Source organism: Carettochelys insculpta, chromosome 16, assembly GCF_033958435.1.
Source record: "Carettochelys insculpta isolate YL-2023 chromosome 16, ASM3395843v1, whole genome shotgun sequence".
Taxonomy (NCBI): domain Eukaryota; kingdom Metazoa; phylum Chordata; order Testudines; family Carettochelyidae; genus Carettochelys; species Carettochelys insculpta.
In genome coordinates, this window is record NC_134152.1 from 33,197,684 (window position 1) to 34,351,116 (window position 1,153,433).

Below are 1,153,433 nucleotides of genomic sequence, written 5' to 3' on the forward strand. Positions count from 1 at the left end.
TTTTTCTGCATCACAGCAGAAAAGGGTAAGCTGAACTCTTAAGCATTATGAAGTCAACTCTGGTTTTGGAGCTAGGTATAGTGCCACAGGTGATTGAGTTCATTAGTCACCTTTTAACTGTTGGAAAAAAGTTGAGTAGTATGCCTCCAGTAGCTTTCTTCAACTTTCAGCTACTGCAAAGTGTCATTTCATTAATTCTCTGGCCTACAGCAACAATAAAAGCAAGGAGCAAGTTCAGGCTTCACTATTGCAGATCATTTCTAAATAAAGTTCACTGGACTTACTACCCAGCAAGTGGCCATGTTGTTCCTGTGGATAGTTGAGCAACAGAAACAGCTGCACTCAGGAAGAAAAGTTGTCAGCTGAGTTACAGGCAAGTTATTTCTGCAAGCACGAGTAATGTGTGAGACAGCAACACCATTCCTAGGCATAATTTAAAACAAAGAGCCTAGGTGAAAGTTGTTTTTATTGAAAGGCACACCACTCTGCCCAAAATAATTTCCATTAACTAGCAGCTTCATTAAGTTCCCTTGCTCTCAGAGCCCAAGGCAGGGCTGGGGTTTAAATTCAATACTAGCTTAAGCAAAGTCTCTCTCGTTTGAACACTTGCACAGAGCAACTGACTGAAGCACTACAGTCTCTGCAGTTACTTCTCTGGCAGTAACGGCCAGTGGGGATGCAAGGGAGCCTGGACTAACCTAAAAATATCACATCTCACCCTGTAAAAAGCCCAAAGATCTGATTCCCAGAGATGGTTTCTTGGACAGCAGCAGCCTTCACTGCTCGCTAGTCTGCAAACAAACTGCTACCTAGGCAGCGTAGGGGAAAGGTTTCCTCCAGTTCTTTCAGCGCTCCTCTTTTTGGGCCTCTTCTCTCTCCCCACCCCCACTCTTAACTGCTTCTCTGACAGAAGGGGGGGGACTTACAGCTCTGTGAAAGTCCTCTCCCAAGGCAGGAGTATAGCCAACCTGTATTTTTGTCCAAAGCTCTATTGGAGAACAGCTGGGTTTTTAAAGTACACTGTTTACCAGATATTCTGTAAGTTAGTACACCAAGCAATGGCAGCAGTAGTTGGGCCTCCTTTAGAGACTAGGCTAGTGTCTGACTAAATCAAAAGGGAAGCTCTCAAGGCTTAGAGTGCACAGCTGAGTGTGCGGCTCCCACCCCAGAGCAGACCTGCTGTAGCCAGCACTTCCAGGAAGTAGTTTGATCAATGGTTCCAGATGCAGTGCATTTTTAAACCAATGCATCTCTACACCCAGAGCCGCTCCTGGAGTAGTTCAGGTTTCTGGCTTTCCCTGCATTTCCTATATCAGGATCCCCTGTGCCGTCGTTCCTCAGGGGTTCTGAGGACAGGTCTTCCTGGTGTGACCAAGCTGGTGGCAAATGCCACAGGCCCGTTGTCTCTTAGCAGAAGGTCCTATCTCCAAAGAGTGATTACTGGGTCTTTTAGATTTGCTGCCAGACCCTCTTGAGTGCCCTTCACTCATGAATCGGTTTGAAGAGAAGGCTCCAGCAGCTCCTGCAGAGAGAGATGGTAGTAAGCACTTTTAACACCATATGAGCCACAGGACTGGGCATGTGTCCATTTAACCAGTTTACTAATCTAACCATTTAAAGTTTTCAGGAAATTAGAGATCTTCTGTCTTGTTTGGATTTAAAGGCTGTGAGACATATATTGCAGCCCCAGACTAGATCAAAATGGGAAGCTACCCCAGTTAGTTAAACAAAATCCAAACTGTGAACAGCAAATAGAATAGACCAGGGCTCTCTAAATTTCCCACAAAACTTGCTAAAAATATCAGGTCCTACAAAGAGACTGGTTTAATAATACTCTTAAACAAGGAACATTCTGTACCTACTACAGCTGAAATGAGTCCTATAAACATCTTTTTCTAGCTCCTCCTCCTTCGTGATTTGACAGCTCTCCAAGAACAGTCACTTTCAACATTTTCCCCACATATGGTCAGTTTGTTACTGAAGAGACCATCAGAACTAAAACTTTTTTTTTTTTTAATTTAAAAAAAGGAATAAAAGGATTCAGGTAGGATGTAAAGTCCATTGTTTTAAAAATAACCAACTGAGCCCTTTAACAGTTGAGTCCATCATTTGTCCCTCTGAGGGAAGGTTGGGGGCTGCCCCACCTGACAGCTTTTGTTCTTCCTGGGAAGTAGCAATACCAGAGAGGGGAGGATCCGTTTTTAATGGAGCTTGAACAGAGAGAGAAATTCAGTGTTTCTTGGGTTGGATGGAGCACAGTTCTGATTCCAGCAGAGGGCGTATAAGCACTAAATTGGTGCCTATTCTCTTCCATTTTTTATCTCCTCAGGAATTGCTTTTCTGGGAGCATTTCAGATCAGGAGGATGTTCCCCCAACCAATGACATTTAATTTGGCAAAGATCAAGTACTCTGAAGTGCGCTGCCACTTTGGTACCTGTATCCTATTTACTGAATAAGTTGGCTCAGAACTAACGTGTATCAGGGCACATGTGTAAGTGTTGCACCCTGGGTCTAGCTCAGTCAAAGGGACAGCAATTAAAAAACAGACTTCTGAGTTTACGTATTATTGCAAAGTGCCAGCTGGGATTTCTAGAATAAAACTCACATTTCTTTAAAGGACTTGTACTGCATTTCAGACAAGCTACCTTACAGCAGAGCATGTCCCTGGCCAAGTTTCTGACAGCCCTTTGTGTATTTTTAACTTTAGGTTTGCCTGTGGGGTGCCCTATATCTCCTTTAAACCACAGCCCCTACCCATCGCAGCCCACCCAAACCCCAACGCCAAGCACAATCCCAGCCTTACCTGGGGCCACGTTTTCATCCACCCACTGGAAGAAGCCACACTGCTGCTCTCTCGGCTTCGAGCATGTGTGGAACTGACGCCCTTTATTGGGTCCCTCCTTCTGGACAGTGCGTGTGATGGCCGGCTGGCTGCACTTGCAGATCACCCCACCCCCTCCTCCTGAGTCAAAACTGTTGCTTCCATGGAGGCCCAGGCCTCTTCCTCCTCCAAGACTCCTGAAGCCTCCTGGATGCCTTTCACCCAACGAATCAGGGGGTGCAGCAGAGCTCCTGCGGCTGATGCTGTTTCCATTCTCTGATTGTTGATCAGCCCAGAGGAAGAAGTTGCAGGTGCCAGCACTGCATTTGTAGAACTGTCGGCCCTGGTTGGGCCCTTCTTTACGCACCGTGAGCAAAGCTGCCTCCTCCCTGCAGTTACAAACCACTGCATTGTTCCCACCATCAGCAGCAGGATGACTAGCAGCTCGGGGTGTCTTTGCTGCACCAGCATTCGTGGTAGGCCTCACCTGGCCCTTCTCGCTGCCGGCAATGCGGTTAAAGGACTGGTTGACTTGTAAGCAGTTAGCTGGTGGGTTGACTGACTGTACTGGTCTGGGTGTTCCTTTTAAATAGTTCAGGTCCAAGAGCTCCCTGAGCGTCTCATCACAGCCTCCAATACAGCCAACAAATTCCAGGGGCAGCAAGGGTGGGACGCTACCTGGCTTGAACTTAAATTTCAGCCTAAGTGGAAAAATTAACATCCACAGATCAGAGCATTCCACCCCACTCTCTAGACTTCAGCATCTTTGCTGAAACTTTGAGTATTTCACTATGTTTATTCTATTCTACCTGCCCTCCTAGCCACATGCTGCACCCACCATCTCCCCAAGCCCAGGAGGAATGGAAGGGACTTATTTGGATGCCAGTCATTATTGCTTTTAAGTGGCCATAGCCAGGTGAAGCATCCTCCTCAACCTGTCCCAGGGCTGGATGGGCTGTCTCGGTAGCTATCGAAACCCAGCTCAAAAGCAGGACACGGCTTCCTATGTAAGCAGCGCAGGCCACTGTAGCAGACCAGTCCTGAAAGCCGAGATGTACCTTCCCCAGGTTAGTTCTGTGTTTGTATATAACATGACACTCACCTGTGAACTGGGTGGGGCTTACACACTGCACAGACACTGTCATCCTTGCTGACTTCCAGCACGAAGTCAGGAAACCACACAGCAGCTTTACAGTTAGGATAGTTCACACAGCCGAGGTAAAACCTGTGGAGGAGAAAAGGGTCAGCAGGAGTAAGAGGTGGAATCAACAGAACTTATCAGCTGTTCCATCCGCAGCTACGAATCTGATGGGATTGGATTCAGCAGCCAACCATTACAAACAAGCATGATGAAGATGTTTCATACAAGCTATTGTGTGCTTCCAGCATTGCTGATCAACTGGGTAGGCGCAGCTCTGGCAGCTGACAGCATCGGAACTCTGGTCTTATGCCCAATGGCCTGGAGGCTGAGGGCAGCTGGCATAACCTCACAGCTTGTCACTGTGGCTCAGAGACTGGGAGGGGAAGAACGGCTCGGTGAGAGCTGTGTGCTACACTAAGCTGCAAGGGACCAGCATTCTCTGCAAGTGGAGCGCATGGGTGGCCACCCAGGAGAGATTCAGGTGCCGCCCAGCTGGGCTGCAGAGCGTCCACAGCTGGCAGCGTGTGTTTCTATGGGTGGTGCACATCACATTTATCCTGCCCATGGATAAAGGGAACACTGCCAGGGACCCTCACTACATTATCATCATATCTGCTGTCGCCTGCTCAACAGAGATCACGGACCCGCCATTCTTCCTGCTCTTCAGCACCATGTCACTGCCACACCATGGACATTTCCGAATGGAAACAGGCATTGCTGGGTAGATCTCCTCCGGCTGTGCCAGTTCAGCTACTTCTCCAAAATACTGAGACAAAGCCTGATCCAACCTGGAAAGAAACAAACAGTCGCCTTCGTTTCCTCTGCCCTGAGCAGTGACATTGGCTCTCGTTTCCCACACGACAGAGGTGGTGGGTGAGTGGCTGCTCCCACAGCTGGGCTCCCCTGAACTTTACAAAGAGTTGGAAGGGAATGAGCCAAGTGCGTCCATTTCAATCATGGCGTGCATACAACTCAGCTGAGGTCAGCACAGCTTGGAAGCTGCCCAATCCATTGAAACAAAGACTTAGAATCCTAGAACACTGGAACTGGAAGACCAAGCACCGACCACCCCTGACAGATGTCTAACTAACCTGCCCTTAAATATGTCCAGCGATGGAGAGTCCACAACCTCCCTAGGCAATGTATTCCAGTGTTTAACCACCCCGACAGTTAGGAAGGTTTTTTTATAATGTCCAACCTAAACTTCCCTTACTGCATAGCTTCCCAGTGCTTTTTGTCCTGTGCTCAGAGGCCAAGGAGAATAATTTTTCTTCCTCCTCCGTGTAACGCTATTTTAGGTACTTATAAACCACTATCCTGTCCCCTCTGTCCTCTCTTTTCTAAACTAAATAAATCCAGTTCTTTGTCTTCCCTGATAGCTCATGTTCTTCAGACCTTTAAACATCCTTGTTGCTCTTCTCCAATTTCTCCACATCTTTCTTGAAATGTGGTGCCTGGAACTGGACACTATAATCCAAACGAGGCCTAACCAGCGCAGAGTAGAGTGGAAGAATGACTTCTCGTGTCTTGCTCACAACACTCCTGTTAATGCATCTCAGAACGATTTTTGCAACGGCATCACACTGACCCATTTAGCTTATGGTCCACTGTGACCCCTAAATCCTTTTCTGCAGTCTCTCTAGACAATTGCTTCCCATTCTGTACGTGTGAAACTGATTGTTCCTTCCAAAAGTGAGTACTTTGCATTTGTCCTTCTAGAACGTCATCCTATTTACCTCAGACCATTTCTTTAGTTTGTCCAGATAGTTTTGAATTATGAGTCTATCCTCTGAAGCAGTTGCAACCCCTCCCATCTGCAAACTCAATAAATGTAAAAGCCTTTTTTCTCTGTGTCAGCACCCAGACTCCATGCTGCTTCTTGGAGACACCTAAGCCCATGTCATGGAAAGACTCTGACAGGATCAGAGCCCAGACATGAATCTCAGCGCCCCCACCCTTCCTTGCTGCTGGTTTAGGAAACCCCAAAGGTGAAGTGTGGTTTATACTGACACTCACTTGTTGGCTTTGGCCACAGCTTCAATGAAGACATTCTTGTACTTGGCAATCTGCTGTCTCAGCACCACAGACTTGTCCCTCTTACCCTCACATATCAGCTTCAGATCAGCCTCCAGCTCAGCACGGAGGTCAGGCTTTGACATCTCGTAGCCCATGGAATCATAGCCTGAGGAATGACAGCTGGCTTTAAGTGGCAGGAAGGGACAGTGAAGGCACCTGCACTCCTAATTATAATCCTCCTCCTTACCTTCTACCAGACCCATGCCAAGATGCCCTGGCAGGAACCTCTGATCTGGAGTAAGCCCCACGTACATGCGTGACTTGATGGTCTCGATGTGTTCAGCGTGAGTGGCATCAGTCCCTGAAAGTGATCATGCAGTTAAGTAATCAGCTTGTCAGGAGAAATCTCCCAGGCAGGGCTCTGTGAGTTGGTATTTCCTTTCATTAGTGCAGGGGAGGTGTAGATAAACACAGGGGCTTACAACAAATTATCCCAGTGGGCAAGTACAGGCCTGTGCTACTGTCAGCCCCCCTCTACTCCAGTGCCAATTGTAAGGGAACCTGAAGGGCACAATGGGGCTCCCTAAGCACACTGACCTAGGAGGTAAAGCTGTGCAGTTTAACTTGCTAGAGACAGTGTGTAGTGTCCTACACAGACCCCAGACTTAGCTTGAGACCCAACCCTTCAGTTACTCTGCAGGCTGCTTTGGAAATGCAAGCGTCACCCGATTTCTCTCATCTTGTGCCAACTGTGTTTGGAGAACTCCCCAACTCGTGGAAAAGAAAGACCATTATAGCTACAAAGTGAACAGACAACTGAAAGGAGGCGAGCTGTACAAACTGCACTCTGCTAAAAACAGCCGGAGGTCACACGGCCCCATCCACCACAGGCACTAACCAATGCCATGTTTCTCCATGAGTGAAATGAGATCAGCTTCCGTGAGCAGCTGGGGCGGGCTGGTCTCCCCATCCACCATCTCTACTGTGCTGGGCTGAAAACGAGACCCCCTCTCGTACACCGGGAGAACCTGAAGGCCAGGGAGAAGTGAACAGTGCCAATTAAACAATCTTCTGCAACAGCAATGGGCAACCATGAATCCTGAGTGGGCCACATGAGTTGCCCTCCTTCTCAACGGAAGTCCTGCGGGTACATCCGACAGCAGAATTTGGGCCTTTAGCATTTGCACATGAGACTGTTACCTTGTCACTCCACTTCTCATAAGGATAGACCTCCAGATAGTTTCTGGCCAAGATCATTAGCCCATGAGCAACAAATCGCTCATTAGCGATGTCGAGCTCCACTGTTGTTTCCTGTCCCTTGGCATCCTGGGAGCAGCAAGCCAAAAAATGGCGCACAATGAACTCATATAGTCGCTGTTCATTCCCCTGAGAACACATGAGGAGCAGAGAATAATGAGTTTCCACTAACTAAAAGAAAGGCACCACTTGTAAAAATGTAGGCTTAGAAGTCCTCCATCAGAGCTCACGTCTCTTGGGACCAGAAGTGAAGTCATCAAAAGTAAACCAGCAGAAGTGCAAGTCAGTACAAGAGATTAAGATTCAGGAGATGCAGGGTCTACTTCTAGCTCTGTCACTATCCAGTCTTGTCAGGCAAGCCAATTAGCCTCTGTGCTTTAGTTTTCCCATCTATAAAATACAGTAAGTACCTGGCAAGCACTGAAATCTTTGCACAACAGTCACTTAGTATTATAAATCTTTATTTCCCACTCAGACACAAAGCATGACTTAAAACATCACTTGTTTCAGGCTGTCAAGCAGGTTAGGTCCTTGGGCCTTTCAAGAAGTGTCAATAAGGAAAAAAAACCCACCTCTTCTGCATTGGGACTCTTGAAGAAACAATCTCTAGCCGCAGGGAACAGTTTTAGGGTAAGCCAAGTAAACCTCCACTGAAATCTGATGTGGACTTCATAAATCAAGACTCTGAAGCGGTTAAGAGGCATGTATTTCTAACTTAGATTTTCAATAGTGTCTACTATTTTTCAGCTAGCTTGCTTTGTACAAAATATTTATGATCAAGAAGCGTATTTCAGAAAGGATCTTTCAGGAATGAAACCCACTTTTGAAGCTATGAACAGTTTAATTCCATTTACGAATAAATGCACAGCAAGGCTGTCTGGTGTAATCAGCATGTTACCCACTAACTGATAAGATGCATGGTCAGTAAAGGCTGAACCTCTCTAATCCAGCACCTTTGGACCTCCCTGACCAGTGCCATGACCAGGGCTAAACCAGACAATTTGCTGAACCACGGGGAGTCAATATTGTCTAGCAGCATTACTTATACTTCCTCTGCTCTCTGGGCTCTTAGAAGACATTTTGGTGTAATTTAGTTCAAATTTACATCACAGAACACTGAGAGCCAGGACTAGTGGGTGTAAACAAACTTGAAGGGATCATGGGAAACTGGGCCAGCCCCATGGTAAGTGGACATTCAGCTAACTAAAATCATGCCAGACCATGCATGATGCTGGACCAGAGAGTGCTGGACTAGAGAGGTTCAACCAATAGCAGAAAACATGCTAAGGACTTAACTAAATCCAGTCTGCATTAGACTCACCTGCAGGTCACATGTGTATTTAGTGGGGTGAATGGGAGGGTGAGCCTGATCAGATTTGGTCCCATTTCGAGGGGTTGGCCCACCCTGGTCTAGAATCCTTTGCGCAAAGGTTCCCCAGTTGGGGTCTTGGGTGTGCTGCTGAACCAAGGAAGTGAGGTTTAGGTCCTTGGGGAAAATGTTGGTCTCAGTTCGGGGATAGCTTATGTACCTTAGGGACAAAAAGAAAAACAAATAATCACACTGGATGCTTAGCCAGTCACTGTTCCTTTGGTGGGCTCTTCTCATTTCTGATTAAAGGTTTGCTGTTGTGTAAAAGGTATTCAGCTCCAGCACATCCAGCTCTGGAATTCTTACCCTTGAGTGTAGAGCTTTTCTGCTATTCTCATGGTTTCTTTGGCATTTATTTTCAGTTTGCGGGAAGCCAGCTTCTCGAGTTCCTGTGTCGTAAAGAGACAAAGAACAGGAATATTCACTGCGCAAATCTGACCGGTCAGAAAAGCTCACATTCAATGTGCCTTTTGAAGTCTTTTCAGCATCCTCAGCGCAAACGTACCACTGTGTCTAGGGCCACTGGCCTCCATTTACTCTTCGGTTTGCTCCCAATCTCGACAACAGTTGCTACTGGATCCTAGGCACAAAGCAAACAGAAAGGAAAACCACAAGGATGTGTATAAATTGAGGGCTGTTTAAAGCTTAGGGTGAGACATCAGCTACTGCTTACTGCTTTTGCCAACCAGAAGGAAAGGAGGCTAGAAACGCTTGGGCTGATGCTGGACCATACATGTTTGACAGGGTTTCCTACCTCCATACACATGTGGTAGAGGACAAGGCACGCTGTGTGGTTGAAGAGTCGGTTCCTCTTCCAGTTGAAGTCTACTGTGCCATCCTCATGTTCATGGGTCACTGAATTAAAAAAAAAAAAAAAGGGTCACTGCATCAGAGAAATGGCATAAAGCAAGACTGCACTGGCTGGACAGAGAAGGAAATGGGGCACTGGAAAGCTCACATACTTTGTGGAACCCTTCCTAACTGTGCCAAGGAAGGGGAAAGCTGTAGAAATCTTTGCATGTTACATAGAAACATCTCCCTCAATTGTATTTTTCGGTAAAGCCCTGTTTTGTTTTCATTTCAGAAGTCCAGTCTGACACTGAGTACCACACCACATTCCACAACATACCTTTAATTTTATAGAAGGCCTCAGGAACAAAGGCCTGGATGGCTTTAAACCTTTCTACCACAAAGCCCAGTGTTGGGAATTGACAGCTACCATAGCTGATCAACTGCTCTGCTAGAAATTCTGGGAAGAGCTTCTGCAGCCTTAGGGTCTGGAATCTGGTGAAGGCAGCACCTGAAAGAGAACAAAAAGGGGTATTAAAGCTGGGGTAATAGCTTTAAAAAGCAATCAGACTACCTGCAAGCTTGGTTTCTCTTACTCAACCAACAGGAAACACAGAGGCCCTGCAAATGTCACAGGAATAGTTAATACCTAACAACTCCTTCAAAGATCAATTCTTTTATTGGAAGCAACTGAGTAACAGCATGGTCCATTTGTCTCAAAACTGTATGTCCTACCCCAGGCAATCAAGTTTTGCATTTATGTCTTGGACCACAGGGATGTGCAGGCTATAATTTGGAACAACCACTATCACCAGCTGGGCTCTGGAAGAATAAACAAGGAGAGACTGATGCCAGCTTTTTGTCCTGAAATGTACAATATAGTATACAAGGTTTTAGATATTTGAAAACGCTCCACTTTGCTGAGCTATATAGTCATATCAAAACAATGAACTCTCCTGAACCTCTACTACTAGCCCATGTAATTTTTCAGAAAGCCTCAAGGAGAGATTTACAGAGCAGCAAAAACGAGGACAGCCATTCACCCCCCGCCCTTGCATTATACCTATCCTAAGGTCCAGCTCCTGTCTGACATCCACGGCATCGCTAATGTTCTGATCAGGTTGGACGAGGTTCTCACAGGCTGCTCTGACAGCACGAGGGGTGATCTCGGAAAAGCGGGCTCGGAATACCTGAAGGCTTGGCTTCGCTGTTGATGCGAAAGAGGTGTAAAAATGTGATTCATAACTCAACGGTAAAACTCAGCGATTTCCTTTTTAAAAAAAAAAAAAAAATCAGCAAAATCAGTAGTAGTACCAAACCAATTTAAGCTTCCAAACTGACCCCATTCAAGCTAGACTGCATATGCAGGCTGATCAAGTCCAAAATTAAACTTTTTAGACCATTGAAGCTTTATAACATCCTAGTAAGTTTCACTGATTTGTCTCTTGTAAAACCACATTTAGTAAGTTTGGGGCATTTTTATAGCTTTGCAGTCAAACGGATCCGGATGATAATTTCCAGTGACACCATTCTGCATTCACAAGTGCAGCCTGCAGCTCCTCAGACAGGCTCTCTTGCTAGTTTTGATAACATAACTGGAAAAGTGCTGGAAAGCTTCTAGCAGTGCGACAGAAGGACGGAGGGAGAAGCTCAGTTATTTGTCTGGAGAGAGCAGAAATCAAGTTACCCCAGTGGGTCATCTTATCATGACTGCAATCACACTCCCCATCTCATTGCCTACATTAACTGGGAAGTGAACTGGCCCTGTGACAACTAAGCAAGTCTAGAGGGTTAACCTTTTGGGTAGAAAGATGTGTTTATAAACACAGATGAAGAAATTCTGTGTTCACTTCTGATATCCACCAGTTTCACAAAGAGCCAAGGAGACCTTTTACACCTGGACTGCAAGTTCTGTCTAACTTACACTGCACATTTTGGCTATGACAACAATAAATGTGTTGAACACAAAAAGAGTTAACCCTGTCCATGCTAGCTGAGCTGCCTCCATGCACCAAGACTGCATTGAAATCAATGGACTGTAAATGTAGCCCTGCTGCTAGTGACATATTACATTAAACATCTCCAGTGCATTCAACAGCACAGCCAGCGTGTTCTACTTGGACATACTACAAACATTCCACAGCAGCCTTGGGAGTAACGTTACTGAACAAGATAGATTTATAGTAAGCATTTTAAGAAACTGAGCTGCACAGAAAGACCTCCACCCACCAGCTTTGCAAACATGGATGATCTCAAAACCAATGTTCTCTCCTTCTCGATCACAGTCAGTCCAGATCACCAGAGCCTGACATTGCCGGGCTTCTCTTTCTAGGGTTTTCTGGTTTGAAAAAATTGCAACAGCATGAGACACATATCACTTTCATTACATCTAATCTGGTTTGGAAGTGAATCACCAACAGCAATGCCAACAGTCTAACTTGATCATGAAAGGGAACATGTATACATAGCAGCAAATTATAGTAAATAGTTCTGATCTTCTATTTTCTGGTATGCAACATATCCCATTCCTTCAAGTATATAACAGAATACTACTGCTGTATAAAATGTATTTAGACATACTAACTTCAGAAAGGCACATGACATTAGACCTCTACTTGTGTGGTTTCTGTAACTTTTTCTTCCAAGTCATGCACACATCTGAAATTAACTGCATTAGCTGCTCTGCAAAGTTTCAATTAAAATACAATTTTGTTCATATGAAACATACCAGTGGGAGAGTAGGACCTCATTAATTTCACTAAGCTAAAAAGGTGAGTGTTCAATTCTAATTTCCTGGTTGTAAAGGGGTACTGGATTAACACTATGAGAGCAGCTCCCCCTAGCCACTTATGTAAAAAAGATTAGCATCTCATGAGGCTGGTCAGTGCGTAAAGTTTGATGACTACAGTAAACACTCACTTATCTGGATGAATTTTCATACAAAAAAGTCATTACCATTATTGTGTCCCTTAATACGTTGTATCAAACACAGGACTAGAGGGAATTATGATCATTAATATATTGATTCCAATAGAGGGAAATTTACTTTAGATCAAATCAGTCCTTTGATCTGGCTGCCTCGGTGAGCATAGGTTAAGAAACTAAGTTCAAAGGCAGACAGCATATAGAGACTGAAGGATGTGAGTGAAAATATTTGTGCTGGCAAGAGTCCCAGGGAGCTAAAGGTCAGGGAAAGAGGCCCAGTCCCCTCTCTGTGTACTAATATTTGTGGAACCTGTCACTAATTTTTGAGTACCAGGCAATCTTCTTAAAGCACATACCTTAATATCCACAAAGTTATCAGGGCAGTATTTCTCAATTTCAGCTTCAAAGAGTACAAGTGGGTTGCAGCTATGCCTGGGGAAAAATGATAAACAGCAGAAGTTAATGTACAAAAGAAACCAACACAGGCACAACAGCAGCTTACCTAGTATTTTCTCTCTCTTATTGGTGAACTAGTGAGCTGAAGTGCCAGATGAAAGTTATTGTGGCAGTATTACTGTTGTGGTTTTAGATACTTTCACCTGAGTTAGAGTTATCCAAAACCAACGAAGTTTTGCCAGAATAAATCCATCATAATCCCTATCTGGTAAAACATGTTTTCAACAAAGGAGGATTTCCTATTTGGTATCAATTGGTCTCTCTTGACATGACAGAAAGAGATTGCTCAGACTCTGGGGGAGAGAGAGTAAACCTGGCTTACATAACTTCAGTGGTTCAAGTCTTCTAAGGAAGGGATCTCGTTTTATCCGTCATGGCATTAACAGGAATTCCACTCCTGTAAAACCAACCAATTGTCTCCTAAGGGATTGCCGAAATACTGCTCCAGAGGCTGAACTTGGAACGCTCATTGCACTGCACATCTCAGCATGAAACAAAGATGACAAGCAGCATGTCACGAGCTCTCAGCTCAGTGGTACTAACCATTTGCGAAATGGCATCTTAAAGTCATGAGCCAGCAAATGTCCCGAAACAGATGTCATCACCACAGTAACATTCTGCAGGAAATGGATTGAGGTAGTTAGTTTCAGAGAGTGGCTTCTGTTTTGCAAAAGTCGGCCCACTGCCCCACTGCCTTGTGGGTTATCCTGGGAAGGAGGAAGGCTAAGGGAGTAAGCCCTGACAGAAAATCCAGAAGGGAGTCCTAAGGCGGTTCTGTGCCAACTTCTGGCATTGACCTGGCAACTCCTGCAGCTGAGCTGGTACCAGACGTAGAGGTTATCCTCTCCTTTGGACTATATCAGTAAAGCCGAGAGGGGGACACTGGCGTCTGGGCAGCCCAGGGTCCCAAAAAAAAATTGCCCAGGCTCGCGCCTGGAGAGGTACTCCAGCATCGCTTAACAGTGTTGAGCTCAAGTTGGCATACTGTGGTGTTTCTGACCACCAGCCACATGGCTCTCGTTTAATGAATCAAACTTTTCTAATGAATATCTGCCCTGCTCCTACTGACATAGTAATAGTTCCCCTTCCAGCCATAGCGGTGTACTGTACACACGTTGTCATATATAATATATGGAAAAGCTGAGTAAGAACAATCAGAAGGAAAATGCCTACTTGACTAATGTTTAACATGTATGCAGAGCTTTTCATTTGTGGATCTCACAATGCTATTTTACCAGTGCAAAAACCAAGGAAAAGAGACATAAGGTGATTTCAGCCCACCTGGATGGCCAGTGGCAGAGCCAGACAGACACAGAAGCCAGATCTATTGACTCTTAGTTCAGTGCTTTAACCGCTGAACTACACCGTCTTTATAGGAGATACAGACAGCACAACACTCAAAGTGGAAAATCCATTTCCCCTATGTGTTCCAATGACAATTGGAGATCTGAGTTATTTGGTCATTCTTCATACACATAGTCCTTGCACAGACTGAATACATAATTCTGTATCATTTTGGCTGATATTCCTGTTAGATAATCCGGCAGCATTTTGTGTGTTTCCTGAACCAAAAGGTTATACAGAGTTATGAAAAAAGATGGAACCCTACCTGGCCAAACATATGATAATCATATTCATAGATCTTGTTGAACTTGGAAAACCCTTCTCTCTAGACAAAAAATGGAAAAGATGTTTAAACTATTGCTGCGCCCCCCCAACTCCATGTACACAAACAACAGCTATAGCAGAAACCATGGAAATACAAGGCAAATGAAAAACAAGTTGCTATCATTCACGTGTCCAATCATTTTTCAATGACACAAATAACTAGATCTCAAGGAAGAGCAGGCTGAATGGAAATGGCATTGGCCATTTATAGAAATACGACACTTAAACGGCGCTTTACAGTGTCAGAGCACTGTGCAACACCCCTGAGAGACAAGTAAGAGTCCTCTCCCTCTTACAGCTGAGAAAACTGATGCAAGGAGCTTGCACTGAACAAGTTACTCAGTTACCCAGGGGCACAGTTGACATGTATTCTTTGGATGAAAACTGAAAAATACTCCAAGTTACTAATGGACAATTGTCAACGTAGAAAAACCACACATAATTCAGTGCACACTGTTCAGAGAGTAATTTCCAATTATCAACGTTTGGAGAATTTTTCAATTGGGCCTAAATATTTATTATCCTCTTTGGAAGCCCATAGTTATCTAGACTGATCAGACCATCAGTGCTCTGGTAATAATAATTTCAACCATCACATCTTTCAACCTAGAATCTACCACCACTTTTATAGATATGCAGACTCCAAGCATCCTGTCATGAAGATATCCGACTTATTTTACACGAGGCTAGACCACGGGGCTGAGAGGTTACATGAACTGACCAATGTCACACAGCAAAACAACGTCAGAACAGGAACAGGCTGCTGAGTTTTGTGCTCTCTCTATTATATAATATTCACTATGTTAAAAAACGTAAGCTTCTGGAATATTATGAGAAATAACAGCAGGGCAAGCAGCATTTTTGACCTGATAAATCACCTGAATTACAAGGCCCCATCCCTAACCCAGCACAGTTCATCTTCAGTAAGAATCTGTTTGAGGCAGGCCACAGACGGGAATAGCACAGGTTGTTGTATGTAAGGACTGAAGTGCACTGGTAGCCCTCTGCAGGTCAGCCCATGCACTTGGACTATCTATTGAAGATAAAACAAATTAACCCAAAACCAGCTGAATGAATGGCAAGTAAGTATCCCTAACAAGCTGTTTATATCCCAATTAGAGAGGAGTAAACCCAAAGGAACAGCTGCTTTTACTTTCTTACCCGCCTCATTCTGCTGTTGGAGAGTATATCTGCAATTCCTCGGGCAGCATCGTTTTTCTCTGCCACACAGAGGACCTTCTGAATCTTTTGGAAAGTCATGTCCACTGGACCTTGTGAAAAGAGACTCCAGGACTGAGACAACAATCTGATCCCACAGCGGGTAAAAAGCCTGGCTTGAAAGTTCATTCTGAGGGCTGATGGCAGCTGCCACCTAGCCAAGGCATGTTGCTGTTTCCTCACCGTGAGGCCACTTGCTTGCACTCAGGCACTGGACAGGTATAGACATTCCACCCCCAGGGGGAGAGCTGATATGGTGAGCAGCCACTCTAAAGTCGCCCTAGCATGGTCCTGATGGGGCAACAGTTAGAGACCCTCAGGCTTCCCCACTGATGCCTGCTGGCAACTCACTGTTAATTCCACCACACATGTTCTTCAAAGTTAAAGCAGGTGCTAACTCAGGATTTATATCTGAGCTATAAGAGACCTGCTTTCCCCTCCTCGGTAGTAACGCAGCACTTACCCCATCACCCCATGTCCTCCCCTCGCTAGACTTTGTAGCCTGAACCCTCCCCACTCCAGCCCAATGGCAGGGGCCTTCTCTTGACCCCAAGTCCCTCTCTCAGGCCAATGGCAGGGGCTACCCCTCTCCCCTGAGCTACTTCCTCAACCCAATGGCAGCCCCGCCTTCACCTGGCCCTCTTAAGAGCAATGACAGGGACACCCCACCCGCTCAGCCTCGTGACGGGTTCCTTCCTACCCCCTCAGCCCAGTGGCGGGGGCTCCCCCTCCCCCTCCGGCAGGGGCTCCCCCTCCTCCCTGCCCCCCTCGCAGGGACTCCCCCTCCTCCTCCCCCCTCGCCCCCCTGCCAGGGGCTCCCCCTCCTCCCTGCCCCCCTCAGCCCAGCGGCCGAGCTCCGCTCCCAGCTCTGCTGAGGGCTGCCGCCACCAAGGCGCCTCTCTCCCTCCAACACTGCTCCTCCACCCCGCGCCGAATTCCGCGCCGCGCGCGCGCTGTCGTGACGAGCGAGGGAAAAGGCGCCGGCGTCCTATTTTGGCGACGTGCCGTCAAGTGACGCTACCTCCGGCGGGCGCAAACTACAACTCCCAAGATGCCTCGCGGCGTCGGCTCTCCTTTCGCCCCCGCCCGCGGGAGGGTCCCGACGCTTTCAGCAACGTCGGGCGGCTGACACTGACGACAGTAAAGTGAACAGCAAACCCGCCCCTCCCCCCGCCCCCGATCCTCGGCCCGGAAGCCATTTCCGGGTCAGGGGTCGCAGCTGAGCGGGTCATGTGATCGGAAAATGGCTGCGGGGCTGAGGAGTCTGTGAGGGAAGTGACGGTTCCCAGTCCGAGCGGCAGCCGGGGAGGAGGTGGCTGGAGCCGGGGCGGCTGGTGTGGAGGAAGCCCCTGGCGGGGGGGCCCGTGGGAGTAGTCGCCCTCTGTGCCTGCAGGGACGGCCTGAGCTGAGGGAAGCGCCGGCCCCCATCCCTGCCCTGAGCCGGGGGGAGAGCCGGCCTGTGTGGGAGCGAGGCGCTGGCGGGGGCCCGCCCCCGGCACCTCGGAGCCTGGGGGACCCGATCCTGTGGTCTCGTGTCTGTGGAGCCGGGGTGGGGGGAGGGGCTGAGACAGAGCCCTCAGAAGTGCGGGAGTGGGGGCTGGGCGCAGCGGGAGGCTGGTCTCTAGGGGGCTGGGTGCGAGGCTGGGGCAGCTGATCCCGGGGATATGGGGAGCTAACTTCTCAGGTACCTTGGGAGAGGAGAGCTTCTTCCCTCTTAGAGGCCCTGAGGTGAGGAGAGTATAGTCCGGGACAGGGGTTGGGAAAGGAGTCAGTTCCTTTAATGTGAGAAAGGTTCCTTCCCTGATGTGGTCTGAGTGACCTTTTATTTTTGGAGTCAGGGAAAGGATCCCTTTTCCATGTCCTTTTACCCCACCTATAAATATGATCAGCGCCCCTGATGTGGTGGCTTTTACGAAAGAGGAAGAGTTTGAAGAAGAGGCATACAATGAACCATCCCTGCCCGAGGAGTACTCTGTGCCACTTTTCCCCTTTGCTAACCACGGTGCCAATCCCTGGTCCAAGTTTTCAGGCTCCAGATTCACCAAGGACTTCATTCTCATCTCAGAGTTCTCAGAGCAAGTGGGCCCTCAGCCTTTGTTGACCATCCCGGATGATGCCAAAGTTTCTGGCACTTTTGATCTCAACTATTTTTCCCTCCGGATCATGTCTGTGGATTATCAAGCTTCCTTTGTGGGGCACCCTCCTGGATGCGCCTACCCCAAGCTAAACTTTGTGGAGGATTCTAAAGTGGTATTGGGAGATTCCAAGGAAGGAGCATTTGCTTATGTGCACCATCTAACTCTTTATGACCTTGAAGCTAGAGGCTTTGTGCGGCCTTTCTGCATGGCATACATTTCCACTGATGAGCACAAAATCATGCAGCAGTTTCAGGAGCTCTCAGCAGAGTTTTCCAAAGCATCAGAGTGCTTAAAGACTGGTAACAGGAAGGCTTTTGCCAATGAACTCGAAAAGAAACTGAAAGACCTTGATTACACCAGGACTGTGCTTCACAATGAAACAGAGATACAGAAGAAAGCCAATGACAAAGGATTTTACACAACCCAGGCCATTGAGAAAGCTAATGAACTTGCTAGTGTTGAAAAGTCTATTATTGAGCATCAAGATCTGTTAAAGCAAATCAGGTCATATCCTTATAGAAAACTGAAAGATTCTGATTTCCACCCATATGAGCCAGATTGCGCAGTAGATCAAGCGAACGCAATCTGTGATCAAAACTCTACTACCTCTAACCCTGATGAGCCTGGTGAAATGCACCTTTATGCACGGGTGCCATCTTACACCCCTAAACTCATCAAAGCCAAATCTGCCAAATGTTTTGACAAGAAGTTGAAAACCTTGGAGGAACTCTGTGATGTTTATTTTTTCACCCAAACTCTTGATCAGCTGAATCAAATAGAGAAAATGTTTAAAGGTGATGTTTGCTACCTTTTGACTAATCAGATCAGTAAAGCACTTTTAAAGCAGCAAACACTAACTAACTTCCTTTTTGAAGATATGTCTTTTCTAGATGAAAAGCCAGTTGAAAAACAGTATGGTGGTTGCCAAGCATCTTATCAAGACGCTGTTAACACAAAGTGCTTGGAAGAATCTTCAATTCCTAAAGTGTTAATCACCATGGGGTCTTACAAGTCCAGTGTAGAATCTGTACCTATCAAGATGGAGCAGGAAATTGAAGATTCCCAAGATCCAGAAGTGACTGAACCTACTGCTTTTCACCAGGAGAATTTGGACTATCTTGATGCAGACCTTAAAGGGAGCATTAGTAGTGGTGAAAGCATTGAGGTTTTGGGAACAGAAAAGTCTTCTGCTGTTCTGACAAAATCTGAGAGCCAGGCAAGCTTGTCTATCCACCCAAGTCCGCAAATGGTCAGAAGCAAGGCAGTTGGGAGAAGGACCATCAGTGAGGACAGCATCGAAGTCCTCAGTTTGTGTCCTTCGGAATCTTTGATTCCTGAAGATTTTAAAGCAAGCTACCCAAGTGCCATTAATGAAGAATCTTATGCTGATGATGAAGGTAGAGGTCTTCACGTCAGCCCAAATTTAAATCCAGCAAACGCTGAAGAGATGGAAGGCAATTCTGACCAGGAGAAATTATCGCCAGTTGATTCTGCCTGTTGTATTGGGAAGGAGAATCCAAACTTCTTAGAGCCTCTACCTGAGCTTGCACGAAAACATTTTGATGATGATGGTGTGGTCAGTATTCCACCCCAGCCCTACAGGCATGTGGATCAGGGATTCCAGGTGAACTTCATAGACTGTTCTTCACATGATGTCTCGGGAGGACTCCTTTCATATGAGCTTGATCCACGTTACTTAAGCAGTAGAGAGGTCAGTAAAATTAGCCTGGATGAACATTCAGACTCTACAAGCTACATGAGCAGTGCAGCATCCACGTGCTCTGATAGAACTCCTTCTCCTTCTCATCCTCTCAGTCACGTCAATGAAAGGCACAAAAGAAAGGCTGGCCAGAATGCCTTGAAATTCATTAGGCAGTATCCCTTTGCTCATCCTGCAATATATTCACTGCTCAGTGGCAGGACACTGATAGTGCTGGGGGAAGATGAAGCAATGGTAAAGAAACTTGTGACTGCTCTCTCCATCTTTGTTCCTAATTGTGGGGTATTTGCCATGCCTGTGAAACATTGGGTCACTTCCCCTTTGAATATCATGGATTTTCAGAAGTGGAAGCTGATTGGACTGCAGAGGTAAACTAACAGAGATCTCCTTCAGATAGTAGGTTCATGGGCTTATTAATGTCAAGAGGTGCAAGTAAATAGTTCCTTTTTTTTAGACTTTTTACATTAAAGAGGAAGTATTGAAGGGAAATTGATACAGGAAGCAACTCCTCCCCCTCTTGCTGCTACACATTTCTGCTTGTTAGCTGAACATGTGTGTCTGTGTAAGGCAGTGGTCCCCCAAACTACATCACACCCTGCCCTGGAGCTGGGGCTGGAGCAGAGCTCATTGGTGCATTTCTCCCAGTCCTTTCTCTCCCTCCCCCACCCTGGGAGCTGGCCTGGATCCCATCATACATCTCACTGGTGTACGGTGGTATTTCCTCCATATTTTTTCCCAGAAATCATGCTGCTGACTGTTAGCTGTCTGATTCCCATTGATGTCAGTTAGAAATCACACTGCTAAAATACCAAAGGCCCCTATCCAGTAAAGCTCGCAAACAAATGTATTGGTCTTGCAGACTGCTGGAGCAGAGTCACTAGTACTTTAGGTATTGCTGTGAGTTGCTGTTTTTGTTCCCACCAGAAGCCTTGGACCATCTTGGGCAGAAGTCTCCACTTCTTATGGCTGACATTTGTCCTTATCGCATGGGCCTTAGTTTTCCATGAGGTTTTTATTAAGAATTGTGCATTTGATTAAATGGAAGGCTAGAACGTTGGATCCACAGCAGCTTTTTGAGGGGAAGTGGCCTGTTTGTGTCAGTATATTAGCAACACTGTCATTCCCATGATGGGAATAGGTGCAGAAGTCTTGTTCTGAGCCTTGTGGTTATGTGTCTAAATACAGTGGAGTAGGATTACAATGCACACAGTTACACTAAATGGAACAAAAGGCCCAAGCTGCTCCATGTGCTGCAAGGTTCACACTGCAGTTTGGCATATTAGAAAACTTCTGGTTTGGGTGAAGATACTCTTTTTCAAAAACCAGTACTGGACCAGGCTTTCCCTGGTGCTGTAAGATAATTCTAAAATCTAATTATTTCTGAAAGTAATACCATTGTTTTGTTTGCTACTATGTAAAAACCAGCATACAAGAGACATGTGCGTGTTGCATTTTCAGAGTAAGCTCTGTTCCAGAAAGTTTTCGTTGTCTCACCCCGTACAGAGAATATGTCTCAAAGTTTATAATGCTAAGAGTATAGCTGCATTATCTTCCACTAGAATAGGCAACTTCTTTATCATAAAAAATCAAAATGCAGAAATCTGCCTGGTGAATTGTTTATGCTTTTTTTTCTTTTCCTAGAAGCTCTGATTTATTAAATCATCTTGAAGGGTACATTTATTCAAACATCTGTGTGAGTGAAAATGACAGCTCTTCACCAGTTACTACCATGCTCTGTCTCTGGTATCTGGGCTGAGAGCAGAATTTGCAGGGGTGGCTGTTACGCTCTGTGACAGATCAGCAACTCTTGCCTCTTGTTTAAGGTTGTGGTGTGCTTCTCCCAACAGGGTTCTCTTAACCACACAGAATTGGGAGCACTGAGCAGAGAACACCTCCGTTAAATCACACACACTTGTTATCTCTTGTTAGGTGATCGTATGTTATGAATGTCCTTTGACTTCACATCTCAGCAAGGAATGCCTGGACTCTGTAGTGGAACTCTCTTGTCTAAGGATATTTTTTTACAAAAAAGTTTTTGTCCAAATAGTGTTTCATCAGCATCAAAGCAACTACAGTACCTAGCAAAAATAATTCTGAGGACATGGGCAGCTGGGGGAAAGGGAGCCGCTAAAAGCTGGTCCTTCATTTCCAGTAGAGAACTGTTGTAGGAATATTTGCATCTGTTCACCAGCAATTTCTTAATTTCTTGCACACCCCTGGAAAGTAGTGACTTGTCTAATTCACCTCCAGTCCCATTCAGCAGGAAGCAGTAATTCCCTAAGGGTGTGGTGTGTAACTTCCATGTGGTGATTGTGCATTGCCAGCTCCCAAACTGGCAGACCACTGTAGTGAATTGATGCTTGGAGGCATTTTGCGGTAAACTGAGGTTCACCCTGGACACCTATAGTAGCTCCTCTACATTTGATCTCTGCTACCAAATCCAAGTGATAAGTTTACTCCTAAAAATTATCACACTCTAACTTACGAAACCTTTCAATCTAGTTTGTACAAACTGTGTCTTGTATCATCAGTTTTTCACAGCTTTCTGAGTATGCTATGTTGCTCTCCTCTGTTGCAGAGTGGTTTCCCCTGCTGGTGTTAACACACTGCATTCCTTGAGTCGATACAGCCGGTACATCAGCATTCTGGATGCAGACAGTAAGACACTACGCGGTCCCGTTTACAAAGGAACCCTGGTGCCCAGGCTTGCTGATCACCGCACTCAGATCAAACGAGGAAGCACCTACTATATGCACGTCCAAAATATTCTCACTCAGCTGTGTTCTAAGGCCTTCTTGTATGCCTTGTGCCATCACTTGCACCTTCCCATCAACGAGACAGAGATGGAGGACTCCATTGTGTCTCGCAGGATGAACTTTCTTAAACTTCATCTGGGGCTTGTGAATGAAGACATCAAAGTGGTACAGTACCTAGCAGAGCTGCTGAAATTGCAGTACATTCAGGAACCTGTCGGGGGCAGTAACCCTGTGCTCAGATTTGACTATGTTCCCAGCTTTTTGTATAAAATTTAATGGCACCTGGGACGCCCTTCTTTGGACTCTGATTTTGATGCAGATCGTCTGTGCTTGACTGTGCTGTTTACACATATGATATATTGGGACTGATCCAAAACAGTCAACATATTTGCAAGCCAGAGTCTGCTTTGTAGAAAACATGGTGTCTGAAGGACCCTGTGGTTCCCAGCGGTTGAGAACTGAATGTGTTGTAGCCCAACAGAAAATGAGATTTAAAAATATTGGTCAACTCCGTCTTTAAATGTTAAAGGGACATTTAAACCCCACACTGAGAACACCATTCCATTCATGTTCATGGCAGTGAGGGCAGGAGAAATCAGCCATCGTTATGGGGCGACCTCTGACAAGTAGAGTCCAGTCTTCACGGTGCATGATAACTTGTACATAAGTTAAAACTTTGCATTTGCCTGGTGCCGTAAGTGTTGCTAGAGCATAGACAGGAGTAAAGTGTAAAGTATGAGCCCTGTGGGTTTTGACCGTTTTAGATATACAACAAAATACATTAGCCTGAGTTTGGGGATGATATTGGCATATTCAAGCTTTCAAGCATGCTGGAGGCTAAAAATTACTTGCCCGCATTAAGTAGTTGGCAGTGCCCCTTCTAATTGTGTGTGCTCATTAATGGTTTGTGGAATTGATTGTTGCTGGGCCTGTCAGCTAGAGATTGAAGCATGCATGCTCCTGTTGTCTTCTCAACTTTGCAGGAAGAAAAGATTTAAGAAGTCCTGAATCGCAGAGGCTCGTCCTTGAGTGTGAATGTAGAGCACTGTGCCTTGTTAATTTGCAGCATACTCTTTTTGCTCGATTACCTGGGAACGGGGAAGGAGACCTATAAGTCTTTAAAGTTTGCTAAGACTTCGCAGCACTGCTGTGGTTCAATCTTGAAGGAAATCTGCTAGGTAATGAGCAAAAAGGACACCTCTTGATTGCTCTCACAGAGTTCAGAGAATGAACAGTGCAACTCAAGTGAAGTTGCGTGCAGAGGGAGAGATGGGGATCAGGAGCATCTTAGGGCAGGCACTTGGGAGAGATCTGGAATGAATGTCCTGGATTTAGCATTTTATCTTTGTCATTTTCTGTCGGGGACTAATTTGCTTTGCAGAGGAAAATGAGCGTAGATGCAGCAGCTGCAAGCGCCTCATCTAGCTCTCTCACCCGTCCAGTTTATTTGTTTAACCCCTTGTCTTTGCAACCTCTCTACTACCTCTCCCAGAGCGTCCATTGGGTAGTTCTGGATGCTGCAGTACTGCAATTCACTGAGCCCTTTGGTTAACTATTGAGGACTTTCAAAGCTCTTCCCACTTTGCAAACTGTGCCAGAACCTTCATATGGCCTTTATGGTGATGCCAGTAGAAGAAGTTTTCTTCTGGTCAGTGCTGAAGGATTCATGCTTTGCTTTGGTCGTGCATCTCCTTCCATGAAAATATCCAAGGAGGTTACATCTCCTTCATCAGGACCCTTGGCTAGAGATTTCTGCGGTACATCCAAGGCCCGCCCCAAAGTTTTTACATAAGAGGAAAGCCTTGGTGGAAAAGATCACCTTGGTTTTATTTCTTTTTAGCGCAGTGCTCATCTGATTCGGGCATGGGGGGAGCATAGGCTTTACTAGATTAGCTGAACTCTGTATATATTTTTAAACCTCTGTTTAATGTGATTATGTGAGACAGTAATGAAACTGAATGTAAATTTCTAATGCACCAGAGGAAGCTGCAAAGCAGATGCTGGATTTGTTCGTGTATTTTAGCTGCCATTGAAACTTGATAAAATAGCTGCACTATTATGAACATGCATCTCAAACAAAGAGAGGTTCCCTGGTTCACTGCACTGTATGTTCCTTGCATCCATAGTGCTGTAATGTGACTCCTCGTGCAGAGAAATGTTTTTGAGAGCATACTGAGCAGCCCAGCGGAAGGGGAGGGAAGACTGTCTTAAATATTAGTATCACTACTGATGGCTTCTAATGAAACCAGGTCAAACAGGCAATGAGGAAGTACCCCAGGCTTGTTACAGTCAGAGGTTGCTTGTGATTTTTAGCATGCAGTCAGGAGCCAGTTTAAAGTAGCTTTTTGCTGAAGGGCTGAGCAGTGTGTGCATGTGTTGCGTCAGCTTTACATGTTTCTATGCGTGGCACTGCAGCTGTTTCCACATGTAAGAACCGCGTGGAGAGAACTTTTCCTTTTCAGAGTCTAAATGTGACCACCTGTGTGCAGCTGCTGCATGGAAGTGGGTCTGCTAGTGAAATCTATTCTTAGGCGTCTGCAAAAACAATGTAAGCAAAGCCACTGCTTGTTACGTTAAGGATATGTCCCAATAATCTTAAGCCTAGACAAGGTTCCAAGTAGAAAAAGAACAGCTGGGATCTTATTAGTAAGTGAACAATACAGGTAATATGACTGAGTCTTAACCTCTCCACCTATTAATTGATGGACTGGAAATATATTAATGTCAAGACCTCCTCTTTGTATTGAACAATAATCTGTGGTTAATTGGGAGTCAGGTGGGTAAAACTTACTCAAGTCCTTGGAGACTTTTTGTTTCTCTCTAGCTGACAGAACAATGAAGCAGGATGGGTGAATGTTGGAGGATAAAGTATTATGAGACTTTCTACTTACAGCAGCATTCATTTGTACTATGATTAATCAGACTCCTAATTCAGTAAATGAAGATTCTTGTTTTTTTTCTTTGTGCAGAGCTGCATGGGCTTTTAATGTTCTGCAAGGCGGGATTAGCAGCCAACAGTTGAGCTTCCATCAGTCTCATTTTCTTGATCTACCTACCCAGCGCAGGCCTCAATTTCACAATCTTCCCCCACTTTGAGGGTGTTCCTGGACCACCTGCCCTGCCCCTTTTGATGACCTCTGATGTTACATGCAACTTTTATTTGCTTTACTGTTGAGCAAGTAGTGCATATAAACATACTGCGGGAAAGAGAGGCTTTACTTGCCTTGTAGCATAGATTGTTCGACTGATGTAGCTAGGTACAACTGGAGTAGGTCTTAAACCTAAATTGATGATAATCCTCTGTATGATTCTTCCCCCTTTTTCTTTTATCCAAAGTAAGAGGGGGGAAACCTATGCAAACTTGAACTGGCAGATAGTGTTGGGAAGGGTGATGCAACTCTTAAAAGTTGCCTCACTTGATCGGAAGTGTTGAGTCGATAACCTTTCCATATTGTAACAATCCCTGTGTATGCACTTTAAGATTTTACCTAATCCTTAACCACATTGCCTTAGTACCTTCTGCTATTAGGAACCATTGGGAACTTAATACTAATGGTCTCGCTTGCTGATACTGACATGCATGTTAATAACTGATTTATACTGGAATTGTCTTTGTAAAGCCCAAGGTGAAACACCAGTGGAAGTTGTGTTTCAGCCACATTTTTAAACCTTGTGTGGTACCAGAACCAACAGGGATAATAGTTGCTGCTGCATGTTACTAAACAGTCTCTCTGTCTGAAAGCCTGAAGACCCAGTGTCATATTGTGCTTCTGTAAGTGCCCCCGGCAAGCACCCCGTGACAAGTTGCATGGCTGGCTGTGGTTCCCGCTTCCCCTTTCTGTGCTGTCTGTGTCAGGAAGATATGGTTTGTAAGCCTCACATGAGAATTCATCAAAGGTTTCCTGTGGCCTTCTGCTGGCTAGCCGGGACAGCAGGTTGCCATTTCTGTCCTCTAGAGCTTTCTGTGTGATGTATTGTTGGCATGCACTCTTACCAAGCTAGTTTCATGCTTTCACATAAATCAATTAGGATGTCAGCCATATGGGGAAGGGGTTGAAGTTCTGTTTCTCAGAGGATAGTACTCAGATTCACCTTAAGCCAGCAGTGATAATTTCTAAGCAGCTCAAAAGCTGTTTTGCCTTTTAACTATAATAGGGAAGTACTGCCCGTGCTATAGCAATAGATGACAAAAAATTTAAGGGGTTAGATACACGGTTAAGGTTTGAAACCTTGTAGGGCTGAGGGTTCCTCAACGCATTCGTTCTTGGTTTTCATTAGGCACCAGAATACCAGGGTGGTTAGCCTGGTTATGCAAGATACTGAGTGCCTGGCTGGCTTTCAGACTCAGCACCCAGGAGGGCTGGGCCCAAATGGGTTGGTGAGGCTACTTTTGGGTTACAGGAGTCACAAAAACCAACTGTCCCCATGAAAAGCTAGAACCGGCATTGCAACTGGAGGTTCAGTGAGCTGCCAAGGAGGTTGGTCCTGAAATACAGAGCTCCTGTTGTCCACTGAACCCCAAGTGAGTAGTGCTATCTGAGGGCTTACGACAGCATTGCTACATCTCAGGGGTGTGAAAAATCACTTGGTCAATGGAAGAAGTCTTCTGTTGACCTGGCTACCGCCTCAGGGAGGTGGGTTGGCCACAGCAATAGAACTGCTGTTTTTATGCTTAGATGCTATAGAACAGCCAGCCGAGAGACTGGAGCACCAAGACATTTTAAAGTGAGAGCCTACAACCTGCTTTCATAGCTGGAGATAGAAACCTATTGCGGGTTGGTTGCTGAGAGATGCGTTGTAACTTCAAGGCAGAAGCACAGGGTATGTGGTCCAACAACTAGATGGGGAGGGGTAGCTCAGTAGTTCAGTTGGGCGAGTCTAAGAACTGCCGGTGAGGGTCATGAGTAGACTCTGATGAATTCTCTTATTTTGAAGCACTGTATCTCCTTACTGCATGTCAAGTTCCTTGTCTGTACCTGTGTACAGAGCACCTGCATCAGTAGTTAGACCGAGTGTCACCTGGAAGAAACCCAAGCAGCATGTTGTCATGTGTAGTGATTTAGGTGTTGCTGCACAAGAGCTTAACAGATGTTAACACCAAATGAACAGTTGGAGAAATGTACTTTTAAAAAAATTATTTATTTGGGTTCAGATATTTTTGAAATACAGAAGAAGTTGGTTGTATTTTTTAAAGCTTATTCTTGTCATAGATAGTGGTTAAATTCTAATTTGACTGTGCTTATTAAAAAATGGTCCTAACTAAGCTTTGGGCTCAGACATTTAAAAAACAGTCAATGTGCTGGCGTGAAATACACACATCATTTGAAACATTAACGGGCAATGTGCGGGTGTGCTTCGGAGTTGTAAAAGCACCAGAAATGATTTTTTCAGGAGCTCGGCCTTGAGAAATTGCACCTGGACTAGCATGTTTGCCAGTCATGATTACACAAGGAAAACCTGCTTAGAGTTTCCCTTTCACCCGAAGAGGGATTGTGGAAGGCTGCAGGAGCTATTCGGGAAACCAGCAAGGTAGTAATGTCTGGTGCTTTCCTACGGCAACCAGGAAATGTGACTGCATGTTAAGTGGCTCACAGGGGAAGTCTGAAGGTAACTTGTGCTTACGTTGCTAACAGTCTCTTTAAAATATGCATACATCCCTGGCTTCAAACAAAGCCAGTTCGTGCACGCTATTCATCAGTCATTTGGGAACGGAGTCCCAGCTGCAGTCCCCGCTTCACTGCAGTGGGAGGTGGGGGTGTGTGGGAACCTTTGAGGTTTGTCTATGTGGACTTTAGAGTTACCCTTTTTGTCCCCATTAAAAATACAGTTGCTGTGTTAAAAACCAGGCACCAATTTCAATCCTTTAAAAAGAGATAAGTGCTGCACTGTTCGTAGTTACTGGAAAAGAAACCGTTTCCTGAAGGGAGGATTGCTACCCCCTGCTTGTGCCCACCAGTGTGGAGCAGCACCCTGCTGGGACAGCCTCGGGGGAGGGTAGGTAAAAGGTAACGTTAAAAGCCATCTGCTTTGTGGGAAGAAGTCGTGAAGAGAAGAAAGGATATTCACAGAAATGGGCGAGGGGATGACTTGTTTCTCTCCGTTCCCTTTGGTCAGATGGCAACAGCTGCTCTCCTGGGGCATGTGGGTGCACCTCAATCCCTGTGTACTTCGGCAGCGCTCGGCTAGCTCTGGAATTGGGTGCAGCTGCTGCCTCCTTTCACAGGACAGGCAGGCCAGGGAGCGGGAAGGCTGCTGCAAAGGCCTCCACCTCCTCTTTGAGAGACTTGAGAGCCTCCTGGTACTTCTCATCGCTCACCAGCTTCTCCTTGAACTCCTTCAGCGTGGCTTTGGGGCTCATGTCGTTTTGAATCTTCAGCGTCACCTCTATTCCTGGGGGGGGCGAGATGGATGCTATCAGAGGGTGGCTTGGAGTGACTGATGTTCCCTCCCTTGAGCCCACTGAGTGCAAACCCGCCAGCTGCACAGCTTGTGAGTTCAACAACGAATCCTGCCTCAGCAGCAGGGGAAGAGCCAGGCTGATGGATGGTGCAAACCTCGCTGCCGTAAAATGCTGCCATGCACTGCCCAGGTGGGCTTATTCTACAGTGCTGAGCAACCTGTGGCCCTCAGGCTGCCTGCAACCCACTGGGGAACCATCTGCAGAGCCTCCATTGCCCCCTCTCCAATGCCTCTCATGCATGGGGGCACCACCCCTAGCACTTTCAGGGGAGCCCTGAATCACCTGATTTTTCACTGCCCCAGGTCCTCCCCCTTCCTTCCAGGGTTGAAATGCCACCAATCAGCTGGCCCAGCTCTGGGGCTGGGGAGGAGCAGAGAGGAACAGGTGAGTGCAGGATTACGGTTCCCCAGAGTGTGAGAGGCATGTGGGGGACTGGGGGGCAGACAGGTGGAACCCCAGGGGGCTGCTGTGGTCCATTTGCTGTTCATGGTTGCCCATTGCTGCTCTAGCGGGTGGGCTGCTGCTGTCAGCTCTCTCCACCACAGAGTGACCCACAGGGAGCAGGTCTGATGCATCATATCAGCTGCTACAGGCCCCATAGCCTTCCCCCTGGCTGTGTCACATGGGAAGGGGCGAAATGGGAGTGGGGCTGAGTTGTCCTGGGCTTTGCACTCTGGGCTTGGTCCTGCTTCCGCTAGAAGCAGTAGAGCAGTAGCAGGAGTTGGATTAGGCCTTTGCAGCAGAGCCCTTTGCTTTGTAGCCTGCTGGAGCCACAGCTCCTCACTTCTCGGCCAGGCGTGGCTGCTCAGCCTTACCTTTGTGGATGAACTGAGCTACTTTTTGGAAGTCCTGTTCCCGGAATCCCCTGGAGGTCAAAGCCGGGGTCCCGAGCCTCAGGCCACTGGGGCGCAGGGCACTCTTGTCACCTGTGTCGAAAGAGCTCACGTTCAGCACAGCCACGCTCCTACGACCGCCCGTGGAAGGAGCACGCGCTGCCCCAGGGCCCGTGGGCTTGGCTGGACTTATTTCAGAGGGAAGACAGGAGAGCGGGATCCTTCATCTTAGAGCTCCCTCTGGGTCAGCTTGGGATCCCTCTCTGCCCAGCTCTCAAAAGGAGACCACCTGGCAAAGGAGGAAGGCTCCTGGCCTCTCCGTTAACAGCCCTACAGCTTGGCTGTTGTGTAGCAGCAACCTGCTGATCGCCCAGAAGCAACAGGAAGGAGTTACGCTTAACTTGCTGGGAAGAAGTGTCGGTTCCCCTTCAGCCCTCGCATACATCAGAGCTTAGAAGGGAAGGAAGAGCAGCCAGCACTCTACATCCTCCAGTCCCTGCCCTCTGCTCCCAACAGGAAACATTTCCAGCTGGCGAGGCCGTGAGATGCATCTCCTTGCTGCACTCTGGAACTTGCAGTCAGAGGCAGGGACTCAGAAGCTTGGTCCTGCTTCCGACCTGAGAAGCTGGCAGCTCCTGCACCCACTGGGTTGGAGCACTGATCAGACATGGAGAGGGCAGGAGCACCTAATTAAATGGTACATGGTGACATACATCCTTTCAGCTGAAAGCGAGGTGTACAGCCTGAAAATGCAGCCACTTCTGGGGCGGAGTTCAGCACAGTGCAGTGGAGGACAGGGGAAACTGAAGGTAAGGAATATAGGCAAAGTAAGGGGAGTATTTGTCTGCAGAGGAGCCAGGCTTGTGCTACTTTTATTGCTTCCCCCTGCCCCTGCAAAGGCACGTGCACCAAAGAGCTTAGCAGAGTGCAGCCTGAATTTCCCCTGCTGGGTGCGGACCTTGGGGCTGGGGGTTTCCAAGTTCACAGGGCTGAGAAGACCAGAGTGGAGTCCAGCTCCCCGAAGTGGCCCTGCATTTGGAACTGTGATGCGGGGGGGGGGCGCTGCTCAGAGCACAGCCCCAGGACTCAGCCAGGAATACCTCCGAGTAAACCTGCCTGACGTGCTGACTGCAGAACAAGCTCATGCGGCAGAACGCTGAGGCCCCAGGGAAGTGAGGGGTTAACGGGGAAAGGCAGATGCTGAACAAACAAAGCTAGGGAGGTCGTGAAATCTCCAGCCCTGGAGATGTTTACGAGCAGGTTCGTTAGATGCCTATCGGGGATGGTCTAGATGGTGCTCGGTCCTGCCAAGAGTGCAGAGAACTGGACTCCCTGACCTCCCGAGGTCCCTTCCAGTTCTAGTGCTCTATGATTCCCAGGTGCTGCCCTGGCTGGCGCTCTGGCCCCAGGTTTTCTCTGCTACCTCTGCCCTGACCAAAGTCTTGCTCTGACTGAAGCAGCTCTAAGTACGGCCACTAGGAGGCTTAGCACAGCTGGGAATGCTCCTGGCCACGGCCCTTAGATCTACAACCTACAGATAAGGCTCCTACAGTCTGTATTTTGGCACCCAGTGAAGCGGCCCCATTTCCCCAGGGTTCCTGAGCAGCCCCAGCTCCTGGGGGACAGCCAGGCAGCAGGCTGCCAGCTGCCTGAAATGGTGAACTCCCAGAGAGCAGCCCCCTCACCAGGACAGGTGTTCTTGTTGCAGGCAATGGAACAGACTTCCAGCACCCGTTCGGCTCTGCCACCGTCCGTCCCTCTGCTGCGCAGGTCCACGAGGATCAAGTGGTTGTCAGAGCCACCTGGGAGACACATACAAGGGGGAAAATGGAGTCAGGCCAGGGGGGCAGCAGTCCAGTCGCTGGGGTAGTAGATGTTAAACAGGGGCTCAGTGCTGCTTCCATTGAAGGCAGGGGCAGAATGACCAGTGTGGTTCTAAGCATAACACTCCCCCTGACTGCAGGGAGCAGGAGTCTGGCCCCCAGTGCAGCAGAGCAGCCGGGGAGGTGCACCAGCAAAGGCAGGACCAGGAGAACAAGAGCTCTCTGGCAGCACTAGCTAAACCGCCCCTTTTCTTTGCTTGAGGCCAGCTGCTGTGTCTGTGGCTAGGGTCACCCCAGCATTAAGCCTCTGTATCATATCTGTGCCCCAGGCATGGCCATCACTCTCCCCACACAAGGGGAGGGAGGGATGCTCTTTAAATAGCTCCCTGCACCTGCCTCCTAAAAAGCTGTATGATAATTTGTAAGCCTTTCTGCAACCATGGCAACCCAGCCAGAGCCAAGGCGGTGGGAGGCTCTGGCCTTCAGTGGGGCTGGAATCAGGCCCTAGGCAACAGAACCGGCCTCGTCCACCTCAGGTGTTGCAGTGAACACCTGGTGGTCGTCCTTACCAGTGACAACGTGGTAGCCCAGGTCAATCATGGCTGCAGACAGGGCCTTGCAGTTGGCCACGACCTGCTGCTGATAGGCTCTGAATTCCGGGGTCATGGCTTGCTTCAAAGTGACCGCGATTCCTGGCAGAAAGGCAAAGCGTGAGGGAAGCCAGGCTGCTTGGTGCACTGCCTGGAGCATGGGCAATGGGACTCTGGCCTGGCCAGCTGAGGAGCAACCCTTCCCAAACCAGGCTGAGAATCACAGCTGTGCGCCTTAAGGACGTTGTCCGAGAGCAGCTCTTCGTTACGTGCAGCGCCTGTTGGCTGTCTGTGCACCACAGGTCCCGTTCGCACTACCTGTGTCCTACTGTAGGATGGAAACTTCTGAGGCAGGTTGTGGTTTGTGCTAAAGACGCCTGTTTGGTCCCTAAAGTCTGGAGTAGGCTTATAATCCTATAGTTCAGAAACCCAGTTAGCGTGGGTGGAGAGAGACCTCACTGGGCTCCCTCCCTCATCTCACTCACAAGACCCAGGGAAGGTCATCCCAGCTCGGGCAGGGCCTTGGAGTCTGAAGGGAGGGACAGTCACCTCAGTAACCCCATTCCACAGAGAGGCCCTGCATATGAGAACCTATTTATGGTGGTTTCTCCTCCGCCATCCCAGACTGGTACTCAAAACAAATGTGTGATTGCTCTATGCTGTTAACGTCTCTTTTGCTTTAGTCTTCTAGATAAGCACCCCGAATGTGCCCATGTAAAGGCGCCATTGTTGCTCTTGTAGACACATCATCCATCCAATTAGACACACAGCTGTTAGTGCATGTCTGCTTGTTTAAGTAACTTGTTAGGAAAACCACCTGTACTAGAGATAAAGTGTTCTAGAAGCTAGGGGCGGGGACACTCTGTAACCTTTTTAGATTATTGGCTTACTGTGCTCATTTCGTCTTGCTGCTAAGACCTATCCAGGCTTGGGTAACACCCATGTCATAGTCCCCCTTGCCCCCTGCCAATAATCTATATAATCAATTGTAACCTATTGTCTGGCAGTGCTCCACTGAGTCCTGATGGGCCAAGTGGCACTCCACCAGTGCTGTGTGCAATAAACCCTCCTGCTTGTTTCATACAGTGTCCAACAGCAACCAAGTGCTCTAATGAGATGCACAAGGGGCTTGTGACCTCCCCCCTCCAGCAGAATCTAACTGTTACACAGCTGCCAAAATCTCACTACAGGGCACCTGGTGGTTCGGGGGCTGGAGTCACTGGCCCCCTGCAGGGTCACATTTCCACAGGGGGGTTTTAGAGTCCTTCAGCACAATGGCCAGCTGGTTAGAGAGCAGCTGTAGCTTTCACTGGTCCTTGGCCCTCCCTTTGGCCTGGCCTGGCAATGGCAGGAAAATCACTTATCTATTCTATGGAGGAGGAGAAGACCAGGGAAGTCCACAGAAAGAAGTTTTTCTCGCTAATCAACCACCGGGGCTCAGCTGAGGACAAGGGCTGATGCTCTGCTCTTCTTCCAGGGCTGGCTAGCCAAGGTCTCACCACAAACTGACTGAACTCTCTCGCACTCTGAGCTGCAGGGCCCTTGTATAGCTGGGGAGAAGAGGCAGAGAGGGACCTGACCAGGAAGCCAGGGCTCCTGGCTCCCACTCATGCTGGAGCCTGCCTTGGAAGGCAAGGTCAGTCCTGGATCACTAGCCCTGGACCATCACAGCCCCATGCCCAGCTCAGAGCCCTGGTTTCTAGATCCCGGATGGTACAAGGTAGGAGGAACTTCTAGGGGCCAGAAGAGTATCCAGTGGAGGGCATTATGGACGCTTAACTTGTCTTGTCTGGTGCGGAATGGCTGCAAACTCATCCTTAACGCCTCTCAGCCACGAGACCCTGCCCTGGGCCCTGTCTCCAGCTTAGGAGGCCTGGCTGGGACTCCCGGGTGGATCCAAGCATCCCTTCAGTCATCAGCTGCAGTAAGCGATACGCATTTTCTCCTGCCTCCCGCCCTGCCCAGGGTGGAGGTACAGCACTCACGTTCGCCCTGGGAGCAGCCCTTACCTGCGATGGCATGGTTGTGAGGCCCACCCTGAAGGCCTGGGAAGACAGCTTGGTTGATGGGGCTTTCCAGGTTGTATGGAATCTCCTTGCCAGTCTTGGGATCCACGCTACGCGCTCCTAGCAGGAGGAACGGGATGGTGACACTCTATGGGTGCAGAGCATCAGCGTTCCCCTCCCATGCACTGTAGGTGGGGGGAAGATCGCACTCTCTCTACCCCTGGGGCGGCTGGAATCAGGCCATCACCGCACTACACGCGAGCAGGGTGCCTGGCGCTGGGCAGAGCCCTCTTTGGCCTATGCAACATAAAGCGTACTGGGACAGGCAGGCACCAGCTCTGCGCTAGGTGTGTGTGGGGTGGGGGGGCTTAGCAGGAGAGAGCTAAGGCAGGATTTGTACCAGGAAGGGTGAGTATGCCACCCCCTCAGTGGCGCTCTGTCCCCTTTAAGCGGGGACAGAGCTGCAGCCAGAGGCTGGTGACCCTGCCATAGCCTTGCTGGAGGAAGGAAGATCTTTTAGGTCAGGCAGCGGAGGCTTAAAATCCACAGACCCAATTCCCTCCCTGCTGCCCCTGAGCTAGGCCCAGCCAGGGACCTGAACTGGATGAGGAAGGCAGTGCCAGGCTGGTGGCAGCATGGAGAGGACCCCAAGGGAATGGCAAAGCCAGAGCCGGGGAGGGAAGAGAGGGCAGAGCCCAGACGGAGAAGCTTTGCAAGAGGGGAACGATTAACCTGTCCTGCTCCATCCAGAACCACATACACTCTGGACCTCAGTTAATTCTTATTGATCACGGGGCTGACCCAGCAGAACAGCACCCGTACCAGCACGCCTGGGAACTGGTTCCAAGCAAGCTCCTGGGGACGAGTGTTCTCTACCCAATTGCTCACACCATGCCCTGAATCTCCTAGTGCATCCTTGAGCACCTGCCAACCACATTACTCATCCAGCCTGTCCTGCTAGCTTGGGGCTGTAATACTCCAGGGGTAAGGACGAGCCTTTTGTCCCCTTCTCTGAAAGCTGCAAGTTTTGCTTTCCACCAGCCAGCGGGAGGCCGGACCAGCCTGGGCTCCCATTCCTCCACTGGCAGTTCGGGTCCCCGTGGCCCAGCTGGGGGCATTTCACTCTCTATTCTCGGCCAGGTCCAAACCTTTGCGGTAGAAGATCATGCCGGCCCTGCAGCCCCTCAGCGTCTTGTGGGTCGTGGTTGACACCACGTCGCAGTGCTCAAAGGGCGAGGGCACCACGCTGGCTGCCACCAAGCCGCTGATGTGAGCCATGTCGGCCAGCAGATAAGCCCCATTCTCATCCGCAATCTTCCGCATGCGGGCGTAGTCCAGGTTACGCGAGTAGCAGCTGACGCCTAGGCCAGGAGAAAGCACCAGCCTCAGGGCGGGTCTAGGCTGTGATGCATGGGCAAGCTTGTGCATCAACAGCAGGGTAGCCACGGCCGCGTGGGCTGTACAACCTGCCCAAAGCCTGGGTAACTAGTCCCCGCTGCAGGTTGTGCTGCCACGGCATTGCTGCTCTGCTATCCGAGGAAGCCAGGTTAAAGCACCTCCTGGATGATGCTCTGATGCGTGAGGCTCTGCTCTACAGAGCTCGCCCAGCAAAAGGAGGAAATATTTCAAAGCCCAGGAGCTGGACTAGGGGAGGTGCCCAGTGCAGGGTTCCTGCTAATTTTTCCCATCCAGGGGTGGAATAAATTTTATGTGCACCACCCACAGAAACAGGTGCTGCCCGCTGTGGTTGGCTGTGGGCACTCTGCTAATCACCTGGATCTCTCCTGGGCAGCCCCCCAAACTCTCGGCCTACAGGGAACACTGGGGCCAAGATGAGACAAGTGACAGGAAGAGCCCCACTGCCCAGCAAGGAGACACACACCTGGCCCAAGCCATTGAAATAGCAGCAGCTGAACGGCACCCGTCTCCCTCCCACGCAGGGGCTGGGGGTCCTTTGGCTCATGGAGCCAAACTGGCACACACAGCCTGACAATGGGAGGAGAGGGGTGTGTGACTTGCCGGCAGCCATGCAGTGAACTGGCAGCAGAACACAGGACTCCCGAGTCCTAGCCCCCTTCCTGAGCACAGTGCCCCCTCCCAAGTCGCCGCTGGGTCAGCACAGAGGACCCACGTCAGGATGCTGCCTTTGCCGAGATTCTCCACACGGCTCCCATGCGTCCACCCAGTGACTAAGCTCCACAGCTGGGATCTTCCAATCACCTGGAGGAACCGAGCCAGTACTATTGGCTGCCCTGAGCATCTTTTCCTTTTCAGCCGCTTACCTGCTATGATCAGCTTTGGGTGGAAGAGGCGGGCGTTCTCCTCCAGCCGGTCGTAGTCGATATAACCAGTGTTGGGATTGACCTGGTAAGGGGGCAGCAAGGAGAGACACGAAGAGTAAGTGCTGAGCACCACCAGCCCCAGAGAAGAGACAGCATTGTCTCGATGTGGGGCAGGGCCAGTCAGCTAGCAACGCTGCCCTCCAGAGCTCTCCCCCGGTGCCCTGGCAGTGCAGCTCTAAAGGAGTTAAAGGGTTAACGAAGGCCGGTCCCTCACGAGTCTGCACAGCAGACAGTGTGTGTTGCCACATCTCTGGGTCCACTGGCAAGACTTTCCCATGTGGCTTTCTGCACAGCTATGGTCTGCTGATCTCTGGGACATCTTCCATTAAAGAACCACAGGTCAAGTCAGCTGCTGGACTTCGCAGGGCACATCAGTGCCAAGTGCTGGAGGGAGCAACGGGGCCCCAGCTGTTCTCTTAGCACACAGCTCCTAAGGTCAGTCAGAGCTGGCCTAGCATCACACTGAACAGTAGCAAAAGGAGTGTTCCACCTCAGCAGAACAGCCCAGAAATCACCCTAGTAACACAACTGGCCTGTTTGAATAAGATGCAGCCTTTATGGAGCGACTCAACATTGCCGGGGAACCACACTGTGAAAGACGTAAATATTACGGTTCTCGGTTGAGAAGTGGGGAAAGTGAGGCACGAGTAACTGACCCAGGGTCATCGCTGGAATCACTGGCAGGGCTGGCAACAAACACTCTCGAGCTGTGGGCAGACGCTCAGCTCACCCGTCTCTGGGGACTAGAACCGGAACGTGAACACAGCACAGTCCTGGCTAATGCCTACTACACCCTCCTGCCCCCTGGTGTTACTTACACTGTGAACTTACCCAGCACTTGTGGCTAGCGCAGGTCCAACCTGCTGAAAATGCTACTGGGACACTGGCTTGCCCTACCCATCCAAGCCTGGCCCAGGGTTTTTTCCAGTCCCCCTTTGGGACAATGGCACCAGAGTCCACTGCCTGACTCCTTCCTCGGACCTGAGAGCGGGAGTTGTACAGAGCCTGCACATGCTGGGTTTGCCATCACGGCTCTGGAGAGACAACTAGAGGGGGAAGGCCCTGAGCCTATGACTGTTGAAGCCAATAGAAAGCACACCCCTCATCCCCTGCCTTCAGTGGGCATTGGATCAGGCCTGGCGCGTTTGTGGTGGGGCCCATCAGTGTCCAGCACTGTCAGCTGCAGCAGGAAGACTATTTCACCCTTTGGTATCCACCAAGTTAGCACACCCTCTCTGTGCTCATACAGGACACACTCAGAAGTCCCAGTGCCCAAGGCCAGGGCACGGGGTCAGCGTAAGGAGCTTGCATGGAGGAGGGAGGACTATCACCGGCCTCCCCTGATCTCCCCGCAGTCGGACAGGATACCTGAAGCTGGGTGGGGTCCCCGTACCTTGTAGGGCATGGATTCAAAGAAGATTGAGGTAGCTGAGATTTTCTTCTTCTCCGTCATGAAGCCGTGCGTCAGGTGGCCCCCATCAGGCAAGTCCAGACCCATGATCCTGCCATGGGGCTCCACGAGGGCCGTGTATACCGCAAAGTTGGCGGGGGAGCCTACGAGGAAAGGCAGCTCCTGAGCACACCAGGTCCTCTGTACTGCTCCTCTCTGGGGCCGGGGCGGAGGGTATATGGGCTGTGACCTTAGGAAGGGGTCCCCTCCGTGGAGCACCCCACCTCCCTGCTTGTTACTCAGCCCATGAAGGTGGGACTGAGTTGAGGAAGATGGGATTCCAGTGGGATCACAGCAATTGTCAAGGCCATCCCCGTTCCTCTACCTTGAGGGAGGAGCTGGACAGTATTACCTGAGTACGGCTGGACGTTGACCCCCCATTTCTGGGGGTCCAGCCCATAGACCTCCAGAGCTCTCTTCTGGCAGAGGATCTCCAGCTCATCCACCACCTCGGTCCCACCATAGTACCTGTGACACAGATGAGAAGAGCAGGTGTTTCACAAGATCAGCACCATCTCACATGTCTCTCCCCAGTGGCAGAGTCAGAGCTACCCCAACACCTCTTCCCTCCCCGGGGCAGGTGCAGGATCTGGCCAGATGCTCCACAGGCCCGGAAGTTACAGGTCCCGCAGTAACATGGGGCAGCTGCAGCGTGAGGCCCATGATGGACTCGAATTAGAGGAGCAAAAGGAGCAAAGAGGGAAGCGTCTGTCTAGGCTTGGGGAAAGGGCCGATTTACAGCCAGTGGCTGCCTGGGCCTGGAATGGAGCAGCTATCGCTCCCTCATGGACAGTGATCTCAGCTCCCTTGGATGTGAACCCCCACGTCCCATACCTCTGTCCCGGGTACCCTTCCGAGTATTTATTGTTCATGCAGGTGCCTAGGGCCTCCAGAACTGCTCGACTGGCAAAGTTCTCCGATGCAATCAGCTCCAAGCCAAGCCTCTGCCGCCGCTTCTCCCTCTTGATGAGGTCATACACCTTTGAGAGAGAAGCCCCATCCCCATCAGTTCCACAGAGAGCACCGGCTGCTGGGAGCTGCTCTCTCTAAGGCAAAAGAGGGACGGCCAGTGGAATGGACAGATACAGAGACGTCCTGCTGCGGACAAAGGAGGCAAGAGCCTTTTTCTTTCTGGCTCTGCCCCCCGGACAATGGGCCCAGTTCTGGGTTCTACCAGAAGGATACTGACAAATGAGGTGTGTGTATGACAGAGAAGGGTAAGGAGAGGCCAGGGGCCAGAGACTGCAGTTAAATCCTGGTTGCCTAAGGTTGTCCAGAGCAGAGCATCCTTAGCCTGCATCCTAAAAGCCATTTCCCCAAAGCGAACCTTTGGAGGAACATTTGAAATTGACTGGAGCCAGGTCCTACTGCAGGGGAAGGAAAGAAACCAAACCTCATAACAGGTCTCAGTTTTAACTCCTGGAACTCTCTCTCCCCTTGTTCGTTTCACTGGCCTGTACCAATCTGCTAGATGGGGGCCAGCAACCTTTCAAAGAAGAGCTTTTTTTTTTGTGGTTTATGACCATATCCCACGCTAGCTGAGTACGTGCATGAGGAAAGACAGCAATTACAACAATTCCACAGCCAATGGCAAACCAATTGTGGCTTCTTGAAACAAAGCAGGTGAGGGAATAGACTGACCTCTGGGAGTCTGGCGCAGGAGGGGACATTGGGCTGCAGCAGGAGATTGGAGGGTGAGCTGTGGGAGGTGGCTGCAGGGGTGGGTGGGGTGGGGGGGATCTGATCTGGGGGGGAGGGTTGGAGTGGGGGATGGGGTGTGAAGTGCAGGCTCTGGTAGTAAGGTGCTTGCCAGTGGCGCAGCAGGGCTCAGGCAGGCTGGCTGCACGCTGTGGCCCCGTGGTGCTCCTGAAAGCAGCTAGCTGCTTCTGGCATGAGGCTGCACACCGCTTGGGTGGAGCGAGACAGCAGATCTCCATGCACTCACTGCCTGCACCACAAGCACTGGCTCCACAGCACCCATTGGCCAGGAACTGGCCCCTTGAAGCTTTGAGAATGGTTCTGGGGATAGCACACACAGCACTTTCCCCACCGGGGGTGCAGAAATGGGCCAGCAGCTGGCCTCCTCCAGGAGCAGCATGGGGCCATGGCAGGCAGGAAGCCTGCCTGAGTCCTGTTGGGCTGCTGGACTTTTAGCAGCCCAGAGATCACGATTGACTGGCAGCGGCTCCAGGATCAACCAGGCAGTTGCCATCGCCAGACTAGTGACTGCTATTGTACAGAGCAAAGAAGCAAGGCAAGTAAATTCCGTTTTTGACCCCCAAGGGCCAAGCAGAGAACTGCACATGGCTCGGCGCCTCGGGCTGCTGAGCTCTGTACTAGAAGCAAGGGCTGCAGTGTTGCTCATTTCCATACTACTACTATCAGACCCCACACTGGAAAGAGACCTCTGGCCTGAAAAATCTGGGATGAGGCACTGACTAGACCTATTATAAGGCACAGCTACAGAGCACTGTGTGGGAGTGTTGGGTTTGGAGGTACCTGTGCCCTCAGTGCAGCAGGGGCTGGGAACACCAAGTGTTCCCCTTTGCCACCTCCTCGGGGTTGCTGCATGTAGTAGAGGGAAGGAGAAAGGAGGTGAGGGGAGGCAGGTAACAAACCAGGTGACCCAACTTGGACTGACACACCATCCTGAGTCATTGTCTCAGGAAGATCAAAGGCCTTTTGGTTGGATGGGTCCCAGAATTGGGAGGACGAATGAAGATCTGGGGTTGACACTCTGCCAAAACACACACAACCCTCTCCCCACTGCAACCTTCTCCCCACTGCAACCCCTGGAGAAAAGCCCTCACCTCTGGGTCACTGGTTTCAAGTGGCTCGCAGACCATCTTGTTGTGGGATGCCCACAGTTCAGCACTGGGGAGCTCTCCATTGTCAGTGGTTAGGCGAGCCATGCCAGGGGCAGATGCTTGCTTGGTATAACCCGGTCTGAAAAGGAACAGCATGGGACAGTTTGTAGAGCACAGTTAGAGACAGCCACCAAACAGAGGTGAACTCTCCTGTATTGGTTTTAAACAGATTCCTTCCCAGGCTGTGACCTGACATTCCACTCTACAGCCTGCAGTGAACTAAGGGCTGACTGAAAATGCATAAGCCCCAATAAATACGTGAATGCAGGTTTTGATCCAAATCCATGGAAGAAAACTGATTTCAGGAGGATTTAATCCAAGCTCATAATGAAAACCCTACAATTTTTAGAGATCATTTAAAAACTGAGCCTATACTCAGCTACACCTGCCCAGCCAAGTGCTGTGGTTCTACAATCAGATTGTTATTTCAGCTGTCTTTCTTTCACTTGTTGCTGTGTGTCTGGCATGCTTGGGTCCCCAGATTACTTAGGTTAACCCAAATGGCATACAAATCATGATTTGGTCACCAGCATCCAAGGGAGCGTGATTCTTTACGTTGCCCCAGGGAAGACACCTGTCAGAAAATTCCCCACTGCCTTGTGGGTAGGTTCGGGAAATCCAAAGACTATGGGAGTAAATCCAGAGAGAAAACCCAGAGTGGAGAGCCTAAGGTGGGTAGCAGGGAGGATTTGTCAAACCTGCTTTCCGCCATCTCCTTGCAGTCACCTCAATTCCAAACTTACTGACTTCTGTCTTTCCTTTGGATTCAACTGGGGCAACACACTTACTCCAAACACTAGCCCAGGCACTGCAGTGTGTAAGAGGTTGTCCCATAGATCCTCACTGCCACTGCTAACCCCTGTCTCGCGAGACAAAAAGGGGCCATAGAGGAATTGCTGTGTGAGAGATCCAGCCATACAGTGGGGAACTGTTGACCAGACTATACAGAGGACATAGCAAAACAGTGCGTTTGCCAGCACTTGGTGTGTGGATAAAGTCACAGTGAGAAAAACATTATTTTTCCTCCAAACTCTTAGTTCTAGAAATGTTAGTTACCACTTGCAACAGGAAACGGTAAAGTCATTTTTGGACAGAGGTATGACTTTTAAAAAAAATTACTGCTCTACTCAAAAGAATGGTGCTTGAAACATCCAAGATGTATTAAATTCAGGACAATGTCTACTAAACATTTCCATCAGCCTTACTTGCAAGTGGCACCTTGCATGCAAGCCAAGTCCTGGTTAAAACCACAGGCTTGCTCATATAAGCAAGGCACTGCTCAATATGAGTAAGGGTCACTGAGCAGGTCGAAGGCCCAGGGCATGTTACAGCATGCTGGATCCATGCCAAGCTCCATATTTACGGGAAGTGTGACAATCAGGCCTGGCCAATGCTACCCAAAAAGATACACATCCAGTGATCAAAGTCCATCACTGCACTGTCTGTGGAGATCATATGCTAAGAAGCATAAACTCTCAGTCATGAAGGAACAGAACAGCATCTATCTTAGTCAAAAACAAAAAGCCCTTTTAAACATTAATTCCTCAAGGCCAGTGAAAGGCCATGTACAGCTAATTAGGCAATCACATTGTTTACTAGTACCAAATAGATTTCCAAGTGGACTTTAGCTGTTTGTCTGTCCTGGCTGGGCAAGAGCTCCTAGAAGAACTCCTCCCCCAGCAATTCTAATTTTACCTTCATCCCCCATCAATCTGCTCTCTCTTTGTAGCACTGTAAATTCTGCACCTCAGAAATTCGGAATTGCCGAAATGGAGTCAAAAGGAATGAAATGTTGCTTAGGCTGAAAAACAAGGTCCAACTCAGCTGATATCCCAACTCCTGCCAGACCAGCTCATCATTCATTAATAAGCTCCAACCTAGCATTTCTCACTGGTCTATCCCAAAGCGCTGCACAGATGGTGGGTGTTCTGGCCACTTTATCAATGGGGAAAGCAAGGCAGGGGTACGCAAACTGCAAAAAGTTGCAAGGAGGAAAGGGCAGAAATGGAATCCAGTATATGGAAAAGGGTCCCTCTCTCCCTCCCTCCCAGTCCAGAGCTGCACTCACTGGACAGTGCTATATGTCAAATGTTTGTAAGTTATTCGTTGCTGTACAAGAAACAGATGTTGCAGTCACTGATCCAAGAATTGTCTCAGAACCATTAGTCATCAGCTCCTGGATCTCAGTCTGGCAGAAACACAATACTTGAGCAAAAAGCACTATGTCATTCACCTGCTGCCCTTCAGCTATGGTCTGCGTTCTACAGGTGGCTGGAGACAGCTCCAGTTCCAGTCACAATCAGTAAAATAATTTTTCTGTGCATCTACAGTAGACCTCAGAGAAAAGATTGTTTTAAACACGAGAAAGTAAAAGCCGACATTTCCCATTGCAAAAATCAGCTATCTTCAGCCACTACAATTTCAAAGGAACTGCAGTCGGCACTCGAAACCCACTTTCCGAGCAACCCCGTTCTTTAAAACAACTCCTCCTTTTTGTGTCCTGCTGCAAAAAAGGGAGAAAATCACTTTCCATCTCAGCAGTGATTTTGCCCCAGAACACGTCCAGCTTCAGTTCAGCGAGGTGCTTGCTGCGGGCAGGAGAGAGTCAGACAGGCACTCTGTGATCCTAGAGAGCCCCCCAGTAGAAATATTGAGATCCTGGCTTCAACATCCTGACGCTTCCCCAGCCCCCCCAGCTCAAAAAGCAGCTGCTACTAAACTCCAACTCAGCCCTGCAAAGTCACAAAGTTCATACGGTTCAGGAGAAGGGGTGAGAACCAACTACCCCAGCCCCACATGCAGCAGGGAGCAATGCTAACCCCCAGCACGGATTTACCGGGGTCCCATTGCACCTTGCCCAGGGACGCCGTAGGATTTCAGCCCAGTCCTGGAGCCCCAACGCTGGAAAGGGGCTGAGGGTCCTCGAAGGCCCCGCACTTACCAGGCTCCCACCGCACCGAAGGCTGCAGCAGCTCCGAACCGACGCCTCTAGATCAGCACCATGCCCCCGCGCGCCCAGGCTGGAACGTTCAGACACTCCCTGCTCGCTCTCAGCCAATCGTCGAGCAGCCTACCGGCCCCTATGAAATCTCCGCAACCAATCGGAGGCTAGCATGCGAACTGTCCCGCCCCGTTCCCCACACTATTGGTCCAGGCCGAGCTCGTCCGGCTCGCGGGCTGTGCTTTCCCCCGCGCACGTGGGTGGGCGGATGGCGGGGGTCCGCCTGCGCCCCTTGCCTGCGGCGCGGGTTGGGCGGCGAGGCAGGAAGAAGAGAGGAACCCGCGGCCTAGCTGGTGGGGAGCGGGGAAAGCTGCTGGGCCCTGCCAGCTCTTAGCAGACGGCCGAGGGCAGATCCACCCCAGCAGGCAGCGTGGGGTGGTGTAACGCCGGCTCTGGGGGTGCGCATGGCGCGTCTCCGCACTAGCTGCTGGGAGCGGGTTGGGGAAGCGAGACTCTCCCTCGGGGAACCTGGCCTGCATCCAGAGACCCTTACTACGGGGGTCTTCACAGTGCATCTCTCTTCGACCGCCCTCCCCGCGGCGGGGGGTGCCTGCCTTAATGCAACTGTGTCCCATTGATGAGTGTGTGTTACAGGCCCCCCCACCACCTGTGCCGATCCAGAGAGAGGGGAATCACTGCAGCCGAAGCTGGCGGTAGACATAGGCAGGCGAAGCAAGTGCAGCTCTCCACGTGCAGCTCAAGGGAGCCTCTATTATTAGAATGTTCGGGGGCGGATGTTCCTGCTTAGGGCGCCAGTGAGCTGGGCTTGGCATTAGCAGGTGTGTTGTGAACAAGACATGAGAAATCATTCTACCGCTCTACTCTGCGCTGGTTAGGCCTCAGCTGGAATATTGTGTCCAGTTCTGGGCACCCCAATTCAAGAAAGATGTGGAGAAATTAGAGAAGGTCCAGAGAAGAGCAACTAGAATGATAAAAGGTCTGGAGAACATGACTTATGAAGAAAGGCTGAAAGAATTGGGCTTGTTTAGCTTGGAAAAAAGAAGATTGAGGGGGGACATGATAGCAGTTTTCAGATATCTTAAAGGGTGTCATAAGGAGGAGGGAGAAAACTTGTTCTTCTTGGCCTCTGAGGAGAGAACAAGAGGCAATGGACTTAAGCTGCAGCAAGGGAAGTTTAGGTTGGACATTAGGAAAAAGTTCCTAACTGTCAGGGTGGTCAAGTACTGGAATAAGTTGCCAAGGGAGGTTGTGGAATCTCCCTCGCTGAAGATATTTAAGAACAGATTAGATAGATGTCTATCAGGGATGGTGTAGATAGTGGTCGGTCCTGCCATCAGGGCGGGGGACTGGACTCGATGGCCTCTCGAGGCCCCTTCCGGTCCTAGTGTTCTGTGATTCTATGATCTTTAGCAGGTAACTCAAGTTAGAGTTACACTTGCTTTGTGACTGTGCGGTAGGTCTCTGGTTCATTCCCAACAATGGCAGTCAAGAGGGCAGCCGTCACGGGTGTGCTTTTTAATTAATGAGTCCTAGAAATGCACCTTTGTGGCTTCAGCATCTGCTTATGTGTCACGCATGGCATTCAGCCTAGCACAGGAGGGCTGTCGCAAGATCGGAGCCACTTATCGAAAGTAGTAAGAACAGGTTCCCTCTAGTCCTCGGTCATGATTAAAAAGCGAGGAAGAGAAACTGCCCCGGATGCAGGGAGACAGAGGGGGTTGAGCCCTGGAGCAGTCGTACCCCAGCTCATGATTAGCCACTGAAAAACAACCCCCAAATACAATTTGCAGCCTCCTTCTGGGCAGATTGTACCCCATTTATATGGTCTACACAGGTGTCTATCAGTGATCCCAATAGAAGAGTGACTGAACTGCATGTCCCTGGCAGTACAGCTGCTGCTGGGGGTGGTGCTGGTAACTTGGCCCATTTTCACAGCTACCCTGTTTGAGACTTCCTTCATCTTGCCAGCCCAAGTGACTAGAGCCCTGAAAATCTGCAGATATCCACATTGCACATACGGATGCAGCTAGCCATGGCTCATTTTTGCAGATGGTGGTTACAAAGTTTGTATCCATGCAGGGCTCTGAAGGTGACTGCTTAGGGCAACAGTGCAGAGATACCAATGGGTTAAATTCTACTCGCTGTAAATTGAGGAACAAGACATTGGAATAAATGATACCTGGTAAAGTCCCCAGGAACTCAGGCTATGGAAAGACCAAACAAGCAAACCTGAATCACTTGGAGAGACACTCATTCTCTCAAAGTCGTGTTGACAGCGAGTCCAGCAGCTGCACAGACACTGCCCAGGAGCAGAGAGCAGAGAGGTGGTGAGAGGCAGAAGGTGAGTGCTCCTCAAGTGAATCTGAGTGCCAGGAATTAAATGGGGTTGGGAGCCTGTGAAGAAAGTAGGTGGATTTGCTTGTAAATGGGATAAAATCTGTGATTATAATAAATGGCTATACTTCGTAGTGAAAGATGTAACAGGAACCTTGCTGAAAACAGAATTCAGACAAGCACCAGGTAGCAGGATCACTGAGGGCTAGAATAAGGCACCAGGCAGTGCATGTAAGACTTGGGCTCTGCCAGCATCTCTAGCAAGATGAAGGGCTGCTCAGACCATATTAGGAGACGTGTGGGCAGACATCTGCTGGCAAAAGAGGGTTTCTTTGCTAGTTTGCCCATGGAGGCCTGCAAATTTGCAGATATCTGCAGGTATCCACATCCATGGGTGTCAATGTGGATATCTGTGGCCGTTTTTACAGTTGTGGATACAAATTTTGTATCCACATGGGGCTCTACAGATTAATTTCCTGGGTAGTTTTCTCATGGGCTAGGATTATGAGTCCAATGAAATTGATGGCAAAACATTCACTGATTTCTAAGGGACAACGATTTCACCCATGTCCTTTAGAGCACTGAGAAGGCCAAATGCCCATCCTAAGATGCTCCATTTGGTAATGGCCATGTCAGACTGAGTGAGCTAAAAGATAACTTCTGTGTCCCATGTTAACGCTGAGCCTAAATCTCTAGTGTCTCCAGGACCAGTTCAGTTACAGCCTTTGGAACACCATCACATCCTAGGAGGAGTGTCACTCATGCATAATAACCCTTCCACAGAAAGGTGCTGCTGCTGGGAGGGGAATTGTCACAAACAAAAAGTCTCCATATGTGATTCTCCGTGGGAGTTCGTTTTGGGCTTTGTACTGGAGTCTTTGCATTAAATGTTTCCTTATTTTTGTCTGGATGGATCTCATAGGTTCTGTTCAGAACAGTGGGGCTCTGAGGTGCTTCAGTGGTGACTGAGCTTATGCCTGAGCATCTTTAACTGCTGGACAAAGTCAGGCTCCAGCTACAGGGCTCGCTTAGGACCACTGTCTGCCCTCTCATATTCCTACACAGCTCTTCTGTCCTCCCAGCAGTGGCACTGGGATCTTGGTCAAGGTACTTAAATACCTCACTTTCCCTTTCAGTCATGTAGGTCTAGCTTTGAAAGTGGTGTTGAGAGCCTCAGCTGAGAAGCTCTGTTAGAAGAGTGTTGGCAGTACTAAGGGACAGATACTCCCCAGATTCATCATTTGTGGATTTTTGGTACCCAGTTGTTGGCAAAGATTCTCACCTCAGACTGATTGCCCAGCAATCACCAGGGATGCGAATAACAGCAGAAGTGTGCTTTATACAGTTTCAGGAGCCCAGGTCACAGATGCTGATGGAGAACGTCTCCTCCTCTTCGCTGTTCTTGACCAGCTCCGCCATTCAATATGAAAACTCCACGGCATCCAGTTACTACTCTGGCCTCCAAAAGAGCATGCATATCCTTTCCATGGTTGTCTACAGCATTGCATGTCTGCTGGGGGTGACAGGCAATGGCCTTGTCATTTGGATTGCTGGCTTCAAGATGAAGAAGACAGTAAATGCTGTGTGGTTTCTAAACCTGGCTGTAGCTGATTTCATCTTCACCTTTTTTCTGCCCTTCAGCATCGCCTACACTGCCCTGGGCTTTCACTGGCCCTTTGGGAAAATCCTGTGCAAATTGAACAGCACCGTTGCCTTCCTCAATATGTTTGCGAGTGTCTTCCTCCTAACAGTGATCAGCATAGACCGGTGCATCTCGGTGATCTGCCCTGTGTGGTCTCGTAACCACAGAACACCAAAGTTGGCCTCCAACATTGCCCTAGTGACATGGATACTAGCCTTCATCATCAGCTCCCCCTATCTTGTTTTTCGAGACACGGCTACTAATTCGAAGAACCTCACCAGCTGTTACAATAATTTTGCCCTGTCTGATGACTATAAGGCTGAGGTGACCCGTAGGCTGTGGCGAATGAGGCACAAAGCTATGATCATAACCAGATTTTTATGTGGGTTCCTCATTCCCTTCACTGTGATCCTCATCTGCTACAGCATCATTGCTATCAGGATGAAAAGGAGCCATTTAGCCAGGTCCACTAAGCCTTTCAGGATCATCGTTGCGGTCACCGTGTCATTTTTCCTCTGCTATTTCCCATACCACGTCTTCTGTTTGCTGGAAATTTCGAAAAACTCTTCCAATCAGGAGCTGAAGATGGCTCTTTACATAGGCATCCCCTTGGTTTCCAGTCTTGCCTTCTTCAACAGCTGTATCAACCCCATCCTCTATGTCTTTGTAGGGCAAGACTTCAAGGAGAAGTTCCTACAGTCCTTCCTCTCATCCTTTGAGGGGGCCTTCAGTGAGGACTCCATCTTGACCTCCCTGGCCAGCAAGAGAAAATCTAGAGCCACTTCTGAAGCGGAAGTTCCAGGGGTTTTAATCAGTAGCTAATGGCACAAATTTTCGTGGTAAGTTACAGGAGACTCAGTTCCTTTCTTTGCCACTCACATGTAGTTCCAGTGGATTTCAATCAGAGTTGTATTTGTGCCACTGAAAGCAGAAATGGGCTCTGGATGGTAAAGAAGTGAGGTTTGCTGCCATTTGGATGTGCAAACCCAGTGTGATTTACTCAGCAAGCAGGGAAACAGCTGGACTGAGCAGGGCTGTAGAATGAAAAGCAGCTGATGTAGGTTGTTACAGAAAGTGGCAACCCCCCTGCAACCTACACTTTACACTCTATGTCCGTGTCTACACTAGCCAAAAACTTCGATATTGCTGTGCAAATGGCCATTTCGAAGTTTACTAATGAAGCGCTGAAATACATATTCAGCGCCTCATTAGCATGCGGGTGGTTGCGGCACTTCGAAATTGACGCGGCTCGCCGCCACATGGCTCGTCCCACCAGGGCTCCTTTTTGAAAGGACCCCGGCTACTTTGAAGTCCCCTTATTCCTATGAGCAGATGGGAATAAGGGGACTTCGAAGTAGCCGGGGTCCTTTCAAAAAGGAGCACCGTGTGGACGAGCCGTGCGGCGGTGAGCCGTGTCAATTTCGACGTGCCGCAGCCACCCGCATGCTAATGAGGCGCTGAATATGTATTTCAGCGCTTCATTAGTAAACTTCAAAATGGCCATTTGCATGGCCATTTCAAAGTTTTTGGCTAGTGTAGACATAGCCTATGAGTTCCTTGTCCTGCTAGTTCCACCTTTTTAATTTCCTTCAGTGTGCAAGTCACACTTCTTTTGACACTAGATCAGTGCAAGTTATTGGTTTTGCCACTTCTGCTCACTTTTACCTGAAAACATAAGCACTGACCATGGCCCAGAGAATTTAGTGCCAACCATTTATACTCAATCAGTTTGAACTTGGACCATTATTTATAGATTAAGCTTGTTTGTGTTATTCCCCTGCCTTCCCTGCTTACCTGATGCAGCGTTCCCTTTGAGACCAGTGTTGGCTTAATAAAATGTGTTCCACACTACCCATGGTTAAAAGATTAAGATGCTATTTCAGGTTTCCTTCACCAGCAGTCACACCTTACCAATAAACAAGTATCAAAGAGGTAGCCGTGTTAGTCTGTATCTTCAAAAACAACAAGAGTCCTGTGGCACTTTATAGACTAACAGGTATTTTGGAGCATAAGCTTTTGTGGGCAAAGGCCCGCTTCATCAGATGCATCTGACGAAGTAGGTGTTTGCCCACAAAAGCTTATGCTCCAACATATCTGTTAGTCTATAAGGTGCCACAGGATTTGTTGTTTTGCCAGTAAACAATTCAGCATTGCTCACCCTCTGTATAAACACTCAGGACCCGAAGAGTCAACCCTTTAGGCCTAAGGACTGGCACACTAAATTATTTTGTATCAGAGAGGTAGCTGTGTTAGTCTGTAGCTTCGAGAACAACAAAAAGTCTTGTGGCACCTTATAGACTAACAGATATTTTGGAGCATAAGCTTTCATGGGCAAAGGCCTGCTTCAGCAGATGCATGAGTGGGGGGGTGTGGTTTCAGAGGGGTATTTAAAGAGTGGGGTCCCAGTAAGAGGGAAGGCCAGAGGTGACAAGGTCTATTCAGCAAGGTGGAAATGGCCCAGTATCAACAATACTTATCAAAAGAGTTAAAAACAAGTCAGATCAGACGGGGGGATGTGAGCCATTCCACCATCATGTCTCCCGGCATCTGCTGAACTTACTGGGGTTCCCCATAAGGAAATATTAAGATCCTCTCCACAGTGACTCATCCAACAAATATCAGCGTAGCCCCAGCGGTCACCTTGTGGATTCTGATACACCAGGGCCAGCCCCACTTATATGTACAGCTTTGTAGTCTCACTGACTTCAGCTGACTTAGGCCTGGTCAGATATGTAGTGTGGCTCTTACCTGATTTTCAGTAAACTGCCACGGAGATCCCTCAATCCTTGGGCACCACTAAGTGGCAACAGGGTGCATTGCTGCTCCTATATATACATGTGTATGTACACATGCACAAGGATCTGCAACCTGCAGCTCCACAGCTGCATGCCTCTGCTTAAGGACTTCTTTGTGGCTTCCAATGCTATAAATGCAAAGTAGAAAAACAAAATTATAATTATTTTCTATAAACACTGAACATCTAAAAGCCCAACAATGAACAGCTCATATCTAAATAGCAAACAATATGTGATCTCAGAATGTTGGCTAACTTCCCCTTTAATATGTGCAGTGCCTTGTGGTATATGGTGCAGTATCTGTGTTTTGTGTTGCTAATAAAGTCTTATTCATATGCATTGCAGCTCTTGAATTGAATTTAACAAATTTGAAAAAAAATTGCTCTCCTTGCTATTTTGGTTGCTGAGCCCTACACATGCACATACGTTTTCTCTTTCGCTCTAAAATTAAGAGAAGAGGAAGCTATTCTGAGAAGTCCTGATAGTTAAACAGCTGATGTGAAGATTCTGTTTCATGCCATGTGTTAATAGCTGGTGCACTGGTATTACTGAACTAGAGGCATCAGAGAAAACAACTGGGTCAGCAGACAAAGTGGCTGGAATTGTAAATTCCACAAGGATTATTGATTCTCTTCACATTGGTTATGTCTAGATTACAGTGATTTGTCGACAGAAGGCTTTGTTGGATGATCTCTTCTGACAAACTTCTGTTAGCGGATCATGGCCAAATTGCCAAGCAGGTCGCAAGAGTGATCTGCTCTGTCAACAGAGAGCAGTTGGACTACCCAGACACTCTCATGACAAAACAGCCAACTGGAAGCACAGCGGAGAGGGCTGCCTGCTGTCCCGGAAGCCCTGTCTGTCGACAGAGGACCTCCCCTGGAACATCCAGACCATCTTTCCGTTGATACATCTCTGTCAACAGAAGTGGGAGTGGGATAAGACTGTTGACAAAAGTGCTGCTTTCTGTCAATTTACTGTCTGTACTCTGGATCATGTCCATACACAATAGCCTCAATGATGATAAGGACACGATGGCTATGTCTACATTAGAAGTGTCCAGATTCCCAAGGCAGACATATGAACACATTGCATGGCTGCACAGAGTGAGAGCTGTAACTCACATACATGTAGGGGAGCCAGTGTATGGATCCCAGGGCCCGTACAGCGTTTAACAGAATTAATGTAGATGCTGATCCTTCAGAGACTTACATAGGGACTTAACTTTAAGCATGTGAGTGATTCCATTAAACTCAGTGGCGGTAGTCCAGTGTTTTTCAACCAGGGGTATGTGTACCCTTGGGGGTACACCGAGGTCTTCCGGAAGGGTACATCAACTCATCTAGATATTTGTCAAGTTTTACAACAGGCTACATAAAAACACTAGTAAAGCCAGTGCAGTCTAACAGTGCATTCAGACAGTGACTTGTGTCTACTGCTTCATATGCCTTACACTGAAATACAATATTTCTGTTCCAATTTATTTATTTGAGAAGATGGTAGAAAGTTAAGTTTTCAGCAGTCATTGTCTGTGATATTTTTGCATGTTTTTGTAAGGAAGTAGTTTTTAAGTGAGGTGTAACTTGGTGGTACGCAAAACAAATCTGACTCCTGCAAAGGGTACAGTAATCTGGACAGGTTCAATGACACGTGTTTCAAGACCTCAGATTACTTTAGGGCCATGCTGTCAACCAGTGGTATGTGTACCCTTAGGGGTATGTGAGAGAAGTCTAGGGGTACTTAAACTTGTTTTTGTTTTTTTTTTTTAAAAAAGGGTACTTTATAAAAAAGATTGAGAAACACTGAACTAGTTACATGCTTGAAGTCAAGCATGCTGGTAAGCACACACCAGGCAGGGTAAGAAAGAATTGACCTTTGCCAGAAATTCCTGCCTTACCCAGCTCCAACTGCACCTGACAATTGCAATATTTGCTCAGCAGCATGCAGCTGAAGGATTATTTACGGACTCTGAGAGGTGAACTGCAATGTTAAGGTTGTTCGGAACAGCATTTGACCTTCCCACCTTTACTCAACATTTGCAAAATCAGTGTAATTCCTAGAGAGATCTTGGAACTTCTGATCCCAGCTCTGACATTGGCTCTTTGACCCAAGTTCTCTAGGCTATCTGAACTATGTTTGGCAGAACTCCAGAGGGGGAGACCCCAATCCCAATGCCTCTGGTCACTCACCCAGACCCCATCATAAAGCGAGCAGCCTTCAGCGGGCATTTAGGTAGCAGGGCACTGGGTGCCCCCACAACAGCCCTTTGTCCCACAGAGTAGCACAGAACAGCCTTAATGAACCACATATTCCAGCTCTCCCTGTGATGTAGAGAAGCTGACAGGCCAAACTGATTAACTGTGGGTATGTAAAATTAATTGCCTATGTTTGTATTAATTTCAGTGGGTGCAGAAGGTACTCAGTGCCTTTGAAAATCAGGCATCTTATTCATGTGCCTAACTTTGATGCCCACATATGAAAATGTTGGATGCAGTGTCTCTATGCCTGTTTCCATACCTGTAAAATGGGGATAATACATCCCTGCAGCATGGCTCAGGAGTGCCATAAGGCTTAGTAATTATTTGTTATGAAGTAGTGCTTAGCAAGAAAGAAAATACAGTAATGTCTATCAAAGCAGTGCGCAAATATAAGTCAACCATGCTCCACAATACACCTGTAAGGTAGGTATTATTACCCTCAGGCACTTTGATGTTGGTAGCAGGCTCTAAAAGAAACCCTATGGCAGTCTAAAATCTTAGGGGTAAACTGAGGCATGGAATAGTTTAATACTCCAAGGTTACACAGCATCAGAAATAGAATCCTAATTCTACCTACCAGCGCCACCTCCCCACTTGACTCACCTTTTTGCTCTCATTAATCCCCAATCACTCTGTCCTCTGCCTAAACATGCCATGTTACAGATCCTTTCCCTGAACATGGTGCCTCCTTTCAGGCCTCCCTGTAGGCTCCAGAAATCTTCCTCATAATGCCAGCCACATGCCCCATCTTCAAGTCAGTCACTCAGCACAGTGTGCCAGTGAGAATATCCACATTCTGTGAGTTGATTGTTCACAGGTGCTGAGCACCCTCATGTTCCCAGTTCAAAATATACTGCCTCCTTTTCTGACACCCATGGCCCATTCTGACTCCTGGTGTTGCCCTTTCCTGAGCTGCAGCAGATATCTGGGTACTTGTATTTTGGCTGCCCAGTGAAGAAGAAACCTGATGCTTGTGTATGTACTAAGTTTGTCTTGCTTCATTGATACATACATCTCAGTCCTGGAACAGGAGTGGTCAAACAACACCTCAAGCAACCCTTTTTCCTCTGGCTTCCAAGTCCCTGAGCAGCTCCTGCTCCCCCGCTGCCACCAGTTTCCTAGCCCTGCTCCCACCCAGTGTGGCTCCTTAGTTGCATATCTCCCTCGTTCTTGGCCATGGCTCCCCCACTGCGGTGGTCTGTCCCCAGCTGGCTTCCTGGTCCCAGCTACATTTCCCTCTCTTGAAAATGAGTATGAATACGAACAGTGTCTGTAAAACAGCAAGTTGAATGAATGTTACTAAAACATTTTACAAAATTTTAGATAGGACTCTAAATCACAGACTTGGGCACAGCCAGGCTGGGCAGGGAATATCAATCAGTTCAGTGGGAAACAGATGGACAGCTCTACTTTTAGGCCAACACATTACACTTCTCTCTCCCAGCTCTCATTCCAGATGCAAGAGTGAAACTGTGTATTGGACACACGTTTGCACAGTGATCAGTTTCTAGTTAGATACTAGAACCTCTGTCAAGTCCCTCTTCCCTCATGAACATTTGAAACTTGATCTGGGGAGGGGAGACTAGCCAAGTGCCCAAAATGTAGGCTGACGTTTTAATTCCTGCTAACACCGCCAATGTGTGAATCAGTTCAGACTAACACTGAAGCTGAGAACTTCTGCAAACGGGAAAACAGAACAGTGGAAAGGCACATTATCAGTTAAAAGCCACACAACCTGAAGATACCAGACTTGGGTGCCTATTTCTCTCAGGCTATTAAATTACCACAAGACAATAGTAGTTGTTAAAATATTTATGTCATGTTTACATGACACTTAACATAGATAAGTAACAGAGAGGGAGCATAGATAAGAACTGCTCTCTGCGTCTATGATTTTTAAAAGCAGCTTGTTTTGTTAACTTGGAAAATGATGTTTCCCACAACGTTTTCAAGTGTGAGGAGGGAATGAGGAAACTGTACCAATGGGTGCTCTCCCCCTTAGACTTGCAACAGTATTTATAACTTTTTATCAGAATGTTGTGCTTCCTTTGTCGGCTAGTGACCATTTCTCCCACTAGACTGTTTTGGGAACAGCTCTTCTAGTCCATTGCTCATAAGGCAGCAAAGTGGAAGAGGCCGATAGTGATTCACAGCAGAGATGGCTGCTTTTGAAAACTATCATCCATGTGGCTATGAGGGTAACAGCAGAGACCATTATTGCAGGCTAGCAGACAATACATTGTAATGGAGACGGTGTTTATTCATTGTTGAACTCTAATTACAGGAGAAAATGAATAATATTTATATGGCTCCATCACCATACTCTCTGAGTACATCTGTGATTTCCTAATATTTCATTATTGCCAACAATCATAATCAGAAAGATTAATAAACAAGCTTTAACTTCCCCCATAAATACATGCAGCTGAGTTGTGTTGGATGGAAAGAGCATTGGGTAAAGATAGCCGAGGGATGGGGAATTTTCAGTGTTGCCAGCTCTCAAGATTTCATCAAGAATCTCATAATTATTGTTTTTCTTAAAACCTCAGCTCCTGGCATCAAGTGGATGGGTGGTTGTTCAGCCCTCCTTTTTTTCTTAAAGAAAAAGTAAGTTTCTAGCCCTTGTGGCTATGGAAAAATCTTCAAAATGTGACCTCAGTTCACCTTAATACAAAAAAAACTTATTTTTGCATAATGTCATGACTTCAAAGCAAATCTCATGATCTTTGATAAGCTTGACTCATGATTTTTGAACATTTGGGGCTGGCAACACTGCCTGGATGACTGTGTCTCAAGAGGAAACGTAGCCAATTAGTGAAATCCACCATCATGGTGCATTTGATTTTACTGCACCCAAAAATCAAACAGGGACTCCACTGGGCACCAATTCTGTCACAACTACCAAAAGGAAACTTCCCTGTGTAAGTCAGTATGAACTGTAGTAGAATTTGAAAGGCTGAGTCCCCACTAAGGTGTCTTTCATAGACCTTGAAATGACTATTAACTCGCATATTTTTAAAAAATACAAAATGAATCATGTTCATGCCTGATACTTGTGTACAACTATATTCATAATTCTTAGCACTTGTACAGCAGATTGTAAAATTAACTAACCCTCTTCTCCCCAAGAGTTAATTATCCCTATTTTACAGATTTGCAAATGGAGACAGAGAGGTTAAGTGACAGAAAACAGTCAATGTCAGAGCTGGAATCAGAAGTCAGCTATCCTTGTTTCCCAGTCCTGTGGTAAGACCAGGCTGCCCTCTTTGGACCTTTAACAATAATGTCAGAGAACTGAGGCAATGCAGTCCACATCAGACTCTCAACCAGCAGATTCTGGTTGTGTGAAGGTAGCTAGATGTTTCTAGGGAAGCTGCCAATTGTATCAGTGGTCAGGTGCTCCAAGACAATTTATTGCCATGACTTCTGAAATACATGTCAAACCTGCCCTGCTAGCTATGGATGCACCTCGTAGGGTTGAAATCAATGCTGTGCCAGGGAGAGAAGCAACTCAAGAAGCTGAAAATGGTTAAACAGATGAAGTGCTCAGTGAGCTTGGAAAACACCTGTTGGGTTACAGAGATATACACTTACATGACTTGATTTTTCCTTTCACAGTATAAATCAGAAGTAATTCCACAGAAATAAAGTTACTTGGATAAAATGTGTGTAGGTGACTGGTGAATAAAGCCAACCACTACGTATCCCAACTCTACATACAAAATGATGGGGATTAATTTAGCTATAACCACTCAAGAGAGAGATTGTAAAATCATTGTGATCAGTTCTCTGTGCAGCAGCAGTTATAAAAGTAAACAGAATGTTAGGAAACATTAAAAAAGGGATACAGAATAAGACACAGAATATCTTATTACCTCTATATAAATCCATTGTATGCCCACATCTTGAATGGTGCATACAGATGTAGTTGCCTCATCTCAGAAAAGATATATTGGCATTGGAAAAGCTTCAGAAGAGGGCAACACAATGGTTAGGGGTTTGGAATGCATGCCATATAAGAAGAGATTAAAAAGACTGGGAATTTTCAACTTAGAAAAGAGGAGATTAAGGAGGGATATGATAGACGTCTATAAAATCATGACAGATATGGAAAAAGTGAATAAGGAAAAGTTATTTATTTGGTCCTATAAGTAGGGGTCACCAAATGAAATTAATGCATAGCATATTTAAAACTAACAAAAGGAAGTATGAAACCAACAGACCAAGATTGCTAGCACATGGGATTGAACCTGCAACCATGGGGGGTCAAAGCCCCATACTCTACCACATGAGCTAAAGCAAAAGTTTCACTTACCCTCGTACATGGGCTCAGTGCTGCTGAGGATTGCACAATTTTTCTTCACACAGTGCACAGGAGGCTGGTGGAACTCCTTGCCAGAGAATGTTGTGAAGAACAGAACTTTAACAGGGTTCAGAAAGAGCTAGATAAATTCTTGGAGGTTAGGCCCATCAATGGCTATTAGCCAGGATGAACAGGAATGGTGTCCCTAGCCTGTCTGTCAGAGGTTGGAAATGGATGACAGGAAAGGGATCACTCAATGACAACCTGTTTTGTTTACTCCTTATGGGGCATGTGGCATTGGCCACTGTCAGAAGACAGGATAATGGGCTTGATGGACCTTTGGTCTGACCCCATATGCCCATTCTTATGCAACTTCTTTTGTTCACACAGCGGTAATAAATGCTTTAGTTCTGTGCAAATATGTAGACAGAAAAATGACACTTTCCCATCCAGAATCTGTTATGTGCTGTCACATTAAATAGATCATGAAGCTCCATTCAGTGTTACCAGAATATGAAGAGAGATGAACTGGTTGGTGAGAGGGAGTAAGTTTTAAATATAAGCAAAAGTTACGGAATCTAAGCAAAATGAGCAATCCTAAAGCACCATAGTGGAAGCACTGTATGCATACTAAATATAAATAATCCAGCCCATAGTAGAGAATACTAATTTAAAGATATGAAACTGAATGAAGTACCACTTGTCTGCCATGCTGCAATGTATATAATGTGGCTGTCTTTTATGTTAAATTCTCACAAGGGTGAAAGGCAGGGAGAGGGTTCAATGCTGATATGAATATCTGCATAGGAGCCCAAAGTCTCTTATATGAACAATAGAGGCTGGCTGCTTGTCAGGGGAAAAAAACACAGCTTTATCATGGCAAAAATTGTGCAAATCTTTAACTTTGGTTTTTTAAAAAGGCTAAAATTATTGTACAGAAGTGGGTTTTTACCCACAAAAGTTCATTATCTAATAAATAAATACATTTGTTAGTCTTTAAGGTGCTACAGGACTGCTTGTTAACTGACATTGTTTATCATGGGAAATGGAAAAACTAAAGAATCCTTCATTTTACAATAAAAAGTTTAAATCCATTTAAAAACTGAAAACCATTTTTAAAATCCCACATGCTACATACACTACAAGATACAAACCCAAATATGTGAAAATTCATGGTAGAATCTAGTCTGTTTGCAGGCTGAGCAGGATGACAGAGACCATGATTTATGAAAAGAAAATCCAATCTGAAAATCATTGAAATCTTGGCTGTGATAAACAGAGTCTAAAGACAAAATTTCTAACTCTGCCTCTTTCTGATAAGCAGCTGGGGATTTCAACTGTCATTTCTGACAATGTTAGATAAAGAATGCATGGGGTCCTGCTACAGAACTCAAAATTAAGCACAATTGTGTTTGATGTGCCCTGAGTGCAGGGGACTGGATTCAATGACCCCTCAAAATCTCTTCTGGTTCCCTTTTTCTATGTTCTTTGTAACACACTGGGGTGAGGGGCAAAGGTGACATTACAATGCCCTTTGAGCCATCACATATTCTGGGGCTTGTCAAGACCTCAAAGGACCTTTCTTACAGATGAGACTAGCAAGGGTGCAACAGTGCTCCAGTCACACTCTTCCCCTGCTCATGCTCCTACCATATCCTCTATGCTGGGACTGTGAAGGCAAGTACATGTGTTATGCCTGCTTGATGTGGCCTATGCCACATTAAAATTTCCCCTGCTCTGGGATTATTTCTCATGGGTTGGACCCATCAGGTTTAGGGCTGTACAGTGTAGACAAAGCCTAAGATTTCCAAAGGCATCTGCGCCTACATTTAAAATGTTTAGGTGTATACAAATGAAAACAGATTGAAATCCACTGATTTAAGATACAGCAAATCCTTTATTTTGGCAGAGGGTTAGACTGGATGACCCTTGTGTATTATTTTCTCAAATCTTTTCTATCCATGTGCATGCTCGTTCCATCCCTGTGCAAAATAAATTTATGTACACTGAGGCATGTGTGAATATGCACCACCAGTAGAACAAAAACTTAACTGTTGTTGCTCTACTAATCAGCTGGGGGGCATTTAAATCTCTCTTCAGGAGCCACACAAGAGACCATCTTACAGGGAACACGGCCCATGCAACTTCTTCTTGTATGATTCTAGACCTTGACTTGCCAAAGTATGGCTAAGTCTGCACTATGCAGCTTTTAGCAACTAGGGTATGTGCACACAGCCTTGTCATTAACACTCAGCTTGTGGGAACGCTGACTTTTGCCAACAGAATACTTTCACTCCCCTAGGAAAGGGTTTCACTTTGCCCTGGCAAAGTTTTGTCCATTTTTTTCTAAAACACCTGTGAACATCAAAAGTTTTGTCAACCAAGTGCAAGTGTTAGATATACCCTTGTGCCTCAGAGAGGAGGCTTTTTTATTTAGGAAACTGAATGGTATTATTTGGACCCTATCACTGCACAGGGTGTGTCCCATACTCACCTTTGGTTTCTCCTACCTTTACTCTCCCATGCAGTGTAATGTTCCTCCAACACATTCTCCTCTTTACACCTACCTGCTGCAACCCAGTCCCCATCCACCCCTGTTCCAATCTGTCCACCCCACAAGACCCTCACCCTCTTATTTACACCCACATCCTCCCTGACTGAATTGACCTAGCTGATTCGGGCCTTCCTCCTGGTTGGTACTCCCCTCCTCTCATGTGCCTCTATATTTATACCTGCCTGTGGAATTTTCACTCCATGTATCCGTGGAAGTGGGTCTGCCCACGAAAGCTGATGTGCCAATAAATCTGTTTGTCTACAAGGTGCCAGACGGCTTCTCATTCCTCCTGAGGGAAGTAGCATCCTCGCTCCCACCTCCCCCCACACTAGCAGGGAGAGCTGAAGGAGCAGAGCCCTGTGGCAGCCCTCAGCACTGGCAGAAGGGAGTACTGAGAGTTGCTGAGGAGAGGGGGGGGGTCAGCAATGGGAGTAGTGGGGGTCCCTGAGGAGAGTAGCACCCTGTATCCCACCTCACTAGTGTGGGGCACTGGGAGCAGTGAGGGGTGTAGCAGACTGGGGTGCCGAGGAGAGGGGGAGCAGTGGGGGGGGGGCACTGAGGAGAGTGGCAGGGGGCGCTGAGGAGGGAGGGAGCAGTCGGGGAGCTGAGGAGTGGGGGATGCTGAGGAGTGTGGTCGGGGGAGCTAAGGGAGGGAGCAGTAGGGGGCCGAGGAGTTGGGGGTGCTGAGGAGAGTGGCGGGGGGGCGCTGAGGAGGGAGCACTGAGGGGGGCTGAGGAGTGTGGCGGGGGGGCGCTGAGGAGGGGGCACTGAGGGGGGCTGAGGAGAGTGGCGGGGGGGCGCTGAGGAGGGAGCACTGAGGGGGGCTGAGGAGGGTGGCGGGGGGGCGCTGAGCGGGGAGCACTGAGGGGGGCTGAGGAGGGTGGCGGGGGGGCTGAGGAGGGAGCACTGAGGGGGGCTGAGGAGAGTGGCGGGGGGGGCGCTGAGGAGGGAGCACTGAGGGGGGCTGAGGAGGGTGGCGGGGGGGCGCTGAGCGGGGAGCACTGAGGGGGGCTGAGGAGCGTGGTGGGGGGCGCTGAGGAGGGAGCACTGAGGGGGGCTGAGGAGAGTGGCGAGGGGGCGCTGAGGAGGGAGCACTGAGGGGGGCTGAGGAGCGTGGTGGGGGGCGCTGAGGAGGGAGCACTGAGGGGGGCTGAGGAGAGTGGCGGGGGGGCGCTGAGGAGGGAGCACTGAGGGGGCTGTGGAGCGTGGTGGAGGGGTGCTGAGTGGGGAGCACTGAGGGGGGCTGAGGAGAGTGGCAGGGGGGCGCTGAGGAGGGAGCACTGAGGGGGGCTGAGGAGAGTGGCGGGGGGGCGCTGAGGAGGGGGCACTGAGGGGGGCTGAGGAGAGTGGCGGGGGGGCGCTGAGGGGAGCACTGAGGGGGGCTGAGGAGGGTGGCGGGGGGGCTGAGGAGGGAGCACTGAGGGGGGCTGAGGAGAGTGGTGGGGGGGCGCTGAGCGGGGAGCACTGAGGGGGGCTGAGGAGGGTGGCGGGGGGGCTGAGGAGGGAGCACTGAGGGGGGCTGAGGAGGGTGGCGGGGGGGCGCTGAGCGGGGAGCACTGAGGGGGGCTGAGGAGGGTGGCGGGGGGGCTGAGGAGGGAGCACTGAGGGGGGCTGAGGAGAGTGGCGGGGGGGCGCTGAGGAGGGAGCATTGAGGGGGGCTGAGGAGAGTGGCGGGGGGGCGCTGAGGAGGGAGCACTGAGGGGGGCTGAGGAGTGTGGGGGGGGCGCTGAGGAGGGAGCACTGAGGGGGGCTGAGGAGTGTGGTGGGGGGTGCTGAGGAGGGAGCACTGAGGGGGGCTGAGGAGAGTGGCGGGGGGGCGCTGAGGAGGGAGCACTGAGGGGTGCTGACGAGGGTGGCGGGGGGGCGCTGAGCGGGGAGCACTGAGGGGGGCTGAGGAGGGAGCACTGAGGGGGGCTGAGGAGAGTGGTGGGGGGGCACTGAGCGGGGAGCACTGAGGGGGGCTGAGGAGAGTGGCGGGGGGGCGCTAAGGAGGGAGCACTGAGGGGGGCTGAGGAGAGTGGCGGGGGGCTGAGGAGGGAGCACTGAGGGGGGCTGAGGAGCGTGGTGGGGGGCGCTGAGGAGGGAGCACTGAGGGGGGCTGAGGAGAGTGGCGGGGGGGGCGCTGAGGAGGGAGCACTGAGGGGGGCTGAGGAGGGTGGCGGGGGGGCGCTGAGGAGGGAGCACTGAGGGGGGCTGAGGAGGGTGGCGGGGGGGCGCTGAGCGGGGAGCACTGAGGGGGGCTGAGGAGTGTGGTGGGGGGCGCTGAGGAGGGAGCACTGAGGGGGGCTGAGGAGAGTGGCGGGGGGGCGCTGAGGAGGGAGCACTGAGGGGGGCTGAGGAGAGTGGCGGGGGGGCGCTGAGGAGGGAGCACTGAGGGGGGCTGAGGAGTGTGGCGGGGGGGTGCTGAGGAGGGAGCACTGAGGGGGCTGTGGAGCGTGGTGGAGGGGTGCTGAGTGGAGAGCACTGAGGGGGGCTGAGGAGAGTGGCGGGGGGGCGCTGAGGAGGGAGCACTGAGGGGGCTGTGGAGCGTGGTGGAGGGGTGCTGAGTGGGGAGCACTGAGGGGGGCTGAGGAGAGTGGCGGGGGGGTGCTGAGGAGGGAGCACTGAGGGGGGCTGAGGAGAGTGGCGGGGGGGCGCTGAGGAGGGGGCACTGAGGGGGGCTGAGGAGAGTGGCGGGGGGGCGCTGAGGAGGGAGCACTGAGGGGGGCTGAGGAGGGTGGCGGGGGGGCGCTGAGGAGGGAGCACTGAGGGGGGCTGAGGAGGGTGGCAGGGGGCGCTGAGCGTGGAGCACTGAGGGGGGCTGAGGAGGGTGGCGGGGGGGCTGAGGAGGGAGCACTGAGGGGGGCTGAGGAGAGTGGTGGGGGGGCGCTGAGCGGGGAGCACTGAGGGGGGCTGAGGAGGGTGGCGGGGGGGCTGAGGAGGGAGCACTGAGGGGGGCTGAGGAGGGTGGCGGGGGGGCGCTGAGCGGGGAGCTCTGAGGGGGGCTGAGGAGAGTGGCGGGGGGGCGCTGAGGAGGGAGCACTGAGGGGGGCTGAGGAGAGTGGCGGGGGGGCGCTGAGGAGGGCGCACTGAGGGGGGCTGAGGAGTGTGGCGGGGGGGCGCTGAGGAGGGAGCACTGAGGGGGGCTGTGGAGCGTGGTGGAGGGGTGCTGAGTGGGGAGCACTGAGGGGGGCTGAGGAGAGTGGTGGGGGGGCGCTGAGCGGGGAGCACTGAGGGGTCTGAGGAGGGTGGCGGGGGGGCTGAGGAGGGAGCACTGAGGGGGGCTGAGGAGGGTGGCGGGGGGGCTGAGGAGGGAGCACTGAGGGGGGCTGAGGAGAGTGGCGGGGGGGCGCTGAGGAGGGGGCGCTGAGGGGGGCTGAGGAGTGTGGCGGGGGGGCGCTGAGGAGGGAGCACTGAGGGGGGCTGTGGAGCGTGGTGGAGGGGTGCTGAGTGGGGAGCACTGAGGGGGGCTGAGGAGTGTGGTGGGGGGCGCTGAGGAGGGAGCACTGAGGGGGGCTGAGGAGAGTGGCGGGGGGGCGCTGAGGAGGGAGCACTGAGGGGTGCTGACGAGGGTGGCGGGGGGGCGCTGAGCGGGGAGCACTGAGGGGGGCTGAGGAGGGAGCACTGAGGGGGGCTGAGGAGAGTGGCGGGGGGGCGCTGAGCGGGGAGCACTGAGGGGGGCTGAGGAGAGTGGCGGGGGGGCGCTGAGGAGGGAGCACTGAGGGGGGCTGAGTAGAGTGGCGGGGGGGCGCTGAGGAGGGAGCACTGAGGGGGGCTGAGGAGAGTGGTGGGGGGGCGCTGAGGAGGGAGCACTGAGGGGGCTGAGGAGAGTGGCGGGGGGGCGCTGAGGAGGGAGCACTGAGGGGGGCTGAGGAGAGTGGTGGGGGGCGCTGAGGAGGGAGCACTGAGGGGGGGTCAGGAGAGTGGGGGGGGCGCTGAGCGGGGAGCACTGAGGGGGGGTGAGGAGAGTGGCGGGGGGGCGCTGAGCGGGGAGCACTGAGGGGGGGTGAGGAGAGTGGCGGGGGGGCGCTGAGCAGGGAGCACTGAGGGGGGGTGAGGAGAGTGGCGGGGGGGCGCTGAGGATGGAGCACTGAGGGGGGCTGAGGAGAGTGGCGGGGGGGCGCTGAGGAGGGAGCACTGAGGGGGGCTGAGGAGAGTGGCGGGGGGGCGCTGAGGAGGGAGCACTGAGGGGGGCTGAGGAGGGTGGCGGGGGGGCGCTGAGGAGGGAGCACTGAGGGGGGCTGAGGAGAGTGGTGGGGGGCACAGAGGAGAGTGGAGGGGGGCTGAGGAGGGTGGCGGGGGGGCGCTGAGGAGGGAGCACTGAGGGGGGCTGAGGAGAATGGCGGGGGGGCGCTGAGGGGGGAGCACTGATGGGGGCTGAGGAGAGTGGCGGGGGGGCGCTGAGCGGGGAGCACTGAGGGGGGCTGAGGAGAGTGGCGGGGGGGCGCTGAGGAGGGAGCACTGAGGGGGGCTGAGGAGAGTGGTGGAGGGGCGCTGAGCGGGGAGCACTGAGGGGGGCTGAGGAGGGAGCACTGAGGCGGGCTGAGGAGAGTGGTGGCGGGGCGCTGAGGAGGGAGCACTGAGGGCGCTGAGGAGAGTGGTGGGGGGCACTGAGCGGGGAGCACTGAGGGGGGATGAGGTGAGTGGAGGGGGGCACTGAGCGGGGAGCACTGAGGGGGGATGAGGTGAGTGGCGGGGGGCTGAGGAGGGAGCACTGAGGGGGGCTGAGGAGAGTGGCGGGGGCGCTCATAGGGGAGCACTGAGGGGGGCTGAGGAGAGTGGCGGGGGGCGCTGAGCGGGGAGCACTGAGGGGGGCTAAGGAGAGTGGAGGGGGGCTGAGGAGAGTGGCGGGGGGCTGAGGAGAGTGGCGGGGGGCGCTCACAGGGGAGCACTGAGGGGGGCTGAGGAGAGTGGCGGGGGGGCGCTGAGGAGGGAGCACTGAGGGGGCTGAGGAGAGTGGCGGGGGCGCTCATAGGGGAGCACTGAGGGGCTGAGGAGAGTGGCGGGGGCGCTGAGCGGGGAGCACTGAGGGGCTGAGGAGAGTGGCGGGGGGCGCTCACAGGGGAGCACTGAGGGGGGCTGAGGAGAGTGGCGGGGGGCGCTGAGCGGGGAGCACTGAGGGGCGCTGAGGAGAGTGGCGGGGGGCGCTCACAGGGGAGCACTGAGGGGGGGTGAGGAGAGTGGCGGGGGCCCTCACAGGGGAGCACTGAAAAGAGTGGTGGGGGGCTGAGGAGGGAGCACTGAGGGGGGCTGAGGAGAGTGGCGGGGGGGCGCTGAGGAGGGAGCACTGAGGGGGGCTGAGGAGGGTGGCGGGGGGGCGCTGAGGAGGGAGCACTGAGGGGGGCTGAGGAGAGTGGTGGGGGGCACTGAGGAGAGTGGAGGGGGGCTGAGGAGGGTGGCGGGGGGGCGCTGAGGAGGGAGCACTGAGGGGGGCTGAGGAGAGTGGCGGGGGGGCGCTGAGGGGGGAGCACTGATGGGGGCTGAGGAGAGTGGCGGGGGGCACTGAGCGGGGAGCACTGAGGGGGGCTGAGGAGAGTGGCGGGGGGGCGCTGAGGAGGGAGCACTGAGGGGGGCTGAGGAGAGTGGTGGAGGGGCGCTGAGCGGGGAGCACTGAGGGGGGCTGAGGAGGGTGGCGGGGGGGCTGAGGAGGGAGCACTGAGGGGGGCTGAGGAGAGTGGTGGCGGGGCGCTGAGGAGGGAGCACTGAGGGCGCTGAGGAGAGTGGTGGGGGGCACTGAGCGGGGAGCACTGAGGGGGGATGAGGTGAGTGGCGGGGGGCTGAGGAGGGAGCACTGAGGGGGGCTGAGGAGAGTGGTGGGGGCGCTCATAGGGGAGCACTGAGGGGGGCTGAGGAGAGTGGCGGGGGGCGCTGAGGGGGGCTAAGGAGAGTGGAGGGGGGCTGAGGAGGGAGCACTGAGGGGGGCTGAGGAGAGTGGCGGGGGGCGCTGAGGAGGGAGCACTGAGGGGCGCTGAGGAGAGTGGCGGGGGGCGCTCACAGGGGAGCACTGAGGGGGGCTGAGGAGAGTGGCGGGGGGCGCTGAGCGGGGAGCACTGAGGGGCGCTGAGGAGAGTGGCGGGGGGCGCTGAGCGGGCAGCACTGAGGGGGGCTGAGGAGAGTGGCGGGGGGCGCTGAGCGGGCAGCACTGAGGGGCGCTGAGGAGAGTGGCGGGGGGCGCTGAGCGGGCAGCACTGAGGGGGGCTGAGGAGAGTGGCGGGGGGCGCTGAGCGGGGAGCACTGAGGGGGGCTGAGGAGAGTGGCGGGGGGCGCTGAGCGGGGAGCACTGAGGGGGGCTGAGGAGAGTGGCGGGGGGCGCTCACAGGGGAGCACTGAGGGGGGCTGAGGAGAGTGGCGGGGGCCCTCACAGGGGAGCACTGAAAAGAGTGGCGGGGGGGGAGGGCTCCGATGCGCCTCGCGGCTGCCCCCGCCCCTCCCCCCGCTTGGCGCCGCCATTTTGCTGCCGGACGCCGAGGGGCAGAGCGAAGCCGCCGTCGCCGCCTCCTCCCCACCCTCCGCTGGCCGGCCGGGCCGCCGCCGCCTTCCCCGGGGCCCGGAGCGGCGCTGAACGGCAGGTGAGGTGCTCGGCCACGCCGCCGCCTCTGCCTGGGGGCGCGCTCGCTCCGGCCTGACGTCTCCACCCTCCAGCCCGGCGGCGCTCCCCATCGCTCGGGAGCGGCCGGGCGGCTGCTCTCGGCCCCCGGCGCAGGAGGGCCGCCATTGCCGCGCCCCGCCTAGCAGAGGTGGGAATCCCGAGCGGCGAAGGGCCGTGCCGGGGGATGGGGCCGTGGTTCCCCTCCCCCAACCTCAGGGCAAGGTGGGGTGGGGGATGGGTCAACCCTCCCCTCCCCCCCCCCCCCCCAGCCTCAGGGAAGGTGGGGTGGGGGGTGGGTTCGTTGCTGGTTTTCTCCCCCTTCCCCCAGCCTCAAAGGTTGTAAGGTGGGGGATGGGTTCATCCCCACCCCCGTAGGAGGAGTGCGAGGGTGGTGAGTTCATCATCCTTGTCCTGTGCCGCCCCCCCCGCCCCGCGTGGGAGATGGGGCAGGGGGAGCCCTGGGGGGCGAGGGGGGGAGTTTGCTTTCCCTGTCCTTTGCTTTGCTTTGCTAGCGTGGGAAACAAACGGTCAGTTCTCCGGGGAAGGGACTTTGGTTGTGTGTTGGTACACGAGGGTTTCCCCATCCCAGCCGTTTCCTTGGGGCTGTGCTGTACTATGCGTAGTCCCAAATGTGGGGTGGGGAGGAGGGGTAAGTCTTCAGTCTTCCTCGGGGGTGGGGGTGAGGTGGGAGTGGGACATTGTCTCTGTCTAGCATTTTCTGTAGGCGCCGTGATGCCCTGACAATGCCTTATCTCTTAATGAAGTAGGAGCTGTGAGATGTATGGCGGTTTTCTGTCTCCATTCATTTCTATCCATCAGAGGGCCCTGAAATCCTACGGATCTTGAATCTGTTGTGATTTGGGGCCAGTTTTCAGGCACACTCAGTCCAACCATGTTATTTTCTTTGTGTATCTGATTGGCTGTGGTAGTATGTGACTTCATAGTCAAAGCAACACAATAGAAATTGGAGGCTTGGGGAGGGAAGGAGGGCATAATGGTGCTGGGAAGACAACCTCCTGGGAAAATGTTTCTCAGAGTTTGCATCGGGCTTGAGAAAAGGTCAGTTCAGACAGAGCCATGGGGTTAGGTATGTGCATAGATATGCACTTGTTTTGAGGCCAGCTTTACTCATTGATGCTCCAAACTGTAAAACTGGAGGTTCAGAATAATTTATGAGAATGTTCCTATCTTATTAAAAAGTGAGATGTGATCTGAACAATAAATTGGAAGCTAGGAATTCATCAACTGGGGGAAAATCACTTACCTTCTCTGCAAATTTCCGTGTTTATGAAGAGTGGATAACAACTTAGAACATGGACAAGATTAGAAAAGTATTACACAAATATTAAGCTTTATTATTTTAGGTTAACTTTTAAAGAGAATCCCCAGCCTGTCATGCAACTGTCAACATAGCACTGTCCACACCAGTGCTTTGTCAAAACAAAAAAAGCAGCCATGTAGCACTTTAAAGACTAACGAAATAAAGTCCTAGATGACTGCTTTTTTTGTTTTGGTAGAATACAGACTAGCAGGGCTATCTCCCTGTCAGTGCTTTGTCAGTGTAAGTTATATCACTGAGAGGGACACAGGTTGTACTGGCAAAAATGATAGTGGAAACATAGTCTGATAGCCTTTCTTGTAGATGGACTCCACTGAGGGCAATAATTAAAAGGGTCTGAGGTCAATGGCCCCTCTCATCTTTTCATCCATGTGTGGAATACATTTTTATGTGTACTTAGGCATGTACGAATATGCACCACAACTAGAAACACAAAACCTAACTGTGGGTGCTCTGCTAATCAATTTAGTATCATATTAATTTCTTTTGAGCAGCTGCATATATGCACAGCTTATAGGGAACACTGCCTGGAGTCTGATCTGTCTTACTATCTGCACTATTTTTTTTTTTCAGGTTAGAATTGAGGCATATTCCTAGGGTCTGTTCCTCCTCTTTCAGCCTCTCTCTCTCAAAAGTTTCTGGGGTAATATGAACCAGTTTTTGATTCCCATGCACTGAGCAGAATGCTGCGCAGTGTTGGCATATTTCATGTGTAGGAAATACCCATTTTCTTGACTGTCAGCTGCTGATGAGCTGGTTATAGCTTCTGCATTTTGGACAAACTGAGTAAGAAGAGTGTCTAGTTGCAAATGCTGGTAAAACAGTTTTAATACAACCAGTGTTGAATCCGGCAACTGCTTCCATAACTATGACTAATACAGTCTTTTTTTGTAGACGCTATTTCAGAGTACATAATAAGAGGAAAACAAGAAGTCCTGTGGCAGTAAACTAATAATAAATAATGAGAGGGTGCGCTCACAGTACTAACATGGATTCTGTACCTTTGCTAGATCTCTGTTTGGGAAACACTGGTGGTAGGGTATGAGATGGAGATTGTGACTTAAGTTAACTTCTTTTGTTTACCATGCTTTGAGTTATGCTGCTGACATTAATGCATTCAGTTCCATGAGCAATATTGAAATACACGTTTAGGGTGTATTTTTAATATCTCAAAAATAACTTGCTGTGTTTTTAGTGCTTTGTTAAATAAGATGGGACTTACCATATGTCTACAATGGTGGCTGCAGTTCGGTATGATATGCTCACTTAAGTGTTCTATTCCCTTGTGGCATGAAAATGAGAATTCAGAAGTAGAGAGGATTGAGAAGCCCTGATGTGATTGATTAGTTAGTGCCTTTACTGAGTAAGTGTGTCTACGTTTTCTCCTCAATGTTCTTCTCTGTGGTTTTTCCATAGGAGCAATTTTAGTGTGGAAGAATGACAACCGCTACATGACCCTGTGGATATATTGTACAAGAGAGCGTTAGTTACATCTGCCAACTTTACTGAACTTTTCCTTAAGTTCAACCCTTATTTGTAAGTTTATAGTTTATTGGAAAACAAGGGGACATATACAATACTTGTATGGAATGTAACTATAGAGCTGGCTTGTCCAGACGGGGGTCCTTTTCGAAAGGACCCCACCAACTTCAAAATCCCCTTATTCTTAACGGCAATTTTGAAGTGCCGCGGCTGCCGGCATTCTAATGAGGTGCTGAAAATGTATTTCAGCGCTTCATTAGTGAACTTCGCATGGCCATTTTGAAGTTTTGGGATAGTGTAGACATGGCCTGTGTGATGTAATTATAAACTAACCTAAGTTCTCAAGCAGTCAGGATGCCTTCACTGTGTTATTAACTAACTGATAAAATAATGCTTGGTCAATCATTTTGTTGTGAGAATACAGTACTTTCTCCCTAAAACGAAACAATAGATTCCAAATATTGTGACTGTTTTGCATAGCATTGACTACTTATTTGGCTTCTAAATGACTGAGGTCTGAGTATTATTGCTATAGAGGCTTATAGGGAATTTAGCACAGAATTGGAAACTCCTCTATTCTAATCACTGTCATCCCACCAGTTTGATGGTGTCGTTTTGGCAAAATCATATGACTTTTCTCCCAGCTTGACAGTGGCAGAAAATTAATTAGGTAAGTGGATTGAAAATGTAGGCAAACAGTCTGCCCTGTCAGATGTAAATTGAGGAAGTTACCATTAAAACTATGTAGAATTTGTGACATGATCTGATGGGACTAGGTGCCCTTCTACTGGATGCTGTATGACTGCTGAGGACAAGAAAAAGTGGAGAAGACAGGCTTCATTCCCTTTATGTTTTGTTGCTGGGTGCACTTTTAGTGCCCTAATCTTTTAAAAGCTTAATATTAGCTCATCTAGCACAAAATAATGTTGTTAGGATTATATCTTTCTAGTATTGTTCTTACTTTGTTTTTAACTAAACAATTTTGTGTGAGGTTACAGGAGGATGTTAGTCTGCTGCCCATATTCACAGGAAACTTGTTTCTCCAGTAAACATTGCAATGCTTAATATGTCTTTCATTTTCTTTGCAGTATTTTAGAAGTGGAAAGACGAAGTAGGTTTTGATGTTTTGTGTGGCACCAGATGAAATAGGAACCATCATGAATATAACAAAGGGTGGGCTGGTGCTGTTTTCAGCTAATTCTAATTCATCATGCATGGAACTGTCAAGGAGAATTGCTGAGTAAGTAATGTCCATTGATTAGCCTTTGCTGCCATCACAGCAGTGGAGGAAGCTGGTGCAGATGGGATGGGAGTAGAGATCAGTAGGCAGCATATTAAGAATATTATGTAATGTTACTTGGTAAACCTGCACAGTTGTTTGAAAGAATAGAGTTGTCTAAAAGGTACACAGTCAGTACAATAAATTCTTGTGCCTAATCAGCTAATCTTGCAGCTCTGAAAATAAATATTGTAGATGTCTGTTTTAAATGATCATTTTAAAGAACTTTTTAATAGACTAGGTTTTGCTAATTTAAGGACCTGTGCCCTGCCCTGTGGCAGATGGTAATATAGTACATGTAGTAAAGGGGTTAACTGTGAGGCTTGGTGTAGCAAGCTGGGAGAGGTTTCTTGCTGGACCACCTTGCCCTGGCATCCAGATAATTTAACAACTACATGTAGGATAGTATAGACTCTGACAAGCTTTTTATTCATTACAATGAAACGTGCAAATTAGAGAACACAATTTCAGATAGGCAGTCAGTGTCAATACCTCACCTAAAATCTTTACAGTAGTTGAATTTTGAACACATCAAGTAACTTACTCACTATGTAATTCATTTGCCAAATAACAAAGGAAATGTTTTAACACTACGTGTTCATTTGCAGCCCATGAAAGACTACATTAATACTGTTTGGGAGCCATATTTACAGTGTTTTTTGTTTGGATAGTGTTAAATAATCCTATGTGTAGAAAAATGTATTGTTTTTGCTTTCTATATGTACTGTGACTTACTTATCAAGGTTTGTCCTTTCTGCTCAGTACAAGTGGATTTAGATGTGGAGGGTTTTAGTTATAAGGGGCACTAATAGCTTATGTTTTGTATATATCTGTATCATACTTCATAACCATAGGTTTATAGCAGTCTTTTAGAAATTTGCATATAGCATTGTTGTCCAGTAGAAATTTAAGGATTGTCACAGTCCCCTCTCCCCTCCCTCAGAGCCTGGCACCCCAAGCCCCACGCACAAACTGCTGGTGACTCAACAGAGCGCCCACTGCCGCTGGGCCATGCGAGTTGTGCCGCAACAGGAGCTGTGCAAGTTGCGTCTGGCCGCAGTTGCCAGGGCTGCACCGAGGCCACAGGAGCCACGTGGCTCCAGGCTGGAGCTGTCGTCACTGCCCCCACACGCTTGTCACACCAAGTGGTGGGACGTGTGCGCAGAGCAGGCAGAGTGTGTGCCATGTGTGCAGCTCTAAGGAGCTGCATTTTGCCACACTGCAGTGTCCAGTTCCACACATGCGATGAACGGCGAGCATATTGGACACCACAGGGATATTTGTGCATCATTCATGCTATTATTTCCCATTTAATAATTGGTCTTTCTGGGCTAATACAGATTAAACCAAAGTTTAACCTTCAGAATTTATTACAGCTTTGTCTGCTTTTGTCCTCATTTCACTTATTTTCTAATCTTGATTGGAAATTTCCCTGAGAAAGGACCTATTTAAACTCATTCTCGTAAAGCCTACTGCACATCAGTGACCCCGTGTACATGATGATGAGTACCTTCTTGTATAGATTTGAATTATTATAATGTTCTTCATTTTTTACATTGGTTTTTATTTGTGGACAGGCTTAGATTAATCTTCAGTGTAACTCTGGCAATATGTAGATTTGTGAGAAATCTCACAGTAAAAAAATTGTCTTGTGATTTGTACAGTATTACGAGCATTGGGTTAGGCTGCTTCTTTGTTCTGGTTCCCTTTGGGGTAATGTACTGATTTTTGCTTTTCTTTTTCTTTAGACGCCTGGGGGTAGAGATGGGCAAAGTTCAGGTTTATCAAGAGCCAAACAGAGGTGAGCATTTAATGGTTTAATAAGCCTCTTGTTCTGCCTCTGTGGGAGATAGTGTATTACTTAACCCTCCTTATAATTTATTTACAGAAAAGGAGAAACACCACTTTCTCATGTTCTGTGTACTCTCATATGTGTTCTGTCACCTCTTCTCTTGCCTTTTGAAGACTGTCACTCTTCCAGACGACCTGTTTATCTATCAGAGGGGCAGCCGAGTTAATCTGTCTCTTCGAAAACAAGTCGTCCTGGGGCACCTTATATAAGGTGCCCCAGGACTTCTTGCTGTTTATCTGTGTAATCGCTAGCATACATCTGTCACATAACTTTCATATGTTGTCTCTCTCCAGTTAGTTTTTTTTAATATTGTTTCTTCATCCTCATTAAATGCTGGTTTTGTCAGGGTACAATGTTATCTATCAGAAGGTTCATGCATGTTGCCACCATCATCACCTTCCTTAAATCTAGAAGGATACAGTTTCAAGTCTTCCTATGGTAACTTACCACATGACTCCCATTATCACTAATGGGAGTCATGCAACTAATGCACACAGATCTGTAAAACTGACCATGCTTATTGTCTTCAATATAAAGCTATTCTCTTTCAGTTTGAAGATGGAGAAATTATTTATTTTTTAGATTTGTTTAGAGAGTATGATAAAGTTGCAGAGTTACTTGTATGTTTCTTAAATTTTGTATATTTCTTACTGACAGAAACAAGGGTTCAGATTCAAGAGTCTGTGCGAGGAAAAGATGTCTTTATCATCCAGACAGTCTCAAAGTGAGTACCAACTAATACATATTCTAAATAAACTATTCTAGTTTCTTTAGAATACATTCTTATCTAAATATGGTTTATCTTTAAGAATTCTTTTGTCTTCCATTTTCTTTGTTATACATACGAGAGATTCGTAGGTGAGCCAGTTGGCTCTGTGATTTAGGAAGTGTGTTTGTGGGGGATATTTTTATAGTCTGACTATTTACTTTGTTCATATTCAGATGAATTTGGATTTTGCATTATGGGTTTCTGCATTCTTTTGCCATGTACACTCTGTTCCTTACAGCATTCTTTTTAAAATCTTGTGATCGGCTACTCTGAGTGCAGCACCACGTACTGGTTTTAAATACAGCAGCACTCTCTTCAAAGTAAATGGCTTCTGCGACTCGTTAAGCAACATAACAACTTAATTGTATGTTCTTAAGAACATACAGAGTTCTACAAATGCAGGGGAGTCCTTGTGGTTTCTGACAGCAGCAGAAATGATGGGACTGGTTTACCTGATACTCCGTCCTTCCGTGTTAACGTATACCACTCAATCTTGAGACAGAGGAGAGATGTTTAAAGCCTGATGTTGACTAGGACCTACAGTTGGCCAAAACAGTAGAAGACTATACTATAGGAATCTAAAACTGTTAGTCCTGTCCATAGTGAAAATATATTTACTCAATTTTTGTGGTGCAAAGATGTTGGAGACAAATTACAATGTAGGCCTTATTCCAGCAACGTGTTTTTCTGGCAGGGTCCTGAAAATGTCTTTCTAAATGAAGAGGTTGGTGAATGGGCAGTAGGAGAAGAAATAATCAAGTATAGTCCTAGTGAGAAATTAAAATAGTATGTCAATGCACTAGTCTTATGGGGGTGCATATTTGGATTCCTCATGGGAGTATTTCAGTTGCCCTTTTTTCTTCAATGAGATGAAGTCCCTTGAAGCAGATATAGATATTGAATTCAGCTTTAGGATATTTGTGTGTGGATACAGAACTAGAAACTTCTCATTCCAGGGATGTGAATACTACGATCATGGAACTCCTGATCATGGTGTATGCTTGTAAAACTTCCTGTGCCAAAAGCATTATTGGAGTGGTTCCCTACTTCCCATACAGCAAGCAGTGCAAGATGAGGAAAAGGGGCTCCATTGTCTCTAAATTACTGGCTTCGATGATGTGCAAAGCTGGTAAGAATGCAGGATGTTGTGAAATAATGAGGACATGATGACCTATGATGTCATTTAATTTCTAGACAGCTGCGTGCATTAAACTGGGAACTTTAATAAGAAAGAGCTATAAGGATTTTTAGCAAGAGGAAATTTTAAACCCTTGAGAGGAAAATCCAACCTAAAAGCAGTACAAAGTGCTGAATGAAATGCTGTTTTAAAATGAGCATGCCTCTGTAATGTACACAGTAGAATCTGTGTCAAGCTGAGTCGGTGTGATAAATCTGCTGGAATTCTTACTATAGTGGAAGGTGGGGTTCCTTTGCAGTTATGCTGCTGATGGGCCTCTACTCTTCCTAGGGCAGTTGTATTTCTATCACTTTCTTTCTTACCTATCTATTGAGTGATCGCACTTACATCTACAGTGTTTACTTCTAAGGTGGCATCTGAGATATGGAATAAACACTCCTGATTCCTCCAGAGCAGCTACTTGCCTACTGTTTCCAATGGCACCTGTTCTTGGAGCATGTTGATGGTTATAATGAACACTTCATAGATAAGCTGTGTAATTGTGCTGTTTGATCTTGTAGTTTTAATTAAAATGTTGATTCTCATCACGTAGGAAGAAGTGTGGGAGAAATTAGAATTTGGGATTGTGGGCAAGGAGTTCTGAGTGACAGTCACAGTCTTATTGTGTGACCTTTGACAAATGACATAACTTTTGCCTTAGTTTCTTCAAATGTGGAAAGAATGTGGCACTTATGTATGATACTTGTATGTATTTTGATGTGTGATATGTATGATGTTTGGAAATTTAGTTAAGTTTTGTAGATTAGCGTGAGGGCTTTGTTAAAAGGTACCAAAGAAAGGCAAAGTAATCATTTATTTGATACCCCATATACCTTAATGGGAAATTTATATGCCATGTATACTACAATAAAAATTATAATATTTTCTTCTAGTATAACAGAATCTTCATGTTCTGAACAACCATTAGTGAAAACTACAGGAGGAGTAAATTTGGTATCTACAGCTAATATCTAGGTTTGTGCTGCTTGTTTTTTATACAGTGGCTTTTAGGTGTTACTCTCTTTTCAAAGGTCTAACTCACCTTATTACCATGGATTTACATCAGAAGGAAATACAGGGGTTCTTTAATATTCCAGTTGATAATTTGAGAGCATCTCCATTCTTACTTCAGTACATTCAAGAAGAGGTGAGCAAGGTCTACTAATGTGTATGAGAGTTGTCATTTCAATATTGTATTTCAGGTTGTCTCTATATTTGTTGGCGGCGGTAGAACATCAGTAAAGACACTGTAAAATTCAGTAATTTTTAAAAAGTCTGTAGAAAAGAGGAAGGATCTCCTTTTGGGGAGGGCGTTTTGAAAGTTTTTATTCTTCCTATTCTTGGCATCAGCATTCTTCCCACTCTGTGGACACCAACATGGAAAGTTAGGAATAGGGATCTTTAATTCTGAAAGTGAAAATGTATAAAGTATTATGCCAGTGTTTAAATGAAGAAGTGCTGAGGCTTGTGGATGTGAGGTGTTGTTTTGAGAGAAATATTCACTGTGACATTCTGCTGTCAGTGGCTAATGCCTGATGATTGGAAGAACATGAATGCTTCCCCTTCCTAAAGCACACAGCTACCTGTTCAATGGAGGCATTCTTCAACCTAAAGGATTGTTTTCTTTAGGTATAGCTTTCCTTTGTACCAAACACTCCATGATGCAAATTTGTTTTGACATATTGTTAAGCAGAAGTGAGAAACTTGGCAATTTTAGGGCAGTGGTTGTTTCTCAGCCAATGGTCATATGGTTTTATATGCTTGGCCTTAGAATATGATCTCTGGATAAGAGGGCAGTAGTATAAAACTCATCTGCACATTCTTGGAAGTTTGGCATACCCCTGTTTCACTTTTGCCATGTAATGCTGACAGTAAGAATTTAATACATATTCTGCCTTTCATGTTACTGAAAATGCTCAGGATCTCCTGTACTTTGAATGCTAAAGCCTGCTAAATGTTTGTTGGTATCTCTAATGGGATGTATTGAATAGTGTGAAACAAGTTCAACTTGATAAAACTGGAGATTATTTACAAAGAAGTTAAACCATTACTCAGATTGTAAAGGTTGTGAGCTGTTGTTGCCGGTTTCTTGATAATTTCCCAGACAGATTTTATAAGAATTGAAGATAAAATTGGAGCTTTGTCACCCCAAAATACCCAGCTGGTTGGATCCTATGTGGCATAAGGATTTTATGAACTTCTTGTTTGTGTATTTGTCTAAGTATGCTTATTTAATGAACATTTGATATCACCTCTATACACTGTAGAGTTTACACATGAGGTGTTAGTGACTTAACATAACTCTCTGGTGCCAGGAGTTGCCAGTACCCATATTTTAAGTTTTGAAGAGCATTGTTTGGCAGGTCCTGGTTGTTCCCTTAGCTTTTGCATGAACTGAGTAATGGAAATTACCTTTGAAGACTTAAATTAGGCAGTTAAAAGTGGGACAGTTCTGTTTGATCAGAAGTAGAGTCTTCAATATGTTAAAGGACATGCCCTATCTTGTCCATACCTTGTATTGTATGCTTCTTCAATATGGCCTGTCTAATTTTACAAGACCTATAAAGGAGCAAACTTACAGTGGTGAAGGCAGAAGGGGAGGAGGAACTTTCACACTCTCTTTTTCTGCTCATGTTTCTTGTATTGTAGCAGGGCTAACAGCTTCATCTAGGCTGGGTCTACACGTGCCCCTTCCTTTTGAAAGGGGTATGTTAATGAGCAGGTTCAAAATATGCTAATGAGGCACTGCAATGAATATCTGGTGTTTGGAAGAAGGGCTTTCAAAACCTGGGGGGGATCCTTTCGGAAGGTCCCGTCTCCACGGGCAGCTTGCGATTCGAAAAGCTGCACTTTTGAATCACTGCGGCTGGCATTATGCTAATGAGGTGCTGCATATTCATTGCAGCACCTCATTAGCATATTTTGAACCTGCTCATTAACATGCCCCTTTCGAAAGGAAGGGGCACGTGTAGACCCAGCCCTATTGTTAATGTTGGTTGGTGCTTCTTGTTGGAAGACCCTGCCTCTTGTTGCTTGGAACTTTGCCAGATTTATCTATTTGGGTTAACGTTTTCCATGCTGGGTGTCTGCTTTAAGCCAAATAATTTTGAAGTTTTTATCCAAAATGGGTCGGTTGTTTCAGAAACGAGCCTGGGGAAAAATACGTTGTTTTGTCCATATTAAAATCTTGATTCCTTTTATCTCGCACAGCATGCTTTGGAGCAGGGATTTGACATGTGGCAAGGGGTGGTCTTGGTGTCAGGAAGGTGCCTTTTGCTATGCCTTGAAAATCTACCCACATTTGGCTAAGATATAAGCCTTTGAAAATTATATATAATATAAAATTATATAATTAGTAGAGGCGTCTTAGATTTTACTGGCTAAATTCTATAAACATTCTCTTTGCACTGGGCATGTTCTAGCTTGGGACTGAGAACTTTCCCTGCTAATGTGTCCAAGCACCTGAACTGTGGAACAGGAACATCCCTGACTCTTTTTTCCCATTGGGCCAGGCATAATGGAGGAGGAAGCTGTTTTGAATGTGTAGGGGGAAAACAGCTGAATTTGATGAGTGGGGAGAGTAAATTAGGTCAAGGACACTGGGGAGGGAGGACTCAACGGGGAGAAGGGGAAATGAAATTTTGGAGGCAGCAGGGGAGCAGATTAAAATCCAGAACCAGTAGAAAGGGGGCGGTGGAAGAAACAGTTTAAAAAAAGGCAGAGTCTGGGGGCACAACTGGGACTGGCTGAGCAAACATATTGGAACAAGGAGTCATGGGTTGTTGGGTTGTTTTTTTTTAAATACTCAGATTAGACATGGAACTTGAGGTGGGAGCCTTTGGAGGTGGAGAGCAGAATGTGAGGAGAGGGGGAAGAGAGAGTGTAATGGGCAGATCTGGGATTGGTTAAGTGTGGAGAACTTGAATGAGAAGCCAAAGGTAGAGAAGAGACATGACTGGGAGGTTAAAGTAGTCATGCTTGGGAGAAGTGAGCAGAAGAATTTGTGACTTCTAGATCACAGTCCCCTGCAGTAGCTGAAATAGATTCCTGAGTCTTACCTTTTCTCTGTTGTCAACAAAACTTTGAAACCCTCTGGTTAAAATTCCCTCTTCCCCTTTAACACTGGACTACATAAGATAGCAGCAGTAGTCTGTCATTAGCTATTCTGTTCGATCAAGTGGTGTTGGTCTGTGCAGTGGACCTAAATGTTCCACTCCTGTTAGATATTAGTATGATACCAAGTGATGGAATTCAGTTTGTTTTTTAAAAATGTAGGAAATTACACCTTAAAAACATTTTTAAAGTTGTAGAATCAGGCATTCAAAACTAGGGCTCTTTGCTTAAGCATGAAGTATTTAATATTTGAGAGGTTTTTTAATTTTAAAAATGTAAAATTATATGTAGCAGATAATCATCTTAAATTCATAAAAAAGATATGACACAGATGATCTCTGTTTGCTGCAGATCCCAGATTACAGGAATGCTGTGATTGTGGCCAAATCACCTGCATCTGCAAAGAGGTGAGTAAGATCTTCTCTAACTGCAGCAAGCAATAGGCATCTAACATAGTTCTTGATTTTAGCATTAAGTTCACTGGCATATGAAATGAAGCCAAAAAGAAAGGACTCCGATGACTGATTTATTTATACATGAAACTTTTCATATTGTTTCAATAGTCAGTATTGCTGGTGTTAATAGTTTACAGAACTGTGTAGTTAACATTGGGTTCAGGTGGACATGGAATATTTGGGAAATCATTGTGGCCTCTGACTAGTTTTCAGTGTAGCTACAGAAGTTTGTTTTACTAATGTGTGTGTTTATGAATGCATAGAAATACAGTGTTGTTTATTACATCTGAATCTTTGCCCTCGTGTGGAACTTGAAGTTAACATAAAGAGGATTAGTTAAAACATAGTAGTAAAATAAAGCAACTCCGTCAAGACTGGCAGTCTAAAAACATAATTTCTCCATCTTCTGGTAAATACTGAAATATTGTTCTGATTGCTGAAGTATGGGCAGCTAAAACTGTTCCCCTACATTCTGATTTACTTTTACTGTTACTATTTCAATACCTTTGTTGTAATATTTAAGATATTGCCTTCAGTCTCTTCCAGTTTTGTTATAACTTTATTGCTGTTTGCAGACGGTCTTTTAAAAATTGGACTTACAAAAAAGTAAATCCAGCAACAGAAGAACAAAGAGTGCTTAGCATTCCAAAAGTATTCAGGGATGTCTGTTGTATAAAATTTCAACTATGTATGAAGAACAATGACAAGACAAATATGACAGCTCCGGTGGGCTAAAATGTTTGCTCGATGTGATCATGATATAGAAGGTGACTGTCCAAATCCTAACTATAGAGACTTCATAACTCTAGTCTGGCTGACGTGTGCTGAGTCTAGGACAAACTTTCTCTTCTTATAGAGATTAGTTTTGTACCACGTTAATGTGTTCATTGTTGATTCCTGGTTTTGTTTGTTTGTCTGTTTATTCCTTTGCCCTCAGATGGAATTTCACTCCTTTCAGAATCTGATAAGGAGTTGAGTGATAGTTTAAGAATTAATGGTGGCTTTTCTACAATCACAACTAAATACTTATGGCAGTGTTACCTAGACTTTCACATCAGGTATTATGACATTGTTAGTAGGAATGGATTGTTTTGTTACCAGTTTGAACAGTTTCTGATAGCAGTGTACTAGGAAAAGCTATTTCATGTTTTTTTAAATTTAGCACTATTCTTCACATGAACTAAATATTGCACTATTTGTATTAAATGCCTTTTTAATCTGCCTTTGTGACAAATGCTTATGTAAGCAGATACACTTAATTCATAAACAGCTTCTATTTAAAAAAAAAAGTATCATGCTGGCCCCCAATTGCTTTCATGTCTTGCAGTTCAACTTTTGAGTGTTACTGTGTTTCATATAAGCTGTTATCTGCGTACTCTTAATAGTAATCTTTTTGATTTAAATGTTAGGGTGTCTAAGTTAGGGTACCGTTCTGGACATAGCTCCTTATTGCTTGTACTGAAACATACATAACGGTCCATGGACACTGTGAAATACAGGTTTAAACTCCCAAAACCGGAATTCTCTCGTCCCACAACACCCATGGTCTGGAAGGACCATGGATGTTACTGGACCAGAGACGCTGGGATGGGAATTTAGAACAGAAAGCCTGTCTGCCTTGGGCAGGGGAGCCCAGCAGACCTTGTGTCCCTGGCCAGAGGCACAGCCAACCTCTGTGGAGCCAGGGCCGCACCCATTGCCTGGACATGTGGGACCATGCTCACAGCTGGGCTGGGGCTGCCCTGATCTCCGTGGGGCCAGAAGCAGCAGCCCAGCCCACATTACAGCCGGTCTTCACAGCACTGGGACTGCGCTGGTAGTCCAGCCTGTGCCATAGCTGGCTTCCAGCCTCAGGGGCCATGCTGCCAACCCAGTTGGGACTGACCTGGCACCACGTGGCCTTGGAACTGGCATCCGCAGGACCTGGGCTAGGTCTGGTAGGCTAGCCAGGCTGGAGCAATCTCCATGGCTGGCAGACCAGGGTGGCCAGGTCAGAGTCATCCCAGCAGGGGCCAAGGTCCAGGAAGGAGGTAAGAGGCCTCTGCAGCTGGAGTTGTTGGGAGTGGGGAAGGGAGAAAGAGGAGATGGCAGCAAACTAGGCGGTCACAGTGGGGGACCACCCTTCATCCAGCAAATTCCCTCATCCGGGACTAGTCAGGTCCTGAGTTTGCTCTATGAGGGAGGTGGAATCTGTACTAAATATTCTGTTTCTGGTATCGATTTGATGCTGTAAGTATCTGGATCATAAGTATGCACCTAAACTTGTGAAACTGTAACAATACAATTGGATAAAAGATTATTTTTTCTTGTGAAGTGGTATATGGTCTTTGGCTTTCCATTTCAGGATTGCTTGCATTTTGGTGATGAGGATAGTGATCCCTTAGTATTTCATGAGGCTTCAGTATACCTGTTTGTCACTGATTGCTTCTTGTTGGAGGCTAGGGAGATCAATCTTTCTCTTTTGGGAGCTCCTGTAGGTATTGCGCATCAAGGAAGAACAAGGTTTTTCCAAGCTCTTGGGTAAGAAGGTGGAGTACACTAGCTGTACTCATTAAGAAGGTAGATGTTGCATTTTTAATCTTGAGCTGACTAGCTCCAGGAGCTGGTGTTGAAGGATAGGTTTTCTGACTTTTTGCTCCTCTTGAGACAGCTAGTTCCTGTGTGGGTGCTTGCATCCTCTTCCCCATTCCCTAGCTATATTACTGGGATACATCTATATATAACATCCAAAGATAAAGATATAACTCCTTACATTTGCTTATTCATGTCAAGTAATTGTGTGTGGAAATAGAAAACCTAAATGCAAAATTAATAGATTTCCACAGGAAAATGTGAGGGGTGGCAGGTACTTCTGTTTTTATATTTGCATCTCTGGCTGAAAATTTCACCTAAATAGTATGGCATAGGAAACATTGAAGGCAGCTCTTAGCCAGAATGTTGGTTCCTGTAACTATTTTCAGTAATCATTTGTAAACCTGAGAAAGCTAAAATGTTCTTCAAGAAAATAAATGGTTTGGGCAGGGAAGATAAACTCTTGGAAAGTAACCAAAGAAGGCAAATGTCAGCCTCAAACAGTCTTTCTTTTGAATTCATATCTGTGACAGGAGCTGGCTTATTCTGTTGTAATTCAGAATGTTGGTTCAGTTTCTGGTATCATTGCAAAATTCAGGTAAAAGTCATTTTGCATATAACCTGAGCTTTATTCAGCTTAGTCTAAAGTCCTGATTTTACCGGTGGAACTTGGTAAAACTCTTGTTTTAAATTGGATTATTTTAAATTGAAAAAGCAGCTGGTTGGAATAAAAATGCACTGTAGTTAAATATGTATTTAAAAACCCTTTAACGCCATAGATTAAGTGAAAGACTGTTAAGTCTCACTAAACTTGTCCAATGATGCTGACTACTTACTTGTTGCACTTCACTTGCACAATGAAACTAGTTTTTTGCTTGCTGTCTTCCTCCACTCACTGCAGGAAGCATAGTACCTCCCATCTTTTCTTCCCTTAAGCAGTCAAATGCAGGTTGAACCTCTCTCATCTGGCACCCTTGATACCTGATTGGTGCTGGATGAGAGAGTTTGCTGGACCATGGGAGGTCAATATTTTCTAGCACATTACCAATACTTTCACTGCTTACTGGGCGCTTAAAAGACATTTAGGGGTAAATGACAGCTAAATAATAGCTCAGAACACTGAGAGCCAGGACTGGTGACCATAAACAAGTTTTATGCGACCCTGGAACATTTGGCCATACCAATGATAAGTGGTCGTCCGGCTAACTAAAATCATGCCAGATTACAGATTTTTCTGGACAAGAGTGTTATGGATTAGTGAGGTTCAACCTGTAGTCACTGGCATGTTAAAATAACATTGAAAGCTAAATTTGTACCCTAAATTACTTGATATTGGCGCTTTACATAATTTCAGATTACAACAGAAAAACATGTTTGGTAAGGGATTTGTGTTTCTTTTTGTAAGTTTAGGTCTTGACTGAGGACAAGTGATCTGGCAATTGGTTAAGTAGATGATGACTTGAGTTTTATTATTCCTGTAGGGTATCCATTGTTGCAAACCAGATTATCTAGGATATTCTGTCCCATTTAGACCACCTCTAGTGTTTATATACTTAATTATAAGATGTTCTATTTATTTTATTTATTCCCTTTTGAAAAAGTTTTTGCCAAGGGAATGCAAGTTAGTCTGAAGTCTTGGATCTACTGTAGTCATTTGTGGACCACTATTACAAACACAGTGAGACTGAGAGACCAGTGACCGTTTTAAAACCCAAGATCTCTGGCTCCATCTGGATTAGAAATGAGTGAATTGGGTCATGGCTGTGTGGCCCTTTAATTCATGCCTGAAGAGAAGTAAAAGAAAATATGGCAATAATCTAATTCATGTTGCAGCTGATTGATGCAAGAAGTAAGATGGTTGTCTGAACTGCTTGATTAACACTTGTCCTGTTACTTGTCAAAGCTTGAAACACTTCAGCAAGACCATTGCACATGCTTTCAGAACTGTCAGACATTTCCAAACTAAGTGATGAGAAGGTGTCTTCTAGAAGAAGCTCTTGCTTGCTTTCCCTCAGTTGTAGGAATCATTCAGTTTTTCCTCTATTTTCAAATGGAAAAATAGGCTTGTGGTGAGTGTTTTGTGTTATTTTATTTTAACTTTAATATATTCTTTCCTGCAGGGCACAGTCATTTGCAGAGCGCTTGAGGTTAGGAATAGCTGTGATTCATGGAGAAGCTCAAGATGCTGAATCTGACCTGGTGGATGGTCGACATTCACCACCTACAGCCAAAAGTGTAGCTGCTATTCATCCCAGTTTGGAGATGCCCAGTAAGTAAGTTTGTGTGTGTAACTGATGATATATTGGGTTTTTTTACCTAAAGATTTTAGAAAGGAATGGTTGTCAGAAATATGCTAGTAAAGAATTGCAATAAACCCTCCATTCCTCAGTTCTTTGCATACTAGATGGGTAAGGATACAAAGGAATGGAAAGGGAGGTGGTAGCCCCATCCCCTTTATGCTTTTGGCGCTGAGAAGAAGGACAGTAGGGACACAGGTACTACTTAGTGGCACTGCTGGCAAAAGTTTCTGATTCTGGTATATTGGTCACACATGCACCTCCACAGTGGAATGACAAAGTCGCCAACACATTTCAAAGAATAACATTTACGGTGCAGAAAAGTAACTTTTTTTCTATGTGTTTTTCACCATTGTTGAGTGCACAAATTGAAGCTCTTCCCTAGAAACTGAATGTCAGCACAGTATTCTTAGATTTCACTGTACAAATTACACTACATACAAGACTTAATAGCTTGGGTTAGCAGGTAGAAAGCATGGCTGTTAAAGCACCATTCCCGCAAGTCCCTTTCTGGGCAGATCCCTGTGCTCATCTGGAGCTCTATCAAGTTCAGAGAGGCTGTGTGCAGGTGGTTGCACATGTGGAGTAATTTGCAGGGTCAGGTCAAAGTATTTATAGTTAATATCCTGTGTGAAAAGACGCCGTGCCTTGTGCATGAAACTCTGCTGCCCAGGTAATCAGAGCAGTGATGATGGAGACAGTTGCTGCTTTGCTTTTATCTATGGAAAAAATTAGAAACCGTGACCAGTGCACATCAAGAATTTCTGCATTCATATTAGCATGTAATTTTTTACCTTTTTTATTCTTTAATCAGTGCTGATTCCAAAGGAAAAACCACCCATCACAGTTGTTGGTGATGTAGGAGGAAGAATAGCCATCATTGTGGTGAGTGACTGTTTTGGATCAAAATTCTGATAGCTTTGATTTTAGGAATATGTGTTTGTATTTGTGGATGTTCTTTAAAGTAGGCCTAATTTTGACGGTTTTCCTGCTGTATCTAAGCTAAAATAGTCAGTCTCCTGACTTGGGGTCACTCTAGTCTTCAAGGGTACACAGGGCAAGAATCCAGTGGAAGTGCCAGTTTTGGTTTTTCAGCCTCAAAAATTAACGTCCTAGTTCCCAAATGTAAGTAAAATCTTTTGAAAACAACATATTTTTTTAAAAAAGTCCATCACACTATTTCTCTCTCTTTATAATATGCTTGAAATGACCTTCTACAAATCTTGTCAGTATTTAGTTGAAGGGTCATTGTAAAATGCTGAGTTGCTGGCATTTGACGTTTAAAACTTTTTTTTAACTAATGCAAAATTACAAATTGTTTGCGTGTTTGCTCGAGCACAGGCATTACAAGCACATAAGGAAGACATGTAGACTACCTCTGAGTTTTCCTAATACCACTTGATAGGCTCTATTAACGGACAGAAACTGAAATTGCGGGATAAGACTCCTTGATTATGAACCTAATATTTTTGTGCCCCTTCTATAAAAACAAGTTTAGCAGCTTACTTTGCAGGAGTAGAGCAGTTATTTGAGATTAGCAAAGCACTTAGAGATAATTGAGCAGAAGATGTTGCTAAAATATATTGAATTTCTCTGAAGCCTTGTGCTTAGAATAGTTGGATAATAATGTATAGTGCCTCAGTTTGAGCAAAACGTCAAGCTACTTCAGCCTTAATGGAAAAATTGCATTTAAGACCATTCATTTTAATTTTCTTTCCACTTGAATTATTTAAGTTATTTAAATGTCCAGGAGAATTTACCAATTAAAAAATTCTGGTAACTTCTGAAACTGACCAGTTAATCCAGTCCTTGCTCCTCTGTTACATGCTAGGAATATGTCAATGTGTTGGGGAGGGCAGACTGAAGAAAAAAGGGCAGGTTACAAATGCTCTTCCACAGTTAATAGACACTGAGAAGGCTGCACAAAAGGGCTGTGGCCACACTTGGCCAAAACTTCAAAATGGCCATACTAGTAGCCAAATTGAAGAATACTAATTAGGTGCTGAAATGAATATTCAGCGCCTCGTTAGCATGCTGCCAGCCACGTTGAAGTAACTTTCTATAGAAGAGTCTTTGGTGTCATGTTTGGAGCCTTAGCAATTCTCCCCTCCCACACTCTGTTCCTTAAGTCCCCATGTAGGATAGGAAGAGTTACTATCTATACATTAATAATGTAGTTTGTATGTAGACTGATGACCTTGAGAAATTTACTGCCTTGACACCAGTATAATTACACTAGATGTGTGTGTCTCTGTTGCGTAGCCTGTAAGTGTAGAGTCTTCATTGTCTTTCTCTTATTTTGGTAGGATGATATTATAGATGATGTTGACAGCTTTCTTGCTGCTGCAGAGACTCTAAAGGAAAGGGGAGCGTATAAAATTTTTGTAATGGCGACTCATGGCCTCTTGTCTTCAGATGCTCCCAGGTTGATAGAAGAGTCTGCTATTGATGAAGTAAGTTGGGGCGGAATGGGCTAGCTATAAAGTTCAGAAACAGATGAAAGTGATGAAAATATTTCAGCAGCTTCATCCAGTTTTAAAATCCCCACTGGCTTGGTTCCTAAAATTTTTAATGTGGATTATTACTACACACTGAACCTCTCTAGTCTAGCACCCTCAAGACCTGACCAGGCTGAACAAGAGAATTTGCTCAACCACAGGAGATTAATATTGTCTAGCAGCTTTACCAACACATCATTGCTTACTGGGCTCTTAGAAGACAATTAGGGGTAAATTATAGCTAAATAACAACACAGAACACAGAGAGCCAGGACTGGTGGATGTAAACAGATTTTATGGGACCATCTGAAACTTGGCCGCACCCATGATAAGTGGTCGTCTGGTTAACTAAAGTAATGTTGAATTATGGATATTGCCAGATGAGAGAGTGCCAGAATAGAGAGGTTCAGTCTGTAATTACAATATTAATTATGAATTACAGAAACAATAGTATGGCTATTTGTTCCTGGCTTCATTTTTCAGTACAGATTAAGGTTTTTAAATACATAATTACTCCTTTTTTTTTTCCCCCAAGTCATCATGAATACTTTAGTGATGGGTGCATCATATACTAAGAGCCTAGGTAAGGAATTGCCAATATAGGGAGATTTTAAGTGAAGAATGGTTAATAGTGGATCCTCTTGTGCATGTTTGACAGGATGAAAGCAAGGAAGGGCTGTTTCTTTAGCATCCATAAGTAGGTGTCAACAGTAATGTATAACCTTTCACAAGGCTAGAATCCTGTCAATAAACTAGAGATCCTGTTTCCATCAACCAGTTAGCTTGTTTGGGATTTGGATGGCAGATTGTGCCTTTTCAGACTCTAACATGTTGGGGTGTAGATCAGAAATGGAGGAGAAAAAAATCAGGGAGTTGATTTCTACTGTGATAGTTTCTCTTTCTCTTTCTCTCTCTAGGTTGTTGTAACCAACACCATTCCACATGAAATACAGAAACTCCAGTGTCCTAAAATTAAGACAGTGGATATCAGTATGATCCTCTCAGAAGCCATTCGCAGAATCCATAATGGGGAATCCATGTCATACCTTTTCAGAAATATAGGACTAGATGATTAATCTCTCTTTACTGTAAAGAAAATACCAAGGGCCAAACTGGAAGCATACAGAAAACAAGCTGTGAAGCATCATGCTTACTTTCATATTTCAACTGAGTCATTTTTTGTTGTTGTTTTTCTTGGTTTAAATTTGAAGTTAGACCAGTTTTCAAGAGCTATGTTTCTTTGCAGTTTTCGAAAAGGACAAATGTTTTCCAAAAAGAAAAAGAAATTCTAGTTGCTTTTAGGTTAGTTGCACTATATATGGAAAACAAACACTTGAGGCAAGAATTTAGCTCAAACTGAACATTCCTTTTCCAAAGCTGCTTGCTACAAGTGCTTTAAAAAGTTGATAAAATGAAACAACTGTATAATATTTACATTTTAAAAGCCAAAAAGGTTGTATTGTTGTATGCAGTTAAGTGACATTTTGTAGGAGTGCTTTTATAGAAAGCATATGAAATATGCACCTGTATTTATTTTCTGCAGCAAGGAATAAAGATTTGTTTTGTGTGAACTTGTTTTATTCAGTTATTTGCATTTTAAAGTGTGCTCATCAAAAATTGCCGTTTGAGGGCATAGTGATGTTGGACGAAGTTGTAGGGTTTGGTACATTTGTTTTACTAATGCAGGTTGGACCTCTGTAATCTGGATTTCCCTCATCTTGCAGTATCTGTGGTCTGGCATCTTGGCAGTGCTTGTGGGCTGGAGCACTAATGGAGAAAAGCTCCATGGGCCACATGCCCAACAGCTCCTACCCTTCTAGAGCAGCACAAATAGCTCATTTGAGATGTTCAAGCCCAGGGAGAGAGGGAAAAGAGCTGGGTTGGGGGCAGGGGGTGTCACTCGCTCACGGGAGGAGGAAGGGTGACTCAGGAGCCTGGAGACCAGGAGCGCTGCCCCACAACTGTGGGGCTGTGCTCCTGGCTCCCCAGACATGGGGCTCCACGACCACCCTTTTTCTTCACTCAAATGCCCTCTCTTTGTTCCTGCTCAAGTCAAAGCCAGCCCCTTTGGTGTCACTGGAGTGCAGCTCTCCCCACCCAGCAGGAGCAAAGGGGTCGGCATTGACCTCTCTTGGGCTGGGAAATTCTGTGGTTCAGAACTGGTCAGGTGCCAAGGGTGCTGGACCAGGGAGATTCACCGCGTACATAAATGTTATGGCTGCGTCTATCCTAGCAAGTTTGAAGGGGCTCTTTTGAAGTATCCAGCAAAGTGTCTACACACACAAGTTAAATTGAATGTGCTCTTCCACTCCCTTTTCAGGAAGAACACCTTCTTTCAAAAGCTTCTTTTGAAAGAAAGCGTGTGTAGACGCTCTGTGGGCTCTTTATCTTTTTTGAAAGAGCAGTTCTCATGGCGCTGGATTTTTTGATCTGTGGCTGATTCTTTTGAAAGAGTGGTCTGTGTGCATGCTCTCTTTCAAAAGAGCAGATCACTCTTTTGAGCTGCTTTTGTGTGTGTGGATGCTCTCTTTCAGAAGAGATTCTGGAAGGACTTCTTTTGAAAGATTGCTGAGTGTAGATGTAGCCTATGGTTGGTAATTGGCTTTATATTGTTGTTGCTTTACTGTAAAAGAGCAAAGGGGATGGGGAGGAAGGAAACAAAATATAATACTTTTTGGTTGGACTGTTGCACTACACTATAGAGGGCCAAAAGTGCATATTTGTATGTGGCACCAGAGGTGTGCGAGGCACTTTGCAGACAAGTAGACAGGGTTTGTCTATAATAAATAATGTGCGTTACTGTCATGGTCTCAATTTCTGCCCCATGTCTTGCTGTCAATCAACCTGTTTGTATCTTGGAAGTCTTGGCCTTCCTTAACATGCATTACCCAAGTGTGTATTTTTCACACTTGCTTCATTAGATCAATCTGGAACCATTTATTTGCAGAGTACTCTTTTTGGCCATGTCTACTCTGCCCCTCCCTTTCGAAAGGGGTATGCAAATGCTGCCAATGAAAATGCAAACGATATGCTAATTATCTTATCCAGTGCCTTGTTTGCATAATGGTGGCCATTCACTGTTCCAGAAGTGCTGTTTTCGAAATGCAAAACAGCCATGTAGATGGGGTTCCTTCGAAAGGAAACCCCACTTCCGAAAGCACACATTTCTCATTTTTTTTCAGAGATGTCTGGATTAGGGAGGTTTAACCTGTACCCTTTGCCTTGTAAGATACTTTGCATAAATAAGATGCAGTATAAATCCAAATTCTATTTGCTTTTAAACTTGGAAATCCATTTCTCAAATATTGCTGTACATAATGATAACCCTGCGAGCTATCTTTTGTAAAGCTGTCATTTCCAAACTTAATTTTTGATATTTTCTGTCCAGTAATATGTGGCAAATGTCAAAATATAGCATTGTACCTATGTTATAGTTTAACAAAAATAGATTATTAAGCAAGTTGGTTGTGTTATTACTTACACTGAGGTGATGTAGTAACACTTACATGGCCTCCAAGCATGTTAATGCAGGTTATATAGTAATTTGCCAGCAAGGCTTTGGCTAGTTAAAATATAGTACAGGAAGAGTATGCATTCAAACATTTACAGAAGTTACTCGAAAATGCCCTAGACGCTTCAGTGACTGCCAAAAAATTGGAAAGGGGTTAATAATCTGTTCCGGGGTGGGTAACCTTTTTGGGTCAGGGGCCACTGACCTACAGAAAAATCTGTTAGGGGCCACACCCAAGTGAGAAACAAAACAAACCCTTAATTGTTGTGGCTCCTAACTGAGAAGCAGAAAAAAGATTCCCCTTCTTCCCATCACATATCAGCTTCACAGCCTGGGTGGCCTGGGCTGATAGATTCTGTGGTCCTTTTCGTATAGGAACTCCCTATTTGGAGTCCCCTCCTCAGGGTGGGGAAGGGAAGTAGCTGTAGCAAGGGAGATGTACAGAAAGCCAGTTGCTCTGGTCTCTGAGCTGAATGGAGATGGGGCAATGTCTGCTGGCATTTGTTGGTACCTGACCTTGCAGTGAGCCGCAAATGCAGGACTTGTGCCCTCTGCAGCTGAGAGCCTTCCTTGACTCTCCAGCCTTGTGCCCCCCCCGCCCCACGTTATGGCTGTGTGTCTACATTTTTATGCTCCAGTAGACTAATAGGAATAATTTAGTATTTAAGGCATTTAGAGATAAGCAAGTGCATTTAGTCATCAAGGGTAGTTGGCTGGTGGCCAATGGGAAGGTTTTCATTGAACAGGGTGGGCCCTGGGCTATAACGTTTGAGAATCACTGCTATAATAGAATTGAAGATGGCGGCAGACTGGGCTTTATGAGTCTATTAGTGTGTCTGGTCCCTGGGCTTTACTTTCGTTGTCCCTCTTTTATGATAAAGGAATCCATAAAGTTTTACGTCTGGGCCCTTTTGTCTTCCAGTGGAAACGTGACAGACCCGTAGAATGTGTGGTTATGCTTTCCTGCCTTGGCCAATTGTCAGGGCGGTCCTAGCCCAGAGAAATTGTGTCTTAGTAGCTGGCACCGGTTTCGTGTGGAGCCTTTTGTGACTACAAAATTACTCCCCTGCTAAACCTTCCAACCACGAAATGCAATGCTGGGGGGAAATGTCTGGTCCCAGAACCAACAGCAACGTTTTCAAACCAGTTAAGTCTGTGGCTAGCAGAGATTCTCCATCCCCATAAAATTGTCTTTTTATTTAAGGGCTAAGCTGTTGGCACCTACATTTGAAAATCTTGGCCTAAGCGCAGTTATTCTACAGTTATACCCTGGAGGAAAAAGCATCATCAGAAGAAACGGTCACTGAGAAAATGAGCCTTTGACAAAGCTCTGGAAGTTTGCTCTTATGGCCAGAACCAATGTTCCCTCTTATTTTTTCCATCTAGGTGTGGAATGATTTTACATGTTACTGTAAATCTGCAAATCAGCGGGGCACCATTAGAATTTCTCCTGACTGGCCACCCAAGCACTCCGCTTACAGGAAACACTGGCCAGGGCCCTTTCTGTCCATTCTGTGTTTGCAACTTTGTTGTCCTGGGGATCACCTAGTGAGACGGATGTGGTGTCACATCCTCACAGTCCCCCATATCACCCCAAAACGTTTCACTCTGTATGTCACCAGGATGGCAGCCTGACAGCCAGTGGTCTGAAGCTAAAGCAGAGCAAATTTAAATGAGGTCGTGGCTGCTTATGATACTCCTTTGTTCTTTCACATAAGCTTCCTCCTCTGCCTGGAAACAGAATGAAAGAGAGACTGAATGTCTTTCTCAGCCTTGAAAGTAAAGAGCAAAGTAAAGCCCCCTGTTAAATACTTGAGGCGCATGCCTCCAAACTTACTGTGCGGGACATCCCAATTCAAATCTGGATGTAAGTGAACCCAGTTTACATTCCCTTGGCTGCAGGCAGCCAGAAATCCCGTTTGCAGCTCAACAGCTGCCTGGTTCACTGGATGAAGCAAAAATCCCGGTGCTGGCTTGTTTAATGATCAATTCCTGCAAGCTGCTAACCAGTTACTGAGTCAGTGGTTGCCTCTCTGGCACTCTGCTGCTTTCTCTGGGACAGGGCCGGGAGTACTGGGACAATGGGAGACAATTTCACTGTGGGATCTGTTGCCTCTCTGCAGCCGTTCAATGTTGCTGACATTATTGTTGTTGTGGCTTATTTTGCTTTGAACGTGGCTGTGGGAATATGGGTAAGAGGTTTTTTTAAATTTAATTTGCTATTATGTGTTTGTCTTTGCAATTTCTGTCTCCTGTCTCAGGGCCGGCTTCTCCGGTGCCACTCGAAGGGATCAGGAGCATTGTTTTGGAAATCTTCCGTGGTTAATTTCTTTATTTTACTGTTAAACCTTTGCAACTTGGCTTTCTGGACTTGAGCCTACGAGGTGCTAAGGGTACTTAGCTTCTGCTCACTCCATCCCAAAGGGTCCCAGATTGCACCCTGTTCCTACCCACCTGCCTGCTTTTGACTGCAAGTCGAGGGTCTACATTCCTGATCTTGCAAGCAAGTAGTCCTCTGAAACTGGAAAAAGGACTTGTGTGAGCAGGGGTTGCTGGACTGGCCCCCAGACCTCTCTGGTGAATCACAGACATCTGTGATTAGTGAGGGGCTGAGCACCTTCAGCTCCAAATGACTTTCAGGGTTTCTGGGCACCTTGATAATCCGCTTGCTCCTGTGTGTCCTGCACCACAAAAGGATGGAGAGGGGAAATTTTGTCCTAGGGAAAGCTCCTACTCTTATTAAAAATGCCTAGTCTTGGCTGCTCAAATCGTCTCTGAAAGACCCCACCCCAGAAAGCTGCTGAGAACTTGATTTGCCTTCATAGAAAGGGCTGAATCAGTCCAACTAGAAACTGAACCTTGCAGCATTCAATGCATGTGAAGAAGGTTGGTTGTTCTTCCCTGGAAGAGGCCTGAGAGGTTCTCAGATTTTTTTCAGAGCCTAACCCATGTTTTAATACAGATTCTGTTGCACGGTCCCCTCCCCTCCCATTCATAACTGTAGACCCGCATCTTCCATCCCTGCCATAGCGGAGTCTTCCATTTCAGGCGCTTCTGAGAGGTCGATTGAGCTACTTGTCTAATCTTATTTCCAGCGTACCCAGGGCTGTACTCCATAAGTGTCAAGGTGCTGTAACATGCATGGCATAAAGCAGCCTCTTCAGAGATTGCTTTTATGGTATTCTCTCTTATGCCTTTATCCTCAAGAGCTAAAGATTACTTCTGATCACCTAAGGATTATTTCTCATCACAGCCTTGAGAAAAGCTGACTGAAAGCTATTCACGTGAGGGACATGCTTAAAGTGAAGCTTGTGTTTAAGTGTTGAGCAGGAGTGGCACTGGAGTACTCAGCGTCTTGCCTGGCTGAGTCTTCAGAAGTTCAGGACATGAGCTGGGGCAGCCGGAGGGAGTCAGTCCAATAGATGCAGCTTTAATAGACAAATGTATTTGCTAATGTTTCTACAGCCCCTGTGCCCACTTAATGGGAAATAATTGTCCCTGGTTTTGGGATGCTAATTTATCAGTAAGACTTAGCTGAGGCCAAGTTAGAGCAGAACAGTATCTTCTATATGGGAACAAAATGAACAGTCTGTCCTGCTGGGGGGAGAGGGGTCTGATATGTTAGTTGGTTAATCCACACGCACATGCACGCCCTCAGGAGGAGGATCTCTGGCTCATAAAAGCAGGCCCCTCTGCCGCGTGAGCTAAAGGGGAAGCCCCAGTAGTTGGTGTTGCATTAGAGGCCTGTTCCAATGTCCATTTCCGCCCCCTAGGAGAACGCCCATTGACTTCCCTTGGGGTTGAATCAAACCCCAGCAGAGGCAGGGTTCTCTGTCTCTGTTGGCCTCCTGCCACTGGATGTGAGCTGGTCTGTAGTGCAATGGTACGTCCAAGGCAAGCCTTCTGCTCAGTGCTGAAGCTGGATGTGCCTGTCTGCTGTGACACCATCTCTCAGGTTCCTCTGTTGATACTCAGCTTGATGGGCTCTGTACTGCCCAGGAAGCTGCCACCTGTGTCGTACTTACGTGGCCTACCTAGTAGCAAGTGTACTGGATAGGGATTCAGGAGACTTGTGTTCTACTCCTGGCTTGGGTCTGCTGGGAGAGGTGGGCAGATTTTTGTCTCAGTTTTCCCACCTGTACAATAGGGATAATGCTGCTGTACTGTCTGAAGCTCTTCAATATTCTGCTGCTAGGTGGTTATAATCCTCCCCTCTGCAGAGCTGACAGACTTGCTGGGTCCCAGGACAAGGAGTGGAAGATGTTCCTGGAAGGGGCAGAGCCTTGGGCAAAAGGAGTGGGTCAGGGCAGCCAGCCCTCAATGCCCCTGGGCGCATGCCATGCAGGGCTCCAGCAGCAATTTGAAGGGGCCATGGTTCCAGCTGCCACTGCTGGATGGCCAGTGATGGCCACCAGTCCTGGACCCTTTAGAGTCGCCAGCTCCTGGGGCAACTGTTCCCTCCCGCACATTGGCGGGCCTGTTCCTGTTGTCACATGGCTCTCACTAGTCATCCAAAGGCTCTTTTCCCTTGGTCACTCTCCAGGATGGGTCTATGGGGAGGGGCTGGAGTCTTCCCCTGCTGATCTCTGTTTCCTCTCAGTCCTCCTGCAGGGTGAACAGGAACACGCTCAGTGGCTACTTCCTTGCTGGCAGGAGCATGGCGTGGTGGCCTGTAAGTAGATGCCCCCTCTCTTGGTCTCTCGCTCCAGCTTCTCTTCTGTCCCGCTAGGCAATATAGTCCCCAACAGCTGGGCCTCACCCTGGAAGGCTACTGCAGCGCCATTATCCCCATGAAAAGGATGGCAGCGGTGTCTTCAGGACACCATCCCCTCCAGTGCCCAGAGAGACAGAGCTAATATTGTTCTTGTCTGTGGGGCGAAGCTGCGTGCGGACCTGCCTTGCCACAGGGAGGGCCCCCCTGTGTTTGCACTGAGTTTATTATTACTCAGCAGTTCAGATCATCCCCCATAACGCCTAACACAGGAACATGCTGGATTTCCACCTAGGAAACCTTCCCCACCCTGACTGGAGCCACACTTTAATCCTCCAGTGGTGGGGTCCTCCTCACTGCTGCCCCTCTGAGGATCTATGGTCTCTTGGGTCCTGCCAACTAGGATTCAGGATTGATGGGATCTGTACTTGCCCTACCGTTGCTCAGAGGTTCTGGGGGCATCCACGACCTGTGGTCTGTTAGGTTTCCTTGTAGGCCAGTGTAAGCTTGTGTAGGGGCATTCGGAGCAGCAGGATCTGAATTCTGCCCCGCTGTTGCCAAGGAGCCGTAACTGGTTGTGACCAATGTTTCCTCTAATCTTGTTCGTCCCTGTACAGATTTTTCCCACCTAGGTGCGGAATACGTTTTGTTGTGCGCACTGAGACGTGTTAATGTGCACCACTAGAAGTACAAACCAAGCTGTGGGCGCTCTGCGAATCAGCTGGGCAGCACTGGAATCCTCCGCAGCGGCCACACAAGCACCCAGCTTATAGGAAACACTTGTGACAGCATCGTGGTGGCCCCTGGAAGGTCATAGGTGGCCCCAGATTTGTTTCCACCAATATATTCCTGCTGCATTTTATTCTTGCCTAGAAATACAGACTGGCTGACCCCCTGCCCAGGCCTCTTCCCTACAGGTCAACCACTGGCCCTTTAATCTTGGAGGTGCGATTGTGTGTCACGGGACTGCTGACTACAGAAGATTACACAAGGCTTCCTGGCCCATGTTCTCTGGTGTACCTGTTGAGTTTAAAGAGGACATGAGCTCAGGTAGCCATAGAATCATACAACATTAGAACTGGGAGGGACCTCAGCACGTCACTGAGTCCAGTTTCCTGCCCTCCCGGCAGGGCCAAAGACCGTCTAGATCATCCGTGACATGTTTATCTAACTTTCTCTTAAATACTCCAAAACCTCCTTGGGCAATTTACTGCAGTGTTTAACCACCACGATGTCCAGCCTAAACGTCCCTCCATCATGCTGAGCCAAAGGTCTAACTTGCTTTAATTCATTCTCAGTTAAAGGCCCTGAATGCGTATATTCTCATTGGCTTTAGCTCAACATGCAGGAAGTGGCCGGTAGGGTCCTCCATATTTACATGCTCCACTCCACATCTATAAATCTACTAAAACAAGCCTTCAAACCCACGAGAGATAATACCTAAGCAAGCGAGCAGGCTCACCCTGTGGGCTGCGTAGCAAAGAGGCTGATGCCTAGTTAAGCTGTGCCCACTAATGGCCCTGCCTTGTTTTTGGTCTGCAGATTGGAGCTTCCCTCTTTGCCAGCAGTGAAGGATCGGGGCTCTTTATTGGACTGGCTGGGACTGGAGCGGCTGGGGGAATCGCCGTCACTGGCTTTGAATGGAACGTGAGTCACTTTGCTTTATTCAGCTAATCGGTCCCTGGAGCCGGCTGGGTTGGGCAAAGCTGGACCCGCATCTGTAGCATGTGCCAATAGCCCTATTAGGGCTGATGGGGGAAATGTGTAACCCTTGCTAAGCTCTCTCTGGATCCCTCTATCGCCAGGGACTCAGACAGATGGTTAGGAGCCTGCTGGAGTCCCTGGTGCTTTAGTGCAGGCCCCAGAGGCTCATGCTTGCAGACGCAGAGGTCCCCAGTCCATCCCCTGCAGACATCCCCACTGGGGAGCCTCTGGGAAATTGATAGCCATGAAAGCCACACGCTGGCTTTCCAAGCATTTCTCCAGGAGGCCGTTGGGCTCTGTGTTAACATAAGGCCTTAGGCTGCAGGAGGTTCGGTGCCTAAGAGTTAGCATGAAATCTCTGGTCCTCTGTTGTGTCACCAGTGCCGGGTGCTCAGCGTGGAGGAAGAGCGTTTTATCCGGCGATGTGGCCATAAGGAGTTCTGTGTGCTGCCCTCAGCATACACTCCTGCCGTGCCTGTTGGAGTCCACGGAGATCCGAGCGTGCAGCTTGGGGCAGGGCTGGGTCCAATTTGGGCCAGGGCTGAGCCTAACTCCTGCTTCCTGCCTGGGACCTAGTGACCTTGCTAATATTAGGATGGCCCTGCTGTGGGCAGAACTGTGATTTATCAGGCCATGCTCTGCCCCTGCTTCTCCCTAGGCTACCTACGTCCTGCTGGCATTGGCCTGGGTGTTCGTACCAGTCTACATCTCCGCGGGGGTAAGTTGAGTCACAGGCACAGCTGGGCAGCCCCATCTCCATGGTCGTTACCAGATACTGTCACTGGCTGGCAAAGGGGGAGCTCTGTGAACTGCACCCAGGGTGAACTCCGCTCTCTTTTTCTGAGCCTGCTCGAAATTGACTCCACCCCTGTGCGCACCGTAACCAGCCTGCAGAATGGGCTGTATGACATGCACTGGGGGACTTCTGATTCTGCCCAGTAGAGAGCAGTGGTGTACACATAGACGCACACGTGTGCAGTCGTTCCCAGCAAACGCTGATCCCCCACCCCGCACTCCCAGAGGCTGGGATATGAGAAATGCTCCTGTTGCTGATCAGACTGATACTAACAATGGTGTTGCCTCAGTGCCTGCCTAGCGCAGTTCCTTGACTCACTGGTTAATTGCAGACTGACATTGTGCAGGACCCTACGAGAAGATGGGGCATGTGGCTGCCTATGGCGTTTGCCTGAGGCTGTCTGGCTCCCCACAAAGCCCCTTGCACACCACCCGGCTCCCTGCGGGTTAGGAGGGACGGAGCCATTCCTGGGCTCTGTTCGGCACGGGGAGGTGTCACCCCGTGCCTCAGGGGCGGGGCTCCCATTAGCTGTCCTGGCGCTTCCCTGTTCTGAGCTGGGCTACAGCTACTTTTGGCCAGGGGGCCGCCAGGCCGTGCACTGACTGTGGTTCCCTCCTGCCTGCCTCTCAGATCGTCACCATGCCGGAGTATCTCCAGCGGCGATTTGGAGGGGAGAGAATCCGGATGTACCTCTCGGTCCTGTCACTCCTGCTCTCCGTCTTCACCAAAATATCGGTGAGTGGCCAGGACTCGGCCGGGAAATACGACCTGGCCCTGGGCACCTGTCTGCTCTGCTCTGCTGCTGAACACCTGGGCAAAAGCCACGTAATCAAACCTGGCCATGGGATGGTTCCGCGGGGACTTGGCTGCTGTAGTGGTGTTTAGGGCTGTATTTGGTTTCCAGCAGCAGAGGGGTAACAGTGTGCTCAGGCCCCAGGAAGGAGGGAGAGCTGGGCACTGGGCGGGAGCCAGGGAGGGCTAAAAAAGCAGCTGTTGGAAGTCTTGGAGTGGCCAAGCTGAGCGCGCAGGGGTTAGAAGAGGCGGGGACCAATGGGGGGGTTGTTCGTACACCAACAGTTAGGCCAGGTCTACAGCACAGTACTCGGTTGACCCTGCTTACATGGCTCAGGGATGTGAGAAAACCCAGCCCTGGGTGATCTAAGCTCTGGTGTAGGCAGCACTAAGTCAGCTGAAGAATGTTTCTACTAACCTATCTCCTGCAGCCTGGGGAGAACTACGGGGAGAACTACAGGGAGAACTCCCGTAACCACTGCCGAACCCCTCCTGTTGCTGCAGCGAATGTCTACACAGAAGCGCTACAGCAGCTTCTCACTTGAGTTACTCCATTTGCGGAGTTGGGAAAAGTACCCCAAAAGTTACTTGAGTAAAAGTGCAGCAGCTTTCACTTCTGGATACTTGTACAATGATGCATGTGTGCTTTTACTCAAGTAGTTTTCGAGAGGGACACCGGTGACTAGTACTTAAGTATCGACCCCCACCCCTGCGCAGCTGTATTTTTACTCAGATAACTTTTGGTGTACGTTTTCAACCTCTGTCCTTTTGAGTTATGCACTGGAGCTGGCCCAGCTTGAATGAGGGGAACGGCTGGGGGACCCCACGCTCCTCTGGCTACACCAAGGGATTGGGTTAGCGGAATGGTTGGGTCAGCAGCTGAGGAGCTGATTTATCCAAGCTGCAGCATCTCTTCTGCGTGCTAGCTCTGGAGCAGACGTGCCCATGCTTTTCCTATTGCGTACCCCCATCTGGCTCCACCAGCTGCCTGTGAACTCCTGCCCCTCTCACCACTGGTACTTTGTGTGTCCTTAACACATCCTGTTGTGAGCCGCCTGTCCGTATTTCGCTGCAACATACAGCTTTAACGATAGTGTGATGTTTATTACCGAAGTGCCCCAGCCTAATGTGGTGCTCAGTTATCCTGGACAGTTGCTGGGCAGCCAGTGGGGCTGACAGCCCCACGGGCCCTGGGGCAAGATGGGAGGGGGGATGGTTCCGCCCTCACCGATGGGGCCGGGCCTCAGGAGGGAAGGGGTGGTGCCTCGGGCAGTCAGTCCTTCGCAACTGCCCAGACCATGGTGCCCCCCCACCCCAGCCCTTGTTGCTGGACAGTGCAGCAATTGAAAGGGATCCAGGGCCCTTTCGACTCTCTGAGCTCCTATGCAATTCCCCCCATCAGTGGGACTATGGGCAACTGAACTCACCCTGATGTTGTTTGGTGATTGGGTGGTGAGAGATCCCGACGTCAGCATCTCTGTGTTCTCATTGGTACATCCTGAATTCAATTCACTACCGCGTTGCATGCAACAGATTCCCACCGAACTGTAAAGTGCGGAATAGCCTGCTCTGAAACGATATGTAAGATGATTAATAAACCCGCCATTGCACAATTTCTCCCTCCAGAGTTGTCTCGCGAACCCACATGGGGGTGTGTACAACAGGATGGGAACCTTTCAGCTAGAGTCAGCATCACTCCGAGCTTCAGCCCACGTGGGCCAGCCAGCTCGAGGTGGAGATTTCTGTGTGTGGACAGAAGTCAGGCAGGGGCTACACTCACGTCATACCTTGACCTAACGCTGCAGTGACAACCAACCCTTAGGAAACGCTCAACTCTAACAACTAGTGCTATTGGCACTTGCTCTTCCCAATGAGAGGTGCGTGAGGGATGCTGTAGACGGGCGGTTCCCAACCTTTTCCAGGCTGGGACCCATTTTGACAATTCAGGAAGACTCGGTGACCCAAGGGTGGAGGGGGGCTGAAAATTACTTACTGCAGGAGTCTGTTAAGTGGCTTGCCTGGGGTGGCTACGAATATCAAGGCAGAGAAGCTGTCTTTATAATGTGTAATTGCTTCTCTATTGATAGCGATAGCTGCTGGATGTGGCAGCGTTAAGGAGCTGCAAATGGCTTCTTTGAGAGCCACGTGCAGCTCCAAGCTGCTGGCGACCCTTAACAAATCTAATTGTTAATTTTGGGTCCCAGCCCATAGGTTGGGGATACCTGCTGTAGACGGACAGGTGGAGGGCAGTGTTCTCGAACCCGCCACATGTCAGCCGGACTGGCCCATTCTTGGCAGATTCAGCAAAGAGGGAAATGGGACTGGAGCACTGAATTCCCATCTCTCTTACCTGCGCCTTCTCACGTGGTGCTTCCGGCCAGTCCTGTGGAAAAGTGTAGCTGTGAACTTCAGACGTAGCCGGGAAGAAACCACCAGGGGTCAGTAGGAATGAAAAGAGCTTTCTTGTTTAATTAAGAATGAGATCTTTGCCCTGGGGTGAATTGGGCTGCAGGGAGAGGGAGCTTTATGGCATTCCACAGCATGGGCCAAACGCATGCAGGAATTTGCTGATTCCTACAGGGTGGTTATGGCTGTGCCCCTGGCCTTACTCAGGGGTTTTAGAGCTTTTTAGGCCCATTGCATTGAAAACAACCCAAGCTCCTCACTGCTTCCTCCTGCGCTGCTTGATACCTCATGCGTCTCCTGGGTGTCAATGCAGCTGTAATCTGAGGATGCCACCTGGAGCAAAGCACCTGGGTGTGAGGCCAAGAGGATGAGGAACCGAGGACTGCAGGCAGCGTGGGGGGACCCAGATCTGAGCCATGTCTGATCCTGTACCCCCAAGAGGAAACAAACAGGCCAGGTGAAGAATGGAGGAAGAAGTGTAGTCCCAGGGGACAGCCCTGCGCAGCTTCCTGGGGCAGGGCCTGGATGATACACTGCATGGATCTGACAAAGTCTTGGCACGTGTACAGATGAAACAAGCAGTAACTCGCAAGCGGTAACACTGCACGGTGGTGTCTGAGAAGCCCTGCGCCAAGGGATGCTTCTACTGAAATGTTGCTCTTTCCCCACCAGGGGGTGCTCACAACTAGGACGAGTTTGTGCTCACTCTGTGGGGTGTTACCAGTCTTTCAGGCTTGTCCCGCAGTCGCTAGGAATTAAAGAAGAATTGTTAATTAAAATCATGTCATGTATTGAAGCCTCCCGGGATACAGCCACCCTAGACTGGCAACCCTAGCTCTGTGTGCTCTGTGACTGCTGCCCCCCACCCTGCCTGCATGGCATTTCCTGACACTGCTGCGGCTTTCCGCCAGACAAGGCTGGATTTGCATTCAAGTGCCCCCAGGCTGATTTGGAGCCTGGATCTGAGTGTGCTGGGTCCTGCTCTTTCAGTGATGGCAGAGCCTTGAGGGGAGGACTTGTGTTGCTAGTACTCAGCAGTGCGAAATCCTCTGCCTGTGCAAACGTCCTCTGGAAGCTCTCTGGAGAGGAAAAGCTCTGGAAAGGAAATGTGGCATCACAGAACCTCTCTGGTCAGTAATGGCCCTTTGATTGAGGTCTCACTGAATGGGACTGGGCCAGCAGAGCAAGACTGGATGGGGAAACAGGAGATCTAGCTTCTCTTCCCAGCACTGCTCCTGATCAGCTGCGTGACCTCGGGTAGGTTTTTTCCTCTCCCTCTGGTCTGAGCCAGGGACAGTCTTTCGCTGGGGTTGCACAGCCCTGATCTGGATTGAAGCACAGCCGTGATGGTTTGAATTTACAGGACTATCATTCCAAATAGGGCTGTTTTTTCAGCCTTTGGTGTTTAAGGACATTGGCCTTGGAAGGGACACCGTTATCCTGGCCTATGTTTCCCCAAGTGTCTAGGACAGGCAGAAAGTGCTGCTGGGAACTCAGTTGAAAGCAGAGGTGGAAAAAGTACCCAAAAAGTTACTTGAGGAAAAGTACAGCTCTAGGGAAGGGGTGTACTTAAGTACAAGTCACTGGCATCCCTCTGGAAAACTACTTGAGTAAAAGTACATGCGCACCTGCACACCCCTTCTTGATTGTACTCAAGTATCCAGAAGTGAAAGCAGCTGCCCTTTTACTCAAGTATCTTTTGGCTACTTTCCCTACCTCTGCTCAAAAGTACCATTCACCAAGCAATGTCCCAGAACCCATCCTTGCTCGGGTGCTGTGCTGATGGAGGTCCTGTCTTTGGGTGATGGTTTGGCCACAGTCCCCCAGGACTTTCTGAGAAGTGAACTGAGAAAACGTGGGCTAGGTGAGATTACTGTAAGATGGGATACACAACTGCTTGAAAGACGGTACTGTTGTCAGTGTTTCACTGTCGGACTGGAGAACGTATCTTGGTCCCATAGTGGTCAGTTCTGGAACCAGTACTGCCTTGTATTGTCATTAATTACTTGGATAATGGAGTGGAGTCTACTTGTAAAATGTGTGCATGATGCCAAGCTGGGAGACGTTGCAAGCCCTTCGGGAACAGGGTTAGAAAATGATCTTGATAAATCAGTGCATTGCTCTGAAGCCAAAAGTATGAAATGCAGCGAAGACGTGCAGAATATTACACCTAAGAAGGAAAAAGCACGTGTAGCTACAAAATGGGGAATGACTGGCCAGGTGTAATGTTGCTGAAGACCATCAGGAGACGGTAGTGGATCATTAATTAAAGTTCACCCGTGAAAGCTCATCGCTGAATAAATCATTTTGTTAGTCTTTAAAGTGGTACATTTCTGCTGCTTTGTTTAATTGAATCTGAGCCAACAAAATGAGGCAGCTGCAAAACAGGCTCATGTCACCCTGGGGTGGATTAACAGGAGTGTTGTGGGTTAATTGTCCCTCTCAGTTCAGCACTGATGAGGCCTCAGCTGGAATGCTATATCCATTCGGGGCGTCACATCTTAGGAAAATTGTTGGCAAGCTGGAGGGAGTCCAGAGGAAAGCAACACAAATGCTCAAAGGTTTGGAAACCCCAACCTGTGCGGCAAGGTTAAAAACCTGCCAGGTTTAGCCTAGAGAAGACTGAGGGGGTTTGATAACAGTCTTCAAATATGTTAAGGGCTGTAAGAAAGGAAGGTGAGTGAGGTAAGTCAGGAAGTGAGGGCTTAACCTGCACCGAGGGAGATTTAGGGGAGAGATTAGGAAGAACTCTCTGCAGCTCCGTTCCTGGCCCAGGGCCGAGGCTGGGGTTGGATCAAGGAGCAGAGCTGCACCTAGCCATCGGCTGTACTGCCTGCCCACTGAGCAGCCCAGCTGCAGCTCTGCTCTGGCCTTGGCATCAGACCCGCCCCAGCTGCGGTGCTAGCCTTGGCCCCCTCACCCCCATCCTTATCCACCCCTCTCAGAGCTGTGGTTCCATTCCTAGGCTTGGCTCTGACTGGTAGTGTTGGGCAGGGGGCAGAAAGGAATAAGGGGGGGTGCAAACCCCAAAAGTTTAGCTATCACTGTTCTAGGCAGTCGGCCAGCTGAGCTGGATACATTCCTTATAATGGACAGTGCTTTGCTCGGGAGCCCAGACCTGGAGGGGTGAGAGGTCTGGGTATTAGCCCTCTGGGCATCCCAGCAGGAACTGACTCCATGGCCTGAAGTTCTTGAATCAGGCAGAAGAGCGATCACTTGGGAAGGTCTCATTTGCTTTGGGATCATCTTCAAGTGCTTGTGTGCCCTGGGTGGCAGATCCCCTAGGTGCTGTTGCCTGGGTTTGGGAAGCTGAGCCCTCTTTTCCTCGTCCCCGGTGATGGGAAGTCCCCAGACCGGCTCAGGAGGGTGGGATCGTGCCATAGTTTGGGACACAATGTTTCTGAGGCGTGTTCCACAGCTGCACTGTGAGGGGTCCCAGGCAGGCTGATAAAGCGTAGACTGTTTCAGAACACCAGAGGCCTGTAGTTTCTTGGTGGCAGGTTCAAATCTTACTGCTGACTCCAGTGAGGGGTTAGACTTCAGGCACTCGAAATGGGCTACCCTAGGGCTAGTGGAAGGTGACATGTCCGAATATACCGGAGAACAGTGGCTGGGCTGGGCCTCTCGCTCTGGTACACCATGACTACTGGCCTGCTTTAAGATCAAGTATGTTCCCCGGCTGTCACGTTCCAGCAGCGTCCTGCACGCCCTTGCCCGTTTTCGCTCTCGTGCAGCCCTGCCGGCATTGGGTAAGGGCCGCTTTCCAAGTGAGGTCACTCTCAGATGCAGGGCAGGGCAAGGCTCCTGCCAGGGCCATAGGCCTGACTTCAAAGACTTGCCCTCCTCGGGCAGTCGAAATGACTTGTCTCGTGAGTGGTTCGGGCCTGCTTTTAATGAGCTTGTTTTCATCTTTGGGACATCTTATTAACCAGCCCGGGGTGCTCTCAGGGTTTGCCACCTGAGCAAAATTATGGGGAAGGTGGAGGTGCTGTGGCCTCTCAGAGCCAGGAATGAAAGGCATTTACAGCCAGGCGTAGCTGGCTGCAAACGCCGGGAGGAACCTCGGAGCAGCTGTTCTGAATGCTGCTCTGCAAGGCTGGGTCTGACCACTGGGACCAAGGGCAAAGGGAAGGCTTGCAGGGCGGTGGCACCCACAGGAACAATGGCTTAGAAGCTGGCGAGTGCTGACATGAAGGATGGTAAATCACTCCAGAGAACATCAGGTGCTCCAGGGAGCGAGCATGAAGGACAATGGTGCCTTTCATCCCAGCTCGAAGGCGGGATGGAACCGTGGGCAAGGGACTGCATCGTTGTTCTCCTGCGAATGAAGGAGGACGCTCTCCATGAGTAATGCCTTGCATGGGACCCGTGGCTTAGGAGAGCAGGATGGGGAACCTGAGCTTCCCCTGCCCCCAGAGTCTCAGGGTGCAGTGGGGCCCTGGGGGGTCCTTATCATTACTGTCGGAGAAGTAGGAAGGGTAACATACCAAAACCTGAAGAACACTTCAGTCTCCCTGGACACTCAGTAACAGAGTTAAAAGTAGCCGTCCTACCACAGCAACAAAAACTTCAAAAATAAACTGTAAAGAAATTTCAGAGCTGCAATTCATTTGCAAACTTGACTCCATCAACCAAGGATTGAACAGAGAGTGGGAGTGGTTGGCCCATTACAAAAGCAGTTTCTCCGCTCTTGATGGTCACACCTCCCCATTAGCGATGGACAATAGACCATATCCCACCGACTGAACTGACTTTATTTCTCTGCTCTTGATGGTCACACCTCCACCTTAACTGCCGATAATGGGCCACATCTATCCTGACTGATTAGACCTTCTCAGCTCTGGCCCTCCCCTTGACTGAGACTCCCTCTTTAAATCCTCCTCTGAACCCTCCCCACTCATGCATCTGCCGAAGTGGGTCTTTGCCCACCAAAGCACATGCTCCAAAATATCTGTTAGTCTATAAGGTGCCACAGGACTTCTTCGTATCATTCTTGGCAAGTTTCTGCTGGTCTCTGACTCATGCACCGTGTCGGTGCAGGAAATTGCCAAGACGAGGAGTTGACCCTTTGCTCCATTGTTAGAGGCTGGGTAAGAGAATTCATACCACGTCCTATTAGGGCTTGATTGTGGCTTTGGTCACGTGTTCTTTGTGGAAGGGCGCCAGCATTCTGGAAGTCACCAGCACTGCCAGTACTCAATAGCCCCCTTCCCGGGCAGCTTCAGCAAAAGCCTTGGACTTCATGGACCCTTTCCAGATGGCCCAGCCTGGGAGGAGTCGAGGCAGATTTGTAACACAGCTAGCACCATTAGCTCATTCGCTGACTGAATGGGCCAGAGCCTCATGTGGTGTAAACCAGCAGAGCCTGAGTGACTCCAGCACAGCTGGATGGGCACAGCCTGGGCGTTATATTGTGCAGCCCTTTGCTGCGACCTGCACGACTGTTTAATAAAAAGAGTCAAAGGTTTTGTACAAATCTGAGTCCCCCTCCCTGAAGGTCTTGGCTGAGTCTTGTGACCCCACAGCTTCAAAGCTCTGCTAGCTGTTTCCTTCCGATGCAGGGCAAGGGCTCTACGTTTCAGTAATAGCCATGGGTCCAGCCGGCTGGAACCTGGCAGCTCTAAGCAGGAGCTAGTTCCCAGCCGCTCAGTCGAACGTGCTGCGAGGGTTCTTCGGGAGGTAAAAGGCCTGTGTGCTAGCCACTAGACCATGCTGCCTCCTCGCTGGCGGCCTACATGAGCGTGAGGGAGGCTGGGAGGCTAGCCCTGATGACTGTTGTACTGTTTTCCCTCCAGACAGGCCCAGCATGGGGAAGTGGCCTTTGGAGCATCCCTTAGTGCTGGCACAGCTCTGCCTTGGAGGGCCCTTTGGGGTGGGGAGGGCAGGTCAGTTCCCTGGGTGATGACCGTGTTCTGTGGCCAGGTGACGCAGGCTGAGACCCCAGCTCAGCTCACACCCTGCCCGTGGGGTAGCACTTTCCTCCAATTGCATGAACGGACTGAGGGGCTGAGCTCTGTCATACCCACATTAGCGCTGGGTGGCTTGCACCTGTTCCCACCTCTCCAGGTGTTGGCAGGGCATGGCTAGGGCCCCCCACAGCCCCTCACCCAAGCACCGTGTTCTCTGTTTCCTATGCAGACGGATCTGTACTCAGGGGCCCTGTTTGTACAAGTCTGCCTGGGCTGGGACCTCTACCTCTCCACTGTCCTGATGCTGGTGGTCACAGCTCTCTACACCATCGCTGGTAAGTCGCAACCCGTCGGAACAGGGAGGACTCGGAGGCTGGTGCGCTGCACTTCGGTTCCCTGTCTAACCGCTGAACTATATCTCAGCCCGCATGCGCTGCCTGTGAGCCTGCTTGAGCAGCCTTGGGGCACACGGCTGCATGCGTGGCTTCTGAGTTGCACTAGCTCCCTGCTGTCTTGTGGATACACACGTGTGCAAACGTGTGCATGTGTAACACTGACAGACCCCCTCTCCTCCGCCATCGTCTGTGGGAGGAATCGAACCGGAGACCTAGAGCTTAGAGCAGGAGCCTCCAGCCGGCTGCTGGTTAGCAAATTCCTGGCATCCCCCCACGCTCAAACCACCCGCGATGCTGACAGCCGCTGTGGGCCCCAGGGCAAGGTGGGAGCAGGACCAGGAGCCAAGAGAAGGGCTGGGGCTAATGGCGATCAGCTCACAGTGCAGGTGCCCATCCCTGTCCCTCACAGCCACATGCAGCCAGCACAACGCAGCCGACCCAGAGCTCCAGCCGCTGCCAAAGTAGTAGTGGTGGTGGCTGAAGCTCTGGACCCCTTTGAAACACTGGGCCGGGAGGCATCCGCCTTGTTACCCAACCCCCTGTTGGTGGGCCTGTAAACCTCTGGACTCCACAGTCGTGGCAGCCCCTGAGTTAGCCCCATGAGCGGATGTGCCCTCATTGCCAGTGCCAGGGATTAAGGCCAGCCCAGAAAGCTTCACCCCATCTCTTTTCCTTCCGTCCAAGCAACGCTCGTCTCAACTGTACCGAGATGTCCTGGTGACTCTCTGGTCCCAAACTAATTGGGCCTGGGTGTTAGTCGCTCCATAGCCCGTATGGCGGTGGGTATTTAGCTCTGTGAGCTCCGGGAACGGGCAGGGTCCCAGAGCCACTGAACCAGGAGAACATCTCTTAAAAGCCGTGAAAGCGAATCGCGTGTTCCAGGTTATGCGAAACCCACAAGCTCTTGGCCAAGAGTCAGTCGCTCGGCTACCTGCTAAGCCGCTGCCTCTCCGCTGGCTGAGTTCCAGGCTCACCGGGCCAGCGGGCACAGCTGACTCACAAGGATGAAGGGTTTGTTTGGCAAGGAGAGCCTGGCTGATCATGGTGGACAGCGTGTGACTGTAGGGGAGTTGCTAAGAGTACAAGGCCCTGCAGGGAGCGGGCCCTGGGGAGGGCGTGGAATTACTGGGGGCGTATGAGGTGGGAGAGTTGGGGCAAGGGGAGGAATCCATCGGCTTTGGCTGCAATGGGGTCTGCAGCTGAGTTCAGGAACCCCATCGCTGGCTTCGTCATAAGCAAGGCAAAGCACTGAGAAATTCTTATTTCTTTCCCCAACGTGCCTCTGCACCCCTGGCATGTACACACGTGCACGCACACACACACACACACACACACACACACCCCTCCTGTTAATAACAGCCGCTGTTCACACACCTGCATTTTGCAAGAAGCTCTGGTGGCCCGAGACCCTGCTGAGCTCGGAGCTGTACAAACCCAGCACACAATGCTGGTGCCTGCCTGAAAGAACTGGCGCTCGTCCCAGGGCAGCGTTCCTGCTCTGAGGGGGTAAGAGGTGGGGCTGGCTGACTGAGCCAGAGGCTGCCTTTGTCCCTGGGGGCTGCCCAGCGACGTGCGAAGCGGAAAGAGACAAAGCAGGGGCCGAGGGCTAATGGGAGCACAGCTGCGTGTCCTGCACAGCATCGTGGAGCTGAGCGGTCCTTGGGCTGCTCTTGCTTCAGCTTCTCTGTCCGGACACACCCTCCCCCAGCTTCCTTTGTATCCCCTGCGCTCCGGGGTCCTGCCCAGCACTCGGCTTTCCCTGGGTCCCCCTCTGCACTTGCACCACGCCCTCACATTCCTGCTCAGCGATGGGCCCACGCTCCCAGCCCTCCCAATGAGGGGCACAGCGGTGGAGTTGGCCCTCCTGTCACACCGTGAGGGAAGCGCTGCCAGGCCTGCTCGGCCGGGGTCAATAACCAACAGGCACATCTCCAGGTGAATGGCTGGGTTTATTGCTGACACGACCACAAAACCCACCCCGGTGCCGAGTGATGCCCCCACGCTGTCTCTCGTTCCCGTCTCGTGCAGGTGGGCTGGCCGCTGTGATCTACACGGATGCGCTGCAGACGCTCATCATGATCGTTGGAGCCGCCATCTTAGCAGTAAGAGGTACGGCCGGGGAGCTGCGCAAACCCACCCCGCCCAGGAAACCTCCTTCCTCATGCAACTCAAGCAGCCCTGAAAATAAATTAACGCTCCTGATCCGAGCGACTCAAAGCCGCGGTGGAGAGGGTGAGATTCGCCACGCTGCGAAGTCTGCCTCGCTCACGCTGCACGCCCTCTGGGTCTAAAGGACCCACAGACTTCGTGCTGGGTCTACACAGGGGTAAAGTCCTCAGCTAGGGCCTTTTCTGCTCCGTTGGTCTCTGCAGCAGGCTCTCAGTGCCCAGTGAGGGATGTAGGATGACAGGCTGGTTAGGCAATGAACTATAAAATTAAAGTTCAAGTTTTTCCTGGGATAACTCCCAGCCACTGACCCTCGGGGATGTTATTGGAGGGGATCGCTGGAAGGGATCTGCCCACATCGGAATACCCTGTCCTTGGGCATTCTCTGAAACACACGCAGCAAAGAGCAAGGGTGGCTCTTCCGGGGGCACGTAGCCAGGAGCTGGAATTGGCAGTGGGCTCTGCCTTCCCTTTCTCAGGGTCTCCTGCTGGCTGTAATTTCATTCACAGGCAGTGCAGGCACCAATCACTGGAGCATGTGCGTGAGGTCAGCCTCACAACACCCCTGAGAGGTAGGGAAGCCTCATCCTTCTACTTGCACAGACAGGGACTTAGGAGCAGAAAGGTTAAGAAACGCATTTCACAGTTACAGTCAGGGCTGGTCTGCCTTGGGAACTTACACCAGCACAGCTACCTCGCACTGGGGTGTGAAAAATCCACCCCCTGCGAGATGTAGCTGAGCGGCCCCGACGGCGCTACGTTCGCAGAAGAATTCTTCGGTTCAACAAGCTGCTGCGTCTCGGGGAGCTGGATTGCCTAGGCAGCTGGGAACCCCCTCCTGCGGCTGTAGCGAGAGTCTGCCTCCACCGCGCCCTGGTGCTGCGGTAGCTGTTAGCTCCCATGCCCTGACTGCGCAGATAGCCACGTCTGCGCTGCGAGAAAGCCATGTGGCACAGGGCCTCTGAGCCTAAGGCGTGGTCTACGCTAGGCAGGTAAGTCGACTGCACAAAAGCAATTCTAGCTGCATCAGTTGCATAGCTTGAATCAACTCGTCTGCAGTCGCCCTGCCCGGCCGCCCTCTCAGAGAGGAGCACAGGGCTGAGCACCAACTCCCAGAGGTCAATTTCCTGTGTCTCTACTGGAGGGGCTGTAAAAAAAAATTAGCTGGAAATTGAATCAAAATACGCTGGCTAAGAAGCAAGTTTGGGAACTGCCAGCAAAGTGATCCCGTGCTTATTAGCCTAGCTCTAGGGGGGTAAAATCACTCAGGCTGACCCAAGGCTCTGAGCAGGGGTCCGCCTGCCTGGTCAGCCCCAGCCCTCACAGTTGTGCGCGCACCTATGTGCGTTCGCTCGCTCCCTGCTGCGTTGAGGCAGAGTCCTTACCCCATCCCCTGGGGTGGGGAGGAACATACCATTGCGCACACGCCCTGTTGTTTGGGTTCATGGCTTGGTTACACCCTGTGGTATTGGCTCATAATTTGGTTACTGTGGCAAATCATTGAAATCCCAGCCTACATTGCTGGTTGCTTGTGGCGCACAACACAAAGACATCAGCTCCATGGGCACTTACGAGGCAGCGGTGGGGCCGGTTCTTGGCAGGCTTCCTTAACTGCAGTGTCCTTCGTTGGGCCAGACTTCCCATGCGCGCAGACGCTAGAGCTGCTGCTCGCAAAGGGCTGCCTTTGGAAAGCCCTGAGTGCATCGACCTGCTTTCTACTCTGGTACAGCTGTGAGCTGCTGTGACAGGCCCTTGCTGGGGCTGCTTTCCCTCTGCATCTGAACTGCCCCCAAAGGGTCACCTCTCAGCAGTGCCATAATGCCAGAAGCACGAGGGTGCCAGCCCTGGCACAAAGACGGCGTGCAGGCAGGGGAGGGTCCTGCTGAGCTGGCAATCCCACGGATCTTGCTGAGGACACCAAGATGGGGCGAGTTGAGCCTGACACGGGGGCAGGACTGGAGCCGGGGATGTCAGATCTAGGGTGGCGGTGGGCTGCTAGCTCTGGCTTCCAGCCGGGGCCCAGCTCTGATTCTTCTCCCCATGCAGGAGGAACAGAAGGCGAGACAGAGACAAGATGCTTTTCCCCTCCCCATCACTTCCAAACAAACTAGAAGCAGCCCCCAGTGTCCAGGCCTGGGGTTTACCCAGCCCTCCCCATCGGGGCTGCTTTCTCAGCCTGACCCCAGACAGCTACGCCGCCCACCCACCCGGCATGGGAGTCTGTTCTCAGCACACGTGCGTCTCCTACATAGCCCAGCGTAAGCCAGAGGAGAGGCTGGCACCTCCCTGCAGAGCGTGTCGTGGTGGCTGGGCATGCAGCGTGCTGGGGAGGGGACAGAAGCAGGCCTGCAGCGCCTGCTCTCAGGTGAACCGGCCACCGGGGCGGGGGTTGCCCCTGCACTGACTGGCTAGGAGGGAAGCGTGGAGGAAGGACGGGGGGTGGCATCCTTTCTCCCCCTTTTGGAAGCCAAGCGTGCTGCCTTCCCATGCATCCATGGCCGAGTTCTCCTCCTGGGCAGCCAGCGTCAGTGGGGCTGGACTGCAGCAGCTACAAGGAGAATTTAGCCTCCACCTCCCAAGGGGCGCGAGGAAGCGAGAGGACAGAGCAGCATCTCGAGCCTGGATTTTGGCTTAGCAGCTCCACCTGGGAGCAGCTGCAGACGGCCCCTGCTCTGGTGGGGAGCTGGGCGCTCTGCGAGCTGCTGAACACGAGCTGCTGGGGGGTGCTCTCGAACAGGGGGCTGGTCTGTGAGCGGCTACCCGAGCTTGTGACCTTAGCACTTAGCACAAGCATCACTTTCACCCCGGAGCGGGATGTGCTCCAGGGAGAAGACGCCATTGCTAAGGGTCCATGTACGTTGCCGTCGGAGGTGTGACTGCAGAACATCCAGATGGGCTTGTACCAGCAGTGGTCTAGTGAGCTCCAGTCCCAGGAGCAGTCCAGTCCGGCCCAGGGGTTAGCAACCCTTCTGAGGTGGAGTGCCGAAATGTGACCTTTTGGCCTCTATGCACGGTCCAAGGGCTGGTGAGCCTTTTAAAAGTCACTAATAGTCCTACTGACAGCAGCTTCATTAATAAATAAAGGTGCGGAGCTTTACCGGTTAGGGGGTAGTTGGTAGCATTAGCTGGTCTTCTGTTAATCTACAGGAGGCCTGGCTTTGAGCCAGCTCCCGGCCGCATGGGGGAGCAGGAGCAGGGCTGAGCTCTCGCCTCGCGTGCTGATGGTGGGGGTTGCTGTCCCCTGGGCTAGCCACTGGTGGACCTGCTCAGCCTCCTTGCTGGGCTTCCCCAGCCCGTAGGAGTTAGATGGACGCCAACTCAGGGATGCCTGGACGTGCTGCTGTCACACCTCCGCTGGCAGTGGAGATCTACCCAAAGAAAACCCAGAGAAGCAAATTAGTATTGCACTTGTGTCTAGGTGCCCAGAGACTATAGTGATGGGCTGGGGGTGGGGAGGGTGACCAGGTCAATACCTAAATAGGTAGAAGATAGTCTGACTCCTGACCCTGCCTTTGGCACCCTCCTGGATCAAGCCACTTGCTACCTCTGCTGGTCTCCTGTAGCACTTCAGCAGGAGCACCCTGCTGCCTAGGGACGGGGCTTCTTTAATAAAAGTACCTCGTCTGCAGTACAAACTCCGTGGAGGAAGTGTCCCAGAGAGACGCCTGGCTCCAGGGACACATCCCCTGGCGGGGAGCCGGAATCTGCTGGGCGCGGCTGAGAAACCCACCAGCTGATGCATGTGCCTCTCGAGTGAGAATAAAACTCCACCGCAGCGCATGGTGGTTCTTTGCCTGGCTCTGCTCCTGTGACAAGCGGGATGGGAGGGAAGATTCTGACTGGGAAGGTGGCTGGGGCTTCTGCCAGCTGATCCACTCCTATTTTCAGGGCTCTAATCGGCCTCCCCTTCCTGTTACCTTCCAGCCTTTGGAGAAATCGGAGGCTCCCAGAACCTGGCCAAGGCTTATTTAAAGGCTGTTCCAGCCAAGATTATCCCCAACACAACCTGCCACCTGCCCCGAGCTGACGCCATGCACCTCTTCCGAGATCCCGTCTCCGGAGACCTCCCCTGGACTGGCATGACTTTCGGGCTGTCGGTTTTGGCCACTTGGTACTGGTGCACCGACCAGGTAAATGTAAACATGTTCCCCCTCCCTCGCGGAATGGCAGCTCCCCACTCCGGGGCCTCCGAATCCTTGCAGTCCACCAGCTTTGGCACCTACAGCTCTTTGCGGCTGGTGGCCCCTGGCAGCCTCCTTTTGGAGTCGGGGGGAACCTGTTGGCCTCCCCCCACCTTGGCCTTGAGGTGCTTGGACTGGGAGAGTTTGGTGAGTGGGATGCCAAGTGTTGTCCTCCCTTCATCCGCTGTCCTCTGGCTTTCTGGCAGGGAGTTCAAGAGTCTGCCGGCTGCTCTGCTGTTGCCTTGCGAGAGGTGGCCGGGCTGCACGTTCCTGGGGGAGCTGAACCCTTTGCTTTGCCAGTATGGTTGGGGGCTGGGGGCTGCGGTGGGTTTTTTAGCACTGGTTCCGTCTGCCTTGTATTTGCTGGGCTGTGGGTTCTTCTCGTGTCTTGGGGCATGGATGCAAACTTTGCCTTGTCCTGTGCAGGCAGGGCTCCTGGCTCTGGGGTGGTGGAAAGGCTGTTTGATAAAGGCGAGAGAAGACAATAAAGGTTACTGGCAAGAATTGGATGTGCACATGCTCCTGAAACACTGCGCATGATGCCACTGATTCACTGTGCAACCTTGGGCATGTCCCATTACCGTTTCCCAGCTATAATACTCCCCAGGTTTGGCAGTACCAGGAACCCCCATGAGAAAGAATTAAGCCTTAGCCCAGCATTTCTCATTGCCATTCTGGATCCAGGCTCTGGGCTTGGAGGAGCCCATGGATCAGTACAGCTTGGAGCTGGGGATGTGAGTGGTAAGCGAGACGCCTCCTGGGAAGGCTGGAGCAGGAGGTGACCCAGGTGGTGACCGAGAACCAGCAGCACTGTTGCATTGTGGGGGTTGGTTGTTTGTACAGAGGGGACGTTACATTGGATCCAGGCCCCTGTAATCCTTATTCCCCCACTCTTCACCGGCTTTCTTAGGAGCTTGTCTGGACCAGCTGTTTGTCCTGCTCTGTGTCCATCCTCTGAGCTGGCTAAATACCCTGGATAGTTCCTTTTCCTCCCAACCCTTCATCATGGGCACAATCTGCAAAACGGATGTAAGCCCACCCCCAGTCAGACACCTCCACTCCCAGGGGAGGTTGCATTTCTCACCCACTCCACCTCCACGTAAACAACAAGGCACAAGGCCACTGCACGTCCTGGGTGTGCCTTTCTCATCATCTACGCTTGATCCCCCCAAGGGCTGAGTGCTCTCAGGCATCTCTGTCCATGCTGAACATGCCCAAAGGACCCTCGTAGGGTCAAGCAAAAGCCTGATCGGGGACAGCTTTGTACGCGCTGAGACATCCCACAGAAAGAGCAAATATTTAGTTATCCGACAGCTGCTAGCAAGCGAGGTGATGCACCAGGCATGTTCCCACCACATCAGCAGCCTGGAACCCTGAGCCGCGGCAGCTTGCCTGAGAAACACACTGGTTCCTTGCTGGTCACCCATCAGACTGCAGTTCTGGCCTTGCCACTCTCTGGGCCTCCCTCCCAGAACAGCTGAGTGCCTCCTGTGCTGGTATGGATTGGGCCTTCGTTCCCTGTATGCTCAGCCCTTGGGTGGCCACCCAGGAGAGTCAGGTGCCACCCAGCTGATTAGCAGAACGCCGGCGGCCAGCAGCATACTTTTCTATTGTGGTGCAAGTCTGTGCATGCCTGGGTGCACATAACAAAGTTTATTCCACCCCACAGGGAAAAATACTAGAGGGAACATTGGCTTGGGCTGCCCAGTATCTCAGCAGGGGAGACAGAACTAGGACACACCATTTTCCAGAAGGGGAACCGAGGCAGAGTGAGATTATGTGACTTCCACAAGGTCTCATAGGGTCTGGTGGAGGAAGAACTCGAAGCTGGGCTGTCCTTCCTCTCTAAATTCTCTGTCTGAGTGCTCCATGCCCTGGCCAAAGCTTGTGGGATGACCTGGTGCCTCCTTCTTACTCCCAGGCTGCCCCTGTGCCATCCCCCATGACTCAGCTGGTTCTCTGGCTGGTCCTCGTGCTGCATTGCTGCAATTCACCCATTCAAACTCCTCTGAGCCCTAGCGATGGGGACCCCAGAGCAGCCCCTGCATGCAACACTGTCCCCAGCTCATTGGACAGAAAAGCCGGGAAAGAGCCATGCGACCGTCTGGGCCAGATCCCCTCTTGCCCATGCTGGGTGGGTCACGAGGGCCTGCGGGGCTGAGGCTCACTGAACTCAGGCTGGTCTCCCTCCAGTGTGATTTTGTTGGCAGAGGTGCCCCCAGACACTGGGGGGAGTGAGTGGTAGCTTAAGGGGGGGCTGCAGGCTGCCTGCTCAATGGGGAAGGCATGATGGCCGGGAAAGCTGGGTCTTTCTGACCTGGGACAAGGCTGCCGTCCCCCCAGGGTGATGCTGCTCCTTGGGTGGCTACTTTCACAGGCTTTTCTTGAGCCCTGAGACTGCAACAACAATGGGGGACCTGAGCACTCGGCACCTGTGAACAAGGGGCCCAGTCATGTGGAGCCGCACCCAGTGAGGTGCTGGGCCCCAGGAATGAAGCCCTGGGCTGGGGTCGGGCTGTTTAGCTCAGCTGATTTTTTTGCAGCTATGACTTGGCTGGTTTAAGAGAGACTCTGAATCTGTCCCTGCTGTCAATGGCAGATGCTTGGTTCTGGCAGAGACCTGGAAGATTAGCTGCTCTGGGTCTGCATTACGGGCGCTGCTCTTGAGTTGCTCAGGCCTGTGTCGCAGTTTTCCCAGCTGGGAAATAGGGACATTCCCTACATCTCAGTTTTCCCATCTGGGAAATGGGGCCATTCACGCAGCTGCCTTGTGAGTGAGACTGTGTGGGTGGGGGTGCCCTGTGCTTTGGAGGTGACAGTGCTGTCTGCGCCTCAGGCCTCACACACTGTGGGACTGTGCCGTCAACCCCCCTCTTCCGCTCACACCCCTGCACCTCTCTGCCCCGGGAGCTGCAGAATTGGTGACGGAGCAGTGGGACACTTGCCCGAGCGCTCTCCTCCCACTTGGGAGGGCAGTGCAGAGAGGTGCAGCCTGCAGTGCGTGGGACGCACTACGTGCTGGGGGAGGGGGTGTTTGTGTAGGGTTGCATGGCACGGCTGTCACTTACTTGTCTCTGTTTTTGAGGGGAATCAGGAATTTGGGGGGGGGCAGGGGGAAATGGCTCCTTCATTCTAGGACAGAGCGGGTCAGCGTGAACAGGAATGCACCACACGGCAGTGAGGGTTTAACAACGCTGCTGGCTCTGTAATGGAAGGAAACGGCGAGGCACCAGGCACCGATGGGCGCTGAGCCCATGGTGGTTGCTGCTGCTGCTGTCTCTGTAGGTACAGGGGCTGTTCCCCTTCTCCCCTCTGTTGTACTAACACGGGGAGCAGAGGACAGATGCCCGTCACGAGCAGGGCTCTGCGTGGCATTAGCCCTGGCTACAGCTGCGTCCTGCCAGGCTGTGACCCACAGAGGCGACGCATCCCAGCATGCAGTGCTCTCACTTCAGCCTGGTGGAAGGCAAGAGAGAACTTTGCATGCTGGAGCTGGGGTCTCCAGAGGAAGAAGGCTGAGGCAATGGAGAATACCAGCAGGGCCTGTTGGGAACAGAACCCCGGCCCTGCAGGGTGCAAGGACCGTGGGCTCCAAAATGCGTGTCTGGCGCTAACCATCCCCAGCGCTGGGGGAGTCTGGAGGTAGCAGGGGTGTTTGGACAAATCTCACAAACTTGGCTGCAGCTGGTCGTGTCTCTTCCTCTCTTGCAGGTCATTGTGCAAAGATCTCTCTCGGCAAAGAACCTGAGTCATGCCAAAGCCGGCTCCATCCTGGCTGGCTATCTGAAAATGCTGCCACTGGGGCTTATCATCATGCCAGGGATGATCAGCCGGGTTCTCTATCCAGGTGAGGGACAGGCACAGTAGAGGGGAAATGTCGGTTCAATAATGTGCCGCTCTCTGGGCAAAAGTTGTCACGGATCAGAGGGGAAGGCTGCGCTGCACAGCAGAGAGGATGGGGACAACAGGCTCTGCTGGGACATTAACCAGCCTGCAGGGCAACGTTCCCCGTAAGCTGGGAGTTTAGGCAGTTGCCCAGGAGAAATTCCAGTGGAGCTCAGCTAATTAGCAGAGCGCCTGAAGCTCGGTTTTGTTTCTGTCGTTGGTGCACATTTACACATGCCTTGATGCATGTAAAATTTATTCTACACCTGGGTGGAAAAGATTGGCGGTAACATTGACCTGGGATTTACCTTAGCATCCTTGGTGAAAAATTTTCCTTTCCCTCTCCTGGTCTGAGCTGTGCACCGTTGGGCTGCTCTCCCCGGCCCCAGAGGTGGCTGCATTGCAACGGTGGCCTCTGCGTGCAGCTAGTGAAATGCTCTGGGCTTTGGAAGGAGCATCTTGTTGTGCTAGAGCTAGCCTGTCTGGATCCCGACTGGGGATGTGGGTGGGGTGTCAGGGCTGCAGTTTAACTCTAGACCAGCTCTGCTTATGAGCCTTCGCCCCACAAAAGGTGCAAGCTTTGCAAAATTGCCTGATGGGGGCAGATTTTAGCAGCACCTACATGGGAGATAGGCTCTTTCCACTTCGGGGTTCAGTTTGGAACCCAACTGGACTGGCTGAGCTTGGGGATGCTGGATCCTCCATGCCCCAGTGCAGTTTGCACAGGGTCAGACGAGAGGGTTAATTTAGACCCATCACGGCCTATTAGGCCACATTCCTGTCAGGTGTAACCCTCCAATGAATGGCCCTGTGGAATCTGGGCCTCTCCCCATTACACCAGGGGTTATTTAGGCTTCGTAATGCCCTATTGTTTGTAAATGGGCTGGCAGAGGTCTCTCTGGTGTGCCTCGGAATGGTGATGACGTGACTCAGCGGTGGCTTTCCTTAAACCCTCTGGAGGAAGCTGCTGCAAAAATACGCAGCTACCTGGCCAGTTTGAAGCACGGTGGCTGGGGAGCAGGGCCAAAGGAGACTGCTCCACAGCAACGCCTGAAAAGTTTGGGCCCAGCCAGGGCTACCAAGTGCTGGGATTGATGAAGTCGTTGGCTGTTAGCTTGGCACCAGCTGGGCAGGAGAGGGAGGGCCAACATGCCTTGGGTCTGGGCTGGTAAATTTCGTTCCTTATAGACACATGGGTCTGGGCTGGTAAATTTTGTTCCCTATAGACACAGATTAGAGCTCCATTGAGGGAATTCAGTGGAACCCAGTGCTCCCTGTCAGCTGTGTCCTTGGGTGGCCGCTCAGGAGAGATTCAGCTGCTGCCCAGCTGAGTAGCAGAGTGCCTGCAGCCACCCACAGGGGGCAGCGTGCGTTTCTAGAGGCGGTGCACATCGGCACATGCCTGGTTGCACATAACAAAATTTATTCTACCCTGGTTGGAAAAAGTTAGCGGCACCCTTGTGCCAGCTGGGGATCGGGCCCCGCACGAGTGACTGCACTGGAAGGTGGGACGTGCAATCCTGCCGTAAGCTCCTTTTTTACCTCTGGGGACGGAAATGCGGCGAGCGTGCAGCTGGACAGGAGCACCTGGAGCACCGGTGGCTCAGCAGAGGGAGCATCCAGGCACTGCCCTGCCCAGTGGGAGCAGCTCTGCCCCACAAATGAAGCCAAACCCAGCGATGGGCACGCTCCCAGCTGTGACTGTGCAGAGGGAGTAGCTTGAAAAGTGCTGACTATGGAGAGTTGCAATGTTCTCCCGGGCAGGCCACCACCCCTATTTCACCGCACCGTGGCCGGGTGCCTGAGTCATGAGGCGTCCCGGTGCTTCTCCCTTTGCTGCTGATCGGTTTGTTGTAGCAGGAGCACAGCAGCCACCCTGGGAGGGACACGCCTGCATGTGCGAGCCCTGCCCCAACTGAGCTTCACACCACTGCCCCTGGCCTGGCTGCTCAGAGGGCCTTTTGCTGGAGCCAGAAATATGGCTGGGTGAAAAGCGTGCGTTTCTAGAGGCGGTGCACGTCGGCACATGCCTGGTTGCACATAACAAAATTTATTCTACCCTGGTTGGAAAAAGTTAGCGGCACCCTTGTGCCAGCTGGGGATCGGGCGGGGAGGGGGGCGTCTTTCTGCTCTGCCCCCAGACCCCCAGCTCCGCCCTGCACAGCAGCTGGGGTTGTAAGGCCCGGCTTGGGCTGCATGAGCTGTGCTAGAGGCAGCATGCGACACAAGGCAGTGCCACCGTGGTGGGGCTGGTAGGACGGTCTAGTCACCCCAGTACCTCCTTGAGGGTCCCCGGAGGAGCTGCACCAGGGCTGGCGTTATGGGTGGCCATGCAGACAGCCACCCCGCGGGCGAGGGGAGGGCCTGGGCTGCGAGGCTGCGGAAGGGAGCTCGGGGCAAAGGGGGAGAGGCAGCGCGGCTGCTGCTTGGGGGCCAGGTGAGAGGAGGGGGAGCAAGGGAAGGCAGCAGGGGTGGCGTGAGGGGTCAGGGGACTTAAGGTGGATGGGCGGGTAGTGAGGGGAGGCAGCGGAGGGCCGGGGCAATGGGGGGGTCGGGGGAGGCAGCGGAGGGCCGGGGGCAATGGCGGGGGGGTCGGGGGAGGCAGCGGAAGGCCGGGGGCCGTGTGTGGGGGTCGGGGGAGGCGGCGGAGGGCCGGGGGCCGTGTGTGGGGGTCGGGGGAGGCAGCTGAGGGATAGCAGTATGAAAACACAAGCTCTCCCTGGGCGCCCTTTTCCCTCCGGTCAGCCCTGAGCTGCGTGGGGAACCCGTCTGGGTTCTGGGGCTGAGAACAAAGGGACGTGCGGTGTGATGTGACCAGCCGTCCTACCTGCACGGCCGCGCTGGCGAGTGCCCCGTTCCCCTCCAGGACAGCGCGGGGGCCCGAGCCCGCTCTCAGCACACACCTAATCACCTCGGTGTCCTTCCTCCACCTCTGGGACGCCTCCTCCGAGCTCGAGCGTGGCAGCAGCTGCAGGCTCTCCAGGGGGCTGACGTAGGTGCCCCGGCTGATGTGAGGGTCGCTCATTTTCCTGTGCAGGTGCAGGGGCCCCCCGTTGGGGACGCAATCGGAGTTGGTTCTTCGGAGCGGCCCAAAGCGGCTTCTGCCCTCCCAGAGATCGTCCGAGGTGGAGGAGGCGTTGGAGGGGTGGTAGCTGGGGGTGGCGGAACAGCTAGAATAGCTTTCCTGGTCGCTGTCCGTCAAATAGGCCTCTTCCTCTTCCTCTCCCTCCAGCCCGTTCAGAGGACACGTGGCTGCTGCGTCCTGGGCTTCCTGCGTTACAGCCGCCTCCCTCCTCGACGGGCCGTCGCTGGCCAGTGTGGGGTTTTCCCCTGGTCCAGGAGCAGCATTCGATGGCTCCGCCTCCTGGTGCGCCTGCAGCGCGGTGCCCCCTAGCAGGCCAGCGCTGTCATTGCCGAGCGCGCTGTGTTTGGAGATAAAGTCCGTGACGTTGACCGTCCTCGGCCTTGGCACTGGCGGCCTGACGTCCGTCTGGGGCGTCTCAGCGGCTGGGGGCTGCATCGGGTGCTGGCTCACGGCTAGGACAGCAAGTGCTCCTGGCATTTCCTTCTCAGGACTCCCTGCATTGGGGCTTTCGACGGCAGCGGAAGCTGCCTTGGGTAGGGCTGGAGGGGCTGTTCTGTGCTCTTGGTCTCTCTTAGCGTCCAGCTCCCTGTTCTTTAGCATCTTCCTGTGCAGCACGTTGGCCTGGGAGCTATCGCAGACCTTGATGCGGTTCAGCTGGGCCAGCTTCACGTTCTTGATGCTGGGGTCGATGATGTTGATGTAGCCCAAGATTTCGCTGGGGTCTGGGTCTGGTTCCACCCACGTGGGTAGGTAGTCAAACATGTTGGCCTTCTCCAGGTTGAGGAGACCGGGATGGATGGATGGGACTTGCTCGGCGGCGTCGTTCGGCCGCTCGGCCCCTGGACCTTCGGGAAGGGCCTTGCCTTTGCTGGCCACCGCCTCATTTCGGCCAGCACCTGCTGGCCCCTCGGACGACGTCTTGCTGATCTGGTCGGCGCTCTTGGCCTTCACCAGGGCATACTTGGGGTTAATCAGCTTCTTTATGACGGCGTTGGCCGGGTTCACAGGGGTGACGGAAGGCAGGCTTACTGGCTCCGGTTCTGGCTCCTCACCCATGGGGATGGACTTCAGGCTGAGCCCCCGAGACATGAGGTACAGCTCCTGGAACTGCTTGTCGAAGGCTTCCACCACCTGCCCGGAGAGCACCGAGATGACGTTCCTGTCGGTCCTGGCTGCCGACCAGGTGAAGCTGGAGTGGAAACCAAGTGGAAGCTGTCTGAGTGCCCGGCAGCCAATGGACGCCTCGCCCCATCCCTCAGTTCTCCTGCTCCCTGGCTTGCTATTGGGAGCTGGGCCAGCAGGGTCAGAGAGCTGCCTGCCCTGCGAGTGCCTGGGCTAGTCTGGTCTGGGGACAAGAGCACGGCCTTAGAAAGAAGCCCTTGCCCAGTGGCATGGGAAAATGTTGGAGGGGGGGTGAAGACATCTCCCCCTTTCCCTGTCCCCCCGCAGCTGAGCCTGGGAGCAGAGCCCTCACCAGCAGCTGGGACCTGGGCTTGGGCCTGGCAGCAGAGCCCCTCGGCACACAGGGCTGGAAGCCAGGACCCCAGACCTGGAGCCAGCAGCAAAGCCCAGGGTGCAGAACCCCCAGAGAGCAAGGGGGCAGCTGGGTCCCCGGGTGTGGGGCCGGCAGCAGAGCCTGCTGCATGTGGGGGGAAAGCCAGGACCCTAGGTGCTAGGCTGCGAGCTCAGGGCTGCTGCAATTCCGCCTGCATCCCTAGTTCCCACACCTTGGCCCTCACACAACTGCCACCTAGTAGGAGCAGCAGGCTTATCTCGGGGCAAGTTGGGGGTGGGATGACCAGGAGTGAGAGGTGGAGCTTGCTGTGTATTGCAGGGGGAGGTTGGGCTCATTGTGTGTCCCAGGGGTGTTGCAGGCCGGGATTGGGGTGCAGTAGCAGGCTTCTGCATGCAGATCTCAGCAGGTTCCCCCAGGTGCATGAAGCTGGGTTCTCCAACCCTGTGCTGTCCTGAGCATCATAATTCGCAGCCTCTTAATAAAACACTTGCCTTACCCCCGGGTCCCTTAATGGCTCAGCAGGGGCTGACCCAGTCCAGCATGCTCGATAGGCAGGGAAGCAGCGCAAAGAGCTGTCTCCGGATTACCTGTAGGAGCCGCACATCGCCCGGTCCCCATCCACGAACATGAACTTCTGGGCTAAGGTGCCTTTGAACTTTGTGGCTGAACGGGTGAAAAATTCTGTTCCCCCCGTGGTGCGGATGCGGAGATTCTGCAAGACAAAAGCAAAGCAGCGGGTTGGAAGAGCACCCTGTGTCCGGATGAAGAGGAGGCAGTGCAGGGAGAGGCTCAGGGCTGCCTCAGAGGACTCCAGTTGAGGGCTGAAGACTGGTCCCTCTTCCTGCTGATTTGCTGTTTATAAAATGCCCGTTCCCATTTCCAGGACACTCTTGGCCAGCGTGGGCTTGACTCTGCTCAGCTGCACTGTTAGAACTCTGGATCTGCTACTCAAGAGACTCCAGCTTTGGGCCTGACTACAACATCAGGGGCTCATTCACCTGCACGTCTCCCATGGTGATATCTGCCATCAGGTGCCCACAGTGCCTCCCGCCACATACAGTGGCCAGACGGGACTGTCTCTACGCAGCAGAATAAATGGACACAAATCAGACATCCGCAACGGCTACGTGCAACAACAGTAGGAGAGCACGTCCGTCTCTGTGGCCTCTCAGTAACAGATTTAAAAGCGTCCATCCTTCAACAAAAACACTTCCAACACAGACTCCTCAGAGGAACTGCGGAGCTGCAGTTCCCTTGCGCACTTGACATTATCAATCGGCATTTGAACAGGAGTGGGAATGGCCAGCTCACTACAAAAGCAATTTTCCCTTTCTTGGTATTCACACCTCCTCACCAGCTCTTGGGAGTGGGCCACATCCGCCCGGACTGAACTGGCCAGGTAAGCGCTGATCCTCCACTTGATAAGGTCACTCCCTGCTTCCCATGGGCTGGTGTAATTATGCCAGCCTCTCTCCTTGGGTTTTGCCCACAGACGCTTATGCCCACATAAATCTGTCTGTAAGGTGCTGCCAGATGCCGTGTTGTTCCTGCTGACGGGGGCTCTGGTTTCACACCACCATCGCTGGTGCTGAATTTGGCCCCTTGCCCCGCTAAAACAGCATAGCCCTTATCTTCAAAGCTCTGCCCAGATCTTTGCCTGGACAAGGGCCAGCCCTGCACTAGCTCTGATGGATTACCCATAAAACATCAATCAACTTAGCTACGTCACTGAGGGGTGTGAAAAAGTCGCGCTTCTCAGCACTGCAGTAAAACCAGCCGGACCCCCAATGTTGCCACAGCTAGAGTTCTTCAGTCACTGGATACCACCCTGCAGAGAGGAGGGATTCCCGCTGTGCATGGGAACTCCCCTTCCCTCGATGCAGGAAGTGACTACGGTATGACACGGTTGCAGCAGCGCCTGGTGTGCAGGCATGGGCTCAGACAGTGTTATCCTCTGTGCTGAGAAGGGAGCAGAGACATAAGGCCATTAGCTGCCTTGCTCCTCAGTGAGTCAGTGGCTTGTCTGGGACTTGCATTCTGGCGTTTGCTGCTTCCCCCAAATACCTAGCACGCTTGGAGGCCAATTTCCTGCCTTCTGAGGATTGCTGCTGGATGGTCCCCTTTTCACAGTCACGTGCTGGCTGGAGCTTGGGGTGGGCTCCGCCATGCCGTACAGAGGGGGTTTCACACTCATGTGGATAGAGTGGGACCTGCCTCGATATAACTGGCCGGCGATTAACTCGTGGGGAAAATGCTCGTGTGGACTTACCCCGAGAGATGCTGAGCAGACTCCAGTGTGCTTTGAGGTGCCTGCACGGCCGGCTCACTGGCAGCTCAGGATGAGACTTAAACATCTTGCTCTTTACATTTCCACATCCAGCAAAACAAGCGAGAAGCCGACCTCATTCCCTCCCCAGATCCGGGGCATTCTTGTTAAGCTAACCTACCATAACAGCCCATTAATCCAGCTCCTCCATCATGGTCAACCCTTTTCAGAAATTCACTATCTGCTGCCAGATAACATCCAGCAGAACAAACCACCGAGGGCTCAAGGTAAGTTTCATTTTCTCTCCTCCTCCCTCGCCTGCACCAGCTGCTTTAAGTAAGATCTGTTGATTTAATCGGAAGAACACAAAGCGAACACGCACAGGGATGGATGACTGATCAGAAAACACAATTGCGACTTCTCCCAAGGCCTGAATCACTCTGCAAACACTCAGCAGTTGCTTAACAAATTGTCTGGTGTTCCCAAGCCCGGGCCTTGTTTTCCAGGAGCACTGAGCACGGAGCCTGCTTGTTAGACGCTGACATAACAACTTGCATTTCTTCAGCACCTGTTATCTCGCATGATCCATCTCCAAGCACTTTCCACATAGCGTCTGAGGCTTCTGGTGTGTCCCAACTGCTTTACCCCATTCCGCCGACTGACTCCCAGGGGCTGTCTACATGGCTGCTGGGAGCCTGCCTCCCAACCAGCGGTCTCTCTCATTTTTCCCCCTCCCCAACCTTATGCGGCATAAATTTTATTGTGTGCACTGAGGCATTGCGGATGGGCACCACTAGTAGAAACACGCTGCTGACTGGGTGCTCTGCTGCTCAGCTGGGTGGCATTTGACTCTCTTCTGGGCGGCTGCCGAAGTTCCCGGCTTACAGGGAACACGGCTGCCAACCAATGTTCCCGCTAATCCTTCCCGTGCCTGTGTGGAGTTTTTCCACCGTGTGCAGAATAATTTGTATGTACGAATACGCACCACTAACGGAAACCAAAATCCAGCTGTGGGCGCTCTGCTAATCTGCTGGCCGGCATTTGAGTCTCTCCCGCATGACGGGTTTGACATTTAACTGTCGCATGGCCCAGGAGATGTCTGGGAACCATGTCCACCAGCAAGCCCAGCCGGCTGCTGTGCAGGGTAGGAGAGCACCAGGCACCTGTCAGAAAGCGTCGCTGTGTTGTCTGCATAGCCCGGAGCTTCCCTCTCTCTCTGCATGTACGTCCCTGGGGGCTCTCTGGCCAGGGCTCCCCTTAATTTTTTCCCATCAATGGGCAGAATAAATTTTGTGATGTGCCCCAAGGCGTCTTACATGGCCCACCAGCAGAACCACCTGCTGCTGCTGCTCAGCTGGCTGGCCCCCCCCCAGGTGTTCAGCTTACAGGGAGCACTGCCTCTGTCCCACGCACCACTCTCCTGCTAGCCCTATGGTGGGGAGGTTGCTCCTGCTGTGTTTCTATAACTGCCCACAGGTGGGCTCAAACCTGGGCCCTTAGGAGCTCAGGGCTGGAGCCTCTACAGCTCGAGCTAAAAGCCCCCTGGCTCTCAGCTGAGGCTGCAGAGGAGATCCATTCTCCCTGCATGTAAGTGGTCTAGGTGCCACTCCGAGGGGCAGCGAACCTCCCCGCTAGGTGCGTGGGTTACATTTACACCCTTACTGTGGGCCAGCTCAAGGCCCTTGGTCGTCCAGTCGGGCAGCTGCGTGATGGCTGGAGCCACGTGGCTGCATTCCACAAGGCAGACGGCCGCCCTGGCTCTGCCAAGCCAGGCAAGAGGCAGGGCAGTTTACAGCCCGGTGGTTGAAGTACAGCCTAGGCGAGGTGTCAGCCGGCCTGAAAGTGAAACCAGGCCGTTCCCAGGCACCGAGTTTGCAATAACAGCCACACACCCAGCTGGTGCGTTGCAGCTTTTGATCGTTGCTCTGGAGGGAGGGTCAAAGGTGCACCCCGTTGGCTTGAGTCACTGCTGGGAACACCTCCCCTGCACCCTTTGCCATCACACAACGCTGGCCCTCTTGGACGGGTTGCTGTAACCCGTGAGCCTGGGGAGCTCTGTCCAGGGGGGGCAGACCTCTGGAGGTGGCACCTGCAGGAGCCTTCTCACCCAGCAGATCCCTGACCTGGGGTGTTCAGGGAGCTTCCGGAAGGGAGGCTGCCAGCTGTGCTGGAGATCAGGGGCGCAGAAGTGCAGCTGATGGACTAGCCAGAGAGCTCCTTAGCGGTGCATCACAGGTCGTTGTGGCACTGTCTGATCTCTGCCCCGACAACGTCCGCCGACACGGCAGCGCAGCACCTAGACAAGAGCCGTGGCGATGTATGGCCCACGTTCAACCCCCACCGCCACGTGGGCCTCGCGCATCCCTGCCTGTTCTCTGCGGGCGGGGGGGCGGTTGTTCTGCCCCCGATGGTGGGGCTGCTTTGATGTGGTATAAATGCCCACAAGAGTGATCGATCATCTGCAGGGCACGGGGCTGGGGGCAGCCCACGTGGCAGCTGGATTTAGCACAGACGCCGCCCAGAGAGCCTGTTGTCAGGGGCTGGTTACAAGCCGAGTTTCTCCTTTTAAAAGCCGGGGACAGGCTGGGGACATCAAAGCCAAGTCACTGTCTGCCTGAGTGTCCTGGGTGAATACAGCCTGCACCTTCCATTGGTACCCTCTCCCCATCGGCCCACGTCTGATCAGCGCATGTGGGTGCACGTGCATGGGTGTGTGTGTGTGTGCGTGCATGGGTGTGTGTGTATGTGCGTGCATGGGTGTCTGTATGCGCGTGCATATCCATCCCCACCCCACCTCCTTGCTGTTGCGGGGTGCAAAGGCCTCCCTTGTTGTCTTCTCGTCTCTTCTCATGCCCCTAGGCTGCCCCAGAGCCTGGCTGGGCAGGACCATGTGTGTGGGCCGGGAGACACGATGGATCTTCCCTTGCAGAATGGCTGGGTCCGGGGGACTGCAGAGACAGCTCCGTCCATTAGGCTGCCCAGCACCGTGGGGACCCTGGCGGAGGATTCCTAGCCCTGCCCCCTGGGTTCGCCGGTGCCCAGATCAGCTCTGTGGCCTGCATGGAGTGAGGACGCAGGGTGGATCAGGCCTTCTGTGCCAACGCTCCTTGCTAACTTCTCCACCCTGCCTTTCGCCCCTCCTCCAGCAGCCGCCGGGACTTACGCATGCTGCTGATTGGGACAGCCTCCCTCCAAGACCCCTGTGCCCAGAAGAGACCCCCTGGCCTATGGACTCCAGCCTGCCAAACACCCCCTTCCCTGCAGCAGAGAGCAGCCCCACCTGCCTGGGACGTGGCCTGTGCCTGGGGCCTTCCTCGCGCTATTGTTAATTTGCATTTGTGCCCAGCCATGCGGCAATATCAGCCACTTCCTGGACAGGTCCACTCAAGGGCCGGGGAGGAGGTCTGGATAGAAAACCGTGTGACAGCATCCTGAGGCCAGTCCGTCTGGTGTCTTCTCTCCAACCCACCCCCTCTGGGTTTCTCCCCAGGCCTGGCTCCTTGCCGGGCCTCACTGGGCAGCCAAGGCCTGGCCGACAGCTTAGGCCTTGTCTCCCAGACAAACCGGCGCTGATTTCACTCGGCTGCTGCCCCCCCCATGATGGGCACCCTGAAACCGAAAGGAGAGCGGAAGCTCTGATTTAACAACCACCCTCGCGCCAATCAGGAGATCTCCCAGCGCACTGGGAAGGCAGGCGGCATCGCTATCCCCAGTTTCCAGCTGGGGAAACCGAGGCACTATGCAGGGCAATGATTTTGCTCAAGGACAGAGGAAAGCCAAGGACAGCAGAATTGAACTGCAGCACACTAGCCACTAGGCGCCACTGCCTGGCTTAGCCGGCACGCCCCTTCCTTTTACACCCACACTCCCATCCCCGTGTGGGGCTTGGCGGGGGCTCAGAAGCACTTACTTGGGATCTGCGCTCCGTCTATGCTGGGAAGGAAATGGGCATTAGACGTGCTTGGGGGTCCCCTGGGACCCCTCCTGTCCCTGCTTTCCGCTCCCTCCTGAGCCAAGGCAGAGCTCCGAGAACCGTTTGCGGCACCGTCGGCTTCTCTGCCTCGGAGACGGTAATGGCCGGCACTGTGCGCGTGGAGGCTTGTGAAATCCCAACCAGCATGGTCTCAGCGGCTGAGGAGGGGCCTTTGTTAGTCAGCTGTGGGCCCTGCTGTGGCGTCCCACGTGCGAGGCAGCTCCTTGTTCCAGGCTGGTAGCCTGGAGGCGTGCGAGAAACGTGCTGGCCAGGCCACTCACTATTATTAACACCACGCTGGGCTGCAATTCGGTGCCGGTGCCATGGGCCTGGTGCTCCTGTACCTGGAAGTGCGCGTCACCCCTCAGCCTGGGCCACGTGTGCCGTCCCCATTTTGTGCATTTGCTGTGCAGCCACGGAAACCAGGGGAGAGGCCAGGCTGAATCAAGGCTGATTCTGTAGCCCAGCTTCCGGCTGGCTAGCCCGGCTTGGCAAGGGCAGATGTTTAGCCTAGACCCACGCACTGCACGGCGCCCCGCCTGCTCTGCCCAGCTCACCTTTAGGTGGCCAGTGTGCATCTGGGCTCGCTCACACATCTGAAGGAAGTATTTCACGTTGGTCTCGTCCACGATGATGTAGACGCCGACCTTCCGCTTGAAGCCGGCCTCCAGCAGGTCCTTGAAGATGTCGACGTCCGTGAACATGTCCATGACCACAGCAATGACCTGCAAGGGCAGAGGAGAGTGAGTTCAAATGGGCAGGTCGGGCTAACCTGTCGTGCGTTGCTTTCCTGACTGACCCCTGCTGTTCTGCATCAAGTCAAGGCCAAAAGTGTTGGTAATTATAGCAGCCACACGCCCCAGTCGTGGCCCAAGTCCCCATTGCGCTAGGGGCTGTACAAACACAGAACAGAAAGCTAGACCTGTCTGCTGGGATCCCTGGGACAAGGCTAGTTGTGCGCAACATTTCCTAGTCCTCGGTGTAGCTGTACGGGTGCTGCCAACGTATTTCTAGCCCTCTAAAGGCAGCTCTCTGCTAGACCTGAAAGTCGATCCTAGGTACGCAGTTCCAGCTACAACAATTGCATAGCTGGAATCGACTTATCTGGGATTGATTTATCTGGTCTAATAGTTCGGTTTTGTGCGTCCCTACTAGGCGCATGAAATTGAACTCTGGAACGTTGACCCTGCCTGGGTCAGTCTCCCGGGGGAGTGTAGACGTACCCTAATGGAGTGTGAGATTTGCAGCCCCGTCCCTCTGACTTCCCCACCCCAGCAGTCCTTGGTTTTATCTGCCTCTGCCCTGACACCGGCGGTGTAGGATTCTGCAGGGTGCTAGGAACTGAACTGCCAAAACCAGGGGTCAGCGACCCCCCGCACGGGTGCCAAGAGCGCCAGACCAACCGATTTCCATCGGCACGTGAGGCGGGAGCTCAGCTCCTCCCCCATGCAGCCGGGAGCTTGCTGGAAGCCAGGCCGCCTGCGGGTGAACAAAAGACCAGCTAATGCTCCCCATCACCCTCGAACCGGTAAAGCTCTGCGCCTTAACGTATTTATTAACAAAGCTGTTGTAAGTAGGACTATCAGTGACTTTCAAAAGTGTCCCTGGCACTTGGCCTTTACCCGGGGTCAAGAGGTCACATTTCAGCCCTCCGCCTTGGAAGGGTTGTTGACCCCTGGCCAAGACCTTATGCTCTGCCTGGGACACAAACCCACTGGGCTCACTGAGCGAGGAGCCTGGCTTTCCTTGGCAGGGAGCCGCATGGAGCAGGGGCCAAGACCAGAGGTGCAAATGAACTTGCATCAGGAAAGCAGGGGACAGGCACCAGCTCAGGGTCCTGATCCTGCAGGTGTGCTAACACTGGTACCTTTACTCAGGGAAGCAATCCCACAAAAGTCAATGGAGCCACTCCTGCATGCAGGGCTCTGCAAGAGCAGGAGCTTACTCAGCTATGCACACTCACAACAGGCCCTGAATGTTCAGCCCCTGCCAGGAGCACTCTGTAACCCTGCCTGAGATTGCATTTTAATGGATCTTCGGGCCAATGTACTGGGTCACAGCTGCCAGCTAGGGAGCCTGGCCTCTTGAGCCTCCCGTGTTTTCACCCCCCGGCTGGGCCAAGATGGCAGCTTTCCCACATGCTCTGCAGAGAGAGAGAGAGATACTAGGCCCACCTCAGAGAAGCCGGTATGAGAACCTGGGTCCTTTAGCTCCTAAAGCACCAGCCTCTCCCACTTGAGCCGAACACCCACTCTGTTCCCTTCCACAGGGCAGTTAGTGCCCTTTGAAAAGCCCCTGTGCTTTGATTCCACTCCCGTGTCTCCCTTGGACAGCAAACGTCCATGCCAAGAACGACGGTCACCCGCTCCCAAGCATCTCGGCAGCACCTTCCATGTCCACCCTGTACTAACCCTCCTGCTGTACTGCATCCGTGCTGCAGGGCATGCAAATAGACTTCTGGGGTTTTCGTCTTAGTGTCGTCTGGACCTGCATCCCGGCCCCAAGCAGGGTCCTAAGAGCAGCCGGTGACTTCTGAGGCTTTGGAGATGGGTGGGGTTAGCCTCGTTTTACGGACTGGCACACTGAGGTGCAGACTCTGCTGAAGTCAGTGGCCAGGATCTCACCCAGACAGTTTGCACGCCTGGCCCGAAGTCACTGGGATGGGCCAGGAGCAGGGTCCCTCTAATTTTTTTCTGTCCAGGGGAAGAATAAATTTTATGTGCACCAAAGCATGTACAAATGTGCACCACTGGACAAAACACACGCTGCCCACTGTGAGCACTCTGCTAATCTGCTGGGCAGCACCTGAGCCTTTCCTGCCCGGCTGCCCAAGCACTCAGCTTACGGGGAACACTCAGGAGCAGAACCCCAAAGTCCTGACTCCCCTTCTCCTGCTGTGACCACCTGAGAACAGACACCAGGAGCCCTGGGACTCCCGTTCCCTCAACGGCCTCTGTTTTAGCTAGTGGAGTGTCGCGTGAGAAGCTCAGGTGTCTGGTTCTTTTGGCAAAGCTGCGTTTCCTTGTGTGAAAGGGGCAGGCTTGACGCTTCTCTGCAAATACTGAGATGCCTATAACCTAAGGCTATCAGAGGGCAAAGCATTATTCCTCCTCCAAGAAGCAAAGTCTCCTTCCATGTGTTAATTACTCATTCCAGTCTAGGCTTCAGTACTGTGCGCAGCTTCCTAGATGGTCAGTTTCATGGCTTGTCCCGGTTGGGGGGGTGCACCGTTTCCACAGCACGGGGGGGAGCACGACAGTTAAAAGAATTAGGAAAACATGACCATAAAGCCATAAACCCTGGCAGGAGGACACAGGGTGATGTTTCCCAACAGGTGTGCTGTCAGGGCCAAATAGGCGTGCGGTGGCATTTTTTTTTTTTAAAAACAACACATGAGAAGAAAAACACCTTCCCATGTGTTTTGGTCTGTGTCAGAGCTGGGCCCTCTCATGATTAACTTTGTGGCACAGACGGCACATTGCAAGGGTGGTAATCGGCTGGCACCTGGGCAATACGAGGACGAGCTGATTTGGAGACAGTCTGGGGGTGAGGTTCCTGGTGATGAAAAGCACTGAGGTGTACCCAGGCAGAGAACCAGTGGGGAGCTGAAGAGTTCGGGCCGGAGGTTAGATCTGCAATGACTTTTGTTTTTAAAAACTGGCTCGGTTGCAAACCGACTGCGTTGCTCCCAAGCTGCTGGCAGCTTGTCAGTTACCTGGGATTACTGCTGATTACTCCCTTAGGTCAGGTGATGTGACGGAGGAGGATAGATGCACTTTGGCTGCTTGGGACAGAGACCCTGGATACAACCAACTGTGTCTTTTTGGTTCCTCCGAGCTGGCTGTTTAACTAAAGCATGGCCTGGCTGCTGGAGTCACCTCCTTCTGCCTCGCCTCTTTAGTTGATACGACCCACTATGGTATGCCGGTTAGGACAAGCGTTCCCTCTCTGCTGACCACTTGTGCAGCTGCCCAGGAGAGAGTCAAAGGCCACCCAGCTGATTGGCAGAGCGCCCAGAGCTGGCAGGACGTGTTTCTATTTGTGGTGCATATCACACTCGCAGCAGTGTGCATAACAAAATGTATTCCACACATGGATGGGGAAAAAAACTAGCAGGAACGCTGGTTAGGATGTCATTCCCTACGTGCAAAGAAGCGTGCCTGTGAGCACCCTGGAAAAGACTCACGGGGGAGAGCGGGGGTTCAATCCCTGCTGGCTCAAACAGAAACTGAGAGGTTGGGAGAGAAATTATCTCAGGGTCAGTGTTGCCTGTAAGCTGGGCGCTTGGGTGTCCACGCAGGAGAGTTTCAAATGCCACCAGCTGATCCTCCGCACAGCACCTGCAGTGAGGTGTCTTGCTTCTACTGGTGGGGCACGTGGATGGAAAAGATTAGAGGGAGCATTGCTGAGGGCCCAGTTCTGCACCTAGGGGGCACGCGCCATAATCCGGCGTTTGCATGAGCTGCCATCGCAGGGGATGACTATCGAGCCGGAGCAGGGCTGAGCTGTCCGTGTGATGCTGTTAGCTGTGTGTGTGTGGCGTGACTGTGTCCATAGCCAAATGCCGACCTCGCCCTGGCTCCAGGCCTGGCATTTGAGCTGAGATGTTTGCTGCAGTGCTGGGCCTGGGCGAGTGAGATTTCCTGTTCCTTTCTTGGAGGCGCAAGGGCAGAGCAAGCAAACAGTGCGCTGGGCCTGCTGGTTGGTTTGCTGGGTGGGTGGGAAAGGCAGGGCTGGGCTTCACCTCCAGAGCAGTGACGCCGGGTGTTTAAACGCAGTGTCCTTTTATGCACAAAAGCAGCAAGGAGCTAGCCGTTCACTTCCTGCGACCCGTGGGCGCTGGCTGAGCCCTGCTGCTGGGCTGGGGAGAATTTCCTCGGCCCTGGCATTGCACAGGGCATTCCCGCGCATGGCCACTCACAAACTCCTGGTGCAAGGGCAGGGGCGTGTCTGAGGGGTGCGTGTTAGTAGCTTCAAGCCCTGCAAGATTGCTGTGCTCAGGGCAGCCCTTGGCCTCAGGAATCCTTGAGCATTTGGTTCGGCACCTGAAGGGCTGGGAAGGCACAACGGGGCCTTACAGTCCCATTTGCTCCCTTCCCCCAGAGCCTTTGCCGACACTGGGAATTTGCACCATCCCACAGGGCCTGGTCACAGCGCTGAGCTCGGTTAGGGCGACCATCCATCCTGTTCTTATGGGGACAGTCCCCTATTTAAGCCGTCTCACAGGCATCCTGACTCTTTAAAGAAAATAGGCAAATTGTCCCCTCTTCTCCCTGGCACCTGTGTCTGGGGGTGGCAGCCTCTCCTGCCAGGGAGCTCCTTCGCTGGGGGGCTGCACTGTGCCCCAGAGCTCTGCACCTTGTGGCAGCAGTTCCTGCTGCAGGGGGGTTCCTCTGTGGGGCAGCTGCCCCATTCCCTGGCACCCCACAGTGGCAGCTCCTGCTGCCGGCAAACTTCACAAGAGGGCGGCTGCCTCGTTCCCCGGTGCCCTACATGTAGAGGAGGCGGCTCCCGCTGCCAGAGAGCCCCTCTGCGGGTCGGCTGCCTCGTTCCGCAGCCTCCTACACCTCAGGGAGGCAACTCTGGCTTCATTCCCTTCCCCTCCCCACCACAGGAGGCTTTTGAACACCCCCCACCAGGAGGTTCTGCAGCCCCCATCCTCCACTCCCCTTCATCCCTGGTGCCTCACCCTGGAGCAGCAGCCCCCATCACTAAGGAGCCCCCACACGGGACTGCAGCCTGACCTCCATCCCCGGAGGCCAACGTCCCTTGTTTGCCGTAGGGCAATGGGGTCACCTTCAGCTTGGTCCAATAGCAGTCAGTGCTCGTGGGCTTAGTGACCTGCTGGCTTTGCAGGGCCCAGGGAAAGCACAGCCTCATGCCAGCAGGCGTGTATTAAACAGCCCAGCCATGCAGAAAAGTCATGCAGGGAGGCTGCCTGCGTGTGGACGTGTAAGTACGCGGGCACTCTGGATTAGCCCCATGCGCTAGCCCCGTGGCCAGCCTCTGAGCATGCCAGCCCCACGTGGGGCACAGAACCCTGCAGTGGGGGCTCTGGGGAAAGTCCCTCTCACCCCCTACTCACTGCCTGATCTGTCGTCCCCCTCTGCTCACTACCCCACCGTTTATTGTGCGGCGCGGAGGTGCTGGAGGCTGAGTTTGCCACGAGGCTTTGCATGCTGCCTGGAGACAGGCCGCTCTTCCCCTGGCATGCTCGGTGGTTCTCACGCCGTCGCTTTGGCTCCGGACGCAGCACGGCGATGGAGAGTCACGTGGCTCCTGGGGGTCTGCTCTGGGTCGTCGCTTCGCTCTCTGATTCCCGGGAGGCTCGGGGGTTGTAACGGCCTGTGCCAGCTAGAAAGGGGGGTACCTGGTGTGATGCAGGGTGGGGCTCTGATGGGAGACTACTCACCTGAGCTGGGCAGTGAGTGTTTGCTGGTATGGGAGCATGAGGGCTGTGCACCAAGCCCCCCCGTGGAGTTCCTGGAACGCTTTCCGCAGAAGGTGGAGTAGAATCGGAACGACTTGTGTATAACACCCTTCGTCCACAGCCAGGCAATTAATTCAGCATCGCACCACCTCTGGCAGGCGGGGAGGGTTGGTTCTTGTCATGGCATAGATTAGCAAACCGAGGCTGGAACGCTTAAGTGACTGGATTGCACAGGCTGACCTGATCGCCACACCTTGGCTGTGCTGTCCAAGCCACGCTCCTGGGTGGAGTCTGTTCCACTTTCTGAATGGGACTCTGTGCCGGAACGGGATTCTGCCTGCGACGGCCAGGGACTGGCCTTTCTGTTCCTTCGTCTGCCTCTACCTCCCGGCCCTGCCAGCTCGTCTGGCTTCATTGTAGGCCTGCCGGGTGCAGGAGCGTTTGAAGGGTCACTCAAAGAGACGCCGGAGGGAGAGACTTGCAGCGGAGCTGGCCTGCCTGTGTCCACACTTCCTCCAGCGGGGCCTTTGCCACCGACTCTCAGGGGAGCAGAAAGAGACCAAGCTCGAGCAGGTTTGACGCAGCTGGAACTCCGCCCCCTGCTCATTGTTCCAGCTGGAGAACGCTGGTCCCTGGGCTCATGTGCTCGTGCCTGTTAGTTCTGCAGCCAGTCGGGACGGTGGGGGCACTGCGGCTTTTCTTGGGGAGTTGCCCAGGGGCAGATAAGAACAGGAGGGGCCCTGGGACAACACAGTCCTCAGGGGCCCCCGCAATATACAGAACTATTAATGTAGCGCCATTATTTACGCTTTAAAATCTAGTCGTGCGTATAACCTGTGCTGCCTGATAGAATGACACTTACAGTTTGTCCCATTCAAGCAAATGGTTTAAACAAAATGGAGTTATGGAGCCTGGGGGCCCTGGAGCAAGTGCCCCTTTTGCTCTTATGTGAATCCTCGGGCTCCTTAGCTTCTCTTTGCCTGCGGCTGCCCTAGGAGGACAAAGGGGAGGAGTGAGAGGGCAAACAAGGGGTTACGAAGACAGACTGAGCAAATAGCCAGGTGGCCGCTGGACAGAGGCGGCAGCTCCCTGGCTGTACTTTGCCTCCTCAGCAAGGACATTGCAGGGATCTCGGAAACACTGCCTCCCACCTGCCTGCTGGAGAGCTTTGCCTGCAGAAGCCAGGAGAGATGGAGCAGCACTCCCAGGAGTGGGGTCTGGGCTTTCGCTCACTTCCAGGGCACTGTAGGATGTGTTTGAGCCTGTGCCCACCCCTCTCTGCCCTGTTGGCTGCTATGATCCACTGAGCAGGGAAACAGAACACAGAGTCTCTTGTTACAGGCATCAAAATGGACGTTTCCCCAAAAGCAAGTGAAAAGGGTGTTCTCTCTGCTCATTTACCTGGCCCTTAGCAAAGTTCAAAGCCCTGTATGAACTGCAGTAGATGAATCTGCCCATGTCCTGGGCACTGGGCATAGCAGGATGATTGCTCCCATTTTACAGATGGGGAAACTGAGGCAGGAGGGTTGCCTGCCTGACTGCAAGGACACAGAGCCTCCTAGCTGCTGTTGACTTCAGCGGGATAAATGGAGTTATGACCATCAGGCTGTGAATGACTCACTGCAGGATGTGTTGTGTCTCGCTGTCAGAGCCATGGTTAGAACATAGGCACCAGATCTCCATTCACTCACAGCGATATGAATCAGGAGTGGCTCCAGCCCAGTTAATTGAGATACATGTGGTAAATGAGGCCAGAGTCAGACCCTGCAAAGTTTCCAGGCCTGTGTTATTCCAGAGCCAGAACCTTCTGTGTCTTAATCGCAGCTCTGATGCTGGTTTCCCCTGGGGCTTTGGACCAGTCCCGTTAGGCCCCTGAGAGTGAGAGGTCTGTGTACCTTTGAGGTCATGGGCCTTAGCCTCTCTGTTTCACCTCCTTCCCATGCAGCCTGAGAAGCCCTGGGAAAACGGGGATGCAGCCTTGGTGGTTAGCTGCAAAGGGTTTAAGAATGAAGTGAGTGCTGGGGAAGAAAGGATCGCTCACAGAAACCCTACACAATCCAGGTCCCTTTAGTGGCTGTGGCCATGGGCAGTGGAGCTGTGGGCTAATCCACTGGGCGGCACCTGAATCTTTCCTGGGTTTCTGCCCAAGCGCTCAGCTTACAGGGAAGGCTGGTCCTGGCTGGGGTGTTGATGCTCTGTATTATCTCTGCTGTGTGTAGGCAAATCTGCCTTGGCAGGAGCTTGACAGGAGCCTTTCTCTCCCTGCAAAGGCAGAGACCTGCAGCAAAGGTGCTCCGGGTTTCCGAGTGAAAGACGAAGTCCAAACTCCAAACATCTCAGCACGTCCCGGCCGCCATTTGCCTTGTCCAGGGTCACTCACTCTGCCCTGCTGCGGATAGCAGGGAAACTGATTGCCTTGGGGAGTGGCCTCCGATGGGGAGCGGTGGGTTAGAACGCCGGGTCCTGGACAACATACTGCAGGGAACAAGCAAACTCAAGCTGCTAAGGCAGCGAACCAGGGCTCACAAGACCAGCTTCGTAGAGTCAAGGCCAAGAGGGACCCAGAGATCCCCTGGGCTTCCCTCCTCCCTCTTACAGGTCATTCAGCATCACCCGGGGTATGTCTACACTTACTGGAAGATCGACTCTTTCAAGGTCCATCTTCCAGGGTTTGATTGAGCATGCCGAGCCGGGACGCGCTCAGACTATCAGGGCTCGCCAACCGGCCCTGGTACTCCTCATTCTCATGAGGAGTTGGGGAGGTGGATGGGTGTTTCTCCCTCTGTGTGGATGGCCAGAGAAATCGATCTTCGATAGGCTGATTCCAGCCACGTAGTTGTCAGAGCTGGAACTGTGCATCTGAAATCAACTTTTAGGTGTAGTTTGGCCTGGCCCCAGGTACCCCTCCATGGCGCTCAGTAACGCGTTTGGCTAAAGGACGTCATCCAGAAAGGACACCCGTCCCCACCGGACAAGTTTTGTTTCTGCCCTGGACTTGCTGTGGCACGTGGACAAGTCACGGCGTTGCCCCATGCCTCAGTTTCCCTTTGCACTCTCTTGTCTTTGGCTTCTAACTGCTTCAGTAAGGGATTTTCTCTCACTGTGCGTTCACGTGCCTGGCATGTGGTGGGGTGGGGGCTCACCCTCAGACCGGAGCGCCGGATGCTTCTGCAATACAGCTGGTACATGACAACGATGAGAGTGACGGGGTGTTGGCAGGGGCCTGGTGAGATGGCCAAATAACCAAGCAGTTCCTTTCCCTGTGTCTGTGATCGTTGGGAAGCACAGGGTCGGTCCCAAGGGGAAGCCCGTTGAAATCAGCATGAGCAGGGCGGAAATTCAGCGACTGTTTAACCGGCAGATAATGAAGTCCTGTGCCCTGGAGGAAGCAGGAGGCCCTTTGTGTGGATTATTGCCATTCCTGGGAATGGGAGTGCCTGCACGGCGCCCTGGCTGCTCCCCCAGCTCCAGAGAAAAGTCTTTGCCCCTTGCCTTGTGCAACTCCGATAATCATTTACTGCTCTGCAAAGGGACCAGTCACTGTTGCCGTTCTGACTTGGAAGCATTTTGCACTTGGTGTAAAAGCACCAGGCTGGTTACAAGGCAGTGGGGAAATGGACTCTTTACACAAAGCCACTTTCCTCTCTCTTTGCCGCTGTGCAGTGAAAGCAGAGCCCCCACCGAAATTATTTCAACCAGGTAAGAGACCTCCCTAGTGGAGGAGAGACCTAGGTCCAGGTCCAGACTGTCTCTACTCCACTCCAAACGGATCCACAGTGGTATTTAGAACATGCGGCTGTGCAGCATTTTTGGATGGAGAAGGTATTGAGAAACACTGGGGTGTTTAGATCAGTTTCCAGCTCACGGTCTGTCTAATGGCCATGCCCGAGTGACCTACAAAATCCATAACCACCCAGCACAAGAGAAGTCAGACTCATTTCTGGGTTTTTGGATCAGCAGGTGAACTCTGGGATCATTTTTTTTATAGGGGAAATAGGAGTTATTAACCTACTTTCTGGCTCATCAAAGACCAACATTTGGGCCTGCTACCTGTTAATTAATGAGCATCTATTATCAGCCCAGAGTAAGCACACAAGCAGAGAAATAATACGTTGGGAAAGCTATAAGTGGAATGACTAATGTTAACCACATCTGTCCCTTCTCCGGCACCTTTCATCAGTGGCGTATATGTTCTGCAAACAGTAGTTAATTGAACCTCACAACTTCCTTTGCAGGTAGATATAAAGTTGATTATACTAGACAAGAGCCAAATGGGAATTTCTCAAGCAAACTCTCAGGGCAGAAAGCACTGTGTGTGGTTTTCGTCCAGGCCAGCATTTTCAATACGTTTCTGATGTCCGCTCTGAGGGAGCCAAAGCCTTGTGAAATAGAATTCCCCTAGTCCAGATGGGAGCACTGGTTCACCGCAGGGTGTTCAGCTGTTTGCGATCAGACTCTTTTAAGAACCGTCCGTGGGATTTCAGTGCCATGGACTGCTGTAGCCCTGGCGTGTTCTTGAACTTGAATCCTGCCCTAAAACTTATCTGAATATTGCTTCTGTCTCGTGTCTGTATTATCCCCATTGTACAGATGGGAGGACCGAGACACAAGATCATTCACCAAGTCACTAGAAATGTCGGGAAGAGAAACAGGGGTCCTGCATTCCTTTGCTTTCTTCACTAGGAATCAGTCCCATCCAGGGGCAGGACCAGAGCTCAGGAGTCCTGAATCCCTAACTTCCGCTCTAACCACTTTCTCTCCTGTTTATAAGTACGTCATCCCTAAACTCAACAAAATGTTTAGCCATGTAGGTCCCAATCCTGCAAACATGTACATGGGGGCTTAATTTAGTCCTGACTCCTTTCCCATAACCACTAGACAACCTTGCTTGCACTTCGCACACGCTGGGCTAGCTTTCCAGGGGAGTGCATCCCTGTCATCAGACTGAATCAGCACAGACAGATGGACTTAGCCCTGAACAAGCTCCTGGGAGCAGTACTGTAAATAGCTGGAGCTCATTTTGAGAAGGCGAGTTGCTTCCCCCTCCGCCAAAGGAGATTTCGCCAAGTTCAGGTTGAGCCTCTCTAGTCTGGCGCCCTCGGGACCTAACTGGTGCCGAATTTGCCAAACCGCAGGTGGTCAGTATTGTCTAGCAGCATTACCAACACTTCCACTGCTCCTAGAAGACATTTAGGGTTAAATTACAGCTAAATAACAGCACCAAACACTGAGAAGCCAGGGCGGGTGGCTGGAAACAGACTTTACGGGATTGCGCGAAATGTGGTCAGACTCATGATAAATGGACATCTGGCTAACTGCAATCATGCTGGCCTATGATTGTTGCTGGACCAGAGAGTGCTGGATTAGAGAGGTTCAGCCCCTAATAAAACCCCAGTGGAAGAGGTGAATGGCCACCAGGCTGCCTAAGAAGCAAGCAAACTAAGCTGTGCTTATGTGTGCCAGTCGGAGCCTTCCTCTGCAAGGATCCCCAAATGGCTTTGCTCTTCTGAACCCGACCAACAGCCCTGGCGCTTTGCTTGGTTGTTGGGATTTTGCTGTCTGGTTTTTTAGCTCTGAACGGGCCAAACATGCTCAGTCTCCAAACTGCCGCAGGGATCAGGTTTTAGTGCTGAGTCTGCCAGGGAAAGAAATGCAGTTGTGCTTCCCAGCTGCTTACGAGCCAGATGGAGGGCAATGCCCTCCCAGAACATGAAGCAACAAGCAGTCAGCAGGAGGCCGTCATGTTGGATGTAATAGGAAATTCCAGATGATGTAGGTAAAATGCCTGGTAGCACTTTTTCCGTTTCATCCTTAGTCGACACAGATGATCTAATGACACCCGGATAGAGCCAAAACCCCCCCTAAAGATTGAACCCAGCAGCTGTGGGGATGGAGAAGACAAGATCTGGCCTGACCAACTTTGCAGAGAAAGCAACTGAACAGCCGCTCTAAAGCCGGGGGTGCTACAGTCTTGTACACCGAGAGCAGGCTCAGAGTCAGAAACGGTAGACGGCCCAGAGAAATGCAGGTGTACATACGCGTGGGGACATCCCCTCACTTTTGGATCCCTCAGCAGCCCCTTCCTTGCTCGGCTGCAACAACAGCCCAGGGGCTGCGGGATAGAGACAGGCTCCTCCATCTGGGGAAGAAGGAAAGGCCCTCCCCTCTCCAGCCCAAGCAGGCCGAGGCCCAGCGCCAAGCAGCTCTGTTCTCCAAAGCTCATCATGAGCGAGAGGCTTGCAGGCCGGTCGGAGACAGCTCCTGGCAAGGACTGATCGCAGCACACCTGAGACAGCCAGGCCCCGGCCGCACCCGGCAGCCCGCCTTCTGAACTGGTCCAGACGTGTTCTCAGAGCATGCTCCATGCCTGCCACAGGGCCCGCTGGAAACGCCCTCTGCAAATACACAGCCCTCTGGCCACAAGGGCCGGGAAGAGGCGCTCGGTGTGATTTGTGCTGTTGGCTGTTATTCCTGCTGGGATATAAGGCATCAGAGAAGCTCCCTGACTGGGTTTCCTGGCTGCCAAAGGCAAGCAGGTCTGGCCTTAAAAGTCCCATGCTCCCACTGGCTGGGTCCCTCTGTCAGCATAGTGCTGTGGGCCCCACAAACTCTTTGGCTGGGCCTTCAGACAAGCTGGGGCGCAGGCTCAGGACAAGGTCACGTCAGGACACAGAATGTGGCCTCCGTGGCTGCTGATCCACACAGCACACGCAGAGAAGGCGCCGTGTGTGCGTCTCATGCCAGCATCCCCGGCCCGCCTCTTTCACCCCAGCTGTGAGGGGAGGGAGGGAGGGAGGGGACACGCGGGGAGGCTGAGGCAGAGACTGGTCAAGGCCCAGGTCTGCCAAAGAAGGCGCTGATTTTGAGTGCTGCCTCGGAGATCCCTGGGCCTTTGTTTCCAAGGGGCTGTGCCCCGACAGCTCCTGCTGGAGTGGTGCATGTGGAGCACGTGTGCCCCTCAGTCACCTCCAGCTGGGCAGCACCGAATGCTGAGGTCACTGCTGAAAATGCAGGCCTGGGGTCTCGCAGCCAGGGGGGACAAGAGCCAGGAGCCCAGTGTCGAGCCTGAATCCCCATACGTGGTATCACTGGACAGCCAGGCTCAGCGCTTGCTTGGCCCTGGTGTGAATTCACAGGGGCGTTCCACACACTGACTGTCAGTACACAGCCCTCATTTCCTTAAACATACCTGCTCTACCTGCTTCTGTCACGTCCCCTGTCCCTCCCACCCCGGGTGAAGCCCCGTCTCAGGCCAGTCCCCCATCCCAGGGTCAGGAGCTCTCCATTGCCATATGCAGCCCCCCACCAGTAGATTGCGGCTGAGGCTTTCTCAGGGTGATGATCGGAACGTCCCTAAATGCTAGGACCCAGCAGAGAAGCTTGCTCCCAGTTTTGCAAAGGCTGAAGTGGACCTAATCAGTGGCGGAACCTTTGACTCGGGAGGCGTCTTAATTTACAGCCCATCTGCCCACAGCTATTGTTCTGGATCGACCGCCTAGTCAATGTCGCATCCTTTGTTAGCGCCATGAAACTGACAAGGAGCAGCAGGACGACCTGCCAATGCAAGCGGGTGCAATGCCAGCTTCATGCCCTAGGACTGAATTTGGCCCCTTGTGCTCTGCGGCAGCCACGTGCAGTTACCCAGTGCCCTGGCGATTATCATCAGGGGAAGCTGACACCTTGGCCTTGGAGAGCTGAAGCCGCTGGACTAGTTTGTTTCCTGGGCCCTGCAAACTGTGAAGGGCCCAGTCCAGCTCCCAGGGAAATCAGTGGAGAGAGACGCCTCGTTTCCGGGGATGCCGGACCCGGCTTTTAGCTCTTCCCCTCGCCTGCGGCAGTATCGGCGCCGTAAGCAGGGGTGTGCAGCTAACTGAGGAAGAGCAGGTGATGCATGGGGCAGGTTCCTACAGTCATCGCTCAGTCAGGCCTCCCATGGAGGGTGGGGGCAGGGAGGGGGAGGTTGCCTGGCTGCAGAGGACTTTGGGATCTGGCCCATCTCTGGATAAATCCCCCCCACCCTAACGATCTGCGCACGCCTCACCTTCTGAGCCTGGACGATCATCTTGCGGACCACCTCCTTGATGTGTGTCTGCCCGTTGATGGGTGGCTGCATGTACACCATGGCCCTGGTGACCCCCCGGTAGGCGACGGTCTCGGGCCAGCCCAGGTCCAGCTGTGGGATGGAGCGGTCGGACCTCTCGGGCCAGTACTGCAAGGACTGCGCCTGCTCCCCCTGGCCCCCTTGGCTGGCGCAGTCCCCGTCGCTGTCCTGGCCCCCGCGGCGGGGGATGTGCTCCGAACCCGGGTCGTACGTTTCCACCGACTCCAGGATCTTTTTAAGCTCCAGCTCGGAGAGAAAGTCCCGGATGCTCTCCTTCTTGAGCACCTCGTAGAAGGCCTCCGGCCCCTTGGAGACCAGCGCTTCCAAGGCCAGCCTCTGCTCCTCGCTGTAGAAGAACTCAGGCTTGGACTCACTGGATCGCCAGTTGACATGGCTGTCATCCAGACACTGCACCTGAGAGAAAGCCATGGCCACCGGCACACAGTCAGGCACAGCAGGGATCCTCCAACACCAGCCCAGCCGACACTAGGCCCCAACAATAAATAAGAGTTAATTACTTCCCAGGTTTTAAATAATTTAAGTGTTTTGGTCCTGCCTGCGTTAGACACAGCAGTGGGTCCCCGGTTGCCTCCTCCAGCTAGCTTGGGTTCTCCACAAAGCTCTCACCGCTCTGCCTCAGGTCTCCGGCCTCTCTGGCTATTTCCACTCAGGAGAGGCTGGCTTGGCTTCTCCTTTACTCATCGGCTTTGCCCAGCCCAGCAGGCTAAACCCGAGAAAAGCCAGTGCTTCCTCCGGCACCTAGAGCTCCGATGCCGTAAGCCAGGGGAGAGGCGACTCTCGCACGCACATGCACTTTGATAATGGCACAATCCCTTTGAGTCACCAGATCTCCTTCCTTCTCGCCGTCTGCCCTGTCCCCCGACGATAACAGAGAATAAAATAAAATAATATAATATTAAAAAGCTAGGGAAAATAATAGCTTAAAAAAATCCAGGAAATCAGGTAGGCAGCAGCCGCGGGAATTTCTCAGTCTGATTCGTCCTCTCTTTATCTGCCCCTCTCTAGTCTGGAGTGGGATAAGCTGCTCAGTTTCACCACAGCGAAATCCTGCCGGTTGCTGCCCGGTCAGTTCCTCCAGGGTTCCCGGGGCTGGTAGGTGGATTCCTGCAGGGCTCTTGCTGGTAGGCAGTGCGGAGATGGACAGGTAACAGCAAGAAGGGGAAAAAAGAAAACACTGATTCATAGCTCCGCCTTGCCCCACCTGCAATCACATGCTGCTGTCTTCAAACGTTCCCCATATCTGCCTAGGTCTTTAACTCCTTCAGCAGTGCCCTGCACCCAGGCCTGCAAAGCCAGCCCCAGGCAGGAGGAGGAGTACAACACAGGAAGCTGATTCAGCTGCACTGCACAGCTCCAGCTCCCACTGCTTCCTGGATCTTGTCTTCCACAAGGCAAAGCAGAGGGGATGCGTCTGGGGCTTATCTCCCTTGTGCACCTGGTTCTCAGTCTGCAAGAGTTTTCACAAGTGCGTTGGGACGGTGCCCAGCTGCAGTGGCAGAGTTACCGCCGCTCCTGGAGCGCTGCCTCTCCGTGTCCTCTTCTTCATGGGGAAGGGGGATTTAGAGGACAAGACGGCTTGAAATTGCCATGAAAATAAAGCAAAGCCCCCAACCCAAGACGTTTGCAGTGGCTGAGAAAGCTGCTTGTTTGCTCAGAAAAACTTTTTGGCTTGAAAGAAGAAAAAGTTTTCAGTGGAAGCCACCCTGGCCCATTTTCTGATTGACTGTACTTGTTAACCCCTGGTGTACCAAGTCCTAGCAATCCTGACATCAGCACTGGAACCCAGGGCCTGGCATGCTGACGTGACGGGTCCTTGCCAAGTGAGCTAGCAGAGTACCCAATAGCTAGTGACTATAACAAACTTTTATCTTCTTTTGTGGACCAGCTTCAAACGGCTACAAGTTTATGTGCTTCCTAGAACAAGCAGCAGAGTAACTTAAGTGACCAATTGGGAGAGAACAAAGGAAATACCCAGGCTTTGTTTATCGACAATGACAAACTCAAATCCCACTGAACCAAGCCAACTCTCAGGGGTTTCAGGAATCAGAGTCAAGTTCTCACAGCCACGTAAATCCACAGTTATTGCACCGACCTCTTGTGCTGAAGTGAGAGCATCAATGTCAGGGGAGTTCATTTGGATCCACAATGGTGCCAGCAATTTTGCTCATTGTTCTAAGAACATAAAAACGGCCATTACTGGGTCAGACCAAAATTCCATCTCGTCCAGCATCCCGTCTGCCAACAGTGGCCAGTGCCAGGTGCCCCAGAGGGGGTGGACCGAAGACAACGATCAAGTGACTTGTCTCCTTCCATCCATCTCCAGCCTCTGACAATCAGAGGCCAGGGACACCATTCCTACCCTTGGCGAATAGATGTTTGTGGACCTAACCTCCATGAATTTATCTAGCTCTCTTATAGCCCTGGCCTTCACACCTCCTCTGGCAAGGAGTTCCACAGGTTGACTGTGCGCTGTGTGAAAAAGAACTTTCTTGTATTAGTTTTAAACATGCTGCCTATTAATTTCATTTGGTGTCCTCTAGGTCTTATATTATGGGAACAACTAAATAACTTTTCTTTATTCACCCTCTCCACACCGCCCAGGATTTTACAGACCTCTATCATATCCCCCCTCAGTCTCCTCTTTTCTAAACGAAAAAGCCCCCGTCCCTTTAACCTCTCCCCATATGGGCTCACCTCTCTGCCAGTGACCCCATAGCTGGAAAGATTCTAGAGCCAGAAGCGAGGCTCACACTGCGTCATGCGCTCCACCTCTGGTCTCCCATACAGTGTGTGACAAGGGACTGATGCTTAAAGGATACGATGGGTGGTGATTGCATGTGGCTGGAGAAGGGGGTATTTAAATGCTCTGCCCCCCACCCCCTCCGGGAAGGCACTGTTGCACCTTCTGCTCTGCTCCAGGCCGGCTGCAATTAGGAAGCCAGCGACTGTTCTCTGATGGTGGTGGTGCTGGGTTGAGAAGCTCTGGGAGCTCATCTGAGCCCTTTGCAATAACTCGCCATTGCAAAGTGCTTCCCAATGAAGCCCTGAGAGGTGCGATACGGCAGTCGTGCCTCTCGGGCAGAGGGTTGGCAATGCCGGCTCTGGTTCGTTACTTGGAAAAAGGCGAGGGAGTTATTTCCTTTCACCCACTTCCTTCTGTACTCGGTAGTTAGGCTGTCAGGAGTCTGTGCAGGGCCTGTTTCTGTACAGCACCTAGAGCAGCGAGACTGGTTTTGGCCTCGGCTTCTTTGTGCTACCTTAACACAAATAATATGTGGCTGCTACAAAACCACCTTAAAGCAACCTCTTCCCGCAGCTTGGCAGTCACTCAATAACGAGTAGGACGTCTTCACGTCAGCCTCCTGTTTGGGAGCTGACCATCCTAATTCTGGAGCTGCAGGTCTTACCACCGAAGGGGCAGGTGCTGGTAGCTGTTGGAGGCGGGCGGGGAAGTTTTTACTGCTCTTTTCTCCTTCTCCGCCTCTCCTCGTCCGGGCTGTGGTGGGACTTCTCAGATCACCTCTCCACTGGGGATGGTCCTGGGCAAGGTTCTCCCAAGTGTCAACACCGATGCTGCACTTTTTCATGTGCTCCCTCAGTACGCCAGAAAATCCTTAGTTGCAGAACAGGCAGAGGATGGCTAGGGTCATGCTACAATGGCTGGAAGGCTGCAGCGGACAGGAGACTCCCAGTCGCTGTGGGTCCCAGGAGCCTTCTATCCATCAAGGACTGCGTGGGGACTTCAGTGCAATGGTCTCCCCATGTTAAAAGGAGTCACACACAGGTGTCTTCCTCCGCGTACGCCTCTTAAGGGAATACAGCAGCTGGACTTGTCAGTATGGGCCACCCTGGTTTCCCCGGCCACCCCGACTCAGCAAAGCACCAGGAGCACCTGGGACTGGGAGTGTCCCTTTTTCATGTGTACATGCAGCACAGAGGCCTTTCGTTAATGGGATTGCACACAGGGGGCTTTGATCGGTGCACATGCTTAAACAGCTTACTGAATCAGGGCCCTGCATGCTAGGGCTGAATCCAAGCTGTCGCCATTGGGCGTACAGTTCCATTCCAGTGCCTTGGCCCGTCACCCACATGAATCAGGTGTGACTGGAGTCCTGTGGCTCTTTCGCTGTATCGATTATCGATGTGTGCGGACACATGGTTGTGTGGAGTTTAAAACGTTGCAAGGAAGGCAGCTGGGAAAGCCCACCAGGCAGAGGCTGTAATGCCTTGCATTGGACCAACTGTTCAGCGGAAAGGCCAAGGATCCGTCAGCGTGTAAAACCCCAGAAGGGATCCCACGGGCTTGGGGAAGGATCTGTTTGACCAAAGTATCCACAGGAGAAGGTCTGTCATCTGATTTCCAGCTTGTGTTAAGGATGCCATTGGAAGCCCTGAGCATCTGGCCCGTAACTTAGAGCTGGAATGCACTGTGCTCTCTGGAGTTAGTCGGCCCAGGGTGCACTTGGAGATGTTATTCTTAATGCGGGTTGAACCTCTCTAATTGAGAACTCTCTCATTCGGCATCACCTGTGATCCACCGTGCTTCAGTTAGCTGGACGCCCACTTATCATGGGCATGGCCAAGTTTCACAGGGGCCCAAACAGTTTGTTGCCAACCACCAGCCCTGGCTGTCAGTGTTCTGTGCTGTTATTTAGCTGCAATTTACCCTTAAATGGCTTCTAAGAGCCCAGCCAGCAGTGGGAGTGTTGGAGGATGTGCTAGACGATAGAGACCTCCATGGTCAGGCAAAATGTTCCCATTCAGCCTGGTCAGGTGTCAAGGGTGCCGGACTAGAGAGGTTCAACCTGTGGTTGTGTTTCCAGAGTGCCTGGAAGCCCCCACCTGGGACCAGGATTGTGCCTGGCTGCATACCATGTTTAATAAGCTGCCCCAGCGCCTTGACAGTCTAAAACAAGGGACAGCAGCGGACACAGACAGATGCAGGGGGGAGTACAAGGAAGCCGAGAGTCCATACCGGTCAGTGAGGTAGAGGGGGGTCTAAGGCCACCCGCCAGCTCGCTGCGGTGTGGGAGGCGTTGTGGCGAAGGAGGTGGATGAGGTGTCTATGGGGTGCTCCTCCCGGGTGGGAGGGACTATATGGAGGCAGCACAAAGGGGATTGTTTGGAAGTTTGACAGACATCTGGACAAAGGAGCCCAGTTCTACCCTAGCGTGCTCAGATCACCTTCCTGTGGTGTAACCTGTGGGTTGGGTACCAAAACACCCATCTGGCCATCCCAGTGCAGGACGGGCCACCTTCCTTTGAGTGCCCATGAATAAGGCTTCCTCTAATTTTTTCCATCCCTATGAGGAATAAATTTTATGTGCACCAAAGCATGTGCAATGTGCACCATTAATAGCAACACAGGCTGCCGGCTGCCGGCGCTCTGCTAATCAGCTGAGTGGCTCCTGAATCTCTCCCAGGCAGCCACCTAAGTGCTCAGCTTCCAGGGAATGCTGCCTGTGTGTGAGAATGGGGCCTGCCCCGGCATTGGGGTCTGTGGTGGAGGATCTGGGGTGGATGTCAATGGAGCGCTGCCACTTCACATCAGCAGAGGACGTGACGCTACATTTGCTTTCCACGCCTGCCTGCTCCTGTATCTGATCCAAGCAGCCCTTTCGCATGGCCCTGTGGCCTGGCTGTCCAGCTAGTTCACTGCTTGGGGCTGTGGTTTGGTTGCAATTGGCCTGTGTGTGGTGGGGCTCTGACCACCTCTGCGTGGGGCATCGCAGACTCAAACCAATTACTTATGACAAGTATTTTATTAGCCAACTTCTTCAGTGCTGAGAGCCTGAGCAGGCGCCCGCATGACAGGTGTGGCTCAGATGAGCACTGTAATCATAGAATCAGAAACAACAAGAAGTCCTGTGGCACCTTATAGACTAACAGCTATTTTGGAGCATAAGCTTTTGTGGGCAAAGACCTGCTTCGTCAGATGCATGAGTGGTGGCGGGGTTCAGAAGAGAATTTAAAGAGGGAGCCTCAGTCAAGGGGAGGGCCAGAGCTGACAAGGTCTGTTCAGTCACAGAGGATGTGGCCCATTATCAGCAGTTAACGTGGAGATGTGAACGTCAAGAGCAGAAAAACTGCTTTTGTGATGGTCCAACCACTCCCAGTCTCTGTTCAATCCGTGGTTGATGGAGTCAAGTTTGCAAATGAATTGCAGCTCTGAAATTTCTCTTTGCAGTTTGTTTTTGAAGTTTTTTGTTGCTGTTGTAGGACGGCTACTTTTAAACCTGTGACTGAGTGTCCAGGGAGACTGAAGTGTTCGCCTTCAGGTTTTTGTATGTTACCATTCCTGATGTCTGATTTATGTCCATTTATTCTTTTATGTAGAGACTGTCCAGTTTGGCCAGTGTAAATTGCAGTGGGGCATTGCTGGCACATGTTATATTCGTAGACGTGCAGGTGAAAGAGCCCCTGATGGTGTGGTTGATGTTCGGTCCTGTGATGTTATCGCTGGGGTAGCTATGTGAGCAGAGTTGGCGGCGAGGTTTGTTGCAGGGGTTGGTTCCAGGTTTAGAGTTACCATGTTGTGGTCTATAATTGCTGGTGAGAATTTGTTTAAGGTTGGCAGGCTGGCTGTAGGCAAGGACTGGCCTGCCTCCCAAGGTCTGAGAGTGGACTGTTGTCCAGGATTGTTGTCCTGCACTTGCACTCCATGCAGCAGCCCTGGTCAGTTTCCTCTCTCTGCAAAGGGAGGGGAGCCAGGAGCCAGGCTGCTGCCTGGTTCCCATCTCCACACTGCTTGGGATCCAGGAAGCTGACCAGCTCATGGCTGGTCAGTTTCCTGGGTCCCCTAAGTGGTGGGCAGCTGGGAACCAAGTGGCAGTCTGGTTCCCGTCGCCCCTGGACTTGCGCAAAAATTTGAGTTATACTTGGGTTGCTGGAATGGAACTCGGGGATTTACTGTATTGATTTTGCTTCTTGTGGATCCATTATCCTGATCCCAATCCAGGAGCAGGCGTGGCTAACTGGAGGGAGGGAGACAGATCCTCTCGTTCTGTGTGAGCTCGCGCAAGCTGGGTCGCAGTCTAGCCCTGCAGATGCAGCACAGTCCACTCCCTAAATTCTCTCCTTGATCCTGCTCTATTTAAATCCTGGGGAGCTCTGTGGCTGACTCCTTGAAATCCTTGTTCCTCCGCGACTGGATCTGCTCCCCCCGCTCTCCTCTGACTGCAGCTGAGAGTCAGCCACTGCTGCTTTTCCTGGGGAGTTCCGAGCCTTCCCTCCCCTGGCTGCAGGCATGTGGATCCCCCGGTTTGTGAACCCCATGGCTCTTTCAGCAAACTCAGACAGAGTTGGCAAATGGGACCAGCCTTTTGGAGCCCGAAACGCCGGGGGGCAGGCAGGAGTAAAGGGGCGTTCTACAGAGCACAGGTCACTTGAATTATCCATGAGCTGTGCACCTGAAACAAAATGGGGAATCGCAGGGATGGATGAGGGACTTGTTCCTAGCTCTGCCACTGATGTGCTATGTGACCATGAGCCAGTCACTTTGCCGCCCTGCCTTGTTTGTAAAATTCTGGGCTAGCATGAGGCTGTGTTGATAGCTGCTTGCAGTTCCCTTTGGCAAGTGGAGTGGTAGGCGGACAGAGCGTTACTGTTGATGCTTCATTCCTAGAGCTGGACTGATACCAACCTGCCACTTTGCCGTTCCAGAGCGTCAGCCATCCTCGGAGCTTAGAGGCGCCCTTATAACCATTAATTAAAGCGGCTTTCTACAGATGAGGAAATAACAATACAGCGTCTTGCCCATGAGCACACACTGCAGATCCAGGAAGAGAACACTAGGTTTCCTAATGCCCAGAGCCTCCACCCTGACTCTAACCACTGGGCCGTGCTGTCTAACCTGGTTTGCTGACTACAGACAGCTTGTGAGCTCAGCGTCTGGCTCTGAATCTGCTCACCTGCGAATGTAAGAGCTCCCTCTGCTCAGTTCCGACCCCTGCTCTGTAGTAAAGGGGGTCTGTGATGGGCTGTCCCCAGTGTTCCCTGTCAGCTGAGCACTTGAGTGGCCATCCAGGAGAGATTCGGGTGCTGCCCAGCTGATCTGCAGAGCACCCACAGCCGTCAGCCTGTGTTTATATGGGTGGTGCACATCTGCCAGTGCCTTGGTGCACATAAAATTTATTCCGCACATGGGTGGAAAAAAATGAGAGGGAACATTGGCGGTCGCTCTCCTGCCTCGCTGTGTGTTGTTGAACACATCGGACTAAATTCAATCACGAGGGGACCCCCTCCCCCCACTGCACTCCAGTGGAGTCGGAGATGAGTCTGGTCTCTTCCATTCGTACAGTGAGGAATTTCTAAGTGGCAGCTACGCTGCTGATAGGTCAGTCCACCGGTGCCGCCTTGCCTGAATGTTTCAGGCCAGCCGGCAAGAAGAAAGCCGGGTGGAAAGAGCCTCTTTGCAAAAGTCCTTTAAAGAGTCCAGGGTCCCAAAGCCTGATCCAACCCCCACGGGTGTTCCTCGCAGTGACTTGGAAATGAGCTAGCTCAGGGAGCGGCCGAGGCTTGGGAAGGAGAGGTGGAGATGATTAGGGGCTACTCCCTACCTTTCCCGAAAGGACTAGGAGGTGCAGAGCCGTAGACGGACGCACTGATATTGACGCCTTTCGTTACTTTCTCTCCGTTTGTCTATAGGGGTGCAGTGTCAATAAGCCCGTGTAAACCCCTAAATAACCAGCATGCTGGTGCTGGGGAAAGAAACCTCTGGGGCTGTGGGCTGGTGCCCGTCCAGTGATTGTCCCAATGCCTGGTAGAATCAGGTGGTGGTGAGTCAGGACAAAGCAGGGGTTATAATCTTTTGGTTCAGTTGGCAGGGGCGACAGCCACCATAGGCCCCCAGGGCAAAATGGGAGGGCAGGGCCTGGCTCTTTGCATGGGAAGGAGGCGGGGCCCAGGGCAGAAGGGGCGGAGCCAAAGGCAGGCAGCCTTCAGCGTGGCTCCAACCGTGGCGTTGGGCCTTCCCTTCTCCCCCAGAGCTGTGTGCACTGGCACAGCAGCACTGCCGTGGTGTTTCCCAGGGGCCCTGTGCAACTGCCCTCATTGCCACCCCCCTGGGGTCAGTGTGGGGGCTGGAGGGCCCATGATAGTTGATCTGATGGGCCCTTCCAGCCTGAAACTCAGTGCCGATGGCCATCACGTCACCCTCTGCCAGTGCTGGTGGTGATGAACTGACTGAGTGAAGCTAATGTGGGTCAGGAGAGCCAGTGATACCTCCCCCACCGCCTGGGTGGGGCCGGAATGGCTCAGAAAACTAGTTCTCTGGCCCTTCCCTCTTGCCTGTCTGCTCCCTGCCCCCTCCGTTACCAAAGTACCTCAGCACCCCACATGGACTCTCCCTCTCAGCACCGCTCTGAGGCCAATTATCCCCATTGCAGGGTGGGGCCAACTGAGGCCCCGCAAGGTGCAAGAACTTGCCGATGGCCACACAGCTGTTGCAAAGCAGGGATTGACTTCCAGGTCCCCTGGCTCCCAGGCTAGTGCCTCTGACCACCATAGCAAATGAATTTTAGCACCTGGGACCCGCCTTTCTGCCCTGGGCCCCACCCCCGTCCCATGCAAAGAGCCAGTAATGCACATTGGGAAAAAAAAATCCCAACTATATATACAAAACGATGAGGACTTATTTAGCTATTTAGGTCTTGGAGTCACTGTGGATAGTTCTCTGAAAACATCCACTTAGTGTGCAGCGGCAGTCAGACAAGCTTTCCAGAAAGTTGGGAATCATTAAAAAAGGGAGAGAATCAGCCAGAGAATATCTTATTGCCTCTGTATAAATCTGTATTATGCCCACATCTTGAATCGTGCGTCCAGCTGTGGTCGCCTCATCTCAAAAAAGACTTGTTGGTGTTGGAAAAGGTGCAGAAAAGGGTAGCAAAAATGATGCGGGGTTTGGAACGTGTGCCATAGAAGAGATTAAAAAGACGGGGCCTTTTCAGCTTAGAAAAGAGAAGACCTGGGGGGGATACAATAGAGGTCTATAAAATCATGAGTGGGGTGGAAAAGTGAAGAAGGAAAAGTTATTCACTTGTTCCTGCAACACAAGAACGAGGGGTCACCAAATGAAATTGATGGGCAGCAGGTTTCATGCGAACAAAAGGAAGTTTGTCTTTACACGGTGCATGAGGGGCCTGGGGAACTCCTGGCCAGAGGGTGTTGTGAAGACCAGACCTTTAACAGGGTTCAAAACAGAACTAGATACATTCACAGAAGTTCAGTCCACCTGGGGCTAGTAGCCAGGCTGGGTAGGAATGGTGACCCTGGCCTCTGTTTGTCAGAGGGTGGGAATGGGTGACAGAAGAAGGATCATTTAATGACAGCCTGTTCTGTTCACTCCCTCAGGGGCAGGGGGCATTGGCCTGTCTCAGCAGACAGGCTACTTGGCTAGATGGGCCTTTGCTCTGCCCAGTGTGACTGTTCTTATGTTCTCTATTTCACCCCTGAGCCTCTGGTTCAAATCCAGCCCAGGCCAGCAGCGACCAGAAGGTGTGGGCATGCAGTGACCGGGGGTGGGGTAGGATTAGCTCAGTCTGGTTTCCACAGACCCAGGTCCCTGTTACCAAAGCAATGCTGCTGTTTGGCAGCCCGGCCCAAGGGTGAATCAGACCCCCAGGAATGACCCATCACCCTCCCTGCCTGTGCAGGTGTCCCAGGGCCGATGCCAGTCAGCAGGGGAAGCTCCTTCCCTAGTTGCTCTGTGGGCAGGCAGGAGCCAGTTCTGCTCTAGGCCCACGGCCGGGGCGCCCATCGCAGCCCCAGGGCCAGGGCAGTTTGCACTCTGGTCATGCTGTGGCTCCCTTTGCCGGGAAGGGCCCTGCAGGATCACTCTGTCGTTCCAGACTCCGTCAGCTGCGTCGACCCCGAGGAGTGTGTCCGAGTGTGTGGCTCTGCTGTGGGCTGCTCCAACATCGCTTACCCCAAGCTGGTGGTTGAGCTGATGCCCAGTGGTAAGTCTGGGTCAGACCAGGCTGATTGTCCTGCGTACCTGGGGGAGTCCGGGGGAGGTACGTGCAAGCGTCCGGGTCCAAGTGCTCTTTGCCAGCCGTGCCCAGGGAAATTCTCGGCCAGCAGCACAACACCTGGGCTACGTCTGCACTAGAGCATTTCGGAGACAAAACTGGGGCTTTGTCAACAAAACTCATAGAGCAGCTCCACACACAATGGATTGCGGCGGCAGAAACTGTCGTCACAAAAGCCACATGGACGCCCCCGGGGACCCTTTTGTAGACAGAGCGGCTCGATCCACTTTTGGGGGGGGGTGCGGTCGGCCGAGAGAAGTTTTGGCAGAACTTCTCTTCCAACAGTAACTTCTGTAGACAGATGCGTCTAGTGGAGGTGTAGCCCTGGAGTCCTTGAGGCTGCCCATGAGCGATTTCTGCAGAGGTGTGAAAAGCACCCCAAAAGTTACTTGAGTAAAAGTGCAGCTGCTTTCGTTTCTGGATACTTGAGTACACTTCAGATGTGATTTGCATCTCTCTCTCTCTGTACTTTTTCTCAAGTAGTTTTCCAGCAGGGTGGTGGTAACTTGTACTTAAGTACACTGTCCAACAGCTGCAGCACTTTTGCTCAAGTAGGTTTCCAGAGGGCCGCCCGTGCCTTGTAGTTAAGTACATTCTCCCCCACAGCTGCAGTTTTACTCAAGTAGCTTTCTGGGTACTTTTCCTACCTCTGGATTGCAGAACGAGGAAGCGGAAGGTGAGACACCCGGGGAACTAGCCGGGCTGTTCCAGGCCCCCAGCTGGTGCACAGCTGCTGCTCGGCTTTATCCTTCTGGCCTCCCCGGTACCCTTCACGGGAACAATAACAACCATGTCCGTATTTCCACTGCTGCAAACCCACAGGCCATTGCAACGAGTGCCCGATGGAACCCAAGGGAGAGTGCGAGCTCCCTCTTACAGTGAGGTCAGCGGGCCCTTCTGTGCTTGGGTGAGCCAGGCCAGTCTTCAGGGGAACCCCACGCCGGTAGAACCACAGCCAGGGGCTGTGTCCAAAACCTCCCTTTAGACCTCTGGCCCTGGTGCTCCCTCCAAGGACGCTATCCCTGTGTCACTGTCTCACTTTGGCGGAGAAGGAGGTTTCGTGGTTCAAGCGGCTGGTTCATAATACCTGGCCCCGTACGCCCCAGCTTGCAGGAGGGGAGGGTGGATACTGGGGTGACGTCCATCACCACAGATGCCTTGGCAGGAACAGGCACCCAACCAGAATATAATAAGCCTTTACCTCTCCACTATGCTGGGGAAACTGAGGCATAGAACACCCCAATCATGCAACTGGATAAGGGCCCTGCTGGGACCAGAACCCTGGTGCTGGCTCAGAGTAACCTGCTCTAACCACTAGGCCATCTGAAATAGGCAACTCCTGTCTGCTCTGTGGGGACATTAACACCTTCATAGTCTTCCTGTAAGCACTGAGATTGGCCGCTCGCTGCTGGGCAGTGGGCTAAGCTGGCGGCTCCCTCCCTCCCCAGATCTGGCTGCATTGCAGTGGGACTAATGCATTGCATTAATGCTGCTATCAACATTAGTGTCCTCGAGATGCGCCGGTGATCAGGCCCCCATTGCGTGAGGTGCTGTTTGCACAACGAGCTCCCAACACAGACTCATACAACCTGCTCCGAGGCCCCGGCCAGTCAACTTTGGATCAGAGCCACGACACGGCTCCTCGGAGCTGGATCCTGGAGTCCAACGGTTCTTCTGTTCTCCTCCAGGGCTGCGAGGGTTAATGATTGCCGTGATGATGGCTGCCCTGATGTCCTCCCTGACCTCCGTATTCAACAGCAGCAGCACCCTCTTCACCATGGACGTCTGGCGGAAGATCCGGCGCGATGCGAGTGAGCAGGAGCTGCTGCTGGTGGGAAGGTGGGTGTGTGCTTGGGGCAGGGGGACCAGACCCAGGCGGACACAATCCCTTTCATTGCGAAGGTGAAGCTACAGCCTAGCCCAGGGGTTCCCAACCGTTTCGGGAGCACGGCACACTTCAGTGAGACAATTCCAGGGCACGGCCTTTTCTTTTTCCAGCTGAATCGATTGCTCGTAAACATCACGTGGGCTGACATCGACAAGGGCTATGGCCTTACCAGAGAGGTTTGCAATCCGGCAGCTCACACAGCAAGCTCACCCAGGAGCCGACGCGTTTATGTTTGAAACCCGGCACGCAACAGGCCATCCTCGACAGCGGGCACAGACACGTTTTCAAAATCTGCTCCCCGCCGTGCTAAGGGGGTTGAGTAAACAAGCAACCACTGAAAGCAGCTCCCCTCCTCGCCAGCCTGTATTTAAAGCGCGTCCCAGCTCCAAGAGGCGGTTCCTTCTGTGCTTGGGTGAGCCAGGCCAGTCTTCAGGGGAACCCCACGCCGGTAGAGCCACAGCCAGGGGCTGTGTCCAAAACCCTCCCTTTAGACGTCTGGCCCTGGCGCTCCCTCCAAGGACACCGTCCCTGTGTCACTGTCTCACTTTGGTGGAGAAGGAGGTTTCGTGGGCCAAGCGGCTGGTCTATAATACCTGGCCCCGTACGCCCCAGCTTGCAGGAGGGGGTGGATCCTGGGGTGGCGTCCATCACCACGGATGCCTTGGCAGGAACATTTAAAGTGCGTCCCAGCTCCAAGAGGCTCCTGCCCACCCTACGTCTCCCTTGGCACAGTGAGGAGTTGGGGCGGGCTCCCCACTGGCTCATTCAGGCCGGGAAGCAGCATTTCAGCTGCCTCCCAGCACAAATGGTGTCCTGCAGGGTCGGCATGTCCCTTCACACTGGTCCTGCCAAGAGTTGGTCAACCCTGCGCCAGCTGGAATTCAGGCAGCCTCCGTTTGAGCCCCAGCTAGCACAGCGTCGTCAGTTCTGTCTCCTTCCGCCTCTGCAAAGAGCCACTCCCAGGGGAAATGGACAGAATTTCACAGCACACTTGGACCGTTCTTGTGGCACATGGCACAAGGGTTCTGTAACTACAGACACAGCAAGGCTGCCAAACCTCTGCCTTAGGAGGAGCAGTTAATATTTGTATTATTTGTTTTAGTTTCACGTCTCAAGCGGCGCAAGAGCAAGCGGGGCTTTAAAAAGAGCTAAAAGCACTTGAGCCTGGTCGTGGTCTCATTGGAATGAGTGGACGTCAGGAGGGGTCCCTTTTCAACCAGCGGTGTTCCACTGATGTGAATCAGGAGTGACTCCTCTTCAGCCGGTGGTGGGCATGTTGGTGTAAATCTGGAGTGGCTCCACTTACGTCAGTGGGGTTTTATGGCTGCAAATCGGGAGAGCGACACCGCTCCAACCCATAGAGGGTTTGCTAATGTAAATCAGAAGTGATTTCACTTAAGTCGGTGGGACTCCTCTGGTGCAGATCAGGAGTGACTCTGCTTAAGTCAGTGGAATTAATTGGTGTCAAACTGGTGTGAGCAAGAATAGGATTAAGCCCCTGATATTTGACAGTCAGAGCTAGGGAAGTTTTAGTGCAGGAGGAGTCGGTGTATAGCTAACCTGTTTGGTCTGCGTGATGGGGAGCAGAGCTGGAGCCCCCTGTGGGCACTGGGAGCGAGGCAGAACGCAGGCGACAACAATCATGAAGGAATCCAGGTCATTGCTTCCCGTCGGCTAGTTCTTACTTTTCGTTGTGACTTTTTGCACCAATGATGGATCGATGGCCCTGGAGAGGAAATTCTGTAATTCCCCCTCCCCAGCATCTCTGTGACCCATCCCTGACCTGGAAGCTGTCCCCTCCCCCCTACGAGGGCTGAGGGGGTAATTCTGTTTCCCCAGATCTCTCCCTGTGCTCACTGAAGTTGCTATGAAATTATCTCTGGCACGCTAATGATGTTCACGTTGCTAATGAGGCAGATGACCCAGGTTTGGCCGATTCCTACAGCCAAGATGGTCAGGTGTTCCCTCCTGTTTTTCCCACACATTCCCACTTCCTGACTCATCCCCCAGTGGCACTGTGCCTCAGTTTACCCGCATGTAACATGGGTGTAATGACACTGACGCCAAGCTGCCAAATGCCTTGTGAACACAATTAATTACTGCTTGCAAAGTGCTTTGATTGCCCCAGGTTGAAAGGTGCTCCCTGAATGCACACAGTAATTGCTAAGCCATTAGGCTGGCCCAGTTTATGGGGCTCCATGTGCCAGTCAACTCAACATCCCTGGCACTATTGTCATGGGAGACACCTGATGGCTGAGTGTGAGTTGCCAGCCTGCCTGGTGGCATGACAGGGCAACTGATTTCCCGTGGCTGTAACATGTCACTAGCAGAAAATACATCGTGGCTCCATATGTGGCAGCTCACCAGATCCCATGCCACTGGCCCTGAGCTTAGTTTGTCAGGTGCCAGGTGTGCTTGGGTGCTTCCCAGGGGTGAGTCAGGTGCTACCCAGCTGATTAGCAGAGCGCCCACAGCTGGTAATGCATTTGTGATGGTGGTGCACATGTGTGCATGCCTTGGTGCACGTAAGGAAATTTATTCTGCACATGGAAGGACAAAATTAGAGGGGACACTGGCAGGCACCTCTGCTGCTGCTGAATTGGGTCCTGGTGGAACAGGACAGCACTTTGCACCCTTCCCCAGGAGAGTCCCCTTGTCTCTTGCACCTGGGAGCTCTGTGAATCAAGGCAGTGAGGGCCATCTGCAGTCTCTGTGATAGACAGCTCCTTGGATAGGGTTAGTGCTGGTGCTCAGTCCCTGTGCTGGATGAACCTGCCCCTGTGACTCCATAGTGAAGGGTGTAATTATAGCCCTGATTGCAATCTCGCTCGCTCGCGCCCGCTTGCACTGTCGGCGTCAGCAGAATCACTCTTGACTTCCCCGGTGTGCAGACACAGAGCCAGCATCTGGGCGCTGAGCCATCTGCTTGGCAACACAAACCACCCGAATGCCAGTTTCCTTCTAGTTTCCAAGCCACCAGGGAGCAGGTTTTCAAGCTTTTCTGTGCAACCTGAGGGGCTAGGAACTTAGCTTGTTTTAAATGCAACCTGGGACATCTCACATAATCCTTTGAGTCCAGGAGCTGGGGCTTTAAGAAAGAACATACTTCACCGAATTGTTTTTCTTCCTTCTATTTCTGGATGATCACCTTGCCGGCTGTGTGTGAACAGAGAGAGAAAGAGGCTGGGAAATGAAATTAGGCTGCTGCTACACTACAGTTGTCCTGTCAGAGGGGCCCTGGTAACGAGGCAGTTCGAAGCAGGCTAATGAGGCGCTAATGTGCATAGTCAGCATCTCATTAGCGTAATGGTGTTTGCATGAACAGACTTGGATTTCCAGATTGGCAGTGAAGGTGGAGCCAGCTTTGCAAGAAAATAAGTGCCCCACTCCGACATTCCCTACCCCCGCAGAGCTGGAACGGAGTAAGGGAATGTCCAAGTGGGGGGCTTATTTCAAAGCGGCTCCTATCTTCCCTGTCAATCTGCAATTCGAAGTCTGTTCCCGCGGCCGCCATTACGCTAATGAGGTGCTGAATATGCACATCAGGGCCTCATTAGCCTGCTTTGAATTGCCTCATTGCCATGGCCCCTCCGACGGGACAATGGCAGTATAGCAGCAGCCTTACTAACATTTCTGCAAATGCAGGCGCTGCCCCTGAAAAGCATGCAACAAAAGGAAGCCCGAGGACCAGGCCTCCACCTCCTACATGAGTCAACATCTTTCACAATGTGCTGATTAATTCTGGGCCAGCCATAATGCCAACCTCTCGGCAAGGCTTGGCCGAGGGAACGCACACAGCGTCATGCGTATAGTCGCAATGGTGCAGTCACAACCCATGTCATTGGAGGATGGCAAAGTGCTATAAACAAGCATTAATCCACGGCTGTGCGGAAAGCAGGGCAAAGGGAATTAGGACATGCCTATGCCATCATTAAAACGCACCTAGCCCGGGTTGAGCTGCCAGCTCCTCGGTCTGGGCAAGTTGGCAGCTGTGAGCCAGAGTCCCCGGAGCCCGGTCAGCTGCAGGTGAGTAACTGCAGTGTAAACCAGCCCTCAGAGACAGCCGAGACAGGGCGAGCTGCTGGCTATTGTCTGCATGGCTCTGTGTGAGCATGGGAGAGACCCAGCCCGGAGTCCTGCCTCCTGGCTGCAGCGTGCCGCTCAATTGCTCCCACTGCTGGCTGGTTCAGGAGCAGCGGTGATGGGCCCAGCACCTGACTGTGGGGCCAGCTGCAGGGCAGATGAAGGTGTAAGTATCACATGGGTAGCTTCAGTCAAGCTAGTGGTGGGTGTAAGTGGCTTGTTTCCTCTTTCCTCATGGGCACCGTGAGGCTTTTCTTGGTGAAACCCTTCAGGCTCCGGGGATGGAAGTTTAACTGGTAATTTTCTGACCCTTCCTGGTGCCGGAGGAAGCTCTGGCACCTGTCGCTGGTAAAATGATGAAATGCACATGTGTGTTATCCACATGTGCACAAGGAACAGGGCTCAGGCAATGGGGCGGGTAGTTTGGAGTGTTTCTGAGGTTTGGTTACGGGGTGCCCTGGGCTCCCTGGGGACATCGGCCTTCCCATTGCTGTGGCGATGAGTACGAAATAACACGGGTCGATCGTAAGCGGTACTGTGTTCGTACATCACCGTGGCCCTGGCCTGGTGCTTTGGAAATACCACTAGTAATTCATAATAATAGAGAGGCAGGTGGGCAAAGGGGTGGAGTACGCGACAGCCCGGTGCATCTCACTTCCAGGGAAGGCTTCCTCGTATTCAGCTCCTTTTCTCCATGTCATTCCAGTCCCCCTCACTCCACCGCTGCAGCTCCTACTCACGACTCCCATTCTTGGCTGTTCATGCTGCGAGCAGCCTGTTTCCCTAGCTCTCGTAGTCAGGGCCAAGCCAAGCTCTCTAGATTTCACTCTCTCGGTTTTGCCCTGTAAGCCAGCCCCCCAGCCCTCCCTCCCCGTCCTTATCCGTCTGCACTGAACGCCCCTTTCGCATCCAGAGGCTGCCAGCGCTGGGGCGAGGTCTTCCTGGTGCGGTTGCACAAAGGCAGGCTGATTAAGAATGACACACCTGGGGCTTCCCGGGCGTTATCAAAGCAGATGACTACGCATGAGGTGACATGTCGGGCGCAGACTTATCGCAGGGGAGGAATTCAGGCCAGAGCATGCCTCCGAGAGTCAGACAGCTGAGCGTCCCGGAGACAGGCGAGGAAATGGGAGCGGGAGAGAGGCAGTCAAATGGAGGAGGGCCTGGTATGTGTGCTGGCGCTCCCGCCGGAGGCTGAGCTTGGCATCTCACGCCCACCAAAACGCCTGCTGTCCACAGCACGAAAAAGAGGCCTGTAGCATTTTAAAGCCTAACAATATAACATCTTATTTTGCTCCCCACGGCTTTTGTGCCAGAGGGAAGGGCCTGGGGGCTGGTAGAATTCAATGGAGGGCATTTTGCTTGGGATGGAACTAAGCAATCCCAGGCCTGTGTGTCTCGGCCGTCTCCCAGCACCCAGAGCGCTTGGTTAGCTCTCCGAGACGACTGTCCTGGTCATGTGTGAAGAACCTTCGGTGCTACATGGGTTTCGTACAGCGTTTAAACAGCCTCTGTCCCAGTCTGACACTAGATTCACCCCGCATTAGCGTTCAGTGCCCCTGTGGAGCACATGGCTGCATGGGCTGAGTGAGTTTAGTTGTTGCAAAGGGACCAGGCTCAGGGCACTGTTAGGCCCAGGAACATGTGTGCAGGATGCAGCCCCCTAGGCAGGCTGGGGACGTGTAGTGGGAAAACAGGAGCCTCAGGAGTGGCTGGTCCGCAGCATGCAGTTGTGCCCACCGTGGGGCGGGGCGGTGCATCTCCCAGGGAGCAGAGAGGCTGGGAGCTGCTGTGGCACCAGTGGAGCTGTGCCTCTCAGAAACAAAACAGCCACAGCCCTCGGCGTGCCCTACCTGAGCCGATGGCTGTGTCACTTCTGGCGCCGACGCCCCCGGTTATTGCGGTGAGAGGAAGGAATAAAATGCCCCCTTGAGCATCTTTTCCCTGTGGGCGCAGCTCGGTGCCCTGAACCGCAGAGCTGGCAGCACCCACCAGTGCCAGGAAAGCAGCTGTGCTCCAAGCAAGACAGGGAGAACCTTGCCTGCTCTTCCTGAGCTGCACCGACCCCTCGCAGAGCAGAACAGCTGCAGTGCAGGGCCCTGACCCTGCCAGGAGCAGCTCAGATACCCAGCACCGGAGAAAGCCACAGGCCAGGCAGGTGTCTGGAACCAGGCAGGCCTTGTGCTTTGGATTTCAGTGCGTGTCCACCCCACGGCATGACCAGCTGGTCCAGGGGCGATGGAGTTTCCTAATAGTGGGGGGCCACAAGGCCCCACTTCTCCATGGCCTCTCCCCTGCTCCAACCCCCAGGCAAACTGGAAGCTGCAGCCAGGTTGGGGTAACGGCCGTGTGGGGAGCTGCAGACCTGGCCTTGGCATGGGACTTGACACAGACCAGGAGCTGCTCTCAGACCGGGCAGGTAAAGGATCTGTGGCTCCCTGGGCTGCTCTTACCCAGGCTGGGTGGTGATGCAGCAGGACAGGGCAGAGGGCTGGGCCAGCGGTGAAAAGTGGACCCGGTGTCCCAGAATTGGTTCCTTCTGGCCTTCAGCTCCCCAGTGCTGGCATGTTGCCATGTGCCCCTGCCTTCCTGCAAGAGCACGTTACGGAGATGCTGACCGCTGGGTTGCAACGTCCGTTTCCTCACATGAGCCGTTGCTGCCTCTTGCAGGCTCGTCACAGTGGCTCTGGTCGGCCTCAGTGTGGTCTGGATCCCCATCCTGCAGAGCTCCAATGGTGGCCAGCTCTACGTCTACATCCAGTCAGTGACCAGCTGCCTGGCCCCGCCAGTCACGGCCGTGTTCGCCCTGGCGGTTTTCTGGAGACGAGCCAATGAGCAGGTGAGTTCTCGGCCATTTCGTCGGGGCGCTGTCCTTTTGGTGTCAGGCAGAGCCACGGAGGTGTCATGACTGGAAGGAACCATGGTGGCCATCTAGCCTGACTCCTGCCTATCACAGGCCAGAGACCTGCCCCGGGGATTCCTGCCTCCCCTGCAGGCTCTGGTGGAGTCAGTGCGCGGGGGGGTTGCAACCTTTTCTCATTCCAGGGCCATTTTGAACGGACCCCTCTAGAAAACATAGATGTGGTCTGTGGACCCCCCTGGACCACGGGTTGGAAATCTCTGAGCTAGAACATCGCATGCCGGGCTGGCCCACCTCACCAGATGCCAGTCGGTTTGCTGCAGCTCACCATTGTTATGCCAACATGGGCTGGTCTGTCCCTGGGGGGGGACCTTGGCTCAGACCCTGGTTCTGGTCACAAGGGAAAATGCAACTCGTGGATCCCCACCCATTTGTCTCCACTTGTGACTTCCCGTGACCGGGTGTGACTCACCGCTGCGGTGCCTCCTGCTGGTCACTCGGGAATTCGCTCTTCCAGCCTCCGGAGTGCCCTCTGCTCGCTGAAGTCTTTCCCGTGGGTACCGGTTTGTCCTATGCCAACTTATACCAGGAACCGCGTCTCTCCCAGCTGCCGGTGCCCTTACCTGAGAGTTCTGCCCTGCCACAGGGCCCCTCCAGGGCTTGCCCCTCCAGGGAACCCCAAACCCCGACACCCAGCTTGCCTCACTGACCCACTGCCAGGCTAGGCTCATCTGTGAAGACGCGGCCAGTCCTGTTCTGGCTGGCTGGCTCTAGCAGCTGGTACCAGCAGAGATTTCTAAAGAATCCAGTGGGAAGAACTGAGTCCCAGTCCCCCAAAGAGGAGCTGAGCTCAGGCTTGTCTGCACTCGAGAACTGAGCAAGCTGGTGGTTCCCCAAGGCCCAGGTGGGTGGGTCTCCTGGGACTGATGTGTGAGCACAGCCCAGGTGTCGACATGCAGTGCTGTCCTGCTGTGGCACAGGGAGCTTGAAGCAACCAGCAACAGCCAGGCAACTGCACTAGCAAACAGCAGGCTGGGGCACACGGGGCTTTCCACTGCATCAATACCCATTACGTTCTCTTTAGTGCACATCCAAGAGAGAAAGAACCCAGCGAGTGACAGAGCCAGTGTGAAGGGCCTTGTGGGTGATAGTCGGAGTCAGAGAATAATGTTCGTATCACAGCCAATGTGCCTGCTAAGTTTTTCCATTCCTCTGCGGAATAAATTTTATTATGTGCATTGAGGGAGTACGAATGTGCACCACCAGCAGCAGCAAAAAAGCCTAGCTGCGGGCGCTCTGCTAATCAGCTGGGCAGCATTTGAATCTCTCTTGAGCATCCGCCCAAGCACCCAGCTTACAGGGAACGCTGGTCACAGGACAGGGAACCGCAGTTACAGGGGCCTCAGGGAGAAAGGCTGTTGGTAACTCTGAACAGAGCGTTGTGGTTGTGCTTTCAAAAGTTTACAACTCAACGTTGACTTAATGCAGCTTTGAAACTTCATTATGCAGAAGAAAAATGCTGCTTCGAACCATCTCAATTAAAGGAAATGAGCACAGACAGCGCCCCCTTGCCGTGCCAGATCGTTTCTTTAAACGTCCCTTCGCTGAGTAGGTTATGTTTCACACAGGCCTGCGCTGGATTCGCTGCTGCCTTTTGGTCTCTGCAGCTGCCTGATTGCATATTTCCGGTTCCAGAGGAGGCGCGTGGTTGACTGGACAGTCTGTAACTCTGGTGTCCAGAACTTTACTCTAACTCCTCTTTAAGATCAGGGCCCATTGGTATATGCCCCATAAGGGGCATGAGCCTCCTTTTCCAGATGGGCCCCTGCAAGTGAGGCGATGTGCCTGCACTGCGGCTGGAGGCATCATTTCAGGTTTGAGTCGATGAACCTGGACTTGCTTTGATCCAGAAAAGGCACTGGCTGTAGCAGAGTGGCCACCCAGATGTCAGACAGGAGAGGTTGCTGGCAGCTGGCCCATAATGCTACCTGGCTATTTTTCATGCACTAGCTTGATCAAAGCTAATGCATGTACAGGGGCTGTCCAGACAGCAATGGGCACGTAGGAAGTCTCTGACATAGCTGGGATTTGAACCGCCATCTCCTGAGTTCTATCATGAGGCTCAGGCTGCAGCCAGGTTAGGATACACTTGCTGCTGAGATTGGGACGGGGGAGTGTTCTTCAGTCCTCACCACCTGACGGCAATAGACTCCCCCCAGGTGAGACCTGCCAAGGCCGGTCCTGCCGTCACCTGGACACCTTTGCTTTGCAGGGAGCTTTCTGGGGCCTGATGCTGGGGCTGGTGCTAGGCCTGGCCAGGATGGGGCTGGAGTTTTCATACCCCTCGCCCCGCTGCGGCCTCCCAGACGAGCGCCCCTCCTTAGTGAAGGATGTCCACTACCTCCACTTTGCCATCATCCTCTGCGCTCTGACCGCCGTGGCTGTGGTGGGGATCAGCTTGCTGGGCAGCCCCCCCGCTGAGTCACAGGTGAGTAAAGAGGAGAATTGGGACGCCGGGGGGGGGCAGCCGTTTCCTGTCAGCTGTTCAGTTTGACAGTGACGGGGTTGGGGCTGGCATCTGACCTACTCCTGGGTTCCCTCCCTGCCGCCAAGATGTCACAGCAGCCGCTTTTCCTTGCAAACCCGTAACAGCTGCGTTCCCTTGTGCTGGATGCACCCAGGCTGGGTGTGGCATGGGGCAGAATAAATTTTACATGCACCAAGGCGTGTGAGGATGTGCACCACCACAGAAACAGACTGCTGGCTGTGGGTACTCTGCTTATAAGCTGGGCTGCACCTGACTGTCTCCCAGGGGGCTGGCCGAGCGCTCAGCTTAGAGGGAAGCCTGGTGTGGCGGGTGGCTGGGCGGTTTGGCCTGTGTGCAGGGTGGGCACGTCAGCCAGGAGGCAGGAGAACAACTTCCCCAGCAGCGTGGGTCCTGCAGACAGCTCTATGCCCACGTGCAAGGGAAAGACACAGCTGTGCACACCCCCCCCCGCGAGCCCTGATGTCAAGGGGCAGGTGGCTGGCAGCACAGGGCCCAGGCTCAGGATCCAGCACATCCTGCCACATAGAGGTAAAGGAGCCCTGGGCTCAGCTTCTGCCATGGCACCAGGGCTGAGGCTGGGTGCCCTTCCTGCAGGGGCGCCCCTGGCTCTAGCAAGGCTCCTGCTCCACGCGGCTGTGGAAAGGCAGCTCTCTCGCAGCTCCTGGGCCAGGCAGGAGTGGGGGCAGCAGTCAGACAGCGGAGCTCTGGGGAGGCCTATCCTGACGCTCCAGCATCATGTGGCAGGCACAGAGCAGCTGGCTCTGGGGAACAGCCCTCAATGCACTCTCTGCCCCAGCCGCTCAGGCTGCACAGGGCTGTGGGCCCACCCCCTTCGGCTGCCCTGGGGCTGCAGCCTGACCACGGAGCGACAGAGCGCCGGCTGCCTGCCGTCCTCTACTTGTTTGCATGGCCCTGGGCCGGGCGGTTACCTCGTGGGCAGGTGGAGCTGGGGCGTCAGAGCAGGGGAGGGCAGTGAGCTCACATGCAGGGCACAGTCTGGGGCAAGGGACCCACGAGCACATGGGCATGTCACAGGCAGGTGGGGGTCAGCCCATTGCACAGAGGACCCAGCCGTGAGAGGGGCTCTGGGATTGCCTTAAAGTCTGGGCCTGTGGTGTGGGGCTCGCGGTTGTCCCCTGGAGGCAGGGCAAGGGAAGGGAGACACTCACCTGCATGCGTCTAGGCCTCACAGGCCAGGCTTTATTTTGGGGGAGTCGGGCAGGGTGTAGGGAGCACAAGGACTTGCCCCAGCTCAGGGCATGGCCAGCGACTCTCCTGCCCTCCGGCGGCTGTCTGAGCTCACGCTGCCCCACACTGACGCATGCAGCCCAGGCTGGGTGTGGCATGGGGCAGAATAAATTTTACGTGCACCAGGGCATGTGCGGATGCGCACCACCAATAGAAACACACGCTGCTGGCTGTGGGCGCTCAGCTTACCAGCTGGGCCTCAGCTGAAGGCTCCATGGGAAGGGGTGGAGCTGCCCTGATTTACACCCGGCTGAGGATCTGGCTCAGGGTGCTCAGAACGGGGGTCCAGTCCGGCCCATTCTGAGGTGACTGTGAAGACACCGTCCAGGCTGGGGAGATCTCAGGGTGACCTCCGCCATGGTCCTGGCCTGTCCCTGTGCCTGAGCGGTTCTTGTCCTGCCCCACCGGCTCTGCACTGTGCCTCCTCTGAGGAGAAACTGGGCTCCCATCCCAGGCAGCGCTGCGGGGGCCGTGAGACGTTTTCCCAGCGGCTGCTCCCCAGACCTGACCAGCCCCGGCCCCTCCGACAGACCGACTCAGCCCAGGGCTCTGGCCCGGAGGGACCAAGGCTGTCGGAGGGGCCTTGGCTGGAGCCGTGAGATTGCTGGTCAGGGCGAGCGCTGACTTTGTGCTCAGGTAACACTGGCCGCAGGACCTAGGTGTAGCCGCCTCTCGCCCTCTGGGGACGCGGGAGACGCCTCGGACTCCAGGGCCTGGGTTTGCCCGAGCAGCGAGTGGGGTCAGGGCAGACTTGACGCCCTCTCATGGGGCCAGGTGTTCGGAGGGGAGCTGCCCCCACCTGCTCTGCCCGGCTTGGTTGCTCCAGCCCCTCTAAGCTTCCTGCTGCATGTGGCAGGTGCAGAACCTCACCTGGTGGACCATTTCGCAGGGGCGCCTGCCTCCTGCGAGCGCCATGGCCAGCGCGTCGGCAGGGACCGACCCAGCCGGGAGAGGACAGGACGGTACGTAGGACCCGACAGTGACCAAGCAGGGCTTGGGACAGGCCCAGCGCTGGGACCACACCCAAGGCCAACGGGGATGTGTGCGTTGTGTGTTGTGGCCGGAGCGCTCCCCGTGCTGGGCTCCAAAGACAGGCCACGGGTAGGCGAATGGTGGGCGGGGCTGGCGTCCCATGGGGGCGGGGTCAGCACCTAGCCCCTCCCACTGTGCTGGGTCATTCCTGCTGCAGACCTGCCTGTAGACCTGGAAATCTGCTGCAGCCTGGCCCGTGTTCAGAGCACAGGGCTGGGAACCTCCTCGGCCCCTTGAAACTCAGACCCTCTTGCCTGCCCTGCTCACCCTCAGGCAGAGCTCTTGGGGGCCAGGCCCTGAGGAAGCATGCAGGGCGGGTGGTCCCCAAGACTCTGTGCCCCTCTCTCTGTCCATGACAGATGCCCAGGAGGGGGCACCAGAGACCTGCTCCTGCGTGGATTTCTTCTGCAGCCCCCGGCGGGCGAAGGCTGAGGGACCCCCAGCAAAGGCCCTGAGGGACACCGCAGAGGGCCCCCTCTGGGCGAGGCTCTGCTGCATCAACGCACTCATCCTGATGGGTGTCAATGTCTTCTGCTACGCATACTTTGCATGATGCAGCCTGGCTGGGCGGGAGGGCCGGAGTCAGGGGGAGGCGGGTGTAGTGGGAAGGAATGGGGCAGGGAAAGGCAGAGAGCGGCCGTGGTGTCATGTTTAATCCCATCACCCTTCATTTGGGGCACTGGGGGGGGTTTGGCGTCAGCTGAACTCGTCCCAGAATTCTTCATGGGCCGGAAGGTGGGAGTTCCGGGTTGGCACAACAGGTCCCTGCAGCCTCTCCTTGCACAAGAGTTCAAGCTGGCCACAGACCACGGGTGACATGTGTCAGATGGTCCCACCAGTTCCACGGGGCAGGGGTAGGCAAAGGGGCCCAGGAATTGACCTGCTGGGGTGTTTCACCTCAAGGGCGAGAGTCAGGATCCTTAGGAGAGACTTGGGAAGGATCCTGGCTGGTAAAACAAGGGACGGAGGTGCATTGTCTGAGCTGCGTGAGAGCAGCATGCACCTGCGTGTTCTGTCCATCCTGGGGACCAGCCCGCAGCTCAGACACAGCAGTTGGCTTTGCCGGTTCTCAACACTTTTGGTTTCTTCATTTAACAGTGCTTGAGATCGAAGCCGCTGGCTCTAAAGGAGTTTATGATACAATGGGAAAAACGCGTTGAACCTTTCTCATCCAGCACCCTCGGGACCTGACTGGTGCCAAACCAGAGAATTTGCTGGATCCTGGGAGGTCAGTATTGTCTTGCACTTTACTGACACTTCCACTGCTTCCTGGGCTCTTACAAGACATTTCGGGGTAAATTACAGCTAAATAACAGCCCAGAGCACTGAGAGCCAGGACTGGTGGCTGGAAACAAACTTTATGGAACCACAGGAAACTTGAGAAGTGGACATCTGGCTAACTACAATCATGCCGGACTATGGATGTTGCTAGACCGGAGAGTGCCGGACTAGAGAGGTTCAATGTGTATATTTCATGGCGGGACAAAGCTGTCCTGCAGCTCCCCTCTGTGGACTGTAGGTTGTTCGGTCAGCCCTGGAGAATCAGTGTAGCCTGTATTTCTAACTCTGCATGGCCTTCCTAAAAGTGTAAGGGGAAACCGGTTTCACAGCAGGCTCTGTGCCTCCCCCTCTCCCTGGTGTTTTCTTACTCTGAATTAAAACACAATTTGCAGCTAGAAATTACATCAGCGTGATCATCCCCAGTGAGGTGCTTGCCGATAACCACTGAATTATTGAACTGTGTAGCTCTAGCACAGCAATCTGGCTGGGTTTCACATCAGTCCTGGAAACAGCACCTCTGTGGGGCTGTGCTTCTGGGGAGTGAAGCCAAATTAGCCAGTAAGCTCTGGCCTCATGGCATGAAGTCAGCATAGAGACCTAGAAGCATCAGGTGTGTGGAGGTGTGTGATTCAGCTCCCTGGGTATGACAGAGGCTAACAGAGGATTGTAAATATCTCAGTCACCCAGAGGCCTGCGGTGGTATTGAACCCTGGTACCATGGTAAGATGCAGTTCATTTGTCAACCCCATCACATTGCCCTGATCTCACTGTCTCTGTGGAGGGAGCGATTTGTTTTGCTTTCTTTAATGGCCTCGGCAAACAAGATACAGAATCATAAGGTTGGAAGAGACCTCAGGAAGTCATTCTGTCTAAGCCCCTGCTCAAAGCAGAACCAGCCCCGATGAAATCATCCCAGCCAGGACTTTGTCAAGCCGGGATTTAAAAACCTCGAGGGATGGAGATCCCACCACCTCTCTAGGCAACGCATTCCAGTGCCTCACCCCCTTCCCCAGGGAAATAGTTTTTCTTAATATCCAACCTACACCTCCTCCACCACAACTTGAGACCACTGCTCCTTGTTCTGCCATCTGTCACCAACGAGACCAGCCTCTCTCCAGCCTCTTTGTGAGCCCCCTTCAGGAAGTTGAAGGCTGCTATCAAATCCCACCTCGCTTGTCTATTCTGCAGACAAAAGAAGCACAAATCCCTCAGCCTCGCGTCCTAGGTCACGTGCTCCAGCCCCTCATCATTTTTGTCGCCCTCCGCTGGACTCTCCAACGCGTCTACATCCTTTCTGTAGCAGGGGCCCGGCACTGGCCACAATATTCCGGCTGTGGCCTTGTCCATAGAAACAGTCCAGCGGATTGACTAGTAGGCTCGAAACAGAAGCTAAAAAGAGCTGCTGCCGCCGCAGCTGGCTGCTCCTTCCCCGAAGCTGTAGTCCTAATGTGAGGCTCTGGGGATGGTGGGGGAAAGAGAGAAGAACTGACATTTCAGACTGCAGCACACGAGGCTGTGTCAGGTGTTCTGCAGCTCCCGGCTGGCAGCTGAGAGTTCTGCCGAGGCAGGAAACATGGTCGGCTTTGATGCTTTCTGTGGGCAAAGCTGTCACACTCAGTTGCTGAGGAGGCTGCCGCAAGCCTTCTTCAGCTAACTCGGGGCTAGGCAGCCATGACTGCAGTAGCCTCGAACTTCAAGGAGCCTTCAAGTCCCTGGTTAGTCCCTAGTTTTCAGGCGATCAGCACGGCACCATGTTGGTGTGAAAGACTGAAGTGTGACTTACTGTTTTCAGCCTTGCTACGAACAAGCCTAAGAATTGCCAGCCTGGCATGGACTGGCGCCTGTTTTGTCTGGTGCCTGAGGCCCGATGCTGCCAAGGATCATCCCCCGAAATGCACCTGACTGGTGCCCGTGGGGTGAAATTTCTCCAGTGCTCTGAAACACTTGGGCTTCGGATGCCCTTTGCCAGCACCTAACCTAGCTTTATATGGCTAATCCTCTTTGAAAAGCAGTTAAACCCTCTGCCTGAAGGACATCATAGATGACTAGAACTGGAAGGGACCTTGAGAGGGCCTCGAGCTCAGTCCCCTGCTCTCGTGGCAGCACCAAGCACCGTCCAGACCATCCCCGACATCCTGCAGCAGTGAGTTCTCTAGATTCACCATGGGAAAGGGTTTCCAGGCTGACCCCCGTCAGTTTGCTGCCCACTCTTGTGTCCATGTTGCCACAAGGCTCAGGTGTAGCACATGTGGTAAATTCCTCTTGTTGCTGCTGGGTCTAAGGCGCTTTATGCTTTATTCAGGCCCGTTACGGCTTTAGGCCAGGGCCCTAACTTGAGCTCATTAATTGCAGCTCACTTACTTCACATCTGGTAGCAAACTCTGACCTTGTGGTGAGCTGGAGAATAAAAATGGCCCCGACCCTTTCCTCAACGGGTTTCACCAGACTCTGCTTTTTCAATGCATTGTCGCTTCTCAGAGAGGCAGCCTGCAAGGCCACAGGCTGTAACCTCTTCCCTACCACTCGGCAAGACTCCCACGTTTGACGCTGGCTTTTAGAGTAAGGCCAAAGCAACCCCCCATGCCCCAAGCGCACAGCCCAGCTGGCGGGAGGCTGTAACTCCGCTGACCTCAGCTGCATCACACCTGATTTGAGAAGGTGGGATCCGGCCCAGTGTTTGGCCTTGAGAACGGGATGATACCGGCAGTGGGTGGAGCAGAGCTGTTTGTGTGAATAACCTGGCTGAGTGACAGAGTCCAGCTGGCAGCGCACCAGAGTCCTCTCGTAAGCAGGTGTAATAAAAGACTCCAGTCCTTTTGATCGTCTGGTGAAGCACTGTGAAAGGTCCCAGGGATGTGCAGCTGCCCACACACGGCCCCCTCGTTAAGCACAATGGCTTTGCCTTGCCGTGATTGCTCCAGATAACTCCAGCGCAGAGAGCGTCCCGGCAGGCTCGCATGGCGCCAGGCTGAGAAAGGCAGGAGAGGTGCCCAAGCTCCAGGATATATCACCTCAAACAGCAAAACCTCAGTGCTGGCAGTAGAAGACCCCTGCAGTTGCAGGGGACAGGGAGAATGCCCAAGGATGTGCTGGGGGATGAGACAGCTGCATCGAGGGCCCTGGTATTTTAGAGTGGAGAGGAGGTCTGGGGAAGAGCAGAGTTGGAGCAGCTTGCAGGGCGCGGCACCGTGCCTACCTCTACCCACCTGCACAGCCGGTCACTTCTATACACGGAAACCCCCTGGCAAGCCTCTGGTGCTGTGCCCACCTGTCTCGGACCTGGAGAGAGAAAGGGGCTGATGCTCGCAGGTAGGCCAGCCGTGGGAATACTTGTTAGGGTTATACTGACAACACCTGGGCTGGCCAGCTCCCCTGGCTGCTCTCTTTGCACTGTCAAGCCTAGGAGCAGGGAAAAGCCCAGCTCCGCCCCCAGCTCCACCCTGGACAAGTGACCTGGAGAGTGGGCTTAGGATAGTTCATTGCCTGCTTGCTACAAAGCAGGAAGGGGTGAGGACAAAGGTTGCTGCCCCAGAGGGCTTGCAGTGTAGCTAGCCAGAGACCCAGGAGGAAGGGATACACCACACATGCAAAGTGATGGTGCCATAACAGTTGCTCTGAGCCTCGTAAATCTCACTCTTCTCATGCCCCTGTCATGTGCTGGGTTGGGTGATCTGCTCTTTCTGCTGCACCAAAGCCTCATGGGCAAAGGCCTGATGCACACTGAGGTTTCTGCAGCACGCGGGTGGGGGTGGGGGTCGGCCAGAGCGCACAGTTCCCAGAGGGTTCAGATCTGTCCAGTGCAGCGTCCCCCAGGCTGGCTTTACGCCTAAGAAAGGTCCTTCGTGCTCTGGTAGTTTGTCCCTGAAAAGCTCTGTGGCACCAGGTGGAGGAGATTGCAGTTTATTTGGTAACGGGCAGCCAGGGAGCTCGGGCGCCTAGGCAAACACCGGCCGGCAGGTCACATGTGAATGGGGTGGACGTAGTTCCGTGGAAACAGGCCAATTTGCCCACAGATCTTCCCTCTCCACCAGTTGGGGTCGGGGCAGTCCAGGACCTCGATGATGTCTCCTCTGTAGAAGGCCAGCTGGGAGGCATCATGGGAGGAGAAGTCGTACTGAGCCTGGACGAACTTCGGCTTTTTCACCTGTAGTGAGACCCAGCAAGAGAGGAGTCAGGAAGGGACAGGAGAGAGCAGGTAACAAAACCCCCTGGGCAGCTGCTTCCCTGTCCACCCTCAGCTGCCAGGAATGATGGCCTGGTGCTGCCACTAGCACTGAGATGGGAGTTCTGTCTGCAGGCGCTGGGCAGGGGAGCTGCCAAGCAAGGAACAGGCTGGGATGGGGGCGGAAGTGGGAAAACGTTCCTGGCTGAGGAGCACCAATGTGGTTGCTAGCTGCAGACCTGCCAGTGATTGCAATCCCAAGCCAAGCCTGGGGACTGGGAAGAACCCACAGTCTCTGCGGGGTGTCCTGCCGCCATGGAAATACCTGCAAGGTGGGTGTTTTTGAGGAGCAGTACCCAGGGAAACTGGCGTGGTGCTGTGGGGTGATGGGAGAGGAAGTGGTTAAAGTGTTCAGGCCAGAAGAGTGCATTCTGCTCATGGACCTGCTGCAGAAGTGCTCAGGGCAAGTCCCTGCCTCTTGTTGTGCCTCAGTTTCCCCATCAATGAAATGGGGATAGCGACCCTCTCCTGAGAGCTTTGGGAGGATGGCATTAGAGCAGGGCAGAATGCTAACAGCTGGCGAGAATGGCTAATGTAGTCAAACAGCCTAGAGGGTTTAGGTGCCTATATGCCACTGACACAAATGGGAAGCTGCTCTTTGGACCCTGCAGACTGCCGTGAAAACCTCTGCCAAGACTTATTCTTCCTTCAGGGTTAATGACACAAAAGGCGTCTTCTTCTCGCCTTTGTGGGGCCAGATTGGCAGAACTGCAGGAATCCCGCATTTGCCTGTGCTCAGTGGCGTTTTGGCAGCGTTAATTGCAAGCCCAGATGATGGGTAAACAGCTAACAGCCTGCTGGGGGCGCAGTTACAAGGCAGCAGCTGGGTGGAAGTGTAACTGGCTGTGTGTGAATGCCAAGATCAATCCCGAGCCCCCGTTGTCTCTCTGGTTCACACGTTAACGGCTGTTTTCAGTGCTCCCTAAGCTAACCTGTCTGGGGACATGAGGCCTGAGGATCAGGTTGTCAGGGAAGTTGGGAAATTGGAACAGGTTACCAGCTCCTGAAGGAGTTCCGGGACAGCCCCCAGGGAATCTTGGGATGTGCCATCCATAGGTCGATCTGGGAAATTTGAGAAGTTTGTCCTCCCCCAGTTCTTCTGCATGCCCCTGTAGTCTCCTGCAGTCTGGGATACAGACCAGGAAGCGTTGCCGCCCATGTGATTAAGCATGTGCTGGCATGGATTTGGGTGCGGATGTGTAAATGGGTGGATGTCCCATGTGTGGACATGCTGACACACGCTAGCCACGGATAAAGGATCTAACTCGAGTTGAGTATGTTTAAGGTACCTAGAGCACAGAGATAAGAAGGGCCATGCCCGGACAGATGAATAGTCCACCTAGCTAAGTGTGCTGTCTATGATCGGGGTTGGTGCCAGGCGCTACAGGACGGTGTGGCTTTTTGTAAAGCTACAGCCTAACAGTGCTCCCCCTTCGAGGCTATTGTCTGGCTTGTTTGCTCACCCTTTCCCAGTGTTCCTACCATTCTCCCGCTGCACATGTAGCAGCTGTTTTCACCTCCGCAGAGACTCCAAGATCTTTACTGAGTGGTAAGAGCTAACTCAGATGCATAATTTTATATGCAGAGGGGGGATTATGTTTTCCAAGGTGCGTTCCTTATCAATCTCTTATCTCATCAGAACCAAAAGCAGTCAAGTAGCACTTTAAAGACTAGCAAAATAGTTTGTTAGGTGAGCTTTCGTGGGACAGACCCACTTCTTTAGACCATAGCCAGACCAGAACAGACTCAAGTTTGAGTCTGTTCTGGTCTGGCTATGGTCTGAAGAAGTGGGTCTGTCCCACGAAAGCTCACCTAACAAACTATTTTGCTAGTCTTTAAGGTGCTACTTCACTGCTTTTTGTTTTGATAGTGTATAGACTAGCACGGCTTCCTCTCTGTTACTTATCTCATCAGAATTAGACTTCAGCTGCTGTTTTGTTGCCCAGCTACTCAGCTTTGCGAGACCCCCTTTGTAACTCCTCACAGTCAGCTTTGGACTTGGCTACCCTGATAGTTTTGTACGGTTTGCAAACTTTGCTGCCTCGCTGTTAACCTCCTTTTCCAGGGGGTTTCTGAGGACGTTTACCAGCCCTAGTCTCCTGGGTGACTAGATCCTTGGGCAAACCTCACTGTTTACCTCTCTTCCCTGTGGAAATTGACTGTTTCTCACTTTGTCTCTCTCTTTTAACCAGTTACTGGGCCACGAGAAGACCTTCTCTCTCATTCCACGACTCCTTCCTTTGCTTAAGAGCCTGCAGTGTGGGACCTGGTCAGGGGCTTTGTGACAGTCCAGTGACTCTGTGTCCATGGGCATGGTTTTTTCCAAGTGTTGGTGGGGACGTTCCCTCTGGCCTTTTCATCCATAGCAGATTTTTTCCACGCATGGGTGGAATATTTTTATGCGTCCCAAGGCATGTGCAAATGTGCACCACAGGTAGGCCTAGCGGTGGGCTTTCTGCTAATCAGCTGGGTGGCACTGAAGCTCTCCTGGTGGCTGCCCAGGTGCCCAGCTGACAGGGAAATGCTCAAAGATTTCTAACGGCCGGAGGCTGTGCCCGTTTCACCGCGCCTGCGGTTGGACTGGCTGTGCGGGGAGCTTGCCTTGGGCTTTGGCTGGTGAGCCGTGGGCATGCTGCGCTGGGCGCTGCCCTCTCCGTCTCTCGCCACCCTCCTGGAGGGACCTGTGTAGGCGGCTGCACAGCCCTGTACCTCATGGTTCTGGTCGTCGTCTCGCAGGAAGATCTGCTGCTTTTTGGCGATGGTCGTGGTCCGGTAGAAATCCACCAGCTCATTCAAGGAGTTGAACTTTTCCTCCCAGAGGAAATATTTGCCATTTCGCTCTCGGAGGACCTTGAAATGCTGGACGTGCTCCCCGTAACTGTGGACACAGAGAAGAGGGTGGTAGTCGTGTTTATCCACCCTCCCCCATACCAGGCTCCAATTCCGCAAAAGTCAACCCCCCGGTGAGTCCAGAACAGAGCAGCTCTGCCAGTGAGTCCCACGTGCACCCCTGCTCAGCTTTACACGCCTGGTGGGATCACGCCCGCACATGCCATTGGGCATGGGCCAAGAGTTGGCAGGAGGTGGGACAAGTGTGCAAATGAGTGATGAACACGAGGGGGAGGAACTGCGTGTTCCAATACACAGGTGTCAGATCACCCGCTTGGCATCCTGCCTGCGTTGGAATCTTCCCATGAGTTGCACAATGCTGATAGCTAATAACCGCCTGCCTTGCTTTAGCCCCTTTCATCTGAGGCATGCTGGGCACTTTGCAACTGCTAATTAATTAATTAAGCCTTGCAATACTGGTAGGAGTAGCTAAGTATTTTTCTAACTCTAATGCATAAAGAAAGAGAGCCTGTGTGGCATTAAGTGCCTTGCCCAAGGCCTTGCAGTGAGTCAGTGGCAGAGAGGACAGTCCAGCCCCGCTGTGGTGCCCTGTTGCCTCTCCTACAGGTGCCTCCACTGCAATCTGCTTTGTTTGCAATGGGAGAGATTGGTTTGTGCTAACAGAGGAATAGTCAGTAACTACTTCATGGAGATGCGGACAAGCCCGTATGCTTTGCAAACTAGGTTTGTTTGCCAGGCAGGCTGTAGTGGCAAAGCAGAGCGCGTCCGAAGATAACGCAGCATGGTGCGTGTCTTACAGCTACATCAACAGGCATGAGGGTAGCATCAGCACTTTTATCTCAACCAGCTTGTCATTTTCCTGGTGCTTAATTCCTATCAACTGCTGCTGCTGCCCAGCGCTGGTGGTGCGAGATGCTGGCGGCATGACAGATGTTCAGCAAATATGTGCTTCCCACTGCCAGATCTGTCTAGGGAGATAAAAGCGGGCGGCTGGGAGCTAAAGGCCCGGCAGCTGCTTTACTCGCCTGGGTTGCTCCTAAGGGTGGTTCCGTTCACACCCTCCAGGCACGCCCCTGTGGGTGCAGGGTGGGGCGTTCCATGTGAGCCGTGGGGTGTAGTTGGCTGGGCCATGGGGCGTTTCAGGAAGGTTGATGGGAGGGGATGGTAGGCTTAGGCCTGATTGAATTCCAGCTGGGAGGCAGGAACAGCAGCCTGCCTTGTGTCTCATCTTTCCAAACCCACAGTGACCCGCAGCCCCGCTCCACCAAGGCCACTGGGAGGCAGTGCTGGAAGAGGCACTGATCCTGCTATGTGCTATGGGACAAGAACAAACCAGTCTGCGACTCATTAGGAAGGAGGAGCAGAGAGGTGACAGATGGGGAGGGGGTCTAATCTTCTCCCTGCTTCACTCATATCCCCATGGTGCTACTCACACCCTCGGCCCCAGCATCTGCTGGGTGCCTGGTCCTGGAAGCTGGAACATGCACTGGCACCTCGGTGTGTTGTCTAGAATATCGGTTTGGCTTCTCGCCTGCCCTCCTGGCCATCTTCTCTAGGCAGGGAAGCTGGGGAGGGTCACCAGGCCTTGAGCACCTGCTCTTGCTTCTCTGCACAGCCTCCTGCTTTGCAGGGACGCTCCCAGGGTGGGAGCATTGCAGAATCGCAAGGGCTCGGAGGGAGAATCCTGGCAAAGAGCTCTTGGTGCGCCGAATGCAGGGCCTGGCACGGCAGCTCATCCCCTGGATTTCCAGAGGAGAGAGTTAACCTGTGGGAGGGATTTCCAGGCCTGATTCTTGTCTCACGCCACTTTTACATTGGTGCCCCTCCATTGGCGTGGATAGAGTTATTCCTGATTTTCCCCGGAGGGAGAAGAGAGTCAGGATCAGTGACTGCAGACTAAACAGGATCCGAACTGTTTGCATTTGGTGCACCATAGGTGTTCGCAGCCTGGGTGAGTGTCAGAGGCCAGGCAGGATGCCAGGAGAGGAGCTCTCTCTCCCAGTGGCAGACGACAGACACACAACAGACACTTAACAGACTTTCTCTCCATGGAATTTGAGTCTGGGTGGGAACAGTGAGACTCAGGGGAGTTAGTGTCGGTAGTATTCTCGGGAATAAGGGATGCATCTAGCAGAACAGGTGCCAAATGCAGATCATTTGTCTATTGCAAGCTCCCTTGCTAATGGAAGCTGGCTTGCCACTACCGGCTGAGCAAGAAAGCTGCCCTGCCAGCAACACTCGTCCTAGATTTCATCGGGGGAGTCGTGCATTCTTGAGCTGGAAAACCCTAGCGCCCGTGAGTATCGTAGGCTGTGTCTACACTTGCAGAGTTATTGTGCTGTCACTTTTACCAGTGCTGGGGCACCAGTTAAAGAAATGCACCAGGTTTGTGTACGCACGGAGAGTCACAGGTGTCAGGGAGTGTTTAGACGTGCCGCACTTCCATCGCTGAGGAGAGTAACTCCCTATGGGCAGCTATCCCACAGTGCAGCTCTTGGGCGAAGAAGGGGTGATTGCAGAGCATCCTCAGTCTCTGCAGAGCCCCTCTCCCCAAACACTGGTCAGCTCAGCATTGCTGAAAGGAGAGGATCAATTACTCCATGGAGTGGCCATTGTCACCTGGCCAGAGGATAAGTGAGCACTTGCCAAAGAAATCAGAAGGGGAGTTTCAAAGTTCCCAGGGCTTCAAAGGGGGAGGGGCAGAAGCCTGTTTATCTGGCATCAGAGCTGTGGAAGTGCTGGCTAGAGTGGTCACCTAGGCATTGTGGGATATCTTGTGGAGGCTGAAAGCTGACTGTATAGCAAGAACATGCCTTCACTGGTGAATCATAGCAATAGCATTGCCAGTCAGAGCTGCAAGCCTCTCCTGGGGTGATACTTACAGGGAGGGTTCTGTGTTTCACAGCAAAAAGTCACTTGCGAGTGGAGATGCTCCCATGTTTTTTGTGCAGAAAAAGGGACTTTCCCCCACTTTAAATAGCAGGTGGAGACATGCCCTGAGAAATTCCTGCCAAGCCAGACTGGTGAAAAATAAGGCTGAGTTAGCACGAGGCCGGTCCAGGGGCTATGCAGTTACAAGCGGGGGAAACCCCTTGAGTCTTTTCTTCCTGGTCCTGCTTTCCCAAAACACATGTTTTTTTTTTAAATTCCTAAAATTAAGCCGTAGGCTTCTTCCCTCCAGCTGGATGAAGTCGGGCAGATCTCTGCACCCAGAGCAGATTCCATGGACTGTCAATATCTCAGATTGCTGGACTGGGGCCAGACAAGGCCCAGCAATCCCTTGGAAAGTCGCTTACGGGCCGGGACCCAGGCTAGTTCGCATGAGGGCAGCTAGAACTCAGGCCGAGACTCTGCAGAGAAGATGTAATGCGTGCCCATAAGAGGAGCTGGGTTGATTATTGCACGTCTCGCCGGGACTGCGGCTTTGTCTGCTACGTCCTGGGCGGAAAGTGCAATGAGTGGATCTAGTTAGTGAATTTTCTCCTTGTTGAACAGCTTGCAGTGTGTGCCCAGCATGTTACAGCAGCAGAGATGAAACCAGCTGGACTGGCTGCCCAATTAGATACCATGTCTCATGGCCAGGTTGGTGGGAGCAGTGTTATGGTTTTTTTCAGAGGCTTCCTTGGGATCTCCCAGGGGGTGGAATGTCACACCCAGTTGCTTAGTTCAGCACTGATGATATGTCAGTTGTCTGTAGCTCTCAAGGTGTTTTACGAAGTAGGAGAAAATATCATTCTCCCCATTTTACAGATGTGGAAACTGAGGCACAGGGCAGGGGGAAGGGCTGTTGATGCTAAAGGTAAGTCCAGGAGTCCCCTGGCAGTTAGTCCCCTGGCTGGCTCACCCTCATTTCTGGGGAGATGGTCAGCGGGGAATTCTGTGCTTCTTGTGTTTGGGGCACATCTCTGTTGTCTTGAAGCATTTGCAAGTGCTTTTGCAAAATACAAATGGAAAAGCAGAGCCAGGGAAGTCACAGCTGGGCTGCCTTCCGTTCGGTGTTTGTATAGGTCCTGATCTGTGACACAAGGTCCTGGAGTCCGCTGTAATAGGACCTTGGTTTATGAGGCCAGCTGTAGGAATGGCTGGGTGCAGCTTTGTGAGCTGTGCTGTGCAAGGGGTGAGTCTGGATGGTCATGATGGTCCTTTCCGGCCTGGAAATCTAAGACTCCAGGTTGGGATATAAGCGAGTTCCCCTTGGTTGCAACTGGCTATCTCTGTGACTTTCCCTCCCGCGAGGGCCTGTGCCTGTGCCTTAATCCTGGATTAGGTCATCTGCCTTATCTCACTGATCTTGAAAGCTGCAGGATCCCGCTGGGAGCTCTCTCACCCCAACCCATGCCTCCGACAGGGGGTTGTGGGTCCCCCACTGGGGCTCCTTCCTCCAGGAATGGCTACATGGTTCAAGTGCCTTCAGGCTGTTCAGATGGACTGAATTTTGCAGGTGATCAGAGCCAGGTGCCTGGAACTGGCTCCTCTGGCTTGGAGGCAAACAGGAAAACCAACTCCTGTGCTAGCAAGACACCAATCCCCCAGTGTGGGAGAGAGCTGTTTGGAGCTGGCAGCTTGCAAAGCTTTACATAGGCAGCACCCACCAGCTGCTTGGCTGAATGTTTCCTAAGAGCCTGAATTCTTCCCCTGGGCTTTGGGCCTAATTCTGAATACACCAGGGTGAGACCTGGCAAACCCCAGTGGGGACGAGACGGTGCTTTTGCAAAATCAGAGGCAGTGCGTCCTAGTGGATAGCATGCTGGCCTGGGACCTGGAAGGCCTGGGACCTAGAAGACCTGACTTCAGTTCCTCACTCTGACACTGGCCTGCATGGTGAGCTCAGGCCAGACTTGGTGCCACACTGTGCTTCAGTTTCCCTATCTGTAAAATGGGAATAATGCTACTGCCCTCCTTTGTGAAGTCCCTGGAGATCTACCAATGAACAGTGTTATGTAGGAGATGGGCTTATTGTTACTCCAACAACTTAGCCTATGATTCATGGGCCACATTCCTGTTCTCTTTTTCATGCAAGTGCAGAATAATTTTTGTTATGTGCACCAAGGCATGTGTGGATGTGCACCACCACGAGAAAGACATGGTGCCCACTGTGGGTGCTCTGCTAATCATAGAATCCTAGGGCTGGAAGGGACCTCAGCCCCCTGCCTAAAGCAGGATCAGCCCTAACTAAATCATCCCAGCCAGGATTTTGTTAAGCCAGGACTTAAAAACCTCTAGGGACGGAGATCCCGCCACCTCTCTAAGTAACGCAGTCCAGTGCTTCACCCCCCTCCTGGCAAAATAATTTTTCCTAGTATCCAACCTACACATCTCCCTTTATAACCTCAGACCATTGCTCCTTCTGCCATGTCACTTCTGAGAACAGCCTCTCTCCATCCCCCTTAGAGCTCCCTTCAGGAAGCTGAAGGCTGCTGTCAAATCACCCCTCAGTCTTCTCTTCTGCAAACGAAACAAGCCCAAATCCCTCAGCCTCTCCTCGTAGGTCATGTGCTCCAGCACCCGAATCATTTTCATTGCCCTCCGCTGGACCTGCTCCAATGCATCCGCACCCTTTCTATACTGCAGGGCCCAGAACTGGACTCGAGATGAGTCTAGGTGCAATACTCTAGATGAGGCCTCACCAGTGCCCAATAGAGGGGAATAATAACTTCTCTAGATCTGCTGGAAATGCTTCTCCTAATGCACCCCACTATGCCATTAGCCTTCTGGGCTACACTGTTGACTCATGTCCAGCCTCACTGCCACTGTCATCCCCAGGTCCTTTTCTGCTGCACTGCTACATAGCCAGTCGGTCCCCAGCCTGTATCAATGCTTGGGATTCTTCCATCCCAAGTGCAGGACTCTGCACTTGTCCTTGTTGAACCTCATCAGCTTTCATTTGGCTCAACAGTCCAATTTTTTAGGTCACCCTCCAACGTATCTACCTCTCCCCTAGCTTAGTGTCATCTGCAAGTTTGCTGAGGGTGCAATCCATCCCCTCCTCCGGGTCATTAAATGAATCAAGCTTTCTCCTGCAGGCTGGGCAGGTTAGAACATGGAACTTAGCTGACGGATGGCTGTGCCTTTCAGTGGCTGCAGGAATAGACCCTGGGGAAGCAGGAAGTTGAGTGTGAAGGAGGAAGGGTGGGTCACAGAGGAGGAGTTCGTTCCCCTTCCATCCCATTATCCTGATAAACTAATCCAAATATTGACACTTCAAATCAATGTTGGGGGGCTGGAGATGGTGGGAGAGCCCCAATCCGAGCACCGCAAGCACTGGGCACTTGCAGGGATCTGCTGTCGTGTGCTCCCCTGCTTGGATGTGGGGCTGGGCAGGTTTGCAGAGCTGGGCTGGCACAGCCGGGGGCAATTGCACAGAATTGGAGATCAGAGGCAGGAGACGCTGTCTGGCTGGAAGGTGCCTAGCTGGTTCTCCAGCCAATTGTAAGGGGACTGGCCGAGCCGGGATGAAGAGTGAGCGGAGAGAGGAGTGGTCGAGGAGCCAGGCTAGGGGCTGGGAGCCTGGGCATTTAGCCCTTACAGTGGAAGGCGCAGAGCCATGTGGCTTTGTACAGCACCTTGCACACCTGGGCTGTAGTTTCAGAGGCTGACAGACCGGGACAGCTCCCTCCTCTGGACATGTTTGCACAGTCCCTGCACGTGGTGGGCAGCACAGGCAGGCTGGGTGACTGAGCTCCTCTGAGGACCAGTGCTGCTCTGGGCACTGCCAGCTGCCAGCTCCCGCCTAGCTGCCTGGCACGGTGTTAGCGGCACGCAGAGCCGTGCTGGTGCATAGAGAAGAGCCAATCATGCGGGGCGGACAGCTCTGTGTGGCCTGCCGGTGCCGGCGTGTGTGCGGCAGGGGCTGGGGCTGCGGGAGGGCTGGCCGTGAGCGCGGGGGCACGTTCCTGGAACGAAAAATAAACACGCCGCGACCAAGGGCTGGGCCGGCCGGAGGGAGCTAAAGCGAGAAGCAGCCCCCACGGGAACAGTGCTGTGCCCCCGAGTCCTGGCTCCCAGCCCCCTGCTCCAACCACTGAGCCCCATTGCTTGGTTGTGAGACCGCCCCCTGGCTCCCTGCAGGGGATGCTTTCCGTCCTGGGTCTCCGCTCCCTGCTCCTGGGCCAATCAGGGGCTGAGACATAAGTGGGGGGGGGCCGGAGGAGCACCACCATGTGGCTCCTCTCAGACAGCGTGAGCCATGGAGCTGGGCCCAGTGGTGGGGAGGGGCTCGTAAATATCTGACTCACCCAGAGGTCTGGGGCGATATTGAACCATGGTGCATCGGTGCGCTTCATTTCATTTGCCAACCACATCACGTTGCCCTGAGCCCACGGTCGCTGTGGGGCTTTGCTTTCTTTGACGTCCGCAGCCAACAAGATACAGCAGCATGGAAACCCAGGGCTGGAAGGGGCCTCAGGAAGCCATCGAGCCCAAAGCAGGATCAACCCCGGCTAAATCGTCCCAGGAGCTGGGCTTAGACCAAGGGTGAGCAAGTTATAGCCTGCAGGCTGGATATGGCCCTCTGAGCCTTTTAACCCAGCCCGCGCCTGGGCCCTGGGGCACTGTGCGGGGGAGAGGGAGGGCTTTACACACTGTCCCCACCCCCGGCAAAATCTCTCAACTCCTATTGGCTGGAGACCTTCCAATGGGAGCTGAGCTGCCAATGGAAGCCCTCCCCCCAGCCCCATAAGGCAGAGTGGCCACTGTGGGGGTGCTGCCTGAGGGTGCTGCCAGCTGCAAGCTGCCTGCGTAAATGCCTCCCGGTGAGATCCCGCCTCTGGCCTGCCCGCCCGTACCCAGCCCCCTGCAAGACCCTGCTCCCACAGCCCTCCAGGACCCCGCACCCCAATCCCCCATCCCTGAGCACATCCCCCTCCCTCACCCAAACTCCCTCCCTGACCCCACGCCCTCTCCTGCACCCCAGCCCCGAGCTCCCTTCGGCTCCCAGACTCCACCCCAGACCCTGCACCTCCGCCACAGAAAAGTGGGGCCCCTGACCCCCTGACCAAGGTCCTCGAGTGGCCTCCATCAAAAATGATTGCCCACCCCTGGGCTAGACTCTGGAACTCACAGCTCAGGATCGCGACCGGCCTCTGTTCTGCGCAATCCCCCATCTCTTCCTGCCCCTGCCCCTGCGATGGCACTCTGTTAGCCACCCACGGGGGGGTCCAGCCAGGCACCGGCATGCACCGTTGGCTCAGTGGGGTGAGCCTTGTTGTAGTCCTGGCTCCCGAGGCCATGGCCTCCCTCAGTGCCTGGAGCACGGGGTTTGGCTGTTCTCTGCCACAGCTTCCCCTCTGCACACCGATTGATGCGGAGGAGAACACGGATCAGACAGAGACTTCACTCGGAGGAGAGTCCGTTGAGAGAGATTCTCTAGGTCTTAGTCAGAAAGAGGGGAGGGGAGATGACAGAATATGCGCCAGATCAGACAGGAAACACTCACGCATTGAAGAATCTAATACAGCAGGGAAGGGCAGACAGATAAACGGTGACAATTTTTTCAAGTGCTTCTACACAAATGCTAGAAGCCTAACTAATAAGATGGGCAAACTAGAGTCCCTCGTATTAAAGGAGGAGATTGACGTAAGAGGCGTCACAGAAGCCTGGTGGAATGAGGACAATCAGTGGAACACAATCGTACTGGGATATAAAATATATCGGAAGGACAGAACAAGTCATGCCGGTTGTGGAGTGGCCCTGTATGTGAAAGATAATGTGGAATCAAATGAAGTAAAAATCTTAAATGACTCAAAATGTTCCATAGAATTGCTATGGATAATAATTCCGTTCTCTAATAAGAATATAGCAGTAGGGATATATTATTGACCAACACACCAGGACAGTGATAGTGGCTTTGCAAATGTTATGGGAGATTAGAGAGGCTGTCAAAATAAAAAACTCAATAATAATAGGGGTGTTTAATATTGACTGGGTGCATGTCCCTTCAGGACGAGATGCAGAGATAAAGTTTCTCAGTGCCTTAAATTACTGCTTCTTGGAGCAGCTAGTATAGGAACCCACCGGGGAGAGGCAATTCTCGATTTAGTACTGAGTGGAGCACAGGATGTGGTCCAGGAGGTAACTGTTACGGGATCGCTTGGGAATAGTGATCGTAATATAATAACATTTAACATTCCTGTGGTTGGAAGCACACCACTGCAACACTCTGGCATTTAATTTCAAAAAGGGGAATTACAGAAAAATGAGGACGTTAGTTAAACAGAAATTGAAAGGTACAGTGACTAGAATAAAATCCCTGCAAGCTTCCTGGAAAATTTTCAAGGACATCATAATAGAGGCCTAACTCAAACATACACCCCAAATTAAAAAAACATAGTAAGAGACCTAAAAAAGAGCCACCATGGCTTAACAAGCATGTAAAAGAAGCAATGAGAGATAAAAAGGCATCTTTGAAAAAGTGGAAGTCCAACCCTAGTGAGGTGAATAAGAAAGAGCACAAACACTGCCAAACCAAGTGTAAAAACGTAAAAAGAAAAACCAAAAAAGCTTTGAGGAACAACTAGCCAAAAACTCAAAAAATAATAGCAAAATTGTTTTTTAAGTTCATTAGAAGCAAGAAGCCTGTTAAACAACCAGTGGGCCCCCTAGGCAATCGAGATACAAAAGGAGCAATCAAGGATGATAAAGCCATTACGGAGAGACTAAGTGACTTCTTTGCTTCAGTCTTCACAGCCGAGGATGTCAGGGAGATTCCCAAACCTGCACTGTACTTTGTGGGTGATGAATATGAGGAACTGTCCCAGATTGAAGTGTCATTAGAGGAGGTTTTGGAACAAATAGAAAAACTTAACAGTAACAAAACACCAGGACCGGATGGCATTTTCTCAAGGGTCCTGAAAGAACTCAAATGTGAAATTGTGGAATTATTAACTCTGATTTGTAACCTATCCTTTAAATCAGCTTCGGGACTGGAGGACAGCCGACATAACGCCAATATTTAAAAAGGGCTCTAGAGCTGACCCTGGCAGTTACAGATCGGTAAGTCTAACATCATTACTGGGCAAATTAGTCGAAACAACAGGAAAGAATAAAATTGTCAGACACATAGAAGAACATAATTTGTTGGGCAAAAGCCAACAGGGTTTCTGTAAAAAGAAATCATATCTTACTAATGTATTAGAATTCTTTCAAGAGGTTAACAAACATGCAGACAAAGGGGATCCACTAGATATACTATACTTAGATTTCCAGAAAGCCTTTGACAAAGTCCCTCACCAAAGGCTCTTGTGTAAATTAGGTTGTCATGGGGTAAGAGGGAAGATCCTTTCATGGATTGAGAACTGGTTAAAAGACAGGAAACAGAGGGTAGGAATAAATAATAAATTTTTTGAATGGAGAAAGGTAAAGAGTGGTGTTCCCTAAGGGTTAGTCCTAGGACAAATCCTGTTCAATTTATTCATAAACGATCTAGAGAAATGGGTAAGTAGTGAGGTGGTAAAGTTTGTGGACGATACTAAACTGTTCAAAAGAGTCAAGATGAAAGCAGACTGTGAAGATCTTCGAAAAGATCTCACCCAACTGAGTGACTGGGCAACAAAATGGCAAATGAAATTTAATGTGGATAAATGTAAAATGCACATTGGAAAAAATAACCCCAAGTATACATTCAATATGATGGGGGCTAATTTAGGAAATTAATCAGGAAAGAGATCTTGGAGTTATCATGGATAGTTCCCTGAAAACATCCACACAGTGTGCAGTAGCAGGCAAAAAGCCAATAGGATGTTAGGAATTATTAAAAAAGGGATAGAAAATAAGCAGCAGAATATCTTACTGATCCTTTATAAAACTATGGTACGCCCACATCTTGAATGCTGTGTGCAGATGTGGTCTCCTCACCTCAGAAAAGATATTTTGGTATTAGAAAAGGGCAACTAAAATGATGAGGGGTTCGGAACGGGTCCCATATGAGGAGAGGTTAAAGGGACTGGGACTTTTCAGTTAAGAAAAGAGGAGACTGCGGGGGAGATATGATAGAGGTCTGTCAAATCCTCAGCGGTGTAGAGAGAGTGAATAAAGAAAAGTTATTTACTTGGTCCCATACTATAAGAACTAGGGGACACCAAATGAAATTAATGGGCAGCAGCAGGTTTAAAACTCATAGAAGAAAGTTCTTTTTCACACAGCGCACAGTCAACCTGTGGAACTCCTTGCCAGAGGAGGCTGTGAAGGCCAGGGCTATAAGAGAGTTCAAAAAAGAGCTAGATAAATCCATGGAGGTTTGGTCCATAAAAGGCTATTAGCCAGGGGGTAGGAATGGTGTCCTTGGCCTCTGTTTGTCAGAGGCTGGAGATGGATGGCAGGAGACAAGGTGCTTGATCATTGTCTTCGCGTGCACCTCTCTGGGGCACCTGGCACTGGCCACTGTTGGCAGACGGGATGCTGGGCTAGATGGACCTTTGGTCTGACCCAGTAATGGCCATTCGTATGTTCTTATCTTCACACCATGGTCATGACGCAGGCTGCCTCCCCACGCAGCTGGAGGCTCAGTAAATCCCTCTCTAGCACTTATCTGAAATGTAAATAATTAATGCTAAGGATGTTTGTCTAGTATCAGTGACTTCTCCAGGGTAGAGAGCTGTGTATGCAAAGAGCTGTGATAGACTAGCCTCTGTGTGTGTGTACATGGGTGTGCATGTGCACTACTGCCCTCTACTGGATAGACAAAGAACAGCACTATTATATGTGTCATAAGCCCTGTACTGCTAGCTGCTAACAGGGAGTCTCAGAAGATGGGGACAATGATTTTAAAGCAGGAAGCCTTAAGGACTATCCACAATGTTACTGTGAGGTTCTGAATAGGCTGCGGGACACAGCGCTGGGAAACCAGGCATTTCTTACAGCATTTTGGTCTTGCCCAGTATGACCTTACGGGGAAAAGCTGCTGTGCTTTTCTCTCAAGTTAAATCTTTGACTAGTGCAGAGGGGATTATATTAAGATGAAGGGCAGATGTGCTGCATTGGAGGCTGCAGCTGGGGTGAGCCAGAGCCATTTCCAGACTGCTCTGAGAGCTCAAAAGAGTTCCCATTCACAGCTGGGTTGAAGCTTGACCCAAAGTTTGAGAGGACTGTCTTTTCACCCAGCTTGATTTACCCATCTCTGACTGTCAAGTGCCAAGACCCCATGTTCCCTGTAAGCTGAGTGCTTGGGCAGCCGCTCAGGAGAGATTCAGGCACTGCCCAGCTGAAAGCAGAGTGCCCACAGCTGGCAGCCTGTGTTCCTATGGGGGGGTGCACATCCGCACATACCTTGGTGTACATAAATTTTATTCTGCACATGGGTGAGAAAAATTAGAGGGCACGTTGGTCAAGAACGTTCCACCTTGTAGAACGCCAGAGGGCGGTCCAGGCTGCAGCCAGTACACCACCTCCACTGGGTTGCAGCCACCTCTGGGGTGGGTGGCAGCAGATGCTCGACGGAGCACAGCAACGCCCCACAGCCACTTAACACAGGAAGCCACAAATAAAGCTGCGGCCAGGTGAAGCAGCGGGGGAGGGTGTGGAGTTTAAGGGGCGTAGGGGGCAGGGAACTAAGAAGAGGAAACGAGCCTTCCCCAGCATGTCACCTAGAGAGCATGCTGAGCTGTGTGCTAGGCTGGCAGGCATGTGAACCTGCAGGGATAAGGCCCAGAGGAGGAAGTGACGTGCAGTGAGCACACTAAGGAAACAGAGGAGGAAACGCATGCAGAATTTCTGCTGGGTTGGCCTTGGTTCAACAGTCAAGGCACTCTCTGCCAGTTCCCAGCAACCGTGGGCAGGGAAAATCCTTCCCTCTGCACCCAGAGGAGTGAGCCGGTGGTGTGAGGTGAAATCAGGCTGTAATCCAACAGGGGACAGGCTCCGCTGTCATGTCTATGCTGCACCGTGCCGGTGAAGACGGGCACCCAGGACAATCAGTTCCACAGCGCGCCCCTGTTTCCAGCTGTGTCGATTGCTGATCAACGTCACATTTACTGCCGTCTGCCAGAGTTGCAGTCTAAGAGGGGTGTGCTGCAGAGCAGGGCCTGCAGCAAGCTAAACCAGGAGCCGCTGGGATGTTGAGTAATTGAGTAATGGTTGAAATATCCGGTTACTCGCAGGAGGGGAGGTGGGTCCAGAGAGCAGGCGCCCCTTCCTGACAGCCCCTGGGAGCCTGGATGTGGCATTTAAACTGGAAGGCGTCTGCCTTCCCTTCCCCCTTACCACAACAGGCGGGGGAAAGGGCTCCCTGTCAGCTTGTTTGGGCAGGGAAGCAGCATTTCAGCTGCCTCCAGGCACGAACAGGCTCCTGTGGGGTCAGCATTTGCCCTCTCAGCAGCTCTGCAAAGAGCCACCGCGGAGGGAAACTGACCAACCCTGTACCAGCTGGGACTCAGGCAGCCTTGCTGCTTGAGCGCCAGCTGGTGCTGGGCTTGTCCATGTCCCTCCCCACCCCACCCCACCCTCCAGGGTGGCTCAGCAAAGAGCCGCAGGGAGGGGAAATTGATGAAATTTGCAGCACACTCAGACAGTGCTCACAGCTGCTCTATTCAGTCGGCATTAACCGCAGCAGAGACAGTCCAGGGGGGACTGGCTGCAGGCCTGAGCTGTGAGCCTCGGAGGATGGCACCAGCCACTTACTTCACAGAGATGGAGAATTCCCCCGGGGCGCTCTCGCTCTCGCGGATCAGGAAGGCTCCCAAGTGTCTGCGTTTCAAGAGGATCTCTTCAGCCAGGTGCCTGGAGATCCTTCCTGCGTACCACCTGGAGGAGGGGTCATAGAAAGAACCAGGGCTGAGCTGGGGATGGCAAACCCATGACCGCCCCCTGCAAACCAGCGACAACACAGGCCAGGCCCAGAGGGGGCAGGAAGGTATGAGTTGATGCTTGACATTAGATTACACTGAGACATTTCAGGCCAGTTCTGTAGCCCTCCTGCCTAGCCAGCGACTCTGATATGGAGCCCAGTAACTTGGGGAACAGAGGCATGGACATGGTCATGAGGCCACTCAGTGGCAGAGCCAAGATTAGACTCCAGGTCTCCTGAGTCACTGTTCAGTGCTCCACTCACTAGATCACGCTGCCCCCTCAACATCCTAGAGCTTAGACAACTGTCAGAGCCATGCCCACAAGCCGGCGTAACGGCATTGCTCTGAACCTCAGGCGACTCGAAGGGCAGTTGGAGCTGCAGCCCCAGCCTGCACTGCAGTGGGGGCTCTGGAGGGAGGAGGGGGGACTCCAGCCCCAGCCCCGTGGTTGGGGAATTCCACAGTTGGGGGGGGGTGCGGTGGCATTGCTCCAGCAGGGGGTCCAGCCCCACACCGTGTTAGGAACTCAGGATTAGGGGTTGGGGGGGACACTGCAGCAGGGACCCTGTGACCGGGTCTCCAGCCCCATGCTCCCACCCCCTCCCATGCTGCATGGGGGAGCAGAGATGGGGCACAACCCCTGCTGCATACTGCCCGAAATCAGCTCACGCGCTGGGGGTGCCAACTCCTGGTCTAGACCATCCCTGAGAGATGTTTCTCTAACCTGCTCTGAAATAGCTCTTGTGATGGAGAATCCACAACCTCCCCAGGCAATTTATCCTGGTGCCCAGCTGCCCTGCCCAGAAGGGGGAACCGGTTTCTTCCCCCATCCTCATAACAGCCTTTGAGGTACGTGGAAGCTGGGATCTTGTCTCCTCTCTGCCTCCTCTTCTCCAGACTAAACACCCCCAATTCTTTCCACCTGCCCTCGCAGCTCATTAACTGGTTTTGCTGCACTCCCCGGGCTTGCTGCAGCTTGTGCCCATCTCTCCTGAAATGCAGTGCCCAGAACGGGGCAGTTCTCCAGCCGAGGCCTCGCCAGCATGGGGGACAGCGGGAAGAGGCCTCCTTGTGTGTGGCTCGCAGCGCTCCAGAACCTGCGTCCAGCTGGGATTGGGGTCCAAGCCCTGTCACTGGGCAGTGAGGAGGCAGACCCCAGCCAGGGCTGTGTGGTGCAGAATGGCCACATTGGTGCGGCCGTGAGATCTGGGACCATGCCTGCAAGCCCAGGTTTCCAGTGCAGGCGGGATACGCCAACCCAGGTTTATAAATACGGGCCCTGATAGGAGAGCAGTGAACCCCCTCCATTCTGCAACCAGGGGCCAGTGCCTTGTGCTGCCCCACACTTTGATGCTGCTGCAGGTGCAGCAGGGGGAAGGGGGCCTGTGGGGAGCAATCAGAGAAGGGGAGCTTCCAGCAGCGGCGTGGGGGAGCCATAACTTGAGCCTCTGCCCATAGCAGGGGCAGTGGCGGTGCAGTGCAGGCAGAGGGGAGGGATTCAGCATCGGAGGCTCTAAGAAGGGACAAGCCAGGCTGAGGGCACACCTGTGCCCAGGCGGGATCAGTGGGGAGGGAAGCAGCGGGGAGGAGACCTATGGAGCAGGAAAGCAGGGAAGTGACGGCGTCCCTCGCTGGGAGAGGGAGTGGGCAGGGTACGGTGAAGGGCACCGCCCCTGCTCCTGGCTTTAAACCCAGGCATGGCTGGAGCCCTCCAGGTGAAACTGCGATAGCTGCCAGCAGCACCTGTGACCTTGGGAACCCCACCAATTTTTACAGTCAAATGTGCTGCTCACGGGTTAGTTTCACTTCTCACTTCTGCTGCGGGTCGGTTTCACTCCAGGCTCAGGCGCTAAAACTGTCCTTGAGGTTGGGGCCACAGACGTTGCAGGGGGGGTTAGAACTACACAAAGAGCCATTGTCCCAGGGAATGAAAATAGCTCTCTGGTTAGGCCGGGGGATGGGGCTGTCCGGCTTGGGGTTTGTGAAGCTCGTGTTTGTTCTGGTTTTTAACTAATCCTAGAACAGGGCCTCAGGGCTGCCCTGTGCCTCAAACACCAGGGCCACGCTAAAGCTCTGGCCACGCGAGGGGGTGCAGTTGATTTCAGATAACGCAACTCCAGCTCTGAGAACTGCGTCGCTGGGGTCGACGTATCTAAAATCGATTTTTGCCGCCGTTCCCCGCAGTGGGAGGTCGGCGGGGGAAACCCTCCTGTCAACTTCCCTCACTCCTCGCGACTGCTGGGAGTACCGGGGCCGACAGTGGCGCCGGGACAGTTTGCTTTAGCGGATCCCCACGAGGTGCGCTAAATCGACCCCCAGATCAACCGCCGGCACATCGATCCTCCCAGGAGTGTTGACGCAGCCTAAGGCGAACAAGAGAAGGCGCCTAACACACCCGCCCCCTGCCCGGGTGTGCCAGGCTGGGCCTGGAGGGGCTGGTTCCCCACTGTGCCTGCCTGCGCCTTTCGGATTTTGTCCCGCTGCCGCAGCCAGCCATTGACCATGCATGGCCTGGACCGCATCACCGCCCCCCGGCCCAGGAAATCCCTATGCCCATCATGGAGGCGTGGTGGAGGACACTGTGACTGGGCGTGGGAGGGGAAGGCCTGGCTGCCTTCCCTCTTAGTTGCTTAGCACCTGCCCCTCCTGCTGCCTGGCCAGACACTAGTAGAGCCAAACACCAAGGAAGGTCCAGACAGGGGCTAACTTTGCTTCTGCCAAACACCCTCAATAGCCCTAGTGCTGTGAGGGGTGGTCCAACCAATAGGAGTTAGTTCCCAGTCCCTGGGCAGCTCTGGGCCCCACCTCTGAGAGCATTTGTCCGAGCTGGGGCTGAGTCCAGAGCCCTGCGCCTCACAGGAGAGGAGCCGAGTCTGCTGGGAGTCTTGTGTCTCAGCAGCTGCCCCCTGAGCTAATGCTGGACTTTCCTCTCTCTGCCTCATGTCAGGGGACGCACTGAAGATTCTTGGCCCCTGACACCAGGAGTGAAGCGTGACCCGGATCTGGGGCAGAGTTGTGGCTTTTCTCAATCCTGGGCCAGGTTGATCCTGGCTGCTTGAGCCAGGCCAGGCCTGAGTGAGGCTGGTGTGGTGCCTCTGGGCAGTGCAGGCTGGTATTGTCTGAGCAGCAGAGAGAACTGCAGGGTCCCCCGTGCGGGAAAGGTCTCCAAGCCCCAATTACGCCCCCTCCTCTTTCTGTCTATCACAGCAGACCCGCTGGCCCCTGTGTGGCTCGGGAGTGGCTGGGCTCACTCTCAGCATCGCGCCGGGAGCCGGCTGGGTGCCTGGGCTGCTGGTGATTCGGCAAGGCCACCACTGTGCTCCCAGATGAGTGAGCCAAGCCATGCACGTCAGCTCTGAGAAACGCCACCTGAGCCGCAGCCACATCCTGTCGCCTGTGTCCCATGCAGCGCACTGTGCCCTCGCCTTTCCTGTGGCAGCCACTTCAGCTGGGTAGCGCTCCCCCGGGGCTGGCAGTGTGCAGGCCAGAGAGGTTCCCCTGTGAATGTTGGGAGCAGGAGGCCGGCCTGGGTAGCGTTTGGGGAGCTCTCCCTCAGCGCCTCACTCTCTCTCGCCCCTCGGCACTCGTGAACAGCCACGCACACAAGAGTCGGTGGGGCAGGAAAGCCCCAGCATGCTGGGCAAAGGAGGTGCCCAAACCACCCTTCCTGATTCCTTTGCAGCAGGGGTGGGCACCCTCTGGGCAGGGGAGGGGTCAGGCCTGCCTCCCCCGGCTGAAGGGGCTGCCCTGCAGCTCCTACAGCCCACAGTTCCCAGCAGAAGCCTGAGGGCTGAATTAAAATGTTTGACAGGCCGGATGCAGTCCCATAGCTCCACTCAAGCCATTGCCTTACAGGATGCTAGACGTCCAGTCCAGGAGCTGAGCCTGATCGCTTGTCTCAGGGGAGGGCGAACTGGTAGTCAGAGAGTCCCCAGATCCAAGGCACGCTGGGGCCACCGGTCGTGGGGCACAGGGAGTCATTACTGCGGGTGGGCCAGGCAAAGCCTCGGCACCACCAACGCGCAAACAGAAAAAGGAGCTTTAATTCTGATAAACCACCTGACCCGATCGGCCAAACAGTTTAGAGGAAACATTTGCTGGGCAAGAGCCAAGGGATCAGTGCTCAATGTGCCAGGGCAGCTGGGGCAAAGGTGCTGCATCCCTGAACTCCAGCAACTGCCAGGGGCCTAATTTGCCCTGGGCACAAATTATTGTGGCCGCAAGGCTGCTGTAGTTCATGCCCGTGGAGAAGAGCTTCAGTGAGCTGCTCCATTGGCAGCGGCACCGACAGGCGCCGCAGGGGCAAAGGGGCTTGAGGCACTCATATTCGCACCCCCAACTGCCCTCTGCACTACAGCTTAAAATGGAGGGAGCCAAAGCCCAGACGTAAGTGACTGGCTTGGGCTATGCCTCAGTTTTCCCATCTGTGAAATGGGCTCAGGAGTTACTTGAGAGGCTTGGTGGGTCACAGCTGACAAATGCATTTTGAGCCCTTCTGATGGCGGTCCCAAACCCTACTGCATTTTATTTCAGGGGGTGACTATGGTACTTTCATTCTGAGCCAAGCTGCAGCCTTCTGACACAGGGCTGGTGGCCCAGTGCAGGTCTGCTTTGAATCATCCCAGGCCCACGTGAGATGGAAGCCCAGAAAGGTACTTACGGGTGTGGCTTGACTTTGATGTAATTCTTGGGGATGAATCCTTCAGAGCCATAGAGCTCAGCCTTATACCAGTTCTGGTCATCTTCCATATTCAGGATCTAGGGGCAGGAGGGAAAAGAAAGAGTTGTTGGCCTGTTGATTTCACCCAGAGCTATTTCAAATAGAGAAAACGACTACTCCCCCTTCCTGCTGCCCTCTAATATTTTTCATCCATGTGCAGAATAAATTTTGTTATGCACATTGAAGTATGTGTGGATGTGTACCACCAGTGGACACACACGCTGCCAGCTGTAGGCATGCTGCTAATTAGCTGGGCAGCATTTGAAGCTCTCCTGGACAGCTGCCCAAGCACTCAGCTTATGGGAACCCTGGTGCCAGTGCCAGGAATTGAATGGAGCAACGATAATTTGATCATTTTCTTTGTTTGTTGGTTTACAAACAGCTCCTGTTCCTGCCTTTAAAACAGGCTTGACCCAAGTTCTGGCGCTGAATTCCCCTGGCTTGTACTTTAATCCAGATCAAGTCACTTGCTAGTCCTGTGAGTGATGAACTCAAGCTGCAATTGTTGCGTAGCTGCCCAGGCAGATAGGAACATGAGGAAACATTATGGTCCATCATGGGCCTAGATCTGGGGGTTTTAGAAAGCCAATGAAAGTTGCAAACTGGGCCTTTTAAAATGCCTCATGGGCCTAGGGTTACCGTATTTGACCTTTCCAAAAAAAGAGGGTACCCCTGAGAGGGAGTAACGCTGTATCAGTATCCACCAACTCACATTAATGTACTACATATTCTGTAACACATCCATTGAATCATAGGACGCCAGGACTGGAAGGGATCTGTGGAGGTCATTGAGTCCACCCCATGTCCTCACGGCAGGACCGAGCACCATCTAGACCATCCCCGAGAGATGTCTGTCTAACCTGCCCTTAAATATCTCCAGTGACGGGAGATTTCACAGCCTCCCTAGGCAATTGAGTCCAGTGCTTGACCACCCTGACAGTGAGGGTGCGTTTCCTAAAGTCCAACCTAAACTTCCCTGGCTGCAGTTTAAGCCCATTGCTTCTTTTCCATCCTCGGAGGCCAAGGAGACCAATTTTTCTCCCTCTTCCTTGTAACCGTCTTTTAGGTACTTGTAAACCACTATCACATCCCCCTTAGTCTTCTCTTTTCTAACTAAACAAGCCCAGTTCTTCCAGTTGTCCCTCACAGCTCCTGTTCTCTAGACCTTCCATTGTTCTTGTTGCTCTTCTCTGGACCCCCTCCAATCTCTCTACATCCCTCTCAAAACATGATGCCCCAAACTCCACCTGAGGCCTCATCAGTGCAGCGTAGAGGGGAAGAAAGTCTTTAATGACATTAATACAAGGTGAGCTGGTGGATACTGATACTAATACACTTCTCAGGGGTGTCCTCTTTTTTACAGGGTAACAGTGTTGGTGAATGGCACACCCCCCTGCAGGGCAGGAAACCCTTGGAGGAGAGGTGAGGTTTTTAACAGGCCAGAATAACAAGTTACAAACTTTAACTACTTCTGCAAGGGACTGGCACAAGCGCGGGCAGCAGCTGGCTATGTACCACCTCATATGAGCGACACTTCACAAGCATTTGTTCTCAGTCCCACTGACAGCTAACTAGCCAGCTCCCGAGCTGGACGGATAGCTGTGCAGTTAACCAGGGTCTCTCTATTTTAACCAAATGGAAAAGTCCTGATATAATTAGATGGGGCGATGCCCAGGGCAGCTTTCACAATTGTTTCCAGCACTCCTACGCAGCGAGAAGCTCGGCAGAGGGCAGCTGTGCAAACAGGACCTGAAACCTTTCACAGCTCACTGGCAGACTGGCTGCCTCGACACAGCTTCAGCCCTGGGTGTGAAGCCGGGGGCCCATGCACATGAAGACGTGGGGCAGCGGAGTGCTGGCCAGCTGACTCCAGCCCCACTGACCCCTTGCTGGCCTTCCCTGGGTCTCAGCAGGTGCCCCTCAGGCCTGACCTGCAGCCCCTGGGTAGCTGGGGCTTAGCTCTTCCCCAGGCGGAGGCTGCCATGGTGATGCTGAGCTGTAGTGGTGGCTCTGGTACCAACAACCACCCGCCTGTCCGCCTGCCGTGTCTGCTAGTGGACCCAGCGTGATGGACGGGTCTTTTCAACAGCAACGCGTTGAGCAAAACATGAACCGGGCTCCGCCCCAGCGCTCAGCCCTGCGGGGGGCTGCTGGGCCCAAAGGCAGAGTCAGGGCTCCTTGGGAACAGACCCAGGGGTCCAGAAATGCTTCTGCGCAAGGCGAAGGGGCCATGCAAACAGACCGGGCCACACTGTGGCTGGGACTAGCAGGCGGGATCTGGCTCATTCTTCCTGGCTGGGGGCACCTGGCTTACAATCAGTGAGTACAACAGAGGCAGCCCCCCCGCACCCCAGTCTCCAGTCACCCCTTCTGGCAGATCTGAGGAGCAACATTAACAAGGACCCCTTGATCCCTTTCCATTGGGCCCTTTGACTGATCTAGGGTGCATGTGCATGGTGAGAGAGCTGGAAGCAGCCGGGGGGCATAACTTGTCCAGCCCCCTGCCACTGCAGCAAACTCAGCTCAGCCTGAGTCTTCAAAACCCATGCGTTGTGCCTCCCCACCTCCAAACCCAGCCACCGGCCTTAAAAGTGAGCTTTGGAATAGCCTGAACTTGGGGCTCTTTGCCTGCTGGTGTTTGTGCTCTTAGCACTCCTGTTTTCAGCCTTTTTTCTGCATTTGCTCTTCCAAGCGCAAGCTGAGATCTTGCAGGGTCCCGTGACTCCCGGAGCTGGGGCTTTATGAAAACCACCAGGTAGCACAAGACTGGGGATGCAGGCACAGCACTTGGCATGCTCCTGTACCACGTTTTCTGTCGTGTTATCCTGCCTCATTGGAACCTTTCCCGGGGTGGGAATTCCTCTATGGTCTTCACGAGCCAATTCAGGAGACTTGGGATCACAGAGATATCAGGCGGGAGGAAACTTCAAGAGGTCATCTAGTCCACCCTCCCTGTCCTGAGGCAAGCCCGAGTGAACCTAAACCAGCCCTGCCAGGGGTTTGTCCTACCTGCTCTAAAAAGCCTCCAGTGATGGAGATTCCACACAGCCTCCCTGGGAAACTTATCCCAGAGCTTAACTACCCTGAGTTAGAAAGTTTCTCTCCCTTCACCCCTTCGCAGCAAATTAAGCCCGTTCCTTTTTGTCCTGCCTTCCATGGACCTGTACCTCTCCTCTTTAACAGCCCTAACATGGCTGAAGACTGTCTTCAGACTGCCAGGACCATTTTTAACCTGCTCCCCTAGGTCAGGCTTTTCAAACCTTTTGGCCAGTTTTGCAAGGGGTGATATTTTCTTCCCAGCTGGGGTGGCCCTCTAGGCCCGACACAGACAGCCAGAAACATTAGATGAGCCTCAGCTGCCTTGGCTGTGCGCTGGTAGATGCTGGAGAGGGAACTGGTTTAGCAACTGCAGAAGAATTTCCTTCCGTCTGGCTGATTTTGTTTCTTCTTGTCTGGGTCTGTGGCTGGGGCAGGAAGGGAAATACCACTCTGGACTCTGATTCGTGCAGCCCATCCAAGGAGGACTCATGCCCAGAGTGTGGAACTACCAGAGGCAGAGCCTGTTTCACTGCCATGGGGCTTTCAAAGAAACCTAGTGGATGGGGAAACTCCATCCTTCCTTCCAGCTCCTCCAGGCTACAGTGCCAAGTGATTTGCTCACTGCTGATGCTAAGGAGACCTCCAGGCAGCGGCCTGTTTGCACACTTCCTAGTGAATGTAGCTCTTGTGAATGTGAGACGCTTGTGACCACACTGGCTTGAAAGAAGCATTGCACCTAGCAGCGGATCCGCCACCGTCCCAACCCTGGACTTCCGTCCAGCTCTGCTGGGGCCCCTCGGTCCTGGTCTGGAGCGAGCTGCCTGGCCCGGCGTTGAGTGCTTCTTGCACACCCAGGGTGCCCGGCCTGCGTTGCTTTGGGGCTTTGTAGAGCTGGGGGCGAGGCTGGGACCTGGTGGGCTCCTGTCACTGTCTGACCGTGCAGCATTTGAACCAGAGGCTTTAGAGGGGAAACGCTGGTGCCATCACATCCCAGCCCTCCTGCAGCTGTTCCTTCCCCGCTCACCGGACTGAACCCCGCCCCAGGCTGAGTGTCCGTAGGACCCTCTTTCCCCTCGTTCGGGATGCTCTGACCCCAGGCGTGCAGGAAAGAACTGGGGCAGGAATTTGCATCTAAAGTTGTTCCCCTTCCAGCCAGAGGGGGCGCTGTGGAGCAGCACGCCCTGCCCCGCCCCCAGCCCTCCAGCGCAGCGTGGCGGGGGAAACACCTGTGTGCGGCAAACGAATGGAAAGCTCTTGCTTTGCACGCGAGGGGCGGAGTTCCTGTCACGGCCCAGTGGGGTGGAAAAGGACACTGCTCCCCGCCCTGAAACCAGGCCAGGCTGGATCGTTCCAACCCACCCAAGGCTTGACCGGGCAACGTGGGTTTGCCAAAGCCACCATGGCCGGCGCAGTGGGCACCTGCTTCTCCTGCAGTGCCTGGGCCCCTCTTCTGGCCCAGGTGCCCTCTCATGGCCTGGCCCAACAAGAGCCAATGAATGACTTCAGTGCCGAGTAGCAAACCAGCCAGCTGGCTAATGGCTCGTTGCCTTGCCAGCGTTCGCTGGGGCCCATATACAGCCCTGAGCCGGCTGCTCCCGTGGGCCTGAGCTCCACCCTGCAGCTGTGGCCGGCGCTGCAATGGGTGAGGGATGAGGCAGGTGGAGCAGCCCCTCAGGGCGGTCTCTGCTCTCCAGCCGGGCCTGCGGGAGGGCGGACGTGGGGGGCACTGGCCGGCCTGCGTGGAGGAGTGGAGCAGCAGGCGGTGCTGGAGGAGTGCTCCACGGCTGTGCAGCCCCCAGGCCTGTGCTTGTGAGCAGTCGCTCTCTTCGGGAGCAGCTCGCCCTTAGGCGCGTGCAGCCAGCCGGACGCAGGCCGGGCCCCAGGCGCTGGGGCTCATAGTGAATCCCCCGGGGCGTTTCTTTCCCCTGAGAGGCAGACCGGCCCTGGATCTGGTCTCTTCTGGTGAGCCTGCACCTGGCTCCATCCTCCTTTCTTGCTTCTAGGGCCCTACCTCAGGGCAGATGTGACGGGGAGGCCGGCCAGCCAGGAGCCCACCAGGCCTGGGGCTGGAGGAGACAAGTTCCAGCCCAGCGCTCCTGTAGCACAGAGGCTCCCAGCTGACTGAGCAGCAGCCGAACGCATGGAGTGGGCTGGCGGTGGCTTTGTTATTTCCTGTACTGACAGTCGGAGCTGGTGTGGCGCCACCCTCCCAGCCGTCTCCTGCCTGCTTCCTCCCCTCCCCGCGAGAAAGTCCCTTGGCTGTGTGGCTCTGTCCGTAAGTTACTCGGAGAACCCTGGCTGAGGAACAAGCAAAGCCCCTGGCCTGACGCAGCCTGTCACCAAGCCCAGCTGCAAAGGGGCTTGTGCTGCACAGAATGGCCTGGGTTCTAGGCCTGCCTCTCTGGGGACCTTGGGCCAGACTCTCCCCACCACTGCTTCCCCACTGGTGAAATGGGGGTCTAGATCCAGCTCATTGGCAAGGCACTTTCGTGAGGGAGCCTGAGAGTGAGCTCCTAAGACTGGGCCCTGCGCGGGCACCTTGTCCGAGACGGTCTACGAGGACACCCCAGAGGGATTGTCCCGAGGGATGGAAGAAGCAACTTGCCTGACATCACCCAGGAGACATGAGGCCTTGCTGGGCTTTGACCCAGGTCTCCTGAGCCCCCCTAGTGTCTGCCCCATCAGTCCCTCTCTGCGGAGGCAGCGGCTCTCTAAGAGCAAACTGCTGTTGGTCATCTTCAGTCCCGCAGGGAAGGTACGAACGCTCCCCAGCGTTTCGTGCTGCAGAGCAGCGAGCCAGGTTCGCCTGAGCAAGAGGCAGGCATACTTCTCAGCATGCCCCCGCTCCGCTTTTGGCTTCATCGGTGCTGCTCTTGGAAGCCCCTGGAGGCTAAACCAACCTCCCAGCCTGATCGACGGTGGGTGCAAAATCTGTAAAATCTTGGGCTAAGATGTCAATCAATCAATTGATCGATCAAATACTAGAACTGGAAGGGACCTTGAGAGGCCATCGAATCCAGTCTCCTGTCCTCACGGCAGGACCAGACTCTATTGAAATCATCTTTGACAGGTGTCTATTTAACCTGCTCTTAAATATCTCCTGCAATGGAGAATCCGCAACCTCCTTAGGCAATTTATTCCAGTGTTTAACCACCCCAACAGCTAGGAAATTTTTCTTGATGTCCAACGTAAGCCTCTCTGGCTGCAGTTTAAGCCCATTGCTCCTTGTCCATCCTCAGAGGCTAAGGAGAACAATTTGTCTCCCCCCTCTTGTGACAACCTTTTGGGTACTTGAAAGCTGCTATCATGTCCCATCTCAATCTTCTCTTTTCCAAACTAAACAAACCCAGTTCTTCCAATTGTCCCTCACAGGTCACCGATCTAGCGATCATCTACCTGCAGTACCCAGAGGCACCGAGAGCTCATCTGGGGTGAGTGAAGTCTCTGCTCTGCAGCCTTGGCTGAGAGCCAGTTGGCCTTTAGCTCATGTGGTAGAGCGCAGGGCTTCAGACCCTCTACTCACAGGTTTTATCCCCTGGGCCGGCAACCCAGGTCTGTCAGTGTCACATATCTATCTCCACACACTTTATCTGTCCATTTATCTATTCCCATACACTGTATTTATCTATGTGTCCCTATTCACATCTAGCTCTGTTTGTATCGCACTCAGCACTATGATTGCTACCCCCCTAAACTTGGCCCAGCACATCCATGCCATGGCTACTGAGAGGTTATGGGGCGTAGGCTGGGTGAATGTGGTTCTGGCCAGCACTCATAGCGACAGGGCCCTGCTATTTAGCGCATAATGTTCTGAGATTTGCAAATGGCGCTTCAAGAGACCCGGCTCTAACTCTCCCATACAAACTGCTGGAAATATCCCCGCAGTACAGGGAGAATTTCACAGGCGCCAAGGTGGGGAAGAAAGACTCCTGGCTGCTCTTACAAAATTCCTGCTTAAGCCATAAGTCAGAGCTCTGCTGAGATCTAAGTGCTGCGGCTGGATGTTAGTTCAGATCTAAGGCACAAGAGGAACTCAGGGTTCTGGGGAACCAAACGTCTCTTGGGACAGCTGTTCTGAAACCTTTGCAACCCCCAGACCGCAAACCAGCTTCTAATTTTCCCTGGTGGGTGCTCAACTCCATTCAGCCCCCAGCTCAAACCCCACTCCCCTGCTTCCTCCAAGGCCCCACCCTCACCCCACTTTTTTTGGCCCCTGCCTCACAACTGCCCCTCCTCTTTCCGCGTCCTCCCCCGAGCATGCCCCTCCCCCGTCCCCTTCCCACTGAACAGCTGTTGTGCTGCATGCAGGGGGCACTAGGAGGGAAGAGGGGGGAGTGGACCAGCAGGGCTGGCAGCCCCTGACGTGACTTATGAACCCCCGGTGCCCTGTTTGAAAACCACCGTTCGGCATGGATTGCTCCTGCAGGTGGTCCAGTTGCATCTGGCAGTCCCAGGCGAGATGACATGTCACAGAAATGGGAGTCTGGAGGGAACCTCAAGAGATCAACTAGTCCCTCCCCTGCTCTGCAGCAGACCCAGATCTCGACCATCCCTGGCAGGGGTTTGTCTGACCTGTGCTGAAAACCTTCCGAAGGTGGAGACTCCACGGCCTCCCCAGCTGACCGGATCCAGAGTTCAACCATCCGCGTTTCCTCTAGTAGCCAACCTAGATCTGCCTTGGGGTGAATGGCGCTCATGCCTCCTCCTCCTCTCCTTGGCACACGTGGGGAACCCTTTATGCGCCCTATTACATATTTGATGGCTGTTGTCAGCCCCTCCCGCATCTCTTCTTTAGACTAACATGCCCAGTTCTGCCAATCTTTCCTCTCCAATTTAATCCTGGAGTCTAGACACTAGGACTGGAAGGGACCTCAACAGGCCATCAAGTCCAGCCCCCTGCCCTCATGGCAGGACCAAGTACTGCCTAGACCATCCCTGATAGACACTTATCCAACCTGTTCTTAAATATCTCCAGTGATGGAGATTCCTCAGCCTCCCCAGGGAATTTATTCTGGTGTTTTGTCCACATCTATCCTAAGGAACTGGCACCTCAAGCTGGACGCTGTAGTCAAGTTGCTGCCCCAGAGTGGGACAATTACAGCCTCTCTTGCTTACGACACCCCTGGGGGCCTGTCAATACACCCGCGAAGTGACACCTGGCTTTTTTGCTCCTGCGTTACTGAGTTGAGTCATGTTTGATTTGTGATCGACTCTAGTCACAGGTTCTTTGGAGCAGGGCTGGGACCTACTCCCCAGTTTGTAGCTGTGTGTTCGATTTCTCCATCCCAAGTGTTAATTTTGCATTCGCTGGCTTTCATCTTACTGAATTCAGGGCCATTCTCCAGTTTACCATGATCGTTTTGCATGCTAAGCCCAGCCTCCAAAGGCCTTGCAACCCCTCCCAAGCTGGGGTCAGCCACAAATTTCAGAGGTGTAAATGCTAATTCACCACCTGAGTCATTAAAGAAAATATTGCATGGTCCCAGGCGCAGACCCTGCTGGGACCCCACATGGTACATTCTCCTCATCTGACAGCTGACCACTCACAACTACTTGTTGGGTTTTCGACAGCTGTGTCCCCACCTAACAGCAGTTTCACCAGGACCCTGTTCCTAGTTTGCCATTGGTGGTTGGAGGCCCATTGGTCAAACATGTAAGAGCTGGTTTCTGAACAGGAGAATTTTTAATCGAACCTAAGGGTGGGGAGGAGAAGGGAATAGAGGCCCAGAACAATGGGGTGCTTTGGCCCTGGTTACAGAGGGAATCTGCCACAGGGCTAGCAACCAAACCCTCATCGACAGGGATCCTCCTCCCATGCCTGGACCCCGAGCCCTCAGTCCTGTGTAACCTGGAGGAGCTCGGCTGTATTGCATGATGCCTGGCTTAGAGCCAGCCCCCTTCCAGGCGAGGTCTCTTTACAGCCGTGTCAGGGGGTCGCCCTCAGCCAACAGACATGCACCGAAGGTTACGGACTGGGGCTGCTCCGCTGCAGCTGCATTGGGCCCCAGCTGGGAAGGACTGAGCCAGATCCTCCCCGCCAGTAAAGGCCCTGGGCAGTTTGGCCATGGATGTCAATGCAGCCAGGACTGGTCATGACCAGCAACACCTCTGAGTCCTCCCCGCCCTTGGGGGTGGTTGGGTGCTGGCACCACAGGTGCGAGTAGCTTCTGGGGCTGGACACGTCTCCTGTGCCCTCCACTGTCCTAAGTGCTCACTCGTCTCGCTGGGCCAATGCCTCTCAGGCACAGCCTGTCTCTGCCTTCAATGTGGCCCCTTCCTGGTAGAGCAGTCTTCTCTTGCCTTGGTCCGGAGATGCCCTCCTGTCCCCCTGGTCCCCAGATCTGCCAGCTCCTTAGTTCTCCCCGCCAGGGCTCTCCAGCAAGAGGCGCTGGACTCCTGCAAGTGGACCTGCTCTGCGTGAGACACCGCCTTGAGCTGCTCCCGGGGGCAGAGGCCTGTGCCCCTGTGCCCGGTGAAGCCCGTCTCCCAGGGAAACCTGCAATGCCTCAGTGGTACCTTCAATGTGTCCCCTTTGCGGAAGGGCAGCTCATCCTTCTCCGTCGCCTGGAAGCTGTACAAGGCCACCGACTCCATCCTGCCCCCGGCGCTCTCTGGCTCCACAGGGCTCCCGGCAGCCGTCCCCTGCCTTTCGCCCGCTGCACCTGCCTGCACAGCCTGTGTGAGTCTGGGGCGCGCGACTGTGGCTGCAGAAGGGCGGAGCCAGGCTGGCCCAGAAAGACCTGGGGGCTGTGCAAAGCAAGGCGCAGACGGAGGCAATAAAGCCCTTGGCTTCCTGTTTCTCCGCTTGGGCTGGCAGGCAGGCTGTGCTGCTTTGATTTTTTGTTGTTGTTGTTTCATTTGTCAGTTGAGTGAGCGATTCTTCCTGGTGGGAAATCAGACAGGAAGCCACTTGGAGGTTGTTGGGAGGGCCAGAGAGGGATCCCAGCCTCTGGCGGGAAGTAGGGAGGTTACGTGGAAACTAATATCTCTGGAGGCTGGGGATAGGGAACATGTTCTGCAGAGGAAAGTGTGGGCAGAATATGGGGCTGGGAATCAGTTCTGCTGGGCAGTGCTCCTTCTTTTTACAGCCACATGCAGAATAAATTTTGTTATGTGCACCGAGGCATGTGAGGATGTTCACCGCCGGTAGAAACACACGCTGTGGCTGTGGGCGCTCTGCTAATCGGCAGGCACCTGAATCTTTCTAGGGCAGCCACCCAAACACTCAGCTTGCAGGAAACACTGCTCCTGGGCCCCTTTCCTGCTGCTTCAGAACATGAGACAAAGCCCATTGAAATCAAGGAATAGACTCTGAGTAACACCCCTGGGCATGGACGCAGCTCAGTCGGCAGCTACTGGCCAGTCGTCTGGCTGATCTGTGCTTCAGCGCATCTTTCTGTAAAGTCAGGTGGTAACCGTGAGCCACAGTCTCCTACAGGTTAATAAAGTGCTTGGAGATCCTCAGATGAAAAGAGAGGTGCCAGGTGTTTCCAAGCATGGGCCCTGTCGTAGACTGGCTGCACTTTAAGAGGAGATGGGTTCTGCTCGACTCCTGGGTGGGGAAAAGCAAGTCAGCGACTCGTTCAGGCCCATGATCAGGAGGGACGGCTGGCCTAGGATTGCAGGGTGAGAGCAAGGCTCCTGCAGGAGAGACCCTGAGCCACTGGGGGAGTGGCTCTGATAGGCAGAGCGGAGAGAGCCCTGCAGAATCAGGGAATTCATTTCAATTTTGGGGGATCTGGACTTTTGACCTCTGCCCCACTGCAATTTACACTGGCCAAACTGGACAGTCTCTACGTAAAAGAATAAATGGACATAAATCAGACATCAGGAATGGTAACATACAAAACCCTGAAGGAGAACACTTCAGTCTCCCTGGACACTCCATCACAGGTTTAAAAGTAGCCGTCCTACAACAGCAACAAAAAAACCTTCAAAAATAAACTGCAAAGAGAAATTTCAGAGCTGCAATTCATTTGCAAATTTGACTCCATCAACCAAGGATTGAACCCGAGACTGGAATTGGTTGGCCCATTACAAAAGCAGTTTCTCCGCTCTTGAGGGTCACACCTCCACATTAACTGCTGATAATGGGCCACATCCACCCTGACTGAATAGACCTTCTCAGCTCTGGCCCTCCCCTTAACTGAGACTCCCTCTTTAAATCCTTCTCTGAAACCTCGCCACTCATGCATCTGCCGAAGTGGGTCTTTGCCCACCAAAGCACATGCTCCAAAATATCTGTTAGTCTTTAAGGTGCCACAGGACTTCTTGTTGTTCTTGGCATCAATGGGGCAGGATCAGGCCCACCGTGAGACAGTCTCTGCCCTGATTAATTTACAACCTAGGCACTGCCCCAATTTCGAGTCGGACTTTTTTACCCTGGGGAGCAGCTGTGTTCTGTTCTTCCTTTGATCTCTCTTCGCTTGCTTGTGATTGGCTAAAGAAACCTCCTGGGACTTTTTTCTGGGCCTTGATTGGAGGAAGGTGTGAGTGTAATCTTAGCATACAAGCAGGAAACTTCATGACTGGGGACCCCAGAAAGGGACAGCAGGAGCCAAGTCAGGCTCTTGGGAAATGCTACCCATCCCCACGCCCCCCTGGCCAGGCTGGGTGGGGAGCAAAGCCCTGCTCTGAACCTCGGCAAGCTGCTGTGGCTTTGGCTGGACACCCCCCCCCCCAGCAGGTGCTTGGGACTTGGAGGGGATTCCTGGGATGCTGCAGGCTAGAGGGACTCTCAGCTTTGCCAGCAGGCTCCGGCAGAGGAAGGGAACCATATTCACCTCCTGTTTTCTCCCTGCCTGGCACCGGCTCAGGACGCATTTCCTGCAGGCTGTGGGAAAATGAACTCAGTGCTGAGACAAAGGAAGTGGCACAGGGCCAGTGAGGCACTGGGCAGGACAGCAGCTGCACAGATGGTGAGATTCTGAAGAATGATGAGTCAGGGTGAAAAGGAAATACCCCTCTTGCTCCAGCCCCTGCTCTTTGTGCCCAAGAGGCTCTGACTGTGGGGTTCCCCAGCTGCTGCGGAGCTCAGCGCCTGGACCCCAGATATCCTGAGGCTTAGGGCAGGGTTAATAGCCCCATTGTGCAGAGAGGGAAACTGAGGCACAGAGGGCCCGAACGACTTGCGGAGAAAATCAGGGCTCGAGGTTGGGCGTTTCCACCTCTTGCCTCTGTGCCGAGTCAAGCCCACTCTGCTCTGCTTCTTCTCCTGGCTTCCGCGGCTGCCCGTGGCACCAGGGCTGACGGGTAGCCCACGGCACGACCTGCAGGGCAGGTTGGGGGTGCGGTGAGGGAGGGAGCTTTGGCAAGGCGAGAAGGAAGCGGAGGATATTTGCATTGCTCAGTGCATTCATGAGAAGGCTTGTCTTGGGGCCAGAGGTCCCCAGGAGGGGACAAAGCTCCATTGTTCTAGCTGAGGGCTCCCAGCTCCGGAAGTGGAAGCCCTGGAGTAAGCACCCCTGCCTAGTCGAGAGGCTTTCAATCACCTACAGGCTCTGCTGGTAGAGCAGCCCTGCTCCCCTCGGCTGGCTTGGACTAAGAGCAGCACCAGGGCTCCCTCAGCTGTGACAGGACGTGATGTGACACAGGCGTCCTGCCGCGCTTTCCAGCCATGACCGGAGTCCAAGGGAGCACCTGGAGTAGCCTAAGGGGCAGGCAGGGCCTTGTATGCGGGGAGGCCAAGGTGACCCGAATGACCCCCCTCCAGAGGTGATGCCCCGATGGCCCCCCCCCCCAGCACCGTGCTACTTCCAATGAGTGCAGGGACAGTCCCACTGCTCCAGGGGAGGAGGGGAAAACTGCTCCCCACTCACCAGAAGTGGCAGGCAGAGGCTGGGAGAGGGCAGGGGTGCGTGGGGCGGGGGCGGGGCAGGGGCACGTGTCTGGTGCCCCTCTGGAATCCTTGTACCCGTTGCCTCTGCCCACCTCACCTTCCCCTTCCCTTGTAGCCAAAATCCGGCAGCGGCGGGGTGTGCAGGTCCTCGTGCCCAGTCTGAGCCCCATGCTGCCAGGACTGTGACGTGGCCTGTGCAAGCAGACGCAGGAGAGAAGGCCAGTGTTCCAGGACTGAAGGCACAGACGTCAGAGCTTGGGCTGCTCGCGGTGAACCACTCTGAGGGGCGACGGGCAGCTGGGAACCCACATTGACAGAGGGTGCAGGTACACTCAGCTCTTACTCCCGGCAGGAGAAAGCAGAAGGAGCCGCAAGGGGAGTTCAGAACCAGGCTGCTCAGCCTGGGAGGAGGGTGTGTGTAGAGCTGCCTTGTGGGCCCCCTGGCAGCGGAGGTGGGTTTCTTCTTGGGCCCATTCCCGTCTATGTACAAACAGTCCAACTTCTCCGAACACCAACCCCGCCGGCAGTCTCCTGGCTCTGAAGCCCCACGCCTGCCCCAGCCGGGCCTTCCAGGAGACCACTTAGAACTCACCAGCTTTTAAAAACCAACCTGTGTCATTTGCTTTCCAGTGGAGGCAGGAGGGTCGCAGGTTGGTGCTTCCCACTGCAACCCTGAAGGCTGGGAACTGACCTTTGAAAAGTGGCCTTCTCATCCAGTTATGCAGCTCCAGCCACAGAGCTGGAGGAAATGCACCGCATCTCAGGAGGCTCACGATACAACTGCGGGAGTGGGAAGTGTCACAGTCACGCAGGGCCTGACCCCCGTCTACCACTATAGCACAGAGGACATACCCCTGATTTACACCAGTGTAAGCATCAGGCCCACAGTGGCATTTAGGTCTGTGGCCAAAGCGGTGCTTCTCAACCAGTGTGCCATGAGACCTGTCCAAGTGTGCCATGAAATTTCATCATTGAAAGCCACCACCGGGGAAGGGGCCTGGGGAGGGAAATTGACCCCACCGCGCCAGTTGCGGATGTGGGGCTCGTCACTTTCACCCCTGCATTGGCTCTTTGTAGAGCTGCTGTGAGGGGAAATGCTGACCCTGCAGGACCCCGATCATGCTGGGAGGCAGCTGAAACGCTGCTTGCTGGCCTGAATGAGCTGGCGGGGAGCCCGCCCCCCACTCCCTGCAGTGGCAAGAGGGTTGGTGGGAGCCTAATGGAGCTGGGACACGTTTCAAATGCTATGTCTTGGCTCCAATGGTCTGGCAGGATGAGGAGCTGCTTTCTGTGGTTCCTCATTTCCTTAGCATCCCTGGCGTGGTGCTGAGCAGAGTTTGGAAATGTGTCTGTGCTCGATGTCTAAGTCGGTGAATTTGGTGCTGGCTTTCAAACCTTAACCCGTTGGATCCTTGTTTAGCTTGTGTGCACTGCCAAGGTGTAAACCTCTCTGGTAAGACGGTGACCCTAGTCAGTGTCAGCCAATGTGATGTTTATGCGCAATTGCTTCAGCTGAAAAAAGTGGGTGTGCCGTGGGATTGTCTCATTGACATATGCCGTGCTCCTGAACCAGTTGGGAACCACTGGGCTAAGGGTAGCCAGCATGCTGATGTATGATCTCAGGGCATTGTTGTGTTGTACGATCAGGCCTGTTGTGCTGGTGCTGTTTGGACAGTCGTGGATGTCAGCTTTAGCCCTGTCCCGAGGTGACCTGGAACTGGAATTGTTCTGGTTTTTGTCGCGGCAGGTCGGTGCCAGGTGAGATCACTGCTCAGCTGCATTCAGCACATGAGTGTGTTTGTCGGGAAAGGGCTACCTGCAGCAGGGAGCGGCGTCCCAGGCTACAGACTGAACACCAGGATCCGGGGGAGCCCACAATTGTTCTGACACTTGGCTGGGCTTCAGCTGTGAAAGTAACTTACACTTTCTTACAAGCACGGTCCTCTTGCAACCCCAGACCCTGCCAGCTCTCTAAATAGCTCCCTGTTGGCTTTGCCTCTGGAGCTGCTCACCAGCGAGCACCTGTTGACTTTCATTCACCTCTGCTGGGCTCTCACCCTGTTGCCAGCTTCATCTTGCTTGGTTTTGTGCACCATACTGTGGGCCTGCTTGTACACAGCGCAGGCAGGACTCAGACAGGCGTCAGGCTGCTACCCTCTGCTGGTTGTTGGCCTGCAGTACACCATTGTTCATTGGTTGGTTCAAAACAAGAGGTCCTGATGCATCTGATGAAGTGCGTCTTTGCCCACCAAAGCGTCTGCTCCAAAATATCTGTTAGTCTATAAGGTGCCACAGGACTTCTTGTTGATTTTGAAGATACAGACTAACACGGCGACTTCTCCAGTCTTTGGTTGTCACTTGGATGACAAGCAGCTGAATCAGATCTGTTCTGAGCCAAAGCTGGCCTGTTATGGGGTGAGGTGCCTGTGTGGGACAGGAGTTTTTAAATGCTGTCTTGTTTTAGGCCTTTCAAGGTCTTTTCCATCCTGTGTTTGTTGGATCCAAGAGGAAGAGAAATCTCCCCAGCCTGTTCCCTGTAATCTTTGCCATCCCTGGGTGGACTTTTTCCACCCATGTGTGGAATAAAGTTTATACACACACCAAGGCATGTGCAAACGTGCACCACAGTCGGCAGTACAAGCGTCCAGGGAACGCTGCTCCCAAGACGGTTGCTCGCTTTGGAGCAGATGCCCGTTCCAATGGAGTGAGCACTGGATGACCATGGGAGAGCCCGGGACCAGTCTAGGCAGGAGATGCCGTTCTTAATTCCTTGTGAATTCCAACTCTTTGGTGTTTCCGATTGTTCGGAGATGCTTCCTCGGAGTGATGCCCAACTTCTTTCCAATCTCACCAGCGAGGAGCCGCATTTCAGTTGTGCAGCTCTGGCCCCTGACTGCCGAAGTGTGGGACATTCGTTCTGTGCAAGGCAGTCTTGATGTCAGCTGATGACGTGTGTGCAGCGCAAGCTTCGAGTTCTTTCTCACTGCCACCTGCATTCCCGACCGCCCAGGAGAGATTCAGCTGCTGCCCAGCTGATAAGCGAGCGCCCACAGCTGGCAGCGTGTGTTTCTATTGGTGGTGCCCATCCAAATGGCCTGTGGGCACCTAGCAAAATTTATTCTGCCCCTGGATGGGAAAAGTTGGAGGGAAGCCTGGCTGCCACCCAAGTTCTCCACAACAGAGCCGTGGTTCAGGAAATCACTGACAAGTTGCAACGAATGGGCACCCACTAAGAGGCTGGCGCCAGCAGCACGTTCGAATTCATCCTTGGGAAGAGCTTGGGGGCTTTCTACTGAACTTTCCAGGGCGTTAAGCACTGCAGCTTAATTGTACAGGAGGCAAAACCTCACAGCCAAGTATCGTGGATATAATTAACTGCCCTTCGCACAGCTAGGGGCCAATTCATAACAGTGCTGTTCCCAGGTGTATCTGATAATACAGAACATTAAAATAACAGACAGGGGCAGTTTCATTGCCCCCCCACTAAGGCATCATGGTACCTGAACACGAGCCAGGTCCATAGAATGTTTCAAAGCAGCCACAGCACCTGGGAATTAACCCCCGTCCCTTGACACCAGTGGCACCTAAGGCTGTGTCTACACTTGCATTCCTCTTTCGAAAGAGGTACGCAAATGAGGTGCATCATAAATGCAAACGAGCTACAAATTTGCATATTGGACACCTCATTTGCATATTCATATTTCGAAATAGCTTCTTTTGAAAGAAGACAACCAGTGTAGACACTGCTCTGTCGAAAGTAAGCCCCATCTTTGAAAGAACCCTTCTTCCCATAAAAAAAGGAAGAAGGATTCTTTTGAAAATGGGGTTTACTTTCGACAGAGCAGTGTCTCCACTGGTTTTCTTCTTCTTTCAAAGGAAGCTATTTCAAAATAAGAATATCCAAATGAGGTGTCCGGTATGCAAATATGTACCTAATTTGCATTTTGATTCACCTCATTTGCATACCTCTTTCAAAAGAGGAATGCAAGTGTAGACAGCCTAAAAACTGAGCACTTTGGCTGCCGCCCGGAAGAGATTCAGGTGCTGCCCTGCTGATTGGCGGTGCCCAGAGCTGGCAGTGTGTCTTTCCAGAGGGGATGCACATCTGCCTGCTGCTGAGTGAGGCTCTGGGTCATTCAGGACTGGGACATGCATGAGGGCAGCTGCCGTGTCAGTGCCCTGGTGCAGTGAGACATGTGGGGCTGGCCGGTCACAGAACCCATACGTCCCAGCTCTCCGGAGCTATTTTTGGCTCGCCTGCCAACAGCCTGGGAAATGACTCATTCGGCAGAGTGAAGATGAATGCATGCTGACATTTAGCGGAGGGTGGGAGAGGGGTAATATGTGGGTGAACGGGGTGGGAGCAGGGGCAGGTGAGGATGGGGGGGGCAGCTCACATCTAGGGAGGGCCAGGCTGCAAGCTGTGAAGGTCGGGTCTAGATTTGGGTCAAACTTTGCCATAGTCTGGGGACAAGGGGGAGGGGGAGGGGAGCTTAGGCTTCTGATTGGACTCATTTCTTAGCGTAGGTCCTGTATGTGCTAAGCAGGTGGTCCTTCTGCTGCTCTTGTTCCTAACTTTCCTGGCCCTGATGGCATGGGCTGCCGCCCTGCAGTCCTGGGAGCTTTGATTTTGCACGTGCCAAACTATCCTGGTTTGTGCCCATGACAGGATGTAACAATCTCACACTGAGCCTGAAGGAGTTAACTCGGCTCACCTGGCTGAGGAAGCCCCGCCCCTAAAGCCCTGCTGAGCATACTCCAGCTGGAAGCCAGCTATAAAGGCCATTGAGCGGCCTGCTTGTGGCTGACTGCTGTGGGGGAAGGAGGTGGCCCGGGAGCTCCTGGGGAGGAAACACCAAGGGGCTGGGCTGTGGTGGGTATTCTGTGAAAGACTGCAGGGGAAACCCTGAGGCTGAGCAAAGGGATGGAGGGGACATCCCATAAGAAATAAGTAGGAAGTAGCCCAAGGTGGGGAATTGTAACCTCCCCCATGAGTTCAGGGTGTTGCAATGGGGTTCCTGACCCACCTCATAATGGACCTGCTGACAGGGCACTGGAGGGGGTACCAAGTACCCTTGCCCCCATGTGCCTCCTGTTCTGCTGCTAGCTACTAGGCTGTATGACCCTGCTGGCTGGGAGAGGTATATTGACTCTGACCTGCAGCTGTGTTACCCTGAGAGTGGGGCATGGAATTGGACTCTGGCTCTCCAGCTGTGCTGTCCTGAGGGGAAAGGAACCAACTGCGGTTTGAGGGGCTGCAGAGGGCCCGACGCTGGCCTCACAGGGGGATGGGCAAGGTGGCCTTTCAGTGCCTGCATCAGGACCGCTTATCCCCACTCTGCAGGCAATGGCTGTTTGGACACAGGGAAGCCAGGTGAGCGGAAGTAATAGCCTCACGAGTGAGAGTCCTTCTGTCTCCTCCAGCTCCCCTTGGAGCTTCAGCCACACCCTCCAAAGCATCTCTCTGGCTTCTAGGCAGGGCCAGCATTCTCCAGGTTCAACCAGCCAGGCTGACGCTACAGCCCTAGACTGGTGTAACTCTGAGCAGGGGTGGTTATACTGCCTACCTGCCAACGTACAGCGCTAGGTCACTGGGCTGTGTCTGCCACCTCCTGGGCAGGTGGGATCACTACGCCAACATGAAAAGCTCGTCCACCCGTGCAGTAGCCGCGTCACCACCAGATGAGCCTGAATCAGTCACCACTGGCTCCTCTGAAGCTGCTGGAAACCTTGCAACCCTACATAGGGGAGGTCCAGACTCTTGGCTCAGCTGTGTAGGGCCACAGGGTTTCCAGTGGGTCATCTTGAAGCTGGAAACACAGACCAGGAAATCGGAGCTGCTGCTGCTACTTGGATCAGCCTCCTATAGGAGCGTTCCCCTAGCCAGCAATGGCACGGAGCTCTGAACACCTGCTGGTTCCAAGGGACCATGTGCCCTTTCTTGCCACCAGCTGTAATGAGCCAGGTCCCTCAGGCAGCGTTCGCCTGCCCAGTGCAGCAGCCTCAGCTTGGTCCCAGCTGGAGGGAGATTTTTTTGGCCAACAGGTCTCAGTTGCATCTGACCTGGACGTAGCCGCATGCAGGGCACCTTTATCCGGCTGGTGACGCTTACTGTGTTAGCCACTGCCTGGTCTCTTAAAGGCACATCCATCAGGTGCAGCACACAGGCCCAGCCGGGTGGCTGTCGCACACTTGGCTGCCCTGGTCTAGCACGTTGGTGAGGATGCTGCCGCACCGGGGGGAAGCCGTTCTCTTTTGGGGGCTGGGGCCAGGCTGAGTCATGAGTTTGAAGTGCTGCGGGTTGGCCAGAGAGTCCAATCCAGGTAAGTTTCTAATGTGTCCAAGATCCTAAAAACGACCTGAAATTGAGACCTTGCCCTGACTCCCTCTGCCCATGCTGGGATGTCCCCCTCCCTCCCACTAACACCCTCTCCCTCACTGGGATCCTGCCTCCCTCCCCCTGCTATTGTCTGCATCCTTGCACTGAGATCCCTGCCCTGCTCAGAGTAACTGAAAGCAAAGCCCCCCAGCCCTGCCCTGCTGGCTGTAAGAGGGCACCAGGATGGCTGGCTCCCTGGTCAGCGCAGTTCACCTCATGGTAGAGTTGTCCAATGTGGTTTCCTGGACAGAGTGGCACCTTTTATGGCTGGGACAACGTGGGCGCTCGGGACCTGGGTGCTCTTGGGTGAGTCTTTGCGAGCTGCCTGCCGACAGGCTGGCAGCTGTGTGGGCCTGGTTAAGTAACTCTTTCAAGCTATGTCTGTGCTGCAGATGGGGGAGTGCTCAGGCCAAAGATAACCCCCAGGTCAGGAGTTTGAGACCTTCTGGCCTAGGGCCTGATTCAACTGCTCTGATGCCTAGTGGGGTTGTGTGGGCAGATAAAGAGCTGAGATGGGTGAGCTCTGAGCAATGGGGGTTGCAGGGGAACAAAACAGGAAAAGCCCTCGCAGCCTCTGCACTGCCAATGTAGACTCTGCTATAATCACTTGGTGGACAGGGGTCATTAGTTGCCAGCTGTTTTGCAGTGAGGGCGTCTGCAGCTCTCGAAAGAACCATGCCTGGCGTTCCGTGTAACTCCCTACGTATGCGCACACTGCTCTGGCCCCCTACGCGAATGCATGCGCTGGTAGCCCAGCTAATTGGATCATTCCCCTCTTTGCATACTGACCTGAAGTCCGGCGACTGCCATTTCCAGCGCAATTGCTCTGGCTAAATGGGTGATGGCGGGTTGGATCCATCAGCCTCTGGTTTTCTGAGCAGCTGTCGATCTTTGGGCAGCTGTTGTGCTGGTCCTCTCTGAGCTAGCCGCTGATGTGAACCCCGTGCGATTGTGCCACGGCAATCGTTTTTAATCTCTTTCTTCATTTGCCAGCGTGACGAAAGCAGGGAAGAGCATCTGGCCCAGTTGCTGATGAGCCGGCGCGGAGTCGAGCAAGCGCCTACGCGAGCAGTTAAGATCTGTCCTGGAGAAACAGTGGCTCTTCTTGAGCAAAGCAATGCGTTTTCACAGGCGAATGAGCACGGGGAACTGACTGCTCCAGGATCTCCCCAAGGCTGAAGGCCCAGGAGGGTTCCATCCAGGACTGGAGGTTTATGTGGATGAGGGGAGCACCCAGGGTTACAAGAGCAAATATTGTAAAGTCCAGCTGAGTGTTGGCTGGCATCGAAAAGCACGTGCCTCAGGGGAGCTCTGGGGAGGAAGAAACCTTCCCTCTCAGAGGTTATTGGATGGCTTGGGTGGTTTGGAACAGATCTCAAATGAGAAGAGGCTAGAGAGACGGGGACTTTTCAGTCTAGAAAAGAGGAGACTGAGGGGCGATATGATAGAAGTCTATAAAATCATGAATGGTGTGGAGAAAGTGAATACAGAAAAGTTATTTACTTGTTCCCATAATATAAGAACTAGAGGACACCAATTGAGATTAATGGGTAGCAGGTTCAAAACTAATAAAAGAAAGTTTTTCTTCACACAGCGCACAGTCAACCTGTGGAACTCCTTGCCGGAGGACACTGTGAAGGCCAGGACTCTCAGAGTTTAAAAAAGAGCTCGATAAATATCTGGAGGTTAGGTCCATAGATGGCTGTTAGCAAGGGGTAAGTTCTGGTGCCCCTGGCCTTTTGTCGAAGGTGGGAGATGGATGGCGGGAGACAAATTGCTTGATCATTGTCTTCAGTCCACCCCTCTGGGGCACCTGGCACTGGCCACTGTTGGCAGATGGGATGCTGGGCTAGATGGACCTCTGGTCTGACCGTATGGCCGTTCTTATGGCTGCTTATTACAGGGACTCTTGCCCCACCCTCCAGTGCCCCCTGACTGTGGCTATTGTTGGAGGCAGACTGCGTGGTCCCCGGTCTCGTCTGCTATGACCAGCTAGGCCAGATAGTATTTAGGAGCCTCTAGGTGCATCTTGGTGTCTAGGCCAGGGCTTCCTCTCTCTTTGTCAATCCATGTGTGGAATAAACTTCATGTGCACTGAGGCATATGGGCATGTGCACCACCCATAGACACACACGCTGCCCCCTGTGGGTGGCTGCTCTGCTGTCAGCTGGGCGGCGCCTGAGTCTTTCCTGGGGGGCTGCCCAAGTGCTCAGCTTACAGGAAACACTGTCTGGGCCTAGGTTTAAAGTCCTAACTCCCCCTGATGTCACGATGTCCAGAGGCTTGTGTAAACCCCCTAGTAACAGGTGATCTCTTTAGGCCCACAAATACCTGGGTAGATCTGGCTCTCTGGTTTTCTTGAGCATTTCCGCCCCCAATGGACTTGCCTGAGGACAGGCAGTGAGTCGGTGGCAGAGCAGAGCTGTGCTGGCTGAACTTTCTGCTTGGTTGTGGTTCCCATGGCCATGAAGGAGGAGGGGCAGGGCTGTCTCGTCTGGGAGCACCGTGTCTTCAGGCCGGCAGGGGGCAGCCTGGAAGCAAATATCCTCAGAGCCTGCCAAGCAGGGCATGCCTTGCTTTATTTCAAAGCTATCATGCAGCTCCGCTGTGTGGGACTGAGGGGTTCCCTGGGGAGACCCGTCCAACCCTCCACCGGTGCGAGGATGCTGCTTGCTCACAGAGCCTGGAGGAGGCGAAGGAAGATGAGATATCCTCTGTGTGCCTGGCTTCCCGCTCACACCCACCCCTCTGGGTGTCGAAGCACAGTGAAATCCTGGCCTGGTGAAATCAGTGGGGATTTTGCCATGGGCTTCTCTGGGGTCCGGATTGTACCTGGTTTCCCTTCTGCACACTAGCAGTTCATAACTAATTGACTCAAATCCCAGGATTTCAAAGCACTTCACTAGAGGCACAAATGGGCAGGCAAGACTCAGCTCTTATAGGCTATTTAGGTGCCTCACCTCATGGGAATGAAAGGGAGTGGGGACCTAAATGAGTTGGTGCAGCTGGGTCTAAGTGATGTGTCCAAGGTTGCAAGCGGTGTTCCAGCTAATAGTTTCCATCCGTGTGTAGAATAAATTTTGTTCTGTGCACAGAGGCACGTGCAGATGTGCACCACCCGTGGAAACCCAGGCTGCTCGCTGTGGGTGCTCTGCTAAGCAGATGAATGGCATTGGACTCTCTCCTGGCTGCCACACAAGCGCTCAGCTTACAGGGAACACTGGTTCCAAGGTGAGTGAGCTGCTGGGGCTGTACACCAGCTCGTGCAGCACCCAGCCTGTACTCTAACTAGAGGAGGCTGTAGAGCAAACAGCCCAGCTAGCACGGAGAGCTGGTCTCCAGCGGAGAGCTGGCACTGAGCAGTAATTGAAGGCTGTGGCCTGTGTGCACGTTCCCAGAGCTGTAAAGCCTGTGGGGACCGCAGAGAAGAGCATCTGACCAAGCTGCACAGGTGGCCCTGGAAGTGCGACTGGCTGCCCCAGGCAGATCACGCCAGCTTAGCGTCAGAGAGGGAATCCCCGCGTGCCAGGCTGCCCTTGCTGTGGCGTGGAGAGCAGGGGGGAAGGTGTGGACTGGGCCAGGCTCCCTGCTGGGGGACTGTCTTGCATTAGCTGTTAGTCACACTTGCTTTATTGTGTGTGTGTGTGTGCGCGCGCGCATGCACGTGCGTGAAGGACAGCAGGGCTGCGGCCAAAGCAAATTAGTCCAAGGCGGGGATGAAGGTTTGCTTTAACTGAGCATAACCCCCTCCGCTGAATAATGCCGCAGCCAACTTGAGAGCCCATCCTTGGGTCTGCAGGTCACCAGTCACCTGGGTTAGCTTGGAACTGCCAAGCAAATCAAGGGCCCGTAACAGCGCTTCGTTCCTGAGCAATCTGGGAGTGTTCCCAAGTGGCTGATCGCTTGGAGGGCCAAATTCGGTCCCCACCCACCCTGGTGTAAATCAGGAGTCATCCCATCGAAGCCAGCAGAATTACACTGCTGCAGAGCAACTTAATCAGATGGGGGAATCCATAAATCCAGGCTGTGCCTGTCCAGAATCCAATGGATGCTGAAGTCACCACCCGCCGTCAGGGTGAGACTCGCTGCCGTAAGCTGTCACTGCTCTTGGAGTGGGGGGAGGCAGGTGGCACCAGGTCAGGGGACTTGCCCCAGTCTGCACCTAGATTTCTGATCGGAGCAAAGAGCTCTGTTCCTGAATCTGCCACAGGAGCACGTTACGGCCAAGCCACCCCCGCCTCGAAGCTCCCAGCTTATCTGGCTTGTGACAAAGCTGTGCAGAAAGTCCCTGCTGGGTTTTTTATTTGGTTGATGTTGTGGGTTTTCAGATCAGAACAATTATGTTTTAAAAAGTATGGCCCCCCCCGCCGCACATCTCAGCATCCTGGCATTTCTGAGAACCCCTCGCAGTACCCCCAGCCCAGCGTTCCTGGGCGACCCAACAAAAACACGCCCCCCCCCCCACATTGGGCAGCCCTGTGATAACGGGCTCAGACGCGCATGCCACATCGTGGGGCTATTTCTGGAAGGAAATGAGATACTCGGGGGGAGGAACTCAAAATAACCCTTGAGAAGCGTTGGAGGGTCCGTGGCCCTGGCCTTTTACCTTGGCTTGCACCTGAGTGTCAACAGCAGCTGGTGGGCCTCAGACGAGATCAGCTGCAACTGCTTTCCAGAGACCCCGAAATACAGCACCGGCACTTGCAGCCGTTTGAGGGCTCGGTGCCAAGGAATCAGGAAACCTGAGCTGGGCTGATTCCACCCAGCAGTGAGCAGCAGGCACCAACCCAGGGTGAGGGCCTTGCCAGGATGGGGAAGGTGGCAGATGCAGCCCTTTGCACCAGTCTGGAGTCCCCCCACCGTGCCTGAGGGCAGGCTCTGAGGACTTAGAGATGGGCACTACAGGCCAGGACCAGAGACCCCTGGGAAAGGGAGTGTGGCCCATGTGCCGATAGGTTGCTGGTGGCTGTCTTGGAGGTGCTGGCATGGAAACCTTTCCCATGGCCTCTACTCCCAGCCTCAGCCGGGAGCCAGAGCTCCACTGGGCTCTCGAGGGGACAGTGGGGCCAGAGAAGCTGCTGGCATCTCTGCAAGGAGGTCACGGCCCTGGGTCCTTCTGCCCCTGGCTAACCCCGCCCTTTGATGCTTCCTGGGAATCCCAGAAGAACCCAATGTCGCTCGTCTTCTCCCTGCTCTCCTATTACCCTCCAGCCTGGTCCCTCTTCCCCTCTCCCTCAGCTCCTTCTCCTTCCCTGGTTGCCCCCTACCCGCTCCCCAATCCTCTGTCATCCCACTCCCCACCCAGGGCCCTCTCCTCTCTCCTGCGCCATTCGTCACAGGCCCAGTCACTGGTTTGTTCGTTCCCGAGGACTTTGCTTCTCTCTGCATGGGCCGGTTCCTGCACGTGTTTGCCTTTGCCTGCGTGCGCCAGAGTTCGACTTGTTATTCTAATGCCAAGGGCAGCTCGTTCATTACCATCTCACAGCCTTCCATTAAGCGGCTGCACAGTGCTCTGGAACAAAGGGATCGATGCCGGGAAGCTGCTCTCTGCTCCCTACGGGAAGATGAGCCATCACCTGTCAGGGATTGAAAAAAAGAAAAAAAAGATTCATAGAGATTTGTGGCCAGGCGTAAAACGCCATGAGCGCATCTAGTCCCAGAGCCGGCCAGAACCGTACCCTGCAGGCCTTTCACCCGTCCAGCTGTGATTGCCTCCAGTATCAGAGTTTTTATTGCTTTTACTGTAGGGCTAGGGAGGGTATGTCACAACCTAATACATTTCACCATTAGGAAATAGCTCCTCGTCTCCAGGCGAAGTTCCCCTCGGCTTAATTTCCTACCATATCCGTAGCAGGACCTCCTTGGGCCGTCCTAAACTAGTTCTCAGCTGTGACCCTCTGCCACAGGAGCCAGTTCTCATCCCCCTGCTTTGGTTATTGCTTGGTATAAACTTATTTCTTTCCATATCCTCCCTCTTGGTCTGTCCCTGCTGGAGATCCGGGCATCCACTGTTTGGGGTCAGGGGCCTGGCCAGTGGTGAGCAGCTTCCCAGGCAGATGGATTTGATGATAACAACCTTCCTCACTGTTTATGGTGCCCTACATGGAGACAGGAGAGGAGAAACGGAGGGGTGGGGACTGCATGTGGGGCTGCGAGCGGGGGCAGGAGCTGGGCAAGAAGACATAGGTGTTGGGAACTGGGGGGTGCTGCGGCACCCCCACCTTTTCATGAGATTTTTAGCTGCTGCCAGCTCCACACTTAGGTTCCTGCCTATAGGGGCACCTGGTGGTACCCTACATAGCTGTGCATTCTGAGCATGGGGAAGGAGGGCCCTGTTGATGCTGCTCACCAATGACGTTCTGGAGCTGGCTTTAGGAGGGCATTGGAGGGCAGCCCAGTGCCAGCAGAGGAGTTAGGGGGAGATCTGGGGAGGGAGAGGCTGGGAGGAGTGTGAATCCGGGGCAAACTTGCACCAGGGGTATTTGGCACCATTGCAAAGACCCCATAAGAGCCACTGAGATGAGGGCAAAAGCACCAATGGGCCTGAGTGACAGAGGAGGAAAAACGACCCCAAAAGTTACTTGAGTAAAACTGCAGCTGCTTTCACTTCCCGGTACTTGTGATGTGTGCGCTGTGTTAGTGTGTAATTTAACTCATCGTTTTCCAGAGGGACACCGGTGACTTGTACTTAAGTATCTTCCACCATCCCCCACAAAGCAGCCTTACTTGAGTAACTTTTTGGGTACTTTTCCCACCTCTGCTGAATGAACCAGGCCCGAGTGTAAGGACGACACTGATAGCCATCGTAATCACATCCTTGGTTTGGGGATAGTTGCCCATACCCAACAGTGAGCCCTCTAATTTTTTCCATCCAGTGGTGGAATAAATTTTATTATGTGCACCAAGGGCTGTGTGCACCAAGGCCAGCTGGCAGCACCAGACTCTCTCCTGGGCATCTGCCCAAGTGCTCAGCTTAGAGGGAGCAGTGCTACCTGCCTGTGGAACCCTGGGAAGAATGCAGAATGAGCAGCACAACAATTAATTCTAAGCTTTCTCCTGCTTGCAAGCTCGGTGTTTCCATGGAACCCAGTGACGCAGTACCTTCTTTGCTCCCCTCCGAGCACCCAGAATTTTCCTCCACCCCCCCAGCAACAGAACATCCACACACTGACGCTCCACCATTCAGTCTGCCACTTGGCGCAAATCACATGCCAGCCACCTAGTGTCTGGTCAGCTTTAGTTCTCTAAGTCATGGGACTGTGTTCATGGGAAGTGTTTGTGCTAGAGATAAACGGCACAGGCGAAAGTATGTGTGATTTCCTTACGCAGTAATCCTACTGCTATAGTAGCATCAGATGCACCCGCTCCCCAAACAGCTCACTGTGCAGTGTTTCTCTTGAAACCAGTTTGCAGCAGAGTCCATCAGCACCACCTCCACACAGGCATTCCGCACCCACGCACTGAAATACGCACATCCTGTGACGGGGCGATTCCTTGTGCCTGACTGCAAAACAACCCAAATGCTGGCGCTGCAATGCTGGGGTTGTGCAGAGCAAAGGTGGGGAGGAGGGACAAGCCGATGACCAGAAAAGTAGCCAACGCAAAACGGAGCCGAGAGACTGCAAGAAAAAGGAGAGTGAAATGACATGAAAAAAGGAAACTGTTTATTTAGTAGCTGCCTTCTGTAGGGCTGAGCTTTAGGAGGATTCTGCCTCTCCAGCATGTGCCCCACAGCTGCTCTTTCCTGCAGAGAAGTGTGAGATTTGAAAAGACTGAATGACTCTTTGGAAAACATTTGCTTAGCACTTCACAGCTTGGAATGAATTCGGAAAGTCCAAGAAGTGCTTCTAAAGGGACCGAATCCTGAGGTCCCTGCTCAGTTTTTATTCAGCCCTTACTCCAGGCCAGTCCTGTCCCAACGAGTGCAGTTGTCAGCCAGTGTGAATCACTGCAGGCCAGGCCTATAACAGAGTTCAAAGAAGAGCTAGAGGGAGAGCTCAGTGTTTTGAGCATTGGCCTGCTAAGCCTGGGGTTGTGAGTTTAATTCTTGAAGGGGCCATTTAGGGACCTGGGACAAATAGGAGGAAAAAAAAAAAGGGAGGGTGCTTGGTCCCGCCAAGAGGGCAGGAGGCTGGACTCAATGACCTCCTGAGGTCCCTTCCAGCTCAATGAGATGTGTATCTCCATTTATTATTATAAATCCATGGAGGTTAGGTCCAGACAAGGCTATTAGTCAGGGGGTAGGAATGGTGTCCCTGGCCTCTGTTTGTCAGAGGCTGGAGATGCATGGCAGGAGACAAGTCACTTGATCGTTGTCTTTGGTCCACCCCCTCTGGGGCACCTGGCAGTGGCCACTGTCGGCAGACAGGATGCTGGGCTAGATGCAGCAGTTATGGCCATTTGTATGTTCTTAGCTCCCCCAGAAATCAGCTGAGCCTCTCCAATTTATACCTGCTGAGGGATCTGGCCCAAGTGAGTCTCTGATGTTTGTTCAGCTCTAGGGCCCAGACGTGAATGTTACCCACGTGCATATCCGTAGCCATCTCTCCAGACACCGGCTCTGTCTACGCGGTGGTCAGAGGAGCGAGTGCAGCCTGCGGGGAGACCCCTGAGACTGTGATCTACTGCGGACGCCGATAGCGGTGCAGGTAGGGCACCAAAGGCGTCATTAAACTTAAACTGTGGATCGGGGTTCCAAAGTGGGTCAAGGCTGGTTACAGCCACCCCCTCCTCCGCCCGCCTGGGGCTGCAGCCCTGAGGTTTGGGGGAGTGGGGCGTGAGCGAGCACAGGCATTGGTTCCCTTCTCCTGTAGTGGTGTTTCTTGTCGGAAGGCAGCAGGGCTGACAGCCGCCACAGGTCTGGTGGCAAGGTGCCGGGGTCCCAGCTCCATGCCCTGCAAGGGGTGGAGCCTTGGGTGGCAGGGGCGGGGCCAAGGGCAGCCAGCCCTTAGCGCTATTGGAGCACAGCCCTGCCGGCCCCTGAGCGCTTAGCAGCCGTGTGGGGAGGCAGAGTCGTGCTCTTGAGGCCTGGCAATCTGGGCAGCACTTCAGCAGCAGCTCCGGCCCCTTTGAATTTGTCCATCCTTGGCCTCCCCGCCTCGCTGGGCCTCTCTGGAGGGGATCACAGTGCAATGAGACCTACTGGGCTGGATGAACGGCAGCTCGGGCGGGCCTCCGCATGCTGCAGTCACACCCCAGAGCCAGCACCGCGGAGACGTTCCCGCACGCAGTCACACGCATCCAGGCAGGAAGCTGTGTTTACTCACGCACCCAGCTGTGTATCCCCTCGTGCCAGTAAATACACTCATCCTGTCTGAAAACGCGCCTGTGCCCCATAGGCCTAGAGTTCAGCTGGGTTCAGTGGTGACACCGGCAGTCCTTCCTGTGATGCTCTGAGGGAAGTGACTGCCCACACAGCAGCTGAGGCTAGCAGACAGCTCATCATGTGCATTAAATAGAAGCGTCTGTTGGAAGAGTCAGCACTTTCCAAGGCAGGGGCTGAGTCAGTGTCTCAGCAGTGTCCTAGAAAGGTAAAAAAAACCCCGACCCATGCAGAGGAACTTACGGTGTCGTTTCCATGTTGGTCAAAGCAACGTCACCAAGTGGAAGGCGGGGGAGGATCAGGCCCCTTTCTTGTTGCGAAGCTGCACCCAGAGGAGAACAGCAGAGTGGAAGACACACGGAAAAGAAGCAAGAGGGAGCACAAGGCAGAGGTGCCTATGGTTACCATATCTGACCTTTCAAATGAGAGCACACCCTGAGAGGGAGAGACTGGTGTGTACCGACTCACGTATCAATGTACTAGCTATACTATAGCACATTGGCTGGGTCTGCACTCGCATTCCTCTTTTGAAGGAGGCGTGCAAGTGAGGGAAATTGAAAATGCAAATGAGGTGCAAATTTTCATATCTGGCACATGATTTGCAAATTCTTCTTTCAAAAGAGCTTCTTTCGAAAGAAGAGAACCAGTGCAGACACTGCTCTTTTGAAAGTAAACCCCATCTTTGAAAGAATTCTTCCCTTTTTTTAATGGAAAGAAGGATTCTTTCAAAGATGGGGTTTACTTTCGAAAGAGCAGCGTCTACACTGGTTTTCTTCTTTTGAAAGAAAAATATGCAAATGAGGTATCAATATGCAAATGTGTGCTCATTCGCATTTCTGATTTCCTCATTTGCATACCTCTTTCGAAAGAGGAATGCAAGTGTACACACACCCATTAATGCAATGTGAGTTGGTAGATACTGACACAGGTACGTTCTCTTTCAGGGGTGCTTTCTTTTTTTATATGCTAACACTAGCTATGCCAGGCTCAGACGGAATATGTCAGGGAGACCTCCTGAGTCACAAATGTTAGGTCTGAATTTGCATCCAGCATTTCCCAGAGTTCAGATGTAGGTGTTCATGGCTGGGTTTATGGTTTGGCCTGTTAGCGAGCAGGGAAGCTGAAGGGCTTCTCAAGCTGTTGGAAAGTTTTTGGGTCAGTGAATTGGATTAAGTGCAGGGTGATCCAGTGCAGGGGTGCAAAAAGTGGGGGGGGGCATCAAATTTCATAAGGGGGGTTGCAGCATGATCGGCTGCTGGATCTCAGGGTCAGCCAGCTCATTACCAATGTTGAAATACATGACTGTTTCATGTCTGGGTGTTCGTGTTTGCGCTCAGATTAATAACATTTTTACATTCCACATACTTATTTTCTTATACTTTCCAAGAGCATTTTTCTTTTTTTTTCTTTTTCTTTTTTCATATGAACATAACCAACATTTCCATCACTTTGAATTACATTAGACAGGTTGGGGGGCCAGGGGAGGCTGCTAACAGCAGGGTTGAAAAGTGGGGCCTGACTTCAAAAGTTTGCTCCCCCCTCTTCTAGTGGATAGGGCCTAGCCTGGGATTCAGGGGACCTGGGTTTTATTCTCAGCTGTCCCACTGATGTGAGTTAGTGTGACCCAGGACAAGCCACTTCCCCTCTTTGTGCCTTGGTTTCTACCCCCCACCCCGCCCTTTGCCTTGTCTATTTCACTTATTAGGACTTGCAGGCAGGGCCTCTTGCAATGTCAAAGGACTGGTTCCCCCTTCTCCCTTTCCCTTTCCCTGGGGGGGCAGATTCAGCGCTCCTCATTCCCCCCTTGGATGCCCCTTGACCCCAGGCTCCCACAGAACGCCACTCAGCTGTAGTACTCCCTGGCTGCCCTACAGCGTATTGGGTCTGATTCCAAAGCCCATTTACGCTGGCTCTATGCCAGTGTGATGCCAAGGGGGTTCCTCTTGAATGGTGGCAGTGAGACAAGAATAGGACTCAGTCTACCTTTTCGTCAGTGTGCCAAAGATCTGTACTCTTTGTTGGCTGTACATACAGTCTTCGCATTACGTCAGTATAGTCAGTGCAGCTGTTAGCTGAATAAATCAATGAAATGAATGTGGGCTGCTGTTTAATTGTTAGACATAATACAGGGACGGGGAGGGGACAGCTTCTAGCCTGCAGAATAAGTGACTCAGTCACTAATCTGCTATGTTCTTGTGTGAAGGGGCGTGCATTGGCAAGATTTCAACAGGGGAAGGATTGCATGCTGCCTACCTAGAATCTGCCTTGCTGTCTCAGTGGCATATTGTGTTCTGCTTTACATCCTCTCAGAGTGATTGTGTGGCGTTCCTGTCAGCTGCAGGCTAGCTGCCATGCTGCACACCAGAGGTGTTCGCATTTCACTGGTATGTGAAGTGACGCCTGGAGTGGGAAGCTCTGGTTGATTTCACTAGGGGTTACACTCCCCAGTATGAGGACAGGATTTGGACCCTAGTTTGCAAAGTGCTTTGGGAGGGCTTAGGATGCGGTGCATTACATAAAACAATAATTGATTGCTTTCACTAGAGATCAGTCTGAACTGGAACAGACAATCCCAGACTTAGTGGAAGTTCAGTTACAGGTCACAGCTTTGTGAATTGGGGCCAGCTTTATAATCGATCAAAGCAAAATAGTGAAGTTTAATGCCCTGGCTGTTTGGGCTGGAGTCTGCCTTTTGCCACTTGGGCCCATCTCTGATGACTACATTTGAAAATGATGCTCTGGAGGCCATTGGGGCCTGAAAAGCCTCGAGGCTCATTGTGGAGAGCCAATGTATTGAAGCTTGCAGCAGAGAAAGGAAATCAATGAAACAGGCCATCCATGAATAGCCCTCGAGGGAGAGATCCCTGGTGTGCTTGTTTTATAGCCTTGGACAAAGGCTCGAGCGAGGCTTGGGAAGAACAGTCAGAAGGCATTGCAGCAGGAAAATTACTGCGAGCTGGAACATGTGTTTTTTACGGAGGCTGGTGCTGAATACTAATACTAGGAGTCGCCACGTTCTTTGACTTCACCAAGGTTATTTTGGTTGGATTCTGGGGATTTAGTAGGAAAAGGCTCTGAGACATAAGCCCATATAGCAGGGGCCTGGTATGGAGCCTGAGGCCCGGATTAAAGTTGTGCTCAAAACTTGGCAGCTACAAAGCAACATTGAGTTGTGAGCAAGAGGAAGAATGTGGCAGGTGCCAGGTTGCTGTTGCTAGGCCCACAATGCTCACGCAAGCACATTCCAGAGGGGAGGGACCAGCACACCTTGACACTGGCCCGTGCCCCACAGAGGAAAGCGCCTGGACCCATCCTAAAGACGAGATCAAGATAGCAGCATGATAAAGACGTTTCAGTTGAACTGACACGTATGAGTCATGGGCGGCACCCGAATGCGTCCGAGGGTGGCACTTGGCTGTGTTAGGAGTGATTCGTAATTTGTTTGTATCGTTGTATAAAGAGGAAGCATTTGGCCTGAACAGGCTGATTGGCATGGACTGGGGGCAGGGCTGGCTGCCCCCAGGGAAATGCAGGAGATTTTTTAGGGTTGGTGTGAGGTCTGATGAGATAAGAGCTTTCCACGGGACTGTGCTAGCCCACCGCAGGGCTACGTCTTGGATCTCATGTTCCCTTGGCCAGTTTCCTTGAGGACGAGAGGAATTGGTTTTAAAAGACATGAGCTCAAGCTGCCGGCTCATCCTCAAGGCCAGAAGCGCAGACTCCAAAACAGTGCAGTCTCCAAAGCACAGCCCTCTGGCCCTAAATGGGTTGTCCAGTACCCTGAGATGCTCTCCCTCTTCGGCCTTGGCTTCATTCTTTGCCACCTACGTAGCATTCAGACCCTTCGAAGCCCAGCTGGGTGATTCCAATCAGATACATGCACTCGTTGCGTAGGAGGCACTTTTGAGGGCCAAAAAACTCAAAAAGTAATAGCAACGTATTTTTAAGTACATCAGAAGTAGGAAGCCAGCTAACCACCAGCGGGGTTGCTGGACCACTGAGATGCTCCAGGAGCACTCAAGGATGCTAAGGCCACCGCAGAGAAAACGAGTCAGTTCTTTGCATCCATTTTCATGGGTGAAGACACAAGGGAGATGCCTAAACCTAGTCTTCTCATGGGTTGGTTGCTGGATAAAAGATAGGAAACAAAGGGATAAATGGTTAGTTTTTGGAATGGAGAGAGGTAATTTGCAGCGTCCCCCAGGGATCTCTACTGGGACCAGTCCTAGTCAACGTATTCATAAATGATCTCCAGAAAGGAGCAATCAGGGAAGTAGCAAAATTTGCAGGTGATGCAAAACTGTACAGGAGAGTTAAGTGAACAGCAGATACGAAGAACTTCCAAAGGATCTCGCAAAACTGGGCAACAAAATGGCTGATAAAATTCCACGTTGATAAATGCAAAGTAATGCACGTCAAAAAACATAATCCTGACTGTACACATAAAATGATGGAGTCTAAATTAGCTGTGACCCCCTCAAGAAAGAGATCTTGAAGTCATTGTGGATAATTCTCTGAACACATCTGCTCAATGTGCGGCCGCAGTCAAAAAAGCACACAGAATGGTGGGGATCATTAAGAAACAGGTATGTACTAAGACATAAAATATCTTATTGCCTCTTTATAAATCCACGGTATGCCCAGATCTCTTGGATGCCGTGCGCAAATGTGGTCGCCTGATCTCAATAAAAGATGCATTGGAAGGAACTGGAAAAGGTTCAGAAAAGGGCAACACAAAGACTGGGGGTATGGAATGGCTGCCAAATGAGGAGAGCTTAATAAGACTGGGACTTTTCAACTTGCAAAAGAGATAATTAAGGGGAGATATGATAGAGGTCTATAACATCATGAATGATGCCGATAAAGTAAAAAAGGATAAGTTACGTACTCCTTCCCATAACACAAGAACTGGGTGGGGGGGGTTCGCCAAATGAAATTAATAGGCAGAAGGCAAACAAAAGGAGGTAAATTTTCACACAATGCACAGTTAACCTGTGGAACTCCTTGCCAGAGGATGTTGTGAAGGCCAAGACTTTATCAGGGGTCAGAAAAGAGCTAGCTTAATTCATGGAGGATGGGAAGGAATGGTGTCCCTAGCCTCTGTTTGTCAGAGGCTGGAAATGGGCAACACCAGATTGCTTGTTGATTCACCGTTGGATCACTTGATGATTCACCGTTCTGTTAATTCCCTCTGGGGCACCTCGCATTGGCCACTGGTGGAAAACAGGATACTGGGGTAGATGGACCTTTAGTCTGACACTGTGTGGCCATTCTTATGTTCAGGGTGTTTTCTATGAATGTAGCCCACCATTATTGGAGCTAAACCTGGGGTTTTGCTATCAGGTTTTTGGACCCTGGCACTATGCTGGCTACTAGTAATGCCAGGATTCAGTGTTTCACCTCTATTTGTACTGTTGTTCAAGTGAAACTGAAATAAGTCTGGGTTAAATGGAGTTGAAAGTCCTGGCAGACTTTTGGACCAGTGTAACTAAGTGAGCTTTTGAGATAACACCTGTAGCTAAGCCAGTGTGATTCTATGTGCAGAGTGACTTGCTCTACTGCAAAGCCTTGAAAATGTATTAAGTACAATTTATTGCAAATTCTGTAACTGGGAAAGCAAGAGCAAAAAATGCTTGGGCCATTGACTTCAATGGAAGCAGGGCCAGACAAATCTCCTTCACTGGAACGGTTAACAGCTGAAAGAAGAAATAGAAGATAATTTTTCCTGCAGGTCTCCTATATACTCGGACAGTGCAGTATAATAGTTCAGCAGTGAGTGGGCCGGGTGGAGGATGCATTGCTTTGCTAGTGGAACGTGATTTAGGGAAAGCCATGAGCTCCCAGACGTGGTGACATCCAGACTCCTCCTGATACTAGAACAGATCTGAGCCGCTACCGCCCCAGCAAAGACAGCTGGTATTTTCTTTTTTCTATGCCTTAAAAAAAAAATCCCTTGAACAATGTGCGTGGGTGACGGAAACGGTGCTGTCACTGCAATGACTCAGCTGTAAGTCTGTGACTTCGCGGAATACAGGTATATGGCGAAATTGTGAATGATCAGGGCGAATAGATGCCGCTTGCTCTAACCCAAAGCCTACACACGCTGTAGAATCCAAACTCAAGCCTGTCCCAGGATCTGGCCTTATTAACAAAGAAACTGTCAATCAGGTAACGTAAAGGTCAGCTCAGACCTCCCAGGTGTAGAGTGGCTGCTGCTAAGCTTCCATTCCTGGGACTGTCCGCCCACACCCTTGGTCCTCTGTCTCAAGCTGCTTCCCCCTCCATCCCCTTCAAGTCCAGGTGGGTTGATAAACTACCCCAATGAACTGACTCTTCCAGCTAACCCTTTCCCAGCAGAATCAAAATGTGGTAACAGGGCTTGTGGGTACAGTTAGGCTAGGACTACATTGGCCCTGAGTGGGTCACTCTTCCAGGCTAATCTTCTGGGGTTCGATTTCGCACATCTAGCAGGCACACATGAAATTGACCTCTCAGGGGTCACAGGCGGCCCCATACTCCTTTCAGTACATGAGGATTAAGGGAGGTCAGTGGGGAAAACTCTCCCATCCACCTCGTTCGGTAGGGATGGCCAATTAAGCCAAGCGCAGGTAGGTTGGTTCTAGCTATGTAATTGCTGCAGGTAGACTTGTGTATCCATGGTTGACTTACTTTGCCTAGTGTAGATGTAGCCTTAGAGTTATGGGGTGGGAAGTGGTGGGTTCGGAATAGGGTACAGAGCTTTCCTGGCACCTGTTAATTGTGATAGTGATCTAGGCTTAGAGGAGAGACAGGACTCAGGGGTAAGTGAATATAAATGATTCTTGCATCCATTGGAGAAGCGCCCTGTATTCCGCCCTGGCTTTCCAGCTCTAACCAATCACACATCAACAACAAACAGCCAGCTCTGTCTGGTGTCCCCACCTGACCTGCACGCACCAATCATGGCGGGGGCTGCCAACCACACTCTGGTTGTTTGTGGGGAGAGTCATGCTTGAGTCATCAGTTGCTTGTACCACTCTTAAGTCCAGGCTTCCAGGTGGAAGTTCTGTAGACCAGCTGTTCTCGGGGGGACTGGGGGGAAACCCATCAGTGAGGAGGGTATCCAGTGAAGTGTACTGCTGTGCCAGCCTGTGCTAGGGCCGTGTGTCAGTTCTGCAACCAGGCATAAAGAAGCAAGACAGATTTGCTTCTGGAGCTCGCAGTTTTACTCGTTTAGGTCAAAGCTTCAGCCACAGCTCACTGACCTCTGCCTGTGTAATTGCTCCAAAGGGAAATGAGGGAAGGGGAGCAGGAAAGAATGGAGCCCTGGGTAGACTTCCTGCCCAGTGCCAGTCCAGATGGAGTGACTCAGTTAGTGATGACAGCCCTTGGGCTGAGGGGAGGGAGGAAGATTAACTTGCCTGTTATTTCCTTGGGCTAAGGATGTGTGTGTTCCTGCTTCCCCGGCCTCGCTACTAATAATCTGTACAGCAGGAGGAGGGTGAAGGAAGAGCAAAGCAGACTGCTGGCCATGGGCCCGGGCTCGTTATCATTCACGAAGCGCCGGATGTGCTGTTAAACCCAGCAGAATCGGAGCACTGTATTCCTCTTGGAAGGATCTATGCCGAGGGGAAATATGGAAGGAGGGAGAGAACGAGCAAAGGGAAGACGTCTTCTGTTTCTTCCTCTGACCCGGATGCAGGTGCAGCGTTCAATTCCCAGGCCGCTCTAACTTGTAGGAACCACCCGTCCTGAGCCAAAAGCGGGGACTGAATCAACCAATGGCCCTTAGACCTTTCCCTGGGTAAACGCTGACGCCTGTTGCTTTAGTTTTCATTCTGATTTACTCATACTGCCCTTACGTTAAAAAGCCTCACTTTGGTGGCACAAACTGACTGGCTCCAGCTAAGGATATGGTCCTTTATAACTGTTTTAAAGAGAGATTTTTCCCAGGCGAGACTGAAGTGAAAATTGAGCAGAGACTGTAGGATTTGACCCAGTTATGTTCAGGTGTGGCCAGACTTTTGTAGGGGGACATGTTGGATTCTGATTTGGTTCACAGCTGATCTGTAAACCCTGTATAACATCACCGAGGCCACCCCAGAGTTGCATTTGTGTCTATCATTTTGAGATTGGGCCCTTCTATTTTAAAGGAATGTTGTCACACATTTTAGAGCCATAATGTAGGGTTCCTTCTTCTCTATGGAACAATTCTGAAATATGTGTAGGAATGTTTCTTTGCCATATATGAAGACTGTGGCGCTCCCTCCCAACCCTCTGGCACAGCACTACCTCCCAAAGTGCCTAAGGAGGGTATAAAGAGACTGCTTGGGTGGGTTAACGCTGGCTATGGTCAAGGGTACTTGTTGGATGAGGAAACTGAGTTACAACCCTGCTAACAAGAGCCGCTGATGCAGGGGGGCCAAGAGAATCGCCAAGCCCCTGGGCAAGGTGTGGGGCCAGATCTGCACTTCTGGAAGGGATGGGAGCTTGGGCAGAAGGGGCAGGGCTGGGACAACCCAGAGTTCTGCCTACACCACACTGCTCCCAACCCCCCGCCCCAGTCCCCAGTGCCAGCTGGCGCTCTGACAGTGATTTAAAGGGCCCAGTGCTCCATCTGCGACCACAGTAGCCCTTTTGAATCTCCGGGCCCTGGGGCAGGTGTCTCCTTTATCCACCTGTCAGCAGGCCTGCCCGGCTGTGGTGGCAAACGATGGCCAGCGGCATGTTTGCAGCAGAAATATACTCCCCAGTTCTTTTGGAGTACAGTTGATGCGAGCAAGAGAACCCTGCAAGTCCATGGACATCTGCGGCTCTCTGCATCCACCGCTGTTGCGTCGTTTGCCATCTTTGCAGCTCACGGGTTGGATGTGGGTCCACATTTTGTATCCAGCCAGGGCTGTAAGATAAAGTGCTGGTGCGGGTGTGGATAGTGGGTGGGATACAAGATAATGATCATGGCTGTGGATTGGCTGCAGATCGAAATGTTTGGTTCTGGGCAGGGCTCTAGCTATCAGGGTTCAAGCCCCATCAAAAACAGGGTCATGTGCCATGAAGCCGGTTTCCTTTTCTGCTGGCGTTTGAACTTTTTTTCTACTGATCAGTACTACCTGCGTTGTTCAGGGTTGGATTAGAAGTACTTCCTCTCTTCTTTACAGGCAGGTAGGAATCCTGCTCCCTTCCATGCTGCTCAGCTCAGAAGAATGTGGCAGCATGTGGGAATGCCAGTTACAGCCAATTATAACCTGAACAACCGGCCCTGGCACTCCAGTACCTCCCGAAACTTGCTGTCCTTGCATGATAGAGATTTGTCTTCCGTGCATGCCTGAGCCAGGTATGAACTCATTGCTTCGAGGGGAAGACGTAGCAATCCTTCAGTGGTAGCGATCAGAACAGAGGCCAGCCTACATAAAGTGTTGGGACTGAATATACCGTATGGGGGTGAGTGTTTTTTGCTTTCTGTGCTGTCCAATTCTTGTGGGCCCTGTACCCTCCTGACACCTTATGGCGAATCTTTTCGAGCATGTGTCCTACTTGTTGAGGTTTAAGGACATTCTACTTATGACTGTACATTATTATTATTTATTTGTAGTGTGCTAGGGCCTGTACAGAAAGAAAGAAAGTCTCTGCCCATTTTTGCATTTCAGAAAGTGGGACTTGTCTGATTGTATTCAGTGTGATAAAAATAACAAGAAGTCCTGTGGCACCTTATAGACTAACAGAGATTTTGGAGCGTAAGCTTTTGTGGCAAAAGCCTGTGAAAGCTTATGCTTCAAAATATCCGTTACTCTGTAAGGTACCATAGGACTTCTTATTGTTTTTGAAGATACAGACTAACTCAGCTACCTCTCTGGTTCAGCGTGATAGTGAGAGAAGGAGATGTATTAGTTCAGTGGTTGATTTAGGATTTTGCTGGGCACTAAGGCACGGTGTACATTAGAATTAGTTTGCTAAAACTTCCACCTGTTACTACTGGTGTTTCTACTCTGCTGTCCATAGCCAGGATGGAGATACTAGCGTAGAAAGGGTACTCATTGCCATCATGTCCTCCAGTCTGGGGTGAAATGCTTAAAATTTCAATAGCTTCCAGCATATTGTCTGCACTACGGTTCCTATTGTTGCTACCATGAAAGGAGTAGAAACTGTAGGAGCAACAGCAGGAAAGAAAAAAAGCAGGTATAAGCAAAGCCTGTTCCTGGGGTTAGGAGCTGGCATGGTTCTCAGGCTGGTTTGCATGGCTGGGGACAAGGGGCTGTGAATGAGCAAGGGCTGATGATGCACTTTTATTCCCTCAAAACAAAAAAGCAGTAAAGTAACACTTTAAAGACTAACAAAATAATTTATTAGGTGAGCTTTGTGAGACAGACCCACTTCTTCAGCTATGCAAACCAACCTGAGAACAATGCTGGTGTCTAACCCCGGGAACAGGCTTTGCCTATACCTGCTTTTTTTCTTTCCTGCTGTTGCTCCTACAGTTTCTACTCCTTTCATGGTAGCAACAATAGGAACCCTAGTGCTGACAATATTCTGGAAGCTATTGAAATTTTAAGCATTTCACACCAGACTAGAGGACATGATGGCAATGAGCACCCTTTCTACGCTAGTATCTGCATCCTGGCTATGGACAACAGAGCAGAAACACCAGTAGCAACAGGTGGAAGTTTTAGCAACTGCACCACTGAGGTCTGCTCACCACTCCAGACAGCATGTTGCCATAGCTGTGAGTTCGCTATCGCTCCTCTGATTATTCTAGTCAAATTGTGACAGTAATGCAATGAGAAATTTTGTTCTGGTTCTTCTCAATATAAACTGCAGGGAAGTCTCCCCAGGAGATTGAAGGGATATAGCCTCCTGTATCTTTGGGTAGGCATTCGGTGTTAGTGCTGCATACGTATAAGTTCATGCTATAGAAAGTTCTTGTTCCACACCCTTCTAAGAGAGGAGTCTGGGATTTACATTGTGGCTTGTAGCAAAGCAGTTTAATAATTAATTAAGCCCCGATACCATCTTGTTAGAAGCAATGAAGAAGCCGCATCTCCTGTAACTTACATGAATGTTACTCCTGGTGTAACCGTGTTGATTTCGGTATCATTAGTCTGGATGTACACCAGTGATGACAGGGCACGCAGGCCCGTAGTTTTCCTTGTCATTATGATGGTTTCCCCTGGCCTTTATATTTTTATGCCAAAATGCAAAGCCTCCTGTGTCTTCTTGTTATCTGTAGGCTCACTGGTGGTCACTGTGAAACTGCTCTAATGGACTGTTCTGCAGCCTGTATGGTTGGCTGCTTGATTAACATGCACCCTGAAACAGCATTAAGAACAGCCCCAGGGGCATTGTTACCTGACCAGCTCTGATGGATTGTTCATTAAGAGAGTCTGTTTGTCAGTCAAACATGCTCCTTTTTACTTTCCTCCCATATTCCTCTTCACGACAGATACATGATCAGCCTGAATAATGAGCACAGTCGCCAGCCCACCACCGTAATAGGAGATCGATTTCTAGGAAGTGCTGCGCAGCAGGGAGTTCTGGTCCCTCTTCTTTTACTCTGCTGACTTTTCGCTAATACCAAGTTTTCTGTCTTCCTCAAAAGAAAAGTCTTGAGCCAGGGAGGATGGTGGAGTAGCTCGGTGACAGGTATCAGAGAGGTTGCCGTGTTAGTCTGTATCTTCAAAAACAAGACGTTCTGTGTCACCTTATAGACTAACAGAGATTTTGGAGCATAAGCTTTTGTGGGCAAAGGCCCGCTTCATCAGATGCATGCAGGGACATGCATCTGATGAAGCGGGTCTTTGCCTACAAAGGAGCAGTTCAGTGTTTCTCAACTTTTTTCATAAAGTACCCCGTTTTCAAAAACGAAAAAATAAGTACCTCCCGACTTCTCTTGCATACCCTGCATGTACCACCGGTTGAGATGAGGAACATAGTCCTAAATTAATCTGAGGTTTTGAAACAAGTGCCATTCAAACTTTCCGGAGTTCTGTACTCTTTGCAGGAGTCATAGTTGTTTTGCGTACCACCAAGTTACACCTCACTTAAAAACTACTTACAAAAGCATGGAAAAGTATCATGGAAGACTTATACTGAAAACTTGCTGACTTTCTACCATCTCATTATCAACGAGATGAACTGGAGTAGAAATATTGTACCAACATTTCAGCGTTAAGGCATATGAAACAGTAGAAACAAATCATTGAATGAACTGCTAGAGTGTGTTGACTTTACTAGTGTGTTTATGTAGTCTTTTGTAAAACTAGGCAAGTATCTAGATGAGTTGGTGTACCCCAAGTTGAGAAACACTGAACTAGCTGACTTGTCAAGGTCCCTTCCAGGCCTATATAGGTATTATTCCATAATCCCAGTGTAATGCCAACAGACCTGGGTTGCCAGCCCTGGAGATAGAACCAGTGAGCATGGGGTCTGAAGCCCTGCACTCTACCACATGAGCTAAAGGCCATCTGGCTTTCAGCTGAGGCTGTAGAGCAGAGACTTCACTCACCCCAGATGAGGTCTCAGTGCCTCTGGGTATTACACCAGCCATGTGAAGTAGCACTGTGTGGTGAGTGGTAGGGGGAAGACAACCTCCAAATCCTGCCATCTGCTGTGCCCCAGGTAATCCCTGGCCCAGCTGTCTGGGGAGAGGGTCAGGGTGGGGTGGAGAGGGGAAAAGAGAGGGTAGCATGGGGGTGCATCTGGGCCCTGACCCCCAGGACGACTATGCACAGAGCCCATTGAGAAGTGCAAATGCATCCCTTGTGCTCCCCACCACCTGCCACGTACAGGCCTGCGCCGTCTACAGGAAAGAGTTCCGTCGGTATAGCTGAGGCATGTGGATATTTCACGTCCCTGACTGCATAGGTTCTGGCACGAACTGGCATGGGTTCTGTGATGTGCACCAGACCTCAGTCAACATAAGGGCACCCTTACATTGAAATAAGCAAGTCTGTACCCACGTCCACATGCTCAGGTTGAACTGATTGCTATACTTGGGGCTGAGAAGGAGTTTCCCCCCCAGGTCAAACTGACAGAGACCTGAGGGTTTTGTTTTTTTTTAATTTTTCTCTGCAGTGTGGGGCACAGCTCACTTGCTGGTTTGAACAAGAGTAACTGTGGACTCTCTGTGACATGAAGTCTTTAAATCAAGATCTGAAATCTAGATTTTGGAGAGCAGAGATTATGGGTCTGTTACAGGAGTGGGTGGGTGAGGTTTTGTGGCCTGCAATGGGTAGGAGGTCAGGCTAGATGATCCTCATAGTCTTGTCTGGCCTTTAGGTCTATTAGTCTCCGGGACTTAAACCAAAATAACTGAGGGTAAGAATTTTAACTAACATATTTATTTTGGTTACATGTAGACAAGGCCCTAAGCGTGCAACTCTTTCAGTCTGGGAACGGGAATAATACCATATGAACCTGGTGTTATCCCTCAAAAATAAGAAGATAGCTCAGATTTTGAATAGTGATCACTTGCAACCAACTGCTTGTGAACAATTTAGAGAACAAATTGGGGTGGAAATTATTGTGAGTGAACTGCAATATTTGTTACACTCAACACTTTTATCAGCACCTTGCTGACCATGCAGAAAGCCAAAAAAAGGTTTCATTTAAATCAAACAGTTCCTTGCAAATTATTCATTTGGTTCCAATGATAATGGTCAAATTTAGCAGCATTTTGTTGTTGTTTCAATTTTAAGCAATTAGCTGTGGTCGGCATTTTCAAACTTGGAAGCCTCAGATCAGGCTTTTAAATCCTGTTTAGGCACCTAGATGAGCCTAATTGCTCAGTGATGCTGACCAACTCTAGCTCTTACTGATTTTAGTGGGAGCTGAAGATGTCAAGCTCCTTAAAAAATCAGGTGACTTCTGTCTGGGAGCAAAAATATTGATTTAGGCACCTACATTTGCCAACATTGGCCTTTGTTTTTAAAGTGAGTTCTTTTATGACTTGGGTGGAAGTAAGGAAGGCAAACCAGTAATGGACCAAAATGACTGTGCTTTAGAGATTGAATTGCACACTGGTAGAGTCATGCATCAGTATAATAAGATTGTCTTGTTTAGAAGCAACAAATGGAGATAGGAGGAGAAAACGCAATCCACCAAGGCAGCTCTCAGGAAACGGGGAAACGATAGAATAAGGAAATCAAATTTCAAACTGCAGAGCTACATTTACCAACTTTTCCTTAGAATTTATACATTTTTTTTTCCTGGCCTGGCTGACATATGGCCAGAGATCTGATCATCTTATAGCAATGTTGTTTGTAACCTATTCACTAATGCTAAGCTGGGGTCACTTTGAGGAGGGAAATGCATTTCCCATTGTGAAATGCTTTCAGGGCGGTGTTCCTGGTGTGTTCTTTGAACCAGGGCCAGATACTCTACAACAATCTCATTAGCTCGTCAGTGGCTGTCCCCTGCCCCATGTGGTTGCACTTGCTGCGTGAGCAATATGCGTATCGTCACTGGTGTCAGGGGCCACAGCTACAATATGTAGAAAAAGTCGGTTTAAGATACACAAGTCCAGATGCGACAATTGTGTAGTTGGAGTCGACATATAGATCGATTTTTTTCTGGCCGTCCCCACAGTGAGAGGCCTATGGGAGAAGCTCTCCCGTCGACCTCCCTTACTCGTCACAACAGTTTATGGGAACTGTGGGCATGTACAAGAGTGAGACATACCGGGGTCAACAGTTGAACCCTGATGGTCCAACTTACTGCATCCCCACTAGGCACACTAAATCGAACCTGGGAAGATTGACCACGATCGAGTGGATCTTCTGGTAAGTATCGATGTACCCTGGAACAGGCCCCTTTGTGGCTTTCTGGCAGTCACTCCGTTAGGCTAGCTGCCACTGTAGCCTTGTGTAGGCTGAGCCAGTAAGATCTGCACCCGTGTCTCTTTTAGTTAGGAGATTTTCCCACGCGCAGTACCATGCACAGCGGTTCCCTTTGTTAGAAGTCTGGAGCTGGTACAGTCACTGGAAAGGTCTATTTGCTGGACTCTCAATCTGCTTTGCACACACGGATTGTGCTAGGGCTGTGAAACACGCTGAGGTAATATGTTGGTTCTGACAGAAGATTGGTCTTGCAGAGAATGGGTTTCACTCCATCACACCCACATGCTTGAAATGTTGTGAGCACTCTAGCATTCCAGTCTTACTGGGGAGATAGCTCAGTGGCTAGAACACTGGCCTTGTAAACCTGTGGTTATGACAGCAGTCCTTGAGGGGGTTTGGGCTGGGTAGATATGGGGAAAAAATCTGTTGGGGATAGTAATGAGTCCTGTTGTGAGTGCAGCAGACTGGACTCTACGACCTCTCAGGGTTCCTTCCAGATCTAGGAGCTATGTCTCTCTCCATGTTTTAGCAGGATGCCCCTGTCTTTGCCATGAGGGACTGGCTAGCAGAAGGGGATTGGATGGAAAGTTTTTCATGACTAGGTCCTGGGTTCAAATCCCAGCCTGCGGCTGTCCCCAACCCCATGTGGCTGCATTTGCTGGGTGAGCAATACACATATCGTCACTGATGTCGGGAACATGGCCCCTTTGTGGCTTTTTGTTAGCCACAGACAAAGTGGGAATCAAATGTGACCCTTACCCCAAAGGGGCCACATATCAGCTGGCATCCCTGCTCTGTTCCCTCTGGGGTGACCCCATCCTGCTAAATCCACACCACAAGTTTTGGCAGACTCAGTAGCGAGACCAAGGACCAAATTGGTTTGGGAGAAGGAGCCTGTGGTCCCAAAAGTGGTCCTTCCAGGCCAGATGGGGGGAAGGCAGCCTGAGGAAACTTGTTCTTCACATTTTCTGTTAATGAAGGACCTCACTATCCAACTCCTTTTCAACAGCCTGACACTCACAAGAGTAGTCTACACACTCAAGTAGGTATATCTCATTGAGCTGGAAGGGACCTCAAGAGGTCATCAAGTCCAATCCCTGGCACTCACAGCAGGACCTAGCACCATCCCTGGCATATTTTATTTATTTTAATCGAACCTGCCCCAGGCCCCTAAGTGGTCTCCTCAGGGACTGAGCTCACAAACCCTGGTTTAGCAGGCCAGTGCTCTAACCACTCTAAGCATCATTTACTCATTGCTGGTGTTTCTAAAGAAGAAAGATTGGATCTGTTCCTTTAGATCAGCAGCTCCCAAACTTTTTGGCATCACGCCCCCCTTTTGATTTTTGAGAAACTCTCACACACACCCTCTTTTTTTTCACTGTGGGCCAGCCACCCCTGCTGCCTGCCTGAGCCCTTCCCCACCTCCAAAGCCAGGCACCGCCAGCCCCTCATCTAAACACCTCCTCCTCCTCCCTCCAACCCACACTCACCTTTGCTGGAGGCAGCTAGCTCCATGTGGGCCTTTGCTGGGTGCCTGCTTTTTGTAGTGGCTGAGCCAGGTCGCCCATGTGAAAGGGCAGGGGCTGAGAGCCGGAAGCAAGGGCTGGCTCTTTCTTGAGGTGAGGGGAATGATTGAGGGAGGGAAAGCGGGGGCTGGGTTGCCTCTCGCCCATCTCCCCTGGAATTTCTTCATGCCCCCAGCAGGGTGGCATGCCCCCGTGTTTGGGAAGCCAAGCTTTAGATAAAGTTCACCGCTTTAAACCTTTTATTCTCTCACCCAAGTCGTCTTCATTTCCAGTTTTAGTGATGCTCACACCTCCCATTGGGAAAGTCAGCATCACAGCTGGCATCAGTGCTCAGAAACTCCTGACTCTTCAAACCACTAGACCAGGCTGCCTCTCAGCACATTTCACTCTTTGTGGGGTTTGGTGCAGCTACAGAGCCTGTGCACAGAGCCTGATCTGTCAGCCATTAAGGCCAATGGGAGATTTGCCACTGATGCTGGTGAAAGCAGGGTTTGGCCCCGAGTTTGTACAGCTGATTGCGACATCCCTTCTGCTGGGAGAATAATACCTTCTAGTCGGCCTTTGTTCTGAGGGGATCTACTGGCAAGAAGCAGTGCAGCAGAAAAGGACCTGGGGATTACAGTGGATGAGAGGCTGGATATGAGTCAACAATGTGCCCTTGTAGCCAAGAACGCTAACGGCATATTGGGGTGCATTAGGAGAAGCATTTCCAGCAGGTCTAGAGAGGTTATTACTCCCCTCTGCTTGGCACTGGTGAAGCCACATCTGGAGCATTGAGTCCAGTTCTGGGCCCCCCAGTATAGAAAGGATGTGGAAACATTGGAGAGGGTTCAGCGGAGGGCAACGAAAATGATTAGGGGACTGGAGCACATGACCTACAAGTAGAGGCTGAGGGATTTGGGGTTACTGAGTTTGCAGAAGGGTGAGGGGTGATTTAATGGCAGCTTTCAACTTCCAGAAAGGGGGCTCTAAAGAGGATGGAAAGAGGCTGTTCTCGGTGATGACATATGGGAGAACAAGGAGCAATGGTCTGAAGTTGCAGAGGGAGAGGAGTAGGTTGGATATTAGAAAAAACTATTTCACCAGGAGGGCGGTAAAGCATTGGAATGTGTTACCTAGAGAGGTGGTGGAATCTCCATCCCTAGAGGTTTTTAAGTCCCGGCTTGACATAGTCTTGGCTGGGATGATTTAGCTGGGGTTGATCCTCCTTTGAGCAGGGGACTGGACTTGCTGACCTCCTCAGGTCCCTTCCAGCCCTAGGATTCTGTGAGGGGCTTTGTTTTGTTTCGGAAAAATTCCTGGGGAATTTGGTTGTCATGAATGACTAATAGCTGGAGCTGGAGCCAGACATGGCAGAGGCAGAGCTCTGCTAATGCACTTTACTACAGAGCTGTACCAGCCCTGGCTCTCTTCTGACCAGAGATCAGAGCAGGCACTCAGCACAAGCATACTAATTGCTTAGGGCTGTAAGCAGCTCCAGGGGACCCCCATTTGCTTTTTGTTATGTGTTGTGTTGGGGCCCTCAAAATATTCCTCCTTTGAGCCCCCAGTGGGCTAGCACTGCCTTTGCCATAGATGGCCTCTAGCCTGGAATTGTGTAATGGTTCAGTGAGGGGATCCATGGTCCAAGGAGGGTTAAATGAGACTACTAAACCCCTTCAACACGTGTTCCTGGCGGGGATGATTTTCAGAGGTGAGAGACAAGTGCGTTAACCCTGTGAAGTTGCTCGTTCGTATTTAGGTGACCATTGAAGCACCCTGAGCACTTTCTCAAGTGAGCTTCCTTTGTAATAAGCAGCAGTCCTGCTCATAAATTTGTATAATTTCAGTTCCATTAATAGAAGCTTCTTACTGTGGTTCTGAACTCTACCCAGATGCATGCTGCTGTTAGTTTGAGCCAGCTAACTCAGCGCATGGGAGGAGGAAGATGCTGATGTGCGTTATCCACAACTTCATGTATACAGATACCATGCTAGTCAGCTAAGCACCTGCCTGCCCTGCCATCGTATACCCAATACCTTCATGCAGCCAGGACCAGTCATAAGCGCTGTTCTTCCTCCCTAGTTGATGAAATCCTTGTGACCCTCTCTCCCAGTTAGCAGTTGGAAATGAGTCGCTAAAAACCCTCTGGAATTCCTGGCAGGCATCCCCAGTTCTTTGAAACACCCAGCTACTCAGCCTTTCATTCCCAGATGTGCTATGTGTAACAGAAGTCTCTCTGATAGCCTGCATATCTTCCTTTATCCAATGCACTGTAAATACCAGAGTTGTCCTTGCGTGCTTGCAGCATCTGGAAATGGAACTTATGACCTTCAGCTCCCAAAACATGGGCCTCTCACCCGGTGATCTAAGAACTTGCCTAGGTGAGGAAACTGACACAGACATGAAGGCTGAGTCTATCTTAGAATTGTCTTCCTCTTGGTTCTCATTGGTACAGTGTTACAGGAGATAAAACTAGGGTTTTAACCTAGCTCAGGGTAGGTCCAGATGTTGTTGTGGTGTTAGCTGCAGGTGCCTTGTCTCCACTAGCACTCCCACCGACAGAAGCAGCAGTGCAGAATATGAAGGGAAAAGTCTAATGTAGACACACAGATTTGATATTGGCTGGTGGAACACACACACCACAATGTTAAAAGGAATAACAATGCACGGAGAAGAACAGAGCCCTGCTTTTAATTAACAAACAATATTCTCCGAGCTGTTCCACTTGGACATGTCTTCTGAAGCCAAAGATATTGCTGATATACAATCTTACCACAGTTCAGGTTGCTTTGGTATTTGCTGTACTAGAAATAAAGGAGCAGGGGAGTAAAATTATTTTTTTCTCCCCCAACTAAAAAAGGAGGAAATTGTCGGGGGAAAAAGATTAGATTTCAGATCTCTAGGGGGGGGCATGGAGCATGGGAGAGATTAGAGGTGTGTGGGTGCTGACTGGCTGAGTGATTTTCATTCACTTCTGGGAGCGGGTGTGATGAGGTTTGGGGAGGGGAGGTAAGAAGGGTGCTGGATTTTGGTCACTCCCTAGGCTGGGTGGGGCTGTCAGGCTGTGACAGTCTGTGGAAGTGACATTTGCAGTGTCGTCTTGGAGCACACAGAGCAAAATCCTCCTTGCAAGAGTGAGAGACTTTAAAAAACATAGCCTTAACGCTTCTGCACTACATGAGCCTTGGGGGCTGTCCCACAGGTGAGTGTGCTTCCATGGTGATGGGGAGCCAGGGTTGGGCCCAGGGTCAAGCCACCAGCTGCGGTGGGAAAGGGAAGATGGAGCCTGGATTATTTAAGGGCATTGGGGCATTTTTGTAGGAGGGGCTAGATTCAGGGAGGGATTGCAGGTAGGTGCCCTGAGCAATAGGAAAGGGAGTTATTTGCTCTTGACTCACTTGACTTTGGGGGAAATTTCCAAGCCTGCCTACCAAATGACTGGGGTCCCATGTGTGTGACACAGTGGGGTCTTGGGGAAGCGAGAGGAGCTGTGATTTCCAGCTGCCCCCACCAAAAAAAAAGAGGGCAGAAAAATAACACCCCAAAAGAGGAAGGGGTTCTGTAATTTCCACATACACCCAAAAGGGGCTGTGATTTCCTCATGGCCCCAAAAGGGGGAGGGCAGAGGTCTGTGATTTCCACCTCCCCCAGGGATGGAGGTGGGCTCTGATTTCCACACATCTCCAGCAAGTGGGAGGGGCTCTGAGATTTCCAGCCCCTCTGGGGCGGTCTATGATTTCCACCCCCCACAAGGGGGGAGGGGCTCTGAGATTTCCACCCCCCCTGGGGTGGTCTATGATTTCCACCCCCCCAGGGGGGAGGGGCTCTGAGATTTCCAGCCCCCAGGGGAGGGGGGAGGGGCAAGATTTCCACGTGACCCCCCCCCCCGCTACAGAGACCGTCCCTCCCCCCCCGCGAGGGGCTCGGGAAGGGGCGGGGCAAGGCGGCCGGGCGGCTCCGCCTCTCGCTCTCCGCGCTCGTGCCTGCGCGTGCCCGCGGGGAGGGCGCCGCGAGGACGCGCTCGGGAGCCGCTCCCCTCTCCCTCCCTCCCGCCGCCTCAGCCGCCGCCATGTTGGTTGGTGCGTGTGGGTGTCAAAGCCAGCCAGAGGCGGCGGCGGCGGCGGCGGCCGGGCAGCCAGACCCCCGGGCCAGCTCCCAGCCCCGCGGCGGAGGCGGCAGCAGGTCAGTGCGGAGCCGGGCGCCGAGACGGCGTGTCCCGGCTCCCCGGGCCGGGAGGGGGCAGCTCCGGGGGACTGGGAAGGCAGCAGCCGCCCCCGGGCGGGGTGTGTGGTGGGGGCGCAGCTGGGGGCAGAGGGGTTTGGCTGTAGGGGGATCTGGGAAGTGGCGGGCGGGGGTGTAGCAGGTTTGGGGGATCTGGGATTAGCGGGGCGGGGTGCGGCTGAATGTGGGGGGGATCTGGGATTAGCGGGGCGGGGTGCAGGTGAATGTGGGGGGATCTGGGATTAGCGGGGCGGTGTGCAGCTGAATGTGGGGGGCAGTGTGGGGGGATCTGGGATTAGCGGGGCGGGGTGCAGGTGAATGTGGGGGGATCTGGGTTTAGCGGCGCGGGGTGCAGGTGAATGTGGGAGGTGGACGGGGGGTGAAGAGTTTGGGGGTGGTGTGGGGATTAGCAGCTAGGAGTATAGCTGAATGTGGGGGCAGTGTGGGGGGATTAGCAGGTAGGGGTGCATCTGAATGTGGGGGGGTGGTTTGGGGGGTGCAGTGTTTGTATGGATGCAGCTGAATGTGGAGAGGAGGTTGGGGTGATCTGGGATTAGCGGGTCCGGGTGCAGCTGAATGTGGAGGGTGGTGTGGCGGGGACCTGGGGATTAGTGTGTATGGGCGTAGCAGCTAAATGTGGAGAGGAGGTTGGGGTGATCTGGGATTAGCAGGACCAGGTGCAGCTGAATGTTGAGGGTGGTGTGGGGGAATCTGGGGATTAGTGTGTATGGGTGCAGCTGAATGTGGGGGAGGCTTGGAGCATGGGTGTTTGGGGTGATCTGAGGATTAGCATGTAGGGTGTAGCTCAGTGTGTGGGAGGTTTGGGGCAGGGAGTGTTTGAGGGGGATCAAGGGGTGTTTCTGGAGGGAATAGGTCATGGAGGGAGTTTCTAAGAGGTTTGATGGGGTGTGTCCAAGGGTCAGTTTAAGGGAGATGGGTCTGTGTTTGGAGGGGGAAGGTTGTGGGTATTTGTGGGGAGGTTGGTGTTTGTTTTGCGTGTCTGGAGAACAGTGGTGGTGCCTCATTGTATGATTAGGATGTGTGTGGGGCTCGGCCTGAAGGTTGTGTGGCTAGCCTGTGTGTGTCTGTGGGAGAGTGTGATGGCATTGAGGGAGGTCTGTGGTTCATGGGGGCGATTTGTGGGGTTTATTTGAATGTCACAAATGCCCTTTGTGTTCTAAGTAGCAATGTTAGATCTATTAGAATGGTGGTAACTAGTTCCCATCATGTCAGCTAAGTCTGTGATCATAGATTTCAAGCTTAGAAGAATATTGAGAAATTATTTTCCTACAGTTTTCTTTTTGTGGTGTAACATTATATTCTGGTACTGAGTAAAAACTGCCTGAAGGGTTACTCCATAAACCTCCAAACTGCATATGTCACAAAGACAACTTGGACTTTTAAATCTACCTGGTGACAGATTTCACTTGAATTTTCTTGGGTTAAGTTCTGGGCCAGTCAAGTTTTGGAGAAAAGTTTTGAAAACTGTGTTTTGTGGTCCAAAGTAGTTATATGAATAATATCAAATGTGACACCAGTATGACATGTTTTTTCTAGAAAACTGGTATGAAGGAATTGAGTGTCCCCTTCCCCCTATTTCGCAGGTTCTTTCTGTACTGGACTTGCTGCTGCAAGTTAGTTGTAGTCATTGGTGTGCATAGTTGTGCTTGACCTGTGTTAAATCTAATTGTCAGTTAAGTAAAGGATTATTGCAAATAGCATAGTGAATGAATGTCTGTTAGGTCTGAAGTGTGGATATAATATAACTTACTTGATATTAAAGATTTTGTTTACATTAGCACCAACAGCTGTTTTCCACTGCATCACATCAAATATAACATTAGTTAAACTTTCAGTTTTCTTTTCAACTCTTGATATTTTTGTATTTTCAGCAAAGATGTACACTGTATTTAAGTATCACTGTTTGCTCTTCAGATGCATTGGAGACATCATGAATTGTGTAGACTGGAGCTTCTGGCTCAGGAGGCTAGTAATTCAGATTTTTTCAGTTTGAGCTTTGCGTAATGATTATCTGCCCATACATGTTTTTTCTTTTATGGTAATATGGGGCTTCTATCATCTGATTTTTGTGCTGGGTAAAATATAGCAGAACATAGAAAATTGGGATTGATACGCAATAAAATTTAAGTTTGCATGCAGTTTCTCCTCTTTTAGACTATACCTTAGTTTAGGTAAAACAAAAGGTTTACTTTTTTTGTAATAGTATTTCATCCATTGCAGAAAATATATTATTACACCACTACTTTATAAATGCTATGTTTTCACTCATTTTATATTAAATTACCAGACAGACTCAGATGTCCTCACAAAACAAAGAAAGCAGTCCTGTAGCGCCTTAAAGATTATATTGTTTATTAGGTGATGAGCTTTCTTGGGCAAGACCCACTTCAGAGATGGAGGATTTTTTGATCTTAAATGTTTGTTGTGTTGGCTTTTCATGCTGAAGAGCACAATATATACAAGAGAATGGTCAAAAGTTTTAGGTATCCAGCAGCCTGGTTTGCTAATTTTTAAGGATAGATCAATATTTTAATGATTTATTTTCAAGGCTACCAAGGTATAAACTATCCCTAAAGATGAATGTCCCTAGGTTAGCTAGATGTCATACCAGCTGGAAAGCATCCAGGTGAAGTTGACACCAATACTTCAACCCTGTTGCTGAATGAGATTTACCTAACTGATATACAATAAGTAGAAGCATATGCTAATATGGAATATCATATCCTATATTTTGGCACATAGAAGAGATAAATGATTATTTTAAGCCACTTTTAAAGATACTGACAAATGAAAGCAAATGTTAAAATCATATACATTAACACTGTCAGGTTTGCTAGGTTCCAAAAATAATTTAATGAAGATTTTAAACTAAGTTGTAATGACCTAGGGGGGAAAAAAAGAAACAAAAAAAAACAAAACCTTTCAGCCTTCCAAATCCATAGTTACAGAATGCCACCTACTCTCTTTGACAATCTACTAGTAGGAAATCCAGCATGTCTGGCTTGTACAAGTGCAGTAATGATGCCTTTCTGCTTTGCCTTGTTTTCAATGTGAACAGGCAAGGAATCCAAATGTACTAGTATCCTGCTGTTTAAGTGCTTCAAAGAGTAGGATTTTAGTATATTTCAGTACCTTACCAGTTCAGAAGAATGCGGCAGCACAGTGGAGAGGAACAAAGTGCTTGTTCTTGTATAGCAAAATGGATAGGTCTCATTTTAGGCCTTCTGGTCTTGATAATGTACTTTTTTATTGAGTTACAATATCAGTGAGGGGTGCATAGTATACTAAAAAGTCACAGAATTCATGTTTTTTGTGTTGCTGAATAATATAGCTTTCCTGTTCTGTGAACATTTTTTTCAAGCCATTCTCTTGTTAGATATGTGAATTCAATGACCACAGTTTTCTTGATCATGCCCTGAAATACAGTTTGAAAAGTTGAGCCCAAAAGCAAAAGTGTGTGGGTGAAAAATAAGTAAGCTCCATTTTTTTTGTACTGGTATTTGCTGTTGCACTTGTAACATTGAATTTGGAGATCTAGGTTTCATTCGGTTTTAATAAATGATATTTCCAAAGTGTTGACAGCTAGATTGTGAGATGAACTAAACTTCGAGTTAGCTAAAAGTTCCATTTGAATGGTGGCTTTTACAACGAATCCATCAAGCTACTATCTTCAATCAGACTGTTATAAGCAAAAGGCCTTCTTTTAAACGTTACATTTATCAATTTCTTGAAATAACAAAATAAAAATGTAAGTTATGTTTTGTCCAGATCTTGAAGCCTAAATATTTCTAAACTTTTGTGTTTGAAAAAGAGCACCAGTTTTTTAAAAAATTACACTTCAGTCTAAAAATATTTTGCCCTACCAATATTACAAGAACGATTTGGAGTTTGTCTGCATTTGAAAGTTAATTTGTATTAAAGTAGGATGTGCCATTTTGATGTGCAAAAGCTATTACTGAATACTACTGTATGCGTGGACAAGCTTGGAGAAGCCTAATTGAAAGATTAGAGGGAAATGAAGTATCAGAGGGGTAGCCGTGTTAGTCTGGATCTGTAGCAGCAACGAAGGGTCCTGTGGCACCTTATAGACTAACAGAAAAGTTTAGAGCATGAGCTTTCGTGAGTTAACTCACTTCTTCAGATGCTGGTCCTGGAAATCCCTGGTGATCCAGCATCTGAAGAAGTGAGTTAACTCACGAAAGCTCATGCTGTAAACTTTTCTGTTAGTCTATAAGGTGCCACAGGACCCTTCGTTGCTGCTAGAGGGAAATGATTATCTTTTTTCATTTGTTCACTCTGTGTATTTGTCAGCACTGGGTGTATGGTGAGTTCAATTTTTGCTCCATATCATTAGCTATTTTTCACTCCTTGGTACTGATTTTTCACACATCAAATGACAAAGGGTTGTTAAAAATAGTAGGTAAATGTGTTTGTTTTTTTTTGTAAAATCATAAAAATTGTTGCAGGTGCTTAGGCATGTGTAATACCAGTTACTGCTTGTAACACAAACAAGAAAGCAGTCAAGGTGCACTTTAAAGTCTAACAAAACAACTAAATGTAGTGCCTTGCACGTTGAATGGTAACAGAGAGAAAGCTGTGCTGGTCTATATACTATCAAAACAAAAAAAGCAGTCTTTAAAGTGCTGCTTGACTGCTTTTTTTGTTTTGATAGTATATAGACCAGCACGGCTTTCTCTTTGTTACCATTCAACGTGCAAGGCACTACATTTAGCTGTTTTGTTAGTCTTTAAAGTGCTGCTTGACTGGTTTTTTTGTTTTGATAGCATATAGACTAGCAGGGCTTTCTCTCTGTTGCTACTTTCAACGCAATGCTTTGAAATTGATTTCAGGTGGTTTCTTTCTAAAAGTAAGTAACTTACATGTCAGAGCGGTAATGCTGCAAAATCTAGTATGTATTCAAATTTACTCATGTGTAAAGTTGAACACATACGTAAGTGATTGCATGATTGGTCCCTGGTAAATAGAGACAATTTAATGTTAAGAATTTGTTTGTGTATTTCCAGATTGCGATGCAGCTGTGGGTCTAGTACTATTTTCATTTTGATTCTAGTCTACCTTTACAGTGTTTTTATGAGGAAAGATACTTGTTGAATATACATTTCAATTATCTATACAATATATGCCTCAAAATGTGAAGATTTCCTTCTAAATATTATGTTAAAAGCATAAACAGTTAAATCGCTCAGTCTTCTCTGAACCCCTTCTTTTCTTAATAGCATCCTACCTTTCTGGTGATTCTGGGAACCTAGAGCTGAACAATGCAAAGTCTAACAAAGTTCATTTTCCTAAATGTATAAAATGTTATTTTAATGAAATATATTTCTAAAACGTGAGATGATTTATCATCTGTTCTCCTTCAGCTGATAAATAGCTCTTGGTCTTGCTGTAAATCAGTGGACTCCAAGATCATGTTTGCAATTTTAAGGCAACCCAAGATCTAACTCACCCTTCCCAAAGCCCCTCTGCCCCACCATCTCTTGCTGGGCTGGGCAGAGGGTTGGGTTTGGGTTCGGGAGAGGGTGAGGAGCTCAAGCTCTGGGAGGGAGTTTAGGTGCGGGCAGGGGTTCGAGGCTGGAGCAGAGATGAGCGAAGAAGGTGTGTGGTGCTGGTTCTGGGGGCAGGTCGGGGCTGGGGAGAGGTTCAGGATGCCAGGAAGGAATTCAGGGCCCAGGAGAGGGGTTGGGGTGTGGCTTCCCAGCTGGCAGCACTTACTGCGAGCATCTACAAGTTGACAGTGTGGCTTCCTGCCTGCCCAAGCCCCATGCTGCTCCCAGGAGGGGATAGTGTGCCCCCGCGGCAAGGTATAGTAAGTATAGTATGGCTTTGCTCCAGGAGCCATACTGCAGGGCTGGGGTCAGCAACCAAAATAGCAAGAAGAACCGTTTTTTAAATTCAGTACAAAACTGAATAATTCAAGAGCTGCAGTGCATGTGAATACGAGATGGTCCACAATAAATAGTCAAATCATACTTTTTGTGACCCCTATTTTAAGAACAGTGTGCACACAATGATTTGTAATGCAATACATGTTTGTTTGAAGGATGTTCACTGGTTATTTTAAATAATCAGGAGGGTTTTCTTTATTTTGCAATTATAGCGTCAGGAGCCCAAAAGAAGTCCTTAAAGAGCTGCAGGTGGCAGACCCCTGCTATAGGGGGAGTTCTTGAGCTGATTCAACTGCCAAACAGACATTAGGGTAGAAGATTGCTTTGTTCAAGATCTCCTATTTCTTCTACCTCACTGGTTGTTCATGTTTGTGAGCTGTATTAATGTTTGACACTGAGGCTTCGTCTACAGTAGCCCAAATCTTTGAAATGGCCATGCAAATGGCCATTTCAAAGATGACTAGTGAGGGGCTGAAATATGTATTCAGCGCCTCATTAGCATGCCGCCAGCTGCGCCTCTTCGAAATTGCCATGGCTCACTGTCGTGCAGCTCGTCTAGACAGGGCTCCTGTTTGAAAGGACACCTCCAACTTCGACATCTCCTTATTCCTATGAGCAGATAGGAATAAGGGAATTTTGAAGTTGGAGGGGTCCTTTCAAAAAGGAGCTCCATCTGGACGAGCCGCACAGCAGTGAGCTGCGGCAATTTTGAAGAGCTGCGGCTGCCGGCATGCCAATGAGGCGCTGAATATGTATTTCAGCGCCTCATTAGTAATCTTCAAAATGGCCATTTGCATGGCCATTTCGAAAATTTGGGCTACTGTAGACATGGCCTGACTGAATTCTGGTATGCTTTTTCCTCCCCACTGTAAATGTCATTAACTGATGTATCTAGATCCAAAGTCTTGACAGAAATCCTTTTGTACCCTATAAAGTCTATTTGTCTGCACATTAAGTGCTTATTTTTAATTTTTCTGGCCTGTGGTACAGCATTTGAATTTTTTAAATCAAGGGATTTATTAGCAAGTCTCAAACTCTTGCTAGATTATCTTAGGTTCTGTTTATTGCTTTACTGCACTCAAGTATGCCAAGCACCTGACAAAGGCATTGTCTATGCTTAACAGTTTAAATTATAGCCATGACATGAACACAGAGAGAGCACTCCTAGCGCTTTGTGTAAACTACCTTGATGAGAGGAGTAAATAGCACTGGGAGTGCAGTTCTCAGCACTGTAATCTGGTTTGCACTGGCACTTCACACCCCTATACCTTGCTACATTTAGCGGGGAGTCATAGTTTGCACCTTGAGCCAGAAGTTACAGTGCTGTGACGAGCCGGTGTAGATTTGACCTGAGATGTTCCATCTCTTCTTCCAGGAGGTTGGTAAACTTGCAGGTTAGTTTGCATTGCTAGTTGGCCAATATGGTGATAGGTAAATGAAGTCGCATTTTTATCAAGTGTGTGATTCCAGAGAGGACTATATAAGGATAGACTTAGGGCCTGAGGATTTTGGAGTAGATGACCCATTGTTATCCTTTAGGTCTGAAGAAATTCCCACCCCCCCAAACATTTAATTCACCTAACTAGTTCAGGACACTGACTCTTGCTTTTGACCTAATCATTTTGTCTCCCAGTTATCCAGCTGTTCTGCTGTTCTCATACTTAATACAGTGGTTTCAAAAACTAAGTTATCAGTTGTGTTTAGGAAGCTGAGACATAACAAGGAGTATCAGTGAGTTATGTCCTTTGGGCCTGTTCCGTTTGGTTGTTAGTTACCCACTTGAAAGACTTCTCTCATTCTTTGTATCAGTATTACCTTAAATAGCATCAAGATGACATACAATAATATTTAAATTCTTCTTTTTTCTGCACTACTTTAGAAATCTTATTTTTGAGACTTATGGGCTGTGTCTACACTACTAATATAACTTGGAAGTTGAGCATTTACACACACCCCTACTTTGAAGTGGGGCACTACTCCATTCCTGGGAATGGAGTACAGACTTCAAAGTTGGGTTCCCTACTAACTTCGAAGGAGGGGGAAAAAAATGTGTGTAGACTCTCTGCTGGCTACTTTGAAGTTAATGCCTAGTGTAGACGCACCCATGGTGTATGTATTTTCCTGAACATCTACAAGTGTAGTGGTAATACAAACAATGCTTTAAGGATGATCTTCTCTTTTTGTAGAGAATTTGTATAATTTTAGTACAGCTCTTTTGACTGTTTAAATAATTTCTTCACACTTGAATAAAATCTTTTACTGTTTCTTATGTTTTGTGTCAGTTGCAGTTTATCCTTTTCTGAGTTCATTTTGTAACTTAATTTTTACCCTATATTATTCAACCTTTACTCATGCTGGTGAGCAATAACTCTTTCAAATGTATTTACTTTTGTGGGACTGCTCACATGAGTAGTTGCTCACCAGCTTGAGTAAGGATCGCACAAGTCACAACTGAGATCTTTATTTGCAAGGGATATGATGCTAAAAAATTCAAGTTACTGATTTATACAGTTCTGGTATCATTCAACGAAGGGCAAACTGTTGTCTTTTAAAGATGGCTTCCTTTCAGATTTTTGTCTCCCAAATTCTACATACTGTGACATCTGAGGTGGTTTCTTTCTTCTTGAATCAGTTCTTAGTCATTTTTCTTAGACATTTTTCTGCCTTTGACTCTCTAATTAAGAAGGGTTCAAGAAATGCCTAAAAACACAACGTGATGTGGCTGAACTTGGTGGTGGTTGTTCCTCTTGGGCCCAGTTGAGAAGCCATTTTTGATCCCTAATATTTTCATCCTAATTTTATGTCTTTGTGTTGTCTACCTTCTGCCCTCAGACATTCTGATTTCTTTCTTTGAGTAGGAAGCCCGCCCCCCTTTACACAGTTGTGTATCTCATTAGCTGGACAAAAGCAGCATTAGTAAGCACCTGGCTCAACAGAAGCTTTGTCTTTATCCTTATTTTCCTACAGGCTGCTTTTGTTTGAAGCCTTGGTGATTCTCCAGGCAGCTTCTGTTGTCCCAGTTATCTTGTCCCCTGTTGTTGAACACTATCTGGACAGGGAAAAGGTTTGCACCAACAAGAACGCAGAAGTAGGACAAGGTGGGTCAGAGGCCTTTAACCATATAAAATTAATGTCAGAATTTTTAACAGTCAAGATTGGTTGTACTTTGATTCTCACTTCTAAATATTCTAGTATGGCTATATTCTCTAATGAATGTCTTTGAAGAAGATATTTGTCATGAATATATATCTATATCTATATCTATATATATATAAAAAGCAGCATAATAATTACTTGAAATCCAGACTTTAAAAGCTTTTAATTATTCAGATAGCTAACTAATCATCAGAACACTTCACTGGCTTGGAATAAGTGTGAACAAGAATGGTGGTTTAGGAATGGGGGTGGGGTGTGGAGATGTGTGAATCTTATATCTACCCATCAAATCAGACCACTAGAATTTTTGTGACCCTCAAAAGGACTAGTGTCCAGGTATTTCATCATTTAAAAAAAATGTTCTCTGCATAATAACCAGTTTGAAGAAGGCAACTGACATCTCTTCTCTTATTTACTGAAAAATAAGTATGAACTGGCTTATTTTATGATTGCTTAATGATTTCAATCATTTGTTATAGGGGTGGGAAATAACTAATTATTGTTCTTGTTATGCAAAGTTCACAAAGTAAATGCTCATTTACCAGCCTTGTAGTGCATGTAATGAAAAGTAAAGGTAATGCCTTGGTTGGTATGTTTGTAGATTAATAGCCAAGTAGGTGCTAAGTACCTTTCCCATTAGTACTATGCAAATATAGTCCAGAAATCATTAGTTAACACTTTAACTATTACCTCTGATATTCTCTGTAATTCATTCCCATCTTATTTAATACATACAATAGCTGCATGCTGCTCAAAAAATCCAGAAGGCTGTTAGAGTTCATTGCTGCAAACTTTATAGTGTTGCAGCCTGCTCTTCTGGCCCTTTTAGTAAAGGAAGAGGAACTGTTTCATTAACATTATAAATCACTTTTGGCACCTTAGTGTGAGTTACTTGTTTTTTGGCTTATGTTCCCATGTAAATTTGGTATGCTTATCAAATGTACACATATTCTTGAATTGATGTTTGCATTGTTTTCAGAAATATGATTGTATCGGAGTTGAAGTTTTAAATGTTTCTGTGGTCATTTAAAAGTTTGGAACACACTAAAATGTATTGAATTTTTAAAATAGAGAGGGACTGGGCAGAATCACTTTTTATTTGTTCCACTGCAGAGAACTGTCTAGGTATCATCAGTAAACAAATATTTATGTATAATATTTAAAATTCCTCGATTGACTCATTTATGCAGTATTGGAAATTTGATAGACTAAAATGTTAATTGTGATGGTTAAAATTACTACTTAGTGTAACTTGTTCAGTTAAGCAGTCTGAAAAATATAATTCGGAGTTCTGTGTCCTTCATCTTCTAGTTAACAGTAGCAGCAGTTTACCTGTTTTAATTTCATGAAGATAAGAATTCACTGTGCCTTCAAGAAAGTATTTTAACCATATTTTCAAAAGTCAGAGCATGTCACGTAATTTAGTGTGCCTTATATTAAGAAATCCACTGCCTGGTGGTAATTCTGTACTTATGTGTTTATAAGCAGTTAAGTGTTTTGGAAGGATGTAGCAGAGGATTGTTTTGTGGTCTGCTTTCTTTTTGCATTTTTTTTTAATATTTTTCCATTTATAACGCTGATCCATTGGAATGTTTAATCATATGCTTAACTTAGTGCATATGCATAGTCCTGTTGGTTTGGGACTACTCACATTGTTGAAGGTAAGTACTTGTTTGTTTGGGGGCTGTGTCTTTATCTTGGATAGGTAATCAAAAATGGCTAAAATAAAAGAAAATATTTTTGAGTATTCTGAATTCAGCAATGGAGTTTGTTGTATATATCCAAACATTGAAAGTGGTCTGAATGCTATGGGATACTTCAGCCAGTCGTCTTTCCTGGTATGTTTGCAAAGTATATGAATCTTCTACAGTCCTGCTTTAGTTTTCTGAAATATTGTTAACTAACTTTTCTATTAAGGATGTTGAAACACAGAAGACATATGTCATACAACAGAAGGGACTTTAAGAGGTCATCGAGTCCAGTCCCCTGCACTCACAGCAGGACCTATCCCAATCCCTGATAGATTTTTTTTTTTTTTAATTTAATCTGCCCCAGACTCTTGAAAGGCCCTCTCAAGGATTGAGCTCACATCCCTGTTTTGCCAGGCCAGTGCTATAACCACTGTGCTATTCCTCCCCCATGTTAAAATGGTCAGCTGGTTAATCGTTTTGACTCAGCTCCTGCTACCCAGACCGCTGTCTGATGCCAGGTTCCTCTGTGACTGGCGAGAGTCCTGCAGCAATGTAGCCTGCTGTGAGGCCTGCTGACCCCTCTGCAGCTGAAGCTGCACTGACAAGTCAGGCTGCACCAGAGTTTGCTGCCAAGAGTCAGTTGACTGGTAAGCATACCAGTCAGCCTCATGCATGCTGATTTGCTTACCTGTTTACCATTTACCATACCTATTTTCTATAAAGGGTTTTCTTTCTTTAAAAATGCCGAAGAGGAGAAGAAAGGTAAAGTCTGTACTGTTTTTTTAAATACATGAAATATATTTATCGGAAACATTTTAAGGGATTTTATCATCATTAAAAATATCACAGTCTAGCAGCTGGGGGCCAAGAGGATGTTTAGGGCTTATGGCTACACTAAAAAAAACTGTCTTATAACTATAAACTGTAGTTTAAATGGTACAGAGGTGTGAATGCAGTTGTGTTGGTATAAAGGAGCTCTATACTGGCATAGATATTCCTATAAAAGAATGGCCGTGACTACACTAGCCCAAATCTTTGAAATGGCCATGCAAATGGCCATTTTGAAGATTACTAATGAGGGCGCTGAAATACATATTCAGTGTCTGATTAGCATGCCGGTGGCCGTGGCTCTTCGAAATCGTTGCTGTTTGCTGCTGCATGGCTTGTCCAGATCGGGGTCTTCTTCGAAAGGACCCCGGGAACTTCGAAATCCCCTTATTCCTATGAGCAAATGGGACTAAGGGGATTTCCAAGTTGGAGGGGTCCTTTCGAAAAGGAGCCCTGTCTGGACGAGCTGCGCGGCAACGAAAAGTGGCAATTTCCAAGAGCCGTGGCTGCCGGCATGCTAATGAGGCTCTGAATATGTATTTCAGCGTCTTATTAGTAATCTTCAAAATGGCCATTTGCATGGCCATTTTGAAGATTTGGGCTAGTGTAGATGTAGCCAATGTGAATAACTTTACTAATGTAATCTTTGTAGTTGTGCAATTGTATCTACTTTAGGACTTCTACAAGTATAGCTATATTGGTTTAAAAAAACTCAATCCTAAGTGACATAGTTATGCTAGTTATACACATAGTTATACTAGTAAACTTTGAAGTGTATTCCTCCAGGGGCTTTTGTTTTTTGCTCTTAACAATATCTTAAACTACTACTGCTACTTAATCTTTGTACTCTGCATGGAACATAGGTTATATACAAGTCTTTGCCGCTACACTGTGTCTTGGGACAAAACTTCTAGCTGGCGCCAGGAGTACCCCAGTTGTCCTTCAGTCTCAGAGGTCTTTCTCTTTTGCATTTTCCTTGCAGGTTCCATGTGAAAGGTTGACAGACTATGTTTAATGATGGTTTTCTGAGGGTGTGGCCTAGTCATCCCCACTTTCTTCTCTTGATTTCAGTGTCAGTTGGTTCTTGTCCTGTTCTGTTTCAAAGCTCCTCAGTTGTGTTGAAGTCTTTCCATTTGATATGAAGGATGTACCCCAGGCATCTGTTTATGAATGTGTGTAGCTTGTGATTTGAAGACATTTTTAGTATGCCAGGTCTCCTATCCATACAAGAGCACACTCTTCCCATTTGTGTTGAAGATTTGTAGTTTTTCATCTTTGCAGATATTATTTGTGAACTCCATATGGGACAGAGAGTCTTGAATGCAGCTGTTGCTTTTCCTATCCTGGCATTGATATCCTTATCTATTCCTCCATCTGTATCCGTCATACCCCACAAGTAGGTGAACTGCTGCACGTATTTCAGTTCATCCCCTCCCGGTGTGATGGTGATGATGTTGGACTGGATGATCCTCACTGTCTTGGTCTTACCATTGTTAATGCTCAATCCAGTCATTGAGGTAGTTTTGTCTAGTGTTGTGACCTTTCTGTCATGCTTTTATGTCGGTGTGAAAGGAGTGCAACATGTTCACAACGGCACCTTATAGATTAACAGATACTTTGGAAAATAAGCTTTTGTGGGTAAAGACCTGCTTCGCCAGCTGCATAAGGGGGGAGGGTTCAGAGGAGGGTTTATAGAGGGAGCCTCAGTCAAGGGGAGGGCCAGAGCTGACAACGTCTATTAGGTCTGGGTGGATGTGGCCCACTATCGGCAGTTAATGTGGAGGTGTGACCATCAAGAGCGGAGAAACCTTTTTTGTAATGGTCCAACCACTCGCAGTCTCTGTTCAATCCTTGGTTGATGGAGTCAAATTTGCAAATTAATTGTAGCTCTGAAATTTCTTTGCATTTTATTTCTGAATTTTTTTGTTGCTGTTGTAGGACGGCTACTTTTAAACCTGTGACTGAGTGTCCAGGGAGACTGAAGTGTTCTTCAGGTTTTTGTATGTTACCATTCCTGATGTCTGATTTATGTCCATTTATTCTTTTATGTAGAGACTGTCTAGTTTGGCCAATGTAAATTGCAGTGGGGCATTGCTGGCACATGTTATATTCGTAGACGTGCAGGTGAAAGAGCCCCCTGATGGTGTGGTTGATGTTTGGTCCTGTGATGATATCGCTGATGTAGATATGTGAGCAGAGTTGGCAGCGAGATTTGTTGCAAGGATTGCTGCCAGGTTTAGAGTTACCATGTTGTGGTCTATAATTGCTGGTGAGAATTTGTTTAAGGTTGGCAGGCTGTCTGTAGGCAAGGACTGGCCTGCCTCCCGAGGTCTGAGAGAGTGAAGGATCGTTGTCCATGATGGGTTGTAGATAACTGAGGTTGCACTGGAAAGGCTTTAGCTGGGGGCTGTATGTGATGCCCAGTGGTGTTTTCCTTGTTGGGCTTGTCTTGTAGCAGGCAGCTTCTGGGCACGTCTGGTTCTGTCAATCTGTTTCTTCACTTTCTTAGATATGCTCACATATCTACACCAGCGATATCGTAGAACCGAACATCAACCACGCCATCAGGGGCTCTTTTTACATTTTACATTGGCCAAACTGGACAGTCTCTATGTAAAGAATAAATGGACTTAAATCAGTCATCAGGAACAGTAACATACAAAAACCTGAATCAGAACACTTCAGTGTCTCTGGACACTCAGTAACAGATTTAAAAGTAGCAGTCCTACAACAACAACAAATTCAAAAATAAACTGCAAAGAGAAATTTCAGAGCTGCAATTCATTTGTAAACTTGACTCCATCAACCAAGGATTGAACCAGAGACTGGAATTGGTTGGCCCATTACAAAAGCAGTTTCTCCGCTCTTGATGGTCACACCTCCACATTAACTGCTGATAATGGGCCACATCCTCCCTGACTGAACAGACCTTGTCAGCTCTGGCCCTCCCTTTAATGGAGACTCCCTCTTTAAATCCTTCTCTGAAACCCCATGCTCCCCCCCACTCATGCATCTGACAAAGTGGGTCTTTGCCCATGAAAGCTTATGCTCCAAAATATCTGTTAGTCTATAAGGTGCCACAGAACTTCCTGTTTTTGAAGATACAGACTAACTCAACCACCTCTCTGATACATGTTTGCAACGGTGTCTTGACAGAATCCTTCAGCATACTGTTGGGAGTTTGACGGGGTGCCTATCGTCACCTTTCCAGTTCTTGATCACAGTGGACTAGTTTATGAACAGGACAACAGATGGTCATCAACGAGGCATTCAGTGGACACTTTTCAAACAGCTAGAGGACTTTGAACAGAATCATAAAGCCCCTTTTTAAATTCAGTGCCTAATCAACCTGAGAGGGGAGGTTAAATGCAATGCTGAGATTTGAGTTCCATGGAAATCAACTTCTCCTGTATTCTTTGTCAGAGCCCTGTTTTAATTATTTTTATTGAAAATAGTGGTACTTGCATTGATTTCTCTTCATGGGATACCCAAGTAGGAGGGACTTAAGCTCCACCCCGTGCTGACCCAGTCACTTTTTGCCTGTTAAGTTGATGCAAATAACATTCCCCTCTTAATCACACCCTCTTTACTTACAGGTTGCTACATTGTTTTGATTAAAGCTGTTACAGTGCTCCTCCCAGCCTAGAGGGAAGGGGAGAGGAAAAATTCATTGCAGTTTAGTGATTAACATATTTGTGGCATTTGTAATATCAGTATTTCACAGAAAACAGTCTCGGGAACTGCTGAGGGCAGAGGGGTGTGTCAAAAAGGCAAACATCTTGGGGAAAAGGAAGTCAGAACAAAAGTATTTAAAAATATTAGAGATATTTAAAAATCTAAGATTACATATGAGTGCTGTTAAATTCAAAAAAGTGTTAAATATCACCTTTCAAGGCTTTACACTTAATTCAGTTATGATGTGGGAGATCAGGATGTGACCCAAGCAGTTTTTTGTACGTTGAGGTATCGTCTGTGCCAAAAAAGTTCTTGACAATTTCATCGTTCATGCTAATATTGGTTCCATTTTACATGTTGCAAAACTGGGAGTGCTAATGTAACAGCTTGTTGATCACTGACCCAATTTTCAGCACCATGTTGACTGGTCTTGTGAGTTAAATTAGGAGGCTGGGTGCTGAAAATGATGCCAGCAACTACTTGTTGACTCCCTTAGTACTTCCAGCTCCCCCTGCCCAAGAACTTCCCTAGTATAGACAAGGTTTATAGAGGTGCCGACCCCTGAACTATTATGTTGAATAAATAGTGCTGAATTAAAGGTGATCATAGCAAAGGCATCCTTTGTGCACAAGCTGAACTAGTGCTGTTATCAATACGAGTAAACAAAAATAAGTTCTAGAACTGTTTTGGAAATAATGCGGTTGAGTGTTTAGGTTGTCCTGTGAGCTGTGTGCTGCCAAAACCAGGGAAGATCAGACTTAACATTCCAAACCCAGAATACGGTGAGTCCTCAACTTACTGTTAATTCGTGCCAAAGAGTGCCGTGTAAGTGGGGGAGGGATAGGGGGTTGGGTTGGGACCCTGGGAGGAGACGGGGGGTTAAGCCTGGGGTACTGGGGGCGGGGTGTGGGAGGGTGCAGGTGAGATGAGGCTTGCAGGGGGTTGGAGCCAGGCAACATGGGTGGTGGGTACAGGGGTTGGAGCTGGAGCTGAAGCCCCAGGCCAGGCGCAGGTTGAAGCTGGTGCCCCGCATGTCAAGGGGTGTGAGCTGAGGCCTCGGAGGGTTGGGGGCGGGTTGAATGGGGTGAACCGGGGTGAGGGGGGCTATTGGGGGGTGGGTAAAGCCTCATGCGCCTGCAACGGCTGACAGCTGGAGCCCCGCGTATGCTGGGGGGGATGAGTCGGGCAGAGGGAGAATTGAACGGGCTGATCCAGGGCAGGGGTGGGTTGAGCTGGCATGGGGGGTAAAGCCCCTGTGCACACTAGCAGTGGCTGAGAGTCAGAGATCCACCTGTGGAGGGTGCTGTGAGCTGGGGCTGGAGGGGGGAGGGTTTGAGCAGGGCAGGGGGGTTAAACGGGTGAGGGTTGGAGACCAACGCAGTGTGCCAGGAGCGGGAGCCCCACATGTGGGGGTGAGCTGGGCAGGGGAGGGGTGCTTGAGTGGTGGGTTTGGAGCCCTGTGCATGCTGAGCCAGCTGCGCAGGGGGTTTGAGCTGGGGTTGTTGGGGGGGATTGGGTCCAGGTCCACGGGGGTAGGGGCCCAGGTGTGCAGGGGAGGGTGAAGCCACATCTGCGGGTGTTGGAGTGGAGCCCCAGATGTGTGGCTGGAGCTCACCCCGCCCCAGGTGGGGGAGGTGAGCTGGGATATGTGGGAGGGGTTGAGCTGGGGCCATGGGGGTGGAGCTGATGGGGGAGTGTAATGGGGGTGCAGATGCCGCTCTGGGAAGCAGGGGGAAGGGAGTTTTCGTGCACAGGGGCAGGCAGCTACGTGGGCTAAAAGCCATGCCCTTACCCTCCCAGAGCGGTGCCTAGGCAGAGTGGAGAGGCTCTTAGCCTGCCTAGTTGCTTGCTGCTGCCGGCAGCTAGGCAGGCTGAAAGCCCAGCAGCTTCACATGCACACAGCGAGGGTTTACTGTATGAATTGGGAGTCAGCCACTTAATGGCGGGGTTGTCTGCTGTGGATTCACATACTCTGAGACCTTACTGTATCCCTGTATCTAGGGAACCATGTAACTCGGACCCATGTAAGTTGGGGACTTACTGTAGTCTTTCTCTTATGCACTCCTGTTGGAAAACCAGATAATTTTTATATGTCCAGTGGGGAAACACGCAATTTAAAAAAAAAAATCCAATTTCCCCCTTTTTCATTTACCCTCACCTTTTCAGATTACCTTTAAGACAGTGGCAGTTTCACATCTGATTAAACTGTCCTTCCGATTCCCATCCGAACGTTCCACTGCTGTTGTAAGAGCAACAGTGATTTTAAGTACTCCTCCCTTTCAGTTGCTTACTTTACGCTTCCAAAAGCTAAGTGTTTATTTTGTTAACTTGGCTGCTTTCTTTTGTTTTAAGCATTTAACTAACATTTAGAAAAACTCTCCTTGTGGTGTATCAGGGAGGTTCAGTCCATTACTGCAAAATGGATAATGGAGGTTGAGCTGAGAAGACAGAGGCTGCATCTATGCTATGAGATAAAGTCTATTTTATTAAAATTGATTTGATGCTGGGTTTTATCAATTTGATTTTGAGCATCTTCACCTTCCCACATGCTCCCCACAAAATCGACTTACTCCTGCCGCACACAATTAGCTTAAATCAAGTGCTGCTGCAGTGTATTGTGGGAACCTATTCCACAGTTGCCTGAGCCCTGCTGCATTCTGGCCGCACAAGTACATGGGGGTATATGATGCCATCTTCCCACATTTCATTCCCCTTTCCCCTGCCATGTTAAGTATGTTTAAGTAGACATGAGTGCTACACTGAAACAGTAAACTCTTTCATATTTGGCAGCCCCAGGACTGGGAGTTTGCCAGGTATTCAAATATTCTCTATAATAGAGAGGTATACCTAACAATGCATAACAGTTAAGAAAAACAAGACTAAGAAACAAAGTATGCAGAGTACTTTTTTTACCATCAACATTAGTATTGTACATTGTAAAGTTAGACTGTACTCTCATCCCTCGTTTAAACAAGTGCTTTACTTACAAGTACTCACTAAAATGAGGGACATACGTACCTACCTTTGTTCACTAGATGAGTGAACTCCCCCCCACTAATACAAGCCTTCCCCAACTCCCTGCAGACCCAACCTGCTGCAGCTTGAAACTGCACTGGTCCCACAGACTCAACCTGCCACAGCCTGAACCTCCTGCCAGCTCCGTGGCCACAAGCCACCTGACCCTGAACTCCCCACAGTCCCAACCTGCTGCAGACTGAACCGTCCTCCAGCTCCATGGCCCAAATCCGCTGCAACCTTAACACCCTGCCCGCCCCGCAGCCCCGACCTGCTGTAGCCTTAACCCCCCACCCACTCCATGGACCCAACCCATTGCAGCCTGACACCCTGCCAGACACAGACACCCCCCCCTGTAGCCTTAACGCCCCCTGTCTGGCCCGTGGACCCAACCCGCCACAGCCTTAACACCCCCATCTATCCCACAGACCCAACCCACTACCAGGTTTTAACCCTCCCCAACCCCAAGGTTCGCTTACCTTTCAAAAGCAGTGCCACATGCTGCCACTCCTTTGCTGAGTTCTGAGCACTTGGACCGAATCAGAGACTTACATGTATTTTAGTGAGAATTTAGTGTCTCTCTTACGAGGTTTCACCTACGAGCAGAAATTTGGGAAACAATTGTGCTCGTATAGCAAGGGACGAGTGTATTTGCTATATTTATTTGTATTTATTTTCGCTATACCATATTTATGGAAATTGTAACTAAAATGCCAGTTATTTGAGAATTCTGGATAATAGAATGCTGGATATGAATGAGTTTACTGTAGTTGCTGTCAGCTTAAAGCAGAGATGCTTGAATCTTTCCAGCCCATAATGCAGTCAATGGGAGGTTGAGCATGATTTTGTACACACAAGGTCAGAGGCCATATTGACAGATTCATAGCATCTCTGCCAGTATATGGTCATTAACAGGCGAGAGCACTGGTTCTCAACCTGCAGCCCAGTCACCACACAGCTACAGCCCATGTGGCATCCTCAGGGTCATACAGATAGTGTATATATTGTGGATGTGGCTCACACAAAGCACAGGGAACTGCATACATGGCCCACAGTGGTAGATAGGTTGGGAATCACTGAGTGAGAGACTATGCAGTTTGACTGGCGGTGATGCAACACTCTTATGGGGAGGTTGTTGTGAATGGGGGGAAAAGGGTAGTGCAGGTAGAGTTTCCAAAGGAAGAAAGTAAGATGGTGAAAGGCAAGCTTGACTGCCGCCCCTTCCTAATCTCGGTAGGGGAGAGTTCATTCAGAGGTGGAGGACTCTGACAAAAGTCAGCAAAGAGTATTCTTTTCTAAATAACATAAATTTAAGACAAATTAAGAGAATAATTAGCACTCTGGGAGTATCTTCAGAATGAGAGGAAGAGTGAAAAAAGTCTTTTTTCTTCTAAATTATAAAAAAGGAACCAGACTTGTCCGTTCTGTACTACTGCTTTTCCTTATCCTATCAGTTGTGGTCATTGGCTCTTCTTCATCTCTCTGTGTTTTTGTCAGAGGAACCTTCTAGGCTGACACTAACCTTCTTCATGTCCACTTCTTCAGAATCTCAAACCACCTTTTTCTAGGTTTTTCTGTAGTCTTTGTCCCGTAACTGTTAGTTTTGGTAATCTCTGGCCAGCATATCCCATAGTTTGTCTCACATGTTTCAGCCGTCTCTCTGGTCACTCCTTCAGTTTTTCTGTGGTGGTGACCGCCTGCATTATGGCTTATACTGTATCATTTTTGTAGTCTGTCAGCTCTTAAATTACACAACACCCACCTGAGCATTCTCCTTTTTGCAGTGCAAAGTAGTTATTCTTCTCTGTTCCTCCTTGACCAGCATTCTACCCATATGTCTTTGCTGGCTTAATCGTTTAGTACACTTTGCTCTTCAATTACCATGACAGGATTCTGCAGAAATAGGAATATATCAACTCCCTCCACTTAAACCAATCATTTTTCATGAGACTCCCAACATCCTTACCCACATTCCCATCATATTCAACACTAAACCCAGATATAAATGATTCCACAGACTTTACCTTGTATCATATAGTTTTTGGTTGATACTTATCCCTCTCAGTGAAGCATCACCTGTCTTTTGTTGGCTGAGCCCTGAGACGGTTTCTTGCAGTGCAGCCCTCCATACGTCTATGACTTTTTCCAGTTTGTAATTGTCTTCATGGCACGACCTAATGAAGAAAAAAGTGTGCTCTTTGAAGCCTCTCTGCTAATCTCATGCATCATAATGTCAAGTGCAGTCAGAAATAGGACTGGGTTTAAGGCTGGACATGGATGTAATCTCAGGGAATGATTCACTGTAATCACAGCTGCTTCTCACTGCTATCATGCTACCCTTACACATGTCCATGATAGTCTGAACATGTCTCTGACAGATTGCACAACTGGAGGGGCACCCTAATAATTCTCTAGGAACTGTCAGAAGCCTTCTTTTAATCCATAGAAACAAAATGCAATTCTTTGCATTTCTCCCCATACTTTTCCTGCAATATTTGGGCTGCAAACACTGCATCTCTTGTTGACCTTACTGGCAGAAATCCTAATTGCTAGTCAGTTACTGTATGCTACATCATCTTCATAAGTCTTTTGCAGTCAGCCTTTTCCATTCCTTACTAGTGGACATAGTTATTCTGAATGATTTCAGTTGGTATTGAAGGCAGATATCTCAAAGCAGCTGATAGTTTTTTAAATTCAGCCTGAAAACTAAGACTTTTATGATAGTCATTAATATATATATAATAGTCACAAAACTGGCAAGGGAAAATCCAGCTATATAAATACTTAATGGACCACAAACCACAATCTTCTGCAAAGACAATTTTTCTTTCATCTGGTGAGCATGAGTCAGAATTAGAGGTCTTTTCACGTCAATATTAAGATTCACGAATAAATATTTCTTTGAAGCTGTTGTGGATAGTCTGAAATTTCTAACTACAGTAACATCAGCCAGTGCACTTTCTAGTTTTTAATCACTGTCTGAGACTAGTCCTCCGTCAGCTTTATCTAGCTAAGTACGTAGAAGGAACACTTGTTTTGGTGAGACATTTAAAAAAAGAATTGATGATGGAATCAGGAGAGAGGGTTAGAGGAGAGACTCTAATCCAATAGTATAGCACATTGTCCATATAGTCATGAGAGACCTGAAGGAAGATGTTCGATTCTGGCATAGGAAGTATAACATTGTCACAGGTCAGCAAAATTTAATATCGATTAAAAATTCTGGAGATCTGATGACAGTGAATCTTGGACGAGTTATAGATATGAGCATGTGTTTTTAGCTGTAGCTACCACTAGCTTATTTTCTTACTGCCTAACTTGTCAAGGAAGTTCAAACAATTTCACACATGAAAGTAAGAGCTGAGAAGTATGTACCTGTGCAGGTGTGTTGTGCGCTAGTGAGAGTGGTGTTGGACTTAAATGCTGAAGAAAATGTGTGAAAATATTAACGTCAGTATTTCAAGAGGGTTTATTCCTCCTTAGGTTTTTGAATCTTAGCTGGGTGCTTTGGCTAGAAATATTGCATCCATTAAAAACATCTAAAATTGGGTATTAGAATGTATGCTGCCAGTACACAGCTTCCCTGCATAAGAAGGATATTCACAATGTTGCTGGTGGCAAAGTATCATATCTGAGAAGGTCCATCATGTGTTTTCTACAAGAGCAACTCTGGGGAAAGTGACATTTAGCAATAGAACAGGAGGCAGATGCTTTTTAGAAGCAAGTCTTTGTCATCATTATTTAGAAGAGCAAGCTAACACTTGGGGCCTGATTAATTCTTCTGGGGGTCTAGGGCTAGAAGATTTTATGAGGTCCCCTACACTCCAGGGTTGCTCAAAAATGAGGGGTTCAGTGTGCAAGAGGTGGCTGCCAGGGAGAGGGTGTGGGGTCTGCACAGGAGGTGGGATGTGGGAGAAGGCTGGGGGTGTGGGAAGTCTGGGCAGGAGATTAGAGACTCCTGAGTGAGGTGGGGTGCAGGGTCTGGGTAGATGAAGGGGTAGGGGGGTTGGGATGCTTATTGGGCACAGCTCCCAGGCCGTGTTCCCTGTAAGCTGAGTGCTTGGGCAGTCACCCAGGAGAGATTCTGGTGCTGGCCAGCGAATTAGGAAAGCGCCCACAGCTGGTACCATGTGTTTCTATTGTGGTGCAAATCCACACATGCCTTTGTGCACCTGACGTTTTTCTCCCATGGATGGGAAAAAAAATTAGAGAGAACACTGCTCCAGGGTAGGGATGGGGTGGGGGAAACAGTTAGTTCTCCACGGCTTTGTGCTTGCATGTACTGTCCTCTGCTGTTCCCATTGGCTGTGATTCCCAGCCAATGGGAGTGGCAGAGGTGGAGCCTGCAGGCAGTCACCACTAGCAGACACACACTTGGCTCCAGCCAATGGGAGGGAGGAGGAACAGCAGCACGCATGCAGAGCTTCTTTTCCTCCCATCCACACCCAGCCACTTAAAGCTGCAGCATGCAGGGGCTTTGGTGGCTGTAGCCTGGGGCCTCAGGCTGCAGCCCTAAAACCCCTTTCATGATCTAACACTTACTCAGAATGCTCAACCAAAATCCTCAGTGGATAAGAGAGCAGATAGGCTATTACTGCTGAATCACAGATTGAGAACTTCAGGAAGCATTCTCCTGGCAACCAAAAAACCAGTACACATCCATCAAAGAATTTGTGGGAATTAATGCCTTGTCTATGCTAAAAAATCTTTTCCCCCCCCCCTCTAAGTTCCAACAAGAAAAAGTTGATTAATCTATATAACAAACTTCTATGTTGCCAGTCATTGGGATCATGTTTTTTGCAAGTTTTATTAATTCAGGGCTTTTTCGTGTGTAGCATATACGTAACATTGAAAATATATTATTTCTAAATAAGCATGTTGCCTACAAGGTGGCCAAATCCAATCTTCTAGCAGGTCAGCCCTGGCAGAAGTGTCTTAAGGAATATGATTAAGATTGTTCATTCAACTGGTTTAACACAAGAGGAGGCCAGTCAAGTTCCGATCTTTGTTATTCCTCTAGATGTAATTTCTGGTCCTGTTATAAGAGCAGTAGCAGCTTCTTCAGAGAAAGTATGAAAAGAATCTTTTTGTATATGTTTTGGTATTTTTGTAGAGTGCTGAGGCTTGACATTGTTTCTGATTCCTAAGTCAGGAAGGAAAGTGCTTTGTTGCATAGTTTTTTGCGTGGTTTTTACTCTGTTATATTTTTAGTTCTTAGCTGTGAAGAGGGAAACATACTTCACTGATTTTTCTGAGTCTCACACATGTTCATTTACTTTTCGTCGGTCCTCTTTTTATTGGTCATCTTCCATTTATTTTCTGTTGGTCATCTGATGGACATCTTTTGAAAGTAAAAATAAAGTTTACCTGAAAATTTCTTTATTGGTGGGGTATCTCAAACTTCATAGCACCGCGTACTCCTCTGATAAAAATTACTGCATGACCCTGGCAAGGATGACAGAAGCCCAAGCCTTGCCACCTTGTGGACAACCATGCTTGAGGGCTTTAGCTCTGGGTTGAGGGCTGAAGCCAAACACCATCCATGTCAATGCCATTAAAATGCAGTTGCGAACTGCTGCGTTCTCCTGGCCCACAGTTTGAGAACTGCTGACTTAAAGGGACCCTGAGATAAAACTAGATATTTTAAAAAAATAAATGATTTTAGGTACTCCATTTACCTCTGGCAATTTTTGTGAGTTTTTTAAAATACTACATTTTTCTAGTTTATTTAAAATAACACCCTACTTTTCTCTCCAACTTTGCTCTTATAATGGCCCGTATAGTCAGAGATGGAAATTGTTGGACACTTACCAACAGTGAAATTGACAAACCAAAGTATTGTGAAATGCACAAGCAAAGCTGAAAAATAATGCAGTAAGTGACAAACCCCCCCCCCCCAAAATAGGATGTTTAAAAATTAATTCTTTTGAACTTGTAAATGTCAAAATCATCTCAAGAAGGGATATATGATAGATGCTTGTGGAAGGAAGCAGCTGGGAGCTGAAATGGAAAAGAAGTAAGGGATATTGGAAAAAGAGGAACTTAGAACAAACATAGGAAAGAAAAATAGCATGGTTGTTTTAAAAGGATTTTGCAGACATTTCATGGCCAAAGAGATGGAGGCCAATGAGGGGAAGGGGAGGAGAGACAAGGGGAAGAGCAAATTTTCAAGGCTAGTAGGCAAGATACATTCCATTAACATTTTTGTATCCCTGTTTGGCTCCCTGTTTGAAATAAACCAGCAAGTTTATTTTAAAATTCCTTGAGAGTAATTTAAGAAAATGAATTAATTTAGGTCTTGTTTCCAGTAGGAGAAATGAGGTATCAACCTCAAGAAAATCTTTGTGAAAAGAAGGCAGTTTCTAGTTACATGAGTTTGCGGTTCAAGATAAACCCTTAAGAAGTGGCTCTCAACACTTCCACACTACTGTACTACTGAAGGAGTCATGCAGGGGCTTGCCATTAATTCCCACAAATTCTTTGGATGTGTACTGTTTTTTTGGTTGCTATGAGAGTGCTTCCTGAAGTTCTTAATCTGTGATTCAGCAGTAATAGTCTTTCTGCTTTCTCATCCGTTGGGGACTCTTAGGTTGAGTATTCTGAGTAGGTGTTAGATCATGAAAGCGGTTGTAGGGGCTGCAGCCTGCATGAGTCTGATTTACCTTTGGTACCAGGTTACTCCTCACTTAAAACATACCTGCTTACAAAATCAGACAAATATAAGTGTTACAGCACATTATTACTGAAAAAATCAGACAAAAATAAGTGTTGCAGCACATTATTACTGAAAAATTGCTCGTTTTCTCCTTTTTGCCATTTATGCTTTAACTCAGCCTGCTGTGTAGAAGTCTAGGGTTTACCTTGAACTATCAACCTGTATGAGAACTACGCACTACTTTGTATAGCTAACAGGAGGTAAAATCTTAGTTAAGAACATACTTTTTTCATAGTGAAGGAAGAAAATTTGGGGTTCACTCCTGCAAAGATTTGAGCATATACTTAACTTTTTATGCAGTGCAAGCATTTTATTGGACTCGAATTAGGATATTTCTATACTTACAATGTGTTCAACGTGCTACAATCAGTCCTCTGGAGTTGAATATTTCTGCATCTGTGAAGATGTGGCAGAATCGATCTCTCTGGGCTTGGCCGTCGACCCTGGTACTCCATGTTATTGCGTGAAGTAAGAGGTTGGTCTGAGCCTGAAGAGTCCCAATCTACACCAGGGAACAAGTTGTTCCTGATATGTTAATTCTAGCTACACTAATGGCATAGCTAAAATTGCCTATCTGAGATCGACTTTGTTCCCTGTTATAGACCAGGCAGACTAATTGTTGTGCAAAACTGAGTACATGAATAAGGCCATCACCATATTACAGTGACACAGTTGTAATCCTGCAGCTATGATGCTGTTGAATGGTAGTGTGGAAGAATCATATGTTGATGATGTTTTTTTCTGTTGATGTAGGTAATCTTACTTCCTATGTGGCAGCAGGTATGTTATCAAGAGATCGTTCTGACATAGCCATGTCTATGGTTTAGGTTAGGTTGATTTACTTAGGGCCAGCTCTCAGTTTTATACGTAGTCATTTGAAATTTCAAGATAGGCTTTGTTTACGAAAAAATCAGATTAGTTCTATATTCATAATGTGGCTATAAACTATCAGAAATTTTAAATTTGATTCAGACTCCTTTTAGGCAGTGTTCTAGCAAGGGACCGAGCAAGGAAGAAAAACTATTTGGCTTCAATATGCTTGGATTTATCTACAGTTAAAAATAACAATTTATGGTGAAAGCCCTATCTGTAGCTGAAAAGATACATAATTTCCAGTGGCTAAAATTTTGAGCTAATTATATGTTGTGAGCACACTAATACTTAAGATAAATGTATCAGGGCTTGTCTACACTAGCTCCCTCCTTTGAAGGGAGTGTGGTAAGTAGGGTGTTGGGAGTTTATTAATGAAGTGCTGAGATGCATATTTTGAGGAGTAAACGGACATCGACGTACTGGTGGGTGAGCCGCGGCTGGACGCGAGCCAGCTCTTTGAAGTTGCCGTGGGGGGTGTGTGTGTGTGCAATTTGCTTAATGAAGTGCTGCATATGCACGGCAGCACTTCATTAATAAACTCCCAACACTGTACTTACCATGCTTCCTTCGAAGTAGGGAGCTAGTGTAGACAAGCCCTCAGAGGGGTAGCCATGTAACTGACAAAGTGGGTCTTTGCCAATGAAAGTTTATGGTCCAAAAAATCTGTTAGTCTGTAAGATAAATGTGTTTTACATTTTAATGCACATTTTCTTTTTGATAGGAAGTTTATTTTTGATTTGCAGGCATCTTAACTTCTGAAATTACAGGCACACTTCAGTAACTAGTTATATTCTGATGGAAATGTACTCTTGCAGGGTAGCCCCAGCATACCTTCGTTTTCTCTCCATGTGTTCTTTTGAAAGTCGCCCTCCACCTTTATTTTAGTCTTAAGTAACACCCAAGTAAGCACAGTAATGTGCATTTATTTCAAATTTTTACACTTCTTTCTAATTTTGGGGTACACTATGTAATGTTGATTTATTTTCCTTACCTTTTACTAAATATATGGAGGGAAACTGAATTGTTTTTGTTCAGGTAGATAACCTCCAGGAGAAAAAAACCTCAATTTGATGGGACTTTGTGTGAATATATTCTATTGTACTATTGCATTAATCAGCATTTAGAATGTTTGGCTCACTACATAATGATTTGACCTCTATTATTCCACAATTATTCCACATTCTGTTGTTCATTACCTATCTAGTAGTCTCTGTATTACTAGTGAGAAATAAAATGAAACATGAAAAGAAGCTTGTGTGTAGTCAGTGATACTTGGCCTAGCCATAGGCAAAGAAATGTGTTACTTTTAAAGTGACTCCACCAAAGCTTGTAATTCTAAAATTAGGCCTACTATGTAGCTGTGACTTGGCTCATTTGTCGTGATCTGCTCTTCTCTTCCAGAAGTTGTTCATTCTGGAAAAAAGTTGCTTTTCTTGTCAGTAATCCCAGTTGTGTGACAGGCTGCAGAACAAAATATACAAATCACTGGCACATTTCAGTGTGCAAGTCCTGAATCAAAATGGTTAGGTGATTCATTTTATCTTCAGTCACAAAGCGAAACTTGCCATTAGATTTATCACTTTCAGTAAACTGTGCAAGTATGTAGAGATTCTGTACATAGAGAACTCAGATCCTCTAACAAATACCTTTAAAATTCCCTAACAGGTGCTTTTAAAATTTCAGGTAATGAAAGTGGGTTTGATAAAATATCTGATTTGTTTTTATCAGTGTATGGAGGTCCACTGTGTACTAAATCACTGCCCACACTAAAAATTATTTTAACCCTGAGAGTTTCAGGCGTTGCTAAAAATCAGTATAGAATCCAACAGTCCTGTAAATCATGAGTATGCATATGCATCCTTATGTATTAATTCTTTAAAGAAACCTTTTGGTCACCTGTCCATGAATCCTGGCTTTGTTCTCTCACTTATGAAAGGGGACTAGACAGCTTTCAAAATGTAACTTTTGAGCCTTCCCTGGCCAAAAAATGAAAAGCTTAAAGAAGACCTATGCTTTTATTTCAGAGAAGCAGGGCTGTTTTTTCTCTTGAATTGAACCCCTGGTCAATTCCTGTCCCTAATGAACTTTTTTAAATAATGTGTGAGTGTGCGAAGGGTATGAGATTGGCAGTAATTTCACTGTCTTCATTATGTTGCTTTATTCTCATGAATCAGTGAAAGCAACTAATCCTGCACTAAAATGTTTTTTCGCTTTTGTCAAATGGCAATTTTAAATTTATTTCAAAGACACTTCTCACGTTCTCCAAATGTTAAGGTAAAGTGCAATATTAATTTCACAGGAGATGGGGAAGCAGATGAGTTTGTGTACCTTTTTAGGCTTTGCCTACATAAGAGGGTTTTTCTGACAAAACCAGGCTTTTTCTGGAAAAACCCACAGCGCATCTACATGTAAAATGCGCTTTGTCGACAGACCTGTCAACAAAACCCGGCACATCCACTGGCAATTTTGTGCCTCTCTGCGTTCAGGTATAATGCCTTTTGTTGACAGTTTTCTGTCGAAAAAGATGCTCTGGGGGCCCTTTGTCAACAGACAGGGCTTCTGGTTCACTGGGCAGTCCTGTTTGCTGAGCTTCCAGTTGGCCATTCTATCGCGAGAGTGGCCAGGAAGTGTGGCTGCTCTCTGTCGACAGAGCGGATTACTCTTCTATCTACTGTTGTGTGTGGAAGTGATCTTTCAACAGAAGTTTTGCTGGAAGATCTCTTCCAACAATAAAATCTGTTGACGGTTTGCTGTAGCATAGACATAGTAATGTTTGCTTTATGCCCAAGAACTTGATTTATTGCTAGTGCCAAAATAGCTATAAAAATTAAATTAAACTTTAAAATAAAATTTGGCAAAACAATATTAACAAAAGATTGTCCTTCCTCCAGACCTTGCTTTGCCATTTTTAATAGGATAAAATGAAGTCCTTCAAAATACTATACTTTGTTTTTTAATAGCAAAAAATTAGAATAAAATAGAATAGGGAGGTAAAATGTTTTTAAACTTAACCTTTGGGTCAAAAAAGGTACCATGTTAATGACTGACCATAACCTTTTTTGCTGATTCATATCAAAGTAAGCTATTTAATTAGCAACTGAAATTGCATAATTATTCCATGATATTAATAGGTTAAGTATCTGAATGCTAGAGTTTGCACTATGTAGCAATCTTATAACTGCAATAAAAGTACAAATTATCAAATTTTAAATTTTGTTGAAAATTTACGAATACTTGTTCCTGTTGTACCTAATTCAGTGTGTTCACTGAATATAGCAAATAATTTCATATTTTTCGGTGTTTGTCCCTCTTCAGATTCCTTTATTGTATTCTGTCTACTGTAGGTTTATCACTTGTGCCTATACCAACAGAAATTGACACATGCTGCATCACATCCTTCAAACTGGAGGTTTTGGCTATAATCAAATAGTTCCTATCATTTTCCAAGATGTATACACGTAGTGGAAACTCACCCATTTCTTGTGCTTGACTTTATTGGTAACTAAAAAAAAATAAATAAAACATAAGCCTCAGCTTAAACTTTTTACAGGAACTTGGGATTCCTTGCAGGCTACCTCTGCACTGAGTGCATCTTCAAATCCCACATGTATCTTGGGCCTTGTCTTCACTAGAAAAATAAAAATAAATGGGTTCCCACCCCCCAGTGTAGACATGGCCATCATGTTAGGATTAATTCAGTCTACCTGCTAGTATGATTAACCATCGTATACACTTCACTTTTGTGCAGGAATTAGACCGCTTGGTGACTGGAGAAGTCTTTGCTCTTGACCTCTTTCAGGGCATAGGATTGATCATTTGGTTTTATTCTCTGTTAAATAGGTGCTTCAGTCTTGGGCATGTGCAAGATGCATGTGATGAAAGTCAAACAATAGTTAAGGGTCTTCTCAGTGGACTCCTTTTTAAAGCTTAATGGAACAATTCTCTCTTTTTTTTTTAAAATGACTACATCTTCAATGGTCTTCAGTTTAATTGTGCTGTGGTTGCTATTGCTTAGTTCAGTTGAGGTTACATCTTGAACAAATTTTACTGTTAGGACTAGGTTAAAAGTACTGTTCCCTTTTGTACTCAAAAACTCGGTGTTCCAAGAAAACATTGTTTGAAATTACTTTTTACACCCTGTCCATTTGTGACACTACCAGGTGATAAGTAGGAACACGTGGAACCTCTGTACTCTGTTACTCTGATCCAGCATGATTTTAGTTAGCTGGATGTCCACTTATGTGTGTGTTCAAGTTTCCCTCAGCCTAATAAAGTTTGATTGAGAGTCAAGACTGGTGGCTGTAGTGTTCTGTGATGTTGTTTAGCTGTCACTTACTCTATCTAAGAGCCCAGTAGGTAGTGGAAGTGTTAGTAATGCTGCTGGACAATACTGACCCTCTGTGGTTCAACAATTTCTGATTGAGCACTAGTCAGGTCCCAAGGGTGCCACACTAGAAAGGTTCAACTATAGTTGAAGTTGCTTGTTGTTACTCTTTTATTATCTCTGATGTTTTTCATGACATTGGGCAGCCAATGGCTTCACTCCTAATTAGATGGAGAGTTACATAATCCTTCTAGAATACTTCCATGCCTCTGATTTAGTATTAGTACCCATACAGACTCTGTTGTACTCATCTCTCTGCTCAGAATTTCCTCATAGTATTTATGAAATTTTTTAGTATGGTATCATTCCCTTTACTAATCTCCTCTGTACTTCCTGTGCAGTGTATATCCAGGTTTTTCAGTGTCTCATTTGTTTCATGTTTAGTATTACAATTCTGAATCTTCTTGTTATCCATAAGAATATCCAGGCCCTCTCTAAATGCTGCTAAGTACTTGCCTTTGCTGATATGTTGTGGCAAACCTTTTAGATGGGGACCTGTTTAGATGGGGACTCCTTTGATTATACTCTGGAGTTGCAAAGCTAAGGATTCTCTCCTAAGGCTGTGTCTTCTCTTCCAGGAAGATCGATGCTGCTGCAGTTGGTCGTCTTTGATTTAGAGCACTTGGTAGGGATGTGCTAAATTGGACTCACGGAGCACCACGTTGGTGGTGATACTCCTGCTCCTCATTAGGAGTAAGGGAAGTTGAAAGCAGCAAATGCTCCCATTGACCTCCCTCTGTGGAGATGGCACAGAAGCCCCAATTAAGTGCATCAACTCCAGCTGCATAATTAATGTAGCTGGAGTTGCGTATTTTAGTTTGGGCTACCCTTTTTGCGTAGGCCTGCCCTAAGAGCAGTGTAATCGCTCTTTCCTCTCCAGAGGTCACTGTTGAGCTCTCTTCCTTTTGGTGTTTGTCTCAGAATAGATCAAAATTCTTTTCCTATGAGTTGGATTTAAACAAATGCAAAGGAAAACACTGTTGCTGCATATTACTTGAAGTCTGATTTTTAACAAGGTGGGCAAGGTAGTATCTTTATTGGACTGACTCCTGCAGGGGAGAGACAAACTTTCAGACTTGCACAGAACTTTTCTTGAGGTCTGGTCTTACAGCCAACTTAATTTTCTTCAGTGCATAAGATAAAAACTGCTATAACTTACTTAAAGAATGACTTAAGACAGATTGAAAGATTCCAAGATTAATCTTGTAATTGACGTTATTTGCTGAGAATTTTATTCTTCGGGGGAAAAACATATTCTTTTGTACTGTCCTTTCACTGTTCTAAAGTTGTGTGTTTATTACTTAGAAAAGTTGTCCTCCTAAACAGAAAATTCTGCTTCCGTTCAAAATGGCATGGTAGTAATTTGAAGAATGATGGTAATGTTAATTAAGCCATCAGTGTGCTAATTCTCACCCACGCCTTTTGTTGCTGACATTGCAGTTTCTTGTATGAGTCTGGGGAAAATAGTGCAGTTTCTTGTTCGAGTCTGGGGAAACATTACTAGAGAACATTTTTAAAAATACACTCCTTGTTCTGCCAGTGTGATGATTTTTTCCTTCCGGAATCAGGAAGTATTTAAGTATTTAAACAGCTGGTTTTATTTGTAATTAACATTGCAATGATTTTGTTTCTGAACTTGAAAAAAAAATCAAAGGATATAATATTAGAGCAATTGGCATAGTAAACATACAGTATGACTATCTGCTCACTCAAGCAATGAATTGTAAAGCTTAAGTGTGCCTCTGCCAATTTGAAATATAATCATCTTCGAAAAGCTTTCACTTGATTTCTCCTGACAATATTTTGGATGTATAATTGTCTTCATATAATTTAAAACAAATCCTTCCTCTGTGCTATGTGAAATATGTTCCCAAGCAGCAGAAATGGTAATTCTGATAGACACATAGTGATGTCAGATATACAAAGTAAACGTGTATGTGTGTGTGCGCACGCGCACGCGCGTGCGTGTGTGTGTGTGGTTTTTTTAACTCTGATCTGTTACTCTGCAGGTCACTTTGAACACATTATACTAGTGCCCTTCTTCACTGGTTACCAGTTGAGTATTGAACCTAGTTCAAAGTATGTGCTCTGACATTCAAAGCTCCCTAGATAGATTAGAAAATGCATGCTTAGTTTATAGAAAATGCACACCTTCCATGGCCATGAGTTCCCCTAACAGCTATGTTACACTAAAACACTGACCCTGTTAACCAATAGGGGAAAGGCTCATGAGTTCAGAATGCAGCATTGTAGAAGGAGCTGGATCGGATGCTGTAATTTGCTCCCGTGTGGTGGACCTGACTCTAGAAGTAGATCCAATCAGTAATTAGTATAGACTTTAGAACTTCCAAAACTAAATTCACAACTAATATCTTTGGCTTAAATTTCCCTCATTGTCAGTGTGCATGCTTGTGATGAAACGGATCAGAGCTGAGTAATTCTGCTCTTTCTATTCTAATACTACTTTAACTTTTTATATTCATGTTGCTTATTTAAATGGTGTGAGTTTCCAGCAGTTATTCTTGTCTTAGCCTTGAGATAAGAAACTAAAGATTTTTTTACATAAATGCATTTAAGGACCTTGAAAGCACCTTCAGTGGACCACAAAACTTTGGTAACTTGTTTGACATTTTTATTCACAAATGAAAAACTAAAGCTAACTTTTTTCATGTTCTTTTTAGGTTATGGTTTTTCCTTTTCTTGCACCTTTTCCTGGAAGAGAGGAAATTATTTTAGCAGTTTCAAATTGATCATTAATACGGAGTCTTCACAGTCAAGAAACTTGCATTGGGGGAGAGAGAATAATCTCAAAGTTGTTTTTTTTTTTTTTTTTTAAAGTTTGTCTTATTAAAAGGCGAAAAAAATGACAACTTCGTCTATTAGACGGCAAATGAAAAACATTGTGAACAATTATTCAGAGGCTGAAATAAAAGTTCGGGAAGCAACTTCCAATGACCCCTGGGGACCTTCTAGTTCCTTAATGACTGAAATAGCAGATCTGACTTACAATGTGGTAGCCTTTTCTGAAATTATGAGCATGATCTGGAAACGGCTGAATGACCACGGCAAAAACTGGCGGCATGTGTATAAGGCCCTTACTCTGTTAGATTACCTGATCAAAACTGGCTCTGAGAGGGTGGCACAGCAATGTAAAGAGAATATTTTTGCTATTCAAACACTGAAGGACTTCCAGTATATTGATCGAGATGGCAAAGACCAGGGCATCAATGTAAGAGAGAAGTCTAAGCAGCTGGTCTCTCTTCTGAAGGATGATGAGCGACTCAAGACAGAGAGGGCCCAAGCCCTGAAGACCAAAGAGCGTATGGCTCAGGTGGCCACTGGAGTTGGTAGTAACCAGATCACATTTGGGCGAGGTTCCAGTCAGCCTAATCTATCTACTAGCTATTCAGAGCAAGAATATGGCAAATCTGGAGGCTCTCCTGCATCTTACCATGGATGTAAGTACAAATAATCAAATGCATGTAAAAATGAGTGGTTTTGTTCTGTAAATCTCTGTCTGTTCCAAAGCGTTCAGATTCTGATTTGCAATTGGATGAAAGACTAAGTGGAGCTTTCCTAGAGTATTAGTGTACAGATCAGAAAAGGTTTTTGCAGTGACTGAAACTCTGGAGGTCTTATGGGAAGTACTAATGCCTTTAATAACTTTCTAGACTTAATTGCTAGTCGGTGAGGGGATGAATATGTTGATTTCTAAAATCGTTTTATAAAGGTGGTGAAATCCAGTAATTTCTACGAATGGGTTCCAGTATTTAATATGACATGTCTGATTTGGGTAGAGCATTAAAGTCCATTCTTTCAGTTAATGTTCTGCATATGTATACAATTTTGAAAGGCATGTGTGATGAAAAGTTGTCATGTTTTGTTTTAGACTTTATCCTGTTATGCTTCTTTCTAGAATTCTACTTTAATAAAATAAGCAGAGGGAATTCCTTTGCATCTAGCAATTTAACCAGACTTACTTTTTATTTTTTGCTATTTTGTTTTAGTATGATCATGGCACCTTTTAGTTTACTTCATTGCTCAACAGCTCTTTTAAACAAATAGTTGTAACAGTTCAGTGTGTAATTCTCAACCATACATGTTTATAGTATCAGTTTTTGCTAAACAAATATCACTGTTAGATACTGTTTCATTCTAGAAATTAATGAGAATACGATGCCAAAGGATTTTTTTTTTTGTAACCATTGCTTGGGCCCAGCCATGTTGTGAAGAAGTCTTGTTTAGCACCTCTTAACATAAATGATCTGCTGAAGGCTGCTTTGGCAGACATCGCAGTGATTCTGGTATAATGCTAAAGACTACCTAATTTTTTTAAATGAATACTTGCTGTATCTGGACTGCTGTAACAAAGTCATTGGTGAATTGAAGAAGTGTCAGTTATAACAAACTTACATTTATTGAGTCCTTCATCCTAGATTATTACTATCTTTCAAGTTAGGGTGAATCTATACTTACTGGATGATCAACTGCACTGTGGTTGATCTTCCAGACTTCAATTTTGCTGCATGTGTTAAGATGCAGTACAGTCAATTTCTCTGGGCTCAGCTGTTGACCCCTGTACTCTGTGCTGTTGCGTGACGTAAGGGACCTTTGTGCAGGCCCAAAGAGCCCAGCACTACACTAGGGTAAGAAAGTCAGTTCTGATATGTCGATTCTAGCTATCTGTTTCAAATGGATTTTTTTTCCTGCCTGCTTTGTGCTCAAGATGAATACAGGGACATCCAATTTAATTGGATGGTGTTTTCTCACCCTGTAGCATGCAAGGCTTGTCTCCAGGAAAATGCATGTAATTCACAGTTTATCTAAACGTTTGTTAAATATTACTAAATTTTATGCAACTCATTTTAATTATTTTGATTAAATAGTGCAATATTATAAAAATTTGTAGTGTTAGTTTTTAATTGTTTGTTCTATAGTAGTATCTAGGAGGTCCCAAAACTATATAACACCTTTCCGTATATCTATCCATTGGATATTTTAATTCTCCATACTAAAAGCTGCTTCCTTGCCTTCCTACCTCACTGCAAATATTGTACTTTTGTTTGCTACATTTAATGCAAGGTCATACCAATATAGCCAGATAATCTATAGATGGATTTTTACATGGTTGCAAATTCTGTTAAAGGCCACCGTAGCCACTTAGGTGTAGGTAGACAAATAGCCACATCATTTCATATATTTTACTCGTATTTTGTTTTATTGCTATTGGAAAATTTTGTACCTTTTTGATTTTTGTATTTGCTCTTCTATCTAGTGGTGTTAGCGCAAATTTGACACATTAACACATGGTTTGAACCGGGATGGGAATTTTTTAGGTCGTTATAGGGACTCTTTTGCATACTTGGCTTAATTTAATTCTTGACTCCCCCCGCTCCTCTTCTGCCCCTCTACTCTCTGATTTGCTCACCTTGATAATAATTTTCTGATTTGTCAACCTTGATTACTATTTTTGGTTCTCTGTGCCTTAAATATTGAGTCTGTTCTGGTATGGCTATGATCTGGAGAAGTGGGTCTGTTCCACAAAAGTTCATCACTTAATAAATTATTTTGTTAGTCTTTAGAGTGCTGCTTGACTGCTTTTTTGTTTTGATAGTATATAGACTAGCATGGCTTTCTCTCAGTTACTATTTCCAAAGAAAATGAATAGTATGATGAGAATTTGAGTAGCTTCCATAATATGAAAGATATGACTTCACCTTTTTGAGAATATTTTTAAAGGTTTTATTTCCTGACTCTCTGCAGATATATTCAGTTGATCTGTAACAATCCACTATTTTTCAAATAAAATCCTTTCCTCAAAGCTTTACTTTAGATGTCCTCAGGGACTGTTGTACTATTATGTTGTAAAGCTGAAGGAATCCTTGGGATGTATTATAGTAGCAATATCCACGTGTTGATATTTGCCACAGCAGCTAGTGTGAACATTTTTGCTGTTTTATTTCCTAGTGAAGGCACCTGCAAATTAAGTCCAGCAATATAATGTAAATTTAAAAAAAAAATTACATTGACTGATCCTGTCTTCATACCAAAACCGTTTTTCAGCCTTCTAGTTTAAAATCAGCTGCGATTGATAATTTTCAGGTTTTTGGGAAGCTGCTTGAAAAGGAACATTTTATATGATGGCAATATATGGAAGTAGTGTTTTTAGGTCATTGTGGTAAACTTGAAAACCTTAAGTATTTTTATATCTTCTGTATATTTTAGAGTGTCTGTCTGCAGTGCTATGTTTGGTCAAGAACTGCTCTTAAACCGTAAGTGCAACAAGCAGCAGTGTGTCACAGTGGGCAGAAATTCTGCTTTGTGAAACACTTGTGCTTGCACAACAGGATTCTTACATGTTTTAATGTCCTGGCCCAGCCTATGCAAATAGAGCTGACTTAATGGACAGCATGATGTGCCGATGGTGACCGAGTTCTTGCCAAAAGGCGAGAAGTGGGTCTCCTAAATGAGAAGTTACAGTTCTGTTTTACAGTCCAATTTTTAATGATGAGATAATGACAAGAAAGATGACCTAGAAAAGTGCATTTCTAAAGTTTTCAAAATTTGGAATGGTCTCTTGTTTTCAGGGTGTTTCAAAGTAATCTTTGATATATTTTTAAGATTGAAATCTGTTTAGTTTTAACATTGCATATTAGTTCTGAAATTGCTTGATGTTTAATTTTTGCTCCTCTAGTTCAGCTCTTTCTCTGACTCTGTATAGAGAGAATGTCAGTGGAATTAGTTAATTTGACTTCTTACTGAAGGAAATTCAGAATGCTTGTTTGTAAGTTTTATTTTTCCCCTGTGTCCTATGCTAAAGCGTCACCAAGCCAAATTCATCCCCAAGTTCTCTGTCAGTCAGCATGTATACAGCCATAAGAAAGATGGACCAGCATGCATAAGGAAAACTTTAAGTAGTCCAGTGGTGTATGAAGAGTTCATTTAGTTCATTTATTTTCTTCATTGCCATGCCATAGAACTGTAGGGCTAGAAGGGACCTAGAGAGGTCATCTTGTTCACTTCCCTGTGCTCATGACAGCAATAAGTATTATCTAGACCAGCCTGACGAGTTTGTTTAATCTGCTCTTAAAAATCTGCAATGATGGAGATTTCACAACCTACATGGCCAGTTTATTCCAGCACTTATCTTGCTTTGATGGTCAGGAAGTTTTTCTTGCTGATCAACCTAAATCACCCTTAGTACAATTTAAGCCCATTGCTTCTTTTCCTGTCCTTGGATGTTAAGGAGAGAATTTCTCTCTCTCCTGTTCATAGCAACCTTTTATGCTCTTGAAAATTATGTCCCTTCTCAGTCATCTCTTCTCCAGGTTGCTTGTATTTGCTTTTAGTGTAATACTGTGGTTAAAAAAAATTCATGTTTAGCTTAGGATCCACTATGACCCCAGATTCTTTCTCATCGTATTCCTTCCTAGGCAGCCATTTCGCATTCCGTATGTGTGCAACTACTTGTTTTTTCCTAAGTGAAATATTTTGCATTTGTCCTTATTGCATTTCATCCTGTTTACTTCAGACCATTTCTCCAGTTTGTCCAGATCATTTTGAATTTTAAACCTCTCCTCCTACCGTAGGAGTATCTGCAAACTTGTAAAGTGTACTATTTAAGCCTTTATTTAAATCATTGATGAAAATACAGTTTGAACCTTTCTAGTTTGACACCCTTGCGACCTGATTGGTGTAGAATGAGTAAATTTGCTAGGTGATAGGAGGTCTATATTGTCTAGCAGCATTACCAACACTTGCACTGCTTACTGGGCTCTAATTAACAGCACAGAACACTGAGAACCAGGACTGGTAGCTGTAAACTAGGTGTATGGGAACCACGTGAAACTTGGCCACACCTGTAAGTGGTCAGCCAGTTAAATAAAGTCATGTTGGATTGCAGATATTGCCAGATGAGAGTGTCGGACTAGAGGTTCAACCTGTATTAAATAGAGACAGACCCAGACCTGATCCCTGTGGATCTCACTCATGTGATGTAGTCTTTGAAAAAAATAAAAAGTGCCCAACAGACAACTTGATTTAATTAACCCTTATGTATTACTTAATTTACCACAATAACTAAAAACAAAGATAAACATTGTTGCTATAATGAAACTTTTCAGTAACAACAAATGGTTATAAATACCCTCTCTCAGGATATGGAAGAGGATTAAAAAGCTGATATAAAATTGTTACTTAATTAAAACAAATTGTATGGAGCTGTTAAATATTATATGACTTTTGAAAGGCACTTTACCAGCTTCTCAGGATGGACTGCATGCTATTATGAAAAACAGAGACATGATGCCTTGATCCATGTACTGTTGATCTGCGTGGATGTATTTTTACAAAGCAAGATGGGATGTTATGTGGGTGAGAGTAACTGAAAAAAGGTTCAGAGACATGAGCATTGAGCTGTTTTGTGAATGACCAAACATTAAATTGAATACTGAATTAGAGAAGTTTCAAGGTTTCCATAAAATGTTTTCTCCTATCAATCAATAAGTTGGAATAGACATTCCAAAGTTGATTATGAAGGCACTCTGCAGTAAATGTGACTTCTTCACACGTTTGCTTTATTATGTACCATAATTCCCCTCCTGTCATCAAAATACGCTTTATACCACTCGACACATGGATTAAAGATTAACACATAGAATGTACTATCAGTATGCTACTTTTCAGTTGGAGAGATTAGATATTGGTTCTCTGGAATGATCACTTTATTTGCTTCACTGTATTTCTGATTAGACTAGCATATAGTATTTGCATATGGTAAGTGATTGGTGTCAGTTTGCGTTATGATGCTCAGGTAGACATTATAAAATTTTAGTTTTGCATTAGTCCACTTTTCTTTTCTTTATGTGATAGTTGCTATGAGCCAGTCAGGCTAGCCCTTGAAGTGAGTTCCTGTGGGAACTGCGGTTGGGGCCAGACTCTTCCCCACAGCAGATCAGATGGTTTGGTATACAGAGGCTACGTCTACACTTGCCCCCTTTTTTTGAAGGGGACATGGTAATCAGGCTGCTGGGAGATTGACTAATGAAGTTCTGTAATGCATATGCATCACTGCATTAGGCTGATTCTCCACCGAGGCAACTTGGAAGTATCAAACTTTGAAGTGCTGGCATGCCGTATGGCCTTGGGCACTTCAAAGTGTCTTTTCTCCCCAAAAAATAAAGGCACTTTGAAGTAGCATGGGCACTTCAAAGTGCCTGAGGCTGCATGGCATGCTGGCACTTCGAAGTTTGCCGTGAGGGACAGTTAACCTAAAGAAGTGCTGCATGTGCATTGCAGCACTTCATTAGTAATCTCCCTGCAGCCTGATTACTATGCCCCCTTCGTAGAAGGCGGGGCAAGTGTAGATGTAGCCCGAGACTTTCCAAAAACTGTGTTCTGAGCGTTTGGGTAAAGATGCTAGAAGCTATGCTGTGGCTGATTTCTTTTTTTCTTTTTCTTTTTTTTTTTAAATATACAGATTTCACTGATGTAAATGATACTGTTGTCTATTTTCTGTAATATAGTAGCTGAAACCTTTGAGGTTCTCCAGCTGGCTTTTATGTAGGTATAGCCACAATATAGTAAATTAACAGTAAATACGTATGAAAGATGCCATAGCTGGTAATAAAGACAGATGATAGAACAGAATCCTGCTTTAGTGATTTAACTGAAGTTGGGATTTTTTTCTTTATGCTGTAGATAGACTTGGTGAGAAAACAGGATAATGGTATTTATCAACCTCACAGCAAATATCCCACACAGTTGTTTCCATGTGGCCTAGAGATGCCTAAATCTGAAAAATGCTCAAAGCAGTAACAAAGCAGAGCTTAACAGGTCAGAATTGATCTATTCAGTTCTATCTTACATAAACATCTGAGTTAATGGTCATGTGTTGTGGTATAAGAGATTCTTTGTGTGGCAGAGATACTGTTACTAAGGCAATAACCTTTATACTGGATCCTTACATCTAAGACACATTATCCGGTAGCTGACCAGTATAACAGGACTGTTCTGATAATGGAGGAATTTAAAAGGATAGTTCCAGATTTAAAAAAAAAAAAAAAAAAAAAAGTCGGTACTAACACTGGTACACTTTATTTTGATTCTTTCATGAAAAATTATTGATGGTCACATCAACGTGAATGTAGTTTTAGAAGAACTTCACATGGTTTAATGAAAGATTTAACATCTTTCATCTGTGCATGATATGAAGCACAGCTGAGTGTTTCAATTAGACAAAATAACTTAGAATGGACATTCCAAAATGCAATTTTAATTTAAAATTAATAAAAACAAATATGCTGAGTTACTGAAAATTCTAAAAGATGCTTAGGGTCTCTTTATGTGGCTTAATCTCATTAAGAACTGTGTTCAGTGCCTGGCATGGCTGAATGTTTGTCAGTCTTGGGAACAGTGGGGTAACGTATGAGGCAAGGTTAACATGCTTTAGTACACTTTTCTGAGAGAAAAGCAGTCAAGTAACACTTTAAAGACTAACAAAATAATTTATTAGGTGCGCTTTTGTGGGACAGACCCACTTCTTCAGACCATAGCCATACCAGAACAGACTCAATATTTAAGGCACAGAGAACCAAAAACAGTAATCAAGGAGGACAAATCAGAAAAAAATGATCAAGGTGAGCAAATCGGAGAGTAGAGGGGTAGAAGTGGGGGGGTGTCAAGAATTAGGTAAAGCGAATTAGGCAAACGAGCCTCTATAGTGACTCAAAATTCCCATCCTGGTTCAAACCACATGTTAATGTGCCGAATTTGAATATAAAAGACAGCTTGGCTGTTTCCCTTTCAATAGTGGTGCGAACATTTTTCTTCAGTAACGCTCAAACTCTTGAGTCATTAACAGAATGGCCCACTCCATTAAAATGTTGACTAACCGGTTTGTGGATCTGGAGTGTTTTTATGTCTGTTTTGTGCCCATTAGCTCTTTGTCTAACGGAGTTAGAAATCTGTCCTGGGCATTGTTGGCACATGATGGCATATATGGTGTTAGTGGAAGAACATGAGAATGTGCCCATGATTCTGTGAATAACCTGGTTAGGTCCAGTGATGGTATTTCCAGAACAGATATGTGGACAAAGCTGGCAGCGGGCTTTGTTGCAAGGAAAGGTTCCAGGACTGGTATTCCTGGGGTATAGACTGTGGCTGTTGGTGAGGATCCTCATAAGGTTGGGACGTTGTAGGAGAGAACAGGCATGTCACCTAGGGCCTTCTGGAGTGTGGCGCCCTGATCAAGGATAGGTTGTAGGTCTTTAATAATTGGTTGCAGTGGTTTGAGTTGGGGGTTGTAGATGATGACCAGTGGTGGTCTGTTCTTGGCTTTTTTGGGCCTATCTTGGAGTAGCTGGCCTCTGGATATTCATCTGGCTCTGTCAATTTGGTTTTTTTATTTCTCCTGGTGGGTAATTGAAGTTTATGAATATTTGGTAAAGATCTTGTCGTTTTTAGTCTCTGTCAGTAGGATCAGAGCAAATGTGATTGTACCTAAGGGCTTGACTGTAAACAATGGATCTAGTTATGTGTGCAGGATGGAAGCTAGAAGGGTGTAAGTAAGTATAGCGATCAGTGGGTTTCTGGTATAGTGTGGTACCGATCAGGCCATCCTTTATGTGTACTGTAGTGTCCAGGAAATGTATGGTTTTAGAAGGGACAGAATTCTTTTTGCAACAGAATTCTTTGCAGTGTTGTAGCCATCTGAAAATGATCAGTAATTCTAGAAGAAAAAATCCTGTGGTACATTACTAATTGATGCATGTTAAATTAAATTAAAAACTGGAAGAAATTTACTATACGTCCTGTTTATTTGCTTAACTTTCCACTTCCAGTAAACCCTTGATATAATGGACTAATATGGGGAGAGGTGTCTGTTTAAAACCAAAAGTCTGTTATATCAAAGGGTTTGCTCACTGACCTTCTCCCAGCTCCAGCAGAACGCGGTGGCTTCTCTAGCTTCGAGCCACCCATATTCTGCCCTGAGCATGGCAGCTCCTCTGGCTCTGAGCTGCCACGGTCTCTCCTACCCCCCATGGCTGTACTCTACATTCTTTGGGAGGGGAGGCTAGCAGGCATCCTGTTGTTGATGTCCAGTAAAACAGGGTGCCCTGTATCAAGGGTTTGCTGTAGAGTTGGGTTTCCAGATAAGTGATTTCTGTCAAGTTTTAGCATTTGTTTGGGAAGGGGTGTTTGTACCATTAGTCTGCAGCCCTTATCTTAATCTGGCCCTACCCTGGCGAGTGAGGGAGCTAGCTGGGCCAGCACTGTAGGGGTGCAGAGGAAAGGGTGATCCACAGGTGGAAACTAGGAAACAAACAGGCACTGTTATTTATCCATTGTAAATCCACTGACTCCTTTGACATTTAAATAAGGGGAAGGGCCTAGTAAGTTACATTCTCTTCTTATGCTGCTGCAAAAATTTCAAGTGGCTTACATTGTTTCAGAACCCAGCCCTAGGTCTCCTCTGTACTCTGAGTCTCCTGTCCAGACTCCTGCCCCCAAACCCATAACTTCTGCCCTCCTGCACACACACCCAGCCCTGATTTCCAGCAGCTCACTCACATACCCCAGCCCTGCCTCACATACTTGCAGTCCCCTGCTCTGGCTCCTGCACCTCTCTCTCTCTCTTTCTCAGTAGCAGCCCACATTCTGGAGAACAGCAAGATGAGTACAAGGCAGGCCCTTCTGTAGAGCAATAACCACTTAATTGTAGGTATATATTTTTAAATTATTACCTATTTTTGTTACGGTATTGCAGTGTATGGTTTAAATGGGTCAACTTAATGTTATAAACAACAAGAAGTCGTGTGGCACCTTATAGACAAACAGATGTTTTGGAGCATAGGCTTTCGTGGGCAAAGTGGGTCTTTGTAATACTGTTAGTCTATAAGGTGCCACAGGACTGCTTGTTGTTTCTGAAGATACAGACTAACAAGGCTACCTCTCTAATACTTAATGTTATACTAAATGTTGGCACTTCATAGTTCTGATGGATTCCCATTGAACTTGCTTAACTCCAAGCAATTTTACCAGGTGTCCTGTTTTTCTCATAGGGAAATATAGTCACACTATGTAAATTTAGAGTGGAGAGCTCGTTTTTTTTTTTTAGTGATTGGCATGCTAAGATTTGTGTAGGACTGGATATTGTTATTTGTGAGATTCTTTTGGCCTTGTTTTTGGAAACAGAGTGCTTTAGAAGCAGACATAACTTAGACATATGGAGAAGAGGGCTGAGAATGTAGCAAAATTTGCAGAGCTTACAGTGTTAAATAATGTAGCTATCATTGGTGTTCAAAGTCATGGGCCTGGCTGACTGGTTTGAAAGTCAAAGGACCAGTGAAGTATAAGAATATGTAGTTCAGGTCTTACATTCATTCCTCCATCATTCCTTTAAATTTGGAAAGCAGGGGAGATGGTATCATGGTGAGTCTTATGAGAAGGGCAAAAAAGAGTTCGGGTGACTTCCAGCCAAAATAAGCATGGGGGGAAAGACACAATTTATACCACTGTTAGAAAATGTTATTGGCTAGAATCAGGTCGAGGGATAGTACGCATACAAAATATGACCAAAAAGTGTGTTTAAAATGACCATTTAGCAATTTAATATTAAACACCAACCTGTGCTATTTAGAAGATATATTGTTTTACCAACGCATCACAGTTGCTGTTTTTCAGTGGAAGTATAAATTATGATCTTGCATAATCCATTATCACTGTATTTTTTTAAAAAAGTAAAAATTCTTTTTCATTGACAGCTAGGTTAGCCAAGCAGTAGGAAAAGCAGATGTTTCAATCTACACAATAATCCATGACAGAATGCAAAACTAGTTAATATTTCAGAGAACACAGGAGTTCCAAACTTGATTGGAGTGTCTGGTTGCAACTATAATCCAAATATTATAATTGTAAAAAGGCAGCTTTGACACACACACAAGTGGGTTTTTTTTTTTTTAACCGTTTAGTCTTTGCTGTAATAATGATACCACAACATACTTGACTTAAACCCTTGTACTCCCAACAGAGCATAGGTCATCTGCAAGTATCCTCCACTTCACTCTGTTTTGGGACAGAACTTGTAGCTGCCTCCAGAAGTATCTCAATAGTTGCTGTCCTTCAATCTCAGTAGATCTTCTCCACATTGTTGGAGGTCTTCCTCTTTCTGCATTTTCTTTGTGGGTTCCATTTGAGAGCTTGACGGACTATGCTGGATGATGGTTTTCTGAGAGTGTGGCCTAGTCATCCCCACTTTCTTCTCTTGATTTGAGCATCAAGTGGTTCTTGTCCTGCTCTGTTCCAAAACTCATTTGTGACACCACAACAATATATTTGCCGCTAATTCTCAGCCGATAAATTCTTGACCTTTTTAGATGAAGACTTCTGTAGTGGTTATAATACAGATACCTATCCCTGCTGTTTTCTTTCAAGCTGTTTGTGGAATATTACATCCTACTTTTAAGATATTTCTTAATATTAAACATTACTTAGTTTTTTAAGAATGATCTGTTTGAAATGTTTTTGCAGAGCATATTAGTATTTTACAAACTGTGTGCAAATAGATCACTTGAGTTTAGACCAAGAGTGCACATTACCTTATTGAAAGCTCAGGGGGAGTAGTCTTTTTACCTTCATACTGTCTGACTTTAGCAAAGTCTCTTACTGTACTGTAACATTTCTACATATTACAGATATTTAAAACCTCTCTTGAATGATTAACCACACAGTTTATGAAACCAGCTACTCCTGTCTCTGAAGCTCTGATGTGCTGAGGTATTATATCTAGCAGCCATTGTAGTCAGATGTTCAGTATTTCTTGTATTTATTATAATCCTTGTTAGTTAATCCTTTGTTTTCCAAACACAGTTTTCCTCTGAAGCTGTCAAACTCTTTCAGAAGTCCCCACTTATATCATCTGTCATCTTGTCTGTTGACATCATAGAAGTAGGAGATACTCAATTCCTTGAAAGTTTAGACCCAAGTATCCTTCAAGGGAGAAGCATATTCTATCCTGATTTTACATCAATAGGGGAGGAGGGTCCTTGGCATCTCTCAGGTTAAGGACCAGTGGTTTGTAATTCTAGGCTTGCAGGAACAACTATATAGAAGTAAAGTGGAGTGTGAAGAGTACATTTAATCAGACATGTTAAGTGGTGTTGTAAAGCTTGTAATTTTTATATTCAGTATGTTTCTATTCCTTCAACAGCTACATCCCCTCGAGTTTCTTCAGAGTTAGAGCAAGCACGACCTCAGACAAGTGGAGAGGAAGAGCTCCAACTGCAGCTCGCATTAGCAATGAGCAGAGAAGTTGCTGAGCAAGTCAGTTTCATGTCTCTTACGATCATTCTCTGTCTATGCACTAACTCAAGGGTGGGCAATAATTTTTGATGCGGGGGGCCACTTTGAGAATTTGGTAAGTGGTCAGAGGCTGTAATCTTCCATGATATTATTGGAGGAGGTGTGGGGCCTGGGATTGGGATGCAGGAGGGGGTGTGGGATATGTTTGGGAGTTTGGCTGAAGGAAGTGGTGAAGGGTCTAGGAGTGGGGATGGGTGCAAGAGAGGATTCTGACCTGGAAGAGGGATGTGGGGTGGGGTGGGGTGCAGAGTGTGGGAGGAGTTTGCAACCTGGGGCAGTGGTGCAGGAGAGGGAGCAGGGATTTGGGTTGTGACCTGGAGGAGAGGTGCAGGGCCTGAGAAGGGGTATGGGTACAGGAATGGGGTATGGAAGAACATTATTTAGCAATCTCTCTTCTGTTTCAGTTATGAAGAATGATTGCATTCTCCCTCCCCAAACAAACAAAAAAAACCCTGATCCTTAAAAATCCCTACCAATGTGGCCAGGATGCAAAATTTCAGAGTTGTAACTCTAAACCAATAAGATTGAAGAGAATGTTACTCTGTCACGATCATTTGAAACAGAAGAAGGTCTGACCTGGAGTGCTAAATTGTTTAAAATGCTCTTTTTTTTTAAATTTAATTTTCACCAGGCAAGTCTACTGATCTTTGTTTTTGTTGTTTTTGGGTAACTTCACAGAAAATTTTTGTGTTTGCAGTAAATTCTGTCATATTGAGGAGACTATAACGGAGGGGTTGCATCTCAGCTATATATATTCAAAACTCACCCTTAATACTGGAACCATGCCAGGCACTTCCATAATGATCTTTAACCTTTTACAACAAATCTCAATCTGTATTCACTGCACAATCACAGAAGTCCTTGTGTTTTTCAAAAGGATACAATAAACAGGATTCTTTTTCTCAGCAGTAAACCTAGAAATAAGGAACCTAAAGTAGAAAAGAGATTTCAATTAGGGAATAATATCAAATTCAGAAAGTGGTGATGGAATCAAACACCTTTGAAATAAAGTCACAGATTGACACAAACATGTTAGAGATGGCCCAGAGATTTTAGAATTCCTTCCACCACCCCAACAGAACCCAAAACAAAAGAAAACCTCACTAGAAGAACAATTCTTGGTTTCTTGTAGACCTATTAAGTCTATCAAATATTGAGACATTGACAGAAGGCAGGAAATCTGGAGTTAAAACCGGTGCCTCAGTTTTAGGTGTTTTAAAGGGGAGATGATTCATAATAATTTTGACATGGAAATATTGGCTTTTTCATTAAATTCCCTGGTCTTTGTCAGTTCATTGTTACAGCTATTTTTGTTTTACTCATTCTGGGAAAGTTCTAAAAATTAAGCTTTCGATAGGGATTTCAAGTGGACTGTATACATAGGTTTAGTGATCTCATCTTTTAAGATTAATGAGCTAGGGTCAGGTAGTTCTTGCCTGTGCCTAAATGGGGAGAGATGCCCAAAGAAGCCTCATCACATCATGTGCAAAGGACTATCTGTCATTTGTATCCAACGGCATACCTCTCTGGTGCAGATTGCTCCAAAGAGGGCTGGTAAGTGTTCAGACTATAGCAGGCCTCCCTGCACTGGCCTGCCAGATGAGCTAGGCACATGGAGGGAGCAGACTGCACCAGTTTAAAGGCAGAGTCTAGCCCAACAGTCACTATCAACATTGTGTTGATTTCCTTTGCAGGAGGAACGCCTCAGACGCGGAGATGATCTGAGATTGCAGATGGCTCTGGAGGAGAGTCGCAGAGACACAGTTAAAATTCCCAAAAAGAAGGAGGTAGTGCCTTCAGTTAAGACATTGCTGGTTATTCTGCAGAATGATGAAATATAATCAAATATAGCTTAATCTGAACCTGTCTATGCTCTTGAGATTTTGTTGTGGTAGGTAAGATTCATCTGTGCAAGTTAGACCAAGCAGCTGATCAGTAGGGGTGTGTAGCAGAATAAAATATTGCTTTGTGACATGCCCGTCATGTCACTTTATGGAAGTTGTTCTCTGTATTAAAGTTTTTAAAAAATGTTTCTTCCCACAGCATACAACTTTGTTGGATCTCATGGATGCACTACCTTCATCAGCACCAGCCCCCCCCAAAACTGAACCCTGGAGACCCCCAGCTGGAGCAAACCCTACAGACCCCTGGGGAGGATCTGCAACTACAGCTACTGCCTCTGACCCATGGCAGTCGTTTGGTAAGAGTAACCAATGCCAGAGTAGTGCTGAAAACTACTTTCATTGGGCTGACTCTGTCCAAGGTTCTCTACGTAAGCAGAACGACATGCTCCATAACATAACTATTTTGATCTAACAGGGTTGATTTTTCAGAAATCAGATAATTTCACCAACAGAAGACTGTAATGGAAATTGCTTCTTTTTCAGTACCCTTATCATTCAGTGCATTGTTGGGGGGACTCGGTGTTCTGAAATCTGCAACCTGAGACATCTAGATAGTTTCAGTCCAGCCAGCAATGGCTCAGGCAGGAGCAACATCCATCTTACTCAGAGATCCAGGAGAGTCAGCTATATGAGCTCTTCTGTTTCCGCTGGGACTTGAAAGAAGCAGATGGCTTGTGAAAGGTTGTAAAACTGCTGAGGGCCACAACAGTCTTAATCCACTATCTACTCCACTTCCTCTGCTGCTCAGACCACCTGGCAGTTGTTCATACAACCGCTCAAACCCATCAAAAACTTCACATTGCAGTAAGTGATGTCAGGGATTTTCTTCTGTCACTATACACCAATCTCTCTTCTTCATGTATCAGCTGTTGATCAGATGTTTTACTCAGATGTGTATCACCTGCAGCTATCTTCAATAGCTGTAATCTGTTGACTGTTTTCTCCGCCCTGAAACCAAAGACCTGAGCTCTAGCTTGTGACATTGCCATTGATGGACTAGAGTCTTTCTTTCTTCAGATCCCCTGATTATCTGCAGGGCTTCCTGTCTTGTTCCAGTTAAGTCAAAGTAAACCTACCGAGATGCCCTAAAAAGCCAGCTCTGTCATTTATCCTTCTGAATGTGACCCAGAGGACTCAGCTATTGTTGGGTGGGGAAAAAGGCAACACCAAGTGCCATTGTGAATTTAAAGAAAAAGAAAAAAGTACACAGAAGTGAAAAGACCATCTCTTTGGCCGTGTCTACACTATTCCAAATCTTCGAAATGGCCATGCAAATGGCCATTTCGAAGATTACTAATGATGTGCTGAAATACATATTCAGCGCCTCATTAGCATGCCGGCAGCCGCGGCTCTTTGAAATTGCCGTGGCTCACTGCTGCGCAGTTTGTCCAGATGGGGGTCCTTTTTGAAAGGACTCCAGGAACCTCATAATCCCCTTTTTCCTATCTGCTGATGGTTTCAAAGTTCCCAGGGGGCCTTTCGAGAAGGACCCCATCTGGATGAGCCGTGCGGCAGCGAGACGCGGCAATTTCGAAGAGCCATGACTGCCGGCATGCTAATGAGGCGCTGAATATGTATTTCAGCACCTCAGTAGTAGTCTTCGAAATGGCCATTCTGTTCATTGGCTCGAGTGAGACAATAAGACTCCTAAGAAACAGCCAAAACTAGAAAGGGGCACAGCAGGACAGGTCTTCCTCATGTTGGTGGAAAGAAGTGTATCTGTCAAGGTTCTTTTGGTCCTGATAGCGGCACTCGCATGTGAGGAAGCTCCATGTTTACTTCTTCATAGACACCTTGTGCTGATTAGGGTCCCCGGACCACAGTGGAGGAGAATTAGGCGACATCTTTCAGATATCTGCAACAGGAGCCGGATACCACTAGTTCGTTTTGTGCCTGGTGGTGGCTCAGATAGAGACCATAGAACAGTGTGCCTAAGGAGAGAGGCAAAATAAGTTGGAGAAAGTACTTCCATCAGTAGTCCATCCGCTCCTTGGGAAATCTGACTCCAGGTCCTTGCGACCTTTATAGGGATTATGGTTTAAAGTATAGATTCTCTAGTGGGCTAGAAACCAAACCCTCCACCCCCCCCGCCCCCTGACATCCCTGTTGGCCAAAGTCTCCCCTTCCCACCCTGCCATATTGATGGAGATCGCACAAAAGACAGTAGGACTTGAATGATGGTAGACAAAGCATGATTGTCACATAGGAGAAATCACTTTCTTCTCTCCTCCATTCTTCCCTTTCCTGTGAGCAGAAGGTCCCCATAGCAGCTGTCTCCAGCTGATCTACAGATTGCAAGGTAGAACACTTAGTACTGAAGTCTTGACATCTTTTTATTTTAGCTCAGTGTGCAGCTGCCTAGCTACTGGGCCAGACACATTTCTTTGTTTAGTTTTAAACAGTTTGCACCTTCACCTGTAATGGGCACTGAAACCTCGGAACAGAAAAAGTCGATCACGGTTCTGGAGTTTTTAGACTTTTTAATATTTTTATAGGAATTTTACATCAACCTTGTGTGTTTAAGATACAAGCAAAAACTTGTCAATGGATGCTGTTAGCTGCAGCTGTTGAGTTTCCTGTCCTTGGCGCCCAACTTTATTAATGCCATGTATAACAGCCCCTTGTTCTTGCTTGCCAACTATTTGTCTCCCAAGGATAGTCTTGAAGATGTCAGATTTATGAATCTTGATTGCTAGTAATACAGTGACTCATTAAAACAGAGGGTTTTAGTCCTGCCTAACTGTGCTTTGGCATTTTAGTAGAGAGAATGGGAGTGGGGGACGGTATCTTCCTAAATGCGCTTAGTTACAACTGTTCTAATTTTGTGATCTATCTTATGAAAGAACAAAAGAGATTTTGAAAGCTTCCATTTATTGAGAGTAGTGTCATTAGCATTTCTTCCATGGCATCATCTCTCATAAGTCAACACACAATGCAGATGAAGGAAGTGTAAATGCTGTATTGAGAGTAGCTGTATTCAGATAGCATTTCCTGTTCTGTGGATGGAACAAAAACATGCCACCTGTTGATGAAAGTGAGCTAACAACTCTGTATATTGGAGTTCAGGCTATTATGCTTATGTCCTGGTTTTCTAGTTAGCTTTCATGGTGCTGCTCTTTAAACTGAGGGTTTGCTTGTGAACTGAAATGTCAAGGTGAACCGAGGTGATACAGCTGTGTACTACAAGAAGGCTCTGTCCTGTTCTTGTATTAAAATATTTTTTATACTTTGTTTCCTCTTGCTAACTATTTCTTGATCTCTGGAAATCTAATCTGGGGGGGGAAAGGTGTAGGTGAACTTAAACTGAAGGTAACTGATCACTTTTCAAGGGTTGTGTGGATATGTTCTGAAAGCATATAGTTTTGCTTTTGTATTAGTTTTGGCTGGTAAGTAAAATTTTCTTGATTTCTCCCCCTCCCCCCCCCCCCCCCCCCCCCCCCCCGGTTCCCGCTAATATTTTATGTTCACATGTAGAATTAATTTTATGTGCACCAATCTGGACATGTGTGACACAACTCTTCCATATTGGCACACCTAATAAAATTCATTCTGCACATGGGCGATCTGTGATGGGGCGGGGGCTGAGGGGTTTGGAGTGTGGGATGGGGCTGGAGGTTGCAGCGTGAGGGTGGGGAATGAGGGCTCTGGCTGGCAGTGCAGGCTGTGATGTAGTGGGGGATGCCTGTGTTTCTATGTGTGTGGCTCACAGGGGGTGTGGGGCTGCTGCTGAGGGTAACCTAGGTGACCAGGTGACACCTCTGGACTGCAGACAAAGGCGGAAGTAGAGCCTGAGGGGTTTGAATTGGAACTGGGAGTTGGAAAGCAGGTTGTCTGGGTTGAGGGAGAGACAGACAAAGGAGGGGGCAAGGCCCCAGCTCCAGGGCCCCTCAGGGCCTCTTCTCCCCAGCATGGATTGGATTGGCAGTCTACCTGCTGTACTGACTCCTCTGTACGGTGCTGTGCCCTGGTGGCTAATAAACCCGCTGCTCTCCTGCTGAGTGAGAGTCACTCCTGCTTGCGGATGGGGTGCAGAGCTTGGGGGCCCCTGAACTCTATCACATGGCTCTCAGTTGAGGCTGGAGGTGAGACAATAGCGGTGCAGCAGAGGGCTCCAGGCTATGGCCAAGAGGTTTGAAATGTGAGTGCAGGCCCAGGGCAGGAGATTAGGATGGGCATCTGGGGTTTGGTCAAGAGTTTCGGTGGAGGAGGGATCTCTGAGTTGGGGCATGGAGTCTAGGAGGGAGATAGAATGGTGCAGTGTCCTCAGGGCTGTGGCTTTAGGTTGGGTGTAGGGTCTGGGAGGGTGTTAGGGACTTAGAGTAAGAGAGGGAGCTCAGAGCTGGGGTGCAGGGTCTGGGAGTAAGATAGGGACTAAGGGTGCAAGGGAGGGGGCTCAGGGCTGGGGTAAGGCGTTGGGGGTTTGAGGTGCTTGCCTGGACAGCTGACTCCATGTAGCCCACGTTAGCCTGTACTCACTTGGAAGTACTGCCACCTGTAGGCACTGTCAGAGTGGCAGGGATGCAGCCTCCAGCTAAGGCCAGCAGTGGCACAGAACTTCCCAGCGCTTGTGCTGATGTGGCTCCAAATGGCTGGGGGAAGGACTGGCAACACTGTGAATGGCCTCCCTTCTGCTCTCCCACCCCCCTGCCAGCAAGGGCTGGCTGAGAACACCAGCATTAGGGGCTGCAGCTCTGAAGGCCCCTTTATTATTCCAGTCCTACTGCTGCAGCCAGAGGAGTGCGCTCTCCCCTAGACTGCTTTCTGGGGAGAGGACTGAAAAAAATGCTGTTTTGCTGATACAAACTAGAAGTGCTTTCCTGCTATGGTATGGCTGTAGAGTATAGCCCTCACCTGACCGAAGTCCTATGTTTGACTTCTTCAGTGGTGCCATGAGTCAGTGTTTTCATATGATAGTGGAAGAGGGCAGGAGGATAACACTGGGCAGAGCAAAGATTGTGGAAATTCGACTGATATTTGATCATAAGGGAATTTGTCAGGGACAATGGTTAGTGCGAGGGTGAAACTACTAAAAAATCTGGTTTTACTTTGGATATGTTGCTATTTTGTTGTTCTTGCCTGTCTTCTCAGATCATAAACTCTTTAGGGCAGGGACTCCCTCCAGTTCAGCCCCTGGTGGGAGTCTTTAGTTTTACTGGAATATAAATAATTTGGGGGTGGTTGTTTTGGGGGAGGGAAGACTCAGGCTTGAATCATAATGTACTGCAATGAGGTGGATCATGCAACCATGCTGTATAAAGAGGAGGGTCCTGAATTTGCAGAGATATGTAAAACCTGTGATTTAATGTGTCACTTTCAATCCGAGCAATAATTCAGTGACAGTTTGCTATGAAAGCAAATTGCTGCATGTTTAATTAAATCTGTAAGTGGGAGCTTATTTTTATTTTTCTGGAGTCTTCCACAGAAATTAGTTGTCTGTAAATAGAGCATAGCAAAAACTGATGTAGCACAGCATCTAATTTTTCACTGTTTTCTCTTATTGCTTACTTTGCAGGGGTAGTTTTTATAACTTAATACTATTAATTTCCTAGGAAAGCTTTTCAAAGTGACTGGATGCCTGATCTGTGATGCTGCTGTCTGTTGCAGGTGCCAAGCCAGCTGCTTCTGTTGATCCATGGGGAGCACCAAGTGGATCCACTACTCAGTCTCTGTCCAAAAATGTAGACCCTTGGGCTCCTTCTCAGTCATCCTCTGTGGCAACAAAAGCTACTGTAGATCCATGGGGACCAGCACCTCCAAACAAACCTATTTCCACTTCTGGTAAGGGACTGTTTACATTTGACATCGTTTCCAGTAAATATGCTGTACTGAACCTGTTGTGTGTGCGTGCCATTAAAGGTTTTGGGTTTTTTTTGCTGAGGGGAGTTATTTTTGAGCCTCTCTTCACAGACTAACTGAAGATGAGATGTGCACAGTTGTTCAATGAAGTTGGTAAAAGAAAGTGTAGCAGTGAAGGACTTTCAATGATGGATTTCAAAGTAAATAAGACTTATAACAGACTTCAGAACATACTTTTCAGTGCCATTATTTTGAACCAGAGCATTGCATTTGTGTGGCGTTTTTATCCAGACCTTTTTCCATATCCTCTCCAGTCTTTGTATACCCTTGTCACACCTAGGTAAGCCAGGCACCTGTGACTGCACTGCTGCCATTAACCCTCTCTTTAATTAGCTAAAAACTTAAATTTCCAGAAACTAGAGAATTAAAACTATTGGAAAGTATCAGTAGTTTTGAAGCTTTCAGTGTGGTGACTTGCTGTGCAAAAAGAAGTCACTGTAGATGTAAGCTGATAATTCAGAGTTTGATCACCATCCAGTTTTCAAAGGAACAGGAGGTTTTTCAAAGGTGCAAATGAGGTCAGTGCTTACCTGTCATTTAGGGCTTTGAAAAAATCCCTCTGTAAATATGTGTGGAGCTAAGTGCAGAAGGTGCTGTTGAAATGCCTTATGGCTTTTACTGCTCTCAATAAGCACAATAGCAGGTTGGGTCTGGATTGGTGCCATTACTTTCTGCGTTAAATGATCTCTTGGCAATCATTTATCTCTGACTATTTTATAATAAACTAAGGGTGTTTATGTGTGGTTTGCTGTCAAGAGCTTGTCTAATCTAGCTTTGTATGAGCAAAGAAAAATAGAATGTTTCGGAAATGATTCTGTAAAATTAATGAGACTAAAATTGTTTTACAGGTTTCTCTTTTTTTTTTTTTTTTTTTACTGGAGATAAATAACATTTGCAACACAGAATCTTTACTTACATTCTGTTTTTTTTTGTATTTTTCTCTGTTTAGACGCCTCTGAGTGTCATTGTGATGATTCAGAATGGCAGTACAGCTTAATGTAAACTTAGTGTTTAAAAAGGGTCTTTCAATTCAACCCTCTTAGGTTCTGGGTAATACACTGACTCTTTATTTACAAAGGCTTTTTTTCCCTTCCTTTTGCCAAAGGTGTTTCCACATCTAGTGAATGTGTCTACTTCACTGATTGCAGAGTAAGGCTAGGCTCCCCTTTGCTTAGCACTCTAGCGCCTTATCTACGCCAGGTACTGAACACATCTTTTCTGATTCCTTCCCCATCCCTTTAATCAGTGAAACAAGAAGCTGAGTTTTTGGGACCAAATTTTTACTCCATGTATGGCCATGTTTACGTTCCATTTTGCTTATCATGGTCTTGTACCCAGGCTTCCAATTCCAATACTACGTAGAATTCGTGCTGCCCATCACCCCTGCCTCTGGATGTGCCACTTTTATTTTGAGCAGTAAATCACTCCTGCTCTCATTTCCCAGTGTCAGTATTTGACTCAACGATCACTTGCACTACGTCCTAAAGATACATGTGCCTTGAAAGGCCTCCACACTGAGAAGTCAGAGGAAAGTAGTACCATCAGTAAGGGCCAGATTCTGAAAATGTACTGCTACTAGTTCATAAAGTGTTCAGTCTGTGGTAATGAGAGCACAAGCACGCCAGCCGATCTTAATGGCCATGTGGTAGGACAGAGAGGAAAATGAGTTCTCAAGTAATAGGAGTAGTTTAGAGATTTGTTTTTAATAGCACTTGACATAATACCGTCAGAGAGTTCTTAATGGCAGATGTCTTTCGTTCCCCTGAACAGGAAGTACATCGTTTGACCTTTTCAGTAATTTGAATGGAACAGTTAAAGATGACTTTTCTGAATTTGACAACCTGCGAAATTCCAAAAAGCCAGGTATGGGCCAAATGAATATGTGGCAAATGGTCTGTTTTTTGTAATCCTAGAAACAGGTATTTTTAACCAACTGTTTAATATTTGTATGACAGAGAAAAGTGCAACTTTCCCAGTGGATGAGTTCAAACTGGGGAGTACTGGTTACAGTTTTTATAAAAACCTAGCAGGGTCTGCCCCTTTTTGGTGGTTACCAAGCTGGGAGCTTGTTGGCAGCTCCAGCCCCAGGGATCCAGCTGGGACCAGGAGAACCCAGCAGTCCTGAGGCTGGGAGCCGTTTGGGGCATGGAGCCCTGCTGGCTGCTCCAACTCTGGGGATCCAGCCAGGGCTGGGGGAACCCCAGCAGCCCTGTGGCTGGAAGCTGGCTAGGGTGCAGAGCTCTACCAGCAGCTTCAGCCTTGTGGACCTGGCCAGAGTGGGACGGATGGACAGACAGATGCATCTCCTTTTATAATATTGTATAGATGTAATAGGAAAAGCTAGTTACCACCATTATATAGTCTGACCTCCAGGTTGCACATGCCATACAGTTTCATCCAGTTACCCCTATGCTGAGCCCAGTAACACATACTTAACGATATCTTCAGCATGTGTTCTGGGTATGAGTCATGGTGAGTGGGTGAAGGCTATAGTAGGAGGCATGGAAATAGAATAAATGGAATACACTGGTATTCAACGATAATTGAAGAATTACTTTTGTGATCACTTTTGTGGAAGTTTACATTTCACTTAATGAAAATGAAACTGCTAGACTTGAAAAATGTAAATGCAATGAAACTACTTCTGTATAAGGGGCTACTTTCTGTGAGATTGGTAACATCGCCCAGTGTTGGTTCCAGACCCTCTCTGAAAAGAAGTATGTCAATTGATGAATGGCTAACACTGATAGAAAACATATACCAAGAAGATAGCCACAGTTCTGATACTTGTGATTGTCTTCTCCATAAAGGCTATTAATCAGTGTCTGTTTCACAACACACTAAAGGAGGGTACCCAGGTCAGCTATATAAAAGCTTTGTTTATATTACACTGCAATTGTAAGTTGAGTGTTTTACACTTCTATGAGATACTTAGGATTTAATGTATTTAATAATATGCTAAGAGTGTAAAATGGACTTGGCAATTTAAATGAAATTATATCATAAAATCAGATGTAAGAATATATTCTTAGTAGTAGAATGAAATCACTTGCTTCTTGCATTAAACTTTTTTGCATGGTTATAATACATAGGGAACAGACAAGTAACAAGTTTTAGTAAATGGCAGCATTTAGCGTTGTAACATTTACATATTGTTCTTGCCTTTTTGTTGACAGCTGAGTCGGGTTCCTCTTTACCATCCCAGCATAGTGGTACAACAAGTCCTGATCTCTTTGACACTCAGCCCACAAATATGGCATCAGGCAAACAAAATGCAGCTCGGAAAACCCCTGAGTCTTTCTTGGGGCCCAATGCAGCTTTGGTCAATCTGGATTCATTGGTATCTAAACCAACACAGCCTGCTCCATCACTGAATCCATTCTTAGCTCCTGGTATGTCTCCTTACACCTTTCCAATATATCTGAGTCTCACCCGGCAAGCAAACCAGGAAGTACTAGACTGTTTTGACCAGTAGGACTTGCTCATTTGTAATTTGGAGGGAAAGGCAGCATGGTGTTTTGGGAACGGTAATGAACTGAACGAGGACTCAGTTTCTATTCCTGTCGTATCTTGGGCAAGTGACTTAAACACTCATTAATATTTACTGTTTGTATTACAGTAGCACGTGTGAGCCCCATTCGTGCACTTGGTCCCCATTGTACTAGGTATTGCACAAAACCAGAACAAAAAGACGGTCCCTGCCCCCAGGAGCTTACAATCCAAGTGCAATACAAGAAATTACACTTGGGAGAATACAAAGAAACACTGAGTCTGTATTGTTTAAACAGACAAGACCTACTGCTTTCTCCACCTTGTGTCTGAACACATAAGGAGAGTGAGTAGCATGAGAGCAGCAAATGGCATGGGAGTTCCATGGCTTTTTGTCAGCATGGCAGTGGGCAGCACAGGCTGTTGGCTGCACTGAAATGGGAGATCATCCTGAAGCCACCACCTCCTCCAGTACAAGGACTCAACAGGTACAGCCTCACTGACCCTGGCTCAGTGCAAGGGCTGGGTCTGCCCGTTTATGCAAGGGCCATCATGTGTGGCTGGGGAGGCTCAGCCCAGCAGAGCCCTGCTGAGGAGCTTAGTGTGGGGGGGATCCAGATGTCAGGTAAGAGGTTTTGGTGTGGGGCAACCCTCCTATTTAATGGACTTCCAGGAACAGCAGACACCACTCCCCCCATTAGTCCCTTAAATTGAGGTTTTACTGTATTTACTTCTAGAGAACCATCGTCTCTCTCTCTGCTGTTCTCACTGATGTAGAAATCCACCTGCTTTTCCAGCAAGGCTTGCGCAGCACTGTGCTGAGCCAGTCCTGGCTGTTTAGAGTCAGTGTTTTTTTTTTTTTTCCTTTAAAAAAGGAAGATGGTTATGAAATCCTTTTAAAATACCGTCCACAGCAGTGGAGCATTGATTGTCGACATAACCTGCATGCAGTTCAGTGTCCGCTGTCCCTCACGCCTAATAAGACAAATGAAACTAAACAAAAAACACCACTGAAAGCCCCTCTCATGCAAAATGTCTGTGGGCCTTCATTCTGAATTGCATTTCAACAGTGTTTCCTCTAATTTGTTCATGTGTGAAATGACTTTTGTGAGTAAGCCAGTATGGAGGTGATCTATCATATAAAGTAATTCTGCACACACACGGTGTGGCAGGGATGGAGACAAGGAGTTGGGTGAGGGCTCTAAATGGAGGCTTTGGGTATGGGAGGGAGCTCTGGGTTGGAGCAGGCAGTTGGGGTGCTGAATGGGGTGAGGGCTCCAGCTGGGGGTGTGGACTCTGGGGTGGGCCCAGGGATCGGGGTTTGAGATCCAAGAGGGGGCTCAGGCCTGGGAGTTGGGGTGCAGGTGGGAGTGCAGGCTCTGCATGAGGTATGAGCTTCCGGGTGGGCTGGTGGTGGGGAGTTTGGGGCAGGGCTCAGGGTGAAGCAGGGGGTTGGGGTTTGAGTTTGCATGGGTGACTCCTAATCAGTGGTACTAAGGCAGGCTGCTTGGTGCCTACCTGTCCTGGGGCACCACACTATGCTCTGGAAACGGCAGACAGATCCAGCCTGGCACCTGGGGATGGGAAGAGGGGGGCAGTGGCTGGTTGGCGTAAGTGGATCAGCCATTCAGTAATCTTATCTGATCAACAAGGAACCATTTGGTATACTTGGAAACTAATCTACTAAGAGAGCTCTCCTGTAGAACTGCCTGTACTGTAGTAGCATTTGGCTCTTTCTTTATGGTATAAAGAACGAAACACTTACGCTTCAGTATCTTTGTGTGCGTTGGAAGTTTTATACCAACGTAATTTGATGAAGATTAGTTCATATGGTGGTAATTTGTCTTTCATTTTTTTAAATGGGTTTGACATTTTATAAAATAGTGGAGTAAACAGAATCCTGAACAATGATACTGAGCAGCTTAGCACTTCAGCAACAGGAAGTCTACACACCTGTTGTAGGAAGTCACTACAAAAAATTTGCAAGTGGTCACTGGGCCATCTGTACGTGTCTGACCATCTATGGTAAAAAGAATGTATAGTGCGGGCAGTGGTCCAAAGACTTCAAATGCTGGGAATGTGCTTTATTTTCCCCAGAGTCACTGTATTTTGGAAACAGCTTGTTTACAGTATGGATTCCTGATCTCAGAGCCAAATATGTGAGGAACTTCTAAGCCAAAAGAAATGGCTGAAATCTTGGAGTGAGAGGGTGAACAGAGTACAGGTTTACAGCAGCTTAAGTGCAGCAAAGGAATAAAAATAACTTGTAATTATCTGTTGCAGTGTATCATCAGACTGTCATGGTCAGGCACACCCCTGACTGATGAATTCAGAATCTGTTTGCACAGCTTGTCTTACTGAGCATTGACACCTATCCGTCAGTGTTGTGGTGTTCAGCCAGCATTCATAAAGATAGATAGGCAGAGAGATTGTACTTATCTATTCCCCTGAAGTAAATGGAAATTGTACCACTGAGACACCCGTGTGGTTCAGTATGTTAGCATTATTATATCCTTCAGCTACATGAAGAGGGGTTTCGGAGAGTCTGGAGAGAGGCTGTTCTCGGTGGCAGATGTCAGAACAAGCAGCAGTGGTCTCAAATTGCCTGCTTGGGGGAGTCTAGGCTGGATATTAGCAAAAAGCTATTTCACTGGAATGGGTTGCCTAGGGAGGTGGTGGAATCTCAATCCTTAAGGGTTTTTAAGTCCAGGCTTGACAAAGCCACCATAGAAATGATTTAGTTGGGGTCGGTCCTGCTTTGAGCAGGGAGTGGGACCAGATAACTTCCTGAGGTCTCTTCCAACCATAATCATCTATGATTCGAAGAGTGTTTTTCCATAGGAGTGTTTTTTGTTCATTTGGAGGTTGGGGGTTGGGGAGTATTGTGTAACTTTATCTGTAAATATACATGGCATGTCTGCAAAACCTTGACCTTTTTGGAACGGCATTCTTTTTTGTCTTTCTAAACTAGGAACAGCTACCGCACCACCTCCAATAAACCCCTTTCAAGTGAATCAGCCTCAGCCCCTCACACTAAATCAGATGAGAGCAAGTCCTGTGATGGGCTCAAGTCCTTCTTTCAACGCTGTGCCAGCAATGAGCATGGAGCCAGTACCTCTGTCTTCCATGGCACCAGTGGCTGTGGGAATGGCACCATTACCAGCTAGGGGCACCATGGCCTCCGTCACTCGCATGGGGCAGGGGATGAACATGAGCATTGCAGGATCGATGACCCAGCCTCTTCACAGTACAGGAGTCGCTCCAGCAGCATCTCAGCCCACAAATACAACTAATCCTTTTCTCCTATAAAGACCCATTTGAAAGAACCTTCTTTTCATCATATCTCCAAACTGAAGTCTGTTGAGGGGGGTGGGGGGGGGGAAACCAAACAGGATCTGCTTGAACTGAATGGAGTGTAAACGACGTGGAAGTAGATTTACAGTTTACAGTTACAAACTTCAAAGAGTTCTCTACTTACCAGTTAATCTAAATCTAGTCTTTGCTACACATGGTACCTTACTTTGGCTTGTTGAACATCACATGAAATGTTCAGACTTTTTGCCGGGGTAAGATTATGCCCATTTTGTTACTTTGTTAACCATTTCAATACACTTTGTGGGGAGAACCTGCCATTTTAAACTCCCGTTCGCTATTTTGTAGATGTCAGATGATGTGCTGGATCTTAAAATTACCATTACCTACATCTATCATTTCCCATATTCTTATGATAGACACGAGACTCTGAGCGCTAGTGAATGTTTTTGCACATAACTATATAACACTTCTAGACTGTTGGTTCACCCATAGTCCTTATTCTTAGGAGAGAGCCCGGAAGGCTGGTTTTACGCATTAAACATTGCAACACAGAATCTCACTGCTTTCTTATTGGCGGTTTGACAGAGAAAGCAAGCTTGTCTCGAAAGGAAGAAAATTCTCAAGTTGTCAAGTATAATGTGTGCTGTTGTATGCAGTGTTGAATTTGTACACTACTATCTAAGGACTATTAAGGAACTTCCTGTGAGTGGCATGCTACACTCGTGCTAAATGAGTGTTCTGCTCCGTGCTTGTCCAGTAGTGACTTCATTTGGAAGTTATTGTGTGTGTGTTTTTTATTTTTATTTGACTTACAATGTGAGATGAAGAAAAACAAACTGCAGCGGGACAACTTTGAATTCAGTTTCACCGGGGCAAGCTTTAAAACTAATTCAGGCTTAACATTGCTATATGCAGTTACTCTTGTATACTTTTGCACATAATTTGTTTGTAGTACAGTTCCATATTTGTTTGCAGAATAACCTAATAGTCATTTTTTTTTGCTAATTTTTACAATGTGGATCTTATTTAAACTGTCTAGTTTTGATAGACTTATCAGGTGAGGCTAAAAAATTAAGATATTGGCAAATGTCATTTTTATGGTTTAATGCCCTTCTTTTATTTATGGTTTTAGCTCTTGCTTTCTGTAAAGAGAATTTAAAAGGGAAGATTAACACTAAATATTTTATTTTTGAATTAAGATTTCATAATTAAATTGAAAACGAATTCTCTTGCCTAATGACTTTTAGGGGAAATTAATTTAAATTTAACATTAAATAAGACATTTAGACAACACTAATGCTGCCTTTCCATGTATTCACTCCCTATTTTCTTATGATTACCAAAATGGACAGATTTCTATCCTTTAAGAAGATCACAGTGATTGTTGATAATGGTGACTTCTTGAAATTTTAAAAATTGAATATCTCTGTATGTTACTTATTAATCCAGTCAGCTAATTTTTTTAACTAAAGGTGCACTCCATGTTAATTGCTGGTTCCACTTACAGCTATTAATTTTAAACTGAACTATACATTGTAGCTCTCACATCTTGGATTCATCAGCACTAAACCAGTGTGCAGGATTCATTCAGTGTTACTGGCACAAAGCTTGTCTTCTGTCCTATGGTAACATTTTAAAAGCTCTGCTTTCACAGGGAATGCAAATGTAGACAGGCCACATTTAGCGTTTAGAGCTTGTAACTTCTTTGATTGGGGCCTCTCTGAGTATGAACTGATGCATTTTGGTGGCCTTTCTGGATTGCAAAGAAGCAAATTAATGGTGAAACTCCATGTTCTGGTGATACTATGTGGATTATGTCAACCCACATTAGCGTGCCACAGAATGGAAGGAGTATTGGGATTTATGTGCTTTTGCAAGGGACAGGGATGCTGAAAACCCATTGAAACTAGGGTACAGTCGTACATTAGATGTGTAGGTTGAAATAGATGTCCTCTGTCTATGGAAATCTAAATGCAGGGGTGTTTCTATGCAGATTGTTCTGCCCTCTTGTTGCCCTTGGGTTTACTAGTAGTGTTCAGAACTTTAGCCTGCTCACGTTTTATAAAGGAGGACGTACACTGTCCCCACCCAGAAAGTCTTGACAAATAAATAATTTGTGTTGTCTTTCAGAATAAGAAAAAGACCTTGAATGATGTAAATCCAGTATAAGCCAGGATGGGCAGTGGGCAGGCCTGCTGGCGAGGGACAAAAGGGTCTGTTTCCCCAGGGGCTGGTATTTCAAAGGGACCTGGAGATCTCGGTCACTTTGGAGCACTGCAACCAGTGCAGCTTGGGGAGGGTGCGGCTCCCTGCAGTCTGAGCCGTGCCAAGGGCTGACTGGCTGAAACCCCACCCCTTCTGGGGATGTGGAGCCGGGTCCATCTCCTGCCTTGCTCTGGGGCCCACAGGGGGTGTTGCCCCTGCTGAGGATGGGCATAATTCTTGCAGGCAGTAGAAACTTTTGTGGGTTGTGATATAAGCACGTGAGAGAAGCAATTTCCAGTTGGTAAGTGGCAAGAATCGCTGCTTGCTGGTTGCAGTTTAATTTTCTCAACAATGGAGTTAGTTTCTCTTACACTGTCCCAGGCTTCAATCAGTCAGCTGCTTGTCTGTGCAAAGTGTGGATGAGGGCATATGCATTCAGCCAGCAGGCTCTGACTGCAACTTCTGCAAGACATTAACATCAGGATGGAGCTGGTTATGCTTGTAATTATTTTTAAGCCATCTGCAACTCAGAGTAATGAGCTAGTTTCATCAGGTGATTAAAAATGTACCATTGGCCTGGAACAGGGCTTTCATGTGCTGGTTGACTGAAACTGCTGAATGATAAATTGTAACTTTTACCATACAGCTTTTGCAAGAGCTACACTACTTTTTACATATATATTTGCACAGTAAACCACGGCAAGACACACTGTGTCTGGGCAGTGATAAGCACCTCTCGTGCTGCAGAGCACTGGGCCAAGGAAGTTAACAACCCCAAGATCCACAGCCTGAAGTCCATGTTGGGAATAGGTAATCAAATAAAAATAAGAACATGCAGATGGTTTGATAAATATCTTTTTGTTTAACGAGTGGGCATATCTCTGTCTGCAAGATCCCATTCATACCTGTGGCACTACATAAGTAACAAGGAAAGGCTGTTTGTGCACTAGCCAATCAAAGCATTGGTTGTGGCGATTATTAAATCCATTTTATGGTCATATCAGTTGTTAAACTTTTTTTTTTGATGGAGCACATCATGTGTACCTGATCTCGTTCACACTCATTTTGCCAGACACCTTCCTCTTTCCCAGATGATACGGTGCTTTTGATTTAAAATGTTAGTATCCCAAAATAGCCTTACTGGTCAAATTGACCAAAGTTAAATAGTGTTAATTATTTTGTAAAACATCTTGGTATAATTTTAAGCCCAAAAATAAGCTCAGTTATTTATTCAGTTTTATACTATGTAGAAACTAAAATGTCTTGAGGGGACCGGGAAGGGAGACCATCGTGGGTTTGCTGTTTACAGTCTCTTTGAAGTCCCATAGCTAAGATAGCTTCTGTTCCCCATCTTCCCTTTTACTGTTGCTGTTTCTAATATGTACTGTATGTATTAATATTGCACAAATTGTGGAGAAATATATGGTTTATTTTTCACAGCAGAATCTCACAAAACTCGCTTCCTTTACAAGTGTTACCATTGAAATATTTACCAAACTGTTTTCATAATACTTGGGAGCAGGCTGCTTTTTATGAATTTGTGCTGACTATTGACATTTACTGTATAAATATAATTTATCATTTGTACTATTGTATCATAATGTTCTGTATCTGTCATTTTTTCCCTAGCGATGTCACAAAAAATGTGATATTTAATAATGCCATCAGAACAGTGGAAGGACAAGGGGCTTGTAGGTGACTGGTCAGAATTAAAATTGTATTGCTTATATTGTAGAGTTGCGTTCCTTTTCTAAACTCCAGCGTAGCATTCGTATCCTATGTAAAAGTGATATGTTTTTAAAAGGATGTCATTTTAGGGTGTGGACCAGTGTCATGGAAGTCAGCAGGTAGGATGCCACCTTGAAAAGCAGATTTAGCTCGGTATCTGGATTTTGACTGCAGTAGACCCCAGCTTCCATGTAGGTTGCGTTCTTGGGCAACCACATGTAAGTCAAATTTTGAGTAAGTTGGGACCAGGTAGGGGAGAGGCCCTGCTGTCTTTGGGTCCCCCAGCCCCGGCTGCACCTGGCTCCCTGCTTCTGTGATTGTCAGGGCGCAGCAGTGCTGGTCAGGTTCCCAGCTCCTGCAAGCAGAGGGTTCCCAGCTCCCCACCGCTCACAACTTCCAGTCACATTATTGCAGAAAATGCAGAAGTTGGGTCTGCTGCATATAACAATTTAGAACAGGACTCGGCAAATACTGGCCTGAAGGTGGGATCTGGTCTGCAAGGCTTAGTCCCTGGCTTTTCCCCTGGTCTCCCACATTCTATACGTACCCTTGGAGCAGCAGGTAATAAGCGATGGCAGCTCTTGTTGGCTGCAGATGGGAGCAGTGGGAAGCAGAGTCCCAGTCTGTGCTGCTTCCAGCCTCTCCCACTGGCCACAAAGAGATCCACTGCCAATGAGAGCCACAATCGCATGATTTCTGCAGAGGTGCAGGTAAATACAGTAGTGGTGACCCCCCCAAGGACTAGCCTGGTGAACTGCCACTTTTTTTATTGCCTACCCCTGGCTTAGAATAATAGTTCTCATATGTGAGAGCATGGATTCCCTGGCAGGTTTTGGGCTCTTTCATAGCAGCAAGCCCTGGGGGAAGTTAGTGGATTTTTTGTGAAGAGGTGACTGATTTGATTCAGGGTCTGGACTTTTGGGTAAAACAGAAATATTGGTAGCCTGGCCTGGGTCAGATGGCTAAAATGCTCTTCTAGATGGCCATCTTTTAAAGAATGTTTTCAAGGGAATGTTTGTTTACATCAGAGGAGCCCTGAATAGTTCCTCATATAACAAGGGTGAAATGTTTTGTGGGCAAGTCCTGAGTCAGGGCCCCTTTGTTTTCACAGAATCTGGGCTAGGGAATCTTTCAGGGGCTCCAGCCAACCACTCCCTGACATGCAATAGAAAAAAATCCTGCCCTTACTGGGCAGGCTATTCCATAATTGTTTACGCCCCTTTCTTAGTGGCCAGCACCATATTCTTCTGGCTGAGGAACGGAGCTGGGAGGTGACATAGAGGTCTGGTTTGCTACAGTACCTGTTGAGTTCAAAAAGCAACGCGCTGGATTTGTGAGTCTTCACTGATAGAAAATTCAGAGTGGATAATAGCCAAGAAAACTTTCCCAGCTAGAAAAGCAGCATGGGGAGGTAGTATTCTGTTATGACTTTACTAACCATTTCCCAAGTGTCCCTGTGCTTAATACGTGATTTAAAGTATTACCAAGCAGTCCAGAAGGCTGTGTAATAAGGTGCGGGGGGGGGAGGTGTTAAAGCAAAGATAGATGGGAGACCAAAAGGATGTAAAGGAAGAAGGAAAAGGTGAGCATTGAGTCTGCAGCATCTTGAAGGCTGCAAGGGTGAACTTTGTATTGGATGCTGCCGTGTGGGTGAAACGAATTGAGATTGAAGGGCTGGTATGATTTGCACACTCACCTCAGTGGCTGTGTAAAGCTTTGCAGTGCCTTGTGGATCCACGCTTCCCATCTTCAGTCCTTTGCATTTATCCCCTCTGTAGTGTTGACATTGCCCGAGTGTTAACTCAAGAGTCCTAGCAGACCAGTTAGCACTGAACCTGCCTCTGGGTGGCGGCCAATTTTGGTTTCTAATTCTGGATGTTCTGAGTTGAAGTGTACTTCATTGCTGTCTCGTTTCAAGAGCGCTTTGGCAGGGAACCCGCCACATTTCCCGTAGTTGCTGTTTGCTGATCAGACCGATCAGCAGTTGGGCAATGTTAAAATTACTGGGGTGTCAGGGATTCTCTGGTTAGGAAGAGATTAAGAGGCGGGGGTTGGGGAGAAGAAATGTCAGTTTTCGATATCACATCTTGTTTCGTGCTTGCGTAGGGTAGAGCCATGAAAAGCCGCTGTCACCTGTGCCTGTAGGTGTGAATATTCCACAAGTCCATCACTACTGTGACACTCCAGTTCCCCTGCTGCATCTCTGCTCAACTGTGATTCATTTGACTTCAGTCGCTGCATGTGAAATGAACTGATGAACAAACCATCTGCTCCCACAGAGGACAGCCCAGACAACTTTCACGTCTGGTGCTGCATGGCTTGTTCTCACCACTGACGTTTCACTTAATCTTCTGTTCCTGTGTGCGTCCATAAGAATTCCTCTGGCCATTTTCCTTGTGAATGTTTTTTGCTTTGGTGAGCATCCATCCCCTGATACTGCGTCCATGTGCTCCACCATGGGATTACATTTTAGATGCATGTCAGTTAGTGTAGTCTATGTGAATCTTTAATTCCATTAGCAGGTGAGGTCTCCCATTTGTTCAGGAAAGACTTGAACTGGAAATTTTGGTGATGGCTTATAACACTTGAGCATCACAGTCTTTTGTAAGCCACTGGGGATGGCATGATTGACTGGCAATGGAATAGAGGGCAGTTTTGTTCTATTCCCAACAGCAACCGGTCTGCTCCTACACCATGGGCCAGGCACCTTCCCACTGTTTCCATTTAGAATCTTAGACACTTCGGGCTGGAAGGGCCCTCAGGAGGTCATCTAGTTCAGCTCCCTGCTTCAAGCAGGATCAACCCCCCACTAAGTCAATTTCTCCTTCTGCACAGGGGCGGTATGACCATGTCCGTGGTTCTGCACAGGGGCGGTATGACCATGTCCGTGGTTGCAGCACCTGGGAGGCCCGAGTTGATACTTGCCTTCTCTTTTTGCACCAATAGAGGAAAAGCACAAAGTGTATGTCCTGCAGCAGCTAGATGCCCACAGCTGGCCCATGTGAGCCAACTTGCTTCTGAGAGGAACCCTGTAGGATGCGAGAGAGCCAGAACGTGGTCCAATCCCAAAGGCTACAAAGCAACAAAACAGCCCCACAGCGTGGGCCCTCTGAGTCTGAGCTGGCACAGACCAGCCCCAGGTTTTAATTTGCTGTGTGAACATACCACAAGTTATCATCAAGCTTTCCCTCTGGAATACTTCTCTTGCTTACAATGTTTCCCTCCCTCCCAGTTACAGGCGCATAGTCCTTTTGCTCATTTTAAATTCAGATCTGATGTGCTTCTCCATTCAATATCCTATCCCCATGTCCATAGACTTGGCGCTATCTGAAAGTCCCTTAGGGCTGCAGGAATGAGTGGGTTAGCAAGGCTTTCACAGCTGCATTGAGAGTATTAACCAATTGAATTCACATGCATCACTGAGATTAAAAGATTTTTGTTCTCCAGTAAGATGCCAGCATCCTTCCAGGGAAACTTTGCTGTCATGCCTTTGAATTCAGGCACTGTTAATCTAATAAATACAGGAAGTTTACTTTAGAGCTATTATAAATAGCTAGCTGCCAATGTGGTATGTGGTTGTAATGATCCTGGCTCATAATGTATGGCTGTCAATTGACTGGAAAATGTAATTGCTGGGGACGTGGCATTTAAATGAATTTAAATATCCTGTCCCTGTTCCCTTTGGTGCTTTAAAAATCCCTGGCAGTTATCCTTTACAATGGTTAATAGGCAGCAGTCTGTGGATCAATAGGGGATTGGCAATCAACCAGTGTAATCCAGCTGAGTTTTCTGCAAAGGTCAAAATGGTAAATTGTCAGTGGACAGGAGAATGGAAAATGATGTGTACAGAGCAGTCAGTAACTGATAACAAGGATGTAAAAGCTGTGCAAATCTCCACTTCCCTGGATGGGTTTTTAAACGGCTATAATCACAAAAATGCAGTAGTATAATTTTAGCTGTTTGCTCTCCAGTTACCTGAGTGGGAATGAGGGAGTAGCTCAGAGATGAAGTTACAGCAGTGTTTCTCAAACTAATTTGGCCACAGAATGCTTTGGGGCTTGGAATATATTGGCAGAACACGTACATGCGGGTCCGAGGGGTAGGGAAGTGAAGGGTTTCATAATGAAAAATTGCCACATGTAATGCTCAAAAGTTGATTTCAGAGAGTGAGGTTTTATAGATCTCATTTTACAAAGAACAAAAAAAAAAAAAGAATCATCTGAAAGAACAACTAATGTCCTTCTGATAGAACAATTAGCAACCGTATAATTAAGTAAAACAATTAAGTACAAATGCAAAACAAAACATCAAGATAGCTAAAAGAGAGCTAGCTAGTGTCTGTCTTTTGCACAGAAATAGAAAGGACAAATTTTCTTTTTGAGCAAAAGACTGTCCTTCCTTAAAGCTTAAAAGCATTTTCATGAAAAAAATGCAAAACAAATTTGGTATGGAAAAATACTTCTAAATTTTGTGGTTTTTTATAAATTTGCTATGTTTGTAGAAAACTGGAAAATAAAAATAAGCAACATCTGGTGCGTTTCTATTTTTAAATGGGAAGTGGTTTTGCATCTTTTGACCACAAATCCGCTTAATAATATGAACGAGGCTGGAGAGTTGGATCCTCATATCAAGTGATTTCTCTGTACGCTACTCGTGCCCAAACAATCTGAATCAGCTGATTGTTTCAGCACAAATTGCATAATTATACTATTATGAATGTGTTATTAATATACCTACAATCTAAATACTATTTAAACGTCTTACTGTTTTTGATACACACAACTTCATCTTTAATATTTTAGAAGGAAAAGTATAACTAGTATCAGCCGTTTTTCATGGAACACCTTTTCCCATCTCATGGAACACAGTTCAGGAAATGCTGGGTTACAGGAATGGGGCATCTTCTAACTTCAGTAGAGGTGACTGTGCTTGATCATGCTTCTATTTCAAGTGGCTGCTTCCCACATGCACTACCCCTTCTGCTTTAGTCTGTCCCAACCAGTGCTTAGCTCAGACACTGAATCCTTCCCCAGACCTAACAACAAGCTCTGTGAAATAAAAATAGAGACCCGCTCCCTACGCTATTGACCTTCTGTGGTTCGGCAAACTCTCCACCTCAGCTCAGCTCAGGTCCCCCTGGACTAGAGAGGTTCAACCTGTAGCTGCATGAACCACGGCTGTGTCTCTTGCAGAAGAAGTGGAAAGTCGGTCTGATGGGTAAGTTACACGGGTGATATTTTAGGGTAGATGCTTGTGGAAGGAGAAGGATGGATGACCTAATGTAGCAGCAGCATTACACCTGTTATCCTTTTGTTGGCATAACTGCATCGGAGACCAGGGCTTAGTCTGAGTGTCTCAGTTCCCCAGCAATGCACTGGGAAAAATCACACTGTGTGCACTCCCAGGGACGGGGAGAATGAAAATTACACAGAGCCTCACAGGCCCCAGGGGTTTGAAATCTTGGCCTAAATTAAGTAGTTGGTGGTGGTTCCCCAGCTTGTCTGGCTTTGCTCCAAAGGCAGGGGGCCCTGGAATGGCTTTTCCTAAAATTTCCCTGTATGTTTTCCAGAGGCAACGATCGCCCCCTAGTGGAGCAAATATGTATCGCTGACGTCTCCAGAGCAGCTGGGCTCCACATTTCCGAAAGAGCTGCTGCCCTGGAGAGCAAATCAGACGTGAAGGTAACACAGGGTCCAAACAGTTCCAGCCCAGCTCTGACTTTGAGGGGTGGATGTGCTGCACTGCTGGCCCAGGCGATGCTTCACTCGCCCTGCGCAGAAGCTGTAGCCGAACGGACTCGCTTTATTTCAGCGGTGCTCGTTATCTAAAGTAACCAGCAAGAAGCTGTGGCTGGTGCTTGAGTTAGAACCAAAGCTGGAAAAAGTACCCCAAAGGGCACTCGAGTAAAAGTGCTGCTGCTTTCGCTCCTGGGGGCTTGAGTACGATAAAGATGCGACTGCTGGGAGTGCGCCCGTACCTACTTTTACTCAAGTAATTTCCCAGAGGGACACCGAGGACTGATATTTAAATACGCCCTCCCCCCAGCAGCTCCACTTTTACTCAAGTAACTTTGTGGGTACTTTCCCCACTTCGGGTTAGAACGTGCGTCTAACTTCGGCAGGGCTTTCCAGAGGTTGAGAGCACAGTAAACTCTTGACTTAACGGACTAATGGGGGAAAAGCGTGTCCGTTAATGCCAAACGTCCATTACTGCCGCCTGGTTATACAGTGTGATGATGCACCAACCTTCCCAGCCCCTCCCTCACTCCTGTCCTCTGCCCCATTCTTCCCCTCTCACCACCATCTCCCTCTCCCAATGACAGGGAGAGAAGCTGCATGCCAGCCTGGTCCTTCCACCTCCTGTGGTGCTCAGTGCGCTCAGTGCCACAGCCTCGCTAGCTCCAGTGGCTACTTCTGACATCTGTTAAATGTAAACACCTCCAGGCAGTGTGGGCCCATGAGCTCTGAGCTGCTACCTGACCGCAATGGCCACCAGCAGAGTCTGGTGGGCACCCCCCCAAGGAGATGGCACCAGCCACTGAGCCCCAGAGTTCTCCCGAAAGGGGACTACAACCTCGCTGTCAGAGGGCTCAGGTACAACGGAGTCACCTCTAGTGCCCTGAAAGGCCATGAACTTGGCAAGGCCTTGGTGTCTTCACATCCTTGTCCTTTTAAAGGGCCTTTTCCAGGAAACGTCCTGTGCGCTGCTTGCTGGGTGGGTGCAATTTAAAACTTTTGTATCTTGTGACATATTTTTTCAGACCCCCTCTGGTCTGTCCCAGCCCCCGTGAGGCGACTGGTGGTGCGAAAACCCATGTTCCCTTGGTCCACAGTGAAAACTGGCCACAGAGAGGGACCTGGGCGACTCTGTAGCTTCCCAACTCACCAGTATGGAAACAGAGCCCTGTGTAACTCAACGGGATGGACCAATGTTAGCAAGAGGCTTTATTGTGACTGGCAAGAGAACGGTGCCAGCAGGGGCAGCAAGTAGGGCAAACAGCCTGAAGGGGAGGCACCGAGGCAGAGAAGAGGAAGCTCGGGCAGAAGGGAAGGAGATGGGCAGGGGACGTCACAGCTGCAAGGGCTGCACTATGGGATCCTGTTAGCTAGCAAATGCGCTGGCACAACACTGCCCCCTGCTGCGTGGACAGAGTTGCACCGCTGCAGGCCACAGGCTCCATACTGCTAATTGCGATTCGCCTTCAGCTCAGGCCTGTGGGGCTTTGATCTTGAAACCTGCAGCAACTGTGACAGTCCTGGGGCCAGGAAGACGGTCACAGATTAGTTGCAGTATTTTCCCTCACTCAAGTTTTGGAATCTCTGACCCACCAGAGCCCACCAGCCCCTGACCCTTGGGGTGATGTCCAACCTTGCCATGGGCCTGTGCTCTGCACCTCGGGCCGCTCTGAAACCCAGCTGTGTGCAGCTGCCTTCGGGCAGGTCTGGCTAGGAAGCTGCATTTGCAGCAGCCCCTGTGCGGTGTTACAGCCAAGACCATTTTGCTCCTGGAGCACGGGCATGAAAGAGGCAGCTGAACAGCTGCTTGGGGGGGTGCCAGCTGCCCAGGCCCTGTGTCAGGGACCAGGAAGGGAGGGCTCACTCCACGCCAGCTGCGGGGTCCCTGGGAGGGGAAGTTTTCTGACAGATGCTGTCGCTGGGTGGTTGCCTGACACAGATGATACTGGGGACCATGAGAAAGCGCAGCAGAGCCCGGGGACTCCTCCAGCTGTCCTTCGTGAGGGCACCAGAGCCCGGCAGAGGGGCCTGGCCATCCTCTGTCTGGGAAGTCATTCATTACACATGCCGGTAGAGCGTCAGCTCCGTGGTTGATGGTTGGCAGAGGAGGCTGGTAGCAGGGGTGAAACCCCAGGCCCCCGCGCTGGGGAGAGACCCGGGAAGGGAGCTGTCCACCCTGTTCCGGACAGAGCTCCTCAGCTGCCAGGGAAATGGCCGTTCTGGGGGAAGGAGCGGGGATGTGGGGCTGAGGGAGGGAGCCGGCATTTGAGCCCTGCACTCACAGGAGGCAGCTTGGAGAAGGCACAGGGACACGCAGAGATTGGGGCCCTCTGAACGGGGTGCAAGCGCCATTCGGCAGAGTGGCTGAAAGACCGCTCCTCTTTCTGGGCCAGGCCTCGGAGAGTCCCCAAGCCACCTACATTATGTCCAGCAGCACCCACGCTGGCTGGGGGCATGGCTGACCCATAGGCTCAGGAGCTAGGCCAGCTGCATGCTGCTCCCACCGCCCTCGCTGACAGGAGCACGTGCCCCTTGTAGGTGAACTTTGGAGAGGGCTGTGGGCCCCCAGGAAAGCACCCTGCTCTGGTGCTTTGCTAGGCTCTTGGTGCCCCAGCCGGACTGACCTGGAGCCAAAACGGGGCTGCTGGCAGTGCAGACTCCCCCCCACCCCCACAGAGTCCCCAGGGGCTGGGCCTAGGACAACCTGCCCAGGTAGCCAGGCTCCTGCCCCAGAGTGCTGGCATTGTTACCATTGGGCCCAATGGGGTCCTCGGTTCCTGGCACCTGGGCCTCATCCAAACCAGCCCGCTGGGACGGCAGGGGTGCACGTTGCTCTGCACTGTGCCAGTCAGGCTGTATTGCACTTGGAGTCAATATTGCCGCTCTCCCCATGCTGCTGCAGAACCACCGTCTGCTCAGGCCAGACACAGGACTCACTGGGCAGAGCAGCTGCAGGGTGAGGTCTCCCTCAGCTGCCTCCTGGCCCGCTGGGTGCCCAAAGACACCCCAGGTGCCCATTTTTACTGGCAGGAGGGGTGCGTGCAAAGGTGCCTGAAGTCCCGATGTCACGTCGTAGCTCATGAGCTGCTCAAAGCCCTACGGGGCATCTCAGAGCTGGGGTTCCCCTACCTGTCTCCACAGCAGGCCCATACCAGCAGGCAGCTCAGAGCATGTTTCCTGGGTTGGGCTCTGCTTGGAGTGAAGATGTTTGGAGTTGGCTGGTGTGTGCAGCTCAGGGTGAGGGCTCAGCTGGGAGCCAGGCCTGAAACCTCCCTTGGCCTGAGCGGAGCCATGGTGGGCCCCTCTGGGCCAGCCTGGGTGGGCTTCTCTCTAGCCAAGCGGTTCCGCCTGTTCTCTGATTCTCCTGCCCGAGCAGACAAAAACCACTGGCCTAGGACATCACCTGCTCCCCTTCCAGCACCATGAACAGTCAGTTACACAAACCACACCCCTAACCGGCCTGGTGGCCACAGCCTGCACCTCAGAGGGGAGCACCTGGCCACCGGGCTCCGTTCCCAGTCACACCCCCAGCAGTGCTGGGACGCAGACTGCCTGGTGGCGCTCGCTGGGTGGAGACCAGAGGCATGGCTGCTGTGGTTCCACCTGGCCTGGGAACAAAGAGGCATCCCAGAGCCAAGTCCAGAGGGGCCCTTCATCCCTCCAGTGCCTCGCAGCACTGGGTGGGACTCGGTTGGGTGCATTCTTAACCCCTCCCCCCCCCAGGCACTGCTCCTCCAGCTGCACCATGCAGGGGTGGGGTACACATAACCTCCCCCTTGCCCGGCGACGGGCCGTCCCTGGAAGCACATCAGCATCTTTGGCCTGGGGAAGAAGCCGGTACGGTACAGGATTAGCGCTCACCACAGCCACAGGCCGCTCACCCTGACTGTCCCTGAATATGGACCTACGGCTCAGGGAGGCTCCAATACACCCCATCCCAGTTGCTCTCCTGCCCTTGAGCCGAGAGCAGGGCAGTAGCTTCCACCATTGCCTGGGTATTAAATGGTGGCTGCATCCCTGGTCCTACCTGGCCCTTCAGGTGCTGATTGTGGCCAGAGATTATCCCCGTTGCCATAAAGCTACTTACTGACACCACCCCCGTGGGGTGGGAGTTTCCAGCCCTAGGGTTTACCTGGGGCCCAAGCCTGTCAGGCACTGAGCACGGTGTGGTTTTGTGTGAGCATGAGCTGGTTGCTCATTGGCTGCCTGAGCCCCACACCAGGCACTAGTAAAGCAGCTCAGCTCAGCAGCAAGACTCACACGGCATTGGAAAGGGAGCAGGAGCATCCGCCGCAGATGAGGCTAAGTGTGGGGAGAGCCAGGCAGCTTTGCAGGTACGGCTAATTGCTGCCTTTCCTTTACAGCCCTGGACTCGCTCACCGAGCACAGCCCGCCCCTCGCCAGGGCAGAGTGCTGCCGGGGAGGGAGGCGAGGGCAGTTGGAAACATTTTTATTTTGCTCTGGCCCTGCTGCTCCCGTCCCTCCCGCGCCCCCCACCCGACACGAGCCTGGGGGAGGGGCGGGCCTTGCTCATGGCCTCCACCGGCTTTGCCGCCAGTGTGACCCCCATGCCTTGGCATTCATTTCATCACTGGTGTTAACCCTCCCGGAGCGCCCCTGCCGCCTGTCCCAGCCACTCCTTTTAAATCCCTGCAGCCACGCTCTGCGGCTCGCCCATGCTCATGCCACCGCTAACCGCCATGTATATTCCATGCCACAGCATGGGCGACTACGCTAGGTGCTAAATCCACTTCAAAGCCCCGCTGTGCCTGGTGGCAGCAGAGCCTTGGTGCCCAGTGTCGCCTGGCTGTGATGAGGGCTGGGCCCACTAGGTCTGTGATAAATCAGTGCTGTTTAAATGACAGAGCACATAGGCCTGCAAACAAAGGCTCTTTGCGAAACGAGCACACGGCGGCTTTGGTTTCTTTGCAAGTAGCTTTGCTCTCCCCTCCCCATGTGGTCTTTTGTAAGTGCCCCTGGAGCTGGACGTCTCGGCCATATGGCAGGGTAGCTTTTAATCACCAGGAAAGGTGACTAGTATGTTTCTAGGCTTATGTGATGACTCCCATCACCTTAAACCAATAGCTCAGCATGAGAAAGCCCACCCATACCGCGGATTAAATGGTGCACAGAGAGCCCATGGCTATCAAAAAGCTAATGGCCAATTAGAGGGCTGTTTTCGATGCAGGTGCCTGGCTCTAGTTTGCTTTGCTTTTTTTCCCCCTACGGTGCTGTTATTCCAAAGTGCCTTTTAGGCGAAAGTCGCCAATGCTTCACTTACAGCAGTGTCAGGGCCTGCTCCAGCAGCACCACTGCAGAAATCTCCTTGTCGCCCAACTGGGCAGAGCTCGCCCATCAAAGCACCCCCCCCCACCCCCCCGCCAGCCACTGGTGGCCGAAGGGTGGGGGGGGGGGGGCAGCGCAAGCGTCTCCAGCTGGCACAGTGCTGCCCACATGGATGCTTTTGTGGGGGAAATTTACATCGTAGCCGGGGGGGGGGGGGGGGGGGGGGGGGGGAATTGGTTCACACCTCTGACAAATGAACAGGTGAGGCTCGGCAAAGCCTTTGGGACTGGGACACTTGCTGGTTGCGTTGGTCCTACCTGATTCTTCTGGGGAAAGCAGCAAGACATGGCTAGCACAAAGCTGCAAGATCACAGCTGAGCGCCTCCCTCTATTTCCCCCCACCCCAAATCTGTGTGCAGAATAAATTTTGTTGTGCGCACTGAGGCATGCACAGAAGAGCACCACCAATAGACACACAGGCTGCCGGCTGTGGGTGTGCGGCTACCAGCTGGGCAGCGCCTGAAGCTCTCCTGTGTGGCTTCCCAAGTGCTTAGCTTACAGGGAGCGCTGGTAGTGGGAATGAGGCTGGGCCAGAAGCAGTGGCAGCACGGGAACGAAGGCTGGGGCTGGACATGGCTGAGCATCTAGGGGCAGCGCTGGGTGCAGAGTGGGGGTTGTGTGTTGCATCCTCATGTGTCCTGTCCCCCACCCCCCTCCACCCTGTGCTCCCACAGGCACCCATCTCGGAACCCTTCCTCTGCCTCCACCTGTCTCTGCTGTCCTGTGATGCAGCACATTGAGCACATGCAGGTGGTGCCTCCAGTGCTAAATGTTTGCACCCAGGGCCCAGAAGCAGAGCGCCCCCCCCCCCCCCCCCCGCCCCCCCCAGTTCTGAGCGTACATCAGTCCCACACAAGCAGATGTGCCACTAAGGTGGGCGGGACCAGCCTGTGTGGGGCCCAGGGCTTGAGCATCATTCCAGCCGAGTCCCAGGTGCCTGGCTGCTGGTGGGGGGGGGGGGGGGGGGGGGGGGGGGCGGGGCTGTGGGCTGTGCAGGCCTATTCCCGGTTGCAGTGAGGCGTGAGCGCCTGCAGGGCCTAGAGCCGTGCGGGGGCAAAGGCGCTGGGTTTGCAGTCACAGGTGCATGAATGTGCATTTCCTTGCTTAGTGCCTGTTACATTGACTAGCTTGGTGGCTCCAAGCGGTGTAATTAGGGGCCATGTGGCCATGTTTATGGCATGCGGAGTCTCGGCCACGTAATTAGCTTCCACGAACAACGTCAAACAACCCTGTAACTAGGGTGATTTCATTGTGTCACAAGCGCTTGGCTCATGCTGCGTGGGCGGCCCATGGGGTTGGCAGCACCTTGTTGCTCTGGGCCCCCAGATGAACAGTGTCCTGTGTGGTGTTTGCCTGGTGCTGGCCAAGCACAGGGCCAGCTCAAGCCGCACCAACCCCCCCTCCCACCCCAATCCCCTGCTCTGCCTCCTAGCCCCTGCAGCCCAAGCCCGTGGACCTCACTCTACCTATCGGCCCCAGACACCCAATCCCCCAGCCCACATGCTGCCTGGTGGCCCAATTCCTCCCCCTCAGGCTCCTGCTCCACCTCCCCCCCCACCCCAGGAGTCCAATCCCCTGGATTCTTACTCCACCTCATAGCCCCAGTGGCCTAATCACTTGTACCCCTGCTCTGCCTTGGGCCCTGGTGGTTAAATCCCACAGACCTCCTCGCAGTTCCAGTGGCCCCAGCATTCTGGCCCCTTGCTGGCACCTGTGTCCCACCCCCTGCTCTGCCTTCAGGCCCACAGCTCTACCAGGCTGCACCACTCCCCCCCCCCCCCCCGCCCCCTTCTGCCTCTTCCCCCACCAGCCTCCTTGCTCTGTTCCTGTCCCCACAGCCCTGGACAAAGTCCGCTCCCCTGCAGACACTCACGGTGCGTAGGGCACCAGACACCATAAGGACAACCCTGCTCAGCATTGACCTCTGGCATTGCAGGCTGTGTGAGTTCCTTGCCAACGGGCTTGCTAGCCCCTAGTCCCTGTGCAAGAGCTGGCACAGGTACAATGCAGTGAACAGGAAATACAGGGTTGTTTTCCTGATTGTCTGGCAAATCACAAGGCTGGGGCGAATTGCTGAGCTCTGCTCTGGCTCTCACACCCAGTTAGACTTCCTCAAAAGTCAGGATCTGGCACACCAGCTCAGAACACTCACCCCTATACACATAAGGCCTGGGCAGCAGGAGGCCTGGGTTCTGCATCGGGCTTTTGCAGTGTGACCATGGTAATGCCTTTCGGTCCACGTTCTCCAAAGTGGTTTGTAACACGGAGATGTCTCAGGGGTTTGTAGCCAGGGTGGAGGTGGGGGGTGTAACTTGGAAGACCAAAGGCTGGATTTCGAGGGCTGCTCTTATTCTCTGGGTGCTCTTGGAGAATATACGTTCTCCAAAGCACAATAATGAATCTGCACCTTTTCCTTGCCCTGGTTTCACTCCCCTTCTTTGTCGTTCGTTGTGAACTCAGCAACCCAATTAGCAAAGCTGCATCTAATGGAGGATTGTCATTATGAAGGAAAGTACGGGTAGTTTTTTTTCTTTTAAAACCCCAGCAACAAATCCTTTATGGCCCATGTCACGCTGGCCTCCTTCACCTGAAAGGAAAAAGGCAGCTGTGTGTTTGTGTTTTGATCGTTAGCCATTCTGAAATAACCATGTTCTCAGCAGGAGGATAATTACTGGCTGATCAAACACTGATGAAAAGATTCCAGGTTTGTGGCTCAATCCAGCTCCAAGCAAAGGCTGCGGCATGAATTCCAATAGCAGCTGGGGTTGGCCTTTGGACACAAAGCTGTCGTGTACCTTTGGAGTAAGCAGGGCTACATGCCATAATTACCATGAGGCAGGCTGATGAGCAGGCAGTGTCATCTCCATGGGGCACACGGGGCTGGAGGTGGGGCTGCTCTGATACCTGCTGCTTGGATTTTATTTTTAATTAACTTGAAATTTTGGCTGTGGCCAAAAGTTGGCTCTTCAAAGGTGACGTCTCATCCACGTGGCCAGTTAGCTCCCTGTTTGCAGGTGGCCAAGCGAGTTTGTGTTTGCTATGCTGAGCCAGAAAAAGTTGGCCCTGTCTTAGTATGTCCCACAAGAAGTGTGTGGAGTTGGCTGAGGGTGAATGAAAGCTAGTCCATCATGGTTGCTGCTGTGCCCAGCAAGCATTGGAACAGAGGAATGATATAAGGCTAAGGTTTTTCCCCCTCCCTCCGTAACATCCTCAGAAGATTTGTCTTTGAGGCTGATAGCATCATACTGAAACTTTTTCCAGCAGCCCTCATGGACCTCTACAGTTTTGCATCAGGGCGGAATGCTTCCAAAGTGCCCTCACTGTTACCATCCGAGGCTACATCTCTACAGCAAAGTTATTTTGAGATACCAGCCGTTATTTTGAAGTAAGTTTGCTAGCGTCTACGCTATGCAACCGCTATTCTGAAATAGCGGCTGTGTTATTTTGAAAATTGGTAAACCTCATTGCAGGAAGAAAATTGCCTATTTCAAAACAGCTACTGTGAAATAATGCCAATCCCTGCTTACCTGCTCTTTCGAAGTAACTAGGCGCTATTTTGAAATAAGCACTCTATGTGTAGACATAAGCAGCTGTGGCCACACTTGGCCAAAACTTCCAAATGGCCAAAACCAAGAATACTAATGAGGCGTGAATATTCAATTCAGCACCTCATTAGCATGAGCATACTGCTGGCTGAGGACCCCGCATACTTTTGGAAAGGACGCCCATGTAGCTGCGCCAAGCTGTGCGCATTCGAAAGCAGCCCTTTCGAAGCCTTGTGGCTGGCAGCATGCAAATGCTAATGAGGCACTGAATTGAACATGCAGTGCCTCATCAGTATTCTTCCATTTGGCCATTTTGAAGTTTTGGTCAAGTGTGGCCACAGCCAGTAACTGCCCTATTTCAAAATAGCTATTCCAGAATAGCTTATTTCAAAATAGGGCTGCTATGTAGACATAGCCTGAGGTAGCTCGGAAAGCATGCATCACAAGTGAGGGCAAGCTGCCTTGCTGTGCCCTTTGAAAAACATCCATTCTCCAGGTAGGAGTCAGGAAGAACGAATTTGCTCCTGCAATGCCAGCAGGGCCTGCTGCCTAATAGGTTAGAAATACTACGAGAACAGCACCTGCTGCTTCCAGTCCAGGCATGCAAAACAGCTAAGAAATAATCATGTTAAACATTTTCTGACTTCAAAGATGGTTTGGTTTGATTCTCAGGTGGAAGATGAGGTTGGCTCCTATTTAGTTAATGCCCAGTAATGCATATGCAGCAAGAGGGTGATCCGCAGAGGAATGTCTCAACCCTTCCATCCCTAGCTTGTGTCCAAATGATATACCTTATCCCTCTGCTGTTCTTTTTCTTGGCAGGCACTAGGAAAATGGAAGACCATAGTAGCATTGTCCTCCCTGTAATTTTTGGCATAATTTGCTTGGTGGGCACGTTGGGGAACTGCATTGTGATCTACACTACCATCAGAAAAACAAAGAGAAACCACAACACGGCAGATGTCTTCATCATGAGCCTCTCCATCACAGATCTCCTCTTCCTGCTGGGCATGCCCTTCCTCATCCACCAGCTCCTAGGGAATGGAGTGTGGCTTTTCGGGGCTACCCTGTGCACCATCATCACTGCTTTAGATGCCAACAGCCAGTTTGCCAGCACATACATCCTCATGGCAATGTCCATTGACCGCTACCTGGCCACAGTGCACCCCATCCGCTCTGCTTACATGCGCACCCCCTGCACAGCTGCCCTGGTGATCTTGCTGCTCTACCTTCTGTCCCTCTTAACCATTGTGCCAGTGTTCATGTACACCCAGCCCATTGCTCTGCCTGGAAGCAAAGCCGGATGTGGCATTATCCTACCTGACCTCTCAGTTGATATTTATTGGTACACACTGTACCAGTTCTTCCTGGCTTTTGTCATCCCGCTGTCACTCATCTGCATTGTATACTTGAAGATACAGAAGCACATTTCATGTGTGGTTCTGCCGCTGCCGCAGAGGAACACGAGAACCAGGACTAAGAAGATCATGAGGACAGCAATAACCATCTGCTCTGCCTTTTTTATCTGCTGGCACCTTATTACATACTGCAGTTGGTCCATCTCAAAGTCACCCAGCCCTCCATTACGTTCCTCTATGCCTATAATGTAGCTATCAGCCTGGGTTACGCAAACAGTTGCATCAACCCATTCATATACATTGTGTTGAGTGATACTTTCCAAAGTAACCTGATGAAGGCAGTCCTGCCCAGGCCAGCAGGTCAGAAGAGGTGATAGACATGCCCCTGGGAAAGTCAGCTCCTCTGTGAAAATAACTCCTGGCCCAAATCAGGAGAGCCACCTCAGCATGACATACTCTCGTAATACAGACAATTGCATCTCTCTCTCAGTCTTGGTTCCTTAGAGTTAATCCACATCACTTAACTAAATCCTGGGCAGGTGATACAACAGGTGTAAAAGCATAGACTTAAAGGAGCAAACAGAAGGGTCTAGATTTGTCTTAAGCAGGAAAACCAGGAGTAATGGGGTGAATTGGAGCAGAGCATCACTGAGGCTGAGAAAAAAGAATTCCCTACGCTGAACACTACTACTGAGTGGAATAGTTTTGTAATGGGTCTACTGGGACACCCACTGCTTGAGTCTACCACTAAAACCTGACTGAACAGAGCACTCAAGAGCACATCAAAGGGAAGCATTATGCACTAGTCAACATAGCTCTTATCCATCTTTCAGGTCTTTGGTTCTGTTAGTTCACAGCTGAAGTCCATTGGACACCCGACGTGGGTTTAGGAAAAGGATATTTGTCTAATGATGCTCCCATTGGTGGTAAGATGTGGGCTGGACATACTGATTTCTGACTGGCTCCAAATGATGCGTATTTTAATTGTGAGTGGTTACTAATCAGCAATCCTGCCATTTGACTGCGTGGAAGACTTCAGTCAAAACCAGTGATTCCCAACCTGGTGTCTGCAAGGGTTTTGCAGGGGGGCCATTAAAAAAAAAAAAAAAAGATAAATAAAAAGGATCATAGAACATAAGTTTAGTAAATTGCTAAGTTACAATCAATATGTTTACATTAAATACCTTCCAATAATATTAACTGCTGTCCAAAAATCTACATCGTGGTTTCTTTTTTCATTTAATCAAGTGTAGGCAATGGCTAGAACTGGCTTTGATGGGGGTCCACACTATAGAAAAGATTGGGAACCACTGGTCTAATAAAAGATAAGCTTAGGGTTACAGCCAAAAGTGACAGTAAGGGGACCAGCAGATTGGGATAAGGACAATGCATATTTAATAGACAAAACCATTGCTGTCGTTCCAACTCAGAGGAGGAAGAAGAAAGAAATGGCTTTAGTTATCTATTGTATTGTGGTCACTTCCTTTTTATAACAAGAATGCTTTACCATTTAGTAAGTTTGTATTAGTTGCAAATATGAAATCACAATAGTTTTCTCACAAACTGTAAATATCTTGCTAAATATAATGATTGTGTCTAGGACTCTCCATGGCTCCCTACTCGCCAGAACCATATCCCTCACCCGTCTCCGGGTGCATCTACACGAGGAACTAACTCCAAAGTGAGGGGCTACTTCGAAGCAGACTGCAGAGCGTCTACACAGGTTTCCCCTCACTTCAAAGTTAACTTCGAAATTGGGCTCCTTTACTTCAAAGTCCTTACTCCATTCCCAGAGCCATATTCCAAAACGCTTTACCTTACCTTCAACACTGATATTTACAGAACAGTGTTTATAGAGTACAGCTTTACATCCATAAAGAATTATAGTAATAGAAGTAACAGAGAGGAAGCCATGCTAGTCTATACACTATCAGAACAAAAAGCAGTCAAGTAGCACTTTAAAGACTAGCAAAATAGTTTATTAGGTGAGCTTTCGTGGGACAGACCCACTTCTTCAGACCATAGCCAGACCAGAACAGACTCAATATTTAAGGCACAGAGAACCAAAAACAGTAAGCAAGGAGGCCAAATCAGAAAAAGATAATCAAGGTGAGCAAATCAGAGAGTGGAGGGGTGGGGGGTGGGGGGGGAGATCAAGAATTAGATTGAGTTAAGCCACTAGAGGGGCTCGTCTGCATACTTAACTCAATCTAATTCTTGATCTCCCCCCCCACCCCTCCACTCTCTGATTTGCTCACCTTGATTATCTTTTTCTGATTTGGCCTCCTTGCTTACTGTTTTTGGTTCTCTGTGCCTTAAATATTGAGTCTGTTCTGATCTGGCTATGGTCTGAAGAAGTGGGTCTGTCCCACGAAAGCTCACCTAATAAACTATTTTGCTAGTCTTTAAAGTGCTACTTGACTGCTTTTTGTTCTGATAGTAATAGAAGTCGCATGTTTTACTTAATATTCCTATGACATGCAGTGGTTTGAAATTTGTTTTCTTTGTACTTATTTTTCCAAAGGCTTTTCGATATCTCAGAGACTCATAAACAGGGCTGCAATAGTATCAAGTCTGGCCTTCTTATGCTATTTGAAGTCAATATTTGCAAACTTGTGTGTTCAAATATAGTCTCTGAAATTCCTGGGAATGGAGCAGTGCCTTACTTCGAAGTTTAACTTCAAAGTAGGGTGTGTACAGACACTCAACTTTGAAGTAAGCAACTTTAAAGTTATTCCTGTAGTGTAGACACGGCCTCAGCTAAGACGACAGCCAAATATGGACAGAGGAGGAAGGAACAATGAAAAACGTGAATGCAAACGTCAAACTACTATGTGATATTTTTATGTGAAATCCCCTTAAAATTGGTAACTCTGAGCTCATGTATCCAAAATGCCCTATAGAGCTGGATATGAACAAATTCATTGTGCTACTGTGGGAATAAATTTTGTTTTTTCCCCCCAGTTTAATAGGGTGCCATGCATGGAATCATTAAGCAATTCTGTTCTAACTGTACAGGGGTATTAAATCACCTCAAGTGGGTAAAAATCTCCAGTGTACTACATTTCACTTGTGCTGAGCTATTCCTCTCTCCTTTTCAAACCTGATCTATGAAGGTACTTGTATAGCTACTCGAGCATTGTAAGCACGCACTGGGGGAAAAAATAAGACAGAAACCCAATTTCTCCTAAATCAGCCAATGAAGAGGAAAAATAGCCTGATTAATTTGAGCTCAGCTGTGGCTTTGTTGTAGAACAGCTCATTATAATCGGTGTCAGTTTTCTAACTCAAACAGCACAATGAAGACAGAGAACAAGAGCTACTGTATGATAAATAACCTGCATACCATACATTTGTAAAATCATTTATAAAACTATAAAATGATACGAGAATAGAGCCATATTCCAAAATGCTTTACATTACCTTCATCATTGATATTTACAAAACAGTGTTTATAGAGTACAGCTTTACATGCATAAGGAATTATAGTAATATCAGTAGCATGCTTTACTTAATACTCCTATGACATGCAGTGGTTCAAAATTTGTTTTTCCAAAGGCTTTTTAATATCTCAGTGACTCAAACAGGGCTGAAATAATATCAAGTCTGGACTTCTCATGCTATTTGAAGTCAACCTTTGTAAACCTCTGTGCCCAAATATAGTCTCTCAAATTGCTATATAATCTGATGCCTCTCTATGGATATAAGTTCTGAAGTTTGGACGTAAAGGGCGGTGGAATTATCATAAGACTTGAACTTGTGTAATTTTGGACTAACAAGCGGGCCCCTCAAGGGGAAAAAAAAAGGCAAAATATAAATATTCAGATATTTGGGTTTATTAAAGCCACATGCTAAGCTCTGATACCGGTTTGTAGGAAAGCGAAGCAAAAGGCCAGGGTAGGGAGGTCCTGCCGCCTACTCTGCAGTAAAAACCCTGTGGCACAGTTTCAGAGGCTTGGTCAGCTGAGTCAGGCTTGGGCTGCAGGGCTAAAAACTGGCAGTGCAGATTTCTGGGCTCAGGCTAGCACCTGGGCTCTGACATGCATGCCCCTAGCCAGGGTCTCAGAACCAGGGCTGCAGCTCAATCCCAGACACCAACAGCGCAATTTTATAGGCCTGCAGCCCAAGTCAGCTGCCCTGGGCCATGTTGCGTGTCTTTTATTGCAGTGCAGACATTCACAGAATGAAGGCCTTTGTAGCCTCACACCACAGCACTCTGAGAACAACTTTAGAGTTGTTGCCATGTACTGTCATGAGAAACAATATGATGAGACTTTCTAAGGTTATACAAACACTGGGGAAAACCTTCATAAATCAAACTTGAAACTCAGCACTTTATTTTGCTTACTATGTTTGTTGATTACTGAAAACCAAGGTCTAGGACCCATGGAAACAAACTGCCTGCTTGCCTTACGGCCCATCCTGCACTGCACTGTCATTGGAACAATGGATTTATGCTACCATGTGCACTTCATTTAAAAAAAAAGGGGGAGGGGGATGATCCCACCGTCCAATGGAATTGCTGGATTAATAAGACAAGGGAAATAGTATCTTCAGCAACAAATGCCAAAAAGTTGCATAACAAAGAACAGGCGCCCCCGCTGCTACTTCTGGTAATCCCCAACAGCAAAGTGTTGGGGAAGAGGCTTTCCCATTGCTTACAGCTAAATGCCCATCTTGTTAACTTGAGCTGTGAGCTTTTTTCCAGGTTCTCATGCTAAGAGCTCTATTTCTTCCTCAATATCTGCATTTAGCAGTGGTGTCATTGAGAGTTAAATGCACATTTCACTCTCTGTGAATTTTCATTCCTATAACAAACCCCATTTTTGTTGCTGTTGGTACTCTCAAGTGTGATGAAGGGAAATGGGAGGGAACTGGAAATGGAACAATATTTTTTGTGTCTCGTATTTTTAAAAAAAAACAAAAGCCAACTGCTTTCACTGACAAGTTTGGAAGCATTTACTCTTAATGCTTATCAAGTATTTAGCAAGCATGTTCTACAGTACTTCAAAATGGGATTATAATGGAAAACCGCAGCAGCAGTGTGAAGAAGAAATTACGTGCATGAATGTTCCACTTCAGTGTTCTCCGATTCCCTTCCTTTTGGAAGGTATTACAATTTGAGTTTTCTACAGCCCCTTCAAAAATATTAGCAAGCAATTTTAGGCTTATGCTCATGTTTTGAATGCATAGAACCATTTTTTTTTAAAAAAAAAAATGTAAACTGGCAATTCATTAAATAAAAAATGTATAAAAGCTTGATAAAAAAGTAGTTTGCAACATACCTTATGGCTTGAGCCTTCCCATTATAATTGAAAAATCAATACAAATACAGTGCCTGACTTCCATGGACATCTCTGAAAATCTGCCACCTCCCAATTGTCTAATATTTATGAATCCCATCCGTAAGAGACACTATTGAAGGGTTCTGCATCTCCGACGGGCTCACATCGTAGCCCAGCTTCTTCATGTCCTTAGTCACCACGTTGAAGGAAATGGTCACAAAGCCTTGGGATCGTACTGTGGTCACTAGAAATAGGAGGACAACACCATTAGCTGGTACAGCTGATTGAACAGTCATTAAATATCCTTCAGACTACTGGGATGTGGTTCTTCTCAGTAGGCTCACAGACTCCTAAAGCAGGGGTCAGCAAACCCCAGCACGGGTGCCAAGTGTGACACATAAGCCTACTTTCATCAGCATGCAAGGCAGAAGATCAGCCCCGCCACTCCTCCACGCAGCCAGGAGCTTGCTCAAAGCCATGCTGGCTGTGGATTAACAAAAGGCCAGCTAATGCTACCAATCACCACCTAACTGGTAAAGCTCTGCATCTTAATTTGTTAATTAATGAAGCTGTTATAAGTAGGACTGTTAGTGACTTTAAAAAGTATCACTGGCACTGGGACCATCCAGAGGTCAAAAAATCAAATTTCGGCACTCTGCCTCAGAAAGATTGCTGACACCTGTTCTACAGCTTTAACAAAGAATGAGAATGGTCCAAATATGGTACAGTCACAGAGGAGTTAGAAAGAGTAATTCCTGATCATTTACCTTCACGTCCTTCTCCCTGAGCTACCACTCTGGGGTCAGTGAACTCTGGACGTCTTCCCATAAGCCAACTTCAGGAAGGAGAAAAGAAAACAGTTTAATGATGGGGTCACATTTGGTAATATTCAGATGTGTTATAAGGACATTTCACTGCAAATAAAAAAACATTTCCTCCCTGTTCATAATTGGGATTTTTAAAGTTTGATTAATATTTTTTTCTTACTACTTACCTACTTTGATGAAAGATAAATGTCATTTTTGACCAGCTTTTCCTTTGTGCTAATTTCACATTCTGGCTGTGTCTATACTGGAGGTTTCTGTCGACAGAACTCAAGGAATGACTACACACATAAAGTCTTCGGTCACAGTGTCTCAACAGAACTCTGCTTTTGCCTCGACAGAATTATCCCTCAATAATTTGAGGCATAACTCTCTGTTGACAGAGCAAGTTGTGTGTAGCAACAATCTGTCAACAGAGGTTCTGTCGAGATTTCTCTGTTGATAGTAACTTCCATCAACAGATGCTTCTAGTGTAGACATAGCCGGTTACGTTTAAGATATTTCTGGGTGAGGGAATGTTTGTAGACTTGTGCAGCCCAAGGTCTCCATTAGTTCTAGCTTGTAAACATTAACATTTTATACCAGGGTGGAGGAAAATATGAGAAAGAAAAGCAATTCAAACAATACAAAATAATGCATGTAGATAACAGAAGCAGTTATTGTTCAAGAAAAAGAACAGGATACAACCAACAAATTCAGATACTCCTTCTTGGGAAGCAAAAAAAACTTCCCTTGTGGAACAGTTCAATTTTATTTTTATAATTTTTATGCTGTATTTAACATTCTGCATCCTCATAATGATTGTTTTCATCATGAAGTAATTGCTGCAGCAGATGTTGTTGAATTACAAGAAGAAAAATAAGTGTAATACTAGTGAAAGCTATTATAGAAAAAAATTAATGTTTACTTGAATTCTACATAGGAAGACAGCTTTATTTGCACTCTTACTGACCCAATTTTATCAGCATCAAGTTTCAAATAATAGAGAGAATTTGGGGTTGTTTGTCTTTGCTATCATTTGGTGGGTACTTTTCAAAGACATACATAGCTATAGCCCGCACAGATACAAAATCTATATCCGCATCTGCATCCATAGCCTCAAAACTGAGCCACAGATATCCACCTTGACATCTGTGGATGCCTGTTGATATAAAGCCGATACCTGTGGATTTGCAGGGCTCTACATATTCCTCTAAGATGGCAGTAATATAGCAAGAGCTTTTCAAACTCATGCTTTCAAATGCATGGATGACAAAAAGTTATACAGCATCACTCCAACTAGAAGGCTAATATTAACTTTTAATGGAAGGCTTTGATGCATATAGCCACATTGCCCATTAAACTCCTTTGGAACGTCTTTACCCATACAACAATTCACATGTGCATGCATATAACAAATAGAAACACCACCAATTAAAACAAAAAATGTTCCTTCTCATGTTAACACCACCTTTGATTATTACCTTGTAAATTTTTGTAGCCTAGATGTGGATTCTGGAACAAACATAGGAATGGTTCTTCTGTGACTAAAATGGAATTGATAAAGAGATTGCATTTATTGACGAAAGGCACCTTCACAAATGTACACATATAGATTTAAAAACTGAAGTGAGACAGTCACTTGTAAGATTGAACTAAAGGTTTCCCATATACAGCTTGCATGGGGAACTTGCAAAGGGCACAACACCAGGTAAGGGAGCATTTCAAACCTGAAGTGATACAGTCCCTCTTACAGACCCAACAGTGCTGAAGAGAAGCCAGACCCTCCACAGCAGTTAGGTGCCTAGCCCCCACCGAAAGCAATGGGGCTTAGGTGCCTCAATCCCTTTCAGGATCTGGGCCAGATTGTGGATTGGAGGGTAGATGAACAAACTAAAGCTGCACTGAATAAAAGGCATCAAATCTTAGACCCGATCACCCTGGGTTTCTGTCAGAGAAAAGATTCCATGTAGAGATGCTTGAGGACATTTATTTTGGCTCCAATAATTTTACCATAGAAAATAAAAAGAGAAAGTGAAGATTAAATTGTATTTGGGAGAAACATCTGAAACAGAAAGATTAACCAATCCTTAACCCACCTTCCAGGTGTGAACGGAACATGAACAGCTCCATAGCCTCGGACAACATCATTTCCAAAAAGATCAGGTCCATAGACACTTACTACTATTTGGGGCCCTTAAAAAGAAAACAGGAGTTAATATAAAGGGATTAACGTGCAAGGAAGGGGATGGATTTTGCCCTAAAGTTTCTTAAATTCTCTAAAACTTATTGTTATTTATCATTACCTGAAAGCAACTGTAAAATGTTAAGAATTGCAGGTCCAAAATATATTTACTTGTATTAGGGAATTAAAAGCCAGCGGGTACATGAAAGCAAACAGGGTCAATTGTATTACTGAAGCAGTGTAAAGCGTTCTGATTTCTAAGAACTCTCTTCATTCAGGAAAGGCAATTAAAAAGGATTAAAAGAAATATGATACCCACTGAGTTAACAGTGTGCTCCAAGCAAGCTTAGTTGCCTCAAATGATAAAGGAAGAGACTGAAGTAATTTCATATTGAGAAGCTTCGAAAAATAAACTGCCTAAAAGCATCATCAAAAGAAGCAGCAAACAATGGAACATAAGCCATGACTTAAGCTGTAATATTGTTTTTCCCTTTATTCAAAAGGCAAAAGATGACAAAGAACCCTGCACGTTTGCGATTCTCCCATGACTGCTGGGCATAGTCTCCTTCATTGAGAAGGTCAGATCGGCATGTTATGGAGACTCACAGAAGAATTTCAGCCTCCCATTCCCAAACCACAATCTTCATGTACCAAATGCCTGTATTCAGCCATATATCTTTTTTGTGGTTTACTTACAACCATAGGGATTGGTACTTTTGAAGGTGATGTCAACTGGAAAATTCCACACAAGAGCTTGCTGGGCATCTCTGTTTTTAGAGGTGATCTGAGATATTCCCTCTTCCAAACCCTAAAACAAAAAGCTCACATATTATATCAATACAAGCTGCTGATACTAACCAACATTATAAAATAGAAAGTATGTATGCTTTTAACATATTATAATGTTTCTCTGCCTGCTTTCAGATAGATGATCAGGGCCACACTCCAGGACCCACATGAAATAACTTTCACTTTTAATAGCCAAATCTCCTTTCCTTCCACTTGTACATACGTATAATATTCTGCATGTGCAAATGGTAGGATGGACATAAAACTGATGCAGAATTAAGCCCACTTAAAGTCTGATTCTTATTTGTAGTAATTTGCCAAGTAGATAATCTTATTAACATTTACAAAAAGCATTAACTAGATTCATAATGACTGACAGTAGGAAGTGCTCTGAATATGTAAACCACAAAACAAGGGGGTAAGTGTAACTAAACCAATAATACCAAATGGCATATACTTCACAGTCTCACTTTTCAAAGCACTTATACCAACATTAATAAATCTTTGCACTTCCTCTGCAAAGCGGTAAGGAATAATTAATCTCACTTTCTAAACAAGGGACCAGGAGAACAAAGAAAAGTGAAGCGACTTGTTCAATTTTTAGAGCAGAGGTGGTATTCGAATTCAGGATATAGCCCCAGAGCTGTGCTCAGTTCACAGCCCACCCCACCTTTCCAAAACAACTTAAAGGGAAAGACACCTGTAGCCCCCACATCCTATTGTATGTGTTTCCTGAGCTTTTATTTATTATTGGCATTAATGTAGTACTTTGGAGACCCAGTCGTGACCCAAGACCAGTGTTCCCTTTAATTTTTCCCACTCCTGAATGACATGAAGTTTCTTATGTGGACCCGTGTGGAGGTGATGTGGGACACATCACCCTCATATCAGTGCACATAACAAAATTCATGTGGGGGGAGTGGGGCCAAGGGTTACTGAATATAGGAAGGAGCTCAGGGCTGGTGATGAGGGGTCTGAGGTGCAGAAGGGGGCTCCAGGTTTGGGGAGGGGGTTCAGGGCTGGCAGTTGAGGTGCAGACAGGAGGTGTGGGTCTTGGGTATAGACTAGGGTGCAGAAGGGGCTATAAGCTCCAGGCTATGAATGAAGGCTTTGGGGTGGGGCTGTGAATGAGGGCTTTGGGGTGCAGGACGGTGCTCTGCACTAGGTGTGCGTGTGTTGCGGGGGGGCAGCCCACGCTAGGGCAGGGAGTTGGGGCTTGGGTTTACCCGGCAGCTCCTTGCTGGGATGGTGATGAGGGGCTCCCTTCCCCCGGCGGCTCTGTGCTGGCGCCAGTGGGGAGAGGCACCCCCCGCATCACAGCAGCTACAATTGCTGGGGGAGCGATCTCCGTGCCGCAGCCCTGAGCTCTCGCCCGGCGTTAACGGGAAGCCGCACGGCCGGGCAGCAAAGGAACTTAGCCCAAGACCCCAGCGCGCTCGGTGCTGTACAACCGCCGAGCAGCGGCCGCCCCAAAGCCCGCACGCTGCTGACCCCGCCCGCCCCACGGGGCCACGGGAGGGGCCTTGGCCGCGCACCTACCGCAGCGGGGGCCCAGTCGGGGCCGTAGACGAAGCAGTATTTGCAGTAGAGCTCGTCCAAGGTCGGGAACTGGAGGAGAAGCAGGACAGCAGGTCAGTGCCCCCCCCCGCCCCGGGGAGACGCCCCCCGCCACGGGCCTCAGCTCCCGGCCAGCCCGCTTAAGAGCCCTACCTGGCGCCTGGGCCCCGATCCCCGCTGGGGAGCCGGGGCTGCTCCGGTGCGCCCCTCGCCGTGGCCTCTGGGCTCGGGGCGGAGCCCAGGCGGCGCGCTGAGGCCAGCCCGGGGCAGAGGACCTCGAGCGGCGCGGCCGGACAACTCACCTGGGCGCTCTCGATCTGCCCGTTCACCATGAGCAGGAAGACGGTGGGGCTGGCGGCAGCGGCCATAGCAGCGGAGGCCGCTCTGGGCCCGTTGCTAAGGGCCGCCCGCCTTGGATACCGGACGGCGGCGCGGCCGGGACAAACTTCCTGCCTGCGAAGGGGGCGGGGACGGTGCAGAGCCTGTGGGGAAAACGTTCCTTCAGCCGGGGGGGACAGCCCCAGTAACTCCCCAGGGGAAAAGCTACCCTCCCTGAGAAAACGGGGGGAGCCCTCCCCGGGAGAACTGAGGTGCAGCCCCCAAGGGAGAGGGAGCCCTCCCCGGGAGAACGGGGGTGCAGCCCCCCCAAAGAGAGGGAGCCCTCCCAGGAGAACTGGGGTGCAGCCCCCCAAAAGAGAGGGAGCCCTCCCAGGAGAACTGGGGTGCAGCCCCCCAAAAGAGAGGGAGCCTTCCCCGGGAGAACTGGGGTGCAGCCCCCCAAAAGAGAGGGAGCCTTCCCCGGGAGAACTGGGGTGCAGCCCCCCAAAAGAGAGGGAGCCTTCCCCGGGAGAAATGGGGTGCAGCCCCCCAAAAGAGAGGGAGCCCTCCCCGGGAGAACTGGGGTGCAGCCCTAAAGGGGAATAGTAACAGAGAGGTGGCCATGTTAGTGTATTCTAACAAACCAAACCAGCAGTCAGGCAGCACTTTAAAGATTAACAAGATGATTTATTGGGTGACGAGCTTTCGTGGGGCAGACCCACTGCTCCAGATCTGGAGGAAGCCGTCCCCAGGAAAACGGGGGTGCTGCCCCCAAAGGCGAGGGAGCCCTGCTCAGGAGAACTGGAGCACTTTACAGGGTAACGGATTTATTAGGGCATAAGCTTCCGTGGGTAAAACCCACTTCATCAGATGGAAAACCCTGAAGTGGGGGCAGCATTGGCTGTCCAAGCCCGCCTGGGAACCCCGGGCTGCTCGAACCATGGGAATGCACCTGTGTGATGAAGCATGGAGGCCACTAGATGTCACAGTTAACCCACACAAGTTTGAAATGCAACCCTAAGGCTACCAGGGCATGACCTGATTTTAAAATAACTGACCTGTAGCTGACCTACACTTTGTTTCTTATCCCGTTTAAACCGCATGTGGTTTCTTATCTTGCACAGGGGCATATTCCAGGTAGCCAGTGATAGAGATTTCTTCCGTAATCATCGCTTACAGGGTTTCTTGTATCTCGTTCTGAAGTTGTTACTAGTGCCCAAGGGAATGGATCTGATTTTGCATAGCAGATCTTATGTTTCTGGCCTTCTCTCATCTCCAAACAGTCCCAGCTGAGACAGGCTTAATTCTTCATCTGAACAAAACTTCCTGCCGCTGAACACTTCAGGGAAGATCCTGTGACAATTAGACATATTCAGCCCAGTATAAAATATTCACCAGGTTTTAAAGTTAGAAATACTGGTGAGAAATAACACAGTGGTGCTGACCAATATTTCAAAAACAAGTTGGTAGAAAAGGGTTATGCTACTGAGAGAAAGATGAGATCTGCGGGACGTTCCCTTTGAAACCCCACCATGCAGAGGTGTTTTATTTTGGGGTATGTTTGACAGGCTGAGTTTGTAAGTGCTAAGTGTTATTGAGACCCCAGAAAACTGGGAATCTCTTGATATTTGGGATCCAGTTCAGCCTTTTGGTTGGAACTTGAAAGAAGGATTTTCTCTGATCGTGGAACCCGAGCCAGCTCTCTGCAGTGGTTTCCCACGTCTTGAGCAGTGTGGTGACTTGTGGAGAAGCTGAATCAGCACAGCAGCCTCTAGCTGGTAGTAGCTGATGGACTGACTCCTCCTCCATCTCCACATGCAGCCTACTTCCATCTAGGAGCTAGTTGGAAAAGGTTTGGGGTCATCCCCATGCTGCTATGGTCTTTCACAGCCTGAAACTCCTGGTGCACCACACGGAACAGACCAATGTGGGTGTTGTGGGAAGAGGAGCAGAGAGTTAAAGACTGCAGGTTGGTGAGGTATGGGGAATGTGGCATGCCTGAAAATGAGGTAAGCCTTATCTCACCAGTTCCCCTACCCCAAATCCATTCTGCTATTAACCACTGCCAAGAGGGTACATCAGGATTCCTGCTTGACAGCCTGCCTTTGATGGATAGAAATCTGATCATTTTATAAACTGGCCTCACTACTTAATGCCATCGAGTGCTTAGAACAACAATGTGCCCCTTAAGTGAGCAGGCTGCAGGAATGGCCCCCTTCATCTCAGTGGGCTACAGGATTGTCGTACCCAAGACAGTCTGCTGGGATAGCATAGTTGTACTAACTGCGCTTGTGTACCTAGAAGTTGTGGTGGGAATTTGGATGTGCTAATTGAGCTGGAATGGCAGTTTGATTGGATGTAGAGGAAGCTCACAGCTCTCTCAGTCGATGTTGTGTCCAATCAGCACACACCTCACTTCATGTGCCCTTGCTTTATGTGACGGTCGCTTTGTAAGATCGGTAGGAATAAAAAATGGATGGAAACCAGCAGATGGTTTGCTGGTCTGGCAATCCTGCGCGTGGGCAGTGGTAAACAAAATGTCTCACAGGCACACCTAGAACCCTGATGGGCTGTAGGTTGCCCACCAGTGGCATAGACTAACGCTGTAGTTAATGTGAATGTGCCAATCAGGACCATCAGTTCAATCCACTTGCATGAATGTTTTCCCCTGGACTATATTAGGAGCTGGATAAGGGCCTTGCTTCTATTAATTATTTGCAGTCTTGTTGGAGGTGTGCTGGTCTCAGAAGATGAGAGGTACACTTCAGGGAAGGTAATATCTTTTACTGGGCCAACTTCTGTTGGTGATAGACAAGATTTCAGGCTTACTGTCTCTATTTATTACTCATGGATATTCCCAGTACAAAAATCAGTTCAAGCACATTCCATTTTGTTCTTAAATGTGCAAATAATCATGACCAGCAAGTCCACAAAACAGCCAACTCCCCACAGCATCTTACGGAGACCGTGCTGATTCTACCAGTCATTGTACAAATGAATGGAAATGAAAAAAAATAGTTGTATACTTTATTGTTGTGTAAAGACAGCCTCCAAGTTTGACTTATTCCATCCTAAATCGTCTTCTGCTTGCTTTTTACATTAAATATAAACGATCAGAATAGGCAATTGCCTCTATTGGTCTTCCAGCACTTAAATTAAACTACATTACTGTATAAATATGTAGCACAGATAATGGCCACTAGATATCACTAGTGCTTTACCAGTTGCAGTACAGAAATGAGATTCAAATACCCAGAACCGTTAAAAAGAAATATGTTACATACTATTGTTGAAATAGAGTTTAAAGGCACTACAATATTTTACATGGCAAAAATAAGCATATAGTTTCTACACAGTAATTGTCAAACACATAAACTCATGATTTCTAAGGAGCACTGTCATTATAGGATCGCTCTTGCAGGTTGTGTTATAAAATGGGAATTGCAACGAGATGCATATTATAATAAAGGAAGGATTTGCAGTGCATTTTAAAGGAGAGGACTGCATAATAAAATGAACATAATGATAGTATTTAATACACTGCCTATCATCTGAAGAAGCCAAAACTGCCTTACAGTTGTTCTGCCTACAATCCCAAAGCAATGCAGCCACCGTGGGGGTGTCTAGGATATGCAATAAATGTGAAACTGGGGCAGAGGAGAAATTTTGCCTCAGGCTGATGGCCCTCTCTTGGCTGACACAGTAAGAATAATGCACTGGAGAATGTTTGGTGCTAAAAACCTGATCTACACCTCAAACATTTGCTGTCATAACTCGTAGTTAGGAATGTGACAATATAACGCGCCCTCCCCATATAGCTCTGGCAGAATAATCTGAATGAAGACAGTTACCCACCAAAAAGTCCTTTTGCTGGTATTGCTTATTTCCTTTGGGGACCCAGTAGAAGCTGCTAGCGGAAGCACTCTCTGGGATCTATTAACCATGCTCTCACTGGGAGGGACAGCTGCCGGAGGGTTCCTGGTACAGCTAGTCCAGCAAACCCTTTCTAGAGTAGTCAAAGCCTGAGTCTATATGGCCTGAGCAATAGAGCCACGTTCTGGAGTGGAGGTGGAACATCTCCATGTCTCCTGTGGCCTGGTGATGTATAACACACCACGATCAGTGGCTTCCAGCAGTGCCCCAGGGCACTGTGAATGCCTGTAAAATACAGCCTCATTTAACGTCTCACAACTGATCTCCTAACAAAGAGCCTAACACACGCAGAGCTTGGACAGGATAACGTCCTCACTGAACTGTCATCCATCCCTAAAGCTGGCCTTCTCAGGGGCCTTGACTGGTGCGGTGCAGCTACCCTTTGCTCTGCCTTCTCATTGGTACTAGCAGGGCTCAGACCCTTTGGCTCATATAAATACCACGACCTATAGTTGGTGCTCAGGACCTCACTTTGAAATCAGTGCCCTAGGGCATTTTGGCTTTGGAAGATGGTGGTAGTTACAGAATCATAGAAATATGAGGTAGGAAAGGTATCAATTCCACCCCCTGGTACTGAAACAGGACCCTATAAACTTAGACTGGCACATGTCCAACCTATTCTTAAAAGCCTCCAGGGACAGGGAGTCTGCAACTGCCCTTCCAAACAGTGTGCCCTCTAACTTTTTTCGGCCACGTGCAGAATAAATTTTGTTATGTGCACCACTACGAGACACACACACTGCTGGCTGTGAGTTCTGTGGGATCTAGGGGTTACAGTGGACCACATGCTAAATATGAGTCAACAGTGTGATGCTGTTGCAAAAAAAAGCAAGCGTGATTCTGGGATGCATTAACAGGTGTGAGCAAGACACAAGAAGTCATTCTTCCGCTCTACTCTGCTATGGTTAGGCCTCAGCTGGAGTATTGTGTCCAGTTCTGGGCACTGCATTTCAAGAAAGATGCGGAGAAATTGGAGAGGGTCCAAAAAAGAGCAACAAGAATGATCAAAGGTCAAGAGAACATGACCTATGAAGGAAGGCTGAAAGAATTTGGCTTGTTTAATTTGGAAAAGAGAAGATTGAAGGGGGACATGACAGCGGTTTTCAGGTATCTAAAAGGGTGTCAGAAGGAGGAGGGAGAAAACTTGTTCTTCTTGGCCTCTGAGGATAGAACAAGAAGCAATGGGCTTAAACTGCAGCAAGGGAGGTTTAGGGTGGACATTAGGAAGAAGTTCCTAACTCTCAGGATGCTCAAACTCTGAAATAAATTGCCTAGGGAGGTTGTGGATTCTCCATCGCTGGAGATATTTAAGAACAGGTTAGATAAATGTCTATCAAGGATGGTCTAGACAGTACTTGGTCCTGCCATGAGGACAGGGGGCTGGACTTGATGACCTCTCAAGGTCCCTCCTAGTCCTAGTGTTCTATGATTCTATCAGCTGGGCAGCATTTGACTGTCTTCTGGGTGGCCGTCCAAGTGCTCAGCTTAGAGGGACTGCTGCTTCCAACCCTATAACTATACTCAGAGGTGGAAAGCTTTTCCTCCTGTCTAGCTTTTATCTCCTGGCTGCAGATTCAGTCCATTATTTTGTCCTACACTCACTGGATATGCCCTGTGTCTACACAAGCCCCCTCCTTTCAGAAGGGGCATGTTAATGAGCGGGTTCAAAAGATGCTAATGAGGCGCTGCTATGAATATGCAGCACCTCATTAGCATAACGGCAGCCACGGCGATTTGAAAGTGCGGCTTTCGAATTACGCGCTGCCCGTGGAGACAGGGACCTTCTGAAAGGACCCCCCCAGTTTTTGAAAGCCACAGTGCCTCATTAGCATCTTTCAAATCAGCTCATTAACACGCCCCTTCCAAAAGGAAGGGGCTCGTGTAGACCCAGCCATGGAGAACAACTGGTCCGCAGTCGCTTTACCTCTGCCCTTAACATAGCTGAAGTCTGTTATCAGCTTCCCTACTCCCCATTCTCCTGTTCTCAGATCTAAACATGCCATTTTTTTAAAACCCTTTCTTCCCAGGTCAGCCTGTCTCACCCTTATTTGCTGCTCTCCGCTGCCACTTTGCCTACAGCTTTCCTAAAACGTGACACCCAGAATGGACAGAATGTTCCAGAGGAGGTCTCACTCTTACATACCACACTCCAGTTAATACACCCCAAGGTGATATTAGCCTCTTTTACATCACATTGTTGATTCATGTTCAGTTTGTGATCCACTCTAATGCCCAGACCCTTTTCAGCAGTACTATCACCTACCCAGCTGTTCCCCATTTTGTAGCTGTGCGTGTGAGATTGCTCCTGCCTAAGTGAGTTACTTAGCACTTTTCTTCACTGAATTTCATCTTGTTAATTTCAGACTAATTTGTCAAGACTGTCTTGAATTCTAACTCTGGCTCCAAAGTGCTTGCAACCCCTCCCAAGCTACGTCTACATGTGAATGCTACATCGAAATAGTTTATTTCGATGTAGTGACATCGAAATAAGCTATTTCGATGAATAACGTCTACACATCCTCCAGGGCTGGCAACGTCGACGTTCAGCGTCGACATTGGGCAGCACTACATTGAAGTAGACGCTGCAGGGGAGTGTCTACACACCAAAGCGGCCCACATCGAAATAAGGGTGACAGGAACAGCTGCAGACAGGGTCACAGGGCGGACTAGCACTTCCGGGGCAACAGCAAGCCGCTCCCTTAAAGGGCCCCTCCCAGACACACTTGCACTAAACAGCACAAGATCCACAGAGCCGACAACTGGTTGCAGACCCTGTGCATGCAGCATGGATCCCCAGCTGCCGCAGCAGCAGCCAGAAGCCCTGGGCTAAGGGCTGCTGCACACGGTGATCATAGAGCCCCACAGGGGCTGGAGAGAGCGTCTCTCAACCCCTCAGCTGATGGCCGCCATGGCGGACCCCCCTATTTCGATGTTGCGGGACGCGGATCGTCTACACGTGCCCTACTTCGACATTCAACTTCGAAGTAGGGCGCTATTCCCATCTCCTCATGAGGATAGCGACTTCGACTTCTTGCCGCCTTATGTCGATTTCAACTTTGAAATAGCACTCGCCATGTGTAGAAGTGGTGGGCGCTATTTTGAAGTTGGCGCGGCTACTTCGAAGTAGCCGGCACGTGTAGACGTGGCTCCAGTGTGATGTCTCCTGCACATTTTATAAGCAAACTCTCCATTCCACTAGCCACTTCATTAGTGCAAATAATGCATAGTACCAGACCCAGGGCTGACCCCCCACGAGATAAACCCTCCCATTTGACACTGAACCACTGAGAACTATTCTGAGTACACTTTTTCAACAATTTCTCATGCACCTTTCTGTCATTCCGTCTAGATCACATTTCTCTAGTCATATGGGAATGTGTCAGGGCATTGATTCCCATATGGCTGTGTGAGCTCCAGTCCACACACACTTTCACAAAATCATAGAATACTAGTACAGGAAAGGACCTCAAGAGGTCATCAAATCCAGCCCCTGCCCTCCTGGTAGGACCAGGCATCATCTACTTTTGTACTAGCATAACTATTTTGGTTAGGAGTGTGTGTTTTATTTGTATAGTTACATAAGAACATACGAATGGCCATTACTGGGTCAGACCAAAGGTCCATCTAGCCCAGCATCCCATCTGCCAACAGTGGCCAGTGCCAGGTGCCCCAGCGGGGTGGACTGAAGACAATGATCAAGAGACTTGTCTCCTGCCATCCTCTTCAGCCTCTGACAAACAGAGGCCAGGGACACCACTCCTACCACCTGGCTAATAGCCTTTTATGGACCTAACCTCCATGAATTTAGCTCTTCTTTGAACTCTCTAATAGTCCTGGCCTTCACAGCCTCCTCTGGCAAGGAGTTCCACAAGTTGACTGTGCGCTGTGTGAAAAAGAACTTTCTTTCTTTAGTTATTGTCTTGGTATTTGCAATTATACCATTATAATGGTACCTTATGCCAGTACAACTCATGCTTCTATAAGGGAACTGGCAACATTTTTATTAGCACCATAATTCCAATATACCTGTATCCATATTAGAGGGGGGGATTGTACCACTTTAATTATACCTGAATAATTAAAGAAGTGCAACTTTAATGTATAGATAAAACCTCAGGGACCTTTTGAGGGCTATTCTGTGTGCCTTAATTTCCTAGGCAAAGAAATCTTTTAAGGAATTAATCCTACTGACATCTGTACACCACGGCTGTGCTTTTACCATTTCTCTCTACCCAAACAGAACTGAACGCAGGCTCTGGGCTCCGATGGGCAAGCACTCTCTGTTCACTGGTGATGCCAGCAGCAATATGCGTAGGCAGGCTTTAGCTGCAGGAATCGCTCACCCCCACGCTCGTATCTGTGTAAATGTCACAGAACACACCGGGAGGCTTAGCAATTTTGACTGTGGTAGAAATCCAATAAGATCTAGCAAGTCACTCGCTGTGTTTCACCTCTCCAGCCGCCCCCACGGCTCCAGAGAGCGGACAGTAGTTTGCAAGCGATAGTGGGGAATCTGAAGGAAGTCTTGACACCAAGCTCTCTCTGGAAGGACTGCTGGATCTCAGGGAACCGGACATTTGCGCGTCTCCTTGCTGCTGTAATTAAATGCAGTGGGGCACATTTCACCTGTGCTGCAGGCTGGTATGCTGCGTGCCGTTACACGAGATCACTCCCTGCACTGGGTCTCTAATCTGTCTGGTGGCAGGGGTGAGAGTAACAAATTTCATACAGGTCCTGGCCTATCATAACCCCAGTCCCTGCCAGCTTGTTAGGTAGATCCCTGCTGGCTTGGGTGACAGCTCAGCCAGCTCTTGCTGGAGCTGCACACGGATACACCCCCTTTCTTTCACCTCTGTCTGGTGGCGATTTGCACTTTGCATTATCTTGGGTGGTGTCAGACTTGATCCTGGCTGAAAAAGTTGCAGGCTTGCAGTGGACTATTTCCAGGGATGCCCCTCTTCAGAGGCGTTTGGCCTTCTCTGGGCTGCTGAATCCATGGTCTGGGTCAGTGCCTAGTTCTCCGCAGTTCTGATCCAGATCCAACCGTTCCCTGCTTTTGGGGTGATCAGGGCTGGAGTCTTGGTGAGTATGCTGTGATTCCCTTTGGTGTCAAGCTGCAATGATCACATGGAGTAAGGTGACCCTCTGTCCTGTTTTTCCTGGGACAGTCCTTTATTTAGGCTGTCACAGAGGCTGCAAGTCACTCGCCGTGTTTCAGCTCTCCAGCTGGCCCCACGGCTATTTTGAGAAAATGGGCAAATTGTGCCTTATTTTGTGGCGCTCTTGTGCCCTGGAACCCAGCGTCCTCAGGCATTCCTGCACCGTGAGGCTGCCCCATTTCCCGACACCCCACAGGGGCAGCAGCTCCCACTGCCAGTGAGCACTGCCATGGGGTGGCTGCCTCATTCAATGGCACCTCCCCTGTTGGGAGGTTGTGGAGCCCCCATCCTCCACTCCCCCTCATCAGGAGTCTGCGGGGCCCCCATCCCTCGTGCCTCACTGTAAGGGCTGCAGTCCCCATCACTGAGGAGGCCTGACGTGGAACAGCAGCCCTCCCCCGCATCCATGGAGGCCGGTGTCCCATGTTTGCCATAGGGCAATGGGGTCACCCTATGCGTAGGCAATGGTTTCTGGAATAGGGGAGGCTCAGAAACATGGCATTTCAGAGATGCTACTGTGCCCATTAATTTTAAGAAATCCTTTGGTGGCTCAAGGGCCTGGTAAGTGACACTCACCTGGATCTGCCCACCCTACGAGCCCCAGGAGCTCTAGTTACCGTCTGGGTGTCCCTTCGCTGTGGGCGTCAATCAACAGCTTCACATCTCCCACTTTCCTGCCAGATGATACTGCTGGAGAGTGGCTTGCTGGCTCCCCGTTATGGTCTCATTAGGAGGCACAGCTGGCTACCTCCTCAATCAGGAAGGAGGAGAGAAAGAGGGGCAGCGAGAGAAGTTCGCTGCTTCCATATCCCAGTTTGGAGAGTGAGTTGTAGCAGAAGGACCAAGCTGGTGGTTCTCTATTGCCCATTTAGGAGCCATGCAGTGATAACAGGGGCTGCAACTAGCATGAGACTATCCATGTGGCTGAGCAGATACCCACAATGGCATGTATAGATGCCAAGCACCAGGTGCGCAGTTAAGAGTTCGTTGCTCAGGTCCATGTTTTCCAAGAAGGCTCCTCTGTTGGAGGATGTGGGCATCATTTTGCCAATGTGGGCCTGATCCAGACTGGCTGAGAACTGTACTAGATGCCATGGGCAGCCCGTACTTGGCAGAACAGATCTCGTCTGCGCATCCAGCTGTATGAGGTTCTGCATGGGTGCGCTGGGCGGGGTGTGCTTAGCTCTTAGGTGGAAAAATTTCCATTGAAAAAGTGGTCTTGGTGGATAATAGCTGGCATGTCAAAATGGACATTTCCACAGAAAATACCAGGTTTCAGCTACATTTTCCAGGTTTGGGCTAGAAAAACTTCCAATCTAGTCACAATTTCCAGCCCCTGAAGCCAAAATATTTTCAGGTTTTTTTTTTTTTCAACAAAAAGTCACTAAATAAATAAATCAGAGGAAAAAACGTTAAAGAAAACGAAAATCTGTCTTTTCGTATGATTTTTTTTCCCAGGGAAAAAGAAGAGGTTTCCTCCACAGCTGTGGCTGCAATGTGGCACAGGATGGCCTTCAATTAACAAGGGCTGGTCTGAGCATTAGACCTAGCTGAGAGCAAGTGAGCGGATCCAGCAAATTGTTATTAATTAATTGTGTTATCATAGTACCTCAGAACCTCAGCCATGGACCATGTGCCTCAGCCATTGTGTCAGGCACTGAACAAAAAGCTGGGCTCAGCCCCAAAGAGCTTCCAGTTGAAATACAAGATAAGAACCAGCAGATAGGCTCAGGCAGAGGAAGGAGCAGGGGAGCTGACCAGACCAGTGGGCTCCTGGGCAAATTTTTTTTGGCAGGGAGGGGACTGGTTCTGAAGGGGTGGGGCTTGGGTGAAAGGGGTGGGGCCTGCTGTGGAAGGGGCATGGCTGCATCAGCCCCCCCCCGCTCCCCCCCAGCTGTCCAGATGGTGTGGCATCTCCCCTCCTGCAAGCCCTCAGAGCTGGCCAGAGCATGTGGTAAGGGGCTCCGGAGTGTGCCACACAATGCTCTGGTGCTTGGCAATCTGAAAAGGACCATGGCTCTGGCCATCGCCCCGCTACAGTTGACCCTTCTCTCCTCCCTCTGGTGGCAGGTTTGCTAGTCCACAAAACAGGCGATGGTCTCAGCACACCTGCAGCCTTGTCCTTGTCAAGACACTGTTCAACTCAGCAGGCCCTGGAGCCATTAAATCAGCACAGTGCTATCTGCCCTAGAGCAGGGATGGGCTGTCAGGGTTATTCACTCGCTGCAGGGGGTGGGACCTGATGTGAAGCTGATTCGTTGTAAATGCTTCCTGACCTGCTTCTATTCCCCTCCCAGTGTCAGCGAGAGATTTTTCTTGGCAGCCCTTTGCTAATTAGCTTCATTTTAATCTTTATGACTAGAATGAAACCCCAAGCAGAAATGGTTTTTACCTTGACCAAAACCTCGGATCACGATTCAGCAGGGAGTTTGATCTCTGGCTTTAGTGAAAAACTGTGCATCGCTGTGATTCCATGCCCATTGTTGAAGGATGTCGGTATTGCTTTCTGGCCAAGGTAAAAATATTACTCACTTTCTTTTCCCCACAGTTATGCTGCATCACCTCTTGTACTGGAAATAAATCAAGGCCTCCCTTTGGGAGAGGAGCGCTGTATCCATCTTAATTCCTACATCGTGAACAAAGGAGACCTGTTTGTTGAGCTCTGACTTTTCTCCCTCTGCAGAACAGTCAGCGCTGCAGTTTGTATGCACATCCTGTCCCAGCTCCTAATGACTGACTCACTCCCATAGGAAAGGCAGGAGCTTGTCAGGTGTGTACAGTGCAGGTGAGGTCCACTCAATTGCTCTCTTGGAAGACACACTAGTGGGGAATAACAACTGGTAGGAAACTTTTGTGTCCCTCGCCTCTGTTTGTCAGAAGCCAGGAATTAGGAAGGGCTCACTTGATGATTCCTTGTTCTGTTCACTCCCTCTGGGGCACTTGGCAGTGGCCACAGCCAGAAGACAGGATCCTGGGCTAGATGGAACTATCGTCTGGCCCAGTATGGCCGTTCTTATCTATCTATCTCTATATTAGAAGTGTCTGTCCGTCTGGGAGTCCATTTGTTCAAGAACTTTGTCCTGAACGGCAAGAGCTAGGACCACCACATTTGGTAGGCAGCTTCTTCTTAGCATGACTGAAAGCAAGGCCAGTGTTTGGTTGTGCCAGGGCAATGGGATGGGTGTGGAATGTGATTGTTTTGTATCAAATGGAAAGAGAGGGGTGTGAGAGCAGGGACAGTTATATACTCCCATAACTACACACGGGCAACAAGCACCTCAGTGGTCACTCGCTGGCCAGTGGCATGGTCCCTGCTGCCCTGGCCTGCCCTGAGGAGCAGCTGCTGGCTGCCCCACAACCCCACTGGCATGGGAAGCGCCACTTGGTGGTTTGTGGAGCCCAAACCAGCCTTGGGAGAAGCCAGTGCTCACAGTGGGCAGATCCCCTACTCCAGGGAGCAGCTGGGTTGCTTGCCCGCCTCCTCCCTGGGCCAGCCCCCAGGAGAAGCCTCAGTGTGAGTTGCGAGCTCCCTTCCCCTCCCTCCCCCCCCCGGACACTGACCATGCTGGGTCAGTCTGCAATGTTCACTATCGCCATCAAAGGACAAGCTGAGCGGTTCAGAACTGAGTGCAGGCTGGCTTTTGGGTCCCAGGAACAGCGGACTTGCAAAATTCTCCAGGAGAGGCACCATGTTTTTTTGGAAGTGCAATGAAAATACAATGTGCTCTGCTCATCAGCCACAGATGGGCAGCCTGTTCATTTAAAAGGTGCCACAGGAGGGCTTGTTGTCTTTGTGGATACAGACAAACCTGGCTCCCCCCGCTAGATACTGCTCACCAGCTTGACAAGTTTGGCTGGCTCAGTAATAATTCTTTCTGCGTCCAGGATGCCCAGAGCCTGCACATCTCCCCCACCTGCCTAAGGGTCTGGGAGGGAGTTGGGTGCTGGGTGCAGGCTCTGGGCTGGGGCAGGGAATTGGGAGGCAGGTGATGATGCAGGAGGGGTGGAGCGCGGGGATCTGGGGGGAGTTTGGGTGCAGGAGGGGGCTTGGGATACAGGTTGTGTGAGGGACTCAGGGTGCAGGTGGTGGCGGGGCCCTGGCACATTTTAAATTGCCTGGGGCAGCAGGTGGGTGTGGGAGATGCTTGGGGGTGGCAGGTGGGCCCAGGCCTCTCTCTGGCCTTGAGCTTTGGTGAAACCCGGCAATAGGGCAGGAATATGCCTGGTGCCGGGGCACCACGGGCCCGTACAACTTGCTACCTGTGCACATGGTTACGGTGCTACTCACTGCAAGCAAAGGTGTCTGACTGTGGCCTTCTGAGCCTGTGGATGTAGCAGATGCTGTCATTAGATGTGTCCTAATGATCATCTGTCTGTCTGGGGATTGTAGCCTGATGCCCATCACCGCTGTATCCGGATGCCTTCCAGGTAAGGTCATTAAAGATAACAAAATCCCTAGTGGCCTTTGGGAGTTGCTGGTATGTCTCACTCTTTGGGGTGAAAACTGTCCTGGAGGAGGCGTTTTGTTAGGGTTTGAACATATCCACTTGTTCCTGAAGGAGTTTGGTTGATTTGTCCAAGGGGCTGGATTTGGTTGGTCGGTCAGGTTTTTGGGCAAGGCAGGTGTGTAGGTCTGCCAACAGGTGTGGGGCAAGGGGAGTAATTCAATCACAGCCTGGAGATTCAAAGGGGCCTGGAGGTCCGGGCCCCTTTGAATTGCCACCAGAGTGCCTCTCAATGTGGCTCTGAGGGCGTGGGGTGCTCCATGGTCTGGATGCCAGACGCTCCGCCCCTTCCCCCTGAGGCCGCTCCCCTTCTAGAGTGCTGAGCCATCCCCGCCCTCCCCAAGGCACTCGGCGGCTGTTGGCCCTGCTGCAGGCATGGCAGTGTGGTGGGTGGCATCGACTTCCTGTTCAAAAAGGAAGTCCTACCGCTGACGATGTCTGTTACATGTAACCTTCTCACGCTACGAAACTTGGGTGCTGTATTTGGCATGTGGCCAGCAAACTTCCCTCACCTTTGCTGCATGGCAAGGAGGGTTATACAGACAGCAGCCATCACAGAGACTAGCGGGAGAGTACAGGGGACTTTTCCACTTGGAGAAGAGGTGACTAAAGGGAAGATAGGATAGTTTGTGATGGATGAGAAGGATGTAAAAAGGGAAGTCTTATCTGCACCTTCTCGTGACCCTAAAACTAGGGATCACCAAATGAACATAACAGGCAGCAGGTTTCTAACAAACAAACACAAGGCAGTGTCTCCTCACACAACGCACAGTCACCCTGTGGAATATTTTGCCACAGGATATTGTGAAGGCAAACGCTATAACAGGGGGAAAAAGAGCTAGATAAGGTCACAGAAGACAGGTTCATCAAAGGCTATTAGCTAGGATGGGCAGGGATGGGGTCCCTAGCTTCTGTCTTTCGTCATCTGGGAACAGGTGACAAATGGGGGATCACGATGTCCTCCCCCTTTCACTCTCTGAAGCACCTTTCACTGGCCAGCGTTGGAAGACAGAATACAGGACTAGATGGACTTTTGCTCTGATCCCATCTGCCTGTTTTTAAGTATTATTCAGTGTGAGTAAAGGGGGACTAAATCTACCCTGAAGTACCAAATACCAGGGACAAAATTCATCTCTGAGCAGCAGTTATGATGATTACTACATGCTGCTACGTGAATTAAATCACCTCTGAACCTGAGCGTGATGCTCAGAAAGTTGGAGACACACTCGTCTTCCTATTTTAAACTATGATTAAACTAACCCCGGTGGTGATTCATGGCTGCCCATAAAGCACTCAAGAGGAGGCAGGAGAAACAGAAATCACAATACAGTGGCACATGGGAGTGTTTGTTTACAATCCCAAATATTTATGATCAACATCTGCTAAATGGACAGTGAAATACATTTTTATGGTGTCATTAATCTGCAATAAAGTTGTTTTATTTGGAGTCTCTTTCCACAGAGCTGTGAGTTTGACTCAGCCCAGCCCAGGCTTTACCACTAAGAGAGAGATACAGAAATATTCCTTGCCCTTTTACTTAATGGCCGTTTTACTTCTGGTCTTAAAATTTTCTTCCCCTGCTGTTGGAACCAATTTACAAGGAAGTATGCTGAAAGGACTGAACTTGGGGGACACGTCCTTGCTAAATGAACACACTTGCACTTAGATTTTTGATGGGTAAGAAGAGAAAAGAATTAAACAAACAGCTGGAACTGGTCGGCATCATCTGCCTCAGCTTGATGGGCGATTAAGGAAATACAAACAAGAACGGGAGGCGGGTGGACTGGCAGATTAGTAAAGTCCTTTTCAAAACACAAGATACACACCACTGGTGATGATAGAAGGTTAAATACAAGTGGATGGGTGTTGTAAAGTGAGCTCAGTAGCCAAGCAATATGCTACTGAACTTATACTATATGATCATAGAATCCTAGAACACTAGAACTGGAAGGGACCTCGAGAGGTCCTCGAGTCCAGTCGCCTGCCTTCATGGCAGGACCAAGCATCCTCCAGACCATCCCTGATAGGTGTCTGTCTAACTTGCTCTTAAATATCTCCAGTGATGGAGATTCCACAACCTCACTATGCAATTTATTTCAGTGTTTAACCACCCTGACAGTTAGGAAGTTTTGCTTATAGTCCAACCTAAACCTCCCTTGCTGCAGTTTATGTCCATTGCTTCATGTCCTACTCTCAGAGGCCAAGGAGAACAATTTTTCTCCCTCCCTCTTGTAACACTCTTTTAGGTACTTGAAAACTGCTATCATGTCCCCTCTACATCGTCTTCTTTCTAAAGTAAACAAGCCCAGTTATTTCAGGCTTCCTCTGTAGCTCATGTTCTCTAGAACTTCCATCATTCTTGTTGTTCTTCTCTGGACCTTCTCCGATTTCTCCACATCCTTCTTGAAATGGGGGTGCCCAAAACTGGACACAACACTCCAACTGAGGCCTAATCAGTGCAGAGTAAAGTGGAAGAATGACTTCTCGTGTCTTGCTCACAACATTCCTGTTAATACGATGTACAAAACAAAATCTAAAATGACATTTAGATTCCTTTGAAAAAATCAGCCCCGGTGGCCATTTCCCTTATTGTGCTGCCTTAACTGTGTGCCAGAGCCTTCATCAAGTTCAAGCTGAAAGGCTGAGTGGCAGGGAAGACGGTGCGGTGCATTTCCATGGGAAGTTAGCCCAATGAACAGGCCTGCTGACAAGGTAGAGCAAGGGAGGCAAGTATATCAGGACCCAGTGATTCAAAGGGGTCTGGAGCTCTTGGCTGCCTCTTTGAAATGTTGCAGGAACACCACCCTGCTGCTCCATGTGGAGTGAGGATGGCCCGGTGCTGTGTTCCTCTGCCTTGCCCCTTCTGCTTGAGGCTCCACCCCTTCTGGGGGGCATGGAGCCAGGCCCTCCCACACACCAGGCCTCCAGGCCTGCAGTGGCAGTCAGCACAGCTGCCAACAAGTTCAAGTCAGCTGGGTAATATTGGGCATTTACACGGCCTGGTTCCATAGGTGTGGAGCACCCCCAGTTGCTCAGGGCATCTCTGGGGGGATGAGAATGTTCTGCAGCTCTACATTCAGGTCATTTACCAAAGTGTGGGAATGTATTGAGACTCCACCCCATTGTCAGTCTGAGTCAGCTTCCAAATTCATCCCCTTCCTTGCATCAAGGCCTGGTGACTCTCAAATAAGGACAAAACCTAAACCTCAGCTTCCTGACTATCCCCCAGCTAGGGTTTTCTTCCAACTCCTCCTGCGTCTGAACTTGGCCAGTTTCTTCTGCCTTCCTGGAGAGCTACTCCCACTTTGCTCATATGCCAGACAGAGTTAATGAGCCATGTCTGTCACAGTGAATCAGCAGGTTGCTGTTGTATTCACAGCATGAACACAGAAAAGCGAGATAAAAAATTATATGCTCTTGCTGGAGGGTTGCAATGTAACACTCCTATAACACACACGAACCCAGAACAGAGAGAGACAAAGCAGGCTGCTCCCTAAAGCAGCAAGGCACAATCACCCCGTCTTGCTCCAACATGACTTATGTCACGCTGTGCAACTCAGATCACACCCTTCCCTAGAGAGCCTCATATCCTCTGTAAGGCTGCGTATACACGTGCACGCTACTTCGAAGTAGCAGCGCCAACTTTGAAATAGCGCCAGTCACGGCTACATGTGTTGGGCGCTATTTCGAAGTTGAAATCGACGTTAGGTGGCGAGACGTCGAAGTCGCTAACCCCATGAGGGGATGGGAATAGTGCCCTACTTCGAAGTTGAACGTCGAAGTAGGGCACGTGTAGATGATCCGCGTCCTGCAACATCGAAATAGCGGGGTCCGCCATGGCGGCCATCAGCTGAGGGGTTGAGAGACGCTCTCTCTCCAGCCCCTGCAGGGCTCTATGGTCACCGTGTGCAGCAGCCCTTAGCCCAGGGCTTCTGGCTGCTGCTGCGGCAGCTGGGGATCCATGCTGCATGCACAGGGTCTGCAACCAGTTGTCGTCTCTGTGGATCTTGTGTTGTTTCGTGCAACTCTGTCTGGGAGGGGCCCTTTAGGGGAGCGGCTTGCTGTTGAGTCCGTCCTGTGACCCTGTCTGCAGCTGTTCCTGGCACCCTTATTTTGATGTGTGCTACTTTGGCGTGTAGACGTTCCCTCGCAGCGCCTATTTCGATGTGGTGCTGCCCAATGTCGAAGTTGAACGTCGACGTTGCCAGCCCTGGAGGACATGTAGATGTTATTCATCGAAATAGACTATTTCAATGTCACTACATCGAAATAAGCTATTTCGATGTAGCGTGCACGTGTAGGCGTAGCCTAAGAAGGACAAGGAAACTACTTAGAATTTAAAATGGGAGCTTGTAATTTTGACTGTTTTAAAATGCACCACAGTGCATGCAGGATTCTAATACTTGCAGGTAGGGTGGGTCAATGACAGAGGCTCTTGGGAGTACCTGGCATTCAGATGCCAGCGACATGGATGAGTTTTGGTTAGATTTTTAGTACTTTCCTGGGAAGGTTTGTGGGTCTGACATGAGGTCCCAGTGTTAGCCCAAGACAGATAGAATTACGAAAGTTACCAAATTTGTCAGAAGATGATCTGGTCTGCAAGGCTCTACCCCCTCTGCCTCTATCATCAGTTACTGTGTAGTTATAACAAGGTAGTAGGGTAAAGATAACGGTGTTTCATTGAACTATAATACAATAGAGTAATAGAAAACAGGACTTCCTAGAGCATACAAAATATACTGAACAACAGCTTGGTTGTTAGCTCAATTAACCTTTGAAAGAAAATTACAAGGTAAGGATGGATTGGACAGTACCATTTCCTCAGGCGACAGGATAGTTTGAGAATTAGCCTTGAGAAATGTTCTGGGCTGCAGACAGGAGCGGTCAAGTGAGGTCGTGGTCGTCTTCTTCTTTCTTCTGTCTTCTTTCTTCTGCTCTTAACTCGCCGTCCTGTGTGTGGAATGCCTAAAGAAAATGACCTGCCAGGGTGCGTGTGGGTGTGTGTCTAAATTGTCTCTAGCTCAAAAATAAGATAACGTAAATATCAAAGTAGATTGACCTACGAGGCCTAGCAATCTTCAGACTGCTGCCCTAGCTATCAGCCGGCCTCTCTGTAGCTCTCCCTGTCAGACCGGCTTACGAAGCCTAGCAGCCTGCAGCTGTCGTCCAAGCTACCATCCCTGACGGGGGCCCTAGAGAGTGCACCACGGGAAGCTACCACACTGAGACAAAAGGTCCTGAAGGGTGGGCTCCACCCCTTTATATACACTCTTGTCTCCAGGCAGATTAAAATCACTTTGTGCCCTAATTTTCACACCTTAATCTTCCCACCTTGCTTGGGGGAAGGAGACGAGCTCATCTTTCAAAATCGAACCCACACAGGGAATGCACTTTGAAACAGAATGCAAATTGGATTTCTAGATAAGGAAATTACACAAAGCTGTAACATGCCAACTCAACTCTAACACCAGGGTTTGCGTATTGAAGGACACAGCACGCTCTCTAAGGCGGGCAAGGAAGGTTCGAAAGGTGACTTGACTCCTAGCCCATCAGCAGAGTGACAGTATAGCAGTGCTGCTTATTGGAAACTATTAACCCGGCCGATGTACCCAGGCTTCCAGGCAGTGTTACTGCCAATGATTTGTGAAATGCCTGGTGCGCGAGGAGGAATTAATTTGTATTAGAACGCGCTGCCATTTGCTTAATTTTTTTTAAACGAGGAAAATTAATTAGTGCCTCCACTGGAGCCAGTCGGAATAAATTACACGTCTGCTCAGAAGCTGGGGATGCGGAGCAGGATGAGGCAGTAGCTGAGACGCTGGCTCTTAGCTGGGCACTCGACTTTGCTACGTGGATCTGTGACAAAAGTGATCACATATCATTATCTTATGGGCTGAGTAACGTCGCTGAGAGACACGGGCCCACGCTTCCCCTAGCGCATCACAGGAGGGAGGGGCAGCAGTGATTGACACATGCCAGTCAGGCACACATAGGACATAGGAGTGCATAGGACACAAAGCTGGGGACGCTATTTGGTCAGTCCCAGAGGGTGTGGGAAATGGACCACGTTTCTCGAAAGCCAGTTGAGCCAGGAGCAGCTGCCGATAAGGGGTGCTGGGACAGCCTGTACCTGAAAGCACAAAGGTGACACATGCTGGGAAATGCACTCTCCATCACTTAGAGTTCCCCCCCATGGCCATCTACCACTCGGCTCCTGGAGGCTGGAATTCCTCAGGTTGAAATGGGCCCTATCCTGATTTGCACCCTCCATATGCCCCTCCCTAGCTCACGAGGGCCTCTGAGCAGCCACAGCAAGCAGGTTCTCCATCCCTCAGGTCCCTGTGTCAGCAGAGAAAGTGGGTATGGAACCGAAGGTTACAGATGCCGCACCTCTGTGGCTGGCTGATAACTGTGGCGCATCCGTGGTCGCTAATCACTGTAGCAATGCTGCATGTAGTGTAACAACCAACCTGGCCCAGGCTGGAACCCCCTCTCTGCTCCATCATGCCACAGATGTCAGTACATAGCCACCTGCATGAGGGGGCACCTTAGACATATTTACCAAATGAGACAGCTTAACTCATTCAACTTGCACAGCCTTTGTGTCCCACATGGTTAGACCAAGAGGTGAGGTGCTGTGTCGCCGCTGAGTCTCCAGTCCTACCTGAATGCCAGGGGAAGAGGGTCATTTCCCACAATCTCCATCAGATCCTCCTTTAGAATCGAGACCACCTACTTCTCAGTAGGTGCAGATGGAGCAGAGTCTTGCACTGGGGAGAGACCTCTCCAAGAGGGGTTCCCACCATCAGCTGAACTTGGTCACCTCTCCAAGGGGGTCCGTGGGTCTGTCAAAGCGCCTGTCCAGGCAGGTGAGGCTAACAACACGCAAAACAAAACAACTGACTCGAGGAACTACAAATGATTCGTCCATTAGCCACGCCAGCTCTAAGGAGCAGTTGGGTTGGCAGAGGAGAGTTTACCTTCTATTCCTCTTCAAGCCAGTGCTTTTGTGAGTTGGGAGCTTCCAAAGATGAAAAGCTGCTATAAGGTGTACTCATAACCCAGCTGGGCTCAGGAACTAGTTAGTACTGACCACCTGACAACACTCCATGTTTCTCATGACCGTTCAGTTGGTTTATAATTTGACTCGTGCCTTAGATCTGTTGCAACTTTATAGTTTACACATTAGGTGGGGTGAAGTGTCAGTTCAAGAATAAATGGGGCATGCATGGCGTAGGATGGGTAGAATATTATATTATAATTATATTATATTATATGTGTTATCATAACACCTAGTCATGTACAAAAATGGAACAGAAGGGCAGGCCTTGCTAGCTCGTATTTCAAGTGGATACAGGATTCCTCACAACTTGTTCTAGACTCCCCTTCAGCAAAACACTCGGGCATGTGCTTAACTCTAAACACAGGCTTACATCGCATTGATTTATTAGGAGTTAAATACTTACTGAAGTGTGTTTATGGACAGGGGCCAATAAGGTGTTGTGCAGCATTGCAGCGTACCCTTCCACTACTGCAGTGTTCCTCCCCAGAGCTAGATGCATTCAGTGGTCAGAAACATGTACTGCTGGGGGCATCTGATGGGATGAAAGGTGCCTTATGTATGTAACATTGTAGGGAGTGCTAGAAGTCATCGTTACAGATCTTCATCTGCTAATGTGTAGAAATGGGACAAATGTAAACGAGAAAGAACATAAGGCAGATAAACAGCTCCAGGAGTTTTAAACTGATCTTAACTTTGTTTCATAGCATTCATATTTATTTCAGCTCTCAATATAATTCAGGTCACCATTATTTCCTTAGTTTCCCACAGAAGACTTCTTGTCATAAATACAGTAAAGAATACAAGAAAAAACTGGCACACATGCCTTGTTGAGCTAGGTGCAGAAGTCGATGGGGGGCAGGAGGGAGATATGGCTTTTTATAACACCTTAGAGATGTGTTGGTCTAGCCCCTGGCATAAAATTTACTCTAATTTACCCCCAGGAGGCCTTTCAACTGCAGAGATTAGCTGGTGCACACCCTGGCCACACCCCTTTCCCTGGCCACAGCCATGTCAACCAGGGTTGCAAAGAGACATGACATCAAGCCATATGCATGGCCCTGTCAATTAAGTTGGCTTCTGGGCTCCTTTGCCTTCCAGTAGTTATATGGGAATCTGGCCCCAATTTTTGACACAGAACAAATATCCGTCCGAGCAAGGTCTGGACTCCATCACACCACATGCTCAGAGCTGCTGGAAGGTTTGCTTTTTGTAATGCTTTGGGCATGTCCCCTGGGCATGCCAGGAACAGGGCAAGAATAACTTTGCAGTGAGAGTCTGAACTGTTTGCTTCCTGCAGGCTACCGGTTACTTAGGAACACAGCTTGGAAATCTATGAAGCTATTTTAAATTCAAAATTGCCATCACAGGAGACAGAAACCCAACCCTAGTATTGCAGCTGAGTCGAGAGAGGGAGAGGTTCATGAAACCCCTAACAAACGGTGAGCTAGAGGGGTTTGTAAAACCTCAAACAGTTGGGTGCTTTTCCCCTACTCCGTCAGTGATCACCTGCCACGAGCCAATACCTGCAGATGTCTCTCTCTCTCTGTTTGAGACAGAGAAAGAACGGTTGATGTATGAGGCACTTCTCACCTGAGTACCTCAGCACATCCAGGCCCAGCCATAGGGCGAGGTGGATGAGGGGGTTGGGCCTCACACTTTCAAGGCCCTGCAATCCAATGGGCTGTAGCATCCGTTGCTCACTGGCTGAGCCCCACTGTCAGCATTCTGCCTTGGCCCCGTCCACCAACTGAGCCCCACTGTCAGTGTGCTGCCTTGGGCCCTGCCCACCAACCAGGCCCCGCTGGGCCGGCTCTAAGCATTTTATCCACTAGACCACACACCCTAGAAGAAGGATAGGACCCTCATCAGCCCTCTCACCTTTCAGTCCATTAGTGTACCAGGGAGTAGGAACTCTTGGGGTCCAAGGCACCCCACATCCCAAAGAAGACTCCCTGTAATTGCTCACATTACAGATCTCTAGCTAGGACCTGCTGGGTGACTTTATTTGGGTGGGGAGCCATAGGGAACCATACAATCTGCTGACCTCACCTTGGAAAGGGTCTGGAAGCTGCAAGAACAGCTGGGAACAGGGACAGTGGGAACGGTGATTCTCCCATGCTTCGATCTATTTCTGTTTTCCTTGTATTTGCCCTAGTTAAATATTATACAGAAAAAGCCGGTCTGGTGCCTGAGACAGGGAGTCCCATGGCTGTGTTGCCAGCTCTAATACTAGTTTTATTAGCAAACCTGGAGATTTTGGTGTTTTTCTGTAAAGTTCTGGTTGCTGGTGTCAGTCAGATGAATCTCAGGTTTCATTTGACACCCTCTTCACCCCAAAACGTTATTTTCTAGCCCTTGTTGCAAACAAAAGCCTGAACATGTGACACAAATTAACCTCAATTTTAGCAACACAAAAGTGACTAAAAAGATCCCCCTAAATTATTATTTTGCAAAAATCTGACCGACAACATTGTGATTGGCTGGTGGTAAGTCTCTTGTGCTGTCCTAGATTTTTTAAGGCCAAAAGGGACCATCTAGGGCTGCCCTCCAGCACAGCCCAGAGACTCCCACCCCATGATCCCTTCAGTGAGCTCAGTGATGTCTGGCGATACCAGAATGTATCTTTCAGACAGACATCTCCACCTGTGGGTTAGGGATACCAAGTGATGGAGAACCCACAGCATCCCTCACTCTGTGGCTCCAATGATTAATTAACCTCACTGTTGGAAATGTGCACCTTATTTCTAGTTTGAATAGATCTATGTTCATTTTTGAGCCCGGGGTCAGCAACCCCCGGCATGCACGCTGAGAGTGGCAGACGAGCTGATTTTCATCAGCAGACGAGGCAGGAGCTCAGCCCTCCCCCCTCCCCCATGCAGCCAGGAGCTTGCTCAAAGCCATGCTGCCTGCGGATTAACAACAGACCAGCTAATGCTCCCCAACCACCCACTATAACTAGGGGTCAGCAACCAAAATAACAAGACCCGTTTTTCCCCAATTCAGTAAAATAGGTAATAATTCAAGACCCACAGTGACTGTGAACATGGGATGGGCCCCAATAAATAACGTCAAACCATACTTCTGGTAACCCTTAAGGTCAGCATCCCACTCCGGGTTGCACCATTGGCACACCTAGAAGTATCATCACTGCCCTAGTGTGACTTCAATTGCTCTGCTGACACTCTAAAATAAATGAAGGACCACAGGAAGGAGGGAAGAAGATGATGATGATGATAATCTGGGGTATCTGTTATGAAATATGGGATCTCTTATATACCTCATCATCCATTTGCCAAGGGTCTTAGACCACTCAGGAGAGAACTCATGCTCAAGTTACTCATCACTGCTGTTACTGGGGAGCTGAGGGCAAGTAGCAGACATATGCCAAACAGTCAGACAAAGATGCAGATTCTGGTCATTCAGTTCATGCTACGGATGAAAGATACTCTTGCAAAAGGGCTCCTAACAGAATGCATGAAAAATCCCAATTAAGAGCGCCCCATAAAGAAAGAGATATGGCCTGGGATCATCCTGATATCATTAAAATACATTCCTGCATTAAAAGCTTAATAGGCAAGGTGTAATGGATAAAGTCAATTTAATTATTCATCCTAAAAAGGCTTGTACAAATATCAAACATGCTTATTTAGTATTCATGCAGCTGGTACAATCTTGTGATACTGTCAGATTAAAGGCTGCATCTAATTGCATTGGGGATGGATGCAGATTTCTGATGGGGTATTTTCCAGCCTACCACAGAGAATTAAATTCGATACAGTCCAAGGTTTAACCTGGAAGCATGGAACTTCTGTAGAGCAGCCTCAGCCTGTCGTGTCATGGTTCTTTCTCCAGCTGTTTCCCCTACAAAATGGGTTTCTGAGTCTGGTTTGTTTTTCATGCCTCGGCTCCTAAGATAGCTCCAGCCAACTATATGATGAAGGGTTTAATAAATTCACGGAATTTATTAAAATGGACCCGCTACGAGAGGCTTTGGGGTAAAGTATTGACAGGATTGGAGGGTAAACTTCCCCAGCAAGCTGAAATTAATAAAATAATTAAATTACGACATTCCCTCATTACCCAACACTTTGCTTTTGGGATCTTAATTAATGTAATCCTTACAAAAGGACATAGTCAGCCCCATTCTACCACTGAGGGCCCTGCTTCACAGAGAAGTTAAGTGATTTGCTCATACAGCAAGTCGGTGACTCAGGCGGCATTAGAACTCATACCTTCCTAGCTCCCGGAGACTCTCTAAGGTGACCATCCATCCTGGTTTTACCAGGACAGGACCATATTTTAAGCTGTCTCACAAGCATCCAGACTTCTTGAAGAAAATGGGCAAATTGTCCTGTATTTTGTGGAGTTTTCGTTCCCTGACACCCAGTGCCTCAGGGCAGCAGCCTCCACAGCTGGGGAGCCCCATTGCAGGGTACCTGCCCAGTTCCCCAGCTCCCCATGCCTTGGGGGCAGCAGCTCCTGCTGCAGGGAAGCTCCTCTCTGGGGCAGCTGTCCCATTTCCCAGCACCCCACTGTGGCAGCCCCCACTGCCAGCAAGTTCCACCATGGGGTGGTTGCCTCATTCTCTGGTGCCCCACACCTAGGGGAGGCAGCTTCTGCTGCCAGGGGGCCTCTCCATGGGACAGCTGCCCTGTTCCCCAGCATAGCAGCCCCCACTGCCAGGGACCACTGCCATTGGGAAGTTACTGCATTCTCTGGCTCCCCACTGCCATGGGGCCTCTGCATTCTCTGGCTCCCTATTTTCTACATCTCCCCATCAGAAGGCTGCGGAGCCCCCATCCTCAGTGCCTCCCCAAGGGACATCAGCCTCCCATCCCTGGAGGCCGGTGTCCCTCATTAACCACCGGGCAATGTGGCCTTATTTGCCTACCAGCCAGGACAATGGCAGGCTCAGAATGAAAGTCATCAGTGCAGTGCATGTGATTTAGGGGTGATTTAACAGCAGCCTTCAACTTCCTGAAGGGGAGCTCTAAAGAGGAGGGTGAGAAACTGTTCTCAGTGGTGTCAGATGGCAGAACAAGGAGCAATGGTCTGAAGTTGAAGAGGGAAAGGTGTTGGTTAGATATTAGGAGAAACTACTTCACCAGGAGGGAGGCGAAGCACTGGAATGCGTTGCCTAAAGAGGTGGTGGAATCTCCATCCCTAGAGGTTTTTAAGTCCCGGCTGGACAAGGTCCTGGCTGGGATGACTTAGATGAGGGTTGTTCCTGCTTGAAGCAGGGGGCTGGACTCGATGACCTCCTGAGGTTCCTTCCAGCCCTAGGATTCTACGTGTCAGACGCCCTTGGGTACCAGAAAATCTTGCACCCTTTTGGACCTGGACAAATAAACTGTGAGTGCAAATCTGAATGCATGCACCTTCGGAGACCTATCTGCAGCCAGCCAGCAGGTTGCCAGAGGCGCATGTGCTCCCAGGTCTGCATTGCAACTGTCAGAGCAATTTGCTCATGCCACCAAAATGCAGCCGTTGATTTTACATTCATGCACATGACACAGAGGCGATCAGCCGTCTCCTAAAGAAAAAGAAAGCAAGTGAAGCAAACAACAGCCGTGAATTATAATATTTAGAGCCCGGTTAGTGAATAGAATTGGCACTGGTGTAAACAAAGGTGTTCACGTTAAACTGAGTGAAAATGATGCAATGGGGTGTGTGTGACACATATCATTTAAACCGAGGTCCCACTAGATGAAATGCTCCATTCACAGCCCACCCTGAGTCAAATTGGTGCAACATGCGAGTCATATGGTCGGAGGAGATCTCAGGAGATCAGTGAGTCCAACTCCCTGCTGAAAGCAGGGCCAATCCCAACAGCAAGGTTAGACCAGTGGTTTTTAACCTTTACTGCAGCCTGCACCTCTTTGGTTCTCAAAATATTTTCTGACGCCCCGTATCAAAAATCAAAGATGGAGATGGGGGGCCTATAAACTTTAAAATGCTCATGCGTCAAGAAATACCCCACTGTGTGGGGGTACACTGTATTTTGTAGCAAGATAATTTCACTACAATTAGCTTAAACACTTAAAATAATTTTTTGTTTGCATATTACATTAAACGTTAAACAATGTATAAAGTCAATAAATACATAGGTTTGATGAAACGAAGTAGTTCTACTTAAGGGCCTGTGCTTAATTTGCGGTTTTGATGATTTGGCTTCTAAAAAAATCTGTCATGTCTTGCACCCCCTAGAAGGGGCATCATGCACCCCTCCAGGGGGTACGTGCACCCCAGGTTAAGAACCGTTCAGTTAGACTAACCCTTAGGCTCCAGCAAGGAAACAAACATCAATTATGAGTGGGGTCATCGTGTTAGGCTGTATCTGCAAAAACAAGTCCTGTGGCACCTTATAGACTAGCAGAATGCATCTGACTAGCAAACTAACAGGATGCATTTGACAAAGTGGCTCTTTGCCCATTAAAGCTTATGCTCCAAAACATCACTTCGGCCGTTGCTTCCAATTAATGTCTTTTTTACAGTCGATGCCCAAACAGCATTTAAAAGGTGTCCGTCCCTTGTGGCTGCAGCGCAATAAGGAAACACACCAGAGAACAGCTCAGTGGGCTGGCAGATCATCAGAATCCTGCAGAGCTACTTGATGAGTGTGGGGCTCAGGTGGCTGTCTTGCCAATGGAAGGACAGTCTGTTTTGCAGCATTTTGCAAGTGGTCTGTGAAATCAATGTGCAGCGAGCATACAGGAGGGAGTCGTGGTCACTGGAAGGGAAAGGGAACATTGCTGTTGCTAGAAAAGACCTTGGCTGGACATTGACTAAAAGTTAACACAAGAGTTATTGCTCCATCTCCAGCATGATGTATGTTCCCGCTGTGCTGACAGGATGCTAAAAGTTGCATCGTCTAAAAACTTCACTTACAAGAGAAGTCTATTGTTTTCTCCGTAGGCCTCCAGTGATTAAGTGTTCAATTAAATTCCTCTCTTAATGAGCTTGGACTATAAATGGTGGCTTGGAATCTTCAGTGGCACTTCTTGCCAGAAAGATTCTTTTTTTTCAATTTGTTTGTGACTCAGAAGGGAGGAACCCGGGGAAATAAAATCATCAAGGCCTTAGAAAGCATGAGACCAGGTGGAGAACTATCACAGCATCAAAAATGTGAAACAAAGCCAGCAGAGATGAGTGAATCATTTGTAACAAAAAATAGAACGGATAAATCTCACCTCCCTTTCTGGCTGCAATGAGCTCATGAGCGTCTGAAATTTATTCATAAATCAAAATGATCTGAAGTGATTTGCATGAACAGGGTGTAGTCTGGAGTGAGTTTGGGAAACGAGATTCCAGTTTTGATTGGGCACGTTGGTCACATGTCACATCTCTGTTTTCCAATGAAATGAGTCGCAACACTAGTTTCAAGCTGAGATTCTTATTGTGCTGAATATTCACTTAAAATGTGCTATTTCGTCACGCATTCCAGCCAGGAACTGATTGGGGAGGTGGGCGGGCGATTCATGGCAAGTGAGTGCAAAGGGACACGAACATGAGTGAAATGGAAACAACTAGCAGTTTGAACAGCTATTTCCAGATGTTTGAGTGCAGCATTTGCCTGGCTTGGGCTTTACTATTTTGCGGGCCTCTGTGGTAAAAAATGTTAACATTGTTATGCTACAGTACACAGCAATCTACACTGCAAAATGTATTATACATAAAGTTTGGGGTTGGTTTTTTTTTTGTTTTTGGTCCGTAGTTTTTACAATTGCTTTCTGGGTTTTGTTGAGTCTGGCATAGGCTGATTTTTTTTAAAAAGTGCTCCAATTTGACTGATGTAGGAGCAAGCTTTCAGCCCTATTCCTGACCCAAACGGGGTGCAGGTGGGCAGAATCATAGGAAGGCTAGGAGAAAAAAACAAACCACAACCCTGTGGCCAGGAGGGATTCTTTAAACTGGCCACTCTTGAGCCTTTAAGATATGACACTGAAGCTCAGAAATGTAGCAGACGGTGCCCTGTATTGTGCAGTGGTTTCAAAGATCCTTCTGTAAATGGCAATTGGTCCTTCTGCTGCACAGACTCATTCTTTGCCAGTATTTGCAGGGCTCCCTTGGAATTGCTCAGTCCTAAAAACCCCAAGGTGAATTCTTAAGCCTCATTGTTTCTGTGCGCTTTAAAAATATCCTTTCTGAACTTAAGATACCAGAGTGCCTTCAGAGCAGCAGACAGCTTCAAGGAGAGCAGAGTGAAAGGTCTTCCAGGAGCAATGCAATTGCAATCGTGGTGAGTTACAGATGAGGGCTGCGCTAAAATCAATACTACATCCTACCTGTTTTGCCTTAATTGAGTGGTTTCCTGGTATGGGAGTAGGTGACTGCACTCCAGAGAGACGTGCAAATAGCAGTGCTGCAGCAGCCTTCACACACAGGAGTCTGAGACAGTCCCAGTTCTCCCTTTGGGGACACAGCTAACCAACTGTACTTTCGGCCAGGAAATGAGGCTTTCTTCCTTCATGGGGATTTAGCAATTCCTGTGCAGATGTGTTCTCTTAGGGTGTAGAGAGGACACTGCCAACATGCAGGAGTATGTTTGGCTGATGAATGCATGCAGCACTAACAATACGTGCTGAAAGGCCCAGCTTTTGGCAAAAACTGTGCTAAGCACCCCACATCCAAGGGCCATAGACACAGCTGGAACTGAAGGTCTTTAAAATGCTTCGCTACAGCTTCATGAAGAGTGAAACAGGCCTAGCTAGAAATAGCAACTGCTTTCACCAGCCGATGTCTTTAGAGTCCCTATGTGTTTATATAAATGCAACAAACCAATAGACACACCCCAAGAGACACACCAAAACACACACATATGCAGGTAATCTCATTGCTGTGTCCTATGGCCTTCCTACCCTGGCCCTCCTCCACTTTCTTCCATTGCCTTTGATGTGCAGATGGCAAGTTCTTTGGGTCAGGGATGGTGCCTTTCTCGGTGTCAGGAAGCAGAGCCAGGCTCTTGGCAACCTAATGCTGGCCTGTTGCAGGCTGTTTGCTTGGTGGGAAAAGTCAGCAGATCGTAAGTGCAGCCACAGGTACTTAGCAGCTGTCTCAAAGCATTTTAGCAAGGCTGCGTGTTTTTATCCCAAGCTACAGTGGCTGGTTGCATGCTTCTAAAGCTGGGTATTGTATCATCCCACCTGGTGGAACCACTCACTCAGATGACCAGACTAGATGTGAGTCCAAGGGTCAGCAATCTTTCCGAGGCAGTGCGCCAAAATTTGACCTTTTGACCTCTATGTACAGTCCGAGTGCCGGTGATTCTTTTTGAAGTCACTAATAGTCCTAATTACAACCGCTCATCAATAACTAAATGAAGATGCAGAGCTTTACCAGTTAGGGGGTGGTTGGTAGCATTAGCTGGACTTTTGTTAACCCACAGACAGCATGGCTTTGAGCAAGCTCCTGGCTGCATGGAGAAGGAGGAGGGGGCGGGGTTGGATTCCCACCATTCATGCTGATGAAAATCTGCTTACGTGCCACTCTTGGCACCTGTGCCAGGGGTTGCTGACCCCTGAATTAGTCACAGAAGTGGAGTGTCAAGAGTAGGTCCGATGGTGACATAAATTCTAAATGTGACCATAAAGTTTCATCTCCAGGAGCAGATGTGAGAGAGAGACAAGCTCAGAAGGTTTGGACTAGTTCAGGTGACAGGCTTGGCTGTTTAGCTGGAAGGTTTATGGAGTTACCCAAACCTCTTGAGCAAGAATTTGGGCTGGAAAAGCATCATTCTGCCATGGGCTAATATTAGAGCCTCTGGACTTCTGGGTTTAGTGAGTCAGAAAAAACTTTTCTTGTGATATTTCCACTGCCATTGCAAAGCAGCTCAGGGAAACATGTGACTGGCCCAGCAACGTAGTAGGTCAACCTTTGGGAAACCCAAAAAAACCCAAAAAAAGATCTCTGATGTGGTTTGGTTCATATTTAGGCATTCCTTGTTTATACTACAGCAGCACCAAGAGACGCCAGCCAGGCCAGCGCCTGTTGTGCTAGGTGCTGTATAAAAATGTCCATTCCCCAAGAAGGTCAGGGTCATGAAGTGAAAACGAGCAGGTCACGGGGAGTTTGACTCAACCAGAGCAGCTCTGTGTTTGAGCAGCGCTCAGTGGGTACAAGACGACAAGGTAGTGAAATCAAACAGTAGCAGCAGCCACACCTCAGTTCCAAAGCCATTGGGACCGAGCTGATGTAGCTGCATTGTCTTGGGTACGGTTGCTGCTGGTTTTCCTCTCAGTGGCAATCTAGGTGCTTTTTGCTGTGAGGACAGTAAAATAGCCAGCAGTGGGTACCCTGGCTCATCAAAAATGGGCTCCCACTGGCACAATGGCAGGAGCTGCGTTGAATCTACTATATGTTTGAGAGAGTTTATCTGTCTGTGAGTCTGTGTGTCGGTCTGTCTGCTCGTTCAAGAACTCCTCCTACATGGTAAAAGCAAGGACCACAAGTGTGAGGTTGCAACCAGACAGAAAAGCAAGAGAATCACCAGGTAGATGAAAGGGGCTGGCTGGGGGGGCCCTTCCCTCCAGTACTGCCCCAGCCCAATCCCCCCCTGCATCCCCTGAGTCATATGGGAACATTGCTGGCTGTTCCCCTTAGGGGTGGGTAAAGTGCACAGTTTGCTGATTTCCTCACCCTGGCTGGCGAGAACAGGGGGCAGATGAACCTGGACCTGCCCTAGCTGGGGGACAGGTGTCCTGCCCCCAGCTGGGCTGGCTGGAGCTGTAGTGGCTATGGAGCGGTGCCTCTCACCTGGCCCCCAAGCTGCTGTGGTGATCGAGGGCTGGGGTTGTCCTTGCTCCCCCGGGACAGGCTGCATACTACATCCCTCCTCCCCAGCCTCACCCCAGAGCAATGCTTTACATGACACGTACATTTCCATGATGGGTTCCAAAACTGAAAAATTAATCGAGTTCAGGACCCTAGCAATGCCGGGTGCCTCCAGTATTAAAAGCCAAATCATGGAACAAGGTGAATCCATTAGCTACAGAGGCTTTAAAAACAATCCTGCCCAAGAGTGGTTCATTGGGCAGTGACATCTCTGCATCCTGCCTGATTTTAGCTCTCAGAGTACGCAGAGGTCAAAGGCAAAACTAGGAGTAGTTTTTCCCATACTTGCATCTGTGTCCGCAAAGATGCTTCAAACCTCCTGAGGAAACAGCAGGCAAGAAACGCTGCTGGAAAGGTCATTTCCCACAGCCTCTGTTGAGAGACAACGGGCTCCACCAAGGGTCAGACTGTGACTGGACAGCATCCTTGTCCTGGGAGCGTATGAGGTGCTTTTGCTACATCACGAGAAACAACTAAAGGGGCTGGGATTGTCAGATACTCTCTGTCAATTTCAAAAAATTCCCTTGCTCATGGCCTGTTCCTGGCATTTTTAACCTTCTTGCCAGAAAATGTTCACAAGTGTTTGTTCAGGTCTGGCAGGGTGACACACGACCCACTGATCCCGTTGGGAGTTAGAGCTTCCATCATCTGCCTCACAGCCCACAGCATTCAGTAAGAGAACCACAGCCAAGCCAAACTCGCCCCTTGGAGAGTTCAAACAACACAACCTTGCTGCTATACCGGGGGTCAGCAACCTTTCAAGGCGGAGGGCTGAAATTCGACCTTTAGATCTCTATGCAAGGTCCAAGTGCTGGTGAGCCTTTTTAAAGTCACTAATAGTCCTACTGACAGCAGCTTCATTAATAAATAAAGATGCAGCGCCTTACGTGTTAGGTGGCAGTTGGTAGCATTACCTGGTGTTTTGTTAATCCACAGGTGGCCTGGCTTTGAGCAACCTCCCGGCTGCATGGAGGTGGCGGGATTGGGTTGAACTCCTGCCTCATGGACCGATGAAACTCTTGACACCCACGCCAAGGCATGCTGGCCCCTGCTCTGCACTATTGTATAGAGTGTGGCTCAGTGCAGGGTTGCACTACAGAGGAAGGGCGAATGAAAGGATGCAATTCCAGCTGTGTTTGTTACATAGCTAGAGGTGATGTACCTTAATTTGTGTTTGCATGCCAGCTCCACTAAGGATTTCCCTTACTCCTAACGGGGAGACAGGCACATTGGCACGGCCCTATTCCCCTCACACACTAGCCCCAGAGGGGCCAGGGCTAGTACATTTTTGTGGCTAGTACATGCTAGGCTGTGGTGTGAGGCCTACCAGGTGTGCTAAATTGAACTCTGGAAGATCGACCATGGCAGGGTCGAGCTTCACCATAGAGAAGTACCCTCAGTGAACAGAGCAGACAAAAGGGGGCCAGACCCCCAGGGTTAGCTGAACGCTCTGTGTGTGCACGCGCACCCTGCCTGTACCTGCCCCTTTCTCTAGCTCCCCCAAATCCCACACCCCCCACCATTAGACACCCTCTCCAACCCCCTTTCTTTTCTCATCTATCTGTTTCCTTCCCTGTCTGTGCCACTCTGGGCTCCTCTCAGCAGCTCCTGGGTCTGCTGGGCTGCAGCAGAATCCGGCCCCTGCTTGCTAATGTAGCGTACTGTTATACCAGAACACACAGCTGTGTGGGGATCTGAGCCCTCTACCTCCTTCTACCAGCAAACCTCTTTGTTTGCTAACCATGGCGAGCTGCGGTACAAAGCCACAGAGCCGGCCGAGCACACAGAAGGGGAAGACTTACTTGCCTCACGTTTGTTTTAAGAGAGGGGGAGAGCCTGAGGGGGGAGATTGTCTTTTACAGTAAAGCCCAGTCATTACAGCTGACTCCTGTAGCACATGGAGGGTAAAAGCAAAGCAAAGCAAACCAAAAAGGATCCATGGGGAGGTGGCCCCAGCCTTAAAAACCCATTCACTTCAGCCTTTTCCAGGCTGTTGCTTAATTTGCAATAATTGGAGTTTGCCACTATCCCCCAAGTGCTATTAATAATTACTTTTTGGAATTCCTCACCCTCCCACTGAGTGGGAATCATTATTTACGCTAGTCCTAAATGGTTTTTAATTACACAGCCCAGGTGCTCGGAGGCAGCCCATGTCTAACAGTGGCACAGAGGCGCCTGAACAGATGGAGAGACTCTTCCTGCTAGGTAAGGGATTTGCGTGTCCGTTTGGCATTGCTAGGGTTGAGGGCAGCTTGGACGTGATTTAGGAGCTCTTGATGCAGGTGACGGGGGCTGGGGTAGCCTGGAACGGGTCCTGCAAACTTTATTCATGCGCACGCTCCCTCACTAGCTGCCCTGTGAAAACACGGCAGCTTCTCTGCCGTAAGTAAAGGAAAACATGACAGGTTCCTACCAGGTGCAGCAGAGAGGGAGACAGCTGCCTGTTGCAAAACCGGCCCTTCCAAGCCGCAGCTGCCAAACTGAAAGGCCTGCTGGGAAGGATGCTCCTGCCGGTTCTCACACAGCTCTCTGCTGCCTCCTCCTGGCCAGTCCCACGGCTGGGACCGCCGAGGTGCCGGTACTGAGTACCTGCAAGTACCAGCACAAAGAAAAAAGCACTGCTCCTACCATAGAACACCCACATGCTGAGGCAGTGGGTCCCACACTAGGTGTTGTGCCATCAGCAATTTGGGTCATGCCGACCTCTGCTGCATGGAGGATGCAGTTTTCCTGTGCAGTGTGTCCTTGCATATAGGATGTGTGCAAGGTCATTGGCAGGGCCATCCCTGGAGGGGGCGTGGCCTTTGGCAGCCCTGCCCCCAGTGCCCCAGGTGTGGGGTCCAGGGCAACCCTCCAGCCCCAGGCGCCGCTCCCACCTCTGCTTCACCTGCAGTCCTGCCCAAGCCCCCTTGCCAAAGCACCCTCCCCCCAGGCACACGGAGCCAGGGGATTACAGGGCCCTGGCATGGAATGGCAGCAGGGGTCAGCCCCCTCCCCACCCTCACTGCAGTGGCAGGAGCCAGCGTGACCTGGCAGCCTGCCCTGCTGGCCCCTCCCAGTCCGCTGCGCTCCACCTCCCTGTGGCAACAGGAAGCAGAGCTCAGCAGACTGGGAGCGGGTGGTGGGGCAGGGGTGGGGAGAAGCCAGCTGCCAGGTTCCTGCCACCACGATGAGGAAGTGTGTGCATGGGAGGGTGACCCTGGATGCCACCCACCCACAGGCCACCCTGGGGCCCATCCATAGGTTAGCTGAGGCGGCCACCACAGGGCTCCCCAAAGCGTGGGGCCTGGGATGACTGCCCTGAGCCATCCTATGGATGGGATGGCTCTGGTCACGGAGGATGACATTTTGCTCTTCCACATGATATCCTCCAGGTAGCCTGAGACCTGGTGTAGAAAATAACTCATGCAACTGGGGCTGTGCCAGCAAAGGTATGGAAACTGGAGAGATGTGTGCCCGGACACAACCGGGGAGCAGTGGCGTCTTCCATCACCGCAGCCCAGCAGTTCTCATTGTTCCGGGGGGTCCAACGGGACTATGCAGTTGAGTGAAGGCCACGGGCTCTGCATGCGGCCGGGTGTGGCAGTACAGCTAACTCTGACCATGTAGCAGAAAGTCAAGCCATGCTTCCAGTTTATACAGTTTAATACATGTGAAACAAGATACAATTTTTTTCTGAGTAATGAATGCATAAATAACAGAAGATATACGTGAATGCATAGATATGAGGCGGCATGGAACGAAAAATAGGAAAAAAAAAAAATGAATGATTTTGCTGCAGCCGTCACTGCTGCCGTCCGATTTTGCCCACACCCTGGCGTGGCTGTGGTGTGGTTTATTGTTTTCATTAAGCAGCAGCCAGCTTTCCGTTGGCGGAGCCGTCACATGGAGCGAGGAAGGGGTTTGGGATGGAGAGCTGGGAAGGCAAGAAGATTAAAAAAGGGAAAAATAAAAATACGAGTGGGGTGTTAATAAATGACTTTAATTCCGTGAGTGTCTTCATATTGATCCTATGCTGCTAGAGAAGAGAGGCCTTTCCACGTGGATTGAGAGCGCTCATGGGCATCTGTGCATGTGTGTGAAGGGAAAAGGAACATATGAAACATACCAATCACACCTTCTGGTCAAAGGCATTACGCTATGAGGAAAACAAATCATTAGCTTAAATGCTTACAAAGAACATCATCTAAGACAACTCTTAAAACCTTTACATACTGTATCAATAATTTACTTTGACTGCAGTAAACAAAATACATTTTTTAAATAATTTACTATTTGTTTTCTTTTTTCCCTTTATCTCTCTGTAATTTTTTTCTTCTCTCTTTTAAACTCACAAAGTTTTGCTTGTGCACATTAGTTCAGATTATTGCAACGTTGAACCTGAATTCAGTAAAAGGAAAAATAAAATAAAATAAAATAAAAAAGGACAGTTTGTACAGACAAGAATGAATAACTTATTATTGCACTGGCTACAATTCAGTAGTGATTTGGTTATTTTATTTTATTTTATTTATTTTTTTTTTTTAGAGAGGACAGCCTCTAAAGGACCAAAGTAAAATAAATGAAAAGAAAGAGAAACTTACAAAAAAAAAATATATATATCTGTGAATAGAAGCCAGCAGGATGATTGTGGAGGGATAAAACTGAGACGAGAGAAAAGAAGAATGAAAACAAAGAAAGAAGAGATACAACTTGGGGAAAAACAGCCTTAATAATTACTTCCACGTAAACCCGAAGAAAACACCTCCTGTTTGGGGAGTCAGACGTAATGCAAAAAACGGTATCGCTTCTCTATAAAAATATGTGCATTATGAAGAGAGAGTTTTTGTGGGTTTTTTTGTGTTTTTTTTTGTAGCTTTTGTGTCTCACAAATACATTATTTCTATTTATAGAACTGCCGACAGACAGACAATGCACAGCTCCCGTCTCCTGAGCACTTGCGCATACTGGGGCGTTGCCGCACAATAAACGGTGCCGGTTTAAAAGTCGAGAACATTAAAAAAACCAAACCAAAACAAAACAACAGACGAACACAGCCCGAACCCAAATCAATGTGATTGAGGCCACCTGGGAAATAAAAGCAACTCCATCTTCCCTTGAGAAAAGAAACACGTTTGCATATCCCCCTCCCCGCCCTGCACCTTGTGTTATCGTTTTCCTTATTACTTTTTGCAAACCCATCCCCCAACAGTGACGGGGGGAGAAAAACATCAGCCACGGAGATGTGGCTTTGCAGTCCCTTCCCTGCTGGTTTAAAACCACATCGGTGTCAAGCCCTTGAGATGTCCCTCCCCCGCCCTACAAAGCTATACTGGTTCATCTATATCGTCATCTGTCGCAACAGTCACAGGCACCAGTCCGGGCTGTCTTAAGGGGCTCTTAGTAATGCCTAGCAGCTCTTTGCTTTTCTCAGGGTGGTTGCACTGAGTTTTTAAATGGTCCAGCGTTTTCAGTTCTGGCGCTGCAGCGTCTGGCCGGGAGTCCGCAGAGGAGGCAGGCGTGGACAGGCTGCTGTCCAAAAGGAGCTCTGAGAGGCTGCTCAGGGAGCTGGGGTCAGACTGCTCGAAGGAGAAGTTTGGGATGGTCAGGTGCTCCCCTCGACATGGGGGCTGGACCCGCCGTTCTATTTTAGAGGCCTGCTCCCCTGGCGGATTGTCAGCCAGGTCCAAGGAGTCCCTGTACGTGGTGGATTCGCAGGATGGGGTCCTCCTTCTCAGCATGCTGTTCTCAGAGGCTTTGGTACGCGATGCCGTGTTGCTTTCGTCCTCCATGGGAGGATCTATAGAAATGCAAGGCGGGCTCATCTTCTTCTTCCTCCGAGCCCCGTGGATAGACTCCGACTCCGACTGACTGTGGACAGGGGACCTCTGCTTCCCCTCTGCAGGCTGTTCCAAGCTACAGTCTCCATCATCAATGGAAGGGCAGATCTCGATGGAGTGCCTTCTTTGGTCATCTGCCCAGCTGGGCCTGTCCAGGAACCCTTTCGTATCAACACTGTAGAACTTCTTCAAGTCTTTCTCTTTGCCGTTGCTCCTGGCCAGGCTGGTTGTGCTGCAGTTCTTGAGTGGGACCAGAGATGGGGACGGGGAGAAGAAAGGAGAGACCGAGTGGCTCCTGATGTCGGATGGCTCTTGCCAGTCTGTCACCGAGCTGTTGATGTGGCTGACTTCTTCGTCCGCCAGGTCGGAGGATTCAAACAGGGAGTTGTCGGGGCTGGCCGGGCTGCTGTTCTGACTGGAAGGCCTGCTTGGAATACTGTGCTGGCTGAAAGTGTGCTTGCGTGTGCAAACACTCGCGGGTCGATGGGGCACAGGCGATGTTGGGGAATGCGGAGGAGTGGCCGGCAGGGACAGCGGGCTAGGACGGAGCAAAGCAGGACTGGAGCTGCTCTGGGACGGCTTCTTTGGTGGCAGGCTCTCGTTGGACTCCACTTGAAGACTGTCCTTGGAATCTGTATTCTGCCCTTCCAAGGAATCCGTCTGAACGGCCTCCTGCAACACAAGCAGAGAGCGGTGGGACAAAGGCACAGTGCTCTCTTGGGTGCTAACAAGACATTTTAAGGGTGGACCCGGCACACGGTGGAATCAACCTGTGCTCAGTGAGTCTAGGAGATGGTAACATCACGGCTGTTGCCCTATGACCTGATTATCATCACTGCAGGTTCAGTGTGTCTAAGGGCGTACCTAGTGGGGATGTGTGAAATCGAACCACCAGGATCGACAATTGAGACCCCTGCTCCTCAACCTTGTGAGGAGTAAGGAAGGTCGATGGGAGAGTTTCTCCCATTGCCCTCCCTCAGTGAGGACGGCTGGGTAAGTTGATTGTAGATAAGCCGATTCCAGCTACGCAATTGCCGTAGCTGGAATTGCATGGCTACAGTTGACTTTAAGGTCTAATTTAGACTGCAGTAAGATGAAGGCCTAAGCCCATGCAGCACAGGTGTGGTTTGAGGCCTAAGGCCTAGCAACAGTGGACAAAACATGGCTAAAAGCAAAGCTAAGCTATGAGCAAGAGGCAGGCCTCTGAGAACAGCACTTGGCACAGACAGGGTGGAGAGTATAAAACACTCACTGGTAATCAGTCCAGGAACAGAACAATAATTGGTACAAGTTGAAATCACAAGGCATCACCAGCTCATTAAAATAGTCCTTGGCACCTCCTTCCCACAGACACAGACCTCGGGTCAGGAGAGGGTCTAAGATGATGGATGAGAGATGATCCAACCAAACCACAAGCTACAGGGTGATGGGTGGTATCTAAGTAGCATCAGAAGGTGGTAACCAGGTAAGTCAGCAGTGAGGTGTGTTTTGTTTGTACCTGTATATAACGTGGTGCCCTGGGGGGACCATCTTTCTCTGACCTGGGGGGCAGTGGAATTCCCACTGGCTGTGTCAGTCTATTGCGACAGGTACATATGTGCAGTGTACTGTACTTGACAACTGTTATTTGTGCCTTGCTTGGCAATAAACCCTGCCAGGGTGCCTTTGATCCTTATCTGGTCTGTGGTCTTTGGGGAACCTTGCAGGGTCTGCTGTGATTACAGGGCCCATATCATTACACACACAAGCAGCCTTCTGGTTATCATCAACAGCGCCAAAGACCCATCAACACACAATGGCAGTAAATCTGCTGAGCTACACAGACCTGGCCTAAGGTGGTAACAGCAGTGCGAACAGACAGTTGTACAGTGCGTAGGCCATGTCTGTGTGTATTTGCCGGCCTTTGATTTGCCCCCTACTCGGCCTCCTGAACCTTCCTGTTTTATCTGTAAACCAGCACAAAGTCCGGAACCAATACATAATGGTTGAAGACATCCATTTCTAGAACTATCAACTTTCATGCTCCAGGGCAACAGAGCCAGCTGGGGGTCAGGAAGGAATTTCTCTTCAGAGGACAATTTTGCATTATTGGGGACATTTTGCAAGTTACACAGCTTGAGTTGAAGCACCAGCAGTTGGCCACTGTCAAAGCTAAGCTAGATGAAACATCGGGCTCTGTTCTAACATGGGCAATGCCACTTCTTCATGCAAGCCACAGCCAACCTGTGGAACTCAATGCCAGGGGATGTTGTGAAGGCCAACAGTATAACTGTGTCCAGAACCCAAATAGATCAGTTCCTATGGGATAGGTCCATTAATGGCTATTAGCCAAATTGGTCAGGGGTGCAACCCCATGCTCTGGGTGCCCCTGAAAACTCCAACTGCCAGAAGCTGAGACCGAATGACCATAGTCTCATTTTGTTCATTCCCTCTGAAGCACCGGGCCCTGGCCATTGTCAGAGGACTGGATAATGGGCTAGTTGGACCCCTGGTCTGACCCAGTGTGGCCATTCTTATGTTCCTCTATGGGGTCAGTATTCCTTAATGGCACCCCTGTTTGCCACCACTCAAATGCAATACCTCGAGTAAAACACCAGCAGCTTTGGCAAGTAAGATCCTGTGAGGGAGTGAAGGAGGGAGGGCCCAGCTTCCTGCATCTTAAAGAAAGCCTCTGGGCCCAGCTAGCCCTGTCCCGCTTTACCTGCAACCAATGCCAGGCCTGGAGAGAGGAGAAAATGAAGAAGTCTGGCTCAGTTTGGGGCTGACTAGCAGGGACATCGGAGCTGGTTCAGTGGTCTCAGGACAAGAACCACAGCCTGTCTGCTCAGCAGCTACAGAAGCAAGTAAGCCCTCACCCCACCCTTCAGGGAAAAAGGGGGAACCCACGGCGAGACCTCAACTAAGGGGAATTTGGATTATTGGGGCCACATCCAAAATCTAAGGACTAGCTGGGGAGTGGTTCAGGGCTCCTGGGCCAGGAGCACAGGAGGTAGGGGGACAATTCCTCCACCCCTATTTCTGCCCACCTACTCTGTGATCTAGCCCCTAGGCTACCCAGCCACCACCAACCTGGCCACAGATTCCAATCACTGATGAAGCAAGCCCCTCAGGCCTCTTGTTTGTAAAATGGGGACCAGCTGAACGACTTTCTGCCACCCACATGTATTTAGCCATCTGGTGCCTGAATTAGAAACATTCTGCTCCAAATCTGTCACTGCAAGGTCTACCCTCAGGCCGTCGGTACATGACTTCAGCTGGAGCGATGAGCCTGCAACTCAGCCGGGGGGAAGCCCCACAAGCAGTCTCTGCAATCATTTTGACTAATGAGGGGTTAACAGAAGCTCTGCACAACATGGGAATGTGTTCCTCAAATGCCCATTTAAACACAGACTCTCAGACAGTCCTGACTGGAAACTGGCATCCATGTGTACAGGACTTCTCAGTGGTTTGAAATACCTGGGGGACTGGAAATTCATTTGAAAAAGAGAAAACCATAAAGGCATCAAAACTGATACCCCAGTAACTAGTCTGTCCCATGCTGGTCTGCTTGCAGTCTTTGTGAAACTCCATTTCTTCTTGGTTTACATTACAAGTCCCGTGGCACCTTATAGACTAACAGATATTTTGGAGCATAAGCATTCGTGGGCAAAGACCCGCTTCGTCAGCCCACAAAAGCTCACGCTCCAGAATATCTGTTCGTCTATAAGATGCCACAGGACTTCTCGTTGTTCTCGAAGATACAGACTAACACGGCGACCTCTCTGATACTTGTTTTACATTGTCACTCAAAAGGGGAGAGAGAGAGAGAGGGAGGGAGGATGGATGATGGGAAGGGAGGAAAAAGAGAGGAAGAAAAAGTCTGATGGGAGAGGAGCATTTAGAGCCTCCTACCTGTCTATACAACAGCCGGTTGAGACTGGGAGACTGTGCAGGAGAGATCTTCCATGGGTCACAGCTGCCACAGTGAGAAGATACAGCTGTCACCTGAAGCGGCTCCCTTGGGACTCTGAGAGAGGAGCAGGTTCCCACAGGCTGGGAGCGGATGGAGGTGATGGACCCTACAGAAGGAGAGAGCACACAAGCCACAGAAGCTGGATCAGAGCTGTCATATGGGGTTTGTGGGAGCTTTGGCTGCAGAACCAAGTTCTAAGGATTTCAAAGCACACATGGACGGCAAGAACCAGACCTAGATCGGTTTCTGCTTCTCAGCTCTGGGCCATGGCAGTCTTTTCCATTACAGTCCTCAGCCCCTCCAGAGCCCCGTGATTGCATGGGAGTGCTGACCTATCGCCGCCTGGACTCACCCACTCCTGGGGTCCCACCAAGCTTTGCCAACTTCGGTTGTTACTTTCTAATCTAGTCCTTTTGCGTAGAGACCACTAATACCCACTCCAGATGCATCATGGTGGGGATGGGCCACCACAAATAGTAGGTGGGCTGCCGCAGTGCCATCCATAGCCCTGCACCCCAGGCCTCTTGTGCACAGGAGCCGCACGCTTACTTGCTCATCCCCCTCCCAGAACTTTTGGAGTATGCAAATTGTCTGAGTCACACTCCATCCCTGCTCCCCCGCCACTTCTTTCCCAGAGCTAGAATGCCATGAACAGCTGATTTGCTGCATTCCAGCTCTGGGAAGCCAGGAGATGAGTGGGGCCAGAGCACCAAACAGGCAGTATGTGCCACTTTGACAGTGCTCGGAGGGAGATGGGAGGCTTAGGAAGTTTGGGTCTCCTGTGCCACAGTGTGTAAGAGGCACGTGGGGGAGGATATAGCCAGGAGTCTGCAGGCTGCAAGTGGCAGCCCAGCAGGCTGCCTGCAGCCCGTGGGTTGCTCATCATTGCATCATGGTCACAAACAGGTTTCCAATGGTATAGCTGATGTCCTGGTACCAACAGTTTCCTTCTTGCCCACGTGTTAGGGTGGGTCTTCTGCAGCTGGTGGGAAAACCAAATGAACACAGCAAATATTTTCACAACATTCTCCCTCTCCCACCAACTTCTGCTGGAATTACCCATTTGCTCTCCAAGAGGAAGCCAGGAAAGCCCTAGACTGCAGTATTCCAGAGAGCTGAATAAAACCCAAATTGCTCAGCATCCGCATGTTTTTCATTTGCTTTTTTTTTTTTTTTAAATGAGTCAGGGAGCTATTTAGGAAGCCAAAAGGACACACCATCTGGCCACTTGATGGCATTTCCCTCATCCAGTAACCAAACCACTAGAAGAGCAGCTCTCACCAAAGTCCTCAAATGCATGAAACAAACACTAGACCTTGTGTACACCCCTAGGAGGTACAGGTATTACTGGAGGCTGATGTACAGAAGAACAACAGAAGGGGGCCCTGGTGGCATCCAGTCACTGGGGAAGGGAAAATAGTCCCTCTGTGAGGCATAGCGATATTTTTTGTGATTTGCTGAGGAATACACCTGGAAAAGATCATGGGCCAGATTCTTCCCTTGCAACAGTTTTTCCATTGGTGTAACTCTATTAAAATCAGTGGAATTCCTCATCCATATCAGTGTAAGAATTTGGAGAGTCAGACCCACTCATTGGTCAGTGAAATCCAACAGCTGTTCACTTTGTTTAGTTAAGCTCTTGCATTTCTCTTTCCAGGGCAGGTGGAAGAGCCATAAATACTGAGCAGAGAACACTGAGCTGTATCCAGGGCTTTTCAACAAACCAAAAGTTACTTTTCCAGAGGAACAAGGAACAGAACAGATCGGCTGGTCCTGGCCAGCTCTACCAAGGTTCATAGTCCCACCACACATCGGTCCACGTTATTTTTGTTTTAACATGCTGTTGTGTCAGAAGAAGCCAGTCTGGAGAACTTCTTGGGCGCTTAAAAGCAACAATTCAAGATGCACATGTTTTTAGGGGAAGATGCGTGCTCTTTTTCACTCACATTCCCCTTTCAAATCAGCCTGCAAGATAAGGATAACAGGGCAGAAAAATGGCATTTTAGGGCAAAAACATTTGGATGTGGCTGTCTCAGTGCATTGTCAGGGCTGCTTGTGTAAATTTTGATTCCACAGAATCCACCACACAATCAACTTCTCATCACAGAGCTGTGCTATGGAGTTTGTCTGCCCTGATAAACTGGCTTCTAGCCTTTAGTGTATAACAAAATGCTTCCAATCACAACTTAAACATACTCTAGCAGAGCGACAGCTTCCAGAGTCTGCAGGCAGGCAAAGTGTAGCTCTGAGAGGTTATAACTCCCCCATTCATCTCAACAGTGTGTTGATTCTGCAAGCAGATAACTAGCGTGCCATTTGTCTTGCCATTTACTATTTCACTGCAGATCATTTTACAAGGAAAATACAGCCAACATGCTTTTCTACGACTCTCAGTCTGCACTCTACAGCCTCTCTGGTGTCCCTGTTGAGATACCCAAATCGCCAGCTTCCTCCAGGTAATGTCAACAAGGCAGTTTTGTATTTTAAATACAAACTCCTACGGTACCCTGAAAATTCTGGATGTAGCATTAAATAAAGCAAATTTACTATTAAATTACACGATGGGCGATGAATTCTGTACTGATTGCACTGTTCAGCTTCATATCACACCACCATGTGAACTGGTGCTGGTTCCTTGCATAGTTTGCCTGAGATCCTCCCAGTGCCTAGCAAATACAAGGAACGAGGAATGTAAAGATGAGATCCCCTCCTGCTGGTACCTCTTTGTGATTTGCAGGAATAGGTCTCCATCTCCACCTCATGGAGAGGGTATGGGGCTTTGGCTGGCATCACAGGGCGAAACATGTAGCTGTCATTGGGCAAGGAGTGCATCCGGGATACAGAGATCTTGCGAACCGTCAGGAAGTTCTGAGTTTCTCTCTTTGCTCTTAGGCCGGCAGCGCCTTCCTGCAAATTAGCCAGAGAAGAAAAACTGGGTTATTCTGTACCCTGGCAGCGAGGCCACAGTGACTTCCTTTTTGTTAGCCAACTTTAGCACTGAGGCACCTTCAACCTCTCAACGTGCTTGATGTCTCTGATGCCCGTAGGTAAAAGAAAGCTCCCGTGGGCTATCAAAGAGACTTTACTCAGGGTTGGCTCTATAGGTAAGTAAATCACTCAGTGGGTATGTGAAATATGACAAAACAACAATCAGACAGGAAGTCACCCTCTTGACACGCATCTGACATCACAGGAAGTACGGCTCTTTATGGGAATGCATGAGAAAGAGACATGCCAAGTGGATCGCATCTAACCTTTCACAGTGTGGTTAATTTAACAACAACTCAGAAAGGCCCCTGCATTTCCCAGGAATTCCCCCCGTGACAAGCATCACCTATAGAGTCACTTACACCCCAGCTCCAGCTCGTCTGATGACAGATGGGTAAAAGGGCCACTCCCATGCAGAGACACGCAAACCCCTGCTAACCGGCAAGCTGCCACAAATCTCTCCAGTAATTCGTTTGTCATACATATAAATAAATTGACCCAGGCCTACCCATACACTAAGGCTTCACTCCTTTGTAATGTGTACCCTTTCCCAGTGACTGTGCTTCACATTGCAGAATCAGGGCTGGATGTTGCAAACATATATTTATATATCCACACTGGTACTTTGTCCTTCTATATCAACTTTTATCCCATGGACTTAGTTCTTTACTTACATAACTGTTGTGCCACTCTCCAGAGGAAAATCTGGTTTCTGTGACTTGCTCAAGGTCATACAGAGAGTCAGTGGCAGAGGTGAGAAGAGAACCGCCCCCCGCCAGGAGCCCTGACTTCCTGGTCCATGCTTTAACTAGTAGACATGTCCTCTTGCCATTTATTTAGTTACTACTCCCCTTGGTTTTCTTTTGTTGTCAGACTCTGAGTCAGCAGTGGGCAACCTGCAGCTCACTGGGGTTCTAGATGTGGCCCAAATTTTGTTTACTGTTGTCCGCGAGCAGGATCGCCAAGTTCTGCAGGTCTCATCCATTCACTGGTGACACTGTGGTGAAGTAAGGGCACATGAACTGAGGTGCGTGCTGACTGCACACAATGTTGTGGGAGCTGGCACTCCCTGGGCATTGAAGCAAAGCGGTGCTATGGTCCAATTGGCACACCCTGCAAATTTTAGACATGCCAGCATAGTTAGCAAAACTACCCTATCCCAGAGACCATCCTGGTCCCAACAATCTTGTGACCCACTGAGATGAAGGAGGGCCACTCATTAACCTAGATTGCCCATCCCTGTTCCAAGTGGTTGACTGAAATCACTTTCCCAGTTACGTACGTTAAATTAATGCATTTTACTTCCCAGCTGTGATGTTTCCCTCAGGGTATGTCTACACAGTGAAGTAACTGCAAAATAACTTGTTAGCGTCTATAAGATGCACCCGCTATTTCGACATAAATTCAAAATAGTGCTTGATTTATTTCAAAATTGGCAAACCTCATTTCACGAGATATAGCAGCATTATTTTGAAATAAGCTCTTTCAGAATAGCTCTTCCAGAATAGCTTATTTTGGAATAAGGCAGCTGTGTAGACATGCCCTCAGTCATGCGGGGGCGGGGGGGGGCAAGACTTGAAGTTAAATTGTCCACACATCAGTGGGAATCTGGTTAAACCTGTACTTTCCATAGCCTTAGCTCTTGATTTTTTTCCCCCCTCAAATCTCCCAGGACAAATCCTTGAGACAAATAACTTGAGTGCTTGTAGACTGCTGAACTTGGCTGAGAATCCAGTGTTTCAAGGAGAAATCAATTTTGGGCATCAGAAACAAAATACTGATATGATCAACAGCCCTAGGGAACTCAGAGCTCCAGTTCTAATCTGCTAATGCATCAGGTTTGTGCCTGCTTTGACCAGAGCAGAATCACTGTAGTTCATAATAAAGTACATTAACACCTGAGCTGCATGCATCAGGTCATTTGTGAAGAAAAGCGCTTTCAAGAAAAGAGCCATTTCTCTTTATCAACAGTCTTGAACAGAAGCTCATGAAGCTGCTTTCTGAGGAATGGTCTCAATATTGTCTAGAGATGAAGATCTTGTTTAAAATTCGTTAACATGGATCGTTGGTTGCAAAGAGTGCTCCCTAACCGAAGGAAACTGCAATAATGCAGGCTATTGAATAAGTAAGCATGGGCACCAGGCAAATTCGTTCCATTTTCAATGGGATAAATAACAATAAAGTTTTAAGTGTGATCACATTCCGTGTACGTGTCTGATGTGTCCTTTGGTTCTACCGTGGTAGCCGTGTAAGTGTGTATCTTCACAAAACACAAAAGCAGTCTGGTAGCACTTTAAAGACGAACAAAATGATTTATTCGGTGATGAGCTTTCAGGGGACTGACCCACTTCTTCAGATCTGGAAATCCAGAATTCAGCTCATCACCAAATAAATCATTTTGTTAAGTGCTACAGGACTGTTTTTTTGTTTCACTCTAAGAAATGGCGACATATTATGACTCTTGAAGAAATGCTCTGTAAGCAAAGAAGACTGGGACAGGACATGGGGCCCTGGAGTTTGGGGGGGTCTCCTGAGTGACACACAAGCAGTTTTTGCTCTTTTTGATCGCTCTTGTTTGTCAGCAGCTCACACTCCGAGCTGGTTTAGCCTCTTCCCACGCAGACGACTCCAGCTCTGCAGTGAGGAAGGCAGAGGGAAGCAGGAGCTAAAAACAGCCCTCCTGCCTGCATGTGCTGGAACCAAGAGCCCTTTTAAAATGCTCCAATACTCACAGCTTAAAAAGGTGACATTTTTTTCTAACTCTCCCCAGTGTTAACAAGCTGTCAGCCCTAGGACCTGCCTGGACCTTACCTGCATGGCAGCAGAAACCTTCAGACCCCTCGTGGGACACATGCCAATTACTGCCTCTTTCTGAAACATGTCCTGGCTACAATCTCCCTTTGATGCTAATCAAAGCACGGCTTCCAGGTGGTCAAGGTTAAAGGCGACAAGGAAGCAGATGCCTGGCAGAGAGAGAGAGGTGGGGGGCGGGGAGGTGGAGGCTGCTTCTTTGTTTCCTGCCTCATCCACTGAAGACTCACCGTCCAGTAAACCCTTGATTTAGCAGACTAATGGGGGGAAGGGGTGTCCATTAAACCCGAAAGTCTGTTAAATATGAGGGTTTACATAGTGCTCCCTCCAAGGGAACTCCCCCGCCCCCCACCAATAAATGCCGGTGACTCACCAGAGCTGCCGAACCTGCTGGAGCTGCCATGTGCTCCACCCGCCAGGGATGGGACGAACATGCAAGTGCTGTCTTCCTGCATACGTGCCCCACCCCTGGTGGGACGAGCACGTGCTGGCTGCTACTGTGGTCCAGGTCATGGTGGAGGCTCCAGCCACGGTGGCTCCTCTAACCACCACGAAGACTCCAGTTACAGTGCCAGCGGCTCTGGTGAGTCGCCTTAGGTACTTTCTTTGGGTGGGTGGAGGGCTGGTGGATTTAGCAGACTTTGGGAACAACGGGGGGTGGAGCTGATGGACATCCATTGTTCCCGAAGTCTGCTAAATCGGGGTCCGTAAAATTGAGGGTTTATTGCGAGTCAGTCTGAGCCCAGAACTTGCGTGGAGATGTTATGATGAGATGCCCAGCGATGTTGTCCATGTGCCCTTTTGGTCATTCTAACTCCAGACCTTCATTCAGTGGGGTGGTCATCCAGGAGAGACAGCCAGCATCAGCACATCCACACATGCTGCAATGCACATAACAAAATTTATTCCACACCCCGATGGGAAAAAAGAGAGGGAACATTGATCCCTGCACAGGGTCACTGGAACAGTTTGCATTGTGGGGGTGCTGAGAGTCATTGAACCAAACTGCAAGCCCTGGATATGGTGGAAACCACTTCACGCCTTCCACACACAGCACCTATGTCCATGCAAGTCTGAATTCGGTGTTCCCGGGTCATGTTATGTCCCACAACATCTTCCTGCTGCGACGCTGCCACAACACAATCCTTGTTACACATGATTCTAAAGCAGGGTGGGAAATAAGCTTTGATGTGGGGGAGCCAAGCTTAAGAATTTTGTAAGTGGTCAAGGGCCGCGCTCTTCCATGATATTCACAGAGGAGGTGCAAGGTCTGGGGTGGAAGTTGGGTGCAGAAGGAAGCTTGGGACTGGGGATTGGGGAACAGGGACCAGAAGGGGGCACTGGCTGCAGGGGAGGATTCCTGGAGGAGGGGTGTAGGGTCTGGGAGGGGGTTGTGACCTGGAGGAGGGGTGTCAGAGGGAGCACAGGGTCTGGGAAGTGGAGTGGTTGCAAAAACAGAGGTGCACAGTGTTTGGGTTACATGGAGGTAGGGTTTGCAGGAAGGGAAGCAGACAGTTGGAGGAGGGAGGGTATGGAATGCTAGCTGAAGCTCCTGAGGGCTGGATCAGTGGCTTGGTGGGCCGCAAATGGCCCACGGGCCATATTTTGCCCTGTTCTAAAGCATTCATTGCAAATGTAGGTCCCCTTTGCATGGCCAGGCACTGACAATTCCAAATGACAGGAGTAAATGTGACAGTCTGCTGATTAAAGATGGAGAGAAGAGAGAGTTCTGGCCCTTTGATTTAGACTTCATCTACAGTACCCTGGAAGAGCGCGCCTTGCTCTTCTGGGGTTCGATTTTGCACGTCTAGCAGGGATGCACAAAATCGACCTCTCAGGGGTCACAGTCGAGCCCTGTACTTCTCACCAGACGCAAGGCGTTAAGGGAGGTTGATGGGAGAAACTCTCCCACTGACGTTCCCCGGTACGGACGGCCAAGTTAGCCTAGCACAGATATGTTGATTTTAGCTCGGCAAGTGCCATATCTGCGGTGGATTTACTTTGCCTCATGCAGACACAGCCCAAGAGCCCAGCGTTTCACAGCTCGCAATCGGCTGAAAATCTTGGCCAAGAGTAACTCCCTTTGAAATAGGGATGCGCTTCAACGTGCTTCCAGTGGGAGGGAGCCCCAGTGGATCAGAACCCACAAGGAAGAAGTCCTGCCTTTCCCCAGCAACGGCATCTCCCACGTGGCCAGAGGGTCAGAGACAGAGAGGCAGAGTTTAAGATAATCTATGTGCAGCCAGGGTAGGAGTCCACTGACAGCCAAAGCAGAGTGCATAGGTGCGATGCTGTGTCACCTGTCATGCACCGATGTCGCAACACAAAAGCAGAGACACAACTAAAACAAAATGAGGGGCCAGCTCACGCCTCCCTGCAGACAACATCCTCCCGGGCTCTGGGTGCGGGAGGGGTCTGGAACCAGTCCTGCTCTGGGGTTAAGACAAGACCTCCTCTGACACAGGGCCCAGCCTGAACACTGGTTTGAAGGAAGGCTGGAAGCCAGGAGGATCGGTGCAGGAAACTGCCCATTCTTGTTTTGCGCACAGGCAAGTTCAATGGCAAAGGGACTCGACAGACGCTCCTGCCTTTCTTGTTGCACAACCTCACCCAGAGATCTCCCTGGGTCACGTCACCAAGACATGCCGACATGTGGCTGTTTACAGTGCTGTCAGTCACCTGCCGAGAGCCCCTCCTGAGATGAGGTACAATCAATCAATCACCGGGTAGTTGTGGGGTTCTTCTCTTACGTCACCTTTCTATGCAAGTGCCCAGGGCAACTGCCTCCTTTGTCCCCTGCTGCTCAACAGTGGGCCTGCTCTGATTTACCACGTCCCCAGCAATGGCAAGAACACCAAATTCTGCCACTTTCAGCAGCAGGAAACGCATAGGAATCACTCCCGGCCGCCCCCTCTAGCTTAACCAAGCAAATTTGCTCACACGAGCCCCACAATGGAAACAAACTACCCGCCACATTGAAAAGCTACAGGTTACCAGCTGCCCGACTTGCCAAACCAAAGCCGGTTTTAGCTGTTGTGCATGACATATGCCATGTTCAGATCGTGGCAGGAGGGCCCAGATTTCCCACGCATGAGACACGTAACCGGGTTATTGGAAGGACGCGCTGTTTTTTTTTTCTTTAACAGTCTATCCATCCGTCTGTATAAGTGCAAGGCTCTCGGCTAAAAAGGGCACATCCCACACAGTCCACATGCAGGCTCCTTGGCCTGTCCCCAGCTGAATGATTCAGAACGTGCTCAGCTTCAGCAGATGTAAAGGCAGCAGGGAGGAGAGAGGATGGAAACGGACTCTTCCAGCTGTGAAGCGACAGGAGGAGGACAGTACTAGGCAGACACTAACACACCAGCCAGCTGCACAGCACCGAAGCACGACAGCACAACGCAGACGCAAAGGCCCATTGTTCATTCACCTCTGACTTGTGGCTGGGGGTGTTGTGGGAAGGTGTCAGGACATGGTGGTGAGGAACAGAGCGGAAAGACGTGTTTTCCATCACGGGAGTCTCTCCTCCCTCCAGCGGGTTGGAGTCAGGGATAGCTAAAGCCACATTCTCACAGCTCAGTGCCTCCTTGGGGGACAAAATTAGGAAGATAAGAAGCATCAGTAGGGGAACAAGGAGGCGGTTCTCCCTTCAACCGTGAGCTCATATGGGACCTCCCCACACCTGCCCCTTCCGCAGGAAACAGGAAGGGAGAGAAAAGGAAGGCAGGAAAGGGTCCAAAAGACAAGAGAGTCTAGTGTCTTTTTGCCTCTTGCAAAGGCATCTGTCCCATCACTCCCAGACACGTAAAAGTCCCTTCCATGCCAGGAGTGAGGGTCTCCTGCTCCGTTAGCCTAAGAACGGCATTTCATTGAACTCCTTCCCCATTGTGCTTGGAGCTCCTTGAGGAGCTGTGACCGACTCCTCCAGGTCCCAGCCTTAGCTTGCACTGCCCCCTAAGCTCGGCCAGCTCTGCTGTCTAGTAGGGAAGGACTGGGGCTCTCACCAGCACCAGGGCTACCACTAGCTTCACTCCAAACTGTGCTGCATCTGGTCTTTGCCTTGGGCTCAAAGATGGTTGAGGAGTCTCCTGGGCGAATTCTTTCCCTGTTGCGCCCCCAGTGGACACTATAAATGTCTAGTCTCACCTGCCACTAGTCTGGCTTGCTCAGTTTTGCAAACAGGACCATTGGCCCCAGGGGTTTTGTATCTCCTAGGTGTGCAAGCAACCCAGCCCACAGCAAAGCCTCTGAATATCAGAGAACCTGGCTGTATTGGGGAACCCTCTTCCACACCAGATGTACACTGTAACCAAGTTAGGGTTTCCCTAGGATTTTGATGGGTGCGGGATAAGGTGATAGCTTGCAAATTCTGACCTGGATTCAGACATGCCTCTTGCCTGCTCCTGTAGGTACCCGGAGCAGGAACTCCACGAGGCATTGGTTCCAACCTGAGATGTAGATCACAGCGGGAACTCACCCAGCTCAGACCATGCTACATGGGGGTTTTCCAGAGGATGAAAGCTGATTGATCAATACACTGAACGAAGTGGCAAGTCTGCTCCACTGGGGCTTGACCTACTGGCTAATCACAACTAGCTGGCTGGCCACTAGGTTGTTCACAGAAATGTTTTTGAAGCTTGACTTATACAAATTCGCCCATAACAAATATTCAGGTGAAAACCCCTCCCAGGAAGCATGTGATTGGTTCTTTCCCAGCTGTCATTCTAAAAAGTCTCAGGCACTCCCACGGTGTGACTTCAATGGCCAATCATGCACCAGGGGCAGGCACCGGCAGCAGTTTTGTGAACAACCCACAAGCTGCAGTGTGTTCACTCGCTACTGACCGGCCACGACAGCATTCCTTAAAAGTGCGTTCAATTTGCAAACAGAAACAAGATCTCAGAGACAAAGGAAAAATTCAGCCAATTCTCTTCTGCTTCATTTACCTGTCGAAATTTTTCTGAGGCTCTAGATGCTGAATCCACTGTTACCGTCTAACGGATGGATGGATGGATGGATATATACAACCGAGTGACTTTTTACCTTACTTGCTGGAGTCCGAAGGATCCAAAAAAATGTAGTCTAAAATTCCCAGTTGCTTTTATGGTGAGAATTCTTTTTGATCGTGTGACTGAAGAAATTCCGTATTTTGCTCTTTCCAGTGTACTGTCTGCCAACAGATGGGACTAACCTCACTCCCCTCCTTCCTCAATTCTGATTGCCCTATTTTTCTGGCGGGCTCGTAGGAGTCAGAGTTCAACATGTCACTTGCTTGGGAGCTGGAGACGCGTCCATCTTAACCAAGGAAGCTGTCATCCTCCGTTTGGTGTGGACTTTGAAAAGGCCCAGGACCATATTCAGACTAGGCCCAGGATGGGCAATAAACAGCCCGCAGGCTGGGTGCGGTTCCCCATGGTTAGTGCCTGGTGGGCTGCCAAGTGTTTTATTTACCTTTGTGTCTGCAGGTACAGCCAACTGCAGCTCCCGTTGGCGGCAAATCACCGATCATGGTCACTGGGAGCACAGATCGGGACGCTACTTCTGGCAGCTCACATTGGCCAGAATGGTGATCTGCAGCCAATAGGAGCTGCAATTGGCCATACCTGTGGATAGGCAGGAACATAAAGCATCTGGCGGCCTCACGTAAAGCATCTGGCCCACAGACTGCTTCATGCCCACCCGGGACGAGGTGCAAGGGGAGCACACGCCTGTCAGGGGTTAGCCAGAGTTGAGAGCTCACAGGTCAGAAGCGGACTGGCACCCGAATGTCAGGCACTGGGGTTTTCTGATGGGAGACCAACCACCACTGAACGTCAAGCAATGCGGGCACCTAGCGCCGAGCTGCTCCTTTGGAAATCCTGCCAAGAGGCTGATGTGCTACAGCTAAAAACAGTGTGAGCCGGTTTTCTGCACCTGTATGAAAGAAACTCCTGCCATCCGCCTGGCCCACAGACTGGGATTGCTCAGGGCAGGTCTCTTGTGCTCCCAGCGGGCCTGCCACTGTGGTGCACGAGAAAGTGACATACAAAGAGAGGAATGGAGTCTACAAAACACTGCTTGGGCTGTTACTTCTCTGATCCAGCTTCACAGCGGGGGCCCCCCTTGCGGGTCCCGACTAGAAATGGGTGTTAAAACTCCCCTCGGACTCTGGCTGGCGGTCGGTCACGCGCAGGGAGTCAAAGAGCGAGGCTGCCCCACACGATGAGGAGCTTCTACACTCCGAAGCCCTGAGGCCCTGGGGCAGGTGGGAAAAGCTGCCTTCCTTTTGAACTGCTTTGTGGCATGTCCCTAGAGCCCAGGGGCCGGCTGCAGACTGAACAATTCCAGAATCCAGCCCACATGCGACTGCTGGCACGTGAGTCTCTGCAGCTCTGGGCAGGGTGTCCATATCCTTCCCCCAGATCCAGCCCCTGCTCTGCCCCCTTCCCCACCCTCTGCCCCCATCACACTCCTTCGCTCAACACCTCACCTCCCAGGGACGCGGCCTCAGGGATTACTTGGGGTCGGGGGGGCTCACAAGGGGTGGCAGCAGGGCTCGGGTCCCTGGGAACCACAGAGAAGTGCAGCAAAGCAGCAGCCTCTGCTCCATGCCAGCCCGGTTGCTCTGTTTCCCTTTGGCAGAGCCTCCCAGTCCCAGCGTGGGCTGGCTTGGGAGATGGCAGGGGAGCGGGGCAGGCTGTGGCACAGCTCTGCTTTCCTGCAGCTGCAGTGAATGCAAGGGTGGGGAGTGATCCCTGCTCCCAGCCTCTGCCCACCCAGGGCTAACCTGAGTACGGGAGGCCACTGCATCCATCAGACAGCTGTGGTGGCGCCATGCAGCCCCCGAAAGCGCAGGGCCCGGGGTGGCCATGCTGTGCCATCCTACGGATGGGACAGATCTGCACACGGCTCCCCCAGGCTGCAGGAACATAGCGGCAGGGGTGCAGAGCTAGGAGCCAGAAGCTGCCCTAGCCCCACAGTGCCTCCAGGAGTGTGTTTTTTAAATCACCTAGGGGCAGCAGGCGGGGTTGGGGAACACACACAGGGAGGGGTCAGCACAGGCCAGCAGTCATGTGGTGGGGGACGTGGGCAGATGCTCCCCCAGAGCCCTGCCGAAGAGGGGTGACTGCTGGTCCACTAGGAGGATTTGAGGCCTGGCACTGCTCCTCAGGGAAATGGCGTTTGAGACTTCCTGTCCTATAGCTGGATATAAATAGGATTCTGACAGTGTCCGGAGCCGCTGCCGGTCAACAGATACTGACCAGAAACTCCCTCCCCTGCTCACTAGAAGACACCATCTGCTTTTCATCAATCATTACCAGGGCTTGATGTTTCATTCGCAGGGGGGACTCTGGCTTCATGGCCTCCTGGCTCCCATGGGGGACCCTGACATCTGAGGCAGAGGTACCACTTCCACCCCCACTGTTAGCCAGGGTGGTCCCTCCTCTGGACATCTCCAGCTCTATCTCCGCATCCATCTCCGCATCCTCCTTGGCTTCCTTGTTGCTCTCCTCCAGGTGCTTCATCAGCACGGCCACCACCACGTTGACGAGGACAAACTGGGCGATGAGGACAAAGGTGACGAAGTAGACAGGGGAAATGACGGGCAGGTAACTGAGGCAGTGCTTGTCCTCCCTGGTGCATTCCCGCAGCGTGTCCTGAGATTCAGAGAGAGAGAGAGAGAAAGCTTTGAAGCAGACTGAGCTTTGATAAACCCCAGACAGACTCCAAAGCCAGCCTCTTCAGAACTGTGCAGCCAAAGGGAAGATTATGCCAGTCACAACTGAGGAGTTAGCACTCCATTTGCATGGGGGAGTTTCAGCTCCTTTTCTTTTGCCATGGTGGTAGATTGACAGGCATAAAGGTAGGTAGCAGCTCTGGAGACGAACCCGTATGCAGCAGACACCAGCCGAGCTATTGCAGTAAATGGAATAGATCTGGCAGGCTTGTGTGCATGAGACGCGTGTGTGAAGGGTGTGAATTCCCTCCCCCACGTCTGGTTTCCCTCCCTTTCTCCCAGATGTGCTGTGCAGTGGGAGCCTAAAAGGTATGATGGGAAATCAAGGCACCCTGGGAGTTGTAGTTCCTTGGCCAACTCCCTGCCTTGAGAGTTGGCCCTGGAGCAGGGAAGGGACTACATTTCCCAGCATGCCCTTGCCTGCTAGCAACCAGAAAGGGCGAGGGATAAGGGAATATTGTTTTTCACTTGCCATATTACAGCAAGATCCTAGAAGGTAATTTCTGTAAAACCTTTAGTACTGTATACATTTTTAGTACCTTATAAAAATCATTTGACCAATCACTGTTCCCATTCGAATCTTTAACTTATGCACACTCATTGCATGACAATTTTTGAATTCATTTCTATTTAAAAATACTGCAGTCCACCTTAACAAAAAAGCAGCCCCTTTGTCTCCCAAAATGCCTGTCTACAGGCCTTGGTGGGGTAAGTGGATGCCCTGGGGTAGGTTGTCCAGGGTCACAGCTCCTGCCACTTGAGCTAAAGGGGGAGCTCTATGATACACACACGGTCTGTAACCAGGCCCACCAATAGCAGGGTGAAGGGCGGGGGGCAACTGCATTGGACCCCAGAGATTTAAGGGGGTCCAGAGCTTCCAGCTGCTGCTACTGTGGCAATGGCCGGAGCCCCTGTCCCTTTTGAATTGCTGCCAGAGCACCACACAGCAGGAGGGTTGTGTTGCGGTCTGGGCCATGCTAATGGCTGACTGCCAGAGGCCCCACCCCTTCTACCTGAGGCCCCACCCCCTTTGGGGGAGCAGAGCCAGCCCCCCAACTCCTTGCCCTGGGGCCCACAGTGGCTGTCGGTCCTGCTGCCACAACTGAGCCCTCCCATAGAGGGCAGCGGTGTGAACTCGCACTGGCCATTGCAAAGTGGGCACAGAACAGCTTCAGCGTAGAGAAGCCAGCAGCAGCATGGACAGAGAGCACCTGTACCTTCATGATCCCATTCCAGTTGTCACCAGTGGACACCCTGAAGAGGGTGAGGAAGGCCATGCCAAAGTTGGTGAAGGTTGCATGCCGGCTCAGACCTTCGCAAGGGTTGTCTTCGCTGCAATCTGCACAGAACAGAAGGGAAAGCAACACAATGAAGAGAGTTCCTAACAGGCCTGGCATACAGGCAGACCCAACAGACAATATGAGAGTGTGGCTGAGCAGACACAGCACTGGACAGGGACTCAGAGGACCTGGATTCCGGTCTCAGGTCTGCCCTAACCTTGCTGAGTCACCATGGAAAAATCACTGCCTGACTCTGTGCCTCGGTTTCCCTATCAGTGCAATGGGGATAGATGACACCAACCACCCTTTGTCAAGTGCTCTAAGACCTACAGAGTGAAGGGGCTTTAGAAGAAGGAGGGATTGTTGTTGAATGCTTTGCAAGTCCTCTTGAGGGACTAACCACCAGGTGATCCAAAGGAGCCAACCTTGTTGTCAAGGTGGAGGGAGAAAGCTTTGTGAGCTAGGTGCGGAAGTATCAGTTAATAGTGCTGCTGGGTGAGGGAGCTCCGGGAGGAAGAGGAACCATATGGGGTTTTATCTCTTGGGACATCACCATTCCTGGACCTCTCCCTTCACTAAGGGTATGTCTTCAGACGTGCAACCTCAGCAGCTCCTCAGGGCGGTTCTGCTTTCCTTGTGTCTCACAAGCAACAGGCTCTTTTGCAGCAGATCCTTCCTTCCCCTGAATCTCCCCAGGAGTGGTCTTGGTCTGCTGACCCTACATATCTCATGCACTCTAGGCTGTGCAGCTCAGAGGAAAGTGTGCTGGACTGAGGATCAGGAGACCTGGGCTCTGTTGCTTGGGCCTCGGCAAGTTCCTTCACCTCAGTCACTCCATCTATACAGCAGGGGATAATGACCCTTTCTGCCAGTGTAAGGAGCTATGCACTACCCTGGTGAAAAGTGCTATGGAAGAGCCAGGACCACGCCTGCTGACGGGGCATTAAAAGGGCCAGTTACCCCAGGGCTCGGTCATTTAAAAGCCACCACTACCACCAGAGCCCCAGGCCCTTTAAATTGCCACTGGAGTGCTGGATGGTGTGCTCTGGGTGGCTCTGAGTGCTGGCCGCCCCAGCCCCGCCCCTTCCACCTCAGGCCCCACCTCTTCCGGGAGTATAGAGTCGGGCCTCACACCCACGTCTGAGACACCCACGGCCAGGACTGTGACTAGTAGTGCAGCTTGCTGGGCATGTGTGTAAAATCCCCACATACATCCTGCAGATTAACTCACTTGCATTAGGTGCCAACCTGATCATGTGCCCCCCAGCCACTTTCCCAGCCGGTGCTAACTGTATACCAGGCCTCAAACGAAGTGGAAACAAGTCCGAACGTATAAGCTAACTCTCCACAACTGGCTACTCACACGACTTTCCCTCTCTGCGGCGCCGCATGATGGGTTGCCTATTACGCTCTCCATTGTGTTCATTATCTCATGCCATTTTTTTTAAACAGAGCTCATTTCCCATAAGGGATATTTTACTGGAATAACATGAGCAATTTTTATATTTTTTTTCCCTCAGATTTAATATCCTAATGAATGTAAATTGCACACACCAAACATCCCCTCGTACATAAAGCATAGCCTCATTAAGTTTTCATTAGGACAGGCAGCAATCCTTCTCGCAAGAGCCTTTCATTATTAGTCATTTATTTCTGAAGTGCATTAAAACAAAACAAAACAAAACAAAAATCCCACCACCACTCTCACTGAGGAGAGAGCTGGCTTTTTTTGTGGCAGACACGGACCAGCCGTGCTTGACAAAAGGAAAATAAAACTGGTCTCAATAAATGTCAGGAAGTTGAAGTGGTCTGCTGGCTGGCTGCTCTTTGCAGCTGGGACCCAGTCTGTCTCCATTCTCAAACCAAACGCACACAGCAATTGTTTACTGCACAGAGCTGGCATGGAGTGTGCACAGACACACAACATGGAGGTAGAACCTCAGAGAGGGCTGCACATACTTTCAGGTATTCGGGTCTCTTCTGTCTAAGGATAACTGAATAAATCCTGCCGCTACCAGAGACACCAGGAACTGAAATCACCACGTTTTTGGTTATGCCCACCAGTGTTCCTTCTAATTTTTAAAATTCGTGGGTGGAATGAATTTTGTTATGTGCACCATGGCATGTGGGGATATGCACCACCAGTAGAAACACAGGCTGCTGGCTGTGGCGCTCTGCTAATCAGCTGGATGGCACCTGAGTCTCTCCTGGGTGGCTGTCCAAGCACTCAGCTTACAGGAAATGCTGCCACCCACTGGAGAGTGGCTGTGTAGGCATTGAGGTTATACGGTAGACATACAACTGGCAAGAACAGCGTTAGAACTCACTGGCCAATGAGATCTGGGTTCTCTTAGTGACTCTGCCACACACTTACTGTGTGACAAGTTACATATCCACTTTGGGTCTCAATTTTTCCAGGTGTAAAATGGGAATGGAAAAACGTTTCTTTTGTCTATTTAGTTTGGAAATCCTTGTAGGCAGGGACCTTCTCCAGTCTGTATGTGTCTGACATCTGGAACAAGGGTGTGAATGCCTATCTGCTACCCTAATAGCATTTAAAAAACCCCACGTCAGTACAGATCTACAACGTGAATGATCACACAAGTCCCAAAGAGGTATTGTCTAATGGCTAAACCATGGGACTTGGCACCAGAAAACGTCAGGAATCCTTTCACAGCAGTGCTAGCACCTCGCTGGCTGACCTTGGGAAAGTCACTTCCTTTCTCTCATGTCTCAGTTTCCCCATCTGTAAAATAGGAGTACTAACGCCTCCTGCTCTCCCAGTTAGGATTATGGGAATAAATATTGGTAAAGTGTATGGAAATCTGTGTACCAAAAGATGCCACAGCAGTGCAAAATGTTACTTTTGAAGTAATGGCATCTTTACCTGGAAAGCTTTCTGACTCTCCCACTGTTTCATAGAAATACCACAGCCCTGCAGAGCTTTTCAGTCGGGGCCTAAGCATGGTTGTAACCCTGTAAAACCCATCTGAAAGTGATCAGATCTTCCTCTCCACGCTTAAGCTGAGAAAAAAGCTCTGAAAGTTTCTGGAGCTCTGCTACAGTCATAACATGCACCAGTGAGTTCTAAATCAAAGCTTTAAAGGCTTCCTGAGCAGTGTGTGTGGGACTCCCAGTCAGTGACTTATTCCAAGGGTACGTTTGGGATGCGACTGTAACATTTTGCCCCTGGGGCCTATCGCACTGCAAAGGAGACAGTGCTGTGGAGGTGGCTAGGAGACAGCGTCGGATGAATTTCCAGGTGTGTTAAATGACATGTTGCTGATGACCCTAGCTGTGCTGTCACCTGTTGGTGACATGCATGATGTATGCATCTTACGTGGTATCTTTACCTCCCGAGCGAAAAGATGCAGCACACTCAGCCTGCAGCAGTGAGACAACTCATAAGGTGCGTCCCAGCCAAGGTCTGCTCACGTCAGCATGCTAAAAATAGCAGCGTAGCTGGGGGTAGGACCGGTCACCTACCTGGAACCCCTGGATATGCAACTGGGTGCCTCGCCTAAGTGGCTCCCCAACTACTCTGCTTTATTTAGAGGGGTTGTGTGTGGATGTGTCTGTCTACCCCCGCTGGGAAACACCCTCCCAGCTGTAGTGCTGAGGGACCCATGCCAACAGAGGGCACCAGGGAGCCACATTGTGAATGTATGTTATGTACAGGGATGTCTTCACGGCAACCAGAGGGTGACAGGAGCATGTGCAGACATACCCGAGCTAGCTCCGATCTAGCTGGCTTCAACAACAAGAGCTGCAAAGCCACAAGAGCATGAACTAGCTTCTCAAGCACACCCCCAGGGGCCTGGGCGGTGCGGCCAGGTCTTCCTGACTCTTGCTATTGAGCTGGTTCAAGCACAGCTTGGTGCTGCAGTCACACCTCCCATCACAGTGCAGATGGACCCTGAGACTGGTCAATGAAGTTGGTGGGAAGTCACCTACCATGAAAGTGAATGGGGGTATTCACTCTCCCCAAGACACAGGAGGCTGGAGCAAAGCAGAACTGTGCTGCCTTTCCTGTTTAATGCCTCCTGCTCTTCTTCTGGACTGCAGTATGTATGTGACCTTTGGGGCATTTCTTCTGCAGTGTCTTCACTACGGGCTGGATCACTGGGCAGCAATCGATCTTGTGGGGGTCGATTTATTGTGTCAAGTATATATGAGATAAACTGACTGCTGAGCACATTCCTATCAACGCCACTAGTCCATCAAAATGAGACGAGCAGGCGGACTCAATGGGAAAGTTTCAGCTGTCAACGTACTGCGGTGAAGATACCACGGTAAGAAGATGTAAGTACATCGACTTCTGCTACATTAGTCACTTAGATTGATGGCCAGCGGTCATGCAGACAAGGCCACAGAGACCTCTTCTAAGAGGGATAAACAAACGATGTTGGTAGAATAAGCCATTAAGACAGACAACACTTGTTGATTCTTGAGAAAGGGGGAAAAAGCTCTGAGAGAACAATCTATAAACAAGACGGGGATTCAAAATCTATCAGAAAAGGAAATAATTAAGGGTAGCAGAAGATCTAAGGAGGGAAAGATTCACTGCACTGTTATTCCAGCAAAAACCTGGTTCTAGTCCAATGCTGCAGACTCATCTGTGGGGCTGTACATAGCAAAATTCCACCTCGCTGAAAATATCCATGCACAATTATTATGTTTAGGCAGAAAACAGTTCCTCTGCAGCTGGAAGCAGGGTCAGAACACTCCACATGTGTGTATATTTGGTGTGGAAAGGGTCTGTGTTACATCTGCCTGTGTCAGATGTGACCCCAAGGTCAAGAGAAAGATTTAATCTTCAGAGCGGCCGAGCTCTAAAGAACCAGGGAGAGAGAGAGAGAAAACAAAGGGAATGGAGAGATACTAATAAATATCGGCTGGATGAAATGAACAAGGTCAAGCCCATTACTCACCTAGCTTTCCAAACAGCTCCACTCCCAGGGCAGCATAGATAAAAAACAGGAGCATAAAAAGTAGGCCAAGGTTCCCTACCTACATAAGAAGAAAGCAGAACAAGGGTCAGGCAAGTTCAGGTCACATCCACAATTGCGCCATTACATTTCAAATACAAGCAAAAAGGGAAACAAAGGACCAGTGGTGAGCTACGGGGCCATCCTGGGGTTTTCAGTCTAGAGAAGCCTTCCGGTGGGTTTGTCCACATGGGCCATGCACTCCACAGGTGTTTTCTCTTAGCCCTTGTAGATGTCTGCGTAGGACCCTCCTGCACCACTCCTCACTGAGCTGCTTGAGGGCTCAATTCCACCAAGCACAGAATGGGACTTAAGTTACTGCTTTCAGTTCAGCAGGTGCTGAAGTGTTGGGAAGTTTGGATTTTAAAGCTTTTAGTGGTTTGACAACATTTACTCTGTGGTGACTAAGGGCAAGAGTTTCAAAAACAAAACACTAAAGCGGGGCTCCTCAATTCCTGTGAAGGCACCTGACTTATTTGTAAAGGTCCCTCTGATCTCAAGCGGACTCAGCAGTGACCTTTTGTAGTTCCCGGCTGTGCCTGTTCATTGCAATCCAGGGGTTAAATTGCCAGCCAATGGGTAAAACCCTCTGGGTTACATCTCCTTTGTATCAGAGGGGTAGCCGTGTTAGTCTGGATCTGTAGCAGCAACGAAGTGTCCTGTGGCACCTTATAGACTAACAGAAAAGTTTTGAGCATGAGCTTTCGTGAGCACAGACTCACTTCATCAGATGCATCATGCTCATGCTCAAAACTTTTCTGTTGGTCTATAAGGTGTCACAGGACCCTTCGTTGCTGTTACATCTCCTTTGTAGTGTTTCTTCTAATGGAAAAAAAAAACCTCAACCAAACAAACAAACCCAAACCAAAGTCCCAGCCTAACCAAGCAAGCTGAAAAGTTGGCTGCAGAGAATTGCACTTACTGAAGCCAGCTTTGGACTTCATTGCCAATTGAGAATGGGCAGAGTCTTCACCTCAAGAGGAAACACCGACCCTGAACTGGTCTCCAAACTCATCATCAAAAGGAACCTTGGCCTAGGATTCCTGGTTGTTCTTGGGACTTCCCCACAAGGTCTTCTGCTGCACCTTCCTTCTAGCCTTATTGGAACTCACTGAACCCCCTGGAAGTGTGACTGAGTTGGAACAACCTGAATCCTAAAGACCATGAAGTCTTAGGTTTGTTCTGTGCTAGGCAGTTAAGTCAACTGCAGATATGCAATTCTAGCTATGGCAACTGCGTAGCTAGAATTGGCTTATCTGTAATCGACTTACCTGGCTGTCTTCACAGGGGGAGGTGGATGGGATAAACTCTCCCATTGACCTCCCTTACTCCTCACAATATCGAGGCATGCAAAATCGAACTCTGGAAGATTGACCCCGACCGGATCGATCTTCCGCATAGTCTAGATGTACCCGTAGAAATTTTCCGCACACAGGGTGGGTTATAACGTGGCAGATTCTCAATAATACTGGCGCTTAAAAGGGTGCGAGAGCTAGATGCCACAAAAGAAATTAACAGCACAGTCCCTCATCTACCCAGCTCACAGTCAGAGAAGGGGAATAAGGCAAAAGGTTACAAAGCCAAGATCCTGAGATCACCTACTGATAGGTCCCACCTTGGTATCCTACACCTCCACGTATATATCAACCTGTAGCTTCAGCAATGTGTCTGTTGGAAGATGAATAACAACGTTCCTCACAAACTCCAGAGCTGCAGCTTGGAAAATCTCCCTGTGACTCACACCAGTGCAATTAGCCAAGTCAGGTTCTGTGGTCACTTGTTGTTGATGAAGCTTGAAGATGACACGTGTGGATATTATCTCATAAGAAGTAACAGTGAGCCCTGGCTCTGTTACCCGATGATACCTGGCCTGTACCCAGAGGAGAGCCAAAAAAACAGTTTGACTCCAGTGGAGACTTGCCAGTAAAAACATCTTGGTCTGGCCACGCAGTGGAGTTATGTTTGGTGGATGGCTGCACATGGCAAGCAAGGGGCTTAGCAGAAGAAACCAGAGGCCCAATCCAGCAGGGGAGGTGGCGACAGAGGGAGGGAGGATGGAAGTTGGCCACAGAAGGTTGCACAACAGCATAGGAGAAGGACTGTGCATGTTGCCTTGGGTGAGTCATCTCACCTCTGTAACTGCACATTCCCTTCTTTGGGTGGTCACCCAGGTCAGTACAGCACTGGACAGAAGGCAGGCTCGAGAGGAGGGCTAAGTATGAATCATTATTGCTGTTGCTGCGCTGAACAAGGCCGTTGAGATCGTGTCCAGAAACCCTTCCACTGCAGCCAAGGCCTGGGATGCCTTTGCTGGGAGCCACAGACACTTGTGAGCCAGCCAATCTTCCAACAACAGCCAGCAATCATCTCCCTGGCAGCCAGTGACCCAAGGCAGGTTTACAGAAAGCAGTTCTGCCCAGGCAGTTCAGCACAGGCTCTGTTTATCCAGCAGCCTTCTCCCTGCCACCGAACTGCACTGGGACTGTCTGAACGGGGTGTAAAAAGCCACAAATAACCCACCCGTCTACTCCTACTCCAGGCTCATCCAGTCGGCTCTGTGAGAGAGGTTAATAAAAGGCAGTGCCTTTGTCTCTCTTGCCCTGTGGTGATTGGCAGAAGCAGGTTTTAGTGCCTCCTGGGGCTCTTGCTGCTCGGGCTCCATTATTTCCGCACTGCACCTTGGCATTTCTGCCTTTCATGCAGACAATGCACAGGGGCACACCGGGATGCCTGCCACAAGCAATTGCTCACACAGTTAAACCTGTGCCAATCCTTTCCAAGGACAATGGGTCTGGATCTTTTCCTGCCAGCTTCTGCCAGTCAAAGCAACAACTCCAGAATTAGGGTACTGCTGGGCAATTTATGCACTAGACAGAGGGTAAAATGGAAACACTTGCTAACCTGGAGAGGAGACACCATCTGTGGGAGTTCCAGTCCCAGATGAAGATCAACAGCCTTGGAGGTTTGAATGCTCTGCTTATCTACATCCTATTTCAGGGCAGTCCACAGCCCAGGCTTGCTCCACCAATCTGTCTCAGCCCAGTTGTAGACTCACTTTGCTTGCCTTCTTCCCTTGACCTCTTTTCTCTTTTCCTTTTCCCTTTTCTTTCCTTCCTGCTGGGAACGAACCACTGATATCCTATTGCCAATAAACCAACACTTCTCATCAGAATGGTTAGCTGCTAAGTGCACGAGGTGAGAAAAAGCCCCTTTTTCCTGTATTATGGGACAGGGTTAAAAAAAGAGAGGGACTGATCATTTTTTTCACTGGGCCCTTCTTCATTTGGGACAATTCACTCAAGAACCCCACATTTATTTGTTAGTTAACTAAGTTAAAGACCAGCTGTAGCCCTGATTCCGGAACAACTCAATTTAGTTCAGTGGGGCTCCCACCAGCACTGAGTTTTTAATCTCTCCCGGCTCTTGTCACTGCAGGTCCCAGCTTCAATACATTTTTGGCTCTCTTTTCTGTGCCTTCACAATCCTTGTATATTGTCAGGATGTGGTAACACTATTACTGGGGGTGGGTCTATAGTAGGCAGGTAAGCCAACTGCAGATACACAATTCTAGTTATGGCAATTACGTAACTAGAATCGACTGTTCTGCAATCCACTTATCTGGCCATCCACACAGAGGGAGATTGATAGGAGAGTTGCTCCCATTGATGTTCCTTACTCCATGTGATCGTGAGGAGCACCAGGGTCAACTGCCAATTCCTGATAGGTCCATTTCAAGAGTCCCTACCAGAGATTGTATTATCTACTTCAGACAACACCAGTAATGCCTTTAGAAGCTGCATGGGGATTGCTGCCCTTAATAGAGTTAAACTCCCAGACAGCAGGAAACTGAAGCCTGTGTCCTTCAGTGGAATAAAGCATGGAACAGGGAGTTCTTCAGATTTTTCTTGGCACAGAATCTCCATTGTATGGCATTCCAAGCTTTGAAGAGAAGAAGGGGATATGTTGTCCAACCCTGCGTTTAATTAATGTGCATTCCACAGACAAAGTTAAAAAAAAATAAGAGAGCCCAGATCTAGTCACTCCAATGGAATTAGAGTAGTGTGACTGAGCAGAATCTAGCCCACCGGGGGCGCTAAAAAGGCAAATAAAAAGTTCAATTTATGACAAACGAGCACTTTTAGCTGCGCCATTGTGCCCCACGTCTCGGGACATGTCTCATTTACACTGTAGATTCTTTAATGCTATTTAGTAAAGTGAGTTCATCAGAATAGCTCCTTCTGCACACCATGCATTTGTCAGCTGTTTGTGTTTCCACTTTTGACAGCAAAGGCTCCACATTGTTCTACCGTTAGCACTCCTTGGGTTGAATTTGGTTTTGCCTCTGCATCAGGAACAACACTGGTAACTGCTTGCTCACCCTTTCTGATTAGTGATCTATATGAGAGCAGTTACACAAACTGACCTGGATCACTTGGGTCTCCTGCACTGACTCAAACAACGAGGGTTTAACTCAGCCAAATGCAAGACCATACATGTAGGAACAAAGAATGTAGGTCACACTTATCTTTACCCTGGAAAGTAGCAACTCTGAAAAGGACACGGGGTGATGGTAGTTAACCAACTGAGAGTGAATTCCTGTACATAAGGGGGCAAATGCAAACTTTGGAGGTATAATCAGGACTATCAAAGCAGGACGGCGGCAGTGGTATTACCTCTGTATGTGGCATTAGGACACCACTTCTTGAAAGTGGAAGTGCGTTCACACACAGAAAAGGATGTGGAAAAACTGGGAAATGGTCAGAAAAAAGTTACAAGCACTCAGGGTCTGGAGACGCTGCCTTGCACAGGGTGAGAGAGAAGAAACACAACCTGTTTAACTCAGGGTCGATCTTCTGGGGTTCGATTTCATGTATTTAGTAAGGATGCATGAAATTGACTTCTTAGGGGTCGCAGTTGACTCCTCTACTCCTCCGGTGACATGGGGAGTAAGGGAAGTTGGCAGGAGAAACTCTCCCGTTGACCTTCCCCATTAGAGATGGCCAAGTTAGCCAAGCACAGATGTGTCAATTCTAGCTACATAACAGCCATAGCTAGAACTGTGTATCTGTGGTCAATTTACTTTGCCTAGCGTAGACATAGCCTTAGTCAAAAGCAGGTTAAGAGGTGGCCTGACCAAAGTCGTCTACATAAGGAAGAAATTTCTGACAGCAGCTCACTAATTTAGCAGGAAAAAGAATGAGAAGATCCAATAGAAGCAGAAGGTAGACGCATTCAGATGTGAAATAAGGTGCCTATTTTTAACAATGAGGGTAGTAACTCTCCATGGGAAAAGCTACATAAGGATGTAGTGGATTCTCCACCACCTTAAATCTACGTGTCAAGACTAGGTATCTTTCTAAAAGAGATATCATAGCAACAGCAGAAGTTATGGCTTTGATGCAGAAGTTCTTTGCCCTGGCTTATGCAGCAGGTCAAATCATTATCCTGCTGGAAAACTGGAGCTATGATTAGTAATGTCTAGTTAATGATGTCAGTTTGCCCACGAAAGCTTATGCTCCAAAATATCTGTTAGTCTATAAGGTGCCATAGGACTTCCTGTTGTTCTCGAAGGTACAGACTAACACGGCTACCTCTCTGATATAAGTTTAACTCATGTTTATCTGGGGTAATACTGTCGCTTTGGGATTTGCATTAGCAGGCCTGAGAGCAGAATTTGGCTCTTTAAGTGTAATAGCTGTAAGTCTACCTGAGGGCTTCTTCCTTGCCAATGAGGACATGTCACGGTTTTTTAAACTTTCCTCCACTGTGTGATTTGCTCATTCTCCTTTTTTAAAAATTCCTCTTTTCCTAGGAAGTTCACAGCACAGTGAGGCAAAGATCAATAATGTCTTTGTGGTGATCCTGGTCAGGTCACTTTATTGACTGGTCAACCGAGCTGTGAAATTGGAAGATGCAGGATCTTCACTGGAAGAGAGATGATGCTTCAAGTAAAACCATCGCAAAGCAGACAGACAGTGAGAGGGACAAGCCACCGTGTTGGGTCTGGATTTGAACCTCCATAAGGATTGCTGGGATTTGATCCATTATGAATACAGGGGCCATAATGGGAGGCCACCTTGTTCAGGTCTTTTCTCTGACCACCGGCTCTTTACCTAACTTCTCCAAGACTACCACTTTAAGAGCAGTGTATGATGGGACCTCTTTCAGACTTAAAGGCAGAGCGTTTTCAATAGATGCTCAGTCTGGGAGCTCTAGTAAAGGAGTAAGGTATTGTGTGATTGTAGTAGGATTTCTCTTCCCTGCTTATTCACATATTCTGACATTAATATTAATGAACTGGAATTGTGGACTTTTGCACAAGCAGAATCCATGTATTTGGATCCTGATGACTCCACGTCACAAGGAGTGAAGCTATAAAGCATGGTTTCAAAGGCTAACATTTCCAGCGTGCAGGAGTGCTCTGTTCTGCAGGTGTGGATCAAGCTTGTCTTTCTCAAATGATCAAGAAGCTGATGAAAATCAAAGTTGGAAGAGGAAAAGCAATCAACTGTAATGCCAACATTGGTAATGAATTATCATTAGTACCGCTGAAAGTGCTGGAAACAACTAGTTCAACTGACTCCAAGGCAGGTGTTTTCCAAGGTGGCTGCAGCAGCCATACAAATGGAATTCCCCTCCCTTGGTATTTAACAAGCAGGCTCAGAAGAGTTATAGAGGGTAAGCCACGTCTTGCTGCACTGCAGATCTGGGGGGCAGCCACATTTACAGCAGCTCAGAACAGTCAGTGGGCTCCCATGCATGCACAAGCCGTACCCAGTGGGCTGCTGGCTACACTGCTGGGTGCATGCTTCTGGAATGGCCAGGGCTCCCAAGCACCCACCTGGCTGTCTTTGCTGCTGCTTGTACTTCACCATGCATGCCAAGGAACCCTGCAGCCTACCTGGATGATTTAAAAGGGACAGAGGCTCCCAGCCACCTCAGCCACTACCAGGGCAGCAGTGTTAGCTGGGGGCCCTGGGCCCTTTTAAATTGCCTGTCTCCTTGGACAATAGCCCTTTCCAACTCCTCTGCACCTCGCAGGCCTGGATGCAGTTTTAGGCTGTGCGACATACTTAGGGTTAGAATGGGAGAATGATTTCCCCAGTCCCCTCCCTCCTTTCCCCAATTTTTGCTTCAATGACTGATGGCAGTTTTATGAGCCCAAGATTTGCCTGAAAGCTCTTCAGAGATTTCCCATCAGCAGAAAATTTGGTTTGCATGTCACAAGAAAAAAAAATGGCTTCAAGACCCCCTCTTGTTTAAAAAATGTTCTGTGATCACATGGCTTTTGAAAGAAAAAGAATATATACAAATAAATGGCTTTCTTGAAATGCCAGCACTGGGGTCGGGTTTGTAAATTCCAGCTTCTTCTCAGCTAAGCCCATGATTGAAACAAACTCTGAATACCAAAGAGCAATTGGCTTAGATTGAAAACATCTTTAGAGGCAGTGGTGAAGGATAAACAGAGCCTTCCAAGAAGACAAAACTTCTCCTCTTTCCCAGGTCAGATTGAAGAGCTATCCCAGTACAAATAAACCTCTGTAGCCGGGGTGTAAAACATGCTAGCCATTGGCCGAATGTGGCTATTTGACCAGTTGAGTGTGCCTACTTGGCTTGAACAATAAATTTTTTTTTTCAGAAAAATGCAGCTAGTTTGCTATAGTGGCTACTGCTTCAGAACTAGTTGGACACCCCAGGCATATAGCTATCCCAGTACGACTCCTGCATAGATGCACTTATTGTGGAAAGCAACAGGCATAGGGGACATTATAGCAGGGTAGCTACAGTGGTATCAGTAGACTTGTACAGTTGCACTGGTAAATGTCCCCGTATGTACAAGCCCTAACAAAATTGTAGGATGGGGTCAGCAACTCTTGGCACAGGTGCTAAGAGTGGCACATGAGATGATTTTCATCGGCACGCGAGGCAGGAGCTCAACCCTGCCTCTCCTCCCCCATTCAGCTGGGAGCTTGTTCAAAGGCGTGCTGCCTGTGGATTAACAAAAGAACAGCTCACGCTACAACCACAACCTAACTGGTAAAGCTCTGCATCGTCATTTATTTATTAATGGGACTGCTGTAAGTAGGACTATTAGTGACTTTAAAAAGTATCACTGGCACTCGGACCATACCTAGAGGTCAAAAGGTAAAATTTCAGCAGGCTGCCTTGGCAAGGTTGCTGACTTCTGTTGTAGGAGTTATTTCAGCTCAGTTCTCCACAGGCTTGTATCAACACTTCATGCCTGTAATAAACTGAGTGCAAGATGCTATTGTTCTGTGAGCACATTAAACCCACTTTGCTGAGGAGCAAATGAAAGGAAAAGGCACAGGGCAGTGGGAAATCACACATTCCTCTACAGCAGTGGCAGGATGGCCAGCCCTGGGCATTCAAAAATAGGAGCCAGATGACAAAAATCAAGAGACTGATTTAAATTAAAGAGATTTTGAAAAAAACAATCCAAAATGTTAGGTTCTTTTTATTACTTGCCTTCTGCAATTTGAGCCATTAGGGATCCCACTTCCAAACTTGCCTCAACAATCATGAGAGCCAGAAACCAGCTCTGTTAAAAATGAAAGCGAAGATTCTCTCATATGGGAACCGCAGCTTTTAAGGATATCATCATATGTCAACAGTCAACCCAGTGCCCATCTGAAGTCCTTTAACGCCAACGTCCTCAGTCTAACACAGTCTACTTCCCTCTCTCTCTGTCTTTTCAAATTGCTGCCCTTTATTCCAAATCAAAAACTATTGTGAGCCTCAACCCTCTACTAAGGAAATATGAGTAAAGCGTGTTTCAGTGATAACAATGCTAAGTCTATATAATTATACCTGGATATGCCTGGGCTTTTAGCAAAGCTTGTGATACAGTCTCTCACAGTATTCTTGCTGGCAAGTTAAAGAAGTATGGATTGGATAAGTGGACCGTAAGGTGCATATAAAGCTAGTTAGATGATTGGGCTCAATGGGTGTGATCAATGGCTCAATGTCTGGTTGGGAATTAATATCAAGAGGAGTCCCCCAAGGGTTGGTTCTTGGGCCAGATGTTCAACATCCTCATTAATAACCTGGACAAGGGGATGGATTGCCCCCACAGCAAGTTTGCGGATGACACTAAGCTATGGGGAGAGGCAGATATGTTGGAGGTTAAGGATAAGGTCTGGGTTGCTCTGGACAAATTGCAAGACTGGGCCAAGATGTATCTGATCAGGTTTAACAAGGACAAGTGCAGAGTCCTGAAGTTAGGACATAAGAATCCCAAACACTGCTGCAGGTTGGGGACTGACAAGCTAAGCAGCAGTTCTCCAGAGAAGGATCTGGGCATTACAGTGGATGAGAAGCGGGACACGAGTCAACAATGTGCCATTGCAGCCACGAAGGCTAACAGCACATTGGGCTGCATTAGTAGTAGCACTGCCAGCAGATCTAGAGAAGTGATTATTCCCCTTCATTCACCTCTGGTGAGCCCACCTCTGGAATATTGTGTCTAATTCTGGGCCTCCCGTTACAAAAAGGGTGTGGATGCACTGGAGAGAGTCCAGCAGAGGGTAACAAAAATGATTAGTGGGCTGGAGCACATCGCTTATAAGTTGAAGCTTATGTATTTAGGCTTATTTAGTCTACACAATAGAAGAGTGAGGGGGGATTTCATGGCAGCCTTCAACTACTTGAAGAGGGATTATGAAGAGGATGGAGACAGGCCGATTTCAGTGGTGACAGATGGCAGAAGGAGGAGCGATGGTCTCAAGTTGCAGTGAGAGAGATCTAAGCTGGATATTAGGAAAAACTTTTTCCCCGGGAGGGGGGTGAAGCACTGGAACGCATTACCTGGTGAGGTGGTGGAATCTGCATCCCTAGAGGTTTTTACGTCCCAGCTTGACAGAGCCTTGACTAGGCTGAGTTAGTTTGGATTGGTACTGCTTTGAGCAGGGGGTTAGACTTGATGACCTCCTGAAGTCCCTTCCAACCCTACAAGTCTATGATTATTGAAGCATGCATTTTGAGAGGTTGGTAGAATGCTTGATCTCCTAGAGCATGGGCATATGGAGAGCAGTCAGTGAGCTGTGGGTCTGGGTGGCCTTTGCAGACATTAACGGGACAGAGCTACTACTACAATCATAACATCCGACCACATACACATTAAAGACTTTGGCCACCCGGTAGTCATTCTGGAAATGTTATTTTCTTTGTTACAGAATTGTAATGAAACATTCAGCACCCTCTGCCCAAGTGGAAGGTTGTAATGCATTGGTGAAGAAGTACTAGTACATCCTTCACCCCACAATTTGTTAACAAAGATGGAGGGGTAGATTTTGCTCTCAGATCCACAGTAGACTTCCACTTCAATATTCTTCTTCTCTTGTCAAGCACAGAACTCCTGGGGATTCCCATGCACACAAGAGGCTAGAAAATCAGGGAACAAGATCTACCATGCAGACTCAGAGGGCAGAGTTTGCCAGCAGTTCTCGGGAGAACAATTTGTGTCAGTGGAGAATATGAACACTATCACGAGGACCAGTGCCTCAACATTATACAAGGCGCAGCACAAAAAATATATCCACAAGAGAAATCAAACTCTCCTGTACCTGTTCGGCTTGGACCTCAGACTTACCTGGGGTAGCGCCTGCACCACAGTGTCCAAGAGAGCTCGCATTCCCGTGGCCATTTTGAGCAGTTTCAGCACTGCAATGAGAAGAAGAGTTGAAGCACCAATGCTGGGAAACATTATTTCACATAAACCACACAACCCTAATTCAAGGAAGAAGAGTGGAACAGAGCTTGTGGGGTGGACTCTCCTCTCTTTGGCCACTTAATTAATGTCAGTAGAGTGACTCTACATTTACACCTATTAAGGATGAACATCGGGCCCAACATGTATAAATAAAGTACAGGCATCTAAGGGTCTTGTATGTCCCCATCCATGGCACATACAACAGAATGGGGAAAAGTCTGGGTCTGGGTCTATTTCCTCCTGTTCTATCCTAGGCAAATGGCAACAAACAGCAAACTTCAAAGTTAATTCTCCTGCTTGCTCCTTTGCAGATGATGCCTTGGGAAGGTGCCTAACTCCTTCAGTCATGATCCACAGAGGAGGTAAGGATGGGGGAAATCTATCAGTCCTTGCTCTCATGCACTCCCATGGCAGATCTCTTCCCACAAGAGCTCTAGGATTCTGGGTCTGGTTTAGAAATGGGGCATGAAATCTGGGCGTGTTGGGTTTTGGTTCAAAGCCCTCCATCCCATCTCCATCCCTAGGTCTGAATCAAACTCAAACGACCGAATCATGAAACAATGGGGCCAAATTCATCCCTGATGCAATCCCCCTGGCTTCTGTGGAACTACCCTGTGGATCAGGCACTGCCATTAAAGAGGCTCTTTACCTCTTGCGATGCGCAGCACCCGCATGATGCGTATGATCGTGGGATTGATAGGGAGTGCGGCGTTCATTTCGATTTCCTCCAGCGTGATCCCCATAATGGAGAGGAGGACTATGGCCAGGTCTAGCTGGTTCCACCTAGCAGGAGACAGGTGGGAGAGACAAAAACCAGACTTCAAAGGCGCTTCATGGACAGGGTTGTTGGGAGGTAGTCCAGAAACAGCAGCGTTGTATTCTCCCACAGAAAGGGCTGCGGGCAAGGCCAGAATCTCCACCCCTCTTGGATCCAGGCTTGATAGGCCAGAACTTCCATGGATGTTAATTGGCAAAAGCCCCATTTTCTTCAACTGATTTACTCCAGCTCAGAATTTGGTCCAAAGTTTAAAGAAGAAAGTTGTAACCATACGACTCTATACTGTATCTGTGACCCCACCTTCCCCAGAAGTAGAACAATGTGTATTTGGTGTCTGCTTCCTACGTGAGCTCAGTGACTGGTCGCTCTTATGCCTTTGTTTCTTCTGTGGCACGGGGAAATAGACCTGTGTCTAGTCCCTTTGTGGTTGATGCTGTGATGGTGCTGGTCTCTGGTTGGAGCCATGTCGCGCACCAACAGCACCCACGTGCTCTGTACCAAAGACATGGTACTGACCAACCCCAATTGGCCAGGGGGTGCAGAGCAGACTCCATGAGAAGAATTCTGAGTCTCTGCTCTCGGTCGTTAAGTGTCTGCAGTCGAGAACTCTTACAAATTTGGCGCCTTTCTTGCTGATGAGCTTCATCGAGGTCCTTCAAACACTCTGTGTGAGGGTTACTTGCACAGAGCAGGCAGGGATAGCTAGTGGTTAGAGCATTGGCCTTGTAAACTCAGGGCTCGGAGCTCAATCCATGAGGGGGCCTTTTAAGGTTCTAGGGCAGGTTAGAATTAAAAAAAAATCTGTCAAGGATAGTGGTAGGTCCTGCTGTGAGTTCAGAGGACTGGACTCAGTAATCTCTCAAGGTCCCTTCCAGCTCTATGAGATGTGTATCACTCTTTGGCATCAGCTTACCACAACCTTGGCAAGCTTTAGACCTGGAGGACCAAGGCATGCCCCAGTCTGTAGAGGGGAAGGGGGACATGTAGGGTTTTTTCTTCCTTATTTTAAAACACTACAACAACTACACTAACTACAATGATAATAACCACAAACTGTGGACACAGAAGCTGCTAGGAGTGCTTGCAAAGCCAGAGTGAGGGTTCTGGCCATCACCACCGAGCAGCAAGAAGAAACCGGAGAGGTGAGCAGGTCAGCAAGGCCAATGGGATGCTGTTAGTGGAAGTTGACTCCCATGCTGGTGGAGGTGTACACTCCTGATTGGAAAGTACACGAACAAGCACACAAAGAACTCCGACTCCGATAAGCTCGCCTGCTCATGGCAGCCTACAGTGATGTATCAGCCATCTGGATGGACAACAGACACGAGCTGCTCCCACACTAAATGGAACAGCATCTGACCTATCTGTGTTGAGTGGAGCGTGAAATAAGGCTCTCTGACATATCTGGCTCGTCAGCAGGTCTCCAGATCATAGCCCGCTGTCACACCTGTCTGTACGGGGCCGCGTGAGCACCAAAATGTGAACTACTTCTTCTGGGTAGCTGCAGTCAGAGGACAACAGTGCTGAGGGTGCCTGCCTTTGCTTATTGCTGAGGGTTTCCTGATCTAGTACTCTGCAGGTTGTTCGCAGGTGAGTCTAGAGGGAAAGGACATCAGTTCTGCAGGAAACATTGCTATTAGGTTATCAAGAATAGTCTTTTCCAGGTCTGTATTAAGGGCACTGACTAGATTGTCACATCAAGGCCAAGTACAACTAAGCAGTGATAAATTTCTTTGGCGGAGTCAGTGAAAGGGGCTAAGAACACACTTTAACTCTTGTGTATCAATTCCCCTTACAAAGCACAACCTGGTGTGTCAATCATATTTTCTGTGAAGTCCTTGACCCCATGTGACGTCCCAACTAGTTGTGGCTCAGGGTGGCCAGTGTGTGGGGCAGGAGGGCACTGAGTTAAGTGGGGGTAAAGGAAGGCTTGGGGGTGCAGGGCATGGAGTTAGAGCACAGGAGGGGGCAGGGGGCACCGAGACACACACACACACACATTTATATCGCTATCTATCGATCAACCGATAGACAGATTTATAAAAATAAATACATAATATGTGGCTCTTTGCACTCTGTTCACCACTATTTTGGCTCTTTGCCTTAACTGGCTGGCTACCCCTGCTGTAGCTAGTCAGCATAGACATCCTGGTAACCAACTATTTTATTTTCACAACAGTGCTTTAACAGCTTGGCTTCTGGTGTAGGCCCTGGGCCAAACCCCAAGAAATGACAAACAGTCTCACCTGTCTTTGAAGAATCTTCGAAAACCAAACGCCACCAACTTCAGAACAGCTTCAAACACAAATACTATGGTGAACACATAGTTGCAGTACTTCAGAGCTTCGTCCAGGGACTGAAAAGAAAGGCCCTTGTTAGTCACACAGGCTGCTTTACTGTTGTTCTCTTACAAATCAGTTGGCAGACAGGAAGATGGTCCAGATAAAAGAAAGGTCACCTATCTCAGAGAACTGGATTGAGCCCAGTCCCCTGCCCTGACAGCAGGACTTAGCACCATCCCTCACAAAGCAGGATGGAGGATGAGGCAGCACTGGAAACTTAGGCTATGTCTACACCACCCTGGAAGATCGACTTGCTCAGGGTCAATATTCCAGAGTTCGATTTTGCGCATCTAGTATCCTTCCCCCAACCCCTCCACTTTCTGATTTGCTCACCTTGATTATCTTTTTCTGATTTGTCCTCCTTGCTTACTGCTTTTGGTTCTCTGTGTCTTAAATATTGAGTCTGTTCTGGTCTGGCTGTGGTCTGAAGAAGTGGGTCTGTCCCATGAAAGCTCACCTAATAAACTATTTTGCTGGTCTTTAAAGTGCTACTTGACAGCTCTTTGTTTTTATAATTTTATTATAAAGCGTTTTACACTGTTTTCTAATATATCTAGAGTTGGCTATGATAAGAGACAGAATGGTGAACTAGATGAATCACTGCTTCGTTCTGGGGTGAGAATTCCTAGGAATTCAGATTAATTTAATACATTCAGCAAAATAAATAATACTAGCAGCAGATGAAATCTTGCCTTCTCGAAATCTCCAGTGATGGGCAGAGTATCTCCATATTTGGTGTAATGCTCGCTCATTCTATAAAGCCACAGTCGGAAGTCAGGAATCCAGAATGTTTATACTCTAAGATGATGACTGTTTATAATGGATTTCATTGGCGTTGGAGGCCAACCATAGCAAAAAAACCTTGCTCATACCTCAAAATAGAGTTCCCCAAAATAAAAGAGCTTTTTTCTGACTGGGGCTACTTTCTGGTCAAATGTGCCCAGAGCTTTCTTATAAATCAGAAAAATGAACAACAAAAACAGACATAATAGGAAACAAAAAGGCATTGGAAATATTGGGGGATCTGGGGGGAAAGAAACTCGTTTGCTTTGGTGATGGGAACACAAAGAACTCCAGAGATGGCTTCATTTCAGGGCAAAATTCTCCTGCTGACATCTGAGTGCTTTCCCCCTATGTATGGGATGGACTTCTGTTAGTTTTTGGAAATGTGATGTGAATGTTATACAGATATCATGGGGCTGCATTTTGGAACGCCTGTCCTGCTCTATTTTAATTCTATTTATATTGCCTAAAATAAAATAGGTTCTTTTTTTTTGGGTAATGTGGCCATTTATTATTTAACTTAAGGTTCTTCTCTTTCTGGGTCCTGTTCTTGTATTGTATACACGCAGAAGAACTCCACTGATTTACCTCTGTGTAACACAAGTGTAAGCGAGATGTGATTCAGGACAAATCATGTCTATAAATATAACCGAGACTGCTGTGTAAAGGAATTATGGAAGCAGAACATTAGAGGTGGCACAAAAAAATACAACCCTGTGGCTTGGGTGTCTGTTGGCTTAGCTTCCTGCAGAGTCATTTTCTGGTGATCTGGTAAAACTTACGTTATTCAAAAGTGATCACAGACTCTGGAGAGGTGTGAGGGATCGAATGATGGAATGTTCTGGTAACACACATGGGCAGGCCAAAAGAGTTGTGTGGCAAAGCCAGTGCTGATGGAAATGCGAGTGGGGAAGGGGAGATATATCAGTCCGGGATGGTGAAGGCTCTGGTTTCCTGGGACAGTGGTCGCCAAACTGTGGGGTGTTTCCCTACCTGAACCCAGGAGGCTGCTGAGGAACATTCGAAAAAGTGCAGTGGAACCCAGGCCAGCTCCCACAGGAGGTGGAAAGACAGCAACAGCTAACCCCACTCCAGTCCCACCCACAACCCCAGCTGTCGGCCTGGCTACACTCTCAGTCACAGCCCCAACCATGGGCCCACTCCTGAACATGGCCCCCAGCTCCCACTCTGACCAGTTCCTGTCCTCAGCCCTGCTCTCAGCTGAGGACACAGATACAGTGCCGGCCCTTCTCCTGGGGTGGAGGAGGGCATGGACAAGGTAAGGATGAGCGTGGACAAAAATGTTTGGGGGGCCACTGCCCTAGGAGCTGAAAAATAATTACCTCAGGTTAATCAGAGACACCAGAGGCCAGTTAAGGGCTCCCAGTGACCTTTAAAGGCCTTTCTTCTGGTGACAGAGGGAGGGGAGAGACAGGCTGCACCGGGGCAGTGGCAGCAGGAAGGCTGGCTGGGTATCTCCCCACCCCATAGGGAAAGGAACTAATAAAGAGTCTGTCTTCACTACCTGGAAGATCAAACCAGTCAGGGTCAATCTTCCAGGGTTCAACCTCATGCAACTAATGGGGCTGTGTGGAATCGAACTATCAGGGGTTGACAGGTGACCCCATACTACTCATTAACGCAAGGCGTAAGGGACGTTGACGGAAGAGTTTCTCCCGTTGACCTCCCTCAATGAGGACAGCTGGCAGGCAAGTCGATTGTAGATAAATGGATTCCAGCTACGCCATTGCCATACCTGAAGTTCCATACCTACAATTGATTTCAAGGCTAGTGGAGACCTGGCTGTAAGACAGCGGCTGTTTGGGGAAACACTGGCCAGCAGGAGCCAGTGTAGAGTGGCAGCTTCCCTGAAGAGGGACAGGGAGAAAGTATTTCTGTTTGCACTGGGAGTTTCATTCATTTTGCTTAAGAGAACTCCTTGGGTTTGCTCTGAGGCCCACCACGCAAATAAAGAGGGGGGAAAAAGTGAGTCAAGAGAAAAGCTCTCCAGAGTCAGGTTTATTCCAGGTTCCTTACCCCTTAGGAGAAAGCCAACAAGGCACCAGATCTCCCATATATACCAAAGGGGTCAGTGAGAAAAAGGCATTTTATATGAAGCAGAAGCATGACATGTAAACAGAGGTGATTTAGGCCAAATTCAGTTGGAAAAGAAACCCCCCCACCCGAGCTCAGTTGTTTGACATCAGTTAATGGAATAGTTTAACACCCTATTGTTGTACTCTACCTGCTAATGAAAAACTACATGGCAGATGTCACTGCTAAAACCAGGAGACCAATGATTTGGGTTATTCTTCTTTCATTGAGCTCAAGGCAAAAGACCACTTAATATGCAGTGGGCTTTATTCTGATCTCAGTGCTCTTACGCAAGTATAGCTCCACTGACTTCACAGGTGTTACGCCTGATTTACATCAGTTTAATAAGAGGAGAATCAAGCCCTTTGTTTCAAAAGGGAACTATCTTCTGGCAGGATGGTACAACTGGACCTAATAAAAGCTGGAAATGATGATTCCATCATTCCAAACACCTATAACCTGATGCTCAAAGAAGTATCTCAAAGAACAGGGAATGCTCCCATGTCAAATTTCGCTTAAGGTCATATTCACATGCCACTGACGTCAATGATCTTCCTCCCATTACATTCGGTGAACAGGACATGGTCCTTCTTTGCTTTGACACCCCATTCAATTGCATGTAGTTCCCACTACATTCAAGGAAGGCACATGGCTCTTACCTTGGGCTGGTCATAGTGCTCCATGGACATTGTGATGACATTGACACCAATGATGAACGTAATGAACAGGTCCAGATAGTGGCTGGTGCAAAGGGTGTGGATATACCTCCGTGCTGGAGAATAGTCAGCATAGTAGGGTTTGCGCTGGGCTTCTGCAGAAAGAGACAAGCAAACGCAAGGCAATGACTGTGTTTCCCTGGTGCCGGGGTGAGGCACATTGTCATTTACCAGACAACATTCTCTGACCTTGGTTTCTTACACTCAGTTGGGCGTGGGGCAAGGTCCTCTTCCGAACCAAGCCGATCAAGAGTTTTGAGCAGATGCAACACACCGACCCTCCCAAGGAAGGAAGAAATGCCTTTAAACCAGCCACAATGGAACTTTGGGGACACGATTCAGAATAGCCCCAAAAGAATCAGACACCTTATCAGAACAATCTAAACTTCTCGGGACCATACAGCTGCCCTGGATAACTCAGAAGACCAGGTACTCTCTCACAAGCTTTCACTGTACTTACCACTTCCAGTCAGAACAGAGACCGGCCTTCTTACTCACAGCATCTCAAGCACTTCCCCATTTGTCTGGAAGCAGGGAGGGTTGGCAACAGAAATTACGGCAAGAAAAGTCTTCACACCCAACAGGTCCAATTCTGATAAGGGGCAAAGGGCCAGGGCAGTTCCTGTTTTATCTGGACCAGGATGAGTATCTCTAGTGCTCACTCAGCTGGAGTCAGACAACTTGCAGGCCAAGGGGAATGGGAGCAGCAGTCTGGACCCATCTTTTACTAGAAAAGGGATTTACCAGCTAGGCATGGCCTATAAGGGAAAGCAAAGGTGGGTGAGGCAGCTGGGTCACATGTATTGGTGGATGGTTATTAGCACAAGGGACCATGTGAAGGGTAACTAGCCACAGGAGGTAGGGTGGAATGTACTGTACCTATTGTCCTGGCAATGATTTTTCTGTAAGGAACTCAGATGTGCAAATGGAAAGAGACAAGTCTTAAAGAGACATGATTCAAAGACAATGGCTTAGTACATCTAATAGTCCAGAATGCTAGCTCTGCCGTAGGGTTAGTTCTCTCATTTGAAGCTAGATGGCTGCACGGAGATGTGACATTGTCTGCTCTATGACTCCTGTTGATTGAGATTCACCCGGTGCAGAAAGACACTCAAATCCTACTGCCCAGGAGTGAAGGTCACCCAAAGGAAACACAGTGTAAGTGATGTGATTAAAACATAAATTTTAATGCCATGCAGCACAAGGTTCTTTTGAAACGTAAGAACCAGGGCAGTGGGGTTACCAGGAAATTAGCTGGACTGTGGCCATAGGAACTTAATATCTGTGCCTTCGGTCAAGATTTTTTAAAATTGAATAACATATTGCACATAACAAGCCTCACAGCTACTGCAGTTAGTTTCTGGCTTCAGCCCCATGACTGAAATCTGTCTACTGTGTGTACAATAATGGATTTTGATTGTGGTTTTTCTGACTGATTCTATTTCTAACTTAATAAGCATAAAATATAAATAACTAATCAGGACCATATCTAGAGTTACAAAAGATTTACAAAGAGCAAAGACCTATTAGGCCACATATCCAAGTCAGAGAAGGATTGTTTCCAGCAGTTTTTTTTCTAATGCTTTGCCCAATCTAGTTTTAAATGTCTGAAGAGTTGAAAGAAGGAGGGAGTTTATTTTAAAAGAAGAGAAATATGAAACAACTACACTTAGAAACCTCCAGGAGCATTATCTTCCCATCCTCCAGCCTTGCAAATGTCTTGCAGCTGGAGTGGCACTTGTAATATTATTTTTGGTAATATGGATGATGCCAGATCAGAACGCAACAACTGAAATAAATGGGATCAAAGCAAAATGGATCCACCCATACTCTTGGCTGCTATTTTTCTTGATCAAGGTAACTTAGACTTAATTCCTCTACCCATAGAGGTGGAAAAATAATATAAAACCAAACACATTTATTTGTGTGTGTGTTGATTTTGATGATAGGGAAAACAGCCTATAAATCATGTGGAACTGGAGTGAGGGCCTTTGCCATGAAGAGCTGAGTTTGGTGAATCCTATTGTCTCTCTATAAAAAAGCATGTTTTGAAATAAAACATATTTAAATTTGTGCATGGAAACACATTGGACCCCGGAACCCCATCACAGCTCGTATGCCACTCTTGGCACCCGTGCCGGCGGTTGCTGACTGCGGCTCAATATAGACATTGCTGAAGGACAGGAGTGCTTCTTGTCCCGCTGCCGAAATAGACCTTTCTGTTTATACATATTGAGCTACCGGTATAGAACATGGAATCCTCTCTAGGATGTACTCTGTGTGTATGTATGTTGTACAGCATGGAGGAGCCAGGTGCAGGATGTACAACAGATCTCCCAAGCTCTGCAGATTGTCGTGCTGTTCTGCACTGCAGGTGACACAACGGATGAGCTGGTTGCTTGGAAGCTGGAGAGATATTTAATATGATGTGGGCAGAGGGACAGAAAAAGCTCCTGAAGCTCCTAATGTGCTGGAACTCTCCCTAAATTCTTAAAGCCACTTAATGGATGGGAAAGAACATTAACTTTGAGACACACACAGACAATCCAAAGGTAAAGTCTGATGACATTTGGAAACACATGCAACAACATCATGCGCCATGTAGGAAAACAGGCAATGTGCATTAGAGGAGAGGCTACTCATGCGCCGCTAAATGAGGCATGCAGGGGTGTGCAGAAGGGACAACTGGCCCAGCTGGGGGTTTGGTTAGGCTGCTGTGAATCAGGGTCGGCCATAAAAGTCAGGTGGGTTACACTGGTACGAAAACAGCCAGAGAGAAAAAAATCATCCTGTGTCTTTTGTTGCAGTTCTATTTCTTTCTGACCAACAGTGAGCCTTGTATTTCAATGTAACAGTGCAGCAGGAACACAGCAAGAGTCACCTATCACACAGCATTGCTGAATCTCTGTCTATTCTAATTTCCTACGGATGTAGTGTTTTTTAAGCCATCTACACAAAGAGTGGACAGCTTGTTATTTGCTTGCCTAGTTTCAGTCCAATCAAAGACATGCATTTGTGAGCACTACCAAATATCCAAGAAGAAGATGCAGCCATGGTTTCCAGGCTTCCAAGCATTTCATCTGAACCTGCATGTACTTACTGTACAAGCTGTTACAGGTGGAGACAGGGGAATCCATAGAAGGGTGGTGGTGAGAACACTGGATTGCAGAGGTGGGAAAAAGTGAACTGCTTTGTTAATCCCAGCACCAGGCAAAACGGAAGTCTCCCTGGTTCTTCCAAAGAAGTGGGTTCTGTAATGATACTGCAGCCAGCTGACTGTGACCAAAATGCCAAAAGCAGTCTGTCACTGCTGATGGTTTGACTTGAGGAAAACACAGGAGGGAAGAGAGCGAGAGAGGCCACAACAGCAATACAAGAGGTGAACTGTTTTCATTTCTCTCCCCCAACCAGAGTTCCTCTAATTTATTCCATTCATGTGCGGAATAAATTTTGTTATATGCACTGACGCACATGAGATGTGCACCACCATTACAAACACAGGCTGCCAGCTGTGGGCACTCTCTTGGGGACCTGCCCAAGCGCTCAGCTTTGAGGAAATACTGCCTCCAAACTTCCTGACATGGACTAATCATTGCACCTTTCCAGGGGAATATTTAGACTGCTTGGCTTGAGATTTTAGAGACTGAATCAAACACCATCTCCTATTTACAAGCCATTTAGGTTGGCATTACAAGCACCACCTAAAACTGCTCTTCTGCGTGAAACACTAGAAAGCCAGGCGGGTTTATGTGCATGCTTCCCGGAAGCTGGTTTTATACCTGTAGTAAGAAAGGTGCCTGGAAAAAATAAGTAAGATGCTCCTGCAGTTCTTATGGGTACACAGTGCACAAGTTTTCATGACAGCCCAGATAATACACAGAACATGGAGCTCACAACCACATACATTAGAAAGCAAGGACACAATTCTAAGGGCAGGTCTACACTACCCCAGAAGCTCTCACGTGTCTCTACTAAAGCGTCCATTACAAATTTAGGTCCTCTTTCCATGGCCAGGCATTGACAATTCCAAATGACAGGAATCAATGCAGTAGCCTGCTGATTAAAGATGGCAGAAGAGACAATTATGGTCCTTTGACTTAAGTGATGTCTACACTACCCTGGAAGATCAACCTGCTCAGGGTCGACCTTCTGGAGTTCAATTTCATAAGTCTAGTCTTGATGCATGAAATTGACCTCTCAGAGATCACAGCTGACCACTGTACACATCGCGAGATGCAGGGAATAAGGAAGGTTGACAGGAGAAACTCTCCCGTTGACCTTCCCCTGTATAGGAAGACAAGTTAGCCGAACGCAGATACATTGATTTGTCCTATACAATTGGTATAGCTAGAATTGTGTGTCTGAGGTCGACTTTCTTAGTGTACTGTAGGCAGAGCCTAAGAGTTGCTAAAGCTTCCCACCCCCTCCTCATCCCATCGGCGAACGTTGGCTGAGCAGCACAGTGCAGGGCTAGTCCTATGAGAGCATAGCTTTGGTGTTGATGCAGTAAACTGACCTCTTCCTTCCATGTCACAAATGTATAGCGCAAGAGAGCTCAAACTTCATTGTGCTGGGACCCCTTCTGATAATAAATGTTACTCCACAACCCCAGGAGGGGGAGTGCAATGTGAGCACACCTGAGCCCCACTGTCCCAAGATGGGGTCCAAAGCCAACGCTCCAGAGGGCCGGGGTTGGCCTTTATGCCAGGCTGTGGCCCCAAGTTCCAGCAAATCTAATGCCAGCCCTGGAGACCCCATTAAAATGGGGTTGTGATCCACTTTGGGGTCCTCACTCACAGTTTCAGAACTGCTGTTCTAGAAGTTAATTTGTCTGGCCTGGATCCCCATAAGAACAGGCATCGATTAAAGCTCAGCTATGATTGTGTGCTCTGGCACAGGGAACCACGCTGTCCACAACAGTACAGGTTGAACCTCTCGTCTGGCACCCTTGGGACCTGACTGGTGCCAGACAAGAGGATTTGCTGGAGGACAGGAAGTCAGTATTGTCTAGCACATTGCCAACGCTTCCACTGCTTACTGGGCTCTTAGAAGACATTTAGGGTAAATTACAGTTAAATAACAGAGCAGAACATGAGAGCCAGGACTGGCGGCTGTAAAGAAACTTTATGGGACCACAGGAAACTTGGCCTCAGCCATGGTAAGTGGTTGTCCAGCTAACTAAAATCATGCTGGATTATGGAGCTGGCTGGACAAGAGAGTTCCAGATTAGAGAGATTCATCCCGTAGCTGGTCTTTCCACGTTTCATTGAACTAACCATAGCATTAAACATCAATTTCCAATTTTTCCTCATTAGAGTGAGGCTTGTCACCAGCTGGTTTAGTTTTCAGTCCTGCATGATCTCTCCTTTCACTCGGCCACGTCTTAAATCCTTGTGCCTTGCCCCTGAAAGGGCAGGGACGCTTTCAGTTCTAACCTGTCCTCAGACTGTCTTCATCAGGTCCAATGCCTCTCAGCTTCAAATCCTCTGGCTTTTCAGCTGTTACAACAGGGATAAAATTGGTCCCATGTCCTGAACAAGAGGAGATCTAACTGATCCACTTGTTTTAATCAAAGGTTTTAATCTGGGGAGAAGAGTTTCACTTACTCCTTTGGAAACCCTCATCAAAAAGTTGGGAGCTGCAGGACTATAAAATTGCAGCGCATTTATTTATACAGGGGCTCTATCTGATGCAGGCAGGGACTGTGTCAGGAGAAATATGTTAGCTTATCTTGAAGTTTTACCTTCACATGAATAATTACAGCAGGGTTCGGCTTTGCAAAAAATTACCCATTTCATTTTTAAAGCCTAGTTTGTAACCTCACTCCCTCTGTTTTCACTCCAGGGAAGTTAGCAGGCAAATATTTGGGACGATAAAATCTCACACTTGAATAGTGCCTTCAGCCCGGAGCAGAGTAGAAAGGGGGGTATCTTTATCCCCCCAGGCAGTGGTGGAGAAAAGGAGGCACTGAGACGACAGTGACTAGCCCAAGTTTACACAGCAAAAGTGGCAAGTAAGGGCAAACCCCAGAGCTCTTGATGCCCAGCCCATCAGATTCCCCCCTATGCAAAAACACCCAACACCTCATTTTCATTTAGGATTAGTTATGCGGAAGTGGGGCCCAGTAGCCTCAGTCAGGATCGGGGCCATGTTGTGCACAAATACACAGGAAGACACTAATGTAACACAAAGGTTTTTTGAAGGAGCTGGGGCAAGTGGGGGAACTGTGCTCCCCTCCCGCCAGCCACGAACGTCTTTCTCCCCCTGCTGGTGTGCAGACCTGGGTAGGGAGCAATGAGGGGGAGGAGGGGGCAAGCTGGCTCCCACAATCCCTGCAAGCCAACCAGCAGCCTCAGCACCTGCTGCAGGCACCCCAGCACACTAGCAAGGCTGGGGAGGCTGCTGGCTGGGGGAAGGGTGCACATGGAAGTACTGCACTCGCTGAAGAGGCAGAGTAGCTTGGGGAGTGTGGGGCTTGGAGCCTTGGCTTAGCGGCTGGAGGGGAGGTATCAGGAGCTGTGGCCACTCATCCCTGGCTGGGATCCTGGTGGGGGAGGAGCAGAAAGCATGTCTGCAGTCTCCACAGCCCAGCCCACTGAGAGCCCAGCAGGCTGCATGCCACAGGGTGGCCAGGTGTGGGGAGCCAGGCAGGCAGCCGGCTGCCACTGCAGATGTTTGACAGGAACCAGGGAAGTGCTTTGTGCTGGGTGTTCCCCGCCGTGAGCCAGCCTCAACAGGACTAAAGGACTTTTGCACTGATTAGGCCTCAGTTGGAGTCTTGTGTCCAGTCCTGGGCACCACATTTCAAGAAGGATGTGGAGAAGTCGGAGAAGGTCCAGAGAAGAACAACAAGAATGATGGAAGGTCTAGAGAACATGAGCTGCGAGGGACGACTGAAAGAACTGGGCTTGTTTAGTTTAGAAAAGCGACGACTAAGAGGGGACATGGCGGCAGTTTTCAAGTACCTAAAGAAGGGTTACAAGGAAGAGGGAGAAAAATTGTTCTCCTTGGCCTCTGAGGATGGACAAGGAGCAATGGGCTTAAACTGCAGGCAGGGAGGTTTAGGTTGGACGTTAGGAAAAAGTTCCTCACTGTCAGGTTGGTTAAACACTGGAATAAATTGCCTAGGGAGGTTGTGGAAGCTCCATCTCTGGACATGTTTAAGGGCAGGCTAGACAGGCATCTATCAGGGATGGTCTGGACGGTGCTTGGCCCTGCTGTGAGAGCAGGGGACTGGACTTGATGACCTCTCGAGGTCCCTGCCAGTTCTAGTGTTCCATGAGTCTACGACTGGCAGCAGGGGACTAGCTCGCTGGGGCTGCAGGCGACTGATGGGAGGCCTCAGCCCCAGGGGAGAGAGAAAAGGGTCTGGGGAGAAGAAAAGAGACCAGAGCTTCTGTCCAAATCCCCACAGGCTTGGTGAGGGGTGGGTGCAGCGACGATGAGCAGGGGCGCAGCCGTGTACGTGTGCCACTGCTTCAGAGGCTGAAACATCTCCCAGCTGCCCTCGGCCCAGGCAGTTAGTCAGGGATTAGCTAACACTCACAGGGCCAGCTCTGGGCACGGTCTGTGCCACAGGCAGGCTGTGAGCAAGCTGCCCTGCCCACATTGCTAACCGTGTCCCAGACCTCGGCCAGGGCCTGCTGTGCTTATATGAGACAGACATCGACAGACATCCCTGTGCTATACATAGGCACTTACGGGTACACAATATGTGGCTTGATGTACGTACACAGACTGACGAGACCCAGGCACCAAGTCAGCAGCCACTCACAGACAAGACAAGCGACCAGATTGTGCATTTGTCAGATGCAGCCTCCATTGGCTTCCCTCAGAGTGGTACATGTGTAACCCTTGGCCGCCTGGGAGAAGGGTCCCTCTCAATACTCCTCATATTCTTCCTGGTTTTAAGGCTCCTACAAATGGCACTGGTAACAGGGGAAGCTGTGGCTGGACCTTGTACTCTCCCAGCTGGGTCCTGCTCACCCTCACCCGTATGACTGGTTTTGCTGAACATCTTCCTTGCAAAGATGAGCCATCATCTTTTCCCCTCCCCACATTCCTGCTACACAACAGCAGGACACAGCACCGGGCAGGCCAAGACCGTCACCACTTCATCTCACACGTACGGCACGTCACATACACACAATCACATCACCACACCACACAGCACCAGCCACGCATCGCATCTTTCTGAGTCTGCCATGTTTTGAGCCAAACGATTGTCCACTAATTAACGGAAGGGACCACAATCCCACCCATTTTGCAGAAATCAGAGTTTAAATTTAAATCATCATTCAATGGGAAGCGCTGTTTGAGTTCACTGGGTTAAAAAACATTTCCCAAGCCAAACTCTCCCCTTTGAACGCAGTCAGGACAGGAGCAGGTATGCGAGGTCAAGCTGATCTGAGATAACCTCTTGCAGGTCCTGCATGTGATTAAACACTTAGGCTTAACTTGCCTGCTACATCTTCCTTGAGTCCCCTCCCAAGAGCTGTCCTTCATGCTGCACAGACTTAGTGGAAACATTACACTTTACAGCTGGGCAACACGTCAGTCCTTGGTCTACAGCTACCTCCAAGGCTGTTTCCTTGCTGGCCTTTCCAAGCATGTATGTGAATTAAGATGGGTTGTGGAATTCTCTGGGAAAGCAACTCCATAGCAACCTTCACTTAGACAGTGCCTGGTTCTGCTCAGTCTCTGAGCAGTGAGTCAGGGACAACCTACTATCCATCTAACCAATCCATCAGACACAGCATCCACCTCTGGTTAGGAGAGCTCTTGCTGGCCTGTGCTATAGGCAATTTTCTCTGAGGCCTCAGGTGAGCTCTGCTCTTTGCTTACAAGTTGCACTTATGGCTTGGAGGCTTCTTCTGGACCACTCGTGCGAGAAGTTCAAGGCGCCGTGTGAAATGCTGAGAAAACTCACACTAGCACTTGAGGGGGCTTCCAGGCCTGGTAGGATCTCTGTTCCCAAGTGCAGGGCTATAGGAGTTAATGTTCTGAAGAAGAGGTGAAGAAAATGAGTAGGGAGGAGTTATTTACTCCTTTATGTAACACAATTAATTAATTAACACAATTAATTAATAGGCCACAGCTTTACAAAAAACAAAGGAAAGTACTTCTTCACACAACAGTCAGGCCATGTCTACATTACCCGCAAGGTTGACCTGCTCAGGGTTGATCTTCCGGGGTTTGATTTCGCATGCCTATCAGAGGTTGGCAGTCAATCCCTGTATTCCTTGCTATCACGAGGAATAAGTGAGGTCAATGGGAGAAACTCTCCCATCGACCTTCCTCAGTGAGGACAGCCAGGTAAGTCGATTGCAGGTAAGCTGATTCAAGCTACGCAAATGCCATTGCTAGAATTGCATATCTGCAATTGACTTACCTGGCTGGTGTACACCAAGCCTCAATTGGTGGAACTCAGTGCCAGGGGATATTGCAAAGGCCAGAAGTATAACTGGGTACAAAGAAAAATTAGATAAACTCTTGGAGGTTTGGGTCCATCAATGCTTATTAGCCAAGATGGCTAAACCTCTGACTTCCAGAAGCTGGGACTGTACAACAGAGGGTAGATCACTTGGTAATTGCCCCGTTCTTTTCATTTTGTTCACGCCTGAAGAATCTAGCATTAGCCTCTAGCAGAAGACTGGGTGAGATGGACCCATTCGTATAAGTATGGATATAGGTAAAAATCAAGTGAACTTTAGTGAATAATGGACACTGTCTGGTTCAGTGGCTTTGATAGCTGGGGTGGCTGGGGTGGGGAAGGGAAGAAGGTCATACTGAATTTACCCTGAGCCAATTCTGAATGCAAGTTGTTGAGATCAGATGATTGTATAGCAGGCCATCTGAAATAGTTTGGTAGGTCTAGGCCAGTTCCTAGCAGAAAAATATACATCGCTCAGAAAAACCAACAACCCCATACTGGCATGTCAGCAGAAAGCAGAATGATTGGAATGGGCTATGGAGAGTAAATGTCTCTTATCCCCAAATGTGCTAGGTCTAGATCAGCATTGATGCATGTCAGTGGAAGCATAGGTGAAGCTGGTTTTGTTCTGTATTCATGTTGTGAGGGTCTGTCTGCTCACAAGTCCCCAAGGATTTCAGTCCAATACCTTTCACCTTGCAGTGAAGTTTTGTAGATATTTAAAAGGGAAACTCAAAATCCTTCATAAATCTTCAGCTGCTGTGGGTAAAGCATTGCTTCTTCTCTGGATCTTGAAAGCGAGAAGGGCATCCAGCTGCAGGAATTTATCATGATTCTCTGGTTTCACAAAGTGCCTCTCATTCCACAGCCACATTTGTTTTCAAGCTCATGTCCGTATGCGTAAGGGGCTGCCCCGCAGGAGTAAACTACGTGTGAGAACAGCAAAACTACCAGTACGGAACATACCCTTTCAGCCTTCTGAAAAATTACTGCGAACAAATGAACTGTTCATCTTCCTCATGATTACAGGGCTAAAAGCCCCAAATCCAGAGTCCAGGTGGAGTGGGTGGGTCAACTTCCAGACTCATAGAGCCTAAGGCCAGAAGGACCACTATGGTCACAAAATCTGACCTCCAGTAGAGCACATGCCACAAAACTTCCCCAAAATATTTCCTAGAGCAGAAGACACTCTCTGCTGTCCATCTTGCCATAAGAATTTCATGACATGGACAACTCTCCAATGGGAACAGCACTGAGATGAAACCCATTACACTCAGACCTTAATCTCAGCAAAAACTTAGGTGGCACTATCTCCAGAGTCTCTCAGCCCTGCTTCTTCCTCCTTTTGTCTTTCTTTAGCTGAAGTTTATCTTCCTGATCATTGTACAATGAGGTACAGTTGATTATTTATAGGTTTCTTTGGGAAACAGCTGGTTGTATTTTCACATGGACTGGCAGTGCTGCAGGGTGTGTTCCTGAACTCAAAGGTTTCTTGGAGCACATTGCAAAATACTGTGGGCTAAATCCAGAGTGGTGCTGATTTCTTTGCGTTCAGCTGATCTTCTCGGAGAGGAGCTGCAAGGGACTTCAATGGCAGTTGCACATGTTTGTTAGTTCCCAGGATCTGGCCCCCCTTGTACGATGAGAAAATTCTGAAGTTTGGGAGTTTGGTGGCCTGATTCAAGAGCCCCCTGAAGCTAGTGAAACATCTCTCAGTGACCTCAGTGGGCCTGGGTCAGGCCTTGTATGCTTAGCTGAGTCACCTGAACCTCCTGGATTGGATGTCCTATGGACACCAGTTGTCTACCAACTTCTATCACCTACTGCTCCTGTTGTGCTACAAATACTGCAAGAACAGCCTTCTGGGAGCCACATGTTTCCACTTCTAAACTCAGCTTAATCCAGAAACTCATCCACATGAACAAAATGGGTAAAGTAAAGCTGGACTGTGGTTGAAATTTTTTAGATCTCAGAAGTGGTTCAGCTGGCATTTGGGACTGGAAGGTTTGAGTGGGGCCGGGCTTTATTTTAGCCATGCCACTTAACTCATGATTAGCTACAGATCTAAAGTACACAGCCCTCATTTTAACTTCAGCTCAGTCTGCCATTGATTAAGGCCCAGAATGAGTCCAGTTAGCGCTGAAGCCTCCTGTGACTAATTAAAAGAGGCAACTGCAAGAGTGGAAATTTTTGTCGGCGATGTAGGCGGACGGCCTTCCAACTCAAGTGTGGATCAGATTCAGGAATGGAAGAAGGACGCTAGTGTGCAACTGAGGTTTCAACTAGCACTTCTGCCTGCTTGACATGTCACTGCCGCCGAGACATAACTTTCTGATTTAACAGCAGCTCTTCTTGCTGAAAACGGGTGCCGACTGCTTTCTGTTTTAAGAGGCTGCTAAGTAGCAGTCTGTCATTAAGGCTCACTAGGCCTTTGCAGGAGATAATGAAAGGCAGCATAATAATAAGGACATCATGTACATGAGAAAGTGGTAGTGTGCCTGATCAGCTCAAACTGGACATCCTGAGTCTGCAAAACATAGCTGGGAATCAGCGGTTTGGAGACATTTCTAGTGCTACCTGCATCCAGGCATGCTGTGAATGGAAACATAGCTCCTTGCCCCTTTGGCACTTCTCTTCCCACCCTCAGTTGGAAGGTTGCAGGGACAGAGAAAGTGAAAAATTACAGCAGGAAATATGAGTTGAAACATAGGGGAACTATGAGGAAATTCTAGAAACGGGCAAAGACTCAAGCAGGTTCTGCTGCTCTCTGGTCTGATTTGGCCATCCCTAAAAGTAATCCACAGCCAGAGTTTAGCAAACCTGTGTCCTAAAGGCTCTCCAGGTGGTTACCATGTCCGTCTAATGTGTTTAGAAGGCCTGTCCAAGACCTACATTGTGGATCTGTGCTCAAGGTCTCCTGCAAGAGATGATGCAAGCATCCCTGCAATGGACTCCCTGGAAGAAGACTCGTCTCGACTTCTCTGCATAGGGCCTTCATCCCTCTCCCCAACCCCGCTTTCCTTGTGCCCTCATGCAGCATGTGTGTGGCATGCAGGGTCATGCGCCAAGATCATCGCAACCCTTTGGTCTAAGAAAAAAAAAATCAAACTACCATTGTCGTCATTTAAAAACGCAGGCGACACTTTAAGCCCCAGGGCATGGGAATGCCCTTGTGAGCTGCCTTCGCCCACATGGCAAACATTGCTCACGTTTAATTGGTTAATCCCTTGCTCACCCAATAGCCTTCTTCACGCTTCCTGAAGACAATGCAAGAATTGTTTCTTGAGGGGCTCGCTAGGAATTCAGATAAGACTGTGCTTCACAGACTCACTGGCCTTTGATCCGCCTACTGTCTATATGAATGGGCCACACTTATCAAATTAACAGAGGACACTTCTGGGGAACTTGTAGCCCTGAGACTTAAGGCGTCGCCACAGTAGTAAATAAACCAAGCGGCCTTTTTAGTCCCACATCAACCAAACCAAAGGAAAATGAATGTCTTGCTTTGGAAGCAGGCAGGGCTCAGAAAGATTTTGGTTTGTAATGCAGTCTACCGACCAGACATGTATATCTCCTTACTCCTGCGCTTTTTCTCCAGACGCCTCAGCCGCTTCTCCTCCCGCCGACGGGCCTCTTCAGCTTCCTGGTGCTGCCGGCACTTGTGGAAGTTCTCCACGACCACTCCCACGAACATGTTGAGTACAAAGAAGCTGACGATGAGCAGGAAGGAGATGAAGTAGAGAAGCATCCAGGGGTTGTGGTTCTTGACAGGCTGAGAGACAGCAGTCCAGAGGGAGAGAGGAGAGGAGAAAAGAAGCAGAATGGGAAAAGTGTGGATTACTGTAAACAGACATATCAAGTGTCCAGTAGCAGTGGGAAGTGCAGAGTAGATTTCCACGGGTAGCCAAATAGGGCTGGAAGAAACCATGGGATGGTTCCCAGCAATTTGATCTCAAGTTACAGAGTGCGAGGTCTGGGTTGGATATTAGGAAAAATTAGTTCACTAGGAGGGTGGGAAAGCACTGGAATGGGTGCTGGAATCTCCATTCCTGAAGGTTTTTAAGTCCCGGCTTGACAAGGTCCTGTCTGGGATGATTTAGGTGGGGTTGGTCCTGCTTTGACAAGGGGGCTGGACTCAATCACCTGAGGTCTTTTCTAGCCCTAGGATTCTATGATACTATTAGCTTTTTACTTCAGTCATATTCTCTGAAATTTCACCGTCTTTTCTGAAAACCATAATTTGACAGGGAAAAAAAAATACCACTTGGAAGATCATGATTTGGACATGAAAATAGTTTTAACTGAAAAGAGGCTCAAATTTATTATGTGAAAATAGACATCAATGTTTATTTGATGTTTGTCAACTGTTGTGAGCTCCTTGAATACTGTCGATGTTATTTCCAAAGATTTATCAGGTTAATGCTGTTATGAGGCAGCACCATTCACCTAAGAAGCTAGACGGAATTTTGCTAATGCTCATGAAAGCAATGCCTACACTGGGTAGTACCTCTTTTTAATATCTTTGACTATTTTCTCTCTCTTGTAAACAAATTAATGTTCACTACAAGTTCCTTAAGGGAACAGTGGCATGGTACGTTTTCAGGACCATCTGGGTGCTGAGGTTGTGATCCCCAGGTATCTGTCCTTATGACACAAAGGGGTTAAATATAAGATGTTTTGTAGCTTTCACCGCATGATGTTTTTTTCAGCAGTTCAGCCATGCCATGGGAGGAAGAGGCCTGGCTCAGTGCTGTCTGTGGGATGCAGGTTCCTTTTTATGCATACCCACTTGTCATGAATATGCCCACTTTGATAGGCTCTACATCACTGGTGGTAGTGACACTCGAGGGGCCCCTGCAACCATTTCTGAGTACGAGTGACATTCAGCCCAGCCCCGTGTAGGTGCACAAAGAGCATCCTTTCCCTCTGCACTGCACAATGGCTGCCTAAAGTTGCTCTGGGGGATGTAGATCCTGCTCCCTTTCAGTGGCTCTATGGATATTCAGGGCCTGAAAGAGGGTGGAGAAGGTCATGGTGGTAGCAGAGCCATGGCTCTATTCTAGCAACCAAGCAGTCCAAGTGGAGCGGAGAGCATGTTGTAGTTTTTCCAAGGGATGGGAAGCTGCCATGATGTAGAGGTTGAGACCTCCAGGGAGAATCCCAGCTGAGATTTCCAGAATTCCTTCTACAGACATCTATGGAACTGGGCCCTATTACACTCATCACACCCAGATGGTATCCTGCAGACAACAGAGGCCTGATTGAAGAACCTGTCAGTGCTCGGCTGTGGTTCTCAGGCTGCTCAGGTTCATGCTTCTGCTTTGGAGCCCACTGTTAAAACTAGCACCATAGAAGAGGTCACTACCCGGATGAGCTACTCAATTTCATTAACAGCTCTGATCTGTGCATACTTGTCTGGACCAGGAATGCTAAATTTTACTATAAAACTTTTTGAGGTATTCTATTTCTACCTGCTGGTCAATTCCCACAGCATCCAGGCCATGGTACATGATGTTCACCCAGCCGTCTTTGGATGAGAGGACAAACAAGGACATCAGCGCCTGCAAGGAAAAGAAATAATATAAAGGTCAGCTTTGCTGCTATTCATCTCCTCTTGGTCTTCCTCAGGCAGGAAGGAGTAAGGTGGACTCATTTGCTCTTTGAGCTCCTCAGACGAGCAGTGGAAAGATAGGGCTGTAAAGACCAAAGAGAAATGGCAGAATGAAGGATATGTCTACACTGGCAAGGTTCTGCAGAGTAAATTTACATCATGCATCAGAGGGTGCTGAAGGGAAACCATTGTTGTGTGTTCACACAGTCAGCTGCTTGTGCAATAGGTCACACTTGTGATACTTACACTGGTGCTCAGCATGGTGCACTCTGTGCAGCCTTCCCACAGAGCAGTTCCCCACCTTTGATATCCACAGAAATGGGACACATCCTGCTCAATTTGCTTCATTAACTGGTCCAGCTAGTGACAGGTTACCCCTTTTCTTCCTTCCTTCCTTCCCTCCCTCCCCACCCTACTATATAAACCCTGGATTCCATGTTTCCACTCCATTCACCTGAGGAAGTGGGTTTTACCACAAAAGCTTATGACCTAATAAATATGTTAGTTTCTAAGGTGCCACAGGACTGCTGGTTATTTGTGAAGCTGCAGACTAACACAGCTGCCCCTCTGAGACTATTTACTCCACGCACGGTAATCTGAACTGATGGCACTCCACTGCGTGAGTAATGAAACTAGATTCTCAGCTCCCTTTACATAAATGAAGCCTCAACTGGAGACCTGACGATGGGTTGGCTAGAAGTTCTGTGTTGGAGGGGACCACGTGCAGGATAGCTTGGCAGACAAATGAGACAGAAAACTCTTGGAACAAGAACTACTTTACCTGCCCTAAATTGTCGAAGTTGTACTTCTGCCGGACCCATCTGTAGTGCGCGTTGATGCAGTCAGCTTTAGTGGAGATGTTTTTGGTGTCTGAGCCTTCGCAGTAGTAGAACTTGCCTTTAAAGAGCTGAAATTAAAGAGGAGGGGGGAAAAAAAAAGATCCTGGAAAGCCAGCATGGTGACTTTGTTCAGTTCCAATGACAGATCATTGTTTGTCTGGGCTGGGATTTGGGAGTCCCTCCTTACCCCCCTGAGATGAGGTACACCTCTTCAAGCACAAAGCCTGAAACTCCTCAGCTGGGTTGGAAGGATTCTGGATCCCTGAAGGGATGGAATGGCTTGCCCCAGAAAACTGGGGAAAGCCTATTGTGAAGGACCTCTCTATCCTGCTGGAGGGTGAGAAGGGACTTTCTAATAAAGTGTTTGGTTACAGAGGGAGAGTCTTACCTGCACCCCTAAGATCCCAAAGATAATGAAGAAAGCACAGCAGATAAGCACAATATTGCCAATAGGCCGCAAGGATGATATCAAGGTCTCCACCACCAGTTTTAGACCTGGGGCTCTGCTGATAACTCTAGGGAAAAAACAGCAGAACAAAGCTTGGCACTCATCAGAGACCCATAGAACAACAGAGTTAGAAGGGACTGCATGGGTCATTGAGTCTAACTCCATCTTTATTTCTCCCCCTTCTCATGGTCAGTCGGGCTGACATAACCCTTTCCCCCCACCCCATTTTGTTACTGTACTAGATCATATATACAAGGTTGTACCTCTCTCATCCAGCACTGCTGGGACCTGACCAGTGCTGGATGAGAGAATTTGGCAGACCATGGGGGGTCAATATTGTCTAGCACATTACCAATCCTTCCACTGCTTGCTGGGTTCTTAGAAGACATTTAGGGGGTAAATTTCAGCTAAGTAACAGCCCAGAACACTGAGAGCCAGGACTGGTGGCTGTAAACAAACTTTATGGGATCATGGGAGAGTTGTCCGCACCCATGACCTGTGGTTATCTAGCTAACTAAAATCGTGATGGATTACAGATGTTGCCGGATGGGAGAGTTCCAGATTGTGCTACAGTATTTTATAGTTCCTTCCATCAATCGATTTCGAAGCACTGCACGGGTGTTAATCAATTAAGCTTCCTAACGCCCTGGGAAAATGGTACCTGTTCACAGACAGCTCTTCTCTTAGGGCTAGTAAGGCTTTTTGTACACACAGACCGATGTCTCTCCACTGGATACATTTCTCTGCATTCACAAGAGGTGGAAACACAGCACCTGGTGCTCATTAACACTAAGACCACCTTTCACCCTTCTAGAACTGTACAGAGGGTCTTAAAAAGACAGCCAGTGAACGTGAAAGGGCATCCCTTAGTGTATCTGGGAGTCAGGCCTTTATTCTTAAACAATGTCAGAATGTAGTCGTCTGGCAATTAAAAAATAAAGAGGTCAGGTAACAACATTATGCAGGGTGCCCTGGGCACAGAGTCTGTTGCATGTGCCAATTCACTACCTTGGAACAGAGAGAGAGGGGGTGGAATTCAAACTGCAAACTGAAAAGGAAATACTCCATTTACACAGTACATAGTGAAACCTGTGAGGTTCTCTGCCATGAGATTTCACTTAGATCAAGTGCGTAGCTAGATTTCAGAAAGGATTAGATGTTTCTATAGACAGGGAGAATATTTACAGATGTACTAGATAGCATAAAAATGTATGTATAAACCTGCACACTGCAGGGCGAGGTCATTGGCTGATGAAGGTGAGGAAGGAATATCTCTTATAAGCAAGTTATTTCACAATTGTTTTTAGCACTACCTCTGAAATACTGGTTGCTGTTGGAGATAGGATACTGTACCACTGGGATGGCAGAGGTTCCATGCACTGGCTCTATATCCAGATGTGAAATTATCTATAAACGTCTTACAGGTCCTGTCCTATCCCATGCCGGGTCCACAGCTCCCTGCCGGCTTCTGCTGCCTCTGAGCCAACTCTTGCAGAAGCTGTGCACTGGGGCAACCACCTGCTTCCTTTCATCCCAGCCTATTCCAAACCTGAACTTTGCTCCCAAGCATTAAGCATGCAAAAGTCTTCCTAGCAGCACAGAGGCAGTAATTCACAGCCCTGGCGGAAAGCAGGTCTTAGGGTCCATTTTACAGCTTGAGAAACACAATCCGCGGGGTGAACGAGTGACAGTCCGTATGTGAGGGACTTCTGAAGGCAAAGGCAGATTTAGAGCACTGCCGCTGTGGCTCATGGCTAGGCCTGCTGACAAGGGCAGGGGGCAAACGGGGCAGTTGACCCAGGGCCTGGCACTTCAAAGGAGCTGGGAGCTCCAGCCACCACTGCTGATGTAACAATGGTGGTGTCTGGAACGCTGAATCAGTGTCTCTGCTCCACATGCAGCTCTGAGGGAACATAGGGGAGGGCCTCTGGGAGGGACTGCCTTAAGCCACGCCCCTTTTGGCGCAGTGAGGTAGCCCCCAGCCCCGCTCACAGCCTTGGGCTCAGGCCTTTACCACACAAGTCTCTTGCAAATTCCTCACACGCGCCACCTTGGCAAATGCTCAGGAAGGCATTGTACTAATCTCCCATTGTACTCAGCCCCTGAGCCCCAATCCAGGCTCAAGCACACGTTCCGGGTGCTGTCACGGGGACCCCTCAAGTACTTAGTTAAGCCCAGGCTTACGTACTTTACTGCTCCGGGTCTCTGGTGCTCAGCACCTTTGGCAGGATTGAGCCACGAGACACCATTTCTAAGGGGGAGGGGTGTTTTCTCACAGGAGGTCGGCAGGGAGGGGTTGTTTCTGACCTAAACTGTCTGACTGAGAGACCAAAGCGATTTGTGGCCGACAGCTCCATAACGAAAGGAGGTCACCCTAGTAAGGAGCAGCACCGATCCCTTTTTCTTCCAGGAGGTGCCCTGCAGTGGATCCAGGCACATGATTTCCAGCAGCACGGGAAGGAGATGTGGGCCTGAGAAATGCATTTGCCACCAAACATCCTCACAGGCCTGGGGAAGTTTTTCTAAGAGGCTGGAGGCTTTGACTGAAAAACGTCAGAGACTTGTAAAGGCTAGTCCTTGTGGGTGGCTTCATTTTGCATGGCTAAGTTCACACTTCAAGGACCAGGAGACTGACAATCTAGGCAAGCAAAGATGTGGGAAGAAGGGATAGAGGATAAAAAGGTGATGCTGTAAGCCTGGGGCTGCCCAGGCAACAGGTAACATCAAACAGTTTATACTGCTGCTAAGTGAAGAGCTTTTAAGTAGGATTTGTTCTCTCAAGCTAGCAACAAATAATGGGACAGAGAAATTGTATGTTCCCTGGAATCAGAGGTGCTGAGCTGCATCTCCCCCACAACCCTTATCTGATCCCTTCACCACTCCCGAGGGCTGGGGGCTGGCAGCCACGACCCTGCATCCTAAACCGCCAAGCCGAGATAATGCCCCATTGTGCTAGGTGGTGTAAACAAACAAGAGATTGCAACCTAAGGGTATGCCTACACAGCAAACTTATTTTGAAATAATATCTGTTATTTCGAAATTACTATCCTAGTGTCTACACAATGCAACCATGCTTATTTCTAAATAGCAATAAAACAGCCCCCGTTTCGAAATAGCTATTTTGAAACATGGGCTGTGCAGACAGGGAAAAGCTTATTTCAGAATAACGCTGCCGTGTAGACATGCCCTAAAGAGGGCAGCAGTAAAGATAAATTCAGACATCAGTCTGGAGGGACTGAAGCAATGAATTAGATACATGCAATGAATTAGATACAATGAATTAGATATCGTCACTAGGAGATAACCAGAGAACACACAAAAGCAGTTGCTTAGGTAGGAATGGGCCTAAACAAGATTTTCTCCCTTATGAGTGTGATGGGAGGAGGCAAACAACTCTTCTTCCTGAGGACCGCAAGTTTCTGGAAGCACCTGTCTTGTTTCCAAAGAAATATGATGAGAGAGTGCATGTGTTTTTACTGGCCAGGAAACAAAATAAGAGAAGACAAAGCAAGCCGATAAGAATTCCCCTGGGATTCATACTCTTCTGTCCCTTTATTACTGTGCTATCAACCAAAATACAAAGTCCCTCAAATATTGAATGCCTCACCTTTTGTCTTTCTAGCCAACAGCTGCATTATGTCTAGGTGGTATTAGATATACACAGGCAGGCAAAAGACTACAGAAGCTGAAGCTTATCAAATTATTGCCAGCATCTGTTTAATTGCCAATTCACTCCTAGCCAATGCAAACTCACTTGGGAATGGCTGTAAGGTTGCTTACACATCACTTGGATTAGGGAACCAGCCTCATATGTAAAATTATGATAAAAATGCAGCATGAGGAAGGCATTCATCATACACACAGTGCGAGTCTGATAACAATTCTTGCCCCAAAACAAGTCAGCTTTCCTAGATAATGGTGAAGACAAAGTACCCGTCATTTTGGACTTCCTAACAATTGCTGAGAATGAGCTTATACAATAGAGGTACCAAAAACTACTTGGTGTTCACAATCCTTCACTTCCAATATTACTCAGTTGAAAGCTCAGATATTTCTCCATCACTGCTTTGAGCTTGTCTATGCTGGATTGGTTTAAATTGGTTTAAAAAACAAATGCATTAATTTACTGGGTAGACACGCATATTGGTTTCAGACTAGTTATACTGGTTGGCTTGGGTCTGTAAACTCATCAGTGCAAGATAAACAGATCAAAGCTAAGGTCACAATTTGAGAGTCCACACAGGAGGCTGGACCAGTGTAACTAAACCTGTCTAAAATCATACCTTTAGCTAAATTGGCTCAACCCTGAGTGTATACCAGGCTTGGCACTGCAAAGCTGGCCTGGAAATCTTCATGAAAACACAACCTTGCCCTTTTCATAGCTTCCTTGGTCTCTGATGTTGAAGGAAAGAAGGAGCCTAGCTTGGATTTAATTCAGACATGTGACCAACATTTTACAACTTTGGAAGCATCCTCTACAAGAGCAATTACTTGTTTTTCCATCCCAGAGCACAATCAGCTTTGCCAATTTCTGTTAACACTCATATGTGGTGAGAGTAAATTTTTATGGCCCAGTAAAATACCATTACTTTCCCCATCATTATCAGCTCTTGTTCTAGCAGAGCATTTTCATCAGGATGCCATAAAGTAAGATTCACTGTCATTACGATGGCAATTTACATAGTGCATGCAATGCACTGAATTAATTGAGGCTTCTTTTTTTTTTTTTTGCATGCTAGATTACTGGGTCTCAGGAGACTTGGCCTATTATTAGTGATCTTGGGTAAGTCCCTTACTTTGCCTTAGTTTCCCCTCCTGTAAATGAGAGACAATGTCCATCACCTTTCTGAAGTGCTTCAAGGACTACTGATGAAAAGTGCTACACACATTACCTTCAAGAGGGCAGTCACTGTTTTAAAGGATAAAGTCGTTCCTTTCAAACTTCTTGATACATGAGAACAACACAAAGGACTCGTCTATGTGGCATTTTACTGCATGATACAGGTGTGAATCGACGGCACACCTGTGAGCTGCACGGTGGACTCTGGTACAATGCAGTGAACGTCCCAGAATATGGCTTAGTTTACTATGATTTTAACTAGCAGTATGCTGGGGGTAGGTCTACACAGCAAAGTTATTTCGAAATAACTATCCTGGTATCTGCTCATAGCAACTGTGAATTCAAAATAATTTTGAAACAGTGGTTGGCTTCTTTCAAAATTGGCAAACCTCATTCTACAAGGAAGAGCGCCTATTTCAAATGAGGGGCTGTGTTGACCAGGAATAGAGCCTATTTTAAAATCAGCCATAGTACCTCCAATGGCCCTATTATGAAATATGCTCTACTGTGTGTAGATGCTGACTGCTATTTCGAAATGCATTTTGTGTGTAGCTGCGTTATTTTGAAATAAACTATCCCAGGATAGGTCTTCCAGAATATTTTATTTCAAAATAAGGCTGCCTGGGACTTTCACTTCAGATTCACTCCATGGTGTGATGTACAATCATGTGCCATGTAGACAAGCCCAAGCCCCACAAATCCATTTTGCCCAGGTTGAAAGTACCGGAGAGGCCTCAAGGTCCGCAGCAATCTTAAGACGCGAAGGACACCCAAAATCTTAGCTCCGCCAGCTGACGCCATGGAGACGATAATATCAATGATGGATACAAAAACCAGGACCCCATCCAGGACATTCCAGCTGCTTTGGAGATACGTATTTTCCCCAGAGAAGAAGCCAAGGGCCACGACCTAGGACCAGTAGAAGAAAGATATTTAAGCTGTGGCCTGTTCATTGCATCCTCATGCCTTATGCCTATTTGCTGTACGTGATAGGGGACGTGAAGTGAAATACAGCTCATCTTATCTCTCAGACTACAAAGGCCAGACCCCTTTGTGGGCGGCAAGTTTAGCACAGACCCATAATTACCTTCACCATCATCTCAGCCACAAAGATTGCTGTGAAGATGTAATTGGAGATGCTCAGAAATATCCTCTCCTGCAAAACAGAAAGCAACAGCAGGAAGCAAGTCATTTAAACAGCAGAAATCAAACATCCTCCATCCCACAGGGTCCTTTCCGGATGAGGCCATGGAAAAGCTATTATGGATGCAGGGACGGGGGGGGGTGGGGGGTGGGGGGGGCTGCTCACCGTGCTGTGAGGGTCAATATCAGGCCTCTCTAGTGCAATGGTGATGCAGTTGAGAAAGATGAAGACCAGAACCACATGGTCAAACATCTTATGGGCTATAACTTTCTGGCACATCACTCGAAACCTGAGGGAAAGAGGCAGAAAGGGAGAGGTTATGGCCAGAAGTCAGCGTTGCTCACCAAGATTGGAACTCAACCCCGACTAGAATTTCCTTTCCTGAGAGACTGGTTTAAATCTGTCGATGGTCCCTACTTCAAGGTGCTGAGAGGACTTTCCTGTGCATGGTTTGATTCACTAATCATTAATGAAAAAAACAAGGTGTAGCAATAATAATTTTAACTGTATCACCTCAACTTCTTGCCACTGTGCTGACGGATCTGTCCAGGGATTCTGCCTATCACAGAGACATTACTTCGAGCACAAGTGGTCAACTTCTGATGTTCTCACTCTGTCCTTTCCCACCCAAGAGTATTGCTTAAGGACAGGCTGACTAAAACTGAACTCTGGAACAGTGTCTGCTGTGGTAAAACCCACTTGAATGGCTAGCAGAGAGAAAGAGAAACTTGAGAGAATTCTTCCCCCTCAGTCAGGGCTGGGTTTGTCCTGCCCAACAGAACGAGCTCTTCCCAAGCCCTCGTTTTCAGCTGTCAGCCAACATGGTGGACTGGAGCTTCTTACCGATTTTGAGGGGAAAACGAGTAGAGGGACCAGTCTTCATGATTCTTGCACCACTCTGGTTTGTAGGGCTCCAGGGCTTTGCGAATCCTGTAGCAGTAACTCTAGACAGAACAAAGAAATTGCTTTTTTCCTCTTTAGTTCCCTTGGCTCTTTAGCCTACGTTGTCCCTCTGCCCTTTTCAAATGCCCCCCTGAATTCTTTGCTCTGTAGGTGGTTTGTGGACAGGAGGGTGTTGGGTCTTACTATTCACAGCCAAATTCTGCCCGGTGTATTTTGATGGTCCCCATCACCACAATGAAGTGACGTGGCAAAGCGCCAAAGGAAGTCTGTGGCTAAGCCAGGAATTGTATTCACACTTCCTCTCGTCCCAGTCGAATGCCTTATCCCAAACACTCTCTTACCCTCCTGTCAGGCATGTGGGGAAGTGAGTAAGAGCCACACAACATGGAATACACTGAACACACACAGCCAAAGGTAAAATAAAAGTCTTGATCCGGGGGAATCTGACACTCAGACCAGCAGCTGGGATTGGGAACTGCAAGCTGGTAAAGATCTAACTCTACACAAGGAAGGGAAACTTCCATGAACCCTGCGCACATGGTCAAATCCTGAAGCCCTAATTCCTCCTTCAGAACTCCCTCCAAAGTGAGCAGCAGCTCTGTGTGCTTGCCGAATCTGAAACCAATCCAGTCACATTTTGTCACCCCAACTTTCCACTACACGGGAGGACTAAGGAGTATCCAGGCTTCATGGTGCTGCACTAAGTGCTTATGAATTAATTAATTTAATCCCTCATCTCTGAATTTTTTGAGCAACTGTATAAAGTCCCCTATTCAGAGGCACTGAAAATCCTGTTTTGTTTTGGTTATTTGCAGTACCAAGATCTTGTGCCTAAACTATCTAACCATGTCACCTTAATTACAGCAAACACCCGGCTTACGTAGGGTTTGCGTTCTTGCAACCCCCACATAAGTCAAATTTCCTGTGCAACATGGGGGAGCCAGAAAACTGATGAGGGCACCAGCCCTGGTCACTTTCCCAGCTCCATCCAGTGAAAGGGAGCCGGGGACCAGGCAGCAGCCTAGCTACTGGCTCCTCTCTGCTTGCAGAGCTGGGAAACTGACCAGGGTTGGTGCCTTCATCAGTTTCCCCACTTCTGTCAGTGGTGGCAGCTGAGAGCCTGACTCTCAGCTGCTGCCATTGACATGAGCAGCTGCCACCTTTAACAGGAGCAGGGGAACCTCTCCTGTCAGTGGCAGCAGTTGCGTTAACCTGAGACACGTGCAACTCGGTTACATGTACCTCGGGGGTTTACTGTACATCAGGGCCAATTTACGTGCTACCCTCTATGCTGGCTGACATGCGGCTAGTTTGTCTAATTCAGGGATGAGCCTGGTAGTAACGCTGTGACTCCAATCAGACAACTCAAACTGGGAGTCAACAGTCACTGGAATCCTTTGTGCTTCATCCTCCCTTCACAGCAGCTCTGGAGCTAAGTCCCTGAAATAGGAATCTGGCCCTGGAGAGGTCATGAGGGAGGGTTAACAGCTTCCAGGGCTCTGAGTTTGGTGCTGGTGAGCAACTGGGTAAATGCTGCCCTTGCAAAGGGCATGGTGAGTTGCTCTGGGCCACCCACCAAACCAGGACAGGCCACCTTGTTCCTCGCCAGGCGGAACTTGCTGGAAGAAGAGCCACAGCAGGGCCAGAGGAGTTGACAGCTGAGCTAGCACTCGCCGCGCTGAGAAGCCAGAGGAAAAGGGCTGCACACCAATGGCCCTGTACACTGAGATGCATGATGCTTCCCCCGAGCGCCAAACGCGCTGTCAGGTGGGCAAAGTTTGCAAATGGTTCTGAGCAAACCCAAGGGGCGCTTGGAGCTCTGAACGTGGGACAGAGCAGGGGAGGGAAAAGCAGGGTTTCGCAGTAGTCAACAGCATCACACGCAGCCCTGCACCTACAGAAGGGCCTGTGCAGCTGAGGGAGAGCAGACAAAGGGGACGAGGCAGTTCTCCATTTCAAATGGAATGGGTAGATGGGGCAAGCCCCAGAAAGGCGACCATATTTCAGAGCAAGGGTCAGCAACCGTTCCGAGGTGGAGGGCTGAAATTCGACCTGTTGACCTCTATGTACAGGTCCGAGTGCCAGTGATACTTCTTAAAGTCACTAATGTACCTACTTATAACAGCTTCTTTAATAAATAACTTAAGATGCAAACCTTTATCATTGAGGGGGTGGTGGGTAGCATTAGCTGGTCTTTTGTTAAGCCACAGGGGGCATGGCTTTGAGCAAGCTCCTGGCTGCATGGGGGAAAAGGGATGGGGCTGAGCTTCCACCTTGTGTGCTGATGAAAATTGGCTCGTGCGCCACTCTTGGCACCTGTGCTGGGGGTTGCTGACCTGTTTTAGAACATGCCTGGGAAAGGATCCATTCTACACAGAGAGCCTGGGGAAGGGAGGCCCTGAAATGGACAGCAAGCCCAAGGAGAGGCCCCCGGCTTCCAAGTGAGTACTGGGGTAGGGTTCTGCATTTCCAGCAAGCCTGTGATGGAGGGGCCCTGCATTTCACAGCAAGCCCAGGGAGGCCCTCCTATTTGGAGAGAGCTTAGAGGTGGAGGTGCTGAGCTATTTCCAAGCCGCCCAGGGGCTGATTTACACATTCAGATACAAACCATGGGTGCCATGGTCAGGCGCCACTTTGAGAGTGGGGGTTCACTGACAGCAGAAATGCCAGGCAAAGAATGAAATGCACCAATGTGATTTTCTGTGATCTGCAGCCTCCAAAGTCCCCATCACTCTTGTTCAATGGGGTACGGGGGCACCTCTGCACTGACCTTTCCCCCAGGGTGTGCAGGGTGAAATCTGGCTGAGCTCAAGGTTTCCTCCAATTCTTCCACCCATGCGTGGAATGAATTTTGTTATGTGAACCAAGGCATATGGTGATGTGCACCACCATGAGAAACACAGGCTGAGGGCTGCGGGTGTTCTGCTAATCAGCTGGGTGGCACTTGACTCTCTCCTGGGTGGCTGCCCAAGTGCTCAGCTTACAGGGAGCGCTGGTTGAGATCACAACAGCTAATGTTTGGGAGGGAGTCCGGAAATGGGGGTTGGTGAGAGCCAGGGACTGTAGCTCCTGTCGGAGGGTGCCCATCACCTGGACACTTTACCTTACCTATAGATCAGTCACTAACACTCTTTGGGGAAATGGATGCCATGGCACTGGGACACTACCCGTAGGTGGCACCGACTTTGCCCAGGATTTGAATGAACACCTTCCGGAGGAAAGGCTCTCTAACCCCAGAGCTGCCCAATCTCCGCAGCAACTTACATCGTCCATGTCGTCGTCATAGTCCAAGGGGTCATCCTTGTGGTTGTCGATACACAGGAAGAACTCGCTTGGTACTTGCACCATTTTGCCATTGCAGTCCTGGTACTCTGCAGGCAGCACGGCCATGGGGTTGATACTGAGTGAGTGGTGCAGGGTGGGGAGCTGGAGAAGCTCAGGCAAATCCAAGGAGCTCCTGTAATCCAGGGACTCTGCCCGGCGGTGCAGGGTGGCTCTGCTGACAGTGCTGGACTTGGCATCGTCGGAGTCATCATCCGTGCTCCCTTTCCCCTCCCCAGAGAGCAAGGACTCTCTTTCCCCTGACTGGTTCTTCTTCTTCAGGCTTGGAGCCCTGCCAAGGCTGTTCCAGCTTGAGCGCCGACTTCCCCAGTTGCTGCTGGGGGCCCAGTTCGTACATGGTGAGCTGCGGAGGCTGGACTGCGAGAGGGAACAAGCACATGAGCTTTCACCTTCCAGCAGAAGGGAGCAGGAAATGGCTCAGAGGGGAAGGAATTTAGCCCCAAAAGTTACGGCACAGACTGGAAGGAGGCTCCGGAGGGAAGAGAGCCATACAGTTAAGCAGAACAGAGGGGGAACATGGCAGGTGTTGTCAGGGGCCAGAACTGGTAAGTTTATGACGCTGGGCTGGGAACGCTGGAGTTCTGTTCTGCAGCCTCTCTCATCTCTGTGACTCCCTCCTGTTGAGGCATTTATAAGGGACCTGGGTGCCCTCATCAAAGGCGTCCCTTTAAGGGCGCCCTCAGCACGGCTAGAATCTTGCACAAGGTAGGATTCTAGAATCCCACGTAGGTTCTAGGAAGCACACATTGTCCTGCCTGGGCATACCAGTCACAGTACCCTGGTACCAAGAGGACTCTCAGAGGACTTCCCCTTTTCCAGAATTACAATTCGTTCCCCACGTATCCTGGGCACAACTAACACATCCACATCCGCTCTAGGCCCAGGAATCTCTTAGTAAGCAGAGGAATGCAGCCGAAGAGGATTTTATGGACTTCCCTCCAGGGGTCAGAGTGCCCTTCTATAGGCGACTTTATGGGGTCCTGTTTTACAGAGAAATCAGTCACAGTGGAACAGCCACACATCAGCTAGATGGTAGGCCTGGGGTTAGCACACTGGAAATACATTCTTGTGTGTCACAGTAAAAAATCACACAAACAGTTCTTAAGGGTCCACTTCTCATTGAAGCTAAGATCCCTTTACACCACTTGGGCAGCAAAAATGGGTCCATCCTTAAGCCTTTGTTCCCACAGGGTAATATTTTTTTAGATACCTAAGAGATTTAAATGCCTAAATCACATTGGCTTTCAAGGGGTCTTATGCATTTAAATGCTTTTGAAAATTGTACAGTCTTATTTTTCCTCAATTCTGTACTCATATGGATCCCTCCCCCCATATTAAATTTCTGATGATTATTTTGTAACTGCGATTTGCACTGCTGTATAGTTCCTGGCACAAAAGTGTTCAAGGTCAGAGCAGCGAAGCCCAGAAAGAAATCTCCTTTTCTCTTAACACTTTCCTCCTGGCCCAGAAACAGAGCGGATGGCTTTAAGTGTTCCCATTGGTTTTAATGAGGGTTCATCTCAGTGTTTCCTGTTCCACTGGGTGGTGGCGCAGCATGTGTCCTGACTCAAGCCATAAGCCAACAATCCCATGTAAAACCAAGACAAATAACAGTCATCTCTGTTTTCCCTTTGGAAGCATTACCTCAGCTAAGCCGCTTACCAAAGGTGATAACGGGTCTGCCTCAGCACACTGCACAAAGTGCATTCATGTGCCACTGCTTTGATTTCAACCCAATATTAAAGTTACCCAGTGAAAAACAGGGCAGATAAGCAGAGATGGGAACCTGCTTTGTTTATTGACTCTGAGCCTTCTGTTTTCACCTCCCTTCCTACGCACTGCATTGCCGTGACTGTAACAAAATCTACTGCCTGTTCCGCAATTCCAGCCATCTCGCTCCCCTCAGACAGTTAGTTATTCCCTAACGATAATCCATTATTGCAGCTCTTGGTCTCGGTTTGTTCTCCTCAATAAGGGGCCTTTGTATGATAAACAGAAGCAGAGCTGCTCTGGGAGGGACGAATAATCATTGAGAAACAGAATCAAAGAATCATAGAACACTAGAACTGGAAAGGACCTCGAGAGGTCATCGAGTTCAGTCCCCTGCCCTTGCAGCAGGACCAAGTACCATCTAAGACCATTCCTTCACAATCATTCCAAGATGGTTTTTTGTGGACACACATGTAGGGCATCACATCCTGCCAATCACTGAATTGCCACAAGGAATTCAGGCCCGGCAAGGCCACCACCCTTAGATGCTTTGTGAACCTCATTGTGATGCCCAGGGGCTGTGCAGTCATTCCAGGAAGAAAGTGTTTTTTAACATAGCGTTTTGCCTGTGTAAACGCCAAATGAAACCACACCAAGGCAGTGCCCAGGTGTAATGTCCGGGGCTGCCTGCATCTGGTCACTCGAGCCTGCTCATCCCCTCTCCTCACCCTTCCTTCATAACTAAAGGAAGCTGTTCAGAAGCAATGAGTTCCAGTCCCCCATCCATGCAGCACCCACCAACCTCTTCTTCCTTAAGCCTTCTGGGAATGAAGCAGCAAAGATCCCAGCCCCTAGTTTTTCCAGTGACCACAGCACCACCAACTCACCTTGGCTGTCCTAGCCATTCCCTATCTGTCACCCTTCTGCCGACAGGCCACACACTCCACCCAGCTCAGCACCTGGCAGTCCAATTGGCAATTCTGTATTCTCTACTGCTTCTGTTGTGACCAACCTGCCCTATTTCATCATGCCCCCTACTGCCGGACTGCACCGTCCCACCAATCCCTTCATTTCCGCCACACACCACGAGGCAGCTAAAAAAAATCACTGCTGAGTCGCAGGGCATCATGGGACAGACAGTCATGACGCCTCATGGGCGATGTAGTCCAGCCAGGGAGTTGGGTCCCTTCCAGCTCTATGATATGCAGAGATTAACATCTACCTGAAAGAAAGCATTAGAACATTTCCAAAGCAAAGTTCTCACACCTTTCCATTCTGCTCCAGGTTTAGCTATTTTGAATTTTTATCTGAAAACAAAATTTCAGAATTTCCCACTGTCTGGCAATTCCGATTTGTGATCAGCTCTACAGACAACCTAGACACATTCCACATCTCACCAACCCCAAAGGCCACAAAGGCATGGGCACAAAGATCAGTAAATGACAAAGTGAAGGTTGCCTACGGGCACCCTTAATGACATCTCTTTGTGATGCGCATTATTATACCTTCTTTAATTACATGATCACATATTACTTTTTCCCCACGGAAGCCTTGTCCTCATTCAGTCCATGGACATGACGTGTTCTGGGGTTGAATCAGGGGTATCAGGAGGTTGTTGTCCATGGGAGCCTTGTCACAAGGATGGAAAAGACCATATCCCTGACCCAGCCCCTGCTAAATTTCAAGTCCTAGCTTCAAAGTATGGGGCAGTCCAACCCGGCAAAGGTAAGGTCCTCAGAATATTTTAACATGGGAGCAAATCATGTATTTTCCCCCAGCCTAGCTCTCAGACATGGCTAACCTCTTTTGGCTGCAGTTTCCCAAAGCAACTCAGCCTGAGGTGGACACTCAGCATGGCAAACTTCAACCCAAATGGTGAGTTTTTGCCAAAGTTACAGGCCACTGAACACAGGTTCTTGTAATGGGAAATACTGGGCAACCTTAATCAGGAGCAATGCTACCAGCCCAGTCTATAATATTATACACTTATACCCCTTCTGTGTGATCATCTACAATAGGGGGAAACAGCTAATACTGGGAACATACCAAGGACTTCTGATCGTAGCTCAGGGGACCAACTGAAGCACTGCTCCCTCTCCTGGAGTCCACGAAAGTGTGCACCGAATCCATGTGTGGTGAGCACTTTGGCGTAGGCATTGGAGTAGCAGCAGTGCGCATGATGATGGGAGGAGGCATGCTCGCCCTGCCCTCCACATGCCCGTTTGGGGTGATGGCCAGGGAGTACATCTTCATCTCTGGAAAGAAGGAAGACGCAGTTAGATCTCGGCTTAGGAGCTTAGCCGGGAACAGCAAGCAGCAGCTTTGAAACGGGCAAATAACATTCATCTCCAACAGAATTTACTGGAGGGAAGGTCAAATTGAAATTCCTTAGTGCCACCAATGCCAGGCTGGTTTTTCATAGGCGATAGAAACTCAAGGTTAGGAGCATACTTACTCTTTGCCAGTCCCTTCAAGAGGAAGAAGATCAACCCCAATCTTAACAATAAACCCAATTTCTTACATAGCACTCTTCATCATCATCATCAAACTGCTTTAAATAGGGGGTGGTACAATTATTCCCACTGAACAGATGGAGAAACTGAGGCACAGCAAGGCCAAATGTCTTGTCCAAGGTAACTTAGCAGTTCAGCCAAATCCACTGAGCCAAAGGAAATGAAGAGTTACTCTCAACTCCAGATTTTGTATTTGTATCTAGAATTTGATGACAGGTATTATAGCAGAGCCAGGAATAGGACCCAGGTGTTCTGAGTTCCAGTCTGCTTGGCCATCAGTATATGCTGGGTTTGAACCTCCTACTGGATGACAAAAGGCATTGCAGGGGCTCAAGCAGCAATTGGGGTTGGAATGGTAGGTTGTATGGTAATTATTTTTCCCTGAAAGGAAAACAGCTAGTAGACCTCATGGCCGAGCCAAATTCCAGCCTGGCTAAATTATTCTTCCCTCTCTCCTGGAGAAGGTGGTGCAGAGATTTCATGACTTGTAAAGTGCTTTGAGTTCCTGTGCAGAAGGAGGCACGGTACAAATGTATACCTGTGATCGTTCGTCATCCATTTACAGGGACAGGAAATGCTAAGCACCTTAAAACATACATACATCTACAGCAGCAATCCTTATACTTTCCGTGATAGTCGCTGCTAGCTAATAAAAAGAAAGGTAGCAATTATGACCATATCATTTCAGCTCTTGGTTAAGTGTAAAGGGACCTCTTCTTGAGACATAGGGGCTGTCACAGCAACGCAGCATCAGAGCTATTCAGAAAGCAAAATAGTGTACTCAGTAAAAATTACAGCAACTGTATTTGTGATGAAGATAAACAAGAAGCTAGAAAACAAAACTCCTTCTGCACTGTAATACTCTGTCGTCAAAGCCTGGATTCAAATACAAGGTCTGGAGCTGAGAGCAACCCTTTATTTAATTTTGGCTCAGTGGATGCTGGTTAATGATTTCAGAAGCTGCAGTCTGGGAGAGAGGAGAGGAAAAGTCCATCTGCTGTACAGAGGAGAAAAGAACAGTTTGACACTTGTTCCACTAGTTCTGGAAATAATTCCACCACCAACTAGTTAGGTTACTGTGCTGAGAAAGCCCAGGGGTTTATTGCCCCTGTTAGCTCTCCATTGATGCCAACTTTTATCAGGCATTTCCCTTGTATTTTTAACATCAGTTTGTTGACCTGCTTACACACAAAGAGCCTGACCATAAAGCACTGAACTCAATGGAAACTTTGCCAATACCTTCATAAGGTGGAAGATGAAGGCCAAAATTTGCTAATCTGCACCAGAACAGCACCTTCTGTCTAAACACATTTTACAGGCCACTGGGTTTATAATGGGATCATTAATGACCTTACGTTGTTCATACACAAGTCAGCATTTAGAAGGTTTATGAAGATTAGAGATGGTCAAGTTATTCCTTCCCCACAGTTTATGCTGAGACTTCAGCTCTGGTCTCTATTTGTAAACTCTCTGAAAAGAAGTGATAATTTCCATCCAGGCTTGGAATAGGCCTGTTATTCAAAGTAGTTCTGCAAAGGGTTTATACAAAGGAAGTTAGATTGCTCTGTGGATTGCTGGCTGTCCATTTGCAGAGAAGACAAATCTGAGAAGCTGGTATTTGGAATTTTCCAACTGAGCCGAGTGGCTGGGCAGTTAACTTACCTAGGATTGCTCCAGCTTTCCCACTGACTCTAACCATTGAAATACTTCTGTTTCTATCTAGAGTGAAATCCTATTGGGTCACCAGATGATTGCCATTTCATTGATTCAAAAGAGTTCTGGGTACAGGCCCAAAAGACACTTAAAAGTTTTACCAAAAAACCCCCATCCTGAAAATTAAAAGAAAAAAATGACAAAAATGTAACACTGCCGACCAAACAAAACAAAACAAAACAAAACACCCATGTCATTCTGTGATGCATTAACAGGAGTGTTGAAAAAAGACATGCAGAGTATTTCTTGTGCCGTACTCTATGCTGACTAAGCCTCCACTGTAGTATTGTGTCCGCTTCTGGGCACCATGTTTCAAGAAAGATGCAGAGAAATTACAGAAAGTCCACAAAAGGGCAACAAAATTGATTAAAAGTCTAGAAAACATGACTTGTGAGAGACGACTGAAAGAACTGGGTTTGTTTAGTGTGGAAAAGAAAAGACTGAGAGTGGACATGATAAGAGTTTTCAAGTATCTAAATGGATGTTAAAAGGAGGAGGAAGAAAAATATTCTCCTTAACCTTGGAGGACAGGACAAGCAGCAATGGGCTTAAATTGCCACAAAGGAGCTTTAGGTTGGACATTAGGAAAAATTTCCTCTCAGGGTGGTTAAACACTGGAATAAACAGGCCAGGGAGGTTGTGGAATCTCCATCACTGTAGATATTTAAGAACAGGTTAGGCAAACACATGTCAGAGATGGTCTAGATGGTGCTTGGTCCTACCATGAATGCAGAGGACTGGTCTCAATGACCTCTCAAGGTCCCTTCCCATTCTGTGGGTATGTATATACTTCCTAGAAGATCGACCCTGATTGGACCCCTAGTGGGTTGGGACCCACCACATGGAAAACACTGCCCTACACTATTCCACAGGGCTTCTGGAAGCAGCCCTATGGCACAGCTCTCCACACTGCTGAAAGAAACTCAAGATTCCTCCTACCTGTTGCGCGGAGGTCTTTCAGCTTCTCAAAATCCTCATCAAAGTTGGCAGATGTCTTGTCCTCATCCGTGTCCGACCTGTTGGCATCACCCTGCAGGGCAGTGAAGGGCGAATTTAATGGTTAATGTTTGCTCTTGCCCAACAAAGGGAAGGTTTTGAAGAAAATTTCCTGAACCCACTTTAGATACTAATGCTAGCTCTCTGGCCAGCCACACACTTCATCCCACCAGAGAGGCCATGTCGTCTCATGGGTAGAGAGCACACCTGGGACATAGGAGAGTGTGTTTCAAGTTCCAGCTCCAATTCTGACTTGTTGAGTGACTGTTGGCAAATCTCTCAGCCCCGCTGTGCCTCACTTGACATTTGCATTGTTCACTAAAATTGGGACCATGAGACTTACCTGTTGTGGGTATCAATCAATTAACATTTGCAAAGTGATTTGGAAGCTGGGCCTGGGACGGTTTCTTCAGCTGTGTTCGTACAGTGGCGCCCTGATTGCAGGCCTGCTGACAGGTGAGAACCAAGGGGGCAGCTTTCCCAGGATCTAGCAATTCAGAATGGCCCAGGGCTGCCAGCTGGGTGGTGGATGGAGCCCTGGGCCCTTTAAATTGCAACCAGAGCCCCGCATGGCGTACTATAGGCAGTGCTGAGGCTGTCTGGTGGAGACTAGCCCCAGCTCTGCCCTTTCTGCCTGAGGCCTTGCCTCTTCCAGGCACACAGAGCCATCACCCCCGCCACCCCCGCCATCACTTTGCCAGGGGTTCGGCAAGGCTGTTAGCCACACTGCCTGATCTTGACTAGGGCCTGTGGACGCTACTGTACGACATGAGCCAATCCTTATTATAGATATTAGAACTGCACTGAAACGCCTTATAAAGAGCATAGGTGCCACCAGCACTGTTGTAATCACGTCAGCACCTAACCTCACTGAGTGAGTCTCACTGCAAAACGTAAAAGTGTTGCTACAATCAGAGAAGTGGCTCAGATATGGAATCCCACAAGGCCCGTTTGTCTATCCTCTCCAAGATCCCAACTCTCAAGCAGATGGGTTTAGATGTCAAAAAGATATAGGGGCGAGAGCCACAAACTCAGCTTGGGATCTGAAAAATCAAACCATGCCCCTGTCCTTCATCCTGCCTGCTTAGGAAGAGTCTGTACTCAGAAGACACTTGGCAGTGAGGGAGACTTGAGCCGACCTTGCTCCTTCAGAGCGGCACCTGAACTGCAGTGCTGAGATAATGCTACGACTGGGGAGCTGGTTTTTGTCAGTAAAGTTAGCAGCAACAGCTTGCAGGCAGAGAGAGTTGGAGGAAGAGATTATAATCACAACTGAAGACTTAAGACTTCGGGGCTTTATGACAAGTGTGGAATTATGTCTCTCCAGGCCATTTCCACCAAGGCTATGCAGATACAACACCCGTTCTGTCCAAAACACTGGCCTGTATTTCTTCTTTAAAGATCAGTTTTTAATGACAGTTAGTTTGTGGCTTACTCCTGCGTCAATATCTTCAGCAAACAGGTCTAGATCATGCCATTTCAAGCTGGGGAGCAGAGGGTCTGTGCCTCGTGAGGAAACCTTTAAGCAGCAGCCAGTGATTTTCATCTCTGTGCTGTCAGTCTGTTATCTCTGCAAATCAGGCCAGGCTCCCCAGTGGCTTGGAAAATGGGCTTGCCTTTAAACTTCGTGCTGGGACATCTTTCTGGCCTGTGGTGCATCTCCTGCATGGCATCTAGTTAGCAATTCTGTCGAGTCGTGTTGCTTCCAGTTACACATCTCTATACTGGAATGGTCTATAAACACTACATGGAAACGCACACGATTCTTGCAGAAAACACATTGGCAATAATTTATTACCTAACATGGAGGCGGGGGGGTTTTTTTTTCCAAAACTCTCAGGACTGAAACTCAGTTGGTAGACGTTATTGTGACACCACAGACTGCTACCTCAGATAGGGTGACCAGACAGCAAGCGTGACAACCTGGGACAGGGATGCCGGGGGGAGGGAAGTAATAGGCCCCCCTACAAGAAAAAGCCCCAGATAATTCAGATTGTCCCAATAAAGGCAGGACATCTTGTCACCCTGGCTCCAGAGGACTCCTGGGAAGTGTGACAGTTTACTTGAGCTGCTCAGCTGCACCTCAGGCTGCTGATGGGGAGAAGGGCAAATGGAGAAGCTGTCCCAGGGCCTGGCACCATTACTGCAGCAGCAGCGGTGGTCAGAGCCTGGGCCCTTTAAATTGCCTCCAGAGCTCTGTGTGGTGCTGTCCATGCACCACTGAGGGGTGGCTGGAGGAGACAGTCTCCAGGCAGCATTGAGGGCAGACTGCTCCTGTCCCCACTCCTTTTGCCTGAGGTGCTGCCCTTTCCAGGGGGCCCTGACAGCTGTTGCCAGCCCTGTCTGCACCTCAGCATTGCCCAAGCGCTGCTCCCACTGAAGCCAATGGGAATTTCACCACTGACTTCAGTGGGAGCAATGAGGCCAATACTGAGGGCTTTTGTACACCTTCCCCAATACAGGCATGAACTGACCCCGGATTAGACACTCCACAGAAGCGATAAGCACTGGATGAATGGACACGCACACACACTGCCTCATCAGAGACCACCTCTGGCATGGGAGAATTCAGTTTTTGAGCTGATTCAGCCCCTAGTGTCTCCCTCTAACTAGACAGCCAAGAGGAGTACCACTGGATTTAGGGGACCCTGACCAGTAACCAGATTACGCTGAAAGGTTCGGCATGCAAGAGCCGAGCCCGGAGTCACGCAATTCTCTTTGAAAGGTCTTTTCCAGGCTGGAACACTGGTTCTTGGCTTTCAGCTACCTGGGTGTGCTCCCCAGAAGACTCCCCTGAAGTCATTTAAAAGGCTGGAGCACAAATGTTTGCCTTGTAAAGTTCTCCTAAACAACTTCATTGTGTGTGCGGTCAGCTCAGGAGGAGGGCATTGCTCCAGCGGGCTGTGCAACTGATCCATCACAGCTACAGAGAAGTTGCACTAGATGGCCTCTGAAGTTTCTCAACTGGTGCCTGCTCAAATCAAGCATGGTCTCAGTAGACACACACCGCTCTCATCAAGGTGGTGATGAACTTAATTCCTTTAATTGCGCATCGCTAAGTGGTACAGCCAAAGAAACAGGTTGAGAGAGAGGATTAAGGTTTTTTTATTTATCTTTTTTTTTGTTTCTTTGTTTCACAGATGAAGAATTACAATATACTAGCTGTTACAGCTGAAAATTTTGGAGGGACTGGCTGGCCTTCAACAGCAGGTTTGAGATAGTTTTTCAGTTGACCATTATGGCACCTCTGGAGCTTTTATTTTTTCCTTTTTGTGAGTAGTTCTGCAGTCACACACATTAGTAAGAGATGCTCCACACAAATATTGATCTTCAAAAACAACGAGAAGTCCTGTGGCACCTTATAGACTAACAGACTTTTTGGACAGTAACAGAGAGGTAGCCATGTTAGTCTGTATGTTAACAAAACGAAAAAAGCAGTCATGAAGCTCTTTACAGACTAACAAAATAATGTAACAGGTGATGAGGTTTTGTGGGACAGACTCACTTCTATCGTGGGGCAGACCCACGTCTATCTCCAGATATGTTGGAGCTAAGCTTTTGTGGGCATCTGAGGAAGTGGGTCTTTGCCATGAAAACTTATGGTCCAAAAAATCTGTTAGTCTGCAACATGCCACAGGAGTTCACATTGGTTTTGTGGATACAGATTAACACAGCTCTGATACTTGAATTTTGATCTTGTCAGTTTCCACCTCTGGTTTTTTTCTTTGATGTCTCCATCACTTTGCACCATTCCTAAGACAAAATCTGAAGATCAAGCTGCTTTTTTTCTGCTCTCTGATGGAATCATCAGTAGATGAGTCCCCCAGTCTAACTCAGCTGGCAATTTTGTGAACAACACATTCACAGAGCACAGCTTGCTCCCTCAGCTGTAGGGCATGGCCAACGATAGTAACCCACCCTCGTGGTTCTATCAGGAAAGCCAGCCCATGTAACTTGGCTTGCTCCAATGACTAACAAGGGTCCATTTGTACATAATCCCCTTCCTGATACTCACATGCAGTGTCAAAGAAGGAGAGCAAGACAAAAGATCTCAAACAAGTTCCTCTGCAGTTTACCGAACTGTATGACCTGGAAGAGACCTTGTGAGATCATCTGGCTTTGCCCCGCAAGACTTTGTGTGGATTCCCATTTAAAAGATTTTTCATGTTCTGGCATCAACAGCAAGTGAATCAAAAAACAAAGCTACACGAAAAAGAAAAATTTGTCAGCTCGGCTGAATGTTTCTTCCTGGGAATTGCAGCCAAAGAAGAACTGCCAGTCTGTATAAAAACTAGAGCAAAATTATTCATTTCTAAGCACACAGTTTAACAGAGGCCTTGTGGTTGAAATATGGCCCTGGTGGGATTTCTCTAGTGCACACTGTACCTTGCTGAGAGACAATTGACAAGCCTAGAGCTATAGGCTTTGCCAAGCCCCCAATGAACGAAACCAGAAGGAAAAAGGCCGTTGTGGATTTAATTCCTGGGGAGGTTGGGCTGGTCTGATGCAAGCTTTTAAAAAACACATTTAAATCACAGTCAGGACCAGCTCCAAAAGGAGCCATTAAACACTAGCAAGAAAACAGTCCCATTTTGCTAAGTCTGTAATTACCTACTTCTAGAAAATATTGCAAAAGGCTACCAATATATGTCTTCACATTAGCACACGATTCAGCCTTTTAATGAACAAGCAGGAGACAGGACATTGTGGAAAGGGCAGGGTGGCTTTTGGAACAAACAGTTTTTTCTAAATGGAGAGAATTTTCTTCTTCCTACAGCAAAACCCACATTATTTCCACACGAGGAGCATGCGCCCAACGGGATACTGCTGAATAGGGCCATCAGCAACAAAGATTCATCCTGGGACCTCTGGAGCTATAAAACCCCCATGAGTTTGAACTACCTAAGCTAAAAGACACAGTAGCTGTTAGCCCAGGCTGCAGTGGATGCTTCACATTTCCGTTACTGGAAAGGGACAGAAAGCCAGTGTGTACATGTACACATTTGGTAGTAAGAATACAAGATGGTGCACCAAGGGGGCTCTCAGTCATGCTGGGAGGACAAATGAATAAAGGCAAGGCCAGAGCATTATATATACAGTACTGTATATTCCTTAATGCTGCCTTGAGTGCAGGGGACTGGACCTTTCTGGAACTTTCTGAGACCATGGAATCCCAACCAATAAAATTTTTATGCACAACACCTACGTCAGTGCATTTCTCCAAACGCCCATGACACACCTGCAAGTTGCTCACAAAACTGAGAAACATTGGACTAGATGTATTTCTGAGGTCCTTCTCAGTCCTGTACGTCTATGATTCTATGTAGGAGACAGATGGCGCAGGACTTTGGAGAAAAGGGGAAGGTGGTTACTGCTGCTTCAGAAGATGAGGAGAAACAAGAAAAGATAGCTGAAATAGGGATGGACTTGCCTACAGCCATGGGCATGTGAAGGGAGCATTAGAGACCTGATGTAACATATCTAAGAGAGAAGAGGACTATCCTTTAGCTTCACTGTAAGCTACAAACTAGAACTCTCCGTTTATAGCCATGCATTTGACTGGTACCCTTGCCATACTTGCTTAATGAATCATTATTTGTTCACTGAAGTCATCACAGAAAAATACACGGGGCAAATATGGTTTTCCTTTGCTTGCTTTCTCTTGTTGAATGAAACAGTTTAGATGAAGCAGAAGTATACCTTCCCAAGAATACACACACAGAATCATAGAATCATAGTTAAAAATGTTCCCGTGCAGATGGCTAACAAAAACACTGATTCCCCACCCCCCCGATTCTTCCCAACTAGCTAGTGAATAATTCCCAGTCCATTCCCAGTGACATATTCCATTGATTGTCTTTTTTCATCAATGACAACAAATTGCAGTAATTTCCTTATCAAAGACAAGGTCACTAGGGTTCAGCACATTGGGATTAAAGGGTACTAATGGAATAGCAATAGGGTAGCTGATGACAAAGTTGAATGGGCCTCTCTCCTGCCTGTCTGGCTACGGAGCATGAATGCGGACTTGCATGTGGAGGTGCAGGGGAAAAGGTGAAAAGTACAAAGTATGAACATCTGTATCTGCCTGCCAGCATCAGAGAGATGAGTCCAGTCTCCACTCCTAGCGGAATACAGAAGAGCACTGCGCAGCAGACATCTGGATTTCAATTAGCTGTTACCTTTTGGCACAGCCTGTGCATTTTATCTGGAATGTTTATGACCTACTGTCTCTGAAACCTGCTGAAGATCAAAAGGCTGGCCCTGGTGCCACTTCCCCAGCATACACAGCTGGCACGTATATTCAGCTTTTTTACACTAGTCTCAAGTGTCTTCTCCCAGGGCTGAGAAACACTGATGGACCAGGACCAGGAGCTTCCAAAGCAGAACAAGCCATAAAATAACATGAAATTATGGGCAACTTTGCACGAATGACCCAAGGTGAAGGCAAACACAGGTACATACAAACACAAATTCTACCTATTGTAATATATTTAGAGCTGCTTAGGACCTTGTGGTAGAAGCAAAAGACAAAACTTAGATACCTCAGCTCCGAAAAAGAATAGGTTCATTCTTCTTGAATTAAATGAGTCATTACAAATACAGGGCTCATGACAGACATTTGAGCTATTCTGATTCTATCTTATGGTGGTCAGTGACACAAACGCATACCAGTCTTATTAACTGTATTCCCATCACATCTAGAAACCCTGGATGCTACTGTGCAGGGCCTATACAAACAGAACAAGACGACAAGCTAGGTACCCAGTCCCTTTTCGTATATTACACTCCCAACTTAAAACATAATCAAGCTATGGGAAAGTCTATACTGAAACTTTCATTCATTCCTATTTGGTTGTTAACCTCTGAAACCTAATAATAGATGTTTAGTGTAGAATGTTATTAACTGTGCCTCCATGGGTCATTTTAGCCATAGTATTCAGCTAATGTGTTCAGCCAATTATCTCATACCTTCTTAGGTGCCCAGAACACAAACTATCCTCTACCAGCTGCCAGCATTGAAGCCCTCATCAGCTGACTATTTTGATGATGTAGCTATCAATGTAAAAATCTGTAGCATGCTGAAAACTGATAATATGGGGAACAGGCTCAAATAAATGGAGTTTAATATAAAAATAAACACCACCAGTGCTACTGCATTGATTGAGTTATTTGTTCTTATGTTTCATTCATGAAAAGCTACTGTTCAAAAATGAATATGGATCTGCCTCAGACTTGCCAGCCGGTTGTATCAGAGTCCAGACAGTTTTCAACGGGCTTTGGGTCCAGCATTGTGCACGTCATGTGTGGCTTCAAAGACAGCTGGCAAAACTCCACACTGCTTGGACGCATCAGCATAGCCAATCCAATTAGCACGAGCATGGTAATTTCTTCTTTGTGGGTTGATCTCGCTTCTACTGAAGTCCATGGCAAAATTTCCATGGACTTTAATACAAGCAGGATTGTGTCTATTGTACCCAGAGGCAAGGATGTAAAGAGCTGTAGAATCCCCAGCAAAGTGCATGCATCCCACAGATCTGAGAAAGCTGCTCTGCCGGTCCAGGACTAACCCACAAAGATCAGATAATTTTCAAACTAGGGCTCTGTTTCAACTGTTTCTATTAATTTGCTTGTCCTGGTATTTATCAGGAAGCTGGCAACGGACATTTTAATAACGGAAACGATACGGATCATCTTACAGGGGATACATGTAGTGGTCACTGTTTTAGGAGAAGGGTGTTTCTGCTGCATGAGTATTTCAATGGTACTTCATAGTGAACCACCAAAATTTGCTGTAGTATAACACGCTATAGTGCAAGCACAATAAATACAAAAATGACAAGATATCTGGGGACAAGATAAAAAGTAATCAAAATTAATTAACAAATAGAGAAAATATTTTCTTTTCTCCTCCTCACCCTGAGAATTTAGAGAATAAAAATTGAAAACAGTCCTCATTTTGTTTTTGAATTCCCACGTGCCTAGTGCTGGTTTAATATTCCAAAGTGCTAAAACAGCCTCCCTGGCCTGGCTGGGAATAAAACCAAACCAAACCAACCCCCTGCCCAAAATTAAAAACTTTGATTCAAGTGTTTTGAATTGTTATTTTCAACTGGAACTGAGGCTGGATGATTCATGTCCATACCCTGACTTCACAAAAGCTTCTCGATAAATATACTGAACCAAAAAAGGGATCATAATTCTCATTTTTTGAAAAAAGGCTACACATGGATCTGTCCTGTTCCAAAAGTAAGAACAGGACAAAGGCTGGCTAGGTGAGTGGCTTCCAGGATTGATATCTGGGAAGTTCTCAAAGCAGACTGAGAAACAGTCATTCCTTTACTGGCAGTTGTACCATTACCATGTCCCCTGGTGGCGTGCACTGTTATGGCATGGTGAAAAGTCTCAGAAGGCAGCCACTTTAGTCTGTTTCTGTAAAAACAAGGAGCACCTTAGAGACAAACAGATACATATCAGGGCATAAACTTTCTTGGGTAAAACCCATTTCATCAGATCAACTGGAGTAGAGATCCAAAGGCAGGTACGTATATAAGAAAATTATTGCAAAAGAAAGACAATACTATCCATTGCAAATCACTGTAATCAGTCAGGGTGACTGTGACCATTCAATGTAACTGATGTGGAGACATGAACAGGAAGGTTTATGCCCTAATAAATCTGTTAACGCCTAAGGTGTTACAGGACTCCCCGCTGGTTTTACTATTACAGGATTCATTTGTTGAGGATTGGGGGTACATAAGAACTGTCATATTGGATCAGACCAGTGGTCCTGTCTATGTTATTTTCCACTAGAGAATGTAGGTTCATACTCATGGGACAGGCTCACACTGTGCTGGTGTGTCCTATTTTGAACACGCTCGCTCGACGCGTGCTAGTGCCAGTATGTCTCCTCAGGGTGGGAATCTACCTCCCCAACTCCCAGTGCAGACACATCTGTGCTCGAGCTGCCAGTGTAAATTCCAGCACGAGGACAACCCTGCAGTAGCATGCCAAGAATGAGCACAGTCACAGTCACAGAAGCAGTCAGCTGCCCAAGTCCAGGCTTTGTGGGATCACACTTGGGGCAATTCAGTGTACATCTCCAGCAGAGACTGTAGACATACGCCTAGTGACTTGTCCAGGATCACACTGGTAGTCTGGTGGAGATTGGTCTTGTGAATACTAAGCCAGTGATCTAATGACTGGGCCATCCTACCAGGGATGGAATCATCAGGGAGCACCATGCAACCCAAGAGCACTTCACTGCAAGCCTTATCACTCCCACAGTGCTTAGACCACGTCCAGCCCAGGACTTACGCTGGTAGAACTATGTCAGTAACTCTCCCCGTCTCCAACTAGCCAACACAGCTATATCTGCTTTGAAGGGTAGACCTTCCCATGAGCATTGGTTTGTCTTGTATGTGCTGGTGAGATATACTGGTGAGTCTGGAAGATCTGTTAACTGTTGCAGTCCTGGGAGGGTTGTTTAGAGATAAGCTGCACTTCCCCTACAGATGAAATGTTCATGGAGGTCATGAGGCTGAACCCCTCACCCATCCCCTGCATGCGGCTGCCAGCTCTCTGCCCCTCCCCTCTGTTCAGCCCCTTTACCTCTGCCTGGAAGCCTTCTACCAGGATGGCAACAAGGAGGTTGAAGAGTACGTAATTGCCGAAGGTCATCAGGGCCACAAAATAGAGTGCTGCCCAAGAGGAGGTGGAGGCCATGCCATTATAGAGCACCACGTTCCAGTCTTCCTGGGTGAGGATCTGCGTGGGGTGAGAAGGAAAAGCTTTCCCATTACCCACTCTGCTTGTCAGGAGCAGCTGATTTGACATGCACATTGAATTCCTGATTTATCCCTTCCTCTTTTCCAGAGGCAGCATCCACTCTCCTTTCTTATTGGCTGGAGATTGATCAGAGGAGACAACTAAGGACTTTGTAATATAGATCTCAGCACCCAAGTTAGATCTCCGAGATTGTCTTTTACACTGGCTCCCTTTTCAGCTCACTTAGGCTATGTCTATGCTAGACATAGCAGTCGACTGCTGATACGCAACTTTAGCTATGCCAATTGCATAGCTAAAATCAACTTATCAGAAGTTAACTGCTATGGCTGTCTACACGGAAGAAGGTCGATAGGAGTGTTTCTCCCATCAACCTTCCTTAATTCTTGCCGCTCGCAAGGAATTCCAGGGTTGACATTGACACCAGAAAGTGCCATTTTGCACATGCGCAAAACAAAACCTTGAATGATCAACCCTGAGCAGATCAATCTTCCGCAGTAGTGTGGAAATGGGCTTTAGGCCTGGGAACAAAGTCCATCCCAGATACACAATTCTCGGTATGCCATTAGTGCAGCTAGAATCGAAATATCAGAATTGACTTTCTGTCCTAGTATAGACTGGGGTTCTTTGGGCTTGCACCGACATCCCTTACTCCACGCAACAGCATACAGCACCAGGGTCAATGGCCAAGCCCAGAGAGACCAATTTTGCAGTCTTCACACACGCTGCAAAATTGAACTCCAAAGGATCGATTGTGGAGCCTTGAATGCTAGCTAAGTGGAGACATACCCTTTGTGGCATTGTTCTCCACAAGGGTTCAAATCTCTGCTCTGGAAACATATCAAGTGCTCCAGCAGTGAGTTCTACTTTGTGGTGGGGAAGTTCCCAAAAGGATTATGTGAACTCTGTGACAGGCTACCAGTCGATAGCCTGCCCTGGCACCCCTCATTATAGTGCCAAAGTTGGTCTTGCTTTTCAGGATCATACTTTCATCAGAATAGTTTTTCCTTTTATGAGTTAGCTGGAGCTAGAAAAAAACAGGTTTTCTTCTGTTATTGACACGAGGGATCTCCAGAAACTCAGGAAAGGCAACAGATGAGTTGTGGGAGAAAATAGATGATAAATTCGCTGGAAAACATATTTCCTTTGAAAAGAAAAGTCTGACCCTCAGAAGCCTTCCTGAAATTCATTCAGGCTATTCCTTGTCTGCCAATTTTCCCATAGCTGAAATACTCAGAGATTGAAAAAATAAAAAGAAACGATGGTTTCTTGACCTCTATTAATTCAGACTCAGTAACGGATATTCCCTTTCACACTGCTATAAAAGAGCAACAACCAGCTAGTGGTTGCTGCAGGGAAGGAGGGGACATATTGAGCTGTAATTAGCCCTGTTTCTCCCACTAAGGTTATGAGGGGGTGCATCCTGTTGAATCTATTTATGCACATGGCTTTAAATGGTAAAAAATAAAGACATGAGCCATGAGTGAAAAAGTATGAACCTCTCGGAAGTGATGTTTCCCCTGGCAGTGCATTAAAATCCATCTTAGTTTATAGAGAGGACAGCTAATATTCTGCATTATGGCGAGTCTGGTCTGTTTGCACATGGACTGCCACTTATTTAATATGGTGCACTTCCTCTGCACCGAGAATTCCTGCTTAACTTTCCTAAGCATGCCTCCATTACATGCATTAATACATCTGTTGGTGGTTGTAAGGGGGCTTTTAATACACTCACTCTGCTTCCATTATAAGGACTGATGTCTTCAGCAGAAAGACAGCTAAAGGTTATGGAGAGATACTTTCCTGGAACTAATTGCTTCCCGGCTCTGTTTTGAAACATATGAGTCATTCCAATGATACCTTAGATTTTGTCTATGTAGGAAAGTAGGCTAGACTTCATAGAGATTTTCCAGCCCTCTGCCTTGTGCTTCTTTTGTGTCAGTAACATTACCAATCCCGCCATCCTCATCTCAAATTCACTCTTCGCTCAGCCCGCACCTCCAAAATTTGCTGAGCTAGACTGACCTGAGGCAATCCATTCATTCCACAGTTTTAAAACACAGTCTTTTTAACAAGGGGATTTCATTGCTGGAGGAAGGCATTGGAACCGTTTCCTTGGAGACGGAACTCTTCTGTCTATTCATGGAACAGGTACAACACTGAGTGGTTTTGGAAGCCTCCTGCATAACGACCTATATGTCTCAAACTGACTTGTATAATGATGGCAACTGGGTAAAAAATTTCAGGGATTAAACATTTAAAAACACAGATTTGGGTCAACTGAAACATTAAATGAACTCGTGGTGAATTTGCTGAAATGTTTCAGTCAGGGATGAAAATTCCCCCAAAGTCAATATATCTTGTTTGTTTTACTTTTTATCTTGATGTTTCAGATATAAGGGAAAAAGCAAAAGGTTTGAAAAAAAAGACCCGATATGTTTCAAACTATTTTGTTTCAGGTCAAACGGTTTTGCACACCCAGAAATTTTTTCCTGCTTTTCAGTTTAATCAAAACTGAAACAAGAAAATCTGTCATATGCACAAGTCTTTAGCCTTTGCTAAGAAGTAAGAGCATTATAATGGTGGGTTTTGTTACAAGGGAATCTGTCCACGTAGGCTGTGTCTACACAACAGCCTAACTTCGAAGTAATTATGCAAATTGCACAGCTTGTTTTGAATTTATTTGAAAAATAGGCTATTTGGGCATGTGGTGCTGTTTAAATGGTGCCACATGCAGAAATAAAATGCTACTTTGAGGCATCCCTGGAGTCCTCCTGCCATATCCTGAAATAGCGCCCATCATGTAGACAGCCTGAGACTAACTAATGGGGATTAATGGGGAAAAACTAAAACAAACCTCTTTCCTGTAAGTGTGCCCAATTAAATCTGTGATGCAATTTCAGTCTATAAATTCTATGGTTATTAGAATGAAGTTTTTTTTTTGAAAAAACAACAACATTTGCTTGCTTGACAGAGAATAAATCTCATTGCCCATCCCAGATCTTACCTGAAACACGGTCACAATGGCCCAGAGCAAGGAGTCAAAATTCTTCCTGTCCGGAACTGTGTCCCCTGAATCAGTTTTCAAGCTAAACTTGCATCCAAAAAGATGCATGCCGAGAATGCTGGAGACGGAAAGGAAGCAACACAGAAGACATCACTGCATAAGACACATGGCTTTAGGGAGCATCTTAGTGCTTTTGGGGGGTGCATTTCTTTTCGGGCATTTTCTCTCTGTTCCTGCAGGCAGGTAATGAGATCTCCGTAGGCGGAGACACCAACTACAAGACTCAGAGCATGCAATGAGACAGTCTTTTAATGAGGTGAAAGCAGAATAGCATGTCTTAAATATAACTTTTGTCCATACATTCTTGCATTGACTCCCTAGCGAGCTGCCACCAAATGTTCTGGTTCTTGAGGTTCTACTTGCCATTTCAGTCTATATGCCTACAGATGACCCTCCATTTAAGAGCATTATGACCACTGGGCTCCCATCAACACAACGGTAACCCTAACGGGTGAGTTTTCTATATCTGATTCAGCCTTTGGTCAGCTCTACACTAGGGGAGAAAGTCAACCTAAGATATGCAACTTCAGCTATGAGAATAGCATAGCTGGAGTCAATGTAACTTACGCTGACTTACTCCACTGTCCCCACGATGAAAGGTCTATAGAAGAAACTTGTGACAATGAGGAATATCAGGGTCGATAAGGGCCCATCAGCATTTGAGTTAGCATGTCTCTACTAGACACTCTAAATAAAACTCTGAAAGCTCAATCTCTGCAGCATTGATGCAGTATTAAGTGTAGACTTATTCTTTGATTGTGAATGGATGTTACTGGTCCAAGGAATTAGGGCTGATGTGGCCAAAGACTCTTTGGACAATCAAACTCCAGTAGCCAATTCGAAGAATTTCTGGAAAGGACTGTGGGTGCTACTTTTTGCTCATTATATAGGACTCAGTCAAGAAGTGGCTACCTTTGCTACATTTGAGTGTGACAAAGAACATTTGGCCTGTCACAGCTCAGGCCAACCGGCTCCCCTGGATTTACCCACTGACGGATCCTCTAGAAGAGTGGACCCTAATGCTAATGTGAGCTCTTCCAGGAACTTGAGAGAGTAGTTCAGTCTTCATGACCCATTCAGTCTTTGTTCTCTTTGCTGACACTACCAACAAGGCAGCCAGTTAGCGGCAGCTGCAATGATGGCTCTTCTCCCACTTTTGGGATTCTTACATCAAAGCAGTGTAATGGATAAATGGTCAGGAACTATTCTGTCCGACACAAGCATGACAAATACACAATGTGAATGACATCAAACAGAAAAAAGAAAACAGCTTGGAATTACATAATCATGGGGAAACATTAAGAACACTTCAGCCATTTACTTAAACTGCTTGTGCTTTCTGAGTATTTAATAAAAAATACTGTCTAGCCTTGGGACAAATTTTCAGCGCTTACACTGACGCCAGTGGGACCAAATCCATGGAAACATGCCACTTTGAACCATCTGAGAATCTGGACTGTTATTTCTTAAGTTTTCTGTTTAAATGGACATACAGTCCCATAGAGTTTCTGGAAAGTAACTTTTGGGGCTACACATAGTTGTCCACTACCAAATTAATCAAGGTCAACAATGCCTTTCATTTGGGCTATTACATAGTGACCCCTGGTATACTTTACAAGGCTGGGTAAAAGAAAATATCCAACCCCTCCCAAAAAAAACCCCATCAGGTCAACTGGCCACTTTGCTCCACTCTCCCTCCATAGCTGTGCTTTCTTTTCTGGATCAGGTTTCAACTGGAGTGACTTCAGTCGGAGTAAAACACAGAACGTGGGGCTGCAGAGCTGACAACGAGCTGCATGCTGTATTACCACCCCTCTGAAACAGTCTCTTGCAGTCTAGTGTAAAAAAAAGTAACTCCTCGGCCTCATCCTTCCTCCCTCTGAAATGTGATGCCATCGAGTTCCATTTGTGGACAACTTACTGGGTCATAGGTGTTGGAAGAGGGGGGTGCATGGGGAGAAAGGGGTGATGCAGGGGTGGGGCCTGAGGAGATGAGGGAGGGTGGGGGCAGTATCTCCTGGGTGGGGTGGAATAAGAGGGTTTGGAGCCACAGGTTGGATGCTGGTGGCATCCCCACTTTAGAAAGCTTCTGCCACTCCTGTCTTGTGCCTCTCAGGAGCTCTGCAGTGATTGCTTTTCTATTGCATTCCTCATTTGTCTATAGAATCACAAGGATTGCATGGAACACTGAGACCTCCAAGAGGTGAATTATCTGTGGAATCTCTGCCTGTCCGCCTATTGAGCACACTTCTGTCACCTAGGCTGCATAGCAAACATGCTCTATTGTCATTCTAACTTACATATCATTTAAGCAAGCCAAACAATTAATCCAGGCAGAAAAGCAGCAGCCGCTGGTACCTGAAAATAAAGATGAAGAGCATGAGCAGCATGCAGAAGGTGGCCACGTTATCCATCGTCTTCATCAGGACCACCAGCTGGCGGCGAAGGGCAGGCATGAAGCGTACCAGCTTGAGGACCCTGAGCAGTCGAAAAGTTCTTAGCACAGAAAGGCCTCCATCAGATTGGCCAATGATCTCCCAGACGCTATGGGAGCACAAGAGGGAAAACAAGAAACTCACTGACCTCGTCCGACTTGTAGTTTGATGTACAGTACCACAAAACCCACAGCTAACTGGATTGTGGGTAGCACACAGAGTGTCTGGCTCACCTTGCGACCTGAGAGCAGAAAGGGCTGGAGGAAGAGATGGGACTTACAAAGGTCATGTGTGTGTAATGTGGGGAGGTCGATTTGCATATTTGCCTCCGTGGCCCTGTATCCTTTTTGACCTTGGAATGACCTCAGAATTAGCCACCTTCAAAATATATGCTTAATCTATTTCCTTGATAGGCAGTATTGTCATGAGTGACCTCCTTGTTTTCCACGGCATCTCATAAAATCAAAGAATCCTGGGGCTGGAAGGGACCTCATGAGGTCATCGAGTCCAGCCCCCTGCCTAAAGCAGGATCAACCCTAACTAACTCATCCTAGCCAGGACTTTGTCAAGCTGGGACTTAAAAACCTCGAGGGATGGAGATTCCGCCACCTTTCTCGGTTGCACATTCCAGAGCTTCACCACCCTCCTGGGGAAATAGTTTTTCCTAGTATCCAACATATACCCTTCCCTCTGTAACTTTAGACCACTGCTCCTTGTTCTACCATCAGTCACTACTGAGAACAGCCTCTTTCCATCCTCTTTAGAGGCTCCTGTCAGGAAGTTGAAGGCCGCTATCAAATCACCCCTCACTCTTCTCTTGCGCAGACTAAATAAGCCCAGATCCCTCAGCCTCTCTTCATAGGTCCTGTGCTCCAGCTCCCTCATTGTTTCTGTTGCTCTCTGCTGGACCTGCTCCATCTACCGATAAATGACAGTAGAATTCTCTGTGCACCGTTGATCTTCTGGACCATTGCAAATCAGAGATGGCCTCCAGCCACAAAATGTAGATCAGGATTTTGGAAAGCCCTAAAATTCCAGAGGGTTCAAACACATAGGAGGTTGAGTTCTGATTATTATTATAAATCCAGGTCAGGTGCAAAATTGGATTCGGAGTTTGAACAATCTCAGGGTTTGGATTAGCGTGGATCTGGGACATTGGTCTGCGCCCTTGCTAATATTATGACTTATTTCAACTCCATCAGTTGATGTAAAACAGCAGCATCACGTCATGGCACTATGCTAATTTATACCTGCTGAGGATCTGGCCTGACCCTTTTCGCTTTTAAATTAGAGAGTGACTTTAGCAGAGACAAATCCCAGGGGATGACTGGTACTGCCCAAGCTGCTACAGCATGGACAGATGCAGAAGATGCCTTTCCCATGCATAAGTATCAGCATAACCCACCCCAGACCTGTTACACCCCTACCAGTTGCTATTAGATGTTGGGATCCCTTTGCAGGGGACACCACACCCATTGCCTATTTCATCTCACTCTCTCACAGGGTTGCCCTGTTCTTGCCTTTCCAGGTCACATATTCATGCATTCACTCTGGAAAAAAACATAAGCATGGCTCCAATTTGTGCAGCTACAGTTCTTTTCCCAGAACTAGCTCTGCTGGGTTTCAATGGAAAATTCACCATGTTGCCAAATGTGCGGTGTAAATATCGCTCCTCATCTGTCATGTCTCTTACATTTGGACTGGACTTCTAACAAGATACCCCTAAAAGGCCAAGATGACATTAATCCCACTGAGTTCTAAACACTAACCCACATCACTCATCCCCCCTGCATGGCATGAATTGTCTACGGTCTTCTGGAGCTACTTGGAGGCAAATGGTTGGAAATATCATGCAGCGTGCAGTGACCTGATGATGACTATGATCCCGTCGAAGATGTTGTATGGGTTCTTGATGTAACCGAAGATACCAAAGGCAAGGAGCTTGAGGACCATCTCCAGGGCAAACATGCTGGTGAAGACAATGTTACTGATCTCCAAAGCGTTGGTCAGTTCGTCAGGCTATGAGACATAAAGACACATAGTCAAGTGGATACATACGAAGAAACACTGAGTTAATTTTAAATTCCACATGGTAAGTGGACTCATTTCCTCCAGGAATTTATTGCACTTTTTCACTTAGCACATAATAAATCTCTATGCACAGAGCTCTCCTTACCCATATGCAGAACATGTAGCTGTGTACGCACCCATAAATCTGGGACAGCACTGGGTCATAATGTCCACCAACTCACCACTTCCTATCCATATTCTACAGCTTTTGCAGCCTGGTGAGTCTCCAGCTGCATCTACCCTACCAGATAAAATCGAATTTAAAGCAGTTAGCGTGATTTAACCACGTGACTGTCTTCACTGTAAAGACCATTAGCTCCATTTTGGGTGCAGTAATCTCAAAACTATGAAATGGCAGCTACCTGATGAGTGTAGCGCCAAGCTCGAATTCAGAAGTTCAATTAAGGGCCAATGTGGAAGTGCTGCGTCTTAAAAGCTCCAGAGCTGTCCTGTATGTAACCCACAATGCCCCTCTCACTGCTCCGCTCTGTCTGCTGTTCTCCAGTGACAGGAAGAGCCCGAATTTCCAAGCGGGAGCAGCGAGCCTTTAGCTGTGGGTTCATGTGAGCATGACAGCCTGAGAAATGGCTTTTTTCTTCCTATGCTGTTAGTGGTGTGTGTGCACCTACCCATTCAAATAGCCCCTGCGGGGAGTTTGCGGCTCTGTCTGTACACTTGCTATTTTTTCGGTGCTGCCTGGAGCCAGCCCCTGCCCAGCTGTACCACCGTACCATGTGTCAACAAGGTGGTGCTGGGGGTTGTGCTTGCATAACATGCTGAGAAACTTCTCCTCAGTGGTTTACACTTGTGTGCGAACCCCCTTCCCTCCCCAACACAGTCTGGGTCCTTCCCAAGCTCAACCACATCACTTGGTAGCCCCCAACCCAACCCAATAAAAGGATGTGCCCGCCGTTCGGTGCTGACCATGCTGCCAGTCGCGCACTTAGGGCTCCAAGGGTGGGAAAGATATTCTGGGCTTTGCTGCCGCTGTGCAGAAGTCTCCCCGGTGGCTACGGGGCTTGCTGCTGCCAGGGAAGGACCACCTCAACTGTCCCTTCCCCTAGCCCACCCCCCCCGCCCATACCATTGTTTGCTGCCACTGTGAGGAAACCAAAAATTATTGTTTTCCTGCACTTTTCTAGCCTCTTTCTTCTAACTTTATAAAACAGTCCAGGACCCTGCATTAAGACTCTCCCCAACATCAATATGGCGTACGGGAAAACCAAAAATTCTTTCTTCCTACATTCCTCTCAATGTAAGAAACATTCCAGACCCCAGCATTATTTTCAGGGATTCCCATTTCTGCCATGATGGGAGGTGGATATTCAGTAGATGGCCAGTTGAGAAAACAGTCATCGCATGGAAGCCTTATAGTGCACTGGAAAGCCAAATACCCTTTCCAGTAACAACGTAACCAACGGGGGAAACCAAAAATTCTTTCTTCCTACATTCCTTTCAAATTAAAAAACACTCTGGGCCCCTGCATTATCTTCAGGAATCTCATGCATGCAATCATCAGTGGATGGCCATTTGAGAACACAGTCGCTGCACCCGTGTTGGCAATGTAACAAGGGGGGAAACCAAAAATTCTTTCTTCTAAATTTGGGGTCTTTGCAGATGAAAATGCAACGGGGGAAGACGACATCAAGACCAGCGAGCATACCCAGAATGCTATGGGGATGAGAGAGCTGTGGGATAGCTTCCCACAATGCACTACTGCAACAGTCGACGTTAGCCAGGGCGTGTGTGGCAGCAATGACTCAACTTTGTGGGGAGCATGGTGTGAAGTGAGGATGGTCAAAATTGAACCTATAAATTAGAAAATTGATATAAATAAATTTGATTTTATCTTGTAGTTTAGACGTAGTTTCCCTCTAGAGAGGATTTAGTTAAAAGGGAATAAGTCTGCCAGACCTAATAGCTGGACACTGAACTTGCGAAAGAGCCATTCAAGTGGTAATGAAGCCATTTGACAGGCATTTACTGTCAATTTCTGTATTTACTTGTATTTATTGTATTTCTATATTTATTGGCTATGGTCTGAAGAAGTGGGTCTGTCCCACAAAAGCTCACCTAATAAATTATTTTGTTAGTCTTTAAAGTGCTACTTGACTGCTTTTTTGTTTTGTATTTACTTTGTTAGTCAACAGGACAGTAGTTTAATATTTGCTTTAAAATATTTCATTAGTGTGTTGCTGAAGATTATAAAATCATATCCCTCCCCTCCTCTGCCCGCATTAGCTGCCATTGGGCACAGGAGCACCAGTTTAATAGTACTGTGTAGAGCCCCACAAACCCTGAGTATCAGAGAGGCAGCTCAGTTAGTTTGTAGCTTCAGAAACAACAAGTAGTCCTGTGGCACCTTATAGACTAACAGATGTTTTGGAGCATAAGCTTTCATGGGCAAAGACCCGCTTTGTCAGATGCATCTAATGAAGTGGGTCTTTGCCCATGAAAGCTTACAAACCCTGAGGACCACTCTGTCGTTGCAAATCCATACATCTCGGCCGAAAGGAGGTGGTTGACACTTGTAGAATGGGGTTTGCCCCCTGGAAAGCAGTGACTGAGAAAAGTGAACCAGCTGTTCAACCTGCGCTGACAACGTGACTCCAGTAAAAAGAACTAACACCACCCAATGATGGATAAAGAGTAGTGAGTATGGAAAGGAAGGTTATTCAGTGGTGGTGACTACTGCATGCTCTTCTGGCTGTCCATGTTTCAAAAAGTATGTTAAAATTGGGGAGGGCACAGAAAAGAGAGAAGCAGAGCATGAGAACCAAGAGAACCCATGAGGTCTTTTAATGGAACAAATGCCCATTTCTGTAGCATCCACAGGAATGACACTCGTGTCTCATCTTAACACAATCTTTTAGGTACTGCACTAAAATGAAGCATTCAGGCAAGCAGTCAGCAGCTTTGTAGGACGTGCTTAGCCAGCCTAGAGGTCTCTTTGCAACGCACTAAATGCCCCGAGTCCACGCACTTTCAGCCACATTATTCTGAAAATATATTTATTGTTCAAGTCAATTAGCCACACTCAGCTGGCGAAATAACCATCTACGGCTAGTGGCTAGCGGCTAGCATGTTAGACGCCATGGCTTTGAGCGTAAGGTGGGCTTTTCAAAAGCACCTAAGAGAGTTAACAAGAACCAATGCCACTGAAAGTCAGTGGAAACTGTGTTTGTAGCTAGCTTTGAAAATGCCACATTAAAAATCTAGGAGGTTTCTTTGTGGGGTTTCTCTGTTTAGATTGATTCAAAATACTGGTCAGAAACCTAGTGGGATTCTTTCTAGGATGTCCTGATTATAGCCCTAATTTAACGCCCGTGAAAGCCAATGGGAAGAACTCCATTCAATCGAAAAGAAGCTGGAACAGAGCTTGTGTGTGACCTCAGATCCAAGATATGGAAAACTGACCTTCCCAAAGAAATCAACACTCGCTCCAAGTTACAGCCTTTAGCGTGAAAACTTTACAAGATCCTCTCTCTGAATGTAATAAAAATAAGGAGCCATGTTAGATTTTCTCACCGGAGTTCAAACAAATCATTCAAGGAACTGCAGCATACATGTCTAGAGCTAAATACCAGTGGCTTTGCAAAAGAAAATGAACTCTTTTCCATTTCCTCAGAGCAACAGTGTTGTCTGAGAAAAGGGGCTATTTTCATATCCAACTCCTCTCCTGTCTGGTAAGAGCTTCTTTTATTTTTCATGGTGAATAGTCTCAGAGAGGTAGCCATGGTAGTCTGTACTTTCACAAAACAAGAGGCCCTGTAGCACCTTAAAGACTGACAATATTATTTATTAGGTGATGAGCTTTTGTTGGTCTTTAAGGTGCTATATGACTGCTTTTTGGTTTTATTTTTCACAGTATGTTAACCGTTAGGAAGCACCAGAGGTATTTATAGCATTAGCTGAACTTCCAAAGAGATGCTTCTTGCCCCATAGAAAGGGCAGGCTGAATGCCATGCACTGTACATCAAATACTAGGAAACAGCCAGGAACGGCAGGGGTTAACTTATATTCACTGACACCCCACCTAAGCTGGTTATACCATCGGGTTGCTGCAAATTAACGCCAGAACAACTTATCAAGAGCCATGGTGGATTTAAAGGGCCTGCAGGTGTTGCAGTAGCAGCTGAGAGGCCTGGGGCCCTTCCAGGGCAGCTACCCCCTTTGTTCCCCACTCCCTCCCGTTGACAGGCCTACAGATGGGCTGTCATGACAAGCTCTCATCCCGGCTGAGCTCCTACCGCCAGCGTACGTTTGCAGTGAAGCCAGACCTTCCGAGACCATTAGGTTTGTCACACTGGGTCAGACCATTGATCCGAGCCAGTCTGCTGCAGCAGCAGGAGGTGAAAACCCTCTGTAATTTCATAAACGTGTGAGCTCCACGCCAATCCTTTCAGAACATCAAGTGACACGTACCAGCTTGAGACTGGTCACAACTTGCTATCTGCAAGCGTTAGAAGTCACAGCATTATCCAGCCAAACTGCACATCTGGCCTCTTGCAGAAATTGAGCCCCCTGTCCAACACCTGCAGAGAAAACTATGCACATGCCCAGGTGTTGGTTAAATCATATCAACCCTTAAGCACGTCTCCTCAGCTCCTTAGGGCACATGTGTTTGGTTAACTATTGCTCAGTTAAAAACAACAAGGAGTCCTGTGGAACCTCATAGACTAACAGATATTTTAGAGCAGAAGCTTTCGTGGGCAAAGACCCGATTCGTCAGACGCAAAACATTTTGATTGACCCAAGCAGAAAAGTGTTTTTTTTTGTCAATTCCTAAAATTTTTTGAGCTTGGCTTTTTGCCCTGATTTGGGAGAAGATGGTTTTTTGAAATAATTTCAATAATTTATGTCGGACATGAAAATTCATCTTCCGCAGCCCTGACCTACTGTATTTTCAAAATGTTCCTCAAAAGAGGTGGTTCATGTCTAAGGGTAAGTTTACACAGCAAAGTTATTTCGGAATAACGGCCACAATTCTGACATACCTTTGTGAGAATCCACACTGCAAAACTGCTATTTTGAAATAGCAGATGACTTATTTCGAATTCTGTAAACCTCATTCCATGAGGAATAGCTTAATCCGAAATAACAGTGCTGTGTAGACACAGAACACTGGTTGCATGTGCCTATCTGTCATATGCTTCCAGGGCTCTAATCCAAGGCTCTATTGTGTGTGGACACACTATTTTGGAATAAGTTTTGCTTCTTTTGGGGCTTCCCAGTAGTGTGTATGCATTATTCTGGAATAGCTTAGTCTGGAATAACAACTCTGGACTAAGCTATTCTGGAATACCTGTGTAGTGTAGACATAACTGCAGGCTATGGCTACGCTACAGTTGCTTCTCCGGGATACAAATGTGTCCTGAAATGGAAACTCTCTGGCTAAACACCACTCTTGAAATAGCACTGCTATTCAAGTGCAGTATTCTGGTTCCAGTACCGTGGTTCCAGTATGCATCGTCTTAAAGAGTACCCCAATTCTGGTACCCCTTGTCAAACTTCAAAATAGTTGCTTATTTCAAACTTTGTGGCCGTGTCTACACTAGCCCAAAACTTCGAAATGGCCACACAAATGGCCATTTCGAAGTTTACTAATGAAGCGCTGAAATACATATTCAGCACCTCATTAGCATGCAGGCGGCCACAGCACTTCGAAATTGACGCAGCTCATCCAGACGGGGCTCCTTTTCGAAAGGACCCTGGCTACTTCGAAGTCCTCTTATTCCCATCTGCTCATAGGAATAAAGGGACTTCAAAGTAGCTGGCGTCCTTTTGAAAAGGAGCCCCGTCTGGACGAACCGCGCGGTGGCAAGCCGCGTCAATTTCGAAGTGCCGCGGCCACCTGCATGCTAATGAGGCGCTGAATATGTATTTCAGCGCTTCATTAGTAAACTTCAAAATGGCCATTTGCGTGGCCATTTCGAAGTTTTGGGCTAGTGTAGACATGGCCCAAGGTAACTTAGTGACAACTAAGTTATCCAGCTCTGCAATCTTCCAGACACTGGAAAAGGAAATGTGAAATGAGCGATACTCATCCTGGCCTCTAGGAGCACACCCTTTGAGGCTTTGCACACAGATCCCATGGACGTGTTGAATCAGAACACTTCTAACTAGGTCTTGCAAGTTCTCAGGTAGTGGAGTGGAACAAAGCAGCCCTTTGTGCATCCTGGGGTTACCATCTGGCTAGCATTTGTTTGGCCTGGCCTGGCTTTATTTATGGATTTGCCAGTTGCCAGAAAACTAATTTAATCTGCTGCGTTCACAAGATTTGCCTTACCCCCACAGCTGCCGTGTTCTTACCTCTTGCAGTTTAAGTGGTAACAAACCAAAGCTGTCAAAACTATTGCAGCTATCTGATCACCAACACACAGGTGCACTGTGCATTTGAGAGTGAGGGTTTGCAGTATCAATTTCACCTGGAGGGGTTTTCTCTCTAGATGGGGGTGTGATGGGCTTGCCTGTGTGGTTGTGTGTGTGTGTGTACACCTGTGTGCAGTGGGTGAGGCACCAGGTTTTTTGCACTTCAAAGGTGGTAACTCTAATGCACCATGACCCATGCACAGAGGTACCTGGGATGCTAGCCAAATACCCTGCAATGGTCAGGGGAGGATTAAGAACAGGCGGGGACCTGGGACAATACACTCACAAGGAGCCCCCAAAATACAGTAAAATATTAACGCAATGTCATTATTTATAAAAATAGTTGTACTGAGTCAGACCAAAGATCCACCTAGTCCAGTGTCTTCTGAGCGGCCAAAGCCAGATGCCCCAGAGAGAGTGAACAGATCAGATGATCATCGAGTGACCCTTTCTCGTCATCCATTTCCAGCTTCTGACAAACAGAGGCCAGGGACATCATCCCTACCCCCTGCTTAACAGTCAGGGATGGACCCATCCTCCATGAATTTATCTAGCTCCTTTTTAAACCCTGTTAAAGTCCTGGTCTTCAAACCACCAAGTCCTGGTCTTCACAATATGCTTTAAAATCTATTCACCCTTATTAATACTCACGATACATAATAAAATTAAACTTCAGTTAATTTTAAGGTAAGTCTGACGGGACACGTTTCCTTTGTTCATTAAAGCAAATTGTTTAAACCACAGGGAGTTATGCAGCCTTGGCTCTCCTCACCCCTGGGGGTCCTGGGGAAACTACCTTATGTTAATCCACCATTGGGAATGGTTGAGATCCATATAGTCAGGAAGGCGCAGAGGTGACAGTGGGACAGTTAGAAGGCCAGTGGCACCTTACAGACTCACGGATATTGTGGAGAATAAGCTTCCGTGGGTAAAGACCTGCTTCATCAGATGCAGTGGGATAGTTGGGCTGTTACAGTGCAGTGGTAAGTGGCTGTTGGTACAGGCCCGTACGCAGCTGACACTACACTGAGGCTGCAACAGTGTTGCTTGGCCCTACTAGCAGAAGTGCCAACTGTTGCAGGGGCATCAAGGGAAAGTCTACTGTTGCAACCCATTAGGAATCAGGAAGTTGGGAGGAACTGATCAAAAAGAAAAGAAAAACACAATAACAGTGCAGCATGAAAGCGGCTCAGATTAATGATTGAACACCAGAGGCAGTGGAATAGGAGCCTGAAGACCTAGAGCTACTCCTGGCTCTGCCACTGATCGACTGTGTGACCTTGGGCAAATCACTTCACTGCATGGCATGTGTTTCCCCCTTCCAGCCTTCATCTACCTAGTTTATTTATACTGTTAGCTTTTCAGGGAAGGAATTGTCTTACTGTGCTTGTGTTGAATGTCCAGCATACTGAGGCCATACGTTCTGCTTGGGTGCACAGATGCTGCTGTGAAATCAATAAATATAATCCTGCAGGAAGATAAAGCCAACACATGGATTTTTCCAGGGAAAAATGTGTTTGGGTGACATTTGCGAATTAAAAAACGGGACTTCCATCAGAAATTCTGCCCCCACCCACAAGCAGTTGCTTTAAATCCTGTGGAACAATGAAAGCCAAGCCTGGCACCAATACAGGGGAACTGTAAACAAATTCAGAACACTTAGTTTCACAAACATTCCTTTCAGTTTTGTTGTTGGGTTCCTCTTTGTCTTGAATGCCTGGCCTCAAGCTGTCAATGAGATTTGGTGTGCGTATGCATTGGGCTTTTATTTTACATTTTCAACTCCGCCTGCAGGGACTTTGACTGTACAGGTGGAAAATAATATCCTTCCACAGTGGCCCATCAACCAGTGCTTTGCTTCTGGACATTTTACCTCACTTCTCTCTCCCTCTCTCTTTGTTTTTTCCTGGGTTGTGTCTATTTCATTGCAATATATTTCACCTGTCTAGGGAGCCCTACAGCAAACTCACTTCATGGAATTTAAAAAGAAGCAAATGCAGACAAGAAAGAGGGAGAGGGGAGAAAAGCCCTTTCATGCTAATTACAACGGTAGCTCTCCCAGCTCTTTGGATTACTAAACCTGAGCCGAGGCAGCTAGCACTATCTGAGATAAATCCAACCTGGACTCAGAAGTTTTATTTTGCAGTATGCCACTAGGCTGCAGAAGCATTTGCAAGCTGCACACAACGGTTAAAGGAGGAACTACCTAGTAGTGTGGGAGACAGTGAAGGAATGTTGCAGTAATTACAGAGGACAGCAACATTCCTTGGGCCATGTCTATGCTCCTGGAATTTTATTTTGTGCGTCTGCTAAAGATGTACAAAATTGTTCGGCATGGGCTTGGCAGTTGAACCCTGAACTCCTTGGTATCGTGAGGCATAAGGGAGGTCAAGGGGAGAAACTCTTCCACTGACTTCCTCAGTGAGGACAGATAGGTAAGTTGATTGCAGATACCTCGATTCTAGCTACAATTGCTGTAGCTAGAATTGAGTATCTGCAATCAACTTTAAGGTCTAGTGTAGACCAAGCCTTAGTTAAATAGGTTCTACCCTAAGGTGTTTTGTATCTAAGACCTTAATCGTGGGCCCATCAGTCGCATGCGCAGGATGGTCCTGAGAGCTTGATATCAACTAAACCTTCATCTCATAGAAGCTCCTCAGACAAACTGGCAATAAGTGGCTAATTTTCAGTGTCCATTTGGGAGCCCAAGGAGGCACAGCTGGGGCCAAATTCGCAGAAGGAGGCACCACTCTTCATAACTTCAGCTGGCACAGTTTGAACCTCTCCATTCTTGCACTCTCTCACCCAGCAACATCTGTAATTCGGCATGATTTTAGTTAGCTGGATGACCACTTACCATGGGTGTGGCCAAGTTTCCCATGGCTCCATAAAGTTTGTGTATAGCCAACAGTCCTGGCTCTCAGTGTTCTGTGCTGTTATTTAGCTGTAACTTACCCCTAAATGTCTTCTAGGATCCCAGTAAGCAGTGGAAGTGTTGGTGATGCTGCTCGACAATACGGCCTTCTCGTTGTTTGGTACTGGTCAGATCCTGAGGATGCTGGGTGAGAGAGGATCAATCTATTATGGGTACTCGCTGCCTCTGAAAGTCAGTCCCAAAGCATCTCAAGTTGGCTTGTGCAGAAGAGAGGCACTCCAAACCAGTGGACCTTCTGGGCCAGAAGCGGCTTGCAAGTCTTTGCTTCAACTTAAAAATTCTTCTTTCTGACTTTGAGGCAACTCTGTGTTTCCTAGCCCCAGCGGGGACTTGAAGACATGACCTAGCTTGTTCTTATGGTGTTGATCACCAGAACCCATAAGCATTGACATTGCTGGCTCTCTTACCAGCCTCCTGATGGACCTCTAGATCAAAGGTTCCTGGATGGACATATTTCAGGTGAACATCCAAACCTCCACTTCTTCACCCATCTGAACTTCTGATTGCCCCATCTTAGCTGCTTACTCCAGGTCTGATGCATTCTACTTATTCCCAAGAAGTTATTCACTGTTCTGTACCCACAGTCCGATGCAAAACTCTACCTCCTCTAGACACCTTACAAGCATTAACCATCTTCCAAGTTTCCTTAATGGGTAGAAAAGGATTGCCCCATTGTTTTGTTACAGAAATGGGGGCAGGAGAGGTTACCAGATCTGAATCTAACTCTTTGTTCTTTGAGAGAGTCACAGACACCAACAAACCACTTCCCTTGGCATCTGGTTTAATCAATACTCAGTTTATTAAATCTGATGAGGAGTTACAACCAGACTCAAAAAATATTGACGGATACCCTCCCTCTTGCATTTGGAATTAAATTTGGGCACATTATTTTCCAGACCAACTCTATTCTGAGGCTTTATACCTGCCCGTTAGCGAAATGGACTCTTTCATGTGAAGCAGAAATGGTCTTATTGAAGAGAGATGATAATTTTCCTTCCTCTCATTGGAATGCTCTATCTCTTAATGCTCCATGGACTTGCTTTTACCTGTCTGTTCCGTGGCATGAAAGTCGCTGCTAATAAATATTCACCCCAATAGATATGGGTGTCAAAGCGATCTCCTCCTTAATTACAAACGGCACATAGACTGTCACCAGAGGCAGAGACCAGAGGAAAGCAAACACGCACCATAAGCAGTGTTCCCTGTAAGCTGTGTGCTTGTATGGCCACTCAAGAGAGATTCAAATACTGCCCAGCTGATCAGCAGAATGCCCACAGCTAGTTTTGAGTCTACTGGTGGTGCACATTCTCACATGCCTCAGTGCAAATAAAAAAAAATTCCACACTTGGATGGAAAAAGAATCTGCACATGGATGGAAAAGATTAGAGGGAACATTGGAAGCATTCCTTGCCTATTGGAAAATGCAATCGGTGGTAATGCTATCCAATAATCCACTGCTCAGGAAAAAAAAAAGCATTAGCGGTAAAGGGGATGGGGTAGATGGGGTATCAGTGTCTGTTGAGATTTGCCCATTGTTGATTTTGGGCCCCCTAGATAGATGAAACCTTGAACTCACATTGCCAGCAGAAAGCTGAGTCTCTGACCCTGAGACTCCAACACTGAGCACTGGCAAGTTTGCTTTCTAGTATAATTAGTTGACACAGATCTTTTCTTTTTAGCTTTCAGAGGAAACTTCCCAGGCAAGAGCTTCTCAGGAAATCCCCCAAGACTCCTGCGCGATGTCGCATATCTGCTTAGTTTCCTATGACTCGGCTTCGCTCAGCAAAATGCAATCTCATTTCAAATGGCATAAATGCCAAACTAGATTAAATCAATTACTGGTGCTCCCCAGGAGAAAAGCAGCAGGGTAAGCAATCTGAAATGCTCCTATCAGTACCATGCAAATCTAAAGACATTACTCTTGAAAGCTGGGCCAATCATCCAGATTATATCTCCACGGACACTCGCTTAATCTGACAGATGGCCACAGAAAAAGCTTGCAAAGACCCTAGCTTTAGTTATTAAACAAAGAGGTCTCAGGAAGAAAAAGTCAAATCCCCAGATAACAAGACAGGACGAGAGAGAGCAGCAACACACCACCCGAGCAGTCATCATTGGTTCCAGGGGCAGATGCTCAGGCATGTACTCTGTATGAACTGGTTCCAGCTGTCATTGCTGATGTACTGATTAGTTTTATGGAGAAAAGGAAGACACAGAGGATGCTAGGAGTCCTCCAGGGAGAGAGCACCTAATCGTTTCTCCAGTGTCTGTGCACAAACAAAACGGTAGGCAACAAGAATAAAACGAGACTGTATATTCAGGCCAAAGACTGCCGGCTACCATTCAAATACAGGGAGGCACCCCGGAGTGGTCTATCGCACAACTCTGATTACTTTTAGCTGCTAGGTAAACTGTCACCAAGTCCCAGGATTTTTGGAAAGGGCAATTGATTTCTAACCTGCTCTAATCCCCGTACTGATTCCGACACAAAGAAGAATTGGAGGCAAAGAACATGTGGAAATAAACACAAACTTCATCAGAAATGCCCGTGAGCCTGCAGGGAGCCACTCACATGAATCCTGCACACCTTGTTGGAGATTAGCTACTGTTTTAGTGACCATCTGTCCCGTATTAGGCAGGACGGCCCTGTATTTGGAACTCCAAAAAGGCGTTTCTACTTATTTTTGAAAAGGGACAAATTGTCCCATATTTAGGCCCTCGGGGCCAGAGGTGGGGGTGGGAGCGACTGCGCCTGCCACTTCCCCGGGGCTACGGGCGGGGAGCTACTGCTGCTGCTTCCCCGGGGCTGGGGGCATGGGGGCGCCAGTTCCCCAGGGCTTGGTGCAGCCAGAAGGAGTTGCTCCTCCTCCCGCATATGCCCTGTATTTGGGACAGGGAGATATGGTTGCCCTATTTAAGTGTCAACACAGCATTGTTCAAAACTCAGGAGACAGGCTCCTCTACAGTCAGCTTTTCAGGCTTAAAACTCATGAAATTTCTAACAACAACATATTTTGGGCTCTGCTTCTTGGCCTTCTGATTTTTAGAACTGTTAGGGTGTGCCTGAGTCACATTTCTGTGTGTTTTTCCACAACCACAGAAGCTAGAAACTCACATTTGAAAAAGTCAGCTCAGAGTCTCTTCTTGTCACAGGACTCTGGGAGCTAGGGATGTAAGAAAACCACCAACTAAGGTGAAATTTGTGTAAAACAGAATTGGTAAGATTGAAACATGATCCAAACTGAACAATGACACATTAATGCCCTATGCCCACCCTCGGAGTTTATCAACTAAATAGGTCCTTTACCTACGAAAGACTGATTTTGCTGTGCAGTAGTCTTGCAGATAGATCTACGTGCTAGACTACGAACTGGAAGTCGTCCATGAGTTCGTGTACCTAGGCTCGGCGATCTCGGACAACTTGTCACTTGATAGCGAGATCAACAAGTGCATTGTAAAAGCCGCCACAACGTTCTCCAGGCTGACGAAGAGAGTATGGGCTAACAATAAACTCACTGTACACACCAAGGTGCAGGTCTACACAGCCTGTGTTTTGAGCACACTGCTGTACGCCAGTGAAACATGGACTTTGCGCTCAAAACAAGAGCAGCCGCTCAACACATTCCACATGCGCTGCCTTAGGCGCATACTCGGTATCTCATGGCAGGACAAGAGCCCCAATAGCGCAGTGCTTGAGAGGGCAGGCAACGCCTCCATGTTCACCCTTCTCAAACAGAGGCGTATGCGCTGGCTGGGCCATATCTCATGCATGACGGATGGCCGAATACCGAACGACCTCCTCTTCGTCAAACTGGCGTCTGGAAAGAGGCCAAAAGGGCGACCTAAATTGCGCTACAAGGACACATGCAAGTGTGACTTCAGCACTCTCTCTATCAGTGTGAACACGTGGCATTCGCTCGCCTCAGACAGGCATATCTGGAAACAGGGAGTGAAGGAAGCTCTTGCTATGTATGAAACTACCTTGGTAAAGGAAGCGGAAGACAGGAGAGCCCTCAGGAAGATCCGTGCCCTTGATACCAGAGCAACATCTGCCTACTGCTGCTCACAGTGCGGAAAGGACTGCCACTGCCGGATTGGATTGCACAGCCACAGAAGACACTGCTCAAATCAGTCCAAGTGGGGCGCAAACCCATGATCCCTCAGGATTGAAGGATGCCGACTACTACTAGTCTTGCAGGAGAAAAAGCAGCAGCCAATAAATTGGCAAATACAACAGCCCTGCCACCTAGATTCGAATTTCCATGACATTTAACAAATGTTAACTTTGTATTTTGTTTTAATTAGATAAAACATAGCTGAGCATAGTGTTGGATCATGAGTCCTGGAGAGCAAAGTAGTGTCTTTATCCACAGAATATGGACAGCTGGAATAGTAGAAGGAAAGTTCCTTCCAACTTTACTCCTGGATATGATGCTTGAATCCTTCCAGGGCCAAACTGCTACAGGTTGAACCTCTCTAATTCTGAACAATCTCATCTGGCAACATCCGTAATCTGGCATGATCTGAGTTAGCTAGACCACCACTTATCATGGGTGTGGTAAAGTTTCCTGTGGTCCCATAAAGTTAATTTCCAGCCACCAGTCCTGGCTCTCAGTGTTCTGTGCTGTTATTTAGCTGTAATTTACCCCAACTGTCTTCTACTAGCCCAGTAAGCAGTGGAAGTGTTGGTAATGCGGTAGACAATACTGACCTCCCATGGTCCAGCAAATTCTCTCATTTGGCATGGGTCAGATCCCAAGAGAGGATCTGGATTAGAGAGTTTCAACTTGATTAGAGAGGTTCAACTTGTTCTGTATGGCCTTTATAGACTCCTCAGAAGTATAAAGAACCAATCACAAAAGGATTTGGTCATTTCCATGTAGGAGCAAGATTCCCTATATAGGATTCCCTGTTGGTCTGTTATCCTCTTGCTGTGATTACGTGAGCTTTCTCCACATCCAGCCAATGGACTGCTCCCTGATAACAGAGAGATCAAAGGCCATTTTGCTGTCATTAAACAGCCACACTCGATTGAAGTTGTTTACTTCTCCCCCACTAATGGCATTGGAAATGTTTAATTAAAAAAAAATGGACACAATTTCCATTACTGCCAGGATGATTCACAAGGGGCCACTTAAATCTATTTTGTTAAGCCGTTCTTTGTCCCAACTAATAGACTTTTATGGAAAGTCCCTTTGACAGATGCTTGTGGGCTGCGCGCCAGGATTACAAGATAAAAGCAAGAAAGACAACTGTGACAAAGGGTCACCCGGCATGTCATGCATCTGATGAAGTGGGTCTTTGCCGATGAAAGCTTATGCTCCAGATCTATAAGGTGCCATAGGACTTCTTATTGTTTTGGCAGATACAGCCTAACACAGCTACCACTCTGATACTGTTAACCTCTATGTCTCTATCTCTAATATGGGGATAATACAAACCTTGCAGGGATGCCTATGGAACTCCAGCTTTGCAAGGTGCATTGAGATACTTATGGGAAAACTTTAGGAGAAAAAGAACAATCATCAAGAAGGTGGATAAAGCAGCCCTGTGTAACAATTCTGCATTAGCAATCAGGGATTGGAACAGGTGACAAAAGGGTTTTTCTCAGTAGACAAACAGCCACAACTCCAGCAGCTGGACTGAATTTGGCCTGTGTCTTCTGTGGGGAATGGGAGGTAAAGCCTATAAAATCCACAGGCTTTAAGACTGGATCAGAGAGCATGTGGCAAGCGATGGCTGTAATTCCAGATTCCCCTGAAATCCAGCCTTCCCGAATGCAGAGGCCAGGAGGAAAGGATACAGAGGCCAGGGCTACACTACCGGAGAAAGTCAACCTGAGATACACCTCTCCAGCTATGAGAATAGTGTAGCAGGAGTTGACATAGCTCAGGTTGAATTTCTGTGGTGCCCCCATTCCAGTAGGTCAATGGGAGAAATTCTCCCGTCAACTTCCTTTACCTCGTGCGACCTGGTGGAGTATTGCAGTTGATGGGGAAACTATCAGCAATCAATTTAGCAGGTCTTTATTAGACCCACTAAATCAAACCCTGGGAGATCGCTCTCTGGAGCCTCGCTATCCAGATAAGGGAAGACAAGTCCCGAACAACTGTGTGAATACAACCACAGGGGTAGAAGAGAGTGAGGCAGGCAGGCAAGTCACAGCAAACCAATCCTTCTGCAGCCTACGAACTAACAGATATTGTTGGTAGACTCCTCAGGCTTGGAGAGTGGGACACTTACAGCTGTTCAGCTTTCATGGTAATTGCCACCTCATTTTCTCCTGCTTCCTCCTTTACAAGCATGATCATTTCTATATTAAAATACCCTCTGGTTTTGGTCCTGTGTTCCTTGGTGCTGCCTGTGAAGCTTTCCCCCAACAGATGTTTGTTTTGCTTACAAACATCATGACTCCTATGGTGAAAACTCAGATAAATTATACCGTCTGGAAAGAGGAGTGTAATTTGCACAGAGGAGGTTATTCTTCTAATGAGCAGTCAATAAGCCTCACTGATCCCAGCCTCCACGCTGTCCCGGAAGTAGTGCCAACCTCATCTCCCTGAGCCAGCGATGTGGTTTAAGGTGCACTGGGACTCAAGAACAAGGCTCATTTATTAAAATGAAGGGAATCAACATTTGCCAGGAGAAATTCCCAGGCACTAAGACCTTTGTGTAAAAGGCAGTGAGAGCTGTGGGCAGTATTTATTTATTTAGCTGGCTTAAATGACCAGGGAAGGAGGGTAAAGTTTCTTGGGAGAAATTTTTTCTCAGTTACAGCTTGTGTCATTTATTCCCGTGATTCCTGAGTGTCTTTGGGCAAGGGGGACAAATGAGAGCAAGTGGCAGGATAGCCTAGTGGTTAGAGTGCTAGGCCTCAGGAAATCTGAGTTCAGGCCTCCTAACACGGCGTGCAAATGGGGCATGTCACAGTGGTGGTAGCTTGAACTCTGGGCCCCCTTGAAGTGCTGCTGTGCACAGCTGTGAGGGAGTGGGAGGGGCCAGTGCTGTGCTCCTGGAAGCGCTGAGGACTGACTACCCTAAAGCCCCGACTCTTCTGCCCTTGGCCCCACCCCTTATGGGGTGCAGAGCTGAGCAACCCTCCTACCTTGCCCTGGGGCCCTCAGCCGCTGTCAGCAATGCTTCCTGAGTTCAATACCCTGCCCTTCCACAAACATCCTGTGTGAGCTTGGACAAGTTATTTGGCCTCTCTGGGTCTCACCACCCCTTCAGTAAAGTGAGGACAACAGCCGCACGTCACTCTGGTGTCAGAAGGACAAATACATAAGGAAAAACTTGTTGGGGAGTTCAGATGCTATGGCTGGGGAAGCCACATAAGTGTCAGACACCCCAGAGACAGGTTCTTGAGAACCAGAACTTCCTGTGTTGCTTCTGATCTCCTCGGTGCTGCTCCCAAACTGTAACTGAGCCGCGTTTTGCTGTGAGACACAGACTCCTAACAACCAGGGACTGGATTCTGAGTATCTTCTCCCACAAGAGGGGCAGCAGTGCCCATCTGGTGACTGAGTGTGGTCACTCCAGTACTTCCTCTCCAAGTGCTGTCCACCTTTACCTTTCTAGCATGCCTCCATGAGCATGAGGGATTAGGAAGAAGACAGGTTATGGAACGGAAATGTTTTCAGCCAACGGGAAATTCCCATCAGAACAGATGGCCTCTGTATGCTCCCAGCCGCGTGTTAAAAAATTCAGATCTGATATTTGCTGATTTCCGTGCTGCCCTTATCCAGTTACAATATGTTCTGTGTCTTCCTGCTGACGCTCTGGGGCTTCCATTGTAACAGGTTTATATCTGGGACGGGAACAAACTTTAGGTCCAAATGTGACATCAGTAATTAGACAACTGACTCAAAAGGGGAGGGAGAGCTCAGTGGTTTGAGCATTGGCTTGCTAAACCCAAGGCTGAGAGTCCAATCCTTGACGGGGCCATTTAGGGATCTGGGGCAAATAGATTTCAAAAAAATCTCCCAGGGATGGTGACAGGTTATGCAGTGGACTGTACTTGATGACCTCTCAGGGTCCCTTCCAGCTCTATATGATAGGTATATCTCCATATATAAAAGCAACCAGCCAGCTTTTGCCATCATCCCTTTAAAGATCAGGTATCGGACAGGGCCTAACGTCATGTTAGAAGTGCCCTAGTGTTGTGAAGGGGCATGAGGGCCTGGCTGTCTGATTTAGCACAGGCTTCTCCCTGGTCTATGCATGCAGTTCCAGGGTGTGTGGCTGATGTTCAGCTGTGTACACGACCCATTCAGAAACAGAGCTTGAGACTTCATTCTTCTATGCACACTCCAAAAAACAAGCATGGAAGTGGTTTGCACATACAAAACTGCCAGTATACACATAGGGGCTCTGAGCAGAAATATTGACTCCCTTCCAATAATCCCAAGCAGACACAACTTTTGTGTTCTACGGCAACACAGAATGCAAACCTTCAATAAAGAAACAGCAAGGTACCTGTTAACATGGCAAAGGCACTGAATTCACAGCTGGTCAAAAGTTGTCAGTACTTTTTTTTTTTTTTAAACATACATTAAGTTCTTAAATGGAGGAAACGTCACTGGCTTTCAATGAAGACCCAAAGGTATGGTGTGTTCCTTTTGTTATAATGGAAAAATCATTCAGTCACAAGAACATGTTAGCAATTGTAATTTAATTGGTTAATAAAATAGATTACTATTAAAATAAGAGTACCACATTCACACATAACAGCAACACCAATTATGCTAATGCTAATTACAATAAGAGGAACAATAATCATCTGCATTAAAGCATAAGTTTTGAACACTTGTGCTATGCATGGCAGAGTGATACGCTCCCATATTGTCACAAATTCAAGTGGAGCATCTGTGGGAGAAAATTGATGGCGCCGATGGCAATAGCTTACTCCATATTTATGTGGTGTTGGCCGATGCTACAGTTAACGTGGTTGGTTTATAAGCAGGGAGAGGATGGAGCTGCAGGTGATGAGAGGTGACAAACTCAAACTAGAATCCAGAATTCTGTCTACTTCAGTGGTTCCCAACCTTTTCACCGCAGCGGACCCCCAAGCATCTGCCAAACCATTTGCAGAACCCCTATGCCCTCCAAACCATTTGTGGCCGCCGTGTACACATCATTAAATGAAAAAGGAAACCACAACACGGATTTTTTAGATAACGATTAATAACATTACAGGAAGATACCTAATTTAAAAAATATTTGATTGAAACTTTGCAATTTATTCAAAATTTATTTTCTATGATCATTTTTATTTATCTTTTTTTTTTCATGGACCTCGTGCAATATCTTTGTGGATTCCCAGGGGTCCATGGATCCCATGTTGGGAACCACTGGCCTAGGTTCATTCTGCCTCTCACATCACCACGCAGCAATAACCCAGCACCAGATGGCTGACTCAGTGACAGGAAAGAATGGAGTCACAGCCCCTGGGCAGCAGCAAGAACAGCCCACTGTCTGTTCTGCTCCATGGTAGAAACAAACACCATCGTTTTACTGAGCCACTTGCCAAAGAGAAGGGAGGTTAGGGATGTGGACAGGATGATCCAGGTAGCTCATTGTTCCATGGTAAGACCAGAGCTAGTGATCCTGATTCTGGTGTCCATAAAGAGTCCTTCAGTGGAAGTCAGAGGAGCCACGCGAGAGAAAATGAGATCAGAAGCAGGTCCGCCATGTCTCTGGTCACCTACAGTAAGCGTGTGACTCTCTGACACAGCAGTGTCCAAAGCAATCAATAGTACAGGTTGAACCTCTCTAGTCCAGCAACACTCAGAATCCACCATGATTTCAGTCAGCTGGAGATTATCATGGGGGTGGCCAAGTTTCTCACAGTCCCATAAAGTTTGTGTACAGCCACCAGTCCTGGCTCTCAGCATTCTGCGCTGCTGTTTAGCTGTAATTTACCCCTAAATGTCTCCTAAGAGCCCAGTAAGCAGTGGAAGTGTTGGTAGTGCTGCTAGACAATATTGACCTCCCGTGATCCAGTAAATTCTCTTGGTCAGCACTGGTCAGTTCTTGAAGGTGCTGGACTAGAGAGGTACAACCTGTAATGCACTTTAACCAGCAGATCCCCCATTCATGTGGTAAAAAACCTGCCAGAGACAAAGATGGTGACACACGAAAAGCGCAGAGTCCTACAGCCGAACATTACTTATTTGATTTTTTTCCCAATGACACTTCAAGTCATCTCCGAGATGCTGCTGTCCACAGTACAGGCAGCAGAAACAATACGGGTTGCAGCGGCTGGAGCTGTTTGAAATCAATCCTTAGCATTGTGCTTGCATTTGCCACCCCTTAGGCTAATAGACTGCCCCAGAGATTAGAAGGCTAATGGAAACTGATCCATACGCAAGAGGAGGCAAACCTTAATGCTGGAAGCAACGATTTCTAATCCTTTTGTCGGGGAAGTCAGTCTTCATTTAAAAGCCAGCCAATCACCTGGAGGTTTTATTTCCATGCTGAGTGGCAAGGAAGAGAACTTCTGAGTGATATGAGAAGCACGGAGGTATCAGTTCAATGTGTTGAGTAGCCACCAAAACTAAAGTAATCCCCATACAAACCACCATGGTTTAAGAGAGCAACTGAGTCTAGATACTTTTACCCTGGTGGCAATCATTCCTAAGAGCTAGACCTGTGTCACAGCTGTTGAGTCATTTTATCAGTTGGCCTCAAAATATGTTGAGGAGCACCGTTCTAATGGCACCAACGATAATTATGTCCTCAATACGATGGACTGCTTGATGGACACCCTCTTAGCCACGGAGGTGAATGTTACCAAAGCTATGAGTTCCATCACCGACATGACCCTGAAATGTTACCATTCAACTGGAACAACCTTTGGACAGTCAAGCCCAGCGTGGAATCTCCTGCCTTGCTCTACAGAGGTGTTTGTCTTTGTTCGCACATTTCCTCCCTAGCTACTAAATTGCTTTTGGTGATGAAGAGAGAGAGGTTTGATTGATTACAGAAACAGGCATCCTCTGGTCACGACTTTCTCTCGACCCTCCCATTAATGGATGGGAACCCTGGTGGCCTCATATCTCAGACAGCTGGAACCTGATTAAGGGCCCAGGCCTCAGAAGAGCTGAGCACCTCTGTGTAGTGCTGAATGTCAATTCTTATAGAGGTCAGTAAGGATAGCAGGAACTCAGGGCCTCACAGGATCAGATCTTGAGGACATGACATATACTTGTTAAGACTATATCGAGAGAGGAAGCTATAGTAAGATGAGGGTAAAAATAGTACAAAGTTCTGCCTACAATTAGGGTTCTGCCTGGACGTACATTTGTTTAGTGCAGTGTTTCCCAGCCTGTGACACACCTAACACTGGCGGTATGCAAAAGGGATTTCATGGGATACATGGCAGAAAATAAATAACTAAAAAAAATCAGGAGATAAATACTGGGATGGCACTGGGAGATTGGGTATGATGATAAGGCCAAAGCCCTGAAAGGGGCAGATAAATATTTTAAGTTTGGGAAACACTGGTTTAGTGCATTAAAGAAAACAGGAATCAAGGCCTGAGATCATTTTTTTTTGCTTATGGAAAGTGGCCCTATGGCAGATTTCACAGAAGTTTCCATTGCCTCTCTGCCTTTGACTATCTCTGCCATTTTCTCCCTTAGGTTTATCATTGAAACACACCTTCTCTCCTACAAAATACAGTTTGCAACGCAACTGAACTGCACCGTTACCTTTTTATTTATTTTTGAAGGCTTGTTAAAGCACATCCACCCTGGAAATCCTAAGCTGTTTCTATGGTGATGACAGAAAATGGAACAGCACCTTTTGAGCAGTGGATTGTGCATGGGGAGAACTTGTGAGAATATATGTATGTGTGTGGGGAGCAGGCAGAGGGAGAGAACTGAATTAGAGAGACACAATATGATTGCTCATTCTGGGCTGTGGATAATGGGAGTAAATTACAGCTCCGGATGGCAGGCGTTAACTAAATTGACACGCTGCATTTAGTGTCATCTAGATGTTTGATTAACTGCAGTAGATGGAGTATTAATACAGCAAGAGGATCGTCTGCTCAATTTCCTCACAACACGAACATTAAAGGGAAGAGGGCGCAAGGGAATATATTTTAGGCATGAGTGAACATCGCTGATTTCAGAGGCTGGGTGATGGGACCTGGACAGAAGTTTGGCTACTTTCAGAACAAGCTGCACCTTGACTCTGAAAACTTGGGCAAAGGAGTAAATGAGTCTCAATCTCACAGCCTAAAAAATAACTTTACAAGAGATTCTGCATTTTTTTTTTTAATAAAACAGGAATGACATCAGAAGTGATGCTCAGCACTCTTGCTCTCCTAGTATCTCCTTTTGCACCAACAGTGAACAAGGGGGGTAGTTTTGGACTCAGATGAGTTGCAAGGTGGGAATAACAGCTGTCCTGGTTGTGGAGCGGCAGCTGGGGCTGGGAAGCCAGTGGCCAGGAGCCTTGGCCTGGAGCCAGGAAGTCATGGCCCAGGGCCGAGAAGCTAGCAGCTGGGGCCTGGAAGTGGTGTGGGCCTGGAGGGGAGCCCAGAAGCAGGGGCTGGAGGCCAGCAGAGGAGCTGACCTCCCCTGGTCTGGCTAAATCCCTGGTCTGGGACCACTCAGGTCCTGACGGTGCCGGACCAGGGAGGTTCGACCTGTAGTCCTTATTTAGGAAAACTTCCCATTGAAGTCAGTAAGTGAGAACCAAGTAAGGGCCTTAAGATAGGAATCTGCATACAGCTACTTCTGGGGGGCAGGAGAGAAAATGGCATTGAGAAGCGGTGCACAGCAATATGGAGAAGAGGAATTTTAACCACAGGTGTCAAGAAACCTCCTCCTCTTCCAAAAACTAGCCCAGGAGCTTGTGTGTCCGTGTGGGTCACAGGAGACCTCTGTTTCTAGGGAAACGCAAACTATGTGGAGCACCATTTACCTCTCAATGAGCTGATGCCAGAGGGACTTGAACATATGGCTGCCTAGAGTATAGCTATTTTCAACCTAATGCTTAAGCTATCCCCTCCGGCTATTTATACTGTACAACCTGCTTATGCTGAACACGGGGAAAGAATGTGATTTTGGGTTTGGAGAATCTGCAATGAGGACAGACAATCAGAGAACAGTTTGCTCCAGAGTATGATAAATAGCCCTGGACCAGGGGAAGTGAGAGAATTCTTGGAAAATGCAGTTGTGTTGTTCCTTTCTATGTGGGGACACACAAACTCCACCACAAAGCTCTGTTGTACACGCTTTTCCAAGAGCCCAAACTTGTTAATCTTTATTTTGCTCCATGTTTTCAGAAGAGTGACAGATACAACCATAAATATCGCATTCGGCTTTCCTAGTCTATTAAAAAATTACACACACCAATCTCCCTGCTCTGACACAAACGAGTAACGACAGAAAAGAGGATATCAACAGCATCAGAAAGTCTTTGCTTTGCAGCTAGCTCAGACTGCAACACTAGCAGGGTCTCTGCCACCCACACAGAAGCGTTTCCCCATTTCCCGGGAACATGTCACAGGCTTGAGGTTTGTCTGTCAATCTCAGTCTGTCCACTACAGTCATAAACTCCCTCCTAGGAAGAGTGAAAACTCACACACGCGAGCTGCAGAAGTGGCTTGACCGGTACATTCCCACCCGCTGCTGCAAGGAGATGACATTCCTGCACTGTCAGTAATGAGTGCATGGAATGTAACTGGTAACCTTCTAGCTACACAATTACAGGTTTTAGCAGGAGCCTGTAAAAGGGGCAGAGAATTGCCTGGTGCAGAGAGAGGAGCAGGAGGAGGTGGGAGGGGCTGGTTATTCAAGCCTTTGAATCTCTTTGCACTCTGTTTTGGAGATGGACTAGACATTGCCCAGTGGATACGGGTGCTATCACAGCACTCACAATTCGTTCACATTGCTCTCAATCACCACCCTCTGAAAGTTCCCAGTTATCTAACTGATTTCTGGCATCCAGCTGGCCCCTCTCTGCTCTCACCTGCACTGCAGCTGCTCTGCAATACAGCATGCTTCTCTTACGGGACAGGATGTCATCTCTGCAGTGGGGCATCCAGGGCACTGATTTATTCCCTGTGCAACCAGACTTCAGCACAACGCAGATTATTCAGCACAAGGTTAGGGCCCTGTGCCACAGGCCATTCTACATGGGACTCAGTTGCCCAGCAACACATTCTGCATTCAGACTCAGAAATTGCTTAAAACAAGTGACTTCGAGCAGGTTTTGCCTGTGAGTTGCTGCACCCAGATCTGGGATATGTGCGGCTGGGACCACGGGTGCTTTAGGAGCCAAACATACCCTAACTTTGATTTTCTTTCCTATTGAGTAGTTCTCTCTGGTTTTCATATGGCTTTGAGGGGCGCTGGAGTGGCACAGGTTGGACCTGGGTCCAGATTGCTTGGGAGGGGAAGAAGTGGAGGAAGAAGGTGTCTGGGAAGTTTGGATCTAGGATTTTTTGGAGGGGGAGCAGAAGAGGGCATGTGAACCATTCCATGACTGTGGAGTCCGGGTCAGGATTCAAGGAAACCGACATTTCCATTAGGCCAGTGGTTTTCAACCAGTGTGCCGTGAGAACTGTGCAAGAGTGCCGTGCCATTTCATCAATTTCCCCTTGGTGGCTCTCTGCAGAGGCGCCAGAGGGGGAAATCAACAGCCCCATGCCAGCTGGGGCTCAAGCAGCAAGGCCGCCCAACCCCTGCTGTGACGAGCGGGGAGGGAGGGAAGGCAGGAGCCTGCTGGAGCTGGGATGTCGTTTCAATGCTGTGTCCCGGCTCCAACAGGCTGGCGAGGAGGGACAACGTTTATCGGCCATCAGTTCAGCTGAAAAAAGTGGGTGTGCCGTGGAGTTTTCTGGCTCACTGAAGTGTGCTGTGATACTGCATAGGTTGGGAACCACTGCACTAGGCGGCACAAAACATGCACCACTCTGGGGTGGGATAGCTCAGTGGTTTGAGCATCGGCCTGCAGGGTTGGGAGTTCAGTCCTTGAGGAGGCCATTTAGGGATCTGGGCTATAGATATTTTTTTAAAAAAGGGATGGTGCTTGGTCCTGGCAAGAGGGCAGGGGACTGGACTCCATGACCTCCCAAGGTCCCTTCCAGCTCTATGATTTATTTATCTTAAGCCCGGGAGAACTATCGGCTCAATGCCCAGCAGAGGCAGTTCCCTTTGTTAGCTACGCCCAAATCCTGTCTTTTTTTTTTGCATCAGGACTATACAGTAAAGACTTCCAGCTTCATTCTGTTCTCGTTTTGCAGAGTACTTGGTCCCAAAGACAAGTAGGCAGGAAAGAAGGTGACCCAGAGATGCACTCAGTTTGGATAAAGGCCGAGTCACCTTTCCTCCTCTCTGCCTCAACAGCACCGGTGGCCGAGTCTGCACGTCAGTGTTGGTTACGGTGCATGCCACCAAGCTAGAGCACAATGTAACATTCCCAAATAGGGAGTCCAACTGCCTTTATGGTAGGAAGGTTCAGTAGCCAGCCAGAGAAAACAAAAGGAGTGTTAAAGAGTTGAACCAGATGTGCCAAATCTCATTCATTGTCAAGCCAGAATGTCTCTCATTTCAGATGCATTTTTACCTAGATCATTTACAACTGCATCTCAGCCGTGTGAGGAAAGATCCTGAAGGAGGTTTCAATGAGACAGTTAAAAAAACCCTCATTCATAATTCTGGGAAATCTCAGTCACTGAAATTGTCACAGCTGGAGAAACGTGGGTAAAACACCAAGTAAAATTCCTGAGTCAATGCGGCTGAGTGGAGGCAGAGGTGGAGCCACAGGTTTATTTTTCAGCAGTGAATTTCTAGCTGATGAAAGGTGCTACTCCTGGAGACTCAAATCCTCTACCTGTATGGGGCTGAGTCTGCAAACTCTGCCTGGCACCGAGTGCCATGACAAAAGAAACAGTGTAAGAATCCGAAGAGCAGAGACTAGCACCACCCACAGCCACCACCTGGAGAAGCTGTCTGGAGATGAAAGAGTATTTTCATTGTCATCGCATATTTGCATTTGGCATCTCCTCTGAGATGAGAAGTGGGGGGAAAATATCCCACCCAGGGAAAAAATTCAGTGAAATCCAAGCTTGTCAGTTTTCTTTGAAAACTTTCAGGTTTTTTTAGGAAAAAAATACTAGACAATTTAGACAATTTGCAGGATTCAGTTACCAGCTCCTGAGCCAGTTAGATTCCCAAAGATTCTTCCAAGTTCCCCAGCACGTTAAAGCCACCACGCACTGTCACAGCACTCATTAGCTCTGGTATGTCACCAGCAGGATTTTTGCCAGTCACTTTGGAGGGCTGCGTTCATTTGCATTCCTTCCCCAAAGCCGTCAGGTCATTACATTGCTACTCCATATAGCCAAGCTCGAGATAGCATTGCGTAGGATGTGGAATGAGGGTAATTTACTTTTGCGTGAAGTTTTCTTAAGAAAAGCCCTATGGCTGGTAGGAGATAGAGAAGGTGTTGCAGGCAGGGCTCCAACTGCATGGCAGGAAGTGTCGTGGGCTGCCTGAAGGTAGTGTGATCTCTTTGGCACCACTCGGGTGCCACAAGCTCTGAAGAATGGACTGTCGCCTTTCCTTGCCCCAACTCATTTTTCATCATTTCTCAGACACATGAGCACCAGGTCCAGCTGGTGATGTGTGTTGTCCCTCAGGCCTCCTTAACTGACCACAGCTGAACTCTCTTTTTACAAACACCTCCCACCAGTGAAATCTATTCCTTGATGCCTGCAAGAAGCAGCTGATTAGATGCAGTATCATGTCTTTCCTTCATCCCATTTACCTTTATTAAAGGCCTGTGCTCATCTTACATTTCCTCTAGGACAGAACTGACTTCTCACCGCCCAGCTACAATAAACCACTGTGCCTTGTAATCAACGGCCACAGTGGTGTCTGAAACTGGCTGAATTATACAGCAATTATGTGACGAGCTGGCAAGTTCGCTTTGTTGTGATGTGCAAGGTGATGGTATTCTTGGTTTGCTGATATTTGGACTGAGAGAGTTTATTTTGCCTGGGAGTGTAGATTCTCGTAGGGGCCTGTTGTCATGACCTGTCTGCAGTGTGTGAGTGTTTGATAAATTCTCTCCTTCTGAAGCCAGCAAGGGACCATCACAGGCCTGCCGACAGGGGAAGGCAATGGGGGCAGCTGCCCTGAGGCCTGGCAAGTACTAACCCTGAAGAAGAAGATGGGCCTTGTACTGTGAAGTTTGCAATCTGAATCTAAGGCAAGTGACAACAGGAAGATACAGCAAAGGAGACACATGCAATATAAGATGACAATGAGGCCCCTATGAACACAGTGGTGAGCAGTGGATGAGTTTAGAGCAAGTGGTTGCTGGAGAATCTCAATAAGGCTCTGTAGTTGCCACTGATTAGACAGAATGGGACAACCGATACTCCTCAGTAGCAAATGCGAAATAAAGGAAAACAGGTAGGACTAACCTGCTGAACTCATTGCAACCTGATATTCTGGAGGCCCATTTATAGGAATAAAAAGGACAGCTGCTGCTATACTAGTTGGGATAAACATTCAAGAGTTTCTTGTGCATCAGGGTACAAATTAGTCAGGTTAGGCAGAAATCTTCTCCAGGGTCAGACTACTTAGACAGACTATTTTTTAAAAAGAAAAGAAATAAGAACTCACTTCTTGATACACCCCAAGCTCTGTGGTTTCCCTGTTGCACTGCGTGCTTCATATTCACCATCTAAGGTAGGCTCTAACTCAAATAATGGCATAAAAAGACACTGGAGGTCATGGAGTGATGGCAATGTACCAGCCCTTCCTCACATCACTTACCGACCCTAAGCGCTGCAGAGCAAGGAAATGTGAAGGTTGGGATAAATTTTACTGTGACTACTCAATAAGCACAGACATATCATGCCAGATTCCCAGCTGGGGCTTCTCCATGGAAGCCAACGGAAACTTGTGTGTTCCCCAGCCCTGAAGTCAGTCCCCGGCGGAGGAGTAGAGCAGCCAGTCTTGCTCCTCTGGAAATCAATGGCAATAACTTGCGTTGGCTGCATGGGGGCACCATTTTGTGCTCCCAGAGAATACTACTCCGGAGTCCTGGCTCTCTCTCAGCACTTTTCACCAATTCATCTCAAAGCCCTTTCCGGAGAAGGCAGCAGCAGCAGCCTCCTTCCTGGCCAGAGGCTGCCTTGCACCACCCCTGCCTCTCCCGCTTCTCTTGGTTCCTCAATAAGCTCAAAAGCACAACACAAAGTCAGTTAAAATGCTGCTCTGCTCTTCTGGATCCGGGGGCGGGGGATATTTATTCAGTCCTGCAGATGAACACTAGCCCTCCAGGCCCAATCCCGGTTTGCATTGTCTTTGCTTTGGCAGGGAATCCCCCAGCCCTTCTTTACTGAGCTAGGTCCCAATGCAAAGTCTCTCTCTCTGGCATCACTTGGCTGGAGTTCGAGTTAGCTTTGACTCCTCAACTGACTTCCTTGCAGGGTTTTCCCTGTGCAAGCACATTTCTTGAGGGTCCCCCCTGCTGCAGCTGTCTGCTGCCCTTTAGAGGGGAATCAGCTGTTGTCCATCCAGGCTGTTAAGGTAGGCTGGAGTACTCAGAGATGGGGGGCCCCAGGCCTCCTGCCCGTAAAGGGAAAGACGCCTTCTTATTAGCCTCATGTTAGTTCAAGAAACTGAGGTACAAGGAGGTAAAGTGATGTGGCCAAGGTCAGCCAGCGGGTCAGTGGCCAAACCAGGACAGAGCCTAAGTCTTTTGAGTCCCTGATCTATCACTCGACCATATTGCCTCCCTGTAGACTACACAAAATATCATTAAACCATATCACTAACAATCTCCTCTCTTCACATATAGCCAGAATGTGAGTGCTTCAGAACAGTGTCTCTCACCCTTTTCATTATAAAGTGCCCCTTTAAAAAAATTATAAGTACCCCCAGACTTCTTGTACGTTTACCACCAGTTGAGAAACATGGTCCTAAGGTTATCTGAGGTCTTGAAACAAGTGTCATTTAACCTGTCCAGATTCCTGTACCCTTTGCAGGAATCAGAGCTGTTTTGCATACCACCAAGTTACACTGCACTTAAAAACTACTTACTTGCAAAAACATACAAAAATATCACAGACGACTACTCCTGTAAACTTGCTGACTTTCTACCCTCTTCTTGTCAAATAAAGGAACTGGAATAGAAATATTGCTCTTACATTTCAGTGCAAGGCACATGAAGCAGTAGAAACAAGTCATTGTCTGAATGAACTGTTAGACTTTACTGACTTTACTAGTGTTTTTATGTAGCCTGTTGTAAAACTAGGCAAATATCTAGATGAGTTGATGTACCCCCTGGAAGACCTCTGTGTACTCCCAGGGGTACTCATACCCTGGTTGTGAAACACTGCCTTAGAAGATTTAACTGCATGCAAGCAGCAAGATCTTTTAAAGATAGATGGAGACAAAGAAATGTTAAACAGTCAGCATTCAGATAAAGGTAACATTTTAATGGCCCTTGCTCAAAAGCACTGTGACCTTTTCCTTCAAATATTGGCCATTCTCCTTCAGCTTCAGTTTCAAGCCAAATCAGTTCTCTGGGCCATACTTCTAGGGTGCTCAATTAGAGATTAGCTATAGAAGCTGTCTGCAATCTTAATTACGCAGAGTCTGCTGCTACTCTGTAACAAGCAAATATGGTGCTTAAAATTAATATACGGCCTACAGCAATGAACACGGACTGTTGAACATTCACCGAAGACTGGCAATTGACTATTCCAAACTAAACTTCTCTGAATGAAACACACCACAAGAGCAAAAATTCACAAAGCCAACTGAAAGTATCACAAGGAAGAGCAAAAGCTTGGAATACGTATGAATTTGTGGTTTTGGTCTGAAAAGTGACTCGAAAACAGTCCCTCCAAGGTGCCATTTGATGTAATGGCTCCCCATCAAATAGGCTCAGCTTAGCATTGTTACCCCCTGCAAATTCACCTCGGCTCATCTCCTTCCTACGCATCATAAGCAGAAATAAAAGGTCCTGCAGGCCAAATTCTGTGCTCAGTTGCTTGTGGTGAGAGACCCAGTGGGGACACCTGGATGAATGAGCCTAGATGTTCCCATCGTTCACCAACAAGAGGCTGTTTTCACTACGGATTTAGAGGTTGTGACAAATTCCCAGGCTTGTCCTCGGCAGGCCCTGCACTACATGGTGGTTTAAGTGCAGCCTCAGTGGCTCACCGTGTCCCTGCTCTGCCTCCTGCTCTTGCAGCGGCCTGGGTCATGGCATCACTGAGCCATTCTCATCATTGGCGTAGTCCAAAATACAGTCATTAGTGGAGGTGACCCCCTTAGGGATGCCCAGTCTCTTCCTTCACTCTAGGGCTGCCCTGGGGTGTGGGGTAGTCTGGGGGGGAACCTGGACCCCTCCCATACGTACCAGGTTCCAGCCCAGGGACCTGAGGCAGCTGCGGCCAGAGGGAATTTCTTCCCTGGGCCCTCCTGGTACAGCAAACTGCCTCCCTGAGCCACTTCCACCAGACGCTTCCGCACTAGCTTCCTCAGGTAGCTGCTGTGCTCTCTTCTTGGGAGTTCTCTGTCCACACTCCTCGTCTGTCCTCTATCTCCTTCTCCCCTGATTACTGCAGGAAACTTTTCTGAAGGGTTCCTCAGGCCTTAATTAGCCACAGGTGCTAAACTAGCAGAAGGTGCTAGTGTAGCCTTCTGCCGCTGGATGACCCTGGATAAGCCTCAGTCTCTGGGAAACAGAAAAGCACACGCCCAGCTGCCAACACATCTCCCTTCCAGGAGGCTGCTGTAGCCGACTGCAGGCCAGGGTCTATCACAAGCTGTAATGCGAGAGAGAGCTTTCCCTTGAGACAAGAATTTCATTCACAGCTCTGTTGATAGTACAAGAGAAGGAACAGAGCTGGACTCACTCTCCCACTGATCCACTGGTGTGGCAGAAACAGCCACAGCAAAATGTAGTAATTGTTGGTGTTGGCCACTCACGAGAGCAGATACTGGATTCTGGGTGTTTGTGGCAAACATATTATCTATTCAGGAAGAGGATGTCCAGAGCTCTACAGACACTTCCCAAAGCAGAGAGCTACTTGGAAAGATGGGCCCTGCCACTCACCATGCCTTCATTATAACCCCACCGAGATGGGGAAGGGTCCAGGCACGGAGAGCAAGCCACATGGGGACTTACTTGCTTTGGAAACAGCACTGGCAGCTCAGCTTAAAAAGTCACGGCTGTCGGATATAGAGAAGCATTGTCAGCCATGGAGGATATACAAGGCTATTTATTGAAAATGCTGGTAATGATATAAAGGTTGCCAACTTCTCTGTGCTCACTTTCCCTGCCCGGCGGAGTTCCTATTCAGGGTGCCAGCAGAAAAATAAATAAAGTGCAAAAAATAGAATACAATCCAAAGCAGCCAATTAACCTGTAAAATACAAGTCATGTTGCCACTAACTAGCAGCATCCTGTAACCTCCTAATTAGTATTCACATGTGATGAGACAGGCAGAGACAGAACTGGGTCAGTCAGTCCCATGAATATGCTACGCCATAGTATCTGATTCAAAATAATGACTAAAGTTCCAGAGAAGCTCACTGCCAATTACCTGCTGCACGCTGATTTCTATTCTTTGGTTCACAGATAGCTCCAATTCCAACAATCTTCCAGGCCAACAATGTGTTTCTTCAAGAGGCCGCCCTGCCATTCAGTCTTACACGGCTTTCAAGAAGAAGAGGACTGTTAATTGAGAGCTCTGACTCTGTTCAGATGTTTGCATAAGAGGAATCAAGTCTGGTGCATCTTCAGGCTTATCCTGTCCTCTGCTGCTGGGATGTACATATCTAGCTGACAGGTGGAATTCTTGCACTAGAAGATGCTGAACCTGCCTGTAGTTCATTCCTTAGGCTAATTCCCGAGCATGTAGCAAAGAGGCTATATGAATGCTGGAAAGAAGTGCAATGAAATCTGGGGCAGGTTTCAAAGTTGAACCTCTTTCCAAACTTGGGTACATTTGGATGTGGGGTTTTTGGTTCATGCTCATCTCTGATTAATAAGCTATACACTCAGGGTTCAGACATAAAGCTAGAGAACTCCTCACACTCTTACCCTGTCCAGTAACCCCCATCAAGGATGATCATGGCACTTGAGGAAGTTTGTAAAGTCATCAGAATGAAGGCCAGCACTTTCGTGTTCTATTCACAGCCCTGCAAGCTGCAACCTCTCCAGGCCTCTATTTCTACATCTGTAAAATCGGCACAGCAATATCTGTTAATTTCAAGGGGCTGCTGTGTGACGGTAGCTGTTTGCAGTGTGCTTTGAAGTCCTTGGATGAAAGCCACGACAGCAGTGCAAAGGATTATTGTTGTTTTATCTTGCATGCCATATGTTCTTCGGTACGTACACAGGAAAGGACTTGATTCTTTGGCTTTGAATAATTGGGCAATAAAAATGTGGACCGCATGTCACTCCATCTGCAAAGCCTCTGATCATTTTCACGGAACCAAAATGGCAGGCAATGAAGGCAAATAAGCTCTTTAAGGATGTTAGAAAAAAAACAGAGAAGGGAAGGGATGGTCTGTAGCAATGTGCTATGGGATTGATGGTTGGTCACCGGCAGAACACCATCCAGGAGAAGGTTCAGGGAAGTTAGTTTCAGAACAGTTCCTGGTGGACAAGTGTAATCATCACATAACCCCCCAGCAGACCAGTCTAACATGGGCTGTCTCAAAAGAGTAGCCGTGCGTGAAAGGGGTCTTAGAGGCTGCGCAGGTCAGAGCTCTGTCCTCATCAAGGAAATCCAAGCACATGAAACCACGGGATTCAAAACTTTTCACTGAAAAATGCTTCGGACAGGATGGTCCAGCTAGAAGTGCTGGACTTCATGGCAGGGGAAAAAGCCCTTCATATCAGGTTGCTGGAGGAGACCGTGCAGCCTTGCTGCATGCTCATAGATAGCTAGTGCCTGCGGGCACCACCTGGGAGTTTCCTTCCAAGAGTCCACCTAGAACATGAAAGCCACTTCAGGGAGGGGGATTTCCTGTAGACCTGGAGCATCCTGTGCTGTTGCTCTCCCTGTCTGTGCAGAAGGGATGATATGTGGGAATTTTGTGTCTCTAGCACAGTTTGCCCTCCCTCACCAGGACCAACACCTCCACCTTGTGCTCTGCATGGAAATGGCTCTGTCAAGTTTCAGGACCGCTGGGCTCTACAGCCCCATCCTTTGGGAACTCATGGGGTCCCCTGCAGTGATCTCACAGGGACTGACCATTGTTCAAAGCCACAGTTGCTCTCCCAGGTCCCTTCTGTGGCTACTACTACCATAATCTGGAGGAAAGGCAGCAGACATCCACGAAGACTGCTCCTGCAGCCCTGCAACTCTAACCCCTTTCCTCCTGGAGCTCCAGGGCTAGGAGATCTTGTCTCCTTTAAAAGCCATGGTGCTCCAGAACCCCCCAGCAGAGGGGATGCCTGGCAAGCAGACTGTTCCCCTGTATGTGCTCTAGTTGTCTTCAGGTTACAGCAGAAGCTCATTAGCAACCCGGGGAAAATACAGGCTGCTGTTGCCACCACTACCAATGCCAAAGATGTTTTACCACTCAGGCCAGCAGTTTGCACTTAGCAATCCCTTGAACTGACTTTTCATGGCAGCAAGTGGAGAATGGCCAAACAATCAAAGAAGCACTAGAACACTAGAACTGGAAGGGACCTCAAGAGGTCATCAAGTCCAGTCCCCTAACCTCACAGCAGGACCAAGTACCATCTAGATCACCCCGTTAGATATTTATCAAACCTGTTCTGAAATATCCCCAGTGATGGGGATTCTACAACCACCCTGGGCAATTTGCTCCAGGAATTAACTCCCCTGACAGGGAATTTTTCCTAATGCTCACCCTAAACCTTCCTTGCTGCAATTTAAGCTCATTACTTCTTGTCAGAGGCTACGGAGAATAATTTTTCTCTCTCCTCCTTGCAACATTCTTTTAGGTACTTGAATTCCCAGCTCTCCTCTCACCCCAAAACTATGACCAGTTCCTCTAAGACAACTGCCTTTCATGTCTGCACAAAACACGCTTCTTGGGTCCTGAATCCTACAGCCTATTTTCACAGGGTTTGGGTTCCAAAATGACACTGACTTTGCTAACGAAAGCTCAAGGCTTTCGTGCCAGATAGTCCAACTTTGTTTCCTGTTTCTTTATGATAATGTACTAGCTCCAGGCAAGACCCCAAGGCCCCTTTTGTTGATAGCAGATTGCTTGGGTGAGGTACATAGAAGCTTGTTCTGACAGCTCAGATGTTTGTTATGCTTGCTGTGCACCAGAAACATCAGGCTGCTCACAGTAAGGCATGTGCAGGGACTTTTGCAGGGTATTAGTAAGGAATTCTTCCTTTTTATTGCACCCAAGTTAGTGGCTCCGAGCAAAACTGGCTGAAATCTGAAGTTCTTTAGCCAAAAACTTAAAATTCTTTTATTGCTATTGGCTGTAAGACAGTTTAAGCAATCTGGAATCCAACATAAACCTACAGGTTTTTACTTTCTTAGGAACAGGACATAATTATTACAACCTACCTCTTATAACTGATGAGCTACAGGCTCCATGGAAACCCTGTGCTTGCTCACCGTAGCCTGTCTAGTACAGGCTCTGCCCCAGCACCAGTCACCAGAGGATCTAAGGACTGACAACATTTTATCAGCCTGACAAACCATCCCTGCAGCAGCAATGAATTAGTCAAAGGAGACCGTCTAGGAGGATTTCTTGATTTTAAAGACTTGTTGCTGCACAGCTCATCAGACAAAAACTTGCCCTTGACATTTATTGCTTTGCTTGTTTTTCTGTCTTCCTCTGTTGCACACAAAAACTGGTTTATTATTGGAGAGTTGTGGATCAGGTTGTGTTAGTTAAGTGTTGGTCTTGAGAGAAAACACACACGAACCATGACATGGGTTTTTCAAATGAGGTGCACGGGGAAAAACCCCCACAAATCAGAACAGCAGGGACTAATGGGCTGAGGTGATGGAGAAGAGGACACACAGAACCTTCCTCTCCCCGGCGTGCGCAGGCTTAAGTGCCTCCCCCACTACCTCGTACTGCCTGTCCTCGAGCACATTTTAGCAGGGACAGCTGTACCTCCCCTGTTAATAGCCTTGGGCTGCAGAGAGCGTGTTCCTTGTTCTGCTATGTGCATTATGGGAGAGCTTTGAATGGAACACTGCATCAATTGTCATTTACAAAATCAGCATTCAAATTCCTCTCCAGATCACAGGGTGGTGTTTTCTGCCACTTGCAGAGAAAATATTTCAGAGTATGCCATGTGTAAAACAGCTGGTTAATCAGTTTCCCCACGAAGACTCAGAAAGGAGCTCCCTGTACCATGTCCTGCCTGAAGGATCCTCAGATGACTCATCCTTCCCATCTCCCTGCTCTTCAGCTCCACGCAAGCTACAATGACACCACACTCTTTGGCACATGCCGTTTCTTGACATGATATTGTTCCCAGGATTAGCCTGAACTGAATGAATCTTCTGCCTGCCTCTAACCACTTCGAAGACATTGCCTTGTGCCCTAGGAGATCAAATTCAAAGTGTCCTCCCCCCAGTGGGAAAAGAAGAACCTGGCTTGCTTGTTTTCGGTCTGGCACAACAGTGGGCTTCAGAGTTTTAGCTTTTAGTTCAACATACAGAGGCAAACTTGTGCACTGGGGGTTCATATTACGAAATGGATTTCTCCCAGATTCTGCTCTCCACCAGAGAAACCCAGTCATGTTCAACTGTAGACTGTCGTTCGCAGCTGGCCGTCTGGGCCAGGGATAGGCGACACTTTGCAGTGGAAAAATGCATGCATTGGAAGAACACTGGAATTTATTCCATGAATTCAGACTCCAAACCTGAAATCCATTACACGTGGATAGACATTGGGCCATCTGCAAGATGACTCACATGCAAGACATGAAGTGCCCATATAATGGCTTGAAGGCTCAGACCCCTGCCCTTACTTTTTGATCCCAACTGTGAGCAGCAGTTGGTAACAAAAAGGGACACAATTCTTCTTGCATGTGGTCACTATTCTGAAATCACTACTGCTTTCTGTAAGTGGTGCATGACCTGGATCACATGAGCAATTCACACTCTGACCTTCAAAATCCCAGCGGTGTGAGTTCACTTCCTTTATATGCAAAGCAACATACACTGCCCAACAAAGAAAAGGAAAGCAACAACCATTGGACGAGGTTACTCACCTGCTCATGATACTCAATTCCCATGCTCAACGTGTTGATCAGGATGGCGATCATAATCCCGCGGTTGAAATATTTGCTCTCCACAATCCTTTTCAGCTTGTTACCAAAAGCCATCCAAAGCCTAGCTACTTTATTCTTCTCCTTTGGTTTCCTCTTCTTCTTCTTCTTATTCCTCTGCTGCTGGATCTGATCTCTTTGGTCTCCGTGCCGCAGGTCCTGTGTGAATTCGTAGACGCCGTTGTTGTCGGAGTCGTAGCTGTCCGACTCACTGAACTCAAACTCAGGATCTTCCAGGATATTAGCACAGTAGGGGCAGTTTTGGAGTTCGCAGGACAGGATGCTGGGCTGGGGGCTGGGCAGAGCGCATGGCACGTTCAAACCTGACAACCTGCTGGACGTCCTGCATAGACCTACAACCAAGGGACATGCACAGAATGAACAGCAGTATTAACTCCCACCTACTCCCCAGATCTTCTGGCTGCCCCTGTTTTTCACTGACATGTCCAGAGCCATCCTTCCCCATAGGCAGAATATGTGGGTGCATAAGGCACCCGAGAATGTGGGGCACCACGAGGTCTCAAAGTCCACCCTCTCACCTCTTCCTACCCTCGTGTGGATGCTGCAGCCTGGTGAGTCTCCTCCCAGAGAGGAACTAGTTAAAAGTGAAAAAGCCTGCCAGACCTATTAGCAAAACACTGAACCTGTGAAGCTGCTGTGCAAGTGGTAATGAAGACATTTAACAGATATACATGGTCAGTTTCTGTATTTACTGTGTTAGTTGACAGGCTCTTAGTTTAAAATTTGCTTTAAGATATCTCATCAGTGTGTTGCTGACAATCATAAAATCACATCTCTAAAAAATCTCCCCCGGGCAACTGGCTGCCAGTGTAATACTACTGCGTAGGGTTTCATAAATTCTAAGGATGACTCTGATCACATAACAAATGCGATGGATCGGCTCTAGCTCCGTGAGACATCATGGGCTTGACATGAGACTCACTGGGGCAGGTTCTTTGGTTCACATCATTCAGGATGTCAGACTGGATGCTCATAATGGCTCCTTTTGGCTTTCAGATTTAGAGCTGCCCATAAATTGGTCCATTTCCCCCATATAGTTTCCCTCTTTTATCCCTGTTTTCCACTCCTCTTAGGCTCCTTCTACACTACCCTGGAATATCAACCCGCTCACGGTCAATCTTCCGGGGTTCAATTTCACGTGTCTAGTAAAGGTGCACGAAATTGACCTCTCAGGGGTCGCAGTTGACCCCTGTACTCCTCCTGAGATGCGAGGACTAAGGGAGGTCAATGGGAGAAACTCTCCCATCAACCTTCCATAGCAGGGATGACCAAGTTAGCCGAGTGCAGATACATCCGTTTTAGCTACGCAATTGCCGTAGCTAGAATTGCGTATCTGTGGTTGACTTACTCTGCCTAGTGTAGATGTAACCTGAGTTCCGGAAGTCCCCCTTTGCTTCCTTGCCTCAGATAGCTAGCCCAAGACAGGGCCATTCACCCCAGCACATGCCGATCTCCTTGCACTCTGCTACAATTAAGTGGCACACGGCACTTTTCCCATTCACTTTTATTAAACCTAATGGCCTATCATCACAACGCCAGGTTTAGAAGACCCTTCAGTTCCTTTAATGAGCCAAGTTAAGATGAGGAGCAAAGGATGGGAGGGTGTGGAATAAGGACAGCTACAGATTAAACATCTCTGCAGTGGCTGCTTTCATGCTTTCGTACCTCCTCACCCCTCCTTTCCTCACAAGCTTTATGAAATGTTCGTTTGAATTTCCTGCTGTCACGGCACAGCAGGAGTCATGGCTGTTTCCAACAGGCATGCAAAAGCTGGATGTTGTTAATCCAAGTGGTGACTGTATTTTCTGGTGGGCAGGGGAGCAGGGAAGGGAAAAAAGTTGGCAGCCCTTGCAGAAGCTGGGCACAATGGCAGTTCTGTCTACCCAGGATGTCTTTACAGACCAATGCGGTGAGCCAATGAAGATGAATTGAGAACTGACTTCAGCCTTCACCCGAAGCTCAAATGGAACCCACACCAGACTCCTGTGTGCGAGTCAAATACAGCCTCACCAACTGCATAGGAATGCTCCCCTCCCCACTATGTGCTTGGTGGGAAGAGATCAGTTTGGAGGTTAAGAGAATGACAAAGAGCAATGGTCTCAGATTGCAGTGGGGGCGGTATAGGTTGGATATTAGGAAAAACTATTCACTAGGAGGGTGGTGAAGTACTAGAATGGGTTGCCTAGAGAGGTGGTGGAACTCTGGAGGTTTTAAGTCCTAGCTTGACAAAGTTCTGGCTGGGATGACTTAGCTGGAACTGGTCCTGCTTTGAGCAGGGGGTTGGACCTGATGACCTCCTGAGGTCCCTTCCAGTCCTAGGATTCTATGAGCAGTTGAGCTCCTGAGCCTGCTCAGACAGTGGCCTGCAGAGCCATAATCAGATATTTTTGTGCCCAGGGCTAAATATTTATATGCCTCCCCCTCAATTAAAAAATGTCTCTCGTTCACTAACTTTTTATTTACCTGAACGTCAAGAAAAATCCACAAAAATTATTAATGAATATAGTAGTAGAACAAAAATCCATTTTCAATAATATTAGGAACATATTTTACATAGATAATTCAAAAATAACAATTGATGAACAAAATATGATTCTTAAACAATAATATAAATAAAGGAACATATACCAAATAACCAAATAATACTAACACTTATTATAAAGTTACTTTATGTGCCTTTAGCGTGGCAAACTCATCATAAAATAATGAGCTTAAAAAATAAAACAATGAGCTTTACAAAAATAAAAAAATCTTATTTCCCCTGAACAAAGACACCAAACTACCAAAGGCCTGGGGCTGGCCTCATGCATATGGAGACGACAGCAGCGTAGGACCAGGAAGCCCAGTCCCTGCCCAGGAGCAGTGGGCAGAGCCCTGCAGCATGGGAGACGGGGATAACTCCTTCACTCCTGGAAGCTGCTCTCCCAGTCTGGGGAAGGGGCCAGCACCGACAATCTGGAGAGAGGAGGAGGGGCTTTCCAACTTCCTGGAACTGCGCCCCTGTGTATGCTGCCTCTGGGACGAGCGTCCTGCTTGCCCTGTTGTCATTACAGCTCTGATGGCCAGTGCACCGAGTCTGCCAAGAAAGGGGCTGACCTTTGATTTCCGTGAGGTGGTACGTCGACAAGACTTTCAGACGCATCTAGTGATTTGGGCACTTGACTGGAGACACCAGGAAAGACCCTGATCTTCAAGGCCCCTGCGAGGTCCCTCAATTTAGGCACTAGAGTCCCTAGTCATGTTTGAAGAGCTTGATCCTCTCTGCTGGCAGAGAGATGGTGACCCAAGCACTCATTTCACAGAGGCCACACAAGAGCAATCTGGTAGCCGTGGGTGAAAAGAGCAGAGTGCCACAGAAGTATCACAGTCACGACTGAGACCCCTGCTGTCCCGTACCCTGGGAGGTGACAGAAAAAGCCATCACTTCACTCACGAGGTCTGAAAGTTGGGTTACCATGGGGATTTGAAAGACTGGTTGCTTTGCTGACCTTACCCATAAACCACAGGCCTGATCATCTGAGGAGAATGGGCTCTCTCTGGTAATCTTCCCAAACATGCCAAGAAGTCAGAGACACTTCCCCCCTCCCCCTGACTCCACATGCCAGGCTGTTTCAGCTCTGGGCTTTACTAAGTTACACAGCGATTTAGAAATAACACAGGCAGATCTAAAGAGAAACGTCTATGCAGCAGCTTAGGAAGTACGAATGCCAGAGTGCCTGGCTTGTACCGCCTACATGCTATCAAAGTGTTAAAAATGATATGAAAAACACTGGCGCCACAGACCTCTTCAGAATACCAGCGTCTCCTTGGCTGCCTGCTCAAATAACCTCATAGCTTTGCAGGGCACAAGCACTCGTAGGAGCAGGCTGTGCTTCATTTGGCTCAGTTCGCTTGCACAAAGAGAGCAAATACTCTCCCACAATCACAACACCTGGCCCGATCTCCAAGGAGCCTGTGAGCTCCCCGGTTCTTCATGCCTTGCTAATGCACATCATTATCCCTCAAGTGATTCTGCTTTGCACATTGCTTGCCATGATTGGATTCCACTCTGCTCCTTCTTCCCTGGCTGGGAAGGTACTGGGCAATATGTGAGGCAGCCCTTTCGATCATTCTGATGAGACGGAAGCCAGGAACACCAGCTGGAGCTCACCAACCAGCTTCAGTGTCTAATCCCTCCAGTCAAAATGGGATCCTAGCAGCTCCAGTCAGTACTGCTGACTGGGCCGTTAAAAGCCCAGCTAGTGGTGCAGGAAGCTGCCCTCTCCAAGTGCCAGCTCTGCAGCTCCCATTGGCTGGGAACCATGACCAATGGGAGCTGTAGGGGTACCACCTGCAGAGGATGAGCATGCACTTTCCTGGCTGCGCTTCAACGTAGGAGCTGGAGTGGGGACATGCTGCTGCTTCTGTGAGCTCCTTGAGGAAAGCACTGCCCAGCTCCTGCACCCCAACACCCTCCCATACCCCAACACCCAGCCCAGATTCCTCTCCTGCCCCCCCCAAACCCTGGGTCCCAGCCTGGAGCTCCTTCCCGAACCCCAAACCCACTCCAGAGCCCTCACCCCCTCCACTCCTCAAGACCCAGCTCTGATTCTCTTCCCACCCTTTGAACTCCTTGGTCCCAGCATGAAGCCCTCTCACATGCACCAACCCCCTCGCTCCCAGCCTCACACCAGAGCCCACACCCCCAGACCAAGCCTCCTCCCCACCCGCCACACCCTGACCCCAGCTTGGTGTAAATGAGTGAGAGAGGGTGTGGAGAGTGAGTGCTGGTGGTTATGGAGTGTGTGGGGGTGGGGCCTTGGAAGAGGAGAGGTGCAGAGGGTAGGGTCAGGGTGTTCGGTTTCTTGCACACCAGAAGTTGGCAACTTCAAGACAGAGCAGGGATCATGTGTGGGTCCGTTGCTGTGCACAGACTGGGGCCATTTCTCAGCAGGTGTGAAACACCCAGCTTGGCTCTGTGCTTCTAAGGAAGGCCTCACAGTGGTAGGAACATTAGCCATCAGCACTAGAGGGAACTAGCGGCTATAAAGCTCTTGCGTAATTGGATCCATGGAAATACTCCTTTGCCTGCCTTCCTAGCCTGCCCCGCCAGCCCAGCTAATGCCCCTACAAATACTGCTGGAAAGTGGAGGAAAACAACTTCCCATTCTTCCCATCTCAACGCCTCCTCAACCTGCCCCCCACAAAGGCCATCTGCCTCCACCCTTCAAGCAGTCTGACCCCAGGGCAGGCAAGTCATTCAGCCCGTTCTAATCTGGACAACCCCGTTTTAAATGGTCCAGCTCCCTATCCAGTACTGAGGCAAAACTGGACACTTGTCAAATATTCTGCACCATTGTTATTCCCTAAGGAGCAGCTGCTGCGTTGCACTCTGTAAGCGGCTGCACTTTGGAGGAGGACAATACACTGTCATTAGAGTTTGTAAAGTTTATAAATTTAGTTTACAAAATGCTTTGGTCTGAAAGGACCTCTCTAAACACAGGATATTATTAGTAATGGATTTATTAATAGCAAGGGCTCTGAGGAACCCTGACCCAAATTAAAATCCAGTGAAGTCACTGGTGTTCACCTGAATTCACAGGGATGTAAGTGAACGATGAACTTGGCACTCCTTTAACTCATTAAAGCCCAGAGAACTTGGCTCTCAGCTGTACCATCCTCTGACTTGAACTGTGAGTTTCAGGCTACAGGTATAGAACAGTTGCTTTGCTTTCACTTTCCAGGAGCATGGCTGTTATCTCAAAGTATACACATATTCACACGATAGCCTTTGTTAACCTATAGCATTAGGGCTTTTCCAATGATGAATATCAAACCCATGCGCAAGCAAAAGAATATTACATTTTAAAGGACTGGAAGTGTCCAGTGAAGGTAACTTATAGAAATCATTTCATGAGCTTTACCCATTTGTCAGGTCTTTTAATGATACGGGAAAAAAGTTATCCAGCGTGTTTTACAAATAACCTTAACTCTGATCCACAAGACATGCTGAGTATTCTTTCAACATCTAGGCCGTGTGTACACATGCCCCCCCCTTTGGAACAGGTGACTGAGGCACTGACATGCATATTCAGCACCTCATTAGCATAATGGTGGCCAGTTGTGCTTCGAAAGTGTGACTTTCGAAACACAGACTAGCTGTATAGACACAGGCACTTCGAAATAAACGACACACTTTCAAATTCCCTTATTCCCAAAACAATTTGGAAATAAGGGAATTTCGAAGTATGGTGCTTATTTGAAAGCGCCCACATCTACACAGCCAGTCAGCGTTTCGAAAGCACCACTGTTGAAGCGCGACTGCCCACCATTATGTTACTGAGGTGCTGAATATGCATGTCAGCGCCTCAGTCACCTGGTCGAAAGTGCCTCATTAACATGCCCCTTCCAAAAGAGAGGGGCATGTGTAGACACGGCCCTATGCTGTTAGTATAAATAGTTGTGTGTGTAAATCTGTGGATGAATATAAGCTGCACTGGCAACCACGCAACGCACAGTCAACCTGCGGAACGCCTGGGAAGACCAGGACTTTAACAGGGTTCAAAAAAGAACTAGATAAATTCATGGAGGTTCGGTCCATCAATGGTGATGAGCCAAGATGAGTAGGAATGGTGTCCCTCGCGTCTGTCTGACAGCGGCTGGGAATGAACAACTGGGGAGGGCTCACTTGATTATCCATTCTGCTCATTCCTCTAGGACACCTGTCACTGGCCACCGTGGCTACATCTAGACTACAGACTTTTTCCGGGAGACCAGAGGTCTCATGGAAGAGGTCTGCCACATCCAAACAGCGTGTCCGCTTTTCTGAGACGAGTGTCGGAAAAGCGGATGCCTTCTGACAACATCCCTGTACACCTCATGCCATGAGGCAGAAGAGATGTCCCAGCAGAGGGGCTTTTCATGACATTTGGCCATGTTCAGGGTTAATGCTGTCATTTTCCTGATTTCAAAGAGGTTTGCATCTGCAGTAGATTTGCAGCCCTAGTGCATTTGGGTGCTCAGGGAGAAATGGAAGACAGGGAAGACCAGAGGACCCACACTTATCTAGCTCTACTGCTCCCACCATCCACCTGTTGAGCTCGAGCCTACAGAAACCGTACTATAGGTCCTGCTGCCTGGGGATCTGTTGTGGATGCAAGATCAGGGGTTAGGATTTCTGCCAGAAGCTTTTCTGTCCATCCGTCTTTTCATTTATGGAGATGCACTTTCCCACCCCCTTTGGGCTGGAGAACAAGCATGCGGTATGGTGCAGAACATTGAGTGGGCTCTTCCCTTTTAACCAAAGCCAGGAGAAATGCGTCTGAAGGTGCATTGCAGTCTGTGCACAGGGTTCAACTCATGCTGCACAGACAGCTGACATCCAAGCTTTCCCTGGCAGCCAGCTGCCCCAGGGGATATGCAGAGAACAGCAAGAGAACCGACTCCAAAGGCAGTGGGTTGCTTTGATGAATCAGTTTATCAAAGGCTGGCAAGGAGGAGACAGACGGTTCCACATTTTCTTCCCAAAAGCTCATGATGCCAGAGACAAAAGATCAGAAACAAATGAAACCACCAGAGGCAGCTGCTTCTGCTCAAAACAAAAATTGCCAGGCTGCTGATTTGCAGGGCCAGAGGCTTTCCAGTACGTTTCCCTCAGGTCCCTGTTCTAGCGCCATTCATCCCTGTCACGCCAGAGACCGAATTCCAGGCTGAGTTGTCTCATTTTGGGTGGGAGCAAAGGAAGTAAGCTGAAGGAAACCCTGGTCTCCATGAAAAGCTACAGGTTGTGTTTTGTAACAGGGAGAAAGAGGTGGGCCGCCTTGCTTGGGGCTCACTGCCTGTGCATTCTCCCTGCGTGCTTCAAACCAGCCACTGCAAGAAGAAGGTAGAACATCACAAAGTGTACATGTCAGCACCTTGCTTTATCCCTCCCTGGGTTCTTTGCTTCTAACTTCTGCTGTCCAGGAACATGGACATGGGAACTAGGGGTGCAGAGGGCAGGAGAGGTTCTGTAGCACTCCCCAGGGTCCCAACTGCCTTCCCGCAAGCCAGGGGCACTCCTGCCAGCCCGTTTCTGTCAACTCAGAAGCCAACCCTTCAGCCTGGGACCTCTGCTGCCAACCACATGGCCTGGGTCCCGGCTGCTGGTCCTGCATGCCAGGATTTTGCTCCCAGCCTCAGCTGGGGTAGGGGGACAGAAAGGGGTAAGGAGTAAGATGTCAACACCCCAGTTCTTCCAAATGGTCCCACGACACTCTTCAGGACACATCCTACCCGTTCATTGCCTCCTGGGTGAGCTCTTCTGCTCTCCAGTCTGCACACCCCTACCTTTCATGGCTTTGCCCTCCCAACACGGCACCGGGGAGCTGATCCATGCCCCCCCTTGCCCACTGCAGTCTCCAGGATGAACAATCCCCCCTCTTTTCATTTATTTGCTGCAGGTCTCAGTGGGGGCAGGGGGCACTTTTTATGTCGAACAAGCCCACGTAAAATAGGAGCAAAAGGTACCTCCTGTCCTGACCCCAGTTTTGTGGGGATGAGCGTCTGGAAATTAGAGGGGAGAAGGACAGATGAAAAGGGGGCCATGTTTTCAGCTGTAAGAGAGCCTGATCCCATCTCATCATTGACCCAGACCTCCCAGGCCTCCCCACTCACACAAGTGAAGACTATGGCTAGTCATGGGAGACGGCCAAACTGATCCTGGTGGACGAAGAACCAGTGTGGCCCTCCACCCAGAGCGAAGTGCTGGCTTCAGCTTCTCTCCTTGGAACTTGTATTTCCCTCTGGGTTCCTCCAGGCCCTGTACACAGCCTGTTTTCTCCCTTCAGGCTCCAGTCTGTAGCATCAAGACATGTGGCTCACTCTGAGGGGCTTCAGACAAGCGTGCAACCTCTTGGGTGTTTGGCTACCCTGACCCTAAACTCTGACCTCCTGGAAGGTTTGCCCATCACCAGTTACCAGCAGGCCCACCAATAGGCGAGGGGAAGGAGCTAAGAAAAGGGGGCAACTCTCCTGGGACCTGGTAATTCAAAAGGGCTTAGAGTTCCCGGCTGCTGCTGCTACTGTGGTAGAATCAGTGGCAAGAGCCTTGGGCCCTTTAAATCACTGCCAGAGCCCCACATGGGGCACTCTGGACTGCTCTGAAAGGGTGACAGGGGAGACTAGCCCCCTCCCCTTCTTCCTGAGACCACAGCCCTTCTGGGTATGTGCAGTGCCCCCATCACCTTACCCAGGCGCCCAGCAATCCTCTTGTCCCTCCTGCTTACAAGGAAGGTCAGAGCTCCTATGACTATATGACATGGGGCTATAGTTAGCCCTTATAGACCCTTCCATCCAAATCCCATCTGCCCTGGCCCACTGACCCCAAGCAGGACATCAAGTCCTTTATCCTTACCATGCTCTCCCATCAGATGATGGAGCTTCTCAAAAGGGTCTGCGTTCAGACTCACTGGGCTATTAACCATAGCCACAGGGGTGCTGCTATTTTTCTTCCCTTTGGGTACCGGGGCAGAACTGGCTTTGCTAGCTGGAGAAGGCAGGATGGTTGGATAATTCATATTGCCATGGCTGGTGGGGAGCCCAGCGGTCATTTTAATACTTGCGGAGGCATTGGAAGACTTGCATTTCACCGGGGGTCCTTCCACGTGGCAGTCAGCATGGTAAATGCTGTGGACAGACTCTGAATCCAGAGGAGGAGGAGGGCTACGCAGGTTGGGGGATGGAGAGGGAAGCATAAGTTGGCTCCCAGGCTTCATGACCTTCAGCTCCAGGTCACCGATCTCAGGGTTGGACCGTGGCCCCTGGGGGCTCCCGTTGCTGATGTGGTAGTGGTGGTGGTGGTGGTGATGGTGGTGGATGAGGTGGTGGATGGAGGTGATGCGTTTTTTGCTTCTACGGCTCTGCCCATTGGGGGCGCTGTTGGGGTTGACCTTTTTCCGACGTTTGCTCTGCCAGTTGTTGTACAGACGCAATGTCCGCCGCTTTACCTTCCGGAAGATGTGGCAGATATATTTCAGGAGCTCTTCGTAGCAGCTGCCTGGCTCTGAGAAGCTGGCGATTGTGCTGTCGTTGGAGAGGTAGCGGGCACGCTGCTCCTGCATCAGCTGGTTCTCCCGCTGCTTTGTTTCAGAAAACTGTGTTGCTATCACAACCAGGCACAAGTTAATCATGAAGAAAGAACCCACCTAGAGAAGCCAAGGAGAGAGGAGTCACTGATTTTACCAAGAAACACCCAGCAAAGACACCTAACTGCCCCGGGGAGATACAGTATTCGTCGGACTCATTATAACATTAGCCTTTGCCCGTCATGCCAAATACCTGGGTCTGTTGTGGGAGAGCCAAGCCCTGTATTAATTAATTACTTAATTAAGAGGTGTACTTATATTGTTTCAAGTCATTTCAGCCGCAGCAGCAGCAAGGGAGATCTTTCCTTTTAAGCATCCCACACCCCTCAGCCCAGACCCACTACTGATATCTATTCAGGTGGAAAGTACGAAACAAAGTCGAACGAAGGTTCTTCTGAGAAAGACGTCACTTAAAAAGCAAGCAGCAGGTCAAGGTGCAAGGAAGAAGTTTTGTTGTCTGTGTATCAGAGAGGTCGCCATGTTAGTCTGTATCTTCAAAAACAACAAGAAGTCCTGTGGCACCCTACAGACTAACAAAAATTTTGGAGCATAAGCTTTCGTGGGCAAAGACCCGCTTCATGAGGTGCAACATCTGACCAAGCGGGTCTTTGCCCATGAAAGCTTACGCTCCAGAATTTCTGTGAGTCTATAAGGTGCCACAGGACTTCTTGTTACCTGTGTATCATCCTCTCTCTTGCACTGGAACTTTCAGTTCCCCCTTCCCACCTTCCTTGCAACTCACTGACCCAGAGGCATGAGGTCCTCTGATTTCTAAGACACCTCCCAGGATTCAAGCCCTGATTTGAAGAATACTTTCAGGATTAAACCCCGGCCCCCTCCCCCACATCCCATGGCAAAGAGGAAGAAGGCCCAGCACAGCAGCAGTTAATGAATGCCTGAAGATCAGCTGACCTAGGCAGGGTTGTAAAAGGAAAGGGGAAGCTGGTGCCCAGGAGACAAAGGATATGTCTACACTTCCTGCATGGTTAGACATACCTGCACTAGCCCTGACGGAGGCAGACTGCTAAGAATATATTGTAGCTGTGGTGGTGCGGGCTGCAGGCAAGGCAGCTCCTGTACAACCCCATCCAAGACCCTTGGTATGTGCTCAGGTGTCTAGCACCTTCTGCTGCTTGTGTCAGAGTGGCTACACGGCTATTTTTAGTATATTGGCTTTCGTATATCGGCCCTTTGAAAGCTGGAGTGCTTACATTACACTTGCTGGGAATTACACCTGCAGTGAGAGTGTAGACACCGCCCACTGCTCTCCACTCTCTTCCCTGCTGGGTGATGCTGGAAAGCCCTGGTGTGGTCATTTTCCAGGAGTCTGAGTTGATGAAATCTGGTTTGGAGGTTTGTTTTGGAGAAAAGCTCCAAAGCTCCAGGCAAGCTCTGAGGAGAGGGATGTAATGTGCCCTTTTGAGTTAGAAAATTTATTGACCCTTCTCCAACCAGCAAGTCCACACATATGGGATCCTCACTCAGGGCCCTATATCTACGATGGTCGTGGTTTTCACAATAGCTCATAAACATTGTGATGAGTGTGTTGAAATCGAGGCATTAATCATGATGAAATCAGCACAAATGCATCACTTGATGTCTGACCTTTCCATAAACGTGTTCAAAGCATCTTACTGTATGAGTTAGGACAGGAGCTGGGATGCAGGCTCAGACCCTTCGCCAGCTCGGTCAAGACTGGACTTCTCTTTCTTGCTGGGGAGGAATGAAGCACTAGCTGCTTTCTACTCAGGTCACACTGCTTGAAGGCAACAGAGACCATCAAAGGAGGGTGAAGCAGTCAGGGCTAGCCAAGAGTAGTGGAGTGCCTAAGGAATTGTGAGTTTCTCCAGTAGGACAGGATGCAACTATGCCTCAGTCTTTGTCCTGTTGAAAGCTATGCTGGTGGGAAGTGCTACAGGAAAAGCATCATTCTGGCTTTGCCCCTTCTGTCCCTGCCCCTCTCTCTCTCATTTCCCCGTTTGCAGTGTTGCAGAAGATCAATCTCAACCTGTTGCTTCAAAATAACTTTGCTGTCCTCTACGCTGCACATACGCTATTTTGAAATCAATGCAAAATAGCGTGGGCATTATTTCGAAATCGGTAAATTTCGCTGTAGGAGGCACAGTGCCTATGTTGAAATAACGACTTGGAAATAAGTGCTGTTAAGATGTGGAAAACGCTTATTTCAGAATAGCTATTCCTAGTCTTACCAGCACCTATTTCAAAATAGTTAGGTGCTATTTCGAAATAAGCGCTATGTGTGCAGACTATGTAATTCAGAATAGCTACGGGCTATTTTGAAAACATTTGTGTGTGTGGCAGTCCTATTTCAAAATACCTATTTCGGACCAGCTATTCCAGAATAGTTTATCACAAAATAAGGCTGCTGTGTAGAGTTGGGCTATGTCTACACTAGAGAGTTTTGTTGATAAAACTGGTGTTTTGCCAGCAAAACTTGCAGAGTGGACACATTACAAATATATTCTGTTGACACTAAACTGACTGAATGAGATGCTTCTGCCACTAGTATTCTGCCATTTCCCCAGGAGGCAAAACGCCTTTCTCGACAGAATTTGTTGGCAGAAAGCGTGTGTGGATGCTACTTCTGGGACACCGCTGTGCTTCTGCTGCTTCCGGGACGGACACTGTGCTTCTGACTGGCAGTTCTGTCAAGAGAGCGGCCAGGTAGTCTGGCTACTCTCTGTCGACAGAGCGATCTGCTTTCCTCTGTGGCCACACCCTGTCGACAGAAGATTTGTTGAAAGATATCTTCCAACAGTACATTCTATTGACAGATCGATGTACTATAGATGTAGCCTTGGAGAGCAAGAAAGCAGGAGGGGCATCCCATAAGGTTGGACAAACTGCAGCAATGCATCCTATAGGGTGCTAAGAAGGACGATGTTCGTTGTGGCATAATCTTCCACCCTACTGCAGTAACAACCACATTTATGATGACACCCAGGGTTTGTAGGACATTCTCCTGGCCTGAAGGACACATGGAGATGAACATAATCATAGCATTTGGCTCGTCTCTGGGAAATGGCCCTTACGCAACTTTAACAAGGAGGGGTGAGAGCATGCATGTATCCAGTGACTCATACTTACTATTATAAGCAATATAAAATATATAAAATTGTAAAAAGAATGTGCATCCATAACATAGTACATGATGTCAACCCATCCTTCCAGAGTTATAACCTATGGGGAGAGAAAGAAAAGGAAAGGAAAAAGAACAAGGGTTACAACCAGGATCAAATTTAACATCAAACCTATCGCTTCCAAAAATCTGTCACCATTTTCCCAGTACCATTCCGTGCACTGGTTTAGCATCACACTAACAAAAGATACACATGAGGCCAAGAGACTGGCCTACAATTTCAAATGAATCCAGCACATTTAAACTGATAAAACAACACAATGGAACAGCTGAAGCACTGGTTTGAGCCAGTGCAAAGCTGCACTTCCAGAAGAAGCCACAGCAAAACTATGGACAGGGGCTTGAAATCTGCCTTGGTCTGTTGGTTCTATCACCTTCTGTTCTTAAGGAGGTTCTATTTTATTAACTCAGTTCTTTGTTGCACCTATTCCAAAGTTTAATATTAAAATGGCATTATTGTTGCTGGTGTGGCAAACTGAAGGAAAGAAAGTTACTCAAATTAAATTGTGAATCAATTACACACTTATGTTTTCAATCTCCTATTTCCTAGAAAGGGAGGTGAGGATTTAATTAACACCAAACAGCTTGTGTTCAGAGCAAAGTAACCGCTGCTGCATCAGGCAAGCTTCTTACTTAGTTAAAAGGCAGCCTCACATTCATTGCAAGATTTCACTCCCTGTGCTGGGTCCTGTCCTGATTTTTGACACAACCAATACAATGAGTACACCTGATACTGAATTTATGGGCAGCAAATGAGGCATAGGGCTAAATGCTGTCCTTCCTTACACAGCAGCTCATATTTCTGGTGCAGGGGCACTGACTTTGATGACATTACACTCTATCTGCAATGGGGTGATTGAGATCCTTGATGATCGCAGAGCCACCCTCGATTGACATTGGTGTGAATGAGATCGGAGTCAGGCCTAATTTGCAGGATCTGCAGAGTGCTGGCTACATCCATTAAGTGAGTCCATCCAACTTCTTCCACATTAGTTAGTACTGCATAAACAGCAGTGGGAGAAATGCACAGGCAAGGAAAACAGCGTGTCTATACTGCAATGTAATACCAGCATTCAAATTCAGGATCAAGCCTAACTTTTCTTCTCTCCGCACACAAATTGCTTTAATCTAGGGCTTGAGCCCAGGGTCTCTGGCCCACACAGGAGAAGAGGGTCTGAGCCAGGACTCTGGGTTCAAGGCATATTGCTTTACAGCGTCCATGCAGCCCTACTGGACTTGCGTTTTGGACAATAATTCTACAGGCCAACTTTCTTTGTCCTCTGGAAAGACAAATTTTTCCAAGCTGCCTGGAAAAGGAGAAGACAGAGTGGGGATATGGTGGTAGCGTTCAAGTACCTAAAAGGTTGTTAGAAGGAGGAGGGAAAAAGATAGTTTCCTCTGATTTCTGAGGATAGGACAAGAAGCCATGGGCTTCAATTGAAGCAAGGGAAGTTTAGTTTGAACGTTAAGAAAAACCTCCTACCTGGCAAGGTGATTAAGCACTGGAACAAACTGCCTAGGGAGGTTGTGGAATCTCCATCACTGGAGATGTTTAAGGGAAGGTTAGACAGGTATCTGTCATGGATAGTTGATGCTTGGTCCAGTCACGAGGGCGGGGACTGGATTTGATGACCTTTTTAAGTTCCTTCCAGTTCTAGTGTTCTGGGTATGAACCATGGGTCAGAGAGGTCACATTTTGGGAGGGTGAAAGGAAATCAGGGATATCTTTGGTTGGATTCAGCTCTGTATAGTGCAGTGTGAATGATGGAGCTCCTAGTTCCAGTCCACGTTAGAAAATTCTTAACCAAGGTTTGACAATCTGTAGCTGCTCAGGCTCTGGGTTCTCTCACTCAGGGTCAAGTGACTTGAGTTCCACTCACCCTAAGCTTACACTGCAGTGTAGACATACCCATTGATATGTAGGTCCCTTCCTCCTTTGTTTTCCTAATGGAGATCAAATAAACATGGGTCTTGGTTATTTGATTTTTATACACAACCACGTAACTGTTGGTGTTCTCACAACACTGGTGCTGATGGTGACCCAAAGCCAGGGGGAATAGAAATCTTCCAGATTCTTGCCTTATCATACACTCTCCCTGGGTTTACATGTGCGCTGAAGGAGAGAGTTTGAAGAGACAGAAAACTACCCACACCTGACTCTCCTCTTAAGTCAGTCCAGGGAAGTCACCAGTAACTCTCTGCCATTCAGAGCAACAAGAAGTCCTGTGGCACCTTATAAACTAACAGATATTTTGGAGCCTAAGCTTTTGTGGGCAAAGACCCGCATTGTCAGATGCATCTGCTGAAGCAGGTCTTTGCCCACGAAAGCTTATGCTCCAAAATATCTGTTAGTCTACAAGGTGCCACAGGACTTCTTGTTCTCGAAGATACAGACTAACACGGCTCCCTCTCTGCTACTTCTCTCCCATTCAGTGGCATAAAACTGACATGACTGCAGGTTCAAGCGCTGAATCTGCTGTTTGCTGCCTGACGGTGAATGTGACAGAAACATTTTTGCAGAACAAACCTCCGTTCATCTGTGTTCCTGGCAGACACGTGCCATGCCAGGCAGCGGGTTGTCTCCAGCACTAATTGCTAGTGTTGTTTCACAGGGAATCCAAGCAGATCAAGTTGGCAGGTGGCAGGGTAGTCTATCACACTGCTGCCTGTTACTCAAGAAGGAGGGGATCACTGTAGCACTCAGGGGTTTATTTTATACTTTCTCTGATTTCTTTCGATGAGTTTTCTGGAGCTGCGCTGAACAGCTGTGGTAACAGGTGTGCTATCCGTTTACGCTTGGCTGTGAAAAATGAGCCCAGGGACCACCAACATATTGGATATACCTCTTCCCTGAACTCGAGATGGGCTGGTGAACCTCAAATCGAATGCAGGAACATGATTAAAGGGTAGAGGCATCTCCACAAGGATGGCTGCGTGGCCGAGTTCTCCAGGCACTATGAAGAACGCTGCCTGGGAAGCAGTTTCAGGAGCTTGGGAGTGTGAGTGGAGGCGGAGAATTGGACCTTAACACAAATTGAAGGGTTTCTCCCTCGTGCACCCTGCATCATTTTCAATGGCTGCCAACTGACACACCAGAGGGCTGAAAACACTCCCCCAGAACGCTCCTCGTGGATTTATTCTTACCCTGCACAGATCACCATCAGGTGAAGAGATACCCTTGGAACAGGCATTCCTCAGGGATTTCTGAGCTGCCCAGACTCAAGAATCACTGGAAATGTCTCACAAGCGGTCCAGCTCCTTTAACCAGACAGGTACAGCAAAGTCTGCCACTTGGATGCTTGATCTGAAAGAAGTCTCTATGCTTTTAGATTCTCTCATTTACTCTAAGGCCCCTTTAGGTGGCATTGGCTTTGTGAAGGCTGAGAATTTTCACCTGTTTTAATATACATTTATAGGAAGAATTTGGCCCCTGGCTGTTTGTCCATCACTGGTTTAGATAAAGAGAATTAAACAGGTTGATTCTTTGGTACAAACGGGGCTATCCACAGTGAAAATCCAGTGTACCCTCGTGTAAATCCAAAGTAACTCTTAACTTTCATGGGACTGACTGTGCCCATTGGAGAACAGAATCTGATCCCTTATTTATGCCCCCAGATTAGTGTGCCCTGGAAGCTGAGCGCTTGGATATCTGCCCAGGAGAGAGTCAGGTGCCGCTCAGGTGATTAGCAGAGTGCCCACAGCTGGCAGCACATCTCTCTTGTGGTGCTGCACATCCGTACACGCCTTGGTGCATGCAACAAAATTTATTCTACCTACAGATGGGAAAATCAGAGGAAACACTGCCTCAGACCCAAAATCAATTAGAGATTAGGTCAAGAATATTCTACATTGCCTATACAAGCCTAGTATCTTTTCCAGCACTGTAATACTTTATACTCTCCCTTCAGGCACCATGAATGTAACATCACCTACTCTATTAAATGGAAATTACTTCTCTCCCACGTCCATTCTCCAATTTGATTGATCCACCAGCCCCATTTCTTCCTTCAGTCCCCTTTAAATATCTCCCCAGGACCTGCACCACCTTTCCCGGTGTTCTGCAATTGTCTCAATCTGTGTTCAATAATTAAATTCTGCCTAAGTCAGAATCGTTCAAAAACAGACGTCTTAACCAGCCCTGCTGAAGCGTACCGTTTCAAAGGCTCCCATTAATGCAACAAGCAGTTATTTATCAACAGGGATAAGGCAGCAAGAACCACGCTTCCTAATTCTGCTCCGATGAAAAAGATTGCATGCGAGATACATGGCAAACCAAAAACGGTGGCTGGAGGGAAAGAGCTGAAAGATTCAATTAAGATGATTGGCAAGCTGTTCTTGCAGGGCACTGCCAATTGCAGTGTGTTGGGGCGGAAGAGGGAAAGAAAAGCTGCCCCCTCCGCATCAAAAGGGACGTGGCTTATGAAAGCTGATCTTCTTGGGCAGAAAAATGGGGCTGTCGTGCTAGGCAGCTGAAGGTCCCATTGGACAGACACGGGGGCGGTGGGGCATTCGCTGTTCTTTATGGGAATATGCCTGTGAATAGAAATATGACATAACTGGGCTATGTGAGATCCTTCATGTGAGGTGTCATTGGATGGGTTGCAATCCACTGAATATGATTAACCCATTTTTACGCAGGTGTCATTCCTGCAGCTGAAGTTAGAAATATGAAGTATAAACCTGTGTTACTAATGTAATCATGTTAAGTGAGGGCCTTTAATAATAGTCAAGGAACTTAACAGCCCAATACTCAGGACAACAATCTGTGAACAAATCTGTTTTTCCTGTAAGCCTGGGAGGAGGAGCGACGGTGGATCCTACCAAGACATGTGACCATGTCAACTGATGCTGGGAACCATCTTGGAGGTTGTATTTTTAGGGACAGTTAAGACTGAACACAAAGGATTCCTGCCTTACACGAAACCTATTTAAGACTGTGGAGTGAGGTAATCTAGGTTGTCCATTTTCCCTGGGTACCCCATGCAGGATGACTGTTGGAAACAATCTGGAACTGAACTGGGGAAGGCCTGGGCCCAGATGGGGGATTTCCAGTCTGTGAAAGAAGCTTATTAGAACAATTTTGAGGGGGAGATATTACATAGAACCAGCTTCTTTAGGGTATTAAGCTTCGCTTGTGTGTTCTGCTTTATTGTGTTTGGAAATCTCCATAGTTGTGTGTTCTGCCTCTTATGACCACTTAAATCCCACATTTTTACTTAATAAAGTCACTTTTGTTTAGTAATGAATCCAGTGTAAATAACTGCTACCTGCAGTGGGTGGGAGGGTGGGGGGCAGAAGAACAGGAGTCTGTGCCTCTCTCTTTGCATTGAGAATTTCACCAGCTTATACTGTACAGGTCTCTATACAAAACAAAAAAGCAGTCACGCTGTTGCACGTTTAAGACTAACAAAATAATTTATCAGGTGATGAGATTTTGTGGGTCTGCCCCATGAAAGCTTAGCACCTAATAAATTAGTTTGTTAGTTTTTAAAGCGCTACTTGACTGCTGGTTTGTTTGGTGAAGATACAGACTAACACAGCTAACTCTCTGTAACCAGAGCTCTACACAGCATCAGATGGATTTATCTAGGGTTCAGCTCCCAGCGGTGCTGGGACCTGAGGGCTGGAGACAGGTGTCTCGCTGTGCTGTCTTCAGCTAAGTTGTGCAGTTCTGGGGGCACGGACGGCACCCTGTGTCTGTGTTGCAGCAGGCTAGCCTGTCTCACGCAACAAGAGAGGGTACCGCAGGTGGGGTCTCAGCACATCAGATAACAACCCCAAGGGACTCCTGACCCATCACATTTGGATTATCCATTCAACCTCCTTGCCTGCTTGTACCACTCCCTTCACTCTCATACAGGAGTGGGTACTAAAGCCCTGCATCTTCTCCCATCTTCTTTGCTAGTGCCTGATTCTCAGCTCACATCAGTGCCAGGGCTTGACTTGAAGCTCACTCGAGCAGGGCTCCCTCTAATTGTCTCCAGCCATGGGCAGAGTAAATTTTGTGATGTGCACCAAGGCATGTGCACCATCACATGCTGCCCACTGAGAGTGGTTGTGGACGCTCTGCTAATCAGCTGAGCGGCACCTGAATCTCTCCTGGACGGCTGCCCAAGTGCTCAGCTTACAGGGAACACTCCACTGGAGATAATGGAAAGAGACATTTGGGGTTCATTTAGTGTTGCATCAGAAGTTAATGCAATGGCATTATACAGGTGCTCAATGGGCGAGAGTGTAGAATTGGCACAAGAAAGTTCTGTCTGGGTTTGACTTCCCGGTGTTTTACTCCGTACTAGGGGGGTATGTTTTTAGTCCACACTAGCATGTCACACAACCACTGGCTCATGTGGATCCTGCTGGTGTGCACAAAAAGCTCACTAGAGTGCACTAGAGTAGTACAGTTTCCAATAACCTTATGTCAGCATGTGGTAGGGAAACTTTTCAGGGTGCCACCAAGTTCCATCTGGGCCGCTTAACACACGTTATGCTGGCCCAGACTCTGTGCCTGAAAGGGGCGGGGCCCAGGGCAGTTAACTCTCAGCACTGCCTGGACCACCATGCTGGGGCCCTGCCCACTCCCTCACAGCTGCACACAGCTGGAGCAGCATTGCTGTGGCATTTCCAAATGGCATTGGGGTTTGCTTCTGGTACTTCTACACTACAAAACTCTCCTGGCACAGCCATATTGGTATAAGTTACACTGGCAAAACCTCTAGTGGAGATGCCAGTTATACAAACAAAAGGAGGAGTTGTTGGTGCTGTTAAAACACCTCCTTGTACAACATGAGATACATGGGCAAAAGGACTCTTTGTGTCAATAATAAGATTTTGCTGTATAGCTACATTGGCTAGGGCTATGAGTTTTTCACAGCCTCAGCCAAAACAGGTCAGCCGGCAAACCCTTATAGTGAAGACAAAGCTTCAGTTTTCCTGTTATGCTTAAACTGTACTAATTCCCTTGATTTATAGGAGCCTAAGTGGCAGTAGAATCGGGCCTTCTGTTCACATCAGTCAGAATCAGCCTATGATTTTACACCTAAAGTCATAAGGGAAGGTGGCGTTTAAAGCCAGGAGCTATCAGCTCAGGCGTCCTCACTGTTCAATGGGAGCTGGTTTACATTAATTTTTTCCCTGTTGGTTCCTAGATCATTTTAACTCTCCAGAATTGTTTCTTATGGTGCATCTACAAGTTTTTACCATAAAATCACTGTCTCTGAGCTCTGCCAATGTGTATGGAGTGATTTGGCCTTGGTCCAGCCAGAGGTCATGTTTTTCTTCTCTTTAGTGTCACTTTTTAAGACGGGGAAAAAAAAATCATCCTCCACAAATTCCTAATTAGGAAAATCAATGTCAGCTTTGAAACACTTAATTCCTCTCTGTATATTAGAAAGCACTAATGGTGAGTGCCAGATGGATGGTTGTGGTGAGAAATGAATCTTCAAGTCTTGCTAATCGATGGAGAAGTTTGTAAAAATTACCTTGTGAGGGAAACCTACAAGCTAAGTACCAAGTGCACAGCACACTAAATTCTAGTTTCATCACTGACACTACACCTTGAATTCTGCTTTTGTAATTACTTAAACTAGCTTTATTTGTAGGGCAGCTATTACTGGGCTGGGGTAGGGAATGTTGCCTAATCAGCTGCTAAAGCAACTAGAAGCTTGCAGGCCTGGGTTCTATTCCGAGCTCTGACATGTTGGTCAAGTCAAGTCCCTTCTTTGTGCATTTCAGATGTTTCGGACCTGAGTCAGCAAAGCAGTTAAACATATCCTTGTCTGGAGGAATCAGTGTCTAAAATGGAACTGAATTCTAAATATTTGCACAGTGTTTTGAGATCCTCGCATGCCAGGATCATCTTAACAGATATATCACTTAACATTTACATATATATGGGTTGAACCTCTCCAGTCTGGTGCCCTTGAGACCTGACTGGCGCTGAATGAGAGAATTTGCCAAATTCAATGTGGTCTAGTAGCACTACCAACACCTCCAAGGCTTACTGGGCTCTTAGAAGACATCTGGGGGTAAATTAGAGCTAAATAGCAGCACAGAGCACTGCGAGCCAGGACTGGTGGCTGTAAATAAATTTTAAGGGATTGCAAGAAGCTTGGCCACAGGCATGACAAGTGGACATCCAACCAACTAAAATCATGCTGGGCAACGGATGCTGCTGAACGAGAGCGTGATGGACGAGAGAGATGCAACCTGTATTCTAAAAGATATATTTCCACTAAGCCTGTGTATCTGCCCAAGCTGGGTTCTTTTTGTGCAAGATGAAGAGCATCTGGATCAAAATCCATTAAATTGAATTGGATGGAGACTCTGTGATCTGCTCTGTTTTTCATCGCTTATCTCTCAATTTCACTGGCTCCGCTAGGAGGATTTTATGAACCATGTCAAGACAAGTTCCGATGATATCATAAAGTGTGGGAGCTAATTAATTACCACGATGCTCTCAGTAAATTTACAAGGCCTTTAACATGCATGTTTGACAGTCCTTTTTCTATGTATTTTGCCCTTTCATGGGCATATCGATTTGGCTAACAAGCTCTGTCCAGTGAATAATGGTGTATTACTTTTCCTAGGCGGAGTGCTTGGCAGCTACTCAAATCACTAACTATATGTTTCAAGTCCATTTCATAATTTTAATTATTTCTTCATGACACACGCTGTTAAGTAATCTCTATGGGCAGAAAAGTAGGTTTTATTACTTTCTGAGTAATATCCTTTGCATAGATATTTCTTCCTGCACTCTGCGGCTCATCTTCCTTTGCAAAGCACATTTAACCTTCTCATTAGAACTCGGGAGTCTTGCAAAGCTTCCATTTGCTCTGAAAAGTGATTGCAAAAAATGAGCACTGTACAGCCACATATTCACTCTCTTGTAGTGACACCGGACCAAATTCGGTCCATTCCATTTACAGATAAAAGCACGCCGTCATTCCTTCCCTGCTAATGTCTGGCTTTGCAACGTCATACATGGATCTGATAGTTGACCTGGCTTCTCTTTTTCTCACTCTGTCACTCAAACCTGTATGCATTATAGAGTTGGACAGCTCAGACCCTTACAAAAGCTCCGACAGATTTAGTAGTGTCTAGGACTGGTGATCATAGAGAACAATGCACAAAAGACAAAGAACCAGTTTGCCTCTCAGATCTGATTCTGAGTTTTCAAACAAGCAAAACAAACATCAAAAAGCCCAATTGTCCCAAGAATGGCCTGTTTAGCAGCATTTACCATAGCACAGGGGCCCAGATGTTTTTATCACTGAGGCTGTCAGGACGGACAGTAAAGTGGAACAATGTTGTCACAAAGCGAATATTTTAAAAAAATCTTATTAGATAGCTAGAGCTTCTCAGAGGTAATTAGTTGGGACATCTGTAACGTTTTCCCTCCCAAGGCTTAAACATAGACAGTTTCTATACCAAGTCTCAGACATCAGCCATTTGTCTTCATAGTTCTATGCAAAGAAAGGCTCCCTATTAGAGGTGGGTTGCATTTTTCAACCAACACTTTCTTTTTTCTGGTGAAAAATGAAAATTTGGTGACACCAAAAATATTCAGCAATTACATTAATGTGGAGGGGAACTCCCCTCCCCCCAAAGTTTAGGAAAAAATGAAGCGTTTCATATAGACTTTGTCCAAAATAAAATTGTCACAGAAGTATAGAAGATTAAGATTGGAAGAGTCCTCAGGAGGTCACCTAGTTCATCCCCCTGCTCAGCACAGGAGCAACCCCAACTAAATCGTCACAGCTAGAGCTTTGTCAAGCTTGACCTTAAAACCACCTAGAGATGGAGATTCTAGTGCGATTTTCCTAATATCCAGCCTAGACTTCCCCCACTGCAATTTGAGACCATTGCTCTGTGTTCTGTCACCTGGCACCAGTAAGAACAGCCTCTCTCCATCTTCTCTGGAGCCCCCATCAGGTAGTTGAAGGCACCTAACACATCCCCCTCACTCTTCTCATCTGTAGACGAAGACCAGTTCCCTCAGCCTTGTCTCACAAGTCATGTGCTTCAGACCCCTAATTGTTGCGGTTGGTCTCTGCTTTACTCTCCAATTTTTCCACATCCTTTATTGCATGCAGGTGAGGGAGAGGGGGCCCAACCTGGACGCACTGCTCCAGATGTGGCATCACCAGTGCCAAGTAGAGTGAATAAAAGAATAATAGCTCACTCAATTTGCTGGCAATGCTGCTACTAATGCAGCTCAATATGCTGTTAGCCTTCCTGGCAACAAGTGCAAGCTATTGATTCATCTCCAGCTTCTCATCCGCTGTAATCCCCAGGTACTTTTCTCCAGACATACTGCTTAGCCAGTCAGTGCCAGCCTGTAGCAGTGCCTGGGTTTCTTCTTTCCTAAGTGCAGGACTCTGCACTTGTCCCTGTTGAATCCCATCAGATTTCTTTTGACCCAATCCTCCAATTTGTCTAGATGACTCTTGACCCTATCCTGCCTCTTCCCCTAGCTTACTGCATCTGCAAACTTGCAGAAGGTGTAATCCATTCCATCATCCTGACCCATGCAGCACTCCACATGATACTGGCTGCCTACTAGGCATCAAGCTGTTGATCACCACCCTTTGAGCCAGATGATCCTGACAGTCTTCTGTCCACCTTATAGTCCATTCATCCAATCCATACTACTTGAATTTGCTGGCAAGAATACTATGGGAGACTGTTTAAAAACTTTGCGAAAGTCAAGCTATATCACACCCCCTGCTTTCCACAGAGCCAGTTGCCTCGTCATAGAAAGCAATCAGGTTGGTCAGGCATGACTTGCCCTGGGCAGATCCATAATGACTGTATCTGATCACCTTCCTCCTCCACGTGTTTCAAAATGGATTCCTTGAGGATCTGCTCCATGACTGGTCCCGGGACATTGTTGAGCCTGACTGACCTGTAGTTCCCCATAACTGATTTTGCTTGTTTAAAGATAGGCCCTGTATCTGATTACTTCCAATCCTGCAGGATCTCTCCCAGCCACCATGAGTTTTCACAGATAACGACCACTGGCTCTGCAATCACATCAGCCAACTCAGTGTGCTAGATTCAGCCCCATGGACTTGCGCATGTCCAGCTTTTCTGAACGGTCCTTAACCTGATCTGTCACATTGCCCCCCGAGTGTGCTGCTCAGTGCAGCAGACTGGGAGCTGACCTTGTCTGTGAGGGCCAAGGCAAAAAAAAAAGCATTGAGTACTTCAGCTACTTCCACATCATCTGTCACTGGTTTTCCTTCTCAGTAAGGATCCCACACTTTCCCTGACCTACTTCATGTTGCTAACCTCCTTGCAGAAACCCTTTTTACGATCCTTCTATACCCCATGCTAGCTGCAGCTCCAGTTGTGCTTTGGCCTTCCTGATTGTACCCCCGCATGCTTCAGCCATATTTTTATATTCCTCCCTCGTCATGTGTTCAAGTTTCCACTTCTTATCAGCTTCGTTTTTGTGCTGAAGATTTCCTTAGCACTCCATTCCCCGCCCCTCGGCTGGAAGTGATTTCCATTATATACAGGATTTCCAGTTTGGGTCAACAGTTGTCAGCACCCTGAGTATAAAAATTGTTCCAACACCCCTGAACACTGCAGTGGTTTGCTCCTGTGCCCTCAGCACAGCCAGCTCTTCTGGACATCTTCTTCCCCTCATATTAGCCTCTCAGAAGATCCTGCCCATCATTTCCTTCAGGGAGTCAAAATTGAAACAAAACACTTCATCCTACTTCAAACATTTTTAACACAGACTTTGTAAAAATATTCATTTTTGACTTTGACCTAAAACAACTTTTCCCTCTCAATTTTCAGAAGGACCATTTAACCAAAAATCACTTATTTGTGCAGCTGTTGTCCTGATCACCAACCTAATTCCATGCCCAGTACCACGCAACCCTAGTGAGTTCACTGAGAAAGCCAGCATATACCAGAGGACTGAATTGGGACCGAAATACTCCAAAATTCCTGAAAGTTTATAAGCTATCTTTTTGGTCTGGATTTTACTCCAGTGTGAGGCTCACTATCACTTTAAAAGAAAAAATGGGAAACCACTAGATGAAAGAAAAGAAAGGAAAAACTAAATTTGGAAATAAAAAAAAAAAGTCACAAGTTTTTTGATATACCCTGAAGTTTGTGAGAAAGTTATTTGCAAAAAAACCTTTATAGTATGGAAAGTCAGTAATTTGGAAATAAAAACAACAGTCACATGTTTTTTGATATACCCTGAAGTTTGTGAGAAAGTTATTTGCAAAAAAACCTTTGTAGTAAGGAAAGTCAGTTGTCCTGCTGAATATAACATTAAATATAATGGAATACATGGTGCAGGCCTTTTCGGTTTTACATTTTCTTCACCGGAATTTCTAACCTGATTTTAGATGTTAAATATACTCTTAAGCCTTCCTAAAGTAATCATTCCAGATTGCTACATATTTAAACTCACTGAAACAAAGAGACTATTTTAAATTAATCATTCAGAAATGTTTAATGTGCTCATAACAATGTTCATTGTTTTTAGAAAAAGGGAACACTAAGTTATTTTGTGTGATTTTCATAAGACATGTTTATGAAATCTCACTATAGGCGTATAATAAAAATATGTTTTCAAAGATTTTTATACCTTAGCAAGGTACTGATTTTGGTGGTGGGTTCTCTTAAAACAAATTCACCATATAGTTAGAAGTAAAAGGGAAGCTCATTTTTCCAGCTGCCTGGAAGAAAAGGAATGTTGTCTGTTAAAGGTCTCTCTTGAACAGTGGGAAAAATGAGAGAAGGGCTAGAAAGAAAGGACAGGAAGGCTTTGGAAGCAGATTTTTGCACTATAACAATTAAAATTAAAATGTGTATTTTAGAGAAGGGTGGTCTTTTGAAGAATTTATTTAAGAAACCATGTTTGACGGTCCAAGCATTTAAAGCTAAAGCTGAATACTCATAATGTGCATCTGAACAGCTATGCAAGGATTTTTCAGAGATGTGATTTTTATAAGATTCAATCACAAACTAAAGAAATACTTAAAGCAAATTTTAAGCAATGGTCCTGTAGATACAGTAATGTAACAACTGTTTTTTTCAGTAAACTCAGGGTTGGCACATGGCTCTTAAATGGTTTTAATTACTATTTTGTGGCTCTTTCACAGGTTCACATGTTATGCTAATAGGAGTGGCAAGCTGGAAGGCTTTTCACTTTTAAGTTAACAGATATAGTTTGGGGGAAGAGTCATCTGTCTGCAGGCTGCAACAGCCTGTTGAAGGAGCCTTCAGAAACTGTGAGAACAGAGATAGGAAGGGAGAGTTGAGCGCTAAGACGCAGGGGAAGGTCTTTGCCTCATGTTGAGTTAGTTAAAACATTGGTTCTTAACCAAGTTAATCCTTAAACCAATTCAGGGATATGTAAGTAAAAGACCACCCCTCATTTTTTTCTGGTGAACACACAGCTGGAAGCACTCGCTCCATTTCACGTGGTTTCTATCACTAAGGGCTGGATTTCAGCCTGTTGTACATTTTGATTGCTCAGACTTGTTGACCAGATTTGGGTCTCTCTCTCTCTCTCTCTCTCTCTATCTCATAGAGCTGGAAGGACTCAAGAGGTCATCAAGTCCAGTCCCCTGTCCTCAAGACCTACCACCACCCCTGACGGATTTTTTTTTATTTCTAACCTCCCCTAGATCCTTGAAAGGCCCCTCAAGGACACAATGCTGGGTTTACAAGATCGGTGCTCTAGTCAGAGAACTATTCCTTCCCTCTCTTAAAACTAAAGCTCCTTACTCTCCCTTTGCTGCTGAACCTGTTAGCAGTCCTGATCTGAGAGTCTGAGGATCTTCCAACTTTGGTGGCAAAGAGCCCACTATGAGGGCAGCAACAACAGCTTCTGCGACGATCAGGATGCTGTTGGGGCTGCCTATTCACTCTGCACTAAATAATGCAAAGTCCTGATCTCCCAACACAAGCATCCCCAATTTTAGATGAATGCTGGCTCTAACACCAAATCATATCTCAGTACATATTCATGGGGTTTGATTTACCATGGTAATTAAGCTTGGTATGCATTGTTTGAGGAAAGAACCCTATGCACAAGGAATGCATTTAACTGAGAACGACAGACCTGCCTGAAAAGTTATCAAAGCTGAAGGCAAAGCAACCCCCTTACCAAGAGCACAGGAATCCAAGCCAATATGCAACCCCCATATGAACCTCACTTTGACTATATCTGCAGGGTAAAAACGGCAACACGGGCTTCTATACTCCTCAACCAGTGTTTCCTCTAACTTTGTCCACCCATGAAAGGAATAAATTTGGTTCTGTGCACCCAGGCATGTGCGGATGTGCACCATCAATAGAAACACATCCTGCTGGCTACAGGCGCTCTGCTAATCAGATGGGCGGCATCTGAATGTCTCCTGGGGAGCTGTCCAAGCACTCAGTTTACAGGTAACACTGCCCCCAAATCTGAATTAGCTCCTCTCCTCCAAAGCATCGCAAGTGGGATGCCTGCAAAATTACCCTACCAGTCTTGTATAACTGGGAGATTTTAGGGCAGCTTTTATTACTTCCAAGGAGGCAGAGGTCAAAGTCTGCAATCCACTTACTTAAATGGAGCTCATCTTGGGTGAAAATCATTAACGTGGTCAGGACTGGACTGAGGGTTTGTGTGTCCCAGGCAATGCATCTGCAGCCTCCAACCTGCCTACCACTGACCTTCATGGTGTACACTGTTTTAGAGAGAGGTAAGGCACCCCTAAAATACCAGTGCCCATAGACACGTTCCTCCTGTGCCTAACTGGAAATCCAGCCCTGAACACAGACCTGCATGAGTCATCTTTGGATGTGGCTGCAAATGGCTCTAGAAGCATCACATTGGAGCTGCTACAACTTTTGGTTTGAACAGGAGAGGAGGATGTTGGGAAATTTTTAAAAAGTTAGATAAACATCTGTCAGGGATAGCCTAGGTACACTTAATCCGCCCTCTACATGGAGGGGGATGGATGAAATGACTTCTTGACGTCTTTTGCAGACTTCTACTTGCATAAGCCTATGTTGTGTCCACTCCAGCAGAGCTGGAAGGATCTCCAAGCAAGGGAAAAGTTTCTCAAGGAACTTTTTAAGTTAACGTGTAAAACCCCAGCAGGATTTGATCCCTCCCCCCAACTTTTTGGACTTTCTGGAAAACGTTTTGATTTTGTTCTGACCTAACAATTGAATTTTGACTTTTCAGTGTCACCAACCGACTGAAAACATTACTTGCAAAGGTGTTCACTGCACAAAAGCTTTCACAATGATGAAGCAAGTGAACCCTCCTGCTCCTCGTTTTGGGATCTGGAACCCAGATCTGACTCGGACTGTTCTTGGTTGTCCCATTTAAAACCATGGGTCCAAATCCAGTCAGATCCAGAGATATTGGCATCCCCAAACTGAGCTGTCTCTCTGGGGCTCCTCATCAGAATGTATAGGAAGTAAGGTAAAGAATGACGAATTCCTAAAATTTCAGTAGCTCACAGAATCTCCCAGCTGCTCTCCAGACAAACTAGCGGACACAGATCACTTCTCCACTTGAAAACAGTGAGGGAGTTTCAAGAGGTGGAATGGCACACACAACTTTCTGGCTCTCAGTAGAAGCTTTGGCTGTCTTTTGCTGTCACACTTGCCTGGGCCCTGCGCCAGCATCCTGGGACTGTGCCTGAAATGGCTAATTGCTCAGTGAGAAATGGAGGGGAAGCACCAGCAGCTGAACAACAGAGGTATGGATCCTCATCCTCCAGCTAAAGAGAAGCAAATGCTTCCCACTACCTAGGTCTGATGCTACGTTGACTCCACTCTGTGCCAAAACTCCCATTCACTTCAAGTGAAACAGGACAGGGCAGTGTAAATGAGCTTGTTCAATCTCTGCACTTAACTCCCCTCCATTCTGACAGGGATTTAGTAGGGTGCACTAACAGAAAGGAGCTCCTGACACAGGAACACAATGGACCCACGGAACGTTGCCTTAGGATTTGAAGCTGGAGGTTGGGAGAGAGGACTTCTGGATCCTGTGGGTCTTGGGCAGTTTACGGATGAGCTGATTTTAAAGGTGCGATGTTCTCGTTGTAACATATGGCTGGCATTTTTGTCATACTGCTTGCTTGCCAAGACTCTTTCACACACTATTGAGGGGTGGGGTGTGGGTTCCAGTGACAGTAGCAGTGCAAATAGCTGCCTCCACAGAGAATTCCCTCCCTGGAGCCTTCTGACAAAGGACAAGGGATGTGCTGCTCATCTGATTTGCTCAACTCTTCCCCTTGGAGAAATGGTGCATAACATGTGAAATGCACTTGAGATGGGCCTGAATCCAAAAGGGTCCTGCAGGTTAAGGTCTACACCCCAATCACTCAACCGAATTTCCTCAGGGCCTTCCAGCCAGAAAAATCCACAGACAGTATGTTGACTTCTCCCAGGACTGAAATGCAGCCACCTCTGGGGTGGCAGGTATCATGTAGAGGGCACAGAAAAGTTACAAACAACAGCCAGTCAGTGACCTCCCAGTGCCCTTCTTTATCTGCTTAGACGCAAAATTCCTTTACTTAGCCAGAATAGGCAGGAATGGTGTCCCTAGCCTCTGTTTGTTAGAGGCTGGAAATGGGTCACAGGGGAGAGATCACTCAATCATTATGTGTTCTGTTCCCTCCCTCTGGGGCATCTGGCATTGGCCACTGTTAGCAGACAGGCTACTGGACAATCTGAGCCAGTCTGGCTGCTCTTACGCTTAACTAAAATCACTACAATGACGTTTGGAAAATTTAAGAACAGTCACACTGGGTCACACCATAGGTCCATCAAGCCCAATACCCTGTCTTCTGACTGTGGCCAATGCCAGGTGCCCCAAAAGGAATGAACAGATCAGATAATCAACAAGTGATCAGTTCCCTGTCACCTATTTCCAGCCTCTTGCAAACAGCTTCACCTTTCAAGTGTAACACTGACAGACCTGTGTTGCTGGCCCCAGGGACAGAACCCGTGAGCATAGGGTCTAAAGCCCTGCACTCTACCACATGAGCTAAAGGCCAGCTGGCCCTCAGCTGAGGCTGTAGAGTAAATACTTCACTCCCCCCAGATAAGGTCTCAGTGCCTCTGGGTACCACACAAGCTTCATCAGAAAGGCAAGGACATCTTGAAACAGGTTGTCCGTTATGTTCCTGCATCACTTCCTACTTAGAACTGACTTCACCATCACTCCAACAGCTGCCTACACCATAGTACCTGGAGTAGATCTTCTGTCAGAAGTTTACATTGTGGGTTCTTCCCATGCAAACAACTGCTGAACCAAGCAGCTGAAATCACCTTTCTTCTCCCTGCACAGTGCCTCATAGTAACACACTAGCTCCCCAGACTCAGCGGGGTTTTATTTAGCTTAGGCCCTACAGTACTGTAATTTCTGGTGTAGATCGTGGCAGCGTTTCGACGTCCTGCAAAACAGGATCCATAATTCCGATTACATTAGACTTTGGTTAGGTGGGTAATTCATCATTTGTAGTACAATACCCATAATTACAACTGTTATTGTTGCTATTGAAACGTGCAATAAAGGGATCTTAATATCATGCCAAACCTCACAGTTAATTTAGGTTCCATCTCCTTTCATTTATTCTGTAGTAAAATAATTAGATCACATAATTCGCCAGTGAATGTGCCTCTGTAACAAACACATCCGTGAATTAGCCTATTACACAACAAATGAAGGGAATCAAAACATGAATAATTTGTGGGATTACATAAGGAATTATTATCCTCTCATACACATGGATGCAGCCATGCAGCCTTATGTCTGGGATGAATTTATTATCAGCACCGTCTCGAGTCTGCTTGCTGGAGCTGCTTGGGCGTGTAGTTTGGACGGCACATCGGCTTGTTCTCGTGCCCCGTGCAAACCCTGATCTGACTGATTCTGAAGCTCAAGCCACATTCTCCAAAGTGGTTTTAGGAACCGAGACCCAGGCCCACTGCTGCAGGGAGGGGTGACGGAGGTAACTGCCTCGAGGCCTGGTGATTCAAAGAGGCTTGGGCTCCTGGCTGCTGCTCCTGTGTCAGTGGTGCCTGGAGCCCCAGGCCCTGTAAATCACTGCCAGAGCCCTGTGTGGTGCCCTGCAGAGCCCCAGGTGGCATGAGCCACATGGTGCTGAGCTGAGTCGCAGTCCAGGCAGCACTGAGGACCAGCTGCTGTGCCCCGCCCCTTTCACCTGAAGCCCCACCCCTACCAGGAACACACAGCCAACCGCCCTCCCCCATTGGCCAGCGGCCTGGGAAGTCCGTTAGTTCCCCTGCCGAGACCTAAACCTCAAAGGGATTCAGCTGCCTAACTCGCACTGCAATGAGGTGCCTAAAGATCTTTCAGTAACTAGGCCTTGGAAGCCGACATCCCCCATAGCTTTCCATAGGACCCCTACGCTGCATGCACCTTACAACTGTGTGTAGACAAGGTACACTGCATGCCCCTCTAGCATGGGTATAGATGGCAATGCAGACAGTAAGGATCCGATCAGGTGAGTAAAGATACACCTGAACCTTCCCAAGCAGTGTCTCCCACATTTACATGTTGCTTTTTGCGGCGTAATACCCCTCTGCCTCCTTGCTGATGGGAGCCGTGGCTCCTGCAATGTCCTTCCTGCTGCCCTCCCTTCCCCGGCTAGAGCCTTTCATTGGCACCGCTATCTAGGCTGCAGCATGGATACAAGTGGCTTTTCACTGCGGCATGCAGTTGTGCACATTTCACGCTCCCACCAGTGGCGTGCAGTGGATGTTGCCAAGAGATATGGTCCGCAGCAACACTTGGAAGCGGGGGTGTAATTCCCTGTTCAAGAGGACAAGCCAGCCATTGGCGCTGAGTCAGTAGCCACAGCAGCAAGAACAGTGGGAGGCGTTAGCTGCCCCGAGTTTGTCCGGAGGGTTGCAGATGGTTATGTACTTGGTGTGTCTAGCCCCTCTCCTGCAGCTAGTCCTACGGTACTAAATGCCAGGGCTCACTTTCAAAAATGACTTCCATTAGCTCAGGGTTGCACTCGGAGAGGAGCAAGGGCTACATACTGTTAAAACATGGCTCTTATTTACTGACCCACTTGGGACATTAACATTGCTTTAGCTTTGTCGCATACAGGTTGAACCTCTCTAATCCGGCACTCTCTAGCTCAGTAACATCCACAGTGCAGCACGATTTTAATCAGCTGGACGTTCAGTTACCATGGGCGTGGCCACGTTTCCTGTGGGCCCATAAAGTTTGCTTCCAGCCACCAGTCCTGGCTCTCAGTGTTCTGTGCTGTATTTAGCTCTAATTCACCCCTAAATGTCTTCTAAGAGCCCAGCCAGCAGTGGAAGTGTTGGTAGTGCTGCTAGACAATACTGAATTGTCATTCGGCAAATTTATTCAGCACCAGTGAAGTCCTGAGGGTGCTGGACTCGCGAGGTTCAACATGTGGTAGGCTTTCCAAACCCTTCACAGCATGTAGAGTTGGCTACTTACTGCAATGCTGGCATCACTAGGACAGAGCAGAGCCACTTTCCAATCGTGTATACCACTATCTTACAAGCTGCATAAGGTGAATAATACAGGATCCAACAGAGATTAGTATTACCCCAGTTGGAATTTGGCCAGTTACCCCACCACTATCACCATTGCAGAAAATACAGTTCTTGGCCAGAAGTCAGTGGGGCCTTGGATCTGTCTCATCCAAAACATAACACATTCAGCAGCAGAACTCCACCTACTCAGTATGCTAGGATGGTTATAGGGAAGTGGGTGGACGTCTAATACCATCAACTCTATCTCCAGCAGCCCTCAGGGCTTTCCTTGGAGGTCTGACCTGGGCCATTCTGATTAGCTAATGAGAATTTAATGGTCTCTGATTTCCAGTAGTTGTTTTGATTGAGTACCTAATAACTTAGATAACATTTAATACTATTCATATTCTCATATCTCCACCAAGCAGTCACCTTGATGGCCAACTCTGCCTGTAAAGTAACACACTTTTCTACTTCTAAAGGCTCAGAGTTAGGCACGACATGGAAAAAAAATATGCAAGAAGAGGTGGCTGGGTATAATAATCTGAGAGCCAAAGCAGCAAGGTTGAAACCTAACACAAACCTCCCAGGGTGTGAAAGCAGAATGTCACAGCGGTCTATGTACCCAATATCAGCCTTCTTTCTTCCCAAAGGAATCAATTCATGTCTTGGAAATATTCTGCTCTAAGGCGAACCTTTCTTTTTGAGGTGAATGCTACACATTTCGTCTGGGCTTAGAGTTTGCTCCAGAGACAAAGTGGAATGAATAACTTGTTTCCCAGGAGCCTAGAAGGAGCATTGACTCCGCAACACACATTTGGTCACCTTTAGTTGATGAACATGGGACTTCTGCAGTGAAATGGCCTTTGCCCCTTTTTTGCTACAATATCATTGCCGAGAGACAGGAGCCCATGAGCAATCATTTGTGCCACAGCAATCAAGATCTGATAAAGGGCTTCTTCATCTTCTGGAAAAGACGGATGCCAAACGGGACACTGCACTGGTAGACCTGGCTATGATCCTCCTCCTTCCAGCACCACAAACCACCCAGCAAGAATATGAAAAGCCACAGAGGCAGCTCCTATTTTGAATCAGTTTCTAGTCGGTACCCATGCATTTTAAAATTGAACCTCTCTCGTCCAGCACGCTTGGGACCTGACCGGTGCTGAACGAGGGAATTTGATGGACCAGGGGAGGTCACTATAGTCTAGCAGCATTACCAACACTTTCACTGTGCGTGTAGAATTTGGGGGTGTGCCAACTGAAACGTAGCAGCATTTGATTGGCTGCAGAGGGAGCACATGACTCTCACACTCAACATAGTGCACAATCAGCAAGCACCTCATTTCATGTGCATGTCACCTTGGTAATACTGGTAGGAAAAACACCTACGTGAATGGAAACCAGCGGAATCTGGCAACCCTGCATGTGGGCAAAAGTAAACCAAATGTTTCCTGGCCCACGCATAGAAATCTGATAGGCCGCAGGTTGCCCACCACTGTGCTAATGTATGAAAACTACTGATTAGTATTTTGCATTGTGCTAGTTACCTTTTGCTAGTTAATGTGAAATAACCACACACTAGTCTTCCTAGGGAAAATGAGGCCTCTATGATAAACTGATCAGATGATTCTGCATAGCAATCTACTTAGAAGTCATTACTGTTGGGATCAGAGGTGACTCTCCCTTTGGATGATCTACACACAAAGATATACCAATGTAACGGTTCAGTTCGGTTAAACTGGTGCAACTCACTGGAGTAATGTACTCACAAAGTGTGTATTCAAAGCCTGTCTGTGTGCTGAGGCACAGAGAATAAGAGTTGCTACAGTTGCTCAAACTGTAGCAAGCTCATGTTTTTAGCTCTGGAGGTCTCGGGTACAAACCTGGCCAGGCCAGCGAAGGTGGCACACATCCCAGGCCGAGTTGCATATTTTGGTTTAAACGGGATGTGTCTCATTTCAGCTTGCACATGGAAATCAAATTTACACTGACATAATCTGTTCACACATAAAGTTGCATCACTTTTGTTAAAGCACTGCAACTCACCTGTAGAAAATCCATGTACCTTCCACAACTCATGGTAAGGGCTGCGAAGCAGCTTCAGCCAGCCCCTGTTTTCTTTATTCCACAGTTTTGTATTATTTTGGGTTGGTCATCACAGAAACTCACACCAAAGAATTAACCTATTTCTTGCATCAGGATAAAGGTGTATAATACTTTGATAGTTCTAAATCAAATAGAACACTCAATTGGGGGAAAAAAAGAGTGCCCACGCTTGAATGTGCACTGAGGTAACACAAGGGGATGTAAATCAGAAGTTAAAGTTGGTGTGTAGACTCTCCCTAAGCCACCAGTGCCTCTTGGTCATGAACATCACAATCTATTACTCTTGACTTCATGGACCAGGGCACCAAGGACTTGACTGTCCATTACACTGTACCTTGGGTAGCCATTTAAACATATATGGTGAATATAAAACACCCCCATTCTGACCTGACTGCACTTGGTATAAATGCTTGCGCAAGGAGAACATCTCTATAAAGGTTTTAAGGCTAAAGAAGACTACAAGACTATTAATATTTGCATTGAGTCTGTATCTTGTGGGTGAGGCAGAATTTTTTTTTTTTTTGAAACATGTTCAATACTCATTTAAAGGCTTCAAGTGACGGAGGCTACACAACATCCTCTTGATAAGTTGCCCCAAGAGTTAATAGCCTTAACCATTAAAATGCACGTCTTATTTCTAGCCTGAAATGATTGCATTTCAGTTTGCAGCCACTCAACCTTGCTATGCCACTGTCTGTCAGATGAAAAATCCCTTTACTATCAGAAATCTTCATTCTCTTTTTGAAAATGTATCGATAAATGTCATCGTTTGCCTCTCTCCAAAAGGCAGACAGTTTATTCTGTGGTTCATTTACCTGACACAGCCCATCTATTTACTAGTTTCATTCTACTGCAGGCAGGTTCCATTTTCAACTAACAAGTGTCTAAAAAGCCTCTAAGCAACATGGGGAAAAACAAGATCAAGCAAACAGTTGCAAAATCCTACCTGAAAAATAGCTATCCAGGCATAGCCAATGTTATCAAAATTAATAGCTCCATTGTGTGGGTTGACATCCCCTGCCTCACATACGTTGTAATATTGGTTCCAGTTTATGCAGGTGTTCCTGTTGCTGAAATCTTGGTTATACAAATTTTGGTTGGAGAAGTCCATGCTCAAGGTGCACTCCACCCTGTGCTTCTTCAAGTTTGGGATACTGGAGCATTTCTGCATGCCGTTATCCCGATGGGACGAGCAGATGAACAGATCCCCCTCCTCTTCTGGCTGGTAATATGGATTCAGGAAAGAAAGGTTGTATGTCCTAATGTGAAAGAAGCAGAGGAGAGTCAATGTCTTACACTGTCATTTCTTTCACCAGAAGGGGATGCCATGGCCTGAGAGATGCTGATTTGGGCGTGGAATCTAGAACTGTTTTTCTCCTCAGGCTCCTGAATGGGGTTAAACAATAGATGGACAGAGCATGGGGAAAAAGTGGCAGAACCTCACCTGAAAAAAAGAAAAAAAGGTCTGAGTGGACAAGTGGTATTCCAAACCCGCAGTCTTGGGACTGCAGTGAATACAGTGAGGAAAGGCAGGTTACCTAGGGCCATGGTTCCCAAACTTTTCAGTACCACGGCCCGCTTCAATGAGACAAACAATTTCACGGCACATCCCCTGTCTTCAGCTGAATCGATTGCTCATCAACGTCACATGTACCGACATTTACTATGGTTACAGCCTTTACTAGAGGGCTTTGCAACATAGCAGTGCACACAATGAGCTAAACAAGGATTCAATGCATTAACGTTTCAAATCCACCACAGAATATGCCCTCTTAGACAGCGAGAACAGGCACATTTTCAAAATCTGCTCAATGCCACGCTGGGGATGTTGAGTAACGAGTAACCACTGAAAGCAGCTCCCCTCCCTGCCAGCCTGTTGGAGCCAGGAAGAAGCATTTAAACAGCAACCCAGCTACAACAGGCTCCTGCCCTCCACCCCTTCCCCTAGCCACAGCAGGGAGTGGAGGCAGCCTCCCTGCCAGCTCATTTGGGCTGGAAAGCCACATTTCAGCTGGCTCCCAGTGCGAATGGAGTCCCCCTGGGTTGGCATTTCCTCCCATGGAGGCTCTGAAAAGAGCCACCGGTGAAGAGAAACTGATGAACCTCGCTCCAGCTGGGGCTCAGGCAGCTGAGGCGGGGGTCAATCAATCTCCACCCTTCCCACCCCCCTCACCAGTGGCTCTGTAAAGAGCCACAGTGAGGGTAAATTGATGAAATTTCATGGCACATTTGGAGAGTTCTCATGGCATACCAGTGTACCATGTGAGACACTGGTTGAAAACCACTGACCTAGGGTATGCCTGAACTGCAATGTAAGCCCAGAGTTAGCAGAACTTGAGCTGGCTGAGTCTACACATCTATGTTCATTTGTAACCTTAGGTTAGGAATCTTTGGACTGGGGGTTTCAGAATCTACTCTGCATTCTGTGGGCCTGAGCCTAACCATTCATATTCCAGATTTCCTACAGGTCTCCCAAAATGTGCCCACTCTAACACTTTGTTCATGGTGCAATAGGACTAAACTTGTCTGTCCACCAAATGACCATGCAGAGGACAAAAAGTCAGTCCATAGAATTGTTGGATAATTTTGGCAGATTCCCAGAGTGCCAGTCCAATGGGATTCCATCAACATTGCATAGCAAAAGAGCTTGAAGACTGGATCCTGGTTTGATTCAGGCTTGGATCCACCTCACGGGGCCCTGGGACCCAGCCCTGGTTGAATGTGATTTGTCTGTGGATGGAAACAGGGTTTGGCTTGATCAGACGTTTGAATCCTGTGCATACACTGCAGTGGGGATGCACCCTCTACCTCCAGATGATGGAAAAAGCATCTGTGTCTGAGCTATTTGTTGGACTATCAGAAGCCAACTAACAGAGCAGGACAATAACATTGTAATAAGGGAGGAAGGGAAAGAAAGAAAGAAAAAGGCATACCAACTTTAACAAGTTCTCAAATATGTATATGCTCAAACTTGCCCCTAGTGAGGTCAGTGGGAATCTTGCCGTAAACATCATTAGTAGTATCACAGGGAAAAGATAACAAATAGCACTCCTGGGAGGGAAGGGTTAGTTGATCCTGGAATCATCTCACTGTGCGAAGACTGGAATTCTTACTGTTTGCAGCATTGAAAGGCAGAATGGATAAAGCACAGGAGAATGTACCCTGGTCGGAGGGGAGGGGAGGGGAAGAGAGGGGTGGGGTGGGGTGGGGTGGGGTGGGGTGGAGCTAGAAGACTTAATATGTCTGCTCCGTGCCTAAATTTTTATGACCTGATTTTATTAGCCACTTATAGTGCATCAGACCCAGTCTGAGAATAACCTTGCACACCGACAGTCTGCCCTTCCATATCGGATCATTGCTGGACCACAGGAGGAGTCCGCTGATAAATACAGCAATGACTGAGGCTATGCCTAGATTGCAGGCTTCTGACGACAAAACTTCGACAGAAATTTTGTCAGCAGAGTGTGCATCCGGACTGCAGAGCTCTCAGAAGATCGACAACCCTGTACACCTTGTTTCATGAGGCAGGATGTCTCGACAGAGGGTGTTTTCCCGACATTTGGACAGGTCAAATGTCAGAAAAGCCTCTCCTGACAGAACCGCCGGCACAAGATACACAAACTGACATGCACAATTTGCGTATTTTTTGTTGACAGTTCCCCACTGTCTAGACACAGCCTAATAGATGAAGAACTCTCAGAGTCTACTTTGAAAACTGTTGGAGTGGGCAGGGACTGAATTCTTGCCAACAATGGGAAACTGAAAAGCCTGATTTCCATCTCAGCCATCTGCATGCCTGACCGCCCACAGACACTGAGCTTTTCTTTGGAATGAGACAGACAATAGACATCAATTACGTTTAGATTTCTTAACTCCTCCTGCCTATAACCCCAGACAATAACCAAGTGTTCTCTGCATCCGTCTTCCTAGTCACTCTGTGCTCAGTTCATTGGCGGCACTGATAGATGCCTTGCAAAATCCTCCCAATGTCTGAACGCTGCACTCGCTCACAGACGTGGACCCCCAGTATGATTGGGGCGAGAGGGATGTTGCAGCGCAGGCAGCCTTCACAGCAGGGTTTTACTTGTTCCCATAACAGAAGAACTAGGGGTCACCAAAGGAAATAAATAGGTGGTAGTTTTAAAACATACAAAAGAAAGTATTTCCTCATGCAATGCACAGCCAACGTGTGGACCTCCTTGCCAGAGATGTTCTGAAGACTGGGATGTTATCCAGGTTCCATAGATCCATGGAGGTTAGGTCCATCGATATTTATTAAGCCAGGATGGGTAGAAAGGGTGCCTCTACCCTGTTTGTCAGAGGCTAGGAGTGAGTGACAGGGGTGGGGAGATCTGTTCATTCCCTCTGGGGCACCTAGCATTGGCCACTGTTGGAAGACAGCATACCGGGCTAAATGGACCTTTGGTCTGAGTTCACTGGTTCTTATGTTCACCATAAGGGAAAAGGCCACAGGCTCCCTGGAGAGAGGGGACAGCCGAGGTGCTCTCTCGCTCACTCAGAGCTTGTTAAGACCAGACTGTGCTGGCTGAGCTTCCCCAAAGCACCACCCTTTGCCTCAATTAAGCAGCGACCCGGTTTCCATCTGCCACCTGGCAGGCCGTGAAATGCGCCTCAGACCCAGACCCAGACCCATTAGTCTACAGCTCAGGAGATAACGGTTTTAAAGGGCTGGAACCAGTGCCAAGGTTCTCTCCGCCGCAGGTCTCCAGCTGCCTGGACGCTTCAGGCAAGAACAGAATGTTCCCCTCCTGCCCCCACTCGGCTGCTTGGACTCCTGCACACACAGGATCGCCTCTTTTAATGTCCCCCCCTTTTTCTTAGGGAAGCGCTTGCTTTTTACCTTTCCTGGCTTGACACGGAAGTGTTCCCAGCTGCCATTCGGCAGGTCAGGCCTGGGCTAGAAGCATGGGATTGCCTTGCATACCCTCATGTTATCACCTGAAAAGCTTGCCTGCAGCAGCTGGGCTTTAATGAAATATTTAATTCGTGCTGCTCTCTGATAATTGCTAGCAGTGGACGGGACCCAGCTCCGTGGCCCACTTGTCTATGCTACTCTTTAAAAAAACATACAAAAAAATGTTTAAAGGCTGTTTGAATCCGTTGTTGAAATGGAAGGGTTAACAACACGGTTACAGTCAGGCCTCGGGAGGAGGGGCGATATCTTTCTGCTGTACCCTGCCTCGCCACACCTCAACCTGACAGGCAGCTCTCAGTCCTGGTCTCTTTACACCCTCAGAGCTTGATTGCTGCCCCTCACCTCAGGCCTGCAGCCCCCCCGCTCCTCCCAGTCCTACACTTTTCCCACAGCTCCTCAATGCTGACCTGCAGCCCCCCTGCGATCCCAGCTCTGCCGATGCCCCTCGGTCTCAGCCAGCAGCCGCCCATCCTGGTCCCCCTTTTCCCTCAGCTTTGCCAAAGCCCCTCATTACCAACTCACTGCCCCCTGTGTGGCCATCCCTTGGGAGCAGAGACTGTCAAACATAGCATATTGGGTGCCAGATGCCTGCCACCTCCACCGCTGTGCCTCAACAAGTCTAAGAACACACCCCCTGCCCCCCCAGAAAAGCAGTGGGCTGCTCGCCAGTGAAGGCCCTTCCACTGGTACTACTTTTGGAAGAGGCCTGTTTGTCAGCCCGGCCATTGCAACTGTCTTGTGAGGTGATGGTTCTCCACAGCAGCTCCGAGGGGACCAAGTATGAACGAAGGAAGCCGAGACAGACTCTAAACAACGTGTCTCTCCCTGTTCTGCTCTCACAGGAAGCTTTCTTAACGACCGCAGTGCGGCATGATTTTGATGGGGCTACCTTCACCCACCTTAGAAAGAAGGCCCTGAGGATTGTGTGGGAGTTCAATGGCTCTCCTCTTTCAGAAGAAGCCTGAGGCCTTTGAGCCTGCCCAGATTGCTTTCGCCACTCCCCTCTAGTCACCCACCTACCACAACACCTTCTCCGATTCCCAGTCCTTTTGTCTCCTGCAGCTCTATCATCAGCAAGCTGCAGCAGAGATGCAATTCCTGGTCTTCCCCCATTCTCTGCCTACAGGGGTCCGCTTCCGATCTCCATGGCATGTCTTCTTGTGGTCAGGCTCTCATGGCCTTAATTAGGCATGGTGGGTGGAAGGGCAGGTCAGGTTTGCCAAAGGGTTTCATAGATGGGAAGGAGACAAGAGGTGGGATACATGCCAGCAGCAGAACGCAGTTATACGTGCAGCCTAGGGCCCCACAAAATTGAGAACTGACCGCGTTCATTGTCCCTAACAGCATCACGGATGAGGAGAGGGTGGCTCTACCACAAGGCCTGAGAGTTCACTTCAGTGTGATGCTGCATGCTTTTAATGATGGTTGCCACATCCTGTGATGTCACGCCAGGATGTTACAAGCCCAGCATTGTCAGCCTTGTTTCCCTCAGGTCACGAAGTTGGGCCAGCCCATTAGTTCCGCGCGTCTTCATGTCAGGGTAGCGACGCTATTTTGGTGCTGCACTGTGGTGCAACCCCAGCCCATAAGGCTGCAACTGCATAACAGGAAGCCCCAGCAATACCACACGCTGATCACTGCCAACTTTTCTGCAGGCGTGGCTACTGCAACATTAGGTTCTCAACAAAATCCCACAACAGCACTCGTTCTCTTCCAGGAGGATCATCTGTCTAAAAGTGTCAGCGAGCAACAGGTCCAAAGCAAAACTCTGGATCCGAACATCATGACATGGACCCACCCCGGGAAGTGGCCTACAGCAGAAATGCACTAATTAGCAAAGACTAGAGAGAAACCTGGCTGCAAGCAGCCATTTGGTGGCTCCTCTCGAGTCCTCTTTGTTGCTGAAAAAGTTAAATTTGTCTCGCGAAAAACAACTCTCCTCTTGGTTCACAGAACAAACTTCAACCGCCCCCAATTTCCAATTAAAAACAATTTGGCTTTTCAATAAATCCATTGCCAGGCACGTCCCTGGGACGAGCAAGCAGAGCATTAACAAGGAGTGAATCGGCCATCGCCAACTCGTTCCGTCGTTGCAGAATTAAAAACAAAATTTAAAAAAGCCCATTACTGAGGGCTGTATGCCTATCTCCAATCTGATTTAATTAGTCTGGGATTCAGTTTACGGTTCTGGAAGGCTAAGATAACTGGGAGCTTTAATTGCAGCATGGCTGGTGAGGGACTTTTCACTAGTCTTATCTTACACCTGTAATTTCTGGGACACGACTGTGGAGGGCCAGAGCCTTGAAGTTTCTGCGCTATTTTCCTGCACCTGTGCAGACCCACTTGTGCCACTAATCAGAGAATCATAGAAAACTAGAACTGGAAGGGACCTCGAGGGGTCATCAAATCCAGCCCCCTGCCCTCATGACAGGACCAAGCACCATCTTGATTAGTGTTTCTCAACCAGGGCTACGTGTATCCTGAGGGGTACACCGAGGTCCTCTGGGGGTACATCAACTCATCAAGATATTTGCCTAGTTTTACAACAGGGCAACATAAAATATACTAGTAAAGTCTGTATAATTTAGAAGTTCATTCAGACAGTGGCTTGTTTCTACTGCTTCCTATGCCTTACACTGAAACACAACTACAATATTTCTATTCCAGTCCATTTATTTGATGATAAGAGGGTAGAAAGTCAGCAAGTTTTCAGCAGTTGTCTTCTGAGATATTTTTGCATGTTTTTTTTAAAGTGAAGTGTAACTTGGTGGTACGCAAAACAAGTCTGACTCCTGCAAAGGGTACAGTAATCTGGAAAGGTTGAACGACACTTATTTCAAGACTTCAGATTACCTAAGGATGACAAAAAGCAGTCAAGTAGCACTTTAAAGACTAGCAAAATAATTTATTAGGTGAGCTTTCGTGGGACAGACCCACTTCTTCAGAAGTGGGTCTGTCCCACGAAAGCTCACCTAATAAATTATTTTGCTAGTCTTTAAAGTGCTACTTGACTGCTTTTTGTTTTGATAGTGTATAGACTAGCACGGCTTCCTCTCTGTTACTACCTAAGGATGGTGTTTCTCAACTGGTGGTATGCGTGCCTGTAGGGGAATGGAAGAGAAGTCTGGAGGTATTTAAAATTTTTTTATTGAAAAAGGGGTACTTCATTAAAAAAGTTGAGAAACGCTGATCTTGATCATCCCTGACAGATGTCTACCTAACCTGCTCTTAAATACCATGAGTTTTGAAGATTCCGCATCTTCCTTAGCCAATTTGTTCCAGTGTTTAACCACCTTGACAGTTAGGAAGTTTTCACTAATGTCCAACTCAAACCTCCATTGCTGCACTTTAGGCCCTTTGCTTCTTGTCCTAATGCTGAAGAACTAGTGTATACGAAGCACACCCACTTTAGCCACCGGTAAACACCAGTGGGATAAGAAAAGATTTAATATGAAAAGTGAGAATGTAGACAAACCACCTGCTCTAAACAGCACCATATACTCCTGAGGTGCAGTGTAATAAGCGGAATGAAGCCAATCAATAGATAAGAGAAAAAGCAACAGGGCTCAAGAAAGAACTTGGACAACTTTTCAGGCCACGGGGCTGAGTCCTTGTTTCCGTGATATGCACAGTGAGTGTCTAGGTACGTGCCAATGATAATTTTGTTCCATTCAGTATCCCTGGCCCGACTACTTTACTTTTAAACCATCATTTAAGCCTTCACCTAAGAGCTTCTAAAAGGTTACGTCACTCAGCAACTGCAGTCCAGGAATGGCAAAGACTTCACAGGGCAATGATTGACAGGACAGAATTCACTGCACACTTCATTCATGGGGAAGTTTGTCTCCTCTCTCCCCGGTAATTTAAACACTTCTCAAACAGCCGACCAATCAGCTTGATAGATCAGGAAATACAGCACGTCATTTATGGCCCATGGCTTCCTTCTGTTCAAGGCAGGATTCAATGATTTTTCTGCTTTGCAACTCACTGCTGCCTGGAGAGTGGTGTGATGGCCAGACGAGTTTGCAAGGGGACGACTGGTATCAGATGAAATCAGACCAGAGGGCAATTGAGAGCGCAATCCTGTGACATTTTCAGACACACTGGGTGTATTTACTTATGGAATCTCTGGATGCAGAGAAGTCACAGCCTGGGGGAACATGCATATTGCAGCTAACGAAGCAGAAATGCAATGTTCATTTCCATAGCCTGACGACTCCTGATTTCAGGAGGCTGGTGGAGCCATTAGCTGAGCAAGTGAGAATGCAAACTACAAGCCATCATCTGGGGGCAGAAGTGGAGGAACAATAGATTCTTTCTTCTGGGCTGGGATGTTATAAAATAACAAAAATAGCTCTTCTATGGTGCTTTGTCTCAGTCACTCTCAAAACTCTTGACACAGGCAGGCAGCAGTGTTATGTCCATTGTACAGATGTGGAAACTGAGGCTCAATTATAAAGCAGTTAGATCTATGTAACAATTTAGAAGGGGTGTGTAGGGAAGGTGTGACCCTAGCATTCATCTCTGCAATTAAATCACTGCTTCAAGACAGGTGTCATCCACTCACTGATCAAATCTCTGAGCCATGCACCAGCCATAATATTGTTGGAGACTATGTAGTTTAGTAATTAAAACTCGTGGACCAAGTCGCAGGGACATTGCAGCTAAACCATGACTCCCATGCAGGCTGTCTTCTTCAACCACCTGGGTGTTTTTGAGAGAAGCATAAGTAAGCTGGGAACTTGGCACCGACACCACAATAAAAAAACTGGAGTCTGCCTCTCTGAGCTGAGGAGGCCCAGGGGAAATAAACGGCATCTTATTTATATGGAATCAGACCGAAACAGGGGGTCAGGGATCTTTCCCTTACAGGATTTGCTTCAGGATGGCCCAGGCAGATATATCATCAGCGGAAGTCAAATGGGATCAGCCTGGCTGAAAATCCAGCTGCCGCTTACATTTGGTAAGAGATTTACAGCGCCCGCGTACTTGCAAAAGAATTCAGCACAACACTGTTGTTTTTTCCTTCACCTCGTACAAATCTTTCACCTTTTACTGAAGGTTTCTGTGGGGACATAGTAAAGACATAAGCTCAGCCATTCAAATCCCTTTTTCGAGGGAGAACCTTAGAGCGGCTTCCCATTGGAGGTAGCACAGCTCACACCGCTCCTTCTTTGTAGGGCCCAATCCATCAGATAAAACCACAATCCCTGGCTCGGGGTGGGTGTGGGTGTCTAATCATCCTGTCCAAGGTCAGACAACAGTCTTTCCTCTCCCCAGGTCCTCCCCTCCTGTTCTTGATGCAGCTGGTTTTATGGCCCCTTCACTGGACAGCAGGAGCAATGGGGGTTGCTATTAATGCCTCATTTGCCAAGGCCCTGTCGGGCTTTCCATGTGCCTTGCACTGGGCCTTATTTCTGGCCAACAAGATATGCCACACTAGACAGCGACATCACATTAAAATGTTGCATCTTCCTGGCTTGCCTGAATTCCCCCAGGTCATCCCAAAGCCTCTTTGGTTCTGAGAGAAATTGCCATCCAAACCAGGATGAACAAAAGTTCTGAAGGCAGTGTTCCTTCTGGTCTTGTAATGCGATAGAATGCTACAACGTCACACAGAGCTGGGGAGTCTCATGAAAGGTTAAAATGTGCTGAGACATACACAGATCCCTGTGTGGAGAGGTTCAGGGAGATAGAACAAGGTTGGGCGCTCATGGAGGGAGCTGAAATATTTGGCACGAAAGGAGGAGTAGTTAAAAAAAAAACAAACCCACCACGCAATGGCAGAAGAAAGTCTGCTGATTGTGTTCCGAGAAAACATGGCTTCACATTTGGGCCTTGTAGGAACAACAAACACAGGTGAACACTGGAGTTTGTGTGGAGGTAGAAGCCATGTGGGCATATTAGATCCTGTGCCAAGTATCTCTCCAACGTGCTCTGCTCAGAGAGTTCGATTTGCAGCAGCCCACGGGGCTACGAAATAAAGTACCAACAAACAGCACTCACACAGGCAGACATTTAGCAACAAGGCTGTGCCAATACAATCATGACACAAAGCTGTGTAGTATAAACAAAGCCTGAAAGAAGAAGGGTGGCTTGAGCAATGTCCAAGAACCTGGAAGCTTTGGTTCAGTTGCCAGTTCTGCTACAGGCTCCCTATAGTATAGGACCTTGGGCAAGTCACTTATCTTCTCTGGACACCAGTTTTAATTAAAAAAAAAAGTAATCTTGACCAGACTGTTTTTATCCATGATAGCATTTCAGATGACATGCCCTTCGAAGCAGCCGCTAATCGGTCACCCAGGAAAAGCAGCCTAGGCTGGCGTGCAGTAGATGAGCTATTGTTTTGAGTCTGACAGAACTATGCAGAAGCTCATTACCTTCAGAGACCTGCATGCAACCCCACTCCCCAGATCTGGAACCAGAAGCGCCCTGGATGCTAATGGTGGGGGGTGGGGGAGCTCAGGGCTCCATCTCTTATGGGTAATTATAATTAGGATTCCACCTAGAGCACAGCTGGATTTTCAAAGCGGGAGAGACCAGCTGGACTGATGCATGGACAATTAGCAGCAGAGGGATGCCAAAGCCCATTTGCTGGTGGTTGTTTAAGGTTGAAATGTGCAGAGACACATGCCATCATCACAGAGAACAGACAAAGGATTCAAGAGTGATCCAGGCAGGTGTGACCGAGGCACATGCGTGATGGCAACCTCCTCATCTTCTGCCCTTGCTATTGTGAAAACTGTCCATTCCAGTACAGTGTAATCAGACACAGCACAATGCTCTGTAGCTCAGTGTCCTCCCAGCTGCAAGGCAGTTAATACATGTTTCTCTTCCCAGATGAATCTTTTCCATTGCACCCCCTTTCCCTCCAGGGTTCAACTTAACCTCGTGCTTTGATACCATCAGTCCTGTTCATTAGAACAGGGCAGAAGGCTGACAATGTAGCTAGTGAAACAAAAGCCTGGTGAAGGCCAAGAGATGGGCACCGCGCCAGACATTTTGGCTAGAGGAGAAATGTCGGTAGCTGCCCCCATCTGAGGCTGTGATCTAGCAAGCTAGATGAGGTCTGATCTGGCCAGAGCATTGGCAGGAGACTTCTGTGGGAAGCCCAGTTAAGTAAAGATTTTTGAAGCTGAGAAATGGTTTGCGTGTGGTGTTTGGAGGGAAGTTTGGCTTCATTCTGATGTTATCAGACCTGTTCTTTTTTCCCCCGCCTCTATTTTGCTCAATTTTACGCCTTCACTAAAATAATGTTTAAAAAAATGCACATCCAAACCCAGCCCGCTGGCATCAACAGTGTTGCATGCTTGTAGGCCAGCAGCTGATTTCTACAGAGAATCTTTGCTGGTACCTCACAGCTCTTTCGCTCAGTTTCTTCAAAGGTCCTGAAGAAGAGAAAAATGCTCTTACCAAGGACAGTCTGTGAGGAACAGCTCAGCAGCAGCCCGGGCAAGTGCAAGGGGACCTGAATTCTTTTCTTTTTTTTTTTCCCCTGGTGTTAAAGGTTCATTTTGGACTGGTGGCAGTGAGCAGGGGATGCAAGTGTGTGGATAGGCTGCTGGTTGAGCCTGTTGTTGACACACACACACAGAATCCTTCACTTCAGGTAGCTATTAGATAGCAATGCCATATCAGACAGACCACACAACAAGTTCTTGGCATGACACCTCAGGGGAAGGTCCCAGTGACGGGGTGGACTTTGCCTCAAAACACCCTGCTGGAGGCTTGTGGACTTACCACACCCTACTAAAGAAGAGAAGCCATAGAGAGCTTCACTAAACAGGCTAGAGAGGCGGCAAGATAAACCAGCCAATCAGGAGCCACAAAGGACTACAAAAGAAGCCATGGGACCAGAGTCAGTTCAGTGCCGCTAGAGATCTCAGGGAGCGAAGACAAGACGTGACCAGCTGGCAGAGGGAGCACCATGGAGAACTCTGTGGGATGGCTTTGTTGTAGATCAGACAGGAGCCCACGCTTGACAACTGAGGACTGGGCACGACTGGGAGGAGGAGTTGCAGAACCTGGGATAGGCATCTGCTGGAAGTTGGAAATAAAGCTCTGAGCCAAGGACAAGGACAGTGCAGGCCTATGAAGGAGTGGCCCAGAGAGTGAGGCTAGCAGGGAAACTGTAAAGATTGGAACTCAGTAGGGAACAGCTATCTTTAGGGCCTTGGGCCTGCACCTACTGGAGGGAAAAGAAGGAAACATAATCCTAATTGCCCTGAGAGGGAAACACATCAGCACCTGATCCAATCCTTATCAGAAGAAGGAGATGGAGCCTTCGGTAAGGGCAATGACGTCGTCTCCAGGAGGGGAAGCATTACAGGCACCACTCTGGAGCACTGTGAGAATGAGACAGAGGGAGCAAACTCAGAGACGGGCCCCGGTTAGGTGTATGCCCCAGAAGAGGTTTGCATTTCACACAAGGCCAGAGGGCAGAGTAGCTGAAAAGGCTGAAGAACACGAGTGCAGGCAAATGCACTTGACCAGACAGGGGCACTTGTGGGGAAACGAGTTCCACCCCATTACAGTCCCCCGCCTCTTCTCAGCTCCCCTCCCCCACCCCTGCCTCATGGATCATTGGGCCAGGGGAGCCGCTTGTTTTAGGAATGGGGAGATCACCATGGAACTGGTGTTCGAATTGCATCTCAGTTCCCCATGGTATTTTTATTCTCCTCCTCAGGAAAACTGTTCCTGTGGTTCTTGAGAGTTTGATCTGTGTAAGAACCTCTGACCTGGGCCTCCTAAGTAAGATAATCTCAAAAGTCTGGTGTAAAGCCATGAAAAGTCAAACTGTACAGACATCTTCTGGCAACCACAATGCCATGTTCTCACCTCAGAGAGAGGAAATGAATTCAAAAGTGAAGTCAAAGGGCCAGAGGTTGAGCTCACCTGCACCGGTGTTAAACATCATGCATCTGATTCTTCCTGGCCCCTTATATAGGCATTTACACTAGAGCAAAGTGGGCTTAAAACACTCTCCTCACTGGGTAGCACTGCTCTGGTGTAATGGTGGCAGAGCTGCAGAGAATCAGGCCCTGTGATTGCAACACAGTCACTCCCACTTTCCTGGTGCTCAGGAAATCAGAACCAGAACACTGCTCTTTTCTGGCTGCCGCCATCTCTTATTGTCTTACTGTTGTCTCCCTCTGGATGCTAAGCAGAAGAGGTGGGGAGAGACGGGGGAAGTTCATGTCTGTCTCTTGGTTTGGCCTCCAGCAGCAGGCCCAGAGTGGCAGGAAAGCTGAGGTGTGCGTCAAAGGTCTAGAAAACATTGTCTTAGGCTGACGAGAATAACAAATGGGCTTTAAGGACAAACAATATTTGGCAAACAACTCTAAATCACCACAGTATCATTCCTCTTTCATCCCAGACTTTTATTCTCTTTGCTGCTGTTTAAAACCAAGGCTTAATTTCCATCTGACAACCATTGCATAAGGGTTTTTTCTTCTTTGGACTGCTCTCCCTGGAGCTGAATGGTATGACGATGGGCTAGACAGATCTAGTCCAGATTTCTAAGCACAGCAGTGAGGTGGTAAAAGCCCACCAAGGGAAATATAAAGAATGTGCCAAATTGTCCTCGCAGTTTCATCCCTATGATCCTATTTACTTAGGCAATGTAGAAATTTCCCCTATCACAAGTCCACATTTGTTTCCACTATTTAGTGGGGTGCTCTTAGGTCAATGTTTACCACAGTCACATGGCTGGCAGTGAAGTTATTGGGGATGGGCTGAAATACATGGGGTTGTGTTTGTTTAAAAACAACACAAAACAAGAGCAGATTCTAGCCTTCCCTCAGTCTCTAACAATGCCAGATGGGACCAAGATTCCATCAGCAGCGTGACCACAATGAATGCTTCCACAGGAAAGAGAGAAGACAGAGGGGATATGAGAGCAGTTTACAAGTACCTAAAAGGTTGTTACAAGGGGGAGGAAGAAAACTTGTTCTCCTTGGCCTCTGAGGATAGGACACAAAGCAATGGGCTTAAACTGCAGCAAGGGAGGCTTAGGTTGGACATTAGGAAAAATTTCCTGTCAGGGTGGTTAAATGCTGGAATAAATTGTGCAGGGAGGTTGTAGAATCTCCATCACTGGGCATATTTAAGAGCAGGTTAGACAGACATCTATGAGGGATGGTTTAGAGGGCGCTCAGCCCTGCTGAGAGAGCAGGGGACTGGGCTCAATGACCTCTCAAGGTTCCTTCCAGTTCTAGTGTTCTGTGATTCTATGGTTCATTCTCTGTCTAGCAGGGTGCACCTCACAAGGTTTGGGGGGCTCTCCTCCATGCAGCTATGCTCTCAAGTCTTGAAGATGATTTCAGAACTTATTGTCTTCCTCCTGGTCTCACTGAAGCTGGGAGCTGCTGTTAAACTCAATGGGTGCTGGGTTGGATTCTTTGGGACTGAAAAACTGCACTGGATTCATGGAAGAATAAACTTCAGTGGTTTGTAATCAAGTCAAAAATCACCCAGAAACTTCCCTTCTTGTGGGATTTCACTGCTTCTGCCTCTGAATGTTTTGCTGGTATCCAGAGGCACAGACATGGGGGGAATGGAAGACAGATGGAAATGTACAACTTTTGATCATGCAATTTATTCACTCTGAGTTTGGAAGCTGCTGCAGTTTTAGTGATGATCACTTACTCAGTAGAGATGTGGTGCGATGCCTGGAGCCAAGGACCAGTGTTCTCTGTAAGCTGAGCACTTGGGTGGCCACCCAGAAGAGATTCTGGTGCCGCCCAGCTGATTAGCAGAGCACCCACAGATACCAAAGTGATCAGCATGTGTTTCTATGGCGCTGCACATCTGCATGCGCCTCGGTGCACATAACAAAAATTATTCCACTCCTGGATGACGAAAGTTGAAGGAATATTGCCAAGGACTCCCTCCCCTTGCACCAATCCATTGGCTCAGGCTCAGTGCAGGAAAACCAATTTAACTGAATGATAAGGATTGAGGCCTTGATTATAAAATCCTGCAGTGCCTTTGATGCGGCTAACAGACATTAGGCAACAACCTGTTCCTCCGTGCTGGTTAGTTGTTGGGCTTAGCAAGTGATCCCCGTGTGGTTAATTTTTAAAGGCTCCACTTTGCAGCAAGAAACACGCATCATTTTGACTATGGGGATGCAAACCAGTCAGCGAGATTAGAGAGACCCGCCTATGTCACTTTTGGTGCCAGACGCCAGGCGTCCAAAACAACGCACTCACCCTGTGCGTGCTCACTACAAAAGTGGAAATGCAGCCTCTCAGAGGGCAGTGTTAACACAGCTTCACGAGCTTTCAAGTGACTACTTTGTGATTATCTTATGACTGATGGAAAGTCCCAAACTACCGTCCCTGCCTTTGATTGGCACAGGCAAGAGAACTCTCGGCCCTCTGTATCAGAGCAATAGGATGTAGGAGGTTGAATGGCAGCAGCAGAGGTATCTGATAGATAGAGAAAGATCCGAACATGCATAATAATTTTTATTTGAGGTTTTAAAAGGGCTTCATAGCATCCTCTCAGCATCATTGACCAGCTGAAAAAATGTTGCAATGCCTGTTTTACATAATTAACCGAGGCCCAGAGGTTTAAAGCAACTTGTCCTAGGTCACACAATGAGGCAGTCACAGAATCAGGGATAGGACCCAGGAGTCCTGGATCACAGCTAGGGGATGGTGTCTGTACACTGGGTAAGATGAGATACACGCTGCAAATATTAGGTAGTCACAAACGAGACATGATGATATAATTAGGGGGTGTGTCATAATCCATACACATCAGGGGACCATGGAAAAGTTGCACATGCAAGCTGGACTCAGGTAATTCCTTGCTCCTGCCTAGTTAACATACATCTGTAGAATCCTCTGAAGGAAGATTTTTCTCCAGGGTTTTTGCCAGATATCCAAGCCACAATTCATCTACACCTGTGAGTTTCCAGAAATCTTCAGGGTCAGTCCTGAGAGTGGATCCTCGCTGGTGTGACTGGTAAGGAGCAGCTCTGAAGGTGGGTGCTGGGACACACAAGGAACGAGAATGGGCTCAATCCAGAATGCTCAGATTCAAATCCAGATCCCAAACCCCCCAAATGTGAGGTATGTTGGCTCAGGCCTATGGCTAGAGGCTCCATGTTTTCCCTTTGATGTGCTGAATATTGCATGTTTACGGCCAAATTTCAAGATGTCCCATGTGATACACCACTTATTGTTAGGGAAGCAGCATGACATTGACCTGAGGGTGGGGGAAGGTGGGGAGATCCTGGCTCTCAGACGTGGCACTCGTATCCTGAGCTCCCATTTGCTCACCTTAGCAAAGCAGTTTGGCTCTCTTTGGGCTTGCAGTTCTTCATTCAACACATCCCCAAATTTTAACTTTCCTAACAATTATCTCCATGTCTCCCCCATCCCAGGCCAGATTCTTCCCTTCTTTCCAGGCCTTCCTGGTTTCTCATTGGTGTTTTTCCTCTCTGAATAAGAGACAGCCACTTGCATGAAAATACCCGCTGAGGGCAGGTCTATGCTACAGGGCAATGGCCACCTACGGTATGCAACTCCAGCTGCATGAATACCATAGCTGGAGTCAATGTGCCTTAGGTTGAGTTGCTGTGGAATCTCAATGGGAGAAACTCTCCCTTCGACTTCCCTTGTGCTTCTTATTTTGGTGGAATACCAAAGTCAATGAGAGAGCGGTTGATTTAGCGAGTCTTCTTAGATCTGCTAAATCAGCCCTGGGGGATTGATTGCAAAAGTGCCATTCTCCGGGGAAGCGTAGACCGGCCATAAGACAACATGGATTTCAATAGCATTCAAGCTCTCCCCTTTTTCCTGACGCATTGCTGCACAAAGAAGGGGAAAAAAGCCTTAAAGCAAAATTAAATCCATTTGTGGCAAGAGATTTCAATCTGCCTGAGCAGAGCTGCTCCTCCTATATCCATTCATTGAGAACAGCCATCTATCTTCCCTTTGTTAAATAACAAAGGCCCTGCAGCCATGTTTCACTCCATTGCCAATCCATCACGGAGTCTAGTGTCAGGCGGAGCTCTTCCACCCCGTGATTTCCCAGCTCTTCTTGCTTGCAAGCAGTGTCAAGGATGGCAGAGGGACCCCATGTTTCCTGCAACCCTGACAACATTCCCTATGACGAATTGTCCAGAAGGGACAAATCCAAACATACCCAACACGCATCACGTCCTGCCTCTTATTTTAACGAACGAGAAGAATGAGAAATGACTCCCGCCCTTTGCATGTGGCAGTAGGATCTCTATCAGGAGTGGCCAAGTGTCCTAAAAGGAGAGGGCGGAATCTCAGCCACTGGAACCATGGCCACATCCCCACATCATGCCATGCTGCTCTCTGAGACTCTGGCCCCTCTCCTCAAAGTTCCTACCCTCCGGCCACCACATTCCTCCACAGGCCCAACCCCAGCACCACCTCTTTCCCAGAAGCCCCACTCCCATGCTGTCTCTTCTTCCTCAAGTTTCCACCTCCTGCTCACTCCTCTCCAGCCCGTCCCCTTATGACCGGTAAAAAAACGTAATGCCGTAGCTGTTCCGGCCCCCGATCTCTCTGCTGCCTTAGCAAATGACACTGTGCACATTCAGGGCATTGTGCAAGCCACTCAGTGCACACTTGAAGTGAGCTTTGTGTAATATTATCCTCAGTTCAGGGAGAGGTAAATGGAGAGACAGAAAAGCTAAGAGACCTATGCTGGCAAAGTAGATTAGAGTTCTCACGTTCCTGGCTCCCAACCTCAGCCTCCTTGAGCTACGTTTGCAAACACGTCCTGTAGCAGACCTACTGGTAGAGCACTGAAAGTGTTTCTTTTCTATAGAGGTAATCTCACAGCAAATAGCTTTGACGCTCTGTACGTGAAGAAAGCAGGGTCTGATTTTGTTCTAGGTATAGTGTTCTACCCGGGCATGCTCTGAAATGACACAGAATGCAACTAGTGCCTGAGCAGAAACTCATCACAGAGCATGTGTGTATTGTTATTAGATCTTCTTCCACACCCGTTAGTAAAACAGGATAATATGTGCTTACGGCCTGATGGGAATCACCTGTTAAATCTCCAGTCAGGCTTGCTCCAAAACATGAAAGCAGGTGTGTGTGGGTAGTGCTAAATCTGAACTCTCTCTCCCCCTCTTTTGTGTGTGTGTGTGTGTGTGTGTGTGTGTGTGTGTGTGTGTGTGTGTGTGTGTGTGTGTGTGTGTGTGTGTGTGTGTGTGTGTGTGTGTGTGTGGTCCTAAATCTGAACTTTCTCTCCCCCTCTTTCTGCCTTGAACACAAGCATTTACTCATTCGGTGATGGGGGAGGGCAGGGAGGATTACTGGAGTTTACCACATTGCATTTAATACTGAAAGTATCTGTCCAAAAATGTGTTCATTCAGAAGATGAAAATTATTACGTTATCAAAGACCTGAGTCAAATCTGAGACCTTATTGCCCATTGAGGGACAATTATCTACATGCAGCACAACTCCTTCAGCTCTTGGCAAGAGTCCGGGAGGAATGAGTCATGTACTGCCAATGCAGAAATGATACCTGCAGTTACAATTGACTGGGTTTCTCTCATGCGTGTTTGGGGTATTTTTGAAGACAACCCACCAGAACAAGCGCTAGCAGCCTAGAGGCAAGCAGAACACCGAGCAAGCACCCTTCAGGCTAAAGCAGAAGTGTAATTGCTCCAATCAGGAAAGGAACTTGGGGAACCCATGAGGCAGGGAGAACCAGCAACACCCTAGATCAGTGGTTCCCAACCTTTTCAGTTACACAGCGCACAGCAGTGAGACAATTCCATGGCACACCACATTTTTCAGCTGAATCGATTGCTCATAAACATCACATTTACCACGGTTACAGTCTTATTAGAGAAGTCTGCAACACAGTAGTGCACACAGAAAGCTGAACAAGGATCAAAGGCATTAATGTTTCAAATCCATCACAGTACACATCCCCTTAGACAGGTCAAAAAAAGGCAGGCGAGTGACCATGTGCTATACCAGGGAGGTTGAGTAATTGAGAAACTGCTGAAAATTTCAGTGGTTACCCAATTGCTTGCTGGAGAGGGAGGGTAGGAGGCAGATCCAGAGAATAGGAGATCATCTGCAAATAGCCACGGCTAGGGGAAATTAACAAAATTTCACAGCACAGCTGGACAGTTCTCACGGCACACCAGTGTGCCATGGCACACCTGTTGAAATCCACACCTCTGCATGGTATTGTCATGTGACAAGGTAAAGAATCTCACAAATAACTTTCATCCATCACTGAACAATGAACTAGATGAAAGAATAGGGAGAACAGTCTTATCTGTCAAACTACTGTGCCTTTCCCCCCCCTGCTTCCCTGCAGAACTGCAAGCCAGGTTCTTCTGGGTACAGCCCCTCCTGGCTGGATTCCCAATGGAGTTTTAAAGAAACAGAAAATATAGTGTCACTCTTTACAGAAAAACTGTCCCTATGTGATTTAGAATGAGACAGTGTTACAAGCGCATAGCTTAACAAAAAGTAACCAGCACTTCCTATCAGGAATAAATAGCAAAACAAGAATAAATGTAAGAGCCTACCTCCTGTGGTTCTCTAAAAAAGAAAAAAAAACACCTTGGAAATGTAAAATCTAAAGGCACAGACACCAGAAGGCAAATATATTTTTAAAAAATCTCAAATGTATGATTGTTATTTAAAATTTCATGATTTTGGGACCATGACTCATGATTTTTCAGTGCTTGAGATTGGCAACATTGCTATCACTGGCTCTCATATTGACATTGTTTGGGACCAGTCTGAAAGTATGAGTGAAAAAATCCAGGTCATTTTGATCCAAAACTAATTTTTTCATGAGATCAAAAAACTTGGAAAAAAATTCACTGCTAATGGATCAAAACGTTCTGTGTCAAGTCAGGCAGAAATCTACTTTTTAAATTAATTTTGAGTCAACTGAAAAGTATCACTTAACTCTGTGAATTTAGTTTTGAACTTTTTATTTCAACGTCGCTGTCTTCAGGTGTTTTCACTCAACCCCTCTCACCCTGCCCCGCCCATGGCCAAACTTGAATTCAAAATGGCTTTTTAAGCATAAGAGTCAAAATGAGACATTGACAAAGGGTTCAAACATACCACAGAGTTTTTGAGAAAAAATATTGATCTTGGGTGAGACTTCTCCTTGAATTCAACCCAAGTTTTGCAGCAATGAAATCGCATTTTCAATGAAAAAACAAAAACAAAAACAAAAACAAACATCTATTTGTTGAGAAAATTTTGCCCAGCTTTAGTGGACTTCAGTGGCACAATGCAAGTTCACAGCACTGGGGCTAAATCCTGGGAAGAGAGTGTAACAAGCAGACCGGCAGAGCTGTGTTCTGTGGGCCGCACCTATTCATAATGGGGCAAATTTCCTTTTCCTGCCTGAGACAGGGCTGGAGAGGCTGACAGACTTGCCGGGCCCTGGGGCAAGGTACAAGGGGTGAGCTCTGCATTCCCCAAAGGGGCGGAGCCTCAGGTGGAAAGGGCCTGGTGGGAGCAGCTAGGCCTCAGCTCTGCTTGGAATGTGCTGTCTGCCCACACCAACCAGACTAGTACCATCTAGCATGCGCCACCGGGTGCTCCAGTGGCAATTTAAAAGGGCCAGGAGCCTTTGAAGCCTTGGGGCAGCTGCCCCTTTGCTCCTCCCCCAAGTCAGCAGACCTGGGCAAAGCAAAGGAGGAGATCTTTGCATTGAACCCACAACTTATGCTCCCCCAGCTGGCCAAACACATAGAAATGTTCCTCCGACAGCTGGAGCAGGAGAGAGAAAAGACAAGATGGTGACCTTTCCGCTGTACTTACGTTGCAAGGTTGCTGTCTAGGAAACACCTGTTTCTCAGCAGCCCTGCCCAGAGCTGCACGCCGACAATCCCAAAGATGAAAAAGACAAAGAAGCACAAGAGAAGGACGTTGCCTAACATAGGCAGAGTATCTAACAGCAGGGTAACGAGTATTCGCATACCTGTGGGGAGAAGGAGAAAACAGGTTACGTGAGCCTGTTGGACAGAACAGAGCAGGCGATATGCTGAATTCCATCCATTTAGGAAAAGCATCTACTGCTTCAGAAGCAAGCTCACAAGCTTCTAAGTGTGATGAGCTGTACAGTGGTAGAGAAAATGACACTGCATAAAGTTGTCTCCTGCAGAGTATGTCCTGGATCCAAGTCCAGTACTTTCCCAGTGGCTGGGAGAGCAGGCTCAGGCAGGCCGGTTCTGGCTTATCCACTTTTCAGTTAGGTATGGCCTACAGGGCAGGGCCCATCTGCCAAGTGCTGTACAGAGGTACAAAGAAAGAGGCTCCCCAGGCTGAACACATTGCAGTTGAAATAGACAAGACAGAGTGAGAGAGAGGAAACAGCGAAGGAGTCCATGCACACAACTGGCCAGCTGCAGACTTAGATACTGAACTTCAGTTCTCCTGGCTCCCAGTCCAGTGCTCTATCAACTAATTTCTGCTACAGGCTGAGCTTTTCTAATCCAGAATTCTCTCGTCCGGTAACATTTGCAGTCTGGCTTGATTTTAGTTAGCTGAACAACCACTGATCATTGGGGTGGGCAAGTTTCCTGCAGTCTCATAAAGTTTATTTCCAGCCATCAGTCCTGGCTCTCCATGTTCTGTGCTGTTATTTATCTGTAATTTATCCCTAAATGTCTTCTAAGAGCCCAGTAAGCAGTGGAAGCAGTAATGCTGCTACACAGTATGATCTCCTACAGTCTGGCAAATTCTCTCATCTGGCACTGGTCAGGTGCCAATGGTGCTGGATTAGAGAGGTTCAACCTGTAGTTGCTGCAGATACAACAGCTATGCAAAGCTTGAGCCTACATTCTGTGCCCCTCAGCCCAGGTTTGGAGCAGTGCTCATGTCTACGAGCCGCAGAGGAACATGCAACAGCAATAACAATGCAAAAGATTTAGCAGCATGTGCCAAAAAATATTCATTTGTATTTAGTGTGTATTTCTGCAAGTCAGGGTTAAAGGTGGCATATCTCAAATTGCCCAGCATTGTCCTAGCCCGGCAGCTACTAACGTCAGAGGTCAACGCCCTCCCCCTACCCATAACATGCTGCATGCTACACAAACACTCATGACTTTGCAAGCTAAACTATAGCTGCAAAATGCCCCCCAAAAGGACAGGGAGTCTGGGGTTCATCTACTTAGTTCCTCTGTAAACCACACTCCATGAACTCAGCTGACAGATTTGCCCTTTTGGCATCAGAAGGCATCAGAGCTGCTACTCTGTTCAAACAATGAAGAGCCAGAGAGGCTGACAAACAATGTATTTTAAAAAAACTATTAAAGAATTTCACAAGCTGCCAACAATCTCCTTCTCCCAAACAACGCAGAGCCTGGAGCGGAGATGGACGGGAGTTTTAATGCTCTTTGCACCTTTTCCAGAGATGTCCTATCCTTCACACAGGCTCAAGAAGTGCAGGTTTTCCCCACCAATATGCATTAGCCATTAGTTGGAGGCAATCTTCCAAGGGATAAGAGAGAGGCTGAGGCTCCATAGCCTTGTCCATCTTGACCTCCCTGCTGAGGCTGTTTTTCAGTTAGGCAAACAGCTGTTTTTCTAGGAAGTGGGTTGTGATCAACTCACTTTACATAGGCTGTTGGTCAGCCTTCATCATACATTCCTGGTCACTACTGACATAAGCTGGATTTGAATCTATAACCTATGCCTGCAAGTCTCCATACCTTCTTTCCAACTATTGTGCTATGCATTTAACCCCGTCGCATAGGAATTGGAACAACCTCTTGTCGCACCCTTGTTAAAAGTCATTTTGCATGTGTTCATTTGCAGCTCAGACTTGGGGAGTAACTCAGTGGTCTCCCTCCTCAAGAGAACCCGCCCATCATCCTTCAACTCAGCCTCACTCAGGCCTCTTTATGGCACATTTGGTAAAACTCATACTTCCCTTTAGTAAAATGGTTAATTTACACACTCATGGGCAAAGCTTCCCTCATAATGACTACCCAGTCATCAAATTAAGCCCTGGCTAGCCATTAAGGGGTTCATCCTTCTTGGATATGTGGAAGGAACCATGTTTAAAAATGACCATTGCTTGCATGGTTTCTTTGATTACACATAGCCTTTGCAACCTTGTTGTAACCATGTTAGTCTCAGTATATTAGAGTGGGAAGGTAGATAATGTAGTGCCCTTTATTGGAGAAGCTCCTGAAAGAGATTAGCTTTTGATTTTACACAGACATGAAGAAGAGGCACAGTGTAAGCTCAAAAGCATCTCTCTCTCACTAACAGAAGCTGGTCTAGTCAAGGACATTACCTCACTGACCTTGTCTCTCTAATATTCTTAGGCTTAGCAAAATTAGATTTTAATTTTTTTAATAATTTGGGAGACAATATCTCTGCTGTTTTTAAAGCTTGGTTTATACTAGGCAGGTAAGTTGATTGCAGATACACAGTTCTAGCTTGGGCAATTGTGTAGCCAGAGTCAACATATCTACACTTGGCTAACTTGGCTGTCTCTACAGGGAAGGTCGATAGGAGTTTCTCCTGTTGGCCTCCCTCACTCCTTACGATACTGAGGAATACAGGGGTTGACTGCCGAGCCCAGATACTTCAATTTTGTGCATCTCTATAAGGCGCATGAAATTGAACTCCAGAAGATTAACCCTGAACGATTCAATCTCCCGGAAAGTATAAACAAGCCCTAAGTGTAATTTCCTGACTTTTAATCAATTTAAATTTTTACAGTTATGCGAAATAGAGTGCGTGTGTGTGTGTGTGTGTGTGCGTGTGTGCGCGCGCACGCAAGAGATACTTATCATTCAACACTAGTACATACAGTATTGAGATTCAAAACTAATTAAAGCTTTATAATTGCTGCAACACAACTATTAATGTTGCTTGCCAAAATGCACAAATTAAGTGTCCTTAAATCAACTCTAGTAAGTTTTCAAGCAGCGTGTTTTTTATTTTGTCTATCTGCAATTTTTGACTACTATGGATGGAATACTGTTTCATTGGCTTGTATGTGTACGGTGAAACTGACACTGACTTTCACCATGAAATATGTAGTCTTCCAAGGCTAACTGCAGTGGTCAAGGACCGTTGGGGATGGGGCTTAACCACCAAACCTGAGATGCTCAGAAATGAGGGGTCAAACTTTGTCTTGGCTTTATGCTTTGTAGTTAGAGGTCAAGATGACTTCTAAGTTTAAGTTAAAGCAAAAATTAAAAAAAACCCTGAGGAATAATTATATGCAAATTAGTGGTTCAATAAAGGTTAAATGAGCCTTTGCAAAACTAACCAACCATCAGTTGAACAGCTGATAATTGCAGCTTTGAGAGAAAGAAAAGGAGAACTAAAGAACCCCAACAATGTTAAGGTCAATTAAAAAAAAAAAAAGGAAAGCGCGTGAGGAGCTAAACATTCCAACAGAAAACATTGCGTGTGATTACAGCCTGGTGCAAATCAATTGGTCTGACAGATAATGCTGGCGACAGTGCAGTCTTCAGGGGAGTTTTATCCTGTTAAGAGGCATCTCTGCAAAGTACTCTCTCTGTCTGCATGGAGCTATTTCTCCCTTAATTCCCCTCCTGCAAGATATTACCCTCCATTAGTTGTCCCACTTGGATAGAGAGTGGCATTTAAATTCTGATGTCGTTTCTCTCTTACCCTCTTAATTTGCAGGTTGCCGCTTCTTCCAGCCAACTCCCAAATCATGTCTAATGCATCTCTGAGTAGTTCTTAATTACACAGGGCCACACACAGCTTGACATCCTTTGACTTCAGAGGGAGTTTTGTCTGGATAGGAGCTAAGAACATCAGGATTTGGCTCAGCAGCCCAGACCCGCAGCTCATGGGAACTGATGTTGGTGCACTGAAATCAGTGGATCTATATGGACTTATACTCAGCATGTAGATACATGGCTGCTACAGTAAGGCACGTTCCATCTAAGGATCTCAAAGCTGCAAACAGCTCAGGTCCCCTCCTATGCTGAGATAAGCTTGATATGGGGGAAAGGGATGATTAGTGGGGCAAATTACACTTTCTTATTTCCAGACTACATTTGCACCACCACAGACCTTTTGGCATAAGTTAGAACAGCTTAGAGGCTACTACAATGTATATACTCTGGGCTTTGCAGGATGCTATATCAACTGTGAATTAGTGCAAACATGCTCCACACTTTCCCCAACACATCTCCCTCTCCCCACCCCCGTGGCAGGAGGGAGGTTAGCACAGAAGATGGCTATGCTACTTTACTCCACCTGGCTTCATAGTTGCAAGAGAACTGTAGGGGAACACATGCCAGTTAGACCCAAAGTTCATCAGGCCATCCCTTCCAAACAGTGCAAAGTGGCAGAATCAGGAAGACAGATTCCTGACCTAACAACTAACCTCATAATGACACAGATGTTCCCAAGGTTAACGAAGGGCGGATCTACTTGAGGGAACAAAGTCGATCTTAGATATGCCATTCTAGCTACGCCATTAGCTTGGCTAGAATCGACGTATCAGAATTGACGTTCTGCTCTAGTGTAGCCCAGGGCTCTGCAGGCTTGCGCCCATGTCCCTTATGCCACACGATATCGTGGAGTAGGAGGGTTGAGGGCTGAGTCCAGAGAGATCGATTTTGCCTCATCTCAACACACACGGCAAATTCAAACTCCGTAGCTCGACCGCAGTATGTTGATCATCCAGTAAGCACGGATCAAGCCACATTTGAACTTTAATGGGTTATAGTATAGTTATAGCATATTAATGTGTTATATATACTATAACTATACCATAACACAATGTGATTAATTAATTAATACAATGTGAGCTGGTAGTTACTGATACAGATCTACTCCCTTTCAGGGGTGTCCTCTTTTTTTGAAAGTTCAAATATGGTAACCCTACGTTACCTGCTGCATAACTGAGAAACTGACGGTCAGACAACACAAATAACCCGTCACTGGTCACTGAACAAGTCAGTGGAAGAGTTCAGAGTAAAACTCAAACTTCCCCAGCTCCCAGTCTTTGTGCATCAACCTTTCAATCTGTTGCTTCCCTAAAGTCAGTTAAGAGCACAAGTGTGAGGAGCTGAAATGTCACAATTAATATACAGATTCTGAAAATATAGCAGGAGACTAAATTAAATGCACTATGAGTTTTTATTTCACAGCCTTCACTCTCAATGCACTTAATAATTCCAACCCCACAAGCATAAGGTAAATAGCACTGCCCCTCAGATTTCACTTACAAGTCCATCTTTGCACAAGCAAAAGATTCATATAATTCGTAATGGTAGGAAGGATTTTTGCTTTAGCTGATTCTTCTTCCTCCATCTCACCCTATTTCCCACCCCCCCAAATGGTTAAAATCTATCTTCTTCTGCCAGGCAACTTCTTTTCCCCACTCAGTTACACTTGGTACATAAGGTTGTTTTGTGGCACCACTCTAGAGATTGATCCCATCTGTTAGCTGTCTACTCAAGGCACTTTGGACCCGCTTAGTCAAACAGCAAGCATGCCATGGGAGAAGATTATTAGCATCAGCTAAGCTAAAAACAAGCCTCATGATCTCTTTTCAATTTCATTATATGTGGTGCCCATTTTAAACCACACATTTGAAAAAACAACCACCACCCAGCGATGAAATGAACTTGAAAACAGTGACCCCTATTAGAAACCTTACAGCTCTTGCCAAGAACATAAATCATAGAATTATCCTTTTTTTTCCCTCCCAGTCATTTCCAAGGAATAATCTCTAATAGAGATGATGTTTTTATTGGCTGGATTCTTCCTTTCTTTCTTTTCTTTGAAAAAAAAATATCTAGTGGGCAAATTTATTGCACATGAAAGCAACGGGGTAATAGAATTGGATGGGGCCAGGCAAAGTGCAAGGCTGTCGTGTGGATAAATTGCCATGCTGTTTTTGATAGATCTCCACTGTGGAGGCTTTTGGTTCCCTGTTGGAAGGAATTAGAGGACAATTCTATCTACTACGCAGCCACTGCAGTTGAAATCTGCTTAAATGTTGCTCCAATGCAGTTAGTCCTCAATACTCAATTCCACTAGTCTATCTGAAACATCAGCTGCCAAGATCGTTTTCTCTCTCCATCATTTTCACCACTTCCTGTGCTGGATTCTTCCACTGGGGCCTTCCAAGGTGGCTCATCATCAAGGACCATCACTTCTTTGCCCTACTGTACTTTCACACAGACCTGTTTTCTTTCCCTCCCTCATCTTCTCCCTTTCAGCCATCCACTTTCCTTCTCATACAAATGCATAACAAACTCCAATGACCGGAAATTAAACTAGACAAACTCCAACTGGAAATAAGGGGCGCGTCTTAAACATTGAATGTAATTAACCACTGGAACAATGTCCCAAGGGTCATGATGGATCCTCCCATCATTGGAAGTTTTAAAATTAAAAATTTTTTTTTAAATAAAAGATCTATCCCAGTTCAAACAGGAATTAATTCATCAAAGTCCTATGCCCTGTGTTATCTAGGCAGTCAGACCAGATGATCACAGTGGGTCTTTCTGGCCTTAGATACTATAAAAAAAAAAAAAGGTGCCCAAAATACATGTTTGTGCACACATGTGTGTGTGAATTCCCCCTTTTAAACATCACTTCTCTTTAATTATGGTGCAAGCTATTTGGAGCTGGGACCATGCTTTCCAGTGCATTTGTATAGCACCTAGCACAGTGACTCTCACTCTGATTAGATAGGCACGGCTACAAGGCTGTGAAATGATACTAGCTCGACATACAACTTTGGCATCCCTGCTAAAGTGCCTGAGGCTCAGCCCAGCTAGAGAAGAATGCTCACTTGTGTAATGCTGACAGACCTGGATTGCTGGCACCAGGGATAGAACCAGCAAGCACAGGGTCTAAAGCCCTGCACTCTACTGCATGAGCTAAAGGCCAGCTGGCTCTCAGCCAACGCTGTAGAGCAGAGACTTCACCCACCCCAGATGAGGTCTCAGTACCCCTGAGTAGCACACTTGCTTTCTTATTCCATCCCAATCAGAGCATCTAGGGGGAGGTAAAATGGCCCTCAGAACCAAGTTTTTCTATTAGATCACGGCAACTAGATTCCTACATCAGAGGTCCTTGTGCTCACCCTGCCTTTCCATGTGGATAAATGGGAGAGAGATCTTGGGAGGAAAAAAGGTAATGGAGGGAGACCACAAAATGGCTGGATAAAGGCAAAAGGGAACTTGTCCAGCTTCTGGAATCACGGGATAGACCCAATTTTTCTAAAGAAAGCTAAGTTTTTATGCCTCATGCTTGCAAGGAAAAGCTGGGAGAAAATGATCCCATGGTAACCGGCACAGTAACCTGGGCCTGAATTGGCCGGGCACCTGAAACAACATCTGTGATGGGGGAAAGTGCATCACACATCTCAATAGGGTGTTAACTCCACCACGAAGCTGCACCCAGCACTGTCCCAACAGAGAGCTGTGTGAGTGGCAGGAGATGTTTCAAGCAGACCTGGTCTGCTCACCAAAACAGATGCAGCTCAGCTACTTGTTTAAATAAGGGGCTTTCCTGGACTGCTCACCTGCCTTGCGACATGAACCTGCTGCCACAAGGGTCCAAGCACCAATGTGCTATTCCGGGGGGTGGGGTGAAACCATGTTACTGCCCCACCTCTCTTGAACGGAATGTATTCCCCATCCCTTAAAGAGTGGATAGGGCCACACTATGGGGTGTGGGTATGGGGGATCCTGCATCCTGGTATGATCCAGAGTGACGTAATCCGGTCATGGGTTTCGGTAGGAAGAAGTCTGAGAACTTCTATCCCTACACTACTGTGACAAGGGCCCCTCTTACCCAGGCCACTGCTTGGGTCAGTCTCTCGCTCCTGTCCCCTCAGAGGCAGGGGTTTGCAATGGGTCTCTGTGGTAGGGAGCCCAGCCACACTTCCTGGGACTCCCTCCCCTGCTGTTTCTCTGCTGGAGCTGGTACGACTTCCTTTCAGGCTTTTGCTCTCTGTCTCTCCCATACCACTCTCCCCGTCCACCTCACTCTCTCCCCCACCTTTCAACTGTGGAAGCTTTTAAAGGCCTTCAGCAAGCCAGCAGCGGGGTCAGCTGGCCCCAGTCTGCTTGAGCCAACTCCCTCCCAGCTGCTTCTAATTGTCCTGCTGCTCTCTGCTTCTGTTATCAGGTTTTGGGGGCTGCCTTTCCCCTACTCCGAAGGAGCCCTCTGGCCTGACCCTACCACACGACCTATTCTATTTAGATCAGCTTTGCCAAGACCTATCCCAAGCCATGCGTGCAGGACATTACTCCTCCCCTCCCCTACAACCTCCAATTTACAGCAGTTCGGCTGGGCAGATGTTAACACACACACAGCAGAGACGAATGAGGCCAGGCTGATGCACTGGCTATCAGCGGGGTGGTACGGGAAGGGGGATTTGAGGGTTGAATTATGCTCAGGAAAGTCGAACAATTATCCTGGTTACCCTCTCACCAACCACAGAGCACGAACGAGCAGTAGGAGTGCCAGGTACCCATCCCACCCTCTCCATGCCTTTACTCAGAGTTATTCTGCAGCTAGAGAGCAGCTCAGCTTCTGTGGCCAATTACTGCTAATGGTTATCCTGATCTATGGGAGGAGCTGCTGAATTCAGGGTTTAGCAGGGGGGTGACTTTCCTTCTCTGTTAAGCTTTAGAATCCCCCTGGCTCAAAGCTGCCCGACTGTACAAAGATAAGTCATCATTATTATAAAGGTCGTCAGCTGCTCTGAAAAAATAAAAACGGGGGGTTACCATGATCCATTCCTGCCAAATACTGGATTGTGTCAAACATTGGCTGGAGCACTAAACATATCAAAGTCAAAAGGGGGCAGAGTTAGTGTCTTATAAACAAGGGACAGGCTGTACTTATCTACCCTCCAGGAACTGAGATACTTCTAAGAATGCTAATCCTACTTTGGCACTCATTCAAGAAGCTATGAACACTAGAAGGCTGTCCCAGGGGCTTATCAGGCCAATCAACTCAAAACATGGATTTGGTGCATTGGATTTCATCTCATCGTCTATTAATGAAATTGGATGAATTTCTAGTGCCCCTCTTCTGAAAGAAAACCAAAGCAGGGATTGTGGCACAAACTACCCGAAAAATCCCGCTCCAAAGCCTCAGGAGTGAACTCAGAAAACGGAACCAGCGAGCTGAGAAAATCAGGCAGTCACAAAGTTTGGACCTGGCTCAGAATTTTCTCCAAGTTGTGAAGGTGTTTGGAGCCAGTGGGTGGTTCATGGCCATTTCCTTAGGTTTTGCCTGCATTAAAAAGTTGCGCCAACAAAACCTAGGAGTGCTTTAAAAAAAAAATCATCCACTCACCCAGCCAATATAATTATGCCAACTAACCCCTCCCATGGACACACAATTATACTGACAGAAGAGTGCTTTTGTTGGCGTAGCTGATGTTGTTTGGGGAGGCAGTGTCGCTGTGCCAGAATATGCTGCGTGTTCACATAATTATGCTGGCATAGCTGCGCTGGCAATGGCTCTGCAGCGCAAATGAGCTCTTCAAACGTAATGATCGTCCTTACGGCCACGATTCAGTCAAGCACTGGAGCACGTGCTTAAGTTTCACTGCCTTCAAGTTAAATTAAACACAGGTTTAAATGCTCTCATACATTTCAGCATCCTCTCATTTAAAAGGCAGCTAGCAGTGACTCAATGAGTGTCAATAAAATAAGAACTAACCTGGACTTTTAACCCCAAACCTGAACTTTTCTTGAGGTTCAAACAAGTAGAGAGAGCTCCCTTACCAAATAGTACATATTTTTGTTGCATTCTGCACTGTTCCCACTCCCAGACAGGATTAGAGAAAACAGTGCCAAAAACCCATGAGAAAGGCTACTCCCTGGTGTATTTCTGGTCTGCTGAAAAATTACAATAAAAAATTAAATTCAGAATCCAAAGCGTCTGAGGTCTCTCAGTCCTTGTGCGTGTCCTCAAGTTTTTTTTTCTGAACTTGAAAAAAAAAGTCATCACAGCTTTAAAACCAAAACCAAAAACAAAAACAAGAAAGTCTAAAAAAATCTAAAAGCCGAGAGAAACTTCAGAGAATATTTCTGCAGGCAAACACCATCCCTTCTCTCACATGCTCATGTAAGGTACTGGAATCAGAACAATTTAGTGGGAGTTTGTTTGGCTGTCTGTAGCTCTGCCGACATTATGGGCAATTAATCTAAGTGGGATGCTGAATGATAATGCTGTATCATTCTAATGCGTTTTTAAAAAGGAGCAGGAAAAGCAATTTCTGGAGGGAAACCGAGGATTTGCAGACAATTACACAGCCTCTCCAGAAAGGGAGGATTTCATCTAAGAGCGATGCAAGGGCTATAAAATTAGCATATCATTGAAGGATCACTCTGCGGAGGGATGGTAGCAACCAGGAGAGGATTTCAACTGGCTGGCTCATCTTTCAAATTGGATTTAGGAGACAAGCAGCTGACTCCACTCCAAAACGGCTTTAGGGACTACTTGAACTTTCTGAAGTGGGTGAACCCAATTTTGTTCCCTTTGCAATGAAAGCACCTCTGTGTTTCACCAAAAGCGCAGACGGAAGGGCAAGGCCTTGCTCATCTCAGAGGAGCAACGATCCTATCTGAAAACTGGGACTGGTTTCCCCTCAAAAGGAACGCTTTCATTTGCCTTGAGAGAACAGCATGCTGGGAACGTTATAGACAGGAATGGAGATAAGCTGCTCTGCCTCAAAAGAGTTTAAGAACAGCCCTGGAAAAGAGCCAGAGAGGCACAGACATGTCAAGCTGGAAGGGATCTTGCAAGGACACCCAATCCAGCTCACTGCGCTGAAGCAGGACTGAGTCAATCTAGCAGTGGCGACTGGTGAGAGAACTCCACGAGGGCTGGGGGACACGAGCCATGTGCCCCCCGCCACAGCTTGCTTCTGTCTCAAGCCCCTCCCCTCGCTCCACCCCTGCCCCTCCCTCTCCTGCTCTTGCTCCTCCCGTGTCCCACACCGTCCCTGCCTCTCTAGGAGCGCTGGACCACTTCTGGTGAGCGTGGGGGTAGTCCCTTCCTGCTCCAGGGGAGGGGCTGGACTGCCACTGCACTCACCGGTACAGGGGCTCAGATGGAGGCTGGGTGCGGAAGGGAGCGTGGAGTCAGGGACTGAGGGTCAGAAGTAGGTGTGGGATCTGGGAGGAAGCTTGAGTGAAGCAGCGAGTTGTGACCTGGGGCAGAGGAGGGGGTGTGGATGCAGGAGAGGATTCTGACTTGCAGGAAGAGTGTAGGAGGGGATGCTGGGTCTGGGAGGAGGTTGTGACTTGGGGCAAAGGGTTGGGGCACAGGGTTTTGGAGGGGGTATGGGCACAGGAGCAAGGGAGCAGAAGGTTTGGGTTATGTGGAGTAGCGGTTTTGGGGGGAGGGAGGAGATGGGGTGCCAGAGGCAGGCTCTGGCCAGGAGGTACCTTCTGGGCATCTCCTGGCTAGCAACCTAGCAGGTCCATCAGCTAGGTTCCCTGCCTGATGCAGCTCCTACACTCTGATCAGGGCTGCTGGCTGCAGGGGCCATGTGCTTCCCTGAATGCTGTGTGTCTGAGGGGAAGGGAGGAATACTTAATTTGCTGCCTAGCCTGCAAACAGGAGTTCACATTGGCCAGAAACTAGCCAATGGGAGCTGCGAGATTGTGCTAGGGGTGGGACTAGTGCGTGAAGCCTTTCCCCCGGCCCAGGCTCACAGCATTCAGAGAAGCACATGGCCTCCACAAATGGCAGCTCCAGCCGAGGGTTGTGGGGTGGAAAGGGAGATTTAGACTGGATAGAAGAGAAAAGTTTCTAATTAAAACAGTAGCTAAGCTCTGGGATAGGTTTCCAACAAAAGCGGTGGAATCCCCATGGCTGCATCTATGAAAGAAGGGGCCATTCCGAAAAATCCCATGGAGCATCTACAAGCAAAACACGTACTTTTGCTCCGTAATGCAGCTTTTCTTTTGGAAGACATCTTCCGCACCTGGATCAGGAAGAGCGACTTAGAAAAGCGTGTGTAGGCGTGACGCGGGCCTTCTTCTTGAAAGGGAAGTCCTCATGGTGCTGGATTTTTCAATCCCTGGCCCGTTATTTTGAAAGCACGGGGGCTGTGTGGATGGTCTCTTTCAGAAGAGCGGATTGCTCTTCCAATCTGCTTGTTTGTGTGTAGACGTGACCGTCTGAAAGCTCATCTTTCGGAAGATCGCTGTAGTGTAGACGCGGCCCTTCAATGGACGTTTAACACCAGGCTGGACAAACATCTTTCGGGGGTGGTCTAGGTTTCAGGGCTGATGCGTGGTGGGCACACAAGGGGGCACATGTACACCTCTGTGCCACCACCCCCCATCGCCACACCACTTCCAGTGTGCCCAGTGGCAGTTCCACCCCTCTCCCGGAGCAGGAAGGGGCTGCAATCATAGAATCAAACAACGCGAGGACTGGAAGGGACTTCGAGAGGCCATCAAGTCCAGCCCCCTGCCCTCATGGCAGGACCAAGTACTGTCTAGACCATCCCTGATAGACACTTATCTAATCTGTTCTTAAATATCTCCAGCAATGGAGATTCCACAGCCTCCCTAGGGAATTTATTCCAGTGTTTGACCACCCTGACAGTTAGGAACTTTTTCCTAATGTCCAACCTTAACCTCCCTTGCTGCAGTTTATAAATACACGACACTGCCAGTTACCCCAAAATCCTCATGATCTGAATCCACAGTGTGCCCCCCTCACACTGGCCTGGAAAATCACAACATGCACGAGGACAGTATACAGCAGTGACAACTTTCCCCTTATAGAAAATGGGTCTAACTCATGAGTCACCAATGCAAGTCCATGCAATATTCACTCCTAGTGGCGTGCCACGGCTGGAGCACTGCAGCCAGTTGAAAGGGGGGCCAAGCAATTCTTTGTCTCCAGTCAGAGCTCGTCACCCACCACAGAGCCCTGCCACTGGGGAAACAGCCCCTCTCAGGGACCGGTGGGGCAAGGATGCTACCGACTCACACTGCCAGCAGCACGGAGAGGCCAGAGCCAGCCATACCCGTGGACAAGCTGCCTGGACACCAGGCCATTCAGGTGGCTTTGGGCCCCTCCATGGGCCTCAGAGCACAGGCTCCAGCCTCATCCTGGAGATCTACATTGCAATTTTCAAGCCCCTGAGCCCAAGTCCCCGACCCGGGCTAGCTGCAGCTGTGCCACAGGTCTATTATCACAGTGCAGACGTCCTTTCCTGAGTTCAGTCCAACCTCCCTCCCATGGAGCCAGGATCTCCAGTGCCCCTTTCTGAAGAGCTGAGATATAATGCAAACAACCCCACTGCTCCCGGCAGCTGCTTCCTCCCGCCAGCTACAGCTTCCTTGGCTTGTGCCCTGCCTGGGCCTCCCAGCTGGAGAGTTACCAGCGTTCGTTCTCAAAGCCTCTCCTTTGCAAGAGTCTGCTCGGGTCACGTGGCTCATCACTCTCATGGCTTTCATTCTGCCCACCTGGGGAGGTGAGTTAAGCACGTTACAGCTGGACTGAAGCCCATCCCCTTCAAAGGGCCAGACGCCGTGTCAATAGGATAAACAATGCACCTGCTGCTTTAGACCCAAGGGGCTAAATTTGCCTGGTCAGGAACAGGCATCACACCTGAACAGAAACTTGGTGCAAGCATGTTCTGAATCACATACAGACTTGTGCTCATCACTCTGGGAAAAGAGGGGTTTTACTTACTTGGGACCCTGTTAATGGCTCGTAGAGGCCTGAGTACCCGGACAGTTCGGATGGCAGACAAGCTCACGTTGTGCCCATCCAGAGAATATTCCATCATGCTACGGAAGAAAGAGAAAAGAAATCAGAACAGAGGTGTCCGGGCAGCTGGTTTTAGCTTCTCAGGTGGGTCTGTTGGTCAGACCATATGTGCCGTGGCTATCGCGGGATTAAGCTGTACAATGGGCACCATCGTGATCTGCGGGATTAGCAGAAGCTGTCACAGTGCTGGATTGTTGCAGTACTGGAAAAAACAGTCAAGCTAATGCTGTGCATAGACTTCGGGCATTAGCACCTCCAGAAGGGGGGAGTTTTATGAATGAAAAGCCCTTGCGTCACTGCCTGGTGTCTCTGAAAAGTATCCTCCGAAAGCCCTGCCTGGAGCATGACGCTGAGCTGCTGCGGCATACGGCAGTCATCCTGCTGAAGTCTTTGGGGCTAACCACATACATTAATGGCACTCCCCATGACTACTGCTTGCAGAATTAGACCCAACAGAAATCAGAGGCAGAGGAAAAGGGAAGGGGGAACCTACTCCTCTCCAGGTCAGTGCTAAATTGTTCTGCACGGTCTCATGGTTTTGCCAGGTCTCAAGTAATGGAGTGTCCTTGATTCACAGAACAGAGGGGCCCACTGTGATCAACTCATCCGCCCTCCTGTGTTGCACAGGCCAGAGAACTGCCCCCAAAATAACACTCTGTAGAAACAGCTAATCTTGATTTAAAGCTTGTCAGTGGCGGAGACTCTGCCATGACTTGGTGGCACAGCCACTCACTTACCATCCAAGCCCACCCTGCGTCCCAGCTCTGCTCTGCTCCTTTCTGAGAGCATGGCCTGCTCAGTCCTTTCAGTGTTCTTGCGTGGGAGGTGGGACAGGGACTGGCCCTGCTCCTCCCACCTGTGGGATTGGGCCATGGGGACTTGCAAGCCCCTGACCCCCACCCCTGCAGCGGGAGTGCTGGTGGAGCAGGACAAGCCCCAAACCCCACTCCCCAGTTGGAGGATTGGGGTGGGGGGGGCAGTGCAGGTGGGGGTGCACTTTTCTTCACCTCCTCAATTTTCTTTGACCCCTGGTCAAAGCTTGCAGGGCTGATGGGGTGGGGGGTAGCCCCAATGACTCTTGCCTCCATCCTCCTGTCATTGCCAGCCAGCCTAAATCAGGGCCCACCCAAATGTCCCAGTCTTCTTACACCACTGCCATGCTGCTTGGGAGACTGATTTTAATCCCTTCCAGTATGAGATTACTCCACAGCTCCGTACTGCTCAAGGCCAAGATTTTTTTCTGACCTTCCTTTCTCACCACTCCTGTTACGCCTCTTTTTCCTACCCCCAGGTCTTTACATGCCAGCTCGCCTTTTTTCCCAGCCTAAAAACATACAGATCAGGCATAGCATTACGAAGTTTGGGCTGCATTACGTAATGAAAAACAAAAAGGAATATTTTCACATCATGTTGCCATTTCACATTGACATTTCTCTCCTGGACTGAGACGGGTGTTAAGTTTAGTCAGTCTTTATAACAAACATGTTAACATGTGTCAGGCTTTTTTTTTAAATGGAGGGTTTGGCTTGTTAGCTTAGTTGTAATTACAACGTGTAGTGTCTGAACTGTCCACAGGAAAGGACTTGTAAGTGTGCCACACCTCGCTCATAACTCCTGTTCAGACACTGCAATACATCAAGGGCAAGACTGTGGATTAGCTTTGGGTACTTGAAAGAATTTTTTTTTTACCAATTCACAAACTAAGAAGTGGAGTGGGAACGAGGGAGGTCTGACTGAAGCAAACACACAAATGTTTCCACCCAATCTTTTACAATTTCAGGTGGAGTAATTTTTATCGCAAACATTCCATGCTGGTGTTAAGGATTTAGGCACTCAGACTGACCATGGTACAACCAGGGAGTGAAAGGGAAAGTGACTAGAAACAATAGCCACACCTGCTCATTTTCACACCGGTGCCTGATGCACGAGACCAGCCATTATCCATACAAGTGGTGCCACTGACGTCAGTGGATTGCTCACGAGAGTTAGGCCGGCAGCATCAGGACCTTAGAAAACCTATTTTAGCCTAGTTTTAACTGCACACTGATTTTTGCTTCCAGGTAGAATGAAATGAAACAGACATGGAGCCAGATTCTCAGCTGATGTAAATCTGTTGTTCCACAGAGCTACACTGATTTATAGCACCCAAGGACCTGGTCTGAGATTTTTAAAATGCTGTATTTTAATAAGCCTAAGGATACAAAACAGTAACAGATATGCAACTTCTATTTTTAAACTATCTTCGCTTCATGGTGACAGCGCGTCTTGCAGGAAATTAACCCAAAGATTGGTAATTGATATTTTTATGCTAGCATGAATGTGGGAGGACAGGGTCATGTTTTGTAATGACAGCCTGATAAGCTACAATACAGAGGAATTCCCCTCATCGGCACATCCAGGCGGAAAGAGACATGTGCCAATAGTATGGTGGTCCCTGTGATCACGGAGTCAGAGGAAGGTGCTGTGCAGGGGGTTATTCTGAAGCTGGGATCGTGATTGCACAGATCTGGATGACAGCTTTGCACTCACTTCTGAAAGCACTTGCCCAGATTTAACAACACGGTCGCTTTCCACAACCATTTGAATAGCTGGGTTTTAGTAGTCAGCATCCTTCAGTCTACGAAGACTATGGGTCGCGCCCTTCGTAGTTCCATTTGGGATCATCATTTGCAGCATCGACTGCGACTGTGAAGGCCCACACGAGGGTGACAGTCCTTGCAGCATCTGTTGCATGTGTAGTGGGTAGCTGGGTTTTACTTGTTTAACTATTCTCATAAAAAACACAGATATGCATCCACGTACACTCAATATCTCAAACCTTCCAGGCAAAAATGAACAAAAAGTTGGCTTGCTCTACAACCTGAAAGTGTGGCTTATTCATTTGTTCTCTAAGCAGACTGGTATGTCTCATGAGAGGTCTGTAGAGTAACACTTGGCGTGATTTGCACCAGTAATTTTGAAAACCTGAATCTTCTGCCAAGGACTCAGTATGTTACCAGTGGGAGTAAATCAGTCAGTCTGTCTGACAGATGAAAGTGTAGATATAAATGTGCTCCAAGTGATTGGTGACATGAGGGCGGAGTTAAGGCTATTTGGAAAGTTTAATTTGGCACTTCAGGAATTTCAGATGTTTGGTTTTTCCACATTTTGGCTGGGGCTGTTCCTGGTATATCTCCATTAACTTAACGAATGTTATAGCAGAGCTGAACCGGCCCTTTAACATTAATTTAGCATTTTCTGGACTTTTTTTGCTGTCCCTCTTTTACTGTTTTTTTCCTGAAGCATTTAATAAAACTTTACAACACTCACTTTACCTTAAAGTTTGCCATTAGGAATTACATGTAAATTAGAGGGCTAGTTTCATATCAGCACTAAAACAGTTCTGGAAACTCAGCTGGTTGCATTCAGCAGCCAAAGCACAGAATATGAGGGATGCGGCACTCAACTGAAGCAAGGACCACACAGGGGGAAATTGCTAACAAACACCAGTTTGCACCTGCTAGCTGTAATATCTAGGCCTCTAGCCAGCACCAGGTGTGCACTTCAAACAGACCTTTCAGGAATAGACAAGCCTTTGTTTAAAGTCACTAAAATGAATAATACTGGTTCCTGAATCTGCTCTCTGGCACTTGTCCCAATAAGGCACATTTGCAATTTATCAGGTGGCTGAGTAAGTGGACATTATTTTAAAGCTACCAACAGACTGTAAAGGCAGTTAGAAAGTGTTCTGTTGAGAATTCCTGTGTTGTCTGGCTACTAATCCTGACTTCCCTACCTAGTTTTTATTCAGTTTTCAGTCAAGCCTCGTCCAATGGAATGTCTCTTTTGGCTGCAGGAGACTTGGCTTGATCTCTTGGTATGCAATAAAACGATCAAAAACCTTCACACACAGCACAAAACAAGCCTCTCTTTAAGAGTGACGGGCCTTAGATCATTTTTCTTTTTTTTGCTATCCCTTCTCCTTTTCACACCCTGCTTAAGTGGTCAGTTTTGATCCACCGAGGAGCAAGTTACACCAAAAATCTTGCAAGGAAGCCTATTCACTCATCATTTCCAGCTCAAATGTGCAGGTCTGGAGGAACCTTGGAGCGATTCTTGATACTAAATCTTTGAACTTGGGGCACACACAAACAGGCTATTATCTCCCCTATGCAGCTTCCAGTGACACAGTTGTGGCGCTACAGCTGTGCGGCTAACAGGGGCACAGCTTAGCCACTGTTTGTTGGCTGTTCTGCTAACAAAAAAGTCTCACCCACACTGAGTGGTGTGAGCATTGCTGGCAGCACGCCTCCTGACCATGTACTGTTCACGCTGGTGCTTGTGATCAACAAAACTTTTGTCGTGTGTGTGTGTGTGTGTGTGAGTGTGCACATGTGTGTGCGCGCGCGCGTGCGTGTCTTTTACCCCACTGAAGAACAAAAGTTTTGTCTTTCACTAACCTGGTGTGACGGACCCCTCGACCGTCCCTTAAGGGTTCTGCTCTTCTGGGCAGCTCCGTCTGTGCCTCAGAAATTCCGAGAGGCCCCTTTCATTGTCCTGGGACTTCCCGAAGACCAGGGTCTCCCTTTACTGAGCCACGCTCATCACCAGCCAGTCTGGATTTGGGGTGGAGCAGGTCCCTCTCTGACAGCCTTGAGCTGCTCTGCCTCTGCCCCAGTTGGCCAGCCCTAGAAGTGGAAGTGGTGTGGGCAGTCCAGTCCCATCTGCTGCCCGGGACTCTGGCAAGGGACCCTAAGGAAGGAGGGAGCTAGTGGGGCTTTTTTCCCCTGCCCCATGGCAGTGTCCTTTCCCTGGGCCTCTTCACCCCCTGCTGCCCTCTGGGGTCTTTTCCCCTTGTACTGTGTTGCTGGGGTACCTGACTGGGATGGGGTCTGGTCTGGCCTTCTCTGCTCCACTCTCCACACCTCCTGCCTCCTCCTCTCTGGGCACCAGGCCCCTCCCTTCCTGCCACCTGGGGAAAGCCTTTTAGAGAGAGAGCCTGGAGGCCTTTACTGGTCACAGGTGCTTTTATGACGGCCTGACGCTGGCTGACTCCTGATGAGCTGCACCCTCTGGGAACCTACAGAGGGAACAAAAAGGGGTTCCTCCAGCACCCAAAATGTTCCCCTTCCCACAGGCACCTGGCAGCTGCAGTCTGTGATCTGCCACACCTGGATACACAGAGCCTCAGTGGATGTGACTCTTAGCTACATAAAACCCTCCCCTCTCTCTCTCTCTCTCTGGCAGAACAAAGGGTCTTTAAAGAGGTCTCCAGAGAGCTCCATCTAAACACTCTTTGTTGAAAGAAAGCTCTGTGCTAGTTTTGCTCCCTGCCCCTCTTTGAGGGGGTGTGGGTTGGGGTGTGGCAGGAAGATATGCACTGTAATTGTTTCCTGTCTCCTTGGGGCCAATGGGGGGCGTTGGAAGCACAGTGACCATTAAAGCAGCCTTGGGACAGCTCTGAATTTACACCGGTTGCAGGGAAACCCAAATCCAGTTGGCGAGGGATTTCCTAATCCGCCCTTCTGCGAACACTCAGGCCTGCCTAGATTCCCCCTACTTCCATTCTCACTCATCTTCATTGCCCCTGCTCCTCCCTCCTCACCTCCTGTCACTCACCTTGCACATTGCCTCCTGCCATACCGGCTTCCATGTCGCACCGCTCCCCGCTTGGTCGCTTTGACAGGCGAGCCTTTTCCTTGTCCTCATCTCCCGTCTTCATTTCCTCAAGTCCTGTTTCTCTTACTGTCCCTATGACTTTTGCTGAATCCAATTCTCTCTCTACAGGTTGTACCTGTAAAATCTGGGATTCTCTGCTCTAGCGACATCTGTGGTCCAGCAGCACCATGGACCTTCCCAGACCAGAAAACCCTGGTTAGGAGCCCTTGGCGGGAGCGGTGACACCATAGCTGGAGCCGGAGCTGAGACAACCACCTAGGGGAAGCCTTTAAAGTAGCCGGTCTTCCACAAAAGAATTTTACCACACGATTGCAGAGGGAGACATGTGAACTGGAATTCAGTTGCCAATCTGAGGCATTTAAATTAGGCCTTAACAGAGATCTCAACTATCGTATGCATTACAAGAGCAATTTCTCCACCTTTGATGCTCTCAGGAATGGGACACATCCTACTTATCTTTAAGATGGCTGATCTGCGGGTCCAACTAGCGACAGGGAGTCCCTCCCCTGACCCCCGCCATATAAACCCTGAATTCTAAGCGTCTGCTCCGTATTTGTCAAGCTACAGACTAACAGGGCTGAGACAATGAGCCTGGAGAGCAATTTCTCATGTCAGAGGGGCCACTCCCAGGAGCAGAGCTGTAAATAACCCACTCGACATTTCCTGACACAAGGGCCCGAATCACATTTTTGTTGCCTGGACAATGTTTTCCACCAGGGCTCAGGGTCACATTCAGGGTGTCTCCCCTGCAGTTGGGAGTCAGGGTGATGCACCTGGGTGTTGGCTGCCCACGTCAACACTTGCCTGAGACGCTGACTGTATATTTGGGCAGCCAGCCCATGCTGCCACAGCTTCCTGCTGTTTGCAGTGAGCTATTTTCTTTAACTCTCGCTGGAATATAACTATCTATTCATGCGGCAGTCACCCCTCCTGATTGCTGTAGAGACATGCCCCCTAAGGAAACAGCCAGCTTTCCCCGGGAGAAAGCTTCCCATGGTACTTTTCTTAGGCAAGTGGAATCTGAAAGTGCCTTCAGTGCTGGAGCAGCCTTCCGATGCAATCTGTTGCTGTCAGCAGCAGATCTGTTTGTTTGGACGTTTCTCTGCTTACTGCCAGCTTTCCTTGATAACTGTGCTATTAGTGCAAATCAGCTCCCTTAAGGAAACCGAGTCGGGCAAATGGAATGGCTAGCCATGGCCATTTATCATTCCCTTCCCTGCGCATCAAAAGGGCTCCATAATAGGATGCTCCATCACGTCCAGGTCCGCTCGCCAAGAAAAAACAAGCCGCTTATTGTATTGCACGCTTCCCGCTTAAACTGCGGCGGCCCAGGAAGAACAGAACTAACTTTCAGCAGAACTTTGTAATTCAAGTCACTCTCCAAGGCTCTCCTCTCTTTAGAGCTGAAGGGAAAAATGCAGGCAGGGTTGGGGAGCAGGGTGGGGACTCCAGGGCTTATTAACTGGAGAGTGGCAAAGTAAATGAAGGGGAGAAACAGGTCTGAGTTTCACCTGTGTGGGAGAAAGTCTGCATTCCCACAAGGGTGCTGCAAGTGTACAATGGTTGCACCGTCCAACCAGTGCTCCCTGAAAGTTTTTCGCCCAAGGGTGGTATAAATTTTGTTATGAGAGCCAGGCATGTGTGGATGTGCACCACCCATAGAAACCCACACCGCCAGCTCTGCTAATCATCTGGGCAGTACATGAATCTCTCCTGGACCATGACACTGCCCAGCCCAGCTTTCAGTGCTGTACAGAGCAGTGCTGTGGTGGAAATTAAAGACCTCTGGGGCTGCAGCTGCTGCCACTGCCACAGTAGCAGCACCAGCCAGGAGATCTGGGCCCCTTTGAACCAACGGCCCTAGGGAAAATTGTCCTGTCAGTGGGCCTGGAGATGCAGAACGATCCATTTGCCAGCCAGTCCGAAGGGCCTCTCAGGCTGGTGGCAGCAGTATTCCCTGTAAGCTGAGCACTTGGGCGGCCGCCCAGGAGAGATTCACGTGGTGCCCAGCTAATTAGCAGAGCTGGCAGCGTAGGTTTCTATGGGTGGTGCACATCTGCACATGCCTTGGTGTTCACAACAAAATTTATACCACCCTTGGGTGAAAAACTTACAGGGAACACTGGTTGGCAGGTGCAATATGGCATGTGACCATTGTCTGTGTATTTACATGTATATACCGATTAATAAAGTTTTATACTCTACAGACTTATTTTCTTACATGTGCCAAAAGGGTTTGGATTACATTAGATGGGTGTGTGTGTGGAGTGGGGGGGACAGTTAATTGCAGGGATGAAAAGTGGGGCTAAAACATAAAAAATGTGCTCACCCCCTGGACTGTACAGGAGCCCTTAGCCTGAGTTCCTTTCCCTCCTTCGCCTGTTTACACCTACAAAATGGGTCTGGAAAACTACCGCCAAAAGACTTGCCTGTAAATGTTCCTGTCTTTCCAGCTTCTTACTGGGCTACAGATCCTGTGGCTTAGGAAAGTCTGATTGTTGGGCAGCAAGAGAAGGTCTTCTGGGTGTGAGATTTTAATGCTCTTTGTGATAAGAGCTGAGGACCTCCCAAATGTTAGTGTAATGAATGACATCCCTCACTCCCAGAATGAGTGGGTGTTATTTGTATTCTAAAAGTGAGTTACGTAGAGTCACTCAGAGAGACAATGGCCACACAGCTGTGTATAGATTCCAGAGCTACTGGATTCCGGACTGACGGTCTTACACAGGCAGAACTATGCTTGTGCGTCTGGTTCCTGTTTATTGCCTAAAAAATACGTGTTGGGTCTATAAAAAAAGAAAAAAAAAAAGGGAGACAGATTTTTTTTCTGAGTGGCAGCCAAAGGTTGGTTCAAAGGAGGCTCAGCTCAGACTGTTTCATGTTTTATTCATATGCAGTAAGTCCACTCCTAATTGTATTCATGGACAAAAAAAAATTACATTAAGATGAAGTTCAGGTTCAGCATTATCACTAAAACGCATTGCAGGGGTGTTGAAATTACTCCAAAGCCAAGCACTATAAACCCAAAACATTGCAAGGTAAGGTGACACTCCACAGCCAAACTAGTTTGTTCATTCCTAATTGTATGCCACACAGGTAAAATTGCTTGGAGTGCGTATCAGCCAGTCTTGGGACCTATTTTGTTTATTTGTAGGACATTTTTTAACCTGCTCAGTGTTTCTCTATAGGTCATGATGTTTAAAGGAATCAGCTCGTCCAAGCATCTGAGGTGTAGCAAGGAAGCCGGTGGCACCTTAAGAACTGACAATTTTGTAAGGGGATAAACTTCCCTGAATTGCAACTCGCTTTGTCAGCTTTTGCTTCGTGCTTCTGGCAAAGTGAGGTGCCACTCACGAAAGCTTATGCCCTCATAAAATTGCTAGTCTTTAAGGTGCCATTGGCCTCTTTGTTGTGTTAGCTCTTCCAAGGAAATTTCAGAGGGAAAATATCCTGCTATAGAAGCTTGCCTCCTAAGAATAAGCAGCTGTTGGGTGAGGTGTGTCCAAACATAAACAAACATGAACTTAAAGCCAAAAGGACCATGTGTTTATATTTTATGAGGATTAGGAAGTGTGCCACACAGCTGGCTCCCCCACCCTTTCCCCCACGGCTAGCCTCCCAGATGTTTTAACCTTCCTGAGGCAGACTTCTTGTGACAGACACTTCTTGCTCCACTCAAATCAGCCTTCTTTGCTCACCCCAACAGCCCCTGCTGAGGTCACAGGGTTACAACAGCAGGGGGGTTTCCAGAGACAGCATCAAGTTGAAAATCTCACCCGTGACTTCCAGTCCCTTATCTGCATTGCTAACACCTTCGATTATCAGCATGGGCAGAACTCCTCACGAATGGATCTGTTGTCGCTCTTCATATGCCTCTGAGGTCGAGCAAGGAGAAAGCCAGACAGGTTCAGCTTTGTGTGGGGTTGTTTTCTTGAGGACCTGCATAGGCTGAGAGGTTCCAGCACTGCACCAGAAACAGAAGGGACCCAGCCAACAGCAGCTGAAGTCAACTGGAATTTTGCCACTTACTTTTGTGGGAGCAGAGTTGAATCCCATTGCACTTTATACATCTCTTTGTGATCCTTTACTGTGAGCTCGGGGAACACACTGCTTATTGCACTGCCCAGATCTGAATGGATTTAATGTGACTGAAATCAAGCCGGCAAAGACTGCTACATTGGGCTTGATGACTCTTTAGTATACATGTTCACACCAATGTCTGCCAGGGGCTTAGGCAAACATCTGTGGTACTGAAGCACTTGGCGGACCAGCATTCCACTTCCCCTACAACCTTCCATTGCTGTTCAGACCACCTCTGCAAGGGATGCTCCTGTTAGCAAAGAACCTTTACCATACCCAGACATTCTTTGATATTTGTGATTATCTCAGGAAAAATACTTAACATCCCCCTCCCCGACCCTCCTCCTTCAGTTCCACGTAGTTGATTTGTCAGCTTTTGTTGCATTTTTTTTTTTTGGACCTCTGCACTATATAATTGAGTCTGGACTGTAAATGCTATAGACCTGAAGAAGTGGGTCTGTCCCACGGAAGCTCATCACCTAATAAATTTTGTTAGTCTTTAAAGTGCTATATGACTGCTGTTTTGTCATGCCCAGGCAGATACGTTGCTTACAGTTTGTGGCAGGAGAATAAGAATCAAGTGGTTTAAATCACTGACTCTCAACCAGGGGCACCTGTACCCCTCAAGTTACTCAGAGGTATACCAGGGGCTGCATCTGCTCATCTAGCTATTTGCCTAGGTCTTTTTTTACAACAGGCTCACAGAGAAAGCATTCTCAAAGTTGGTACAAACAAATTTCACACAACACGTTTGTCCACCTCTGTGTTTTTACACACCCAGATTTAAATGCAATATTTATATTCTAATTCATGTATTTTATAATTTTATGGTAAACAGCAGAAGGTAGGCAATTTGTCAGTAATAGCATGTTGCAACACTTATGTATTTTAAGGTCTGATTTTGGAAGCAAGTCATTTTTAAAAGTGAAGTGAAACTTTGGTCTTGCGTGCTCCCATCAGACTCCTGAAAGGCTACTCTTCTCTGGAAAGGCTGAGAACCACAGCTCTGTAACAATCAGGCAATTTTGCAAAAAAAGTTTACAGATGTTCTAGAACATGAAACATATGAGTAACTGTGCACTGCACCGTAGGGCAACTTGCTCTGATACAGTAAAGCAAATGCCTTGCAACGGTAGAAAAAAAAAAAAGTGTGTCTGAAAAGTGAAGGCACTGGGGGGAGCTTACTTTTTTTTAAAGGGGGTGCTTTATTCAAAAAAAATGGTTAGAATCATAGAATCCTGGGGCTGGAAGGGACCTCAGGAGGTCATCTAGTGCAGCCTCCTGCTTCAAACAGGATGAACCCCAACTAAGCCATCCCAGCCAGGACCTTGTCAAGCCAGGACTTAAAAACCTCTAGGGATGGAGATACCACCACCTCTCTAGGGAACGCATTCCAGTGCTTCACCATCCTCCTGGTGAAGTAGTATTTCCTACTATCCAACCTACCCCTCTCCCTCTGTAACTTCAGACCATTGCTCCTTGTTCTGCCGTCTGTCACCACTGACAACTGCCTTTCTCCATCCTCTTTAGAGCTCCCCTTCAGGAAGTTGAAGGCTGCCATTAAATCACCCCTCACTCTCCTCTTTTGTAAACTAAATAAGCCCAAATCCCTCAGCCTCTCCTCATGGGCCATGTGCTCCAGCCCCTTAACCATTTTTGTTGAGAAATACTGGTTTAAATGATAGTTTATCTCCCCATCCCTTTCCTACCCCAGACTTCCAAGGACTAGAGAAGATCACGGCAGAGCAGCTGGCAAGTACATTGGATGGTTCAGGGTAGCTGCCCTAGGCCTTGCACTCTGGAGGACACTGAGGAACCCAGAGATATTACCGGGGGGCCTGGCACTGGCAGTTGGGTCAGGCCTGCCCCTGCGCTCACCTTCGGTGGCGGGAGCAGTGGGAAGCGGAACAACCCAGCCCCGGCTTGCTCTGCACTCCCAAGTACACTCAGGAGAAGAGGGAGTGGAGCAGTCTGGGCCAGGGTCGCTTTGCTTCCTGGTGCATGGGAGGGGCCTTGGAATAAAGGGTACAGTGGGGGTGGAATGGAGGAAGGGCAGGGTAGCACCTGGGGTGGAGGAGGTGGTATTCTGAGTCCCATACCCTTCTAGGGACAGCCTTGGGTCATGGTGTTGTAATGCCAGACAGACAGACCTCTGGCTACAGCTCGAGCTAAAAGCCAGCTGGCTCTTGGCTCAGGCTGGAGAGGACACTCATCCTCTCTCTCTGTAAGCGCTCTCAGTCCCACTACATGGGACACTAGACCACAACCAGTAGGTGCATGGGTTGAAGAATGTCTGCACAGCAAAGAAAAGCTCCCAGCCAGCCTGTGCCAGCTGACCGGGGCTTGGGGGTGGGGCTGTTTTGTTGCTATGTAGACTTCTGGGCTCTCTACCTTGGCCTCTAGGACCCCGCCAATTGGGAGGGTCCCAGAACTTGGTCTCTACACAGCAAGGGAAGAGTCCATAAGCACAAACTCCATGAGCCCAAGTTGGCTGGCAGAGGCCAGACACGGGTGTCTTGTTGCCATGTAGAGAGAACGCAGTAAGCTCAGATGGATGGATGAGTGCAAAAAAGGAACATCTTCTCTACTGCCCTGCCCACCCTCCCAGCCCTCAGGTTCAGGCCAGGCTGATGAAGAGCACTTTCCCATTTCCTACTTTGCAGAGGCTTTTGCAAAATCCATGACAGCTGAACTCAAGTGTGTTGGATTGCTGCTGAGATCAAGCTCTACATGCCTTCTCTTTGGTTCGCACATGGCAGCTTCCCAAGGAAATACCTCAAAGCAACCAGGTGAGTCGTGGGTTCATTTTTGCCTCTGGCACACACAGTTAATTCATGAGCTTTGGCTACTAACCCGGCCATGACGATGAAGAAGTCCAGGCGGTTCCATGTGTCTCCTAGGTAACACTTCTGCCCAAAGATCCCCAGGGCCACCATCTTGATGACCATCTCCACAGCGAAGAAGGCGAAGATGAAATGGTCAAAGGCCTAGGTCAGGAAAGAGAAAGGCAGTGATTTCCACTGTGATTCTGTCTGACCACACACAAAACCCCCAGGTGTTTGGATGTTTCTACTTTACAGTACTGCGTATCTACAATGGGGGTGAGCAAGCCATGGCTCATGGACTAATTGTGTCAGCCATAAAACCCAAACTACACCCTGGATTGCCTGCTGGGTGATAAAAACACTGAATGAAGTGCAACTGTTGGGTTTTTGTTGCCGGGGAACAATACACAATTTCCATTCATCTAGCGGCAAAGATACAAGCACACAAATGTGTTCTGCTTGTTGAATATTTACTTTTCCATTTAAAGCATGTGCAAATCAATATGCAAATCCCTCATGGCCCTCAGGGCCCTGGTGAGTTGCCACTGAGATACTCTGAGTCACACACGCTGTGTGTTTGGGGTGCCTAGGCTGAAGCAACTGGTTTCAGGGTTGACATGTTCCTGTTCCAGGATCAGGCCCAGTATTTAAATTATCCCATGGCTGGGAATTCTGATGTGCACAGTTGTAACACTCACACTCTAGGAACTCTTGTACCTTTACAAATGCAGTTTATTAATGCATTCACCACAGTCACAAACATCCCATCTTCACAAGATAAATAGGGAAATGTACACCTGTCTTTCCATATATTCACACTATTCCTTCTAGAACCACCTGGAGTGTTATCCATCGTCACTCTCATCACCACCACTGGCCATCATTCTGGCACCTCTCAAGGACTGCATCTCCTCCTACTGCTCCAAAGCTGGGAGGCCACTTTCATAATACATTACACGGATCTTGTTATGTTTGATGCATCTTCAGTAGGGGACGTTTCCCTTTCTCCTCACTAGTATTTTGTCCCCTTGTGAACAGTGAAGTGTCTTGTTCCTATAGGTCAGCATATCATTAATCTCAAATTATCATCGCAACATACTTTAATTTGTTACCACGGCCCCTTTTGTGGTTATGTAGCACTTTTGTGATTTCTGTCCCACCTGGTCATTCAGTCTGGTCTCAACTGGTTGTTGCAGGTTTTTCCAAGTTGTGGTGTCCCTGCTACATTTGAGGGTATTCCTGGAAGGCGCTTTGCCATTGAAGGTCGCTGTGTGTGAAAGGTCGGGAATAGATGCACATTGACTTTGCTGTTCAGGTGAAAGGTCCCAAGCATAGGTCTGCTGGCTTTGCCTTAGCTCCAGATACAGGGCGTGGCCTCTCAATCCTCTGCATTACAGCCAAACTCCTTTAATATAAACCTACTGTAACCTACTATAATAAACATATGCTCAAAGCCATAAGGAAGCAATACATCTATAAGAACATATATCTCTAGGCAAGTGAGCAGGTTAGCCTGATAGGTCACAATCCTACCTCTAGGATGGTGCATCGTTCCGACTTGCACTCCACATCCTCGCAGGGCTGGAACATGCCCAAGGTGACACAGTTCAGCAGGATGACCAGCATGCTGACGTGCTCGAACCAGGTGAGATCAGCGAGTTAAGGAGGGTGCATTTGGTCAACCATTGGGAAAGACAAGGGAAGCATGAGCGAAACCACGGCACCATTTACATCCCAAAGAACCCGCCCTCCCGCTCCGGGCAACGAAAATGACCCTGAAATAGTTAAGAGATGCTAATAACTAAAGCTTCCAGGAACTCAGAGGGGATGATTCCCGCACAGGGGACTTTTTCTGAGCAGAAGGGGCAAGAGCCGCCCCAGAGCAGTGCAGTGAGAGAAATTAATAGATTTCACATGTGAAGTTCTACATTTGACAATCAATTTCCATAGTTCATACAGGAAAGAGAGCAGATGAGAACACAACAATTGTTTTGTCTCCTTCCATAACTTTCCTCTCAAAGCCCTTTACCAGCATAAATCACCCACAACCTTCAATCCCCCTGTACAGGACAGGCTACTGTAATAACTCCTGCATATAAAGATGGGGAAACTGAAGCAGGGAGCAGTTAAGGAGACTGAGCCCAGGTGATGTGGTGAGTCAGTAAAAGAATCTGGATTATGGCCCAGAAATCCTGTCCGCTCTGACTATACTGCACCTTACATCACTACTTACCTCAGGCTTGGGTTTATTCTGTGCCTTGGATTCACCTGATACTTGACTCGTGGTTCCACTCACAATTGATAATTTTCTAGTTCAAACTGATGCATTCCCTTTGCTCCTCTGAGGTGTTCTCAGATCAAATCTTCAAATGCTGCAAATCCAAGGATTTCTACAGCTCCTCATCAGTGTGGTGTCAGAGGCCCTGGGAGATGGGAACTTGAATATGTAACTTGGGTCTGCCAGGCTGTATTTCACATGTAGAGCTAGTTCAGTGAGCAACACAGAGCTACCGACTTTTTTTTTTTTTTTTCCAAATGTTTGAATCATGGGCACAGGAAAGGAAAACGCCCCAGGTCAGAGAACTTCAGAGTGGCTGAAGCATCGGTGAGGTCATGTCTACACTACAAACTTAGTAACAGAGAGGGAGCTGTGCTAGTCTATATGCTATCAAAACAAAAAAGCAGTCAAGTAGCACTTTAAAGACTAACTAAATAATTTATTAGTATAACTTAGAAGTGGGTCTGTCCCACGAAAACTCACCTAATAAATTATTTGGTTAGTCTTTAAAGTGCTACTTGACTGCTTTTTTTGTTTTGATACTACAAAATTAGGTCAATTTATTTAATTTGATTGCCAGCACCCAACTTAACAAAGGTGATTCGCAAGTCCCCACGCTGTGGCTGTGGTCAATGGGGCACAACCTCACAATCAGGGGTTGCATGGATCCAAGGAGTGAAGCACTGTGGGTAGCCATCCCACAGTCCTGGAAGCAGATTGGAATTCTGGGTGAGGCTCCCAGTGCCTCATGGGATGAAAACATCACTAGAGCCTGTCATCAACTTCCCACGTCTGTGGCTCCAAACCAGCTATGTCCGGTTTTATGCTTGTCTAAGACCCTTTGTTTTCACGTGGCATTGTGGTGTGTCCTGGATGTAGCCTGTATCCACCAGGCCCTGTGCAATCTGGACAGAGAAATCAGCATTTCTTTGGCTGGTTCGGATCAGATTGTACAGATTCATCTGCCCCCAGCCCCAGCAATCAGATCCAGTATCACCTGAATGCTCCATGCTGGGGGCCTCTGTGACCCTGCACGTGCTCAGCTGGGCTCATGAGTTCTCCATGCTGCTCCAACAGGCAATGAGCATCCAAAAGTTCCCTGGGGCTTTTCCTGCTCACCTGGTTGAAGAGCTTTGGAGTTCAAGGTGCTCCCCAGAACGTTCACACTGGAGCATGCTGGGGTCACCACCTGAATTACAATACACTGTGTTTACACTGCTGTTAATTCATGGCCAGAATGGCACCTCAAGCCTTACTCCATTCATTCAGGTGGAGTACAAGTGTATATTTTAAAAGCCCTTTAGGTGGATGGGCGAGACTGGACAGTGTAGACACACTTATTACCAATTCAACCCACTGCTGAATACATCCACTTAAGCTGAAAGGAAAAGAAAACCGGAGAGCCAAATTCTGATCTAGGTTGCAGAGATGTAAATCTAGAGTAATTCCAGTGACTTCAATTCAGTAACTGCAGATTTACACCAATGTAAATGTGAGCACAATTGGATTAAAAAAGGATGATAAACTCTGTATTTCACAAGGGTGTGTGGGAAAACTGTACATTAAAAATACTTGTGATCATGAGACTCAATGTGGAAGAGAACGAGGACTATATTATACAATACTGTCATGGCAAAAACTCACTTCTACATCAGACAACCCAGTAGAAACTCTTCTATTTTCATCAATAACCAGAAAAAGTACCCTGCCATGTCTTGCCCTATTCAGGGCTATACAATAAGTGGTTTGTTCATTATACAACATCAGTGCTCGCTCGCTCGCTCTCTCTCTCTCTCTCTCATATACACACACATAGCCTGACTGCTCTGTGCCTGCATGAGCTCTTTGGGTAATAATTCCAATGTTTATAATCTGAAGATCAACTAAAGTTCATGAAAACCATCCAACAAAAATTTGAGAATAGGTTATCTTCTCTTCTCTTGAGAAATGGGTCTGTCACTTGGTGGCCCCATGCTTTATCCTCTATTTATACTACCCAAGTTTATGTCTTGTTCGGATTGTCCCCAAACATTTTTGAAAACATTCCCTGAGTTTGCACGGAATTTGGGTTGCCAGCGGCAGGCGCATGTATCTGACAGGATGGAAACCATGCACCCAGATTGCTCAATCAAACTCAGCAGCGTTCCAGCTGTAACGACCAGCAGCTTCCCTAAAAACCACAAAACTCGTACTGTGTGTCAGTGCACCAGAAAGAAAGGAGAAACTTAGTTTCCATCAATTTTGGTAAAGCCTTTTGTGATAAAGCTTAGCCCTAGACACTTTCCTAGCCCAGCGTAAGGGTGAAATAACCCTATAATGTAGAGTACCATTATTAAAATAACATCAGCAGCACCAGTTTTTCAAAGCTCGGAGGAATCAGAGGGGGCTGATTCCACAGTCCATGTAGACTTGTCAGAGGCCCACTGATATCAACTGAGTGACAACATTTGAGGACCTGGCCCAAGTTGTGGACATCATGGGTATACGATCATCTGGACCAAAGTGTGTGTCCAATTATATATACTGGAGATGAGATTTGAAGCTGGGATGGACATGCCTGCACTAGATCTGGTCAGTCTAGCACAATGCAAACTGCAGTTGCAGCTCCACTGTTGGGCTCCACACAGGTAGCGATTCTAATGGGATGGTACTTGGGGAACCAAGCCCATGTTCCCATGCTGCACTGCTACTTTTAGAGTGCCAGCTTGTTCAGAGCTAATGGGGATAGGTCTATCTCAGCTGCAAATCACACTGCCAGTGTAGATGAGCCTCAAGAGAATGCCCTTGCTCCACAGAGTGTCATGCCAACACAATTGGTTAACTTCTCTGCTGGTGAAAGACCACTGCCTTCAGAGGTGACCCTTGCCTGCAGTGGGTGGGCTAGGGAGCGTAGGCAGAATGAGAGCACCTGCCTTCAGCAATTAATATCTAGGAACACGCGAAACCCCCGTCCCCCACATATTCCTCATGCGGTGCCTATAACTGACTTCAATGATGTGACCCCAGTGGCAATTTGTAACTCAGTCTAATGGAGCCAGTAAGGAGGAGACGTTTAAAAGTCCAATATTCCAGCTGCACCCACCAGGACACACCTCCCAGAAGGTCAAATCAGTCAATTTCTACTGATTTCAAAGTCCCCGAATCACAGCAGAGCAGGCAATGGTAGAGCCAGAGTTTCCAACCTTTGGAAACAAATGTACCAGCTTACCCAGGCAAACCACCACCATTCACCACCGCTGTGGCAGGCAGTTCCTGCCTCCTAGTCATCACCCTCAGCAAGCAGAGAATGTAGGCTAGCAAGGACACACATGCAGTTAGGGTCAGTATCAGTGAATGGAAACAGGCAGCCTGGACAGCCCAGGACCAGTGTGGAATCACTGCAGAAAACGAGGAAATGGTGGCCAGTAGCAGTAGTCACAAAAGACTAAGGCACCATACCAAACTGGTACTGCATCCAGGGTCTGACAGCCAACAGCCACAGGGAATGAGCACGGGGGAAGCCAAACTGGTAGATCTCTCAGTGCATGTGGCATAGCTACTGTTAGTATGGTGGGAGGATGGAGTAGGGTGGCAGAGGTCAAAGGTCATCCTCCACTTTAGGATGTGGAGGATGGACCTCAAGGAATTGCAGGCTACAGTCAGCACCAGGTATCGGTTTCCATTGTGCGAGTGGTAGGTATTGTTTAAGTAGCATTAATTCAGTTATTAAGTATGAGCTATCACTGTCCTTAAAAGAAAACCAGTATCACATTGTCTCTTTCTGTTGTGGGGCCAACTTTTGTGCTTTTAAGCACAAGTCACAACTACTTGGTGTACTACTTAAAGCCCCAGGTCCTGGAGTCAAGGGATTATACTAGATTGTCAGCTTTCATTTAAACAACAACAACTACACAGCTGCAAGGAGGAGCTTGAAAACATCCCCCACCCCACCTCCCACAGCATCCTAATGTCTGAGAATCCAGAAGGCAAACAACCACTCACCCAAATATATTCTTTTTAAAGAATGTGCTTTTAAAATTCATCCTGATTTGGAGGAGGAGGGCTGATGCCTGGCTTTGCTAGATTTTACCTGCTTGGTTTTGCAGCATGTTTGCCAGCTTTTTCCATAGCTTAAGGCCCCTTGCAGCTCCACTCAACCTATGGCTGAAGTGTCTGACTGCCACACCAACAAAAGGTGGAGAACATAGAGACAGGGCCCTCTAGGGCAAATCAAAGTAATAATCTGAAACATTGACACCTCTTGGTATAGTTAGAATGTTTAGTGCGGACCTGTCCTGTCCTGGCCCTTTTTATTGATTTCAATGGGAATTGGATCAGGCAGTTCTGAAAGTCGGGAAATCCACAGCCGACGGTGGTGCAAGGAAATTCTCAGCAGCTGATGACAGTGGCTTTGGTTTTATGAGAGAACGTGGACTCAGAACAATCTGCGTCTGGGAGAATCGCCCCACTGAAGTCTGATGTTGAAACCGTTTGGTTTTTAATGGAGGAGCTTGCCTGGAACGAAACAAAAATTCAACCAATCATTGAGACTGGAGATGTCACAGCCTCCTGCCAAGGGGTAGGAAGGGCCCCAAACTGCAGCTGCTGGCCACAGACTTAAAGAATTCGCCTATTGCTGAAATACCAGCTTGACTTTGTTTATGTTTTATGCCCCCAGATGCCACTACGTTCTGATTTTTGACACTGTTTAGGCATTTAGCTCCACCTTGGCCACATCTTTGGGCTAATGAGAAGCAGAGTTAGAATCCTCTTCCACAAAGAAAACAGACCCCGTCAGATCCAAACAAACACCGACCCGCTGCTGCGAACCTTCTTACAACGTTCGCTGAGCTTGATGGGTTGCATGTGGAATGCTGCATAAACACAGCTCCTGGGTTACTCCCAGATGCCCACGTTCACATTTGTTTCACTCTTTATGTTGTATTTTCTGAGAAAAACATTACCAGCGTGTGGATTTACTGCTGGCGAAAGGGGATGTAGGGGCCGCTCGGGAAAGACAGCGCCTCTCGATTCCCCACTGAAAAGCTTCAGAACACGCAACAGCAGCGCAAGCTTGCTCCCACCAGTATGCCTCAGCCCTTTCCTAGAAAGGCCACCTAGGGGACTAAAGGGGAAATAGACTCCCTATGGGCCCGTTCGTCCTTGCTCTCGACATTCTGCTTAGCGCAAATGGTGGTACCTTCTCTGCGGTGGGCTTGCCCACTCTGCAAGTTCCCACCCTGGCAAGAAAAAGGCATTTGACACCACGTTCCCTATGTGGTTGCTTTTCGGAGAGCTCAGGACAGGACGCAAGGGAGCGTGTGGAGTAGTTCTCATGACATGCACTGCTGAGTGTGGGCGTGATGTTCACCCGACACGAAAGCTGCCCCTGAAACTATCGCTCACCTGCCCAATTGTCAGCAGCTTCAACTGGCACAGAAAAGAAAGGGACCAGGTCTAACCCCCCAGCCACGATCGGGTAGCAAGTCGAACAATTGTGACTGTTTTAAAGCTGACTGTTGTCTTTAGTTCTATCCAGGGGTCTTGGGCAGCCACTCAGGACAAAGTCAGGTGCTGCCCAGCTGATCTGCAGAGCCAGGAGCCAGCAGCGTGTGTTTCTATTGGTGGTGCACATCCACACAAACCTCAGTGCACATGACAAAATTTATTCTACCCATTGATGGAAAAATTTAGAGGGAACCCTGATTCTATCCTGCAGAGAGTAACGCTCCCCATTTTGAAAGCTTGAATCCTCCTTCAGACCAGTCAAGCAACGGCCCACCTCACTGCAGAGGAACTAACAGTGGGGACGGTTCTCCAGCTGACACTCTAATTACACGGGACACCATGTCATAGTGAGGAACTTGGCCCTCCAACCAATCAGCGACACTGGGGACAACTGTTTTTAGTACCTAGTTTTAATCAGGGAGGTCTGCTCAGCCGTTTCACCGGTAGTCCAGACTACAGTAATGAGCAGAGAATAAAACCGTAGACAGATTGCACTAACTAATCAAACTAGCCCAAAGGTTACCCAAGGTTTAATGTACTCCATCTAGCTTCCTGGAACAGCAACCTAACTGCTTCCAGTATTTCCCTGTAATAGATTCTGTGGCCACAATAGAATAATAGGTGTTTGTGCTGTTTCAGTGGAGGGAAAATATCCAGGAGATCATTTTGGCTGTATATCTGGCTAGCTCAGGATTGTACCCCGCAGTGAACTCTCTACTCTGTATTGACAAGCATGGGCTTTCATCCTTCTCTAGCTCCTCTCCCATCTTTCATGCTCTTCCTCTCTTGAGAAACAAATTCACATGGGTTTCCACAGCTTTTCATCTCAAGCAGGGATTTTTTTATTTGCCGTGGAGCACGTTAATTTACATAGCTGATGATTCGGAATCTTGGATGAAATCCTGGCCCCACTAAAATCAACTGGAGCCTGCCAGTGGGACCAGAACTTCATCTCAATTGACATTTTGACACTTATGTCAGGGGCCTAATTTTCAGATAAGCTGAGGACCCAGAAATTCCCATCAACTTCGCTAGTGGCCAGGGAAGCTCAGTATCTCTATAAACCTGGCCATTTTCATTTAAGTACCGATTTAAGTGCCCATCTTTTAAGCACCTACATTTGAATTTCTGTCTGTGAAGTTTAAATAAGCTCAAATGAGTCTTGGAAGTTGGAAACAACAAGCAGTCCTGTAGCACCTTAGACACTAGCAAATTTATTAAGTCATGAGCTTTTGTGGGTACCCACTGCTTGTATTTTAGAATTTAGGCTAACACAGCTCTCTCTCCAAAACCAGAAATCAGAGGCATTACTGTTCCTTGTTCATCTCATGCGAACGTGGAACAGATTATTTTCCAATAAAAATTTTTTTTTTGAAAGGGACACCTACAGCATGGTGGGGGAGAAAGCTTGAGCCACATAGATTAGAGAGTTGTAAGCCTGGACCAGTAAAAGGCACCAGTGGAACTTCTCAAGAGGAGGGGAGAAGCGGAACAGCAGAGCACCAGAAGAAATTAGGAAAAGGAAAGTTTAGGCAGAATAGGAAGCAAAGTTTCCAAATCTACTATATATAGTAGTGTGTGTCTGTTTGGCAGTGCTATGTTTGTTCAAGAACTCCTCTTAAAACCATAAGAGCTATGACCATGGAATTTGGTATGCAGCTTCCTCTTACCCTAACTTAACACAAGGGTCAGGGTTTGCTTTTGCCTGGAAAATGGGAAATGCCTGAAATCTTAGGACTTCCTAGAACACGGAAAGAGAGGGGGACTGACAGGAGGGATGACATTCATCAGACTCTCCACTGGGCGTAGTGAGAGCAGGAAACAGCAAAGTGACGACTGGTAGCTACAGAAGGAAAACAGTGGCCACGTAGAGACGTGGTTCTCCACCTTGCCAGGAGAGGAAAGTGCACCTCTGCCTCAACTCCCACCCCCACCGCTTGGCCCTGCTGCTTCCCCACAACTTCCCCACACAATCATTAGCATCAACTACATCCTTTCTCCTTTTATATTCCAAACAGGAAAAAAAAAATCTTATTTCACCGAAATATCTGAGCAACGCTGGGTCAATTTGCTAGTGCTGAGATATTTAGACTTTGGACACCTCAGCTAGATGTGATGGGCGCCTTTTTACTTGGGATGCTTAACCCAGCCTGGGAAAAGCAGTAGAGTACCCTGTTGGGAATAGACTGGAAGACCACTAAAAATTCCCTCCATCTGCAGTGCTATCATATTTCCTTTTGAATATAGTCTTCTTACTCCTAACCTCAAAAAGACCAAGGCCCGATAAAAATTTTAAACAAGCGCTCTGAATTTACACTCCAACCTGGTACAGGGAGGTTTGCCGTTGTTCTGTCTTCCCAGACGGATTTCTCCGCTCTGTGACAGGGGTTTCGTGCAAAGGCATTAAACACCTGGCCTATTTATTTTCACGTCAGATTAATGACAGCTATTTGTTCCACAACTCAAAAGCGGGATTACCCGGAGGGCTGTAGTCTAATGGAACTAATCCTCCTTCCCTGTGGTGCCCAGAAATTTCAGACGGAGGCAACTCAGTTCATTCCTGATTTCTCTTGACAATGAACTTAGCTGAGAACACAATGTCCCTTGCTCCCAGGAAGGATAGCTTGCACTGGGACATACTCCAATGTGAATGAAAATTGGTTTGCTTCCTGGTAGATGAACTGCTATGAAGCTCTGGTTTTATAAATTGGCTGCTTTTGTAAATTGTCCTCCAAGTAGCATAAGGCACCAGGAACACTGCTGATACTCTTATAGAACCTGTACTGGTTCTGTTTGGCCTTAGATGGTGGAATTCTGGCAGCATGGCACCGCACTAGCTGGAAAAACTAAGCATAACCTGATGTGCCCCGCTGGGTAAAAGCAAAGCCCAAGATTGCCTATTCTGGCCAAGCCTGAATGCTACCATCACAGATGAGTTCTGCATGAGGGAAAGGCAGGTACAATGCACAAGAATATTTGAAACCAAGTGGGATTTCTGAAAGTTCCAGAATTTAAGTGGTCACAGATACATTTGACTTAGATAAAAACATTACATCTTGTTTGGAGAGTTCAGGTTGAACCTCTCTCATTTGGTACCCTCAGGACTGGACCGGTGCTGGACAAGAGAATTTGCTGAACCATGGGAGGTCAATATTATTGAGCACGTTACCAACACTTCCACTGCTTACTGGGCTCTTAGAAAACTTCTAGGGGTAAATTACAGCTAAATAACTGCACAGAACACAGATCCAAGACTGGTGGCTGGAAATTAATTTTAGGGGACAGCAGGAAACTTGGCCACACCCATGATAAGTGATTGTCTAACTAAACGCATGCCACTTTATGGACGTTGATTGCCAGACCAGAGAGGTTCAATCTGTACTACACCCTTTTCAACCTGTTGCACAACATAGCAAGAGGCAATGTAATAACATGTTGTAATTAACAGTTTGCCAGCTGTGAAAATCCAGATGACTTAACAAGAGCTAATAGTGGGATGTGCCCAGAAGGCTCATTTCAGCCATTTTTTTTGGAGTACCAGGTGAAGCACCTCAGCAGTCCCTGACTCTGCAGTCAAATGTGCCAGCCAATAGCGGGCGTGGGTCAGTGCAAATAGCAAAGAATTGATGAAAATAAAAGCCCTGCTGGGTACAAAGAAGACAAACTTAACATTACCATAATATTGCGAGTCTGGGACTGCCAGATCAGAGACTTGTGGGAAGAGAAACATCTACTATAACAAGTTTCTTGATTCAAAGTTGTTACCCTGAAGTAATCACAAGAGAGTCAGGAAACTAAAACAGAAGGAATGCAAAATAGGGCATAGTTACCCTTACTGCAAATGGAACAGCTTATTAGATTCCAAATGGACAGTGGCTGGCAATTTACCCAGGTGACACCCATACCAGCTGTGCTAGTGTCATACATTACAACTGCTCCTGAGGGTGAGAGCTACTGGAGTGCAGAATTCGCTAGTTGTTTCCTGAAGACATCCAGAATGCTGCAGACAGTGTCTATGTATGAAAGCAGTAACACACAATGGCTCAGTGGAAACAGAAGTCATATTGCAGGTTGAACCTGTCTAGACTGGCAGGAGACTGTAGACCCTTGGGACCTGACTGGTGCCGAACCAGAGAATTTGCCCAATCACAGGAAGTCAATATTGTCTAGCAGCATTGCCAACACTTACTCTGCTTACTGGGCTCTTGGAAGACATTTGGGGTAAATGACAGCTAGATAACAGCACAGAACACAGAGACTGGGCTGATGGCTGTAAATCAACTTTATGGAACTATGGGAAATGTAGTCACACTCATAAGTGGACATCTGGCTAATTTAAAATCATGCCAGACCACAGATGTTGACAGACCAGAGTGTGCTGGACTAGAGAGTGCACCGGACATAGTAGAAAATACTATGAAATGCGAATGTTTAGTTACTAGCATCTGTTGTTATTTTCTGAGGTTATTTACAACTAAAATTGCACACTAAATTGCACAATGACATCCACCAACACCAAGTTGACTGCCCTCATGAGAACAAAAGCAATAAAAATACCATTTTAAAAACAAATAAATACATGGAGCAGAAACACCATTCCCAGTGATTTACAGAGTGTGGAGTACCATGCAGACCACCAGACCACTACACAAGGCAAAAGTCTCTGGCTATGAAAGACTCAAGAAGACAGCCTTCCAGTGCTGGATTCGCTTCAGTGGCCAAACAACCTACGCTAGAACGGATGGTTCTCAGAATAAGAAACAGCTACATGACTGGAGACAGTAACTTCCCAGCAAGAGGGAGCATAATCCAGTCATGCATCAAAGGGTTCAAATCAGCTGCCCTTCCCTTCACCTCATCCACCTCCACTGCATGCAGCAGTCACTGGCTATATTAGTCTGCAGTTGGCATGTTCGGACAATACTGTGTTTTCAATACTGCCTACCCTACAGGTTCAAATAGCATGGGGCCGGCCTCTAGAATCACAAGGGTGGCTTAGCCATCATGAGATTTTTTTTTTTTTTAATTTTAATTTTTTTTTAAAAACTGATGCAAATAAACTGTCAGCTTTCTTCTGGACAATTAGAGGCCACAGTTTAAATTCTAATCTGCACCAATGAGGGCTGAAAACCAATTTAAAAAAAAAACACATAAGCACAGGATTCTCACATATTCACATGACTCCAGGAGCTCAGGAAAAAAGAAAACCAACAAATACCATTAAACTAATGTTATAATCATGAGCGCTGACAGTGATGAGAGAGAAAATGTAACAGGGCAGTAACCTTTAACCGCGTCAGGTGCCAGGAAAGGGGCTTTAATCTCTTACTATCTTACTGTTTTATCACAGCTTCATTGCCACCTCAAATCCAGGTCTCACTGCATAGCAGAATCTCACCATGCTCATGCCATGCCTGGATATGCAGGGCCTGGACTTGCGCCTGTATGTAGACATCTCGCTTGCTTGCTTGGATTTCTTCAAGGCTCCCACCCTTTATTTTGCTCATGTCATCACAACCCTCCAGTAAGGGCTGCTAACCCACTAACAGTAACTATCTCTGTGCAAAAGCCAGTAAATTTTGGTCACCATGGAAACTATTGCTCTCTGAGGCCTGTGAAGCACCACCCTGTTTAAAGACAGCTGAGTCGGTGATTAAGCAGAGATTTAAAAATAAAAGGACACAACAAGGCGATCTGCTCTAATCTGTCGCCAAAAGGAATGATAATTAGAAGAGGTTTGCTGAATATTTTTGTACAGCAAATTCTAGGGTAATGACATCTCAATGAAAACTAGGCCAATCTCCAATTCTCACCTAACCTTGCAAGCACAAGATGGTTAGAGTGAAAAAGACTGGTGTCAGAAAAGATCCACTGGGGCACCTTGTCCATCTCAGGCAAAATTGTTCTCACAGGGTGCTAATAAGTGCTTTGTCCAGGCCTGGTTGAGATGTTTCCTGCTGATGGGGTTTCCAAGTACCATCATGTTCCAAGATCAGGGAAGAAGCATTCAATTAGCCATACTGCCATCTAGCACTTTGCAGATGAGAAAACACAATATGGTGCTGACTTCCATTAATGCATCTCTCCAGCAGCACCAAATTCAGAGGTAATGTGTAAGTTATATGTTGATAAGGGCACCTGAATCTAAACAAACAAGTCGACATCAATGAAATTTATATGCCAAAAGGGATATGAAGCTGCAAGTTAAAGCATCAAGGGTCTGTTTTCACCCACGGTTTTATACATTCTGCAACAGGTCAGTGTTCCCATCTCGGTGTGTAAATCACCACCCATATGCTGAAATGTATCTTTCACTTCTGGATTTAGTCCAGAGCTTAGAAGCGAGAGACTTTGAAACTAGCTACTTCCAGGAAATTGTGTCAGTACACAGGCTGCTACGGCTCTTGAGAAACCGATGTGCTCAGCCACTGAAACAAAAGTTTTAACACAATTTTGAACTAAAATCAGAATTACCTTGAGGAAAGACACCTGATTCTGAAGATCAAGAACAGCAGTTGCCAAGAACTGCTGTACAATGACCAAGGTGATCTTTTCTTTCTGTCCTCAGCCTTGTCAACTTACCTGGCAAGGTTTGGACATGATACAAAAAAAGAGATGGAAATCTAAGGCATTAATCGCCAACAATATGGCTTATCCGCTAAGGATGCAGCCTTATTGCAGAAGAAGCATGACCAAGATCAGTCTTCATTTAGATCCCTAAGATGGTCTGGCTGGATGCTCAGTAAATGTCCATCACTGGTGAATTTTCACACCAACGAACTTATGGGGCCCAAGTGGTTTGCTGGCCATGTAAGCAGCATGCCTTGGCAAACACAATCTGGAATGTGTCAGTCAGTCTTCAAGTCCATTGAATCTGACCTTTCCAGCTAGCACAAGGCAACTTTACTTTTGGAAATATTAGAGCTCCTTTTAAATTTAAGTAGCCAAAAGAAACTGAATTGGGTTGGATTTCAGTTCAGTATGGTCTAGCAATCACTTCTGAGGGGGTTTCATTTTGTTTCTGGAATATGCTCAGACAGGCTTACACACCCACAATAAGCTGCATAACACCAGTGTGTATTTGTGTGTCTTATTCAAATGTAAGGTGTTCTGACAAGGCTTACCTGTCAACAAGTCTCTCATTTCTTGCTTAGGGGACATTATCAATTAATTAGGAGATAAGGCTAACAAGTAGCTCAGAATGTTTTTGAAACTGACCTAATTGGGGTTGGAGCAAAACAGATTGCCACCAACATCTCACATTTTATGGCACACTGCAGAAATTTTATATGCACTTTTTTAAATACAGCAAACATTTCCTGAGGTAAGTGGGGAAGGAGTAAGGAACAATCAAGTGGGTTTCCTGGGTGAAGAGGAGAAAGCGGGGCAATCAGACCCTTCTCTAAGATGCTTGTACACTAATGCCAGAAGCCTGGGGAACAAACACGAAGAATTAGAGGCCCTGGCACAGTCAAACAAGTATGAGGAGGTTGGAATAACGGAGACTTGGTGGGACGATTTGCATGACTGAAGCACGGTCATGGAAGGTTATAAATTATTTAGGAAGGACAGACAGGGGAGAAAAGGAGGAGGAGTTGTGCTCTATGTGAGGGAGCAGTATGATTACTTAGAGCTCCAGTATGAGGAAGGAGAAAATCCAGTTGAGTGTCTTTGGGTTAAGCTTAGAGGTGGAAGTAACAGAGGTGAGGAAAATAGAAAGGAACATAAACACTCCCAAATTAAGTGTCATAATGTAGTAAGAAAAGCCAAAAGAGATTTTGAGGAACAGCTAGCCATAAATTCAAAAAACGATAGTAAAATGTTTTTTAAATACATTAGAAGCAGGAAGCCTGCTAAAAAAGCAGTGGGGCCCTTGGATGATAAAGATATAAAAGGAGCGATCAAGGAAGACAGTGCCATTGCGGAGCGATTAAATGATTTCTTTGCTTCAGTCTTCACGGCTGAGGATGTTACAGAGGTTCCTAAATCTGAGCCAGCCTTTTTAGGTGACAAATCTGAGGAACTCACTCAGACTGAAGTGACATTAGAGGAGGTTTTGGAGTTAATTGATAAGCTGAATAGTAACAAGTCTCCAGGACCAGACGGCATTCACTCAAAGGTTCTGAAAGAACTCAAATGTGAAATTGCAGAGTTATTAACAGTGGTTTGTAACCTATCCTTTAAATCCACTTTGGTACCAAATGACTGGAAGACGGCCAATATAACACCAATATTTAAAAAAGGCTCTAGAGGAGACCCTGGCAATTATAGACCGATAAGTTTAACATCAGTACCAGGCAAATTAGTAGAAACACTAGTAAAGAATAAAATTGCAAGGCACGTAGAAGAGCACGAATTGTTGGGCAAAAGTCAGCATGGTTTCTGCAGAGGGAAGTCATGTCTGTCTAATCTATTAGAATTCTTTGAAGGGGTTAATAAACATGCGGACAAGGGGCACCCAGTGGACATAATATACCTAGATTTCCAGAAAGCCTTTGACACGGTCCCACACCAAAGGCTTTTATGTAAATTAGGTGGTCATGGGATAGGAGGAAAGATCCTTTCATGGATCGGGAATTGGTTAAAAGACAGAAAACAAAGGGTGGGAATAAATGGTAAATTTTCACAATGGAGGAGGGTAACTAGTGGTGTTCCCCAGGGGTCAGTCCTGGGACCGATCCTGTTCAACTTGTTCATCAATGATCTAGAAAATGAGGTAAGCAGTGAGGTGGCAAAGTTTGCAGATGACACCAAGTTGTTCAGGACAGTCAAAACCAAAAGGGATTGTGAAGAACTACAAAAAGATCTCAGCAAACTGAGTGATTGGGCAGCAAAATGGCAAATGAAATTTAATGTGGGTAAGTGTAAGGTAATGCATGTTGGAAAAAAAAACCCAAATTACACGTACTACATGATGGGGTCAAATTTAGCTACGACAGATCAGGAAAGGGATCTTGGAGTTATAGTGGATAGTTCTCTGAAGACATCCACGCAGTGTGCAGCGGCAGTTAGTAAGGCAAATAGGATGTTAGGAATTATTAAAAAAGGGATCGATAATAAGACAAAAGATATCATACTTCCCCTATATAAAACTATGGTACGCCCACATCTTGAGTACTGCGTGCAGATGTGGTCTCCTCACCTCAAAAAAGATATATTGGCATTAGAAAAGGTTCAGAAAAGGGCGACTAAGATGATTAGGGGCTTGGAACGGGTCCCATATGGGGAGAGGCTAGAGAGACTGGGACTTTTCAGTTTGGAAAAGAGGCGATTGAGGGGCGATATGATAGAGGTATATAAAATCATGAATGGTGTGGAGAAAGTGAATATAGAAAAATTATTTACCTTTTCCCATAATACAAGAACTAGGGGACACCAAATGAAATTGATGGGTAGTAGGTTCAAAACTAATAAAAGGAAATTTTTCTTCACACAGCGTACAGTCAACCTGTGGAACTCCTTGCCCGAGGAGGCTGTGAAGGCCAGGACTCTATTAGGGTTTAAAAAAGAGCTTGATAAATTTCTGCAGGTTAGGTCCATAAATGGCTATTAGCCAGGGATAAAGTATGGTGCCCTAGCCTTCAGAACAAGGGCAGGAGATGGATGGCAGGAGATAAATCACTTGATCATTGTCTTCTGTTCTCCTTCTCTGGGGCACCTGGCATTGGCCACCGTCGGCAGATGGGATGCTGGGCTGGATGGACCTTTGGTCTGACCCAGTATGGCCATTATTATGTTCTTAGGTGATGTGGTAGTTGGTATTTGTTATAGACCGCCAGATCAGGGAGATGAGATAGATGACGCTTTCTTCAGGCAGCTAAGTGAAGCTTCCAAATCACAGGCCCTGGTTCTCATGGGAGACTTTAATCATCCGGGCATTTGTTGGGAGAGCAATGCGTCAGCACACAGACAATCCAGGAAGTTTTGGAGAACGTTGGGGATAACTTCTTGGTACAAGTGCTGAAGGAACCAACCAGGGGCCGTGCGCAACTTGACCTGCTGCTCACAAACAGGGAAGAACTAGTAGATGAAATAGAAGTGGGAGGGAACCTGGGCTGCAGCGACTATGAGATCGTAGATTTCATGATCCGGACACAAGAAAGAAAGGTGAGCAGTAACATCCGGCCCCTGATTTCAGAAGAGCAGACTTTGACTCCCTGAGAGAACGGATGAGCAGGATCCCTTGGGAAATGAAGATGAAGAGGAAAAGAGTTGAAGAGAACTGGCAGTATTTTAAAGAAATCTTACTGAAGGCACAGGAACAAACAATCCCGCTGCATAGTAAGAAATGCAAACATGGTAGGCAACCAGCTTGGCTTAACAGGGAAATCCTTAGTCAGCTTAAATTAAAAAAGGATGCATACAAGAAATGGAAACGTGGACAGTTGACTAAGGAGGAGTATAAACGTACGGCTGGAGAATGCCGGGCAGTAATCAGGAAAGCGAAAGCACAATTGGAACTGCAGCTGGCAAGGGATGTGAAGAGTAACAAGAAGGGTTTCTACAGGCATGTGAACAATAAACAGGTTGTCAGAGAAGGTGTGGGGCCATTACTGGACGAGTGAGGTAACCTAGTGACAGATGATAAAGGAAAAGCTGAAGTACTCAATGCTTTTTTTGCCTCAGCCTTCACGGACAAAGTCAACTTCCACATGACGGTCCTAGACGATGCAGTATGGGAAGGTGGAGGGCAGCCATCTGTGGGGAAGGAACAAGTTCTGAGCTATCTCAAAAAACTAGATGTGCACAAGTCCATGAGTCTGGATTTAATGCACCCCAGGGTACTGAGGAAATTGGCAGAAGTCATTGCTGAACCTTTGGCCGTTATCCTTGAAGACTCTTGGAGATCAGGGGAGATACCGGATGACTGGAAGAAGGCAAACGTAGTGCCCATCTTTAAAAAAAGGAAAGAAGGACAATCCAGGGAACTATAGACCCATCAGCCTTACCTCAATCCCTGGGAAAATAATGGAGGGAATCCTCAAGGAATTCGTTTTGGAGCACTTGGAAGAGGGGAAAGTGATCAAAAGTAGCCACAATGGATTCACCAGGGGCAAGTCCTGCCTGACCAATCTGATTAGCTTCTATGATGAGGTAACAAGCTCTGTGGACATGGGGAAGTCAGCGGATATGATATACCTTGACTACAGCAAGGCCTTTGATACGGTCTCCCACAACATTCTTGTCCATAAGTTAAGGAAATACTGATTGGATCCTTGGACTATAAGATGGATAGAAAGCTGGCTTGATGGTCGGGCCCAACGGGTAGTGGTCAATGGCTCAATATCTGGATGGCGGTCTGTTTCAAGGGGAGTGCCGCAAGGCTCGGTTCTGGGGCCGGTGCTATTCAACATCTTTATTAATGACCTGGATGAGAGACTGGATTGCACCCTCTGCAAGTTTGCAGATGACACAAAACTAGGGGGAGAGGCAGATTCGTTGGAGCATAGAGAGAGAATCCAGAGGGACCTGGATAAATTGGAGGACTGGGCCAAAAGAAATCTGATGCGGTTCAATAAGGAGAAGTGTAGAGTCCTGCACCTGGGGCAGAAGAATCCCAAGCATTGTTACAGGCTGGGGACCGACTGGCTCAGCAGCAGTACAATGGAAAGGGACCTAGGGGTTATGGTGGTTGAAAGGCTGGATATGAGTAAACAGTGTGCCCTTGTAGCCAAGAAGGCTAACAGCATACTAGGGTACACTAGGAGGAGCACTTCGAGCAGATCTAGAGAAGTAGCTATTCCTCTTTATTCGGCACTGGTCAGGCCACATCTGGAATACTGAGTACAGTTTTGGGCCCCCCAGTATAAAAAGGATGTGGATTTGCTCGAGCAGGTTCAGTGAAGGGCAACAAAAATGATTAAGGGTCTGGAGCACAAGACCCATGAGGATACGCTGAGGGACTTGGGCTTGTTTAGTTTACAGAAGAGAAGACTTAGAGATGATTTAATAGCAGCCTTCAACTTCCTGAAGGGGAGCTTTAAAAACGAGGGTGAGAAACTGTTCTCAGTGGTGTCAGATGGCAGAACAAGGAGTAATGGTCTGAAGTTGAAGAGGGAGAGATGTAGGTTAGATATTAGGAAAAACTACTTCACTAGGAGGGTGGTGAAGCATTGGAATGCGTTGCCTAGAGAGGTGGTGGTTTCTCCATCCCTTGAGGTTTTTAAGTCCTGGCTGGACAAGGTCCTGGCTGAGATGACTTAGAGGGGGTTGATCCTGCTTGAAGCAGGGTGCTGGACTAGATGACCTCCTGAGGTCCCTTCCAGCCCTGTGACACTGTGATTCTGAGTACTGTTTTTCTTCTCATTCATAGATTTATTGGTCTCTGATTTGACTGAAAGAAAAAAAAAGCCGCACAGCTGCTGTGTGTGGAATTGTTAGTCCTCGCCCACCAAAACATCTCACAGAGCAGTCTGCTGAGACTTTGGCTTGCCTACAGGAGAAAGTTATGCTGTCATAATGTAAGATGTGAATTTAAAGCAATATAGTCAAACAGGTGCCAAGTCATGGGTGGATACTCTTATTTCAGTTTAGCCTAAGTCGCCTGGCATCACATTTAGGCTAACCAGAAATAAGCTGCACTGAAACTGAAATAAGTGTCTACACCAGGATTTGCACTTGTTTATCGAAACTGATTTAAGTTAAACTGGTGCAACTTTCCCACATTGACAAGGCCCTAGCTTGTTTAGTGAGATGGCCTGTATTGCTCTACATTGTGACTCAAAGAGATACAGTTAAAAGAAACCCTAAAAGAAAAAAAATACAAAACCATAGAAGCAGTGTAATTCAGTCTATCTGGACGCATGAGACTTGGGTTCTATTCACGACTCTGCCACTGTCCTCCTGGGTGACCTTTATCAACTTACTTTATCATTCCATGCCTCAGTTTCTCCATCAGCAAAATGGGGGATAACGATATTGACCTGCTTTGTAAAGTGCTTTGAGATACACTCATGAAAAGAGCTAGGTAAGAGATGGGCATTATTAGCTTTTAAAAATAAATAAAGCAAATATTTCTTATTGTTGTCACTAGCAAACATTTGATTGTTAGCTGTGAATCGTAAAATTCAAAGTCATGTTTTTTTTCCATTCCTCCTGGCTTATTGGTTTATGCTGATGCTGTTATATTTTGTGACTTTGGGGAAGTTCTACTCCCGCACTCTGTGTCAGGCTTCTCATTTCCAATGTGGAAATAACACTTCTTATGGGAATAATCCATATTACTCAATTTGTGATTTCATAGACACATAGGACTGGAAGGGACCTGAGGACTTCATCTAGTTCAGCACCCTGCCTAAAGCAGGATCAACCCCAACTAAATCATCCCAGCCAGGACTTTGTCAAGCTGGGACTTAAAAACCTCTAGGGATGGAGATTCCACCACCTCTCTAGGTAATGCATTCCAGTGCTTCACCGCCCTCCTGGGGAAATAGTTTTTCCTAATATCCCATCTAGACCTTCCCCTCTGTAACTTCAGACCATTGCTCCTTGTTCGAATGAAGGTCTTTGAGCCAGACATCTTATAAGTGCTAGAACTATGAAGTGTTGCCAACTCTTGTGTTCTTATTGCAAGTCTCGTGGTACTGGGCTTGTTTTTTAAAGCTGCCCCAGCTTTCATAAAAAACAAAACAAAACAAAATAAAACCCAAAGAAAAGTAAGTTTCTGGCCCTCCGGGATGTGAGGAAAAGCTTGAAAATGTGCCCTTAGTGTGACTTACAGCAGGCTCATAAAACAGAAGGCAAAGAAAAAGATCCCACATTTATTATTTTTAAGAATCTCCAAGGTTTTGCAGGAGGACTGACTCATGGTTTTAAATGTTCAGGGTTGGAAATACTGGTGTTCCTCAACTGCACTGTAGCTTTACTGTATGGAGAAAAACTGAGCAAAAGTCTTTGAGGAATATAAGGACAAGGAATAAAAGCTAAGTCATTTACAATGCTATATGTTTGCAGAAGAAGCGGTCAGCAGAACACTCAATTTTTAGTCTATGATGTTACTAATCCACAACACAAAAGGGGTGGAGTTTAATAAAGAAACACATTTCCCTATGGCTGGATTTTCAAAGAGCTGAAAGCAAGTCAGTGCTCAGCTCCCATTCAAAGAATAAGGGCTTATCTATACGCGAAGATCGACCCATTCAGTCAACCTGGAGTTCGGTTTTGTGCATCTGATAGTGAGGTGCAAAAATCGAACTGAGGATGGCAGTTGATCCCTGTACACGTCACTATTGTGAGGAGAAAGGGAAGTCGATGGGAGAAACTCGCCCATCGGCCTCCCTCTGAGTATACGGCCAGGTAAGTTGGTTGCAGCTAAGTCAATTCCAGCTGTAGCTAGAATTGTGTTTCTGCAATCAACTGTAGCTGCCTAGTATAGACCAAGCCCAGGACTTGGGCATCTAACTCCCACTGGTTCCTTTGGAAATCACAGCCTATGCCCCTTTAAAAAGAAAAGCCAATTCAAAGCCTAGAGCCCCAACCTGGCAATTGACACATCCCTGCACCCATGTGGTTCTACCACCAGGATCAGGACCTAAATTCAGGGTATTGGGCATGGAATGGAGAGGAGAGGAGACATGGGCCTTTAACCTTAGCACCTTGGCAGATTCTGAAGCCACCAAGTTTGCACAACTTCACCGACTGCAAAGGAGTCTCTCCAGGTTGAACCCACTATAAATGCAAGTTGATTCCAGTTCTGATGGCCCAAGAACTAATTTACAGCAGATGTTCTGTGTGCATTTTCTGTATGCAGCCACCCTGCCCTATTTTAGAGAGGGTGGGAGTAACTTGGACCCAGGATCAGAGCCAGGGACAGAGGGGAAAGGAAAGAGACAAAGAGAGGAGCAGCTCTGCCTCAAACATGGCAGTTCTTGTGAGGTAGGACTAGTGCCAGGGGATTTCTCTCTCCTTCTGAGCCATCTAAAAAGAATCTGGCTGCTAGTTAAGAGAGAATCCAAGAATGCCACCACTGCTCCATCTGCAGAACAGCCCCATTCACACCATTTGCTTTAGTTTAGGGAGGATTAGAACAGATGGGAGAATGCATTAGACAGTGTTTCTTAAATGTTCTAGCTGTGTCTGCCACTACAAAGTTTTATCTACAGAGGAGGCCTTCTGCCAACAAAACTAGGGAGTGTCCACCCTCCAAATGTGTTCTGTTGGGAACCTGTTGACAGAACACAACCTTTTCCCGGCAGAGTTGTGTCTTGAAAGTTTGAGGCACAGCACCTCTGTCAACAGATTCTGCAGGCAGAAAAATAGTGTAGACACTCTGGAGCTGCCTCTGTCGACAGAGAGGGCTTCCAGGTTACCTGGCAGCCCTGTTCGCAGAGCTTCTGGTGGCTGTTCCGTCAACAGAAGGCTGGGCAGCCTGGCCACTCTCTGTTGACGGGATCGTTGACCGGGGGCCGGGGGGAGCCCCTCTTAGGTGTGGATGTGCTCTGTCAACAAACGTTCTACTGGCAAAATTCTGTCGACAGTAACTTCTGTAGACAGAACTTTGTAGCGTAGACCCAGCTTGTGAGATCACAGAACTTGGAACACCTATGAAAATTATCTTAAAAAAATTGTTTTCAGGCCAAAAAAGAAACGAACAAATCCCCCCCACCCCTCCAAAAAAAAATTGGCAATATACACATACCCAAAATGAAGTAATTTAATCAGGTATCCTATCAATGAAGAAATCACATTGTATCTGGTTTTAACAACAGAAAATATACACCATCAGTGTAGTATTTTTCCAAATGCTCACAGTGCATCTGCAAGATGTTCATGGAATGCCCGTGTTCCATGGAACACAGTCTAAGAAACACTGCGATAGAGCTCTTCCCTTACTGCTCTCTTTTTAATTATCACTCCCTAAAGTTTCAATGTCCCTCCCCAAATTTTTCTTCTTCCATTCTCAGACTGTTAAGGCAGCTACAGCAGGAAACCTGCCACTGTCAAAAACAAGGGTGAGAGAAATTTCACAGCTCTGGTCCCCAGCAGATCAGAAAAACCAGGACGCTCCCTGCATTCCCAATAAAATGTACGACCTGCTTCTTTGCCATAATTTATTAGCAGTTATCTCAGACCAGGGAACCGTGGCCTCCTGTTGGGCAAGTGGCCTGTGGGATCAGCCCAGCTTAGGGCAGTGCACAGAAAGGGCGGGAAGGATATCAATGCCAGGATAAGGAAAGCAACAGCTGCATGCAAGACTCTTCGTCCCATATGGAATTCATAAATAATATCTGCGAAGACGAAACTGTGGATCTTCAACACAAATGGGAAGAGTGTGCTCCTGTATGGATGTGAGACCCAGAGTACTAAAAGTCGTCAAAACACAGGCTACTGACATTCATAAGCACATGCCTGAGGTACATTCAACGCATCAAATGGCAAGACTTCATCACAAAAGAGGAGCTTGACGTTCAAAACAAGAGAAGAAAGTGGGGACCGCCAGGCCACATGCTCAGAAAACAATCATTCAGCGTAGTCCGTCAAGCTCTCACATGGAAACCATAAGAAAAACGCAGAAAGGGAAGACCTTGGGCAACATGGAGAAGATCTACTGAGATTGAAGGACAACAACTGGGGCACTCCTGGGGTCAGTAGAAATTTCGTCTCGAGGCAGAGAAGTGGAGGAGACTTGTAGGTGACCTATGCTCCTCTCAGAGTACAAGGGTTTAAGTCAAGTAAGTCAGAACTGAACAGGATCATTTTACTAGAACTAAAATAAACTTGGATTCATTTGTTTGATTTTTAAATGCAGTTTTAGAACTATATGCTTTTTCCAAACACTATCATAAACATACAGATCCAAAACAATATTTCTAAAAGACAAAAAAAATCCCAAGTCCTTGGAGATAAGGCTGATGCAGAGAAATCTTATTAAAGGAAGGATTAGCCTGAGTTACTTGATAATTACATTTCACTAGTTTTTAAAATACACGCACTCCCCTCTAACAACTCTACATGCACTTCATGCAATATTCTCATTCAGCTGGTAGTTATGCAAAAGGTAAGTTAGCATTAAGAAGGTGCCTTATTTTCCCCAAAGCATACACAGCTCATTTTGCAGGAAAGGCTCTACAGTCAATGATTTATTCATATGGACATTTAAATCAGAGGTAGGATTTCTCAACCCACTGCCATCATGTTCTTTTTCCCCCGGCTCTGGACACTTCTTAAGGACCTGGGGAGTGGAGGGAGTTCAGCTCCTCACAGGATGAGGCCCCTTAACTTAGGAATTTCTGACAAACTACTGCCGGCACCCTCATGCTGTTAAGAAAAGTGGGTGAGGTGGGATGTCTGTTCCGTGGAGAAATGCTGGAGCTGGTGCTTGTGGTTCCCAGCAGACCATCCTTAAAAGCTGCTATGCAGGCAGCAGCACGCCAGGGTCAGCGCTGCTGAACAGTGCATGTCATCTAGCCCTTTACAAGTCCGAGTCCATCACTGTACAACCAGGCATGTTGCAGCATCCTCCTACTCCAGTAGGCCAGTAACCCTGTTGAAGGGGGAAATCACACTGTTTTGGAGCGACAGGTTCTTGACAAATTAGTGGGGGCTGTTACTTATTACTGTTATCCTCAGGTGTTCAAAAACCTCATTGTTCCAGTATCTTTCCAAGATCTTCAGTTAGGCTGACTTAAATTCCCCGGGTCCTCCTATGTACCTATGCTTGCTCTTCCTCTGGGATCTCACTCACCCTCTCCCGCTTCCTGAAGATAATTGCTTAGGATTCTGAGAAGCTACAATGATTTACACCAGCTGAAGACCTGGCCCATTAATTTCAGAACCAATTACTTTATAGATGACTCAATATTGGATGGTTTAATTTCTCCTAGTGTGGCCAGATGGTTGGGAGTCAGGAGTTCTACATGCTACTCATCGGTCTGCTACTGATTGGCTGCATAACCTTGGGCAAGTCACCTCACCTCTTTATACCTCATCTGTAAAATGGGGCTAAAACACCCATTTTGTAAAGTGTTTTGAGGTCTATGGGTGCACAGTATGAAACAAGCACCAAGTATTATTATGCCAGATGAGATAAAATACATTTATTTCCATTTAGTTTTACTGAAGACAAGAAGTTTCTCCCACTAAGCCTTTTCCACTGAAGTGCATCTCCAGCTATTTAGCTTCTATTTCACAACTTTCACTGCTCCCCTCCAAAGCCACAGAACAAACACTGCCAGTCTTTGGTCTGAATATGGTTTGCTAGTAACAGTTTTTCAAACAGCGCAATCTATGGCAGCAGCTGGAATGAATCAATGACCACCCAGCACTTCACAGTGAGAGGAGGAATAGAACAGAGCTCATTCTTTAGCTCCACGAGAACAAACTTGTAGCACTTGTACAAATGGAGTGTCACTCCCCCGTTACACAAGAACAGTAGCAGGGCTTGCGTTCTCTTTGTGGCCTTGCCACAATGGGGGTACTTTATGTGTATCCTTGGGCACCCGTCAGATGGCGACACGTAGACACTAGCCAGAGCACAACCGGGAGAGAGCAGGCAGGGCGACAGACATGTAGGGCCCTTGGGCACGGTGGGAGGAGGCAGCTCCACACACCTGGAAGGGGTAGGGCCTCAGGGTGGCTGCCCGGATCACGTCATGCTGCCCCGCACCAAGGTCTCAGAGCTGCCTAGAGTGCACTTTCCAAAGGGCAATGTCAAGGACTCAGAGTTCCAGCCACCCCTCTGCTGCAGCACCGGCTTGGAGCCCCAGGAGCTTGGGCTGCTGCCCCCTTTGTTACCCCTCACTCGCTGGCTGGTCTGAGTGTGACACAATCCCATGCTCTCTCTGGAGAATCACAGCTTGCAAAGCAACAGCTCAGATCATGGGGGCCTGACCCAGACTGGATCGAAAGGCTGAAACGCGTACACAAAATGTCCCTCCTCAGATGATTTGGAGACGTGAAGAAAGATGATCATTCAAAACTTCAGCTCGTATGTTGCTACCAAAAGGTCCAGTCCTGCAAGGGGCTGAATGCCCATAGCTCCCATTAAGATCAGTGGGATAAAAGGCATTTGGGACCTTCAAGGAAGTACTCTGGAGGATTGGGCCCATCAGGAACATTTCTGTCGGCATCTCTCTGTCACCAAGTCACAGGGATAGAGGCAGGTTGTTAAAACTGCAGTTGGAGCATCGCCGGAAAGTGGAACATGACTCAATGCCTCGGATTCATGCATGCGACACAACGATGGTATCAGTTTCCACCGAAAACAATACAGCTGCCATGACATGTATTGTTGGTGTTTGCTGCCAGCGCATTGTTAATTCTTTTATCGTGGAATTAACGTCTATGCTGTAAGAATCCTCTCCTCTCATCAGCTGTAGCCCCATCTTTGATAGGAAATTAATTTGGAGCTGAATGGGTAGAGGGGGAAACCAAAGTCTGTTATTTATTTGATGAATGGGTGTGACATGGCTGGCAGCAGCCTTCGATGCCCTACCAAGATAGCTTAACCTTAAAGCGGGGCAGTTTCTGTAGCTAGACATGGGACAGCAGCAGTGTTCCCTGTAAGCTGAGTGCTTGGGTGGCTGTCCAGGAAAGATTCAAATGCCACCCAGCTGATTAGCAGTGCACCCACAGTGCTCACAGATAGCAGCCTGCATTGCACTGGTGGTGCCCATCCGCACAGGCCTTGGTGCACAAATTTTCTTCTGCACATGGATGGAAAAATTTACAGGGAAAACTGGGTAACAGCTCACTCATCATGGCCCAATCTCTCTTTAAGAGGACTCAGAATAATGCCAATGACTTTCTTTTGGGCTGGTGTTTTTTTAAAAGGGGAAGGACGAGAGGATAAGTATCATACGACACAGGCCAGTTGAATGGCCGTTGGACTATAAGAATGGGCAGTCGCTGTGTTAGGTTTCTACTTGTGATCTAGCAGGGAAATGTTCCATCCCATTACCAACCCAGTCTCTTAGATCCGCTCCGATCATGTGCTGACTACCCCGAAAGGTATTCTGTGCCAGGCCATGGGGTTAAGTCTCCCTAGACCAGCATTCCCTCTAAGTCTTCCATCTACATGCAGAATAAATTTGTTATGTGCACCGAGGCACGTACGGATGTGCACTACCGATAGAACACATGCTGCTGGCGGTGAGCGCTCAGCTAATCATCTGGGTGGCACTCGAATCACTCCTGATTGGATGTCCAAGCATTCAGCTTACGGAGAACACTGTCCTAAACCCATGTCTCTCTCTACTCAGGTCACTGGGGATGCAGCAGGCAAACAGAAGAATATATTTAGGAAATTATACAAATGTTTCACTTGAGATCAAAAAGTGAAGCTGAACATACTTCCACGAGTCTCTCAGAAATGAACGACCCAGGGAATCTGGAGGACAGTGATTAGCTCTGGTTTAGGAACTGGTAGAAGTGCCTTAGCTCACGGTGCGCGACATTTTGTAATGGGGGTGTAGCACGATCGGCTCTCCCCACCCCTCCATCCTGCGGCTTCTGCTGCCCCAGCAGCCCTCGGCTTTCTCCCGTGTGGCCTCCGCCACTGCGGTCCACCATGGGAATATGCCTCCCCCTGCCGCTACTTGGCCAATCAGAATGCACAGAGGTTCTGAGTCAAGTGGCAGGGGCAGCTGGCTTGATAAGGTAGCCCCCTGGGGCTCCTCCTTGGCACCCTGCTGAGGTCCTCCCCCCACAAGCACCCTGCCCCTTGTGGGCATGCCCTGGAGCCTCTCAGCATCCCCTCCCTGAACATCTAACCCCCTTTCCGATCATGCCCTCCCCTCGCATCCCTTCTTGTGGTCCTCCAACAGGCCGGGGAGGGCAGCTAGTTGCAGAGCTGAAAAGTGCGGCCTGCGTAAAAAGTTTGCTCACCTGTGCCTTAGCTACCAGACAAATGGTGGGATCTTTCCAGACAGAAACAAACCGACATGGCAGGTCATCCGTGATGACTAGTGTCCCTGCTGTATTGTGCTAAATATCACATGAAACGGAGAGACATTTTCAACTCACCTTATTAGAGAGCTTACAACTCTTCCTTTTGGCACGTACAAAACCCACGCCTGCATATGCTTAGTAGACGTGGGTATGAGTAAACTTCGGCTGCGCACACACAAACCTAGGTTCTGTGAGCATTAAACAAACATGCGGCGATATCTGTGGACAAACATTAGGAAGTCGTCTGGAAAGTTGATCCAAAAGAGAAACACACAGAGGTCCTGATTTTGACTTCCCTTATGCCATGCAGCACCACTGACTTCAGAGATCAATGGAACAGCAACTTTACCTAGAAGAAACCCAAATGGATCTCTAAATACACCACAAACCACTTAGCCACTGAATTATAATAAATATACACCATTCTCCCTCATTGCCAAACCACTCCTTACCCAGGAACTGGGCAAAACCATTGATGTTTTGCCTTGTCCCTTCTGTGCTTGTGTGACTCACTTGATTAATATACATACAGGTATATCTGACGACAGCACCAGATGAGCAATCAGAGCAGATAATTATTTGAAAGAGATGAGAGTGTGGGTGGGAGACCACATAGTCTGGGAATAGGGTTAGCAAGGGCAAAATGAAACAGATGCATCACTGTAGCCTTGAGGATGCTTTGGTGTCATGGCAACTGAAGGCTTCATCCTTAACGCGTCAGTGTGAGCAGCTCAGACACTGTTTGAAGGCAGCCCTGTGGTTTCAATGAATTAATCTGAAGAATGTCTCTACCCTCTCCAAGATATGACCGTCTGCCTACACAGCAACTTTATTGCTACAGTTGGAGACCCTGGCAGACCGGCCATGATGCAAGGGCAGGGGGTGGGGAGAAAGGCAGCAGGACGAGTGGGAGTTAATTCTTCATCATTGGACCTCCTTTTGGTCATGGAATGCCCCCGCCACCCCATTTTTTGGTCTGGTAAAGTGACACAGAGTCAAATTTCATGTTTCTCTCAGGCAAAGGTCTTTGTTGAGTCCAAGGAGAACACTGACCACGGCTAGTGTCATTTAGCCACATTTGTTGGGGTGAAAAGGAGAATTGCTGGAAACCCAGGAAACGGGTAGACCATGAAACTGGCTTTTCCGCAGCACAGGATGCTCGAATGGGCCATGTCTGCTGTGTGCCCAAACAGCATCATGTGCACCAAAGAGCCCCTAGTCACCCAGCGCTTACACTGCCTCTTAATTTTACCACATGTGGTTCAATGTTTTTATCACATGTAGTTAAACGTTTATGTGCTTTTATCTGCCCCCTGCTGAGTATTTCACAACAACTAGCCAGCCCATGACTGGGACGCAATTTGTAAGTCGGCAGTTCTGGGACTCCACCCCTTTCATGGAATGAGTATAAATATTTGTCCCTTTTTAGTGTGTGTTCAGTTAACTAAATAATTTAGAGTGGGCACAGACAGTATCACATTCCTCCTCCCATAATGTCAACATAAGGGCCATTGGGGACCAAAATACAGTGAATCAGAGCTGTGGTTAATAAGGGACAGTATAGGAGACATGCTAAGGAGAAGCTATTTCTCCATATATAATAAAAAGCCAGGTCAATGGTAAATGAAGCAGCTCTCGGGCTGCAAATGCACACTCACAGCTCACCAGTGAAGCTTGCTTTCCTTTTTCCTACATACTCCACTAGCAAAACACATGGAGTTTCTAGTCTCTGCTCTGCTGATTTACTCCACTGGCTGGCTGCCAAGCAGTACATACCCAAGGAAGTGGAATTTAGTAGAAGCACTGAAATCATGACAAGCATAAAGAAAAGAATAATGCTTTGCCTTTCCTTCATCTTCCATCCAACCAGCAAAAAGGGACTTCATAAAAGAACTAAACTTTGCTAAATTGTTGTGCTACAGGTTGTGCTAAAGTAAGGCACATTGGAAAAGATAATTCCAGCTCTACGTATAAAATGATAGGGCCTAAATTAGCTTTTACAACACCAGAGAGAGAGCTTGGGCGTCACTGTGGATAGTTCTCAGAAAACATCCATCTGATGTTCAGCAGCAGTCAAAAAAAAAAAAAGCAAACAATGTTGGGAGTCGTTAGGAAAAGGGATAGATAAAAAGACAGAAAATATCATATTGCCTCAATATACATTCATGGTACACCCACTTCTCGAATGCAGATGTAGTTACCTCATCTGAAAAAAAAGACATATTGGAACTGGAAAAGGTTCAAAAGAGCACCCCGCCCTGTTGCTCATTCCCAGATTCTGACAAACAGAAGCTAGGGTTGGAACACCTCATTCTGGGTTCCAACAGTAATTTGCATCCGCCAAATGAATTACAGGTGTAATTGGAGGAAGTGCAACTGTATCTGATTCAAATTAACAATCCACTACTTAGGAGGTGTGAACTGCAGAGATCTGTTTTCATCATTCAATCCGGAATGCACCAATGCAAGTGTAGATTGTGCAGACGCTAACTGCAGCTCCAAAAAGTGGAGCAACCTTCCAAAACTGTATGCCTTCAGCATCTTAATCACGCAGCACATTGGCTGGGTAAGGAGATCAACCCAGTTCTTATTTTAATTCTTTGCTACAATGTTCTGAGGTTTCTATTTGAGTCACTCCCCCACACTCAAAGTTTGGAAGTATTCAGTAAGTGATACAGTGGAGGATCTTAGGTCGAAATCCAAGCAGGAACATCAGGATTAAGGAACAGTGTATATTGCCATGATGGAGATGGTTAATATTTCCCACAAGTGTGCTATACCTAATCGGCAGTAGAGGACCGAGCTCAAATGGTTCTTTTCCTGATGCCTGAGTCTCTTCTATTCACAAACTGTACCTGCAAATCTTAGAACAGGTTTCCGTATGAATAAGACTTTCCTCCTCAATTACACGGCTACATAGCTACAATACCAGTGAAAGGACCATCAGTGCTGGTTTAATCCACACAAGCATGCAGATTCCTGATGACAACTACAAGGACAAAAGGTAATAGCTAAAAGAATAATGGCTATATTTTCTCTGTCCCTCTCCATAGCCTTCAACCACTTACAACAGTAAGAATGTTAAAAAAAACTCCAACACCACACGAAACATACTGCAGAAGTTATGAGTTTTCAAAGCTTCAGGGCATAAGCCACACTTTCATTGAAGGGATTTGGAAGAAACTTTCCCATTGGACAGATTATTCCATAACTGTCTCTTGCAGCGCATCACACACCTTCCTGCAGCTGGTATTGGAACAGATGGGCACACAGCTCTGATCTACCCTGGCAGTTTCTTTGTGCCTCACTGTGCTTTAGATTGGCATGTACCATGCTCATCTGTCTTCCAATCTCCTGACTGAGCAGCAGCAATCACCCGACCATGCTGAACTCCATCATGGCTTGTAAAATCTAACCACCGAATTCCAGAATCTCAGAAGACAAAGAAAAAGTGTTTAATTCTGTTTTTATTTGTAAAATCCAACCACTGAATTCCAGAATGTCAGAAGACAAAGTGTTTAATTCTGTTTGTGCTTGGAGATTCTGGACATCGGTTGTTCGATTTGACAAAGGAAAAGAATGAAGTGTTTAATTCTGTTTGTGTTTATAAAATCAAACCACTGAATTCCAGAATCTCAGAAGACAAAGAAAAAGAATGAAGTGTTTAATTCTGTTCATCTGTCATCCTTGAAGTCTCCCAGACCAGAACACAGCATAGACAGAAACACACATGCAAATGATTCTGGCCTGAGGTAACACTGGGTGCTTAGAGACATATTTTAAAACCACAAGAAGAAACCAGCTTTGACCTACTCTGACTCAGAAGCCCTCTAAGGGCTTTTCTCTCAGTTGTGCAGCACGATCACCAACTGCCTGTTGAGGACTCAAACAAACCTTCTGCAGGATTGAATCTGAAGTCCACACAAACATGGTAAGCAGGAGAGAAATATACTTGCGAGTTTATAATGCTTTATGTCATACATCCACGGCAGCTGCCTTTGAATGCATAGGACACATACGACGGTGAGGAGTAATACTAACAAATTTTATTATTAGACATTTGGGGTGGACAGGAATTCATTTCCTGACAGAATGCCAGTCAGGACATTATGACACTCCACTTTACACATTCTCTACAAACCATGTTACTGATGCTACTGCTCAGAGCCTGTCATCTACGTAGCTTTGTTCTCTAACTGTCCTCCATTATACAAACCTAATAAGGACTGAAGATCAACTAGCCCATTGGAGAAAACACAAAAAAAAAAACCCTCAACAAATGGCCCAGATAATGCTGCAATTTGAAGCTTGTCTTTCTTGGAATTTAGCAAGGCTGGAAGAAAAAGGCAGCATGTTGCCCCAAAAGATTGCGACTCTCCCCTTCCCTGTGGTATAACGTTCTTGTTTCCTGCCCTCCTACATCACGAGATGATGGATTTCATACCCATCACTGGCACTGACCTGAACAATTCTCATCCTACACCTGAGAAGAGCGTAATTTTTAGGGTGAACTTTCTCATGCAGGAGGAGGAGCAGTTGAAGAAATCTCTGTCGAGTTTTCTTCTAGAATGGGAACTGTAGCATCTTAGGTGTTTTGGAATTCCAGGAATAATCCCTGTGAGATGGACAAATAGTCAGTCATGACTGCATGATACCTGCAGTTTATCACCTGCTTCTAACTATTTATCACATGGCCATTTCTCCTAAGTATTCATTCTTGTCATATATGGGCTGGTAGCACCACCTTTTATTAAGGAGGTGTGACTCTTCTCATTATATGGTCCTGTTTTTGTTTGGTGACTGGATGTCTGCCTGAGGCTGAATTTGTTTGCAAAATTGCAGTCAAAACAATTCCATTGTTTCCAAGAAGGTTAATAATGATCTTCTAAAATAGCAGGGTTTGGACGTGGACTCAGACTATAGTTCTGTGGATTGTAATAAGTTAAGAGAAGCAGAACACATGTCCAGCATTTAGCTCTTCAGCTCAGTTAGGAATTTGCAATAGAAGACACGCCTTTGGGCAGATTGCTACAGCAAGTCCTCTGTCTGTAGCTAGTGCAGAGGCACTCTTCATTTGTGCCAGGGCTTGCTGAGTCAGTTAGGACTGTACAAAAAAAAAAAAAAAAATTGCTTGAGCCCTGGTGCTTAAGTGCCCACTTCCCCAGTGGCTGGGGACCGGAATGGTGCTAGCTGGTTCCCACCAGACTTGTGTGACTGACTTACTCTCTTTTGTGTGGCTGGAAACCAATGCCAAACAATATTGGTCAGAGCCACATTTCTGCGCTGAGTTTCTTCTGTCGCAGAGCAGCTGGCCAATGGACAGTTGATGTCCCTAGCCCATCTGAAGAAAGACACTGTCAGCATAGAGAACTATACCAGTGGTAGAAGAGATTACAGAGGGGTCTCCGGAACAGTGTGTGCTGTGGGCAGAAAAAGACCAGGCCTCTGAAAGCCTTATGACTACTTGACTGGACAGAGTAGTTACAACCTGTGGAGTTACCTTCCTGCTGTTCTGGATTACTGCTGTTACAGGTGTCCGGTGGGAGTTGCAGGACGGAAGCCATAGGCAGGGACTTGCAGTGCAAAACCAGGTGAGCCTCTGTGTCAAGAAAACCAGCTTTTAGAAGCAAGCTTCTGCTTTCAGGTCTACTTTGCCTTCCTCACCAGCTGCACAGCAGAGCGAGCAAAATGTACTCATTGGAGCTGACATCTCCTCCCTCAGAAACAGCATGTACCATTATGCCAGTTAAAAAGGCTCAAGCTGAGGCCACGTTTGTCCTGAATTCTATCAGCCCGCATTAGGGTCATGTGACCACTTCAATGGAAAACTCCATTCCCCCCTTCACTCTCCGGCAGGTCGAGAACACACAGACAGCTGGAACTGAGCAGATTACAAAGGAGAGCAAAGGCCATGTTCCTCCGGGCTGCAGAGAGGTAGTACTGAGAGGCATCTGGGCATTCGTGCTCCCACAGACACCTGGTTCTCCTACCCACTCTGCAAGCCTGCGGTGTACCATTACCGCCCAACTGTAAAATGGCCACTGTGAACGTGAACCATGCCGACCGGAGCATCCCGGGGGGGCGGGGCAGAGTATCACATATGCGTTCCGCTCTCCACGCACATTTAGGGTCAGATGTTGGCTTCCAGCGTCTGGCCTCCCTCTGTTATGGAACCATGGAAGAACTCAGGAGAGACGGTCGCCTTGTGCCAGGTCCACACGGGACCTAAAGCTCGACTGTAGCTATGCAACTCTAGCTACGGCAATTGCGTAGCTGGAATCAACTTACCTACAATTGACTTCTCTGGCTATCCTCACTGAGGGAGGTCAATGGGAGAAACTCTCTGGTTGACCTCCCTTACACCTCCTAAGATTGAGGAGTACAGGGCTTGACTATTGATCCCTAATAGTTCAATTTTGTGCATCCCCACTAGGCATGCAAAATCGAACCCCAGAATATTGACCCTGGCTGGGTCAATCTTTCAGGTAGTGAAGACATACCATTAGAATTCCCACAGGGCTTTCCTGGAGAGCTGGTTGCCGCATGAACTCTGCCAACATTGTGAAGGGTGCCTTGCGGACTTACCCTCCCCGTGCAACCACCAGGGAGGGAGTGTTACAGATCCCCCTCTGCCTCTTCGGCAGAGGATGAGAGACTCCTAGAACCCCTGCTAACAAGTGGGGCTTCAGCTCAAGCCACATGTGCTGAGGGCAACAGAGAAAGGCCCCTGGTTCAGTCCCTTGTGTCTCAGCCAAAATGGGGGCCCTCAAACCAACTCAGCTGGCATTTCAGGCGGCTAGCTCCGCTGTACCCCCGCAGCGCCGTGCCTGTACTCCTGGTGCTGTCACTCCCAACTTGGGTCCCTCTGCAGAAGCAGACAAAATTTGGTTCTAAGAAGTTAATCCTCAAGCCAGTTTTACAGAGGGAGGGGACAGGCACACAGGCTCTCCACAAGAGTGGTGATCTCAGAGGAGACGCTCTGCAGCGGATGAGGGCTGGATTTGACTCAGAAAACCCACACGGCTTGCCCAGCTGGAAGAGGATTGGAGAGTTTCGGGGTCCCAGAGCACTCCCCAAGAGAACAGCTGCCTCTGAGAACTGGCGGGGCGGGGGGGGGGTTTGTTGCAGCCCAGACCCCCAGGGCTAAAGCAGTCTGCTGCTGACAGTGCATGTAAAAGAGGACCTGAAACAGTGGAGAAGTTAACAGGCCACCTCAACTTGGAGCCTGTGCTTTCAAATCCACGTGCACGGATGTCTTGGATGAGGAAAGAGGCGCCTGCACAAGTACCCTCCCTTGGGGAGAAACGACCCTTTGATCTGAGCTGGCACATGCGCAGTGACAGAATCCCGTTCAAACCCCAGCCCCCACCCCAGTTTCTGCTGTCTGGGGCACAGCTGAAGATGGCTGACCCAGTCAGCACAGGAATCAGACTCTCAGCCCAGCAGCCTACAGTCAGAAATCCTCTCATCAGAGTTTAGAACCAGCCGGAGGCAGCTTCAAAATTCTTAAATAATTAATTTCAGATCAGCTCCCAGATCCCCATTCTAATGAGTCAATCTGCCTGCCGAGACAGCAGAGTGTCACTTGGCTTGATTTCATAGAGGGATATGGGTGTTTCACATGTAAATTGGATCATCTAGATTGAAAGGAGAGCGTTAGTTTCATTTTTAAGTATAATGTTCTCACTAATTCTTATGCAGCATTTTAAATATTACACTGAGATAAATTCAGTCTTGATGAGAACAGTTCGTGCGCCTATTAAATTCAAGGTGAATTACAACTGCTAAGATCTGGGCTGAAATTAGCCTAATCTTTGCACATTTATAAGATCCCATGGTGAAATAAAGAATATAATTTAAATAATATAATGCTAGCAGTTCTACAGATAAAATACAGATAAGATGGCATGTGGATCAGTGTTCCCTCTAATTTTTTCCAACCATGCGGCAAAATAAATTTTGCTATGGGCACCAAGGCATGTGCAGATGTACACCACTGACTGAAACACATGCTGACAGCTGTGGATGCTCTGCTAATCAGCTGTGAGGCATCTGAATCTCTCCCGACCGGCTGCCCAAGTGCTCAGCTTATTGGGAACACTGATGTGGATGTAACAAAACTGAGCTCTGGTCTCCCCCAGCAAAGGCACAAAGGTGGGGTAACAGCCCCTCAGTAGAGTAACACAGATGCTGATACAACTTAGTTCTGGGCAGGCTGAGTTATAGGGATTTGAGAACACCCAGGAACACGACCCCCACAAAGGTACAAAACCCCAAATAAATCCGTCTTATTCTGTATAAAAGAATTGCTTGAGAAGTCTTAGCTGAGGCCAAGAATTTATCATGATTAAAGAAAAGGGACTGGATGTATTTAATGGATAACAAGGATATCCAGAGTTCTGATGGCTAATGCTAACAAAACATTTGGAAGGAATATTAATCTCATGCTTCAGGGCTTAAGACAATCTTATAAGATCAGGAAGAGATCCAATGTGGGATAGAGTATTCCATATCTGTCACTGTGGGGTTTTTACAACATCCTTGGAGGCTTCTGGCAATGACCAGGGTCCAGGGCTACAGCAAAGTGGAGACAGGATATTGAACGAGATGGACCTTTGTTCTGATCCAGTCTGGCACCTCCTACGTTCCCAGCTGCCTCGTGGTATCTCTTGTGATATGGTATAAATCAAAATGAAACAGAATGCCATTCGAGCACTTCCAGCTCTCAGAACACTCAACATCCTGTTCCATAAAACGCAGAAAAACAAAATCTCCGACGTGCAAGGACAGAGCAATTTCTGCCAGGTACTTGAGTGCCAAAACCGTTCATCAGCTTAAAATTGGCTTTAACTGGCACTTTCACAAGCTGTCAGATTCTTCACCTGAAGCCAGAAACAGACTGGGCCAGGATCCTGGGGAGGCTGAAAGCGCCCTGGCCTGTTTAGTCAATGACATGTGGCTTTGCCCAGCCATCAGTTAAAAGTAGTGATATCTCAAGCTACCAGAGGCAGCACTTCCAAATGCAATAAAATATAGAGAAGATATAATTCAGCCAGAGTTGCAGCAAAGTGACACTCAGAGGGTGCAGAAATTTTCCTACTTTCAAGAAAAATCAAAGTAGAAATTATGTTCCAGTATTGAGAATAATCAAAGGACAAAGGCACCATCACCAACAGAAAATCTCTTTTGGACAGTAATATCTGACCCACACAGCTGAGCGATCATTACAAGAGACGATTGCTGAAACAAATTTCTGCAATATAATAAGGATGTGTGATGAGTCATCAAACAAACAATACACTAACATCCAGAAAATGCCACAGATATACCAGAAAAATGCCTGGTTCCCAGCTAATGCACCAATGAAATCAATTCAGTCCATGCCAGAGGAGGAGGGTTTGAAATAAACAGAGGCATCAAGCATTGTTCAGACTGGGCTGTGTGTGTTTGCAGCAATGTGCCTGTTCGAATAACTTTTCTTCAAGTTCTTAAGTCCCAGATTGTGGGTTGTACAAAGTATTAGAGCTCAGGGCTACAGGCCCGCTTGTCAGTTTGCCGGAAATAGTAAAACTGGCTTTTAATACCAACTTTGTTAAATATATCAGTATTGATCAGATCAACTGCCTTTGTTGCCTCTGCATTATGATTGGCTCATAAAGCTAGAGCTGTGTTAGAAACTTAGCTGTTATTGTGAACACTGATGATATATTGGTGTCCATGTAAACGTCGTTTAATTGCTAGAGATGTCACCACCAGAGCCCTCAGGATCCTTAAGCAGTGATCTAAAATGTTGCCCTCCATGCAAATATACTGCATAGCTAGGATATGCAATAGGAGTTTTATATCCAGGATAAGCTTACAGAAGAACCTTAATTCCCCAATGTCTGGTTTTGAATATGAATATGCATAAGTCAAACATGCTTGATGCAAACCAGGTCAGGTTCAAGAGCCTGTGATCCCCTGAATGTGCATATTCTATTTGTGGGCATGTATCATTCTTATATGTGAAGTTAAAAATATGAAGTGGAAACCTACTTATTAATACAGAATGTCTAGTGAGCAACATTAATGGTACATAAAGGCTTAATGGCTCAGTGGACAAGGAAACAGTCTGTGAACAGATATGTTTTTCCTGTAAGCCCAGACTGTGATTGTTCCTACAAAGACATGTGGCCATGTCACCTGCTGCAAGAATCCATCTTGAATCTGGTGTTTTTGCATGGGGAAGGGGAAAGTTAAACAATCTTTTCCCCCTGGGGAATGCTATGTAAGGATTGGGAAGGAATCAACTTCCTCTCCAGCTGGTGTTTGAAAACTGCCTCCCCATCCCAAGAGAACACACAAGCAGCTATTAGACCCAGACCAGAGCAAAAAAACAGCTCTGTCTTGAAGAATTTGACCTGGAACGAGGACTAGGGTGAGAATCGTGATTTGTAACAATCTCTCTTCGTGTACTAGGCTTAGTTGGCATGTCTTATTTATTTTAGATTAGTCACTTGCTTTGATCTGTCTGTTTTCATTTGCAATCATTTAAATCCCAGTTTTTACACTTAATAAAAACACTTTTGTTTATTATCAATCCCAGTGTAAATAATTGTTACATGGGAGGGGGGGAGCCACAGCTGTGCATCTCTCTTTCATTGATAAAGAGAGCGAACCTTATGAGCTTCCTCCGTGTAAAACTTCATACAGAATAAGACAGATTAATTTGGGGCTTTGGTACCTTTTGGGGGTTGTGTTCCTGAGTGTGATCAAATCTCTATAACTCAACCCTCCCAGAACTCAGTTGTTCCAGCATCTGTGTTACTCTTCTGGGCCCTTACCCCAATTTTATGCCTTTGCTGTGGGAGACCAGAGATTCTGGCCCAGTAGGACAAGGTGGTACGGACCCAGAGGGCAGCTGGGTGGCTGAGTGGTATGATCAGCACACTAGGTGACAGTCCCAAGAGGATCTGTGTGACCCAATCCATCACAACCTGAATTAGAGAGGCCGCAGCGTGTACTTAATAGAGGCTGAGCAGATGCCAATCTCTGCTACTTAGTCCTGGTTTGTGCCTGATACTTCACAGAATTACAGGAAGATGCATCAGGAATTAAGCTAATCTTGAGCAAAATACTCTGTCACAGATACCCCACCGCTGGGCCCCAGTGCAAAAACATTGGTTCTTTGCACCAGAAGCAACAGTGCCTGGAACACCCTTTGTTCTCTCTTACCCCCCGGGCTGAGAGAAGAGTACTAATGCATCTTGAAGTAACAAGTGCTTTGAATTGAAGTGAATCAGACTAAAACCAGGGAACACAGATGCGGTACAGGTGTCTCCAGACAAGAGAGATGAAGAAGCAGAATCCAAACAAATAGTTCTCATTGCATTTTGCAAGTAGGAAGGTGGAGGGTAGATGCCAATTCCTGGCATTTGCTCTCCCTTCTAGCCTACAGGGAGCACGTTTGTCTTTCTACTTTGCACCCTGCCACCAACTGCCGTGCCCTTGAACTTCATACTATCCGTGCTGCCTGTGAAAAAGCATCTATCTTTGCCACTGCTGCTTTTACTGTACATGCATCCGTTGCTCTAGGATGGCATTAAAAGCTTTTCTTGCCAGGCTGTGACCTCTGCAAGTTTCCCTAATGAATGTATTCTACATGCTTTGATGGAAAGGAGAACAGGGCACTGGGATTCATTAGATTACATACCTAGTTTAATACAGCAGTTCAGGGAAGGGAAAGGCTGCTAGCAAGCCTGTTTTACCTGGATGCTGCTTGAAGATGTATTTATGACATGACAGCTGTAATGATCTTTCCACGCATACGTGGGAAGTTAAAGGGAAGAAAACTAATCACATCTCAGACTGAATTAAAATGAAACGCAATGACTGTCTGGCATTGTGCTGAGAAATGGGAAATTGGTCTGAAGGACTAGCAAATGGCTACATTTTCCAGCTTGGGACATGGTGGTCAGGGCAGTGAGCTGTTGGATTTATCCTCTACAATACCTGGAACTTCTTCTGCCTCATCGACTTAAGCAATGCGGGTGACGTTAAAAATGCCATTTGTCACTGCAACTTCTCATCTCACAGTAACATCGCTGCACTGTAGACTAAGCTTTGGAAGGTGATGGAGCTTCCTGCCAAACACAGCTTTGTTTCTCTTCTGTACCAGTCATCATCTAACAGGACCTTTTTCCCAACACTGTGTTGTGGTGGCTGTAATGGGGAAGGAGGGTATTGGCTGGTAATACTTAAGCCAAATGGGTTTGTCATTTGTTTGTTGCTTAGCTCTGAATTAAGGACTTCAGCAAAATGCAGAGGAGATATTGATCTAGGCTCTAGACAGACCTAAAGACTCAGGGAGCCAAGGGATGTAGCAAAACACATAGTAACAAGAAGAGAGAACTCAGCTGGATTCCAATTTCTTTCAGTCACTTCCCACTCAGAGGAAATTTACACTGTTTAGTCAAGTGGAAGGCATCTTTGCTAAAGCGCCAAAGTCCCTGGGAAGGCATCAATACTATTTTGGAAATAAGGTACTGCCAGTCATGCTCCAAGCAGCTCATGTGCTTCTCTTTCTCCCTGAGGTTGACCATACATTTTAATTCGCCAGCAGGAGGCTGAAGGCCTCCTCCCTGCAGAGCAGAGTGCCATTCGAGGAAGAACGTCATGATATATTTGCCTGGGGAGCAGCATCCATCACTGACAGGTAAAAGGGACCCATCACTGTAGCACAAGTTGATGGATTGACTCCTCCGTTAAAAGAAAGTGGCACCAGAAAATCCAAGGCGGCTTTTTCTGAATGAAAAATTGAAAAGGGGAAACTTAATTCCTCAACCAAATTCCCTATGCTAAGAGTCGGGATAATCGAACATTCTTCTCATGAATAGAGGCAATTATTTTCCCGCATACTTCAAGCAGCTTTGATTCAACGGGCAGTTTAGATGAACTCTGATGGAACCAGCCTGTATTATCAGCTGGCGATTTTCTACTTACTGCTTTGAATAACTCTGTGCCCCATGATCACAACGTAATAACTCCACAAATTACAATCCTCAGGAAGCAATGGACCTCAATGATTTAGTGATCCATTTTGTCATTGCAGGAGCTCTCCGTTTAAAAAAAAGACTATTGGCAATGGTGTTGAATGTGCAGGAAAACAACACTGAGCAATCAAGTGCATTTGGTTGCCAGTTGAGATATATTGCAGCATCTTGCAGGAATATATAAGCAAAATCCTTGGTACTTGCATAACATACCAAAAATGCCTCACTGGAAATGTTGCAAAGTATGGCTTTGACAGAGACTTTTGCACTTCGCGGCTGATTCCTGCTTGCATTTAGAGGCTGATTCCTGCTTGCACTGAAGTCAATAGCTCCACTGGCATGAGAGCCAGATTCAGTCCTTAGTTCTAAGGGCCAATTCATGCTTTCCGCTAACAAATTCCTCCTGAGCATTCATTCAGCCTTCCTGCTTCCCCTTTCCTTCGTCATCTCAGACTAGTTCGGAGTACAGGTGGGCAGTATGCCAGTTGAATTACGCAAAGATGAACAGGAGACAAACTCGACCCTGAACCTCTGCCCAAAACTTGAAATGAACTTGAATCCAAACTTTCTGCGAGATTTTAAAAAGTTCTGTTGACTTCCCACTCTGGTTTGTGTTCTTCCCGCCATGGCCCTTGAATTTAAGTGCTTTGTACAAGACCAGACCACCAAAATACCAGAAAGGAATGACTCATCTGGCTCCACCGGGGTAAAACAGCCCTAGCTTGCTTTTAGGTGATTTACAGCTTAGTTTTACAGTCTCAAGAAGCCTGGTCAAACATCTAAACTTATGGCTGCTTCTGAGAGCCAAATATCCATCTCTTACCCCTTCTGAGACCCAACTACCACTAGTCTGCAATTTGAGAGATCCTTCAAGGATAACGCAAAAGAGGAAGACCTCGGACAACATGGAGAAGGTCTACTGAGATTGAAGGATAGCAACTGGAGTACTCTTGGAGCCAGCTAGAAGTTTTGTCCCAAGACAGAGTGAAGTGGAGACTTGTAGATGACCTGTGCTCTACCCAGAGTACAAGCATTAAGTAGTAGTAGTAGTAGTCATCATGCTAAATAATTGACTCATTAACTATCCAAGAGTTATAGTCAAAATTTATAAATTTCCCCCCCCCATAAAAATATTCTTATTGGCTTTTCTATCTAGGTATGGATGAGTTTCCTTGGTGGTGGTACCTCGGAATCATTCAAGGATTCTTTACAGGTCTAATGTGGTTATAGATTATGCATTCTTTCACTCTACAGGGGGTGGGGGGTTGTCTTTTCTCTCAATATGTCCCTTGGCAAAAGTTCTATGATAAATAATCACAGGTAAATTTAAACTGAACATCAGAAAAGGTGCCTAAGCGACACATATGCTCACCTGTGCAATAGTCGAAGGGGCAGTCCCCCTGAATGGGTCATTTAGAAATCAGGACTACACGAGCACCAATTCAGTGATAGGCAACTTGTGGCCGACTGGGGTTCTGTGTGTGGGCCACAAGATATTTTGCGTATCATTGTCCATGCACAGGGTTGCCAGAATCTGCTGGTTTCCATTTACTTGCTTTTTTTTTTTCTTGATGTTATCACCAAAGTGACACACATGTAAACCAAAGGCACACAAAGGGAGGTGCATGCCAACTGCACACAACCTTGACTGAGAGACATGCGTGCCCTCTGCAGCCAATCAAAGCACTGCTACAGTTCAATCGGCACATCCTACACATTTTAGGTATGGAAGCACACTTAGCAAAACTAGCCTGTCTCGGGAGACCATAAGGCATCTTTGTTATGGCTATCTTGCAGCCCACTGTGATTACTCATGTGGCCCACTCACTAGCCTAGGTTGCCCATCACTGCACTAGATGCTAGAGACCCGTGGCAGATGGACAGCTGAGGCTCCTTTCGTTGTTATGATTCTGTAGAAATAAAATACTGCAGCCCAAACTGGGCATTCAGCTTCAGTAAACCTTATAAATGATACATAATAGGCGAATTTACTGAGTTCACAGAGGACCTCTATTAGTTTTCCACCAGTCATTGTTCTCCAGGATGGGGGACAGCATTCGTATTACCAGCCTTCAGGGATTATCCAGCAGTTTCCAGGAAATAAAGACAAGCCTTTAATTAACGACTAGGGCATGTGATGAAACCTCCAGGAATACATCTAACCCAAATTGGCAATGCTACCCTCAATGGAAGAGGCTGGAGAAGAGGGAAGAACACAATCCCATGGATGGGAAGAGTCACAATATCTATGGGTAATTTGGTGGCCTTCTGAAAATGCTGCAATATGGGGTTGAGTTTCCTTCTCTGCTGAACCAGGCCTCAGAATGTGAAGCCACCAAAACCCTTATTCATTGAGGACACAGCTGGCCCATATTTACATAAAAGCCACCTCAGAAAACCCAAGTGATGTAATGAATAAGGCTGGCGTTCTACCAGGTGATAATCCTCCCTTCTCTGGCAGTAGCTAGCAGACCTTGTCACTCTGAATAGTGTTCAGAGGGCACTGTGCCATCTCTGGAGAAGTCAAAAAAACAAGTCCTGACAATTTTGGGGGTATTGGGTGAGGAATGCTCAAATTCCAGCAGGAGAAGCCAGGAGTCCTTACTTCCAAACCCCTTCTTGAACTCCTTTGCCGCTCCTTTAGAAATGCTGGTCCCCTGCACCGTCAAAACCTCACAGCTACTCTCCCTGTCGTTACACATGCAGGAGAGATGTGTGCAATGCAAACACAATGGAAAAGATGGGGCTCACTGCTTAGTACTGGAAAAGCCCTCTGTCAAAATGCCCAAAAATTAGGGTTCAGTTAACCAGTGGCAATAAAACAATTACCTGCCAGCCCTTAGGAGCATGAACAGAAATGGAACAAAATCTTTTCTGAGACCTTTGAGTACCTCACGCTCCCGCTAGTTGTCATTTCTGCTCCTCTTCATTCTCTTTTGCTTCCAACTGTGATTGGAGGTGTTGAAAAATCAAAGATGATTTCCTTCTCGTAGGTTCAGGGCAACAAGAGAAAGCAGGCCTGGACATGAGCCCTCTCCCAGGAGATTTCTAGGCTCTTGTGCTTACCCATATGATTCACCCCTGCAAGCGTATTCACACCTCCAAGCCACTTGCTGTTCACCCAACAGACCTTTTGTGCAGGGATGTATTTAATACACTGCAAAGGGAAAGAACTCCAACTTGTGCAACTAAACAGATTTTGGTTTTACTCTCCCCCTCTTTTGAGCCATGTGTTGATCAGCAAAACTGGTTATTGCAGTTGCTAATTACTTCTTTCGGCTATTCTCCACAGGGAGGAGAGTAGTGTGCTGGCTCAGTGTGGGGCTTGGGAGGACTTCGAATGCAAGCACCATCAGGATGCTGAGTGCACTGCTGATCCAGGCGCCTAATTAAGGTAATGCTGATTAACACCTAGGCTGATAATGAAGGAGCAGAGTCATGAGGAAGAGAGAAAAGGAAAAGATGGGAAAAGCACACAACAGAGAATGTGTGTTGAGCGGGAGAGAGTGTAGGAAGAGGTCAAGGGAGCTCCTGAGAAAAAGATGCTCTCTGGCTCTAATGACATCCTGATGGAAGGGCATAAGAATTTACAGCAGGGAAAATAACAAAATGCAGCAGAAACATAAAAGCCTTGTAAACAAGATCACCATGTGAAGCTGAGTGTTGGCGGTACCACCCGGAGCTCAGGAACAACTTGCAGGCCCATACAATTTATTGAGCCTTCAATACACCTCTTTTATTAAGCCGTCTCAAACTGCAAGGTGCTGAGCTTTGGACAGAAAATGAAGAGGCACAAGAGAGAGAAAAAACCACAGAACAGCAGAACCAGAGAACCACAGGGTCAGAAAGGATCACAATGGATAACTAGAGTAATGGCTTGCCCAAATGCAGTATTGGTAGATGTACATACAGTGTATGCAGCAAGCATTTGACTGGCTGAGGAATCTAAGCACTGCTGTAGAAAGCAGGTTAAAGAGAACCATTGAAACAGTGTGCTTAAAAAATGTTAAAGTGAAATGCTCCAATTGTTTTTTCCCCCCAGACTTTTTCTTGCTGGTGTTTTTTTCAGATGAAATGCATTGGAAAATTTTACCCCCATTCACAATACATTGCAGTTGACCCAAATGTGTTGTTTTCAGGGGGAAAATGTGTTCGCTCAACGATTTCTTCCAGTCCTGGTATCAACTAATAGAGTCCCTCTGGGCTCCTTACTCCAGACTGCACAACAACTTTACAAACGTGTTCTCGTTTATACGTATTGGTCTTGTTTTAGGGAGAGACATCAGGATGAGGACTGTCCTGCAAGAGGGCATTGTGCCTTGGATATATTTTCACTTCCGTTAGGAGTGGCCAAAGTAGAAACCATAAACAGCCCACAGAGGTTAACAGCATCTCCTGTAGCCACCCACCTCCACAAATTCAATTGCTGGTGGAGGCCTTAAATTTCAGAACGCAGGTCCAGGCTGCTTGGATGAAGATGGAACCCAGGACCCCATTGTGAACTGGCCACACACTTTATTAGCCATGAGGTTAACTTCGTTTCATGCAAAGGAGGTGCAGGACGCACTACCTTGAAGGTGACCTCATATGGAAGCCCTGACTTTAAGGGTATCTGTATGATAGGCACATGCGCACTTCATTAGCTGTCCTACATGGGCATCCAGGTCACTGTTATTCCTTTGACCTTCTGCAACAGAACAACAAATCTTTTGTAGATGATCCCTTTGATGCAGCTCGTAATGCTGTGTCAGGCTTTTATGCAATGACAGTTTTGTCACGTGACAGAACCTGAATCAGATAAGATCTGCCTCCACAAGACACCTGCAATCTGCCAGGCACAGAAAGGTCGTTCCCAGCTGGCACATAGGACATTGCAGGAAGGTGCTGGCAGCAGACTGTGTATCCACTCTTTCCTCCCTGGTTTATGTTTGCACATTAGAGTTTCCCTGCTTGGTTTGAAATATTCATCTGCAAAGTGAATTTCAGGCTGGTGTGTAAATTCTGGTTTGACATCCCTCTGCATTGAAGTCCTTGGAGTATCCACAAACTAGGTAAGCTGGTCTGTATTTTTGTACTACCTCATCACCTAAGAGTTCCAGTCATGGACCAGGACCATGTTAGAGCAGGTACTGTACAAACACGGAACAAAAACACCCCTGCCCTCCGGGAGTTTACACTTTAAGCCTGAGACAAAAAAACAACCTATCTACTCATATGACCCTCCTCACCATGCTATCTGAGATCCTCACATTTCCATAGACTCGTAGAATTCTTGGGCTGGAAGAGACCTCAGGAGGCCATTGAGCCCAGGCCCCTGCCCAAGGTCTCTACTTCCCTGGTTGTGTGTGGGCCATATGGCCCTGTGACCTAAGTATGTTTGTTTCACAGCTGATAGGGACCAGTGCTCAAACTGTGGCAGCGTGTGAAGCCAGCTGTGGGAACGCCACCAAACAAACCGGGCTGGACCTGCAGATGTTCAGACCATTTCTGGTTTGATGTCAGTCTGAAAGGACAGGCAGAGAGGGGAAATGGCCAAGGCCACTAGGGAAGAGTTCATAATGCAGCTGTCACAGCAAGTGTCCCTGAAAAGAGACAGCGAAGGGCAGCATCGTTCTGACAGAGTGGCCAACGCGCCTCCGCGCTAACAAGTGCTTGTATGGCTAGACTCAGCTCCTGCTGAGGTGGGCCGTAAACGTCACTTTGAAGCCTGGGGGTGCAAAACAGGAAGCTGGGTTGTGGACAAGGGTTTTGAGAGATCCAGACTGTGCTTCTGGGTAAAATACACGCCATAGAAAAGGCCTTCTGCCACAGAGGAGGCTTATCTGGCATGTACAACTGTCATGAGAAACATTCTGGATGCTAGCACCAAAGCATGAGGGATGAGTGAGTGTGGATGGCGGGGGGAAGTAGAGCCTCATTTTATCGTGTAGTGGGGAAACCAGAGACATGAATATTTTTATTCTGTCAGTGTTTTCCATACTGATTTTCCCTCAGCCCTGCTTGGCAAGTTCCAAACATCTCTGTGAATGGGACAGGCCCCAAGACTTAAAAAATGAAATCTATAGGCTGGCCTGCAAGGCATCTGGTCCAGACAAACAATTTAGCATCCCTACAGAGTTCCTCTCCCTGCATTATTTTTCCATTTAAAGTCTCTTACCACAGTCAGACCCTCCTGACTAAATACCACAAAGCGATGAAGGGAAGGAATCAAAGACAGAGCTGTATCACAGTGGTGTGATTCCAATCTCTCCATCCCCAAGCCCCTCAGAACCACCACCACTCGGGAAGCAAAGCCGTCCATCTACTGGGCATGGATGACAAGTAACATTGCTTCACACACATCCTCAGCCCTCAAAATACATGGAATGAAATTAAGACGGATTTTATCACATAGTCAAAGGGTCACTCTTGAGTTGTTCTAGGCCCCAAATGTATGGTTTTGCAAACAAACAAGAGAGTCACAAAGCCATATGTTAAAAGAAATGTTATTGGGATTTTTTAAAAAACTAAACTAGGAAAAAAAAAGTTTTTAAATCCCTCTGCAGAGGCTGCAACCCAAACAGAACAGAACTGTCCTGACTGATGAGAAAAGTGAAGACTGAGTGGGGGACATGATAGAGATATATAAAATTATGACTGGTGTGGAGAGGGTGAATAAGAAGTTATTTACTTGTGCCCATAATACAAGAACTAGAGGACACCAAAGCTGCGTCTACACGTGCACGCTACTTCGAAGTAGCGGCACCAACTTCGAAATAGCGCCCGTCACGTCTACACGTGTTGGGCGCTATTTCGAAGTTGAAATCGACGTTAGGCGGCGAGACGTCGAAGTCGCTAACCCCATGAGGGGATGGGAATAGCGCCCTACTTCGACGTTCAACATCGAAGTAGGGACGTGTAGACGATCCACGTCCCGCAACATCGAAATAGCGGGGTCCTCCATGGCGGCCATCAACTGGGGGGTTGAGAGATACTCTCTCTCCAGCCCTTGCGGGGCTCTGTGGTCACCGTGGGCAGCAGCCCTTAGCCCAGGGCTTCTGGCTGCTGCTGCTGCAGCTGGGGGTCCGTGCTGCATATACAGGGTCTGCAACTAGTTGTTGGCTCTGTGTATCTTGCACTGTTTAATGAAAGTGTGTCTGGGAGGGGCCCTTTAAGGGAGCGACTTGCTGTTGAGTCCGCCCCGTGACCCTGTCTGCAGCTGTGCCTGGCTCCCTTATTTCGATGTGTGCTACTTTGGCGTGTAGACGTTCCCTCGCTGTGCCTATTTCGATGTTGGGCTGAGCAACGTCGAAGTTGAACATCGACGTTGCCAGCCTTGGAGGACGTGTAGACGTTATTCATCGAAATAAGCTATTTCGAAGTTGGGTGCACGTGTAGACGTAGCCCAAATGAAATTAATGGGTAGCAAGTTTAAAACTAATACAAGAAAGTTCTTCTTCGCTCAGTGCATAGTTAACCTGTGGAACTCCTTGCCAGAGGAGACTGTGAAGGCTAGGATTATAACAGAATTTAAGAAAGACCTAGATAAATTCATGGAGGTTAGGTCCATAAAAGGCTATTAGCCAGGGGGTAGGAATGATGTCCCTGGCCTCTGATTGTCAGAGGCTGGAGATGGATGGCAGGAGACAAGTTGCTTGATCATTGTCTTCGGTCCACCCCCTCTGGGGCACCTGGCACTGGCCACTGTCGGCAGACAGGCTACTGGGCTGGATGGACCTTTGGTCTGACCCAGCATGGCCGGTCTCATGTTCTTATGGGAAATGAAAATGTGAAATGGAGAAGAAACACTGGTGAAGAACTTCAGTGGCTGATGAGGAATATTTTGTGCCACTGAAGCAAAAGGGCATGAAAGTGCTTTAAGGCACTGGGCATCCAGATCATGAAGCCATCCTACCCCTGCTCTCCAGTATAAGACAGAGTGGGAGCAGCAGCCCAACAGAAAAGCTAACAGCCCCGGATGCAGTGTTCCCTTAAGCCGATCACTTGGGTGGCAACCCAGAAGAGATACAAGTGCCACCCAGCTGATTACCAGAGTACCCATAGCTGGTAGCATGTATTGCTATGGTGGTGCACAGCCTCACAAGCCTTTAGAGTACATAGCAAGTTTTTTTTCTGCCCACTGCTGGAAAAGGTTAGAGAGGACATTGCCCAGGTGGTAAAATCTTTTCAGCATATGATGGATGCACCTCTGCCAGTATCCTCCTTTGCCCCATGCACAGGCCACAGACCATTGTGGGGTTCAAAATAGGGTGTGTGCACCATAGTCTTTCATGTCACACCCTCATGTCTTTACATGTACGTATCCTCACAACACCCCTGTGAGGTAGGGCCTGCCTAATTTGAGAGCTTGGGAATCGGGGCAGAGAGAGGTTAAATGACTTGCTCAAGGTCATATGGGAGGTCAGTGGCACAGCAGGGACTTGATCTCAGATTCTGCACCAGGGCCCTAACCACCAGACCGACCTCTCTCCTCACCTGGGCTACATCTACACTAGCGCCAAACTTCGAAATGGCCACGCAAATGGCCATTTCGAAGTTTACTAATGAAGCGCTGAAATGTATATTCAGCGCTTCATTAGCATGCGGGCGGCCGCGGCACTTTGAAATTGACGCACCTCGCCGCCGTGCGGCTCGTCCCGACGGGGCTCCTTTTCGAAAGGACCCCACCTACTTCGAAGTCCCCTTATTCCCATGAGCCCCTAGGACAGTTCTTAGGTGTCCCCTCTATGAGCTGCTGCCTTAATATTCCACTCTCCAGGCTCCTTTATGTTCCCAATTTCAGCACCACATGCACCCTCCCTGTGCTTCCAGTGTGCACCTCTCAGCATGTAGCCAAGTGCATGCCAACATGAAGCTGGCCTATCCGACTGCTAGGATGTCAGCGACTTGTTAAGAGAGGCAGTGTGTTTTTTGTGGGCAGCTGCTTTCCTTCCCTCACTGCCACAGAATGACAAATGTTGCCAGAAATAGGTATAAAAGCTCATGGGAATAAGGGGACTTTGAAGTAGGCGGGGTCCTTTCGAAAAGGAGCCCCGTCTGGACGAGACGCACGGCGGCGAGGTGCGTCAATTTCGAAGTGCCGCAGCCGCCCACGTGCTAATGAAGTGCTGAATATGCATTTCAGCGCTTCATTAGTAAACTTCGAAATGGCCATTTGTGTGGCCATTTCGAAGTTTGGGGCTAGTGTAGACACGGCCACGGTGTCATAGAGGCAGCTGCACAACTGGGAAGAGGTGTGGGTGTGGGTGTGTGTGCAAGTGCGCACGCAAGCATGTGTGACAGAGATATGAGTGAGGGGTTAGAGGTACAACTGGGCTTGTAACACTGTAGAGATGCAAGCACTGTGTCTTTCCTGTAAGGCGCAGCTGGCTGGACCTCAGCCAGCTGTCTCACGCTCGTTTAGCTGCTTGAGAGCCAGCAGTACTGATCACTGCAGATCACAGAGAGGCTCCACAGCAGGTCGGTTGTTTACTTGATATTTCTTTGGAGCTTGCCCTGATGCGTCAGGGAACTCACAAAGCTCTGTTGGTGCTGAATACCAACGGTGGGAGGGCCATGCTGTGTTATCAGGGAACTTGGTAAATAGTGTCCCAGCCATGGGCAGGCTGTCAGACTGTTGCAGACAGAGCACCCGCTGTGAGAGTGGATGGGGCTTCAGGGATGGAAAGTTCTGTGCAAGAAGTGAAACAAAAAGTGGCTCCACCCTCAATCCACACAACCCCCCTAGGACAGTTCTTAGGTGTCCCCTCTGTGAGCTGCTGCCTTAATATTCCACTCTCCAGGCTCCTTTATGTTCCCAATTTCAGCACCACATGCACCCTCCCTGTGCTTCCAGTGTCCACCTCTCAGCATGTCGCCAAGCGCATGCCAACATGAAGCTGGCCTATCCGACCGCTAGGATGTCAGCGACTTGTTAAGAGAGGCAGTGTGTTTGTGTGGGCAGCTGCTTTCCTTCCCTCACTGCCACAGAATGACAAATGTTGCCAGAAATAGGTATAAAAGGTACCACAGCAACCAGATGCAAAAACTAGATCTACCTTCATGGCCGCAGGCCTGAGTGGAGTAGCCATGCACTAGGTGAGGAGGGCACACCAAGTTTGCACTTGAAGTGCAGCTATTACAAAGCCAATTCAGATGAGTCCCCATCTTTTACACTGTGGCCTGATTTATAGCAGTGTTTCTTAGACTATGCTTTGCAGATCACTGGTGTTCCATGAACAACTCACAGGTGGTACCACCAGCATTTGGGAAAATAATTCAAAATTTCACAATAAATAACCAATTACCAGATACAATGTTATTTTTTCATTGCTATGATACCTGATTAAATTACTTCATTTTGTTTTTGCTGTACATGTTGATGTTTGATTTGTTTTTTTGCTTTGCTCTGACAATTTTTTTTTTTGAAGAAAATTTTCACAGGTGCTCTGCACAAAAATATTATGGTTTGGCGTTCTGTGGTCTCAAAAAGTTTAAGAAACACTGATTTAGAGGTTGCAGTGAGCTGAAGCTGCCAGCAACTGACAGACTACAGAATCATGGGGCTGTCAAGCTGGAAGGGACCTCAGGAAGTCATCCAGCTCAGATCCCCATGCTGAAGTAGGCCCAAGTAAACCTAGAACCCCCAAAAGGCGCTATCCAGCTTGTTGCTAAAAACCTCCAATGATGGGAATTCCACAACCTCCAAGGTAAGCCCATTCTAGTACTTTACTGGTAGAGTTAGAAAGATTTTCCTGCTAACCAACCTAAATCCCCCTTGCATGGTGACAAGTAGCAGAGAGGTAGCCGTGTTAGTCTGTATCTTCAAGAACAACAAGTCCTGTGGCACCTTATAGACTAACAGATATTTTGGTGATGAAGCAGGTCTTTGCCCACAAAAGCTTATGCTCCAAAATATCTGTTAGTCTATAAGGTGCCACAGGACTTCTTGTTGTTCTAAATCCCCCTTGTGGAAGATTAAACCCATTACTTTGTGTCTTATCTCCAATGGAGATGGAGTACCACCAACTACTGTCCTCTTTATAACAGCACTTAAAGTATCTGAAAACTTATCAGGTCACCACCATTCAGTCATCTTTTCTCAAGACTAAACATGGCCACTTTTTTAAACCTTTCCTCCTACAGCAGGTTTTCTAAACCTATTATTTCTGTTGCTGTTTTCTAACAGCTCTCCATTTGTCCAAATTTTCCTTAAAGTGTGGCCCCCAGAACTGGATGTGGTATTTTACGTGAGGCCTCACCAGTGTCAGGTGAAATGGGACAACTACCCCATGCCTTACATATGTTGATACAGCCCAGAATGATATTACTACCTTTTTTTTTTTTTTATGGCACTCACTTCATATTTTTGGGTCATATTAAGTTCGTGATGCACTATAACCTCCATGCGTCTTGGTGAGGAGGAGGGGGTTAGACGTGATGACCCGTCTCACCAGTCTGTCCTGTCTGACTCAGCATCTGAAGAAGTGAGTTAACTCACGAAAGCTCATGCTCTAAACTTTTCTGTTAGTCTATAAGGTGCCACAGGACCCTTCGTTGCTGCTACAGATCCAGACTAACACGGCTCCCCCTCTGATACTGTCTGACTCCGTAATTCTATAATTCCAAGGTCCTTTTCTGCATTACGACCCCAGCCTTGTTATTTCCCATTTTGCATTTATGTTTGATTCTTTCCTTCCTAAGAGCAGAATTTGGCACTTGGCTTTGAGAGACCTGGATTCAATCACCCTCTCTGGCAGAGGATCCAAAAGCTGACACTTGCTCAAGGTTGATGAAGTGAGTTTGGTGTGTCTGTTTCCTACAGTCCTTGTAACCACATTCCTCCCTGCAGCAGGTGAACATCTTCCATTAGTGTATTTAGTGACATGAGTAACCTCTGAGTGTGTTTTCTCTCATTCATCCCAAGGGGGAGATGTGTGTGCAGTGGAGTGTTTGGTTTTGATCTCTCTCTCTCTCTCTCTCTCTCACACCCCCCCCCCCCCCATATGTTTATATTAGAGTCTCAGTTTAGTTCTCAATGGGCCTGTATCCACTACACAAAACCCCGAAGCTGTTAGCATTCATGAGAACCCATCCTAGCAGAGAAGCCAAGGGAGTCAGAAGCGCTAGTCTTTCATTTCTGCATCATCCTTCCTGGTTAGAGGTGGGACACGTGGGCAGGACAACAGGAGAGATGCTAACAATGCCACAGCTTTGCCTGATGCCCACCAGGTGGTAACCCCAGGGCAAATCCTCACTTACCACCCTGCCTTCGTGCAGCTGCACTGTAACGCTTCAGTAAAGATGCTGCACACCGACAGGCGAGAGCTCTCCCGTTGGCATTGTCAACCCACCTCCATCAGAGGTGGCAACTGTCAGCAGGAGAAGCTTTGCTGAGATGGTGCTCTCAACATGGAGGGTTAGGCTGGTATAAATATGCTGCTCCAAGGGTGGGTTTTTCATACTGCTGAGTGGTGTGGTTTTACCGATACAGGTCTGTAAGACAGATGAGAGCACAGTCTCCAGCACTGGCTCTCTGAGGCATTTATATGATCTCATAGTATCTGAGCATCTCAGTCTGTAATGTATTTATTCAGACAATGGGCCAGGACTAGCACCATTGTACAGAGCACTTTTCTGTGCCTGGTTCCCCACGTGACTGGTCACACCGGACATCCACGGCAGAGAAGGGAATTGAATTCCCTTCAAATCCCTGGCTAGTGCCCTAACCACTGAGCCATTCTTCCTCCTCACCTGGGAGTCTCACTGGAGTCCCTCTGCCCTCACAACCCCTCTACCCCCCATAAAACAGATCCATTCCCAAAAGAAATAAACCACCCAAAAAGTTGTTCTTCACAAAGCTCAGCTAGACACACAAGCAACCAACTAAGGAGGGACAGGGCAGAATTTTTAGAGCACTGACAAGCAGTTCAGGGCATGCCTAATGCAGGCACTCCAAGCAATATGCAAATCAGAGCCCAATGAGCTCATGAATATTCTGAAGCCCAGGGATTTCAGCCCCACCGGGTGGTAAGCCAGCAGCTGCAACTGCCCATCAGCTGGGTTTTCAGAGAGCAATTAAAATGATGGATTACCCACGTACGGGGCTAGTGGACTCTAGCAGGGACATAAATTCATCAGACAGTGCAGGGCTGACATGGTTATGTAATCAGCACCAAGGGGTCAGCAAGTGATCTCTGTGTTTCCAAGCAGAAGAATCTACCCGCTCAGCATGCAGCTGCCGGAAGAAAGGGTGAATAAGTGAAGGGGAGGAAAACAGGAAATCTGGGTGCACAAAGCATTTGCGACACGGCATTTCTGTTAATTTAGGGTGCTGCTCTACGTACTGTGGCCAGTAAGATAGGCAATCGCTTGCATCTGTCTCAGGCAGAGTTCCCGCTAATTTTTTTTCCTTCCATAGGTGGAATAAATTTTGTTATGTGCATCAAGACGTGTGGATGTGCCCCACACACAGAAACACATGCTGCTGGCTCTCTGCTAATCAGCAGGGCAGATCTGGCATCTCTCCTGGGCGGCTGCCCAAGTACTTATCTTCCAGGGAACACTGGTCTCAGGAACATGGCCACACAATCAGCAAGGCAACAGCCACAAACATGGTGAATCAAGTAGTAAGCAGGTCTAAACACTCCTGGCTTTTTGTGAACTCAAGAGTATGAGCTGCTGGTGTCCTTCAGACTCGTAGCAGAAACACAGGAGTGATGAACTCCAGCTCACTGTGAAGTTTGCACATGGCTGCTGATACAGCGCTGAGTTTTAAAACACTTAGATTCCCCACAATGAGTGCTGCATGGCAGTGCGGTGAAAGGAAGTCACAAGCATCCTTGTGCTTTAAGGACACATGCGCTTACTCCACACAACATGCAATGGTGAGAACAAAACAAAGCAAGACACCAAAGCAGCTGAAGAGAACGAATTATTTAGCTGTTTATGCACCAACGCTAGGAGACTGGGTAAGAACAGCCATACTGGATCAGACCAAAGGTCCATCTAGCCTAGTTTCCTGTCTTCCAACGTGGGCATTGCCAGACAATACTGACAAACAGAGGCCAGGGACTCCATTCCTACCAACCCTAGCTAATAAGCACTGATGGACCTATCCTCTGTGAATTTACCTAGTTCTTTTTTTGAACGCTGTTCATAGTTCTGGTCTTTGCAACATTTTCTAGCAGGGAGTTCCACAGGTTGACTGCGTGCTATGTGAAGAAGTATTCCCTTTTGTTGGATCAAACCTGCTACATATTAATTTAATTTGGTGACACATAGACCTCGTTATGGGAATGTGTACATAACTTTTCCTTGTTCACTTTCTCCACACGTCATGATTTTATAAATCTTTATCTTGTCCCTACCCACTCTCCTCTTTTCTATGCTGAGAAGTTCCAGTTTTTCTAACCTCTCTTCAGATGGCACCCCTTCCAAATGCCTCATCATTTTTCTTACCCTTTTCTGAACCTTTTCCAGAACCAAGATATCTTTTCTGAGGGGTGACCACATCCATATGCAGTATTCAAGATGTGGGTGCACCATGGATTTATATGAAGAACCAAAGAAGAGGAACTAAAATTGCTCATTTATGAGCATAAATTCAATCTAGTTGGCATTATTGAAACCTGGAGGGAAGAGGCACATGATTCAAACATAACAATCAATGACAACAACCAATTTAGGAAGAATTATGTGAACAGCAAGGGAGCAAGAGCTTCTGCCGCTGGAAGAATGTGTCCCAATTCTATTGCCAACAACAGAAAGATAGAAACAGAAAGAACAATAGTAAAAACAAAAGAAACAACCAGAAAGACATTGATAAACTGGAGAGGGCTAAAAGATGAGCACAAGGAATATTAAGTGTGTTTTTAAATAAACTACTTTACCCTGATAGACTCAAGGAGCCCAATCTATTTAGCTTAACAAAGGGAAGGTTAAGGAGTTTCTTGATTCCAAGCCCCAAGTACCTACACAGAGAACAAATATTTAACAACAGGCTCTTCAGCCTATCAGAGAAAGATGGAACATAACACAGTGGCTGCAGGTTGAAGCTAGACAAATCCCGACTAGAACTAAGGCTACATTTTTAACAGGAAAAGTAATTAACCACGGGAACAAGTTACCAAGGATCACGACAGATTTTCCAGAACTGAATTTCTACAATAAAACTGGATGAGTTTCTAAAAGACCTGCTCGAGGATGTTCTATGGCTTGTTTTACACAGAACATCTGGCAGTGACCAACGCCAGGTGCATCCAGTCCCAGCTTCTGGCTGTCAGAGGTTTAACGACATGAGGTCGCACCCCTGATCAGCTCAGTTAATAACCCAGCCCAACAGCCCTATGGCTTTGGAATCTATGAACCATGTGCCTGGGACTTCACAGGTGGGTCCCTGATTCTGACTGGAGTCCCTAAATACTATTTCGATACCAAGAAAAAATAACACCCCTACCCGTGGAAGCAACTTTAGAGTTAAATGGCCTTTGGATTTTGTTAATAGCATGCGCATGATGGGCATTGCACGACCTATTATGTTCCTGTTGCAGCTCGCACTCCACTCAAGAGACCATCCTGTGAATGGCTGAGACGGCCTCTGATTTTGACAAGAGTTGATGAAAATCAAAGGGACTTCAAAGTGCCTAGATTGCCCTTTTACTTCCTATTCACTGGAGGTGCCAAGTGATGTGCGTAGGACACTGTTTTCCATGGGCGAGTCCTTCATAACTGTGATGGGGCAGTTTCCCAGCAGTGATACAGAAAAGGGCAAAAACAGCCCTGGAAGAGGGCTGTCCTGGTAGCCAATCGGGGTAAGGCTTGTGTCAGCCAATCAGAGCCCACGAGGGCTGTATAAAAGAGATGTCTGGCCAGGGTGAGCACAGACTCTTGCTTCAGCTCTGAAGGGAAAGGCACCGAGCTGCCTGCTACAGTGCAGTACCCTTGATGGAGCAGTGCTAGGGAAAGGCAGGGTGAGCCAGGAGAGCTCTGGCCTGAGTAAGCCCAGGCTGAGCCCTACAACAGGGGCCTGGGCAGTGCTAGGACTGCAGGGAGGCAGGCAGGACAGTAGAAGGCAGCAGGTCCATCCCCTTGCCAATGATGAGCGGCCATTCCCAACGGCAGCTTGCACCTGACGACTGGCCAGTGAGGCAGGGTGGGTATCGGGGGCTTGGGGTTCTCTGAGAGGGGAGGACCCCAGAATGTGGAGTACTGTCAGGGTGTTAGCCTGAGGACAAGGCTCTGCAGTTGGGGAGGGGCGCAGGTCCTGAGACTGGGTGGGGAACAGACAGGTAATAGCGGGCAAGACTGTGGCCTGAAGGAGGCACTCTGAAGGCTGAAATGAACTGAATCCCCAAGTGACCAGCAGGAGGTGCCCTGGCAATGAGACAAGCATGGTTACAATGACCCATCCCTTCTACACCTGCAAAGTTAAAGGGAAAAAGTCCCAGCCTGTACAGAGTACCAAGCTAAACAGGTACATGCTGCATAATAAAGAACAATCATTTATCAGATGACAGAGTGGAGTGTTGACTACTTGGGGGTGTTAGCCGAGTAAAGCCCCATAACTAATGCAGGGAGACGCGTACCTCATTCCTCTGTGCCCAAGTCTGCTTTCAAGCCCACCTGCTCTCTGACACCTTGGTAAATCAAGACAAAGAAACACACAAGGAGGGTGACTGTGTTGAAAACAGATTTAACATGGAGCTTGTGCTCACAGTGCAGTAAAGTGGAAACCTTTCCTTCCTTCCTCTGCCTTTAGAAACAAGGGTATCAGATCAATACTTAAGCCAATTTCACGGGTCATGAAGTTTGCAATGATGAGGCGGAGAAAGAAGCAAAGCTGTAAAACTCGCCAGAGCTGTTACTTGCTGCTTCGCAGAAGCACGCAGAGGATGCAGAATCCAGGATAAGTTCTGCTGGGGGAAATCCACTGGGATACGTCATCTCTGCTGCATGACTTGGGTCACATAAGGAGTAACTTGCAGCAGAGATACAAACGTCTTCATTGGTTGCATAGCAACACCTGATGGAGGGCTTCCACAGAGGGTCAGAGGTGGCAGGAAATCAATTCATTTTACTCCCAGGATCTCCAAACAGGTGCTTCATGTCACAGGTCACAATGTGTTGCCTCAGTGGAAAGAACAGTTCAGGGCAGAGTATCTGGTGGCTGGGTGTCAGAGGAGGTATAATTAACTCAAATCACCATTGTGGTTTCATCTCATTGGCTGCTGTAGGTTAGTTACAGGCAGCTGGGTCTAAGAGTAGAGATTTGGGTCTGATTAAAACCTGATTGCTTTTAATAGAAGCCATCTCTGGCTCTTTCACAGCCCTTGGATGTCATTCTTAGATTGCAAAATGCTTTCAAAAGGCAGTGAGAAGCTGGGGTCACTAAGACATAGCAACTAGGACAAGACTATCCAGCAGAACAATGGCAGAGCCACCCAGGTCTTCTGAGTCCCAGCCCAGTACCCTAGTCACTTGGCTACGCAGCCTCCAAGTTCCTGTCATTCTTGAGCAGAGCTGACTTGCATGTTTTCTACTGTATTGTCAATCCAACAACAACAATAAATCCTGTGGCACCTTATAGACTAACAGATATTTTGGAGCATAAGCTTTTGTGGGCAAAAAGCCCACTTCATCAGGTACATGAGTGTGTGTGTATGTGCGGGGGGGTCCAGAGGAGGGTTTAAATATATGGGCTTTTGAAAAGCAGGGAGTCCCTGTCAACAGGAGGGCCAGAGTTGACAAGGTCAGTTCAGTCACGTAGGATGTGGCCAATTATCAGCAGTTAATGCGGAGCTGTGAACATCAAGAGAGGAGAAGCCAGGTCAATTCAGTCAGGGTAGATGTGGCCCATTATCGGTAGCTAATGGGGAGGTGTGAACATCAAGAGAGGAGATACTGCTTTTGTAATTGGCCAACCACTCCCAGTCTCTGTTCAACCCTTGGTTGATGGTGTGAAATTTGCAAATGAATTGCAACTCTATCCCTCCTCTTGACTGGGACTCCCTCCTTTTCATAAGACCATTTATTTAAACCCTCCTCTGGAACACCACACTCACGCATATGACAAAGCGGGTCTTTGCCCATGAAATATCTGTTAGTCTATAAGGAGCCACAGGACTTCTTGTTTTTGAAGATACAGACTAACTCGGCTACCCCTTGGATAGCTGTCAATCCAGCATTCAAAGCCTTTTCTGATGGGGCCCCCACCATTCCGTTACGAGACTCTTCTGCAACCCAGAGGCTGGGAATGGGAAACAGGAGAGATCACTTAATGATTATCTGTTCTATTCAGTCACTCTGGAACACTTGGGCTTGGCCACTGTCAGAAGTCCAGATGCTGGCCTAGATCCAACACAGCATGGCCATTCTTAGGTTCTAACAGACCTCACGGCTAGCTATTAAACAAAAAATCACTCTGACAACTTCCTATCCGGATGAATTACACCAGTACACTATACCCTTCATGAAGACACATGGGACTGATGTGTCTTAGGAGGGTAAGTTGCATTGGTACAAGCAACTGTGGGCAGTGCGTCTACCCTGGGTCACTGCACCAGCATAGGTACGCAAGTGCAAAATCCCCCAGGATAGACAGAGCCTTCATGTTAGGAAATTCTTCCTGAGATGCAACTTACATGTATCTTGGCTGAATTTCAACCCATCTACTCCTTGTTGGACCATACTAAACAATTTCATTTTACACAACATGACTTTGAGTCAGATATATTTGACTTAGCAAAACCAGCAACAGGTCAGTGATCACATGCACAAATGGCAGGTCACGGCCCTGATCACATGAAAAGTGGACCTCAGGTGGGCAAAAAGCTGCTATGCGCAGCTTTGAAAATCTTCCCCCTAAACTGCTCACAAATTCTTAAGCCACCTATCTACTCAGACACCTGAAAAGGAGAGAGCTGAAGAAATTTCTCATCAGTAACCCTCAGTTGCCCCAAAACAAAACAGCCACCAAACTCCCCCCAACCCACAAAATCTGAACACCCACAAAATATGCATAATGCCCCCAAGACGCCAGTCTATTCAGTATGTTTTAATTTAGCTACAACTACTTAGTTCCCTGTTCCCTCTCTTCCCCGTCACTCACCAATTTCTTTCAGTGCCCTTCCCCAAAACCATGTTGACTTACTGATGGCCTCCTGACATGGATGGGCCGAGAACCTTTCTTTCCAATGTAGATGCAAGACTATATTCTCTGGGCCAGCGAAGCTGTTCTTGGCTCAGGACCGAGAGAAATGGGAGCACAGTGGTAGATCTGTAACAGCAACGAAGGGTCCTGTGGCACCTTGCAGACTAACAGAAAAGTTTTGAGCATGAGCTTTCGTGAGCACAGACTCACTTCATCAGATGCTGGTCTTGGAAATCTGCAGGGCCAGGTATAAATAAGCCAGAGCAAGGGCCAGACTAACATGGCTACCCCTCCGATAAGTGGTAGATCTGTGACTCACTGCAGTCCTCATACCTTGGGCTCAGTTTGTAGCAATCAAGGATAGCCGGATCACAGAAACTATGCTGGGCCTATGCCACCTGTGGGTCCCCTTACACAGGGGAAATCCCAAAGTAGACAATTAAATTGGTTTTCAGGTAGTCTGAACTGTAGGAGTGGTTCACAGAACTCTGAGCACTCCCCAGAATGCGACCAAAGTCTTTGCTTATACAGGTGCCACATTGGGAAGGGGAAAGGTTGTAATTTACACTTGAAACGAGTTAATATTTATGAAGTGCTCTCGTACCAGCACAGGCGACTGTCAGCGCAACTGCAACAAAATGCTAATTCAGCGCTGCAATCAATGGCACCTTTCTTAGAAGAGGCAGGATAATTACAGAACAGTTTTTAAACAGAATGGAGGTTTTTAAAGAGGTAAACAGCTGAAATTCATTACTTCTCTCCCTAGCTATCTGGAACAGAATGGCTCATTTGGTAAACACTTATGCTTTCTGAGCACTGTAAATTTACCATGGTGCTTGATTCTTAGCAGTTCAGTGGAAAGAAGACAGTTGAACCAAATGCTGGACTATCTACAGTGGGTTGGGGCAGCCTTTCAGAGGTGGAGTGCTGAAATTTGACCATTTGACCTCTACGTACAGTCCGAGTGCCAGAGATACTTTTAAAGTCACTAACAGTCCCAATTACAACAGCTTCATTAATAAATAAAGAAGCAGAGCTTTACTGGTTAGGTGGCGGTTGGCAACATTAGCTGCTCTCTTGTTAATCCGCAGGCAGCACGGCTTTGAACAAGCTCCCAGCTGCATAGGGGAAGAGGGGCAGGGCTGAGCCCCCACTCTGCATGCCAATGAAAACTGGCCACTCCTAGCACCCATGCTGGAGGTTGCTGACTCCTGGTCTACAGCAAGCAGACTAAGCTTACAACTACTTGTAGAGTAGCACTGGAAGAGAGGAAGACAGGCAGCCCAGAGTTTCCCAAAACAGAGCCAGTTATGCAATTATAACTCATATGAGGGTTTGTCTTTTGTAGTGAAATCAACGAGACCGATGCACACAATAATAACCATGAACCTGGACAGTGTTAGGAGGCACATATGGTAGGTCGGGGCCCTGCTACCTGATGTCACTTGTAATGAGAAGGGAAGAGTGCTTTGAAACAAACGAAAAAAAATCAAATGACAAACAGTGATTCCCTGGGGGATTCATCAGGGCAACAAAAATTTGGAAGGAAACTGGGAGGAAATTGATCTTGCCTCTCTCACTCTGGAATAAGAGGATAAAATATCGAATGTTTCTCACCCCCACTGCCATAAAATGTTAAGATTTGTGCTGAGCAGCAAAGAACAGGGTCCTGGAATGTATTTTGCCTGCATGTGGCAGGGTCTGAGCTTTGGAAGAATATGTGATCTCAGACAATGGTAATACTCAGAATGCAACAGGGAAGGACAAGAGGGGAGAATGTAACTCACAGCTCTGAATTTCCAAGGTTAGGTCTACTTGAAGCAGACTCTTTGGGCTAGAGATTATTTCGTGATTATGTAGGGTTACCATATTTGACCTTTCAAAAAGGAGGACGCCCCTGAGAGAGGCAGTTTATCTGTATCAGTACCTACCAACTCACATTGTACTAATATGTATAGTACCATAGTGCTATACTAGCACCTTTGATAACACTACTTATCTATCCCTGGTGTGCCCTAGCTCCAAGGCTGAGGGATGAATAGACTTCCCTACTGAAGACCTGGGTTAAGAGTGTGACACCTCCTCAGATACAGTGCGTCTCATCTGTAGCACTTTGGAAGAGTTGAGCCCTAAAATCCTGGACTTCTCTATGTGCCAAAACTGGGGATGAATCAAAATACTAGAGTCGAATGATCCTGACCCACAGGTGAAGGTTATAGCCAGGTGTATTCCACAGCTGGCCTCCTGTCTCCATATCATACAGAACCAGAATCACACATCTAAAGGCCTACAATGTCTCCAAGTATCCAGCTTCGAAGAGTGTTAGGGTGCTTAGAACCTCTCTCATAGCTGGACCACTTACATAGGAGCCAAAAGGTAGATGTAGGAACCTAACCTTAAGCATCTAAATTTATGAGGGTCCAAGCTAATGTTTTTGCACTAACCACAAGACATGGGTGACTTCATCTCTGGTGCAACTCCACTGGTCTCCTCAGAGATGCACAAACACTTTGGGATTGGCCCGCATTTTCTTGAGTAAAGGTATGTTACATCGTAGGATTGGCAGGGCTGCTTACATTATCAGAAAGGTTGGGGGTGTGTGTGACATCAATTCACAAATCAACACAAGGCAGATAACGTTACACAACCAACAAGCCTACCAATGGGGAGTGGCAAAGGGGAGAGCCGCCCCAGGGTCCAGTGACTCAAAAGGGCCCAGAGGCTGCTGATTGCCGCTACTACCTACCCCTTAAAAATCACTGCCCGAGCTCCAAGCAGCACACTTCAGGCGGCATTAAGGGCTAGCTGCTTCCAGCCCCGCCCCTTCTGTCTGAGGCTTCTCCCCTTCCAGAAGTGCAGAGCCAAACCCCGCTGCATTTTGCCATTTCTTGCAATTCTGCCAGCCTCCCGACAATCCATCACAAATGGGGAAGGAAATAAGACTAAAGCAGAAAGCTGCAAATTCCATTTCATCAAGAGGACCTATGGAAGCTGTGACTTTGCAATGTCACTTCTCTCAGTATACTCCTAACTCGCACTGAGTGGGATTCTGTGAAAGTGGCAAGATACAAATGTAGGAAAAAAGCCAGTGCTGCACCATCCTGGACTCCATCCGAATATTTATACCCTGGTATTTCACCAGGACTGTACTCACTCAATAGCTTCAAGTCCTCATTGCATTAATTCATTATGAGGGCCAAGTAAATTTTCCTGCTCTGTGAATGTAACAGTAATTATTATTAGCTTTGGTTTTTCAGTGCATATGACTTTGTTCTTTGTTCAGAGAAATTTAATGCGTGAAAAAGGACAGATAACAAGGTTTTGCTAGCTGGATTCTTATCTCAGTCATGCTGGTGTAAACCTGCCAGCAGAGTTAATCTAGATTTAGCAAGCAATATACTTGGAATTCAGAACAATCATTAGACACTTGCAATATTTATCTAAAAGCATCTCAATACATTATACCCAGTGGTGCAGCACACTGCAGGGAATGCATTGATCTTGGATTTTACCTAGGGGTTTTTTTAGGATTTTTGCCTAATACAGTTGTTAGTCTCCAAGCCTAGGGATGACAGGCAGTTGTCTTCCATGCATGATGCAGTTTTGTATTTGTGTTGCTTTTATGGTAAAGGAACCAATTAGAAAATGCTGACCTGCATATTTCTGAATAGTGGCACCTGGGCTCTTGATAACTTTTCCTTCTGCCAGCATCTGCGAGATATGTCGAGTCCTTTGGAGAGTATGATGGGAAGTCATAGTGAACATCACACACACAATCTAACTAGGACACCAAGCTACAGTGCATGTGACAGGCAGTTACCATCTGCCTTAATGAATAACAATCTTACACCTCACGTTGCTTTGACTTTGCTTTTCCCTCTTCTGTTCTTCATGCAATTCTAAAGGATGCCCCACTCTAGCACATGCTTTACCCAAGAGCAAGAGATGTGGATTGCAGAATGGATGTGATAACATAAAGGGCTCCCATTCTCCCACTGGTATATTTCATACTCCCCTGGAGTTAAATAGGACAAGTGCGATACATGCATACTTCAGCTGGGAGATGAAACCCAAAGGGCTGAGGCAAAATAACGCATTTGTGCCTTCACCTCTGTCACACCCACTGTAGTTCAGGGTTGCCTAATGAAGCTGGACACATATTGTACAAGCCGCTGCAGAGAATACAAATCATATCAGCATCCACTGAAGTTTGGGCTTCACACTGCTAAGCTTCTAACCTTTTCATTTTTCTGTTGCTTTGAGAAAGCGCGTCTCTTCCTTACCTCAGAGACAGACTGATGAAATAAGATTTATGCTAACAAGGGCTGCTGCAAGGAGATGTCGAATTACCTTTCCCTCACACCTGAGCTCAGGCGGGGAGCCCTTCCACCCACGCCTGCTCAACAACAACACCCACACACTTTCCACCAATTACACCACAGGGGGAGAGAGAGAGAGAAGGCTTTGCAGCCTCCCTCTTGGATTCTGTAGATAACAGACTTTCTGGTTTTCCCTGTGGAACATTACGAAGAAAATGAGTCATCTCCTGGCAGGTTGGGCTGCTCCAGAGAGCCACCTGACAAGAGCTTGGCTCCTACACCAGTGATGGGCAACCTAGACTAGAGAAATGGCCACTTGAGTGGCCTCCATCTCAATGGGCTGCAAGATTGTGGTAACCAAGACAGTTTCCCGGGCTAGGATAGTTGTACCAACTGTGCTTGTGTTGTTAGGATTTGCAGGTGTGCCGACCAGCTGGTAGCAGTCCTTTGATTGACTGTCAAGAGAGCACATGCCTCTTACAGTCCATGTTGCATGCATGCACTCGCATCAAGTGCCCTCGCTTTAGGTGCATGTCACTTAAATAATACTGGAAACTGCGTGTACAAAAGCCAGTGGAATTTGGCACCCCTGCACATGGGCAACGGTAAATATGCCTCAAACTACACAAAGAGACAGGGGTGGGCTGCATGCCGTCCACAAGCTGTAGGTGTCCCACCACTACCCTATGCTATTCCAGATTCTGAAACAGCACTGAGTCCCTGTAATAAGCCCAGATTAAATTCTGATATTTAGCCCGTTAGCATCAAAAACATCAGTGAACACTGAGTTCCTGGCACTGTAAACTCACCCATATCTAGTCATCTAGCTTGTCTGATGGCCAGGAACAGAGGAATGCCAGAGAACAGTGTGTATTGCTGTGTTCACTGGTATCTTATTGCCTCAGTAGTGATTCTCCTGTTTCACCTGACTTCCTGAGCACATCTTTCAACTGCTTGTGATATCCATGAGGGTTTTAGTTGTCCATTGCATCTGCCAGCTAATTTGACATTGCTACAACAAATAGCACCTAAAACTTTGCCATGGTAACACTGATCCAGGAAATAACTTCAGGTAAAATTGTACTGAGTACCAGGTATCTCCATGTTCGGACTTTTTGGTGTACTTCTGTTGTGAAAGTAGTCGGTAAAAGATCTCTTGGCACATTGCAGCATCTTTTCAAAGGTCTTCACTGGCACCATGAAGACTAACAAAATGATTTATTCAATGATGAGTCTTCATGGGACAGACCTACTTCATCAGATCAATCACATTTCCAATACAGACTGACATTTACTGGAAATGAGATTGATCTGATGAAGTGGATCTATCCCACGAAAGCTCATCACCAAATAAATCATTTTGTTATAGCCTTTAAAGTGCTACATTTCTGCTGTTTTGTTTTGTTGGAGTTCAGACCAACACAGCTTGTTTCCTTTGTTACTATTCCACACCATGATCACGTCTCACCTCTTTCTCCAAGTGACTCATCTCTGGCCTCATTGCATCCCACTGCATTCCCCTTCAGTCAAGCGGAAACTTTGCTACCAAAATGGCCTCTTTCTGCTGGTGGCTCCAATATTTTCCCTCAATCACTATCTTCCCATCTTCCCCTTCAAGACCCCCTGATACTCTCTTCTGAATCTAGTTGCATGAATTGTGGGATATTTTTCTGGATTAATATCTACTTGTTTGAAATTAACCATGATTTTTGGTTCTACTGTGTTTGCATCAGCAGCAGGCCAACATGTTCAAATTTTGATGATGTTTCAACTTTTCAATTTTGAAATTTGAAAGATGGGAAAATGTAACACTTTTGATTAAATTTACCAACTCAACTTTAGAGCTAGTCAAAATTCCTATGACAGCTGGTCAGAAAAATTCCACTGAGAGACTTTTATTGTTGGAATTCATTGATTTCTTGAACTCAGAATACTTCAGTGAGGTGGAGGGATGTGAATGAAGTTGCTCCAAAAAAATAGACAGGATTCTGGTAGAACCTTTGCCTGACAGGCAGGTTCCTGACTGATGTCTTCTTGGTCTTCCTCACAGTTTGACTGGTGAGCTGCTGAGAAAGTCAAGGGTCCACAGCCCCAGGAGAACCCCCGTAGGAAGACTTTCACAGGGCTGAAACTCCATTTCCTTGCAGGGAGAATTATGATATTTTGGATGTTTGTTCCAAACCAGAATGTTTCCTCATAGACAACTATACTCAACACCTTTTCGTCCTTGCTTTTTACACATTGGCCTGGCAAACATCCTCACAAAATGCAAATTAAGAGCCCAAACAGTCAAGGAAAGCAAATTTTAAAAGGTTTATAGAATGTGCAACTCTTAGTATGTTGGCTACTTACATGACTCCTCCAATCATGAAAGCGAAACAATACCATGCGACTTATATCACTTTCCAAACAGTGAATATTGGCAGTTCACAGACAAATCTGCAAACTGAAAATTAGCCGCAGAAGACATTAATGAATTGCTGTGAACAACAAACATACCCAAGACTTTCACAACCTGTTTTCAAGCCAAAATCCAAGGAAAAAAAATCCTCCGATAAAATTACCCACTTTTCTCTAACACCTAGCTGTATCAGTTCCTTAGCCTTCATGAGAATCTCAATGGGTTGTTTTTTCTACCCACCTGTTAGATCCAGTCATCCACTTTGCTTAGTCTAGGATACTGCACTATGATTTTGTACTTCTGAACATAGGATGATGAATATACAAACTCTGTGAAATCACTTGTCCCCTTGGCGATGACTACAGGAGAAAATCATGTTTCCTAATGAAAATGATACCTTTCCACTGGGTACAAGGGCATGTTTTTGTGCTTAGAACTATAATTTTTTATTACTGTTTCCTTTTGCACTTGCTGGTCTTAGCCATGTTAACAAACAAATACATCTTATCTGGAGGAAAAGAACAGCTCTCTGACCCCCAATCCCGCCCCAAGAAAAATAACTTTTCCCTTCTCGTGAGACAAAAGGTCACAGAACTGAAATGTAGATCTTGTTACTATTTTCTCCCAAATAATTTCAGGCTCTGAGATCTAGCAGAACGTATGCATTCCGCCACTCTGACTCATCGTGTTGGGCAATAAACGGAAGCTATGGAAAGGTTTCTGGTCCAAGCCCCTCTGGCTATGACACAATAATCCCAGTGTAGAGCTCTGATGGAGCAAAAGGGCAATCTTTTGTCTGAATCTTCAGTCTAAGGCCAACAGCACACGCAGTCTGGGAGGTCTAGCCTTCTGGGTGAAGTAGAGTAATGAGCAATTAAGCTGCCTTTGGCTTTGCCAACACACACAGTTTGGGGGATTGCGGCCTTCTGGCTGTGGCAAGCCACAAATGCCACATAGGCCTTCCAGCACAGTGCCGGGGAATGGCACTGGGGGACTCGGTCCCAATCCAAGGCCCTCGGGGTGCAAGGGCACTCACCGCTGGCCCAGCCTGAATCCTACCAAAACAGGCTGAGTCATCCTGCAGCAATACAACCTGACTGATTTTTGATTGCCTGGGATACCTCCTGCCCCAGTCCAGGAGTACAGCTCTGCAGCATGTGGCTCCTTGGTCTCCTTGTGGTAAGCAGCGGATGGCCGAACTAGCAGCTCCTCCTGACTCTTGGTCTCCTTCGGATGCATTCTCATGCTGGGTTTGGAGGGCTGGTCCAGAGTCCTGCAGCAGGAATCTACCTCCTTTGCTGACTGAGCAGAAGGGTCGGCCTCTTCTACTTCCAGTGTCTCCACTTGTCACCCCCTCTGCTTCTGGCAGGCCAGTGAGAGGGAGTCCAGATTGGCTCTGCTCACCAGGGAAGTGTAGTGGTCCCTCTGTCCTGTGCTTGGAGGGAGACCACTCTACCCTATTATAATTCCCTTAATTTCAGTCTGAGCCAGCCTCCCTTCACGTACAGTGGCTTTCCGCAGCGTGGAAGGACTGAGGTGACATCCAAGTAGCAGGGCTCCCTGTAAGCTGAGTGGTTCGGCAACCACCCAGAAGAGATCCAGTTGATGCCCAGCTAATCAGCAGAGTGCCCACAGCCAGCAGCCTGTCTCTCTACTGGTGGTGCACATCTGTGCCTGGATCAGTGTACATAAAAAAATTTATTCCACCCATGAACGAAGAAAAAAAAAAAAACTAGAAGACACCCTGCCAAGGAGTATAAGGAAGCCCTGGCTACATCCAGTTTGGAGCAGCAGGGGAAATGTGCGGCTGAAGAACTTTCTTATTCCCACTGGATGGTCTCCATATATGGGGATGACTCTTCCATTGCCAGGTGAACCGGCTTTATGGCCAGATTCCCGAAGTGATGTGTGTTCTGTGTTGCCCCCATGACGCTGGGCCTAAAATGTTAACAGCATGCTAACAACTATATTCGTGGAGGTTTAAGTTTCTAAAACATCTTTGTTATTTCTTACAACATCAGAGAGCTGCAAATAACCTTACGCCAAGTAGCACTTAGGTATGAACTGACAATCACCACATGGTGGTAAATCCACGATACCCCACAGTTATTTCCTTTTCATAGAGAAGAGAAAAAAAACACCGTATCAGACAAACTTGCATGGTAACCTGACTTTCTAATGATGATTGCTGTGCACAAAGACAAGATCCCTAGACTTACGAGCCAACTCAGACAAGCAGTCAGCAGAGAGGTGATAATATGATACAGAGAGGACATCATGCCATGTAGCAACTTGCCACCAGCTCATGGGGGACAGTATTACTAAGCAGCATCAGACCCTAAAATCAGTGTGTACCCCTGTCCTGGGTGGGCCGTACCCACCTCTGACAGAACCCTGAGGAATCTCTCTTTGTCTTACACTTTGGCAAAACTGGTCAGAGTATGGACGAAGGAAGATAAGACTTGGCTGTGGTATTTTGTACACACTGAAATGCCAAAGAGGCGGCAATTCTGACAATGGAGGTCGTGGTTGAGCATTAAGGCATAGATCAGTGTTTGGATAACCTACTCAGAATCTGAAACCATGAGTTTCTCTCTCTTCTGACTTCGTTCTTCCCCACTGGATGTTTTCTCAATTGAAGGAGGATCAGATAATAGTGATACTCCTTAAACCCCAGGTATTCAGTATTTTCCATAAATGTATGGGGTATCAGATAATACTGCTATTACCTCCCTCACTTGCTTGTCCCAGACTTGTCAATGGAGCATGCACGAGGTGAGAAATAAGCTGCGCTACTTGTATTGTGTAAGCCCCCTGCTGGCACTGTCTGCAACAGTGGAAAGAAAATGTGGACCCGTGGTCCACGGACTGATCAATTGCAATTGACTAGTTGGTCCTACACAATCTCCCTGGCTGCCCTGCCCCCACTCTGCTCCTGGAAGCAGCCAACACACCACTGCAACTCAGGGAGACTGAGGCGGGGGAGGGCAGAGGTCTCTGTGTGTTGCTCCTGCCTGCCGTCACCGTCCCTGCAGCATGGAGCTGGGGCCACCCAAGGTAAGGGCCCCCTTTCCAGGGGCAGGTTCTGAATGGCTGTGCAGCATGAAGACCAGGAGTAGCATGAGTGCAGAAGGCCTAGTTATGCATTTCAAAACCCAACCTGAAGCCTTCCAAAGCCAGCCCTCCATCCTCCCTTCTGCATCCCAAGTCCCTGCCCTAGCCTTAAGTCTGCATCATGTACACCCGCCCAGAGCCTGCACCGCACTCTCCCTCCTGCACCCCAATACTCTACCCCAGCCGAAAGCTCCTTCCTGCACCAAAATCCCTCCCAGAGCTCGCATGCTGCACCTCTCCTACACCCCAACACTCTGCCCCAGCCTGCAGCCCCCTCCTGCATTGAATTCCCTCCCAGAGCTTGCACCATTCACCCCCTCCTGCACGCAAACCACCTGCCCCAGGCTCAGCCCAGAGCTCCTTCCCACACTGCAAACACCTTGGCCCCAGCCCAGAGCCCACACCCTTTGCCCAACCACAACCCCCGTGCCCCAGCCCAGTAAAAATGAGCGAGGTTCAGGGGAGAGCCAGTGAGTGGGAATGGAGTGAGAAGGGAATGGGTGGAGCAGATCCTTGGTTGTCAAAAAGTGATCTTGGGCATAAAAAGTTTGGAGACCACTGACAAACAATGGCTGCTTAGGTGTCCATAAGCACACACATTTCATTTTTGATATGGGAGTGCGCTTGAAAAGAATAAACTAAAATCCAGGCAGTATCTCTACTTACTTTTTTGCAATTCTAAAGCAAGTGCCACAACACATTGAACAACGTTTCTTAAATAGAATTAAAAAAGTCACCTAATAATCGCATGCGGCCTAGTATTGTTTCATTGCAATAGACGTGAAAGAAAGCAGAACGCAGGTAGAGCGCTTTACTGATTGCTGACAGACAGCGTAGGAAATTATTTAATCAAACAACGGATGAGGAAAGTATTTTACGTCCATTCTACAAATGTGGGTGCTGACACAATACACAAGTAACTGTTTTCTTTGATATGGCGTAGTTACCTAGTAACCGCAATTTCCATCTGTGGCACAAAGCCATAGGGAAGAACAATGGAGAAGATGATTCTATGGAAACGTGCCTTGTCTCTGGAGAGCCTCGGAGACAGTGTTTGTTCTTATTCTATCGCACTGTTGCCTCGCGTGCTCTTTCTGGGTGATGAATAATGGGAATTAAAAGAAGAAAGCAAGCGGTATGACAGTCAATTACTGCCTTTGTGATTTACTACCCAAGAGCTGCTTGCTTCAGATAGCACTTGATACTCATGTTACATGAAGCCATTCCACTGCATTTCAAGGTGGACATTTAACAAGGAGGCTAAGAATACACTGATTTATCTGATTAATTTCCTCTAGTATTCACAGCTTCCCAAATGTTGATGAATCAACACTCCAGAGAGTTTGAAGAGACTGTCAACAATATTTGCACACAACTGCCTCACTGTTGTAGGTGTGAACCCACTGCGTTCTAATTAGCGAGGCGAATTTTTTTCCGCTCTTTTTTATCAATTGGTTCAGAAGAGGAGGAAAAAAACCAGGAGGAAAAGCTGATTTTGCTCAATGATGAGGACCAGAAGTTCAACAGAGCAGCGTTTCTTCACCTATGTTCCTTGGAACACTGGTGTTCCCTGAACAACTCACAGTGTGCCGCGACGGCGTGGCAACTAGCAATGATGTGCGTGCGTGTATCTATTTTTCATTATTCAAACCAGATACAATGTTACTTCTTCTTTGCTATGATACCTGATTAAATGACTGCATTTTGGTTTTTCTGTGTGTGTTGCTGTTTGGCTTTTTTTTTTTTTTTTTTTTTTTTAAAAGAGAAAACTTCTGTTGGTGTCCCACATAAAAAATATTGTTTGGAGTTCCATGATCTCAAAACAGTTTAAGAAACACTGCACTAGAGTATTCAGAAATCCACTCTGTCTGACCCTGAGCTACAGATTTAGCTCACACAGCCCCCTAATGTTTGGGAGCAAGGGCAGATGCTGGTGTCAGAGCTGTGGCTTATGATTTGACACCATTACACACATATGGGCTAGACTGGGGTCAGCAACTCAGCTGCACGGATGCCAAGAGTGGCACGCAAACCTATTTTCATCAGCATGCAAGGCAGGAGCTGAGCCCTGCCCCCTCTCCCCCATGCAGCCCGCAGCTTGCTCAAAGCCACACTGCCTGTGGATTAAAAAAAGATCAGCTAATCCTGCCATACCAACCACCACCTAAATGGTAAAGGTCTGCATCTTGAGTTATTTATCAATGAAGCTGTTGTAAGTAGGACTAACAGTGACTTTAAAAAGTATTACTGGCACTTGGATGGTACACCGAGGCCAAAAGGTCAAATTTCAGCTCTCCGCCTTGGAAAGGTTGCTGACCCATGGGCTAGATGAAAAGTTTGAGTCAAAATTAAGTTTGGGTGGAAGAGAGTTTATGGGATTTGGCTCCTGTCCCCACCTAATACCCAATCAGGAATAAATCTGTGACCTTCTACTCAGGCCTAAGGAAATACTAGCAAAAGAAGAAAGACTCAAGCTGAGATTCCCACATACAACTCTGGGAGCTCCAAGCTGAAGTCCTGCCATGAAATTTAATTACAAGTTTTGGGAAAACCCTCACTGGCACATCTAGGAAAAAGAAGCAACTTATCATAAAACATTTATCGAACAAAGGAAAGGGACACATTATAAATGAAACCTGGATATTTTACATACATCTACTGACACAGGAGCTAACAAAATTACCTGTGTGGCACATATTGATCAAGGCACCCTGACAATACTGTACCCTGTTTAAAAGCAGGAGAGACATGGCCTCAGAGATGGGCGAGTTATTCAAATGTGAATATTTGTTTTGAATATCTATCTTTCATCCACTCTTTCCAAACAACCTTGATTTTTATGAAATGGTTTTACCAAAGACTTTTCAGCCCTTTCCCCACATCTCAAACTGTTACTTTGGCTCTTTATTTTGATGGTCCATGATTGTCCAGCTAAGTCAGAGAGAATATTTTCTTCTCCCTGAGTGGATGACTGAAATTTCTTAACTATTAATTAGTTTTACTTTGACTGAAAACAACATTACACCAACAATGGAAAACATTTCCAGTATGTGTATCTATTATTTACTTGCGATATACTATTCAGCCACAGACATTTCTGTGCATTATTTAGTGTTTCAGACAAAGTGTGGCTCCTGGTAAACACGGAAGAAGAAGTTAGAAACTGAGCTGTGTAGAAAACTATGTATGTCTGTAGTTAGAGTTGCTTTCTGCAATGAATTCCTCTTGTTAGAGAAAATCTGGAATATTAGATATCACGATGGTATCTGCTTCCAGGTGAATAATCATTTGTGCCAAAATGCAGGAAACTATTGGGATCTAATAGTATATTTGCAAGTATCCCACAACTCATAGGGAGGTCAATATTGTCTAGCAGCATTACTAACACTTCTGCTGTTTACTGGACTCAGAAGAAATGTAGAGGTAAATTACAGCTAAATAACAGCATAGAACACTGAGAGTCAGAACATGTGGCTGCAGAAAAAAACTTTCTGGGACCACAGGAAACTTGGCCACACCCACGTTAAGCAGTTGTCTGGCTAACTAAAATCATGCCAGATCACAGATGTGGCTGGATGAGAGAATGTTAGATTAGGGAGGTTCAACCTGTATTAACATATTCCAATGACTAAATTGAAGCTAGACAAATTCAAACTGGAAATGAAGTGTAATTTAAAAAAAGAACAGCGAGCGTAATTAACCACTGGTACAATTTATCAAGGGTCATGATGGATTCTCCAAGACTGCCAATTTGTAAATCAAGCTTGGATGTTTTTTCCTAAGAGATCAGCTCCAATAAATATTTTGGGGGAAATTCTCTGGCCTGTGTCATGCAGGAGGTCAGACTAGAAGATCACAGCATCCCTTCTGGGCCTAAAATCTATGAATCTATAAATGAAGGTGCCATTTAGAAGTACATTATGAATATTTATTGAATGGTTATCAGAAGCAATGGCTGAATATTCTTTAAAAGCTTATTGTAAATCATCTCGCAATAAAAGACATTAGCAATAAATTCTCTAGCACAGAGGCGCTAATAAACCATGATAAAAACAGATAATAGCTTGCAGACCTTGCTAACCCTAGGTACAGACTAGGTTTAACTCACAAATTTGGGTGGATTTAAAGCCAGTTATAAAATTCTTGTACCACCGTCCTGGAAAAATTCTCTAAGCAATGTCTTTGTACCCATCTGCATTTCCGTTCCCAAACACATTATTCCTCACATGCCTGTCCTACTGATGAGGGGGTGCCGAGCTGATGGCATGCAACAGCTTCCATGTTTCCAGTATCGGCGGTTAGGCTAACACGATATAAGAATACACTTTCACAAATAACAATTTCATCTAGATTCTATGAATTCTCCTAGATTCAGAGATTTTACGACCAGAGGGGATCAGCAAACAAACTACTGCATAACACAGGCTGAAGAGTTTTCCCCTACGCTTCCTACATCAAGTTTAGGATTTCTTGTTGCATTAGAGTCTATCTTTGGGCAAGATATCCCAGCATGATGTAAAGAGAAAGAGTCACTACCCAGTGGAAGAACCTGTCAGATTCTTGCTGTCAATTTTGCATGTTTTTCTGGTCTGAGTTTACCAAACTTCAGTTGCCTGACTTTGGGTCTTGCTATATGGTTACCGTATCTCCCTGTCCCTCTCCCAAATACAGAACAGGAAGATATGGGGGGCAGGAGGGGCGGCTCCCCCATCTCCTCCCAAGCCCCGGTGAGCTGGCAGTCCCCCACACCTGCCCTGGGGAAGTGGCGGCCACAGGTGCTCCCCGCCCGGAGCCCTGAGGAAGTGGCAGCTGTGGGCACTCCCCACCCAGAGCCCAGGGAAAGCAGTGGCCAGGGGTGCTCCTGGCCCCAAACCCCAGGGAAGTGGCAGCCACGGGAGCTCCAGCTCCCGCCCCCAGCCCCCGAGGACAATTCATCCCTTGTAAAAAGTAAGTTGGGATGCCTTTTTGGCATGCCAAATACGAGACTGTCTTGTGCAATACGGGACGGTTGGTCACCCTCTCTTGCTATGTCTCTGCTGGATTAAGGAATCCTCTGCTATCAGAAACTTTCTCCTTATGCAGATACTTGCAGACCATGACCAAGTCTCCCCTCAGCCTTCTCCTTGATAATCTACAGAGAATGAGTTTCTGACATCGCTCGTGCTCATGCCTACCCTCTCTTCTGCTCCTTATGAATATTGCTGATGCTTGCTCTGCCCTACTTCATGTCTCTCTCCCTGGTCTGGGCCTCACAGTGGTGTAAGCAGACTCTGGTTTCAGCGGGAGTCTGTCGGTGGCATCTTTCCCCCTGTGGACACCTTAAGAGAAGGCTCCGTCCCACCCAGCATTCCATAACATGTTGTGGATCCCATTCTCCAGTAGTCTTAACGGTGAGTAGCAGGGCCAAGATAACTCTGAACTAAGCCTGGGCATTCTGGTTCATGCAAGAAACCTGGATCTTTCAGATCCTGTTGCATGTATGAATTCAAAGCAGAGATGCTGGGAGCATGTATGGCATCATCTCAACCCAGATTTTTAAATGCAGACATTGCTGCTCTCAGCATTGCAATACCTAACTGATTTAGGAGCGTACTGTCATTTTTCAAGAGGGTTTTAGGCACTTAGGAGCCTAAATCCTATATATTTTCACTAGGACTTAGGCTCCCAAGTGCCAAACTGGTTAGGTACTGCGACATTAAGGGCAGCTAGCTTAAATATTTTAAGAATCTTGGCCCTACCTTGTAAAGCGGGGGTGGCCAACCTGTGGCTCTGGAGCTGTATGTGGCTCTTCAGAAGTTTATCTGGGGCTCTTTGCCCAGGTGCCAACACGGGCTGGAGCTACAGGAGCCAACTTTTACTTCCCAATGTGCTAGGAGTGCCTGCTGCTCAACCCCCAGCTCTGCCCCCACTTTACCCCTTTGTCGCGATCCCTAGTGTCCAACACACTAGCCACTAGCCACAGGTGGCTGTTTGAGTGTGGCTGGTTGCCTTGAACAATAAATATATTGTTAGAATAATGTGGCTAGTTCTCTGTAGCAGGAGCCACAGTAGTGGGTCCTGCTTCAGAAATAGTTGGACACCCCAGGTCTAGATGGTGCTTGGTCTTGTCATGAGTGCAGGGGACTGGACTTGACATTCCGAGGTTCCTTCCCGTTCTAGGATTCTTGTCTTCCTCAAACCTATCTTCCCCTTTATTAGTTACCATCCTAGAAGTGCCACACACATCACTGACAGGCAGGCAAAATTATGCCCATATTAAGATGGCCACATTATCGCCCCACCATCCATTTTTGCACCCTCAGACGAGAATGTCTGCAGAAGCAGGAGCACACGAAACCCCAATCTGCACATGCACAGAAACTCCATGTGAAAATTAAGCAGCTTGACAACTAGCATTTCATTCATTCTCTCTCCCTCTCTTTCTCTCACGCACACACACACACAAATCCCATGCCTCATTTTCCAGGGGCAGTCAGTTATGTGAGCAAATCCAGAGACCAGGAGGTGACTGGCTGCAAAGGATGTCTAAAGCAAACCAAGAACTTTGAAAAGACGGATGCTCTTGTAATCTAAGGTGCAAGGGATGTCACCAGAACTGGGCAAGTGACCAGCTAGCAGTCCAAACTGTCTCTCCTGTGCTGTGGACCAGGCAGAAAATCGGGCAGAAAGCACATTTCCAACTGCTTATTTCTGCAGCTCTGCTACACAAAGTAAGCAATCCTCTTTGACTTTGACATAGTCGGGGCTGGAAAACATTGCCTCTGCATCCTAAAGTCAACAGTGTGAGACACGCACAGAGAAAGCGAGCTGCTCTGTTTCATTTTTACCGTTCTACAGGCACGTTTTGGCAGGGTTTGCTTTGGCTAGATGACTGATCCAGCGTATGGAAATAGAAGAGTGCAGGCAGCTTGCCTGAAGTGTTGCAGACCTCTCTAATGGCTCCTCGTAAACTCGGATAAAGCTGGAGAATGCAGAGCAAGAGGGGCTCTCTCTGGCTGCAGACAGACTACACAAGAGGCAAGGGGATTTCGGATCATCTGAGCCAGAGACCAAGAATGTTCACTGACTGCGGGGAGGGAAACCAAGGGAGACTCGCTCAGGAATTGCCAAGACTTGGCAAGAAAAGGAGTTTAAAAAAAGCCCCCCCGCCCCCCCACCAAAGAGTCATAAATTAGAGAGGCTAGAAGCCAGGAGCAACATAGAGAATGCTTGGGGCGTGTACTCAAAGTGCACATTGTGGACAAATGTGGGCTCTCTCGAGAAAAACTATCTGTTCTGTTTCACCACCAATTGAGGCCTTTCCAGATAGGATACCCTGGAGAATCTAATGGAGTGGGCCACCAGGCTGTAACCTGTGGCATTTGTTAGGGGATAGGGTACTGTTGGATGTCTCACTGATCTATCTGATCCGCAGATTCCTACATGCACCTCCCATATGTGCTACCTTGAAACCCCCATATGTCCTCCCATGTGACCCCATCAATCATTGAGGGAGTTCCTCATTCATAGGACATCCACCCCGGTATAGATGGCTCCTAGAGGGACCCAATCCCTTGTCCAGGTTACCTAGCCAATCGAGATGCCACCACGTCCAGCAGGCACCAGGTCTACCCAGGTGTGCTGCCAACTGCAGTTGTTGCAATACAATATTTTACTATATTCTGACCACAGCCTTGCAAATGCAATGGAGTCCTTATCTCTCCACTGAATCAGGGTCCGGCATGTTCCTTTCTCCAGAGCTCTGTCTTCAACCACGTCACAGGAGAGTCCCTGAGGACCAGGACAGGACTGGGTGACTGGAGGGAGGGGAAACACACAGCAAACACTGTCGGATGGCTTGGTGTTACACCAAGAAAACTGAGCAACTGCAAGATGCTGGGAGCCCTGAAATTGTCTCCTTCCTGCTCCATCAGAGTCTCGAAATTGCTGGTGTCGCTTGGGGTTCAGGAAATATTTGGGGCCATTTGCAGCTTGCCCTTGAAATATTGTGCAGCTAGAATAGTAACAGACACCCAATCATTCAGAACAACAAGAAGTCCTGTGGCACCTTCAGGTTTCTCCTAAAGCCAATAACATAGCCCCCTCCCCATCTCCCAGCATCTCTGGGTTTCTTTGGTTTCTCTGTTGTTTTTAACACATCACTATCCACCAGCCTAGGCTCTATGCCCATGCAATGCCAGGCTCCACCCACTTATGTAGCTGAATGATAAGGCAGGCAAGTCTGGGCCAGCATGCACACAGGTAAGGGATGGAATGGAGGAGAAGCTTGGAATGGCTGAGAAGCTGCAGTGTGATTTACGCCTCTGGAGCACATGCATTGGGAATCCTGTGAGCACTGGCTGAAGTGAGTGTTTGGATCTGGAGGCAGGAAGAAGTCTGGAGAAAATGAACGTGGGGGAGAGGGCATCACAGAAAAGGAAATTACAATTGGCTTTTGCTGTTTGATTCGGGGCTGGGAGAGGGATGTCCTTATAGGGAAAGGACTGCGGGGAGTTACTCATTAGGATCAGCATCTCACCCTATGCCCAGCCCAAGGGATGATACCAGAAGACCACCGTGGGAAGAAGAGCAGTCAGAAGCTGCAGCCATGCAGACATTCCTGCAGATGTTTCATTTAAAAGGTGGTTTTGACCTCTTGCTGAAGCATCATAGGGCACCATGGGAGTCCCTGACCACAGCACAGCATGGGACAGGCAACCCAGATAGGGAACTCACCCCACAGAGGCCAATGGGGCCACGAGGCAGATGAATTAATCTCTGGAGGCACCGCAATGACATTTACGAATCAGCATTTTTCATTTTTAGACCGAGAATGGCAGGTTCCAGGGGACCATAGTCTCAAAAGATACATCCATGAGCACGCGCCTTCCCCACGCAGAGACAGAAGCGTGCACACGAACGCCTGTGAACTCTCCCAATGGCAAAGAACACAGCTCAACCAGGACCAGGCTAACGAGTAAACTCTCCCAAGTGCTGGGCTTCAATGACCAGCCCAACTAAACAAGACAGACAGTCTCGGCAAAGAAATGCAAATGGCTCCTCTACTGCAGGCAAGTCCAAAGTGTAACATGACGATTTGTTACACCCCAAGGCACCTTACAAAGCCACTGATCACCTCCATTCCCAGGCAGGAGAGAAAATCTGATCATCTGCAGCAGTGGTTCCCAATGTTTTTACTACTGAGGACCCCCAGTTGCCCCTCCGAACCACTCACAGACTTCCAATCACCCCCCAAACCATTTGTGGATCCCCATCAAAGCCAATTCTCGCCTTCATGTACACGTGATTAAATGAAAAAGAAAAGCACAACACAGATTTTCAGACAGCCATTAATAGCATGATTGGATATTTAAAATAATAATTATTGATTGTAAGTTTTAAATAAATTTGCAAAATTATTTTCTATGACCATTTTTATTTATCTTTTATTATTTTCACAGACCCCCAGCAATATGGTCATGGTCCCCAAAGGTCCATGAATCCCATCTTGGGCACCACTGATCTGCAGCATTCTATTGAAGGTGAATGTAACCAATTGGCGATTTGTCTGCAAAGGTAGATAGAAGCACAAGGAACACAGTTTGTCTTGCTTGTGCAAATTAGATACTTTGTTCTGTTCCTCTCCTCCGAGGCACCTTGTGTTGGCTACTGCTGGGCCAGAGGCACCTTAGTTTTGACTTGGTGTGGCCATTCTAATGTTCTTATGTAAAACACTACTCCTGCCCCTGGTTTTATCCTCTTCTCTAAATGGGCCCTCGTGAGTGTGTATTCCCATGTTTCTGGCCCAAACGTCCCATTGATCCAATTCCGGGCTTTTGCTTTATTGTTGACAATAGTTGACATTTTAGAGCACTTTCTGCTGCAAGCGTTGGGAATAAATGGTTTTACTTTACTTAAAAGCTCTCTGCTGCCTTTTCATCAGTGGATCAGGGCTGCCTATTGTAAATCTAAATGTTTAGCTGTTACCTCTTATCTTTTCGCTGGTTTCAAAAACAGGTGCTTTTCGTTGCTTTGTCTGTTGGCCTGGAGCGTGCAGGTTGTCTGACTATGGGCGTGTATATATTACAATCTCAATTTTTCCTCAATGTTTCTTCTTCTGGGAATTTACAACTTTGCTCAAGTCATTTAAAACAACCCTGCTGCATTGCTTAGGCTGATATTCCATATCGTGTAGAAGTGGGCATGGGCTAGACATAACAAGTCTTTAATCTCTCAGTCCCTGGCTATGACATGAAGGAAGAGACTTGAGAGACTGGCTGTATCTTTGCGGCACAACACAGGCTGGGTGGGGTGTAAATTCCCCTCAGCTCCAAAGCAAGAAGCCATAAAATAAGTCCAACCTCTGATAATGCCCAATGTCACGGACTGTGAAGAAGCAGAACATGACACAGTGAATTCTTAAAGTGGCCTATGCATTGTGGCAGTGATGGGTCAGAGGCAGACACCTGCAATACAGCTAATGGGGTTAGATATGATACTGTCCTGAGCCTTCAACATCTATAACGCATATGAGTTACTGTTCAAGACAGATATTCCCCAGCCACCACAGTGAGGGAAGGCTCCGTTTAGTCCACCTCTCTGAGCCTTGCTCCAGTCCAGCAGACTCCTCTTTCACAGAGCAAGCCACAGAATGTTTTAGAAGAACTAAATCTACTTTTTATCCTGGTGAAGCAAATATACAACCTACAAAATGTGGCCAAGAGAGGAGGAAAGTCCCACGCAGCAGCCTTCACAGCTGCCACTTGTAACCTGACAAGGAGGTAGAGTTGCCTCCCTACAGGATGAAAATTTTCTAACCTGTGAAGGGAGCAGGATGCCTAATCCAGGCTGAACTGCAAGACAACACCTGAACGTGCCAAGCTTTCACAGCCAGAGAAAAGAGGAATTGGTTTTAGGGCCTGATTCTCGACTCTCAACAGTGTAACACCACTGGCCTCCTTATAGCATAGTCCTGATTTACTCCAGTGTATGTGAAACAGCACTCATGTTCTTTCTTCAAATCCTAGGACCCCAGCTTTGGACGGAAGGTGGAGAACCTTGCAGACACACATCCGTCTCTAAAGAACAAAGGATTTCAAACGCATGTTTATACTCGGTGGCAGAACAGCTCTGCTAGAGGAACCTCTGTGGCTGGCTTGAGTTCCCTGCACATGCCCCCAGAAGGGGGTTCTGTACTCACAGGAAGTATTATGCAAGCTTCTTTCACGCCTCCACCTGCCACCACCGCCCAACCCTGATCTGAAGCTCCTTCTCAAAGGCCAGCCAGCTGTTCGCCTCACTGTGTGAGATGGCCAGCAAGGCACCCATTAGGGCAGATGGTGATTTGTGGTTGACTGTGCAGTCCAGCAGCTTCCAAGGCAACTGGCAATATTTATCCAGATGTCCAGAATGATACTGAGCCGCAGACTGGATGCTGGGGGGTGGGGCGTAACATAAGGTATGAGAAAACTATAAAACAGTGGTGGGCAACCTCTGGCCCATGGGTCCCATGTGATCCACTAGGATTCCACCTGCAGCCTCCCTGCCTGCCCCCCGTCCCATGCACCAGAGCCCCACACTTCCTATTCCTTCCCCTCCCTCCCAGCACTTCTGGAGTGCTGTCAATCACCTGATTCACGCTCTGTCCACGCACCTCCCTTCCAGAGCTGGAATGCTGCGAATCAGCTGTTGGAGGCTGTTCAAGCTCTAGGAGGGAGAGAGAGGAAGGTGCAGGGGTGGAGCGTGAATCAGGAGATGTGTGTGCTCCCAACATGCTGGGAGGGTGAGGGAGGTGTAGGAAGTGCAGGGCTCCAGCGCCCCTGTGTGTGAGAGGCACATGGGGTAGAGGAGCAGACACAGAGTCTGCAGGCGGAACTCCAGTGGGCCATGGGCTACTGCAGCCTACTGAAATGGTGGAGGGCCACTCATGCGGCCCGCTCGCTGCTCATGGTTGCCCGTCACTGCTCTGAAGGATGTAGCTTATCTACTCAGAAGCTAACAGAGTGGCACACAAAATCACAGATTCCCAGAGAACATCCGTCAGGACTTCCAGTTCTATTATTCAATGAGAAACACAATCACTGGTGGTACTGGGTATATCTCAGGGAGAAAGACCTCTTGGGGAGGAGGACCTCCATCCAGGGGACCTGTCTCTTGCCCTTCTGCTGCTAACCCATCAAATTCTCTCTCACTCTCCTTTCTGACACCCTATTTTTTCTGTAGCTGTGTTTACACCTATTCCGAGAGCTCTTAGTTCCTGTTTGGCGCACTGGGGAACACCAAGTGGTGCTTCCTGAAACTCTTCATTCAAAACATTTGGCTTTTGTCTCAAAATGGAATTTTCTCTAGGGGGAATCTCCTATTGTCAACACACACTCAGGTTCTTCATTGACCCATGACAAAATAAAACCCAAACCTGGAAAACTGAAATCAGCCTAAAACAGGAAAATCTCAGGCACGTGGGGAAAAAATTCTCCATAAAACCAAACATTTTCCCAACAGGCCAACAGGAGATGTTTTTTTTTCTCCAGGAAAGTAACAGTTCCTTGACCAGACACATTTGCAAATGGAGTCCCAGAGCAGATGGATCTTGGCCCCAGCCGTCTGCAGGCCTGACAACTGGGGGGTGGGAGGGGCAACAGGGGCTGGGCATTTCCAAGGGGTCTGGAGGTCTGGCTGCTGCTGGTGTTGAAGGAGCGGGGGCAGCATCCATAGCGCTGGGCCCTTTTGAAATTATGTCGTTGTGGTGTTCCACCCCTCTGCACACAGCTCAGAGGGAGCATGGCAGGGGCACGGCTGACTGCCCTAATCCCCACCCCTTCTTCCCTTGACCCCATTCCTTCCAGGTGCAGGAAGCCGGGCCCTCCTCTCACCTTGCCCCTTGGCCCGTGGTAACTGTCAGCCCCACTGTCTGTCTGTGTGGTCCTCCCTCTCCAATCCAACTCTGCCTCTCTGACCTGAAAGGGTTTATCTCCGCAGCTGAGTTAGTGCAGGCTCTCACCTGGATGCTGCCTCCCATCCACACACCTAACCTTCTTAAACCAAGTTTAGTTGCACTTTCAACCCAGGCTAGCTGGCCTGGCCAGGGGCATGAGAGGTTTAGAGAGTGGGTTTTACTTCCATCTGGGCAGGTGACCCGCCATCTTTGCAGTGTGCATACAGGCTAATTTCATTCAAGTGCTGACAGTCCTCCAGTGCCTTCCCACAATTTCCTTGTGGCTGGGGCAGACAAGTTCTCTCCCACAATTCACAAGTCAAAGCAACATTTTCAAGATTTCAGATCCCGGAGTCAGACTATTCGTTTTTGTAACACCCTGGAATATTTTTGTAAGCCTGTCTCCTTCTAAATCACTCCTCCTTTAGAAGGAGAAAGGCTGACAAAAATATTCCAGAGTGTTACAAAAATGAATAGTCTTCTGTTTGACTCCAGATTTGAAATCTCAAAAAAGTTGCTGACCACCGCTAGAGAGACTTCATGTCTTTTCCCCTTAACAGTGCAGTGGAAGACGACAGAAGAGATGTAGTTATATTAAAAAGTAGCCTCTGTATTCAGTGGCCCAGGTTCTGAAATGTGATGGTGACTTTAGGTACCCCACATGGGACCCCTGAAGGGGCCTGATTTTCAGGGAGTAAGTTCTGAGCAGCTTGTGAAATTCAGAATCCATATCCTTAGCCTGATTTACTGAAGTGCTCTGCAGTTCAATTTATTAGTGTGCATAAAAATGAGATGTCTAGTAGAATACAGTCTATAAATGGGCAAAATATTCCTTATTCTCTCTATCATATCCGGCTCTCTATCATTGCCTCATTGCAGTGAGTGCTAAGCATTCATCACGCAGTAAGGACTTTGGCAGGTAAGGAATTAGGGGATCACAGAAAGTCCAGTTCTAACACTGTTACTCACACGAACACTTACCTATGTGAGTACACCTATTGATTGCAGTTGAACCACTTGGCAGGAAGAACCACTCCCATGCATGAGCAAAGCTACACCCAGAAGTAACACTGAGGAGGACTTTATATACCAGTGATGGGCCTGGGGCCCACTGAAGTTCTGGGTGTGGCCCACAAGACTTTTGTTTTACAATTATCCATGCACAGGGGTTGCCAGATTCTTCTGGTTTCCATCTGCATAGTTTTTTCCAACCAGCATTACTTTGATTGGATGCAGAGGGTGTGTGTGGCTCTTGCAGTCACTGTAACGTGCAGTCAGCACACCCTGCAAATTCTAGATATGCCAGTGTTGTTAGCAAAATCACCCTATCCCTAGGTTATGACAATCTTGCAGCCCATGAGATGAAGGAGGGCCTCTCATGCAGCCCACTCACTAGTGTAGGTTGCCTATTGCTGGTAGGTAGGTTAATGGTCATTTCTTAACTTAAAATTGATGAAGCTGTGAAATACTCCAGCAGTGAGTTTCTGTTACTTTGTTCCCTCATGTCATCTCAGGCATGACGAATGAAGCGGGTTCTTCTTTGAAAAGGGATCTTCAGTAGAACCCCGCTCTAGCTGACATTACTCCAGCAAAGGGTGAATTGGAGCTCTGATTTTTAATGGAACAGTTGTGCAGCAATGATTTTTATGGGAGGCTGACCCAGTCTTTAGTTTTAATGGAAGGGCTACCATTGCATATGAGCACTCAGGCCAGGTCTACACTAGTCTTTAAAGTCAACAGGAGCTATGATAATTGCATAGCTGGAATTGCCTTATCTACAATCAACTTAACTTGGCTGTCTTCACAGAGGGAGGTCGATGGGAGAAACTGTCCCATTCATCTCCCTTAATTCTCGTGATATTGAGGAGTACTGGGGTCAACTGTTGACCCCTGATACTTTGATTCTGTGTGTTCCTACTAGGTGCACAAAACCAAGCCCCAGATCAACCTTGATCCATACCCATAGACAACTGGCTAGGAACGTACTCCACAGCTGCAGGTGAGGGGGGCAACTCTTGTTTTCTTAAACTCAATGGGGGAAGATATTACCCCATGGAGATGAGGCATCTAAAGAGACTCTCTAGTGCACCCCTTCAAATAAATCTAATCCAAGGCCTGAATTAGACTCCCAAGTACATACGACACACTGAAAAAAGGGCATTCATTCACCTTGGGGTGCTACTGCTCATTAAGTATCAAAATCCCTTTCTGCGTTATTCTCTGTTCCCTGGCTGCACTGGGAACCTATCAGCAGTGCTAGATTTATTCCACAGGCGATGCCGTAGCATGTTGAGTCTATTTGCTAGATTTGGTAATGAAAAAGCGAACCTTCATAAGCCATCAGGTATTTGCATGGAAGTAAGGTTGTCAGCTGTCAGTGTTTCCACTGATGCAGTTAATAATGGGACACAGGAATGAAAAGCCACTGCTGCCAATCGGAGGGAGGCCTGGAAGAATTTACTTGGGTGGCAAGAAACCGCAGTGTGTAATTTTGACGTTAAGTAAAACAATAATAAATGGCAGACTGGAAGGACAGCGCTTGGTGCTCTCTGAAAGAAAGAGTGGCAATATGAGCTATATTTGCAGGGTATAATGGATATAATTGACTTCAGCCCTAGCCCATAATTGTGATATTGACTGCAGCTGAGAGATGAAGGGGCCTATGTCAGCGCTAGTCATAACAGTAGCTGAAGGGGATAATAGAGCCAATTAGGTTGTGCCAATACACCGTGTACCATGGCAATGTGCCCTGACCGATTGCACAGGAGTGGCAGATAGGACAGATGTCATTTTGCACCTTGAAAAACAAAAGGTGCAAACAACGCCACTGATTCCATCTGCATTCTTTTCCAGCTTGTAAAAACCACCCGGGAATTCTGACACTGGCAGCAAAATTCCCACCAAACCAAGTTTCAGAATCATTCAGTCAAAGAGTCTTTAATTTTGCCCTCTCTCTTTCCAGCTGGGGGTGAAGGTGAAAAAAACAGTCCCAAGGGAGAGAAATACAGGCTGAACCTCTCTAATACAGAACTCTCTCATCTGGCAATATGCTTTGTCCAACACGATTTTCATTAGCTGAATGACCACTTACATGGGTGTGGCCAAGTTTCCTGTGGTCCCATAAAATTTGTTTCCAGATACCAGTCCTGGTTCTCAGTGTTCTGTGCTGTTAATTAGCTGTAATTTACCCCTAAATGTCTTCTAAGAGCCCAGTAAGCCGTGGAAGTGTTGGTTATGCTGCTAGACAATATGACCTCCCATGGTTTGGCTAATTCTCTTGTCTGGTACTGGTCAGGTCCCGAGGGTGCTGGACGGGAGAGATTCAACCTATAGTTATTTGATAAGATTCTCCGAGCATTTCTGGTTGAACCCTTATATGGAAGTGTTTCAAATGCTACTGTAAGGAGGTAGAGTGGGTGGGACACAGTGTGGGGTCTGCAGCTATGGAATTTCTTTTCCCTGGTAACCCACCACAGCTGAAATGTCTTGACGTCCAGGGCAAATTGCAAAGCTTCTATTTCTCTCTCGGGCTTTACTGGTGGCCGGGCTGCATGAGTGGTATTAGTCAAGAGAAAAAAAGCACACTCATGAACAAATGCAGGGAAAGGGTTAATCCTTACAGAGACAACTCTCTGTAGGGGGTGGCCAGGTACTCCAAAGGGAAGAAGAGAGACTTTTTTGAACTGAGAACAATTGCACTCTGAGGGGTCTTTGGCTGGCTGCAGAGGAGAAGAGAGAAAAGATTATTCCTAAGCAGCTGGAATGAATCCAGTAAATATCCTCGCCATCTCATTATCAGCCATAGATATGTAAGTAGAAGGGAAATGTGCAGCTAGACATGACCAGGTTATGGTTATTTTGAATTTGGCATAGACTCTTTTTTGCACTGGCTCTGGTTAATGACTTGATGCCTTCCCCTGTATTAACTTCTAAGATGAATGCCAGGGAAGTAATTTTTTGAGTGGCAACCAGGATGATTGAGTTATTTTCTCTTGTTTTGTGACTAAATTATTTTTTTAGGCAAATGGTTTGATTCCTGTGTCCTAAAGAAGAGTCCGTGTATATTCGTGTCTTAGACTGAAAGGCCAGTTATGATTGCAGCTCTTGGTGTTCCAAGCTCTCCCCTAAGGGAAGGATAAGAGCTGGGGGATAATCTCACAGGGAGACATCCCCGTGTGTCCTCCTGGGTTAAAGGGTCATTCTTTGTTTTACTTGGATGGTTACAGCTCACCTCGAGGGTCCTGGAATCTGTGATCTTGGGGAGATTAAGCAGAGTCTTTATAGGCCAGATATTTTTTTAAGGTTTGGTGGGCCCCCACCTTCTGCACTTGGCATGTCAGATTGGGGAGCAGCCCTGACAAATCCACAGCAGCAAATGGGGTGTGGGCAACTCTTGTCTTCTTAAAACTCAATGGGGGATGACCTTGCCCCACAGAGATCAGGGCTCTAAAGAGATTCTCCAGAACATCCCTTCAACTAAGCCCAACTCAAGATCTGTATTAGACTCCCAAGCACACGTGCTACATGGAAAGAAGCATTTTCACTTGCTTGGAAAAGGAGAGAGGTTTTTGCACACCTGTGTCCTCTCTCTATTTTGTTAACTTCTCTGCATGTGTCAAAGAGGATGGCTAGGCGCATTTTAAAGACAACAAACTAAATAAGCATGGCCTCTGACCTCAGGCTCACTATTCAAGTTGGATGAGTTACATAGGTGCGTAAAATCAAAGAAGTGCATCGGTGTTTGCAGGTTTGGGGCCTAACGGCCCATTAGAACGGTTCCAGACTTTTGATTCATATCCAGACAGATGCTGAGTCATGGCTGCCCAGCTTTGCTCTAACATCCTCCCTGAAAACAGCAGTTACATCATCTTTATACTGGGGTACAGCAGAAGTGAACTAAACGTACGGCCTTCCTGAAGTGAAACGCCATGTTTTTGCAGATGCAGACTGACGCAGCTACCCCTCTGAGACACGATTTATTTGGGACTTCCAGGGCCAGATCCTTGGTGGGCATAGTCAGCACCACCCAGTTACTTCAGTTGAGCTACGCCCATTTACTCCAGCTAAGGACCTGAGCACCAGTTTTTTTGAAATTCCAGATTTAGACACATGACCACCCTCCTTTTCTTAACCTGTTTTAAGCCAGGGATGGACGGATGGGTCCTTTCCCATTAGTCAAATCTGGGGAGGGGAAGAAGTGGGGTTATCAGGAAACTGTTACGTCAATACTTCCCCATGTTCCATCATTGTGGAAGTCCTGCAAGAAGCCTCAGACCACCCTTAGAAAGACCCTGATCTTTGCAGCGGCAGTCGATACTGTTGTGTCAGGGCATCACCAAGCTGGGAATACGATGAAATACAGCGAAGACATATTCCCATCAGACTCAAATCCTTTCCTCACCCTTCCCCACCTAGGAGATGCTTTATTCCTCACGTGGCTGGTAAGTTTGCCATTGCTCCTTAGACTGCCCAGTTCCGTGAGTGAGCCAGTACTCTGCCTGTGCGAGGAGTCAGCTTCTGCTACCCTAAGACCCTGCTCCTGTCTTCAGCTAAGCACACTGACTTCTGTCAGTCTCCACACAAGGGCAAGAATTCTCCACTCTGCCCCTGCTCCTGTGAGTGGTTGGACTGAGCCCCCAGTTCTCAGCTCTTTGGACCTGGGATCAGTCTCCTGGGAATTTCCTGTGAAGTATTTACCAGGCTTGAGGTCACTATAGCAGTATAAAGCCTGCTCCCAGGACACCCCACCCCACCCCACCCATAATCAACTAAGGCTCCAGGCCTGAAAACAGGCATTTAAACTTGGGTAGAACTCAATTAAGAGCACCAGACGGCATGAGGTATGTCCTGGATGACTTATGTGCTAGATTGGGGGGGGTTAATGCAACAAGGGTTGTTAATTAAGTGGGACTGCAGCCTCTGTACAATATATAAACAGGGCCTGAAAATTGTTTAAAATTAGTTCTCTTTTCTCACATGCTGCCTGAAAAGGAGGGGAGGGCTGATTAGGCATCAACTGGAGTAGCGTGTCCAGCTGCAGGCACCATGTTTCAAGAAAAATGTGGAGAAATTGGAGAAGAGCAACAAGAATGATGGAAGACTGAAAGAACTGGGCTTGTTTAATTTAGAAAGGAGAAGACAGAGGGGACATGATAGTGGTTTACAAGTACTTACAAGAGTGTTACAAGGAGGAGGGAGAAAAATTGGTCTTCTTGGCCTCTGAGGATACGACATGAAGCAATGGGCTTAAATTGCAGCAAGGGAGGTTTAGGTTGGACGTTAGGAAAAACTTCCTCACTGTCAGGTTGGTTAAACACTGGAATAAATTGCTTAGGGAGGTTGTGGAATCTCCATCACTGGAGATATTTAAGCAAAAAGCAGTCAAGTAGCACTTTAAAGACTAGCAAAATAGTTTATTAGGTGAGCTTTCGTGGGACAGACCCACTTCTTCAGACCATAGCCAGACCAGAACAGACTCATTCTGGTCTGGCTATGGTCTGAAGAAGTAGGTCTGTCCCACAAAAGCTCACCTAATAAACTATTTTGCTAGTCTTTAAACTGCTACTTGACTGCTTTTTGTTTTGATAGTGTATAGACTAGCACGGCTTCCTCTCTGTTACTATTGGAGATATTTAAGAGCAGGTTAGATACACATCTGTCGGGGATGGTCTGGAGGTTGCTTGGTCCTGCCATGAGGGCAGGGCACTGGACTCGATGACCTCTTGAGGTCCCTTCCAGTTCCAGTGTTCTGGGATTCTCTTCTCCTGCTCCCCAGAGTGGGATCAGGGATTGTGCAGTCTTTGCATCTCAGGAATACGGACATGCTGGAGGGCCACTAGGGTGACTCAGAGCATGAGTTCTCCCATCACAACTGAATGGGAAAGGGGTCACAAAACTTCAACAGAGGTTTCCCTTCTCCAAAGTTAGCCAGTCACTGAAGCAAATAACCATTAACACCACAAACAAGCAACGCCTTCCACACAGAGGAAAACAAAACAGTCCGGCAGAAATTCCCTTCCTCTCCAGATTACTAGTTTTCATTCTCCTGACAGGTGATATTGTTGTCCCACCAATTCCCCAGCCACCAGTACAAGCTAAATTTTAGATGCAAAATAACTGGTGAGACCCCCCCCGCACCCCAATGCACCCCAGTCTTTCAGACTCTCCCTTAATTCACCAAGAAGACAGAAGGGTGGGCACACACCTCATTTTTGCACCTTGCACCTCACCTTTAAGACCTTTACCTGCCTGGACTAAGCTTCTGAACTTGTGTCCCGAACAGCTCCAAACAAAACCTTGGACATTATGAAGTTTGCCCTCTGCCCTGTTCCTGAGCTCAGCCAGGTGATTTGCCTCTGAAATGACCCGGCACAGTGCAAGTGCTACTGAGAGGCACATGGGGGTCACTGCTGCCTATTGGAGCTACTTCAGCAGTTCGGGGTAAGTTTAAGCCATTTCTACAGCAGACAAGGTCTGACATCTCTTCAGCGACAAGCACAACATTTCTTTGTGTCTCCTTAAGAATCTCCACTTCAGATCTAGTCCCCTGTAGCCCATATTCGGCAGCTCCTGTGGAAGAAGTTCGCTGATCTGAAATGGAGTCTAGCCCCATGGTAGTTTTCAGCACACAGCAATACAAAGTTGCAGCCTACCACTAAGTGGTCTGCAGGCTCCCGGCAGAAGACAAACACTGCAGCCATGCATGAGTGGGTGCCCATACATACACATGCCCTAAATTCACCAAAGTCACTGCAAGCTCTTTTGAATTATTAATATTAATAATAAACAAACAAAGCTTCACTGCAGCATCTCTTCATAAGACCTTCTAAGCACCTTCCCTGTCTCTCAGATTTAGAAATGAACTTGAGGGGCATAAAATATTAAAACTCAATGAGGACAACAAATAACTAAAATTTTCCTGCCTCCCGCCCAACCACAATATCATGATTTATTCTGCTCTTAAGTCTCCCCCACCCCCGCTCTCAAACTCACATTTTGAATGGTGACAGAAGAATATTGTTTTGCAGAATACACAGAAACTTGAGTTCATTTCCATGATGAGGTGGGAGGAATCTTGGCAGCAAAGTTTATTGATGGTTTAAAAACAAAGGAAAAGAGAGAAAGTTGCTTACGCTGCCCCCACCATCCGCCTAATTCTGTATATAAAATTTGAGTCGGTGATTCAGATTGAGATGATTCTTTGGGTTCCAGAAAAGAGCAAAACAAGGCATGTAGTGGAGGAATTTTTGTTTGTTTGTTTTATTTTCTTTTGCTTTAACTTTTTACTAAGAGCAGGCCAGGGCTCAGCTACACTTGCAGTGTTACACTGGCATAGCTGTGCCACTGTAGCACTTCAGTGTAGACACTGTGTCAATAGAATGTAAGGGGCGTAGGACTGGAAGGGATCACAGGAGGTCATCTAGTCCAGTCCCTTGCACTCCTGTGAGGACTGAGCATTATTTAGACCAGAGCTTCTTAAACTTTTTGAGACCATGGAACACCAAACAATAATATTGTTATATGGAACTCCTATGAAAATTTTCTTCAAAAAATTGTTGTCAAGCCAAAAAAACCCCAAACAGCAACATATACAGCAAAACCAAAATGAAGTAATTTACTTAGGTATCTTAGCAATGAAGACGTATCATTGTATCTGGTTTTAACAACAGAAAATATATACATGCGCTGCATGTTGTTGCTAGTTGATACACCATCACAGAACACCAGTGTTCAGAGGAATATAGTTTAAGAAACATTGATTTAGATTGTTCCCTTTAGATCATCCCAGGCAGGGGTTCTCTCATTAGAATAGATAATCCTCCTCCCTGAGAGGTGGCAGCTAGTTGAGTAAGACATCCTCCATAGACACTGTGCTGTCTACACCAGGAGTTAGAAGAATTTCTCTCTCTCTCTTTTAGGGATATGAGTTTGTTGCACACTTGAGCGACGCAGCTATGTAGACCTAACATTTCACTGTAGACTGGGCCTGGCTTAAGTTTGCAGGGAACTGACTTAAACTTTTAAATCTAGACACTCTTAAATCTAGGTTTTGCCCACGAAATCTTATGCCCAAATAAATCTGTTAGTCTATAAGGTGCCACAGGACTCCTGCTATTTGTTCTTAAATCTAAATGAAAATGTCCATGCAAGGACATGGATTTCACTGCCTCTGTTTTTAAACCAATTTACTTACTTCTGTGCTGCTTTCTCAAGTAGGTGAGGCCAGATGCTCTGCTCATGGCAGGATGCACCAGAAATTTCACAAGAAATCTCACAGCTATGAGTTTTCTGATGACACAGCCAGAGGAGGTTCAGTGAAACTGTGGGCTACATCACCACATTTGGGTGCTAATGTGAAATCAAAGTCTGCAATCTTCATAGAAAAATGTGATGCCCATTTGACTGGTGGTTAGGAAGTTGATATACCAAGGCCACTGCTGAGGACACCGACCGATGTGATCTTATTGTCTTCTTGGGTTCCCCTATTGGTCTGTATCTACCTGTTGTCTCTGGTCTTATACTCAGGGTATGTGTCCACTACCCAGAAGATCGATCTTCCAGGGTTCGATTTCACATATCTTGTGGAAACGTGCAAAATCCAACTATCGGTGTCGACAGTCGACTCCTGTACTCCTCAATCTCACGAGGATCAAGGAAGATCCATGGGAGAGTTTCTCCTGTCAACCTCCCTCAGTGAAGATGGTCAGGTAAGTAGAGAAATCAGTTCCAGCCATGCAATTACCACAGCTGGAATTGCATATCTACAATCAACTTTAAGGTCTAGTGTAGACCTGCCCTTCCAGTATAAACTTTGCAGCAGGGACTTTTAATGGTGAGTTTGCACAGCACCTTGCACAATGGGGTTCTGATTTATAACTGGGACTCTCAGGCTCTCCTACCTTACACATAATAAAACACTTGAACATACCCTGTTTGTTTAAAATCACTCTAGGAGACAACCAATCTGTCTCTGCTGAAAGACAATGAATCAACATCTTTGTTAATGACCTGGATGAGAGACTGGATTGCACCCTCAGCAAGTTTGCAGATGACACTAAGCGAGAGGGAGAAGTAGATAACATTGGAGTATAGAGATGGCTCCAGAGTGATGACCTGGATAATCTGGAGGATTCGGCCAAAAGAAATCTGATGTGGTTCAATAAGGAGAAGTGTAGAGTCCTGCACTTGGGACAGAAGAATCCCAAGCATTGTTATAGGCTAGGAACTGACTGGCTCAGCAGCAGTACAGTGGAAAGGGACCTAGTGTTTATGGTGGATGAAAGGCTGGATATGAGTAAACAGTGTGCCCTTGTAGCCAAGATGTTAATGGCATGTTAGCGTACATTAGGAGGAGCATTGTGAGCAGATCTAGAGAAATGGCTGTTCCCCTCTATTCGGCACTGGTGAGGCCACATCTGGAATATTGTGTCCAGTTTTGGGCTGCCCAGTATTAAAAAAGATTTGGATGTGGTGGAGCAGGTTCAGTGGAGGGCAACAAAAATGATTAAGGGGCTGGAGCACATGACCTATGAGGAACGGCTGAGGGATTTGGGCTTATTTAGTTTACAGAAAAGAAGACTGAGGGGTCATTTAATAGCAGCCTTCGACTTCCTGAAGGGGAGCTCTAAAGAGGATGGAGAGAAACTGTTCTCAGTGGTGACAGGAGGCAGAACAAGGAGCAATGGTCGGAAGTTACAGAGGGAGAGGAGTAGGTTGGATATTAGGAATAACTACTTCACCAGTAGGGTGGTGAAGCACTGGAATGGGTTACCTAGAGAGGTGGTGCATTCTCCATCCCTAGAGGTTTTTAAGTCCCAGCTGGACAATGTCCTGGCTGGGATGACTTAGTTGGGGTTGATCCTGCTAGAAGCAGGGGGCTGGACTAGATGACTTCCTGAAGTCTTGTCCAGCCCTGTCATTCTAATCTAACTCCATGGAACAGAAAAGCCTGCCTACAGCACCCCCAGGGTGGCCCATTTACACATGATGGCGATAGAGCACTGGAATTAGATGCAGCCAAGTCACTCCATTCTGAATATTTTATCTTCAGTGTGGAATGATTCTGGTCTCTCGGCTCCATGATCCCTTCACCTGGCCTTTGGATTGCTTTAATCTGTTTATTTTCCTCTCTCGCTCGCTCTAAAAGCCTGGGGAACGTGTGCGTTCCAGTTCAAAGTCATTTCCATAGTGAGAGAGTTTTCAACCATAATTGTATGGAAAATTGCATTTAAAAGCTGGCCCTCTGAAGAAGCAATAATGTATCAGCCACTTGACCTGGTGCCATCTAACTTAGGGAACTAGGCATGACGGAATGAGACTAAGTCAAAATAGTAACAGAGAGGAAGCCGTGCTAGTCTATACGCTATCAAAACAAAAAGCAGTCAAGTAGCACTTTAAAGACTAGCAAAATAGTTTATTAGGTGAGCTTTCGTGGGACAGACCCACTTCTTCAGACCATATCCAGACCAGAACAGACTCAATATTTAAGAGACAGAGAACCAAAAACAGTAAGCAAGGAGGACAAATCAGAGAAAGATAATCAAGGTGAGCAAATCAGAGAGTGGAGGGGTGCGGGGGAAGATCAAGAATTAGATTGAGTTAAGTATGCAGACGAGCCCCTATAGTGACTCAGAAAGTTCACATCCCAATTTAAACCATGTGTTAATGTTCCGAATTTGAATATAAATGTCAATTCGTCCGCTTCTCTTTCTACAAAGGAGCAATAATTTCTTTTCAGAAACACACATACCTTGAGGTCATTGACAGAATGGCCCATTCCATTAAAAAGCTGACTAACTGGTTTGTGGATCTGGAGTGTTTTAATGTCTGTTTTGCGCCCGTTGACCCTTTGTCTAAGGGAGTTAGAAGTCTGTCCAATATACAAAGCATCTGGGCATTGTTGACACATGATGGCATATACGATGTTAGTAGAGGAGCATGAGAAAGTGCCCGTGATTCTGTGAGTAACCTGGTTAGGTCCAGTGATGGTATTTCCAGAGAGGATATGTGGACAAAGCTGGCAGCGGGCTTTGTTGCAGGGAAAGGTTCCAGGACTGGTGTTCCTGGGGTATAGACTGTGGCTGTTAGTGAGGATCCTCATGAGGTTGGGAGGTTGTCTGTAGGAGAGAACAGGCATGTCACCCAGGGCCCTCTGGAGTGTAGCATCCTGATTAAGAATAGGTTGTAGGTCTTTAATAATTCGTTGCAGTGGTCTGAGTTGGGGGCTGTAAGTGATGACCAGTGGTGTTCTGTTCTTGGATTTTTTGGGCTGATCTTGGAGTAGCTGGTTTCTGGGTATGCGTCCAGTTACGTGGACTCCCTCTCAAACCCTATGCCACCAACGCCCCCAGCTATATCCGAGATACCACCGACTTCCTGAGGAAATTACAAAACATCGGAAAAGTTCCTGATAACGCCATCCTTGCCACAATGGATGTAGAGGCTCTGTACACTAATATTCCACATAAAGACGGATTACAAGCAATCAGGAACACCATCCCTGATGCCATCACAGCCAATCTGGTGTCTGACCTCTGTTACTTTGTTCTCACACACAATCATTTCCGTTTTGGGGACAATTTATACCTCCAGATTAGTGGAACTGCTATGGGCACCCGCATGGCCCCACAATATGCTAATATATTTATGGCTGACCTGGAACAACGATTCCTCAGCTCTTGTCCCCTATTACCACTCGTCTACTTAAGATACATTGATGACATCTTTATGATTTAGACTCATGGTACAGAGGCTCTAGAAGAATTCCACAGAGACTTTAACAATCTACACCCCACCATCAACTTATGCCTTGATTACAACATGCATGAGATACATTTCCTGGACACTACAGTACTAATCAAGGATGGTCTGATCAGTACCACACTGTACCAAAAACCTACTGATCGCTATACTTATCTACACCCTTCTAGTTTCCATCCTGCACGCGTGACTAGATCCATTGTTTACAGTCAAGCTCTTAGGTATAATCGCATTTGCTCTGATCCAACTGACAGAGACCAAAAACTACAAGAACTTTACCAAATATTCATAAACCTGAATTACCCACCAGGAGAAGTAAAAAAAAACAAATCGACAGGGCCAGACGCATACCCAGAAACCAGCTACTCCAAGATCAGCTCAAAAAAGCCAGGAACAAAACACCACTGGTCATCACCTACAGCCCCCAACTCAGACCACTGCAACGAATTATTAAAGACCTACAACCTATTCTTAATCAGGATGCTACACTCCAGAGGGCCCTGGGTGACATGCCTGTTCTCTCCTACAGACAACCTCCCAACCTCATGAGGATCCTCACTAACAGCCACAGTCTATACCCCAGGAACACCAGTCCTGGAACCTTTCCCTGCAACAAAGCCCGCTGCCAGCTTTGTCCACATATCCTCTCTGGAAATACCATCACTGGACCTAACCAGGTTACTCACAGAATCACGGGCACTTTCTCATGCTCCTCTACTAACATCATATATGCCATCATGTGTCAACAATGCCCAGATGCTTTGTATATTGGACAGACTTCCAACTCCCTTAGACAAAGGGTCAGATCCACAAACCAGTTAATCAACTTTTTAATGGAATGGGCCATTCTGTCAATGACCTCAAGGTACGTGTGTTACTGAAAATAAATTATCGCTCCTTTGTAGAAAGAGAAGCGGACGAATTGACATTTATATTCAAATTCGGAACATTAACACATGGTTTAAATCGGGATGTGAACTTTCTGAGTCACTATAGGGGCTTGTCTGCATACTTAACTCAATCTAATTCTTGATCTTCCCCCCCACCCCTCCACTCTCTGATTTGCTCACCTTGATTATCTTTCTCTGATTTGTCCTCCTTGCTTACTGTTTTTGGTTCTCTGTCTCTTAAATATTGAGTCTGTTCTGGTCTGGATATGGTCTGGAGAAGTGGGTCTGTCCCACAAAAGCTCACCTAATAAACTATTTTGCTAGTCTTTAAAGTGCTAAATCAAAATGTTATTCTGACTCAAGGCGCTGGGCTGTGAATTTCTCTGCTTACAAATGAAGACTCAGAAACAAGCATCATCCATGGCGAGATATTCTCCTCCCAATCCTGTATTCTCTGTAAGCAGTGGGGCCTCTCCAGGAGTAGTATCTCTGTGAGTACTTTGACAACAGCATTTTACACAGCTCAGCTCCTTTGCCTGCACCAGGAAGAGGCATCTCCTTTCATCCTGCTGTGTAGCTGGAGCCACTGATCACACCGGGCTGTGGTGGGAAAGCCAGGGAGCTAAGAAAGGCAAGACTGAGACAGAACGCTGGCAAAGTGTTTTCAGCAGATCTCCAGCACTCCAGACAGGAGCTGGCTCAAGCAGCAGAGACGTGAACTGCAGCAGTGGGGAAAGACCCAACATTAACAGCCCTGACACAAAAGCCCTCTGCATCCGGAATCTGATTTGGACCCCAAAAGGGGTAAGAACCAGCCCAAACCCTTCCCAGGCTTCGGGTCCAGGAGTAGAAGTGCAACTTCCAGTCTACGTAACTCCCAGCGCAGGTGTAGGGGAAGTGGGCAGAGCTGGGCAGGGCAGTTGACATGGGGGTGGGCCTGAGATCAGCAGGACGCAGTTGTCCCTTCTGGAGCAGGGAAGGTGCACCTGAGACAGATTTCCAGCTGGTGTGCAGGTACTTGCCCCAGAGGCTGTGCCACGGGCCGTGCTGAGCACAAGCCCAGCAAACCCCACAGACACAGGCTTGTCCCAGCTAAGCTGGCCTGTAGCAGCACATCCAGTTGCAGCTGTGCAGTGATTGATACTTAGGTGCTGGCTCTCATCTAGCTGGTGTATGTTTCGTTGTGGTGTCAATGGTTAACCGATAGGGGCTGGAGTGAGCCCTGCACCCACTCTACAGAGGCAGGGGTCCCACCAGCCGCAGGTGGGGGCACTCCAGTGTGGCCAGCCCAGCCCTCCGTTTGTGGCAGCCTTGGGGGTAGGGGTATGAGGGGGCTGCCAGGGAGGCCACTCTGGCTCAGGCAAGCTGGAGCTTCCCCTCCGCCATGGACGGGAGCTACTCCGAATGGGCTGTTGTGCCCCTGTCCCATGGCAGTGCCGGGGCAGGGAAGCTGCGGCTAGCTTGGAACAGCCCAGGTCCCCAGTGCACTGTGGGCAGGGGATTAGTGGTCCAGGCAACAGACTCCCCAGCCACCCCCTCTTTAATTGGTTAAGCAGTTTACCAGGATCTTCCACCCCTAGTATCTGTGTACCTTTTGCTCACACAGTAGACACAGCCTGAGTCACAATCCTAGAAAGGCTATGCCCAGGGGGCAGCGGTTCTGTCCACCCTGCGCTCTAAGCTGGGCCTTAAATCACACCCCACTCCCAGGAATTCCCTTAACACTCACTCCACCGGCATGAATTCCACTGCTGTTATCCAACACACCTGTAGGAGAGGCCCCTTTCAGCCCCCATGTGCTGGGTTCACAGCCTCTGTTCCCTGACCTCACACCAGCTTTGCACCAGCAGCCAGTCGTGGATTCAAGCGGAGCTGCTCCTGAAGGATGCTATGGCAAGACAAGAATGGATGCCCTGTGGGGAATTCTGAGAGATGGAACTTCCATCAAGCTTACTAAAAAGACTTACCAGGGTTGCTTGGGTCCTTCAGGGCAGGGGCCTGACAGCCTGGAGGGTAAGGAGAAAGGGCAGGGCATTGGGAACATACATTGGGGGGTCCCCTCAGGACAGGGGGTGTGGGAGATGCAGGTGTCTGGGTTGAAGGTTGAGGAGGGGCTCAGGGCAGGGGGATAAGGGGGGTAAGAAGTTGGGAGGAGGAGTGGCCCAGGGCAGGGGATGGGGGGCTGACAGCTTTTTCCCAGGGCCAGCTCAAGGTGGAGGGGGCCATATACCCCATCTGCTGGCTTCTTCCTAGGTCATGGGGGCACACAAGCTGCCCACTGGCTTCTCCTCAAAAGCTAACATTGGCTTCTCCTCAGTCTCACTGAAATCCATCATCGGCATCTTCATGAAGAATTCAATGTTGGTATAAAATATTTTGTACTTCTGTAGGACCAACTCATCAGAGCCCAAAAGTGTTCTACAGCATTACTTAAGCTTACTTTAAGTTCCGATTACACACATGGGTAAACTGAGGCATAACAGGGGAAGTTATTTGTCCAAGATCACACAGCAGATTACTGAGAGTTCAGAGCAGAATGCAAAACTCCCATTCCCCAGTTTGAACTACGACTGAAGTCTGAGAAATAGACCCACGGGGAGCTGAAGGAGGCAGTGGTGGGCGGGGGGGGGCAAACTTAGCTTTTCAGGTCATATTTGAATAGCAGGTAGGAAAAGTCCTGCCATAGTCAATGGACTTAGCAGCTTATCAACTTTATGCCACGTACATTTGTGAAGCTTAATGAATGAACGGATTTTCTACGCTACAGGGATCAAACTGTGGAGCTTTAAAATTCATTAAAGTTTTAAACTAGTTTCTGCAGAATTTAAGGGAATTTCCATTTTAGGTTTACACACACTGGCAAAAAAGTTACAGCGATGCCACAGCCCAGTGCTTCAAAACAACTTGCAAAGTTTTAACTGCCTAGAGAGAGAGAGAGAGAGTTTGCCATGAGCAGACAGGCCAGCATGTCGTCTATTTTGATGTAGCCTTGAGATATTAATTTAGGTGGCACTTCTGTTCACTACCCACCATAAAAGACAACACAAAGGCTTCAGCTCTGCTCTTTGACTCACTCCTCTTTTGACAGTGAAATGGTTCATGGCAAGCATTATTTAGACAACTGTCACTATCCTGTTATTCGATGTAATGCATTTCTTAGCTAATCCTGGTGATGGACTGAAAAACTGTAAACCTGTAAGAATCACCCGTAATGCACTCCAGAGTTCTGTCCCCACTGAATACAACCTAAACGGCAGAATCACAGCCCTTTGTCTCCCTACAAACTGGCTTCCTTGCAGGGATTGAGCATCAACAGCAATCAAGAGACATGTTTCTAGGCTAACCCTAATTCCTAGACTCCAAAATTTCAAAAAGATCATGCAGGGAAAGTGATCCCCTAATAGAGCAGTGACTTGGCCTGTAATGGAAAGAGACAAATTCAATTTTCATTTACACTTCTGTGAATTCCAAGGTAATTCCAGAGTTGTTCTGAATTAGCATCAGTGTAAATGAATGAGATTTACTCCTGATGTTGCATTCCTTTCTGGTATCCTACACAAAAAGTACGTTCAATCTGTATATGGACATTCAAGATCTCAATGCAGTTTTTGTGAGTTACCCCCCAGGGTTTACTCTAAGTTTTTTCTTTTATGGGTGGAATAAATTTTATTACATGCACCAAGACATGTACCGATTTGCACCACCAGTAAAAACACATGCTGCCAGCCCTGGGCAGCTGTGGCTGCTCTACTAATGGTCCCTCAATTTCTTCCAGGTGGCCATCCAAATGCTTAGCTTAGAGGGAACACTAGTTATCCCGTATCCAGGGAAGTTATTTTTCACTCCTCCTACAGCCTTATCCAGAATTCACTGACCTCAGTAAGAGATCTTCCATTGACTTCAATGGGCTTTCCCATCAGAACACAGAAGAACTGCAGCATAATGCTGCTGGCTGCTACATTACTGTCTAGAGGTGGCTGCACTTCAGCAGTGGGTGAATGACACTAATATATGCATTAAGTAAAGTGCACTGAGAGCCCTCAGAATGGCAGAATCCATATAAAAGTGTAGATGATTATTGCTATTATAACATAACCAGTTCCTGCAGAAGCTTCCCTCTACTATTATTTCCTTTTGAGTTTCCAAAATTTGAGTCAATACTCATAAATAAAACACAAGAACAAAACGAATCAGATGCAACTACAGGTTTGTACCTCCCTGATCCCTCAGCAGGTGATCAGTCCAAAACCAGGAAAGCTGCTAGACCAGGGTAGGCAATGTCAGCCCCTCTACTGCCACCAAGTGTGGGGCCCACTCCAGCAGCAGCAGAGGGGCTAGTGTTGACCGAGAAGGGACTGGGGGTGGGTTCTTGGGGGGGAAGAGGCAGGGTGATTGCAGAGCCCCAAAAACGCAGCCTCACGAGGGTGCTCCGAGCCCCACAGCAGGGCTGTGCTCCTGGTCCCCAGCTGTGGGGTTCTGCAGACATCTTGCTCCTTCCTCCAAGCATCCCGTCTCTGCTTCAACCTATCCCGGCCTCCCTGAGCTTGAGCGCTGCAAATAGCTCATTTGTGGTGCTCCAGAAGCTCGGAGAGGGCCGGGGAGGATTCCTGAGTGCAGAGCCAGCTCCTTCCCTTGAGTGCTCCAGCTCAGGAGCACCAACAGGAATGCCAAACCACAGATGTCACTGGACTATCAAACTCTGGACCACAGCAGTTCAACCCGTACTGCAATAGTCCATGGAAGTCCTCAAGAGATCTATGCTAGAAAAAACAACAGTATCAAGCCCAGAATCTAATGCAGCAGCCAATCCATCCAGCCCTCACTATTTGTATTACAGGTTGAACCTCTCTAATCCAGAGCTCTCTGGTCCAGCACCTGTAATCCGGCATGATTGTAGTTAGCCAGGCAACCACTTACCATGGATGTGACCAAGTTTCCTGCAGTCCCATGAAGTTTATTTACAGCCACCAGTTCTGGCTCTCAGTGTTCTGTGCTGTTATTTTGCTGTAATTTATCTCTGTTTCCTAAGAGCCCGGTAAGGAGTGGAAGTATTGGTAATGTGTTAGACAATATTGATCTCCTGTGGTCCAGCAAATTCTCTTGTTCAGCACCACTCAGGTCCCGAGGGTGCTGGACAAGAGAGGTTCAAGAAGTAGCGCCTTTTAATATTTTAGATGCAAAAATATGAAACAAATGTAAGCCAGCTGAATTGTTCTATAAAGTATCCCTTATCCTCACTGTCAACCCCTCCACCTACACTCGTTGGCACCCACATTTCATTAGGGTTTGTAACGTTTGAGAAATGTGGCCTGACTGTCTTCTTACAAATGCAATTGTTACACCAATATATAGCCACAGACTTTGATGTAGTTACTTCTGATTCAAATGAGTTGGAAGGAGAACTGAATCAGTCCCCTTGCATCTGTGTGAAATCCACATTAAGGAGGTAGATCCCCCAAACTCCAGTGAAGCAGATGCTGAACAGATCAATGCTACAAGCAATATGGACTTTGACAAAGCAATGGAACACCAAGAACTGGACACTGTAACCTCTTTCATCACAGAGAAGCAAAAGACAAAGCTGAAATATTGGGGAAAAGTGGAAAACTTGGGATGAGGCCATTGTTAAAATCCCCAAATTTTTCAATATAGAGTGGGACCAGGAAAAACCTCCAGAACAAAGAGAAAATAGCCTTATGGTCAAAATGGAAAAAAAGGTGACCTAAGCCACTGCAACAGCTGGGGAGGGGGTTCTGTTCCTTTCAACGATACGAATGTCTTTTGAAGAGTCAAATTAAATAGAATAAAGGAAGCAGTCGAGGCAAAGGTAAGGGAACAGCAGGCTAAGGCTAAACCTGGAAGATCACTGGACAAACAGATTTTCACCCTTGGGACAATCATCGAAGAGACCACTGAATGGCGAAAAAAAAGCTCACAGACTTCATCAAGTTTTAGGGTATTTGACTGCCTCCCTTGTAATAAACTCTGGAATATCTTGAAGGGTGATGGTAAGCCAACCAAACTAGTTATCCTCAAGGTTGCATATCCAGGGGCAACATACACAGTTAAGCAAATACAGAGGTGAGTGAAAGGTTTAATACAAACATTGGTATCAAAGATGCTTTTTCTCACTTTTCCTGTGGGGCATTCTCATTGACTTAATTATGAGAAGATGTAGACACAACAGGGGCATTGCGTGATTTAGCAAGAGTACAGTAACAGATTTAGATTATGCTGATGATATGGCTCTTCTAAGTGACCAGTCAACCAACATGCAAGCAAAGACCGTCCAACTAGAAAAATGCAGTTATCAATCAGAAAAAATAAATCGAACTGAAACCTCAGCTATTTCCAGGTCAGGCATTACATTAGACTATAAATGAATATAGGAGGTGAGTCAATTCACTTGTGTTGGCAGTTATGTGCAAGCCAGTGAGGGATCTCTATTAGCAAATAAAGTCACAAGTTGGCAAGATGGCAGCTGCATACACAAACTTAAACAAGATTTAGTCATGGAAAATCTGACTTAAAAACCAAACCAGGAAACGTCAGCTCAAATATTATTTTCACCTGAACGTTTGGATGTGAAAGATGTAAATCCAGCAAAGGTACAGGCAGATGTCCAAATGCCTTCAAATACAATTGGGCTAAATTCAATGAGTAAATTCAAAAACAATAATAAATCCTGTGGCACCTTATAGGCTAACAGATTTACTGGAGCATAAGCTTTTGTGGGCAAAGACCCACTTCATCAGATGCACTCCAATAAATCTGTGAGTCTAAGGTGCCTCGGGACTTCTTATTGTTTTGGCAGATACAGCCTAACATGGCTGCCCCTCTGATATTTGTCACAATAGGTACCTTGTTTGCAATACATTATTCAGCCAGCTTTACTATGAGCAACATGCCTCAAAGAGTTGCTGTCCTTGGTGCTGAAACACAAGCCATTAGACTGGAAAGAGAGGTACGGGTTGAATCTCTCTCTTCCAGCATCATTGGCACCTGACCGATGCCAGACAAGAGAATTTGCTGGACCATGGGAGGTCAGTATTCTCTTGCATGTTTTCAAAACTTCCACTGCTGCTGGATGCTTGGAAGATTTTTAGGGGTAAACTACAGCTAAATAACAGCACAGAACACAGAGCCAGGACTGGTGGCTGGAAACCAACTTTGTGAGACCAGGGGAAACGTGACCATGGGGAACTTGACCACACCTCTGATAAGTGGTTGTTCGGCTACCTAAAATCAAGTTGGATTACAGATGTTGCTGGACAAAAAAGTGTTCCAGATTATAGAGGTTCAGCCTGTGTTAACAATGGGTTTCTCTAAAAGTCATGGCTACTTGTGTCATTAATTGTACCTTCTGCAAATGGTATGAAGAGTAAGAGGAGAAATGCCACCACTCTGATTTAATCATATTTACACTCACTTTGCATGAGTGACACCACAAAGTAAAGGCAGTGGAGAATCAGACCCAGCACTGGCTTCCTGGTCCATTTCTTTCTTTACAACTGCGATAAACACACCCATTATTTTAATTACTGCAGTCCGTCTGACTGATTTCAATGGCCATCATTGCTGCTCGGTCCTTCGTGCCTTTGGGGGAGGAGGAAGAAATTAATTAAGCAGGAGGCAATAGATAAGATTTTACGTAAGGAAAAATAATTCAGACCCTTATTTATACCTTAAAGAGTTTAAGGGACTTGCTTCCCAGAAACAATGCTCAGATAGTTGCCATTGGAGATGCCTGAACAACAGGAATCTCTAATGTAAATATAAGGCCAACAGAGGAGTAGTTTAATAGTTCATTCATCATATATGATTATCAGAGAAGAGTATTAAAGAGTCTAATATTTAAAAATAAAGCTATTTTAAACAGAATGGCATTTCCTGCTGCTCTCTACAAAGTGATTAATTTAAAGGATCTCTGCACTATGCTGTAATAGGAAATATATTTACCAAGGTTAAGTGGGAACAGAACAGACTTTTGACACAGAGCAAACCGTGGCTGGCACCCCTGGGGTCTGCTGCCTGCTTTTTGCCATGTCTAATAAATATTTGGCCATGGCTGCGACGAGACAAACCTGTAAGGGATGGAAGAAGTGAGCACTTTCACTACCAGTATGAAATAGCTGTCAAATCTGCCCATCTGACACCCAAGGAGCTTATCTTTGAATTTTTAAGGGTATTAACTCATCCAGACCAGTGGCTACCCAAACTGAAGCCAAACCCCCACCTGGACATAGGAAGTCTCACTCTGCCAGCTGGACTAAATTTAGTGAACGTATCAAATGTATCTACTGTCTGTATGTCATTTTCATATTGAGAAGGCTGATTTGGAACTACCATCACTACTCAAGGCTATGTTCTCTCTTTAATCTCTTATATTTTGCATATTTTTTCCTTTTTCTGGGGGGTTAAGACTCAGGGTTAGCATATGAAAAAGAAGCCTCGTTCATTGAATCCTCTCATTTCCATGGCTCTTACGATACACTCTGAACAATGAATAGGCTTAAAGAACAATGCTCATTCTTAATTAAATGGTGCTGCAAAAAAATGCATTGGTATTGGCCCAAGGCCATGCTTCTTAAGATTTATTAAATCTGACAGTTTAATATGCTCTGAATAGTCTTGCTCCTTCATAAGCAGTGCTTAGAAAACAGTTTAAATATGCTTTTGATTTAATTATACTTCATACATGCTTCTCTCATTGTCAGCACATGTGTCATGAGATAACCACCCCTGCAATCTCTCCTCTAATAAAACAGGCCACCTAAGACAAATACTTTAAAATCAGCTGATGTGATCAGTCTGATCCATCGTGGCCAGGTGTCATGACCGGAGCAAGGGTGGTCTGACCTGGTGATCAGAGCAGGAGTTGGATCTGGTCAGACACCAGAAGATCAGAGCGTGAGTTATTCCAGAAGCCAAGCCAAGCATCAGGAGGTGGGCAGTGTCAACATACAGGAGATCTAAGTCAGGCATTAGGAAAAGGAAGTGCAAAGAAAGCAGTCTGAAACAAGGGAAACCCAGGTGGATGGACAACTTCCTTTTCCTGCGCTTGATTTAAATACAAGCAAGGGACTAATTGGAACGCTCAGAATTCCAACCAGATCCAGGATTACAGTCCTCAGTCACAGTTCAGCTTTTAGTTCAGGTGAGTGTTAGCAGGTCACAAGGCAGCAAGTAGGAACACACTGGCTCCCAAGACTAGGCATCATTATCCCTCTCCCAAAAGGAGACCGATGCATTCCTGTTTCCTGGGAGCACATGACAAAATGATAAACTAGCAGAATTGATGCTAATATGCATTTTTATTGGCAGTCTGATGAAAAAGGCTACGGGACACTCGGGCAAGGAGATGAAACTGGTCACTCAACCCCTAGAGGTGGTTTCTGCATTTCAGTGATGACACAGTGGAATTTGAAGAGTGGGACCACAAATCAGATAATCTGTCCTGACTCAACAAAGTGAGTCAAGAAGTGAGCGGCACAACTGGCTTCCAGTTCAGTTGAGGGTTTAAGTTCAGCACGTTCCTAGATGTCTCACAGAACTGTTTGCCTCTTGAGTACTCAAAAATAAAGCCATGAACTCCAGTTTCCACGTAAGTTCCCGCTTTTAAGAAGTCTTGTCAGGAAGTTCACAACTCCACCAAAAATCTTCCCTGCACACCAGTCCTTTGGTGGATGAGTTATTCTTGCTTTCAGAAGAGGGATAACGAATTTAATCAAATCCATTGCACAACTGCTAATTGTTATGGAAGAAACGATCTTTCACCTAAAGGGTAATGACACTCAAAAAGGTGAAAGAGGTGGTTTTGCCTTCATCCTCTCTGACAGGTTCTAATGATGCCACTGAGGCAAAAGAAGCTCCCCCATCATTAGGAGAGGTCTCTCCGGGATCCTGGTTAAGGGAAAAAACATGAAGCAGGAAACATCCCATAACAACCCTCTTTGCTTTTGCAAGCTAATGGGAGACATGGCAACAACGCCCAGTTTGAGTCAAGCTGTGTCTCGCTTTCTAAACTGACACTGAGCTGCCAAATGCTTTTATGGCCTGGCAGTGAAAGTCATTTTTATTTCCCCCACATGGGGCAGATGCAAAATCACCCACCTTTTTACTGCATGAACCAAATGATGTTTCAGGGGGTTGGGTGAAATAGATCAGATAAAACAGGTCTCATTGCAGGTGATTAAAAAAGACCATCAAATGAAAGGCATTTTGAGTTTTGAAAACACTTGGAAGATTTTAGAGAAATGTAAACATGGGTGGGTGCGGAGACCACGGCCCATATCATTATACTGATTTACATCCAACAAGGATCTGGCCCCAAGCTTTGCAGAATATTATGTAATTTCTGTATTATCATGGCTGGTAGTAATGATAAAAAGTAAATGCAAGTTGAACCTCTCTATTCAGGCACGCTCAGGATCTGGGTGGTGCTGAACCACGGAAGGTCAATATTGTCTAGGAGCATTACCAACACTGCCATTGCTTACTGGGCTCTTAAAAGACATTTAGGAGTAAGCTGAAGTTAAATAACAGCACAGAACACTGAGAGCCAGGACTGGTGGCTAAAACACTTTATGGGACCAGAGGAAACTTGGCCTCACGCTTGATGAGTGAACATCCAGCTAAATAAAATCATGCTGGACCACAGACATTGCTAGACCAGACGAGAGAGTTTTAACCTGTAGTTTGTTTTTTAAAACAATCTGATGGTGAAAAGAAGCTATATTGAGAATCCTGATTACTAAAACCCTCTATTAACACGGAGCCTATTTATTTTATTGACTGATCTGGATTCCTAGCAATAATATCTGAGCACCTCACAAGCATTAACAAGTTTGTCCTGGTAACTCCCATGAGGATACAATCTCCGATTAGTGAAATATCCCCATTTCACACATGGTGGAACTGAGGCACAGAGTGTTTAAGCAATTCACACATGATCTAGGCTAAAACCGGGAGTTCCTGAGCCCTAGCTCACTGGTTTTAGCACAAAACCATTCTTCCACCTTTGGTCACAGGGAAATACACAGAAGCAATGCAATGGAGTGAACTCTTGCCCATATCATTCTTACTGTCTGTGCAGAGTGCCAGTTGGGATGTGGACTGCCACAGAGAACTACAACTCTAGTTGAAGCAACACGCCACAAGAGTACACTCCACAAAATTCAATGGGAGGTTTGGCTTGGAATCCAAAAGCTCAAACCAGATCTGATTTTCCTCTCTTGGCACATCTGCAAAATAGATCTAATTAAAATCCCAGATTCCCCCAACTCTTGAACATTTTGGGTAGGTTTGGAGCTCAGTTTTGCAGCTCAGTCTCAAATCTACTAGAAACTGAACTTAAATCCACCAACTCCTTCCAATTAGACCACCCAACAGCCAGACGCTGCCAACCTTACGACTCCATTCATGTGGTAAAATTCTTTCAGTCCCAATGGCGTCGGCAGGTAACTGATTAAAACCACGGTTTATGTCTAGCCCACGTGCAGTTCATGGTGATGTCTAGGAAATGGAAGCTTCATTCCATGTCAGTTTCACATTAATTTCTAGTTTGAATACAAATGGAAACTAGCCCATATCAAAAACATTCACTTGAAAGGAAAGTTCTGACCAAGTTTTAAGCCACAAATGGTGAAAAACATCAACATTTTCAATCACACATTTTTTGTTAATGCCGATTCAAAAATCAAACCAATATGTTTCAGTACATCTTGCCAAAAGAGACGCCTATTGAACCAGAATACGTGGCAGGAAAAAAGAAAAAAAAACCTCTCTCTGTGTAAAGCCTTGAGAAACGCTAATTAATCATCAATTTAACAACCAACGAATCTGTAGCCCCTGTGGTTGCTTCACTTCTCCTGTTTAATGCTGGAAGGAACCACAGTGATCAGCTAGACCTCCTGCACAAGTTCCACTTCACATGGCAGGAATCCCATGGGGTTTGAAACCACAGCCTCTAGCACTGAGGGTGAGCATGAAATCCATAGGTCATGGATAAGCCATAAAACACATACTGCCAGACCCACTGACTAAGGACGAAAGGGTAAAAACGGGAGTGGCCCAGTGATTCAAAAGAGCCAGGGATTCCCACATTGCTATGGTGACACAGGTTGTGATTAGAGCACCAGGCCCTTTAAATTGCCACTGGCGCCCTTCATGGCATGCTCCAGACAGTGCTGACAGCTGCCTGGGGCAGGCATGGCATGCCCTAGGCAGTGCTGAGTCTGCCTGAGGGAAGCTAGCCCAGCCCCATCTCTTACGCCCAAGGCCACAACCCTTCCAGGGACAGAAAGCTAGACCCCTCCCCACCTTGCCTAACCACCCAGAGAGGCTGTCAGCCCCATTGCATACTGCAATATTTAGCAATCATGCAGTAAGGCATGGAAAGATGGAAGTACTTCATATGAGTTTACCAACACTTCTAAAAACTTACAGGCCTGGAGAGGAGGCTAACATTCATTGAAACACCCCATCTCATGCTCTAACTATGAAGACCTGGACTCAGGTAACATTTAGTGAAAACTAAAGCTCGTCTTTCAACATGCCACTGAAAAGCATTGTTTTCATGGGCCGCTAGCACGTACTTCCTTAATGTTTAACCCAATATGCTTTGGGAAGCTGGACAGGACAATGTCGTCACAGGCTGTACTTAATCATGTTAAAAGCTGCAGAGATGGTATTACGATAGATTAGAGATGAATAGGGCTTTTATAAACCCAACTCCAAGTAAATCCAGTCAATCTGCTTACAAAACCGTATTATGATAAGTCAAATGAAACTGTTGCTATCAAATACACTCTAAACCAATAAAACGTGGAAACCTAGAAGTGGCAGGCAATGGTACCATAGCAAAAGTACCAGGGAGACCCTTTCTGGAGCTCCTGGGTTGCCAAGCACGCTTGGACAGATAACAGATAGTAATTGGGTTCAAAGCTGTACATGTTATAAACGACATCTAAATCAGAAACAAAGCTTCTGTATGGAATACACTTCTACATCACCAGGCAGCAACACTGACAGCTGCTGCAGCCCCTGGGGCCAGGTGAGAGCGGGCCTGGCTCTGGGCCCCAGAAGGGGCGGGGCCAAGACCAGTCAGCTCTCAGCATTGTCCAGACTGCGGCATTGGGCCCCCTCCGTAAGGCAGCTTCCCCTTTGCGCCTACCTTCACCCTGTTGGCAGCCCTGGACACATCCACTGGTGTCACAGAGTTTTGCTCTTGCTTTCAGTGGAAACAGAACCAGGCTCACTGAACACAAACTTTTTCACAAAAGATGTATATGCTGTGCACCTTGTCCAATACCAGGTCAGATTCAGGAACAAGCAGTCTAGGCACAGACCAGGATGTTAGAGTGAAGAAAGACAACAGGTTCAAGTATTAAATCCACATTAAGTGCTAGCTCTGGTTGCAGTCTTCAACACGAACAGGAAGAGTGCGCTCTTGTATGGATGCGAGACCTGGCATACTCAAGTCTTCAAATCACAAGTTGCAGACATTCATAAACAGATCCCTGAGGTACATCCTTCACACCAAATGGCAAGACTTCAACACAAATGAGGAGCTTTGGAATGGAGCAGGACAAGAACCATTTGACATTTAAATGAAGAGAAGAAAGTGGGCATGTCTAGATCACACTTTCAGAAAAGCATCATCCAGCATAGTCCATCAAGCTCTCACATGGAACTTGCAAGGAAAATGCAACAGAGGAAGACCTCGGATAACATGGAGAAGATCTACTGAGATGGAAGGACAACAACTGGGGTACTCCTGGAGTCAGCTAGAAGTTCTGTTTTGAGACAGACTGAAGTCGGGGGGGGACGTGTACATGACCTATGCTCCACTGGCGGTACAAGGGTTTAAGTCAAGTAAGTCACGTCTGGGTGCGGTGCTGCTGGGACACTGCTCTCACAAACAGGCCAGCTTAGTTAAACCCTATGGGGGAGGAGCCATTTGGGAAGCAGGATGTGATTTTCAGATTGAATATCACTGGGACTAGTTAGGAGCCTTGGTAAATAGTGCTTTCCCATCCACACAGGTAAAACCTTCAAATGCACCCAAGTCCCACTGACTTTCAATGAGATTTAGGCTTCCAAATATCTAAGTTGCTTCTGAAATTGGGATATGGGCTTCCAAATCGCATCAGAATCTTTGGTCGTTCTGTCTCGCTCCTTGTTTCACCATCCCTCTGCTAAACAGGAAAGTTCCTGGGGGATGCTTATTTTAGGGGCTGACTCTAGTGGGTTTGCTTTTCTGCTTGTCCAATTAAACAACACACTAAAAACGACCTGTATTTTGAAGCCTGTTTCCTATGCAGAACTAAGACCTTTTTTTTTTTTTTAAAAAGCAGCAAGCTTTGTGCATTTTCAACATTAATCTAACCCCCCGGAACAATCATGGGCTTAAAGGGAAAATGTAACATCTCAAAGAACCTCTGGGTGAGAAGTGTGGGAGAGAAACATTTTTTGTTCAATACATTTCAGATGCTGTGCTGAAAGCTTTTTCTTCTGCTGAAAGCCGGCGACCACAGGCCTCCTCGAGTGATATTGTGGGGGCACAGAAAGTTGGCTATGGGAAGAAACTTTCTTCAGGTGAATACTTTGGTTTCAGCTGTGCCACTCAGAAAAAAAATCCTTTCAAGGAATAGAGGAAAGAGGAGGAGGCTTTCTGCCAATCTCCAGGTGCCTGGGGGTTACTTTCAATCACATACTACATACCTTTTGTAAAAGGCTTTTCTGTTAGGTCATGGACTAAGAACAAATGAGGCAAGAAGGTATTGTCTCTATTGTAAAGATGGTAAAACTGAATCAAAGAGGTGCTAAGGAACTTTTCCACAGTCACACATCGCAGCCTACTCTAAAATCCAGCTGCTCTGGCTCCCTGAACCTTCATCTACTATTCACCTTTTTAGTTCTCAGGTCAAGTTCCTCAACACTGAGGCTATGTCTAAGACTAGAGAGTTTTGTGAACAAATCTGGGGTTGACAAAACTCATGGAGCATCTACACACAAAATGCATTTTGTCCACAGAAACTATCAACAAAAAAAGATGTGTAGACACTCTGGGGGAACCTTTTATCAACAGAATGGGTCAAAAGTTCAATTTGCTTTTATGTGTAGAAGCAATCTGTCAATAGAAGTTTTATGGGAACATCTCTTCTGACAGTAACTTCTGTAGATAGACGTTTCTAGTGTAGATGTCACCTGAATTATATGCTACAGACACAGACCACAGTTAGTTCCTTTCTTCCTTCCCACTTACCTACCTGTCTACAGAGCCTGAGGTGTGCAGAGTTGTAGAATGTCCTGGCTTTGCATATACATGCATGAGAGCAGTACCTCTCTTACACAAACTCAAAGGCTACGTCTACACTAGAAACTTCTGTCTACAGAAGTTACCGTCAGAAGAGATGTTCTGACAAAACTTCTGTTGACAGATTGCGTCTACACACAAAAGCGGATCGATTGGAGCTGCTCTGTCTACAAAAGGGCCCCGCAAAGTATGTACACAGCCTTTTTTGTCAACAGCTTCCGTCGACAAAACACATTTTGTATGTAGATGCTCCACAAGTTTTGTCAACAAAAGCCCACTTTTGTCTACAAAAATCCCTAGTGCAGACATAGCCAAAGAAGATATGGGACCTACTATTTAAACAGAAAAAGGATCTCACCCCTTTAAGCTGAAAGGGTAGGCACTCAAAGACCAGGGATCTATAGCTGATTTAGTTAGTAACTATATCTATTGGCTACAGCATATGGATTGTCGAACAGCTGGGAGAGGTTCCCAATATAGGCGCCCAGATTTCATAAGACCACACTCTTTACCCATTTTACAGGCCATCCATAGCCCCCTATAGAAAGAAAACACTAGATTTTCTTGAAACATTGAGGCAAACTTTTTGGAGTTCTCTGGACTCCCGTCTTCTACTGCAAGGTCACAGCTCCAACACAACTGACTGTCTCACTTGCCTACTGCAAAGATTAGCCACAGTCAAAACACCCCCCTTTCCATTTTTAAATCCAGCCACAGCATGTGTCTGACAAAAGACATTAAAATGATTATGAAAGAGCTGCAATATTCCTCTCTGAGCATCCTGTTATAAATCTCTCTGTAGGGAAACTGATATTCTAAATAATAAACTATAGAGTTTGCATAACAGACTTTTTCCCCCACTCATTATCCCTGTCCATTAATCAGCAAAGCAATATGCCTTTGGCTCTGTCTAAAAGTTGGAGGATGGCTCACTCCATCACAGCCTTTTGGGAGGTTCTCAGGACTGGGCTGAAATTCTTCCAGAGTGCTCCATGCAATGTGTGGCTGTGTAGGAAACCACAGCTCAGGCATGGTCTGGTTGTGGGTCTAGATCCAGAGGGCCAAATTCAGATCACGTGTAAGTTACCGTAGGCACCGAATGAGATTCTGACTTTGACCACACATCATTCCACTCTGTTTACAGGATAGTGCCTCCTAGCAGGAAAGGGGTGTGCTAGATGTATTAAGTAGGTTCAGCGGTGAGGCTGGTGGGTACAAACAGAACCTGTGGTTCTTTCTGGTTTCCAGAACAACAAGATCTGTACTGTCTAAAGTAACAATACAGGTTCTCCTAAAGATCTGGCCTGGATTAGGCTGTCATGGAATGAAAAGGCTGGCTGCTAGAGTTTCCTGCAAGCTGAGTGCTCTAGGGGCTGCCCAGGAGAGATTCACGTGCCATCCAGCTGATTAGCAAAGCAGCCAGAGCCAGCAGCATGTTTTTTTATTTGTGGTACATATCTGAATGTGCCATGGTGCATATAATAAAATTTACTCCATATATGGATGTTCAAATCAGAGGAAACATTCCAAGCTACACTGACACACACCAGATCTCTCCATAGCCCAGAGCTCTCCTGGCCATGAACAAACCACATGGTAGTATCAAGCTGTAATTCTCCCTGCTGAGGAACCGATAACTAATTACAGATTGAGCCTCTCTAATCTAGCACTCTTGGGACATGACCTGTGCTGAATCACAGAATTTGCTGGACTACGGGAGGTCTGACAGCATTATCTATACTGCCACTACTTTCTGGGCTCTTAGAAGACACTTTAGGGTAAATTACAGCTAAACAACAGCACACAGAGCCAGGACTGGTGGCTGGAAACAAACTATATGGGACCTTGGGAAACTTGGCCACACCCACGTAAGTGGTTACCTGGCTAAGTAAAATCTCGATGGATTATGGATGTTGCCTGATGAGAGTTTCAACTTGTACCATCTTTTCCTTGCTAAAAAACATATAGCATCCTCATACACTTTCTACTCCAGTTGACGACGTCAGCTATAATCCAGAATCTTGCTTTGGACATATTTTCCCTGTAGGAATTGATTATTTGAAAGTGATAGTATATTTTTTATTTGCTTTACCAGCAATATATCAGATGAGCCTCTGAAGCTCTCTACCCCAGGATATTATTGAGCTCCAGGTATTAGCAGGAAAGAGTAACCAGGTATATACTAGTAAGAACTTAAAAAAAAAAAATACAATAAAAGTTGAGATCGGGGAAGAATGTAAGCCCCCATGTTTTGGTATATAAGATGACCATTAACTGTAGGGGACTGGGAAGAGACTTTCCTTACTGGGAGGTAGGACTTCTTGCATCATTCTCTTAAGCAACTGGTATTAGCCACTGTCAAACACCGAAGACTGGACTAGCTGGACTCTGGGTCCGATCTAATGCGATAGTCCCACTTACATTTTGGAGATCAGAGAGCAAATGTAGCTATCAGTGAAACACAAATGCTGTGTACATTTTTGCTCCAGCTGGTCTCTTAGGGCAGGTAAAGAGAGTTACTTTTTTTACACACACACACACACACACACACACACACACACACACGAGTTTTTGTGATTTAATATTGCAGAATAATTGAACCGTGCAAACTGGGCTCTTAAATCTGCATTCTAACAACAAGATTGCTCTCCTGCAAACCCATGAAAGCTAATGCAGTTGATATTGGTTTAATCTTCATTAAAACATTCAGTCTGCTGTATTTGTGAGGCTTCTCTGTGCTTTAATCTGTTTGCAATTTCCTGTTTTTATTCAGATCTCACTGTAGCTAATCACAGGTCACATTTATGATTTCCCCATCATGAAGACAGGCTCATCCTTCTGAAATACCCTACCAATTTAAGTGGCGGGGGGGAGATGACTTTGTTGGTTTGGAATTGGGCTTGGGATCTCAGATATATGGGTTTAATTTCTAGCTTTGTCACTGACTTCCTGCATCACTGAATTTTACTGTGTCTCACTTCTCCATTTGTAAAATGAGGAAATCCTTCCTCCCGTTGTCTGTCTGTCTTGCCTATTTAAACTATGAGCTTTTAGGCTCATGGACCAGCTTTTACTCTCTTTGTACAGCACCTAGCACAATGGAGCTAAAATCTTGGTTGTATCCTTTCCATGTGCTTGTGTACCACAAAGAAATAAGAATAGTAAAGAATCTCTGATACACCAGACAAATGGTAGGATGGAACTGTAGAATTTTGATGGATTTTTTGCTCTCCGATGCTCTAGAACTGGGATCAGCAATGTTGGGGGTGGGCCTCCTTATGGGGTGTGAAATTTTGAAAGGGGAGAGCAGTACGATTGGCTGCTAGGTCTCAGGATCATCCATCTCATTAAAATATGTTACTGTTTTTATGTCTGTGTATTCACATTTATATACTAATTAATAAAGTTTTTTTTACACATTACATATTTATTTTTGTACACATGACAAAAGGGCTTTTTTCTTCATTTGAACAGAACAGAAATTTCTGTCAATTTGGATTATGTTAGGCAGTTTGAGGAGCCTATTTGCAGGGATGAAAACTGGAGCCTGATGTAAAACGTTTGCTCGCCATGGCTCTAGAAGGACTTTTTGAGGGACAGCAGATTGTTTTTCTGCCTGCATTATCCCCAACAGCAAGGAAGATGCACAGGTGTGATTTGCAAACATTACAGATAGTCTAGAGTCATTGAACCTTTCATGTGTGAAATGGAAAGAGCTCGATTTGGTACACTCTGACCCTGGGCTGAGTTTGCAGGCCCAGCAAACGGGGGCGGGGGGAAATCTTTGTGCTTGTGAGATACACAGTTTGCCCTGGAAATCAGTCACACACACACAGGAAGCCTCACAAAGCCATCTCCACATGGTCATCTTTAGACCAGAACTAGACTTTAAAAATGAATCCCTCTTGTTTGAACAGAACTCTCTCCAGAATTCCTCTTTCTGCTGCACAGCAAGTCCTTTATCAGCTGGTCAGGATACCCAGGGATCAGCTAACAGCTGTGGGGCCAAATAGTCAGCTGTCTCTTCACAAATGACCTGAAATCTTGAGTGAATATTTGGGATGGAAATCTTGCACGAAAAGGCTATCAGCAGAGGGCTCCTGCGGCAACCACATCTATTCATAACACTAAGAACCACGTGGAAAGGGAGGCACTGGGCAACGGCCGTGTTCCCTAAGCTGAGCGCTTGGGCAGCTGCCCAGTGGAAATTCAGGTGCCGTCCGGCCGATTAGCAGAGCGCTCACAGTGGGCAGCATGGGTTTCTTTTGGTGGGGCACATTTGCATGCGCCTTTTTGCAAATAAACTTCATTCCACCCCAGATGGAAAATATTAGAGGGAGCACTGGACAACGCAGCCTTTTTCTCATGGCATTCTAGCACTTCTGGCCCCAGTTCAAAAGCAGAGCTGAAAATACCCTTCAAAACCACTCGGAAGCTTGTGCTCGTCACATTGTGGAGTTCTTCCCTATTGGCCAGCAGAGTGGCTCCTGTCACTCTGGTGTACCACCTGTCAGTCGCTAAGCAAGAAAATGCTGCTTCCTGCTTGCTGGAAGGCACTTTAAAAACATAGGAATGGATATCCTGGGTCAGACCAAAGGTCCATTCAGCTGGTCTGCTGACAGTGGTCAATATCAGGTGCCCCAGAGGGAATGAAACAAACAGGCAACAATAAAGCTCTCTCTCCTGCCATCCATCTCCAGCCTCTGACAATCAGAGGCTATGGACACCATTCCTTACCCATCCTGGCTAATAGCCATTACTGGACCTAACCTCCATGAACTTATTTACTTATTAGCTTAAAACCCACTTCGTCAGAGCAGCTTTCTGTGAGCCTTTAAGATGCTACAAGACTCCTTGTTGTTTTTGCAGATACAGCCTACCACAGCTACCCCGCTGACACTTAATACAGCAGTCACTGCAGCTGCTCTACCTTTCAAAAGGAAGAAGATTGGTTGGAAATGAATGGTATGTAAAGGTTTTTTAAGATAATCTTCATTCTGTATGTCAGTAAGATAAGCTCCCCCCCCCAAAAAAAAAAGAAAGAAAGAAAAGCAACGCACTGAGTAGAAAATGCTGGGGACAATCACTCCATTATTTTGTGCATATGCAGGCCTTATGTCCTGGCTTCAAGTGCACAAGTCACTGGCGGAGGCTCGGATCTGATGGCCAGCCTGCACTATGGAAAAGGAATAGAGCTCTTTGGAAATTTTTCAACCTTGTTGTTGTTGTTGGAGCAGGAAAACGCCACTTTGTCAAAACAGAAAACTTTTTGCAGGAACTTATTGGTTTCAACCAAGCTCACTTAGAGCTAGGATGAAAATCTGGTTGAGAGAGAGTGCACAGTGGGTAAAGAATTCACCAAGGATAAGGAGACCCATGTTTCCAATCTCTGCGATGAATCTCTCATGTAGTCAAGACTGAGCTATCAGTTATTTTACAGGCTATTAAGGAATGGGAGTGCCTATCATGTTTTTTACCCCCTCCCCAATCAAAAGGTCTCGCTGTTCTGAAGCAGAACAGAAACAAACTTCAAAATGCCCCCATCTTTTCTTGATTCCCAGCCAGCTCTACTAAAGGAATCTGTTACCACCTGCAGCCACTGGTGTTCTCCTTTAGCTCCAAAGGTGACTCAGCCTGCAGCTTTGCATCTGAATGAAAACTGATGGATTATTCGCCCAGTTCTGGTTGTGGGATTCAATTCATCAGCCTTTCTAAAGCATTTTAAGATTCTCAGCTGAACAACCCTACCTCAGTACAGGTTATTATTTCCATTAGTAATGAACATAATGAGACAAAATGGTCTAATACAGCCGTAAAATAATGCATGTATATGGAAAAAATTATTTAACAGATTAATTAGGCAAATGTTAACAAGACCCTTTGGATTTTTACTTGGAGAAGAAAATCAAAATCTTTGCCACATGTCAGGAGCCTAACCCTAACACAGGAGATTGGAGAAGAACCAGCTCCATTACAATTTCATACAATGGTCCAGCTCTCCAATTGCTTGTGCTACACTGCCATTAAAAGCTAAATTGCTCCAGCCTGCACTGCAGCTGGGCATTGGCTGTAGGAAGGTCCGTGAATACAAAGCTTACCCAAAATTATTTTGGTATTGATGCACCAACACAATGCCACAGGCAAACGTTTTTCTCTTCAAGCATAAAACTTGATGCTGCTAAATGATGGGAATTTGCAGAAGAAAGGATTTTATAAACAGTTCTCCATTGTGGAAGGAAAAAGGTATTTTCCATTTTGGAAACACACTGGTCCTGATGCTCCATTTCCTACACCACATGTAGTCACTTACGCCAGAGTCAATTGAATGTACATGTTACTTTCATCAAACAGCATTTTATAGCCGTAAATGAGTAGGCAAGGGGCAGGGAAATGCAGAATACTACTTTCACTTTCTTTGCTAACCATATTCAGTGCAGATATTCCTGGGCTATTTGTTTGTTAAAAACCCCACTCCCCACTAAATTTACAAGGCATTTCGAATGGCTCAAGTGATAGGTGTCCGCTGAGGAAAAAAGACAACAAAAATACAGAGAGGAATCAAATCACAGACCCAATATTGCCGAAAGGTGCATGTCTAAGGTCATGGAGTTTAATGCCATGTTGTATGCCACCTGTAAACCTGACAAACATTTATTTTTAATTCCTGTCCAAGGGAATTACTTTCTTCTCTCTCCCCTGAAGCTGTTCTGTTAATTCCAGAAATAACTTTACAGCGGGAGTAGAGAGAGAGAGTCTGATTGGTTAACACTGCAACACCCATCTCAAAGGTAACATCTATCCCGAGTCATCCTTCCATGCGTGGTGCTTGCTTCTGCCATCCCTTTGGAGCACCTGCAGGAGTGTGTGTGTACACACACACACACACACACACACACACACACACACAATCAGGGATAAGGAACTAGTGACACAGGAGTTTTTGCCAGCAGAACCACATCTACACTGCTTATTTTCTGCTGTGAATATGCAAATGAGCCAATAAATGTGCAAATAAGTCATTGTTTACAAGTTTCATGAACCCTCATTTGTAACATGCCGCCAGCAGCCAGACTGAATCTAGATGTAGACTTAGAGACTACTACATTTATTAAGTCATGAGCTTTCATGGATAAACCCCACTTCGTCAAATAAAAATGTTGCTAGTCTCTATGGTGCCACAGGACTGCTTATTATTTATGTTTCTTAGTTGCATATGAAGCCATCACCTGAAGAAATATTTTACTTATTATAAAGGAAGTACATTTTCACACAATGCATGGCTAACCTGTGGAACTCCTTGCCAGAGGATGCTGCAAGGACCAAGACTATATCAGGATTCAAAAAAAGAGCTAGATCCATTCACGGAAGATAAGTCCATCAATGGCTATTAGCTGGGATGGGTAGGAATGGTGTCCCTATCTCTGATTGTCAGAAGCTGAGAAAGGGCAACAGGTGGATCCTCAAAGATTAGCTGTTCTGTTCATTTCCTCTGGGGCACCTGGCATTGGCCACTGTCAGAAGACAGGATGCTGGGCTAGATGCACACTTGATCTGACCCAGTGTGACCTCTCTTATGTTCCTATGTTCTCACCCTTAACAGAGCTCATAAGTTGAAGACCTGATTTCTTGTTGGCACCTTTCCGTGGTCTAGATTCTGACCCTAGACACACAGGCATGAATGAGGACTCAGTCTGGACCCCTGTCTTTAACTATTAGGTACAGCTCATGCTGCAAATTGTACCACGTATTAGTGGTCACCATTCAGCTCAAATTCAAACTTCTCGACACTCTGCAAGCACATCTATTTTTATATTTGCACGTTCATTAAGAGCCATCCAAGCTTCCAGGTCATGGACTGCTTCGCCTTGAGCAGGTGGCTGGCACTCATTACCTCGAGCCAGCCCCCAGCTGCTGGGGAGTGCCCTTCCCACTCGCTGCTTAAACAGAGTTCTTCCTCTGCTGTTCTTTCCAGCAGGGCCTTTTGAATTATCACCAACAGCAGATACAGGACTGAAACCTATCACTTCATTTGAAGAGCAGTGAGGAGCTTGGGGAATTCCTGTAATAGAATGATGGCTTCTCCAGCCTTCCACCTCCCGAACTCTCTAAATCCCCCAACTTGTATGGAGCAGCATTTTCTTATCGCCCTGCCAATCAAACAGCTGGAGGTGGCTTCTTTAATAAGGTGTGATAGCTCACCTGATGGGCAAGGTCGCAAGTATTTAAAGCCTGACCTAAATAACAAGCCTCAGTCACGGTTGCAGATGCAGCACATCCACTTGTCTCCCCAGAGGATTCCACTTCATGGAATTAAATATAACAGACTAGAAGGCTCCAGAAAAAGTGAGGGGCGGTGAGGTCATGGTTTCACTACAGGCTGAACCTCTACAAACCAGGACTGTCTAACCTGGCAACATCCTGCTGGACCACAGATGTTCCTGGACCACTGAGCCCCAGTGGCCAGGAGAGCCTGGGGGCAGGAGTCAGGTTCTAAGGGTGCTGGTCCAACCCTCAGTATTTTTCCCATTGTTCACTTTGGTGGCACTATGGAAGCATAAGATCTGGGGCCAATTTGTTTCTGCCAAAGGCAGGATCCTAATGAGGTTAATGGAACAGACAGGAGAGCGCTGGCTCCTGCTGGGAGGGAGGTGATGTCCTTGTGGTAGCCTGACAAGATCCTGAACAATCCTCACAGATTTAGAACTCACTGCATTGAATTAAATTAAACCTCACTGAATCAGGGTGCACCCCGGAGCTCACTGCATGCAGCTGAGTGCCTGCTGTGGTGGCATTGTGAGGCTCTTCTCTAGTAGGGAGAAGGATTGTAAGAGTGTGAGAGGAAGGCCAGGCAGGGCAGGGGTTAAGCAGAGCCTGTTTGCCCCGTCAGCCCCCCCGCCCTCCCCCCGTTCACCTGCAGCCAGCATCAGGTCTGAAGGAGCATGAAAAGGGGGAATGCCAGCCCAATTCAGGGCTGACCAGCCAAGGGGCAGGAGCCGGCTCCGAGGCAAGCAGGGCCCAAGCCAGAGCTGCCAGTGGGTTGGCTGCTGGAGGGCGGAGCTTCAGGACCCTCCCCCAGGCACAAAGGGGGGAGCCCCTCCCAGGGAACCCCTCTCCTGCCAAAGGGGAAAAGAGATTCTCAGGGCCACGCCCCAAACTTACCCCTTAGCCTCTCAGGTGGGGGCTGAAGATCCACACCCTGGGCCATAGGCCCCCGGCAAGGGGGCCTAACCACTAGGCCACCCTGCCCTCGATGGGAACCGCTCACAGGGATATTAATACCCGTCCATCATTTTTAGCCATTAAAGCCACTCTCTTTGCAGGCTGACCAGATGCCCTGATATTAGGGTCTTTGTCTTACGTAAGCAACTGTCCCCAGCATGCCTGCTGATGGGGGGTGGGGTGAGGAAAGGGGCAGTTTCCTCAGCCCAGGCCTGGCATTTCAAAGGGACTCGAAGCTCCAGGCCCCACCCCCGCCACCAAAGTAGAAGCGGCAGCAGCTGGAGCTCTAGGTCCCTTTGAAATGCCAGGGAACTCTGTGCTGCTGCTCCACATGTGGCTCTGAGGGAGTGGGGTGGGGGCAGGGGGACTCCCCTAAGCCCTGCCCCTTCTGGGGGACAGAGAGCTGGGATCCCTCCCCACTTCCCCTCAGCAAACACAGGACACTAGTCCGTGGAGGGCCTCAATACTTCAGATGAGGACTGGAAGCTGCGAGCCTGCCAGAATCCATGCTAAGGTTACGGTTAATTCTGGCAAGCTTACGAGCAGCCGTGTAGGTTTTTTCATTGCTTTTAGTGTTTGCTCTGTGATGCTTCTCACCCCAAGAATGAAGCAGGCCCTGCTGTGTGGCACCCTATCACCGCTGAAACGCTCTCTGTTACCAGACTGGAGGGAAAGCCAGCAGGTGTTCTCGGGCAACCTGTGTGCGCTAGGAAATACACAAGGAAGGGCAGTAAGATCGATGAGTTTCTCCACCCGAGAGAGGCAACAGCTGGGGAGCTGAAAACTGAGGTGAGTGGGAAGGGAGTGCCCTTGTTGAACCGCCAGAGGGGAGAGAGGAACACAGGTGCTGTGACAGCCCTCTCTCACGATGGGAAAGGACATGCGCTTATTTATTTCTTTGGAATACAGGCGGTGCCAAAAACTACAGACTAACTCCCAAAGAGACAACAAGCTCAGAGCATGGGAGACACTGCCAGCTGTCTCTGCTCCCAGGTTCCCCAAGCAGAGCTGGGGAGGGACAGGAATGAGGAAGGCGAGAGAGTGGAGCTAGGAATTAAGAGGCAGAGGAAGGAAAAGAACTGGAGACTCCCCTCCCTACACGTATATGTTGTGTGAGAACCATAAATCTGCTCAAATCCATGTTAAATAAAACAAAGAAGCAGTCCATAGACCTTTAAAGACTAACAAAATAATTTATTAGGTGATGAGCTTTCATGGAACAGACAAAGCTGGCCTCACAATTTTACTGCACATGAGCATTTAGGATTTTTAAATAAGAACCAAAAGAGGGACCTCATGGAAAACCAATGCTGCTGCACTGAACAGAATTTAACTCAGGTTATTTTCAAAACACAGTGCGTCTATTATTGACATGCAGTCGTCTTCCCATGACAAACTCACTGAACCATGTCATCAAATGGGTGTAAATGCTCCTGCAAAGTCCATAAGAGCAGTATTTGACTGTGCAACAAGTGGAATTTGCATACATAAAATACCTAGTTGTGTGTGCAAATTTACACAAGCATATTCACTAGGGAGGATATTCGGTATGGACTCCATCACTTGAGGCTAGATTTGTATAACCAAAGCTATAACAACACTAAAGCAGTCCAGTAGCGCTTTAAAGACAAACAAAATAATTTATTAGGTGATGAGTTTTCGGGGGACAGACTTGGATCTGCAGAAGTGGGTCTGTCCCACGAAAGCTCATCACCCAATAAATTATTTTGTTCGTCTTTAACGTGCTACTGGACTGCTTTTTTGTTTTGATAGTATATAGACTAGCCCAGCTATCTCTCTGTTACTATAAAAATACTGTTTGTGTAGACGAAGGATCTACAACCGGAGGCTCTGGAGCTGCATGCAACTCTTTAAGGACTTCTTTGTGGCTCCTGATGCTAGAATTGCAAAATAAAAATACCCTCCTGATTATTTTTGATAAACAGTGAATGTTCAAAAACGTACAACTTGTATTTAAATAGTAAACAATGTGGGATCTCAAAACATTGGATAACTCCCGCATGGTCCTCCAGAGAGAGAGAGAGAGAGAGGGAGGGGTTAAGGAAGGTCAGGAAGACAGAAGTACAAACCCACACGTAAAGTGCAAGGAAACAGAATTACGTAAAAACTTTATGAACATCTTCAAGTAAACACGTAGTACATTACAAATCGTTGTGTGCACTGTTCTTAGAAAAGGGCATACAAGTAGTACGGTTTGACATTAAGGACCATCTCGTATTCACATGCATTGCGGCACTTGAATTACTGAGGTTTTTTTATCAAATTGGCAAAAATGGCTCTTCTTGCTATTTTGGTTGCTGACCCTAGTGTAGACAGTGTTTTGAACGACATGACTATAAGGTGTTCCATTGGTAAAGGACATTATGAACAGGGTGAACATCTTCTCTGAAGGCAAAAGTAGGGCACACTCTCACCATTCCAGGTCCTGCCCCTCCTCTTCCCCCGTGACCCTGTTTCCCTGGCCAGGCCTGAACCCAGAGCTCTGTCATGATAAGAGCTTCCCGGGGATCTTGGGACCATTATGGGGAGCCCTGGACCCTCTGCCTGTCCTCAGCGGGAGCCCGGATGCCTGAGAACAGCACCAGCTCCTATCCTACGCCTCAGAGTGCGCCACCTAGAGGATGGGGAGGGTTCAGGGCTCCCTACAATGACTCAGGCTCCCGGGAGAGCTTTTATTAAGACCCAGTGCCTGCTTCCAGCCTGGCCAAGAAGTGCCTTGCAGGGAAGAGAAGAAGCAGGGGTGGTGCGTCGTGGCTAAGGTCCACCTGAGCAGGCACACAACAGTGGCGCAGAGAATCCAGGACAAAGGCTGCCCCAGAGTCACTCACACCAGGACCAGGATTTCAACTCTCCCATCCAATTCAGGATGGGTGGCCATCCTCTATTCGAGTTTGTGCCAGAGTCAGTGTAGTAATGCACTGACATCTACAGCCACAGAAGGCATCAAAACAGGACTTGGGGTAGGCAGGTAAGTTGCTATTCCGACAGCTGTTTTACAGATGCATACAACAAAGCACAAGCAGGTTAGGTGACTTGCCCAATGCCGCACACAGAGTCAGTGTCAGAAGAGAGTGCAGCAGGGCTGCTTCCCCATTCCCTGCTCTGACAACATGCCTTCCTTGCACTGTCACAGAAAAACACAGCTCCTTAATTTAATACGCCCCGTCTTCTCCCCGTCCCCCTGCACATACACGGCACATCACCCATTCAATCTACTTGGCATTCTTGACGTCTTTGGCACCGAGGGCCTTGGTGCGCTGAGTTTCCACACGCCCACACGAGAGGAAGTTCGAGCATTCACAAGACAGTAGCGTAGGCAGCAGAGACGCAGCAGATGAGTGCGGGAAAACACTGCTTGTAAGAAAATGCTTCTTTCTGGGCTCCCTTATTTCAAATCTCTGCTTTGAAGGGCTGGAGAAAACATGGCTGTTCACGGATGACAAGGTAGAGTTCTAACTTTACAGTCACTCCCTGACCTCCCCACGCCAACAACCTACATCTTGCGCAGTCACCTGGATAACCCCAGGATAGCCTGCCCCATCAACATGCCTCCCTCCCTAGCAGCAGTGCTGACAGCCACCATGGGCCCAGGGGCAAGGTGGGAGCGGGCCCCAGCTCCCTGCCCCTTGAAGGGGTGGGATCAAGGGCAGAAGAGGGGTGGGGATTAGGGCAATCACCCCTTCTCCCCCAGCCACCCACACTACCTCAGAGCTGCAAGCAGAGCAGCAACACAGCACTGCACGGCATTTCAAAGCAGCCCGGCGCTCCAGCCACTGCTACTTTTGCAGCAGCTGGAGCTTCAGGCCCCTTTGAAATGCCAGGCCTGAGGGCAATTGCCCCCTTTGCCCTCCTCCTCAGCAGACCTGTGCCTAGAGGTGGAGCATCCCAGATCCAGACGGTTCTTGAGCTGCTTACCTGAGCCACCAACTAGAACGTCCGTGCCAAAGGTGATGGCATTTCAGTAGAGCTTGTCCCCAGTATGGCCCAGTTTATATTGCAGATCGCCCTGCTTTTCCTAAATCCCAAGCCCTAAGGCCAGCATGTCACAGGGCACCAGCAGCACTGTCTTAAGGACAACAAGGAGTCCTGTAGCACCTCAGAGACTAAAGATCTTCACTGGTTAACTCTCTACAGAGGTAACTTCCCCTCAATGGATATTCCCCTCTCCCCATCAGCTGCACTGAATGGCTGCAATCACCCTGACTGATCACCCTCAGTTACAATGAAAAATAACTTATTTCTTTGACAGCAATTCTCTTAGCTACAGAAGCAACCGGCATGGGAATTGCAACGGGCAGGGAGAAGCCACATGCCCCGACCCGTCCCTGCTCCTCCTATGCCCCACCCTCCCCCATCCCTTCTCTGCCCCACATGATGATTCTGGTGTGTGCAGGGCAGACCCCAACCCCAGAGTGGTGCACCCAAACCAGCTGCTCTCACACTGCGCTGCTCCAGGGAAGGCCCCTGAGGTCATTGGGAGCAGAGCAGTGCTGACCCTGAGTATTGCAGGGGGGGTGGGGGGGCACTGATGCTTGAGGGTGCACATGGCCCCCTGTGCACCTCCCACACATCGCCTGGGCTTATATACAGCCCTGCCTTTGTATTTCTTCTTCATTCCATCAGACAAAGCAGGTTTTACCCACAACAGCTTATGCACAAATAAATGCACGAGTGCCTAAGGTGCTCAAGGGCTCCTCATTGTTTTTACAGCTACAGACGAACATGGCTACACCTCTGTGACTGCCCTAAAGGTAAGAGATACAGCCAGGGAGACCCAATCCCTGACTCCGATGGGAAGCCTTTCAAACCCTCCCTTGCTTTGGACATGGTCAGGTACCACAGTATCAGGTCATTGCTGAGTTCCAACTCAGAAAGGCGGTGTATGCTGACAGAACGAGTGCATTGGACGCACACGGACAGAACGTCTACGGGAACGTCAATGATAACCTCGCCGAGCTGCCAAACATCCTCTTCAGACATGGTGCTTTGGCAAGACTTATGCAAGCCCCAGACGGCAGTCAATGCTAAGCATCTTTGCCTTCCTGTTAGCAAAATGCATTGACCACCATGATTTTTATCATAATTTCTACCATAGCCTGCATTTCCAGTGAGGAAAAAAGCTACCCCAGGCAAAACTGGTTTAAATAACAGGTTCCCTTTTCAAGCAAAATTGCACTTTCCGACCCACAGAGCCTTCTTGCAAAACAGAAGAAGAAACTGGAGGTAACAGTGAGAGATATTTTGATTTTTTTTTTTTGGGGGGGGGGGGGCACATCAACTACAGTAGAACCCTGAGCTATGTACACTCAAGTTGCATGAATCTCAGGTTAACACAACTGAGTGGTGAGGAGCTGGTGCCTGGCTCCGGGCTGCCCACCACTCAGGGGAGCTGAGAAACTTATCAGGTCAGGGGTGGCAGCCTGAATCTGGGCTGCTGCCACTAACAGGAGCTGGGAAAATGACCAGTGCAGCAGTGCTAATCAGTTTCCTGTCTCCTGTCTTGCTGCTCACAGGAGTGGGGAAACTGACCAGCATATTGGCTGGGGAGGACCCGGAGCCCTGCCGCTGGAAGCGGGCTGGAACTTGGAGCTCTGATGGCAGCCCCACCCACAGGACCCCCAGCCAGAGTGCTCTGAAACAAGTGCCGGTATTGAGTACAGCCCAAAGAAAAAGCACTGGCAATAAGCCAATACAAGAAAGGAGACTTAGATCCGTGCTAAAACTACGTGGGCTATCACGGTCATGAATCATTGAGAACAGATATTTTTATACAGTAGACACTTTGCATCCTAACAAAGTGCAGTCTCTTAGTACAGAACAGGGTCAGCACCTGCAAAACACATGAACCTGAAAATCAGCTACATTAAAAGAATGCTTGAAGTGAAGGTTTGAGAGATATATGGGAGTAAAACTGCACCACTCGCATTATGGGAGAGTTTGAACCTTATAGCTAAGGCAAAGAATCACAGAACACTAGAACTGGAAGGGACCTTGAGAGATCATCAAGTCCAGTCCCCTGCCCTCATGGCAGGACCAAGTAATGGTCCAGATGATTTCAGACAACTCCATCCTGATTTTTTCAAGACACAGGTTGTACAATAATGGAATGCCCTAGATTTCTAAGACTTTTTTTCCCTTCCAGTCTCCTGGACCGAAACAAGAAATCCCAAGTGTGATTTCTCTCACTTTCCATCAACGCAGACTGATGAATTAATAAAGCGAGTAGTAAATCAGAGGACCGAGTTGGCAGAAAGATAGAATAAACCTAGACTACCACGGGACTGAATGCTAGGCTCACTTTTCCCCTCCACTTCAAAATCCTTCTGCATGCATAATTTCAAGACCTATACCAGAGCATCAAGACCATCCTTGCCAATAGGAAAATGCAGTCTTGTCCCACATGCTCAGTGACACAAAGCAGCCAGAAGAGAACTCAGGGCCTAGCCCTGGCATCTGTATTTGCAGCTGTTGTTTCGTCAGTGCTTTTGAAGGGCTTTAAAGCAAGGTACAGAGAAGTAAGAAAAGGCCCATGCATGAGCAATGCTGGCCCAGACCCTCTGCCAATGGCTCATGTGAGCTGAGCACTTGAGCGACTGCCCAGGAGAGATTCAGCTGCTGCCCAGCTGGTTAGCAGAGTGCCCACAGCCACCCACAGCTGGCAGCTTGTGTTTGCATTAGTGGTGCACATCTCTCAGGCCACGTCTACATCACCTGGCAGATCAATCCACTCAGGGTTGATCTTTGGGGGTTCAATATCATGCACCTGGTGGAGACACACAGAATCAACCTATCGGAAGTCAGCAGTTGACCTCTGTACTCCTCCTATCACAAGGAGTATGGGAGGTCAGCGGGTAAAACTCTCCCGTCGACCTTCCTCAGTGAGGATGACTAGATAAGTTGATTGCAGATAAGTCGATTCTATTACACAATTGCCATAGCCAGATTTGCATATTTGCAATCAACTTATCTGCCTAGTGTAGGACCAAGCCTTAGCGCACGTAACAAAATTTATTCTGCCCATGGATGAAAACAATTAGAGGGAACACTGCTCTCCGTAATTAACAAATGGGCATGGCTCCAGTTACCTCAATGGAGCTACATCGATTTCTTCTAGCCTCGCATTTCTAGCTGGAAACAGTGAAACAAACACATTCACTGCGCTTACATTTTTGGAGAGGAAGGATATACAAAAGATCCATAACCCCCATCAAGCCATAAAAGACAGCGTCCAAGTCAAAGGAAGAGAAGACAGACAGTGTTAATACAGTCAGTAACAAAGGCTTGGCCAAACCGTGGCAAGTGCCGGTCTAGCAACCAAGCATCTTCACAGCTGAGTGCCAAGTGCAGGTCTGTCAATTTTTAGCTCATCCCTAGCGCAGAGTCCTGTCCAGGGTCGTCAGGGATTGTATTCCCGCATCTGTCTAGGCTGCTCCCCCCTTGCGGATATCACAGTTGCTCAGAGCAGTTGTAACATTCTTTCTGATCATGCTGGCTGTGCAGACCCTGTACGAGGTCACAACCCCAATAGGAAAAAATTGCAACAAGTGGGCAGAGCAGGCACGGAAACAATTCCACCCCCAAGAAGTCGCCGCAGCAGGCTTTCAAGCTGACCAGCCCAAAAAAGCCAATGTGCCAGTTTCCTTCGGGTCTCCACGCCGCAGGGGGTCTAAGGGTAACAGAGAGAGAGCACAGCTGCTGCTGAGGAAAGCTCCTTGGTAGCGCCAGCTTCTTATTTACATAGTAACTCCCAAGGGTTCCCCTCTAGTAAATCCCCTGCAACTAGATAGCAAGGAGAACATCCTGCAAATCCTTACAATGTGTCAGGTCTAAAAATAACAGCCACGTTGCTGGCATTCACATATGGGCTGCAAAAATAACCATGCATTTAATGCAATCACTGGACAGTGCTCACCCATGTCATTAAGTGCTTGGATGTCACGTTCTGTATTTCCCTGACGTATTTGGTGATCCACAGCCTAAAGCGTTACCGCTGAAACCAGGCTGAAGCATTACAGACACACCTGCCCACTGCCCAGCTGAAAAGGAGAGCCCTCGCGCATGTTAGAAGCTGGGCAGAGCAACAGTTAAAATGCTGGCCTCTCTGGAAGACTAGAGAAGCCAGCATTAGATGACAAATGAAAAGGTTTCTGGGGAATCTTCGGCAAGTCTCAAGTGGCTGTTTGTTCACATCACAAGATGACTCCATAGCCTGTCAATTTCTGCTCAAGAGAGGTATCACTGGTGTTGCCCATCAGGGCTCAGATGCTTTGTGGGAAGCTGCCTGCTCAGTATCTTCCTTCTTGGCCTTTCTTAACTGAACACTTGGAAGAGTGATACACAATGGGTTTGTATTTAGGTGTGGGAGGTAGTGACTGATGCCAAGAGGAGACAAATCAAGCCCTCAGTGGACCAGGACTCAGAAATCAGCCCATGTTTTAAGGCGCTGCCTCCTCTACTCTGATCAAGTTTATTTTTAAATGCACAAAGAGGAACTAAATCCCTCCCCTCATTTCTCCCCGCTTCCCATTCCCGTCCTACAGCAAAGCCGTCCTTAAACAAGAAAGATAAATATGAATTTGTAGCCTCAGATCTTTCAATTAACATCTCGAACTCCTCGCGGCTTTCTCCATTCATCAGCCGCAATTCCCCACCTAAGTTCGTTAATTCAACAGACTTTCATTACAAACGACTGTTACACAAGAAAGGTCTCCCTGCCATTTTTTGTCCTTCCAGGGCTTTCACTTTTGAATGATTTTACAAACCAGCCTGCCCAGCTGCATTATTAAAAATCTTTCACTGCTGGCAATAGTCTTGCTGACGAGAGCCAGGGAGGCTATGAGCTCACGTGTATGTGGATTTTTCTCTCTTTCTTCTCTCTTTCTCCCCACCCCCCCGCAATTTAATAAGCTCTGCATTTGCAGGTGAATTTAACAACTAACCCACATGGATCTTTCAGTTCATATTACAGATTTTCTTTTCCCCAGGGCACGTTATAAAGGCAAGGACTGGATTAAAATGCTGCGTTTGGAATTTTGGGTTCTCTCTTTTTATGGGTAGATTTGCACTCTCAGAAGGTGCTGGACTGACCACTCTGAAGTCTGTGATCACAACTACTCGGGGAGTAGACATAGGCTTGTTTTTCCCACAGACTTCTGTGCCCTACCTCTGTCAGAATAACTACTTGTAAACATAGATAGGCAAATCCAGCTTCTGTGACCCACACTGTCCTATAACCTCTCCTAAATTACAACAAGGGGGTTTGTGCTCCAGACACTTGTCGCTAAAAGGGGCCTGGAGCTACCAACACTTTCCACACAGGCTACTCAAGCACAGACCTGGCGAGACCTAGTGTACTAAAAAGTCTTCAAATCACAAGCTGCAGACATTCATAAACAGATGCCTGAGGTATGTCCTTCACAACAAATAGCAAGACTTGGTCACAGATGAGAAGCTTTGGAACAGAGCAGGACAAGAACCAATTGACACTGAAATCAAGAGAAGAAAGTGGGAATGGCTAGGTCACACCCTCAGAAAACCATCATCCAGCATAGTCCATCAAACTCTCACATGGAACCTGCAAGGAAAATGCAAAGACGAAGACCTCCGACAACATGGAGAGGGTCTACTGAGATGCAAGGACAACAACCGGGATACTCCTGGAGCCAGCTAGAAGTTTTGCCCCAAGACAGAGTGAAATGGAGGAGAGTTGTAGCTGACCTATGCGCCACACAGAGTTCAAGTAAATTAAGTACTGAAACACGGAGAGATGGTAATTCTAGCTATGAAGGTGGGTTGAACTGAGCCCACGTGAGCTTCACATGCAGGGCCCAACATCCTAGCTAATATCTTTGGCCAGCCAAAGCCCAACCCATGCCAGATTTCACATGAGGAGGAAAGATGGCTCCATCCCAGTTTGCCATCCCATTTATAAACACTTCCCAAAACGAAGGTCAGTCAATGGGGTTCAGGTACGTTGGAGCCTGTGTGACTCAAGGGAGTTGGAATCCTAATGCCTTCCATTTCAGCTGCTACAATCTGAAACGCTCCACGCCGGACCTGGGAGCAAGTGAGTGAAATTGGCTGGAATATCCACACAGGCTGTGATCACAGAGCTGCGATGCAAGCCTGTCATTCCGGATGGCATATTTTACAGAAGACTAAACTCTCCATACCAGAGGGCTATCTGGAACTCATACCCAGCTCCTATCAATGTGAATAGTTGCAATCCTCCCGGGACAAACAGGGGAACTACCCACACCGTCATATCTTTCTCCATTCCTAGCTGTCATTCGTTGCCAATATTCATTGGCCGTGAGAAAGAAATGGAAAGCACTCTCTTATATTACATCCCTCACGTTCCTCCCCTCAGACTGTGCGTTCTTTGCAAGAGAGTGTCTTGTATCTATTAACAGACAAAACAGCCTGATTCAACCCCCACCGGAGTTCATGAGAGTTTTTCCATGGTTTGGAATGGGAGGAGGATCCCTTTGGCCTGCTACTGAGGCCAGGGCTACAGGCTGAATGCCCCTGCAATTCTCACTAAGACCCGTTAGGTGGTATGTGGCTTGAGGAATCCTTCCTAGGTAGCTGACAGTGGCTGGGCACCAGCTCATCGTCAGAAATCTTGACTCATTTTTCGCATTGTGCAGATGGATGCTGTTCCCAGAAACTGAAGGTCAAATATTCTCTCCTTCCTGCCAGGGTTCCCCCTAATTTTTTTCCATCCACCAGCGGAATAAATTTTGTTATGTGCATTAACAATGTGGACTTTCACCACCAGCAGAAACACACACTGCCGGCTCTGGGTGCTCTGGTAACCAGCTATGAGGCATCTGAATATCTCCTGGATGGCTGCCCAAGTGCTCAGCTTACAGGGAACTCTAATTCCTGCCCCAAACCTCTTCACAGGGGAAGACCCACTCTGCTAGGCACAGTAGTTTACACTCATGGGGAAGGGGCAAGAACATAAGAAGACCCATACTGGGTCAGACCGCAAGTCCATCAAGCCCAGTATCCTGTCTTCTGACAGTGGCCAATGCCAGCTGTCCCAGAGGGAATGAACAGAACAGGTAATCATCACGTGATCAATTCCCTGTCACCTATTTCCAGCCTCTTGCAAACAGAAGATAGGGACAGTGGCCATATTGCTTCTGCACACCACTAGCTGTTGACTTGCCAGTTTGCACATCCCATGAATATACAGACTATCAGAGCAGTTTATTCCAATCAAATGGTTCAAGAAGCCACCTGGCTTTTGGAACGGCTGTCATTCGTAAGGTGGCCCGGTGCCTGGTTTTGTCGTGGAAAGTCCAGTCAAAAAGGGACCCAACAGTATCTGGTGAAATCTACTGGACATCCAATGTCCACTTACTGCAGATGAAGGAGGTAGGGAGGTGCCAGGTCCCATGCCAGCCCCTATTCAGCCAGGATATCTCCTACTGGGGTATCACATGGCTGCCGCTCCCAGCCCTGCTTCCACAGGTGAGTCCCACCTGATACAAGTGGGAGGAAAAAACATGGAACGACAGAAAGGAAGAGGAGTGGAGGGGGTGGTGGATGGGAGAAGGAGGCAGTGCTTTGAGGGGAAGAGGCAGGGCAGGGGAGGTTCCAGCACTACAAGTTGGCAACCGTAATCATTCAATGTTCATCCCTGAGCATAAATACCCGTCAAAATCCATGGGACAGTGAGAAACAAGGCAACACAGCAGGTAAACCAGTCCAGCCTATCAAATGGGGGAAAGCAAGCCGTACGAGAGTTGCGCTGTGTTCAGACTGACCCAAACGACATCATGTTGGCTCCCTTGAAAAGCAGCCACATTGACGCCTTTTTTTTTTTTTTTTTGATGAAAAGAGCCCCTGACGGAGGGACTTTTTGCTCCTGACAACCTTCCCGTATGCAAGATAAAAATGATGTTTGATTTGTGTCTTCAGGCAGACATACATTTTTACATCTACCAAGGGGGGACAAGGAAAAAAAAAGGCCTTGATATTATAGCCCTTATCTTGGTAACAAGGGTCAGTGATTCCTTATACTTGACTAGTGACATGGCTTTTCCTTAAAGGCTGAAGGAGATATAATTTCAATTTGCTAAACAAGTCCAGAACAGCTTTGCAGTTATCTGGGTATGTGACGCTTGGAATGTGAGTTTGCTTGATGGAAGAAGAGAGGCAACAGGAAAGGAGAAATGACAGCCACAGTTTTCCCTTTTGAAATGTCATTCTAAGATAACTCAGAGCAGGTGCAGGACATAGACTCAATTTATGAGTTTGCATTTCAGCTGGAGTCACTACAGTATACAATAAATTTCAATTATATATAATACTCAGATATATCTCAAATCGTAGTACAAAGATTTTTTCCCGCTCTCTTAAGTGTCAGAGCTAATTCACATATTTTTATTTTGTCTCTCTGCCTCTCTCTTTTCCCTGATATAAAAGGTCCAGTAATGGATAGCACAGATCACATTAAAAAAAAAGGGTCAGAAAGTTTCCAACAAAACCCTTTTTTCTCCCCCACAGAAAATTCAGTGGCTCATCCACCTAACCAAAAATGCTTGCAGAAAACGTCTGCTTTTCACACAAAAGCCACTTTTTCATTAAAAATGAAAACATTTCACTAGTTTTTGCTAAAACGTCAACATTTTCTATCACCAGTATCAATAGAAATATAGATATCTTTACTGGAGTTTACATTTTTAAGAGAGAAAAAATTTCATGAAAAGATTACACACTGTACAAAACAGGAGTGGATTGGGAGAAATAACTCTACTGGAGCAAGTGCAACTGATTTAACAGCTCGGGAAACAGATTCAGTGGACTGTATATGTCACATAAGCAAGTCACTGTGAAGAAGTTTGTAGCCAGTACCAAATGAGGCAATTAAAAAGACTAAGATGCCCAATTTATCCACTGCTTAGGGCCACTGAGCCTTATCTCACAGAATATGTTCCCTTCAATTGTGCATGTTCAAGACAATCTGATTTATCACAACCTGAATAAACAAAGATCGCTAGTTTTATCCTCTGTCATGGAAAGCAAGGAGAAAAGATGCTCCTCAATTTGCACCCAATACATTACATGTCACGCCTTGGGGATGGAAAATAAAAGAAACGTCCACACACAGAGACAAGAGCGAGTTCCTCAATATGTGTCATGGCTGCATAAAATTGAGACAAACACCACAGTGCATGGACAGTTAACGGCACAATTCCCAGCCTTGTAACCAGGAAATGTGCGTTATAACTTCATGAAGAGAACACAAACTACTTACTCTGCCAACTCAGTGCAGGAAAGTAAGATAACAAATAGCTTTTGCAATAACCAACAAATCTCTGTATTTGTGAAAAGTACAGAAAATGGCAACACAGGCATCAGACTGCATGTTCTCTCTCTCTCTCTCACATTCTGTAAAATATAAGTACTCTGTAGAGCTGAGCTCCTAATTCAAGGCACTCAGTTTATCCAGTGTGATTAGCTTCTCTTTCTGGTACCAGCACATGTGGCAAATGGATTACTCTTTCCCCAAATTAATTGGCTATTTGAATTAACTCAGATATTTTGTGAGTTTTCTTTTTTAAACTCTAGGGACGAACTGCAAATGGTTGAGCATGAATCTTTGATATTCTGCCTAAGAAACATAAGCTGCCTTGGTTCATTGTGACTGGTCACACAAGGCAGGTGGTACTGTGTTTGTTTTCCTAAGTTCCCTCTAGGCTGTGCAGCTTTCCTTTAAGCCCTGTGCAAGGGCTCAGGGCTGCAGCAGGAAGAGATCTATCCCCAAACCCTGAAGCTGCTGGAGATGGGAGGTCTCACTGAGCTCTCAGTGATATGTTTGTCTCATTGAAGTGTGTTGTGTTACTGAAAAGGTTGGGAACCATTGTGGTACGGGACTTCAGGATCCAAGGATGAAAAAACCTGCATCTTTCCTAGCTATAAATATCAAGCACACGCAGCACACAGTTAAGAAAAAGCCCACACTCCCATCCCAGAACCTGTCCCTCTCCAGCACACAAACCCCCAGCCCTGGTTCCTTACCCAGTCCTGAAGCCCCCCCTCCTGCACCCCAATTCCCTCAGCCCTATCCCCATCCCACTGCCTGCACCCCTGGCCAGAGCCCTTGCACTCCAACCCCCTCTCCTAGCCCTGAGCCCCTGAACACCAATCTGGTCTAGAGCCTGCCACCCCTAGAATCTTTGCACCCCAACCCTTTGCCCCAGCTGTGAGCCCCTTCTCATGCTCAGAACCTACTGGTCCCAGTTCCACGACATGAATTTTCTTCTGTGCACTGATGAAGGTGATGAATCACATGCCACCTTCAACTTGGTGCATATAAGAAAATCCTCTCGGGTGGAAAAAATTAAAGGGAACACTGCTGGTCTCTGGATGGATGAGCAGAATCCTTCTAACACCGAAAAAGGGCTAGAAGGTCAAAACACCATCAGAGATGGGCATTATTTCCTAATTTTGCGCAGACAGTCCAAAAGCAAATCTGCTTTCTGGGTTGCACAAACCTTTTTCTTAAGCATCATCGACACTGAACGGTTGCTTATTTTCTGGTTGGATCCAAACAGACTCAAATTGTCTCCCATGACATTGATATAGGAGCGTTCACACAGGGGTCACCACAATCTGTGACAGGAGCATTGCCCAAAGGCCATTTGATCCCATTTGTGTCTTAATATAGGAACACACAAATCTCGACCGTGGGAACGAAGCTGAGCATCTTGAAAACGTGTGTATTCAGCATCATGTTGTACGGATGTGAGACCTGGGTGATAACAAAAGAGTTGAAGAGAAGGCATTTGAAAGGAGTTGTTATAGAAAGATCCTGAGAATAGGATGGATGCAGAAGACCACCAACAAGGAATTAGATAGGAAGATACAGCTGAAGAGAACGTACTGCAGAAGGCTGTACCATGGAAGTTACAGCTGTTCAGGCATATTTGCAGAATGAACAATGCACAAAGTCAGGACCCGAGTATTCAGCATAATGGGCAGTTCAGATGGGAGAGGCAGCTCCCACAAAGAATGGGTAGATGATATAATAGATTAGCTCTCCACCACTCTACAGAAACTAAGCCACTCTGCACTGGACAGGGAAAGATGGAAAGAAATAGTGAGGGAGGCATGGGACACCAAAGGGTGCTGAGCTCATGGTTGCTGTTGTTGATGATGAAATCCTGAGCCAGTATGGACATGGAAAACCCAAAGTATGGAAGAAGAGCAAAATTCCCATTTCAGATGCCCCTATTTTGCTGTATTCGTATGGTGGAACAGACACACACAGGTGCGCCATGAGAACTGTTCATTTCCCCTGGCCCTGGCTCTTTGCAGAGGGTCTCCTCCTCTCTGGAGCCTCCACCCCTCCTCAAGCAATTGAGTAACTGCTGAAATTTTCAGCAGGTACTCAATTACCCAAGATCCGTAGCATGGCACAAGTTCACTGGCCCACCTTTTTTCTGACCTGTCGAAGGCGTGCTTTGCGGTGGATTTGAAACATTAATGCACCTGACCTTTGTTTGGTTTGTTGTATGCACTATGATGCTGCAAACCTCTCTAGTAAGACCATAACCATGGTAAGCATAAGGAAACGTGATGCTTATGAGCAACCGATTCTTCTGAAAAAAGGGGGTGTTCTGTGGAATTGTGTGTTACTGAAAAGGTTGGGAACCATTGTGGTACAGGACATCAGCCTCCAACGAGGAAAAAGCCTGTATCTTTCCTAGCTCTAGACATCAAGAGTGTGCAGCATGCAGTTAAGAAAAAGCCCTGACTGCTTCCACTTGAGAAAGAAAAGAACACAGAAAAACCAATGGGAAAGGCAAGGCTGAATTTATTAAGCCATTCCCCCTCGCTGTGCTTGGAGCTCAGCTTCACAGAACGGAAGGTGCCAGCTTTTTAAAAGGTTAATAGAAACAATGCTGGGAGTTTAATTAAAACCTCACAAGCAGCCAGATGAAAATGATTATTTGCTACTTCTCTCTCTGTATTTAAATGAGTCACTATTGCACCAAAGCAGAACTGAAAGCCCCCAACAAGACACAGTGCTGGCTAACCAGGTGATGGGGTTTTTTCCTAGGACTGTGTGCAGATGACACGACACATATCATAGGATGGGACCTAAATAGGACATCTGCCTTTCTCTAGTTCTCTGTGTTCTTCCTGTTACTTCTCCACACATGCTCAGAGATTTGACAGCCAATGCTCTGTTCTGGGAGGTGAGCTGGGCACACACGAGGTCCCCCATTGCTCGGTGGGTCAAGCAGAGGACAGGCGTCAATTGTTCTCCCTACCACTTTTAAGTGGGGCAAGAAGAAACCTTCCCAGGAGATTTAGGTTAAACATTAGGAAGATCTTTCTAACCGTATGAAAAGCAAAGGGTTGGGAGAGGCTTTGAAAGGAGGTTGTGGAATCCCCAGCACAGGAGGTTATTAAGAACCAGTCAGACAAACACCTATCAGGGAAGGTATAAGTATACTTGGGCTGGCTTTTGTGGAGGGACAATCAGTTAACCCTCTTGAGCACCTGCCTAGCCCTACGTTTCTGATTAGGGGGTTTTGAATGCCACAGGCTCATCGCCAAGGGCAGAAACCATGACCACTCGAGCTAAAGGAGTAGCTCGAGGGGGAGGGGGCAGCACCAGTAGGCTCTTCACTTGTAGCAGATCAGCCACCAGACTGGGACATCACACACACACCTGCCAGTGCACTACAGCGATAGGATTGGATAGACTGGCTTTCAACTGTGCTTCATTGCAGGACACATCACTTACTTCTTCAGTCACTCTCTCTGCAGCCCACACACAACCTGCCGTTCTCTCCTTCCCTAGCTTTGTACTTTCATGGCTGTTAATTTCCTCCTCTGCCCTGGGGTCCCCTACCTGTCCTAATACCATATCAGCTGCAGCTTGTTTCCACAACCCTTCAGATACGGCGCTGCAATTCGGTGCAGCAGGAAACATTTCTGTATTGGATTCTGGGTCCAGGCCTGCCGATGCAGGGGACAAAGAGGGCAACTGCCCCAGAGCCCAGAGATTTAAAAGGGCCTGGGGCTCCTAGCCACTATTGCCATTACTGTGGCAGTGGTGGCAGCTGGAGCCCTGCGGGCATGGTATCCCTAGCCTCTGTTTGTCAGAGACTGGAAATGACGACAGGCAGGGGATCACTTGATGATTACATGTTCTGTTCGCTCCCTCTGGGGCACCTCTCATTGGCCCCTGGGCTAGATGGACCTTTGATCTTACCCAGTGTGGACGTTCTTATGACCTCTAAGTCACCACCAGAATCCCGAGTGGCACTAAAGGGCTACCCTAGCCCCACCCCTTCTGCCTGAGGCCCCGCCCCTTCCACAAATCCGCAGCTGGCTCCCCATAACTTGTCCGAGGGCCTGGCAATTCCAGTAACCCCTCTATATGGGTCATATCTTAGAATCAAAGCACTCAGAATGCAGTTAGCTGGGCTGGGAAAAGCAAAGACCATGCAAGAGGAGAATGAGGCAGATAAAGTATTAAGTGAGTTACTGAGTTGGGGACAACAACAGAAAGACGGCGGATGAGGGATGGGGACAGGATACTGGCAGAAAGGCACCTGCAACTACAGGCTTTGGAGAGATGGAGTGAATATAGTACACTATCTGATTTTCTTAGTTATAAGACAAGGCCCATAACGTTGGGGGGAGAGAGAACGCTAAAGACCTTGTTTCCCTTCTCCGTCACAGCACTTCTTCCTGCTCATGCGTTTTTCTCCTGGGTGTTAGATAAGGGGTCCCATGGATAGGGGAATGCAGCGTTCCAGCCATACTTTCCTCTATGTAGAGAGCACCAGCCCAGACTGCAGAGAGTGCTTGCTGATACAGTGACATTTGGGCTCTTTGCTTTCTGTTGAAATGTGGATGTGCTGAGATACCAACAGAAACTCAAATCATGGGGAAAAGGAAGGGAGTTTTCAAAACCTAGACATAACCACACATGGTTTCTGAGTGATACAGGTGTTGAGGCTGTGGAAGTCTTAATTTGTAAGATCTGGATCCACATTAATCAGCCCTATTCATTTATTTTAACATACTCCCCATAAAGCATCAGAAGCTTGTTCAAACTCAAGGCAATAATGATCCATCTGAGTCTTACCTACCTTTCCTTCCCCAATGATGCTCCAACAAAGAGCTACAGAAATCACTCCCCAAGAGCACAGAGGGGAAAACGATTTAATTTTCAAACTTGAAAGGCCACAGAGCCGTTTCCAGAAAATGTCAAGATAATTCAATACAAATAACCTTGTGACCTGGGGCATGGTTAGGCCAGACTTTCAGACATCCCTGATGAACACCTGTTCCCTGTGGGCCTGGGAGTAGCTTACGCCCAGTGGGGAGAGGGGGAAAAAAAAACCAAACCTCCCTGTGTAGAGCAACTTTAATGTCTTGTCCCTCTCTGATGGCAGCACGTTAAAGGAAACAGCTGAGTAACCACTGAAATAGTGCATGGTAGTTGGGAGAAGAAATGTAACTAGAGTAGAGTAGAGGCGGGGTGGTAAACAAGAAAACCTGGACACCAGCCTCATGCTCACAATATTATTTTACACAGAAATTGGCCTAGATGTATGTAACCCAAATAAGCATTCTAATCTGATGCACGGTCTTATGTGAATGCTTCTTTCACAAGACTGTACGGAGGGTGTCCATATGGCAACTTTCTGAAAGTCTAAAGCACTGGACTAGATTCTGATACCTTCACCCTGAATAAGCCCTATTTCCATAAGTAATGCCAAAGGAGTCATGCCCCATTGGAGTAATATGTTACTAAGCCATACTTACGGGCATGAGCAGCTGACCCTATGCTAAGACTCTCTCCCTCATCCCCCATTTATTCAGTGTAAGTTTTTCTTTACTTCACACATTCATGCATTTTAAGGGGTCTATGCAAACACTCCAAGCTGACCTCTGGCAGAAGAGAGCCCATAGAATTCCACACAGTCTTTCCAGAATCAAGACCAGAACTCTAGGCTGAGCTAGAGAAGATCTTTTAAAAAGACATCCCAGCTTGATTTAAAGACTTCAAGCGATGAAGAAGCCACAACATCCCTTGGCAAGCTGTTCAAATGGTTATTTACTGTCATTGTTAAAAATTTGCAACTTATTTACAGGATGCATTTGTCTAGCTTCAAGATCCAGCAACTGGATCTTGTTATGCCTTTGTCTGCTACATTACAAAGCCATGCCATTACATCTTAATTTCTTCCAATTATCCCTGTGAATCACCCTTAAAAATTCCTCTCTGCTGGCATTTATGTCTTTCCAACACTTGCATAATGTTTTTATGCATGTTCTGTGTTACCACTTAACCAAGCTTGACATATTCAGCTCTTGATTTCTTGGCTCCCTCTAGCCCCTGGTCACTTCTGTTGCTCTTTTCTAAGCTTTCTCCAGTTTGCCAATATCTTCCTTGGAATAGGCTGACAAGAAGTGAATGCAATAATGCAGATTGTTTTAGTATTGAGAGGGGCAATTACATCCGTGTGCCTATGCCTCTGCACGTAGCCGAATTCATTCCCTACTGAAATTTAACTTATTAGTAACCTGCTCTTTGGAGGACTAGCTCTACTAGTTAGCATACGGTACACTGCACATCCAAATTCATAAGGCTTGAAGACCAGACTGTGAAAGCAGTGATAATGGCCAGGAGAGCATTCAGGACACCAATTAATTATCCTTCACACACCTCCTTCTACCAGACAAAATCACCCATATGTTATTTCTCAGTGCTGAGCTCAGACTCTTTGATAGTGCCTTTTGCATATGGCCTCAAGCACCCATGTTCTAGAATAATTACAACTATTCAGCAAGACTTTTATGGATGTTTAATGTCAATTACTTCATAAGCCGCTTTAATTACTGTTCTTTTCCATAGTGATCCTCTGCATTTACGACGCGTGGGGATGCTTAACTTAATGTTACCTTCTTATATAAAAGTTAACTATATGACTAAGGTAATTTTGGTCAGTTTTTGAACCAATAGCCTGGGGAAGTCATCTAAGGCATGTGAAGTGGATATAAACTTTATGATGCTGATACTTTCACATACTTTTTTGGGCCTATAATTAACAATATAGTTAGCTTCAAGAACTATAAATTACAAGCTGAGATTTTCTATCCCAGGTAGTACAAGCATGATTTATCATCAGTAGAAGACCTCCTCAACAAGCACAAGTTAAAAGAACACGTGCTTACCAAGCCAAACATGTTTTCCCATTATTAGATCATCTATCTGGCAGCTTCCCAGAACAAGAGGATGCTAACCACAAATTTACTCATCGTGAGATCATTATGTGGCACTTCCTGGGTTTGGCATTCATATTACATGAAAGAACCAGAGAGGAAGAACATGGATATGTTTAGAACCTCAATATACCTCCAGAAATGGACCATTTCCATGTTTCCACCATTGTATTCAGTAGAAAAGAAGCTTCAATCAGAGGGCATTTGTGATCAGGAACGTATTTCACAGAAGCCTCTAGCTTATCTAATATTAATAACTTTCAGGCAAAAGAGCAAGCCTATGCACACAGTGTGTATGTGAGAACTCAAAAGGCAGGCTCCTCCTGTTCCTCAGAATAAGAAGTGGAGGCAACAGCTTCATGGCCAAAATACTAAGATTCCTGTTCCTCCACAAGGCTCTATATCTAACACACGTAAAAGGGAACTGCATTTCTGATCCCTGGCAAGGCATATGCAGCTCTCCATCCTTCCAAAATACGTCACACACCATGGGGAAGATTTTCAAAAGGGATTTAGTCATTTTGGGTGCACATTATACAGCGCTAAAGGGGATGGATTTTCAGAACATAGGTGCACAGCATTTTCCATGCATTGGCCCTTTTACAGTAATCTGAAGTTGGGCATCCAAATATAGGTACCTCAAAGCACTAGCCACTACTGAAATCCTGATAGGTGGACCTATAGAGCTAATTACATGGGGACCTAGTAGCTGGAGCCTTAAGGACTTAGGTCCTGTATGGCCTGCATGAAAGTTCCTGGAGGGTTGGCGCGGGGAGGGGAGGAGATTTCCTTCCGTGTCTTTTGCAGGCATCCACTTTTCCATCTCTTTTTCAGCCTACCAAGTTTCAGTTGGACCACTTGGCCATATATACGGAGATGTACCTATCTCATAGAACTGGAAGGGACCTTGAGAGGTCATTGAGTCCAGGCCCTTGCACTCACAGCAGGACCTATCACCTTTCTTGACAGATTTAAGAAAAATATCTATTTGCCCCAGACCCCTAAATGACCCCCTCAAGGAATGAACTCACAACCCTGGGTTTAGCAGGCCAACATTCAAACCACTGAGCTATCCCTCCCTGCATGGCCCTACCCCTGCCAGTGGTGGATGTCTTTTAGTGATGAAGAGAATACAACCGCTATTGCACATCTAGTCTGGACAGTGTTTTGGAATCCACAAGGGGAGGGGAAGTCGCTCTAACACTATTAGATTTGCTCTTCGTGTATTAAATTATTTTTTTCCAAAGGCAGCAAATATACCAAACAGCTATTACTCTTCATTAGAATGCACATTGTGTTTGCCAGAGCCACAAGGCACCTGGAAGAGAACAGTATGAAACTGGAACTCAGAGGGGGAACCGGCAGGGAGCACTCACAGGTGGTAACACGATTCAGAGAATGAACAAAGGTGAGTTGACAGGCTACAGTTTCACAACCAAAGATGCCAACACAGCAGAGGAGCATGTGAGAAAGGATGTGGGAAATGCACAGAAAAACTAGACTGAGTTGGGGTTCAAGTGGAAGAGAAAAGAAATTGTTAAAGAACTCTACAGAGTTTACCCATGTGGGATGACTGAAAGAATTGGTCTTGTTTAGTCTGGAAAAGAGAAGACAGAGAGAGGACATGATAGCAGTTTTCAAGTACCTTAAATGAGTGTTACAAGGAAGAGGGAGAAAAAAAATTCTCCTGGATCTCTGATGATAGGCCTAGGCACAAGGCTTGCAGCAAGGGAGGTTCACTTTGGACATGAGGGAAAACTTCCTAACCATCAGGGTGCAAAAGCATTGGAATAAATGGACTAGGGAGGTTTTGGAATCTCCATCACTGGAGATATTTAAGAGCAAGTTGGATAAACATCTATAAGGGATGATCTAGCTGGTGCTTGGTCCTGCTGTGAGGGCAGAGGACTCGACTTCATGACCTCTCAAAGTCCCTTCCAGTGCTGGTATTGTATAATGCTTACGAGCACACCACTTAGTGACTAAAGCACAAGAACAGACCACACTCACAAACAGGTGTGTACCATCTTACAGTCTAAGGCAGGTTAGGGAGCAGCATGCAGCCTTACCCAAATCTGGCAAATGACTCTGGATTATTTAACAAGTTACAATGAAATTTATCATGCATAATGATTACAAGAATGAATTTAGCACTGATAACAAAGACGACAAATTCTTCGCAGAAAGTAAATGGATTTGCATCTGCTCAAACCACAGATGAATTTGGTCTTTAATGTGCAATTGTATTGTTTAAATTCAATCTGACCTTTGCTTTCCCTAATATCAGATCTTAATCTTTCAGTGCTTCGATTTAATGTCGCTGCATTTTATTTGCCACTTTGATTAAGACCAGCTGGTGTCCCCAGTCTGGACCATACAAACATAGGCTTTAAAAGCAACAAGGCAATGAAACAGTCAAACAGGAGGACAGCTTTGATTATATGACTCCAGATAACCAATTGCTAGAGAAAGTCATCCATCCTCCCAGACGTACTGGACAGCAAGGGAGGACCTGAGGGTAGTAGAAGAGTGGTGAGAGAGGTCAGAAAATGAATGAGGCAGTTGGACTGTGACTGAACCAAGGAGCCACACAGCAGGAAAGGCCACATGGAAAGAATTTTCATGTCCACAACTTTGACAGGGTAAGGAGAACAGATGGCTTTTCATGTGAGAGCATTTTATCATCTCTTGTTATTTAAAGACACCAGCCAAATGCATTTAAAGAGACTTTGAAAGCTTGTATCAGAGGTGTCGCTGTGTTAGTCTGTATCCACAAAAACAGTGAGATGTCCTGTGGCACCTCATAGTCTAACAGATTTTTTTTGGAGTATAAACTTTCGTGGGCAAAGACCCAATTCATCAGATGCATACATGTGTTTATTGCATGCATCTGATGAAGTGGGTCTTTGCCCATGAAAGCTTATGTTCCAAAAAAATCTGTTAGTCTATAAGGTGCCATAGGACTTCTCATGGTTTTTATGAAAACCTGTGTTTCTTAAGAAACACAAATATTCACAAGGTAACAGTCCACAGAGCAGATTTACTCTTTTTCCAATTATCGCATTAGAAAAATCAACTGAGCGATTTAAGCATCTGATGGAAAGGTGAAGAAAAATATCATAGAACATCTTGCAATTCAAGGTTCCTTAGTATTTTGTGTGTGTATATCTATAGACATTCACAGAAGACAGACCCCCAATAAACCCATCTTGAAACGTGGATACCTCCATAGAGCTTTCATATGCCAACAATACCCCAACTCTTTGACACTGTCAATCAAGAGGACAGCCATCTCTAATGAAATTTGCAGACAAGCGACAGGTCAACATACACTAAATTTATTAAACTGGAAATAATCAGTGAGAACATCAGGCTCCAAAAGGTCATAGAAAATATCTAGGTGACTTATTTCCAACTATATGTCTACACAAATTTATTTCAAAATAACAGCCATTATTTCGAAATAACTATCCTAGTATCTATACAATTCAACCACTATTTTTAAAGAATTCTAAATAGCAGTTGGCTTACTTTGAAATAGGTCAACCTCATTCCATGAGGAACAGTGTGTCTTTTGAAATAGGGGCTGCGTAGACCGGCAAATAGAGCCTATTTTGAAATAAGCAATAGTACAGCAAGTGGCTCTATTTCTAAATAGGCTCTATTGTGTGTCAATGCTCTATTTTGAAATAGTTAAGTGCTATTTTGAAGTTCATTTGGTGTGTAGCAGCATTATTTCAAAATAAACTATTCCAGAATAGCTCTTCTGGAACAGCTGATTTCGAAATAAGGCTGCTGTGTAGACATATCCTAAAAGGACAGTGTTTGTGCCTTCTCTGTGTGTCACTGTTTCTGTAAAACTACCCAACAAATCTCTTGCAGCTCCCAACCCCAGCCCCAGAAGCAAGTTGCTCTGGATTCAGAAGAAGGAGTGGGGCGAAAAGTGAGGAGGTGAGGGGAAGAAGAGGAGTGGATGTAGGTGAAGCCTAAGGGGAAGAGGTGGGGTAGAGCCAGGGTAGGGAAGGTTCTGGCACACCTATTGAAGTATCTGGTTTTAAAATATTACCCAATGGACAATCCTAGATATTATATAACGAAAAGCGCTCAAACAGAAAATGATATAAAATTACTCTACACGCATGCGTACTTGTATGTGTGCATTTTTGTGCAAATGTATTTAAATTATTTTAGTCCCACAGTCTAGTTACTTGAGTGAAATGCATAAATTCATGCCTCTCATTTTTATTTCTCTTTTGTGTAACTGCCAATATGCAAATGAGCCAAATTTAAATGATGCACAGAGATTTAAAGGACTAGTCAGATATGAAAAAAAGTTATCCCATAAGATTTGGATTCTCTGAAGGGAGAAACATCTTAACCATCTAGAATCTAATTTCTCAACAAATTCTATATTTTGGGGGGTGCAGGACAGTATATATTAAGATGTCAGTCTGATGTACTGATTTTAAAAAGTTTCTCTTTTTTTCATCCTAGTATTTTTCGCCATAGCTGCAAGCTGCTGAGAGGATTTTATCTCTCTTAACAAAAACAACATGTAACAATTTCTGAAGATTCTTCTTTATTGCTCTGGGCTACGTACAGCCCAATTAAATAGGCTTTCAAAAGACTTCTAAGGAAGGTGACTCCTTGATCATCCTGAACAATATGTACAATCATGTGTCTGGGCCATCATTGGGATGGAGAGATTCAGCATTATTATTAGTCATGTTTTATATTACGGTTGTGCTGAAGGGCCAGTGAAGAATGAGCCACTACACAAAGAGGAGTAGACAGCCTCTGTCCCAAAGAGTTCACTAAAGTATTGCAAGAAAATCCAGAGGCAAACAATATAAATAATTTGGTTAGTCTTTAAATGTTACATTACTGCTATTTTGTTTTGTTAGAATACAGACTAACATGGCTACCTCTCTGTTACTATTCAAAAGGTGTTTTTCCCTCTATTCTGCAAATTAGTAATTGCTGCATCTTTGTACTAAAGTTTGTTCCAGCCTAATAATCTCATACAAAGGATTTAAAAAAAAAAAAGCACTACCCCAGCTTGTTTTACTGCATCCTCTGTGATTTAATGCACCTCACTAAAAACAGCCAGCCAGCTCTGTGGTCTTGTCCACACAAGGGGAATTCTAGAGGTTATGTGTGGCTACGTGTCAAAGTGAAAAAGGAAGCTGTGTCCAGTCACAGTGGCAGGGACTAACTTCTGACTTACGCCAGAGCTTTTCTGCACTGCTGGAGCCTTTCCTTTTGACACTGAATGCTCTGGAAGGCCCTAGTGGCTTCCCCACAGCCAGTGTCTTCAGTAGTCCACTAGAGCTCTATAAAAAGAGCGACAGACATGAAAGGCACGTCTGGGGCAATTACCAAGCTGGGTCAGGTGCACACAATAAGGGTATGCCTACACTACCCTAAAAAAAAAATCAGCCCGCTCAGGGTCCATCTTCCAGTGTTCAGTTTCGTGCATTTAGGGAGATTTAGCATAATACAAAGGATCGGTCAATACAAATACACTTATAGTAGAGATTTTCATCTTCAAAGTCACTCGTTACCCGGGAGGTGGGCCTCTGTTACCCCCACCCTGTAGATATGGAAGTCAAGAAAGAGAAATCTAATGTCTCCTGCAAATCCACACAGGGACCCAACCAATGCTGTCCAGGTGCAGAATAAATTTTGTTATGTGCACCAAGGCATGTGCAGATGTGTACAACCAATGGAAACACATGCTGCTGGTTGCAGGCGCTCTGCTAATTAGGTGGGTAGCACCTGAATCTCTCCTGGGTGACCACTCAATCAATTTAGTGGGAACTCTGGACCCAACCCCTGGGCTGGGAGACCCACACTAAGGATAGTGTCAGTACTGTGCTAGGCCTTTTAAAGGGACAATAACAAGTTCCTTGCTCTGAGATTATACCAGTCACTCTCCTGATTCTGCAACAATGCATGCACACACTTCATTTGCAGCACTTTGAAATTAAAGGGACTATTCAGCTGCTTAAAATTAAGGATCTTTGCAGGATGGGGACCTAGGACTGTCTTTCAGAGCTGTGCTCTAAACACCAAATTATCCCCTCTCCCCTTCCTTTATTTTACCCACTTCCTGATCTCAAGCCCTTTCCTTCACTTCCATCAAAACCAGCTCTTTACAAAGGTGCCTGTTGGAACCACTTTTCTTGCTGAAGCACAACTGCGAATACAGTCAGCTCAGGGAAAAGTTCAAATGGTACAAGTTGGATGCAGTCAATGGGATCTCTTATTTTAATCTCACCCTCCCTCAAGCAACCATTCTTCACCGACAACCTCTCCAGCAGAGATCATGAAATTCAATACCGTAGTCCCATGCTGGGATTCAAACTTGCTGCATCAGGGCCAGCGCATAAAAAGCAGCGGGCAGCTAAGCACATTCAACCAACTCAATTATCACCACTAGCAAAAAGGTCTGAATTTGCCCCAAGCAGGGGTACGAACAAAACACACAGCCCATGCATTGGGCATGCCAATCCAGAGGCTGAATCCGGATTACCACCAAATATTTAAGCACATGCTTCCCTTTAATCATCATGCTTAAATGGTTCACTGCACAGAGGCCAGAGACATTAAAACAACAAAAGAAACAACAGTTCTCCAGTTCTGTCAGCAAAGGTGCAGAACAAGGGAATTAGGTTTTGGTGATTGACTGGCTGCCGTTAGGGTGGGGCATGAGTTCAAATATTTGTATTGTCCATGTACAGCCCACGTATTTATGGGAATGCAGTTTCCATAGAGAGATTTAGCATAATACATTGGCTCAGTCAGCACAAATGTAAAGTCCATCAGCAAGTGATAAAATAGCCTTTCACCACTGAAAAAGCAGGGGAATACACACACCCATCAACAAACATGGCACATAAGCCAACAATACACAATTTAATGGTGGTAATCACATCTTCACCAGCTGTGCACTGCTAGAATTCATTCAGGTCCCTCAAAACAGCACAACAACATCCCTGGTTGAACTCCTTCAGTGACTATCCATTTGTCTGTTGGAATAAATGCAGTAACCAGCACCTTTGGCCAAGCCTGGTGAATGGTACCTTGTTGTGTGGCATATGCTATGATTCTTTCTCCCCTCGGGCTTCCAGATCTCCTGACTGGAGGTCAGTTGACTTAGTCCCTGCCCACCTGGAAGGAAACTTGAAAGTAATCCATTGCTAAAAGATAAATATCTTGCAATGAATGGGTGGCAGAGGTGTGGAGACCACTGCCTATCAAGCGGAGCGTTATTATCCCATGGTTTCTCTGTGCTTCCATCTATCTGTGTCCATGTGCCATGAGGTCAGGGGACTGGACTTGATGATTTCTCGAGGTCACTTCCAGTCTAGTGTTCTATGTGTAGTCTCTTTCCTTATACTTAGATTGTAGGCTCTTTGGAGCTGTCACTGCCTTTTCGTTTTGTGTTTGTACGGCACCTAGCACAAGGGATATGCCTAGACTAAGAACTATGATAACACAAATAAAGTTAACCAAGCTCCAAGTGTTCCTTTCCCTTCTCTTGCATGCACTCAAGCATGTCCTGTCTCACTGTCAAAAACCAGAGGACATTTTAAAATTTACAATAGCGAGGTAAATCATTTAAGTTCCACATAAGTCCTCAATAAAAGGACTTACACGGTTTACAGGCTTTGCACCCACTCCTTCTCCAGTGGTGAATTTCACCCCCTCTAGCTAAATAAGAATGCTAATCGTGCTCACAAATTATGCAACTGTGTACATAAACTGGAGGTGGTTGCATGCATCGGTGGAAAGATACTGTTCACTTGGAATTTACAGTTGCGCACCAGCAAGTATGATTCAGTAATCTTAAAATGGGAGCACATTGCTGAGACAGAAATTTGCAAAAGTTATTACGTCTTCTAGATATTTTGAAGGGCTCGCTTTTGGCCTTTAACCAAAACCAAGAAATGGAGAATGTGGACACAAAACTATTGAGGGACATCACTTTGAATGTTTAACTGCATTTATATTACTTATCTGTAAATGCATCTAATTCTGTCCAACTTTATAGCAATTTTTTACATTTTAATATCAATTTGGAGGGGGGAGAAGCTGGTTAAAGTTTACTTTGAAAGATTTATAACTAATTAAACAGAAAAATCTTGGCAGCTTGAATCTCCACAGGTACCTTTAGCCGTAGGTAATTTTCAGAAAAGAAATGGTAAAAATAGCATTGTTTCTTTTTTATTATTTCCATTTCTTTTACTGGACCTGTTGACAGAAAAGTAGCATTTCTCATTGGGCTAGGACACAGAAAGAGAGAGAGAGAAAGAAAGAGAATGTATTTGAGCGTGTGGATATGTGCAAAATTCCCTTTTAATAAAAGATACATGGCATTTTTCTCTCTAACATGAATGCCCATATTCCTAAAAGTGCATTGAAGCAGACACACTGCTGATTGCTTGATCTGTCAAAGAGGCCAGTTTAGTTACAACACAATTAAACTCTAACAGATTGCAGGTTATGACTATGAACCATTGTGGACTACTGCCAGCTAACAGTGTGCACCCATAAACTTTAATAAGGAAGTTAGTTTAAACTGTTAGTTTTCTGGTGAAAAGTCTTCAAAATATGGAAGGCTGGGAGAAAAAAAAATTACCCTGGTAAGATTTATTGTGCTCCCATTATGCAGCAGCAGCAACAGACCTGCTCTAATATTCTAGACTTTGTGGGTGATCTTTGTGGACTTTTACCGAAATCTAAGTCAGTCTTTGGAAGTCTTTCTGATGCCCATACAGTAGAAGATTTCACAGATTCACAATGTCAAACATTAACTAACACTTCTCTGAAATGGTTTTATTTAGTGTCTTAAACTGATGATTTTCTAATGCCTCACATATGCATAACCTAATTAAGCCAACTGCCAAATGAAATTTGTCTTCACTGGTGTTGCACTGCCATCATATTATTTCTCCTTTTATGGAAAAACAAAGAATTAGGAAGATTGATTTGACTGGTGCCATCCCCCCTTTCATGCTTTGGAGTCCGTAGATTTTATCCACTGATTGCCAAGAGAAAGAGCATTTTGTTGGCTGTAAGTAGGAAACGCATCCAGATTGGTTTGTTTAATTATTGTACCACTATAATTATACCTTTAAAGTTATCCCTCATCAAATTGTAATTTTACAGAGCATTAATTAAAGTGCCTTGGCATACAACTTAATAGCCTCAGCTAATTTTTATTCTCATTCACCTTCCAAATCCAGGACCCAAGAGGATTAAAGATGTAAGTTAACAATTACATTTAAAGCCACTGACACAAAGAGGAAAAGAAACTTTCAGCTTTGCCTAATGCAATGTTTAATGAGCACTCAGGAGGAAAGGCACAAAACTTACTCATTTCATAAGCACCTAGCTCAGCCCAAGTCGGCTCAGACATCTGCAACCTACTAGTTTGCCACATGTATACTACGGGTTTGACACAGTTCTTAGCATAGTCACTTCCAGATTAACAGCCTGATACTTATGCTTTCACCCACCAGGTAAGAATATTCAGGCAGGTATTCTGATCCATGTTTAGGCTTTGAAACGTGAGTGTTTCAAGTAGTTCCATTCTTGTGTGAGCATTTTAATAAGAAGACAAAGTGATAAGTAACAGTCACCATGGACTTTTCAAGAACAAATCATGCCACACCAACCTGACACAACAACAAGCCTTGTGGATAAGGGGAAGCGGTAGATGTTGTATACCTAGACTTTAGTGAAGCATTTGATACAGTCTCACATAACCATCTTATTAATTAACAAGGGAAATGCAACAGATGGGACTTCTACAAGACAGGTGCGTAAGTGGCTAGATAACAGGCCTCAGCGTATCAATGGTTCACAGTCATGCTGGAACGGCAAAACAAGTGCGGTTCCACAGAGATCAGTTTTGGGTCCAGTTCTCTTCAATAGCTTCATAAACAATTTAGATCATGGCATAGAGAAAACACTCAAAGTCTGCAGATGACACCAAGCTAGGAGAAGTTGAAAGTGCTTTGAAACACAGGGTGAGAATTCAAAAAGGTCTGGAAAAACTGGACAAACAGTCTGAGGTAAATAGGATAAACTTTATTAAAGACAAGTGCAAAGTACTCCACTTAAAAAGGAATAATCAGTTTTACGTATGTAAAATAGAAAGTGTTTGTCTAGGAAGGAAAACTGCAGAAAGGGATCTAGGGGTCAGTGGATCACAAGTTAAATATGAATCAGTGTGACACTTGTAAAAAAACAAAAACAAAAACAACAAAAAGCAAGTATGATTTTGGGATGTATTAGCAGACATGAAAAGCAATTCTTTCACTCTACAGCTGAGGCCTGAATCAGGTCAGAGGAGTATTGTGTCCAGTTCTGGGCACCACATTTCAGGAAAGATGTGGAGAAACTGAGGCAGGGCCGGAGAAGTGCAACAAAATGATTAAAGGTCTAGTACACATGTCCTATAAGGGATGACTGAAATAACCGGATTTGTTTAATCTAAAAAAGTGAAGGCTGACAGGCAACATGATAATGGATGTCAAGTACCTAAAGAGGTCTTATAAGGAGAAGGAGGTTATTCTCCTTTACTTCAGAGTAGGACAAGAAGCAATGGCCTTAAATTGCAGCAAGGGATGTTTCTGTTGTACATTGGGGAAAAAAAACCTCTTAACTACCAGGGACATTAAGTACTGGAATAAATTGCCTTGGGTGGTTGTGGTTATCTCCATCATTACAGATACTTTAAAGCAGGTTAGAGAGCGTCTATCAGATATGATTTAGATCAGGCGTGTCCAACCTGCGGCCCGCGGGCTGCATGAGGCCCTGGACAGCTAGTAAAGGCAGCCCCACAAGATCATAAACTTTTAACATTATTATGTGATTTATATACATTAACTATATTATATATTTTGTACGCGGCCCAAGACTATCTTCACTCAAGGCGGCCCACGCAAGCCAAAAGGTTGGACACCCATGATTTAGATGGTGCTTGGTCCTGCCATGAGCGCAGAGGACTGGACTCGATCTTTTGAGATCCCTTCAACTTCTAATAATCTATGATTTTAACATGTTAATTACATGTCAACATTTACTGCTGTCTTCCACTAAAGGTAAATCAACATTATGCAGTGAAATCACTTTTGAAAGCCCAGCAAAAGCCAGACACCCAGCAGACATGGTTTCGCTATAGGACAAACCAAAATGTACGCATGAAAAGAAAGTAAGCTTTCACAGGGCAACGGAGGAGCCATTTCTTCAGTGTTCATGAAATAGTGTTGAGGCACCTGTCCCAAGACAGGAGTGGGTGAAAGATGCTGGAGCACCAGGGGCTTGTGGAGGAGAATTAACACAGTCATGGAAAGCAACCGCTGTTCTTTTTCATGTCCAGAGCCCTCCAGGAGCTCTGCCTGGTTTTTCAGTTGTTAGGGACAGAATTAGGATGACTCACCCTTCAGCAAAAGCTCAAGTGCAGAGGGAGGACGGGGCAGGGAGATTTCCAAATATGGCAATGTTTGTTTCAAATTCAGTCTGAAGTAGGTATTCTGGAAGATCTATAGAAGATATTTCGTCTTAATTAAGCACACTAGCTACTGGAGCTCATAAACAGTGCATGGAACTATTACAAAGCATTGGCCCCTGGAGTCCTCTGCAATTTAAGGGAGCTTCACAGTTTTACCTGCACTGGAGTGATTGCTCATTGGCTCCTCAAACAGATCCTGTTTTTCTCAACTGAAAGAAGTGTATTATAACTTAGGAGGCCAATGGAAGCGTTATAAGGACTTGCTCAAGGATAACTTAAAGAACTGCAATACTGAAAACGTGTATTCAGCAGCATGTTGCATGGATGTGAGACATGGGTGATAACGAAAGATTCAGAAAGAAGAATATTGGCATTCGAAAGGAGTTGTTATAGAAAGATTCTGAGAATAGGATGGATGCAGAAAGTCACCAATGAGATATTATATAGAAAGATACAGCCGAAAGAGAACCTGCTGCAGATGGTTATAAAACGGAAGCTACAACTATTTGGACATATTTGCAGAATGAACGACGAATGAAAAATCAAGACCCTAGTATTCAGCATAATGGATGGTTCGAATAGGAGAGGCAGACCCCACAGAGAATGGATAGAAGATGTAGTAGATTGGAAGGAAATAGTGAGAGAAGCATCAGACACCAATGGGCACTGAGCCCATGGTTATTGATAATGAATACCAATATTGACACTTGGGAGACACTCACCCAGGATCAATCAACATGGAGAGAAGTCCTATGCGATGGCCTGCTGCATTTTGAACTTGCCTGCTGACAAGCTGAGGCAGACAAGAGGCACAGGAGGAAGAGGAGACTGGATTCCAGTCGTGGTCAACAGCCTCCTGCTATACCTGGAAATATCTGTCCTCACTGTAATAGAACTTCTGGTTCAAGGATGGTCTTCAACAGCCACCTGAGGACTCACAACTCCCATGGTTGCTGAGTATGATCATCTTCAAGTGATAACTGTCAATCAATTGCTCATTTTACAATAGGACCTGCAAACTGTAAGGCAAAGAGGTAATCCACTCCAGTTTCCTTAACAACGTCAATTCAGCACCATCTAAATAAAACACTTCTAAAACCACAGAACAGGTTGCACTACCAGCTTCTGCATCCACAGTTAGCAACCAACCTTGCAGTCCAGATTGCCAATCCCTGTGGACAAGAATAACCTCTCTGTGTGATTTGCAGTGAGTAAGTATTATAGAATCAGACACTTAACTTCCAAGTAATTTGCAGGAGTATGAAATACCTATTTAAGCAGTTCTAGTATGTGGCCAGAAAGTTATGCCTTTACCACAGAAGCAGACTATAATAGCCTCTGCATACACATTTTTACCCTGCAAACTAAAATGTTCTATTCAGCTAGGATTTTGCAAACTCATTAATTCCCAGAGTGACCTTATTGATTCAGTATGATACTCTTTCTGCTTCATTCTGGTCACCCATTCCTGGAGTTAAGGACTTAGCATCAGAGAAAATATTGACCTAAGAATGCTTGGTACACTTACTGAAATGGCACAAAACCAATCCTCCTTGTAGGGAACCTAGCAACAATTTGTAAGGATGGCCTTGAATGAAAAGCCTTTCAACTGATGTTATCCACCCTGGCATATTTGGACCCGCAGAGAAAGTGATAGACACAGACCAGGGGAGGAGGGACAGTACTCATGTAAAGATACAGGACATCACACACCTCTCAGAACTGCCCTACTCTATTTGACTTTCCTGGTAGGCCACCCGATAAACCGCAAAGCCAGCTGTGAACATCAGCCAGCATAAGGCTGTTTACATCCCCTTTCTGATCACACATACAACGTGCCTGAAAATGTCGTTTCTAAAAGACAGGAGCAAGGGCAAGTTTGTGGAGCAGAAGAAATGGGAAAGCATTGGAGAGTTTAATTAATTAATTGAGAAATTATTCCTCTGGATGCAGCCCTGAGGTAAAGGAGAGAAAACCACTACATCTTATATCCCCAGGGTCAACAACACCCAGTACCAGCCAATTTTCATAAGCTCTGCCCCTCCTTGCCCATACAGCTGGGAGCTTGCTCAAGGCCAGGCCACTTGTGGATTAACAAAGGACCAGCTAATAATACCAACCAGCACCTAACGGGTAAAGCTCTGCATCTTTATTTATTAACTAATGAAACTGTTGTAAGCAGGACTATTAGTTACTTTAGAAAGTATAAGCAGCGCTCGGCTTGTACAGAGGGGTCAAAAAGGTCAAATTTTGGCGCCGTGCTTCAGAAAGGTGGCTGACTCGTTATTCCCATTTTCAACAACTTTAATCTTCAGCCCAGTCCTACAGAGCACAGAAATAATGCAAGTATCTCAAAACCTGCTAATAGCACAGGATATTTTTGTGTAAGGAAAAGCCCGAAGTGAGTAATGACTGACGCCTCAGGGCATCGTATTTCACACACACAGACGTGAAAAGACACACACAGGGGAGGTTTTCAAGATTTTGTAGTTAGCCTTCTTTCTATTATCAGAACAAATCAGTAAGGAAGGACTGTACTATTACCAAGTAGAGAACTGCAACTATCAATATCTGAACTAGAAGCAGATCCGACAGCAAACAGTGTTGAAGGAATCCCACAAAAAGACCTGTGTTTCTGCCTTCATAACAAAACCTACTTATTGGATGCATTATGCATAGACCGCAACTGTCTCACAGTAAAAAAAAAATAGATATTTAAGTGACAAAGTTACTTAATAAGGATACTGTACTTTGTGTAATTACATTGCAACTACATTGTGATATTTGTAATTAGTATTAATTAATAGCACAAGAAAGTTCACTGCATGACTGAGAAAAATTACATCAGCAATGCATCACAATCACATAATATAGTGAACACACCTGGACGTTACTTATATATTTAATAAGTACATTGTAAAGCAAAGGGATAGAATAATAGGATCCTAGAACACTAGAACTGGAAGGGACCTCGAGAGGTCACTGAGTCCAGTCCCCTAACCTCCCAGCAGGACCAAGACTGATAGATCACACTGGATAGATGTCTACCGAACCTGCCCTTAAATATCTCCAGTGATGGAGAATCCACAACCTCCCTAGGCAATTTATTCCAGTGTTTAACCACCCTGACAGTGAGGAATTTTCTCCTAACATCCGACTTAAGCTTCCCTTGCTGCAGTTCAAGACCATTGCTTCTTGTCCTATCCTCAGAGGCCAAGGAAAACAATTTTTCCTCCCTCCTCCTTGTGATACTTTTAGGCACTTGAAAAATGCTATCATGTCCCCTCTCAGTCTTCTCTTTCTAAACCAAACAAGCCCATTTTTTTCAGTCTTCCCTCTTGGCTCATATTCTCTAAACCTTCAACTATTCTTGTTGCTCTTTGGACTTCCTCCAATTTCTCCACATCTTTCTTGAAATGTGGTGCCCAAAACTAGACACGATACTCTAACTGAGGCCTCATCAGGGTAGAGGAGAGGAGAGAAGAATCATTTCTCATGTCTTGGTCACAACATTCCTGGAATTGTGTTTGTTGTTTAACTTTGTCGGGGGTTTTTTTGGCAACAGCATCACACTGTTGACTCATATTTAGCTTGTGGTCCAATATGACCCTAGATTCCTTTCTGCACGTAACTAGCACTCAGGTTTTTGGAAAGACAGGTCATTGTAGAATGAAAAGCAAAGCTGTGGCACATTCACCCTGTAATTGTAGTCCCATATTAATTAGAGGACCCATGTCATGGAGCTTGACCAGGTACGAGACAACGCAGCTTTGAGGCCTGTGTGCAAGACTTTGGTTCCACCTTTCAGCAAGGTGATATTCACCTTCCTCTGTTATAGTGCAACTTTTATATAGATGTAGTGAGACTTCCCTGTAAACTGAGCACTTGGTTGGCTGTGCAGGGGAGATTCAGGTGCCACCCAGCTGATTAGCACAACATGCACAGCCACCCACCACTGGCAGCCTGTGTTTCTTTTGGTGGTGCACATCCATACATGGCTCGGTGACCATATCATTGATTGCATCCATTCACCACAGACTGGTGTTACACAGACACTAGCACTTTCGCTTGCCTTGACAAAGATTTTTTTTTTTTTTTAAATACAACTACACCCCCATTAAATCTAGGTTGATGCCACAGTTCTGAAACTACCACCTGTCTGCTGCAAAACTGGCATTACAGGAAGTCATGCTTTGCAGGGGGCACTGTTTCCTGCACTGAAGCTACAGCTGCACTCCCACGCTTCTGGGTTACCTGGGAGATTCTTTTCAGCTACAGACCATCTGCAATTTTATCATGTTCAACAGCAAGAGAGAAACTTGAGCCTCATTTTCCGTATCCTTTTCTCATTTCCTTTGCAGTAGTGATGCTGATTTGGTGCTGTCAGTTTGCTAAATGAAATCTCCTCCCGTTTACTATCGAGATATACTCTTCACACATGCAGGCACCCTCCATCCCCCGTTTCAAACCCCTTTTGCTTTACAAATGCATTTGGCTTGTTTTGTCAGGGGAAATGCCCAATTCCATGAAATTCAGAAGGGAGTCAGGAATGCAGGAGAAACACTGGTGGAAAGCCAGTGCTGTAACTGACTTGCATTTCCTCTAATCTGCAATCTCTGACAATCAGACCCCACACCTCCATGGCACAGTTAGGCAAGAGGGGATCAGAAGAGTACAGGATGCTGCTGCCTTGAGTAAGCAGCACATGCCATTGCTTTGCTGTTTTACAAAGGAAACAGGCAATAACTTTCTCGACTTCAAAGAAATTGCAGCCAAATCTCTACTTTAGAACAGTGCAGAGCACCAAACAAATCACCTCTCCGACTCCTTCGCCCCAAAGACCAAGATTAGAGGCTCCATCAAGTATGTACTTTTATTTCTTCTCTCTCCTTCCATCCTCGAGCAATAAGCACAGCTCCTACAGAAAGCTTCGCTAAAATGTGCATTTAAGTTGGGATTTGATTGCTTTAGAGCTCTCCACAGGGGTTCTGTGAGTGAAACCAACTATAATGCCCAAGTGTGGTTTATAATGAATCTCTTGCAGAAAGAGCTGACTCACAACAGGACAACGAAATACTTATGGATGGAAATGTCCCAGACAATACTGTGGTATGTTAACAAAAGGCCAGAGCAGATATACTGTTGTTAGGGGCAGTAAAACAACCATGAAAGTTGTGACATCTCTTCTGCTGGTGAGGCTAACCATTACACAGTAAGTCAATGGCTCTTCCCTAACCACTAGGCATCCCTGTTCCTTTCTATGACTTGCCTCCTGCTTTTACACATTGTTACCTATCCTTGCTGCCCTCCATAACACCCACCTTGATTTCTTTTATAGTCTTTAAGCTGCTGAGCCTTTTCCAGATCTATGTTGGTGTAAACATGGCATGGAAGATCCCGAGGAAGCTAATAATAAAGCTGTGTAGGAAACAGTTTTCATGTCCCATAAAAATCTGAGATTTTGGAAAAATGTTCCTACCGTAACCAGGATAAAAAAGGTCTAAAAATCTCAAAATTATTCACAAACTGAAAATTAAGGAAAAACGTTTCAGATTAAAATCTTTTTGAAATGTTTCATTTCCAATAATTTTATATTTTTATCATTAGCTAAAATGTCCTGAAAAGTCATTTGATCCCAGAAACCTGATTTGATTTGTTTTAAAATGTCAATTCCAACACTTTTTCATAATTTTTAGAGTTAAAAAACTGGTAAAAGCGACCCTTTCCTATGAAATAGCTTGGCGAGTTTAAAAGAATTGGCATTTTCTTATTAAAAAAGAAGTGAAAGACTTAAGCATTCCCAGCTAGCTCTACTCTAGTCAATTGTGCTATGGGCTTGAAAGTGGAAGAAATTATATTGAAATTTCTGCTTTAAAATGGTGTAAAAAGCCCTCCCACTGACCTTCTGGCTCCTTGCACAAAAGCATATAAAAGCATCAGTCAGGTATGCAACTTTACTGGTTTCCCTCTTTCATCGTTAAGCAACAAGCGCGTCTACCAATGAAAGCTTCATTAAGATGTGTATGATCAACTGATGATACATGAAGCCCCTTTGGGGCTGGTACCCGGTATGCTGATCAAGCCACCAAGTCCATCTTCCTGCCCTCTGGTGCTCTGCATCACCCTGTCTTGCTGGGCCAGAAACTCTGGTCTCCCCCACCCCAGACACAGAATTGGGGTACCCTCCCCACCCACAAAAGCAACAAAGACAATGAACCACCTCAGTTTGGAAGTGCTCACCTATAGCTCACAACCACCAAAAGGGGCCAAAAGATCCACAGAGACTGGTCTTACTCCGTGTGAGAGATCTGCGCAAAGAACGCTGAGAAGGCCAGCTCTCTTTACCCATGAAAGAGAGGTGCACTATGGTTGCTCCCTGCCAGGCAACACTTATTTACACTGGGCTCCATCATTAACAAAAGTATAAAATAGGATTTAAAGGATTGCAAGTGATGACAGATCAAAGTAAATTACTAAGCTAGAACAAATCAGCTAACTCTAGTACACGAAGGACAGACGCTCAGTTCCAGCGACGACAACTGCATTGCTGGAATCGACTTATCTAGGATCGACTTATCTGGCTGTCCTCGCTGAGGGAGGTCAATGGGAGAAGCTCTCCCATCCACCTCCCTTACTCCTCGTGATAATGAGTACTGGAGTCAACTGTCCAGCCCTGAGAGTCTGATTTCATGGGTTCCCACTAGGCACAAGAAATCAAACCCTGAAAGACGGCTTCTAACTGGGTCGATCTCCCAGTAAGTGCAGATGTATCCTAAGAAACTTTTTGCATGAAAATTCTTACCCTGAACAGTTGTTCTAATCATCTCGTTCATAAGCTAAGCAGCCTCCTAGCTTGGGCCTGATCCTTCCCCTGTACAGTCTTAGATGTCACCAATAGGCATTTTAGGTGGTAAGTGGGGGAGGGGTCTCCTAGCATCTGGTGACTGACCCTATTGTTTCAGTCCCCTCTCTATATCCAGCTGCTGCCACAATAGCTCTGCCTGCTCTTGGGAAAGCATCTCTTGATTAAACGGTGCTTCCGATGCACCGCTGGCAGGTTCGGGGGCAGGGTTGCTGGGCCCCAGAACCTGAATAGGACACATCAAAAGGACCTTTGAACCAAGAGACCTGGTTATGGCTTTCTGCTGCTGGCAGGCTGGGTCTGGGGAAGGGAAGGGAGGTGTGGAACTGCTGCTCTGAGGGTCCTTCAAAGCAGGTGGGAGACAGGCTGGGATAGTCCAGGGCTCTTCTGGTGGGGAGGAGGCGGCTCTTGGGGCTTCTCCTGTTGCTGGGAGGGGCTTGTAGGCCCAGCCAAGAGAGGAATGCTGGGAATCCCCTGATTTCTGCTCTGAGGAATTGCTCTCGGTGGGCCTGCATCTGTGTGTGCCTAGCCGTAAGGAGTCTTCATGAAGTTCTGCAGGACGTGACATGACTCCGGAAGGGATTTTCAAATGCACCAAGCAGGTGCCAGTGTTCCAACCCTGATCAGCTTTAAGTCAGAGCTGGATGACTCCAGCCCCCCCGCCCGCCATGCATGCCCTCGGTCTGCAGAAAGAAGCAGCACTGCTACTGCACCCTGTTCTGGAGCATGGTGGTGGAACAGGGGGAGAAGACAATACCCTCTATACCACAGGGACAGTAACAGATATACAGTGATCAGGAGGCTCAGAAGACAGACGACGTGTGCGCCATGGAAAGGGAAGGTTTCAATGGGCAGAGGAAGAGAAACAAAACCTCTGAAGACATGGCATGGTTGGCATTGATATAGCCACCATCACAGCCCAGGACTGAATTTTCTGATCAAGTTTGTTTGCCTAGAGGGGCTCTGACATCTCCAAGTCTAGCTGTGGAAGCTAAGGAAGCCCAGCAGGGCAACAGCTAGAGGAACGGAGCTTTCGGCAAACCCACTTACAATGCGAGCACAGCTGGCTTGGAGAAAGCTGATTTTCAGACAGTGCTCCTAGCTTTACCTGCTTACTGTAGGCAGGTTAAATCGAGTCTCTCCAGGGCACTTGCCTTTTAGTTGGCATGCGTCCAACATGACTTCCTTAGCTAGCCGCACATAGAGGAAAAGCAGCCGTGCTGTTTTCCCTGATTCCCCAGGAGTGTTATCCCCTTCCTTGCTGCTCATAGGATGGGAGCTACAAACCCTTTGATAGGTCCATCCCTGCCTGCCTCCCAGACCTCGAGTCCCTTGCAGACCTGTCCATCTCCCCCACGTGGCCCCCAGCTACAGGTGTGCCCCAAGCTGGACAGTCAGTCGAGATTTCCAGAACAGCCACTGCCGACAGCGCAGATTTTTAAGCAGCCCAGCATATAACTTTTCACTTTTCCACTTGAACTGCAGCAGGAGAAAAATCCAAGTTGCTCAGAGGGCAAATTCCGACCAGAACCAGACCCCCATAGGCTTCCTGATTCAGGATGACAGTTTCATTGAAGCTGTAAATAATCAGCTGTAAATATGACTCCCCGTTTCTACTGTGCTCGCGTCTCTGTTCCTAGAGCAACTCTGAAATCATGACATGTAAAATAACAACAGAAGAGCTGCTGCGAGAAGAAAAAAAAAGTTACATCAAGACACTTTTTTTCTTCTTTCTGCCATAAAAGATCTCTGGAGAAGACGAAACAAAAAGCCACGTCTGATATTTTAAAATGTGATGTGTCTGTGATCCCCAAACAGCTTCCAGGGATGTTTTTCCTTCAAAACTAGTCCAGCACAGTTTAATTGTGGGTGTGGGGAGGTGGGGGGAGAATTGAATGATTTACAGTAAATCATAAAAGTCAACTCGGCAACTCAGTACAAAACCACGTTTCTCCTTGCAGAGAGCAATGCTTGGAAAGACTCCTGAAAAAGAAAAAAGACAGTTGGAATCATCGCAAGGGTAGAATTACAGCCGTGCACCACACGTGTGCCAGAAGCCATAAAAAGTGGGGATTGTTTTAAATGTGGTTATGGTCCAACAAAGGACTATGTAAATATGGCACTGAGATCTCTTTGACTGAGTCATTGCTGGATCCTTTGTGGTGGAACCCAGGGAGAGAATGAGGGGCAGGGACTGCCACAATGGAAATACGGTGGGGGAGAGGGAAGAAAGAGATTTATGTTTCCATCTCCACCACTCTCAGAGGCAAGAATGGAGTGGAACCCAGCTATGGAACAAATTGCCTAGAGAGGTTGTGGAATCTCCATCACTGGAGATATTTAAAAGCAGGTTAGACAGACACCTATCAAGGATGATCTAGATGGTGCGAGGTCTTCCTGGGAGGATAGGAGACTGGACTTCTCCAGGCTCTTTCCAGTTCTAGCATCCTATGATTTTATGTTTGGCCCAGGTGCATACACATGGGTTGGGAGGGGGGAGTGGAGACCAGAGCAGGACACAGATGTGGGGCTAGAGCAGTTGCCACAGTGCACAATATGAGGACAGCCGCTTGCAAGCAGACAGGAATCCTTGGCCCATCCTGGCTTTGCCTTCCAGCCACCGCTGGTCCTGGAAGAGACCCCCAGCCATGAGGAGGGGCCAGAGCCTATGCAACAGCCCTCAGTGTGAGGTCTGGACAGGACACCAGCAGCTGGTTGTGGAGCAAGGGGATGCTAGTGCATAAAGCACCAGCTGCCAAGCTAGGGACAAGGCAGAAGCACACAGCCCTGGGCACCAACTGCACAGGAACAGAATGCTCTTTACCCACCTGCAGCTGGCTGCACAAGCCCCTTCCAGTCTCAGCAGCTTTCCTAGAGGTGGGAGGGTCCAGGAGCACCATCATCACATCAGTTGCACCACCCCCAACCAGTGAGCTCCCATCAGCTGACATGGCTCACAGGCATTTAAGTGCAGAGTAGATGTACGGTAAGAGGGCTCCTTCGCTGTGGAAATCTCTATCCATCCCAGGCCAACCTAGCCCAGATCAGTTCTGGTGTGGTGCAAAGCCCATGCTCTGGATCAGTGTTGCTGACTGGTTTTGCTCCTTTTGTAATTTGAGTTACTTGGCTTTCAGTTAACTTGAGTCAATGAACCACTCCATACATGCTCATCTAGACAGTTGGCAAACATTTATGCCAAGACACAAATATTGGTGCCTGACCCTAAAATAATTTTTTTCCTACAGGGATGGGCAATTTCATCCCATGAGACTTTGAAAGTGAATTTGTGCCCATTAATGCAAAACAAGAGCCAGGCATTTCTTGGATAGGATTATGTGGTGCCCATTTGAAGTCAGTTGATGGAAGATGACCGTGGCTGGATTCTATTAGTAGGGTCAGAGAGATGGAGGGCTTTTTCTTTAAGACCTAGGGAAACAAGCATTTCATTAACACTGTGTCCCTGATTCAGTAAAACACAAACACATCAAGGAGAGTTAAGCACATGCTTTAAATGAAGCACATGCTAAGTGCTTTCCCCACAGGACGAGATCCAGTGAATATGAACACATTAATCCCTACATCTGAATGGCTGAAAACATGATAGATGCATGGCTGCGTAGATTCTCAGGACAGAAGGAGTCATCATCATCTAATCTAACCTCATGCATGACACATGACATTTAAAATCTTACTCGGTAATTTCTGCATTAAACCCATGACTTCAGTGTGAGATATAAAACACGGCTTTTCAACTCAGGAAGAAAAGAGAAACTGTACCATGCAAGGATCTCTTCCAGTTTACCAACACCATTTACACAAACACACAGAGGTGCTTACTCAGAACATTTAGTGTTTCTGGGCTGCCACATTACTAATTAATATGTTGGCCACCTCTGTAGGAATATGACACTGGAGCTGTCAGGGACCAACCCCTCTGTTTTTCTTGCTCCTTTTAAAATCCATTCCGAAGTCAAATCTGACATTTACTATTTCCAACAACTGAATGAAATGCAGTAAACAAAGCATGCTATTGAGTGAAACACAAGGCACCTGGTCTTCTCTTTAGTCTTTGTTAATTCCATAGCTGTGAAATACTTATCCAAGGCTTAGCTCCCATCCCATGCAAAGCAACAGATCTTGATCTATGTCATTGCCTATTTCATGCTTGTCAGTTTCTTCCTGTCATCTCATTAGTTATTATTTTGTTTAGCGAGAGAGACTGAGAGGTGACTTTAGACAAATAGCTGCAGTGTTTCTAGAGCGATATTACTTTAGTTTGAGCAAGATAATACAACTTGAGTGCTTTTTTTTTTTTGCTCAGTTCTACAGCAGTGAAGTTTTTGGGTTGCACAGTTATTCTAGAATAGACCTGCACCCCCCACCCCCCCGCTAGACTGCCATAGGAGTCAGGAAGTTTCTGGTAAGCGTTACCTTATAAGTCCTTATTCTGAAGAAGTTTATAACTCTGCAATAAACACATCAGCTTGGCTGACATTTTCTGACACTCTCCCCTCCACCCCAGTTGTTAAATTAGGAAATTTTAGCTGAGTAAGAAATAAATCAAACTCTCCGTCCAACACTGGGGTCCTAGGATTTGAAGAAAGAACATGAGTCCCCTGTCACATACACTGGTGTAAACCAGGACTATACTATAAAGAAGTCAGTGGTGTTACACTGTTGTGAGTAGAGACTCAGGCCCTAAAACCAATTCCTCTTCTCTCCATAATGGGGAACAGGGCTTTTTCCCCTGCTCCTGGAGCTTTGACAAACAATAAGAGCATAATCTCCCACCCACTGGTTTAACTGCATGTGGTCCTAGCCTGGAAAATGACCCTGTAAAATTGGCATCATCTTAATCAACATATAAGCCCCTGTCCATGTTCAGAGTCATAACAGCTGACTTTAGTGACGCATTTTTCCAGCTTTTCTCCCCTGTTGGCCACCCTGACTCACTACTGCTTTGGGTAAGGATGTGCCAGAGTCTCTCTTCTTGTGCATCTTTAAGGGAATTGTTTGCTAAATTCTGTACCTCCCATCTTGTCTCAGACATTCACATCAGATGCAAGTGTGCAAAGCCACTAAAAGCAAGTGCAACTGTGAAGGCATCACTGAAGACAGAAGAACTATACAGACAATGAGGCCATAATTTGGCTAGCTGGAGTATGCATGAAATTATGCAGGAGAAAATAAAAAAAAAAAATGCAGCTTGACTCTCGGATCCCAGGATAACTTTGCAAGACTGGCAACTCGGAGCATGGGGGAGGAAACAGCTTCTTTCTTGTAAACTGGGCCCATTTGATGTGGCGTTATTACATAAAACACAGATCTGCCACATCATTCCTACAAAGGAGCTATTTGTGGAGAACCGTATTTATTCTGAGCTGGAAAAGAATCAGCTGTGTGGGAAAAGAGGTTGTTCCTCATGCCCATTTGGAGCATGGTCTACTTGCTGAGATGGTAAGTAAGGGGACAGATCAGTGCTATTTGGAGTCTTCTGCTAGGAACAGGAATATTAATAGGAAATGGCAACTTAAGCAGATGGCGATCAAAGATGAGAACGAAGAAGTGCTCATGAACAGGGAGAAGATTGTGCAGCGATGGACGAGACATTGCACCAACCTATGCAAAGCACAGTTGGACCCGAGTGTCACAGAGATACTGTCTAAAGAATTGAAAGAGGTATCTCCACCAAGCATAGAGAGAGACACCGATATTTCAAAGGAGGGATTAGAAAAAGCAGTGAAACGACTAAACAACAACAAGAGCCCTGGAAATGATAAGATCACAGGAGCAATGATCAAATACGGCAAAGAAAGCATGATGCAGGAAATACACCGACTGTGTAACATAGCATGAAAAGAAGGGAAGGGGTCTAAGGAATGGACAAGATCTGTGCTAGTAACAATACCCAAGAAAGGAAGTACATTGGAGCACAAGAACTAAAGAACAATTGCCCTAACAAGTTATCTAGGCAAGGTGCTGATGATGATACTGACAGAGAGACTAAGATCACAGTAAGAAGAACATATAGCAGATGAGCAAACAGGGTTCAGAAAAGATAGAAGTACCATAAGCAGACACCGGCACTAAGACTGATTGCGGAAAAAGCTTGATGAAAGAACAAGAATGTACACACTTGCTTCATGCATTTTCAAAAGGCATTCAACAGTTTTGATCAGAAAGTGACAGGTGGTGTTGGAGCCATATGGAGTGGATAGCAGACTGATACGGTTGTTCAAGGATATCAGTGACAATGCAGAGGCAGCAGTGAAAACGTGCAGGGAGTTAGGAAGTTGGTTTAAAACAAGTAGGAGGTATGAGAGAAGGAGATCCAATATCATCTAGTATCTTCATCGCACATCTGGAGAGAGCGATGGACAAGATCAAGGAAGAAGCAGAAGGGGTATATGCCCACAGGAAAAGAATTAATAACTTGAGATATGCGGACGATATATTTGTCATTGAGGAAGATGAGGAGAAGCTAGCAAAAACGGTGCAGGTGTTAAACGAAGAAGAGAAGCAGTATGGACTGATTATGAACATCGACAAAACAAAAACAATGGTATTTGGAGCTAAGGAAATAGGAAGGAAGATCAGTGTTGATGGTATTGAACTAAAAAATGTAGAGAAGTTCACATACCTGGGGAGCAACATAACAGATGATCTAGACTGTAAGGAGGAAATAGCAACTAGAATAGCAAAAGTAAGAGTGAGTTTGAAGGCAATGGATAAGATTTGGAAAAGCAAAGCAAATAGCTTAAGAATGAAGCTGACTTTCTTGTTGTTTGGATGTGAGACATGGGTGATAACGAAAGGTTCGAAAAGAAGAATGTTGGCATTCGAAAGGAGTTGTTACAGAAAGATTCTGAGAATAGGATGGATGCAGGTCACCAAAGAGAAATTATATAGAAAGATACAGCCAAAAGAGAACCTGTTGCAGAAGGTTATAAAAAACGGAAACTACAACTATTTGGGCATATTTGCAGAATGAACGACAAACAAAAAAATCAAGACCCTGGTACTCAGCATAATGGACGGTTCAAATAGGAGAGGCACACCCCACAGAGAATAGATGATACAGTTGGTTGGTGCAGAGCTAGTCTACAGAAACTAAGCCACTCCGCACTGGACAGGGAAAGATGGAAGGAAATATTAAGAGAGGCATCAGACACCAACGGCAGCTGAGTCCACGGTTATAAATGATGGTGATGACCATCCCCTAAAGTGGCTCTGCAAAGAGCCCCAGAGAAGGGAAATTTACTAAACTTCACAGCACACTGGGTCAGTTCTCATGGCACACCAGTGTGCCACCGCACACTGCTTGAAAACCACTGCCCTGAGATTCGTACAGTTTTGCTAGCATTATCAAAACATGTATTCTTCCAACGGGAAGGACAATAGAAACAGAAAAGATGACATTTTATACTTGCATATATACTAGCACCTAGGCGAGGATGCAACTAAACTTTAATGATTGCTTTTGTATGTAGCGGCCCCTCCTAATCTGAGGCCAAAAGCTGTAGCTTACTTAGCTGTCCACCCACACAGCTGTAGCACCAGGCACACTTCTAAATTGAAGTCCAACAAGATGATCAGTGTGGCAAGCAAAAGGCACAAGTGAAAGGACTGCATGGGAGAAATGGATTTATTGGACTTCTGGCCAGAAATAACTACAGTTTATGTAACTTTGCTCAGTGAGGTACTAAATCTGGGTGACCCAGGGCACATTAGAGTTCTCTTCCTGGGAACAATACTACAATGAGCTTGAATGTAAATTTCTAGGTGTTGTACAGGGCTCATGCTGAGCACTGTCCCCTCCAAAACTTCTATATGCAACATGAACCAAGTACGCTCGTCTGACTGTAGCATTGTTATACTAAAATGAATTTGCATGACCGCTTGAGAAAGGGTAAATATTTACCCATGAAAGAGGGACAGCAGCTTCTGAAGGCAGAACTCTTTTACCACCCCCCACACCTGAACTGCTGTCACAAGAAATCAGAAAGGCTCCAAAGGAACTACCATGTGTTGTTCGACAGTTTCTTATACAAACTTTCAGAAAGATTTTTACTTGATGACCAGGTGAACAAGCATATTGATTCCTGCTGGGGAAGAGAGTCAAAACAAAGCAGTCTGAACCAGTGCTCCCACTCAATGTGTCCATCCATGGGTAGAATAAATTTTGTTATGTGCACCAAGGCATGTGCAGATGTGCCCCACCAAGAGACATACAGGCTACCAGCTGTTGGCACTCTGCTAATCAGCTGGGCAGCACTTGATTCTCTCCTGGGTGGCTGCTCAAGAGTTCAGCTTACGTGGAACACTGGTTTGAACCTGAATTCCCTTCTTAGCCGCATAAGAGGAAGTGGAAGTATTGGGCACTGTGTTCAAAGCACTTAGCATGAGAAGAAAGTTCCGTTTAGTTAATTGCCTATTCTTTTCATGGCCTTTTGGCTGAGAAAAGGGCATGGTTATGCGGTTGTTTTATGATGCAGAAACCTATCAAATTACAATAAGGCCTCCAAAACACATCTTGTAGTCCAAATAGCCAAAAGCACATCAGCAACGGGTCATACTATGTTGCCCACGCCCAAATCCCTCCAGGTTGAATTCACCTCTGCCCAGAGAGAGAGCTAAACACAAGGCCCTACACATTACTTAAGCCTTCAAACAAACAGGAAGAGGGGAACAAAACTGTTTTGGATCAACCCACAAAACCTGATGTCTTTCCAAAAACAAGACAATGTGTTTTTTTGTAGCGTGTGCAGAGATGACGATTCAATAGAATTGATTACTAGATTAATATTGAAGAATATGGTCATTAAGCTTGCTGCTTACAATGAGGGAATGCATTGCCAATTTTCTGACAAGCAAATGCAGGAATTCATTTAGCACTAACTACTTGCAGAATTGTATCACTCTCCTATTTTTCTTGTATCACACGCAAAATAAGGAACCGCGTCTACTAGCCAACCCTTTTCTATTATCTAAAACTGACAAAATTAAAAGAATATGCCTTTTTTCCTTGTAACTTTATCTAACATTCTGGTAACTTTCAAACATTAGTAACATGGATTAAAATGTAAGTATCAAAAAGAGTAATTTCCTTCCCTCCAAGCATAGTTTTTATATTTCAGAAATCCAGCCAGTTTGATTCATGAATGGACTCAAATCCAAACGAGAGCTGACCCTGCTTTACATCAAACAGAAAGTCTCAATTAAAATTACTGGGTTAATCTTCATTGGATTTTCTTTCTGATCTATCAGTTACCCCAACTGTTCTAGAGCAGTGCTTCTTAAACTGCGTTCTGTGAACAACTCAGAGGTGCGCCGCGGTCAAATAGCAACTAGCAACAATGTCCGATGTATGCACAAATTGAATTGCAATAATCTGGAACTCTCTCATCTGGCAACATCCATAATCTGGAATGATTTTAGTTAGCCGGACGACCCACTTATCATGGCTGTGGCCAAATTTCCCATGGTCCCATGAAGTTTGTTTACAGCCACTAGTCCTGGCTCTCGGTGTTCTGTGCCTATGGAAGTCTTGGTCTACCCTACCAACCTAGTTGGGCATCATAACGTGGGCAAATCCATACGCCTGAGCAATGCAGTTCGATTGATCTAACTCCCAGAATCGGCAGAGCTATGCTGCCAGGAGGGCCTCTCCTGTGGACATAGCTATTGCCTCTCGGGCTGGTGGACTATGGGAGAACCTCTTTCTTCAGCCTAGGCAGCGTCTTCGCCGAGTGGCAGCTCTGGAAGTGCAGACAAGCCCATCACCTTCCATGAGCAGTACTGGGCAATCGGAATCTGACCTAGGAGGGGCAGAGAGACTCAACTCTCTGTGAAGTAACTGGAGATCAGAGGGGCTCATCACCTGGAGAGGCTGAGACCTTGTGCTCTCACACACACATACTTCCCCCACCACCAGAGACAGTCTCCCTGCATTTAACTGACTTCCTGATGATTTTCAAATCCCAGCTCAAGGCCTGGCTTGTCTTCCTAGAAACGAATCGGCAAGCAACTAATCAATCAACTCCTGTTTTCTCTGCTGAACAATTTGCTGCTGTCCAGCTGCACCATGAGAGCAGGGGACTGGACTTGATGACCTTGAAGTCCCTTCCAGCTCTAGTGTTCTATAATTCTCCTTGGAGCCCTTCAATTAAGCTCCAACCAATCTACAGCAGCTGGAGTAAACCACACGCTAGGCAGTAACTTCCAGAGTTCATTGATAGCCAGGTGCAATGGCTGTACCCAGCCTTAAAACAAGCTAACTTCCTGTATGATGAGTTAAACTAACTCCTGTTGCACTCCTTCCTTCCCACAAGCCACTGGTGTATGAAGGAAGGCCAGTTCATCTGAGACCCTGATGTTCTTTGGGAGATGTACTTTCTCCAGGGGCATCTGCCTGGTTTCATGAGGGTAAGTTGCAACAGGTTGTTTTAATTTACCCCAGGACAAAAGCTACACAGGGGAAGGGGCGCTTTTCCAACCGGTTGGCTTGTGCTAAACTCTCCATGGCCAGAGTTGAGATATGGGTCCAGAAGATCCACCCTGAAATGACAGGAGAATGACGCCCACTATGTGAGGTCCCTAATGGGTTTCCATCTGTAGCAAATTACATACAGCATGAACGACCAGCACAGGTGCATTCAGACAACAATGGGAATCTCGCAGCTAGCACTGCTGTCTCTTCAGTTCCTCTGGCACCCACAGCTGAAAGCTTCCCCTTGTCCATCAGGCAAGGGCCACATGCTTCCTCATTATGGTTTCACACTATTATTATAAATCAGTGCCTGAAAGATGTAAGTGGCTAGGCCCTCTATTGTTCTATTGCTTCCTGTTCCAGCTTCTGCTGATTCCTTTCACTTTAACAGATTGTGTTGGGGTTATAATAATGATTATTACCATCAATATTTTATGTGCACATAATTGGTGTATTTTTTCTTTGCAGCAATGTCCTAGAGCTCATTGACTGCAAGGGGTACTTCCGCCTATTCCCCATTGGTAATGTTTCATTTGAAATTCACCTCTCTGCTAGCTCGCCAAGCCCTCATCTTCTGTGCTGCAAGAGAGCAGTTAATCATGCTCATTACACCTCCTCCCTTGCAATAGGCTACTTAGCAGCTAGGTTTCCAAGTGAACACATTTTGCCTGGATATAAGATTTCCTGATCTTTAAGGTAGCCCTCAGCAGAGAATGGTGGAGACTTTCAGCTCAAGGGCTGCCCTGCGTGCTGCATGAAGTAGTTTGGATGGCTTTCTGAATTTCTTTAGTTAAAGAAAAGATTTAATGTGGAAAATTGAGATAGAAAGGTGCTGTGCAGTAAACTAGCAAAGCAGCAGACAGACAGCTGTTACTACGAGTGTTAACTCCGGAATCCTGGGCCATCGCTTACTTTGTGCAATTGCATTTAATTTCTGCTGCTGTTTGAAGAGACAGGACATTTTTCTTAACATTGGCTGTCTGCACTAGGCAACGTAAGTCAACCACAGATCTGTTAATTCTAGCTGTGGCAATTGTGTAGCTAGACTCAACCTATCTACGCTCGGCTTACGTGGCCATCCCCACTGAACAAGGTCCACCTGCCTTACTCCTCAAGTCTTGTGAGGAATATAGGGATCGACTGCAACCCTTGAGAGGTCGATTTCATGTCTCCCTATTAGACGCATGAAACTGAACCCCAGAAGATCGACCCTGAGCGGGTCATCTTCTGGGCTAGTGCAGATGTAGCCTTGGTGTCATGGGGTGCTGCTGTGCATTGTGAAATAGTGATCACCCAGAGGTGGCTGCACATCAGTGACAAGAGACTCAGGGTGCGTGCGCACCCATCAGAAGATCGACTCCTTCAGGGTCAATATTCTGGGGGTTGTTTTAGCGTGCCTAGTGGAGACATGCTAAATTGAGCAATCAGGGCTCTACAGTCAACCCTGGTACTCCTCATTGTGATGAGTAAGGGAAGAAGTCAATGGCAGAGTTTCTGAGGACAGCCAGAAAAAAAAAAAAAAAATCAATCAATCAATGATACATCGATGCCAACTAAGCAATTGTCATATCTGGAGTTGTGTCTCTGACTGACTTTTTGGCCTAATGTAGACCTGGCCTTATGCATATGTAGAGCTGATAAAGTGCTTTGTGATCCTCCATGATTAGAGGCTCTACAGAAATAGCCTGTAAGCTATTTGAGGCAGGCACTGTCATTCGTTGTATGTTTGTTCAGCACCTATATGTTGGTACAGCACCTGGTCATGACCCCTTGGCGGTCTTGCAATAAATAATACTAAATGTAATCATTACCAGTGCTTGACAGTAGCCTGATTAGTTGCTTGCCCAGGTTGTTTGGGCCATAATAGGTACAGGAAATAGCGGATGAAAACCAAGCAGATTCCTCCTGTCACGGTCACTTGTTTTAAACTGACAATTTATTTTCTAAAATTTTCACGTCTCACAGCAAGTCAGTAGTTCACAGCAGCAAAGGAAGCGTCTTCCAGTCAAATATTCAATTGTTATTAGATAACTTTGCCTTCGTTCTCCTGCAGCGTGTAGGTGGGTTGCCAGGTTATGCACTGTGCATAGCATCTGAAATTGCATTTCGCATGGCTGAGAAAACTCTCCAGTATAAACACCTAGAACGTACATTCATGATTTTGGCTGCAAGTTTTTACCAACCCATGAAGACAGAATGAAAGTAGAATTTCAGAGCATAGTTTTTCTCCCTTCTTTTCACCTTATCTCTTAGGATATTAGGAGCTGCCACATGAGATATGAACATCAAGTCTATCCAGTCCAGTACCTTGCTTTTAGTAGCAATAAATGTAAGAGATCCGTGAGCTAAAAATGCATAAACACAATCACATCCTCCATTGAGCAGGTATTCTGATTTGCACTATGGAGGCTGATCTTTGCCTCTTATAATTTATCTTTACTTACTAACATTCTGGCTTAGCCCTGCCAGAGTCCCAACCAATCCCCTGAAAAAGAATACTCTAAGGGCATTCTTGTGCTCTCCAATCCTCCCTTCTAATAGAATTGGCTCAAATAAGCTTTGGTTCCACTGAGCATTCCTGACACCAGTGCTCCTTGAAAGCGGAGCAACTTGGGCAGCCACACAAGAGATTCCAAATGCCACCCAACTGATTAACAGAGTGCCCACAACCAGCAGCATGCATTTGGATCGGGGGTACACAGCCAGACATGCTTTGGTGCACGTAAAAGTTATTCCACCTGTGGATGGAAAAAATTGGAGGGAACCCTGGCTGATACCCATGCTACGGCAGAGTGTGGCACAGAGCAGTACGCCCAGTGAGAGTACAGAAACGGAGCAGCAATTCTGCACCCCTCACCACTTCACACTCACTCTACAGTGGTTTGGTTGAGAACGTTGCCCAGAATGCTTCTTTGCTGCGAGAGCTGTCATTGGCACCTGCATAGCACCGGGACACAGGCAGAGGAGATACGGGTTGAAAATCTTTTCCAGGATGTCTTGGAGCGATGCCCACGGTGCCCTTGTCTCTTGAACACAACACTGGGGGAGATATGCCTCAGACCACAGTTGTCTATGCTAAGTGAGTGCCTGCAACTGAATAACAAGAGACAATCGATGAAATCCAGACCCTAGTGAAGTGAATGGCAGTCCAGGAGATGGTGAAACTTTGAATGGAGACAGGATTTCATCCATTATTTGTCAGGATTGGATGGACAAAGCTCTGACTTAGCTTGTTCAGAGTTAAAGGGAGGGAGGAGGAGCATTGTGGGCCAGAGGAAGTGATGTAAGGACGTGCTGAAGGCGCACATGCAAAAGTACTGCATCGGTGTTGACACTTGGGAGAACCTGGCCCACAACCGTCCTGTGTGGAAGGGAGTAATCCACCAAGGGGTGGAACCATTTGAGAGGTCCCACCGCAGCGCAGATGAGGAGAGGCACAGGAGAAAAGAGCAGCAGAAAGTGCCCCGTGCCCCTCTACAACCAACCGGCATCTGCCCCTTCTGTGATAAGACCTGTGGCTCCAGAATCAGGCTGCTGCTCCATCAGCAGGCTCACAGAGGGTGATATGAAGACATCCTACTCATTATCGAGTGACCACCAAGAAACGTAGCCTCCCTGATACAGAGCACGAACATGAAGTGATGAAGAGAACCAGTCCGAAGTTTCCCTCAGAGCACATAGATTCATCAAAACAAAAACCTTTCCTAGAGGCTGCTCGATTGCGGTGAAGGCATAGTGGAAACCTTGCTTTCCCAGCTCACTAGTGCCACAAGCCTGAGTTGATGGGCCAGCACTCCCCAGACCCCTCTTCAGCTGCCAGAAGGAAATTCACCCTGAAATGCTTGAAGCTAACCTGTTGCAATTTTTCAGGAGACCTTTTTTTGGGATTGGGTTTTGGGGAGGGATTTGAAATGTTTGGGTTTTGTCCCAAGTCAGAAGGAAATGCCCAAATTTCCCGCAAAACAACACAGCTCTTGTCCGAAATCCCCCTTGGCCCCTGTCCACAGGGCTGAAGTGGGGTCTTCTAGGGCTAGTGCTGGCTCTGAGCACAATGGTGCTATGACCCTGGCCAGTCAGAGGGAACCGATCTGTCGGGTGAGATGGTGCTGACTTTTTTACAGCCACAGCAGAGCTACAGTTTAAATCTGTGGGTTGAACCTCTCCATACAGGCACCATCAGGACCTGACCGGTGCCCAATCAGAGCATTTGCCGAGGTCAGTATTGTTTAGTAGCATTACCAACACTTCCACTGCTGGCTGGGCTCTTACAAGACATTTAGGGGTAAATTACAGCTAAATAACAGCACAGAACACTGGGAGCCAGGACTGGTGGGTGGAAACAAACTTTATGGGACAACAGGAAACTTGGTCACACCCGTGGTAAGTGGTTGCTTGGCTAACTACAATCATGCCAGATTACAGGTGTTGCCAGACCAGAGAGGTTCAACGTGTACCATATCAAGATACACACCAACTCTACACTAGTCAGCCCAGCTTTCTGCTGCAGGCAAAGAGTTGGGTGAGACAGGTAGAAATTCTCTGATATACCTAATGCCATTTGCAACAATAATGTAAACAGAAAGTGCAAAGGCATAATTCCAATTAATTTCTCATTTCCTTTCAAGAGAGAGAGAGAGTCGGAGCATCTAGGATTTTATTACGGTGATATCCAGAGATGAAGAAAAACATGCTGAAGTGGGTTTTGAAAGCTCTTGATGTTTTGGGATATGAAACACACTCATGGTGGAACCCAACTGTTTGAAAGTCTTTGAGAAGTAATAGTTATAACTTTGCATTTATCTGTAGATTTTGAAGAATTCTGAGGATGGTTAAAAATGATCAGTGCTTGTTTTAAAGCTGGAAAACTGGGGGAAACATTTTCAAACACCCCTAAAATAACTTAAAAGCTGAAACAGCAACGAAGGGTCCTGTGGCACCCTATAGACTAACAGAAAAGCTTTGAGCATGAGCTTTCGTGAGCACAGACTCACTTCATCAGATGCTCATCTGATGAGCATCTGATGAAGTGAGTCTGTGCTCACGAAAGCTCATGCTCAAAACCTTTCTGTTAGTCTATAAGGTGCCACAGGACCCTTCGTTGCTGTTACAGATCCAGACTAACATGGCTACCCTTCCGATACTTAAAAGCTGAAAGAATTCTAGAGACACACACTCTTGCAAGCTGTGTTCCCTGATAGCCGTATACTTGGGTCGCCACTCTGGAGAGATTCAAATGTCAGCAGAGTGCCCACCAGTAAGGTTTTTTTGTTTCTATTGACAGTGAATATTTGCATGTGCCTCGGTGTGCAGAAAATTTTTATTCCACACCTGGATGGGACAAATCCATACATGGATGAAGATTAGAAGGAACATAGCTCACAAGCCCCATGGTTTTAAGGCTCCCAAATCACTTAGACATTATTGAAAAGTTTACTCAGAGAGTCTAGAAGATTTTCCCAATGTTTTCCAATGAGCCAATGGCCATACTGAGACAACAGACCTATGTTCTAGGCTCCCCAACTATCACGTTAGTTCATGGAACACATTGCCCTTTTCAGAAAAAAGCATTTAAAGGCCATGGATAAGACACAGGAGACTCCTATTAAAGAGATGGAAAGTGGAGGTTGGAGGAATGAATGCACCGGGAAAATTCAGATCTGGTCCCTCCAAAACAGAGCTGAAGCTGATCTTGTTTGTCACGCGTAATTGCTGCATGGCAATTTCAATTTCTCCTAGCCTCCAATTACAAAGTAAAACCCATTCTCCACTGAAGATAATTGAGACCATTGCTGCAGGAGAGTGCAGCACCCTTTATTAAATAAGGACCTCTCTCTCTCTATCTGCTAAATGAGGATAATACTAATTAATATACCTGAGGGAACTGGAAGGCCTGATTCACAAATATTTTTGAAGGGCTTTGGGATCGTGGAGAGTGGGGCTCTGAAATTGTAAAGCATCAATATATGAGTCCAGGAAACTGATCAGCTCACTGGCTCTTATGCTTCTGAATACAACCCACCTTGTTCTAAAACCCCACATAACTTTTATAAGGCAGTATAGTCATGAAAGACACGAAAGTCAACAAGAGAGTCTTCCTGCTGACTTCAGTGGGCTTTGGACACAGTCCATAAAATGCCCCTATAGTGACTCAGAAAATTCCCATCCCAGTTCAAACAGTGTGTTAATATGCTGAATTTGAATATAAAAGAAAGCTCGGCTGTTTCTCTTTGAATAGCGGTGCGAAATTTCTTTTTCAGTAACACGCATACTCTTAAGTCATTAACAGAATGGCCCATTCCATTAAAATGTTGACTAACTGGTTTGTGGATCTGGAGTGTTTTGATGTCTGTTTTGTGCCCATTAACCCTTTGTCTGAGGCAGTCAGAAGTCTGTCCAATATACAAAGCATCTGGGCATTGTTGGCACATGATGGCAAATATGATGTTAGTAGAGGAGCATGAGAAAGTGCCCGTGATGGCTTAATCTAATTCTTGACCTTCCCCACCTCCCACCCCTCCACTCTCTGATTTGCTCACCTTGACCATTTTTTTCTGATTTGTCCTCCTTGATTACTGTTTTTGGTTCTCCGTGCCTTAAATATTGAGTCTGTTCTGGTATGGCTATGGTCTGAAGAAGTGGGTCTGTCCCACGAAAGCTCACCTAATAAATTATTTTACTCGTCTTTAAAGTGCTACTTGACTGCTTTTCGTTTTGATAGTATATAGACTAGCATGGCTCCCTCTCTGTTACTATTCATTTGCAAAGTGATTTATCAAGAGTAACACATTTAGCTCCCATTCCCAGAAGGCAAGTAGTATCAGAAACCTGTCCGTATCGGAGGTGCTACTGAGCTAGAAGATCCTGAAAGCTACCATCCTCCTATTATATTGCCAACATTTCTTCTGATGCTCCCAATCATGTTTTACCGACGCGGTACAGAGTGGTGTTTTTAATGTGTTTATTTATGTATTTATTTTTGCTAATATGTACCATACTATTACATGTTGTTACAGCTCCATGTTGTTTACTTCGGTTAACAAAACAACACAGCTGGGGGAGGAGGGACTCAGGAATGCCTCATTGCTTACTGGTAGTTAAAGTGAGTTTGTTCTCTCTTCCAGGCAAGTGGCTGAAGGAAAATACTATCTTTTCAAAAGTCCATTTCTAACCAAGCTTTGCTGCTGCAGGTTGAACCTCTCTAGTCCAGCACCCCAGGGGACCTGACCTGCACCGAACCAGAAAATATGCCAAATCGCAGGAGCAGCAGCGCTGACAGTCACTGCGGGCCCAGGGGCAAGATAAGAGAGGAGCCTGGCTCCCTGACCTCCAAAGGAGCTGGGCCAAGGGGAGGAGGGATGGGGTTTAGAGCAGTCAGTCCTGTCCCACCCACATTGCCTCAGAGCCGTGTGCTGAGCAGCGGTACAGTGGTCCGCAGTATTTCAAAGGGCCCAGGGCCCCAGCTACCGCTGCTACTTTGGTAGCACTGGCAGCTGGGACTCCAGAGCCCTCTGAAATGCAGGAATTAAAGGCAATTGCCCCCTTCATGCTCCCCACCTATCACCCATTGGCAGGCCTGTACAGGAGGTCAGTATTGTCTAGCAGCATTACCAAACACTTCCGTTGCCCACTGGGCTCCTAAAAGACATTTAGGGGTAAGTTACAGCTAAAGAACTGCCCAGAACACTGAGAGCCAGGACTGGTGGCTGTCAACAAACTTTGTGGGACCGTGGGAAACTTGGCTGCACCCATGATCAGTGGTCTGGCTAACGAAAACCATGCCGGGCCACAGATGTTGCCAGACCAGCAAGTGCTGGACCAGAGTGTTTCGAACATCTGGACCGTGGTCTACACAAATGAACTCAATTCATAGGCTCCAAGGCCAGAAGGGACCACTAGGATCATCTATTCAGCACTCCTGTACAAAACAGGTCGCAAAACTTCCCTAAAGTGATTCCTAGAGCAGATCCTTTAGGAAATCATTCAGTCTTGATTTTAATACGGTCAGCGATGGGGAATCCCACAACAAATACCCTTGCACATTGTTCCCATGGTTAATTACTTTCGTTGTTAAAAATGCACACCTTATTTCCACTCTGAATTTATCTAGCTTCAACTTCCAGCCATTAAATTTTATTATACTTTTCTCTGCTAGACTGAAGAAACCATTATTAAATATTTGCTCCCCGTGTACGTTGGAATATGCCCTTCTCTTTCTAATTTTCATGGGTCTGATGTGTAACCAGCCATACAATATCAATAGGAAACAAATACCATTGACAGTTAATAACAGCAGCATGCTTAAATTCACTGTTCTGCCATGTACTGTGAACACCTCCCACCGCACCCCCAGGAGTCTCATAATGGTTGCTTAGCAACCAGGCACTTAGAGAGAGATATGCGGGGGGAGCTGCTCTCCAGAGAAATCCCTGCACAGTTCACTCAAAGAATTTCATGTCTGTCAGGCAACAGAGTTCAATAAACAACATATTCATCCCCAGCCCCTGCCCCTTCCTGTTGGATGGTAAGGGTTGCACTAAGTTGCTAGATATTCCCCTCACCCTCCCCCGTAGTAAAGGCAGAAGCATTTTGTTTCAGTCACAGGAAAAGTTCTCCAAAACAAAGAATTATCCAATTTTTTTTCTTTTTTTTGCCAGAGGCACACTGAAAAATAAAGGCAAATGTCCACCCATGTGACAGTCCTTTAAAAAGACGACCAGCTAACCTCTTAGAAGAAACAAAGAATTCTCTCTCAAATGAGTCTTAATCTGCTTTCATCTAACGGCTTTTGACACTTGGCGTGTGCTATTTCCTGATCACTTCATGAACCGGATCCAAAGGCTAGTGAAAAGAATGGAAATCATTCCACTGATTTCAACAGTCTTAGGAGCAAGCCCTACATTTTCACGCAAAAAAAAAAAACCCACCAGACTTTCTGGCAGCCTGAAACAGGTAAGTGGTACAATCGCTCTTCTACAGATGGGGAAATTGAGGCACAGAGCTTCACATGAACTGCCTGGGCCAATACAGTGATTTGATGGCAATAAGGGGATTCAGTCTCAAGTGTTTTTAGCTCTCTGCTGAATCCACTCCACTGCATTGCCTCTTTCCACCATGTGTCTCCTTCAAATCCATTGGCAGGGTTTACTGATGTAGTTATGCAAAGTATTCATTCAGATGCAGAGAACAGACTAATGTAATACATTCTGTACTGAAGTTCTATATTAATGTTCTTTAATGCACACAGGGTACAGAGTGTTCAAAGTGCACAAAGAAAATATTTAAAAAACTATGAATGAGAATTTGTAAGCTGACAACAACTACAAAGAAAAACAATATCTAACACAAGAAGAAATGGATTTAAACGGGCTTTTTCAGTATGCTTTGTCTATTAGCGATAGGTGCTTTCAGCCTAGCTAGCCTCTCTTGCCCGAGTCATACTCTGATGCCATTCTCTGATGTCATAATCCCACATTGGTACCAATGACAATTACTGGAAGATCAACTAGTAGCAGAAGAGGCAGCTGTAAAAGAATCCAAATACATATATATTTGACATATACTTGGCAGTTAGCAGGCATCTACCAGCCGTTATGGACTGGATGTATGAATTACGGAGTGACTTTCTCTGCTTTGTTTTAGTTGCGTTTGGTAATTGCAGGGGTCCTGTCTGGCCTTAACATTTACGGATAAGCTCCTTGAAGTTCATCAAAGGTCTGCCATGGACTTCAGCGGAGCCAGGATTTCACCTAATGCATTTACAGGTGAAGGCAAAGTGATGAAAACAACATGAAAGAGAAATGCATGACGCATAAGTCAAATCTACTTCAAGTCTTTTTTTTTTTTAGTCTAAAGCTCACTCTAGATTTTTAGCCAGGCGTAAATCATGGCCCAAAGTAACAACTGTGGCTAACTGGCTAAAGTGGTGCAGATTCTTTGGAAAGAGAGACCCTTTGGGCCTAGGCACCAAGCAGTGACAAGGAAGTCAGTGTCAGTGAGTTTGGACTAAGCTCTGGGTCCAAGGACAGCACAATATTTTCCCCAGAGAGGAGTTAACTCACTCACTCATAGGGTACATCCCACCCTGACGCAGTCTATCTTCCAGAGTTCAATTTTGTGGCCCTGGCAGGGAGACGCTAAATTGGACTTTCAGGGCACCCACATCAGCACCAGTACTGCCATGCCTTGTTAGAAATATGGGAAGTTGACAGGAGTATTTGGTCCTATCTACCTCCCTTAGTGGAGACAGTACGGGAGCCCAAATTAAGGGATGTAGTTAACGTAGCTGGAATTGCACACCTTAATTCGACTTTCTGCCGTAGCATAGCCTTACCCATAGCAAAGTTTACATGGAAAACAGAATCTTCACCCCATTTAATACTTCCCTAATAGATCATTAGAATTGAATACACAGGGCACCACAGTGACAAGAGTGCTGTAAGCACCTAAAGAGTGGAAAGAACGGCTTTTATATCTCACACCTACAAACAAAGCAGTATACCCTGAAAAAACTCCTAATACCCCATTCCTGTTTGCTCAGGAACCCAGCTCAACCTCTGCAGTGGCTTGGTGATGATGGGGGGTGGGAAGCTTGGTGTACCTGCAGCCACAGGTTCAAATCCTGACTGTTGTCTCAGAGAAGCTGTAAAAACTCAGAGAGTTTGGGAGGAAGTGACAGATAGTGATTCAGATGATAGCCTGGGATTATGGGAAACCCAGGCTCAGCTCTCCTCTGCTACAGGGCTCATGTGTGACCTTGGGCAAGCCAAGCACAGTGTTTCCTGTAAGCTGGGTTCTTGGGAGCCACTCAGGAGACATTCAAGTACTGCCCAGCTGATTAGCAGAGTGCCCACAGCTAGGTTTTGTTTCTACTGGTGGTTCACATAAAATATATTCTGCACACAGGTAAAAAAATTCTACACAGGGGAAAAATTAGAGGGAACATGGGTCACGCAGGGCTTGTTGGGGCAAGCGAGGGAGTGATACTAGCCTGTCATTTGTTATCACATTTGGGCTTGCTCCTAGGTGACAGAGGACTCCCTCAAAGCATATTAACAAACCATCAATGCATGGCAGCAGAGTGCATGTCGACAGGATTGTGCAAGCCAGATTCACAAAGCATCCTGCCATGGTCCAACCACCTAACTGCTTTGCGTCTCTGTGCCTCAGTTCCTCCTCTGTACTGGAAGGATAATAGCACTGCCTGCCTCACAGAGGTATTGCGAGGACAAATCATGAAAGGCTGTGACGCGCTCAGTTACTATGATAATCGGGCCATACAGAAGTATCTCAGATGCATCAGTTGCTGGGCACTCATCACCTCAGGGCTCCATTCTTTGCACCAGCTCCCCAACGAATACAAGATCCAGTTCATTCTTTTTGCCCTACAGTCAGAACCCTTCGTGGGATATCCTTGGTTTCCTCTCTCCCCCCACAATGGTGACCTCTCACGACAGCTCCCCATCACTGGAACAATCAGAGACAAGGTGAGTGAGGTATTAAATCTTTTATTGGAGCACCTTCTGTTGGTGAGGGACTGGTCCTACCGAAGAGCTGTTTGGAGCTGAAAGCTTGTCTCTCTCCCCAACCAAAGTGACTCACTTCATCAGATGCAGGATCAAGGCAGCAACCCTCTTTGTTGCTGGCATAAAGAGAAAAACTCATGGAAGGGGAAAACATTCAGTATTAGAGACATGACTCAGAGGCGCATATTGCTGGTAAAGCATATTGCTGGTAACCCATAAACAAAGTTAGTCTGTCATTCATTACTCCTTGAAGACCAGATGCCAGCCAATCAGCTCTCTTAATCTGAAACATAATGTCCCTAAGCGCGTCCCTGAGATAGCGAAGACAAACGCTGGTGATGACTGCCCTTCTCTTTTCTGTAAATGTTACAGCCATGACTTTGTTCCCATCTCTGCAATATTTGTGCCAGTTAAAACAACACTGGTGATGAGGGAACCACTTCAGTTGCTGCCACCTTTTGATTTCCTGAAGAATGAATTCATTCGTGACACACAGATAGTAGGAAAGAGTAGGAAAGCATCAACTACCTTGATGTTCTCACCATGATGCAGAAGGCTGTCAGGGCAAACCAAATAAATTCAACTAACAAGGTCATTTCACAAAAGGCAAATTTCTAGGGCTGACAAAGTTTTCTACCCTAGTTTTTTTAGAGGGAGTATTGGACTCTCAATTAAATGGAAATTTGCCACCAAAAGGGTCTGCTTTATTTAATAAAGGTCTATGTTTTTGTCACAGTAACATGCCCACTTGCTCAGATTAATATTCAGTTTTTAGATGAAACACTGAAATTTTTTACAATAAAATAAACACTTTTCTGACCAGGTCTACAAATCACCTTCAATGGACAGAAACCAGACCGTGAGCAGGTCCCAGGGTGAAATTGTTTTCTACCCCTACATACAGCCGGCCATATCAGCATATCATCAATGGCATTTTATGCAATACGAGGACACTAAAGCAGCCCAGATTTCCAAACCAACGCAAGCACCAGGAAATTTTTGTTTTATTGGCTAGATCTTGGTTTTCTCTACCTGTAATAACGAGGCCAAAAGATCTGCAAATTTATACCATGGTCTGGGGACACCAGAATCTGAATTTCAGCAGGAAATTGCTTGTTCCCTCAGTCTCTTTAATAACAATGACCAGACAAGCATGGATTCTTGCCAGTCTGCCTTCCACCTGGAAGGGTTGCGACATCTAGCAAAGGAAACTAGTGCCAAGTGGAACAATCCTGTGCGCATTGCACATTGGTTTGGAGTTTGGTCATTGCTCCAGTCTGGGGGAGTTGGAGCTCCCTGTGAGTGGGAAGGAAGGATGGATGGCTGAGGGTGAGTGAGGGAAGCTATTAAGACTGGAACAGGGCCATCCCTGTACTGAGACAATGGGTCTTTGAAAACCAGGACATCTATGCCAAGACAAAAATTCTTGTATACTGCACAGTGCTTATTCCAATGCTTCTGTAGGCATGTGAAACCTGGACAACACACAAGCGTAATTTAAAGTCACTTGACCAATATCATCAACACTGCCTCAGGAGAAACCTAAATATCCGTTGGGAGGTAGATGCATGAACCCCAGCATCCTGGAAGAGTTGAACATGACCAGCACCAAATCCATTATCGTTCACCAACCACTTTGGTGTCACATGGTTTGGATCTGCACCTTCCAAAACAGGTTCTGTTTTCTGAGTTGGAGGAAGGACAGAGGAGTGTTGGGGGCCAGAGGAAGAGGTTTAAGGACACGTTGAAGGCACCCACGGAATAGTGCAGCAAGGGCGTCAACATTTGCGAGAACCTTGCCCAAGACCATCCATAGTGGAGAGTGGTAATCCATGATGGGGTGGTGCAATCTGAGAGGTCCTGCCACAGTGCAGACGAGGCAAGGCAGAGAAGAAGAAAAGAGTGGCAAAATCTGCCCCGCATCCTTCCAATAGCTACTAACACCTGACCCTTCTGTGATAAGGCCTGACGCTCTCAAATAGGGCTGATCAACCATCAGCAGACTCACAAGTAGAGTGACACGAAGACGCATTAGACTCATTATTGGATGACCACAGAGAAGAGGGCCCTACCAACAGCAGTTCACCGCCTGTGCACTCCCTCCCGCCTCAGCTACTGGTGTCCCCCTTCCCCACCGAGGTGACTGGGTCCAATCCTGTACTCCATGCTGGTGGCTGATGCGCGTTCTCCTGTCCCTCCCCCACGCTGGGTGTTTTTGCCAGGATACCCATAGCTAGAAGGTAGGACTGGATTGATGGAGGGAGTCCTGCTTGCACCCCTGCAGCTGGCCTGATCTCTTGGGGCACTGAAGCCTTCAACCCCTCCTCCAGCTTCTACTCTCATTTCTCCCCGGCTCTATCCCTATCCCTCGGCAGGGTATTGTTGGGCCCAGGGTCAGAAGCACAGATCACCCCTGCCCCAATATTTTGTTGCAAAAAGGTGAACATCCTTCTGAGCTGTGTGAACAAGAGTGTCATAAGCAAGACACAAGAAGTAGTTTTGCTATAATCTGTGCTGATCAGGCTTCTACAGAAAAGGTCCGACAGCAGTGACCAGACTAAAGTTTTCACACAGACCTTCTTGGGAGTCTCTTTTGCTAAAAGCTCCCAAAAAATTTTCTTCCCCTACGTCATTTTCAGTAGTGGAACCAATTCCCCATCCTGATGTGAGGGATGGAGGGTGGAAGAAGCTTTGGACATCCCCATCTGATGGCAAGAAGAAAAGTTTTGAAGCTTACAGAAGCACAAGCACCGATGAAAACACCACCCCACTTTTCTTCCCTACTGTGGCCCATGGAAAATAGGTACTTTGATGGTCTGTGATTAGGTTATTACAAACATAGTAATCATAGAACCTGCATGCAATTTCACGTTGCTGCCAGTGCTGGATAGATTGCATCCAGTTCTATGTGTATACCTAATGTTATTTATTGCAGCAGGTGCTGAGGTTTGTAGAGCAAGGGAAAAAAATGGAAAACACTTTAAAAATTAATGTAATGGGTATGAGCTCAAATACCATAGCTGTAGCTCAACTGGCTAGAGTGTTCTTCCTTTCCCGTTGTTAATAATGCCACAGTGGCTCAAAAGAAAATTTCCAAGGTAGTTTTCATATTAAAAAAAACCCATAAAATTCATTACTGATAACTATTTATTTTGAACCCAAAATTGGCTTCCCGTAACTGTGTGCACACTCATTCATACTTGCTCAGGAGTACTGGGACATTATCACCGATTATAAAGGAACACTCTGACCCCCCAAAGGGGTTATAGAGCAGGACAGGTACCTCTGGATTCGGAAACATATTTTCTGGTTCACTGAAGAATGTCATGTAAGATCGCAAATGAGGGTTGGTGTCTCGGTGGTTATTAATACAAATGTGAAATACGTACACTGATATGGCTCAGTCCTGGGACCAATCTTGTTCAACTTATTCATCAATGATCCAGAGAAAGGGGTAAGCAGTGAGGTGGCAACGTCTGCAGATGACACCAAACCGTTCAGGATAGTCAAAACCAAAGCAGACTGTGAAGAACTTCAAAAAAGATCTCGGCAAACTGAGTGATTGGGCAACAAAATGGCAAATGAAGTTTAATGTGGGTAAGTGTAAGGTAATGCACACTGGGAAAAATAACCCCAATTATACATACAATATGATGGGGGCAAATTTAGCTACAACAGATCAGGAAAGGGATCTTGGAATTATAGTGGATAGTTCTCTGAAAACATCCACGCAGTGTGCAGTGGCAGTCAGTAAAGCAAATTGGATGTTAGTTATAATTAAAAAAGGGACAGAAAATAAGACCAAGAATATCTTACTTCCCCTATATAAAACTAGGGTACACCCACATCTTGAGTACTGTGTGCAGATGTGGTTTCCTCACCTCAGAAAAGATATATTGGCATTAGAAAAGGTTCAGAAAAGGGCAACTAAAATGATTAAGGGTTTGGAACAGGTCCCATATGAGGAGAGGCTAGAGAGACGGGGACTTTTCAGTCTAGAAAAGAGGAGACTGAGGGGCGATATGATAGAGGTATATAAAATCATGAATGGTGTGGAGAAAGTGAATACAGAAAAGTTATTTACTTGTTCCCATAATATAAGAACTAGAGGATACCAATTGAGATTAATGGGTAGCAGGTTCAAAACTAATAAAAGAAAGTTTTTCTTCACACAGTGCACAGTCCTTGCCAGAGGAAGCTGTGAAGGCCTGGACTCTAAACAGAGTTTAAAAAAGAGCTCGATAAATGTTTGGAGGTTAGGTCCATAGATGGCTATTAGCAAGGGGTAAGGTATGGTGACTAGCCTTTTGTCGAAGGCGGGAGATGGATAACAGGAGACAAATCGTTTGATCATTGTCTTCGGTTCACCTCCTCTGGGGCACCTGATATTGGCTACTGTCGGCAGACAGGATACTGGGCTAGATGGACCTTTGGTCTGACCAAGTATGGCCATTCTTATGTTCTTATACTATTAGGGACACGAGGTAGGTTCTTAAAATATATAAGGAGCTATTATGGGTATACAGAAAACAAATTATTTTAAGCAAGGAAGTGTTAGCCACTCACAGTGGTGAAAAACAGGTTTTCTGTGAGACAAAAGATGTTTATTCGTCTTTTTCTCTCTGTCAGGATATAAATTCATTTACATGCAAAGTCAAATGTTAACCAAGAGCTGTGACATCATTAGACAGGCAGCTCACTGGGGTGGTGGGGAGAACAGCCAGGGGTGATTTTCCTATCTGGGATCCAGGACTATGAATTTTGGGGGATATACCTGCAAGGCAAAGGTGATACCCCTTCATCCTGCACCTTGGAAGTAAACAGTGTGTTTGTGTTCATGAAAACAAAATCACAAGCAGCCGTGGTTGAAATACTGCAGAAGACTTTGGCTAAAACCTCTTTAGACAGAAGGTTAACCTCTCTCAAGTTTAGTCTCCAGAAAGAGTGTTTCATATATAACCATTTGTTTCCATTATCCTTATGCGCTATCACTTGACTCTGATAATAAACGTATTCTTGTTTTCACTAAAAATACAGCTCAAGGCTGTTGTATTAAACTACGTGCTGTATCAGGACTTGAATCTTACAAACTGGTGTGTTCCGCTTCTTTGGAAACGGAGAGCCTGGCAGTTCCGTGAGTAGCCAGGGTAGGGGCGGGCTGTCACAGATAAGCACTCCGTAAGGACGAGGGTGCAACTATTGTGAAACTGCAAGGCAAGGTACAGGCTGGCAAAGCTCAAAGGAGAGTGCTTGTGCTGACCCCCAGCTAAGCATTCAAGACTCCCTCACACTGGAGGTGGGATGTCACAAGGTGACACAGTCCCAGGTACCCTAAGAATGGTCACAAACACTATTTTACTTTTGAAGCTGCTCCATAATATGGCTTTTGCAACAACCTGAGGTGGGGGCAAGGGTGACGTTTTGGACCTTAATTTCTAGCACTCACTTGCAGATGACTAAACCAAGAGCTTAATGTCCTTACAGCTGTGTGCTGCTGAAGTGATCCCCAAGGATCCCCGAGTTCTGGCGTGAATCGTGGTTTGGAGCAGGAGATTCATGCACTAGACAGTAACATCTGGACTGGTCTCTGAGGGAGGAGCAGGTGACATAGCAGTGCAGTTACATCACTCTCAGAAACTCTCCAGGTATGTGTATACTGCAGTTGGAAGACGACATCTACCTAGATCAAATTAGCCCATATTTATGGACGCATGATGTGATCACACATCCCCAGCACAGTGTAGACATCGCATCAATCTTAAATGAGTTCCTACGATTGCAGCTGGCAGAGGAGGATAGGTCTGGAAGAACCCTTTAAAAGAAGCAGAACCAAGAAAATGTTGGGAATTTAAATATGTTTGATAATATGCATTCTCTCTCCTCCTCTTTTGCCAGGTATTTGCTGGCAGCTTGAGGCAATAAACAAACAGGCCATACATGAGGGTTGGGTTCACATTATATACATCTCCTAATGCTTGATATTTCTTGCACGCCGATTACTGGACTGGATGGAAACCTACCTTTCCTCCAATAAAATACCTAGAATATGTCCTCTCTTCTTGGCTCTCTGTATCCTCATCAATTCCATAACTTTGAAAAGTCTAGCTTAAGACACCAACTTTCTTGGACTGCAGTTAAATGCTTTACTTTTGCTACACTGCTTGGGGTCAGGTGAGATCTTAGAAAGCAGAAGTCAACATTTGCCATTCTGCTTTTTAAACCAACTCTTAAATAAGTGAGCAGATGTTGCCCTTTTTAAATGTGACATTTATCTGAAAGCGGCATGAATGTAAGAGTGTAAAAATTCCTATTTGCAAGGTCCGTAAGTTCAAGCTGCTTCGAGCCAAACATGGCAATGTAACTCCATAACTGCATTTCCATTACTCCTCCAAGACCATTTACAGAACCTCCAGGTGTTCAGTTCTACTAACAGAAGTGTCTCTTCCCATCTGATATTGAGCGGTTTGGCAAAACTTCGCTTAAGAGCTATTGCAAACCTCAGCCTATGACCAAGGCAGTTTAACATCCCTGCCAAGAATACAAAATTTTGAATTAATTAAATGGGGCACTGCAATCAAGCACTCGGGACTCAAGATGGTCTCCTCCCCTGTCCACAGTAAGCCCAGATGACGCAAGCTGAGGCAGGGTGCTGAAAGAAGCTCATCCATCTTAAAGTATGTTTTTGCAAACAAAAGCTCTGGAGTCCTCCGTCTAGGATGAGTTTGGCAAGCCAGGACTCGGAGGGTAGAAAGGAAGAAGTGTATTTTTCATCCTAGAAAGCCCTTAACTTGCCATCAAAAATGTAGAACTAGCTTCTTTCTAGTAACAGAGAGGTAGCCATGTTAGTCTGTATTCTAACAAGACTAAAAAGGAGAAACGTAGCACTTTAAAAGACTAACAAAATGCTATTTTGAAATAAGCTATTACTAAAAAGAGCTATTCCAGAATAGCTCATTTCAAAATAACACTGCTACATACAAAATGCATTTTGAAATAGCTTTCGCTTATTTTAAAATAGAGCTGTTGGACACACTATGGCATATTTCAAAATAGGCTCTATTCCCTATCAACACAGCCCTTATTTTGAAATAAGTCATCATAGGCACTATTTCTCCTGGAATGAGGTTTATCTATTTTGAAATAAACCAACTGCTATTTCTAAATAGTGGTTGCCTTATGTAGACACCAGCAAAGTTATTATGAAATAAGGGCTGCTGTTTTGAAATAACTTTGCTGTGTTGACATAACCTAAGGTACCTATTGACATGCTGTCTAAGCAACAGAAGACACAGACTTAAAAATAAATCAGATTCCCTTTAGAAAAACTTCTCCATCCAACCACAGGGGCATTCCTTTGAATTCATTTTAAGTAAAATGGAGTACAAACCAAGAGGCTAACTGTGCTTTTCAATCCACGGTCTACTTTGAACTTTTAACGTGAGATACTTCAACATAATCAAAGTTTTACTGTGTCCTAGTTCTTGCTAAGTGGGTTCCACTGTTCTAATTTGTATTCTGGTGGAGAGATGTTGAAATACTGAAGTTTTCAGAATCTTTGCTATGTCCCTTCCTCCACTTGGACTATAAATAGCCACGATATTTACAGCCACACAGCATGCCTGGTAGAAATTTGATTTAAAAGTAAAATTGGCCGGACTCCTTGTTACGTTATCATTATTCATCTTTAGAGATGTCCTCCCCTCTCAGCTCTGTAGCATCTACGTTTCATGCTCAAGGCAAAGATACGGGATGAAGTCACTGGAAAATTCTCCCAACAGGTGTCTGATAGTTAACCATTCAGTGTATTTTCCCCCTTCTGTAAGAGGAAGTCTGACATTCACAAACTCTTCACAGATGCACGTCTGATGGCACCCGTTCATCCACAGAACAAAACTCATTGCCACTCAAACTGCAAAGATAAAGGACAGCAAAAACTTTAATGGAGAGGAATTCATTAAAGTCTCTTGGATAGTGGAGGAAGCTCACTGGAGAGAAAAACAACAAAAACCCACTTATCTGAACTTTATTTCCTTGTGCTTAAAAAGTCTCTCTTCCCCCAGCTGTCCTTGCACATAAATAATTTTAAGTAGAAATGTTCTCTAAGTTTCTAACATAAGCATCCTCAGTGCAGGCAGTGCCATTAAAATAGTTTCAGCGCTACCTTTGCATGCGGCTAATGCTGCTGCAGTATTTGTGATACTCCTTATAATTACAGTAAACTTTCATAGCCAACATTCTATCATCCAGAACTCTCAAATAACCAGCGTTTTAACCGTAAGTAAATTTTAGTTACGTTTTCCATAAGTACAGTATAGTGAAAGTAAATACCAGTAAATATAATAAATATAGTACAAGTTGAACTTCTGTAATCTGGAACTCTCTCGTCCAGCAAACTCCATAATGCTGCAGGATTTTAGTTAACCAGCAGACCACTTACCATGGATGTGGCCAAGCTTCCTGTGGTCCCATAGGTTTTTTTTACAGCCACCAGTTCTGGCTCTCGGGTGTTCTGTCCTGTTATTTAGCTCTAATTTACCCCTAAATATCTTTTAAGAGCCCAGGAAGCATTGGAAGTGTTGGTAATAGGCTAAATAATATAGACCTCCCATTGTCTGGAAAATTTTGTCATCCAACACAGGTCAAGTCCTGAGGGTGCCAGGTGATGGCGCTTCAATTTGTATAAGTCTGCAGTGTACAATACTACTGTGTTGGTAAATAAAGCACTCTGCATACATTTTTGTATGGTTCCCTAAAATCTAATCTTGTTTTTCTTTAGTGTAAGGCATTGCTAGGTATATCTCCCTATTATCCAGAATATTTGAACATCCAGCTACCTCACAGTCCCAGGGCTGCTGGACATACAAATGATGGCAGCTTTGGGGCTGACTTTTCAGGCACTGGCTGTTGGGCAAACAAATTAATATCCAGGGACTTGTGTCCCAGCCTCTGTCTCCGATGAGCTGTATGTTGCAGGTCGAGGGGAAGCCCTTATGTAGATCACCACTTTAGGCATTACTCGAGCATTAAGGCTGGAAGCACAATCTTCAGCCAATGGATGATTCAAGATGCCCCCTGCCATGAGCCTCGGGTCTACTGGATTAGGGAGATGGGACTTATCTGACCTCAACTGTCAGCACAACAGGCCTTGAGAAACCACAGCAAAACTGCCTAAACAGCATGAGCAAAAGGGACAGTAACAGACACATCGTGACACAAAGCCGGCACAAAGTCCAAAAATTAAGAAACAATGTCATCTGGTGAACGGGCACCGAGAAAACCAAAACCAACAAAACCTCCCCCACCAAAAGAGCTAGGGCCTTGCAGTTGGCCTTCATGGCAAAACAAACACGCAACACTCACGTCCCCTTTTAATACACCAAGAAACGCAGAAAAGGTGGGTGTCTGACAGCATTCTCACCAGCGGTACACGGGCTGGGTGCACTCTGCTCTGAGTCCGTTTTAGATCCAGTCCTGGGTCCATAGACACAGTCTAGAGTGAGAGCAAACCATAGACCCCATGCCTGTACGTTTCGTCAGGGTTGCACTCAGACTAAGTAAGCAAGCTGGTGCACTGTGGTCCACTGCTCTAGGAAGAATGGGCTGAGCTGTGACAAAAGCCTTAGGGGAACTATGGAAAGAGCTGGCAGGGACCCAGGCAGGCTTATAATATAATTGTAGAACAATGGAGCTGGAAGAGACCTAAAAAGCCATCGAGTCCAGCCCCCTGCTCTAAGCAGGACCAAACCCATCAGATCAGCCCTGCCAGGGCTTTGTTGAGGTGATACTTAAACATCTCCAGGGATGGAGACTCCACTACTTCCCTGGGTAGACCATTCCAATGCTTCACCACCCTCCTAGTGAAAAAGTTTTTCCTAATGTTCAACCTGGACCTTTCCAACCGCAACTTGAGACCATTGTTCCGTGTTCTGCCATCCGTGACCACTGTGAACAGCCTCTCTCCAGCAAGCTGAAGTCCCCCCCTCAGTCTTCTCTTCTGCAGACTAAACAGTCCCAATTCCCTCAACCTTTCTTCATAAGTCATATGCTCCAGCCCCCTAATTATTTTGGTCGCCCTCCGCTGGACCCGCTCCAGTGTATCCACATCCTTCCGATAATGGGGGGCCCAGAACTGGACACAGTAGTCCAGATGCAGCCTCACCAAAGCCAAATAAAGAGGAATAATCACTTCTCTGGATCTACTAGCAATGCTCCTCTTGATGCAACCTAATATGCCATGAGCTTTCTTGGCTACAACGGCACACTGACTCCCGCTAATTGGTTCCTGCTAATTTTTTTCATCCAGGTACAGAATATATTTTGTTATGTGCACCAAGGCATGGGTGGATGTGTACCACCAATCAAAACATGCTGCCAGCTGTAGGTGCTCTACTAATCAGCTGGGTGGCACCAGAATCTCTCCTAGGTAGCTGCCCAGTCACTCAGCTTCCAAGGAACACACTCTAGGTTGCAATAGGACAATATCTGTAAGAAATTGTAAGATACTTTCACCCCAGTTGCTCTCTACTCTTAACCTAGGCAACAGTACAAGTGGGTGACAGTGAAAGAACAGCATGCTGGGTACTAAAGCATCAAGACAAAATATTTAGAGACAATGCAAACTACTGAGACTATGTGCACATTTCCTGATTTCTTTTGCAGCTGAGGAAAGCTTCCTGAGAAAATTACAGTCAAGGGACTGCCTGGATGTGTTTGTCTTTGTTACATAGCAAGCTGCTACTAGGGAAGGGAATTATTGACAAGAGAGAGCAAGGAAAGGGTTACTACACAAAGGTATTTGCCGTATTGCACCACACAATTCTAGCACCACTGCAATACAAACAACAAAGCAGCAAAACCCTTCATTGGCGTTCGGCATAATTCTCAAGGGGAAAGATGGAGCAGGAGAATCCAGCTGCAGAAGTGAAGTCCTGCTCCCTTTTTTCTAAAATCAGTGCTTCAGGGAAACAGAGATCTGAGCATTCCTACTTCGGCCGTCTCTCCATACATAGGCTGAGTTTGCCACTGAACCAGGAGAGGAGCCAGCAGTAACTAATGACTCTGAGACCCCTTTTTGGTAACATGATGGGGATTGGGAGTGCTCCTATTTATACCTTCCCCGCCTAGCACTAGGTATGTAACACTGCAACTACCCCCAGGGAATCTGCCAATGCTCAGGATACGTCTAGACTATGCAGAAGATTGAATCGGTCAGGGACGATCTTTCAGAGGTCCATTTCACACACCTGGTAGAGATGCACAAGCTCAAACTATCAGCAGTCAACCCCCGTACTCATCAATCTCGTGAGGAGGAAGGAAGCTCGATGCGAGATTTTCTCCTGTTGATCTCCTTCTGGAAGGGTGGCCAGATAAGTCGATTGCCGATAAGTCAATTTCAGCTATGCAATTGCTATAACTAGAATTGTGTATCTCCAATCATCTTACCATCCTAGTGTAGACCAAGCCTAGTATGGCCGAGCATTGTTCTAAATCTGATGTGTTCTCACTTCCCCAGGTGAGACATGGTGGTGAACCTTCACTTCCTCCTGACAGCAGAAAGGGGCCACATTTAACTATGAAAAAACAAAATCACATAAGGGGATAAAAAACAGCCTAACAAGACAGGGGAGACTGATTGGCAAGACAAAAAGGGAGGATGAACCAGAGGCTATAAAACTAGTCTCCTGAGGCTTGGGTTATTTGTACCTCAGTCTAGAGAAGAAATACAGAAACAGACACTAGGCCAGAGGGAAATCTTGGTTCCATCCTTCAATCTTCCTTAGGCAGCCTACACAATGTTCAGTAAATCGCTCAGATAATGCCAACAGACTCCAGTTGCCAGCAGAGGAGATTGAATGGGTGACCTCTGGAGCTGGATGTATGAGCCTCTGTAGCCTGCGCTGACAGTTACGTGGCCCTTAGCCAATGCTACAGCAGATTCACTGACGTCCAGATGCCAGTAGAAGGGGCAGAGCACCATCCCCAATAGGACTGGGTTACACTTTCACTGCACAGACCATGCCAGGTTGGAGTCCATTTCAGCTAAGGAGAACAGACAATTTACTTCAAAAAACTCTATTAAAAAAAAACCCCACCTTACAATACTTCAGCAATAACTTTCCTCTGCCACAGTTACTCTTCCTCCAGTCCCAGTTTTAAGCATAATAGAGCCCAGCAGGAGCTTATAAGGCTCCCTCATCACAACATCCGAGTGTTTCAGAGTCTTACATCTCTGCAGCCCCTCTGACATAGCAGTGCTAATATCAATTCCTATTTGTCACTCCATCCCTAATCTGGCCATTCCCAATCTATGGAATAGGAATGATAGCCCTTCTCTACCCCACAGGGGTGCTGCCAAGATTCAAGACTGATACACTCTGGTATCATGATGCATTCTCTTGTGCTTAAAACCAGCTCCTAAGGAAGAAGGCCAATAGCGCATGACTGTTACTGATGAAATATTGTACTTCGAATTTTATTTATTTATAGAGGTTTTTAAATAAAAGTCTCCTATTCATGAGAAGTACAATGGATTCTTTTAGTGGCTGTAGGGCATGGACAAAAACATCTACTGTATACATATTTTCTAACTGCTATATATGCTCATTTGCTCAGTTAGAAAAGGTCAAAGAAATGGAACCAGTCCTTCCATCTCTGCAGATGACAATATTTCCCAAATGTTTTTTTTTCCTCTAGTGTGCCCACAGGTGACAGGTACATAGTCTGACTGCCATGCCTGTAAAAAATTCAACAGTGGTTTTATAATCGGTTGGGCGCTGGGGGAGTTGTTTGTCTGATTTGTTTGCCGCATGCGCTTGTCAACAAGTCAGACATGCAGAAGCTATGGCTGTCACACAAAGAGCAGCATTAGGCACGGCTTGTTAGCTGAAAGAGGGCTGGTGTGGCAGGAACATTGTCAGCTCTGCATGAGCAGCTAGGTTCCAGGCTTCGCCATGGACTGGGCCACATGAGCTCACTTTGCTTCCCTCATTTAATTTTACAAGACTAGGCTTCTCAGCAGAATAAAATGGGATCTCCCTTCAATCATCTCTGGAACGAAGGTGGATTTTTTGGGTGTCTTTCCACCTTCACTGATCCATTCTACTCATTTCTTCTGCTTTCTCAGAAATTCTCCACAAGTGAAATAATAAATCAAACATCTTAACAACAATGGTATGATGATCTGTTATTTCTATGCACCACTGCACCCCAGGATACCAAAGTAGTTAATAAATACTAAGCTTTGCCAGTGCTCACAATTTTATTGAGCCTGTGATGATACATCACTGTTATTAGTATCACCATGTACCGTCAGTAAAAGCCCCAGATCCTGTGTTGACATCAGGGGGTTCAAAAACCAAAAGGCAAATAAAAAGAATCCAAGTGTATTATTGTTTAAAAATCTCCTCTTTACAGGACTTGACTCATAGGTTTTTGAATCTTGTGGTTGGCAGTATTAATTCCACTGTTTTATAGACTAACTGAGATCCAGGGAGATAGACTTGTTGAAGGTCACAGAGTCCATGCTGACCCTTACCAGTAGTCCGCTAGTCAGTCCTAAATTAATAAGGCACAGTATATTTGCAGAAAAAGTTGCATTGTTTAGAGAGGCAACACTCAAAGTTACATGTGCCTCTTAAATCTAGTGTTAAGAAGCAGAAATTCTTTTCCATAGTCTTGAAGACAGTTTACCAGCATCATAGCACAAAACATTTGAGGTAAAGAATTAGAATCTTAATTTTACAAGACAGTCAATCAACTGATTCCCATTTCCAAACAAGTGTTAATTACAGGTCTGAGTATCTGAATATTTAGTGCAAATACTATAAATGCCACGTTATTTGTGTGGAACAGGGTGAAATACTTATGCGCCCATTGGAAGAACTCTGCAGAGAGTTATGATGCCATCAGACTTGGAGAAAAGAAAAAAAAATCCAGTAATTAGAATCCTTTAAGTACCAGGGACTCAATGGACAACAATCTCAGAAAATCCACAGTCAGCCCGACCTCAGGAAAAGCTCTAGTGAAAGTGCTACTTTTGTCTATTCCAGAATCTGCCATCATAAGAAAGAAGGAGTTAATTACGTGAAGCCCTCTTATTTCTGTTGTTCTATCCAGGAACGTGCGTGTCATTCTTTCCTACTGCCCTATTTCGTCTCCTTCTTTATAAGAGCTTAGTTACAGTGCAAATAGGTGTTATGCAGAACTTCAAGATGGAAGAAGCCCTCAAACCAATTCCTGCTTACTTTACATGCCAACAGTTCCACTGAGTCAATGTGATTACTTGTGCTGCAGGCAACCAGGATTCCATCGCTTGATTCTCTACCACTGGGGTGGAAATAGAGAGAAATCCTGATCCCATCCGATTTGCTATATATCTTGGCTTCCCAGCATGCTAGAAATATCATGATGATGAGTAGTAATTCACCACTTCCTTTCCCCAGCTTGGCTGTTTCCATGAAGGAATGATGCAACATAAGAATAAATATGAAGTTTTTTTTTATGTTCAAAAAAAGTTTGCTCCACTTCAAGGTGAAGATGTAAGTTCTTACACACAGAACTGTTCACTCATCCTCATACTAAAGCAGGTGACTTCACAGCCTCTGCAACAGATAAATAAAATTACCTCTGCTGAGCCTCTTAATAGGAATTCCAGTTGCATGAAAAGTCTTTGCTCTTAAAAAGAATCTTCTTTATCCATGCCTCCAAATGAGGCAACTCCTTTTGAAGAGAAACACATATGAGAATCTATTCTGAGCTATTACAAAGGGACAGCTCTGGTAAAACATTTTAACACAAATATTTCTGGCCCTTTTATAAAAAATTCATGTTCATTTTTCATATTTTTAAGGAAAAGTGTTTTTACTTTTTTATGATTCCTGGGTTATATTAAGTCAACACCTTACAGCAATGAACTGAAGTACCACCAGCCATATTGCAGGACAAAGAATAACCCCCCATAGCATCTGGGGAATTCTGAAATGCAGCAACCATCTAATTCTAGTCCATTCTAAAGCTAGCCCAGGATGGAGGACATGACACTTTCCTTCTACGGCAGTGGTGGGAAAGCTCCAGCAGGCCAACTGCAAGAGGTTCATCAGGGTTCGCTGCTGGTGGGCTGACCTGAGTGTCTGCAGGCCCAGAACCCCAGAGCTCCTAATGGCCATGGTCTGCTGTTTCCAGCTAGGAGCTGTAGGAAGTTGTGTGGGTCAGACCACCATTTCCCACAGCTCTCCTTGGCTGGGAAGAGTGAACCATGGCCATGGCTTAGTGTGCCAGCAAAGAGGGCAACTGTGAATCCCGAAATAAGGGAGATTAAGATGTCTTCCTTAGACTCCTGCATGGGCTACCAGGCCAGGTACATATGAGTTAGCAGAGTTTGCAGGCACATTTAATTCCCATAGAGAAGAGGCTAGCCAGTAACAGTTTGCACGTCTCTAGTCTGACACCCTGTGGACAACCTCTAACGTATAGTTGTCTACGCTGATTGATGGGGATTCAGCAACATCCTGACCGAGTACATTCGTCTTCTTTAGGCTGATGGTAAGCCCAAAGTCCTTGCACGCTTTGGAGAACCGATCCAGCAGTTTTTGAAGCTGGTCTTCTGAGAGAGACACTACAGCAGCATCGTCTGCGAACAGCGTGTCTCTGATGAGGACTTCTCGCACCTTAGACTTAGCTTTCAGCCTTGCAAGGTTAAACAGTTTCCCATCGGATCTTGTGTGCAGCAAGATGCCCTCTGTTGAAGATCCAAAGGCATGCTTCAGGAGGAGTGCGAAGAAGATCCCAAACAATGTTGGAGTAAGCACGCATCCTTGTTTGACGCCGCTCCTGATTCTGAAAGCATCCGATAATGCGCCATCATATTGGATGGTTCCTCTCACGTTTTCGTGGAATGACTGGATCATCTTCAGTAACCGTGGAGGACAGCCTATCTTGTGGAGCAGTTTGAACAGACCATCCCTGCTGACCAAGTCAAAAGCCTTGGTAAAGTCGATGAAGGCTATGTAGAGTGGCTTTCTCTGCTCCCTGCACTTCTCCTGCAGCTGCCTTAGAGAGAAGACCATATCAACGGTAGACCTCTCTGCGCGGAATCCGCACTGCGATTCGGGGTACACCCTCTCAGCAATCTTCTGGAGTTGGCCAAGGATGACGTGAGCGAACAGTTTACCAGTGACGCTTAGGAGGGAGATTCCACGGTAGCTGTTGCAGTCGCTTCTGTCTCCTTTGTTTTGATACAACGTTACAATGTTAGCGTCACGCGTATCCTGTGGAACCTCACCCTCTTTCCAGCACAGGCACAGTAGCTCATGCAGGGGTTCCAGGAGTGTGTCCGCGGCACATTTGATTACCTCTGGTGGTATACCATCCCGACCAGGGGCCTTTCCAGCTGCAATGCTGTCGATGGCTGTCTTCAGTTCATCCACAGTCGGCTCTTGGTCCAGTTCGTCCATTACTGGTAGGAGCTCGACGGCATCGAGGGCTGCGTCAACCACAACATTCTCGCGTGAGTACAGCTCGGAGTAGTGCTCAACCCAGCGCTCCATCTGTTTGGCTTTGTCAGCGATGACTTCACCAGATTTGGATTTCAGAGGTGCCATCTTGTTCTGGGTGGGTCCTAATACCTTCTTCATACCCTCGTACATTCCTCTGAGATTACCAAAGTTGGCACAGGTCTGAATGCCGCTGCATAGCTGGAGCCAGTGGTTGTTGGCACAGCGCCTGGCTGTCTGCTGTGCTGTTCTTCTGGCCTCTATAAGTGCTTGCTGGGTACTCTGGCTCGGTGAGCGTTTGTACTCCAGGAGTGCAGCGCGCTTCTTTTTAATGACTGGAATCATCTCATCAGAGTTAGCTTCGAACCAGTCGTTCGTGTTTCTAGCTCTTCTTCCCAACACCGACAAGGCCGTGTTGTAAACTGTATCCCTCAGATGTTGACATTTGGATGTCGCATCGACGCCCCCAGGGCCGCTGCGCAGGTTTTCCTGGAGGGTCTCTCTGAACTTTTCAGCTTTCTCCGAGTTTGCCGTCTTTCTGGAGTCAATGCGGGGCCTTCCAGCAGGTTGAGAGAGGTACAGCTTCTTAGGGTCCACCATCACTGACACCCTGTCGTTGGACACTGAGCTAAATAGGAGGATCGGAAAAGCGGCCACAACTCTGTCCAGACTCAGCAAGAGAGCGTGGAACAACAACAAGCTGTACACTCACACCAAAATGCAAGTCTACAGAGCCTGCATCCTCAGCACCCTCCTTTATGGCAGCGAGACTTGGACCCTGTATGCCCGCCAGGAAAAGAGGCTGAACGTCTTCCACTTGCGCTGCCTCAGGCGCATCCTTGGAATATCATGGAAGGACAGAGTGACCAACACTGCTGTCCTCGAGCAAGCTGGAATCCCAACCATGCACACCCTCCTCAGGCAGCGTCGACTCCGCTGGCTTGGCCACGTCCACAGGATGAACGATGGAAGGATTCCAAAAGACATCCTGTATGGTGAGCTAGCCTCTGGCAAAAGACCTCCCGGACACCCCCAGTTGTGTTACAAAGATGTCTGCAAGAGAGACCTCAGAGAGGTAGACATCAAGCTGGACAACTGGGAAGATCTAGCAGACGACCGCAGCAGATGGAGGCAGGGGTTACACAAGGGCCTTCAGAAGGGCGAGTTGAAATTCAGACAGCTAGCAGAAGAGAAGTGAGCGCACAGAAAGCACACTAAGGACTTGCCAGACACCCAGCACATCTGCAAGAGATGCAGCAAGGACTGTCACTCTCGTGTGGGTCTTTATAGTCACAATAGACGCTGTAAATGAAGTCCTCAATTGGAACTTTGAAGGGCGCGATCCATAGTCTGTGCAGACTGAAGGATGCCTACTAGTCTGACACCCTAAGGACCTGTCTGGTGTTGAACCAGCACATTTAATGAACTTGAGGAGCAGGCGATGATATTGTCCAGCCGCATTGCCACCACGTCCACTGCTTATTGGGTTCTTAGAAGACATTTAGGGGTAAATTAAAGCTAAATAATAGTACAGAACACTGACAGCCAGCACTGACGGCTATAAACAAATTTTATGGGACTGTGGGAAACTTGGCCACACCCATAATAAGTGGCTAACTAAAATAATGCTAGACTACAGATGTCACTGGATGAGAGAGTTCCAGATTAGAGACGTTCAACCTGCAGATCACCAATTGCTACCATCTTCATGCAAGGGGAAAGAGGAGAAGAACTGAAATGCAGAGGGACAGATGATCTACCATCCCTTGTTTACAGCTGTGCGTACAAAGTCTATTGAAAAATGATAGGACAAGGATTTTAAAAGAACTTCTGTGATTTTTGAAAAACTCTGTTTATTTAAAACACCCCATGATTGTTTGAAGGCACAATGTTTATTGCATGGCCTGACATCCTTGTGGGTGACTGATTTATTGCTAGATCCAGCTGACAGTAAGGGTGAATTCCACTACAGCATAGCCCCCAGGGTGCTGGGAGCAAGACATTGCAGATGTTAATGGATATTAACATGGAACTTTCTTCAGGATGAAATTAATGTGAGCAGAACTTTTGGACAATTAACACAGCCAGGATATGAACAAAGGCATATTCAGACGTTCTGCTTTAGGGTAATGTGTTTTACAGTTTAGAAAGAGTTCAGATATTTGGAAGAGGCAAAACATTCAATTCAGGCTGAATAGAGCCATGGGGACCTTTTGGTTCCAAGCTGCTCAGATTTATACAGATAAGGATATTGGAATTTCAAAATTTACTTTACCACCAGGTGAAAATCTAAATTCAGAGTGAAAGATACTAAATTTTATTTCAGTCTTCCATGATTTATGTCTGCATTCCTAAGAACTGTAGAAAGCAGAGATGGAAGAGATCTCTTATGCCATCATGCCTATCCGCAGTCAGTAATGCATTGTTCCTTTCAATGAATTCTCCATTGATTTGATCAGTCTACTTAGAGTTCTTTTAAGTAATTGGGGTTTCCATCATTTCCCTGCTGTCATCAATAGGAAGTTTGCCAAATGCTGAGATTAAAATGTATTTTCTCTTCTTTCTCTCCCAATTCTATTTATATTCTCTGTGATTGCCATACTTATTGTAATATTCAAGTCATCTTCAATTATCTCAGGACAAATTTACCTACATCTCAGCTTTAAATTCCTCTCTCTTAATATCAGTCCTAACTTTTTTTTTCCAGTAACATCAGTAAGTGCTTGCCTGTGTTGGATAAGTGGAACAATTAGTATGAAGTCAGAGCTCATATAATGGATTGGATTCTGCTCTGTCCCACTAACGCAAGCCCAATGAATTCTGTGGGACTGAGAAAAGGCAAGTGGAGCTGTATGTGGATTATTATTATTTTGATAATGTGTGTGGCTATTTTAATTCTCTCCACGTAGCTTAAAAAAGTGGTAATTTGTACAATCACTGTATAGCCTGAGCCAATCCATTTATTTCAACATAAATCCTTCACACTTGCTGCACAAGACAGAACATATCTTTCAATCATAAAAAATCATGAACCAAAAAAATATAGAACGGTAAGTTAAATTAATGCCGCAGAAAGAGGCTATTGGTGCTGAAACAAAATACAGCACATACAGAAGTTTTGATATGCAAGATCAACACCTGCATACTTCTTCCAAGCCCTCCAAGTTGGCACCCAAATGTAAGAAAGTCATGCTGGATTTGCGTTTTGGCTTTCAGAGTGGTCTCAAACAAGGGTACAGGTTGAACCTCTCTAGTCTGGCACTCACTGTTCCACTTATCATGGTGTGGCTAAGTTTCCCATGGTCTCAAAGTTTGTTTACAGCCACCAGTCCTGCTCTCAGTGTTCTGTGCTATTAATTAGTTTTATTTTACCCTAAACGTCTTCTAAGGCTATGTCTACACTAGCCCAGAAGATCAAGCTGCTCAGGTTTCATCTTCCAGGATTCAATTTCACGCGTCTGGCAGGGACATGTGAAATCGACCTCTCAGAGGTCTCAGTCATCCCCCGTACTGCTTGCAAGATGCAAGGAGAAAGGGGGGTCAACAGGAGACACTCTCCCGTTGACCTTCTTCAGTATGGATGGCCAAGTTAGCCGAGTGCAGACATGTTGATTCTAGATATGCAATTTTCACGGCTAGAATTGCAAATCTGCAGTCAACTTACTTTGCTTAGTGAAGATATACCCTAAGAGCCCTGTAAGCAATGGCAGTATTGGTAATGCTGCAGGACAATACTAACCTCCCATGGTTCAGCCAATTTTCTGGTTCAGCACCAGTCAGGTCCCAAAGGTGCCAGACTAGAAAGACAGAACCTGTACTTTATTGTTGGGAACTAGGAATATTCTGAAGCTGGTACATATTCCACTCCATACACATAATTTGTTGATCCACCATGAATGGCGAGTGCCATCCCCAGATGATCACAGTGCTTACAAAGGGCTGCACCTGCATTCATTTTGGATTTTTCACGGCCTTCCAGGATACAAATGAAGTCTATGCCATGACACAATGCGCCTGATCAGAGTTTGGGTTGTTTGCTCATTCCCCTGTTAGCAGGAAAGAGAAATTGGAATCCTCTGCAGGCCACCACAGATTAGCAAAATGATTTTTCCTGATTTACAACTCACTGTGTGTGCATGTGCCTGATGGGAAGAGAGATGAGAAAGGGGAAAAATAAACAGTCCACTAAAAACAGGCTGAAAAATAGAAGGAAGATGGGAGGAAAATATATGCATTTCTCTAACTTCCAGCTTAGTTTTAGGGGATCTCTTTTATCCCTAAATCCATATTGCAGGCAGCTATCTCGGAAGGAAACCCCAAAACCTTGAATCATCCTGGAAAATCCCTGCATTTAAATGATAGAAGTAAATGAAGTACTGTATCCAGCTCCAGGCCTCACACTTTAGGACAGACGTGGAGAAATTTGAAAGGGTTCAGAGAAGAGCAACTAAAAAGATTAAAGGTCTAGCAAATATGACCTGTGAGAGAAGATTAAAAGAACTGGGTGTGTTTAGTTTGGAAAAGAGAAGGGGCTGAAAGGGGACATGACATCACATTTCAAGTATCTTAAAAGGATATTATACAAGGAGGAGCAAGAAAAACTATTCTCCTTAGCCTCTGAAAACAGAACAAGAAACTATGAGCTTAAACTGCAGCAAGGAAGATTTAGATTGGACATTAGGATTTTTTTTTCCCCCTAACTGTAAGGGTGGTTAAGCACTTGCCTAAGGTGATTGTAGAATCTCCATCATTGGAGATATTTAAGAACAGGTTAGATAAATATGTAACTGTGATGATCTAGATGGCGCTTGGTCCTGCCGTGAAGGCAGGGAACTGGACTTGATGACCTCTTGAAGTCCCTTCCACTTCTAGTGCTCTATTCTGTGGCTCTATGAAATCAAAATTACTCTAAGATTTGCAAATCCAAAGGAGAGCATTTAAGGTCTGCCAAATTTATTCCATGCGAGTCACCCATCTTTACGCCATCTATCTATACTATAAATGGAGCCAAAGATTCACATACTTTAAGGCCAAAAGAAAACTACTGTGATTAGCTAATCTGACCACTTCCATAATAAAAGCCACAATATTTGATCTAGTAATTCCTGCATCATGCTACATACCAACAGCAAATTTAAGCTAGAAATGAGAAGGTTGCTGACCATCCAAGGAGTGGTTCTGGAACAGCCTCCCCTAGGAGCACAGAGAGCAAGCAGTCTAGAAGGTTGGATACCCTAACTGGGTCCATGGGCAAAGGAGGGTAGAACCCTGCTCCATGCCCCCAGAAGGGATGGGGCCTTGAACAGACGGGGCAGGGGCAGAGCCAGAGCAGCCAGCCCTTAGCACTGGCTGGACTGTGGTGCCCCATCCCTGAGTGATGCCTGGAACACACTACATGCACTCCAGCAGCGATGGAAAATGCATATTCCCCCTTTGCCCTTCCCATCCTCTGTCCATGGGCCTGAAGCAGCCTGCCCTGAACATGGACCCTAAGTGATTGAAGAGAACTGTACATGCTGAGGTGTCCCGACAAGATGACCCAGGCAGTCCCTCCAGTTGTCTGTCCCTAAAACAGGGGTTCCCAATTTGGGTTCCGCAGACCCCCAGCATGAGGGTATTGCAGAGGGTTCATGAAAAAAATAAAAAATAAATAAAAATGACAATAGAAAATAAGTTTTAAATTGATTGTGAAGTTACAATCAATAGGTGTGCCATCGAACTGTTGTGATGTTGGAAATGAGTATGCATCATTTTAAATGTTAATTATTTTTGTTCCTTTTTCCATTTAATGATGTGCAAACAACATCTAGAAATGGCTTTGATGGGGGTCTGTGAATGCATTGGGGGGGGCAATTGGGGGTCCACACTAGGGAAAAGTTTGGGAACTGCTGCCCTAACACACACTTTATGTTCTTCTCAGTATTAATGTAGCTGTTGGTTGTAGGAAACTGAGAATCACCAGGTTACATTACTGGTCCATCCAAACACCAATAATGTTCCAAACCACTGCTGGTACATGGTTAACAACACTCCCTCCCGACCCCTGCAATGATCAAGTTAAGCTTCTTAGAACAAGATGTGGATAGCTCAACTCAGTGATTTTATTTTTTTTGTGGAAAAAGGAGACGGCACTCAGTACCAGCAAGTACTGGCACAGGAAAGCCCTGCAGAGAAGTATCTTACCGTCTAGAATTGGATAGGTTAGGTGCCAGGAAACTCTGCTGCAGAACACGGTGGTTAGAATACATGGGCTGGCTGCTATCATGCTTCTATCGTTACCACTTACAAAGCCACCTCTGTGCTACAGAGGGAAGAGTCTAAAGTGGACGCCCAGCTGACTCATCCTAATCTTTTTATGCCACAAGCCTCCCTTTGGGCCAAGAGCCATGAGAAACTTTCCCTTTCAGCAGATGGATGAATATGTCAATATCATTCCAGCAAGGCTCTGCAATGCCCTTCCCAAGGGAAAGGTCAGGCCTAAGATTTGTACCTGCTAGACTAAGCAATTTGTTGTGACGCAAAAAAAATTTTAAATGTATTCTTGAAGTCCGCCTTATTTTCCTTATTACAAGAAACAGCTAAACAACAGATAATTAGTATGCAAAACAGACAAGCTTCAATTTGCGTGTCTCAAAGGAGAAAACGCAACAAATGTCAATTACACTCCAGCACCATGGTTGTTAGCATATATTTATTTGTCCCCTAGCTTTGATCTCACTTTCACTCTCTTTGTAAGGACAGCATCTACAAAAGAGTGGAAATGACAGCGGGGGGGGGAAAAAAAAAGTGAAGGATAAGCTGGTTAATTTAATATTTCTCTCCTACTCCAGCATCTTCCTCCAAAAGACCTAGTTAACAGACAAAACTGAAATTGTCGATCCACAAGTCTGTTTGTTTCTGGCCGTTAGCAATGTAGAGATTAGAGTAAGATATTTTACAGAATGAACGGTGAGGTATAAATAATGAATCAGGGACTGGAATGAAGTCTGCAGATTTATATCCTCTCCCAGCACAAACAGTACAGTATGTTCAATGTGGGCCACAATTAGCATAGTTGGAGAACTCTGGAAACACTTAGTACTTATATTCAGTGTAGAAAGGTCAGCTAATCAAACCCCCTGGCATGCACATTTACCTGAAGTGATTCTTTGTTCACGTCTAATGGCTAGGCCATGTAAGGGATTTATAAGTACTTCCCCTAGTACGTGGCCTTTTATCTCAAAATCTAGGTTCATTCTTTTAGATTTCCAGGAGCTGCATTTAATCCCTGCTGATGCCCCAGGAAGTCCCTTACACTTACAAGAGCTCCACGGGGACACGGGGTGGCCGGGGGGTGGGGCAGAGAGAGAGAGAGAGAGAGAGAGAGAGAGAGACTACGCATTATACCCATTTTATAGATGGTGTCACTGAGGTCATACGAGGCATGAGTAGCAGAGCTGGGACTCAAATTTAGTATCCTTTGGCTCCTAATTTAAGAAAGGTTCATAAAGATCACACAGCACTGAGTGGGGCCATTGGCTACTACTTTGGATAGGGACACCCTGGGAATTTCAGTGTTTTATGCTATTCAGAACTCAACAGCTTTATCTCCACAATCCCTGCTGGTGCAGAGGTACATGAAGAATTCCAACCCACAAACAGAAACCAGTGATGAACAGAATGAATGTTTAACTCTCCAGAGTGATGCTAACACACCTGAAAGTTTGACTACTTAGCCTGACTTCCCAAGTCTGCAAGTCTGGCTGGAAAAATCTCAAGATTTCAGGCTCTCTTGAAATTTTCACAGAAGCCAGAAAAAAATTAGGAAAATTACTAACAGAGGGGGTGGACTCTCCATCCCTAGAGGTTTCTAAGACCCGGCTTGATAAAGTCGTGGCTGGGATGACTTAGTTGGGGTGGATCCTGCTTTGGGCAGGAAGCTGGACTCAGTGACTTCCTGAGGTCTCTTCCAGCCCCAGGATTCTATTAAAAACGTCCAATCCCACTAGTGACCAGAACTACAAAAAGGCACAAAATTAAAAACATCAGATGTCAGGGCTCCCAGGAATGGAAGGCACTACACATTGCTAAAAAAGAACCCATCTCTGTTTTGTACTGAGGGTTGGGTCCGTTTTCATCTCAGTTAAAGCTCGATACTCTGACTGTTGCAGTAGCTCACAGGTATGCCCCTCCCCAACGGAGCTGGTTGGGGGAAAAAGAAAAAAAGAGAAATTTGTGAAAATGTGGTCAAAAAACTCCTTCCTATTTGATGGAATTAGAAATGAATGGCATTGTGTTTGAGAAAAAAAATAAAATTGGGAACATTTGAACTAGGCCTGCTCTCCAGCACTTCACGTTCTGCCAAATGCCCCTGAGTTCTGGACAATTTCTTCAGAGGCTGTGAGTCAGTCAAAAATACTTGGCCGCAGCTGCAAAGGAACTTGAAATGAACCTGCACAAGAGCGGCCACTCTATGCCTCAGTCGTCTTCTCTGTGTTCCGGGTCAGGAACATACAGAATTTGGAATTAAGGGACAGAAATGGAGACTGAAGAGATAGAGAAAGGTATGTTTGACCCCTTGTCATCACTGGCCCTACACAGCCTTAGGATTTGCTTTCAGCCTACAAGTCTTTGCCCCCAGGCCCAACTATTAGAAGCCACAGTACAACCCTCAACAGGCATGTAGCCAAAACAAACAAACAATCAATCTTATTGAAAGTATCGGAGGGGTAGCCGTGTTAGTCTGGATCTGTAATAGCAACGAAGGGTCCTGTGGCACCTTATAGACTAACAGAAAGGTTTTGAGCATGAGCTTTTGTGAGCACAGACTCACTTCATCAGATCAATAATCTTATTGAAAGAGTTTTCTGTGATATCAAAGAAATGCATCCATCGCTCAGTTACAGAGCAAAGCGCAGGAACAACAGGTTGCTATGGACAGAGAGGAAGTGCACTGGGATCTTGTTTCTTTAATCATAATTTAATTAGAAAACCTCCTTGAGCTTCAGTGAAGAAACAAGCATGTGGTAAGGAGTAGGAGGGCTTTATCTGCTATTCACATCTTTGGAAGGTTTTTTGTCAACAGTCAAGTGGTTATTACTTAACAAAACACTTATCACAGTAGGAAGCACTCCTCTAAACAAAATAAGGTAAAAGTATGGAGGAGCAGCGACTGGAGCTGCTTTTGCATATAAAACCTATAAAATTGACTTGTAAACTGCCAATGAACATCAGTGTGACTATTAATGAAACAGCATTAAAAAAAGTTCCCGTCAATTTTTTCCAACCAGGTGCAGAATAATTTTTTGTTATGTGCACTGAGGCATGTGAAGATATGCACAACCAAAAGTAAAACATACTACCAGCAGTAGACAGCTGTGGGTGCTTCAACTATCCACTGGACAGCACCGGACTCTCAAGTGGGTGGCTGTTCAAATGCTCAGCTTACAGAGAACACTGGTTAGAAATCTGCTTGCCTCTCAAATCCCTTACTCCCTCCTGACATTAGTTTCACTGTCAAGAGTTAAATATAGGGGTGTCTCTCTGGTCAGCGATAAAGTCCGAGCCATCCTTTTTGAATCTCACTAAATTCTCGGTTCCAATGACCATCCTGTGGAAGTAAGTTCCACAGGAGCAAAGAGGAGGGAAATTAAACAAAAATAATTAGGATGAGTATCTGGAAGAGCTTCCTGAACAGCGATATATTAGGCTGCAAAACAGCCTCCCAAAGGAACTGCCAGTAACCCATTGATAGGCATCTGGACAACATGAGGAAGTATGCCATGACCAGGGCTTGCGATATATACGCCCTGTTGGGAGCCGATCTCTTCCCATCTCTAATGCACAGGCACGTTTCACCAAGCCCAACTGGTTATTCAGAATATGACTTTGCGCCATCAGCATCCAAAACTTACCTATGAGATAGCAATAGCAGTAATGCCAGAGGTACAGCCACTTGAGTCACCTGACTGACGGAGGAGCCATGGGTGCACTCTCTGGAGATGTGTGCAAACATTTAATCAAATCATTATTATGTTCCCAGTCACCCTCTCTCTGTGACCACCTTCTTCAGCCCCCTCTAGAGTGGGATACAGTCAGCCTATCCACTCGGAAGACCTGTTCCACCAGCAGATTCACCCACACAGGACAGCTACCCCTTACCTCCACACTTTCCATGCACTGAAAGGCTAATCATTTCAGCCATTATACTGAATGGGTTCTACTACCCTTTTACGGGCAACATTGTTCTATACCCTCACCTTTGCACCCACACACGTGAAAAAATTAGTGATGGAAAAACCATAGTGCTCACAACCACTGTCTTTCTGGCCAAAATAATGATGCACTAGGTGACTGCACGCACCATTACAAGCCAATCGATCCTATCGATTAAGACATAAGGGCAACTGTCAGCACAAAAAAAAGGGGCAGGAATTGCTAATCTAATTTGAAGCAGGCTATAAAACACTACCGCCTTCCTTGTTACTTTGGAGCATGCTGAAGGCTTCCCATCTTTTTTGCCGGCCTGTTTTGTACAATTTAATTGTATAACAACTCTCCATCAAAAAAATGAAATACAAAAAGATTTTTTTCCTCCCCTCTGGACTTCAACAGACTTCAAAAGTGGAAGACAGAGAGAGAGTCCATGGTACCCAGCTGCTGATTAAGTAAAGTAATTCACAATAAAACTATGAAATGTCTCTCTATCATAACAGTAGGATGATCAGTGCTTCTGGACATTCTTCTGGATCCTTAGCTGGTGTAAATCCATGCAATTTCCTTGACTTAACTTGCACCAGCTGCAGATGTGGTCCTTGGAAACACAGCCAACAAACAATTGGTCTTGTGGCAGAGTCTAAACTGGGATCAGACAATCAGCTTCCAAGTTAGGGAGTCAAACAAATAAAATCCTGGCATTTTGGAAGAGAATATTTTAATGTTCGCCTCTTCATATTTTCCATAAGGATTCCTACTGTATCCAGGCTCACATCGGCGCCACTGTAAATGTTTGTTTCCAGAATCCTGGTTTTGTCCACACTGAACTTTTGGGCTCTCTCTTGCAGGTGTATATAGAGAGGTATTTGGTTATCGCAGCTAGAGAGAGTTTCTTTCCTACACTAACATTCAGGAAGACACTTGAAGGAGACAGGATGCTCCCAGGACTGGGACCGTTCCAATGGCAGGGCACGCCATTTCGTTTCAGAGAGTTCTAGTGAACCTTATTACTGCAGCAGCTTTGGCGGGTGGTTTCTTTATTTAGTCTCACTGACCCTCACAAGCAAAGCAGCCCCATCACAGCATGAAAAAACAGCATTTTCCTGACCCTCGGGGAGAACTTTGAGAGTAGATGAGGCAAATGAGCAAGCAGCTTTTCAAGGAGTGATTTATTTATGGGACAAGATTTATGCTTCAGTTTAGACTCAAAGACACAGGCAACAAAAATGTCAAATTTGTGGCGATTTAGGAAATTCACATTATCAGTCACTCTGAGGTGCACCAAGGCCCCTCAAAATCCCCCACAGACAAAGAAGCAGAATTTTATTCCTCTGTCTCCCCTTCCTTGCAAAACTAACTTTTGTTTCTCACCATTGGCCTCCTCTGCCTGCTCCATCGGGTAAGATGGATCGTGTCAAAATCGCTTCAGCTCCAAGTGGAGGCTTTGTAAAAGAGGAAGGAAGGAAGGAAGGAGCGTGGCATGCTGTGACAGAGCCTTGTACGAATACTTCAACTGGTGTTTTGTTCCTTGTTTAGGATTTAACCCTTTCTCTGTTCCATGTGGAATGAAGAGGGAAGCAACAGCCCAGAACTTGCAGGTTCTCACAGCCATGCAGATCCCTGAGCAGTGGCTGCATGGACAGCCCCCCCAAATCCCCTTCCTTCCCCTCTCCCACCACAACCATCTGAGTAAAAGGTGGGTGAGGGGAACTTCAAAGACCTGGCTTCCCTAGTGTGGCCCGCTCTCAGGGGTGAGGTTGTCCAGTCACATTTTGGCAATCAAAGGCCTTGTACTTTAGGCCTGTGTACCTGATTTGACATCAATCATCACTGGGATCTGAAAGACTTCAAGACTGCTTTACTCCTGTCCAGTAAGAGAAAAGGAGCTTAAAATGGCCTTAGTGTAAGCCTTAGAAACCCTTCTTCTGTTCACGCCAAACTCCATCTGCAGAAGGTCACTCAACGTGTCAACACAGCAAAGTTATTGCAGAATAACAGCCACTATTCCCAAATAACTTTGTGAGCCTCTTCATACCAAACCTGCTATTTCAAAATAATTTCCAACTACTGGACATCTTATTTCTAATTCTGTAAACCTCATTCTCCAAGAAATAGCACCTATTTCAAAACAGATCTTCTGGAATAGGGGCTATTTCGAAATAAGCTGTTCTGGAATAGCTTATTCAAAAACAACGCTGCTGTGTGGACCCTGGAAGCAGTTCTATTTCATAATAAGATTTGCTTATTTTGAGGCTTCCCTGTAGCATGGACACTTTATTCCAGAATAGCTTATTTTGGAATAACTCCAGAATAAACTATCCTAGAATAACTATAGTGTAGACATTCCCTCAGTGTAGGGTTGTTTATGCTGATGACTGTACTAGGGCCAACCAGACGGGGACCCAGAAAGGCCATTTGGCCTGGGCCATAAGCTCAAAGGGAGCCTCAAAGTTAGACACCTCATACATTTTTGGCATATGATAAGTTTCACCATGTCAACATGTGGAAGCAGGTCAAGACTTAATCACCGTGTGGCCATGGGACAAGACCATTTGAATGGGCTCGCCATGCTTAATAGCAACTGTGACATTGCATGACAGCTAGATTTTTCCTGAGCAATTGGTGCATTTGCACAGAAAACGGCTAGAAAAACAATTGCTAAGTAAAAAATATTCAAGTTATGTCTCGCTCTTTTTGGCACCTTATTTTGTTTTCATGGGTCATCATTTTTCACTTTTATTATGGCTGGGGGGCTTCAAAAGCTGGAAGTGGCCCAGGCCCCTCTGGACCTCTGAGGGAGTCTGGATACTCCTTACCATCGGTATGCACAATGAATAGCTAAAGGTGAACTGTCAGGCCAGATGGTTTTCTTGGAATGGATGGAAACCTCCCATGCAGGAAAGCAGCCAGCCGCCTGTTTTTTGTTACTTACCGTTTCTCAGATTTGGCTAACGACTGCAGCAGAAGCTTTCTGGATTCCCCTCACCCCCTTGTTTTTCTTTTCTTTTTCTTTTCCCCAGTGATGAGGGATTAGGGAGGGGAGGGCTAAGGACATACAAGGGAAGGGAGAAGAAGCAACATACGCACTGCTTGAACTTTTAAAAAGAAACGAAAGCCCTGATGGAGCTGAGAACACAGTGAAACAGAGTCAGATTGGCCTATGTGTCAACTGCTGTATCTTGAATCCAGTGAGGACGGCACAAAAATCACCAGATAAAGAGCATCTCAGGTAGCCGGGGTCCGGGGGGTCATTCTGCAAAGAGGAGCTCACTGCCTCTCTGTGCAGAAGCTGCTGAGTCAACTGAAATGGGGATTGAGCTGCTGGAACAGATTTCCAAATGAAAGAAAAGACGAAGAAGAGAAGACTCAGTCTAGGATAGAGGATATATAGACCTGTGCCGAACAGCATCCGAACACCCAGCATACCAGCACTGCTTCAAGCGGCAGGTAACAGTAAACAAATCTGAGGTAAATTTAGCAAACCCATCACTGGTTTGATTCTGAAGAGACCAGAGACTTTGCAAGGACCATTTGGGGTTGGGTTCTGCAGCGTCCCAGGCAGTAGGAAGTGCAGCCATTGGCAGCCAGTTCTCTGGTGAATAAAACATGTCCCAGTTGGGTTCCCCCCTCCAAATCTCTCACTAAAACCTGCCAATCAGGTGCTGTTGGAAGCTTCCCTCTCCCCCAGTCAGCAAAGAATCCTCACAAACTGCCAAGTGGGCACAACAGGAATAGGAGGAAAAAAGTGAGGACTTCTCTGTCTCTGCTGCACTTCACCGGATGCTGGGGACCCTACCAAACCATCCCTACCACAGGCGATTCTGCTCATCCACAGCTTCTCAGGCTGCTTTAATGAGGACAGCAAGACCACGCCTCTTCTCAGCAGGATTAACACTACGTCCCCCCACCTCCACATTCACAGATGACACAGCTCCTGCCCCCTCGGAAGCTCCCTCCCAGGGAAAACATATCTGAGGTCGCCTTTATTCACTTTTTGGTGGTATTTCTATGCAAGAATACACATTTAGCCCCCAGATACGTGAGCAGAGGGTCTCAGCAAGTCACAACTTACCTCCTTTCTAGGGTTTGGTTGTATGAACAGAAGGAATTTAAAATGGACCATAAAATCTAGTCTACTTCAATGCTCCAGGCTTTGGTGCTCCCAGGGAGAGCTCAGCCCATACCCGAGATCCTCTGTCTCTAAACTAACACTCCCACTTCCTTTACACCCAGGCACGGTCACGAGCCCCCTTGAATGAGCAGAACACCTGGAACATTTTTTCCAGCATGATCAGTACCTGTTTGCTGAAACATCAACCAACCATAGCAAGCCTGTTATCGTCTCAGCGTGGTCACCTGTCATGATGTTATCACAGCGCTGACTATTTTTTATGTTTGCCTTAAACATTAAACACAGTGTAAGCTGTTGCTCTCAGTGCCATAGTACTTCCTTATATCTAGTTGTGGCTTGGAGAGCTCTTTGGTATTTGCCCCTACTGGTGGCCGCTTGAACTTCCTTAGCCCAATGGTGGCTTGTCTCCATCTGGATTTTCCACGTCCTGCTCCTTCAAGCGGATCACTTTTAAGGTCAGTTCAGACCCCTTCTAGGATAACAAGTTCAAGTAGTCAAACTAAGTATCCTATACCAAATCATGCTTTTAGCCCACTTGGGCTTTCTGTGCCTCTACACAGCTGCTTCTCAGAGCTTTCCACTGCCTTCTCTTCCGGCAGACTCCAGAAATTTCTCTTGGGGAATTTACTGCTATGTACAAGTCTTACCTCAGGGCCACCCACCGCTGCCTGGCTGGCTCTCAGTGGTTCTCTCCAGCTGCCTTTCACCAGACCTATCCCAGAGAGAGGAACTCACCTGGCTCTGCTCTCCAGGGATTCTTGCTCTTGACTGAGATCACAGCTCTGGGTAAGCAGTCCTCTCTCTGATCCTACTCAGCTGGGGCGAATCATTATAATTAAGTCACCATCACAGAGGGCTGTGAAAATAGGTCTAGTCATTGGCAAGGCTGAACCTAGTCTTCTTGTGACACTTAGATTTTCTCTCTCTCTCTCTAGTCCTGATAATCAGAGAAAATCCTGAAAATGTGATCTGATTGTGCCCCAGAGGTTTAGAAATCAGAGATCAAATAATAAGAATCCTATGTTTTATTTTTCAAAAAAATCCTGAGATTTTTAAACTAATCTAGTGATTTTTGGGGGCCTGACTCGTGATCTTTTCAAGTGTTGCAACATATTTATAAATCACATGAGGGATCATTACAACTAAAAACGTTAAATCCAATGTACTGTCGGTTTTTGCACTCTACTTTTTGCATACCAACTACAATTTAGCAATCAAGAACACAAGTAACAAATAAGAGCTTTAAATTTCACTTTCTCAATTTTATGTCCCAGCACAATGCTGCAATGTTTCAACTAAAAGCATGTTCTGTTTGCACACACCCCCATATCCCACCCATCTCCAAAAAAAACACTAATGATTTCTCTCTCATTTCATAACACATGAGCGTGTCTGGCTGGACAGAAATTTCTTACTGTATTTTCCTGGCCCTTTTGTTAATTAAAGGAAGTATAAACACAAAATCAATTTATGAAGTCCATTAACAGGTTTGCCTCATCTAGGAATAAACACATTTTTTGTTTCACCAATTCAGTGCTATCCATTTTAAAATGAAATGCACACAAGCCCGAGAAATTGCAATATTCTAACAAAAGGAGGAAAAGATCTTCTTTTCATTTTCCACATTTGGGGGAGGAACGATCTGAGCTTGAACTCATTTCAAATATTTTGTCCAGGGGTTATTTCATTGACTGGTCAGACACAGACTATTTTTACCAAAACTGATTCTGATCATTTTGACCCACAAAAAAAAAAAAAAAAAAAAAAAGAAAAATTACATATACACATACACATTTTTTTCTCATGCAAAGTTACAATACAATGTTCAAGCTAGGACACTAACTGAAACTTCAAAGTGGTTCGGGGTCAGATCGATAATAAATCACTCCATGAATAGTGCTGGTGAGTCAATGGGATTTCATAATATAACCTTCAAGTCAGTCTGAGTCTATCACAACCCAGCTTTTGGAGACTGGCAACCCTATGTTCTGCTTCAGATTAGCACAGGACTTGGGCTGTTCACTGGCACTATCTCACTACACACCCCTGCTCTGAAGTCCTACGTTGTGAGACCAGTCACCTGAGGATGCAGATGCTCTTTGCTTTCGGGGAGGTCTGCCAACAGTCCTCCTTCCACCTCATCCCTGGAAAGACTTCTTGAAGCTGCATGCATGTTATGAAACATTTTGCGTGCTCCTGGTGCAAATCTGATTAATAAATCTCTCCTTAAGAGATTATATCAAGTAGGTTTTCCAACAGACTTCATCTCAGATGGTGAAAGTCTATTCACCTCTACACAGGTCCCTCCACGAACGGGTGAATCAGTTGTCAAACTGCTCAGCAGTGCAAAACATCACTGATCAGTCCAGGTGGCTGTTCTGATGAGGTAATGAGTCTATCTCGTGTTTCAGCAGCTGAATGGGCTGATCCTTCCGGGTAGGGGTGGCGTTCTTTGTAAAAGTGAGAGGGGAAATTAATCTTGTGCTCATGCAATTTAAATCCATCAGGCAAGTTTCTCCATCTGTGACAAATAGAGGCTACATCTACGCTAGAAGCATCTGTCGGCAGACGTTACTGTCGGAAGAGATGCACCAACAAAGCTTCTGTTGACAGGCTGCATCTATGCATAAAAGGGGATCGCTCTTTTGACCCACTCTAGCCCTTGCTGATCATCCCATACCTGCAGAACAATGCAGTTCCACCAGCCTGAGATTGTTTCATGGCACAAGACCTGGCACTCCACTGTGTACAAAATATGAAAACAAAAAAGCACTCCTGATTCACAAACCTGTCAGCTAGCACTTTAGTGGAGTGGGCCATTCTGTAAATGACCTGAAAGTCTGTGTTTTACTGAAAAGGAATTTTCACAGCCATTTGGAAAGAGAAGCTGCTGAACTCTCTTTTTATATTCAAATTTGACACATTAACACATGGTTTGAACCAGGATGACAACTTTCTAGCTCATTATAGGGGCTGTTTTACATACTTTGCTTTATCCAATTCTTGACTCCCCCCTGCATTCTTCTGCTCCTCTGCTCTCTGATTTGCTCACCTAGATAATAGTTTTTCTGATTTGTCAACCTTGATTACTCTTTTTGGTTCTCTGTGCCTTATATATTGAGTCTGTTCTGGTCTGGCTATGGTCTGAAGAAGTGGGTCTGTCCCACGAAAGCTCACCTAATAAACTATTTTGCTAGTCTTTAAAGTGCTACTTGACTGCTTTTTGTTTTGATAGTGTATAGACTAGCACGGCTCCCTCTCTGTTACTATCTGTTGACAAAGGGGAACTCTCAAGTGTCCACATGGCTTTTTTGTCAGACAAAATGCTTTTTGCATGTAGATGCTCTGCAAGTTTGGTCTACAAAACTCTCTAGTGTAGATGTAGCCACAGTGTTTCTGGTTCTAAGTATTGTCCATCTCACTTCCTGGCTACAGTAAAAACCACGGAACAAATCAAAAGTTGCTCATCTGCCCAAGGCCTCTGCTCCTTCGGGTTCCTACCTACCAAAGCAGGCGTGGGTCACCTGGTGTTTTGTTTTGTTTTTTCCATGTCTAATCATCTGGTCTGCAACTACAGGCTGAACCTCTATAATTTGGAACTCTCTGGTGTGGCAGCATCTGTGGTCCAGCATAATTTTAGTTAGCCAGATGTCCACTTATCATGGGTGCGGCCAAGTTTCCCATGATCCCATAAAGTTTGTGTATAGCCACCAGTCCTGGCTCTCAGTGTTCCGTACTGTTATTTAGCTCTATTTTATCCTTAAATGTCTTTTAAGAGCCCAATAAGCACTGGAAGTGCTGGAATGTTGCTGGACAACATTGACCTCCCTTGGTTGAAAAAAATTTCTGATTTAATACTGATTGGGTCTCAAGAGTGTAAGATGAGAGAGCCACCATAACAAACCTGTGAAATTCATAAGAGAAAGATATTAATAGTAGCCAGCCAGGAGTTGCTTGGTACAACACAATCCAGCTGATCAGCAGAAAAGCAACCTGTGGCAGGGGGCAGAGTTTGGCAATATACTGAACATCAATGCGCCCACTAATTTTTTCCATTTGGGGTGGAATAAATTTTGCTGCGTGCACCAAGACATGTGCAGTTGTGCACCACCAATGGATACCCACGTGGCCCACCGGTATGGGTGCTCTGCTGATCAGCTGGGCAGCATCTAAATCTCCCCTGTGCAGCTGCCCAAGCACTGAGCTTACAGAAAACACTGCTCCCCATCCCTCCTGCTGCGTAAGTCAGGCATGGGACTTTCAGCTTCTTACACTTTCTGCTCCAATGCTTTTCTAGCATCCCTATGGCTCAGGCCAGCATCACTCAATTTCCACTGCAGGATGTCTAGCTTACACTACCCTCACTAGTTGGCTCCATTCAGCAGGCCGCCTGTCCTCTTTGCCCGACTGCATCCCACATCTCTCCTGATGCCAGATAGGCAGCAATGTGCTGCCTTTCAACTTTTTCCAGACACATCTGCTAGCTCCTTCTGCTACCACTTTCAGCTCTTGAATTGTCATTCAGCCTCCTGTGGCAACTCTTATCTTTTCCCAGTCTCTTATTCTCTGCCAGCAGGTCCTTGAAGCCCTGAGCTCTCACATAGTTTCCCCTAGGATCTGTGCAATGTCCAGATAAGGCACTAGGTCTACTGTAAGTAGCTTAGACAATCACCCAGTGGAGGGGGTAGTTTTCCACTGGTCCATTCATAGATGGCACATCTAACCATCATCATCATCGTCATGCACAACTCCATGTATCTGAATATCTCTCATTACACGTTGGACCTCTCTAGTCCAGCACCGTCTTGTCCAGCAACAACCATAATCAGGCATGACATTAGTTAGCCAGACGACTACTTATCCTGGGCGTGGCCAAGTTTCCCAGGGTCCCTTAAAGTTTGTTTACAGCCACCAGCCTTGGCTCTCAGGGTTCTGTTAGTTAGCTGTAATTTCCCCCCAAATGTGTTCTTAGATCCCAGCAAACAATGGAAGTGCTGGTAATGCTGCTAGACAATAGGACCTCCCATGGTGCAGCAAATTCTCTCATTTGGCACCAGTCAGGTCCTGGCGGTGCTGGACAAAAGAGAGGGTCTACCTGTACTTTAATGGACAGGGAAGCTAACGTACAAAGAGGTTTAATAAGTGGCATGCTCAAGATCACACAGCAAGTCCGTGGCAGAAGTAGGAGGAAAACTCAAGTCTTTTTAGTTCTTTGCTCTAAACATCATTGATTCTGATACTCAGTCTTTTCTACTGCTATCGTCTATGATTCACAGACAATGCCATGGATTTGCATTTTAAAAGGAGGCTGCCAATTTAACTTTTGAGTTTTTTTTTTTTTTTAAACACTTTGTTCAAAAAAATTGATTTTCTAGACACCCACCCTTAAATACTCAGGGACAGATCCTGAAAAGGCACTGAGACAGCTGCTGAACTCAAGGAACCAGCTGCAGCAGAGTCATTTGCCCAGCAACACACTGGGTGTAGCTGACCCCGGCAGGAGGTACCTGAATAAACTGCACTTCCTGAAGGACGCAGGGGCAGCGCCAAGCTACTATTTGGGCTGGCAGCACCTCACCAGCTGGCCAGTTTTCTGGCAACCCTGCCAGGTGCTCAATGCATTCCACACCACTACCTAAGTGCATTAGGGGCCCAGCGCCTATGGATTTTCAGTGGATTTAGGTGGTTTTTAAAAATCCCACTCCTGAATAATACTCTAGACCAGGCCCACCAATGAAGGGTGGGGACAAAGGCTGTAATTTCCTCCAGGGCAAGCCTTTCAAGAGCTCCCAGAGTGCCAGCCTCTTTGAAGTGCTGGCAGTGCTGCTCAGCTGCTCCATGCAGCTGTGGGGGGCCCAGCCCCGCAGTCCCGGCAGCGCTAAGGGTGACTGCCCTTGGCTCCACCCCTCCTGCCCTTGGCTCCGCCCCTTCCCTGGGTACAGAGCCAGACATCCCTCCCAAATTGCCCCAGTATCAGCACTGGCTGCCAGCCCCGCTGTTCCATTCCAATCTCCGAACTTTGGGCGGGGGGGGGGGGGCACGAAAGTGGTACAGAAGACACATGTTCAGACTCAACCACTTAATTCAGGCATTATTTAAAAAGCAGTTCAAATCCCACATTGAGCTGACTCACTCCAGGGATCCAGGAAACACTAAACAAACTTGGGTGCATCACCAAACGCGCCTTGTAGATCACTGCAGCACAGGTAAAATTCTGTTGTGCATCTCCGCAGCTTCCTCCCTGTCTCTCTGGCTGCCTAGACAGAACAACTGACAAGCAGCTACAAAATCCCACCCAAGTGACTTAAAAAAAAAAAAAAAAGACCGAAGAAAGAATCTCCAGGCATTACGTTGTTGTATAAAGCGTGCAATGCGCGTGCACACATCGCGCGCGCGCGCGCGCACACACACACACACACACACAGAGAGTCCTTGTGGGTACGCAGGGCATGGGGTGCAGAAGTCACGACAGTAGCTTCGGAGGTACAGGGGGGCAGCTTCAGGGCCCTGGCCAGGCAGCCAGCCAAAGGCTGGAGTCTGGGGGCACAGGGGGGCAGCGCAAGGCCTGTGCTATGCAGCCAGTGGCTGCTCCCTGGGCCAGCTGGGGCTGCACTGCCTGCCTGGCAGTTGGAGGCTCCAAGGGTGTTCGGCGGCAGGGCAGTGGCAGGGCCTGAGCTGCCCAATCCCTTGTCTGGAGACTGCTCCCCAGGCCAGCTGGAACTGCGCTGCTCAGCTGGAGGTGCCATGGCAGCGCGGGCTTCACTGGCCAGCATGCTCCCTTGAGGGGCCAGTGGGCAGCGCACTGCCCCTCCAGGTCTGGTGCTGAGGCTGAGGGGAGGAGAAAGGGGTCTGGGCTGAGCTTTGGTGCAAGGGGTCCACTTACCCACAGCCAGTGGCCAGCACCATGCAGAGCACTGGCTGCCGCTGGATACTCTCTTACTGCTGCAACTGCCCACCCTTGCCTCTCCGCCCACATGGTCACTCTGCAGTACAGCTGTCCCCTGCACTTGTTACCCCCTCTGCTCCTTGCAGAGCGTAACGGTCCCCTGCTATCACACCCCTCCCTTTCCATCTGATGAGAATCCATCCCTTTCCAGGTACATCCCATTGTTCTGGCACAACCAAACCCTGGCCTTGCTTTACATTCTAAGAGGAAGTTGCCCACCACATTTGCTGTTCCTAGTTCTTGTTGTTTCGGAGTTGTCCTGGAACAAATGGATGCACAGAATGACAGACAGATGCACATTTCTCATACAATATTTAAAACATTTCCATCTGAAAGGGATGCATGTGAGCACTTGACATTAAAATAAAATAAAAAAAATCATTGCCACTGACACTGTGCCATATGCATATTAATGACAATGTTTTCTACTGCCTGCAGCAAAGGAGGGTTTCTTCTGACACTACTACTAGCTCTCAAGGCTGGGACAGTGCTGGAATGGGAGACCTCATTGGGGAAATGTAGATACAGAAAGAATTAGGTTGTTGATTTTAAAAAGAAGCCCTTTGAAGGGTCTGATTTTGTCCCTCTGAAATCAACAGGCTCTGACTACTGGCTTCAACTGAGGAAGGCTGCAGAAGAGAAGACCTGGCATAATGTGAGGCAACAATCTTTCAGATGAGTGCAAAGAGATGTCCAGAAGACCTGTGAAGATGTAGAGGTGTCCTTCCCAGTGTTCTGCCCAATTCCAATGCAAGTAATCCCAGCTACCAGTTTCCCCTGGTGGGTTCATTTAGATACAATAGTCTTCATTTCTTGCCCCAAATTATGCAGGCAACTGGAGGGCAAATCTCTCTTTTGTGAAGCACACAGAGATCCTAAAGGGGTACTCTATAAACGAAAGAAACAAATAATATAAAAGTTTTGTCTGAGTAAGAACAAAGTAAAGACTCCAGGATTTGTACCTATAGATGACAATAGCTGTACTGAGGATTTGAAATTAATCTACGTTCTGTCAGGGCATCTTTTACTAACCACCCCATAGCTCTTCTACTTCACATGACCTTTACACAGAGAACTGGCATGTATAAAGCATTTCAGAGGAGTCTGAACTATCATTACAAGCAATGCCAATTTGCTATAAAACAACTGTTTGGGGCTTAATAAGACGCCATTAGAAAATCCAAGCTGTGTGTGTTCTGCACTGAAAATTCTAATCAATAAATTACCACCTTAAAAAAAAATAAAAACACACAGGAAAAGGCAGATTTTCCCATAGCCTTACTTGAATCATGAATACACCCTCCTAGTTCTGCATTCGTATTGTCTATTGCTTCTTGGTTCCACAATGCAAGGGTTTCTTCTGTGCATAAAGAGCGGACCTTAATCACAAAGGCTCACACTGAAACTTTATGTTGACTGTCTTCGCAGCGTTGTTATATAATCACGTCACACAACTAACCTGAGCAGACAGTTCAAGGTCTTTTAGGGTTTCCAAACTGAAACTTGCAGGAAAGGTGGTATTCACATGAAGAAAGGGAGACTGGAGGCTTGTTTGTTTTTGCTGTGATTTTACAGCATTTGTCTTCATTATCTCTGATGTTCTCCACTCACCATGCTGTGACTTTCTTCAGAGGGCAGATGGAAATTCAGAGGAGCTTTTCAAGAGCTGTGCGAACTCTATTAGCTTAAAAGCCTGCACTCCCATCAGAATAGCCTGGACGCCTAAAAAAATAAAATCTCCTTTCGAAATGATGTGATCAAAAATGACATCTGAGAGGTTAAAAAATGGGGTTGGCATAGCAACAGGAATAGTGGTCCAGTATTAGACTAAAGACTGGTCAAAGATTCTTAGACTACATCAAGTACTTTTTTTCCCAATTAAATTCCTAACAGGTGGCACTTATCATATGATGACCATTTAACATCTTGCTGCAGAAATAACTATTTCTTACCATGGAACAATTTAATAACAGTCTGGCTTTGATCTAACTGAAATAGATTAATTCTCTTTGAATCGAGCAGACTTTGGTTTTTTTTTAACTGAAATGATAAAAGAAGGGGTCAGGAATAAGCTACTACCTCCTTCTCCTCAGAAAGAAATCTTGGCCTCTTTGTCCTCCCATTTATATCAATATGACCTTTTTGGATTACCTTTGATTTACTCCAGGACAAGTGAGAGGAGATCAGGCCCACTGGTATAGAAATCCTGGCGCTGCTGAAGCCAATGGCAAAACTCCTACTTTACTCCTAAACTCTTCTGGGACCTTCGGCTGCTCTCTAGAGGAACCAACTCCATTAAATCAGGTATTAACGAATAAGGCTGAGGGAGGCAGAATCACATACAGAACAGAAACACTGGGGAAAAGAGATTTTGTATTGGATACGACTTGTTGGAAGCCATGAAGAACTTCTCAGGCACCCAGAGCTAACACAGATGCCAACGACTCCCCAAACCAAGGGAAGTGGGTGGGTGCAAGGAAAGCGGGTGGGTGCAAGGAAAGCAGGATCAGGCCATTCAGAATAATCCCGTCAGGAAGTTGAAAACAAAGTCCTCTCTTCCTACTTTTCTCTCGACACTAAGGCTTCATCTACACTAGGCAGGTAAGTTGATTGCAGATACAGCAACTGTGTAGCTAGAATCAACTTATCTGCAATCAACTTACCTGGCCGTCCTCATTGAGGGAGGTCACTGGGAGAAACTCTCCCGTTGAGCTCCCTAACGTGAGTACAGAGGTCGACTGCCGACCACAGACAGTTCGATTTCACACGTCTCTACTAGGTGTGCGAAACTGAACTCTGAGCAGGTCAATCTTCCCAGAAGTGTAGACATAGCCTCAGGAATGAGCTCAGGTTCTGAACTTCACAGTGTCCCAGAAAGCGGGGATAAGAGAGTTACCCACAGAAACTGGAAATGGAGAAGGCTCTGTACAGTCTATGCCCTGACAACGCCAGCCTGTGCCCCTCACAAGGAATTCCCAGTTGTGTTGCTACCTGTGATGTTGGTATCACTGATGGAAATGATTGAGAAATGAAGAAGATCATTCACACACTCCACGTTTGAGTGTTTTTCTTTAGGAGTTCTTGAGAGGCAAGGAAGAATCTGGCTCTCAAGTGGTATAAATCTGGAGTGACTCCTCTGGGCCAGCTTTACTTATCAGATCGGGTTCCTGGAGGTAGTTAATCTACTCTGGCATGAGGTTACACTGATACCCGCTGCCCTCAACACCTGGCCCCACAGATATGGAGATTCTGGCTGATGAAGCCCCCAGACTACATGGTTCTGGACCAGGAATGGGGGAGACAGGAGAGGCACTCAAAATCAGTACACCTCCCAGGGATGCTCCATTGACAAAGCTTTTATGAATCATAGAACACTAGAACTGGAAGGGGCCTCCAGAGGTCTTCGAGTCCACTCCCCTGCCTTCACAGCATGACCAGACACTGTCTAGATGTCTGTCTAACCTGCTGTTAAATATCTCCAGTGATGGAGAGCCCACAACTTCCTTTGGCAGTTTATGCCAGTGCTTAACAACCCTAACAGTTAGGAACTTTTTCCTAACGTCCCCCTCCCTCGCTGCAGTTTAAGCTCAATTCCTTGTCTGAACCTCAGAGGCCAAGGTGAACAATTTTTCTCCCTCCTCCTTGTAACCCTCTTTTAGGTACTTAAAACCTGAATGAATTTTAAAGCTGCCCCTTCTCAGAAATAAATGATGCTGCAGGGTGCTTTTTGGAATCTCTGCCCCAATGAAAGAGAATCGAGGCTCCTGCCTTCAACCACGCTGCTCCAGACTGAAATGTTGGAGCCCCATTTTGGCATCTTTAAGGGAGTTGGATTGCCCCAGGAGTGATACAGAGGAAGAGTCTTCAGCATGGAAAGAAACAGGCATCTATCAGATCCGTTTATGGTAAAGGAAGAACATCATGAACCAACCATGAATGGTGCAAAATAATTCCATGCTGATTGGTGTCCCAGCGATAACAAGAGTGCATTGCATGGATGACTGCTGCAGAAAAGACAGGCTGCTGGGAAAAGGGGGAAAAAAAGTCTTTGTATCTTTCCTACTTGGAACTTTAAAAACTCTTGAGATAAACATTCTAAATTAAGAATCCAAACATTCCCGGCTCACTAGCAAAGGCATATATTTCAAAATAAGCCCCTTATAAAAGCCAAGCATCTACTGAGAAGGAATGTTGTAGATCAAAACATTACACCATGACTTCAAATTGCCTTTTACCCAATGAAACGATTCTAGGCATTGCTTGCCAATGCTCAATAGGTCTGGGAAAGCGACTAAGAAAAAGATCATTAATTCCCCTATTGGTTTCAAATCTAAATGATAAATTTAAAGCAACTGTGCACATTAAGATGTACAGATAATCCAAGGAAGGGAGAGAGAAAAATGCTTTGTGTAAAAAGGCACATTCCAAAAAGCACCCCAGAGCATTTGGGGAAATATTTATCATACGAGACAAACTGGGGGAAAAGGACTGTTTTTACAGGGGTAGCTCTGAAGAACACCACCACCACCCCCAAACAAAACCAAAAAAACAGTCATCTTAAGGGACATTTAATAAGAGTCACTGGGGAGACAGCTGGAGAACTGGCCAGCAGTGCCAGACCATTCAGAATATACATCTGTCATTGCTGCTGCTCCAGAGTTTCTGCAGGCTATCAGATATACTCTCGTGGCAAGCCAGGAGGTTTTGTTTGGGGATTGCTCTGAAAGCTACCAATCTGATTCTCATCTCTTCCAGTGCACTGTGTTCATTAGGAACATTAGAGCAGATGAGATGACTCCCATAATAACCTGACATCTGTTTAACAAAGAGATTGGATTAGATTTTGGGTACTTCAAAGACTCCACATGAGCCAAGCGAGTAAATTGTGAAGGGAAGAACAACAAAGTGACTTGATGGGAGGTAAAAAGCAGCCATGCATGTTCCCCCACAGTCCCCTTAGACGGCACGTTGCCTGGGCTAAGCGCCAAAAGCCAGCACCATCCACAGTAAGGCTCACATTGGGCACCGTTGGCCAGATTTTCACAGGGCCTAGTCTCTCTAACCTACTGGAGAAGGCAGCTTCTCTTCTACAGAGCTGAAGTCAAGGAAGACTAAAGGCTTTCCCGCTGCAGCTGATTAAAGCTCCTCTCTATAGGCAGGGCCCAATCCTGCGAGGTGCTGAGCCCCCTCAATTTTTAGGGATGGCCAAATGGATCCATGAACTCTCAGCAGCTCCCAAAAATGGCTCAGCAGCTTGAAGCATTAGGCCCATAAAGAAAACCAGGTTCAATCACTACTGCTATAGTACTTTCAGTATGCTGCGGACCAGGCGGCACAAACACCAAGTACCTGCAAGTCATACCAAAGACAATGGGCTGGCAGCTCTTAAAATCATTCCGATGACTCTTGTGCACCATTACGAGAAAGGCAAAGGGGGAAAAGAAAATAAATACATACATACATACATAAAACAGACCCTGGTTTGTAGTGGATGGTATATGCAGCAAATGATTTTTCACTGAGTATTTTAACTGGGTACTTATCAAGATACATCAGACACTGAAACAGAACGTGCTTTTTACACAAAACCTTTTTCTTTCTCCCTTCCTTGGATTATCTGTACATGTCATCGTCGTCATCAACCATGGGCTCAGCACCCAATGGCGTCCGATGCCCCTTCTCACTATTTCCTTCCATCTTCCCCTGTCCAATGGAGAGTGGCTTAGTTTCTGTGGACTGGCTCTGCACCAATCTACCCATTCTTTATGGGGTCTGCCTTTCCTATTTGAACCATCCATTATGCCTTGTCACAGTACAATTGCATGTCACGCAGCTACAGTAAGCTGACTCCAGCCCTCTTCATGTAGGGAATCTGGGAAGAGTTTGAGCAAGGATTGATTTCCTTTGGCTGAAGAACTTCTACCAATATCAAGGTAATCCTGTCAGTCACCTACTGGATTTTGGATCTGTGTTTTGGTTTTTTTTTTTATTTTGGTCTGTGCCATAGCAATTTCATACCATTGAAGGTCTGACATTTTTCAGAAAAACACCATATCCCACTCCTTGCTTATAATAGCTCATTCACTTCAGGATATCCTCAATACTTGATTTGCTTTCATTTGTTCACCTGAAAAGATGAGTATAATAATTTATCCCTACTTCACAGTAGCCAGGCAAATTATTTCACTAAGCCATCATTAGTCACATGACCACATCTGTGTGGGCACACACACTTTTTTTTTTTTTTTTATTTACAATCATTAATGCTTGATAGCTTTCTTGCTGAAGGGTACTAGCCTGGAATTTGGGACACTTCAATTCCCTGCTCCACCACAGACTTCCTGTGTGACCTTGGGCAAGTCACTTTGCTTCTCAGAGGGGGATTACAGCCCATCTCTGCTCTGCCTAACAGATGTGTTGTGAGGACAAACACATTAAGGACTGTAACACACACTGAGCTCTGCTGATGTTATATAAGAGACAGGTATTATTATTTCATGTCTTCCGACTAAACCTCATTAGAGGAATAGTCCTCGGAGTGACTGCGCTGCACTGGTGTTACCGTAGCCTAACATTTAGCTCACAGAACCAGGATTCTTGCATTCTAGTCTTAGCACTGTCATGGTTTCACTGTGGGTAACTCACTTACGCTCTCTGTTACTCAGCCCATTCCATCTCTAAATTGGGGATAACACTTGTACCATATCGGGTCTGACACTAAGTTCTGTAACATGTGACAAGATGCTCTGATCAGAGTTGCTATCGAAGGAAAAAATATCACCATACCCAAACTCCACGATTAGCAGTGACCTGGTTTAGTAATCAATCAGTAAACGTCGCCCAGTGAAACAACATACACTGCAATGGATTTCAATGCACACCCTCCCTGCACTAGCAGCTGCAGGTCTGAGGTATTCTGCTTCTCTGCTGGAAGACAGTTTACAGCCAGTGCTGGTGGCTATTCTATAGCTAACAGGGGACAGATCAACTAATAGCCCTCTAAGAAGCTAATAATATTACACCTGCTTCCGTTGTTTGGCAACAAGAGACTGCCAATGGCTTTGAGATCTTCCCCCCGCACCCGGTACTCATTGTTCAGAGGGGAGACAAAGTCACTTCACCTCTCACTATCGGAGCTTCTTCACTGATCTCATTCCTCCTCCATGATTAAACTGCAGCAGATGCAGCTTTCCTGTTCCTAAACAGTAACATTTAGCTGAGAATACGCTGGATTGTACATTTTGGAGGGAACTGTATGTTTACCTGATTGGTTTCCCCTGCCTGCCCTGGAAAAACTTTGCCCTGAAAACCACAAAGTTTTCTAACAAGAAGTAAAATTTGTTGGCTTTTGGTCAAAAACTTTTTAGTGTTTGTTTCCTCAATTAAAAAAAAATCCAATTTTTTTTGGAAAGCAGTCTACATAAAAAAAGATTGTTTAACCAACCCCCTGACACTCCCAATTTTCCACCAAAAACAGCTTTTGCACGGAAAAGTTCGGACCAGCTGTGAGACTGACCATACAAAAATAATACTGTATATCCCATCCTCAGAGCAAGAGGTGCCCTATCTGAAAGAAACTTACATTGTGTGTGTTCACAGCTCTGGCTTTTGCTTGCCCTCTAGACAGGACAGACGCTACAAGGCAATTACAACATTGGCTGACGCATATTATACCTAGGAGTACCTGTTGTGAGCCAGGTCACCAGCATGCTAGGCATTGCACTGCACATATCCCTGCCCCAAAGAGTTTACAATCGAGATGGCTATAGAGAGTCACTGGGGAGCACAGAGAGTCACTGAGACAATATTGGGCAGCATGATAAATGGGGAGAAAAGAGCATCATCAGCTCGACTGCTTTCAAGTGGGCACCACCGCCAAAGAGGGAGGTTTAAGGATGGGGCTGATGGGGGAGAATGAGGTGGCTTTTCAGATAATTCCAGGGAATGCATCCCCAGCACTTTAAGGGATTTGCTTAAAAATGCAACCGGGGGGCAGTGGAAGCTGGTGTTGGGGGCTGATCCAGGCGGGAGCAATTGCCCTGTGGCCCAGTGATTCAAAGGGGCCCAGGGCTCTCAGCTGCTACTACTGGAGCTGCAGCCAGAGCTCCAGGCCCTTTAAATCACTGCCTGAGATACACTACACACAGCTCTGAGGGCTGGGGATGCAGCACTTCCGTTTGGGTGGCACTGAGGGTTGGCTGGCCATGGTGCCGTTGGTCCCCCTGGGCTGATCACAGACAACAGTTGACATTTTGATAGCAGGTGAGAAATGACAGGTTGAGGCGGGACTGAGCATAAAATAGCTGTGAAACAGAGGAGAGTTAGATTATGTTTGATGTAATAGAGAAGCAGGAGTCAGTAGAGGTATATTAAGGGAGGAGTGTCATGGTCAAAAGAAAGCCTCTAGGTGGGATTGTAACACTGAGAGCAGGTATGTAACACACACTCATCCTTGGCAACTTTCAGAGTAACACTCACTGCATAACAGATCTCCTATAGCTTCATTCAAAGAAGTTTCCAGAGCTCACCTCAGCCCAGGCACACCTGCTCCAACCATGACCTTCACTAAAAGCACCTCTAACAAACAACCCCCCCCACAGCTAATTCAAATGATCCTAATTCTTATTTTAAGACCATTTCTCCCCCCCTCTCCCAACAAACAAGGGGAAAAAAAGTTTTTTCAAAAGACATACTCTTCCTTGTGGAGTACGTCGGTGTCAAGTGGGACAGACATGTCCAACTGTTTGTTGGTTTGATTATTTAACAGATATTCCCATGAGGACAATGTCACATTTCATTTTTGCTTCATTTGGAAAACAGGAGGAAAAGTGCCTCATTTTCTACAGGACAATTTTTATTCAAGGTTTAAGAAAAAAATGATTTTTTTGTGCCAGAGATCAAAGCTTGAATAATCTCAGCCAAAGTGTGGATTGTATTTATTTATTATTAAACTAAAAAGCAAGGAGTTACAATGGAAACTTGGTTAACTAGACTGAAAGAATACTGCCTGCATACAGTTTACACAAATACACCTATAAAATGTCTAATGTGTAGACACCCACACACATGCACCCACAGGCACAGTTGTTTTAACAATACATTACTTTTTGAATAGCGAAGGCTGGTTGATCATCTAAAAGACCAGGGATGTCTCTGAATCCCAAAGAAGTGGACAGAAACATACCATTTGGTCCACTTAAAATCTTGGTCCCCTCTGCAACATTTTCCTCCTTTGGAAGGTAAAAACATTTTGAGCTCTCTCAAGCAGGAACAGAACAGAGGAAAAAAAAAAAAAAAAAAAAAAAAAAAACCCTCACAGGACTTCAGAATCAGCCTGTGAAAATGAAGCTGCAGGAGCCAGGCAATAAGGATGGAAAGGCCTCAGGAACTCAGCATAAAAAATAAATCAGAAATCAAATGTCACTTCCTCTCTCAATTAGAGGAAGCTCAGCATAGTAAGATAGAATGCCGAAATTCAAAGCAGAGACAAAGGCACTGTGAGCAGGTGGCCTTTCCAAATGTGCTCGGAAGCACATTCCACACACAATGCAGATGCCAGACATGCTCATTTCCCAGGGTTTAACAGTAACAAAAGAACTAACCATAAGATAATAAAGGTCAATGCAAACTTTCTCTCTGGGCACCAGTGTTCCCTCAGATCCTCCTTCAGGACTGCTCAGACCACACATGGGATCCTCTATCCTCAGAGAGACACATCTACCTCTCTATTAACCCAATGGGGTAAGTGAACTACACCATCCCACTAAGTCAGTGTTACCCTTTGCCAATAGGATCAATACCTACTAACAGAGTGGGATGCCTGGTAGCCTATTATAAATTAGGGGTGAGCAAACTTTTTACATTAGGCCTCACTTTTCGTCCCTGTAATTAGCAGCCCCCCTCCCCAACCTGTCTAATATAATCCAAACCGATAGAAATTTTGATTATGCTCATATGAGGAAAAAACCCTTTTGGCACATGTGAGAAAATAAGTCCAAGGAATGTAAAAAACATTATTAATTGGTATATAAACGTGAATACACAGACAAAACCTGTAACATATTTCAACATTTTTAATTAGATGGACGAGCCTGAGACTCAGCAGCCGATTTTGTTTCATCCCCCCCCACTGCAAAATTTCATGCCCTCCCCCCTAAGGGGGCCCACCCCCACTTTGCTCACCCGTTATAAATAATTATTCCTGTTGTGTTAGCCCTTGGGAATCTCAGGCATGAGCAGGCTCCCAGTGTGTTTTGGGCTCTACAAGCACAGAGCAAAAAGAGACAGTCCCTAACCCAAGAGGTTTGGACACCTTGTAGTTACCAACCTCTCCAACAGCAGAGGCTGGCAACCATGAAGAGGTTTAGACTGGATGAGAAATGGCGCCAATCAACCCTCCCCAAATCAGCACACCCCAAAACTCCAGGCAAGGAGAGTTCAAATCTGAACCTGGACAATTTAGCTCCTACGTCCATAGCAGGGTTCTGGGAAGCAGGAAACAGCAATAGCTCAATATGCTCCAGCCACATAGTCACCCACACTCAGAATCCTTCCTCCTGCCCCGACCCAGGAACTGAGAGCCAGGCTGGGTTTACTGTTGTGCCAGCAGCTGGAACAGAGGGGATTCTCCAGGGGCTTGTGTCCCTCGCCATGCTGCTAGAATGAGGCAGAAGTATCTCAGCTGAATGGAGAATTAGCCCAGAGCGTTGGCACTTTTCTTCCCAGTTCCTCCTTGCCTGCTCATTCTCTTTTGCTACTGCCCGTGCTTCTCCATACAGTTCCCAGCTGCTTTGTTTGTCCCCCAGCTGATGTCATACGGGGAACAGGAAAGTCTCAGGATTCAAGAGAGGCATCGAGGGAAAAATACACAGCAAAAACACTGCATGTGATTTTGTGTTCCATACAGAAACCATCTGTTAAATGCGGTGCTGGGCAGTAGGATTTTGTGAAATCTCAAAACAATACCCTGCCACAACCCCACAAGTGTATTCAGAGATGTTCATATAGGATCTGGATATTTCAACACACATGAATAACAAGTCACCATGAGAAGGGAATTTGGGTCTTCCCACTTGTGACTTTGTTAGAGCTTCTCTGCACCAAGGAGTATGGTACATAAGAACAGACTTCAGTGAACTGGGGACAAAGTTGTGATCCTTCCTACAACCCAACACCACTGCTCTTTGCGGGGTGCCCTAGAGGATGAGAAAAACCTCAGGGATACAGACAACTAGCACCAGTTTCATTTACTCACGACCCTATCATAATTTTAATCTCTGTGCTCATGGAGAAACAAGATGGACCATATTCACCAGAAACCAGTGATCATCCAAAGCTGCTCTAAATAAATCCAGTTTATTTAGACAAGTTAAACCAGCCTCTCTAACAGGCCAGCACAAAGCATCCAGAGTTTACTGGTGAATAAGGCCCCTGCAATCATAAAAATGAGTCAGTGGGAGCAGATGAAAAAAAGGCAGATTATGTACATGGTTTGGCTAATGATTCTGCCAGTGGCTCACTGTGTCACCTTGGCAGGTCACCTCTCCAACGTGTGAACCTAAGATAATAATATCCATATTTCTAAGGGCCCTGTCCGTTGATACCGAATTCTTCCAAGGTGTGGAGAACCTTGGACTTCAGGCAAGGACAATGGGACTTAAAGGTACTCAGGACCTTCTCCGAGGTCCAGATTAGCCCTAAGTTATGCCTCCACTAGGCAGGTAATTCGATGGCAGATATGCAATCGTAGCTATGGCAACTGCGCAGCTAGAACTGTCATATTGGCAGTTGACTCACTTGGCCATCCTCCCGGAAGGAGGTCAACAGGAGAGTTTCTCCTGTCGACCACCCTTACTCTTCGCATATCACAAGGAGTACCAGGGTCAACTGCTGACCCCAACAGATCGATTTCTCACGTCCTTACCAGGCATGCAAAAGTAGAACCCCAGAAGATTGACCCTGAGCAAGTTGATCTTCTGGGGTAACGTAGACATGGCCCTAGATATTTCCCATTGGTTTATGGTGGCAGCCTGATCGGTCATACAAAAGTGGATTTAAAAAAAAAAAGGGGGTCTGCATTTGTAAGGAAATCCTCGCACCAAAAGGAAGTCTCAGTATAGTGGATTTAGTAGTCACACATTCAGCCACATATATGAAATGAAGAACCCATGTGCTATAACTAGACCATGCTGGCAGGTCAGGTGTAATCAGTGGAGCTATGCAGCTTTATCCGGAGCCGGCCCCACATTCATTTTCCTCTAAAGCCGTGGGTTCACCAGTAATTCAAGGCACATTTGAACTCTTCCACCTGTCTCAGACAGGTTCCACTCCCTGTGCCAAGAAGCGCAGATGGGAAATTTAGCCACAGTGCTAGTTACAGGGCTCACTCAAAGCTGCCATGTGGCCCTTTGAAAATGCAAGAATGTGAATTAATTACCTCGAGGCTAATTATCCATCATCAGCCAGGCGCTGCGAGATGGAAACCGACAAAGACTTCAGTAGAAATTCCCATGTGTTTCCTAAGCTCTCCACTCAACTCCAGAGCCAACTTGGCAATAGCGTAAGACTACCACTGACTCAGTCGAGGGGAGGAAAGGAAGAGTAAGCAGGAGGAAAGCCAAGTGATAGGCGCAGACGTAGGCAATAAACGGTGCCTGTGCTGTCAACATATCGATAGGTCTTTGGGTTCCCAGCTAAGGAGACAGCAAGAAAATGGGACATGGAAGAGAATTTTATGAACTCCTACAAGGGGAAGGAGGAAGTCATGTGTTTTAATCTCCAACTACAACTTTAATAAAAAAGAATCTTCCTAGCTAATCTAACGAGTTTTATCTGTCCATATATGGGGGAGGCGTATGAGCCAGGCTGGGTATTAGTGACTTTTGTTACCATGGAAACCTTATTACTAGGAAACTTGCTGGCATGGAGTGCCTGCCTTTAGCAGCTCTGACAAGGCAGAAAGGAAACCCCAGAGATTCATTATCAAGAGGTTCTCATAGCAACTGCTCTAAACTCATTAATAATCATCCCCCCTCCCCACATCCTCAACTTAATTTTGAGCATGGGTGTAAAAATCTTTGGGGTCAGGGGACATGGTAAAAGGATGAGTGTACATTTAAAAAGACCTCTTTGCTACCCTGGCAAAGCTGATTCAAAAGTTGGATGTTTTGGCTATTAAGGAATCAAGACACACTAATTCACACAGCAAACAGAAGATCCCAGACAACCTGATTCCCAGACTCTTGCTCTAACCACTGCATAACACTGCCTCTCAGTGGATGGCAAAATGAAACCCTCTATTTCCTACCAGTATGAAAAACCATTTCAAATGTCACAATAGAGTTTATCTTGTACAAACACCCTGATCTGTCATGCAGCTTATTTTTGCAAAGCATGTTTAGAATGTCAGAAAAAAAAAAAAAAACAAGTGCTACAGATGAGCAGCATGTACAAAGAAAAATCCCTCCTTCAGAAGTCAAGCACTTCCTTTCATTAATACTATTTGCATACCAGCATGGCTCAAGATGATGGGCTTGATCTTTAGCATGGAAGAAGATACATCGCCCCTTGCAGAAATACCTCCTCCACTGCGGGAGGCATGGTGATGTCCATCTACTCTAGAATACTGCTGTGAATTCGAGAGAAATTAAGTTATTTGAAGCAGAAAGTACATCTCCAAAAGTATCCACACAGCATCTGACACAATGGGTGCTACTGTAATGTAAATGATAAATATTAACGTTGTAGATTTCTCATCACAACACAAAGCAGAGTGATCAGAAGAACTGCCATGTTTTCTTATAATCTGCCAGCTTTTAATGGTTCATGATTTGTTGGGTTGAATTTTCCCGTCCTTTACATGCTTTAAACCTCATTCTATTTAGTAGGTTTCAACACACGTGGCTGAAGGCAAAATTTGATCCTTTCCTTGCTTGTCTTTTTCTCTGTCTAATCTTTTTTGGATCCCACGCTTCATCCTATATTTTCAAACTAAGTTTTAATAATGCACAAATTACTACTTACAGAAGAGTTTGGAAACCTGATAAAATAGCTGAAATGATAGGTTTGAAAAAATATCTGGTTGGCTTTCACACATACACACTTCTGCAGCCTTTGAGTAATGGTCTAAAAGCTACAATTTGCAATAACTTTAATACAGGGCCTAATTCTTCCACCCTTTCTCATGGATTTCATTGAGACTATTCAGAGTCTGTCGGTATTATTCAGCAGGTATAAGAATAGGGCACACAGCCTTTTTGGAGTATTACTCAAAACTATAATTATTTGTGCCAAACTACAATTGTCACAACAAAGCACCCCCTGGGGAGAAAATGTGTTTGGATTCTATATTTGATTTTTGCACACATGAAGTATATTCTCTGAGGATCACCTAAAATACTCACGGAGAGAGACAATATGCTTCTACTGCTTTCCTTGTCTGAGGTTAAATGGAGCAAGAAGTCAAGAAGCTCAAGGCAGAAAGGACCACGTGCCAGATTATTTAGTCTGACCTCCTGTGTATCAAAACTCACTAAACATCATCAGCACCTGCATGGCAAGCCAACGATAAGAATTTGACTAACATTACAGACTGTAGGAGCCTAAACTAACATGTAGCAAAGGCCATAGAGGAGAGTGTGTGATTTACAGGGAGTTTCTGGGAATTGATATAGGGTTCACCTATGCCAGGTTCCCAACCTTTTCATGAGTGAAGACCCCCAACCACCCTCTCAAATCATTCAGGGACCCCCAATCACCCCTCCAAATGTTCACAGACCCACATCAAAGCTAATTTCTGCCACTATGTATGCTTCTTTAAATGAAAATTGAAAGCACAACATAGATTTTCAGACAACAATTAATAACACGATTGAAAGATATTTGACAATAATACTGGATTGTAACTTTGCAACGTATTTAAAACTCCTCCTCTACGATCATTTTAATTCATCTTATTTTTTTGACACAGACCCCCCCCGTGATGCCGTCAAGGGACCCCAGGTTGGGAACCACTGACCTATGCTCAAAGGTTGCATCCTGCTTGGGTAAAGAATTTCTCAATAAAGAAATGGGAAGGATTTTATTACCTATGCCTCCAGTTTGATTTCCTCCCACTTCAGTTCCAAGTGGAAAAACTGACACACTATTGAAAATACTGTCCACATAATGATTAGTGGAAAGATCTAGATAATCCCTCCTCTACTCTGCCCCATTTATAACATGGCCAAAATCTCAGTGTGTATATTTAATAGGAAAAAAGCAACTTATTGTTTACGTAAAGATCAAGATTTAACCACTGTGAGGTAAAAGGTCGACAAATGCATCCACGAAGTCTGTAACAGGGCAGCTAAAGACTGGAGCTAGCTAACTCTGATCGCAGAATGAGACACGCCTGGGAGAGACCACCATGACTGCCCTAAAAAGAGCAGACCAGAGGCTGCAGTGAAGTGGGAGATGCGCTGCAAATTGTGGCAGCTTCAGAGAGTCTGCAAGGCTCTTGCAGCAAAGACAGTGAGCCCAAAGGGGTGTGACAGAGAGGAGGCCCCTGTGAGGAAACAGACAGTATTTTGGCCTGGATGTTTGGATGCCGAAAGGCCCATGCCAGAAGGATAAGCTCCAGCTAGGAAGATGTGCGCTGAGCAGAAAAGAGGACAGAAGAGCTCAGGGTGTGAGAGAAGACACCTCTAATTTCTCCCCACTGTCAGGCCACAGAGAAGGGCTGCTTTTGAAGAAACTTTGTTCACACTAACACTCTTTTTACTTTAAGGTAATCAGTGTTTCTGTGCCTAGTAAATGCAGGACTGGGTTTTTGCTGAATTGTTTTGGACTAGTTCCATGTTTAAAAGACCTGGAAGGAAGGCAATCACTATTTTTGACATCACTGACAACAGGGTAGAACACTTCACAGAATCAGGCCCTGAAGGATCCAGATTCTGGCTTTTAAAAGAAGCTTCAGGTTGGACCTCTCTTGTCCAGCACCCTTGGGACCTGTCCAGTGAGAGAGAGCTTGCCAGATGACAGGAGGTCAATATTTTCTAGTATATTACCAACACTTCCACTGCTTACTGGGCTCTTAGAAGATATTTAGGGGGTAAATTAGAGCTAAATAACAGCACACAACATTGACAGCCAGGACTGGTGACTGGAAACAAACTGTATGGGACCACGGGAAATTTAGCCACATCCATGTAAGTCATTGTCCAGCTAACTAAAATCATGCCGAATTACAGATGAGAGAGCTCCAGATGAGAGAGGTTCAGCCTTTAGAAAGATGTGACAAATCAGTGTCAATAGAATTGCTTCATCTCCTTCAGCTTCCGTGTATCCTGGCCCAGTTAGATGCATTGTAACTACTGTCTCCTAAAACGTGTTCTTTGGAGAAGTATGAAAGCTGTTAATTCCAGGGCACCATTTTTAAAAGGGCAATCCTAGCCCAAAGTATTATTCTAACAGAAGTGTTTATTTTACCGTTGCTTGTTATGTGAGTTAATTTAGCCTGTGTAGGATTGCACTAGGATATTTTAATACTATTTATTATATCCCATTAAATGCCACAGTTAGGCTAATACTGTCTATTTACAAAAAAATGTGGTCATAATGAAGCTGGGGTTTGAGAGAGCTAATTTTTTTTAGAAGACACTATTTATTGCACCTAATCATTTCCCTTAATGACCGGCTTTGCTAAATGTAATAGGGAAAAATTATGCAGACCTAGACTAACTGAAGTCTGCTGATTTGAGCTCCTGTTTTCAAAGGAGCGGGACAAAGGCCAAAATGTCACTTTTTAGTTGATGGAAGAAACATGCGGGTTGAAGGGAGGATGCAATGGAGAAGAGGGCTACTACTTTTCTGGACATCTGAGTGTTCAGTTAACTAAATTGCCTGTCACAGGTTAAACCCAGAGATAGTGGGTCCTTCGAAAATCTCCAGGAAGTGTTGGCAAGAAGCCAGGTGAGCCAATGGGAAAAGGGAGGAGAATTTTTGAAATTAAGTAGTTATCTGCTTGGTGAGACCTTTGTGTGGCCAAAGGAAAGATACAGACATGGATTAAGTTTGGAACTAGGCACAGAAGTTTTCAGTAATACCCAGACCTTGAGAGGAAGCTGGAAATAAGATACAAGAATAGAAAAAGAGATGTTTAGTCAGATGCAATCGGGGTGGGGGGTGTAGTTTTGGGTTTAGTGTTGGATTTCTCAGGCTGGCTGATGTATCCCCCTCTGCACTCTAACTTTTAAACAGAATCCCACAGAAGTAATTCTCTCTGTATTAATCTACCTTTTTCACTTGCTATGTAACACCTAGCAACCAAGAATACTTAACACGTATGTCTTCTTTGTTCATAGGGGTTCATAAAAATCACCTCATACTATAGTCTGATTCCTGTGTCATAGAGGAGGTTGTATGTGTGTTTGGCTGTGACTGAGAGGACAGCTGTTAAGGAACTGCAGTTTGTTTTCAAGCTCTATCCTAAGGGAAGGTTAAGGACTTGGGGCTACCCCACCGAGAGACATCCCAAATGCATCTTCCAGTGGTTACAGCACTGGCCTCGTATGCCCAGGGTTGTGAGCTCAGTCCCTGAGGGAGCCTTTCAAGATGTGGGGCAGGTTAAATTTAAAAAACTGTCAAAAATGGTGCTAGGTCCTGCTGTGAGGGCAGGAGACTGGACTTGATGACCTCCTGAGGTCCCTTCCAGCTCTACAGTATGAAGATTCTAAAAAGTGGTTTTTGCACTTGGGTGGTGGCAGTGTATCTCCCCAGGTCAGGGAATCTGTGACCTTGGCAAATGATTTTTTGGTTTTTTTGTTTGTTTGTTTGTTTTTTTAAAAAAAAAAAAAAGCAGAAGTCTTTAGTGGCAGCCTACTTGAAACATTCCTGCAGACCCCCACCTTCTGCACTCAAAGAGCCAGAGTGGGGATCAGAGGGTGTGACGCAGAGAGAGATTTCCTATTGTATTTCTTCGGACACGACAGATTATTATGGAGTCTTTTTTCCTTCTGGTTACTGGTGCAAATTCAGTCCCTGTTGGCAATGTCCTTATTACCATAAAAGGATGGCCCAGTGTGTAGGTCATGAAATTTGGCCTCACCAGTTTTAGGCTCAACTGCTTGTTCTGCAAAGACTTCCTGTGTGGCCTTGGACAAATGGGGCAGACCTACACTGTTAAAGGTGCTATTGTGCCAGCACCCAACTATCAATCAGATTTTGGTTCCTAACCACTTGGGCACCTTCTGAAGGTGAGATTTAGGCTCTTAAATCTGTTAAGCTTGGTCTATGCTAGGCAGGTAAGTTGATTTCAGACACAAATTCTAGTATAGCAATTGTGCAGCTAGAATAGATGTAGCTGAAATCAACTTACTTGACTGCCCTCACTGAGGGAGGTCAATGGGAATGTTTCTCCCTTTGACCTCCCTTACTCCTCGCAATGGCGAGAAGTCTGGGGTTGACTGCCAACCCCACACAGGTTGATTTCACGTGTCTCCACCAGATGCACAAAAATCAAACTCCAGATGATCAAACCTGAACAGGTCAATCTTCCCCAAAGTGTAGACATAGCCTTAGCCATTGCAGTACTGCCCCCAGCAACACCTAAATACCTTTGGCTTTGACTCCCTGGAACTCAGTTCCCCATCTGTACAATGGAAATAACAGTTGTGCCCTGCATGTTGTGGGGATACATACATAGCTTTGTAGGATGCTCAGATACAGCAACGAAGGTGATCAGATAAGAACCTAAGATGGACAGAGCTGAAATAAAACTGGGTGATCTTTGTGCTCATCAAACATGTTAAGGAAAACAAAAGAGCTTTTGAGTTTGTTGAATTTTTTCCTTCTTCTGAAGTTCAGGTTTTTTTTTAATGTTTAAAAAAACTGAATTTGAGGGAGGTTTTAATGGAAATGATTCTGTTCTCTGCAGCTAAAAAAAACATTTGGCTGGGGAGATTATTCTGTGACAAAATCCCAAAAATACATCATAAATGTGTATTTCCCAAGGAAATGTCCATTTTGATTAAGTTTTTATTTTATTTATTTATTTCTAAAGAAAATTCCTGTTTTGAACAAAAATTTCAATCAGCTCTAATCTCAAGGGCATTTGGTTGCCTCGGTGAAATTAATGAGTGAGAACAGTTCTGTCACTGGATAGGATTTTAAACACTAAAACCAGAGCAGTAGCATTAATTAACACCCCCTTTAGCAGTATATGCTGAACCCTAAGAGAGACAGGCCCAGATCCAGACAAAGGCTCAGCCGTAAATGCCCGCCACTGACTCCAGTGAGACCTGCAGGTGCTCAGTCACAGAGTCTGGCCCTTAATTGACATAAAAGCTCACTCATGCTAGCACTGACATCAATAACAAACATTCATGAACTGCACTGGGAGCAGAATTGGCCCCTGAAACTCTTCACATGGTCCCTCAAAGCAGGGCCAAGGCACATTGACCTGCTCTGCATCTACCCAAGCTGTATTTGTTCTGTAAGGTAAAGGATTTCTGTCTCCTGGGCTGTCAGTCTGGCACAGCCAAATTCACTTGACACTCACAGGCTTATGAAACAAAGTAAAATCAAAGTATTTTACATCCTTGTTAAAAAAAAGAGCTTTCATACTTCTTCCTCAAGGGCAGCGTTTTATCTGCCATATAATGAGATGAAGAAATCCCATCACACCAAAGCAAGAGTTAATAGCACTGTGCAAACAGCTCTAGGTTCCCCAAACTGTTCTGTACCTACACCACATGGCTTCAGGAGACGGTTTAATCGCTCCGTGTCTGAAAGACCTATAGACATCCACAGCCAAGAAGAGAGAAAGGCCGCAGCCCCTTATGAGCTCCCCTGTATCTGGCTTTGTTAATGCTCCACATGGCAGAGATTTTTCACATCAGCAAAACAATAGGAGCTAAAGTTTCAAAGAAATAGCAAAAAGATTACTGATCTCCATTCAAAAACTAAACATTGCTCTGGGGAGACTGGTTCGCTGAATGGCATTCTGGACTTCTGGGGGGTTAAACCAAACATTCCCATTTCTCTTTCATTTTATGTAGTTTCATAAATTGTTCTCCCCCCCCTCAATTGCGCACAGGAAAGATTCAAGATATTCATTACTGGCACCAAGAGCAGCATTTCCCAGCCAGGACTTTGTCAAGGCGGGACTTAAAAACCTCTAGGGATGGAGTTTCCACCACCTCTCTAGGTAACACATTCCAGTGCTTCACCACCCTCCTTCTGAAAGTTTTCCTAATATCCAACCTACACCTCCCCCACTGTCACTTGAGACCATTGCTCCTTGTTCTTCCATCTGTCACTACTGAGAACAGCCTCTCTCCATCCTCTTTCAAGGACCCCCTTCAGGAAGTTGAAGGCTGTTATCAAATCGTCCCTCCCTCTTCTCTCGTGCAAATGAAATAAACCAGGTCCCTCAGCCTCTCCTCACAGGTCACGTGCTCCAGCTCCCTAATCATTTTCATTGCCCTCTACTGAACCCAATCCAATGAATCCACATCCTTTCTATACTGGGGGGGGGGCCCAGAACTGGACTCAGTACTCCAGATGTGGCCTCACCAGTGCCTCATAGGAGGAACAATAACTTCTCTAGATCTGCTGGAAATACTTCTCCTAACGTATCCGAATATGCCATTAACCTTCTTGGCTACAAGGGCACACTGTTGACTCATATCCAGCCTCTCATCCACAGCAATCCCCAGGTCCTTTTCTGCTGCACTTCTACTTAACCAATCGGTCCACAGCCTGTAACAATGTTTGGGAGTCTTCCGTTCCAAGTGCAGGACACTGCACTTGTCCTTGCTGAACCTCATCAGATTTCTTTTGGCCCAATCCTCCAATTTATCTAGGTCATTCTGCACCCTTTCCCTAATCTCCAATATATCTACCTTTCCCCTAGCTTAGTGTCATCCTCAGATTTGCTAAGGGTGCAATCCATCCCATCATCCAAGTCATTAATAAAGATGTTGAACAATACTAGCCCTAGAACTGATCCTTGGAGCACCCCACTTGAAAACAACTGCCAACCAGAAAGACATCGAGCCATTAATCGCTACCCATTGGGCCCAACTGTCTAGCCAGCTTTCTATCCATCTTACAGTCCATGTATCCAATCCATACTTCCTTAACTTATGGGCAAGAATGTTGAGGGAGACTGTATCAAAAGCTTTACTAAAGATATATCACACCCATTGACTTCCGCATGTCCACAGAGCCAGTTACCTCATCATAGAAGCTAATCAGATTGGTCAGGCAGGACTTGCCCTTGGTGAATTCATGTCGACTACTTTTGATCACTTTCCCCTCTTCCAAGTGCTTTAAAATGGATTCCTTGAGGATCCCCTCCATGATTTTTCCAGGGACTGAGGTGAGGCTGACCAGTCTCCAGTTCCCTGGATCATCATTCTTTCCTTTTTTAAAGATGGGCACTACATTTGCCTTCTTCCAATCATCTGGGACCTCTCCCAATCTCCATGAGTTTTCAAAGATAATAGCCAAAGACTCTGCAAGGACATCCTTCTCGGTGCCCACACTCCATGCTGCTGCCCACAGAGTCACTCCTCGCCACCTCACATCCTGGCATCTTTCCCTGTGGCAGTGAAAGTCTCTGGCAACAGGGCTAACAGCAGCAGCATAGATTTGAGAGGCCCTAATTAGGCACACAGAGAGTTCAATTCCAGCGGTCCAGGCAGGGGCTAAGGGCTAACTGCCCTAGGCCTCCCTCATCCCATCTTGCCCTCAGGTCCGTGGTGGCTGTTGGCCTGTGGTACGTACCACATGGTACACTGGGTCTTTACTCTGCTCACCTAAGAAGCGCTCCACCGCTTTCACAACTATTGATACCTGTGCTAAGGTGATGGGCAGTGAATGTACACTGGAAGATCTGAGCAATGCAAATGTATTGAATATCACCCACAAAATTTCTCTCTCCTCTTGCTTGGTTATTGAAGCAGCTTGTTGCATGAGGCCTTCAAGATATGTCCAGATCTTTGAAGCAGGGACTGTCTCTTCCAGGGTGTTTGATGAGAGCCTCTGGGCACTAGTGTAATATAAGCAACAATACAGGCTGAAGCTCTCTAATCCAGAACACACCCATGGTAAGTGGTCGTCCTGCTAACTAAAATCATGTTGGATTATGGATGTTGCAGGACGACCACTTACCATGGGTGTGCCCAAACCTCCCACAGTTCCATAAAGTTTGTTTACAGCCACCAGCCCTGGCTCAGTGTTCTATGCTGTTCTTTAGCCCTAATTTACCCTGAAATGTCTTCTAAGAGCCCAGTAGGCAGTGGCAGTGTTGGTAATGCTGCTAGACAATACTGACCTCCCATGGCCTGGCAAATTCTCTTGTTCGGCATCAATCAGGTCCCAAGGGTGCTGGATGAGAGAGGTTCAACCTGTAGCAATAGCTGAAGTTACTGCAGTCACTCCAAACTTGAACTGAGTTTTGGACATGAAAATGGAACACCCAGGCCACAGAGCTCTCCAGGATTTCTACACCTGTGGTAAACTGGTTCAGAAATGAAGTTTTTCTTGTTCTGTAATAGCTGGATTAGGTTCAGGGGCCCAGGTATATTTAGTCTAAGGAGGCTTGCTAATTTAATTGCACAAGCTAATACCATTTCCCATGCATCAAGAGAAAATTGTCATCTTTTGTGTTATTGGCCACTATCAGTTCAGAAGCAGCACCAGACCTCTAATTCAAACAAAAATTGACACCGTGAACAACTGCATGCTTCTCTCTCCAAGTATCTAAGGGCATTTGAATCAATGCATTTTGACTATGCACTAATTCTACAAGATGGCAAATGGGCCGATCCAATGATAGCTAAGGAAAATCGCATGTAATACGATGAGCTTGGAACTCAATGCTATTGCAGATTGTGCTGCGGTTTGGCTGGTGTCCACTTTAAACACCCTGTGTAACAAACTGTTTGAGAAAAATCAATTATTGCATCAGGCTTAGTTGGCCCGTACCTCCACCTATGATCTAAGGCATTCTCTATATTGGGTTTTAGCCCTCATTTCAGCCACTGGTATAGCTATACTAATAAAAACTGCTTACTACAGACAAGGAAAGATGCAATTTTTACCAGTTAAGGTTACCCTCGTTTCAAGCAAGGGGTTCCCTCAACTGGTGAAAGTTCTGCCTTGGCCTGTCTGCGCTCAGTTTTGGCTCTAATGCAGATAGTCTCCAGTGCAGCACTTCTACCAGGAGGACAGGGAGAGAAAATCAGCATTATTACTGTCTGTGCTGGTCAGTCTGGGACCTTTACCAAGCAGGACAGTGAACAAATCCCCTTTGAACTTGCCCAGTTTTCAAGCTGGATGAGCATCTCCCCAACGTTACTGGCTAGGAAACAAGTCCATTTTGCGGAGACCAATGAGGAGGTTCCTTTTGTTCCAAAGCTCAGTGAACATAAAGGCCTTTCAAAATAGTCTGTGGAAAATAAGAGCTACGTCTGCTCCTTAGAATAGCCAGAACACCCATCGCAGTGCCGGAGACTCAGATGCAAGTCCCTGCTCTGCTTTAGGGCAAGGCTACATTAGGCCTGGAAGTTGATCTTAGATCCACAATTCCAACTACAACAATTGTGTAGCTGGAGTCAACGTATCGAAGACCAATTTATCTGGCCATCCACACAGACTCTCCCGTCGACCTCCCTTACTCCTCATGAGAATGTGGAGTACCAACAGGTACCAATTATATACAAAGATACAGCTGAAAGAGAAGCTACTGCAGGTTATACGACAGAAATTACAACTATTCGGGCACAGTTGCAGAATGAACGACGAACGAAAAGTCAGGACCCTGGTATTTAGCATAAGGGACAGTTCAAACAGGAGAGGCAGATTCTACAGAGAATGGGTAGATGATTGATATACTAGATTGGCACCGAGCTAGTCTACAGAAACTAAGCCACTCCGTACTGCACAGGGAAAGAGTGAGGGAGGCATCAGACACCAATGGGCGCTGCGCCCATGGTGGTTGTTGATGATGATGAGGGTCACCTGTTGAGCCTTGATGGTTCAATTGAGTTCATGCCCACTATGCACACTAAATCAAACCCTGGAAGATTTTGACCCTGCCCAGATTCATCTTCAGATCAGTGCAGACACACCCTTATTTCACATCACCGGTGAGCACTCTGATCACCAGGCTAGTCACTAGTCTACTTGGGTTCTCTCTCCTATACCCACACAGAAATTCCAGCAGAAGCCTGGAGAAAGGGCTCACCCAAACTTTAATGGAATCCAATAGCTTTTCGACAAACATTTGGGTTGCACTGCAAAGGCACATTCCGACAGGGAAAAAAGTTTTAAAAAATGTTTTCACCACTTCTCCCTCCTAGTCCTTCATGCAGGGGTGTGCAAAATGGGGGGCAGGCCCACTTGTGGCAGGGGGGAATTTCCTCAGGAGGAGGCACAGCACTACCAACTCTTGCCTCTCAGGCTCATCCTTCTCATTAAAAATGTTGAACTATGTTACTTTTACTGTGCATTCACATTTATATACCGATTAATAATGTTTGTACATTCTACACTTATTTTCTTGGCTGTGCCCAAAGGTTTCTTTTTGCGCCCCTCATATGAGCCTAACAATTTCCATTGGTTTGGATTGCTCTGGACAGGTTGGAGGGGGCCCTGCTAATTGCAGTGACAAAAAGTGGGGCCCCCAACAAAAAAAGTTTGCTCACCCCACCTTAGTGCATGTTAATTAAGAGTTGGAGCTGCTCACATTTAAATTCAGCTCCTGTGACTATTCCTTCCCAATGAGTCTGAGTGCTGTGCAATGTTCCTCTAATCTTTTCCACCCCCGGGCATGATTTTTTCCATCCATGCGTGGAATAAATATTTATGTGCACCAAGGTGCGTGCAAATGTGCCCCAGCAGGTGAAACAAAAAAATAACTGTGGGTGCTCTGTTAATGACCTGGTCAGCATTTTAATATCTCCTGAGTGGCTGCACAAGCATCCAGCTTCCAGGGCGCATGGGTGCCATGAGGCCTGGAAGTATCGAAGTGATATGCTGGCTGACATCACCTGAGGATTTCCTTTGCACCTGGACCCTTCCCTCAGCAGGGAAACTGGCCTGGTGCTAGCAAAAAGGGGCAGGACAGAGAATCTGGCCCCTGGTGGTAAAGTTATAAAGCAGAAGCAACCTCTATGCAAGATTTCCCAGCCCTTCTTCCAATTCAAGTCAGCCTCCTCAAGTTATTTTAAGCCTAGTTGCTTTGCATTTAACATTGTTCTTCATTGATTTGCTCTGTAATGAGCCTATAAAGAGCGCACATCAATCCAGATTAGATTCCATCTGGTTGCTGTCTTACTACTAACTCTAGGCTTGCAAGTTCATGTCAAGCATGGCTGGAACTAGGAATATGACCGCAGACAGAGAGAACATCCTCATGGCCCTGTAAGGTGGGCCAATGGAAGTCTGCCAGGATAGCCTCCAAAGCCATAAAGATCTGCCCAAGATTTATTCCATGTTGTGGGATTACAGGCACCAGTTTGGAGTCGTCTTTTTTTTTTTTTTTTTTTTTTTTTTTTTCTTCTATTGGTTTTAATCTCTTTCAGTCACCCCTTGAATTGCAAAACTTTGAGGGAGAATCATTTGCATGTTAGTATTATCTGATTAATAAAAGGTAGGTTCAACTTCAGCTTCAAAGGGAGTTCCACCCCATTTCTAACAGGGATAAACCTATGCCTGGCCAAGTGGGGAGATATGAATCCATGCCTGGCTCGGCTTTGATTCTCCATGGCTCAGTTTGCTCATCAGGAAGATGAGAATAATACAGGTTGAATATCTCTTGTCTGGGACACTCTGGTCTGGCAATGTCCCCAGATCAGTGAACCCAAGGTGTCCATGGCTGGGCACCAAGCCAGACAGCCAGCAGCTGGGAGTGGAGCCCTGGTGGTTGGGGGTGCAGAGGCTGGGGCTGACAGGCAGCAGAGCCTGAATGGGAGCAGAAACCTGGTGGCCAGGGAGCTTGTCAGCTAGGGCTGGGCCCAGAAGCAGGATCCCATTGGCTGCGGACAGTGATCACAGCAGTCAGTGCTAGACACAACACCAGAGCTTGGCTGGGGCAGGATCCTGGTGACTGAGGCCAGGGCCGGAAGGGCAACAGACCCCGGCTGGGGGCAGGATCCTGGCAATCTGGGTTGGAATCGGAACCCAGGTGGGGGTGTGGTGGCTGGGGCTGGATCAGCATTGGACCCTGGCTGGGGCAGGATCTGGCTGGCCGGGGCCATCAGTGCAGCTGACTAAATGGGCAGAGCCCAGGAGTTGAGGCCAGATCAGCAGCAGAGCCAGCTACGTTACAGGCCTGGGGGCAGGGACCCCAACCACCTTCGAGGCTAGCTGGGGCTGGCAACCAGGAGGGGAGCTGGACCACTGGCCAAGTCCTGCAGCGGAGTTGGACCGAGGGTGTGGATCCTGGAGGGGAGCCCAGCCCACTCTGCTGACGGGCCCCAGGAAAGCCTAGAGTCTATCAGCAAAGGTGTGGGAATTGACTTCCCCTGGTCCAGCAAACTCCTTCATTCAGGACCAGTTTGGTTGCCAGGGTGCAGGACCAGGGAGATCCAACCTGTAATATCTCCAATTCTTTGTGGTACCTAGATAAAAAGGTATATGGACCACAGGTCAAGGCTAGGGCCGAGGTTGGAAGGAACATGGTCTAATTTCAGCCGAGATCGAGACCACGAACTGCAACTCTGTCCTAATGCTATCCCCCAGGATCGGGTCAGAGTCCAGGTCAATGAGTCATTCTGGGTCAACGCTAAGCGAGTCAGCCAATGTAGTGTTAGTGGAGCTAAGGCAGAGAAAAGAATAAGGAACAAAGCAGAAGAGTAAGGTAAGAAAGCAGGGCTGGGGTGAGAAACCAGGAGCTTGGTAAGGTAAGGTATCAGGTGTGTGCAGCTGGGCCTCTTTAAAGCAGCCAGACAGGGAAGCAGAGAGTCAAACAACCTCTGCATCTTTTCCCTACACCTTGATCAGCGTGCTCAGGACAGCCAGGGAAAGCTGTGGACTTTGTCAGTCAGCTTCTCTGGGAGCAGGACAGCCCATGGTGCTTGAACCAGTAAGGCCCAGAGGCTGCTGCTTCCTGCTTTGGCACCGGACAGGGCAGCTGCCTCAGAACTCAGAGACCAAGATTTGAGGCTCCAAGAGTCTCACAGACAGTTAAACTCTGTAATAAATATTCTGGGCTAAATTCTCTCCTGACTCTAGACATGCCAGCACAACTGTGCTGGTAGGATGCACCCACCCATTACACTGCAGTCCTCCTTGAAGAGGCCATCAGGGAGACAAGCTCTGTACGAGCCACCCACATGAAGGTGATGACAGTCCAAATGCTGGTGGTGTCCCCACTCCAACCAAAACCATTCAGGCATGGGATACCACTGAGAGGAGGGGTGTTAGCTGCCATCCACAGCTTCATTCCTTCCTCCTCTCCTCCTAGGGATAGAGGTTTGCTAGTGACTAGGACCCCAATCTTCAGGAGACACCAGGGACACTTCCGGACTTTTCTATTAGAAACCCAAGGTCCAATCATGTTCCCATTGAGAGCAAAACTTCCACCGATTTGCTGGAGAACAAGATTAACCCCACATGGGCTCAGACAAAAACAAGTGAACCGGCCCCTGGTTTTCCAGCCCACATTTGTGTTTCTGGGAGGCACTACAATTAACACCTTATTGATTCATAAATGGCCCTCACAACTAACCGGTTTTGCAGACATACCAGCAAGGAAGGAGACAAAGAAACATCTGAAATGTTTAAAACCACCCACCAGGACTCCATCTGTAATGCCACATTGCTTTGCAGAAGAGTCCTATTCCTTACACACTGGCCAGAGTTAACAAACACAGCTCCAAAGTTTCAAAACAACAGCAGAGAAAGTGAGAGGGATATCAAGAGTTAAAAGGGATGGAGACAAAATGTTATTCTTTAGCTGAGCTTTAAAGTGAACTGGAGCATCGATGAAGGGGAAAAGACACTGCAATGACATGGTCTCGTGCAGTTGCTACCCTGCTTTCAATCCCAAACAGGAAAGATGAAGAGATTTTGAACCAATCACACTCCTTGTTTTATCGTTTTCAGACAGTTTTGTCCTTGACTCTACCTGCTCTGCTTACACAGAGCTGAACTCCTGACCACATCCCACAGTCTAGCCACTTTGGATAAGAGAGCCTCTTTCTCTGCAGGATCTGTCATTAATCAGGGGCTCAATATCTGATTTCCTAAGATTGGGGAAACTGAGGCAAACAAGCTAACCAGCCTATTCAAATACAAACAAGCAGTATGTAGAACAACCAAGACCATAACTGCAACCACCCCTTCTATTTCTTCCCATTTGAACAATCTTTTGGTTCTCTCTTAACTGTATCATGAGACATCTTTACCTCTTAATTCACTCTCCCTGTGCTCCTATTATTTAAGCTGTGTGTTACTTAACTCTCCAGCGTGTTTTGAGATACCATTTGCCAGAAAGACAAACTATGCCGAATAAAATTGTATCTTCTGTTTTAATTTGTTTCGGAGGCTAATTACCAGCTTTATTGGGTTTCTGAGCATGAACATGCACTGCATTTTATATCTGGCACAGCTGCCTTGCAGAAAGTGGTCCTTTGAGCCTAAGAACTTCTGTATTTTGTTTTAAAAACAGTTGGGGAATGGGAAATAACAGATGATAGCTGTGCATTAAATAGTTTCCATCTTTCATGCTTATCTTTTTCCCCAATGTCAATCTGTACATTTTCCTGGTAGCCCTTACCACACAAGTTACACCTTCTCAGACAAACAGGATGAGGTGTAATAGTGACTCAAATCGTTAAATGACCACTTCTGAGGATCTCATAACATACCCATGCTGGAACATTATTCTTGAGGCAAGAGACAGAGTTTCTAAAAGATAAGTGTGTTCCAATGCAGCTATCTGAAGAGAGGCCCTGGCCTATTTCTGTTCTACTCTCCCATGAGAGGAGTAAAGGCCAGATATTGCAATCTGCCTACTACGCAAGAAATAGCCTATGGGAAAAGAGAAGCTCCACTTTAGGTTACTGTAAAGATTTATCTTGTTTAGAAATGTTAGAGTTGCTCAGATCAGGGTTAAAACATGAGCAAATGCAGCTTAAAATTCAGAAAACACTTGAAGTCTGGGAAAATTAAGAGAGTGCCTTCAGGAACGGCAAACACAAAAGATGAAAAGTGATTTGTATGCATCCCGGTGAAAACAGGTAACACCAATCCACTTTACCACCTGCTTAACCATTAATCTGAGCCCTGCAGGAACCATATGGAAACAAACTACTCTTAAAGAGGCATTAGCAGGTTAGAACCTCTTCGTTGTTTGTGTTCAACCGACATTTAATAAACCCCTCCTGCAATGGATCATTACAAAACAAAAAAGCGGTAAGGTAGCACTTTAAAGACTAACAAAATAGACCCCATGAAAGCTCACCTCATAAATTATTTTGTAGTTTTTAAAGTGCTACTTTACTGCTTTTTTGTTTTGATAACATATAGACTAGCATGGCTTTCTCTCTGTGACTGGGTACAATCGCATTTGGTCTGATCCTACTGACAGAGACCAAAAACTACAAGATCTTTACCAAATATTCATAAACCTGAATTATCCACCAGGAGAAATAAGAAATAAAAAAAAAAAAAAAAAAAAAAAAAATCGACAGGGCCAGACGAATACCCAGAGACCAACTACTCCAAGATAGGCCCCAAAAAGCCAAGAACAGAACACCACTGGTCATCACCTACAGCCCCCCAACTCAAACCACTGCAACACATTCTTAAAGACCTACAACCTATCCTTAATCAGGATGCCACACTCCAGAAGGCCCAGGGTGACAGGTCTGTTCTCTCCTACAGACAACCTCCCAACCTTATGCGGATTCTAACCAACAGCCACAGTCTGTACCACAGGAACACCAGTCCTGGGACTTTTGCTTGCAACAAAGCCCGCTGCCAGCTTTGTCCACGTATCTATTCTGGGGATACCATCACTGGACCTAACCAGGTTAGTCACAGAATCACAGGCACATTCTCATGTTCCTCAACAAACATCGTGTATGCCATCATGTGCCAACAATGCCCAGATGCTTTGGATATTGGACAGACTTCAAACTCAGACAAAGAGTTAATGGGCACAAAAGAGACATGAAAACACTCCTGATCCACAAACTGGGCAGCCGACATTTTAATGGAGTGGGCCATTCTGTTAATGACTTAAGAGTTTGCATCTTACTGAAGAGGAATTTTCACTCTACTTTGGAAAGAGAGGCTGCTGAACTCTCTTTTATATTCAAATTCGACACATTAACACGTGGTTTGAACCGGGATGCAAATTTTCTGGGTCATTATAGGGGCTCTTTTGCACTCTTGGCTTAATCTAATTCTTGACCTCTCCCCCCTCACCTAGTCTCTGATTTGCCCACCTTGATAATCTCCTTTTTTGATTTGTCAACCTTGATTACTGTTTTTGGTTCTCTATGCCTTAAATATTGAGTCTGTTCTGGTATGGCTGTGGTCTGAAGAAGTGGGTCTGTCTCACGAAAGCTCACCTAATAAATTATTTTGTTTGTCTTTAAAGTGCTATTTTTCTGATTTTTTTGTTTTGGGTCATTACAGTTTGACTTGAAGTGTTCTGCAAATGCACTCTGATGTATCTGAATGAATTCATGAGACAACTGCTCATCCTGAAGCATGTACCCACCCCATTAGCTGTAGAAGGCCTTTTGAGCCTGTGGCTTGGACAGCAATGGAATATTCTACAGGGATTGACCCAAAATCCATGAGAAATAACAGAAAGATTCATTAACCTCCATGGATTTTACGTACAACTCTCAGTCCCTCAAACCTTAATAAAACAGATCTGAAAGTTGAGAGTTCACTGAAAAATATTAAATACATTTTGTGGGTAAAATAATCCATTTTTAAAATTCATTCACAATTTTTTAAAAGTTCTGCAAAACGGAAAAAAAAATTCAAAATGGGAAAAAAAGAGTTGTTTTTTTTCAGTTTGTGAGGTTGCTCGCTCGCTCGCTCACTTTCCCCCCCATTGTCTATGGAAAAGTAGAAAACTGGGGGTGGGGAGACGAGAAATAGAAATTTTAAAAAAGTTTCCAATTTGGATGGGGGGAGGGTTTGAGAAATAGAAAATATTGAAAAGAAGTCAATAAATTTTTTCATTTTTGAAAACTAAAATTGTGGTTGAAGGGGAAAAAAAACCCGTCGTCTTTCTTAGCAAATCCTCTTCTTTCCCATGCCTCATAAGTCAGTATCTACATCCCTCAGCTCTCTGGCTGCTCCTTCATCAAGGTTGGGAAGGCACTGCGGTCCATCCTTCAATACTCTAATTGACTCTAGCACATGTTAGACCATCTGCCTCGCTGCCCTGTAGTTACACAGTAGAGACTGGGCTAAGCCAAATTTCCGCATTATGGCAGCTGCTCTGCTATTCCAGTCAGCAGCCTGTTAAATCTAGTCCAGGATCTGCATCCCAGGCTGCAAACAGGTGGAAGTCAGTCACGGCTTCTGATCACCCGAGACTAGTACTGGGCCAGCAGCCCTGGATCTCAAGGCATGAACAGCTGCTACAAAGAGGATCATAAAGTCAGTCCTGACAAGTCAGCAGGAACTGCAGGTGGGGGGCTCTTCTAGAGAGGGCAGAAGTTGGAAGTGTAGGCTGCTTATTTGTACACCCTGGAGCCATTATCAGCCTTGTGCACCACAGACTTCCATGCAGGTGTAAGGATCATGACCTCCCACAAAAGTCCAGGGAAGCTGTTGAGTCAACACACAGATGTGGAGGTTAATGTACAAATGTGCAGCTGAGGTAACCACCACTGCAGATATGGATCACTGTTCCGCTTTTTTTTATCTGGGGCAGAATAAATTTTGTTATGTGCCCCAGGGCCTGATTGGGTGTGCACCACCAGTAGAAACACATGCTGCTGGCTGTGGACATTGGGGGAGCTCTGCTAACGAGCTGGGCAGCATTTGACACTCTCCTGGGTGGCTGTCCAAGTGCTCAGCTTCCAGCCTTACTGATATGGATGGCCGTGTTCACCTCTGAATCAAGGAGACACATATGTCATTCTCACTCAGCTGCTGCATCACACTCTGCCGGAGCAAACACCAGTGCAACGACTGCACAAGTCTCTGCTCCCCTGCAGGCTCCTGCTCTCTTCAGGATCAAGAGCGTGCAGGTGGTGATCTTTGTAAGTGTTCTAAACGTGACCAATATGTGACCCAGCCACTCCAGTCTGACTCTTAAGTAAGTGACAACTGGCTAGAAAGGGAGTGAATGAGCCTTGACTCTGTCAGCATCTGAGTGAGATGTGGGCACTTAGGCCTAATGGTTGGAGCTACAAAGGTGTGAAGTTCAAGAGGCACTGAGCCAAGCTGGAGTCAAGAATCCCCCTGCAGTGGCTCTGCAAAGAGCCTGGGGAAGAGGAGCACTGGTCTAAAACACGAGGCATCGTTAGTTACCATTTCCATGATAAACTGTCCCACGGGGGTACAGAGAATCACCTGCAACGTACCAGAGAGCGTCCCTTGCAGCCGACATAGGTGCCACCCTTCCTGCCCTCCTCAAAGGCACTTCCAATGTCCTGTACTAGACGAGTGACATGATCTCAGGTACACCCACTGCGAGCCAACCTGAACAAAGGGCTGTTGACAGCATTCCCTGTAAGCAGAACACCTGGGCAGCCACCCTGGACTGATTAGCGGAGCGCCCACAGCCAGCCGCAGTGGGCACTGTGTGTTTCCGCTGGTGGTACACATCCACTAGGGTTACCACATGTGACCTTTCAAAGGAGAGGACACCCCTGAGAGGTTATGAGTTGGAAGAGATTGGTACAGAGACCACACAGGTCTCTCGCAGGTGTCTTTTTTTTTTAAATAGGGGAAACCCAAACATCCACATGTGTTTCATTCGGTTCACAACAAAATTTATTTTGCCCCTGGATGGAAACTATTAGAGGGAACACTGGTTGTTGGGCTCCGGTGCATATCCTAATCAGTCTCTCTATAAGGCTGTGACACGCAGGAGATAGGATTCCCCATCATTTTTAGGCAGGGGAGAGAGGTGGGCTATCATCAGGAAGTGCCCAGGAGCAAAGACAGGTGGTCTCGGATTTGTAACTCCAATGCTGAACTGAAAACATGCACCCTGGAGAGACAGAGCTATTGTACTCATTGTCTCCATCTCCCTGGAGGGCAAATGCCACACCCTTTGCAAAAACGCCATCAGCCCTTTGGGGAGGCGGATTGTTTGTTATTAACTGGCAACTGACTGGAGATGACGAAACTCAGTCAGGATATAATTTGTAACCACAGGAAACCCTTAGTGGAGTTGGGCTCACGTTATTTTGGCAAGCAGACCATCAGGGAATAAGTACATCTTTCTGGCAAGCTGCCATGCCTGTCTTCCCTTCCAACACTCATATTAAAACACTGGCCTTTCATTGTTCAGCGAGCAGAGGCCGCTGATTTATTTTGCAAACTTGTCAAGGCAGGACTGACACTCCCACTTGTTCCCCACATGTGTCAACAGGGTCTAAATCATCAGGGTAGTTGGAGGAGAATGTTAAGGGGACCAGATGTCAGTGGTAGGTGCGGGTCAGTGGTGCTGCTCCTTAAGATGGGAATCCCTCTGTGCGTACATGCTAATAAGGCACATCGCTCCTATATATCATTTTTCATCCACCAGTCCATGCAGGTTCAGCGGAGGGCAACAAAAATGATTAAGGGAAGCACATGACCTATGAGGAGAGGCTAAGGGATCTGGGTTTGTCTATTTTGCAGAAGAGAAGACTGAGGGGTGATTTAATAGCTGCCTTCAGCTTCCTGAAGGGGAGCTTTAAAGAGGATGGAGAGAAACTGTCCTCAATGCTGACTAGTGGCAGAACAAGCAGCAATGGTCTGAAGTTACAGAGGGAGAGGAGTAAGTTGGATATTAGGAAAAACTACTTTACCAGGAGGGTGGTGAAGCACTGGAATGCGTTGCCTAGACAGGTGGTGGAATCTCCGCTCCTAGAGGTTTGTAAATCCCAGCTTGATAAAGTCATGGCTGGGATGATTTATTTGGGGTTGATCCTGCTTGAAGCAGAGGGCTGGATTCGATGACCTCCTGAGGTCCCTTCCAGCCCTAGGATTCTATCTCAAAGCACTTTACAAGGGAGGAATGAGTTTAGAGAGGGGGAAACTTAAGCACATGACAGAACATGACTTGTCCAAAGTCACAAATGAAGTGCCGGGCTCCCAAAGGGTCAGTCCAGTGCTCTAGCCACTGGGACATGCTGCCTTCTGTAAAAACTGGCCAACAAAATGAGCATATCCCTGTAATGCAGTAGATCCCTCTAGGAGTTGGGGGAAAGAAGGTATTGCTTTAGTCATCTACTGGAGTGGTTCTCAACCAGTGTGCCACAACACACTGGTGTGTCAGGAGAATTATCCAAATACACTGGGGAACTTTGTCAGTTTCCCCTTTGCAGAGCCACTCTGGGGGAAAAATAGACGACCCCATGCCAAGCTGAAGCTCAAGCAGCAGGGCTGCCTGGCTCCCTGCTGTGGCAAGGGGGAGGAAAGGAGGACACGGGCCTTGGAACTGGGACATGGTTAAAACACTGCATCCCAGTTCCAATGGGCTAGTGAGGAGGGGCAACATTTATCAGCAATCGATTCAGCTGAAGAAAAAGTGGGTGTGCAGTGGAACTGCCTGTCTCATTGACGTGTCATATGACTGCATGGGCTGGGAACCGCTGATCTACCAGACAACAAAACCCTCTGGTTCATTCACGTCTGGAGTCCCGTGACTGTAGAAGATGATGAGCTGAGATGAAGGATGCATGCAAATTCTGGGCAGGTGCCTATTCACTTCCCGTTTCTATGGGACAGTGTCAGAGGTTGACCGAGAGAACCTGCTCCTACCAGATCACTCTGGAGCCTGCCCACTCCCAGGGAGATGACACGAAGGAGCAGCTTTCCGTTCAGTGTGGGTCTCACTCTGGAGCCAAATAATCCTGTATCTGACGAGCCCATTCACTATAGCTACGTCTACACTAAAAAATAAATTCGATTTTATAATGCCAGTTTTTCTGAATTTGTTTTGAGTATCTTCACTTCCCACACGCTCCCAACAAACTTGACGCACGGCTTCCACAGTGAAATCGCCAAACATCACCTGTTGCAGCAGTGCATTGTGGGAACCTATCCCACAGTTCCCTCAGCCCTGCACTCTGAGCCAGAAGCAACAGCACAGTGAGTTTCCCAGGTCCAGCAGCTTGGGAGACTGGAAACTGACAGCACAGCAACCCTGGTCAATTTCCTGGCTCCCACTAGTACAGTAAACCCTCCACTTAATGAACTAATAGGGCTGTCCATTCTTCCCCATAGCCTCTTCAATGTGAGGGTTTACTCCCCCTCCGCACAGGCTCCCTCAATCCCTGTCCCACCCCAACTTCTCCCCCACCCCAAAAAACCTCCTGAAAACAACCCCTCCCAATCCCCGCCCCCCCCCAAAAAAAAAAAACTTTTCGAAGAACCATACTCCTGCCACTCACCAGCTGCAATGGAAAAGCTGCAGGAGCCTGCTGGCTGGGGGTACCTGCAGGGTGGATGTTCATCCCCGGGTGTCTGGCCCCACGTGCGGCTCGAGCCACCTGGTGGAGGGGTGCCTGGCCCCTGCCCCAGGAGTGCAACAGCCTGGTCAGTTTCCCAGCTCCTGCTAGTAGTGGAGAGCTGGGAGCCAGGTGCAGCATGCACAGCTTTGTGGAATAGATAGAGGACACCTGTGTAGGCTAATAAATTCAATATTAGGACATGGCCCTTCCACACTGGTCTTTAATCGAACTTCTCAATTCTAGCTTGATGCTATTCCCGTCAGGTAACTGCTATTTTGTAATCTCAATCTTAGTGCTCTCTAAATTGAGCTAATGGTATTTTCAATGAAAACAGTCACCTGGAAATATCGAGCTAACTGCCTTAAATTCAAATTTATCTTGTAGTGTAGATGCAGCCTGAGTCTACCACTGTGACAGTCCCAGGGCAAAGTCCCAGGTCATGGATTCAGGCAAGAATTCTCTTAAGAAGCCAAAAGAGCAGATACCACTCAAATATGGTGTAATTCCCATATACGAGGCCTGACATGATACATAAACTCTTATTGGCTTATGCCCTTTTCATCCTCAATATTATTGTTAGGTGAGGGAAAGGCTCAGATACGTTCAGCCCTAGACTTCAAGTCTACCTGAGAACTGCAAACACCCTGCTGAAGTAAAATATGCACTCATCTGGAAAAGAAAACCAGTGGAGTTACCCTTCCAAGCTCTGCTCACAAATCAAACTCCAATGGAGGCACTAAAATGAGATTCCAAACATATTACGTCTACTTCATATGAATACCCCTTGCTTTTCTCGGTGGTTTAAATGGCTGTCATTTATATGCTGGCACTTAATCCACCATCAATATGAGTATTTGTATTAAGGTGATGTCCAGAAGCTTCAACTGTCCTTGGCGCACATGTGCAATACAAACATACAGGCAGTCCCTGTTCCGCAGAAATGTTAACAAATCACTTGAAACTGAAATGGTCATTTCACACCATTCAGAAATTGCATTAGGTGTAGGCAGACTCAGGTAGACATCCTTGCATCATTTTACGCTCAGGTCATGTTTCAAAGATTTGGTTTGGAACCAAAAGGGCTATGGATATCCTATTTATTTTTATGAAAGCTGAGATTCAGGGAAACAAGAGGAAAGCTGATAAAAAAAAGAGTATTAGTTCACCGAACTACAGGTTAAACCTCTCTTGCTCAGCACCCTTGGGCCATGACTCTTGCCGAACAAGAGAATTTTCCAGATAATGGGAGGTCAGTATTGTCTGGGAACATTACCAACACTTCCACTGCTTACTGGGCACGTAGAAGACATTTGAGGTAAATTATAGCTAAACAGCAGCACAGAACACTGAGACCCAGGACTGGTGTCTGGAAACAAGCTTTACGAGACCCCAGGAAACTGGGTCACGTCCCCGATGAATGGTTGTCTGGTTAACTAAAATCACGCCAGATTACGGATGTTGCCAGACAAGAAAGGTCTGAATTAGAGAGTTTTAATCGCTGAAGTCAGAGTTCAACTAGTTTTACAAGTGGGTATGTAGACACAGAACTAAACCCTTATAGAAAGGCTTAAAAACCTGACTGAGGAGAAAAAGTTAGTAAAACTGGGCTTGTTTTGGCTTGAGAACAGAAAAGTGGGAAGGGAGGCAACTGAAAACATTTTACAAATAGCGTAAGGGCTGTTATAAAGAGGATGATAATCAGTTGACAATTATCAGTCCATTGAGGACAATCTGCAGCAAAGCATATTGAGTTTAGATATTAGGAAAAACTCTTCATGCTAAGGATAGGTAAGCACTGGAACAAGCTTCCAAACGAAGCTGTGAAATCGCCATCATTGGAGGTTTTTAAGAACAGGTTGGACAATCACCTGTTGGTCCTGCCTCAGTGCAGAAAGCTGAACTTGACCATGTTTCAGGGTCCCTTCCAGACTGACATCTCTATGATTCTATGAGCATCAACCCCTGCAGAGATCACAGGTAGGATAACAATCTCAAAGGGATCAGCTCTTGAATTCCAAGGTAAACACTGACACAATAGAAAGAGGAGAATGAAACTGACTTTTCCTCTACTTTATATATTAAGGTTAAATCTTACTTGGAAACATCACCACCATATCATTATTGGAGACATGATGTCTGTCTAGATGGGCCATTCGTCCCCCCCACTCCACCCCACCCCATGTGGCACACCTCTTTTCCTATTAACTTTAGTCTTTCAAAACACTTTGCAAATCTATGTTAAAAAACCTCAGTACTACTCTTGAATAAACTGACACCGTCTGGATTCTATAACCCAAGGCAACGAGACACAATTATACGGTGTCTAACAACAAGCTTTGCCCTCCCTTGTGAAGCTCATAAAATTATCAATTTCATGTCCGATTTTTCTCTTTGCTGTTCTCTGCCTACAACTTGAATGTTCCCCAACTGTTTCCATACCCTGTGCAGTAGGCGAGGAGGCTGTGCGATGGACTTTGAAATGGTCTCCAGCTATACAAGGTCTTTCCTCATTATGATGGAAATATCCACGCAGTTTGCTCTGCTCGGCACCCCTGGCCATTTCCTTGTCAAGTGTACTGCAGAGAGCTCCGGGCCATGCATTTGATACTGGCAGAACCTAATGTGTCGTCCTTTTGGAGCACTAAGCATCAGGCTAAATGCACAGCAGTTCAAAGCCACAAAACATTCTCTGCTGCAATTCATTCCTTGCCCTTCGCTGCGTTACCCCCTGCACAACAGAACTAGTCATTTGCTGCAAGTTCTTCCTGGTGCTTCTGACACGAGCATCCCTTGGCATGACTGCCTCTCACGAGCTGCTTCTAGCCTCACTCTCGGCTTTTGTCATCTTAAGAACTTCAGCATGAAGACAAGAAAATAAGACCCAACTCCCGGATAATGCAACCCCTTCCTAGCCTGTCATCAGGATAGCTCTGTAACTCTCAATGTTCCTTCACACAACTCTGGCAAAGTAAAGATGAACTGAAGCTGGCATAAATGACCCTTACCCTCAGATTAAATGGAGGAGTGCTGGAGCCAGGCAAAGTGGCCTCAGCATAAGTCAGCGCCAGGCGTTCGCTTTCCAATTGCTTCCTCACGAGTGCCAGTGGAAGGCTTCACATTTCCACTTGCCCTTTATTTACTTCATTGCTCTTTTACCCCACAATAACTGTTGGAAGCACCAGAAGAGGTCATCAGCCCACGCAGATTAGTTGCTAGCCAGTTGAAGCAGCCTTCAACTTACTAAAGGGGGGTTTCTAAAGAAGATGGAGAGAGGCTGTTCTCAGTAGTGATGGATGGCAGAACAAGAAGCAACAGTCTCAAGTTACAGTGCAGGAAGTTGAGGTTGGCTATTAAGAAAATTTATTTCACCAGGAGGGCGGTGAAGCACTGGAATGTGTTACCTAGAGAATCTCCATCCCCGGAGGTTGTGAAGTCATGGCTTGACAATGTTCCGGCTGGGATGATTTAGTTGGGGTTGATCCTGCTTCGGGCAGGGGGCTGGACTTGATGATCTCCTGAGGTCTCTTCCAGACCTAGCAGTATATGATTCTATACAACTGGAGCATGAATGGTGCCAGAGATAGACACACTGTGGAATGAATTCTATCCCCGATACCATTCACTATTAATTCCATGAATGGGTGAGGAAGGAAAAGGACAGTGTAAAGTGCTGTTGCAATAGAAACATCACCTCATTTTAATCAAAAGCACCTCAGATGCCTAACCTGTCTGTGTTTTATTTCACATTCCTTCTGCTCTACAAATGAGATGTGAAAAATTAGCTCCACGTTAAGCAAAAGTTTCAGATATTCATCGAGGGTCATCAAGGATATATTCAAAGGGTGAATGGGCAAAATCAATCACGCACAGATTTCCTATATCAGGCTAGCTTTTATTTAATCATACAGTTTTAAGTCATACATCTCTGGTGGCTCAGGTTTAAGGAAGTGCCCCTCGATGTTTATAGCAATAAATCTGATAATCAAATGGGATCTGAAAAAAAAAAAAAAAAATGACGAGGAATTCTTACAGAGAGATCAAAACATTCCATTTAAAAGCCATTCACTTGGAGATGCTCCGAATATTGTCATAAATCAAGGGAAGCATTCTTCTGAATGATTTCATAGGTCCTCCTGCCAAAAAAATTATCAGCGGCTGAAATTGTCGCTTCATGGCTTTATGAATGAGTGCCAAAATGCTATGAGTAGGTGAGCAGACCCCAAAAAGGTCTGGGGGTTTGGGACCTGGATGTTCAGAGTCATTTAAAAGGTATGTACAACTAATGCCAAATCCTGACAGTGATGAATGCAAATTGGCCAAGCTCTGAGCCTCTAACTCACGTGAGTCATTACATTGGTGTCAATGGGGCTACTCTCATGAGTAATGCAAACTGGATTCTGACCAGTCTCCAAGACACTAGAATATTGATTTAGTTGGTAGTGGTTAGCCCAAGAGTGGTATCAGCAAGTCACAATACTCTCCCAACCACATTTTGAAATAAATGACTCACTCGGCCATGCATGTGCTAAACAAGGAATAGGACACAAAAATGAGCACTTAAAGAGTCGTGCCAGATAACTGGCTCCCTGAAGAACCTTCTCTGAGGCTCAAATAATTATGATTAATTTCAGAACTGGCGAAAGGCTGAGATTTGCAAAGCTACTTAGCAGCGGGGTTGGACTCCCAATTCCCATTAAATGCAATATACTGGAGAGTACTGGAGCTCTGTTCCACTCCAAGGTATAGGCCAAAGAAGCTTGGGGAACTTTGGTAAAACTTGGAATAAGCAGCAAAACTTTTGGAAGGCTGTCCAACCCCCCAAGCAACCGCGGGCTAAAATGCACTAAACAAAGCAACACAGAAGGATGAAAAATTAATTCATAACTTGGCAACATTTATTTTTCTGAGTAATCTTATTAGAGCTAACAAGGCAGCTCACTTTCAGCAGGGTTGCAAAACTGGGCCCTGGGACATCAGGAATAAGTCTAACCTCTTTGCTGGGAGAAGCAATGGCTAACCTTGCTGTTAAGTCTCCTAAGGCATTGTTTGCCAAGAGGCATCTAAAGCTTGCATGGACAGGATCCAGGAGGGCGGTGAAGCACTGGAATGCGTTACTGAGAGAGGTGGTGGAATCTCCATCCCTAGAGGGTTTTGAAGCCCCAGCTTGACATAATTATAGCTGGGATTGATCCTGCTTGAGGCGGGGGCTGGACTAGATGACCTCCTGAGGTCCCTTCCACCCCTAGAATTCTATGATTGACGTAGATTCAGGCAGCGGGGCTGATGGCCACCATGGGACCTGGGGCAAGATGTATTGGGGACAGGCCCACCTCCAAGCTCTTGGAAGGAGTGGGGCCTCAGGTGCAAGGGGGAGGGCCTCAGGCTGTCAGCCCTAAGCACTGAGCAGAGCGTGGCATGCCCACCCCTCTCCAGCCCACTGTGGAACAGCACTCTAGTGGCAATACAAAAAGAGGCTCGAGGTTCCAGACATTGCTGCAGTGACAGCAACATTGGCTGGGATCTCAGGGCCCCTTTGAAGCACCAGGCCCTGGCGCACTGCCCCTCCTACTCCCACTGTTGGCAGGCCTGGATTCAGGAGACACTCCACGGACCAAATACACACTTGGTTTACATTGTTAGCTCTTTGGGTCATTGTTGTGGGCTTCCATCACTACCACAACACACCTAAGAACTTCAGTTAACAAGGTACACCAGAAATGAACTTGGCCATTAGCGTTTCAGGCATCCTGTTTGCTACTGGCCACTCCCAAACATAAAGCTAACGAACCTAGTCACTTTGTTTCACTGACATCTTATCTGCTTGGTGCAATGTACTTTTCAATAGCGTGGGACTGCTCTGCCTGCCAGGAATGAGCGCTAGTGAAAAGAGGAATCAAAGTGATAAGAGGTTTCAAAAGAACTTTACAAAGCTGGTTAGAGGAAACGAAGAAAGTGCCGATTACTAGAGACAGAGAAACAAGATTATGTTTGTGGAACAATAGGACTTAAGTCTATAGCAGTAGTTCCCAACCTTCAGTAACACAGCATGCTTCAATGAAACAAACAGTTCCGTGGCACACCTGCTTTTTCAGCTGAATTGATCCCTTGAACGACACATTTACTATGGTTACAGTTACCGTCTTACTAACGAGGTTTGCAACATGGGAGTGCACACAACAAGCCAAACGAGGCTCAGATGCATTAATGTTTCAAATCCACCACAGATACACTGTCTTCGACAGCAAGCACAGACACATGTTCAAAAATCTGCTGGATGCCAATGCTAGGGATGTTGAGTAAATGAGAACTACTGAAAGCAGCACCCCTCCCCACCAGCCTCTTGAAGCCGAGATGCAGCATCTAAACCGTGTTGCAGATCCAGGAGGCTCCCAACCTCCCTCCCTCCCCATTGGCATGGCAGGGGCAGGCTCCCCACCAGCTCATGTGGTCAGGAAGCAGCATTTCAGCTATGTCCCAGGGTCCACACTTCCCTCATGGGGGCTCTGCAAAGAGGCACCACGGGGGGTGGAGGGGGAACTGACAAATCTCACACCAGCTGAGACTCAGGCATGGGGTCACCAATTCCACCACCACCAGGTTGGCTCTGCAAAAGACCACAGCAAAGGGGAAATTGATGAAATTTCCTAGCACAGGGACACTTCCCATGGCACACCAGTTTGCTGCAGCACACTGGTTGAAAACCACTGGTAGAACAAATGCACCTGCCTACAGCAAAGTTTCTGATTATACATTTCTACGTGTTTTGTTAAGAGACTGTTAAATGCCCACTCCCATAAACACAAGTCACATTTTGTACTGATACAAGCTTTACAAGTTACACCAAAATACCTCAGTTGCCTCAAAGCCGATTCACGCTTGGCCACTGCAAGGGAAAAGAAACGTGCTGTGGACAGCTCGGCTCATCACCTACATTTTATTTATACTCAGCTGACGGAACAAAATGTCATGGGCTGAAGGAGCACAGGAAGCAGTGAGGAAGGGGAACGAGGTTTACGTTTCAGTTCATCACCCGCACCGCCGAGGCAGCGTTCAAACAACGCGCTAGGTCTGGCTTACATCTGCCATCGCCAGGAAACGCAGGGTTAAGACTAACTTGAACTTGGTCCTTAAGTCACCCCATGGAACTCAGTGTTCTTAAGATACCATGTCTGCTGCAATGCCTCAGGCTTCAGCAGGGTGAGTTATGGCTCGCTATTTGCTCTCTGACACGAGATTCCAGAGGGCTCCTCTGTTTCCCCCACTTTTAACCCTTCCCCTCCCATTATGCCAACCCTACTTCCATTGAGGAAGGCTACAGAAATTGCCATCAGATGAAGAGCAGTGACCTAAACTACTGCCCCAGCTCTGCCTACCAGCAGCTCTGCTTACAGCACACACCCCGCTCCTATTAGCTCAGAGGTTCCATGACCTGGAGATCCAGAGTCTGCTCTGACATTGCTCTATCATCAGACAGCTGGAGGTTGTTTTTTTGTTTTTTTTTTTCCTAAGCACTCTGCCCTCTTGTTTACATTTCTGTCCTACCCGAGTAAGATCAAAGATGCTCAAGCTCTGGTTAAGAATTTGATTTCCCCCTCCCATTGATGCATTGGTGGGTCAAACTTTGGACTAACTTGGTCCCTGGTATAACTCACCATTGGACCAGTGATGATTCCGATCCTTACTGCATAACTTACTACACATGCCTTCAAAGGGCCCTTTGTGACTCCTACCTAGGACTTTACTTACAGCTAAACAACCACCTCACAAGCAGCAGGCTTCTGTATCGGCATTATTTTGCCTTCCTGCCCTGGTAAAGGCTGGATACCATGGTCCTCACTCAGTTGAGGAGTCCCTTTGGAATGCAGTGGGTATATTCCAATGGGGACATTCAGAGGGATCGCACCTTAAGATGACACAAGTACCATGTAACTCTAACAGGTGGGCATACAGCTGTCCCCAGACAAATAATAGGTATATTTTCTATACTACAGGTTGAACCCCTCTAATCCAGAACTCTCTCATCTGGCAAACTCCATAATCCAGCATGATTTTAGTTAGCCGGATGACCACTTATCATGGGTGTGGCCATGTTTCCAATGGCCCCATAAAGGTTGTTTACAACCACCAGACCTGGCTCTCAGTGTTCTCTGATGTTATTTATCTGTAATTTACCCCAAATGTCTTCTACAAGCCCAGTAAGCAGTAGAAGTGTTGGAAATGGGCTAGAAAATATTGACCTCCCATTGTCTGGCAAATTCTCTTGTCCAGCACTGGTCAGGTCCCCAGGGTGCTGGAAAAGAGAGGTTCAACATGCACTTATATAACCTTGTTTGCCCACTGCTGTTGATGTTCCCTTGTCCATAACCTCTGTTTGCTTGTCCAGCTTCGGACTGGAAGTTGCCCAAGTACAGACTGCTCATCTCGGGTGTTTGGTGAATGCCCAAAACGCAGCAGACAATGTTTGAAATAAATAGTCGGAATAACTAGAGCCCATTTGTACACTCACTTTTCTCTTTGCTCATCTGGATACAAAACATTTTCAAATAGCTTACAGAAAAGCACAAGGAATTTGACACATCTAGAAGGATTAGAGCAGCACCATGCTCCAGTGAACATTGTACTCTCAGGCAGTCATGGTTCTAATCCCATGTGTTTGGGCAGGTCTTTATCTCACAGTAGCTTTCTTTTCCTACCCCTCTAAAAAAAAAAAAAGTCTTTTCTATGCTGATTGTAAGCTTTTTGGGGTGGGAATCACCTTATTATGTACCTGTACAATGCCAGGCACAAAAGACTCATCTGGGGCAAGGCTATAGACACGAATGCAAATAAATAATCCTAATATGAAATGCTAATTTAGTTCCTTAATTAATTGCCAATATACATAAGAATCATTTCAAACATGACTGGTTAAGACTGACCAAAAGTATTACCATCAGAAAACCACTTATTGGCATCCATGAAATTATCTCGTATCTCACATCTGTTTCTACAAGGTAGGAAGAGACCATGCCACAAAAATGCTTTTCTCACAACAGGGCACAACTCTGGAGTCTTTGCCACAGACTTGCAAGAACTGAACAGTCCCTAGTGGCTGAAGAATCTCCTCACACAGAGCAGGTCTGAGGAACATGGCAAGGAAGTGTGGTGAAACCGACATTGCACTTGCTGTGTATCTTAAGCCTTGTCTCCACTACATGGCAGGTCAATGCAGCAGCGACTGACCTACCAGCAATCAATTTCTCATGGCTACTGTAGTCATGATAATTTATCTCTGAGCTCACTCCCTTCAACACTGGTACTCAACCAAGGCGTGAAGAGCATCCAACATCAAAAGGAGAGCAACCCCGTGGACCTTACCGCACACCCGATGCGACAGTGGGTATGTTGACTTCAGCTTCGTTATTTGCATAGCTGAAGTAGATCAATGGTGCAGGTAAGCATTAAGGCCTTCATAAAAGCTTTGGCCCTCCAGGGCAGTTAATCTGACAGCAGTCAAACTCTACGTTCACATAAAAATACGATTCCGCATGGAATGAGTTTTACTGCAGCCTTAAAACCAGTAAGAAGTAGAGAGACCCTTTGCTACAGAATAAAGATGCTAGCCATAGCTACTCTAATAAATGTGTTTACAAGAGAGGCACACTCTTGAAACTGCAAAAACAATGTTCAACACCGTGGATAAAGAGAAAAACGACAGGTATATTTCAGGCAAAAGGCTCTTTTGGCTTCATTTCTTCTGTTACCGGTTTGGAGAGAGCTGAAATTGAATCCTTTATCAAAAAGTCAGATGAAGGAATTTCCAGCACTTTTATAGAGCCTGGCATGTAAATGGTTCTCTTGGGAATGGATGGGAAACTTCAAATAGGCAAGCAGACATAAAACTAAAGCTACTATTCCATGGTGTGCTTCTCCTGATTACTAGCCTTTCCCAGCCCTCTGCATATATCTATAAGTCTGAGGCTGTTGAACAAGAACAAAATTGTCATAGTCCTAAAATTAAGAGGCTTGGGAGAAGAAGAAGATGGGATATTTTTTCCAGTAGTTTCTCCATGTCACTGATGCCTCCAGGTTATGAAATTAAATAATCCTAATGAACAGATATGCTCCAATCTTTCAAGTCCCCACTGGCAGCACGGTGGATCTACCTTAAAAACAAAATTACAGTGTGCAGTATACAGTTAGAGACTCCAGACAAACACACTTAGAAGAGGTTGAAGATACACAATATATTCGGGGCTAACTCCTGCTCATGCAACTGTAGGCTTGCATCTTATTAAAATCAATATAGGCACATGCAACCAAAGGAAGAATATGCTCCTGATTTTAATAAATCAAATCTGCTCACTACCTCTGTACTAGAGGCTGTGCTGCAAGGGTGAAATCCTGGTCCAATTTAAAACAAGCAGTCTTGTAGCACCTTAAAGACTAAACAAATGTATTTATTAGGTATTATTTTTTGAAAATCTGAAGATGTGGGCCTTACCCACGAAAGTTCATGATCTAACAAATTTGTTGGTCTTTAAGGTGCAACAGGACTGTTTGTTTTTTGTGAAGCTACAGATTAACACCACTGACCCTCCGAGACTATGGTCCAATGAAGTCTAGGGCAAAACTCTGACTTCAATGGGGCCAGGATTTCACTCAAGATCTAGCAGCCTTAAATAATGAGCTGTGTTCCCTGTATACTAAGCACTTGGGCAGCCACCCAGGAGAGATTCAGCCACCCAGCTGATTAGCAGGTATCGGGTGGTAGCCGTGTTAGTCTGTGTCTGCAAGAACAACGAGAAGTCCTGTGGCACCTTATAAGGTAACAGATTTTTTTGGAGCATAAGCTTTCGTGGGCAAAGACCCACTTCATCAGTAAATAAGTGGGCTAAGAAAGAAAATGGTTAATTGTCTCCTACACGAAAAGAAATTTGACTTCCTTATAAACCAAGCGTGAGGTAGGAGCAACCCACCCTATTAGCTGGGACTGTTTATAGAGCTATCAGTGCAGGTGCAAAACAAAATCAATTTCTGTACCTCCCCCACTTTTAAAAATAAACACTGCCTAGACCTGCTAACCCTTACCCCAGGGAGAGCGGCCCTGCCTCACTGAATTGTCCTACCAACCTTGCTGACACCATCAAGATGCCTTCCAGGATGAAGGCTTCTTCACCGGTAAGGGTTTACAGGATAGATCCCCTGGAGTACAGTTCAAGGTTTCTAAGGAAGGAAAGAGGGCTGGAGACTGCACGAAATGCAGGAAGGACTTGGTCGTTGCTACTCAGTGGTTGGAGCATTGGCCTGCTAAACCCAGGGTTCAGAGTTCAGTCCTTGAGAAAGCCAATTGGGCATCTGAGGCAAATAAATTAAAAAAAAAAAAAATTCAGGGATGGTGATAGGTCCTGCTGAGAAGGCTGGAGACTGGACTCAATGACCTCTCAAAGTCCCTTCCAGCAATGAGATATATATGTATGTATAAGTGTACGGCAGAGGTGCACAGAGAAGATGGTGACATGCAGCTAAATAAAACCCTAAGAAAGATAGTACTGTCGGAATGGGATATAAATATGCAGCAGTAAAGGGATGGGAACATGCAAGGAACACGCCAAGACTTGAAGAACACAGCAGCTGCTCCTTCAGTGCTAGGACCACGGCTTCTCCCCTTCAACACCAGCCCACAGAACAAATTGCAATAAAGGCTGTGCAATCCCTTGTCATACTGGGCTGCTTGGGGAGTGGACCTCCCTGGGTAAAAATCCTCACTACCCTGGGAACGGAGTGGCTGCATCTCTATAGTAGTGCACTTAGCGTGGGTATTACTGATTGCTCCCCGTCAGCCATGCCTGAAACTCACGTCCCAAGCAACGTCCCTCTTTCTTCCTCCTGGGGAAGCACGTAATGCTCAACTCGCTGATTTAGCTCATTTCACGGCTACTTTTCCAGCCTTTTCCTCATCGGTCATCATCAATGAAAAAGGTGTGGATTTATGTTCTCCCTCCTTAATGCCATGGCCTACATCTACACTAGCCCAAATCTTCGAAATGGCCATGCAAAAGATTACTAATGAGGCGCTGAAATGCATATTCAGTGCCTCATTAGCATGCTGCTGGCCACGGCTCTTCAAAATTGCCACTTTTCACTGCTGTGCAGCTCAGCCCGGGCAGGGAGGGGGGGGCGGCCTTTTTGAAAGGACCCTGTCAACTCTGAAATCCCCTTATCCCCATCAGCCTTATCCCCTATCAGATAGGAATAAGGGGATTTCGAAGTTGGCAGGGTCCTTTCGAAAAGGACCCCCCTCTGGATGAGCCGCATGGCAGTGAAAAGCAGCAATTTTGAAAATCCGCGGCTGGCGGCATGATAATTAGGTGCTGAATATGCATTTCAGCGCCTCATTAGTAATCTTCAAAATGGCCATTTGCATGGCCATTTCGAAGATTTGAGCTAGTGTAGACACAGCCATGGTGGTGAAATCTGAGCAGCAGGGTGTAATCAGGTGAGATGATGATTAGGTGAACTTACCTCGGGTAAAATAGAAGGGCCTATGTATATTTAAGCATGTATTTAAGAGATAGCATAGATATGCACATATTAAAATAGTACAGGTTGAACCTCTCACCCAGCACCCACAGGACCTGACCAGTACGGATGAGAGAATTTGACAGACTACAGGAGGTCACGGAGAGTAGGGCTGGTGTCTGGAAATAAACATTATGGGACAAAAGGAAACGTGACCGCACCCATAGTAAGTGGTCGTCCAGCTAACTAAAATCATGCTGGATTACGGATATTGTCAGACAAGAGTGTCATGGACTAGAGCGGTTCAACCTGTAATATCAAAGCAAGTGCATAACCAATATAGCCAAGTACAATGGTTGGCCTATGTAATAAACAGCCTGTTATTCAATTCTTCAAATATCCCTGATTTGCATACAGGACAAGGATGATGCTACAAGGAAAGATTTTGAAAATCCCACCAGATTTACTCAGAATAAACCAGAGAAGTCCCACCCAACGGTTTTATCATTGCAAAGAAGGAAGCAAGCATTTTATACAACCCGGCCTGTGATGCAGAATTTTCTGTTTGATTACAGATGTTTATTATGCAATGAATCAGTAGAGGGGAGTTTGCTAAAAAGTGTGGTGTCATCTCTGGTACAAAAAGAACGTACTGAAACTTGATTCCATGTTAATATAACCAAATCATTGGCCTAGCATATCCCACTTGATCACTGGAGTGTGGCATTCTGTATGTAAGCTGCAATAAACAAGTTCCTTCCAGCTGACCTTGGAGTCAGCACACAAAACCACTGCTACAGCAAGGTGGTGGTGGTTTGCTTGTCCAGGTTTGTAAGGTCACTGTGGGCCTGGTCGGTGGCCTATAAATATGCTTCAGGACCACATGCAAAAAAAAAAAAAAAAAATGGGTGTGTGTGCAAACATTTGTGTGTCCATATGAATCTCGTGGAGTTTCATCTATGCCCATTTGAACAAATATCTCAAATGTGCGGATGAAGACAAGCTTTGTAGAACTGAAGATGTGGTCACCCCATCTCAAAAAAGATATGTTGGAATTGGAAAAGGTTCAGAAAAGGGCAACAAAAATGATTAAGGGTATGGAACGTCTGCCACATGAAGAAGATTAATAAGACACTTATGCTTGGAAGAAAGACCATTAAGAGGGATATGATAGAGGTATATAAAATCATGACTGGTGTGGAGAAAATGAATAAGGAATTGTTATTTACTTCTTCTCATAACACAGGAAGTAGGGTCACCAAATGAAATTAACAGGCATCAGGTTTAAAAACAAATGATAGGAAATATTTTTTCACACAATGCACAGTTAACCTGTGGAACTCCTTGCCAGAGAATGTTGAGAAGACCAAGGACTACAGCAGAGTTTAAAAAAGAGCTAGATAAATTCCTGGGGGATAGGTCCATCAGTGGCTATTAGCTAGGATGGGCATGGACGGTGTCCCTAGCCTCTGTCTGCAAGAGGCTGGAAATGGGTGCCAGGGAATTGATCACTTGCCGATTACCTGTGCTGTTCATTCCTTCTGGGGCATCTGGCATTGGCCACTGTCAGAAGACAGGATACTGGGCTTGATGGACCTTTGGTCTGACCCAGTATGTCTGTTCTTATGACTAGTTCAGCACAGGAGCTTCTTGGAGCAATGGCGTGGGAGGGTGGAAGAGTTTTTCTATACTGATCTATTTGTAACATTTATCAAGTACTATTGTTACTCCAAATCATGATTCTTCTGGAACTTGACAGATGTTGCAAACAACCATGAATCATAAAACTGCGTGGTTTATTTTCCCGCATCAAAATTTGCCAGAATGGTAAAAATTCATGCTTTCGCCCCATTTGTACGGCCATGATGGAAAGAGCAGGTGAAACCTGCAAATATAAATTGTATTCGCCTTTAAAAAAAACACACTATCAGCTTTTTGGACTGCTTTCATCAGCACTACCCTGAGTGAAATTACTCAACACTACTAGCTTTGTGAAAGCACGCAATTTCCATCTGTCAATTGAAATGGGCAAATTAGACCTTGAATTGGTGCATTTAAGACCATTGCCCAACCAGCCAGACTGGAACAGCACTCAAAACATATTTTATTAAGAAGGAAAAAGACAAATTGTCTCCTACTTCTTCCTTTGGCCAAATCTCTATCCTGAATGACCCATTTAAAATTTCATGCAACAGGAGGCTCTGAATAGCGCCGGAAGACTATACAGAGCTAATCAGCAAATAATTCACTTTAAATTTGTCTCTTTAAAGGCTGATGACTTCTAATTGCTGGTTCAGAAATACAATATGTACCCTGAAGATTTTATAGTTGTTGCACGTTATTGCAAAATTAACTGTTAGGAAGGCAGATTATTCAGCTCCATGAGATGGAAGGGAAGTTTTCACTTAAAAGTAAAGACAAACATGATCTTACTTTAAAGCACAGGGTGGCTGCTACAGCTGGATTAAAGGATTAGATGTAATGACAGATGCTACCTTAAGAATTAATAGCAAAATCTGGAGCAATGTTCTTTTAGGACATCTGTGTTAATCGAGCTAACATATTTCTACATGAGTTTTAATGGTAGTGCTACAGGAGTTTGCTACCTGGTTCGGAGACACTCTTGGTTTGAATTCAGCTTTGGAACACGCCACAGCTTCACTGGGGGACAGGTTACATAGTTCCCATTATTTTCAATGGGGTTACTCCCGATTTGGTCCCCCATAAGTGAAAGGGGCTGCAAAAGTCACAATTACAATCCAGCAGAAAGCCAAGTGGAGAGAGGCTACCCTCCACATGCCATGCCTTTTGGAAAAATTTAAAACCTAGAGGACTGATTCAGAACTCATTTACTGAAGATTATAGACAAATACAACTCCAGTTACCACAAAGGAGTAATTCCACTAAGAGCAATGAATTTGGGCTTACTGTTTAGCTAGCACATGACAGCTGGATTTAAGATCCTGCTTCCAATGCGGTCTAGCAGAATATTCCTAATTGACCTGAAGAGTTACAGTTTTTGGACTGCCACCTTTAAATAGCAAAATACACAGGAAAATAGTGCAATAAGACCTAGAACAATCTCTGTGCAGCTAGATAATAATTCCTTGCCTAAATTCAATGATAAATTTAAAACTAATCCTCACTTTACAAAACTCTTTGGCTCTCCCCAACTGAAAAGAAATCTAAGAAAAAAAATAAATATATGATGCTTCGGGAAAGATCTATAACCAACCCAGGAACAGTGCTGCATAAAAAACATTTGTAAAAATGGTATTTACACTTTAACTTCTTAAGGCATACCTACTGTATGTAAAATACATGAACGAAGTAGACATACAGGCACAGATTTGTGGATGGTATATTCCCATTGCCTATGTTGTGCCAGTTTATACCACCTGAGGACTGGGCTTCTGGACACAAAGGAAAAAAATCAAACATACCCATGTCCAGCACGTGAGCCAGTTGTAAACAAACCTGACTGCATCTGTTCGTTCCCACCAAGTCAGAGAGGCAGAAAAACCAAAGGCTATTGCAAAAAACTTTAACAAGATCCTTTAGGTTTAGTTCTCTCCATGGGCTGAGAAGTAATCAGTTAAATTTTCTGGGGTTAAGCGATGTGAAATATTACAAAAATGCAATAAAAACTAAGCACGGAACAATTACAGTGAAGGGATTAGGAGTAACCTTGTAAAAAGATACAGGAGTAAGTAACAGTCTATTCTCTTTAAAATGCTTTTTGGCAGGTAATTTAGTAGAGAGCAATTTCAAAATAGAGGGCAATAATGAAAAATACATGTGAAAGATTATAGACAATTTCTCTGATGAAATCATATAAATTGTGACTATTGTGGGTGTGGTAGTACTGTTGTGTGAATTGGTCTTTATGAGAATAATAGCCTTAACTAAATTACAGCATTCAGAGGAAATACATAGACGTTTACTATGTGCATTCCTCAATGAATACTGATCAGCAGGCCTTACAGTCTGGGTTTAGGCTTTTACTGACCAAAGGCACATAACTGTGGTAAGCTGCGCAGTGGCCTTGTAATGTAATTAAACTTGACTAGGGACAGAGGAAGAAGAAGAAAAAAAAACAAAAAAAACAAACCAACCTATCATCAAGGTCCTAAAATTCACCATCACCTTCCCTATTGCTTCTGCCAGAAAGAAATTTGGGTCCATATATTTGAAATCATTTTGGTTGTGTGATTAACAATGTTTAATACCACAATACTGTTAAAGCTCTAATTTAATCTTCAGTATTTGTGCTCTTCCTTTATATTGTGCATTTTATTTTGCTCAGATGATTAAAACAGACATCAGTTTCACAATAAATTTCACTTCCTTGTGCACCACTGCGATAGCTGAGTTCTCTGCACACGCGATCCAGCGTATTCTGCGATCACAAACCTTACTGTAGAATTTCATGTGAGGGTGTGAACCTATGCCGCAGAATTTCATCTTTCATGGAAAAAAAAAAAAAGTTCTAGCCCTTGAGTGCACATATCTCCTCTAAATATAAACAGACTTTAAATGGGTGCCCAGGTGAGTCTGCAAAGGGCCTAAAACAATGACTCAGCAGCAGACACACAAGCGTCAACACAGAGGTATACCGACCTGAGTTAGGCCCGCTTGCGTATTCCAGGGCTACGTTAGCTATTTTGGCCACAGGTCATACTGGGAGCTTGTATCATGTGTCACAATTCCCAATTTTTTTCCCCACTACTTCCCAGGGTACAGTTGCCCGTTCTGTGAGCATGGCCTATATTGTTTGTTCTCAGGTATGCATGTAATGCTGACAGGTGGAATCGAACTTGGGACCTGTGGAGCTTAGTATGAGCCTCTAACTCATGAGCCAAAAGACAGCTGGCAAGTAGCTAAGGCTTTAGAGCAGGAGCCTCAAACTCAGGGCCTGGGGAGGTCATCTATGACCCAAACAGTGCCACAATCCGGCCCGTGTGCTGTAGCCAGCATGAGTCCGTGCAGCCTGGTGGGTTGGGGGGAAGGTGTCCATAACCTTCCCCCAAGGCCAGGCCCTGGTCCTCTCCCAGCCCCTGCTCTGCCCTCCCCAGTGTAACCTTTCCCTTGAGCTTCTTGCCCAACGGACGCAGCCTCAGGCATTTCCCAGGTGGTCTCCCGCAGGAAGGCCACAGGGGTCAGGCCCCTGCTGCACTCACCACAGTGGCAGAAGCTATGGGGAAGTAGAGTGATGCAGCAGCCTCTTCACTCCGCCGACTTCTCATGGGTAAGCCCAGCCTCTGCGCTTCCCAGGGTGGCATGAGGGGCTTGGAGATACGCACGCCCCACCCCACCCCCCCCGCCAAAAAAAAAAAAAAAAAAGGCCCTGCCTGAAGCGGATACCCGCTGGCAGGATCTGAGAACTGGCCCTAAGGTAAAACGTTCTACAGCAGGGCTCTCAAACGCCATACTCATTATTCTCTCTGCAAGTAGTCTCAGAGCCACTACATGACCCAGTGAACCACACCCAGAAGGCGTGTGGGTTACATATACCTTTGTATTAGCCGTATCAAAATGTACCTCTTGTGGCTATTAAACATTTTTTTTGAGTAGTTATGCTTTCCTGACATAAAACACTGAAATTAACTAATTAAAAAGATCCCAGAGATTCATGTGGCTCTCTTTTTTCTCCCCTCTCCATTGTGCTTTTGTAAGTGGTTACAATCCAGGGAAGATTTCACAAGGGTGTGGTGCTGGTGCCTTTTGTTGAATTCAGCAGGAGCTGTGGATGTTAAACAGTTCTCAGGGTTCTACCCCGCAGTACATTTGTTACATGATGGTTTCTTCCAGTGCACATTAAATATTTTATTTAAATTACATGTAAATATTTATATTAGGCAGCTTCTGATTCAGGGGATATTCATGCAGAATGCCCACTGAGTCAGCAGCAGCCTGACTTCGCAAGAACAGACTAAACACAGCTACAGGCTTCATGCTAAGGTCTATTAAGGCTGATACAATGTTCTCTAAGAAGCACGCCCATGTGCACACACAACTGAAGTTTGGGCTTAAATTCCTGCAAATCAATAATTCTCCTTCATGCCACAACAAAAATAGGACAGTAGAGGTGAAATAATTATATATATGGCTGTTATCACAGAGTCTATAGTAACCCCCCCATTCATGGTAACAGTGGGATCAGGAACTAAGAAATACATATTCAACGTGCCTGTCAGAAAACACTCTTGGACGTGGCCTAGCAGCAAACTTCTTAAACAAACCCAGACAATCAGAGGCTGTTGTGAGCATGCAGCGTTCAATGAAACATGTCGTTTCCCCAGTCCAAACTGATTACATTCTTAATGCCGTCACTTTCTTTCCTCAAAACAGACCATACAAAGCATCAAGCCAAAGAGCCTGAAGCAATTTGATCTGCATCCCTCCTGCAAGCAGCTTTAGGAACTAGATGAAGTAATAGGCAGAACAGCACTTCAGTCTTTGGCCCAGATCCTGCACTGCCTACATGGAGAATAGTAACAGAGAAGGAGCCTACATGGAATGTTCCTGCTGGCTGGGCGATGGTGCCTGTGGGGTGTTGGGGGAAGGTATGATCGCCCAGAGAACAGGGAGGGGGCATCTTATTTAGCAATTAAAATTTTACTCCTGAGTGCTACCACAAGTCACCTATGCCTAGCGACTCTCTTTTTAGGGCTTCACACAAGTACTGGGGGGGGGGGAAGGCATTAAGGATAGTGAGGTGCTCGCATCTGAAAATAATGGGCACATATAACAACACTAGAAAGACAGACTGATCCGCTGAACTCCACAGATCTTGTCTCACCAGACCCAGATGACCCACAAGGCCAAGACAGTTTTCTGACAGAATGCACCGATTTAAGGACTACCGGGAATTATAAATCGAGTTGCAGTATGTTCCTACAAACCAGTGACAGTGCTAGCATTTTCTTCAGTTGCATACACAACAGCGATTGCCATAACGTCAGCAATCTGTATTCTGGCAAATTAAACTGCTGTCCATTACATACTTTGCCCAGACTGACTGCTAATCAGCACTGCAAACTGACCCACCTATTATGCGTTGGTCAGCCAATAGCCGTCATAATCTCAGAAACAATCCAGATCTACATTCAGAAACAGAGTGCAGAGATACTCACTGATTGACTGAAGATGACGCAACAGATCTGTTACAGAAATGGGACCAGTAAGAAAATCTGCATCAAAAAGCAAACTCAGAATATTTCTATAGAACTCTCATTTACTCTATTGCCTTTAAATAAGAACTATGAAAAAACTCCACAAAAACAAACCAAACGTTATACCAGATAACATGCTACCGTACACAAAGTCCTACCCACAGACCTCTATAAATAGACCTGTGTAGGAGACCCAGTACTGAGAGAAATAAGTAAGTTTGCTTCCAATTACATTTTTTAAAAAACAAAACTAAGTAAATCAAAAACGACAGAGGGGAAAACTACTTCAGACATGATGGTGGAGGATTAAATTTAAACCAGCCTTCAGACTCACAACAGTTATTTTCAGGCTGTTTGTTGTTTTTGTGATATCACAAATAAATGAATTTATTGGTGAAACAGTTTGAAAAGTAACATTGGAGTTCTTTTTTCACTCCTGTATTCAAAAACAAACAAACAAATATAAAAACTTACTAAACTGTAGGACAAGAATGATCTCACTAAGCAGCAGCCTGACAAAGAAACCGTGCTGGAACATGCTGTTAAGCAACCAAATCTAGTTGGGATGTTTTTTCCACCTCTGGTGAATCTTTAATGCACAGAGCACTTTGTACATAGGAATAACATAGTTCGTACACTGGACTTTTTGCATCCCACAATTTTGTAAGGCTTCCGAGCACGTAAGAACCGACGGTCAAGCTTTTAGAGGCACCTACACAGGGTCTTCTTAACTTAGCTGCTGTTTACTTGCAGAATCAAGAGCAACCACTGACCACAAACAAAACTAAAGGGAGGAAAATCCACCAATGTGGCATGTATGAAATACACTCTGTACTTTGAGAATTGTATCAAAAACAAAGTGAACATTTCCAGGGGCACATGCTGCTGCCAGACATGTTCAGAATGTCTGACCTTTGACCCCGGTAGTAACTGATCCTATGCACACCTGTCTGACATGAAAACCGTGCAGAATCTTTTTTTAGCCATTGGTAAGCCCTTTGGTCACCCCCCTCTGTTTAAGCTGCAGAATCAGACCATATACTTAGGACTTACACCTGCTGGAGGTCACAGGCCCACGCTGTCCACAAATATTTAAAGCTCTTGGGTTGGTTTCACAACTAAATTGAGCTAGACTGACAAAGGAAAGATTTTAGTAAGTCAGAAGCCTATCCACACTCCAGGCTCATTAAATCTTCTTGATCTGCAGAAGCATTTGGTGTTTTCAGTACAGATCCAAATATATACATGGAGTACACTGTTCATATGGTGCTTGACTGAGCACTCACTTGATATTAATGGAAGGATTCCCACTGACTTCTGTGGGCACAAAATTGGTCCTTTTGAGAAGTCAAGCCTGCGCTGCCAGAAAGGAAAGGGTTGCTCTGTAATAAAAGAAGGTGATACTCTTGCAGGAAAAAATGAACATTAATATATACTCAGATGCCTTCAATTTTAAAAGAACTGTTTTTGTGGGTTGCTGGCTGTATATACATACTATCCAGCCCAGTGACACTTTCGTGAAATTATTTTGCTGAGTTGTTCAGGGAGACACATCACAGGTCTCCCATTTGTAGGCCTGGACAAAGAACTCTTAGCAGAACATATTTAAAGCAAATGGCAATACAAAACTACATAAAAACACAGAGGACGGGACGGTGCACTGCCTGCTTGAATAGGCACATAAATTCCCTGACTTATTAAGTCTTTAAAATAAAGGAATAGATAGCTTAGCATGGAAAGGGCCTCCCTTGTTTTTCCTCCCTATAAATAAATCGCTGTCTAAGTCAAACAGAACAAAGAACTACTTTTGCTTCGAGCAAAAGCATAAGCCTAATTATGAAAGGTACTTCTTTGCTACAGAGGATATGGCACTTCCACAGAGCTTCTCTCTCTAGGCCATTAAAAGGATGCTCCCTTTCTCATAATAAAGAGAACTTGCAATGCAAAGCTGCTTAGTATCATGATTTATGGAGTCGTCCTTTGGTAGGCACGGAGAGTCACACAAATTGCATAACCACTGAGAAACTACTTCTGTGAATCGGACATTTCTTTCAAGTTAAGTTTTTCCAAGACAGGCGTTCAGTGAGTGGTGGCCTTCGTTCCATCTATTCATTCACTGCCCTCATCTATTTGTCTTTCTGTGTAGTAGTTTTTTAAGTTTCACAAAAATGCTTTGGTTGCATTCCTTCCAAAGCTGCTTGACCTTCAACTGAATATGATTTGAAATGCATACAATCCTTAGAGCTCAGTACAGTCATTTGGATGGAATATCATTTCATGGGCAAGATAAAGATTTCTTTGCCAACTTTTACAGTGCTTGACAGAGCTTAGCCAAATATCTTTAGAGACAATGGTCAACAATTATCAGTTATTCTTCCCATTATCTTTAAGCAAGTTATGGACAGAATTTAAAGAACAATTTCACTACACAAAAAAACTGCCAGCAACTGGAAATAGTGAAAACTAAAGAAATTCCAGGTCAGTTTTATATTTGCCACCATTGTATAAGTTGTGAACATTATTTTAACAGAACAAAGTTTCCCCCCCACTTCCACCAATGCAACTGGCAAGACCACTGTAAACCGAAGCTTTGATTGTTTCCATTAGATTTTGGCTTATTAATAAGCCAACATTACAATTAACCATCTGTGTCTACTTCTTTATGTCATGCAGATAATTCAGTAAGGGAATTGTATTCCTGGTCAATACAATGGAAAGATTAGAGAAAAGTAACAAAACAAAACAAAAAAATCTAGCTCTACCAAAGAATTGAGTACAATAATGCTACTCATAAGAAAGATGTTGCTTTCTCTCTCTGGCTCTCTCAAGAGCTTGCAGTTAATTTGTCAAGACTACTTATTGGATTTTTAGCATTATCATTCCGGTATGTAATATGAAGGACAAAGCTATAGATATTCCTTGAATCTGACTTTTTCCTCCTTATCATCATACAACGGAAACATGATAAACTACTCAGGGGGCATGGGGAAGGATAGCTCTTGACCCATCGTATTGCTTAGATATAAAAAGAATGAAGCTACCCTTGAGCACCCATTTCAGTACATCTTGGGGTGTATATTTAATATTGATGCAGCTAAAATTGTCAATGAAAAGTCCCATTACTTTGTTTTACTTGCACTTACTTGTCTTCCCTGTTCTATTTAAACATGCACCAATTCTGCTCTTGCCTGGGTTCAAATCAGCAACAGTCGTTTTCATAGATAACAGTAGGAGTAAAGCTAGTTTAAGTTAGAGGAGATTCAAGGCAGCAGCTTTTGGAAAAGGATTGCATAATTCCTTCTAAGAACAGCATACGAGTCAGAGTTGGTACTGAGAGAAAAAAGGTGATCTCAATTGCACATTGGTTAACTAAAGGTAGATCAATAATACCCATATTAACAAATAATATTTATAATAGCAATGGCAGGGTGCAGGCAGCAGCCTACCAGCAGGTACCAAAAAAAGGTAAGCACGTATTACCTGCACGATGTTAGTGACACATTTACATGCGCATCAAAGCAAAAAGCTCTATTCCTAAAGATCAAGACAGACAAGCAATCTGCTTTCAGACAAAACCTCTCTTGCATGTTCCTGTAATTCAGTTCTCTCATTGTCACAACTAAGAACATGTTGCTTATTATTATTTGAAGGCGGTGAAATGGATTTGGAAAGATGCATTAGGGGAGGAGAAGGGGACTTAGATGGACTGTTTGCATTTTCTTCAACCCCAATTTAGGAATAAAATAATAAAGCCTAAAAACCAAACAGAAGATTTCAGAACCCAGGCTGAGAAGGCAGGCAATAAACTCAGCTTCTCAAAACCAATTCTAACATGCTTCATTTTCCAACATGAAGTAACACACATACTCTCAGGTCTCTTATATAAACAGTTCAAGGGTTAAGGCTGGTCTTAACTCCCCACAGTTTTTAAAACACAAATCACTGGGTGTCTTTAAACTTTACTCTTTTCCACCTCCTCGACAAAAAAGTAAAGTTTAAGGGCTTCTGATGTGACTGTTTCTTTGCAGGTCCAAAAGTGAATTAGCTTTCAACCCTTTCCCCCCTATTATGCTTGTTTTCTCTGTTGCACCCAAGCCAGGACTGAAAGTGCACAAGGCCAGGTGCCTTTTCTTCCATGGTTTTTCCATCTTGGATTTTACCTGGCTTCATTTAGCTTGACCTACACTTTCATGCTTCCTGCACAGTAGCAGGACTGGGAGAACCTTAATTGAATCCCAGACCTATTAAACAAGACACAGGCTGATTCTGCTGGAAGCCTTTGTGTTCTACGGCAGCACAATAAATAATCATGGGAACAATAGAAGAGACAGTTAAAATCCCACGGGTGGGAGCTCCTCTTTCCCTGGGAAGCACCAAAGACCACTCACTCCATTCACCACCAGGCTGGGCAAGGCACACCTCTGACAACAGCTGCCTTGAGTTCTAGCTCAAAGAGGCCAGGGACCTGCTCCTCACCCCGACTCCTGCTAGAAGCCACCGGCTCTCCTGCTGCAGGAGGCACAAAGCCAGTGGCTTGTAGAGCGGCCAGAAAGTCAGATTCCTTTTAAAGCCTGCTGCCTGCCCGCCGCGGATTCAGGGGAGTCGCTCCCAAGGCGGACCTGGCCCATCCAGAGACACAAAGCAAACAAGCACTGCTTGAAACTCCGCCGCTAGGTGCGGGCCACCGCTGGCTTCGGGAGCGAGGGGCGGAGAGCCCAGGACCCCCACGCGCCCCAGGCTGGCAGGGGGCAGCCCCCCGGGGGAAGGATATGGGTTACAGACCAGGCGGAGGCACCAGCTGCGCGGCCGGGTGGTTTGCTTGAGGCAGAAGACGACGGTGGGGGCCAGGGCCGGGTAAGGGACCTGTTCCTCCTCCTCCTGGGCTGGATCCCGGGCCGGGGAGCCTCCAGAGCCCAGACTGCTCTGGATCGACTTGCAGGCGCTGAGCGCATCCTCGTCCTCCCCGGGCTGGGCTGCCTGGCTGGGGAGCGAAGCTATGGGCACCCGGACGTCCTCGCTCGCCAGCGGCTGGACGGGCTCTCTCCTCTCGCCATCAGTCATGATAGCAGCCGGGACCTGCGGGGCGAGGAGCAGGGGCAAGGTCACCGGGGCGAGAGACCGGGGGGATCAAAGGCGAGGGGGGCCGGAGGACGCGGCCGGAGACCGGGGCGGCCCCTGCTGCAGCCTCCCCGCCGCGCAGCCGGGAGCGGGCGAGGGGGGACCCCGCCCCTGGCGGGCGGGAGCGGGGCTGGGGCCGGGGCCGGGGCCGGAGCGAGCCCTGCGACGGGCTGCAGCCGCTGCCCCCTCCGCCCAACTTCGGCAGGGTCCGGAGCGGCGCCACCTCCCCCCATCAGACCCACCCCGGGGCGCCCCCGGGCAGCGCGCACCTGCGCGGCAGGGCCCCCGCGGCGCTCACCTTCCTCGGGCGGATGGCCGGCTTCCCAGCAGCATAGCCGGGACGGGCGGTTCACGTGAGCCCCGGCGGCAGGAGCGGGGCCGGTCCCCCGGGTGCCCCCCGCCGCGAGAGGCGGGGCAGGTGCGGCTGCGGCTGAGCCTTCCCCAGCGGCCCCCTCCGGGCTGAGCCCCGCGCGGGGAGGAGGAGGAGAAGCCCCGGGACGCGCCGCCAGCCCCGCCGCCCGGCAAACTTCGGCGGGCAGCGAGGAGGGGCCAGGCGGAGCCGGGGGCGGGGCGGGGAGAGACAATGCTGGAGCGGCGCGGGCCCCTCCCGCCGGCGGGACCCCGCGGCTGCCCGCCCGGCCGCCCGCCGGAGGGGGGCAGGCGGCTGCTTCAGGTGCGGCCCGCGGCTCCCCGCCTCCTTTGTTCCCCTCTCGCCGCCACACGTGCAGCCGGCGCGGCGGCGACGCGAGCCTGCACCGCAGCCCCCTGCCGAGCTGGGGCGGGGGGCACCCAAGTGTCCCGGCGGCGCGGGCTGCACGCCGGGAGCTCCCCTGCTCCGCCCCGCCCCGCGCCGGATTCAGGACCGCTTGGCAGCCGTGTAAACCGGTTCGCTTCGGAGCGGCCCCGTGCCGGATGGAGGACTCGAGCCCCAGCGCTCTAATTGGTGCCAGCTCTGCTTGGTCTGCTACTCACAAGGCTGAAGGGTGGAGATTGCCAGAGCTGCGACTGTGGGGGGCTGGCGGGGGTTGTCACTTCCCCGGCATGGTCCGCTTGGGATCTGGGCGCCACAACACGGTATCTTCTCCCCGAAGGAGGTCATTGGGTCACCTCCTGCGCTCGGTAAGAGCGTGTCTTGCTTCCAGGGCGCTGGTTCCTGATTCGTGCCAGAGCGTGGGGAGAGGGATGCTTATCAACGTGGGAGATATATATATATATATATATATATATATGTAAAGAAAATCCTGTAAGTTGAATAGAGGTGAGGAATTCACAGCCCTGTGTTTTCCAGCTCTCCTACCACGAGGGGAATTAAATCAGTAGATTTTTTTTCTTAAATATAAACTGAAGTTGGATGACTTTTTAATAAATTGCAGTGCTTTTAGCTAAGTAGCTAATCTCCTCCAGGCACTTAGCTTTGAGGGATCAGAATAAACATAAAAAGTTGTTGGAGACACTACCCCTTGTACACTGCCTGGGAAGTTTAATTTTGTAAGTTATTTCAAATTGTATGAATAATAGGGTGGGGGTCAGAGAAAATAAAAAAGATCTTAGCCCCTGACTTCCCCTCCTCCAGAGTCCTATAAAAGATGAGTTCATTATAGACAACCACGTTTAATTTGCAAATGCAGTTCCCTGTGCTATTTTTCATGGTTAACAACCGGGGGTTGATTGAAAAGGGAGGTCATGAAGGCTTCAAAGCAGAAAGCACCAACTGTAATGGAGAGGGAAAGAGCTGGTTTTATACACACACGTGCCTGCTTTCAAGGGCTGTTTTATTAGGTGTTTGCAGGTTGTGATTAACAGCATGTAGTGACTTTATTATTGAGCAAACAATGCTCTGACACAAAGGGCGCCGTTTGTAAAACAAACACGAACTCTGTAAGAAAGAGATTATATGCAGAGTTTCCCCACATTTTTACAAGCTGATTAAGGCAAACAATAAGCTACTGCTTAGATGAGAAGAGTTGCATTTGATTTGGGCACTGCTAACCTAAACTGAAGCAAAAGGTTTATCATGGGGAAACAGTGGGAAACACAGGCCAATGCACAGGAGCTGAGTAGCTCAGGCCTTTCGTTATGCACTCCCCAAAGCAAATCTTTCCCATATCACTCACTTTTTTTAAAAAATTGCATCTGCTACGAAAGCATGAGTGCCAGCTCCAACAACTCACAAATCTATCTTCAAAGGTATTCCCCAACCAGCTGCCCACATGCCAAGTAGCATCTCCCTATCCTGTGCCAGGCAGGGACTGCCTGTCAGAGTGCTATCGTGAGCCTTTAGTCATTCTTTCCATAGCCAGACAGAGCACACTGAGTTTGACATTTTAAACGTTTTAACATGTCTCATTGAGAGACTAATAAACTCTACACCACTGGCAATGTAGTATAACGTACCTGGAGGATCTGAATAAGGCCAGCTAATAATGGACCCGATCCTGGTCAAAGGGGAGGTTTAGTCTTTGACTCAAAAAAGTAGCAAGATTAGTACAAAAGTCAGCAGCTGATAACATCTTTTGGTGTTGATGGCAAAAGTGTTTCCTTCCCCAGACTTCAAACCACAGACAGTGGTGAGAAAGACTAGGCCAAATTCTCCCTTCATTTACTTCAGATTTATCCCCACTGTAATATTGACTATATCCAAATCACTCCAGCTTTACACCAGTGTAACTGACAGTAGAAGTTGGCATCCAGTGTTTCATTAATGAACTGCTAGGCTTTAACCACTGATACTGAATTTTGGATGCACATGCATAAAATGAGCGGGCACTTGGCTTGCAAGATCAGGGCCAATGGATTATGCTCTTAGCTGGTCTTGATAAACAGCCACATGCTGGCATTCATGCAAGTCAGTTTCAGTCTGTGTGCATTGCAAAATGGTGATGTGAAACATACACAGTACTAGCCTGGTCTGGTGCCCACAAACACCCCTGCAAAAGTAGCATTGTTTTGAGAGAGTGTGGGGGTGGCTTCTGTCCTCACTGGTGTTTGAGATGCATGAATGTCAAGTAAACAGTGGCACCAGGCCTCCACCATGCAGAAAAAAAGAAACAGCTCAGGAGAACAAAGCAGTCAGTGCTTGATACAGTTGTCAGCAAAAAGGGTGGGCTAGACAGCTCAGCTGGGGAAAACTAGCGTAGCTGTATGGTAGCTGATTTGCAATGGCCAACAATCCAGTCCTCTATTCCTACAGCTGCATCCAACATATTGCAATATGTACCACACCTCTTGCATAAAGTTTGCTTTTTAGGTTCCCGCCCTCTCCCCCCACAAAACCTTCTTAAAGATAAGGATATGGTAGAACTTTGTAACACATTGTCACTTGTCTCTGGGATTTCCTGAAAGGAAAAAACCATATTTAACTTTCCTGCTTTGACCTTCTCCAGCACCTTTCATCCAAGGCTATGAAACATCATCAAGGCTTCACAACAGATTTTAAAGTAAGAAGAAATAAATCCAGATTGATAGGCTAAGTTACAGATGGCTGAGTTCTGCTCTGTTAAAATAGTTTAAATCAGAACTAACACCTTGGTCAGATAAGCTGATTTCCCCAAAGTCATACAGCAAGCTGAGAACTGAATCCAACCATTCTGATCCCCAATCCCATGCTCTTACTATTATTCTACATGTCCTCTGCAATTGCAGAGGTGGTGTTTTCTTATGGCTACAAAATGTGCTGGGTGCCAATAGATTGGTTCTGTCCAGTGAAATCAAGACAGCAAATCAAGCAATTTAGTGGAGTTTATGCCTTTTTCTTTGAATGTACATGATTTCATAACCTCTTCTCATAGAATTGAAAGGGTCAGTACAAAATAACTAAAGAAAAACAATCCTGCATGTGACTTTAGGGGTGGGACAATGCAATTTTTCAGACGCCACCATGAGTTTCAATCACTCCCATAGTGTGAAAGATTCTCTATATTTTATGCCTATGTAGCTGGCATTATAGATAGGCAGCCAGATAGATGGTCCTGAGTGCTTTATGTAATATTAGTTTTACTGGGTCTAATTCTAGCTAACTGAAATCGGATTTTCTGATTGCAGAAAAGCCTTCAAACAAGGGACAATCTAGCTAATAGTGCTTGCATAAATCATTCTCAAAATAATGAGTATCTGTGGAATGAATTCATTTAGCTAAATAGATGGAGGACCACTTAAAAGTTATTTGGAAAGATTAACAAAAGAGAAGGGAAATGAAAAACTGAATACATTGATGAGAGAAGGGGAAAATCTATTAGAAACAATGAATTTGTTATAAATTCAAAATGTCAAGCAGATTTTTTTTAAAAGAAGGAAGGTTGGCAACATAATTTGGCTGCTCTGGGCTAAAATGCAGTGTAATTAAATGATGTTAAAATGCATTTAAAATGGAGAGATAAATAGGTGCCCTGAAGAAGTTAGCCATTACTTCCCTGACATTCATTTTTCAGATTCAACGCTAATCTGCCATTTCTTCTTTAAAAGAAGAAAAATCTCTCTCTCCTCAAGGATATTTTTTCTATTTCATTAAATTGACTGTATGTTCAAGAACAACTTGTCTATTGCTTCAATAAGATAAACTGCATATATCCACTGGCATAAGAACAGGGCAAATTCTGTTCTTGTTCAGACTCTGTTCCTCCTCCCTTGGAAGTCAATAGCAAATCACCCACTGACTTTAACAAGAGCAGGACTTGTCCACTGATTTAGGTCCTGAATCTGTAAGACACTGACCTTTTCAATTCTACCAGATATTGGGCAGTGCTCCCTGTAAGCTGAGCACTTGGGTGGCTACCCAGGGGACATTCATTTTCTACCCAATTAATTAGCAGAGCACCCAGAGCTGGTATGAGGTATTTCTGCTGCTAGTGCACATCTGCACATGCCTCTGTACACAGAACAAAATTTATTCTGCAAATGGGTGGAGAAAAATAGAGAACACTGATGGTGATTTCCCTTGAATCTTAGAGGAGCACATTTCAGTGCTAATTCATTGTTTATACTCATTTATCTCTTATATAAAACTTTTGCTGAGTAGCTCTCAAAGCATTTTACAGAAGAGACAAGCACCATTATCCCCACTTTACAGGTGGGAAAACTGAGGCACAGAGCAGAGACGTGAGTTGCCCACAGTCACCCAGAAAGCCGGAGACACAGCCAAGAATAAGACCATGATGTCTTAAGTCCCAGTCCAGCGCTCTATCCACTGGTCAAACCATCTTTCCAACAGCAGCTCAGTAGAAGTGGGTGAAATTCAGTAGTCAACGAAGCAATTCTGAAAAGGTCCCATGTGCCCTTTGCCTCCTAAATCCAGATTAATTCCTCTGATTGTAGTAGAGTTACAATCTTCCATATGTATAAAGCCTTTCCACAGGGGAATCTCGGACTGCTTTACAAACTGAAGCTAAAACTCTTCTCTCCAATCTACAGTGAATGTGGATTTCTTATCCAGACAGCAAATTTCTATTGAATACTCCACTCAGTCCACAGGGAAGATTTTGAGCTGGTGTAAATTGTTGCAGCTCTGTTGACTTGAATGGAAGTAGGCCAGTTTACACCAGCCCTCCTATATGAAACTTCCTTCATCATGAGCGATAGATGTGTACCCAGATTAATGTATGTACTGCCGTCTGCATTATGGTAAAAGATCTACAGGACAGCTCACAGAATTTTGCTCCACAGATACGTAGTAGTATCAGTTCCTGGACTACAGAAAACGTTCCTTATTTTGGTGAGGAACTTGTGAGCTGTTTAATGACATACAGCATCAGCAAATTGTCCTGCCCCTCACTCTGCACTTTCACTACTCTGCAGGTTAAATTTTGGTTTAGCTGATTGTACAATAGTAAACAGTGCAGCCACTTGCAAATTGTCAGAATGGTCTTATCCCTGTTCTTAGCATTAGGTCACTAGAATCAGCAAAAAGTAGAAACCCATGTAGTGGCTTGCGAGAAACCCTTCTCATTGCTGTTAAAATCACCCAGAAGAAACTCTCCTCTTACATAGGCTGAATCATTTGCTAACGAATTTGCTTCTGCATGGCTGAAAGATCTTGACCTGCAGCCTCTTCACTGCCTCTGTGAAGGATTGCTTGGTAGAAATTGACAAATCCTTGATTCTGTAGGCGTGGAATAAAGTGAACTTCCTAGCATAATTAACTACACTGCTCAAGCTGCAGTGCTTTCGAACCTTGTGCTACTTGTGCATTCCCAGCATTAGGAATAAAGAGAACTACCTAGGTCAGAGGTGCACAAAGTTGGGGGTGAGGCACAACATTTTGTAAGCGGGCCCCAGCACAATTGGCTGTTGGCTCTCAGGTTTCTCCATCAAAAGTTGGAATATGTTACTGGTTTTAGGTCTGTGTGTTCACATTCAGATACCAATTAATAAAGTTTTAACCTCTACATAATGAATTTCTTACACAGACCAAAAAGGTTTTTTTTTTTCTTTTCATATAAACATAACCAAGATTTTTGTTGGTTTGGATTAGATTAGACAGGTTGGGAGGCGGGGGGGTGGGGGGTTGCTAATTGCAGGGACAAAATTGGAGCCCGATGTAAAAAGCTTATTCACCCCTCCTCCGGTGATCATTTTTACCAATTTCCCAGCCCTGTTGCACTGGAAGGCTAGATGATTTGGGGGCACATCTAACTGAGAGCTCAGTGCCAGACTTTCATTAGCTTCAGTGCCTACAAACACCAGCATTTCTGTGTGCAGAAGAACCAGGCTTCTCTTCCAGTAGTACTGCTAGAATAATTATAGCAGTTTTGTCCCTTCAGTCTCACTTTCTTTGTCGTTTCATTTAATTATTCTCTCTGACCTCTCCCCTGCTTCCCCATTTCCCTCCAGTGTCCCCACTGTCTCTCACAATCCTTCCTGCACTTTTCCCTCTCTGGTTGCATTCTTATATAACTTTCATTCACTATCCCCGGTCTCCCCACTTTTTCTCCTTTAACTCCCTGTTTTCAGTTTTGACTTTCACACAGGTGCCTGCTGCTGTTTTAAGTGCCTGTCTGGGAATCTGCATAAACACATTCCGTTGCCCTGATGCTGTTTTGGTAACGAGCAAACATAGTAACATCTCTAGATCTACAAAAACAATGACAAGTACTGTGGCACCTTATAGAGTAACAGATATTTTGGAGCATAAGCTTTCGTGGGCAAAGACCCACTTCGTCGGATGCATGAGAATGCAGATGAATGAGAATGCATCTAACAAAGTGGGTCTTTGCCCATAAAGGCTTATGCTCCAAAATATCTGTTCGTCTTTAAGGTGCCACACAACTTCTTGTTGTTTTTGAGGATACAGACTAGCTTGGCTACCCCTTTGATACATCGCTATACCTACTACATCCCATTGTTAACAGGAGACCTGACTCCCTTTCCTCACCTACACAATTTTTATTCGGTAATTTTCCCTGCCTCATTAAGTTTCATGTCAGTTTTTTAATGTCCTCCTGAAGCAGCCTACAGATTTTCAGACCTCTAACACTGCTGGGACAGGAACTTTGACTTCAGTAGGCAGTGTGTGTGAAATTCACATGAGCAGTACAGAGACCATCCTGAAGTCCCACTGAAATCACTAAAATAGATCTTAAATGAGATTTAAGTGATGCATGGAGTCAAATTTAACCATCTGAGTTTCCTATCTTATGGAAAAGATTCATTCTTCCATAGGTAGCTTCCTCTAGTAATTTGCAGGGGCGTGTGAAGGCAAAGCCCAAACCGAACCATCTTCAACAGTTGAGACCCCCATCACATAAAATACCTGCTTTTATTCTTTCATTTGCACGTACAACAGGTCAAATACAGCCCTTTGAATAAGTGCATTTAAAGCCCACAAGTATCGGGCAGGGATGAAACATGCTGCATAGTTTTCTCCTCCTTTGAATTCATTGCAATAATTTATTTACTTTTCATATCATATTCAGAATTGCTAGATGTAAAAAGTGTCCATAATAAGTCATAAAATGCTCTCAGCTCTAAGTTCTTATGTATTGCCATTTTAGCAGGATACTAATACTACTGTAATAAATTATTGCTGCGATAAATATTTGTTAAAATGATTGCTGTGTAAATTTAATGCTCACCAAAATTATGAGGCAAACAGACTTGCAGAGTAAAATCATCTGTTTACCTACAGTATGGGTACAGTCTGAGTAGTGACAGTTAGAGCGTTCCCATACAACTCCTCAAGGTTCCCCAGAATGGATTATTATAATGCCTAGAAACCTCAGCCGGAGAATAAGACCTCATTATGCTAGGTGCTGTACAAACAGTTCCTCCCTCCCTAACAGCTTGCAAAGACTCACCAACTTGTTTCTTCTAGTCCTTAAAAAGCACTGGCTCTTCAATACTATTGACAACAGCTGAGTTTTCCCTCGGACAATTATTAAGAGGGAAATTGTCCTTTTCACAAATATCAACATTTTCTGCAGGAAAATCAAAACGGTGGCTCATGATAGTGGGGAGTACAGTGGTTGACTGTCAACCCCAATCGGTCGATTTCACAAGTCTCTACCAGGTGTGCGAAATCAAACTCCAGAAGAAGAGGGTCAGTCTTACCTGTAGTATAGACAAGTCCCAAGGTTATATCTCCACTGCCCTGGAGTTGAGACTAAGGGCTGTGTGCAAATAGCAGCATGCACCAAAGCATTATGCTGTTCTTGTCCCAGGTGGATGCTCTGGGTGAGAACTTAAAAGTCTTGAGCAATGTCCCCTCTAATCTTTTCCATCCATGTGCATATTTTTCTATCTATGTGTGGAAAAAAATTTTATGTGCACCATCAGTAGAAACAAAAAGCCTAGCTGTGGGCACTCTGCTAATCAGCCGGGCAGGATCTGAATCTATCTGGAGTGGATGCACAAGCACACAGCTTACAGGGAACACTGGTCCTGAGCTGTGTTCCCTGTAAGCTGAGCACTTGCGGAGCCACCCAGGAAAGATTTAGGTGCTACCCAACTGATTACCAGAGCACCTGCAGCCACACACAGAGGACAGCATGTGCTTCTATTGGTGGTGCACATCCACACATCTTAGTGCACATAACAAAATTTATTCTGCACATGCATGGAAAAAAATTATAGGGAACACTGGTCCTGAGCGTTTGAGAGCTATATTAGTGCAGACTTTGGACCTTTCCATTCAAACCCACAGCCTCCACATGGGGGAGTTAAAGTGCAACACTCTGGTGAACTCTGCTATTCACAGCTCTGTAGGCCAAACTGCAGGGCAACGGAGATATGCCCTTAGCCTCTCTTGTGTGCACAAAGGTCTATCCCCTATTGGCACAGTGAAGAATATACAGAAAGTGGTTCAAGAGAAAGTGGTTTAAAAGTGTATCAAAATAGTCACTTAACATAAGAACACAGGCCACTAGACTGGGTCAGACCTGAGTTCCCTCGAATCTCGTATTCTACGCCTGACAGTGTCCAGTACCAGATGCTTAACCAGAAGGTTGAAAAAACCCCCAGAAATGTTGATGTGGGATAATCTGCCCCACTCCCCTTCCCCACCAACATCTCAGCCTCATCTCTAACAGTTAAAAAGTGGTCAAAGTGATTTAATATCTTTCCACACCATTTTTTATAACTATGGGTATATCTACACTGGTGTTTCTCAACCATGGATACAAGGACCTTTGGGGGTACCCCAAGGTCTTGCAGGGGTACATCAACTCATACAGATATTTGCCTAGTTTTACAACATGCTACATAAACACTAATAAAGTCAGTACAATCTGAAAATTCATTCAGACAGTGACTTGTTTCTACTGCTTCATATGCCTTAGGCTGAAATGTAAGTACAACAGTTCTACTCCAATTCATTTATTTGATAATAAGAGGGTAGAAAGTCAGCAAGTTTTCAGTAATAGTCGTCTGTGATACTTTTGCCTGTTTTTGTAAGTAGTTTTTAAGTGAGTTGTGACTTGGTGGTAAGCAAAACATATCCGACTCCCTAAAATGGCACAGTAATCTGGAAAAGTTGAAAGACACTTGTTTCAACACCTCAGATTACCTTAGGACCATGTTTCTCAATCAGTGATATGCCTACCCTTAGGGGTATGTGAGGGAAATCTGGGGGTACTTATAATTTTCTTTGAAAAAGGGGGTACTGTATTTAAAAAGTTGAGAAACACTGAACCACACGACAAGAAAGATCAATTCTGCCACGGTCAATCTTCCAGAGTTTGATTTTGCACACCTGGGAACGACACACAAAATCAAATTTACAGGAGCCTCCATCAGCGCCTGAAATCTTGAATAAGAATAAGGGAAGTTGACGGGAGTGCAGGCTTCTGTCAACCTTCCTTAGTATAGACGGTGCAGAAGCCCAAATAAAGGTACATTGACTTCAGCTACGTAATTAATGTAGCTGAAATTGTGTCCCTTAATTTGACCTTCCCCTATAGGGTAGACCTGCTCTGAGATCATTCTTGATGCGCCTGCAAATAGCCAATCCTTTTTAGACTCTTCATTTCTTCGCCTCAACAACTTCCTGTGGGAATGAGTTCCACAGTCTGATTGCACATGGTGTGGATAAGCATTTCCTTTTATCGATTCTGGATCTCTCAACTTTCAGTTGGATTGGCTGTCCCTTTCTCCTTTTGTTATGAAACAGAAAGAACAGCCCCTCCTTATCAGCTTTCTCTACACCATTCGTTAGTGTATATAAATTTATCACGTTCCATTGTCTATCTCTAAGGATAAATTTAATAACGTTAAAATAAAAAAGCAAATGGTGCAGAATTTTAAATCTAGCTGTGTTGTTAAAAAGCATTTTCACTCTTGCTCAGCCCCATTGAGAGGCAAAATGACTGTAATGGAGTTCACCCGTATTTGTAAATGCATTTATGGTTCCACACAGAGAATTTGAAATCAACGAGGCAGAGTGCTGATAGTGCAGTTCAGCAATATTGGCTGGATGGGCTGACCTTTGTTGTACCAAGAACAAAATCTTATGGGAGAAAAATTTTCTAAATAGCTGCTATTAGTTTTAACTAATTACCCAAGAAGATGATGTTAAAAGGAGCAGACTGGTTGACTACATTAAATAATGTTTTGTTCAGGAAATGATTAATTTTCTTTGAGATCTCTTTGTTGTCATTTATGGGCACATACCCCCAGCGAGGTAAGTAGTATATTACTATACATTCTGACTGACTATCAGAGCTCCCAACAGAATTGTAGGGCTCCTGGACAAGGTGGGTGTGGCCCCAGCCCCCCAGAGGAGGCAGGGCACTGGGCAGAAGGAGCGAAGCTGAGCTCTAACCTCGCCCAGCCAGACCCTCCTTGGTGCCTGGTCTGCACTGTCTGAAGCTCCATGGTAGTGATTTAAAGGTCCTGAAACAGCTGCCCCGACTTCCCTTAGCAGCGCTGGGTGCACCACGCTACTGCTGGCTTGGCTAGCAATTAAATCACTGCAATTTAAAAGCGACAGGGAGTTCCCAGCTGCTGCTACCAGAGCAGTGGCCCTGGAGGCCCTCGACTCTTTAAGTCCCCCAGGCCCCTGGGCAATTACCCGCTTCACCCTCCCTCTGTCAGCAGCCCTGCTGATTGTCTTTTGAGAGACAGAGAATTATATCAAACTGGTGACAAAATGCCTCAGCGGGTTACCAATGTGTTAGTACGATGGGATTCTTGACCTGTAGTGTTATTCATAGATCCCAGAGCCGGAGGGACCTCTGTGCTCCAGTACTCTGACCTCCTGTGCAGCAAAGGTCAAAGACATGCCAAGAGTGGATCTGGCAGACAAACCTTCAGCCTGGATTTTTAAATCGCCAGTGATGGAGAGAGTACGTCTTATTTCCAGGCTATTCGGCTGATCATCCACCACAGCTCCCAGGTCTTTTTCAAAGTACCAGTTTCGCAGAATAGAGCCCCCCTCCTGTACATTCCAGACCAGACAAAGGGCAGGAGAAGGCAGTAGTGATATTCCCGTGTTACGCTAAAAGTAGGAGTACAAATGAGGCAGAGACTCTGGTGTACAATCTGCATGCCCCTCCAGCATGCAGATGTACAGCTGTGCAGATAGCGAGGTGCAGCTGAGGCAGTGTCTACACTAGCTCAGAGTGGGTCACTCTTCCAGGGTTCGATTTTGTGCATCTGGTCAGGATGCATGAAATCGACCTCTCAGGTGCCGCTGTTGACCCCGTACTCCTTGGAAGACGCAAGGCATGAGGGAGGTTGATGGGAGAAACTTTCCTGCCCACCTTCTTCAGGGCCGACGGCTACGTCAGCCGAGTGCAGATACATTGGTTCTAACTACGCAAGTGCCGCAGCCACAATTGCGTATCTGCAGTCAACTTCCTTTGCCGAGTGCAGACGTAGTCTTAGGCAAGTAGAGTACCTTACAACCCAAATCCCCAGAGTCTCCACACTGCATGGCTCTCTGGGTGCCCAAGCAGTGGCTGCCATGTCTATAGTGCTATTTTGAGTCTCTGATGCAGCCTTTCCCTGCCAAAGTGAAAGAGTCTGGCTGGGGGAGATGCAGTGGGGAGAAGATATGGCATCTCTGGGCTGCTTGTGCCCTTTCTCTGCTGCCTCCCTCTGACAGAGCTTTTCTTCACTTCAGGCAAAATCTCCAGGATCTCCCAGCTGTGGAGCCTTTTGCTATAGCATGTAGCTATATGCATTATGCCTGTGCTCTGCCTGCTGCCAGAAGTGTAGACATGGATTAAGTGACTTGGTCAAGGTTGTGTAGGGAATCTGTGGCAAAGCCAAGAATGACATCCAGGTCTTCTAAGTCCCACTCCTTAATTACAAACACAATATTTCTCTCTGAATCCACAGTCATGTATTTAGAAGGGAATTTAAGGAATTACAGCCAGTAAAATTTATATCATCTTCTGGTTCCACCAGCCCAAGAGTGTATTAGCTAAAGCAAGCCCATTAAAGCATTTGGAAGCCATGCGGAAAATTTTCAAGAGGAGTAGATGTCTTTACAAGATTTACAGCAACTCCTGTATTAACAAATCCTTGACTTGCTTCAGACAGCTAACCAAACCAAAAATAAATCCCTTAGCATTTTAAAGGATTTTATGATTGTGAGATCAATGCTTCATGCTATCAAAATATTTTTTGTACAGTTGTAGCCAAATGAAAAATGGGTTTAGCATCCTTAGAAAGAGTCATACCAAGCGCATAGCAATAATAGGAACCATTCTGACAGAACTGTGTTAACTCACTAAACACAAAGATGAAAGAACAATGGTTGTAAAACTAGCCCTCAAGGTTTTTATATATCCAGGGAAGAAGGTGCCATACCTTGAGCTAGAGCAGAGCATATCCATCAGTGACATCACTCAATGTTCCCTGTAAACTGAGCGCTTGGGCAGCTGCCCAGGAGAGATTCAAGTGCTGCCCAGCTCGTTGGCAGAGTGCCCACAGCTGGCAGCATGTTTTTCTATGGCGGTGCACATCAACACATGCCTCGGCACACATAACATTTATTTTGCCCCCGGATGGAAACACTGCTACTTATCCATCTTAATTCTTCTGGATTAAGAACCAGTGTGTACCCAGAATTTGGACAGAGGCTAAATTAGTTTTCAGTGACCATCAAAAGCCAGATGTACCTAGGGGAAAACATGAGGCTCATGTGCACCTACTTGTGCATATGCAATTCCTAGAGCTTGCATGTTCACAGGGAGCTTTTTATCCATTCCAACACAAATTGCTGAGAGGCAGGTGCAAAGACTTCAGACCTCACTTAGATTCACCCTTGTGGCCTCTGAGATTCATGTGACGCTGTTTGCATCATGACATGAATATAATTCTGCGGCAACCTACCTCAACATGTCCCTACATCTTCTAGCCCACAAACACAAAATAAGGGAATTGCTTCAGTTGGGTTAGATTCCTGTCCTCCCCAGTTGGCTCAACCCTATTAAGTACCCTTAGTAAGTGAAACACTCCAGAAAACAAGCAAAACAGAGACATACTTGATTGTGACAGCTGACACAGAAGAACACTCACCCGGTGCAATCTCACTCTCATCTAGTTCACATCCTAAAAGACAGAAGATGAAGAGCTTCCAGGCAAAATCATCACCACCCTGGGCACTGCAAATCCAAAGGGAATCCTGTTATAGAAACACGAGGAAAGCATGGGGGAAGGGGCACAGACATGGGAAAGTAGAATGTTTAACTATCGTGCCATTTCCCAGAGTACAAGCTGGACTGCTGCACAGCTGTGTCCTCTTAGCCATCCAGCCTGGAATGCTTCTAACACTATTTTGCTGGCAAACAACCACTTCTTCAGATTGCACTCATACACAGCTCGCTCACAGCTACACAGTACCGAGTGCTACTAGCTAGCCACTCATAAACTACTTGCATGACAAAACCCACATGTTCTTTGTTCCAGGGTTGGTCCCAGAAATGTGCATCTTGTGCTGCACAGTGCAAGCTTACAGCAAGTCCAGCATTTCAACAAGGAAAATGAAAAATGCACCTGCCTTTTTATCCTGGATGGAGTTTCCCACGCACTCTCGTGCAGGGGTCAGCAATCTTTCCAAGGTTGAATGCCAAAATTTGACCTTTTGACCTCTGCTTATGGGCTGAGTGCCAGTGGTACTTTTTAAAGTCACTAATAGTCCTACTGACAACAGCTTCATTGATAAATAAATAAAGATGCAGAGCTTTACTGTTTAGGTGGTGGTTGACAGCATTAGCTGGTCTTTTGTTAAACCACAGGTGGCCTGGCTTTGAACATGGCTCCCATCTCACGTGCTAATGAATATCAGCTCACATGCCACTCTTGGCACATGTGCCAGGGATTGCTGATCCCTGCTCTAATCCAAACACACTGGTTACAATAAAATGCTCTGATATCTTATTAACTACAGAGATATAGATTTTAAATGATTACAAGTGGAAAGGCATACAAGTCAGAATTGGTTACAAAAGTCGTAACAGGTAAATATGCAAGCTAATATCTAAATTACCAAGATAAATTGATTTAAAAGCAATTGTTTTATGTCACCATATGCTGTAGTAAATCACATAGGCAAGTCTCCATCCAAACTGGGATCACTCCCGTGCAATTCAGGTCTTTGAGAATTGTTGATGTTATGGACAGAGAGATGGGAAGAAGAGAGGTAAAGTAGAGTCCATCGTGTTGCACATATATACTCTATCTTCTCTTAGGGGATGACTGCCCACCAGGGTACAGATACTCTCTTGTATACGTGAGGTCTGATCCTTCTCCGAGATGAAATGTAAATTTCTTGTTTATTCAGTTCCCATGCTGAAAAATGGCCGATTAAGCTGCTGATCACTCTTTAACACCTGCCTGTGGTTCTAAGTGTCTTTGTCACTGAAAAACAAGCTTGTACCTGTCTTTCTATCTCTAGAAAATGTTACATCAATGTTATACAGCAGCAGCTTACAACTTTACATACGGTGTTGATACACATATTTTCCCAGGACAATAATGGTCAACCTGAGACCTCACAAGGAATATTTTGTACCGTATAAGCTCCATTGCTTGGGTACTTTAGATGTACATTGAATATAACACTCGAAGACTAACCCTGAAAGAGAACAATCCTGCATTTGCAAGGCACATAGAGGAGCTGATGCAGTTGGACCTTTCCATCACCTATTTGCTATGAATAGGTATTGCTGCGGCAATTTGCAGACAGCTGATAGGGCCAGTTCACTAACAGTGGTGCACATTCTAAAATACTGTGCAGATTTATAGCCGACTCCTCCTGACCTGAACGGAAGCCCAAGGAGCTGAATCTGCACTGAGGATTTACAGGTATCACAAGTTTTCTGCACATTCTAGACACGTGAATGTTACAAATCTAGCTCCATCTCATCCTTGTCCTCTCTCAGCACACCTCTCATGAAGCTGTACTTACTTACTGCCCTACGATGTAAGTAAATAAAAGACCAGGTAAGTCAGCAGCAATAAACTAAGTATGAGAACTTCAAGAGAGAGACCAGATGAATGGGAAAAGATTAGATATGAAGAAGCTGCCAAGTTTAAAACAACTATATAGATACCAATGTTAACAGCTAGGGGCAATGAGTGTGATTTAATGTTGATGCATTTCTCCCTCTCGGGTCCAAAGGGAAGCCATTCTGCTTTACTACACAAGTGACTGTCCCACAACTTTCTGGCTGGAGCAAAGTAACAACCGTCAGGGTTCTGGCCCTCAGGGCAGCACAATGCGAACAGTCTACAGCCCTCAGCCTCCTGTCTTGTCTTGGGGCTGGGACAAGGAACACACGCTCTGATGCAGGCCTTCTTGCTTGTGGTGAATGTGTGGCAAACCTCAGGTGTGGGGTGATGGCAGGGGTCCTGGGCCCATCCTACTCCAACGGGTCCCTTACAGAGGATTGGACCTGCCAAGAGGGCAGGGGACTGGACTTGATGACCTTCCGAGGTCCCTTCCAGTTCTGTGGGATGTGTAAGGTGGTTCCACTACAGGGTCAGTGAGAAAATGTAAGATCACCATCTCATGTCCTGGAAGCACAACCATCTGGTTTCCCTGGGCTTCATCCTACCTTACTCTGTTGGCATTGTTCTGTTGCCATGGTCTCTGGGTCAATATCACAATTGGGCGGTGCTTCCTCTGGTGTCTCCCTGAGGCCTTTCATTTCCTAGTAGGGCATTTTCTGATTAGCAGCCAGTCACCCTTTCCCAGATTCTGACAAACAGAGGCTAAAGACACCATTCCTACCACCCTGGCCAGTAAGTATCAACAGACCTATACTCCACAAATTTATCTGGCTCTTTTTAAAATCCTGTTGAAGTCCTGGTCTTCACAACATCATCCGGCAAGGAGTTCCACAGACCGACTGTAAACTGCTTGAAGAACTACTTCCTTTCCTCTGTTTTAAACCTGCTACCTATTACTTTCATTTGGTGACCCCTACTTCTTATCTTTTGGGAACAAGTAAATAACTTTTTCTTATTCACTTTCTCCATACCTGTCATGATTTTACAGACCTCTATCATGTCTCCTCTTTTCTAAGCTGAAAAGTCCCAGTCTTTTAAATCTCTTCTTATATGGCACCTGTTCCAAACCCCTAATAATTTTTGTTGCCCTTTTCTGAACCTTTTCCAATGCCAAAATATGCAGGGTGCGTGTGTGCTTTTATTCTTCTATTTAAAAAAGAAAAACAGTTTTGCTAGTGTGCTGCATCCGCATGAAGAGGGCTGCGTCTACACTATCCGCCTCCTTTTGGAAGGGGTATTGTAATGAGGGATTCTGGCAGATGCTAATGGAGCACTGCCATGAATATGCAGCGCCTCATTCCCATAATGGCGGTTGCGCACGATTTGAAAGCGCTGCTCTCTAAAGCACACCGCCTGTGTAGCCGGGGACCTTTAGAAAGGACCCCCTGATTTCTAAAGCCCCTTCTTCCCATTTCACTTTGAGAAGAGGGGCTTTCAAAGTCCAGGGCAGGTCTCTTCTGGTTCCAAAGTGCAGAGCTGCGCTAATAGCCAGGTGACAACATGCAACTACATCAGCCAGTTCACTGATTTTGGGGTAACTGATTTTTCCAGATCGCATGTAACACATTAGTAATAGAGCAACATAAAAGATGCCTGGAGGAGGCAGGACTGAATATTCAAAGACATTTTTATTAGTTAACAATTCCTACTTGGTCTATAAGTCAGTATTTTGTGTCCTCTGAAGCCCAATGCAAAACATTCCACCTCTGTTTTTCCTAATCCAGCTCAGATTTCATTCCAAAAGAGATCCACCCCGACCCTTCTTGCATTAACGGTTCTCTTGAGACCGAGCACACTTATTTAAAACAACCTATCCGAAGGACCAGGGTTTTTCAATCGGCTATTGTACATGAGCATGTATTATGCAAGGCCCTAGGCTGTCAATGGTCATTCATTTGCACACACAACTAGGCTTTCAGGTAACAGGTATAAAGGCCCATTACAGGATTTTTTCCTTTTCTTTTCCACATTTATTGCAATTTTCCAGGGTTATTTTCTGCTAATACTTGGCAAGACTAATTTATACAGCAACATGTCAAGGAAAGGGGGAGAGGGTGGAAAAAAAAAACTGCACAGAGAATCTTGATAAAGGAAAGAAGAAATGTTAATAATGGGTTCCAGTTATTCCACTGAAAGATGCTGTGGAACTGATTACTACACTAGCCTGGTGTCTTTTTGTTGCTCAGAACTTACTTACTGTGCTAACTGCAGAGAATGAATACAAGCCTCTTTTAAGGAGCACACCATGCATTTCAATTGGCTTCTCTTTGTGGGTATGTCTGGGTAAGCTGCAAATATCCTTTGTGCCACCCTCAGTTAGGAAGAGAAAGACTCTGGCTGTGGTGCCAGCTTGGGGGGCCTTCAGCCAACTATTTAGCTGCAGAAGAGGTATGTGACAGTGATTCTTCCCTGAAGCTACCTTGTCAACTGTCTCAGTCCTCAGCCAGAAGGGCCAGCACAAGACACTTTTCAATGGAGGATCAGAGGGATGAGCTTTAGTATGAATAAGAACACTGGGGTGATTAGGTCAAATCTAATATTTCTGTCAGTGAGCAGACTGTAGAAGTATCAACTGTGTAGCCAACCACTATCCCTCGAACCAGTTGGGTATTAGAGCTACCGGATTCTGCACAATTGTAGGATTCTTCCCCTAACCCACACATGAGGTTATCCTCTTGGCCAGCTGACAGGTATATGAAGAGATTGCCTCACTGCTTTATGTCTTTGTAGGTGGTGTGCAAATAATGTGTTACAGTGGGGCCAAGTTCAGCCCTTGCTCATCCAATTTAACCCTTACTGTAAGCATATACCTGCCTTTAAGGGAATGACGGCTTTGTACTGCCATCTGAAATGGTGAGGGATCTCATCTTTTCCACTGACGTATCCTTCTGCCACACACCATCCTCAGCTTATGCCACAGCAAGCTTCTCAATGACAAATTATCTACACAAAATGACCACCTCAGCAATTGTTAGCTTGGATTGACAAAGAGGGAGCTGTGCCTAATGATGTCTCCAGAGCATTTCTGGACGAGGATATTAAAGATGATCCTGAGAAAACAAACTTGCTGCAGTGTTGTTATCTTAGGCTAGTCAGGAGCTACTAGCTGCATGATGCCAGCTTGCAATTTGCTAAGCACTTGCAAAAGGACGCTTGCTGTTTCTAAAGCCTTGATGTATGTGTAGTACCCAGAAGTACTGAGACGGCATCTGGGGTGAGTAAAGTCTCTGCTCTATAGCCTCAGCTGAGCTCCAGCTGGTCTTTAGCTCATGTGGTAGAGTGGAGGGCTTCGGACCCTCTCTTTGCAGGTTCTATCCCTGGTGCTAGCAACCTGGGTCTGTTGGCCCGTGTCTACACTAGCCCCAAACTTTGAAATTGCCATGCAAATGGCCTTTTCGAAGTTTACTAATGAAGTGCTGAAATACACATTCAGCACTTCATTAGCATGCGGGCGGCCGTGGCACTTCGAAATTGACGCGCCTCGCCGCTGCGCGGCTCGTCCCGACAGGGCTCCTTTTCGAAAGGACCCCACCTACTTCGAAGTCCCCTTATTCCCATGCAATCCCTGGTCAAGAGGGCTAACTGGGGACAGGTGGGGGTGTGCTGGAGGCAGGACTGCAATGATGAAGAGGAGGCAAGGATAGTTTCCAGCCAGCGTAGCTCTCCGGTCCTCTGGGCTTCATGCTCCACAAAAAACGAATATTACCCTGGGTGTCTCAAGCAGTCCACCAAAAATCACAAACTGGTTTGGAAAATGTAAGGCCTTCATGATTTGGGCCAGAGATATAAGGCACTGAGCAGCAGGACAGGAAGCAAAGGGCAACAGGAACTACTTCGCAAAACTGTAATATCTACAAACGTCAACTTAGAGTAGGAGAGTGTTAGCAAAACAGAGCGTGTGAACTCAGGGCCTCTCAGAGGTCCAGATAGGCCCAGGCCGCTTCCAGCTTTTGAGGCCCCTAGCCACCATAAAAATGAAAAACGACAACACAGGAAAACAAAGTAAGGTACCAAAATAAAGAGATGTAATCTGAATTTTTAAAATGTAACTAATGCGTTTCTAGCCTTTTATGTGCAAGCCCACTAATTAGTGAAGAAAAACCACAACTCTTCCTTGCTTATGTTTTCAGCTCTGAAGCTGAGAATGTGTCACATTTTGGTCCAAGAGGGGTGTGCACGAAAACGAGTTACAAAACCTATCCAATGCCGAGAAATTAGCAAGTGTCTAAATGTGAGGCCCTGTTTGAACTTCAGGCCAATGCCAGATGGGCCTCCATGACCCCCACTCTTCTTGGCCTTGTATGCACTGCACACATTCATGCATGAGTGTGTGTCAAAGGGGGGGCGGTGTTTGAATACAAAACCGGGAGCCAGAGTTAGACCTGTTCTTCGTTCTGACCCTTATAACCTCAAAGTGTTCCACTGTGTCCCTATTGGTAAAACAAAAGATCCTACTAATGTAGGGATACTAGTGATCCAATAAGTTCTATGTGGGACTGACATATTCTTAAACAACAAGCAGTCTTGTGGCATTTTAGAGATGTGATGGGGCATGACTCACGCCCACAGAGCTGCCTGCTGGTCTTCTTGGGATTTAGCTCGATCCGGCCTCGGAGTGCCTCTTGTTGACCAGCATCCAACACCTGTCTTTGTTACTGCAGGTCCCATGTCCCTCTTGGCCCATGGTGCCCTTCCTACATAGTAATGCCCTGTGCCAGCACCTCTGCAGTCTGGGGTCCTCCCCTGCCAGGGAACCCCAAGTCTCCTGTAACCACCTTGCCTCAGTGACCGACTGCCAGTCGTCACCTAGCCCCTGACTCAGGTAAACTTCAGTCTGAAATGGCCACTCATCACTGGCCGTCACCTGCTGCCTCCCTGCAACCCTACTCCCATCAGGCCATGCCTCAGGCCCTGCAGCCCGGGAGCAGGACCAGGCCAGAGCTCCCAAGCTCTGCCTGCCTTTCCCCAGCCATGCTCTGCCTCAGGAAGCCTCTGTGGCTTCCCTGGCACCCAGGTCCTTCCTGCTCCACAGCTGGAGCAAAAGTCGTCTTTCTCCTCTCCCAGAGCCCCTGTTTATACAGCACCAGCTGGGCCCTAATTGTCCACTGCATGCTGCAGTTGATTGTTCCTGAGACCTCTCCCAGGGCTGGATTTGACCCTTGCATGGCCAGTGCAGGGCAGATGCCCTCTCACAGAGACAAACATATTTATTAGGTCATGTGTTTTCATGGGTAAAGCCCACTTTATCAGATGCGTTTTACCCATGAAAGCTCATGACCTAAGACATTTATTAGCCTCGAAAGTGCCACAGAACGGCTTGTTATTAGTGAAGCTACAGACTAACCCGGCTACCCGTCTGTGACGTAGTCTTAGTAACAGAATGTGCACCCTCTGCTGGTGGTCTGGCTCTGCAAGAGCACCACAGAGAAAAAACAATTCTTGGGTCACGTGAGCATTTTAAAAAATCGTGCGATAGAACAATAGACTTAAAGTTAAGCAGCCAGAACTGACAAACACGTGGCACACTCACACCACGATACAGCTCTCTGCACCAGTCATTCACTTCGTGCAATGCACTTTGTAGCCTTTTTTCTTGCGCCAAAGCATGATAGGACTGAGCGATGGATTGTAAAGAGCTGAGGGGAAAACAAAAAACAAAACAAAACAAAAAAAAACAATGGAAAGGGAGGCGGGACAGGAAGAACCACAATAGTAATGAAAATTGAAAAACAACATTTTACAACACTAACTTCAGCTTACAGAAATATGCAACTTTTCTTCTTCCACAAGCTGCACAGTCAAAGGTGGAAGGCGGCTTATTTTTCCGAACATGTACCAGCGGTTCCCAACCTTTTAGAGACTGAGACCCGTTTTGACAATTCAGGAAGACCCAAGGCAATTCAAAACTGGAGGTGGCTGGGCGGGGGGAGACACGTGACAGAAAAGAGAAGGTTCTCGCCTGGGAAAAATGCACCCCTCTGCCCCCAGGCTTAAACCCCTCTCAGCCCCAAAATGCTCCCTGCCCCCAGCTTAAACTCCTTTTAACCCCCGCTCCCCACCCCCAGGCTTAAACCCCTCTCAGCTAGGGTGCCAGATTTTTTGAAAACTCACATGGGCCAGGAAGACCCACCGCAGGATCCCTAGTCAGGGCTGCCTGTCCTCCATAAGATTTCAAAAAACTGGAAAGGGGACCCTGGTAGCCATGCAGCTGGGAGCCGGCTGGGGCGCTTAGCTCAGGCCAGCAGGGCCAGCTGCAGGACCCTGGCCAGGGGGAACCCCTGCAGCCCCGCAGCTTGAAAACCTGGCTGAGGTGCTGAGCCCTGGCTGGCATCAACAACTGCAGGGTCTCTGGCTGGAGTGTGCGGGGGACCTCCACAGCCCTGCAGCTTGAAGCTGGCTAGGATGCTTAGCCCTGGCCGGCACCGTCAGCCAAGGGATCTCAGGCGGGGGGCAGGGGACCCACCAGCAGTGCAGTGGGAGCCGTCTGAGGCACCCTGTCCACAGGTTTAAACTTGACTTAGCCACACCAGCCCCTCCACCTACCTCAGAGGGGGGTTCCAAGATGCCACTCCTGACCCCCCACTCCTTTGTTGGGCCACCTCCTTCTCCGCCTGGCTCCCCAGCCCTCCTACACCCCTTCCCCACCTGCAGGGGGCAGTTCCTTGCCCTGCAGTGCTTAAATGAGCCTCAGTTTAATTGGTTTAATTGCCAGATCCCTCCTGCCGGCCATTAAACCAATTAAACGGAGTCCCATATCAGCACCGCAGGGCAGGGACGAGGAGGAGTCAAGTGGCTGCAAATGGCTTCTTAAGAGCCCAGCTGGCAACCCCTAGAAAATCTAGTTGCGATCCATGTTTGGGTCCCAGCCCATAGGTTGGGAATCCCTGTAGACATTGTTCTCGGTGCTCGGTGAACAAAAAGGATTTCCAGTCTCTGATACAGAGAATGTGCAGTGCAAATACATCCAGTCGGACTAGAAGGCAGCGCACAGAAAGCTGCAATGTTGCTTCGCAGTGATGCAGTTTGGACACACCTGCACAAAGAGTAAATGGAGGTTTAAAGAGAGTTTGAGCTGCTCTGAGATGCTAAGCAGCGCCCATTCTTCTCCCTGTTGCTCAGTGTAGGTTATTTCCTACATAACCCTTCACTGTTACTTTACAAGTGAGTCATTATCTTTCAGGTGCCACTGTACATTATAACCCTTCCCAGCAGCAGAGACATCTGAACTGGCAGAGCGTGAATGAATTGCCCCGGGCATGAGAGTTGATTGTATCAAAGCTTTGGCATGTTACTCCCCGTGAATCCTAGAGGTATGGATTGCTATTCACACCGAGATGTGTCACTAGAATTTAAAGTCATACCTAGAGATAACATGATATATATACAACTTGAGGTAGGTGGCACCCCTATGCCATCCCCTAACTATGGATGTGATGAATGGGACCAGTGTTCCCTGTAAGCTGAGCATGTGGGTGGCCACCCAGGAGAGATTCAGGTGCTGCCCGGCTGATTAGCAGAGCACCTACAGCCACCCACAGTGGGCAACATGTACTTCCATTGGTGGTGCATAGCTGAACACGCCTTGGTGCACATAGCAAAATTTATTCCACCCGTGTATGAAAAAAATTCACGGGAACACTGAATGGGACCCACATAAGTGAAAACACCACAGATGAAATGCATCCCACAAGCAGAGCTGTAGATTTTCCTCCTGGGTCAAGCTACGGTGAACCCATTGGAGGGGGTTTTCCCTCTTCCTAAATGGCAGGTTTTTTTTTATTTGAGTCTTATAAACTCACCTCCAAGATGGTTTCGTGTTCTTTTCCAACTAATCAGGGCCCCTTCGCATCTCATTAAAATCCAACCGCATTCCCAGAGGCTCCAGTGTGCAGCACCAGCTACGTGAGAAAAGGAAGGTGCTTCTAAACAAGTGCTCAGGTCAGATGGTAAAACCTTCAGCAGCAGCCCCACAGAAGCCTACGGCTAATTTGCCTTATGCCTTGTTTTCATAGACTCTGTTTGCATTAAGCAAAACCATAGAGAGCACTTCTCAGTAAAATATGCTTCCAGCTCCCGAGACACTTTAGTTAAAACACTCACAGGGCTGAAGGCTGCTTGCCCATAATGTGTCTGTGAATGCAGTGGTGATTTGCTGGTGGGGGAGAGGTTGAGGTGAGGGATCCCAACTTGGAGGTACTGACTCAGTTTTTAAAGTAAGGGTATGTCCACACTACAGAGTTACTCTGAAATAGACTTATTCCAGAGTTATTATTCCAGAAAAGACATTCTGGAATGATGTGTCTACACTACAGGGAAGCCCCACAATAAGCAAAACTTACTCTGAAATGGTGTGTCCACACATACTAGAGCTTATTTTGGATTAGAGCCCCTGGAAGCTCTAATCCAAAATACTATGTCTACACAGCAGCTTTATTTTGAAATAAGATACTCCGGAATAGCTTATTTTGAAATAGCTTTTATTCCCTGGCTACTTCTACACATGCTCCTCCCTTTTGGGTTGAAAATGCTAATGAGGCACTAAATAAATATTCAGGGATTCATTTGCATAATGGCAGCCGCTCACAGTGTCAAAAGTGCTACTTTTGAACTGCAAACTAGCCATGTAGATGGGGTTCCTTTGAAAGGAAGCCCTGATTTCAAAAGCACCCGTCTTCCCAAAAACTATTCATCAGTGCCTCATTAGCATTTTCGACCTGCTTCATTTACATGCCGGAGGGGCATGTGTAGACGTAGCCCCTGTCTATGCAGCCCCTATTTTGAAATACCTATTTCCAACTAGGCTCTATTCCCCACGGAATGAGCTTTACCAATTTGGAAATAAGATGACTGCTCTTTCAAAATGATTTCAAAATCGCGGTCGCATTTTGTCGAGGCTCGCAAAGTTATTTCAAAATGGCAGCCGTTATTCTGAAAGAGCTACACTGTGTAGACGTACCCTAAGGGTGCTGGTGGTGGATCTTAGATCTAGTATCATATGTTTGGATCACTGGATCCACCGGGAAGCTGTGATTGCAGTAGCCCTGTTCTGCACACACCCCTACGCCCCCTTTAGGAAATGGTGGAGGCGTCTCAGCCAGATTTGTGGGCCCCAGGTTGGTTCAGTTCTCATCTCTGTCCATTGTGGCAACATATTAGTAAGCCCAGAAGTGCTGGAATTCAGGGTGTGTGGGGGTAAGGGGGATGATGCTTGTTCCAGCTGCTGGCATGGGTTCAGGCCCTCTGGCCACAACTATGTTAGTTCCACTGCAGGTAGGAGCTTGGCTAACCATAGAGGAAAGGGTCTATTCAGTGCTAATCTGCACCCCAGCCATTTGGAAACAGGAGAGAGAAGGATGATGATCAAGGCCACAGCTTCCCTATGCTCCACCTACAACTGATCATGCAGGAGGTGGGGTGACCTGAAGCTAACCTATGATCCCCACTCAGTGTTCCAGAGAAGACAGTTTGAGCACCAAGCCAAAAGCACAATCCTTGCCACAAAGGAAACCTGGGCTGTGTCTACATGTGCCCCAAACTTCGAAATGGCCATGCAAATGGCCATTTCGAAGTTTACTAATGAAGCACTGAAATGCATATTCAGTGCTTCATTAGCATGCGGGCGGCAGCCGCGCTTCGAAATTGACGCTCCTTGCCGCCGCGCGGCGCGTCCAGACGGGACTCCTTTTCGAAAGGATGCTGCCTACTTCGAAGTCCCCTTATTCCCATGAGCTCATGGGAATAAGGGGACTTCAAAGTAGGCGGGGTCCTTTTGAAGAGGAGCCCCGTCTGGACGCACCGTGCGGCGGCAAGGAGCGTCAATTTTGAAGCGCAGCTGCCGCCCGCATGCTAATGAAGCGCTGAATATGCATTTCAGCGCTTCATTAGTAAACTTCGAAATGGCCATTTGCATGGCCATTTCGAAGTTTGGGGCACGTGTAGACACAGCCCTGGAGAAATACTCTCTCTCAGCCTCAACTCAGGCACTCAGTTAACCCTGTGCCTGGCTGTCTTCACTGGAAAAAACTTGCACTGAAAAGTTGCTGTCTCCAGGATCAATCCTCATGGAGTGAGACACTGTAGTTTGTACCTAGCTGTAGATCATAGAAGTGAAACCCACGCGGGAAGGGACAGAACTTCAGCAAAGGTTGGAATTCCCATACTTTGTCTCTGCAAAGATTTTACAAAGCAGGACACAAGAATGGCCAGATTGGGTCCGATCAAAGTTTCATCTAGCCCGGTATCCTGTCTTCCAGAGGCCAATGGCAGGTGTCATAAAAGGAATGAACAGAATGAACAACTGATCCATTCCCAGCTTCTGGCAAACAGAGGCCAAAGACACCATTCCTGCCCACCTTGGCCAATAGCCATGTATGGACCAAACCTCCTTGAATTTAGCTAGCTCTTTTTGAACCCTATTAAAGCCTTGGTCTTCACAACCTTCTCGGGCAAAGAGTTTACAGGTCGACCGTGTGTTGTGTGTGAAAACAGTACTTCCTTTTGTTTATTTTAAGCCTGCTGCCAGTTAGATCCATTTGGTGCCCCCAGTTCTTATATCATGAGAAGGAGTAAATAGCACTCCCTTATCTACTTTCTCCACACCTGCCCTGATTTTATAGACCTCTATCTTATCCCCCTTTAGTCATCTCTTTTCCAAGCTGGAAAGTCCCAGTCTTTTAATCACTCTGCACATGACAGCTATTCCACTCCCATAATCATATTTGTTGCCCTTTTCTGATTCCTCTCTAACTCCAATACAGGTTGAACCTCTCTAGTTGGGATTGTAAAGGGATTTCTCCATATGAAGGAATGTGGAGCAGAAGCCTGTCTCAGTGGTCTAAAACTGAACCGAGAGCAAATGGGTAGCACAGACAAGGACCTTGAGACATGATATTGTAACAACATTTGCACTGTGATCCCTTAACAAACCTGGGCAAGAAAGAGCCCAGCCCAGTCCTTCAGTCCTTCTTCCATTAGGGTTACCTGAAAGGGAGCGTATTTGCATCAGTCTTTACCGGCTCACGTTGTACTAATGTCATATACATCCTATAACCTCTCAGGGGTGACCTTTTTCGGAAAGTTCAAATCTGGTAACACTGCCTCCCTGTGGTGTGCAGCAAGACACCAATCCTTGGTGAAATTGAGGGGATGGGAGAGTGCTCAAAATGCTGACATGATCAGCTCCCCTCAGGAGAGTTTTCAAGGCCAGGAGGCAGCAAGAGCAAAACTGAAACAACCGATGCCACCTGCGCAAGTGCTGAAAGCATCACAATGTGCATACTGCCCCGAGAGTCTTGTGTGAATCTGGGGCACCTTTAGGCCAGAAGGACCTAGACAAACCGAAGAGGCATTCAGATAAGAGAAACAAAGAGCTGGGAGGGCTGATTTAAGAGGACAGATGAAGAAGAGAAACATGTAGATCTTGAGGAAGAGATAGCTAATTAGGAGACAGTAACAGCCAACAGCTATCTGAAGGGCACAAACAGCAAGGAGGGAGAGAATTTACATGGTAAGCTAGAATCATAGAACCATAGAATCACAGGGCTGGAAGGGACCTCAGGAGGTCATCTAGTCCAGCCCCCTGCTTCAAGCAGGATCAACCCCTATGAAGTCATCCCAGCCAGGACCTTGTCAAGCCAGGACTTAAAAACCTCCAGTCAGTAACCCTTCAGAACCCAGACTCTACAGCCCATCATTGGAGTGGGTCCAAGTCCACGTTCCCTTGGAACATAGGTCCAAACTCTATCATTTTGCAGTGTGGATGCAGCATGGACCCAGGTCTTCAGAGTGAAAGTCCACCAATGCTATCTCACAGCTCCATGGGCCAATGTTTCTCAGCCTTTTTAATTCAAGACTATCCAATGATAAACGCCGGGAGTGATGAAGAAACTGCCCCCATTGGAATATTATTGCCTAATTGTTCATACTGGGTTGTCTTGTGAAGTATCTGATGGAACCCAGACATGTTAATGGTCCGATCCAGTCCACCACTTCCTATGTTCCTACATTCCTAGGAAACGGTTTCCATTCAAACTAATCAATCACAGCATGTGGGGGGTATAAATGGACTTTTCCCTTCTTCTAATGCTTCCCCACCCTAGAGGCTTTGCTCACTAATGAGAGAGGATAAGTAGGAGCAATAGAATTAAATGAGGAGACAGAATATTAGGCTGAATATTAGGAAGATATGTTTGACAGCGAAACAAGAATTGCTACCAGAGGGAAGTGGTGGGTGCCCCACGGCTAGGCATTGAAAACTAATGCCAGCAGAACAAAGCAGCAGAAATGAAGCACTTGAAAGACACACAAAATGATTTATTTGGTGGTGAGCTTTCGTGGGACAGATCCACTTTTTCCCACAAAAACTCATCACCGAATAAATCATTTTGTTAGTCTTTAAAATGCTACATTTCTGCGGCTTTGTTTTGTTGGAATACAGATGAACACAGGCTAACTCTGTTGCTATTCATAAGGCCAGCAGGTCACTATTGAAACAGCACAGGCCCATACCGTTTTTGTATTAAGGTAGTACTGAGGGCCCAAGCTGAGGTCAGGACTCCATTGTACTAGGACCTGTCCAAACTCACAGTAAGAGAGTCCCTGACCTCAAGAGTTCAGACTAAAGAGACAAGACAAAAATGGGAAGAGAAAAGAGAGGTGATGTGACTTGCCCAAGGCTAGACAATAGCTCAGTGTCAGCACTGGGAACAAAGCACAGATTTCTTGAGTCCCAATCCAGTGTCTCGTCCTTTGGACTCTGCTGCCTCTCAGTGTACACTATCATAGTGTCTACAAACATCTATTTGAGTTTGCATGAGTGGGTTTTGGTTCACAAGAACGCTCGGTGAATAGCAGATCAGTCTACAACTGATGTATTTGACTCAAGACAAGAATATACTTGTGGGATTGCTATCCAATATTCTCCAGTTTAAATAGTATCAGTCATCCACTCAGAAAGTGGAAAACATACCATGTGACTTAGGTGGCCAATAAAACAACATCTAGTGACTAGTCAAAACAAACAGTTCTCAGACACCCACAGGATAAAATTTGTCAGTGTAGCTTATCTGACCGAAGTTTTCAGTGAATGAATGCACAGGGAGGCTCTCTTTTCTACCTGAAACCATTCCTGAACAGAAATAAAAGGCTATATTACTTAGTTAATTCATTCACAATGAATAATTCAGCCAGCTCTATTTAAAAACTTTAAAGGAACAAAACACATTGCAGAAATCAAACCATCCCAGGCAGAGAGAAGGAAACGATGATGCTGGAGGTCTTCCATTCCTTTAACGTGTGATTTTGATTAAGTTTATCCAATCAAAGTTGGAAGTTCAAAGAGAAGAGCGTGAAATAGAAGAAAAGAGTGTGAACATAATATGGCACAAAGGAGAAACACAACCTAAGAAAAGCAGAATCCATCATGATCATTATAAAAAAAAAAGGACATCCAAATGACCTGATTTATCCTCATTGTGTTGAAATATGTATATGGTGGTCTCTACTATTTCTCTTAGAGTTATGTCCAATTTGTGCCAGATATTCAATATCAATGCACTATTACATGATATAAGCCCTTTCTCAGCCTCAGGAAACAACCCTGGAGGGACTCCAAGGACTCCCCCCTCAGGCCAAAGAGGCAATAACAACTCTGGATTCAATATCTGAAGATGTGTGCATGTGCTTTTACTGTTACAGATAATTTTATGGCCCTAAGCCATCTACCTGTCTGATTAGAGCAACAAGGGTTGTTTCCTGAGGCTGAGAAAGGGCTTATATCATGTATATATTCCGAATAACTTCTTAATTTACGACAAGTGCACACAAAGTCCAGTAGAAACAAGCAGCACGGTGTTTCTGTGCTCAGAAGACCCCAGTGTTGACACCTCCCACAAACTCCATAACTTGAAAGCACCATCTCTCTGCTTCCTCTCAGGGTCATGCTCTCTACCCCTTCTTTAGAGCTCTCTGCTGCCAATTGATGTCCCAGCCCCTGCTTTTACAAAGAAGGAAACCTCCCAGCCCACAGGTCTAAACTCTGGGTGGGTCTGTTCCACAGCTGCTTCACAGGTAACACCTGCAGTGCTGTATCCCTGCTGCTGGCATAGATACTTGCTACGGTGACAGAAGAGGTTTCTCTCTTGTAGCAGATCCACTCCCTTTGGGTGGCAGTACATGGGAGAAGTCTTCTGTTGGCTTAGTGGTGTCTATACTGGGGCATAGGTCAGCTTAGCTGTATCCCTCAGGGGTATGAATCTGTCACACCCCTGAATGACATAGCTGAGATTTAGGTGTAGACCAGGCCTCTCACCCGCCATACATTCTATCACCTCAGGCAACAGCACCACAGCCCCTAAGTTGTTTTTATGACATAAAGATCAAGCTTACACCAAAGAGATAGTCTAACCTCTCCGATATCACTAAGTGGGGCTGTGGAAAAACTTGCTGGGTTCCTGGCAGGGTTGCCATCCATCAGTAAATTTATGGCCAGTTGGTAAAAAATTAGCTGAAATTGGAGGAGCACATGAAGTCCGTAAAAGAATTTAGGTGTCTCTAAATTTTGCAAAAGTGCAATAAAATTTCAAACAGCTGCAATTATTCCATAGCAATTAAATTTCTCCTGTGCTGCTTCAGCCATTTTACTGTGGAGCAGTGGAAATTGGATGTTTTGTTGTTTATTTAGCTCCATGGTTGAGGTGACGTAACCAGCTACGGTTAACTGTGTCAGTGTTCAGATGTACGATCACAAAATGGAAAACGTGCAGGGCCATGACTAACTAAATGAAAGTGAGTTAAATGGCATATTGTTCTTGGGAGGTATGAATGACACCGATTACTTTTCACTTTTGTCCATTTATGTCATCTTGATATAGTATAAAAATCATGTACTGTTTTTGGTTCTCTGTGCCTTAAATATTGAGTCTGTTCTGGTCTGGCTATGGTCTGAAGAAGTGGGTCTGTCCCACGAAAGCTCACCTAATAAATTATTTTGTTAGTCTTTAAAGTGCTACTTGACTGCTTTTTTTTTTCATGTCCAGAAAGAAATTTGTCCAGAAATTTTTCCCATTTTGTCCATAAATGAAATTTCTATGGGTTGGCAACCCTGATCCCTGAGCATGTTGAGGGCAACTCTTCACCTCTGGATGGGGAGGGTCTCAGGTGGAAGGAGTGGGACTGGGGCCAACCTCCCCTAGCCAGCTTTTCTGCACCATTGGGACCATGCCACCCAGGGTTCTGACAGCAATTTAAAGGGCCCAGGGCATTGTCTGCTCCTGTAATAGTGCCAAATGCCTCTAAATCACCCTTTGCCGCCCTCCCCGCCATTGATGACCCTGTCACTACAGGGTGTGTAAGATGTAGGTAAGCCAACCTAACCCCCAGCATGGGCAGTCCTAGGTTGATGGAAGAATCCTTCTGTCAACTTAGCTCCCACCTCCTGGAGGGATGGTGGAACTACAGAGACCACAGACCCCATTCCACTGCTGTCAGGAGTGTTTACACTGAAGTATGGCAGTAGAGCCACTATAGGGGGCTAAGTGTAGACAAAGCCAGAAAGAGGGATGAACTGCTCCTTCTGTGGAGCCTGACAAAGTACTTGGCACAACTATTGGCTACAGTGAGGTCGGTGATAATCTTTGGATCCCTGATCCACCACTGCTGCCAGCCATTAGAACGTTTCACGAGAGTAGTGATTTTTAGAATCAGGCCCACAACTTCCAGAACATCAAAAAAGCTTTCCAATGATACTGCAAACTATTCAGTGGCTAGAAATGGAGTGAAAATGAATGAAATAAAAATCTGTTGCAGGCCCATAGACACCGAAGGGGAGCATACGGCCATCAAAGTCCCAGGGACCCAGGGAGACAATTATCCTTTGTTTTTTAGCTGTGATTTTGCCTGAGTAGTTTGTGGTGTATTGAACTGCAATTTCCTCTCCGCCTATCACCGGGTCTCAGATGAGCGTCTGCATACAAATGGATCGGCTGCCAAGCTGATTCATTAGGCCCATCATACTACATGTTAAAGTTAATTTAATAAATTGTCATCACTTAAATGGTGCCAAGAGCAGAGCCAGCTCAGTTTCTGCTGTTAATTTTGTTTTTAACTTCTTGATGCTCATATGAAATTTTCTGCTGCTGGATTTCTCAGATGGCTTCTGGTGGAAAATTTTGTCCCTTTTTGCACTTGGCTTTTGCCCTTATGCCAGGGGATGTTGTGATGGCCAAAAGTATAACTGGGCTAGGAAAAAAAAGAGTAAGAGAAGTTATTGGGAGACAGGCCCAACAACCTATCAGCCAAGATTTGTCAGCCATGCAACCGCAGGCTTCAGGTCTTGCTAAACATCTGAACAGAGATGACTAGTTCAAGGATTCCAGAGATGGAACCAGCAATGTGTTCCTGCCCCCTCCCACCCATGCCTCTCTGCCTTGCACCTATGTTCTGCCCTCTCCCTGCCCTGCCCCCTCCACCTACTCCACTCCTGCCCACCTCTTCCTGTGGAAGCGCGGTGCTGCTTCTGGAAAGCGTGGGTGTGGTACCACTCCCTTCTTTGGAGCAGCCTGGCCTGAGTGCAGCACATGCTAGGAAGCTCAAGCTGCTGTTGCACCATTCCAGTTGGGCGAGGGGCAGGACTGCCTCTTCATTCACTGCAAGTGCCACGACGCTGACCACGAGTGTGGGAGGGCGGGAACAGAGGCCAGAGTGAATGTGACCCCAGTACACCCTCCACGCATTGCCTCTGCATCTGACTACCAGAACCTGGGATGGGACAGCAGGGGATCGATTGCTTGATGATTCCCATTCTGCTCATTTCCTCCAAAGCATCTGACACTGGCCAGTGCAAGAAAATGAGATACTAGATTGTGTGGACCATTCCTCTGACCTATATGGCCACTCTTAGGGTCAGGCTCCAGCTGTTCCAGACACCTGGCTGGACACCCGGAGTAGAGTTAGCCCATCGGTAGGGCTCCCCCACCCATCAGGTGATCCTAGAAGTGTGTGGTGCAATTGCCCTCTCCATCACAATACCACCAACTCAGAATGACACCCACCCACCAGCTCGACTCAGTCACTTCCCCTGAGCCAAAACCTGCAGAACCTGTGTTTTTCTCCAACAGGGGATTGGCTCTTTGCCTATCTTACAACAACAGAACTCCGAATTGATAAGCCCCAGATGTTTGTTGAATAGATTGACTATTCCGACAATGAGCTGCCAAGTTCTGTTTTCAAGCACATTACACAAGGTTTAAAAATAAAGTCATCAGAGACTGTAGTTGTCCTGCTTAGACAGTTTACAAGAATGGAGATTTAGAACTTTCGCTTGCATTTTTAAAGTGATGTTGGCATTATTCTGGTCTTTATGTCCCTGTCAGAATTGGGTCTCTAATATACTGAGTGCTATGCATGCACACACAAGGTACCCACTGCCAAAGTTATAATAGACTAATTTACCTTAGTACACTGAAAAAGTATATCAGCTGACAGCGTGAGGGAGGTTGTAGTCCATGCAGTACAAACCACATTCACCTACAGGAGTCCTGAGACATAGATGGTTTTGTTTATTTTCTAAAATATATGTGTAAACACTTGTCTGAAGACCGCTCGGTGAGAAACGTATGCCTCTGCTGCCCAGAGCAGCATGTAGCTTCAGGTGCATGAAGTATTGTTATTCTCTCTCAAACTGAGTTCACTTACACAGAAAATAATGAGTCTGAATAATTCAGAATTACTGAAAGCATCGATCAATCCAAAAAGCTTTATTAGTGGTTGTCTGACTGTAAGTTCTTAATAAGGACAGGTTCTTGAATCAATAGCCTAATTGTCTTCCTGGCTTGTGGAGCTTTCAGCTAACTCCACTGATTAATCTCACAAACTAACAGAGGTCACTCAGCAAGTGAGTTAAACATTCATGGATTGATCAACAGGCCTCCAAGGATTTCCTGCCCAATTGGTGAGAATAGGAATGCACTTGACAGCATGTACATCATCTGGATGTACTACCATGGAAGCCTTCCTGCTCCTGCAATGATGTGGGAGTTTTCACTGGAGTGTCTTTTTTCTGTGGGACAGAGCGACTTTCACCTTCTCTGAGAAGGATGCACTGCAGTAGATGCTCATGCCAGTGGGGAACTGTCATCCGTCGTTTTTTTTCCTTTCCTTCTCAACGTAGAGCCTCCTCTTTCCTTTCCAGGTTGTGCTTCTGGCATAGTTTAAATCTGATTTATATCAATTCTCTTTGAATCAGTGTCTTTAAATATCATTGAAACAAAACTACGGAAGACAGCAAACATTCTATGGTTACTCAAAACCCAGGCAGCTCCCTAACAGCCTCCTACACCTCTTATTCGCACATATGTTTCCCCTTTTAGATACAAGATAAATTCTTCCCATCTCACATAACCTTTTTCAGATTTGTCATGAATCTTACAAATAAGATATTCTCAGGAAGCAACTCCTGTCACGTCAGAGCAATTTATTACCAGCAGCGAAGAAGAGTTTTCCTATCTTCTAAAGGATCAGCCTCTTTGGCTGATGGGGCAGTAAGACTATGCATATGTATATATTTCTGAAGGTGCCATGCAAAGGAAGACTGCTTCCTTTGTTCCCATCTCTGTGCTTTTAAAATGCTCAAAAGAGGCCTGGGAGTATTAACTTGTTTGTTTTTACTTCTTGGAATCAATGGAAATGTAAGAACAGTAAATGGGAAGTGAGAATTTGGCAGATTGTTTTTGGAGAATGGGTTGTACACAGAGGTATGTCTTCACTATCTGCTGAATCAGTGGGCAGCCATTGATCCAGCAGGGGTTGATTCATCATGTCTAGTATAGACAGGATAAATTGACCACGAGTGCTTTCCCATTGACTCTGGTAGTCCACAAAAATGAGAGGAGTAGGAGTGCATGGGAGCGTGTCTGCTATTGACTTAGAGAACAACAAGAAGTCTTGTGGCACCATATAGACTAACACGGCTACCTCTCTGATGCTATTGACTTGTCGCTATGAATATATTAAAGTAAGGAGACCCAAATATGTCGACTTCAGCTAGGTTATTCAAATCCTCCAGCAAAAGAGGGAAGACAAGACTTGACAATTCTGAGATCTCCAAGGTAAAAACCAACATCCAGAAAAAACCCAAACCAATTCAGGCCTTCCATAGTTATACTCTCTCAGATGGTCTGGCCACTGGGTGGGGGTGGAGACAAGGACACATGGAGGATCCATCTACCTGGGGGCTAGGGGTTGTAATTATTAGTAATAGTTATAGTGGTTCAGCTCATACTGCACACACAGATATTTCAGCTAAAAGGAGAATAGCTAGATTGAACTGTGTTTAGACAAGCCTATCGTCAACATGTTAAGTTTATAGGGGTTGATCCACAGCTGATATAAACAATCGTATCTCCACTAATGGCCATCTTTAAGACGGGTATTAAAGCAACATCATATTGCTGTTTAAGTTATGATTTGGGATGACATTTAGCCCAGGATGGAGAACCTGAAGAGGCCTGTATAACGTTTGAAACCCATTTTGAAGGTGTAAGTAGGGTTTAGACCTTCTCTTATCGTTCAGCACAGGGGTGAATTTTACCCTTGATGAACACTTCAGGAAAGTATGCTTTCCTGTCCGTGATCACAAGAGACCAACTTCTGATGCCTTTATTCCCCATAAGTATCTCTTCAATCCATGAATGGTTCCAATGACTTCAAATATGAATACGGTTGTCCCAGTATGGTCATTGGAAGTGGAGTAGATAAGACCATAATGACGGCCATACTGGCTGAGACCAAATGTCCATCTAGTCCAGCATCCTGTCTTCCAACAGTGGCCAATGACAGGTGCACCAGAAGAATGACCAGAAAAAGACAATCACCACCCATTCCCAGCTTCTGTCAAACAGATGCTAGAGAGACAGTCCCTGCCCATCTTGGCTAATAACCATTGATGGAACTATACTCCATGAATTTATTTAGTTCTCTTTTGAAGCCTGTCACAACGTGGGCCTTCACAACACCCTCTGGCAAAGAGTTCCAGTGGCTGACTGTGTGACATGTGAAAAAATTACCTCCTTTTGTTTGTTTTAAACCTGCTATTAATTTCATTTGGTGACTCCTAGTTCTTGTGTTATGGGAAGTACTAAACAACACTTCCTTATCTACTTTGTCTATCCCAGTCATGCTTGTATAGATCTTAGTCATAGCCCCTCGTAGTCTTCAGCTGGGAAAGAAAGACAAATCCCAATCTTACTAAACTCTTCTTATAGGGAAGCCATTCCATATCCCTAATAATCTGTTCCCCATTTATGATCCTTTTCCAAGTCCAGTACATCTTTTTTGAGACTGGGGGAAGCACATCTTCACACAGAATGTGATGTGGGCGTACCATTGATTTATATGGAGACAATATTTTCTGACTTATTATTTATCCATTTCTTAATGATTCCCAATATTTTGTTCACTTTTTTGACTTCACCTGTTCATTGCGGGGATGTTTTCAGTGAACTCAAAGATCTCTTCCTTGAACAGTAAACAGCTAATTTAGAGGCCATCCTTTCATAAGGATCACTGGATTTGTGTTTTTCCAATGTGCATTACATTGCATTTATCAGAACAATTTCATCTGCCATTTTGTTGCCCGGTCACCCAGTTTTGAGAAATCCTTTCAAAGCTAATTGCAGTCTTCTTGGGATTTAAATACTTTATGGATTTAGTCCCAGTGGGAGGGGTCAGGTCTGTATTATAACATCATCACTGGGGTTTTACCCAGCATGCTTGCAGGGAAATAGCCTGGGAAAAAAATCAAAGTGTAAAATGAATTAGCACTGATTTGGATACTCTCCAATTGCCCTTCTCACCCTGACAGGTTGCAGAATAATGACCATGTTTTGCTCTTATCTTCCCAGGCGAAGAGAAGAAAAACAGCTTTGGAGGATCTAGCTCAAGGAAGGGACCTGTGGGGAACCAGATGTGGTGGGTTGTTTTAGAGGTGGAAGAGCAGGAAAATCACAGATTTATTAATGAGCCAACTGTGCGCGCACGCGTGTGAGTACTTTTACTCGAGTAGTTTTCCATAGGGCAATTGGTGATGTATACTTATGTACATCCTTCCAAAGGAGCCGTAATTGTACTCAAGTAACCTTTTGGGTACTTTTTACACCTCTGCCTATATTACACAATCCCCTGTAGGCAGGCCTGGTTTCTGCATGTCTAAACCAGGCCTGGAGACCTTCCCTCCCAGCCTTTAAAATTGGATTGCAACCCACTTTGGGGTCCCAATCCATGGTTTGAGAACCACTGGTCTAAGCCCACCCACACCTGGATTTCTCCTGGGTTATCAGATTGTAAGTGTGACTACAATTGTACCATACTGTATTGTTTTCCCAGCTCTGCTCATTACGCCCATAAAGCAGAGCCAGGAATGGAGAGAGCTGACCTTCAAACTCTGCTTACATCTAAAATTATAATAGCCAGGAAGGGATTGTGTGTTGTTTATTTAGGTCAAAGCATGGACTGCAATCTTCTGCAATTTGGAGTTTTCTCCCTTTGAAGTTCTTCTCTTTCCAGCTCCTGCCTCCACTTCCAAGAGGAAACAAGATATCACTGGAAAGTTTATGTCTTAGGTATCTGCCCTGCCTGCACGAATGCTCTCTTCTCAGTCTCAAGGCTGAATGGAAGTTTGTTAGAGACCATTAACATTTGCATTACATCAGGGTAAATTTTACCCCAGGGTTTGCTAATTGGCTAATATTCACATAGAAGAATAGAAGCAAGAACTAAGAACCATTTCTGAGCCCCTGAAATTATAATTAATAACAAATATGCTGAGAGCAGCAACTAAATGGTAGAACTGCATCTGAATTTTCAGCCAAGTCTTAGAGCAGCAAACATTTTAAATAGAAGAGCTCCCTGTGGGATGGGAATGAAAACCAGTGGATTAGTTTGCTATTTTAATTAAATACATCAAGAGGTGCATATAGTATCCTGAAATTCTGATCAGAAAGAGCAGGCTTGAGCACTCAGTAGGGAAGTGTGTGACCAGCATTGTGCTTTATCCAGTCTACTCAGAATAAGGTGGGGTGAGGTGTTCCTTTCTGTTTTAGAGAGCAGCCTGTTTTATCCCCCTCTGTTTTGGGTTTATCAGTCTGAATTCTAAGAAATAAATCAGTGTTATGCTGCAAACTTCCAGCTAGCGTATTTTATGATTTTACTTTATTTGTTTGTACGCTGCAAAATAAGTGTGAAATGCAACCAAATAAATGTGGTAGCATTTTACACTTTTGCCCAAGTGTAACTGAATATACATGGTGTAAGGAATTTTTAGGAGTAGACTTCAGTTCGGTAAATTCCTATCCTCTATTTTTTGTACAGTAAGGAGATTTAAGCACTGAAAGATCTGCCTAATGGTCTTCAATGACAGGCCTGTGTTTGGGAGACAGTAACTGATCTCTGAGTCATCATCCCATTGTCGGCATGTGTGTAATTTTTTGAGCCACATGCTGATTCCCACCTTGCTATCACATTGTCACATTCTGTGTAATTCTCCGTTACATTTTGTTTCCTTTGAAGTAAGTTGATCAGTCAAGTAGCTCAGGCCTCAGACTTTGGTTTTTCAGGCCAAAAAGTGTTTTGATTCAGCAAGAAATGTTTTCCAAAAGCTCTCTCTGCATTTCAGTGATGGTAAGATTTGGGAGTTTTGTTTTTAATTTTCCAGGTTTAATGAAATGTTTTATAATGGAAAAAGCAAAAAAATTAAGCTCTTAAACCATTAAGACTCAAAGCTCCATAGCCAGTTGCTAGCCTGATTTCTGGTGTTGCCCACTCACACGATTTTAACGTTAATTGTAATTTTTTTTCCCTTAAAGCCGCAGTTTGCTGGAATCAAGTGATTCCCAGAGTTTCAGCTGCTGCAGCCCTGAATTCAGTACTGCTCTAGGGATGGAGACATCTCCCAAGTCCTCTCTTAGAGTGACACAGTAGGACTCCATTCCTGCAGCCACCTGGGCCTCTGTATCTGTGATGGAGGCAGTGAGATTGGCCCAACAGAATACACACGTAACTTTAAAACTTATAAATACAGAGAGAAGCTCAAGGGGCAGAACTTGGATGTCTCTCTCCTCGCCAAGTAGAGATGCCAAATATTGGGCCTGCTCAGACCGGGGGGAGGGGGGGCTTGGATCAGCCCATTGTAAGATGACAAAAAAGAACTAGATAAACATATGGAGGTTTGGTCCATCAGTGACAATTAGCCAGGGTGTGCAGGGATGGTGGTCCAGGCCTCTGTTTGTCAGAAGCTGGAAATGGCTGACAGGGAGGGATCACTTGCTGATTACCTGTTCTGTTCACTCCCTCTGGGGCACCTGGCATTGGCCACTGTCAGAAGACAGGATACCGGGCTAGAAGGACCTTTGGTCTGACCCTATATGGCTGTTCCTATCTTTCCTAATCACCATGCACCAGACTGTAGGAGCTCCCTGCATTGCGGCCTGCTCCTCTTGTTTCACTGTTGACAATTCTTCCTTTTTCGGGGGCAGAAGCTGGTTTTGTCATCAACGTTTAAAGTGACTTTTAAAAACAAAAGGGGCATCCAAGGCCTCGCTCTCACAAACATACTGTACGAGCACGTCATTGGGACTGCGCTAGTCTTTTAGAACTGCCATCACGCTTGTCCTCCTGGTTACTCTGTAGTGATCCTGTGGCAAGGACTCACACCCCTACACTCAGCACTGGACTGGTACTTAACAAGCCCTGACTAGAGCCAGCAGGCTGACTGGGAGGGAGGAGGCAAAGTGGGTAGTTGCCCTGGGGCCTGGTGTTTTAAAGGGGCTTGGAATGCCAGTGATGATCCAAGTGGTGCTAATATCTGACTGTCCTAGTCCCCGCCCTTGGACCCACTTCTTCTGGGAGCACAGAGATGCCCCCTCCCATCTCGCGCTAGAGTCTGTGGAAGTGGTGTGCCCTGCTGAGGGGCAGTTAGCATCAAGTTCTTCTGTAATTAGCTAACAAGATGCTAGAGAAAGTTTTACCAGCCCTAATTTATTCCTATTTATTAGGAATAAGGGCTTGTCTACAGGAGAAAGTTCTCCTGCTTTAAGTTGCGTTAATAACCAATTTAGTTAAACTGATGCAGAACCCTCTGTAGACACAACTAAAATCAGATTAAAAACGACATCTCTAGTGAAATTAGCGCAAATGCATGCTTAGACCAGGCTGTCAAGTATCGGAGGGGTAGTTGTGTTAGTCTGGATCTGTAACAGCAACGAAGGGTTCTGTGGCACCTTATAGACTAACAGAAAAGTTTTGAGCATGAGCTTTCATGAGCACAGACTCACTTCATCAGATGCTGGTCTTGGAAATCTGCAGGGCCAGGTATAAATAAGCCAGAGCAAGGGTTGCTGTTATAGACAAGGCTGGTTATCCATTGGGGACCAGGCTGCAGAGGCGTTAACCTCCATGGCGGCCGGGGGAAGAATCTACTCACATGTGAATAGCAGCTCATTGCTCTCAGGTTCACGGTCTGCCCGCCGAATCCAATTCCTTTTTTGGTACTAAAGGTGCTCTCCAGTTGGCCCTCAGGAGCTGTTGGAAAGTTAGATTTTAAGATTTATCATGAAACCCTAGCTCCCACTGACTTTGGGGGGATGGACAGACCAGGAATTCACCCACAGAAACTAAAGCCAGCACCCCAAGTAAGGCTCCTCTATGGTAAGGCCTTGGTTCAGTTCTAGCTCAGAAGGGAGAGTGTATTCTCAGCCAGTAATCTCATTTTACATGTATTGCAGCACAGGTTGGAGGAGGGGCAGTTTTTGGGCACAGTTCATGGGGCAGTGTTTATTTAGCATTGATATTAACCATAGCAAACAGGTGGAACTTGAGTGTACTGACGATGTCTTAGGTCCATTTGTCCTCATAGGGTAGATTTTCCCTATGTAAATTGGTTTCATTAGAAGCGAGTGCCACTATTTGAACAGGTTTAATATTTAAACAAGCAAACATTGAAACAAGCTCAGTTAATCAGTGCACACATCCAGCTCCCTGGGCCATATAACAGCCTGTCCAGCCACAGGTTGTTATACATCTAGGCTTTCCTTGGTGGTACCCATGCCTGGCCTTCAGGCAAGGCAAACAAGGCAGTTATCTTGAGCCCCATTGCTTTCAGTACCCACCACACCCCCGTGAGCCCCCCACTATCAGTATGCTGCCATGGTCCCTGGTCACCAGCTGCTCCTGGGCCAGCTCTGGCAGCTTTTCTATTTTGAGGGAATTTCAAAGGAAACCGGCAGTGTCCAGTATTTTGCAGAATATGTAACACTGCATCCGACTGGTCCAATCCCCTGCAATCACAGTTGCCAGATCCCACCCACCCAGGTCCTGGCTCCCACAGGGAGAGGTTGAACAACAGTTGACACCACATCTGGGGCTTGCGCCAGTTGCCCAGACACTGAAACAGGGTGTAACACTAGTAAGTACCTCTCCTGCAACCCACTACGCTGGTCTTAGCAGCAGTGTCCTCTTTTTGGGGACCTGAACTATGCTAATGCTACACACCCAGGGGCTGGGAGGTAAAGAATAAAAGGGGTACCAACAACATTGTTTCCTCAACTTGTTACCAGTTTAGGAGAGTGTTAAGGTTTAACATCCTTTTTAAACTCACCATGTGCTCTTGGTTCCAAACATAGGTAGGATACTGAGTGACAGGTAACAATCCCAGTGCATTTATCAATGACTGAACTCTGAGGTCTGGTTTCCACAAGGGTAGGGTAATTAGATCTCCCAATGATGGCTTTACTTCATTCCACTTAGTCAGTCAATTAGTATAATCTCCTCCCCACCAATGTAGGAATATGTTAAAACATGAAAAGTTTCCCCATGCAGGGTAATTCATATGCTGCCAGAAGTAAATAAAGTCACAGACATAAGGCAAATACCTCAACACAGTGTCCTAGGAGCTTTATGGACAATAGTGACAGTCCCTGCTTTGTGAATGTGCAGTCCCCCACTGCCTCCACATACGTGTGTTATTATTTAAATCCAAGAGCACCACTACATGCGGGAGACATCCCCTCTAATAATTTTTCATCTGCATACCAAAGCGCAGTTTATTTAATGATTTCAGAGATGGTGTGTCAGGCTGTCAGAGGAAAGCAGATGGTTTCACCCATACAGTCACAAGCCATTAGAGATAAATGGGTCATATAACCAAACAATGGAAGTACTAAAACAGGGGCACTTTCTAGAGAGCCAGGAGGGATGGTGGGGAAACACTCCCCCCCCCACATAATAAAGACAGCAAGCTGTGTTGAGGCCCAGAAAATATACAAGGGTTGGGGCGAAGGGTGGGGGACCGTTCCTCAAAACATAGCTTCCCTGAGGAAATGAGAGAAGGGAAATAGACTGAAGACACATGTTCTGAAATGATAGTCAGAGCAGGCAGGATCCCAAGAGCTCTTTGGTTTCCATAAAGAAGGTAAGTTGATTCTGTTCTCATTGTGAGAGGAAAACCTACATAAAACCTAGATTTCAATGAAGTTGAAGTTCAAATGACTTTCACCATGTAAAGAGACTCTTTAAAAATCTATTTCACCAATATTTTGCTCCAATTTTTGACTAAAATGCCTCATTTTTAATAAGGCTGTTGGTCATCACCACTGGTCACAGGTGCGGCAGAGGGAAATGCACTTGGGATTTGGCTGGTTTCTCAAAGACATGTACCTCGCATGTGCTTTGTTAAAAGTAAAGTACCTGTGGTAAAGGAATTCCTGTGACCAGCCTGTATGTCTTGTTTTCGTGCCATATTGCCCCCAAAAGGGTACTAGGAAAAAAAAATCAGTGTTTCCACAGGCCAATAGTCCACATGTAAGCAATTACAAACTCAGGAGGCATGGGCGGCACACTTCAGGGAGGCTAGCCTTGTGGTCCTGCCCCTTCTTCATGAGGCCAAACCCACTGTGGCTGGAATCCTGAGCTCCTCTGGATAGGATCTCCCCACCACCCCCTGCTGCCAGAGAAACCTCCAGCCAGCCCCAGCCATGCTGGCCAGCTGGCCTAGGGCCAGAGCATCCCTCATTCAGTGTTGCATGGCAGCAGCTGCTGCCAGGGAAGACAGAGCCTTCCCTGGCCTCTTGATATCTGCCACCCATGTCATGAGAGATAGGGACACTGGCTTTAGGTTCTAAGGTGGTCACATTCGAGGATCCCACTGCCCATGGTTGTATCAAGTGCAGACTCCGATCCTATGAGTGTTCTCAAGAGACCCAGAGCTAAGGAAAGAGACCAGTCACTACCCAGACCCGGGGGGTTTAGAAGTACACAGAATCCAGTGATTGGGTCATTTCACAACAGACTTGTGTTTGCCTGGACAGCGAGCAGGTCACAAGGAGAAAACCAGTGCCTAAACCCGATGGGACCTACTCAGGGCTAGGCAATTGGTGTATTCAGGGTGCTGTAGCCAAGTGCCAGTCTGAAAATAGAAGAATTACACAATGCCACCCATTGTCAGGCAAAGGCAGGAAGCTCAGTACCTCAGTAGGGTACCTTTAGAAGACAGAAAGAACATAGCAGTGCAGCTAGCCCCATAACTGACTAGTCATGCTGACTTCAGTGAATTATTCACAAAGAGTTTAATTCACATCTCCTCTAACATTTTCCTTCCTCAAAAAATGAACAAAACCAACAAGATTCCAGCTCTACTACAGGTTGAGCCTCTCTTATCTGGCACTTTTGGAACCTGACCAGTGCTGAACAAGAGAATTTGCTGGACCTCGGGAGGTCAATATTGTCTAGGACATTTCCAACCCTTCCACTGTTCACTGGGCTCTTAGAAGACGTTTAGGGGTAAATTACAGCTAAATCACAGCAGAGCACACTGAGAGCCAGGACTGTGGCTGGAAATAAATTTTATGGGACCATGGGAAACTTGGCTACACCCATGGTAGCTGGATATCCAGCTCACTAGAATCATGCTGGACTATGGATGTTGCCAGATGAGAGTGCCCGATTGGGGAGGTTCAGTGTGTACAAGCAAACCACTACCAGCACTATGGATCTTTTCAGAAAGCCAAAAAGGCAGACAGCCAAGAATCCCAACCTCAGATCATCTCCACTTTAGATCTAGGAATAAGGATTCTACAGTCTGCAGCAAACTTTGCAGGGAACGAAGGCTACATAGCCTAATTATATTGGCGAGAGAAGATAGGAGTGTTTTATTCCCCTCTAATTCCCTACGAGTGTCTTAGACTTTGAGATAAGACCAGCTGTTGCCAGAGACATGGATATTGTTCAGGGAAGAGATAAGCTGCGTGACAGCTTTTGCAGACATTATAGTCATACTGAATAAAAACTTGGATGGAGTCCAAAGACTCTTTACAAAAGCAGAAGCTGCTGAAGTGGGACATAATAGGCAGAAGCCCAAATCCATGGAGAAAGAAGAGAATTCTGTGAACACTGGCAGATGTGTGACTGACATGGGAGAACCGATGACTGCCCCTCTTGGAAGTACAATATCTGGTCACTAAAGAAGCAAAGGCAAGAATCACACAGCCAGTGGGGCCTTCTCTTCTGTCAAATTCTGGAAGATACTTCCACATACCAAAATGAAGACTGTACAATGCTATTGTCTTTCCTGATAATACTGTCTGCTGCAGAACTGTGGTAGACGATGGACTTACACAGTAGGAAGCAGGACACACACCAGTAGCTTTGTGCAAGAAGAATCTTGAGAACAAACTGGAAAGAATGGCTACACAACAAAATAGTATTATGCTGCAGGGGTCAACAGGATGCTGGTTCCATCACCACACAGGCAACTATGGTGACCTTGATCATGTCAGCAGGCACCCCAACGTAAAAGTAGAAAACTCATATCAGTCCATCTTCTACCTCAGGGGCAGCCAACCCATGGCTCTTGAGCTGCACGCGGCTCTCTGAGCAAGTAAATGCAGCTCCTTCTTGGAGCCTCATGCTGGGAGTGCTGCCTGATGCTCTGTGCACACGCCCCAGTGCTTGATGGGAGACGCATGTGGCAGCAATGGCAGCAGCTCCGGTGAGTCTCCGGTGTTGAAAATGAGCAGGGACCTAGGGGTGCATGGCTCTGGGAGATGGGCGGGGGAGGGCATTGAGCTACACAATATATATCGCTATTTAGATATATAAAAATATATAACACTTGGCTCGTTGCACTCTATCCATGTGGCGCTTAGTCGCTACCTGGCTGGCCACCAGACTCTTCCTTTTAGGAAGAGAGGGCAAAGAGCAGAAACAGTGACCTATTGCAGGATGATCAAAAGGAAGCTGCCCTCATAGAAATGATTCTGATGGAACTCACCATCTTCTCTGGACAGATAGCAGTGGCACAGATGGGTTGCCTCGTGTCACTAGGCACGGGAGTGTTGAGGTCTATAGCCTATGACTGTGAAAGAGTTGGAAATGAAAACTGTGCATACTTATCAATTCTTCAACCAAGTGGCCTCATTTTGAATGGTATGGGATACAAGAAGTCCCCTTTTCAGCTAGGGAATCATTAATGAACAAGTCTGATTTGCTTGCTCTTTGTGATAGGGAACTTATCGTCGGGTCTGACCAAAGAGTTTGTGGGGCCCAAGGTGGCACACTGACAGTGTGGTCCAGATGGTGGGTCTTTTACACTATAATCAATTGGGGTGTGGGCCCTGAAGACGTGGGACCCAAGTCAACCACTTAGCTTGCTTTACCCTATAGCTAGGCCTGCTCATCTTCTTGTAGGTTTGTATAGCACCCAGTACCAAACGACTCCATCTAGGACTGGGGTCTTTGGTGCTACTGCAATATGAATTCTTTAAAGAGTTTTATTATAAAATAGTCAAATAATGATGGTGATTGTTCACTCAATAATCAACTTTTGGGCTTGTTGATGAACTATTCACTTCAACATCAACTCTTTTGCATTGTGTAATTAGTTATCGAAATTATAAAGTTCCTTCAGTGGAGGATGAAACTTTTCCATGGGGGACAGGGGAAATAACAAAGAAAATTAAACATGATTTTGGAAGTTTTCCAACAGCTATTCAGATCATTCCAGCCAACAAAGAACCACATCCCAGTGGACCTTCTGATGGGATCATAATGCACCCATATAGACACTCTGCACCAACTTATACATTCAGGTTGGTACTTTTCAGTTCTTATTTGTTAAAACAGATAGTTGACGGAGGTGGGAGTGCAAGTGCAGGAGAAAAGGGAACTGGGATGCAGAGCCAGCTTCATACTTTTGAGTCAAATCCAACCTAGATCACCAGTGATCAAAAGTCATTGCTTTCTGTTGCCTCTTTAGTCATAGGTGTACAGAAGGTGCAACTTCAGTTGAGTTGTGAATGAATAGCAAGGGTCTCATTTCAGGAGGGCAGAGGTAGGAGGAAGAGGGGGGCAGCAGCTCTGCATACCTGGATGCTGCTCACTTTTCTTCCCATACCCCGGACTGTCTGGGAGTGAGGGGAAATGCACAACTTGTATGCATGCTACTCACTCCTGGCTGGAGAGGGGAGCGGGAAAGAGGAGTGATTCACGAGCTGTGTACTTTCCCCTCATTCTCTGATGGTCAGAGGAATGGGAAGAAGAGCGATCAGTGTCCTGGTTTGCACAGCTCCTTTCCTGTCTGCCCTCCTGAAATGATGCCCTTGGTAGACAGTTGTTCGCATAACCAAAACTTTCAATATTATTGGTTTAATGGCACTGACTTTCGGGTAGTGGGGCCACCTTCTTCCCTGCTACAGAAGATGGGTTAGGAGAGAGAATAGTCTCTTATAACTTTCTTGAGTTACAATAATTTTAAAAATTAAAAATACCACCCCTTATCTAGTATTCTACTACAGTGCTTCTCAGCCAGGCTACATGTACCCCTGAAGGTACTCAGAGTTCTTCCAGAGGGCACATTGAGTCAATGTTTCTCAACCTTTTTATGAATAAAAAATACTGGACTTATTTTATGTGCATCTAATTTTTTTTATTTATCCTTTTTTGCACAATCATGTGTACGATGGGAAGTTTGTTACCTATACGCAATTTCTTCTAACCAACCAGTTATGATTAAATTGTCTAAACAGATGTGTTGCAATGGTAGAAAAAATTGTGTGTCTGAAATATTGTAGGTACCTGGGGTACTTTATAACCCCCCTTTTTTTTAAAAAAAAAAAAAAAAGAGGGTACTTTATAAAAAAAAAAGTTGAGAAACAGTATTCTAATACAATAGGCAATTACAGCCTGCAGAAGGATTATTAGTACCCTGAGTCTATGCACAGCTTGTTTTCAGAAACACTGAAGGACAGCAAATGAGTGTTTTATTACAATCAATAAACTGTCCAAAAATATGTAAAATACACAGCACCATTTGTAAAAGTAATAATCAGAATAGGCTCAACCCACACAGAGAAAAGAAACAGATACAGTAGCCCCTGGGAGGGGAAATAACGTACCCCTTAAGGCAAAGCCTTTGCTCATATTTACGATTTCCAGGTCCATTTAATCTTGCCGCATCTATCTGATGCATCCCAATGAAGTATGAACAATACAGTGCTTTGTACAGCTGAAAGCAGCTGTATTTGTGCAAAGCATAATAGTGCAACATGGGAACTCTTGGCTTTGAGCTGCCTTAGCACTCAGATTTCCATTCTGATTTATAGTCCCCTTTTTCTCTATCAAAACAAAAAAAAAAAAAAAAACCAGTCCAGTAGCACTTTAAAGAGTAACAAAATAATTTATTAGGTGATGAGCTTTCATGGATCTGAAGAAGTGGGTCTGTTCTACGAAAGCTCATCACCTAATGAATTATTTTGTTACTCTTTAAAGTGCTACTGGACTGTTTTTTTGGTTTTGATAGTATATAGACTAGTACAGTTTTCTCTTTGCTACTTTTTCTCCATGTTCCTACCTACTCATGGTAAAGCCATCCCAAATATCCTAGACTTGTGCATGCCAGAATAAGAGATGAATTGGTTTTGAGGGTCATGAGATTCTCTCAAAAAGCCATAGTTGCTCTACCAGCTTTGGGTTAGAATCTCAGAATGGGAGGCCTGTTCAAACCTTATCTTCTGCAAACAGCTGATCTAGGCAAAAAAAGCGTGCCCCACCATTCCTCTTGCCTTATCTTCCACCATAATGCAGCACAACAATCCCATTTGATTCTTCCTGCCACATGTGGAGTCTTTCCCTGTGCTTCTAAAGCCAGAAAGAACTGCTGTGGTCATCTTGTCTGGCCTCCTACATAACCCAGGCCACAGACCTGTCCCAAAATAATCCTGAGAGCAGATCTTTTAGAAGAAACATCCAATCTTGAGTTATGATTTGTCAGTGATGGAGGATCAAGCATGACCCTTGGTATATACTTCCAATAGTTAATTCCCTCACCATTAAAAATGTATACCTTATTTTCAATCTGAATTTGTCTAGCTTCTGCTTCCAGGCATTGGATCATGTCAGACTTTTCTCTGGTAGATTGAAGAGCGCATTATTATATATTTGCTACCTATGCTGGTACTGATATAATAATCAAACCATTGCTTACCTTTCTCTTTGCTAAGCTAAATAGCTTAAGCTCCTGGACTATCACTGGAAATCACTTTTTCTAATCCTTTATTCAGTCTCATGGCTCTTCTGTGAACTTGCTCCAAATTATCAATATCCTACTTGAATTGTGTCCACTTAGATAGTTAATTCTTTAGGGCAGGGTCACTACAGTGTGTTTTTAGGATGCATAGGACCAATGGGTCTCGATCCCCAATCTGGGTCTCTAGGTATCACTATAATAGATGGGAAAGAGTGGGTTACATACTTTGCAGCTTCTATAGACCAATCAGGGCTCCTTGCATCTCTCTTCTCCCCTCCATGGACTCCTTGTGTGTCACTTTTCCATCCTGCTCTATTTCAGGACTTTCTGTATGCCCCAACTGCATGCCAAGAGTTCTTCCCAGAACAGTTTGCGCTCCCCTATACTGGTTGCCATTTATTTTCCTAACCCAGGGGCACTGTGTCTAATCACTCACTGTGGGTCCATGCCTTACCACTTCCTCCTGACGGTCTGCCCAAGTCCACACCTCCCACCTACAACTCACCCTGTAAGACTCCCATATTTCTGATAGAGTCCATGCTACAGACAATTTCCCCTGTGGCAAGTTAAACAACTGCCTCTGCCCACCAGGTAGCCTGGGAGCCATGATTTCTTTGGTGAGCCAGTCTTTTTCCCGGTATGCTAATTTGCATACAAATCAAGAAGCTAGTGCCATGTGATGTCTAGAATATTCCTGGAAGATTTGGAACTGATTGGATGTGGTATTCCAAAGTTATTCCATTCCAGGTGGACAAGAACCATCCAGTTACATTAATGTCTTCAACCAATAAAGAACAGGATTACTCTTTGGATCACCTGTATAGAGCTGGGAATCTCAAAAGCAACAAGCATTTGGGGAACCAGGCTTATGAGCAGGCAACAGATAGCAGAGGAGCTGCTCCCCGACCCAAGTTTTTTTGCACTTCTGGTCCTGGGCAGAGACCACAGTTTGAGGAACAGGCTTTACAAAGCATACCCGCATTGTCTCCAATGCCAAGAATTCCTTTCAAGATCTGCTGAGTTGCGAGTGAAATCTCAGGTCTGCATTTTATCCCAAACTAACTGATCCAGCCCTATGGAGAGGCACAGGATTTAGGTAAACAGGAAGAGTAACCAATCGCACCACTACAAATTAAACTCTAGATGAAGTCTTATCTACTTACCTTGCTATTATAGATTTCCAATTCTGCAACAAGACTACATCTCCCAGCATGAACCAGAGCCTCCTCCACTATGGCTTGGAAGGAGAGGAGATCTCAGGGCATCATGGGAGATGTAGTCCTGCTATAAATCCTGGCCCATTTTTAATAAATGGGGCCAGAAAGTACCCCTGTGATTCCTAAATCAATTTATTTTGGTTTTTGACCTAAATTTTTCTTTTTAATTTTTACACCAAAAATAGTATTTTTTCAACCTGCTCCCAACTTTTGACTTGTTTTGGGACCCAGGATGAAATTCACCTGTGGCGGGCCAACCCAGAGTGACCACCATTTATATCCATTAAAAACAACAAAAAATCCTGTGGTGTGCATCTGATGTAGTGAGTCTTTGCCCATGAAATGCTCCAAATGATAGGTTAGTCAATAGGTGCCCCAGGACTTCTTGTTGTTTTTGTAGATACAGACTAACATGGCTACCCCTCTGATAACTTACATCCTTTACAGTCCAACTCTAGTCTCTGATTGGACTTTTCCAAAGCATCTAAGTCACTTAGGCACTTTTGAAAAATCCCACTCTTGTTCACTGGGGCTTAAGTGGTGGGGTGAAGGCTTGTATTGGCCTCAGTAAGTGTGTTTCACCTTAAGCATGGGTTGGAGGGGGAAAAAAGGCAAGAAATAGGAGCCGTAGCGAGGAAGCACTTTGAGGCTTGTTTAGAAGAGCTGTAAATTCCATTGCAGAGCCTCCTGTAACGGTTGAGATAAAGAGAACGCTTGAAGACTGCCAATATTAGAACGTTGCCTCATACCAGAGCGGGAGATTGAGTTGTCATGCAGCATGAGAAGGTAAAGCCAGATGAAGGGAAGAAAGAAAGAGATTATGTGTCTGTTACACTCACAACAAGGGAAACATGTTTCAGTTTTTTGTCTTCTTCAGATATTTCCTATTTGACTTTAAATTCAGCTCTCCCTTATCTCGTGAGCTTAAAGATTGTTTTAGAAAGAGAATTTGCCTGCCAGGTAGGTTCTCTTAAGCTCTCGCAAGTTCAAGCTAGACGTCGCTCTGGGCTTATGAAAGAGATAGCTACTTATCCTTTATTTCTGGTGCAGGGAAATCCTAAAGTATCAGGAAATTCCTCAATTCTTTGTACTCTCAAAGACTACAAAATGTAGAGAGTATATGATCGGAACTAGTATTGGTTGAACAGAATAGTAAATAATACTCAGGACTTCAGGATCAATTTTGGTCTGTTAATCTCAAGGTGTGAGATTTAAAACTAGCACCATTATCTTTAGGGCACGGAGTGTGCCTCAGTTTCCCTCACAAGGAGATTAACATAACTTGTCCACACATCAAATCAGCCACTGAGACGATAACAGAATCTGGGTGTTCTGCGTTCAGTGCCCTACAGCCTGTGGGCCATATCAACTCTCAGAAACAGCCTCCATGGAGGAATGCTGTCCTACCCTGTCAGGTAAATGATGGAGGACATGTTTAATAAGGTTCTTCTAAGACTGCTGTGTCTTATGAGAAAAAAAGACAGGTTGTGAAACAAAGTTGCCTCTTGGAAGCTTAACTGAAGCCCAGAAGGAACAACAGAAATTAAAGAGTTATGAATAATATAGCATGTATTATATTAATATGCATTTAATAAAGCGTATGGAGTCAGAAGAATCCCAGAGCAGTCCATAAAGCTTTCCCCAAGCACAGTTTGAATGGTAATTGCTAAGACTTTTAAGTCAAAGAGTTCTTTTAGGCAGACTCCTTTGATAAGGGACAGCTTTGGTGGAATAGATTGCTGCAGGACCCAGTAGTGAGACATATTTCTTGATCACTGGTCCAGACACAGACATCCCTGCCATGTCAGTAACAAAGTCGTCATCTAGTGCCAATTCATTTCCCTCTCTGAAATGAGTAGGCAGTTTCTATCTTGTGTGCACAAATATCCACATCATGGTTCGAAGTAACCTTTTTCCTGGCAGCCAGCTCAGCAGCTAGAAACTGGTTGGGTGATGGACCTCAACTAGGTTCCACCCCCACTCATGTTTGATATACACTAGCAGGGCAGTTTTGCAGATTCTTAGGCCATGGGTGCCATTTTGGGTGACCAGGATTGAAGGTGAAACCTCCTGGGGCAAAAGTACAAAAAGACTCAAGAGCTTGGGCTAAATAGTCGAGCTCAGCTGAGGGTCATAATAAACTCAAATCCTCCGTGAGCGTGATAATGATGGTGACACGTCTCACATAGTAAATTACACTGGTGCTGCTGTTCTGGAACATGATACAAGAAGAAGTTCAGTTCTTCGGATGGTCAGCAAAACAGTTTTTATAGGGACTACATTCACTTAAAGGGCGTTCATATTACTTAGAACAATGGGCTAACGTCTCTTCTATTTTCAAAGGGTAGAATCCTACTGAAAACAAAGATCAACACTCCAAATGTCACTCACTTGCACCAGCAGAGAACAACATGGGTACTCCTGTGCAACAGTCTGTAGCTTCCTGGATAACAAGCAGACCAGGAGCACCTTAAAGACTAACACATTTATTAGGTCATGAGATGGTGGATTCTACCTATGAAAGCTTATGACTTAATAAATGTGTTAAGTCTTTAAGTTGCTACAAAACTGCTTGTTATTTGTGTAGCAGAGAATGTGTTTATTTTACCATTTTTAGAAGTGTCCTTATAAAAAAATCCCATATTAGGACTTCTTGCCTTAGTAAAATTTGAGATTGTGTTTTTGTCTCAGCCTTAACGTTTAATCTCTGATGTCTAAGATCTTAGGAGTTAAATATTTACGATTGGCTGCATTTCTCACACTTCGCTTGAAAATTCTCTTGAAATGAACTGCCTCAGAAAGAGTTCCTACAGAGAAGGCAGATGGTGGCCGAGAAACAGAAGCAGACAGAATGCCTGCCAACTCCTGTTCTACCCTGGTAACTTCCATTCATTAGGCTCTTCGTTCCTAGAGTCAGCAGCCACAAGAATTACTTCTTTAGAAGGTGAAGAAACTTTTTATGGACTGATGGAAATTGTCCCCCTCAGGAGACCTTTTTGAAGAACAAACTAAAAATGTGCTCAGGTAAGTTCAAGAACAAGACAACATTACAGCTCCCTGGGACAGAGGGAAGTTTATCTTTGAAGTAAAGGGAAGTCACATGATGGACAGCTCAAAAAACATACATGAACATGAAACTAAGAACCTGACACAATCCCAAAACAGGATTGGCTTATTCCATCTTCTTTTCTCAGATCAGTGTTTAAAACTTGCTAGATCTTCATTGCACATAAAGGCTATGTCTACACTAGAAGAATCTTGTCTACAGAAGTTACTGCAGGAAGAGATGTTCTCACAAAACTGTCAACAGATCGCATTTACACATAAAAGCGGATCAATCTTTTGATTTGCTCTGTCGACAAAGGGGGCTCCGTGGAGCGTCTACACAGCTTTTTTGTTTACAGGTTCTGTCAACAAAATGCATTGCGTGTATAGATGTGCCATGAGTTTTGTCTACAGAAGTCTCTAGTGTAGACATAGCCAAAGTATTTAGAACTTAGTTGGGACATGAAAAGCCAAAATCTTTTTAAAGTGGCTTATCAAGATCTATTCTCCAAGGTCAGGCCCAGTTCAGTAGACACTGATTTTTAAAGATGCTATTTCCTCTCTCTTTTATGCATTATTATGCATTGGCATTGGAATAACAGGGAATTCTCATCTGTTCTCGCTTGAGATGCTCTTCCCCATCTTTGCTGAAAACAGGCATGGCTTTTCCACATGTATCTCGGCAGAAAGCAAGCAGATGATGGGAAGAACTAGTGGAATATTAGAAAGGATCTCGTTTAGGCTTTATAATTAATCCTGCTTCCATTAAAGATTTAAAAAACATGGTTCATCTGCAAAAGTCTGAGGAAAATGTGGCTTTGCCAGGATATGTTTCAAAGCAGAAGCAAGTCACAGCATTTTTGGTTCTCTTGATTCAGAAGAGAATCTACTGCTAGATTTTAACATATGATGTCCTCTAAGGTACCTATGGAACAGTGAAGCTGGGGTCTGGATGAGGCATGCATACCTGGGGTATGGACCACCAGTGGTCAGTAAAGGCTGGAGTAAAAATTTTTAAAGGTACCTAAGGATATGCTTATTCATACCATGGGATTGACCCATCGAGGGTTGATTTCACACCTGGTACAGACAACTGCAGGTATGCAATTCTAGCTCCAGCAATTGCATTGCTAGAAATGATGTATCTGCGGTCGACTGTAAGGTCTAGTGTAGACCATGCCCCAGTTGTATTTTCAAAGGGGACTTAAATCACGTCTGGAAATTTTACTCTTATCACAAGTAACATTCTTAGCAATGCGTTTTAAGTATTTATTGTGCTTACACCTTGTCTAATCTCATCAGAACAAGTAATTCACAGTTTCAACCAATATTCCTCATTATGAGCCTGATTAGCCCTCTCCCACCCTGGCTTTATGGTAGTGTTGACTCCAGAGGAGTTACAACAGCATAAAAGGGCTAATCAGGCCCTATGGGTAGAAGAAATCTCTCTCAAAAATAGATTAAAATGCTTCAAACTAGTAGAAACTATTTCAATCCAACCAATTTGTATCAAGCACCTTGGTGTCTCTCTTAAATTAGGTAGTAGTAGTAGTAGGCATCCTTCAGTCTGCATAGACTATGGATCGCGCCCTTTATAGTTTCAATTTGAGGACTTCATTTACAGAGTCTACTGTGACTATGAAGACCCACACGAGAGTGACAGTCCTTGCTGCATCTCTTGCAGATGTGGTGGGTGTCTGGCAAGTCCTTAGTGTGCTTTCTGTGTGCTCGCTTCTCCTCTGCTAGCTGTCTGATCCTCATCTTGCCCTTCTGAAGGCCCTTGTGTAACCCCTGCCTCCATCTGCTGCGGTCATCTGCTAGTTCTTCCCAGTTGCCTAGCTTGATGTCTACCACTCTGAGGTCTCTCTTGCAGACATCTTTGTAGCGCAACTGGGGGCGTCCGGGAGATCTTTTGCCAGAGGCTAGCTCACCATACAGGATGTCTTTTGGAATCCTTCCATCATTCATCCTGTGGACGTGGCCAAGCCAGTGGAGCCAACGCTGCCTAAGGAGGGTGTGCATGGTTGGGATTCCAGCTTGCTCGAGGATGGCGGTGTTGGTCACTCTGTCCTTCCATGATATTCCAAGGATGCACCTGCATTAACAACTATACGTTAGAGGTCGTAAACGAGTTTGTTTACCTCGGGTCCACCATCGACGCCCTGTCGTTGGACACTGAGCTAAATAGGAGGATTGGAAAAGCGGCCACAACTCTGTCCAGACTCAGCAAGAGAGTGTGGAATAACAACAAGCTGTACACTCACACCAAAATGCAAGTCTACAGAGCCTGCATCCTCAGCACCCTCCTTTATGGCAGCGAGACTTGGACTCTGTATGCCCACCAGGAAAAGAGGCTGAACGTCTCTCTTAAATTGGTGTTCTCTATTCCTAATATATTGATATTTTTTCAAAAAATTCTTTGCAATGTATATGTAGTTATGATCTTGGAGAAAATCTCTAGGGAAGCAATTTACTGAAATGCTACAGTACTTAAAAATATTTATATATGGTAGGCAGGGATTAGACTTAATTTAGCATTTTCTTCTCCTTTAAACCTAGTTTAATGTTGCATTTGGCTTCAAATGCCATAAATTGGTTTTAAAGTTATAAGAGAAAAAAAAAACCCTTTTGAAATAGTGACACAACGATGCAGTGAAAAGAAAAAGAGAAACCTAATTACTCAGTGAAGCCCAGATCGTCTAGTTTTTATGATGCTGCGATAGAAGGAGAACTCAGTGACTCTAGAGGATATTATTTCAAGCTCTCAGTTCCAGAGCCTCTAATTACAGATTGCCCATCCAGAACTGAAGAAAGAAATTAAGGTCTTGTGTAGTCTCCTTTTGTTGAAATTCACATTTGAGATAGTGATATTGCTTCAATCAATAACATAAAAATACCAAGAAGATTTTAATAGTCAAAGTGGGGAAATTCTCAGGGAAAAAGACACAAAAATGTGAGTTAATATTAGAAATGTTCACTTGTGTTAGATTTGTGTCCCTTCATGCTCACAGTCCTCTGATATTGCATAAAGATCTAGTTAAGTGTTCATGCTGAACTGTTCACTGGCTCTTGAATTGCATGGTTAGCCAACAGATGTAATATTTGGGGGACACAGTTAATTGTCAGATTGGTTGAAGTTTCAAGCTAGCTAAGGGCTGAATTCCAAAGGCCTTCATCCATGGGCGGTGGATGAAATTGCTACTTGCAGAAGAAAGCTCCCTAACTTGTAGCCCCACATATGCTCCACCCCTGCTCTGCCCAGACCCTGCCTTCTCCACACTGCCCCACCACTTCTGCACTTCTTTGGCCACCCACCAAACCCCAGGGCCCAAATGTAGAAACTGATGTTCGAAGAAGAAAAATAAAAAACCAAAAACCAAAACCAAAAACATTTTAAGATTTCTTACTAATGGAGGACGTTTTGCACTGCATGCCAGACTGTGAAGATTGCACATGCAGAAGATATTTAATTAAATACACTAAATTTGGGTATAAAAAGTGTCATTTACAGGTTTTTGATATATAACCTGAAACATGTCAGATTAATTTGCAATAGTTTTATAGTAAAGGCAAGTCAGTTGTGCTGCTCAATACAACCTTAAATATTGTGGAACACATAATGCAGCCCTTCTCTTTCACATTTTCTTCATCAGTATTCTTAAGATAATTTTAAGTTTTAAATAAACTCTTCAGCCTTTCTAAAGTAATCTTTCCAGATTACTATACAGTTAAACTCCCTGAGACAAAGACATTATTTTAAATTACTCAGAGCATTTTACTGTGTTCATAATGAAGTTCATTGCTTTTAGAAAGATGCAGCACTAATTTATCATGTGTGATTTTCATAAGACATGCATATGAAATTTCAGTATGTTTGTTAAAACATTTCCAACTATTTTAAAAACAAGAAGTTCTGTGGCACCTTATAGGCTAGCAGATATTTTGGAGCATAAGCTTTCATGGGCAAAGACCCACTTTGTCAGATGCATGCATGTATGCATCTGATGAAGTGGGCCTTTGCCCATGAAAGCTTATGCTCCAAAATATCTGTCAGTCTATAAGGTGCCACAGAACTTCTTGTTGTTTTTGAAGACACAGACTAACTCAGTTACCTCTCTGATATAAAATCCTTTGAAATGCTTAAAATATTTGTATCTTAGAAAGATACTGGTTTTGATGGAGGGTTCTCCTAAAATGAGTTCATCATATAGCTGGACTAATGTTTCCCTTTTACTTCTGACTATCTGGAAGAAAAGGAATGTTGTCCCTTTAAGGGCTCTCTTCAATAGAGGGGGGGAAGGAGAATACAGATGGACAGAAAGAACAGGAAGACTTTGGTAGCACATATTTGTACTACAGTAATTAAAATTAAAATGCATGTTTAGATAAAAACTGGTCTTCTGAAGAATTTATTTTAAAAACTTCATGTCCAAAGAAGTAAACATTTAAGACTAAAGCTGAATACTCAGCTTGTGCATGTAAACACCTATGTAAGGATGTTTTAGAGATGTGATTTTATAATCTTCAGTCACAAACTAAAGAAAAAATTAAAGCTAATTTTAAAATTAAGTTCTTGTAGACATAGTAGTGAACAACTGTTTTTGTCAGTAAATTCAGGGTTTCACTACCACTTAATGGCTCTTTCACAGATTCAATGTCATGCAAATAGGTCTAGCAAATTGGAAGGCTTTGCACTTTTAAATTAACAGATGCACTTCAGGGGAAAAACCTGCTGTGGGAACCTTCAGGAACTGTCAGAATAGGGGTAGGAAGAAAGGCAAGGTGGAGTGCTAACACCCAGGGAGGCATTGTTTTCTCTTGCCTCTTATACCCACTGCTCACAGCCTTACCACTATTCAGTTGCTCCTTCCTCCACATCTAGTTACACTGGCATCCAGTTACTGTGTGACACCAATAAGAATATTCAAACCTGGCTCTGTGTGATTTATGTGAGTAATTAAGGGCTTGGTTCTGGTATTCAACATATTTAAGCTGATAGATTTAAAGGGAGCTATTCCTGGAGCAGAGTGCTATTCATTATGAATAAGGGCATCAGAACATTCCTCTTACGGCCGGGCTGTGACTTTGATACAAACCCTGAGTAACAGGCTGCACAGAGTTGCAGTTCTCTGGAAAGTGCTGAGGGACAGCACACCGACTCAGAGGAAGTTTACAGCCGAGTTGCTAAAAGTCAGGCAGAGTAACCACAAACCCACCCCTTGCAGGCAGCATTTGCTCTGTCAGCAGGAGAACATTTCTGCCATTTGCGGCTGACAGCCACCCTTGTTGGCTTCAGGGCAAAGTGGGAGGGGCCCAGCTCTGTTCCCCAGAAGGGGTGGAGCCAAGGGAGAGATGGGTGGGGCAAAAGGGCAGTCTTCCTTCGCACCACTGAGACCATGGCACTGGCCTTCCCACTGCCCCGTGGCATGGCGGAACAGTGCTACTGGCACTTGAAAGGGGGCTGGAGCTCTGGCTGTGGTCAAAGGAACAGCAGCAGCCATGGCTCTAGCTCTGGGTCCCAGGGCAACTGCCCCATTTCCCATCCAACCCCATCAGAAGGCCTGGTTCCTGATGACAAAGCATTGTTTTCACTAGTATTTGCTTTTGTCATTGGGAGGAGGCAGGTTTAAGCACCAATTGCCAGTGTAGACAAAACTTCCAACTTATGTCCTATTCACAATGCCATTCTGCTTGGAACTGCCATATTATACAGAGCCAATATGGCATATGGTAGGGTGTCCTGTTATTGACATTGGTCTTTCTACTTCTCCAGTGGAAGGCAATAGAAACCCTGCAGCAAACAGCTAGGAGAGAACCCCTGCCTCCAGAGATGTTTCTCCTAATTCCCTGGTTCAATCCTAAACAGGCTTCCAGTTTTTAGGATGTGAAATTTTTTTTTGGACTCACAGGAACATGCTGTGTTATTAGCTTTGAATTATGAAAGAGGTGCACAGAAGCAACTCCAGGTGAGAAGGAGTTACAGGTGCGCTTTCTTTCTGCATTGGACTCTAAGTTGCTCAGGAAGAGTTCACATGTAGGAACCTAGAACTGGCACTGAGCTGAGATTCTTAGGAGTTGCCTCACATGCTGTTTGACCATTTCATTCCAAGATTGGTACAATTAAGTAAATACAACAAGAGTGCTTCTCTATAAGGCACCCACCCAACAAAGCGCTATTCTTTGCGCACTAGCTTGATCCGAGTTAGAGAGAGAATGCCTCCTTGAGTTGTAATTTACAGTACATGATTGAAGTGCACACATAGCCATAGAAGGCTCTTGGGCCTGACGGCAGAATGTCTGAACTTGCTTATACCTGGATCTACTCCGCAATTACACCACCGCTGTATGCTTATTTCGGAGTAAGAGAACCTCATGCTGGTTTAGCTTAATTCACTTTCAAAGGCACTCATATTTTAGAGCAAACACATTCATGCTTAGAGTTCTTATTCAGGAACGGCTGTTACTCTTTGAACTCCCACCCTCCCTTAATCTGAATTAATGTTCAAGTAAAGACAAGCCCATTAAATTGGTCCAGGGTGAGCAAACTTTTTGTGTTGGGCCCCACTTTTCATCCCTGCAGTTAGAGCCCCCCACCAACCTGTCAATGTAACCCAAACTGACGGGGGGGGGGAGAATAAAATAAAATCACGTCAGAAAATAGGTCTGTAGAATGTAAAAACTTTATTAATTGGTGTATAAATGAACACAGGCATAAAAAAGGAACACACTTCTAATGAATTGGATGGGCCTTAGACCCAGCAGCTGACTGTACTGTGTTGCCCCTCCCCACACTTACAAAATGTGACATCTCTCAGAGGGGCCTGCCCCCCCCCCCTTTGTGCACCCCTGTTATAACTTACAAAGAAAGCTTCTCTAATTTATCTTGTAGTGGAAGCATATGATTAGGGAAGGCTAAATATTCCTGCAGACCATCTGTCACTCTAAAATCCCTTTTTCGCTAGTGCTTTGTTCCAACTGTTAAATAAAACCATTTTGTTTTAAGAAGGCAGTTGGTCATGGGTTCCTGAAGAAAAAACAAGGTACTTGACACCCATTTAGGTCCGGATGATAATAGGCAGCTGCCAATGTACCCAGCTCCCAGTTTAAGAGTGGAAGAGTTGTTGTATGCCACTCCTGGGGCAAGTGATGCCAGACACCCAACACTGGATGACTCTGTATGCAGATCAGAAAGAGGTCAGAGATGTAGCTCACCCCAAAAGAGCAACAGCAGATTATTCTTAGCTGTTTGCACAGCCAATGCTGCAATTCCAAAAGGAAAAAAAAAACAAAACCAAAAAAAACCACACACATGCACAGTGTCAGTGATGGACCAAGGCCATCGTGCATCCAGGGCGAGCTTTGTAGCCAAAATATCCATCACCTGTGTCAGGCATCTTCTGTCAGAAGAAAGGCAGACTGCGATTCAGGGTGTTTTAAAAAAAAAAAAAAAAAAAAAAATTAAAAAAAGACATTAAATGGGACAGAACACTAAAGCACAGGCATGCCCACCAAGGCATGTAGTCTTCCCTTCTCGATTAACAACCACATAGGCTGTGACCAAGAGACATGGGAGAGGGAGGCGGGTAGGCCGCCGCTATGAAGTGGTAATGAACATTCTGTCTTGCCGGTACTTTGTCTGGTTCTTGCTCACATGCTCAGGATCTAACTGAAGATCTCCATATGTGGAGCTATCAGGAAGGATTCCACCTCCCCCCCCATTAGCAATGATGTTGAGCTTTTTCTCCCCCTCACTCCTCTGCAGGTGCTGGTCTCTTGCCAGAACTACCTGGGTCCCTCAACTATATCCTGTTCATTGCAGAAGCCTCAAGCACTGGTGAATCTCAGTCCCTCCTAGTCCCCCATGCATCCTCTGTCTAGTCTTGTTTGTTGTTATTTCCATTATTGGGTTCGGTGTCAGAAGGCTGGCTGGTACTGGTGGCCTGAGAGACATAGGAGGTCAGACAACATGATCAAATGGTTCCTTGGGGCCTTAAATGCTATAACTATGAGAGAAGTGGGCAGTAAGTAGCTAGAAGGCTGGACAGGGTTCAGCAGGATCAGCCCTTGGTGGGCCACACCATATACTTTCTTTACCTGCACGTCCCCAGGTATGGCTGCTTGCAGCTCCTATGGGCCATAGATCACACACGTGAGTGGTTGTACCTGCAGAGGCACAGGTAAAGAGTGTTCAGCAGCCCACCAGGGGCTAATCCTGGTGAACAGCATCCAGCCCACAGGCTACTGACTGCCCACCCCTGCTCTAAGAGATGTCTCTAATGAATGTTAGGACATCTAGGTCACTCATAAGTAATCGGCTTCATTTTGTGTGCCTGAGCATAGCCAGCCACCAATAAATATTGGCACTGGCTGGAAAAGTCATCAGCAACCTGAACAAAGACACTATTCAAACACCGAACAGAGATATACTCAAAATAATCTCTGATCTCTTCCCTCCACCCCCATCAGATCCAGCACAAAAATCAACTGGCAGATGGGAGGAAAATGGTTGTAAAAACCAGAATTTCACCTTCTTGTGTTTGGGGAGCCCCTAAATGAACGGCTTTTCATTAGGGGCTTACCACGCCATCAGGGGCTCACTCACCTGCACACATCCACTAAATTTATATTCACATGCCAGCTATGCCCGTCTACCATGTACATTGGCCAAACTGGCCAGACTATGGAGGTAATCAGATATCAGGAGTGGTAATATACAAAAACCTGTAGGAGAACACTTCAATCTCCCTGGACACTCAGTAGCAGATTTAAAAGTGGCAACAAAAACACTTAAAATAAAGAGACTGCAAAAAGAAATGGAAGAGCTACAATTCAGTTGCAAATTTGACACCATTGATTTAGGATTGAACAAAGACTGACCAACTACAAAAGCAGTTTCTCCTCTCTTGGCCTGTGGCCACACTTAGCCAAAACTTCAAAATGGCCATGCTGATGGCCAAATCGAAGAATACTATGAGGAGCTGAATTGAATATTCAGTGCCTCATTAGCATTCACACGCTTCTGGCCACGCGCTTCGAAAGCTGAGAGGAATAAGGGGATTTTGAAATGTATGGGGACCCCAGGTAGTCGAAAAGGACCCCCGTGTAGCTGTGCCAAGATCAGAAGTGTGCAGATGCTAATGAGGTGCTGAATATTCAATATTCTTTGATTTGGTCATTAGCATGGCTATTTTGAAGTTTTGGCCAAGTGTGGCCACAGCCTTGGTGCTCACATCTCCACATCAGCTGCTGGACATGGGCCACATCCTCTGACTGATTTGGCCTTAACTCTGGGCTTCCTGTTGATTGGTACTCCCTTTTCATTTGCCTGTCTATAATTGGCCTCTGGAATTTCCACTCAATGCATCTGACAAAGTGGGTCTTTGGCCATGAAAACTGATGCACCAATAAATCTGTTAGCCTATAAGGTGCCACAGGACTTCATTTTTTTTGGCATTTTCATTGTGACTCTCAGAAGTCAGAGGTAGGCATGACTGGTTTAGAGAGAGGTCCTTTTTTCTGGCTCAGGGACAGAGGATCTGTGCTAGCATGATGTTCAGTCAAGAGCAGACTACATTGTTCTGAGTGCAACAATACCACATTATGAAAAAAAGTCACTCATTTGCCTTCATCAGCAGGAAGAAACCTGGAGGTCTGGACATGATGTGGACAACCTGAGGCCCATGGGAGTTTTGTGTATGACCCATGAGACATTTTGTTCACTGTTGCCCACATGCACATTGCCAGATTCTGCTAGTTTTCAGCTGCATTTTTTTTTCCTGCCAGTATTACAAAAAAGTGACATGCACTTAACGCAAGGGTACACAATGTGAGGTGTGCGCTCAACAGGGATGACAACCACCACAGGCCCCAGGGCAAGGTGTGGGTGGGTGGGTAGCTCTCCACTTCAGAATAGGCAGGGCCAAGGGAGGAAGGGGTGGGGCTTAGGGCAATCAGCCCTTAGTGCCACCCCATCCCCCAGCTGCAGCACTTCAAAGGGGCCCAGGGTAGTCACCCCCTCTGACAACCCCTTGTTGGCAAGCCTGTGTGTGATGATTGCACACAACACTGAGAGCCATGTGCTCCCTCTGCATCCAATCAAAGTGCTTTTATGGTTCAGTCAACACACCCTGGGCGATGGCTCAGGGGGCTCAGGCTTCAGTGCCCTGTCCTGGGGTCATGTGGTAATTTTTGTTGCCAGGAGGCAGCTGTGGTATAATGAAGCTTGAGAACCGCGGAGTAAGAGATTTGCAGGGACTCCCATTTTTATATGCTCACCCTTACAGGGCCCCGTATGCAGACGGGCCTGAGTGTCCCACTCTCAGAAGTAAGGCCCTTCTTAGGTATAAAATTAAGAAGCCCAAATCTGAGGCAGCCCTAATCACTATTCATTCCCGAGGACCTCAGCCTGGGTTTTTGGACTCTGAGGAGTTATAATAATAATAGTGCTTTACTGACTGAAGGCATCACACCAGCACTAGCTTGTTAATTCTACCAACAGCATTGTGAGGCAGGTAAATATCACCATTTTACAGCTGAGAGAAATCAAGGCACAGAGAGGCTCAATGCCGCAGGAAGTGTTACTGAGCAATGTGGATGGCTTACCTGGACCAGCATCTGGTGCGCCTGTACCTTTGACTCAGAACAGGGTACGCTGGCACACTGCTCCTCCTCTGTCAGGGCAGAGCACCATCCAGTACAAAGGGCAGCCAAATAAGCCTCCACATTCCCTGTGCTTGATTCCTCCCCTGGAATGCAGATGCCCCACAGCAGGATTTAGCAATAGTTCTGCAAGCCTCAGTTGCCTGCTCAGGAGCAGCACAGGGCTTCTTCCCCTCCCAGGTAAGGATTTCAGCCACAGGTACCTATTGCTGCCCCAAGCCTTCTCTTTTCCCTGCTTCCAAGGTCTTTTTTGCATCATGCCTCTAAGCCTTTCCCTGAGATGCCAGACCAATTTCTTGCCACACAGCCCTTCACAAGCACTTAGCAATAGGAAACACCTGGTTCATTCTAGACCCCCAACCCCACAGGAGCTTCCATTAGCAAACCATACCCAGTTCCCTCCTACTAAAAATACCCAACTTTCCCTTCATCACCAGTTTCCCACCACTCACCAAGGAAAAGTGACTTAACATAGTCTTGTCCCTTTATGCAGCCAGACTGCTGTCACATGATCCCTGGAGAATTACAATTGCCAGAATGCTTGTCCTTAAAGGGTTGTACTCAGAACAGTGATGTCTTGCACCTGGGTCTGTTCTTAAAGGGACAACACACCCAGAAAGATACTGTCAGAGCTAGGATTAGAACTGGGGTCTGGGGCAAATAGATTAAAAAAGATCTGTCAGGGAGGGTGCTTGATTCTGCTGAGAGTGCAGGGGACTGGACTCAATGACCTCTTGTGGTCCCTTCCAGCTATATGAGATTATCTCTGTGTGCATATATATATATATATTACAATATTTGTGAAAAACTAATTCCACTCTTCACTCAGCTCCAGTGGCTAGAGTTCTGTGGCATTAGAGCAGAAATTGTTATGACTGAAAGAAAAACCAAAGAAGCTTTATCTATTTGTAGGGGAACAGACCCAGGTTGTCAGCAGGAGGGAATGCACCTGCCACCTTAGAGGCTAAAGCCATGAATTCTACTGCATGAGCAAAAAGCTGGCTGACACTCAGCTTGAGCTGTAGAGCAGAAATTTGACTCTCCCTTGTCAATGATCTCAGTGCTTCTGGGGTTACATATTTCCAAGTATTTTATCTTGCTAACTCTTTTATTTTGTTTTTTGATAGTGTCTCTTTCTACCACCTTTGCCCAAGAACTGATAACAAGCTGGTTATTTTTTTCTGATAAGACAGATGAATAATGAAATTAAAGTCGCCCCCACACATCCGGTGCCTGCCTGTAGCAGTTCACCGCCAACAGCAAATGGGGTAGCCTCCTTTCAGAGACATGCAGGGACAGAGGCATTGTTACTGAGCTACAGCAGTCTGAGGAAGTGGGACATTTAGACATGTCAGACAGGGAGAATTGATCTGGGAATTGAGAAGGTTTCTGGCATCTGAGACATGCAGTAGGCAGTGGTCTGGAATCTGGCCTCCTGTGAATCCCACTTCAGGGTCTGAGAAACAATCATCTCACCCTCTGACCTAAACAAAAATGCAGTCAAGTAGCACTTTAAAGACTAACAAAATAATTTAAAAGTGCTTAATTTGTGCCAGGGCTTGTCAGAACAGAGCCCAAACACCTCTGGGCTTGAGAATTCATAGCCCTGGTACCTGTGGGCTTGTGCATTAGTTAGGAAAGTTAAAAATCAAAAAAAGAAACCCCACAACGCTTTAGCCTGAGTGCACCGATCATTACAAATTAAACACTGGATCCGTCTTTCAACTCATCAATTCCCACCACTGGGCCTGGAGTGAACAGTTTAGAGCCGTGTGATCTGAATACAAATGTCTTGGCTTCAACCACACATTGCCATGGGGGACTGAAACAGGCTCCTTTGCCATGGGTCTCTGCCAGGTGAGCTAAAGGAATAACACCAGCAGTTGGCATCCGCAACAGGCAGCCTCTTTGCAGCCCAGCATGGAGATAGCTACTGGAGAAGTGTAGCTGGGCTGTTATATAAGAAGTGTGTCTGAAGAGCCAGGGAAGGGATCTGATTAGAACAGCAGCGAGCAGCATGGGGTGTGTTAATGGAAAGGCTAGATGAAGCATCAGGATGAGAAACAACGATCGGCCACACCCAGAACAGCTCACAGTCCCTTTACCTCATGGCTGTTTGTTGTGCCACACAAAGATGCTGAGTGAGAAAGTGAAATTATAGCCCTGTTCCCATAGGCCCTGGTGGCTTCCAGCAGCTCAACGCTTGGGAACTCCACCCAGCCTAAGGAGGTGCACAGGCCTCTGCTGCCATTCTTCATGGTCCTCCTCACAGTCCTCATTCTCCCACCCCTCCCGTGCTCCCAAGCATCCTGCTGTAGCTGCCTCGCCCCCCGCACCCGTAACAATCACAGAACACTAGAACAAGAAGGAACCTTGAGAGGTCACCAAGTCCAGTCTCCTGCTCTCACAGCAGAACCAGGCACCATCTAGATCAGTGGTGTCCAATGGGAATTCAAAGATCGCCACACTTGTGGTTGTCATCTTTCCTAATTTGCCCCCTTTGCTCCCGCCCTCTAAATAAATGGCCTGCCCTCTTACCCCCAGAGCTAGGCACCCCACATCCCAGGCGTCAGCAACCTTTCTGAGGCAGAGTGCCTGCCTAGGCCTCCCCACCCCTCTGCCCTGCATTCCCCATTACTGGCGGGAGATCTACCGCAGGGGAGGCTCCGGCCCTGGCCTGGCACTCCACTGGGACCCCACAGCAGGGGCTCAGGCTCCAGCCCTGGTGCTGTGCTCTGGTGGGGGTCCCATGGCAGAAGCTCAGGCTCTAGCCCTACGCTCCAGAGGGAGCCTCACCCTGGCCCCCTGCTCTGGCAGGGGCCCTGTGGCAGGGACTCGGGCTCCAGCCCTGCTTTCTGGCTGGGGCCCCACAGCAGGGGCTTGGGCTCCAGGCCCCATGCTCTGGTGGGGTCCCCATGGCAGGGCCTCGGGATCCAACCCCAGCCCATGCTCCAACAGCCCATTCGCCAAAATGTAGGCTCCTATTTGCCACATCGCGGATCTAGACCATCCCTGACAGGAGTTAATCCAATCTGCTCTTCAAAATGTCCAAAAACGGAGATTCCACAACCTCCCTAGGCAATTTATTCCATGCATAACCACCCTGGCAGCCAGGAAGTTTTTACTAGTGTCCAGCCTAAACTTCCCTAGCTGTAATTTAAGCACATTGCTTCTTGTCCTATCTTCAGAAGTTAATGGGAATAATTTTTCTTCCTCCTCCTTGTAACAACCTTTTTTGGTACAGGTAAACCCCTCTAGTCCAGCACCCTTGGGACTTTACTGTTGCCGAATGAGAGAATTTGCTGGACCATGGGAGCTCAATATTGTCTAGCACATTACCAACACTTCCACTGCTTACTGGCACACTGTTAACTCATATTTAGCTTGTGGTTCACTATGATCCCCAGATCCCTATCTGCAGTACTCCTTTGTGGCCATCATTTTGCATGAGAACAACTGATTGTTCTTTCCTAAGTGGAGTACTTTGCATCTGTCTCCCTACCTGATACTGACCATCTGGGACAGATAATGGACGGCACCAGCTTCCTGGCTTCTCTGGAACGAGGCTGGCTGCTCCCCATCACCCCATTGCAGGAGAAAAATGGAGTGTACTGGGTTTACAAAAAGCCAAGGAAGTGGGGAATGAGTTGGGTCTATTGCTCAAAGAGATGAGTTGAAATAAAGAACTTGGGATTCTTTGTCATGTGTGGAGGGTCAAGGTTACTGTACTGGTAAAATATCAGCCCATTGAATGCTAAAGCTGATTGGAAAATGGAAAGAATGTTTTGTAAAACATGTACCCAAAAATGTATTTATACATGTCTGGAAATCTTTGTAAACACAATTTTGCAACAAGATCTGCAGGTGGTCCTAAATGAAAATTGTGTTTTGCACATCCTGGTCTAGGAGCATGAAACATATTCTCTGTCACAGGGTCCCTGGTGCCTCTCTCAGACATCTCATGGGATGAAGTCACTCACCCATTTAGAGTTGTGTTGATCTCCTAAGGGCAATTCTTGCCAGCCCTGAGCACAGGGGCTCTGATACATTGGACACCTGATCCTCTGTAAAGATGGAAGCACTGCCCATGCGAAAATAAAATATTGCCTCTGGAAGCAATGTGCTCAAGATGCTGGAACAAATGAATTCATGCACCATGCAGATCACTGCACAACCTCCTGGTTTGATTTTGTTCCTTGTGACATAGGGAACAAACAAAAACATTGCTAACCAAATATTCTCCCTCTGCACCATCCAACTGCCCAACGTGACAAAATAATGGCCGCTCACCAGTGTGGCAACAGAGCAAATGTCTGTCAGTGGAACTGGTTACATTTTCTGGATTAAGCACCAAGAATGGAATTAATACTCAGAAACATACTTGAATGTAGACAGTACTGGGAAGGAGAACATATTACAGTTATGGAACCCACCATACAATATACTACAGCTATACCCACCCAGGGGTCAGGAAACTGTGTCATCACTTGCTGAGTTTCTTACAAATTTTTATGACACGATTTTTCTGCACCCTCCATCCTAGCTCCCATACCAGAAGACAAAGGTAGTGGGCTGTGCAGATGCCCTAGTGCCTCTGCTCTAAGTCCTGGATCCCTCTGTCCCTTACTTACTCCCTGATAAATTTTGTTTATGGGGGAGAGGGGATTTTCAAAGGCACGAAAGGCAGTTGGATACTTAATTCCCATTTGACTTCCATAGGTATTTCGACTCTTAACTCTCACTGATTTTTAATGAGAGACACCTAAATGCCTTTGAGGGTATAGTATTCAATAATTGCCTTTTGTACCTTTAGAAATTTACCTCTGTGTGTTCTCTGGTAGTGAACCAGATTTGCTAGGTACTTTAGGGGTAGAAATAAGGCATAATGTGGGATCTTCAAGAGCACCAAAGGAAGTTAGGAGTGAACCAAAGCTGTGAATTTTTCAAGGGTCGCTCATTCTTGTTCAATAGTCTGTTTTGGGGATGAAGAATTGGCCATCTGCTTTTCTGGGACAATTTTCAAAGCAAACAGCTGCAAGGATAGATCTGAGTTTGGAGACCTCCCAGGTAGCGAACATAGACCTTCCATTAGCTGTGACCGTCAACATTTGTGGTATTGTCTGGTATGGCTGGACATTACTGTATTCTTCAGATCTGATTTCCTTGCCCCAGGGTACGCAGTGTTCTCATGTTTATGAAGTGTGATGGGCACGCTCTCAGAAGCAAATGCTATACTCTTGAAAACAATAATAATCCCGCTCCCCTCCACTTTTCTCTGGTTTGGTTCAGATCCTTTTAAATATTGGTGCAGAGGAGATATCTTGAGTGTTTACTGAGGGTTTTATTTCTTTCTTTGGCTCATTAGCCTGGGAGAGTAATGGATTATTGTGTGAACATCTCAGGACTGTTTTAATGCATGTATCGTTCAGCAGGAGATAGGCTTGTCTTGGGACACATAATGTGATGTGAAAGTATTACAATGCCATGGTCAAAGAAATCTATTTTTCATTTTAAAAATCATTACAGTGAGCTGATATTTAGTAGAAATTGAAACATTAAAAAGTGTCTCCTGGTTATGTTATAAAGAAACAATTTGACACTTCTCACAAGAAAGTAAGATAAGCACTCAGGGTAGGAGGTACTGTACTACAGACATGCATCAGAGGGGTAGCCGCGGTAGTCTGGATCTGCAGAAGCAACGAGGGGTCCTGTGGCACCTTATAGACTAACAGAAATGTATGAGCATAAGCTTTCATGGGCAAAGTCCCACTTTGTCAGATACAGACAGGCCATTAATAAAATAAAAATAATAGAAGTGGCTTCCAATAGTATATGTAATATTTTATAACATAAAGGTTTTGCACAAGTTTTTCTGAAATAACTTTCATTTCTCCTTTAGTTAGTTGAATTTGAAAAAGAAGACTGAGAGAGAACATGATAGGAGTTTTCAGTACCTAAAAACGTGTTGCAAAGAGGAGGGAGAAAATTTGTTCTCCTTGACCCCTGATGATAGGACAAGAAGCAATTGGTTTAAATTGCAGCAAAGGTGATTTAGGTTATTCCTAACTGTCAGGATGGTTAAGCACTAGAATAAACTGCCTAGGGAGGTTGTGGAATCACCATCATTGAACATATCTAAGAGCAAGTTAAATAGACATCTTTTAGGGATGATCTAGATGGTGCCTGTCCTGCCATGAGAGCAGGGGGCTGGACTTGATGAACTCTTGAGGTTCCTTTCAGTTCAAGTATTCTCTGATTTTATTTCAATAATTATTTGTATTTGAAATTTAACATGTCTAAACTGCTTCACAGTTCAGGCTATGGGGGTTATGAATCTCAGCATGCCATAAGAATATAAGAATGGCCATACTGGGTCAGACCAAAGGTCCATCCAGCCCAGTAGCCTGTCTGCTGACAGTGGCCAGTGCCAGGTGCCCGAGAGGGGGTGGACCAAAGACAATGATCAAGCAATTTGTCTCCTGCCATCCATCTCCAGCCTCTGACAATCAGAGGCCAGGGACACCATTCCTACCCTTGGCTAATACACTTTTATGGACCAAACCTCCATGAATTTATCTAGCTCTTTCTTAAATTCTGTTATAGTCCTAGCCCTAGCCCTAGCCATCACAGTGTCCTCTGGCAAGGAGTTCCACAGGTTAACTATGCTCTGAGTGAAGAACTTTTATTAGTTTTAAACCTGCTACCCATTATTTTCATTTGTGAAATTATTCCTGGTTTGTGTTAATGTAGTTCTCTTCAAACAGGACTACACTGATGTGTAGGCACGAACTTTTTTGTTTACATCTGCGGCATCCACAATGGGGGCGCTACAGAGCAGCATGCTGGTACATGCTGATATTTCCACCTCTGCAGTCAGAACTGCGGGGCAGTGAAGACAGGCCCTAAATTTGAAAATGGTGTTTTTAATGGAGAGTACCCTGTGTGATGCAAAAAGTAAATGATTATTGTTTGAAAGTAATTCTCACCCTGTATCTTGGACTACAAGCACTGTTCCCTGTAAGCTGAGTACTTGGGTGACTGCCCAGGAGAGATTCAGGCCAGGGCTATACTAGGAAGTAAAACTGATTTTAGATAAGCAAATCCAGCTACGTGAATTGCATAGTTGGAGTTGACGTTTATACAGCGGAAGTTTCTCCCATCAGCTACCCTTACTCCTTGTAGTTGCCAGGAGTACCAGGGTCAACCATGGCACCTTGACAGTTTGAATTAGTGCATCCCCACTAGGCATGCTAAATCGAACCCTGAAGAATCGACCTCCAGTAGTTCAATCTCCTCTTAAGTGTAGGTGTTTGTTCAGGTGCTGTTCAGCTGATTAGCAGAGCACCCACAGTCACCCTCAGCAGGCAGCTCGTGTTTCTATTAGTGGTGCACATCCACACATGCCTCAGTGTAAATAGCAAAACTTGTTCTGCACATGGATGGAAAAATTGGAGGGACCACTGACTACAAGGGAAATAAAATGAAACAGGAGAGAACTCTAATTACACCCAGCATGTGAGAATTCCCATTTGCAGAAATCAGCTGAGCTGAAGGCCCAAAATTTTTAATTTTGGTCTAAATGTATCAGTCGCTATGGTCCTAAGAAGCAAATTTCAGATTCAGAACCAAAGTCTGGTGGCATTTGTGGCCAGGATTTGATTTAATTTTGAGATCTAATTTTGTGAAAATTCCACCCTTCATCTAACACGTTAGCCCTAGTCCAAACCTTCTGAATCTGACAAAACCACCTGATATGCCAAAGACCTGATTTGTGTGTCCATTGGGTGTGTGCACATCAGTCGGGTTTGTGCTAACTCATATACCTGTAACTGTGCAAACCTAAGTTGGAACAAAACCCATAGTGCTCCTCTGTGTTCAGTTTCACATGGTTATAGATTTCATTTATTTATGTGTTCCTATGATTATCTTCCTTTCAAAATGGATGGTAGTACAGCACAGTACAATCATTATTTGAAGCTTCTGCAAGAATTAGGGCCATGTTTCCGGAATTTAAAATGCAAAAATCGATAAGAAGAAAATTAACGGGTGTAATACGTAACAAATTAAAGAGCTGTTTTCTTTAATACTTTTTACCCTGGTCTGATAGACAACCAGGGAGGCCATGCAAATGTTAGTAATATTTCCACTACGGATGAAATTCTGGATTGTAACTATCCAGCGAGGACACTAAGTAAAAAATGCCTCACTCATGTTAATATAGTTCTCTTCAAACAGGACTACCCCTGTGTGGAGCAGATGCCTTTTCATTCACATCTGCAGCTTCCACAGTGGGGGAGTTACAACCTCTCTCTCCCACTATATTTCCAATCTTCAGGGTTTACAGCCCTTAGGGATTAATTGGTGCCCTGGCTTTGAGCCTGCCCTTTGCAAAGGGGCCAATTTTTTTTTCTTCTGAAGGTGTGTCATGTTCTTTGGAAGTGCTGAACTCTGAAGAGTCGTTCCTTTTGCCAATGAAAATCCCCAAAGCGTTTTCCCCTTCTGTGTCTTTAGAGCCTGCCGAACAGAGACCAATACAGCACATATCTTGCAGAGAGATTTAGATCATGCAGGGAGCATTAGCCATCAAAATGCTAAAGTGAGTGCATTAGCCTTTCATTTCTTTCACTATTTTTCAGGTCTCATAAGGAAATGACTTTGAACCCAACTTGGTCCCCATTTAGGATCAGGTCCACAGCCCATTAAAGTCAATAGAAAATCAGGCAACCAAAATGGAAAATCACTTTTAAATATTTGCACCTTAATCTCTTTGTATCTTTTTCCCAATCTGTGGTATGGTGATAATACTTTTTTGCCTGCTTTACAGGGGATTGGTGAAGATTAAATAGGTGTGAGTGTCTATAAAGAACAATGAAGATTAAGGTGCAAATTCAAATGGTTTAAGTGCATTTGCTAAATTTATGCAGTGCAAATCGCTATGTGAGCACTTCTGTTTTGGATTCAGATTAGTGCATTAGTTGTTTAAAACTGACTCTACATGAAAACTCAAACGGCAGATGGCTGTGCATTGGTGTAACTAAATGTTTAAATTCACACCCGGAACTAAAATGGTGCAGCTTTTTGTGAAGACACCCCCTTACTTTGTGCTTTGCCTTTGTGAAGTTGCACTAGATTTGTCCTTGTGCATAGTAGACATTGCTGTTGTTGGAAATCAAGAAGGTGCGTTATCACACCTGTTAAGGGGAAACTGCTCTCCACGTAACTGCACTATTCCTGGTCAGTGATTTAAATTGCTCCACGTCAAATAGTCCATTTATAGAAATTTCTAAACAGGAAGAGGAATGAGAAATGTCAATACACCACTTTACAACTCAACTAAGGATTCCTCCTGGGGCGTTTCTCTCTCTCTCTTGTTTGCTTTCTAATAAACAAAAACTGTGCTTGAATTCTGAAAATTAAATACTTAACAGCATTTAGTTGCACTACATTAGCAGCTGACTATTCGACTCCTGCCTGCATTTCCATTTTAATGTTGTTTGCTGTTTCAAAGTAGTATTATTCCCTCACCCCCACTCCCACCTCTCCCTATGGAGTTTTTTGGAGAATACTAATATGACACACAAGTGTCCCCATGTTTTTCCAGACTCATTTGCTGACACAAAGCCCCTTGTTAGCCAGCCAGAATGAAGGGATGTCCATACGCATTAGTCAGTTAACATAATTGCAGGCTGTTACCTTTTCTTGTATGCAGGAAAGAGAAGGCAACTCCATTAATAAAACGCCACATTCCTTTCTAACCAAGACGCAATTAGTGTCTGGACTGCACTTAAACTCTTTTCATCTCTTTAAACATCACCACTTATTACAAACCCATCAGACCCCGCAATAGAAAGAAAATCCTGCTGGGAAGACTGGCTGGACCTGCCAGGGAAAATCCAGCCCCCCGTCTTTGGTTTCTCCATGCCAGGCGATTAGGCTAAAATGATTGTGGGCACCCCCAGTCTGGCATATGGTACTGCTCAGCATAGCAGTGCCCTGGGGAGACAGGGGAAGCAGAAACAAAAGAGATATGCTGGGAACAGCTGCGCTACTGCAGTTCTGCAACCTAAAGGAAGGATGTCTTTTCCCCATACTTCCCTACAAAGGAACTCACACGGTGACTTGGCCTGAGAATGGATCTCTGTATGAGGCTCCCAGTGACCTGTCTGTGAATCAGGAAGAACTCAGTGTCTGCAGTGAACTTACTTGAGATTTGCTCCCAGGTAGCTGGGAGCAGAATTTAACTCCCTTTGGGTGTCTCTTATCTATTTAGCTCAGACACTACCCTCGGTGGGGCATGTCTTGCAGTATGTGTATGTACACCCCCTCTATGAGGGAGAGAAGGGAGGAGGGCCCAGCATCTCAGGCCTTAAAGGAAGCCTCCTGGCCCAGCTAGCTCTGTCCTGCTTTACCTGCAACCAATGCCAGGCCTGGTGGGAGGAGAAAAGGAAGGAGATTGGCTCAGTTTCAGTCTGACTAGCAGAGAGGCAGGAGGAGGTTTAGGGGTCTCAGAACAAGAACCACAGCCTGTCTGCTCAGCAGCTATGGGAGCAAGTAAGTCCCCACCCTACTCCTCTGGAAGAAAGGGGGAACCGACTGAAAGACCCCGACTAAGAGGAATCTGGACTGTTGGGACCATCCCCCACACTTGAGGAGCAGTGCAGGGTTCCTAGGCCAGGAGCACAGTGGGCAGGTGGCCATCCACCCACCTCACCTTTTGTGCCTACCTACTCTGTGATCTAGCCACTAGGCTACTCACCCACCAGGGAAGCCATCCCCTCCCAATGGCATCCCAATCTCAACTGGGTCAGCTAAGAGCTACTCTTACACAATAAATGCAAAGATTAACACATGCCTCCTCCAGCCATTTCTTTCTTTTTTTTTTTCAGAGAGAACTGAGTTCCTTTGAATTCTGAGCATATTTTCAAGACAAATCCTAACTAAAAGCCTGAACTGAATCCTTGCCTCACCATTCTCCACTGTGAGGGAGTTTGAAATGTAAATCCAGACTGAGAGCTGAAATCTGTGGCTCGGATGTAGTTATCTGAACAACATTTCCTGCAAGAATTCTTTAGCGAGTCCTTGGGGCTTTCTCCTCTTGTTTCCAATGCACTGCTACAGTGCCTCTCCATGGACTACAGCTGGTGAGATATGCCTCTGACTTTCTTTGTGTCATATTAGGCAGATCCCTGCCCAGCTGAGAATGTTCCTGTCCTTGGGAAAGTTCAGCTGCATAATGAGCAGTCCCCAGTTACAAAGATGATATTTTCTTCTCTCCTGTAAACCCCAGCATGTCCCTCCTGCTGCACCTGCCACTTTGTGGAGTGATTGTTTTGCTTCTATGATGGGTAGGCAAAAGATCAAAACCCAGGAAGCTATAGAACAATGCCAGCCTGGGAAGCACCAACAAATTTGAATGCACAGCTTCCCTATCAGTGCGGCTCATTCGATAACACTCCATGGGGAAATAGCGGAAGGTCAAATGTTTGAGTCATTTAAAGGTGAGCTGATAAAACTCTGACGAGCATATGACAGAGAATAACCCTCTGGCAGAATGATGTTCTGCAGCAGGTGGCACCTAAGAAGTATTTTGTCTTGAATTTCTGTGATCCTTTGTTTGTGCCCCAAATGATTTGCATGGAGCTCTAAAAATCTCAGGAATGAATTTAAATGGTGAATGTTGTTTGTTTGTTTTTTTCCGATAACATGAGAATACAACACTAGGGCTATGTCTACATGGGCAGCCTCTGTTGACAGATGTCACTGTCGACAGAGAGAACTCGGCAGTAACTCTGTTGACAGATAGCACCTACATGCACAAAGCAGATTGAAAGAGCAAGCTGCTCTGTCAACAGAGGGCAGCCAGACTGCCCTGCCCTCTCTCGACAGAATGGATGACTGGAAGCTCTGCAAACAGGGCTGCCTGGGGAACTGGAAGCCTTCTCTGTCGACAGAAGTGTCTACATAGGCACTCTAACGACAAAACACTATCTACAGATGCATTATACCTGATTGGAAACAGGGATAACGCTGCCAACTGAACAGCTGAGTTTTGTTGACAAACTCCCAACAGAGCTCTTTAAGCGTGTAGACACTTGGCGAGTTTTGTTGACAAAACTCCAGTTTTGTCGACAGAGGCTGTCCATGTAGACGCAGCCTAGGGGGTCACCAAATGAAATTAATAGGTAGAGTGTTTAAAACAAACAAAAGGAAGTGTTTCTTCACACAATACATAGTAAACCTGAGGAACTCCTCATCAGAGGATGTTGTGAATGCCAGGACTTTTACAGTTTCAAAAAAGAACTAGATAAATTCATGGAGGTTTGGTCCATCAATACTTCTTGGCTAGGATAAGTAAGACTGGTGCCCCTAGGATCTGTTTATCAGAGGCTGGAAATGGGTGACAAGGGAGGGATCACTCAGTGTTTACCTGTTCTGTTCACTCCTTCTGAGGCATCTGACATTGGCCATTGTTGGAAGGCAGGATAGTGGGCTATATGGACCTAACTGAAAAAACTGATTCCTTGTGTTTGCACTATCACCATCACTGTAAGCAAAACCCACTGGGAATCAAGAGTTGTTCATATACAACAGAATCCCCTCTGTTCTCTGTTGTTTGAAAATTGTATTCACAATAATGAACAATATCATACTAGAGTTGCAAAATCCAATGGGAACAACAGCATATACACATTCAGGGGGTCATTCTGCATTCCCTAGCATTACCGTGTGTCCGAATTTGACCTGTGCAAAGTGGATGTAGAACCATCAATCCAATCTGTCAGTGCTTTACACACATTGTGCTTGAATGTGAATGTCTATGCAAGTTCTAGAGCAAGGTGCAAAGATTACACAACTGTGCTCTCCATAGAATCAACCCCTATAGTTTTATTTATTGATTTTAGAGACAATTATCCTCCATACTAGCAGGGCCAGGGAGCAGTATATCCTGAGGAAGGGGGGGCATGAAAATTCTTGCAACGACAGGTTCCAGCTGACCTATTTTCCTCTGTAAATAATCACTAGGGAGAAACAACACTAGTTGGTGACTTTATTAACCACAAACTCTTTTGGGCTTCACTACACTGACTGAGCTAGTACAATTGTTAGTACTTATGTTTATGAACCGATTCCGAACTGCAATTTTTAAATTTCTGAACAAGATTTTCAGCTGGTATAATCAGCCATGAATTTGTACCAGCCAAGAACCTGATCCATATTTGCAATCCCATTTTTCTAGCGGATGGGCATGTATTAGGCGTTACGTTTAGAAGAAGTTTGGCTGCAGTGGTGGCCATATATTTGGTAGTTGAACTTTTCCCTTCCTTAGCAGTATTTCCCCAAGTGGAACATGAATCCCAAAGAATTCCAGTTTAAGTCAAACTTTTGAAGTAATGGCCATTAGGGGAGGTATATAAATTAGGCAGAATATTTGCCCATCCCTGCTACTAATGCAATTTTGCACTTTTCTCTCTCTTTTCATATACACAGCTCAACTCACTTTAATTTCCTTTTTTTGCATTTCTACCTTGAGACATACTGGACCCTCCCAAATCCAACTGAAGTCCAGCAAAGCTGTCGGGACTCGCATGGAAAACAGGCTTAGCTTGGGCAACCCAAAAATAAAGCCAACCAAAATCAGTGAGCCTTTTTAAAAATTCAGCCCAGGGGCAAACCTGGGAACAGAATAGAGGACTCCTGAATTCCACTTTCATGCATGCATCACTTGGTTGCACAGAATGAGAGACTTAAAATAGTATAACAACATTTTCTTTCAATAAGTTCTTTTCCGTCAACTTGAAATTAAAGCAGAAGTTGCTATTAATTATTATTTACATGATGCTCGTGTCTATGAGCCCTAGTTCTGGCTGAGGACCCCAATGTTCTAGATGCTGTACAAACACAGAAGCTTCGTGGGATTTATTTTTGATCACAGATTTTTCCCTTTAGTATCAGATTAATATTAAAAATACTTGATCCTCCTCTAAATGCTACATCTCAGCTTCACAAGGTGAAGACTTAATGAATAAAGGCAAAATGACTTGCAGAGGTTGGGTAGAAGCAAGAATGGAACTCCTAAAGTCCCAACATGGAACTGTTAATTTAATCCCTACACCAGGAGTCAGCAACCCCCAGCACTGGTGCCAAGTGTGGCACATGGGCTGATTTTCATTGGCATGCAAGGAGGGAGCTCAGGCTTGCCCCTCCTCCCTCATGCCGCTGGGAGCTGGCTCACAGCCTTGCAGCCTTGGTATTAACAAAAGACCAGCTAATGCTACCAACCACTCCCTAACTGGTAAAGCTCTGCCTCTTCATTTATGTATGAGTGAGGCTGATGTAAGTAGGACTATTAGTGACTTTAAAACATATCCCCCAGCACTTGGAGCATACACAGAGGTCAAAAGGTCAAATGTTGGCACTCCGCCACTGAAAGGCTGCTACCCAGTCAGCTCCCTGCCCTCCCCCACAAGCCACTCCCATGGCTGGAGCTGCCAAAGTGCTGGTACTCAGTACTGTCAAGTATCAGCTCCGCCCCTCCCCCCGCCCCAAAAGCACACTATAAATAAAACACAGGAACATCATGGAATTGCTCTGAAATCCAACATACAATAAGGCATGATTAGATGTAACCCAAGACATCACCAATGCAGCCAGCTCTTCTTACATCTACCTTCCCTGTCTCTAGCCTTCGCCTATATTGAAGCCGGTATCTATCTGACACTTGTTTTAGCACATAGCTTGCCATTCTCAAGGTTAATACATGTTGTCCTGGCAACCCAGTTTTCAGTAACACAGTGAAAACATATTTGGCTTTGTTCCGTAATAATGCTGCCTGTTATCAAAAGACTAAAATCCTGCAGGATGTGTTCATTGCTGGTGCTGCTTGCAGAAGATGTGCAATGGACCCATTATTGCATTAAGACTAGAAGTTAGATCTCGGGATGTTTAGAAAGAATGGAGGCATGTGACATGAAGCTGGATTCCTTCACCATACAGTCAATACCCAAAGCCTCTAGCAATGAATAATGATCATTTCAGGTTGATTAGGGAACTTTAGAGTACATTTTTATAACATTTTTGAGCAAGCAAATGTACCAAACATATTACCAAACAGATAAGGAACAATAAAAACCCAAGTCAGACACACTTGAACAATTCGTGCTGTTTTATTGGCGGTTTGAAGCCTGTTTCCCGAGGGTAGAAATGAAGATTTCTGCCATGCAGTTCAGAGCTGGTGTGACATTGAAGTCAAGGAGGGAAGGGAGATACACACTGCATTCCCAGCTGATGTAACTTCATTGACTTCAATGACGATACAGTGATTTGTCCCAGCTGAGGATATAGCTCTGATTCTTTATTCTTCATGTTACTTTTCTCATTCAGCCTTGGAGTCTGTTTCAACTTCATTGAAAGCAAAGGGTTCATTTCAAACTGACTTGAGAGAGATTGACTCAAAGGCCAGAGGGCCAGATCTTCAAGGATATTTAGGCATGTAATTCCCATTCATTTCAATTGGCGTTAGACACTTATTTACCTTTGAGAATGTGGATCTCTGGGAATCATTAGCAAAGTTATTGCCATTTAATTCCTGCATGGGGGCCTTGGGGTAATGAATTGCTGTTCTCAAATCAATGCCCAGAGGACAGATGGCACATCCCCAACCTCACCATCACCTTCTTGGCACTCAGCAGGAAGACCAAGCAGTGATTTAATGGAGTCCTAGAACAAGGTAAGATGTGACAGTGTAGCAGTTGAAAGATAAACTTACACTAGGCACATAAAGAAGTGATTTCAGTCCCCTGGGATGTCAAGCAGAAATTTTTCCTAAGCACTTAGTTCATGTCCTGCAGCCTCTGAATGGAGTGCAGAAGGTCCTAATTCAGCAGAACCACTACAGTCCTGCTGTGAGTGCTAGGTACAGAGCGGCTTCAAGCCATGGATAGGCTATACAACTTCATTCTGCATGAGCGTTATCTTTAGTTTCCATCCAGTGGCATTTGCATCCTGACCTCCAAGTTTTGACAATTGACACTGAACAATTTCAATGGGGTTCAATGAACCCAACCAGCCTGGCATGGATTCTCCCTCTTCCAGTCTACCCATGACCCACAGTTACATAAGTCGTGGGTGAAAGGCTCTGCAATAACTTCAACTGCTCCTCCCATCCTCATTGGGTTAAGCCTCCTTTGGTGGGTCTGGTCAGTTTAATTTTCATACTCAGTCATCTGCAAACAGTGATAATTGGTTCTGATTCAGCCTCACTTGCTGGTTCTCATGTGCTAGAATGAGGTTGCAATGTCCCATTTGCAAGCCAAGAAGGGATAAGTGTATTGGTTTTCATTCAAATGCTATGGAAACATTTTTCTTGGTCTAAGGTAATGAAGATGCTGGTTTTATCAGAACAAACACTGGGCCAAATTAATCTGACCACATTCCTTGATTTTAGGGAACTTGACTCTGCCTCTTTAAATTGTGTATTTTATTAAATCGGGTGCTGCCAGGAACCTCCTTTGAGACAGAAACTATTTTGATAGCATCTTCATTACTGATACAGAAAAAATGAAAGGTACCTGAAAATAATGAGGCCAGCAATAGAAATTCCAACTGACTGAGAGGAAAAGATATTTTGTATGCCACACAATTATTGAAAATGTCATGAAGTAAAATTATTTACAATCATTAAAAATATCCATGATTATTCATCCCCTACGTCTTGAAGGCTTTGGGGCTGCTTTCCAGCCTCCATATGTATGTGGCATAAAACATTATATTTATTACAGTGAGGCAGATACCTGCAGTCGGCACATCAGTACTGAGGCCAAGGGGGCTAAGATAGTTTATCTCAACTATGGGTCTGCTCACGCAAAAGGTCTGTTGACCTGTGAGAGAAATGTTTTGACCTAGGCTAGGCTAAAGGGATAGTTCATGCATTCCTATCTACACTGGACTTAAATGCTTTGACTTCTTGTCTTCACTTTCAAGGTCTTTCCCCCACCCAGCCCATCATCTCTCGTACATTATCAAGAGATCCACTCCTGCTTCCAATCAGCTGATAGTGCCAGGCTCATGTGCTCCATTTTCAGACATTGCTCATGTGTACCATTTTGAAACGAGTATGTTCATGCTAGTCTTCACACTTGAATGGCAGTTCCCCATATCCAACACAAAACTCCCTCATTGTCTCACTTCAGTTGAGTAAAATGTGTCCCAGTCCTGAGAACATTAAGGTAATTGGGGAAGGGAACATCAATAAAGTCTTTAAGTTGCTACAGGACTGCCTGTTTGTGAAGCTACAGACTAACGTGGCTACCCACATAGGCTATGTCTACACTAGACATAGAAATTGACTGCCAATACATAATTTTAGCTATGCCAATTGCACAGCTAAAATTGACTTATCAGCTGTCAACTTCAATGTCTGTCTATATGGAAGAACTTCGACAGGAGCGTTTCTCCTGTCAACCTTCCTTAATCCTTATCACTTGCGAGGAGTTCCGGGGTCGACTTTGATCCCAGAAAGCGCCGTTTTTTGCATGCACAAGACAAAACCCAGGAAGATTGACCCTTAGTAGGCTGATCTTCTGTGGTAGTATAGACCTAGACTGAGACTTGCAGAATACAGTGTTTGTTTGGGATACTAGCATGAAACAATTATTCTTGCTGAGAATATGGAATTATTCTTGTGCTCCAAACTAGAGGAGGATCAGGAGAATGCAGAAGCTAAGTATTTAATAGGCCTAGTGTTTGGAGACATTAATGGGACACATCCTACTTAATTTGCTTCCTCTACTGGGCCTACCAGTGACAGGTAACTCCATCCCACTTTTTTCCCTCCTTCCTTCACCCCGCTCCTCCCTCTCTGTTATATAAGCTCTGGATTCTAAGTGTCTGCTCCTATCATCTGATGAAGTGGATCTTATCCATGAAAGCTCATAACCTATTCAATTTCTTAGTCTTTAAGGTGCAACAGGACTGCTTGTTGTTTGTATTTTACAAAGTTTTCCCTATCAGGCTGCTTCATCAAAAGTGTCCCTGAAAGGTTTTATCATCCTTAGGCAGCAAACAAAACTGCAGAAAAAAACCAAACAAAACCAAACACAACAAAAAACCCAAAAGCACTGGGCTATTTTTCCTCTCTCTCTATCTTTATCTGCTTGACAACTACAGTACCCAGGACCCAAGGCCGATGTGTGGGTGGGTGGCGCAGAGAAGACTCCATACAAAGACAGCAAGCAGAACTTCAAATTGATTTTCTCTCTTATTTTGCAGATATCTGCATCAGAACTGCTTCTCCTGTCTGCCTGTACACCATGGACAGAGGTGCAATACCTACATCAGAAGCTGAAGAGGTGTGATAAATTGCAGTCATCTTGCACCTTTGGTCTCTACTTGCTACTCTGCCCAGTAATTCATCTCCACCAGCATTAGAATCAGAGGCTGATAGGCTTAGAAGGAACCTCACGTCTAACCCTCTGCCAAGATACTGGATTTATTGTGTCTACTGCTAAAACTCCAAGGCTCCCAGCAAAGAGATGCCATTTTGTAAAACACAACCTCCCACAAAATATTTCCATTCTTCTACCCTAGCACTCCCTGAAAAGGGGACTCCTCCAATTACCTTTCTGTCTTATGGTTATACAGTCACCCATCTCTGCAGCAGATCAAGCCCAAAATATAAAGGGCTTCAGGCACTTAGAGAGTCATTTAGGATCTCAGAAGGGCTTTCAAAAACAGCCATGTGTGTATCTGCACCTTTAGGGGCTTAAATACCTTTACAAATTTGGCTCAAAGAGATTTCCATGTGAAATCTCCACCACCAGAGATATCTGAGAGCAGGTTAGCTAAACATCTGTTAGGGATGATCTAGATGGTGCTTGGTCCTGCCATGAATGCCTGTGGCATGGACTCGATCACCTCTCAATGTCCCTTCCAGTTCTAGTATTCTATGATTCCATGATAAAAGCACAGCAAAATCTGTAGTGAACTTCATGTTGCTTCTGGCATCTCTCTCTTTTCGGGTTAAAATCTCTGAATGGGAAGTTCTTGGTGTTTTTATTTGTTTGTTTTGTTTATTGGGTTGGGTTGGGTTTTTGGTCGGTTGGGCTACAGCGGGATGGGCCAGGCCCAGCTGGTGGGCAAGATCCATGGCCCGTCAAGCCTTTTAATCCAGCCAATGGGCCCCTGTGGCTGCACAGTGGGGAGATGCTCACATGCTGTTGCCCCCAGCAAAATCTCTCAGCTCCTATTGGCTAGAAACCAGCTCCTGGGAGCTGAAAGATTTTGCTAGGAGTGGGGACAGTGTGTGAAGCTCTCCCAACCAGGAACCACTTGGAACAGCCCGTGAGCTGGGGCTACAGGCAGACAGAGAAGACTGTCTAAGAGTGCTGCTGGGCAGAAGGTGCTTAGGTAAGCATCTCCCAGCCAGACCCTGCCTCCGGCACCTCACACCTACTCCCTCCTAGGCCTTGCACCCTCTCCTGCATCACTCCCCCAGGCCAGAGTCCTCTCCTCCCCGTCATATAGTCTCCCAAAACCTGCACCGCAATCCCCTGCCCCGGGTCACAGCCCTCTCCTTCTTCTAAACTCTCTCTTAGACCCCACACCCTTTTCTGCACCCCAGTTGCTTACCCTGAGCTCTCTTCTGCTCTCAGCCTCCATCCCAGACCCCGCACCATGTAACAAAATCTTAAAGTGACCTCCCCATCAAACACTGTTGCCCTCCCTGAGCTACAGCCTAGTGTATTAGACTGTCCTATGCTAATGATGGGTCGAAAGTCTGATATTAAGTGACTGTTCAGGGTTAGGAAGGAGAACATTATATCACTGGACAGAAGAGATCCCCAGTTTTCCTTTGGGACCTACAGCATTTGCTTCTGACTCCAACACATGAGATGGGATGGTTTTAGCGTTTGCCTGTATAGAAGAACTATTTTAGGTCAAGGTAAGGGAAAAGTTTGGAGACATCTTTCTGTTTCTGTAAGACAGGCACAGTTGGATTCAGGCCAACACTTTCAGAAACTGGCTTCTGATTTTGGATGCTTCTGTTTTTGAGTGTCCAGCGTAAGAAGACTTAGGTCTAATCTAATACGCACCCCTTATTCTAGCTGCATTCAGCTGGAGCTTTGGATGCTCAATGACTGAAAACTCTGACCCAAGGAATGCTGAACATGGAAGAACATCTAAAATTAGAGGCCACTTTTGAAAATATTGGCATTGCCTTTAAAGACTGGATGGATACAAAAATTAATCCCCATATATAACACTAAGATATGTCTTGAAGTCATTAGTAATATCCTATAGTAACACTTGCTCTGGGTTTTTTTTGCTCATTTTGAAGATTGTTAATCGTTAGAAGAAAAGAACATTTCAAATAAAATGACATTAAGATAGAGTTACAGTTGAAAACACAATAATTCAGGGTAAATTTCATTTCAGGGAAGTTGTAATTATACCAAAACTAAACATTATAAATCTATATAATTATAGATACTGAGCATAAAGGTTAACCTTAAAAACCCAAACAGGTATGAAAATATAGACTTAAGGTACCCAAGCAACCTAAATTTTGCTCTGCACTGAGATGGGAAAATAGGGGGAAAAAAATCTGACATTTTTAAAAACTAGCTTCATTCAATCTAGAGCAACAGCAGTGTTGTGAATTAACCATAAATGTATGGTTATTTCATGGCACATATGTATGTATATATATTTACAATAGTGGCAGAAATTTGTATGCTCTTTTGGCATACATTTATGTTATTTTATGCCGTACTTTCAGTATAAGAGATACAGTCTAATTTCAAAGTATGAAACTCCTGCTATTTCTGATGGGACTTCCTTATCTCATACCCTTACCAGCAGGCCCAGGCCCTTTGAGGTGAGAACACAATTAAGAGCCGTAAATCTGAAGCTCTTGCCTCATCCTAGTGAACATGAAGGGATTTTGTTGCTGTTGTTTCACATTTGTAATAAGAAAGAAATACAAGACCTGGTGGGGAGGTTGCCTAGCAACCCAAGCTGGAGTCTCAGACTATTAAATGTAAAAGATAAGATGCAAAACCTAATTTAAAATAATGTTGTAGGTCTCACCTGGCGAGGATGAAACAGTTCTGATAAGGAAGCTACCATCCTCATCAACGTGGGCCTCACCAGCATGGAGCATAGTACTGTAAGGGGACCGCTGCCCCATTTTAATGCATTTCATGCTTTATTAACCTAAAAGGCCACCTGGTCTGATACCTTCTCGAGTTGCACTCAAATGTGGGGTCTGAATTGGACTCAGATGTGGAGGAATCATGAACTTCCCAAATCTGAACCCTGGTGACACTGGGTCTTTTGCCCCTTAGAAAATGGCTCCATTTATTTAATGTGTAGCTAAATCCTTGCCCTTATGAGTATCTCACAGCCTGTTACACACATGCAATAAAGCTTTCTTGTGAGGAAGGTAACTATAATGCTGCTCCCGAAAGGCCTGCTTTTCCCTGTGAAGTCCTGGGAGTGAAATCCTAGTTTCATAGTATCCAACAAGAATTTGCCATTGACATAGCCAGGATATCAATGCTCAACACCTCTGAAAACTGGACCACAAACAACCTTCTTATCCTTCTTTCAAACCCCTCCTTAAAACTCACTTTTTTCATTTAGCCTGGTGTGGTGAGGTGGCTGTCCTACACAGAGGACAGGGAGGGTTGAAGCAGCCCTCAGAGAGGCTACCCTGAATCCCAACCAATGGGATGATGGCTATTAATGTAGCCAATAGGGAGAAGGCTTGCTGAAGCAGCCTATCAGGGCTAAGGAGGGCTATATAAGAAGGGCTGCTAGCAGAGAAGAGGGGAGTCTGTTCCTGGACTTCAAGGGAGAAGGACGAGCTGCTGGGGGAAGCACATCAGAGAGAGCTGTGTTGGATAGGGTCAGGGGAGTGAGGTGGAGCTCCAACCTGACCAACAGCTAGACTGAGGCCCTGATATAGAAGCAAAGACAATGCTGCAGCTATGGGGAAGTGGCTCAGGAAAATGGTAGAGGTTGTAGGAGGGGCAGTAGGTGGCATTGGTATTGGTTCCTTGGGTCAGAACTCAGAGCAGCAAGTGGGCCTGGATCCCTCCTTTTTCACCCCACTTGTCAGTAAGGAGAGTGGCCAATCCAGATGGCAGTTTGCCCTTGAGGTGAAGGGATGGACCTTGGGCTATGGTTGGCTGCAGAAGCACTAAGGATCCCCAGTCCCTCAGCACTGGGGAGATTATGGAGTGGGGCTCAGATGGGTTGGCCCAGAAGAGGACGCGGTGGTCCAGGGAGCAATGTGGATCCCAGAGTGGTGGAGACAGTGGAAGTGACCACACACAAGACAACACCTCCTGAAGTAGCACTGTTGTAAGGCGCTAATACCCGGAACAACCAGCAGGGGGCACCATGGTGGTGAGCACAACCCATTACATCTTGCAGCCCTGATATGCTCAGCAGAGATACCCAGTCCTACTAGTCCCCCGGTTCCAGTCTGTCCTAGCCAGGCATTTCTAAGCTGCCAATCACAGCCATAGCTACCCTCCCCAACTTGGCTCCAGAGCACAGGAAGCATTTAAAGTTATTTTAAGCCTCCCATGCAGACAGATGGGGAATGCAGAATCAGACCCCTGGAATCTTCCCCCTCAGCCTCCTGTTCTGATCCCATATGTCTTCAGATTTTCTCAGCTGTCAGACGGCCATTTCTCACCTGCATATGTTGCTCTTCTGAGGATCTTTCAGCAGCTGCATGGAAAATGTTCGTCCCCCCATGAAAAATTTGAAATTTTCATCAGAAATCTAAGAAGTTTGTGGGTTTTTTTTGTTTCCAACAAAAACAAATCACCCTGAAAACTGATGCTTCTTTGAAAAAAAATCTTCAGTTATCCTAAAAGCCAATTTTCCACCAGACAGAGCCATAGGCACAGGAAGTAGGTGCATCCCCAGGATTTCAGCATCCCTGCCACAAGCTTCTGCAGTCCAGGTTCCCAGCCACCAGCCCCTGTTGTCCAGGACCTGCTGTTCCCTGGAGGGTCTGCTTCTGGCTCTGGTTCCTGCTTGGCTGTCAGCCCCATGCGTAGGGGTTCAGGCATTGGCTTCGCTTCCAGCCTGAGGCTCCACTTCCATCCCTGGGTCCTGTTTGGCTGCCATCCCCACACACAGGGGCTTGAGCTCAGGCCCCCTTTCAGCCTGCGAGCTCCACTTCTGGGACAGGGGTCCACTCAACTGATGGCTCCACCACCAGGTCTTGCATGCAGAGTCTCACCCAGTCACTGGGCCCAGGGTCCAGGCCAGTGGCCCCACTTATGAGGCCCAGCTGCTGGCAGCAACTCTAAGGGACAGGGAGAAGCTCAGACAGAGGTAAAGGGGTGAGTGGAACTCAGCACCCCATTGTAAAAATTGTTCCCATGCCACTGAAAAGGGCATTGATAGAAAATTCAGCCAGTCCTAGCTCTTTGTGGAAATCAGGGAAAAAAGTAAATAAGATTCAGCCCATAAAACATTTCCCCATTTTCACAGAAACTGGCTCAGTGTCGAATAGTTTTTCTTACCACAATGCCCCAGTTAAGACATTATCTTTGTGAGAGGAAAACTTTTGATCACATTCTGCTTTCATATGCTGCTGGATGCATTGATCGCCATTTCCCAGGGAATCCCATCTCCCATGTGCTCCTTCTGTCTGTCTTTCTTATTATTTCCCTTCCAGGCCTACTATTCTGCTTTATGGCCCATCCTACCGTGGTGATCCTGTGCTACCACTCTCTCTCTCTCGAACACTTTGTTACTGAAAAGCCATATTGATCTTTATGGTTTCTTCTATTACTTTGTGTTTTGTTTGGCTGTGGGGTTCCCTTTCATCACCTTTTGCCTTTCCTTCAGAAGGTTGCCCCTTCTCTCACCAGGCCAAAGGCAATAAAATCACATCTACTGGGAAACAAAAGTATCTGGCAGCCTTTCCCATCACCTGCTGTTGACAGAGGCAACTCACTTTGGGGATGGCTTGTTACAGAACAGGATGCTACAGATAAAAAGACCCATCTTTCACCACCGCTCCCATTGCATTCCACTACATACATACACACACACACAGAGTCATTGAAGGATGTGCTGCAGAATGATTGTATCAAAGGCCCACTGACCAACACATACATTATGATTAGGATGCTGAGGACTGATTATGCCTGTTGAATATGGCCCCACTGGGGGGCAGACTAGAATCACGCTGGTCCACAGAACCTCATCTAGGTGCCTGGAGAAGGAATGTGTCCTCTCTAGCATTGTTCCTCTCTGTTTCCTTTGGACGGCTAACTGTTCCAGCAATCTCAACAGAGAGCAATCCCCCTATTCTGGACAGCACTGTGGAACAAGAATCTGATAATAAAATTATAAGCATTGATCGTCCCTTACTTGCCGTGTTAATATTCCAAGCAGATGAAAAAAAAGCTGCCCATCAGAAGCTGGGACTTGTTGACAAGGGTCGGATCACTCAAGAAATTGCCCAGTTCTGTTTGCTCCCTCTGAAGCGTTGGGTCTGGGATACTGCCAGAAGACTAGATACTGAGCTAGATGAACCATTGGTCTACCAATGTGGACATTCTGATGTTCTTATGAAACTCACTGACTGACCCTAGCAGACCTCAAATAACATAACCAAATCGTCTCAGCTTCACTTCAGCTCTAGTGGCATCCTTCCCTTTCATTGTTTATTTTATGCAAGGTACCTTTATCCTAACAGCAGCTGCCTTCTTTTTTCTTATTTGGTAATTGGCTTCATCTTCTTGCCTGATTCTTCAACTGATGATAAAGGTCAGCACTCGTGATGTCTACAATCGCTTGTTAAGTTAATGAGGAATGGGTGTTGCCTTTCTGTTCTGATGGTACCCAACTCTGGGCTAATGACGTATGATGTGGTAACTGAGTGGACAGGGTGAGCAGAAGAGGAATAGCTCATTACAGGAGCCCCTACAGAATGACTCTCTTGAAGAGCTATTTGGCGGTGGAATAGTCTTTCAAGGCAAGTGGTGGAAACACTACTGCTTGTGATGTTTGAAAGTAGACAGGATGAAAATGCACTTTAGGGAACGGTGCTATGTTGGCCCATGTCAGAGAGATGGGCTGGATGACTTAGTAGGACTTCTGCATATCTGATTTCTATGGAGCTTTTAAAATGTGTGACAAAGACTTAAATGGAAGTTTGCTGAACAATAGAGAAGAACATGAGGCTGGATTAGTTTCATTTCAAGACATATAGTTTACGTATGTCTGTCCACATTTCTTAAGTGTGTAGCTCTGCAATAGCTATAAAATAGCTATGACTTTCCAAAACAGCCATCTCTTCTCTCTCCTGCTTCTGGCCTACTTGCTGAGAGGAGCGGATGTAGGTTTTGGCCTGAAATGAGTGATGTGTCTCAGAATCATGCAGCATTGAGAGGTAGAGGGTTTCTTACTAGCAGTGGGATAGGGAATGCAAAATGTTCATTTTGGTTAGTATCTCATGATGTGCAAGGATGTCAGACTGATAGCTTTAGAGCATAAATCCCTCTAGTTATCCCCTGAAAAAGGTATCATCTCACAGGCAGTAGCAACTCAAGTTGCCATCCCAGCAGCATGCATGTAGCCTGACTTGGAAAACTAAGGAGAGAATGGTATTCAGTCTTCCCAGCCCACTCACTCATTGTCTGGAGGATAAGACTGCCAATCAGATTGTCACGTAATGCCAGTTTTGGTGGGAAGCTTTCCATGAAGAGGGCTTGTGAATTAGAGATCCACCAAGCTCCTTTGCCATAAGCCAATTGGGAGCGGTGGGATAGCTCAGCAATGGTCTGCTAAACCCAGAGTTGGGTTGTGAGCTCAATCCTTGAAGAGGCCATGTAGGAATCTGGGGCAAAGAAATTGGAGGGAAAAAAAAAACCTGCCAGGGATGGTGATAGGTCCTGCTGTGAGTGAAGGGAACTGGACTTGATGACCTCCCAAGGTCCCTTCAAGTTCTATGAGATAGGGTCAGTGGTGACTAGAAGCCATCATCCCACAGCTGGAGGTTTCTCTGGTCCAGTACCAAAGCCTTGGGCTATAACAGAGAGCACATTGTGCTAGCATTCTAGCTAAGGTCTGATCTGACAAGATACTAAGCCCCTTTAGCAAGGTGTAAAGAACCAACTAAGCGTGAGAAGTCTGGCAAATTGCAGAACTGGGTCTTCAATAAGGTTTTCAGTTGAAAACAAAAAACAAATTTTGCTGGCATGCGGCAATTGCCCTTTAATGTGTTTTCACGTGGTTTATGGAACAGCACAAGATGAACCCATATAGAAGAACTGGATGTTTAAACCAAAGCTTCCCACAGTGTGGCTGGACTCCTTTGTTCCACAGAAAACTGAAAAAACAACAAAAAATCTCCAGCAATATCTCAGGGCACAAAATATGTTTTATTCAATTAACACTTTAAGTGCAGTTAATTAATTTGGGACATTTAAATTTAATTAGAATCTAATTGGCTTGCCATAGTATTTTAAATGCCAATTGATTATTCAAAATATATCTACTATACTGAGTCCTTACAGCACATAAGGGATGCAGATTTTCTTGCAGAGATGTGAAAGCCTCAATAAATGTTTTTAATAATCTCAAATGGTATTTAACATGGAAGTAGCAAGCTGTCATTTTAAATCTAAAGAGACACATTGACCGGCAAATAACTGCTGTGGTTATTGCACATTACATAAATGCCAGCTGACTTGTGAATAGTTTGCTCTCAGATATATTTTGAATAATTAATTAGTTTTTAGCTGGCATCTAGGAACTACTCTATTGAATCTATATCACATCATTATTTGGAACTAGACACAGGCAAGCATGCAAAACGTTCACACTTCAAGTTGGATTGTAAAAGCAGCAGAAGTTCTGAAACAGGCATTTCCCTATAGACTGTCCTGAATGCAGTTGGATTGTGCTGCAGGAAATGGAGTGTTCATCCCTAAGGGAGAGTAACATTACTGCAGGTGGAAACATGCATTGCTGCTCCTTTCAAAAGTAGCAACAGTTGGGCATGTCTGCAATGTATATAGAAGGGGGCTGAAAGCAGCCTTGGTTCCCTGGCTAAAGCCTTCAAGGGCTAAGTTTGAATCTTGCTCTTTTGGGATATGTCTACATAGCAAAACTATTTTGAAATACCAGCTGTTATTTCGAAACACCTAGCCTAGCAGCTAGAAGACATAAACACTACTTCTGCATAAATTCGAAATAGCGGTTGACTTACTTCAAAATTGGCAAACCTCATTTCATGAGGAATAGTGCCTATTAACAAATAAGATAGGTCAAAATAGGTCAAAATAGGCACTGTTAAGACTTGGGATAGCACCTATTTTAAAATAAGCCACCAGGCATCCAATGGTTCTGTTTTGAAATAGGCTTTCTGTGGCTGGGTCTACACTTGCCGTGGAAGATCACATACTTAGGTTCGATCTTCTGGGGTGCCACAGCATGCATGAAACGGTGCATTCTGGGGTCAATGTCAACCCTGGAACTCCTTGCAAGCCACAAGGACTAAGAAATGCTGACAGGAGGAATGCTCCCAATGGCATTCTGCAGTGGGGACAGGCACGAATATCAATGGCTGCAAAATCGATTTTTGGTACGCAATTGGCGTACCTAAAATGCATAGTAGCCGTCAATATTCAAGGTAATTGTAGACCCAGCCAGTGTATAGTAGATGTATTTCGAAATAGCTAAGTGCTGTTTCAAAATGCATTTTGTGTGTCGCAGTGTTATTTCGAAATAAGCTATTCCGGAATTGTTTCTTGCAAAATAAGGCTGCTGTGTAGATCTACCCTAGCTGTGCAGGTTCTAAGCAGTTCATCACTCTTGTTTCACCTGTTAATACTTTCGTGCGACACAAGACTGCATCTGACCCTGTGAAAATTGTTCCCAGCTGCCCCTCATTGATGGAATATTGCACTTCATTGCTGTAGTAAGTCTCTGATCATATCATAGAACTGAAAGGGACCTCAAGAGGTCATTGAGTCCAGCTTAGAAGGCTAATGCTCTAAACACTGACTTATCCTTCCCTCACGACTCTTGCACGTGGCACATATTCCTCTTGACTGCTCACCTTGAGTGGTGTAGCCAGGACAGTAAAGTGGGTGGGTGCAACTTTCAGGTGGGGAGGCAATGATGGAGGGTTCTGAGGGGCAGAACAGATGTGCGGTAGGAGGGATCTGGTTCTCTGGGGTGGGAGCAGGAAGGGGTGGGGGCACAGGAGGGACCCAGGGCCCTGGCAAAAGGAGGGAGCAGAAATGGAAGCCCTACCTCTCCCCACCCCCGCTCATGACTCAGCAGGCCTCCCTGCTAGATTGCTTTCCCGCTGGCATGCCACATGCAGCTGCCCCAGTTACCAGCCTCAGCATTGGCCCTTCCCAGACCTGTCCCCACGAGGCACACCGCTCTGGGGCCAGTGAACAGGGTGGTAGCATGAGCCAGCGGCAGGAGAGAGAGGCAGCCAGGTTGTGGATTCAGGCGGCTCTGTCACCAATTTGGGTAGGCCACAGCCCACTCAGGCTCACCAGTAGCTGACCCTTGCCTTGTATGACCTGCCTGGCTTCTAGAGATAGTTATTTGCACAGATTTTGCATTACATTTCTTTGAATTGCCTATGTTACCAGTGATACATTGCACTTAAGTAGCCAATCACGGCTGGTTTAAGAAGAAAAGACACCACATTTTGATGGTAGGTGGATTCCCCGGGCTGCTCTTTCTGCGTTAGATGTGTGTTTGGCCAGGCAGCAGGTGACATTAGTATATCTCATAGCTAAATCTTTGCAAATAAAAAAAAGGCCTAATCTCTTCAAAATGGGTAAAAAATAAAGTTGTTTTCTTTATAAATGAATCTTATAACCTGCGAGTGCTGAGATCATAGCTAAATGCTGCCAGATATCCTGTTTGGCCAACTGCATTTTAAAGCTTGGCATTTCTGTTTCTGAAAGCCGTCCATACAATCTGTCACTTATGCAGTTTCCTGTTGTGCACAATGGGTTGTCGAATTTATATCTATAATGAGATTTATGATTGACAAGTGTGTTTTTATAGGTAGATCTGAATTTATATTTATCTATAACAGGATTTCAACATTGTGTGGGGTATGTTTTTTCTTTTTCTTTTTTTTTTTTGATTGACAAATGCTTTCCGCAAGAATTTTAGGCATTCTTACACCGCCTGGCATAATCTATGACAACAAAGCAGTTAAAAGATGCTAAGAGCTGGCACTGTTTTCCTAGAATATTCAGATACTTTTGTTTTTAAATGGAGAGATAAGGAACACATATTCATGTGCATAAGAATAACCATACTGGATCAGACCAAAGGTCCATCTAGCCCGTAGCCTCTCTTCTGACAGTGGCCAATGGCAGATGCCCCAGAGGGAATGAACAGAGCAGATAATCAACAAGTGACCCATCCCGTCACCCATTCCCAGCCCCTGTTCCCATTATAAACCCTGCCTGGCTTCTGCATTGGTTAGGCCTCAGCTGGAGTTTTGTGTCTATTCTGGACACTACATTTCAGAAAAAACTTCCAAACTGTCAGGGTGGCTAAACACTGGACTAAATCACCTAGGGAGGTTGTGCAATCTCCATTCTTGAAGATATTTAAGAGCGAGTTAGGTAAACATATGTCAGGGATGATCCATATGATGCTTGGTCCTGCCATGAGGGCAGGGTGCTGGACCTGATGACTTCTCGAGGTCCCTTCCATTTCTCTTATTTCATGATTCTGTGATTCATTATGAATATTGTTATCCCTGTCAGTGTTTGCCATTGGGTCCAATGTTGCATAACCTTTTCAGGCTATAGGTATATACTCACGAAACTCCTTAGGACATGCAGTTGGCTGGCAGGCTGAAAAATACCAGGGTCCTAAGGGTTAACTCCATGAAAGATGTCAGAGAGTCCATAATTTAAGGTAATTTGGTCAAGGAAATTCTCCTGATAAGCAGCTACTGGGACTGTTAATCAAAAACACACTTGAAAAAAATTAAAGCACATGGTTAAGGGACTAAAGATTTCCACAGCGAAAGATAAAGCAACCATAAAAGAAGGCATGATTCAGCCAGGAGAGTTTACACAGCCAAAAGCCTTATCCACTTCCTACACTACAACTAAGTTGCAATGGAAGGCACTTTTCCAGGCTACATGGTCATACTACAAGAGATAATGACGGGCAATTTAATTTTATGTTACCCACTTCAAGGCATCAATCAAGCAGTTGTAAATTAGTTTAAATGCTATTCATTTTGTCTGTAAGTCAATAGCATACAGTATATCTTAAGTTATGCTTTTATGCTCACATAACATTACATTCAAAACCACTGGCAGCTGCTCTCTATCATTATCACACTGTGTTATAGATGGTTGTTTTCTGGTTTCTTTTTACTGAAATATTAAAAAATAAGACACTGGGGTCCAGATCCTCCACTGGTGTAAATTGATCTTGCCCTACTGAAGCTGCACCAATTGTGGCTTCGGCCCCACAGTTTTAAAGAGCTAAAGGTTCACGGTACATATCAGTGTGTATGTGCGGTTCTCGCAATCGCTCACATGGCTGCTTGTCTTTATTATGCTAAGTCTGACTGAGGAGCTGGTCCTGCACATAGAGCTTGCTTTAGAAGTCACTAGGAATTCTGTGCATGAAGTGCCTGCACAATCCAGGCCCCTTCACTTCTAATAGGAAATCTCTTCTTAATTCTAGGTTATTCAAAACAGCATTAACCCAGCTAGTTTTATGTCCCAGCCACTCAGTTTCTGTTGCCTAGTGAATCCACAGGCAGCTTCCTCCTCACCATACAAATTGCTGTGTGAGGTTGACTGAGGTTTGCATTTTTTATTGACCTGCCTTCTTCGTTATTTATAGAGTCAATAAACGTTGTTAACCCTCCAACCTCCCTCTCCACATATAACAGTCTGATTAAGTATGGGTGGTGGAAGATGACTGAATATGGAACAAGATGCTTCTCTTTACTAGTATTATTCCTAGCAGCTTCGGGCTTGTCTATGGTGCAGGCATGATCGTTACAGTCAGGGTTGATCTTTAGGAGTTCGATTTCACACGCCTGGTAGAGATGTGTGAAATCGAACTACTTAGGATTGGCAGTCAACCCTCATCCTCCTCAGGAAGGCTGACGGGATAGTTTCTCTCATTGACGTCACTCTGTGTGTGGCTGGCCAGGTAAGTCAATTCTAGCTACGCAATTGCCATAGCTAGACTTGTGTATCTGCAATTGACTTACCTGCCTAGTATAGACCAACCTCAGTATAAGCACCTTTCCCCACCTACAAAGCAGTTCCAAAACAAAAGGGACCAACATTCTAAACTGCTTTGTGGGCTTTTAGCTTGCAGTCTGGAAAGTGGAAGGTTAGTTCTGCAGAGAACAAACTAATCTACATGAACCAAAAACTATAAAGGAAACATAAACCATCCAATTACCTCTACAGGAAATTAATGACTTTGAATCTTTGACTTTAGGTGTTGAGTTACTTAAAAATACAGGGCAGAACCTCAGCTGATGTAAATTCTCAGAGCTCCATTTTCTTCATTCAAGTTGTGCTGATTTCTGCCAGCTGAAGAGGTTGCCCACAAATTTGAAATTCCAGAGCCAGAAAGAAAAAGTGCCAGAGCGGTGAAGCTGCAATAGCCAAAGAATAAAAAAATGACAACTTTCCAAATGTTTAGCTCAGGGGAAAAGTAGGCAGGTTATTTCAGAGTATTTATGATCCACATTTCCATTTGCCATTCCTAGTTAATGGAAAAGGCTAACCCTTCTCCACCCCTCTTGAGCAATCCATCAGTGAGCCCTTCAACATCAGAGCTTTCCACTGAATGCTTTCACGTTATTTAGAGAAATGAGGACTGTGGCAGGGTGTGAGAGCGCAATTGGCATTGATACAGATTCCACAGCCAGTGGGCCAACCTAGCTTCTGAGTCAGCTTGGAAGGGCAGAAACTAAAAATTTTTACTTAGGCTTCTACTCTTGGCTGTGAAATGTATAATTGTTGGAAGGTAGATTGCAAAGACCTCAAGATTTCCAGTGTCTCCTCAGTGAACAGTGTAGGCCAGAAGTTCTCCAATTTCCTGGGATTCTGCTTTCAGGTATGCGTGATTAACTTATAACCAGGGAGTGTTAACAAGAAGCAGAGGCAGTTGCTGTGTGTGAGGAAGGTTGCTACCATAATTAAACAATACGCTACATTGGGCTGATGCAGGGTTTGGAATTCTACAGCAGCTTTGCACTATCATCCAGCCCTAACATTCTCTATTGGCACCACCAGCCTCCCTGTTCCTCATGGCTTTCAACCTTTATACCATCCCTTTGCAAGATTTCTCCATTCTGGCCCTATGGCTGTTATTCTGAAATAACTTTGCAAATATCTACACAGCAAAACTGCTATTTGGAAATAATTTCAAAACAGTGGATGGCTTATTTCAAATTCTGTAAACCTCATTCTGTGAGCAACAACACCTATTCCAACATAGCTATTTCGGAATAGTGACTGTATAGACAGGGAATAGGGTTTATTCCGGAATGACACTGCTGTGTAGACATAGAACATTGGTTGCAAGGGCCTATCTTTTGTGTGCTGCAAGGAACTCTAATCTGAAATAGGCTCTATTGTGTGTGGACACGTTATTTTGGAGTAAGTTTTGCCTGTTTTGGGGCTTCCCTGTAGTGTGGATGTGTTATTCCGGAATAATTTATTTTGGAATAACAACTCTGGAGTAAGATATTCCAGAATATTGTAGTGTAGACGTGCCCTAAGAGAACTTTGTTCTCAAAGTGCAATGACTTTCAAAAGAAGGAACAAGTGACAAAATGGGTTTAAAGTGCTGATATGATGTGTGCTGTGTACAAATTTGTTTACACAGTCGTTCATGGGAAAGGAAAGAACTTTTGTTCTTCCATCAAGCCGGGATATAGACTCAGATGTCGGATGTGTGCAAGGTTGAGCACAGAAATTGGTGACACAAGTAGCCTGCACAGTCTATATATACACATTGACATGGCAATTACCCCAAAAAACAGCAGGCAGCGCACGTACTGTTCTGTAGGTAGCAGAACACTCTCCGCTTACGTACAGCAACCCTTTGCACAACACAGAGAATTATTTCACAGGCCCTTGCAAAGCACATTTTAAAAAGCTGGGCTCTTTCCAACTATCTAACTGGTCTATCTAAACTGATTCCATCCCCTCCTGCTTCAAAGCCTGCAATTCAGCAGGAAGGGAATTTCATACAAGTGAGAAAACAATTTCTCGTGTTTGCACTGGCTAGTGACATGATGGAAGTCCAGGGTGACATGCTGTTTATGAGAGATGTTTTTTACCACCATGGGAAAAACTATTGAGCCCAGTGAAATGTGTTTTTTATTTTGCAAATTTTTTCATTAGGGCATACTGCCTTACACTTTGTTTTAGTGACATATTCAAATTTGGGTGACATAAGGTAGTAAATTTGAAGGTTAATTTAAGGTTGTACAAATAAAAAGTAAAACTTCAGCGAGCATATTAGTAATATATGTCATAATATTGGACATCAGAACATCTGTATATATCTTGGCTTAGTTATATAAACAAAAGTCAAAAAGCTCTGATTATATGTAAATGACAATAATGCAGAGTCCATGTTGCCATGCTGGATTGATGCAGTGGATAGACTGAGACTATACCTCAGTTTTGAATGGCTGTATCCAAAATTTGAAAAGATTCATTCTAAACTTGATGACGCTGGTGCAATTGTTTTTCCCAGTTTCCTGGTTTACGCCAGATTTAGCCCGCTATTTACTAGTAGCTTGTTCTGAACTAGCTTTTTCCAGGTAACTGCAAACTCTGCCAGAGAGTCCATAATTTAAAGACTGTCTGTGAGGCTACCTGTCTGTGTCTGTGAATGTGTGTCTTCAACCCCAGTGCAATCACTGCCATATGCTGCCTGATCAGAAAGATAATAAAACCGAATTAAATAAAAATTGCTTTCCTTATTTGATGTGATTATTAAGTAAGTATTGTGCTTGGGAAGCAAATGAAAGTGACAAGTCCCTTTGCTGCATGCATTGGAGAAGTAACACTTCAAATAGCATAGCCAGCGGATGTGCTGTGTTTGGCTGCTCACGAGTGTGAAGTTTGGAAATTGGTGGCAATACACATTTAGTTCAGTCATATTTCATTACGTGGTTTGTTTCAAGATGATTTCCCCCTCCCCACCCCTTCATTAGCATTTCCTCTGCAGAAATGCTACAAGAGATGATTTCATCTGCAGGTCCATTAAGACAGAAACCATCTACCAGATCAGAATGGCTGCAAACCAAACAAAGAAGAATATGTAGCAAGGTTTGAGGAACTCCCTGAACAGGCTTGTGGGTGAGCTCTGCTCTTTCTGGATCTTTTGTTGGGTGAAACTTCAATCTGCAGCCCTCCACCTCTATGGGGAATTTTCACAACAGGAGGGTATGTTAACGGGCTGAGCAAAAATTTCCCACTGAAACTTCCTCCCCACAGAAAATTGGTTTTCTTTTTGACAAAATGTTTGCTTTCCTTGACGTTTTTTAAATTGTCATTGGGAAACCAAAACAATCAGGCCAAATTTAAAAAAAAATAATTTTCAGCAGGTTTCAACTGAAATCATTCAGGCTTTGGCCATCACAAACAAGAAAATTTGTTTAATTTTTTTCAACAAAATGCCAAAATGTTCCACGAATAATTTCAGTCCATTTTCTAACCAGCTGTAATAGCAGACTCAGTTTCTTGGCTCAGTTCGAGTTTGGATTACTCACTAAAGACCTGGTTGTGTAACCTTACAAGCAGTAGCCCATGGCTTGTGAAGTAAATGGGACAATATGTGTAGATTGTAAACTGTTCAGGGCAGGGAACTGTGTTATATGTTTATATAATTACTAGCTTGATGTCTGCTGGGGCACCATCTACTGTGGCAATACAAATAATTTAAACTGTCAGCCAGGCATGGGCAATAAGTGGTTTGTGGGTTAGCCCCTGGCAGGCAACCAGATGTTTTATTTATCCGAGCACACCTAGGTACAGCTGCTTGCTGCTCCCATTGGCTGCCCTTCATTGCTCCTGGCCGATGGGAGATGTGGGAAGCAGTGGCCTGGCCTTAACTGCTCACATTGGCCTGGAATGGCAAATGCCAAACAATGGAAGCTGTGAGTGGCTGTATCTGCAGATGCTCACATAAATAAAGCATCTGTCGGTTTGCGGCAAACCGCATCTGGCCCACAGGCTGCTTACTGGCACCCCTGCTGTGAGCAGTTTTTGTTTGTACAGCACCTAGCACAAAGGAATCCTGATCCAGCACTTGGGCTCTGAGGTTCTAGGATAATAAATAACAACATGAGTAACAGGAATGCTATCTACCCCTAAATGCTTTCATGATTCTTATTCCTCTTGTAGTTTTCAACTGGACAAAATATTTATCCTTTCCTCCTAAAATATTGCTGTGCTTGCTACAGAATGGTTGTTACACTCTGCTCCAGAGCTGGAGACATTTCAGTGATTGATGCACCCCTTTAGATATAGGGCCAGACTCCTGCTAGACATCCCCAAGTGAATACCTGCATTAAAGTAAATAAACATTCTGCCACCCTTACTAACACTGGCTCAATATCCTATTCTGCACGCACTCCCCTTAAGCTCCATGAGAAAATTCATGTAGCAAGATCCTAACTGCAACATGCATAATACATTGCTGAAATACATAACCTCATAGCTTGGACTTAGTTTGTGAAGGTTTATGACACTTATCAACTGGTAACACAAGAAAACAGGGAATCCACAATCCATCCATGGGTCTTAGTTCACTATCTCTTACAGACAGAGCCTGAAATAGGGGGTTTTAATTCTCATGTATGTTTTGATTTAAAGATTTAATCAATGCTATTTTTCTAGCTTGAATCCCAAGAAGCTTATAATAAAAAACAAGATTTAAAAACAGCTTTTGGGGAATAGATTTACATTCTTTTGATGTTTCTGATTTAACTGAAGCTAAATTTAACTATGATGCATGATGATGGGCTGTAAACACACTTCCTAGGTCAGTCAATTTGTCTGTGATGAACTATCACACGATGGTTTCAAATGAACTTGGATTCTGAGGCCCAACACTGGAGGAGCTAGATTTTGGTCTGCACCACTTAGTGCATTGGGTTTGAAAATAGACTGACAAACGGGGACACTTATGTTATCCAGACAGTATCTACGGTGCTGTACACAGCAGAGAGTTTGTGTGTCATGAAAACTATCTGTACTAATATGCATTGTTTCCAATTTGAAAAACTACAAAAGGGAGGCGGTGATGGAACTTTTGACATGTTGGTTCCCAGCAGTGCATACTGTTAGCATGGCTAGTCCAGAAGCAGATAAAAAACATATACAAAATCAGAATGGAAGGAAGCAGTCAAACTGAAAGGACATTGTATTGGACTAAGAAGTGACTGGTATGGCAATTTCCTACAATATTTTTGAAAGACTTTATTGGATTATTTTATGCACTGTATTATTGGGGGTTGGAAATCCTGTGTAACCTCAGGCAGCAATGTGACAGATATGAGACCTGAGAGCTTAAAAGAGTAAAGTGAAAATATGCCAGACAAGTATGGCCTTTTGGGACAGTAGATCTGAAGTGCATTTCCTGGGGAATCCCTAGAAAGTGATTAATGCAAATTTCCCAATAACCTCTGGAAGCTATGCCCTGAGGAAGTCATTATCAGCTGATTACCTTTGACAGATGGCCGAGATTGAAGACCTGTAGATAAAGGGCAGAGAAAGAAGCAGTTTATCTACATACTCAGGATTCTGATTTTAAGATAAACTCGAAACTACAGGGAGTTCTGCTGGCCTTCTGCTCCAGAATCTGATGAAGTGGGTCTTTCCCATGAAAGCTCCTTACCTAATAAATTAAATTGTTAGTATTTAAGGTGCTCCAGGGCTGCTTGCTTTGTTTTGTGAATATACAGACTAACACGACTACCCCATCTGACGAAGGGGGTCTTTGCCGACGAAAGCTTATGCTTCAAAATATCTGTTGGTCTATAAGGTGCCACAGGACTTCTTGTTGTTTTTGAAGATCCAGATTAAGACAGCTACCTCTCTGATACCCTCTGAGACTTGATACTACAGGGAAAACCCAGCTGTGGGTTTTGAAGATGTGAAACCCACCAGAAGTTTAGATTGGAAGTGACATGAACTCTGAGCAGCTTTTTATTATGTGTAGTTTCTTTTCTTGTTTTAATGTTTTCTCTAATCTTTTCTATCCATGTGTGGAATAATTTTTCTTTCATGTGTGCTGAGGCACGTGTGGATGTGCACAGCCAGTTGAAACAAACAACAACAGCAAAAAGAAATCCCTAGCAGCGAGCACTCTGCTGATCAGCTGGGCAGCATTTGAATCTCTCCTGAGCGGTCACACAAGCACACAGCTTACAGGGAACACCAGTCACAGCCCTGGGGAAAAGCCAAGTGCAGGTGCTGGCCTTTCAGCAGTCTGGCTTGCTGGGAGGATCACAGAGTAAGTCATGCAGCAGTGCAACAGCCTTTAAAAAATAATAAAAAAAAAAAAAAGCATTTAGAGCCAGAGAGATGCAGGTCTCCACCCAAGATTGTGGATTTTCAGTAGGCACCCTTGGTGGACCACAGAGGGGAGCGCAGAATCAGTTACCATGAAATGGATGCTGGAGTTGGGTTAGTTTGGGGCCAGGGTGACATTTCCAGGCTGAGGTTAGAATTAGGAGATCCAGAGGCATGCCTGAAAATAATCTGTGGGTAATCTGACTGGGAGTGGAGCCAGCATCTGGCCAGTGAGCAGTGTGGCCAGGAGGTTTCTCTGTGTTTATATTTTTGTGGCGGATTGGTTTGACCTAGCCACGATTAGAGTTGGGGCTGGTAAAAGTTAGGCCTGGATTCTTCTTGAGGTCCAATGATAGGCCTGTTTCTGGGGTTTGGTTTGGTTTGGTTCAGGGCCAGAGGCTGAATTTTCATTTTGCACAGTGGAGGGAACAAAGTGCAACAATTCCCCTGTCACATTTCCCTCCCCATCAATTACTGCCTAAGGTGGGGCAGAAAAGATACAGCCCGGGAGCTGGAGCTGGCCCACCAAGCATTTAATCTGACCCATGGCCAATCCCTGTGGCATGGAGCAGCACTGATCAAAATGGCTGCCCCCTGTGGATCTCTGTGCTGTGGAGGGAGGGCTTTGCGCGCTCCTCTGCCCCGAGCAAAATCTCTCTGTTCCTATTGGCTGGAAACCAGAATCCTCTCCTGTACCCATAGCTGCTTCCAGACGCTGCCCTCCAATACTCTTGGTGAAGGAGGGGTTTTTACCTGGGGTAAACTCCCTCTGAGACCCTACACCCTCTTCTGCATGCCAGTCCCCTACGCCAAGCTCCCTTCTGCACTCAGCCTCCATCCCATCCGTTCCACAGTCAAGTGCGACCCTTGACCACTTACCAAGATCTTGTGGTGGCACCCCATCAAACATTTTTACCCACCCTGGTCTAAAAAGTTCATTTTGGTCTGAGAAACTGATTGTCATGTCACCTGTTGGAGATAAGAAAGTTCCACTTGTGTATAGGCCTCAACTGGAGTACTGCATCCAGTTCTGGGACCCACATTTTAGGAAAGATGTGAAGAAATTGGAAAGGGGGTCCAGAGAGCAACTAAAATGTTTAAAGGTCTAGAAAATATGACCTATGGGAGAAGATTAAAAGAACTGGGTTTGTTTAGTTTGGAAAAAAGAAGGCTGAGAGGGGACGTGATAGCAAATTTCAAGTACATAAAAGGGTTTTACAAGGAAGAGAGAGAAAATTATTCTCCTTAGCCTCTAAAATAAGTCAAGAAGCAATGGGCTTAAATTGCAGAAAGGAAGGTTTAGAGTGGACATTAGGAAAAATTTCCTGTCAGGGTGCTTAATTACTGGAATAAATATGTTGCTTAAGGAGGTTGTACAATCGCCATTATTGGAGATATTTAAGAAGAGGTTAGATAAATATCTGACAGGATAATATAAGGTGGTGCGTTGTCCTGCCATAATAGCAGGGGACTGGACTTGATGACCTTTTGAGGTCCCTTCCAGTTCCAGTATTCTATGATTCTAGGACTCTGTGGCTAGACATTAAACATCCTCATGTATCTGAAATGGTTAAGGGTGGAAGTGGACTGTAATAATATTCATTGTATGGCTGTTGGTTTTTTTTTAGATTTCCATACATACCAGCCCCTTTAGAGGCTATTGGGCACTCCAAACTGCCTCTTTCTTTGAAAATCTTTTAATTAAAATTGGAGGGCACCATTAGGCAAAAGGTTTGACATTCAGCATTATGTTAAGATCAGCTGTCTGGGTGTCCTTATTCCAGAACTATCAGAGTCAGGAGGGGGAGAAAAGTCTTAATTTTAATTCCAATGAAATTAATTTTATATTTTAATTAGAGAGACAGGGTGGGTGGGTGATCTGTTATTGGACTAATTTCCGCTGGCAAGAAAGAAGCAGAGCAAATGTATTCAGAGTATCACGGCTAAATACAAAGTGGAACAGATTGTTTAGCGTAAGTAGTTAAACTATAACTCAAGGGAACAGTTAAGACCTCTCTTGCCACAAAGGGGAAGGAGAAAAAAATATTTGGTGGAGTGAGGTTTAGTGGGGTATGGGTTGATGTAATAAGCCATAAACTTCGTGTCTCCAGTCTGCCTATGATTTGTATTGTCTAGCAAAAGTAGGAGTCTAAGCTCATCTGTTGATGGTGTTGAGCAGGTTTCTTGTAAGGTTTCCATTGAGGAATTGTGTTGAATTTACATTTGGAAAAGAATCAATTTGATAAGGTTGAAACACACTCCTCCACAGAAAGGTCTTCACCTGCCATAGATTGCATGGGGTATGTCTTGCCTGCAAAAACATGTCCCATAAAATAAGAACAGCAAATTGAGGACTCCAGGTTTTAAACATGGCCTTTATAATCACCGTAGGCACAAAAGAGAATTTACCTCTCTAAATGCCTGGATGCATCCACAAGCTCCCTGGCTTTCAGTGTGCTATTGTTTGTGCACAGAATCAGTAGGTAGGCAGTGAAGAATGAAAGTCCAGATTGATGCTTCTAAAGGGATTGGAGTAATGGCACCAATGCAAAAAATAGGACCCATGAGCACAGGCAATTAGTGCAGGATTCCAGAGCGGGGAACCAGCCACATGCCCCTGCCTGGCCCTCTCAAACCCATGCCCTGCCCTCCTGTCCATGCTCCTCCCATGCCCTGCCTCCTCCCCACCCCTGCTTTGCCCACTCCTCTGCTCCACCTCCACCCTCCTGTTCTTGTGGAAGTGCCTCACCACTTCCGGTGAGTGTGGAGGCAGACACTCCCCCCCGCCCCCCGGAGTGGTGGAACAGTTGCTAGAATACTTCATTCAGGGCTGATGTCCACAAAAAAGTTCAAGGAGGAGGTGGGTTAATGGGAGAGAGTTCAGAGAGGAGCCATGAAAAGGACCGGTAAGCTGAATATAGTCCACAGTTTGAGCCTAACAAAGAGGCTAAGGGGTGACTTGTTCACAATCTAAACTACCTATATGGGGAAACAGATATTTGATAATGGGCTCTTCGCTCTACCAGATAGAGGCAGGGAGGGCCAACAGACTGGCTGGGCCCCTGGGCAAGGTGTGGGTGGGGGAGCCCCAGGCTCCCAGAGGGGGCTTTGGTGGAAGGGGTAGGACTGGGGGAGCCAGCCCTTAACGACACCTGATGTGCACCATGCTGGGCCTCCCCAGCCCTAACAGCATGTGGTACGAGGCTCCGGCAGTGACTGCAAAGGACTGGGCTCCAGCTGTAGCCACTCCTGCAGTAGCTATGGTGGCACCTGGGTGCTCCAGGCCCTTTCGAATCACTGGTCCCTGGGGCAACTGCCCCTTTTGTCCCCCAGGCCAATTGGTGGGCCTGTTCAGGGGTACACCATGGTCCATGGGAGGAAGCTGAAGATATACAAATCCAGACTGGAAATAGAGCACAAAATAACCACGGGGACAATTTACTGTGAGTAGTGTTTGGATTCCCCACCACTGGTGATTTGAATAATGAAAATTGGATGTTTTTCTAAAATATATGTTCTAGTTCAAATGCAATTATTTGGAGAAACACTGAGTTTACTGCAGGTTTGTGGCCTAAGTGTGAAATTCACCCCCGTATTGATGGCCCACTCAGAGCCTTAAGTACAACGCAGGGTTGAATTATTTATTATGGCAAGCGTGTTATGAATTTAGCTCTATGGTTTTAATTAGTGATTAGTACATGAGCTGGTCATGTGGCATTAATGATCTGCTTACAGATAATGATTTTGCTGCATAGATTTTCTAGAATCTGATTAATTTACATGAATAAACTCAATTAGAAGAACTCAATAATTGCTTAATTTAACTTATTTACACTGAGTTAATAGACTCACTTTTGGAAAATGACCTAGCTTAATAATAATGAAGTATTATTAATAGCAGCTCTACTGTTACTTATGACAATTTTTAAAGGTGTTGGTTAAAATGAAACTAATGGAGATTTTTACTATTAATTCTTTGTCTGTCAGAATTCATCTCTTCAATTATTGTTTCCAGCAATTTCACTGCACTGCAGAAAAAAAACCAAACTTGCTCTCCTGTTGCAGTTAAAGTCAGTTTTGATTTGCAATAGGTAATGGTTGGCATTTTTTATTACCACGTGATGGTAAAGTTCAGTGCACTCCGTTAATTCTCACTGTGGTTGATTCCTTTTCAATTGGGTTAGCAATGGGTAGAAAATCCCAGGTTTTCTCAGGAAGTTTTGCAATACTGTAATGTTGTAATGTCAAGTGGAGATTGACTGTGGCAACATTTTCACTTCCCAAAGTGCCTTTATGTGGGTTAGAAAGGAAGTATTATTATAATGTAAGTGGGACTTGAAGGTATTGTCTATTAGAATGCAGCAAATTAGAACTCATTTTCCTCTTCAAGCACATTAATGATTTTTGAAAGGAGAAAATAACAGAGGGGAACCTACTAAGAGGATTATTGACCTCTGATCTCCTCCTGTTTATACCGTTGCTTCACTGCTTTACAAAAGAGTTGTTAGATCACCTGGGGAGTGATGGGAAATTCTGAGGCCAGGGATTTGGCCCCTCCAAGTTTAACATACCCACCTTCATGGGGTAAAAAGAACAGTCTGAACCAAAGAGGAGCCTATGGCCTTCTCCGTTCTCTCTCCCCAAGCCATGGGTTGCAGCAGGTACTACAAAGAACCCAAATGATGGAGGACCAATTATGAGACTACATCTTAAGACCTCCCTTATCAGTGGAATTTATACAGCCCCCATGACTGTAGTGTCTGAGCAGCTCATAAGTGTGTGCTGTATTTGTGATTTCAGTAGGAGTTAGGCACCTAAGCATGAAGAAAATCTGGCCCCAAGTGACTTGCCCAAGAATATCTGTGACTGAGCAGGCAGGTGAACCGAGGTCTCCTACCTGACAGGTCAGTGCACCAGCCAATGGCCCATCCTTCCTCACTCACTAATGTGGTCTCTAGTGATGGCTGCAATACATCCAAAGCTTGTTCCAAAGCCTCATGAAGCCAACCAATAGATTTCAGCAGTGTGCTGTGCACCAGGCCCATGCAGAGCTCCTAGCCCACTGAGCCTTGCTTCTCCTTGGGTGGCTGGGAGGCCTCCAGTTGTCTGCAAAGAAGCAGGGCTCAATGGGCGGGTAGGGCATGGCAGAGTGCCATGTGGTGAGTGTAGGGTGGAGGGAGGGTGGGAGGTTAAGGGGAAGGCAACCTCCTGTGGCCAGCACTGCCTGCTCTCTGCCCCAGGCAAGCTCCAGACAGGCTGGGTGAGGAGGGAGCCAGGGTTGTGGTGGAGTGGCAGGGCCTGTGGCACAGGGAGAGGGTTGCCCAGGGTCCCGCCCTGCCCCTCTCTCAGGTCAGCCCTGCTTGTCGATGCCTGTTAATCTTCAATTCTGCTTCCCATAGATTGTCTCTCTCCTACAGCAGTAAAATGTTGGAGTCCCCAAAAGACAGACTGAAGCACTGAAAGGAATTGGGAGCAGGGTGGTCATAGTGGGTCACAAATTGGCTAGGAGTTGATGATATGATGAAGTTGTGAAACAGGTTAACATAGTTCAGGGGGGTTGGGATGGGATTCACTTGTGAGAGTGTCCCCTTGGCTAAGTGCATGTGCCCACACTTTTTTTCTTCCAGTTCTGGAATAGAGCAGAGCCCCAGAGCTCCCACCTCAGACAATGTCCTCATGCTTTTGTTACAATTCTATAAACAGGCCACTGTGCTTCAGTTCTCTCCTCCGGGGTGTGTCCATGCCCAGGGTTCTTCGCCACCACACTTGCTCATGGTGGGTGTGGAGGGGACCCAGGCCCCCCCCCCCACTTGCTCTGGGTCCCAGCCCAGGGCCCCTGTAGATAGCTGCTCTATCCATTCACTCAAGTTTGACTCCTATTCTAATCCTCTGTGCTGCTTCTCCATAGCCCTAAACCACCTTCACCTTTACCTCCAGTTTTTGTGCAAGATAGAGACTCAGCACCCAGCTCAGGGCTCCTTTTGTTCTCTCCAGCTCCTGGCTCCTGGCTGCTGGCTGCTCCACCCTGTCCTGGATTGTGCCACTCAGTCAGCCACACCACCCACATTCCTACAGCACCAACAAGGGACTGCCTGGCTGTAGCCCAGCAGCACTCTTTATACTAGCTTGCTGGGCTCTGATTGGCTGCTTCTCACAAAGCAGTTCCGGGGAGCTAGGAGGACTTCTCTACTGCTCTTTTTTAAGGAGGGGTGTGGCAGGGCCAAGAAGCCTCCAGCAGGGGGCCTCAGGGCCCCATCCACCCATCACAGATGTATTAACAAGAGTATCCTATGTAAGACAGGAGAGGTAACTCCTGCCCTACTCAGCACTGGTAAGGCCTCCACTAAAGCGTTGTGTCCAGTTCTGGGCTCCATGCTTTCGGAAAGATGTGGAGAGAATACAGGGAGAGCAACAAAAATGGTAAAACCTTTAGAAACCCTGACGTCTGAGGAAAAGCTTAATAAAACTGGGCATACTGAATCTTCAGAAAGACGGAGGTGGGATCTGACAACAGTCTTCAGTGATGTTAAGGGTTGTCCTGAGGAGAGTGGTGATTAGTTAGTTGTTCTTCACGGCCACTGGAGGAAGGAGGAGAGGTGAAGTGCTTAATTTGCAGCAAGAAAGATTTAGGTTACATACAGTGGTGACTGGTGCAGGGATTCCCGGGGGAGCATGAGCCATGTGCCCCTGCCTCACCTCCTCCCTGATCCTAGCTCACCCCTTTCCCACTCTTGTTCTGCTCCCCACCTGTCTCTTCCTCTGGAAGCACTGCGTCACTCCAGGTGAGGGGTGGGACTGTCCCTGCACTTACCAGAAGTGGTGCAGTGCTGACAGTGAGTGTATGTGGGGGGTGCTGGGGGCTCATACGACCCCCTTCCCTGTGTACCCACCATGTACTGCCCCTGGTTAGGTAATAGGAAAATCTTTAATTTTTTGGGTAGTTAAACTCTGGGATAGGATTCCATGCCTCCCTTGGAATCCTCGTCATTGGAGGTTTTAAGAATAAGTTGGACAAACACCTGTCGGGATGGTCTTCACTTTTTGAGACCACAGAACAGCAAACATATTTGTACATGGACCACCTATGAAAATCTTCTTCAAGAAAATAACTGTTGACGAAACAAAACAAAACAAAACAAAACAACCCAGCAACATATACAGCAAAACCAAAATGAAGTAATTTAATCAGGTATTATAGGTTTATATGGTCCAGCCTCATCACAGGGAGCTGAACTTGATGACTGCTTGCAGTCCTTTCCAGCCCTATGTTTCTCTGATGAGAGTATCTGGAAGAAAAAGCTATAACCCTTTTTCGTGAACTATAAAAATAACACAACCAACCCTTCAGGACTTTAACCAGTAAACTGACACTGCAAATATACACAGTTCATGTTAAGGTTGAGAACTGAGGCAGAAGAATGGAGAAATAGGTCTGACAAACTATGCCTCTCTCTGGATGGAAACAGAGCCCCAGCCGGTCAAAATCTACATAAAATATATAAATGCAACCACTTCCTTCTGCCAGTGGGAGATGCTGGTTTAAAATGTAAGGACACATTCTTCCCTGTAATTAAAATATACCTGCGTTGATACATTAATCTTCTTTAATAAGCAAAGTCACACTGTCCTCTCCAGTAACCTTTGCATATCATATTAATTAAACCTGGCATTCTTTGAGGATGCTTCTAGCTAGCAGCATGAGGCAAAATATGCCTGTAACACGCATGAATCTGCCGCCTACACATCAATCTTCCCAGTGGTCACAGATGCTAGGGACTTTGATGCTGAGACCTAAGTTAACAAAACATAGACACAGAAAAAATATTGCAACAGTTACTTCCTTTTCAAATGAAGCAAAGAATACTGGGGGCGACTGACTAGCTCACTTTTCTCTAGTGCAGAGTCAGGTGGCAAATGCAGCATCTGGGCATTATAATGAGAAGGTCCCCAATGACTATTTCTTTCAAGATCACGGTGCAGTTCAGAGCAAAAGGCAGGGATGAGATGAGACATCAGCCTCACAGTTTAGATTCCACAGCACAAGTGCAATGGCAAAGCAATACTACAGGTTTCGCACATAGATCTTTGTCTTTTTGTACAGTTCCCCCAGTGTCATTTTTAATTAGAACCTATTCATTTATTACAGCCAGTTCTTTTAGGCCAGCAGGAATGGCACACGCGCTGTGCTTTGCAACCATGCAGAGCAGGTACCACTTTTCCCGATAACAGATCCCCTTTATCCAGGAAAAAAAATTAAATACTACTCATGCTGCTGGAAACGAGCTCTCTGTGTGCATCAGGAAGCAAACCAGAGCTCAAAAATCTCACTGGATGTATTAAAAATAGGACAGATGTCAACCTCACTTACAGCAGCTGGGACAGGAGTGCCAGACTATGAAAAAAGGAATTGGAGACAGAGTTTAGGGTCATTTCTAACCCTCTCATATCCTGTGCATGTGTCAGACTTCTGTAAAGTGTTGAAGGGGAAATGCCACTGCAGGGGCATAATTGGATATGTCAGTAGAAGATGCCTCTAGGCAGCTTTCTGGTGCACCTCCATCCCTTACTCAGCAGATTGCCATAAATACCAATGACCTTGGCTGCTTTGGAGGCTGGTGGGCAAATTTAAGTGCTGGATTAACAGACTCCAGCAACTTCCCAAATGCATAAAGCATAAAAAAAGACTTTTCTTTGACCTCAGGACTGCTCACTGTCTTGGCGGGTTTTCAGTTCCTGCCTATGCCTCTCTCGGGGTGAAAGTAACAAATTTCTTACAGGTACTGTCCTATCACAGGCCCCCTTGGGCGGGGTGACTCAGGGCAGGGGGTTGGGGTGCAGGGTCAGGACAAGGGTCCAGAGGTGCAGGAGTCAGACCAGGGTGCTAGGAGTGTGCAGGGGTATGTGCACGAGTCAAGGAAGAGGGCTGGGGTTGCACGGGGGAGATGCAGGAGCAAGGGGCCGGCGTGCAGGTTTGGAGAAGTCAGGGCAAGAGTTTGGGAGGTGTGGGAGGCTCAGGGTGTGGGACGCATGAATCAAGGCAGGGGTGGGGAATGGTAAAGTTCAATGCAGAGGTGTGGAGGGAATTGGGGTGGAGACTTAAGGGAGAGGGTTGTGGGGGTTGAGGGCAGGACAATTCACCGGCAATTTGAAGGACCCAGGGCTTTGACTACCACCCTTCCTGCAACATCAGCAGCAGTGGAGCGTCCCGGGCCCTGCTGAATCTCCGGGCCCAGTTGCCACTGCCCTATTTGCCTCTGCTGCGCCCTCTCCCCATCAGTGGGCCTACCTGTGGAGGAGCTTTCTGGAAAATACCCTGCAGGTACAGAAACATATCTTGGTGCCTTTTGCATTGTGAATCAAAAATCTCAGGTGATATTCAACACTCTTTGCAATAGTGCAAAATTTACAATATGAAATCCCAAGCCACTTCGAAACCTTAAGTACAACTTCCAAACTTGCCCCCCAGGCTCAGACCTGTTATGTCAGCCATTGTTTCATGGGCAGTGATATGCCCAAACCTTCCCAGTTTGGGTGAAAAAAATCAAATGGAACTTAAAGGTTTCAAGTCAATTTTAGAGTTTCTTCAGACGTCACATACAAAGTGCAACCATCCAACTCAGACTTAAGCTGGATCCAAGCAAAAGCCTGGGCCCTGAATCAGAACCATCATGAATTATGGGGAAGTTTGGATTTGGATCTGAACTTTAAGGTGCATCTCTCATCTCTAGCAAAGTTTGCAGGAACCAAGTGAGCTGAAACAGACTAGGTTCCTACAGCTTCTTGATGAATATGCCTGAAATACAAACTTACTAAGGATGTGAAAATCTGCTTACTGCCCCCCCATGTGTGTAATCTTTGGCTTGACACAGAACTTCCAACAGCCCAGGAAAATATATTAGATGATGTCAGAATAATGAATGGGTGAGAATACAGGTACATTTGCAAGCCTGAGTCATTTGTCCTTGTCTGCTAACTCCTCGAGTCATCATAAACCCCTAATTGGTAACATCACACTTCCTCTGCTGCATCTTTAGAATGAGACTTACAGTGTGTTTTGCTTAGTCCACAGGCTACTTTATGGGTCTCTTTGTTTGCAAAAGAGCATCGTGGGGCATCCTGGAAAGCGGTCCTGAAAATAGGCAGCTGGTGTATATTGGCTTTATGTTGCCTTTAATTATTAATTCACTGCACTGGTGATCTAAAATGCCTGGAGAGGTTGGGCAGTACGACACAACAACATTCCATTCGCCATCATAAGAAAACCACTTGCAGACCAATAGCAGCCTGTGACCATTGCTCTTTGGTGACTGTAGAGCCAGGGTCTCCATATAAGGGCATGTTTTGACTCAATACACTGCTAAGGGGGTTGATTTAAAATAGACTCGTAACGTGGCAAACAAACCCAGTCTGCTTTGCTGAGGGCCTTAAAAACAGCCTTCTATACACACGGGCTTACAGAAACTGAAATTAAATTGTTTTCATAGTGATTATAAATGTCAGCTACACATAAAGATGAAAAATACCCATTGAAGTTAGCAGCTGTCAAATAAATAAACTGAACCTTCTAAAATATAGTCTCTTTGAGTCAGCAAACCTTTAAACACTGGTTGCTATGCAACTTGAGTAATGCTAGATGATGAGCAGCTCAGTAATGCACACTGAATGTGGTAAATACAGGGTTTCAATATTTATGTATCACTATTTATTAAGGCATTTTTGTAGACTGTTGACAGAGCTTGATAAAGCAAGGACAGGGGTGCCATTAAAATCAGATCTGCTTCTGTGATGAAAAGCTGATCAGACACACAGGACAAGCTGTGTGGTATGACCCTACAGGTCCTGAGTTGCCAGGAAATGAGAGATCGTCCCAGTCAACATCTGTTTGCCTGGAGTGAAATGTGTTTTAACCAGTGTAGAGCCCTGAATCATAGAAAGGTGAGGCTAGAACGGACCAGCTGGAAAGGACCATGAGAGGTCACTGAGTCCAGCTGCTTGCACTGTGGTAGAACCAAGCACTGTACATTGATGACATCATCATATGGACCCACGGTAAGGACACCCTTGAAGAATTCCATAGTGATTTCAACAGTCTCCACCCCACCATCAACCTCAGTCTGTACTATTCCACACAAGAGATCCATTTCTTGGACACTACAGTACAAATCAATGGTGGTCACATAAATACCACTCTATAGTGGATACCTACTGAGCGCTATTCTTACCTACCTGCCTCCAGCTTCAAGACACGTCACATGATCCATTGTCTACTGTCATGCCTTAAGATATAACCGTACCACCCCACTGGCAAAGATAAAAAATCTACAAAGTTTCCATCAAGCTATCTTAAAGCTTAATCACCCACCTGGGGAAGTAAACAAACAGGTACCCAGCATTCATCGACTTTACAATGAGCCCAAAAAGGAAAATAACAACACCAGTTGTCAACATCTATAATCCTCATCTTAAACCCCTACAACCTGTCCTAGAATATGATCCCTCAGTTTCACATGCCTTGGGTGACAGGCCAGTCCTCTCCTACAGACAGTGCCCCAACTTCAAGAAATTACTCATTAGCAGCCACACACCACACTGCAGGAACACTAATCCAGGAACCTATCCCTGCAACAGGCCCCATTTTCAACTCTGTCTGCATATGTATACAAGCGACACCATCACAGGGCCTAATCAAACCATACAGGGCTCAGACACCTGAATATCCACAAATGTGATATATGTTATCATGGGCCAGCAATGCCCCTCTGACATGTACATTGGACAAACTGGGCAGTGTCCGCACCAAAGGATGAATGGACATAAATCCAACAGCAGCAACTGGAATACACATAAACCTGTAGGGGAACACTGTAGCCTCTCTGGACATTCACTAAGGGATTTAAAAGTAGACATTCTACAAAAGAATTTTACCACAAGATTACAGAGGGAGACATCTGAATTGGAATTCATTTGCAAATTTGACACATTTAACCTCAGCCTGAACAGAAATCTTAACTATAATATGCATTACAAGGGTAAGTTTCCCACCTTTGACTTTCTCAAGAATGGGACACATCCTACGTAATTTGTTTCATCAACTGGCCCTATTAGGGTGTGTCTACACTAGCACATACATTCAGAGATCGGAAGACCAAGTTCTTTCAAAAGAAGCCGCAGAGTGTCTACACTGACACGGCTCTCTTTTGAAATTAACTTCATAAGAACTCCCCCGTTCTTTTGAATTTGGTCCTCTGCTCCTGGGATGGGAAAAGTGCCCTCTTTCAAAAGATAGGGGCAGGCGCAGGCGACAGGGCTCCCAGCCATAGAGCCCCCGTGGAGGGTTGAGGCCCTCCACCCCGGCTCCCCGTTCACCCTCCCCCCCATGTAAATAGTTCTCCCCATTTGCCCTCCCCCCTACCCACGTAAATAGTTCTCCTTGTTTGCCCTCACCCATCCCATTTAGATAGTTCTCCCCATTCGCCCTCCCCCCACATGTGTATATAGTTACCCCAGATAATGAGGGGCACATTTTTTTATATAAACAGTTTATTTATATGGTTTACCTATGTCTCCCATGCATGTGTGCTGGTGGGTGTGCATGAGCGTGCAGGGTGGGGGGGTTACTGTGGCCTCCACTCAAAGGTCTGGTGCAGGGCCTCCCTTACGTGCACCCCGTCCTGCTGGGCCTGGTGGCATGGGGCAGCAGGGGGCTGTTCATACCCGTGCCCCGCCTCGGCAGCCCACCCCTGCATATAGGGCTCTTGTTTCGCTTCCCCCAGGTTATGGAGGGTGCAGTAGGCCCCAACCACTGCCGGGACATTGGGGAGGCCCACCTCCAGCCTGGTGTAGAGGCATCTAAAACGCCCCTTGAGTTGGCCGAATGCCAGCTTGACAGTGTTCTGGGAGCAGTCAGCCGCTCATTAAAAAGGTCCTGGCTCGGCTGGGTGTGCCTGGTGTATGGCTGCATCAGCCAGGCCTGCAGAGGGTAGGCCGTGTCTGCCATGATACAGGGCGGCATCGTCGTGTCCCCAGTGGGGAGCTCCTGCCAGGGGATGAAGGTCCCCTCGGCCATACGATGTCCCAGCACTGAGTTCCTGAAGATCCTCACATCGTGGGCTTGGCCGGCCCAGCCCACGTAGAAGTCCTTGAACTGGCCGTTGGCATTGACCAGGGCCTGCAGGACCATTGAGTGGTAGCCCTTGAGATTCACATAGGCCCCATGGCTGTGCTCTGGGGCCCGGATGGCAATGTGGGTGCCATCCAGGGCCCCGAAGCTGTTGGGGAAGCCCAGCTCCTGGAATCCCCGGATGGCATTGTCCAGGTCCCCGACGCAAACCAGCTGCCTCAAGAGCACCTTGTTGATCGCCTGGACAACCTGCAGGGCATAGAGGGGCGCACTCGTGAGTGTGGGGTGGGGTGCGGCTTGCCCACCCGTGCCTGTCCCCATCCCCACTCCTGTCCCTGGGGTGCCGCCCTTCTCCCAATGGTGCCTGTTGCCAGGCTGCCCCCCGCCTCCTGCATGCAGTCTAGGTGTGAGCTGGGCACAGCTTACCTCGATGAGGACAGCGCCGATGGTGGCTTTGCCCACCCTGAACTGGTGGCCAATGGATCGGTAACTGTCCGGGGTGGGCAGCTTCCATAGGGCGATGGCCACCCTTTTGTGCAGGGGGAGTGCCGGCCTCAGGTGTGTGTCCCAGTGCTGGAGGACTGGGGCGAGCCAGTGGCACAGCTCCAGGAATGTCCCCTTGGTCATCCTGAAGTTCTGTAGCCACCGGTTGTCACCCCAGTCCTCCAGCATCAGCCGGTCCCCCCAGTCGCTGCTTGTGGGGAAGCTCCACAGGCGGCAGATGATCTGGGGGTCCAGGTGGGGATGTTGCGCCCTGAGGATGGCGTCCAGGAGGGTGGCTATTGTGGTGGCCACCCAGAGCTGCTACAGCACGGCAGCCAGGACCATGGCCAGGGCGCTGGCCACGGCTGCGATGGAGGGGGAGTGCTGCTCAGGGTCCATGGGGGCCCGGGATGCCACCTCTGCTCTCTCTCTCTCTCTCTCGCGAGTATGCGTGCACTGCCTGGGGACAGGGTTGCTGGCCGTCGCAGCGTGCAGACTGAGGTACGGGGGGGGCCTTTAAGGGGACGGTGAGCGGCGGCCCCAAAAGGGCTCATCCACCATGGGACCCTGCCTGTGGTGCTTCCTGCCCCTGCTCTTTCAAAAGAGCACCCTGGCATGTGTGGACGCTCTCTTTCAAAATTGCGCTGGGGGCCTTTCGAAAGAATGGACTGAACCTTTGGTCCCCGCTGGTGTGTGTGGACGCTCCCTTTCGAAAGACCATCTTTTGATGTTCTCTTTCGAAAGACGTTCTTTCGAAACAGAACTGCAGTGTAGATGCAGCCTTAGTGACAGGTAACCCCTTGTTTTTCTTCACCCTCGTTCCCACTATATAAACCTTGGATTCTATTTTTCTACTCTGTTCATCTGAGGAAGTGGGTTTCACCCACTAAAGCTCGTGACCTAATGAATTTGTTAGTCTCTCAGGTACTGCAGGAGGCTAAGCCTCTGAGATTACTTACCGAGCAAACATAGACCATCCCTGACAGGTGCATGTCCAACTTGTTCTTACTAACCTACAGCAATGGTGATACCACAACCTCCCGCAAAAGCCTATTCCAGAGCTTAACTATCCTGAGAGTTAGAACATTTTTCCTGGTATCTAATCTAAATCTCTCCTTTACTTCTTGTTCTCCATGTCCATTAAGGTAGGACAATTAATCACTGGCCCCTGTACAACAGCCGGTTATATTTGAAGACTTATCAGCTCCCACCTCTGTGTTCTCTTCTCAAGCCTAAACATGCCCAGTTTTTAATCTTTCTTCGTAGGTCAGGTTTTCTAAACTTTCTATCATTGTTTGTTCTCCTCTGGACTCTCTCCAGTTTGTCCACTTCTTTCCTAAAGTGTGGGGCCCCAAATGGACAGTTCTCCAGCTGAGGCCTTGCCATAACCAAGCAGAACAAATGTCTTATATACAATACCCCTGTTAATGCACACCAGAGTGATATTAGCCTGATATAAGAGGAAACAGCCACCTATTCCACATCAGGCCGTACAGAGCAGATCTGCAGTTTCATATTAAATTCCAAGGAATAACTGTCCGTGTGCCAGACCACCAAGTTCTTCATCTGCTTGCAGATAAGAGGAAGTGCTGGGCATCCATGGCTTAGTTCACTTCCTTCTGCACCATGGTTTTATGATGAGAGAGCTCCATCAACTTCAGCAGAGTTACTCGTGTTTTACACAACTGCTAGAGGAGAAAATAGGTCCACAGCATCTTTTAAAGATGAAAGATAGCAGTTGCAAAAATGCCAATTAGAAAAAAATGCTTGGAGCTGCAGTTCCAGGGAACCACATGATCCTAGGTAGAGACGTTTGTTATTCTGGGTGGACCCTTAAGGTAAAAGGCATGGCTTTGCCTTGTGGAGAAGAAAAGAAATGAAACATCTAATTTCCAGGAACAAAGACAAAGGTGTGGAGTAGTGGAGGCTGCATTCTGGCAGACAATGGGATGGAAAATTGGAACCCCAAAACAGCATTAGTGGTGTGTGTGTGTGTGTGTGTGTGTGTGTGTGTGTTATTGTTCTATGGTAATGAAGAAAGAAAAATGAAGATGACCTCTTCTGATGCTGTTTAGATTAGGAGAAAGTAAATAAACAGAGCGTTTACAGAGTTTTGGTATGTGCCTAACAAAGTCTTTGCATAAGTAGATAATATCATAATCTTGTCTTTGAAAGGCGATGGGATTTTATAAATACTGGTGATGATGAACAACTTTCAGCTGAAAAGATCTGGGCTTTTCTTCCCACTCATCACTTTGTCTGTACTGTAACCCCATTCCATCCCCCTATATCTGCCCTTTTCTCTTCAGACTCTGCATTTTCTTCTCTGTGTTCCTCTGTTTTTCAGAAGCATCTGGCACATATTGGCGTCTGCCACAAGTCAAATAACAAACAGTAGTAACTAGCTGTACTTTTCAAGATGACATTCAGTAATCGACAAGCATACCATGGTAGTCAGATGTTAACTTTTAATGAGCATTTAGAAAATAAATGAATAAATACATTTCTATCATACCCTCTTTGATTAATCTTCATTTAAATAAAAAAAATGTATCTGACAGCAGAACAGTTTGCTGGATGAAATTCAATTTTATATATATATATTTTTTGGAATGGCAATGCATTTTATTATATAAAGGGAATTCTCTGTCCCAAGATGTTGGTTAGGCCAAAAGCTTAGTAAATGTCAATAAAAAGATTAGACAATTTTTATCTTCTCTGATTTAACTGCTATTGTTGCTCACACATGAGCTATAAGTGTCATGTATTTCCATACTAGATCTGGACTGGTCATGGAGCTGGCTTATATATAACAGATATGTGCGTTGCAAGATCCTTTAATGCAGTGGCGGGTATGGCTGAGGGTCTTTTAAATAAGGTATTTTGCACACAGTGCTACCTACCTGCTGAATAGTGTACTGCAATGTAGCATTCCATATCATCTTCCCCTTTAAGTCCTGCATTCCAGCCAGTTACAGTATTTATACCATTACACTGTCTCTGATGTTCAGTACTGTACGCAGCAATCCATTAAGTGTCTCTAAGTCATACTGGCTTTATAGTTACATGACCGGAATGCATAACACTGGGTCATCTAGCTGTTCATTGGTTGCAACGATTGACTGTTCAGTATGGAGTCCTTGAATCTTCTTCGTCCAGGTACCTGCTGCATCAGCCATTTGAAGAGTTTGCTCTGTTGACTGTTCTGAGGAGCAAACCATAGACGTTGACTATTTTGGTTGAACACTCCGCCTTCAGTCTTGATCACATATGTTCTGTGCAATGAATCCTTTTTGTGTATGATAGCTGGAGTTGTCTGTGCTTTTTCTCTGTCCAATTTGACAGGAACATGGTCACCGGCTTCTAGGCTTGGCAGTTCTTTGAGTGACATCTATTGTAAGAATATTCTTAAGCTCAATCCTTTTATGGATTTGGCTGCTCTCTTCAGGCATGGCTGCACTGGAAATGGATTCTATTCCAAAGTTGTAATGGTAGTTCTGAGTTGCCTTCTGATCAGGAGTTATGCAGAATAAATTCGGTATATCCAGTGTTGATCTGTAACTCCGAAGAGCAAGCAATGGAGCTGCCTGCTATAGGATTATCTTGGCTATCTGTACAGCCATCTGCTTCTGGGTAATGTGGGCTGCTAGTAATACAATCAAAAGCATATTTTGTATGGAAAGACAAGTTCTGCTGCAGTGTATTGGAATCCATTGGCTATCCTTAGTTGTTCTGTAATACTGAAGTGAGCAAATATTTACTTCAAAATCTTGAAAACACCTGCAACTGGTTAGTTCTTTCTAGTACATTATTTCTATATAGTTAGATAAATAGTCCACTATGGCCAGGTAATGCTCATATTTGAAGGCACAGAAATCTATACAGCTAGTATCTTCAAAAGTGTCCCTGGAACAGATGTTTCTACACTTTGTTGTTCAGGGTTGTCTTTTACATTGATTTGTAGTAGCTCTCATCTGAAAAGTCCAATGTTATCAAATCCCCTGTTAAATTCTTCCTCCTTCCTTATGAGGTCCATCATGGCTGTTCTTCTGCATTGGAGAAGACAGCTGGGCTTTGATCCTGTCATCACACACACTCTGAGCACATATCTTTTGCCTTTGTAACTTGTTTCCTGTTCTTAATTAACCCATGAAGTTCAGAATACCTCCAGGGCTAGCTAGTCAGAGTTGTGTCAGGTGACTTCAGCTCTGTGAGGGGTTGAAGGTAACTACTTCCCTCCTGAGATGACTGTGACATCAGCTTCTAAGTCAATTTTAAAATTAGTCTTGCAATGAATATTCAGTTTCACTATCGAGGGAGGTGCCAAGTCATCTCAAGTGATGAATGACAGAAACAACAGTTCTTGATTGTCTGTAATACGGGTAAACCTTAAGACTACTTTGGTATAGTACATAGCTGCAGCAGTGACCATATCACAGCATGCATTAAACTCTGTATCCCTGGACACATGCCATCTCTTAGGATATTGTTTTTCCGCACATTGTACACGTAGGCTGGAACTTGTCCCTCTTAGCCTCGGAGTTCTCTGCTTGCCTGAGGGGTTTTATGATAATGATTTTTAACACTGAAGAGTATGTTTATAGCATCACAACTAGTTTCAGGTTTAACAAGTTGCTTCTGCTTTTTGTTCTGTTGGTTGGTCGATTGGTAAAGCTGTGGCTAGGGTTAAATCTCCATTCCATTGCAGGTTCTATGAAGGGTTTTCATCTGTTAATCCAGTAACTAACATCTCTGGTATTTTCACATTTTGCATTCCCCAAATTCAGTTTGCAGGCAAGGTATGCAGAGGTCTTTTGAAACATTCAACATTTTCTCTTGGTTCTTGAATGATCTTGTGGAAACATGCTCTTCCATAAATCACATTTCTGAGTTGTAACATATGCATCAAACACAGAGAGAAACCTTTCATAGTCATTGCTGTGTCTTTCTTCAGTAAAGTCAAAGGATGTACATTTATACTTTGCTTGCTTCCCCACAGCATAAAATAAAGATATCTGTATATCTACAGTTCCTTTATGCAGCTTGTTAGCAATTTGAAGTCTTGTGAAATTTTGTTGCCACTCTGTCTTTTCTGAAGGCTGAAGTTGTCTGGGTTACTGGAGAGTTTCCATCTTTACAGGCATTCCCAGTAACTCCCCCCTTCCTGCAAATGTTGTATAGTTTTGCCCTTCGAACTCCATCTGCAGGGTTTGCTTGCATGTTATACAGTGAATGCTATGGCATTCTGTCAGGGGCCTCTCGAAGCCTCTTTGTTCTAACGGGTGGGTGAGCAGATGAGCAGCAAGATTTCCATGGAGTAGGTACTGTCCTTGCTCTAATTCAGCACAGCTTTGGCTTCGTTCAGGATCTTGACTGAAAACAGAGATAGATGAAAAATGACCGTTTGGGGGCAAGGTGATAAACATCTGGGCTGGAATCTCTGAGTTTCTCCAGGACTATCCTGACCTCACTAGTAATTTTGACTTGTCAAATGCATTTGCAACCACAAGGGCCTGCCATGGCAACGTGGCGGCTGAAGCAGAGTGACAAAATATAGATGATTCATAAGCTCTTATGTAAAGTGCTCATCGAGGTCTGTCTGGATTCTATGCACAAACATTGGTTAAATGGCATTCCTATCATTTGGAACCATAAATAGGGCTATGCAGGAGCACTTATCCCTGTATATGAGCACCTCACAGCAGATCTGTTTACCCTCACTATAAACCAGTAAAGTTGGGAAGCATTGTTTCTATGTTGCAGCTGAATAATTGAAGCACAGAGAGGGTGAATGACTTCTTAAGTCTACAGCAGACTAAAGAAGTGAATTGGCTCTTCAGAGTTCCAGACTAACTCTAACTACACCACCACACTTTCTACCCCAACCATATCTCAAAGCCAATTCGTGGTTTCTCACGTAATGATTCAGTCATTGCATATGGGACCATCCTCAGGGCTGGGATGAGAGAATTCTATCTCCCTAAGTTCTTATAGTGGTATCCATTATTAAAGCATATTCTAGTCATGTCCTAACCCATACATAGGCACAGAGCTCCGGCAAATCCACTCCAAACACAAGCACTCAACATGGAGGTTTGGGATGTGTACGGTTGTGTACCCCCAGGCTTTCCCTATCATCCACTTTTCCATACTGATGGTGCTGCTGCACCATGAACCACAGGTATGAGGAGCAACCTGGCATAGCTTGTGCTTCCTGCACAATACAGCAATATTTCTGCTGCTTTTCCATCTTTGTTTTTCCATAGAAGGGCAGCAGGATCAGGCCTTCGGATGGGGATCTAAACCAGATGCTTCAGCAAAGGACATAGCTCCATCCTTTCCCTAACACACCTAATTAGGCATGTCCATAGGTAGACTTTTCTACACAGTGTCTAGTAATCAAACATATGCTGGAAAATTTCCAAAATATTTCTGTGCAGGTGCAAAATTTGCCCCTGCCTACTGAATTGCAGGCCCAGCTCTTCACAGTTGAACTGTAGCTAGCTGGCTTGAAACTGTAAAAATAAAAGTGCATATGTTGTGGTTTAATGGACTATCTGGTATAAAACATTTATTTCCTATTGAGAATTTGCTGCTTGCTGGAGACCTGCACGGTGAGGTTGGAAATGAATGAAGGGAGCTGGCACTGGGCTTACATATTGTGATACAGCACAGTTGGAGGAGTGTGGGCCAAATGTATCTGGTTGTTTACTCCCATTAGCATTTGCTACTAGCATGTGGCATACCAAAGAGAGCATTTCCAAGCATTTTTGCATGTGCAAATCTGACAACACTTTAATTTTGCAGCACTTTCACAGCTGCATTGGCTGCACAGAGAAATGAAGAGGGAACAAAAATATATTTTTGTGACAGAAAGCTCAGAAACTTTCAAGCAGTACAGTTCAGGTCAAGTTAGGTAGCCATGAAGCACTGCCATCTGGTTTAGCTTGATGGTTAAATGACATTCCCCTGTCAAACTCACTTTGAAAGACAACTCAAGGAAGCCCAGATTTGTTCCTGCGAAAGTTTTGTGGTGAGCTCTGTGCTCTAATGATGGTATTTGTTGTAAGTTGTGGCTAAGGGGTCTGGAAGCTAAGACACTTTATATTTCTCCTAGCCAAGAGAAAAAGACTCAGACCAGAAATCTTTTAAATTTTGCGTTCATAGTTGTTTGCAAAATCTAGTCTCTGAATTTAACTCTGATTTCAGCAAAGATACAAAGACACCATACGACATGCATATGTATCTCTCTGGCTACATCTACACTAGCACACTACGTCGAAGTAGCCTATTTCGGAGTAAGGACATCGAAATAGGCTACTTCGACGTGGATCATCTACAAGTCCTCCAGGCTACTTCGACGTGTATCGTCTACAAGTCCTCCAGGGCTGGTACTGTCGACATTCCACGTCGAAGTAGTGATGGGGAACATTGAAAGGAGCCTCCTTAGAAGGAAATGTGGAGAGTCCACACACACAAGTGCTCCCCATCGAAATAGGGGGCCAGCAAAGCCCCTAGCTGCTCCATTAAAGGGCCCCTGCCAGACACACTTGCCCTGCACAGCATGAGATCCACAGAGCCAACAACCAGTTGCAGACCCCGTGCACACAGCATGGACCCCCAGCTGCAGCAGCAGCAGCAGCAGCCAGAAGCCCTGGGCTAAGGGCTGCTGCACGCAGTGACCATAGAGCCCCGCAGGGGCTGGACAGAGCGTCTCTCAACCCCCCCAGCTGATGGCTGCCAGGGAGGACCCCACTATTTCGAAGTAGCGGGACACGGATCATCTACACACGCCCTACTTCAACGTTGAACACCAAAGTAGGGCACTATTCCCATCTTTGGATGGGAATAGCAATTTCGACATCTCACCGCCTAACGTTGATTTCAACGTCGAAATAGCATGCGGCGCATGTAGACGCAACACGTGCTATTTCGACATTGTGCTGGCTACTTTGAAGTAGCTGGCTAGTGTAGACGCACCCTCTATGCTACAATAGACAATTAACCCTTTAGCTCTAATACAGTAGATCTAGAATGTTGTAATCTTAAATGATGAGAAAAGAGGCTTATTTCTAATTCACCACTTGCTTATTAAAAGCCTCTTTCCTGAATTGTTTATTTTTCATTTCATGCTCGAGTTATTTAAATTCTACAGTTTCTATCCCACTTTTATCCTACTCATGGTGCCAATATCCTTCATACCCTTCTAAGCCTGGTTTTCAAGTCACATCAAACATCATCCATGTTTTCCAAAGCCAAATGATTAGTAAATATTTTTTCATCCTAAGTATTATGCTAAACTCAAGCATATCCACTGGCCACAGATGGTGGAAATAGCAAACATCTTCCTGTACTGAGTGAATGCAATGATGTTTTGCTCTTCTTAGCTCTTACAACCCAATCCCGCTCCCATTTCAGTCAATGGGAAGAGTACCAGAATTTGGCCTCTGAAAGAGCAGGAGTTGAAGCAGAGAAAGAGAGAGGCATTTAGAGTGGCTCCAGCAATATATTCAGAGAGAAGGATGATTAATATGGAGGATTTGGGGATACACCTCACATGCATATCACATGGTTCTAGTTTGGAACTCTAAAGACCCAATTCACTTCTTTGGTCTGCTGAAGACTTGAGCAAGTCTTTTATCCCCTCTGTGCTTCAATTCATCAGCTGAAACATAGAAATAATGCTTCCCTACCTTCAAGGGATATGCAGAGAGTAAATAGATGAGCTGAGAGGTGCTCAGAAACAGGGGTAAATACTCCTGCATAGCAGTATTTATGCTTCCAAATGTTAGCAATGCCATTTAACCATGCCACCAATGTCTGCACATAGAATACAGATAGACATCAATGAGCATTTTGTAAAAGAGTTTATGAATTATCTATATTTTGTCACTCTGCCTTCAGCCATCATGTTGCCATGGCAGTGATATAGAATACTGTGACAAGCAGGCTAGTGAGAAAGGGCCATGTCCTCTGGTGAATGGAAATACAGTTGCTAACTTGTTTATCATAAGCCCTATATTGCTAAGAAGAAATGGAGATTCTCTTTTAGCTCCAGTGAGTGGGACCTGTGTTTTTGGGGCAACAGAAGTTGTATTCTGGCTACCAGCATGAAGTTTCTCATAAAGCAGAGTGACAACTGTAATGTTCTTTAATGGTGAATGGTGACATATGTTCAAGTTCTGTATCAGTATTTGGATACACCAGATGTTGAAGAACTGCTATTCTGTTTATCGATTCATGTATTATGTGCTCATTCTTTCCTTCCATTCTTTAATTGTTCCTCCCCTTCCCCATATCCTGCCCCGATATGTTTTCCATGAACTTTCCATGTTTGTCAAGTATCGGAGGGTAGCCGTGTTAGTCTGGATCTGTAACAGCAACGAAGGGTGCTGTGGCACCTTATAGACTAACAGCTCAAAACTTTTCTGTTAGTCTATAAGGTGCCACAGGACCCTTCGTTGCTTTCCATGTTTGTGTTATTTGTTCATTCTCTCAGCTGGAGAAGAGACTTGTACAATTAAGGTGACTAAATCAATCTTACCAATTTACCCACATTTGCTTGGTGCATGAACTGTCTTTGCAAATTGGGCACATTAGCCATCATGCTGCCTTCTTGCTTTGGAAGGTCATTTGAATGTCTTCTAACAAGTTGTTATTGATTTCCATGTTGTGATTGCTCCTAATGCCCGGCTGCTTGTATTACTTTCATGCGTTCCATTAAATTTAACAAAGGCCTTTATGGAGGCAGGTTCTATTTCTGATAAGATTTCCAAAGGTAATTCCTTTTTGGACGATAATCCGCTTCCATGCTTCACTGTTTGTTCCTTTTTCTGTCATGTAATTCATTTCCTATTTTCCCCAAGCCATAAAAGTAGGAGGTGCCCTGCCTCAATTTGGCTTGGCTGGTAAATTGGGAGGAGATATTGTTCTGTTTTTCATGGAATATAATACAGGCAACAGCAGAAGCTGAGAGATATAGGCTGTCCCAACAATGGCATATCTATACTCTCATAGTCCTACCATAATCCTGTTGAAGATCTTAACTGCAGGGCTGTGAGTTAGGAAGACTCAGTAAGAATGACGACAGGGTGACAGATACTCCAGAATAATCCTCATCCAAGTTACAAGGATAAAGTTACAGGTTGGCAGGGAGGGGTGATTGCGGTTGGAGACAAGATGACCTCCAGGTCACAGCTATCACTTTTGCAAAATTTTTACCAAAGTTGACATTCTTGTACTGAAAAATATATAAATAAGCCAACTGCAAAAAAGCAAACCTGGTGTGTTTTTCCATCACTGTTCAAGAGCACTTTTCCTTAGGGCAGGTCTGCACTATAGAACAATGTTTACCTAAGGAACACAACTGCAGCTGTATGAATACCATAGCTGGAGTCAATGTACCTCAGTTCCAGTTGTGGTGTGATTTCCACTGTGGAAAGGTTGATGGGAGAAACTCTCCTGTCAACTACTTTTATTCTTCTCATTCTGGTGGAGTACTGGAATTGACAAGTATCGGAGGGGGAGCCGTGTTAGTCTGGATCTGTAACAGCAACAAAGGGTCCTGTGGCACCTTATAGACTAACAGAAAAGTTTTGAGCATGAGCTTTCATGAGCACAGACTCACTTCTTCAGATGCAGCATCGGAAGAAGTGAGTCTGTGCTCATGAAAGCTCATGCTCAAAACTTTTCTGTTAGCCTATAAGGTGCCACAGGACCCTTCGTTGCTGGAATTGACAAGAGAATGATCATTGATCAATTTAGCAGGTCTTCACTAGACCTGCTCAATCAACTACTGGGTAATCAATTGCTGCACCGCGGATCTTCTGGTACTTATAGACTTGTCCCTACAGGGGTCGAAAGGGCATGGCTCAACAGCATGAGGGATACATTCTTTTCTCATCTTTCCTTCAAGCATTCTTTGCTCACATTGCTCCTAGCCCATTACCTGCCCAAACTCTGAGGAATTGGCAGATGAAGCTGCTCTTCCTGCCATACAAGTTACATAATCACAAGGCCACTTTTCTGCATTGTTGGAGTGTAACTGTTCCTCTTATTTCTAAGTAAGGCTGTGTTTTAGTCACAGGTATTTTTAGTAAAATTCATGGACAGGTCACTGTCACTAAACAAAAATTCTTGGCCTGTAACCTGTCCATGACTGCTGTGATATACCCCTGGCTAAAACTTGGGTACTCGGGGGAGAGGGACAGCCCAGGGGTTCCACAGGTGCTTGTGGGGGGCATGGCCCAGAACTCTGGTGGTGCTGAGGATGGAGGAGAGAGACGGAAGGCTCCCTACCTATCTGTGTGCTGATACTGGAAGCAGCCAGCATGTCTCTGTGACATGTCTGCACACTGTCCCTGCTCTGCAGATCCCATTGGCCAGAAACTGTGGCCAGTGGGAGCTGCAGGGCCACTGTGTGCAGGTGGAGGTAGCATGCAGAGCCACCTGGCTGTGCCTTCATCTAGGAGCTGAGGAAGGGACATGGTGCTGCTTCTGGGGAACCCCCCTGAGGTCAGCACTGCCCCAAGCTCCCCCCAGGCACTGCCCCAAGCACACATGTGGTTAGGGATCCTGCTTCTCTACTGGATGATCTGGTACAGTGTCTCAAGCCTTCTAGTTCCCCCACTCATCCCCCAATTCCCAAGTCAAGATGAAAATACTGGAAATATGAAGGAGCCTAGATTGATCCAGGGATATCTGTCAGCTGGAGTCTGCAGACAGCCTTCAGCAGCATGAGGAGTGACAGCCACACAATTCAAAGATGAAGCTACTGGCCCTGTACCCATCAGCAGAGCAGAGCAGAGCAGACCTCTTCCTATGTCACCTTCACAGCCCAACTTATGATACCTGTGGGACGATAGGAGACACTGAGGCTGCTGTCATCACTGTTTGGGGTTTGGAAGGGGATCTACCAATCCATGTCCTGCTGTGAGTCATGAGATATCTTTATCCATCTCTACTTGAGAAATGGCAAAGAATTACTTTTAGACACATCCAAAGGCAGAAAGGCATTGGCCATTTGTCCACCAGGGTAAAAATTGCCTAACCAATCAGAAAATCATAGAACTGGAAGGGACCTCGAGAGGTCATCGAGTCCAATCCCTTGCCCTCACCGCAGGACCAAGCAGCTATAAAGTCTTCAGACCATCCCTGATAGATGTCTATCTAACCTGCTCTTGAATACCTCTAGTGGAGATTCCACAGCCTCCCTAAGCAACTTATTCCAGTGTTTAACTACCCGGACAGGACATCTTCCTAATGTCCAACCTAAGCCTCCCTTGCTGCAGTTTAAGCCCATTGCTTCTTGTCCTGTCCTCAGAGGCCAAGGAGAACAATTTCTCTCCCTCCTCCTTGTGACACTCTGTGGGTATGTCAACACAGCAAAGTTATTTCAGAATAATGGTTGCTATTTTGGAATAATTTTGTGAGCGTCTATACAACACAACCGCTATTTGGAAGTAATTTCAAAATAGCGCTCGGCTTATTTCAAAATTGGTTCACCTCATTCCATGAGGAATAGTGCCTATTTCCAAACAGTTGTTTCAAAATAGGGGCTGTGTAGACTAGGAATAGGGTCTATTCTGGAATAGTTTATTTTGAAATAAAGCTGCAGCGTAGACATAGTATTTCAGATAGAACCCCTGGAAGAACTACTTCCAGGGGCTATAATCTGAAATAGGCTCTAGTGTGTGTGGACACACTATTTCAGAACAAGTTTTGCTTATTTTGGGACTACCCTGTAGTGTAGAAATAAACTGTTCCAGAATAATGCTATAGTGTAGACACACCTTTTTAGGTACAGTAGGGTCTCACAATTTGTGAACCTAATGTTCACAAATTCAAGTATTCACGAGTGGCCGAGTGGCTGCTTCCCCGGTACTCTGGGGTGGAGAACGCCGGCAGCTGCCACTTCCCTGGGGCCCCAGAGAGGAGGGCTGGCAGCCCCTGCTTCTCCCAGGCTCTGGGTAGGAGCCCCAGCAGCCGGGCTGCAGGCGGGAGTGGCATTCGTGAAATTCAACATTCACAAGGGTCCTCAACACGGAACCCTTGTGAATGTTGCGACCCTACTGTACTTGAATAATACATGTATTTGACTTAGGGGAGATACAGGCAACCCCCCTGACAGGAATAGTCCTAGGCACTGTGTGAACAGCTCTCTGGACAATGTTGTTGCTAAAGAACACCCCACTGAGGCATGTTATCCCTAGCCCAGTAAAGACAGACGTGTGTGATTTATGCAAATACTTCCTGGAAATTAGGAGGTGGAGTACTTGCAAAATGTACAAATTTACACATGGAAGTCAAATGCAGTCAAGGGGATTCTCTTTTCATTGAGCATATAATGTGTGTACATGAATCCTCAAGTGCAATATTTAAATGGTAATTCATTCTGGAGATTTCAAGTGACTGGTTTTCCTTCAGCAACAAGTAACTGGCAGAGGGCTGTCAGAAGACGAAATGAAGCGCAAACCTGTCTAGTGACAACTGGAGCGATTTCCTGTAGTAAACGTAAGCAGCGTCTTTGATGCTGGGAGTACTCCCAGTCAGCTAGGTCTGGGTGCGGGGTAGCGGACAGAATCCAATGTGTGTGAATAGAAACATATGATGAAAGCGGGGCAGCAGCAACAGGGGATGGGGGTGTCAGAGATGCCTAACACAAAGAAAACAGCATGAGCACACAGGTTAGAGAGCTGCTGCAAAAGGAAGTCTTTGATAAGACCTGCGAGGGAATTATCCAACCATAATATACTGGCTAGTTTTTACCCTTCGAAACAGCAGAAGATTCTGATTTCACACTGGTTCAAAATGGTTCATTTTTAATCTGGGCAGCTTTCAAGGACAGTGTCTAACAGCAGTAGAAGTAAAGTGAGATAGTTACATGATCTATTTATGGTTTTCCTCTACAACTTGTTACTGTATCACCAAAGCATGGCCCAAACATTGACTTCCATAGAACTACTCTTGTGCCTAACCCAATGCCAGCAAATCACCACTGCCACCTCCATGTCCTTCTCCCTCCTAGCAGGGGCAGTATGCACAGAGTGGTAATAAATACTCCTGGAGTGCAGCTCAGGGCAGGATTCACATGTCCTCACCCAAAGAGCCACAGGCAGTGCAAGAGCTGAGGACTGACCACCCCGGCTAACAGGAAGGATGCTTCAAAGATGGATCCAGTATACTTGAGCTGCTGGCAGTAGGCAGAAGCTGCAGGGAGCTCAAGAATGCCTAATAATCACTGTGAACGTCATTAAAAACTCAACATCTAATTCTATAATTTCACTGCCAGATATTTTTTGGTCCCAGAAGGATTAATCTATGAAAAGTTACATGTTGAACTTCTCTAGTCTGGCACTCTCTGGTCTGGCAACACCCGTGGTCCAGCATGATTGTACTTAGTTGGAGGCCCACTTATCATGGGTGTGGCCAAGTTTCCCATGGTCCCATAATGTTTGTTAGAGCCACCAGTCCTGGCTTTCAGTGGCCTGTACTGTTATTCAGCCCTGATTTATCCCTAAATGTTTTCTAAGAGGCCAGTAAGCAGTGGAAGTGTTGATAATTTTGCTAAACCAGGGATCGGCAACCAAAATAGCAAAAATAGTGAGTTTTTTCGAATTCGGTAAAAAAGTCTATAATTCAAGAGCCTCAATGAATGTGAACACAAGATGGTCCTTAATAAATAATGTCAAACCATCCTAAGTAGTGTGTTTCCTGAGAAAATGCCTCTTGGGGTTGCATTTTTTTATTGTTGGCAAATTTCTCATTGCAAATGAGACTTAAAGGGAGCCCAGCTGAACTAGTTATAAAAGGGAAGAATTGGGTCCATTCAGTTTGAAATTCTGTTTTCATTTTCAGTTTTCCTCTTTTTGTAAACCATTCCATCCCCACTTTAATTACGCCAATTTTACTTCGTGTTTAATTTCTGTTTTCCTTCTAAAAATCTGTGGTGCCCTTCACAGCAGGAATGCCACAAGCTTCCTTTTCCTTTTCAACATCAAAACTTCATTAGCAACACAATCAAAACATGGATACAGTATCATATCCCACAAGGCACTGCGCATGTTAAAGGCAGAGTTATCCAACATTTTGAGATTGCATATCATTTGCTATTTAAATATGAGTACTGTTCATTGTTGGGCTTTTAGATGTTCACCAAAAAGAATCAGTTTTTTTTTTTTTACTTTGCAATTATTGTATTGAGAGGCACAAAGAAGTCCTTAAAGAGACACATGCAGCTCCAGAGCCACAGGTTGCAGACCCTTGTGCTAGACAATATTGACCTCCCATGGTTTGGCAAATTCTCTGGTTCAGCACCAGTCAGGTCATGAAGGTGCTGGGATAGAGAGGTTCAACCTGTATTAATTAATCCACCCATAGGATCCATATTTTCCATCCACAGGATCTATAGTTTCACTTTGCCCAGGTAAGATGATAGAATTGAAACTCCCTTGGTGTAGATGTATCAGAGGGGTAGCCGTGTTAGTCTGGATCTGTAATAGCAACGAAGGGTCCTGTGGCACCTTATAGACTAACAGAAAAGTTTTGAGCATGAGCTTTCGTGAGCACAGACTCACTTCATAGACCAGCATCTGATGAAGTGAGTCTGTGCTCACAAAAGCTCATGCTCAAAACTTTTCTGTTAGTCTATAAGGTGCCACAGGACCCTTGGTGTAGATGGTGTCTCAGCCGAGAGACCCTGTACTAAATTGGTCATGGAGACTAAACTGTCATCTTACTCAAAGAGCTCTCATCCCTCCACAACAGGGCCCTTTGTGAGCCTGGGAACGGCTATGCTGCATCAGACTAGTGAACTTTCTTGCCAAGTAGACTCTCTCCACCAGTGACCATTGACAGACGCTTCAGAAGATGCAAGGAAAACTGGAATGCACAACTGTGAGATAAATTTACCCAGAAGGAGAGATTTTTTCCTGATGCTCAGTTATGCCCTGATTTTGCTGAAGTGGAGTGAAAGAATCTTGCACCATTACCACCTATCATGTACGTAGACCTGTTGACAGGCAGGTTTAAGTTTCAGAGAGCTCAGCATGACGCATTTTATGTGCACTGAAAGGACTTAAAAGAAACAGAGATGTTTCAGCACAGTGCGATTGCAGTTGCTGGGATGTAACTCATCCCATCTCTTCCCCAAGAAGTGTAAATTAGAAACAGGAAGGTTTGACACACACCCTTCTTTCCTTAGCACTAGGGAGACTGCTTCAGCAAAAGGAGAGCTGTGGTCATCTTTCAATGTGACGGCAAGCAAGTCCAGCCAGAGGCCTGTACTAGAAAAAGATTTCACCTGTGCTGGCTGCTATGACCCACGCTTCTTGAATCCACGCCTGTAAGGGTCAAAGGAGCAGCCAAACATACTATAACAATAGCTTAGGTGAGATGCATGAAGACCATCCACACTGACTCCACCTCGAGGTCTGATTGATACAGGCCCAGAGTGGGTCCCTACTTAAACCGGAAACAGGAACCAGAAACTGTTTGAAAAATTAAGCTCTGCCTTGCTCCAGGCCATATGCTTTGTGCTCCCAATACTGCAGCCTGACATCTGGCATTTGGCTTGTGATTTCTGACTCCAGGTTGTCTCCTGCCTCTGATCCCTAGAACCCTGACCTGAGACCCTGATCTCCAGTTTGTTTTCTACTTATGACCTCCCAGTAACGTGAGACAGCAGCTTCCTGAGTCCTGTCTCATGAAGTGTGTGACATTGTCAGGGTAAGGACGCTGGACGAGACCCACCAATGAAAAACTGCATAGATCAAAAAATTATTGCTGCCCATGCTGGATGCCATGTGGCCCGTATTCAATTTATGGGTCATCTCCACCACATCATGTCCCTCTGTGCTTGCCTGCCCCATCAGGCATGGACTAGTGCTGATGGGGCCTTCTGCGGTTACTTGGAACAACAAAATGAGGGTGTGCAGCTTTCTCAATGCATAGCAGTTCTTGGCCATCTTCTGATAAAGCTGTTCCCCTCCCTTGTGCCTTGGTGTAGTTGTAAACCCACTTTGCCCCTATAGTCCTCGATTCTAAAAAATACAGTTGTCAGCAAATGCAACATCCTTGCTCTGGGTATTCTGCTTTCCTAATCTCATCAGCACGTATTGGATCCTTGTGGTTGCAAGAACCCTGTCTTAGGAAAAGAGAAGAAAAGCATACGAACAAAGCATTCTAAATCAGCCCCGAATACACTAACCCTCAAAATAAAATGATGTTTCCATCCACAGGCATGTCCACCTGGGGCTGAGGGGAGACTCTGTGACTCCCTTGCAAGAAGATTTTTATCAATTATCATTTCTTTCTGATTCTCTAGGAAAAGAAATCAAATCATGTGGGAAACTACTGCTGCAGAAAAATGTCCCCCTGGAAGGTTATGAAACATGATGAAGTATTTAGTATCTCTACCTGGGGTTCTGCTTCTGGTGAGAAAAGAGGGGGAGACATACTTATTAGAGGCTCTACCTAGTGCCTAATGAAGTCAAGGGAAATAATTTCATTGACTTCAACAGGCACTGGGTCACGTTCACAGTGTGCTTTGACTTCTGGTTTACGCCAATACAAATAAGATCAAGCCCAGCCCAGCACATTTGGCTCATGAACACATTGTGACAAATATATTCTAATTCCATATGTTACATTAAGAAATTATCATAATCCTAGGTCTGGAAAGGACCTCAGGAGGTCATCAAGTCCAACCGCTTGCCCAAAGCAGGACCAACACTAACTAAATCATCCCAATCAGTATTTTGTCAAGCCAGGACTTAAAAACCTCTGGGGATGAGATTCCACCACCTCCCTAGGTAACACATTCCAGTGCTTCACCTCTCTTCTAATGAAACAGTTTTTCCTAATACCCAACCTAGACCTCCCCCACGGTAACTTGAGACCATTCATTGCTTCTTGTTTTGCCATCTGTCACTACTGAGAACAACCTTTCTCCTTCTTCTTTATGGCCCTCCTTCAGGAAGTGGACAGCTGATATCACATTGTTGCTCACTCTTCTTGTCCGCAAACGGAATAAGCCCAAATCCCTCAGCCTCTCTTCACAGGTCATGTGCTCCAGCTCCTAATCCTTTAGGTTGCCCTCCACTGGATCCTCTCAGTGCATCAACATCCTTTTTTTACTGGGTGGCCCAGAACTGGACTGTAGGTGTGGCCTCACCAGAGCCGAATAAAGGGGAGTAAAAACTTTCCTAGATCTGCTGGAAATGCTGTAATCCCCAGGTCCTTTTCTGCTGCACTGCTACTTAGCCAGTCAAACTTGTGAAGAGGTGGCATAAGCAGAAATGAAGAAAAGGAAAGAAAAAAGAATATAGACCAGAAAGCATGAAATACATACCCAGTGCTCCTGTACACAACCCCAAAATATACAGCCCCCAGTAAATATACATTAATAAGGACACAGTCAAAGTAAGTACACTTTTCAAAGGAGACATTCTTATTTAGTGTAGAAAATTATAAGAGCAACATAAACCAACTTTCTTTCCCCATAAAATGTTTTACACCACTCAATTAAAGCCTTTGAGATAAAATCATATCTCCTGGGTGTTTTCCTTTGCTCTTCACTTTGTTGGAAGTCATTTCAATATTTTACTATCTTGCTAATAAAAAATACATAGTAGCTTGCCATGCAATATTATTTCCACTGCCAACTTGCTAGAAGAAGAAAATGTGTATTGCTCAGTTGCCTCATGTTACTCTGGAGATAAAAAAAACCCCATGACCTAGCACCACAAGGGTGGGACTGGAAGTGACCCTCACAATAAAATATTTGAGGTTATTTGGTTAGGATAGACTCAGTGCCCTGGGGTAATCAAGGTGGACCAAGAAGCTGAAAAGCATAGGTCAGTTATTGCCCATCGGCCAATGCCACTCTTCAACTCATGTTAAAAATCTCAATTGCAAAGAAAGAGGAAGAGAATCAGCTTCTCCCTAAGTATCAATAAATCTTTGCTGTCCAATTACATGCCAAAAAACTCCACGTGTTTAACTGGCTCCAAGTGAAACAGTGCATCACTCCACATCTGTTATTTAACGCTGTGGTAAGTCTACAATGACTTTATTGCCCAGCACTAGTGAAACACAATAAATACTTCTAGCACATTCTCATTTTATAAACTAAACTGCTCCATTACAACTTTTAAAAAAAATTCTTAATCAAGTCTTCTGCGGGGACTTTTCAGACTCCAGATATTTCATTCTTAAATTGATCTTCCATAATATAGCTACGGCATCAACAAGAGCAAAGACATTTATTAACAGAATTCCATTTGGTTTAAAATAAATAAAGGGAAATTTAAGGCAAATATTGGGAAAAAGATTTCTTGGGGCACGTTCAACCAGGACCTGTAAAGTGGCAGAAATCATGCTCCGTGGATGTCTAACAAATTTCCCATCTTGCCTACCATCAGCTCAGCTCCACTAACGTGAGCAGCAGGGGGCATTGTAGTAATGTAGACTAGGTTGTTTCCTAGAAGAGCAAATCTACGTGATTTAAGGTTTGACACGCTATTGGGTGCTCACTTCTCATCTTTGTTTGCACTCCCACCGCTGTAACTATTGGTGCAGCTCAAATGGGTTGTAGGGAATTTATGGGAAAAATTTCACAGCTGACATGGCTTCAGTATGACTTCTTTGCTCTTAGTTTCCTCATGAAAATTCAGGTTTCAGGGTCAGATCCTTAAAATGCGGGCTGGTTTTGCCTGGCAGATCTGGAACATCTGCTTGTGATAGAAAGTTCTTTCTTTTTCTTGTTGTTCCTAACTTCAGCTTCTGGCAAAAGCCAAGAACACACAAGTTTGCTAAGGAGTGTTTAAAAGGCAGAATAGAGGGGAGGGAGCATTCAGCATCCTTATTGATCAAGCTGTGGCCAGCTGGCCATGAATTGGATTATGTTCTTCATGCTCCATTAAATAGTTCAAACAGATATTTTTAAAAACATCATGCAATAAATTCCAAGGGCAATTCAAAACAATAGATGTAGATGGTGCATGAAGGAGATGTAGGAGTAAGCTGGGCCTCTCTGGGGAGGTAGTTGGGTGGTGATGGGTGTCAGAGGGAAGCTGCAGTATAGCTGGATGGGTGTTGAAAAACCTGGAGTGACTGTGCAGCCCACAGGGGAAGGCGAGGGACCTAATGCTGGGAGGAGCTGGGCATGGATGATCCTTTTTGTCCTGTGTTTGTACAGCACCTAGCACATTGGGAATCTGAGATGCTACTATGACACAAAAACCAAATGAGGGGGGAAACCTCACCTCCTGCTGGCTGCTTCTTCCAGGCTTTGCTCCAGCATGGGGAGGCAGAGAGACCAGCTACAGGCAAATACCCGACACCTTTCCACAGCCAGGTCCATCAAGAGAAATTGGGGACTCTGTCCTGTTTGCTCTGCCCCTTCCCTTCCCATTTCACTTTATTTACACAGCAGCTACCGATGTTTAGGGTGGCCCCTGACCTTGGGGTCTGGGGACAACTGTCCCCACTTTCCTCTTCCTGGATAGTGTTGAAAAGGTCATCGCACTGCTGTCCTCAGTGACCACCAGCTTGGGCTAGATTTTAACTGATGCCCTGCGGGCAAGTGACAAAAATCTGAGCCCGCCTGTCTCCTGGCTGCTTCACAGGGAGCTTGCCTTTGCTAGTTTCAGAGCCATTCCTATCCTGCCCAGGCCTCCTGCATAACTGGTGACACCAGAGATAAAAGGAACTGCCTTTCTGCTGAGTCATAGGCTCAAGAGAATATGTATTAAAAAAAAATCAGAAAAAAAAAGCAAACCACCCCTTGCAAAAAAGGGTTTAAAATATTTAAGCCACTCTGACTTTCCAATTACATTGATGCAACGTAAGCCTCTTTTATAAAAGTCAGGTTATAATAATACAAAATGCATTAGCAGCACTAATACAAAAGATCTGGAGCTAACCATGCCAAAAGGCCAATGTCTATAATATAGTACTAATGAGGCACCGAACAGGGTGCAGGAAAGTTATGTGCGCAGGGAAGCAAAGAATAGCATAGGGACTTATTTCAGACCCATCCGTAGTGAATGAAAAGCAAAGGCTTGTGAGCATCTAGCACAAAGCATTGGAAATACATCGGTACTTTCCTGTGCTCCCTAATGATACTCGCAAGGACAAATCCAGCTCTGCTATCAAAGCCTGGGGCAGGCAGGAGTGTGTGGATGTACGCACACTGGCAGTCAGGTCACTGAGTGGCAGTAAGGCGACCTCATGGTCAAAACATCAGTTTTATGGTTGCAGGAGCCACTCCTATGATAGCCCTCAGCCCATATACAGGGAAGGCAAGTAGATCAGCACCATACGTCCCCACATTTTCTCTATCCCATCCCTACCCTAACCCTACCCTAAGCTGCAGGGATGTGGAAGGAGCCCCTGTAGCAATGGCAGTTCCCTAAGTCTTCACACTCTGACTGCCCAAACCCCTTTCCATTGCCGTGGAATAGAGCACTGTTCCAATGCAGGCAGGACCCTTGGTGACTTGGGCTTGGTTGCCCTTCAGAGAACACTAAAGCCCTCGGCTGCCACACTACACCATTCCCAGTTTCTATTTAAGAGCCTGATCCTGCACTAGGGATGTCAGTGGGAGTTTTAACACTGGCTTCCATGGGAGCAGGATCAGGCCCTACAGGCTGTAGTGCACCAAAAATGGGAACTGCATCTCCAGAGAGTTGCAGCTGAAAGCCTGGCCCTGTTGAAGTTGACAAGTACAGCATGACCCTATCAGCTCTGTGCATAGGCTATTTCAGAGACGCCAGGCATCAGGCCCTACCACTGAATTCCAAACAAACGAGACTCCTTACCCATCCAACAGCTGACTGACTGCACCCATCGAAGCAGCTACATTAAACCCGTGGACTCCAGGGACTGTTAGGGGAATGGGTTGTGTATAAAAATCAATGCTAGAACATAAAAAAGACCCTAATGCAGCTATTTCAGTCTGAACTGGTGGGCCCCCTCCCCCAAATCATGGACCACATCTATCATTTTCTACAAGTCTAAGCCAAATACTTGTGATGCTCCTGAAATGATCTATATAAATGTTAGATTTGTTATATGAAATCCTAGGCTTGCTGAGACCCCTCACAGTGTCTGAAATCTTGCTGCCGGTGTTTCCCCTTTTAAAATAGAGCCTTGAGGGAATGAACAACATCAGTGGGTTCTGGCAAAACCTCAGATTTACAGTGCAATCAAAGGAGATTTTTCTGCTTTTCTGAAAAAAAAAAAAAAGGGAATGGGGAGGCATTTATTGATCGACATTTGGACCAAGCTCTTGGTCAGGGGAATTTTTACAGAGTTCCACTGCTCTGAAAGTCTGGCTAATCAAAAGGCTTCTCTGACTGAGATGTAACATTTTCCTGGCCTCAGAAAATCCCCACTGAACTTTTAACAGGATTTCCCATGGGTTTGTTACAACAAGGATTTTTTTTAAAAAAAAAAAGCAGCCTGGTTTTCCCCTTTGGCTCTGGGCATTTGCTCAGCATAGGTCACTGCCATGCTTTGAAGCTGTGAGGTTACAAAGCAAAGAAACAAGTTGATCGGGCTACTTACTCCATCCATCTAAATTCCTCTGGATTTACAGAAGACATTTCTGCACAGTGTTGAAGAATCTCAGTAGTAAGGGAGAGACACATCTGAGTGCAAACCATTCTGCTCTGGTGTGCATGCACACACACATTAAAAGAGGGGAATCAAATTCAGGGAATTCTCTTTATTCCCTGGCTCTAAGTATTCACAGCCTTCCTACCCAGGGAATGGATCTTTCCCCCCGACTCACCATCTGTAGGTTTCTCTATGATATGCATTACCATTTGCTAGATGCTCTGATGCGCTCGTTACCTTGACCCAGATTTCCCTTTACTGTTTATTCTCCTGCAGCAGCAATGTAGATTGGGCACGTAAAGGGGTTGAAAAGCCCTCCGAGAACACTTCTCTTCATAAGAGAGCTCTCCAGCAAGCACAGTGCCAACATCATTGGCTTTGGAAAAGGTTCAGAAAAAGGCAACAGAAATGATGAGGGGTTTGGAAGGGTACAATAGGAGAAATTAAAACGACGGGGACTTTTCAGCTTAGAAAAGAGGAGACTAAAGGGGAGGGATATGATAGAGGTCTATAAAATCATGCCAGATATGGAGAAAGTGAGTAAGGAAAAGTTATTTATTTGTCCCCATAACATAAGAACTGGGGGGTCTCCAAATGAAATTAATGGGTAGCAGGCTTAAAACCAACAAAAGGAAGCTTTTCTTCATGCAGCTCATGGTCGGCCTGTGGAACTCCTGGCCAGAGGATATTGTGAAGATCAGAACTTTATCAGGGTTTGAAAAGGAACTAGGTAAATTCATGGAGAATAGGGCAATCAATGGCTATGAGCCAGGTTGTGTTGTAATGTTGTCCCTAGCTTCTGTCAAAGGTAGGAATGGATGACAGGGGATCGTTTGGTGATTACCTGTTCTGTTCACTCCGTCTGCAGTATCTGCCATTGGCCACTGTCAGAGGACGGGATACTGGGCTAGATGGACCTTTGGTCTGATCCTGTATGTCTGTTCTTATGTTCTTATTATTGCTCTGTACTGATTCTCTTCCCCATCTCAGCAGGTTTGCGTAGGATAAGGATGGGCACAGGGCTGGGGTGGGGCAGGATGAGAAGGGTGCATAGCCAAAATGCATCATAGGAGGCCTTATAAACAGGTGCAATTTAGAGTAGTGTGCAGGTTCCCTGACAGCCCAGAACAAGGGACGTAAAAAGGTGGCTTCAAGCCACTTTGACACCTAACGGTTCCTGAGCCGATACACAGAATCGGGGCCCTTCTTGAAGCTTTGAGGCCTTTGTGGGGGTTCTCTACACATCACGGAACTTAATGAATGGCTGTACACAGCACGGGCAGTATGGATGGGCAGAGTCCCAAGCCCACAAGTAACCTATACATGAACAGCTGATGTTAATGGACTCCGATTCTTGGAAGAATTGCCCTGGGAGGAACAAAGGGTAAAGGACAAGAAATTACTTCCGGGCTCACCGAATCCAGCCTTTCTTATACAGGTGAACTCATCATTGGATTGTCCGCCTTTAAAGGAGGGACTGCCTGTTTGTTCTTTATTTGTACTGCATCTTGCATAATGGGACCCTTGTCCAAGACCAGAGCTCCCAGCCAATACTCCCTGTAAGCTGAGCGGTTGGGCGCAGGAGAAAGTCAGGTGCCACCCAGCTGATTAGCATCACACCTCTAGCCACTCACAGCTGACATGTGTGTTTCCATTGGTGGTGCACATCCACACATGCCTTGGTGCATGTAACAAAATTTATTCTGCCCATGAAGGAAAAAAGTAGAGGGAACACTGCTCCCCAGCACTACAATAATATGAATAAATAATAATATAATACCATTCCTAAATGTTTTTAGCTCCCTTTCATCCTTAAGAAAACTGATCCCAACACTGGTTCTTCAGGATTTTGGAAAATAGTGTTCGGGGTTTAGATTTTTTTTATATATATTTTGCTTTTACTTCAGGATCCATGCGGAGAGGATGAGGAAATGGAAGGTAGCTGATGGATCCGAGATGTTTCAGGAACTCATTCTGGTGAAAGTTGGGCAAGGTCTGGCAAACCAGGGAAGTGTGGTTATTCTTTAGCTAGAGTCACCGAAGAAAATCTGAAGACAAAAGGATAAAAATCACAGAGGGAGTATTGGAACCAAAAGTTCTGTTGCAAAAGTTAAATATTTTTTTTCTGTGGGCAGGACAAAAACTTAGGGCAAATTAATTTTTCTGAAAAGGTATTGGGCCACATATAGGCTGTGTCTAGATTGCTGAGAACTGTCGGCAAAAGATACGCAAATTGTGCAATGCATTTTCGTAGCTTTTGCCAACAGGTGTGTTGGGCGAGGCTTTTCTGACATTTGGCCCATCCACAGGGCCAAGTGTCGGAAAACCCCTCTGCCGAGACCTCCCTTCCTCCTTGTGGAATGATGTGTGCAGGGACCTCAACAGAACGCTACCTAAAGTTCTGCAGGTCACTACCTAAAGTTCTGCAGTCTGGCCACTCACTTTATGGACAGAAGCTTGCAGTCTAGACATTAGATCTCAAATTCAGTCATTTAAGGATGAAAAAGCCCATTATAATCCTGTTTTCAGGGCACATTCAATGCATCCCTAACTCTGGAGTCACTTCTGATGCCTCTACACACACAGTACGGGCCAGCTTGTGCCTTGCTGCTCCAAGGCCATGCACATGACTGGGAATGGTGCAGAAACTTCCCCTATGCAGCAGTGCAGTCCAAAGATCTTGCACTCTGGAGGTTTTTGCACCCCTAGAATGGAACAGGCGCTGCCAAGAAGGACAGAGCATGTCCCTTTCCTGCCCCTTCCACTCCAGCCTGCCGAGCTGGCTGTGCGCAGCTGAAAAAGGAAAGACTTCACCTCCTGAAGGGGCTGTAGCCAGGGGCATGGCCCCCTTGCATGCTGAGGAACACCAAGAAGCATCCAACTCTGCTCCCCAAAGTAGAATTCTCCTGCAGCTCCCCCTGTTGAGCAGCATAGCGTTCACTTCCTAAAAGCCCATTGGGGGTGATTGCAAAGGCAGACAGGCACCTAATGAGGCAATCAGTGGGAGTCCAGCACTGCCTAATAGTGATGCATTTCATGGGCTCAGATTCCTTTCGAGTGACCCTTCTCTTGCATTGGGTCAGCAAATCTCCCAAAGAAACATGGCTTTTAAAAAAATACAGCCCAAAACACTAATCCCGGCTTTACAGTTACGTTCCAGGTCAGATTAAAAATCCATTATTTTCCTCCCCTGGAAACTTTTTCCCCTCCTCCAATTTGTGTGTGTGTGTGTGTGTATTCATGCGTGTGTGCAGTGGGGGTGAGGCGAGAGGCGAGAGAAATCAGGGTTAAGACTTCCCCAGTCAGTCATGTTAATTTCCTTCCCTGCTCTAGACAACTAATGAGATCTGCGTGGGCGAATGTCTCCTGCACTGTCAGAAGTAGCCTCACATGGATTGAGGCATGTGACTGGAGTACCATTGTGTGTGTGTGTGTGTGTGTGTGTGTGTGTGTGTGTGTGTGTGTGCGCGCGCGCGCGCACACGCATGTGTGTATGTGTGAGCGTGTGCACTGTATGGTCTCAGATGGAGATGTGGGGTTTGCCGCTGATGATGCACGGCAAATCCCCTCTTGCTTAAAGGTTAAATCAATACATTATCCACTTTATTAGCCATTTGCATGCTGGAATATTGTGCGGGAAGCAAGCGGGTCTGTCTCTCCCCCTTCCTTGCGCTGGGCTGGTTGTCTTAGAAATGAGCTTAGCAGCGTTCACACTTTAACCCTCTCTTTGTTTGGGAGACGCTGGCAGAGGAGAAGACAAAAAAGGGGTATGGAACAGCACCTTCCGTGCCCCATTGTCTGCATGGACTGGGTGTGAAAAGGATTTAGGGGTGAATTTAGTGTTCATTCAAATGAGGGATTTAAAGCACTGGGGTAAGCCAGGTGCATGGTGAAATGTCTGCCAGCTCCTGCACCAAGCCATACCCTAAAGCTGTCCTGCATCTCTTCCTGCGCAGGCCGCTGGTGTGAAAGGAGTTTGGCAGGTCACAGGCCTTTCCTCAAACATCCAGGTTAGGGAGCATAAGCTTTCGTGGGCAAAGACCCGCTTCATCAGATGATGAAGTGGGTCTTTGCCCACGAAAGCTTATGCTCCAACATATCTGTTAGTCTATAAGGTGCCACAAGACTTCTTGTTGTTCTTGAAGCTACAGACTAACACTGCTACCTCTCTGATACTTGTCATCCAGGATAGGGACATTAACAGGCAACAGAATGAAGCGTGAATGGAGGCAAGGTGAGCGGCTGATAGGGCATGGGAATGGCACTCAGAAGCCCTAGTTTTCAATCCAGTTGTGCTTCCTGGGTTACCACAGGCACACCTCTTCACCTGGTTGGGCCTCTCTTTTCCCTTTGTCTTGTCTTTTAGATGTAGGCGCTTTTGGGTACGTACGCTCTTCCTCTCTGTGTGTAAAGCACAAAGGCATTGCAAGCACCACATGGTCCTCTAAGTGCTTCTGTGATAAAAATACTCAATAGAGTCAGTCATTGGACTACTTTGCCTCGTCTCCAGTAAAGGCAACATCTCCCATCCAAGGATGAGGGACTTCACAGGGGAAGCGTGGGGTGATTCTGCTTGATGGTAGAGCATCGGTTCTGAGATGAGGACGAGGATGTCAGAACCGGCCTTCTGGCATCTTTCACCCGTGGGAAATTCACACAAGAACCCACAGAAAAAGAAACAGTGGCAAACCAGGAACCAAAAGGTGGTTCTTTTGATGTGCCCCAACAGGGAGTAGAATGAGACTAGCCTCTTCATTTCCACTCATACCTAAATCAGACCTGAGTTTCCAGATGCAAGTGTACCTTAAAACTGGGTGGGAATTTTTGGTCAGCATTGTGTGTATGCGTGTGTGTTTGAAAACACAAGACCCACAAAATCAGAATTTTGCTGCAGGAAAGTTTTGATTTTGCCAGCATTATTGGATTTTTTCCCATCAGGAAAATCAAAACAGGAATTTTCTTTCAGGTGAGATCAAACTGAATTAAAATGTTGAGATTTTGGGTCAATTTGATATTAATCTCTGCCCCTCCCCCCACACGCCCTCCCTGAGTTGCTGTAATGCTTTGTGGGACTTAGAGTTTGGGCTTTTCACACCTCCAATCTCCTCAGTGGGCCGGACTTCGTGCCTGGGCTATGTTTCAAATTATGCTTACTGAGGTTAAATCACAGTTGTGCCTCATGGAAGTCCCACATCCACAGAGCATGCGACAGACTGGGATGGAGCAGCTGCCCCACACTGGCATGAAAGGGTTAAAACCATCCTGGGAGAGGGCTATCCCAGGAACCTGTCAGAAGTGGCGTAACGTCAGCCAATCAGGGCTTGGACAGGCCCTATAAGAAGGGCTCGGGGAGGAGCAGTGCACACTCTTGCTCCAGTTCTGGAGGGAGAGGGGCTATCTACCTGCTGGCTCAGGATAGCATTGACAAGAGTAGTGCAGAGGGTGAGCCAGGCTGGCTCAGGCCTGAATAAACCCGAGGCTGAGGCCCAGTGACTGGGATGCAGGGAGGTATTAGGAGCAGACGGGCCAGGAGAAAGCAGCAGGTCCACACCTCCTTGCCAGCAATGAGGGGCCATGTCTGACTGCAGTTTGCCCCTGAGGTGGGGGCTAAATGACAGTTAGCAGTGGGTCACTGAGGCAAGATGGGTTTGGGGGGTTGGGGTTCCCTGGAAGGGGAGGACCCCAGAGTGCGGGGCACTGCTGTGGGGCAGTACCTTGAGGGAAGGAATCCATGATCTGGGAGAGATGCAGGTCTGAATGAGTGGTGGGCAAACAGGTAACCATGAGCAAGACACTGGCTGGAAGAGGCCACTCCAGGGCTAGACTTAGCTAATTCCCAGCAGGAGGCGCTGTGGTGATGACTTAACTCGTTACAGGGACATCATTCATCCAGGGAATCTAATCCATAAACTGGGCACAGAAAGCACCTGAACCGCAGTGCCCATGCGGAACCGTGACAGTCCAGGGAAATGCAGACTACTGTAGAACTGAAATGAAATGAAATATTTCAATTTGCAAAAGAAGAAATAAGAAATGCAAATTTGCAAATGAATTAGAAATTTTCTAATTAAAAAAATCTTGGAACTCTGTTTTTTTCTATTTCCTCTTTACGTTCCAATCTGGGACCAAATTAAAGGTCCAAATATTGAAAGGGCCTGTGCAGTGTTCCCTCTAATTTTTTTCCATACCTAGGCAGAATAAATTTTGTTATGTGCACAAAAGACTGTGCCGATGTGCACCACCACAGAAAAATGGTTGCTACTGGTTTAAGTGTCCTAAATTTGACTTTAGCAGCCCATTTCAGAAAACCAAAACCAATGATCTTGCCTCATGGAGCTCACCATCTTGGTTCCATACAGAGCAACACGACATGACCCAGGGATAAATTAGCTTATGCGAAGGAAACAAGGGAGGGGAGACTGGAAGTTTGTAGTCTTCAAATCCTTCACTCCTTCAGCAAAACAAGGATAGTATTAAAAACAAGTGTTAAAAGCTGACACACAATTATCTGACAACCAGGACATCCAACACAAATACATTTGCTCAAAGCAGAAAGCTCCAGTGAAGGCATTGTCTAAAAATAAGCTCATTTCCTGCAGCTAAACCTCATACCTGCTGCTGGAAACCTGCATCCTAACGTCAGCAAGATATCAATCTCCCAACACAAGCAGTGCCTTGGGCCTTTGAAAACTATTTGGAGAGAAGTGGGTGGATCCCGATGGATTACATATGCAGTCCTGGACCAGTCACAAATGAACATGCAACCAGCAAATGTAGAGAAAAAATAAAAAGGCCAGATCCTCAGCCAGTGTAAATCAGTGTCAGACCACTGGCTTCTGAGGAACAAGCATGATTTACACCAGCTGGCATGATGTTTCCCTTAAGGAAACTGACTGCATTTAGTTAATTCCAGTCCTGGTGAAAATAGCAGCAAGTTGACACGTAAGTGAGCTCTCCTTCAGACCTACTGCCCTGAGTTAGTTGGAGATGACAAAATTACACAGTACATCCTCTCAGAGAACAACACAACTCCATCCTCCCTGGACTCTCCCCTGGCCACGCCTCAAAGGGCTTCTTGACACAGAGTAGCTAGTACTTAACTGGAAGTGAATCTGAATGTACTATTATTTGCCAGACAAGGTATCAAGTGCTTTACTAAAATCTCCCCACATACCCAATTACAGCCACTCTCTGCCTTTCACCTATCTACTCTGTAATTATGTAACATGAAAGCAATCAAGTTCTTCTGGTAAGATTTAGTCTCTGAAAACCTATGTGGCTTTATCCTCCTAGGGTCTGATGCTGCAACCCTTTCTCAGGTCTGTCTAAGGCACATTTTCTATAGGACCTGAGCTGCTCACAGTCTTTAATGTATTTACTCTCACACAACTCAGTGAGATTAGGCAGTGTTCTTATCCCCACTGACAGATAGGAAACTTAGGCACAGTATAAGTGATTTGCCCAAGTTCAGCAGGAAGACGGTGGCAGAGCAGAGAATTAAATCCAGGTCTCTCAAACAAAAGACTAGGGCTTTGCTTGAGTGTTCCAGCCCATGGGAGCAGGGGTTGTATGATCAAATCCTAAATATTGGTGGGCCTTTAAGACACAGTCTTAAGCTTTCATGGGTCAAACTCACTTAATCAGATTAGTTGGCGTGGAGATTATTTACAAATTCAATACACTCAATATAGGATTGAATAAGGATCTTAACTGGCTAACACACTACAAAGGCAATTTCCCCTCTCTTGATATTCACATCTCCAGAACAAATGCTGTTAATTAAATATACCCAGGCTGACTTGATTAGACTCATTAACACTGGTCCTACACTTGGCAAGGACTTCTTCACACGGAAATACACATCTCATAGAGTCAGAAGGGACCTTGGGAGATCGAGTCCAGTCCCCTGCACTCTTGGCAGGACCAAGAACTATCCCTGGCAGATTTTTGTTTTGTATGCCCCAGAGCCCTAAATGACCTCCTCAAGGATTGAATTTACAATCCTGGGTTTAGCAGGCTAATGCTCAAACCCCTGAGTTCTTCTATTGTACTTCTTTTGTTTTTTCTGCTATATACCCCTGGCTTTGCAATTTCCACTCCAACTCCTCTGATGAAGTAGGTTTTGCCCATGAAAATGTATGCCCTAATAAATCTGTTCGTCTTTAAGGTGCTACAGGACTCCTCATTCATATCTTACAAGCACGCTCTCCCTTGGTCTTTTTCTATAGTTGGTTTTACAGGGTTCTTCTTAGTCTTGGCTAGTTTTGAGTGCTGTTAATGTCCTCCCACCTTCTGAATGGCAGGGAAATGCACAATAGCAATGATGATCTTTTGCTTTAATCTGATGTCTTGTCTTTCTTTCTATGTTCTTTTTCAAATGAGAAGGTTGCATAGATTTGAACAGATAAGGAGTAAAGGTAAGATACTCAAATCACTTGGGGAGAGGAACACAAACAGGACAGAGTTAGCTACTTGTAAGGTTCCCTGGGCAGCAGCTTCAGTTGACTGCTTTGTAGTCGCACATTTTATCCTGGTCTCTGTGGGATTAATTACACAACAGGCAGAAATCAAGGAGTATGATGTCAAACCTTTTAACTTTAGCAAGACTTGCCTGGGTCAACACAATCCAGCTGAAAGATGTTGTGTGCTAAATAACATGTGTAAGACCAGCATGAGAGTAATATATTCCCGTAAGGGCTCTAACATCTCTGATACTCCTCGGGAGCATAGGTCAGAGTTACATTTTAGCATCTGGTTTGCTTTATCACTTGATACCATGTTGGGCAAGTAATGTGAATGGAACCGAGTCAATCCCACTGTAGCTGTCATCTACAGAGTCAGGAGGCAGGAAGGGAGCTGTGTGAATTAACAGATTTTACGGAGTGTTGGTGACAATGCCAAAAAATAATCAAACACATTGGTTTGGGCAGAACCACAAGCCATTTTTTTTCCTCAAAATTTCTGACATATGGAAGAGTTGAAAAATATTTCACCGCTGGCCTTTTTCTGAGAACACCAACGTTTCATTTCAATGTTGACCATTTTTGACATATTTTGGATGTTTAAAAATAAAATGTAAGGGAATTTTTGAAACCCAGAATTAATTGCTAACCAAAAAGCACCCCACCTTGCAAATATTTAAATTCAGATTTCCTTTTTACGCAAAAAAAAAATTCAGCAAATCTGACAAATTCACAAAACTTTTCAGAATTGCAGCATTTGGGGTTTTTCTTTAGTGAAAAGCAGTTTGGGCTGACAAATGCCATCTAACTTTAGGACACTAATGAGGAACTGACAGTTGATTTGCTTATGAAGATTGTGTCTACACTTCATGCATCTTTTACATGTACAGCTCCCTGCACAACCACAGCACAGTATAAATAGCAGCTTAGTCCATGAGGCCAGGCATAGATTAAGACTATGTTTACACTTGCAATTTTTGACAATAATTTTGTTCATGGATTCATAAATCCACATGCTTCTTTATAACAACAAAAGTTTTGCCATGGCATGTCCAAGTGTGAACACTAGTTTGGCGGCTGAGGTGAATGGGAAGCTACTGTCCAGGAAGGAGTACTGCAGAAAGCGATCTAGGGGTCCTAGTAGACCACAAGCTAAATGTGAATCAACAGTGTGATGCTGTTGCACAAAAAGCAAACATGACTCTGGGATGTATTAACAAGAGCACAAGAAGTCAGTCATCTGCTCCACCTTGCAATGATGAGGCCTCAGTTGTTCCATTGTGGTTCTAGGCACCACATTTCAAGAAAGATGTGAAGAAATTGGAGAAGGTCCTGGGAAGAGCAACAAGAATAACTAAAGGTCTAGAGAACATGAGCTATGAGGGAAGACTGAAAGAACTGGGCTTGTTTAGATTAGAAAAGAGAAGACTGAGAGGGGACAAGATAGTGGTTTACAAGTACCTAAAAGAGTGCTACAAGGAGGAAAATTGTTCTCCTTAGCCTTTGAGGATTGGACAAGAAGCAGCAGGCTTAAACTGCAGCAAGGTAGGTTTAGGTTGGGCATAAGGAAAAACTTCCTGACTGTCAGGGTGGTTAAACACTGGAATAATTTGCCTGGGGAGGTTGTGGAATCTCCATTACTGGAGATATTTTTAGGAGCAGGCGAGACAGACGTCTTTCAGGGATGGTTTGGACAGTGTGTGGTCCTGTTGTGAGGGCAGAGGGCTGGACTCGATGACATCTCGAGGTCCCTTCCAGTTTCAGTGTTCTATGAGTCTACACACTTTCTCCTCCCAATAATGCAAAAGCTGCTCATGGATGCTAGAAGTTTTTTGACAGTAAAAGGGCCAACAAACAGTGTTGGCACCTGCCAACTTTTAGCGATGGGGCTGTTGCTGAAAGCTCTGTAGTATAGAAATACTCTCATAAAATAAAGACACGCCTGAAGGGTCTGGATACTAACCTGAGTGCACACCCTGAATGGCTGTCTAGTCATTCAAGCTGTGCCTACCTGGTGACATGCTATTTTCAGCAGCTTTGTTGTATCCCACTTATGGCATATCTGCAACTGATTTACTCTCCCTAGCGTAGCGGTAGCCTGAGTTACAACAATCTTGCAGACCACTCATACAGCCCGTTCACTAGTCTGTGTTGTTCATTGCTGATGTAAACATTCACAGTGATCGATCGTACAGTTGCTGATATTGGCTGTCTGTGTGTGTAATGGCAGAACCCCCGCAGGCACTGGGCCACATTCACACCTGGTGTAACCTACTAAAGTCACTAAACTTGATCCATGGAGTGGATTAGACATGGAGCAAATGCATTGGCAAGGCACACACTCAGAAGACAAGTAACAGAGAAGGAGCCATGCTAGTCTATATATTAGCAAAACAAAAAAGCAGTCCAGTAGCACTTTAAAGACTAACAGAATAATTTATTAGGTGATGAGCTTTCGTGGGAGAGACCCACTTCTTCAGATCATAGCCATACCAGAGCAGACTCAATATTTAAGGCACAGAGAACCAAAAATAGTAATCAAGGTTGACAAATCAGAAAAATATTACCAAGGTGAGCAAATCAGAGAGTAGCGGGGCAGAAGGCAGCGGGGGGAGGGTGGGAGTCAAGAATTAGATTAAGCCAAGTATGCAAAAGAGCCCCTATCATGACCTAAAAAATCCCCATCCTGGTTCAAACCACATGTTAATGTGTTGAATTTGAATATAAAAGAAAGTTCAGCAGCCTCTCCATTATATTATGTCAGCTCTGGCCCGCCCTCTACCAGGAACCCACTCTTTAAATACCCCTCTGAAACCACCCCCCCCACTCATGCATCTGATAAAGCGGGTCTTTGCCCACGAAAGCTTATGCTCCAAAATATCTGTTAGTCTATAAGGTGCCACAAGACTTGTTGTTGTTCTCGAAGCTATAGACTATCATGGCACTTCTCTGATACTTGTCACCTTGATAATATTTCTCTGATTTGTCAACCTTGATTACTATTTTTGGTTCTCTGTGCCTTAAATACTGAGTCTGTTCTGGTATGGCTATGATCTGAAGAAGTGGGTCTGTCCCACGAAAGCTCATCACCTAATAAACTATTCTGTTAGACTTTAAAGTGCTACTGGACTGCTTTTTTGTTTTACTCAGAAGACAGATCTTCAATCCCCCGTTAAGGGGGTATTTGCAATTATCCACAGACAGTTTACTTTTGCAGATAATTGGCCACTTGCGCATCTCTATTTGCCATGGCAAAGGCTGATTTAAACTGCTCTGTGAAGCATTAATTAACCGTAATTTTGCCTTCATTCAAGCTCAGAGAGAACAGCCGATGAAGCGTTCACACATTGAACTGGGCTTTTGCAAAGGAATCTGCCAGCATCCCTTTATCAAATCCCACCCACTTATACTGACCTTGATAGCTCTGGTGACTGCACTGAAATCTTCTCCCACATTCTCTGTCTTAAGATTTCTTCCCAGCATGGAAGCAGGTTGCTATACCTAATGCCTGCAGTACATCACTTTGCTTCGGTTGTTTATAGTTGCTCCTGCGTTTTCTTGCACATACTGTTGAATACCAGGGTTTTTTTGGCACTTTGGTTAGGATGCTCATCAGTAGCTATTCTGCATTAGGAAATGCAGGCTAACATTAGCACATACTATATACACATTGGCCTGAGCTTTCCTTTACACTCAAGCCACATTAGAACCTCAGGGTGGGTGTAAATTAAATTTCAGTCTGTTTTACACCACTTGACACTATTAAAGTGGTGGTGTCATGTTACTGGATTTTCAAACTGAATATGGAAGCCATTTATGTTCCCATTGTACATAGTGGCACGAAGTCTTGCACTAAGTAGACCAGGTGAGGTGTCTAATGAAAGCTGGTAAAGCCCTGAATCTGCTTATGTTACTTGTATGTCTGTGCTATGTTTGTATGTAAAGTTATAGATATTGGCTTTATACCTGAATTAGAAATGTTTTAGTGCTGCGACTCACAGTGGGAGCCGTGGTCTTCTCCTCAGCCAGGGGGATGGACTGAACAAAGGGACAGATGCCCAGATGTCCAATACACATCCCAGGAATTTGGGTTGTCACCTGGAATGGCAGAGTGCTACAGCAGCCTACCTGGATCAAGTGACCCTGACCCTCCAGTGTCTATGGGAAGAAGAAAGGATTTTTCCCTCCACATCAAAAGCTATGAGAGGGTCCTGTCAGGGACCATCTTTGTTCTTTCAGTCCTCATGGGCTTAGCTTGTCTGGACCAAGGGTTCCCATCCCTCAAAAGGATGCTTACAGAGACTTACAGAGAGGCATTGTGGGGCCCTGCTGTTACATAGGGACCAAAAAGAACAAACACATCCTTAGATGGGGTTATCCACAGGCTCTGAACCTGCGAGGGGCAGTGGCTTACGAGTGCCTGCCAGTCCTGTAGTGTAGACAGGCCTCAGCTGCATCTGAGAAACAAAGGAGATTATAAACAAAAATTTGATTATCTCTGTTTTGTAGTTGGGGAAACGGGCATGGAGAAGACACCTGCCCATGGCCACAAAGCCAGAAAATAGCAGCTCCGCTTATTGCCAGTCCTAGGCACTAGGCAAGGGCACCATTTTGGGAGGGCAGACAGGGCAGCAGACGTGTACCAGGGCACTGCTTGCTTTTTTTTTCCAGTTCCCCTGACTATCATTGAGTGAGGGGAAAGCACACAGATTGTGTGACTTACTCCTCTGCTGTCCTCCCCGTCCCCCCACCCATTGATCCTAGATCTGATAATCCCAGCCCCTGTGCTCTAAATTTGATTGCAACTGAACTAGAGGTTTTCTTCTTTTCCAGGTTCCTTAGCTCCACTTCACTGCAGAAGAAAGAGGTGATGTTAGCCAGCTGGCTCTAATGCTTGTGGGTGCCTTTCCAAAAGACATGCTCTGGCTCAGTCACATGTTATAGGCATGATGGGGGAACCACTTGGTGACATTCTACAGCCTATGGTATACAAGAGGTCAGACTAGAATGGTCCTTTCTAACCTTAAAATCTATGAATCTACACATTTTTCTGCTGCTAGTAAGATAAATCAGGTCATGTTTTCTATCATTCACTTTCAGTTGGAATAATATTTACAAGCACACGTCAATCAGGAAAGTTTATTTACCCAGTATTGGCTCCTAATCCATAACACAAAATTAGCCGTCTTCCCTCTCTGAGCACATGCTTTGTTTTGCCTGCTTTCCCACCCGCTTCCACTCTCTGTCCTCTAACTCCCAGCACTGTGCAGGAATACAGGGTAGAAGCAGGCAGAGTTATATAAAGAGAGCATGGGAGAGACAGGGTGAGTGAACAGCAGATACACACTGATTATAGCGTCTTCTGTTTATCTTTGTTAATGAGCAGCCTCAGTGAGGGGTGCATATATTTTTGCACTGCAAAAGCATTTGCAGGTTATCAGAGAGGTAGCCGTGTTAGTTTGCAGCTTTGAGAACAACAAGAACTCTTGTGGCACCTTATAGGCTCACAGATATTTTGGAGCATAAGCTTTCATGGGCAAAGACTCGCTTCATCAGATGCATGAGACATCTGGGGCTGGTATGCACTGTTTTGGAAGAGATGGAGATTGATGCTACTGACTGCTCTTGGTGCTCAAAAATCCCAGTCCCAGTCTGCTGGCCAGTTGCCAATGTAAGAAGCTGCCATTTGCTTAAACCAAACCCACATTAAACACAGCATGCTTCTTAAAATACATACCCTCATCACTTTTTGAACAGCTCGAGTTAATGCTGCACAACTATCCCCTTCCACCCCAGAAGTAGCTGCATTTCAGTAGAAAATAAAGTGGTTCCAGTTTCATGAATCTGAGTCAGAACCCAGTGAAGTCAACTCAGGTGACAAAAAGACTCTCAATGGGCAGTTGTATCAACTCCAGAAAATGGGTCTTTCTGTAATTTTGAAAACATATTTTTTCAATTTTTTTGTGGAAGCAGGAGCCAGTCTATTCCCACAGCCTGTTTCAGGTTTCAGCACATCAGCATTTTCCAGCCAAAAAGACTTTCTTTGAGACATTCCCACTCTGCACTGGATGCAAGGATTAGCCCCGCTGCTGCTGTGACATTGCAGGTGGCCTGGGCTTGACAACTATGAACTCAGTTATGAGCTCCAAGGTGACCTCAGGCCACTTTCTTAATCCAATCCAACTAAAAGGTGAGGATGCTGGATTCAGACACAGTCATGATCTGGAGCCAATCAATCACTTTCAGTCTCTCCTGTTGGAACGGTTTCACTTTGTTTAAATAGTCATGAGCCTGAAACAAAGATTGACTCTATAACCTGGTGTCCAGGAGCCTAAGAATCCAGTCCCTGCGCTGGTGGATTTATTAAGGTAGAGTGACTACATTGCCCTATGGCAAACATGGGACACCAGCCTCTAGGAATGAAAGGGTGGCTGTCCCATGTCAGGGCCCCTTGGCGATGGAGGCTACTGCCCCATGGTGGGGTACTGGAGATGAGGGCTCCACAGCCTTCTGATGTGAGGGAGTGAAAGGTGGGGACTCCACAAGCTCCTGACAGAGGCAGCAGGTACTGAAAATAGGGGTTCTGCAGCCTGATGGCAGAGGGGTCCAGGGAATGCAGCAGCTGATCTGCGTCAGTGATCCCTTGCAGGAGGGGCTGCCATGCTGAGGAACACGGTAGATGCCCCATGGAGGACCTTCCTTACAGCAGGAGCTGCCTCCCATTGGCGTGGGATGCTGCGGAGTGAGGCAGCCACCCTGTGGCCGATCTTGCTGGCAGAGGGGTCTGCTGCCATGGTGTGCTGGGGAATGGGGCATCTGCCCCATGGAGGAACTCTCCTGCAGCAGGAGCTGCTGCCCCAAGCTGCGTCTACACGTGCACGCTACTTTGAAGTAGCGGCACTAACTTCGAAATAGCGCCCGTCGCGGCTACATGCGTCGGGCACTATTTCGAAGTTAACTTCGACGTTAGGCAGTGAGACGTCGAAGTCGCTAACCTCATGAGGGGATCGGAATAGCGCCCGACTTCGACGTTCAACGTCGAAGTAGGGACCGTGTAGATGATCCGCGTCCCGCAACGTCGAAATTGCCGGGTCCTCCATGGCGGCCATCTGCTGGGGGGGTTGAGAGATGCTCTATCTCCAGCCCCTGCGGGGCTCTATGGTCACTGTGGGCAGCAGCCCTTAGCCCAGGGCTTCTGGCTGCTGCTGCCGCAGCTGGAGATCCATGCTGCATGCACAGGGTCTGCAACCAGTTGTCGGCTCTGTGGATCTTGTGTTGTTTAGTGCAACTGTGTCTGGGAGGGGCCCTTTAAGGGAGCGGCTTGCTGTTGAGTCCGCCCTGTGACCCTGTCTGCAGCTGTGCCTGGCACCCTTATTTCGATGTGTGCTACTTTGGCGTGTAGACGTACCCTCGCAGCGCCTATTTCGATGTGGTGCCGCGCAACGTCAAAGTTGAACATCGACGTTGCCAGCCCTGGAGGACGTGTAGACGTTATATGTTGCTACATCGAAATAAGCTATTTCGATGTTGGCTTCACGTGTAGACGTAGCCCCAAGGTGCAGGGCACCAGAGAACTGGACAGCTGCCTGCAGCCGAGGCAGCTGCCCTGAGACACTGCTGCTAGGGAACAAGAGCCCAGCTAAATACAGGACAACGTACCCATTTTCTATAAAAAGTGGGCATGCCTGTGAGACAGCTTAAATAATCAGGGACTGTCCTGGGGAAAATGGGACAGATGGTCACTTTGTATTAAATGAACTGAGCTGGGGTCCTGCACAGCCAAGAAAATCGTCCCAGCTACTGGTTTTTCTGACATCTCTGTCTCCCTTGTCAAAATAGTGAGGAGTCCTGTGGCACCTTGAAGACAAACAGCTTTATTGAGCCATCAGCTTTCACAGGCAAAGATCCATTCGGTCAGTTGCACTTTCGTCCTTGTCCACCGGGGCTCTCCCATCCATCCCCATGAGGAACAAATGTGATTGTGTGCAGCCAGGCATGTGTGGATGTGCGCCAGCAGGAGAAACACATGCTGCTGGCTGTGGGCAGCTGTGGGTGCTCTGGTAATCAGTTGAGTGGCATTTGAATCTCTCCTGGGAGGTTGCACAGGCAGTGAGTTTACAGGGAACTCTGGGGAGCAGTTGCTAACGGGATCCTGGTGCTACTTCTTCGAGTGATGTTTCCTGTCACAGTTTCAGGTTTCTCTGTGTGTGTGTGTGTGTGTGTGTATGTGTGTGTGTGTAACTGCAGAAAGACACAATGGAGAACACTGAGGCAGACCCTCACATCGACAAAGGTACTTCCTCTGAACATGGCTGCTGTGGCCATACGCTGACTGCTGAGTCCAGGCCAAGGCATACAGTGACTCCATATGGTAATGCCACCGGCTCTGAGGAAAGTGAGACACTAATGTCGGATCCCTTCCCGCACCTCAGCTTTCTGTTCTGCTGGGGTACATATCAGAGTTGAGACTTGAGGGCCGTCCCGTATGGGCAAGGGCCTGGGGCTCCCCATCCCCTATAGTGCTCCAGGCATGGGGCCAGGGCAACCCCCCTGCCTCAGGCCCTGCTCTGCCCTTGCCCTGCCCCAATCCACTCCCTCTTCCAAGCCCCCCACACCTGATCTGCCCCACCCCACCTCAGGGTGAAGCACAGCACAGCAAGCAGGGAGAGAGGGAGAAGGGGGCAGGGTGGACCAAGGTGGGGCAGAGCAGGCTAGCACTGCTGTGGTGAGTGTGTGGGGTGTGACCCTGGCTGCCACCCTGCAACCGACCCCCAGATCATCCCCTGGAGCAGCCTGGCACCCATCTGTAGGATGGTTGGGGTGGCAGCCATGGGGTCCCCCAAAGCAAGGGGCCTGTGGCAGCCACCCCAAACTGTCCTATGGACAGGATGGCTCTGTGCGCAAACACACAAACACACACACACACACACACTCACTCTTAACTGGTAGGAGTGTCACACAACATCTAAGCCTATATATTTAATCAGTGTGTGTCTCTCTCTATCTACATGAATAAGTTTACTTATAACCCTTGAAGCAAATGTAAATCATCCCAAACGTCCCATCGTAAATACTTTTTGACGATACCTCAATGGATCCCAGTCTTGCAAGTTAGCCCTTGTTACTTATCACAAGCTCAAAACCAAAATACATTTATGTGTACAAATTTACATGCACTCCCTGGAGGCGCTTCTCTGAGTGGATTTACCCTTGCTAGTCTCTGTGGAATGGTGTCCAGCCCGTTTGTAGAACACACAAGCTTCTTAAAGCAGAGAAACAAGTGATACCTCCACTGTTTCCTTCAAACTTCCTTTGAGCGTCTGCCAGGACAGGCTGCAGCAAACCCTCATCATTGTCATCTCTGGTGTCATCTGAGAACTTGACTCAGCCTGTGCCCTTCCAGATTGCTTGCCCTCAATGGAAATCATCCACCAGGCTTCAAACAGCTCATGAGCTGGCTTAGGGTTTGCCATGCCCAATCTCGGGCTGATTCTGGTTTACCCAGGGAAGCGTCCACACCCAGCTCTGGCACTTGCTGACATACAGGCTCCTTAAAACAAAACAAGACCCTGTATTTCTTCTTGCCTGTTTTTCTTCTTTATCAGCACCACTAACTACTGAAACACAAGCTTACAAGTTACAGCAATGCTGCATTCTGCAGGCAGTGCTCGGCACTCTGGGTGTTTGGGAGCCTGCAGGGTTTTATTAATTCTGAGTATAAACTCAGCAGTGAGAATTTTGCAGTAAATACTTTTCCGTATGTTACAACAGACTTATAGCTGTTAAGTACCCTGCTAGAAAAAAGACAATGCCTGGGACCGTATGAGTACATTATGCCCAGCTCAGTCTTTTCTCCAAACCTAACAATTCATTTTTTAAATGTTTTTTCCTGAGTCATGTTTTCTAGACCTTTAATCAGTTTTGTTTTATTTCTCTTGATTTTCTCCAGTTTGTTAACATCTTTCCTGAAATGTGGCATCCAGAAATAGACAAAATATTCCCATCAGAGTGGAGTAAAATTGAAGAATTATTCTCATGTCTGGCTGACAATGCACCTGTTAATATATCCAAGAATGATTGCTTTTTTTTTCAACAATATTATACTATTGAGTTATGAAGAGAGCTCTGATGCCTTCTATTCATAAAATACAAGACGTTGGCCATACCTTTTCATATGAACTACTTTATTAAAAGCTAGCTAGCTGAAAATCATATGCTACCTGCCTTACATTTCTTCTTCCAAAACCAGGAAAGAACAATGCCTTCGGAAACAAGTTTCAGAGTTGTCAACACCAAACCTGAATAAAAATCATGAAACTAGCTTGAAAATCAATTGATTTTAAAAAATACTTGTGAGGGTTTTCAGTGTTTTTTGAGCCTTTAGGTTTTTCCAGTACTTCCCTGCAAGCATGAAGGATTAAAACATGCTTTGCAGAAAATAAATGAATGAATGAATAAATAAAAGCTGAGATCCTTACAGAATCACATGAACTGGGAGATGGAGCTTTAAAGAAAACCCCACATGTCACAAGACTCAGGATAAAATTGCAAATGTTGGCAACACAAGTTTAACTAGCAAAGTGAAGCCGCTGAGGGTCTTCCTAAAATCTAATTTAAAAGAAAGGTGACACCCCCATTTTTATCTGATTATATATTTTATAGAGGAGGGAATGAGGCACACAGATGTTAAGTGGCTTACTCAAGATCACATGAGGACTCAACGGTGAAGTGGAACAAGGGACCCACAAATACTTATTCCCACGCTGATGCTCAAACCACTGAAGAGAAAAAGAATGGACCACTAATATGAAGAACTTAAAACATGCTTGAGGGGCATGTGCATTTTCATGGTTCCAGGTCAGAAGGGAGAGGATAAATGAGCAAATGAAGCAGGGTAATAAAGAATCAGAGTGCCGGGGCTCCTGAAATAGAGGTTGTAAGAAAGTTATTTTCAAAACACAAAGAAATATTATTCTAGATGAAAAGCTGGAGCATGGCACTGCATTGACAAGACTGTGGATATGTTCCTTTTGGTATAATTACATGGGTGACCTCCACAGCAGTAGTGGAATGATAAATATCAAATGACCAGAGAACACAGAGGAAAATAGCACTGAGATGTCACTAAATCCAAAGCAAACAGTTGATGAATCTATTCAGGAAGCCGTCTCCTCATCAGAAAGCCATGGTCTTGACACCGGCCAGAAATTAAATGGCCCCATACAGACTAATCTTTCTGCTTTTCATCCAACATCATTTAGAAATAAAAAAAAAAAAAATCTAGCCCTATCCTCTGATGCCCTTGCAAAAATCCCATTTATTAAGTAGACGGCACAGCATCCATCTCTCACAAGCTCTTTCCGTTACTTCTTGTTAAAATACAGTGGTCATCAAGAGGGGGAAAGAAGAAACATGGAGAAAACATGGAAAACAATGGCCAGGGTTTGTGAGCTCTAAGATAAATACTCATTGAAAGGGGAAATGATTTAGAAATGGAAGGCTTATCTCATGATATAAAAGCATTAGCAACTACAGGGATTTTATTACAAAGAGCTGTATTCTTCTACTAGCTTTGTCAAGAAAATGGCTTTATTTGGGTGTGATGCAGTTCCTGTGTCTGACTAAAGCAGAAATATTGTGGATTTATCCCAGGTGTAGGGAGCACCAGTCGAAAGAACTGTTTCCTTTCTCAATAGGCTGAGTCAAGAAAAAGGGATCTAAGCCTCTAAGTAACTCAGGAGCACAAGTCCTATTGGATAATACCCGAGACCCAATGTGTCTTGTGCTTCTAAATCACTTCCAGTGACTTTGCAAATCTCACCCAGAATTTAAAACAAACAAACAAAATGACAATATGGGCCAGGAGTTCCAAAAAGTGCAGCTCCCTTTACAGAGTTGCATTAAGTGACTGAGATTATGTCAAAGCCCACAGCAGTCAGGACCAAATTAATTCTCCTGTGGGCCTGGAGCTCTTAGTTTTGATGGGGCTTCAGTATACAAGTCTCTTTCTTAATTTAAAACAAAATGCTCACAATTACAGCACCGAGGCTATTAATGCTATACTAAACTTGCCTTTTAATTAACACACAGCTGTTCTGTGGTTACATTTCTGTCTTAAAACATTCAAAATGTAGCAAAGTTAACTCAGAGTAGCCTACTTATCTTAGAGTAGCAGTTTATTTCTGGAAGGGAGTTTGGTTACAAGAGGGGGCTGTTGGAGGGGGCTTCACAGTGGGACAGAGTGTTGGGGTGCAGGAGAGGGTGATGAGTGAGGGTTCTGGGAGGCCATTTGATGCAGAAAGGGATTCTGACCTAGGAAGAGAGGTGAGGTGTAGGAGGGGGTGTGAGGTGCAGCTCTGGCCAGTAGGTGCTTACCATAGGTGGCTCCTGGCTGGTGGTGCAGCAGGGCTGAGGCAGGCTGCTTGCCTGCTGTGGCCCCATGCCTTGCTGGGGAGCAGCTGGCTGCTGCATACCTCTGCATGCCCCTTGGGAGAGAGGGCAGAGTATCTCCATCTGCTGCCTGCATGCACAAGTGTTTCCCAGGCTGCTCCCATTGACCCGTTCCCAGTGCTGCAAGAATGATGCTGGAAGCAGAGGACGTGCGCAGCCACCTCCTTATCCCTATCAGGGATTGCAGAGATATGCCTGCAAGATTCATGCAAATCAGCCCAAGTATTTTGCAACTAGCAATTACTGCGCTATCACGTATGGCTTCTGCAGTGACTTTATGTGCAGCATAAAAAAAGCAACAACCAGTGGCTACAAGCTGGGAAGGAATGATTTGCGTTGGTCTGACACTTTTACATACAGACAATATGGTTGGTCTAGTCAATTGTTTTCACCATGTGTAACGTTCTACATGTGCAGGTTGGTACAGCCCTCTCCCATCTCTCACCCCCACACATAAGATGGCTGTTACATACTGATTGGGCAACATTGCAGAACCGTACTTATATGGCACTCTTTAATTAAACCCACTAATTCAGTATTGGGGTGTGTCTCTTTTTCCCTGCATAAGTTTGGGTCTATTCCAGCCTCCAGCCCTGCTGAGGTTACTTCACCCATGCAACAATCGACAGGCCCCCAGTGACTGTGTCAGTCAGGTGTGGAGGCGATCCCATGTAAAGAGTTTTGGTGGGAATTGCAGAGGGTTGGTCCAAGATCCCGGAGGGGCAGTTAAGTACTTAACTCACCTTGAAACCCATAGGAGCTTGTAAGAGAGTGAGGGAGGGGTGCCTTGCCTCCTCCCCACCTGGCCCCACCACTGCTGTTCTCAAAGGGACTTAGGGAGATGGTTTCCTGAAAGAAGAGCCCACAACAAAAATCTCCAAAGAAGGTTTGTTTCATCAGCATGCAGCCTACCTGGGTTTCTCCCAGGGGAAGGGAGAAGGGAACCTAAAAGCCAAACTTAAAAAGGCGAATTCCCCAATCATTCAGAGTCCCCAAAAGCCTGTCGCAGGGCGGGAATCTTACCTTAGAACCGCCATGGCCAATACTTTCACCGCTCACCACGTGTGGCAAACAGGATGCCACCGTGTGGCGATTTCGCCTCTGGAGCCGCATGCAGCTCTCGGAGCCGTTAAATGCTATTCCTCCTAGAGCGGCACATGGGCCGTGTGGTCCTCCTGCTTCTCACACGTGCCCAGAGAAGCATGTGGCAGCAGCAGCCCATGCGGCTCCAGCCCCGGCCTCCCTGGCGGCTCCAGATCCAGTAGTTGCGGCTCCCAGTGTGCCCTGGCAGCCTCGGCCTCTCCAGCCGCCCTGGCAGCCCCCAGCAGGCCCCAGTGGCCCTGGCAGCAGCAGGCTCACTGGCTTCAGCGGCAGCAGCTCTGGTGAGTCACCGGCATTCATTCAGGAGAGGGGCTGCGTGTGCCTGGCTCTGGGCAAGGGAATCAGAAGGGGGCCCTGCATTTGGGGAACAGGTGCTGCCCAGTTCCTGGCTCCCTGCAGCTGGGGGGCAGCCGGGAGGAGCACCAGTGCAGCTGCCAGCCTGTTCCCGGTGTTCTGAGGCATGGGGCAGCTATGGAGGTCCCCTGCAGGGGCGGCAGCCCCATTCCTGGTGCCCCCAGCTGTGGGGCAGCTGGGGAACGACCCCACCACAGTGTCCTGTTTATGGGCTCAGGAAATATGGTCACCCTACGTTGTGTGCACCAGTTTCCAGATCATAGAGAAGCTGTGCATTCCCCTATTGTGCGCCTGAATTCTCCCAGCGTGATTACAAAGGCTTTGTTCCTGTGGCGTCAGGTAAATTGTTTACTCCACTTACCTTGTTAACTACTCCTTAATGAACAGTTATCTGGGTCTGCAACACTGTAAATTACCAGAATCAGAAAATGGAATGATTCAATGTCATAGGCTCAGGGTATTTGTGCTCATTTCTGTTAAACTGCTCTTCGAACTCGTTGGGGCACCAGCATCGCTCCTGTAGCAGAATAATTACTGTAATTGTTGCAAATTGTGAACTCAGCGGGTGACAGGCTATAGCACCTGTCATTCAAAAGTGAGCTACACGGTCCATGCGGCCTTTAAAATCATCTCCTTTGCTGAATAAATGTAACAGGAAGCCTTAGACTTTATCCTGCTCCTTGCAACTTGAGGAGATTCTTAAGTTAAAACGATGAATGAGATAAAGGGGACGTTTTGGTTCCAGTGAAGAAGCTGGGTGCAGTCACATGATTCGAAAGGTCTGGACATGGCAAATACCCTTATCATGGTCTATTGATATCAGGGTTAGGGTTAAGTTACTGTCGGTTCGAATTTTAAGTTAAGATCTTTGGAATTACGTCTCAGAAGAGTAGCTGCGTCAGTCTGTTGCAGCAAAAACAAGGGGTCCATTGGCACTTTAAAGACTAACAAATTTATTAAGCTGTTGGGCAGTGTTCTTGTTGATTTTTTCCATCCATGTGCAGAATAAATTTGGTATGCACACCCAGGCATGTGTGGCTGTGCACCACCAATAGAAACACAGGCTGCCAGCTGTGGGTGCTCTGTGAATCTGCTGGGCAGCACCTGAATCTCTCCTAGGTGGATGTCCAAGCACTTAGCTTTCAGGGAACACTGGCATTCAGGGATAGTAGCTTTTGGAAGATACAACTCACTTCCTCAGATGCTGACGAGAAAACACTGGAATAAACATGTAAGTCTCCTTGTTGTTATTGAATTATGTGTTGATGATGATTCTGCTTCAAAGCTGCCTACATCCATATGTATGAAGAGACTGCACACGTGCGTGAATTTTTCTTGGCCGGGGTTCCCATCTGGAAGAGATGCTCTGTAATATTAATATGAGTGGTAGACTGGAAGCAAGCCCCGGACCTAACATCTGGATCATTAGGGAAGCTCTGCAGTCCAGGCCCTGCTTCAGTTAACATTTCTAGGCCACAAATGGGAAGATACTTGACTCTGATTTTCTTTCTTTTGTGCATGTGTAACATACACACCTACTTGGGGTAAGTCACAGTCCCATGTAGTGGCACTTAGATCACTTACAGAGAGAGACAGACTGTGTCTCCGCTATAGCATAGCTGCCTTTTAGGCCCCCTGTAGAGGCTCATCCACTAAGCTCCAGAGGTCCCAGGTTTGGTTCTTCCTGTCAACATTACACGTATAGGACTATAGTAACTATGCATGTGGCCACAGATGAGTGTTTTGTAAAAACTCCTTATAGAAGATCTAGAATGGCTCTAAATTTGTTTGTAGAAACGGTTTTTTCAATGCAAAGTAGGCTCTTCTGAAACGAAATTTTTCTAATTGAATTCTTGTGGCACCTTATAAACCCACAGATATTTTGGAGCATAAGCTTTCATGGGCAAAGACCCGCTTCATCAGATGCATGAGTCATGCATCTGATGAAGCGGGTCTTTGCCCACGAACGCTTATGCTCCAAAATATCTGTTAGTCTATGAGGTGTCACAAGACTTCTTATTGTTCTCGAAGCTACAGACTAACAGGGCTACCTCTCCGATACTTGTCTAACTGAGTTGCAATTTGCTTGTTTTTGTGTGGCAATTTCAGAATTCAGGAAAGAGTTCAAACTATTTTTCCTCTGCTTTTCCAGTGGAATAAGAACAGGTGAAAGGATGCTAACCCAAACACTTCAATTTCCTTGCAAAACTTCTGCCCAATCATTTTAATGTCATTTTCCAGTTTCTTTCCCAATTTTTAACAGCAGACACTGACCATTTTTAATCGTCTCTGTAAAGCAGTCGAACAGTCAAATTCTAAATCTCTTGGGTGTGATTCCAGATATATACTATGCAACTGAGGTTAGAATCAGGGGATAACCTTGGGTATGGCCTGGTTTCCCTCAATCCTCCTATGAGGACTGGCTGAGGAATGATGCTTTACAATACATATCTGATGAATATGAATACATATGATATCATATGCGTCTGATGAAGTGGGTCTTTGCCCACAAAAGCTTATGCTCCAAAATATCTGTTAGTCTATAAGGTGCCACAAGACTTTTTGTTGTTTTTGCTTTACAATACAGTTTTTGAGAATGGCACTTCCACAGATAACAAGACTGATTCAGGCTGATGGGGCATATAATGTAAAATACCTGGAAGACTTGTAAGGTGAGGCAGAGAGAAGGGCTGACACAACTATGCCAACTGGAAAACTCCCTCTCTCACTATATGCTATGCTGTAACAAATTCCCACTTCAGACAAAACCTTAATCATTCTATCCCCCTCCTCCCATAAATTCACTAAGCAAGTCCAGCTGAACAATGTCTTCCCAGAGCTGACAGCCTTCAGTATTTGCTTTTGAAATCTCTCACTGTTCAAAAGTGAGAACTTATTTTTCACGGCTTGAAGTGGGAGAGATATTTCATTTGGGAAGGGCAACGAGTCAGTTTCGTTACCAGCCTTCTTTGCTTTCTGTCCTTGCCTGCTTGTTTCTCAAGTTGCAGAATAGGATCCCTGAGTGGAACTTCAAGATCAGTCTCAGGAGAAGCCCAGGAGATGGGGCCATACTCTGTTATAAGAAATGTGACGCAAAGGTCATAAGGTTGTTCTTTCTCCTTCAGTCACTGTTGTCCCAGAATCTTCAGTGATGTGAGTCATCTCAACTCCAACATAGATTGATGTTCTATAGGAAATATCCCCCCCTGTTCCTCCTGGGTCTTTTCTGCTGATCTTGTTGTTTTGTTTCTTTTTGTGGTCATACCAGGGCAGGAAATTTCCACCCTCAGAATAAAAAGAGCTAGTGAGCATGTTTCTCTTCCTTTGCTCTCTCCTTCTAAACTTGTTTTGGAAGTTATAGAGCTATTTACTGAAGACGATACTTTGGAGTCCATCTGTGATCAGTGCCATGCTGTGTAGATAAGCACAGGTTGGACCTTTCTAATCAGGCACCCTCAGGACCTGACCGGTGCTCAATGAGAGAATTTGCCAGATCATGGGAAGTCAATATTGTCTAGCAGCATTACCGGTGCTTCCACTGGGGCCCTTACAAGACATTTAGGTGTAAAGCACAGCTAAATAACAGCACAGAACACTGACAGCCAGGACTGGTGGCGGGAGACAAACTTTATGGGACCACGGGAAAGTTGGCCACACCCATGACAAATGGCCATCCAGCTAACTAAAATCTTGATGGATTACAGATGTTGCCAGATGAGAGAGTTCTGGATTAGATAGGTTCAACCTGTATAATGGAGTAAGATACTTATTCTCCATAAATTTTTCCTTGGCTCTTCAGCTAGTAGGCATATGAGTCATATGTAATAAGAAGGTATTTTCAATCCTGTTTGAAGACACAATTAATACCGCATGAGCATACACATCCCATTTACTTTGCTGGCAATTTACACTGCTTCTCTGTAATTTTGGTATGCTAACAGGGCCTTTACATATTTTCCCAGCCGACAAAAGACTTTGTATGCTAGTAACGGATGCAAGCATTTTAGGCAGACGAATACCAATGTGCTGGTTTACCAGGAATATTTAGAACTTAAGCAGTGCTTTGTACTGGGGAGTAGATATTAAGTATCTTCACAACATACCACTGAGTATCATAAGGGTTAGCTTGGTTTTATAAAGGATCAGACGGATGGAGAGAAGTGATGGGAGGAATGCGCTTGTGTCTATTTGGATAAAAAAATATTATAATCATCATAGAAGATATGGCTGGAAAGGATCTTGGAAGGTCTTCTGATAGATTTTGGGCAGGTCTACACTTACTGGAAGATTGGTGCTGTGGTGATTGATCCCCCAGGGACTGATTTAATGAGTCTAGTAAAGACCCAGTAAATCAATCACAGATCGTGTTAACTTGATTTAAAGTACCTCAACACCATCTATGCTAGTCATGTAGCTGGAGTTTCATACTTTGGTCAGCATTGCTCCATAGTATAGACCTGCCCTTAAAGACTAGAAGGTACCATGAAAATCATCTAGTCTGACCTCTTGCATATTTCAGGCCAGAGAACCTCACACACCTACTCCTGTAAGACAACCCTTACCACTGTCTGAGTCAGTGAAGCCCTTAATTTTAAAGACTTCAGGTTATAGAGAATCCACCATTCATGCCTGTTTAAACTTGCAAATGACCTGTTCCCCATGTGGCAAAAGAAGTTGAAAGCCTCCTTAATGTGTCTGTGACCTGACTCAGGGAATGAAGGGGAAATTACTTCAAGTCCCCCAATAGGGTGACCATTTAGTTTCTAGTGTATCTGCTTGCACTGAGGGAAAATGAAGAGTACATAGGTAATCCATGGATCTAAAAGCATTTTACAGTTTATTATCCCCATAATGATACAGACGAGGAAACTGAGCCATAGTAAAGGGACATGATGCACTCATGATCATGCAGGCAGCCAGTGGTAGAGCCAGGAATTTATCCTAGATCTCCTGAGTCCCAGCCCAGTGCTTTATCCACTAGGCCACACCACCACAACACCCATTGTCCACTTACTCTGCACCTAATTTATCATGTGATTTGGAGAATAAATGAATAGATTTTGAGATTTACTATAAAAACAAAAAGCAGTCAAGTAGCACTTTAAAGACTAGCAAAATAGTTTATTAGGTGAGCTTTCGTGGGACAGACCCACTTCTTCAAAAGCTCACCTAATAAGCTATTTTGCGAGTCTTTAAAGTGCTACTTGACTGCTTTTTGTTTTGATAGTGTATAGACTAGCACGGCTTCCTCTCTGAGATTTACTAGATTTTCTGCTGCTAATACGAACACCTTTCTGATCTGTGCTGTTAAATAGCTTCCATACACACGCACACTGGAGCAGGAAAATTTTGAGCTCCTTGCAGCTTGAAACTTTGAGACCCAAGTGTGTCACAGTGCTCTTTAAATTCTACCTGCTGCAGAAATCAGAGTGGTCTCCCCAAATTAATGCTATTTATCACAAGAATCTGAAACTCTTGCTGTTCCCTTTAGAGCTGAATGGCACTGCACACCATTTCTAAGAATAATATCTGTGGAGATTATCCCTATGAAGAAGTTCTCTTTCTGTGGATATGATAATGGGGGAAAAGAAAAAAGAGAGCGAGAGATTTTTCGTGAGCTCACTGACATAACAAATTATCAGTATTACCAAGGTCTAATTGCAGGTGGCTTGGCTGGAGATGGTAAAAGGGTTTCTGCTCATGCACAGTATTTTGTAATGTCTCTCATGCTTGGCCTAGCTATAAAGGTCATGTTATTATTGAAAATCTCGGCAGCATTTTCATCCGGAGAGCTACCTGAGCCCTTTCAGAGCAATGGCCAGCCCAGTGGAGACACTTCACCTCTCACGGAAGATTGTAAACAACATGAATTTAAAGACACCCGGATCAGCCAAAATAATTCCCCCAGCCTGGGCCAGCCTCCCCAGACAGGATGCAGCACATCTCCCTTTGGAGATGTGCAGCGCAGCCTGCACTCTGCTCAGAGCCTCAGCTCCTGCTGTTCCCCCTAGGCCCTGCCTGTGGCTGCTCCTCTTCCCATCCCCACTTGGTCTGTCCCTCCAGGTGCTGTTGCCACCTTCTGCTTGTCATGTTTGATAAGAAACCACCCTTCTTCCCTTCCCGCCCCCTGTCCCTGTCGCTCACCCTTATTGCAGCAGGGGGAAGAAAGGTGCAGATGGAGGAACCTCAGGGGAAGGGGCAGAGGAGAGGGGCAGGCGGAACAGCCCAATGGCAGGTGCGGGGGAGGGACAGCTGGAGCTAGACCTGGAGAGGAGCGTAAGACAGACCTCAGGGGAGGAGGTCAAGAAAAGACAGGCCTTGAGGCAGATCAGTGGGCGGGAGCATGGTCCAGGCTCTAAGACTATGTCTACACTCGGGAAAGTAAGTCGACTGCAGATATGCAATTCTAGCTACAGCAATTGCATTGCTAGAATCAACGTATCTGCAATCAACTTACCTGGTTGTCCTCCCTGAAGAAGATCAACGGGAGAGTTTCTCCCATTGACCCCCCTTACTCCTCACATCTTGCAAGGAGTACAGGGGTCAATGCTGACTCCTGCTGGGTCAATTTCACACCTCCCTTCCCGACCTGCAAAATTGAATGCTGGAACGTTGATGCTGAGTGGGTCAATCTTCCTGGGTAGTGTACATCTAGCTGGGGGAGTTTGTGGTGCTTGCACCCAGCCTTCCCATGTGCCAGAGGCACACGCCACCCGTGGGCCCCAGAGCTGAGATTAATGGGAGTTTTGTCTGAGAAAGGAACTGAGCAATAACTAAGGATTTAGCTAATTCATATTACTCACCAAGTTACTAACAGCATCATAGCCATCTTGAGCAATGAAAGACTGGGGACTTGAACATATGTGAGCTCCTCACCGGGAACTCCCATGGCCTGTTAGACAGTGCTGAGTTTGCAAAAGCTTAGCTGTAGTGCATTTTTTCCTAAGCTCTCCACTATCGCATTAGTGGATGTGCATGTATATATGTGATATATGCCACCATGTGCCAGCAATGCCCCTCTGCCGTTTATATTGGAAAAACCATACAGTCTCCATGCCAAAGAATTAATGAACATAAATCTGACATCAGGAATGGGAACACACATAAACCTGTAGGGGAAAAATTTAACTTCCCTGGACATTCAGTAATTGATTTAAAAGTAACCACTCTTCTACAAAAGAATTTTACCACAAGACTGTAGAGGCAGACATCTGAAATGGAATTCATTTACAAGTTTGACACCTTTAGCCTTGGCCTGAATAAAGATCTTAACTATCTTATCCATTAGAAGGGCAATTTTCCTGCCTTTGATATTTTCAGGAACGAGACACATCCTACTTAATTTGCTTCATTAACTTGTCCTACTAGTGACAGGTAACTTTCCTCCCCCATCTGCCTGTTACATAAACCCTGGATTCTGTTTTTCCTCTTCCTTTTCATCTGAGGAATAATAACAGAGAGGTAACTGTGTTAGTCTGTACTCTAACAAAACAAAACAACATAAATCTAGCACTTTAAAGACTAACAAAATAGTTTATTTGGTGATGAGCGTTCATGGGATAGACCCACTTCATCAGATCAATCGCATTTCCAATACAGACTGACATCTGTATAGTACAAAGATCCAAAAAAAAATTGCAATAAAAACTGAAAAATCAAGTATATAGGACTGAAGGAGGGGGCTAAGGAGTGGGGGAAGTTAAGTGTCTTCCCTGAGATAATTACGAGTATCAAAGGAAGGGAAGCAGTCCTTGTAATAGATGAGGTAATGTGTTGTCTCTCTTCATTCCAAGTGTTAATGTGTCAAACTTGACTGAACTCTCATTCATCTGAGGACATGGGTTTTACCCTCAAAAACTCATGACTTAATACATTTGTTAGTTTCGAAGGTACCACAGGACTGCTGGTTATCAGTGTAGATGTAGCCTCAAGAAGTTAAGTCCCATTTTTAAAAGATATTTTGCCATAGTGGCTGTGGATTGTCAGTGGGTGGTAAGTACCTAAATACCTTTGAGGCAAGCCTTAAGCCATTTAAGAACTTTTGAAAATTGTACCCTTGGTTACTTGCCTAGGGTCAAACAGGGTCTGCGACAGCCATATATGGACGTCAGATCTCCTGAATCCCAAGTCAGTTCCTTAAAATGAGTTTTGTTTTGTTTTTTTAATTGTCATGGCAACATTTTTGTCTCTATTCAGCTTTGCATCTCCCTTTTTTAACAGCACTTCTAAACCTCATCCTGTTCTCTTTGAGTAAGTAGTAAAGGACTGTGGATGTGCAATAACACAGGGAGGAAAAGATGTATTCCCCTTGTGTATGTTAGCTCGCTTAATTAGCTGTGACATGCTTGACTAAGAAGCCTCATTCCACCCTCGGACACACAAAGAACATTAATTAACCAATGTTTACTTGAAGATTTGTCTTGCAGTGTGGAATCCAGGAGCTATGGACAGAGGCTGAGGGATAAACTAGCAGCTGTTCAGTCTTGTACAAACACTGAAGATAAAATCCATAGTCATGTTCAGCCAGTTAACTTTGTCCAAGCAAAATTAGAAACAGGGTTGAAATTAAATAAAAAGTGCATGTAATCTTGTTCAGTAAGTGTGGCATAATGCAGTAGAATAGCCTGCTACACTATATTGGCTGTAGAAATGGGTAATCAAATTGCCCTCACAGGTAAGAGAACAAATATCAGCACTCCAAGATTGGAAGAAGGAACATCCTTACCATTCATAGTTATAACCTGATCATTCTGACGGAATTCTGGAGATAGACGATACAGATGGAAACGTCAGCATTAGCTGCATGCAGTAATATGCATTTACTGAAATTATCACGCTTGTGGAGGATGAGTGTATGATTTTGCTCATTTCTCGCAAGTCATTTTTTTATAAAGTGTGGCTCCCTGATATTCCGTTAGTGAAGATTTTAGGAGTTGTGTGTGAGTGTAAGGTTTTGTCTAGCTAGCATGATGCCAGCCACAACTAAACCAACACTTTAGTAAAACTGAGATGAATTCACTAGATTTGTGTGTTGCCAAATCTTTTTTCATCTGCCCCCCCAAAAATTTTGCCCCCTCAAAAGCTTCCCTAGCACTAATGGCAAACTCTTGTTCCAGTCTGTACAAGGTCAATGAGGAAATTTAGGCCTTTTCTTTTGTTGTGTGACGGTAATTATGTGATACGATTATATGTACCATATACTTTTTGCATGAAGCTTTCATGTGAATTTACATTTTACCGTATGGGCTGAGCATCCCTGCTAGATAGAAAGAGTCTCTAAAAGATTTTCTCAAGTATCCTGGACAGATTTGGTCAAATTCAAATTAAATTATTGCACAGTGTTGTATAGTGCTGTCAAAAGAGCTCCTGCATTCCACTCCAAGAAATGGCTGCACTTCAGCTTTGGGACGAATCACTGTAGTCACAGGGCGAAGTCATAAATTTCTTACACAGGCAATAGTCTCATTGATTGCAGTAGGATTTTTCCTGATTTTTGGATTAAGCCTACAGTTTGTACTGCAGTTTGGGAGCCTTTAGGGTGGAAAGCACAACAGAAATGTAAGCTCTTTTTATTAATAATAAATAAAGGCACTGGAGTATATCAAACAAAACTGGCTGAGTCTTTTGTCTCCTGTTCGTTTACATGTGATCTCTTTGTGTGTCTTTCCTCCTCTTACCTACAAAAACTGTTGAAGATTTCATGCTAAATTGTTAATACCTGCCTGTTAAATTTCCACCTCTCTTAACTGTTTCTGAAATAATTCTTCTTGGATAGTGAACACAGAATAATTTAAAAAGATATAAAAACCTGAAAGAGGACCTTCTGGGAAAGGTCACACTTAGGCATTCTGTAGTAGGCCAAGAATTTACATACATAATGTCAGAGTGCCAAATAATGACATTGAGGGAACAGGCATGATGGGATGGACTGGCAAGGAGGAGCTGGTAGTAGAAACATAACATTTAGTTTTTCAAACTACAAGGCAGTGGTTTTCAACCCTTTCTCATTTGCAGAACCCTGAACAAAACATTGGCAGGAGGTGCAAACCCTTTCTGAAACCTTAAATGTAGTCTGCAGACTACAGGGCACCTGAGGACCACAAGTGGAACACCACGACTGTAGAGAAACAGCCCCCCATTGCAAATTAAAGCCCAATGGCAGCAGCATTCCCTCTCTTTTTTTTTCCTCCATCCATGAGCAGAATAAATTTTATTATGTGCACCAATGCATGTGCGGATGTGCACCACCAATAGAAACACATGCTGGTGTTGGTGGGCAGCTCTGGCAGTTTCCTAATCAGCCAGGGAGCACCTGACTCTCTCCTGGGCAGCTGCCCAAGTGCTCAGCTTACGAGGAACACTGATCGACAGGCATTCTGCACGCATGCATGTTCTGAAGTAGTTACCATTAATGACACTTGCTGCCTTGAACAGAAGAATAGAGTTAAGCAGTTGGGACCCATGTACCTAAGGGCACTTTCCAATCAAAAGAAAGACAAAAATTTAACGGCTATTTAATTCCCTGATCATAACTGCCCTACTGTTGCATTGTGCCTTGTGCCCTGACTGTCATGTCCTACTGTTGTTTCCTCTCAAGCTTAACGCACATGTTCTGCAGGACAGGAGCCAGGTTTCGCTCCGAAATGGGTGTACAGTGCTCAGCATAGTGGAGTCCTGACCCTCCGTGATACAAAAGAGAACGAAGAGCGTTTGAAGGTGCTTACAAATGAAGGGCTGGCTTCTGATTCACACTATGGATTTTCACTCCTGCCACCTGCTTATACTTCTTATACTCCAACTTATACTCCAACCCTTTGATCCAGGGGCAGTGGGGACTGCTCATTAGCTATTGCCTTTCCTGGAGCAGGTAGGCAAGGAGCAGGTGGGGAGGAGTAGGGAAAGGATGGGGCTTGACTTCAGCCCCTATTTGCTGGATTCTGGGGGCTTGCAGGGAGCCATGGTGGGGGGTATAAAAATTTACTGACAGTCTAGGTCAGCAATAAATTAGTCCTCTCTGGAAGCTAGGAGGAAGTGCAGGATGAACTGTGACTTGGAAAGATGTCTCCATGTCTTAGTGCCGCCACTGGGGCTACTCCTGTGTTGTACAGAGAACCCACCACAGGCTGTTCAGGGGTGTATGTAAAGTTACAACTAGCCCCTAGTGGTTGAAGCCAACTTGCCGTCCCCGTAAATGTCAGCTCTCAAGGGGTTAGCAAAGAACAGGCGGCCTGAAGCTGAGACTGGTAGAAATGAAGAAAAACTCCACCGAACAAAGTCCGACTGCTGAAGAGTTAGTAAGAGCGAAATCAGACCCAGGCCTGTCTGCAACACATGAGGATAACAGAAGTACAAGGGGGACTTTACAGTGCTGTCAAATATTTTTTTTAACAGCTGAAACTCTCAACAGCCGGTGAATTAGAGACTGAGGCACTGCACAGATGCCCCATCTCTACAAAATATTGGCAGATCTATTATTACACTCCCAAAATGGCTAATCTAAGGAATGCCAGGTTGTAACTAATGCATATTTTGCTGTGGAGGGGGAAAAAGAGCTGGGTTTTTAGGCTGTTAGTGTTATTCTTTGGTTAATATCAGAGGTTATGACCATGTACCCTACACTGTAGCTGTTAATAGGGTTGTTCCTTCCCGTTGGGGAGGAAAAGCAAGCTCTAGCTTATTTACATTGGCTCCTGGCAAGTGCTAGGCTATTGCAAGAGTCTAACTCAACCTAATTAGGAAAGGTTTCTTTTCACACATATCCAAGTGTGAACGAATATGGGAATCTTTGCTTCTCAGCCTCCTTTATCCTTTTCAAGAAGAAGAAAAAAGAGGTGTCTGGTTTGAGAGGGCTCATGTGTTTGAAATTAAAAAGGAGCTGAGAAATTTCTCTTAATTAGTTTCTCTCCAGGAAACAATGTGTTTTCCTTTCTGTCAGTGTTTTCCTTACCCAACAACTAAAATACAACTTTAAGGAAACAAGGATGCAGAAATAGATATGTAACTAGATCAATTTAATATTCCATAATTCATTGTGTGCATGAACCACCACAGTTCTACTTATGCCGCCTGCTCATCTAGTGTGAAATTTAGCAAATGTCACACTACAAGAGTAGGCAGCATCGTTTGATTGTTTAACGGCGACGCTCAGGGCAGAGACGTTGTGTATAATCTCCTGCACCAATTAGGTAGGGAGTTTCGTGGATCTTAAGGAGGGACGAGTTTGTCAGGTTTGTTCTCTGCACTGGAAGCTGAAATTTACACCCTGGCAGAAGACTCACCTTGAGGTCTCTGCACTGCTGAAGTCCCACTTACATCCTCCATACTTGAGGAATCAGCCAACACTAATAGGGACACCCTTAGATCACAAGGGTTCCCCTGGGGTTGTCATCGAAGCTGTGTCTACACGTGCACGCTACTTCGAAGTAGCGGCACTAACTTCGAAATAGCGCCTGTCACGGCTACATGCGTCGGGCGCTATTTCGAAGTTAACTTCGACGTTAGGCGGTGAGACGTCGAAGTCGCTAACCTCATGAGGGGATCGGAATAGCGCCCTACTTCGACGTTCAACATCGAAGTAGAGACTGTGTAGACGATCCGTGTCCCGCAACGTCGAAATTGCCGGGTCCTCCATGGCGACCATCAGCTGGGGGGTTGAGAGATGCTCTCTCTCCAGCCCCTGCGGGGCTCTATGGTCACCGTGGGCAGCAGCCCTTAGCCCAGGGCTTCTGGCTGCTGCTGCCGCAGCTGGGGATCCATGCTGCAGGCACAGGGTCTGCAACCAGTTGTCAGCTCTGTGTATCTTGTGTTGTTTAGTGCAACTGTGTCTGGGAGGGGCCCGTTAAGGGAGCGGCTGGCTGTTGAGTCCGCCCTGTGACCCTGTCTGCAGCTGTGCCTGGCACCCTTATTTCGATGTGTGCTACTTTGGCGTGTAGACGTACCCTCGCAGCGCCTATTTTGATGTGGTGCCGCGCAACGTCGAAGTTGAACATCGACGTTGCCAGCCCTGGAGGAGGTGTAGACGTTATTCATCGAAATAGCCTATTTCGATGTTGCTACATCGAAATAAGCTATTTTGATGTTGGCTTCACGTGTAGACGTAGCCCGAGTGTGCTAGTCACACCACTGTGCCTGCCTACCTGCCCTCTGGAGCACCCCATCACAATGTCCTGCTGGGTGAGAAACTCTGATCGTCCCCAGCCCAGGCACAGAATTGGGGTAATAGCCCCCAGCACAGCAACACAGACACTGAACCAGCTTAGCCCTGGGACAGCTCAGCTATAAAGCCATTGATGGCACCCAGGAATACAGCCTCCAAATAGGACCAAATCCCCAAATAAATCCGTCTTACTTTGTATAAAAGACTTATACAGAGAAAGCTTATAAGTTCACCCTCTTTATCAATAAAAGAGAGATATGCAAAATGGTTGCTCCCCCTGGGTAACAATTATTTATGCTGGACTTGATAATAAGTGAAATTGTTTTTATTAAGAATAAAAAGTGGGAATTAAGTGATTGCAAATGAAAACAGACAGATCAAAGGTAGTTACTAAGCTGAAACAAACAAAACCTGTCACACACCCTTTATATCAGGGAATGCAAATTCAAGTTTGATAATCACACACAAAATGGGAAGTGACTCCCTAAAATGGAGTACTGCAGTAAGTGATCCAGGAATCATAATGGACCACAGGCTAAATATGAGTCGATGTCATGATACCGTTGCACAAAAAAAAAAAAAGACAAACGTGGTTCTGGGCTGCATTAACAAGAGTGTTGTGAGCAAGACACAAGAAGTAATTCATCCACTCTACTCTACATTGATTAGACCTCAACTGGAGTACTGTGTCCAGTTCTGGGCATCACATTTCCAGAAAGATGTAGAGAAATTGGAGAAGGTCCACAGAAGAGCAACTATTATGATTAAAGCTCTAGAAAATATGACCTATGAAAGAAGACTAAAAGAACTGAGTTTGTTTAGTTTGGAAAAGAGATGGCTGAGAGGGGACATGATTGCAGCTCTCAAGTACCTGAAAAGGTGTTGCAAGGAAGAGAGAGAAAAATTATTCTCCTTAGCCTCTGATGATAGGACAAGAAGCATTGGGCTCAAATTGCAGCAGGGGAGGTTTAGGTTGGATATGAGGAAAAATTTCCTGACTGTCAGGGTGGTTAAACACTGGAATAAATTGCCTGGGGTGGATGTAGAGTCTCCATCATTGGAGATATTTAAGAACAGGTTGGATAAATATCTAATAGGGATTATCTAGATGTACCTGGTCTTGCCATGAGGGCAGGGGACTGGACTTGATGACTTCTTGAGGTCCCTTCCAGTTCTAGTGTTCTATGATTCTATGAATCACTAGGGTTCAAGTGAGGGGTAAGTGTTGGCTCCAGTCTTGGCTTGCACACCAGAAACTGAACCAGTGATCACCAGTGCTAAAACGGTTAGATGGATGATTTCCCCTGCCAGGAGTCTGATTTGTCCTTGCACACCCCCTCAGTTTCACCTTACTTAAACTACTTGCTTCAACAATCAGACCCAAAAATACAGAAGCGTCACAGCACATTGCTACTGAAGCGTGGCTGACAGTCTCACTCTTACCACGGAATGATAAAATAAATCAGTTGGAATATCTATCTTGTACTTCCGTTTCAGTGTATAGAGCAGTACAAACAAGTCATCATCTGTGTGATGTTTTAGGGCATACTGACTTCACTAGAGGATATCATAAAACTGGGCAAATCTCTGGATGAGCGGATGTACGCCTGGGAAGACCTCTGCATACCCCCCAGGGTACATGTCCCCCTGGTTAAGAACTGCTGACATAGAGAGCCAACCTTCGCTATCCATGGCTGAGACAATTCATATCCCCTGCACATCAGGCACAGAGAAGGACCAGTTACGTGCACCAATAGGCTATGCGATCATAGCTGCACAAAACAGATCTGTTTTACCGAGTGGGGCCGATAGCCACTGAAGGCCCTGGGGCCAGGTGGGAAGGATACCTGGCTCTGCACCCCCGGAGGGGTGGGGCCAAGGACAAAAGGGGCAGGGCGAAAGGCAGAGAGTGCTTGGATTGAGGTGCTGCCCCCCAATTTATTCGGAGCTGTGTGGAGTGTTACAGCACCAGCATTTGAAAGGGACCCGGAGCGCGGGCCTCTGCCGCTTCTAAAGTAGCAGTGGTGGTGGTGAGAGCTCTCAGCTCTTTTGAAATGCTGGGCCCTGGGACAACTGCCCCCTTTGTCCCCCTGTCCTCACAACGGCAGGCCTGATTTTACCCTGATGAAGAAGTGCCCCCAGCGGCCAGTGCTGAAGGGAGCAGTACTCGAGCAGCAGCAACAGCTGAACTAAACAGAGCAAACCCTATGAATGAGTTTCACTCAGTTACCGGAGTATCAAGCAAACAACTCAATAAACCCCTCAAGCCGCCAATCGGGATCTGCAGCCCTCATTCCCAGACTGGCAACACCTCCTGGCTGTACTAGGGATTAGCTTAAAACTGATGCCTATGTTTGTGGTCCATCCACCAACTTTCTGTCTCTGCTCCTGCCTATGGCTCCTCTGAGCTCCCAGAATGGCAGTATTCTCTTCTCCGCTTAGCCCACCTGCTAGGTCACCTGCCGTGTTTCCCCTTTTTTATTTCTGTCCAATAGTCACTCCTGCCCCCAGTGGAGAAGTGGGGGAGGACCCAAGTCTGATCACTCATAGAATCATAGAATCACAGGGCTGGAAGGGACCTCAGGAGGTCATCTGGTCCAGCCCCCTGCTTCAAGCAGGATCAACCCCCACTAAGTTATCCCAGCCAGAACCTTGTCAAGCTGGGACTTAAAAACCTTGAGGGATGGAGAATCCATCATCTCTCTAGGCAACACATTCCAATGCTTCACCACCCTCCTGGCGAAGTAGTTTTTCCTAATATCTAACCTACAGATCTTCTTCTGTAACTTCCCGCCATTACTTCTTGTTCTGCCATCTGACACCACTGAGAACAGTTTCTCACCCTCCTCTTTAGACCTCTGAGCCCCAATCCAGGGACTCAGTAAGTAGCAGCCTCTTGCTCCTCTGTAACCTCTCTCAAGGCTGCCCCATTTCCACAGACCACCGCCCCGTACCTTCTTTGCCCTCCTTTAAAGTCACTCAGCCAATCGGTCCCAGCAACCAGCCACTGGCAGCCACTCCAAGTTGCTTAGAGCTCAGTTCTTACTCCCTGGGCTCCTAGCAGCACCTGGCTCTCTGCAGCTCCTTTCTAACTGTCTGTGCTTCACATAGCCTCCTTGGGCTACTCTGAGGACTCCCCTTCATTGCTCCTTTTGGGGCAGAGCATGATTATCCCCTTCTACACCTATGGCGGGGTGGTAAACACCCCATCCCACTCCAAAGAGTTATTGAAGTTTTCTACATGCCGAAGGCAGACAAACATTTCTGAATGCTCGCTAGCTTTTTGCCACCTCCAGGTCAGCTCATTGTTGGGGCTTTATTCTTTAATAATTCAAGAGCTTTTCCTCACACCCACACATATCAGCATGCCAAAAGTCACTTCATCTCCCTTGCCTCAACAGAATTTTGTTAATTTAACTGAATATTCTTCGTGCTGTTCTTTTTCTTTACAATCTCCACTGTAAGGAAAAAAGATGCAATAAGATGCCATCCCAATTCTGGTGAAAAGAAAGAACATAAGAACATAAGAATGGCCATACTGGGTCAGACCAAAGGTCCATCAAGCCCAGCATCCCATCTGCCGACGGTGGCCAATGCCAGGCGCCCCAGAGAAGGAGAACAGAAGACAAGTGATTTATCTCCTGCCATCCATCTCCTGCCCTTGTTATGAAGGCTAGGGCACCATACTTTATCCCTGGCTAATAGCCATTTATGGACCTGACCTGCAAAAATTTATCAAGCTCTTTTTTAAACCCTAATAGAGTCCTGGCCTTCACAGCCGCCTCGGGCAAGGAGTTCCACAGGTTGACTGTGCGCTGTGTGAAGAAAAATTTCCTTTGATTAGTTTTGAACCCACTACCCATCAATTTCATTTGGTGTCCCCTAGTTCTTGTATTATGGGAAAAGGTAAATAATTTTTCTATATTCACTTTCTCCACACCATTCATGATTTTATATACCTCTATCATATCGCCCCTCAATCGCCTCTTTTCCAAACTGAAAAGTCCCAGTCTCTCTAGCCTCTCCCCATATGGGACCCTTTCCAAGCCCCTAATCATCTTAGTCGCCCTTTTCTGAACCTTTTCTAATGCCAATATATCTTTTTTGAGGTGAGGAGACCACATCTGCACGCAGTACTCGAGATGTGGGCGTACCATAGTTTTATATAGGGGAAGTATGATATCTTTTGTCTTATTATCGATCCCTTTTTTAATAATTCCTAACATCCTATTTGCCTTACTAACTGCCGCTGCACACTGCGTGGATGTCTTCAGAGAACTATCCACTATAACTCCAAGATCCCTTTCCTGATCTGTCGTAGCTAAATTTGACCCCATCATGTAGTACGTGTAATTTGGGTTATTTTTTCCAACATGCATTACCTTACACTTACCCACATTAAATTTCATTTGCCATTTTGCTGCCCAATCACTCAGTTTGCTGAGATCTTTTTGTAGTTCTTCACAATCCCTTTTGCTTTTGACTGTCCTGAACAACTTGGTGTCATCTGCAAACTTTGCCACCTCACTGCTTACCTCATTTTCTAGATCATTGATGAACAAGTTGAACAGGATCGGTCCCAGGACTGAGCCCTGGGGAACACCACTAGTTACCCCCCTCCATTGTGAAAATTTACCATTTATTCCCACCCTTTGTTTTCTGTCTTTTAACCAATTCCCGATCCATGAAAGGACCTTTCCTCCTATCCCATGACCACCTAATTTACATAAAAGCCTTTGGTGTGGGACCGTGTCAAAGGCTTTCTGGAAATCTAGGTATATTATGTCCACTGGGTGCCCCTTGTCCGCATGTTTATTAACCCCTTCAAAGAATTCTAATAGATTAGACAGACACGACTTCCCTCTGCAGAAACCATGCTGACTTTTGCCCAACAATTCGTGCTCTTCTATGTGCCTTGCAATTTTACTCTTTACTAGTGTTTCTACTAATTTACCTGGTACTGATGTTAAACTTATCGGTCTATAATTGCCAGGATCTCCTCTAGAGCCTTTTTTAAATATCGGTGTTATATTGGCCGTCTTCCAGTCATTTGGTACCAAAGTGGATTTAAAGGATAGGTTACAAACCACTGTTAATAACTCCGCAATTTCACATTTGAGTTCTTTCAGAACCCTTGGGTGAATGCCATCTGGTCCTGGAGACTTGTTACTATTCAGCTTATTAATTAATTCCAAAACCTCCTCTAATGTCACTTCAATCTGAGTGAGTTCCTCAGATTTGTCGCCTAAAAAGGCTGGCTCAGATTTAGGAACCTCTGTAACATCTTCAGCCGTGAAGACTGAAGCAAAGAAATCATTTAATCGCTCCGCAATGGCACTGTCTTCCTTGATCGCTCCTTTTATATCTTTATCATCCAAGGGCCCCACTGCTTTTTTAGCAGGCTTCCTGCTTCTAATGTATTTAAAAAACATTTTACTATTGTTTTTTGAATTTTTGGCTAGCTGTTCCTCAAACTCTTTTTTGGCTTTTCTTACTACATTATGACAGTTAATTTGGGAGTGTTTATGTTCCTTTCTATTTTCCTCACTAGGATTTGACTTCCACTTTTTAAAAGCTGCCCTTTTCTCTCTCACTGCCTTTTTAACATGGCTGTTTAGCCATGGTGGTTCTTTGTTAGGTCTCTTACTGTGTTTTTTTATTTGGGGTATACATTTAAGTTGGGCCTCTAGTATGGTGTCTTTAAACAGTTTCCATGCAGCTTCCAGGGATTTTAGTTTAATTACTCTACCTTTTAGTTTCTGTTTAACTAGCTTCCTCATTTTAGTGTAATTCCCCTTTTTGAAATTAAATGCCAGAGTGTTTGACCGCTGCGGTGTTCTTCCCAACACAGGAATATTAAAAGTTATTATATTGTGGTCACTATTTCCAAGCGGTCCAGTAACAGTTACCTCTTGGACCAGATCCTGCGTTCCAGTCAAGACTAGATCGAGAATCGACTCTCCCCTTGTGGGTTCCTGTACTAGCTGCTCCAAGAAGCAGTCATTTAAGGCATCAAGAAATTTAATCTCTGAATCCCGTCCTGAGGTGACATGCACCCAATCAATATGGGGATAATTGAAATCTCCTATTATTACTGTGTTTTTTATTTTGATAGCCTCTCTAATCTCCCTTAACATTTCAGCATCACTATCACTGTCCTGGTTAGGTGGTCGGTAATATATTCCTAATGCCATATTCATATTAGAGGAATGAATTGTTATCCATAATGATTCTATGGAACATTTTGATTCCTTTAGGATTTTTACTTCATTTGATTCTATATTATCCTTCACATATAGTACCACTCCGCCACCCGCACGACCTGTTCTGTCTTTCCGATATAATTTATATCCCGGTATGATAGTGTCCCACTGATTGTCCTCATTCCACCATGTTTCTGAGATGCCTATTATGTCAACTTCCTCCTTTGATATGAGGTACTCCAGTTCACCCATCTTATTAGACAGACTCCTAGCATTAGTGTAAAAGCATGTTAGAAAACTACCACTATTTATATGTCCGCCTTTCACAGACGTGGTGGATTTTTTTATGCACGATTGTTTCACATCTGATCTTGCCCATATATTATTTCCCACGTTCCCTATCTGACTAACTTCTAGGGAATCCCTGTCTATGGAGCCTCGTGTAAGAGAAGTCTCCGTCCGATCCAGGTGCTCCCCCGCACCAATCGGCTTTCCCCCACCTCTTAGTTTAAAAACTGCTCTATGTCCTTTTTAATGTTTAATGCCAGCAGTCTGGATCCACCTTGATTTAGGTGGAGCCCATCCTTCCTGTATAGGCTCCCCCTACCCCAAAAGTGTCCCCAGTTCCTAATAAATCTAAACCCCTCTTCCCTACACCATCGTCTCATCCACGCATTGAGACTCTGAAGTTCTGCCTGTCTATCTGGCCCTGCTCGTGGAACTGGAAGCATTTCAGAGAATGCCACCAAAGATACCCAGTGTTGCTAGGCTTAGATGTTCTCTCTCAACATCTCTGAGGGGAGTTTGTTCTACCTGGCCTTTAACTTAATGCTATTTTTTCAGATTGTATTATACCACTGAATAAATCCTCTCTTTGCATTGCACAGAGTTTAATGGTGTCATGGAACATCACAATAAAATTATATCTTACAGCTTAGTTTTGCTCTCCCTAAGGTAGTGGGTGTCTCTTGTATTGCCTGCTGAGAGCTCACGAACCTAAAAATAATTAAAAAATAAGGCAGGTCAGGTGTAAGTTATAACCAGATGAAACCTCTTTCATTTATATAATTTGAAAAAATGAATTTAGGGCTGACTAGATTGACAGTCCTAGATAATGGAATTCTCAGTTTATCCTCTGCTCAGGTTCAGCATGGATCCATCATAGTAATATCTAGCTTTAAAAGAAAAGCTCTTTACATCGATGGGCAGTATCATTATCGCCATTTTACAGATGAGAAAACTGAGGCACAGGTGACTTGACCATGGTCACCCAGCAGCTCAATAGTAGAGGTGGGAAGGCTAAGGTGATAAGTCAATCCTGTGCCAGGCTCCAGCCAATCCACGAGCAGGAACTTGTTGTGTGACTTCCCAACCAGGTATATAAGCCCCACAGGAGGAATAGTGTCTCAGTCTGCTCGACGTCATTGAGGGCATGAAACTTTCTCCTGCCTGATTGTGGCAACAGATTTCACAGCCTGAGCCTGCTTCCAGCCTTGCTCTTGTTCTTGCCCTTCCTCTGTTCCTAGTCATGCTTTAACTCCACCCTGGATGCCTGATTCTGTCTCTGACCAGTAGGCCTGACTGTTCCAGTCCCAACATTAGACTTGACCCTCTCCATCCTAGTTCGCGAGAGGAATAACAGCCAGGTCTCCTAAATCACTGACCAGTAGTACAACCACTAAACCTCACTGTCTCCATTACGCTTTTCCCATGTTGCAGAAGGAAAAGAAGGGTCTGGGACTGTCTGTTGTCCGCCATAGTTTGATTATGTTATCAATGACTGTTGTTTTTCATGAGGATTTCATAAGATGGATTCCATAAGTAACTAAATTCCCGTAATTTTCTAACAGCTATCAAGTGTCCTTCAGACAGCAGTAATTTTTGATGGATAACAACCCAAACTGAATTTGGATTGGTGTCCTCTGGATAAGATTGTTAATATCATCTAACTATCAAAAAAACAAACAAACACAACACCCCTTCCACCCTCCAAACTCTGATCCTGGAATCAGGGCAGCACATGCCTGCCCGGAAGCTGAATTCTATGGCCCTTGCTTTCATCGTGCTTTCAAGTGTAATGCAAACAGAGATGAAAGTCAGGGGTGGAGGTGGGGGGGTGCCCTGGGGCACCACTCTGGCAGAAGTCGGTGGGGTGTGCTATTAGAAGAGCCAGCCAGGCATGCTGCTCAGACCCCACGGGGACACAGCTTGCGTTACGCTCTTCCAGATGGGCTCTGACTGCTGCCGGCTGGTGCTGGAAACCAGGTGTGTGTGAGGCAGCAGGCAGGTTATGTGCCTTCCCAGGTGTGCGCTATTGCCAGCAGCCCTGGAAAGAAGCAAGGGGTTCTCTCACAGCTTGCCCACAGCTTTCTTGTGGCCAGGTAAGGTTACCTGGGATAGCACCCCCAGGCCTGTCTCTTTCACCTCCCATATACGCAAAGCTGGCTGCATGTCCCACCTCTGCCCCACCCCCTGCCTTGAGTCCCCCCCCCCCCCCACACCTCACTCCCTGCTCTGTGCCCACAACCACCGCTTGGACTCCAGAACCCTCGGTCCACTGCCCCAAGCCTCCCTGCGTCTCCCCACACTCCAAGGGGAATGAAACTGTGTTAATAACAGAACACCAAAGTTATTGCTTTAATTACAGCTGCTTTACATTACATTACATTTTACATTACCAATCCTCTTCAGTGTTCAGTTTTTACTTCGTGTCAGGTGGAACATGTTCGCATACGGTCTGACATGACAGAGCAGGAGTGTCTGGACCTCTCACAAATAGTGGGTAAAAGTAGATCCCTTCGATAAAATGCAGCAGTTGCGTGTCCAGGAGAGGTGGAAGTAAAGGGGTGTGCCCCCATCCGCCTCTCCAGCAACAGCTGGCCGGGGGCAGCACTGTTTAAAAACCCAGCCAACGGGGGTAGCTGTTATGACGTAGCAGCCCTTAGGGGGGCGGGTTGCAACAGGATAGGACCTGTAAGAAAAGTAAGTTACTTTCAACCCCAATAGAATTACTTACTTTTATCATTGCAGCTTCATGTCCTGTAACACGCATTTAGATGATACTTTAAGGGTTGATTTATACTGAGGGCTACATTCATTCAAAGTTTATACAGTAAACCCTCGATTTAACAGACTCTGATATAACGGACTTTGGAAATAACAGACACTGTGTGCCATCCCCACCATCCCCCTCCGCCAAATAAATTCCTGAGACTCACCAGAGCCATGGCTGGGGCAGGGGGAGCTGCTGGAGCAGCTTGGGCTGCTGAGGCTGGAGGAGGCACCACAGGGCTGGAGTCACCAGGGCCAGAGGAGCTGTGGGGAGCTGTGGTGGAGTTCAGAAGCTCTCCTCCTGCAGCCCTGATTGCGTGGAGCACGTCAGAACCTGGCCGCCGCTGCCTGCAATGGCGCTGAGCAGCAGCCATGGTGTCGGAAGCTGCTGCCTGCTGGCAGGCTGGGAGTGGCCATGATCTACCTTCGTTCAGGAGGCTGAGAGCCAGGGGCTGGAGAAGTCACAGGACTAAGAGCTGCAGGAGGTGGAAGGAGCCAGGTCAGCATGCAGCTCCTCTCCTGGTAATTGGGAGAGGGAGATGATGGTGTGAGGGGAAGAATGGGGCAGAGGACAGGAGTGAGTGATGGGCTGGGAAGGTCAGTGCATCATCACACTGTATAACCATTTGGATGTAACGGACTTCTGGCATTAACGGACACCCCTTCCCCCACATTAGTCTTTTAAATTGAGGGTTTACTGTAAAAGGTTAAAGAAAGGTTAACAAATGTTACATAAATGGATGATCAATTGCAAAATGTTGTAGATTATGCGGCGACAATGTTTCAAAATACATTTTGGACGTGTTTCTTTATAAATGATAAATGGATGTTTTAATAAATGGTTAAGCAACTGCAATAGATTATGTGATGCTAATGGGTGTATATGTTGAAAAAGGCCTGATAGATGATGTTATAGCAATCTATAAATTCTGACTCTTACTATCCTGGGTTTTTGTTGGCTTACAGATGTTTGCTACTTGCTAATAACAAGGTTTCCAATCCCCTGGCTAAAATGTGAAGTTACTTCATTTTTAATCTACATCTATTAAGCCTTTATTAACCCTCTATAAACATACCATTAATGTAAAGTGTAAGCCTCATTATTCTCTTGACTTGATTTGCTCTCTGAATATATTCCTAATAGTGCTAGGAGGCATGTCAGTTTCTATTAGTCTCCATTGGAAAAACTGGTGATCATTTTAATGCTAAAATTCAGCCTCTTTATTCCTGTGAATGGTTCCTCTGCTTTAATAATGCTAGAAATGAAACAGCAAGTCTTCTATTCCCCTGGAAAATATTCTTGAAAAAGTGAGGATGAGATCTTTTCTACACTCAAAGTAGGTAGGTCTTGTCATTCTGCTCTGTGGTGGGGAATCCTTTTTAGCAGATGTGATGGCATGCCAAAGAACAGAGATCTTCTGGAGTTTGATTTAGAAGATCTAATATGGACCCACAAGGCCTGCTAAATCGAACGCTGATGGTGCCCCTATTAATCCTGGCACTCCTCACAGTTGCAAAGAATAAGGGAGGTTGATGGGAGAATTTCTCCTATTACCCTCCTGCTGTTGAAGTATGTTGACTCCAGCTATGCTATTCTTGTACTTGGAGTTGCATATCATAGATCAACTTTCTCCCCTAGTGTAGACATGGCCTAAGATGATTTTAAATATGCCCTCCTCTCTTGGACATTGCCTGATGCCCCTTTGACCTTTGGGATTAACATTGGTGCGATGACACTGCAATAATTATTGACCTGACTTGCTAGCTCTTCTCTCTTTTGTACCTAGAGCTGCCAAGCCAATTGTCTTGGCAACAGACTAGCCCACTCATGAGTGTGGCCTTGAATTCCTCTGAATGGAGTTGGAGTAACTAAATGGGCCTACGGCAGAGAGACAGTGACAAAAGCTTATCCTTACCCTGTTCTGCTTGTATAGATGCATGGCAAAATCTCCATGCGTGAGATTCACAACTAATTCCCACATTCCATCACCTTGAAGCAGCTACATGAGTGTGTTACTCACCTTCTGTAGCACAGGTTTTATTCTCCTTGCTGGAAGACCCTTAAAAGTTATGGACGGTGGGCATCTTTTTGCAAACTCAGCACATGTCCTTCAGCCATTTTTCTTCAAGACCATTTATCTCTCAGGCAGCTCTTTCACAACTGCATGCTACAGATTTTCTTCAGCTTCCAAAGGTACAGAAGATATGCCTTGGGATGGGAGCTAGCTAGCAGTATGGGCAAGAACGTGCTGGTCCTCCACCTAGGCTAATATAGTCCCAGTTCTTCCCTGAGAACACAGACTTTGGTGAGTTCTAGTCTTTTTGACCCTAGTCCCCATTTTGTCACTTCATGACGCAGTTTCACCTTAGAACAAGGAATATCTGGAGATGCTACAGCAAAGAGCTTTATCTGACCTTTGAGGCTGCCCTTGGTGGCAGTGGGATCTGGAGGCATGGTTAAAATTAGAGGGCTCGATTTTTCAAGAGGCACAAGTGATTTCAGGTGACCAGTTGAGACACTGGGGCTGCTGCTGCACTACCATCCTCCCATCAGAGGTGCTATGGTAATGAGGCAATTCGAAGCAGGCTAATGAGGCACTAACATGCATATTCAATGCATCATTAGCATAATAGCAGCTGTGCAAACAGACTTCTAATTGCAGATTGACAGGGAAGATGGGGGCAGCTTCAAAATAAGCCCCCCACTTGGACATTCCTTTACTCAGTTCTAGTTCTGTGGGAGTAAGGGAATGTCACAGTGGGGTGCTTATTTCAAAGCTACCCCCATCTTCACTAGCAATCTGCAATTCAAAGTCTGTGTGGAAACATGAATGTTTGCAAACTGTCTATATAATACCTAGCAAAAGTCTATGCTACTTTCTCAATTTTCTCTAAAATTTTATAGGTAAAAAAGAATCTCTAGCAGTGGTTTCCAACCTGGGCTCTGCAGAACTCTGGAGGTCCATAAGGATATTGCAGGGGGTCTGTGAAAAAAAGGATAAATAACAGTGATCACAGAAAATAGAATAGGCTTTAATGAGGGTCCATGAATGGTTCTGGGGGGTGATTGGGAGTCCGCAAATGGTTTGGGGGAGGCAATTGGGGTTCTGCCTAGTGAAAAAGATGGGAGTTATGGGTCTGTAGCATTAGACAGTTGTTTTTTTTAACTTAAACATTTAACTACATTGACAAAAATATAAAATAAATCTCTGCCTTTCAGATGAAATTTTCCCTATGAAGCCATGATGCTTCATTTACTATAAATACAGGTTGAACGTCTCTAATCTGGAATTCGCAAAGCCAGCAACATCTATAATCCAGCATGATTTTATTTAGCCACTTATTATGTGTGTCGCCAAGTTTCCCACCATCCCATAAAGTTTGTTTACAGCCATTAGTTCCAGCTGTCAGGAGACATTTGGAGTGAATTACTGCTAAGTAACAACAAAAACACTGAGAGCCCCGTAAGCAATGAAAGTGTTAATAATGTGCTAGAAGATATTGACCATCAGATTCTCTCCTCCAGCACCAGTCAGGTCACAAGGGTGCTGGATTAGAGAGGTTCAACCTGTATTGTGTATCAAGATAGGCTTCTGAGGAGACTTGTTGCATGGCACAGGTGTTTGCTGGAATTGTGGCAAGAAGAGGAAGCTTTTATTCATATTGTGGCATTACCTTAAAACTCAGAAGTGTGCTGAACAAACTCAAAAAGTGAGAAAGTGTGAATCTGAGCAAAACTCTCCCTCTAGTCCCAAGGATTTTTTGCTCTATGATTTGAATTTTGCCAGGGGCTTGAGCAAGCCTCAAAAGCAGTATGTGCCAGGGACTTCTGTAAGGACCTAGAAATTGGACATCACAGAAGAATGCAGTTACACACTCTAGATGAAGTAGGTAGACAAAAATCTACTGAGATTCTTCTAATATTACTGAGATCATTACTATGGCCGAACACTTGCATTAATTAATTGAGTCTCAAAAATTCTCTTTCAGGAAAGGAAGTTTTATCAGATCCATTTTACAGATGGGAGACTTTTGACACAGAGATGAAGGCCCCAGTCCAGCAAAACAGGAAAGCATATGATTAGCATGTGAGTAGCCCTTTTGGTTTCTGTGCCATAAGCTATCTGTTTAAAATTTAGGCAGATGGTTAGGTGCTTTGCTGCATCAGAGCCCCAGGGTCAGATTTGAAAAGTCTTGTAGGTGACTAACAAAACAGACTATAGATATAGATCACTGCCTAGTAGGATTTTGAAAAGTACTTTAAACACCAACAGGCTTTTGAAAATTCTTCTGGGCACCTATCTGCATCTTTAGGCATCCAAATCACATTAAAATCTCCCTGTAAGTGTGACAGTGTGGGAATTTTGTGTGGCTCTCTATGAAGCCTACGCATGCCTCAGTTTCCCCAGTACTATGCATTGTTAGTGAAGGAAAAATTGTTATGTTTGCACTTGGGGGCAGCACAGGTGTGCATGTCACCTTCCTGTCTGGGCTACAGTGAATAGGGTTGGTGGAGAACTGGCTGGAACTTGCTGACAGCAATCCCATATCACTGTAAAATCTAACAGAAACAATGAAAAAAAAAATGACCACCCTATTGACTCCAGCAAACAATGACCCAGAAGAAGGAGCTTTCCCCACCACATGCCATGCACCTCTCAGACGAGAAGTGCAGCAGGGACAAGCTAGAGAGTAAATCATTGAGACATGACCAGCAGCAGATAAAGTGGTGCCGCCTGGAAGAAGTTGCAGTTAAAGAGAGTCAGAGACGGAATTCATCCTGGCTTGGCTGCTGGTTTGCTCTGGCTTAACCTGAGTTCCTCCTACTCTGCTTTGGTGTTGCTGCTCATACTGGCTGGAGTGCTTTAATCCTCAAAGAATGCACAAATCTCTACTCAGGAGTCTCTTTCTTTCTGTGCTGATCTCATGGTATGAAGCAGGATGACTAGAGCACAGAGCCCCCATTTTAGAGGTGATGAGACTGCATGATCTCCCTTCAAGAGACCTCGAGATCCTGTGGGAATCTGCCACACTCAAGAGATTCTTCTAAAACAGTTTACAGCCTGGGATGTAGCTGACCTCCTGTAGATCCATGATGCTAAGTGGCTTGTCACTGCCAGAAAGCATTTGTGTCAGAGCCAGGAATTAAACCTGCCTCTCCTGCACTTGAGACCAGTACATAAGGCAGAGAACAAGGGAGAGTTCAAGATGGAAGACCAAAGATTCGGAGACAATCTATTTTCTCTATCTCAATCTCTACAATTGTCCCAAAACAGTTGAACTGGGTACAGTTTATGGTTCTTCAGAGCACGCTTTCCTGGCTAGTCCTTGCTTCTTCTGAATTGAGAGTCATTATTGTATCCAAGGCACTTAATTACACCCCCTATTCTTGATTTCTGAAAACTGCGCATCTATGCAAAACAGAGAAAAAAGAAGGATGTTTGATGCATTTAGAGGGATCACAACTGACTGTTACACATGGGCTTCTGATTGATTGCAACACCCATAGGTTCAAAATTATATTAATAACAATTGAGGGAGACAATGGTAGCTATTAGACTGAAAAATGATAGCGAGATGTCAGACAGTAGACAACGGTTATTTTTTCTAATTTCATCTGCCCCTCATCTCATTTAATCTGTTACATTTATCATTCAACTATCACTACAAAGTCCAAGTGCTAACGCAGAAACCCTGCAGGGATATATTTAGCTTGGGAAACCAAGGGGGTATTTTCAGTGTAGAAACCAGGGGAGCTGACAGACTTATGGGGCCTCTGATCAAGGTAGGGGAAGGCCTGGATTGGGGCCACCAGCAGGGGAGGAGCCTGGGGCAGAAGGGGCAGGGCTGAGGCAGCCAACCCTCAGGGCTGTCCAGAGCACACCCTGTCCTCCCCGCCAGGCCTTCGTGCAGTCTGAAGTGCACCACTAGGCACTCCAGTGGCAATTTAAAGGGCCAGCAACAGCCAGGAACCCCACACCCTTTTGAATTGACCCCCATCTTCCCATTGGCTGGCCTGGTAGTAACTGTGAGCATACAGGACATTTTAACAGCAACGGCAGTGAGTAGCACCTTTCATTGCAAAAGGCTACAGCACTTTGAGCTGCAATTTATGAAACACCACAAAACCTCTGCAAATATTTAGGTGGCCAGGGTTATCGGTGTGTTATTGTCAAGTCATTGCATATGGTCATGAGAGGGCCTGATCCTTTGCTTGTGGTAATTGGTATGCCTCCATTGTCTGCTTTCAGTAGTTGTGTATCCTGACCATTCTGTTTTAAGTAAGCCTCTATCGGTTGGAATGAATCGTAGCATCATAGAACTATAGAACTTGAAGGACCCTCAAAAGGTCATCAGTTCCAGTCTCCTGCACGCAGGGCTGGACCAAGCACCATACCATGACAGCAGCATGTGCAGTATAAGCTGAAAAGGCAACACAAATGTGGGTAAAATGCACACACCAAAAAAGGATCTGTCCAGGTAGCCCCATGTGAATATACATTAATGTGACCATGGGCTCATGGTATAAATCAGGGGTCAGCAACCGTTCCGAGGCGGAGTACTGAAATTTGGTCTTTGACGTCTATGTACAGTGTGAGTGCTGGTGATACTTTTTAAAGTCACTAATAGTCCTACTTACAACAGCTTCATTAATAAATAAATTAAGGTGCAGAGCTTTACCGGTTAGGGCGTGGTTGGTAGCATTAGCTGCTCTTCTGTTATCCACTGGCAGCATGGCTTTGAGCCAGCTCCTGGCTGCCTGGGGGAGGAGGATGGGGCTCACCTCCTGCCTTGGGTGCCAATGAAAATCCACTTGCAGGCCACTCTTGGCACCCGTGCTGGGCGTTGCTGACCCCTGGTCTAAATAGACAAGACATAGAGTAGGAGACCAAACAAAACACAGAGCGAAGTAAAGTGATTTCAGCAGCAGCCAGGAATAGTATGTAGTGATCATGAATCCTGAGGCAGAACCTTACCCCCTGGAGAACACTTCCTCTCTGGTGCCTTATGTAGTGTAAGCCATGTCCACTCATTACAGCAGCCTGTCCTGCTCTAGCATAGCCAGGTCAACTAGCTCAATCTAAACAGTTTTAAGGGGACTGCCCACTGCAAACTGACCACTTGGGTGGCTGCCCAGGAGAGATTCAGGTCCTGCCCAGCTGATTAGCAGAATGCCTGTGGCTCCCAGAGCTTGCAGCCTCTGTTTCTATGGGTTGAACTTCTCTAACCCAGAACTCTCTCATCCAACAACATACATAAATCAGCATGATTTTAGTTAGCTGGATGACCACTTATCATGGGTGTGGTTCCATAACATTTGTTTACAGCCGCCAGTCTTGGCTCTCAGTATTTATTACATGCTGTTCTTTAGCTGTAATTTACCCCATAAATGTCTTCTAAGCGCTCAGGAAGCAGTGGAAGTGTTGATAATGCAGCTAAAAAATATGACCATCCCATGGTCCAGCAAATTCTCTCATTTGGCACCGGTCAGGTCCCAAGGGTGTCAGATTAGAGAGGTTCAACCTGTACTGGTGGTGCACATCCATGCATGCCTCAGAGCACATAATGAATTTTATTCCACACTCGGGTGGAAAAAATTAGAGAGACCAGTGGAACTGCCTATACGTGACAAATTCTTTTCCTATCTTATATTATTTCACTTGGTATTTGTGTGTGATTTTTAGCAATGCTTATGTGGCAATTTAAACAATATCTGCTATTTTCAGCACACCGTATTGCTTGCTTCATTTTGCCTCCCTCTGAAATGGAGTATGTTCCCCCCCTGCCAAACACCAAGCCACAAATGAACGTCACCTGGAATTTTTGGCCTGGGTGAAGCCAAAACTGTGACACTCTTAATGGAACTCTGCGTGCACTTCGCCATGCAGCCAAACACAAAATGAAACCTCTTGATTATTTATTGGGTATTTATCACACAGGTCTCAGTCCAGCTCCTGTTGCAGTCAATGGAAACACTCTTGTGAAAGTTGGAGCAGGCCCTAGAAAAATAATGCTCCAAATCGTAAGGGTGACAGCTGCATGTATAGCTCTTGGCAACACACACACACACACACATTTGTATACATACACATATATGTATTAATGCACGTACACACTTACTCACTCCTATATGTATTATCGATGTACACACACGTGCATTCATTGAACCTGAACTTCCATATTCTGGACAATTGATAAATACTTGGTGCCTGGTTATGATGTGAGTAAGCCAGGCCACTATGTATTAATAGTACCTATTGGAACTTGAAGTATTGGCTTACATCCCAAAATTGGGTAACTACACGCACTACGACTTGGCTCTGTAAAGCCTGTGCGTCCATCCCTTCAGAGCACAGCTGTGCAGACACATTCCTGGCCATAATTCCATTCTTTCTTGGCCCCCTCCCAGGGTTCCCTCTAATCATTTCCAGCCATGGGTAGAATAAATTTTATGTGTACCAAGGCATGTGCAGATGCGCACCATCAATAGAAAGATATGCTGCCCACTGTGGGTGTGTGTGGGTGTGTGCTCTGCTAATCAGCTGAGCAGCACCTGAATCTCTCCTTGGTGATCACCCAGATGCTCTGGCTACAGGAAGCTGCCCCTGCCCTCATTGGCCCTGGTAGCATTACTCTCCATTATAGTCTTGAATCTTCTTTTGCATTTCCTCACTGCAAAGAGTGGGATTGTGTTTGGCACCTGCTTTGGGTGACAAGCTTTAAGGAAGGGAGAGCTCAGCATGCCACATAGGTATTCTTTAACATTTCCCCATTTCAGATTCAATACAAAAGAGGCCTGTACAATGTTAACTTTTCAGTAGTTTTGGGTTGCATTTTTTTTTTTTGGAATGGGCGAGAGGAATAGTATACTACGTTTTTAGCTCAGAAAACCCAAGAGAAATTCATTAACACAACCAATGGGATTGTACTTGGCAATGCAAAGGCATAATAAAAATACTCAGTGTATATGGGACACATATATAAAAGAAACTAGATGGGTTACCAGAGACAGCATTACCTTTTCTTGGCAGCTCAGCCGAGCTCCTCTATGCAAAGATTTATTCAACTTCTCTCTAACTCGCTGACAGTAATTCATAATTCACACACGATTCACACAGGCCATCCTGCAAAGCACTTAGAGTAGTTAGCATTTCCATTTGGAATGTGGGCTGGGACTAGGCTCCATTTGATGAGCTACTGGGAAACACACTTCCTCCCACCGCTTCATTGCTCAATAATCAGTGCCAGTGATGAGGTACCATGTATGCCATGAAACTGCCAGTTTAGAAACAAGTTCCCACATGTTAACTGAAAATAAGCAAAAGTTCTGATATATTTTTATCCTCTGTCAACAGCCAGCAGAGCATGGGAAATCCTGGGTTGAGCATCTTCTTTGGAGCTGCCAGCTTTCCCATCTACTTGAAGTAGAAAGCTCACAGTTTTCAGGCAGCCTTTCTAGCCCTGCTGTGACTTTAACACCCAAGAGACTCATGGGAGCTCACTGCCTTGAAATGAAACTTTCTGGCAAACTCTTTGCCATATTGTTAATGGCGAAGACCCCGTGGAAGCCACAGTGGAACTCGGCAGTCATGACACTTTCTGGATAACATTTATCTTAGAACCACCAGTACTAGAGAAGAAAAAGACCTATTTGACCATCTCCACCATTCGCCTACCAGTGTAATAGCCCTACATTCCATTTCGCAGAACTGTTTCCCTTTTAGGTTGAAGAGTCACAAGCGATGGAGCTTCTATCATATCCCTCTGGATTCTACGCTATCCAACCATTGTAAAGATGTGATCCCTATTTTGGAATATCATGACTGATTGCTATTTCTGTGCATTGCTTCCAGCAACCAGTAATGTGTTTCCAGTAGCACCTGCAATATGCTAGTGTCTCCCTTAGCTAATGTTAAGCCATCTGATAATTTGATGCAAACAAATGTATCTTGCAAGTATTATTTTCCCAAAAGGTTTCTTATTTTATGGTTCTGAGTTTTATGGAATACTTGAAAATCCCATGACATGCATGCCTGATGCAACTAACATTCACCTCTTACAGATGAAGAAGCACCTGGTACAGCCATTTAATAAGTACTAGTGCTATGGGCAATGTTGATTTGACTTCATGTTGCCTCATGCATTACCAAAGCTCTGCATAATAGGAAGCCACATTCCCCTTTGCAATCCAGGCCTTAATGTTGTTGCTCCTCACTGAATTAGACATCCTGGAGAAGGAGCACAGTGTCAGATGAACCCATAATGCCCAGAGCAAATCACAATGGCTATGGTGTCTAAACTATCTTGTCATGCATCTGATGAAGTGGGTCTTTGCCCATGAAAGCTTATGCTCCAAAATATCTGTTAGTCCCTAAGGTGCCACAGGACTTCTTGTTATATTTGAAGATACAGACTAACTCAGCTACCTCTCTGATACTTGTCAGGATATGTTAGTGGAGGAAGCAGAAGTCAAACCTTGGATTTCTGAGTGATTGGATGGAATGTGCATTGATGTTTTATGGCTGGACAAATAGCAGCAGTAGCAGGTGATGCAATGTAGGGTGTCTCATGTACTTCATCCAGGGCTTATACAAAGACCTTATTTTGGTGGGCATATGAAGTCTGCATGGACAATACATTGACTCAGCACAGGGACTCCTGTCAAACGCAGCCACTGAAAGGTTCCACGGAAAACCAGGTGGCATCCCAATAGAACAGGTTGGCAGAATTGTTCAGGGAACAACAGGACATGCTTTGAGAGGGATTTTAAGACCACAGAAGAGCTGATGAGGATGGTCTCTTATACAGGTTTTGCTGTGTGCGAGGGGCCTTCATTCTTTGGTTCTGTGTGTCTGTTTTGTGCCACACACCAAGTATAATCTGTCCTGACCACATGCTCATGGAAGACTACATCAGTGGAGGGGTCACCCTCCAGTGGTGCAGCCCCAACAGAGAGACTTTGCTCATTGTTACAGCTGAGGTAGGTGGGTAAGCCTCACAAGTGGTCTTGCTCGTTTTTATTTAATCGGCTCTAATGACCAGGCCAAGCTGTTATTTTTATTCCACCTAACGATGTTAATTCCAGCCTTTCATGCTGTGGCCTGCATTTTCCAAGCCGCGACTTCTTTTTGCAATGTTCCTGTAACCATTCCACCTCCTTTGTAGGGGCAAGACCCTTTGCATGCTGTGTGATTTCAAACAGCTCTGCCCCTCTGGTCTTATGCTGGTTGCTGGCGCCTCTTCAAGTTTGCTCCCACAACAAAGGCACCTACCCCAATGGGCTTGGAGGGGGAAATTCAACCAGGTGAATGCTAGAAATGTGTCTGGGGCACATGTGCAAACCCGGACCTTTGGAGCTTAGTGCAGGAGCCTCGACACTTTGAACTAAATGTCAGCTGGCTCTGAACTAAGACCATGGAGGAAACTCATTCTTCCTCTGTGTAAGTGGTTTAGGTGTCACTACATGAGACAATGAACCACATCAATAGGTGTGTGGGTTATGTACGCTGAGGAAGGGTATCCCAAGCTTCAGAGACCCAGATAAAATCCCAGACAACCCCCACTTGTAACCACCCCCAAGGGGATTTGAACCTGCAACCTCTACATTAGGCACTAAAGACCACCTGGAACAAACAGCTCTTCTTTACAGACATAGCTGAGAGCCAGCTGGCTTTTAGCTTAAGCAGCAGAGGCTCCTGCATGAAGCTCCAAGGCAACGTCCACACTATAGCAATCTGTCAACTGACGTTACTGTTGGAAGATATCATCCAACAAAACTTCTGTTGGCAGATCACAGCTGCACACAAAAGTGGATTGCTCTGTCGAACTGCTCTGCTGACAGAGAGTGGCTGGACTGCCTGGCTGCTCTCTCGACAGAACGGCCAGCTGGAAGCACAGCAGACAAGTCTGCCTGGTGACTCGGAAGCCCTGTCTGTGGACAGAGGGACCCCCCCGGAGCATCCACACAACTTTTTTGTCAGCAGAGTCTGTCACGAAGGCATTCTGACTCGGGGGAGAGAGGCAGAAGGCTGTCGACAAAAGCGCTGAGTTCTGTCAACAGTATGTTGAGAGAATGCATTTTTAGTGTGGACCTGCTGGGAGTTTTGTCAACAAAACTGGAGTTCTGGTGACAAAACTCTCTAGCGTAGATGTAGCTCAGAAGTCCCAGGACTGACGCTGCCTGTCAGTGTTTACAGGTACTTAACACAGGTTGAACCCCTCTAATCTGGAATTTGCTCATCTGGTAACACCCAGAGCCCAGCATGATTTTAGTTATTCAAACAACCACTTATCCTGGGTGTGGCCATGTTTCCTGTGGTCCTGTAAAGTTTGTTTACAGCCCCTACTTCTGGCTCTCAGTGTTCTGTGCTGTTATTTAGCTGTAATTTACCCCTAAATGTCAGTGGAAGTGTTGGTAATGTGCTAGATGGTATTGACCTCTCCTGGTCCAGCAAATTCTCTTGTCTGACATTGGTCAGGTCCCGAGGGTGTTGGCTAAGAGCGTTTCAACCTGTACCAAAACTGCAGGGGGCAAAAGTGGACATGTGCGCACAAAAAGGCCAGATAAGCTAAAACTGTATGTCCCCTCCCCACTGTATATCTACCTATTCACCAGAGTTTTTGAACCTTGACTTACACCCTGGCCCCTTATAGTGCTCTGCCAGCGTAAAGGCAGCTTGCAGTGTGGACAAAGTGCAGCTTCATGGCAGTTTGTAGGGTCCTTTGCACACAGCCACTGCATTTTGTGCAGCTTATCACACAACAGTTTGTGCAAATTGTCCAAGAAGCTAATTTGCATAGGCACAACTGATTTGCATATAACTACATCCTCCAGCTTTAAAAAAGTGACGTGAGTGATATAACTGAGACCTAGCTGGGCATTTTTAAGCAAAATAGTCAGCTGTCTGCCTTCTGCATCTGGGCTGCCTTAAATCCAGCCACATAAATGAAGAATCCTCTCCCGGGAATACATCAAAATGTAATCCCCTTTCACAGGGACGGATAGATCAGCTCATTTTTTATGACAGGAGATAATGTACAGTGAAGACCACAATCTAACAACACTGTGCTGTGCCACTGCCCTTCTGCAACAACCACCCAAGGACAGATCTGAATTGATCTCCACTCGCTCCCACTCTGGAAGGTACGTGCGCCAAGGCTATAAAAAACTAATGACGCCTCCTGCCTGTGGAATGATATGGCCAGTGTAAATAAATTTATGTTTTAGGCGTGAATGGGTTTTGCTAATTGAGTTTATCCTTGAAAAGGAACAGTGCAGCGGAGTTTCACCCACCATCTATAATCCTTGGCGACAGGGCTGCTTACGGGAATTTGATCTCCATTTGCCGCTTCCAGGCACTTTTCCTAGATAGATCCGTGGCCAGCTGCTGTTTGCTCTCCACTAGGTGGGGGACAAAGGTTTTTGAACCAGCAAGCCCTCACATCTCAGAAGTGCCCGTGACAAATCAGACGGGCTGCCCCACTGTGAGGTAAACCTAAAGGACAGGGATGAAATAAATCCTCAGCCCCTTTCTGACCCTCTGTGCTGGGTAAAGGTACCAGAGCAGCATAAAGAGCCCTAAAAGGCCTGGTTCTGGCGGGGGGGGCGGGGGGATGCCCTGGATTCAGGCACTGTAGGAGACAGCCATATGCTGCCTTCTGAAGATGTCCTGGAAAGGCCTGGCAGTACTATGCAGCAATGTGCAGGTTCCCAGGGATGCTGCAACCCTGGGACGCTGCCGTAACTCAGACAGGTCCCACGGCAGTGCGCATTGTGTTGGACAACTCTCCAGCTCCCACAATAGCCCAGCACTACGAAGGTGCAAAGGTGACTTGAAGCCACCGTCCCACCCTCTGCTTCTGGTCTGAGAGAGCACAGTCTTCCCTGCAAAAGCAATATAGATAGGGTGACCACATTGCCCTATGGCAAATATGGGACACCAGCCTCTGGGGTTGGGGGCAGGGCTGCTATCCCATGTCAGGGCTCCTTGGTGATGGCAGCTACTGCTCCAGAGTGAGGCACCAGTAATGAAGGGGGCTCCAGAACCCCATGGTGGTGGGGGAGGTGTTCCACAGTGTCCCAGCGGGGGGGTCCAGGGAATGAAGCAGCTGACCCATGGTGGGGCTCCCTGGCAGTGGGAGCTGCCTCCCCTAAGAGTAGGGCACCAGGGAACGAGGCAGCTGCTCCATTGCGGAGTTTGCCAGCAGCGGGGGCTGACAATGTGGGGTGAAGGGGAACGGGGCAGCTGCACCACAGAAGAACTCCCCTGCAGCAGGAGCTGCTGCCACAAGGTGCAGAGCTCTGGGGAACAGAGCAGCCACCCAGGGAAGCTGGTAGGAGAGTCTGCCACCCCCAGACACAGGGTGCCAGAGACCAGGAGCCATGCAAAAGATGTGACAATTTGCCCATTTGCTTAAAAATTTTGGGGTGCCTGTGAGACAGCTTAAATACGGGACAGTCCTGGGCAAAGCAGAATCACTCTAACTACAGAAATGGCTGTAAATATAGTCTGGGTACATCTAGCCATGCATTTTCTATATCACCATCGCTGTAATATGGGAACACTGGATCTGATGTCAGGGAATGAATGTGTTTCACTTTTATGTATTTATTAGGAGTCTGTTTTAACCTACCCTGGACAGTAGCTAATAATAGGACAGGAGAGTGCTGAAATTGGACCTTTTGACTCTCTATATGGTCCAAGTGCCATTGATAAGCGAGACTACCCCGGGCCCCACCTGTCTGTCTGAAAAGCGACTCGTGCATCACTCTTTGCACCTGTGCCAGGGGTTGCTGTTCCCTGCTCTAGGGCTTAGTGTTGCCCATTGAAAGAAGGATAGGCTTGTACAAGAGAACTTTGCATTTGGACAAAAGCTAACAAATACAAACCACACCACTCGCAAATCCCAAACAAGATTTTTTTTGCCTCACATAAAATTAAGTGGGTTTAAAGCAATAGATTCAGAGTCTGTTTTATTAGCCCGCGTGGAGAGAGGAAAACATAGATGACAAGCCATTAATATTGCAATCTATATGTTCCATTATTCATCAAGTGCTTTTGTTTTGTGTGTGTGTAATCGGTGTCTTTGTGTGGATTTGCAATGCATTTATCTCTCTCCGCTCATCCCATCTTGGCCACAATTCATTTTGCAGTTCTCCCCACTGCAGGGGCCTTGCTGGTTACTCCGCTAATTAAGTTTCTGTAATGAAAGTCACTAAAAACTGCTTTCGTGTGGTACATTGTCACAGCTCTTATTAAACCATTAGATTTGTTTTTACCCCCTCCAATAAATACATAAAAGCAATTCCCTAATATTTTCCCTCATGTTTCCAGAGAAACTGCACTCAGTAAATTGCAGCCGCTCTTGGATTATTGAACCTGCCCACGCACCCTCAGGCTTTAGACAGACATTCAAGGTTCTGCAGAGCTCTCGTCATACACAGGAGTTCTGTGGGCACCACAGTTTGGGCACATACACCTGTATTCCCTTCCACAGGGCACACAGGCACTACTTAAAATTTGATGACCATCACCTCTCTTGGGCAGACTGACAACTCTTTCCTCTCCAATCAGGATTTTTCCTGGCTGTGCCACCACAATACTCTGCAAGGGCACCATGGTCTGAGAGGGACTCCTTTCCCTGTCTTCTGTATGTGCTGGGGCTGTCCAGAACACCAGCTACATCTACACTACAAGATAAATTTGAATTTATTGAAATCAGTTTTCTAATTCTGGAATTTATAGGTTCAATTTTGACCATCTTCACTTCACACCATACTCCCCACAAAGTCGAGTCATTGCTGCCACACACACATTGGCTAACATCGACTGTTGCAGTAGTGCATTGTGGGAAGCTATCCCACAGCTCCCTCATCCCCATAGCATTCTGGGTATGTTGTTGATGTCATCTTCCCCTGTTGCATTTTCATCATTCCCCTCCTGATCCCTGAAAACATGTCAATCCCTGGAAATAATGCAGAAGACACTCAAAATTAGAAGAAAGAATTTTTAGTTGCCCCACACATTACGTTGCCAACATGGGTGCAGCAACTGTATTCTCAACTGGCCATCCACTGATGATTGCATGCATGTGATCCCTGAAAATAATGCTGGGGCTGGGAATGTTTCTTACATTGAGAGGAATGTAGGAAGAAAGAATTTTTGGTTTCTCCATACGCTATATTGGTGTTGGGAAGAATCTTAATGCGGGGTCCTGGACTGTTTTATAAAGTTAGAAGAAAGAGGATAAAAGTGCAGGAAGTGCAGGAAAAAAAGATTTTCAGTTTTCCCTGGAGGCAGCAGCAAGCCCAAGTATAAGCTTTTTTTGAAGACACCGGCCCTGCAGATATGAGCAGAAAAATAAACGTTTGAACTTTAACTTTCCCCAGTATCACTCTATTTACTGTTTGGCAAAGCTGTGTTTATCTTTCACTGTTCACATTTAAATGTCAAAGTATCAGCATGAATACGCCCCCTTTGGAAATGGTTTGTTTTTAAATACAAAAGACCCACGGGAATGTAATATACATATTACACAGTGTCAGTGTCTAACCTTTGAGAGATGTACGTTGAAAGCACAGTTTAGGATGAAGCCAGGGAGTTTAATAGGACAGCAGTTTTCTATTCTGGGGCACCTTCACGCCAGTGAGGCTAAGCCACTTCACCAAGTGACATCAACCAGCCTAGTTTGGGCCCTCTATGGTTTTACACTAATAATGAACATGATATAATAAACATATCGGCTTCTATACATGGAGGTTTTCTTGTTCCTAGGGCTGAAAAAGGTAATGAAGGGATCAAGTGATATCTAAAAACTATCCAGCCATTTGCTTGCTCTTATATCTCTCTGTTTGAAAGGGCAAAGCCAGCACGCCCCGCCATTCTCCAAGAAGCACTCTGCATGCATTATTGAAAACGCCATGTGAACGGAGAGCACTTTAGCTCTCCAGTGCAGAGGTGTGTGTCGTGGAGGAGACAGGCTCCCTTTAGCAGCACATCAGTCTGGAGAATGTTCTCCTTTGTGCCTTTCAGAGGCATGGAATGAAATCCTGGCCTCAGGCCCTGGGAATTAGCAGTGAGTACCTGCTCCAGAGCCCTGACTGTCAGTGGAAGGTCCAGGTTCTAGCGACCCAGCAAATAGCCTGGACTGCACAGCTAGACCTTCTTTTACCCAAAGGAAGTTTTCTTATGTCAGCCCTTTACTTCCCCTTTGGGCCTTCCAGTATCATCACTGGCAAATCAGGATCTCTCTGTAGGGCCAGGCAAGCCAGGCAGTTGCTTTGGGCTTCATGCTTTTAGGGTCCCACTCTCCAACTGAGTCTAGCATCCACTGCCTCTGGGCCAGGCCCTGCTGTCAGCGTGCTGCCCACTGGGCTGGCTCTGTGTCCAAGGCTCCCTGCTTTGGAGATATTTCCTTACTGCTCTGAGCTTTCTTTCCTGCTCAGATTCTCTTACTCCCTGTCAGCCCTTCCCCTGCACTCCTCTTCCCCAGCTGAGCCCTCCCAGCACTGCAAATTCGGGTCATTTCTACAGTAATCACCTGGTTCCTCCCAGGCAGGGCTCATTCTGGAATCAAGGTCGCCTTAGCTTTGGGCAGGGGAGGGGGATGTGTCTCTCCATGCACTGCTTCTGAGTCCTGGGAGCAGCACAGAGAGACGCTACCCTGGTCTCACCCACCTGTAGGGACACCGTTACCAGCAGTGGCGTGGAGCAAGCAGCCAGAGGCTGCTCTAGTCCTACTGCACTGTCAGTGGTGGCGGCAAGGCGCCTGCAGCATATTAAATCACCCAGAGGTGGCAGTGAGAGTGTGCAGAGGCAGCAGGTAGGATGAGGGGAGCGACCCAACCCCAAACTTTGATGGAGCTGGGTGCACGGGCCAGGAATATTCCTAGTGCCTGGGCACTACGGGCCCATACAATAGAGGCATCGGGGGAGTCTTGCTCCCCTGTGTGCATAGGCTGAGTGAGTCTAGCCTGTAGCAAAATACAAAAAAGCTTGCATGTAGCTTTGCTTTTCTTTGCAAACCTTGCCCACACCTACAGTTCTGTGATCAGAAGCAGGTCGTCCATTCCCTGGTAACACGCTTCAGCTAAGATATCTGACAACTGTGTCCTTGAACAGCGGGTCTAAAAAGTCCTTAAAAACATCAATTCCTTCCCAGCAGTGTCGTTAGACAAATGCTTCCCTTTATTAATCTCCCATTATTTCCCTCGGAAGGTCTAGCTTTGCTGCACTATCATTCCTTCTTTTTGAAGATGTTTGAAATGTCTACAGCCCTTCAGGCAATTGCTGGGCAAGATGCATTGCAAACAGTAGCATGTGCAGTGGGTGCGGAAGGAAAAGACAAACGATGACTTGCCAGACATGGATTCCCCGAGGCAACCCACTCAACGAGCACAATTAAAGTGATTCAGGAAGCAGGGCAGCGTTTGCCTTTTCCAAATGGATCATCTTGCGAGAAGGCCCGCGGAGAGCTGCTGATGCAAAATTGTTTTTCTGTGCCTTTCTCTCAATAGTTCTCATTGTCTTAGGAGCCCGGTGTTGCCAGGACAATGCTGACGGGATATGGTGATGCCAAGTGGAATTTGTTATGTGATGTCACAGCACAGAAGCTGTGTCTGCACGACAGCCGAAACTCAAAATAAGCTACGCAACTTGCGCTAGGCAAATGGCATAGCTTATTTCGCCTCAATTTTGAAATAGGCTATTTCGGCATGTAGCACTGTCTAAACGGCACCATGTCAAAATAAAGCATTATTTCGAAGCATCCCTTTCTCCTCCTGCAATGAGAAGTACACGGATGACGAACTAGAGTGCTTGTTATTTTGAAAAATATTTAGAAATCACGAGCACGTAGCATAGACGCGGGGCAGCTATTTTGGGATAATGCAGTATCCTGAAATAACTCCTGCCGTGAAGACGTAGCCAGAGTGACCAATATCACCTTTCGAATAATCTTCGAGCCAAAAATCTCTCTTCCTTTTCGTTCTGTTTTCCAAGAAGTTCCTTCTTCACCAGTTACTATGTTATTTCTCCTTTAATGCCAATTGAGTTGTGATTGCATGAGAAAGTGTGTGTTGTTTTTCTTTTATTTATTTTTCTCAGCTGGGTTCAGGTAATATATTCTTGAAAATAAGAAAGCAGAGCTGTCTAGAACCAGCCTAGCTGGGCTAGGTCTTCTACAAGCTTAGCCCACACTGCTCAACTAATACTTATTAAATCTCATATTCAACACTTCTGGCTACTCCAGTCCTGGGCCATCATACAGGTGTATATCCCTACTCAGCCACCATCCTGTGCAGTCCTGGGTCCCTGCATTTATCTCTGCCCAGGCACTTTCACTGGGACCAGGGAGGGGTGGTTAACACACAGGACTGAAAATTTGGAGATCTGGGTGCTATTTTGACTCCTCATATGAACTTGGGCAAATTACTTCTGTGACTATTGCTGTGTGCCTCAGTTTCCCCAACACTAAAATAGGAATAACAATACTGTCCTTCTTCCCGGTGCTGTGAGGTTTAATTTATTAATGTTGGCAAAGGGCTTTCGGCTCATCAGACAGAAAACTCTACAGAAGTGCACAGGGGTATACTGTGCAATGTGGCCACTGTCCCAGCCCTGGCTTTTCAGAGGTTGCTAGAGAAGTGCTATACATATAATCAGCCACTTGAGATGTCAGCTGTGTTGGAACTTGGGGACAGTCAGTGCTACAAGTATAAGCAATGCATTTTTTGCAGTGGTACTTGCCAGTACTGAGTACAGGCACCTCAGCAGCCCCAGCCAAGGGTTTGACTAGGGGTAGGGGGCAGCAGAGAGCTGTCTGAGTACCTCTTCCTCTTTTTTTTTTTTTTTGACAAAAAATGGCACTGAGTATAAGTCTCTATCATTCAAGATAAAGGAGTAACTCCCTAATTCATAGCTGCAGTAAGTAGTTGCTCTAAAACGTAGCCCAATGAACTAAAGGATGACAAAGAAGAACATTGCATCAGATTGCGTCAGGTGACTAAATTCCTATTAGGATTAGACTGAATCTAATATCCCCTCCATATAATCTCAGTCATGATGGAACACAGGAGACTAATGGCAAAAGTCTTGTGTTTTGAACCCAGCGAATTGCCTTCTGCGTTCACTGTAAATCCCTGAGAAGAGCATCTTAAACAATTTGTCCATGTCGCTATGGAATAAATAACTGTTCTATTAAATTACAATGAAATGCTTGTTTGATACCCTTCATTAGAGCCAAACTTGCTGGCACAGAGAGGTGAAAAATGGGCAAATTAATCTACTAATTGCATTACATTCAGTCCTCTGGCTTTGAAATGCATCTTTGCCTGTTGTAATCACTCAGAACCAGAGCTGGGGAAAGACAAGTGGAAATGGTACCAGGCAGTGTAGGAATTTGCAAGAGCTTTATTCCAGCACAGGAGAGATCTGGTAAGACTTATTGGTGAAATATCATCACCTTCCTCAAATGCAGATTTCTGATTTTGGGGCAATGAGACACAGTGTAAGCTGATTGGATGTGTTACTTTAGGGACAGTCTTTAAAATATGGCTAGTGAGCAGCAATAAGTTAACAATATGATCTGCAAAAGTGACTTATTTGTCTAGCTTTATGAGATTACAAAGTCAGGACCTTTAATTCAACAGTACTCAGATCCTAAATCAAAATAATGAAGGTTGCTGCCCAGCACATTGGCTTAAATCCACCTTAAAGGCAGCAGCTGGCTATGTGCATTATGCAAGAGTCAGTCATTCATTTATCAGCTTGTGCTTAAATTGATATATTTACTAGTTGTTTTTTTTAATAATTGTAAAATGGGATGGGTAAAACTGGGCCATTTAGTGCATGTTCAGTAAGCCTCTGTACGGACAGAATATAAGCAGTTCTGCCACACTTCATGAACTTTCAGCAAGAGCAGTGACCCTAGAAAGGTTGATTAACTCAAGTTTATTTCCCCCTTAATGTTTTATAAATGAGCAACATGGCCTGAAGACAGCTGCCATCTTTCCAAGTGATTCCCCAGCTGTCCCCCCACAGCCCTGCAAGTTGCCACTTAAGACAGGCTGACATTAAATTCTGCTATCACGCTGTGCAAACATTACGTCATTCCAGGAAGTACTACCCTCTGGGGATACACTTAGAGCTAATGGTAGCATCCACCACTATTGAATCTGTGCACTTACAACACCCCAGGAGCAGGGCATATTCCAATCCAGCCTTCCCGCAGTACAAAACCCTGCTCTGATTCCACTGGCTGGATAGCCACGCCAGGCTGTTTAGCTGAGCTCCAGCAATACCTGTGCAGCTTCATGCAGTAATACAATCCATACCATGTCTTGTATCCTCAGCCTGGTCCCCATGGCCCCAAAGGAGAAGAGATTGCCCTTCCTGGAGAGCTCTCTGACTATAGGCTCAGCTGCTTCTCTCTCCTGCATGTCCTTCCTGCGCCTTTTTTCATCAGTCCTCTGCTGATAGTTGGTTAATCCTTTGGTTTACTCAGCCTGTGGCAGTAGCCCCACCCACTAGGATGTGGGAGGGGCCACAGGAGTGGGCGGGCCTACGCCTGCTCACTTCCAAGCATCCAAGTAGTACTCAGCCTGTGGCCCTGATTATTCAATTACCTCTCATTGCCCAATTAGTGTTGTCTGAGAGTGTTAATCACAGAGATCAGAGTCTGGGCTCACCTGTTTACTCCCAGATGCTCTGACACAACCCCCCTTTTAGAGGTGAAGAACTAAGGCACAGAAAGCAGGGCCGTCCTTATGACTTCTGCTGCCCTATGCAGCCTCAGCACCTGCGCCTCTCGCCCCCTTTTGGGGAGCAGGGGGGCAGCTCTGCAGTGGGGGCTGTGCTCAGGGCTGCGGGGGTAGGAACATGGCCGGGAGGCTGGTGGGGGAACAGGCGGAAGAGGGAGCAGTGCAGTCCCCACCAGTGCTTCAGGTTGAGGTACTGTGGTGGCCGGGGCTGGGAGCTGAAGTGGATGTGGGGGCCAAGCAGTAGACTGGAGGGCCAGGGGATTTGGCCGCTAGGGCTGCGAGGTGGGGGAGGGGGCCAGGGGATTTGTATTGCAGGGTGTGGGCCACAGAACAGGGGGCTAGGGATTGGATGAGCCAGACAGCAGAGCATGGCGCCAGGAAATTCAAGGGGCTGGGTGGCAGAGTCATGGGCCAGGGGATTTGGCTGCTGGGGCTGGGAGGTGGAGCAGGGGCTGGAGGGCAGGGGGTTGGGGCTGTTTTAGTCAGCCGGAGCTAGGCATACACAGCATAGGGGCACCATTTACCAAATTCAGTCATACCTTATGAAGCTGTGTACTCTGCATATACCTAAGAGAGCCCCGACAGAGTGATTAATGGCTTTGTTTTCAGAGGTTCTGAAAATATCTCATTAACTTTAGTGGGATCTAAAGCTACTTGGCCTTTTTGAAAATCAGGACCTAAGTAGAGCTTTTTGGAAGATTTCTGACTGAACATTTTTTTGGTCGGTAAATGCCAATTCATCAAAGCTGAAACTTTTCCCAGGAAAGGCAAAGGCTGCAACAAATTTCTCACATACCTTTTGTTTTTTTTTTAGAAAAAAGAAAGTTTTGAAATTGTTCAAAAGTCCTCTTCTGATATTTTTGAGATGAAAAGCTGTGCTTTTGAATTCAGCACGATTTAGAGTTTCAAAATTTAAGTTAATAGATAGGAAAAACAATGAAATTTCCAAGCTGAAATGTAACATTTTGAAATCAGCAAAAGAAAATCTTTCAATTAATGTGAAACAACTTTTTTTAAAAAAATTAATTCACAACAATTTTGGAAATTTCAACTTTTTGTCCTGATTCTAGATGGGCAAAAAACTTCTAAATCTTTAAAACTGTGGGGGATAGGAATACTGTTTCTCCCCCAACTTTAGGAGGTCATACAGAAAGGAACTGGTAAAGCCACAAAGTCACTTCAACCTCCAGAATTCCATTTTCTGTCTGAAACACAATGCCATCTTTCTTGCGGTCTTTTCTGTGATCAACCCTATAAAACGAGCCAGCAGCCACCAGTTTAGCAGCTATAGCTGTTGAGGGGAATTATTAAAAAACAATTTGGATGAACAATAGCTGTTAGCCAAGATGAAAAATTCCAATAGAAACATTTCTCTTTCAATAACACTTTCTAGTTTTTCAACAAATTGGCATTGTTTACTAGTTTTTAAAAATATTTTTAAACCAAAAATATTTTCAGAAATCTAGTTTGGGGGTAGGGTTGCAGGCTTTGGAAGGAATAAAAATAATAAAACTTGGGGATAATTCAACAATAGCAAACGCCAAGAACATTTCACAATTTTCCACAAAAACAATGGGTATTTTTTTGATCAGGTCTGTCAGACAACTGTCCACTTCAGGAAGAAATTTTGCAATGTTTCTCAATTGAAAAAAGATTTTGGATGAGATCTCTGTACCGGAGAAGAGCATGTAGGGCTTGTCTAGAGGTTGGAACACAGAAGTAAGAGCCAGAAGGAAATCTCTGACATCAGGAGAATTATCAACTGGCTGGTAAAGTCGGCTTTGTAGGCCCTTCGTGCCATCAGATCTGTTTGTTGGTTGAGAATCAGGCCAAGGATTTCTAAGTAGCACTCTTAAGGATGAATGTCCTGGAAGATTTGCTCTGGGGTAGACTCATTACAAGTCATTGAGGAAGCTACACTTGTGCTGGATGATGTATCAACACAGACTAAAAAGACCCTACTGCACAGGGATCCATGCTATTCCTGCACCGTTGAAAAGTGTTTGCTTCTATTCAACCTTTCAGCCGCAAGGACTGGGGAGTAGCAACCCACTGGGCTTTATCCTCCACTGAGCTGAGAAGAGAGGGGTTGAGTAAATCGCTCGCACACCTTTGTTTGACCAAGAAGAGGTTCTAAGGGCATGTGTATACTTAGAGCACAACCCCTAGCAATGCAGCTACACGTCACAGTAAAAGACTCCAGCGGTTTCCTGCCTCTAGTAGGGGTGAGGCAGTGGGACACTACACTGCTAACAATAGCTGTCAAGGCCTGGAAAGCACAACTTGTATGTGTGGAGAGCTCTGTAGTGTGTGTAACCTGAACTTCATGTGTCGGGACTCTATTCTGCTCCACTCCCTTAGGCTGTGCCTCACTGCTTTTGTACCTATGCTCACTGGGTGTGCAGTGTCCCTACTTCACATGCTGCCATAAACATAAACGTACCTTTAAATGGAAAGGTTTATGTGTCAGGGTTGTATTCTTAATATAGTAAAAGACCTGTAAGGACAGACTGAATGGCTGCTGCTGCCTATAACTGTTAGAAGAAACTGCATAAATAACGCAAAATTAGGCCTCATTATTTAATCATCAGCCCGATTATGTATAATCTCACTGACATTACCAGTTAGAAAATAGCACCTTTAGGCTAAACTCTGCCATTCTGTATCCTATTACAATGAGATTTCATTAACAAAATCTTACTGCTGGGAAATAAGGGGAATAGTTTCTCTTTCGTGCAAAGAAAATAATTTGGTCTGTTGAATAATTTCATTTATTTTCAGACATTTTCCTGTGCAGATGCTTGGATCATTTGTCATGTGCATCACACAGAGAAAAACAATGGGATCTTGTAATTGAAGACTGTGTTATAACGCATACACGCAAATGGGCCAAATTAAAGTTCCATGGGCAACTTTAATACAAGCAGGTTACAGAGCTGGCCTCCCACCTGTGGTGGCCCTCTAGACGAGTCTGAAGAAGCCATGCCTTTCTGGGGTTGTCAGGTCAAACAGAGGATTAAGCACCTATGAACTAATTTAAGATTGTGGTGAGATTCTCTTCCTTCGGGGAGTCTCTAAGGGTAAGTCTAACACTGAGTCTCTGAGACTGGATCAGCTGACTTAGTTTCCTGGGACTCAGAACTGTAATGTAGGCATTGCAGCGGAGACTGGGCTGTGCGGCTGGTTCAGCATCAGAACTCCCAGGAAAAGAATCAATGAACATGGACCGCTTGAGTAATTCCATCCTTCTGTCAACTCCTTCCTGGGGGCCAAGGGTTGAAAGTAAAGAAAGAAAAAGAAAAGAAATGACATCCTAAATACTATGTAAAGAGAACATTAGGGCTAGAGAGTTATCCTCACAGAAGTTAGGAAACGCCCTGTGATGGGGTGCATAAACCCTGCACTGACCAGGCAAAGGTTAAGGGTTCGCTCTGGGCTAGACCAGCCCTGCCCTGCCACACCTGGGTTGCTACTACGTACTTCCTACCTCCAGGCCAGACATGCCCTGCAGCTATTTGGGATGTAATTTCTTTCTTTCTTTCTTTACATACAGACTGAAAAATATGAAATTTCCTCATGTGGAACCATATTGACCCTCTGTTTAGGTTGACATTTGGATTTGACCTTTGGATTGACCGCAGATCACTACTACTTAAGCTAACAAAGTGACTGGTAGCAATAGTAGGCTGTTATCTTCCATATGGACCAGTCCTGGGAAGGAATGAGGCACACACTTTGCCAATGGGTTTCACAACTACAGCTCACAGTAGAGTAATGCAGAGACTCAGGACTCCTCGGTGGCAGTTCCAGGTTGTACAGGAGCACGCTAATTAATGGTTATAGATCCTTCTTCCCCTGTGCCATCAGTCTGAGCCAATTCTCTTCTCCTCCTATAGACTCTTCCATCCTACCCACTGGCTCCTCCCATCCACCACATAGCCCCTCCCCACTGTTCTCCTGCTCTCCTCTGTGCCTATCCAACCCTTCCACCACACTGGCTCTTGATGCTTCCCTTCTCCCAGTCACCTTGGTCATCCCTCTTTTTCCTCTACTGCCCAGGTGCGAGAGCGGGAGGATTGTGAACACGGATGAGCTAGGGGCCTTGCTCACTGTTCTGGTGCCTGACACCATGAGTGCTCCAGGGAGGACACAAAGAGCAATTACAGGGGAAGTCCAGTTCAGTCTCTGGAGCCCCAGATTGAAGCATGCTCAGTGCGGATGGAATCTAAAACACAGTACACTCATTTGCTACAAAGTCTCTACTGAGCACATAGGAAACTGAGATTTTCATACCAAATTTGGGCACATCTTCATGGGGACAGCAAAAGGCACACCCCTGACATCAGGAGATCCTCGTGCCAAATATCAAGTGTCTGTTTCAAAGTGTGATGCTGCTAGAACAGCTCAGCGTTAAAAAGAAAGTTGTATTTTTTTTTTGACTAATATTTGTTTTACCCTAACCGGCTGAACCATATTAGCTAAAACTTTCGGGGGGGAGAAATGAGACCCAGAATGAGAAATTTCAGCCTGAACTCTTAAAGTTTGTCAAAGTTATAAGCAGCTGAAAACAAGGTTTTATCATGGAAATACCTTTAACTATAGGCATCGTCACCAGCTCAATCTATAATTATTGCTCTATAACTCTGTGGCTCATTATGGCACTCAGAGGCCATGTGACCAAATGAATAGATACATCAACAAGGAAGGGCTGGCCAATGAAAGCTGGAAACTGCCAGAGGTCAGAGGAGATTCAGGCTGGAGGTAGTCCAGGAGTAAACTGTTGCCTCAGATGAACAGAGAAATATGGGCCCTACAACAATGAGGAATGAGCCTCTGTTTTGACCAAACTCATGTGATCCTTACGGGGCAAGAGGGAACAAATACATCAGGCAGATGATAACTACAAATGAGAGCAGTCTGTTTTCAAGGACATTGTTCTTCACCGCAGTTGTGTGCCTTTGCTCTTCACCCATATCTGAGATTTATTTGCCTTTTTTATTTTTTTGCCTCTGCTTTTCTTTTATTTATTTCAGCCTAACTCAAAGCTTTGCAGATATCAAAGAGAGCTCAGAGCCTTCCATTAGGTTAAGTGGATTACTGGATTAACTTCCCCATCAGATGTTTGCACATGTAAACACATGGAGGTCAGGGGATGTTATTAATTCATAGATTCCTTGTTTATGTTTTCTGAAGAAGTTAGAGCCAATGACTTTGGGAGTCAGAGAGACCCAGCAACTACATTAAAAGAAGGTAGTTTATGTATTTCTATATACAGCAAATCAGTATATATATAGATATATAACTTTTCCAAAATGTAGAGGAAAATCCATTGCATTATAACATGCAGAAACAGCAGACAGACAGAAAAACATAAAAAAGATTTAAGCAATACAAGCTAAACTGAGTCCGTTGTAAGATAAGGTTGATCCTTCTGGCTCACACAAACTCAAATTATCTACCCCCTGCTAAGCTATGATTCATCTTTTCAGTGAAGGAGGCACCTTTGAAACATTACATGTTAATATCCACTTTGAAATTGACTGCAGGCACATGTACATTAAGAACTTTTGTCTAAGTCACTTGGCTCAGCGCTACAAACACAGTGGAGAAAATAGGGGACGGCTACAAAGGCTGTCCCTGTGCGAGGCAGGAATTTTCCTGCAGAGCTTGCCACCATCAGAAATGACCTACACGAATATACTGTCATTGCTGAGGAATCTAAGGGTAGGTTTACACAGCAAAGTTATTTCAAAATAACTGTCCTAGCCTATGGCCACACTTGGCCAAAATTTCGAAATGGCCATGCTAATGGCCAAATCGAAGAACACTAATGAGGTACTGAATATTCATTTCAGCGCCTCATTGGTATTCTTCGATTTGCCCATTAGCATGGCCATTTCGAAATTTTGGCCAAGTGTTGCCACAGCCCTAGTGTTTACACAACACAATTATTATTTCAAAATAATTTCAAAACAATGGTTGCTTTACTTTGAATTCTGTAAACCTCATTTCATGAGGAATAGCACTTATTTCAAAATAGGTGTTGTTAATCATAGAATCATAGGCTGTGTCTATGCTAGTATTCGTCTTTCGAAAGAGGAATACAAATGAGGGAAATAGAACATGCAAGTGAGACACTGATTTACATATCTTGTGCTTCATTTGCATAATCTCTTTTCAGAAGAGAGTTTTTCGAAAGAAAAAATCCCCTGGTTGATACAAAAATCAACCTTGCAGTCACTTGCCTGACATAGGTTAGTATCCATTTTAATAGCCACATATACACCCAGATCTCAGTCAACGTGGCTAAGTATAACTTCCCTGCCAGGCAAATCTCCATTTAGGGTTAAATTCAAATATTGGTTTGTTCACCTCTGGGGCAGAAAGGATGGGATGATACTTCCATGGACGGATTTCCCCCACCCTCTTCTCTCTCATCTTTGAAAAGATCAGAGGGATAGAGATGAAGATCTGTAAGACACTGACAAGACTTTTTAAACTGTACAGTGTATCCGAGGGATCTGCAGGCTTGAGCTAGGTTGCCAGTGTCTCAGAGTTCTGGCAAGGGGGATATGCCAGATCTGCTGTCATTGCAATAATCACAGGGAAGACTTTCTGCTAAGAAAACACTGCTGTTCAGTTATAACATATTAACAATACAGACCTGGATTACTTGTGCTCCTAAGACTCTCATCAGTGTGCCTGCTCACAGACTTGGGCACTTTATTGCAAAATACTCTGGATACCTGTGAAGTGACACACCTCCCCCTGGCCTGGAGGAAGCTAACGATTTCCTCTGGGCCTGCACTGCGCTAATGAGGCACAAGGGCTCAGGCTGCGTCTAATAACATAACATAAGATAACATAAGAACGGCCATACTGGGTCAGACCAAAGGTCCATCTAGCCCAGTATCCTGTCTGCCGACAGTAGCCAATGCCTGGTGCCCCAGAGGAGGTGAACCGAAGACAATGATCAAGCGATTTGTCTCCTGCCATCCATCTCCCACCTTTGACAAAAGGCTAGTCACCATACCTTACCCCTTGCTAATAGCCATCTATGGACCTAACCTCCAGATATTTATCGAGATCTTTTTTAAACTCTGTTAGAGTCCTGGCCTTCACAGCGTCCTCTGGTAAGGAGTTCCACAGGTTGACTGTGCGCTGTGTGAAGAAAAACTTTCTTGTATTAATTTTGAACCTGCTACCCATTAATTTCATTTGGTGACCTCTAGTTCTTATATTATGGGAACAAGTAAATAACTTTTCTGTATTCACTTTCTCCACACCTTTCATGATTTTATATACCTCTATCATATCACCCCTCAGTCTCCTCTTTTCTAGACTGAAAAGTCCCAGTCTCTCTAGCCTCTCCTCATATGGGACCCATTCCAAACCCTTAATCATTTTAGTTGCCCTTTTCTGAACCTGGAAGTTTAGCAGAGGAAGGGGTGGTGACTAGGAAGAAGGCTGCACCACTCAGTAATTGCTAGTTAGTATCCATTTCTTATGCTTTTAGATGCAAGTCAACCTGTGGGTCTGCTTGTCAGGAGATATTGTGAAGACCTATTAGCCAGGATGGGCGGTGATGGTGTCCCTAGCTTCTGTGTCAGAATGGGTGACATGGGATGGATCACCCGATGACTCCCTATTCCATTCATTCACTCTGGTAAGCCTGGCATTGGCCACTATTGGACCATGGGCTAGACAGATCTTTGGCCTGACTCAGTATGGCTGTTCTTATGTACGTTCTGATGTTCTTATGTGGTCACAGACAAGCCAGTCAAGCAGGAGACAGCCCTGGACCACACTGTTTCCAGATCTTTCCAGCTGACATGCAACCAACAAGCCCCTGTTTGAAGTTAACCCCACGAAAAAGCCATAGACTTACAGGCTACATCTACATGAGACACATCTGTCAACAGAAGGGGCTGTTGGAAGGGATTTCCTGGCAAAAATTCTGTCACCAGATTGCATCTACACATAAAAGCACATTGAAAGAGCAATCCAATCTGTTGACAGAGAGCAGCCAGACTGCCCGGCCCTCTCTCGACAGAGCGTCTGACTCAAAGCTCTGCAAACAGGGCTGCCCGATGAACCAGGAGCCCTGTCTGTTGATAAAAGGGCCCTGGAGCATCTACACGGCTGTTTAGCTGACAGAACACTGTTAAGAGAGGTGTTATACCTGAACCGGGGGAGGTATAACGCTGCTGGAGGACGTGCCGGGTTTTGTCAACAAACTGTTGGCAAAGCACACTTTGTGTGTGGATGCTCTGCGTTTTCTCCTGACAGAAGCCCAGTTTTGCTGGGAAAAGCCTCTTGTGCAGACTTAGCCTCAGACACTGAGCTTGTAAAGTCCTATCCAGGGTCTGTGTGAGAGGCGTCCCTGTTCCACCCAGACTCTCCTCTCTTGCAAGCAGGAGAAATAACTAGCCCTCTGCCAGGGAGTGATTGCTTCAGAAAACTCCCACCAAATGTAGCCACTGGGGGAGCGGAGAAGGTAAATGAAGGACCTTGGTACCTAGAGGGATCTCTACAGTTCACCTACTCCCAGACAACCTAAAATGGGAAAATACGCATGTTAAGATACATAGGGTCAGAGCAGGCATTGGAAATGCCTGTCACTACCCTCAGAATCTCTCTTACAGAAATGGAGTACATTTCCATCTCCCCATATCAGCTACCATTTTAATAAGATACCAATGTCCCATTCAGCAGGTGGTGTTGGAATAGGATAGGGAAATATAGCTCACAGATGAAAATATTTCAAAGTATTTCTGGATCACGATGGATCCCTTACAAATATTTGACACTGAGGTTAAAGCAACACTTGCTTTTGCTACTATTAAAATGCATTGTTTTCTTAAGGGATGATATCACATTCAAAATCACACAAAACTAATCAGTTGTTTGTTTTGTTCTGGTCTTTTTCCTACTATGTCTACCAGTAACCCTTCAAATCCCTTTGACCAGAAGACTTTAAGAAATAAAAACTTTTCAGTTTTTGTATTTGTTCTGCGTGGTTGAGGATTGCCAGTCCCCCACAATGTTATTATGAGCCTCATGATATTGGATGTTTTACTTAAAGTCCCAGCTCCCGGAAGCCTGTGATTAGTAGAGAATATCAACTTTCATTGAACCAAAAAGTAAGGTTCTACTACTCAAGGTGGAGGAGAGGGACTGGAAAATGTCACCTGAGTTCACCCTAAAGGCTCATAAACCAGAAGCCAAATGAAAAGAACCCCAAAATGTGTTGTTATTCTGTTTGTAACTTCAGAATTTTAAGACAAATCTCATGATTTTTTTTTGGGGGGGAGAGATACAGAGTCATGCTTTTTGATCATTTGAGTTAGACAATACAGAATTTTGTGTCTAGTCCATTTTGCTGTTTCCCCTGTAGAGTTAGTTGCTCCCTCACCCTAGAACTGATTCCTGGTGGGCACACTCTGGGTCATCACTGAGCCCTACTGGTCCAGAATCCAGCCATGAGAAGTTCCAGGATCAGGGCCTAAGTCACTCCCTCCCAAGCAATAGGGGAGAGAAAAAATATTTTGAAAAAATGTGATTGTGGGGCAGGTAAAGCACCAGAAATTCTGGCCTTATGGTTTTAAAAACTAACTGGATTTTTGAGCTGGCAGTATGTCTTTAAGAAGGGAAAGTTCCTAGACTCCAACTAGTATTTTAGATCCAAATACCACTGACCATTGGGTGAGTGACAGAGCTGGGTTAGCATCCCCAAAGTCCTGTTTCTTCTGCCACAATCCTTCGTCTTAGGGCCTGATTCTGATCCCACTTTAAAACCTGTGTCACTTGGGGTAACTCTATTCTAGTCAGCAGAGTCCGAGCAAGGTTGAAACAGTATAAGATATTACCAGGAGCTTAATAGACCTGAGGGTCAGGTCTTTAATTCCTGTATTATTTATCTTCAGTATCATATAATCAGAGGTCCAGTTTTGCTTAAGAAAATGAATGTACGTGTGATTTGAACACTGCTTCACTAACTTCAGAGACTGTCTGTTCCTTACATATGATCGGTTTTGATGTCGATTACACATTTCATCAATTTTAAAAGCCTTCTGATCTCTTCCAGTTAGACTTTAATTACATTTCTTTATTCCCAGCCCACTGAAAGATCAAACACAGAAAACATCTTTTCTTTCTCACCCACCCTGCCCCCGTCTTCACTGGGGATTATAGCTCGTTACTTTCTGCGTCGATGAGATCATTAAGTACAAAGCAGCAGTCAGCTAGCAGGGTCTACAAACTCCATTTTCCAAATGCTCGCCTAAGTGCAGGCAGTACGACTTCGGGGTGGTACAGTTGTTGCTTTGGGCTTTCTAAATTTCTGATGGAGGTGGGGGGAAAAAAGACCTTTGCTGGTCTGTTTACACATTTTCAGTTTTTGATTAGGCAACAGCCAGATGGAGGGATACAATTCATGCACCACCCCCTAAATATGTCCTTTATTGCCCACTGTGCAGGTGAGACTGATGGAGGCAATAGCAGTTTCTTTTGATCAAGGGAGTTTTTGCTGTGGCCACTCACATTCTGGCCTTAGAGGTGTTCTTAGATCCCCAGTTACTTTCAAGTATCAGAGAGGTAGCCATGTTAGTCTGTAGCTTCGAAAACAACAAGAAGTCTTGTGGCACCTTCTAGACTAACAGATATTTTGGAGCATAAGCTTTCACGGGCAAAGACCCGCTTCATCAGATGCATGACTCATGCATCTGATGAAGCGGGTCTTTGCCCGTGAAAGCTTATGCTCCAAAATATCTGTTAGTCTAGAAGGTGCCACAAGACTTCTTGTTGTTCTCAGTTACTTTTAGTGAATCAAATTAGAGCAGTGACCAGGTTAGTTTTTATTCCCTCTGGGGCTACGTCTACACGTGCACCCAACTTCGAAATAGCTTATTTCGATGTTGCGATATCGAAATAGGCTATTTCGATGAATAACGTCTACACGTCCTCCAGGGCTGGCAACGTCGATGTTCAACTTCGACGTTGCTCAGCCCAACATCGAAATAGGCACAACGAGGGAACGTCTACACGGCAAAGTAGCACACATCGAAATAAGGGAGCCAGGCACAGCTGCAGACAGGGTCACGGGGCGGACTCAACAGCAAGCCGCTCCCTTAAAGGGCCCCTCCCAGACACACTTTCATTAAACAGGGAAAGATACACAGAGCCAACAACTAGTTGCAGACCCTGTATATGCAGCACGGACCCCCAGCTGCAGCAGCAGCAGCCAGAAGCCCTGGGCTAAGGGCTGCTGCCCACGGTGACCGCAGAGCCCCGCAAGGGCTGGAGAGAGAGTATCTCTCAACCCCCCAGCTGATGGCCGCCATGGAGGACCCCGCTATTTCGATGTTGCGGGACGCGGATCGTCTACACGTCCCTACTTCGATGTTGAACGTCGAAGTAGGGCACTATTCCCATCCGCTCATGGGGTTAGCGACTTCGACGTCTCGCCGCCTAACGTCGATTTCAACTTCGAAATAGCGCCCAACACGTGTAGACGTGACGGGCGCTATTTCGAAGTTACTGCCGCTACTTCGAAGTAGCGTGCACGTGTAGACGCAGCCTGGGCCTGTGTGACATATTCCAATGGATACAGACCTTGCTTTCTCACTACAGGGTTAGGCAATTGTGATGTACTCTACTTTGCATCCATTCAGAGAAGTGAACCTGGCGCAGCACGTGCCCTCACGCTTATGAAATGGCACAGCCCAGGGGGTGCTCAAGACCTGCTGATTTGGTGACAGGTGCTGCCCATTTAGAATTCTGTAGGCCTGACAGTTCTGAGACACAGTTATGTTCCTGCGTTAGGTAGCAGCTCTTATCCAGTGGAATCTATAACCGTGAGCCTGAAAACTATGCAATTTCCTGATTATCTAAGCAGAACTCCTGTCACCCAAGTACAATGGAAAACTGTGATTTTGCTCTGTTTTTATTTGACAGGCCAGAACCGTTCTGACTTTGGAGCTGCTGGATAATAGCTTGGATTCCAATACTATCTGTGGGTATTTATAGACTTGGTCCTGGGTGTAACCCACATACCTACCGGCTGTGGTTCACTGTCCCATGTCCTGGCACTTAGCCCTCATACAGAGAGAAAGAATGAACCTAGTCTATAGCCTTAGCTGAGAGGCAACTGGCTTCAAGCTCATGCGGTAGAGCAGGGGCAGCAACTAGCCTCAAGGGTGCCAAGAGTGGCATGTGATCCAATTTTCATCAGCACACGAGGTGTGAGCTCAGTTCCACCCTTCCTCCTCCGTGCAGCTGGGAGCTCGCTCAAAGCCATGCCACCTGTGGTTCAATAAAAGACTAACTATTGCTACCAAACACCGCCTATCCAGTAAAACTCTGCATCTTAATGTGTTTATTAATGAAGCTGTTGTAAGTAGGACTATTAGTGACTTTAAAATATCACTGGCACTCGGACTGTACATAGAGGTCCAAAGGTCAGATTTTGGCACTCCGCCTCAGAAAGGTTGCCAAGCCCTGCTGTAAAGACTGATGCACTGAGCTCCAGGAGATCTCAGGTTTGGCCCCTACACAGACACAGTGAGTCTGGCCATCTGCACATAGGGACTAACTGCCAGTTTTGGGGGCAGAATGGAATCTTCTGACATAGGGATACAGGCAGGAACTAGGGAACCACGTTCACCCTCCTAGCACTTTGGAACACCCACTTAGGGCCCAGTGCATGTTCCTCTCAGTTCTACAGTTGCATGGGAAGTAGATCATGAATGTGCCTGAATCCATCTTAGCTTTTCTTTTCGTGACAATGACCCTCTTGAGTTCAGATATCTTTTCCTCTCTTCTTGGTGCTGCATAGAATTGCTGGATAACCTATGTAAAGCATCTTCCCTGGGTCTTCTCTTAGTGCCTTTATGGTTCCTGTACATATAATAAACCAAAGTGCCCTGAGCAGCCAGTGAATAAACATAGTGTAAATACGTTTACAGCAAATATAAGCAGTTTTACAATGCTCCATTTGGGCATATTTATTGAAATTTTCCCTCAGAGACTTGATAATGTAACTGCTGCTGTTAAGATCCACCCTAAGAGGAACAGTCTCTCTTGCATGATCATCTATGATTTTATTTGCATAGTCAACTGAAAGAAGTAAAACAATTACTGGCAATTTTCAAGGAACTGCATTTCCAGGGACGGAATTGGGGATGAGAGTTATGGAGATTGGGTATCATGTAAAACGAGCCAGCCTGGGTCAGAGCAATGGTCTGTCTAGCCCAGTAGCCCAACACTGGTTAGGAGGAAATGGAAGACAATTTTGAATGATCCATTCCCTGTCATCCAGATGCTGCTTCCGGAATTGGGAGTTTCAGGGACATCCAGGCCATGGGCTTGCATTCCTCATCATTTTGCCTAATAGCCATCAGACCTTCCCTCTGTGGCCTTACCGCATTCCTTTTTAACGCAGTTCTATTTTTGGCTTTAACAACATCCCTTAGCCAAAAGTTCCATGGCTGACTGTGCACTGAATGAAGAAGTACTTCCTTGTGTTCATTTAAAACCTGCTGCCTATTAATTTTATCAGGTGACCCCCTAGTTCTTATGTGTTGTGGTAAATAATACTTCCTAGTCATGGAGGAGCTTTTCCAGGAGATCTAGAGAAGTTATCATTCCCCTTTATTTGGCACTATTGAAGCAAAATCTGGAGCACTGCATGCAGCTCTGGGATGTGGCTGAATTGGAGAGGATCCGGTGGAGGATAACCAAAATGATTAGGGGGATGGAGCACATGACTTACGAGGAGAAGCTGATGGACTTGGGTTTATTTAGTTTACAGAAGAGAAGAGTGAGGGGGGATTTGATGGCAGCCTTCAGCTTCCTGAAGGTGGTTTCTAAAGAGGATGGAGAGAGGCTGTTCTCAGTAGTAAGGGATGGCAGAACAAGGAGCAATGGTCTCAAGTGAGGGAGGTCTAGGCTGGATATTAGGGAAAACTATTACACTCGGACCGTGGTGAAGCACCGGAATGCGTTATCTAGAGAGGTGGTGGAATCTTCGTCCTGAGAGGTTTATAAGTCCCAGCTTGACAAAGTTCTGGCTGGGATAATTTAGTTGGGGTTGATCCTACTTTGGGCAGGGGGTTGGACTCAATTATCTCCTGAGGTTTCTTCTAGCCCTAGGATACTATAATTCACTTTCTTCATACCAGTCATGAATTTATTCACCTCCTTCATATCCTCCCTTAATCATCTTTTTTCTAAACTGAACAGTTCAATTTTTTTAACCTCTCCTTATATGGAAGCTGTTCCATACCCCTTGTCATTTGTTGTTGCCCTTCACTGCACCTTTTCCAATTCTAATATTTTGTCTAAGATGTGACGACCAGAACTGTGTGCAGAATTTAAAGTGTGTGTGTACACATTCATAAGTAGCATTTGGTATTTTGTCCTATTATCTAGCCCTTTTGTAATGGTTCCTAACATTCAGTTATCTGTTTATCACTGCTCCTACATATTGAGCAGAAGTTTGCAGAGAACTATCTGTGGTGATTCCAGGATTTCTTGGGTGAGTGCTTGTGTGCTTGGGTGAGTGTGGCTGTTGAAGTCTTACGTGGATGATGGCTCCTTAATGAAAGCAAAGACCTTCTTTGCCATACAGCCCTACACCTGGAGTAATTCCATCAACTTTCAAGGCATTCTTTCAGGTTTACACAAGCACCATTGAGAGCAGAATTTGATTCCAGGACTATAATGCAATTCGTAGTGCTCAAAGGAAGAGGCCCTTTGGTCTGGGATGTGAACTTTGCAATGTGAATGCTTTGCAAATGGGATTTGAACACAGGATCAATTTTGATAATAGGATGCAGGGTCTTCCCCCACTGGATGCCACTGAATGTGGTCTGAATCTCTAATGGCCACTTGGTGCCATACGGGAATGAGATTAACCCTGCCTGCAGCCATCGGTGGGGTGCCTACTGGTATTCCCAGTGTGCAGCTGTTCACAACACAAACATCACTCCTGTGCTTGGCATTAATTGGCACCATTAGGTACCCATTTTGGCAGACTTGGCAGGGGTCAAAAACTGACTATGCTTTAGAGGCTGACCTACCCTTTCCCTCTAGATTTTGGATTCTCTCAGGTGAAGGCTGAAGCACCCTGGATCAGTGGCATGGAGGAAGCTTGTCCTGCCATTACCTGTACCTGCCTGTTACAGAGAGGTTTTTTCTTTAGCAAAGTAATTATCCTTCTCTCCCTCCTATCCCTATGACCTAGAGGTTATTAACCCCTATAATTTCAGAGTAGACCTTGAGAAATTGTATCTAGAGACTGTAGCATCTTAATAAAGTATGATGAGCCATTGCAAAAAAATTACCAGTTCAACTACAGGGGCACAATTCTCAGCTTCAAAATTGATGAGGGAGAATTAGAAGGAATTGGGAGTTTGGCTTCTGTGTGGATTCAGAAGAATTCTTGCCTTTTAAGTTAATCCCATGTGCAGTGGACTAATATAAAACATCAAGAAGAGAAAGGCTGAAAAATGTAAAATACACAGGCTGCTGTCACTTGGACAGCACAGATGAAATTTCCTTGCTGCTGCTCCCACTGCCGGGCAGCTGAAAGATTGATGGGTCTGCTGTATGGAGACCAGCCACAGGTGAGAAGATGAGAAGGATGTTGGAGAGAAAGAAGAGAAGGCAGCAGCGCCTGGTGGGATGCACTGGGGACCTTCCACAGCACTGCCCTAGAGGAATGGTTTTCTTGATTGAAAAGCTTTCTTCATACAATCAAACCATTTGAAAAGAGGTTTCTTATCTTGGTGGTAGCTAATACAGGCAATTTCTCAGTTCTTTGGTCTCTTCCGCTCTTTAGGAAATGAACAAACATACTTTATAAATGACTAGATGTTTCTTTAAGAGACACCAGATGCTTCCCTACTGCAACATCAGATGGAGCAAAGAGACTTGTCCGACTCTGATATAGGTTGGGAGGGCGAAAATCAGGGAAGGCAAAGCTTTCCAAATGCAACAGGCACATCTCTGTGTGGGAAATCTAAAGTGATCTGCTCACCCACCTGGATGGAATTTTTGATATGGGTCGTTATTAACATAGCTGTAGAAGCAAGAGGATCAAGATCAAACAAATCTTGCACCAGATGTGGAAGACTAAATTAAACACCCATCTGAGCATCTGAAGAAGTGAGTCTGCGCTCACGAAAGCTCATGCTCAAAACTTTTCTGTTAGTCTATAAGGTGCCACAGGACCCTTCGTTGCTTAAACACCCATGATAACAACAACAACAACAACAAAAGTGATGTTTTCGGATTGCTAGAACGTTTTATGATGAAAACGTTTCCTCGTGAATGTGCGTGGCCCCAGGAGAAGTCCCCATTTGGCACATGTCCATTCAAATGAAGAAAATCCTGTAATGTGTTCCCAGCTATCAGTCTTACTCATTGCTTGCTGGAGGGTCATCTTCAATTGAGAAGTGAATGAGTCTAGACAGCTGCCACAAATAAGAAAGATGAGGGGAAGTAGCCGACAGCTGAGGAGATATGATCTAGAAGTATAAAACTTATGATGTTTAAAGAAAAAATTGCTATGGTTCTTGGTAATGAAGCAAAGAAGAACTGGATATTTACAGTACATCGCGGTACATTACAGATCATATATAGGATCTAGACAAGATTTACTAACATTAATTAGCTTTTGGGTGCTTCACCGCTCCTTTATTAATGATTGCTTAATGTTAAAATAAAGGAGAATTAAACATTTATGTCAAATATCTTCAGTGGAAAAATGTGGTTTTGCAAAAGACAAACATTTTCACAGAAGGTGTTTGCTTTCTGAAAGAAAAATGTCATTGGGTTTTGACTGCGGAAAAAGATCAGATTTAGCTTCACTTTTTCTACAAACAAAATTCAAAAGTTCCAACAGAAAATGAAAGTGAAAATGACACTTTACATTTCATGGAATTTTCTGTAGAAACAAAACACCAATTCTTAGCCAGCTCTAGTTAAAATGCCCATCATGCAGCTGAGGGAACTGAATAAATGAAGCTGAATGGTAAACTGATGGCCATATTGCACATCCATAGCTGGAGCTGGGAAGAGAACCTCAGTGGTGACCCCCACATCCCTGTTCTAACCACTAGGAGGCCTCCTCTCTTCAAATCAACATGAAAGCTATTGAAAGTTGTTATCCCGGATACAGTCAGAAAACAAAAAGAGCATTTTTATGGAGAGGGCTTTCGAAAAGGACTTTTTTATGGAGGACTTTTTAATACCATGCTGCCAATTGAGCTAACCACAGTAAAACCACTGGGGATTGTTCTTGCAGGGAGTACAGTGTTTTGTATTTAAGCTGATGCATAAGCATTCAAGATCAGATGCATTTTTGGACTCAGTCCTCAGAATCGAGCCAGGTATGACAGTAAGACAGAGTCTGAGGAACAGCTAAGGGCAGTGCATTGCACAAGCAGGCTTGAAACTAGCCTCACGTCTCACCAGCATCACCTCCAAGCCTCATAGTACCTACTCAGTAACCTAAAAGGTCAGAGGTAGGCATCACTCCCAAGGCCTCAGCCCTGAAGTGCAATGTAATGGCCCTTGAGTGATCTTCCAGTCTAATGCACAGCCTAGCTTGGCAGCTTTCGCAACTCCCCTTATGCTCCGAGCCCGAAGGTCAACCAAAACTGTGCTTCGGGAAGCTGTATGCTGAGATTTCCAAAATCACTTAAAGCATCTAGACATTTCATGCCCCCTCCTTACCAGGGAGAAGGCTGCCACATGGCCTAGATAGCGTTGCAGGTCTCAGCTCTTTCTGCCCACCCAGACAATTTTGTGACAGGGAGTGATGCTGCTGGGGCTCCTCTACCTGATGAACGAAGCAGAAAAGAGAGGGGACAACTGTCCTAATATAACCCTGGCAGGCTAGGTGAGGCTGAAGCAGAAGCTGGAGCCTAACGCAGAGAAAAACACCTCCTGAGTTTGGGTAGTTCTGTGCTGCCAGTCCTGAGCCACCATTAAACAGCTTCGCCATCCAATGGAGATTTCCTCTTATGTAAGGCATGCTTGGATGGCTCCCAGCCACTGGCAGGAAGTGGGCAGGCAGAGAAGGAAATGCCCCTAGGTCCCTGTCCACAACTGATCTCTATGAAGGCCACTAGAGATTATAGCAGCCTTCTGAGTCCTCCTCAGGAATGAACCCAGCAGCCACTGTGCTAAGACAGGTGGTTCAAAAGTGTCTTCAAACTATCCCTCCCCACATGTATGCATACTTTCACCAAGGGCTCCTCAGCTGGCATGGAGTGCCACGAGAGGTAAGAATTACACTCTGGATGTGCTATTTAAGGGCCAAGTTCTCTGAAACAGAGATAAGTCTCCTTTAAATGGACTGCACTGTGACCCTGTAGGCTGCAATGTACTGCAGGGCACCATTTCCCTGTTTAAAATGTGTCCTTCGAGGTTAAGGTCCATCCATCTGTGACACAGCATGGCTGTGGCATCCCTTCCAACCCAAGCCAGCAAGAGAAAGCCAGTTATTTATTCCCTTAAACTCTGTCTGTGGAGAGGCCCTTCTACTAACCAAAGGGGAAGTCAGATCCCTCCTTGGTTATTGGACAAACACAATCCATACCCTGTAGCCCATCACCACCTTGGATCCAAGCATTGGGCCAAAATCCTGAGCTCCCCATTCTGGTTACACAACAATTGATTTCCGTTCCACTCCTCCCTGCATAACGTCTGACAAAAGGGGGAACACGATGTGGACTACCAGGGATGGGACTCAACAATGAACAGCTCCTCTACTCCCTCTGTGTGGGTGGCCTACAGAAACAGAACTGTGGGCCTGAAAAGAATATCAGCTGCTACGTCTACACTAGCAAAGTTTTTTGGAAAAAGGTGGGGCTCTTTCAAAAAAATCCTGTGGAGCGTCTACACACAAAATTTCGTGGCAAAGACCCACTTCGTCAGATGCATCTGATAAAGCAGGTCTTTCCCACAAAAGCTTTGCTCCAAAATATCTGTTAGTCTATAAGGTGACACAGGACTTCTTGTTGTTTTTGAAGATACAGACTAACACTGCTACCTCTCTGATACTACACACAAAATGATTTCTTTTGATATTAAATTGAAAGAACGTGGCACTTTTTCCAGTGGAAGATGAGGAAGAGCAACTTTTTCTGAAAGATTCTTTTGGAAAAAAATGTGTGTAGACACTTCAGGGACCCTTTTATCAAAAGAGCAGTCGTCATGGCCTCTGACATTTTTATCTCTGGCCTGTCCTTTAGAAAGAGCAGGGGCCGTGTGGATGCGCTCTGTCAAAGGAGCAGATCGGTATTTTTCGATCCACTTTTTTCTGTGTGGACGCATACTCTCGAAAGAAGTTTTTTTGGAAGAGATCTTCCAGAAGAACTTCTTTTGAAGGATTGCTGTAGTGTAGCGGTAGTGAAGTGGTCTCTAGTCCAGCCCCCTCCATGGAGGTTGGACCAAGTAAACTTACACTATTAGACAGTGGATGTGTCCCAGTGTACATCTAATGGTGCCTCTATCTCCGCTTCTCCTCTCCACCTCAGCTTCCTTAGCCTGAAGCTGCTTTCCATGTCATGCAGTGGGCTTGCAGGCTGCTCTATCATGCTCCATCATAAGGGGAATTTGGAAGGCTCCTCAGGTGCCGTGCAAACACATTGCACTCGGCTGAATTTTTATGGATCCACTGAGGCATAAAAAACTCAGGCACAAAATCTAGATATTGGCTTGCACAGGAATCATTCCCCATGTATCTAGGCAACAACAAGACTGAGAAAGTCTTCTTCCTCCCTAACACCAGCATGGATGCTTCCTGTTGGTGAAAGTCACAGATATATCACAGACTGGTTGATGTATCCTTCCCCTCTGAAGCAGATTCTGGTCCTATTCCTATGTGATAAAGATTCACCAAAGAAAAACTACTTGCACATCTTAAAAAGCATACTTTCCTTATTGCTGGGAAAAAGGATCTCACAGTAAATATTTTGTAAGGAACACTGAAGAGGTCTGATTCTCTTGAGCTTTTGGTGGGACACTACATTACCGAGCCATTAGAGATGAAGCTTGGGATGAAGGTCATGGACTTGTCCTCCAGAGATCTGGGTTGAATTCCCTTTCAGCCACACACATCCTGTGTGACCTTGGCATGTCACTAAATTTCTCTGTGTCTCAGTTCCCTAGATACTATAGTGATGTGGGACTGACCTACACTGGATATCTAACTTATTACCTGGAGTGGAACCATCCCCTTTCAGAATCATCCTGTGTCTGTATCACATTTGCTGCATTCTGCACTTCTCGTTCTTTATTAATAAGGCCATTTATATGTAAAAGAGGTGCTGTGTTTCCTAGCCGTTCATCTGCTCCTGCTGCTCACCTTCCAGCTGTCATTCTCTATGGGACACTGCAATCACTTCTATTGCAAACATTTGCACGGTCGCAAAGTGGTAAGTCCTAAAACAGCCTATGCCCTAACAGAATGCCCAGCAGTGGCGTTAAAATCTGCAAGTCAACTGTGCAATGGGGGCAGCAGAAAAGACTATGCAAGAGGACTCAACGTGAGCTTATCCACCTGGGAGAAGCTTTCCTTGGTGGGTCTCCATCCATTTCCCATGCAGCGGCACGGCTTGCAGGCCTAGAGGCTGCATGTGTTCGCTGAGCCAAACTGTATTAGGCTACATCCATGATTCCTCCCCCTGGCATAAATTGGTAGCTTTCAACCTGTTGCACAGGCAGCTAGAAGGATTGGGACTTACAACCTCACCTTTGTCGTTAATCTGTGCAGCCACATGGAATGAGCAGCCACAAGTACAAAGCTCTGATCTTCCTGCTGCAAAAGCAGGATGGTAGCAGAAATCCATTGGCTGCAACACAGGAGAAAAAGAGCCCCGAGAAAACCCTTTTCAATCTCCTCAGAAGACTTATTACTCTGTTATGCAATCCAGCTAAAACTCTTTGACTGATGGAAAGTTGGTTGGAGGAAGTGGGGGATGAGGCAGTGACCCTTTGTCCAAGTATTTATGCCATTCGGGAATGCCAGCTGAGGGCCATTCTGAAGACAATGTAGGTTAGATGAGGAACCCACCCTAACTTCAACTGAGTCTCTGGTTGTCTGAACTCTTCACACATTCTTAAACTCTATGCCCAGTGTAATATTACATTGTTGATAGTGTGAACGGGACTCTTTCAAACTATCTTCACCCCCGTGCACGGGTTCTCAAACTTCATTGCATCGTGACTTTCTTCTGACAACAACAATTGCTACATGACTCCCCCCAACCCAGGGGCAAGTCTGAGCCTGACTAAGCTCTGCTGCCTCAGGTTGGAGAGAGGCAGCACCAAAGCCAGAGCCCCAGTATCCTTGGAAGGGGGCCAAAGCTGAACCTGAAGGACTTCAGCCTGAGGCAGGGTGCCTCCCGTAACCTGAGTCCTGCTACCTAAGGCTCAAGCCTTTGGTTTTGGCCCTGGGTTCTAGCCAGTCTTAAGTTAATCCTGGTGACACCATTAAAATGACGTCTTGCCCCACTTTGAGGTCCTGCCACACAGTTTGAAAACTCCTGCCCAAATGTCTGAAATGGTGGTGATGGGTGAGCCACCAGAAGTTCCAAGCACCCGGTAAGCCCCCAAATGTTTGGATGTTTATCCAGGTCTTCTCTGAACTGTAGGAGCTGTGTGAGTCTCCAAAAATGATGTGGAAATCTGGAATGTTGCCACTCCTATACATGCCACCTCTGAAGCAACTTTTGCAACTGATGACCTAACTGCAGGCAATATGGGCTGAATGCAGATAGAAGGATATTGCAGCTTTTTCAGGGGAAGTGACTTTATGGAATATCAAGGACAAATAGCAAACAATTCTGAGTTAGGTTGTACGTGTATTTTTTAAAGACAGCAATCTTGATGGTCTTGCTGATATGGGAAGGGAACAGAGGGGGCGACTGCCCTGGGGCCTAGCAATTCAAAAGTTACAGGGGCTCCCAGCTGCCATTACTGGTCCCTTTAAATTGCTGCTACAGCCCCAGTGGGTGGGGGGTCATATGGCACATCTGAGTGACACTGAGGACTGGCTGCCCCGGCCCTCCTACTTCTACCTGAGGCCACACCCCTTCCACAACTGCAGAGCTGGATTTCCCCACACACCTTGCTCCGAGTCCCAGCAAGTCTGTTAGTTCCCCTGCATCCTGAAGTTTGCTACTAACATAAGAATGGCCATACTGGGTCAGACCGAAGGTCCATCTGGCTCAGCATCCTGTCTTCCAACAGCAGGCAATACCAGAGTGGGTGAACAGAACAGGTAGTCATTGAGTGATCCCTCTCCTGTTATCCATTTCCAGCCTCTGGCAAACAGAGCCTTGGGGTCACCATTCCTACCCACCCTGGCTGATAGCCGTTGATGGACTTAATTAACAGCCAAACATGCTTTAATTTTCCTTCTCCCCACACAGACACACCCAACTTTCCACTAAGAATTCAGGGTGATGTGGTCAAAAGGCATTTAGTTTGTAAATTAACTGCTCTTTGCTTACATCTTTCACTGATTTTCAAACACATCACGTTTGCTTTGCCATTTCCTGGAGCTCCATTTGTTTGTTCTTCAAAACTATTGGAAGGATATTGAAAATATTCTCAAAGCCCATCAGTTTCCAGACTTTGAGCAATGATATTTAGTCATCCAGAAATATGTACCAGAGACTTCTCTGTTTAAAACATTTCTTATGAAAGCAGAGAATTGAAACAATGTGATGCAACGCAGCTGCCCGATCATGCAATGTGAATAAGGAACAGCAATTCAGTCCATGCAGAAGAAATAGGCTGAAAACTATTTGGTGAAACTATTCAGTAAATATGGAGTAATAACTACTGGAGATGCAGAAAATGACCTATTAATGAAGCATTTACCATAAAAGGATACACCTACTCACTATTAGTCAGAGCAACTGAATCTGCTCAGTTTCAACTTAAAACATCAATAGTACTTAACCATCTACCTCACATAAGCATGATTAGGATTCATTTATTGCTTGACCTCTGATCCCATCCTTCAAAGATATATTATTGTTTGTCATACTTAACAATAATACTTATCCTCATGAGTTGATTTTGCAAAGCAGTATAATTAGGATTACCTCTAGAAGGCACTCAAGACACAGTGGGGAACATAATGTAAAATTGTTTCAAAGAGCAGCCTTCTTTTCTGCACACAAAAACAGCTGCCTACACACACTTCACATATTATCAGCTATGCTCAGGTGAAAAAAAGGTGCTTAATTAGGAAGCATTGAGGTATGTGTAGATTTGGCTGGATCTGAATGGAGAACTGGTGGGGAGCCTTTTAAAATGTTGACCCAGTGTTGTCATTTCACCCCTTGCCTCACCTATTAAAGTGTAGACTGCCAGCTAAGCACTCTGACAAAGGAGAGAGAGGGAGCTGTTGCTGGTCTATACACTATCAAAACAAAAAACCAGTCAAGTAGCACTTTAAAGACTAACAAAATATCTTTTTTATTACAGCTATATTTTGTTAGTCTTTGAAGTGTTACTTGACTGTTTTTTGTTTTGACAAAGGAGGAATTTGCTAGAACAGAAGACACCAATTGCCCACAAAATGCCTTCACATTTATGTCAGGTTTTTGACTGGATAGTGTTAAACTTTTTATTCCCTCCAAGGCTCTTTGCGCCATTTCCCCATGAATTTTCATGCAAAGCACTGGCTAGAGAGAGATATTATAGGTCAGAGCCCTTTGATTTGTCAGAAAATAATATCTGGTTTGTGGATGTATATGTTATTTCAGCATTCTCTTTTTTTCTTCCTGTTTGTTTTTACCTTCTGTGTTTTATTCATTCCCCACCATTCAGCTGTCTCTTGGTATCTCTTTTTCCTACCAAAGCACTACAGCTTCAGTCTCCATGCTGAGAGTTTGTTAGGGGCTCTGATCTATCTCAGTAAACTAAGATGAACGTTCACTGCTCAAATGTAAACTTCAGAAGGGTTGGTGATACCATTCAGCTGGCCACCTTCAATTCTGAAAGCTGCCCCAAACTTCTGAAATTCCCATCCACAATGCTATGCTGTGAGGAGTGAGTGCTGTATCTGTGCTTTCTTCCAATGTCTCTGGGGTTCTCTTTCTGATACCAGTATCTCCCTTTACTGTGCCCAGTTTTCAGGAATTTCTTTTTGAAGAATAGCCTCCAAATAGAGGAAACAAGGCAGAGGGCAAAGTAATAAACAATGAGAATTTTGCAAGACTACAAACTTGATCACAGACTAAGGCTTGGTCTACACTAGGCAGGTAAGTTGATAGCAGGTACACAATTCTAGCTATGGCAATTGCTTAGTTAGAATCAACTTATCAGCAATTTACTTACCTGGCCGTCCTCACTGAGGAAGGTCGACAGGAGAGTCACTCCTGTAAACCTCCCTTACTTCTCATTATACCGGAGTTTGGGGTCAACTGCGAACCCTTGACAGGTCGATTTTGTGCATCTCTACCAGGCATGTAAAATCAAACCCTGGAAGACCCACCCTGAGCAGGTCAATCTCCCAGGTAGTGCAGATGTACCCTTGTGTGTCTGTGTGTTACAGCACCATCTGGTGACATGCAATAATGTATCCTACTTCCCAGAGTCAGTTCTTGCTTCTGGTCAGATCACAAGTACTTCCCAGGCAGCCTCTCAATATTTAATGTAATTAGACAAAATGCTTAGCATATATGTGCAGTGCTTGGAAATTTAAAGCTTTACTGACCATGAGTAGTACTTACAATGGTTATTATTTTAGATGCACTCAGCTGAATGAAGATTTTAAACACCTTCAGTTTGAAGTGCTTGGTACCCAGAGTTCTGGTTCCACTCATCATGCATGTATTACAAAGCAGCACGATTTCTAAGTGATTAGGTAAAGTGGTGTGCTTCCTGGTTTTAGAGCAGCGGGTATGTCTTGTTCAACATTTATCTTTGGGCTGTACAGGTCAGATTGCGGGACCACAGGGGCTGCTTCCAGCTTTATAATTTATGGATGCCAGAGCGCATCCACTGAGCTCCTTGCCAACCATGGAAAGGAGGATAAAGAGTTACATTCTGATTTGTTCTGTGGCCCCTCATATCCATGTGAATCATGCCAGTGTGTGGTCCTTGATTTTCATTTGCTAACACCCAAATCCATTAACTCTCCTCGCAGCCTGATCCTTTTTGCTGCCAGTTTGCTCCAGGCTTGTGTTCAGTACATTTCCAATAGCAAATGACATCTCAGCAAAGGATGGCAATTTTCAAGTGACTCATCAAATGCTTAAGCAGGTGAAAGCTTGGGTGATGAAGATTATCAGCTTTTTCCTGTTCTGATTCACTCCTCTCCTTCATTCAGTAAGAAACCGAAATTTGCAAAAAGCATCATGCTTTTGACTAGTACTGCTCGAGTTATCAAAAGCTGCTTTATGTCCAAGATGGACAGCAGAGAACGGGAATACTGAACTACAGCAATTAGGGATGGGAAAGACCTGCCCATCATCAAGAATCAAATCCTGCTTGCCTCACTCATCCACTCACTCCTGTGACCCACTGTAAATAGGAGTACACATGGAAGTAGGGCAAATGGAATATGACTTCAGAGTCTCCTAAGGTAGCAAGATAACTCCCTTCAGTACATTGTTCTAGATATCCTCCAGTCCAGTTTTAAAAGACTGAAGTAATGAGACTTCCATAAATTCAGCTTAGAAACCACTGAAAAATCTACAGGTTGAGCCTCTCTTATACAGAACTCTCTTGTGCAGCAACATCCACAATCTGGCATGATTTCAGTTAGCTGGACAACCACTTACCAGGGGTGTGGCCAAGTTTCTCATGGTCCCATAAAGTTTGTTTCCAGCCACCAGTCCTGGCTCAGTGTTCTATGCTGTTATTTAGCTGTAATTTACCCCTAAATGTCTTCTCAGAGCCCAGTGAGCAGTGAAAGTGTTAGTAATACTGCTAGACAATATTGACCTCCCATGGTCTGGCAAATTCTCTCTTCTGGGACTGGTCAGGTCTCAAGAACGTTGGATTAGAGGGGTTCGACCTGTACTAGACTTAACCTCACCCTCACCCAATGTTTTCCATTGCTCCTTTTCATCCTCTCATTCCTAGTTAGAGGTCCTTTAGTCATGCTAAATACCTTTTCTCCTGAGCGGCAGTTTACAACCTTCAGATACCTAGAGAATTACTGTCTCCTCACACAGATTTGGGATGTGGGTCACTGGAGACAAAGGGAAAATCTACAAGTGGCATTTCACTTCTGACCTACATAAAGCAAAATTAACCTCCAGTTTTCAAGGCCTACATGTCTGAAGAACATCCTTTCTCTACCATGTGCTGCTGTTGAACTACATTCAGAAAAAGGGACTTGAGTTGGAGTTCCCTTGAATTCTAGGACAAGGGGTCTGTTCAAAGGGTTTTCTCTATGAAGGCCAGTTGCCTGGAGGGAAATCTAGGATAGAATTTTCAGAAGTGCTCATCCTCAGCCGAAGTCTTTTCCCATTAAAGTCAGTGGTAAATCACCAACTGACTCCAGTGGGAGCAGAGTGACATCAATGCTGATCGTTTCTGAAAAGAAATCACCCCTTTCCTCAGCTTTGGAGGATCTCCATTTCTTTTGCATCCAGGAAGCCTGCACATTTGGAGGCTCTGGCACAACTTCTGGCAGGGTTTAGCTGCTTGACTACAAGCTCACCTCTGCTGTGGGTGATTTTTTTTTAATTAGTTGTGTTTTGCATTTGCAAAGATCACTCAGTTTGGATCTGGTAATATTGTACCTAATGCAATCTAAGGCACTTTGCTGTCTGAAATATGCATGTAGTAGGTGGCAAAACCTAGCACTTCCAGTGCACCATAGGTTTAGGGAAGGAATGGAGTGACGCGCTAATGTACAGAGTCATGGCACTTCTTAACTACCGATGAACTATTAAAAATGGGTTTAAAAAACAACCTCAAAGCTTTTATCTCAAGTCATCAGACATTTTCCCTGCCCTTGTTTCCCTGTTAACGAGGGTGCTGCTGCAACTCACCAGTCAACGTGTGTTACAGTCCCCCCATAACAATCTTTAGAGGACATAATTATTACAGTAGCTTGGCTCTTTAGCTCCGGCTGCAGAATTTCCTGCTTTTAGCTTTGCAGATCCCCATTCAATCCCCAGTAGATTACCAACCATTGTGTTACCATATAGCTTAACGGCAATCAGTCTGACTACATATTTCTAACTAGCTAGTCTCATCTCAAACAGTGCCATGAAAAAAGCCCCAGAATGTAAAAGGGCTTAAAGGAGAATTAAGAAATACTTAAGATCATGAATCATTCACAAAAATATCTGTAGATTTGGAAATGGTCAAAACCAGGCCCAGAAGCTATCTGGATTGCTAAAGATCATTTTAAAGCTTCCAGATCTAGGGCCTGGTCCTGCATCCATTGCACCCATGATGGTTCTACGCCACTCGAGGGGGTCTGTCCATGTGGGCCACAGTGCAGGATCAAAGTCCTATTTTGTTTCTGACAAAATCCTAACTGGCTTTTCATTTGTCTAACAACATCCTGTCCTTTCCCTTCAGTTGCAGAACAATTTCTGCTGCAGACAGAGGCATAAAATTACAAAGCAGACTTTATTTTCAGCTACAAAGTTTGCAAAAGCGAGTAAAGTAAAATGGACCAAAATTGATTTCTGAGGTTCCAGACCATAGTAGACTCTCAGCTCTGTGTGAAGACAGTGACAGCCCTGGGTGATAAATTGATTGTTTTCCTCTTAGCTTTGGATTTGCTAGCAGAGTAAAAGGCTGCATTGCCCAGGGCCCCTTTGTCCACAGACCGACATTGGCAAACAATAAAAAGCTAGTTGGCAGATTCTTAGAGCCCCTCCATTTTAAGCAGCCAGCTGCTAAATTTGTCTAGTTTGGTCCTAAATTGTCTGATTACTTGCAAGAAGCATCTTTAAGCAGAATAAAAGGATAGTGTATGCATTTCAAGTATAAACCCAATGCCAGGATCTGCTAAAGCACAGGAAAGACGCCCACCTCTTCCCTGATTGATGGCAATTGTTGGAAAGCAAAAATAATTTTGTCTGCCTTATTATTCCTTTAGGTTTATGTGACATATCACCATTTCTCTTTAATGCTGAAAGACAAGTCATTCAAGGAGACTCAGTATAAACTCAAAGTCTTAATAAAGATTCACTACTCTCCGCCCCTACCCACGCACTTACCAATGGGATCTACTCCCAGGTGGGGGCTGTTAGATTAAGAAGGAAGCTGTGTGTTAATAATAGACATCACAATGATATGAGGAAGTTCACTGGGGAATCTAATAAAATGAAATGACATCAAAAGAAAATAGCCAAATGGAATTTGAAAGTCAAAAGCTGAGAAAGTTTTAAAGACACAGTATCTTTTCAGGTATGTTCTTGCTAAATATATAGGGTCATATCCTCAGCTGGTGTAAATCCATTTACTTTAATCAAACTGATTTGCAGGGGCTGAGTGATTACTAGCTTGCCTATCTTCCCATGTTAAGCAAAATAATACCTACCCCAGTCTCCTCCTCTAATTCAAAAGTGCAAGGCAAATAGCAGGGAAATGGCATAATAATATACTCTTCCCTTTAAAGGGTATATCATTTATGCATTAGCAACCTTCTGCAATGTCTACAAGGGTAGATTCTGGAAGAACTTGCCAGCTCTTACTTTAAGTTCCTGTGCATGGTCTAAAATTGAAAGAAATTCCTTACCAACACAGGACATGCCAAAGCAGAGGCTTTGGACTGAAGTTGGCATTCAATTTTCTCCTGGAACAGGCTGGTGTAAAATTAATCTTGGGCACCTCAGTTATTGCAGATCATCTGTCTAATGCCATAGAGAAAGTGACAGCTTTGTCTCTGACTGTGGAGACTGCAATGATTTTTGCTAATTATCATCAACCTCTAAGCTACGCCACCAAATGAATTGTCAGTTTGACATTTCTAGGATTATGTAAGCAGTGATGTCCTTGCTTACCATTGTCACATGGTAGGAAATCTTGACTTGCTACTTCCAAGATCAGACCAGAGTCCAGTGAGTCATGCAGGTAAGGCCAGCTGTCCATTGTGGTCCTCATCCTCACCAGCTCATCCCTATATTTGTTCATGTCAACTTTTGCCTGTTTCCCTGTGTGGTTCTGATCAAACCTTTGGTGATAAAGTCCCTGAATATCTTACAAGCCCCCAGCCCAAAAGCTGTAATTAAAATGATTTGTCTCATGTGCTCCATTAAATTGAATCTCTTAAACGAGAGAGTGAGAATTCCTAGAGCTGATGGAAGTTTAAAGTCAACACGGTGTCATTTCATAGTAGACAGCTGTCACTCAGGCTGATGACACCTCCTGGAACTCTCTAATCAAATGCTGTCTGCTCCAGAGATGTCTGGCTGGTAGAAGAAACCTTTAAATGGTGTTTTCACATGTGTGAATGCCATAATTTGTGCTTTCGTTGTTGGTGGTGCAACTGCCTTTTAAAAAACAAACATCACAAAAATAATGACCATTATTTCAGTGGAATCTAAAGCAGCTAGGGGAAACTGCATGCGCCCAAACAAGTCAGTCTTTTCAAATTTCTGTTGAGTTGAGCTAATATAAAAATAAAGTCTATAGTCTGGTATTACCTTTGGTGTTGGTGTATTTCTGAAAGCCAGGGCTGAGGGGTGGGGGGGGGCTTGTGTATGTTTTTAATTTAAGGGAAGATGTAATGTTTTGCCACTATGTTGTTACAGGAAGTGACATTTCTCTTTTAAACTCTTTAATCTTTTTATTCATGTGTTTTGTTGTTTCCAAGCAGGGACCATGTTTGCCATATGCTGCCTTCTGCAAAATAAGCAGCTCTTATTTTCTTTTCTAAACTAACACACTGCCTTTTCTCCCTATCTATCATCTAAATGAATGCAGCATGTTGTCAATCTATCACATTTCTAAGTTGCTTGTCATCATAGCATGCAAGCAGTACATAAAAGTATAATGAAGTTAAATTAAATAAAGACAAGCAATGCTCTACTCACAGTAAAATTGGGTGAAATTTCATTGAGAGAATTGGCAAGAGGGGAATTTTACTCTTTGTTATTTAAGCACGGGACTTTTCAGAAGTATCTTTACTAGCAGCAGCAGAAATTACATCATATTGTTCTAGAGCTTCTATGTCTGTAAAATACCCGTATTACTAACCTAAGACATCTGAAATTTTGAGTCAGGCCCTCAGAATATCATGAGATTGACTTAAAGTCATTAAATGTCGGGGGTACTTCTTTTTGTCTTCTCCTTTTTTAGGCTTTTCTTCTCGCCATTATTTGGGTTAGATTTTTGATTTGTTATCACACAAAAAGTAAGGTTTGTCCAGTAATAACTTAACTCCAGGACCTGGGACATTAAGATATCACACTAGACATAGCAGTTGTTGGCTGAGGTGTGATTTTGCTATGCCAATTGTGCAGCTTAAATCATCCTTTCAGCCGTCGACTTCCATGGCTGTCTTTATGGAAGAAGTCAATTGAAGGAGTGCTCCAATCAACCTTCCTTAATCCTTGTGGCTCACAAGGAGTTATGGGGTCAATGTTGACCCAAAAAGCATCATTTTATGCATGCGCAAAATGGCACCCTGGAAGATCGACCCTCAGTGGGTCAATCTTCTGAGGTAATGTAAACATAGACAAAGGCAACAAATATTTGCATGTCTCAGAATCAAATCATGAAGTTTAGCAACACCCAAAACCACTCCTAATGTCGTAGGCCTGCAGCTTTGTAATTCTATTAGCTTCAGTGAATTTACTCCTGATTTATTTTTAGGCTTGGCAGAATTTATGTTTTTATAATTTCCATGGATAATATAAACGATTAGTTAAAGCATTTGTCAAAGTTGGATCTATTTACATTTTCATAATTGTGCAAACATCTACGTTTTATGCTTTTTTTCCCATTTTTATTCAGTTACATTTTCACAGTTGTGGGAAATTATAGGAGGGGTCAGACAGAAAGTGGACTGACAATATTTGTTTTGTTACAATAGTCGTGGAGCTTCAAAAAGTTAAAGCTTTATAACCATTAAAACACAACTTGTCACTATCATGTCAACTCCTACAGCATAAATCACTTTAGCTCTAATAAGTACAAGCAGAATTTTTTCTTATTTTGTCCTTGTGTAAATTTCAATGTTTGTAGATGGAGATATTTTTGTCGGTTTGTGTGTATACGCTGAAATTAACATTTACCAATAAAAATCAAATCCTCCCAAGCCTATTTTGATTGGTGAAAGAGGAGAATCAGGCTTACTGGTCCCGATCCTTAGCTGGTTTAAACTTGCCTCGTTCAAGAAGCCTCAGTGGAGCTACACCAATGTTACCAGTTGAGAATCTCTCCATTCATGCATCTTGGTCTGCAGTATAAGTGTGCATTTGCTTACATGATCAGGGACTTGGAACAAAAATGCAGTGAGCACTGACCTCATATCTCCCAATTGCTTGGAGCATGCAACTTGTCCTCACAAAATATGTGAAAAACGTGCTTATTATTAATGAAAGAGAGATCAGAGTTTTAAGCAAACCTGAAACAAAACAGGCCAGTTCAAGTCAGTTATGCCTATACTGCACATTTTAAGCTTTGAGTGTACTCTCACTCAATTTCACCCAAGATTTTTCCATCAGAAATTGTGGCGTTCCAGTTCAATGACAGATGATATTTGCAAAGTGTGTGACCAATTGCTTGGTTTTGTGCATGACTGGCTATTTGTTGGGGGTGAGCGCTTCAAGCCTAACAGCCCCTTTTGCAGCTCAACAAAGCAGCTGTACTCTTTGTGAGCACATTAGATGAGAAATCTTTTTGGTGTTTCAGATGAGAAGAAATACCTGGGGCTGCCTTTTATGTAGAGGAGTCAGAATATGCTTGTTTACAAACTAGCTGCTACCTCAACTCAAGTGCAGAAAAACGGAAAGCATCACTTGAATATAGAGTGACCAATTCCTATCTATTCCGGGATGCAGTTTCAAGCAGCCTCCATTCATGCATTTGGAGACACATCTTTTTTCAGTTACAATCCCATGGGCCCAAAGCTAGTCACTGCATGCCTAGCAGATGCATCTGGACACATGACAGATGTGTCCCTCCTTCTTGGGAATATATTTTAAAATCTCATGAAAACATGAGTTTAGCTATTCAAGAGATTCTTCTGGTCTTTGGCAGAAGTTCTGTTATGGCCCAATACAGAAAGCATATCGGCATACACTTAAATCCATTTGACTTTACTAGGAATTAAATGTGCTTAAAATTAAGCACATGCTTAAGTACCTCCCTAAGCAAGGATGTTTTGTGAATTAGGATGCAAGAATAAAACTGTTGGCTGATTTGTTTTCCATCCAACAGATCAGGTGAATTATATCACCAAATTTCAATTACAGGTTGAACCTCTCTCATTTGGCACCCTTGTGACCTGACCAATGCTGAACAAGAGAATTCGCTGGACCTTGGGAAGTCAATATTGTCTAGCGCATTACAAATATTTCCACTGCTTACTGGGTCCTTAGAAGATGTTTAGGGGTAATGTGGAGCTAAATAACAGCACAGAACCCTGACAGCCAGGACTGGTGGCTGTAAACAAACTTTATGGGACCACAGGAAACTTGGCCACACCCATGAAAAGTGATCATCCAGCTAACTAAAATCATGCTGGATTATGGATATTGCCAGAAGAGAGAGTTCCAGATTAGAGAGGTTCAACCAGTGCTTTGCATTTCAGAGGCTTGGCTGTGTTTTGAGGGGTGGGGTGGCCATAGCTAAAAGTGGTTTCATAACAGCTTCCTCTTCCATGCTCCACCCATGAGATTAAATAAGGGAACATTTAGGACGAAGCAGGGTGAGACTGAAAGCCCATTGAATTCAATGGCAGCCCTTTCCATTCACTTCACTGTGCTGTGGATCAGACCCATACTACGCATAATGCACAGTTGCCATTCCTAAGATTAAGGCTAGGACAAGGGGTTCATGCGACACTCAATACCGTAGGGGAGCACCTGTAACCCCCTTAGTCCTTATTTGTATATAATTGTGATATTGCATATCAAGCATGCCAGGTGGGGTGTCAGGGAGAGATTATGATGATCTGAAATCTGCCGTTGAATCTAAATATATATATCTTCAGAGCACATGAAACTATGAGATTCTGTAATATGGTAGTCACTAAAATATGTTGGAAGTTGGAGAATCAGCCAGATATTATCTCTCCAGAAACAACAATAAGGAAAGTAACAAATGCCTGGCAGTGTCAAACCAAACATCAACAGCCACTATCCAACCAGGGAGCTACAATTCAATAACTCACCAGCATAAGACCACACGGGGGGAATTGCTCAACTTTACCTGGGGACACAGCAATACCCACCAGACATGCCTGGACTTGTGTTCTCCAAACACACATGGGACTGAGGGTATAAAGTAGAATACAGCAGCTCATGCTTTGCCTTTCTCTGGTCCCCACCTACACTGCAAGCAACAAGGACACTGAGAAAACTGAAGACTCTGATAGCGGAGATGGGCCCTGATTTCAGGGTCAAACCTATATATTAAGAACTGTTGCATCCAGTGGGGTGGGAAAAACTCATAATTTAGATGCTCCCCAATCTAATGGGGTTGAGAGTTTAGACTGTAGACTGTATTTTATCGCTTTTGTTAACTAGCTCTGACTTTGTGTCTGTCTTTTGCAGTCAATACGTAAGTTTTATTGTTCATCTTTACCAGTGTGTCTGAAGCGCCTGGTAAATTTCTCAGGTATGATAGACTGGTGTATATTCACTTTCCATTGATGAAGTGCTGAACCAATTAATACATTTGCACTGCTTCCCTTGAGCGGTGCAAGACTGTACAGTCCTGAGGTGCAAGGTGGAGAACTGAGGGGATATGGCTGGTGCCTTTCCCTCCATGATTCACAAGTGGCTCTGGAACATTCATGCAGTCTAGCTGGCTGTGGAGGCACTGCATGCCGTTGTGCTGAGTGGTAACAGCACCTGGAGGGGTTTGCTGCTTATCGCTACCAAAGCACGTAAGAAGGAGTCAAGGCTGAAGAGTTGAGAAGGTACAGCGGTCCCACAGTTGCAGGCTGTACCCTGGAGATCCCATCACTAAGAGTTTATAGGGAATATCATGTCCCAGGTCCTCGAAGGTAATTTGGTGCTTAACTCCCAATGGATCTGGAAAAATATCACTTCTATGAACAGGGCTGCTGCCATCTCCAAGCTGAATTACTATAACTTGCTCAGCAAATATCCTCCTTGAGTTATATTATGTGTACTGGCAACACACACACACAACTGTGGTGTCCGCTTGCCCAGTTTTGGCTTGACATCATTCAGTGAATTATGTTTATAAAATCAAAGAATCATGGGACTGAAAGCGATCTCAAAGGGGCATCTATCCAGTCTCTGGTATTCATTGTAGGGCTAAGCATTAGCTAGACCATCTCTTGCAGGTGTTTGCCTAACTTGCCCTTAAAAATTTCTGATGATGGAGATTCCACAACCTCCCCAGGCAATATATTCCATTGTCTAACTACACTGAAAGGCAGTTTTTCTTAATGTTGACTCTAAACCTCCCTTGTTGCAATTTAAGCCAATTGTTTATTGTCCTATCATCAGAGGTTAAGGAGAGCAATTTATTTTCCCTTCTCACTGTAATACCCTTTCAGGTACTTGAAAACAGCTATCATATCCTATCTCACTCGTCTCTTTTCTAAACTAAGCAAACACAGTTCTTTCACTCTTCCCTCATTGGCCATGTTCTCTAGACCTTTAGTCATTTTTGTTGCTCTTCTCTGGACTTTCTCCAATTTGTCCACATCTTTCTAAAATGTGACACCAGACCTGGACACAATACTCCATTTGAGGCCTGATTAGCACTTGCAATCTTTCCCAATTTGGTATCATCTGCAAACTTTATGTGTACTTTCTATACCATTATCTACATCACTGATTAAGATACTGAACAGACCCAGAACTGATCATTGTCGGACCCCACTTGTTATGCCCTTCCAGCAAGACTGTGAACCACTGATAACCAATCTCTGGAAACAGTTTTACAACTAGTTTTACACCCATCTTATGGTAGTTCCATTTATGTCGTATTTCCCTAGTTTGTTTAAGAAAAGACAATGTGAGACAGTATCAAAAGCTTTTTTGAAGTTAAAATATACCACGTCCACCACTTCCCCACATCCACAAGGCTGGTTGCCTTGTCAAAGAAGGCTAATAGGTTTGTTTCACTTGATTTGTTCTTGACAAATCCATGATGTTACTTATCCCCTTATTATCTTCCAGATGTTTGCAAATGGATTGCTTATTTGCTCCATTTTCTTTCAGGGTACACACTGGCTTGTAATTCCCTAGATTCTTCTTATTCTCCTTTTTATAGATTGGAGCTATGTTTGCCCTTTTCCAGTCTTCTAAAATCTCTCCCTTATTCCACAACTTTTCAAAGATAATCGCTAAAGGCTCAAATATCTCCTCAGTCAGCTCCTTGAGTATTCTACGATGCTTTCATCGTGCCCTGGTGACGAAGACATTTAATTTATCTAAGTAGTTTTTAACTTGTTCTTTTCCTGTTTTAGCCTCTGATCCCACCTCATTTTCATATTATGTAGAATTATCAATCGGGGGGACATTGTCTGCAATAGATCCTTTTACACCAGCTCAGCAAAGAAGGTTTTTGACATGCATTCCATTCCTAGTTAGGTTTCCCCACATTAAATGTGAGGATGGAGTGCATCCTTCCAAAAGAATAGGTGGCATGAAGTTATGTTCTCTTTCCAGCCCCCCTCCCCCGCTTCTGATCTCTCTCTCCCTTAATGTGACTGTGTTTCATTTGTATTTGTGCTTGTTCATATTGAGGACAATGCTGTGAATGTGCCACTGCAGTGAGATGCCATTTAGCTGAGAACATTTACATAAATGTACCAGAATTGAAGGAGAAGATTGCTATGAAGGCAAGGAAATAAGAGAGCCTGGGAGGGAGCTGATAGACCCTATACAAGCAACAAGGGGGTTAATAAAGCAGGTGGGCTCCATACTGCAGACAAGAGGGTGAAAAAATGTTGGTAGGCCCAGTTGACCCTGCCATGCTACACCAGCAGTGTCTGGCATGAAGAAAGGAGGAAGTTCAGCCCAGCTGGTCAGGAAGGAGTTCAAAACTCTACATCCTTCTCACAGAGGTAAGCCTGGTTTGAGCCTTAAGCTTGGGCCAATCAGCTACCTGGGAGAGAGGTCAACTGGATCCAGGAGATAGTCATAGATGATAGACCACACAAACCACAGCCCACATCCCCCAGATGATTTTGAGTTCATAGCTAGCCTTTGTTTTCTTGGACTTTAAAACCCAGGAAGGGCAGATGACTGAGCTCCCATGATGAGGGATCAGAGAGGTCAACCAGCCATCAAAGACTCTTGGCAGGACAAGTCATGCCCCAGCCAGAGAGCACCGCTTAGACACCTCTGCAGAACTTATGGGGCTCTCCTCCCCCGTATAAATAAAACGTGCAAACAAACAACTAGACAAGGGAAAAGTTCAAAGCCCCAATATGTATTTAATCTGAATAAAATCTCAACAAAGCCTCAGCACCTCTCACCGTGATTTCCTCCAGATAACTTCAGTGAGTCAATGGATTTGCACCCCCTCCCGGTTTAATAGGCTTTCCTATATTTTCAATCCCCATGTCACCCCAAGAACATGGTTAGTCTCTAGAAACCTGGAGCAGTTTGCCAATCTGTGCAATAAGTGCAGCTCTGAGGACAAAGCCACAATGTATAGAGGTCAGCTGTGCTCTTTATGAGATGGTTTAGCTGAGCACGGATTTCTTTCCCTCTTCCACTGTATTAGCCTTTGCATTTAAATTCTATTCATCCCCATCAGAGCTGGCCCTACAGATGTGCAAATAACAGGGCAGAGTGCAGTGGTAATAAAGCAGGTCTGTCTTTTATAAACAGGATGAATATGAATGGTGTGAGAGTGGAGGGAGAATGATGTGGAGGAGGAAGAGAGACATGTCCCCTGGAGGACACAGGGGACTAAGAAACCAGTACTTCTCCATGGCAATTCTTGTGCTGTCTCTAAATCGTATGTCTGAGTGTCTCTGATCTCCACGACAATCCTTTCTCAGGATTTTTAGCATGAGAATATGCTAGTTATTCTTCCAATGGCTCAGCACTTCATTTGTTAAAAAGTTTAACAGACATTTATTGGTCTACACTAGGCAGGTAAGTCAAGTGCAGATACATAAGTTTAGCTATGGCAATTGTGTAACTTCAATCAACGTATCTGCAATCAGCTTCGCTGGCCGTCTTCACAGAGGGACGTCAACAGGAGAAACTCTCCTGTTGACTTCCCTTACTCCTAGTGATATCAAGGAGCACAAAAGTCAACAGCTGATCCCAGATAGCTCAATTCTGCAAGTCTCTACCTGGTGTGAAAATAGTGAGACTGGGTTAAAGATTTTTTAATATATAGTTGGTGGGTTTTTTTTACTTTTTTAGGCCATTAGGGTTCACTAGGGCATGTTTTCAATTTTCTCAGATGCTCCAAGGGCAAGAAACCTACTTGAAATGAAAGCTAGAGTCTTGCATGCATGTGGCTACAAGAACTAGTGCTTTAGAAGGACACCAATGATTGTGAGAATTGGGACAAAATTGTCAGAGCTGACAACATCACAAGACAATCATGCAGAATCTTGCTGTACAAACCCAGAACCTCCCAAAACACAAGCCCCATCACTCAGACTAAAGGAAAAGCTCTCCCACCTCTTAGAAGCATGGGAACTTGGATATAGAGTTGAGCATTTCAAATGCCATCCAGCATAGTGCACAGGTACACACACCTGCAAATTCAATTACACAAGTGTCAGAGGGGTGGCTGGGTTAGCCTATAGCTTCACAAATAACAAGCAGTCCTGTAGCACCTTAAAGACTAGCACATTTACTACATCATGGACTTTTGCAGGTAAGACCCACTTCTTCAGATCCACATTCTAATTCAGATACTTCTGGTTCAAACACTAATTGTCTGCTCCAATAATCTGAAGAAGTGGGTCAAACAAGCCCTTCGTCAAGAATAAGATACGTTAAATCCCATTCTGGCACCACTATCATGGGAATAGAACCTCCTTGCTGAAAAAGCACAGGCCCCTGCTTTTTGAGATGATGGAGAGCCCTATAGTTTTCAGCACCTAGGTTGAGTGGTTCTGAATCTACCCTTTCCAGATAGCATATGCAGGGAGGACAGAGCACATCTCCATGGCCCCTTAGACTATTGCAATTAGCATTGATGACAAACTCTAATTGTGCCACAGTGTCCTTCAATTTAAATTTAAAGAACAACCAAGACATCAAAAAAAAAAAAAGTGGGGCATTTTGCTGTGTGAAAAGAAAACAAGTTTCTGGCAGCAAAAGATTCTAGCCTGAGGAGACCTTTAGCTCCTGCCTGTCAGACTTGAACTGGAAACCCTTTTTGGTCTTTTCTGCCAGTCTATTTTGTGTTCTTGTGCTCAGGGAACAACTTGAATGGCTGTTAATAATGTATACTTCACCATGGTGTACGAAATGGCTGCAATTCAGCTGTTGGAAGGGCATTAAAAGACAGTCCTGGTGCCTGCACTGAAAAACAAAAGCAAGTCCAGAAACTGCACATACAAGTGCAGGCCATCAGGGTGTTTTGCATCCATAAACCTTTGAAATGAGATGTGGATTGGCAATAGAGGTTTGAGCAGAAAATTCACCAGATACTGGGAAATAGTACCCAGTGAGGATAACAGCCGTAAGGATGCTGTTTGAAGGACTGTTTACAAGGGGGCAGGAAGGCTTTGCATAGTTTTCTGTGGAATTTTTACCTGATAGGGAAGAGACTGGTTTGGGACTCCTGAGAGTTTCATTCCAGTTCTGATACAAGTTGCTGTGTACCTGTGGGCAAGTCCTGTCATTATCTTGTGCCTCTGTTTACCTACCTGCAAAATAGCAATGACAGCATTTTTCCTAAACTAGATTGTCATGAGGATTCCCTAATATAAAGTGACTAGGGAAGTGTTATTTACCCCTTCACAGAACACAAGAATAAGGGGATTACCTGATGAAATTAATAGGCAGGAGGTTTAAAAAAACATATGGAAGCACTTCTTCACACAATGCGCAGGCAACCTGTGGAACTCCTTGCCATGGGGACGTTGTGAAGGCCAAAAATACAATTGGTTTAAAAAAAAAAAGAATCAAGTTTATAGAGGATAGGTCCATTGATGGCTATTAACCAGGATGGTCTGGGGTGCAACCCCATGCTTTGAGTGTCCCTAAACATCTGACTACCAGACGCTGGGACTGGATGACAAAAGATGGATCAATTGAAGTTGCCCTGTTCTTTTCATTCACTCTGAAGTATGTGGTGCTGGACAGTGTCAGAAGATAGGATATTACACTTGAGAGGCCATTGGTCTGATCCAATATGGTCATATCTATGTTCCAATATTCTTAAAATTGCTATTTAACAGCAAAATGCTATTAAGAGAAAGCAAAATATTCTGATGACCCTATTCTGAAATGTGACACATCAGTGCATAAACGAATTTGACGCAGAATAGCCCAGCGGCTGCTTGTTCTGCCTCATAATCTGTTTACCCACCAAGGGCAAAGAGAAGAGAAAAGAGAAAAAAAGGGAGGGGTGGAGCCTGTGGCTGAAAAAAGGAAACAATGCAGAAAAAAGGGAAAGATGGAACACAGACAAGCAAACATCAAAATGTTGACTGAAGCAGACAGAGAGAAAAAGTGGCATGAAAGAAAGGGAAAAGAAGGCCACCTTCCCATCGTTTGTGATGGGTGTTGGATCTGATCCCGAGGAGATGTTGTTTGATGGAAATTTGAAAGACAATGCAAAAGAAGGGAGATTCCTTACATCCAGTGGCATTTATCTTCCTTTCTAGGTACCGCTGCACCATGCTTTCCAAGGATGCCTTTTCGCCTTGAGTCATGAGACTCAACTCCCATTGGAAGAACTTTCATTGACTTTCATGAAAGGTGGATCAACTCACATGAAAAGCAACAATTTTTGGGACAGCTTGTTCCAAATGACCAAATAAAATCATAAGGGGAAGATCTCTCAGGCTTGTCTACAATGGCTTTATTCCCTCTCCCACTCCACATACACCATCACTCCACAGATTATACAGTGAATTACAAGGTGCTTTTACCTGCCAGATCAGCTCTGGAAATCTAGGCTGCAGAATTTCACTGAAATCAGAAGCTCTCATCGTGGGGGTACCCAAAACATAAGGGCCATGATGTCTAGAATCAGAGCCAATGTGAAACTCTCTGGGATGAGTATACCCTGCAGCTTAGGTAGCAATCCAGCAGTGAACAAAGTGTGAAGTGTAATTGTCTCCACCAGTGCAGACATCTACTTAATTTGAATCAGGGCATGCTTTTCTAACATACTGCATGTGGGCAAGCAGAAAAGGGTTCTATACCACAGATGCACTGAAATGACCAGAAGCTATTACTTCCTGAAGATCAGGTCGGGGGTGGGATCGTAATAATCTTCAAACATGTAAGAGGTTGTTCGAAAGAACAGTTTTCAGTTGTTCTCCATGTATATCAAGGGTAGGACAAGAAAAAAATCAACTTAGTTTGTCGTAAAGTTCAAGTTAGATATTAGGAAAAATGTTCTAAGGGTAGTTAAGTTTGGGAGCAGGTTGCCTAGCAATGTTGTGGAATCCTCATCACTGGAGGTTTTTAAGAATAGTCCAAGTCAGGGGTCAGCAGCCGGCAGTATGGCTGCCAAGAGTGGCACATGGGCCAATTTTTATTGGCACAGGAGGCAGGAGCTCAGCCTTGCACTTCCTTTCCCAAGCAGCCAGCAACTATCTAAAAGCCAGGCTGCCTATGTATTAACAAAAGACCAGCTAATGCTACCAGCCACCACCTAAATGATAATGCTCTAAATCTTTATTTATTTATTTATTTATTTATTTATGAAGCTGTTGTGAGTAGGACTATTAATGACTTTAAAAAGTCTCACTTGGACTGTACATAGAAGTCAAAAGGTCAAATTTCAGCATTCTGCCTGAGAAAGGTTGCTGATTTCTGGTCTAAGTACACATAATCCTACCTCTGAATGGCAGCATCCACTAAATGACCTCTTGAGGCTCCTTCCAACCCTACATTTCTAAAGATTCAGGGGCCTACGCGAAATACAGGTTTTGTGAGTCTCAGGCCACTTCCTAGAGGGGTGAGTATCCAGCATCACAAGAAAATACCACTCACATTTGACACCAGTTGACACCAGGAATGGCAAAATTTGAATGGTTGATTGGGACCAAGTCACCTTCCCAGCCCTACAGGCTCCTTCACATGAAGGACTGAGATACATCAGAAGGAGAATGGAGGAGTTATAGCTGGTGTTGTGCCTTCCCTGTGAATTGTCTCTTGGGGCTGTCAGATGCCTTTCATCAGCCACAGATTCATTTAAAATGGACATCTATCCCTCCATCGATCTATCTATTTGTATGTATATGAGTGGGGATAACTTTTCTGGCTATTTTGAGCATCCCTCCAAATGCCATTGAAAGAACTGATTACTCCAAATGACACCAGGAGGAATGAAAAGCACATGGTTTTAAAAATCACAATGACATGAAAGATGGGGGAAGACTTATTTAGTTGCAATGTCAGGGCAACAGCGCCCTCTATTGTCCAATGAATCATCATCTTCTGTTTTAGGCTGATCTCACTGCATTCCTTCCCAAAATTACAAACAGAATATGAAATATTCATCACCTTCTGGTCATTTCTTTTACCTCAGTGCAGATTTCTTTTTATTTCATTTGTTTATGAGCATAATAATAACACCGACATTTCAGTTTAAATTTAAGTTTTATACTGCTGTAATTCTCAAGATGAAAATTAAACAGATGCTGCAAGAGTAGATATAAATCACAACCACTTGCATGGTAAAGAGAGTTGGGTTCTGGGGACAATACTTTTATTTGCTTTACAACAGACCAATGAGAAATCAAACCTTAGGCCAGAAGTTCTCAAACTTCATGGTGCCAGGATTTCTGATAAAAGAAAATTACTTCACAACCCTAGGTGGGGCTAAAGCCTCAGTCAACGTCTGGGTCCTCTGCCTTGTGTCAGGGACCAAAGCCAAAATTTAAGGGCTTCAGGCACAGGCAGGGGGTCTATAGGCAGGAGGCTTTGGCTTCACCTCTGGCACTGGGCCCTAGCAAGTTTAAGCCAGCCCTAGCTACTCCATTAAAATGGGGTTCTGATCTACTTTGTAATCAAAACTGCCTGGCTATGGGTTGCTGTCCACTAGAAAGTTAGTCTCTAAGACGCTAAAGGACTGCTTGTTGTTTTTGAAGCTACAGACTAACATGGCTACCCCTAAGAGACTAGAAAGGTAGACCAACCTAAATTCATACCTCCGAGAGAAGTAGTTAAGCCGACAAGCACTCCAGGGTAGACAATGCCAGGCTGATGGAAGCCTTCTCCAGCTGATGTAACTACCGCATCTTGGAGAAGTGGATTTACCACAGTGATTTACATCTGTCACTGTAGTAAGTATATATACGATAGGGTTTCAGTGGTAGTGTTTCTAGCGGGGACACAGCCTATGTACCCTGTGCTCTGTACCACCAGCAGTAGTGGGTTAACATAAGGACAAAAGGGCCCCATGGTGTGAGAGGTCCCGTAACTCCATTTTGTTTAAACAATTTACTTTAATGGAACAAAAGAAATGTGTCACAATATTCTTATTTTAAAGTTAATTTAAGTGTAATTACCTATGCATCATGAATAAGCATGAATGGATTTTAAAGTGTAAATAATTATATTACTTTAATATTTAATATATTGGGGGGCCTCTTGTGATTGTGTTGTCCCAGGGCCCCACCTGTTCTTAATTCGCCTCTGATCACGAGCAGCTGATGGCAGTGGCTGTTCTGTCATCAGGAAGTTCTAAGTGTACAGGACAGTGGAAGCCATGAAACACAGCACTGCAGGCGGTCCCTGGAAACTCCGTGGGATGTCTCTGCTTTGACAAAACAAACAAAAAGATGGCCGAGGCTGATGGACGGTATATCCAGTAAGAAAGGTGCAGGCATCTGCAGCTGGGCACGGTCTCAGAGAGATAGCTGTGTTAGTCTGTATCTGTGAAGACAATGAGAAGTCTTGTAGCCCCCTAGAGACTAACAGGTTTACTAGGGAATAAGCTTCTGTGGGTAAAAACACTTCATCAGATGGCCTGGATTGGAAATACAAAGGCAGGTCTATATAAATTATGGCAAAAGAAAGGCATTGTTATCAACGGTAAAATAGGATGATCAACTGGCCACACTCACCCTGACTAATCACCCTACTTTACACTGGACACTAACTTCTTTCTTTGCATTAAAGTTTTTACCTAGAGACCTGCCTTTGCATTCCCATGCCTTGATGTTTATTGCTCACGGTGAGGGCAGGGGTGACCTTCGATGCCACACTGTAAATGCGATAGGGCACAGGCCCTGTGTGTCTCTGAACCCCTTTCCACAAGCACCTGCACCCCCATGCCAGCCAGGGTCAGCCTGTCCACACAGCCGAAGCCAGGCACCCTCTTCCCTCCCCAAACTAAGTGATCTGGCCCTTTAAGAGCGGGACAGTCCCCCCTCCCACTTTCATGGAACGCTCCCTCTCGCACTGCAACTCCATTGGTTGGCACCGTTACTCCAGGCAACCGGAGGTCGGGGACGCTTACGGTCGTCAGCCCCGAGTTTCCCGATCACGTCAAATGTCGTCTATGCCGATCTGCTCTCCCATTGGCTGGCACCGTCGCCCGGGCAACGACGGGCGCGGTGTGGAGGCTGAGGCGTCAGAGTGCCGGGTTTCCCAGTAGCTGCGTCCCTCCCCCAGGGTTCCCGCTCTCTCATTGGCTGGCCGCCGTCGCTGGGGCAACGGGAGGACGCGGAGTGAGGCGCCGACCGAAGGCCCCGCAGCGAGCCGCGGCCTTTCCTGATCGCCGGGGCCGGGGCCAGGCCGCTCTGGGCCGGAGTCGAGCATGGCGCAGAGCGGGGTGCTGCTGACCCGGGAGCCGGCGCCGCAGACGGTGCCGGTGTCCGAGCTGCCCATGAAGGTGTACGAGGCGGCTCTGAACACGGGGCCGGACTCCTCGTGCGGCCTGGCCACTGCCGGCTTCCGCACCGCCAAGTACCTGACGGAGGAGTGGCACCAGCACAACTACGCCCAGTACCACCAGGCCTTCGCCGACCGCGACGGCTCCGAGCGCTGCCGCCACGAGTCGCAGAGCCTGGCGGCCACCGCCGCCGCCTTGGCCCAGCGCACCCAGGGGGAGTCCACCGCCGAACTGGGCCGGCGCCTGCAGGACACGCACTTCTGGAAGTCCGAGCTGCAGCGGGAGATCGAGGACCTGACGGCCGAGACCGACCTCCTGGCGGCCCAGAAAGTGCGGCTAGAGAGGGCGCTGGACGCCACCGAGGTGCCCTCCACCATCGCCACCGACAACCTGCAGTGCCGCGAGAGGAGGCAGCCGGCCGACCTGGTCCGGGACCAGGTGGAGGTGGAGCTGCTGAAGGTGAGTCGGGGGGTGAGGCCTGTCGCGAGGCCCTTCCACGGCCGCCCTGGTCTCCAACATGCCCAGGGGCCCTGGTGATGATGGGAGATGCTCCTGTAGCCCACATGCCTCCTGGGTGCAGTGCCTTGTCCCCTCTGGTGGCACAGGGACCCCTTAGAGCAGTGGCTCCCAAACTATGTGCCGGCGGACCACTGGTGTTCCACGAGCTATGGCAAAGTGTTCTGCCATTGAAACTGAGGACTTGTGGTCCCTTGTCAGGGGAAAAAATAAATGGTTGGATGGAATTTTCTCGATTTTACAGGTTTCTTGAAATAACTGTATGGTGACCAATTTTATGTGTTCTGTTAATGCCTGGTTTCATAATTATTTGCTGAGTTGCCTTTACTGCACAATAATTTAATTACTATTATCATGAGTTATTATTTAATTATTATTATGATTATGAGTTATTTTCTGTTAGTAATGTTCCTTATAGTTAATATGATGATGTAAAAAAGATAAAGTGTTCTGCAGAGAGCGTCATGATGTGCAAGTGTTCCATGACTGGAAAAGTTTGGGAACCGATGCCTTAAAGATTAATGAGTCTGCTCTACAGTCAGAGGCCAGGTGTGTGGGGGGGTTACCAGGGGCCACATGCCCCCTCCCCCAAGGCAGGAGGGCTGGCTGGGGGAAGAAGCATGGTGGGAAGGGGTGGAGCAGGGGTGGGGAGAGGCAGGACATGGGGCAAAAGGGGCAGAGCCGGCCCAAGGGGCCCAGTTGGTAGGCAGGGCCCAAGGTGGCACACTGACTGTAGGGCCTGACTGACAGGTGGTGAATGCTGAAATCAATTGAAGACATGCTCTCCTTGTCCTAAGGCTTGTCCTAAGAAGGGGCTGTCCCCACCTTCCCCAGACTGGCGGAGGGTTTCATGGCTGGTGGGTTCCATCCCCATCCCCATTCCCAGTCTTCCTCACCACTTGCCTTTGTCTACAGCCTTACCTAAGACCGTTATCCTCACCTCATGACCAGGATCTGTCTGTGTTACTACACTACAGTGACACTATAGGTTCTTGGCTGTCAGTTGCAACCCTTGAGCGGGCAAAGTCTGACCACCTTTTGTTTAGCTGTATTTCTGCACATGGGATTATTTTTGTCCTGCTGAGGGAAAGAAAGTGAGAGGGTGTGTTCCAACACTGAACTACGATATCTCAACAGAAACCAGGGCCTTTATCATACTGCAAAATTGATACTGTGCTGGGATTACAGGGTAGATGGGTAACAACTGGGCAGGGTCACTGCCATAGGTAGGCAGAGGGTATATACAAATGGTACTTTTCTGACAAATTTAGTTTAGCAAATATTAAATAAACCATTTCACAATGTATTTCCCAAAGACAACTTCTTGCCTGTAGCAAAAACTTTATCACCTGCTTTGGAGAAGCTGGGATGTTCAGTGTGATATTTTATGAAAAATGTGTTGAGCCAATGTTTGCTCTCATAGGTGGATATACTTATTGTTACTTCTATGGATATACTTGTGGTTACGTGGGTGCAAATGAAGTTAGATTCTGGACACATTCTGCCTTCTTTGAATGATACTTTTTCTTTCATGTAACAAATCAGTTAAAACTTACTTGTTTGCAATCACTAGTATCTTTTGAAATTGCCTAAACTGATTCAAGATGAGTTATTGATCAAATTAAATGGCAATATTACACTTAGAAAAAAAACACAGTAGTGGATAGGAAGCAGTTAGGATATTAAATGGTTCTTTAACTGGGATCATTGAGATGTAACCAGTGTTCATGGGAATATTCTAGTAAAAAAATATGAGATTAGCATTAGATAGTATAAAAACAAGTGCAGTGGCATGTCCCTCTGCAGTGTAAACACTAACATGTTATACCTAGATTATAAAACAGACATTCTCTTAAATTGTTGATGCTTTCTGGAGAACCTTGTCAAACATACATTACAAAAATATTTATCTGGCTTAGCATATTTCCTGTATTGCTCATCTTTTACACATTGTTTTGAAGGAAACGTCGTTCATTTCTAAGGAGTCCATATGGTCCTGCTTCTAATTCTTCACTTTAAATCATAATTCTGTTTCTGGTGACAAAGAGTCAACAGCCAACTATGGATATCATGAAATAAAAATGAAGTGAGTTCAGATGAGGCATAAGTACCAAAAGCAAATGAATTCTACAGAAGCTAAGATTCTGTTACCATGCCAATAGCCTTTGCAATGTGGAATGAAGGGAAAGAAATGTATAATATGAGAATAACAGCCATCCAGATCTGAGGAAGTGGGTCTGCCCCACAAAAGCTCATCACCTAATAAATTATTTTATTAGTCTTTAAAGTGCTACATGACTGCTTTTTTGTTTTAAGATGCAGACTAACACGACTACCTCTCTGTTACTACCCATGCAAGAGTTAACTGAAATACATGGATTTTGCAGCAGGGATGTTTGCAAATAGAGTGATTTTAAATTAATTCTTTGTGGCTTTTCGAACTCTCAAAGACCTGGTTAGGCTAAAAGCCCCATTCTCATTTCAGGAAATCAATCTCTATCTTCTATGACTTGTTCTTTCCAGTTGCAGAATGCTAATATTTGTCACTTTGCAGTGAGTCCTCACTGCCTATTGTTCAGATTTTGAAGTTAATGGTTCTATTTGCTAATGGATTAATTTCTGTTTGCATCTTGATTTAGAGGAGTTATGCAAGTTTATTAAAAGTCTCATGCAGTTGTCCCAAGTTCTGGTCACTTGTCCAGCCACCTTCCACTCTAGTCTCTCCTTCAAGCAGTGGAGAATCAGAGCTATTCATTCTAATTTTGTCTTGTCCCCTTCAGAACTGGGAAGTGGATCATTGGATGTATATTCCTCTTCCGAGCATAAATTCAAAGACACTAGGGGGGTCAGGTGTGTGGAGAGTGTGACATATCTTGGGCAGATATTTTATTTTTGATCATTCTATTGCAAGATATATAACTTTGTGTGCCTTCATCTAATATTATGTTATAAGCACTAGTGTGACTTGTCACATGGTGGTATGAATCATGTGTCTGGTATGTATAGTCTGCATGTCGAATTGTATTTCTGCACATGCAATATCCAGATCGATTAACTGAGAGCTAAATACCACCTTAGTGTAAGCAGATTATGTCCCATCTTTCCTCCTTCAGCTCTGCATACTGGAATGCTTTGGAATGACACAGAGGAGCTTCTGTGGTGGTTTGAGTTTGGTATAGAGGGGAGCATGCCAGAGAGTCAAAAGTTGTACTCAGTGGTGCTATCACAGGATTTAATTTGGCCCAGAGTTCATTTGATTTTGCTGGACAATAAAATTAGCTATGGTTATTCTCTGAGGCAGAGGTCAAAGGCATTAGCTAGGATTGTGTCAGTTGCATTAAAAAGCAAGTTGAAAAAAATTAAGAAAAATATCATTATGTGTGTGTATCAAATGAAAAATGGCATAAAGGGAATCCACAGAAAACATTTCTAAACACATATTGATAGTTTTGCCAAACAAACTGGTGGTCAAGGAAAGTGTGCACAGTCATCCTGCTTCACAGTAAGAAAGTCCTGCACATTGGTGACTCATTTCTATAGTATTTATTTATTTATTTATAATTAATAAAGCACTTTTGAGACCTACATATCATAGGCTTCCAAGTCATGTTTGTGACAACACATGAGTGCAACAGAAAGAAAATCAGCTAGCTAAAAATATAAGGACAATTCTCCCTGTAACCTCAATTTAAAAAAGAAAGCCTCTTTCTATAAAAGCGTGCAGCATGTTTGCGTTAAGCCTCCGCTCATGAAGGTTCTCAACCTAGTTTCCCTTAGTGTGCCACAGTTACATTCAGGTATACATGACATCATTTAACTCATGTACTATAGTTAGACGTCTAAAAGTTACATTAGTTGCTCCTGCAATTTGCAGGTGCAAAAAGAACAACTATAGTCACTTGATTCTAAATCTGCAAATGTAAGCTCTTTTAACCATTTTCATAACTTCCTCTGGGTGATGATAATGAGATGCAAACAGAGTTATGCATTGTGATAGATTTATCACCAGATTCATGTTACTGAGGAAAACACCATCCATAATACCATAAAAACTAAAAACTAATATCTTACTAAGATTTAAACTATAAAATGTTCATTTTGTTTTTATTGACAGTCATTTTATGATGGCCATGAAGGTTGCTGTTATTCTACAGAAAAGAAAAGTAAAAATTAACCAAGATCACTTTTGATTTCGTACATCTCATTTTAATAGATGAGGTGAGGTATACATGAAAAAATTAAAGACTGATATGAGACCATATAGACTTGTCTACACTACCACCTTCCTTCGAAGGAAGGATGGTAATTAGGGTGTTGGGAGTTTATTAATGAAGTGCTACTGTGCATAGGCAGCACTTCATTAAGCAAATCCCACCCCACACTGTCCGCGGCAACTTCGAAGTTTTAAAATGTTGAGGAGTAAGGGGACTTAGAAGTTGCCCTGGCACTTCAAAGTACTGGCAGGTGCGCCACAGCTACACATATGCCAGTACTTCGAAATTTAAAACTTCGAAGTTGCCGCGGGGGGGAATTTGCTTAATGAACTGCTGCCTACGTATGGCAGCACTTCATTAGTAAACTCCCAACACCCTAATTACCATCCTTCCTTCGAAGGAAGGTGGTAGTGTAGACACAGCCCGAGAAATGTAAATCTACATTAATGACATTTTCTGAACCACAAATGTCCTACTAGTTACTAAATCCTTTAATATCTCCTTCCTTTCATAATATATGAAAGCTGATTACTACTGCAGTTCCATGTATGCTCTAAATAAAGGTAATATAGACTTATACAATCATAGAGATGTCAAAACATTAGATAACTCCTGCTAGCATCCTCCAGAGAGAGAGAGAGAGAAAAGGTTCAGGAATGGTACAAACATACATGTAAAATGTGAGGAAATAGAATATGTAAAAAATCTGTAAATGTCCTGCAATAAACATGTATCAGATTACAATTCATTGTGTGTGCACTGTTCTTAAAACAGGGTTAGAAAAAGTATGGTTTGACGTTATTTATTAAGGACCATATCGTATTCACATGCATTGCGGCTCTTGAATTATTGAGTATTTTACTGCATTGGAAGACATGGCTCTTTTCGCTGTTTTGGTTTCTGACCGCTGACCAAGACCATCCCTGACAGGTGTTTGTCCAACCAGTTCTCAAAAATCTCCAGTGATGGGATTCCACAACTTTGGAAGTCTATTCCCTTATAGCTTTAGCAGTCGTTAACATATCAGCAGACTGTTATCAAGGTCTCCCTCACTCTTCTTCTGGCCAGATTAAACGAGTCCATTTTTTTTTTTTAAATCTGCCCTCAAAAGTAAGGCTTGCTAAACCATTTTTCATTGTTGTCACTCTCCTGTGGACTCTCCAGTTTGTCCACCTCTGTCCTTATTCTGCTGCCATGTAACAGGGTGTACCAACCCTCCACTAGCCAGTGGGATGGAGGCCAGGCATTCTGGGTGGAAGAGCCTTCCCCCCCGAGCCCTGTTATGCATATTCCAACTGTAACCTGAGTCTAAAGGCCAGGGAGGACAATCAGTTGGGGCTGGTCACCAGGTGAGAAGAAGCTCCTGGTAGAACTTGGGAGCAGCACCCGCCACCCGAGAAGCAGCAGCAGCAGCCTAAGGAGGAGCATCCAGAGCTCCAATGGTGCATCTCATCTGGGAAGGGGTAAGAAATGGCTTAGGGCAGGGAGCCAGGAGGTATCCCAGAGCTCAGCGAGTTGTGGCGGGAATCCACACTGAGCTGGTGGTTGGGGAGATGTGCTCACCATCAACAGGGTCCTGGGGTGGAGCCCAGTGAAGAGGGAGGGCCTGGGCTTCCCTATCCTCATCCCTATGACCCCTAAGAAGGGAGATCACTGACCTGCCAAGGCTGAGGCCTGCTACTACTGATTAGGCCACTGAGTCTGCAATTACTGACTAGGCTTTTGAGGCCTGACCAGGCCAATGGGTCAGACTGAGGGAGTATATACAGACTAGGACATTGTGGCCTGACTGGGCTTTTGATTAAGCCCTCTGGGACTTGACTTTGGCTATACATGCGGCCTGATTGGGATACGGACTAGATCGCTGAAGCCTGAGGGAAGTGATTAAGTCATCAGAAGAGGCTCGGGTTTGAAGGCTCCGCACATGCCCATAATTGGAGACAGTCTTCTAGGTGAAGCATCACCAGTCCTGAGCCGCCTGGGACAATTACCTCCTCTATCTTACATATAACTCTCCTGTTACTATATCCCAAAATAACATTCATGTATTTTATTTGTAATTACATCATATTGACTCTTATTCAATTTGGGATCTACTGTAAGCTCCAGATCCTTTCGGGCAGTACAGGTTGAACCTCTCTTCCAGCATCCTAAGGCCCTGACTGGTGCTGAATGAGAGAATTTACTGGACCACTAGAGGTCAATATTGTCTAGCACATTACCAACACTCTCTTTGCTTGCTGGGCTCTTAGAAGACATTTAGGGATAAATTACAGCTAACTAACAGCACAGAACACTGAGAGCCTGGACTGGTGGCTGTAAACAAACTTTATGGGACCGTGGGAAGCATGGCCACACCCAAGATAAGTGGTTGTCCGGATAACTAAAATCATGCTGGTTTACGGATGTTGCTGGATAAGAGAGCTCTGGATTAAAGGTTCAACCTGTACTACCACCTAGCCAATTATTTCCTGTATTGCAGCAGTGCATTTGATTGTTCCTGTTCCTCATAGATACTCTATAAATATATTTTATCACTTGTTAAACCACAAACCTCTCATCATGAGGAGTCACACACAGAATGAAGGCAGGATTTGGTCCTAATTAATTGTGCTTCCTGATTCTAGCTCTGCCTACATCGATGATTATGGAAGCAGTGGAATTTCAAACAGCCTTAGGCTGTGTTCTCCTGCAGGCCTGGAGAGCCCAGGTCTTTTGCCCTGAACTAGCTGGCCCTTTCCCACTGAAGTTGGCTGGCCTAGCCATGTAGAAATTGGGTGGGGTTTCAGTGTCTTTTGCTAGTTTGAACATTTTCAGCCATGTCAAGGCTGATCCCTAGTCTGACATTCTGTGTGGAGAAGATGGGGGCCTGCAACAGGCCTTAAAAATACCTAACCTCTATAGGCTTCTGCTTAAAAGCTTCCCAGAGTTACTGATTCCCTGACCTTGCCAGGCAGCTATCAACAACCAAATATGAAAACTCCATTTTAAAAATACAGCAACACATGTGGGATGTCTCCCGGTGGGGTAACCCCAAGCTCTTAACCCTCCCTCTGGAGAGAGCTTGAAAACAAGGAGGAAGAAATTAAGATGCAGTCTGATAGCTGACCTTGCAGTCTTGGGCATGCATATACATAGACCCTTCTCCACAACACAAGAATCAAATCATTCCTTGAAACAAAAAAACAAAACAACAAAAAAAGTTGGTTTATTAACAAAAGATTTACATGATAAAGCATACTTGGTTGGTAGGCGTTACAGAGCAAAGTAAAAAAAAAAAAAGGTCAAAGCACAGAGAATTACTTCCCTGGGATTCATTTAAAAGTTACATTGTATAGGGGGTACAGCAGCCAGCCTAAGAAGTCCCACACGAAACCAAAAATGAAAAATAATCTGTTGGTGTCTGACAAACATTTCCTTTCTATTTACTTATCTGTATGCCCAGATCTCATGATGGCCTGGATATTGACTGAATTTCTTAAGCCCTGCCAAGGCTTAAGACACCTTTGTCTCTCTCCTCTGGCCACACAAAAGAAAAACGCCTCAGCAGCTACTGCTTCAATTCAAAAGATCCCTTTCTCTCTTCCCTTTGGCTCACCTGGCTGCCTGCCAACAGAGAATCCACTCTTTCTGGGTTTAACCCTTTACTAGCATTAATTCATGACAGACTGCTGCTTCAGGGTTAGAGGGAAGCTCATCTACTCTTAGGTTTGGAGTTAAATACGGAATGCCAACCTAACCAAAGAGCTAAAGGCCTGGTTATGGAAGTGGTTTCTGGCCATATGCTTCACGAGGTTTCTATGCCAAGTTTATGCATCTTAAGAATTAGCATGGAGTTTATTTTAAATGAAAAATCATAGGGCTGATCTGCATCCAAAAGTGGTTGCAGGTTTAGAACTTTGCATTTAGAGCACATTAGGTTTCTCTACTTCCCATTAATCAATCTGCTATCAATCATGGGTACTGTGTCTGCATTTCTGAAGTATTTTATTTAGGGGCACATCTCCCTCAGGAGAAATGCTGTTGCTTTTACAGTAGGTCATCAATAAGAGTCTCTTTTTATTTTATGTCTCTTTTATTTCATATCTCTTTTTCCGTGTTGGGGATGCCTATTAATTGCTAATGGAAGGCTTTTCTAATTCAAAGCTGTGCATTTAGATTGCACATTGATCATGGGTAAAACCATTGCCTCTTTATTTATACTGAGGCTACACAGTATAACATAAAATCAATGGTCTTTAATGGCTTTTCAAATGTTGGGTCTTGCTAAATCTTTTGAAATATTTGTAGCAAAATAGTACTTTTTAGCAGTTCAGTCCTCCTAAGATTTCTTTGCTTGCTGAACCTGGGCCTTGATATACATGATTGCAAGGACACGTTGTAAAAAAGACACAGGTTTTTTTAAAATGTTTTGTTTTCAATGTGGCCTCTTTGAATATTAAAAATACACTTTCACCTTTATCACACTTTTCTGTTTAAAAATTGTTTATTTTATTCCTCTGTTTCTTATGGAGAATAACCTGATATGTGTATGCCTTGTATTATTGTTAAATAGTAAACCGGTGCAAGCAGTTCTCAGAATAGGGCTTGTTAGTAAACAAGGTTTCTTTCTGTTTCTGCTGTCTAGATGACTGTCACTTCAGTAAAGTAACATTAATGAGGAAATTTTTTAATTCTAGCCCAGCAAGGGAGATTTAGGTTGGAAATTAGGAAAAACTTCCATCTGTCGTGGTGGTTAAACACTGGAATAAATTGCCAAGGGAGGTTGTGAATTCTCCATCACTGGAGATATTTAAAAGCAGGTTAGACAGATGTCTGTCAGGGATGGTCAAGACAGTGCTTGGTCCTGCTGTGAGAGCAGGGGACTGGGCTTGATGACCTTGATGACTGGACTTGATGACCTTCCAGTCCTAGTGTTCTATGATTCTATAATAAGTTCACAAGGTTGGCAATATGATATATTTTATTAGATGAACTAGTGAACAGCAGTATACAAGCTTCTGGGGCAGAAAGATCACCAAGTAGTGGTAAAAACAATAGGCAATCCTGTGATTCCTTCAAGACTTAACAAACATATTAGGTCATGAGCTGTTGTGGGTAAAACCCATTTCGTAATAAAAGCAAACTTTTTGCAGTCTAAGATGCTTCCTTGTTCAGCAAAAGATATGTAAAAATACAGACTTGTAGTGTCTTATCCAAATAAATTTAATGATAAAATGAGTATTTTGTTAAGATTTTAAATTCCTTCACCCCGAATGATAAATCGGTTCCACCTGGGGCTTTAGACATCTGTTCCATTATCTGAGAGTTGGGTCAACTCCTCTGGGCATATATTAATCACCGTTCGGCTTTAGGATGCAATTGTTCTTCTACCTACAGCATTGTTTAACTGATTATGTGCATTATGAGATTTTTTTTCTTCTATATTCCTTGGTGTTGTCCATTACCAGGTGCAGGATTCTGGCCTAAGCTGATTTGATCTGATATGACAAAGCTAAGAAATTCAATAGATTATTTTTAATGGCTGCCTTAAAACCATTGGAACATAAAATAATTCTGTAAAAAATCTAGCACCAATGTCCATATATCAACCTTCACAGTTGCAAATCTTATATGATGAAACCTATTGCTTCCTCTTAATATACTGACACTATTAAAACAATAAATTCTAAAGAATTTAGAATACTTTACGCATTAGATCCTTTTTACATAAGTATCACAAACCTTTAATTTATCATTGAGTGAATTCATCATTGATTGATCTACCTTATATTTGAACCATAGCTAACTCCTCAGAAGTCCTTGATAAAGTCTTTACAATAATGAAAAAGTGTCACCAAATGAATGGATAATTACTGGACAATTTAGCAACATCCCAATATCTGTTGAAAGCAACGGTCTCTGAAAATGAGATGTACTGAATATCATAATTTTTATATCTTTATCTAGGAAGTTGAGCTTATCAGAAATGTCCAAGAACTTCTGAAAAGAACTTTGATGCAAGCTGTTAACCAGATGCAGTAAGATGCTTTTCACTGTTCCCAAGTACTTGATTTATAGGTCCAGATTTATTCCTGGCTTCTATGGGAATTCATCCCTGATTTTAGTAGGTGAAATTCACAAGGCCTACCATTCTATTTAAGCCCTCAAAACAGATACATGTATGTATATGAAAAGGCATCTTTGGGAGCAAGCCAGAGGATATAAGAGAAGCACCATGTGTTTTTGTAATAATAGTTTCCATTCTCCTGTAACATTAGGTCAGATTTTTCATCTTGCTTTCAAATATATCTGTCTTGTTCTCTGATGGTTCAAAATTGCATTTTAGTAGAACCACATTAAAAACATTTTATTCTGTTGAAGTCACTGCTGTACTGCGTCGGAACTAGTGTAGCTATTTGAAAATCTCTTTTTAAACAATTTGTTAGAAAAAAAATATAGTATCTTTTTTCCCCCTGAGCTGTTACCATCAGATGTCAGTATGACCTAAGAAAATGAAAAAACATATTGACACTATCCTTGTTGGTATGAAAGTCTGTTCCTCATGAAAGGTAGTGTTTACTATTATGGTACACTATAATAGTCCAGAGATAAGATGTGTACTGATTTCTGAGGTGTTTCAAGGAGGCACAATTAATTAATGGTACATATTATACTTAAAAATCTTTTTATTTTTTTCAGGCAGCATTTGTCTTATACTGTTAGATGTAAAACAGAATATTATTTTAAAAAAGAATGATTATAAAAAGTGAAATCACTCAACAAATTTCAAATAGTTTAATTACCATCAACATACAACACTGTAGTTATTGAATTCAGGCTTTACTTCGTATTAGTAGTTGATTTCAGATTGCCTTGGTATAATATCATCTTGGCTAAAATTTGTAGACCTTTTGTTCCTTAGTTCATACTGACATCTGGTGGTAACCCGGGAGAGAAAAGTGACACTTTTAAAATGAATTATTGCTAAAGATCTTTTAAATTATTTGTTGTAGGCAGGAGAGATTTAATTCAGAGCAAAGCTATTGCTTTAAATTTTGAATGTCATTATTACTGTGTTTTCTGAAGATCAAATCATGCGGTCTCCATGATAAAAACTTTAACTGCATTATAAAGAGGACTGAAAAAACCATATAGGACATGTTATGGAGTTACCATATGGGCTCCTTTGCCACCAGAATTGTTCTGTGAAACCCCAATTCAGCCCTGCCCCATACCTCCTGAGCTCCAGCCGTTGTAGTTAGTATGGAGGAGAGTTGGAGGAGTGAGCTGAAGCAGGTAGCATTGTTCGGCTGTGCAAGATTGGGAAAATAGATTTTGGGCTGGAATTTTCAAAGATTCTGAGAAGCTTAAGTGCCCAACTTCCTTGGAAAATCCTAAGCTCTTAGCTTGGTCTCATGATATTTCCTCAAAGTCCTGTTTTTTTTTCCAACACTGATTGTGGTAATCTTGATCTTTTTAGATTAAATCGAGATCACAAGCAGACTTGTGAAATGGATTGGTCTGATAAGGTTGAAACTTACAATATTGATGACAAATGTGGAAGATACAATAATCAGAGCACCAACATCCAGTTCCATCCCAGCTCATCAAAGTTTGAGGAAAGGTGAGGGCTCATTATTGAAATAAGCAAGGAAAGCCATTGATATGCAAAGGATTGTCTGTATCAGCTAAAACTACGCCACTTTTGTACATAAATATATTTATTATATCCCAGAAATACATATTATGTTTGTAAAAATAGCAGTTCTTGGCAATAATTTGTTATAAACATTTGGGTCGTTCAAAATCCATTAAACTCAATGCAAAGGCACAACTGGATTGAATTACAGAAGGCCATGGGTTAGTTGCTGAAAGGAAAGTTGCACGCCTCTTCTACAGAAACAATTGTGTTGCTTAACTACTATAAATGTCACTTTTTCTCTCCAGCTACTGTTCCTGCAACAAAGTTTACAGAATGCTCTATAATTCCTTCTGATGCTCAACAGATGGCAAAGTATTACCACAGAACCGTATTTCAATCTGCTTTGTAGATAAAGTAGACATGGATTGTAAAGCTTAATAGGACATCCTATTGCTTATGTACCAATGTTTTAATTAACAACCTTTGTCACTCTCAGCATAGTTAAGGTATATGAGTAATTCTTATTTTTTATTTTACCTTTAATTTTATTTGCTAAACATGATTGAACATACCGTGTAGTGTATCACTCCTTGTTTCCTAAGTGAGATGACTGATGAGAGTTGTCCCAGGCTGTGTCTGCACTGCAAAAATAGCTTCGAAGTTGCTTACATCAAAGTAAGCAACTTGGAAGTTGAGTGTCTACAAACGCCCTACTACAAATTTAAACTTTGAAATAGGGCACTACTCCATTCCCGGGAATGGAGTAAGGACTTCGAAGTTGGGCTCCCTACTTCAAAGTTAACTTCAAAGGGAAAAATGCATGTAGACTCTCTGCTGGCTACTTCAAAGTAGTGCATAGCTTCAAAGTTAGTTTCTAGTGTAGACACACCCCTAGTATTTTATTTATGGTTCAGGTTGGACCTCTCTAGTCCAGAACTCACTCATCCAGCAACATCTGTAATCCAGCATGATTTTAGTTAGCTGGATGACCACTTATCATGGGCATAGCCAAATTTCCCGTGGTCCCATAAAGTTTGTTTACAGCCACCAGTTCTGGATCTCAGTGTTCTGTGCTGTCATTTAGTTGTAATTCACCCCTAACTGTCTTTCAAAAGCCCAGTCAGATGTGGGAGTGTTGGTAATGCTGCTAGACAATATCGACCTCCCATGGTCTGGCAAATTCTCTTATTCAGCACTGTTCAGATCCTGGGGGTGCAGGACAAGAGAGGTTCAAGCTGTAATGCAAAAGAGCACGTGCCATTGCAGGAAATCAACTGTTCTGCTTTGGCTCTTTTCTTCCACTGCAACTTCAACAAAGCCAATCAAGAGAGTGATTTCTGTGCTGTCCCTTACAGTGCCTCAACACCTGAAACCTGGGCAAAATTCAGCCATGACAACATCTATAGGGCAGAGCGAGAGCGACTGGCTTCCATCAACCTCCGTTTATTGATTGATAATATCCTTCATGACACAGCTGAGGATCTGCATTTGCAGTGTGCTGCTGTGGATGAGGCTTTTGCTAAGCGCTGTGAAGAGTTGGAAGATGCTAAGCACAAACTGGAACATCATCTGAAAAAGGTAAGGGTGCTTTGGCGAAGCCACTTGCAGTAGTTTTCACACATATTGAGATAGTCACCATAGAATGATCAGAAAAAAATTGCTTAGTCCATTCAGAGCATAGAATAGTGTTTTCTGTCAGTTTAGTATCTGATGGGGTTTCCAGTTGTGGGTTATGTCACTGGTTCAGCAGAGCACTTAAGCACATACTTACCTTTAAGTGTGTATGTAAGTTACCTTATCTTTACTGTTTTGGTAAACCATGGTGGACTTAAAATACATGTGGAAAGTTAAGTACATGCTTAAGTGCTTTGTTGAATCAGGAGATACATCCCATCCTAGCAAGGAGATGAACTTTATGAGTTAATGGGCATTTCCCACCTGCCTAGCTGTAAAGTATTGAGTCAATATTTATCTCAGGTGTAGTCCCACTGAAGTTAGTGGAATTACCCTGAGGTGGATTTTTCCCACTGTATCAAGGTGTGAACAATACACACTAAATATTGCTGTGCATGCATGACATTTACACATACAACAAGATTCCTATTTAAAAGCTATTCATAGCGTAAGACATTTCAAGATGTTGCTGGAGGCAGAGTAAAAAGCTTTGGGTCCCATTAAAGGGCAACTGTGGGTTAGCTTAGCAGGGGACAAAGCGGAGGGGAGAAATGAGGAAATTATTAAACAAATGACTCCTCAATAAATTATCTACATTAGTGGGTGGTTATGGTCCCTCTTCCCTAACCCGTCTAATCAGGCCTGCCGATGTGGGGGGGGCGAAAGGGCAGTTGCACCAGGACCTGAAGCTCTCACCACCACGGCTGCTACTTTGGCAGTGGCAGCGACCAGAGTGCTGGGCCCCTTTGACATGTGGCGTGGCTTGAGCGAAGCCCAGCGCTGCAGTCTGGGCAGTGCTAAGGGTTGACTGCCCTTGGCTCCACCCCTTCTTAGGGTGTAGAGCTGGGCCCCACCCTCAAATCTTGCCCTTGGCCCACAGTGGCTGTCAGCCCTGCTGTGTCTAATACACAAAGAATATTTTTACAGCGATTCTTTAACGGAAGATTACAGTAGTCAGAATCATGTACATGACTGCCAGTAGTCGCCAGTTATTTCCCGAGATTATTAATTTTAATATTATTTTTACTCTTAAAAAGCAAATATTTAGTCTGGTACACCACACATTCTCATTGCATTACTTGTGGTGTGTAAGGACAATACCATTGGTCTGATAATTGTTTTCTGAGGGCATGTACTGTAGTACTCCTGAAGTTCTATGGACATTAATGTCAATTTTCATTTTGGCTTTTTTCTCCTTAAAGTCCAGCAAAGGGGCAGGGGCAGCAAACTGATCTTCAGCAACTCATGACTTAATAACTCTGTGAAAACGTGTAATACCCTGTTTAAAAAAAAATACAAATTCATAGGTTTTGATTCTACTCTCATTTACACTGATTTAATCCTGGAGTAACACCCTCCAAGTTGGTGGAGTTCGCTGGTTGTAAAGGAGATGAGAATCAGTTTTTCTCACTTTTTCATAGTGATCCCAGCTTCACTAAAGCCAGAAATCTGTGAACATAAGGGTAGGTAATCTTTTTGATCTAATTCAAAATAGCCTGTCACTTTTTGAGTAATGTACATTAATTGCAGTGCCAGAAATGATTCACTGAGATGGATGGTGGCCATGAACAGGTTCTGATGAGAATACAAACAGACTGTAGTACGTAAACAGCTGCAAAAATTTTTCAGTTTCTATTTAAAACAGACACCAAATTTTCCATTCTGCTCAGAGTAGTAACAGAAATAAGGAGATAAAAGAGCTCAAGGCGACCTTTGAGCTCCCATATTCTGGCCTCAACTAGAGAGGTACCTAGGGAGAGCAAACAACTGTTGATTCCTTGGGAGCATAAAGAGGCCTTGTGGGGTGACCATCCATGCCGTATTAGGCGGGACGGTCCTGTATTTGGGATGCCAAAAAGGCATCCCAACTTACTTTTTAAAAGGGACTAATTGTCCCATATTTGGGCCCTACCCCGCTGACCTTTTCCACCAGCAGCTGTGCAGGCACAGCTGCTGGCGGGAGTCACTTCCCCAAGCCTCGGGGAAGTGGGGGGAGCGTGGGCAGTTGCCGTGGCCCTGCCACTTCCCTGGGACGGCCGGTGTCTGCTGCTTCCCAGGGCTCCTGGCAGTTGCCGCTTTCCCAGGGAACGCCAGCGGCTGCTGTGCTCTTGGGGCAGGCTGGCAGCTGCTGCTTCCTCAGGGGTCTTGGGAGGGGCTGGCGACTGCCCTTCCTTCCCAGCTCCCTGGGGCTTAGTGGAGCCAGGAGGAGCCGCCTCTCCCCGCATATCTCCCTGTCTTGTATTTGGGACAGGGAGATACGGTCACCTGACCTGTCAGTAAAGTGCTATCTGCAGTAACAGTACCATGTAAGTTAAAATTATTATCCTAATTTTGTCTTTTTTCATGCATATTCTCTTCCAACAGACCCTTAAGGAGATTGGTGATCAAGAAAACAACATTGCTGCTCTCAAGCAAGCTATTAAGGACAAAGAAGCTCCACTGAAAGTAGCTCAGACGAGGCTCTATGACAGATCTTTTAGGCCCAATGTGGAGCTCTGCAGAGATCCAGCACAATTCAGGTAGACACAAAGAAGGAGTCCTGAAAGGCCCCAGTTACAGCAAAGACATTCTTAGATAACTTCTGCCTGGCAGAGACATACGGTGGCAAAATAAGAAAGGGGATACTCATTGACAATAACATGTTATTTGGATGGGTGTATCATTCACTTTAGCAGCAACGAAGGGTCCTGTGGCACCTTATAGACTAACAGAAAAGTTTAGAGCATGAGCTTTTGTGCGTTAACTCACTTCTTCAGATGCTGGTCAGAAGTGAGTTAACTCACGAAAGCTCATGCTCTAAACTTTTCTGTTAGTCTATAAGGTGCCACAGGACCCTTCGTTGCTGCTACAGATCCAGACTAACACGGCTACCACTCTGATCATTGACTTTAGGGGGTTGATAGATTCAGTGGAGCTTCACTTATTGATACCAGTTGTGAAATGCCAGTTATCTAACCTCTCATTTTAACTCAAAAACAAATAAGCAGTCAAGCAGCACTTTAAAGACTAACTAAATAATTTATTAGGTGAGCTTTCATGGGACAGACCCACTTCTTCAGACCATAGCCATACCAGAACAGACTCTCACTGCCACTGTTATACAAAATGATTTGTTGTTTGGTTTTGTTGCATGTGACCTTCAGCTCTTAATTACTGGTCTTGATTCCAATACCTTACACTGATACACACTGGGAGTTACACCCTTGCTATCAGTGTAAACTAAATCCAAGTCTGGTCTAAACTGTTTACAAATAGGGAATCCATAAACATGGCTGTCTTCTTTGACCAGTTGGGTTAGTTATTTATTCAGCCGATCCAAAAGAACATGACAGGTAGTAGATAATTTGCAGCCAGTATGCTCTGGACAGAGGTTCACTGTGAGGTGGATTATGTGGTGAATCAATTATGCTTCAAGCACTGCAAATGTAAACGGCCTGTGCATTTCCACAGGCTGAGAAAACTCATCAGCTCCTCTAAAGAACTAGCCGATGGCATTCGATTTTCAGTAATAATCCATTTAAAAACTGGAGGGCAATAAATCCTTTCAAATTAAAGGTCGGAATGTAATTTGTTACTGTTGATCTCATTATAGTGCTTGCAATTGATTCTCCTACAATTATTTGTTTGTTTGTTTTTTTCTGCCCATAGGAAAATTTGTGATCAGCTTTCCCAGTTCTTTACAGCAAAAATATACACCATTCAAAGCAAAGCATCGCTCTTTATAGTGATGCAATAGTTTTACTTCATTCAAAACTTGGTCATCTCAGGCATGTTCATTCAGGTCCTGATTAAGCAAACCATCCCTATTCAGCCCACTTAAATATGTGTCTTGCATGTAATAGAATATAAAGGCATGCATGCTTAATGGGATCTTATATTGTTTCACATTACCCCTCTTCACTCAGTGCATACCCCTTGTATAGCAAACAAAAAAGCAGTGCTGTAGCACATTAAAGATAATATTATTTATTAGGTGATGAGCTTTCGTGGGACTGACCCATATTTTCAGCTCTGGTATAATGTCCCCCTTTCCTGTGAAAGGGAGGCTCCTTTCCTGTGAAAGGGAGGTACTTGAGAGGCTCCTGTGAGCTTTATGTAAGAGGTGTGCACCTAACTGCATTTTTTATGGCTTTGAAAGTCTTCTCAGCAATTCACTCTAAAAAGAACCTAAGGAACATGCTGTGAGATCACTTACAGCAGTGTATATCTGACATAACACCATTGGTTTCAGCAGTTCCTCCAAATGTACAATAGCGAACCCAGGTAAAAATCTGTGTTTACGTGAATGTTCAGGCAGCCAAAAATCAGCGAGTCATCTAAACTGTCTTTATCCCATCAGTTGTTAACGTAGGAGACTTGCAGAATAGAATAGTATCTATGACAATGGATCATTCTTTTGTGTCTCTTCCAGATGGGGAAAGGTTATCTTGGAGTTTACTGAGCATATTTTTTACAACCTAAATTTATAATGATAGTAGTTTGAAATTATTTTGAACTTTGTTTATTGGAAGAGACTTCATCCATAGCTCAATGAGCCACTTCATTTTATAATCCTACAGCTCAAAAATTTTATCACCCACCAGGCACTCCTAGAAATTGTGCAGACTAACACCGAATTACTGTGGTGCTGAAGTTCAAAATAACAACGATTGCTAACCATAGAAATTTATAACAGCTCACAGGCCTTTGGAGACTTCCTCTAATTTTGATTACTTATTTAACTCTGTTCAGGTTGATCAGTGAAGTTGAAGAACTGACAGAATCCATTGAGTCTCTGAAGCAGAAACTACTGGAGGCTGAACAGTCTCTACGGAACCTAGAAGACACACGGATGAGCCTAGAGAAGGAGATAGCTGTGAAATCGAACAGCATTTTTATTGACAGGCAGAAGTGCATGGCCCATCGCATGCGATACCCTGTTGTCCTTAAACTAGCAGGATACCAGTAGCAATATACTCTGTTTAAATGACGTGACGTTTGGTTAAAAAAAAAAATCTTAGGCCAAGATATTTAATTTTATAAGTGTGTACTGTTTTATTCAATAAGAAACATAATTTGCTGTTAATTTTCTTTATTTAAATAAAATACATAAATATAACATCATGGTCGGCTGTTGTTCTTGCATTTGCATTCCACGTAAGTCTGATCTGTTTTCTTTATGCTTGCGTAGTTCATACAGTACGTGATACCGCAGAGCTTTTTTCCTTATATCTGATGAATGAACATGGAGGTTTGGGACCAAAGAAGGGTATTTCGAGCTCTATTGTTTTCAAGTTACCTTGCAGTGAACAAATAAGTATGCTTGGGAGATTGAAGAACACACGCTTCAGTAAGGAAAGAGATTAAAGAGATTTTATTGTCAAGCTGCCCAAGGGTTATGAAAATAAAACTGTAGTTTGCACACACGAGTGACAATCTGAATACTAACTACAAATAGCAAAACCACAAAATGTGGATGCATGAGCTGGTATTGAATTAAATGATTTTAAACAAAGAAAACCAATTCAGTTTACTTTTAAAGAGAAGCTAAACAGCTTGTGAACAGGGACTGCTTCTTTTTCTCACTGTCTCATTTATATTGTCAGAGGAAACTTTTGATCTTTTTCACTCTGCTCCCGTGGACTTCGGTGGAAATAGTGTATGTGGACAGCTAGTAAAATGTAGCTCATGATGGGCGCTCAGAGGACGCATCCATACCATCTGCAGCAATGGAACCCTGTAAAACGGGGTGATCAAACTTTTTACTCTGGGCCCCACTTTTCATCCCTGCAGTTAGCAGCCCCTCTCCCCCCAACATGTCTAATGTAATCCAAACCAATGGAAATTTTTCCATGTAAAATTAAAAACCCTTTCGGCACATGAACAAATGTCTATAAATATGAATAAACATACATAAAAACAGAAACACATTTCAACAATTTTAATGAGATGGATGAGCGTGAGACCTAGCAGCCAATCATGGTGCACTTCCCATTTCAAAATTTCCCACCCCCCACACTTTGCTCACCCCAGCTATAACATACATCATTCATCCATCAGGTTAGAGGTGCCACGCTGCTAGATTTGTAATGTACAGGATAAAAGGGATTAGATGAAATAGATGTCCATTAAGGCAGACTCATTGTCTCCTACATTACATTTTTTTAATTTTTAAAAATCTTGTTTAGAAACACCTTAACTGTACAGTCACTAAATTGCTCTGCCTTATTACCCTATGTATGAAAATACATTTTGTGTAACTGTTTCCCTCTCCAACAGGTATTTGTTCATCCATCTGTTATGTTGACACAGTAGGTGCATATCAGCTTTGGCCCGTTACCATCCTGAGATAAAAGCCTACCACTGTTTCTTTGAAAAGAACTACATCCGTAAAGCATATTCTGCCTGTGGCTTTGATTGCTCTCGTTGTTTTATATGCATGAAGGTTTTTTAAAAATATTCTTGTAGTGCTCATGTTTTTATAGCCCAAATCACAAACACTAAAAGTAAAGGTGATACAGAGCAAACTAGAGAAAGTTTGTCTATCGTTTATCTCTAAATACAGGCAACTTGAGCAATATATTAAAGAGGGAAAGATTTTGCTGACGTGCTCATGAGTTGTCCCTTTCTCATGCATCACGTTCAGAGTGCTTCCCTCTTCTTGGAGACCGAAGAGAGTTTTGAAGCTGGACAAGAGTCGATTCAACTTTAAAATTCCAAAATAGGACTTTGTGTCACCTTTCATTCTGAAGGACCACATGACCCCCATGTGACTTTGATTTTTGGGTTCCCAATTAATACTTTAAAGATAAGGAACAGAACCAAACTGAACTCTAGAATGTTCCAGTCTCCAGGACAGTTAAAAGATCATTTAATCTAGTGGACAATTGTGAGTGATTCAATGAGCAACAGAATTAATGATTGTTTTTAAAATCTACTAGTTTAAGCTAGCAGACATTACACTATAACCGTGTGCTCCATTTATATTCACATTCCAAAATGAAATGGTGCATCCCAGTTTGATGGGTTGCTGGATGAGAAGAATGGATACATAATGCTTTCTTGATGGTAGATGAGCAGTGCTAATCTAAAATTAGCTTGCTCTGATAATCGGTTCTAATAACATCCCATAGTTAATTAGCATTAAACCTATCTTTCACCATATCTATACTTCCACTTCCACATTCAATTATTTTTTCTACCTCATTGGCTGTTTCATAATAAACATCATCTAAATTAAATATGTGTGAATATCATTCCAATAACTATCCATAAAGATAACATTGCCAGAGTGTTCACATTTTATCTAAACGCTGTATTAAAAACAAAATGTGTTTACAGTGTGACCTGGGGTTATTTTCTAACTTGCATCTGAATTGCTTCTTTTCATTTATATTTTACTAGGCCTATTATTATCAAGCATAAACATAGGGAGGTTTAAATTTGGAGTTAATGATGCTGCAGGACTTGAAATTAATGCAGACTGGGAGGAGGTTGTATGTGGAGGTTGTAGCAGGGTCAGAACAGCATAAGGATTTTTAAAACAATATACAGCTCAAGAGTTTTAAATTGTCTTACTTGGATCTGAAAGCACAGACTTAACATTGCATTACTAGTGTCTTTTCATTAACTTGAGATACAGATGAAATGAATAGGTTTTTTCTTTTCTGAATCAGAATGCAGAAGACAAGTATCTTTAGGTCCCATGGTAGATTTTTCACTTGCTAAAGCTTAATAGTTTAATTTACCTTTGTGAACCAATTATTCAACACTTATTTCAAACTCAGCAAGATAATCTTATTCCAGTAGATGGAACACATCAACAACAGTTTAATCACTGTCATATTCACACTCTAATGGTTGAATACGTGCAATTACTGGACGCACGAACCATGTATACAATAGTTTCAGTTTCCCTAATTACTGATTTTCTTTTTTACATACTAATCAGATCCACTATTCCAGGAGTGTAAAAGAAGGTTTACATTTCCTCCAGTAGTTCTATGAAGTCCAAGGCCTTTTCTTTTTAATAATAATAATTTTAAAAAGTTTGCATAAACTAATGAAGTGAGGCAGGGAACATATTATAAGTGTAGGTATAACACAAATAACTATTGTTATAGTCACCCATGCATAAAGCTTAAAACCATCACAATATATTTCAGCCTTTCCCTGTTTTACAAGTCACAAATAAACCACAATAACAGCACTGTGACAGATTTTAAATGTGGATATGGGTCTTCTGTCCATTCAAAGTGCTTTTGAAAATAAACGTACCTATCTGCATCATTAGGTGCTAAATATATTTTAAAATCAAGCCCATTGTTAGTACTGAGCCTACCTACACCTTAATTACTCAAGATTACAATATGTGGTTCCAAATGTGTTTTAAACTAGAGCATTAAAGATGAGATCTGAAGGCTTGAGGATATTTCACTTAATCATTGTGGTTTCGTTCCAGGTGATTTGCAGTGCAATTACCAAATACCCTCCACAGAGTAGGGAAGTAGTTATGCAATATTTTGCTTCATAATTAGAGGGTAGTTTCTGGGTTCTGTTGGTCCTTTTAAGTACAATTATTTCATCTTGAATGTCTGTCTCAAGAGTAATATGGGTTAAAACAACACTTATCACTGTAAAAGGCATATTAATGGTGCATTTCTCCTTCAGAAGGAGGATGAAGCTCATCCACAAGATGCAGCTGGTACCAAGAATATATACTGGGCTAACTGGAGTGTCTGTTGTTTGGTATCATCTCATTATTGTTCTGTTGGCAGTTGCTCTGCTGCTGTTGATCCCAGCAGATCTCCTGCATTGGAGTTTGACACTGGAAGTTAGTGATATAAACACATGCAGATAACAGAGGGAACATATCTTAGTTAGGCTGTACTTCTCCTTGAGGGCATTTTTGTACTCTGTCTTCTAGGTCCATGTAAGGGCCTGCCCAACCTCTTGGAAAGTAGGAAATGTAATTGTGTTGGCATGATTGATTTTCTCCCTTATAAAATTTCAGACAGAATTATTGCCACTTAGAGTACATGTATGTTAAATAATAAACAGATGAAATGGGAGAGTTAGGGATCCAAGTTACCAAGCTCCAGAGTACCACAGCAGGCTTCACGTCATGATCGTCATTTCTGTCTGTGCTCTGGCCTTTCAGTCTCATTTCTTCTGTTTTCTCTCCAATATTTCTCTGAGTTGAGCCCTCAGTCATGTGCTTCTTATCTCATTTCCCCATTACAGTAATTGGTTTTCCCCCACTTAACGTCATTTAACATATCCAGTTAGCCAAATGTTCATGATTTGTTTTCATTCAACATCTTATGTTATTAAAAATGATCAACATCTCCTCCTTGAACTAATAACACCACATCCTTATTGTCTTATTATTCAGCAATTTTCTTCACACATGTACATGGCTCATGGTAAATTAATCATTAATGGAACTCTGATTTTCTACTTGATTAAGAAAGTTTCAGGGCTTACTGTGTCCAAAATGCTTACGTTTATATCTTTTTCAAACAGGGTTTTTTCAGGGGTCTTTATGCTCAAAACTTCAGCACCCAGGTGGTAAATCACTAAAAATCCATGTAAAGTAACTTTGCCTGTTGCATTTTGAAGTATTTCATTCAACTTTAGGATCCAGATATCTAATTATTCCCCAATACTCCAGGATAAATAAAAACAGCCACCTCAGTAAATGACTTGTATGTGACTTGCTGCTCTTTGGGACATCAAGATGTTTGTCCTTCATGAGGAGTGTCTACACTACCTCCCTACTTTGAAGGGAGAATGGTAAGTAGGGTGTTGGGAGTTTATTAATGAAGTGCTGCGGTGCATATGTGGCACTTCATTAAGCAAATTCACCCCCGTGGCAACTTGCTGCGGGGGTAAATTTGCTAATGAAGTGCCACATATGCACCGCAGGACTTCATTAATAAACTCCCAACACCCTACTTACCATCCTCCCTTCAAAGTAGGGAGGTAATGTAGACAAGCCCATGAATATCCATCCAACCACTAACAGTCAATGGAAAACATCATTTACCATGAAAGTTTCTTGAAAATTCATTAATTCTTGAAAATCGTCAGTGGCTTGGCAGCTGAAACCAATGCCTATCATATTGATCTATATTGTCATATATTTTTCTTGAACTCCCCCAATCAATCTGTCTGCATTCATCTGTTGGCTTGTCTTATATTTAGATTGTAAATGTTTTGGGGCAGGGACTGTCCTTTTGTTGTTTGTACAGCATAGGGTTCTGGTCAATGAATGGGGCTACAAGCTACTATGATAATGAAAAAAATGAATACAGGTTGACCCGTTCTAATCTGGAACTCTGTCATCCAGCAGCATCCGTGTTCCAGCATGATTATAGTTAGCCAGGCAACCACTTACCATGGATGTGGCCACTTTTCCTGCGGTCTCAAAGTTTGTTTACAGCCACCTGTCCTGGCTCTCAGTGCTCTGTGCTGTGATTTACCCTTAAATGTCTTCTAAGAGCCCAGTAAGCAGTTGAAGTGTTGGTAATGTGCTGGAGAATATTGACCTCCCATGGTCCAGCAAATGCTCTTGTCCAGCACCAGTCAGGTCCCCGGAGTGCTGGATGAGAGAGGTTCAATCTTTAATAACATTTGTACCAAAAAGTGATCTGTTATTTGCTCTTCTTCATTCACTATATATCTGTGAAACAGTTGCATTGACACAATCAGCACTTAGAAAAGCTTCTATGTGATGGATTGTCCACCACCACGGTGACCAGTTAAAGCGAGTAGTTTGGAAACAAATTGTCATTTGATATGTAATTAGCCAAGCTAATCAGCAAATGTTTAACACCGAGGAGCATGTTCTCCACTAGCTGGACCCTACCAACTGCACTAAGGATTAGCAAACCAATTTTTTTCCTAAATTTTCCTGACTTTGGGTTCCTTTAATATTATTTGACTAGCTCTGCTCATTATATCCTTTATTATTGAAGTGTCATCTTCCGTTGTTATGTTCCTGCTAATATTTTCCACCCATGTGCAGGATAATTTTTGCGATGTGCACCTAGACATGTGTGGATGTGTACTGCCAGTACAAACACATCCCGCTGGCATGTGACTCTCACCTGAGTGGCTGCCCAAGCTTACAGGGAACACTGCTTACAGGGAACAAGCTTACAGGGAACACTTTTGAGTCACTGGGCCGCATGTCAGTTGCACCCTTTGCCCCGTCAATGGCCTGACCATATCCACCAGATACTTCCCTATCTGCTTACTTCAGAGGAAGCCAGCCAGGGGAAGGACTACAGCAGAGTAAGAGGCTGCCATGTCTTCTACAACCAAGATCTTAAACTCCCAGATGCTCCAGGGTGAAAGCCCATTTCCGTCACCTGCTGAGACCCTTGAACGCCCATTGAAGTCTAGTCACATTCAAGAAGCTGTCTGAGCCTTGCAGGATCACAGCCTGACTACAGAGCAGCCTATTTCCACTTCTCAGAGGAGAAGAAAATCTGTTTTTAAATCATTCTGTGGGTAAGCCATGCAGCCGTTTCTATAGCAACTCACTATGACCTCTAAGTCACTCCTACAGTGGGATAGTTTGACTACAACTTGCACAGGCACATACATTTTCTGCCATACAAGTCCCACTTAAGCCTTCTTTACTGGGCAGAAAGGAGCATGGAAGGCTAAACAGCAAGACAAAGCCCCGGCTTGAGATTCACGAGGCATAGCTTCAGTCCCTGGGTCAGCTGCAGATGTCCTGTGTGACTGTGGCCAAGTCACTGAACCCTTTTAGTGCCTCAGTTCAGTATCTGTAAAATGGGAATAATACTTCCCTGCACCTTCCAGGTGTGCTGCGAAGCCAAAATCCATTATGAAGTGTTTGGATACCATGGAGATGAGGGTCACCTAAATTGAATTTGCAGTGGAGCCAGGTTATTAGAGATACAGGGATTTAATTAGCTTTGCTTTTGTTGGAGAGAAAGATGAGCCTTTGAGCTTCCACAGAGCTTCAGGTCCACAAAGCTTGCCTTTCTCAACAACAAACTGTTAGGTGAAGCTATGCTCACGACCATATGAAAAAAGTCCTATGTAATTTAAAAAGAATGAAAGTAAGAGGGTTCTATCAACATTAGGCTTAAAAACCCAATCTGACTGAATTCTATAACAGGTAAATGCTAGGAAGTAGGTAAAAATGTATGCTATTACTGATCTATAATCAGACTATTTTTATTATTGAACAAGGATGACTGCTGGAATATATTATTCTCTTTTTCTTCATTGTTGGTATATTTATATATGCATTGTGAGGCCTCAATGAAATAATAATAAAGTGAAAAAAAATAGAAAGGTTGCCATTTTTGGTAAATTGCATAGGACTTTCCAACCAAGTCATGACATTCTGTTTCCTGTATCTTCGAGGAAAGGCCCATGATGCTCTCCCTAGTGAGAGGATGAATAAACAAACACCCAGCAGAGGTTAGTTATGTTGCTTAACACGCTCCAGGAAGATGCACAGGTGCCATGGCAAAGAATGAACTATAAGAACCTATGTTGAACAGACTAGAACAAAATATCCAGGAAAATATATTGGCAGTCACCAACCCTGTCTGTTTAAAAAGAGGGTTAAACTGGCTTTCTGTGCATGGATTACTTTCACCCCGAGTGCGGATTGCAAAACTGGGGATGAAGTGAGACTGTGCCACCATGTGTCAGTCTGTCAAGCTAGCAAGGCTGCTAGAAGACACTGCATTTTGGAAACTGGCAGTGCAAAGAATGGCATGAAACGGACTCCTGCCCCCAGCCTATTTATTTTCACAGGAGATGACCATGCAGTGTGTTACTTAAGCTGCTCTCTGCTCATTACACAATTAGTGATTTCAAAATATTTTGGTGCTTAATTGTATAATGGGGTCTGGCGCCAGGAGTTATTTTTGTTTATGCAGGATGTGGTAATTAATTATCCCTTCCCCCCAAGGAGTTAATGGGATTTACTGAGAAGTGCAGTTGTTTAAAAGTGTTCATTTGATTAATGGCCTGGTGTTAATAGGAGCGCCAAAGCCCAAATGGGATCATTTTCTAGTGCCTCTTCCCCACCCCTGCCCCACACCAAACAGATTTCCTCTCCGCCACTACCCCAGTTCTCTCTTTTCCAGGTCTTCCCATCTCCCCAGCCCCACTCCAGTCTGACTTGTTCCCAGCCCACCACCCTTTCTCTTTCCTCCCACCCAGTTTCATTTCCCATCTGGTACTAACATTTCTCTTTCCTTCACTCTTGCAAAGGAGAGTAACCTGGCCAATGGGCCATCTCTTCCAGGCTCCAGTTTTTGGATGAACAAGAATTCCTGTGGCACCTTACAGATATTTTGGGCATGACTTTTGGGTGTGACTCACAGCTAATGGTCTGCTGATCAGCTGGACTAAATGCCTCTTTGAATGATGATTGTCCGTGAAGCATGATAGTCTGGCACCTTCAGGAACTGACCTGTGCTGAATGAGAGAATTTGCCAGACCAAGGGAAGTTAATATCATTTAGCAACACTACTGACACTCCACAGCTTACTGGGTTCTTAGAAGGCATTCAGGGGTAAATTAGCACTAAATTACAGCACAGAACATGGAGACCCAGGGCTGCTGGCCATAAACAAACTTTATGGGATTGTGGGAAACTTGATCCCACCCTTGATTAGTGTTCATCTGGCTAACTAAAATCATTACAGATTATGGATGATGCCACATGAAAGTGTACTGGATTAGAGAGGTTCAACCTGTACCATGAATTTGTTTCCCCACTTTACTACTCTAGTACCATTCCAGTTCAAGGGATCACTCTAAAAAAGGTACTTTGTGACAGAAACCTGGTATCTGTCATCTGCTTTTCCTCTCCCTTCTTTTAGGGTTTGCAAGAAATGGAATCAAAACACCTGTTATCCCTGTTGTAATATATTTCCCTCAACATACAATAAAGGGCATTTAGAGTAAAAAATCTATGGCTGCTCTTGGTGCATGGAAACATAAGAAAGAAAAGGACTAAGTCAAGGCTCCATGGGAGAACATGAACAATGAGGGTCTCCATGAACACACTTAGTCATCTCTGCTATAAGGATGGTTGTTCTAGTTCAGTGGTTCCCAACCTTTTCCAGACAGAGACCCATTTTGACAATTCAGGAAGACTTGGTGACCCACAGCAATTAAAAAATGGGGGGAGCAGTGCCGTGATTAGCTAATTTTGTGCCTGAGGCAAGAATATAAAGTTGTGCCCCCTTATCTTTATATATTCATATTATCTGTTTCATAGAAGACAAAGTGAAAATACATTAATAACACTATGTTTATTACAGTTGATTATTTTATTATAGTTGATCTGAGCTGTGGTGGGGAAAAGACCATCATCCCCAAACTACTCCTGCAGCTTAAACCCCACACTCAGGGGCTGGGAGGTCACACTCAAGATGTGGTGGGGATACAAACAAAAAATGAAAACTGACAGATCAGCTACGTAGAACAGAAGGAGGGGGATGGAAGAAGGGAGGGGGGGTGAAAATTACTAACTGCAAGTGTCTATGAAGTGGCTTACCTGGTATGCCTATGAATATCAGAGGTGGAGAAGCTATCTGCGTAATGCATAATTGCGTCTCTATAGATAGAGATAGCGGCTGGATATGCCAGGATTAAGGAGCTGCAAATGGCTTCTTTAAGAGCCACATGCTGCTCTGAGCTGCTGGTGACCCTGAACAAATCTAATTGCAACCCATGTTTGGGTCCTGACCCATAGGTTGGGAATCTCCGCTCTAGTCTATTCAGTATAAGTTCTTATCCTGTTCTCTTCACCATAGTACCTGTGCGCCTCCCTGGCATGCATTAACCAATGTGACTAACCTGTGCCTGGTGGTGTTCTCTCATGCTCCCCAGGGAGACCATTGTGTGCCTTTTTCTGAGCTAACTCCTCAGAGAGACAGGAAACAGAATGCCACAACTTGGGTGGTAAGCCCTGTGCAATTTAATGAAAATGACAACCTTTCTACTGATTTTTTTTTAAAATTACTACTTCATTGAGGACTTAGAATGCATATATAAATATACCAGCAATGAAGAAAAACAGAACAATATTTTACAGCAGTCACCCACATTCAATAATAAAAATAGTCACATCATATATTAATTGTAGAATAAATTTTCACCTGCCCATTAGCATTTACTTGTTATAGAAGTCAGTCAGATTGGGGTCTTAAGCCTAATTTTGATACAGCCCTATTTGTTTCATTGTATTTAAATTGCATAGGTCTTTTTCATAAATCCAAGTACATACCTACAGGTAACTCTGTGCATTTACTCCAAGGGGGCCACTTATTATTTACAGCTTACTGATTTGAAATGCTGAGTGGCCCCTCTCCCTTTGGATGATCAGTGGGCTTACAATGGAAACAATATCATGCAATGTGAGAAAACTATGTTCCACCTGAATCCTGTGGATAGTAGATAATGTCTGCAATATGCACAAAGCACATTGGAATAAAGGATGACACCACATTCCTCCAGGTGTGCTGTTGCTTATCCCCAGCGAATCCTATTTCACCTGCTTTTGCTGTTCCCCATTAACTAATTCAGTCCATTGTCAGCAGAAATACCTGGAGCCTGGAAACAGCAGGGAGGCAGATTGCAACACTGAAAAAAATAAAAAAAATAAAAAGAAAGGAAATGAGATAGCTGGAGGGAGAAAATGATATTTAGTTTTCGCCCTACCTTGTAATTATATACCACCAATGGGGAAAAGGTCAAAGAATATTTTACTTGAACAGCCTCTGTGTATGAACAATTGCACCAGCTCTTTTTTTTTTGGAATGCATTTCTTTAATACACTGAGTGAGCCAAGAGCCCCATTCTTCCAGTAACTGTGGCAAAAGAGGATTTGTTATGCGCTATCTGTCAAGTTGAGATGCCTAAAATTTTATCACTCTTAAAAGCCAATTTCTGCTCCCAAGGTAAATGGAACCTGCAGAACTAGAAAACTGATCATAAAGTTCTCTAACTACCCCCGTGCATATGAATCAGCCTAAGATGTCACTTTCAGCTGAAGAATTCCAAGATCTATTTATGTTTCAAGACCTTTAAATAAATGGACTTCTTAAAATTCATTGGAAGTAGATTCTTCTACCATTTATCTTTATGTTGGCTCAAGGGACCAACCATGAGCTCAAAAGTGTTTTCTCTCAACATTTTTAGATTAAGTACAGTCCAGGTCAGCAGTGATTAAAAGTCACCATAGTCATTTTATGGCTGCCCAGGCCCACGTGAAATGAATGTGGGGGCTTGTTCCATTTGCTAATGTGTGGGTACCAATGGGCTCAAAACCACTTCTTTGCTTTGCACTCTTGCAAATGAGCCAAGGACTCCATAGACAAGCAGACTAAATAACGCTGTTGCCTGTTTAGGTGATAACTTCACAGAATATGTCTAAGGCACGTTGCCAGAGCACAGTGGGGGAGTTTGCATGGTGACAACCCATCTGTTGGGTGGATAAGTACTTAGCTCTTACACAATGCTTAACAGACATAAATCTCAAAGCTTTTTACAAAGGAGAGTTCCACTAGCCCCAATTCACAGGTGCAGAAACTGAGGCACAGCATGGTCCAATGATTTTAATTATTGCAATAGCAATCAAGAAATAGTCATAGAGGTGGCAACCTGCTGCCCAGGGTGCCACCCATGGCTCACCAGAGTAAGCCACTGGCATGTCGCCAGAGAGGTTGTTGCATCTGCTGGCACAGCTGCCCTCATGCCCTCAGCTCCTTATTGGCCATGGTTTGCCATTTCTGGCCAATGGGAGCTGCAGGAAGCAACAGTCAGCCTGTGCTGCTTCCCATAGCTTCTGTTGGCTGGGAATGGCAAACCACAGCCAACAGGGAGCTGCAGGTAAACACACTTGCAGATGCGAGATAAACAATCTGTCTGGTGGCCCCCCAGCAGCTTACCCTGATAAGCTACATGCAAGGCTGCAGGTTACCCAGCACTGTTCTACGCTATCACATTTGAGAGCTATGTATCAGATTTAGGAAAATGCCGTAGGTTCTTGCCTGATGGTTCTTTTTCATATATTGTGCAGATTTACACTCTGCTTTGACAGCTAGGTTTGACTTGTCACAGTAGGGTCATTATCTCCCATATGTTCTCAAGTCATATTTGCAATACTGAACTGCAGCAGATGCTGACACTTGACCACAAGTGCCTGTTCACTCCATGATATTGTCTTCAAATGAGAATGTTTGTATTTTCCCTGTAAATAGCAGCTTTTAAAAACCTATTTGCCTGGATACTTAGAGCAGGGAATTACCAACACAGCTAATCACCTTTCTGTCTCAATCATGGTGTTGCTGGGTTTGTTTTTTTGTTTGCTTGTTTTTTTACTCTAAAGGAGGAAGGTTCTGGCAAACTGTTGAAGTGTTTTCAGTACATGGCATTGTGTGCAAACCCTTAAACCCTTCTTCTGCAGGGCTTTTCCTCTACAAAGCACTTAAACATGAAAAGCCATATTGTCCTTTGCATTTCCATGCTTCAGGATTTCAGAGAATCTCTGTCAGGGATCAGGATGAGACTTTCATGGGCTGCAGGTTACCAGACTTTAGCTACGTCTACACAGGGATGCTACATCGAAGTAGCTTATTTCAATGTAGCGAAATCGAAATAAGCTATTTCGATGAATAGCGTCTACACATCCTCCAGGGCTGGTGCCGTCGACGTTCAATGTCGACGATGAGCAGCACTACATTGAAGTAGGCGCTGTAGCGGAGCGTCTACACGCCAAAGCGGCCCACATCGAAATAAGGGTGCCAGGAACAGCTACAGACAGGGTCACAGGGCGGACTAGCACTTCCCGGGCAACAGCAAGCCGCTCCCTTAAAGGGCCCCTCCCAGACACACTTGCACTAAACAGCACAAGATCCACAGAGCCGACAACTGGTTGCAGACCCTGTGCATGCAGCATGGATCCCCAGCTGCAGCAGCAGCAGCCAGAAGCCCTGGGCTAAGGGCTGCTGCACATGGTGACCATAGAGCCCCGCAGGGGCTGGAGAGAGCGTCTCTCAACCCCTCCGCTGATGGCCACCATGGCGGACCCCGCTATTTCAATGTTGCGGGACACGGATCGTCTACACATGCCCTACTTCGACGTTCAGCGTCGAAGTAGGGCGCTATTCCCATCTCCTGTTGGGGATAGCGACTTCGACGTCTCGCCACCTTACGTCGATTTCCACTTCGAAATAGCGCTCGCCACATGTAGACGTGGCGGGCGCTATTTTGAAGTTGGCACAGCTACTTCGAAGTAGCCGGCTCGTGTAGACGCGGCTTTAGTCAATTGCTTTCTTGTTCCTTTCTTTGAGGTATCTAGTGCTGGCTGCATTCAGAGATAGCATATTGGGCTCTAGGGATTCTGGGTCTGACAGCTTCAATTCAGCACTTCTGTGTCTTTGGCGAGAGACACACACATCTCATAGAAATGGAAGGGACCTCAGGAGGTCATCAAGTCCAGTCCCCTGCCCTCTTGGCAGGACTAAGCACCATTCCCTCCCCCCTACCTTCTCTATTTCCCCCAGATCCCTAATGGCACCCTCAAGGATTGAACTCACAACGTTGGCCTTAGCAGGCCAATGCTCAAACCACTAAGAGCAACCGAGCAGGAATCCAAACCTTGTTATTGTGGTTCCCACACGAAGAACACAATCACTGTGCCAGAGAGGCTCGAGTCTAGTGCAAACACAAAGTCTTTATAAATCAGAAGGAATCCACTGATTTTGGGTGTGAACTCTGAGCTTGTCCCACACTGAAGAAATGTCAAAGAAAATAACAGCAGCTGCTAAGAGTCATCTAAATGGTCTCACACACAAGTTCCTTAACACGCACTTACTGGTAGATATCACTCTTCCACAACATCTAAAACATCAGTCCAGAGACTATGTGCACACTAAGCTTGTGTCTGTAGGACTCGGTGGTTAAGCCCATGCTACATGGGCTTGTTACACACACACTGCAGGTGAGAATTTCAGAAGTGTCTAAGGGATCCCAAATTCCATGGACTTTAAAGGGACCAGGGGAACCAAACTTCCTTGGGGGACACTTGAGTATCCCACTGTGCCACTTTAATTAGTGGGAAGACGATGAGTGTATGCTCTGGAAAATGCATAGGTGGTAGTAATGAGATCATCTGATGGACCAGCTCTGACAGTCATGCTAATGTGTGTATAGTGCACCACGCAGACCTCCTGATTCAGATCTGTGGTTTGCCCTGTTTCCAAACCGCAAAATGATGTCTTGGTGCTGAGTCATAGCAGGATCAAACCCTGGTCCAATCCCCTACTAGGTCCTAGGACATGAGGATGCGTTTGCCACTCAAGTCAGACTGATCTGTATGGGCAGAAGTGGGGCTTAGACTCAGCGCTGGGGCTTAGTGTGCCATGTAGGTATATGCCAAACAGCCCAATTGTGGGTCCAACAGCAATATCCCATCCTCCCTGCTTTCATGGTGGTCATCAGCAAATATTGCAAGTGCAACGGCCCAGACATTCAAAGGGGATTCGGCATTCTTTTCAATGGGAGTTAGGTACCTAAATACTGTGGGGATCTGGACTAAAGAGCTTCACAATCATACTGCACCCATTTTACAGGTGGGGTATGTAACCCAGAGGCACTAAGACCAATCCGTAGAGTGAAATCTGCTCCACAGCTTTAGCTAAGAGCCAGATGGCTTTCAGCTGATGTGGTGGAGGCTCATGGCTTAGCCCCTAAGGTCTCACATTCAGTACCACCTGCTGCCAACCTGATTCTGTGGGCATTACTGATACATAAAGCATTGACTTGCTCAAGGTGAAATTGAGTTAGTCAGGGACAGCATGGTTGCGGTCTAGCGGCTGGGTTCATATGCAATCTATATTACACCGGCTTGGGCATTCATATTTAGTAAATAACACCAACCTATACTCCTGGGTTTGAACTAATAATAGGAGTGGTTCTAAGTGAGAAGCAAAAAAGAGGAAAGACAAGATCCTCCGCTGCATGTACAGCCTTTGAGTCAGCTATTATTTTTCATGCATCTTGTAACCTTAGGAGAACTGAGAAGAATGCTGATGGTGGCCTTTGTCCTTTCTTTCTAACACGTGAAGAAGGGAGAGGGAGCCCTGCAAACAATCAATGCTCAGGGACCAATGAAGCAGGAAATCAGGTGTTTCTTGTGAGCTGGGAAGTGATAGCTCACAGCACGTTGCTTGCGTTACTGCTGTCTATGGTAACCAAGGCTCTCTCCTAGGATTCTTCCCCCACCTCCTGTCACGATGCTCACCTTGAAACAAGGCCTAAAAGCTTTCATTTAGTGGCTCACTGCTCCCTTTTTTCCTAGGAGGAGTGTGAAGGTCACAAAGAAGCCAGCATGATGCGGGTCAGTGCACAGCAAACATTAGGCCAATTCATCCCTGGTGAACTTCTGCGAAAGACAACGAACTTCCACCAGGTATATACTTGGCCTTTTGATTTGCCAGCCTCCAATCTGGCAAGATGGATGGCTGAATTCCTGCCTCACGTTCGAATTTGTGATTGGGAACCAGAGAGCAAACAGCTGTGTCTGGAGCACATGGGAAAGCACCAGCCCTGTTTTTATCATACCCACCAGTCCCCAGCCTCACTGGGGGCCACTGACTCCCAGTCCTGCCCCCTCCCGTGCCCAAGGCTATCACACCCTCCTCCAGTGCCAGGCACCCCTACAGACCCAGCCACCCTTCCCAGCTCCAGGAGTGGGAAAGCCCTTGCTTACCCCTCTCCCAGTCCATAGCACCAGGAGCAACCGGACAGCTGTACTGCAGTCCCAGCTGGCTGGAGTGTGGTAGGTGGGGGTCACCCAGGCCTTTTGGGGGAAAGCAAGGCCTTCCCTTGCCTGTGTTACCTACCACACATGGAGGCAGAGTTGTCTAGTAGGAAGAATAACAGGTTCTGACTGTAACTCTGCACTGGCTGTGTGACTTTGGACATGTCTCTGCCTCAGTTTGCCCATCAGTTAAATGGGAATAACACTGTCACACTTGGCAGCAGGTAAGGCTGCACTTTGCTACTCTTAGATGGAAAGTACTGGTGATGTTTATCTACTGGTCTGCTTTGTGTTTAATGTTCCACTAAACAGGTCGACTCAGCCTGTTTTCAGGACTGAGCCTGAAGAGTAGCCAGTCCAGCCTCCAGGCTGATTAATAGCAGGGCTATGGTAGGACCACGTGATTAGCTGGACCACCTGGTTGGCAAAAGAGAGCCAGCAGCAGCTGGTCATCAGTACTTACTGCTTCTGCTGGCAGCTGCAGTTCCTCTTTCTTGCGCCTGTCCTTTGCCTACCTTGTTCTTGTCCAGCTCCAGCTCCATCCTCCTCTCCTGTCCCCTGTACTGACCCCAGGCTCTGGTACCTGACTCTAGCTGCTTCACCCCCAGTTCCTGACCACCGCAGCTTGGTTCTCACCATTGACCCAGACTGCCAGCACCCACCCTGACACCCATAAGGCATGGAGAGCCCTGCTTTTTAACCTACCCTGTAACAAGCTAAGGTAAGGTATTTGCGCTGGACCTTTAAGAACAGACGGCCTCTGTGAACCATCACTCAAGTGTATTGCTTTCTGTAGACAAGAAAGCACCATTGAAGATCACAGACCCGAGCAGGCATCTTGACTCCACTGTACACCTTCAGTAAAGGGTGTTTTACTTGCCTCTCCTCTTAGCCAGAGCATCCTATTCTGACACCGCTGACGCAGGCCCCTCGTGGAGGTTGGCCTCCCCATAAAGGGTAGACCAGTGGCTCTATTTCCAAGTGTAACTTGATTTATTTACGCACAAGTTGCTCCAACCATAGGCAGGGCCATCCTGTCTGCCAGGACTCTCCATGCAGCACCAATGCTGCACCTCTACCTCCAGGGCTGATGCTAAGCAGAGCAGCAGGCAACTCTCCTGCTGCTCCTGTGGCCATCTCCTTTTCCCCAGTCCTGCTGCTCCACAAGCCCCGCGGAATCCCCCAACACATCAGGCTTCTCCAAAAGTCAGAACCTGCTCACAAAGGAAAGAGAACATGAAAGGCTGGAGTGGGTGGGAAAAGACCCACTGGGTGAAGGAGTTTATTAATTCCCAGTTACTTTTCATATTAGAAGAGAGCTGAATGTCACACAAACTCACGCATTCCTTCCAGAAACAGCTGGCTCGTGAATCCCAAGTGTGGTCCAGCACCTGTGAGGATGTTAAAATATTAAAGTTTCCTCCAGGGGATGCTCCATGAATGCACAATCATAGATCACCCTCATCACAAGCACTGTACTTCCGTGCCAGTTTCCCTAATTATAAATCACAAGGACGCAAGAGCTTGACAAGGGAAGGTCTAAGGAGGTGGAGCGCGTGTTGATTAATTTCAGATAATCTCTCACCTATTCACGGGAGCTGTGGCTCTCTAACGGAAAAGGAGGCACTCCAATACTTTCTCTAGCAACCCATCTGACAGCCGTGAGGTCTGGTTTTATTCCACAGTGTTGCACTGTCTGGTTAGCGGTGTGATATTCTGCTTTGTTTGCTTTCCAGCCAGGGCTGATTTCTGAAGGAAGGTGCTTTGTATCTGAGTTACACGATATAAAATTGCCCCAAGATGTTGCCTAGTTTAAAAAAAAAAAAAAAAGGTGAGGTAATTGCATACTTTTGAAGTGCAAAACATAGCACTAGGTAAAGCCAGGAGCGGTCCATGCAGGTGCTCAGTAAGTGTGGCAATGTCAGCCTTGGTCCTGGGCCTCAGCCCCTTGTTCTGCTCACAGTCTTACCCACATGCTCTAGCCGCAGTTTGGACTTATGCCCCTTGACTGAAGGGGGCTGGGGTAGGGGCCTGCCTGGACTGGGTAAGCCGTCCTCCCCAGCCTCTGGCTGATCCTAGTGATCACCTGGGGCAGGGGAGCCCAAACACTCCCTATGGGAACTCTTCACCTGCCATGCTGTCTCTGGCATCCTTGGTGTTCTCCTCAGCTCTTTAACTCCCTCACTTTTCTCTGTTGTCATTTCACTCCAACTTCCTCTCCCACCCTCCTTCCCTTCTCCCAGCAAGGGAGGCTTTTTAAACAATCTCATGGCAGCCTCACATGAGCTCAGTCTATCCCAGATATTGTCCATCTTTCTTGGAAGATCACCCCATATGGAACAGGTCAAGCATTGTGCTCGTTAATAGCCACATGGAACCATTTCAAAAGCCTGCTCATAATGGCTTCCACTTCAACTAAAACTCATGCAAAATATCTACCTGCTAGGTTACCATACTGTGTGCTTGGGGAAGAAAGTGAAAGGTTAATAGATGCCTGTTTTCCAAGTAATGCTTTTGGAGAATCAACAGATGAACCAATCCCGTGGACAGGTGACCAGAATGTTTCAGGGTGAATCTACACTTCCCTGATGATCAACCATGCCGTGATCGATTTTCCAGAGTTCGATTTTGCCGTGTGTGTTAAGACGTGGCAAAATCAATCTCTCTGGGCTCAGCTGTCACCACTGTTACTCCACGCTATGAGTAAGGGACGTTGGCGCAAGCCTGGAGAGCCGCAGTCTATGCTAGGTAAGAAAGTTGATTCTGATATGTCAGCTCTAGCTACGCTAATAGTGTAGCAAGAAGTGCGTATCAGAAATCCACTTCAAAAAAATAGTGCAAGTAAAAGTCAGGAAGAGATTAAAATATTGAAGCATTTTTGTAACAAGAAGAGCAAATTAGGCACTTCATTTATTGGATTGATTCACATGGATTCATGCCAACCTCTCATTGATTATGTATCCCTCTAGGTTTGTGTCCCATAACACTGAGCCCTACGAATTTGCCTACTTTTGGGTTGACAACTCCCCCCTCGCACACATATTTTCTAACCAAAGCCCAAACACCATTCCACATTCACGCAAAACCCTGTTTACATCTCTTTGAAACTTGGACCAGATTAGTCAAAAACTTCATTGAGCTCTGTGGCTGAGTGAACCCACTGATGGGTTTGCTCCATAAGCTGGCCATACACCCATTTTCAAAACAGAAAATCCTTTTTTGACAAACATGGGAAGTGTCATTGAGAAGCATAAGCTTTAATGCATATAGGCATGTCTCTTACAGATCAATTCATCTCACAGTATATTGAAAGGGGGCTGGAACGCATGACTTTTGAGGAGCGGCTGAGGGATTTGAGCTTATTTAGCCTACAGCAGAGTGAGGGGGGATTTGATGGTAGCCTTCAACTACCTGATTGGGGATTGCAAAGCAGATGGAGAGAGGCTGTTTTCAGTGGTGACAGATGACAGAACGAGGAGCTATTGTCTCAAGTTGCAGTGGGGGCAGGTCTAGATTGGATGTGAGTTAAAGCTACTTCACCAGGAGAGTGGTGAAGCACTAGAATGGATTACTTAGAGAGTTGGTGGAATCTCCATTCCTAGAGGTTTTTAAGTCCTGGCTTGACAAAGTCCTGACTGGGATGATTTAGTTGGGATTGGTCCTGCTCTGAGGAGACGGTTGGACTTGATGACCTCCTGAGGTCCCTTCCAACCCTAGGATTCTATGAATAGTAAATATATGCCAGTTATTAGAAGAACAAATCTTATACTTTAGTCAGAGTCAGTTCGCATTGCCTGTTATCACTGCTCTCACTATTAGCTGCTACAACTAGTACTAACAATTAGCAGTTTTCTTAGCTATATAATCGGCTAGTGTTGAATCATGCTAATTTCTTGGCCTCGGTGAATTCCTGTGGCAGTGAGTTCCACAGGATGCAGTGTTGAGCACAGACTGGGGAGCACTGATGTCCTCCTGGCTATGTACAAGTTATCTATATGCTAAAAGTGAGGGATACTTTTAAAGTAAGAAAAACCTCCTGCCACCAAACAGCCTCTAAACTCCTGCTGACAGCTTAATCAAACCTGATATGAGGCTGTTTTCACATGAGTGTTGCCAGCTCTGGTTAGTGTTATGCTTTCACACCACTGACTATCACACTGGAATGAACTTAAAGTTTTATATGAAACATTCGTGTTCAACCCCTTTTCTGTTAGTCATTGATGATCAGACTGGCGTAAGTTTCCTTCTGACTGTCACTGAAGTTGGTGAACACAGCCTCTCTGCGATGCACCAGGGTAGGATTATTTCTTAGTACAAGTGGATTATTCTTTTCCGGTAGTGGTTTAAGCCCGTAATATCAGCTTGGAGTAACACAGTACAATGTGTGTGAATGACATTTTTCTGACACATATGATACACTGACTAGAAACCCTTTAGAAACTTTCTTTTTGGCTCTGTCATAATCCCCAGAATTGAATTGTACCCTGGCTATTGCATGTCAGCTACAAATCAGGAGAGTTTTACAGCAAAGAAACTCAGATTTTGTTAGTTGAAATTGTCAAGCAGAATGTGTATAAAAATTGTAATTATTAAATTGACCTTGTCTGGTGAACCATTGTGGAAGAAGCTGATCATAATTCAGTTATGGATGGTTGACTGTGTTCAGATGAAATTAGAACTGACATGAACATACGTATACACAGAAAGGAGAACCGAAGCTGAATGCTTTCAGAACGTCAAAAGTTCAAGCCACTTTCTCTGCTTGTTGTCTTACAGTTTTTAGGGGCATTTCATTGTTTTCTGGCTTCATTCACAAAATGTAAAAAGGGCAGTGCTACAAAGGACGCTGATTCTTGTGCCAGACAATGCGCTTCTAAACACGCCAAAGACTATGCAGCACTGAAAATATCACCAGCGCGGTGCAATCTTGCAAGCTTGCACCCCAAACAATAGTTGAGTTACCTGAATCTGAGGGCATTCATCTATTATTAGCCCAGATGAACTAAAATCATTCTTCACTCTTATGGCTTAAATCAGGGGTCCGCAACCTTTCCAAGGTGGAGTGCTGAAATTTGGCCATTTGACCTCTATGTATGGTCCGAGTGCTGGTGATACTTTTTAAAGTCACTAACAGCCCTCCTTACAACAGCTTCATTAATAAAGAAATGAAGATGCAGAGCTTTACCGTTTAGGTGGTGGTTGATAGCATTAGCTGGTCTTTTGTTGACACACAGGTGGTATGGCTTTGGGCAAGCTCCCAGCTGCATGGGGGAGGTGGGGTGGGGCTGAATTCCCACCTCATGTGCTGATGAAGATCACCTTGCATGCAATTCTTGGCACCTGTGGCCATACTACTAATTATGGTATTCATAACCAAGCATCTTGAGTTGTCATATCACCAGATTATCTCACCCTGAGAGCAGGCCCTACAGCCTTGCCAGGAAAATGAGAGTAAGTGGGTTTGTATGAATTATCATCCTCTTATTTGAACCAACACGTATAAATGATGATGAAACTCTAGGATAGTATGATGGGGTTTCTCTGCATCAGCTGATAGACAAGAAGGAAAGAGTCAATTAGTGCACCTGTGGTGGACTGATTATCTCCCGGTCTGGGTGAAAGAGCTAGAAAAGGATCATTAGTGCCTGGGCCTCAAAAAGAAGTTAAGGGAACTCAGGAGGGAAGAAGACCCAGAGGAATGGAGGAGGGGAAGTGCTCTCTCTTTCTCTCTCTCTCAAAAACCGACTAGAAAGAAGGCTGAGTGGGAGAAAGGGGAAGAGACCAGACAGATTTCTCCAGGTGTGAGCTGGAAGCCTGACTAAGGCTATGTCTGGATTACAAGATATCTTCTGACAAAACTTCTGTTGGCAGATTATGACCAAATTGCCAAGTGGATCACAAGAACAATCTGCTCAGCCTGATGTCCCAGAAGCCCTGTCTGTTGACAGAAGGCCCCCTGAAGTGTCCAGACTGGCTTTCTGTTGACAAGTCTCTGTTGAGAGAGGTGTGATTCCTTGCGGGAAGCAGGGTTCATCTGTCAATGAAAGTGCTGTGTTCTCTCAACTTACTATCACAGAACACCCATGGGAATCTGGACGGTCCACAGGTTTTGTCAGCAAGACAGCCATTTTGCCAACAAAACCCTCTAGTGTAGACACAGCAAAAGACAAGGCCCTGAATGACCAGGATCCTGCTGGAAATCCAGAGTAACAGGCGCAGTGCCCCAGCCTCTGGAGCAGGCGATTGGTCAAACCACAGAGCAGCAGCAGGTTGAAGTTTGTATTGAGGTGACTGTCTACCAAGCCCATCTGGCCTGGATTTGACTTGTGTCCATCTTTGGGGCTCTTTGATAAAGAATGTGGTGGTTGGGTGACCACATTTCCCTATGCCAAATACAGGACACCCTGGGGGTGCAGCTCCCTGGCTGTGGCTGCCAGGCAAGTTCAGGTCCCTGGATGCCCCATGCCATGGGGAGCCAGAATGGGGCTGCTCCCCATGAGGGAGCTCCCTAGTTGCAGGGGCGATTGCCCTTCAGAAGGGGGGCGATTTGCTGCCTGCCCTATGCTGCTGGTCTCTGAGAATGCTGCAGAGATGCTCCCTGGCTCCAGCAGTGCCTGCCCTGCGGGGGGAGGGGGAATGTCACTTCCTGGCTGTGGGGAGTGTCTGCAGCTCCTGGCTGTCCCATGCCTCTGAGTGCCAGGAATAGGGCTGCCGCCCACTGAGGACCTCCTCGGCTGCCCCTTGCGCTAGGGCACCGGCAATGGGGCTGCTGCCCCATGGGGGACCTCCCCAGCTGCCCCACGCCTTGGGGTGTTAGGAGGCTGCAGCCCTTCAGGTGAGGCTCCTGTCTTCTCCCTAAGCTGCAGGGAGTTGTGAGCAGGACTACAGCCCCTTTGGTACGACTCCCTGCTCTCGTGAGCGCTGGGGGGCTGGGAAGGAATGGAAGCTCTGCCTTGCAGGGTGGGGTCTCCCTGGCTGCCAGAGGAAACAGGGCCCATTAAAATCTCAAAAAAGCAACACACACTGCCTCCCCTGGCTGCAACATACCTGCCACGTCAAGGCCCCTGCTGGCTCCCACTCCGGCCTGCACACGTGGCTGTTGAGTATGTACTCCATCTGCTCTTCAGCCAGCAGTTGCATCTGCACTGATCAGGGGAAAGGGCAGCTCAGCAGGGGTGTGAATATGGGGCTGTTAGCCTGAAATATGGGACTGTCCTGTCCAAAATAAGATGGATGGTCACTCTACACTGTGGCCTTAGAAGGGACAGGATGCTGTTTAGGGGACGGGTCAGAGGGCTAGGACATGCCTACTGGGGAAGGAGGCCAAAAAAACATTGGGGAAACTGAGGCAAAATTTGCTGCAGTGCTGCCGCTGGCCAGGAGGGGCCATGCTGGGGATGCCACTTTGCCGCAGGAAATTTAAAACTACATTTTGAAACAAGGTTTAAAACAAAACAAAAATAACCCACACCCTGACAGCATGAAGCCCCTGCTGCTTGTTGGAGACCTTTACAAATCCAGCTGTAGGCCATAAAAATAGAAACAAGCTCAACGTGAAATGGAACATGATAATTTTAGGCACTCTCCTTTATTGTATAATTCAACCTTTGCACAGAGACACAAGCCTCTCCAAGGGCTCTTCAAGTACCGAGTGTTCAAAAATTGCCTCCATTTCAGGTCCATAACAGAAATCACGCACAAACATGAAGACATTCAATGCACATAGCTTTGCTTGCTTAAAAAAGGAAAACAAGCAGAGTTGATGGTTGCGCATTGTGAGAATGTCCAGGGAAATTCAGTGGAATTACGTAAAGATAATAACGAACACAATTCCCTTCCTGCTCATTGTTGCTCCTGGAGGGGAGGCTATTTGGTAAGGAAGGCTTTGAGCCTCAGAGGTATTTAGAAGTTAATACCAATTGCAATAAATAGCAGAGACAGCGTTTGGTAGAATATTCTGCACTCTTGGGCCTGGCATCAGAGCTGGCCCAGCGGGCCAAAGGACGCAAGCTGACAGTGGGGCTCGGACAGTGAGCAGTGGATGCTAGAGTCAATTGGAACACGTGGACCTGAAGGAGCAGTGCTCAGGGCAGCTACCCTGCTCACCTTGTCCTACCACCTTTAACACGTACTCCAGAAAACGTTTTATTTTCATGTTAGACATGGAGACATATTGAGCTGTTGAAAGTGCCATAAAGCAATGGAATCTAAATGAGTAGCAGTGAAAGAAAAGTGAGCAGGATGTTGGGAATCATTAAGAAAGAGATGGCTAGTAAGATAGAAAATATCATATCGTCTCTGTATAAATCCATGCTACTCTCATACCTTGAATACTGCATGCACATGTGGTCGCCCCACCTCAAAAAAATCAATTGGAACTGGGAGAGAGTTAGAAAAAGGCAACAAAAATGATTAGGGGTGGGGAACAGATTCCATGTGAAGAGAGATTAAAAAGATTCAGACTTTTCACCCGGGAAAAGAGATGACTAAG

At 46.6% G+C, this 1,153,433-nt stretch overlaps 12 protein-coding genes, 1 non-coding gene and 1 pseudogene across 24 annotated transcripts; 8 read left to right on the top strand and 6 right to left on the bottom strand.

Moving 5' to 3' along the window:
• Positions 1-448: 448 nt before the first annotated feature.
• TOP3A (DNA topoisomerase III alpha) lies at positions 449-16,199 on the bottom strand. Its single transcript, XM_075010256.1, has 19 exons — positions 15,605-16,199; positions 14,385-14,444; positions 13,319-13,392; positions 12,676-12,751; positions 11,624-11,732; positions 10,458-10,601; positions 9,735-9,905; positions 9,360-9,460; positions 9,111-9,185; positions 8,912-8,994; positions 8,558-8,765; positions 7,180-7,365; positions 6,878-7,007; positions 6,227-6,340; positions 5,980-6,145; positions 4,608-4,751; positions 3,925-4,047; positions 2,805-3,523; positions 449-1,522 (listed from the first exon to the last, which is right to left on the bottom strand). Exons 1-19 carry the CDS (start codon positions 15,788-15,790, stop codon positions 1,338-1,340), a joined length of 3,054 nt encoding a protein of 1,017 aa, XP_074866357.1. The 5' UTR covers positions 15,791-16,199; the 3' UTR covers positions 449-1,337.
• Positions 16,200-17,291: 1,092 nt separating this feature from the next.
• On the top strand, positions 17,292-22,566 carry SMCR8 (SMCR8-C9orf72 complex subunit). Its single transcript, XM_075010266.1, has 2 exons — positions 17,292-19,887; positions 22,098-22,566. The coding sequence occupies exons 1-2, from the start codon at positions 17,543-17,545 to the stop codon at positions 22,549-22,551; spliced, it is 2,799 nt and encodes a 932-aa protein (XP_074866367.1). The 5' UTR covers positions 17,292-17,542; the 3' UTR covers positions 22,552-22,566.
• Positions 22,567-28,477: 5,911 nt separating this feature from the next.
• SHMT1 (serine hydroxymethyltransferase 1) lies at positions 28,478-43,645 on the bottom strand. The gene is made up of 12 exons (XM_075010267.1): positions 43,588-43,645; positions 40,590-40,725; positions 38,614-38,759; positions 38,132-38,247; positions 37,723-37,883; positions 36,270-36,351; positions 35,136-35,348; positions 33,991-34,107; positions 31,961-32,083; positions 31,254-31,370; positions 29,551-29,661; positions 28,478-28,665 (listed from the first exon to the last, which is right to left on the bottom strand). Exons 2-12 carry the CDS (start codon positions 40,689-40,691, stop codon positions 28,493-28,495), a joined length of 1,461 nt encoding a protein of 486 aa, XP_074866368.1. The 5' UTR covers positions 40,692-40,725; positions 43,588-43,645; the 3' UTR covers positions 28,478-28,492.
• Positions 43,646-47,297: 3,652 nt separating this feature from the next.
• LOC142021867 (chemerin-like receptor 1) lies at positions 47,298-48,406 on the top strand. Its single transcript, XM_075011114.1, has one exon. The coding sequence runs from the start codon at positions 47,309-47,311 to the stop codon at positions 48,404-48,406; it is 1,098 nt and encodes a 365-aa protein (XP_074867215.1). The 5' UTR covers positions 47,298-47,308.
• A 17,499-nt stretch (positions 48,407-65,905) lies between these two features.
• PRPSAP2 (phosphoribosyl pyrophosphate synthetase associated protein 2) lies at positions 65,906-87,465 on the top strand. 3 transcript variants are annotated; one of them, XM_075010340.1, is made up of 12 exons: positions 65,906-66,042; positions 68,818-68,937; positions 69,972-70,123; positions 71,911-71,963; positions 72,672-72,738; positions 73,740-73,912; positions 74,992-75,107; positions 78,425-78,480; positions 83,220-83,368; positions 84,211-84,281; positions 85,703-85,849; positions 86,812-87,465. In XM_075010340.1, the coding sequence occupies exons 3-12, from the start codon at positions 70,005-70,007 to the stop codon at positions 86,968-86,970; spliced, it is 1,110 nt and encodes a 369-aa protein (XP_074866441.1). In that variant the 5' UTR covers positions 65,906-66,042; positions 68,818-68,937; positions 69,972-70,004; the 3' UTR covers positions 86,971-87,465. The 3 variants fall into 3 exon arrangements, with proteins under 3 accessions (XP_074866441.1, XP_074866444.1, XP_074866443.1); XM_075010342.1 differs by lacking the exon at positions 65,906-66,042 and adding an exon at positions 66,054-66,210; XM_075010343.1 differs by lacking the exon at positions 68,818-68,937 and having other exon boundaries at positions 65,944-66,042.
• A 4,021-nt stretch (positions 87,466-91,486) lies between these two features.
• On the top strand, positions 91,487-166,981 carry SLC5A10 (solute carrier family 5 member 10). Its single transcript, XM_075010794.1, has 15 exons — positions 91,487-91,597; positions 94,006-94,077; positions 95,659-95,763; positions 96,479-96,538; positions 97,247-97,351; positions 105,953-106,058; positions 108,147-108,227; positions 112,209-112,414; positions 116,177-116,312; positions 152,590-152,697; positions 154,458-154,608; positions 161,411-161,579; positions 163,873-164,088; positions 166,253-166,358; positions 166,788-166,981. The coding sequence occupies exons 1-15, from the start codon at positions 91,487-91,489 to the stop codon at positions 166,979-166,981; spliced, it is 1,926 nt and encodes a 641-aa protein (XP_074866895.1).
• FAM83G (family with sequence similarity 83 member G) lies at positions 112,701-142,150 on the bottom strand. Its single transcript, XM_075010795.1, has 6 exons — positions 141,662-142,150; positions 127,748-127,915; positions 121,539-121,663; positions 119,952-120,624; positions 118,139-118,151; positions 112,701-112,923 (listed from the first exon to the last, which is right to left on the bottom strand). The coding sequence occupies exons 1-6, from the start codon at positions 142,148-142,150 to the stop codon at positions 112,799-112,801; spliced, it is 1,593 nt and encodes a 530-aa protein (XP_074866896.1). The 3' UTR covers positions 112,701-112,798.
• Positions 166,982-168,503: 1,522 nt separating the features above from the next.
• GRAP (GRB2 related adaptor protein) lies at positions 168,504-203,143 on the bottom strand. Of its 2 annotated transcripts, none has more exons than XM_075010421.1 (5): positions 202,835-203,143; positions 193,220-193,317; positions 188,393-188,515; positions 174,533-174,809; positions 168,504-171,853 (listed from the first exon to the last, which is right to left on the bottom strand). In XM_075010421.1, exons 1-5 carry the CDS (start codon positions 202,910-202,912, stop codon positions 171,668-171,670), a joined length of 762 nt encoding a protein of 253 aa, XP_074866522.1. In that variant the 5' UTR covers positions 202,913-203,143; the 3' UTR covers positions 168,504-171,667. The 2 variants fall into 2 exon arrangements, with proteins under 2 accessions (XP_074866522.1, XP_074866521.1); XM_075010420.1 differs by having other exon boundaries at positions 174,641-174,809; positions 202,835-203,051.
• A 39,081-nt stretch (positions 203,144-242,224) lies between these two features.
• On the top strand, positions 242,225-306,516 carry EPN2 (epsin 2). 8 transcript variants are annotated; one of them, XM_075010661.1, is made up of 10 exons: positions 242,249-242,357; positions 274,670-274,739; positions 275,342-276,118; positions 287,869-287,981; positions 289,715-289,807; positions 290,064-290,220; positions 295,529-295,702; positions 297,551-297,643; positions 298,957-299,172; positions 302,241-306,516. In XM_075010661.1, exons 3-10 carry the CDS (start codon positions 275,524-275,526, stop codon positions 302,576-302,578), a joined length of 1,779 nt encoding a protein of 592 aa, XP_074866762.1. In that variant the 5' UTR covers positions 242,249-242,357; positions 274,670-274,739; positions 275,342-275,523; the 3' UTR covers positions 302,579-306,516. The 8 variants fall into 8 exon arrangements, 7 of the variants coding, with proteins under 7 accessions (XP_074866761.1, XP_074866766.1, XP_074866762.1 ...); XM_075010662.1 differs by having other exon boundaries at positions 274,670-274,715; XM_075010663.1 differs by having other exon boundaries at positions 274,670-274,715; positions 275,499-276,118.
• Positions 306,517-310,601: 4,085 nt separating this feature from the next.
• Positions 310,602-323,005, top strand: LOC142021869 (melanin-concentrating hormone receptor 1-like; annotated as a pseudogene).
• Positions 323,006-325,898: 2,893 nt separating this feature from the next.
• B9D1 (B9 domain containing 1) lies at positions 325,899-333,527 on the bottom strand. Of its 2 annotated transcripts, XM_075010886.1 has the most exons (7): positions 333,423-333,527; positions 333,103-333,171; positions 331,471-331,582; positions 330,689-330,785; positions 330,074-330,136; positions 328,554-328,621; positions 325,899-328,030 (listed from the first exon to the last, which is right to left on the bottom strand). In XM_075010886.1, the coding sequence occupies exons 1-7, from the start codon at positions 333,486-333,488 to the stop codon at positions 327,885-327,887; spliced, it is 621 nt and encodes a 206-aa protein (XP_074866987.1). In that variant the 5' UTR covers positions 333,489-333,527; the 3' UTR covers positions 325,899-327,884. The 2 variants fall into 2 exon arrangements, with proteins under 2 accessions (XP_074866987.1, XP_074866988.1); XM_075010887.1 differs by lacking the exon at positions 333,103-333,171 and having other exon boundaries at positions 333,423-333,497.
• A 35,039-nt stretch (positions 333,528-368,566) lies between these two features.
• CACNA1H (calcium voltage-gated channel subunit alpha1 H) lies at positions 368,567-862,514 on the bottom strand. Its single transcript, XM_075010231.1, has 36 exons — positions 862,448-862,514; positions 861,803-862,107; positions 583,060-583,171; positions 581,555-581,688; positions 568,886-568,983; positions 555,005-555,164; positions 534,208-534,520; positions 511,589-511,681; positions 507,751-508,540; positions 498,300-498,709; positions 462,573-462,724; positions 460,629-460,814; positions 458,211-458,328; positions 455,030-455,185; positions 445,361-445,451; positions 442,242-442,450; positions 438,408-438,842; positions 435,084-435,184; positions 434,406-434,529; positions 434,184-434,252; positions 433,821-434,005; positions 428,197-428,323; positions 427,751-427,876; positions 426,830-426,919; positions 424,938-425,130; positions 411,869-412,020; positions 408,237-408,346; positions 405,862-405,995; positions 405,093-405,163; positions 394,427-394,505; positions 389,433-389,554; positions 387,797-388,135; positions 383,929-384,084; positions 377,420-377,606; positions 374,639-374,805; positions 368,567-371,419 (listed from the first exon to the last, which is right to left on the bottom strand). The coding sequence occupies exons 2-36, from the start codon at positions 862,090-862,092 to the stop codon at positions 370,235-370,237; spliced, it is 7,464 nt and encodes a 2,487-aa protein (XP_074866332.1). The 5' UTR covers positions 862,093-862,107; positions 862,448-862,514; the 3' UTR covers positions 368,567-370,234.
• Positions 543,209-543,319, top strand: LOC142021950 (U5 spliceosomal RNA). The gene has a single exon (XR_012647825.1). It is a non-coding gene; the product is annotated as a U5 spliceosomal RNA (small nuclear RNA).
• A 247,335-nt stretch (positions 862,515-1,109,849) lies between the features above and the next one.
• TEKT4 (tektin 4) lies at positions 1,109,850-1,129,197 on the top strand. Its single transcript, XM_075010725.1, has 6 exons — positions 1,109,850-1,110,561; positions 1,120,782-1,120,852; positions 1,122,295-1,122,438; positions 1,123,812-1,124,034; positions 1,126,495-1,126,649; positions 1,128,862-1,129,197. The coding sequence occupies exons 1-6, from the start codon at positions 1,110,028-1,110,030 to the stop codon at positions 1,129,076-1,129,078; spliced, it is 1,344 nt and encodes a 447-aa protein (XP_074866826.1). The 5' UTR covers positions 1,109,850-1,110,027; the 3' UTR covers positions 1,129,079-1,129,197.
• Positions 1,129,198-1,153,433: the final 24,236 nt, after the last annotated feature.

Excerpts from the sequence above, each read along its gene's own strand:
- B9D1 (XM_075010886.1), bottom strand. The coding sequence starts at position 333,488 with ATGGCCGCTGCCGCCAGCCCCACCGTCTTCCTGCTCATGGTGAACGGG. Across the intron at positions 333,172-333,422 it reads GGCAGATCGAGAGCGCCCAG|TTCCCGACCTTGGACGAGCT; the intron begins GTGAGTTGTCCG and ends CTTCTCCTCCAG. Across the intron at positions 328,031-328,553 it reads TCAGGGAGAAGGACGTGAAG|TGACCACAGTACGATCCCAA; the intron begins GTAAATGATCAG and ends TCCTATTTCTAG.
- LOC142021867 (XM_075011114.1), top strand. The coding sequence starts at position 47,309 with ATGCTGATGGAGAACGTCTCCTCCTCTTCGCTGTTCTTGACCAGCTCC.
- PRPSAP2 (XM_075010340.1), top strand. The coding sequence starts at position 70,005 with ATGTTTTGTGTGGCACCAGATGAAATAGGAACCATCATGAATATAACA. Across the intron at positions 75,108-78,424 it reads TTCAGTACATTCAAGAAGAG|ATCCCAGATTACAGGAATGC; the intron begins GTGAGCAAGGTC and ends TGTTTGCTGCAG. Across the intron at positions 83,369-84,210 it reads TCCCAGTTTGGAGATGCCCA|TGCTGATTCCAAAGGAAAAA; the intron begins GTAAGTAAGTTT and ends TTCTTTAATCAG.
- SMCR8 (XM_075010266.1), top strand. The coding sequence starts at position 17,543 with ATGATCAGCGCCCCTGATGTGGTGGCTTTTACGAAAGAGGAAGAGTTT. Across the intron at positions 19,888-22,097 it reads AAGCTGATTGGACTGCAGAG|AGTGGTTTCCCCTGCTGGTG; the intron begins GTAAACTAACAG and ends CCTCTGTTGCAG.
- SLC5A10 (XM_075010794.1), top strand. The coding sequence starts at position 91,487 with ATGGGAGACAATTTCACTGTGGGATCTGTTGCCTCTCTGCAGCCGTTC. Across the intron at positions 116,313-152,589 it reads CAGCCGGGTTCTCTATCCAG|ACTCCGTCAGCTGCGTCGAC; the intron begins GTGAGGGACAGG and ends CTGTCGTTCCAG. Across the intron at positions 166,359-166,787 it reads AGCCGGGAGAGGACAGGACG|ATGCCCAGGAGGGGGCACCA; the intron begins GTACGTAGGACC and ends TGTCCATGACAG.
- GRAP (XM_075010421.1), bottom strand. The coding sequence starts at position 202,912 with ATGGAGTCGGTGGCCTTGTACAGCTTCCAGGCGACGGAGAAGGATGAG. Across the intron at positions 188,516-193,219 it reads ATCAAAGTCAAGCCACACCC|GTGGTACGCAGGAAGGATCT; the intron begins GTAAGTACCTTT and ends CCCCTCCTCCAG. Across the intron at positions 171,854-174,532 it reads CTCACCAGCCAAAGCCCAAG|GTGAAAAAGCCGAAGTTCGT; the intron begins GCAAGCTCCCCG and ends GTCTCACTACAG.
- EPN2 (XM_075010660.1), top strand. The coding sequence starts at position 275,524 with ATGACAACTTCGTCTATTAGACGGCAAATGAAAAACATTGTGAACAAT. Across the intron at positions 287,982-289,714 it reads GCAGAGAAGTTGCTGAGCAA|GAGGAACGCCTCAGACGCGG; the intron begins GTCAGTTTCATG and ends TTTCCTTTGCAG. Across the intron at positions 299,173-302,240 it reads GAATCCATTCTTAGCTCCTG|GAACAGCTACCGCACCACCT; the intron begins GTATGTCTCCTT and ends TTTCTAAACTAG.
- SHMT1 (XM_075010267.1), bottom strand. The coding sequence starts at position 40,691 with ATGGCTCGCCTAACCACTGACAATGGAGAGCTCCCCAGTGCTGAACTG. Across the intron at positions 36,352-37,722 it reads TTGAATCCATGCCCTACAAG|GTCAATCCCAACACTGGTTA; the intron begins GTACGGGGACCC and ends CCCCCTTACCAG. Across the intron at positions 28,666-29,550 it reads AGCTCAGTTCATCCACAAAG|GAATAGAGGTGACGCTGAAG; the intron begins GTAAGGCTGAGC and ends CGCCCCCCCCAG.
- FAM83G (XM_075010795.1), bottom strand. The coding sequence starts at position 142,150 with ATGGCTTTCTCTCAGGTGCAGTGTCTGGATGACAGCCATGTCAACTGG. Across the intron at positions 127,916-141,661 it reads TGATCGTCCAGGCTCAGAAG|GTCATTGCTGTGGTCATGGA; the intron begins GTGAGGCGTGCG and ends CTGCCCTTGCAG. Across the intron at positions 121,664-127,747 it reads TGCACACTGGCCACCTAAAG|AATCTCCGCATCCGCACCAC; the intron begins GTGAGCTGGGCA and ends TTTGTCTTGCAG.
- TEKT4 (XM_075010725.1), top strand. The coding sequence starts at position 1,110,028 with ATGGCGCAGAGCGGGGTGCTGCTGACCCGGGAGCCGGCGCCGCAGACG. Across the intron at positions 1,124,035-1,126,494 it reads TGGAACATCATCTGAAAAAG|ACCCTTAAGGAGATTGGTGA; the intron begins GTAAGGGTGCTT and ends CTCTTCCAACAG. Across the intron at positions 1,126,650-1,128,861 it reads AGAGATCCAGCACAATTCAG|GTTGATCAGTGAAGTTGAAG; the intron begins GTAGACACAAAG and ends AACTCTGTTCAG.
- TOP3A (XM_075010256.1), bottom strand. The coding sequence starts at position 15,790 with ATGAACTTTCAAGCCAGGCTTTTTACCCGCTGTGGGATCAGATTGTTG. Across the intron at positions 8,995-9,110 it reads CAGTGGCCCTAGACACAGTG|GAACTCGAGAAGCTGGCTTC; the intron begins GTACGTTTGCGC and ends TTTACGACACAG. Across the intron at positions 4,752-5,979 it reads GCTGTGGCCAAAGCCAACAA|GTTGGATCAGGCTTTGTCTC; the intron begins GTGAGTGTCAGT and ends GTTTCTTTCCAG.
- CACNA1H (XM_075010231.1), bottom strand. The coding sequence starts at position 862,092 with ATGACTGATGGCGAGAGGAGAGAGCCCGTCCAGCCGCTGGCGAGCGAG. Across the intron at positions 434,530-435,083 it reads TCGTTTTCCCCTCAAAATCG|GTTTCGAGTGATGTGCCAGA; the intron begins GTAAGAAGCTCC and ends TCTTTCCCTCAG. Across the intron at positions 408,347-411,868 it reads AGCACTATGACCAGCCCAAG|TCCCTGGACGAAGCTCTGAA; the intron begins GTAAGAGCCATG and ends CTTTCTTTTCAG.